Source organism: Lissotriton vulgaris, chromosome 1_1 (genome assembly GCF_964263255.1).
Source record: "Lissotriton vulgaris chromosome 1_1, aLisVul1.2, whole genome shotgun sequence".
Classification (NCBI taxonomy): domain Eukaryota; kingdom Metazoa; phylum Chordata; class Amphibia; order Caudata; family Salamandridae; genus Lissotriton; species Lissotriton vulgaris.
In genome coordinates this window covers 2,126,704,007-2,127,857,439 of record NC_141685.1, presented here as the reverse complement: position 1 = coordinate 2,127,857,439, position 1,153,433 = coordinate 2,126,704,007, and the positions used below count along the sequence as shown (strand labels likewise).

Genomic DNA, 1,153,433 nt, shown 5'->3' with positions numbered 1-1,153,433 from the left:
GGGCAGCGGCGGGCAGCGGCGGGCAAGGTAAGTGCCTTTTAATTCTTTTACAGATGTAATTTAAAGTATTTAGGGAGGGCGGGAGGGAGGCCTGTGGTGCGTAGTGGGGCTACGCGGAGTGCAGAGGTGGGCGTAGTTTCTCGCCCACTTCACGTAGCTCCGCGAAGCCCCACTACGCCCAGGGTTAGTATTTTGTCCTATTTTACAGGCTTTGCATGTTATGCATTTTGTAAAGCCATTGCTCCTCTTTTGGAGCCAATCTGCAGGTTTATTTGTTGAGAAATTGCTTCGCACCAAATAGTCCGAAAGATTCGGCGCTCTCCGATATGAGATTAGTGGCCCCTTTCCAATGTCAGTTCCTATGTCCGGGTCTTTCATTAGGACATGCCAGTATTTTGATAGAATTTTTTGAATTTTGTAACTTTCCTTACTGTAGGTTGCAATCATCCGTGGTCGCTCTTCCTTTCCTTGTTCGGTTTGCATGAGCTGTTCTTTGTTTTGTGATTCTGTTATTGTTCCATCTCTATTCCCCTTATTCGGTGTTTCCAATCTTGATTTCAATCTTGCTTTTTGTTCCCCCTGTACGATGTCCGTATGTTTATATCCTCGTTCCAGGAAGTGATCTTTGGTGTCTTTAAATTTCTTTTCCATTTCCTCCCTCATTGAACAGTTCCTCTTCATACGGAAAAATTCTCCATATGGTATGCTTTTTATCAGTTTTTATATGTGTGGTTGTTTCTATCTTATTGTTTTGTATGAAGACCTTAATGTCCAGAAATTCAATTTCTTTGGGACTGATATTATATGTGAATTTTAATCCTTCTCCATTATTGTTTAGAATATTGAAAAAGGTCTCAAATTCTGTTGTCGTTCCTTTCCATAATAGAAACAAATCATTTATGAAGCGCACCCATAACGCTACTTTGGCCCTATATTGGTCGTTTTCTTCTCTCCAAGCTACACTCCTCTCCCACCACCCCATCATGAGATTCGCATAGCCTGGAGAGAAGGAAACTCCCATGGCTGTTCCACATCTTTGTTTGTACATTCTTTGATTGAAAAGAAATACATTATTGTGCAAACACATCCTGATCACGTCAAGTAACATTTTTGAATGTTCTCGTTCTGTGATTGGTCTCTGTTTTAAGAAAAATTTGATGGCTCTGATTCCTATGTCATGGCTTATGGAGGTGTGAAGAGACACCATATCTATAGTCACCAAAAGATATGATGGTTGCCAATCTGTGTTCATCAATATCTTTAAGAAATCCCCTGTGTCTTTTATGTAGGATGTCAATGTTGGAACTATGGGAGCAATAAAATGGTAAACATAATTTGCAATGTTCTCATATAATCCTCCACAACTTGAAATTATTGGCCTTCCAAGCGGTCTGTTCAATGTTTTGTGTACTTTGGGTAAAAAGTACATTGTCGGTGTGATCGGATTTTCCACCATGAGATATTTCTTTTCATTTTCTGTGATTAAACCTTTTTGTTGCCAACTATTTCATTTTGTTTCCAACTCAGATGTGAGTTCCGGAATAGGATTCTTTGTTAACAATTCATAATTCTTTTTCACATTCAATTGGCATAGAGCTTCATCAATGTAGTGTTGTTTGTCCATTATAATGATGTTTCCACCCTTATCCGCAGGTTTAATTTCAATCATGGTGTTGTTTTTTAGTGATTGGATAGCTGCTCGTTCTCTTTTTGATAAATTTTCCTTAACATTTGAGTGAATATTGTTTTTCATTTTTTCTATGTCACTCATTACCAAATCATAAAAAAGATCAATTTTATTTCCTGGATGGAGAGTTGGATAGAATTTTGATTTTGCTTTGAATATGATTCCAATGCTTTTATCTGTTGTGACTTCCATTTCCTCCAAAATTTGGGTTTCTGTTATTTGGGAACCTGTCACTTCATTTGCAAGTTCATAAGCAACGCGCAGATGAGGAAGATCTTCAACATTGTATATATCACTCCCTGTTGTGATGGTTTGTCTTTGGGTGGGTTGTGAGATTGATGTGTCAACTCCTTCTTCACTTGAATTTATTTGATTTTCTGAAGTTGTTTCTCGTCTTTCAACCAGTTGTGGATTCACTGTTTTCTTGACAAAAAACTTTTTTAGTTTAAGTTTCCTTATATATTTATAGAGGTCTATTTTTGTATCAACTTCTTCATGATGGGTTTCCGGACAGAAGGACAGACCCTTATTCAATAGTTTGATTTCATCCTTGGATAGATTGTATCTTGATAAGTTTATTACCAAATTTAGTGTTCCTTTTTTCTTTGTGATTAGCCCTATATATATATTATCTACTGGCGGTCGCCAGTAGGTAGTTATAGTTAGGACCTATTTTTCATAGGAAATCTGCAACATTCTATTTGGAATAACTTTGGCGCCAGTTGACCAATCTTCATGAAATTTTCAAAACTGGTGGCCCGCTCCGGTCCGCTCCTATCCTAAAAGTCTCGGGGTGATTCGTCAAGCAGGGGACTGAGAAAAAAGGGGGTCCCAAAACGTGTTTACCCCATGCAATTTTCCATAGGAACATTTAATCGCAGCTACAGCCCAAACTGCTGAACGGAATTACACCAAATTTGGCAAAGAGGTAGCCCTTGGTTCAGACTCATGCCTTTTGCTTATATGATGTAAATCTGTTGAGTAGTTCCTGAGAAAATTACAATTAAAAGTACATATATATCTATGGCCTCGGTGGATGCGCGGATTTTATGCGCACTGTTCCAATCACGCACAGAATGCTGATTGGCTGTCAAGTGGTTGTCAACATTCGAAACCAGGTAGTGTTGGCAGCCATTTTGTGCCTCGGTAGAAGCGAGGATCTAGAAATTAGTGGAACAAGTGGTTTAAACGTATAAAGGGGCAGGTAAGAAATTTTTTGACTCTCTAGATCTGCTTAGGGGTCGCACAAGGACTCCTAGGCCCCCAAAAGTTTTTTTAAAACAGAGAAATGGGCGGTGGGTGCATGGATCCGCCGGAAAAAATAAAAATGAAGCGTGGGCACCTGTGCTTGTTTGAAAATGAGCTGCCTGGGAAGGAGAAATCCCGGGGTCTAAAATATTGCATTTGAAGCGGAACCGAGAAAAAGGTGGGTCCCAAAACATGTTTTCCCTCTGCAATTTTCCATAGGAATGGTTCATCATGGCTACAGCCCGAACGGTTGAACAGAATTATACTAAATTTGGCAAAGAGGTAGTCCTCTGTTCAGACTAGTGCCTTTTGCTTAAATGGTGTAAATACGTTCAGTAGTTTCTGAGAAAATTACAAGTAAAAGTACATATGTATCTATGGCCTAGGTGGATGCGCATATCTTGCGCGTGCACTAAGCGCACCGCCCCGCTCATGCGCTGAATGCTGATTGGCTGTCAAGTGGCTGTCAACATTCAAAACCAGGAAGTGCTGGCAGCCATTTTGTGCGTCTGTAGAAGCGAGGTTGAAGAAGTCAGTGGAAAATATAATAAAAATAATAGAGGGGCCTTGCTGGGGCCTCCGCAGTCCCAGGGCTTCAGTTATGTTGAGAGGGGGATCCAGTAGGCTGTGGAAATAGGTCCCGAGGAATTTGATTAAAAAAAATAGCGGGGGTTCCCTGGGGCCCCAACAGTCCCGGGGCTTTACTCATGTTGGGAGGGGGGTGCAGTAGGCTGTGGAAATGATATCGGGAAAACAGCAATGCAGCGTATTGCGGCTTTTCTTTAATATAATGTGGAATAATGTATATTTATTAGGCAGTGTTCACTTTTGTTACGGATAGAGTCACTTTGTTACAGGAAATGTATTAATATGCGGGAGGGCGTGTTCTGTATGTGTGCGTGGAGCAAAATTAACGTTTAATTGGCTGAGGTGTTCCAACAACAAACTTAAACCATCGAAAGTAGAAGTGTTTTCTGCAATTCACTCCTTATCTGGAGAGTAGCAAGGACATCTACATGTGGTAAGGAGGACCTTCCTGAGCTTTATGTTGGTTGGTTGTGAACTATTGAAAGTAGAAGTGTTGCCAGCCATTCACTTCCTCTCCGCGGAGTATGAGGGACATCTGATTGGCTGACATGCTCTAAGGAGGAGCTTCTACAGCTTAATTAATGTTGATTGGCTACGAACAATTGAAGATAGAAGTGTTAGCAGGCATTCACTTTCGCTCTGTGGAGTAGGAGGGACATCTGATTTGCTGACGTGTTCCAAGTAGGGGTGGGCGAAATGTGCGTAATCACGTTACACAAATCTCCGCGAAACGGTATAAAATCTCTGCGAACACGCAGAAATTCTGCGAACACGCGGAATTGCTTCTTCGTGTTTCTTTTTTACAGTTCGCAATTGCTGTTTGCGTGCTCGGGGGTAAATATCTTGTGTTCACCCATTTTGAGAACGCGAACAAGCAAAAAATTTCGCTAAGTCGCAGAACACAGAATTTCGGGCAATTTCGTGTTCTCCGCGGAACGCGAAATTACCCAAATTCTGTAAATTCTGCAAGCGGAACGGGATTTACCACCCAGGCCTAGTTCCAAGGTGGACTTTCCCAAGCTTAATGTTGATTGGCTGTAAACCGTTGAAAGTAGAAGTGTTGTCAGCGATTCCTTCCCTCTTCGTGGAGTATTAATGACATTTCATTGGGTAATGTGTTCCAAGTGGGAACTTACGAAGCTTAATGTTCATTGGCCGTGAAGCATTAAAAGTAGAAGTGTTGGCAGTCATTCCTTCCTTCTCTGCGGAACAACATGGATATTTTATTGGCTAAAGCGTTCAGCGCACAAGTTTGCTCCTTATTGGGTGGGAACGGTTCACTGTTGTCAGTCATTTTGTGACGCACTTCCGAAGGAGTATGAGAAAAGAAAGTAGTAGAGGGGAGGGTAGGAACACTATCAACTCTGTACAGTGGTCACAAGGTGGTAGACAGGGATTGTGAAGGTAAAAATTGTTTTTACATGTTTTAAGGACCATTTATATAATTGCTGTGGTGTGTTCAAATCACGGCAGAAAAGTGACAGTGTCTAGCGTGTTTTTTTATCAAAGTTTGCGGGTGGGATACTTCCCAGGAGCACTATTTACTCATATTGTGGTGTTTACTTTTCTGATGGGGAGGTGTGGTTGCACAGCAAAAATTTCAGTTTAGACTTCAAACTGTTTTTATTTAGCAATTACAAATAAACTTTCTTCAGAAACTGACGCTGTATATATGAAAAGGGTGACAAATAAAAATTGAATTTCATAAAATATCAGTTAAGCGTGGCCATATCCTCCTTTTTTCTGCTATACTTTGTAAAAGTGTTGCCCCATGTTCTTGATAATGTAAGAGGGCATCAGTTACTTTTAGATAAAGTAGAATAGAAGTGCTACAACAAACACTCTTGTACTACATTATCTGAGGTCAGGAGAACCAGTAAAAAACTGTTAAATACAAGTGACTTCATATTACATAGAGATGCATGCATTATTATTTTTCAAATTTATATTTTGTAGAATTCAGGAACGATCTGTCGTAGTGCTGAGAGGTCGCACACTGTTCCACTAACAAATCACATACTCACTTAAGAATATATAGGATAGTACTATTATATACAGTACTGGTCCTATATATCCTATCAGGAGAAGGTGAATAGGAACCGCAACTGAGAAGAATGTAAATTAGAAAATAACATTCAGAAATATAGGGTTTATCAAATATTTAAAGTAACAAAGTATGTATGAAAGCTATATATTTTTATTCTTTCGTAAAATATACTCACTCAAAAAAATATCTGATCAAGTACGTTCTAATGTTTTGTAAGCTGCATTACAGATGGCGCCGACAAATCTCCTATTCCTCTTCTGTAACAATAGGAAAATCTATTACAATATAACGAATGACACCATTGTTACAGTTAAAAAAAGAAAAGGGAAATTAAGTTATCTATTGAACAGAAGTTCGATAACTAAATACTTTCGAGCTGTAATTATTCTTCTTTTGTCCGGGACGTCGAAAAGTTTGATCTTTGTGGCGACAGGTCATAAACTCCTCTGAGATCATTATGACTGTGAAAATTATAATATACATATTCACAGTATATGATCAAAAGGGGGGAACAGACTAAAAACCAGAAGCTGGTGACGTTGCTTATATATCTTTACTCTTTGTGCCGGCGGGTCATGAATTTCACTGAGATCAGCATAACTGTTAATATTACAATATACATATTAACAGTATATGATCCCTAGGGGAAAACACACTAACAACTTGAAGGTGGTGACGGGTCACCAACACCTCTGAAGAGAAGTACACTGTCAATATTATAATATAGAAAGTCATAATATATAAGCTGAAAAGAGCCAGCAAAGGAGCAATGTTTGTTGTAATCTATCTGTTTCTGAAAACAAGCTGCTGATGTTACAGAAAAAAAGGGAAAAACATGCAATAACACTTTTTTCTAGATATAAATGTTTAAATATCAACAAATAGCCACAAATTGTAACTATCTACCATGCCATAATGAAACAACTTACAACTCCGGAATATGTTTTGTTGATGCAAAACAAGAATCCGATGCTAGAAAAGGGAACCTGCATCACAGATTGGCAATGCAGAAATAACTCCCGAAAATTAAACTAATAGCACAATAGGTGTGGTTTATATAGTTTTTGGTTGTTTAGTAGTCTATGGAAGGAAGATGCGGCTCCGCCTATTTAGATGTCACGTTTTACACTTTACACGTGCTCACGTTTTAACTGTTTTACTTGTGCACGTGTTGGAAAAAGTTACAAACTGTGAAGCTGTAAACGTTTCGATTTCCATAGTAACACGTATAATATCCTTATTATCTACATACATTGGAGAGTTTAAAAAGTGTTACCCGGTAAACTGTGTCCTTTGCTCATGATTAAAAACATCTAAATAGGAGACATAAAAAATATTGTTTACAATAGAAGGAAAAAAAACGTGCTATTATTTCTCATCACTATGCTGTTAAATTTTAAAATGCCAGCATTTGTAAAGCGTAAAGCATTTGTAAAGGTGTGCTGGTGCTTGGGGCGTTGGGAATTTTAAGCAAAGTGTTACACACAGTGAGATAGTGGAGGGCTAAGATGCTAATGGACTTGGGAATCGAACTGTGAATGCTGTTGTTCGAAGTCAGGTATTATAGGTGCTGCGTCATATTTTTACCACACTTATATGTTAACTACTGCTAATTAAGTTGAAAACATTTTTAAATTATAAGTAGGGCTCCTTGTCTTATGTTTTTACTAATTTTTACAGATAAATACAGACAGAAAAGTATTTATTTTCCTCTCTGTATTTATTTTAAAGTGTGGATAAATACGGAAATTGGGTTATTTTTTTAGCGATTCTAAATGCTGTCAATGATGAGTACTAGGCCAATAGGTATGTCATCCTAAATGTAAAAGTGTAAAAACAATAAAAGACTTTTAGTTATGTCTTTTAGTAAAGATCTTAATGAGCAATATATATGCTCATTTATATGCTCGTTTAAGAAAACTTGCACATTTTAATATGAAGGTTGTGTATAGTTTATCATCTAAGAGTGTTTACATGAGTGAAAATGGTCAGTCTTTCACCCATGAGTGTATATTTATCAGTAAAATAAATGTAGAAATATACTAATTTCAGATTCATTTTGTTAAAAAACCCAAAATGTATATGGGTAAATAGATATACAATTATTTAAAAAAATATGGATAAATACAGATGGAAATGTCCAAAAAATAAATACCATAAAACCAGAAGCTATAATTGTAAGTTATAAAACACTACTGTTAAGTTTGTTTTCACTATAAAAAAGTATACATGTGTTTTTAAAGTTTACTTAAAAAACACTATAGGTTATAGGGATATTGTAGTTAGATGTTGACATTTAAAAATCCTTTGAAATTTACTGAAAAAAGCAAAGGTTTCAGGCAGGTTATAGTTAGGAATTATCATTTAAAAAACCTTTGAAATTAATTGAAAAAAACATAGGTTTCCGGGGTGTTATAGTTAGCTGGACATTTCACTCATACAAAACCATTGAGATTTCTCCATTATAGTTAGGTGTACTAACTGTAACTTTTGCGTCCGCAATCCACTGGTGATGATGTCACATATTACATCATTCATGACATGGTCAGTGACATCACTGATGACATCACTGATAGCATATCAAATGACATCACTGATGACATCACTGATTAAATCTTCCACGTATCAGATACACCTCATCAAACACTAGTATAGCCTTTAATCACTCACTGTAAAATACAGAGTACCATATTTGAATCCATTGACACAGCAATACAAGTGTCTAAAAAACCCCACTCAGTGATTCCTAGATCTACACACACATCTAATCAATTACCTATAGATTCACTCATACATGTTGTCAATGATCAATAGAACACTATCAAATATACTTATACACCTATATTGACATTACACACCAGCACACATCCTACTCAGTTTTGCAAACAAGGTATCCTATTTACATTTACTCAGTTACTCACTTATACAAATAGCACTTCATGTATTCATATAAATAGTAACTCATACTTAGTGTGCCATGAAATCACTATTACTAGTATACATTTATCTATACAGTCACTCATGCAATCAATGAGTTTTATGTATACTTATTTAAATACAAGAACTGTCACATACACTGCCTTTCACTTTTTCTACTTTGATGGACATGTACCATTGAGAAATATTTTTGCTCATCACCACATCCATAAAGATATTCACTCACCCAAACAACTATTATAACATGTAGTCTGAACCTCATATACGTACTGAATTAACTATTCACATATCTTTGGGCAGTCACAGATCCACCACTGAACCACACACACATTCACTCTCCCATACAAATAATCAGTTAACTAATCAATAACTAATATAGACTTTCACGTAGCTAGTAACCAACTAGTGCAGCAGTTTACACAACTGACAAAGTAATACAGATATTCACACAGTTTAGTCACTGTCCAATATATTTAGTGAGACACTATAAAGTAGTCAAGTAAACAGTCAATCACACTGCTACTAAATCCTCCATCAAGATAGGTATATATCCACTGATTCTTAAATGCAGATTGTTATATATATAATACATATTTTAATAACAAACCAAACCACATTCACTGGATGATGTCATCAGTGATGTCATTTGAGATTTCATCAGTGATATCATCTGTGATGTCACTGACCATGTCATGAATTATGTAATATGTGACATCATCACCAGTGGATTGCGGGCGCGAGAGTTACAGTTAGTACAACTAACTATAATGGAGACACTTCAATGGTTTTGTATGAGTGAAATGTCCAGCTAACTATTACACCCCTGAAACCTATGGTTTTTTCAATGAATATACATATATATATACATATATATATATTCCTTGGATTCTCCACACTACTCCTCACACGGCGAAGTCACGGCACAGCAGACAGGTAAAGTTTACAATTTTTTTCTTTTTATTCACACACCATGTGCAAATATGCGTGCATAGATATGGACGGCCTACGCGTTTCGGCTACTGCTAGCCTTCCACTGGACCATATATAGATGCATGAATAGTCACACTGCAGCTCCAGCTTCCAAGAGCCAAACAGACGACCAAACAAATCCAAAATAAGGCAAAAGAAGATTTTATTTAGGCAAACTGAGCAGCAAAGCCAATATATATATATATATATATATATATATATATATATATATATATATATATTCACTGAAAAAACCAAAGGTTTTACACACATTATAGTTAGGAAGTAGCATTTACAAAACCTATGAAATTCACTGAAAAAGCCATAGGTTTGACATATGTTATAGTAGACTGGACATTTTACTCATATAAAACCAATGAAATTCCCCCGTTATAGTTACTTCAGCTAACTATAACTCGCGCGCCCGCAATGCACTGCTGATGACATCACATATTACATCGCTCATACTTTGAACATTTTAGCTTCTATTTTTAAATTTGTGTATCAAAGATTATATTATGCTGAGAGGAAGTCTACCACTCATTTACAAGGATGATGTCATCAGTGATTTCATCAATGATGTTTTTTCAGATATCATCAGTGATGTCATGAGGGATGTCACTGACCATGTCATGAGTGATATAATATGCGACGTCATCAGCAGTGCATTGCGGGCGCGTGAGTTATAGTTAGCTGAAGTAACTATAACGGGGGAATTCATTGGTTTTATATGAGTAAAATGTCCAGTTAACTATAACATGTGTCAAACCAATGGTTTTTTCAGTGAATTTCATAGGTTTTGTAAATGCTACTTCCTAACTATAACGTGTGTAAAACCTTTGGTTTTTTCAGTGAATTTTATAGGTTTTTTTGAATGCTACTTCCTAACTATAACAGGTTTAAAACCTATGGTTTTTTCAGTGAATTTCATAGGTTTTTTAAATGCTACTACCTAACTATAACGTGTTTAAAACCTATGGTTTTTTCAGTGAATATATATATATATATATATATATATATATGCAAAAACCTCCGTTCTCCTGCTACAACCACACTCGATATTGATCGCGCTGGAAACAGACACGGACCACGTTGGATGCTGGTTATTCTCGTTTATTCAGCTGTCGCCATAACGTTTCGGCATAAAAGCCTTGATCACATGACAGCGTAACCAATTTTTTCTAGCGTATTTAAAGTGCACAGTGCTTAATGATGATTGGTTCATTTGAATTTGTCAACCTTTGGGTAAACACAATTGATGGACTTGCATATTACGGTACTGTGATATATACAAATATTTACAAGTGATTGTACATAGTTATTTACATACTATTGACATTTTCTTAATACCGGGATAAATCCCTACGTAATCATAAATAATTCTGGGTTAAATCCCCTTATGTGATCAACAAGTTTTTGCCACATTGCTAAGATGTTAACTCATATTTACAATCCTGGGATAAATCCACATGTTGGTCATCATTTCATATTTTGAATTTGTCTACATTACTATGTACAAAATGATTTTAACATTTCATTAATACTTCCTATTTTCCTGTAATGTTTGTGTTATTTCCCCTACCCATATAAAGTGCTCCTGTGCAAGAAAGTTTTAAAAACAATGTGAAAAAAGGGCTAAACATTTGTATTTGATTCATCTTTAGTTAATTGCTATCGCTTCTTTGTTATTGCTGTTTGTAGCCCCAAACTTTTCTCCCTTTGTTTAACATCCTACTACAATTCAACTTATTCTTTTCCTTACTACATTGATATGGCCGCGATACCCGCCACCCCCTCTCAACACACTCCCCAAGGATGGGAAACCGGAAACAGTTCTTGAACTTTTGGAAGGCGGGAAGGGAGTTACCCTTCCCGGCCGTATTTATTAAAATATGAAACAAAATTAAAACATTAAAATAACAGTTTCATATTATGTACAATTTCATTACCACATTGCGATGTTTGGCTAACCTTAACATATTCTCTAATACAAAGGTTCTCCTAGCCGAACTAACATCCTACAAAACATTAACTTGAAATTTTGAAATTGTACATCCTAACGTTTAAGGGCCAACGGCAAGGTCGTAACCGGTGTCAAGATCCCTAAACCCGAAAATCCCCTTCACTTGTGAGGGGCGACCGCACAGAGGTGTACCTCAAGTGCAACTACCAATTTCCCTTGACTTGACGGGGGCCCCAATAAACTCGACGCCACTTAAAGGTCGTTCGAGGACTCGTGTGAGGTATCTAGAAGGTAGCGTAGACCCCCTCCCAAACCCCACACAACTTACCACATCTGCCGTCGCAGATATCCTGGCCCCGGGAAATTCCCCAGGAGGGGGCTGTAGCCCCTCCTACCCAGGAAGGGGCCTTGACCGCCTTTCCTTTCCTTTCGGCGTCCCATCCTTAGAAGGGACCGCCTACCCGTTGAGGGGCCAATGGCCACCTCCCTCGAGCGCTCCCATCCGTAATGGGTGACGCCCACTCATAGGGATCTACTAATTAGTGCTCACCGATCATGACCTTACCGCCCGACCAAAAAATAAATACGACAATTTAACTAAATTACTCAATTAAAAAACAACCATAAACCATTTCACGTATGATTACTGATCAATACTTAGTGCATAAACCATTTCACGAATGACTTTATTTGTAGAACATATTGTAGTTGACCATTCTTTATTGCATACTAAGAATAACACGACAATCAGCACAACCTGCAAGAAATAGAATTACCATATCAAAACTTTATTCAACTCAACTGGCTGTCCTCAGGGGCTGGTGGGTGGGTTCAAAATTGGCTCTTCGTTCCGTCTCGGGCTCACGTGCAGCGAGGGGGTGCAGCTTCAGAGCACAGGAACAAGAGGATGCGTTCTTGGCTTGTTGCTCCTTTTATCCGTCTTCAGGGCGGGCGTAAACCTGCCCCTGCCTGCCCTTAGGGCGTGGCCAGCCGCGTCAGTGTCTAGGCCAGCCCACTCGAGGGCGGGAAACAGCGCGCCCCGGCTACGCCGCTTCGGGCATACCAGCCGAGGCTCGCCTCCCGCCCAAAAATGGCTTCCCGGGGGGCTCGTGGTACTCGGCCATACGTTCGGGGGGACCGAATGGTCGCCCCTTTCCATATGGCCGCGATACCCGCCACCCCCTCTCAACACACTCCCCAAGGATGGGAAACCGGAAACAGTTCTTGAACTTTTGGAAGGCGGGAAGGGAGTTACCCTTCCCGGCCGTATTTATTAAAATATGAAACAAAATTAAAACATTAAAATAACAGTTTCATATTATGTACAATTTCATTACCACATTGCCTCACCTGTGAGTAATTAATTGATCTGCAGCTTCCAAAACGCTCGCATCTGATAAATTATCATAGCGCTTAGCAATTACATAGTGCGCTCGCATTTGCCGACTTTGTTTACTTTTTTACGGCCATTTTGGTTGTTGTGCCTCGCAGCGAGGCTCCCCAGCACGCACCCGCCTCCCGCTGCCCCTCCCTCCCACGGACTGCCTTCAGGCTGCTTCGCTGTCCACTACTCTGTGACCTCCTGATCCTCGTGACCAGTGGTCGCTCCCTGACCGATCTCCGCCTGGATTTCTGGTTTTTCCCCGCAACTGCCTCACCTGTGAGTAATTAATTGATCTGCAGCTTCCAAAACGCTCGCATCTGATAAATTATCATAGCGCTTAGCAATTACATAGTGCGCTCGCATTTGCCGACTTTGTTTACTTTTTTACGGCCATTTTGGTTGTTGTGCCTCGCAGCGAGGCTCCCCAGCACGCACCCGCCTCCCGCTGCCCCTCCCTCCCACGGACTGCCTTCAGGCTGCTTCGCTGTCCACTACTCTGTGACCTCCTGTTCCTCGTGACCAGTGGTCGCTCCCTGACCGATCTCCGCCTGGATTTCTGGTTTTTCCCCGCAACTGCCTCACCTGTGAGTAATTAATTGATCTGCAGCTTCCAAAACGCTCGCATCTGATAAATTATCATAGCGCTTAGCAATTACATAGTGCGCTCGCATTTGCCGACTTTGTTTACTTTTTTACGGCCATTTTGGTTGTTGTGCCTCGCAGCGAGGCTCCCCAGCACGCACCCGCCTCCCGCTGCCCCTCCCTCGCCCCTCCCCCCCACCATCCATATATGACAGTAGTTCCCGCGCGCAGCGTTCACGCGCAGCGTCCGCGCCCAACCCGCGCCGAAGGTGCGCCAAAGGTAAGCCCGTCTACGCCCATCCGCGCCTGGACCGCGCCCAGCGTCAGACCCCCTGCCCCTCGCGCTGCCCTGCCCTCCCGCTTTACCTACGATGCCGCCTCCCTACTAGCCCTTAACCCCGGTCGCTCCCCGAACTGCGTCCAAGCCGCTCCTGGACGCACCCATGGCCCGTTCTCCTGCATCTCTTGCAAATTTGCCGGCACCGACTACATCTCCGCTGCGACCACAACACACATTACCGACCACAACCACCTAGAATGCATCCTTCTCAACACCCGCTCGGTCCACAGGCACGCCACTGCCCTTTGGGACTTACTAGACACCATCTCTCCGGACGTCGCCTTCCTAACGGAAACATGGATGAACGCTTCCTCCGCCCCTGACATCGCCATCGCTATCCCTGATGACTACAAGATCACACACAAGGACCGCACCGATCATACAGGAGGAGGAATCGCTATCGTCCATAAGAAATCAATCCGCATCTCAACCAGCTCTGACGCCAACCTCGCCAACTCCGAACACCTTCACTTCCAGATCCACATCGACCCCAAGACCACACTCAGAGGCACCCTCCTCTACAGACCACCAGGACCCCGCGCAAAATTCAGTGAAGACATCACGGACTTCATCACCCCTCACGCACTCCCCTCCAAAGACTACATCCTTCTGGGAGACCTCAACTTTCACCTTGAAAAGAACAACGACCGCAACACCACCACCCTCTTGGACAACCTCGCCAACCTCGGACTTAAACAACTGGTCACTTCCCCCACCCACATCGCAGGTCACACACTCGACCCCATCTTCACCTCCAGCAACCATGTCTCCTTCAGCCACACTACGGATCTCCTCTGGACTGACCACAGCTGCGTTCACTTCACCTACAACAAGCCGAAACCCACCATCCTCCTCCAACCAACTCTACAAAGAAACTGGAACAAAATCACCACAGAACAGATCTCCACATCGCTCCTTCAAACCTCCCCAGCCCTCTATTCTAACGCCAACGAAGCCGCCTCCAACCTCACCCTTTGGTTATCCAACACCGCCGACAACTTAGCACCACTGAAAAAACGTCAACACAAACTTGGCATCAAGAAGGCCTCATGGTTCAACGACGACCTCAAGAAGTCCAAGAAACTGTGCCGATCCCTTGAAAAGGCCTGGAAAAAAGACCCATCCACCAGCAACAAGGACGCCTTCAAAAGCGCCATCCGTACTCACCACCAACTGATCCGAAAAGCCAAGAAAACAGCATTCAAAGATCGACTCGACAACAACGCCCACAACAGCAAGGAACTTTTCAACATCGTCAAGGAATTCTCCAACCCCTCGGCCAACTCCAACGACATCACCCCCTCTCAAACCCTCTGCGATTCCCTAGCCTCTTTTTTCCACAACAAGATTTCTGACATCCACAACAGCTTTGACAACCAACCCGGAAGCCAACCCACCCCTCCACCAACTGACCTTCTTCCCCCCATTAACACCCTTAACGCCTGGAACCCAATCTCCAATGAGGACACCATCCGCCTGATGAATTCCATCCACTCTGGATCCCCCACTGACCCATGCCCTCACCACATCTTCAACAAAGCAGACTCCGTCATAGCTCCGCACCTCCGAGACATCATCAACTGCTCCCTCAACTCCGCCACCTTCCCAGAAGACTGGAAACACGCTGAACTCACCGCCCTTCTGAAAAAACCAACAGCAGACCCCACCGAACTCAAAAACTACCGCCCCATATCGCTTCTTCCATTCCCGGCCAAAGTCATCGAGAAAGCTGTCAACAACCAGCTCGCCGCCTTCCTCGAAGCCAACAAATCACTCGACCCCTCACAATCTGGCTTCCGAGCCAAACACAGCACTGAGACCGCCCTCATCGCAGCAACAGACGACATTCGAACTCTACTGGACAATGGAGACACAGTCGCCCTCATCCTCCTCGACCTCTCTGCAGCCTTCGACACAGTCTGCCACAGCACCCTTTTACAACGCCTCAGAAACATCGGAATCCAAGGAAAGGCACTAGAATGGATCACCTCGTTCCTCACCGGAAGAACCCAGAGAGTCCGCCTCCCACCATTCAAGTCCGAGGCCTCAGAAATCATCTGCGGCGTACCACAAGGATCCTCACTCAGTCCCACTCTCTTCAACGTATACATGAGCCCCCTCGCGGCCATCGCCCGCAAACACAACCTCAACATCATCTCTTACGCGGATGACACTCAACTGATCCTATCTCTCACCAAGGACCCCAGCACAGCCAAAACTAACTTACACGAGGGAATGAAGGAAGTCGCCGAATGGATGAAACAAAGCCGTCTGAAACTGAACTCAGACAAAACAGAAGTCCTCATCCTAGGTAAATCCCCCTCTGCATGGGACGACTCTTGGTGGCCGGAAGCCCTCGGGAAAGCACCCATCCCGACAGACCACGCACGGAACCTAGGCGTCATCCTGGATTCTTCACTCTCAATGAACAGACAAGTCAGCGCCGTATCCTCTTCCTGCTTTAACATTCTTCGCATGCTCAGAAAAACATTTCGCTGGATCCCCACCGAAACCAGAAAAACAGTCACCCATGCTCTAGTCACCAGCCGACTGGACTACGGAAACACCCTCTACGCAGGTACTACCGCTAAACTCCAGAAGAAACTCCAACGAATCCAAAACGCATCAGCCAGGCTCATATTAGACATCCCACGCAACGAACACATCTCTGGTCACCTTAAAGACCTCCATTGGCTACCCGTCAATAAGAGGATTACTTTCCGACTGCTTACCCACGCACACAAATCACTCTACGACATCGGACCAGAGTGCCTCAACTCTCGACTGTCCTTTTACACCCCCTCCCGCCAACTTCGCTCTTCCAGTCAAGCTTTGGCCACTGTACCTCGCATCAACAAGACCACCATGGGAGGCAGATCCTTCTCTTACTTGGCTGCCAAAACATGGAACTCACTCCCCGCTTACCTTCGCCTAACCCAGAATCACTTAGAGTTCAGAAAGCAGCTCAAAACGTGGATATTTGACAAATAATCCTACTCCCCTTCCTGAGCGCCTTGAAACCCTCTGGGTATGTAGTGCGCTATATAAATGCTATGACTTGACTTGACATTGCGATGTTTGGCTAACCTTAACATATTCTCTAATACAAAGGTTCTCCTAGCCGAACTAACATCCTACAAAACATTAACTTGAAATTTTGAAATTGTACATCCTAACGTTTAAGGGCCAACGGCAAGGTCGTAACCGGTGTCAAGATCCCTAAACCCGAAAATCCCCCTCACTTGTGAGGGGCGACCGCACAGAGGTGTACCTCAAGTGCAACTACCAATTTCCCTTGACTTGACGGGGGCCCCAATAAACTCGACGCCACTTAAAGGTCGTTCGAGGACTCGTGTGAGGTATCTAGAAGGTAGCGTAGACCCCCTCCCAAACCCCACACAACTTACCACATCTGCCGTCGCAGATATCCTGGCCCCGGGAAATTCCCCAGGAGGGGGCTGTAGCCCCTCCTACCCAGGAAGGGGCCTTGACCGCCTTTCCTTTCCTTTCGGCATCCCATCCTTAGAAGGGACCGCCTACCCGTTGAGGGGCCAATGGCCACCTCCCTCGAGCGCTCCCATCCGTAATGGGTGACGCCCACTCATAGGGATCTACTAATTAGTGCTCACCGATCATGACCTTACCGCCACAGGCCGGATAGTTGACCGGCTATCCGGACCCCCCACACACTCCTACCTAAAGGTCATGCCTTAAAGTCCCAAGCCAAGCTATCAGGTCTCCTATGAGTAACTCGTTCCCCACCCGGGACAAATGAATACCATCACCCAAATACATACTGTCCCCTTTAATACAACCATGCGAAATAGAATGCAGTGTACTTGAACGGAACAATCGACTCACTTTATTATTAATCTTCCTTACTGAATGATTCAGAGCAGAAACTGAAAGAGCCCCCCGCCACACTTTTCGCGGTATCATATGGGACCATGCGATTGTGCACCCTGGAACTCTTCTCGCTAACCAACTTACAGTGGAAAGCATTGCCTCAAGAAGTAGTCGTCTACCAGTGGACACCAAATCGTTGCCCCCAAGATGTACTATGACTACAGACGGCGGTGACCTCGTCCGCCCTAACAAACCCTCAAAAAATGATTGAAACTGGTCAATACAGAGCCCGCCCTTTCCGTAGAAGGACACACTGTACCCGTATTCCCCAGCCACGTGAATCATGTCACCTGCTTTGAATACGTCCGCGGCCCGCCTCACGTATGAGGGGCCCACGACCCACACCTCCTTTTTCACAGCCGGTGATGTCTGACCGCTGACCCGGTGTTGGGTCGACTGCCCAGTCCGCCCCGCCTCGTAGGCTTGCGCAACTGAAAAACCAAAGAAAAACAAGAAGCGTGAGTACATCATTACAGCTTCACAACATGTGCAACCGCACATACCTTTTATAACAGTTCGAGGACCAACGCCCCACACGTTTAACTTGTTCGACATTCAGACCCCTGGCTGTAGCCTCTGTAGCAGCCCCTATCCGAAAGGAATGGGTCCCAAACTCGCCGGGGTTCAAGCCCGCAGCGGAGATTGACATCGCAAGCACCCGCTGAAACTGAAACCTCGTCAGTGGGGTGGTGTCAGCGTGTCGCAACAATGTCCCCCCCCATGATGCCACCCTTTGCGCTAAATATTCTTCTACGCAACTTACCGGGCACATGGAGGACCCGGGACTCCTTTGTATGATTATGCAGTCCCCCATCGCACTCTGGTCGGTCTTGGACCTGACAAACGAGATGGACATTGTCTCCCCTCTGACCTGAACGTGCTCTTGGCACAGTCCCCCCGTCACATCCCGCTTGTTCCTCGCCACTAGTTCGCTTACCCGCATAGCCCCATGGAATGCCAGCGCAAAAGCGGCTCGGAATAACACTGTTTCATACTGGGATGAACACGTTGAAGGGAGTACAGATAATAACAGGGCCAGCCTGTCCAGACCTATCGGGCGCCTTACATCTATTCTGCGACCCTCAAGGCGTTGCCACCCACGTAGCGCTTTTTGTACCACGAAAGACGCTGTCGGGTCCTGGATCCCATAAGCCCTAGCCACGAAGGATATGGCTGCCCGATGCCTCTGGGCAGTAGCCACAGATTTGCCTGCCCGATGTAAAGACAGCAGGAAATTTACTACCCACTCCTCCTGGCCCCAAAGCTCCCCTCCAGCAGTCCCCAAAAAGGCCAAATAGGAACGGAACGCCCCTTCATATGCCTTCCTTGTCCTGGGTGCTAAACTCTCTCCCACGAGGTTTCGTAGTTCGGGGCACCGAGAGACCAGAGAGCTTCGGGAAAGGGTGCCGCCATCGCGTCCGCTGTGGGCAGAAAACCCCAGAAGGCCTGCATACGGAAACGAGAAAGCGCATCAGCCGCTTGGTTCATCACCCCCGGCACATGTCTTGCCTTAAATAGGACATTCAATTGCATACACAACAAGACAATTTCTTTCAGCAGCCTCAGGATCCATTTGCATCGTGCCGCCTGGTTATTGATACACTCAACCACGGTCATGTTATCAGACCAGAACACCACAGAGTGATCTCTAAACCCCTCAGGCCAAGTTTTCAGGGCCACCAGAATGGGGAACAGTTCAAGAAAAGCAATGTTACTCGTCAACCCATCCTCATGCCACCATGACGGCCATTTTTGAGCCGACCATTGTGTGCCAAAGATAGCACCAAAACCAATGCTCCCTGCCGAATCTGTCCACAGCCCCAGCTCCTCGGAGGACACCGCCGGTTTGTTCCAGACAACTCGCCCATTGAAATCCGCTAGAAATGCCAACCAAATGCGCATGTCCTGGCGAACCTCGGCCGAGAGCCTCGTGCGATGGTGACCCTCCTTCAGGCCGACCATGGCCTGAGCGATCGAGCGGGAAAAGGGGCGGGCCATCGGTATTACTCTCAGGGCAAAATTCAGCTGTCCCACCAATTGTTGTAATTGCTGCAACGTAACCTTAGACTGACTAATACACGTCTCCAGGGATGCCCTGAACCTAAGCACTTTTTCTCTTGGTAAACGAAAACAACCCTCCTCCGAGTCGAGCTCGATCCCCAGAAACTCGAGGCAAGTCGAAGGACCCACCATCTTACCTGGTGCCAATGGCACACCAAAATGGTTCATTAAGACACAAAATTCATTCAAAGCCTGACCACATTCCGGATCCCCGGCTGCCCCTAGAAACAAAAAATCATCGAGATAATGCATAACCTGATGAAACCCCGTCTTCCTTGTGAAGACCCATTGCAGGAAACAACTGAACTGCTCGAAATAGGAACAAGATATAGAGCACCCCATTGGCATACATCTATCCATGTAATAGTGTCCCTGAAACATGAAACCAAGAAGACGCTGATCGTCTGGATGTACCGGGAGCAACCGGAACGCTGACTCGATATCAGATTTCGCCATCAGCGCACCGGGCCCTAGGCGATTCAAAATGGCTACGGCCTCATCGAAAGATGCATACCGTACTGAACACACTGCCGGGTCTATCGCATCGTTTATGGAACAACCACGTGGGGCTGATAAATTATGTATCAGCCGAAACTCACCCGGGTCCTTCTTGGGGACCACCCCTAAGGGGGAACAAACAAAGTTAGCAACCGGTGGCACATTAAATGGACCGGCGACTCGACCTCGAGCCACCTCTTTCCCAATCTTCTCCTGTACCACGGTCGTGTGCTGCAAGACGGATATTTGGTTTTTACATTTCGCTAAACCCTGAAACTCCCCCACTGGGATGCGGAAACCATATGAAAACCCGTTCCGCAACACCCCAGCGGACGCGTGGTCCGGGTATTCACTGAGCCAAGGAATCATTGCCATGGTATCAATCGGAGTAGGTAAAGGCGCCCCTCGGACTATTTCAGACCTGTTTGGCGCCTCCTCTACCCCCGTTATCACCCGTTTTGGCTCTGCACATGGACTCAGGATGGGACGCTTGCCCACACCCGCTACATTCGTGCCTGAATTTGCATGACCCCTGGGGCCTCGTACATTTACCCCTGTTAAAGTTCCAACAACCCCCTTTTTTACCTGTGGTGCCGTTCGGCCTGGACTGGTATTCGTTACTCGCGCCTGATCGAAAGGAGGTCCCAGAATATTGGCGGGAGGACTCCCCCACACTGCTCCCTACTAATGGCAAATTCAACATACCAGTATCCGCCATTTTTGACCATGACACAGAATCGTAACAATCCCAAGTTAAGTTTTTATCATGTTCTTTCGCTTTCCTGAAAATATTATCGTAACAGAACCATTGATTGCCCCCATGTGACACGGAATACCCCATGATACGTGACTGATAAATCGGCAATTCAGACAGTAACTCGGGCCTACGTTCGCCCAGGATGGATGTAAAAATCCCCCACGCCTTGCCCCAATTGCCAATGTTCTCATTTACCTTGAAGGCGGCCATCTTTGCGCGCCAAACACTCGGATGCATGAGCTCCTTTTGGCTCTTAACATATTCCATCTCATAATGATCGGTAAGTAACGAGAAGATGTTTACATATTCATCTGCCCATATCTTCTCCTTAATAGCTAGAGGGACATGTTGACCCAACTTTTCCCTTCTTGACGGGGCAGACTCATCCCTCGCAATCGGCAATGGCCGCTTACCTGAACCGGAAGCTGTATCTGCGGCTGAGCCTATCCCAGGTGGCTTTCCGCCTGCCGCGGCCGGCGTGATGACTGGCGATGCTGCCTTAGCCGCCTCCCTCGTTTCGCGCAGTTGCCTCATCAAGACCCGCGCGTCGTCAGCCGTGGCGCCCTCGTTATTTTTACCCAACCACGCTGCTAATTGTGCTGCCAGCTCGGGCGGCATATCCTCCCCGGACACGGGGGTGACCACCACGGGGATCGGATTGCCCTCCGTCGGCACCGGAGTTGGCTCTTCGAGTGGGGCAGAGGGAACCGGGATGCCCCCTCCAGCTGCTCCCCTTCTGGGCCTCTTGCCTTTTCCTCCCGGAGCTGCTCCAGCCAACGGACGTTTCGGCCCCTCTTCCCCGTCTTTTTCCGCCATTCTCTTCTTTAAGTCGGTCACCTCTTTCATAAGCACACGCAGCATCTGGTCGGTAGTCATTCGCTTTCCAACTTTCTTAGGCATTCTCGAACGGAATATCTGTAAAACAAACAAGAAAGATTTAAAACGTTCAAAATTGGCTCTTCGTTCCGTCTCGGGCTCACGTGCAGCGAGGGGGTGCAGCTTCAGAGCACAGGAACAAGAGGATGCGTTCTTGGCTTGTTGCTCCTTTTATCCGTCTTCAGGGCGGGCGTAAACCTGCCCCTGCCTGCCCTTAGGGCGTGGCCAGCCGCGTCAGTGTCTAGGCCAGCCCACTCGAGGGCGGGAAACAGCGCGCCCCGGCTACGCCGCTTCGGGCATACCAGCCGAGGCTCGCCTCCCGCCCAAAAATGGCTTCCCGGGGGGCTCGTGGTACTCGGCCATACGTTCGGGGGGACCGAATGGTCGCCCCTTTCCATTCTCCCAGTTACTGTACTCGTGACGGTCATTTATTCAGGTTGCTCTCCTCCGTACTAAATATCCGTAATATGGCCCTACTACTTAAACTCTTTTGTTGCTTTTGTTTCTTCACGTCCATGGATAGGATACATGCCCAACTGATTCTACATAAAATTGACTATTTACCGTCAATATTATATTTACATATGTACATTTATATATATACAAGTATACCTAGTTGTTATGAAGTATACATTTATATGCAACCCACTTTTCTCATAGATTGCATTTTATCAACAATTCCTTCCAAATATTTCATATATGTACATCCTATTTACATAATTTATAGTATTGTCATTTTTTTCCACATTAGGGCATTTTTACTATCCATTGTTTTTAGTTGTGCAGACATGTATACAGATCCTCAGTCACATTCAGACCTATAGGCTGTTTGCTGTTGAATTTGAGTATGTAGTTGGTTTCCATTTTCCGTAATTTATTTTCCCTATTACCTCCCCTCCTACTTGCAGTTACAGCATCCACCACCCAATATTTTAGATCTATGTTGTTACTTTGGTGTTGACTTTTGAAATGCCTCGCCACGGGATAGGTGTTATCCTGCGTGGTTATTGCCCTTAAATGCTGCAATATTCTTTTATGAACGGGGAGCTTCGTGCTTTCAGCTGAGGCAACTCATCTTTATGTATATATATATATATATATATATATATATATATATATATATATATATATATATATATATATATATATATAAATTTCTATGGCAAAATGAAACCCCTCATTTTGTTCCTTTTAAAATTAAATGTATTAAGTGTTACCACTTTATTCCAATCAAGATGACTTCAGGTGTGCCATACTTTTGTCATAAGTAAGACTGTTAGCGTTCTAGTTGTTCTTTAGAACACTCTGGGATATTCTGTCATTGGGCTATAGTTGGGCTATATCTGGCTCATATTTGGGCTACATTTGGGCTCTTTTGTCTCTGGTGGCCATCTTGGGAGACTGCATATCAGAATTTTTTAAATGAAATATAAGAGGATTTGAGAAGTCACTCAAAATTTGCCCTCATTTTTCTTTCTTCAGCACTAATCATAATTTCTATGGCAAAATGAACCCCCTCATTTTGTTCCTTTGCAAATTAAATGTTTTAAGTGTTAACACTTTATTCCAATCAAGATGACTTCAGGTGTGCCATACTTTTGTCATAAGTAAGACTGTTAGCGCTCTAGTTGTTCTTTAGAACACTCTGGGACATTCTGTCATTGGGCTATAGTTGGGCTACATCTGGCTGATATTTGGGCTACATTTGATTTTTTTTGTCTCTGGTGGCCATCTTTGGGCTACATTGGGCTACATTTGGGCTCTAACATATATATAGCCCAATGTAGCCCAATATATATTTTTTCAGAAGTTAATTTTCTCAGCAACTACTGAACAGATTTACACCATTAAAAAAAAAGCGTAATCTGTGAACCGGACTCTACCTTTCTACCAAATTTCTTATAAATCCATTCAGCCGTTCGAGCTGTAGCCGTGTCTAAACGTCCTATGGAAAATAACATGGGGAAAACACGTTTTGGAACCCCCCCTTTTATCTCAGCCCCCACTTGACGAATCCCCCCCAAACTTTCAGGGAAGGAGCGGAGCGGAGCAGGCCATCTTCTTTGAGAAATTCGCAAAGATTCGTCCACCGGCACCAAAGTTATTCTCAATAGAATGTTGCGAATTTCCAATGGAAACTAGGTCCTAACTACTGTCTTTGGGCTATAGTTGGGCTACATCTGGCTGATATTTGGGCTACATTTGGGCTCTTTTGTCTCTGGTGGCCATCTCGAGAGACTGCATATCAGAATTTTTTTAATGAAATATAAGAGGATTTGAGAAGTCACTCAAAATGTGCCCTAATTTTTCTTTCTTCAGCACTAATCATAATTTCTATGGCAAAATGAACCCCCTCATTTTGTTCCTTTGCAAATTAAATGTGTTAAGTGTTAACACTTTATTCCAATCAAGATGACTTCAGGTGTGCCATACTTTTGTCATAAGTAAGACTGTTAGCGCTCTAGTTGTTCTTTAGAACACTCTGGGACATTCTGTCATTGGGCTATAGTTGGGCTACATCTGGCTGATATTTGGGCTACATTTGATTTTTTTTGTCTCTGGTGGCCATCTTTGGGCTACATTGGGCTACATTGGGCTACATTTGGGCTCTAACATATATATAGCCCAATGTAGCCCAATATATATTTTTTCAAAGTTAATTTTCTCAGCAACTACTGAACAGATTTACACCATTCAAAGAAAAGCGTAATCTGCGAGCCGGACTCTACCTTTCTACCAAATTTCTTATAAATCCATTCAGCTGTTCGAGCTGTAGCTGTGTCTAAACGTCCTATGGAAAATAACATGGGGAAAACACGTTTTAGGACCCCCCTTTTATCTCAGCCCCCACTTGACGAATCCCCTCAAACTTTCAGGGAAGGAGCGGAGCAGAGCAGGCCATCTTCTTTGAGAAATTCGCAAAGATTTGTCCACCGGCGCCAAAGTTATTCTCAATAGAATGTTGCGGATTTCCTATGGAAACTAGGTCCTAACTATAACTACCTACTGGCGACCGCCAGTAGGTAATATACATATATATATATATATATACATATATATATATATATAGCAGCACAAATCAACCCATCCGGTCGATAAACAGCAAGCACACGGGTATCCAGATGTGAAATTATTTATTTCAAACCCCCTTCACCCTCGACAGACAAGTTTTGCTAAAGAGCTTCGTCAGTGTCTGTTAGTGCAAAAGAATGATCGCCATTTTATCCCCACCCAGCCTTTCAATATCATCAACATAGACGATGGTAAATCAAAGTGAAAGTGGCGGCCATTTTGTAGTGTAGTATTACACACATCTTATAGTGGTTAAAATAGCGAATATAAAGTGCTCAAGTGCAAAATTAAAAACATTGACAGCAACAAACATTTCATTATTACTGTGCGCATGTCATTTCGTTAAATTCATCAAGTATATTAAACACTTTCATTCTTATTTGTACGAGATTGAATTAGCTAGGATTCCTATGTGTGTTGTACTGGGGTGTATCCCCTATGGCATAATTACTTTAACAAACTTAAAGAACTTCACAGTTTGTTTTTACATTTCACCCTGTATGGGCTTGAATCCTATGAATACTTGATACAGATATATCCATATTTACAAAGCTGTATATGGGAGTTTTACAAGTATAGAAATAAGACTGTTTCTTCGTTTCCAGTTCTCAAACTTAGGAGTGCAACTAGTCATGTTCTACAGGTGTACCCACATCTCCTCGTCGTTATTAAGACCCCATGGTGTCATTGTTCTGAGGTCCATGATATTCCTGGACTCTGCGATGCGGAGTGTTTTTTCCCTGTCCCCACCATGTTCTAACCGTTTTATTTGGTCTATACAGTAAAAACTGAGTAAATCCTTATTGCTTCGATGGAATTCGGCAAAATGGCGAGCTACCGGATAGGATTTGTCATTGTTCGCGATAGCCCTCATATGTTCCAGGATTCTCAGTTTTGTGGGGTTAATGGTGCTCCCTATGTAACGTTTCTTACACGGGCACTCTAAACAGTAGATCATATAATCAGAGTTGCAGTTCAGATGTTTCATAATTATCCTATTTTGTTTATCCTCTCCAGTTCTTCCTGGATATTCTTTTACTTTCTTACTATACTAGCAAGCTTTGCAGCGCAAGCACAGGAAGAAACCCTTTACCCTGTTTACAGCCAGGGATTCAGTTAGAGGGGAGAAGTGACTGTGGATTAAGTGGTCTAATAGGGACTGGCATCTTCGATAAGTTATCATCGGCCTATCAGATAGGTGTTTTTTCAAGATGTTATCTGTTTGTAAAATGTGCCAGTTTCTCTTAAAGGTGTGGACTAGATCACCTGACTTGGTGTTAAATGTGGTGATCATCCTCACTTGATCATTCTCTGTCTGTGCCTCCTTCACCAATAGGAGATCCCTCCTATTGATTGCTGCTGCCTTCTCAGCTGCCTGTTGTAAAGTGCCTTTTGAATAGCCCCTAGCCAGGAACCTATTACTAGCATCTTTTTGGGCATCTCGAAAATCTTTTCCGCTGAGCAGTTTCTTTTGAGGCGCAGATATTCACCATATGGTACGTTCTTGATCAGGCTCCTAGGATGGTGGCTTGCCGAGTGTAACACGGCATTGCCTGCCGTTGGTTTCCTATAGAGTCTAGTGTGGAGACTGTCATTTTCCACAAACACCTCTAGATCAAGATAGCATACATTATTTTCACTGATTGTACTGGTGAATCTTAGATTCAGATCATTATTGTTCAATGTAGCGACATAATCCTCCGCCGAGGTTCTATCGCCACGCCAAACAATGAAGAGATATTCTATATATCGTGTCCACATCAAAATTCTTTTGTTCCACATCTCATTGGCTCCTCCCCAAGCCTCGTTCCTCTCCCACCAGCCCACGAATAAATTCGCGTAGCTGGGGGAGAAGCACGAGCCCATAGGGGTACCCCTTATTTGCTTATACAGTTGGCCAGAGAAAAGGAAATAGTTATTGTACAGACATCATACACAAAAGCATGTCACTGTGTGTCCAGAATTTGTCATGTTTCCTGTCTAGGAACCACTTCATTGCCCTCAAACCGCCTTCATGATCTATACAAAAAAAAATATATATATATATATATATATATATATATATATATATATATATATATAAAGATGAGTTGCCTCAGCTGAAAAGGCCACACGGCATCGAGTTCAAGCCTTTATTCAAGGACTGCATGACAATCAGCCTGGCGCTCACAACGCAAATGAGCCAGACGCGTTTCGGGCATCCCGTGCCCTTGGTCACTGGCAAAACAGGAAAGGCAGCATAGCGGACCACATACGCATATTTAAATGTACCGCCCCAGTGGGCATATGCGAGGTTGCATCCTGGTAGATGTGGTAATAAAACCCTAATGGGTGCCGCCCTGCCTGATGGAATCAAAGTCTCTCCCAAATGGGCATGTTGAGAATGACACCAGTGCTGTTGACAAGCCCATACACTGTCTGTTGATCGGCCTCGTCGTCTCCTCAGCGTCTACATTAATGGCGCTGCAGACACGCTATGTAAAGCAGTGGGGCCTCCTCGCTTCCAGACATGCCGCTAAATGTAAAAAGATGAGTTGCCTCAGATGAAAAGGCCACACGGCATCGGGGTCAAACCTTTACTGAAGGACTGCATGACAGTCAGCCTGGCGCTCACAACACGAATGAGCCAGACGCACTTCGGGCATCCATTGCCCTTGGTCACTGGCAAAACAGGAAAGGCAGCATAGCGGACCACATACGCATATTTAAATGTACCCCCCAGTGGATGACAGAGTGCAGTGAGCCTGTTTGTCAATTTCCGACCAATAATGATGTAAAAGCGAATTTGCTGCGGCCCATTTCAGCCTCCAACACAGTTTAACTAAGTCCCTATTCCCTGCCCGACCCTGATGGTGCAGGCCAAAGTGAAGCCTGATTTGGGCTTGCGAGTCATGCAACTGTATTGCAGAGTTTTTTGAAGAGGGTCGATTGTAGTGTGTTTAGGATCACTGCATCTTTCACTTTTAGCAATTTTGAACCATAAAATAATGAAGGCTTGGATTTTGTGCCAATAACCAGCAGAAGGTGGTGTGTTGAGGTGTTTTGTGTCTTTTTCTGTTGTGTATTGAATGCAAACAAGAGATTGTTTGTCCTGGCTCGTCTGGATGAATGGGAATCTAAATGGACACCAAGGAACTTATAAGATTTCACAAATTCTAATGCATTACCCTTGGCCCGCCAATGTAATTTGGGCTGCATTTTGTTGTGTGGACTTGAGAAGCATAGCACATTGGTTTTACTAAAATTAAGATCCAACCACAGGTTGTTAGTGTATCCCAATAATTGCTCTTTAACCCCTTCCATGACGATGACGGCCCCCAGCCGTCATGCACTACGGTGCTCGTGTGCTGATGATGGCTGGGGGCTGTCATAAACCCGCCCACTCGCGATTCTGCCACACAGGCGCAGAATCGCGGCCGCATGGAAGGGGTTAAAGCGCTGCAGGCTGATTGGTGTTTTTCTAACCATGACAACATTGTCTGCGTATTGAACACTTCTTAGTTGTTCCTGGCCCAGCCTGGAGGGGGGGTCGCTCAACACTTTGGTCAGGTGACGGTCGTGGTCAGCCATGTATATAGTAAATAAGCAGGGGGCCAGGACGCAGCCCTGTTTTTGGCCTATGTTTGAGCAGATTTTTTCTGTGGTTCTCCAGCCATAATTGACCTTAACTTGTACCCAAGTGTTGGTGTAGAGGTTGATGGTTGCATGATTGCGTTCAGAGGTTTCACCAGCACCCCCACAGCGAGTCATTTTTTCCCACAGCTGTACCTTCTGGGCCCTGTCAATGGACGGCTTTAGGTCAATAAAGCAGGAGGTTTGTTATTGTTATATTCTTTTAACCCCTTCCATGCTGATGACGAACCCCAGCCGTCATGCACTACGGTGCTCGTGTGCTCATGACGGCTTGGGTTTGTCACGGCCCGGCCCTGTTCGTGCTGTTTACAGCACACCAGGGGAATCGCGGCCGCATCGAAGGGGTTAAACATGCACATGCCACTGGGCATTAATAAAAAGGTTTTTAATGTGACTTCTATGTCACTGTGTTTGTATGTTGGGTTTTAGTTATTTTGTCACTCTATCCCTTGTGTTGTCTCTGTCCTTCTGTATACATATATATATATTTTTTTTTGTTGACAAAAGCATTTTTTACATGTTCTTTTTAATTGTTATGTAATTTTATGTTGTATTTCTGTCGTTTTATACTAGACATATTTGTTTGTTTTGCAGCTCTGATGAAGTTTACATGTAGTGAACAAAACGCGCTGGCTGTTCACCTTCATTCATAAGAAACATCGAGATTGCCTTTTATAAACATATCACAAGATTAAACTACCATTTATGAACATTTGTTGTGCGGTGCACTCCACGTTTATTTGTTGTTATTGTGCTCATTCCTGCTCTGAAGTCAGTCTGAGTTTTTGACATGATTAACACAGTCCTCTAGGTCAAGGAGCAAGTTAGAAGGGTAAAGTTTAGCTTTTACATCGATTAAGGTGATTAGTCTGTCATTTGCAGGATTTGAATGCTCGCCTGATTTCTAAATTGGCTATAGTTGTCTGCCTCTCCAGAAGTCCGAGATGGAGTTTGTTGGCATTGCATGGTTGAATAACACTTTTAAATGAGTAGTCCAAAACAAGTTGTCCTACTTGAATAGCGAATTTGGAGACTATAGGGTCCTGGTGCCCCAGGGATCTAACAGCCAGATTCATCAAAGACCCGTTTTGCGAGTCTCTAATAGCGATTCATAAGGAATCGCTATTAGAGACTTGCAAAACGGGATTCATGTAGGAATCGCAAAATAAAATGCGATTCCTACACATTCCTTATTTGCGATTAGCAAATTGCTAATCGCAAATAAGGAATACTCCCCATTCATTCCTATGGGCCTAAAGGCCCATAGGAATGAATGGGGAGTATTCCTTATTTGTGATTAGCAATTAGCTAATCGCAAATAAGATAGCGATTTCAAGGGTGCCAGGGGTGTCCAAAGGACACCCTGTAGCACCCCTGAAATGTAAATTTAAACAGGTGTTGCGCACACATATGTCCAAAGGACATGTGTGTGTGTAACATGCAACAGTAAAAAATGCACTAAAGTGCTTTTTACTATTTTTTCGCTATTTACCACGAAGTCAGACTTCTTGGTAAATAGCGACCAAATATTGCGAATTCGCAATTTAGAATTGGTTCATGAATTGCATTTAAGGAATCTCTAATTGAGATTCCTTAAATCCAATTCCTCGCAAATATGCGATTTCGCTAATAGCGATTTTTGCTTTTGGGATGATGAATCCCAAAAGCAAAAATTGCACTCGCAAAGGGCCAGATTCTCAGAATCTGGCCCTTTGCGAGCGCAATTTACCTTCATGAATCCGGCTGTAAGCTTTTCGGAGTGAGTGCTACCTGTGCATGGTTCAGCATGGGGTAAGGTGCCTCGATTGGTTTTGGACTTTGACAATTCTGCCGGTGTTGATCAGTCGGACTCCGTGATGCCGTTTTTATGATGCCGGTGGCGGACGTTTACTGATTTGTTGATTTCGGCCCGGAAAGATTTTTAAAAAATGGTTTGCTTACGTAGATTAGTTTAATCCAGAAGCCCATCATAAGGTTGGACTTGGCTATTTGTAACCTTGTTTCATTTTGACAATTTTGAATTTGGTTTCCTTGCTTCCTTAACTTCGTCCTATATTTCTGATAATATTGTGGGTACCGTTGCAAGGAGATCCAGAGTTGTGGCACATTGACAAGAATGATAGGATGTGGAAGGGCCTTATTCTATTCTTGTTATCATGTCATTCAATGCCTGCAGTTTTCAATTTTCCGCACATGGACTGCTAGGGTATTTAGAAAGTCGATTTGTATTCCCAACTTGTCCAACATGTATTAATAGAATATTATAGTATTTTTTTCAAGTATAAATTAACTTTAATAATTTCCCCAATACTCTCCACAGGGTCTTCTCCACAATTACTAGTAATTTCATGATGAGACTCCACTCCCTGATGTGATTGGTGGAGACATGTAAGACTAACCCTAGAAGTAAATCTCATCTTAGAAAAGGTGAATAGAAAAAAAGCATAGTGTTACACCCAGCTGTAGCAGTAAATATGCAGTCAAGTAAATATAGACATGTATATTTACCTTTGGGAATCAGGCCCTAAATCTTGAGTTATGCTGGTATTGCTGATCTCTTTGCTAGTTGCTTTTCAAGTAGATGACTGATTCAAACAAGAAGAATGCACACCAGCGCCCTATTGGGTTTTAAAAACTAGCTATAGCTGGGGGTAAGTAGACAGCCAACTTTTATAGCACTTAATGCCACTGTGCCGGATGCACCAATGAAAATAAAAGTGGATATGTGTTCTTCATAACTGCAGCCAACAAACGTAAATTACCTGAGTTGATTCCTGAACTTGCAAGATGACATACTGTGGCACACAAGCTTCCTCTCTCATGCCCTTCATGTTCAACATTTACATGCTCCTGCTGGCTGTGTACAGGAGACTCAGCACTTAAATTTCCAAATGTTCAAAGATGATACCTATGGAGCAGGGTTTTCGCGTAAAATAAAACCTGCTCAGATTGAACCCTCAGTAACATTTGTTAACCGTGTGCAGTGAAAAATAAACGGGAAAAGCCTAACATGAATTAAAAATACTACTGCGCAAGCACATACTAAATTACTGAAGTAAGCCACAAAATGCTTTTTGACTAATGTGAAGAAAAAGGACTAATGCTGCTTTAGTGCATGTTAATAATGACAAGCTAGGAAATATTAATATTTAACGTGGGTTGCCCAGGGATAAAATACAGCATTATGTTGGTGCACAGAGAAAAACATTTACAAATGAATAATAAATGTTTGTGTTTGTTTCTTATAGAAGAGTGGCTTCCTAGTCTGCATGACAAATAACGGGTTAAAATCAAAATCTTTGAGAAATAAAAAGCTAGAAATTAGGGGACGAGAGCAAGAGGAGAATGGAACTTAACCTTGTCCTTTGAATCCTGAGTGCTTGCCAAGAAAGTTAATTAAAGAACAAATGCAGCAAATGCAGCAAACGTGGAAGGAAGCTTCCTCTGCAGAGAGGCGCTCAGTGGAAAGATATACAAAGGCCGGAGAAGAGGAAAAGGGATGATAGTAGCCGGAACTTGTATTTCCTGGGGTGGATACTGGTGTCATCTGAATGAATAAAACAATTACGTTTTTAAACTTGATGGACATGTAATGAGTGATGTGACAGAACACCCCCTTCCTTAATCAATCAAATGTGTAGAAAAAGCTAAGTTAGATACTTCGGTGGGTTTGTCTTTTGGGTTTTAGGGTATAACTGAAGTGCCTAGTGGGAGGGGTTAGGACAGACATTCTTGCTGACTGTTGGGGTGAGATCGTCATATGTCAACTGTTTGCTGTTTTTCTGTGTTTCCTGACTTAGTCTTTGCCTCTTTTAAACCTTCCTGCGGGGCCTTTGCTGTTCTCGTGGCCAGGGAATAGCATTTCCTAATATGGTTAGTATTGCCTGCTATCTGAATTTGCATAATCATTTGCAAATGTGTTGTTTTTGAATCTTTTGTCTCTTCTCCTATCCACTCCTTTATGCATTGCCATTGATTGTGACTTTGTCATTTTCTCTTCTGATGTTGTTTGCTCTGTGACGATCTATGATTTGTGCTGAATATCTATATTTGATTAGCTTTATTTCACATTATTTTAGATAAACCTCATAAGATATACAAATGAGTCTGTCTTCAATAGGAGTGTCTTTATTTTTAGAGTATTACTTTGACTAAAATTAATCAACTAAATAAAGGTTATGTCACCACTTTTGGTATCATTATAATGGAAATTAGTAAGTTGGTATAGTCATTAGAATCACACTTAACCCAGCGCAAGGGAGCTTGTTGGGTAATGGAAATTGGGCCCTGTCTTTGGAAAACTATAGGTTCCTGAGCGCTGGATCAATACCCAAATCCAACAATGTTGATCACCAAATGATTAAATGAAACATTTTGTGGACCAAATAAAACGTAATGTTCTCTGAGCAGAGCAAACACAGAAATCCTAGTATTTGGAGGCAGTGATACTGAAAGTTTTCCTTTTAAATGGACCACAAACGTTGCTACTCTCCCAAACCATATACATAAAGCAAAAAACATGATAATTTTTTTCTACATTTTTGTTTTCTTACTGCAAATCAATGTAAAAAATATCCTTCCAGTACTGCTAACCAACCTCTGAGTAGAGCTGATCAAATTCAGTTTAATGGACCACTTGGACGAGCGCAATATTATCTATACAGGTCCTCCTAGAAAGCTAATTGACAAACTACAACGGGCACATAATCAGTTGTAGTAATATTAACAATTAGAAAGTAGGCAAAATAGAAGGAAGTCAAGTACTTTTTTTCAGTAGTAAAAGCTCCATCCACCATTTAGCAGGACCAAGTACAATAACCGCATGGAATCCCACCACAGTTCATGTGAAATTATTTTAATGTACCATTCCAAACATTGTAAAGAATAGAGAGCATACGATCCCACAGAGAAAGGCTGGAGCCCTAACCCAAGAATACTACACACCACCTAACTCCAAACATTAAAAACAGATGCAATAAAATGGAGCTAAACAATAGAAATATGAATTGCCTACTTAATTTTTAAATAATGCAGTACAACTCAAGTATGACTACAATTCCTCGTAAGACCATTTACTTACTTAACAGTTCCTTTGAATACCTTCATCACCTTGAGAAGAGCACTGAAGTTGTAATGACCAACTCGCCATCTTGGATTTTTCACCATTACCAAATCGCCAATGCCCACTACAACATTAGAAACAGCCTTGTGTTTGAAATATTAAACTTTTCTCTTGTCTAATAATAGACACTTTAGACTACTAATAGTACAAATCCATCAGTACTAGCATAAATGCTGGAATGGAACCAGAGTAAGGAGTACTAAAATATCAAAAGCAACCTCCTGCCAAGGACCATCTAGAACTCTCCCCTCCCACCTACAAGCCATTGGAGGGATTCCTAAATTCGTGGCTTTGCTATTCATAAAGCAATTCATGCTACTTCCTTCCCACCAATCAAATTAATTCCAGGCCACAAACAGCTTCTTCTTAGCTGCTCCTTAATTTTGCTTATTTCATGAAGCCCAAGCTAAATGAGTCAGGCACCATTTCATTGTTGCCGGTGGAACTACATTGAGTTCTTTAGCTGAAGACAAGCTTGCATAGACATTTCACTTTTTGCTTTCTCAAAATGCCTCAAATCTTCTTTGCTATAATTCCAAGGGCACTCCCCATTTAACCCCTTCGATGCGAATGACGAGCTCAGCTCGTCATCAGCCACGGGGGGCGTGTGCGGATGACGAGCTGAGCTCGTCATGTAATGCGGCTTTTGTAAAAAATCCACGCAGCCCAAAAATGACCGCAGCAGCGATGCGGTTAATAAGGCACAAATTACCTTGCGTTTTTCTGCAATGTCCATCTAAGTCAACCTTTCCTCTAGCATATTGCATCCTTCCATAACCTGGCAAACCTTCACACATTTTTTAGACCACCATTCATTTTCCTCTTCTTTAACCTTTACACCTTTAATCACCAAACTCGTGAGACAATCTGCAACTTTGTTTGACCTATCAGCTATATAAATCATAGTAAACTAATAATCTTGTAATGACACAATCCATTTACAAATTCTACAAGAAACCACAATGAATAGCAGCATACTTATACTTGGCTCCTTTTAATACTCTTGAAAGGAAACCTATCATGACCATCTTTCAATCCTGAATCTGTTTGAGGACAGCTCTTAGCCCAACATCTCTGACATCAGTAGCCAAGCAGGAGGGTCAGCTTTGTAATTCTTGATTAGCCTGAATCTGAGTTTTAATCCCCACAAGCTCCTGTTGACTAGCAGCATCCTGTAGTTGTATGACATTACAACGCATGCTTCTACTACGCATGCCTTTACATCGCAAGTTTTACAACGCATGCTGTTACAACGCATAGTATTGAGGGGTGCTGGATAGTGAATAGTTTAATTTACTATTCCAACTCCAGTCCCCGTGGATAGTAGGGAAGGTGTTGGATAGTAAATGAAATCTATTCCCTATCATAGAGCGCCCCCAGCGCAATGCGTTGTAATGACATGCGTTGTAAAACTTGCGATGTAAAGGTATGCGTCGTAAAAGTTGCGTTGAAAAGGATGTCCCCCGCATCCTGCACGAAGATAACACCCTTCTTAAACAAGAACTTAACATTGCTGGTCTTGGTGGCATATTTGGGAATAAAATGAGAATAAAATTAAATGTTTGAGCTTCTTTCTTTAGCAACTAGGTAAATTCAGAATGACTCCGACCACGTCATGATTCGAACAAACTCCCCTGCTAGACATAACATAGCCCAGGTAACTCAGTTCAGAGTAGCCAAACATACAACATGGCCCAGGTAACTCAGTTCAGAGTAGCCAAACATACATTTCTTAGCTGTCAACATCATATCATGACCCCTGATGACAACGAGAGCTGTCATGAGCATAACCATGTGCATATACTTTTCCAAAGTATTTCCAAAGACTAAGGTATAATTGTGGAAAATCTTGACTCCAGACAAACCCCCTTATATGCAATTAATGAGTACTGAAATACAGAGGTAGAGCATACACCAAAAGGCATCTTGCTAAATCGATGAATTCCAAAGGTGTTATGAAAGCTGTCAAATACTTTGATTCATCACTATGTTTAACTCTGTGGTAAGCTGAAGTCAAATACAGTGCAGTGAATATCCTACCTCCAACTAACCTGCCCACTATTATGTTAAGGCTGGCAATAGGGAACATATCCTCAATCACTCTTTTATTTAGTTCCCGCAGATCTACTCAAAGGCTGACAACTCTCCCTTCTGAGCTATAGCCACATGAGCTAACCACTCTGTGGATAGGTTCTGTGATGTTCTGTGAACAAAACTAATGCAACTTCACGTTCACATCATCACATATATTCATAGGTATTTACTTTACTAGACCTGCCCCCTTTTTCAGCCAAATAGCTTGACGTAACAGTGAACACAACCTACTTTATCTATAAATACCTCAGGATAATCTTTGACTCAATTTCTGTGGAATTATTCTATTGAGTATTATTGTTATTAGTGATACCTTGTGGAGAAACATTTGGGATCTAAAGTTATAACTAGTTACTGCTGGTGTGTCCAGTGTAACACATTATCACCTACAACTGGAACATATACTTTTTATTCAGCTCTGTTGCCCTTACACCACACACACCAAAAGAGTTACCTTTGTTGGGGTGTTAAGTGTGTGACTATTTTCCTCTTCTCTTTTGTAACCTTCATTCTCCCAATGTTTTTTCATACTCCTAAACAACTGCACACACTCCATTAGATTTGTGCTCAATCTTTCACCCATTCCATTCATTTGGGGATAATATAAAGCTCGTATATTGTGAGGAGTAATTTTGCTATTAGCCTCTTCAGTCAGGTTTACATTGGTGAATGTGCAGAGATTACTTCAGTTATCCCTGGAAATGAAATGAGCTGCAGAATATGCGATTAAAGCAGGGCTTAGGCATGACTCCACAAGTATCACAGCGTAGAAAAAGAAGCACAGGATGAGAAATAGCTGCAGCAACAGAGGAAAGAAAACTCCACACAAGGAGTTTTAATGGAATGGAGGGAAGTGCCATGTTGGACAGATTAATGAAGGTTTACATACTTATCAGTAATTCATGTTGGAAGGCACAGCAGTGTAACCGAAGTTACAAAGCATAGGGAAATTTGATGACCCTTATAACTTGAAAGCAATTGAAGTCAACATGCTATGATAACACAGTACCTTAGCTGACTTATGCAAATAATGTTGATTTTCGAGACTGGTAGTCAAAGAAAGGGCACACAGTGAACTTCCAATACATTGGAAAAAATGTAGTGATATTGACAAGAGGAAACAGGCAACATATAGGGGAAGTCAGTTTCTTCATTCAGCAGTAAAAGTTTCATTCAACATCCAGCAGGACCCAGTACAATAAGTGTATGGGGCCCCATCACAATTCATGTGAAATATTTACAAAATTCCATTCCAAACACTCTGAAGAAAGCAGAGAGGACATGAATCCATAGAGAAAGGCTGGAGTCCAAACTCCAGAATAAAAACCATGCCAAGCAGACACAATATGCTGCAATATCTGAAAATGTGACCTGTTGGAATTGGCCCTATTTACAGGGTTATCCCCAAACTTTTTGCCTTCTCCTGTGTTTTTTCTGACTTATTTTTGTTTGTTTTATGACTCTGGGCACCTTACCACTGCTGATCAGTGCTAAGTGCATGTACTCTATCTTGTACATTTGGTAAGATTGGTCTACACTTGTTTGGTCTTTTTAATTTAGCTAAAGTCCCTTGTACAATGGTATCCCGTATCCCCAGGGCCTGTAACTTAATTGCTACTAGTAAGCCTGCAACACTGCTTGCGCCACCCACCGAAGTAGCCTTTCAAACCTGTATCAGACCTCTGCCACTGCAGGGCCTGCCAACACAGTTTACTGCTGCACTGACGTGGCATTAAAAGTGTTTGCCATGTCTGAAACTTCCCTTTTACTACATATAGGTCACCCCTAAGGTAGGCCCTAGGTAGCCCTATGGACTCTGTGCTGTGTGAGTAATTAGTAGGACATATGCCTTTGTTGTGTGGCATGCCCAGATAGTGACAGACAGCCTATTTGGTTTCTCACTACTGTGAGGTTGCCCACTCATGGATTTGCATTGGGGTTCCTTGATATGTGCCTCAGTGGTAATTTCTGATATGAAAGGGTAGCATGGTCATGTTTGGTATATTTAGAATAGTAGTGATAAATCCTGTTTATTGATGAAAGCGAATTTGTTGTTACTATTTTAGAAATGCCACTTTTAGAAATGGGCATTTTGGTGTGCTTATGACTCTTTGTGGACTGCCTGGTTGTGTATTCACAGTCTGGTTTAGACTGACAGGAGAAGGGGATGTGCATTCACTCTAGACAGTCACAAAGGGGTTTGAGATGTCTACTGCCTTCCCTGGGTAACACAGCACTGGGCTTAATAGACCTTGGCTGCATTTAAAGTGTTGGGAGGAGTTTCCCTTGCATCTAATTTGGTCTAGTCTGCATTTAAAGTGGTAGGAGTGGCACCAGCCCTGAATAGGGCTGTGCGTGCTTTTCACAAAGCTGTCTCCCAGCCGCGGTCGGTGCAGGCTGCTGCAGAGGGAAAATTATGTGAATAATAATTTTCCCTCTGCATCGTCACTGGAATTCCCCTAACCCAGCACCATCGCCTCATCCCTGTCCTGCACAGACCATGGCTTCTGTTTTCGCCTTCCTGTAGTGTGTCTGGGGCCAGGTGTCAGGACTGGTCGAGGCTATTCCAAGTTGAGCTGTTCTCTTCCCAATTCCAGGTTTAGGCTGGGGACATTGTTCAGGAAATCCCTGTTTAGGTGGCGACAACTTGTAGCAAGGAGGTTCCAGTATTAGGTAGGGTGATATTCTTTCTGCCGTCTTCGGTGAAATCTCAATATGGCGGCCGTCTAATGGGCTGAAGTTAGAGTTCTAGTGTTCATTTTAGGAAGAGGATCGTTACAGTTATCGCGCTTGTGCTCTTCAACCGTCTATTTAGAAGGCGAAGCAGCGTCTTGATCCTGTGCAGCAAAACTCAACAGGAATTTCCCTCACAACTAATCCAAATTTTCTACTAATGATGCTTGACTCATCGTAACACTACTAAGTAGATGCAAATAAATATATATATATATATATATATATATGTTATATCTATATACATATATATATATGTACTTACCACCTGAATCCGTGCGCCACTTTCTGAAATTCTAGCAGCATCATCTATACAAAAGAGAAGGACAAGGAAGGACTGTAAGAATACGTATAAAATATACATTGCACAAAAATTCCAGAACATAAATACGGATGTATGACGTTACAACGCAGGCTATTACAACGCCTGCCTTTACAACGCAGTTTTTACATCGCAATCCATTACAACGCCTAGCGCTTTGGGGAGCTGGATAATGAAAAGTTTAATTTACTATTCCAACACCAGTCCCCGTGGACACTAGGGAAGGTGTTGGATAGTAAATTAAACTTATTCCCTATCCTAGAGCGCCCCCCAGAGCAATGCATTGTAATGGTTTGCGTTGTAATGACCACGTTGTAAAGGTAGTGCGTTGTAAAAGTTTTGTTGTAAAGGTTGTTCACCCATAAATACCATCTACCATAAGAGAGAAGCAAATCCACTGTGTAATACAGTTATTGATCTGTAGAGCTTTTAAGGGCTACAAGGGAGGGTTAGAGGAAGGTGAACATTGAACGGAGGGTCAGTGTAAAGAGTAATATTGTGCTTTGTGGCACCAGGTGCAGGGAAGACCCCAGCCAGAAAAATTCAGCAAGATGAGGCATCGCAGTGGCAGACTCTCTTTTCTCTCCCATTCCCCTTTCCCCCTCAGTACTGTGGGCATTTTCATATCTAGTGCGCAGTGGTGTTGGGGAGCTGGGAAATGTATTTCAACTACCAAGAAATTCAGCTCATCTGCTCCTGTGGAAAATAAAGCTCTATTATGTGGCTCTGACACCAAGGCTTGGGATTGAATAGGGTATTGTGCACTTGTGAAAAGCGTTTAAAGTGCCTCCAGAACACAAACTTTTGCAGTATAAGTACAGGGGCTGTGGCCCTATGATTGGACACGCTGCCTGGACTTGTAAACAGACACTGCTGGCTCTTCAGACTGCACCTTGCCAGTGGACTGCTAGGAGGAACTGCCATTGTACCTGACTGCTTGTAGAGCTGATCTGCTGTCTGCTAGGATTGAGAGAAGTACTGGTACTTTGCTACAAAGACCCTTGGGCTGGCCTGCCTGCGCCCTGCCTTTGATGGCCCTAGTCTTCTCCAGGGGCTTGTGGGCTTGCCTCCGCCTCCCCTGTTCTAGTGAGGGGTTCCAATGAAGTCTCCCTCCAACTTTCCAGCGTTTACTCCTGCGTTTTGTGACGCTTTTTGACTAGAAAAAGTCAGTGCATGCTGAGCGCTGTGTGATTGCCCGAAAAGTAGTGCTTTTGGGGGGCGGGGTGCGGTGCTCACCCTTAACTTTGTTGCCCCATGTAAGTAATCCAGAACTATGAACTTCACTCCGCTCTTGGAGTTTGTGGAGATTTGATAACTACGCATTCCATGAAAAACACGTAGCCCGCTCTTCCACGTGGCCGAGTCAGCTTCTAAACTGTAACCACAAATGCTTTGATAAAGCAACTGTACATGTTAAAGAACATATAACCAATTCACAAAAGTGGACTTTAAAATTTAAAAATATTAGGCAATGAGCGAGGTGAGGATTTTGGGGTCCCTCCTAACCTAGGGGAGGACCAAGCAGAGGCCTTGAACACAAAGAGCATATCATGCTGAACAATTCAGTGGTGGTCCCATCCTCTTAGGACGACCACAAGCACAGTTGTTATGGGCAAAAATACAATCCCACAAAAGGCCCTGCAAGACAAGATTTGCAGTGGGCAGTGAATATTATAGCATCCAATATCAAAATAATTCTGCAAAGAGCTGCAGTTCAACTTGTCATTACTAGGTATCAAATGCTTTCGCAATTGACTTGTAAGGGACGTCTAGTAATGACTAGTGGAACTGCAGCTTGATTCAATGCTTTTGCATTTGACTCGTGAGGGACACCTAGTAACGACCAGTTGAACGGCACCTCATGTAGAATTACAACTTGTGTGGTGTCCATCTGTAGTGTTGTCACTGGGTTACTCTATGTGTTCACAAATGCTTTACACACTACCTCTGAGATAAGCCTGCCTGCTCGTGCCAAGCTACCAAGGGGGTGAGCAGGGGTTATTTTAGGAGTGTGCCCCCTTACCCTGATTAGATGCAATGGTCCCTATTTGGTCAAGGGTACCTACCTCTACCAACTAGAGACCCCCAAATCTAAAATCCCCTTTCCGTGGATTACCGTATTCCCCGTATTAGACGTGCAGCGGCTTCTGCACTCTATGGGGAGAACTGTAACTTATTGCATAGTATATAATAGGAGCACAAGAGTGATGTGCCCTATGTGATGATGAGGTTGTCAGTATTATGCATGCATATGGTTATGTTGTGGTCACCTGTTCACATTCTGCACCCACCTTCTTCCCTTAATAGCCTGATGTAATGTTGTATATTGTAGTGGTGTTTTGCAAGGACAGTAGTGGTGATTCAGGTTCTTGTTCCTTTACATGATGCATTTCATGTTCCCAGGTGTAGATCATTTTGCGGACACCTTTTCCTTTGCTAAAGGGTTACTACCAGTTTTTTTTTTTTATAAAATTTTTTATTTGTAGTTTTGCAGGAATGTAAGAAAGAGGAAAAACAAGAAGTAGAAGAGGAAGAAAAAGGAAAAGTACAGGCGACAAGCCACCAAATAACCCCACACAGGGGGTGCTGGAGAACGCTTCCACAAAAGAGGCGAGGGGAAATAGCATTTATGAACATCAAATGCAGGTTTAAGAGTCACTGTTCACCAGATGCAGCAGGAGATTTGGGCTCAAACCCCTTTGCGAATGTTCCGTAACCTTGCCATGAAAGGTGAAAACCCCAACTGAGGGACCCAGCTGCATAAGAAGTTCATATAGTCCATCTCCAGAGGCTAAGCAGTGTCGCAACAAAGAAGAACCAACAACCCCATCCCCAACCCCCCCACTCCCCCCCCTTACCCCCACCCCCCCACCCCATTCCCTGGTGGTGGCGACCATCATTCATCATATCAGACTTTCATACAGACTCGATGATTAGATTTGGAAGAGGTGAAGAGCACGAAGTGCAGAGGGACAAACCGCAGACGGGAGACCTCGAGACAAAAATCGGACCAGAGGACCCCAGCGGAACAAGACATTTTTAAAATTACTCAAAAATATATCTGACATTCTCTCCATGCTCAGCAGTCGCCATAGCCTCGCGTGCCATAGTGAAATAGCCGGGGCAGTCAGTTTCTTCCAAGCTGCCGCTAATGTTAACTTGGCCGCTCCCAAGCACAGCCATATAATACGTTTGTCGGCCCTAGTCTGGTGTTCCAACATCGGAACCAAAAGCCCCAACAGGACACAATCCATCGACTCCGGAATCGGATAGCCCACTACATCCTTGATGTGGGACAAAATCTTAGACCAGAACGGCTGGATGGTAGGGCAATCCCACCAGATGTGGCGGAAGTCTCCCAGCATACCGCAACCCCTCCAGCACCTGTCCGAGGCGGTTGGGAATATCCGATGCAGCTTGGATGGGTAGAGGTACCAATCGAACAGAAGCTTCAAGTGAGCTTCTCTAAGGTCTATCGAGTGATTATGCGCCGTCACGTCCTTCCAGAGGCTCTTCCATTCGCAGTCAGAGATGTCCCTACCCAAGCTGGCCTCCCAATGTTCCATATATCGAGGACGGGGGGATACCACGGTGTCTAACATCAACCCATATAGGAAGGAGATCGTCCCCTTCATAGTGGACGTGCGAAGGATAAAGGCCTCAAATGGCGACAATGGTCTTGTTGCGACGTCCACCACTCCCGCCGATGTCGCCCAATGCAGGAGCTGAATGTGGCGGAAGCGTTCAGTGGGCGGAACACCTTAATCTTGCACACAATTTTGAAAGGTGAGCGGTGTCGTACCGTGGAACAAGTGGGTGAGGGCTCTACATCCTCCCTCTCTCCATAGTCCGAAAGGCCCCTCACTCAGAGCCGGGGGAAAAGCCGGGTTAAAGTGAATAGGCATAAACGGGGATGGGAAAGTGGTCCAGCGGTCATCGCCATTGACCGTGTCCCAGACTTTTAGGACAGTGCTGGTGGGAGTGCTGATATACGCATTCCTGGGTTGGTCCGCCTTAGGCTTCCAGGCCAAGTCCCAAATGGATCTTCCGGCCACACTCCGATCCATATGTAGCCAGTGTTTCTCTGAGAGCTGCTGGGACCATTCCACCAGTACCCTCAACTGTGCGGCTTTATAATACAGGTGCATGTCCGGGAACCCCACTCCTCCCTCCCTCCGCGGTCGCCTCATCGTTGCAAATGAGAGTCGCGCCCGACCTCCCTGCAACACAAACTTCAGCATCAAAGTCTTAAGGCGGCGGAAAAAATCTAACTCCACCGGTATAGGTAGTGCCTGAAAAAGATACAAGAACTTCGGAAGGAGGACCATCTTGATAGCGTGGACCCTACCCAGCCAGCTCAGCGCGCACTGCCGTTAGCATCGGAGGGAAGTTAGCCGAGAATAACGAGCGAAGGGTAGAGGTCAGCCGGATGCCCAGATACAGCAGAGAGGTAGACGACCATGATAGGGGCGTAAGCGCGCACACCCGGTGCACCTCCTCAGGGGGGAGAGTCAGGTTCGGTATGTACGATTTGTCAAAGTTGACCTTGAACCCTGCCACCGCCTCAAAGTCAGAGAGCACCGTGTGAACGTGAGGTAGCGTTTGGGCCGGGTCTCCCACCGACAGCAGCACATCATCCGCGAAGAGGGAAATCTTGTGCTGCTCACCCGTAAAGGGAAGACCTTTGATTTGCTCCTTCTCCCGGATTGCGAGGGCCAAAGGTTCGATACTTAAAGCGAAGAGGAGCGGGGAGAGAGGGCACCCCTGTCGCGTGCCGCGCGAGTGAGGGAAGCATGCGGATCTATGCCCGTTAACCATCACCCTAGATGTGGGATTGCTGTAATTAGCACTGATCATTTTTATGAAATGGGGGGGAAACCGAAGGCTTCCAGGGTATGATGTAAGAATCCCCAGTCGACGCGGTCAAAGGCTTTTTCCGCATCGAGCCCCACCAGCACCGCCGGTATACGAAACCTGTTGGCCTTTTCTATCAGATGGATCATCCGTCTCAGGTTGTCGTGAGTTTGTCGCCCTTTTATAAATCCGGACTGGTCCGGATGGATGAGGGCCGGCATCAAATCCTGGAGCCTACTCGTGATGATAGAGGAATATAATTTAGCATCCAGATTGAGGAGAGCTATTGGGCGATACGACGAGCACTTAGTGAGATCTTTCCCCGGTTTGGGGAGAACGGTAATCATGGCCTCGGCCATGGACCCAGAGGTCAGTCCGTCGGTTGCCATCCCATTAAAGAGGGAAACCAGACAATCGCAGAACTCCGACGCAAACGTTTTGTAAAACAGGGCAGTGTAGCTGTCTGGGCCCGGAGCTTTGTGGAGCTTCAGAGCCTTGATAGCGTCCAGCACCTCCTCCCTGGTGAAAGGAGCAGACAGCAACTCATTCCATTCTTTGGAGACCTGTGGAATAGGGAGGCCATCCAAGAACGCAGATTGGGCATCCCGATCCAGGGCGTCGCCCCTATAAAGATTGGCATAAAAGCGGCCAAAGAACTTCGCCTTGTCCGCAACTCGGTGCTGCACTGACCCCGTCGGATCCTGAATTCCCCCAATGTAGTCCCTTTCCCTCTTATCCCGGAGTTGCCGGGCTAAGTGCCGCCCCACTTTGTTCCCCTGTGAGTAGGAGACACGCCGCAGGCGCAAGAGAGTGAATTCGGCCCAATTGTTGTAGTGGGCCTTCAGCTTCCCCCTCACCGCATTTAGGGGCCGGAGGGTCACTCTAGACGGATTCGATTTGTGCGCCTGTTCCAATACGGCGAGTTCCGCCTCCAGGTCCTCACGCTCCTTCCTCCTTAATTTGTTGAGGTTTTCATTGAGGCCCAGGCAGGTGCCCCGCAGCGAGGCCTTGCAAGCGTCCCAAGTGTTGTACACCGAGGTGTCCGATGGTGGGTTAAGAGCCAGGAACTCCCCAATGGCCTTCCGCAATTCCCGGCAGGAGACATCATCCCGTAAAAGTGCCGCCGGAAAGTACCACTTTCGCCAACCGTCCCCCCCACCGACCAATACAACCCGAGAACCACCAGGCTATGATCCGACACGGAGAGTGGAAAGACGCTGGAGACCCGGACATCTCCTCTAAGGGCCTGGCTCACGAAGATATGGTCCATGCGAGAGTAAGAGCGATGGACGTGTGAGAAGTAAGTGTAATCCCTAGTCTGGGGGTGTAAGAAACTCCAGCCATCAATCAACCCCAGGTCACCCACCTGTCGCTGCGTTTCATCGGAGAAGATCCCAGACTCCGCCCTCTGTGCACCTGAGCTATCTAAGTCCTTGTCCCACACCATGTTAAAATCCCCCAAAAGGAACAAATGCCCTTCCACAAAATCCCCCACCCTGTCCAACAATTCCTGTAGAAAGCTATTCTGTCTAGCATTGGGAGGATACACCACCACAAAGGTACACAGTCGACCATACAACAACCCCTTCACCATCAACCAACGGCCTTCCTTATCGCCACTCACCCCCACAGGTTGAAAGTGAAGGGATGCCCGAAACAGGAGAGCCACCCCCCTATGCTTAGTGGACGCAGATGCCCTATAGAGGAGAGGGAAATGTCTGTGCCGGAGTCTAAGTTCATCTTTCTTAGCTAGATGAGTCTCCTGGAGGCCCATCACATCAAGATGATGGTCCGACAGATATTTCCATAGCTTCTGGCGTTTCTGCGGGGATTTGAGACCTTTCACATTCCAAGTGCCAACACTAACAGGCATAATGAGACAAGAAGCCCCCGCGCTGTGTGCTCAATAGGATGACCTGGGCCCTCCCCCTGACCCTCCCCACCATCCATGCCACCCTCCAAGGTCCAGACCCATCGTTGAGTACCTCCGCCCAACTCCCAACCCTTCTTTCCCACCACAGGCCCCAAGCTCCAAGGCCCCCCAAAGGCCAGACACTCAGTAAGAAGCATAGGATCTCTAGCAGAACAAATGACATTGATATCACCTGAACAGAAACATCGTCATCAAAGGCCCACACTGCAACCCTCCAAAGGGAACAACACACACCCCAAATATCCATTGGTCGCCAACACCCCTTTGCCCCCCCACCCCGAACCCCATCGCCCCCCCGCGCATTCCACCCCCAAGGCGCCCCTCCCTCCCACCCCCCTGCAAACAGAAGAACAAGAAAGAATAACACAGTGCACTGAACCTGAACATTGTACTTAGCAGTTCCAGTAGACCATAGTCCGTAAGGGCCCCCCTGGACTGGGGTTGGGGCACCAACGTAGTGTCCTCCAGGGCCACGGTCCGGGGTGTCTTCTCCAAAAGTACAACCAAACCCACGGGACCTAAGATCCTGCGCCCCTCCGGCACCAAACCACCAGCGGCTCAAGGATCAAGCCGCTCCAGAACTTTGTTGGGAATCTGTCAACATGGCTGAGGCCACCGATGCCACCGCTTCTCCCCTCTCCTGCAGACTAGCAGTACGGTCCGGCCGCCTCCGGTCCGGGGACGGGCCCACTCTGTGCCATGAGGATGACCGACGACGCCTCTGCGATGGGGAGATGTTCGCCTCCTGCGACGGCGCGACGTCATCCAGGCCCAAAAGATCTTTCGCCACCTGAAGAGATCGAATCTGTGCCAGTCTATTTTGCCACCTAAAGATGATGCGGAAGGGGTGACCCCATGAATAGGAGATGTTGCGTTCCCGCAGGAAGGAGGTCACTGGACGGAACTCACGTCTCTTCTGGATGGTCCATGCCGCCAGATCCTGGTAGAGTTGCGGACGGTGCTCCCTGAACTGTAAAGACGGAATGGCTCTAGCCTTCCGCAGGATGCGTTCCTTTAACTGGAAGTCGTGTACACAAACGAGAATGTCCGGAGGGGGGGCCCCTCCTCGCCTGGGCAGGCTGACTCTATGTACTCTATCCATTCTAATGTCCTGCACATCCTCCTCATCCAAAATCTGCAGGAAAAGCGCCTGGACATATCCACGCAGGTCCCCCACCTCTCCGTCCCATGGCACCGCGCGGATGCGGATGTTGTTCCATCGGGAACGGTTTTCCAGGTCTTCCGAGTGGGCCTGGACGTCCACATTTTGTTCCGTGAGCCGGATGACGTCTTGCTGCAACTGGTGGACATCGTTCGCCACACTCAAGTCATGATCCTCCAGCGTCGCCACTCACTCTCCAATGCCATCCACATCTCTCCGCACTTCCCGAAGGTCCAAGGCCAATTGAGCGTGAAGCTCTGAGATGTCATCTTTAATAGAGGTGAAGAGCTCAGTCATAAAGGCCTTGGTAGCAGGGGCCTCATCGTCCGACTGCTTGGACGACCCGCTGGCTCCGGGAGAAGCCGGCTGCTGAGAGGATTTTGATACGCCATCTTTCCCAGGCATCCCCTTGCGCAGCGTGTTGGACATCGTGAGACACCCGCTTCGGCGGGAAGGCAGGGTGGCCTTGCACGTTCTAGAGGTGAAAAGGCGTCAAGGCGGTCGCCCGTACCCCATCGTCTCCGTCAGGACAGCGACCCGTATAGCACCCCCACCAGCCAGCTCAGTCCGGGGTCAAATCACCTTTCTTCCCTCCTGGGATTACCGCTAGGACCCCCGCCTCAGGATATACCTGTGTTATGTTTCGCCAATCCACCTGCTGCTTCCAAAGGGGGGTTGAGTGCTGTGGGCCCACGAGATCAGTTCAAGTAAGAGACTGGGGGGAGCGAAGTGGGCAAATACTGCGCTTTCTGGTTCCGGCCGTCGACGTGGCAGCTACCAATTGTCCAGTCGGGGTGGCGCCGCAGTCGTGGCCTCCCGGCAGGAGGGCGCTCCCACTTCTCCCCGTGCAGCTCCACCGGCAGAAGGCAGCCCGAGACTGCAGAGCGCCAAAAGCTGAGGCCGCTGTGACTCCTCTCCAATGCGTGCCCGCCGCCACCTCCAAGCAGGGAGCCCGGGCCCCGCAGTCCCCACAGGCCGGGGATCCTTAGGCCGGGGATGCTTAGGCCTCGGGCCGCCGAAACCGCAGCCCCCTCCTATGCCCCCACTGGCCAGCGGGTGTCTCTCACCCCACCTGCGCCGCTCAAAGGGCCACCACAGGACCCCGTCAGGTGAGGCAAGTCGGCCAGGCGGCCCGCTCCGGAAGGCAGACAGAGGCGGCGCGGGAGCAGCACCGCGGCCGCCGCGCTCGCTGGTTCAGCCGGCCCGTCCGCTGGCGCTTGTCCTCCGGCAGTTGTGGGGTTCCCAGGGCAGCCGCTCCCCCCAGTAGACGCGTGCTGGCTCAAGCAGGCGGTGGGACGGGAGCCGCGAGTCCCGAGTCCGTCGCGGCCCTCCGCTGGCGTCTTCCATGTGTCACCGCGGGGCAGGAGGTCCGGCCCCTCCTCAAGGCAAGGCCGAGACTCACAAGGCCGCAATCCGCCGTCGCTCCACAGCCCGCTCCAGGTGACCTCCGGCCTCCGCTCCGGGGTCCACCGCTGGCCTCTAGAAGTCGGACAGGACACCACCAGGCATGGCATGCAATACAATGCTAAGATGGGTCCGGCGCCGGAGGAACATGAAAAAGCGTCTTACTCCGCCGCCATCTTGGCCACGCCCCCGTTACTACCAGTTTTAAACTGGTGGTAAAGTATTACTGTTTTGCGACCAGAATTTGTTTGCAGAACAGTAATGCATACCATCAGTATTTGGCTAAGACACTCTAAACAGACCCCTTGCATAAACTGAATTGCAAATGCAAAATGTGATTCCATAACAAGTTACTTAATCATATTTTGCATTTTGTACATTTATAGTATTTTAAAGCGCCACTGAACTTAGGGCTAAATAGAGATAAGTCGTGAATGGCGATTTCCTGAGTGCCATTTCCTGAGAATTGCAATTAAGAAATCATTATTTCTAATGCATGAAACTCTTTTGAGTTTCATTAGCGATTCCTAGTGGGTTGAAAATAGAACTACCTCTTGAATAGTAAAGAGGTAGGTTGCTATTTGTGGCTCATTAGGAATCATGAACATCACATGGATGGTGGCCTGCTGGGGTCAGCAGACCACCATGTCTGTAATTGCTTTAAAATAAAGCAATCTTTTTTTTCTTTTTTTTAACGCATCTCTTTTCCCTTAACGAAAACAGGATGCATAAAAAGAAAAAAATGAAAGTTAGAAGTTTAATTTTTTAAGAGTAGGCAGCGGTCCGTGGAACCCCTGCCTGCTCTTAACAAATATTTTTTCAATCATTCTCAAAGGGGAAGGGATCAAATGGGAAGGGGTTCCTTGGGTACCCTTTCCCATTTGCGACTGGGTTACCACCAACTTTAAAACTGAGAATGTTTTGCAACTGTATTTCGGTTGCAAAACATTTGTACATACCATTTCAATTTGGTTGTAGGAAGGGATGCCCTGAACATCCCCCTTCCTAATACCAAATCGCAAAACCAACATTGTGATTCTGTAACATGTAATCAAATCGCAATTTGGGTCCCTACATCCCAAAAAGCATTGCCATAAAGAGGGAGGTTTGAATTTTCCAAGAGTTCTCAATCAATCAATCAATCAATCAATAAGGACATTTGTTAAGTGTGCTACATACCGATGAGGGTCTCAAGGCGCTCGGGGGAAGGGGAAGGGGGGGCTGGTATTGATCGATGAGCCAGGTCTTGAGAAGTTTTCTGAAGGCCAGTAGGTCTTGGGTCTGCCGTAGGTTGGTGGGGAGGGTGTTACAGGTTTTGGTGGCTTTAGTGGGAGAAGGATCTGCTGCCGGCTGTCGTTCTTCAGATGCGGGGGACTGTGGCGAGGGCGAGGCCGGCGGAGGGGAGCTTGGGGGTGGGGGTGTAGAAGCTGAGTCGTCTGTTAAGGTACGCTGGGCCGGCGTTGTGAAGGGCCTTGTGTGCATGGATGAGGAGCTTGAAGGTTATCCTCTTGTTGACAGGGAGCCAGTGTAGGTCCCTCAGGTGGGGTGTGATGTAGCTGCAGCAGGGGATGTTCAGGATCAGTCTTGCCAAGGCGTTCTGGATGCGTTGAAGCCGTCTCAGGAACTTGGTTGATGCTCCTGCATAGAGGGCGTTTCCGTAGTCCTGCCTGCTGGTGACGAGGGCCTGGGTGACTGTTTTTCTCGTTTTGGTGGGGATCCACTTGAAGATCCTGCAGAGCATTCGGAGGGTGTTGAAGCAGGATGAGGAGACGGCGTTGACCTGCTTGGACAAGGAGAAGGTGGAGTCGAGGATGACCCCCAGGTTGAGTGCGTGATCGGTGGGTGTCAGTGCTGTTCTCAGTAATGTCGGCCACCAGGAATCGTCCCAGGCTGAAGGGGTAGAGCCGAGGATGAGGACCTCTCTCTTGTCCGAGTTCAGGTTCAGTCGGCTGTTCTTCATCCATTAGGTGACAGCCTTCATTCCTTCGTGGAGGTTGGTTTTGGCGGTGCGAGGGTCTCTGGTGAGGGAGATGATCAGCTTTGTCGTCGGCATAGGAGATGATGTTGAGGTTGTGCTGTCGGGCAATGTGGGCGAGGGGTGCCATGTAGATGTTGAACAGCGTTGGGATTAGGGAAGAGCCCTGGGGTATGCCTCAGATGATCTCGGTGGTGGTGAAGCGGAAGGGTGGAAGGGTGGAAGGTGGACGCTCTGAGTTCTGCCAGAGAGGAAGGATGTGGTCCAGTCCAGGTCCTTCTCTTGGATCCCGGCGCCATGTAGGCATGTTCATAGTGTGCGGTGGCAGACTGTGTTGAAGGCGGCTGACAGGTCCAGGCGTATGAGGGCTGCTGTTTCTTAGTTGTCGAGCAGGGTCCTGATGTCATCAGTGGTGGCGATGAGGGCTGTTTCGGTGCTGTGGTTGCTGCGGAAACCAGACTGGGATGGGTCCAGGATGTTGTTGTCCTCAAGGTGGCTGGTCAGTTGTTTGTTGACTATTTTCTCGGTGACCTTCGCCGGGAATGGGAGCAGGGAGATGGGACGGAAGTTCTTGAGGTCCTTGGGGTCTGCCTTGAGCTTCTTGAGTAAGGCGTTGATCTCGGCGTGCTTTCAGCTCTCCGTGTAGGTTGCTGTCTTGAAGGAGATGTTAATAGCTTTCCGGAGATGGGGGCGATGATTGTGCTGGCTTTATTGAAGACGTGGTGTAGGCATGGGTCAGACGGGGATCCGGAATTGACGGAGTTCATGATCTTGACTGTGTCATCGTCGTTGATGTTGGACCAGGCGGTCAGGTGGCTGGTGGTCGCGGGGTGAGGTCTCGATGGTTGGCGGGGCAGTCATGGCGTTGAAGCTGTTGTGGATGTTGGCGATCTTGCAGTGGAAGAAGGTGGCAAGAGAGTCGCACAGGTGCTGTGAAGGGGGGATGTCGTTGGTGTTGGAGCTAGGCTTGAAGAGTTCCTTCACGATGCTGAAGAGCTCTTTGCAGTTGTGTGCGTTGTTATCCAGGCGGTCCTTGAAAGCGGTCCTCTTGGCGGTTTTGATGAGTTGATGATGTCTGCTGGTGGAGCTCTTGAGGGCCGTTTAGTCGTCTGGTGATCATTCGCGGAGCCAGTTCTTCTCCAATTTCCGGCATGTACTCTTGGAGGCCTGGAGGTCTTCTGTGAACCAGGTGGCTTTCTTGCTGGTGTGGCTGTTGGAGGATGTCTTGAGGGGAGCGAGAGTGTTGGTGCAGTCGTCGATCCACTGTCGGAGGTTGAGGGCGGCGGTGTTGGGTTTGGTGGGGTCAGCTGGTGGGCTCTGGGCGAGGGTGGTGGCTAGCTGCTCTTCGGTGACTTTGCCCCAGCAGCGAAGAGGCATCTGTTGCGTGCGGTGGTGTGTGGTGGGCTTCCTGAAGGTGAAATGGATGCAGCGGTGGTCAGTCCAGTGGGGTTCGGTGGTGTGGTTGAAGGAGACGTGGGGGCTTGCAGAGAAGATGAGGTCAAGCATGTGACCGGCGGCGTGGGTGGGTGTTGTCACAAGCTGTCTGAGTACGAGGTTGGCGAGGTTGGCGATTAGGTTGGCGGAGTTGGCATTGTTGTTGTTCTCGAGGTGGAAGTTCAGGTCCCCGAGAAGGATGTAGTCTGTGGAGGCGAGGGCGTGGATGCTGATGGAGTTCAAAATACTCTTCTTTATGCTTATCTGCTGCGAGCGCTGTGGTGTCCGCCCGCATTGTTTTAGTGAATTAAAGGGTGTTCTTGAAAGCTTGCCTTCTCTGGTCACTTAATAGGGTTTTACCCATTCTGTATCAATGAGAAAATGTATTCGTACATATGGCTTTGTATTAACTGTGCTGTTCGGTCCTTTACTCTTTGCTCCTCACCGACTCCATCACAGATAGGCACATATTTACTTTGCACCCCGCCCCAGACATGTACTGGGCTGGCATCATTGACAGCTGGCATCAAAAGGCATTGATAGAACAAGAATGTTCCATCCAGCGTTCACGAAAGACTCAAACGCTTTAATTGAACTCATCATTAATGCGTGCAGCTGTATCTTTCCCAAGCACATCACTCGGCGCAGCTCGAGGCCGATCTTTAAATGTGTGATCTTGTGACCAGTGACTGCCAGCTGAAGTGAAGCACCCTAACAGCCCAGTTCCAAATCGTGCCAGAGGAAGGTTGTGGGTGCAGAACCAAATACGACCGCAGCGACAAAAACACTTTACACTACCTTGTCCCAGCGTGTGTTTTATGCATGAATCACAGAATGCCTTTCTTGTGACACACACACACCTTACTGTTGTCAGGCGGAATATTTATCGAAACATTCCCTCATCGGGTTTTCGCCTCATCAAGGAGATATAACACTTTGGGGAGACGCACAAGCATGAGCTGAACTGTGTTGAGAGGGAGGCACTCGGCACTAATAGGCACGTGCTACGTGCTACTAAACAACCGGCACCGAAAAGCTGTGCCTGGTAGTAACTTAGCCATTTTTTTTCTTGAGATAATATTATTTACACATTGTGTCTCCGTAATGCTAATTCATGGCAATGTTACTGCAGAATCACAATTGCTGAAATGTGGCATAACCGCGAAAAAATCCAAGTCTGAATAGACCGCTTGCTTCGTGTAGAGCCACACAGGAATTCCTGAAAATCGCTTCTCATGTGCCTGCAAATTCCCAGTTTCTCTAAAACAGAGCTACAAAATGTTCACAAATTGAGTGCAAGTTAAAAGCAACTGGCGTTGGCAGACCCCATGGAGCGGGTGAAATCATGTACACAATTCCTCATCAGGGATGCAAGTGGGCTTTATGCAAATCTCAGTCGGGTGTAAATTGGACCCTGATAATTACTGCGCCCAAAAAATAAGTATTTTGCACGTTGCACTCGCTATTTGCACACGTCCTGTAATCAGGGCCAGTCAAGTGTTAGGCTCTCTCAAAACCTGTGCTTGTGCTAGTTTACGGGAGGGCCACAGCCCAGCACACGTCACTCAGAATAACTCTTTTGACCTTGAATGCAGTATATGTTGCAGACGACATCATACATGGAATATGTGTTTTTCTATTATTTCATTCTTCCAGCTCCCTCGGATATTTTCTTAAGCACTTGGAGCCCAGGCCCACAAGCAGGCAACCAAACCAAAGTCTGCCTGGCTCAGCAAGAAGTGAGACAACAGAACAGAAGGCCCGGATAAAGGGCTGCAGCAAACATTCAGCAGGAGGAGTGCAAATTCTCCCCTGGAAACCGGGGTCACACAAGTTTATGTACTCAATATGTCTTTGATTACCGTCAGTTGTTGGGTTTACATTTAGATGGATTACCTTTGTAAGTGATTATAACTGTTGGCAAACCCGAACTTCACATCAAAGTAACCAAATGCAAGCATACTTTAAATGGAAAAAGCTATAGGTTTGTGCTTTTTTCTTTTAACTATGCTCTTTGTGGGTGTGGCATGGTATGACCTCGCACTAGAATTACCGCACCCTTTCAGCATATGACAGTAACGAGTTCTTGCACTGTAGATATATCGTGGAGGGCTGATTAGGTCCTGCAGTTAGTTACTGAGTCTTCTGTGTCTCAGCAGCTAGTTCGACCTGCTGGAAGCATGCTCTGCTACTCGCCTTGCTCAAGTCGTATGTTGAACCTTGCCGACTGTGACGTCATAAAATGAAATCTGGTCTGCAAAAGCCCATGCTTATCAGACTGATGTATTTATTTATTTGGTGTTCTTATGCAGCACGCCTGTGGTAAGAGCGTGCTTTACACAACACTAGAAAATACACATAGGAAAGGTAAGCGCAAGAACAGATAACCAATGGTAACATAGGAACAGTGGATTTATATTAACTAAATATACAGTATGGCAGAACTTTAACACAGAAATTTGGCCCATTCAGTTTGATTCAATTCAATTCATTTTTTCATTGTTGTTTTAGAAATTTCTCCAAATTATATCCCTCATTAAAAATGACCATACATTCACAGTACTACATATGATATTTACAAATGCTTTGTAAATAAAAGACATCACATATATATAATCAATCAGTCCGCATCATTTGGGCCCTGTTTCAAATGTTACCTCGTGATATATTCAACATCTTTAAAAGTTCTCTCTTTAGAGTCGAGAGATACAGTCCCACACACACATCTGTCCGGAAATTGCTATCGAAATGACTACGCCTTATTAGCCTTTTTTTACTTCCCTCACCTACATGAACTTCCTCTCTAATACTTTTTGGACGCAAATACAAGTATATCCCTTTTAAAAGGTGGACACATTAATATCGGCTGCATCACAGCAGAAAATATATTTTGTCCAGACAGGGTTTAGTTTTGTTCGTTAAACATCATGTGCTAAAACCCTTTCCTATCCAGAACATATAAAACTCACATTCTGAAGTGTAGCATCACTGTTCTTATTGAAGGCTTGGGTACGTTTAGAGTTCATATATCTGTCAATAAGGAGCTCAGAGGGAATTAATGTGGGAAACGGGTAGCCCTCCACTCAATAAATCGCATAAATCAACAAAACCCGCCCACAAGGCAAGAGATATATATATATATGTTGTGTATAAAGCACTGATCGTTACCTTACCACACAGGGTGTATTTATCACACAATATTTACTACTTTTCATTGTAATGGTAGTGCGGTGTAAAAGTTGCGTTGTAAAGGTTGTTCCCCCTCTCTGGGCACCAACACCATTTATGTTTGTTTGTTGGACACTCTTTTTGTTATAGACAAAGTGACCACCAATGATGAGAACAGTGGGTTGACCTGGTGAGTACCTGCCAGCTCTCCCATGGGTGGTTCGCCCGTGAGGGGTCACTTTGCCTTGTTCACATTTTTTCACGGTTACACAAAATTTGTGGTTTTAATCATTTATGTCAGATGCATTTTCGCTTGACTGAGAGCAATTAGTTATTAAGCGTTGTCCCCTCTCGAGAAACTGTCAGTGGTAAGGATAAGCATTTTTAAGCATTTTTATAAATTTGTTAAGGCTAGTGATGTATAGCAATTAACCATGAGTAAAAAATAGGTTATTTTTGCAAAAAAGTGGTAAATATTGTGTGATAAATACACCCCGTGTGGTAAGGTAACGATCAGTGCTTTATACACAACATATATATATCTCTTGCCTTGTGGGCGGGTTTTGTTGATTTATGGGTACGTTTAGAGTTCCCCTACGCCTCCAGCATCTTCTGTACACAGTGAGAAAAAGAAATGTTGATACTTTTTAGAAAACAAGTTGCATACTTGCAATATCCTTTTTGCCTTACCTACGTACTATCAATACAACAAGCATTTGCAATGCAATAGGTCTTGCATTAATTAAGTTTGAGATATTGGCATTGCTAAATATTGCAACACCAATTGCAACAAAAGTCTGTAAATTGTAGGTCAAAAAAATGTTAATTTATTTTTGTAGCAATGGTGGCATGCTGCGGTTTAGATGAATATGTTTAAAAGTAAAGTGTGCCATACTGCGATTGCTACAATAATTAATTGTGGATGCATTGACAATTGATGTGTGCACTGATGGCAGGTGGTGTGTGTGCCTGTCAAAATTATGCACTGATGGCTGGTGGTATGTGAGCCTGGTGGAAGTGTGCACTGCCGACTGGTGCTGTGTGTGCCTGGTGGAAGCGTGCACTGACGGCTGGTGGTGTGTACCTGGTGAAAGTGTGCACTGACGGCTGGTGGTTTATGTGTGCCTGGTGAAAGCATGCACTGATGGCTGGTGGTGTGTGTGTGCCTGGTGAAAGCGTGCACTGATGGCTGGTGGTGTGTGTGTGCCTGGTGAAAGCGTGCACTGACATCTGGTGCTGTGTGCCTGGTGGAAGTGTGCACTGACAGCTGGTGGTGTTTGTGCCCAGTGAAAGCGTGCACTGACGGTGTGGTTGTGTGTGTGATTGTGTGTGTGTGGTTGTGTGTATGGTTGTGTGTGTGGTTGTATGTGTGGTTGTGGTTGTGGTTGTGTATGTGTGTGTGTGTGTGGTTGTGTGTTTGTGTGTGTGTTTGTGTGTGTGGTTGTGTGTGTGGTTGTATGTGTGTATGCGTGTATGTGTGTGTGGTTATATGTGTGTGTGGTTGTGTGTGGGTGTGGGTGCGGTTGTGGGTGCTGGTGTGGTTGTGTGTGTGAATGTGTGGTTGGATGTGTGCCTGTGCGGGTGTGTGAGAAACAGAGAGAGAGCTTGAATGTGCGCGTACCTGCGTGTGTGTGAGAGAGAGGGGGAGAGAGAGCTTGTGTGCGTGAAAGAGAGAGAGTTGTAGGGAGTGCGGGTATATTAGTGTATATTTAACAAGGACCCCCTGAGTTCATAGAAATTAGATTCCTAGACCAGGGAAAAGTAACCATTTGATATTTAACAATCTAGGCAACCATAAGAGACAATCAAAGAAGTTTTAATAAATGGAAGGGAATTAAGCTACAAAATGTTTGTAAAGAAAACAATTTATTAAGAGTTAAAAAGAACAATATCACATTCACAAATGTAATATGTACGTTAAAAGAGTGTAGTTTAAACAAACTAGACTTAAAACAACAATCTATAAATCACATGGCATGAATCACAATGCAAATGAGAACATATATAAAGTTAAAAAACACTGGAAGTGGCAGATTGGTACTCTACGCGCGTTTCGGCGGCCAGCGCCTTCTTCTGGAGTAGCCACAAAAAGTTTAAAAAGTTGTTGTAATGATGTAAGGAAAATACTTTTCTTTCTTAGTTTCTTTAGAGAGCGGTTCTAGCTGTCTGGTAACAAGAGTATGATATGGAGATATAGCGTGTAAAGCTCAATGGCGACGTCTAATCAAGATAGGAGATTAGTATTTTATTTCCTAAATGGACGGATTCCAAACAAGAAAATATCACACTGTATGAAAAAAAGGGTTAATAACTGATCCCGCCGACCGGAACCTCTTATTCATTCAAGTGAAGGATATACTTGGTAATTTAAAATAGCGAGATCCTCCTGATGTGGAGATATTTGGTAGAGCAAAACCCCTCTAATAAGGTGGTTCTTCTTCCAATTGAGATGATTAGTTAACGGTTAAAATAACTCCCTGTCCAAAATGATTCAACAGGGCTCTCTACTTCCGGCGGCGGGACTCGAGGTTTGTGCATATTAAATTTGTGAATGTGATATTGTTCTTTTTAACTCTTAATAAATTGTTTTCTTTACAAACATTTTGTAGCTTAATTCCCTTCCATTTATTAAAACTTCTTTGATTGTCTCTTATGGTTGCCTAGATTGTTAAATATCAAATGGGAGTGCGGGTATATCCAATCAATGAGAGGAAAGGCGTCCCGCGGCACAGGTTCTCATACGATCTTTTCGTGTTTTAGGTATTTCAAATGCTTTGTTTTTCGTACCTCTGTAATATATACATCGAGGGACAAGAGGGGAGTGTGAAGTAGAGCAGGGAAAGGTGTGAGGGACACACACACACCGCCCTAGCCTTTCACAACCGCACCCACTGCTGACTCCACAGCTGCAGGAGAATAATAAACAGGCACCAGCCCTGAGCAGCTGGAATGAATGATGCACCACCACTGCTGGGGACTTGACAGGGAGCAAAGGCCTGCCTGCTGTCAGGCCATGGCCCTATTGAAAGCAGTGAGCACCAATGAATGCTTTACTGTGCATAGCAGAAGTCAAAAGTGCTTCGGCACTGCACACTGCCACCACCACGCCACCAGTGCTGGAGGCCTGAAAGGGAGTAAAGGGGTCCTTGTATCATACCACAGTCAATCTAAAAGCACCAGTGAAGGTCTTACTGTAAACAGCAGGAGTCAATGGTGCTTCGGCACTGCACACCACACACTACCCCCACCATGCCACCAGTGCTGGAGGCCTGGCAGGGAGCAAGATGTCCTTGTATCATAATAAAAGCACCAATGAATGACTTACCTGCGTAGCAGGAATCAATGGTGCTTCGGCACTCCACACCAAAGAAAGAGAGAGAATGCATGTGTGCGTGAGTGCCTGTGTGTGTGCACAAGAGAGAGGAGGACTGAGCGAAAGGGCGTGCACGTGTGTATGTGTGTGAGAGAGGGAGAAAACGCGTGCATGTGTGCGTGCATGCGTGTGAGAGAGCGAGAGCGCGCATGGGTCCGTGCGTGGGTGTGTGTGAGAGAAAGAGAGAGAGTGCATGTGTTTGTGCATGTGTGTGTGTGTGAGTGAGAGAATGTGCATGTGTGCGTGTCTGTGTGTGTTTGAGACAGAGAGTGTGCATGGGTGTGTACATGTGTGTGAGAGAGGGGGAGGGAGAAAGATAACAGAGAGCCTGCATATGTGAGTATGCGTGTGTGAGTGCGAGAGAGTGTGCATGTGTGCCTGTGTGTGTGAGTAAGAGAGAGAGACCGTGCATGTTTGCGTGCCTGTGTGTGTGTGAGAGAGAGGGGAAGAGGGAGAGAGAGAGCGTGCATGTGTGCATGCATGTTTGTGTGAGAGAGGTAGAGAGAAAGCTTGTGTGCTTGAAAGAGAGAGAGAGTTGATGCTGCATGGCAGAGCATGTTGGGGATCCCACAGCAACCTGTAGGCATGTGTTTCGTGGAAAACATGAACAAAAATTCCTAAGGTCAATGATGGTCATAATAAGAGCAAGGTGAAATTCCAAAACCTAGCCACTAGATGGCATGATATGACTGCAGCGAATCCACAAGGAGTTTATGCTCCAAAAGAACCCTCCTCCGACAATATTGTTTTCCCTTTCTTGGCCTCAATTTAAGTGAGAAGGAATGTTGAAGAGTGGGGGGGGGAGAAGGAGTTGGGAGGGAAAGCAAAACGATTACAGGAGAGCGGCTGAGATAGGAAGGGACGCACTTAATGAGCCATGATGGCTTGAAGGCTTAATAAGATAAGAAAGGCAGGTGGAAACTGCACACGTTCACGTGCACATGCACTGCAAGCTGCAGCCAGCGCATTTTTTTGGGGTAGCATTTTTTGAAGCCCTCTTTACTTAAGGTCTTGTCAGACCAGCGCTAAGCGCTGAGTCAGGCGATACCTAAAAATCAATTAGATTGTTGTAGGCTTCTGAACAGATAAAAAAACAAAATAGTTGTAATTCAATAGAATCTGACTGGAAACCAACACTAGCTATGGGTCCTGTATGCTGCAAGATTATTTGTGAAGTGAAGGTCAAGGGCATGTAGATTGCTTTTTCTATTGCGTCTTGTGTATAGTAAATCTCCCTGCATTCTTACTGTCAGAATCCCTTACAGAGGTACCAGTCGCGGTGGTTGAGGCCTTTTACTCCTGATGTCCCAGGGCCCAACCTACTATGGATCCTGAGCAACTGGGCCTACTACCTTCTCTGCACTGGACTCTCAGGTATGCAGACAAAATATCGAGTTGGAAATGTCTACTTACACACATATTGAGTTGGAAAGATCGTGACACAAAAAAATATCGACAGCAAGATATCATGGTCAAGAATATCAAATTTAAGGTAAGAAATATTGTTTTCAAAAACATCGACTTTTTAATTAGTGTTATGTATTTTAGTTTATATTTGAAATGAATGTGACGTATGTATTTTTTGTATAAGCATTGTGTATGATTTTTAATATATGTGTTACATTTTTTGTAGTTATCAATTTTATTTTAATTAAATTTTGCGTTTTTTAGTTATGTAGCGGGTTGTGGGTTTATAAGGGAATAAGGTGGGAAGTAATGTAATTATTATAAAAAAATGTATTTTTTATTTATTAATATTTATTTAATTGAGATTTGATTATGTTAATTGTAGGAAGTAATCTATGTGTAATTAATTACTAATTGTTGGTTAATTAATATTAATTATTTAGTTGTAATTAATTATGGTAATTGTGCAATTTGTTTAGGTGCGGGTTGTGGGGTTTATGGGGATAAGGAGTGAGAATTAATTTATTTGTAAATAATTATTAATTAGTTGTCAATTAATATTAAATAATTAATTGGTAATTAATTATGGTAATTGTGTAAAAAGAATTGGTGTGGGTTGTTGGGTAACAGGGGAAAAGGGTGGGGATTAATTTTTGATTAATTAATAATTAGTTGTTAATTTATATTAAATAAGTGATTGAAAATTAATTATGGGAATTGTGTAATTAATTTTAGGTGTGGCTGTGGGATTTACAGGGTTAAAGGATGGGAATTGATTTAGTTGTAATTATTATTAATTAGTTGTTAATTAATAATAATTAATTGGTAATTAATTATGGTAATTGGGTATTTCTTTTAAGGTGCAGTTTATGGGATTTATAGGGGTAAAGGGTAAGAATTAATTTGTGATTAATTAATGATTAGTAGTTAGTTAATATTAATTCATTGAAAATTAAATATGGAAATTGTGTAATTAATTTTGGATGAAGGTTGTGGGGTTATATGGGAAAAGGGTGGGAAGTAATTTATTTTTAATTAATTAATAATTAGTTATTCATTAATATTAATGAATTAATTGATAGTTAATTAGGGTATTTGTTTATTTGTTTGTGAGTGGGTTTTACTTTTATGGGGGAAAGGGTGGGTAGTAAATCAGCCAGTCACCACTCGCACATTTGTAATCTGCATTTGTTTTACAGCGCATGTTTTTGGCTTCCCAGATAGATGTGGTTCAGACGTGCGTTAGGTTGATTCCGATTCGGGTTCCGTGTTTTCCGGCCAGTTGCCAGTTGCAGTGTGTTGGGAGGAGGCGGCCGTTCTGGCTGTTTGGCTGTTTGACCGGGACACGCCGTATCCCTCCCTCCGGTGATTGCGGTCTGGGTTGCGGCCGCTCGCGGTTGGTGTCGCGGACGGAGCCGCTGTGACCTGGGAACAGGCACCTGTGACCTGAATCGCGGCCGGAGCCGCCGGTGATCTGAACCGCGGCAGGAGCCGCTTGAGACTGAGATTTGGACCGCGGCAGGAGCCGGTAGTGGTTCGGTTCGCGGCTGGGCCTGAATCGGCTGGAGCCGCAGGTGATCCGAATCGCAGCAGAAGCCGCTTGAGACTTGTAGACAGCCCCTTGCAGTTACATCTGTAGGACTAAAAGACTCATTCTAAGTTCTGCCGAGAACATGGAATTGGGCGCAAATGAGGTTTTGCCCCAGATTTCATAGTTGGATGGCCACACATCACTAGATCTTCCAGTCACTCTACGTAGACACGGAGTTTGATCGCATTGTAAATGCTCCTATATAGCACGTCATACCACGAGTGAGGGGAAGTACCGCGGCCTGAGTCGCTTGTGGTTCAGATCGCGGCTGGGGCTGCTGGCAGCTAGAATTGCGGCCGGAGCTGCTTGTGGCTCGAATCGTGCACGGAGCCAAGCTGGGGCCTTCGCACCGGCAAATTGCCAATTGCCAACATCTAACTGTTAATCGAACAGCAGGGGGAGCCCAGTGGGAAGCATTACCACACTATAATTCATTTTTAATTCGTGGAGGCGCATGGCAGGAGCTGGCAGCACCGCCTCCCACGTTATCCTTGTTTTCCTTACACCTGACCACTGAGGCTGGACCCTTCATGCCGCTGAATGATCTAACGCCCCTCCACCTCTGTCACTGCTACCGCTGCTATCTAACAGCTGCCTTTCCTGACGGCTGCTGTTCAAGTCGATTACCCTCACATCTCCATCCCACTGCATCGCTTTGTCCCGCTGTTACACTCAGCAGCTGGCTTGCGGTAGGCGGTTGGGCGGGCATCCCGCAGAGCAAACAGGCTTGGAGGTAAGCCGAGGCAAGTGGTTCGCTGTGATTGTTGGTTCGGCAGAGAGGGGGGAAACGGTCACCTCTAGAAGGTCTAAGGGAACAGGGCGTAGGGAGAAGGGAAAAGGGAAAAGAACCAGATTGTGTAACAACTGTATAACAACTGAGCAACTGCTGAGCGGGGGCAGAGCTGTAAGACTCATTTTTCACTCCAGATTCAGAGAGCCAGAGCGCCAGCGAGTCAGTGAACCAGGAAGCGGCCAGGGAGCGGCCAAGGAGCAACTGGTGACATAGAAACACAAAATTCTCGTACAAAACATTAGGCGCTCATTTGGTGTAGAAGCAGAGGATAAGTGAAGTGTGCGTGGCAAACAGCCAACCGCGGGCAGAAAACATACCACGCAAAAGAAACCGCCAACACCAAACCCCACAAGGGGTAGCGAAGGGGTAGCAACAGCCTCAATCCCACCGTAAACTAACATCAGGAACTACCAAAAGCAACATTAAAAGAACGTTAAAGCCGGCGGAAGCCGTCGGAAGCAATGAAGTCTGGGAGGACACGAAGGAACCCCCCACAAATTGTGAAAAGAAAATCAAAGACTAAAACACCTACAACCGCCGCAGAGGATAGTGCAGCCACTACATTAATACCTCCGACTTATTCAATCTTTGGCTGAATGAATCCTACCGGCAAATTCTCATTTCTGAAGGACCCTGTATCTGCAATCTACACAATGCCGGTAACATCAAACGGACTACAGAAAAACAATGTCCCCAAGCAAAGTATGCATACAGTCCATAAACTCGCAGACCCCTCTGCCCAGTTCTAACACCAACACAGGAAATAGCAATGCAGCTGGGGAAACAAGTGAGGGTATGCAAGTTACTCAAGAGCACAACAAGTACAGGATACAAACTCAAGCTCAAGTACACATGGAAAACAAAAGTCATGACGCAGTCCAAGAACAAGTGAAACATCTAACACCATCAGGAATCACAAACAAAACCATGGACTGCGCCAGGGAAGAAATCTCAAAAAAGAGACCACCATACAAAAACCTGAAGAAAAGTGAAATGACATCTATATCATCAGTTCCATCAATAAGGGACATAAATCTAGATCACTCAATGGTTGGAAGCCTTCAGGTCTCAGGTAACAATGACGGATGTCATAATACCAGCATACATGACGCAGCTTACAAGGAACATCCAAATAACCACTCAACCCCAAGGCTTGAGTCACGCTTAAACCAAGCAATGACAAACCCTAATAAAAAGATCAAGGAGTCTAATTACTGGTTGGAGCACCAAACACTCCCAGACAATAAAGGAAGTGTAACTGCACACAAAGTAAAGCAGGACAACAAAACAAGTGGAAGTGCAAGTGGCTCCAAGCAGACAAAACTACAAAACACATCAACAAGCACAATAACCGAGGTCCAGGAAATACCACAAAATGGACAGCACACAAAATTTCCATCAATCCCGGAGCTATTAGACGAAAACGTGATAGAGATATTCAGTGGGTCGAATCAGGACGTAGATGCCCACGTGCTTATAGACTCACTCAGCCATAAGGTATCCTCATTAATAGAAATCTCAAGTGTCCTGGTCTTGTCGGATCCAGCAACATCAAAAAGTCCAGAAAAAGCATACAATAAAATTAGTGTGGACGGGCAAACCCATATGACACCTAAAGAGAACCCACACCGGAAAACCATTGTAAATAATAATAATAACGCAAACCAATGCCACCAAGCAGGAAAACACAACCTTACTGAAAACCTGGAATCCATAATCACTCTGCACGGCACACTGGGCAGCATACTTGAAACCTCAATCAAAACCCTAAACATGCAGTCAGACAAACTTGATATTCAAATACACCTCATTAGTACAATAGCTGAACATATATCCAGCATAAACAAAAAATTGGACATTATGGTCAACACATTTGACACCGTCCAGGACCAGATTCGCCCCTGGGCACCGCCGCCGATATGTACCTGTAGTCCCATACTAGAAAAACTAAAGGACCTGCCATCAATACTCAAAGACATCTTACAGGAATGCAAGCATGCAAATCAGGGCACCAACAGTATATCAAATGGAAGTGATCTTATCACCTTCGACAATTGTAAAAACTCATCAATAAATGATATAGCTAAATTTGAAAAGAGGAAGGAAGACCAAACAGCAGCAGTCGTACAACAAATAACAGACCAAAAAACGAAGCCAGAGAAACCATCAAAAAAAATAACTGATGATTTTACAGAAGAAACAAAACCAACAGGGGACAAACCCGATGCAAGGCACAGCAACAGCCATAAATCTTTAGAGAAAGATCAACCTGAGCAGGACGGGGAAAAAAATCTAAACAACCATAAAGGTCTAACTAAACGCCAGAAAAAACGTACGAGAAAAAACTGAAATCAATTGACAAACTGCTTACCTGTCAACAAGCAGGCCTTACTTTAATTGTGCAAAAACTCAATCAAAAATTAAATTTGATCCCAAAGAGGGGCCACATCAGCCACTCACAAAGACTAAGATTGAGCACAAAACCTTAAAGAGTGGGCTTAAAAATGAGGGACAAAAATGCACGCCCAAAATACGAAAAGACCTAGTTTGTATGGTGACATCAAAAACATCAAAAACACTGACGCTTACAGAGGGGACTGTCCACGCAACAAATTTAGGAACTATGGACACAGCCAATGTCAAGCATGCAAGCTTATCGACTACTTCAAGCGGCACAGACTGGAATCTGGAAATTGCAGACTCCCAGGTCGCACAATTGAACAGAATCTCAGGGAGTCTAAAGTACGAACAGCAAGACACGGGGGATAACCCCCGACAAACAGTATGTACTCCTCAGCAGGGTATAAAACATCATACATTGGAGCACAAACAAAACAAGTACGAGCCAAACAAACAGGGATGCCAAAGGTTGGTCGCTGAAGGGGTGGACAACAACCACAAGATCTCCTTCATCCCGATTATAACCCCAGGAGCCAATTACACATCAGATAAAAGGGATAAAAAGAATGCCAGGCTAGTCATAGCAAATACGGACAAGAATGTTAAGGATCAATTACAAGTAATAATCACCACAGATCAAAAATCACAGAAACAAAGTGTAGGATCAATAAACACAACAAGGATAGAACCTTGCCCTGCGATCGCCGCAAGTGAACATGAGCACTACATAGAAATGGGTGGTCTAAAACAAGCTTGCCTAAAAGTAAAGTCTAAGGCAAGTACATTAAGCGAACAATCACAGAACGACGCCCATAGCCAAATATTAAAACACCCATGTGATGAGGAAAAGGACCATGAAAGACACCAATCGCGGAGATCCCGGCCGAACGACCACACACACATCAGCTGTGAGCAAACTAACGATATGAAAAAGGCACCAGTAGGAAGGCTACTCCTCATCCCTAATTACAAAGCACAAGGCACACAAGACTTCCTAAATCGAGGAAATATCCTTCACTTGACAACGACGATCCCCTCTTAACCATATAACATCCACCGACCTACTAGCAATAAAATTCATTACCCTCAGTGGCAACGCAACTAAGGAAGGCACCCTGGCAACTTGGAGGAATGTGGGAATCATTAAAAATATTCTTACGGAATCTGCCAAATTTGAAGAGTGGGTAATCACTATCAAAGAATAAATAAAACCGGGTTATCCATCTCCCCTACTCAGGAAGCGTCGCAAAATAGAAGACCATCATGGGCAATTCGACCAGTATATTCAGTCTTGCAAAGTGCCAAGGGGGCTGAATTTATTAATAATGAACACCAGAATAGACAGAAACAGCGTTCTAATGATGACTGAAACTGTAAAACCAAAGGAAAGTCAATAAAACTTCTCTCTTGGAACATCGCCGGTAAAAAATGCATTTTAAATGAGAGTAGAAAAACCGATTCTTGGGATAAGTATGACATCATAGCCCTACATGAAACTTGGTTAATGGAGCCAATTGATGTACCAGGCAGATTATGCTTTCACATCAGTGGGACCCGCACTCAGCGTCATGGCCGTGCAAAAGGGGACTGTCGGTCTATATAACCACCGCATTGAACATTAAGGCCTCCCAATTAGCCACAGCGGCGGCAGACATGCAAATCATCAAATTGGAAAGGATAAAAGAGACCAAAACTGGAACCATTATTCTAATCAACATATACACACATCCGAATATCACAGTTAAAAAAGACCTCTTCAAACGCATCTGTAACATTGTATCTGATTTCTGCCTTGAACAACCAGCATGGGGGATTATCCTTAGTGTCGACTCCAACACTAATCTCCTACATCGCCCGGAAGACGAGGACAACATAGTCACAGTGAATGAATTTTGGGGCGTCAAATCCCAGGAGATTCCACCCGCAAAGAAAACAGACAAAGTGGGTAGGCAGCTGATGTGGGACCTCGAGCATTTAGGATTATGGGTGATAAATGGAAGAACTAATCAGGACAAACCCCCTTTCACCACCTACATAGGCCATAGTACAAGTACAATTTTGGACTATACCATAGTCTTGTTATCTCTATTAAGACTAATAAAAAATGTCCAAATAATATGCTCTTTAGACAGCGACCGTTCAATGCAGCACATTGAAATGAAACTGGCTCCATCAAGGTATTCACAAGCACCGACGACAGCCAGTGAAACTTCATCAATTAACCTGAAGTGACTAAGGTGGACTAGTAACACATTACCACAAATAGCGCAGGACGCCTAGAAGCTATTCCAAAAGCTAACCCAAGGAAAAGATCTGTGTCCAGAAATTTGGTCTGACTTCCTGAACAAACTACCCAGGACTGGTGTCAATCATAAAAAAAAGATCAATCCAACGAGAGGCACCGCTTTCACAAAGTCCACACTATCCTTAAGAAGACGCCTGCGGAAGCTCACAAGGCAAGCACAAGGCCACAATGCAAATTCAAAAATTTGGCCAGCAGTCCGATCAACAAGGAAGCATTATAAGAATCTAATTTGGACCGAAAAGAAAAACCGAGTCACCGACTTTTGGGCCAAAATGCTACACATTATAAAAAAGTCTGACTCCAAGGCATTCTGGTTGCAAATTAATTCTTTGAACAGACCAGCACAAACCATAAGCGCAACCTGCATCACTGAAAACGCATGGGTCCAGTACCTAGTCGACACCTTTTCGATAGAATTGCAGACGCTGCCGATAACATCTGAAATAAGGGCACCTAGAGCATCAAAAACTGCGGCTGTGAAGGACAATGTCTGTATTTGGTCAAACGTCCCGGGGAACCAACAGGAGGGTTCAGACCAACCACCGTGGACAGATGATGTACCCCAAATACTACAAATAATAAAGAAAAGTAGGCAAGACAGTGCACCGGGACCTAATGGCGTCCCCCAGGCAATTTATAAGGAGGATCCCCACTACTGGGCCCGTAACTTCAACCTCCTATTCCGGGCAATGAACAACACTAGTCGGCTCCCTGAAAGCTGGAGAGGGGTGATCATTAATCCAATCTATAAAGGTGGAGATCGTAAGAATCCAGCCAACTACCGCCTTATAGCACTCATCGACGCGGAAGCAAAATATTACGCATCCCTGGTATTAGCTGATCTTGCACAATGGTCCGAAGACAACAATAGAGTCCCGATAAATCAGACAGGGTTCCGCCGTGGCATGGGCCCTACAGCAAATACAATGGCGCTCAGCTTAATAGTGGAAAAACCTTTCAAAATCATCAGGCACTCTACGCCTGTTTCATAGACTTTAGGGCGGCGTTCGACCGTGTCAGCAGGCAACTACTCTGGTCCCAATTGAAGCAGCAGGGCCTGCCGGACTCAATCTTAACCCCAATAATGGACCTGTACACCAACACCTGGATGCAGGTAAAGATCGACAACGGTAAGCTGCTAACTCGGAAGATCAGCACGCGTGATGATCTCAAACAAGGCTGCGTTCTGGCCCCACACCTCTTCAACTTATTTATGGCTGACATGACATCGAGGCTAGACAGGATCAATGCTCATCCACAGCGGCTAGGAAACCTAAGTTTAACACACTTATCCTATGCCGACAATTTGGTCCTTCTTAGCCACACGAAAATAGGCCTACAGCGTCTCCTGCATGAATTAACAGGATCACAAAACAGAACCTGCTAGAAATAAATAACAAGAAAACAAAGATTATGGTAATAACACGCCGCCCCAAAGCACCACCAATCCTGGAAATAGATAACAGCAAACTGGAAGTAGTGGAAAGCTATAAGTATTTTGGGATCCCACTGGACAAGCGACCCAATTTCTCCATGCATCTCAACACCATCGAAAAGAAGGGCACTGCCCTGTTGCACGCATTTAGCAGCTTAGCCATCAAACCTAAAGGCCCTCTGTTCAACCCACTACTAACTGCAATGAAAGCCAAGCTACTTCCAACTATAGCCTATGGAAGCGTGTTACATCACGGAAAAAGCGCACAGCTAATAGACAAAATCCAAACAAAAGTATACAAGCGCGTATTTGGCCTACCACAACGCATCACCCGCACAAGTGCGACTCGAATTCGGCCTTCAGTCTCAAGTACTGTTGAAAAAAATATGATACTGTTAAATTCTGGTATGGCATTTGGATGAATCAAGATAATGAGGTCTTTCGTGCCATGAGGGAAGCAATTCATAATAGTCGGAATTCTCAGTACGCCAAATACCTACAACAATCCCTTGAAACCACCAAACTATTAGCACTTTGAGAAACCAAGCTTCCAGTACCAACGTTCAAACAGGCGGTAAAAAAGGCAGCCAACAGGCATTCATTGCTCAACGACAAATTAGCCCTGAGCCATCGCTCACATGCCTGGGTGACTATACAATCATACAAAAAGTCCATGCTGGCAGCATACCTGGAACTCGCATTTTCATCACATGTTAAACACAAATACCTTTGCCTAAGGTTGGGGAACCTGCCGACCAATGCCGATCAACCTAAATGGAGGACCCCGGACATCAAGGAGTGCGACCGGTGCAGCAAAACAAGATCTCATTCACCTCATCTGCATTTGTCCCACATTGGACCAGGAACGCCAGAATAGGCTAAAAGTGAAGTTCAAACAATATGGTATTCGCACTTGTCATTCTGCGATCATACAAGTCCTGTGCTCCGCGGACCCTCAGTTTATCTGTAGAGCAGTTAAATTCATCACCAACTTTTAGGAAAAGAGAGGAACTTTAGCAAAGACCCAATCCATACCCTGAACTTACAATTCTTGTGCAATTATTCCCTCCGTAAATGTCTCACCCTCTTGAAGCTCAAAGGACATTTTTATTAACGATTTTAACTTCTAATTATGTATGTATGTATCTCCAGGCTAGCGTTTTCTTGCACTCTTTTAATACTATGGCATCTTATCTTTTGTAAGGGTTTTTATTAACTAAACAGATAAAGAAATGTACTTACTAGTAAATTAATTTTACGTACTTTATTATTAGTTGTTAAATGCTGTTAGTTATTTATTTGAAAATAAGTATTAATTTCTTACAGTATCATTTTTGCTCTGGGTTGTGGAGATTATAGGGGTAACCTGTGGGGAGTTAGTTCATTTTTATGAGTTTAAATTTTTTTTAAATTAATAATATTTCTTTAATTGGTAATTAATTATGTTAATTATGGTACTACATTAAAAAAAATGTAGATGTGGATTGTGAATTGTGTGGTGTTAAAGGGCAGGAATAAAAATGTAAATGTATGTAATAATTAATGTTTTTGTTTCTAAATAATTTGTAATTAAAAATATATATAATTTAATATATTTGGAGGTATTTGTCATGTACTTAACATTATAACATGTTTTTATTTTTTATATTAAATGTATTTGTATTTTATTTTTTAACATATTTATATTTTTTTAATTTATTTTGTTTTAAAATGTTTTTCTTGTTAATACATTTTGAACTGTAGTGAGAATATTAATTGTTACCCCTCCGCTATTGAACACTTTGCCTACTGTTGCACTGATTGCAGTGGGAATAGTACATTTTACCCCTCTGCTAGCCAAAACACTTTTCCTACTGTTGCACTCACATAGAAATTTGTACACCTCTGCTATTCAAAACTTTTCCTACTGATACACTCACTGGAATGGGAATAGTAATTTTTACCTCTCTACTACGCAACACGTTCCCTACTGTTGTACTCACTGGAGTGGTAATAGTACATTTTACCCCTCCCCTATTCAACACTTTCCCTACTGTTACACTCACTGGAGTGGGAATAGTAATTTTTACCTCTCTACTATGCAACACTTTCCCTACTGTTGCACTCACTGGAGTGATAATAGTACATTTTACCCCTCTCCTGTCCAAAACTTATTATTATTATTTATTGTTCTTCTAAAGCGCATCTGTCACCTTGCAGGCATCCTGGCGCTAAACCTTTCAGAAATACACACTCATGAGGCCACACTACAACTTGTAATTAAAGAGCCATGTTTTTAGCTTTTTCCTGAAAGGCAGAATCTCATTAGTTTGTCTGAGTTCCAGAGGCAGGGCATTCCAGAGCCTTGCTGCCGCCACCTCAAAAGACCTGCCACCTGACCTCACCTTCCTGAATTTAGGTACTTTCACCAGCTTTGCCCCCTGAAGAAGGAAGGGTTCTCATGGGTGCATACCAGGAGAATTTCTTTTGAAAGGAGACCGACCCCCTCCCATTGAGGGCCTTAAACACTAGGCAAAGAGATTTAAATTGAACTCTTTGCCTTAGCGGCAGCCAGTGTAGTTCTGCTAAAGCCTATGAGGAAGAAGACCTTCTAGGCCAACCCAGGGCCAATTTGGCTGCCATAGATTGTATTCTCTGTAACTTATCCAATAGGAAGTTGGGAGCTTCCAGCAATAGAGTGTTACAGTAGTCTAATCTACTCAGAATGGTACTATGCACTATCACTGTGCGAGCCATAGAACGCAGCAGGGTAAAAATCTTCCTCAGTGACCTAATGATGGCCAGGCAACAACCCACTATTTTTGTCACCTGCGCTTCTAGCGTTAGCTGACAGTCAAAGATGACGCCTAGGTTACGGACTGTCTTTACAGGTTCCAATGGGGTTGAGGTGTCTAAAGGCCAAAAGTTGCTAGGCAGCCCACGAGGGACTCTTTCCACGGGGCAGTACAGCACCTCCGTTTTGTCACCATTAAATTGCAACGAGTTTTCCTTAAGCCACAGTACTGTGTCCCGCAAACAACTATGAACCCCTTCCAATGAAGTAGATTGTTCCCCCTCCAGTGAAATATTCAACTGGGTGTCATTAGCATAATTTTTAATGTTGATGTTATGTTTTCTGATGACTGTCATTAGTGGTTTCATATAAATGTTAAATAGTATAGGGCTGATGGCCGAGCCCTGCGGTACACCGTGCAAAATATTGGTAAAAGAGGATTGAAAGGGTGAAAGAGCCACCGCTTGCTGCCTACCCTGTAAAAAGGACTGAAACCATTTCATGGCGGGTCATGTTACCCCCTATCTCCCTTAGTCTTCTCAACAAAATTCCGTAGAATTATTTTGATATTGGATACTATAATATTCACTGCCCACTGCTAATCTCTTCCCATAATGCTTTGCAGAGCCTTTGGTTGGGATTGTTTTTTTGCCAATTACTGTGCTTGGGGTGGTCCTAAGAGGATGGGACCACCACTGAAGTTCAACAAAATGTGCTTTTTGTTTATGATCTTTCTGTTCAAGGCATCTGCTTGGTACTCCCCCTAAGTTAGGGGGCACCCCAAAATCACCAGCTCTCCCATTGCCTAATGTTTTCATTGTGAAAGTTTACTTTTGTGCGTTGGTTACATGCTTTTAAGCATGTCAAATAGTTTTTTCAAAGCTTCTGAGGATGTTGTTTGTTTAGCTGCTACACTACATAATTAAGCAAAGTTTTGGTACTGTACTCCGTGCGAGTCAGCGTAGCGTAGTATTATGCCCAGGGTTCATTTTTACTCTTCCGTAATCTAACAATTTCCCAACTGTTGCACTGACTGGAGTGGGAATATTGATTTCTACTTCGCCGCTATCCAACACTTTCTCTACTGTTGCACTGATTGGAGTGGGAATGGTAAATGTTATCCCTCCACACTCCAACACTCTCCCTACTGTTACACTCACTGGGGTGGGAATAGTAATGTTTACACCTCTGCTATCCAAAACTTTCCCTACTGTTACACTCACTGGAGTGGGAATAAAATGTTTTACCTCTCCGCTAGCCAACACTTTCTCTAATGTTGCACTCACTGGAGTGGGAATAGTAATTTGTACCCCTCCTCTATCCAAAACTTGCCCTACTGTTGCACTAACTGGAGTGGGAATAGTATTTGTTACCCCTCCGCTATACAAACACTACTATTACAATTACTTGAGTGGGAATATTAAATTTTACCCCTCCGCAATCCAAAAATGTCCCTACTGTTACACTCACTGGAGTGGGAACATTAATTTTTACTCCGTTATCCAACACTTTCCGTACTGTTACATTCACTGGAGTGGGACTAGCAGTTTTTAACTGTCCGCTATCCAACACTTTCCCTAATGTTGCACTCACTGCAGTGGAAATAGTAATTTGTACCCCTCCTCTATCCAACACTTTCCCTACTATTACACTCAATGTAGTGGGAAAAGTAATTTTTACCACTCCGCTAGCCAACACTTTCTGTACTATTACACTCACTGGAGTAGGAATAGTAATTTGTATGCCTCCGCTATCCAACACTTTCCATACTGTTGCCCTCATTGGAGAGGAATAGTAATTTTTACCCCTCCGCTAGCCAACACTTTCGCTACTATTACAATTCTTGGAGTGAGAATAGTCATTTTCACCCCTTCGCAATCCAACACTTTCCCTACTGTTGCACTGACTGGAGTGGGAATATTCATTTTTACCCCTCTGCTATCCAACAATTTACCTACTGTTGCACTGATTGGAGTGGGAATGGTACATTTTATCCCACCACTATACAATATTTGAGTGGGAATAGTAATTTTTACCCCTCCGCAATCCTACAATTTCCCTACTGTTGCACTGACTGGAGTGGGAACATTCATTTTTACCCCTCTGCTAACCAACAATTTACCTACTGTTGCACTGATTGGAGTGGGAATGGTACATTTTATCCTGCCACTATACAATATTTGAGTGGGAATAGTAATTTTTACCCCTCCGCAATCCTACAATTTCCCTACTGTTGCACTGACTGGAGTGGGAATAATAATGTTTACCCCTCCGCTATTCAACAGTTGCCCTACTGCTGCACTGATTGGAGTGTGAATCGTTACACTCACTGGAGTGGGATTAGTCATTTTTACCTCTCGGCTATCCAACACTTTTCTTACTGTTGCACTCAGTGGAGTGGGAATAGTAATTTGTACCCCTCTGCTATTCAACACTTTCCCTACTGTTACACTCACTAGAATGGGAATAGTAATGTTTACCCCTCCGCTATGCAACACTTTCCCTACTATTGTACTCACTGGAGTGGGAATATTAATTTGTACCCCTCCACTATCCCTCACTTTCCCTACTGTTGCACTGACTGGAGTGGGAAATTTAAGTTTAAAGAGTTTTAAATAGTTCAGTGAAAAACAGAGGGGGCCACGCCAGTAAAGCATTTATGCAGGCATAGGGCTAATATTACATTAAGAGGTGATATTTTCCTTCTGGGGGCCCTCTTGGAATAATCCTGATTTTATGGTATTTAATGTGAGGCAATTTTTGCACAGGTCAGGCCATCAGATTTGATATAACATCTGATATGATAATCATAAAATGGTAATGCATTTAAGCAGCTATACTGGTTTTAAAGTATTTTAAAATATTTAAATACAAAGGTATTCATTTATTCAGGATATATACATGGTTTTAGTAAGCTAATGCTGAGAGAAATAACATATGTTAATCATGTATTGAGTAAGATTGCAATATGAATATGATGAATGACACGGTCCCGCATACACTTAAGGCGGACTCACTACATTATTGCCCGTTTAACCACAACTTTGATTATTAAAACTTCGAGCTAAGCGTCTAAGGGCCAGATGCAGGTAATTCATATTTACCGAATCTTAAATACCGAATTTTACCGATTCGGTATTTAAGAGTCTGTAAATATGAAGGGGGGAGATGTAGGTATTACAGATTCTGTAAATACCGAATCGTTAAGATTCGGTAATTACCGAATCTGTAAATACCGAATCGGTATTGCCCATTGATTCCTATGGGCCTTAAAGCCCATAGGAATCAATGGGCAATACCGATTCTGTAATTACAGAATCGGTAAATACCGAATTTTGCAAGGTTGCAGGGGGTGTCACTTTGACACCCTCTGGCTCCCCAAAAATAGGCATGTGCGCTATGTGGCACACAGACATGCCCTAGGAGCATGTCTGTTTGTCACATGGCTAGGTGTGCATGCACACATGTGCATGCACACCTGAATTCGGTATTTTAACACCCAATTGGATTGGGTGGTAAAATACCGAATTTGTAGGGCCTTTGGGACTCAGAAGAGTCCCACCTACATCTAGGAATTACCGAATCGGTAAAAATACCGATTCAGTATTTTACAGATTCTGTAAATTTACCGATTCGGTAAATTTACAGAATCTGTAAAATCTGGCCCCCTACATCTCAAGATGCCAAATACCGGTTGGAAGCGGCTGAATTCGGCCGTTTCCGACCGGTATTTGCCACCTACATCGGGCCCCAAATGAGCAAGCAATCGGAGAAAGAAAACAGGCTACTTTGGGTGCCAAAACACAGCATGATGTCTATGTCTATGTACCATGTGACACAGGGGAGGTGAGCATAACAACATAGAAAGTAGTAGCGTATTGCGTTTCCGCATGTGATCAAGGACACTGTGTTGTCCGAAATGCGTCATAACAGCTTTGTGCAAAGAATAATATACATATTTGAAGTTTTTTTATATGATTTAAACATTATAAAATAAATTAAAATGAATAGTTTATTGATTGTTTTAAAGTATATATATATATATTAATTACGAATTTGTGTTTAACTTTTTTAATTAAGTTTATTTGTTATATTTGTTAAAATGTATATTAAATCTACTTTTTTTATATACATTTTATTTAACATATTTAATATTTATTATTTTATTTCATATATGCATACAAATCAATATTTTCAACAACTATATTTTTGACATCTGTATTTTTTTTAATATCTTTGTACTTACCTGTTTAAGTATAGGGAGTCGGTATTTTTGCATTCTATATTTTTAGATCAATATTTTTTACATCTGTATTTTGTACATCGATATACTGTCTGCGAACCGACTCTCAGTGGTAGCTGTGGACGAGCAGTCAAATGCTCCCTTGGGGAAAAGTGTAGATACAGGAACAACCACTCTAGTCGGGGCAAGCTAGATACACATTAATAGATAACCCATGCTTACCCTTTGGTAGCTTGGCACAGTGCGTTCAGGCTTATCTAACGAGGCAATGTGTTAAGTATTTGTGCAACACACACAAACAGCAAAACAATGAAAACAACACAAAAATACTCCACAAAAGGTTAGACAACTAGACAATAATTTTACGAGTAAACAATGACTAAAATGAGCAAATTCAAAAAGTAGAACCAGAGTTATGAATTTTTAAAGATTGAATCAAATTATAGTGCTTAGAGTCAGAAAGCGCCAACCGGGGACATCTGGTCACGCTAGACTGGGGTAAATCCAAATTCATGCTCACCGTGATGGAGGGTATGCCGGCTACAGAACTGACGCAGGTCCTGCTGAAAAAATACCTTGGATTGAGAAATTGTGGCTGTCGAAGACTCGATGCGAGGAGCGGAGGTGGCGAGGGGTCGAGGTGTCATAGTCGATCCCGTGGATGCAGGCGATGCGTCGGTTCTGATCCGCACCATGAATAAAGGCTTCTTTGATGATCCCATTTACGATGCAGGTGATGCATGTGTCACCATTGAGCAGAGCAGTCCGTCAAAGCAATATTGTTGAGTGGTAGCCGCGTTGGCGTAGAATGTTGATGCATCGGTTCCTATTGGCACAAAGTGGTTGATACGTTGGTTTTGATGGATCAGCACAACAGAATGTTACAGTGTTGAAGTAAGTCCTTGATGGCCCTGAGACTTCAGAATAGGGTACTAGCCAGCAAGCCATTGGAGTCACTCTGGGTCCAAGTGAGATGGGTTCAGTCCTTGTTTTCAACAGGGCAGATATCAGCAGGGCAGCAGGGCAGCACAGCAAATCATAAAAGCAGTTCTTCCAGAGCAGCAGTCAAGCAGAGTGATACTACTTGTAGCACAGCAGGCTCTACTCCTGGTAACGTTCTTCACAGGTCCTGTAGTGTACTACCTTGGTAGAGTCAGAGCCTGAGTACTTACACACAGTTGTCTTGAAGTGCACACAGGCTTGTTCATCCCAACCCTGGCCCCAGAATATCAGTATGGGGTAATCAGCCCTTTGTGGAGGAAACAGGACATGGCCTATTCAGGTCTATGTGTCAATCCCCCCTCTCTTCCTGCTCAAGAAGAGCTATCAGAATGCAGATGAGTTCTATGTCATACCTACCCTTCATGTATGTGCGGCTGTCTTGAGGGAATGCACAAAATGTAGCTGTCATCCACCGTAGTTGTTTATTGTAGACATGCTGCAGGCACACAGAGCAGTAAGAACAGAGAAAAGCTCACTTTCGAACAATGGCATTTTAAAAATATTAATGTTAAATCCAACTTAACTATTAAAGAAGATTTATCATTACCATTCCAAAGAAATAAAACATGATGCAGCTACTTCTTTCTGACCAGCTTAGAGTGTATTAAGGAATTCCCAATGATAACTCATGAGAGGAGTAGACTTAAGAGCAGTGAAAAAACAAATGTAGCTCTTTGTGACTACCAGGACATGCAACATTTAAAAGTACATGTCCTACCTTTTACTTGCACCATATCCTGCCATATGGGCTACCTAGATCCTACCTTAGGGGTGACTTATGTGCAATAAAAGGGGTGTTTAAACAATGGCAAGTATTTTTAAATGCAAAGTCGAAGTAAACTGCACACACAGGCCCTGCAATGGCAGGAATGAGATAGGTTAGAAATGCGTCTTGTGTGGGAGGCATACTCAATGCTGCAGGCCCACTTGTAGCATTTAGGTTACAGGCCCTGGGTAAATGGTATACCACTTTTCAAGGGACTTACAACTAAACTACATTTGCCAATTAGGTACACACCAAGGTTACCTTGTTTAGGGAAGCACATGCACTTTAGCACTGGTCAGCAGTGGTGAAGTGATCAGAGTCCTAAGGCCAACAAAAAAAATCAGCAAAAAGAGGCGACAAGTAGGCAAAAAGTTTGGGGAAGACCACCCTAAGGATGACAGCTTTACCATCGATAACAACGAAAATCAGCATTAGGGATCCAGACAACAGTACAGTTGAGCACTCAGGGCAGGGGTACATGAGCATTACCCTCAAATCCATTGTTTACTGTGACCCTAACATAAAACCTAATCCTTAGCTTAAAACTATGGTTACTCTTGTGGTAACACTAACACAAAACCTATTCCTTACATTACCTCCACAAATAAACCCATACAGGCCCCCATAAGGACCCACTTAGACTTTGCAAGAGGAATAGACAAAGTCAATGTAGACACATGGGATGTACAAAGTCTGAACTGTCTCTCTCAGTTGTGACAAGAAGAGAAATTACAGACATTTGAAATTCTTCACAAAAAGATTGACATACCCCATAATCACTTCTACAAATATTTACAACTTTGTAACTATCTTCAACCATTAACACAGAAAAAGGAGGAAAACGCAACCATTTTAAATCCTATAGTGATTCTGATAGTCAAACAAAAAAAGGTAATGCCAAGTATCTGAAACCTTAGGGTGTCACTTAAATTATGACCTGTGTCATCAGGAAACCTTAGGAATTTCCCTGTGTTTAGGCAGTGGCAGCTGGTAGGGAACGGGGGTGAAGCGAAGGGGTGAAAACATTTTTTATAAAACATCTGCACGTCTGCCATCTCTCCTCCATCGTCTATTCTGCACTTCTCTTCCTGACTCCTCGAAGCAGGAAGCACACAGGCTCCCTTAAGCCAATCATGGCGCTGCTGGCACCAGAATGACAGCATTGTCATGATTGCTCTGGGGGGCCTGGTTCAGTGCTCGGACAGGGAGTAAGAGCCTGTGCATGTTCTCCACCCAGGCTGTGCAATACAGCCTGGGTGGAGAACATGCTAAGTGCTCATGGTGGTTTGGCTGGCCCAAGACGGCCGGCCAAACCGTCTTGCGCACTTATGTGCACATATTCCCTGCTCCCCCTGCTCACCAGTCCCGCTCGGCTCTAACCTGGTTCGCACAAAAAAATAAAACGATAATACCATTGTGTCATTATGATTTTATTTTTCATTTTTTGCACTGATGAAAAGTATTGGGGCAATGCTTCTCCGCCTTAGCGGAGGAGTCACTGCTGTGTTTAGGTAGAGAGTGGCTCAATTTTACAGCACGCAACTTAACCACTACCAACACTCTAAATCTGCAGATCTCGAATTTCTGTTTTTCTAGCCGAATTTTTAATCATAGGATTCCACAACAAGCACAAAAATAGCTATTCATCAATATAATACTATCCAAGACAACCTAGAACAAGTAAAAGGAGATCCTGGCGTGTATTTTGCTCTCATTAAAGCTCTTCAGAGAAGCATTGTAACTTCAGGTTTACGAGGGCACAATGCACAGGTTAAAACCTTGTATTTGATAGTTAGAGTGCTACATGGATTATGCAAAACATGCATTTCCTCCTCGTAAGTCTTCCTCGCCACATGATTAACAAAGTAAGCTTCAGCTCCACACCAGAACCCTTCAAAGCAAAAGAAGTTAGCCTCCCATGCCTCCCATCCTTTCCCAATATGGCTGACCCAGATCACCCTTGACCTCTATAAGAGGTGGGCCGTCCCAACCCTTCAGCCTGTTTTTTTGGTTTAAACTGCAGATTCTCCAGAGCGTGTTTCAGGTAAGTTGGGGTGGGGTCCTACTCTAGCAGGTCCCATTGCCCGTGGGAAGAGGCCCTGCTCCAGCGGGCTCCTGATCTGGGTTCTCACCCGCCTTATCAGTGGCGTCACTAGGGGAGTGCGGGGGGTGCGGACCGCCCTGGGTGTCACCCCATCATGGGGTGACACCAATCTGGTAAGTCACGCTGCTGGCTGGCTCGCTCTCGCTTTGCACTGCACAGTGGAGTGCAGCCTGAGCCTCAGCCTCGCCCTCACCTCTGCTGCCAGACAGTGCTTTTTATTTAGAGTACAAGCAACCGCAAGCACACGCCACAGTGCGCAGTTGGGCACCTGCCTACAAATGTAAAATACTCTGCAGTGAGTGTGCACTGCAGCACGCTCGCACGCACCGGTGGTAATGATGCATTTGATGATGCTGGTGACGTCATGTGGATGCGCGCCGCGGCGTACCCAGTTTGTGGGTCCCAGGGCCGTCAATCTTTAGCGCCACCAATGACGGCCCTGGGACAGCCCCCGCGCGCTGGGCTCCTCTCTGACTCGTAGCGGTCACGCGCCAGGGAGGAGACGAGACCAGCGCAGGGGAGTGCATGCAGTGCAGTGCGCTGATAAAGAATTAATGTGAAGTCAACTGCCAGTCTGCCAGCATGCCATCTTCTTTGATATGGCCAGCGGAGCGAGCGCCGTCGCTTCCCCTTCAAATTTGGGACAGTGGGACTGACTTCTTGGGTCCTGAGGCAGTCGGTCACGGTGAGAGAGTAATATCAAGTTGGTTGAACTCGAATTAGCTGTTCTGATTTTAGATTTATTTATTTACATTTGATTTTTTTGATAGCAACATGTACCATTGTAAAGCGCTCTGATACCGTCCGGTCTTGAAAAGTGCTATATATAAAACTCAAATAATAAACTCACGACGCATTTTCGCAAAGAACAATGAATTGGCAGTGGCGCAGTGGGAAAGGGGGGAAGTTCTCGAAATTGGCATTGACACACTTGACACTGAGTGATACAGAAAACATACACATTTCCTGCAAGGCCTGTGAGGGTTAGTAGAGGCAGTCGAGACAAGAGAGGAAGCTGTTATTAAAGTGCCCATGGGATGGCAGCTCATACCACCTCAGAGCACCCCTGGGCAATGATGGCTGGCTTCTACTTCATGGTTAGAAATCCCAATGCCCTCCTATGTATGTGAGGTGGGTTGAGAAAGGGTGTTGCAGAGAGGCAGGGAAGCGCCGATAGGGATTCTGTTGTGTATGCCCAGACCACGTGAGAGTTGGGGTGCTTGTACAAACCTGCAGAGTGGGTGCACTTGTCGTGCAATTGATTCAATGTGTGATTCCTTCAATGTGTGCTTCCTGGCAGTGCTGCATAGAGTGTCAGGGACGTGCGATTCGGGCAGGTCCTGGATGTGACTGCACCTTAGTCCATCAGTCAAGTGTCAGGACAGCGAGAGGCGCTGCATGGGCACTGGTAGGGTATCGAAAACGTAGCAGTTCAGAAGTAGTACCAGGACACCGCTCTGACACATATGTGAGATTTGTGAATGAAAAATTACTTGCTGAGATAGCATTTTTTCCAGTCAGCCAATGGGGTACTGCAAAACCTGGTATGGTACTGCCGTAATTGACGTTCTGATTGGCCAGCCGTAACTTTTCATGAAAATGCTGTGGCGGTCATGTCAGTACTCTGAATCTCGCAAGCTTCCACCGCATGGTACTATGTCACTACTCAAGCTTCATGAGGAAGCTTACATTGTTCTGTGGTACCATGAGGTGGAAGCTTGCGATTGGGATGCCATAAGAGTACAGCGGTACCTGAAATGTTTTTGGTGTTTTTATAAAAGGAGGAAGACATTGCATGATGGGTGCACAAGGCCAAAGGAGGTGCACTGTTGGGGCTGTGTGCATGCAGAAGGAGTGGGTGCTGTGCCTGGCCAAAGGCCACACCCTGCGGCCAACCTCTGCAGCACATGGACAATGATCATGCACAGCTGGGGTTTGCTGAATTTGAAGGTTTTGGACTTGGTCAACTTTCGAATATGATTAAAGAACCCCAGAAATTCAGTGAAAAAAGCAAAGGCTAAAGTGACATTTTAAGTTTCTAATACCTTAATTTACATAAAAAAAATAAAAACAAAAATTCACAGAAAGATTAAAGTTAAACTTATGTTGTAGTTAGTTGCTGGAACGAGGTATTAGCTAATGTTTAAAAAAATCTAAAACTTTGGAAATGTACCAGTTATAGTTTAGTCAAAAAGCTATATAACTTCTGCCCAAACATGATCACGTATGACCTTAAATAGTATAACACTCATGACATGTGAATTTCCGTTTTTAAGAGGACAAGAATATGGATTGGGTGTTTTCCTGTGGGTGGATGCACTGCCTGGCTGAAGGCCAGTGCATAATGGGGTGGAAGTTATAGTTTTTTTACTAAACTATAACAGGTGTATTTCTGTGGCCTTTGTAAATATAGGAAACTAAATTTACAAACGTTACTAAGGATTCTGTATGGTCCCGTTATTTGCCATCTGTGTCCACTGGCGGACTGGAGCGGAGGAGGTCCATGCGGTAAGTCGTGAGGGGGTGACACTATGAGTTACCCGCACCGGGTGACACCAACCCTAGTGACGCCACTGCGCCTTATGGCTCTTGGCCCTCGTACTGCCCCCTTGATTTTTACGGCCCTGTTCTAATGTGTTGACCTGTTTGGTCTCTTCTGGCTTGACCAGGTTATCTCCCTGCTGTTCCTAGGTAGCAAAAGAAATTATGCAAGGAATCTACACCCTCAGTTAAGATAGATGTCCTACAAAAAAACAGGATACCAGGGAGGAAAAATGAATAAATCATTTGAGATGTGAGGGGGTCAGTCCATGTATTCCAAACGGTACACCAAGCGACCAGCTCCGCCTTGTGGGATGAGCTGCACGTGAAAGTGGAGTTAAGATTCTTCAGGGTTCAACCTCCAGTGGGAAATGCAAGTGTAGTGTAATGCTGGGGGTGGGGTGGTTGACTTGAAAGGAACATACTGGCACACCTTCTGGGCGGGTCCTGACTTAGACAAAGTTTGTAATAAATCACGGACAGAAGATTCGTCATCCAGTGCTCTATAATTAACTTTTCGCCTTCTTTGCCTCACAAACAGCAGTCGACCTGAATAGATGTGAGAAAACATTTTTTAGTATCCAACAATTACATAAGAGCAGCAATCAACAAATAAATAATGGTAACCTCTGAAAGCCCCACGATTAAGCAAAGGGGATTTAATGTTTGTTTTTAAGTAATGAGAAGCGGAAAGAATCACGACTAAACAGCCCACTGTTTCTAGACTGATGGTCTCTGTAAGACTCTCAGTCACGGGAGGTCGGTGTCCACTACGCATGGCGCAATGAACGGATATATATCATCACAACGCATGCTTTTACTCCGCATGCCATTACAACACAGTTTTTACAACACAAGTCGTTACAACGACTTGCGTTGGGGGGCGCTGGATAGTGGAATAGTTAAATTTTCTATACCAACTCCAGTCCCCGTGGATAGTAGGGAAGGTGTTGGATAGAAAATTAAACTATTCCCTATCCTACAGCACCCTCCAGCGCAAGTCGTTGTAACGACTTGCGTTGTAATAGCTGCGTCATAATGGTAGTGCGGACTAAAAGTTGCTTTGTAAAGGATGTTTTCCGCAATGAACATCACCGCAGTAACAAGTAAATGGTCTTTTAAAGACATGTGAAGTACTCGGGTGTGGCTGTGTGTATGCCCGGGAGCTGTCTCAGCTGAGCTGAAACACACGTGAGAGGGGCTGAAGAACTTTGAACCCAATGGGCTTAGCGTGCCTGGGGTTAGTCTGTGGGTGCAAGGCAAGTGCGATCATGTTCATTGTGTCTTGCGCTGCTGGAAGACCTGTGAGTGGACACCGACCTCCCGTGACTGAGAGTCTTAGAGAGACCATCAGTCTAGAAACAGTGGCGCATTTGTTTTGCTTTATCAAATGCTACATTGTGGATAATTGAACAAGATTGATGTCCACATTAGGGTGACCAAATTAGGTGCAAATTCATGACAGTGAGTTTAACAATTCAGGACCAAGGGACTAAATTCAGGACAAAATTTCAGGACAAAAGGTCAAAATTCAGGACAAAACTTCGGGACAAAAGGTACGCTTTACAGACATGTCAGAGGTGGCCGTGCAATAGTATATAAGTAAGGAAATAAACAACCACCTAAGTACAAGTCTAAATAAGTTTATATTAGGTTGAGACAATCATACACTCCACGGTTTTTCAGTATACCCGCAGCTTGCTACCTTAGATGATTCAAAATTCGCATCTCGCTCCAGCAGGTACATTAGTCACCAGACAATGGTGAACCGCACCTGAATATAAGTGAGGCCGCTTTTATTGTTGATTGAAAACTATTGGATATACAAGGAACTTTGAAGTTCCAGCCGCCTGTAACAAAACAACCCCCCCTTTCCAGCCTCCCAGGGAAACATCCGATGCCCGGTCTGGCCAGTCCAGCCTTACTACCACCCTCCAATGGTGCCCCTCATCTTCACATAGATGGTCTCTCATGTGTATTTAATTTCTTTTATAGTCTTGCTCATTCCAATATGTAGGGCAGGGTGTTGGAGTGCGTTACATCACTCACTCATTACATAGAGACAATGACTCATATTAACATGAAGTCAATGTATAGGAAATGTTACTTAAGATAATGGGTGCTACAGGGTGTAATCATTCTTTCATCCATCATTCAGTCTTTCACCATTCATTCTGTCCTTTCATCTGTGTGCCCATCTATATCCAAACATATTCAACCATTTGCAAACCTATCCACCATAAATCCTTCCATCCATCATTTCGCTCATCCATCCCTCCATCCACCCTTTCACTCCTCCATCCATTACTCATTTACCCACCCTTTGACCCTATCCATCCATACAGTCATCCATCCCATCATCCACCCATCCATCTATTCACTCACCCATCCAGCAATTTACCCTTTTACCCATCCACCCATCCATTCACTTACTCATCCATCCACCCAGTCACTTATCCTTCCACCCATTCACCATTTCAGTCATTCATCCTCCCTTTCTCTCTCCACCCCCCTTTCACTTATGCAACCATCCACCCACCCACCCATCTACTCATCCATTCATGAATCCATCCATTGATCCTATTACTCATCCATCCTTTCACTCATCCACCCATCCGTTCTCTTATCCACCGTTTCACTTCACTCATCTATCCATTCTTTTTTCCATCTACTCCCTTTCACTCACTCATCAATCCTTACATCCACCCTTTCACTCATCCATCCATTCACCCTTTTACTTATCAATGAATCCATCTACCCATTCACTCGCCCATCATCTACCCTTTCACTCATCCATCCATCCACCCATCCTTTCACACACCCATCCACCCTTTTACCCATCCATCTACCCTTCCACTCATACATCCATCTATTTACCTTTTCTCTCATCCATACTTCCACTCATTCAGTCATCCATCCACCCATCCTTTCTTTCATTATCTATCCATTCCTCCTTTCATTCATCCATTCATCTTTTCAGTTATCCATCCAGCCATTCACACATTCCTTCACTTATTTACTCACCCGCCTTTTCACATTATGAGCTGAGCCTTTGTCTGCAGAGTTGCAGACAGAAGAGGCCCATCAAGAACTTCACCTTGCTGTAGTTCCTAATGCAAGGGGTGGGGTGTGGTGGGGGAGAGTTCACTATGCCCCTGCACATAGGCTGACTGAAAAGGTAGACGTCATGAGTCATGCATGATGCACAGTGCCAGGATTTGAGGTGACTGTGACATGGTGTTTTTTCCAGGGCTTTAAGTGGTGTAAAAAAATTGGGGGGTCTCTTCAAAGGGGGTGTTTGATGTAATTAAGAGGGTAGTTTAAAACACCAAGGTTAAACATCTGCTCTTAGCATAGTGTTGCGCCCGACTGGTATTATGTTATTTCTGTCATTGCATCCAGATATATACAGATATATAATATAGCAAGTATCAGTACACCAACAACATGCCAGGACTATTGGCGTTGTCAATGGTTGCTGGTTCCTTAAAATAAAAAAGCAGCAACCATGGCTTTGTTGAATATATTATTAAAAATACTTCAGTTCTTAAATGACGAGACAGAGAAAGAATGAAAACCCGTTCTTTTTAACTTGTTTTACAGGCTTCTTTAAATGATCTGTTCTCTAACATTGCAGCATGGGCGGTTTACCTTTTATCTAACAGAATGCCCTGCTGTACACTGAGACAGGAGGAGGCTGCCACATGCTTTTAACACCCCAGGCTGCCCCATTGTCATTCTGTATGTGGCACTTAACCCGGCATACAGAATGACAATGGGCGGGTGGGGCTGCTCTTGTGCTCCAGGAGGAGTGCGAGGCGGCTCCATCAGGGGGGTGGGGCCTCTCACAGGGGAGCAGCGCTTCTCCCTGTGATGGCCAAAATTATGGACAAAAGGCGTCCGTAAAAGGGATCCTCACGGACAACATACCTGAAGTCCCAATTACGGACGGTCCTTGAAATTTTACGGACGGTTGGTCACCCTAGTCCACATGTGTTTTGTTATGCTGTTTCATGTTCAAGTTGCTTTATGTTGCAACATTTAAGATGCTTATTATAAACTGTCTTTAGGGGATCTTGAGTTTGCCATGTTTTGTTTGCCACTGCCCTATTCCTGTGACCTGGACCATCAGACGAGGCCGAAAACAAACCCGCAAAAGCATGGCATCCCCCCCTACTTTAATTTCAGCCACCAGTGGAGTCACCAGTGCGGATCCTCCACTCATGGTTTAATATCCCTGTCAGCTCGTCCTCCACCAGGGGATCAGGCGGTGTAGTCTCCGCTGGCCTGGCAGGCCAGTGGAGGACAGACTGCCATGGCTGAATGAGGCCCTTCATTAAACAGAAACAATGTGCCATACAGAATGGAGAGTCGATGGACATTCTGTGTTGGAACTAGTTCAAAGATGGATGATGTAGTGTTACCCCTGAAGGTCCTAGAATCAATAGAACCTAGGAAGCATCAATGAAATAACCACAAAGTTTCCAAGCGGTTATTCCTGCATGGAACCGTGAGCTTTTGGGTGTGGGTTGTAATGGGTTGTGATGTTAAATTAGAAACGTGCAATGATTACACTATTTTCACCTTAATATTTTGTAACATAGTCACTTTTGGGTTTTATTCACAACAAACAAACAATGACAAAATTGCCTGTTAGGGGTTAGTCCAACAATAGAGATATTTCTGTGACTTGCTTGAATTATTAACTTGAAACTACAGATTGTGAGGTGTTGGCCAATAGTGAGTTTGTATTTGTGACATTGCTCAGTATGTCAACCCCCACTTTTGCCAAGCTTGACTATTTCCTGCTTCAGGTGCATTGAGGTTGGATCACCATGCCAGGTTGGTCCTGGTCCTCTGGAGGTCTTTGAAGCCAAAATGTTTGCAAATCCCACATTTTAGGAAAAGGTAGGAGGAGTACACTTTAATACCAACCAAGAAGTCAGGTCTTAGGGGACAGCACTTGGGGATAAAGGACTCTCTTCAGCAGAGGCCAGGAAGGTTCAGTTGGAACTGTTCAGCTAGGTAGTTGCAGAAAAGGCCTCATGTAACTTGCTGTGTCCATGTAGCTTGAACAGGATACTAGCCTTATGACCTTTGGAGTCCACTTCTTTCTCCTGGGTACAAAGGGGAGGCAGGTCCTGTTGTCACAGCTCTTCTCAGGACACTTAGAGCAGGTACAGTCCTCTTTTGTTCTTGAACAGGACCAGCATGTACTCTGTGGGTGCCCAACCTTCTCGCAAGGATGAGATAACGTGTGACGGACAGAAGGATGTGATGAAGTTGTAAGCAACGCAGGTGCTGTTTATAAGGGTCGAGTGTAAAAGGTACACACCCTTTGGCGTGGTGAAAGCTGGTATGCAGGCCCTTGGCTTCCACCTGTCACTCTATACATAAAGTCGGATGTCTGTGAGGTGATTGTTGACCTCAAAGCCCTGACAAATTTGCCAAAAAGACATAAAGGCAATAAAACATGTTGGCCTACTTTGAATCGGTTTGCAACATGCTTTGTTTTTAATATTGAGCAAGCTCATTATTCGGATTAAAGAGGGTCAAACCATAAGTGTGAGCTTTGGCTCAATGTTACTGATTATCTTTGAGGCATATTGTCTCTCGTTTATCACTGGGTTTTTTTCTCTTCCTCTCTGAAGATATATTCATCACCATTTTCACCTCTTTACACTTTCTTTACTGGACACAAACTTTCTTTCTACACGAGAAAGGTACCAGTGATGATGCGAGCGTGGGCAAGCTGGTGAGAACCTGCCAGTAGCTCCTCTGGTGTTGCGCACATGAGGTACTTTTCACATTTTCTGTGTGTGTTTGTTAGGGTAGGTTTGTGATGAGTGTTCTGACATTTCTTTCTTTCTCTGTTTTATAAAATAATTAAAATAATGGGTAAATAAGACTGAATTATACTGTGCAATTGATGAAGACAGTTGTTGGATTGAGGTGGGCACCCCCTTACACCAGTCCTACTGGCCAGAAATGTTGTTGTTTAATTGATTGATGGGTGGAGGATGATCTGGCTATAATTTTCCTGCTAAACCTCCCTGTTGTGAAGAACCTCAAAGCATAGCCTGTATGTCCATTACAAAAATGAAGTTCTATCCACTGCTTAATTTGAGCCGGTTGTATGCCAGTGCTCAGCACCAGTACTTATTTCTGAATACCAATATCTATTTTTTATAGTTTTTGAGGTGAGCACAACTGTAGGGATGTTTACTGAGTCTATATGCAAATATTTTTTACAGTTTTAAGTTGTCTAAATTGTTACACTTATAAGGCGGTGATCTTTAGTAGTTCTTATTATATCAACCATTTGGCAGCACATGCAGGGGCAGTAATTGGTGCAAGCTGCCTCCAGAGAAACACTGTGAGCCCTAACACTTATGTTTTTTGTTAGACCTGTCAGCCTAAGGGTGGTCTTCCCTTAATAGTTTTACCTTTTTACTTCCAGTTTTAATGATGTCAATTTTGGTGGCATTAGGACTCTTCACCACTGCTAACCAGTGCTAAAGTGCATGTACGCACTCCCTAAAAGTTGGTAACATTGGCTTACACCCAATTGGCACATTTAATTTACTTGTAAATCCCTAGCAGAGTGGAACTACGTGTACCCAGGGCCTGTAAATTAAATAGTACTGGTGGGCCTGAAGCACTGATTGAGGCGCCCACTTATGTAGCCTTTTAAAACATGTCTCAGTTCTGCCATTGCAGCCTGTGTGTTCAGTTTCAAACTTCTATTTCGACCTGAGAAATGAACCGTTTGCCAAGCCTAAACTTTTCTTTTTAATACATATTAGTCCTGGTAGAAAAACACATTTAAATTCACTTTTTACTACTTCAAGGCCTGCCTCTCCCGGGTTACCTTATTACATTTAATAAGTGATGAATTTCAATCGAGAACAGGTCCGAATATCAAGTTTGGTGACTACAGAATTGCAATTCAAAACTTTTTTTAATGGTAAGGTCAGAATTTAAGTCACAATTCTGAAAATGCCACTATTAGAAAGTTGGTATTTTCTTATACTAACCATTTGGTGCCTGCAGCCTGTATTCTGGGTCCCATGACTAAGTGTAGCTGGAAGTTGGTATATGTGTATTGCTCCCAGACAGTAAGGCAAAGGGGGAATAGGTTTTGGCAGGATGAGCCATCTCTGACTTGTTAGGGGGTTAAACTATCACCTACCACACGTGTAAATCATAAAGGCTCTGCCTTAGCAATTCACAGAGGGTTTGACACTAATCCTTTGACACCTCAGACAAGCTGCGCAGGGAGGCAGGAAATACCAAATACCTCTGTGGGTGGAAACTTCGAGAACATTCTTCTACTTCAAAGCTGGCACCATGTACATTTCCGCATCTGTGGAAGACTCAGAAGGACTGCTGTGCTGTTCTACTAAAAGAAGGACTTTGTTACTTTGCCACACTGTTGCACCGCTGCCCTGTTACTCTGCAGTCCTGCTGCCTGCTGCCCTGCTGTCTGTCAAAAGGACTGCGCCTGCATCTTGTACCGAGGACTCCCAGAGTGACTCTAAGGGCTAGTTGGCTGGCCTCTTGATCAGAACCTCAGGGACAAACAAGCCTCCAATCACATGGAACCCAGAACTTGGACTCTTTCTCCTGTAAGTTGTGCCACCCAAGTGGTGCCACCCAGTCCTGGATCCTTGGAAGTGGGTGCTAGCCCAGCTGTGGTCTTCTGGGCAGGACCGACGCAGAGTGACATATGTCCACGCAGCTCCACATAGGAACCACCACTGCGTGATACATCCCTGATGAAGGACAATGCATTGCAGCGTGCAGTTCCTCGGAACTGCCGCTGATTGATTGATGGATTATAGATCTTATTTGGCGCTTACTGTCACCCTATGGGTATCCTGGCGCTTCAGACTAAAAACGTAAGATCAGAGTGGAAGCAGGTCGCAGCAGAGAAGAGTGGAGGAGCAGGAACTTAGGTATTGGGATAAAGCCAGGTTTTTAGGTTCCTACAAAACTCTAACAGAGAGTTTTGACTAGTCTGAGGTTCTGAGGGAGCTCATTCCATAGACGGGTGCCAGCCATGCTAAAAGCCCTTCCTCCTAACCTGGCCCGTCTAAACTTGGGAATCATCAGCAGGCCAGCGCTAGAAGAGCGGAGCTGCCTTGTGGGGTGATACCACATGAACCTTTCCTGTAGGGGGACAGGACCTAGTTCGTGCACAGCTCGGAAAACCATACACAGGGCTTTAAAATGGACCCTTTCCCTAATGGGCAGCCAGTGTAGCTCTCTCAGAGCCAGGGTAGTAGAAGAGCTCCGTGGCCTACCAAGGGCCAATTTGGCTGCTGGAGACTGGATTCTTTGCAGTCCCTGGAAGATGTACGCAGGGGCCCTCAGATATAGAGAGTTGCGATAATCAAGCCTGATTCTCACAGTGCTACTTACCACCAGAGGGCATGCCTATTTAGGTAGTAAAGAGATTATTTTCCGTAGCATACGAATAAAGGCGAAGCGTACGCTAGCGGTCTTATTTGCCTATGATTCCATCTGGAGGTCGTCATCAAACAACACCCCCAGATTACGAACTTTCCTGACCGGAGTTAAAGGTTCCTCCTCTGGTAAGAGTCTGAAGTCAGAAGGCAGTTGTCTGGGCAGCCTACCTACAGAGCAGTACATTACCTCTGTATTTCCGCTATTAAATTGCAGTGAGTGCCTTCTGAGCCAGTCCGTCGTCTGCCGCATGCATTGCTGGAACATGCCCAAGGATAATGCATGGCCCCCTTCCAAGTAAAAGGCTAGTTGCATGTCGGAGTAATTTACTATGCAGACTCCAGAAGACTTCATAATGGAAAACAGGGGCTGCAAGTAGATATTAAATAGGATAGGGCTGATCGCAGATCCCTGTGGCACCCCATGGGCAACTAGGGATTTACCAGAGGAGAAAGGTGCCAAAGTTACCACCTGCTGTCGACATTCCAAATAGGACTGAAGCCATCACAGTGCCCGGCCTTTCACTCCTATCTCCTTCAGTCTAGTAAAAGATGGTTCACCGTATCGAATGCGGCCGACATATCAAGAAGCACTAAGACAGTGACATTCGCGTTGTCGGCATGCATACATAGATTATCCATCATCGTGATCAAAGCCGTCTCGGTCCCGTGCCCAGGGCGAAAACCAAACTGGTCTTTATCCAGTAAGTGGTTCTCCTTCAGAAAGCACGACAAAGACCTACTGACTGCTTTCTCTAGAATCTTCACCGGATACGGAAGAAGAGAAAGGGGTTGAAATTTAACGGTATTGACGGGTCCAAGGAGGGCTTTTTAATCAATGGGGTCACCACCACCAATTTCCAGCATTCCTGGACCGTTCCTTCCTCTAGAGACTGATTGCATATCTGCCTCAGCCATGGAAAGGTATTTTTCCCAAAAGTTTTCCACATTTTATGGCAGAAAGGATCAAGGGGAGAGCCAGAGGATACATTATCTCCCAAGCTGTCAAAAGCCACTTCTGTTAATGCCTGGAAGTTATCCAGGAATACAGGCTGTTGTGAGTCTGCCTCAATCCATTGTTCAGGGTTGAGTTGTTCGCCATTATCATTAGCGTGCAGAGTATTCACAATGTTTGCAATCTTATCCTGAAAATGTAGATCAATTTCATCACATCATTTTTTGGATGCTGCCACTTTATTTTCCATACATATGGGGGGGAGAGGTCATTGATCATTTTAAACAGTGTTTTAGTCCCATTAGGCGCATGTATACTCGAGCTGGCATAGAAATCTCCCTTGGCCCTGAGGATTTCCTCTTTATATTGCAGTTGTATCCGTCTGAGGTCTTTCTTGTCTTCCTCATCATACCATTTCCTCCATGTTCAGGTCACTCTGGGGCTGGTCATCTCGCGAATCGATTATGTGAACTCATTATTCGTGGGCATCCCAGCATACCAAGTTAAAAGTCTTCAACTCATCCAGAACCAGGTGGCCAGGTTGGTCTATGGACTGCCTAAATCCACTCATACTAAGCCCCTGCTAAGGTGCCTTCATTGGCTCCCAGTGGCTCAGCGCAGCCTTTTCAAACTTGGCTGCCTGATTCATAAAGCTCTTTCTTCTCAGGGACCCTCTTTCATTTCTTCTCTTTTGCACAGATATGTTCCTCAGCGCAACCTCCGCTCTTCCACTTACAATTTCCTCACCCCCCCGTTCCTTTAGACGGAAAAAACATGGCGGATTGCGGCTCCCTACAAAGATCCCTCTTTTCTGGAATTCCCTCCCCCCTGCATTGCGTCTTCTTCCCCCCTATGCTCATTTTAGAAAATCCTTGAAAACTTGGCTCTTCTCATTAGCGTACAACTGAGCTTTTCAGACGAGTCTTAGACAGCTCTCCTACACCAGCGCCAAGATACCGTAGGTGAACGTGCGATTGATAAATATCATTTATCATATCATCATCATCATATCATATCATATCAAATCATTTCCTTTCCGCCTTCTTGCGGATTACACAGTGCTGTTTCAGCTCCTCACTATACCACGGAGCCGAGATTTTGCTTCTGTTTTTTTTTTTTTAATCTTTTTATTAAAACAAAACAGCTTCATCAACATACACATCAGACAGCAGTGGAAGTGCAGTGGTAAGTTCACAGTAGATGACTATAAAAATTCTTTCGTCGTCGTACATAGTATGGGCCTACCCCAAATCATGCCCCAACACATTGCAGTGGGCTACGCTAAAACATCCCCCCTCCCTGTCTAGACCCCCCTCCCTGATCTGAGCCCTCAAACCTACCTCCCTCCTTCCGCAGCCCCCCATGTCATGCCCAGAACCTCTCATAAGCAGAGGCTCACAGTCTCTCAGTAAGTGGATGTACCAAATGTAGGGGGTACCCTTATCTCATTGGTGAAGCATCTGGGGTATCCATCCATTCCCCTCTGTACCTTCTCCATGCCTGCCATATCTTTTCCCATTTTTTGGGGCAGCCCGACTATTATAGATGACTTTCTTTGCCCTCTGGTACCAGTCCATGTCTCGTTCCCATTCCTCTATCGTTGGTAACCGGTCACTCCCCCAGAGTCGAGCTATGTTCCTCTTGGCCACCATGCTCACGAAGGCTAACCATATCTTATCTCCTTTGGGCCATGTAACCTCACCCGTCACCCCCAGAATGTGCCATCTAGCCTCCAGCGGTACCTCCTCCCCAACCACCTCCTCCATGATGTCCTTCAGTCTGACCCAGTATGTACGGATTTTAGGGCAGTCCCATAGGATGTGAAAGAATGTGCCCTCCTCCCCACAGCCTCTCAAGCAGAATTGTGTTGTTGCATACCCCATTTTAAATTGCACCGTTCGAGGGGTGTAGGGCCTATGGAGGATGCGTAGCTGCACCAATCTGAATCTAGCTCGAATCGCCACCTCCCTAGGACATTGTAGGGCCTCATTCCAGTCATCGTCCTCTAACAAACCAAGGTCTGATTCCCACTTTTCCCTCAATGGCCCCAGTGTGTCCAGAATATTATTAATGAGCTTTTTGTAAATCGATCAAGCCCATTGCCTGTGCAAAATCCCTGAGGTGGCTTGCCCCTCTCCTACACAGTGTAGTCGGCGATCTGTCCAAATCTCTAGCCATCACATTGTTCATGTCCCCTCCCAGGACCAATGTCCCCGTACGCATTTCCAACAGCAACTCTCCACATCAGGGAGGGTGGTCACGTGTAACTTCGGAGGAATATAAAGCGAGCAGAAATTCAGAGTGCGGGCCTCCCATTGTGCAGATAGTGCCGCAAAGCGACCCAAGGGATCAGACCAGCAGCGCCCCAGGACCAGTGGCAAGGAGTTTTTGATTAGTATACCCACTCCCCTGGAGCCCATTGTAAAGCCAGAGTGGGCACGTAGGGTGTAGCCAAATCTGTTCCAGGGCCTTGCAATGATTCCCCAGCAGATGTGTCTCCTGTAGGAGGACAACATCCGGAGCGTGTCTGCGGAGGTACTGCAGTACAACCGTGCGTTTGATCTTGTTCTGCATGCCGTTCACATTCCAGGATAGTGTGTCTATTTGTTGCGTCCTAGGCACGTGTGATCCTGCCATTGTCCCCGTAGAAGCTATGGGGTAGTGACAACCTCTCCCTACCACCCCCCTCCCACCCGCGCATTGAGTGTTTCGATGGAGTCAAAACAAACTTACAATGCAAAAATATAGAATGAAAACCAGAACATATCCCCCATTTCCCCCCTTAACACCCCCCACCCTGCTACCCTGCTACGCCGGCCAGCCGCGCCAGACATCCCCAACAAGCAGAGCGCCTGTAGCCCTTGAAACGATAAACTCAGGTGTGAGTGGTGCAACCAAGTCCAGCATCCGGGGCTCCCCCATGACCCCCCCCTTACAGTTCAATAGATAGTCCAATGATCGTCCTGAGCTAGAGCAGTGTCCCATAATGGAGGAAAACCCTCCCAAGACACAATTAGGGCCCCCCGTCCAAGTGGGAAATTAGCAACATCAATAAAGACAAATGTAGGCATTCTATAAATTCCCTCAAGACCCCCCACGCAGGTCGAGGCCTCCCCCCATTCTCAGCGACCCTGCAGGATTAGCATTCACAGTCCCTCCATACGTTACATGTCCATGAGATCCTGCCAGTTCGAATCCTTATAATCTACCACCTCACTCCAGGTCTGGTGGCACCGAGAGGCTACGGGCCCTTCTCCTAGTCTGTTGGAGCTGGCTCTCCCGGCGCCGTCATGCCTCCCCTGCCGACCCCACAGATGAGGCTGGAGACTGGGGGGCCGTGCTCCTCCAGCTCCCCTCGTGGCCCGGGTCCCTCCGCTGCTGGCCTTGCTCTTCCAGCCAGGTATGGGCCTCCTCCAGTGTGGTGAAGAAGAAGGACTTTCCCTTCGCCAAAACCTTAGGCCGCGCTGGGAAGAACATCATGTATCGAAGACCGCGTTCTCGAAGTTTTCTCTTGACTGCGTCAAACGATCGGCGCTCCTGCTGGACCTTGAGCGTGAAGTCAGGGAAAAAGCTTATTGTGGCATCATCCACATGTAAATCACCATGCTGTCGTGCCGCCTGTAGGATTGCATCCCTGTCTCTATAGTTAAGAACCCGCGCAATGATGGTTTGCGGCGGGGCTCCTGTAGGATTGCATCCCTGTCTCTATAGTTAAGAACCCGCGCGATGATGGTTTGCGGCGGGGCTCCCGGGCGCGGCGGCGGGATTGGCGCCCTGTGCGCTCGCTCTAAGACGAAGAATTTCGACAGTCTCTTGGGGTTCAGGCTGTTCAAGATGAGATATTCTAGGAACAGTTCCACACTAGCCCCTTCCATTTTTTCTGACACACCTACCACCCTGAGGTTGTTTTTTTGGGCCCTCCTTTTCTGGTCCTCCAACCGCGCTGCCATCTGCCTCTGTTGGTGTGTGAGCTGTTGGACCTGTTGTTGCAGCGACTTGGTGGTCCCCTGGAGGTCTGTAATGACGGCAGCATTTTGCATGGCTTTCTCAGACGTTTTAGTCAGATTCGCCCGCTGAAGCGTCAATTCAATTGACATTTTATCTATTTTAGACTCCAGTGTAGTGCTCAGAGATTGTATGGCCTGCATGATGGAGGACAGAGATGGCTCACGGGGCTCCTCAGATGGCCCGGGGTGGGGCAGACTACCTCCTCCCTGGTCCGCGGTATAATTATCCATGGTGTTTGATTGGGTCACTGTGGACTTCTTGTTCCTCATGGCCTTGGAAGGTATCGGGCGGTCACCCCTGGGCTCTCCATCATCTGCCCACACCCGGCCGCCACCAAGAGGAGCAAGAGTAGCCCTCTTTAGTCCAGTACGGGCCCACTGATGCACGCCGGCCGTCCACCAGGCCAGTCCACTGCCCACACGCCCCACACAGCCGGGCACAGTCCGCCCGCACCCCCAGGCCCAGCACCACTGTTGCCGCGGGCCTCCGCCGCCACCGCCACCGCCAGGCGAGGTGCCTCTGGCGCCCCGGTAGTTAGGGGCCTTCTTGCTGGAGTAGTAGGCCTCGCCGCCTAATGTCAGCTCCCCGTGGCAGGCTGAGCCTGCTCTCTACGGCCCCACTCCATCACCAGGGGGGGCAACTGGTCACGCCACCTTCGAGCAGGGGAGGGAGCAAGGGTCCACACCACTCCGTGATCCGGGGCACACCGGCACCAAGCGTCGCACTCAGCCCCCTTCCTGCGCTCCCGCCGCGGCCCTCTCTTCACCTGAGGCCGGTGCTGCACTGATGGGCCTCCACAGTGTAGGCCGCGTCCGGCCCGCACTTGCCGATCCCCGGTTCTTGGCTTCCCGGGGTCGGATCCGGACATGGAAGGCACCAGCAGGCGTCGGAGAAAGGGATCTCTCCTATTCCGAAGTGGGACGTCGTTAATCAGCCGGATCAATGACGGATTTCAGGGGTTGTTGGGATCGCCGCCGGAGCACCGCGGGATTATGCGGCCATCTTGGTCGCCACCAAGCCACGACCGCTTCTGTTTTTTATTTCTTTTATAGGGATTACTTGGTCCAAAATGTCAGCTATGTGTTTAGTAAACACTTTGTAGTTTTCTTCTACGGTCATCGTGGGTGCAAAGTGAGTGGTGACCAGGTCAAGTATAGGAGTTCCAGTCGTATCCAATTTTGCCCATTCCCTGCCTCTCCTGTAGGACCTTTGCTGACCAGTCCTGTCTCCAGAGTGTGGCATCCTAATGCTAAATTGGATAAGATAATGGTCAGACCAGGTCTGAGGTGTTATATTTAATATCCTTGTAGTGGACTGGTTGGAAAATAGCAGATCAAGGGTATGTCCCCCTCGATAAGTTGAATCTTCCACCAGCTGGGAAAGATTTCGATTTGTGCATGTATGCCTAAGATCACGAGGTTGTATACTGACATTTCCATCTTCCCAGAGATTAAATTCTCCTAAAATGATCATGTTGTAATGTGCCAGTGCCAAGTTAGTGATAGTGTCAAAGAAATTTCGATAGTGTGTGGTCCCACTTGGAGGTCTGTAACACAACAATCCTGTAAGGAGGTTCACACTGGAGGACTGTAGGGAGAGCCCCAGCATTTCTATCACCTCTACTTCATCTACCTGTAGAACTATAAAGTCAAACTCCTCTTTAAAACCTTGGCTGCGGAGCATATTCCCCTCCTGTGCTGAAAGTGCTTGAATTCCATTGTTCATGACAAGGTCAGCTCGTCATGAGCACACGAGCACCGTGCTCATGACGAGCTGAGCTCGTCATGAGCATGGAAAGGGTTAAAAATCACACCCACACCTCCTCCTCTACTCATGGTTCTAGGCTTGTGAAGAATTTTATAACCATTAGGGCAAGCGTATCCTAGATCTACAGCTGACTCTGCATTGGTCCAGGTCTCCGTTAAGAACAGAGTGTCAAGTCCCATATCCTCTATCAGGCCTGATACTTCAAAGAATGTTTAACAAGAGACCGGCTGTTAATCAGTCCCCCGATAAAGGTATTTCCAGCCATTCTCACATGAGCCAGGGCAGAGGTTGCTTTACCTTCTACCTTACCTAGCTTTAGCAGTTGTTCTCTATCATAGGTTAGACACCCTTGAGGGCCGGCAAGACGGGCAGCGTTTCCGGCGCGGAGCACCTCCGGGGCGCGGACGGGCGCAGACAGGCTTGCCTCTGGCGCCACCGTCGCGCCCGCTGTGCGATCCCGCTGCGCGCTTGCATCCTCCTTCTTAAATGTGGTGGCCTGTAGGAGCTGCCAAACAACTAGAGCGCCTCTCAAGATGGCACCTGAGGATGGAAACAAAGCCCAACCCTCCCTCAACCAATATGGCGCAGAAGCCACACGGGAGTTATAACCATGCTGTAGTGTCCTAGCTACAAAGGACACAGACTCAGATGGATGAGTTGTAACTTGTTATCTACTCTTTATTGATGTCTTCTCTTCTCTCAATCCCTGACTACAACTGCCCCTTCCAGGGCACGGCTCCTCCTCTTCCCCTGTCCCTCCCTCATCCCGCCTCCTCAGCCGAGGAGGTCCTAGTGCCCACAGCTTAATGCAAACATTACATCTCCCTCTTTGTTAACAAAATTAACTAGGCCAGCCCTCTTTCAACACATAACTAAAAATAAATGTCACATAGTTACAGTTCTTCAATCAAACGACTCGGTCTCTTGATGATTCAGCGGGGACGGTTGTGGACATCCAGACCATCAGATTCTCTTCCATCAGAGATCACTCTCGACGTCTGGTCACTGGTTTCAGTCTCACTAGATCTCGTTTCTCCTTTGACAGACCCGTAAGCAGTTCTTGAGGACTGCATTTCTGAAAGTGCGCCACATTTTGGGTGATTCTCTTCTCATCCGATTCAGCAGTGATCATGGTTCCTTTTTGTTTGGTGACTACTAGTGGAGTTTCATGATAACGACAGTCTGTTTTCTTTTGCTGTTCCTGTTTTACTAGTAAACAGTCACCTTCTTGAATCAGGGAGGGTGCAGCTCGCCGATAGCGATCCGCATAAGTCTTCATTTTTTCCTTCTTGAGTCGGTCAGTGACAGCTATGTCATCTAGATCAGAGTCTTGTGACACTGCTCCATCATTCCAGTCAATCATGGGTATTCTGGTGCGCACCGGCCGACCCAGCATTAAGGTCGCGGGCACTTACCGCTAGTGGAATGGGGCGTGTTTCTGTAAGCTCGCAGAACTTCATTTAAAACCATTTGAGTGTCTTTCCGCGACAGTTAAGCCTTTTGAATGGCTTTCTTTACTGTAGACATAAATCTTTCTACCATTCCATTGGCCTGAGGCCACAAAGGTGTGATTTTGCGATGCTTGAAGTTGAAATGTTTGGCAAAGTCTGTGAAATCTTGACTATTGAATGGAGGCCCATTATCTGTTTTCACTATTTTGGGAATGCCCCAGGCGGCGAACACTTCATCCAAGACAGGTATTGTGCTGGATGCTTTTGGAGATGCAATGAGTTGGGCAATAGGAAAACGTGAATACTCATCGATGATAACCAGGATATATTCTCCAGATTTAAATGGCCCAAAAAAGTCTACAGCAACATGCTGCCACACTCCCTCCGGCAATCGGGACAGTCCTTCCATGTGAGCTCTACCATTTGGTCTAACACTGGGAACCAGACCCGTTCCCTTAGTGCTCGCTTGGTGGCTACGATGCCTCTGTGGCCTTCATGTGACAGATTAATAATGCCTTGCCGTAAGTGTCTTGGGATAACTATTCGATTGTCTCGTAAGAGCAGGCCATTGGTGGCTACCGACAGTTCCTCCTTCACGTGCTTGAAAGCGGCAAGTTCATTCTGTCAATTGAATTGTTAGGAGGGTTGACCTCTAAGTGCCGCCAGTCATTGTTGTGTATGCGACGCTTTACGTCTTGTAGAGTGACATCTTAAAGAGTGGCATCCAGGATGGCTTTGAGCAGGACAGCTGGTGGCCGGGTCTGATTTACCACAAAACATACATATTCCTCGGGGACGGACGGTCTACACTTGGTTGTCTCTTTGGGGTGCCTTGAAATGTAATCAGCAGGGTTTTCTGCTTTTCCGGGCTTGTGCACAATCGTATAAGTGTATTCTTGGAGGCGAAGACCCCAGCGTTCTATTCTGGGTGGCATCTTAGCTCTAGGGTTGCCAAAGATAGTAATGAGGGCCTAATGATCGGTGATTAGTGTGAAATGTTTTCCATATATGAAAATGTGGAAATGCTCACAGGCCCACACAACAGCCAAGCTCTCTTTCTCGGGCTGTGAATATGCTTTCTCTGTCTCAGTCAGGCTTCTACTGGCATAGGCAATTATGTACAGTTGGTCACTGTCGGAGTCATATTGAGCTAGAATGGCTCCCAGTCCCACGGGACTGGCGTCAACAGTGATCTCTGTCTTCTTCTTCAGATCAAAATAAGCCATGTTGTTAGCTGACTCCACAGCCGCTTTAATCTCGTTGAATGCTTGTTCACAGGCTGCCGACCATTGAAATGGGTGACCTTGTTTTGTGAGTTGTCTCAGGGGATAACTGATTGTTGCATAGTCCTGGCTATACCGGGCACAGTAGCTGGCCATCGCTAAAAAGGAGCGAACATCTCCTGCATCACGAGGACTGGGAGTATCATCCAACGCAGCCACTTTGTCTGGATCCAGTCTCATCCCCGCCTGTGAGAAGATATGGCCGAAGAACTTCAACGTGGACTTATGGAACTCACACTTTGCTTTATTTAGCGTGAGGTTGGCTTACATTAATGCATGACAGACTCGTTCTAGTGCGGTGTGGTGTTCTTGTGTCGGGGACCCATAAACCAGGATGTCATCACTGTAATTTAGGGCATTAGGAATGTGATGAATCGTTTTTCGAATGGCTTCTTGAAAAATTGCAGCGGCAGTAGACACGCCAAAACTGAGTCTCTTGTAACTGAAGAGACCAATATGCGTCGAGAAAGTTGTAATGTAACGCGACTGCTCGTGTAACTCTAGTTGGTGGTAACCTTTGTTAAGATCCAGTTTAGAGAATATCTTGGCCCAGTTGAGTGATGCAATCATGTCACTGATATGTGGCCCAGGGTGTCTTCCCGCATTCAGTGGCAGTGTTGGGCGCCCTCATATCAACACACAGATGGACTTTGTCAGGTTCACCCTTCTTTGGCACGACTACTACAAGAGAGACCCAGGGTGTAGGTCCATCCGTCCTTTCAATGATGCCAGCTTGGAGCAGATCCTGTAGTTCCTGTTTGACCGCTTGTTGGAAATTAAAAGAGATCCGTCTATGGTGTTGGGCAATCAGAGCGATTTGTTCGTTAATGTGTAATCAAATCTGACAATGAGCCATCTTTCCCAGGCCAGCAAATAATTTTGGAAATTTCTGAACCACATCAAGTTCGTCATCAACCTTGTACAAAATGTCCTCTAGTCTCAGCCGCTCAGCAGTCGGAAGACTCAGAAGGCAGTCAGCCTCTGGCCCTTTGATGACATGAATGTAGGCAGGAATGGGGCGATCTTGATACGTGAGATGTGTTGAGAATTGTCCCAAGCAGGGTAGTGGCTTTTTGGACATCCAGGTGTAAACTCTCACATGAGCAGGGCTTAGTTGCGGTGGTGACTTCATCCTCTGATATTCCACCACTGGTATGTAGTTGAGAGAGGCTCCACTGTCCATCACAAATTTGGTCCAGTGCGTGCCAATTTGAATGCTGAGCCGAGGGTATTTCTTCAGACGGTCGGGTCAGCAGCCATACATATATATTCATCACTGTCCTGCGAGATGGGAGACAGTGACCTTGATTCTTGAGAAGAGGTGCGTCGAGATCGGTAACTCCGACAGGACTGACAGCTGGAGCGGGATGATCCAGTTGACGAGTCTCTATGATCACGTACTGCTTTGACATGGTGACGCGTGCTCGATGGTCGAAAAGATCTTTCCTGATCTCTCTGTTTGTCCTTCCTGTAGATTCAACATATGTTCTCGAAGTGGTTTTCCCCACCACACTTCCTGCATTTTTGACCCATGGCAGGGCATCCGTCTGTGTGAGGAAAGTCATAGCCACAGCGGTAGCATTTGAGATGGCGCTCACGCCGTCTGTTATTTCGACTAGAGCTGCGACGTCGTCGGTTCACAGATTGTTGTTGCATTTTGGACCGGGATGACCTCGGTTTCGCCGGAGAGTATCTGCGTGTGTTGCGAGATTGAAGTCTGAAAGTGTATTCACGCTTTTCACTTCTACCAGCTTCCATCTTTTTGGCATGTTCTTCAGCCTGATCATGCACTTGTGTCATCGCCTCAATTTCATCCAGCGAGTAGCTTTTATTTAACAGCTTCCGCCACAGTGATTTAGACTGACAGCCTCCGATGACTCTCAGACGAAGGGCATCCTCAGTCGAGAAAGAATCAAACTTGCAATACCGTGCCAATCGTCTGAGACGTGTGATGAAAGCGCACAAGGCTCTTCCTTTTCTTGAGCAGCTAGGTTAAACGTGTGTCTCTCATAATCAATGTTTCTTTTGTGCAAGAATTTTTGGTTCAACGCTTCACACACATCAGCATAAGATGCTGCATCAGCTGCATGTAATTCCTTTATAATTTGGCCGACATCTTTACCTATTACATTCCGTAGTGCTATCAGCTGTTGACCGGCTTCCGTTATGTGCGAACCCTTCATAAAGTCTTCAAAATCTTCAACCAACTCCTTCCAATGAAGACCAATTCCTCCTCCTGTCTCGAGGACCAAGGGTTCAGGTGGACGCAGAAACAACACTCCAAGCACCCCCATCTGTCCAGCATTGGCTTGCGCCGGACCCGCTTGAAAAGGTGGTGTGGTAGACATGGTGAGGAGGTGTCCTTCTATCACGTCTGCCCACCAACTGAGACAACAGCTCCTTCTGTTGCTTCGGACGAAGCACACTCCAAGTCCCCACTGGACAAACCTGACTTGAACTTGTGAGGGCTTGATTCAACCAACACGCAAGAGAACACACCCCAGCTGCATTTGAAAACTTCTTGGTTGACTTTTACCAGTTTTTGATGATTTTCCAGCCTTTTGTTGAATTTACCAATGCTTGATGGATTTCAGGTTTTTTTCCCAGTTGAATTTGCCAGTGCTTGATGATTCTCCGATCTCTCGGTTGAATTTGCCAATGCTTGAAGATTTTCTGATTCTTCAATTGAATTTGCCAATGCTTGGTGTATTACAGACTTTTCCGTTACATTTACCAATGCTTGATGCTTTGTTAGGGACTCCACCTGACTTCAAAATGGCCACCGGGACTTCCTCGCAGGGGATTGGTGCAGGCGCCTGACTTAAAGATGGCCGCCACGAACTCTCACGCCCCACAAGATTTTGCCTTTTACACACTGGCAGCAGCTCCTCCATCAACTGGACCTCCCCAGTAAACGGAGCAGGAAGAGAAGAAACTCACCCACAGGTATTTGGCTCAGCACCATGCGACTGGGGTGGGCTCCCAGGCCGCTCTCGCACATTCAGCCATGCGGGACCTTCGCGATGCTTCGACGTCGGGAGGGGTATGACAGGAGCCACTCACTCATTTTGCACCGGTCCAACATCGGGGGGGCTCTCAATACCCTGTACTCCTCAGCCGACCAGATGCAACCGGGGTAGGCACCCGGATCGCGATGCGCCACAGTGAACGCAGTCGGGGTAGGCTCCCGAACCGCGCCAAGCAGATCCTTGCCAGGCGCTTCACGCACTCGTGCAGTGCTCCCAGCGCTCACAGGGCATATATCCACACCGCTTGGGTCATGGCCACTGCTCGTCGCCAGTTGTAGTGTCTTAGCTACAAAGGACACAGACTCAGATGGATGAGTTGTTATCTACTTTTTATTCACGTCTTCTCGTCTCTCAATCCCTGACTACAACTGCCCCTCCCAGGGCATGGCTCCTCCTCTTCCCCTGTCCCTCCCTCATCCCGCCTCCTCAGCCGAGGAGGTCCTAGTGCCCACAACTTAATGCAAACATTACACACGCCAAAGCAGCGGGTGGTGAGGTAAGTTTTCTTTTTTTTATAGTGCGGGTATACGGAATGAATAGTGCTGTGACAATCAATCAGATAGCCTTTAAAAACAATGTAAAGATACCACAAACAATTGCGGCGATTAAAAAGGGCGAAACCCCTGTGCTATGCTCTGTGCGTCCTGCAGTGCGTCCTGCAGAGTAGTTCTATAGTCTAGGGCTGCGCGCTAGCTTCTCCCAGCTTAAATGTGGTGGCCTGTAGGAGCTGCCAAACAACTAGAGCGCCTCTCAAGATGGCACCCGAGGGGGGAAACAAAGCCCAACCCTCCCTCAACCAATATGTGCAGAAGCCACACAGGAGTTCTAACCACGCCAACGCAGCGGGTGGTGAGGTAAGTTTTCTTTTTATTATAGTGCGGGTATGCGGAATGAATAGTTCTGTGACAATCAATCAGATAGCCTTTAAAAACAATGTAAAGATACCACAAACAATCGAGGCGATTAAAAAGGGAGAAACCCCTGTGCTATGCTCTGTGCGTCCTGCAGTGCGTCCTGCAGAGCAGTTCTATAGTCTGGGGCTGGAGCTGTGTGACTCATCCTCGACTCAGGAACTTTACATCGCAATTTCATGTTGATGGCATCCTAGACAATGACACAGGACCTTACATCCCAGCCCCGAAATTTCTTCACAACCGCCTCTGTGCAACGCATCCTTGTAGCAAGATCTTGCAACACTCCGCAACCAGGATCTAAGGTACTTTGGTCAGCATGCCAAACGTGTTGCCTGTGTCCAGCCCATACTCCAGCGCAGCTGGCCTGGACTTGTGACTTTGTCCTGGTCCTGTGCAACGTGATAATCACAGTTGGTGCTGTATGCTTTTAGGCACTATTTTCACATAAATGTTTAAAATTACATATTTACTGATTGGATTTTTATTGTTTTGGTCTCAAGTAACCTATTCAAATATGCTACGTATTTTTTTAATTGGTGTGGGATTTTTCTTGTGTTGTGTTTTCACTTTATTACTTTTTAAAGTACTGCATAAATACTTTACACATTGCCTCTATGTTAGGCCCGGGGGACTTTTGTGCCAAGCTACCAGAGGGTTAAGCACATGTTGATTCAGGGTTTGCCTGTGGCTTCACTCTGACAGGAATTGTTGGTGGTGCTTCAGTAGGGTTTCACTGTCCTCAAGGAGTAACCTAATTTCCTACATTTGTTTTATTAATAAATTAAGCAAAGGTATATATATATATATATATATATATAGTGCATGCATTGTATTTCCCATTTGTACAGCACATTGCTACCACTTGTGCAGCGCTGGAATACTACTTGTGGTATTTGCAGTTTCCCTGGTTCCATTTATTTACATCAGTTCATGCAAGGTACAAGCAAGGTACAAGAAACTAGGGCAGAGGGTTTAAAAATGGTAAATGGTATATTGTTTATGTTCTGTTTTTTACAGTCAGGATGGATCAATCAAATGACATAACTGACTACGGACCAGATGTACTATGGTCATTGTTTGTGATTACCAAATAACAAATGTTTGCGAATGGGTGTATTACACATTTTCCTATTCCCGGTGGGTCGCAAATAGACCTACATCATGAATATTAAGGGGGTAGGTCTCGTTTTGCAACCCATTGGGAAAATCACAGGAATGGTTGCCTGTCTGTGATTGCTTTTCATGACAGCAATTATTTTGGGGGGAAATGCAGTCAGCTTTCTTTAAAGTGAAATGGGATGTGTTTCAAAAGAAAAATTAAGTTTTCTTTTCATTTTTTCGGAGTAGGCAGTGGTCTGTGGGGCTACTGCTTGCTCTCAAAAATAGTTTTTATAAACATTCACAAAGGGAAAGGGGTCCCTTGGGCACTCTTTCCATTTGCGGATGGGTTACCACCAACTTGAAGTTGGTGGTAAACTGTGAATGTTTTGAGACAGCATTATGGTCGCAAAACATTCACACATGCTACTGTGATACATTATTAGGAAGATACACTCTAAACATGGCCCTTCCTAATACCGAGTCACAAACTCAATTTGCGATTCAGTAACAGGTTACAAATCTCTTTTTGCATTCGCAAAAAGCCTGATTCTGTGAATCGGCCGTTTGCAAACGTAAATAAGGTTTGTACATTTGGCCCTACATCTTTACATGTGATAGGTGAGGATCTCCTATCTACCCCTCCTACATATGTCCTACATATGTTATCTCATTTTTATAAAGACTAGTCACACTCCGGTACCAAAGGCATTGTCCAAGTAGCTGTCTACGAGTCCAGTTAACATATTTTTAAAACAATGTGAGGCTGTGTGTCTGAAATGAAAATGGTTTGCCAAAACAAATTCAACTGTATTTGTATTAGTAAAAGGACAACTGTAGGAAGCTGTCTCTGTATATAATATAGCAAAGTAAGATATAGTGTGCTAGGCTTATTAGAAGGGTGTGTTAAGCCTTTATTGTAGTCACTCAATTAAGGCTGATGGCACACACTCAGAGACAGAATCCAGACCAATTGGGTAAGTATAACAAACTATACTTATATTTTATTTTGTAAAAAAGCAGGACTTGACTAAGACAAGTGAGAAATGCTTTCAAATGTAAGGCTTTAAACAGAAATGCAATTGTGGATTGTACTGGAACCGATTTCACAATTGTATTACTTTTCAAACAGTGCCACATACAGTACGATTTATTTTGATTAGTCTTGGATTACTTATCAGTTACTTTGGGTACTTGAGGTGATATGCCGAGATATCATACACTAGAGTTAGTCAATTACAAGTAATTACGACAATTATTAAGTTAAAGCATATTTACTTGCTTTTCATATTCAACTGGAGGTCAATACATTTTTTAGGAACAAAACTCGTAGCATTGGTTCCTATAGGGAAAAGAGTGTAAACAGTTTACAGGTAAGTACACAACTTACTAGTATGGCTTTTGGGGGGTTAGGTCCAAAGTTCCTGAAGGTCCAGTTAGGTACTCAAATTGCACCACCAGCGGCACAAGGGCGGCTGGGTGCAGACTGCAGAGGCCCAATGTTACCCAATGGGGCTAGGGGGCACTGCAGTTGGGGGCTGATTACGGGCAAGCCACTCGGTCTTGGGAGCCAAGCTCCTAGGATCAAGCTCAGGGAAAAGGAGGACCCAGGTTGGCACAAAGTCTAAACCACCAGCGGCAGCCAGATTCAGGGTGCTGAGGAGGGGTCAGGAGCCCAATGCAAACCTGTGGAGGTTGCCCGTCTTGGATTTTGGCTGCAGGATCAGCCCAGGAAGTTGCCTGGGAGGAACCAACATCTGGGAAGGTAATTTGGAGGGCTCAGGGATGTAGGTTAACTTCAGGTCATTTTCTCCAAGGGACAAGGTGGCCGGATGCAGGGGTGCCTTTTGAGGTCGGATTTCACCTTACTGGGTCACTCATGATTGGGGGTCTCCATGCAAAGGCTGTAGGCGATGCCAGGGAGTCCTGGCGGGCTCAATCCAGAGTGGACTTGGACTCTGGAGTGACGGGGGACCTCACTGAGACCAGTAGGCCACTTGGACTCAGACTGTAGGCGACGGTGCAATGGTGGTTACAGGTGTTGGTTTGTTCTTCCTCAGCAGGCTCAGAGCCTTTCTTTGGAGTTTCTTCTGAACAGATATTGTGTTTGCATGATATCCGGGCTTTGTTGAAGGCAGTCAGTCCTCCCGGGGGTTCTGGAGGTCTCAGGCTGCAGGACAAGTCAACTTTTTGCCCAGGATTGCCAGCACTGCAGACGGGTGTGTAGGGCTGGGGCCAAGTCAGTTCTTGTGCTGTGTGACTTCTTACGTCCTTCTTCTTTGAAGGTTACAAGAATCTGAGGAGGCAAGGTTCAGGGTCATCTCTAAATACTAATTTTACTGGGGTGTTCAGGTTGGGACTAATAGGTCCCTTCCTTGGGGTGAGTGCACCCCCTATCATGCTACCATCCAGTGGGATGGGGGTATGAGACTCTCTCTAATTGGCTGAGTCCGCTCATCTTCAACATGGAGCGGACTGAGTTGTGTGCTTCACCTTGCCTCCCCCACATGATGAGTGGGGTTGGAAAAGATGGGCACACCTCTCATCCTAACTTGGTTTTCCCGCCGATTCCCCCGCCAGAAAGTTGGGGTCAGAACCGGAGGGAGCCAGTTGCTGGGGCCAGCAAAAGGCAGGGACAGCTTACAAAGCCTGCATGCCTTTGAAGCTTACCCTTCGTAGACCCAGCCCATTCTGGGGGAGGCAGGACACCTCTGCCCAGGATGGGCTTAGTTTCTGGACCCAGAGAGCTGAGGCCCTCTACCCAGAGTCCAGAAACCTTTCTGGTGGTGGCAAATGGCAGGCAGCCACTCAGGAACCACACCAGGGCTGGTTGTTTTTCAGGGGGCATCTCTAAGATGCCATCTGAGTGCATTTTACATTAAATCCCACCCTGGCATCAGTGTGGGTTTAATGTGCTGAGAAGTTTGCTACCAACATCTTAGGTTTCAGTAAAACCATTGTGGAGCTGTAGAGTTCATGAGGACCAATTCCCAGACCATATCTTCTTTATGGCTTTACTGCACTTACAATGCCTAAGAATGGACTTAGACACTGTAGGGGTACAGTGCTCATCCAACTGTACCCTCATCTGTGGTCTAGTGCACTCTGCTAGAGGGGTGACAGGCCTAGGCCACAGGCAGTGGATTTCAGGCATGGCCCACAGGGATGTGTGCCATGTCGACTCTTCACTTTTCTCCACACCAAAACACACAACTTGAAATAGCATTGTGTGGATGTCAAGGTGCAGGGTCTCTAAGGGTGGCACAGTAGGTGTTACAGCCCTTAGAGGCCTTCCCTGGTCTCAGTGCCCTTGGTACCCATGGTACCTTTTACAAGGGACTCATCTGTGGCCAGAGATGTGCCCATAATGGGAACAAAGGTACCGTTTTGGGGAAAGAACATAGGCCCTGGGAGCCTGATTGGCAGGGACCCAGGGCACATCTAGTCAATATGCATCAGAAACCTGGCAAAATGTATGGGGGGGATACTGCAACAGAAACCCACTTTCCTACACCAACCTTCTATGGTACAATAAGAAATATGTCTGTGGGAGCCAGGAGTATAATACATGAAAGTATGACCTGGTGTTGGACTTTGGGCTGCTCAGATAAACCCTGTTTACAGTGAAAGAATTATACAGATCAAGCACATTCATGACACAATAACTGTGTTCTGTTCAATAAAGCTAATCTGCTCATATATTGATAGGAAAATGTTGCATCTTCAAAGTTTCCTTATTGAAAATGGGCAGAATCCTCCTCATGGAGAATGGGTAGGTGCCTCCTTAATTTATCAAACTCTAGAGCTCTGCAATATTACGAATGTGTTATGGCTAGTCACAGGTGCTCGCAACCACTTCCACACACTTCTGGTCTTGGACATTTTTGGCCACTCCCCCCCACCCCCCCCACTCACTGCAGTGACACTCAGGATGTGGTCTGCACTGCCTGACAGATAATCATAGGGGAATGGATCACTTGTACCTGTATTACAACCAGGGTCTGGTATGTTGACCTTCTTAAGAAACCCTCAATCACGTAGATTGATTGAAAAACTTTATTTCGGCTACAAGCCATAAAACTATAAAAATAGCATCACATTGCAGAGAAAATATGTCAATTTTTTTTAAAATCTAATGATTACATTTGAAGCACAGAAAAATGACATGAACAATAAATGTCTTGGGGGGAGGTTCACAAGGGGAAAGTGACAATCTATGGAGAGGAATGGTATATCTTGATTATCTGCTTCTTACATCATGTGAAAGCATCATCATTGGGTCTTTTCTTAGAAAATACACTTTTCTCCACCTGGCCAGTAATAAAGCGAATGTAAGTGAGGTGAGTTTAAAATTACCTACATCTCTACACCAAAGAAACTTTATTCAGTTAGAGATGGGGCAAGGTTAAAATCAAAGCGGTGCATATATAGAAATGTTACTATTCAATAGCACCTGTTAGTCCATGTGAGTGGTTGACATGTTTCAGCCCTTCCTTCGACCAGCTGGGTCGGGGGGCTTTCTTCGGGACCTGTGCAAGAAAGGGGGGCGGGGTTGCTAATTCAGCAACACGTGAGAGCGGGTAAGTACCTTACCCTTCTTCTTAATAGTTACCGCTCAATAGTACCTGTACCTTATATATCCCAGATTGGGCTTCCTCGGGGGACCAGCGGGCTGAATAACCTGCTGAAGATGTTAGGTTGCATGAGTTGTGCTTGCTCCGTCTACAGTGCCCTGGTGCTGCTTGATAGGCAGGAGTCATGCTGCCCAAGCCCGTGGCTGTCCCAGGTGTGCTGCCCAGTTGTTACCATCAATCACCAGCACAGTCAATCTTGAGCCCAGATGTGAATTCAAAGGCTGCAACTCAATGCCCCATCTATGTATCAGGATACAGCGGGATTCAAGGAGTTTAGTATTGGAGGATCATTGCAGAATTTGAGGATCCAGCAGTCTACAAAATCCACATCAAGGGCATAGCCAGGTGCATGAATTTCCTCCTTGTCGATGAGAGAAAGCCTCTGCTTGGGCTCTCTCATATGACCAACCACTGGTACTACAACACCCTCCCATAGAAAATAATGGAGTTAGGGACTTAAAATAAAACCCCACAGGAACTAGAGTTAAAATAATTGAATAAATATTTAAAACATAAATATTTTTTAACAATGTCTTTAAATAAAACATCATTTTGATTTCATTTTGAAATATTTACCATTTGGAAATTTACAACTTAATTTAACATTATTATTGATTACAAATAATTTAATTTGTTTGAATTAATTCTATATATTACTTTTAATAATTTTAATAAATATTTAAAAAATACACTATTTTATTTCTGGTGGGATTTCTTTTTCACTTACATGCCCCCAAAAATATATTTTAATTTAATATACCTAATTACATTATTAATTTCTAATATAATTATTAATGGTATAACATGCTATCATATTTTTATATTGCTCTACAGTTGAAGAAAATATATCAAATTAATTCCCATTAACATTTAACTTTATTTTCGATTTAAAAAAAAACATTTAATAAAGTTTTGAATCTTTTTGCCATACTTTACTATAGAGAGACATTAGCTCCGGTGGCAAAGGCCTCGTCCTACATGTGACAAGTGTGACATGTAAGCATACATTGTGTAGTAAATGTACACTCGTAAATGGTGAACAGCCAAAGGTAATGCATTTACTACAAAGTGTTGGAGTGAACGTACATGTGTAGATTAACTCACGTGTAAGTTTCCCTTTTTAAAAAGGGCAACTATCTGCACATCAGATGTGTGATGTTTGTATAGCAGGTTTACCTTTGTATGACAGTAAAGTTCTTTGTCCCAACAGTGTTCTTTCAATTAATTAAATAAAAGAAACTTGTTGGGACCTCATCATGAGACAAGGACAAATGGAGGAAGGCAAATTCAGAACATGAAAAAATAGAACTCTCTTAATTAATCAAAGCAACGCTTCCAGTAACAAAAGTACAGTCATGAATGCCAAAAGAAACAAGAGAGAACACATGGAAGAATGATGTGGTAAACATTGTGCTCATATTTGCATATATAATTTGTTATGAAAAACTGCTCTGTTTTTTTGATGTGGGGCTGAGATTGAGAACAACTGAGCTAGTTTGACAGCTGAGCGATAACGGCATAAAACATTTCAATTTAGCAGGAAGTTTTGGTACGTTGAGTTTATGACCATATCGTTTGTGATGAAATAGCAGCGTACTTCTTTAAATGTGCACTATCGGTTGTGTTCCTTTAACCACAACTGCACTTTCACGCACTGGCAAAATACAGAAAGAGCAAATCCCCCTGTTTAAGTGTTTTTTCTGCCTACAGTCAGTAAACCTGTCTGGTCAGACCTTATCCCGCCACACACACCTCATAGAACACATAAAACACACAACCAGCACATGCATAGATGTAAACATACTGAAATTAGCTTTTCACCATTCCATTTTAACTAGGAGCTTGTTTGGGTGAGTTTGCTTCTGAAAGGCTCAATAGGTAGCCCACCAGGTTTTAGATCAACATACAGCCTTTTCCGGGTGTTCACATTGTCTGTTGTTAACCTCCATTGGTGATTTGTCACAGAAGAAGTTGCTTTTCATGGGTTTAGCTTATCTTCACATTGCACAGAGACAACCATTAAATATGGTTTCTTCTGCAACGCCAGCAATGAAAGCGCACAAAGCTGCTGTAAATAAGGAGCAAGAATTGAGCATACTAGACAGCTGAAAATGGGTCAGGCCTTCTTCTCTAAGTAAAAGAACTACAGGTTTCTGTTCTAAGAGAGATCTTATTAAAGGAACCAATACATCCAAACAATATGCTTTATTCAGCAAATAATGCATGGTCAAAAGAAGTGTGCCTTAACCCCTTCGCTGCCAGGCCTTTTCCCCCTCCTGTGCCAAGCCTTTTTTTGGCTATTTGGGGTAGTGTGCGCTGAGGCCCCTGTAACTTTTTGACCACATAAGGTATCCACGCCAAATTTGCGTCTTTTTCTTCCAACATCATGGGGATTTTAAAGGTACTCAGGGTTTGTGTATTTCCCTGGAGGGGTCACAGAAATGAGCCAAAATACAGCAAAATATTGTTTGTTTTTGGAAAAATTGCAAAAACGGGCTGTAAATGAAAGCATCTGGGTTTTTCCCTGCAATTGTTATCAAAAAAGGGGTTGTGGGGCTGAAATCCCCATTTCCCCATATTTCAGGGAATGACAGACTTTTGTTAGAAAACCAACATTTTTTACACAGTTTTGGCATTTTACTGGGACATAGCCTATTTTTGCTATTTTTTGTGCTTTCAACCTCCTTTCAGTTAATGGTAGAAATGGGTGTAAACGTAATAATGGATCCTGGAAAGCTATACATTTTTGAAAAGGAGACAAAATTCTAAATTCAGCAAGGAGTCATTTGTGTAGATCCATAATGGTTTCTTTATAGGAACTAACAGTTAAATATAGGAAAAATTGAAAATTAGTTGAAAAAGTCAGCCTTTTGTGTCAACGTTTTCACCTGTAACTTTGAAAGCAATATACCGTTACATCTGCTGGACCTTCCTGGTTGTGGTGATATATAGGACTTGTAGGTTCACCAAGAACTCGACAAACCCAGAGTCCTAAACTGAGCAGCAAGTTGCAATGTTTTTTATTATGTTCCGGGTATATAGTAATTATTGTGGAAAAATGTATACATGGAAAAATTGGTATGAAAGACACCTATGTGTTTCTAAAAGTGGAACAAACTATAGAGTTTAGAAACAGTACATATTTGCACATGTTCTAAATTAGGAATACTCATATTAGCATGAGAATTATCGGTCATTTTTCAAAATAACTTCTTTTTTACACAATGTCTTTCATTTGGAAGGCAGAAATGCATCAAAAATCAATAGGTAATAAGAGTTGCTTTTACAGAACTGAATTACCCTAAGTCTTCCAATAAAAATCTTACCTCACTTGTGTGGGTCGGACTAGTGCCCGTGACAGGAAACTGTGCAAAACACAACGTGGTCACACCTCAATTTTGCAGTGATAAATGACCCTTTTTTGGCAAAGTGCCTAGCTGTTGTTTTTGAACCATATGTCTGCCTGCAACTAGGGAAACCTAGCAAACCTATACATTGTTTTAAACTATACACACAGGGAAATCCAGGATGGGGTGACTTAGCTGCCTCTCACCAGGTTCTGTTACCCAGAATCCCTTGCAAACCTACAAAATTGCCAAACAAACACATTTGCCCCACATTACTGTGGTGGAAAGTTCTGCAATATGCGTGGATCCACAATTGTCCACCCACCCCGCATTCACCAAAGTCTTCCGAGAAAAATGGTACCTCACTTGTGTGGGTCCGCCTAGTGCCTGCGACAGGAAATGGAGCAAAACACAACATGGTCACACCTCAATTTCGCAGTGAAAAATGACCCTTTTTGGCAGAGTGCATAGCTGTCGTTTTTTAACCATAGGTTTGCCGGCACCTAGGGAAACCTAGCAAACCTATACATTTCTGAAAATAAGACACCTAGGGGGATCTAGAATGGGGTGACTTAGCTGCCTCCCACCCGGTTCTGTTACTCAGAATCCCTTGCAAACCTAAAAAATTGCCAAAAAAAAACACATTTGCCCCACATTTCTGTGGTGGAAAGTTCTGGAATCTATGTAGATCCACAATTTTCCACGCACCACGCGTTCCCCAAAGTCTTCCGTGAAAAACTGTACCTCACTTGTGTGGGTCGGCCTAGTGCTTTTGACAGGAAACTGCGCAAAACACAATGTGGTCCCACCTCAATTTTGCAGTGAAAAATGACCCTTTTTTAGCAAAGTGCCTAGCTGTTGTTTTTGAACCATAGGTCTGCCGGCACCTAGGGATACCTAGCAAACCTATACATTTTTGAAAACTAGACATCCGGGGGCTTCTAGGGAGATATGGCTTGCGTGGATCCCCTAAGGTTTTCTTACCCAGAATCCCTTGCAAACCTCAATTTTAGCAGAAAAAAATCACTTTTTTCACACATTTTGGTGTGGGAAAGTTGTGGCATCACCGGGCTCACACAAATTTCCCACCACCCAGCGTTCCACCAGGTCTCCCGATAAAAATGGGGCCTCACTCTTGTGGGAGGCCAAAGTACCCGCAACAGGCAAAGGCCCAAAACGTACTGAGGGGGCATCAAAATTGCCTATTTCAAAACCACCTGGTTTTACAAAGGGGGTCACCTGGGTTTTTTGCCCCGTGTTCAGCCGCCATAATAGGAAACCTACCAAACTCATACATTTCTGAAAACTAGACACCCAGGGGCTTCCAGCAGGGTATGGCTTGCATGTATCCCACAACGTTTCCTTACCCAGAATCCCCTGCAAACCTCAATTGTAGCTAAAACAAATCACTTATTTCACACATTTTGGTATGGGAAAGTTGTGGCATCACTGGGCTCACACAAATTTCCCACCACCCAGCGTTCCCTCAGGTCTCCTGATAAAAATGGTACCTCACTTGTGTGGGTGGCCCAAGTCCCTGCGACAGGCAAGGGCCCAAAATTGCCTATCTCAAAACCACCTGGTTTTGCGAGGGGGTCACCTGGGTGTTTTGCCCCGTGCTCGGCGGCCATCTAAGGAAATCTACCAAGCCTACACATTTCTGAAAACTAGACACTCTGGGGCTTCCAGGGAGGTATGGCTTGTGTGGATCCCCCAAAGTTTCCTTACCCAGAGTCCCCTGCAAACCTCAATTTTTGCTGAAAAAAACACTATTTCACACATTTTGGTGTGGGAAAGTTGTTGCATCACCGGGCTCACACATATTTCCCACCACCCAGCGTTCCCCCAGGTCTCCCGATAAAAATGGTGCCTCACTCATGTGGGAGGCCAAAGTACCCGCAAACCTCTTCGCCAACAGACTCTACATCACCTAGTGGGAAAGTCTTTTGAAGATATGGGAGGAATGTATACAGGAAAGTGGCGATCTTTCAATCGAGCCACATCCTCCACCACTCCAAATCTAGGAACACTTGCCTGTTCCACAAGAACAAGGCTAGCTATCACAGAGCGCTGAAACTGAAGAAATGTCAACTTTGACGCAGGAGAACACTCCTTGAACACAATAAAGCATTGAAACTTGCTAATTCAAAGATATGGATGGACAACTTCTTATACCAAACATAAGCCTTCTGAATAGCAGTGTAAGGTTCCAACCGCTGATCTATTCTGTCAACACCACCCATGTGCTTATTGTAGTTAGAATGAACACAGATTTGAGCCCTTCAGCAACCTGACCCCAAACAGCCACAGGTGAAGTAGTCTCATCATGGATGGTAGTCAGCATGTACACATCCCTCCTGTCCACAATTTTCACAGCTAGTAGTTCATCACTATGCAAATAACTGCACTGTCCCCTCTGAAGTTTTTTGCAAACAAGCTCTTTCAATAACCTTTACGGTTAGAGCCGATTGTGCCACATGCAAAAGTGTCCATTTTAAACAATTCCTTAAATAATTGCACAGCAGTGTAGAAGTTATCAAGGAAAAATGGTGGCCTCTGTTAAAGTCTTCTAGCAAGATCCAACACAATTTTCTCTGAAACTCCAAAAGTGGACAGAAAACCGTGGGGGTCAATAGTAGAATCTCTACCAGTGTACACACGAAAATTAAAAACATATCCTGTCCTACTCTCAGACAACATATACAGCTTAATTCCATAGCTTGCCCTCTTGCTAGGGATGTACTGCCTAACAACCAACCAGCCCTTGAACAAGACCAAAGACTCATCAATAGATATTTCTTTCCCAGGAGTATAGATCTCAGAAAATCAATCTACAAAGTGATCAAGAAATGTCCGAATCTTAAAAAGACGGTCACAGTCAGGGTGATCTTGTGGCAACGCTATAGAATTATCACCAAAATGCAGCATACGTAGCAAAAGTAAATACCGATTACGAGTAATAACTGCAGGAAATATGGCTGTTGCAAACAAGGGGATAGTAGACCTTACCACACCCATCAATAAAGTCAAACCCAAACACTTCTTCATCTCTTCCAGATTTGTAGGAGTCCACTGGGTAGCTCTAGACTGGGGCCTAAGTTGGTCACTGTTGTCCCTCAAAAACTGTTCTGCATACAAATTAGTCTGGTCAACAATCTCACCCAAAAATACATCATCCATAAACAACTGAAAAAACTGAATAGGCAAAAAAATGTCACAATCTACTCTACACCCTGCATCACAGATAAAGGCAGGCAACACCGGCTGCACGATGTTTGGATCAACCCAGAGTCCAGCACTTCCAGTAGGAAGCCTAGCAGCCTCAGGCTGTTTCCTCCTCTAAAACAGGCACTTCATCCTCACTGAGAGTTGCTTCATCCACACCAAGAGTACCTTCATCTGCACTGAGAGAACCTTCATCATCCGATGATTCCATGTGGAGAGAAAACTCACTACCAGAATATTACCCTGCCTCCTCTCCCTCAGGCGTACTGTCAGTCTCATAATCATGCTCAGAGGAAGATTCAAGAAGCATACCAACCACCTGCTGAGCAGTCATTCTACGGCTAGCCATAATGCTTACTAATAAAGGTAACTTGTCAAAAAAGACAACAACAAACACTTTGTAAAATAAGTAATAAACAAAAAGCACCTTTGTCAAAAACACATATATACTCAAAAACTGTACCACTCACTTGCCAGAGGAAGCTACACTCACCACCACCTACTCTGCACAGACACAGTATGGATCAACAATATCCCCCTAAAAAAGAAAGAGATAAGAAATACACATAAGACCATGCAAAACACATCGCAAAGAATTTCTTGCTCAAAACACTAACTAAATATGCTGCCATTATGACACTACTTACAAAAAAATTCATCCATACATTACAATATTACTCATTTGGAGTAAATACAACAAAAATGTTTTTCTTACCAAAAAAATGCAACTATGCAAAACTGCAGAACAACCACTGTCGAAACCGCAAACAGGAAGCAAAAGCTTTACACTAGAATAAAAAGGTGAAAAGAACATTACAATCACATATGCAAATAGTGCACCAGTCCACACACAAACTAGCAACCAAGCTATGGGGTAGGTGGGTCTAAGAGTATAAATTAAATATTCACCCCGTAAAAGGGGAGCAACCCTTGCCCTTGAGGCCACTCCCCAACACAAACATTTTTAAAACCCTGGTGTCTAGTGGCTTCTGCTCCCCTTGGAGCCAGATGGGCCTAAACACATACTGCTATCCTGCCACCCAAAGAGAGCAGATATGGCCACAATCATCCTCCCACAACGGGGAGCGACCCTTGTCCAAGGGGCCGCTCCCAAACATAAAAAAAAACCTGGTGGCCTAGTGGCACTACAAATTAATTAATGCTCCCCAAAGGGGAGCGACCCTTGCCCAAGGGGCCACTCCCCTCAAACAAATCCCTGGTGATCTAGTGGGCCTAATTTTTTTTTAAAACATGGCGATCTGGCCCCCTGGGGGCCAGAGACAGCCACAAATATTGAGCCCAAAGGAGAGCGACCCTTGCCCAACGGGTCACTCTCTACCCTGGAGGCCTAGTGGGCCCTAGATTAAAAAAATGGCAAAATCTGCCCCCCCATGGGGGCAGACAGCCAAAAACATAGCCACCAAAGGAGACTGACCCTTGCCCAAGGGGCCACTCCAAAAATATATGGCCCATAAGGGGAGTAACCCTTGCCTAAGGGGCCGCTCCCCCAAGCATCAAAATTCACTTTCAAGAAAAAAAAAAGAAATCCCTGGCTCTAGTGGGCATTCCTGCTGCACGATCGCACGATCGCGCAGCAGGAATGCACAAAAGAGGCATCGGGGGAAAGGAAAACCCTTTCCTTTCCCTCAATGCCTCTTTTAGTGAAATCCCCCCCCTCCCCAGCCCCAAACTTACCTGTTTCTTCTACGACACACAGGAAGCAAATGGCTTCCTGCACGTCTGAGAAGAAAGGGAAAACTCCAATGACGTCAGCGCGGTTCCCGCGCTGACATCATTGATGACGCGGAGGGGGAGGGCGGGGGGAGGCAGGGGAAGGTCTTCCCCTGCCTTCCCCAGTAAAAAATACCCACATCGACCACCCACGGGAGAAGCGCCAGCCCTTCCCCCGTGGGTGGGTGTCATGACGAGCTGGACTCGTCATGGGCACACGGTCACTGTGCTCCATGACGAGTCTAGCTCATCATAGGCACAGAAGGGGTTCATTATGAAATTTCGAGACTTCATGCCCTGAGGAGACCCCGCTAGTTGAGGGTTCGAAACACATTGACACCCTTTAGAGGGTACAGGTACAGAAATAATATGATCCGAAGGCCCAAACACTGTAAAAACAACTGAGGTTGCCCCAGTGGCTGCCAGCGGCCAACAAAACAGGTGAGGCGACAGACAAATATATAACCACTGACAGGCACTAATAAAAATCAGCAGTGCCCTTGTTCTCAAAGCCAAACCTCTCAGTTGTGGTCCGTTTTAACAGTGTTTATAACGGGCTATGATTGAGATCCCTGGAGTTGAGACTATAGGCACTGCGAGTTTCTCACACTGCCTGGCAGTAAATTAAACAACTTTTGGAAGAAAAAAAAGATTGACTTACCTACTCCCTGGAGCTCACTGCTCCTCCTCTTCTTCGGGGCAGCACAGGCTCCCGGAGATCCAGCCAGCAGATCCCCTCTACCATTTCAGATGCTTCTCTCAAGCTGCTCAGTCAGCATATGTGAAGCACCAGGATTGGCTGGAGCATGCAGGTGCGACAATCCTTAAAGCACTGGGGTTCTGTGCTTGCTCTCCACCCAGCTGTCTAAGACAGCTTGCGATGGAGTGTTTAAAAAGCTCATTTCAGGATGGCGGTCACAAGACAGCCTGCCAAAGTGGCATGCACACTTTGAACTGCAGTGCACAGTATTCCTCTGACCTGCTGCCCCACCCATAGACCTGGCCGCTGACAGTACACATAATAAAATGGTGATAAATCTATTTTATTACCATTTTATTTTTCATGTTTCCTGCTCTCCAGGGGAGGTGAAACGCTGCTCCGCTCCCATGGAGGTACCACAGCTGGGTAGCCCTTAGGTTGGCATATCTGTAGCCCTGAAAATCTTTTGAATACCTCGGAACACCTCAAGTGACTATTGCAACAACCCGCTCCTTCTAACACAAAGAATGGACTAGCATTTACCATCATTTTGTATATTTTAAAACAAAGACCGATTACAACCATAATTAATCTCGTTAGTTTGTCTGTGCACTTACATTTTCACTAATATAATATTAGGAGGTCATGATGTTTTGCTTTCATTAATGCTTTTCAGAGAGCTAAACCATTTTGGGCAGTGTGAACTTTGAATGCCGCATGCCATTTCAAATGGTAAAATACCTAAGAACCTGGTGATGGCAATGGAGTAACCCCCAGTGTAGCTCACTGGCCATGGAAGCTGCATGTGTCAATGTCACAAACACAGATTGTGAAAGCATTCAGCCAAGCCAGCAAAAAACATATTACAGGTCTGTGCCTCCATTAAGGCTCTATATCATTGTGGTCGATGCAGTTCTTACTTTGATTTTTTTTTCAATCTTCATTTTAGGAGTAAAATTCTGATCAATTGAGAATGAAGTAACTATTTTTCATGGAAAAACTCTTTGCAACAATCTCCTATTTGATCTATTCTTGAGGATTCATAGCAACTGTTCTAGTTACAAGGCAACATATCTGAAGCCAGTAACCTAACTACACCTCTTGTAGCCTGGCTTCACCTTAAAAGACCCAAACAAACAAATATAAAGAGGCACTCAAACATAATAATGAAGCACTCTTAGAAGATCACCACAAATTCCAGGAAGAAAGAATGATTGTGTGAAGACCTAAACATCCACCTCCAATGCAATCAAAAAAGTTGCACACAATGAGTAGCAGGCCCTGCACTTTTTTTATTCCAACTTACCTATTTTGCATTCATTAGAAGTAGTAAAACAAAGTATAAAACGGTACACCCAGTGAGTACAACATCTACCACATTATCAATGCAAACCCTTTTGGGTCTCCCCAGGTCACAGGACGACCTCCATGTCAAAACTGCCAGGGCTGTAATATCAATAGAAATAAACCCCCCTGGTAAAAAACCATACCAAACAATGGAAAGACATAAAACAAAAGGATTGCCATTCTATCCATGGTGGATACCTTCTCAGATTCCCATACTATCTGGGTGGGTATGGAAACTCAGAGAACAAGGCTCCAAATTGCTGGATTTCTAAACAAAGAGCTGCAAACTTTATAGACATCAATCTAGTTCGTGGTAGCATCCCACAACGGAAGCACAGAGCTGCCTAACCCCTGCCTGGGAAAACTCACAACTAATTTGTGATCCAATTCGAGTATGCAGGACAGAAACCAACAGAGCTTAACTAGACCATAATTTAACATATTTTGAATGACAGCAAGACACTGCTGCAAAATTGAAATAAAGGCGGAATCATGCCCTGAATGCAATATCAATGGTCTCAAGGAGGCAGCAGACTGGTAAAATATACCCCTTTATGATTTTGCCATAGTATAAGTTCAAATATAAATGTTTTGTAACTTCACTCACAGGAACTATACATTGCAATCAGTAGCGGCTCGTTGAGGGAGTGCTGCGGGCAGTGAGGCAGGGCGGGGGAGGGGCAGGGTAGGGGGTAGTAAACCACAGCATACGGCCGACGAAATAAATAAATAAAACAAATTACATTGAGCGTGCTGCATCGCAATTTGTGATGCAGCGCACGCAATGTAATTTGTTTTATTTATTTATTTAATTACTTAACTCTGTTCGGCCGTATGCCGTAGTTTACTACCCTCCACCTTGCCCCGCCCACTCCCCTCCCCACCACCCGCAACACTCCCTCTATGAGCCGCTACTGATTGCAATTATGTGAAAAAGTGGGCAATTTGTATTCCCCTTATTAATTTTTAGGTTCCCACATAGTCTTTTGAATGTTGGAGAAATGTGAATCTAACTGCAACCCACTTGTTAGAACTTAAGCCAAAGTGAAATGAGTATTACATCTGCCATGATGACCTGTCCTCAACTGTTGGAAAACGAGGCAGCATCTGTGAGTCCTGCACAAATAACATAACTACATTTGTCCTTCACTGGGAACCAAACACTGAATTGTAGTGCCTGACTCTCAGAGGATAGCGTTGCAGAGCAGTCTGAGGCTTACTCAAGGGAAATAGTGTGGGCTAGTAATCGCCATTTGCAGGTGCGCAAATATAACACTCAACTGTACCTCGCTTTATAAAAGTAAGAGAATGTTTATTAAACACACACACCACTCAATACTGCACACCAATTTACAAATATACATAAGTTGATGGAATTACTTTGTGACATTGAATAACATCTCCACCCCTCCCGCAGGGGGGTGGGGTCTAGTACCACCACTCCCATGTATGCACATCATCTTGCCCTCAATGCAGTGAATTGGTCCCAAACTGGAGCGCGGGCCCTGCGCACTTGCACCATCCCAATGGCGACCGCCCCCATTACCTCAACAAGTATTAAACAGGCTACACCTGCCTTGGTGACACATGACCCTGACTGAGCATCTCCTACTGACCATACAGTATGCACCTCTACATCTTAAGGGCTAAAAGTCTGGGGTCTTCACCTAAGCGCAGCAGCAAGAATACATGTTTACACACACTTAAGAATGTCAGTACATTAGAATGCATTGCAATAAGAGCCCCTAAGGCATCACAGATAAAATCACAGGTTTAAGTACATACAGTCAGACACCCTAGCAGGAATGTCTAGCCACTTAAATCCACTTTGCTTATGACATCGCCTTGCACCAGCACTTCACATTAAACCGGTGTCACAAATTCAGTCCCTCTAAACGAAATAACCATTAGTAAATACATTTCAGTGCAATTACACCTCTTCACCTCCAGGAGATGCCCTTCCCCAGACATCCCCAACTCAGCCCTTCACTTCTTTATGCAATTAGCAAAACACCATCAGCTGAAGAACAAAAGTACCAGCCCAGAAGGTGTTAAGTGCAGGTTGAGCCTTGGAGGGGTGATTCCTCTAAAAACCCAAGACACTTTAGGTGGGACTGGGCTCTTCGTGCCGGGGGGAGACAGCGCTTCTCTAGCAGCTCCCCCCAGCACCCTTTTCACCAGAACAGCCGTCTTCCAAATGCCTGGCAAGGCATTATGGGGCGATTGTGCTCCTATTCTTGCATAATCTATGGGCGGCTTTCCCGCTGTGCCCGGGAGAGCTGCGCTGGCGCTTTGCACCTTCAGGGACCTCGGTGGGGAGTCCGGTCCCACCCGGACCCCCAGGGTACACTTCACAGCTCGGGGAGCCCACCCCCGGCTGCTCCTCTCCTGGTGAGTGCCTCCTCCTTTCCTTCGGGGGTTCTGGTCCCACCCGGAACCCCCACATGGCCGGTTCATTGTAGGGCTGCCCGGGAGCCCACCCCCGGCTTCCCCTGCCGGCTCCCTGATGGGCCAGCACTCTCTTGTGCGGCCACGGGAGCCGGCCGCTATGACCGGGTCTGCCTGCTCCACGCCGGGTTCTGCTGTTCGGGCGGGGCCATGGGGGAGTGTGCAGCACTCCCCCTCTTCTTCCTCACGGGGCCGAGAGATGGGGTCCCGGGCCCCAAGGCACTCCGTCAAGGGGAGCCCGACGGCGCTCCCCAACGTCACCTCGGCGCTCCCCCTCATTCTGACAGTTCGAGGCCCCTAGATAGGGTCCCGGGCCCCTCCTCCGCACAGGGTTGCGCGACGGTGCGCCCCATCACCATTTTTATCAGGGGAATTGTCACGGGGGGGTGCGACGGTGCTCCCCGGCTTTCCTCCTCGCAGGGGGATCGCGACGGCGCTCGCCCGCCTCCATCTTCGATGGGGCCAGGGTGGGCTTCTGGCCCCCATGCAGGGCACCTTCACGGGGAGCATGACGATGCTCCCCGGCTTTACTTCTCCTTGGGGGCATCTCTGAGACCGGCGGTGGAGCCCCACGTGCTTTGTCGTCGGTCTTCGCAGGGGTCAAAGGTCGCCTACCTTCCGGGGGCCGTATCTCAGTCCCTGGGGTCCGATCTGCCTCATTTTTGCGTCTTCTTGCTCCTGGTGGCGTCCCCCAGCCACTGGGAGCACTCTTCTTCGACCTTCTGGTCTTCAAGAGGGTGCATTCTGCAGGGAGCGATCTTCACTGGCTTCCTGGGCCTCTCTTCTCCCTGCTCAGAGGCCTCTCCTTCTGCGCACCGGTCCTGGGCTCTTCTTCTGGTGCTGTTAGGGGCTTGGGGGGCAGTAAGGGGTGTCCTCCTTCCAACTGCCCATTGCGTCAGGTTCCAGCACCTTTCGCCTCAGCAGACCACACACCAGAGAGAGCTTATCTTCCTGTGGAAGTACTTTTTAAAAGTTGAGTAGGGGGCTGACAGGAAGTCTCTGTGTGTCCTATCAAACAGCGACACTTCCCTTCCCTACCCCTGCTCCCTCCTTCTATTTTTTGTTTTGTTTTAGTGCAAAGTATTTTATTTAGTTGCAACCCGCCATAACGTTTCACCTCCGTAGAGGCTTGTTCACATGACCATGTGAATCAGGTAAGTTACAGTTTTTAAAGTGACAGTGTAGGGTTTAAAGTGTATCACATGACAGTACCATCAATAGAGATAAAAAACATACTCCGTAGTTTTAAGCACAATGCTTAACCCAATGATTTGTAAAAATTGTAAACTGATAGTTCTAAATATAAATGTTTGCTGTATTTACATCATTTTATACGTTGTTGGTATAAATAACGGTAAAATACACATATTTACAGAAATGTAAAAGCTATTTACATCTTTGTATTCTGCTCTTAATAATACGAGCTAAGAATGATTCTGGTCAGTCATGGTTTATAATTAAAAAACAAAGATTAGAAAGAATGTGCAAAAATACGCAATTGTGCAAATTAAGCGACATTGTTTTGATTCGACCATTGTGTATGTCAATATGCTCATTTAATACTGAGTCTGTAACCTCAAACAATATATTTCCCTTGTTATTAATAGAACTAACCATTGTAGGCATTCACATGTTAAGCATTGATATTATTGTGTTACTTTTACAGGCATAAATCAATGTATTGGAACACAAGATAATATTATGTTCAGGCTGTTGCCCCCTAATGATTTGACGGGCACTTGGAATGTTTGTACTACTACTGCTTGTTATGCCACGTTGATATACATGTGTGGCCGCATTTAGAATATCGGGATAAATCTCTACTGCATGCTGTTCTCTTATGATGACCCCGCTTTAACTTCATCCTAAAATTGATCAGCCCTTTTTAGCATTGTACTAAGCCTGTATGAGATAAACCAACAATAACTTCTCTGGTACTGTGCAAATTGGTGCAGTTAAAGTGCACAGGTGCCCAAAATATATGGTGATATTTAAAAACTGATACCCATTTAACATCCGCTAAGAAGGTTTATATTTCAATCTACATAGTTTCTTCTTGTTCTGGTTTTAGATGTAATGATGGAGCTAGTTATATAGGCTATATAATTTCCTTTTTTATTTTATTTTTTTATTGAGAATTTAATATTGGTACAAAATATCCATAATCAAGATTTCATTTCATACATTATTCCAGCTTGGAGGGAAGAAAAGAAAATACCATAAATACAATTAATTATCATACAATAAATAGACATAAATACATTCATAGAAACTTCAATATTTACAAGGAGGGGATAAGCCCTCGGTACACAGAATAAGTTATACAGATATATATATATTAACCTATGTTTGTAATTGTAAGTCCCTCCACTCTTTCAGGGGCGCCCAGATTTTTAACCCAAACTCCCATGTTTTCCTACCCTTATGTGCATAAAGTGTGGATTCGATATTGTGAATACCAAGGAGCCTGGTCAGCCACATCTGAAAAGATGGAGTGATAACATCCTTCCATGCTGCTGAGATAAGGATATGCAGTACAGCCACAGATAAAAAGATAAATGCTTCCGTCTCCCTATTTAGACCCAGCTTACTTTCACTTCCCAAGTTCATTAAGGTCGGGGATAAGCTGATCTTTAAGCCTAGCAGCCCCTCCCAAAATGTCTCGATCTCCCCTTTGATGGCGGGAACATGTGCAAAAGATCCGCCGGCCCTTTCTGGCATCTAGGGCAGCTATTGTCTTCCCTTTTACCCCAGTCGAATAATTTAGAGGGTGTAAAATAGAGATTAAAAAGTGTTTCAAAATGTTGTGCCTTTAAATTAGACGAACTCAAAATCTCTTTATCTAAATGTTACGCTTTATCCAAATCCGTATCTGGATCCTGCAGCTTTATTGCCCAGGCGGCTTCGTTTTTTTCGAGGTCATCTTAAGTCCCTGCCAGTAGGTCCCTATAAATAACTTTAATTCTGCTCCCCCCTTTTAACAAATAGTCAAGTATACTACAACAATTGCCCGGGGAGATGCGGGGTCTTATAGCTCTAAATATTTGCAGGATCTGAGCATATTTAAAACCTTGGCTACTAGATATCCCATATTTCTGTTCGATAGCATCAAAACTCATAACACTATCTCCCTTCATTATGTCCCCTACTGTCCGGATACCCTGCTGTTCCCAAGATTTCCATGCGCCATCCAAACTCAAATTTGGGAAGAACCCTGACTTCCAAAGTGGCGTATACACATTAATCTTTGGAACTAGTAATACTTTCTGGAGTTTTTTCCACAGCTCCCAAGCACTAATCAGTATCTTATAGTGCATTTTCTTAAAATACCTACCGTCAGTTTTTCTTAAAAGAACCCCCACCACCTCCTTTCCCATTAATAAAATAGAGGGGATATCTTGGATCGTATATGACGGGTCTTGGGTATATGCTTTACTTGAAGATGGATCAAATAGAATTTCTGCTCCCTTCTTCTTGTCCAGCCTCTGGGGTTATTCAACATGGCTATGTCCAGTGTCTCTGGCCACATGGCCTCTGAAACTCAACTCCTTCCCCCCCTTACTGCCTTGGTTCTGCTTGGTGCCTGGCACCCAGCGACAGCAGTTGATGGATTGGATGGTAGCTCCACCTATCTTTTCTCCTTGGAGGGAAGATCTTCGCTCTGGGAAGAAAGGTCATTAATCTAACCTGCTAGGGCCAGACCCCAGCCAGGGACTCAGAGAAATATGACATTTCTGGACGACCAAAAAGCAGTACAAATATGACTTTGGACTCTGCAGAATACTTATTTTCACATCTGCTACACTAGCCTTTAGTGCGTGTCTGGAATCTGTAGGCCTTGTGGAAGTCATTTTAGCCATGGGCCCCACATCCCCATAGGGTAATAATGAAAAGAAAACACAGTAAAACACACTGACTTTCCCTGGCATTTTTCTTTCCAGTGCATAAAGCCTATTCCATGTCACCACCCAATTCTGCATAAGTCCTGCCACACCATTCACTCTGTAGCTGCTCCTGGACTGCGCACGCTAGGAATCCCCCCTGCGCAGCCCCTACACATGTGCACACGCATGTACACCCATGTCTGCATGTAACCAGCACAGTGCCCCATACTCCAGCTGCTGCGCAGCGGCCTAGTCAAGCCAGGGGGACACCAGTAAAATCTCCATGCAGTCTCCTTCATTATTAGTTCACTGTGGGTAAGTCCCAGATTATGAGGCTCTCCCACAGTAAAAGCTCAATAATTAGGTGCTCAAAAAGCAAAAAATCTGGGCTGCCCTTAGTGTCAGAACCACCTTCTAACATCAACATTTCCATTCACAAGTGTCTAATGTTCAGTTTTTAACACTACAGACCACTCCATTTACAAGGCATTCAGTTCTCTGATTAACCAAAAGAACGAAGACTTTTCTTTCACCGTTATGCCTCCTTTAAGAAATGCATATATTACAGCAGACTAGGTAACTGCTGTGTGTGGTTTTGAAGGGTTGTGCAGACTTGTATGTTAAAAAATTACATCTGCAATCTGTTGTTTGCAGTATGGACATCTAGTACTGTTCATACAAGCAATATATCAGGGGTTATTCAATCTATTTTAAACCAAGTTTTTAAAAATGCTATGACCAGTCCTTTGTCATCACATGTACATATATCAACCTGTAAACATTCGCTCATATGGAAGTTTGAAAATGAGCATATTTCTTAGTAATAAAACAGGCATGTCAAAGAAACATAATGTAAGAAATTGGGTTACTGGTTGAGGGGTGTAAACCCTACTCAAGGTGCAACCAGAATCCTTGTCAGCGTGAAGTCACAAGCAAATCCCAAATTAATCTGTGCTCAACTATCTGGTAGCTTGGCACAAAGCAGTAAGGCTTAATTTAGAAGTAATGTGTAAAGTATTTGGACCAGCCTTCAGGCAGTAATAAAAAAACACGCCATAAAAAGTTTCATAAACCAATATAGAGAAAAGAGCATATTTTAATAAATAAAACAAGACCAAATGACAAAAATCCAATCAGTAGAACCGGAGATATGTAGGTTTAAATACTCTAGTGAAAATAGCACCAACACACACAAAGTGCCAGCTGGTAATATCTAGTCATGGCAGACCAGGACGAAATCACAAGTTCAGGTCGACCTCGATGGAGCACGGGCCGGGTACAAATACCCAGTTCAGCATGCTGAACAAAACACCTTAAATCCTGGTTGCAAAGCACTGCAAGGTCACACATCGAGGATGCGTTAGGGTGCCAAGGCGATGCGTCGGTTCCGAGTTGCTGAGTTACGATGCAAAGTCTGGCATTGGGTATTTGTTGTGCAGTCGAGGCAATGTGTCGGTTTTGAAGATATGTGAGGCTGCGATGTGAGAACCTGAGTTGTTGTCGAAACTGCTCTCAAAGAGAGATTTGTGATGAATCTTTGTCAGTGAAGCTTCGACGAGCGGCGGTTCCGATGCACACTGCGAGATTGATGCAGAGTCCTTGCGCTGGGAGAATCCTCGCAGCAGAGACAATACATTGGTTGTGCTCAGGGTTTTACCGTGGAGCAGAGCACACGCGTCAGTTATGCTGGCTCCTCAGATGGCCTGCCAGAGCACCTTAAGGCCCACTTCAAAGGATCCAGGACTGGGGTGGCACTACTGGGTAGGGTAGAACTCACAGTTGCAGAGTTCAGGTGCTAATTACAAGATACTAGCCTTTGGAATACCTCTGGTGGTGCTGGGTTAAGGTTGAAAGTCCAGTGGTTCTCATCCAGGCAAAAGGACAGCAGACCACCAGTCCGTACAGCTGGCAGCAGTCTTTCAGAGCAACATACCAGCAGAGTGGCAGTACTTTCAGCAGCACTGCAGTCCTTCCTTACAGAATCTCCACAGGTCCAGAATATTCAGAATTGTGATAAGAATCTGACTGTAGCATTAAAGAGGGTTTTTAATTACAATTCATTGGACACCAAACTCGACTTGTCTACCTTGTCCCAATTGGTAATTACAGATTATTAAATGTAATAAGGTAACTCCTATGTTATCCCATGGAAGTTGTTCATTACCAGGATATGGAAAACTTAAAAGTACATGTCAAGCTTTATAAATTTACTGCAGCCTTTACTCTCTTTGAGGGTGACATATGTATTAAAATGGAAGGTTTGGGGATGGCAAAAAGGTTTATTTTGCCATGTCAAATTGCCAATTTAAAACTGCACACACAGGCTGAAATGGGAGGCCTGAGACATGTATAAAGGTCTTCTGAAGTTGGTGGCACAATCAGTGCTGCAAGGCCACTTATAGTGTTTAATTTGCTGTCCCTGGGAACATGTAGTACCATTTTACTAGGGACTTATATACTAGGGACTTGTAGGTAAATTAAATAGGCCTATTGGATGTTAGCCAATTATGCCATTTTAAGGGAGAGAGCCCAAGCACTCTAGCACTGATTAAAGTGTTAAAGTGTGCAGAGTTCCAAAAGCCAATGAAAAAGGGATCAGAAAACAGGAGGGCGAATGACAACAGTTTGTGGATGAACTTGCAGAGAGTGTCAAGTCCAACACATAAGTGCCTGGGGCTTATGAAATCACACAGTGCTCAGTATATAGTGGTTTGTATGTATTACCAGAAAAGCAGATGATATATTTATTATAGGGCCTTGTAACTTCACACGTCTTGCTCAGAACTTTTTTAAGTTTGCATGCTAAAAGGATCTGACCCCTTTATCCTGGGAACACTTGCTTAGTGATGATAAAGCACACATAAAAACATGTTGTGTTTCCTGCAGAACAGCTCTATAAAATATATATTTATTTTACAAATATTAATATGAAAAACATGCAACAATAAAGTAATACATAAAAAAAATCATTTAAATTCTAGTAAACACAAACAATATGCAAAATTAATTAGGAATAAAAAATAATCAAGAATAACAATTAATTTACAATTTAACAATGAACTAACAATTAATTACAAATATATATTTTCCATAGCTTCCCACCTTATTCCAATACACTCTACAGCCTACTACTAGATTATTAACTATTAACAAAAGTATACAAATATATACAAATTAAAATACACATAACAATTTAAAAATTAAATAAATAGCATTATTTTTCAATAACATATTTAATTTAAGATGTAAAAAGGAATTAAATATAATTTAAATTAATTATAATGCAATTACCTTCCCCTGTTCACCTACAAATCCAGCAACCTGCTACTAAAATGTAAATGTCAAAACGGAAATTAAAATTAACATTACCAACTTAAACTTAAGTCAAGTCAAGTCAAGTCAAGTCAAAATTTATGTAGCGCGCTACTCACCCAGAGGGTCTCAAGGCGCTTGGGGGAGGGGGTGTTCGTTACTTATCAAATAACCATGTTTTGAGTTGTTTTCTGAAGGAGAGGTGGTTCAGTGTGAGGCGGAGGTGGGTGGGGAGAGAATTCCAGGTTTTGGCTGCTAAGTAGGAGAAAGATCTTCCTCCCATGGTGGATCTTTGGATGCGTGGAATTGCGGCTAGGGCTTGATTGGACGATCGTAGTTGGCGTGTGGGCGTGTAAAAGGTCAGGCGCGTGTTGAGGTATTTAGGTCCTAGGTCGTAGAGGGCTTTATTTGTGCGTGGGTGAGGAGACGGAACGTTATTCTCTTGTTGACGGGGAGACAGTGGAGGTCTCTCAGGTGACTGGATATGTGATTGTGGCGGGGGATGTCTAGAATGAGTCTGGCGGAGGCGTTCTGAATGCGTTGGAGTTTTTTCTGTAATTTGGCTGTGGTTCCGGCATAAAGGGTGTTTCCATAGTCCAGTCGGCTAGTGACAAGTGCTTGGGTGACCGTCTTTCTTGTTTCGGTGGGGATCCAGCGGAAGATCTTTTTGAGCATACGTAGGATGTTAAAGCATGATGATGAGATGGCGTTGACTTGTCTGGTCATCGAGAGGGAGGAGTCCAGGATGAAGCCCAGGTTGCGTGCGTGATCTGTTGGTTTGGGTGTGCTGCCCAAGGCCGGAGGCCACCATGAGTCGTCCCAAGCGGAGGGGGATGATCCTAGGATGAGGACTTCCGTCTTGTCTGAGTTCAGTTTTAGACGACTGTTCTTCATCCACTCGGCTACGTCTTTCATTCCTTCGTGTAGGTTGGTTTTGGCGGTATCTGGGTCTTTGGTGAGGGAGAGGATCCGCTGGGTGTCGTCTGCGTAGGAAATGATGTTGAGGTTGTGTTGGCGCGCGATGGATGCGAGGGGGCTCATGTAGATGTTGAAGAGGGTGGGGCTGAGCGATGATCCTTGTGGTACGCCGCAGATGACTTTGGTGGCCTCTGATCTGAAAGAGGGTAGGCGGACCCTCTGGGTTCTTCCGGCGAGGAACAAGATGATCCTGTCCAATGCTTTTCCTTGTATCCCGACGTTGTTGAGGCGTTGTATAAGGGTGCTATGACAGACTGTGTCGAACGCTGCAGAGAGGTCCAGTAGGATGAGGGCAGCTGTTTCTCTGTTGTCAAGTAGTGTTCGAATGTCGTCTGTGGCTGCGATGAGGGCGGTCTCGGTGCTGTGTTTGGCTCAGAAGCCGGACTGTGAAGGGTCGAGGGAGCCGTTGGACTCGAGGAAGGCGGCGAGCTGACTGTTGACGGTTTTCTCGATGACTTTGGCAGGGAATGGGAGGAGCGAAATGGGGCGGTAGTTCTTAAGTTCGGTGGGGTCTGCTGTGGGTTTCTTCAGGAGGGCGCTGAGTTCGGCATGTTTCCAGCTTTCCGGGAAGGTAGCGGTGTTGAGGAAGCAGTTGATGATATCCCGGAGATGGGGTGCAATGATGGAGTCGGCTTTGTTGAAGATGTGGTGGGGACATGGGTCAGTTGGTGATCCGGAGTTGATGGAGTTCATCAAGCGGATGGTGTCTTCAGTGCTGATTGGGTTCCAGGCGCAAAGGATGGTGGTGGGGGCTTCGGTTTGCAGGTAAGGGGGGTGGACTGGTCACCGAAGCTGTTATGTATGTCAGCAATGTTGCTGTGGAAGAACAAGGCTAGAGAGTCGCAGAGGTCTTGAGAGGGAGTGATGTCGTTGGTGCCGGCGCTGGGATTGGTAAACTCTTTGACGATGTTGAAGAGTTCCTTGCTGTTGTGGGCGTTGTTGTCGAGTCGATCCTTAAAAGTTGATTTCTTGGTGGATCTGATCAGCTGGTGGTGTTTGCGGGTGGCATTCTTGAGGGCGGTCATGTTGTCTGTGGTTGGGTTTTTTCGCCAGGCCTTCTCGAGGGTGCGGCAGTTCTTTTTGGAGTTCTTAAGGTCGTCATTGAACCATGGGGCTTTTTTGCTACCTGGCTTGTTTTGATGGGTTTTCGAGGGTGCTAATTCGTCAGGGCTGTGGTTGATCCATTGTGTGAGGTGGACGGCTGCTTGATTTGGGTCTGATGATTTGGTAGGAGGGTTTTGGTATAGCGAAGTGGTGAGCTGGTCGGTGGTAATTTTGTTCCAGTTTCTACGGGGCATTTGTTGTGGCTTGTGGTGGGGTGTGGTCTTTCGGTAGTTGAAGTGGACGCAGCTGTGGTCCGTCCAATGGAGTCCTGTGGTGTGATTGAAGGAGATGTGCTTGCTGGAGGAGAAGATTGGGTCGAGCGTGTGTCCGGCGTAGTGAGTGGGGGTGTTTACCAGTTGTTTGAGTCCAAGATTGGCGAGGTTGTCCAGAAGGGTGGTGGTGTTGCTGTCGTTGTTCTTTTCCAGGTGGTAGTTGAGGTCCCCTAGTAGAATGTAGTCTTCGGAGGGGAGGGCGTGTGGGCTGATGAAGTCAGTGATGTCTTCGCTGAATTGTGTGCGGGGTCCTGGTGGTCTGTAGATGAGGGTGCCTCTGAGTGTGGTCTTAGGGTTGGTGTGAATCTGGAAGTGAAGGTGTTCGGCGGTTGTGAGGTTGTCATCGGAACTGGTCGTGATGCGGATGGTGTTCTTATGGACGATGGCGATGCCTCCTCCTGTTTGGTTGATGCAGTCCTTTCGGATGATCTTATAGCCGTCCGGGGTGGCTATGACTAAATAATTACATAATTAAATATTCAATTACCAATAAAAATAATTTGTGAGGGGTGCACATGGTTATAGAGTAGTATAAAATGTGGCTGAACGGGTGCATAGTAGCATAAAATGGTTAATTTGCAAACTTCTCTACTTTCTTTTTGTTGTTCAAAGCATCATGGAATGTGTACACGTAATTGGACAGGTTGAATGATAGAAGCATGAATGGTTTTACCACGTGTGCGTCTACCACTCAGCCCAACCACAAATGCATCTTAACTACGCATTCCTTTTCCACACATGCCTTTACCAAGAAATGTTGTGGTATAGGCATGAATGGTAAAGGGGTATATGTGGCTACGGTCGCCACTACCCTGCCTCCCCACAACCACCCCTATACCCCTGCCCCCTGCGCTGTCCAGTAAACTACCCCAAACCCCATCCACTACCCTAAAACCTACCCTGACCCCAACACTAAAAACTACCCCAACTACCCATTACCCTCCCACTTCCCTAAGGCCTAAAACCCTTCTACTGCCCTGACCCCCCTGCCCTTCCACCATGCCTTGAACTACCTCAACCCCTTCCACTGCCCTAAAATCTACCCCAACTCCCTGGCCCTAAAAACTAGCCTAACTACCCATTCCCCTCCCACTGCCCTAAAGCCTAAAACCCTGCACCTAACTTACGCTACCCCGATCCCCCCTGCAAGCAGCCTGTAACTCTCACTGCAGGGGGCAGCTCACGCTCTTGCTGTGATCTGTGGCCTGCAGCAGCCCCTCCCCGGCCTGGCACATACAGCTATCAGGCCCATTATCATTCTGTATGTTGCCCTAATTATCACATACAGAATGATAATGGGCATCTCTGCCCAGTGACCGCATTTCGGGTCCAGTGTTTTTTTCCTGTGTGGGTGAGGGGGAATCGAAATGTCCTGATAAAATAAATAAATAAAACCTTTCAGTATCTCTGAGGTTTTAACTATTACCTGCTGGAAACAACGTTAGTGCTTTAATGGGCGCTTCTGAAGAGGTTTGCCATGAGTCCTTGAAAATGGTAGACGTCTATAGTGTGACGGGCATCTCTGTATGGAAAGGGTTACAGTATAATACGCAATGTGTCTTTGGCATGATAAGAATGTCAAGTGTTGGTAAAGCAATAATGTGGAATGGGCTAAGGTCTCTCCAAAAAAAGAACAGACTGTGTGACATAGGATCCTTGCAAAGGCACTGTCACAGGGGACTCGGTAAAGGTAAGCCGGGTGTCCTTGGAGGTCTTGCCACGAATGACTTGTGCTGTTTTTATGACATCATACGCTTTTAGGGCTACAATGTTAGAAGCATGAAGTGGGTGAGTGAGCGCTGTACCTGTTTCAAGGCCCTCTCTGGCAAATACGTTGAACCAAAGAGAAATTAACTGCTTTATTCCGTACATTATAAAGTGTCCCTTAAAGTGTCACAGAGAATGTATTGAAATGTCACACATAAGCAAGCTGCAGAAATGTAAATGTTACTCATAACAAAACTGAAAACTTGGCGGATGTGTGAGTAAAACACTTCAAACAAGCTAAAATATGGGTGATAGCTTTTTGTTTAGTGTTTTTTTTCATTGATTGGCGAGTTTCTGCATGTAAGTCTCTTTGGGGGATATGTGAATGGTTGCAAGAATGTATTAATGGGTGAGGATAGATAGATGAACAAGTTTATTGGTGGGTGGATGAAAGAATGCAAGAGGAGATGAGGTACGTGGGTGAGTGCACAGATGAATGACATGGTGGCTGAGTCAATGGATGAGTGAGTGCATGTATGAATGAGTGCTACATGGATAGATTAGTGAATGAATAGTAGAATACATGGATCAAGGAATAACTGTGTGCATGCAGAGATTACTAAGAGCATGAACAGATCGATGTATAAATAGATTAAGCGATTGTATTGATGGACAAATGAGTGTAAAAGCAGATGAGAGAATGGATGAGTTAAGTAAGTGCCTGAGCTGAGCTCTGCACTTCAGTCACAGTCTGCACAAAGTTGAGTTCACCGTCTGTGAGGGTGGTTCAGGCTCCACTCGGGAGCCTCTCACACATCCTACTGCCCTTCCATTTCTGGTGCTGGGTGTAATTTCTGATATTTATATGTTTTCCTTGTCTTCATTGCTTGATTTTGCTCCTCCTGAGAAAGTGTCACTCATAGTCATTGAATGTCACTCCTAATTACACTGAAATTATGAAAATGTCCCGCGTAAGCAATCTGAAACCTTGGCAGCTATGGGAATGTAAGATCTGAGAAGTCTTCAGCTGTGATCTTTTTCTTCACTTTTTGTTTTTTTGAAAATGCAAACGCAGGTATGATTCACTCGCATACACAACAGATGCAGTGAGTGCAAGGTTCTCTCAACCTAAAACAAACTTATTTTGGCTTGTGCTTGTGTTGGTTGTCTATTTAGTTATGCACTATTGCGGGACTTCCTCTGATGTGTATGCAAAACGTACCTTTTCTCCGGAATTTTCGTCCTGAATTCTGACCTTCTGTCCTGAATTTTTGTCCTGAATTTTTGCACTCACTGTCCTGAATTTGCACCTATGCCAGTTGGTCACCCTACTCCCTCTGCCCTAAGGCCTAAAAGCCTACATCCTAACCTACACTAACCTACCCCTCCCAACCCCCCTGTGCGGTCCCTTAAACTACCCCAACCGCTTCCACTGCCCTAAAACCTACCCCAACCCATCCCAGCCCTAAAAAAAAACCAGCTCCACTTACCTCACTGTGGCATCTTGCTGCTTCCGTCTTCCAGCAGCTGCACTGCACTGTCACGGCGTGGTTACGGCATATGTGTGGTTAAGTCAAGCGTGGTTTAGACTATGGTGTTCCAACTGTTTCCCAACTGGATATAGGTTCATCTACACAACTGGTTTGCATTAACTGCCCTTTCCCATAAGCTTTTTAAAGTCCGAAGTTCTAACAAGAAGAAACCCATTTTTAATATTTTAAGAACCATATTGTTCTTTAGAATAAATAGTTGCCCACACGTGTCCTTCCATCCTAAGCCACCAAATACATCCTGCATGGATTGATGCATTTAGCGCATGTAATGAACAATTTACATCAGGACCATGAATTAGCAACTTGTGTGAGTGTACAAAATGTGTGCTAATACATTTGCACCTACATTTGGGCATAGACTCTAATTGTTCACAAAACTCAGGGCAGCAAGCAAAGTTGTTGCGCTGCGTTGCGTGACAGCGAGGGAGTAGCAATGCTCCATGTTTACAAAGATCTTCAGCATTTCTGCTCTCTCCTTGCACTAACGCACTGTGTGCAGCCTAGCAACAACACAGAAACCCTTGCGCTATAGTACAAGGGTGCCTGGAATAGAGGGAGGATTGTTTTACTGCAGTAAGGGATACTTTCCTATACAAAATCAATCCTTTGAGCCATTTTCTTCTTTCAATGTGTGAAGCAGAATACATCACACATAGGAAGAGGAAGCAACAGGAAGAAATATACTTTGCTGCGTTACACCTCATTGGGGAAGGTGTAGCATTTTGACACATTTCCAGGTTCACTAGCTTTAGTAAATGCGGGAATTAGGCAGCTCTAACACCCTTACGAGGTCGCTGCTTCTTCGGACTCATGGTGGGGCTTCATCTGCTTTGGCACCACTGTGCCGTCCTGCCCATCACTGCTTATAAGGCAGCAAAAACCCTAGCATGTGTTTGATCCCTGGCCCTTCCCTAACCACTTCTGGATACAGGAGACCGCTACAAATCGACTGAGCGACACTATCGCTGCTCAAGGAGGGCTTCACTTCTGCCTTATAAAAGGTATTTAAAAAGTAAGTGCTTTTAACGACGGGGTTATACATTATAAGTAAAAAAACATTTCCATTACAACGTCAATAACTCTAACTCTAAAAAATGCGAGACCAATTGCATTGCAAATGCTTGTTTTGGAGAGTGTTGCCAAAGGTGTTGTGTCAGTCTACTCTCTCTTGTGCCTGTTATATGTCCAAGAACATATATGCAAAAGAGAAGGTGGTGCCAGGATATATAAAATGGCTCACCCTTTGTCATCTGAACTGGTCAAGTGAAGGGAAAGTGAAGGGGAAGCCAAGGACAAGCGCAGGAACGCCAGTATCCCCTCTGCCAGCTCTGCAGTTGCCTAGTTTTCACTGCCAGTAAAACAGGTGACGCCTTTCCTGCCAGCTCTACAGCTGTTGCTGCCACCTTCCACCGGGCCCCCTCTGCAGCTGACACCCTGCTCCTCTCCTAGTTCTTTGCTTGCCGTGCCTCCAGGTTGTCTCTGGAGGGGCGCCTAAGAGTATCAATCAGCACCCATCATTTTAGCACAATGACCTGGCAGCTTATTATAAGTGCCCTCTCTGCAGCTTTCAGGCTTAGTTGGGGCCATGAGCCAGATCAAGGCTAAGCCAGTAGAATGGCGGTATGCAAGTGTTGCCGCAGTGCTGCTCGCCGAGTAGAGCTTTCTGCGTTTTTTCTTTACCAGTGGCGGGAACATGGCTGGCAAGTGGCAACGTGACGTAGCAGAAGTGAGATTGTGTACAGAGGCGGTCACGAGGAAAGGGGCCTGGCGTGGAGGCTTATAGTGGACCTGGCTTCTCATGGCAGCCCCTGCTCAGTAAATAAAGTGTGGCAGCAGTGACGTCACGGTTGTAACAATACTGTTCTCGCTACAACACAGGCAGCAATATCAAAGCTGCCATTAGCATCCGGAAAACATAGCATAGGCAAGAGGCAAGGGGTCACCAGTGGCAAAGCAGAAGAAGGCCATGAGCTGTGCAGACCCTTTCACAGACAAAAAGTAGACAGATCTCAAGGGCGGCTTCAGGGAGGCAGAAAGGAATCTGTTCTGACCAAACCAAAGCCCTGATGTCCATATCTGATGACCTTGAAAAAAGGTTGCAGTGTTAAACACTCACATTCGAATCCTGAAGACACGCACCAAAGGAGACATAATGAACCTATCAACGTATGAAGGAGAGATCTTGAAGGAATACTCTGATAAACTGAAATATGGCAGGAGACGGGCACATGACAGTGAGGCATGCTGCATCGACTTTCCAGCTTCAAAGATAGAATCATTTCCCAAGCAGGAGTAATGACGTCAATCCCATACTATGGTGATACTGCCTTGCTATGTATTCTAGCACTTGGCAGGAGTGGCACTACAAAGGTGAGAACCATATAGACCTGGAGTTACTCAATAACCAGATATAGTATTGGTAGATTGTTGTATTTAGCCTGTCTCTTTTCTGCCTGTGGGATTTCACTGTCATTCACATGATGTCACCACTAGAGCCTTTGGTGACATCATGGAGTGTTTGGGGCTTAGCCTGGTGACAACTGGCAGTTGGCACCAGGCAGGCTGAGTGGCAAGCTGGTCACTCCTGGTGGGTCTTCTATATATCTTATCTTATCTTAACATCTTGAAGACTTGAATAAAGCAACCTAAATGATACCAGGCTCCAGGCTCCTATTTACAACATTTATCATGCCATAAGGCATGCTTTTCAAATGGAAATACAAGGAATCAGGATTTTATCTCCGGAGAAAGATAATTAATTACTCTACACACAGGAAGAGAGCAAGACAGAAGCCACCTCATCCCATATGTGCAGAGGACTTCTGGAAGAGGCAAACAAACATGCTAAGCACGTGTACAGACATGTAGAGAGATTATTTAAGAAAAAATGAACGCTATCGACCATTACCTCCATTGATAAAGACATCTTCCACTGCATGCTGTGAGTGAAGTCAGGCAATCCCATGATGGAAATGTGTGCTTTCACCGGAATCACCCCGATTTTTTTCCTCCTATAGTTAACCTGTTTTTGTTGGTCATAGGATTCTGTGCACTTTACCCCTGCTAACCAAGAGTAAAAGTACATGTGCTTTCCGTTTAAACAAAGTAAAATTTAGATATTCCTAATTTGTGCATTTACATTTCTTATAAGTCCTTAGTATATAGTACTGTATGTACCTAGGGCCTGTAAATTAAATGTTTTAATGTGCAGTAGCAATCATTGTGCCACCCACTAGAGTAGAACTGTAAAACATGTCTTCAGGCCTCCCCTTGCAGACTGTTTGTGCATTTTCAAACTGTCATTTCGACCTGGCAAAATAAACCTTTACCAGGTGTAAACCTTCCCTTTTAATAGTTATAAGTCACCTGAAGGTAGACCTTGCACAAAAACATTTTGAAGTTCATAAAAAAATCTAGTATTAATAAGAATATGCTTATTACACCATCAGGAAGTAGGGGGCTTGATGTATGCTGATCTTATCAAGTTGTCCCGGGTTTACAGTCTTCGGATAGTTGTAAAATGATCAGTCAGAGAGATAGAGAGGATATGGATTTTGATGTCCTATTGCTTAGGAGGGACCCCATCCTTGTAACCTAACCTGTACTTATTAGAGATTAGTTAGATTGCCCTGGGCATTTGGAATCAGTTAGCCACACAAATATTACTCACCACATTCCTTGACCATGCACACCAGATCACTGGGGGTGAAAGGCAGATTGCGAGCGAAGTTCAACTAATTTAACATGTGCAAACAAGAATTCCAAGTGATTGAACGGGTTAGAATTAGGCCTAGGCGGAGTTAGCTGAGGTCTGCTCCGTGGAACTCCGTAAAGTGTAGAAAAAATCCATCTTGCTCTGCAGAGTTCAGCAAGTGGTAGAATGTGGTAAGTCGCGCTGCTCACACTGATTTTTATCAGTGGGAGATTTTTCTGCACTGTAAAATCAGGGCAAACGGCACAATGCATCATCCCGGAGGGTGCTGCTTCTTTCTGCCCATCAAGTAGATATTCTATTCGAGTGGCAGCTTCCTCAACGCGATCAACAGATTTCTGAATGCGAGCAGTCACGACCTGCCGTGACAGCCTGCGTTAAGAAATCTTGCCGGGAGGAAGTCTTGCGTAGAATTTTTCTCACTCGCTAACGTAACTCGCGCGCAAGCGAAAAAACTCTGCTTGGCGTCACTTCGCAGAGTTTTGCAGACCTGAAAAAGCTCTGTGAGTTCCACCGACGGAGTTGAATACTTCGGCCACCTTTTAGCTATATTACAGCACCTGCAATTTAGACACGGGGTCCTTCACCCAGATATTAATTATCTGTCAGGCCGCCCACCCTCTCAATCAATTCATAAAGTCAGTTGAAGGCTCTACGGGATAGGTTTTCCATTTATTCAGCAATCTGACAGAAATGAGGAATCCACAAACCTGGCTTTATAAAGAAAAGTGGAGAAAGGAACCAAAAAGAGGTATATTCATGGGTAACTCCGTGAATTTTTACACTTTTCTCGACACACAGAAGAATTGTGTGGGCAGCCGGTACTTGTGGTCGGACCCTTACCACTTTATCTACATTGCGGTGACTTATACCGCCATATTAGTAAAAACGGGTGACTCACATACCAGTCGGACCCTCGGACCTTTATATTCCTCACGGAATATAGATTCGCTTATCTATGGAGACTGGGTGACCTTAATATAGGTCCTCAATTGGTTGCTCATCTGAAAGTCGAATTGGAATTCGTGTCACGACGCATGGCCTCCAGCGTTACCTTTTTGGTTGAGCAAGACTATTGGATTATTGGAGTTTACAACACATTTAGAGCCCTGACGAAGTTCATGTGAACGAAACGCGTTGGCTGAAGTTTTAACCTGAAAAAATTATAAAGACCTTTTTTGAACACTATCTCGGAGCTTGGAAGCACTCTGTTCTGTGCACCGTCTTGTTGTACATATATCTTGGATCTGCTTGGCAGGAGAGTATTGGTGTGGCATACTCTGGACATATTGTGCACTGCTTATGGACTTATTACTTATACGGAGAAATTAATGTGCATAACCTTGGTCAGCCGCCTGTTCCTTCTTAACATATTCATGGGTAAGTGGATGCACCTCTGGAGGGACGTCCAAGTTTTGCAACTTTGACTTAGGTGTACTGGGTCCCTGTCAATAAGGTTCCCAATAACAGTGTTCTTGCTCTAAAAATGTACCACCATTGGCACAATTTCAGTTACCCCTGTAAGGCCCTAGTAAATGGTACCCCTGGTTCCTATGGCATGGGTACGGAAAATAGTCCTCTGGGGCTGCAGCACTTATTGTGCCATCCTGGGGACCCCTCACCACAGCAAGGCTCTCTGCCATTGCAGGCTGCATGTCTTGGTGCAGAGAGATCCTAAGAGTTGACATGGCACCCCATGACACCCATACACTGCATAAGATATAGGTAAGTCACCCCTACTGCAGGCCTTTAGCCCTAAGGCCCATATCCTATGTGAGGGCATTTCAGCATGAGCAGATATGCCCCTTTGTGTGCAGTCTATTCTGATATGTTCTACGTGCACAGGGAAGCCATAGATAGTACATGGGCTGGATACTTGTCAACACGAGTTTCAGAGGACAGAGACAAAGTCTGCTCTGGACAGAGGTGGTTCACACCTCCTCCAGGACAGAATGGCCTTCCTTGGCAGGAAGCTTCAAAGGCGGTACCTCCTTTGAGATCCAGCCCAGGAACCTCCAGATAGTGGGGAAAGCTAAGTCCCCTTTCCTGCTTCCATTCTGGCAGGAGGAAAGGCAGATAAATTAAATTAGGAGGAGTGTCCCAACTTACCCCACACCACCACTAGGGCTGGGCAGGCAATGTGAACCCTTCTCCTGAAATTCCACCATCTTGGGAAATGAAAAAACATCCTATCAGGACTAGGATAGTAACTATTCCCAAAGGAAGTGGTCACTAGAGGGTGCAGACGCCCTAAAAGTAGGTAGCCATTTGCTACTACCTGTCTCCCATGGTAACATTCCTAAATTCAGTATTAAGGTAGCACCCCGAGACCTGAACATCAGATGCAGCGGACTCTGCAGAAGAAAAATGTGGTAAACCCTGCCAATTGCTCCCAGGACTGAATCACTGCTGCAGAGTGGTCCTGAAACCTGAGAGGACTCCAAGAACCCTGGCGCACCTCCAGCCTTCAAGAAATACCTGAGAACCTCCCTTAGAGTGAAGGTATCACTCCCCTGAACACCTCAGGCACCTATCCCTTGAAGTCCAGTTTGTCGACTTGCTGCTCCCTGACCACCTTAACGCAGAAACAAAGCAAAATGTAATACAACAGCTCCAGCGAGTCAGATCTGTCTCCCCACCGGGGACCAAGGACCTAGGCACACATAAAAGGTAAATCCATATAGTATAAACACATATGCAAGTCCTACAATATGGTATTCTTCAGACGGAAGGAACGGTCTTGAATGATGTTAGTATATAGTTCAGTCTTTTAATTCCTTGCAAGATTCAATGAACGACGAACAAAACAGCCGACACGTGTTTCATCGCGTTAAGGAGAATTGCTCCGTGACTTCTTCAGGGCTGTGAACGGATACAAGGAATACAGGTTTTGCAAACACAGTCGCACTACATTAAAGAAGTCTCACAATTGAAACCGGTTAAACGTACGTTCTGTGACGATGGACACATGGAATCCCACACCACCACGTGGTGGAGAATAGAACATCGTATGTGTGGGACGTAGGTTACCCAGATGGTGTTGGCAAGTGTCAAAACAGGAGTGGTCTTGGCGTGTTACCCTATCGTCATTGACTAGTCTAAAAACAACTGTGCTGTTAGTTGCTAGAAGTTTCATCAGATCTCCCTTATGTACCTCCTCTGTTTTAACAGTAATATGATTTGAGTACATTTCAACTAGACCCGATGAATGTCACTGAATTGAATATAAATGTGCATTTCCACTTACACAATAACGTTTGTGTACTTTTGAAGTACCTTAAAAGGGTGGGTGAATTATCCATATTTCACTAGATTCTGAAGATTGAAAGTCGTAACTTTACCTATCATCTGGCATATTATGCACATCTACTATGCTCTTTTGGTGCTGACAGGCCTTATGTTGCCTCTTCTCCTCGCTCTGTGTCACAAGAAACATTTTCTTATCAACTTTTCTAATGTTTTATTGATGTTTTTATCTGGAATTTTGTTTAGAAACTGTGAATTGAGATTGTCTTGGACCAACTGTAATTATAGTGCATAGCTAAATCGTGATGTCTAAAATTGGGTCAGTGTACTGTAAATTTTTGCCTTTGACCATGTCGTTGTTATTCGTCTCACGGTCACCGCGTTCTATCCCTAAACTGTGCTTCCTCTTTTTGTCATTTTCAATGAATGTTTTCAATCCTGGATAGAACCTCTTGTTGTATATCTTTTTGCACACACTTGTGTGTGATTGCTCCTTTGAGGAGACATTATGATCATTTTGTGCACCGTACGGATAAGGAGACAACGAGTCTGTTCTGTTTGTCACAGTACCGCTTGTCACATGAAACGCAGTCTCTCCGAGTTAAAGCGTTTTAATACGGGGTTGGGTTACTCCCTATTGCATAATGAATAGTCTCTTTTCAGTTTGGGGTTTCAGCACTACCAAGAGTCTTTTTTTACATTTGCCCACCTCTTTAATGAGCTATAGGAGTTAGCGCTCCAGCTCTTTCTGCACAATAGCAGTCAGGGAAGTCTGCCTACCGGTTAAATTCACTTCCGGTATGACGCTGACTTGTCCGCCACCTGGAACAGAGTGATCTGCCGTGGGGGCTCTGAGACTTATCAGAATCAAGGTAGGATTGTTTTCAGGCTCTTTCTAACAGACTTTTTTAACTTTGGAAATGGGGCTTTTAAACCCAGCTACAGTACTGATGTACCACCACTCTATTTTCAAACTTGAGAGCCTCTGAACCGGTCATTAGAAATACAGGTTACATCTTTGGATTACCGAACATCCTCACGGCGTACAACCCTACTGGCCTGATGTCTCATGGTTAATAGGAGTTTTTGCGGTGACGGGCACTTTTCGCTAAATTCCCCTTTTTTTGTGGACACCGAACCCTTGACTATAATCCTGATTTTATGTCTTCTTTTAGTTGATTGAGTGATCGAACCCAATCGACCCTTGCGGGATGCCTTTTGTTTACCGCACTCCTGGTAAGCGATTTGTACACAGTGCATGCTCTTCTTGGCATCTGCATTTTGTTTAGAAACAAACTGAATATGTTTGTTCCAGCCTATAAGCACATTTTGAGCCTTACCGGCATACCTTTCCCTTTTATTACCAGATACACTAGGACATACCGATTTGCCTTGACTGGACAGAGCCTGGTCGGGTTGGAAGTATCACCGGCTGAGCGGTGAGCTCTAGATTGTTTTTGTTCTCAGTTTTTTCTTCGTCTCTTCTTTTCTTCCTGCCATTCCAGTTTATTATCACATACCCTTTTCTTACCTTTTCCCTTTTTCTTTTCTATTCTTATTATCCATCTAAATAAATCTCTGACTGCCCCTCATCAGTCCTATGCCAATCAACACACAGAATATTGAGTTTCAAAACGTCTCTTCTTATTATCTTCCCTCTATGTGTTTTTTCATCTCTTCCCCTCACAGATTATCCAGATCCACTTCTTCTTTGTACAGGTACCATTGGAACCTTACACTTTGTCCTTTAGCGTTTAATGAAAATAAATCTTTTTTGTTTTTTTGATTCGGCGCGCCCTACCCCTACATTAACGCATGACCCAGAACCGCTCACTGCTCACGGATGAAGGCTTACCTTGTTTGAGTACACATCCCCCCTCCTGTTTTGACACTTGCCATCACCATCTGGGTAACCTATGTCCCACACATACGATTTTCTTTTCTCCACCACGTGGGGGTGTGAGTTTCCATGTGTCCATAGTCACCGAACCTATGTTTAACAGGTTTCAATTATGAGACTTCTTTAATGTAGTGCGCCTGTGTTTGCATCACCTGTATTCGTTGTATCCGTTCCCAGCCCTGAAGAAGTCACGGAGCAATTCTCCTTAAAGCGGTGAAACACGTGTCAGGCGGTTTGTTCGTCGTTCGTTGAATCTTGCAAGGAATTAAAAGACTGAACTATATACTAACATCATTGAAGACTATTCCTTCCGTCTGAAGAATACCATATTGTAGTACTTGCATGTGAGTTTATACTATATGGATTTACCTTTTATGTGTGCCTAGGTCCTTGGTCCTTTCTGTTCTGTGTAGGTTTTTGCCCACACTTAATTGAGGGGTTATAGGACGTATCCCCTCGCTTAGTTACACCATACAGATTGTTTCTTATAGTAACACTTTTGTGTACATAAAGCAGAGCACCTTTAAATCCCTGACCACAAAAACCCTCTCTTTGAGTTTATCTGTCTCCCCACCAAGATTGGAGACACCAGGACCTACTGGAGCTGCAACTTACCAATTTCTGGGATACAGGACCCCAGTGCCAAACACCAGAAGCAAGCACCCAATGATGGACATTGAGACATCCGAGACCCACTTCCTGAGTGGCTCAGCTGTCCCAAGATTGCCTATCCAAGCTGCCTGCTACTGACTGGTAGAACCTCAAGACGTACGGCATCCTGCCGACCTGTTTGCTATGCACCTGGCCTCACCGAACCCAGCACTGACCAACCAGCTCTGGTCCCGTAGTCCCTAGTCCCTTGTGACCACCCCTCTCTAAGGAGACTCAACTGACTTAATTGTAAGTCCGTCTATGCAGTGCATTTTCAAGATACCCCCTTCGTCTTTGCGTTCCAGCTTCCAAGACCTCAGCACTTTGCTCTCGGCCGATCCGGGACGCTCACAAACTTCTCCTGCTCAAACCTTAGACCTGGTCCCAACAATGACCTAAAACGAGAAGGTGAACTTTGTGAAAGCATTGCCTGAAATTCTATACATTTTTCTGCTTTTCCCCATTGTTTCCTATGGTTTGTAATTGTGCATAGAAGTGATATATTCATCGAACTTTGCAAAGTCGTATTTCTGAAAGTACTTACCTTAAAACTGTGTTCTTGATCTTAAAAATTATATAAAATGCATATTATTTTCATAAATTGGTGTTGGATTTATTCTTGAGTGTGTGTCTCATTTATTGTCTCTGTGAGTGCAACAAATGCTAAAAACGACACTCCGATAATCCTAACTACTTCCGCATACTACCACAAAATGAGAATTAGTAATATTTACTTATACCTCTGCTTACCCATTGAGGATTACCAGGACTCTCGACATAGTCTACTTCATATTAGTACGCTGCACAGAGAGCCAGTGTCCTATAAATACCTCAAGTGAGACTCAGGAATTGTACCTGCAAGAGAGGAAATGTTTAGTTGTAATTGGCTTGAGACACATTATACTGGGCCCAATCTTAGGACCCAATTCTTTATTATACAGATAGGGGTGATTGCTTGCAGGAGAAGATAGGATATTTGTATTCATTATCCCAATCTGAATCACCTGCTAATTGCATGTTATGCTTACCAGGTATAGGCTAAACATTCTGATAAATGTTGAACATGAAAGTCCACCATTCATGCGCCAAGGGTGGTTCCCTTCTCTGAAGAAACCAGCGGCCCCTTTCATGTACGTTACCTGTATATCTCTTCACAGCCTGCTCTTTCGCACCAACATGTTGAAATTTATGGCACAACTTTTATTAAATGTAAATGTGATGTTATATGTAGCTCAGGGCTTGTTTCTTTGTAACACGTCTGCATACACTTTCATGCTGCACTTACAGTGGGAAAGTGCCCAAAGCCCTAAGGCCACTATAAGAGAATCAGCAACACTTCGGAGGAAAAACCAAAAAGCTTTGGGAAACACTACCTGAAGAGTATCAGATCTAACAGCTGATTTCTTGGTAGGAATGGTTTCTTTAATGCCAGCTTTACTTCTTCTTGGTTAGGTAAGGTCCAAAGTCAGGATATTCACAACGAGGAAAGGATTAAACTCTCCCTGAGTTAATTTCATCTACTTATAAGCAAGAAAAAATAAGAAGGCTGTCTGTCACATTTGAGTTTTGTGGTGGATACAATATTTCAGTATTAAAGAAGAAAGACATAGGGCTTCATTATGAGTTTGGTGGTCCGAACGCCGAAGGACTACGTCCACAACCGCTAGAAAATCACTGCACCTTTGGCCATCTGAATGCCATATTACAAGTTTGCTGAGGAGCCGGCGGTGTGGCTGGGGCAGCCTTGCAGTGGTAGGCAATGTATTTCAATATATATTTATGCATGTATGTACATTCCAGTTGCACATGTGTCGGATGCGCATATATGCATGATATTTATGTTGAAAAATAACTCCTAGCCATTGCCAGAGTCCAACCCGTATGTGGGCAGTACTGGTAAAGGGTATGTGGTACCAATGCACTTACCTGTATTTTGTTGCAGACGGGGTCGTATCTGCAGGGTAAAGATGCTCCTGTGTAGGGGGGACCTGGAGAAAGGGATGAGTATGCACCCCAAATCCTTCTTCTCTGCCGCTGTTTAGGCAGTGGTCCGACTGCCTCAGTAGGCCCATGGGAAAGCCAACTCATTATACGGATGAGTGTTCAGCCTCTGTACCGCCCTTGGAGGTAGTCTTCCCCTGACCCCGGCAGTGGCGGTGTGCTGGGGGTGCCGGCTGTCCAGCAGCAGTGTCTGTACAGACAACACTCCCAACAACTCCCAGTATTGCTGCCCACACTTCGCCTGTTCACCCCCTGACTACTGAGCCCCCTAAATACTCCAATTCTCACACTCTCACTGCTATTCCTCCTATCTCGACGGTCATTTTCTCCTCGCTTCTGCACAAAATTTCCTCTGGTTCTCCTCGTGATTGCTGCCCTCCCTCGGTTCTGCGAGCTGCCTTCATCTCTTGCCCCGAGCCCCCCCTGGCCCTCATTAACAACTCTTTGGCCACCGGGGTAGTTCCGTGTTCCTTTAAACAGGCCGAGGTGGTTGCCATTTTAAAAAAACCTTCGGCAGATCCTTCCATTCTGAGCAATTACCGCCCTATATCCCTTCTTCCTTTCCTCAGCAAAGTCTTGGAATCACACGTTACCCACACACTCAGTTCCTTCATCGAGGACTCGTGTGTTTTAGATTCTAAACAGGCAGGGTTTAGACCTGCGCATTCCACGGAGGCTGTCATTCTCTCCGTGCTGGACGAACTGCGCAGAGGGGCTGATGTTAACACCCGACAGGCCCTTGTCCTTCTGGACCTATCGGCCGCCTTCGACACGGTCGACCATGGGATCCTGGTCGACCGTGTCGGAGAGGCCGGCATCCGAGGGACTGCTCTTGACTGGGTTCAGTCCTTCCTGACGGAACGACAACAAGCTGTCAGGCTGTCTCAGTTCTCCGCCACTCAGGTTGAGTTGTCCTGTGGTGTCCCCCAGGGCTCCTCACTATCCCCTCTCCTTTTTAATTTGTATTTAGTTCCGTTACTCCGTGCTCTCCGCAGGTTGAGCGTTACTGCGTTCAACTACGCGGACGATATTCAATTGATTTTCAATATTGACTCTTCCGAGGATTCCATCTCTACTTTCCAAAACACACTCTGCTTTATCAGTGACTGGATGAGCCTAAACCATCTGAAGCTTAACCCCGACAAGACTGAACTGATTCTTGTCGGGGGAGCCTCCAACCCCTGGCAACCTTCCATCTGGCCTGCCAGCCTTGGAAACCCTCCCTCTCCAGTCAACTCTGCCAAAAGTCTAGGTGTCATTATTAGTAATGACCTCTCTATGACTCCCCAGATTAGTGCAGTGGTGTCCGCCAGCCACTTCCAACTCAGGAAACTCCGGAAAATATCTTGCCTACTTACTACCGAAGCGCTCACGTTAGCACTCCTGGCGTTAGTGATCAGTCGACTCGACTATGCTAACGCGTTGTACGTCGGCATCCCTGAGTATCAACAGAGAAGACTCCAGCTGATACAAAATCAGGCTGCCCGCCTGATTTTCCACCAGCCAAAAGATCAGCATGTCCGCCCACTTTTAAAGAGTCTTCACTGGCTGCCGATATCCGCCCGCTGCAAATTTAAGTTGGGCTGCACTATCTTCAAGTCTCTCTCTGGTTTAGGTCCCTCTTTCATTTCCTCCCTTCGCCATTCTTATACCCCGTCCCGCAACTTACGTTCATCCCAAATGGCCCTGCTATCCGTCCCCAGGTTCAAGAGGAAAAAACACGGGGGCCTGAGGTTTTCTTTTCTGGCTCCATCCCTCTGGAACTCCCTCCCACTCTCCCTTAGACTTGCACCTTCATACTCTGGTTTCAGATCACTTCTTAAAACCTACCTTTTCACTATCTCATACCTTTAGATCCTGTCTCACATCTTTTTCTTTTAGCACGCCCCAGCACAGCGCCAAGAAACCTAATGGTGTTAGCCGCGCTTTACAATTTTTTTTCAAATCAAATCAAATCAAACTGGCAATATGGCGGACGGCTCACCGGCGACAGTGGTCCATGACCGCCAAATTCCTCATAAAGCACTTAGGGCCACATGCATCAAGACATGCTCTTGCGATTCCTTCATTGAGATTATTAAGAAATCGCAATTAAGGACTCGCAACAGCCTATGCATGTAGGAATTGCTATAAAAATTGTGATTCCTAAACATTGCTTAATTGCGACTCACCAATTGCGAGTCTCAATTAAGGAATAAACGGGAAATTGCATGTGCAATTTGCGAGTATCACTAAGTACTCGCAAGTTGCGCATGCAATTTCAAGGGAGCAAGGGTGTCAAAAGGACACCCTGTTGCACCCCTGAAATGGATCTGTGCACACATGTTGTGCACACACATGCCCCATGTGTGTAACCTACACCTTTCAAAAACGCACTTTAGTGTATTTTTCAAAGTTTTTGTTATTTTCCACCTGACATTATTTTTCTGGAAATAGTGGACCCTAATAGCGAAATCACTAATTTAAAAGGCATCTTGCATTGCACTTAAGGAATCACAATTTTGTGATTTTTGCATCCCAAATGCAATAATACCGGTCGTAAAGGGGCAGATGCTGAGAATCTGCCCGTTTGCGACCGGTTTTTGCCTTGATGCATCTGGCCCCAAGTGCTTGATTTAGAGTTTAGCAGATCTATCACAAACGTAACATAACCATGTCTGAACTACAAAGGTATTTAAGATGCAGAAATTTAGTAACGGTGGAGGGTGCTGAAACGAAAACATACAAAATAGACATCTGAATAGAATTTGTGTCGGATATCGGCTGAGAGGAAAGTTTAGATTGCACGTGTGACAATGTTTTCTTTTGTTTTTAGACATCAATTAAAATTGAAGATATCACTTTTGGTAAAGAGCCAGTTGAGCCTGAAATGCATTGAGCTCAGATTTATATTCATAATATACACTGAATGTCTAAAGTGAAAAGAATAATCTAGTATAGGCTGAAATAAATAAATAATGATGTAATCAATCAACTTGAATAAATATAAGTATTTTTTTATGAGAGGGTGCGATTATCTGCCACAGACAGCTGCCTTGGTCAAGTTTATGTTGTGACTATCCCTAAATTAATTTTCCCTCTTTAGTTAATCTCCCGAATTAGTTGCACAAGGATAGAAAACAACATGCAAAACATGACCTGTTCTATTCCGCTTCTCAGAGTTGTACATTGGAAGTAATCTAACCGGAAACACTTTTTAGTAGTAGAGCAACATAATATAGCCTTATAGCCCGCCGTAGAGGGCTATACCGGCTATTAAAGGCCCTCTCCAGCGTTAAAGGCCCCAAGCCGAAGGCGAGGTCCTTTAACAAGGGAGAGGGCCAGAGCTGTGACCAAAGAAACATTGGAATGTTGGAGCTCCAGGCTTATACCAGCCATTATAAGCCCAGAGCACTCCATTGTTTTCAATGGAGCTCCCAACATTGCAATGTTCTAATATCTGTTAGTTCATTCATCTGAAAGTCAAGAAGAATCCCTGGAGAAGAGTATTCGCTCACTCACACTAGATATTCTGAACCTCATTCATAATCACTGGTCACAAACTAATTCATAACGTTCACAGACTTTTATTAAAAAATATTTGCATTTATAAATAAAACACAATTCATTACATAGTAAATTCAGAAGCTCATTAGGGAAACAACTTATTAATATAATAAAAACAATATTAAAAAACAATTTATCAGTGTTTAAAGTTATATACAGAAGACGAAGCACAGATTCAACACATCCTATCTAAGTTAAATTTCGAATAAAGCACATGACATTTAGACTTGGAAACAAACCCCAACAAAAAAACACATATATAGATGTTACTAATTTCAAGATTCAAAGGCCCTTGTTATATATTGTAGCACATCTCTACTTCACCCATAGACCTGATAACAGAGATTTCCTGGGCTTGAATTATAATGCACAAGAAAAAGCGTCAACGCGTTTCGGTGTCTCTGCCTTTTGATAATGGCACACCTTCCTCAGGACAGTTTTGAAGTGGTTGGGGTTAACCTCATGTGTCCTTTCCTTTCAAAATAAGGTTCCTTGTCTTAAGAATAGAGCTAAGACCTCATAGGTTCCTGGATATTTGGACTCGACCGTTGGAATTTCTGCGGTCGTTATGATCAGATCCCTTGCTCTTTGTGGTTCTCATATTCTACTGGGTGCCATGTCTGGTAGATGGATGATCCTTACGATATAGGAGGTTCATCTGTTAAAGGGATGGGATCCCCAATGATTTCTTGATTTTATAAGGTCGCCTTTGATAGGGATCTGTGGAACTGTTCTCAGGATACAAGAATTTGGTGGCTATAGCCCCTACTGATGTGGGGGGATGCCGTTTCCCCGTGGTATTCTTTCTTTCACACGCTCACCTACTTCGGGATAGTGGTAGGAGGCTTGGACGTGGATATGTCCGTTCTTCGCGTTCGTTGGGGATACTTCTACCACGGGTACGTCTGCTTCTGATATCGGCTTCTAATTTCTGCATTCATCTGTCCATGGTTTTTGTATCTAGCTGTAATCACTTTAGATCCAAAGTTCATAAGCAAAGTATTTCCTTCTGTTGTGAATTATTCTCCGAGCATTGGGATTTTTTCAAAATGTTCTTTATTACAAGGTAATTTTCAATAATTTTTGGCAGACCTATCCTACGCATTTGTTCCCTTATAGGGACTTCAGCAGGGCCTAAAATAATTACATATCTACACAATCCGTACTATTATTATGTTAAAAACATTGACACTCTTCTTTTTTTGTTTTACAACCTTTTTGAATTTTTTTAAACCTTGTTTAATTTTGTATAAAATATACCACAGGCATGTGTCTTTTATGGGCTAACCCAGTTCCTAGTGCTAACATCGCAAGTGAATGTTATGCATGTGCGAACATGTGGTTTGTATGAAACATGCATTGTGAGTATGAGTGAACCAGATTTATAGAGTCTTGTTGGTTCCAGTTTGGAAGCCTTTGGCCTGTTCCTGTGCCCAAGGTGGAGCTGAGGTTATTTCCCTAGACAGTGGAAGTGTATTGATGACTTTCCTGTGGCTGGAGGAGGAGACCTAACCAATCAAGTTGGGAAAGAGGCGAAAAGGCTTCTTTAGACATTTTGAATTGATCCTTTTGTTGAGAGGGGCTGCAGTTAACTCTTCCTGAGCATTGCCATTTGGTAGATGATGGAGGTGAAGGGTGAGACTGCAATCTCTGCAGTTTGAGTGAGAAGGGCCCTTTTTTGAGATCAACCTTTTTTGTCCTTCCTGATAACTCTTCAGTGTGGCTGCTGACAGCCAGGTGAAGAAAGATCACACCTCTTTGTGCCTCTTATGTGGGTCTCCAAGGCTAAATTGACCATGTTATGATGAGCATCACTCTAACAAAGTCTGTCTTTGAAGAACAATTTGAAGAGCACATTTGAAAGAAGAACCACCCCTAACTGCTTTTGAAAGTGCAGAGAGTCTCCATGTCCCCAGCCTCCATCAACTGTTATAAAAGTGAGAGCCACTGTTACATTTGTCACTCCAGTTTCAAGTTCTCTTTGACCAAGGTAGAAAGAGCTCCACAGTGTAGTCAGAAGACTGCTATGCAATTCGAACTGGAGTCTTACCTGAAAGAAAAAAGTTGTTGCCCTATTCTGAAGTGCCTGGAAGCCAACCTGCCTTCTGAGAGAGGGAGGGAGCCTACCAACCCTGTAGGTGATGTAATAGTCCATAGAGAACCAGAAGCAGCATGATCCCGGAACACCAGGGCCCATCCACACATAAGGACTGAGGGGAGCAATCAGTGAGCTCTAGGAAATGTAAGAATAGTCTTTCAAGACAAGCGGATCCAATTTGGAACCGCAGCATCAACAGACTGTGCCCACCAAGTTTGCGTCACTGTGACAATGAATTGTGTCCAAGGGGACTGTGCCACTGCAATGTCAAACTGTGCTCGAACGGACAGCAACAATGAACTGTGCCTGATTGGCCTTCAATTGATTGAGAGCAATGACATCGCCTTGGTTGAGATCCAAAAATACAATAAAAATCTTAGGGGTGCAAGAGTAACATTCAAATCCAAAGCTATTTCATATTTGATTCTGGCCCATAGTGACAAATTACAATCTAGTGGCATTGACGTTTTAATCCCAGACGTGGATCAAGCTTCAAACAATGTGGCCCAATGTAAGCTGCCAAACTTTGATTTGGAAGTCCCCAATAGGGTTAAACCTTTGTTTGAGAGAGAAAGTACATTGCAGGTCATCCTCTGTAAAGAAGGTAGGAGGGTTTCCCTACACTTAGAGAAAAATACTGAGCACGTGGTCCCCGTAGAGGAAAATAAGAAATGGATCTGGCTAGCAGGTACACTTAACGCAAATAGATCCCTAAGCCTAAAAGGTAGGAATCCTTCCTAGCAAGGATATTAGGGCCAGATGTAGGTAGACATTTACCGACCGGTAACGGCCAATTCGGCCGTTACCGACCGGTAAATGGCTATTCCAGATGTAGGTGGCCTATTTTACCGATTCAGTAAAGTTACCGAATCGGTAAAATACCGAATCGGTATTTTTAATGATTTGGTAATTTTGAAATGTAGGTGGGACTCTTTTGAGTCCCGCAGGCCTTACCGAATCGGTATTTTACCACCCAATCCAATTGGGTGGTAAAATACCGATTCCAGGTGTGCATGCACATGTGTGCATGCACACCTATGGCATGTGACAGACGGACTGCTGTGCCACATGTCACACATGCCTTAAATCGGGGTGCTAGAGGGTGTCAAAGTGACACCCCATGCACCCTTGCTGGAATCGGTATTTACCTAATCGGTAAATACCGATTCGGTAATGCCCATTGATTCCTATGGGCTTCAATGCCCATAGGAATCAATGGGCATTACCGAATCGGTATTTACCGATTCGGTAAATACTGATTCCTACAGAATCGGTAATTCAGTTACCGATTTTCCCTACATCTCCCCCCTTCTATTTTACCGATTCATAATTCGGTTTTATGAATCGGTAAAATATACTTACCTACATCTGGCCCTTAGTGTGTTATCCTGGAACGCTGCCGGCTCACGTACCAGTAAAAATAAACTTTCATTTTTAAAAGAGCAGCATGCCGATATTATTTGTCTCCAAGAGATGTGGATCACAGAGAATTGGTTCACTGAAGATTAAATAGTACTAAGCCCGCCTGCGTTCCCAGTGAATAGAGGTCACGCTAAAGGAGGCATTGCTGTTTTGTTAAGCACAAGAATTTCACCATGCCTCCAACTTAATGCAAGCAATTAAGCTAAACTACAAGTATGTTCAAGGTAATTTGGATTCCTTGCTGATCGTAAATGCATATCTCCCCCCCTTGATAGATCTTATTCTTTTCTATTGAATGATTTATTTGCTTTTATTTCCTCTACTTTGGAGAGGGAATACTGTAGGTCCCTTATATTAGTAGGAGATTTGAATGCTAAAGTTTCATCGCATAGTATAAAGATATTTGCCAATTCTGAAAAAAATAAGGCCCTAAATATCCCCAAGGATCAATTCCCGACTCAATGCAGGACTGACAAGAGAGGAACCCAATTACTTGAAGGTTTGAGAGGACTAGACCTCATAATTGTTAATGGTAGGCTAGAAAAGGATATTCCAGCACATTATACTCATAAGGCACCATCTGGGAGATCTGTCATAGACTATTTAATTACCTCGACAGATTTTGTTTGTAAACTTAGAAATATGGAGGTCAAGGGAAATGCTCTTAGTGATCATATGTTGATTTGCTTTACATTTGAATTTAGTTGTTCTAAGGTAGATCCCTGGAACTTCAAAGGTAGTTTAGTTGGGTTTAATGCATCTTATGGTAGAATCCACTGGAATTCTCAAGCTACCACTAAATTAAAGGAAGGCTTAACGGTTCTTATAAGGGACCAACAGCAATTATTGATGGGTGAGTGTGATCCTTTTCAATTGGATTTATTTGAAGTATATTCACACAATATAGGTGCATTGGCCAAATCTTATAAATTACCGCAAACTTCAATAAAACAAAGAATACATTTTAATCCATTACTAAAATTAAATAGGGAAATAAATAAACTAGTGAGAGCCCAGTTTTTGAATTTTCCTCAGGAACGAAGTAATTTATTAAATTTACTTAAGAGGAAGAGACAAAGGAAAAAACGCTCTTTAAGACAAATAAAAGAAGATGGAGTATGGGTGCCATTAAAAGAGGCTATATCAAAAAATCATGCCAAAAGATATTGGGAAATAATCTCTGATTGCTGTGGCACAAGAGTGAATTCGCTTCCTATCCCCATTACAGAAAAGGTTTGTAAAGCTCATTTATTAGAACTGTACTCTGCAAATCTTAATTCTTCCAACTCAACCCTTATGACATCTAGTCAGCTTATAACTTCTGAATCTACCTATGTATTTATAATCAATGATGTAGTTGGAGCAATCAAAAAAATGAGATCCTCTGGAGCAATGGGTCCAGATGAAATCCCCATGTCAGTAATTAAGAAAAACCACTCCTGTGGGCTACCTATCTAACTCCCCTGTTTAATCAGTGCTACTCTCAGGGAAAAACTCCTCCTTCTTGGTCCGGAAGTATTCTAGTCCCCTTATATAAAAAGGGTCCTAGAACACACCCTGGTAACTACCGGCAAATAGCCCTATTAGATGCTGTGGGAAAGATCTTCACCCGTAGCATCCTTGATCATCTTACGGTATGGGTGGAGGAGAAGAAGGTTCTCCCTCTAGTGCAAGCAGGTTTCCGGAAAAATCATTTTACCTTAGATAATATCTTCATGCTAAAACTAATAGAGGAGAAATATACAATTATCCGCAACTCAAATGTATATATGGCGTTTATAGATTTCTCAACAGCCTTTGATAAGATAGATCGCCCTCCACTATGGAGAAAATTACAAACAATGGGAGTGCCCCATCCTCTGTTATCCCTAATTATTGCCCTACATTCACGAACTTGGTGCAAGATAATAATGAGTGGAAATCAAGGCCTATCTGAAGCTATTCCTACTGAAAACGGCCTGAAACAAGGTTGCTTGTTAGCCCCATTTCTGTTTTCTCTATACATAACTGATTTACCTGACTATTTTAATTAGGCTGAGGGAGATGCCCTAAAGATAAGTAACCAGTCATTTGCATGCCTTCTTTATGCAGATGATATTGTAGTAATGGTCTTAACCCCTTTTGGGCTGAACAGAAAATTGATTTCCCTGCAGAACTATACAGTCGATCACTTCTTGAAAATAAATGTTTCAAAAAGTTAAAGTTTAGTAATGAAATGTAAGAAAAACAGAAAATTATGTAATTTCAATTGGCACATAGGTTCTGAAAAACTGGAGGTTGTAGACTCATATCCTTATTTAGAGTATCTAATGGCAGGTAGCACAAAGAACAAATTCCATATTGAACACAGCGCTTCTAAAGCAGTATCGTATGCCAATGGTTTGCGTATTTTTTATAATGCTTTGGGTAGAGGGCATTTTTTACATACATTAATGGTTTTTAGGTTTAAAGTATTTTATTAAGGCATAAGAAAAACACGGGGAGGGGAGCAGGAGGTCAGGTAAACATACAATACAAGAAGCAAAACGTTGCCGCGAGTAAGAAGGAAAAGGGGGAGACAGGATGCCCCAGAGGGTAACAAAGCAAAGACATAAGCAATAAGGCAGTCTGTACGACCCCCCTGTAGGCCCCCACTCCCCAGGCAAGGTCAAGCCAAAAGAACACTCCGCGACACAGTAAGAGAGAAGCATACCGTTCCACCAGCCCCTCAACCCCAGAGAGGAAGGAGAAAGAAAAGCAAAGAAAGAAAGAAGAACAAACAATACCCCAACATCCCCGTCCGAAAGTCAGCATTAGAAGCATGTAACTCCACTTCCCACCCCCAACCCTCGACCCCCAATCCACACATTCACTCCGCCGTTGGCGCCGGCGGCGTCAGCCTAAGGAGGCGCAGGTACCGTGGACACGTAAGCTCACGAAATTCCGTGGACAGCAGTGCCAAAAAGGGATGCCAGAGCTCCTCAAACTGGTCAACATTCCCAGCCACCGTTAGCGATATCTTCTCCATGCCCAGTACCTGCCAGAGCCTATGCAACCAACCAGTGATAGAGGGGGCAGTGGGGGTACGCCAAAGTACCAGTATGTTCTGGATGGCGGAGCCCAGCGCAATCGCAATCTGCCTGCCCCTACGGGATTTCAGCGGGTACATCAAATCATTGGGGAGGCCAAGCAAGACATATGCGGGGAAGCGCGGAAGCTCGATCTCAAAATGCCTATCCACCTCATCTAAGACTTCCTTCCAGTAGGCCGACAGCACCGGGCACTCCCAGAGAATGTGCGTGAGGGTACCCTCCTGTCCGCAGCCGCGCCAGCAACCCTTATCGCCTATTTTGCGCATCTCATAGAGCCGCTCCGGGGTGTAATACCAATAGGTGGACACTTTAGTGAAGGTTTCCGTCAGCCCAGTGTGGTACGCAGAGTGCCTCGCCCGATATGCAATCTTGTCCCACTCCTTGTGGCTCAGGGTCCTGCCCAGTTCCCTGTGCCAGCGTTCCCTCCCTGGGTTATGGTAATGAAACTGCGGGGGTTGGAGAAACTTATACAGATCAGTGATGAGTTTGGCGTCCGAGGTGCGGGTTACCAACCAACGCTCAAAGGGCGTAATCGAGCGGGCGGCGACGTCATGCACTGGGGGTTGAAGAGCCCAGTGGTGGACTTGCATGTAACGCAGTCTGTCCCCCTCTGTCAGGCCAAACTCCTGTCGGAGCTGCTGGAAGGGGAGCACGCCCTCCGGCCCGTAGATCTGGAAAAGCGCCCTACATCCCGCGCTCACCCAGTGGGCAAAGGCCCCCGGCTCCAGACCCGGGGTGAAGTCCGGGTTGCCAACAATGGGAGTGAACGGCGATGGAAAGGTGGTGAGCTCCCGAAGCTCACACACCGCGTCCCACACTCGTAGCGGGACCCGGGTGATAAAGGAAGCGTAGAGATTAGGTGGGCGATGGATGCGCCGCAGGAACAGGACCTCCTGGAGGGTACGGCCTGCAACTGCCTGGTCTTGAAAGAGCCAGTGTTTGTCCGATTCCCACCGGGTCCACTCCACCAGGTACCGGAGCTGTGCCGCCTGGAAGTACTTCCGGAGGTCCGGGATTCCGAGACCTCCCGCCTCCGGGGCAAGCATGGAGAGGACCCGTTTCATCCGAGGCTTACGGCCCTGCCACACAAAGCGGGAGATGTCTGCCTGCGCCTGCCGTATCCAACCCACGGGGGGTTGAAGAGGCAGAGCGCGAAAAAGATACAGGATCTGGGGTAGTATTGTCATCTTCACCGCCGCAATACGGCCCAGCCACGAAAGTAGGCCCTTGTTCCATCGGCTGAGCTCCTCTTTGATCTTTTTGCCCAGAGAGGAATAGTTAGCCGCGACCATAGCAGGCAGGGAGGGAGCAAGTAAAATGCCCAGGTAGGTCACCGTGGAGGAGGACCACTGCATAGGGAAGAGACTTTGAAGGTCCCGCCTGGTGTCAGTAGAAAGCGACACATCCAGCGCCGCCGACTTGGCCATGTTCATTTTAAAGCCCGCGACGCGGCCAAAGGTGTTCAGCTCCTGGACGCAGGCAGGAAGTGACCGCCTGGGGTCATCCAGGGTCAACAAGACATCGTCCGCATATAAGCTGACAGTGTGCGTGTATTGCCCCATCTTCACCCCAATAGCGTCCGGGTTGTCGCGGATCCTCTGCGCAAACGGTTCCATATAAAGGGCAAAGAGGAGCGGCGAGAGGGGGCAGCCCTGTCTCGTGCCACGCTCAATGGCGAAGCTGCCGGAGCTGTGGCCATTGACACGCACTGACGCCGACGGTCGCCTATAGCAGTTAAAGACCATCGTGCGGAACTTCTCGCCGATCCCCAGTTTCCCAAGAACCAGCTCGAGATATGGCCAATGAACCCTATCAAAGGCCTTCTCCGCGTCGACCGATAGAAGCATCCGCTCCCCCGGGACGCGTGAGGCCTTTTCCAGTACGTGCGTCACCCTCTTCGTATTGTCGACCGTCTGCCTACCGGGCACAAAACCGGCCTGATCCGCCTCCGCCAAACCTGGTAGGTGGAGACCCAGTCTGGCCGCCAAGATTCCGGTATAAAGCTTGAGGTCCACATTTAGGAGCGAAATGGGCCGGTACGAGCCGCACAAGGTCCGGTCCTTCCCCGGCTTGGGGATAACCGACACAGTCGCCGAGAGGAGGTCCGGTGGGATGGCACCCGGCTCGGAAAAGGAATTGAACAAGCGGGCCAGGAGAGGAGCAACAGTGGGGCAGAAGGTCTTGTAAAACAAGGCCGTGTAGCCATCCGGGCCCGGGGCTTTACCATGCTTCAGCCGTGCGATCGCGGAGATGACCTCCTCCACGTGAATGTCCCTCTCTAGGTGGGCCGCCTGGGAGGGGTCCAAGGCCGGAAGGGTCACGGAATCCAAATAGGCCTCAGCCTCTCCCGGTGGGGAAGGCTCTGAAGCGTACAGCGCCTCGTAAAAGGAACGAAAGGTATCTGCCACCTCCGCGTCCCCGGAAACCGGGATCCCATCCACTCCCACCAGCTCCTTCACCACATTGCGCTGCTGCGCGGCCCTGAGCCTATGGGCCAGGAGCTTACCGCACTTGTCCCCGCAGGTGTAAAAGGCATGTTTCAGGCGCAGCGCTGCGTACTCCGCCCGATCCAGATCCAACGCAGAGAGGAGTTTCCGTGCCGCCTTCAGTTGCTTCCAAATACGAGGAGCCCCCGTGCGGCGGTGGACCTGCTCAAGTTCCCTAACCTGCGCTGTCAGTTCCTCCCTCTTGCGTTGGCGTTCCCTGTTTTCCGCCGAGGAAATGGAGATAAACTCTCCCCTGACGACTGTTTTCAAAGCCGCCCACTGCGTAGCCTGGGACGTGTCAGAGTTGTTATTGTGTCAAGTAGTCCTGGATGACCTCCTCCACCCGCTTCACCACCGATTTCTTATGGAGAAGCGTGTCCCGGAGCCGCCACATCCCTCTGGAGGGGGGGGCCGCCGGCCACGCAAAGACTCCGGAAACCGGCGCATGATCGGACAGGGACAAGACCCCGATGTCCGCCGCCATGGCGGCCGAGCGAAGCGGGCCGCTCACCAAAAGATAATCCAACCGCGAATAAGTGCGGTGTGCGTGGGAGAAATAGGAGTAGTCCCTATCGGTGGGATGCATGGTGCGCCAGAGGTCATGCAGGTCCAACTCCGCAATCTGGTCCTGTACCGCCCCGGAAAGCTCCCCCGTCTGCGGGAAGCGCTGGGCAGACCTATCTAGAGTGGAGTCGAAGACCATATTCAGGTCTCCCCCCAAGATGATATGGCGATCGGGCGAGGCAGTAACGTCCACCAACACCGATTCCACGAAACGATCCTGGTGGTCGTTTGGGCTGTAAACCGAACCAACCGTAAAGGCAACACCACCCAAGCGCATGCGATACACTAAAAGTCTCCCCTTCTGCTCAGCATGTTTATACAACACCTCCCCCCTAAAGGAGCTGGCTAGGAGAATGGCCACCCCAGCGGTCTTAGTCGCAGCAGAGGAAAAGAGTTGCGTGGGAAACTTAGCAGAGCGCAACCTATGGCAGTCCTTGGAAAGTAAATGGGTCTCCTGCAGGAGGCAGATATCCGCCTGCGACCCCTCCAGCAGGGAAAGGATCGCCCTACGCTTCACGGGGTTATTCAGACCCTTAACATTAAGGGTCACAACTTTCAGGGGTGGCATCGCCCCCGGGGAAACAACGCGCTATGCTGCAGGCGGGGGATCAGCGGAGGGGGCGCGCGGGGTAGGGGTGCAGGGAAGGCCAAAAGCGGCATCGTACACATTCGGACAAGTTCGGACGGGACCCCCCCCACAACAAACCAACAGTGAAACCCCCCCAAAACCCTCTTATGGCAACCAGCCAAAACAAAAAGCAGAAAACAACACCCCATAGTCTCAGTCTAGCCCAAATGGGCGAGTCTGCAGAAACCAGTCAAGTGGACGTCCAGCCACACACCACCTCCCTCGCCCCCCCAGCCCCCAGCCCAGCATCGTCAAAGCTAAGAGCCTCTCCCCCCGGAGAAAAGTTAGGCCGTTAAGGCCACACCAGTAGATTCCGGCAAGTTCCTGGCCGCAGTCCTCAGGGCCTCCGCCATTTCAGATCTGATGGTGGGCGAGTCTGGACGACTCACCGGTGCTGACGATGGGCGCCTTCTCGACCTCCGTCGGCCCCGCCGCTCGGGGCGCCGCCATGCGGGTGTAGCCCCTTCCTCCTCCGTAGCAGTAAGACCCAGCACTCCGCAGACATCCTGTAAGGAGCGTAGCTGATGCAGCACCCCATTCCATCGGAAGATAAGACGGAAGGGGTGACCCCAGGAATAGGCTGTCTCGTGCTCTCGCAGAAAGTCCGTAGCGATGCGGAAGGACCTGCGCTTCTGTAGCGTGATGGCGGACAGGTCCTGATAGAGCGCCACAGGTCTATCTCGGAAGGTCAGTGGCTGCTTCCTGCGGGCCTCCGTCATGATGCGCTCCTTTAGGGGGAAATCCGGCAAGAATGCCAGGATATCAGGCGGGGGTGCCGATGACTGGCGTTGGCGGCCCACCCTGTGTGCTCTGTCAATGCGGATTGGGAAATCCGCTCCTTCCCCCAAGATGTCGCGGAACAGGTCCTGCAGGTAAGCCACTAGGTCCGCGCCTTCATCCGCGGATGAAACACCCCGCACCCGGATGTTGTTCCGCCTGGACCTGTTCTCGAGGTCCTCCGAGTGGGCCTGGAGCTCAACACATTGCTCCCGGAGGCGGAGGACATCCTGCTGGAGATGGGTTATCTCCTCATCGCGGCGTTGAGCCGCCGTCTCCACAGTATCGACCCGCTCGCCCAGGCCTTCGACCTCCCTGCGCACCTCCCGGACCTCTCCAGCCACTTCGGTTTTAAGAGTTTGAAATTCTTCCTTAAGGGAGCTGAATAGGTCCTCCATGAAGGACCGCGTGACCGGCGGCTCGCCCACAGTTGCGTCCGTTGAAGCCCGGGAGGCCCCCGGGGACGGCTGCGTCCTGTCGCGTAGTTGCTGGGACCTGCCGAGCATTTCCGGCAAAGTGCGGTCTCCTCGCGCTGCGCCTCGTCTTCCAGTCATCTTGGTGCCCGGCAAAGCCCAGGGTCAGTCGCTGTAGGCGAGCTCCGCCGCTTGCGGGCACCAGATGGGAGGCCTTCGCCGAGGACAAGGGTAGTGCGTCACAGGCGACAAAATGGCGGCCTGGGTCTGGGCAAGACGGCCCCTGGGCCAGTAAGACAGGCAACAACGTCCGAGGTGTAGGCCTCCTGCTTCGTGCTCCCAGGGAGGGCAGCAGATGAGTTGGTGCCAGGACCAGCCGAGGCTCCCGTGTGAGAAGGGCGCGGGCAGGGACCACTGGGCTCAGCCACACAAAGACAAGATGGCGGTAGGGTGGGACCCAGGAAGGCAGCCCGGGCCAGCAAGTCCATGGGCGAGTCTCAAACTGAAACGGGTCCGGAGAGCATGAAACCAATGCCTCCCTCCACCACCAATTGATTTGTCCGGCTCGGGCACTGCTCGGACTCCACCATCCAGGGCCTCCAGGCGCGGAGTTCGCAAGTCGTCACCCTTCGAGGCCCCGGATAGGGGGGGGACCGCCGGTGCAGGGCTAAGGTCCGTCGTCCAGCAATGGTGCCCGCCGCCAGGGCACCGGCCAGGGAGCCACCTCACTCCGCGGAGTCCGTCTAGTCGCTCCCTCGGGATCACAGGTTTTCCGCTGTTCAGCACTCGGGCCAGCCGAGGCGCGCGGACAGCGCCGCACTACGCTCCGCCTCCAAGCTCTTCTCCTCGGGGCGACCCGGACTCCACTTCTCGGAGCGATCTTAGAATGAACTTCTCGGGAACTTCCCCCGGGGCCACAGAAGCCAAAGTGGCACCAAAATGTGCCCCAGGAACTCCGGCACAGTCCTCTCACCCGCTGTGCAGCCGCGGGGGGAGAGAAGCGCAGAAATCGGGGCTCAAGCGGAGCTGGGTCGGAGGAGCTACGGGAGGAAGCGTCCGCTCACCCCGCCATCTTGGCCACGCCCCCATTAATGGTTTTTACAGTAAAAATTCCATCAACGCTGCTTTATGCTATTGAATCCATCCCTGACATAGACTGGAATTTTTTGGACAGAATCGAAGGTCAGATATTACGCAAATTGTGTAATTTTAATACTTTAGTTCCAACGCCTGCTATTAGGCTGGAATTTGGCTACATTCAAGGTTTAGCTGTGGTTTTACGTTGGGGTTACCAGTTGAAAAATAGCGAGCAAGACTCATTAAGAGGGATCATGTGTCAAGAAGTTTTTGGTGTTCGGGCAAGTATTTATTCCTTTTATCATGATTTTTTATTTGCACAAAAAAAATCTCTGTACAAGAAGATTTAGTGAATACTCTCCTTTCTTCAGAAATTAAATCTTTCTTAAAAACCTCTAGTGGTAAGATTAGTTTTAATAGAGACAATGAATTCTTTAATTCCAAAAAGAGACTAGAATTAATTTCTAGGAAAAATACACCTAAAACTTCTCAAAAATATGTACACTGGAATTTACAGCATGGAACCCGAAGGCTTCTTACACTTTGTCGTATTCATCTTCTACCTTTATATGATTTAACTGCACACTGGTCCCCAAATCTAACTAATGGAATAATGTGTAATCTTTGCAATTTGAATGCCCAGACCTTGGACCACGTCTTGTTTGCATGTCCCGTATTGACCTCGTGCCGCCGTCGTTGGCTTCGGCCAATGTTCTTACTAAATGGTGTCAAAAATGTAACTTCTGCACGTGACTTTCTATTTTATCCAAAAAAGAAAGCAGTTTGTTTAAAACTTTTTAATTATTTTAAGGAGTTCATGTGGGTATTTTAATCTTGTTTTTGCTGCTGTTTGCACAAGAGGAAGATGCTGTGCTCTTCTTTCATTTTCCGTTCTGCAGCTAGCTTAAAGTCTCAGATAATGTAAGATACTGGATTGGGTTTTGCTTTCTGGTTAGTATAGGATATGCTTTATAAATTCTGTTTGCTGCCAAATCAAATACTCAGCTGACGATGAATTTTGCATTTCATTTTGTATTTTAACATGTTGACAGTTATTGTCACTTGTACATTTTTTATACTTTTTAGGATACATCTTGTTGTTTTACTCTGTCCTCTGTCTGTGGAATGATTGTTGATATATTTCTATTTTCTTGTATTATTTTGTATGTATTTTATGTGGACCTCATAAGAGTTCCAAATCTCAATAAATATTTGAATTGAATGGAATTGACTGTGCTGATGCAATGATCAACTGTGCCCGAACAGACTGTGCTGCTACATCAAAGTATTTTGCTGTGCTGGCTAGTGTCACTTTAAGAAGACTACATCCTTGTGGCTGTGTGATTATGCAACCCAAAACCCAGTCTCCGGATTAGGCCTCCACTCCTACCTGCTATGGGCGAGGCCTGAGCATGTGCGCACCTTGCTCAGAAGAAGATGGGAGTCAGACTCTTGCTCTAGGTCCCACCGACTTCCGTTGTTCTGAGAAAATAACACAGGGACTGCTAACTTAACTGAACCCATGAACAAGTAAAAAGGGGTAATATGCACCGGTCCTTGATATCTTTCCAGACCCAATTCAAACTCAGAAGAAAAAAGAGGAAGAGAGGGGGAGGGAAAGATAACACCACCCCTAGTGGAGTTACTCCCGGCTAGTTATGTATACACATCTTTTGCATGTTTTGAATAGTATTGAGTTTTCCATGAGTATTAAATATTTTTCTTTAACAAAGTAAGTAATGGGTTGGACAATCTGCCATTGCACTGCTGGATGATTGTTCAGTTCTGAGCTTGAATCTTCCCTCACTACCTCCTGGAGAAGCCTGTGATTTCTGGCCATTGCTTTCACTGGGAGTCATGAGTGGAAGAGGTCCTGAAACAACAGTAGAAACAACCCTAGTCACCACATCTGAGACCCAGTACCCCTGCTTTCCCTGTGGCACCTGAACAGGGTTTGAAAATTTGTGGCAAGCAATGTGGGATCCTGCTAAGTCACTTTCAACAACACAGCAATTCGTTTAAGGTTTACACCTTAATGCCCACACAGCAACATGTCAAATACTAGGTTGGTTGGGATGGATTTTAAACCCCTGTCCTTAATTCAAGTGAGGTATCTGTGTTTCTACAGAGGGCTTCCAAGAACAATGAAAGGGAAGACATTGTGAGTAATATGAGGGACAAGTTAGACAAACCGAAGGGGAGGGAAGCAACTGTGATGGCCTCTGGGTAGGGTACCATTATTTGAACCCAGAGAGGGAGTACTGTGGTGTCAGGCATTTCTTAGCACAGGTTTCCTGTATCCCCAAATGTGTTTTCCAATGTTTCATCAAGACAGCTATTACCACCAATTTCAAGGATACCATTGTCACCAACTCCAGGAGCTATTCCCTTGGGAGGTGTAAGTCTAGCTGGGACCTTAAACTTGCAGTTGTCTCTCCAAAAGCTACGGATGAGGAAACTGAGAACTCCAGGGAGAAGCTGAGATCAGCTTGATAGAAACAAGAAGAAAGGAGGAGAGGGAGACAGGAAGAATGGGACCATGAGGAAAGAACTAGAGAGGGTGTGAAGCAGAAAAGGGAATAGGAAATGCAGGAAAAAGAGAGAGAGTTAGAAAGAGAATGAATGTCTTTAGAGAAAGAGAAACTCCGCTACATCTGAGAAATGTAATTTCACTTTCAACACTTCAGAAGTTCCTTCACTGGAGCTTCAATTTAAGTAGGCAGCTTCAGACACTTTCTGGTGCTGCTGTTGTTGTTTTGGGTTTAAGGATGCTGGCCACCCTGCACAACATTTGTGGTTGGGGGCAGCTTGGACAGCCCATCACCACTGCCCCGGCCGGCTCCTGACCCCACTCAGCATCCTGAAGTGCTGGCACTGGAGACAGCAGCATGCTTCTACCCTGACTGCTCCATGCAGGCAGGGTGTTTTCTTTGTGGTGGCTGTCTCGCTTTCCTAGACATGGGCACAGGTGGTGGGGGTGACCAGGCCACAGTTGGTTTTCCATTGTTGGAGGCCCAGAGATGGGGTCCTTCAAGTGGGGTGGCAAAATGGCACTCCCCTGACTTACTGTGTCATTCCCTCAGGGAGATAGGACTGGGGAGGGGTGCACACACGCCCCCTTCCTGGATAAAATAAAAAGATCATCCTTGCACTGACCCCAGGGCCCTGGCTCACCCTGAAGCTAATTTGAAAAAGGATCAATGCAGCCACAGGCGCTTTGATCCTTGCTGGGGGTCAAAGGACACAGAGCTTCAAATATGGATATCATATCTCCATGCCTGTTGGGCTGGTTTGCATGATAATGGGCTCATGGTACTCCTTGTGGTGAGCTCATGCCACCAGGAGCAGTTCCAGCATGCCTCCTGAAATCCAAAATAGTGTTCTTTGCAGGGAGCTGGTTGAACTGGCTCCCTGTGCCAGCTTCCTCCTGGGCTTTGTCTCTAGTGCTCCTCTCCTTTTTCTGGGGCATAGGTGTCCAAATTATTCCCCAACTGATCCCCAGGGGATTAAAGGGGGACAGCTTCCCTTGTTCTTAGAAAGATCCACTGATCGTGAGGTCAACTGGGGCAGAGTCCTTAGTCCTCTAAGAAACATGGGGTTTATCCTTCCAGTTCTCCATGACTGCTGCTGCATTTTAGTTCTAGTGTTCAGAGATCAACCAGGTAAAGCGTTTTTTCTCCCTTGTGCAAGAGTTTCGTAAATGGGGGGTGTATAGAAGCCAAACAACCATGGCCAAACCTCTGGTGCATCATCACCATTCCACCCCTGTCCCAACCCTCCTGCACAGCATGCTGGGATTATTCAAGATGGTGCCTTCCAGAAATCATTGCTCACGGCTCCCCTGGGAGCCTCAGCTCAATCCCTAGCTGACATCACTGCCAAGGCCTTTCCCACCAAAACTTCAAAGAGGAGCCCCCTCCTGTGTTGGCTCCAGCTGTCTTGGCTTCCTTCTTTGCTCAGTGGGCTAGGGGTGTCTCTAGTCCTGATACAGTGTTACAGCTTTTCTACGTCTCCCTTCTCTGGACTTCAGGGAAGCAATAATAATTACTCCTTTTGTGTGGGGAGGCCTTTGTTCCCTCTGCCGGGGAGCAGAGTAATTAACTTGCAGGTGATACAAGGCCTTGGCTCTGATTCTGAGCTGAGCCAGAGAAACATAAAAATCCTGGCTGAGTCATGAAAGGCATCCTCATGTATGATCTTGGGGCCTTTATATTTGAACTGGGTGCATATTTTTCATCCCCGTTTCATACCTCATGAAACTTTGTAAGACTATGGGAAGCGAAACTGAACTCTAAGGCAGATTTCCCCCTATATATATAATAATGTGTCACTACATACAAAATAGTACATCATACTGACTTCGCCTATGAGTGTCCACTGTTATTATAAGGCCTACCCCAGGTCAATACCTGATGCAAAAGAGTCCCCCCCTATGCCAGGCTGTCAGTGCACAATTAATGGGCTGTGCATGGTGGTAGTCTCACATGCAGTCAAAGTCAGCAATTTTCCTTTGGGTATGTATAGATCAATACCATTTACACACTCATTCATTCAGCATTCCGCTAATATCACCAGGAGAATTGGATATATAAACAAATGTATACATTTATTTACAAACCAGACATTTATGAATTGGAACACAATATACAATAAATATGTGCAAAGCAAGCCAATCCATACAAGTTGTATGTTCTGTGTGCAAATTCAAAACCACATTAAGATTGTACTGAGTCAAGATTTCAGATTAATAACATAACAATTCATGTTTAATATAGGAAAAAAGGGGGAGAAAAATATCATAGACATACACATTTGTCATTTAGAACCACTAGTCAAACACAAATCCTTGGTTAAACCATTGCATACAGAATCATGATTAGTTACAAGCAAAGTAACGTCAATCTAGTTTCAAATATTTTTGCAATGTGTTTTGTGGGATTAAATGACCCAAACCACCTTCATCGGGAAACAAGTTGATGTTTCTCCCAACTCGAAATCTATCACAAAGCAATTTACAAAGAAACAAAAACAGACACCATATTCAGAGTCCATAAAATCTATACATTTCTCAATAAAATATTTATACATTTGTTAAAAATATAAAAGTTTGTATATATGTACATGCATTTAAAAGTACATTTGTACACCTTTCGGTGGTATGAGAATTCACCTTGCCTAGATCATCAAAACTAATGATGAAACAATTTTATACGAGAGTTTAACAAAACATAGTGCAAGCGGTGATATCCATCCTACCCACACCACAGCTTTCTTGGCTTCCTTCTTTGTTCAGTGGGCTAGGGCTGTCCCTGGCCCTGAACAGTGTTACAGCTATTGCAGATTTCATCCATACGTCTTCCTCCTCTGGACCTCATGGAAGCACTATTAATTACTCCTTTTGTGTGGGGAGGCCTTTGTTCCCTCTGCTGGGGAGCAAAGTAATTAACTTACAGGTGATAAAAGGCCTGGGCACTGATTCAGAGCTGAGCCAGACAAACATGAAAATCCTGGCTGACTCATAAAGGCATCCTCATGTATGATATTGGGGCCTCTGTATTTGAACTGGGTGCACATTTTTCATCCCCGTTTCATACCTCATGAGACTTTGTAAGACTAAGGGAAGCAAAACTGAACTCCAGGCAGATTTTCCCCTATATATATAATAATGTTGCACACAAAATAGTAAATCATTCTGACTTCACCTATGAGTGTCCATTGTTATTATAAGGCCTACCCCAGGTCAATACCTAATACTAAAGAGTACCCCCTATGCCAGGCTACCAGTGCACAATTAATGGACTGTGCATGGTGGTAGTCTCGCATGCACAGCATTCGCAGGGGACACACGAATACTGTGCACCTGCATAATTTATGCTACAATTGCAGACAATCATGAAAGTACAAATTTCATGCAAGAGATAAAAAAGTAGGTGTAACAAAGTGTGGTTCCTCTTGTGAGATTGTGAAGGTCCACAAACATGTCAGCTTGTTGGCGTTCACAAAGTGGTCTCCGAACTTTTCGTAACATTGAATAAGTTTGAGTTTTGTTCCAGCAAAGGGCTAGGGTAATTTCCCTGTCACCATGAGATTCGGTGTGCAACCTCAAAATCAACCACAGAATATCAATAAGACATAATCTAGAGGACAAAATATCAACAAAAAAATATTGACAGTTAAGTACGTCTAGATTTTCTATACCTCACTCCACATAAATCTATACTTCCCTACATACACATACCTTTTGATGGTTTGTCCTTCAATATTCTGTCCACCATATTTTTGTACCATTATATTATGTGGGCTTCATGAGAATAGGAAGCAAAAAAGGGTGAACTTTGTATGTGTGTAAAGGAAGGAATTTCTCCAACTGGGAAAATATTTTGTGTCTGGTGGAAAATAAGAAAAAACTGTATGTGCAGCTCTGGATTGGAAGTTACATGACTTTTCCAGGAGTATGCCTGGAAACATTTGTGACTTGGAAACAAGTGTAAAAGCACACTGAGGCGGAGGTATACATTTCCTAACTTATGTTTACACTTCTTTTGTGAATCGGGCTCTGTTAGAAATGAGGGTCCCTATCAGGCATTGGTTTGCACCTTTGTCCAAATAGGGACCCTTACTTCTAGTCAGGATAAGGGGGATACATTACTGAAATAACCCCTGATCAACCCCTCATAGTTGGCAGAGGCATTGTGTAAAGCATTTGCACATAAACAACAGTAATACAGTGAAAACACTACAAAAGGATACCACACGAGTTTTAGAAAAATAACAAATATTTATCAAGACCAAAACAATAAAAGACCAACATACAGTAATCAAAAATATGCACTGTGCAAGAATGACTTTAAATGCAGTTACTTAAAGGCTGGTAGCTCTACCCAAGGCTACTGCGGTGCTGAAAACAACAGAATACAACAGTTCCGGATGACTGCGGCGGTACCTACTGGGGTCAGTGTCTCTATCTTGTCCAATAGGCAGATAGACTAGTAAAATGCTACCCAGTACTTCCCATTCTATGTTAAGGACCAGATAGCCTTTCAATGGTTAAAAATGAAATATACTTTATTTCACTATCAAGACATGTCGCACACACCAGTACATGTCCTACCTTTCAAATATGCCGCACACTGCCCATTGGGGTACCTTGGGCCTACCTTAGGGGTGACTGACATGGGAAGGTTAGGGCTTGGCAAGTGGGTGCTTATAACGTGCAGTATAGCCTCCCCCAAACAATGAGACTCTTCTATCTTGGCTAAAAGAGGGGTGTCCTGCTAGAGCATTTCCTAAGTTAAAAATAAATGCATGGGGTCAATGTTTTTTTGTGTTGCCAAATTCCTGGACTGAAAAAGCCAAGGCTGCTTAGTTTATTACCACCTCATGCTTATTCCTTCCAGAACCCTTCCTGTCTATTTATATCAATGTGGCAGATTATATACTGCTGCAGATTCTTTTTCATGCCTGTTTTCTGCATTTCTCCATTTCTCACGTTTTTTTAATCTTTCCTTTCTCTTCCTTCCTTCCCTTGTTTCCGTTTGCTCTCTTGCTATGGTTGAAAGTCTGTTGTTGAAAAATAGGTCTTAGGTCTCAAAAACTGTCCATGCCCCCATCTGCACAAATTAAGATGGTTGCCGTTTGGTACCAGAATATCATTGTCAGAACATTGTCAGACATAAATATTTCGTACTAAATATTGTCTGCAAAATCCCTTACACTCTTGGAGTTAATAATAGAAAATCTACACCATTGTGTAAACCATATGTAGGCTATGTCAGACAATATTTCTGTAAGCAATATTTTGCCACACAACCTTTAATACATATATTTACGTCACAGTCAGATGGGAAGCTAGATCAAACAATGTAGTTTTAAGCCTCAAATAGAGCCAGGTGGAGTTCTAAGACACCTCTACTGCGAGATGAGTCCATTTATTTCTAAAAATGAATCTACAGCAAGGTATGTCAGTTCACTCTGAAAAGGTGTACAGAGAATAATGCAACATTGTGTTTCGAACCTGCACAAAACAAGATACATCAATGCAATTTCGAAAGGAATGCAGAGAAACATTTACATTTTGGCACTACATCAATGTCCAGAGAAATATGTAGTTTGGCCCTACAGTATGTGAATGCCAAGAATTGCCAATTTAAATCTCACACTGCTTCATCTAGGAAATACGTACATTGCAGCCAAAGTGACTGAGAAGATCGTCAACAACCAGCTCACAAACTTCATAGAATCCAAGTCAATCCTCGACACCTCCCAATCCGGATTCCGCTACAACCACAGCACCGGGACCGCCCTCCTAGCCGCCGCAGATTACATCTGCACTATCCTCGACAAGGGTCATATGATGGCCCTCATCCTACTAGACCTCTCAGAAGCCTTCAACACCGTTTCCCACCGCACACTAACCGCCAGACTCCATGACGCTGGCATACAGGGAACTGCCCTAGACTGGATCAGCTCCTTCCTCACTGGCCGAACCCACAGATTCAGACTCCTGCCCTTCCTCTCCAAGCCCACAGAGATCAGCTGCGGAGTACCCCAAGGATCTTCATTCAGCCCCAATATCTCCATGGCCCCCCTTGCCATCATCGTCAGACAGCACAGACTCAGTGTAGTATCCTATGCCAACAACACCCATCTCATCCTCTCCCTCACCAAGGAACCTCACATCATCAAACACAGCTTTCAGGAAGGAATGAAAGATGTCACATCCTTGATGATCAGCAGCTGCCTGAAGCTCAACTCGGAGAAAACTGAAGTCCTCAGATCTACCCCCTCTGCATGGGACAACACCTGGTGGCCCACCACCCTGGGCAACCCACCTACACTCACGCACCACGCCGCCACCTCGGCATCATACTCGACACCTCCATCACCATGAACCAACAGATCAATTCTGTTTCCTCCACATGCTTCAATACCCTCCGCATTCTCCTCAAGACCTTCAAATGGATCCCCCCAAATCTAGGATGTCCATCACCCACACACTCATAACCAGCAGACTGGACTACGGGAATGCCCTCTACTCCGGGATCAACAAATATTTACTCCTCAAACTCCAGACCATCCAGAACATCGCAGCCAGACTTGTCCTCGGCATTCCATAACAAGACCATATCGACCAGCACCTGCAAGACCTTCACTTGCTCCCCATCGAAAAGAGAGTGAACTTCAAGCTGCTCACTCATGCCTACAGATCCCTCCACAACACTGGACCCCAATACCTCAACAAAAGAATCTCCTACCCACCCAAGAGAAACCTCCGCTCTGCCGACCTTGCCCTTGCCGAAATCCCAGGCATCCGCAGAGCCAGAACGGGAGGAAGAGCCTTCTCCTGCATCGTGACCAAGACCTGGAACAAACTCCCCCTCATCATCAGACGAACCCCAACACGGCAAGCATTCAGGAAGAGCCTCAAGACTTAACTATTCGGATGACAGAGCTGCTCGAACCACCTCTTCCCCCCAGCGCCTTGAGACCCTCACGGGTGAGTAGTGTGCATCACAAATCCCTGATTAATTGATTGATTGATTGTACATTGTGCCTAGTCTTCCACATTCAGATGATATAGGTCGATAGTCAGGTGTGAATCGAAAAACATAACCCTGCTCCTAGCAAGCTTGTCTGTAGTGCTAGTGCTTTCCACTATGAGCCCAATTAATCAGACTCTAAGTGTAGCGACTGTAGCACAGGATCCAATGTATCAGGACTGTGAAATCAGCAGGGTAAACAATGGACTTGATGCATTTTCTCACAAGTTGAACAGGGTCACATTAGTCAAATGGTTGAGTCAACACGGTTTCACTGTGCTTCCCGGAAAAATATTTACTTTGCTTTTCAACTCAAGTTATTCTGGAATCAGTTGGTCGAGTGCTGCGCTCCAAATAAAAACATTCAGAGCAATGTCTGAGCCAAATGTAGAACTGACTTTAATCAAAAATAAACATACAGTGGTAAATATGTAGATTTCAAGCGCAGTAACGCAGGTAAACAATTGACGTCATGTGGAGTCGATAAATGAAACTGCCTGAAGAAGAAGGACATTTTGTGTTGGAATTACAGAGAAGTAGGATGACACACACCAAAGCCTGAATTTAGGATAAAGAAATATGATCTGGCATGAAGACACAAGAAACCGAACATGAAGACTGAGCCCTCTGCCACCAAAGCCGACACATTTTGATAGCTCAAAAACAAAAAACGATTTTCAAAAGTCAAAAGGGCCTTTGTAGCTGAGAACATTTTCATGGACCTGTAAAAAAAAAAAAGTGTTCTGAACTAACTGCTCTTTATTGGCCCAAATATGGTGAGTGGCGATCCTGGAAGCGTCTTTGTTTTGACCAGTGGCGGCTTTAGGGCAGTGCGACCGATGCAGCTGCACTGGGCGCTGACCTGTGGAGGGGGGCGCTGACCTCAGGTGGGGGTGCTTTGTTTAGCAATATCTTATGATTGGAGAGATGAGGGGCAGTTTGCCCGGTGGTAGTGAGAGTATTTTGAGAGGTGGTCATGAGGTGTGGGGGCGCCAAAGGGGATGTCGCTCAGGCACCACCAGCGCTAAAGCCGGCCCAGGCTCTGACAAGAAGGAATACGAAATCCTCTTTTAATTCTGATGAGTCTAGTAGCAGGATGGGAATTATGAAATCCGTGGGAGCATCACCATTCCGTTTTGTTTCACCCATATATTTGAGGTGCTGAAAGCAGACAAAGTCTCTAGGTAAAACTCCCAAGGAAAATGTGTAATTACTGGGAGAATTAGACCAGGGATTATAGATTCTCCCAGAAATTTTTCATTTATCTGACAACAGTTTGTGATAGCAGAGTCAGAGTGAAGAGAATGTTGGTAGCTAAAAAGGAACACGCATACAAGAAGCAACCCTGCATTCAGAATAACACCCGGACATGTAAGAAATGCATATAACAAAATTCATAATAAACATAAAGTGGGGTAAAGCATTCTGGAGATCCACACGGTAAGACTGAAGCTCAATTAGTTCCTCACACACAATTCCTATTACAGATGCTGAAAGCACAATATCCACATGTAGGACAACATACAAAGGTAGCGCTGACAGATTTAGCAATGTTATATATAAGGTAACATAACACAACACTCACAGTAGATGAGAAACACCACCAAGGTCAACAGTGGTGCCAATAAATCCTGGTTGGATAACAGGAGCATGGAAAGTGGTAAGAGCAAGGGTTGAGAACTAAATGCTCAGGCACCATGTACAAGGATCTAGAAAGGAATAGTGCTTCACAGGAAAGAAGAAAAACGAAGGAAACACTTGGCAGAATGGGAGCAAACAAACCAAGCTAACAAACTGGAAAACAAGGTAGGAGGGATAACAAGGAAGCACATTGGAAACTGGAACAACGGAAGAAGGTTGAAAATGCAGAGATTAGGAAAAGGCAACCGCTGAAACAGTGAAAGTTCAAGAGCCCCTAAAATAGTCCTAGAACGGGAAACATGAAATACTGTAGGGCAGTGCAAGTACAATGAACGAGGATTTTGTTAGCTCTGGATTCAGGAACAATGGAAACAAAAAGTCAGCCAAACAGGAGCACTGCTACAATGTTCAAGGCTGACCTGAAAGAATCAGAGGCTTAACCCCTTAACTGCTGATATTTTTCCAGTCTTTGTGCTAATTCCTTTTTGATGTTTGGGGCACTATGCACTTGGGCGTTCATAATGTTTTCCAACAAAAAATATCCAGGTCAAATGTGCGTCCTTTTTTTACAACAACCAGACTTACCTAAAGAAAACAAGGAAAATAGCCAAAATATAGCTACATTTTGGATAATTTTATTTTTTATTTTAAATGGGAAAAAGTGTTGTGCAAGAAAGCATACACTCTTTTTTTCCCTAAAAATAGCATCAACAAAGGGCGTGCTGTACTACAATCACCTCCACGTCTTTCCAGCTTTCAGGACCAATTTGAGTTGTATAAAAACATTGTTTTAACCAGAGTTTTTGCATTTTTCTAACGCGTAATCCATTTCTTCACATTTTTGCGCTTCCAATCTACTTGCAGTCTTGGTGGAAACAGATGGGAGAGCAATGGGTAATAGCGAAACGCTATACATTTATGACAAGAAGACAACATTTTGAATTCAGCAAGTGGTCATTTGTGTAGATCCCTGAACGTTTTCCTAAACAAACTAAGAGTTGAAATAAAAAAAGAATGAAAAAAGTAGAACAAATAGCAATTGGTGACGTTTTCACTTGGAATTATTCAATGGCTGATTTGTAAAAGCAATATACTGTTCTGGTTGTAAGGATATATAGGGTTTTATGTTTTCTAAAATCACAAAACACCTATATCTAACAACTAAGCTTCAGCTTATAATGATTTTTCATTGTATGTTGATGCAGCAGTAATTCATGTGGTAAAATCTAATAAATGAAAAATGGGTATGAAAGAAACCTATGTAGTTCTGAAACATTCATATGATAATCACTTTAGTATAAGTGGTTTATTTGTGCACCTTTGAATTTGGGATTGCACATATTATCATGCTGGTTCCCGTTTTTACCCGCCGCCAAGTACAAGCATTTACTCAAGCGGCTGACTGTATTTCCTCCGGAGGTGTTTTGCTTCATTCTTCTCTGGGACCTATCCGGGACCTTCCCACTGCTCGCCGGACCCACTTCGCGGATGAAGGGTGTCTGCGCCTGGATCTAGGGGCCAACACGCAGAGGTCGCTTGAGGCAAGGGCAGGACTTGAGCAGGGCTGCGAGCGGTGCTGCAGGGACTCCAGTTCCCAGGAGTCCCTGCCCTATCCAACTTGCTGCATCTGGACCGCTCTCCCTGCTTGCCCTGTCCACGACCACGACTGTGTAAAAAGCCCTGTGCTGTTTGTGACTGTGGGACATCGTCTCTTTTTGCTTGGACTTGCCCAGGAGGTGTTTTGCTTCATTCTTCTCTGGGACCTATCCGGGACCTTCCCACTGCTCACCGGACCCGCTTCGTGGGTCCCGCATCGCGAATTAAGGGTGTCTGCGCCTGAACCCAGGGGCCAACACGCAGAGGTCCCTTGAGGCAAGGGCAGGACTTGAGCAGGGCTGCGAGCGGTACTGCAGGGACTCCAGTTCCCAGGAGTCCCTGTCCGATCCAACTTGCTGCACCTGGACCACTCTCCCTGCTTGCCCCGCCCCCGACCACGACTGTGTAAAAAGCCCTGTGCTGTTTGTGACTGTGGGACATCGTCTCTTTTTGTTTGGACTTGCCCAGGAGGTGTTTTGCTTCATTCTTCTCCGGGACCTATCCGGGACCTTCCCACTGCTCGCCGGTCCCGCTTCACGGGTCCCGCATCGCAGATTAAGGGTGTCTGCGCCTGGACCCAGGGGCCAACACACAGAAGTCGCTTGAGGCAAGGGTAGTACTTGAGCAGGGCTGCGAGTGGTGCTGCAAGGACTCCAGTTCCCAGGAGTCCCAGCCCGATCCAACTTACTGCACCTGGACCGCTCTCCCTGCTTGCCCCGCTCCCTGACCACTTCCTCTCCCTTATAGCTGGCATAGCCAACCGCTGCGTGGGAGCGAATGTCTGACAAAATATCGAAATCAAAAATATCGAAATACAAAAATATCGGAACAAAAATATCGAAGTCAAAAATATAGGAATCCTATCCCTAACAAGGTAAGTACAAAAATATCGAAAAATTAATATCGTAGTACAAAAATATCGAAATTAAAAGTATCGTTTTTTTAAATGTATTAATAATAATGTAAAAATAAATATAAAATACATATAATGTTACAAATATTAAATAAAAATATTAAAACATAATTAAAAAATTAAAACGAATACATATACATTTAAAGTAAATTAAAAACTTAATAATTTAATGTAATTTTATATTTTTTAATTTCATTTAATTGATTTAATTTAAATTTATTTTATTTTTACCCTGTACGACTGTACCCTAAAAACCCAAAACTGACCCTGAACCCTAAAAATACCCCTTTACCCAAAAACCCAAAACTGACTCAGAACCCTAAAAATATCCCCGTACCCCAAAAACCCAAAACTGACCCTAAACCCTAAAAATACCCCTTTACCCAAAAACTGAAAACTGACCCTGAACCCTAAAAATACCCCTTTACCCAAAAACTGAAAACTGACCCTAAACCCTAAAAATACCCCTTTACCCAAAAACAGAAAACTGACCCTGAACCCTAAAAATACCCCTTTACCCAAAAACTGAAAACTGACCCTGAACCCTAAAAATACCCCTTTACACATGAACTGAAAACTGACCCTGAACCCTAAAAATACCCCTGTACCCATGAACTGAAAACTGACCCTGAACCCTAAAAATACCCCTGTACCCAAAATTAATTAAAATTATTTAATTACCAATTAAATAATAATTAACAATAACAATAAAGTAAATATATTAGCACATTTGCTGTAATTAATTTAATGTAATAATTATTATTATTTTGCCCAATTAATTAATTAAGAATAACAATAAATTATATATAAAAAAAATACTATAATTAATGTAATAAAATAATGAATAATAATTAATTACCAACTAATTAATAATTATAAATATGTAAAAAATTATAATAATTAATTAACTAATTAATAGAAATTAATTACCAATTAATTATTAATTAAAATATGTACAAACATATATCAATTAATTAATTATTATTAAATTACTTCCCACCCTATTCCCCTATAAACCCATAACCCGCTACAGAACATATTTATCAATTAATCAATTCATTAAAAATAATTAAAAATTAATTCTCAATTAATTAATTGATAATTCCTACTAATTAATAATTAATTTAACATAATTAAATTACTTCCCACCCTATTCCCCTATAAACCCACAACCCGCTACAGTAGTAAAAGACAATATTTAATTAAATTACATTAAAAATAAATAATAAAACATAATAAATACAATATAATATACACTAAATTTATTTAAAAATTGATATTAGTAACATCAAAGTTATTAATTTCGATATTGTTAACATCAATATTTACAACTTCGATATTACTGATATCATACCAATATCGATATTTAGACTGTCGATATTACTTACCTTCGATATTTTTGTATATCGATATTTAAACTTCGATATTTTGGTATATCGATATTTAAAACTCGATATTTTGTCTGTGTACCGTGGGAGCACGTGGGAGCATCCCGGAGAAGCCCGGGACAAGGGCGGGAGCGTCTGTGGCCGTCAGGGGCTGCAGGAGGCTGGGCTGGGCCCACTCTCTGACATCCTGCTCTAAAACTACCGTATGCGAATACGTAAGGGTATAGTGAGTTGTCATCCTGCTCAGCATCACATAAGGATATTATTACAAGTGTTTCATAGTGACGTGTGTCCCCTTGTTGTGGTATATAGTTAAATTGTTTCTTTCTACTATAGCAAGATTGTTTAACACATGTCTTTGCACTTATCTATTCCCTCACCTACTTCCTTACCCTCTACGGTAGGGGTTGCAATCCTGGGGCCTCTAGACAAATACTTCTCCAGAGCTACCCGTGAGATTGATAGAGAGATTGCCCTAGCCGAGAGACGTGCTGAGCGCAGGCTATCTGTTGAACTTCTTAAACTCCCTCTAGAGAAGCGGGTGTCCTTGGGTCTTCTGGCGCCTGTTCCCTCTGCATCATGCTCAATCGACCCTGTCTCGAATGGTTGCCCATCCTTGGAAAAGCCTATCGAAACAGCTCTTTCTTCTAGCTTTGACAGGGTAGAGAGCTTGTTAAATTTAGATCCCCCTATCGAAGTAGAGTCTCCGGTTGTGGAGTCTATTAATGCCCCTCCCCCCATGCTTACCTCAAACATCATTCCTAGTAATGGGGAATCCACTACCTCACCAGTTGTGTTATCTCATGCAGTAGCTAGAACCCTCCACACCAAATGGAAAAGGAATATTAGCCCTCGCAAAGGTTGTTATCCTAAACCCCATAGGAAAATCAGGAAACTTGGAATAAGAGTGGGAGCATTCCAAAAGTCCAAAGGGGTGGGTGTAGATTGTGTTCAGGGTAACACGGAGGGGGCGTTTCTCTGTGTGTCATTGTTTTAAACCATATGATGCTCCGATTACGGCACCTGTCATGCTCATGAATGAATGAATGAATGAATGAAATACATTTGTACAGCGCGATTGCTGCCCTGAGGCGTCCAAGCGCTAGGGAACCAGAAGAGGGGTGTAATGAGACTGTCAGAGACTAGGAGGAAGATGGGGGGCTGAGATGATTACGGGGATTTGAATAGATGGGTTTTTAGTTGCTTGCGGAAGGAGGCAAGATTCGGGTTAGATCTCAGGTGAGGGGGAAGGGTGTTCCAGATTTTTGAGGCGTTGAGGGTGAACATTCTTCCACCTGCTCTAGATCTCTTGATTCTGGGGACTGTTGCCATGAAAGCCTGGCTGGAACGTAGTTCACGGCCTGGGTGGTATTGGCTGACTAGGCTGCGCAAGAGTTTTGGGCCCGAGTCCCAGAAGGCCTGATGGGCAATGCACATTGCCTTAAAGGTCACTCTTTTTCGTACTGGCAGCCAGTGAAGGCTGGTCAGTGCCTCTCTGACTGAGGTTCTTCGTGGAATTTGCAGTAGGGTGCGGGCCGCACATACCCCCTGATATCCCCCTGATCGCCCAGATAGAGAAATTGATGAAATCTCTACTGACTGAAAAGGCTAGCGGATCGACTGGATAGCTTCGAACAAGCTAGATAACTTCTTCTCTACCAAATCCTTAATTAAACTACACTCTAGGATTGAGGCTGTTGACTCAGGGGGGGAACATGCTGTTAGGGTGACCACTACCATGCCACAGGATCCATCTAATGTAAGTGGAACGTTCAACAGGCAGTCAGTATCTGAGGCCCTTCCTCTTCCTGTTGCCACTGCCAAAGGGGGTGATCGAAACCCAGGACAGGCCACAAAGAACACAATCAAACTCCCAGATCCCCCTAGGGCTACTAAACCCCATGTCAAGAAGCACGTAGGTGTTGAGGCTACTGGCAAAAATGATCATGGCAACTTGAGAAACTCTGGAACCAGCAAATGTCCTGAGTCAGTCCAACCCAGAATAATTAGCTCTATTCCTCTCATTACTACCCAGCCTAATGGTTTTCCTCTCAAAGAGGCTCTCAGAATACCCCCTATGAACCTGCCCCCAGATTGTCACCCTTTTTTTGCTATTCTCACCAACGTACCACCCTTGTTGGTTGGGCAGCAAGAATCCTACCAAACACTAAAAAACAAAACCATGCACTGGTTAAGGGTTAATAAACCACTGCCCAGGGAACTAGATGGGTTGATTTTGGGTGTCAGAAGGGTAGGGTGGGTAGGTTGTGGTCACAAGTGTTTTGAGGGAGACTGCGTGGTGGTTAACTTTAAGGACCCCAGGGTTGCTCAGTTAATCTCTAACCAGAACCTGGGGACCAGTAGTGCCGGCATAGGAGTAGTGGACCTGACCGTCTTCTACCCGAGATCAGTTGGCAATCATCATGGATTTATTTCGGATGATAGGGGATGGCAAAATGTTGCCCTACCCGGGTTCGACCCCTTCCCCATGGCTTACCAGCAAGCTCCATGGTTAGGGTTCATGGAAGGATGCCAGGTTATTGAAATGATACCTTGCCTGGGGAACTTCCTCCGTCTCTGGGTTTGAGTCCCTGTATGGAACCCTGTGACTTGGAGACCACTAACATCAGTCTGACACCCTCCTCAATTGTATGTGACCCCCAAGTACAGGGTTCTAATCTTAGCTGTGGGTCTAAGCAGGGAGAATGTGCATCTCGTCTAGCCCCCGAGGGGGAGCGGGTCCGTAACCTTGTACCTCACGGCGAGCCACCTTTGGCGGATCCTGTGTTAAGGATTCTCAGTTGGAACGTTGCGGGTATTATTAGGAAGCTGGCTGTACCGGAATGGAATTCCCTTGTGGAGGGTTACTCCATTTGCATTTTTCAAGAAACTTGGAGTAGGGAGCCCTGCCACAAGGTAGGCTACTCATCCTTTTTCCTGCCAGCAGTACCATCCCCTTCTGGGAAGGGTCGCACCTCAGGAGGTCTTCTCATATGGGTCGCCATCTCACTTGGTTGCCAGGTTATTCAGCAAGTGACTGGCTCACTCGATCTTCTGAGTATAACACTTTAAGGACCCAAGAGAGGGCTGACCCTAGATATTGTTAATATCTATGTTAGGGGCACAAAGGTAGGTACAAACTCACCCATAGTGTCAGAGCTGGAAACCGTGCTAAGGAGGGGCACCAGCAGTTCTCATGTCCTGGTTGCAGGGGGACTTTAACTGTACGTTTGAGCCCCTTGGATTGGAGGACTCCTTGGGGACTGCTGAAGATGATATTAGGAGAGGTATACCAGCTTTAACTTTACCTCCCATTAGAAGGTGGTCTCAAGTGGCGGTCCAAATCTACTCTTTAAACCTGGAATTCGACCTTAGGGCTGTGAATGGCAGGACGACCTTGGACTCGTCTGGAGCTCATACCTATAACAGGGTGGATCACACGTCCAGGATAGATTACATCATCCTGGATGTAAAACTCTGGGGTTATTTGCTGGATATGGAGATACTCCCCACAGTAGAGAGTGACCACAACCCGCTCTCCCTTGCCCTTCGTCCCTTCTGGAAGGAGAATTTCGGGGGCACATACGTCCCCTCTGACACATGCCCACCAGGAGGTTCATCCCTCCAATTGTGGTAGGCGCCTAAAATGGAGTAATCTTATCATGGACGAAGAGAAAGTCCTATCCATTACAACACTCCTGGCTACCGCCCAGTCTAAATTAGATGCACCAATCCCACATCCCGAGGAAGTTTCATCGCTTTTTTGTGTCACTACCAAGGCCTTGAGTGAACTGTTCCATCTTCCAAATAAGGCCTCTAGAGTTGATAAGCACAAGAATAGGCCAAATCCACATGGTTGGTACAAGAAAAAATGTAGGGAGAAGAAAAACTCCCTGATTGGCACTGTTAAGAGTAAATCCTTGGCTGATATAAGATTGGCAAGGAAAGACTACTCACAGACCATGCTTGCAGCAAAGAGAGAATGGGAGGATAGGTTCTGGGCGGATCTCAAAAAAGCGAGCTTGGAAAGGGATGCTAGAGGTTTCTGGAACCTTATAAGATCTAGGGATAGGCCAGTTAGCACATTGATACCGTGTAACATCCCTGCCCAGAGCTGGTTCAATCATTTCTCGTCTCTCTATACCTCAATCGAGTCACCCACCAATACTGTTTCCTCATTGAGTGCTTGCCTAACGGGACCACAGTACGTTTCCTTTACTGTTAGAGAGGTGGAGGAAGTAATTAAGACACTGGTGCCCTTCAAAGCAGCAGGGCCTGATGGTATACTGGGTGATTTACTACGGGCAAGTCCCATGGAGTGGGGGAAGCTAGTATCATCATTGCTAAATGCCATTAGTGAAGGTGTGCCCGTACCCGAATCCTGGAAGGGGGCAGAGGTTGTCCCGATATTCAAGAAGGGGTGTCGGGACAACCCTGCCAACTACAGGCCAATAAGTCTTATTGACTCCTCCCAAAAAGTGGCAGGGAAGGTGATCCTGAGAAGGGTGCTCCAGTGGATGGACGACAACAACATCTTGTCGGACCTTCAAGCTGGGTTCCGCTCTGGCACTGGGACCATCGAGCAAGCCTTCAGATTAACCCTTCTCCACTGGAAGTTGGTGGTGCTGGGAGGGGGCAGTCTATATTTGGCCTTTATAGACCTAAAGACTGCCTTCAACCTGGCTCCCCGGGGGGAGCTATGGAAGGTCTTGCTAGATCTAGGGCTGCCCACGTATATCCTTTCCCTTCTGATAAAATTACACAATGGCAATTTTGCGCAGGTGCGCTGGGGTACGAAGGGTGAAAAAACCGAAAGGATCCCCGTGGGAAGGGGCGTCCGAAAGGGATGTGTGCTAGCGCCCACCCTGTTTTCTCTTTATGTAAACGGCATGGTTGAACATCTGCTGAGGAATCCCTTGGATGCTCCCTCCCTGGCGGGTAAACGGATCCCCACACTGCTCTTTGCAGATGATACTCTTCTCATCGCAAAGTCCCCTATGGGTCTCCAGAGCCTTTTGAATAGTTTCCAGGAGTTTTGTTTGTTGAGAGGTCTGGTAATTAACACCGATAAAACCAAGTTTATGGTTATGAATCCCCCGAAGAAACTTGGCCGACCTCCGACTCTGAACTCAGAGCCATTGGAGAGGGTCTCTGAATTTGGCTACCTAGGTATTCGCCTTAATGATTCCCTCTCCTTGAACCCTCACATCCACAAAATGCTACTGGGCCACAAAAGGGTGGGAGGCACTTTACTTAAGGAACAACGCTCATCATCTAGTAAACCCTTAGCCCAGTTGTGGAAATATACAAAGCCAGAGGGGTCAGTGCCGCACTATATGCGGCAGAGTTGTGGGGCACCTGCAACCTGGATGTACTAGCTAAATCAGAGAGCAAATACTTGAAAGATCTGATGGTTCTACCCTGGAGCACACCAACAGTACCAGTGCTACTAGATTTGGGTTGCAGATATATTAGGGATCAAGTGCAACTTCGCCCCCTGCTCCGTTGGGCACGGTTATGGCGGGTGCCCGAACTAGCTTCTTATGCGGAAGCATTATTTGAGGTTATGGCTATGGCAGGTTGGTCTAAGATTAAATGGCTGAGGGATGTCAAACGACTATTGGCGGAGATAGGGTTAGCTGACGCTTGGACTTTGAAAACTGCCCCACCTAAAGCTACGATTAAAAAGTTGTACTGGAACTGGGTCTCTGCAAAATTACATCTAGATTCACGTCATTGCAACTCTACTGTAGCTTTTGTGAGAATTAAGGATGTGGTGGCCTATGAACCCTACTTAGACATTATCTCCATTCCGTTTGACCGTACCTTGTATTTCAAGTTTCGAGTGGGGATTCTACGAGTAGGAGAGGTAGTCGCCCGCTGGAAACGGCCTTACCCTCTTTCCCCTCTTTGTGCGTCCCCCACATTTTCTTTGAATGTCCGGACTATCATGCTCCGAGGACCCGGTGGCTAAAACCTTTATGCAGACTCTTAGGCACCCGCCAGTGCACAGCGGCAATGCGTATTTTAATGACTGACACTTCCTCTGTGATTGTTTGTGCTGTGTCAAAGTTTTTAAAATCGGCCTGGTTGATTTGTACAAGAAGGCTTTCCCGGTCAATTTAATCTGGTTTTAATAGTTTAAAAAAAAAAATCTCTGTTTTAATTTCTTGTGTGTAATTAGATTGTATGTGATAATTATTGTAACTTGCATTGTTATACAAGCTTTTATGGTATTTTTTTTACCGAAATAAAGCCTATCAATCAATTATCATGTGATTCAGAGGGCAATTTGCAAAATGTGTTCTTTTTGGCACACTGGCTTACATTTGGACGCCAAAAATGCAGGGAAATTTAATTGGTAATGACAACTGTTCTACTATTCTGTGTTTTCACATGTCCCATGATAAAAATGGCACCCCACTTGTGTTGCTGATCCTAGCACCTGCTAAACATAACACCAAAAAACACAACCCAGGGATTTCACATTCCACCCAGCAAAATGAACCCTTTTTACAATGTGGGTAGCAACAGACTTTGAGCCCTCGCTCAGCAACTACCCAGAGAAACCTACCAAACCAAGACATTTCTGAAACCTTGACATCCAGGAGAGTCTTGAGTGGTGTAACTTCTTTGGATCTCATGAAGTTTTCTTGCCCATAAGGCATTGCAAACTTCAAACTTTGGTTAAACCCTGTATTTTCCTCAAATTTCTATTAAATTTCCTGAAACGGCAAGGATCCACAAAGCATTCATCACCCCGCACTTCTCCCCCTAAAAACTGTACCCTACTTATGTTACTCGGTTTGCACCTGTGTCACAAATAGGCCTGTAACACATTTACGGCAATGTGGATAGCTGTTATATTTGGACTTGGGCTCAGGTGCTACCCAGGCAAACCTACCAAACCAAGACATTTCAGGGGGCATGGCCACGGAGGCAACCAAGATGGCCGCCTTTGCCTGAAGCTCCGCCGGCCGGTCTCCACAAACGCGGCTTTTCTTGATGTAGGGGCGATTATACATCAGCAGACGCCCTCCATTTGTCCCAGGATGACAAGCTGAGCAACCCGATGCCTGGACTGGCTCCCTGTGCGAGTCGGAGCTGAAGATCGTCAGACCTACATTGGGAGCGGGCACGGCCCTGCGGCCTACCCCGGATGAAGAACAGGCTCCGATGATTGTGGTGAGAGCGGCCCTGGCTGGTGCCCGGCGCTGACCTTAGTTCCCCCCGCTCCAACTGGCAGGCTCTCCTCCCCCCCGTCCCCCCTGCTGTGACCATCAGCCGGGTCCCATTGGTTGCAGAGCGCCCGCAGGGCCCCGTTGGCCCTGTGGGTGTTACCGTGCCAGATCGTTGTGTGCCGAGGCTGGCGGGGGTGAGGCGGGCTAGTATGGAGGCCTTGTCATCGATATCGGGAGCCACGTTGGTGCTGGACCCCAACGGGTGAGCCTGCTCCACCTCCCCCTCCCGGACACTGGAGATTTATAAAGGAGAGCAGTTTGGCATGAGGGAGAGGTGCAAAATCACGTTTGCAGCACTGTGACTTCATCCCCGGGGGTATGATACTGCGGGCGCTATCTGCTGCTTTATGCTTTGCTCTTCCATGAGTGTTGGCGGATATGGTGGATTGCTATAACTTGGGCACCTTCACACTTCAACTGCGCCATTGAGTGTTGGCCTACCAATCATACATGTACACCGCAGTTTGCAACCATTTCTTGACATGCTCCGCATTGGCCTGTTGATCCTCACAGTATTGTCCAGCCAGTCCTCGCTCTCCTCCGCGCTCTTCTTTGGGTGATTGACCTGTCCTGCGCTGCTACGTCCCCACCTTCTTTGAATTCTGGCTTTGCCCCAACCTTTGGTTGGCACTGCCGCTGGTGCCCTGCTACACCGGCCACCACTTGGAGGTTCCAATGAGTGGCTCTGCTGCAAAGGTGTTCCCACACTGCGTCCCCAAACATCTCCGGCCCTCCAGTTTAGCGATATTTTATTGGCTTCTATGGTACCAAAGGGCCCTCTTGCTCTCCCTGAGGTATTGGGAGAAAGAACCCTAAACAACGCACGTTGCAATTTGTTAAGGCCCCTGGCCCCACCTCGGACGACCCTTCCAACATAGCAAATGGGGCTCTGGGCTCGGACGACACATATGGCTCTGCCTCCCTCACTGCAGCTATGCTAACAGAAATGAGCTGGGTTCAGGGCGCTGGACGGCAGATTTGATGTGCTGGATAGGAAATTGGCTGACATGGGGGCAAAAGCCCAGGAGCAAGACCGGAGGCTGGATGTGGTGGAGGCGAGGGTCTTGGACATCGAAGGTGGAGCATTATCCTCGCAGAAGCAGCTAGAAAGGGTGGAGAAGATCCTTAAAGATTTGGCTATTAAGAACGAAGATTTGGAGGCTCGCAGTCGCCGAAATAACATACGAGCTCTTGGCGTGCTGCAATCTGCCACCACTGGGCGCATGGACACCTTTGTGGAGCAACTACTGACCGAGTTGTTTGGTAGGGAAACCTTTAAACAGGGATTTGTAGTGGAGCACTCCTATAGGTCGCTGCGCCCTCGCCTTAGACCGGGTCTTCCGCTGCGACCCATCATTGCTCGTCTCATGAACTTTAAATGTAAATGTAAATTGATACTTGTATAGCGCACAACTCACCCGCAAGGGTCTCAAGGCGCTTGTACGAATACCGCTGTGGAACCCATCCTGACTTTCCCTGTGAGGCGTCCACTCCTGGGCACCCCCAAGGTAGAGGCCAGGCATCCTTAGGGTTGTGGGGGCCGTTGTGGAGATTAAGCAATTGGAATAGGCACCGAGGCGAGAATTATCAGGTCCATGGAATTTTGAGACCAAGACCCGCCGAGGCAGGGAATTGAACCCTGGTCCCGGGCTAGGCCTCTGCATCAGGGTCTGCCGCTCTAACCATTGAGCCACACTTTAGGGACATAGATGTGGCCCTCCTCTCCGCTTGTGAACTGGGGGGGATCCAATGGCAGGGGAGTCAATTGTCTTTTTTACCCGACTTCACCATCATGGTCCAGGAAGCGAGACTCAAGTTTCCATGTTATTTTTGTGGTCATTGCACAGGTTGTTGATATGCTGCAGGATATTGATATACATTGCAATGTGATTGAGTCGAATGTTTCCAAATGGTACAGCTAGGTCACCAGCCCAGTCCTTCCGGACTTTCTTTGATTTCATGGAATGTTAGAGTTTTGAATAACACTAGAAAACGAAGGCAAGTCCTTAATTATATCGCTAGACATAACATTGATATTGTGTTCATGCAGGAAACTCATCTGTCTTACTCTGATTGCACTCCTATCGCAGCAAATTGGGGTTCCTATAGATTCTTTTCCAATTACAGTACATATGCGAGGGGGCTTACCATATTCATACATAGAAGAATTCCCTTCTACTTAGACAAGATGATAGTAGACGAGGAACCCTGATTGTTACTGGTTCACTAATGGGACACAAGATCGCATTAGTCTGTGTGTATGGTCCTAATGAGGATTCCCCAGATTTCTTTAATGAATTACAGTTGCAGCTATTGAAACTAGACCCCGGACTTCTGATAATAGGGGGAGATATCAATTTATTGTTGGACCCAGCCAGGGATAGCACTTCCACATCCTCTGACACTAAACCTTGTTTGTGACAGGCGCTTAACGACATATGCAACACTTTTCTTTATTAGATGTCGAAAATAAACTGCACCCACATCTTCCGGAGTACACACACTATTCTGGGTTTCATAACACATGGACCAGGATAGACTACCGGTTGGTTACCCCAGGAGTTGCCGGCTGGCTGGGAGGATTGCTTACTTACCGCGTACGCTTTCAAACCATTCTCTGGTCGTGCTTAAAATCAACGTTCCCAGACCGGGTGGATATGAGAGGCAATGGCACTTTCCTGAAAGCGCACTTCAAGAGCAGGTTTTTCAGGAAGAAATAAGACAGGCGATAGAGGACTACTTTGAAACAAACACGGGGTCGGTGGACACCTGGGCGGTACTCTGGGAGGGGTTCAAAGCCTATATCAGGGGAGTCTGTATCGCTAAACATGCTGGGGTCCTACGGGATCTCCGCTCCACTTTAAACAGCATTGAGGCAGATATCGCTTCTCTGGACCGAGATTTAAATGTAACGGTGTGTGGGGCTGGGGAAACCTGGCGCTTAGCTTTGCTGCTCGAATTTATAGAAGCAGCGGAACGAGAGGTATTATTCCTTAATAAACAGCATGTCGCTCGGCGATATGGAGAGGGCGAGAGACCAGGAAGAATCCTTGCCCACACCCTCCGCCCCCGCGAGACAAGGCTTACATCACGGAACTCATGGGGCCAAATGACTCTCTACTGCACTCTACCCCAGACATATATGACATGTTCCTTTCCTACTACAAAACATTATACACCTCCAGAGTCGCTGGAAACCTACGGGAATAGGGGGAATATTTGGCAGAAATTGCAATAGTCTATCTAGAGCGGTATATGCAAGACTTTTTGTCCGTTCCCATATCTCAGGACAGCATTTTAGAGGCAATTGAGGTCCTGGTCTTGATGGCTTCTTGGCTGATTTTTATAAATCCTTTAAATATATTTTGGTCCCAAGATTGGTGGAGGTTTATGCTGAGGCGCTAGAAGTGGGTATCTTGCCTCCAACATTCAGTGGTCATTATTCTTCTTCTCAAACTGGGAAAAGACCCCAAACTCTGTGGTTCCTATAGACCGTGAGGTGTGGTGTGGCTCACCGGTTAGAGGCAGCAGACCTGGAAGCAGAGAACGGCCCGGGACCAGGGTTCAATTCCCAACGCGGCAGGGTCGTGGACCAGGGTCAGTGGACTCGATAATTCTCGCCTCGGTGCCTACTCTAACCAGGGATCACACTCGGCAACTCTGGGCATTAGCTTGCCTCATCTCTACAACAGCCCCCCACATTCGCCGGGGATGCCTGGTTTCACCTTGGAGATACCCAGTAGGGACCATCTCACAGGGATAGCTAGGACGGGTTCCCCAGCGGTCTACAGCGCCACGACGCCTCAGGGCAGCAGTGCGCTTTACAAGACCACATACATTACATACATTACATTACATTACGGTTGCTCTCCTCTGCACCGCACCAACAGCTAGGCTGCACCTAAATGGTACTATTTCCGACCCTTTTACTCTGTCTTGCGGCACGCAGAAGAGATGCCCATTGTCCCCGTTACTTTTTATATTGGCAATGGATCCACTAGTTTGACATTTTCAGGAAAAACATTTACACCGCTGCCTACAATTTCGCACTGGGCCCCTTCTAGTCTCACTCTATGCGGATGATACCGTTTTGTATGTTAGGCTGCCCCATCTTAACCTCGAACTCCTGATTCTGGAAATCATTCGATTCAGCAGGTTCTCAGGCCTCAGCGTCAATTGGCACAAATCGGTTATTTTCCCGCTGACTGCTGGCACGACTTCCTGGGAATGCGAGTTTCCGCTTGAGTGGTGCCAAGATACAGTCCAGTATCTCAGAGTTTATATCCACCTAGACACTGCCACAATGATCAGAGTGAACTATGGTAGGGCTATTAGCTCCCTGGATTCGCAGATTGTGAAATGGTTGCGGTTGCCTCTATCACTGGCCGGGAGAGTGGCTATAATTAAAATGGTGGTCCTCCCCCAGTTTTTGTACTTTTTTAACAATTTTCCCATTCCGCTCACTCTGACTTTTTTTTCTTCAGCTGCGTACACTCCTCCTGCGTCTCATTTGGGGGGACAAGACACCACGTGTGAACTGGCAGACCTTGACCCTACCGTATGAGAGAGGGGGCTTTGGGGTTCCGGATATGTATTTGTATTACCTGACAGCGCAATGTTGTTATGCATATACTTGGTACCACCCAGACGCATGTGTCCCATATTTGAAGCCTGAGGCTGACCAAATGCTCCCTCGGACACGTTCCGCTGTCCTTCCCACGGGCTTCCCCAGAAACCCCCTTGACATTCGGACGGTCATAACCAGCAGGCTGGACTAAGGAAAAGACCTCTACATCGGAATAAACAAATCTCTACTCCGCAAACTCCAGACTATCCTGAACCCACAGCTACACTTGTCCTCGGCATTCTATGACAACACCACATCACCCAACATCTACGAGAACTCCACTGGCTCCACGCCAAAAAGAGAGTGACCTTCAAGCTCCTCACTCATGCCTACAAATCCATCCATAACATCGGACTGAAATACCTCAAAAAAAGAATCTTCTTCTATACACCTAGCAGAAGCCTCTGATCAGCTGACCTTGCACTAACATCTGCAGAGCCAGAGTGGGAGGGTGATTCTTCTCCTACATCGCTGCCAAGTCCTGGATCATACTCCCACTCATTATCATACAAACCCCACTCTGCAAGCTTTCAGGAAGAGCCTCAAGACTTGGCTCTTCGGTTGAGCCGAAGCTGCGCGAAACCCACCACCCCACCCCCAGATCCTTGAGACCCTCGCCGGTGAACAGTGCAGTTCACAAATCCCTGATTGATTGATTTATTGATTAAATGCACCTAATCAAGGACAGCCTGGCTGTCCCAGGCTGTATCACATACTATGTTTGAACTGAGGTTGCCAGAATAGGCTGTGAGAATGTCCTATTCTAATGTGATAGTATTATGAGAGAATCTTCAAATGTATTCTGTACTAAAATGTTTCTTCTTGTTCGTTTCCCATTGGTGCACATCCTAGTAACCCTGGTAATATGTAGTGACTGTATACAATCCTTTGTCTAAAGTCCTATAAAAGGGAAGAAAAGTCTTAAAGTAAAGTATGACTTTGAAAGCTATAGTAAACTGGTGAAACTAAGGAAAAGGTATAAAACTCTTATCTGAAATCAGAAAAGTAATTTCAAAAAGAAATTCTGGAGCAACTTACTTGAAACAATAGAAACAAAAAATATAAGGAAGTTCCTGAAGTTAATACAGGAAGGCCCCGGCAAAATTAAGGGTGTAATAAACTGTGTAGTGGAGGAGGCTGCATGGAGGATTACTTGAGGGAAATCTATGGTAAAAGGCAAGAGCCAGTGGAAAGAAGTAGAACTCACTGGGTAGGGTTGGAGGATGACATTAGAGCACGCTTTACTGTAGAGAATATAAAACAAACTATAGTAAGTTTAAATCTGATCCATGCAGCCTGTCCAGATAATCTCCCAACCAACTGGCTGGGGTGGTGTGTAGATATTTTGATTCGGCTGTTCTCCTTTATACAGGACACAGGACAATTCCTAGATTTTTGGAGAGGTGCTATAATAAGACCCATCCATAAGAGAGGAGATACATGGGCTCCTAAAAACTATTGGCTGATTAACCTTTCAGATGTGGCTGAAAAAGTCTTTACATAACTCATACTTGAAATACTAAAGGAATGGGCTGAATCGAAATCAATAGTCCCTCTGGAACAAGGTGGCTTCAAAGAGGACCACTCCACAATTGATAACTGCTTCGCCCTCTGGTCCATTGCATGGAAATCGATCGAGCAAATAGGGAGGTTGTTCTGCTGCTTTGCGGACTTTGATGCTGCTTTGGATTTGGTGGACCCAGACTGTCTATGGGAAACCCAAAGGGAATTTGGGGCATAAAACAGGAGCTACATAAACACAATTGGGCTCTCGTCATCATAGATACAGAGGGATCATTGACACAGAGAATAGAGATTAACAATGAATTAAGACATGGGTGCGTTCTGGCTCCACTGCTATTCTCCATATTTGTTGCAGATCTCCCTAAGACACTGGCAGGGGCAAAAGGTGCAGACCAAGGATAGATGAGAAACACATATCATGCCTTTTGTATGCACCCCACCTTGTACTTTTTCATCAGACAAAAATGCGTCCACAAAGAATGTTGGATGCATTTGGGGAGTACAGTAGCCACAAACAATTAAATGTAAATATGAATAAAACTAAAGTGGTGTGTTTTGGTAAAAAAAAGTTGATAGGTTTTTAATTTGTATTTGGGAACCACTAAACTTGAAACAGTTACCAATTATAAAAATCTAGGAATTTGCTTTGAAAGGTTTCTGCAATGGCATACCCATGTGGAGGCCTTATAGGTGTAGATCCTCACCTTGGTAAGTGTATTAAGTAAATTAAACCTGACTATGGAGATATGTCACACAGACCAGTTCTGAAACCCTTTGTGGCCATGATACTGCCACAAGTACAATATGAAGCTGAAATACTTTGCATCAGTGTTAAAAACAGGTGGGATGCAATGGAAGGGAAATGTATTAAGATACTAATGTCTCTGCCAGCTTCCTCCATGGTACATGCCATTAGACTAGAGGTGGGCCTGATCTCATTAAACATATTGGCCCAAACAGCTTTATTAAGATCTGGAAATGATTGTGCCAGGGAGAGGAACAGAAAGTCTCGCATTGGTGCAAAAACGAGATCCAGCATAGTGGTCTAAAATGGGCCAAAGGGCTCAGAAACAAATTGATATCTGTTTGTAGGGATATGAAAGTGAGCCTATTTCATGACACCCTTCAAGTTGATGTCTCCAAGGGGGAGTTGAGGTCTCTAGGAAAATAATTATCTAGGGAAAAGGACTGACAGTATTTGGGAGGGAATAAAATCAGTCGAATTCATGCAAACGTCATGGGAGGAGGTTAACTGGTTTCCCTACCTGAATACTTACCAAACTGCTGGCTGAAGTGCGAAATATTAAGAAATAGAATAGGCATCAACCCTTATTTTGCAAATGGCAAAATAAAAACAGAAATTATCCAACCTGATGGAAATTGCACATCTGGGGTACATACAAAATGCGATATTTTGCACATGTTATTGGATTGCTTAGAGGTGCTGCCCTTGTGGAAATTGTTTTTTCGTCCACTACTTAAAATATAGAATAATGAACCGAGGACAAACTATTAAGTTTATTACTGATATGCAAAACTTGCACACTGCAATTGCTATTAGTAGGTTTATGGATAAATAAAATGAATTCTAGGAGGAGTCTAGATAAAATACTACATCAGTAAAATAGAAATCTATGACCTATTGACTAATAGAGACCTAGACGCCATGTTTCTTACGGAAACATGGCTAGATGAAGCATCTTCCCCTGATATCCTAGAAGCCATCCCACCCAACTACAGTCTTCTGAGAATTGACAGACAAAGGGAACGAGGGGGCGGACTAGCAATCATCTTTAGGGCAGAACTTGAATGCACACTAACTAAATTAACAACAATCAATAGTGAGTGTGGTATGTTCACTATAAAATTAGATCCAACAACCACGATTACTGGTCTACTCATTTACAGACCCCCTGGTACTGCGGTGCCTCTCTGCAGCCAACTTATTGAACTAGCCACTCAGCTTGCCATCAGACATAAAAATGTAATCATCTTAGGCGACCTCAATCTTCACTTAGAAGATATAAATTCCAGCGATGCTCAACTTTTAGTGAGCGCACTCAATTCTGTAGACTTAAAACTTCTTTCAACTACTCCCACCCATCAACAGGGACATCTATTAGACCCCATCTTTGCTAATTGAGAAGGCATTAAAACTTCTCCCCCAATTCCATTAATTTGGTCTGACCACAGTATGGTGCCGTTTGAGATAACTAGAAAACTCATTAAAAACATACCTACTAAACATCCGCCTTACAAACGCCGGAATTTTAAAAAATTCACCCCATAAATTTTATAAAATATGCTAACCGAACAACCCCCTTTACCAGGGAACTCCCTGCAAGAGGTATGGGATAACTATGAACTCTGGCTAACAAAAGCTTCAGACAAAATTGCTCCATGGACCTCTAAACCTCCAGCCAGACAATCCAAAACCGCCCCTTGGTTCTCAGAGAAACTTAAAACTGCTAAAGCCCCATGCAAATCCATAGAGCGTAAATGGAGGAAAAATTATACTCCGGAACTTAAAGAAAGCTACAGAACCGAATTGAAAAAATATCAGAAATTGATAAGAACAGAAAAAAGTCATTACTACAAAAGCAGAATTGAGGAAGCTAATAACCCTACGAAAGAGCTGTTCTGTATCTATAGAGAAATCACCATTCCTACACGTCTGGATACTAAAGACACATATTCAGCAGAGATATGTGATCAGATAGCTGATTTCTTTGTAGAAAAAGTAGAAAACATCCATGTCACTTTTACAAGCAGCACCAACATATCTAGGGGTAATGCAGATAATCAAAACTCCCTAACGCACAAATCCCTATTTACCAAGTTCATAACACCGAATAAACAGGACCTAATGAAAATTATCAATGGAATACGCTCTGGCTCCCCCACTGATGCCTGCCTCCGGAACAATGTAAGGCTGTCATGGAAAATACTGTAATAGATTACATCAGTAACATGATAACCTTATCGTTCCAGGAAGGCCACGTCCTGAAAAGCTGGAAATCTGCTCAAGTAATACCTTTAAAAAAGAAAACGAACATCCCAATTTCCCAATTTCAAAATTTAAGACCAATTTCACTTCTCCCGTTCTGTGCCAAAATTATAGAAAAGGTGGCAAACAAACAACTTATGGAGTTTCTGGAGAAAGAAGCCCTCCTCCATCCCTCCCAGTCAGGATTTAGATCAGGATACTCAACCGAATCGGCAGTCCTGTACTCGACTGAAAGTATTCGGAAGATGGTGGACGAGGGAGAGACGGCAGCGTTGGTCCTATTGGACCTAAGTGCAGCGTTTGACACCGTGCTGCACTCAACGCTGCTGTCTCGCCTCTCGGACATGGGAGTAAAGGGCTCAGCACTTACCTGGTTCCAGTCCTTCCTGACTGACAGAACGTTCCAACTACACTGCCCACCCTTCAGATCATCGCCTCGCAGTGTGAGCCATGGGGTTCCACAGGGCTCTAGTTTGAGCCCAACGTTATTTAACATCTATATGGAGCCCCTGGCACACATTGCAGAGGAGTTTGGGGTGGGCATTGTCAGCTACGCTGACGACACCCAGTTGGTGTTTAAATTAACTCCAGAGAGTAGAGAACTTGCCATCAACTTCTCGAACTGCATGTCAGCGATAGCTACCTGGATGAACAACAACTGTCTCCGTTTGAATGGAGACAAGACAGAGGTTCTGGTAGTAGGAAGAGACGTCTCTGTATGGTCTCACGCATGGTGGCCCAGTGAACTAGGTGAGCTGCCTACTCCCGTGGAGACGGTGAAAAATCTAGGCGTCATGCTGGACTCTGACCTCTCTGGTAAAACTCATGTAAATAAAGTGACAGGCAAATGTTTCGGCATATTAAAAGTGCTTCGCAAGGTAATTGACCTCCTTCCCACAGAAGCCAGGAAAACCATAGTCCACGCTTTAATAACACCTCATCTGGACTATGGTAATGCCCTCCTGTTAGGCCTTAACCATAAGGGTCTGCACCAACTACAATGTGTTCAGAACTCTGCTGCTCGGTTGGTGCTTGGTATCCCAAGAAAAACTTCCACCAAAGCCGCGTTATCCAAACTCCATTGGCTCCCAATTAAAGAAAGAATCATATTTAAAACTCTCTGCTATGCCCACCGTATTGCCCAGAATAGAGGCCCCGACTACCTGAAAAGTCTCATTACCATCCACCGCCCGACGAGAGATCTAAGATCGTCAGGTACGATGCTATTCAAAACTCCTCGTATCACAAGAGCCAAAATGGGAGGAAGATCTTTCCGCTATCTGGCTACAAAACACTGGAACGCTCTCCCGCTCCATTTGCGGATGGAGCCTTCCGAAATGAGATTCAGGGCAAAATTAAAAACTCACCTGTTCCCCATAAAGTAACGCTCCTGCCGATCTCCCCGACACCTCTCCTCTGGATTGTTTTGTACTAGCAGTTAGCGCGGGGATACACAGTTTTGTGCAGCCAGGCGCTTAATAAATGTCTTATTATTATTATTATTAGTTGTTTAATTACAAACTGGAAGTTTAAAGACCACTGTTTTACCTTGGGTTTTAAATGTGAAATAGTTGAGATGTTAACCCAACATGATAAAATAAAAATGCATTTATTAAATGAATGATAGGTGAGCCAAACATTAAATTAGGGACTTTGCCAATCTTGTTGAAATGTTCTAATGATATGAGTACGAAGAGTACTATAAATAATATAACCTTTTATCTGTTTTAAAGTATGATGTGTGGCATATGAATTGTGATCTTGACATTTCTAACCTCATAATATGTATTACTTAAATTGTTAAATGTTTTATATAATGTGATTATATGTGCTATTGTGTTCTTTAAAAACCAGTGGTCAAAATAAACATTCTTTTTGACTGACTGACTGACTGGCTGACCTGTCCACAGTTACAAAGACTACTTTTTTCCCCTCTTTAGAAGGCGAATCTCTGCTGGATTTCCCATTGAACTTTACTGAGTTATTTGTACTTATGATGTATGTACCATTATTATAAATGATTGATGGTGCAGCGGATGTATTTATGTTTTTATATTCTTTAAGTAAACTTTTACATTTTAGCCTATCTTACAATGTTAAAGATTTATCTTAATGGGTAAGATCTAACAGTCAGGGAGCCCAAAGTCAGTATAGGGACTACCCTGCTTCCAGTCCAAGCTATTGTTGCGTGTTAAGATGAGACGAGGTAGACAGGAGATGGTTTTATAACCTTTAATGCAGAGAGATGAATCTGGCATCCAAGACCCTCGACGATCCGACAGGAACTGCCGTAGGTCGAGTCTTGTGAACCTCACATTCTAGATCACAGAACACAGGGCATTCTACAATGAGGTAAGGTAAAAGGGCACGAGGACATTGAGGTGAGTATAGAAAACAACTACATAACATTGCGCATTGGTGAAGTAAAGGAAAGACTGATTTGCATGCTGACATAGTGGATGCGCATCAATTAGGGATACTGTGAGCTCTGAAAAAAGCTGGTGACTCTTGAGGACAATCAAATGGTCGAACCTAAGAGGCAGATTGAAATGGATGCCTGAAATAATATTTTCTAGAGACATACAAAATTGCGAATGTTAATTAAGTCAAAAGTACCTGCCAAATAAAGGAGAAATCTTCTGTGTATACCTGAAGACATTTTTAAACACCTGGATTCCTATACATATCCAGTAAAATGTATCTTTGAACTCCTAATGTTGGTTGAGTTTATCTAGGTGGCATTCACCTACCTAGAGCACCTAGATACCACATGGGGTGATTAGCCGTGTTTTATAAATCTTGATTGACTGATTGGTTGATGGATGAGGAGAGGACATCTATGATGAAGAACCATGGGTGAGATATTCCCTTCCAATAGCTTTAGATACCAGGAGAAAAATCGTCCATGCAATAGTAATTTTAAGGAGGACTAAGCTCTAGTCGGCCGATTAAACTAATTTTAAAACAGAGTTTTGGTGTAACAAATAATTTTGTGAACTGTGAAATGAAATAACCCTGATAAAAAAACAGGTAGGCAGAGTTAAATGGTTTTGCTGATTAAAGCTGGCAACTGGTTCAAAATGTGCTAAATAAAATATTAATTGTTGCAGGCTCTAATTTCCTCCACATTATGTTCTTCACCAGATAGATGTTGTACTACAAACTCATTAAAGCTTAATAAACATTCTTTAGTGTTATTGCTTTACTTCCTTGGATGGGCCAATGACTGAGTGAGAGATTGGAAGCAGATGTTTAGGGAATGCTCTGTCCTTTCCAAATATTGGTCAGGTAGTTTTAGCTTTATGAGCCAGAATTCTGGTTTTCAACCTCTTCCAACTCCCATATGATCAAAAATTACTACTCATTTTAAGTTACCTGCCACACCCACTTTTACGAAGTGTCTGGCTAAAAGGCATGATAAATAGATGTGAAGAATGCTTCTATCAACATAGCAACAAAGAAGATAAGTATCATAAAATAAGGTGACATTTTACGAAACGATGTATTGTATGCTGATAAGTATTAATAATCGCATATTGTTCAGATATAATGGCGATTATTCTGAGTAAATTATTAATATCAAATCATGTTATCTAATCAGGAGAAAGTTATGTGATTTTTAGACTGACTCAGGAAATGTATATACTTCGCAAGTGTCATGAATTTATTCTGTTTTTTCTATTTCGCAATAGAAAAAAACTGATCACCCTTTGTCCAAGCCCAGAATGCACGTTTGACCATGTTTAACAGGTGCGTTCCAATGCTTCAGTGCTGCCTTTCCTTCTAGGAACAGGGCTTTGACCACTGAACTTCAAGTAGCTATGACCTTTTTACTCCCTCTGTTGGCTTTGACTCTACCAGCACTGAGCCTTCTAAAAACTTGAGGATGTATATCAGCAGAGATCAGGGGCGTGGGAGGGCCGCAGAAGGTTGCTGATGGAAGGGAGGGAAAGATACATGTTTCCCCCATGACATATTACTAACTTGAGCTTGTGGTGTGGACTGGGAACAGACTGCACTTGCAATCAAATCCCAAAGAATTTTACTAGCTGGATTTTCTGGCTGTTAAAATCAGGTTCGTTGTTGTTCCACCCGAAAAATCCAGGTGCAGAAATACTACGGGATTCATGACTGAGTAGAGCCGTATTCCACCACTCCTCTCAACTGCTAATCAGCCCCATATATATTTACCAAGCGGAAAATATCTACTGATCTGCTTCTTGATAATGTGTCATTGGAGACTATAATTTACGAATTAAACTTAGTTCGAGCACCGAACCATGATACTTTCCAAACTATTTCAAAAGCCATTTCATATTGATAGACATGTGTTTTTCATCAGTTATCGTGAAAAGGTATGGACCGGTTTCTATTGCTGAATTGTGCATGAAAGAATGTTGTGCCCCATAAAAGGAGAAAAGAGACAGAATTACCAGTTTATACTACTGAATAATATTTAGGAAGGATTCTTCTGCACTGACATAGCAGTTTTGATCCATAGATCTTTTCATGTGGGACGCCGGGACAAAGGTCTTCATGGTGCTGCTTTATCTCTTTCTATGAAATGAAATTAAAATATAATTTCTAAAGCGTGACTCTTACCCCGGGGTATCTAGGCTCTAAGCCAACTCAATGAGACTGTAAAGGAATACAACAATAGGATAGGAGCTACTTGTTAAATTACCCGGTTTTTAGACTTTTCCTGAATTCTAACAGGTTTGATTTGCTCTTAAGTTCTAGGGCGAGTAGGTTCCATACCTTTGCTGTGCAGGCTACGAAACTTCTCCTGCCCCAGTTAGCTTTTTTAAATTTGGGGACAACAAGATTTCCACTAAGAGAAGAGCAAAGAGGTCTTACAACGTTGTGCTAGAGAGGCTGGGCCAGAGCAGTGTAACAACCAGAAGGCTATAAGGAGGGCCTTGAACTGAATGAATCTGCATGGTGAAAGGGAGCCAATGCAAGTGAGACAAATCTTGGAACACGTAATGCCCAGCAGCAATCGTGCTGCTGCATTTTGAAGTGTTTGGAGCTTGTTCGAAAAGCGTTTTTGGATATTGGTGAACAATGCATTACAATAGTCCAATTTGGAAGTGATGAGGGCGGTGACTACTGTTTTTGGTAGAGTCAATGGGATATACGGCAGACCTTTCTAAGAAATTTCAGGAAAAGAAAGCATGAAGCATTGATGTGATTTATCTGACCTTCAAATGAGAGTTTTGTTTCAAAAATGATCCCCAAGTTTATCGCCTTAGCAAGAGTGCCAAGTTCTTGGGTGCACCGAGTTGGAGACCAGAAAGAGGGATTCCTGCTGAAGAGCAAGACCTAAACAGGTTTCCCTAGTAGCTAGGGACATTCAGAGCAGAACACAGAAAATCTGTTTATTAACACAAAACACTTCCTTTAATTTTCCGAAGCTTGAGTTTCTTTGCTGATGAGCCCACTAGATGGCAAGACAATACGCTTAACATTTATAACAGATTATAAGCAGTGTATTTTGACATTACAGTCTTTTTCATAGTTATATATCTGACTGCAGACAACTTTGAGTAAATTATATGTTTTCGATACATAAAGGAAGTTTTTGTTATACTCTAGTTAATTTATGAAGATGACACGGTGTTGTCACATTTTATACCCTTGTAGCTTAAAACAGCAATCATGAATCAGAACGACAACACAAGTAGTGGTTTAAAAAAACTACAAAAACTAAAATTCTGGCTTAGATAATTTGGAAATCAGAAAGTGAGACTCTCGAAGCCTCAAAAGAATGTTAACATCTAGGAATGACGTCTGATCATAAAGGATCATATGAAGCCCAGATTTTAAGAGTGGACTAAAAGTTTCTTCCCATTTCTCCCTCTTGTCGGGGTACGGCCTGACATTTCTTCAATAAAGATGATCTTGCTACAGAAAGCAACTACCAAACTCTATGGAACAAAACACAAGTATCAGTAGAAGGGTCACTATGGGAAGGTCAAAATAGTTTTATCATGTCTTTATCACTAAAAGGTGGGAATTCGGGTCCTTTTGTGTAACATTATTGGGGTAGTCAATAAGCATAAATATGGTAGTGTGATGGGCTGGGTAGCTTCCTTTACACCTGCTGTTATCTATTTACAGGGAGTTGCCATATTTTTGAGCAACAGCATCAAGTGGGAGGTGAGGGAAGTGATTTGCGATTTATATGGTAAGTGGCTTTGGGTCAAAGTAACGAATGGGTAAAATATCAATCTTATAAATTATTATGGCCCCGCAAGAGATGAAACAGATGCTCTTCAAGGATTTACGATCTTGCCTTGGGAGCTTCTGGTCCCTTGATTTGTGGGAAAGACTTAAATTTTATACAACATATAGCGAAAGATACCTTCAATAAGAATAAAAAACAGCTTAAGCCCTAAACCAAAAAGGTATTAGGAGGCATTAACATCGAGTTACAAGCTAATTGACCCCAGGAGAGAGAACTACCTAGAAGGCAGACGGTATACATGTTTCTCGTACAGATTTTAAACTGGGTCACAAATAGAATGATTTTTAATATCTAATGGGGTGATTACGATGGCGGACCCCAAATGTCAATCTTCGTCAACCTTTGACTGGCTGAGGAGCTGCCATTCAAAGGCTTGCGGAATGAGGCATCCTAATGTGGTGGACGGTGCCTGCTAGGCACCGCCACCATTCTGGGTATGCTGACCAGGTACGACAGGCAATCGCAAAGATTGTTTGTGTCAGACCCTTGGCTGACGGGCTTTCTGTCTGCCAGCACTCCACCCGCCATCTTTATCTGGAGGCACAGGGTCAGACTGATTTGCATATAGCCATGTCTGAACTGGGGTGGCAGAGTGGGCTAAAGAACGGTGATGGATTAAACCTAGATCTGTTGACTGGGTGTGAGTGTTTGATTGGTTCAGATGCTCCGTCCATCACCACCCCCTTTTGTACATCTTTATCTGGAGGGCAGAGAGTGGCCCCGCGGTGGCTGGTTCACAGCTATCATAATCACCCCCTAAGTCTTTAAACAGGGGCTGAAGGAACATCCTCTCCTATGCCTTTTCAGATCATTCTTCGGTCTCCTTAGAAGTCGAAATTAGACCAAGAGATCGGGATAGATCCAGATGGCATTTGGATATATCTCTGCTTTCCCATCCCCATTGGATGGAGTAGAAGAAGCACTTCATTTTGAAGTTTATTTCCCTCAATTGCAATACAGCTCTCTCATTTTCAATCTGAGAGGCCTTTAAATTAACTTTAAGGTGGTGAATCATAGCTTTTAAATCAAGAAACAACAAGGAATGCATTGAAGAAATTGCAAGCCTACAGGCCACCTTAGATAATGTAATGAAAGTTAGGGAACAAAATGACGGGTCCGAGGCGGAGCCGGGCTCAATTGCCACTACAAAGCAAGATCTTGGAGATGGTTTCACTTTAGAAGATATCAAAAAGTTAAATAATTATCACCAAAACATATATGAAGAGAATCAACATATTGGCAAGTTTCTAGACTGGTCTACTAAACTAAAGATAGAAAAAGAACTGATCATTTCTTTAGAACATCCAATTACAGGGAAGAGACTTACCGACCAGGAAAAACTCAAAAACTTTTCACTTCAACATTATTCTGATATTTATCAGACCCAATATACTGTATCCAGGAGGCTTATTAATCAGTATCATGATTCATTAACTCTCCCCCTCCTGTCTGAATTGAATATCCAGGCAATGTTGAATCCTATAATTTCTTTGGAAATCCAAGAAGCCCTAAAATAATACACAACTCAAAAGCCTGCAGAAATGATGGGCTACACACAGAATTCCTCAAAACATTTTCAAGCTAACTTCTTCCATTTTTAGCTGATTTATTTAATTTCATTAAAGGCAGAGACAAGATCCCCTTAACCTTTCAAGAAGCAATTACAGTATAATTTCCTAAAAAGGACAAAAATCGCTGCACTCCTACAGGTTTATCAGTCTGCTTAATACAGACTACAAATTTCTATTGACGCTCTGGGCTAGTCGTATCACTCCTGCAGCACAACAACTAGTACAACAAGATCAGATTGTGTTTGTGGCAGGGCGATTAATGTCCTCAAATACTTTCAAATACTCAGTTCCTGATTCAAGCTATAGATTATTTGTCAGAAATCATGTAAAAGCCCTAGTGATGATGATCGATGCCGACAAAGAATTCGATCTGGTAAATTGGGATGCCTTATTTTATAGTCTAGGAAAATTTGATTTTCCTTCCCAAGTTATATCAATTCTAACCAACCTGTATAATGGTGCTCAAGCAAAGTTGGTGGTAACCTCCAAAGTAGCAGATTCAATTAGGATCAAAAGAAGCACACGTCAAGGGTGCTCCCTCTCCCCGATCAAATGTACCTTCTTAGAACCACTTGCAAAACAACTTCATGGTAGGGCCAAAATAAGGCTGCATATGCTGGGGATGGCAAAGCTTAATTATTTGACTATTACAAGATTCTGTATCTTAATCCCGATAATAATATTATATAACAAGCTTTCCAAATTTTTACAAATTTTACAAACATAGAGGGGTACAAGATCAATCAAACTAAAACAGAATTATTGCTGTTTAATGCCGCAATTGACGACCTCCCTTTTGTATTTACAGTCTCATGAAAAGGTAGGGTCCCTAATTAGTTACCTTGGCATAGCTGTTAGAAATAACTTCTCCAGCCTCTTTTATCTGAACTATACCAAATGTTATTCAAAATAAAGGGTTTGCTTGATAGGTTGTCTCTGCTCCCTTTGAATATAATAGGCGATATATCATTAATCAAAATGTTGATTCTACTGTTTTTAATATTTTTATTTTCCAATGTTCCTATAAAAGTCTCTAATAGTTTTTTTCAGGAACTGGACTCAGCTGTGGGGAGTTTTATATGGAACAAAAAATATGCCTATTGTTAAGCTAGGGGTCCTACAACTTGATAAGTCACAAAATGGCTTGGCATTTCCCAGTATTCTTACTTATCATCAGGCAGCTCTACTTGAGGTACTTTTGTGTTATTTAAATCGGGCCAACGCACCAGGTAACTATTTGTTTGAGAAAATGATACAAGAATCAGTAACGAGCTTACCAGTTTTTATAAAAAGAGCAAAGTTACTGAAAAAAACGAAATATAAATTTCTTCGAGACATGTTTGAGTGGGTGAATGAATTGAGAAAATTCTTTGAAAATACTTTTAATGTTTTTCCAGTCCAGGTGCAGGAGAGTAAATATTGGGTCTATCCCTTGTAGAGAAGGAAATCAGATTCGGGGAAAACATTAGGCGACTTTTTTAGACAAGCAAAAACCATTTCACGGCAGGAACTACGAGAACGGACTGCCCGCAATATGTACAATACTTTTTAAGCTTTAATAAGATCAAACATTTTCTGAAAACTCAATGCAAAGATGTTAATCAAGGGACTCAATCAATAAGCAGTACGCTTTTCAAAAGCCAAACATTAGGGATAGGTAATTGGTATAGATTTCTGTACTGCGAAGCCTGATGTAGCACCTTTTCTGTTTAGGGTACTGGCAAAAACGAATGCAGTGTTTCAATGAGCATTTGGCAATTAATTGCAGAGATAGGAAATAAATTCCTTCTGGCAGCTAATTTTAAAAGAATGCCATTTTTGTCAAGATGGCTAGCATATTGTACACCGGAGCATCTTCACAAGATGTATCCCACTGTGTCTAATGACTGTTTTTGCCGCCATCAAGCAGGTGAATGGGGTTGGCTCCACATGTTTTTTACTTGCCCGCACTTAAAAAATTCATGGCACCAAGTATTTACAGCTATCAATAACGCAATTAATCATCTGATTATGCCTGGGGCCACATTATCATTATTTGGTCCTCCAAAGCTAGCCAATCATTAGAAAAGGGTCAACAATATTTTATTTTGATAGCTCTATCCATTGCACGTTCCCTTATTCTTCAGAATTAGAGGACAGATAAGATTTTCTCAATTGTAGAATGGAGGAAAGAAATGCCTCGTACTATGAATTTTGAAAAGGCTTATGCCAAACAAGTAGGGGGAACAAAATACTTTAACGATATCTGGCAATATTGGCATTAAGCCGTAAAAGTTGGGGGACATGATTGCTCATTCACCAGGTGGTATAGATCTTTATAAGCCAGTTTAAAACTATCAGAAAATAGCATTCCTCCACCTTTTCCCTATTGTTGCAATGGTATTCTACAAGCATGTTTGCACACTTTTTACAATAGATTAAGCTTGTTTAACATTTCTCTACTATTAGTGTTAACTCACTCTTTTGATAAAGTGTTTTGGTATCTGGAATAGATTGGTTTAGGAGGTCCCCAATTTCATCTACGATGTAAAAGTACTATAGCATTTTGTGATCACCTCAGGACTTATGCATCTTATCAGCACTCCAAAGTAAGTCCAGAGGTGATACCATATCGTTTTAAACTTGAGATTTGGTATTAACAACTTATACGCACCTTTCTGCTTTTTTTTTTAAAGAGAGCAAAGTTGAATATTTATTATATTAGAAATACGAGATGAATTCTAGATCATTTACTTAGATTATTATGGTACAACAAACCAAAGCATTTTAGCACTGTTTCACTTTATATTGATTCACTTTTATACTTCCCAAAAAAACAAAAAAAATAGGAGCAATGTTATCATTTATAATTTTAGAAATTTGAGGAAACTTTAAGATGGATCACTGACATAATATCGACTACAAAAATATAGGCATTTAAAATATTGACTCCAAAATATCGACTACAAAAATATCGAAGTCCTATCTACAAACAGGTAGGTACAAAAATACGGAATCAAAAATATTTTTTAAAAATATGTACTTTATAAAAATATCGAATTTATTAAAATTAATGTAAAATTAGATAAATATTAAAAATAAATAACTAAAATATACTTACAAATACATAAATAACCTTAAAATTATTACAAAATTAATTTAAGTTATAAAAAAAATAATACAATTTAATTTGTTAAAATATATATATATTAACATATTATTATTACAAAATATACAATATTATTACCGTAGCATAGCAAGAGTGTTAAAATTACTATTCCCACTCCAATGAGTGCAACAGTAGGGAAAGCGTTGAATAGCGTAGCGGTAACAATTACTATTCCCACTCCAAAGTGTGCAACAGTAGGGAAAGCGTTGGATAGTGTAGGGGTAAAAATTACTATTCCCACTCCAAAGAGTGCAACAGTAGGGAAAGCATTGGATAGCGTAGGGGTAAAAATTACTATTCCCACTCCAGTGAGTGCATCAGTAGGGAAAGCGTTGGATAGCGGGAGGGTCAAAATTACTATTCCCACTCCAGTGAGTGCAACATTAGGGAAAGCGTTGGATAGCGTAGGGGTAAATATTACTATTCCCACTCCAAAGAGTGCAACAGTAGGGAAAGCGTTGGAAAGCGTAGGGGTAAAAATTACTATTCCCACTCCAGTGAGTGCATCAGTAGGGAAAGCGTTGGATAGCGGGAGGGTCAAAATTACTATTCCCACTCCAGTGAGTGCAACAGTAGAGAAAGCGTTGGATAGCGGGAGGGTCAAAATTACTATTCCCACTCCAGTGAGTGCAACAGTAGGGAAAGCGTTGGATAGCGTAGGGGTAAAAAATTACTATTCCCACTCCAGTGGGTGCAACAGTAGGGAAAGCGTTGGATAGCGTAGGGGTAAAAATAACTATTCCCACTCCAGTGAGTGCATCAGTAGGGAAAGCGTTGGTAGCTTAGGGGTCAAATTTACTATTCCCACTCAAGTGAGTGCATCAGTAGGGAAAGCGTTGGATAGCGGGAGGGTCAAAATTACTATTCCCACTCCAGTGAGTGCAACAGTAGGGAAAGCGTTGGATAGCGGGAGGGTCAAAATTACTATTCCCACGCCAGTGAGTGCAACAGTAGGGAAAGCGTTGGATAGCGTAGGGGTAAAAATTACTATTCTCACTCCATTGGGTGCAACAGTAGGGAAAGTGTTGGATAGCGTAGGGGTAAAAATTACTATTCCCACTCCAGTGAGTGCAACAGTAGGGAAAGCGTTGGATAGCGTTGAGGTAAAAATTACTATTCCCACTCCAGTGGGTGCAACAGTAGGGAAAGCGTTGGATAGCGTAGGGGTGAAAATTACTATTCCCACTCCAGTGAGTGCAACAGTAGGGAAAGCGTTGGATAGCGTAGGGTTAAAAATTACTATTCCCACTCCAAAGAGTGCAACAGTAGGGAAAGTGTTGGATAGTGTAGGGGTTAAAATTACTATTCCCACCCCTGGGAGTGCAACAGTAGGGAAAGCGTTGGATAGCGTAGGGGTACAAATTACTATTCCCACTCCAGAGAGTGCAACAGTAGGGAAAGTAAATACTTCATATAATATTTTTTTAAAATTACATTAACATCTATAAAACATTAATTAAAAGTAATTACCAATTGAATATAATATAATAATTAATCAATTAAAATTACAATTCAAATTTAATTATTACAATTAGTTACCTATTAATACAAATTAACAAATAATTAATTAACAATTACAAATCAATTAACAATAATTCAAATTAAATGCAATTAAATAAATTGAATTATTGATTTAACTATAAATAAATTACTTCCCACTCTATTCCCCTATAAACCCACAACCCACTACAGAAAATGAATTAGTAAAATTAAAATAATTAGCAATTAATCAATTAAATAAAATTATTTGGCAATTAAAATTTAATTAATTACCCATAAAAAAATGAATTAACAAATAATTCTAAATAAATACCAATAAATTTTTTTACATATTTAATTAATTTTAAATAAATTACTTCCCACCCAATTCCCCTATAAACCCACAACCTGCTACAGAAAATAAATTAGTAAAATTAACATAATTAGCAATTAATTCTATTAATTAAAAATTAATTGCCAATTAAAATTTAATTAATTACCAAATATAAATGAATTAAAAATTAATTAAAAATAAATACCAATAAATAATTTTACTTATTTAATTAATTATAAATAAATTACTTCCCACCCAATTCCCCTATGAACCCACAACCCGCTACAGAAATTAAATTAGTAAAATTAACATAATTAGCAATTAATCAATTAATTAAAATGAATTGCCAATTAAAATGTAATTAATTACCAAATAGAAATTAATTAACAATTAATTAAAAATGAATACCAATAAATACATTTGCATATTTAATTAATTATAATTAAATTACCTCTCACCCTATTCCCCTATAAACCCACAACCCGCTACAGAATTAAATTACGCAAAACTAAAATAAACAAAATTCATTAATTAAAATAAATTATAACATCAATACAGACTTTTTACACATATAATAACATAAAAAACAATATAAAAAATTCGATATTATTAAAAATTCGATAATTTTAATAACCTATATTATATACTTCTATATTTTAACTCTCTATATTTTTAACATTCGATATTACATTACTTACCTCAAAAACGATATTTTTGATGTCTATATTCTGTCTATTCGATATTTTGTCCAGTCTATATTTTAAACTCGATATTATGTCCATTCGATATTTTTTACTCGATATTTTGACTGTTTACCTTTTAGGATAGCTTACTTAAATCATTAAACTGGAATTAATGAGATTTTTTTTACCCTTTCTTTTCAAAGCACTATAGCACACTTGCGCTTTTCATTAATAGAATCTATTTGTGTGCAGTACGCTTTATATCAGATGTTGGGCGTTGCATGCTACAAACAGCATAATAAATGGGGGTATAGTGGGTGTAATTAGACGAAGATCAGAAACTAATTTATCTATAAAATTCCATTAATTTTTTTATACTAAAATTTGAAGCTGCTGTAAATAGCTTTAAATATTTTGAATAATGCAGGAGTTTAGGTTATTTAATTTAAGTTTCATTTTTGATGAAGTATAATTGATTCTTTATAATTAATTATTAGGTGCTAATCTTCAAGTTTCTGAACAAAACTCTTGTTTGTCCTGATTATTATGCAGTGTTGTATTTATTTATGTTTTTTCCCTCGATTTTAGAGGTATTTGCCCCAAATGTGGAGAAAGATAGAATAACGGTTGAAAGAAAAAAGTTGAATCCATAACTTAGAGGTGCAAGCGGTCCAACTAATAAATCGTCTTGCAATCTAGGCTTTTGGAGAACTAATACACTAACAGGAGTGTGTATCTGCGAATTGTTACCTAAAAGCAATTCACAATTGGAGGATTGGTCTTGGCTTCCAGCCACCCTTGCAAATAAGAATCAAATTTAGGATAATTGAACTTTGTCTGTTGCAAACGATAAAGATTTGCAATTGAGAATATGTTCATGGAATGTGCATGGGCTGGCCCATCTTTTATCTGATCCAGATACTATGTAATTTTTTAACTTGTTTACAATTCTAATATTCCAAGAAACGTGGAGTGAACAAGCGACACCTTTGCTTGGGTTTAACGAGTATAGTCTCCGAGCAGTATGCCCTAATAAATCAGGCCGCGAAAAGTGTGGCCTTACATGCTATATTACGGCAGAATTAAATTTAACTGTAGAAGTAGTTGATTTTCAACTGGACTCGTTACAATGCCTTGTATTGCTGTAAAAAAATTTAGTTTGATAATACTCAATGTATATTTAAGTGCCAGGAGAAATAAGATCACTCAGTTGTATACCTTACGAGATATCTTAAGTTCATTAATAATTAGGCACTCAGATGCCAGGTTTATAGTTTATGGTGATTTCAATTTAGATTTGATCGCCATAAACCGCAGAAACGGAAAGATTAATTATACTGCATAGACAACAGCAATCCTACAGTGCCTAAGAGAACAAAGTAACAGCGCTAAGAAAATCATATAAATGAGACGTTTGGGTGCCTAATTCATATTTTGAACAGGGATTGGAATAGATTACTACATGCCTCCAAACAAAATAATGTTAAAAAGTTCTGGGAAATAATTAACTAATTAGAAAGGGGAGGCAGTGGGGTTTATTTCATTCACATAACAGAAAATGAATGGGCAAATGTTATCACTAATCTGTATGGCACGGTGGGTCAAGCTGCGAAAAAGCAAGCTGGTTGCTTCAACTATGATAAAACTATTACACTATGGGGTCGATTCCAATTCGGGAAAAAAAACGTCCGTACGATTTGTATCCGGAGCCCTCTCCGTACGAATCGTACCCGTCCATCTGAGTCGCGGAGTACGATCCATATTCCGTGAATCCGTACGAATCGTCGCGATCCGTACGTATTGCAAGTCTGAAACCGTGAACCGTACGACTCGTACACATACCGTACGACTCGTACACATGCCGTACGACCCGACGAGTACGATCCAGACCGGGGTATGAGGACGCAATTCGTACGGTCCACGTCAGGTAAGGGCGAGTCGTTTGGAAAAGCACACAAACACATACACACCGTAGGTTCCGTACACCCCATGATCACAGGGGTACGCATGTACCCCTGCGATCATGGGGTGTACGAGCCGTACCCTCATTGTACGATCGGTGTACGAGCCGTACCCCCATCGTACGATTGGTGTATGATCGGTGTACGAGCCGTACCCCATGTACGATCGGTGTACGAGCCGTACCCCATGTATGATCGGTGTACGAGCCGTACCCCCATCGTACGATTGGTGTACGATCGGTGTACGAGCCGTACCCCATGTACGATCGGTATACGAGCCGTACCCCATGTACGATCGGTGTACGAGCCGTACCCCATGTACGATCGGTGTACGAGCCGTACCCCCATTGTACGATCGGTGTACGAGCCGTACCCCCATCGTACATGGGGTACGGCTCGTACACCGATCGTACAATGGGGGTACGGCTCGTACACCGATCGTACATGGGGTACGGCTCGTACACCGATCGTACATGGGGTACGGCTCGTATACCGATCGTACACCGATCGTACAATGGGGTTACGGCTCGTACACCCCATGATGGCAGGGGTACGTTGCGTACCCCTGCGATCATGGGGGTACGCACCGTACCCGGGGGCCGTTCCTTACCTGTTTCGGCACGAACTCTGCTTTTACGGCTGTTTTCAGCTCCCGTAGAAAAAGGGTCGTACGGTGCGTACCCGACACGTATCGTACTTGCTGGGTCGTAAAAACCAGCCGCGAACCGTGCAGATGTTGCGTACAGCGGGTTCCGAGGGAGAATCGTACGGAGATTAGAGTCATACGGTGTCTTGTACGACTCATACGGAGTACGGCTCCTGGTACGAATCGTACTTCGTCGTACGTACAGGGGACGTTGCAGGGTACGATTCGTACGGGAAAAACGCTCCGAACGGCTATTCGGAGCGGTTTTTCCCGAATCGGAATCAACCCCTTAATACTGAAACAGACAGTGGTATGAGCCTGGGTTAAAACAACATTGTGAGATTTTGTGACAGTAGCCCTGATTTGAGGAAGGTCCTGGATCGTATAAATTGTAATGAAATAGCTATTCTTTAACATGACCTTGGTTCAAATGGTTCAGAAAAGGGGGTGGTGATGAACAGAGTGTCTGAATTAGGCAGACCACTCTTACCCAGTCCAAAGATTAGGGCTTGATCCATCACCGTTTTTTAGCTCACTGCACCATCCCAGCTCAGAACTTGGCTATATGCAAATTAGTCTGACCCTGGCCCAGTGCATCATGGGAACAGGGCAGACCAAACTACCAAGCCAATTCTTATACTGGGAAGGAAACAAGCTACCGGGGACCGGTTTCTGGCATTTCAGCCGTCTTCGGCCCGGCTTGCTTGAATCCTGATGGTGCAATGAGCTAGGGACTCACATCTGAGTATACCCTTCCACGCTTATGGTGGACAAAAATGATTCAGAAAAGGGGGTGGTGATGAACAGAGTGTCTGAATTAAGTAGACCACTCTTACCCAGTCCAAAGATCAGGGCTTGATCCATCACCGTTTTTTAGCTCACTGCACCATCCCAGCTCAGAACTTGGCTATATGCAAATTAGTCTGACCCTGGCCCAGTGCATCATGGGAACAGGGCAGACCAAACTACCAAGCCAATTCTTATACTGGGAAGGAAACAAGCTACCGGGGACCGGTTTCTGGCATTTCAGCCGTCTTCGGCCCGGCTTGCTTGAATCCTGATGGTGCAATGAGCTAGGGACTCACATCTGAGTATACCCTTCCACGCTTATGGTGGACAAAAATGATTCAGAAAAGGGGGGTGGTGATGAACAGAGTGTCTGAATTAAGCAGACCACTCTTACCCAGTCCAAAGATCAGGGCTTGATCCATCACCGTTTTTTAGCTCACTGCACCATCCCAGCTCAGAACTTGGCTATATGCAAATTAGTCTGACCCTGGCCCAGTGCATCATGGGAACAGGGCAGACCAAACTACCAAGTCAATTCTTATACTGGGAAGGAAACAAGCTACCGGGGACCGGTTTCTGGCATTTCAGCCGTCTTCGGCCCGGCTTGCTTGAATCTTGATGGTGCAATGAGCTAGGGACTCACATCTGAGTATACCCTTCCACGCTTATGGTGGACAAAAATGATTCAGAAAAGGGGGTGGTGATGAACAGAGTGTCTGAATTAAGCAGACCGCTCTTACCCAGTCCAAAGATCAGGGCTTGATCCATCACCGTTTTTTAGCTCACTGCACCATCCCAGCTCAGAACTTGGCTATATGCAAATTAGTCTGACCCTGGCCCAGTGCATCATGGGAACAGGGCAGACCAAACTACCAAGCCAATTCTTATACTGGGAAGGAAACAAGCTACCGGGGACCGGTTTCTGGCATTTCAGCCGTCTTCGGCCCGGCTTGCTTGAATCTTGATGGTGCAATGTAAATGTAAATGTAAATGTACATGTATTTATATAGCGCAAATCGCCCACATCGCAGGCATCTATGCGCTTGCTTAGGGAACCCGTCCTGGTATTCCCCTGTGAGATACCCCGGCAGGGTATCCACAAGGTGAAAGCCAGGCATCCCGCCGCGAGGGGCCGTTGTGGAGATTAAGCAAGCTATTGCCCAGAGTCGCAGAGTGTGAACCCGTGAGTCGAGTAGGCACCGGAGTGAGAATTATCGAGTCCGTGGAATTATTGAGCCCAACCCCCGTCGGGGCGGGGAATTGAACCCTGGTCCAGGGCCGATCTCAGCTTCCGGGTCTGCCGCCTCTAACCCCTGAGCCACACTTCTCCATATGAGCTAGGGACTCACATCTGAGTATACCCTTCCACGCTTATGGTGGACAAAAATGATTCAGAAAAGGGGGTGGTGATGAACAGAGTGTCTGAATTAAGCAGACCACTCTTACCCAGTCCAAAGATCAGGGCTTGATCCATCACCGTTTTTTAGCTCACTGCACCATCCCAGCTCAGAACTTGGCTACATGCAAATTAGTCTGACCCTGGCCCAGTGCATCATGGGAACAGGGCAGACCAAACTACCAAGCCAATTCTTATACTGGGAAGGAAACAAGCTACCGGGGACCGGTTTCTGGCATTTCAGCCGTCTTCGGCCCGGCTTGCTTGAATCCTGATGGTGCAATGAGCTAGGGACTCACATCTGAGTATACCCTTCCACGCTTATGGTGGACAAAAATGATTCAGAAAAGGGGGTGTCTCCTTTCTGGTGAAGAATTGGCTTGGTAGTTTAGTCTGCCCTGTTCCCATGATGCACTGGGCCAGGGACAGACTGATTTGCATATAGCCAGGTTCTGAGCTGGGATGGGGCAGTGAGATAAATAACGGTGATGGATCAAGCCCTGATCTTTGGACTGGGTAAGAGTGGTCTGCTTAATTCAGACACTCTGTTCATCACCACCCCCTTTTCTGAATCGTTTTTGGCCACTATAGGTGTGGCAGGGTATACTCAGACATGAGTCCCTTTCTCACTGCTCCATCAGGATTCAAGCAAGCCGGGCCGAAGACGGCTGAAATGCCAGAAACCGGTCCCCGGTAGCTTGTCTCCTTTCTGGTGAAGAATTGGCTTGGTAGTTTAGTCTGCCCTGTTCCCATGATGCACTGGGCCAGGGACAGACTGATTTGCATATAGCCAGGTTCTGAGCTGGGATGGGGCAGTGAGATAAATAACGGTGATGGATCAAGCCCTGATCTTTGGACTGGGTAAGAGTGGTCTGCTTAATTCAGACACTCTGTTCATCACCACCCCCTTTTCTGAATCGTTTTTGGCCACTATAGGTGTGGCAGGGTATACTCAGACATGAGTCCCTTTCTCACTGCTCCATCAGGATTCAAGCAAGCCGGGCCGAAGACGGCTGAAATGCTAGAAACCGGTCCCCGGTAGCTTGTCTCCTTTCTGGTGAAGAATTGGCTTGGTAGTTTAGTCTGCCCTGTTCCCATGATGCACTGGGCCAGGGACAGACTGATTTGCATATAGCCAGGTTCTGAGCTGGGATGGGGCAGTGAGATAAATAACGGTGATGGATCAAGCCCTGATCTTTGGACTGGGTAAGAGTGGTCTGCTTAATTCAGACACTCTGTTCATCACCACCCCCTTTTCTGAATCGTTTTTGGCCACTATAGGTGTGGCAGGGTATACTCAGACATGAGTCCCTTTCTCACTGCTCCATCAGGATTCAAGCAAGCCGGGCCGAAGAGGGCTGAAATGCCAGAAACCGGCCCCCGGTAGCTTGTCTCCTTTCTGGTGAAGAATTGGCTTGGTAGTTTAGTCTGCCCTGTTCCCATGATGCACTGGGCCAGGGACAGACTGATTTGCATATAGCCAGGTTCTGAGCTGGGATGGGGCAGTGAGATAAATAACGGTGATGGATCAAGCCCTGATCTTTGGACTGGGTAAGAGTGGTCTGCTTAATTCAGACACTCTGTTCATCACCACCCCCTTTTCTGAATCTTGGTTCAAATGGTGCTCCTGTCCCTAATGGGCTGCCTAATGCTTTGTTCCGAGCCAATATCGATATGTGGTCTGAAATACTAACCCCATTGTTTAATGAGGTATTGGCATTGGAAATTGTGCCTGTATCATGGCAAGTTAATATCCTACAGCCTATTTATAAAAGTGGCCCTGTTAATAACCCTGCTAACTACTGGTTAATCTCGTTTAACTGATGCAGACGCAAAGGTTTTTGCTTCATGTCTATTGATAGATCTGGAAAAATGGACAACACAGCAAGGTATAATCCCACTCAATCAAACAGATATTAACAAGGGACAATCCACCACTACTAATCTGTTGGCCCTAACTTTATTAGCAGAACGGGCTGTTTAAAAAAAACGAATTCTATATATTGCCATTATAGATCTAAAAGCAGCGCTTGACTCAATCCCACGAAATGTACTATGAAAAAAACTGGTTGGCTGGGACATTCCACGGAACTTGATTGAGACCATAGTTCTTCTGTATACCAACATCTGGGTCCAGGTCAGGCTAGGTGATGGTGGTACTCTATCACAAATAATTAAAACCTATAATGGCTTAAAGCAAGGTTGTGTCCTCCTTCCTTGAAATTTTTAACTTCATTTTATCAGATCTCCTGCTACATTTGGACTCGGTTAACGCCCATTCTCCTAGATTAGGTGAGGTGCAAATTAGCTGTCTTCAATATGCAGATGATGCTATTCTGTTGAGTCAAACCCCTATAGGTCTACAAAGACTGTTAAATGCTTTTGATGATTATATAATAATGAATGGCCTTGAACTGAATGTTTAAAAAACTAAAATCATAAAAATTGGTCCAGCACAACTGAAGACAAATACTTGGAGGGTCAGAGGAGGGCCAATTGAAGTTGTAAAAACCTATAAATATCTAGGGATTTGTCATCCCTGACCTTTTTGCCTTCTTCTGTATTTTTTCTGACCTGTTGTTGGCTGTTTTATGACTCTGGGCACGTTACCACTGCTGATCAGTGCTAAAGTGTATATGCTCTCCCTATGGTAAATTGATGTATGGATTAGTGAATCCATGATTGGCTGGTTTGGTTTACTTGTCAGACCCTAGTACAGTGCACTGAGTGTGCCCAGGGCTTGTAAACCCAAATGCTGCTGGTGGGCTTGCAGCACTGGTTGTGCCACCCACAGAAGCAGCCTGTAAAAGTGTGTCTCAGGTCTGCCATCGCAGCGCCTGTGTGCAGTCTTGCTGCCATGTTGACTGGGCAAGTGCACCCACTTGCCAGTCCCTTAACCTTCCCTTTTCTGCATATTAGTCACCTCTATGGTAGGTCCAAGGGCAGGGTGCATTGTAGGTAAGGTGGGACATGCCCTGGTGTGTGTGGCATGTCCAAATAGGAAATTACAGCAATTTTCGTTTTTCACTATTGCAAGGCTACCTGTTCCCCACAGGCCAGAATGGGTAGTTTAACTATAAAATCATATAATCCTAACTGACTCAGGGAACCAGGTAGAAATTTGAGTTTAGTATGCCTGAGCTCAGGATGATAAAATACATATTTTAGTGAAGGTAGTTTTAACATTCTGTGTTTGAAAATACCCCTTTTAGAAAGTAGGTATTTTCTTACCTAACTGTCCAAGCCTGCCTCTGTTAGGTCGGTATTCCTTGTCTGGAATTTGAGTGACAGGGGCTGGGGGATTCCAGGAGACAGGGTGAGTCAGCACAGGGCTGAATAGAGCTATCTGCATGTAGATGAGTGGGAGGAGTGCACCTGGGACTTGAATAGGGCTGTGCCTGCCTTCCACAATGCTGGCTCCACCTCCTGTGATGCATCTGATGTCTCTGGCCCACACTATCAAGAAGGAGTCTTGCCAACAAAGTGCTCCAGGACTGCATGGTGGAGCATCTGCGCGCTGTGCTTGATGCAGGTCAAACGGCGGCGCTTGTTTTATTAGATCTTAGCGCCGCCTTTGACACCGTCTCGCACGGGATCCTTCTGCAGCGCCTGGAGGAAGCGGGCATCGTCGGCTCCGCTCTTCAGTGGTTCCGCTCCTTTCTTGCTGACCGATCTTTTTGCGTGGCTGTTCCGCCCCATCAGTCTAAATCTCACCCTCTGGACCTTGGGGTCCCTCAAGGATCCTTGCTGAGCCCCACGTTGTTCAATCTTTACGTGAGGCCGCTGGCTGAGGTCATCAAGCAGTGGGGTATGACCATGGTGTCATACGCTGACGATACTCAGCTGGCGGTCACGATCAGCGGGGATTCGGGGCTGGATGCCCCCAGATTCCAGAATGGACTACGGGCGGTTGCCAGCTGGATGACCTCCAACTGTCTCCAGCTGAACGCAAAAAAGACGGAAATTATGATCTTCGGCAAGCAAGAGGAACTCTGGGGCGATATGTGGTGGCCCTCAAAGCTTGGTCCCACTCCTACTCCGGTTTCGGAGATAAAAAATCTCGGGGTGTGGCTAGATCCTACCCTTAGCTTTGTCTGCCACACTAAGCGCACTGCTGCTTGCTGCTTCGGCATCCTGCGCAGCTTAAGACCTGTGCTAAAAAAAATTGGCGCCTTGACTAGGCAGCTTGTGGTACAGGCGACGGTGATTTCTCGGCTCGACTATGCCAGCTCCCTCTTGGTAGGGATAAATCAGGCCGAACTCACTCGCCTTCAACGCGTGCAAAATGCGGCCGCTAGAGCAGTCGTAGGCCTACCGAGGTTTTGTTTCGTTTCCAATACCTTGCGCTCTCTTCATTGGCTACCGATTAAGCAGAGGATCCAATTTAAAGTGCTTTGTTTGTCCCACAAGATCCTTAAGGGCTCCCCTGCTCATATTCTTTTGAACCTTTTGTCTCCTTATGTCCCAGGCCGCTCACTACGCTCATCGGACCTTGAACTGGCAGTAGTTCCACGGTTCAAGCGTAGTCGTGCCGGCGGTCGTTCATTCCGTGTACGTGCTGCAGCCTTGTGGAATGCCCTCCCTTTGGAGATACGTACCCTTGCTGATTTGTTTTCATTTCTTAGGGCTGCTAAGACCCACCTGTTTCCTTAGATCTGTTTTTCCCATTAGTCCACCCTTTTAAGCTTGTGTTATGTTGTTACCTTGTCAGGCGCCGGGACGCTCCTTTGCTGGAGCAGCTGTGCGCGTAATAAATGTCCATAACATAACATAACATAACATAACATAGAACTGGTTTGGACGGGGTAGAGGACCCTCTGCCTTCAGAGGACAAAGGATTTACTAGTATAAATATTGGGACCTAGACCCAAGTACTTTAGATCACTTTTGGGAGAGAAGAAGAGCCTTTGCTGAGGAGAGCAACCAGAGATACTGAGGAGAAGACTATCCCTAAGCTGAGTGCTGTTTGGGGGATTGGCCTGTAGTGGTTGCCTGACTGCCAAAGAAAGGAGAAAGGACGTTGTGCTACTTTCACATCAAATTGTAAAAGATCTCTAAGGGCTTGAGACAGAGCTTGCCTCCTGCTGAAGTCTCAGGGACAACAGACTTCACCAGCCAGCTCCTCTGCCTTTTCTTGCTGGGAATTGAAGTGCATGCTGTTGAGCTGGGCCTTCTGAGAGACTGCGTGTCGCTGGGAGCTGGAAGCACGACTCAAGACAAAGAAATGTGTTGCCGCCGCAGCCGTTGCCGTCACATCACTGGAGAAGCGTGCCGCAACTGCTGCTGTCGCCATCGAATCATCCGAAGCGCCTCGCATCACCGGAGAAGAGTGTTGCCGTTGCAGTAGATGCCGTTGCAGAACCGTCCATCATCCCCTTTTGTATCGCGTTGCAGCACCGGAGAGCATGTCGCAGGGCCTGTCGCCGCTCAGAAGAATCGTTGAGTCACCGCACAGCTATCGGGCGTGCACGCATTGTTGTCGCATCAAGAAGAAGACGCCATGTTGTTTCATTGAACCGGATCTTCATCGCATACTGTTAAAATCTAGTCTAGCCATCTTACCCCCTTTTTGGGCCCATGCGGCTCCACCCTAATAAGGACATGTTTATGAAGCATGGATTGATCGCCATAGCCTATAGCAAGCTGTGGCATAAATATACGAAGAAGGATCAGAAAAGTCAGTGGCCACTGATAGGATCCTTCGATGAGGATAAAATAAGCGCGCTAGAAACAGCCCTTGGGAACCACAAGACAACGCCCACTATGCTTGATAGTCTCGGCATGTGGCGCAAAGAAACAGAACAACGTAAAAAGAGAAATGAAATTAGGTTGGAGAAAGAGCTGCGAAAGGCAGCCCACCTAGCTGCTAGGAAATTAGAAGAAGAGATTAAGGAAAGAGAAGAAGCCTAACAGAAACAAGAATTATCGACATCAAGTCAGTGTCCGGTTAGAACCTACCCTGAATTACCCTCGAAACAGCGAGCCAACAATGATCTTTTGTTAGGTTCTCCGATCATCTACATGCCCCCTCCATATGCCCCTTCCCAACCTTTAGCACAGCACCCACTACCCCCAAGCACAGGCGAGAGTAGTACCAGAGCTTCGGTTCCCATGGCCTCCGCACCGGCCGAACCCCTTGTACTAGATACAGCACAAGCGACAGTGTTAGATGACCCTGAGGCCCGAAAGACAGATTCCGCAAGAACGAACAGGTTAAGCAAAGATGAGCGAGCGGGGATTGACAAGATAGTGAGGACATTGGTAGAAAGAAAGGAGAGTGAGGAGCACATCACGGATATGTTCAACTCATATGCGGGGAGCCACAGACGGCACTTTGCCGTACGATTGTGTTATCATGCCCTGAATGCGTATGAGGACCGTTATCGAGACAAAGGTCCCGAGAGCCTAACGACTCTGTATAGAAAGGTCGATATCGGGGATGAGGGCGAGTGTGACGTGACAGACCTCCTCATGCATACGCTCGAGGTTTTCTGCCACCTCACTGAACAAGAATTGGAAGCTAAACCTACGACCCCCGTAGCGACCGAATCACGAACTGAGCAAGCTAGCACCATGATGCCAATAAGAGAGGCTGCCCCCTACTGGGTTCCCCCACGGGGTCTGGGAACACACGATGACGTCAACCTCCAAGATGCAAGAGGGAGGGTAGTGTACAACTGGGTCTACCAGCCATGGGATCGGCAAGATATTCTGACGTTCCGGAAGTCTCTGCCCGATTTGCGTAAAAACCCCACTGCCTTCTACACTGATTAGGTACAGCCCTAGGTTCAACGATTATGACCCTAGCTGACATTGACTTGTTTTTCGGGTTATGTCTGCCAGCTGATGTGTGGAAGCAAATCCGGAAAGTCGACCACCTTGAGCTGTTCGGACATACCTGGTCACAACTCGATGGCATAGATAGGCAACGAGAGCCTGGACAGAAGCCTTTGAAATCCATTTTAGAACTCCCAGACAAAATTGTACAGAAACTGAAAACCCTGATCCCAGAAAAGAAAGTGGACTGGTCGATAGTAACAGCCTGTCGTCAGAAACCCCAGGAAGACATATCAGAATACTTCTCCCGGTTTGAAACGGTGTTCTCCGATTACAGCGGCCAGGACATGACCACTGCAACCGGACACTATCTGTTTGTCCAGAATTATGTCAAGGGTCTGTCGCAGGAGGTCTCTCAGAAACTACAGGCCAGCGAGAGTAGTTGGGCAGCCTCCAAACCCGCGGCTATCCTCCAGATGGCCCAATATTACGAGCACCAGGAAAATGAAAACGATAGAGTGACAGAGAAAAAGAAGAAAGACTTAAAAGAAAGGATGATGATAGCGCAATTGCAAGGGGCGACTATAGGACGAGAGCAGTACAAAGGGAACTACCAGACAAATGTCCCTAGGAACGCACCCCCTAATGACCGTACTCCGACACCCCATGTTGGAGGTAGAGACATTAGCGAGGACCAGTGTGCATTCTGCAAGGGATTCGGCCATTGGAAATCCCAGTGTCCGGTTCTGTTGGAGATGAACAGAAATAGGGACCCCAAAGACGTAGCGGGTGGACCGAGAAATAGAGGACAGCAACGAGAGTCCACGAATGACACGAATAACGATAGATCAAACAGACCGAATACATTTGACCGTCCCCGACAGAACCAGTACCAGCAGTCTGACTGCGACGATGCCCGCGACTTCGCATAGGACTGCCTAGGGCAAGGGAGGGATCCAGTCGAGCTCTATGTTGACCAGCAAGGTCCCTATGTCACCGCCAAGGTCCTAGCTACGAAGTCTCCATTCCTGGTAGACACTGGCGCAACACGTAGTGCGTTATCTAAACGACTGATTCCAAGGGCACCCTTGTCTGGCTCATTGTAACATCGATAGGTTTCGATGGAACGCCCTCCACTAACCCTTTATCCACACCGATCTCCTTCGACTTAGAGAACAACACCACTGACACAACGTTTCTGCTTTCCTCCAATACTCCTGACGCCATTATGGGACTCGACTTGCTGAAACATTTCCGAGCTACTATTAGATGTTCACAAGACGGAGTTCGAGTTTTTCTGTACGACAACCCAGCTCTGCTCAGATATTGCCCTTCCCGATGCATGTTCTCCATCACTGACACTGACTCGTCCCTACTTGACACTCTGCCTCCGTATCTGTGGGCCAAGACAGATTCGGACGTAGGACGTATGATGATTGACCCAGTTCACATCACTGTTCGACCGGACGCAATACTCCCGAAACTCCCACAATATCGGATATCGCCCGAGGGCGAGAAGGCACTGGTAAAGATTATTCAGTCACTGATAGACGCAGGAGTGGTAGAGGAAGTGGTTAGCAATGTTTGCAACAGCCCTATCTTACCCATCATAAAGAAACAAGGAGAGGGAGATGAGAAAGCGTACCGCTTCATCATCGACCTTCGAGAGATCAACAAAGTGGTTGTACCCCAGTACCCCGTGGTCTCAGACATCACCACTATCCTGACTTTGATTCCTTCTACTGCCACCACCTTCACTGTCATTGACCTCAAAAATGCTTTCTTCTCTATCCCCATCCATCCAGACAGCCGATACGTCTTCGGCTTCACCCTAAAAGCCCGCTCATATAGATTCTGTCGAGCACCCCAAGGCTACACAGAAAGCCCCAGCATCTACAGTCAGGCCCTCAAGAGACAACTGGACGAAGTCCAGTTACCCGATGGAGTGGTGTTGATACAATACGTCAATGACATCCTTTTGGCGGACGATACCACTCCACTTGCAGTCACGGCCACCATTCAACTCCTGCACTTCCTTGCGGAAAATGGCCACAAGGTCTCCAAAAAGAAGCTGCAATTCTGCCAACCCCTGGTCACTTACTTAGGCCACCTTTTGTCCAAAGACGGAAGGAAACTTACTCCCGACCGGATCCAAACCATTCTAGAGACCCCTGTCCCTAAGACTCAGAAACAAGTCCGCTCCCTACTAGGCCTCACCTCCTTCTGTCGGCAGTGGTTGCCAAACTTCAGCCTCATTGTAAAACCGCTGCTTTCTCTGCTAGCTAAAGATGTCCCCTTCCCACTCCCTTGGACCCCCCACTGCCAAACCTCCTTCATAGAACTACGAGATGCCCTTTGTTCAGCCCCTGTCCTAGAAACCCCCGATTATACGAAGCCCTTCTCCCTCTACACCCACGAAAGGGAGGGATGTGCTTTATCTGTCTTGACCCAGTCCATTGGCCCAAAGCAACGACCATGCGCTTACTTCTCTGCCACTCTTGACCCCGTAGCCAGAGCCTTGCCTGCCTGCCTTCGAGCTGTAGCTGCCGCTGCTATCTCTATCCGACAAAGTGAGGGGATCGTGCTCTCGAATTCCCTTACGGTATTAGTACCCCATGCAGTTGACACCCTCCTGAACCAAACTAAGACGCAACACCTGACGAGTGCACGACTGACTGGATACGAACTGACTCTGCTTGCACCCCACATTACCCTGAAAAGATGCACCACATTAAACCCGGCAACTTTGTTGCCCCTACCGGAGAACGATCCCAATGTGACCCCTGTACATGACTGTGTGACCCTCACAGATGAACAGACTAGGAGTAGGGTTGACCTCAGAGACACAGCTTTTCCTGATCCTGATGGAGAGCTGTGGGTGGACGGCTCTTGCATCAAACTCCCTGATGGCACCACCTCAGCTGCTTATGCGGTCACCACAGCCCGAACTGTAGTAGAGACAGCCCGCATCACACAAAGATCTGCCCAGGCAGCAGAACTAATTGCCCTGACACGAGCATGCATCCTAGCAGCAGGAACCACAGCAAACATTTACACCGACAGCCAGTATGCCTTTGGGGTGGTTCACCATTTTGGGCTCCTTTGGAAGGAAAGGGGATTCTTGACCTCACACGGCACCCCCATCTTACACGGAGATCTAGTCTCCGCCCTGATTGAAGCCGTCCTCCTCCCCAAACGACTTGCAGTCATCAAATGCCAGGCACACAAGAAAGTGACAGACATTATTAGACAGGGAAATGCACTAGCCGACATCACTGCTCGGACCACGGCTGAGAATAGGACGACGACACGCATGTACGTGACCAGGTCACAAGCAGAGAAATGGACAGACGCTAGGGAAACTATTAGGGACATCCAAATGGCCAGCTCACAACACGAATTGACTGAATGGGCATGGGTGGGACTGAAAGACGATGAAGGCTGCTAGCGAACAAAAGACACGAACAAATGGTTGCTACCTGACTCATATCTGATTCCCATATTGACTATGGCACACTCCCCTGCACACATAGGATCAGCCCCCATGATCGAACTTGTCTCCAGAGTTTGGCACAACGACAAAATCACAGACTCCGCCAAACGTCTGGTCCAACAATGCTTGATATGTTTGCAACATAACCCTGGGAAAGGAACTGTAGTACCCCGGGGAGGGTTTGGGGTTCCCTATCACCCATTTGAAGTCCTGCAGATGGACTACATCCAGCTAGAAAGATGCCAAGGCCTGAAATACGTACTTGTTGTGGTGTGTGCATTTAGCAAATGGGTGGAAGCCTATCCAACCCGCGACTACACTGCTATGGCCACTGCAAAGGTACTATTAAAGGAATTCTTCCCTCGCTACGGCCTTTGCCTAATTTTATGGAGCGACAATGGCCCCCACTTCGTAGCCGAAGTTATCCAGCTCATCTTGAAGGGGCTGGGTGTAAAACAGAAGTTCCACGTAGTCTTCCACCCCCAATCTGCTGGACTTGTTGAGCGACACAATGCCACACTAAAACTAAAACTAGCTAAAATAGTGGCTACAACAGGACTGAAATGGCCAGACGCTCTCCCACTGGCATTGCTATCGATGCGTTCCACCCCCACCAAAAACCACTTGACACCTTACGAGGTCGTTTTCGGCCGACCCATGAGCGTCTGGTCTGCACCAAAACCAACTTCCATTCATGACGTCCCGGACGTCCTAATGTCTGATTACTTGTATAAATTGACCGAAACCCTGTCTGTTATTCACCAACAGGTGCTGCATGCCATCCCTGACGCTTCCAGTGGTCCCAGACACAACCTGCAACCCGGGAACTATGTCCTAATAAGAAACTTCCAGCGTGCCAAGAGTCTGGAACCCCGGTGGACGGGCCCCTGGCAAGTCCTCCTCACCACCCGAAGTGGAGGGAAAGCGCAACTGGGTGCATGCGCACCACTGCAAGCGGATCTCCTCGACTCTGACGACGACCGAAGGCGTGACCACCCAGGAAGAGCTCCTGAACAAAGACCGACCATCACTGAACTGCTATCCGGACACTCGAACTGGCAAAGATTCCTGACCCCACTGTGCCATCCAGAGAAGGGTATAACCTGCGATGAAAGGAGGGAGTTTCGGCTAAGCAGACCATTGACTAAGTCATAATTCTCAGATCGGTGGCCTAACACTACAAAGGCTGTCAGGAGAGAAAGCCAGATGAAGTTTTTTTTTGGTTCTGCCCGCTACCGAGCTCCCTTGAAGGTGATGAAAGCGCTCAATAAGAAGATGATGGAAGCAGCTGGACCTCCGAAGATACGCTACAGAAACCCAAAGACTGACAAAATCCACAGTTCGAAAACAATTGCACTCTTTATTGCGATCCTCTTTTGCCTCCTCCTCATGACCACCCTCTGGATTATGGAAGAAAGCGCACCCGCTCATGAGGCATTCCTGACCACTGCACAGCCTACCACCATGAAGGAACATTATCTGATTTCTCTTTCACCCCAACTCAGAGAAAGGCGAAAGGAGTTTTGGAACAACTCCTTCGTGCAACTGCTGCACCAACACAATCTTGCTACCAATGCCACCAACTGCTGGATCTGTAGGTTGTTACCCCACGCCACTGGACATTCAATACCCTTCATCCCTTCACCCTTCTCAATTCACGGCTCCTGCCTTGCTTGGCTGATCCTCTTGCAAGAGAGCTATAGGGATAATGCCACCTCCAGCAAAACTATGACGCATTTCTTTCATGAGGTCTGGCGGAACAAAACGAAGACACACTTCTGCCCACAGACCTCCAACGACTCTATCCACATGGACATCCCTGTCAAAGAACGAATCGAAATGCAGGTGTTTAACAATCCGACCAGACCCACCTTCTCCTACCTCCGGAAACTAACAGCTGCCACCCTGACTGTGGCCCTATCCGTCATCAACGTCACAGGCCTTATGTGCATAGAAGGGCTTGGGACACAGCTGGTGGGCCGCAGTGCTTGCCGCATCACCAGAACTTTGGACTCCACCGATCCACCCTCTTTTGTCTCCTCTCCAAACATGTATTTTGTTTGTGGCACAAAGGCCTACACCTGGCTCCCCAAAGGCTGGGGGGGCACTAACCATGGGCGAATTTTGCGGATCTCGCGTTCGCGAATTTTGCGGATTTGCGAACTCGCAATCCGCAAAATCCGCGAATTCCCGCGAATTTGCGGATTTTTTTTTTTGTGTGTTCGCAATTGTTTCTGCCAGTTCGCGAGGATTTGGTACTAGTTCGCAATTGCGAACTTACTTGTCGGCTCGCAACGGTCGCGACTATGTTGTTTCTACGTCTGGTTCATCATCACAGCCTCCCAGCACCCTCTGTTTTACCACTGGCACCCTCTCTTTGACCCATGCCACCCTCTGTTACATCAATGCCACCCTCTGGTTCATCATCACTGTAGAAGATGGGGGGGAAAAGCAAGCCCACCTGCCCTGCTTGAACTGACATGAATTAATTTGGGGTTAGTTTATTAACAACACCTGCCCTGCCCCAACTGACAATAATGAATTAGGGGCTAATTAATGTGTCACTGAAAGAATTTCAAGTTCCAGCCTGGCACCTGCTTGTCTGCTCCTTTAGCTGTAAATCAGGACCTTTGTGGCATACAGTTAAGGTCAGAGCAGGGTCACACAATAGTTGCAAGCAGGCAACCGAATTCTGGAGGGCCCCCTCAGGAAGCACTACAAAGAATCGTTACAAATCATGAGGTTGACCTTTTGCACCTGCTCATTGCTTTTGCTTTTGCTGAAATCGTTTTTTTGTTTTTTTCCGCGCTATTCGCGGGGCGCGGCGTCGTGCGAAACCGACCGCGGAAGCCGCCAATTCGTGCGAATGAGCATTTTATTTTTTTGCGGCTTGTTGTTTCGCGAGTTTTTTTGCAGTATTCGCGAGCCGCTTGCAGCGCAACACGCGAATTTACCCCAAGGTCGAGTACGGGCGCGGCCATTTTGTTTGCGTGACGTATTTCCGTTTCCGCCCGCTATGTATAATCTCGCGCAGTAAGCGCATTGCGAGTAGAGGTTCGCACGAGATCGCGCGGGAAATCTAGAGGTTCGCACGAGATCGCGAGGAAAATCTCGCGCGAACTTACTTTCGCGCTCGTGAACGGGCGCCGGCCATCTTGTTTTTCATTCATTTCCTGTGTCTGGGCATGGTGTTTAATCCTCTTGGTATCTTTGCCATCCTTTGCTTGTTTTCAGTTTTTTTTTTACGATTTTGCTTCTTATCTATCCCTCTCTTTTCCTAGCTGTATATTTTTGTCTTTTCTGCTATTTTTCTTTACTTTTAAACTACTTTTTTAAACTCTTTTCTTTTCTTCTTCCCTATCCTATTCTTTCTTAATTTTCTACTTCTTCCTACCTTACCTGCCCAGACCATGGTCAAGCCAGGCGCCGTGAAGCTGCCCAGGCACTTGAGGGCCGCAGCGGCGGCGGGGAGTAGTGCTGGACCCAGTGCCAGGACAGCATGCGGGAGATTGAGGGGGGAGCAGGTGACGCGACGGGAGATATTCAGCCCGGAGGAAGTGGGCGCGCTGGTCTACTTCGTCCAGTGCCGCCTGCCCAGGACCATTGCGGGAGGCGGCAGGATCGCGGCCGGCGGCTACAACATGCGGGAGCGCCGGAAGCGGTGGGAGAAGGTGTGCTGGGCCATATCCCACCTCTACGGGGTCCAGCGCACCTACAGCCAGGTCACCCATCGCTGGACGGACCTGCTGGACCAGCTCGGCTTGGAGATCCCCGGGCTTGGTGAGTAGTAGTAGCCATTTAATCACTCACTACTATGATGTTTTCTCCTGCTCTGTGTTGTTGTATTGCAAATATTTGTTTTTTACATGGAGCAAGCCAATAATGCCGCTGATGACGATTACATTGTAGTTAAATTATATTTCAAAATCTTCTGTGCATTTCAGGTGCACTGCTCTCCTTCTCAGTGGCGTTGCTACTATGCTTATTTGTTTTCTATTTCGTGGTCTCATTGGCCTGAGTAACTATTATGTATGAGTGTACTTTACAGAACTGCGTAATGCTAGACACTAGGGGGCAGATTACATTTACAAGCCCCTTGCGCCACGTTTACGTTGCCTTGCGTGACGCAACAGCGGCGTAAACGTGCCGCATCCCTGCGAGTCATTTACAGCATGACGCATCTAGGGAGATGCGTCACGTTATAAAGCCATGGGCCTGCACCACAATGGGTGCGTTCCTAGTACGCAGGGTGGGCGGTCCAGCGGCTGTGCGCCTCGCAAAATTGCCTGCGTGAAATCTACAAGATTTAACGCAGGCACTTCTGCGACGCTGCTACGTCAATTCAATTCCTTATGTCTGCTCGAAGCAGGCGAAAGGACTGACACAGCATGTTAAGTATTGGGTGGCCCTGAGCATTACTGGAGTTGCATTGCGTTGGAGACGTGACTCCAGCGATGCGCCGCTCTTACGTGACGAGATGCGTCACGCAAGTGCCTACCCTTGCGCCAGGGCGCGCCGCATTGTAAATGAGGCACATCTGCCGTGTCGCAAGGGTAGTTTTGCGTGACGCATTTGATCTGGCGCATCTCTGGAGATGCGCCAGAACGCGTAAGTAAGTATGCCCCTAAGGGGCAGAATTGCAATTACCGTCGCATCCCTGCAAAGTAGCAGGGATGCGCCATTAATTGTGCGGCCCGCTACCACCACCAAACATGGTGCGCCGTATTTGCAATGCGGCGCACCATGGGCCCAAAACGTCACCGAAGCTTTACTGCTGGAGTTGCGTCGCAACGATGGCGCAGCTCCATCAATGCTCTGGGGTACCCTATCTCCCCAATGCTGGGTCAAGCCGTACGTCTGCTTCAAGCAGGTGCAGGGTTTGTGTGACGCATCATTGTCCTAAAGGTGACTGATTGAAATTTTGTAGATTTCCCTCAGCCACTATTAGGATGTGTTCCAGCGCAGGAATGCCCTCCCTTGCGCCGGAACGCCCCCTGGTGGCGCAGGGCTTTATAACGGGATGCATCTCCCAAATGCGTCACGTTGTTATAATATTATACGCCGCACCATGGCGCCCTTTTTTGTTTAGCTGCTGCGTCACAAAAGTCACGCAAGAACGGCGCAAAAGAGCCGCAAGGGCTTAAATCTGCCCCTTCCTTTGTACCCCTGACAATAAGAAAAATAGTGGCGGTGGATTGATAGTTTGACTATTTAAATGACTGGTAATGTAGCAGGCAACTGTTAGTGTTGTCACTGATCTGACTGAAATCACAATGGAGTTTGTCTGTCACTTTGCGTCTTGCCTGCGGACTGCTGCCTGCCAGTCCTAGGTGAACGTTTCAGTACTTTGTTTAGTGAGTTACGTGACTTTCGAAGTCACAGGTCCGCAAATAAATGAAAACTAACCATAATCAATATAATTTCGCGGAAATATTTTGTTATTGTTCTTTTGAAATGTTTGATTTGGTTGACATTGACAAGCAACAATCATCCATGTTTTCTGTTCTTTCTTTCATGTTGTACGTCAGCTCCCCCCAGGGGCGAGAGGAGGACACAGGAGCAGCAGGCGGCGGATGCTGTTCAACAGGGCCAGGATCGGGCAGGCGAGGGCTCCTCTGCTGGCCCCAGTAAGTTTTCATTTTAGACTCGTACCTATTTTTCCTAGCGTTCCTCATTTGACTTTTTTCAAAATTGTCTTTGCTCTTCTTGTAGACTGTATCTAAATTCTTATCCTGCCTCTACTATGACTCCCTGTGGTATTACTAGATTATTCTTATTAGTCTGTCTGTGTAGCTAACTAAGATTGCACGGTTGGCGAAACTCCCATGATTCTAGTCAGCAATAGCTCTATCAACTTAGTGCAGTCCTCTGGGATTGTCCATAATGTCTTTTGAAGTGTTCTATCTGGACTCATGCTTGCAAAAATTGCAAAACCTTTCGCTCAGTCACTCTAGTCTGGACCAAAAAACACAGATTGTATTTAAGTTTAAAAGCTTTATTAAAAGTAAACACATTTATTAAAATGAAGTCATAATAAAACTAAACGTTTAACTGATAATGGAAAAGTGGTTAGTGCTGACGATTAATTGAAGACATTTCTTGTGGTCGAGCCGAGCTCTCACCTGGTTTCAACTTGATCTTGTTGTTAGAAGTCCATCTTCTGTCTGTGTGGAGAAAAATGGTGCGTGTTAAAAAAACAGCCTTCATCAGTTGTGCCAAAAAGTGCAGCAAGACAACCTTCCCTGGAAAAAGGGACATTTTTTTTAACTTTAACGTAGACAGTCACAAATTACATTGTTTTCACATGTCTTCATTCCTAGACCAAAGACTAGTGAGTGCTTTATTCTAACATTCTTAAATGTACTTTGTAGGTGGAACATCTGGTGGCGGGGCCAGTGTGGAGGTGGTGGTGCTCGACACGGAGGCGGAGGGCGATTCTTCAGGGGAGGAGGCGGCGGCTGTGAGAGTTGAGACGGTGGTGGTGGCGGCCAGAGGTAAGCTCTTATATATTCCTTACTTATTGAGATTGAAGACTAGCTGGGAAGGCAAGAATATGAGATGCATGGCTGGGTGAATGATGAAGCAATGATGGGTGGAAGGACAACAGCCTGGGTGGGTGACACAGAAACTGTATGTGTCCATATACCTGGATCATGCTACTATCTGACTCTTAGATAGCATATGTGTATCTAGAGCAGGGGTACTCATAGTACGGCCCGCGGGCCGGTGGTGGCCCGGCAAGCCTTCCTTGGCGGTGCGCAGACCTTGCAGACAATCACTGCTCCCCCGGCCCCCACAGAGCAGAGGCTTTTTTGTATTTCACCTGTTAGCGCCCCTGCATCTCCACTCTGACAATCACTGCTCCCCCGGCCCCCACAGAGCAGATTGGAGATGCAAGGCCACAAAGAGGTGAAATAGAACAAAGCCTCTGCTCTGTGGGGCCGGGCAAGCAGTGATTGTCAGGGTGGAGAAGCAGGGGCGCTACAACAAACAAAGCCTCAATAATATGTTAATGGTCTTTTAAAGACCTGTTAAGTACTTTGGTGTTGTTGTCTGTGTGTGCACGTTGAGGAAGCGGTCTCAACCCGGGCTGAAGGCTGACACAGATAGACACACACACAGTGAGATGACAGAGGGGGAGGGAGAGGGAGGGCAGGAGGGAGAGAGAGATGGAGGGAGGGCAGGAGGGAGAGCAGGAGGGAGAGAGATGTATGTAAATGCTGGGTCTGGTGGCTCAGTGGATGAGGGCATCTGCTGCAGGGACCTGTGTGCAACCTCATGGTCACAAGTTATCGTTTTGCTTTAGCCCCGCCCCCTCTGACTCCGCCCCCACCAGTGCGGCCCTCGGCCCCAAACTACACTGTAAATGTAGCCCCTGAGAGAAAGTTTGTGAGTACCCATGATCTAGAGAGAGTAGACGGTCAGTGGATGAACTAAGTGTAACTTTGAAGAGCATGTAACACTGCACCCGCACGTCCGTTCCAGTGTAGGAAAGGCAAGGAAAAGAACTTTTAATTTTGTCCAAATACTACCATAAATAGTAGCAGTAGTTTGTATTGCAAGCACTGCATAGATCCAGTTATTACGGTGGCCACTCCCTACCTCTCTTAATAAGTTTAGTAGTACTCAGTCATTCATGTGTGGATGTATCACTGGTCACTCAATAAAAAGCAAAGCACCTAAAGTCATCCCATATATAAGCAAAAACATCCCATGTGAAGTGATAGATAATCAGATTATTTATCTTCTTCAATTTTCCATTTCTAGTACTCATTTCCACTGTAGGGTGAAAGTTAAATTAATTAAGCAGTAGCCCTTGAGTTGTAACAGAGTATTCTCAGTGCCACCCGTAATAGAAAAGTAAGAGCTTCACCACCTGCATGTACTGGACGGGTACAGTAACGCAACGCAAGTCTAGGTCACTCCTCATGGCGTGCGTCTCTTTTTCTCGGGTGCAAGTTTACTGCGCTGGCATTATGCCGGCTTGCAGAAAATAACGTACCAATTTTCCAAAACAAGAGATAAGAAGAAGAATAAGACTGGTGTACTTTCATAGTCGACTCCAATGGAAGTCCACAGTGCTCGTAGAATTTGTTCCTTAAACTCCCACTAATGTTAGAGCAAGGATGAAGAAGTGTGAGGTTAGATAGATACTGGCCTCAATAGTTATGTAATGCGCTTGCAAGTTGCTAGTTGTACTGCAACACAAATTTCTGCTGAATGATTGAGTTAATCTTAAAGAGCATTGGTTACAGACTATGTCTTTCTTTCTTCATATAGATGCTCCTTCCAAACGAACAAGGAGGAAGGAGCTGGCTAGAGCGGCCCGGCAACGGAGGATCGAGGCCACTGTTGCGGAATATCGGCGGCTGGTGGCCCTGGAGGACGAGGAAAGTGTGCAGTCGACAACAACAACAACGTCGTCTGCATCGGCCTCCGTGGCCCCACGGGCTGCCACCCAGCACAGTGGTCCACCCAGACTGAGCCGGGCTGCCAAAGGCAAACGCCACCGCCGAGCAGCAAGGCCAACAGCTGCCTCTCACAGGCATTGCACCTGCAAGGCAGTGAAGTCACGCCTGCGCCGCACTACCCTGATGGTGTCCCGCCTTCAGCAGGAGCTCGCCTTGCTCCGCGAGGAGCATGATGCCCTGGCCCAAAAAGTTAACAGCATCCACCCATAGTGTCCCTTGCCCCTTTTTTAGAGACTTTTGGGGGGTGGGAATTGGGAGTTGGGTTTTTGGGGACTTTTGAAGGACAATCGTTGGGGTTAGGGAGGGTCTTGCGGGAGATTATTTTGTTAGGGATATAAATATACTTTTTCAAACTTTATCTGAGCATACCTGTTTTTTACTGCTTGCCTGGTGGGTGGGGGTTTAACGTTGACTGTTTTCCTGAAAGTTTAGTTCCATTTTCTTCCTTTAAGTGTAAATGCCCAAATGTTTTCAACACTAAGTGCCTCTCACAGACTAAGTGAAGTGAATCCAAGAGTCCTAGGACTTTAGTAGTACTACCTTCAGTCTCTCGTCTCTCGTACTAATACTCCATTATACCCCCAAACCACCAAACACTTATCTTACCTGTAATTTGTGTTTGAAAGTAGGGCTAGACCCAGGGCTGGCTCCACGGGAAACACCGAATAAGGTTGGCAATCTTGGTCGGATAAAATTTCCTCATAGCGGTGGTACTAGTGGTGTGACACAGTGGCAGTTGCATGCCTATGAAAAAAAAGAAAATGAAATCTGGTTTGTCCTCCTGAGCAATTCAACGGTACAACTGAGAATATAGCAGGTGACAGAAGTACAGTAGAACAGTGCCACATTGTAGCCTAACAAATGGTAAAGTATAACTACTAATTCGGTTGAAGTTCTTTCACATTAGCAATGGTTCTTTGTCAAGCAGAGTAAGAATATATCCTCGGATTTCTTCACCAGCCTGTTGCTATCACCTTATCCTCCCCAGCAAGTGTGTGGATTTATTGCTGTAATAATAATTTAGTCACACATCAATCAAAACCACACAGCCCGGGGGAAGAGGGTTAGGGTTTGAAAAATGGATGGGTACGGGGGTTTTTGGGAAAGGTTTTGGGAGACAAGAAAAAATAGCACAGCATAGACAAACAATTGTGAACATAAACAAATCTTTGGGTACAAACCTATCCATCAATCTTTGAAAGTGCATGCACTACTGCATGCATGTCAGTGAAAAGTAAGTAGTACATTCGACAACTGTGGAAAGAAAGAATGCGACAGTACAGGGCCTGTGTGGAATTATTGATAACGATATTCAACATAAGGTCTCTGTAGCCAGATACCCGAGAGCCTTGCTGGTCACTATAAATCCATTCACAACAACACTCAATGGGGTTGGTCTGGAAGGTGTCAGGTTTACTCCCCGTGATCCAGTCGATGCAAATATGGTTCCACCTCCAAATGTCACCAACACCCAGAAGTGTAAACACAGGGTGTTCGAGCCATTAGGCGGGGGAGAAAAATAACAAACTAAAATAAAAAATGTGGGATGGGTAAAGGTAGGGTCAGCAGGGAAAGGATACCTGTAACAGAAGACAAGACAGGCATCAGTGAAGTGCTGTCCTAACATACAAGGCTACTCTCATATAGTCTCACTAAATAACCAAGGAAGTAGACAAGTACCTGAGCACCAAGAAAACATGACCTTGGATAGGAAATACTATAGCCCTTCTGCCACAATCTGTGAGGAAGGCCTAAGAAACACATAAACATATAGTTAACGAACACACTCCTGTCGCACCAAACACACTCGCGTTATACTAAGACATCAAACCCACTACTCACAACATACCACAAACATGGTAGAGGACTCAATGTACAAAGGGGGTTCCAAATAGTCAAAGCAAAGATGTATGGTCCAACAAAAAGGAAGAGGGAAACGGTAGTGTGTAGGAAGCAAGAACTACAACACTGCGCTCTCTAAGTAATGACCCAGTAGAGAATCTTTGGTGAAGGTCAAACAGAAAAACGTAGTTGCGACCACCACTGAATTCTGCCAACAACACACCCCACGGTGCACTACACAAAGAGAACTGGGGTAGCCTGTAGTTACCTCACTACATGCCCAGTTATGGAGGTCCTTTGAAATACACAGTTATACAACGGAGACGCGTAGTTGTCCTTACTACCGCGCTCCGTTTTAATAGTACAAAAACGATCCCCGATGTGAACGGTAACACGTGGTATAGACCGCCACTGTGCTCCGCCACACACAATTCAACCAAACAGGAATTCAGCAAAGGTAGAATTCTGTTAGAAAACAGTCACAGAACCTCCCTTAACAATCCGTTCAGGCAGTAATCAGCTGACCGCACGGGCGGCCGAAGAGTTTAGAGCGGCTTTACCTGAAGACGCGTGAAGTCCGTCTACCGCCAAGGACAGAACACGGAAGCGCTCCCCACTGAGCCTCAGGGGGGGGGGGGAAGGTGATAGTCCACAGGAGACACGATAGAAAAGCATGCAGAGCGTCCGCTCTCATGCCGGTGCAGAACAGAAACCAGAATAACGCGCAACAGGAAGCGCGTCTGTTCCCCAGATAAACTTCCTGCAAGTCTCCCGCCTACTCATGGGAAATGTAGTTTCATTGTACGGTAGGCGCTTAGGGGCTGCGTAACCTGACAGAAGGTATAGTAGATAGAAAAGGAGAAATTGCTTTTTTTCTAGGTGTCCCCTCACTCACCAGGGTTGCCCCTTGGTGACATGCTTCATCATTGGGGCCATCCCAGTCCTCTACGGCCTGGGGCGTGCTGCGACTTGCGAATTACGTACTAGGAGCACTTACAAATGACTATGTGTGGTGCAGATGTGATAGTGGAGTGGACTAAGTGATGTGTTAAGGGATCAATTTAGAAGCCGAGAGAGAGCCAAGAAATGCAGTCACAGTCAGAGAAAAAGGCAAGGGATACTGTATCTATGTGGTTGTAGTGGTCCTGTTGGAAGTGGTAAGTAAGTTGCCTGCAGAAAAAAAATCCTCCTATTAGCGGCACTCCTCCATTGCAGCCGACGCTTCGTCCATCGATGTTGGTCACCAGAAGACACCCTGTAAAAAAAAGCACAGCATAGACAAACAATTGAACATAAACAATTCTTTGGGTACAAACCTATCCATCAATCTTTGAAAGTGCATGCACTACTGCATGCATGTCAGTGAAAAGTAAGTAGTACATTCGACAACTGTGGAAGAAAGAATGCAACAGTAAAGGGCCTATGTGTAAATTATTGATAACGATATTCAACATAAGGTCTCTGTAGCCAGATACCCGAGAGCCTTGCTGGTCACTATAAATCCATTCACAACAACACTCAGTGGGGTTGGTCTGGAAGGTATAGTAGATAGAAAAGGAGAAATTGCTTTTTTTCTAGGTGTCCCCTCACTCACCAGGGTTGCCCCTTGGTGACATGCTTCATCATTGGGGCCATCCCAGTCCTCTACGGCCTGGGGCGTGCTGCGACTTGCGAATTACGTAGGAGCACTTACAAATGACTATGTGTGGTGCAGATGTGATAGTGGAGTGGACTAAGTGATGTGTTAAGGGATCAATTTAGAAGCCGAGAGAGAGCCAAGAAATGCAGTCACAGTCAGAGAAAAAGGCAAGGGATACTGTATCTATGTGGTTGTAGTGGTCCTGTTGGAAGTGGTAAGTAAGTTGCCTGCAGAAAAAAAATCCTCCTATTAGCGGCACTCCTCCATTGCAGCCGACGCTTCGTCCATCGATGTTGGTCACCAGAAGACACCCTGTCCACTGCCTGCCTGATGCTGAATTGTGGCTCGCTACTGTGAAGCCTGACTCCATCCTTTTTTCCCCATTGCAGAGACTGAAACCCGGCCTTTAATTATTCAACGAAAAACAGGAAGTGATATAATATTACAACACCACTGATAAATAAATATAAGGTATGTAGGCTGTGGAGTGCAAAAAGTCACAATTTGATTTTCCTAGTAGACAGTACAATATTTTTGAAAGTGCGTACTCTGAGTCACCTTTTGAAGGATAAATAAGTATGGGCAAATTAATGTAGCGGATCTTGCCCCTCAAGCTAGGTGTACTGTAAACTGTGTTTTAGAACAAAATTAGATCTTCCTAGCAGTGCTCCCACCCAGACCCTTACTAAAGCCAGTCGCAAAAATGTAGAAGACCCCCAATCAAATCTCAAAAAACAAGGCCTAGCAGAAAACTGGTGACAAAACTTACTTTGAAAGTAAAAGTAGGCCGAAGTACCCCCTTCCTAATTACCCATTACCCACCGTGGATTGCATTCAAACCACTTGCAAGCAACCAAGCAAAAGTAGCCATAGCCAGCATCGCTCCAAGACTCGAAATCCCCCCCACTCAAACACATGCAATAGAAATACTGCTAACCCTAACGAACCCTAAGTTAAGAATAGTGGCAAAGGCTTTCTTTAACTATGCCAAATCCCCCCTTTCCCACCATGGATTTTCTTCAAATGACTTGCAACCAAAATTACACATTCTCACGAGTGCTCTAAGACCCCAGAACTCAGTTGGAAAAATCTAGAACACCCCGAAACACATGCAATCCTGCTGCTAGGGCTAACCCTAACGAACCCTAAGTTACAAAAAGTGCCAAAACTAAAGGCTTTTCCGCGCGGATTTTGTCCCAACCACTTCTACCCGGTATTAGACCTTCCCAGGAATGCCCCAAGACCCGGCAACCCACCCGCCAAGAAGCATAACACCCCCAAACAGGCCAAAAGCAAAATCTCATACTTGCAATATTTCTGGGCCTTCGGTCCAAACGCGCTGCGTAGCTAGGCCATAAGTCGGGGTTGGCACGACGGATTTCCTGAAAAGCAAATGCAATCAAGATTAGAGTGTCCCAGCAATGCTCCCAGACCACGAAACTCACCCACAAACAGACGGAACCCCCCCTAAGAGCACCTCAAAGGCAAGCAAGTCATCAAAAACACAAAAAAAATTCCGCCTGGGATTTGGTCCAAAACACTTTTATCCGGTATTAGAGCTTCCCAGCAATGGCCCCAGAGCCGTCAACCCAGGAGAAAACGAGTAGAAGACCCCCAAACAGCCAAAGAGCAAAAGTACAAAAATGGGGACTTAGTCAATTTTTCACAAATTTCCCAAATCACTCCGCGCGCGCTCTGCAGCTAGGCCCTAAGTCCCCTCTGCCACCATGGATTTGCTTCAAACCTCTTGCAAAGTAAAGTATATATAGCCAGCAGTGCTCCCAGACCATGAAACTCACCCACAAACACCAGGAAGCCCCCCAAACAGGCCCCCGAAAACGCTACATAGAGCAAAATGTCAGAAATAGCCAAAACAAAATCGGCCTGGATTTTGTCCCAACCACTTCTACCCGGTATTAGACCTTCCCAGGAATGCCCCAAGACCCGGCAACCCACCCGCCAAGAAGCATAACACCCCCAAACAGGCCAAAAGCAAAATCTCATACTTGCAATATTTCTGGGCCTTCGGTCCAAACGCGCTGCGTAGCTAGGCCATAAGTCGGGGTTGCCACGACGGATTTCCTGAAAAGCAAATGCAATCAAGATTAGAGTGTCCCAGCAGTGCTCCCAGACCACGAAACTCACCCACAAACACCAGGAAGCCCCCCAAACAGGCCCCCGAAAACGCTACATAGAACAAAATGTCAGAAATAGCCCAAAAAAAAATCGCCCTGGATTTTGTCCCAACCACTTCTACCCGGTATTAGACCTTCCCAGGAATGCCCCAAGACCCGGCAACCCACCCGCCAAGAAGCATAACACCCCCAAACAGGCCAAAAGCAAAATCTCATACTTGCAATATTTCTGGGCCTTCGGTCCAAACGCACTGCGTAGCTAGGCCATAAGTCGGGGTTGCCACGACGGATTTCCTGAAAAGCAAATGCAATCAAGATTAGAGTGTCCCAGCAGTGCTCCCAGACCACGAAACTCACCCACAAACACCAGGAAGCCCCCCAAACAGGACCCCCGAAAACGCTACATAGAGCAAAATGTCAGAAATAGCCCAAAAAAAAATCGGCCTGGATTTTGTCCCAACCACTTCTACCCGGTATTAGACCTTCCCAGGAATGCCCCAAGACCCGGCAACCCACCCGCCAAGAAGCATAACACCCCCAAACAGGCCAAAAGCAAAATCTCATACTTGCAATATTTCTGGGCCTTCGGTCCAAACGCGCTGCGTAGCTAGGCCATAAGTCGGGGTTGGCACGACGGATTTCCTGAAAAGCAAATGCAATAAAGATTAGAGTGTCCCAGCAATGCTCCCAGACCACGAAACTCACCCACAAACAGACGGAACCCCCCCTAAGAGCACCTCAAAGGCAAGCAAGTCATCAAAAACACAAAAAAATTTCCGCCTCGGATTTGGTCCAAACCACTTTTAGTGCTTCCCAGCAATGGCCCCAGACCCGTCAACTCACCTGCAAAGAGGTAGAACAACACCCCCACAAGTGCTGAGTCTTTCTTCATTGGGCGTAAACCAGCCCTCTGCTTTGATGGAAATAGGAGTCTGGAGGAGGAGGATAGAGGAGCATGTTCTTCTGAACTTGTGAACCTGAGGAATGCAGACTGCGGCACCTTCAAATCAATTAGCAAACAAGTGAAGACAGTTCTGCTGATGGGCTTGTTTTTGTGATTATCTGATTAAAGTTTGAATTATATTAACTGTGCACAACAAAGAAAGACAGACACACAGGAATAAAAGTGAATAAGGATGAAAAAGAAAGTTATTGATTCGTTGTCTCATTTTCAGGGCTCGGTATCACGGTCCAGGAATAAGAATAAGGCTTCGTCATCATACTCTGCGAATTCAGGCAGGGTGAGCTCAGTGTCACCTGACAGAGTAGAAATTCCCTCATCTATGTTGCTGGCCACCTCCTCTTCATCCGGCACGCTCTCTTGTACTCTGAAATCTGGTGGTATGAGGTGCTGATTCATCTTGATCATTGTTAACCTCTCCACATTTTTGGGCGAGAGGCGGCTCCGTTTGGGAGTTACAATCCCACCAGCCGCACTGAAAACCCGTTCAGAAGACACGCTTGCGAGTGGGCAAGACAAGTAGTTTAAAGCCAGGTTGGTGAGCTGTGGCCACAATTCTTTTTTCCCATGCCAATACGCCAATGGGTCAGAATTAACATAGACCTCTGTTGAGTCATTCAGATAGTCCTTCACCATCGACTCAAGGTCCTCATCCAAGGTTCCTCCACTTTGCTTAGCTCTTGCTGTGCCTCTGACCTTTTGAGAACCAAACCCACGCAGAGCTAGCCAATCCTCTTCAGCCTCCAATGTTTCTGTTGTCTTTCGTGCAGATGATCCGGTTGCCGGTGTCTTTAACGGCTGAGAGGTCACTTGTGCCACAGCCACAGGTGCAGAAGTGGATTGTTTTGACTGGGGATGGCCTGCTGATGTACTGCCATTTCCTTCAATTTCCAGCCGTTCTGTTTCAAACTTCTTGGCTGACAAGGCTAGCCAACGTTTGTACTTTGGAACATGTTCATCATCAAAAGGAAAGAATGCTTGGCCTGCCAGCGCCTTTTTGTAGCGTGGATCCAGAATAGTAGCACAAATGTAATGCTGTTCTGAGTGGATCTTTTTAAGACGTTCATCACCTTGTAGGAGCTCTAATAATTGCTCAGCCAGAAGCAAAGAGTCTTGGTTTTTATCTTTTCCAAACACAGAACACACCTCCTTCAGTTGGTCCTCCAGCATGTACAACAATGGGATAGCTTTTCCCAAATTAGAGTCCTCCTTGCTGACTGCACGCGTGAAGAACTCAAAAGGACGAAGCATGCGTGTCAGGCTTTCACCTATGTTCCATTGCGGCCCACCCATCCTCAGCTCCTCTGCACCCTCTTTAAGGAAATATTGATCGAGTTCCGTATACTGCTCATACAGACGCTCAAGCATGTAGAAGGTTGAGTTCCAACGTGTTACCACCTCCTGGATGAGTGCTTTCACTGGCATTTGATGTTGATATAGCAGGCTCCTCAGCTGCTTCCGGGCCTTAAAAGAATGGCTGAAATGCTTGCACATTTTTCGGCAGGTGTCCAATACACTGTACGCTGCACTGCCTTTATTACCCAAGAATTTTTGGACAACCAGGTTTATACAGTGCGCCAAACACGGCACTCTGAAATAGTAACCGTCCCTCATGGCCTTAACTATATTGGCGCCATTGTCCGTGGAAACATAACCAACCTTGCGTTTTAGTGGGGACAGCCAGTTAAGGACCTTTGTGTTAAAGACATCCAAAATGTTTTCTGCTGTGTGACGTTTCTCCAAACCAAACATGGCTAGTGTTGCATGTTTCCGAGCACCTTTAAAAACAATGTTCGTGTCAACACCTGCGTTTAGCTTTGCTTTAGCCCCTGAAAAAGAGACCCAGTGTGCAGTGATGCACATGTAATCAGCGCCTGCGCCACTGGTCCACATGTCTGTTGTCAGATGTATAGTGTGAACAGCACTCTTCTGCAAAGCTGCCCCAATCACCTTCAGAACATCTTCATGTAGTGCTGGAACCGCAACTCGGGCAAAATAGAACCGGCTAGGAACCTTCCATTTAGGGCAGAGCGCTGTCACTAATTCTAGAAAACCAACCCCTTCTACAAAAGAAAAAGGGAGAAGGTCCAGAGCTAGCATTTTAGCCAGCTTAGTGTTATACAGACGGGTCATTGGGTGGTTGCGTTCATATTGCGCTTCTGTAAACAACATCTTTTTAATGTTGCCCTGGACCAAGGATTTACGGGATGATGATGATCTCTTCGACCCAGTTACGCTCGCTGATGAACTTTTCCGCATTGATGTCTCACTCTCTCCCACACTCTTAGTGTGGCTCCCATGGGGTGTGCTGCTGACATGGGAACTGGGTGTAAGTGAAGTGTTTGAATCGTCTTCTACCTCCTCGTCATCAGCAGATGAAAAATCAACGTTTTCATTACGTGCAATTCCGGCTTTCTTGACCGCCTCTAGGTGCGGAAACCATTGGACAGGGTGCGCTCTCTCAAGATGACCTCTCTGGCCTCCGGTACCATAGTTAGAACCAAGCTTACCACGACTAAATCGAAGCTTACAAAGGCTACAAATGGCTACGTTTTCCTTTTTTGGGCAAACACTAAAGAAGTCCCAAACTGGAGACTTGAAATGTCTTCGGGGGCCGGAGGAGGCGGCGATACTGGTGGTGGTGGTCCTGCTGCTAATGCCAGATGAAGTGGAGGATGTGGATTGCCGAACTTCAGTACGTTTTGCACTTTCACCACCACGAATTGAGGTCGAGGACGAGGTGGGTACCTTCTTGCGAGGAAGAAATATGGAAGCGGTAGGTTTTGGTGTACTACTTAACTCCAAATCTAATGATTCCGTTTCCATTGCCTCCTCGCCGACATCATCATCACGCTCAGCAGCTTCTCGGGATAGGGTCAAAATGTCTCTTTGCTGCATGCCCGGTGGGGCTGCAGTGACCTTTGTGATGACTGGCTCGTCGTCATTGTGAGAGGCTTCATCACCAGCAGTATCTGTCACTTCTTGTTGAGCCTCATCACACTCCATAGGTTTGAGTTTTTGGACGACCTTCCTTTTACGCTTAGGTACCGGTGTCAGATCATGGTGTGCCTCACTGTCAGACCGCAGTTGTGGTTCCCAAGACAGATCACTTGCATCAGAACGAGGTGGGCTTGAAGAAGATGTAGACACCCCCCTTGATCTTTTCCTTGCTAGGGATGTGGAAGACAATGAATGATCATCAGGAGGAGTGGCTTCCAATGATACCTCGGGTTCATTGTCGATTTCCTGATGTGCCCCTACTTCGGGAGGAACAACTATTGTGGGCACTTGTGAACCTCCATGCACCTTTGCTTGCGCATCTCCTTTTGCTGCCTCTCCTTCCACATGTACTTGGGCGTGTACTTGCACATGGTGTTGTTGTTGCGGCTGTGGTTGTTCAACACTTGTCAGATGAGTTACAACAACCTGTGTTGATTCAGGGACATTGCTGCTACTTTCTTGCGATGAGCCAACATCACTGGTCGATGGTGATTGGAGAAGTACACTGACTGCCTCTGAAGCACTCAAGGGCTTTGACTTAAGTTGGCGTGGTGGTGGAGGCACTGAACCCAATGGAGCAGGGGTGCTGCTCCCAGCTTGGTCCCCAGCAGATCCTGCTGCTGCAGGCGTACTTTTTTTTTTGCTCCCAAAAAACGTGGCGGGTGGCACACCAGCCTCCTTGGTAACTTGCTTCTTCAATCAATCAATCAATCAATCATAGGCATTTGTAGAGCGCACTACTTACCCGGAGGGTCTCAAGGCGCTGGGGGGGGGGGGGGTGCTGCTACTGCTTGAACAGCCAGGTCTTGAGCTTCTTCCTGAAGGCGAGGTGGTCTTGGGTCAGGCGCAGGTTGGTCGGGAGGGAGTTCCATGTCTTGGCGGCCAGGTAGGAGAAGGACCTTCCTCCTGTCGTCGCTCTTCGGATGCGGGGGACGGCGGCGAGGGCGTGCTTGGCTGATCGGAGGTGTCGTTTGGGAGCGTAGAAGTTGATGCGGTTGTTGAGGTAGCTCGGGCCTTGGTCGTGAAGGGCTTTGTGAGCGTGGGTGAGGAGACGGAAGGTGATTCTCTTGTTGACCGGGAGCCAGTGCAGGTCTCTCAGGTGTTTGGAGATGTGGCTGTGTCGTGGGACGTCGAGGATGAGTCTGGCTGAGGCGTTCTGGATCCGCTGGAGTCTCTTCTGGAGCTTGGCGGTGGTTCCGGCGTAGAGGGCGTTGCCGTAGTCCAGTCGGCTGGTGACGAGGGCCTGGGTGACCGTCTTCCTGGTCTCGGTGGGGATCCACCGGAAGATCTTCCGTAGCATGCGCAGGATGTTGAAGCACGACGAGGAGATGGCGTTGACTTGCCTGGTCATGGAGAGGGAGGAGTCCAGGATGAAGCCCAGGTTGCGTGCGTGGTCTGTCGGTTTGGGTGCGGTGCCCAGGGCGGGGGGCCACCAGGAGTCGTCCCAGGCGGAGGGCGAGGATCCCAGGATGAGGACTTCCGTCTTGTCCGAGTTCAGCTTTAGGCGGCTGGTCGACATCCACTCGGCTACCTCTTTCATACCTTCGTGAAGGTTGGCTCTGGCGGCGGCGGGGTCGTTGGTCAGGGAGAGGATCAGCTGGGTGTCGTCGGCGTAGGAGATGATGTTAAGGTTGTGTTGGCGTGCGATGGCAGCGAGGGGGCTCATGTAGACGTTGAAGAGGGTCGGGCTCAGCGAGGAACCTTGGGGTACGCCGCAGATGAGTTCGGTGGACTCTGATTTGTACGGTGGTAGGCGGACTCTCTGTGTCCTACCGTCGAGGAAGGAGACGATCCATTCTAGTGCCTTCTCCTGGATTCCGACGTTGCTGAGGCGCTGCACTAGGGTGCGGTGGCAGACGGTGTCGAAGGCCGCGGAGAGGTCAAGGAGGATGAGGGCCGCTGTTTCTCCATTGTCCATCAGGGCTCGAATGTCATCGGTGGCAGCGATGAGGGCGGTCTCGGTGCTGTGGTTGGCCCGGAAGCCCGACTGCGAGGGGTCTAGCTCCTTACTAGCAACTTTCTTGCTAGAGGAGCTACGGAGAACTTTCTTTGGGGGTGGGGCCATCTTCTTCAGAGCAGGTCAGACAGCAGGCCGCAGTTGCACGAATTGTAGAGTTGTCTGAGGCCAGACGTGACGTCGCGTGACGTTATGCTGCACACACACACCGCTGCAGGACTTCTTCCTGGCACTGGTGGTTCTCTTGAGTCTTGTGCACCTAAAAAAAATGGAAGACAGAGGAACATAAGTTCAGTTATAGAGCACAAAAAAATCGAAAAACACTGCAAAATCAGAACAATCCCAATCCATCCATGCCCTCCATAATGTTTAAATTCAAGACAACCCACAGAAAGACTAGGCCCATGCAAGACTCACTACCCCTGGGCATAAATAAAGGTTGAAAAGTAGGCAAAATGGTTGGAGGCCTAACAACAAAGCCTGCATTCAAAATGGCCACTTGCCTCCTAGCACATGGCCAGGGCCTGCCTGTACCAGCACTCAAAATGGCCCCCACCCACATGGCCTGTCCCCATGAACACCCCCAAAAATCGAAAAACACTGCAAAATCAGCACAATCCCATTCCATCCATGCCCTCCATGATGTTTAAATTCAAGACACCCCACAGAAAGACTAGGCCCATGCACCACTCACTACCCCTGGTCAAGGCCCCAACAACAGGTCAAAAATCGAAAAACACAGAAAAATCAGCACAATCCCATTCAATCCATGCCCTCCATGATGTTTAAGTTCAAGACAGCCCACAGAAAGACTAGGCCCATGCTAGACTCAAATACCCCTGGTGAAAAGGCCACAAGTACAGGCCCAAAAAACGAAAATCACTGAAAAATCTGCACAATCCCATTCCATCCATGGCCTCCATGATGTTTAAATTCAAGACAACCCACAGAAAGACTAGGCCCATGCAAGACTCACTACCCCTGGGCATAAATAAAGGTTGAAAAGTAGGCAAAATGGTTGGAGGCCTAACAACAAAGCCTGCATTCAAAATGGCCACTTGCCTCCTAGCACATGGCCAGGGCCTGCCTGTACCAGCACTCAAAATGGCCCCCACCCACATGGCCTGTCCCCATGAACACCCCCAAAAATCGAAAAACACTGCAAAATCAGCACAATCCCATTCCATCCATGCCCTCCATGATGTTTAAATTCAAGACACCCCACAGAAAGACTAGGCCCATGCACCACTCACTACCCCTGGTCAAGGCCCCAACAACAGGTCAAAAATCGAAAAACACAGAAAAATCAGCACAATCCCATTCAATCCATGCCCTCCATGATGTTTAAGTTCAAGACAGCCCACAGAAAGACTAGGCCCATGCTAGACTCAAATACCCCTGGTGAAAAGGCCACAAGTACAGGCCCAAAAAACGAAAATCACTGATAAATCAGCACAATCCCAATCCATCCATGCCCTCCATGATGTTTAAATTCAAGACAACCCACAGAAAGACTAGGCCCATGCAAGACTCACTACCCTGGCCTTGGCATAAAGGTTGAAAAGTAGGCAAAATGGTTGCAGGCCTAACAACAAAGCCTGCATTCAAAATGGCCACTTGCCTCTCCCAGCACATGGCCAGTGCCTGTAGCAGCACTCAAAATGGCCCCCACCCACATGGCCTGTCCCCATGAACACCCCCAAAAATCGAAAAACACTGCAAAATCAGCACAATCCCATTCCATCCATGCCCTCCATGATGTTTAAATTCAAGACACCCCACAGAAAGACTAGGCCCATGCACCACTCACTACCCCTGGTCAAGGCCCCAACAACAGGTCAAAAATCGAAAAACACAGAAAAATCAGCACAATCCCATTCCATCCATGCCCTCCATGATGTTTAAGTTCAAGACAGCCCACAGAAAGACTAGGCCCATGCTAGACTCAAATACCCCTGGTGAAAAGGCCACAAGTACAGGCCCAAAAAACGAAAATCACTGAAAAATCTGCACAATCCCATTCCATCCATGGCCTCCATGATGTTTAAATTCAAGACAACCCACAGAAAGACTAGGCCCATGCAAGACTCACTACCCCTGGGCATAAATAAAGGTTGAAAAGTAGGCAAAATGGTTGGAGGCCTAACAACAAAGCCTGCATTCACAATGGCCACTTGCCTGCCAGCACATGGCCAGTGCCTGTAGCTGCACTCAAAATGGCCACCAGCCACATGGCATGTCCCTCCCCATGAACACCCCCAAAAATCGAAAAACACTGCAAAATCAGCACAATCCCATTCCATCCATGGCCTCCATGATGTTTAAATTCAAGACAACCCACAGAAAGACTAGGCCTATGCAAGACTCCCTACCCCTGGGCATAAATAAAGGTTGAAAAGTAGGCAAAATGGTTGGAGGCCTAACAACAAAGCCTGCATTCAAAATGGCCACTTGCCTGCCAGCACATGGCCAGTGCCTGTAGCTGCACTCAAAATGGCCACCAGCCACATGGCATGTCCCTCCCCATGAACACCCCCAAAAATCGAAAAACACTGCAAAATCAGCACAATCCCATTCCATCCATGCCCTCCATGATGTTAAAGTTCAAGACAGCCCACAGAAAGACTAGGCCCATGCACCACTCACTACCCCTGGTCAAGGCCCCAACAACAGGTCAAAAATCGAAAAACACAGAAAAATCAGCACAATCCCATTCCATCCATGCCCTCCATGATGTTTAAATTCAAGACACCCCACAGAAAGACTAGGCCCATGCAACACTCACTACCCCTGGTGAAAAGGCCACAAGTACAGCCCAAAAAAACGAAAATCACTGAAAAATAAGCACAATCCCAAGCCATCCAGCCCCTCCATGATGTTTAAATTCAAGACACCCCACAGAAAGACTCAGTCCACCCACCACTGAGTACCCCTGGGCAAAAGGCCCCAAAACAGCCCAAAAATCGAAAATTCCAAAATTGTAATTGCAGCAACTGTAATGCCCCAAACAAACTTACTTGTAAAATTTCTAATCCAACAGTGATCCAAAGAAAGTCAAAAAGGCCTCAAATCCAAATATCCAGCAGCATCCACAAAAAGTAATCCTTCCAGCTCCAGACCCAAATGAAAAGTGACCAGGAGATGGACAAAGCACTGGGAGGAGCCTGCTGAACAGGAACAGGAAGTTGAAGACTGTGGGGCACTTCCTTCCTTCCACCCCCCTGCCCCCCTCCCCAAAATGGACTCCTCGCTAAAAAAGTGCAGGCAAATGTCAAACTAAGGAGTTATTCAGATAAAAATCATCATTTCTAGAAGGTTTATGCTGCTTGCTGGTGGATTTCTTGTGCAGAATTGCAAATTTATATTTTCGCTCGCCGCATCTCAAATCTCGCAATTGCGAAGTACCGCGAGACGTGATCTCGCCGTACTCGCGTTGACAAGCCGCGATGACGTAATCGCGCTCGCCAATTCCCGCGGGATCACACAGCAAGATCCAAAATGGCGCAGCACTCGCAAACTATCGAAAAAAACAACTCGGCAAACGATGATAAACGCCGCGCGCCGCAAAAATTGTATCACCAACGCCGCGCGCCGCCAAAAAAATCCGCTGCGTGCGAATTTGCGGATTTTGCGGGAAATTCGCAAATCTCGCGGATTGCGGATTTCCCGAAAATCCGCAAAATCCGCGAGCGTAACGGATTTTCCGCCCATGCTTAGGGGGCACCTGTTTTATCTCCTTCATCCTTCCTCCGACCTATGTGGCTCCAGCGAATCACCATAGACAGAAACGAGCCAAGGACATTGAACAAGCCGACTCCACAGGAGCACAGTTCCTCGATGCAATGAAGGGACTTGTTCCACTCTGGGGCCCGATGGCGAACAGCCGTGCCATCCGACATTTGACCCAGGCAGTCGAGACAACAATGAACATCACAGCTGGCATCCTTGCAAACAATACAGCCGAGCTTCAAGCGGTCCGCCTGGTGGCTCTCCAGAACCGCCTTGTTCTAGATGTGGTTCTAGCGGATCGTGGTGGAGCATGCCGCATTATTGGGTCCAGCTGCTGTACATATATACCGGACAATTCACCCTCGGTGTACAAAGCCATCGAACATCTCCACAGACTCTCCTCAGAAGTTCACCAGGAGCAAGAAGAATGGTCGCTTGGGGGATGGTTCTGGAGTACTGCTAAGAACTGGGGCTGGAGACTGTTTACTATTATCCTGATTCCTGTGGTTGTAATATGTGGGTTCTGCTTAGGAATTCAATGCCTGCCGCCTCTGTGTTCACTATGTGCGAATTGTATCTGCCCTAAGACTGTGGACTTTGAAAAAGAACGCATGAGAGCACTGTATGATGTCAAGGTTGGGAAACTGATGAAGATAGACATCAATTAGATAAGCTGGTTAGATATGTTGAAAAGGGAGGACTGTTAAAATCTAGTTTGCAGTGTCAACATTATCGGCGCCATCTTACCCCCTTTTTGGGCCCATTCGTGCGCGTAAGCGGCAGCCATTTTAAATGTCATGGCCTCTCTGCCCACCGCCGATAGCCAGCGCATCTCTCTCTCTCTCTCCTGACCTCCCAGGCATCCCCCGCGCGCTGACAGCCCCCGCTCTCACATGCTTGGGCCATAAACTCCTCTTCAGCGCAACCCTGCCTCGGAACCCCATCCTGTTCCCAGCTCAACACCTCCCTCCATTCCTTTCATGATCCCGGGTCCTTTGATAAAACCCCCCCTTTCCTCTGTGCCCGATTGTCCTGCTCGTTCCCAGGCCGCCACCTGGCCCTGCGGATGCTGTTTATTGCCCCCATACAGTAGGAAGCTTCTCCCATCAAAGGATCCACGAGTTGATCAAAGCCCCCACCCCATGAGATCCGATCGACCACATGCATTCCGTGAATCGGCGGAATGCCCAGCTGCGCGACAATCGTCCCCTGTTGTGACCGGGGTGGGGACTTCTACTGTAAATGTGTGTGGGAACGGGCTTGAAGCGGGGATTCCGAGGATGCCTTTCCGTACTTCAAAGTATTTGCAAGAATGTGCCACATGCAATAAACTGTAATAAAGATCATAAACCTGTGTATAAGAGGCCAGGCCTCAGAGATGCGGTTAGAGCACCTCGAGAAGATACCCTGTTCTCTGAGTTGATGTGTTCTGCTGCGTCGGAATAAAACTTCTGTTTCCTGCCTTCCAGTCTCCAGCGCCTGCCTTTTTGTTTGGTAACTTGAGTGGTATTAGAGGCGGTTAGCGCCGGGCAACTCTGAAAAAGGTCATCGGCCCTACCTTTTTCCACAATACGGCGCTGCTGGTCGCATCGCCACAGAAGTGCAGTAAGAAATCGACGCATCACCTCCCCACGCGGAGAAGAACCGACGCATCCCCTACGCACCAGTAGGGACCCAACGCATCACGGTTCTTGCATATAAGGAACCGACGCATCACCTTCCCTGCAACACTTTCGCTGTATAGCGTTGCGCATCCAAAGGTACATTGAACTTAAAGTGTCTCATTTTACATCTAAAGAGTACTAAGCTATTTCTACCATTTTTGAAGTTCAATATTGTGGATTTTTGTCATTTGTGGTCTTGTGTTAAGTCTATATAAAAATACTTATTTTTATACTACAACTTGTGTGGTGTCCATCTGTAGTGTTGTCACTGGGTTACTGTTTGTGTTCACAAATGCTTTACACACGGCCCCTCAGATAAGCATGTGTACCCCCGTACCCTGACTAGAAGCAAGGGTCCCTATTTGTTCAAAGGTACTTACTTCTGCCAACTAGAGACCTCCAAATCTAACAGGATTTTATTTGATTACAGTGTTTCATTTAGGAATCATTTTAAAGATTTGAGGGCAAAAACTCTAACCTTAATTCATGCTTTCAAATGTTTGCACAAATCATTGAGTTGCCAATCGCATGATCATCTCCTTAAAGTTATGAGAGCAAAGTTGCAACCGACTTTTTCATATGGCTCACCCATCACTAAGGGGAAAGATAAAAATGTATTGGATTTTTTTGTAATGAAGGCCTATAAAGCGACTTTTTGGATACCCAAGTCAGTGGGTCAAGCTGCAATAAGATTGGAGTTTGATCTCTAAAGACAGTGTTTGGAGTCGAAAAGGGCATTTTTGAAATGCATGTTTTCTATGTTTTCCTCTGACCCTGTTTCCCTAGCGAACAATTGCTGGCTTGAAATAACTAAATCTGCCTAGGCTAATACCTGGAGATTTCATATCTTAAATTGTTTAAATGAAATCAGCCTGCAGATTGGGCTCAATGATTTGAAAATGCCCAATTTTAAACTGATCCTAAAAAATAAATCAATGTTAAATCTTACTTTGTGGATAAAACTGTGTTAGCAGCAAAAATCATGTATGGTCTGTGATCAACTCACATCAGTCTTTGTGTATCCAGTCATACTTTAATGTCTACTTTTCGGCAATAATAAAAAAATATTCTTAAAAATTTGATTGGGATTAAACCCAACTAAGGATAGCACTCTGGCCTGGATTCAGCAGTGGATTAGTACCAACTGTAGACTTTGTGGGTGGCCACTTAAATCTTTATTGCATATAGTATGTGTGTGTCCTAAATTTCTTGAAATACGTCGCATATTTTTAAAACCCTTATTTCTGAGGTATAGATTAAGATCGACATGGCTCTGATTCTATGGCTATCCAGAAAATCAATTCCGCTGCTACGTTAACTGATAAAGCTTTTAGCTGTTGTCAAAAATGTTTGGTATTGACTGCCTAAGGTACATCATAATCAAATTAACTGGTACCAAGATAAATTTTGAATGCATGGATGTACTTTTTTTTGTTTGCTTATTTGCACATTATGGCCTTATAAAAGATGCTGGGTTCAAACTGGAATGGCATTGTGAGCAAAAAAACGATGGATTTAGGCCCAGATCTCTGTACTGGGGTGAATGTATTACATTGTTCTGCATTCTGTCCATCAATTGTCGTTTTTGCATTTGTCACCCAAGTGGGACAGGTATGGCCAGTAGTGGGTCCTGTGCGTTCCATGCCACTGGAGTCAAGCTATCCTGGTTGATAAGGGGTGAAACCCCAAAACCGGTCCTAGGATGCTTGTTTCCAGTGCAGGTAGGACCTGGCCAGGCAGTTCGGGCTGGACTGTTGCCATTGGGCACAGGGTCAAGACTGATTTGCACATCGCTGGGTTCAAACTGGATTGGCATGGTGAGCACAAAAAAAATGAATTTGGGCCCAGATCTCTGTACTGGGGTCAATGTATGACATTGTTCTGCATTCTGTCCGTCAATTGTTTTTGCATTTGTCACCCGAGTGGGACGAGTATGCCCAGATGTGGGTCCTGTGCACTACATGCCACTGGAGTCAAGCTATCCTGGCTGATGAGGGGTGAAACCCCGAAACCGGTCCTAGGATGCTTGTTTCTAGTCCAGATATGACCTAGGCAGGCACATTAGGCTGGACTGTTCCCATTGGGCACAGGGTCAAGACTGAATTGCATATGGCTGGGTTCAAACTGGAATGGCATGGTGAGCAAAATAACAATGGATTTAGGCCCAGATCTCTGTACTGAGGTGAATGTATGACATTGTTCTGCATTCTGTCCATCAATTGTTGTTTTTGTGTTTGTGCTTATAAAAGATTTTGGGCCATATGTAGGTAATTTTGAAATACTGATTCCTAAATACCGAATTTTACCGAATCGGTATTTAGGAATTGGTATTTCCTATGTACGTAATGATTCGTTAAATATTACCAAATCGGAAAAATTCGGTAAATATTTACTGATTCAACAATACCGATCGGTATTCCCGAATCGGTAAATACCGAATCGCTAAATATTACCGAAACTGTAAATACCAAATCGGTAAATACCGAAAAGGAAATTCAAAAGAACAGCAATTAAGGAATCAGCCAATCCTGTGCAACCACCACCCCTCCCAACCAGAAAGTGGCCACACCCAGGCAGGGGCACACAATCAGAACCTTCTGGAGAGGCTGTGAGTGCAGAGAAGAGAAACCGAGCCACTGCCTGAACTTGGTCTGCAAATCTTTCACAATGGCCAGCCAGGACACAAGAAGAGAAGGAAGGGAAAGGAAAATAAAACTTAAATTTAGTCCAAAGGAACTGCAGGCCCTTGTGGAAGAGGTCGTGAAGCAGCACACAAAGCTGTTTGGAAAGCAGTCCCTGCAAGTTGCAGAGTCTGAAAAAAGAAAAAGCTGGCTTGGAATCCAGTCTCAGGTGAATGCCATCGGAGTGAACCCCCAGGACATTGATGTGCTAAAGAAGCGGTGGTATGACATCAAGATCATCACCAAAAAGAAGATGGCTGATCTGAAAAAACAAGCCAGCCACACAGGAGGAGGAAGGAACAAGGCACCTGCCCTAACTGACCTTGAGCAGCTTGTGGAGTCCACGATAGAGCCCGAAAGTGTCTGTGGAATCGGGGATGCAGACAGCTCTGCCAGAGCTGCTTCCAAACAAGGTAAGAAGCTTGCACAGCATTGTGCACCCCCCTTCCCCTATCCCAAATCCCCAATTGGGCTATGTGAATCCCACTCCAGTACAGGTTTTTGTTTAGACCAGCAATGCATTATGGGAGATGTAGTCAGTGAAACACCTATCATGACAGGAATTGCACTGAACAACAAGGCATGTGAGACACATCAGCGATAAGCAGGCAGTGGACAATGAGATAGTGTGGCAGAAATGTTTATTTTTTCATTGCAATGCAGGGCAGCAGGAACACAGAGCTAATGTACAATTTCTGTCCACATGTGAGACATTGCACAGGACAGCTCAGCACAAGGGAGAGGGGGCACCCCAGAAGGACATCACTGAGAAGGCCAGTACGAGTGCAGGACACACAATGCCACCACAGCCAGCCTCACCACCACAACCTGCCTCACCACCACAGCCTGCCTCACCACCACAGCCAGCGTCATCACCACAGCCAGCCTCATCACCAAAGCCAGCCTCACCAGCAGCAACACCACCTGCAATGGTTAGGCCTAGGAGGCGTGCAGTTGCCAGACTGCAGGAGTTTGAGTCTTCCTCAGAAGACTCGAGGGGGGAAATATCTACTGTGCTACTGGATGGCAGCAATGCTGGTTTGCTGTCCACTGCTGAGGGAGCACACACTGGTGCCAGACGCCGCCGCAGGGCTCGTGAGAGCAGTCCACATCCACAGGGTGAGAGCCATGGTGTCTTCGGAGGGTTGGAGGCGAAAATGGTAAAGGTGCAGTGCTTACAAGGCAAGGCAAGGCAATCCAGTCAGTCCAGCGCCAAATGAAGCGCCTAAATGACAACATGCGAAGAACAACAGGGGGCTGGCTCTAATCAGAAAGGCTGAGCCGGGAAATTAAACCAACAAAGAAGAAATGCCAGTACTGATGTAGGTAATTCAACAAGACCAAATCACCATCAGAAACCCGAACAATAAATCAGGAATGGGGATTACTACTTAATAGTATTTTTTATTCACATTATTTGCTAAATTTGAAAGCAACATTTAGTTCATAGTACAAAAAAGATAAAATTTAAAATGGACACAGGGAAAAATTGGAATATTCATCAACCATTCACTCATTCAATCAAAATACAGACATATCACAAACAACCATTGCCATACATACGTGTGGGGAGGAGACAAGAAAGATTGGGAAAACAATGCAGTGAAAAAACAACACAGTGCGAAAACAAATACCACGGTCTACATATTTTTAGGAAATATTTAAACTAAATGTTTTTTAAGTACATTCCTATATATCTACAAAATCAATTAAAAATGATTAGAGTCACTTATTAAATGGTAATGTACAGCACTTAGCACTGGGTTTTGCTAATGTAATACCCAGATGCTATAGTATACCAGTAGGATGGAGCCTACGCGTTTCGAATCCCACTTGGATCGGCGGGGATTCTCTTCAGGGCCATTAAATTCCTATAAACCAACAAAGTGGAAAAAAGGAAGGAAGGAGAGACAAGAAGAAAAGAAGCGTGAGTAACAAGTAATGGACCAGTTATATACTATCCATTAGAACACTTGATAACATACAGAGTACTGCTAAGTGACTTCAACCAGTTCAGTACTTCCCACAGTGAAATAGAATTGCATTGCATCCATACATTTTAAGGCGTACCCTGGGAAATCACTGTCTTCACTGTACTATAGTGTACTGTATCAACAAATGCTACATTAAGCTTTAATCGGATCGATTATTAAATGACTGCATATGCATAGAATCCCTTGTGGAACACCGACATGTGTCTCAAATGTAGTTAACTGTGACTACATAACACTAGATATTTACTCACCTCTCATTAGGAAACGGGTGTATGTGATAATACCAATAGTCCCTGTGTGACTGAGCGCAGGAGTGTGGTCGGCTACCTATAACACAATAGGATAAGATTTAAAACTTCTCGATTTGGATGACGCCTTCATCTAGACACTAAATGCAACAATGTGTAGGGTAATAATAGCTTACCCTTCTCTTCAATGTCAAGTGAATTAAGCTTCTCAAAAGCTGGCCTTCGCTGGAGGATGCATAATGAAGGAATAGCTATGGGCGTAAATGAGAAATCTCTTAGGCATCTATTATGACCTTATGTCAGACCTAGGCTATCTATGGTTATTCAGGTAACACCATTCTTACAGATCTCTGTGAATCAAGGAAGACTGCAGTTTATTCGATGCAGGAGGCCACGTTGTTTGGACCTAATATAGTCTCATTCTTCGGAAGGTGCAACGTGGAATGATACCTGTAGACGTAATGGAATTACTAAAACAAGCAAGAAAAGCAGAACCTCGTTAACATTTCGAACTACTCTTGAAAAATCAAAAGAAGTTGATGTTGGCTAGTAGCTCTCACCTAGTTAGACAAGTGGGAAGAGATGTGTAAGATGTTTTCTTTCCCGGAGTAGGGCACTTTAAACGGGCTCTGCTGATTTAGAAAGCAAAAAATATGTAAAGAAACGGCCGAATCTGTGTAATAAAGATCCTGCTTGCTCACACAGATGTAAAAACTTACTTGTGTGCAAGCTTTTTGCTCCACGTTGGAACTGCGGCAGTTATCGACGTCCTGTAGGTGGAAATCGAGGGTAACTACAATGGAATAAAACAGAGGGGAGCCGCGGTCATTATCGTTTCATGCACTCTACATGGTGCAGAAAAATTGCTAACGTGCAGGCGTTTTACTTACTCGGGGTTCAGGAGAACCGGGCAGAAACCGACGGCGTCTCAGTCCGCACTGCTCACTGGCGCATGCGCGGAAGAACGCAAGCCAGGGAGCAGTGTCTTATATGGCGGGGAGACCTTTGGAGGACCAGCCCGGGGGGCGTGGCTTCGCGCTAGTGGGAGCAAATGGGGTGGAGAGTGAATTGGAGTCAGGGAACTGTCAAGGGATATCTAAATATCGAAATATGGAATAAACTTAGTCAACACGGCTGGGGGCACCAGCCCAAGTGGTGCTAGCCGCGCAGAATGGTCAATAGCATAGCGGAGCAAGGGGAAAGACAGACATTTATGGGACTTGTCAAGGGTGCCTAAATGTCAAATGAAGCAGCACAGGATACTGGCAGAGGCAGAGTGAATGGGACCTAGTAACCTCATAATTTATAGATTTCACTTAATTCATTTGAACCCGACACGGCCGTGTCAAATTTAACTATCAGGAGAGCCTCTCTCTTCGATAGTTTGAGGTTCCAATCACCACCACGTTGGTCCTTTTCTACCTTCGATATAACTGTCCAACTCAAATCTTCAATTCGGTGTTGCATCCTAGTCCAATGATTTACCAAGGGCGCATTTTCAACTTTCCTTTTCAGACGTGACTTATGTTGAGAAATGCGTTGGCGTACTTCTTGGTTGGTTTTGCCTATATACAGGCAATTGCATGGGCACTTTATCCCATAAACTACAAATTTTGATTTGCAGTTGCTAAAGGCATCGTGTTTCCATGAAATGCCGTTATGTTGAAATAGTGACCCTTCCATTGTAGAATCACAGCATAAACAGGTGCCAAATCTGTGGTGTCCTGTTATTGGGGGCATGCCCAACAATTGGCGTAATGAGGGTTGGGCTTTGGTGGGCATGGCTGCTCTTATGACATGATTAGCGACACTGTTTTCCTTTTTAAAGGCAAATAGCGGGAGTTCTTTTAGACTGGCATCTAAATTTTTTACCAAATGCCAATTTTGACTGATAATGTGTTTAAGTTGGTTGGCATTAGGGCAAAAAGTGGTGACGCAAACCTGGCGGTGTTGGTTGGATTTTTCTTTTCGCTCTAGGAGCGTCTCTCTCGGGGTGTATTTAGCTCTCTTCATACAGTTTTTAACCAGCTTCTTTGGATACCCCCGGTCACATAATTTAGATATCAGATTTCCTGCATGATGTTGGTAATCCTCATTATATGTGCAGTTTCTGCGAACCCGCAGAAACTGCCCGTAAGGTAAGGTAGATTTTCTCTGAGGCTTCTGGGATGATTGCTATCAAACAGTAGAGCTTTGTTGCGGTCTGTCGGTTTTGTAAACAACGTAGTTGCTAATATGCCTTCTCTGGGGAATACCTCCACGTCTAAAAATGGAATGTGGGTAATGGATTGGGTCATACTGAACTGTATATCTGGTGTCCTGGCATTTAACCATTGGTGGAACAGGGACAAGTTGTTGCTGTCTCCTGTCCATACCATAAAGACGTCATCGATAAAACGAAGCCAAATGCTCATATACTGACTGAATGGATTATTGTTCTGTATATGGGTATCTTCGTATAATGACATAAATAGTACTGCCAGCTCAGGTGCAAAGGGGCAGCCCATTGCCACCCCCTTGACTTGGTAGTAAAATTCATTGTTAAAGCAAAAATAATTTTTTCTTAGTGCAAAGGATGCAAGGTCAACCAAAAACTTGGTGGGGACTCGCATGGGTCTAGGTCTTGAGTTTCGGAAGAAAGTGAGGACTGCCACAGCTTCATCCTGAGGGATCTGGGTATACAGAGATGTCACGTCAAGGGTGACCAAAATGTCAGTCTCTTCGCAAAATCTAACTTTTTCCAATTTATTGATAAAGTCGGTGGTATCTTGTAGATAGGAGACTACCTGACTCATAAACTCTTTTAAAAAACAATCCACATATTTGGCAATCGGCTCTAGCAGAGAACCGCATCCTGCCACGATGGGTCTGCCGGGAGGGTGGTCTTGGTTTTTATGGAGTTTTGGCAGTATATAGAACATAGGGGTTTTGGGATGTTTGATTTGAAGGTATTCTAATTCCTTTTGCCCAACAAACCCTTGTTCAAATCCTTCTTGGATTAGAGCAAACAGTTCATTTTGTAAATCTTTTGAGGGGTCTTTTCCTATTTTGCGGTAGCAGTTAGGGTCTTCCCTGGCTTGCGTTCTTCCACGCATGCGCCAGTGAGCAGTGCGGACTGAGACGCCGTCGGTTTCTGCCCGGTTCTCCTGAACCCCGAGTAAGTAAAACGCCTGCACGTTAGCAATTTTTCTGCACCATGTAGAGTGCATGAAACGATAATGACCGCGGCTCCCCTCTGTTTTATTCCATTGTAGTTACCCTCGATTTCCACCTACAGGACGTCGATAACTGCCGCAGTTCCAACGCGGAGCAAAAAGCTTGCACACAAGTAAGTTTTTACATCTGTGTGAGCAAGCAGGATCTTTATTACACAGATTCGGCCGTTTCTTTACATATTTTTTGCTTTCTAAATCAGCAGAGCCCGTTTAAAGTGCCCTACTCCGGGAAAGAAAACATCTTACACATCTCTTCCCACTTGTCTAACTAGGTGAGAGCAACTAGCCAACATCAACTTCTTTTGATTTTTCAAGAGTAGTTCGAAATGTTAACGAGGTTCCGCTTTTCTTGCTTGTTTTAGTAATTCCATCCGTCTACAGTTATCGTTCCACGTTGCACCTTCCGAAGAATGAGACTATATTAGGTCCAAACAACGTGGCCTCCTGCATCGAATAAACTGCAGTCTTCCTTGATTCACAGAGATCGGTAAGAATGGTGTTACCTGAATAACCATAGATAGCCTAGGTCTGACATAAGGTCATAATAGATGCCTAAGAGATTTCTCATTTACGCCCATAGCTATTCCTTCATTATGCATCCTCCAGCGAAGGCCAGCTTTTGAGAAGCATAATTCACTTGACATTGAAGAGAAGGGTAAGCTATTATTACCCTACACATTGTTGCGTTTAGTGTCTAGATGAAGGCGTCGTCCAAATCGAGAAGTTTTAAATCTTATCCTATTGTGTTATAGGTAGCCGACCACGCTCCTGCGCTCAGTCACACAGGGACTATTGGTATTATCACATACACCCGTTTCCTAATGAGAGGTGAGTAAATATCTAGTGCGATGTAGTCACAGTTAACTACATTTGAGACACATGTCAGTGTTCCACAAGGGATTCTATACATATGCAGTCATTTAATAATCGATCCGATTAAAGCTTAATGTAGCATTTGTTGATACAGTACACTAAAATACAGTGAAGACAGTGATTTTCCAGGGTACGCCTTAAAATGTATGGATGCAATGCAATTCTATTTCACTGTGGGAAGTACTGAACTGGTTGAAGTCACTTAGCAGTACTCTGTATGTTATCAAGTGTTCTAATGGATAGTATATAACTGGTCCATTACTTGTTACTCACGCTTCTTTTCTTCTTGTCTCTCCTTCCTTCCTTTTTTCCACTTTGTTGGTTTATAGGAATTTAATGGCCCTGAAGAGAATCCCCGCCAATCCAAGTGGGATTCGAAACGCGTAGGCTCCATCCTACTGGTCTACCATAGCATCTGGGGATTACATTAGCAAAACCCAGTGCTAAGTGCTGTACATTACCATTTAATAAGTGACTCTAATCATTTTTAATTGATTTTGTAGATATATAGGAATGTACTTAAAAAACATTTAGTTTAAGTATTTCCTAAAAATATGTAGACCGTGGTATTTGTTTTCGCACTGTGTTGTATTTTCACTGCATTGTTTTCCCAATCTTTCTTGTCTCCTCCCCACACGTATGTATGGCAATGGTTGTTAGTGATATGTCTGTATTTTGATTGAATGAGTGAATGGTTGATGAATATTCCAATTTTTTCCTGTGTCCATTTTAAATTTTATCTTTTTTGTACTATGAACTAAATGTTGCTTTCAAATTTTGCAAATAATGTGAATAAAAAATACTATTAAGTAGTAATCCCCCTTCCTGATTTATTGTTCGGGTTTCTGGTGGTGATTTGGTCTTGTTGAATTACCTACATCAGTACTGGCATTTCTTCTTTGTTGGTTTAAATGACAACATGAGCAACATTGACAAGGGCATTAGCTCAATAGCTGAGAGAATGAAGGAGATGGCTTAGGTTATGCGGGACATGTCCCAGCCAGTGATGCTGCTGTGCAGCAAGATGGATGAGGACACGCTAGCACGGCACAGGGAGAGGCAGAAGTTGGAAAGCCATACAAGGGCAGTGAACCACCTAGCAACTGCCACATCTCTGCTCTGCAGGCGTTCCGTGGCCATGCAGGAGGGACTGACCCACTGCAGCACTGATGTCTCGAGGGGGCTGGTAAAGGTAACCAGTGCACTTAAAGTGGTGCTGACAACACAGTCTGCCACTATTGGTGCTGTGGAAGTTGGGGACAGCAAGGAGATGGCCAGTCGGAGCAGCCTTAGACCCCCCTGCAACAGACACCCAGAGGAGCAGCAGACGGCATGGGGCTGGCACTGGAGGACAGCCAGCTGATGGCATCCAGCACTGTTGTGCGTGGCCGCAGACGCTGATGCATCCTGCACGTTCAAAACTGCATTGGGTGAAGTAACCAATGACTTACATCACAGGATGTCACAAATTGGACTTGCAAGTCCGGCCGTTTGTGTTATGGCGTAGTGCCTAGATATTAAAACTACGTCATCTACATACAACAGGCGATCTCCTTACTTACTTAAAAATAGTTGTGTGTGGTCTCTGCCCGTCTTAGTCTCCCATCTGTTGCTGGCGCTACTCCTGCTGCGTTGGGCTCTGGCTGTGCAAGTTCATCATCATTGTCCTCAAAATAAGTTAATTCAACTTCTGTACTTTTCTTTGTGGCAAGGTTGTGCAGCATAGCACAGGTTGCAATGATTTTGCATCAGATGATGGGTGTATACTGACGTGCGCCTCTGCTTTAGTGGAGGCAGCGGAACCTGCTTTTCAATAGGTGCGCTCCACGACGTTGCGTGTAGATTTGTGTGCCACATTGTAACGTCTCTCACTCTGGGTAGATGGGTTTAGATAGGGAGTGAGGACAAATGACCACACAGCATATGCGCAATCGCCTAGGTGGGAAAGAGAGTGCCATTAGTTACATACACCAAAACACATTCAGCTGCTGTATCTATCAGGGTGTATCACAGTGATTTACCTAACAGGTATCCTTCCCCAAATTCTCCAGCAGCCAGGCATGTGTAGATCCTACTGTTCTGGAAGATGTATGAGTCGTGGGTGCTCCCAGGAAATTTGGCCACAATGTCGGTGATTATGTTGCCAGCATGGCAGATCACCTGCACATTTATGGAGTGGGTGGACTTTCTGTTCCTGTAGATATACTCTTTACCCACTATGAACAATCGAAGTGTATACCTTTAAGAGGCGTATTCGCCACGCCCTGCTACCTATCACAATGCGAAGTATAAAACGAATCAGTAAGACCGTATCAGACTTGACCTTCTCCTTGAGGTAACAGACGCCAGCTCACGTTGCTCCGGTCAGCCACGCGATTTAAAATACAGGTAATGGATGAATAATGAGTTTCCCCTTGTTAAATGACAGACACCCGTAGCACGTACCCGCAGCACCACCCCATTCCTGTTATCTTTTTATCTTTAGATAACCGGCATTTTAACTCTTCCCATTCCGACTGTGTTAAGAGCCGTACCAAACTCGTCATTCTCCCTGAGGAAGCAGACGCCAGCTCACGCTGTTCTGATCGGCAACGCGGTTTAAAATACAGGTAATGGCTGTTTAATTAGTCTCCCCCTATTAAATTGCATGCACTCGTAACATGTACCCATAGTACCACCCCACTCCTGTTATGTTCTTATCTCTAGATAACCGGTATTTTAACTCTTCCCATTCCGACTGGAATTCTGCGGATCCTTGCATCATTGATCGATCAGTGCTTTACTGACAACATAGCCGCGATACGCACACCGTTCAGGTAAAGGGCCCTTTTTTCCCCTCTGTGTGTACATACTAATGTGGAAGCGGTCACTCCCCCTTAAAGCTAGGACGTCTTTTCTGTACCAGTTAAGACATATTTAATCTCTCTATCGAACTTACTAATACCTATATAATATTTGTATTTACCAACAGTTTTCGAATCACGGCCTACCACTTACCATGATTTGGACTACATATATGAATCGGTTTGACTGCACCGGATCCGAATAACTCTATGAGGTATCAATCATCAAACTGCGTTGTTTTGGGTAACAACACAGCTCTTAACACAGGTAATAACCGTCCCCTTCCCTTTATTAAACAACCATGTAGGACCTTGACAAACATAGTTGTGACACTATTTAATATTTGTTCTGCCTACATCTTTAGATAGCGGCTCATCAGACTTTTCTTTTAAATGCCAGGTTATATGCTCTGGTTAACAAGGCTTTTTTCTACATAGACACTCATATTTTTCTTTAAACAGCATCATTGTAGAATCTTGTAACACTAACTTAGATTACCGTCCAATAGCTACTCTGTCTTTATCCTCAGATAGCTGGTAAACTGATCCCTTCCATTGCGCCTGGATTATTACGAATCTGAACATCTTCAAATTATTTCTGCCCAAATAATAACAGAACTGTGCTACTCATACTGCCAGGTAAAGAAGGTTCTTCTGTTAATACGTTCATGCCAATAAGAACGCTATTACCTATTTTGTAGCCAGAACATTAGGTCCCATCTATGTCACATTCTTAGGGGTGACTAATCTGATAAAGCATGCTTTAATCTCTCCAGTATATGGTGGCGTTTTTAATGCTTATTTGACCCACTACGGATACGCTGATGTCACCTTTCAACACAAGGAGCTTTACATCACGGACTAGTCAAACCGCAGGTATCTGATCTGAAATAGGGACTCATCTGCAACATATACATTATAAATTTTTACTATAGGAAAACCAAGTAATATCATTGAATGAAATGCAAAAGCCATCCTTATCGATTCCCTTCCTATAAATAAGTTACAATAGCTACATATTTATTTATGCTAGCGTTATTTTCATCCATCGGCTATGGATGACACGGATGACAGATACAGATACAATTACTTACCAACCTAGGCAACTAGAAGTACTAGTCAGAGCTAATCTATTTTTCCATTGTGCTAAAAATAATTGTGTTTTTGATTTGTAATAGTTGGCCCTCCTGTTTACCTTTTTAATAGGCATAGATAGATAAAGAAATCCTGACTATCTTAATAGATAGACAATTTAAATTATCGACTGGAGAAACATCTATCTTCTCCAGTTTGTTTCTTTTTGCTAAGCATCTCTACACTATTCTCATCTTTTCCTTTAACCTTCATGATTTCCCTACCTCCAATTATGTTGTCATGTGATAAAAAAATAAATGGTTGTTTTATCTGGATCATGTCTTGCCAATTGTTTTCTGATGATAAACAACATATGTAATGAGGTATATCATGATATCTTATCAAACCACTGGCTTAATGTGTTCAAGTAAAATGATTTTGACATTTATGCACTGCCTAGCACAGAGACACTATTTTAAAATATATTGTTTATTTATTTTCAGTAACAAGATGGTAGTGTCCTGAGGAAGACACTTTCATTGTGTTGAAACGCGTAGACGGAAACCATCTCTCTATTTTACTATTTGATTGTATAAACAAACAATATGCATTTGCTATATACTCAATGAAAGAAATCCCTTTATTGTCTTTTAATCAGTATGTCAATGAATTTTTTCGTGACACTTTTATATAATGTATTAAATTGAAATTTCTGTGCTACCTTAGTGCGTTAGTATGTATTATTATCAATTTGTTACCTGAACTTTGCCAGTGTTTATGTGTTGCCTGGGTGTTTTATTTTTCACAAATTAATTGCCCTGACCCAGGAACTTTATCCTTATCAGGGGGTCCTTGTTTTCCACATATAGATATACTCAGTGGCTGCAGGTGGGTAGATTGGAATGTGTGTACCATCAATTCACCCTATGACTTGCTGGAACTGTGCCATCTGGTAAAAGTCTGTCTTGGTTTTCAGCAGTTCCACCTGTGTGTATGGGAAGCTAATATAGTGATGCAATCTCTGCATCATGGCATCCAGGAACTTTCAGAAGAAACGGGACAGGCAACTCTGAGACACCCCGCCTACCGCAGCTATCACCCCTGGTAACTGCCAGATGCAAGTAGATGTAGGCTACAGTGCACCTGCACATGTGGTGGGATGGCGTGCGCCCTTGGTGTTGGGTGCTCCAGGAGTGGGTGCAGGTCCCTTATCAAGTCTAGGATAGTGTGGGGATGTAACCTGTACCTTTCATGGATCTCAGCCTCAGTTTATTGGAAGAATGTGATGCGCTGCCTGTAAACGCGCTCCTCCCGATCCTCACTCCGGCTGCCTGCAGACGTAGAAGCCTTGCTATCACATAGAAAGCCAACATGGTGATCACACTGTTGCATTTTGGGATTGCTTATAGACACTGTAGCTAATTACCACCTGCTTTCAGTCAGTGTTAATTACCGACTCTTAAATACCGAATTTCATGAAATTCGGTATTTCCGATTTTACCTACATCTCTTTTCTCTTTTTTACCGTTTCTTATTTACCGAATCGGTAGATAAGAAATCTGTAAATACCCATTCGGCAATTGAGAATTCGGTAATGATGAATCGGTATTTACTGATTCATAATTACTGAATCCTTATTTTTGGCCTCCTACATCTCAAATGCCTAAATACCGGTCGGTAACGGCTAATTTACTGAATTTCGGCCGTTACCGACCGGTATTTAGCTACCTAAATATGGCCGATAGCATCTATGCTGCTATGGTAAACTACTAGAAATTGAAATAACAAAGATTCCTTGTTTGAACAATGGAAGATATTTTATTTGAACAATGGAAGATATGGATGCATTTTTGGTCGGACAATGGAACTATTGTTTACCGCATGTTTGCACTTTAACACGCAATGATACAGTACATGCTTTAATCGATTTTATAATTAAGTGTACAATGATTTATAAAGTTCCTTGGATCTAATGCATAAATATGAATGTAACTATAAATTGTTAAGGATAGGAGTGTAACTGTCCTAAATAGATGTTTATAAATGGTTTTATAGCTATGGTATGGCCTGTAATTACAGATTTATTATTTTAAACAAGTACTAGCAGCCCGTCCCGACGTTGTCCGGGAGCAATCATGGCTCAGGGCCCCCGCCCGCCCTGACGTTGTGCAGTATTATGCCTCTTTGTTTACTTTGTACGCTTTTGTAACCTGCCCACGTCACTGCCCGCGTCACTTTTTCCTCCTGTAATGCCAAGTTTGGTACCTTCTCCCGATTGTCATTTTAGCTTTAAGCTGACCGCTCCACTTTGTAAGCTTTTGTAACCTGCACACATTTCTTTTTCCTCCTGTAATGCCTCGTTTGGTACCTGCCCACGTCACTTTTTCCTCCTGTAATGCCACGTTTGCTACCTTCTCCCGATTGTCATTTTAGCTTTCAGCTGACTGCTCCACTTTGTACGCTTTTGTAACCTGCACACGTTTCTTTTTCCGTTTGGTACCTGTGGCTCGCTCACCGCTCCTCTCCGCCGCCGCTCCTCCGTCACGTTTGCTTTGCTCACTGCTTACTTGGCGCCCTACCTCATCCGCCGTTCACCGCTCCTCCACACCGCCGCTCCTCACTGCCTGCCCGCCGATCCTCACCGCCTGTCCCGCGCTCATGTCCACTGCTCCTCCGCTCGTCACTGCTCCTCCCCGCGCTTATCTCCGCCGCTCCTCCCAGCGCTGATCTCCGCCACTCCTCGCGCTCGTGTACGCCGCTCCTGATGTAAGCACGCACGTCACGGCCGGCGCTACTTTGAAGGGACTACTTTTTTTTAACTTATATTTTTTAAATAACGTATTTATTTTTAATTTATACAGCCTATGTCCATCTGCACACCCTGAGGATTCCAACGATGTATCGGGTGTGTGGATTGGCGCTGTGGTTCCCAAGTTTACCCGCCTCAAAGCCTCAAAGTTCTTCCTTTATAATAGTAGTATAGATATAGATTTATTACCTACAGGAATGTGATAAAAAAAATTATATACTGTCCTATTACTAAGATGTTTTAATTGCAATGATTTTTGTTAATTAAGCAATAAAGAACTCATTCATTCATTTATGTTTTTTCTGCTCAATAAAAAAAAATGTTAAAGATGATCTTGCTAACATTTTTTTCTTGAGGATAGTACATAAACTGGCTCAAATTTCCACACATGTATATGACAGGTAATGTAAAGGCAACGTGGGATGGCATTCTTTTACATTTTGTGATAAAGCGTTTTGGAATTGATAGAGGTGGATGGAATGTAAACATCATTGGTAAAGCTTAGCAACCGTTACAACCTTTGTGATGGTTGCTACATTTTTATAAACAGCTGAAAGATCCCAATTTTTTTTTATCTGAAGGTGTTAAGAAGCTTTCTAACCAACAAGAGGATATTTACGAGGTTGTTTTTTGACTCTCTGCAAGATCTGATTGCTGCCACCTGGGAATTTAAAGTGGATAGAGATAAACCTTTTATAAAGCCTTCCCTTATCAAAATCCCACATTTTATAACAATCACCCATAACTGGTTCTATTCTATTCAAGGTACACCTAGAACAAAAGTTCTTCCAATGCTTAGCATAAGACTGTAAGGAAGAAGATTTCTTTACTGGGTGGATATCGCATGCCACCTCTCTGGAGAACCTAGTTGCTCTAAGCCAACCCTCTCAAATTCCAAGCCGTCAATCAACAAAGCTGAGTGAATGTGAGAGAAGGAAATTGAAAGGGACTCGGAGAAAAGGGGAGATGAAGAGGAGGTTTCCATTGCTAATCTGGACAACAAAGGGCACCCTGGATGCCTCAGCCAGGATTGGGTTTACCACTATGCTCTCCCTCTGAATCCTCTGAAGCACCCTCTGGATGAGGGGAGATAAAGGGAAGGCAGAGAGTAACTCCTGCACCCACGGTAGAGATAAGGCATTAATCCACCAGGCTTCCAGACAAAGCTACTTTGTACAAACACTTGGAAGAAGAGCACTGGACGGGGATGCAAAAAGATCCAACACCGATGGGAAAACCGACATGTCATAGGGTGAAAAGCCTGTAGACTGAGGAGAAAATGGACCGACGATGGAATATTGGACTGAGTCTGTGCGCTTGAAGAATGAATTACCCTGCACCTACGCTCATCTGCGGTCCCAAGTTTTGCTACCTACAATCAGTTTGTCAGCTTATAGTATTGAAGGTCCCATTGTGACTAAACTATTAGAGCTACTCTGTAATACACCTCTATAACTGCTAAGGTTGGAATTTGGTGTTCCAGATCTCTTTCGTGTTACAGTTAATTTAAAAATCACTCACAACTGGAAAAGACACTTCAATCTTTGTACAATCTTTGTATAAAACAGCTAACTGTTTTAAGTCTATAAACTGATAATTATCACAATGTGACATTGGATATATATTTTTTTTTAACAGGGTGAAAACAACAATTAGTTGGTTGGTGAATACTGGTTGGTGAACACCAATAAATTATCCTAAAAGATGTAAATTGACTAGACCTGCCTTGCACATTATGAGCTGTTAAATTGTCTCCGAAAAACGCTCAGACTGGTGTAGATGAGATGCAATCACTTGCTGTTAATTGTAGTGATGGGCTCTTGGAAGGTCTTGTCCAGGGAAAACAGAAGGTTCCCTCTATGTAATGATGCCATTGAGTCGTTGAAACATGTGCTGTTTACATGTTGGTAGCTCAAGCAATGCAGAGCAACAATGTACGAGTTTGATCAACTCAGTTTCGGATGTTTGCTACATCAATAAGAGGGGCCTGTTCGACGGTTTAGTTAATTACTGAGTGATTTTATTGAAAGATGGGATTTATGATACACTGCGTGTGGTTCTATGCTTTTGTAAACCACAAATAAACGATACATATTTTTTAAGTTCTTCAATTAACTCGAAATCGAATCGGGGATGAATTATGAATTGCATAAGCATTTGATTATAGATAAGTATACTATTGTCTACCTCCCCTTTTATTATTTATTTGTTATAGCAAAAAGTGCCATTGCAATCATTTCATTTACTGAATTAGTTAAAATAAAGAGGGTGTGAACTTCCATTAGCATCGCGATAAAAATCTTGGAAATCAAAAGTTATGTTTTCACTTGCGTTCGGAAAAATTACAGGAGTGTCCTTTCTTCCTGGTGAGGAGCCTTGTTTCTTCACATTTCTCACCCCCACATCTTTATGGCTCCTCTGATCCCTACCGTTCCTCGTGCTCTGTTTCTCCTCACGCCTTCCTCTCTCCTTTCTTGCTCGTATCTAACCTCGTTGCCTACTCTCTCTCACCATGACATCGTCCCTAGTCCTGTCTCATCCAGCCCTCCGCTTTTTCTCATCTTCCTCCTCTTGTCTCTCACCCGCGATTCACTCTCTTCTGCAGCCTCCTCTGTATTCAATAACTTCTGCACTTCGCGGTCGACCGCCGCCGCGTCATTGGCTGCTAGCATCACCGACGTCACACTGAGAGAGGCTGGGCTCGATTGCTTTTAAAAGCGGCTCGAGCGGCAGATGCTGCACACGCCTGCGCCTCGCGCCAGCCCAGCAGCACCGTTCGAAGCACGCGCTCTCCTCAAACACCAGCCATGGAGCCCCGCACGTTTGCGCTACTGCTCTGCCTGCTCCCTCCCGGCCTGGCGCTCATCACGGACCGGGGCTGCCCGAGCCCCTGCTACTGCGAGTGGGACGGGGCGCTGCTCAGGGTGGACTGCTCGGACCGCGGACTCTCCGCGCTGCCGCGCAATCTCAGCGCCCTCACCAGCTACCTGTAAGTGCGCTCGCGCGCCCTCAGAGGTGCCTGTTATAAATGCTCTGCCAAAGCAATGTTTACATCGTTTATGACGGTCTTCGCAGCACGTGCACCCCCTCACACCTCTCCCTGTCTCTGCCAGCACAGGTGCACAGAGGACAGGGTGTAATACTAGGGTATTAGACAGGGTAATGCCGTAAACACCGCGGCGGGAACGACAAGAGGGTCAGTGGAGAGTGTAAAACCATGGTACAGAATAGATGGTAATCCCAAGAGCTAGATAGTTATGGGCGGAAGAGAATATAGCCAGTCGGTGGGCCATCGGCATAGCTGCCCTTGTATGAGAGAAGGCACAGCGAAAAGGACAATCTCATGGGAAAAGTGGATGGGATATACCATGACCGAAGAGGAAGGCAAAAGAATCCATGGAGGTCAGCTATACTATTATCACAGAGGAAAGAGCTAAACCACAGCAAGGAGTAAACATTGGGCAAAGGGAAGGAGGGTGTCGAAACGGGCAGAATGATCCCAATGGCACATAGGCCAGGCAGGGTAAGAGCATTCTCACAAAGTAGAGGGTTGTGCTAAGAATGCAGAGAATACCACGTGCGCAGGTGCCACGAGACTTAGGGTGAGGAGGAGCCCTGCGCATTATCATGGTAAAGATGAGAGAGTGTTGAATAGCAGGGGCACAAAAAAACGGGGAATACTAAGAAACAAAGAAGAGAGAGTACGTTACATTCATTGTAACAGTGAAATACTAGTCATTTTTTTTCAATGTAATCACCTTTCGTCTCACTAGTAAAGTTCCGTGTGCACTGGGGGTATGCACTGTCCATACTGTGAGGATCCAAAGTGGTTGATTACAGCGGAGTCAAGGTCTCCCTGTCGCTTCACGCACTGAGTGCCAGAGGAGGCCGGACACACCCTTGCAAAATTAGGAACAGAGTACACATAGCAGGCATCGTGTTGCAATGCACACTTCAGATTTGTTTTTGTGTCTTTTAAATGTCCACAGGTGCCTTCTTTGTCTAGTGCACGCACAATCACCGTAAATGGCTACAAAGCGATTGTGAAAAAGGTCAACGTTGTGAAATGTTTATATTTTGTTGATTGGCAGTTGAGCTGCACGTCTATGAACGACTATTTGATCTGTCAGTGGCGAGGAAACCCGGCGGTTCACCTTTGGTCCCAGGACAAGATTCGAACCGCCGTGTGACCGTAGGTGTAAGAAAACAGCGGCACTCGTCCCACTAGGCGTGGATAAGCCGCTTACCGGGTACACAAACGCAGAGGGTGTTCAATGCAGGTGTACCGATCACAATGTTGTCTTTGTCTGCTACAGCCGACATTATCTTTCCGTTGCACAGAGCATCTGAAAGTAGATTTCAATGCCAACTCCTGGGTAGTAGGGTGTGGATATTTTGTAATTTGTAATTGCATCTATATAACGCGAATATGACACTCCCCTCTTACTACACACAGCACCTGCCGCTTGTAAACTTCCCCGTGTAGGAAGCCGCATCCAGCTCTGCGGTGGCGTCAACAATTTGATGAGTGCCCCATAATCCCTGAACTAATAGTGTACGAGGCTCGGGCTCAACATGCTTCTATGGTTTACTATTGTGACTGACTGGAAACAAAACCGCCTGCGTTACAGAGAGGGGTATGACTCAAAACACTGCGCTCTCACTATTGGGAACCTTCGGCAAATGTTGTCTGCATATCAGTGAACAATGTCTGATTGTGTGATCATGTTGATGGTGCATACATGATTATGGACAGTGTGTGGCTTCATACACCTGCAGCCTGATTGCTTGTATGTGTTTAATTACCTATGGGGGCACATATGTCGTGAGTGCCTAGAAGTGTGCACCACTATTATGTGTGCCTGCTTATGTTGTAGCTGCATCAAGTCCTCCTCCCTTCTTGTTCTTGTGTATGTATATGTTGTGGACGAATATAGGTTTAGGCTGATTGTGTGTACACGCGTTGATCTTGTATGATGTTTTGCTTGTGTCAGTGGTGCCTGGGTAGTGCCTGCAGGCACGTGCACTCCACTAGCATTTGCGTTGTGGTATTTATGTATGTTTGTTGTGGGCTGGATGCATGTAAATGTAAATGTATTGGCATTTATATAGCGCACTACTTACCCGTAGGGTCCCAAGGCGCTTCGACCGCTGCGAAACCCTTCCTGGCTTCCCTGAGAGATGGTCCCTTAATGGGTATCTCCAGGGTGAGACCAGGCATCCCCGGCGGTCTGGTGGGGCCGTTAGTGAAGATGAGGCAAGCTAATGCCCAGAGTTGCCGAGTGTGATCGCTGATCAGAGTGGGCACCGAGGCGAGAGAATTATCGAGTCCGCTGACCCTGGTCCAGAAACCTGCCGCGCCGGGAATCGAACCCTGGTCCCGGGCCGTCCTCTGCTCTCGGGTCTGCCGCCTCTAACCAGTGAGCCACACTACTTCACATGCATGCACGTGTGGCTGTGTGTTTCTGTGTGCTCGTGCATGGCCTGTACCAGCGCTTCATGTGGGCCGGGTCCTGTCTGTGCTCAGCACCCACAGTTCTAAAAAGCAGGTGCTGAGATGGCTCCTTATCAGGCTCTACATTTTTGCCCTCACCCTCTGGATGATTTTTTTTACTCTGCAGAAGTACCACTTCTCAAAAACTTTGATGTAACTTTAAAGAGACTCGTTATAGTTATTTAACACTCATCATTTCAGAATTGAAGCATTTTCGGATATTCTATACAACGAATCCATAGTTGTTGTTTATTTATCTTACGCAGCTAACAACCATTGGCAAAGCCAATACTCCTGGCGTGTTGTAGGTGTAATGTTTCCTTTTTGTATTATAGATCTGGATGCAATGACAGAAGCAGCAAATTACTAGTCAGGTGGCATACTATGCTAAGCACAGATTTTTACCTTAGCAGTTTTAAGCCACGCCCTAATTACACCAGCCACACTCCTTTGAGAGCCACCCGCCCCCAGTTTTTACCTCCCACGTAAAGCTCTGGCCTGTACGCATTATGCATTTTTGTTAGTTATGTGTAGATCAGTATGAGTGAATGCGCGAGTGAGAGGTATCCTATCTGCACATGTGTACGTATAGTGTGTACACAAGCACGTGCGTGTTGAATGCGCAGTGGTAGGCGCGGGTGTGTGTATGTGTGAGGGAAAGAGATCATGAAAATATTTGCACTAGTTAAACTCGATAGCACAATGGATGAATCTTTAGAGTTCAATATAGAATTCCTCATTATATGTCGCATGCGTGAATTGATTGATACTTCACACTGCTTGACAGGGTGTCTGGATGACTGTTCTCCGTGTGCGCAACGTGTCTGTGAAAGAGACTTTGTGCCACCCTTCCTGCCAATGTGTGTAAAGCAGTGTGCCTGGGAAACGTAAGATGGGTGCTATGTTGTGATATTCATTCATATGCGTCCGCACTGGAGCAATGGCGGGGATGCCCCATCTCCCACTGGTGCGTTTTTATGAAGATGGTGCTCTGCTACCTCTCTTTATAAGGTTTGGGTTGTCCTCCGGGCTCCGAGGAGGTCTGTCTACTTCAGAGCAGTTTTCGTAATATCGATGCCAGTTCCATTAGTCAAACTCTCCTCTTGAAATGAAAAACGCGTACCCGGGAGATCTATAGTAAGTGCACCGCCTAGCGTAATGGCATCTGAATGGAAGGCAAAAGCGGACATTTACCGTGAGGGGTTATATACAGGGTCTGTGTTTTATGGCTTTTATACTAACAGATTCGGACTATGCACGCTCTGGCTATTTATGTCACGTCAGCATCAGCTAGCGATTAATCAGCAGATACAAGTCCTCAAGAGGTGTTATGAAAAGTCCGCCAGGGTTTCGTTCAGGAGCATTACTGCCGTAACTCGTACTATCACAAAAGATTGGAGGGTGCTGACGATTAGCGTGCGTCCCGACCCCTCCTCGAAGGCGGCCCCTATTCTTTCTTGATTTGTTTCCTTCAACCAGGGGGACACATTTGTTATAATCAGTACAGTCACTCCTGTAATCTTTGATCTCCCCCAGCGCGGAGAGCTGTCAGGGCCGTGGCCAGGCCGAGCCCAGGCTGTTCCCGTGCTCCTGACAGCAGGGCCAAGTCATTTCGCATTTCAGAGGCAATCTGTTCCACCTGGCTGGAGAGAGTCAACTGTGTGCAGGGGAATTTGACACTAAACCCCGACCAGAGGCGGCGCCGTCAATAGAAGTAGGAACTTGGCAGCAACAGAAACGTGGCTCTGCAATGTGAAGAATGAACACCGTAGAGGGCGCTGGCGACATGGAAAGCAAAGAAAAAATGTAGCAAAGGCACAGCCTGGGCGAGCCGGGGTATAAACGAGGTTCAACACATCCTTTACCCGGCCCTTCTAGCTGCGCCGCACGGCTTTGAGCTCTGAGGTCTGAGGTCCAGGTGAGCTGTGCTGCGCTCTGCTCTGCTGGGACAAGGCTCCTACTGCAGCACACTGCACAATTATATGCTATTGGCCTATTTAGCATCTATATACCCTAGGTTTCGTGCTTTAACCATCACACCCTGAATGTATCCAGGCTGTTGTCAGTGCTTAATTTTAGCCAGTGCTTGCAGGTAGGGCACACCAGTCATTTTTGTTGGACCGGAAATAATTTTTCCTCATTAGACTCTGACCAAGATCAAAACAGTGAAAGACACACAAGGGTGAGAAAGAAAGAAGAAAAAAACACGACAAAAGGAGACATCGGAAACCTGCTAGAGAGAGATAAAGAGGCAGTGAGTGTACAGTGGTAGATTAAACAGGCATGGGTGGAAGAAGGCTGCGCAGTCTTGGTAGACGGCATCCCAAGATTCAGTAGCGTTGTCTGCTGTCTTCTGGTCAACATTTTAGTACCCACCACTTTTACAAAATAAGCACTGGTTATTGTTAGCGAAAGGCAGGTTATTGTCGAGTTTTCTGCTGATTTTACCATGCCCCTCTTTTCTCTATCTGTCTTCCATTCCACTTCTTTCACAATGATCTCTCTCGTTTCCCTTCATCCTTGTCTCATATGTCTCTTGTTTTAATTTTTCCCTTCCGTCATATATCGTGCATCTGGCTCTCTTGTTTTCGTTCTCTCAATTCTATTAATCAAACATTACTCAAATCCACTATTGCTTCACCAGCACCCCACAAGTCGGGGTGGACGCAGGTTAATAGGGTCACCCCACTATTTTGTCGTTCCACCTTGGCCTGTGACTGAGAAGTATTACCATGTGCCTTAGCACTGCAGTTTCTTGCATTTGCAAAGACTGTCCTCAGAATGTTTGTAAATATCAATCCCACTAGCAGCATACCCTTTATTTGTGGGAAGGGCCCAAGAGAGGAAGAGAGCACTTTGCAAAATTAACCCTTCTTTTGCTTAATGTACTGTAAATGTGCAATATTTGTTGTGCTTTGGGGCTTGATAAAGAACACTGCCAGGAAATAAACACAGCGCATTCCTTTTATTCACTAAAAGCAAATTAAAATGTAAATTTAAAGTTCCACATATGTTGTTTAAAAAAAAAAAAAATATATATATATATATATATATATATATATATATATATATATATATTTCATCCATTTTCGAGTTTAGTTACAAATTGAGTGGAAACAACACATGATGTATAAAAAGCAGATTCGGGCCCAGGCTTGCATACGGTCACTGGACTGAGGTGACACTTTGTCATAAGTGTTACTACAAGCTTCCCTCTCCACCGGAGGACCCATGATGCAAGAGTTTTGCATCAGCACCAAGTAGGTGCTGTACTTTTATATCATTAGCATGCAGAGTGTGTGCAGCTATACATCACTAGAAAAGGAGTGGTATCAGGGAATTAGATCCTTGGTCTTAAAGAAAAGCCATAGGGTTTGACTTGAAACATGTAGACCACTAGAAAGGCAGGTACATTATCATCTTCACTTTCTAGTTCCCCCCCATTTTTTAACCATGCCAGTACAAAATGCTATTTACATAATAGGCAGGTATTTTTAACTTTTACTTTTCACATAATACCACCCCACTCCTATTGCCATCACTTAGAAAACATCTGTAAGTGCACGCCCTGTTCCGCAGCGGAATGGGATAAATCCAATGATGGAGCAGGCCACCAAGGGGTAACCCTGATGGGTGACAGTTATATAATAAACCAGGCGTTTTCATGGTCATGTGGAGGGTTACACTATGTAAAGTGGAAGGGCTCTTTTGTTTATGGCAATATCAGTAAGAGGATGAGCTCTTCTGAGTTTTTTCCTCTTATCTTCCTCTTTTTGTATTGGTATAAAAAGTAAAACCAAAATGTTCTTTTTACATTATTTTATGTTTACTGTTTTTTGTTTATAAAATAGGCCATTAACCTTTTAAGTGAGAATTATAAAAGCCTGACATCATTACTTGTACCTCACTACTTGTGACGTCATTGTGATTTGCATATGACAATTAGTAACCCCACTGTTTCCCTTAAAACTTTTGCCATGTTTATTGGCATGACCTATTAGTCTATAGGCATTGAAAATAAATAAATAAGTTCACAGGTATTCATTCCATCTCTCTGATGGTGTCAGACATTGGCAAGTATTCGGCTGCTTTTTCTGCCTATTTTTGGTGAATACAAATCATCTGCCATTCCCCCTTCTTCTATTTCTCTCTTTCTCTCTCTCTCTCCTTCTTTCTTTTCTCTCCCTCGTTTTTTTCTCTCCCAAACTCATTATCTCTCTTTTGCCCTCTCTACCTGCCACACACTTCTGTTAGCTTTAGCTTCAAGAATGCTACTTCTGGCCTTCATATGACAAATCATTTGAACATTTGATAATAAGGGACAACCAGTGTGGAAGAGGAGTTGCAGGGTGTGCAATTGATTGTTCTAGCAATTATATGCTTTTGATGTGGAATTTAGTTATTTCACAACATTCTTTAACCCTTTCGATGCTCATGACGAGCTCAGCTCGTCACGAGGCACAGTTGAGCTGTGCTTATGACGAGCTGACCTTGTCATGAACAATGGTAAATCTGCAAATCCAGCACGGGGGGGGGGGAACCTCTAGCAGCCAAGGTGTTAAACAGAATCTGCTGCTTTCTGTGGCTTAATTCTGCTAAAAAGTAGTTTGGCAAGTCACAAAATTCATAGGGAGAGCCAAGTTGCAGTTGAGCTAAGCATCACAATTAGTTATAAGGCCCAAATCACGAGATGACCTCATCCATCAACCTGATACCCAATGTAAATGATGCAGCAAATGTTATGTAAAAACAAGGTATATGCTGCTTCAGTTTAATAATAGGTTATCGCTTGAACACCTGTGTTTCAACTGAGTTCATTACATTATACTGCAGTGGCATTTGTTAATAGTTATATTTGTATTCACATTTTACCCATAACGTTTCCCATCTCCAGAGATCTGACAACACGTCCATGTGTAAACCAATAGCTGTCAATTTGTTGCTTGCACTGTTTTGTACTACCAACATTTTTGTATGTGAGGCAATATTATAGAGTGTTGAACTACATGAAAGTGAACGCTGTATGTGTAAATTGTCATAATGTCTTTTTTTAAATAAGGCTAAATATGAAGTAAGGCAGCTTACTATACTTATGTTAATATTGTTGCCTTCCCCTGACTTAGCAAACAGTAAAAATGAAGTACTTCAATGACGGCAATTACAATGAGTTGTAAAGCAAAGGGTTCTCCTTTTCATTGCTGATGAAGATTCTGATATCGCTTACTATTAGCATATCTCATTACAATGTTTATTGCTGCAACCTTCCTGTCCGCATTGAAATGTAAGCAAACACTAGCTATGGAAAAACGTACCAAGGTTAAAGAACTTAATTTACCTTATCACTTAAAGCAATTTTTGTTTTAAAAATATGGAGTTGAAGAAAACGAGAACAGTTCAAAGTGGCAAACTAAAAAGAACAAATGTGCAACACTATAAGGGTAAATATATGTTTTCTTATGTTTGAGTTCCCTGTAAGCTGTTTCTGGCCTCCCATGTCGATGGCAACAGCTTCAGCCAGTTCTGGCTTTTTTTTTTTTTTTAATCAAGGATATCACCCAACCCATTGACATTCCAAGATATTAACCTCAACCCACTACCCCCATCCCAACAAGTGATGCAGAACCCACCCCACAAAGAGCACAACAATCGAATCATGGAAAGAAACAATACGTTGCCTTGAAGAAGAAAAACAAACCCAAAAATACCCCCCTCCACCCCCCAACCAACTCCTGTTACAACTCCCCCCACCCTGCACCCCTGCATTAGACTAGAAAGCCACCCCAACTTGCAGTGTGCCTGTCGCCCTACCATCACCCAATCTACAAAAAGACCCCGGAGGAGGAAAGAGACCCACCACCCTCGCCACCCTCGGGTACACAACAATAAAATAAAACAATAGTGAAATTATAGAACCCAGCTATGCAAAGTCAAGTGTTCGGAAATCAGGGACCGAGTCGTCACTTCTGTTCTGGCTCACCACCCTCGGCACCACCAGGGCGCTCAGTTCGGTCGTTCCGGGCAGGCAGAGAATCCAGCCAGTCACTCACATTCTCTGGTCGTTCGAAGAAAAATGTCCGGTCATCGTACTCTACACGAAGTCTGGTAGGAAACAGCATCGCGTATTTCAGCCCCAAGTCTCGGAGTCTTCGCTTCACACCCTGAAAACCCATCCGTTGCCTCTGGACGAGCTGGGTGAAGTCCGGGTAGAAGTTGACTGTAGCGTTTTCGAATTTTACCGGGCCGCTCACCCTCGAAGCCTGCAGGATAGCATCCCGGTCCCTAAAATGAAAGAGCTTGGAAATGATAGTCCTCGGAGGGGCGCCCGGGCTCGGCTTTCCACCCGGAACGCGATGAGCACGCTCCACTGCAAAGAACTTGCTCAGTCCTGTAGGGGCAAGATGGTTCAGCACGAGGTCCTCCACCAGGAGGTCCATCGAAGGATTCTCGGGGTTTTCCGGGACACCTATGACGTGGATGTTGTTGCGTCTTGCGCTATTCTCAAAATCCTCCAGCCGATGAGACATGAGTTCGTTGGTTGATTTCAAATTGCCGATTTCGGTTTGAAGTTCCGACACATCGGCCGTAAGGCTAGAAGTCTTTAAATCCAACGATTTCATCTTCTCGTTAGTTTTAGACAAATCGGCTCTGATCAAGGTGACATCGGCGGCAACCGTGTCGCTTTTATGAGCTAGAGCCTCATACTGCTGGCCGATGGTCTCCTTCATGTTGGCAATGGCGCTCATGACGTCTTGAAGAGACAGATCAGTAGGCGCGGTTGAATCTTCCTTGGCGTCCTCCGGGGTACGGCTGGCGCCACCAGGAGATCCTTTAGATTGGGTGTACCGATCCATGATATTGGTTTGGACCGATCCCCTGCGAATGGGCGCCTTGGTTTTCCGTTTCTCGGTGTCGGCCCTAGCCGCCATACTGGAAGATACGCCCCGGAGGGGCCCGTGAGATCTGGTGAAAATGGCCGCCTGCAGGCAAGTCACCAAAAGTCTACAAAAGCAGGCTCGTGTGGCCAAGGTGAAGACACAGTTCGACACGAACGCGTAGAGAATAGAAGGCACACACTGGTCAGACAGAGCCTGGACGGATCTACAGAACGGAACGGCCCTGCAATCAGACAATGCCAGGACCCAAAAGTGAAACCGAAAGTTGATGCAGGGCTACTGGGGGAAGACCCCTCAGCTGTTGTTCAACTTCGTCCCGGCGTGCCAACTTGCCAAGTCCCCGGCTTACCGCAAGGTGGGCCTCAAAAGTTCTGATCAGCGTAACTTCAGTTCTCAAAGTCCAAATCAAAATTTTTAAAGAGCAAAGATATCAGCTGAGGTTCATCTTCAATAACCCATAGGAAAATCAGGATAGCGTCAGGATAATTTGCGAAGAGTGGCGAGGGTCCTGGGAGCTCTGTGCTCACGCGGCCATCTCGGATGCTCGCGTAGCTCCTCCCCCCAGTTCTGGCTTTTTAACTACAGGTTGTTACACCATAGTACTTCTAGTTTGTTTTAGCAACTTCTAGTGTTCAGCACGCCAAATGCTTCTCACAATAAACCTGAACTGGTGAAAAGGTGTTAAACCTGACACAGTTAGGGGCAATTCACAAATGAATTTATGAATAAGGGAAGTAATACTAGAAGAATACTCTTTTACATACACTTACATGCCTTTGTTAATCGGTCTTGAAACGTCCAGCTCCGTATTAGTAAAAGAGCACAGATAACACACTTCTTTCTGTTTGTTCTGTATATGTATGAATATTCCCTGAATATTTGCTTTTTCCTCCAATATTTGATGTATTTAAAAGTACAGTATAGTACTGGGGTTTTAATAATACATATGCGCTAAAATGCCATTGCAAATAGGTCTAGTACTGGGTTCACTTAGAAATCTGCAGGGGTTCATGTACAACTTTATGTGAGTCATCCGAGTTGGTCTATCCATTGGTGTTGACTGTCTGCACCAGTGCTATACAGAATAGAGATTTTTTTTTTTTAGCTTTTTGCCCCCACTACATCTCAAATGAGTAGGACAGAAACAAAGGCTAAAGTTGCCCTAAGTTATCTTCAAAAGTGTCAGGTGAATGTGTGTAGCTCGTTCAGTGATATATATATATATATATATATATATATATATATATATATATATGAACTTTTTTTGTTTGTTTACATTTCATGAAGATTTGACAAACATTGCCAAAAGTATTTAGCAAACTAAAAAACATATATCCTACGGTAACTAGGGTCTAACTGTAACTACATATTGACAATCGTCACTGTGTAAATATATATATGTGTTAGAACCGGCTGTCTCTAGTTGGCAGAGGTATGCACTTCTGACAAATAGGGACACACCTTTTCTAGTCAGGGCAAGGGGATCACCCTTTGATAACCCCTGCTCACCCCCTTGGTAGCTTGGCAGAGCAGAACAGGCTTATCTCAGAGGCTGTGCGTTAAGCATTTATGACCACATACAGTAACCAAGTGAATACACTACAAATGGACACAACACAGTAGTATTATAAAAATAAGGATTTTTATATAAGGCTTAGCACAAGACAAATAACGACAAAAATATACACAATCTGAATAAATACTTTTGGAAGGGAAAATAATAGTTCAACGGTAGTTTCTTCTTCAGCACAAAGTCTTTTGTATCAAAGCGACTCTTCTTCTTGGCAACACAGTTCTTAGCAACAATGTAACCCACACGGGAGTTACACGACATCGAGGCAAAGTTAATCCAAAGGTTCGGCGTCGACCGCGAGGAGCGCTACGTCGAGCCCGGAGTCACACAGACCCCCAACAACACAGTACCTTGGAAAATGAAGCACACGATGATCAGCGGCGTCGAGCAATCCGGCGCCGCGTCTTCGGTGTCGAGCAGGCCTCAGCAGTCGTTGATGATGACGTTGCAAAGAGTGAGCAGCGCTCAAGGCGTCGAGAGGGCACGAGGGCGATGCGATCAGCAGCGGTGCAGACACGAGGTCCCTTGGAGCTGGAGCCGTACTCCCACTCACTGGCGTTGCTGCTGGCGTCGATCGGGCCCGGCGTCCGGCGTCGAGGAAGCGGGGCACTGGGGCCGTTACCCACTATGTCGAGCTGGATTCGGCGACGTCCGTCGGCGTCGAGATGGCTGGTTCTTTCAGAGGTGCTGGATTCACAGGTTCCAGCAAATAGCACTTTAAGCAGATGAAGTCCTTTAGCCCTGTGACTTCAGCAGGAGACTGGCACTCTTCCAGTCCTTGGAGATTTTCTTAGCAAGCGTGAGAGTACACACACAGTTCCTCTCTCCTGGTTCCTTGGCAAAAATAAAGAAGCACTGCAGGATTCCCCCCAGCAAACAGCACACTGGCAGAAGGGGTAGGCAAGTCCTCAGATCAGCAGGCCTCTTGTCCTTGGTTACAGGGTTCCTTGTCAGAAGTGATCTGATTTCTTAGTTCAGGGGTCCTTCTCTTATACCCCTTTTCAGCTTTGATCCCTTTGTCCATGCAGGGGACTTTCCCAACATCCTGGGTCTGTTGTGGGTGGAGCCAGGCAGAAGCACCTGGCTTATTCACTGAGCAGGGCTGGGTCCTCAGACGCCCAGCAGGAGGTGGAGCCAGCATTGTCACTGGCAGGAGCAGAGCTATCGGCCTCCTGGCAGGAGGTGGGGCTAGGATCGTCCATGGCAGGCACAGAACCATCAGTCGCTTGGTAGGAGGTGGAGCCAGCATTGTATCAGGCAGGGCAGGCTATCAGCAAGTACTCTCCCCCTACTCTCAACGCAAATGTCCCACTCATCCCCCACTGACTCATCCAGACCTCTGGAGCCACCCAGCTCCTGTCACACACACGCAAAACCAGCAGAAACCAGAAATGGTTAGACAAGAAAATAGACACTTTCTAAAAGTGCTATTTTAGAACCCAGAGTCCAAAAACCATCCACACCAACGGATGCGTAATTAAACCCCGAGTCCAGGGATACCAAACTCGACATTGCACCATGCTCCCCGAGCCAGCTAGGATCATAGCATTAATAATCCCGGCGGCCCATTCTAACTAATGGAGAGCAGGGTACCTCGCAATAGTGAAGAACGAAGATGGCTGTAGTTCACTATTAGGACATGCCAACTTGGTCAGGCTTGTCCTACCTTAGACTTACAATGCACCCTGCCCGTGGGCCTACCATAGGGGTGACTAACATGAAGTTAAGGGAAGGTTTGGGGGGCTGGCAAGTAGGTATACTTGCGCAGTCCGCGTGACAGTACCAGACTGCACGTGGGTCTCGCAATGACCGACCCATAGACATTCTTTTACGAGGCCGCTCTTGTGGGTGGCAAACACGTGCTGCAAGCCCACGAGCGACATTTGCACTAGACTAGGGACTGACAGTAAACCAAATAAGCCAAACATGGATACAATCAATACATCAATTTAACATAGGGAGCACTTGCGCTGTGGCACTGATCAGCAGTGGCACGGCGCCCAAAGCATATACCAGCAAAACATCGTAAAACAGTGGAGGCAAACAGAAAAAATGGAGAAGAGACTCAAGCCAATGATGTCAGGTCTTATATATATATATATATGTATATGTATATGTATATGTATATGTATATATATATATATATATATGTGTGTGTGTGTGTGTATATATATATATATATATATATATATATATATATATATATATATATATATATATATATATATATATATATATATATATATATATATGTGTCCGACTCTCCTTCGAGGAAGGAGAAATGAAAACGCACTCACGGTGTCAGCGTAGTTTCCTTCCGATTTATTTACCAAATGGCATTCAGTCTTTCAGCAAAAAAGCACCAACGCGTTTCGCTGTGCACACACAGCTTTCTCACGGTCAATACAAACAAACACTAGTGAGCCCCTCCTATATCAATAGGGTGTCGCCAGAAAACATTTTCAAAACGTCACTTCCTTTGTTAATGATGGAGGTGATGTGGGAGTTGTAGTTCATGTTGTGATTTTAGACTATTATGTTTTGATGTACATTAAGCACATAGATGTTACATATGAGTTATGTTGTCACACTTTTTGACATCAAGTAACCAATTATTTCAAAAGCGCATGGTCGTCTTTTTCTAACCACCCTTAAGCGCTACACACAGTGCTTAAAACGTAAGCCTTGATAAGCCAATAACCATTCCTGCCCTCTAGTGGGCAATTCAAATATATTATTTTTTACTTTTTACTTTATATGCCCTCCAGTGGGCATACCTGCATACTGTGCAATTGTTCCCAGTGCCATCTACTTCTGTGACAAACATGGTAACTCTATCACATAATTACATTTTCTCTTAGTCTCGTGAATCACATTCCCACTTATGTTTCACAACCTACTGAATACTACTGTCCGTTCTGTCTATATTTGAAACAAAGGATCATAGTTCATAGTAAAGACACAAATTTCATAGATGTACATAAAGTTCTTCACTTTGGTTAAGGCCTGTCGGAGCCATTGTCCTGAAATTTAAAATTTGTCGTGACTCTCGGCATCTTAAAGTTTTTTCTCGATCCCCCCCCTCTGTCATGTGGGAGGACTGTTTCCAAGGCATAGAACTTAAGAAGTGTCCAATCTGCATTATGTAATTGTTCCTTGTGTTTGGCCACAGCGTTATTACGGTCTTTATTTACTGTCGCTCTCACATGTTCCAGAATTCTTTTTTTTAATTCCTATTTAGTGCTCCCGATGTATTTGAGTGCAGACGGGCATTCTATCACGTATACCACATGAGTACTTACACAGTTTATTAGTTCTTTTATTCTCCATGTTTTGTTATTCGGCATTGTTACTTCCTTTTTGTTCACCGCTATTTGACACACCTTGCAGTGTTGGCATTTAATGAAACCTTTTGTTTTCATCCACTGAATGCCTTTCTTTTTTTTGGTGTTGTCTCTGTAATGGCTTTGTATCAGTCTGTCTTTAAGATTTCTTGATCTTCTATATGTTACTTCCGGGTGCTTGCCCACTATTTTGCTTGTAACAGGATCTAATTGTAACAATTTCCAATTCTTCCTGATGATTGTCACAATTTGTTTAGATTCCCTCGTATAGTCCAGAATCAATCGTATTTTTCTGTCGTCAGTTTGATCGTTATGTTCAGTGTTTTTCTTTTTGGATGTGAGTGTTTCGCTTCTTATTTTGTTGTTAGCTCTTCTCCAACATCTTTCAATGATTTTCTTGTTATATCCTCTGTTTTTGAACCTGTGTGCCATTTCGAAGCTTGTCCTTTTCCATTCTTTGTCTTCCGAACAGATCCTTCGCAGTCTTAGGAATTCCCCATATGGAATATTTTGTACCACCGACGGTGTATGAAAACTGCTTGCATGCAGTGTTGAGTTCGTTGCAGTCTCCTTTCTGTGTAGAGTAGTTTCTACTCGTTCATTGTGAATGTAGATTTCCGTGTCCAGGAATATGGCTTTTGTTTTGTCGATGTTATATGTGAATCTAAGATTGGTACTTGTGGAATTTAGAATTTGGAAATATGCTTCGAATTCCTGATTTGTGCCTTCCCAAACAATGAGAAGGTCATCAATATATCTGACCCATTTTGCAATTTTGTTAACATAAAAATCATTGTCAGGGTGCCAGGCAATTTGTTGTTCAAACCACCCCATTGTGAGGCATGCATATGCCGGACTGAAGGCAAAGCCCATAGCACATCCCTTAACTTGCTGAAATAACTCTTCACCAAACAAAAATGTATTTTGAGTCAAGCACAGTTCGATCATTTCCATTAACATTTGGTTATGTCTTTTGAATTGTATATCCCGGTCTTTTAGGAAGTGAGCACATGCATTTAGTCCAATGTCATTTTCAATGTTTGTATACAATGATACTACGTCCATTGTAACAAGCATGTAATTAGGTTGCCATGGTAGTTCTTCCAATTGTTTTAGCAAGTCTGTGGTATCGCGTAGGTAGGAACTTAAATTGGTTACCAGGGGCATTAGAAAAAAATCAATGTAACTAGCTATCGGTTCCATAAGTGATCCTTTGGAAGAGACGATGGGACGCCCTGGTGGTTTTCGTGGGTTTTTATGGACCTTCGGAAGCAAGTATATTGTGGCGAGTATTGGGTGGTCCGTTGTCAGAAACTTCTACTCGCCACAATATACTTTCTTCCGAAGGTCCATAAAAACCCACGAAAACCACCAGGGCGTCCCATCGTCTCTTCCAAAGGATCACTTATGGAACCGATAGCTAGTTACATTGATTTTTTTCTAATGCCCCTGGTAACCAATTTAAGTTCCTACCTACGCGATACCACAGACTTGCTAAAACAATTGGAAGAACTACCATGGCAACCTAACTACATGCTTGTTACAATGGACGTAGTATCATTGTATACTAACATTGAAAATGACATTGGACTAAATGCATGTGCTCACTTCCTAAAAGACCGGGATATACAATTCAAAAGACATAACCAAATGTTAATGGAAATGATCGAACTGTGCTTGACTCAAAATACATTTTTGTTTGGTGAAGAGTTATTTCAGCAAGTTAAGGGATGTGCTATGGGCTTTGCCTTCAGTCCGGCATATGCATGCCTCACAATGGGGTGGTTTGAACAACAAATTGCCTGGCACCCTGACAATGATTTTTATGTTAACAAAATTGCAAAATGGGTCAGATATATTGATGACCTTCTCATTGTTTGGGAAGGCACAAATCAGGAATTCGAAGCATATTTCCAAATTCTAAATTCCACAAGTACCAATCTTAGATTCACATATAACATCGACAAAACAAAAACCATATTCCTGGACACGGAAATCTACATTCACAATGAACGAGTAGAAACTACTCTACACAGAAAGGAGACTGCAACGAACTCAACACTGCATGCAAGCAGTTTTCATACACCGTCGGTGGTACAAAATATTCCATATGGGGAATTCCTAAGACTGCGAAGGATCTGTTCGGAAGACAAAGAATGGAAAAGGACAAGCTTCGAAATGGCACACAGGTTCAAAAACAGAGGATATAACAAGAAAATCATTGAAAGATGTTGGAGAAGAGCTAACAACAAAATAAGAAGGGAAACACTCACATCCAAAAAGAAAAACACTGAACATAACGATCAAACTGACGACAGAAAAATACGATTGATTCTGGACTATACGAGGGAATCTAAACAAATTGTGACAATCATCAGGAAGAATTGGAAATTGTTACAATTAGATCCTGTTACAAGCAAAATAGTGGGCAAGCACCCGGAAGTAACATATAGAAGATCAAGAAATCTTAAAGACAGACTGATACAAAGCCATTACAGAGACAACACCAAAAAAAAGAAAGGCATTCAGTGGATGAAAACATAAGGTTTCATTAAATGCCAACACTGCAAGGTGTGTCAAATAGTGGTGAACAAAAAGGAAGTAACAATGCCGAATAACAAAACATGGAGAATAAAAGAACTAATAAACTGTGTAAGTACTCATGTGGTATACGTGATAGAATGCCCGTGTGCACTCAAATACATCGGGAGCACTAAAAAGGAATTAAAAAAAGAATTCTGGAACATGTGAGAGCGACAGTAAATAAAGACCGTAATAACGCTGTGGCCAAACACATGGAACAATTACATAATGCAGATTGGACACTTCTTAAGTTCTATGCCTTGGAAACAGTCCTCCCACATGACAGAGGGGGGGATCGAGAAAAAACTTTAAGATGCCGAGAGTCACGACAAATTTTAAATTTCAGGACAATGGCTCCGACAGGTCTTAACCAAAGTGAAGAACTTTATGTACATCTATGAAATTTGTGTCTTTACTATGAACTATGATCCTTTGTTTCAAATATAGACAGAACGGACAGTAGTATTCAGTAGGTTGTGAAACATAAGTGGGAATGTGATTCACGAGACTAAGAGAAAATGTAATTATGTGATAGAGTTACCATGTTTGTCACAGAAGTAGATGGCACTGGGAACAATTGCACAGTATGCAGGTATGCCCACTGGAGGGCATAAAAAGTAAAAAGTAAAAAATAATATATTTGAATTGCCCACTAGAGGGCAGGAATGGTTATTCGCTTATCAAGGCTTACGTTTTAAGCACTGTGTGTAGCGCTTAAGGGTGGTTAGAAAAAGACGACCATGCGCTTTTGAAATAATTGGTTACTTGATGTCAAAAAGTGTGACAACATAACTCATATGTAACATCTATGTGCTTAATGTACATCAAAACATAATAGTCTAAAATCACAACATGAACTACAACTCCCACATGACCTCCATCATTAACAAAGGAAGTGACGTTTTGAAAATGTTTTCTGGCGACACCCTATTGATATAGGAGGGGCTCACTTGTGTTTGTTTGTATTGACCGTGAGAAAGCTGTGTGTGCACAGCGAAACGCGTCCATGCTTTTTTGCTGAAAGACTGAATGCCATTTGGTAAATAAATCGGAAGGAAACTACGCTGACACCGTGAGTGCGTTTTCATTTCTCCTTCCTCGAAAGAGAGTCGGACACAATTAATTAAGGCTGGGCTCAGCCGAGGATTACGCACCGAAGTGAAGTAGCGCCAGGGGTCTGCCAAACCGGAGCCAAACTGGGAGCATATATATATATATATATATATATATATATATATATATATATATACACGTTTCATGAAGATTTGACAAACCGTGCCAAAAGTTATTAGCAAACTAAAAAACATGCATCCTACAGTAACTAGGTTCTAACTGTAACTACATAGTGGCAATTGTCACTGTGTAATTGTTAGATTTGGGGGTACCTAGTTGGCACAACTAGGTACTTGTGACAAATAGGGGCCCAGGCCTCTGGCCAGTGTAAGGGGGTACACTCCTAAAATAAACCCTGTTCACCCCCTTGGTAACTTGGCACGAGCAGACAGACTTATCTCAGAGGCAGTGTGTAAAGCATTTGTGAACACATACAGTAATCCAGTGACAACACTACAGATGGACACTACACAAGGCGTATATTAAAAATAAGTGTTATTTTATATAGATTTAACACAAGACCACAAACTACAAAAATCCACAATACTGTACTGAAAATGGTAGAATTAGCTTAGTTCTCTTCAGATCTTAAAATGTGACACTTTGAGTCAATGTACCTTATAATGCATCACGCTTCTACAACAAAAGTGTTGCAGAGATGAAGATGCGGCAAAGATCAAGTGCAAAGAAATAAAGACGTTTCTTTTGTGATGCGACATGCTCCTCCGATGCTGCGAAAGGTCTTGGCTCGATGCGTCAGCTGCATCGTTGACACCCTTGTTCCATGATGCGATGACAGCGGCTTTGATGACGACACTCTTCTCCGACGATGCGAGATGCTTCCACTCGATGCGACAACTGCAGCAGAGACACCTTAGTTCCGGGATGCAACAACAGTGGCTCCGACGGCGGCACACTTCACCATGGATGCGAGGCGCTTCTTGTGATGCGGTGCAACGCACCAGCTACAGCGTCGTCATCTCTGCGATGCGACGGCAGCGGCTGCGACGGCAGCACTCTTCTTCGAGGCTGCAAGACGTTTCTTCTGACACGGTGCAATGTGACAGCTACAGCAGCATCATCTCCGGGATGCGGCGGCAGCGGCTCAGACGCGCTTCTTCGGGGTTGCGGGACGTTTCTTGAGATGCGGTGCAATGCAACAGCTACAGCGGCGCCATGGCCGTGATGTGACGGCAGTGGCTGCGACGGCGATACGCTTCTTCCTCTTGAGTCACGCTTCCAGCTCGCAGTCCCTCAGAAGGCCCAAAACAGCAGCAGGCACTTCCAAAGAACTCTTGGGGAGCTGGGGCTTGACGTCTGTTGTCCCTGAGACTTCAGCAGGAGGCAAACTCTTCTCTCATGCCCTTGGAGATCCTTCACAAGTTGAATAAAGTGCACACACAGTCCTGTCTCCTTTCTTTGGCAGTCAGGCTACCACTGCAGGCCAATCTCCCAAGCAGCACTTCAGCCTAGGGATAGTCTCTCCTCAGTTTCTTCTGGTTCTTCTCCTCGGCAAAGGTTTCTTCTTGTTGTCCAAAAGTGATCTAATTTCTCTGGGGTTTGGGTCCCCTCTTTTTTACTACTTTTCTCTTTGTTCTCTGAAGGCAGAGAGGCCTTTACCTAGTCCAAACCAGTTCTGGTAAGTCCTTCTTTCATTTCACAGTGCAGGGCAGAACCATCAGATGCCCCACAGGAGGTGGAGCCAGCATTGTGGAGGGAAGGCACAGCCCTGGAGCAATCTGTTGACATGACTCCATCTCTCCTTTCACAGTGCAGGGTGGTAAAGTACCCAGGTGGAGCCAGCATTGTGGAGGGAAGGCACAGCCCTATTCAGGTCCCAGGTGCAACTCCTCCCTCCCATCTAGAAGCAGATCTCTCTATTCACCAATGGGCTGACTCGCCCTGTCTCCTGGAATCCCCCAGCCCCTGTCACTCAAACTCCAGACAAGGAATACACAACCTAGCAGAGAGAGGCTTGGATAGTTAGACAAGAAAATGCCTACTTTCTAAAAGTGGTATTTTCAAAGACAGAATGTTAAAATCAACTTCACTAAAAAATGCGTTTTATCATTCTGAGTTCAGGCATACTAAACTCTAATTTCTACCATGTTGCCTGAATCAGTTAGGATTATAAAAAGTAGTAATCTATCTGCCCATTATAGCCTATGTAGAAGAGGTAGCCTTGCCATAGTGAAAAACGAAAATGGCTGTAATTCACTATTAGGACATGCCACACACACCAGGGCATGTCCTACCTTATACGTACATTGCACCCTGCCTTTGGGCCTACTTTAGGGGTGTCTGATATGACGAAAAGGGAAGGTTTAGGGACTGGCACGTGGGTTCACTTGCCCAGTCAGCATGGCAGTACCAGACTGCACACAGGCTCTGCAATCGCAGGCCTTAGACACACTTTTACAGGCTGCTTCCGTGGGTGGCACAACCAGTGCTGGAAGCCCACAAGCAGCATTTGGATTACCAGCCCATGGCCCTCCTGGTGCACGGTACTAGGGTCTGACAGGTAAACCAAACCAGACAATCATGGAATCACTTATCCATACATCTATTTACAATAGGGAGAGCATATGCACCGTAGCACTGATCAGCAGTAGTAAAGCACCCATAGTCATAAAACCAACAAAAACAGGTCGGACAAAATACAGGAGGAAGGAAAAAAGTGCAGGTATGACCCTGCAAAAAGGGCCAAGTCCAACAGTAATTATATATATATATATATATATATATATATATATATATATTATATATATTACCTACTGGCGGTCGCCAGTAGGTATATATAGTTAGGACCTAGTTACCATAGGAAATTCAAAACATTCTATTGGGAATAGCTTTGGCACCGATTGAAGGATCTGCCTGTAATTTTCCTTAAATTTGCCTTGCTGCGTTCCGCTCCTTCCCTGAAAGTTTTGGGGGGATTCGTCAAGCAGGGGCTGAGGAAAAAGGGGGGTCCCAAAACGTGTTTTCCCCATGTTAATTTCCTTAGGGACATTCTGACAAGGCTACAGCTCGAACTGCTGAACGGAATTACACCAGATTTGGCAAAATGGTAGGGACTCGTATGCCGCAGTGCCTTCTGTCTGTTCGGTGTAAATCCCTCCAGTACTTTTTGAAAAAATTGAATGTGAAATGTAGCCCATGCAATTTTCCATAGGACCTTTAGACACGGCTACAGCCCGAACGGCTGAATGGAATTACACCAAACTTGGGAAAATGGTAGGGACTGGTATGCAGTAGTGCCTTTTTTTATATTTGGTGAAAATCGCTCCAGTAGTTGTTGAGAAAATTGAATTTTCCCAAATTATATATCTATATGTGGAACACCGTGAGTACATTTAAGCTTACCGTACTCTGTACCTTCCCGAGTATGAGCTGCATGCTGATTGGCTGCCACTGTCTGTCAACACTCTAAAACAGAAATTGTTCGCAGCCATCTTGTGCCTCGGTAGACTGAGGCACAGGAAAGCAGAAAAACAAACGCGTAGAACTCAAAAAGGGGGCAGGGTAGAAGCACCCTGACCCCCTAGGCCTGCTCAGGGGATCCCACAAGGCCCCCCCAGACCCACCCCAAAAAAAAAATTCCCGGAAAATCGCGGGGGTACGCGCAACGTATGCGTATGTGCGCCTACGGTGTGCGTACGGTGCGCGTACCCCCGCGATTTTCCCAAAAAAAAATTGGGGCCTGGGGGGGCCTTGTTGGACCACCTGAGCAGGCCTAGGGGGTCAGGGTGCTTCTACCCTGCCCCCGTTGCGTGTTGTGCACCTTTGTTTCACTGCTTTCTTGTGCCTTGGTTCTACTGAGGCACAAGATGGCTGCCAACACTTCCTGGTTTGGAGTGTTGACAGACAGTGGCAGCCAATCCGCATGCCTTTCACAGGAAAGCAGCATGGTCATTGGCTGTCAACACTTCTAACCAGGAAGTGTTGGCATTCATCTTGTGCTAGGTAGACCGAGGCACAAAAGAAGCAGAAAAACAAACGTGTAGAATGCAAAAAGGGGGCAGGGTAGAAACACCCTGACCCCCTAGGGCTGCTCAGGTGGTCCCACAAGGATATTAACATATTTAAACGCTATCCGCTAATAGAATTAGCATTTAAAAAACCTTGCAAATTCACTTAAACAACCATAGGTTTCAGGTCATATATAGTAAGGAATTAGCATTTAAAAAACCTTGCAAATTCACTGAAAAAAACATAGGTTTCAGGTCATATATAGTTAGGTATTAGCATTTAAAAAAACGTGCAAATTCACTGAAAAAACCATAGGTTTCAGGTCGTATATAGTTATGAATTAGCATTTAAAAAAACATTGAAATTGCTTCTATATAGTTAGTTGTACTAACTATATTGCACGCACCCGCAATCCACTGCTGATGATGTCACATATTACATCATTCATGACATGGTCAGTGACATCACTGATGACATCTCAAATGACATCACTGATGACATCTCAATTGACATCACATCACTGATGATATCATTCATGTGATAATACGATGCACCTCTTCACACTCTAATATAACCTTTGATACACCCAGTGTTAAACACAGACTACCATTCTTGAAACCATTGACACACCAATACCAGTTACTACATACACACACACTGATTGCTAGGTCTATACACACATCCAATCATTTACCTCACTCATACATACAGTCACTCATCAATACAACACTATCATCTGCACTCAAACACCTATACAGACACTCACACTCTGCCACTCATCCATGGAGTTACTCACACATCTAGTCAGTCATGCAAAGAATCAATCACACTTTAATTTCCTCAACTATACAGTTATACACACAACACCTTACTTATTCAAACATATACTAACACATACTTACTTTGTTATACAATTTCTGATACAAGTACACAATGATCCATACAGCCACTCGCACAATCAGTGGCTCTTATGTATAGTCATTTATATATGCCAGCTACCCACACACACACACACACACACACACACACACACTCAGTCTCCCATACAAATACTCGGGCAACCAATCAATAACACATATAGCCACTCATATAGCTACTGATCAACACATGCAGTAGCTTACACAACAACAGATATACTGATGCACACATTCAGACAGTTTAGTCACTAACCCATGCATTCAGTAAGACAAACTTAATCACTCACTCATACATTCAGTCATGTACCTACTAAATCTTTCATCCAGACACTTATACATCCACTCATTCTTCAATATGTAAAACATATTTAAACTTTACAGAAAGTGACTATGTACACCACTCAAGTTATTTTATAACATCTTATTCTTATTGTGATAATTGACACAAGAATCTGTTGTCTATGTCTATGAACAGTGCTCGTTTCATTTTTGCACATTGGTGGTTGTTCTCTTCACTATTTAAATGAGGGTAATATGGCAGCGTGTCATGTGATCAAGACTGCACTCTGACGGTCGAAATGAGTGATTTCAGGCACTAGCCTGGATTAGACTATGTGCTGAGAAAAGAAATTAAGCACTTTTTTTGCACAGCATTACCTTGGCGTCTGGTGGTCTGTACCTTACTAGCCCCATCGGGATCGGGAAAGCGGTGGGCCAGGATTGTTTCAATTGATGTGTGTGTATATGTATATGTATATGTATATGTATGTGTGCTAAGAGAAGAAATGATGGTCCGAGTTCAGAAGGAGGAAGACATTATTATCAAAAGGAAACAATATAAATTCCAGCGTGATAAGACGGACTACCTGGAAGGGCGCATTTTCACGTTTGCGCGCAAATATGACGCCAGGAAATTGTCTCAACCTCCTAAAACTCGGAGGGCTTCCACAAATGAGGGGACCCAGCGAGCAGTCTCACCAGCCAGTTCCTCAAATGCAGATCTGAGTTCGAATATTGACAGCGGTTCGGAATATGAAACAGGCAGAACCCGTTTGGGGTTGGGGTTTACCCGGTTCACCATGGCTCAGGAATTAAAAATAGTGAGCCAGGACAGGCGGGATACACTACGCCCCAGGGTGGACCCACAATCAGCTACAAAAGCCCCAACATCAAACGAAGAGAGCGCCGCAAAGCAAATGCAAGGCGACGCACCAAAACGCAAACCTTACAAAAAGCAGTGGAGCAAAAAGAAGAAACAGCAATAGAGGTATCAGGAGTGTCAAACTTTTCTATTATCAATCTCACCCCTATGCAACTTTCATCTTCTGAATTAAAGACTTTATCTATGGGGCTATCCTTTTGCCCCCCAAGAAACTTTAATTATGCGGTTACGCGAATTGACTTATTTAAATTCACTCGCAAATTGAAATTAAGCAAACACTTTATGAATAATAAGTCGCGGAAAGCGGAGGTGAGAACAGACAAGAGCAATTCAAACAGCCCAGCCCTCATAGCCCATGATTTACCACTTTTGCAGGACTTGGAGGGTTTACGCTATGAGCAATCTTTGTCACAAAATCTGGATACCTCTCCCACTGTGGCGTTGGGGGGCCTTACAAAGTTCAAACCAAAGTCGACGTACACACCTCAGATGTTGCATGACAACATCGATATTTTCCAAGAAGCTGCAGTAAAAGACATTAAGGCACTGTACACACAAACATTGAAAAACAACAAACATAAGAACAATTGCAACAGAAAGTATACAGACTTGGTGGCAAAAATCCAGAAAAGTGGAAATGTTATTGTTCGCCAATCGGACAAGGGAGGCAACATTGTTTTATGGGCGAGAGATCTTTATCTGGAAGAAGCGTCATCACAGTTGAATGACATCTCCTGTTATAGACATTGTGATTTGGCAGCTATTAAGAAATCCCATACCACCTTCTATTCAATGTTGATGGGGTGGAGATCATCGGGCCTCATTAGTATGGATGAGCTGAAATATCTCAAGAATGACCACCCCATAATGCCGGTCCTCTATTTGATCCCTAAGGTCCACAAGAATCCCGATAGGCCCCCAGGCAGGCCTATTATCTCTGCATGTGGGGGTCTGCTTGAAAAAACTACCATATATGTGGATTCATTCTTACAAGACTTTGTTGGTGGGCTACCCTCTTACATCCGAGAATCTAGTGACTTTCTGAGGAAACTCAGCGAATTACAATGGGATCCGGGTTGCTTGTTAATTACACTTGTTGTAACTGCATTATATACAAGCATTATCCATGTGCATGGGTTGAGGGCGATATCACATTACTTGGGTCAACGTCCGATTGAATTGGTTGAACATAACAAAATGCTTTTGTCTATGATCAGTTTCTGCCTGAATAACAACTATTTCATGTTCAACAAACAGCACTACCAGCAGGTCAGGGGAGTAGCCATGGGGGCCTGTTTCTCTCCTAGTTACGCCTGTCTTCATATGGGGTACTGGGAGAGACAGGTCCTCAGTGGTGAACATTCTGCCATATGCAGAGATCACATTGTTCGGTGGTACAGATACATCAACAATGTTTTTATGATCTGGAAGGGAACACGAGAACAGGCAGAACAATTCATCGCTGAGTTGAATATCAACAATTACAACTTGGCTTTTACCTCTGACATTAGCACAACACATGCCACTTTCCTAGAAGTTGCAATCGATGTCAACAATGGGCAATTGGAAGCATCTCTGTTCAGGAAGCCCACAGCAGGCAATACAGTACTGCATGCTCACAGTCACCATCCACCACATTTAATCCGAAGCATCCCTTATGGGGAGATGCTGAGGATTAGAAGAGCATGCAGCACGGAAGCCCAATGCAAGATAGCGCAACAAGCCAGCAGACTGAGGTTTTTGGCCCGTGGCTATAATGAAAATATAGTTGCAGCAGCGACACGCAAAGCCAATGCAATACCTCGTGCTGAGGCCTTACTCCACAAGAAATCACAAATTCCAACAGTGGCACCTGCGCAGCAACCTGTCAGGTTAATATTGTCTTTCAACAGTCAACATGGGGCTTTGAGAAAGATCATTAACAAACACTGGGACTTAGTGAAATGTGATCCTGTCATTGGAAACACCATGCCCAAAAAACCGGCCATCACTTACCGGAAAGCTTATTCTTTACAGGACGCATTGGTGAAATCTAGCCCTGAACTTGAAATAAGAAAAGATTGGCTGGCAGGAAGCAAAGGGTTCAGGAAGTGTGCTTCATGTAAAGCCTGCACACATGGGGTGAACAAGACGGAATATTGCACCCCTTTTTCCGATGTTCCGTGTAAGATCAGTAAAAAGCTTACCTGTAAAAGTGATTTCTCGGTATATGTGTTGGAGTGCCCATGTGGGTTGAGATATGTGGGCAGCTCCAAATTACAGGTACACAAAAGAGTCCTTCAACACCTTAGGGCTATTAAAACCAATGACCCAGTGTATCCTGTGGCCAGGCACTTCAGGGAACAACATAATAGCAACAGTGCATTACTGAAGTACTATGTCATTGACTCTATCGCACCCATGAGAAGGGGTGGAGACAGGGAAGCTGCACTAAGGAGATTGGAAACCAGGTACATTCTAATGTTGGATAGTAAGGCACCTAACGGGCTTAATGCTTCGGAAGACTTGTACACCTGTCTATAAATTATTCCAAAATACTGTATAAGATATTTGCCCTGATGTTCTTCAATTACACCGCATAATAGTCAACTCAATAGATGCACAATATGGCTTTATTCATGTAATTACAGCTCGCCAGTGCACTTGTCGTCTTGACTGGTGCTACAGTGTTCAACATAATGTTCAATTATCCTGCCACGGCGATTGACAGACGTGGTTCAGTCTGTTTAACATCCGTAACTTATGTAACCACCATATTAGGTTTTTGTCTTTTTAGTTTACACAACACCCAGCACTTTATTCCATATTTATTTATCACGCAGCGTAAAGGTGTGTCATTTCGAACATATGCCAGGAAAACTATAAGTTCGCACATCAGGCCGATGGTTCCACTGTATGTGTATTAATGGTTATCCATTTTTTTAACGTAATTCTTACAAAATGGAATGTTTCGGCAGATATAGGGTTTTCAAATGTGAATGGGTTTTGGTCAAAGGTATAAATATGTCTAAGTGTATCAGAATACTTATTAATTATTGTTGATCTGTTTACACGAAAATTGACAACTGTATATTTATATGTATATCCAGATTTATAGTCATACGTGATTGGCAACCATTAGTAGAGTTGTTGACAAATGGATTTATCCATCAATTATGTTTTCAATCTTATTCACATCATTGCATTTAAACAGGCACTATGCTAGTTTATTGGTTTTTGGAAAATGTAATTATAGGCAACATTTGACCTTGAGGGATTTATCCCAAAACTTTTGTTTGGAATGTCACAGTGCATTGTTATTTTCAACATTATGGTAACGTGTAGTATGTTTACTATGTCTAATGCACTGTGTGGCACACTTCTACGCTGATTGGCTAACGTCGAATGCATGAGCACTTAAAATTTTTGCCATTCCCCTCTGCAATGCCATGTGACCAAGGCCTCTGGGAGGCCAAAACGTTATGCTGTCCGTGTGTTGCAGAATAAATTAATTTACTCACGGAAAATACTGGGTCTCCTGTTTTCTGGAGGCGCTGCGGTGATACTGAGACTACGGCGCTGCTTTGAGAGAACTCGTGTGAATATATATATATATATATATATATATATATATATATATATATATATATATATATATATATATATATATTTTACACAGTGATGATTGCCACTGGGTAGTTGGTAGAACCTAATTACAGTAGGAGGCATGTTTTTTGGTTTGCTAATTACTTTTGGCGCTATTTGTCACATTTTCATGAAAAGTAAAATAAACTTCCTCCACCTTCTTCTGGGTGATACATTTAGCGTGGGTCGAGAAAAAAGGAAGAGTCCCAAAAAGCAATGCCCCTGTGCAGCTTCTACAGGGATTTTTGGACAGTAGGGATTTTGAACAGTGATACAGCCCAAACAGCTGAATAGAATTACATCAAATTTGGCAGAAAGCTAGATCTTTACCCAGGAAGTGTGCTTTTAAGATGAAGGTCTTCGCACACAGTATGTTCCTCTATATAACCATGTAGGAGCAGAATATCTCCAAAGCATTTAACAAAATCCTTACTTTTACGGACCCATTGGAGGGTATAACATAAATCATGCCATAATAGAGGCCCTCCTGTTTAATACCCCCCTAAATTTTACCTGGAGAAATGTGGATGCACTACTCTGCCATCCGTCCTATTGGGTATCTGGGCATTTTTGTCTCGCATAGTTTAGCCAACTTACACAAATTAAATGCTGTTGCCACCTTCAATAAGGTGCATGGCCTGTTATTGCAATGGCAACCTCTGACAATCATAGGGCGAATTGCATTAATCGAACGGTCATTCTTCAGTTGTTCCTTTTTATTTTTTCTAATGTTTTGACCAAAGTACATCAATCCTATTTTAATGAGATAGGTCAAGCATTTCACTCCTACCTGCAGCAAGGGAAGAAGGCTCACACTAATTTGATGTCTTTGCAACTTGATACTGAAGAGGTGGGCTCCCACACATTAGGAAATACTATCAAGCAGCATTCCTTGATTGGATTTGACTTGACTGCAAGTTAGTGAGAGACACTTGAGAATACAGTATTTAAGGAGGTTTGGGAAGCAAGCACTGATGGACTTTCGCATCAATACATGACAATCTCTAAGGACTGAATAATAATAATACTTTGAACCCACAGTTTGAACAGCTGGTTGATTGATGATCCTTGAATAAGAACTCCGCCCTTGCTCGGAGGAGCTAATAGATTTAATCTTGTGAATTCCCAACCACCAAGGGCTGTCGCACTCCCTTCTTTTGTCCTGAATACCCTACTTGATGTATCTACAAACACACACACATTATATATATATATATATATATATATATATATATATATATCCAACCACAAAAGTCCGGTTGTTCCTGGCGCACAAGTCGTTGCGATCCCGCGTGGGTGCCGGTCACCCTCAATTTGAATCAACAACAATTTCCCTCGCCAAAAGGAAATAACGCGGGATACCTCTGGATGCTTGCAAAGATGTTTATTTCGGCAAAAGTGGCAACTGCCTACCGACGCGTTTCACCAGTTACGGCTTGTTCACGGTCTGAACAAGCCGTAACTGGTGAAACGCGTCGGTAGGCAGTTGCCACTTTTGCCGAAATAAACATCTTTGCAAGCATCCAGAGGTATCCCGCGTTATTTCCTTTTGGCGAGGGAAATTGTTGTTGATTCATATATATATATATATATATATATATATATATATATATATATATATAATATACTTCCAACTTGTCGCCAGCAACCGTCGGCAAGCAAACAGGAACACGGACTGCAGATATACACCCACGCCAGACTTTTTTCTTGTTTCACAAATATTTATTTCATTTTCATGATATATACATATATATATCCCATTCACTCCGTCCGACGCCCAAGAGTCTCAGCCACACTGTTTTCGGACCTCAAAAGACGAATAAGCCAAACCCAGATCTGGTGCGTAATCAGTGCTTTATTCCATTTGACAGAATAACACCCAGCAAGCCTGCATGACGCGTTTCGCCTCTAGCCAGAGGCTTGATCACATGATTATTATATATATATATATATACGTAACTCGTCACTAAAACCAGGCAGCCGCCAAAGTTCTCTGCACGAATGATGAAAGCAGACCCGAATTCTGTGCTGATTCAAGGTGGTTTTATTTTTCCAGCCAGACAGCCGCCATTACGTGTTTCGCTTCCAACGAAGCTTGATCACATGGCAAATTGCGGTAGGCAGTGACCAGTATTTAAAGTGACAGTACATAGGTAATACAGAGTATCAACTGGTCAACATGGAAAAAATACTACTATTCAATGGCTATGCAAATTTACATAGTCGATGCAAATTCCACATTTTGAATAATTTTAAGATGAATAAATGGTAAAATCATATAAAATTCATAATATCATATTACAAACAGTTAATGTTTTTCTTTAAAAAAAATCTCAATAAAGATTGTTGATCTCTCCTTTCAACTCTATAGCCATTTGTATCTATATATATATATATATATATATATATATATATATATATATATATATATATATATATATATATATATGTGTAGTTATATATATATGTAGTTATAGTTAGGATTTTTTTCAATGTTAAATCTCAAAATTCTATTTGGAATAACTTTGGCGCCGGTTGACGAATCTGCCTGAAAATTTCCTCAAAATGGCCTCGTCGAGCTCCGGTCCTTCCCTGAAAGTTTAGGGGGGATGCTTCAAGCGGGGGCCGAGATAAAAGGGGGCTCCCAAAACGCGTTTTCCCCATGTTAATTTCCATAGGGTGGTCGACCTCAATTTTAGCCCGAACGGCTGAATGGATTTCCATCAAACTTGGCAAAATTGTAGGGACTGGTAGCCCGATGTGCCTTTGCTATGTCTCAAGATATGTGCTCCAGTGGATTTTGAGTAATTTAGGTTCAAAAAAATATATATCTATAGGCGCGCCCCGGTACGCGCACCAGGGAGCGCACCGGGCGCGCCACGCGACTTGCGCACGGAAAGCTGATTGGCTCACGGGTGTCTGTAAACATTCAAAACAGTCCGGAGCGGCCGCCATCTTGTGTCTCGGTAGGATTGAGACACAAGAGGTGGCAAAAATCAAAGGGGGAAATGAGCAAAAGGGGGCAGGGTACACCACCCCTGACCCCCTAGGTTTGATGTGGGGGCAAAAAAAGCGTCCCGTAGGACAAATAAAAATTTTCAATTTTCGCGGGGGGAGCGCCCGGTACGCGTACCGGGGAGCGTACCATGGAGAGAAAAGAATGACACTTTTTTTTAAAAAAAGTAGCACTTTTTTATAAATTGGAGGTAGTTCTGAAAAGAATTTTTTTTGTTTTTGTTGTTTTATTTTTTTTTATACTTTTTAAAACGATTTTATATTTTTTTTGGATTTTTTTCAGGGGAATAACAAAAACAGGGATTCAAAAACTGCTCAACAGGAGCAAAAAAAATTGAAAATTTAGGGTCTGGGAGAGCAGCGGTGTTCCAGTCTCTTTATAGCAATGAGTTCAACGCTCTGCTCCCCATAACAGAGCAGTTCGTCACAGTCCACGCATAGAAATGTAATGCCTGCAAAGACCGGCTGTACGTTAGGGACCATTCCTTCACGTGTTGTTCCTGAAGGTGTTGCTCCACCAGTGGAGGTGCTGCCGCCATCTCTTGGTAAATTCCGTGCCAGCTCCCTGACACTCTCCCTGGAATAATTATTTGGGTGTCTTCTTTTGACATGCCTAATTAAATTGGCATTTCCAAAGCTATATTTTTTTTGAGGATTGCCTCTGGATAAAATATAGCCACATATTTTGCAGGTTACTTTACCAGCATTAACTTTTTTTTGTCCTTCAGGGATGTCATAAAATTTCCAGATGAAGTGGTTCTTTTTTTTCTGGAGAGGAGGGTCCTCAGGCAAAAAAGCATCTGAATCACTGCTGGATGACTCCCTTGCAGCCATTGCTGTAGATCAGGAAAATTATGAGAAGATACACAGAACACCTCTTGCTCTCTCCAAGTGCAAATCAATAGTGAGAGAAATGGGTGGGTTTCTCAAAATTTTGAAAAAAAAACTTCTGAACCAATGAAAAGTGTTATTTTAAAGTCACATGGCTTGACGCGCTTACGCTACGCGCCCATGGGCGCGTCCCAGGGCGCGTTGCGTAAGCACGTCGGGGCGCTTACGTTGCGCGATTGTATACGCTCAGGCGCTTACGCGGTGCGTCATAAAACGCATCTCGCGGCTACGCGATACGTGTCTTATGACGCAAGGCGTGGCGTGGCGGCTACGCGATACATCACGATGTGGTTTTCGTTCTTGGCAATAGCGCTATCGGGACGCTCACCGGTACGCGCCCCGGGGCGCGCCGTAACATTGCGCTTACCGGTGCGTTCACCGGTATGCGCCCCGGGAGCGCCTCGGGGTCAAAAATAAAAAAAATAACATATTTATACAATATAAAATTCGTTAAAAAATTTTACACTTTTTATACCTATAAATATTTGCTATTAAAAAAACACTGAAATTCACTGAAAAAACCATAGGTTTCACACCAGTTATAGTTAGGAATCAGCATTAAAAAAAACTATTAAATTCACTGAAAAAAACATAGGTTTCACACCAGTTATAGTTACCTGGAAAGTTTACTGACATAAAACCATTGAAATTACACGTTATAGTTAGTTGGACTCACTATAACTTGCTCGTGCAATGCACTGCTGATGACTTCACATATTACATCACTCATGACATGGTCAGTGACATCACTCATGACATCACTGATGAGACCATCCTTGTGACAGAGTGACAGACCTCCTTTCACTGTAATGTAACCCTGGAAACACATATTCCAAAATAGAAACATTTTTATATATATATCAATCTTTATTTCGGCCGATTTGACCATCAAAGATATACAATAAGAACACATTTCAAACATTGTAAAACCATCGAAGATAAACAACAAATACATATTGTACAATGTAAAATCGTTCCACCCTAAGAAATAAGTACTACTAGAGTGAAAACAGATAAAAGACCATACATTTAAAATTGTTAAACTTAAAATTAGGTGGGAACCTGCGACTTTTGAATACGGGTGCGAGTATGCCAGACATTTGTAAGAAATTTAGCTAGTGCAAACACAGTTGGACTCGAAACATCAGTTTTTAAAATTCTATACATCGGGAGATACTCCCTGCAACCAAGGTTTCTGATGAGTGGTAGGAGCCAATATTTCCTGGCGGCCTTGTAAGTTGGACAAAACAAGACCACATGTAAATCGCTTTCCTCAGCACAAGTGCATGCCGGGCATTGCTTGGTAGAGGGCGGTGTTGACCAGGAGCTAGTATAGGATCGCAGAGGCAGTGTGCCATATCTCCATTGGAGAAATAGCTTCCTGGCCAGCACAGAGGACATAGCGTCCAGGACCCTCTCCAGCCTGTATACATCCTTGCTTTGCGTAAATACAGATGTTAATGACCCCTCACCCTGGCAGTCCAAGGCAATAGCTAATTTCTGCTCATGGTAAGCATTGACCAAAGCTCTTCGTGGGATCTTTAGTGAGGCATTAGCTGGATCGGACCACAGGTCGGGGAGCCCCAGTCTCACACAGGACTTTTGTATATATTTTATCCAGGGGATCTGTAAAGCTTTGGGGTGGGTTAGAAACTCCCTCAGTTCCGCCCTGTAAGTAGAAAGTTCTTCACTACTCCATAGCCTTCGCCAGAAGACTATGGGTCTGAGACCTAGTTCATCTGCTATTAGTCTCAGTCCCAGATCCATCCTCAAGGGGAGGAGCGGAGTGCTAGACGGGAGTGCAACTATCTGTCTAATAAAATGTTTCTCGGTTATAGACAAACTGCGGGAAGATGTATGACCCCACAGTTCCGCCCCATACATAATAGCACCCCTGGCCTGTGCCTTATAGATCTGAATGAGCGGCCCCAGCGGACGATATGTGGAACTTTTCATCATCCGAGCAATGCCCCCAGTGGTCTGCACTAATTTAAGATTAGCCCTAGTCTGGTGTGTTCCCCAGGACATAGTTTCATTCAACGTTACACCAAGGTATTCAAAGGTGGAGACTCTCTCTAAACGTGATGATCCCAATAGGGGATTTGGGCGTGATCTTTGGGTTGGGTTCAGGACCATAAACTTAGTTTTTGCAGCATTGATTTCTAGGCCCATATCTGTGCTGAAGGCCACAAAAGAATCAAGGATCCTCTGTATCCCCATGGGGGTTTTGGACAGCAGCAGGGTATCCTCTGCAAACATGATTGCAGGCACCCTGCTGCCGTTCAACCTTGGGGCGTCAGTGTATTCAGTGGCGTTGAGGTGGGCGATTACCCCGTCGACAAAGAGGCAGAACAGGGTCGGTGCCAATACACAACCCTGTCTAACCCCCCTGTCAACGGGGAATCTGTCCGTCAGTTCCCCAAGTTTCCCGCACCTGACCCGGGCATAGTTATTATGATGCAGTCTCTGTAAAATTATCAGGATATCCGGGGGGACCCCCATCTCGGCCAGAACACTCCAAAGTTTCCCTCTGGGCACCAGGTCGAAGGCGGCCCTCAGATCCACAAATATTGTGTATAAGCTGCCACCTTCGAATATCGCTGCCCTCCAGTAGATAATGTTCAGACGAAAAACCTGGTCCACTGTAGAGACTCCCTTCCTGAAGCCCGCCTGGTACGGACTAAGGGCGCCCGTCTCTTCTGCCCAGTCCTGAAGCTGGTTCAACAGTATCCTGCCAAACAGCTTCTGTGACACATTAATTAAACTGATTGGTCTGTAATTGGCTGGGAGCAGGGGCGAGCCCTTTTTAAATATAGGAACCACCTCTGCCCCCAGCCAAGTAGTCGGGATTTCCATGCCGTGCAGAACTCCATTGAACACAACAGCAAGGTAGGGGGCCCAAACATCGGGCTCCTGCTTAAGCAGGTCCCCGGGGAGGCCATCCAGTCCTGGCGCCTTTCCCGATGTCAGTCCTGCTATTGCTGCCTTAACCTCCCCCACTGCTATCAAATCCCCGTCATACTCAGCCAATCCATTACCGATGTCATTCATGGTTTCTCCCAGCTCAGAACTATAGAGAGACTGGAAGTGTGCCTGCCACACCCCTGCTGCAATATTTGGCTCTATTGCCGAGTGGAGGCTCCCCGACCCCCCGTTTACTACTCTCCAAAACATTCGGTGGCCTCTTGTTGCGAGGGAACTAGTGAGCTCCTCCCATTGGTTGTCCTCCCATTCAATTTTAGCATGGGCAACTAGTTTTTTGTATGCCCGTCTACTTTCTCGTAACTTCTCTCCACCTAGTCCCTCCTTGATGCTTCTGAGAAGTTCTCCCTTTGCCTTCCTGCAGGCTGTATTGTACCATGAGGATTTGTGTTGCTGCCCCCTCCTCGAATTCTGTACCTTACTAAAGAGGTCAGAGGCCGCTCCCTTTATGAGGTCCTCGTGAGCCTGGTATAGTTTATCATGGGAATCTTTATTGCCCACGCCATTAGCTAGATCTCCCACTTTTTCCAAAATAGGAATTAGTCCTGCGTAGAGCCTCAGGAGTTTCACTTGGCTCGTGGCAAGTTTTTCCCACCTGATTCTTCTCCTGTTGTTACCCAGTAGAAGTTCAGGTTTGTTCTCCTCCTTAGTTGTTATAGAGGCTTGTAGACCGGGGTGGATGAGATCAAGTTCAAGGGCGTTGTGATCACTATCTAGTCTCTCAGTGACCCTAAAGTCCAGGATAGATGACCAGTTCGCTATCTGTACAAGGGCGTAGTCCAAGCGGGACTCTCTTCCCACTCTGTTATACGTAGTTTTGCTTGGTACATCAGACTTAATACGCCCATTGCAGGCTCTGATTCCATGCTTTAGGGTGAGGGCATTGATCTGCAGTGCTACAGGAGTCCATGCCTTCGGGGGAGGAGCTACTACCGAAGGTACTGACCACCTGGACTCTTCTTCCATGGGGAATCCCTCTAAGAGGCCAGCCAACGGCTCGAAATGGGAATTTAGATCCCCTCCCACTACATAGGGTATATCTCTTGGCATTTCAGATAAATAGGCTGAAAGCTCATCTATGGTGGAAGATTCTCTAGAAACTCCCACTGGCCTGGAGTAGATGTTTATCAAGGCAAGTTTCGCTTGGTTCGGCCAGGCCAATAGAACCACTAGGATGTCATCTGATGGCACCGGTAAGCGTGAAGCCTGACAGCCTAGGTGGGATGCCACCCAGGTTGTGAGTCCACCTGAAGGGCGGCCCTTGCCCTCCCACCTAGCCGGAATGGAAAATGACAGGTAGCCCTGGTGCCTATGTTCTTCCCTTGCCCAAGTCTCCTGGAACATGCAAACATCCCCAGACTCAATATAAGTTACCCAGTCTTGAGTGTCCAGCTTATTAGCTAGGCCGGCCACATTCCACCAGATTAGTCTCAGGTGCGCCGGAGCAGCAGCGGGGGGGATTGCAGAGGTAGAAATGAGGGGGGAGCCAGTTCCAGATGCTGCGCCAATTACTACATCGGGACCATTGTCAACGGTAAGTCCAGTTGGATCAGAAGGTTCACTTAGACCGTTATCCGAGGTCACAGGGTTGAAGTCAGGGTTTGAGGACAGTCAATCAACCCCATCCAGTCCACTCAGACAATTAAAACAATTGTAGTCCAAAAAGGGTGTCTCTGGGGGTCGGTAGACTGGACGTGCAGCATATCCCCTATATCTGGGTCTCCGTTCGACCCTTGTTCAATTACCTTGTGGCAAATCATGGTGCATGCGAATAGGGAGGAAGAAGAAAGAGACTGGCAGAGTCTGTATGGTAGAATCCAGTGATCTATTTGACCCAGCGCAAATATGTAATACTGTCCCAGGGTCTCGGAAAGTCACCATGATGCAGTCCCCTGTTATTGTTTTTCTCGTCTTCCCCAACCATGGTACCCTTCTCACCATGATGATCTCGTTGTTGAGATGGGCTGGGAGAGGTCTGTTCCAATTCAGCCATTTGATGATTTTCCTCTTGAGTGATTGGAAGTTCTCACTTTCGCCCATTTCGAGAGGGGGAGCACCCGCCAAAACCACCATAAGGCTATTAGCTTCCGGTGGCAAGTCGGGTCTCCGTGGTCTGGGAGCGGGCTTGCCAGGGAGTAGGGGAGCAATACTAGCATTAGGTGGGACCCCAGGATTTGTGCCAGGAGCTGAGCTGTGGGAAGCTGGGCCTACTATCTGTGGAGGTAAGGTGTTAGAATTGTTAAATGGAATTGGAACTGGATTAGCCGCGAGTGGCTGCAAAAGAGGGGCGGCAACGGCACCCAAAGGGAGTCCCGCGTTGGTAGGAGGGTTTTGAATATTGGGGAAGGTTCCTATTGGTGGATTGGACTCGGTGGTTATACTCTGTTTACTGGCCGAGGTTTTCAGGTTGGTTAGGGTTGCCTCTAAGATGGTGAGCCTGATCTCTACTTTCTTCAAACTCTCGCTAATGGGCAGCAGGAGTGATCTAAGTAGGAATTCTATGTTCCCCAAAGAAGTGACAGGGGGTACTATATTAAGTGGGTTGTCCCCTTGGTCGCTGGTGGAAGCAGCAGTAATGGTATTAGTACCCTTAGGAGGAGTAGCATTGTGCAAATTCACTATAGGCCTGTCTGACGTGGGTGCAGACTTATGAATTTTTCCAAAATCGGAATGGGGGATCTTGGTCTTCCCCTGCCCACCCCTCAACTTCCTTCTGCGCTTGTTTGGTAGTGGGCCATGCACCTCTGCCACGACAATTTGCTTAGGCTTATTTGTCCTGGTTTTAACTACGGGGGGCGTTTGGGTGACTAAATCAACAGCCATACTGCTGGAAATTGGGAGTGGGATGACGTCCGTGGTCTGTTCAGGGAATGAGCCAGGATTGGGAATGCTATCCCGTAATAATAGGGGGACGCCTTCTTGGGATAATGGATCCTGGCTACCATTAAGGGGACCTTCCTCTTGGGAGATAGGATAGGGAATTATGTCACTAAGGGGCCTATTTTTCATATGTTCAATAGAGCGACGACGCTCTGCCCTACGCTTCTCCAAAGAGCTTTCCTTTCCCCCGTCACCCTTTGCCGATTTAAAGTAATTGTCCAGAGTCCCGGTGTTGCCTCCCCCCGCCTTCACTGGAGTTCCGCCTAGGGCCGGTGAGGGCATGTCCAGAACCTATATCGCAATCCAACTGGGATCAAGAAAGTGCAGGCGAAAGAGAGTGGGCCCAGCCCTGCCTCCTTAGGCCCCTGACGGCCACAGACAGTCCCGCCCTTGTCCCGGGCTTATCCCCGGGCGCTCCCGCGCGCTCCCGTGACGCGGGGGTTGCTGTTTGAATTTATAGGAGGAGAGTTAAGCTGTAAGTGGGGCGGGGCTTGCCCAAGACGGTCCAACGGCGGCAGAGAACAAAGATGAAGGAGCCTCTGCACAGTACTCTGCAATTCACAGGACAAGGTTTCCCGCTGGGTAGTAGAGGCAGTGCAGCTTTATCCGGCTCAGGGGGCGTGACCGGCAGGGAGAGCGGCCGCAGGTGTAACACGCAGGGACTCCTGGACAATTGAGTCCCTGCTAGGCTGCTCGCAGCCCTGCCGGTATGGAGAGAGGTTTCAGGCAAGTTCTGCTCCCCTCCCGAAGCCCCACAGAGTCAGCAGGCGCAGCGGGACCCAAGGCGTAGAGTTCTCCCTCGGTCCCAAGACGGTCCAACGGCGGCAGAGAACAAAGATGAAGGAGCCTCCGCACAGTACTCCGCAATTCACAGGACGAGGTTTAAAAAAATGGAGATACCCATACCAGTTACAACAACCAATTCGATAATTTCACCATCTATATACACATCCACTCATTAACCAACAGTTCTAGATAGTCACTCATACATATACTCACTCATCATATGTAGTGATACACCTATACATCCTGTTACACACCGACAGTCATCCAAAAGATACTCTCACACATACTCACACATGCAAATAAACTATTGAACATCCATTTATTTGCATATACAGCTATACACACACTACCACCTTACTTCTAAGGAAACTTACACATACTTACTCTCTTAAACAATCATTTATAGAAAAACATACTTATTTAAACAGGAACTCTTACAATCCCTCACTCTCACATATACTCACTTATATACATAAATATTCACATATAGTAGATTAAGTCATATGTAGTTACTGATAAAGACTCTAGTGAGACAGTCATTCACTCACTAACACACACATATACACACTCATCCACCCATACAGTCCTGCACATATGCTGGCTTCAAAACACATACAAGCAGAGAGTCAGTCACTCATGCATCTATGTGCTAAGGAATAACCCCACCAAACCATATAGACACTCATAATTATATTAAAACAAACATCTAATAACCCATATACACACACATGTAGCTAATCACCAACCCATGCAGCCACTTATACACAAAGTGAAACACAAATACATATATTTAAATATTTAAACATTACTTGTTAATAGATGTATTCACTAAGATACACTTAATAAGCCAGTTAACCAATCAAATTTTTTTTTTAAAAAAACATCTTTGTAAACTCTTATTAAAACATTTATTTTTCAAGCAACTTTTACATATACATATATAACACATATTTATTTTTTTAAAATACACACATTCACTGGATGGTCTCATCAGTGATGTCATCAGTCACTGACCATGTCATGAGTGATGTAATATGTGACGTCATCAGCAGTGCATTGCACGCGCACGTTATAGTGAGTCCAACTAACTATAACGTGTAATTTCAATGGTTTTATGTCAGTAAAATTTCCAGGTAACTATAACTGGTGTGAAACCTATGGTTTTTTCAGTGAATATATATATATATATATATATATATATATATATATATATATATTTTCCACCAAGAAAAGATTAATGTCCGCACTCGCTCAATACATTAACTTGGGTTTATTTTTCAAGAGACTGCAAACAATCCCCTTCACCTACGCGTTTCGACCACAGGTCTTGGTCACAGTGTTACCAGCTTAACACTGTGACCAAGACCTGCGGTCGAAACGCGTAGGTGAAGGGGATTGTTTGCAGTCTCTTGAAAAATAAACCCAAGTTAATGTATTGAGCGAGTGCGGACATTAATCTTTTCTTGGTGGAAAATATTCTTGTGGGGATGTTCATCTCCGCTGTCCTGCACCGGCTGTGCAAAGCGTGCACTTGTTAAATGAACATTTTGGTGGATAATATATATATATATATATATATACAGGTTCGAAACATTGATATACAACCATCTCATGTCCTGGCTCACTATAGCAATTAATTAAAGAAATAGGACTAGCTAAAGCGAAAGACCCGAAAAAGGACGGAGAATTTATGTTTTTGTCTTGTTTATTGTTTGAATTTGAAAGGTCACCCATTTGCACTATGTCATCACAATCACCCTTTGAATTGTCTGTGTATTTGTTATTGTGTTTTCTTTGTCAGACAGCCCCCATTGGTATTATCTTTTTTTATATAATTGTTTACACAATTGGCTAGAAAAACAGAACAAATAATTTAATAAATATATTTTTTTAAATAAAAACCTACTGAGGTGTGGTAGATTTATAAAAGTAGAAAATCACTATTGATTGATTGCGAAAAAAATAATCAGGTTCTGAACCAGTACCTGGTAGTACTTAGACCAACGGAACCACTTGTAGCTTTATAAACAATGGATTACCCGGGCAGCAGCATTAAGCAACCTGCCAAATACTTTCTATCTCCAGCAAATGCTTCAGGATGCTGATATATGTCTCCCTGATTTTCTAAAAATCCCCAAGCTCCCAAAGCATGCCAGATATAAGTTTCCTTACACTCTGGAATTCAGGTACACCAAACTTAAAATAGAGTATCAGTTACCCCAATCTCGTCTCTGTATGTATTTAAGGGAATGCACCCTGTAGGTTTACAGGTGGAGATCGGAGCTATAAGGGGTTGGGAAAAGGTGGGCTTCTTTAGATTTAGTGACTTCATGGTGACTGGGACAATGAAATCCTGGTAACATCTGATAGCTGGTAATTCTGTGATCCTCTCCGATTTTGCTTTTTCTTACCTCCAATTCATCCATCATATGAGGAATAACTAGCCAACTTCTAATTCCCTAGCAGCCAGTATCAGTCAAGTCTACTTTATCAGTGGTTTGACATGAATTGGCCACTGGTACCGCATACACTTGATCACTTCCTTAATTAAAAGAGCGTCGTGCGTAAACATGGCTGATGCAAATTAGCCAAATTAATACACACTTTTAGACTTGTAAAATGAAAGTGCTTAGTGCGTAAACAGATTGCAACGTGCTAAAAACGGTATCCCCTCGTCAGTTATGATCATGCAGTAGGGCAAATCGGCATAAAACGTCCCATAGTCCGATTCCCAGTGAACCCCTCCAAACTATTCAGTTGTGGTGTTATTTTGAGACTAGTGTCTGGCTGGATGAGTTGCAACGGCATTAAAAAAATATTCCACTCGTTAAGTGGCGTGCTTTAGGTGTGAACTAAACACATTACTAGTCGATTACTGCAAGGCTACAAGTTTGTGTTACCCCTGACCCCTTGATGCCAGCTTCTCAGAGTCACATTACCATATGACAGCATCAGTTTCTGTTTATTGCCACACTGGTGGCCAAATCCCTAATCTAGCAAAAGGGGAAGTCTTCTGAAGTTCCCTCATGATTTGTAAGTGAACAAAATGAAGCAAGTGAAGCATAGGGAAAAGCTTTACGCACAAATAATTGGGGCCTTAAAAAAAGCTCAAGTATTTCAATCGCAACGACTTGACCACACTTGCATTATCTAAGCTCAAGATCTCCCGAGCTCTTTCGTAGCTTGTGCAAGAGATTTTCTGTCAGTCACGTATTGGTTTCAGCTGGGGGTTTGGTTGCATATTTCTACTAGTTTTGCATTCTACGCATATTAATCAAAGCGATACATTTATTGCTATGCATGGTGGGGCTTTCTATGATTTTCCACCTGGAAATGCTGGGGTGAAGCAATGTACTTATTTAACTTAAGTGGATGAGTTGACCCTTATCTGTCTGTATTTTTAACTTATCATGCATTTGATTTGATTAATTTATGGAATGTGTATTACAACAATGATTTTGTAACAGACCTTTTATACCTGATCAATAATATATATACACATATATATATATATATATGAAGTCAATATTGGATCAGATGGAAACATGGAAACATTGGAAACATTTTTACGTCTCACTCACATCACCGTTAGCCCAATTACTACACTTCACTAATGTGCTTTATTTTGCACATCACAAAGCATCCCTATTGTACGTTAGTTTGTGCTCACTGATGCTTATCACCATGTGCCTCTTAAAGCACATACACCTGTGCCAATAAACTGAACAGCACTCAGTGCTCCTCTGATGCACAACATCCAGTAATCTCCTCAGGCACAATACTTCGTGACCTCCTGATGCACAATGCCCAGTCAACTCAGGAGACGCATTACCCAGTGCTCCCATGAAGCACACCACATGCTAGTACTCCCAAGTGCATCATCATACGACTTCGGCTGTTGTATACTTGTAGTCGTAGACCTCTGTGCACGGAGGCCTCTATAGTTGGTGGTGCCAGTTGTATTTAGTAAAATGTTCTTCCGTTGTTGTGTTAGTCAGTGTGCTCTCTGTTGTGCCTGTGTGTGCAGACTCTTTATAAAAGCATCTATTGAGTTTGTCAAGGGTTGTTGCTCTCCCAGCACACTCCTAGTTGTGCCCCTTCTTTCGTCATTTGCTTCCGAGGGCCCCGGTAGCCGTTTAAACCCAATGAATGTTTGAAATATATGAAATGCCTCCACTCTGACTTTCATCATCACAAGGCGGCAGATCTGGCTTCTGCACCATGATCCTTAATAGGATTTTATTCTCGCAGTAGATTAAACGGATATGCTACAAAGAAAATATTTCAAATCCCGGCCTCCTTTGTAGTCGTCCGGCGTTTTTTTTAATTCATCCATCTATAGTTAATAGATCTTTGATCTTGCGCTTATGTAATTTCTATAAAAAGTCGTAGGTCATAAAGCGCACAGCCTAAAACAAACATGAAGTAATTATACTTCAAAGAAGAGGGCGGCCCCGCATGTGCAGCCTGCGGTATCATTTTATGTCCCTTGTGGTACAGAGCCTTGAATGCGTTGAGTCGAGCGAATGTTCACGTTTAACTTCACGGAGATCTAACGCTGCTCGGTCCGAGTTGCCAGCCGCCGCCCGGGCACAGATGTGCACCTCACCCCGCGTACACCATCTTACCGTTCGCACACAAAGCTATAATAGCGATATTCATCCTGATGATAATAATTGAAGATGCCCAGAAGTTCCTTATTTGGGTAGAGGGTGCTCGCCCCTAAGATTTTTTTCTGATAATGGGTAGGTTAAACTGCGCTTTGCTGTCATCAACACTCATGTCATATTTTATATTGGTTAGCCCTCGATCGTCTTTTCTTCCTTGTGCTATCCTGTATGTATTCGTCATTGAAAATTGTATCAGCAGTTTGTGTAAAGATGCCATACCCTCTCTATAATATGTTCACAACAGTAAAATGTATGGCAATTGTTGTGCATACATTGCCTCTATTAGTATGTGGCTAACTATGTCTTCCAATATGCACCGCATTATGCTTTGAAATCGAGCACCATCGAGGCACTAAAAACATACGGCAATGGTACAAGAGAGCTGGCGTCAGCCATCACCAAGGCTGGGGTTTGGTGTGTGAAGCACGGAGGACAATTATTCTGACAGAAGGAGCCTGGCTCCAGGGTAGCACGCGTGCACTGAGCTAACCTCCACAGTCTGTATGCCAACTCGCATTAGGTTTACTCAAGTGCCCCCTTGTTAGCCCTGCTTTCCTCCAGTGTCCAAATGCATCACACTCCAACCGCTTTTTCTAATTGTGCACCTGCAGCCAGGTTTCAGACACATGCTACCTTTTAGGCAGTGGTCGAAGTGGGGGGAAAAAAAAGTAGGAGAACTGTGGGTGGAGAATCAAGGGGCGGGAAAAAGCAGAGATTGGATCAGTGGGCGGAGTCAGGTGTGTGGCTAGAAATAGCAAAACATACCATTTTTATTACGCTTAGCATTTCACTGTCCAGTTACAACTTATTCAAACAATGAATAAACATGTTTATTTGAGGTTTAATTCAGGAAAAAGCAAACCCTCATAGGGAATACAAGTTTATGTAAAGCGTGTGAAATATAAGCAGGAACAACATGTTACCTTAATGCTTGTACTCTCATTGTTCAGAAATCCAGGAGTATTTTTTTCTCAAACATAGAGGACATGAATACAGGGCTCCTCCTGTACGCATTTGTTAAGCAGGGCTCAGAAGAGAAAGAGACTCTTCAGGTGAATCTAGACTCGCGGAAACCCACAAAGGCTCCTTCATATTCATGTCAACCAGCTAGCTGCTCAATCATAATATAGCAAAAAGAACAACTGGTGGACAGATTGCACAACAATGTCATACATTCACCCCAGTACAGAGATCTGGGCCTAAATCCATCGTCTTTTTTGCTCACCATGCCATTCCAGTTTGGAGCTAGCCATATGCAAATCAGTCTCGATCCTGTGCCCAATGGGAACAGTCCAGCCCGAACTGCAAGGACATATGCATTCAAGTGTCCTTTCATTCAGGAAGTGAAAACAAAGCAGTACCTACTGAACTATGCACATAAAATATTGCTCTTTGATATGCATGGTACACGTTCTTTCCAGCAGGCATATTACCCCTCTGCGCTACCTTAAGTGAGTAAAACAGCCACTAGACAAAACATGCTTCCATCTCTCTCCAGCAGGTACATTGATCACCAAAGTTATCTTGGCACTTGTATTGTTGACCGGAACCTGCTGAATATACAAAGAACTTTTCACTGTTTTTAAAACTCCTGCACTTGTACAAAACCAGCCCCCCCAACTACCCTTCCAGTCGCCCTGGGAAACTCCTGATGCCTGGAACGGCCAGCCAGTCATAGTTAACTTTTTCAATGAAATACTGCAGATACGTATGCTTATTAGATATAAATGTCATGGATCACTGTGTTTCCAGTTTAGGGTGCACAGGTACTCCATTCAGTGTAGTCAGTTTGTTAAAATTAACTAGTTTGTGTGCCTCCCTGCACCACAGCATCCTCTACACAGAAGAATTTACGCTCCTTGTTCTGGAATCCACTGCTAATCAAGGGCCGATATAGCATTGTCAACAATCTGCTCTGCTCTGTTGTGTCACCAGTTAATTCACAGTTGTCTTATGGCCCTTTCAGTGTTGCTTTACAGGCCCCTAGATAGAAGGGAAGGGGAATGGGGAGGAGTTTGTGGGCACTGCTGAGTAGGGTGGCCAACTGGCATAGGCACAAATTCAGGATGGTGAGTGTAAAAGTTCAGGACAAGGGCTCAAAATTCACAACAAAAATTCAGGACAGGAGGTCAAAATTCAGGACAGAAATTCAGGGCAACAGGTATGATTTGCAGACACATCAGTGGATGTCATGCAATAGTATATAAATAAATAGGCAAGGAACATAAGTACAAGTCACTTCTCCTGCCCTGTCACTTTCTCCTGCCCGGTCACTTCTCCTACCTCATCACCGCTCCTTCCCTGTCATTTCCCCTGCCCCGTCAATGCTCCTTCCCGTTCACTGCTCCTGCCCATTCACTGCTCCTGCCCCGTTCACCCCTCCTGCCCCGTTCACCGCTCCTGCCCCGTTCACCCCTCCTGCCCCGTTCACCGCTCCTGCCCCGTTCACCGCTCCTGCCCCGTTCACCGCTCCTGCCCTGTTCACCGCTCCTGCCCCGTTCACCGCTCCTGCCCCGTTCACCGCTCCTGCCCCGTTCACCGCTTCTGCCCCGTTCACTGCTCCAGCCCGGTCACCACTCCTGCCCGGTCACCACTCCTGCCCACTGACCTCTTCTTTCCTGTTGGTGCTCCTGCCCAGTTCACTCTGTGTACAACATTGAAAAATTACAAAAAGGGGGCAAATTCCCCACAGTACTCTGTTTGCGAAAAGCTCCTCTGTAATCATTAACTCCGATCTCACTGGCACATGATATGCTAAAGGCAGACGATGGGCAGGCTTATTGTCATTCCAAAGGGGATAATCCGCTTCAATCGGAATGACAATGGGCCTGCCCACAGTCTGTGAGAGCTCAGGGAGGGGCTGCTGCAGCCTCTGGAGTTCAACAGAGCAGTGCGAGCCGCCCCTGACTTTAAGCTGAAAGAAAAAGTTATTGTTTTTAAGTTGGACTAGTCTTGCCGTCCCAGGACGATTTTTTGACAGTAAGAAGTAGGGGAACCGACTGAAATAATTTTTAAAACTAGGGGGAAAGCTGTGCCCTTCTGAACCTCCTCACTTCTACCATGAACTTATGAGATCAACAGGAAAAGAGATTTGATACGCACTACAGAGCGAAGATCTTCAGCTCCTCCTATGTTGATCTTCCACCCAACATGTTTTGATTGGGCAGAAGTTGTATGCTTCCACACTGAAAGTGTGTTTATGTTGCACAGATTATGTTAAATATATCAGGCGGGAGTTGGTTATGATAAGTCAACGATCAAGCCTATAGGCTTGATTGATTCATTGGAAAATGTTTTTCCGACGCCGTTTGTCTAATCTGTTTATTATGAAAAGTTATGACCAAAGCAGGAGGCCTGACTTGTTTATTGTGAAAAGCATGTGATACCATTGGCATCGCTCAGTGAGTGAAGAGCAAGAGGCAGGGAGTTCCATAGCTTCCCACCACTGTACATAAACGTTCTTCGCCCCATTTTGCTCTGGTAATTCTAGGGATCATGACCATTCATGTGGAGCTGGATCTGAGGTTCCTGCTGGGAATAAATTGCGCAAGATCAGACATTTCTTTAGTAAAGAGGCTATTACCCAAATTCCAAGAGCTCTTATCCTAACCAAAATTGATTGTGGTAATGCCCTTTACATAAGCCTCCCACAATTCCAGAGATACCAGCTTCAGATGATACAAAATCAAGCAGCAAGAATCGTCTACCTTAAGGATAGACGCTGCCATATCACCCTCTTGCTTAAAGAGCTCCACTGGCTCCCAGTGGAGCAACGAGCCTTGTTTAAAACTGGATGTATACCTTTCAAAGCTATACAAGATACTGGCCCTAGATTTATTGTCTCACTCATCAGCAATACTCACCCATGCGCACTCTGAGATCTATGCATCAGAACTTTTTGACGGTGCCTAGAATCAGACGTAAACGCATTGGTGGGACCCGGTTCTCATTTTTGGGTCCTAAGATCTGAAACGCACTTCTTGCCTTCCTCAGGCTTGAGGTCGACTATCTACGGTTCAGGAAACAACTTAAGACCTGGTTGCTCGCCTTGGCCTATAATTAGCTGGTATTCTGCTTAACTGTTACAACCTGAGACTCACTAGCGCCAAGAAACCTGTCGGTGTACGTGCACTATGCAAATGCCCACGTAACATACCATAACAATAAACCAGGAGAAGTGATCCTGAAAGAAAGACGGCCCAGGCTCTGTATAAGGCCTTGTGGATTACACATAGAGCCTTAAAGGAGATCCTCTTCTCCACCGCAACAAGTAAAGGCCATACATTAAATGAGAGATTGGTTTAAACTTGGGGAAAGGTTCATGCTACAGCGCTCTGTAGGGACTGTAGTTTTTTTATCATGTGTTTGAAGGTATCTAAATAGAGATTTTTATCAAGTGTTTGGAGGTACCTAAATAGAGGGCATTGCAATGCCCATCTTCGAGAAGATGAGAGCCATCTTTACCATTTTCTGTAACTCAAACGGAATGAACCGGAGAATTTTCCTGAGAACCCTCAGCATAAAAGAACCTGATGAGGTCACCATATTAATTTGGGCAGAGAAACATAATTTAGTGTCAAAGATGCTCCGTTGGGGACCATGTGGGGTCCCCAATCCCCCCACGGTCCCGCCGGCTCCCCGCCTCCTGCGGGAGCCGGTATTACTTTTCCATATAGGGAGCAGCTAACATGCTGCTTCCCACATGGAAAAGCAATCTGCTTTGCTTAATTGAAGCAAGAGAAGGTTTCCCTGTTCTCGCTTCAATGAAGCAAAGCAGTTTGCAATGGCAGGGTGGGAGTCGTGAGTCTCCCGCCCTGCCATTGCAAACAGCAGTGTTCCGGGGGTGGGCACCCGGGACACTGTAGGAGCCGGCCCTGGGAGGTGGCGGTCCTCAGGGCCACCAAGGGCTCCCGGAGGGGGGCCATGCGGCCCCCCTCCCACATTCTTCAGAAGCCCCTGGGGTGGCGTCCCTGGGGCTGGGGGGGGCCTCAAAGCCTCCCACCCAATTTTCTTAAGCCCTGGGGGGTGGCAGTCCCCAGGGCTGCAGGGGGGGGGGCTCATGAGCCCTCCACATACATTAAATTCTTGCCCTGGGGGATGGCGGTCCCCATGGCTGGGGGGGCCTGAGAGCCCCCCACCCAATTCAAAATAGCCCCAGGGGTGGTGGTCTCCAGGGCTGCACGGGGGCCCCATGAGCCTCTGCATACATTATAATCGAGCCCCGGGGGTGGTGGCCCCCGGGGCTAAAGGGCCTGAGAGCCCCCTCACCCATTTTGAAGAAGTCTCGGGGGTGGCGGTCCGTGGGGCTGAAGGGGGGGGCCGTGATCCCTCGCCTATATTAAATTAGAGCCTGGGGGTTGGCATTCCGGGTGCAGTGTTGGGGGGAATTGGGACCCCCCCACACTATTTTTTTCAACAATGCCCCCAGGATTTGGCCCCCCGGGGGCAAATTAACATATTTCCCGCGGGAGACCGCGTTTCTTTTTTTTTATATTGAGGGATGCGTGTAGGATCCGTGCATCCTGCAGATTATTTTGTATTTCTTTTGGCCCTGGGGGTTCTTGTGGGACCCCCTGAGCAGGCCTAGGGGGTCAGGGTGTGTCTACCCTGCCCCCTTGGTGTGGTTTGCACACATATTTCACTGACTTTATCAGCCTTGCTTCTACCGAGGCACAAAATGGCTGCCAACAGTTCTGTTTTCGAATGTTTACAACCGCTTGACAGCCAATTAGAATTGAACGCGCAATCGGGATGGTGCACATATCCTACGAGGCCAATCTTCGCACAATCGGCTGATCCTCCACGCCCATAGATATATAAATGACTTTAGCCGCAATTTTCTCAAAAACTACTGAACAGATTGACACCAGATAGGCCAAAGGCACAAGTCAAAACTGAGTACTACCTCTCTGCCAAATTTGGTGTAATTCCGTTCAGCTGTTCGGGCTGTAGCCGTGGCTGAAGGTCCTATGGGAAATTGCATGGGGGAAACACATTTTGGGACCCCCTTTTTTCTCGGCCCCCGCTTGACCAATCACCCCCAAATTTTCAGGGAAGGAGTGGATCAAGAAGATTCATCAATCGACGCCAAAGTTATTGGCAATAGAATGTTGCGGTTTTCCTATGGATAATAGGTCCTAACTATAACTATCTACTGGTGACCGCCAGTAGATAATAAATATATATATATATATATATATGTATATATATATATATATATATATATATACTTCCAAATGCGCTGCCTTCTGGATGATCCTACAGCACGCCGTTGACACAAATGTTGAAAAAGCGGTGTTATTTTATTTGAGCTTTTCATCAAGATCCAATGCGTTTCAGGGACAACCCCTTGATCACGAGTAGTGATCTTGTTGTGAATAGCATATTTAAACAAACAATCATGTGACATAGAAAACATAAACAACAGACTTTCTTAAGTTAATGCACTCAAAGTCTTTCTTTACAGAAATGAAAATTGTAAACAGTGAGAAGTGCGTAAATAACATGTTAATTACTTTAGGTAAATGAGGGAAGAAAGTAAAATTAAATCTAAATTTATGATGAATGTGTCATCAATAAAACTTTATCGACACAAACAGTGTTTTCTTTCACCTCAAAACTCATGCTTGGTTGCTCTTAATGGCTCAACATTGTACAATTTATTCTAGGACTAGCAGCCGTCCCGACCTTGTCCGGGAGCAATCAGACTTCCCCGCCCGCCCCGACATTGTCCAGAAGCCCGGGCCCCTGCCCGGCCCGTCCCCCGCCTGCCCCGACCCCCGCCTGCCCCGACATTGTCCGTGGGTCCCCTTACCTCATCCGCCGCTCCTCCCCTGCGCTCCTCAGTTACAATCAGGCTTCCCCAACCCCCACCCGCCCCGACATTGTCCAGAAGCCCGGCCCCCGCCCAGCCCGTCCCCCGCCTGCCCCGACCCCCGCCTGCCCCGACATTGTCCGTGGGTCCCCTTACCTCATCCGGCGCTCCTCCCCCGCGTTCCTCAGTTTACCGGCCTGACGCTCCTCGCTCCTCACCGCTGCTGTCCGCTGCTCGTCACCTCACCGCTCCTCCTGCCTGTCCGCTGCTTGTCACCTCACCGCCACTGGTCACCGCTCCTCCGGCCTGTCCGCTGCTCCTCACGTCACCGCTCCTCCCCCGCGCCATGTCCGCCACTCCTCGTCGCGCTCCTGGATGCCGCTCCTCCCCGCACTCCTGACGTGAGCACGCACGTTGCGGCCGGCGCTACTTCGGAGGGCCGACTTTTTTTTCTATACATTTTTTAAATAAAGTTTAAAAAAAAAATTTATATAGCCTATAACCATCTGCACACCCTGACAATTACAATGGTGTATCGGGTGTGTGGATTGGCGCTGTGGTTCCCGAGTTTACCCGCCTCAAAGCCTCAAAGTTCTTCCTTTATTATAGTAGTATAGATAGAAGTGCATACAATATAATGGAAATCATAAAATAATGTAACCTCAACATGACAAACTAGCGTTAAACCAAACAATCAATTATCCAACTAAATTATGAAGGTAACTTCATAATGGTAGTCTTTGTTATAATGCCCTAGTGGGTTAGTGAATTGGAAATCTCCTCTTCACTCTAGCGGAGAAAATTGGAGCCAGGAAGTGGTCAGCCAATCGCCTGTGCGGTTGAAAATCAGAAAAAACTTGCTAGCAGTATCAGCTGGTCTTCGACTGCGGCATGAGTTTCAAAATCTTTAAACTTTCTTCTATTCATAAACCTGTAGCCTAAACACAAAACACATTCTCACTATTAATATGTCTTAAAAGTGATGCCAAACAAGAACATTTAAAATATAAAAGAAGATTTCTACTATGAGGCAAAAGATTCATTTGTTAGAGTTCCCAAGGGTAGGATGAACTGCCCCAGGATCTGTTACTTAAGATTTTCAAGATTCAGTTATCAGTCATCAACACACATGACTTACATTATTAAAACACGATGCAATACAACTATAGCAACACCAAATATTAGGATGTCACACGCGTTTTCAGCTGTAAATTATAACCTGAGTCATCAGATTCAAAAGTTCATCAGTTGTTCTATTAAAATCAAAGAAGAAGATTCTGTGGACGAGTTATAGAAAGACATATCTTAAACATCAAGCATAAACTTAAGAAAATAGAATTCATCCGGCGAAGACATTGTAAATTGTTTCAAAAGGAAATGTAAGATTTATCACCCTAGATGTACTGATAATTCTTCGTCGCAATGTGTCCCTCAGGGGCCATTGTCTGGTACTGAATAATGAGCCTGGATTCAAGGCGTCACAAGTCTTTCACTCGGTTGCCACCTCTTGCATTAATGCCTACCAAATCCAACACAATAAAAGACAATAATCTCTCATCCTGGTTGTGGTAGGCTTGGAAATGCCTGGCTACTGGGTACTGTTTATTACCTTTGCGTATTGCCCTTAAGTGTTCAAGCACTCTTTTTTTCGCTTTATGTAAGATGCTCCCTATGTATGTTTTCTTACAGGGACATTGGAGGGCATATTCTACGTGGTCTGAGTTACACAAAGTGTTTCTGTATGACAAATGGTTTGCATGATGTTGATAGTACACATTCCTTGCAATTTTAGCTGTATTTGCACGCCTTACAGTTGCGGCATGTGAAAAAGCCCTTAATGTCTGTTTTCTTAGGGTATGGTGTTTCTAAAGTTCTACAAATGGTGTCCTTAAGTGATCTAGCCTTTCTGTAGGTTATCTGGGGAAAAGGTTCTATCTCTGATGCCAAATCTTTGTCAGGAGAAAGTACCTGCCAGAACTTTCCCAAACTCTGTCTTACTTGTTTGGATTGTTGGCAATAGGTGGTTATGAACCTGATTTTCTGACTGTCTTGGTCGGGCGTATTGGTGTTGTCAGTGGCTAGGAGATCGGATCCGTTTTTCTTTACTGCCTCTCTTTTGGCTTTCTTGATGGTATTCTTTGTGTAGCCTCTTTCTTGGAATCTTTTTGTCATGATTGCCTGCTCTTTAATGTAACTGTCCTCTGTGCTACAGTTATGTTTGGCACGGAGGAACTCCCCTAGGGGAATACTACAGATGAGACTTTTGGAATGGCAGCTGCGTGAATGTAGCAGTGAGTTCCCTGCCGTTTCGTTCCGGAATAGAGAACTCTCCAATTTATTGTTCACTATGGTGAGTTTGAGATCTAAAAATTCAATCTCTTCGCAGGAGAAATGACTCGTGAATTTAAGATTGAAGTCATTCAGATTGAGACTGTTCACAAAACAGTTTGCCTCCTCTTCATTGCCATTCCAGACAATGAAGATGTCATCTATATATCGCGCCCATGTCACTACATGTTTTTTATACATCTCCATTCTAGTGACAATAGTTTCCTCCCAAAATCCTAGATATAGACCTGCAAAACAAGGAGCAAAGCAGGTCCGCATCTATGTTCCAAGGGTTTGTCTAAAGATCCTACCATCAAATGTAAAGAAATTTTGTGTGAGGCAACTAAGCAGCATAGAGGTCAACATGTCTGTATGTGATGTGTATGAGACTGATCTTTCGTTTAAGAAATGTTGGCATGATCTCAGTCCTGATTCATGGGGATACACATGCATAAACTCGTGACGTCTAAACTTAGAAGGTTAAAGTTGGTGTTCCATTCAATCTTTTCTAACAATCTAAGAAAATCGCCTGTGTCCTTAATATACGATGGTAATTTTTGGACGAACGGCTGTAGAAAAAAATCTACATATTTAGACGAGTTCTCTAGAAAACTACCCCTTGACGACACAATGGATCTGCCTGGGGGTTTACCACCTGTCTTTGTGGACCTTTGGGAGTAGATAGAGAGCGGGGAGTTTCGGATGTTTGCAAGCTAGGAAGTCGTATTCCTCTTTTTCTAAAATACCTTCATCTTTCCATACTACTCATTGTGTTTGGTAGTTTTTAATGGATCTCTCACATTCCTGCTTACTACTGATCTCATATTTGCCTGGGTTTCAATTACCTTATCGTATTCTTACTTTGCGTTGTAGAGGCATGTGTGGTAAAGGTATATACGTGGTAAAGGCATGCGTTTTAGAGGCATTGCGTGGTAAAGTGTTGCACTGTATTGTCATTCAACCTTTTCAGGCCCTCGTAGGAGGGGTTGTATAATGTTTTGCCAACTGTATTTTTGATCATATCATATTTTGATCATACTGTAATTATGTGTGTGTGTGTGTGTGTGTACTAAAGTACTTTTTATATCCAGCCTGACAACTTAAGCTGTTTGCCAGGCTCTTGTAATGTTCTTTTCAAGTGTCATTCACATTTTGCTTCTGCATGTGATGGCAAATAGTATGAAGTAATGGGTCAGCAACTTTAGCCCTGCGAGTGATGGCATTTCACCTGAGCACATGTGCACATTTTACTGAAAATAAGCTCGCTTCAGTGGAATGACTGGTGGGCCTACCCTTTAGTTTCCCTTTCTTGCCTTTTATAGAGCCCCTTTCATTTGCTTCCTACTCTTTTTTTGGTTTTTGAGCAGCCAGCAATACTCAAAAACAAACAAAAAAAACACGACGTGCTGTCTGACTGCATACTTCCCATTCATTTAATCTATAGTGAGCCTCATTCCCCAGGGCCGCTGCTTGTAAACATGCAGTTCATCCATCTTGAAATGGCATTGTCCTTAGTCTATCATTGTTTTACCATTTGGCTGACTGGTCACTTCTAAACATGGCACCAACATTGGAACTTTGAAATAGTAGCTCACTGCTATGGTTATTTATTTATTTTTATACTACTTCTTCACTTATTTTTTCTCGCAAGCATTAGCCTGACACGTTGAGGCAGTGAAATTGGTTTTCTACCTTTTTATTTGTTTAATTTACCTGGCATATGCTTGTTTAGTTTATGTGTTTTATTTTGGAAGGATCAGTGGGTGAATGCCTCATGAGTCATAAGTAGATACATGGATGAATGAGTACAGAGATCAATTACAGAGTGTATGTTTTAGTTGTTGAGTGTCTAAACTAGGGACTGAAGAGGCACTTTCTATTACAGACCAGACCTATTGGCACTGCTGTTTTTTGTTTATAATGAAGTTGGCCCTGCTGGTGGTGGTAATGCCTTATTTTGTAGGATTTCAAGTGAAAACATGGCTTAGCTTCTGCAGCAGAGGAATGATGTTGCACTGCCGGGCCAAATTATGCATAACACACTTTTCCTAAGGTAACCTACAAGCACTTCTCTTATATTCTGACATTTCAATAGTCAGGGAGAGTGGCTTCTGGGGAAGCACATCTACTCAGCTGACTTTTTGTGAATACCAACACAGCAAATGCCCCTCCTTTATCTCTCCCCACCTTCAACCTTGAAGTTAAAACCACGGTGTGCCCTGCACACTGGGGTGAAGCTGTGTCCGTTTCGAGAGACCCATGGGGACTAGGCTTGAAAACAAGGCATTCGTCCCCAGTGGAGTTGAAACATGAGGTGTCCAGGTACTAAAAAGGTTTAGGTGCTCACCGTTGTAGATGGACTTCCCAACACATGGAAAAATCGGAACACATTTTTCAATACTGTCCGTAGCAAGTTTCCTTAACCTCTCAGAATATAGTAATTTCCCTAAAAGTACATAGTGTTGCCCTTTGCCAAATAGAAACCCAAAATTCCGCTCTTTGTACAATGACCTAACTAGTCATATTGTAAAACTTGTGTCCTGCATTTCAGCTTTGAGTTTATTCTGTTTTCATATTGGGGCTGAAACACCACTACACACAAGGAAAATCCTTGCTAAAAAGTGTATATGTTACATGCCTCTTATTTAAGTGTCTCACTGACATAGAGCCCTGGTTGTGCTATATTTTAGTACTGCCAAAATAATTTTAGCAGGGGCACCCATTCCCTGATTTGTGGAAAGGCACTACAATAGTACCTATACACAAACAAGCATTTACAATGCAATGGTTTCGCCTTTGGAAAAGTTAGCGCTATTGGCATTGCTCATGACATTTCTTTTTTTTTTTACTTATAAATAAATGGCATTGTTATTTACATTGCCAACCTTAATGAAGGTCGAAGTCTCACAATGCCTGTCTCACAAGGCACACAGATACACAGCAGTCACCCACTTCACAAGGCATAACATACACTCAACTTCCGGCATCACAGGATACAAAATGCACTGCAGTACCTTTTGCAAAATGCACAAAGTGGGAGGGGGGCTGGAAAGGCACGGACAGCGGAAGGGGGGCGGGCAGGCACACGGACAGCGGGAGGGTGGCGGGCAGGCACACGGACAGCGGGAGGGGGGAGGAAACGGCAAGGAAGGCACTCACCTGGACTTCCTCCGGTGGCGGTCGACCGCAGAATGGCGAAAACAAACACATAAAAAAAAACGAAACTCCGCCCACCGCCGCGATGACGATCGGAGAGGGAAGAAATCGCGGGAACGCCCACGAATCTGGTCCGGCCTTGGCGGACAGATCCGGCTTCCAATGGCTAGCCTCCATTTATGGAGCTAGCCAATGGAATCAGAGGCGGGACTAAGCCCCACACTGTAGGAACATAAGATTTCTCCTGGGCGGAGCTAGTGCTCCGGCCCAGGCGAAACCTAAAAAAGCACCATAGACAACTGCATCAGCCATCGCACCCTGAAGGAGCCCCAGTCAGCCCCCCCAGCTATGCACCAGTGTTCTTCCACTGCACGACACCCCATCTGTGCACTAGTGCACCAGCCATCGCACTCTGCAGGAGCCCCAGCACCCCCAACAGCTTCTAAGCAGTCCAAAAACTTAGCAGCTCTAAGCATATGAGATATCAAGGATAGCTGTCTGGAGGCAAGACCCAGAAGAGCATATCGGCCAATCAAATTAAAATGTCCTTTCAGAATTGGATTATCCCACCAAACTGTCACCATAGAATTGTGCTCTACAGATCGACACTAGACCACAAAAGTATTTCAAGTTGCACCAAACCACTGTTTTCTTTTTGAAGTAGGTTCATGGTTTCGATGATATACCGCACAGAGAATTATCTTTCAGCTTTTCTATTTGCTGCAAAAACGTATAACGTTTTAGGTTTCAAACTTGGGAAAGATGGAGATTTTAGCCTGACATTTGTTGTGCCTGCTCTCATTTAAGCTGGCGGGAACGGGCACACATGGACAGCGGGAGGGGAGGCGGAGGCAGGAGCGCAGAGCGCAGCCTATGGCGAGGCGAAACCTAAAAATGTAGTGACAACAAGCTATACTGATGTAAAACTGATGTAAAATCTCGCGTGTCAGTGTGCGTGAAAAAAAGTTGCCCAGGTTGCCAGCCAGTGCTTAAGCGCCAGGTACACGTCATCCTTCACACACTCCCTCTTAAAATCCCTCCCCTCTCCTGCTGGGATTTGCAGTCCCTCCAATGGCATCCTGAGAGTGGCATCTCAGATACAATCGAGTAAATTAGATACTTTGCCCATCAGAATACACTGCATAGACAAAGGCTTCCATCTCCGAAACGGCCGTGCCCACCCCCACATCCCTATCGCTCTCATGCTGGAATAAGTGGGCCTATTTTCAAGGGGGCACTGGGCGCATGTCAGAAATGGACTATTGCCGAGAACCACTAACCGGCATGTGCTGCACGCATGCCACGCTGTCTTTGGGTGGTCACTCCGTCAGTATCCAGCCTCTTCCGCAGTATGATACAATCACTCACCAGACCAAGCTTTATCGACAGTACTGTATTGCATTGCTGTGGTCCCCCTGCCACGTACAGCCTCACGCTCATTCAACAACCTTCTTTCACATAGGCCATCATTCTTGCGTCCACAGCCGACCCTGTCTGCCTTCCTTGCACTGCTCGGCATGTGAATACATAAGTGCAATCACTCACTATCCCAGAGTACTTGCTTGCTTTTGAGGCATGCTAGTACGCTTCAATTATCTGCACCAGTGATGGTACCCTCCCTATCAAATTACAGTAGTGAGGGTACCTACTGGCATTTAAAGCAATGCCACTGGTGGAATTTTACCTGGTGCTTTACTGCTTGTCTGCGTTTGTACCAACGATAAACTAGAAACTCGTGGGCTGACCAAAGACACATTATTTCGGAGCAAACATTATTAGAGCGTCCCTCCCCTTCTGTACATCAAGTAGACATGGTAGACTATTGACCCATCCATTATTGGTTTGGGAACTCACAAATAACGGGGACCTTCTACTACCAGATGGTGCTGCCACCAATAAATAACCTGTGTTGCGGTTAGAGGCGTCAGATTGCTCATCAAATTCCCCCTTATTCTGGCATTCAGAACGGCATTCAGTAGAGGAGGGTTGGTATTCAAAGGGAGCCCAGGGTGGGTGTTTTCCGCTTGTTTCCTTGTGAGGTGGGGCACTAGCCCCGGTAAACGGGTGCCCCAAGCTTGACTAGCTTGCTCACGCTGCTTCGGGAATAACATCAATCTCCGATTTAAGTAGAGTACTTGGCCACTGCCTGCCTGGTGAGCCCATGCCGCCCACCCCAGGGTGTGAGCCCAGAGTCTCCCCTCGGCTTACCTCGAACATGAGCCCAAGCAGAAAGACCATAGCTAGGCACAACACAATGTCTGCGTGGTTCTGTATAATAAACTCATGGCTGAGCACGGGCGGCTTCTTGTTGGTCTTCTTGCGGATAGCCATGGTGTTGCTAACAGGGGCCTGGCGGCAGCAGTGGCTCCTCTGCTGCTGTGTGCTTCGACTCCTTTCTTTCTCCTCCCACCCTGCTGCAGCGGCTCCTAACACCACGTCTGCACTAGCAGTAACGCTCTTGTTCCTGCCAAGCCGTTCCTCTCCCAGCCACCACCAGGAGCAGAGGGGGGGGGCATAGCCGCCAATCAAGCCAGGAGGGACTTGTGCAGGCCAGAAGGGAGTGAAAAAAAATTAATTAACACGGAATTTACAGACGACGTGGATGTTCTTGGTAGAATTGTAATACATAGCGGCCATCTTGAAATAGAGAAGTTAAGTTTCAATCCAAGGTGCAGTTAATAAAAAAAGTACCAATATGTTCAAAATATTAGAGTATTCTACACCCAAAATATCACAGCAACCACAAATGGGTTGGTACCATTGACCAAATACATTTAAATTCAAAGCAATACCGTACAGTGCAACAGCGCAGTACTTAATCGCAATCGTTGTCAGCATCCCCATAGCAACTTAACCCATATTTTTTTCATTTCGAGAAAATATAAAATGCTGATATTCTAAAACGGCTAAGAAGGAGGTACATTATTTAAATATGGCTGCCTGGTTAAAACGCTGTTGAGAGCAGATCGGCAAGGCTATAGCCTGGCTAGACTTTTTCTAAAAGTAAACATGCCAGAACCAGAACCAGAAACCCCCTCGGACACGCTGCAACCCCACGGACAACAAAAATGTTAGGGTCAGAAAGGTGACTCACCTTAGCAGTAAGGGACACGTCCACCACCCCGAATGACCAAAGGAGAAAGAGAGAAGATGACCAAAGAAATAAACCCCGCCCACCGCCCGATGGCCATGCAAAAAGGGTGGAGAGGGAAAAAATTGCGGGAACGCCCCCGAATCTGGTCCGGCCTTGACGGACAGTCCCGGCTTCCAATGGCTAGCCTTCATTTATGGAGCTAGCCAATGGAAGCAGAGGCGGGACTAAGTCCCACACTGTAGGAACATAAGATTTCTCCTGGGTGGAGCTAGTGCTCCGGCCCAGGCGAAACCTAAAAAGGTGGCCGTTCCATAACTTCGAATTATAGGCCAGTAAATCTTATAGACTGCATCCCAAAAAGTTTTGGTTATTGTCTTCTTGACAAAATTCAAGATTGATAGGTGGAAAGTGACCTGCTCAGTACATTTCAAGCAGCCTTCCATCGTTGGGTCTCTACCAATGTCCAGGTTTTTGGCTTTATGTTAATTCTCTTGAGAACCGTTTTGATTGGTAGGGGCAGCCTTAATGTCGCCTTCGTCGAGTTAAAATCGTTTTTTGATTTTATTCCCTGACCTGGCCTTTGGAGTGCCCTGGCTGACTTGGCAATACCCCCTCATATTTTATGGCTTTTAATTTGCTTGCACAAGGGCAATTACACACATATCCGCTGTGGGGGATGAGGCTGAGTTGACAGAAAGGGTACATGTTTTTAAAGGTTTTTGCCAAGGCTGTGTCCTGGCTCTCACTTTGTTTCGAGTTATTAGAAACGACACTGTTCACTTTTTATCACAAATGGAAGCGGAGTCCCCATCTCTGGCATTTATTAAATTGCCAATTCTTCCATTTGCGGATGGCACCTTGTTGATCTCCAAGACTCCTAGTGGGCTTCAGAAATTTCTGACTCATTTCAATAAGTTCTGTGCCACACGTGGCTTGGAGTTCAACATTTCTAAAAGTAAGGTGATGTTCTTTATCCAACACAAATCCTTTAAGGGCAGCCTACGCTGGGGGGGGAGTTCCTCTCAAAAGGGACGACTCATTTCTTTTATTAGGGATCACATTCGCAGAGGGCATGCCCTGGCACCTTCATATCCCTTACTAAACCCATTTCACTGGCACTTTAGATCTATGAGGGTTCAGCTCTATATGGGGCTGAACCGATATTAAATTCCTTAGGAATCTTGCGTCCCTCCCTTCTAGCACCCCGTTATATCCATTGTTTAGTGATTTGGAGTTCACAGGGGCGTCAGATAAAATCCGTTTCCCACCATTATTGTATTAGAGGCGCATATGGACCACTGCAGAGCTTGCCCACTATATGGGAAGCTTAAGGGTTTTATGAAGGATGACTAATTTAATAAAATTCCTTGGCCCTCGAATATTAAGTCAGTACTGTACTCATTAGGGCTGCATGATTTTTTAGACCCCCCAGCTTCAACTGCCTTTCCATCTAAGCCTCTTTTGAAAAATAAATATTGGTCAAAGGTGGTGGTTGTGGAATCTTAGAGAGCAGCTAGCTTCAAATCGACCAGTGATTTTATTGATATTAAGCCTACACGTAAGTTCGAGTCATTTTTGGATTTTGTGGTTTGTTTGATGTTCGTGGGGGCGCACCAAATAGAAGTCCAAACAAAACGTTTCATTTAAGTAGTAGAAAAGTTCTTTATTTATCTTTATCTATATTTATCTTATTTATCTTAAAATACAGATCACCAAATAGTGTACAAAAAAGGTCAGCCAACGCGTTTCACTCGCTACCAGGGAGTTTCTTCAGGGCACTGCGGTCTTTCCTGGAAGCGTGGGGTGTTTTCTCTTATATGTCTTTACGCTTCCAATGTTGGCAGTTTTTGCCTCAAATTGGTTCAGGAAATCCAATTATTTCTTTCCCTGCCCTTGTCTGTGTGTTGGTTCCAAGCTTGGAACCAGCCATGCCGCCGCGGAGAAGACTCTAACGCCGAAGATTCAGTATCACAACAACCCCACACAGACAAGGGCAGGGAATGAAATAATTGGATTTCCTGAACCAATTTGAGGCAAAAACTGCCAACATTGGAAGCGTAAAGACATATAAGAGAAAATATATACTACACTGAAAAAGATCGATATAAGAATAACTAAGTGCAGGAACGATAAGAAAATAGTTGAAAAAGGGAACTACTACACCCCACGCTTCCAGGAAAGACTGCAGTGCCCTCAAGATACTCCCTGGTAGGGAGTGAAACGCGTTGGCTGACCTTTTTTCTACACTACTTGGTGATCTGTATTTTAAGAATGGATAAATATAAATAAAGAACTTTTCTACTACTTAAATGAAACGTTTTGTTTGGACTTCTATTTGGTGCGCCCCTACAAACATCAAACAAACCATCTAACTGATCTGGAGAGCACAGCAACGCCAAACAGCAGCTGGCGTTGGGGTTGGCAGCACATAAAAATATAAACACAAGAAATAGGACTAATTTTGGAATTGGACTTCAGGTGCGGCATTATAGGGTCCGCTGCTGTCTTCTGCATAGATCATTTTTGGATTTTGTGTCTGTTCCATTACACAGAAAATTACATTTTCAGTTTTGAATAGGCACTCTATTCCTCAGAGTGTTCACTTCTGGGTGAGTTGGCAGAGGGGACATTTGTTGCCCTAGTTGTAATTTCCCAAAAGAGAGTATTTCCCATGTCTTGTTAGTGTGTCCAGATTATATTTTCCCTCGTTGTACTTGGCTTGCACCTTCATGCACTAGGAGTACGGGCCTATCAGGATGCCCATCACATTCTCAGACCCTATTCCTGCCCAGTAATAGCAATTTCCATCTCTAAATTCCTGGGTGCCATGTGAGTGCTCCATAGTAAAGTGCTTTGTGACCCTATTATCTGATTCTATTTGTGTAATGTCACTTTATACGTTTTTATTGTTTTGTTAATCTCCTGATATAATGGTACCTTCTTTTGCTATAAGAAATTGTGTGCCTTTTTACGTCTATCAGACAGTTAATGAAGTTAATCACAAAGTAACATATTTATTTATTTATACCTAATATCTAATATTGCATGTCGTTTTATCTCCTGATCTAGCTTCATGGTGGATTTTTTAAGAATGTTTTATTAATTATATGTATTTTGTCTGTTTTTTTTATGGCCCTGGTGGCCGAAATAAAGTGATATATTTAGTGTTTAGTGTTTTATAGAGTGCGAACCAGACCTGAGAGGGTATCAGAGCGCTTTCAGTAGTAACAGGTGGGATACAAGGACATAGGGCGGAAGAAAGCCAAAGGGATAGGGACAGGTAGAAACAATATATTGGTAAAACAAACAATCATAATACCCGGATACATTTTGGGGTAAGAACAAGTCAATACATTAAGCTAGAGAAACCAGTCTCAACACCCGGGGGAGTTTGTTCGGAAGTACCGGGTGGGTATCATAAGGAGAAAAGGCCCAGAGATAGTGCTGTAGCGATAGGTGAAGCCAACGATGATGATGAGTGTCTCACTAGATGAAGGCACTGTAAGATTAGAAACATAGGACCTGCAAACAGCTATAAAATATGCGAAGTTTTAAATTCGTACTGCCTTGTTGAAAAAAACGGTAACTTTGAGAATATTGTGATCTAAATATAGATTGGCATCTACAAAGAAATGTTCAAAAGGTTAAAAAACACTTATAATTTATAAAATGATTACAGCACAAGTCAAAGTGTGGAATAGAGACCTTTTCCTGTATTGTGCTTGGTGTTCCTTTCATAGTTTCAAAACGAATGCAGGGTGAAGCCATTAACTAGGTAAAAGCTATTAATTTGCGAGCCAAGTTATACCGAAGAGAATATTAGTTTGAGAATAACTGGATTTGCCTGGTGTGAGACTTGGTTAGAATGTGTTAAGGCCCTCTGAGTGGATGATGTTTTTAATTCACTAGCTGAAATATCCAGTGGGTGGCAATATGGCTTAATTGACAATTCTCGCGTGTGCAGCTATTTCCTGCAAGTTTTGCATTGAAGTCCAGGAAAGAAACATATGGCTAGGCACTGGAGAGGAAGTATGTGGGACATTTTCTTGTTATTATTCTGTGTGTATTGCTCTTCCCTACTGGTAAGGCTGGAGAATGCTTATATAGCTGTTAATACATAACATAATCAATTAGTTCCATGCATGTATGCATGCGTAATAGAAGGGACCCCCTTCTCTGTGAGCACACGCTGCTAGTTTCCCCTTTTAAGTCGCACCTGAGACAGTGCATGCACTAACGCATGGGTTCTCGCTTGCAAGACCTTTTGTTTACTAAAAGATGCAGGCTTCATTGTCACTCTTATTTTCTGCCTCCTAATTAGACCGCGTGTGTCACGTTTACTTGCTCTTCTTGTGTTTGGAGCATTGACCAAATACAGATTCATTCATTTTCATCAGTGTCTTGCTCTGTCTGTATAAATGTGGTACTATTCCCTTTCTCTCATGTTGCTTCTTTCTCCCCTCCCTCCGGTTGTCTGTGTTGTTTGTTTCTTTCATGTGTCTACTTGTGTCCCACACCCAGGCTCGTGCTTCTTTGCCCCAACTCTCTGCTACCTATCCCTTTCTGACTGTCCTCACTCGTTCTCCACCCCCTCCACCATCCAATTAAATTGTTTGTCCAATGCTGAATGAAAAGTTTTATGTTAGGCGTTTACTTTCTTCTTTTTGCATCTCTTTACATGCAATCTCCCTTTTAGCTCACGCTTGGACAAGAAACGGCTATGTGCTTGTTTAGTGCCACGACAAACAGCCCAAATAATTTGCTATTGAGAAGAATGCAGGGTTTATTATTGACATTTTTCATGGCTGCCCATGGACTTCAGGCAGAGTTTGGAGCATAATGTCACATATTTCTTCTGTGGCTCCCTTGAAAAAAACATTTCCAGCAAAGAGCCACTTCCCAACCTTCAGAACACAAGAAGTGGTAATGTGGGACAACTCAGCGACATTTGCTACAAAGTGGAAATGTATAGTTTCTCTCTGATGATGCAGAGGCCCCGTGTGCCAGTAAATGCTACTTTTTAGGGAGTGCCAGTTCCATTTCATGATAGGTGTGAGTAGTTCACTGGTTCCGTTTTTTTTAGCATACTGAAAGTTGTAGTTTTACATGTCCTAATTTACAGAAGAGACTACAACATCTGCAATACATACAAATATGAACATGTATTGGCAAAAAAGTCTCACCTATGAGCTTTGTCTGTGTTTTTGGCCATGTTGTACAGCAGTGCGAAATGGCTAAAACCTTTCCAAAAACAATAATTGTCTCGTAGATGAGGCCTATTGAATTTGCCAAAGCTTGTTTTCATCAAATGATGGGAATTTAAAACTGATGTATTGTTGCTCACTGGCTTCCTTAGAGGGGGGAGAGGACTGATAACCTTGCGATCATTTTTAGATCTTTATGTGCTGTTTTTTCTCCTTCATCCTTTTCTTTCTTCATCTTGGGTAGCATTTTGCAGCAGTAAAAGAAAGACTTCTTACCTCAGTTTTTTACTGGCAAGAAACCCAAAACCACTGTTTTGGCCTCCTGAATTAGCAAACAGAAAAACGTTTGTGGGGATCTGTGCTCCCTTCGTGGTAGAAGAACAATATGCATGGTCCTTTCCTCTCTTGCATAGAAAAATCAACACAGACATGGTGTCATTAAGGTCAAACATTGAAGTCTGTTCAGTAACATCCGCTGACTGAAGATTTGTGTGCAGGCCTAGTGCAACGGTCAATTAATCGAATTCGAGTGTTTCTCCTGTTATGTCTCAGGAACTGTATCTTAGTCTAGAGCGGTCGGGCCATTGTACATGTGAAAACATATGCTTTATGTCCCCTACCGCCTCACTGCATCTCATGCAAACATGTGATGTACATATGCCAATGTCATGTAATCTAGATGGATTTCAGTTTGTTTTATGAATGGACCAGAATATAAATTGTGCTAGGGACAGTCTGATTTTTTGCAGCAAAAGGGATTGACAGATTTTTTTCCATGTAGTGCCTGGAATGTTCACGCTTCGCAGGGAGCGTGTGAAAGTTTACCATTTCCTGGTAAATGTTCTCAGCAAATAGCTCTTGGGTAATTCTTGAAGTTTATAAATGCATGCTGCAAAGTGACCATTTCTCTTGAAATTACCTAACAAACCGAGTAAATCAGGTGGGTATGGAGACTTCAATTTACCAACTACACTTTTCAATCACACGAATATATAAAGTCGATGTCTTGCAGCTCAAAAGTCAGGCGTAGGGTCGAGAACAGAATATGGTGTCGCTAGGTACCTAAATCCCCTACAGAATTTATACCCTCTCTCACCCATGAATCTCAAAATACTGTCTTCCCACCCAATTTAATCCTACGATTGTGCCATAAGAAGGCCATAGTTGAGCCAAATATTTGATGGCCTAGCCACTTAGTAGCAAACAGGACTATGGTTCGCGGTGAATGAAACTGATATAGTATAACTAATAAAATGAATTCAGAGAATATGTGATCACATTTTCGATTTTCTTGGTTTCCTCTTGTGTATTTTTTGAGATAGTTACATGTGTGATGTTAGTTACCTTATCATCATTTAGAGAGCACCTAGTGCTGAATATAAGCTCTTTACCCCTCTCCCCTGGTTTTGATCTTATTAGATGTATAATTATGGCAGAATTGAACTGTATTAGGGGGGACCCTTATTTAAGGTCTCTTATCTCATTATAGTATATGTGATGCAATGTTATGTATTTTATTTCATATATCATTTCTGAACCACGTTTATTCAACCCTACGATTAACTTGACCCAAGCCAGCTTTTTTCACCTTTTATTCAAATATAGTATGCGTGACAGATCATCGAAATCAGTTTTTTCACATACTTTCAGTAGTTTTATACATTTCAAAATGGCCGCCGCATTTATGAAAGTTTTGTTTCATTCAAACAAGGCATTATTTGTGTGTAGCAGCGCGTAAATCACGTATTTTTAAAAACTGAGTTTACTGACACCACGTTCAGTGTGTAACGTAGTGGTTATCCACATGACGAGACAGCCTCGCGGCTAGTCCGGTGAGTACGGGCATATTCTAATGTCCACCAGCCTTATTTGCTTGCACATAGGAACGTATAGCCATGAGCCTTATTTTTTGCATGTATACAGCAGCGTAAAGCTACAGCTTCGATATAAGCAGCACGCGTAAGAGAATGCAACACACACTCGTTTCGAGTTTGCAACGTTCACTTCAAGCAGGCACTTACTTATTCATATTTTGAGCATGTTGTACCACGAACTGTTTAAACACCTTCTAGCGGTTTTTAACTGTTTAATAACACGTTATTTTGAGAATGAGTCCCCACAATTATTTTGAGATTGATCAATATGCGCATCATAGTTTTCTTACGGTCACCATAATTTAAATTACTTCTGCTTTATTTATATGACTAGTTGGTTTAAAAGCATTTACTAAAATGAGATACTGATTTTCACTTACAGATATGTACTGTTGTTGGACTTTTTGCTACATTAATGAAATGAGTGTTGTTCCTCATCATACCTATTGATTTTCAGATTCCCCTGATGAAGTGCCCCATGGCACGAAATGCATTGGGACCTTGTGATATACGAGCAATCGATCAGTTGAATGTGATATACAACATTTCAATGTGAAAAGGATTCATATGGAATAAATAAATACGATTAATTTTCAATGGAAATAAAATGGTAACGTTTGATTGAAAACATACGTTGGATTGCAATTTTGAACACTTGACCAATGTCGCATTAGCGATCTCATTTGAGAGCAGCGCCCGGAGGGCCGCCCCTTAATCGTAAAGGGCGCATTGGTGATTGTTTAACTTTAACACCTCTTGGACGACGAGGTGATCCCTCTGAGGGACGCTACACATTGTTTAAATTGTACACAAGCCTGTGCACAGCCGAAAAACTTTTGATTTTTTATACAATATAAACATTGGGTGCAAAACCAATCGACTAATAGGGTGAAAATTAGTAAATCTGGGTTTTGAAAAAAGGGTAGTGTGAAAATTTGCAAGAAAGAAATGGCTCATTTGGTAGTTTTTGAAGGCAGAAATAATTTCGTTTCTCTGCAACACTCCTCTCACCGTGTTTAAACCCAGTTCCTAAGCTTGTAATCAGCCGCCCCAGCCCGCCGCGTCAATCCGATAATTGCAGTGCTTCCTCTCCAGACATTGGAAGTGAAGAACTAGGCGTACGAACTTCCTCTACAATTTCCTTGAATTTCTCATCAGTCATCTATCTACACAGCTTATGAGGGGTGATGCACATTGTATGGTGTAGGCGGGCCAGTTTCAGCCCGAACCATGCATAGGGAGGAGAAACCCACCGTCCCTCGCGGCGTCTGCAAAGGAGGCAGCCGATTGAGCCTCCCAATCACAGCTGTTTTCAGTCCTCTCTGCTCCTGGGATGCCAGGAAGATAAGAGTGCTGGAGCGGGGAAGGAATGGGGAACCCCGCTCGCTGCCGCAGCCGCCCTCGCCCTGGGAGGGATAAAGGCTCACTGTCCTTCGTTCGGCATCAGGAAAGGAGGCAGCCGACCACACCTCCTGCTTGCTGCTGCCTCAGCTCCATTCTGCTCCGGTACCCTGTGATATTTTTTAAAACTGGAGTGGGGGTGAAAGGAGGAATCCGCTCGCCGCAAAGTCCTGCTTCTGGATGCCAGCGACAATTCCTCAGCGCTGGAGCTGTGGGAGGGGCCCAGTCACGACATGCTGGAACCACACGAGGGGAGGCAACCATGCCATGACTACCGGGTGGCAACACATGTGTCTGGTAAGTCCCAAGTCCATGATCATCTTCGCTTCTCACAAAATCTTCGGTGCAGCTCCCCAGCTCCACGATGCAGTAGGGAACTTTAGTGTGGGGAGCAGCGTCTTAGATCCCCCTTCCCATCTTCCCACCAATCTTGCGGGGTGCACCCTTAATGGGGGTGGGGCTTTCAAAACATCACCTGGCCCCCCCCATGGGCCAGGTGCCCCGGCGCCTCTCTGGCACGAGTTTGCAGCACAGGAAGCACCCCCTCTGCCCCGGGACGCTTACAGGTGGTAATGAGTGACTAATTGCATGGGCAGATTGATGAGTGAATGCATGAATAGAATCAGCCAGGTACTATTACTTATAGTCCAGGCCTATTTGTTTTGCCAGTGCTTGTTTAACTACAGAGTAGTATTTGCTACTCTGTGCCGAATTGCTGACTGATGTGTACAAACTTGCAAATAGCTAAGTATAAATTAAATCAAAAAATGTGGGCATAACGTGCTCTTAATATGGGGTAGGTAAAATATGTTTTCATCTCATTGGGTTACACGCCATGACCTCCTCCTCCATCTTCCTGCCACTGTCCTCACCAAGTAAGCAGTTCCCTTTCTCGGCAGAACACCATTCCCTAGCTAAATAAAAAAAAAAGTTTCTCTCCAAGATGACTCCAGATTACCCAGAATACCAGAAAAGAGGACTGGCAATGTTCACTTCCTGATATAATCAAGCCAAGAAGAAAAAACAAAAATAAAAGGATCAATCATCCCAAATAGGGTGGGAGGGCGGGCTCAGGGAGGACCTGGACTTGGAGTAATGAAGATTACCAGGAAGTAACCGAGTCATTCAAAATGATAACATTTTTAACATTGCTCTGAAAGGAGTGCTATATACTGCTCTGTGATTAACGTGCACACAATTTACAAATTATTAAACTATAACTAAGACATTAAACATAACATATGTGTTGAAAAGTGCATTTCAAGCAATCTTTAAAGCTGTGTTTGGCTTCTGGCATTATTCCTTCCTGTCATAGCATCCCAAATACTTCAGGACTCTTCCATGAATGGTATGGATATCCTGTTTAGTATTCGCAGAGAAGAAAATGATACATTGTAATTTTTAATCACCCAATTGATGTGACTAGAAATATTGTGCATACGGTTGGTTATGGCTTATGAAAGGGAGGGAATCCTCTGATGAGCTGGGTCATGGAACAGCTTTGTTAGTATATGGATTAAGTGAAAAGTGTATTCTGTACTTCCCGATGAAAGGCACCCTTTCGGTGCCGAACAGGAGGGTAGGCCATGGGTACTAAAGGCTTTAGAGACACAAGTCCTGAGCTTACTACTGAGTCAAGCATCAAAGTGAGTGTTAGCCCAGGCAGCCGCCTGCCGCCTTCCCCCAAGCCTGTCCCACCCCCTCTCAGCTGTTGCTACATTGTAATCGCTTCGTTGATTCCTTTAGCTGCCAGCACTAATATCCTTGTTTCTGTTTCAGTCAATTTAATTTATATAGGTCTGACGAAAACATGACTCGTCATATTTAGCCTTTTTCTTCTCTTTTATGAAGTGAATTTTAATTCTACATTGTCTCATAAGCGACAGTTACCTAAGTGTAATTTACATATTTTAAATATTATAATAAGCTTTAAGAACAATGAGTGGGTTTTGTGTATGTATGTAGGGATGCTAAAGCATGCACTAACGTTTAAACATACCAATGATTCAATTAATAGACCAGTAATACATGCCAGATAACTTATTATTTGTCTCCCAGGCGTGCTTAGTTTTTTTATACTAGTGCTGCAAAACAAATGTCATCACTATGTGATATTTGTGTTTTTCCTCCATTAGTGGATGACATTTTTTTCAGCAATACTTTTAAACTCAAAATATATTTAAATAGCTATGCTACACAGAAAATATATGTTTGGTATTGTTGGTGTTCTTTATCCACACTAATGGAGTCTGATAATGATAAGTGGAATTGATTGTACATCTCTATATTAACACTATGTGCATTTTCTTTCACATTTTCAAGAGATAACAGAAAGTACTCTCCAAACTGTTGCCCAAGTCATTGCTCTTCAGAGATCCTGAAATCGATGTGCTCACATACAAGTGAAATATTGTATTGGCTGTACCAACCCAGTGTTCTATAGTCTATGAATTAAGGTACCCACCAATAAATGTTATACATGATTATTAAGACATAGGAGTGTTGAGACATTCATCAAATACCATGGATTGGATCTGGGCCACTAATGGCTGGTTTAGGCCTTCAGCCCCAACATTCCAATGTTTGTTTTTCTGTTTCCCCTGTTTAATTTAGAACATTCAACCCTCAGTGTCCTCTTCTCCCTTGAGCTATACCAGTTGTTCAAGGCGGTCTCATTTTTTAGGACCTCGCCTCTCAGGATCTTTAAACACTGATATATCTGTCAGCAGCAGGATATACTTACTTAGGTCTACTACCCCTCCTGGGGTATAGGCCATCAACCAGGACTCTCCAGTCATCTCTGTCTTGGGCATTTCTTCCATTCTGACTCCAGGTGTAGCCCATCTCCTTGCAGTCTGCCTTGAGGCCTCAGCGCCAAGTGTTTCTTGGCCTTTCTTTTTTCTTTTCCCTTCAGGATTTCTTGTCAGAGTCTGCCTTAACATTGTTTGACGCAGGGTTGCGAACGGTGTGACCTATCCAGTCCTGGCGTCTTTTCATGATTTCTTCATGGGCAGGGAGTTGGAAAGTCTGCTGTCATAGATTTGTTTTACTGATACTGTTTAGCCAGCCGATTTGGAGGATTTTCATCAGACACATGTTGATGAAGATCTGGACTTTGTTGGTGCTGGTCAATGTTGTCCTCCAAGTTTCTACTCCATACAGAAGGATCCATTTTCCATTGGTGTTAAAAAGTCTGATCTTGGCTTGCAGTGGTACATTCTTAGAGCTCCAGACCTTCTTTAGGTGAATGAAGGCAGCCCTTGCTTGCATCTGTGCCACACTGCTTGTGTATGACGATGCCTAGGTAGGTGAAGACTGCAACCTCTTCCAGTGCATTGCCTGTAAGAGTGACTACAATTGTGCTGGCTGCACTAGCCTTCAGGATTGTTTTATCCTCTGTGGATGTTAAGACCAAGTTGTGCTGATATTGTTTCCACATAGGCGGTCTTCTCTTGCATCTGCTGATTTCTATGGGAGAGTAGGACCAGGTCCTCTGCAAAGACCAGGTCATTGAGCAGCGTCCGTGATGTCCACCTGATGTTATTTCTTCTCCCTGATGTGGATGTCTTTATTATCCAGTCTACAGCCAGCAGGAAGAGAAAAGGCGAGAGCGAGCAACTCTGGCAGACTCCGGTCTTCACTTGGAAGGTTTTCAGTGAGTTGTCCTCTATGGACTATTTTCAGGTCATTCCTTCACGAGAGTTCCTGATGATTCTCATGAGTATATCTAGCACACCGTAATCGTGGTGGAGTTTCCAAAGGGTCTCTCTGTCCATATTGTTGAATGCCATCTCGTAGTAGATGAAGTTGATATAGCTGGGGGAGAAACATTCTATCAACTGCTCAATGATAATATGCACTGTTCTAATCTTGTCTGTGCAGGATCTATCTTTAAGGAAGCCAGCTTGCTGATCTCACAACTGAAGGTCAACTTGTTACTTCATTGTGTTCAGGATGATTCTATTGAACACTTTGCCTGGGGTTGATAGAGTTATCTCTCTGTAGTTTGCACAGTTACTCAGGTCACTTTTCTTGGGGGTCTTGATGAGATACCCTAACTTCCAGTCTAATGGCACATTTTCTTCTTCCAGATCCTTCCAAACATGGGTTAGGGCATGTCTACTAGTGTTTCAATGTCTGCCTTCAGTGCCTCCACGGGAATGTTGTCAGGTCCTGCTGCCTTTCCATAGGCAGGCTATATGGATGTATTATGTTGCTTTCACAGCTCTTTGTGATAAATGCTGGAAATGTATTCTCCTCTAGTCTTCAATATCAGAGAAATCCCAACTTGGTCACTAGCCTTCTTTATGGGATATCTTAAAGTACTTCTGAATTCTAAATATATAACATCTGTAGGCCTGCCTTGATTTGTTTTAATGTAACTTAGTCAAATTGAAATCAGTTTGGTATGGCTTTCTTTGAGATGTCAAAATAATATGGGGCTCACAAGTCTGTGGCTATAAATTCTGCATGCAATCTCACATTTCTGAATGGAACAACATCCGTATTGTACACTGGCCTCTGTAACTATACAGACAAGAAACAGAGGAGCTACATACACTGCACAAAAATACTCTAACATGCAACAACGTAAGGCGCTTTGAAAGAAATAAGATCCATTAACCTTTCACAGTAAATTTGCCATTTCTGACAGGTTAGAGAGCCATACAAGATGGTAGGTGAAGGGCTATAAGACTCAATGCTCCCACCCCGCAGAGCACCACTTTATATAATTTCCACATAAATGGATTAGGCAGGAACTTGGTATAATCCTTCCGTCTTAACAAACACCACCATAGGGAAAACTCTGATGTTATAGACCACATCACCCACTCAGGGTGGACTAAGCAGTATTAAATGTCTTGTGTGGGTATTGTATGATGATCTGTATCTGTGCAGGTAGCCTCTGTTCTTCATTTGGCTCCTATCCATAGTCGAAATTGTCTGGGTCTGTTTCTGAATTTTTGTTTTAGAGTATTCTTTCAATTTCCACTCTTGTTCCTTGATCTATGCCTGGAATGCAATTAGATTTTTAAATCCATTCAAGTCATCCAGTGTCCTCTTTTTAGTGTACTGCCAGGTGTTTATCTCTTGTTTATTCCTCAATACATATATGCCTTCTCTCCCTAGCAAGCCTGTGTTTAGCAAGTCCACAGTTTTTTAAAGTATATATACATTTTTAAAGTATGAAGACAAACAAAACAGTGAAAATATAGATTCCAGGCTTACAAATCACAAAACATCAACGCATCGAGAGACAGGTCCCTTCTCCCTGCAACGCTATGTACTAAAAGTGATTACAGTCTTAGACTAATGGGCACCTCTTCCATACCCTTTGTAGAATATTCATAAAAACATTAGCATGTAGGGCACATGCAGTTATGCATTTAGGCCTTTGTTTGTCCTATAGCAGGAAATGTTATAACGGGTCCCAAATGTTACTGGAGCAGGAGGTGATCAGCATTCGCGAGATAAAAGTAACCATGCTGTCATTAGAGAGGACCAGATTTGCCAGCCATCGTTTAGCGGGTGGTTTATTTCGAACACTCCAGCACAAAGAGATTCATAACTTGGCGAGGAGCAATGCCAGTGAGGATTAGCTGCTTTAGGTAGCTTGAATTTCCTGAACCCAATATAGCATGTGAAAGATATAGTGTAATATCTATCATTTGGTAAGGCAGCGTAAAGATGGCTACTAAATATCTAGCTATGTTAGGCCACTTCCAAGCTTGGTGTATAAAATCTGTGCACTATGCACCGTATCTGCACTAGTAATCATCCTCTTGGACTCCAAATTTACATAATAATGCTGGTGTATAGTACATCTGGTGTATGTATTGAAGTAAATTAACCTGTGCCTATTATTCAAAGAAAATTTTTAGTCAGGTAACAGCCATTGTTTCTCTGGGATTTTACAGAAAATAGCCCACGTTGCACAGGGGAAATTTGGACAGGTCTCGCATCCCTGCTGATATTTATCAACAACTTTCTCCCTTCCCCCTGTGTTTGTATTATCTTAAGGCCTGATTACGAGGACCGCCAAACCCATGACCGAGATGGGGTGGCAGTCGGGGACCTCCAAACATGTGGTCCGACTGCTTCATTACAACTAAGGTGGATGGACCTCCAGGGGACCACCACAACCTCCAGGGATCCACGTTCCCTGACGGTGGTGCAGCAGTCAGAGACGCGCAATATGCTGGTAGTGCTGCTTTGGCACCGCCAAGCATATTATGAACTTTCCTCACCAACAGGAATTCATGGTGGTGTTCATGCCATGAAATTCTGGCACTGAGGTCCCCTGTTGCCTTTGGGCCCCTGGGTGCATGCAGGGGGGCACATGGTGTGCCTCCGATGTGCATGCACTTCCTTTCCTGCACAGTATGGACTTAAGAGTTTCTGCTGTACAGGAAAGAGCTTTGGCATTCTTAATGTGGTGCCTTTTTCAAAGGCATTGCTGTGGGAACGCCAATGGACTGCTCGCCAGACAGTGAGAAAACACCTAATCTGGTGGGCGGTCGATTTTGGCGCTGGGGGAGCAGGGCGCACCTCCAAACCCGTTTTCAAACCCTTAATCTTTATAGGACATGGTTTTGGGTCAGCGGGTTAACTTGACCCATCTGACGTTCAAGTGTGTTATATCTAAAAGTAAAGAAATAGATCTAGAGCTGTCACTGCACCAGTTTTCTTGAACTCCTGTAGAAGTAAGAATTTACCACTTGGCTACAACCCACCTATCCCCGTCAGACCTAGTCTAACCAACTACGACAAAGCTTTAAGTTCACATGTTGCTAGAATCTTGGGAATATGGGTCAGAGGGAGCTCATGTGAGGATAGTGTTTCAGTTCCATAATATCATGCCAGTCTATACTCGAACCCTACTGCAATCAATCAGGCTCATCGGTTCTACCGTGAACGATGAGTAGTCCAGTAGCGAGCGGGATGGGTCTGTTATCTTTCTCTCTCTCTCCACCAGCACATGTGGAAAAACATTGTCATGGCAGAACCAATATCAAATGTGTTCCAATTGTGATATACAGAGATAGAGGTCAATATCTGGTACTAACATACCTCTCTTATCGTATGGTAGAGTCATACTTGAGGGAGAAATGGCTCTGTAATTTATACTATGGACCTATTGCAAAACGGTTGCGCAAACACCTTCCACTACAACCTTTTTTTTTTATTACAGAGTACGAGGTCACTTATTCATTAAGGTAGCTATCACGCTGTAGATTTGTATAAGTCTTAATTATTTTATTCCAAGTAATCAAACCTTTATCTCTCATAGGCAAGAATTTTTCATTGTAGAACTAGTTCTATACTAGATCACTTTTTTGTGTTTCAAAATAACAGGCCAGCACATGTATCGTGACTGTATAGTGTTGCTTCATCAGGGTCAAATTGGTAATAACAAAAACAGAATTCTATTTATTAATGCAGCCAATCCAAACAAAACCTACATATTCCAAATCAGTTAAGGTAGTAAGTTATATAAGAAAGAGCATACAGGAAAAATTATACAGAATCAAAAATGGCATCATCACTTCTAATCTAAGTGGTTAAAAAATCCTATGGCAATCACAAAGCCAATGTCTAGCAGTGGCATAGCTGGGGGGGGGGGGCATTTTTGGGGACGACGGGAGTCGTGTCTGTCAACAAACACCATCCCCCCAGCCTCCTTAATAAGTCGCACCACCCCTCCCCTGGAACAACTTGTCCGCCCTAGACCCCCCCCCCCACTCTTACCTGCACCCGGACGAGAACCTTAGGGGCCACCCCGGGAGGCAGTACACCACTGATGTCTAGAGTAATCTCCTGCAGTTGTATTTGTGAAATTATTTCAGAGAGCACAATGTGCAGAGGACATTAAAGTAAGAACATACTGTAATCCCTCAAAGCTCTTACATTTTCTAACAATGCTGTCAACAAGTGAATTTGATTTAGGCAACAGGAGCAATATAAACTTTGTGGATATGCTTCCCATGTTTGTTTAAAGTACAAAATGGTGGATATTCTGAGACGCCTTGTTCATGAGGTAAGCAGACTATTTGTCCAAAAGCGTAAATTCAGCGTGATGGGACGTGATGACGTATTGGATTACATGATGAGTAAGAGGAAAGGAGGCTGTCGGAAGGGATCAGCTCTCGGCATATGAGAAAATTATAGGTATGGTTGAGCCAGTTATCATACCAGTAAGAAGCTTTGTTAACGTTTTGGGTTGGAACTATGATTTTGGTGAGTCGGCGGAAGGGTTATTGCTGAAGAACTAATTCAATGAAGTTAGCACTTGTAGTTGTAATTAATGAGTCCTTATGTTACCTTGATTCATGTGAGGTAGTTCAATGCAGGGAATTGTTGTTTTGATGTTGATGGCATTGTGAATTTTGAAGTTAAATTCAGTGGGGGCGTGTGATACCGATATCCATGTTTATCCTTATTTGTGAGTTTGAAGGAGGGTTTTGTTGTCTTAAGTTGAAGCCAGTGTATTTGGAAGTTGAAAGTATGATTGTATAACTTAGCACAGGTGAGATCGTAGGTGAGTGGCTGATGGCAATGAGGGTATGGAGCTTTTTTAGTATGGAACAGTGTGGTAATGAAGAAGGATGCTTTGTAGTCGATGTAAGTATCAAGTGGGCTTTTTCAGGATAAGTTGTTATGATGTAAAGTAGAGCCCCACCAGGAGCAGCCTTTCTGCTGCTCAGTCCATCCTCCAACTGACACCCTCACTCATCCAACATTCCACTGCCACCTCACACACCAACATTTCATCAACCCAGTCAAACTGGCCGAGCAGCAGGTATAACTAACGGGTTACATGAATGACCACATGTCGTCCGTAGTATTATACGGTTTGGCTTCAAAAGGACTGGGTAGACAATTATAGCTAAGCATGCTTATCATTGGAAGGCTTTAGCAATTTCCAGTAACGATGTATGAGGCGTGGACAGATCTTTGATTTGAATATTTTTGTATGCATTTTCTAAAACTTGTATGTAAGTATGGACCCTTTATTTTTGCGTTTTAAGGAAATTAACCTCGTCCAAGCATGAACCACAGGATATTTTTAAATTTGAAATGTTACAACAAATGATTACTTAGGAGGTATGACATACATGAATATTATTGTTTTTTTAGAACAAAATAAAATAGACCGTTATAGAATCATTCTAGTTGTGTCTTTTCCAGTTTCCCTCACTTATTTTCCGATTGATTACGTGACTTCCTACTGGAGTGGGATATGTTTTTCTACTTGAAAATGATATGTGTAAAAATTTTTGTATCCCTTTTTTTTTTTTTAAGTTTTGGCCCGTTTATTTTTTCATCCGAGCAGTAGCCTGGTTTTACATCTGTTATGCTAAACCAAATTGCTGTTTACCAATGTTTGAAACGCAAAAAGGCAATCTTCAAGGCTGGACAGACAGCCTTGAGCAACTGTTCAGGAGGGATTATTACAAAGGTGTCATATGCAGAGGTCAACGCAGAGCATTCATTTAATCCAAGCAATTGAGTCGAAGATTTATAAAATTATTGGGACCAATGAAGGGAAACCCCACAAAGTACCAAGAAGTAATGTGTGCAAAATGGTGGCAGGGACATGAAAAATAACCTCCAGAAAATAGGAGAACCAACTAGTGACAATTCCACAATACGCCCTTCCTCGGTTCTAAACTTTAAAATGCCACCATTATGATCATACTTTCGGAACAGTGGCTTGCATTCTGTGTATCTAGCTTCACAAAAAGCTTCAGGAAAGGTAACAAGTGATTATCCAGAATATTGTGGTGCATAATAAGCAAGGATACTCTTGTGGGTAAAAGTACACTTTACAACTTAACGCAACAAATATTCGTACATTTATCTGGGGGGTTTGCAGTTATCGGATTGTCTTTCCTCTTGCTGATAAACTCCAGTTGGTGTTCACAGTTATATTATTAGTCTGTGAATTTCAATTAAAGTCTATGTGGTGCATACACCAACAGGTTCGGGCATCTTAGCTTCACAGATCTGCTTTCAAACACATGAGCCTGACTTCCATACCAGAGGGTAGTCAAGAAGTGGGCAGGTTGTGCCTGGTGTAACAAAAAACTACTTTGGTTTATTCCAGATACTGTGAATACTTAAAATAATGCTAGATTGTAAGATGATGGGTGAGTTCTGTCCGGATGTTTTACGTATAGTAATATGCCTTCCTTGTAGAGAAAGACTAAAATTTGTAACCCCCAGTTGTATATTTTTATCCGCCTAATATTCCCTTTGGATTCTACGCAGCGGTTCCATGATTATAGCATAAAGCTTGGGCACCAATGTGATCCCATGCCTAGTCCCTCTTGCTACCAAAAACAAAGAGGAATTCAATCCTCTGAGCCTTATGCTAGCAGTGGGTCCCACATAGAGTAGTCTGATCCAGTCCATAGTTCCTCTGCCCACTTCTAGCCATTCAAACGCAATGAAAATATATACATATATCCCATGTTAAGAAGTCAAAATGCTTTTTCAGCATTTAAAAAACAATTACCAGCTCCAGGTTGGTCTGGTGCATCATTGTAAACAGCAGTCTTGTGTGATTCGTTGTTGCTCTCCCTGGAATAAAGCATGTCTGATCAGGTAAAATAATAGCAGATGTATAAGGTAGCAACTGTTTGGCCAGGGCTTGAGCCAATATTTTAGGATCTAAATGAATTAAGGACAGGAGACATGAGACACACTGTTATAGAGGTTTGCCTTGTTTCAATAATGTTACTAAAAGAGCCTCACTTAGCATTGAAGGCAAAGCTCCATTCCGTTTAGCTTCCTCAAACATCTTTATCATATGTGGTGTCAGTACATGTTTTATAGTATTCAGACGTTAATCCATCATTCCTGGGTGCTCCCCCACCGCCGTTCTGCCATAATTATGGAAACTGTTAATGGTGTGCAGAGGGGTTCTCTTTTGGATCTCTCTAGACATGCAATCCTGGCCCTATCAGTACGTATGCAGATCTTGTGGAGTGGATTTAGTTTGTAAAGTTGTAAGGTAATGGAGTATTGGTTGGTGGGGTAAGAACCTACCTCAAGTAGCACTCTCAATCTTTGTTAGGTTGAACCTCTAAAGTCACTAAATAAACCGGAGCAGAACCCACTGGTAACTATGGCACAGATAAAACAGTTTAACTGCAGGCAAGGTGTAAAGTATTTATGCAAAACCAAATTAGTATTAAAGTCAAAATGTAACATAAGAAATTCTCAAACAAATTTATTAAAATAGAGTACAGTTTAATAAATAAAGTGGCACTGGAACAACAAATTCTAAAATAAGGGGAACCAGAGATACGATTTAAAAAAAAGTTTTAAATAGAAATAGCGCCAAAAAGCAGTAGATCTAGACCTAGGCTTGATTTGAAGCTTATTGAAATGGGGTGCGGGTCAGAAACTAGGTTCAAGCTGGTCAGAAGTTTTACCTTCGGACTTAGGGCTAGATTTATATCTTAGTGGTAAGGATACTCCTTCACAACGGCGACAGAGTACCTCACTGCCAAGATAATGTTCTGTCCGCCAGATTTATAGGCGGGTGGATCGTTGGTGTAACCACTGAGGAGACTACTACATCTCCATCAGGGATACACCCTTGCCTGGCAGGGGCATTTGGCGCCTTTGGTGCCTTTGCCTGGTGAAAATATTTTTGTTTGAAATGAGTCACTTTTTTGGAGCTTGGATTCCTCTAACTGGGCAAGACTGCATGCTGTAGCCGTAGACGGCTTCACCAGGCTGGGTACCATTTCCGCAAGTTTCTGCTGAATTGGATTTACTGCTGTGGAAAAGCTCCAAGAGGGGAAACCTTTAACCAGATTGGTTTGTCTGGTTACTTTTGAGCTCTTTGGAGTCAAAAGATTTTTAAGTAACAGGTTTCTCACAATGTTAGGAGGAGTATCCTTTAACACAGGCAGGGTTACAAGACCCTAGGAATAACACTTGGAGGGGGGAAGGGTCAGGACTCACTCTAGCAGAGGCTAACCGCAGATACTAAGACCGGACCAATTACTACTGGTCAGCTGGACAGTTGCAGGAAAGGCCTCTCATAGCAGTTGTGTCTCTGAAGCGTGAACAGAAGTTTAACCTTATGACCCTTGAAGTCCACTTCTTTGTTCTGAGTACAAAAGGGAGGGCATTTCCAGTCCTCCTCAGGTCTCAGACAGCTGTTCAGTTCTCTTCTGATCTTCCTCAGGTCCAGCAGTGTTCTGAGGAGGGTACTGTGGATGCCACATATATGCCTAGCACCAGCGTGTAGGTGTTAATGACTCCTGGCCCCTCCGTATCCAATAGGGTAAAAGCTCCTACAGGTAACCCTACCCATGTTTGCAGCATTTCCTATGTGGCCCACAGCAAACAATCCCACAGTTGCCCCTCTCTGCCTAAATCCAAGATTGTGAATGTGTTCTTTCCTTGTGCAGAGCCTGTGTGCCCACTCCAGAGGTGTATCCAGGGAAATTAGCAACCTCTCCTCTTTGGTAGTTTCAAACCAATTCTGAGGGCAGCCCTCTCCCCATTGCGACTGGAGTCTGGCATGCTGGGGGAATAAAGAAGGTGCCTGTGGAGGTTCCATCTCCAATAAATCAGTATTTATCCAGCTTTTATTGTCAAGGAGGGATGCCAGAGTTGATCAATGTGTTGCTTTAAAAAGAACTTTCAAACACTCCTCCAAACCTGGAGAAGCACATCTTCCCTTAGTTGTCCATATTTCCTGTGCTCTGGAGCAAAAAGTCAGATGGAATTAAACTAGTCAGGTTGTTTTTCTTGTTTCTTTGTTCAATGAATCAATCAGTAGATTTATAGAGCATTATTGTCACCCGTGACGGTTTCCAGACCCTGGCAGGGTCCAGTTGATGAGCTGAGAAGTCAGGTTTACAGGGACTTTCGAAACTCTGGAAGAGATGGGGAGGTGTGTAGATGAAAGGGTAGCTCATACCATGTCTTCACTTGGGTAGAAGAAAGAGCGACCTCTGCATCTGATATGTCGGATTCGGATGGTGAGGGTTAGAGAAGAATGCACAGAGTGGAGGTGTCTGGTCATTTGATGGAAGTCCAGGCGGTTGTTTAAGTAGGTTGGTCCGTAGTTGTGTAGGGCCTTGTATGCATGGATCAGGAGCTTGAACTGGGATCTTTTCTGTACAGGGAGCCAGTAGAGTTCCCTGGGGTGGGTGTTATGTGGGTTCATCTAGGGAGATGCAGGACAAATCTGATTGCGGCGTTCTGTTTGGTCTGTAGTCCTCGTTGGAGGTGAGTTGCGATCCCTGCTTAGAGAGCATTGCCGTAGTCCAGTCTGCTGGAGATGAGGGCCTGGGTGATGGTGTGTCCCGAGCTTTGAGGTAGCCATTTGAATATATTACAAAGCATGCAGAGTATGAAGAAGCAGGAGGAGGAGACACAGTTGACCTTCGTCATCATGTTTAGCTTGTTGTCCAGAATGATGCCTAGCTTCCTAGCTTGGTCAGTGGGGGTAGTAGTAGGTCTGAGTTCTGAGGGACACCAGGACCCATCCCATGGGGAGCTTTTGTTTAAAAAATCAGTGCCTCTGTCTTCTCTATGTTTAGCTTCAGGCAGGTGACCTTTGATAGAGCGTCATGTTATCCTGAAATTTGTTGGGGTGCATCATAATCACCGTTAGTCCGCACCCATATGTGTCCTGGGTTGAACTAAACATTTAATCATTAGAAAATGTGGATGTAATAACGAATAATGTATGTTTAATGTTAGAAAATTAGTTTGTGTGAGTAGAAAAATGTAAACAACATTTAAATGTAACTGCTTAATGCAAGTGTTTCATGAATCATTCGTGTGTAATGTAATGCATTAGATTTAAACGTGCACTAGAAAGCCTGCGTGTGTAGGCATAATTAATGGTGCTTTAAAGTGAAGAAATATAGTACTAATAATTGCAACATTATTAGTTGTGTAGGTTTGTTATGTAAAGGCCTGAAATGAGAATTCACGTTTTGTCATGGAAGGCCTGTTTGTGGTTTCTTATGTTAGCAGAATCGAGAAGGCCTGAAATGTATTTTTCATGGGAAAGTTCTGAGTTGAATGTAGTCAGCAGATTTGTACGTGCAAGGTTGATTTGTTCACATGGTTTCCGTTGCAGGTGCAAGGACTTTTTCCTCGTTAGTTAGACTGATGCTCTTTGTTTTAGGAGTTAGGTTTGGAGGAGACCTGTTACAAAGTTGCAGTGGAATTTGATAATTGGAAGCTCGCTAGAGTAGCCTGGTACCCAAGGACAATTCAACTGTTCTTGGATGAAGCATAAGTTGTGGAAAATCACCTGCCGAAGATGTCCATCCAGAGGAGGTGTTTTGGGCGTGTTTTTGAGTTATTGGTTTTGTATTAGAGACAGTGCCCCGGGGAAAGAGAGGCAGATGAGGGCTGATGAGAGAAGAGAGCTGTAAGGGGGGTAAGAGAAGGGATTGATTCTTAGGATGAAGACTTAGTTAGTTTCTGACCCTTTCCAAAGTGAATGTACTTCTTAGGAAGTCTTCACAAGCTGACACCTATTTCTTGAGTTTGTCTGAAGGATGTTATGTAGGGATGTCAACTTAGCGCTAGAGTAGGGACAGAATCAACCAATTAATTTTCTGTAACAGATGAAGACTAATTTGGATATTGGAGCAGTAGTTGGCTGTTTAATCCTTTTGGAGTTGATTATCCTTTTCACGTTTCACCGAATTAGATTAGTCCATAGAAGGAATTTTGTTTTAATGTCCATGTACTTTTTCAACCTTGTTATGAGGTGCTTGTATGTTCAATTATTTTTGGCTTTGTAATAAAACCCTCAAATTGTAAGTTGGAGTCGAGTGACCTTTCCCGAGTCTAAATGGACGAGTCTTATTGATGAAGGTGACTGTATTGGTTTTTTCCCCTTTACACTTCTTAGCAGATAAAAAGGTCTAGTCGACCGAAGATCCTTATAAACAGTAAGATCTGATAAAATGTGATAAGGATCTGGTGTAATCACCTTCATCCACTTGACAACGTCTGTCATGCAGTTGTGGAAGTTGGTCTTGGTGTTGGTGGTGTCTTTGGAGTGTTGTGTGTCATCATCGTAGGATTTGTTAGACAGAAGAGCAGGTAGTGACCAGTAAAAACACAAAATTGGCAGGTGTGTTTCACAAGTCCAAAAAAAGGCAAGTGCTCTGCAGCCCTCTAACAACCAATCAGTTAGAATACATTTCGCTAGTGGGTCCTGGTAAGGAGTATGTGTTGTCCACTCTTCACAAAGCCAATCTGTTGGAGACACAGCATCTTTTGTGACACACACAGGATGGAAACTGCCTCTGCCATTCGCTCAGTAAATGTAAAATACACAAACACATACAGTGTTAGAAAATAATGATCAGTAGTGTGGTTAGGCCGGGCCACATACAGATCCAGTAGACTGTCTCCCCACTCAATTACAGGTAAAAAGGCTTGTAAGCCTGTACTACTAATCTAATACCTGCTACCTTCAGTCACCACATTACCTGGACTGAGAGAATAGTAGCAAGCCTGACTCAGAGTGGTGGTACACTTTGAGTATCTTCCAGCCATCAGACCTCAGCTCTGATGTTGACCATCATTAGAAAGATGGTCTGCCTGCAGTGAACTCATGTGGTTCTCACATTGGTAACAAGAAAACGATGATAGGATATGATATGTTTTCCAGGATATGCACATGGTTTTCCTAACATCTATTGTCCTAAATGATATCCTTCTTGTCGCTCATAGCGGCTGTAGGACAAGAAGTGTAGAGGTTGAGTAGTATGAGCACTGTATTTTGGATATTTATTTTACTCTTGAGTTTAGAATCAAACGAAACTATGAAATACGTTTTTGGGGAGACCAGACATTAACAAATAAAAGTATCCTAAATTAGATGCTAAAGTTCTGCCCTTCTGGAGCAGTCTGGATATCAATTCAATTCAATTCAAAAGAGACTTTATTCGGTGTATTTCAACCATAAAAGTGCATAAACATACAATACATACATAAAATAACGTTAGATAAAATATGATTACAGACATTAAAAGAAATGTCTACATTAGATCCGTAGATCTCCAGTTCACTGTGATCACTTCATTTATTGGTCCAAACAGATTCGCAAAGAGACAGTTTTAAAAATTCAAGAACTTGGAGGACACTATCACTGTGCAGCAATTGTAAATATAAAAGGGCTGGTCATATCTGGTTAAAATTTAGTTTCTTTAAAAGAGCAATTATAAAGCGTTTACGTGGGAATTCATAAAATCTGTATAAAAACATAAAATGTAACATATCCTGTGGAGACTTTCCGTCGCAGCCACAGGATATTGGATTTTTACAGAAACTCTCCTTTTTGGGTCTAATAAGCAGATTTTGAAACAGATTAAATCTGAATCTTGTTAATAGAAACTTATCGTGAGTGCTAAGAGTGCCGAGTAGGTAAGGCTCTGTTGTCAGGCAGGTTTTTACCATAATAAATTTCCTTACACTAACTTTTTGTAACTCAACGCCCTCCCTCACAGCCTTCTTACGCAGAAGAAAGGTCTGCTTGACTAGTTCAATGTCCCCCTTTCCAATTCCTGATGGTTGATCGAACAGATCAGGACGACCCATCTCAGAGAAGCAAGTTTTTAGGTACTTCATCCATGGAGTGCCCAGCGCGTTATTATGAGCCATAAAATCATTAACAATTAAATGTGTTAAGGGGATGTCTTCGCACAACCACATTTTCAACCAACAGGTCAGAGGTCGTAGGGATAGGATATCGCTCAAATACCCCACACCTAGCTTCTCGTGAACTGCAAAGGTGGAGGTGGATGCCGGGACACACAGAAGCCATTTGTAGAAAGAATTTTCTGTGATCTGAAGTTGGTCCCCAGCCATGTAACCCCAAAGCTCACTACCGTAGGCTGCGGTTGCTACAGATTTTGCGCCATATAATTTTATCATTGCAGCCGTGGGCTTTTTACCAAGTTTTGAAGCAAAATTACAGATGGAGGCATTAATCCTAGTCACGTCACATCTTTTCTTTGCAAGTTGTGGGCCCCACGATAATTTAGAGTCAAAGAGGACTCCTAGGTAGGAGAATGTATTAGAAAACGGTATTACTGCCTTATCTAGTTTGAAGGTATATTGTCTCTTTGGCTGTTTCCCGACTTGCATGATGTAAGACTTAGAGTTGTTCACTAGCAGATCTCTATCTTCCATGAACTTTTTAAATGCATTAAGTAGTAGTGGAAGGCCTTTTTCAGTTCTTGCTAACAACACCGCATCATCTGCGTATAACAGAACAGGAATACTTCTTTTCCCCACTCTCGGACAGTCTGCTTTCACCTCCTGTAAAACGCGAGATAAACATTACCATGCCACCCTTCGGCCGTCCCCGGTTTACTGGTATAGCAGGTACAAAAAATGCCTTGTAACCTTCAATACACATTTCACATTTTACTGACCAAGTTTCTTGAAGACAAATAATCTGAAAACCCCTAATGTATGATAACCAGCTCTCATCTTGCATTTTGTTTTCTAGACCCGCCACATTCCAGCATATGACGTTATTTTTATATATTGTGGGTGGATTCACCTCTGTCGGCTGTCCTACAGGAGACTGTACGATACTCTGACCCTCCGGGACCATCAGTCAGTCGCAAACGTCCAGCCCTGAAAACATTTCAAAGCGATTATGTGTGGGAACATTGTACCCTCTCATGCTCTGATTGACAGCATTAGAATTTGGTGCCGGTGTCTGCCAACCATTCAACCCATAGGTATTATTATTATACATGTATGGTGCAGCCGAACTTGGAGTCTTAGCATGGGGTGTTAGCCTATACCTTCGAGGGACTTTGGGGAAATTCTGGTCAGGAGCATAGAAGTAACCCAGGGGGCGCACACAGACACTGTTTGCATTGTATACTAATGAAGATGCACGCAGTAAAACTGTCGCGACATGTTGGGGATGCTGGAAATTAACAACCACACAATCCCCTGTGGTCGCCTTCCTCGAGGGGCCAACCCAGTTGACCCTTTCAGTAGAGATAATTTGGTCATAGTAGTGAGTTAGGTAACCACAATTTTTATTTAACCACGCCACCGTTTTGTTTTTTAGAGAGTCATGAGATTCTCCGTGAGGTTGGGCTGGTACTTCTTCGTAGCGTGGAACATTGGTTAACAACACCACATATTGCACACAATCAGGAGGGAGATTTACATTCCTGAGTTTAGCCCTCTGCGGAGCAGCTGCACGAGTACTCAATGATGCAGGGACCTGATGAAGTGGCTGGTTTACTGGTGCTGTAGCTATCACAGCCCCAACGCCTGCCAATCCCTGAGGATTCGGCTGCTGCCTGCTCTGCCCCCTGTCTGTGTTCTCCTTCCCGCCCCTATCAGGGATAATTTTAGGGGCTGTAACTGCTGGGGCCGGGGTCAGATGTGCCGCCACCAGACCACCCAGCCTTTCTACCTCCGAGGCTACTACGTCCAGTCTAAACAGTATTGGACTGATTAGTTCTGTGATTTTTGCCTCCAACTTTCCTACTATTGTGTTTATCAAGGTTTCTAGGTTGGGGGCAGATAAAATTAAGCTTCCCTCGTTATTGCCCTCTTGGTTAGTTTCTTCTATGACAGGATTACTTGTGCTGTTAGCGTTACTGCCTTTACTAGTGTTAGGTGGATTAGTGTGGGGTTTAATTTTTAAAGGTTTCCCCCCGCGCCTCCCATGAGTCTTTCTGCACTTCCTCACTGGCCTTTGTGTAGGAGGGGACTCTACTAACTCTTCCTCGGCTGAGTCTTCCTCCGATGTGTTATGCAGGCCCACAGGCATCGCAGAGCGTACCTGTGCCTGTACCACTATGCTAGGTCCCCCTGCGCTATGTTGGTTAGAGGCAGCTTCTACAGCGCCTTCAAGGCCTTCTGTTATTTCAATAGGCACATTATCAAGGGGGGGGGGATGACTTTTGCCGCCTAAGGATGCCCTACGTTCTTTGTTTATTTGGGTAACTTTTTTTACCAGGAAATTGTCCATGGTAAGCAGGCCAGCTGTTGGGGGATCCGAAATCATTTTGGGCATTATAGCTGCTACAATATGCCCCAAGCCCCCAGTAAGCGTAGAGAAACTAGTAATACCTCAATCTAATGCAACAATTATCCACAAGTTAAAAACGAGTTACAATAATATATAAACAGTCCAATGTCTCACTTAAATGAACTAGTTCCTTAGACTGGAGCCAGGGTCTATGGCCCGTCCCGTCCTCTTCCGGCCTCTGAGGGCCACAGAGGGCCCGCCCTTTGCCCGGGCTTAGCCCGGCTGCTCCTGCGCGCGACTCGCGGGGCGAGAGGCATTCCGCTGATTTGAAGCGCCTCCGGGCGCGTGTGCGGCGTCACAGGGTCCCCGGGGCAGCTGGGAACTGTGGTTCGCAGCGCGACTTGTGCCGTTCCCCTCATGGCGGTTCTCTGTGGCAGAATGCAGGCCGTTCCCCTCACGGCGTGGCAGCAGGTGAGTTTACTTTTCCCCGTGAGCGCTTCGGCGCTCCGCTGATTTGAAGCGCCTCCGGGCGCGTGTGCGGCGTCACAGGGTCCCCGGGGCAGCTGGGAACTGTGGTTCGCAACGCGATTTGTGCCGTTCCCCTCACGGCGGTCCTCTGTGGCAGAATGCAGGCCGTTCCCCTCCTGGATATCCCTCAATGTCCCAAATCCAAATCAATATTTTCCTTCAAAAACAGTTGACATTTTAGTAGTAGTTTCATATACCAGTTATAATCCTTGCAAGTACTTCTATGTGTATTCCACAAAGATATGATCCAGTTACGTCAGCAGTGTTTGCTTATGGAGGTCAGATTGAGTTTTCTTCTGGAATACTGTAATCTAAGACCTATTTTTTAAAGTTGAAGGGCCTTCAAATTCATGAGCCTTTTTATGTATGTGTTAGGATCAAATTATTTATTAGCCATCCATTTTTGAAGACTTTAATGTGTCCATCCATTTTTGTATGTCTGAATCTCCATGCATGAAAAATTGTTTGTCTGCCTTTGGCATAGTCATTAAACCCCACAAAGTTATTTAGTAGCCATGGCATGGTTTGAGATGTACATTAAAAGCAAAAATAATTAACCCAATTCCAATGAGGCATGGCCAGTGGTGCAAAAAACTGTCTTGGCAAGCTTGAAATTTGAAATCTCATGAACAGTTGGGACATGAGAAAGATGGTTTAGCAGGTAGGTTAAGAATGAGTAGAAGTTCCTTATTCTGGTACTCTGTAATGGATGGGCAATGCACATACAACCACCCAAGATCCACTTGCTCCCCAGGAATCAAACTAAAGATAGTCCGCTATCACTCCACTTCGCAAAGGAGGTCATTCTCCGAGAGAAGCAGATCAAGCCACAAAAGTGTAGCCTCTACATGTGTCACAGAATCTCCTTGTAGACTACACAGAGAGTTTTTCTGCCTGGTTGACAAGACAGTATGCCTTTTGTAGGAGAGTAGAATCTTCTTACTATGGTTACCCTTACTTTTTGCTGGTGTTTCACTGTTTTTCAACTTTAGTCTGGCTGGGGCTATCCAGGACCACAGCCTAGCTGCTTCCTCTCTGAATTGATTGCATGTACTTTAGGTATACTCCAGATTGGTTACTGTGTTACCCTAGTATATGGTACCTTTTGGTACTAAGGGCATAGGTACCCCAGAGGCCTACCAGGGGCTGAAGCATGTATTATGCCACTCCTGGGAAGCCTTCCAAAATGGCACCACAGGTCTGCTACTGCAGCCTGGGTAAGGTGGTGCACGCACCCCTTACTAAGATATAGGTTACCTATATCTACCTTTAATCACTGACACATATAAACCTATAAGTCACTCCTATGGCAGGCCTTATGAATCCTGAAGGCAGAGTGCTTGGTTTTGTGTGAGAGGGTGCCCATGCATGAGCAGGACCCCTCTGCAACTTTCGGAATCTATTCTCTGAGGCTGTTCTGTGATGCAGCCAGACCACATACTCTTAAGTGCATTCTAACCTTGCGGTAAATGCTAACTTTGGAATGGCTGCATGGAAACATGTGTTTGGTGTCAAACATTTTGGAATTCTACCCCCTGCCATTCTTGGCGGCGGGGGTAGAATTCCACCCTTCTAGAAGGAGAAGACATGTACACACTTACCTAACCGGTTATAGTTTAAAAGAGCCCTGAAATCACAAAATGGATGCCAGAGCCACAGACACTGGTCTGACCTCCTGCTGCTAGATGAAACTCTGGCAGGGGAGGCCTGGACAATAAGTTTCCTTTAACCACCTCCCAGACAGGCGTTAGTGTATTTGATGTAATTGAGCAACCACAAGAACTGGCCAGAATAATTGAAAAATCCTATGAAGAATTAGGCAGAGACAGTCTGGGTGGGAAACCAGTCAAACCCCAACTGTCTGAAAGTCCTGAAAAGGTCTTTTCTAAAAACACTCCTACTTCTTCTAAAAAGAAGTGGGAACATTCCAAACAAACTTCTAAAGAGAAGCCTTCTCATTCCAGATTTAGGTCTCCTGAAAAAGAGCCCTTTGAAAGGAGGTATAACCTCAGGAATTGGGATAATTTGAGAAAACCTGATAGATATCAAGATACTGATACATGTTCCTCTCGTACCTTTCAGACTTTGTCACAGAAATCCGAAAGAAGAGGACTGTCAGAAAACAAGTAAGAATCAGGGGCGTAACAAAGGCCCCCGCAGCCCCTGCAGTGCGGGGGGGCCTCCCAGCTCCAAGGGCCCCCTCGGGCCCCCCTCACTCAGTTTCAGTGGATCCTCAAGTCTGTGTGCGCAGGCGCACCATTTAATTCATGATTGAAGTTCAATCATGAATTAAATGGTGCGCACGGAGGCGGCCTCCCCATTATTTAAATGGAGCGGTGCAGTTTTGGTACCGAGGCCTCTAATTGTTTGATAATGGTGGTGCGCATGCGCATGCCCGGGCCCCGGCGGGGTGGGTCCACAGGGAACTTTCACCTCTTGGCGCGCGCGGGATGGTGAATTCAACTTTGGAAGAAGAGTCGGACTAAAAATGAAATGAAGCAACAGCAGACCTGGGGGGGGTCCTGGCCTAGAATTGCTGCCGATTCACAGGTAAGACAGATAGAAGAAAACTTAGTAGAGGATTGCCAACGCCTGTTCCTTCACAAAAATGACAAACTCTTCCGATATGAGAACCACTTTAACTTATTCCAAGAGCGAGTGGGCGGGTCTGATTGTCTGCTGGCTAACTCATATCTCAGAGGATTTGCGTCTGACTTTCCTACTTTGCCTCTGATGTCCGCTGCCTGATGATGCTCCAGCTGCCAAATGTTATTGTCTGTCTGCTCCCCCCCCCCACCCCCTTTTTACTCTCTGAGTCTTGCTTCTGGCTCTGAAGCAGCAGCAGGAGGAGGGAGGGGCGGCAGAGAGACATTCGGAGGACCGAGAAGGCAGCTGAGAGGCCACCCGATGAGGGAGGGGCAGGAAAGAGGCCAACATCGGAGGAGAGGCCAGCTGATGAGAGAGGTAGGGCATCAGAGAGTCCAGTTGAGGAGGGGAGGGCCTCCAGCCAGGGTCAGGTGAAAGTAAGAGCAGCAGAGAGGCCATTAGAGGGCCGATAGGTCAGCTGAGAGAGAGAGAGGCCATTTGACAAGGTACAGGGAGCAGGTCAGTAATGAGAGGCCAGCTAATAGGAAGAAGCAACAGCGAAGCAAATGGGAACCAAGAGGCCAGCCATAGTTGCCAAGGTTTCAGATTGCTATATGTGACATTTTCATAATTCCAATGCAATTATGAGTGACATTTTCAACGACTATGAGTGACACTTTATTGTAATCAAAATGAAGCAATTTAGACAACGGAAACATAAATATCACAAATGATACCCACTGGAGCAACGAGAAACTCCAAGAAGATTTTAAAACTTCAGCAAAGCATCAGGAATGGAAGAGCACTTAGATGAGAATGTGCAAGGCACTCTGCTTCTAAGGACGTCATGACACTGACTGACCCCTGCCATCTCCAGCCCTCCCTGAGTTCTGAGGCGCTCCCTAAGTGGAGAGAGAGAGCGGAGATCGAGTAGAGAGAGTGGAGAGAGAGTAGAGAGATTGGAGAGAGAGTAGAGCGAAAGAAGGGAGAGTAAAGAGAGAGAGAGGGGAGAGAGTGGATAGAGTAGGGAGAGTGAGAGGCAGTGGAGAGACAGTGGAGAGAGAGAGACAGTGGAGAGAGGCAGTGGGGAGAGAGACAGTGGAGAGAGACTGGAGAGAGACTGGAGAGAGAGTAGAGAGAGTGAGAGAGTGGAGAGACAGTGGAGGGAGAGACAGTGGAGGGAGAGACTGTGGAGGAAAAGACTGTGGAGGGAGAGACATTGGAGATAGAGTGGACAGAGTTGAGAGAGAGAATGGAGAGAGAGAGATAGAGTGGAGAGAGAGTAGAGACTGACTGACTCAGAGTCTGAATACTGACTGACGGAGAGACTGACTGGCTGAGAAACTGACAGACTGAGAGAGACTGACTGACAGAAAGAGAGAGATAGAGAGACTGACAGAGAGAGAGAGACTGACTGACTGAGAGAGACTGACTCACAGAAAGAGAGAGATAGAGAGACTGACAGAGAGAGAGAGACTGACTGACTGAGAGAGACTGACTCACAGAGAGAGAGAGTCTGTGATGGAATTGGGGTCAAAGTGTGTATGAAGCTATGCAATGCCTCTTAAGATTGCTATTGTCTACTAATAAAAATGTATTATCAAAATTTGCTCTTTGTAGTTACATCTGCTTTTGAAATACTGCATTGTCGCACTGTCTAATGTTTTAACCCCTTCGCTGCAGCAGCAATTCCGCCGCAGCGCCAAGGGGGAGGCGAGGCCGCGCGGCGGTCCCGTGCTCGTGACGGAACCGCTCCGTCACGGCCCTAAGGTGAGCTGTGCTTGTGACGGAACGGTTCCGTCACGTACCCGCCCGCCCATTAGAACGTCATCGCAGGCGCGGAATTCGCGTCGCGCAGGCGCGGCGAGCGGGCCGTGACGGAACCGTTCCGTCACCAGCACAGCTCACCCGAGGCTCGTGAGGGAATGGTAGGGGTTAAAACAGAAACGAGAAGGAGCAGTGGATGCACTTTTGTCAAAACTGAACGATGAGTGGGCCCGATGTATATCATGACAGGAGTCTGCATCAGGAAACCCACCTAAAATTGGGCAAACTTCCCCGGCCTACTAATGGCAGGGAGCCTGTAATGAATGGACCACCACCTATGATATCCTGCTGGCAGACTAAGCCCAACCTTTAACTCCACCGTCCAGTGTTAATTATAACTGCTGTAAAGGTGACAGTAGTGTAACAATCGCCCCGCATCCCCTACAGTATGGCGGGTCGCTGGCCTGAGAGCTCTAGACTGGCACGGAGGATGGGAGGGGGGCCCCCTCCATGTAGTTTGCAGGGTGGCCCCCTCAAGTTTCGTTACGCCACTGGTAAGAATGCGTGAAGTCCAAAGACGATCAATACGTTCAGAAAAGCAAGAAACCTCAATTCACCAAAAAGAAGGTAGCAGGTCTAAAAATCAGACATGCAGAGGATCTTGAGAACACAATTCAAGAACGGTGAATGGGCTCAGACAATGTTGGACAGCGCAGCAAAAGTCACCTTCGCTCTCAAGAACTTAATGGATCATCTGGAGACAGTGGACTTGAATGAATTAATTCAAGTTGAAACTGCAGATACCAGGGTTAGTTCTCCGCATACGTTATATGAAATAACACTCTGGATGGAGGGAGACATACCAAGAAAGATAAGAGCACTCTTTTGGGAGTGAGTTTCTAAGGGTTATGACATTCTTCTAGCTGAAAAAGACTGGCCACCTACATTTGTCAGGGAGTGCCCACATGGCGAAGACATCATTATGCCAGCCTTCTCCAATCATATTCCTATTAATTTAAAGTAAACATATGCCAGAAAATGGGCAGTGGCCCAAGCTCCTACATTATACAAAAATCATGTAGGATGGGATGAGGATTCTCCTCACCGTAAAATCCAAGTAAAGAATCAACCAACTGCACCAAGGAAGTAACCAGTTAAGCAAGAAGCTAAAAAACAAGTCAAGGAGCTATTAGATCAACTTGAATACCAAGGGGTGATTGAAATGTGCACCTCGTCAATGAACAATCCTTTGTTTCCTGTCTCCAAACCAGACAATACATATCGTCTAGTGTTGGATTACAGACATCTAAATCTTGTTGCAAAACTTTTACAGTACAAAATGCACACAGTGCAGCATTAATTAATATTATTGTGCGTAAAAATATAAAACATTAGATATTTCTAACGGTTTCTTCTGTCAAAACATTGCACCAGAATGTAGGTATTTAACTGATTTCTCAATTATGGGGAGTCGGCGTCACTTCTGTCATCTCCCACAAGGATTCAAGAATATTCCTGGGTTATTCTCAGCAAGAGTAACAGAGTCGATGACATCGATCTGACAAACGATGACTTGGATAAGCACTTAAATAGGGTGAATACAATTATATTGGGATTCGCCTCTGAAGGGTACAAATTGAATTTAAAAAATTGGCCATTTAAATGTCCTCTTTCTAGGATATGAACTTTCAAGTGAAGGCAAAAGCCTGGCAGCCAACTTTTTAGAAAAGTGCGCGCTGCTCCAACCTCCAAAAACACTGAAAAACTTAGTCGGAAGAGCTTACATTCTAAATTACGCAGAAAATGTTAAACCTATCTACGAATTAATCAAACCTGATTTAAAAACAGTTAACTGGACCAAAAAAAAAAAGAAATTTTGCATTCACTGCAAACAGACACGTTAGCAACAAAATATTTGCAAACACACGTAAACGTACACAACGTAGTGATCCGAATCATTCCAGGACAATGCAGATTCACAAACTTAACTTTTAAAGAAGGTGAGAAAGTACCAATAGCTTACAAATCACATTTGTACACACAAGCAGAAATGAAATTCACTTCAACAGAAAAAATTCTGACAGAGGTGAAAACTGCAGTAGCAAAAGAGAGCCCTTGCACAGGGGAAACGCATTATGATTGTAACTCCTGTACCTGCTTTAGAAGCAGTGACGGAAGCGAGCATACCAAACGCTAAAGCTTTACATCCAAGATGGATACAATGGGTTAATTTTCTTGCTGCAACAGACGTTGAATACGTTTTTGACCCATATTTGAAAACACAAGCATTTCTACAATACGAACAAGAATGTCCTCTGCCTACTGAAATTCTGCCTCTAGAGCAGTATGAATGTATAATTTATACTGACGGATCAGCTCAACCCGCTGCGGGGGGTAAACAAGCCTAAAGTGCAGCGTGCGCGATCGTTGAAGGTCGCTGGCACGATGGCAAATTCCGACCAATGGTCACTAAAACTCAATCTCTAGGAGATTGTACAGCTCAGCGAGCTGAACTACAAGCATTCAAGATGGCACTTGAAAATACAGATCGCAAATTCCCCACACTCATAGTGTGCGATTCGTAATATAGTGTTAAATATTACAATGAATACTTGCAAGACTGGCTTCAAAGGGATTACAAAGATGTGAAAGGTGGCACAATCAAGCATAAACTGCTTTAGGAACAAGTAGTTTAGTTACGACAAGGACTACAAAACACGTAATACATACGCGGAGTCATCAACGTGATGGTGTTCACGTTGAAGGGAATTCATTGGCTGATGAAGCCGCGAAGGCAGCTGTGCAAACTGCTTCCGTAGCTGTAATCACTCATTCAAAAACTAAAATAAATGGCGAAATAATGCTAGCTGTCAATGCTTCAAGCAAAGACAGTGTGAAAACGTTACCTAAAGGGTTTCCAGTCAAATACTCATAAATAACTGATGCGAACAATGTTCCGTTTGCTCAAATCCCTGGAGTGGGGGATAGAGTAATTCCAAACAGGGAACATAGATTAGGACTAATCCTAGCAGCACATGAAGGGCTCGCCTCTGCTCATGCAGGTGTTTCTGCCACAGTGTCATTATTAAAACAGCGATACTGGTGGCCACTCATGAGGAAACAAGCCAGAAACTATGTTTTGGAATATGAAATATGCCAATAGGTGAAAGTCTCTACTGTGAAACATCCTACGCAGACGCCCCTGTTAATTTCGGATAAACCATTAGCATGCGTTTACCTGGATCAGTGCGGTCCCTTACAGAGGGATGGTAACTATAAATATATCATGGTCGCAGTAGATTTGTGTTCAAGATTAATTTGGATGTGGCCTCAGCGCTCGGCTGACGCTCAAACTGTTATAAACGATTTGCGAGTCTTTATCGGCACATACGCAGTTGGCACGCTACATTCTGACCAGGGTCCTGCGTTTAGCTCTCGAGCTTACAAGGAGGCCATGGCCAAATTGGGAGTTGCATTGCGGTACTCTAGTCCATTCCATCCTGAGGGAAGTTCAGTTGTGGAGAGAAAAAACAGGGACATAAAGTAATCTATAACAGCTAGAGTATTAGGCTTGGGTGACATGTCGACACACATCTAATAAGTGTCCAACGTAGTCTTAACATTTTGCCAAGAAGTTCTCTAGGGGGGTATCACTACATTTGAAGTCCTTTTTGGGACCAGAATGATAGTAGCAGACCTTGATTGTCAGACTTCAGTGGTAAACCAAAAACCTTTTGATATCAAAAGATCGTTTGGCCGTTTTACAGGACTTAAATAAAATATAAGAACAAAACAAAGCAACATGTTCCTGAAGCCAACCACCACTGAAGAAAAACCGACCGTCCCAGCAAGGCCTGTCTGGATTCTTAAGCTTGGGGATCTAGTCGGAGAAAAGATTGCGGACAAGAAGGAATTTGGGCCTTCTTACACACAACCAGTACCTGTCCTAGCAATCCACGGATCAAGAACAGTATTACTGCCGCCCCTTGCTGGTAAAAAGGAAAACAGGTTTGTGTCAATCGACCTGGTCAAACCACATCATGTGGCCGATCAAAAGCAGTGGGCTAAGTGGACTCCCCCAGAGTAGCAGACCCCCTAATCTAGCTACTATCCAAGAGGTTCAAACTGAGAGACTCATCACCTTTGAAGAATCTGCAGTGCGAAAAGAAGGACTATGTAACAAAGCAATGGAACTTGTACCTCTTGAAACTCAAATAACAGTTAGTCAAGAAACACCTGTCTACAATGAAGTAACACGTGATCAAGTGGTTCCAGTGATTTTAACAAATCCTGATGCAATCTCTACAATTGACAGAACTGCCTCTGGCTATTTCATTAACTTTGAAACGTTTTCTGAGGATCCCTGCGAACCTGAAACGATGCCAGCAAAAAGAACTTTCAAAGAACAAGCAACATACCTTTTTCATCACCTGGAAAAGACTTATCTGGTTTTACCATGAATTGAACTTTGGATTATGTTGGGTGTGCTTTTTCTTCTACTTTGGTTGACTGTGGTAATTACTTTTGGATTGCTGATGAATGGAAGATATGTCAAAATGGACACAGCCAGTAAGAACGTCAACTTACTCCTCAAACCACACAAATCATCACATCGTGAACAAAGAGACTTGTCATCAGTGAACATCACAGCCGTTTTCCTATACCTGGTGGTATAGCTTGGGACAGAACTGAATATGACATTTTTGGCCCGTCGGAGCTGTTGAAGATTCCACACTTATTCAAGATTTCATTAAGTGACTTTGTTTCATCTAGTACCTTTTCTGATGATTGGGACTTCGAAACTGTTAATAATATGATGTCAGACTTAGAAATGTCTGCAGTATTCACAAATCATGAATATTTAGAATCATTATAGTCATAATTTCTTGAACAAATCAACAATGCTTAGAAATGTATTAATGTATAACCAATGGGAACATTGTCCTACGCCGCCAAAGGGTAGGTCAAAAACATTTGCAAGAAAATTTCCGTACTTTTCAGGGTTCAATATATTTAATGTTGAATAATTTTTCTTTAGAAATGCAAACAAAACAGGCAGGAAAAGTATGTTGACAAATACCAAACAAATTTATTCTGCGGCCTTTAATGCTCAAATGTCTAAACTAGGTTTCAACTTTTGAAAAGACAACATAGAGACGAAAACTGTCTGGGGCACAAAAGATTGGCAGGGGATAGAAGCTATGTTTAGAGCCTGTATCATCCCTGAGCAAATTATGTTTTTGAATGACACTGTCCAACAAACGTCCTACCTTGGGTTAGCCAAGATAAAAGACCTGAACAATCCATCCATATCTACACCTACACCTGATAGCAGTAACACTTCAGAGGGGGAGGTCGACATATATACTATTTTGCATCACAACAGAACAGATCCAGATTGGAAAAAATGGTTGATCTGGCCCACAGACACAAACAACTGTCAAGATAGATTCCTGAACAAAAGACAGGGTTTCACATTCACTATGCCAGACCCAAGATATGTTCAAAGACAGTATCCAGGAATAGTAACAACATACAGTGTAGAGAAACTGTGCCTTGAATGGTTACATAGATCTACACTCAAGGATGTAAAACAACACTTATCTTTACTTAAAGATGGTGCTGATCTTAGGGAATTCTTGCTAGGACAAAGAACACAGCGTCATAAACGTTTTATATATGTCGGTATCTATGCTGCTTATAATGAAGCATGGAAGATTACGCAGGCAGAGACTGCAGAAAGAGTACGAGAAATCGATCTTATTAACTCTCTCTGTGGTTGACAATGGGTTAACGACTCTGTCATTCAGGATATATTCTTTGGACAGCATAGTGTCTTCTGCCATAGACATCCTGGAACAGAACTTGGTCATGTTGCAACATGGTCAGTCACAATTACGTTCTATCATGCTATTAGGCTGGACGTTGCAAAACCTACGTTCAGGCTATGTGCCTTGGCTTTTATTCAATACTACGTCACTGTTTTCAGAATTCAATCTCACTGATAAACACATCAAACTGGCACAGAGGGGAGCAGAATATACAGTGCTGAGCATTGAAAAACTGGAAAGATTACCAATTACAGTTCTTGAATAGCCAACTACTGAATGGATTATACATGGAACAATCACTCTGCCTGTTACAATTTTCCATTTTCCATTTTCAATATTGCCTAAAACACATACCAGCAGGCACATATGAAAGGTTGGGTAAAGAATACATGAAGACATCCTGGGAATTACCGTACACACACAGATGTTGAAGTGGGGGAAGGGAAGTGGTCGCACGAGTTATAGTTAGCTGAACTGACTATAATGGGGGAATTTCTATGGTTTTGTAAGAGTGAAATGTCCAGCTAACTGTAACGCCCCTGAAACCTATGGTTTTTTCAGTGAAAAAAATAAATATATAAAAACTCCATTTTACCACTGCGCCTTTGCTCTGAATATGATGTTCCCACCCGTAGCTATGATGAATGACCATGTGACTTTGGGGTGGAACTTACTTACCTTCCAATTAGGTGGGACCAGGACACATAAAGACGTGGGTGGAGTCTAAACGCGGTCGCAGTGGCAACTGAGGAAGGCTATGTCGCAGAAATGCATCTTGCCTTGCGGTCCTGAATAAACGGCTCTTAAAGGTCCCCTGTGTGGCCTCTTCTCCTTTCCTGCTGGAGGGGTGTTTTGTGTGGATGCAATTCGCGCAACCTCCAGAGGTGCAGGAGTTCCGTTCTACAAAGCGGCAGAAGTGATGCTGGCCCCAGCTGTCGAAGCTTGTTTTCTCTTCTCCGAGGTATCGGAACAACTTCTGCTCGCCTCTAGTGCAAGGTCAGTCAAGGACTCCTGCCAGATGCAGCTCGTGACTGCATGAGGAGTCTAAATCACTGCATTATCGCCTCAAGACCTGGCTGCTCTGCACTTTAGGGGCTGGAACGCAAACGGGACCCGAGGGAGTGTGTTGGACTCTATGACACCGGGGAAAAAAACTCAATTTTATGACTGCGCCTTTGCCCTGAATATGATGTTCCTACCCCTAGCTATACTCACCAGGAGCAGTGGCTTCGGGGAGTTGAAGTTTTTTTTGAGCCACTACGGATGAATGACCATGTGACTTTGGGGTGGAACTTACTTACCTTCCAATGAGGTGGGAGCAGGACACATAAAGACGTGGGTGGAGTCTAAACGTGGTAGCAGTGGCAACTGAGGAAGGCTATGACGCCGAAATGCATCTTGCCTTGTGGTCCTGAATAAACGGCTCCCAAAGTTCCCCTGTGTGGCGGCCTCTTCTCCTTTCCTGCTGGAGGGGTGTTTCGTATATATAGAATTCACAGCTACTATTAGTGATTTCAAAGTGAACTTCCTTGATGTTGAAGTATATGTTTTGAATAACACAATCATGACTAAGATGCATAGAAAGGTTACGGCAGGTAACTCTATATTACATGCCCAAAGCAATCATCCCCGACATCTGATTAAAAGCATTCCTTATGGAGAGTTTTTAAGAATTCAGAGAATTTGTAATAATGAGGAGGGTTTAACTGTTTGTCTGGAGGAATCCTTTCAAAGATTTTTAGTTAGGGGCTATGATAGAAAAGAACTCACTAAATCTTTGAAATTGGTGATGACTAAGACTCTTACTGATCCTTTGGTGACACTGGTTCCTCTCATAACTTCTGAGGAAACCGAGATAAAGGATTCTGACAAGTCTAAAATCAAACTCATCACCACCTACAATTGCCAAGAACGGAAAATCAAAAAATCATTCAGTCCAATTGGCCAATCCTCATGACAGATATTACTATAGCTCCCCTGTTGGAGACTTATCCATCTATAACTTTCCGTAGAGCTCCTTCTCTGAGGGATGTGCTAGTTAAATCTAGTCCAGAAGTCACTATTAAAACTAATTGGTTGTCCCATAGATCTGGCTTTTTTAAATGCAGCTCTTGTAGAGCATGCAAATTTGGAGTTAATACTACAGAGTTTACACCTGCTTTCTCTGAGACTATTAGCAAGATTAACAATGTTTACACCTGTAAAACAGACTATGCGGTTTACGTTTTACAATGTACTTGTGGTCTCCAATATATTGGGAGTACCAAGTTACAAGTTTTTAACCGCATCTTGCAACATTTACGTGCAATAGTCAACTCCGACCCAAGCTACCCTGTCGCGCGTCATTTCAAATTAGTCACAATAATAATTTGAATGATTTGAAGTATTTCGTTATAGACGCAGTTCCCTTATCTAAGAGAGGCGGAGATAGGGAGAAAAGACTTCGACAGTTGGAAAGCCATTATATAGTGCTACTCAATAGCAAAATCCCGAATGGACTCAACATGGGAGAGGACCTTCACAACTTTTTGTAAATTTTTACTAAATATAGCAGGGCATATATATTCATAATCAGTGTAAAGGTTTATTTTTAACCTCTCCTCATATGCACAAAGGTTGTTTAATTAGCTTTTTAAATTCTAAGCTTTGTAATACTTTGTTTTAGTGTTATTTATGAAAATCAAGTTTTACTGTGTTTATGGTTTTACTTATATTTTTGGAATGCGTTGAGGACATTATATCTGACTATTATTGAATTTTGATACATGTAAATATATGAAATTCTTCTAGATATCATGATTGCTTTTATATTAACCATTTGACCAGGATTTAATAATTGATCTGAAAGCTGCTGAACATATTAAGACTACCGGTCTATTTTAGCACATTTGCACTTTTAAGCACTTTTCACTTTATCTGCTGCTATTACTGTTTACATCTTTTAGTAATATTGCTTGCTAACATTTAATAGAATGCTTAGCACTTTTTTTCTTTAGCACTTATTCACTTTTCGTGGGTGGCTTTTTTGAATATGATCTGGCACACTTACACACCGTACTAAAGAAGACATTAGGTGATCATACTCAATCTTATCGATTTAAGGGCACTTGCCCTCTATAACCATTATAAATTTAAATGTTGTCATATAATATTGCAATATTTTTTATTTTTACTGATATTATGTTGTTAAATTGATTTTTATAAATCTAGACAGCTTTTTCAGTAAATTTATATGTATTGATAACATGAAGTATGTTTTCACTGTCTATGGAAGTTAATAGGTGGAGTTACGTGTGCTTTATAGACTATTTAAACCACCTGTGTCTCTGGGTAGATTATGTGATCAAGTCCGGTTTGCCGGACGAAACGCGTCATGCTGCTGCCCATTTTGGAATAAAGCTTCACTTTTTGCACTCTTCATTTGTGGTCTGTACCTGTTTTTGCGCTGGAGTTAGTCTGAGCCCTCGTGCCTGCATGATTGTGGATTTAAATATATGTATATATATAGGAGCAGGTACTTATGACATTACACAGGGAAACCATGAACCAAAATGTTATTGTTTATAGATGATTCATAGATGACATCTGCATTTTGTGGGATGGCAGTGTTGAAAGTGCGATATGTTTTACTGAACAATTGAATGAAAATTCATTGAACCTCAAATTCACCTGTAACACAAGCAGGGAGAATATACAATTTCTGGATGTAGAACTGTTTGTACAACACGACAAAATACAAACACGCACCTATCGTAAACCCACTACGGGTAACGCGATCCTTCACGCAAATAGTTTCCACCCGACACCACTCAAACAGTCCATCCCTTATGCGGAATGCCTCAGGATGACACGCAACTGTAGCACCAGTGAAGGGCTATCTGAAGCAAAAAATAACCTATTCACGAGATTGAAAAAGAGAGGGTACACTGACAAAACCTGCAAGACTGCCAAAATCAAATGCAGCACTAAAAACCGACATGACCTACTGTTCCCAGAGGTAACTGAGTCAGTAACTACGACACAAGAAAGACAACCCCCCAGATTAATTACAGGTTTTAATCGCTACCATGCGAACCTTCGAAAAATACTCAGAAGGCACTGGCCTTTGGTCCGGAATGACACGACCATAGGGGACAGAATGGGTGAAAAACCATTAGTGTCCTTTAGGAAAGCCAGATCAATGCGTCAACAACTGGTATGCAATGCCCCTGTTATCACAAAACAAAAAACTGGCTCCAATCCCAAAAAGGTTTTAAAAAGTGCGCCAAATGCAAGGCCTGCAGTCATGGGAGCAATACAACGAGTATAACAGTACCATTCAGAAGAAAACCCTACTTCATCAGAGAGCATTACACATGTAAGACGGAATATGCCGTATATGTGCTCACATGTGTATACGGCAAACAATATGTAGGGTCTACAATTCACCCAGTGCATGTGAGAATCCTGCAGCACCTACGGGCAATTACGAATAGGGATCCATCCTACCCAGTAGCACGCCATATCCATGAGATTCATGAAGGTGATTCTAAAGGTCTTTTTTTTTTTTTTTTTTTGACAGACCCTGTGTCTCATACGCGCACCAACAGTGCCGCTTAGTCACTATTGTAGATACACATCATGTATAGACCTTACCTGCTCTTGTTTGTGTTTTGATTCTAAAGGTCTGACATATTTTGTCATTGACAGTATTCCCAAGAACGTGAGGGGCGGGAACCGCAAACTTGCGTTACGCCGTCTGGAATCTAGATATATTATTCTGCTGAATTCTAAGATTCCTTCAGGGCTAAATGCTGATGAAGCCCTAAGTGTCCATATCTAGTGCAGCCTTCCCCACCCTAGTACCCTTAACAACACCTACCCATAATGCGCTATCACTGTAAATATTTACACTTCGTGTCACAGGAGAACAAACCACATCCGTCAGTCCACACTGACACCATCACCTGAGCACTCCCAACATAAACCCTGTTACCATCGATCACCGCAACCCCCTAAGAGGAAGTGGCGATTTGTCGCAATAATTTTGTAAGTGGTGCGCACTTGCGCTACAGCACGTCATTGACTATTGTTTGGAATCTGGGCTAGAGCTGTAATCGACACTTTGGTAAACAGTTTAGGCAAACCAGGGGAGACATACACACTTGTGGTCTAACGAACTGTGAGCTTACCGGCAAGAGATTGAACTGGGCACAACGGAACTTGTTCTGACTCTGCCAACAGGCAGACAAACCGATCTTCGGTAAGCTCGATCCCTTACATCACCCGCTCTAAACCCAGACCCAATCACTTACGTGACACGTTTCTCTCCCGTGACACACCAAAATTTCCATGACGCTATGGGAGACGCCGCAGGTGAAACACTACACAACTGTCAAACGGGGGAATGTAATTGAATAAATACAGGGATTATGAAGATAAAATATAAATGTGTTAAAACGAGTGTGGCAAATTCAGAAAGATATTGTTTAAACAAAGATATTTTAGACATGATTGTTAATGTTTAAAATAAGTGTGGAAATACGTGAATCATTAGTTAACAAGTCCGCCAGAAATGTAATAGGCATGTTAACAGTCACGTCAACACGAGGGTGTAACCACGTCACCTTGGCAACAAGGAATGCCAATTAGCTATGTTAATTGTAACTCAAGACACAATGTAAAATGTATATCAAGCGCACTATTCAGTGGTCAGATGTTAGTGAGCAAGGCGGGAGAAGCCGCAGAAACGCATCTGAGCAGAAGCTGATTTGTGAAATAAAACGTTTGAATTAAGATACACGGAGTCAGCGCCTTCTTTGATGATCAAGACTGGTATGGTGGAAATATGTATATGTATATGTATATATATATATATATATATATATATATATATATATATATATATATATATATATATCCATCTTTGTGGTGAAATTTTATACTTAATGGAAGCCTATACAGATTCAAAGCTGTTCTGATGTATGATACCTTCGGGTGGTCATTTGGTCAAGAAAATGTTGTTTATACCTGGGAGGTATTATTGTCCTCTTTTCATAGTGTACGGATTAAGTCTTCAGTTTTGTATTTAGGCTCATTTATTTTAGAATAATGGGGATCAGTCCTTTGAGTCCTCCTTTACGGATTTTATCAGCACAGTTCTTCTCTGATATTTCTTGATTGATGTGAAGAATATGGATTACAAGACTTTTGCCTTGTTCTCTTTCCCCTTTGAGGAAAGATGATAGTATCTGATAACTCTCAGGTGTTTATTTAGGGGTCTTTTCCGCCTTTTCCCTCAGTACTTGGATTTTTTCGGGCCTATAGAGTGGTTTATTGTTTACATATTCTGTGATAGTGATCATAGGTACTACTAAGAGCCAGGCTCTTTTCATACTGTTTCAACTTACATTTAGTCGATTGATGGTTTGGATCAGCTGGTTCAATTTGTGAACCGTCATAAAGTTTGCAGACCCTCCTCCGGTGGGTATAGCTATGGTATTTAATTCAAAAGTTAAGGAAACTGCGGCTAGATGTCTCTATCAGATGTACATGGTACTTACCTTTGGTAACGTAATATCTGATAGAGACACAGTCTAGCCGCAGATTCCTTAACGCCCTGCCCATCCTCCCAGCTCTGTGAAAGACCTATAAGACAAAGTGTTATACCTTGTTTCAGGGCTGGTTCGTATACATATAGTCACTATCTCACAGAATGGTGACTGGACAAATATTGTATTGTTGTTCATGGGTCTTGTATTGGTATGGTCATGCTTCTCCCTTTCATTGGTGAGTGGTCTGTAGAGTTTAGGATGTTCTCCTTTTTAAGGATGGTTCTGCTTCAGGGTGCAGGGTTTCTAGTAGCCTAAGCATCGTTAATTAAGGTGGGGTGTTTACCTTAAACCTTTTGAATGGTATTGGCATACCATTCATGTTGTTTATAATTGGTGTTTTAAAAGATTTTTGGGCATGGTGTTTCCACAGCCAGTTTCTAGAATGGCTCCATATTCTGGTGCAGAGGTTTTCACAGACGAAGCTTTATGTCCGCGTGTCGGAGGGGACTTATATGGCTTAATTGACTTCATATTCGGAGATGACGTCATCACAGACCCGTGCCCCGGCACGCAGAGCTACTGTTGAAAAAATTTCCGGATCCAAACTGCCACCTGGTGAGATTTCAAAAGTTAAGGAATCTGCTGCTAGACTGTGTCTTTTTACCAGATATTACGTTACCAAAGGTAAGTAACTTGTACTTTAAAAATCTTTGCTCCATGTCTCCGCCTGTTTTTCATCTTGGACTTTATCATTTATCTTGGAGGCACTAAACGATCCTCCTTTGAACTTCTGGAAATAGTAGACTTTAGGTTGCTCATGTTAAAGACTTTTTTATAGTAGCTGTTTTATCAGCTGGGGGAGCTGGGCTTCCTATCCAGTAGACATCTTGTATACAGGATTTTCTAGGAAAGGGCCATTTTGAAGCTAGGTTCCTTTTTTATACTCTTTTCATAGGAAGCAGGAAATGATCTTAGCAAGGTTCATTTATTTTCCTAAGTCAGAGGAAGACATTATACTACACACATTGGATGACCCCTTTTTGTCCATCAGGAGGGTTTCTTATTTCGAGGTAGCTGTTTATCGGTTTGTTAGTTTTGGTCCAGCACGAAGAGGAGAAACATCTTCAGTATCCTTCCCTAGTAGATAGGTTAGAACCCTGGTTTTCTTAGCTTATAGGTCAATGGGCAATCAGGCTGTTTGATGTTCAGGGCAGGTCTACAAGGGGATGTCAGCTTCTCTTGTGAAGGTTCAAGGGGCCCCAATTGCAGAAATTTGCAGAGTCACCATCTGGCCTTCACCTTTTACTTTTGTGACCACTACAGAGTGGTACAGGAATTAGACTGGAGTACATGTTCGGTTCAAGGGTGCTTTCCTCTATGAAGTAAAATAGGAGGTAGTGGATTGCTTAGTATATGAAATATAATTTTCTGCATGTTGGTTGTCCTGGATTTTTGAGTTGGTATGCCTCATAATGTAAGGAATTTAAGTGAGGGAGGGACACAGAGGTAAAGCTTCAGTTGCTCGCAGGTATCCCTCATTATTCAGATTCCTACTTCCTCCTTTCAATTCCTATCGTCCCTCACTCCCTCCCTCTCACCCCTTCCTTTCCATGCCTACTAGATGAAGTTGCCTCGTTTATGCTCGCTATCAACAGGAAGACGGCAATGGGGGGCTTATTTTTGCATCAGTGAATGGGAACTGGGTCTGTAGAGGCACAATGGTCTAATGTGATGGAGTATTGTAATTATCGGTCAGTAACTGAAGCATTAGTCCTCCAGCTAGAAATGCAATGCAAGTTATTCAAAGCATTTTCTATCGAAAGTTTGCTTACGTGTGAAAACATATAGAAATTCAATTTGTACTTTTTTTGCATGGTCTCTTTAACTTTTTCAGAACAAAACACCTTTTCTTTTTACTGTGCCTCAGAGGTTGGTAAAACTAGATTACATTCATGAGCTATAATTTACTGCAGTGTTATAATGTTCCAGATACAGCGTACAAGTGTATCACTGGCTTTGCAATAGAAGACTGGGTGTGTCGGCACCAACATTTCCTCCGCTGGTGTCAGGGACCTTGAGCTGCTCTCTTTATCATGGCTGGTGAAACGGAAGCACCTGCTGATAGTGTCATAATACTTACATTGTACCTTTCCCCTCTTCAGATAGTAAATCTACCGGAGGCAGCCCAGATAGCAGGGCTGGCAGCGAGCCAGTTCTTCCAAAGACGTTATATTTGTTTACTTTGTTATACATGTGAAGTTCATTAGGAACTGCTTGTGAGATGAAAGATTGCATACTGAGCAGAAGGCTAAATTAAAACGAGTTAGAAGTTATAAAATTCACCTGGGATTTCTAAGTGCATCAAGGGACATTGTAACGCCCTGCTCCCCAGTGTGGATTCAACATTAACATCTGGAAAACCACAGAGCCTTTCCGACTGTTCTGGATCTAAGACTACACGAAAGGGTGGAGTATGAATAATATTGAAAGGTGATCCCCTCACACACAGCTGTAAATGAATCTATAAATAAATACATACATTATGGGCCTGATTCACAAAGTTAAACTTACACTTTTGTGTAAATTTGCTACTTTTAGGTATTCACAAACTACATGCAGAGTTTTACCGCTCCGCACTCCCAATGTGTGCGGAGCGCTCCACCTCAATTACGGAGTCTCCAGGTGTGGAGAACTCTGCATACATAAGTATAGGGGGTTCAGCGTCGTAAAACTCCGCACCTAATCTGTGGATACCTAAAAGTAGTAACTTTATATATAAGTGTAAGTTTACCAATGTAAATAAGGCCTACTCTGAGTGTTCCCAACGTGATTATCATGGCATTTCAGAACAAAACATGTTACAGCCTGTACCTATTTGATTTAAAGACCTTTGGAAGAACTGCACTGTCGCATGACTTCTGTACTTTTATGGTTTGTATTTAAGAAAAGTAAAAGTGAATGATGCAATACTCAAATTGATCTCAGCTATTGGTAACTAACTATTCCTGAACTCATTCCGGTCTATCATTCTGCGATGCAGGGCGCGCTACGAAATTCGTTTTATTAATTAAATAGTTTACTTACCTTCAATTATCCATACTCCAGCTTTTAGCACCCACCACTCTGCCCCTCCTCCGCCCCGCCTCTCCGCCCCACCGAAACTCCCTCCATGGGCCGTGGCTGCTCATAAGTGAGGCCTAGAGTGAGACCTATGTTGCAGCCCCTTCTGGACGTATTGGACATGTAACATCTCACCACCGCCATCATCAACACCCCACCACCCACGGCGCAAGACGCTAACACCACGGCACGCAACCTCCACCGCTGGATCACAAACTGCACCGACACTCTCGCTCCCCTCAAGAAAGTCACAAGATAACACATCAAGAAAGCAAGCTGGTTCACCCCTGCACTCCAAGAATCTAAGCGCTCCTGCTGTTGGCTTGAAAAAACATGGGGGGACAGCAGAACCCCATAAACACGCATGCCTACAGTGCAGCCACCACAGAACACCACCAAACTCATCAAATCCACAAAGAAGTTCCTCCAAGATAGTGTCGTCACCAACACCCACAACACAAAGGAACTCTTCTCCATCATCGAGGAATTCGCCAGACCCAAAAGTGAAACAACAGACGTTCCTCCCTCCCAAGACCTCTACAACAGACTCAGCACCTTTTTTCACCTCAAGACGATCTATGACAACTTCAGCATCCAAGACCTCCGCACCACTCCAGATCCTACCCCCAGCGACGCCATCCAACAGACCCCACTTACCTGGACCCCACTCACTACAGAAGACACCCTAAAGACCATGAAGAGCATCCACTCTGGAGCACCCTCAGACCCCTGCCCACTCCACGGCCATTGCACCCGAACTACGCCAGACGATCAACTGCTCCCTCGAAACCACCACATTCCCCGACGACTGGAAACGTGCCGAAGTCAACCCCTTACTGAAGAAACCCTCTGCAGACCCGATGGATCTAAAGAACTTCAGGCCCATCTCGCTGCTTCCATTCGCAGCTAAGGTCATCGAAAAGGCCGTTAACACCCAGCTAGCAAACTTCACCTGAGCCAACAATGCCATTGACATCTCCCTGTCTGGATTCTGCAGCAACCACAGCACAGAGACCTCCCTACTAGCTGCCACTGACGACATTTGCTTCCTCCTCAATCAGGGGCCAAATGGCAGCCCTCATCCTCCTGGACCTCTCAGCTGTCTTCAACATCGTCTCCCACCACACTAGCCACCAGACTCCAAAATATGGGTATACGCGGAAAAGCCCTGGACTGGGAAGGCTCATTTCTCACAGGAAGAACTTAGCGAGTCAGACTCCTGCCCTACCTTTCAGAACCTACAGAGACCAAATGTGGAGTGCCCCAGGGATCCTCCCTCAGTCCCACCCTCTTCAAAATCTACATGGCCCCCCTCACAACCATCGTCAGAAACCATGGGCTCAACATTGTCTCCTACGCTGATGACACCCAGCTCATCTTTTCCCTCACCAAAGAACCCAAAATCACCAGACACAACTTCCAAGAAGAGATAAAAGCCATTGCCACCTGGATGAAAAAGAGCTGCCTGAAACTCAACTTCGAGAAACAGCAGTCCTCATCCTTGGCTCCACCACCTCCTCTTGGAACAACACCTGATGGCCCTGCCCTTGGAACCCCCCCCCCCCCCACCCCACCCAGACAAACCAGGCACGAAACCTCAGCATCATTTTTGACTCATCGCTCATGATGACCCACCAGACCAATGACGTATCCTCTGCCTGCTTCAACACCATTCGCATACTCCAAAAAACCTTCAGATGGATCCCACCTGAATCCATAAAAACAGTCACAAATGCCCTCATCAATAGCAGATTAGACTACGGCAACGCCCTATACTCCGGACTCAACAAGAAAGTCCTCCGCAAACTCAGACCATCCGGAACGCCGCAACCAGACTGATCCTAAACATCCCCCATCACAACCATATCACCCAACAGCTCCGCGATCTCTCCTGGCTCCCCATCGAAAGAAGAATAAACTTCAAGCTCCTCACTCATGCACACGAGGCCCTCCACAACATCAGACCAGCATACCTAAATAACCTCCTCTCCTTCCACGCGCCCAAGAGACACCTCCGATCAGCGGACCTCTCTCTTTCCACCATCTCACGCATCTACAAGACCAGATCGAAAGGAAAGTCCTTCTGCTACCTCGCAGCCAAGGCCTGGAATGACCTCCACCTCCGGCAAGTACCTACACTGCCCCAGTTCAGGTAGGACCTCAAGACATGACTCTTCGGATGACCCCAGCCCTCAGTGGAGCTGTCCTCTCCCCAGCACCTAGAGACCCTCGTGGGTGAGTAGCTGCTCTTCACAATTCCCTGACTGATTGATTGATTGAACATCTCACTAAAAATAAACAAAAAAAATATGTATGGAATGCTTAGATTCATGAAAGCCAGTACTAATTACTCCTGACTGTGTTCCAGTACATTATATTTTTCGTTCATAAAGGATAGGTACCCTTCACAGGGGTGGCTGGTAACATATAAAAGTGGTGGGCGAGTGAACAGCACCACCGCATCCAAAGACACATATACATAAAACAAGCATGCAAAATAAAACACTTGCATGCATTACAATGACATTAAAAATTAAATAAATGTACTTACCCAAGCTGCGTTCTCTCTATCCTTCGCAATCTGTGGCTCCAAAGGGCACGAGTGGAAGAGATAACTTCCCTAAGCAATTCAGACGCTGCTCTCGCTGTTAACCAGCAGTAGAACAGCACCTGGATTGGATGGAGCGAGTTGGCTTGATGCTCCTTCAGGCCCTGTAGACCTGTCCTTCGTCTCCACTGAGCTGTCTAAGACAGCTGATTGGAGAGCTTCAAAGTGTGCATGTTAGTTTTAGCCGGCGCATGACAGTCAGCCAAACTGAATTGCAAACTTTGCACCTATCAGGCCAGCCACTGCTTTAGTCCTCTGTGCAGTAGCGGACACGCTCCTCATTAATCTAGCTCATGGGCAGGCTATGGCTGCACTGCACTGTGTGAAAAATAAGATCGTAATGTTATGTTATGTTAAAATAATTTGTAGAGTGCACTTACACCAGACGGTTTCATGGCACTGTGAACAGAGGGCAGCAGAAGAGTGGTGGGCAGGACCATTACTCATATGCCTGAGAGAACAGAAGAGTCTTAAGAAGAGATCTAAAGTGGGTATAGGATGTTACTGATCTGAGTTTCAAGGGGAGGGAGTTCCAGAATTGAGGAGCAAGGAGAGAAAATCTGAGATCACCGTGTTTTTTCCGTTTGAAAGTGGGGATGCTGAGCAGGGACAAGTGAGAGGAGCGAAGTTCACAAGAGGGGAGATAGCGATGGATCAAGGAGGAGATGAAAGCCGGGCCAAGACCAGCCAAGGCTTTAAAGATGGTACAGCCCAATTTAAATGCAAAGTGTTTGGCCACCGGGAGCCAATGAAGGCTCTTCATCAGGGGACGGATATGTTGGTGTCTGGGTTGATGAAAGTTGAGCCTTGCTGCTTGGTTTTGAACCAATTGCAGGCAATGGAGCTGATAGGCTGGGATGCCAACATAAAGTGAGTTGGCCTAGTCAATGCAGGAGATGACCAAGGCCAGAAGGACAAGAGTTAAGGCCTTGGTGGTTAAGAATCTAGAAATTTTTCAGATTCTTCGAAGATGGAAGAAGCAGGACGATACTACTGTGCCAATCTGAGGTTTCATAGATAGATCTTTGCTGATTATGACCACTAGGCTTTTAACGGATTCCGCTGGGTGGGGAGGATTGCCTAGGAGAGGAGGTCAAAAATTAGGGTTCCAAGTATTGGAAGCGCCTCTGGTTAAGATCAACTCGGTCTTGTCGGGGTTGAGCTTTAATTGATTGGCATACATCCAATCACTAGTAAGGCTCATGGTGGACTGAAAATTAGCGACTGAGGTGGAAGAAGACTCAATCTCAAACACCAGCTGGATGTCGTCTGCATAGTTGAAAGCATCAACTTTACTATTGTGTAAAGCCCGGATCAGGGGACACATGTACAGGTTAAAAAGAAGGGGAGAAAGAGAGGATCCCAGGGGGACCCCACAGGTCAGCCTGAATTTCTCTGCTGAGAAGTTGATGTGACGGACTGCCTGATGTCGATTGCTAAGGAAGGAGGAGATCCATTTCAGAGCCGACCCCTGGATGCCAGCATCACTGACACGATCGATCAGGATGTCATGATCGACCGTGTCAAAAGCGTCCGACAGGTCCCGGAGGACTAAGGCCTGTCTGATGTTTTGGTCTGCCCCCCTTCCAAGCTCATCCATGACTGCAAGGATGACTAACTCAGTAGAGTGTGCTGGTCTAAATCCTGCTTGCTCAGGATCAAGGAACTGTGAGTGTTCGATGAAGGAGCTGAGGCAGTTAGTGACATGGGCTTGAGCTTACTGAGGTAATGGAGTAATGAGATAGGGCGAAAATTACACAGCAGCGAAGAGTCGGCGTTGGGTTTCTTCAAGATGGGAACAATTTCGGCAATCTTGAAGGTGTCAGGGACCGTGCCTTGTCTAAGAGTTATTGAGGAGCGCAAGTGGGGAGTCTGGCAGGTGGAAAAGGCTTCTCGTAAAATGTGTGGGGGGTAGCAGTCTGTGGATGAGCCTGATCCAACCTTTTTCAGTAGGGCGAAAAACTCATCTCTTGATATCAGAGGTATCTGATCCAACACCTGGGGATTTTTGAAAGAGATAGGAAAAGCTGTTGAGGGTGTGGGAAGTGGAATACTCCTTCTGATTGTGATAATTTTCTCCGTAAAATACAAGTTGAGGGAATCACATAATGTTTGTCAGGGGACAGGTTTAGCTAGTACTCTGTTGTGATAATTCGTCGACTACGGAAAATATGTCTTTGGTCCTAGTAGCTGAGTTTATGATTTTCAGGGAGAAGTACGTTGTCTTAGCCTGGAGAATGGAGCTTTTATAGTCTTTTAGCATAGTGATATAAATAGCTTTTTTTCCTGGGGCATGTTCTCGTCTCCAGCTACGCTCGGCTTGCCTAAATGCTAGTTTCTTTATTTTCAGCTCATCGGAGAACCAGCGCTGGGCATCATGGGGACGTTTAAGTTTGGTTCTCTTAAAAGGGGCACCAATGTTGCTGGCTGATTCAAGCCAATGCTTGATTCGAGCTGCCTGATTATCTAAGGAGTCCTGTTCGCTGGGAGATGAGGCTTTTAGTAAGATACAGAACTCGTCGAAATAATTTCATAGCCATTTTATTGTTCACATTGTTTTAGTGCGGCTGACAGCGGGCAGAGCTAAGATACGAACCCCTGTCCTCACAAAGAAAATGCCGCTGACCATTTATGTGCAAGTCAGTCTTAGACCTGTATCAAATGGAAAGTCCAGCCAAAACTGTAAGGCTACATACCAAAACAAGATAACTCAGACAGGTTTCAACCTTGTTAAGGGTAAGTGCTGTTAGTTAGTTGCACTAATCTCAGACATGCTTCGCTATTTTGGAACCAAGGGACTGCCAAGACAGAGGTGCAGTTTGAGTCACTTGCCTTGGTAAGCTCAACATCCCTTATTGTGTCAGCATACCTGTTGCACTTAGGACATCTCACTAAGAAAAACACGAAAATGACGGGAATTAATCTCAACAAATTGCGATTGTTCTGGGACACATTCCATCAATATTTTGCTCACTGTGCACAAAACGTGATCAACAGTATACAAATGAAACTACGCCCTGCCCCAAATGGGACATTACAGTAACTCTGATAGGGAAAACAAGCAACCCACAGACTTGTTTCGGCCTTGGTAACTGAGCATTGGGGTGTAATTGAGCTTGACAGTTACATTTGGGGTGTATGCTCTTCATGTATAGGCTTGACGAATCCTACTACCATTTCATACAAATTCAAGGCCTGCCTGTCTTTGTGAATTTGGCTGTGGACTTTAGATCAATAATAATCGTGCTTTATTAGGTCATATCTGATTTATCTTGGAAATGTCAGAGTCTTGATTCATTTGTCAGAGTCTGAGGTATGAAGCGCCTGGTAAAGGGCTTCTAGCAACCTCTACTGCTTGCTTAGTTGAGTAATTGGCCAAGTTCGTGTAAAATTGTGCACTGCATTTTAACTTCACTGTTTGTTTAAAAAATGAAATCACAGTTCGTATTTTAAATCAGCGCGCATTTCCTTACCTGAACTTATTTGCACTGTCATAGCCGGTCGCCTAGCGCCTTTCCCCGGTCCACCACGGATTTTTCCGATTGTGTGGAGGGAAACTAGGGCGCAGACCGTAATGGGAGCATTCTTACGGCCTCATGCACAATCCGAGGTCAGCAGTCTAGCTCTCGTCAGGTGCTATAAATTTACATGCTTCCCTCAATGCGCATCAGACGTGCCAAAGGCGGGCTTGCCCCCTTCTGCGCCCGTCCGCGCCCGGACCGAGGGCCAGAAATCCTGGTTCAGCGCGGAATAATTGTATTAAAAACCTGCCCGCAGCTAACAATCAAGTAAACCAGTCATTGGGAAATATGAAAGCTCCTATGCTCATGTATAGTCCTGAACAGCTTAAGGCCATTCATTTTCCTTTACCCTTGAAATGTGTTAAATTGCATATGGAGGCTACAACAGCATTATGTTCAAACTTTGGTTTTGTTTTTACTCCTAATTCCAACCCCAATAAGGACTAGAAATGTCAAAATATCAATCAAGGAAACTCACAAAATAAAACCTTCTCATTCATCAGTCTAAACTGCAGATCCCTCCCCAAACATACATTTGAGGTTTTTAATCTGCACATTATTGACGAACCCGATGCAATTTTTCATACCGAAACCTGGCTCCATGAGAGCTCAGGTCCTGATATTGAGGTTGCGGTCCTTGACAACTACACAATAGTCAGGATAGATGGTACCTCTAAAACAGGGGGTGGTATCGCCATTATCTTTAAAAAGGAGTACCAATGCAAATTTACTCATCTAGCGATCTCCAACTGTGAAGCAGCCTTATATAAGTTGTTTCTTACTCCTAAAGTTAAGTTCTCCGATGCACTTGTTTATCGATCCCCTGCCCCTGCTTCCTCTTGGGCTTCTGTCTTTACTGAACTGATAAGTCCCCTGGTTATGAAACAGCTAATTTTTCCCTCCTAGGGGACTTAAATATTCATCTATCAATCTATTTTTCGGCAGTACAACTGAGGCCGTTATTAGAAGGGTCAAGGCCAGAATCGGAGAAGCATTGGCTGTTCATGGACAGATCACTAGCCAGACAGCCGTTGTGGAGCGCCCCTTTTCTCACTAAAACAGAGAGGCCACGCAATTTATACCTATCGCAGGTTACTAACTTCACACTATCGGCTTGGGATAGAGTGGCCACAACTCACGTACCCACGACATTCCCCTCCCCATCACGCAAATTGTGTATAACCCTGCGTTCTCCATTTCACAAGTGGACTAAAGAAGGCCAGCGATCCATAGGGCACTTCTTTGACACAGAAGATCAGCTGACATTCACAGATTTACGCACACAACAGAACCTCCCAGAATCGGAACAATTTCACTAATAACAAATCTGACATTGGGCTATGCAGCCTAAAGTTCGGGATAACGTGCAAATGGCATTTACACCTTTTGAGAAGTGGTTAATAACGTAAAATACTGACTCACGACTGACGTCGGACCTCTATGGCTTCCTTAGACGTACACCCGGGGCAGACAAATCACCTTGACAGCTCAGATGGGAGGGTTAACTGGGAAGGACACTATCACAGAAGGAATGGCCTAACATATATTACAGGGCCCGACACACAGCACGTAGTGTGGCAAGCATAGAAACACCAACAAAAATAGCCACCTATTGGTACCTTACCCCACTGGGGTAACCCAGTTAGATCCCCTCACTATTGGAGAGCATGTGGCTTGATGTGGACCCTAACTCATTTACTCTGGGAATGTCCTCTAATATCAAAGTACTGGTCGCAAGTGTTAGACGACATTGATATTCACTTTGATACCCAACTCCCTTCTTTCCCAGCCTATGTTTTGCTGGGGCTTCAAAACCCCCTTACCTTTCCACTTCGATCGCGAAGGGGCCGACACATTGCACTAATGTTGGGGCCCACCAAAATATCTTATCACACTGGGGGACAGCCATACAGCCCACATATCTGGGTTTGCTTCACCAACTATGGCGAATACTAGGCATGGAGAGAATATCTCTCTCAATTACCAACCCGGGCTTCCTTTCAGGATTACTGGAAACCCTTCCTGTCTCTTTTATCTTCTGAGTTTAAAGAGCTCACATGCCCAAGGTACTTGAGACAACTGCGCCTGACAAAACCGCCCACACAACACCACAAGGAGAAGAACTACACTAGTGATCATGGGCCCCGTTAAGTCAATAGCTTTAGGTCAGGAATTGGTCTGGGAAGTATGCCACAAGTGTTATGTTAGGTTACTGTGGGAGGGGAGGGGATAGGAGTTGGTGGGTTTGTTCTTTTTTCTTATCCCATCATTTTACATCCTAGCCAGCCCAGTCAGCAGGGCTCATAGCCATACTTGCAGATTGAATTGTATTGTGGATTGTTCGTTTAAAATAAAATCAACAAAGAAATTTAAACATAATAGTATGGTTCTGCAGATGAAACCATATGGTTGATAATACTCCAGCTCTGTTTTAAAAATATATATATTTTATTGTTCAGTACATAGTTTACAAAAAAGAACATAATAGTTTTCCTTGAGAATCAAAGCATTAGGTCATTGTTGTAGGAATATTGTATTTGAAAAAGAAAAGAAATAAGATACAAATATTTTAGGCTCACTTGAGTTACATATCGACATCTCCATATGTTGTAGCATAGGCTGACAAATTTTAAGCCCCAATTGTTTCTTCCGCATCGATTTTGTACGATACAAACTGTATTCCAGGTTAAAAACATTAAAAAAATTTGCACGCCACATTTCGAATGTTGGTGCCTCTGATTGAAGCCACATAGAAGCAACACAAAGTCTAGCAACAGCAGTAGCCATAAATAAAATATAATGAAACGGGTAATGGCTCAGGATGAAGTCAGAGCCTTCCCACACACCTAAAAGCATAATCACTCTGGAAATACACACTTAGCCCCTGTGATCTGTGACAAAAATTCTGAGATATGCCTAATAAACAGTTTTAAAACTAAACAATCAAAAAATATATGCACTATGTCGGCTTTCTCCCGTCATGAAGCCCCCCCACTTCATCATTTTCACAGAAGTATGATAAAGATTAAACAAAGTTTTATAGTGTTGAGTGCATACATTTGCAGTCAGCATGACTTTGGTAGCCGTATCAATCGATAATTGAACATAAAGACCACTCTTCCCAAGACGTTCACCCCACTTTGTTTCTTGCAACGCAATATCATCCCGTTGGGGCTCCAACAATATGCTGTACAATGCACCAATCTTAGCTCTTTTTATCAGAGCCTCTATCAAATCATTAGATATTATTGGCGTGCGTTTGCAATGTTTAACAAGGTAGTCACGGATTTGCAAATATTTAAAAAAAATCATTTTTGTGCAACTTATATTTTCCAACAAGATCAGTAAAAGAAATCATGACTCCTTCACTATATAAGTCCCGCTAGATGTTGTATCCCTTTGCTCCTCCAAGTAGCCATTTTTATGTCTCAAAAAATCGCAGGAAATATCTCCGTAGAATTCAAAGGCGTGTAATAACCTATACTACCTATAGATATAATTTTACGTATCGACTTCCATGTTTTATATGCTGCAATTGCAATTTTAAATGGTGTCCTTTTAAAATAAATTGGTTCATAAAATCTGAATAATGCCTTGTTCGCCTGCTTCCCCATCAACATTTGATCAAATGATCGTATTTCGGTCTTAGTCACCAAGTACTGCATGCTCTGCGGTAGACAAATATAATAATAAAATATAAAGTTCAGGACACCCGACCCCCCACGTTCCAACGGTAATGACATAAACTTTGAAGCTCGGCGTGCTCGCTTTTGACCTCATATAAATCTGTCTGCGAGAGACTGCAGCTGCAATAGTTGATGTCGAGTCAACTTAAGCGGTACTGTCCTAAAATAATACATAGGCCTAGGGAGAATGCACATTTTTAAAACATTACAACGTCCAACCATTGATAAATGGAGACATTCAACTTTTTCCAAGCATCTTTTAGCCGAGGATAATATATCCATCCAATTGACTTAGACAACATCTTTAAGTGACAGCCGAATCTTTATACCCAGATACCTAGATTCTGGCATAACTCGAACATCACCGGGGCAAAGCCCCTCGGTACAGACAACCTGGGTCTTAGAAATATTCAGTTGGTAACCTGCTACTGCCCCAAAAGTTCGGGTCAAGTTTTCATTTCCAACAAAGCTCGCTCAGGATCAGGTGTTATCACCGCTATGTCATCTGCATAAGCAAGAACACCATTGACTGTATATTATTAGTTGTTTCCAACAATTGTAACAACGGATTAATATAAATCGCAAATAATAAAGGTGAACATGGGCAGCCTTGTCGAGTCCCCCTGGTGATATGTTACAAAAGGTGATTCCTGCCTCATTACGCAAATTCTAGCCTGTGGTTTTTTTATACATGATTTGTAACGCTTGCAAAAAATGAGGTCCAAAGACCATTTTACGCATTATAGCCAAAGAAATGACCATGACACACTGCCAAATGCTTTTTCAGCATCTAAAAAAAAACCAAAGCCGATATGTTTTTGCTGCACAGTAGCTCCGGAGCTCACAACGAATCCTGTACAGACATCAAATCGCCATGAAGTTGCCCGCCATACCACCGGTAAGAACAAGCTTACAGGAGCTGCTCACTCGCGCGTCCTTGCCACAGACGCCATCTTGCCCCCTCAAAACTAAAGCCGCCGATAATACTCCAGCTCTGAAGACTGATTCAGTCTCACCACATACCAAGACATCAGGATTGCCCCAGGAAGCGGGAGTCCCAGCAAGCGTGAGGCATCCACTATAGGAGGCTGGCTCAGTATATGGTGTACACCTATTGGTGATACACCATGCACTGAGTCCAGGCAACCCTTAGTTATAGTGTAAGAGGTCCCTGAGAACCAAAGCTCTCAAGGGGTAGCTGTGGAGAGAATTTAAATCTTATCTAGGAGGGTGTAAAGTGGGTGCATTTACCACACAAGTAAGGCAGCAAAAGTCACACAGAAAAGGACAGGCGCAGTTATTGGGCACCAAGAGGAGGCTACCACGTCACATCCAATAACGGATTTAGGTCTGGAATGAGCTAATAGGGAGAGCGATTCTGGTGAAGGTAACTTCTTTTCAATGTCGGATCATTCATCTGATGAGGACAGGGACGAAGAGCTAGGTACGAAATCCTTTTTTCTAGAAAGATCTGGGACTAGCACTGGCAGTGAGTTTAATATCTCAAATCCGGATAAAGACAATTTTGAAACCAATATGATACATACACAAAGAGCGTATAAGGAGATGGAAGTAACAGACCAGGTGACTAAGAGCAGCGGCCCTCCTAGCTTGACTCCAACTGCTATAGAAGTAGTAAAGGGAGGTAATGGAGATGAACGTTCTCAAGTACTCACGCATAAAGTGCTAAAACGCATGTCGCTTGCCGTAAACTACAGAATGCTGTGAGGCGGATAGCTAAATCATGTACTGAGTTTACAGAACGACTGAATGAGGCAGAGGCTAGAATCTCTACATTTGAAGATGACATGGTTAGCTAGCATAATAGGTAAGATTACCGCTATTTGACTGTGTGCGCACTTCACTTTTTTAAGATTGTTATCCTCTCCGTGTCACTTTAAAATTCAACGCTGCACTAACCACGTTGTTCGGCATGTATTGACTGTCTGAGTCTCACACTCCACATTGGGCTTAACATCGTTGTCAGTCCATTAATAAACGTCAGACAACTTGCAGCAACTAACAACAAACCCTCCAAAGAAGCCATAAGTACCACGTTGTTTCTCAGAGCACTATACCACTTCTCCTTTTTTACTTTTTCACTTTTACTTATATAGAGCAATCCTCCACAAACGTTGAGAGATTACATGAATGCTATATATGCACCCATAAGACTTAATTCCTAATATAGAATTATCTCCCTTCTTTCAGATAATTTCCGTAAAGGCGAAAATTCAGCATATATCATTACTACACAAATGGTGCAAGTAATTTTCATTATCTGTTTTTGTGTTATGTATTTGTCCTGACGAATGCTCCGTAGACCCGGCTGGGCCACATGGAGCAGAAACATGTTGACGCTATAGTTAAAAAGGTATAAAGAGATCCACTAACCCGACTTCCCATTATACCGCAACCATTTTTAATAGCAATACTTCACCTATTCAATAAAGACCTCCATTGGTGTAGCATATGCTTTTTATCCTTTTCTCTGGGTGCCCTACCTTCCCCTTCCCCTATCTCTGGACACTGCGCCTAGCGCCAGAGGTTGCCTCGGGTTGAGGCTTGGCATATAGCACGTTGTTGGGACACTCGATGATAAATGCCATAACGCGTGTGAGGGGCGGAAGAAAGACATACACCGCACGATTAACACCGCGTTTATGAGAGTGTCCCATCTTAACCAATCGTTAAGTAGTAACTAGTGTCCATTCTTCTTCTGATTACAAAGCTTGCTACCGGGGTGATGAATGGACCGTCTACCCTACTCCCCAATCTTTGATTAATTGCCTTTGAAGCAGCGCACAGCTGCGGGAGTTCTTGACTAACAGTGTGACACTCAGGATAGTGTATCCCCACTGTTTAAGAATTGGTTGAACTGAAACAAAATGGAGGATAACGTGGGATTGAGCTTCACTGGAGAAGACATTAACGAAATATTGGCAGGCCAATCTTTACTGCAAAACACAGACTTAACGCAAGCCTTGGCTCAAACAGATGACTGGGAAAGTCTCAGTGAGAAGAAGAGAGAACAAATTCGCACTGCCATTCATGGCATAATAATGACAGAATACTTAAGGTCCAAATCAGCCCCAAGAGGACTATGGGTCAATAATGCTCCTAGAATTTTTTTACACGACTTGGCATTTCGTCGTGATTGGTCATCCATTTCATGGAAATGCACTCTGGACTACCTAGTTTTAATAGTTAAAACAGCAAAGAGACTGTCTGATGCTCTTTTGATTCAGATACAAGCATGCGAAGAAGAACTGAAGAAAGCCATTAACCCGGCGATATATCAAAAGAGGTTGGAAGAAATAACGAAAGAAATGAATGACACCCATGAATACCTCATGCAAAGTAAACTCCAAAAACTTGCAAAAGACCTCAAGAAGTTCAGCCAGGAACGCATGCACCCGTACACAAAAGAAGAGTATACAGGCCCAAATGCAGGATCAGATAACGAATCTTCAGACAGAAACACCTCAGAAGGTTCAGAATCAGGGTCCGAAGATTCTATACCCAGAAGAGGCCGCTACAACTACCGGAATCAACGACCCAGGAGAAGCAATAGATGGCAGAGACCATATTTCCAGGGGAACCAAATGCCATACTTTCAACCCTTCATTCCCCCATATGCAGGCTGGATGAACCCCTATAACCACAGCATGCAACCACTGCCTCCACAAATGGGAAATCAACATGCTGCCGGTAATGAGAATATCCACCCTCAACAGCCCTTTTTTAGGGAGAGGCCAGAATCAATCCCGCGGAAGAAAAAAGAACATCAACTGGCAAGACCAGCAACGCAACATACAAACGAGGAGCATGGCAATGGCCAAACCGAGCACGAGCAAGAACAACTGATCGTTAACTTGTCCAATGTAGTCCTAACAGATGACCAGACAAAAGTCTTGAACAAAGGCCTGGGATTTGTCCCTACCCCCCACTAGACACTTTTAAACTTAAGTGCGAACTTTCTGAGTTCTGTAGAACCTTAAAACTGAAATCGTTCTTTGGGGGCACAGAATATCGTAATGAGGGAGATACGTCCTTACGCAACAAATCCAAATTTAATCCACCTAACAGTGCCATTCCTGTAGAAATACAGACCTTTGAACAAGCTTTGTTGAAAGGAATAGACGATTTGGACAAAACAAAAAAACACACTTTCCAAAATCTGTCCAAAAAGGAGCGTCTAGCCTTAGAAGAACTGCAGAAAAATGCAGAAATTATCATAAAACCCGCGGACAAAGGGGGAGGAATCGTTATCCTAAGCAAACAAGGATATGACGAACAATGTCTCAAACTTTTGGCAGACACGAAATTCTACAAAAGGATATTAACGGACCCCACCCCCAGACTTCAAAATACTATTGCAATAATGGTCTATGAGGCTGAAATCAACTGTTGGATCTCCAAAAAAGAAGCCGAATACTTAATAACCAAAGAACCCAAAATACCGTTCTTCTACTCTCTTCCCAAGACCCATAAAAACAGAGTCCCCCCTCCTGGACGCCCCATAGTTTCGGGGATTGGCTCTCTGTTAGAACCATTATCCAAATTCGCTGATGAGTACCTGAAACCAATGGTGCAAAAAACACCCACCTACCTCAAAGACACCCGGGATCTACTCATCCAACTATCAGAAAAAACATTCGACCCTGACACTATGGTACTGGTAGGACTGGATGTAGAACAACTGTACACCAGCCTCCCACAGAAAGAAACACTCCAAATGCTAGAAGACCAACTATTCATGGAAGAGTGGACCTACAGAACACCCAGACACTTTGTCTTGGAGTGCTGTCGCTTAGCACTTACTGAGAATTTCTTTGAATACAATGGCGACCTATACCTCCAATCCCATGGAACATCTATGGGCAGTTCCTTTGTCCCTTCGGTGGCGGGTCTTTATGTGAGCCAATTTGAGAACAACTTTGTCCTTAATGAGACTAACCCGTACGTTTCCAGTATTTTATACTGGAAACGCTACATAGATGACATTCTATTGATTTGGCACACTAACCAAGACCTAAAACTTTTCATGGATTGGCTAAATGAGAGGGATAAGTGGTTGAATTTCACCTACACCGTGAGCAAAACCGAGTTGGATTTTCTAGACCTTACGATCTTTGTAGAAAACAGAAAGCTGGAAACAAAAACATATACAAAACCCACAGCAAAGAACAGTCTTTTATCTTATAAAAGCTATCACCCAAAAGCCCTCAGGGACAATTTACCATACAGCCAGTTTTTAAGACTCAAAAGAAATTGTAGCAAAAAAACTGACTATGAAACACAATCAAAGGAACTGTGTAAAAAATTAAAATCAAGAGACTATACTCCTGCAACTATTACAAAATGTTGTAAAAGAGCTAAAAATCAGCCAAGAGATTGCCTCTTACAAATCAACAATAAAGAACCCAACCAGGATCTTGTTACGTGCGTGACAACCTTTTGTCCAGCGACATATGATGTACAAAAACTCATCAATAAAAACTGGCCCATTCTATGTACTGGAAAACACACTTGGCCGAAGCCTCGCTTTGCCAATAAGCGGACAAAGAATTTAAAAGACCTACTTGTCCATACCCGGCCCACTGTACCTAAGATCAAACCCACTGATTTGAGAAGTCTAGAAATGTCACCTGTCACAGGTCACTATCCCTGTGGCTCCTGTCAAGTTTGCAAATTAACAACTATCACACAATCACTACAACTTACAGACTCCCTCACCTGGACACAAAAACAACACACGAATTGTAATTCGACCCATGTGATCTATATGATCCAGTGCCCATGTGAGAAGAAATATATCGGAATGACCAGTAGAAAAGTCAAGACCCGTATAGGGGAACACAAAAGTAACATCCGACTAAAAAAGAACAACACAAAGCTCTGTTCCCACTTTGTTGATCTAAATCATGATTGTGAAGAAATGAGATGGACAGTCCTTGAAAAACTAACAGACAGACCTTGGAATGCCACACGGATCCTATTCGAAAAGGAGCAACGGTGGGTGGACCGTTTGAAAACCCATTTATTTGGGCTCAATGACAATATCCCCTGGTGTCATTTCTCATAAAATAAGGAATACCTATGCCTCAGAATCCATTGATCTGTGATGCTTTGAAGAGTACCCCATGTCAAATGATAAGTCTAACCTTTCCATTTTCTGGTAGGAGACCATTCATATCATAACAATACAAAAAACATTTTTTAAACTTTGACTAAATTCTAAAAATCCATTACATGCTAACATTCCTAATTGTTCTACACCATAATGAACTGTAGTTCAATATTCGAGCCTGCATTAAGCTAAAACCTAAACCTGCTGATAGCGCCAGTAAATGTATAGTCTGTTCTCTAGCTCCATAACTTTCCAACCTACAATTGTAACAGGAAACCGGCACCTAGCATCCGGGGGCAGAGACAGCACAAGTCCTGGGAACTTCCTACGCGCTGGTAAGAATGACGGCCGGCTTCGGGTAAGCGCCCAACTTTACTGGGTAAGAACTCTGCCTGAAGGCCCCCCTTTACTACTTTTTCGTTTCAGTCTGGGACCAGAGAGTCCCGTAGCCACCTGACTGAAGCTGAATTCAGCTAGCATAATAGGTAAGATTACCGCTATTTGACTGTGTGCGCACTTCACTTTTTTAAGATTGTTATCCTCTCCGTGTCACTTTAAAATTCAACGCTGCACTAACCACGTTGTTCGGCATGTATTGACTGTCTGAGTCTCACACTCCACATTGGGCTTAACATCGTTGTCAGTCCATTAATAAACGTCAGACAACTTGCAGCAACTAACAACAAACCCTCCAAAGAAGCCATAAGTACCACGTTGTTTCTCAGAGCACTATACCAGTTCTCCTTTTTTACTTTTTCACTTTTACTTATATAGAGCAATCCTCCACAAACGTTGAGAGATTACATGAATGCTATATATGCACCCATAAGACTTAATTCCTAATATAGAATTATCTCCCTTCTTTCAGATAATTTCCGTAAAGGCGAAAATTCAGCATATATCATTACTACACAAATGGTGCAAGTAATTTTCATTATCTGTTTTTGTGTTATGTATTTGTCTTGACGAATGCTCCGTAGACCCGGCTGGGCCACATGGAGCAGAAACATGTTGACGCTATAGTTAAAAAGGTATAAAGAGATCCACTAACCCGACTTCCCATTATACCGCAACCATTTTTAATAGCAATACTTCACCTATTCAATAAAGACCTCCATTGGTGTAGCATATGCTTTTTATCCTTTTCTCTGGGTGCCCTACCTTCCCCTTCCCCTATCTCTGGACACTGCGCCTAGCGCCAGAGGTTGCCTCGGGTTGAGGCTTGGCATATAGCACGTTGTTGGGACACTCGATGATAAATGCCATAACGCGTGTGAGGGGCGGAAGAAAGACATACACCGCACGATTAACACCGCGTTTATGAGAGTGTCCCATCTTAACCAATGGTTAAGTAGTAACTAGTGTCCATTCTTCTTCTGATTACAAAGCTTGCTACCGGGGTGATGAATGGACCGTCTACCCTACTCCCCAATCTTTGATTAATTGCCTTTGAAGCAGCGCACAGCTGCGGGAGTTCTTGACTAACAGTGTGACACTCAGGATAGTGTATCCCCACTGTTTAAGAATTGGTTGAACTGAAACAAAATGGAGGATAACGTGGGATTGAGCTTCACTGGAGAAGACATTAACGAAATATTGGCAGGCCAATCTTTACTGCAAAACACAGACTTAACGCAAGCCTTGGCTCAAACAGATGACTGGGAAAGTCTCAGTGAGAAGAAGAGAGAACAAATTCGCACTGCCATTCATGGCATAATAATGACAGAATACTTAAGGTCCAAATCAGCCCCAAGAGGACTATGGGTCAATAATGCTCCTAGAATTTTTTTACACGACTTGGCATTTCGTCGTGATTGGTCATCCATTTCATGGAAATGCACTCTGGACTACCTAGTTTTAATAGTTAAAACAGCAAAGAGACTGTCTGATGCTCTTTTGATTCAGATACAAGCATGCGAAGAAGAACTGAAGAAAGCCATTAACCCGGCGATATATCAAAAGAGGTTGGAAGAAATAACGAAAGAAATGAATGACACCCATGAATACCTCATGCAAAGTAAACTCCAAAAACTTGCAAAAGACCTCAAGAAGTTCAGCCAGGAACGCATGCACCCGTACACAAAAGAAGAGTATACAGGCCCAAATGCAGGATCAGATAACGAATCTTCAGACAGAAACACCTCAGAAGGTTCAGAATCAGGGTCCGAAGATTCTATACCCAGAAGAGGCCGCTACAACTACCGGAATCAACGACCCAGGAGAAGCAATAGATGGCAGAGACCATATTTCCAGGGGAACCAAATGCCATACTTTCAACCCTTCATTCCCCCATATGCAGGCTGGATGAACCCCTATAACCACAGCATGCAACCACTGCCTCCACAAATGGGAAATCAACATGCTGCCGGTAATGAGAATATCCACCCTCAACAGCCCTTTTTTAGGGAGAGGCCAGAATCAATCCCGCGGAAGAAAAAAGAACATCAACTGGCAAGACCAGCAACGCAACATACAAACGAGGAGCATGGCAATGGCCAAACCGAGCACGAGCAAGAACAACTGATCGTTAACTTGTCCAATGTAGTCCTAACAGATGACCAGACAAAAGTCTTGAACAAAGGCCTGGGATTTGTCCCTACCCCCCACTAGACACTTTTAAACTTAAGTGCGAACTTTCTGAGTTCTGTAGAACCTTAAAACTGAAATCGTTCTTTGGGGGCACAGAATATCGTAATGAGGGAGATACGTCCTTACGCAACAAATCCAAATTTAATCCACCTAACAGTGCCATTCCTGTAGAAATACAGACCTTTGAACAAGCTTTGTTGAAAGGAATAGACGATTTGGACAAAACAAAAAAACACACTTTCCAAAATCTGTCCAAAAAGGAGCGTCTAGCCTTAGAAGAACTGCAGAAAAATGCAGAAATTATCATAAAACCCGCGGACAAAGGGGGAGGAATCGTTATCCTAAGCAAACAAGGATATGACGAACAATGTCTCAAACTTTTGGCAGACACGAAATTCTACAAAAGGATATTAACGGACCCCACCCCCAGACTTCAAAATACTATTGCAATAATGGTCTATGAGGCTGAAATCAACTGTTGGATCTCCAAAAAAGAAGCCGAATACTTAATAACCAAAGAACCCAAAATACCGTTCTTCTACTCTCTTCCCAAGACCCATAAAAACAGAGTCCCCCCTCCTGGACGCCCCATAGTTTCGGGGATTGGCTCTCTGTTAGAACCATTATCCAAATTCGCTGATGAGTACCTGAAACCAATGGTGCAAAAAACACCCACCTACCTCAAAGACACCCGGGATCTACTCATCCAACTATCAGAAAAAACATTCGACCCTGACACTATGGTACTGGTAGGACTGGATGTAGAACAACTGTACACCAGCCTCCCACAGAAAGAAACACTCCAAATGCTAGAAGACCAACTATTCATGGAAGAGTGGACCTACAGAACACCCAGACACTTTGTCTTGGAGTGCTGTCGCTTAGCACTTACTGAGAATTTCTTTGAATACAATGGCGACCTATACCTCCAATCCCATGGAACATCTATGGGCAGTTCCTTTGTCCCTTCGGTGGCGGGTCTTTATGTGAGCCAATTTGAGAACAACTTTGTCCTTAATGAGACTAACCCGTACGTTTCCAGTATTTTATACTGGAAACGCTACATAGATGACATTCTATTGATTTGGCACACTAACCAAGACCTAAAACTTTTCATGGATTGGCTAAATGAGAGGGATAAGTGGTTGAATTTCACCTACACCGTGAGCAAAACCGAGTTGGATTTTCTAGACCTTACGATCTTTGTAGAAAACGGAAAGCTGGAAACAAAAACATATACAAAACCCACAGCAAAGAACAGTCTTTTATCTTATAAAAGCTATCACCCAAAAGCCCTCAGGGACAATTTACCATACAGCCAGTTTTTAAGACTCAAAAGAAATTGTAGCAAAAAAACTGACTATGAAACACAATCAAAGGAACTGTGTAAAAAATTAAAATCAAGAGACTATACTCCTGCAACTATTACAAAATGTTGTAAAAGAGCTAAAAATCAGCCAAGGGATTGCCTCTTACAAATCAACAATAAAGAACCCAACCAGGATCTTGTTACGTGCGTGACAACCTTTTGTCCAGCGACATATGATGTACAAAAACTCATCAATAAAAACTGGCCCATTCTATGTACTGGAAAACACACTTGGCCGAAGCCTCGCTTTGCCAATAAGCGGACAAAGAATTTAAAAGACCTACTTGTCCATACCCGGCCCACTGTACCTAAGATCAAACCCACTGATTTGAGAAGTCTAGAAATGTCACCTGTCACAGGTCACTATCCCTGTGGCTCCTGTCAAGTTTGCAAATTAACAACTATCACACAATCACTACAACTTACAGACTCCCTCACCTGGACACAAAAACAACACACGAATTGTAATTCGACCCATGTGATCTATATGATCCAGTGCCCATGTGAGAAGAAATATATCGGAATGACCAGTAGAAAAGTCAAGACCCGTATAGGGGAACACAAAAGTAACATCCGACTAAAAAAGAACAACACAAAGCTCTGTTCCCACTTTGTTGATCTAAATCATGATTGTGAAGAAATGAGATGGACAGTCCTTGAAAAACTAACAGACAGACCTTGGAATGCCACACGGATCCTATTCGAAAAGGAGCAACGGTGGGTGGACCGTTTGAAAACCCATTTATTTGGGCTCAATGACAATATCCCCTGGTGTCATTTCTCATAAAATAAGGAATACCTATGCCTCAGAATCCATTGATCTGTGATGCTTTGAAGAGTACCCCATGTCAAATGATAAGTCTAACCTTTCCATTTTCTGGTAGGAGACCATTCATATCATAACAATACAAAAAACATTTTTTAAACTTTGACTAAATTCTAAAAATCCATTACATGCTAACATTCCTAATTGTTCTACACCATAATGAACTGTAGTTCAATATTCGAGCCTGCATTAAGCTAAAACCTAAACCTGCCGATAGCGCCAGTAAATGTATAGTCTGTTCTCTAGCTCCATAACTTTCCAACCTACAATTGTAACAGGAAACCGGCACCTAGCATCCGGGGGCAGAGACAGCACAAGTCCTGGGAACTTCCTACGCGCTGGTAAGAATGACGGCCGGCTTCGGGTAAGCGCCCAACTTTACTGGGTAAGAACTCTGCCTGAAGGCCCCCCTTTACTACTTTTTCGTTTCAGTCTGGGACCAGAGAGTCCCGTAGCCACCTGACTGAAGCTGAATTCAGCTAGCATAATAGGTAAGATTACCGCTATTTGACTGTGTGCGCACTTCACTTTTTTAAGATTGTTATCCTCTCCGTGTCACTTTAAAATTCAACGCTGCACTAACCACGTTGGTCGGCATGTATTGACTGTCTGAGTCTCACACTCCACATTGGGCTTAACATCGTTGTCAGTCCATTAATAAACGTCAGACAACTTGCAGCAACTAACAACAAACCCTCCAAAGAAGCCATAAGTACCACGTTGTTTCTCAGAGCACTATACCAGTTCTCCTTTTTTACTTTTTCACTTTTACTTATATAGAGCAATCCTCCACAAACGTTGAGAGATTACATGAATGCTATATATGCACCCATCAGACTTAATTCCTAATATAGAATTATCTCCCTTCTTTCAGATAATTTCCGTAAAGGCGAAAATTCAGCATATATCATTACTACACAAATGGTGCAAGTAATTTTCATTATCTGTTTTTGTGTTATGTATTTGTCCTGACGAATGCTCCGTAGACCCGGCTGGGCCACATGGAGCAGAAACATGTTGACGCTATAGTTAAAAAGGTATAAAGAGATCCACTAACCCGACCTCCCATTATACCGCAACCATTTTTAATAGCAATACTTCACCTATTCAATAAAGACCTCCATTGGTGTAGCATATGCTTTTTATCCTTTTCTCTGGGTGCCCTACCTTCCCCTTCCCCTATCTCTGGACACTGCTACTAGCGCCAGAGGTTGCCTCGGGTTGAGGCTTGGCATATAGCACGTTGTTGGGACACTCGATGATAAATGCCATAACGCGTGTGAGGGGCGGAAGAAAGACTTACACCGCACGATTAACACCGCGTTTATGAGAGTGTCCCATCTTAACCAATGGTTAAGTAGTAACTAGTGTCCATTCTTCTTCTGATTACAAAGCTTGCTACCGGGGTGATGAATGGACCGTCTACCCTACTCCCCAATCTTTGATTAATTGCCATGGTTAAACAACAGTCGATGGTGGATAGCTCACAGCAATATAAAGGTGACGTGCAGGCCAAACTTGTGGACTTGGAAAACCAAATTCATAGGAACAAGCTGCGGATTTTAGGTATTTCTGAAGGCACTGAGGGACAAGATACCCGCAAATGTGTTGTGGAACTATTTACTGAAGCCTTCCCAGATCTAAAAGATTGGAATTGGTCCCACGAAGTTCAGAGGGCACATCGATTTCTGTTTAAACAGAGGCCTGCACAATCCGGTGATAAGGATGCTAGGCCAAGAGCAATTTTGATTTGCCTGAGGAATTTTTGGGCACACCAGACGATATATGACCTGGCATGGCCAGATAAAAAGCGGGCAGCAAAGGGAACTCAATTTTTTGTCCCAACTGACTTTTGCCATCAAACCGTGGAAAAAAGGTGTCAGCTACGCTAGCTAATATCTCCTTTTCGGGAGAAAGGAGCGCACGTGTTTTTGTTAAATCGGGCCATCCTTAAAGTGATTGTTAAAGGTCAAATGCTCTTCTTTACTACAGAATTGTCAGCAAAGGAATATTTGGCCACAATTTAATGTTTCAATGTGTAATTTTGTTTATCTTTTCTTCCCTCTTAGCTTGATACAATGATATTGAATTTTTATTGCGGGCACTACTTGATGGCGTTAGTTTTACGTTTGGGTTATTTGTATGGTTGGCGAATTTAGAATGCAGTGCTGAATGGGGAACCCAAGCAGCATACTTCATTTATTTTTGTGCTAGCTAGTCAGCGATAGGTAGGATGGGGGCACAGGGGGGAGAACTCACTCTGCATCTACTGGGTCATAGGCCCAACTGCCTCAAAATGGAGGAGAGGGAGAGGGAGGGGGGAAGCTTGAGGGGGCTTGGTGTTGGGGGCACTGGGGAGTGAGGGTGAGGGTTTGGTGTGAGAGAATGGTGAGGGGCGCATTGTATAAAAATCAATCGATGTGTAAATATTTTTGATGTTCTAAGAAGGTCAATAGTTATTGAACAAAGTATACGAATGCGTGCTTTACTACTGGTTTATTACATGATATATTAGGAGATATGGCAGCTAAGGGAATTCGTACCTTTAACGTTTGCGGCCTAAATAACTGTAATAAAAGGCGTAGGATAGCCACAGAATTACGTACAATAAAAACAGATATCCTGTGCTTCCAGGAAACAAATATACAGCGGGCCAAACGTAAATTGATAGAAGATTTAGGGTACACACTCCTGGCCGCAACTAGGCAGTCTTCTACTAATAGGGGGGTAGCTATTCTGGTTTATGGCGGCATCATGGGGACAGGAAGGGTAAAGGTGCACAAATATGGGAGATGGGCAATTGCAAAATGCCTAATAGGAATAACTAAGTGTACTATCTGCTCTGTTTATGGGTCAAATGTAGATGAGGCTTGTATATTGGAAGACTTAAATGTTGAGTTGGCATCATGGCCCACTCGGCTATTGTTATGTGGGGATTTTAATATTCATTTAGAGGGGCAAATTTTAAATACCAAATACAAATATGTGGGCCGCAAACCTAAAGTTTTTAAAGCTTTAGTTCAATTATTGAGGGACCATGGGTTAGTGGATACATGGACGACTATTCATCAGTCAGATCCTGGCTTTACATTTTATTCATATCCGCATCAAAAATTGGTAAGATTAGATTTTATATTTTTGTCTAAGTCAATTCAATTCAATTCCATTCATGAAGCTTTATTCGGCACATATAAAATAACCATAAAAGCACAAGAATAAAAAACATGATAATAACAATACATCAGTATCTAAAAAAGATTTACAAGCAATGTGACAGACATAGTTCATTAAAAACACATGCTTTTCCTGGCATTAACACAGTAATTTAAAAACGTGGCTGTATAAAAACAGATATTGTCCGATTCCAGATTAAAAATTAAAATCATTGCCTGATTAACTGTTCGTACACCATATTTTATAAACATCGGTTTCAGAAATGCAGTGCGTAAATTTGAGTACAGTTTACAAAACAATAGAAAGTGCAAGGTGATCTGAGTAGAAACGCCATCACACAGACATGGCCCCGACGGATGTTTCTTAATGGACGGGAGAGCCACCAGATGGTGTGCCAAACCGAATCTGAGTCTGGTAAGTACGAACTTGTGAGATGGCCTGGTCACCATGGTTAAATACGAGGGAAAACCTTCTACCAGACTATATCTAGTGTAGAATCACAACAGTGGTCAAGGTATCGTAGGTTAAGGCCCGCTTCCTTGCCCTAAAGGCCAAAAATTTACTTTTCAACTCAGCTTTGGGTATTCTAGATGCTGCACTTAGATCAAGCAAGATATTCAGGTTAAATATCTCAGAAAAGCAACCAACAACATATTTTACCCAAGGGATCTTAAGATGTTTATCCAGTGTCAAGCAATCCACTATTATAGACCTATTAAAAGATTTTTCCACCTTAAGCCAAATTGAACGCCAGATCATAAGTGGCCTGAGGGATAACAGGTCTATCAAAAAGTTTATGTCTAGTTCCCGGTGGATTAACTCAGTTGGGGCCGAAGGTGGTAGAAACAGGAGCTTTTTTAGGAAGAAATTTTCCTCTATTTGCAAATTATTATTATCGCAACTGTGGCCCCATACACCCGCCCCATATAATGCAACTGATACACATCTTGCTTGATAAATCTTAAGCTTATCCCTGGTTCGTCGGTCCCCAACCTTAGCAGCAAATCTAAAAAACACCAAAGGAATTTTTGGCCATTTTGTTCCGAATATTATTAAATTCTTCTGTCCATTTCCTGTCTTTGGAGAAGGTGATACCAAGGTAACAAAATGTATCTACCTGCTGCACCTTTTCGCTATCAATAAAAAAGGCATTTGGAGATTTGCTTTTAACCTCACAGGTCATAGTATATGATTCCCCCTTGTTGATTAATAGTTTCCTATCCTTAATAAAGGTAGAGAAACTATCAATCAAACGTTGTAGTCCCAGGGGAGTTCTAGATAATAAAACGGCGTCGTCGGTGTATAATAACACCGGTACAGGGACGCTGTTGATCTGGGGGGCGTCTGCATTAATCTTTTTCAGAATGGCATCGATTCCATTAATAAATAATATAAAAAGTAGGGGGGCCAATACACAGCCCTGCCTAATACCTCTTTTAACACTAAATTTTGGGGTGCATTCACCTTTCGTGCCAAAGCGCACACAGGTTTGTAGGTTCCCATACAACCTGGCGAGAAAGAAAATTATGCCTTCTGGAGCCCCCAACTGTAACAGGGTTGACCATAAAATAGAATGGTCTACCATGTCAAAGGCGCTGCTCAGGTCAGCAAAGCATAAGTAAAGTGAGCCAGGTTTTGCTTTGGTATATTTCCCGTTCAGCAAGTCAAGATTGATGCACTGACGAGTGTACCCCTGCCCTTCCTAAAGCCATATTGACTATCAGCCAGTATGCCCTCTCGCTCGACCCATTCCTCTAACCTGACAAGCATGACTCTACTCATTATCTTAACTGAAGAGTCAAGAAGAGAAATGGGGCGATAGTTCTTCACGTCAGACCTGCTGCCCTTTTTATAAATCGGGACAATAATAGATTCTGCCCAGGTTTTAGGGGCCTCAGAACACACAGCTGCATTAAAAACATAGGCCAAGAGAGGTCCCACATCTCAGGTGCTGCCTTGTATACATCAATTGGCACCCCATTGGGGCCTTGGGCTTTACCCCCCTTGCTCGCACGTATGCCAAGTTCAACCTCATCAGCTGTTATATCAAATGATAAAAACAACCCACCTGCTAGGGTCGGTGTCTACACTTCCATTAGAATCAAAGATGTTCGAAAAGTGAGAAACCCATCCTTCGCTCGGGACATTAGAGGTCAGCTCCGGTATTTCTTCGTCTTTAAGAAAAGGAGAGTTGACCGTTGCCCAAAACAGGGTACTATTGGATAGTTCCGCTGCTTGGTTAAGAGAATCCCAGGCCAGCTGCAGTAATTCACTCTTCCTCTGTTTCAGTGCAAGCTTGTAGTCCGTTCGTAATTTAATGATTGAATCAGTGTCCCTGGGCTTCTTTGCAAGTGCCTGTTTGAGTTTAGATATGGAGATGGTACATAGATGGCTGAATCAGCCTGGTTCATTTCTGCGCTGGCCGATATTGTATTTAGTGAACCTGGCATCAATAGAATTATTAATGCCAACAAAAGAGGTTAAAATCTTCTCGTAATCAGCACCATTTTCAAGAATGGAAATAATTTCTTCCAAACTATCCTTCACTATAGAACTGATTAGGTCATGGGCCTTGTCCCCTGCCCATCTTAATCTGACTCCGTTAGGTCTGTGTGGCTCAACATTAGAGATAGTGATCCCTACTTTAACCAAGCTACTACCCCAGAAAGTTGTGTCCAGAATGATATAATTGTGGTCACTTAATGTAGCTTCTTCAATTCTGGGGGAGGCACAACACGAGATAATATCGGAGGAAACAATCACATGGGCAATAACAAAGCTAGAATATCGGTTAAATGTCGGAATGGTCTGACCGTTTGCATCTTTCATGTAATCCATAATTTCCAGATCATAGCAGCCCATGAATTTATGTAAAGCTTCTCCATAACTGTTATGTCCAAAACGCAAATCATTCCATCCAGCATTATTTGTGACCCCACAGACCTTTTGTGTTGACGGTTCACATAATGTAATATTAAAATCACCTACCCAAATAAAATCAAAAGTAACACTCCCTTCTAGATATACATTTTCAATTGTACTGGCCAGGTCGGTTACAATTTTTACCCTGGTGTTATCAAAAATATTATTGTAATAATTTAACAACAGGATGTTACGCCCTTTGTCTTCCACGAGCCAGAGAATCTGAACGTGGTCCCCCACAGTGATATACTTTTTTATTACTATTGGGCGTTGTATAGAAACTAATATCAGTAGATCTCCTTTCGCTCTCCCTGGTCCAGTACCCTGCGCTGGCAGATTATAAGAAACAAATCCCTCATAACTGACTTCTTCCCTACACCATGTTTCTTGGAAACAAAGAATGTCATAGGTGTTAATAAAATTCGACCATGCTAGAACATTCCCCTTAGATTTTAGTCCTGCGACGTTCCAGCTAACAATTGTAATCCCTTTGTCCCCTATTCCTATTCCATCCGAAATCAGAGGGCACTTGGTACCATTTTCCTCGTTCCCATTACCTGAACTCTGGCTCCCACTCTCGGTGGTCGGACTTAAATTGGCCACAACATTAGACTCTGGTGCAATGATATTATCAACCACCTTATATAGCTGGACACTACGGGTTTCGTCAGGTTTACACTGATCATCCTCGGCAAGTCAGTCATTTTCATCCAGGGAGTTTAGAGTATTAAATAGATTTTGAATCGGTATATCAAATAGTGGTCTATGCAAGGGCGAATAAAGCCTGGTACTATTATTTGCATAGGGAGCTTTGTTAAGGTGACTATAAAAGAAACCAAGTGACCGCACACACACACTATTATCAAGGATTGGTAGGGAAGCTGCTCTAAGCAGGACGGTAGCGGCATGTTGTGGATGTTTAAAATTAACAATGACGCAGTCGCCCCTGCAGTTCTTCCTTGAGTTCCCTATCCAGTTAACCCTTCTGGTAGTCAACACTTGAGCAGAATAGGCAATTGGGAACCCACATTGTCTATTCAGCCAGGAAACAGTTTTATTTCTTAACGATTCATGGGATTCTTGTTGGCCCTGGCTTGAATGTGCACCATATGTGGTGGTCTTAACTAATGTACCTCCATCTGAAACCCAATCATGTGGGAGCTTAATATAACGCCATTCTTTACTTCAGTTCATTCCTCTTTGGTCTCATATGGTTTTACGGCTTACTTATCCAAACAGGCTGCAGAAGGAGCACTCTGCGTAGCTATCTTATTGACGCATGGCCCACCCTCTTGTCCAGCAGCTATACTGACATTACTGCTGGTGCTCTCAACTGAAGCCTTAGATCTACTCGCAGAGGCTTTGCTAACACTGGTAACATTGCTCTCAGCTTGGATCTTAGTACCTCTAACTGAAGCCATATGGGTGTTCAAAAGGCCCCCTAGTCTTATCACCTCATCAGAAAGCTGATCGAGTTTAGCCACCAGGGGTTTAATAATCCCTTCTATTTTAGAATCAATGGCGCTTACCAATAGGTTAAATTGTCCTATGTCCAGGGTAACTGCGCCATCTTTAACCGCAGACTCCACATCCTCAGTAGTATTTCTAGGGGGTGTACCTGCTCTTCTTTTTGTGTTACGAGTTCCCCCTCATTTGGTTTGGACTTTTCTGCAGGCCCTGACCACCATCTGAAACCCAATCATGTGGGAGCTTAATATAACGCCATTCTTTACTTCAATTCATTCCTTTTTGGTCTCATATGGTTTTACGGCTTACTTATCCAAACAGGCTGCAGAAGGAGCACTCTGCGTAGCTATCTTATTGATGCATGGCCCACCCTCTAGTCCAGCAGCTATACTGACATTACTGCTGGTGCTCTCAACTGAAGCCTTAGATCTACTCGCAGAGGCTTTGCTAACACTGGTAACGTTGCTCTCAGCTTGGATCTTAGTGACTCTAACTGAAGCCATATGGGTGTTCAAAAGGCCCCCTAGTCTTATAACCTCATCAGAAAGCTGATCGGGTTTAGCCACCAGGGGTTGAATAATCCCTTCTATCTTAGAATCAATGGCGCTTACAAATAGGTTAAATTGTCCTATGTCCAGGGTAACTGCGCCATCTTTAACCACAGACTCCCCATCCTCAGTAGTATTTCTAGGGGGTGTACCTGCTCTTCTTTTTGTGTTACGAGTTCACCCTCATTTGGTTTGGACTTTTCTGCAGGCCCTGACCACTCTGGGAGCAGGGGTCGCTGAGCACTGTATCGAGGTGTCAGTGGAGTCATCCAGTACAGCTTGGTTTGCCACCAGTTGTGATTTCATCATCAGTAGCATCGGGATTATTAAGGCCATTACTGTCACCCGGAACTGATGGGGCTGATGTAAGTAATGGGGTAGGTGACAAGGGCGGACTTCCTAACCTCAAGGACAGTCACCTATCATAATTAATTTTACTGACCACCTTAACCAAGTAATTATCAAGTGTAGCCAAAACCGGTGGGTTGTTCACAGATTTTGATTTAGACATAGCTAAAAAGGGGAGAAGAAAGTAAAATATAACTAAAACAAAACTACTACTAGTGACCGAAAGCTAACATGAAATTCAACAGTACAATAAAATTACAATTGTGCCAGTTCCTTTAAAAACACTAAATGAAAATAGTTCACAAGGTCTCACAGTATTAGGGTTGGTGGCATCCGCAACATGTAGAATCTCTGGCCCAGCCCAGCCTCGTCCTGCCCCAGACTGCCACAGACTGCCTGCCCTTTGCCCGGGCTTAGCCCGGCGATGCCCACGTGCGTCCCGCGACGCGGAAAAAGCCTCCGTTGTTTATGCGCCTCCGGGCACGCGAAATGCATGGCAGTGGTCGGGACAGTCGCTGTGCAGCCTGGGAGCTGTGGTATCCCCCTCTGCGGCCGCGGGATGCTGCTGGCGGCGGCAGGGAGACCAGCAGCGTCGGGAACCCAGGGACGACTGGAACAGCGTAGCAGGTAAGTCCGGTGGCCCTGCTTAGTTCAGAATCACCCCCGTCTAAGTCTTTTATAGCCAGCGTGAAAAAGCAGGTCTGGCCTCAGATTACTGCGGATCATGGCCCTCTTTTGCTTGACTTGCATAGGATGAAGCAGAGGATGTGTGGGAGGTCATTTTCTTTTAATAGGAAATTATTGAATGATAAGGCATTCAGAGACCATATGATCTGCTGGGCAAGGGTTTTCCTCAATATAAACAGAGGATCTGCCTCGCTATCTACCATATGGGACACTTTGAAAGCAGGAATACGGGGTGAAGCGCTTAGTTTTGGGCTAGCTAAATTAAATCAAGAACAAACAATTATTCACCAGTTGCTGGATCAGCTCCAGGAAGTTGAATTGGAATTGATACAGGTTCTTAGGCAGGAGTAGATGTCAAAGCTATAAATAGTAAGCTAGCAGTTGCTAAAGCAAAAATAAACATGATCTGGTGCAAGGAAATTGCTATCCAATATAATACCTATAAACAAAGTAGGTACAAATACGGGGAATCGACTGGGCGGCATCTAGTACAGAGACTTAGAGCTAGGCAATCCACTCAAAGGATTTTGGCTATGATTAATGCAGTGAGTAATACGGTTGAAATAGAGATAGGTATTATGGGGGTCTTTTATGAGCTCTATCAAGCGCTATACAAGAAATTTGACCCAGAGGAAATCGAGCATTTCTGTCAAAAATTTGTATTGAATCAGATAAGTGTTGAGGAACAAGCAGCCTTAGATGAATTAACTCGTTCGCTGCGGCGGCTATTCCGCCGCAGCGCTAACAGGGCGGGGCGGCCGCATGCTGGTGACAGGACCGCTCCGTCACCAGCCGCGGTTGAGCTGTGCTCGTGACGGAGCGGTTCCGTCATGGCCCGCCCCGCTCAATAGAACACGCCGCGCAGGCGCGGCGGCCGGGCCATGACGGAACCGCTCCGTCATCAGCACAGCACAACCGCAGCTGATGACGGAGCGGTTCCGTCATCAGCATCGAACGGGTTAATAACTATTGAGGAAATTTAGGCAGCATTGGGACAATTAGCAAAGGGGAAAGATGCCGGCCCAAACAAATTACCAATTGAGATTTATCAGTTGATTTTTCCAGTCATGAAAATTTTCCATGAAGCACAGTGGGGAGACTCTCCTCCTTCTTAGGACGAGGCTAACATTGTTGTGTTTAAAAAAAGGACAAAATCCCTAACATACCAGTGTCATATAGACCTATACCTTTGTTAAACTCTGATGGAAAAATCTACACTAAGATTTTAGCCGATAGGTAATTAAAGGTTATTATGCCTCTGGTCTCAATGTCCCAACATGGATTTATTCCAGGTAGAAGCACTATTAATCATATTCATAGAGTGATTACTCTTATTGGTTTTGCTAATGTGCACCGCAAAAAGCTGGGTTTAATATTTCTCGATGCAGAAAAGGCGTTTGATCAGGTGTCCTGGGCTTTTATGTGGTGTATCATGCAGGGGATGGGGTTCAGGCCTGACTTTATTAAGTCGATTCGTAGTATGTATAGGTCACTGAAAGCTAGAATTTGTGTATGGGTATGGAATCCAAGCAAGTCTGTATCAATAGGAGAACAAGGCAGGGGTGTCCCTGCTCCCTGCTACTTTTTGCCATAGATATTGCCCCATTCGTGCAGATGTTAGAACAAAGCAGTAGGATAGTCATTCGAGTGTGGGGCTTATCAAATATGTGTACTAGCATACGCAGATGATATTGATGTTGCTTCTGCTGATCCTGCACTGGCTATAAGGGAGATAGAAAGGTTGGCTGAAGAATTTGGGGCAGTGTAGGGATATAAATTAAATTCTGCTAAGACACAGATAGTATGTACTCATCAAGCCTGCCCGAGTGAGAGTCGGGTAACAGTCGAAGCCCAATATCTTGGCATGAAAATCATAATGTTCCTGCAAGAATTAAAAGAGGCTAACTGGGGCATTATCACCTTAGCAGTCAAGCAGCACCTAGACTGGTTAGAGTGTCTGTATCTGACGCTAGTTGGGAGACGAAATGTCCTAAAAATGATTGTTTTGCCTAAAGTACTTTATTACTTTAGAGCAGTGCCTTTTGAGTTAACAAGTAAACAGTTGCAAGGGCTTCAATTGATTTGTGATAGATTCATCTGGAGACAATGTAAAGCCAGGAGAGCGTTTAAATACATGATGCTTCCACTAGATAGAGGAGGTTGGTCCGTTCCGAATTTTTGCTTCTACTATTATGTTTGTTTACTGCAAAACAAGCATATTTTATCGACAGGAGAAGACGGGATAGAGGTGGAAGCTCCTTCAATATAGCTATTATTATTAGGGGAAGAAGCTAGATATGTGTTATTGATATTTTCCGAGCCGAGTTATTATAAAAAAAATAGGTTTAAGGTCTTCATCTGGGCCTAAAAGGCTTGGAAAAGCCCTAATCGCCGCCAGAGACTACATCAGGTGCCAACTAAACAACGGCGAAACATCAGCCCTCATCCTCCGGGACCTGTCAGCCGCCTTCAACACGGTCTGCCATCGCACTCTAAAGACACGCCTCCTAGAAGTCGGAATCCACGAGAAGAACCCAGAGCGTCCGCCTTCCACCCTTACGATCCAAAGCCACCAACGTCATCTGTGGTGTCCCCCAGGACTCATCCCTCAGCCCGACGCTGTTCAATATCTACATGGCCCCCCTCACACAAGTAGCCCGCCATCACAACCTCAACATCATCTCCTACACCGACGACACCGAGCTCATCCTATCCCTCACCAAGGCCCCAAACAACACCAGAACCAACCTCCACGAGGGAATGAAGGCCGTCGCCGACTGGATGAGTTGTCTGAAGGTAAACTCGGACAAGACAGAGGTCCTCATCTTCTGACCCACCCCCTCAGCCTGGGACAACTCCTGGTGGCCGACCACACTGGGAACAGCACCAACACCCACCGACCATGCACGCAACCTAGGATTCATCCTCGACTCCTCCCTCTCCATGTCGAAGCAAGTCAACGCCGTCGCCTCCTCCTGCTACAACACCATCTGCATGCTCCGCAGGATCTACAAGTGGATCCCCACCGAAACAAGAAGAACGGTGACGCAGGCCCTAGTCAGCAGCATAAAAACCAATACTGTGTGGAGGGTCTAAGGCAGAGGTCTTCAATCTGTGGGGCGCGACCCCCAGGGGGGTCGTGGAGTCCTTGGAAGGGGGTCGCAGATTCTGCCAGAGCACACAGTTCCTGGCGGCTGATCGAAGGCCTCACCGAGGTGTGAAAAACATCAAAGCCTCATTAACATGTAAAAGGTCTTCTAAAGACCTGTCAAGTACTCGGGTGTGGCTGTGTGTGTGTGTCCCTGAAGCCGTTTCTGGGGGAGGAGGGGAGGTGGGGGGGGCGAAGGGGGGCGAAGGGGGGCTGGGGGAGCAGGCTGTAAAAGGTTGCATGGATGAATGATGGATGGATGTGTGAAAAGGTGGGTGGATGAATGATGGGTGGATGGATGGAAGGGTGGAGGGGTAAAGGATGGATGTATGGATGGAAAGATGAAAGTGTGGATGGATGAAGGATTGATGGATGGAAGGATGAAAGGATAAAGGATGGATGGATGGAAGGATAATAGGGTAGATGGATGTATGGATGGATAAAAGGTTGCATGGATGAATGATGCATGGATGGATGTGTGAAAAGGTGGGGGAATGAATGATGGGTGGATGGATGGATGAAAGGGTGGATGGATGTATGGATGGATAAAAGGTTGCATGAATGAATGATGCATGGATGGATGTGTGAAAAGGTGGGTGGATGAATGATGGGTGGATGGATGGAAGGGTGGAAGGGTGGATGGGTAAAGGATGGATGTATGGATGGAAGGATGAAGGGGTGGGTGGATGAAGGATGGATTTATGGAAGTAAGGATGAAAGGGTGGATGGGTGAAGGGTGGATGGGTGAAGGATAGATGGATGAAGGATAGATGTATGGATGTTAGGATGAAAGGGTGGACGGATGAAGGATGGATGGATGAAAGGGTGGATGGATGGAAGGATGAAAGGGTGTACGGATGAAGGATGGATGGATGGATGGATGTATGGATGGATAAAAGGTTGCATGGATGGATAAAAGGTTGCATGGATGGATGAATGATGCATGAGTGGATGTGCGAAAAGGTGGGGGGATGAATGATGGGTGGATGGATGGATGAAAGGGTGGGTGGGTAGATGGATGGATGTATGGATGAAAGGGTGGATGGATAAAGGATGGATGTGTGGATGGGAGGATGGGAGGATGAAAGGGTGGATGGATGGATGGATGGATGGATGGATAAAAAGTCGCATGGATGAATGATGGATGGATAAAAGGTTGCATGGCTGAATGATGGATGGATGTGTGAAAAGGTGGGTGGATGAATGATGGGTGGATGGATGGAAGGGTGGAGGGGTAAAGGATGGAGGTATGGATGGAAAGATGAAAGTGTGGATGGATGAAGGATGGATGGATGGATGGAAGGATGAAAGGATGGATGGATGTGTGAAAGTGTGGGTGGATGAATAATGGATGGATGTGATGAGGTCTAATAGGCGCATTTATGGTTGTCAAAAGATGATGATGAGGAGTACCAGTTTCTAGAAACTTTTGTCGGAAGGGGGTCCTTACCCCTAAAAAGGTTTTACAAGCGGGTCTCGGCATCAAAAAGTTTGAAGACCTCTGGTCTAAGGGAAGTTTATAGACCAGCCTAGGTTACAATCCCCAATAATACTATTCACTACAAAAAAATCTAGGGGTCTTAAGTATGAGGAAAAAGGAGAAACCTCAGTTCAGGGGTAATGATACCTATCAAGTCTGTCGAATACCAGAGCAATCTTGCTGCTAAATTGAACATTCAAACAATGCACACAGAACCTTTAGTGATTGTGGGTGAAACTAATAAACAAATGTTGGATTCCCATCAAAGTCTTGTTGTGATCAATACTATCATTTGGTCATACTTCGTGGAAGGTGTGTCTCTAGATCATTGAGACGTTTCTACCATGCCCACGGTCGAGGTTGGGTTCCGACCCACAATCACGCAGAGACCATGTAGACATTGATATATGATGGGAACAAGTGCAGTGCAATAAACCAAAAAGAGTGTGTTGGAGTGGTGAGTTAAAATAGGATAGAGGACAAACAGGAAGAAACTTCAATAAAGATTGACCTCTTCCTAATTAAAACCAGGAGCAGTGCATATAAAGACAGTTTCAAACAAATAACTGTATAAGAGCCAACATGTTTCAGCCTTAAGGGCAAGACCCTAGGCTTTCTTCAGGGCCTCTGTTCTTTAATTTTTAATGCTACTGCGTGTGTTATACAAAAATAATTTGATTTTCTTACAAAAAATAGTGATTAAACTATACAGAACGGATATGTATGACCGGAACTAGTTGCTCTTTTCTTCGTGTCAATCGAAAATGTCTCACACCTGAAACATCAAAACACCATATGAAGAGTACTGTGTAAAATGTGAATGTTATACACCAAAATTAGGTAGGAAGTTAATTATCACTCACCCTGATAGACCGGAGAACAGACCTCACCTCTCCTGGACAAGGCTCAGGAATTTGTAGGCCCCGCTCTAAAGGTGTGAAGAAAAAGGTGGCTTAACATAAACCCGGGAACTATCATTACTGCCCCTTGTAGTTTCCTGTATAACCACCAGATATTTCTCTCACGTCCTTGAGTAACCCATTTAACCTCTCACTAGTGACAAAAGGCTCACCCTGTAAGCTACTACATTACAAAAAGGAAGGTTTAGAAAGAATAAGGTTTAGAAAAGTAAATAAAGAAAGGAATCTTCAGTCCACGTTTCTTATTAAAACGTGTTGTCTCAGGGGTGTAAATGTAAGGATCCCCAGGACAATTCTTTGACAAGATTCTGTGAAAAGAATCTAAGTACCAGCCAAGGGGACTCCTATATGATAAAAACTAGCAAGATTGCCCTAGTCAGCAGCAGACAGGACTACGGCAACGCACTCTACGCAGGAATTCCAGCCAAACACCTACGACGACTACAACACATCCAAAAAAACGCCTCCGCCCGACTGATCGTCAACGTCCCCCGCCGCAGCCACATCACCCCCACCTGAGAGACCTACACTGGCTCCCTTTTGACAAAAGGATCACCTTCAAGCTCCTCACTCACGCACACAAACCACTCCACAACAACGGACCAGCCTATCTGAACCGCAGACTCAGCTTCCACACCCCCACCCGCCAGCTCTGCTCCTCCAGCCTCGCTCTCGCAGCTGTCCCCCGCATCCAAGGAACGACCTCTGGTGACAGTTCCTTCTCCTACCTCGCCGCCAAGATCTGAAACACCCTCCCTACCCACATACGGCAGGCCCAAGACCTTCTCGCCTTCAGAAGGCTCCTCAAGACCTGGCTCTTCGAGCAGTAGCAGCATCCCCCGCCCCTCCCCTCAGCACCTTGGGACCCTTACGGGTAAGTAGCATGCTTTACAAGTACACTGATTGATATGTAAGTGGCTGACTATCTCACAACCAAATATTATAATAGGTTTCAGGAAATATTCCGGTATTTTAAGATGATGTGTTGGAATAGGCAGGGGATTAGGGTTCCGTGACTAAATATCAAGGGACATAATAAAGAATGCCCAAAATATCGACTCCAAAATATCGAAGTACAGAATATAGAATCCCTATCTACAAACAGGTAAGTACTAAAATTTCAAATCCAAAATATAGATTGTTAAAATACAGTTAACTAAAATATCGAATTATTTAAATGTACTAAAAGTAATTAAATGTTCAAAACAATTATATAAAACATACTTAAAGTAATGTAAAAAAAGCTTAAAATGTAAAAATAATAAATGTAATGTTAAAAAAAGTTGAGATTTTTTTGGATAGCAGGAGGGTAAAACTTACTATTCCCACTCCAGTGAGGCAACAGTAGGGAAAGCCTTGGATAGAATAGGGGTAAAAATTACTATTCCCACTCCAGTGAGTCAGACCCTCCAGGATATCGCGATTTCGCGATTTGCCGCGAAATCGGCACTTTAGTAAAAATGCAGCGATTTTTACAGAAGTGCCCGCAAAATAGGCACTTTTGTAGGAATCGCAGCATTTTTACAAAAGCCGCTTATATCCTGAGGGGGTCTGACTTACGTTGTTTATTGGGGCGGGCAGGAAGGACACAGAAGCACGAAAGAATAACTTTCAGGGCTTAATGGGGCAATAGCAGCTCACTGCGACGGGCTTTGAAGTGCCCATCCCGCGTCTGGCTCCCCTGGAGCTGGAGACCCTCCCGGTGACTGGGGTGAGGCCCTGCCCTCTCCCCTGGAGCCGAGGGTCGAAAGAAAGGGCAATTTCCAATTTAGTGAATGTCCCTCTGCTCAGCACATCTCTTGAGATGGGTGTTATTTATACTCTGAAAGGGGAGGAGGAGTAACTCACAGACTCGGCCTTTCACCCGTGCAATGTTAGTAAACATTCCGTAATAGGGGTGGTTATTTTCAGTGCCTGGGAACAGCAGGAGTGCAAAATGAGCATCTTGGTACAAAAAAAAGAAGATTAAGTATTGTGAACTCTTATTAATCCATTCCATAAAGGCTGGCCCCACGCTCTCCGCACATCTGGTCTGGGGTGTTGCTTTGCGCGGAGCCTGGCAGCATATCCTGGGCCGTGCGCTCCGGGTGTGAGAATGGGCAGAGTGTGCCCACCCTGGAGGCGAGTCTTGGCCTCTGCCCTAGAGAGACCAGAGCCCGCGTGATGCTCGGGTGCACTGCTCATGAGAAACTGCGAGGGCAAACGTGGCTCCATGTTTCCAGGCAAGCCAAAACACGGAAAACTCCGAATTTCATCGGAAACGGACCGGAAGGAAAGTTATGACACCCGAGCCCATCAGTGCGCCTGTAAAGATGTGCGACGTGTCGCGGCCATAAAGTATTTTTGCTTTGTAGCACCTCGAGTACTGTACTCCAAGGCCCCCGGTTTGACAAGCGCTGGCACGTGAGGGTGGGTACCTATATATAAATATTGATGGCATGCCCATGTAGAAGGGGGCACTCGAGCCTTATGCGGGCCTCAAGCTGTAGGAAAAGGGAATTACTTAAACCCACAATCAAGAGTGTTTCTATGGAGGAATGCTTACATTAGTATACATACATAGCTTCATGTTGTTAAATAACTAAAAAAACGAAGATATCTGTGTTTGTTGTAGGAAAAATGGCCAAATAAAATGCCGCAAAATTGCCGCTAAATTTCCATATTTGTGCCGCTAAATTTCCATTTTTGTGCAGCTAAATTTGCTAATCCATGCCGCTATATCCTGGGGGGTCTGACGTGCAACAGTAGGGAAAACGTTGAATAGCGTAGGATTAAAAACTACTATTCCCTCTCCAAAGAGTGCAACAGTAGGGAAAGCATTGAATAGCAGGAGGGTAAATATTACTATTCCCACTCCTGAGAGTGCATCAGTAGGAAAAGTAATGATTTAATATTAAAATAAGATTACATTAATTATTTATACCAATACAAAAATAATAATAAATAATTACCAATTAATAAAAATTCATTACCACTTTAGAAAAATTAATGACCAATTGATAAACATTATTTACCAGTGAATAATTATTAATTATTATCAATACATATAAATAAAAATAAATATCTACTTCATTACAATTAAATTACTTCCCACCCTATTCCCCTATAAACCCACACCCGCTCCAAATAATAAATAATAGAATTAACATAATTATCAAGTAATCAATTAATACAAATGAATTAACAATTAATTACCAATTCATAATTAATTATTAATCAATGAATTATCAATACATATAAATAAAAATGAATATTTAATTTACTATAATTAAATTACTTCCCACCCTATTCCCCTATAAACCCACAACCTGCTACGGAATTAAATTACGCAAAAATTAAATTAGATAACATTCATTACTTTAAAACAATTAAACCTACATTACAAAAATAATACATAATTTGAACACATATACTACCATACATAACAAAAAAAAATCGATTTTATGGAAATCGATATTTTAAATTCGATATTATGGAAATCGATATTTCCTACCCCAATTTCGATATTCTGACTAACTATAGTTTGGGGATTTGATATTCTGTCCGTTCTATATTTTGGAGTCGATATTCTGGCCTGTCTATATTTTGGATTCTATATTTTGGGCCCTCACCCGGGATTAGATGTCTGGTTGATCTATATAAGGGTGGAATGTTGCGTTCATTTGAGGAATTAGTTGAAAGGTATCAACTTCAACATCATGATTTTTTTTCAAACATTTCAATTACGGGACTATCTGGTTAGACATCACTTATACGAGGGAATCATGGAGCTCTCAATCATAGAGGCTATTAGAAGGAGGGTGAAGATAGGGGCACTATATCTTATGTTAATTGAATCCCAAAAAGGTGATTTGGCTGCCTATGATCTTAAATGGGCTTTGCGTTTAGGGGTTGAGGCAGATTCAACTCAGACTTCTATAGATGTTGCAGGTAAAATTCGAATTTACAAACGCAGCATTATTAGACAGTCTTCGATTTATATCATACACCGAACGCATGATGAAATGGGGTGGAAATAATGATGGTAAATGCTTCCGGTGTTACAGTGACGGCGCAGATAGTGTACATGTGTTTTTTTAATGTCTTGCATTGTCCCAACTAAAGCATCAAATTGAACTGCTTCTGCAAGAAGTCACAGGTCCCTCTACATCAATAACGAAGGCCATCGTGATATTAGGAATTTGAACAAATATTTCAAATGAGCACCCAATGTATAAATGTTGATATTTATTATTTATTGCTGTAGCTGTGGCGCGTTTATGTATTGCCTCTTGCTGGCTCCCAAGGGAGGCTCCCACATTTGCGATGTTGAGGGCAAAATGTTACCATGTTTAAAACATTGAATATAGTTTATATACCTTAAAATCAGTTAAACGGCAAAAACATGAGATTCAGATTTGGGACGCTATGATGCATTATATGAAATAAATAATTGCACTAGGTCGCATAATGTTTATACGTGGCCTGTCATTGACATGTTTGGCGGATCTTTTTTTTGTTTGTTTTTAAGTTTGTTAATGCTACTGTTTTGATCTTCTCGATGATATTTGTTATGCTATACATTTGTGATTTGGATTGAAACAATAAAAAATCACAAAAAAAACACAGAAAATAACCAAACAAATGTTAGAAGAATAGGTACTATTTGTTACAACACCAATCACTAACTACTTTCGTTTATCTCCTACCCGGAGATATGCATACAAAATAAAAACATCAGTAAAACTGGTAAGTAAACACATAAAAACACATAGGACCCTATGGGGGGCCCGAACCATGTACTAAGTGGAATGCAAAAGGGGTACCTAACCAAGACTACCACCCAAGGATCTGTAGGCCAGGGAAAGCACTGAACCACCAAAGGTAAGTAACTATGAGTTCTTGATACCCCGGGTCAGTATCAATAGGATAAAATGGGGAAGTCGCGGTTAGGATTTTCAGAATTGAGGACCATTCCTAGGAGACCTAGAGGAAACCCTTTGGAACCAGCGAGTTTGGAGAGCAGCCCCACTGGTGGATACCCATAAAAACAGGATACCTACAACAGGAAGCCTGGGCGCATAGGTGTGAAGTCAATGGGGATCTTCGGATGTCCAGCTGCTACTGTGACCCATGGATCAGGTCGGTAGAACCCATGCATGGATTCCAGATGAGAAATATCTGAGGAGAGAGGAGACAGAGTCCAAACCACCCGTAGTCGTTCAGGAGGTGCAGGAGCACAATGCCAGCCCTTTCCTGGGGTACTGCACAGTAGGACGGAAGTCTTGAAGTTGCTGCTGTATAAAATAGGAGATGACGGATGAGCACAGGAGCCATCCATGAGCTGTCCCTCGATGCTCAACGAATTGCAGGAGGGTCAGTGTCCAGCAGGACCATCAACAAGCCTAGGCAAATGCAACAGACACATTGCAGGAAGAATTGCGAAAGAAGATAAGGCTAACCTTGCCCAGTTGAGTCTTCATTTTCTAAGTGGAAATATCTGGAATGTCCATCTACTTGGTCATGGTTACTCCCAGGTCTATGTTTCACTGGTAAGTTCCTCTCCTGTAGGGAAATGGACCACCCTAAAAATCTGGGATTTTCACCTTTCATTTGTTTAAGCTATAAGAGGGGATTGTGGTCTGTCTGAACAATGAAGTGAGTGTTAAACAGGTATGGCCTTAACTTCTTCAAGGCCCACACTACAGCAAAGGCCTCTCTCACTATGGTTCTCTTGACAGTTAACTGTCCACCTTCTTAGGCATTCTCTTAGAGGTGAGATCATTGAGGGGTGTCACAATGGGCCCATACCCCTTCACAAATTGTCTGTAGTACCCAGTCATGCCCAGAACAGGTCTGACGTGAGTCTGAGTAGTTGGAGTAACCCAATCCATGATGGTTTGGATTTTGCTCTGTAACGATTGGCCCCCACCTACCAAGTGGCCCACGTATACAACGTTGCTCTGCCCGATCTGACCCTAATTGGCCCTAATTGTCCTTGATAGTGAGGCCTGCCTTTTTCAAGGACTCAAGTACACTCCTGTGTTAGACCGTGTGATCTTACCAGATGGAATTAAGGACAGCAATATCATCTAGATATGCTGCACTGAAGTTTTCCAGGCCTGCCAGAACATGACTCCGAAATGTGGCACTTGCATTTTTCAACCCAAAGGGCATTATAGTGAACTGATAATGCCCACCAAGAGTTGAAAATGCAGTTTTGGGTTTAGCATCATCTGTGAGCCTGATCTGCCGAAAGCCTGCAGTCAGGTCAAAGGTGCTGAGATACTTGGCAGCAGCCAGAGTATTAAAAATCTCATCTGCCCTAGGGATTGGAAGGACATCAGTCTTAATGACTGCATTGCATCTGTAGTCTACACAGAACCTCATCTCTCTTTTTCAGGCCCTGTGTGTGAGGTTTGGGTTCAAGGACTACTGGACGAGCCCAGTAGCTGTCTGAAGGCTAGGTGACCCCCAACTCTAGCATCTTCTGGGCCTCTGTCCTGAATCGATTTACGACATGGTCAGGTTGCCTGTAGATTTTATTCTTTACAGGCAGACTGTTACCTGTGTCCACCTCATGGGCACACCAGGTAGTCTGACTTGGTGTCTGAGAAAAGAGTTCTGGGAACTGACTGCATGTTTGTCTGCATTCAGTTTGTTGCTGGTCAGTGAGGCTGTCAGCAAAGACTATACCATCTACTGAAGCATCGACTGGGTTGTGTGAGATCAGGGAGAGGGTCACTCTCTTCCTCTTGCCCCTAAACAGTGGCCACGAGCAAGCCAATGTCATCCCTGTCAAAGAAAGGCTTCAGGCAGTTCAAATGAAGCACCCTATTGGGGCTTCTTGGAGAGCCTAGGTCCACCAGATAGGTGACCTCCCTTTCTTCTACACAATTGTAAGGGGGCCATCCCACTTGTCTTGGGGTGCTCTTGGGCCACAGGCTCCAACACCCACTTATTCTGCCATGGCTCGTAAACTGTCAGAACAGCCATTTGGTCAATCCGTATCTTCCGTAGTTTTTGGCTGGCCTCCAGGTTCTAGCCTTCTTCATTAACTCAGCCACACTTGACTGTAAGCCTAATACCTAGGGCCCGATTTCGATGTCGGATGAACGTGAGTCTGTCCGACATTTGATTCAGTAATGGGACCGACCGACCTCATGTCGGCGGTCCCAACCCAGCAATTAGCATGCGACCGAAAACTGTCCGGTCGCACTCCTATTCTTTACAATGGGAACAGGCACTCCGTCCAGAATGCATTGCTCTCATTGTAAATAGAAGAGGTGAAGTTCATCCCTGCACCCCGTGGCAGGCACCTCAAAGTGCCTGCCTTGGGGTACAGGGATCAACTGGGGGGGCCACAGGTGCCCCCTCGGCCGCCATCCAGAGGCCTTGCACCCATGGGAGCTCTGCTGGGGGCCCCCAAAGTCTACTTCCAACAGCCTTTCTGTGTCGGAAAAGTCAGCACAGAAAGGCTGTCGGAATCCAACATCGTAATCCCTCCAGCCGAAAAAGTTGCCTGTGGGATTACAGGAGGCTTTCCAAAAGGCAGACGGGCTCTGAGCCCGTTGGAAGACATTCAGAAATCCGGTTTGGATTCCTTTCGGACTGACTCCATCCAAATGGCTCGGTCGGAAATAAATCCGAACAGACGATTATGATGCCATAGGAACAGCTCTGACCGAGGGTCAGAGTCATTTCCTAAGGCATCGTAATCAGCTCCCTAGTCTACAATATCCTGTTTGGGAGGTTTACGAGGCTGATTCCATCCCTCCTTCACCAGACATAGTAGACCCCTAACTGGATATCCAAACAGAAGTACAAATGGACTGTTACCCACTCCCTATTGTGGAACCTCTCTGTAGGCAAAAAGAAGGCAAGGGAATGGGACATCCCATCTCCACTTGAGTTTGTCAGATAGTCCCATAATCACACCTCTCAGGTTTTTTTTAATCTTTAAATTAACCCATTGCCCTGTGGGTGGAAGGGTGTGGCTAATTTATAATTTACACCACACAAGTTTGTATCTCTGTCTGACATTTCCTCTTTAGGAATACCCATTCTGGAAAAATATTCCTAAGAGGGCTTCGGCCACTGTAGGAGCTATAGTGTTTCTAATCGGAATAGCTTCTGGACATCTGGTTAGTGGTCCACCAGTATGTATCTACTCCAAGAGGATGTTGGAGGGTCTAGGGAACCAATTAATTTAATCCCTACTCTCTCAAAGGGAACCCCAACCACTGGTAGTGGAATTAAGGTGGGCCTTGTAGTGCCACCTGATTTGCCACTGTGTTGTCAGGTGACACATGAGCGACAAAATCCTTGGTATCTTCAAACATGTGGGGCCAGTAAAAGTGTGGAGCAAGCCTGTCTCAAGTTGTGTGCCTAAGATGTCCTGCAAGGGGTATGTCATGTGCTAGGGTTATGGGAAATTCCCTAAACTTCTGAGGAAAAATGACCCCCTGGTAGCATCAGGTTTGGGGTCCCTAGCCTCAGAAAACAGGAGTCCATCTTCCCAGTAAATCCTATGATATCCTCTGACATCCCCCGCCTCTTCTGTGGTTCCCTACATTTGATTTTTGTCATTTGGTGTCATTTTAAAGATGAAAATACTTATAAATTAGTGTGGGATTTTTATTGTGTTTGTGGCTTACTTATTTAATGTATTTGGGTGTTTAAATTCTTCACATACCTGTCTCCTGAGTTAAGCCAGCCTGCTCACAGCTATCTACCAAGGGTTGAGGCAGAGGCTAATGTATTTTGACCTTGGCTGGACCTTATATTGCGTGGGTGGCCTTATTGCTAGTGGCAGATGCATTCTTACCCCTACCAATGACCCATCCTCCAACACCCCACTACACCTCAGAACCCAAGTAAGCGATCTACCAAGTCCCTCAAGGATTGTCGCTCAGCCCACCACTCTTCAAAGTGTACATGACGCCCCTCATGGACTTCATCAGAGCCAACAACATCAGCATAGTATCCTACAACAATGACACATAGTTCAGCCTCTACTTTATGACTTAACCAGCACCACCAAAGCAAGCTTCAAAAACTGCATGAGAAATATCGCTGCTTGGATGAAAAACAACTGCCTTCTGCTTAACCCAGACAAAACTGATGTCCTACTCTCTGGCAACAACCATTTTAACTGGGAGGCCCCCTGGTGGCCATATCAACTTGCTCCCCCACCCACCCCTGTGGACCACGGCAAGAATCTCGTGATTAGCCTAGACACCAACCTCTCTATGAGCAAACAGAAAAATGCCATCTCCTCAACATGCTTCCACATCCTGTGAATGCTATGCAAGGTTTTCAAGTGGATAGCACTGAACACCAGACGAACAGGCTCTTATCACAAGCAGATTTGATTATAGCAATGCCCTCTACATGGGAATCCCAGAGCATTTCCTATGCCTACTCCAAACCATCCAGAATGCTGCCAGCAGAATCATCCTGAACATTGTACAAAATAACCACATCTCTCCACACCTCAACAATCTCCACTTGCTCCAATCCAAGAAACATGTAAGTTCAAGCTACTCACCCATGCCTACAACGCTCTCCAAAACACCGGTCCAGCCTACCTCCTCCATCGTCTAACCATCTACCAATCCACCAGACATCTTTGATTTGCATCCCAGACAAGAGCACACCTCCTTCGCATCAAGAAGACCTGAAGTGGAGTATGCTCCTTCTCATACCTGCACCTAGACCTGGAACAACCTCCCAAAACACCTTAGAACCTCCCCCTCCCTCATAGACTTCTGATAGAACCTCAAGACATGGCTCTTTCAGACACAACAGGCATGATCTCCTCCTCCCTCAGGCCTGCCCTAATCAGCGCCTGGAAACCCTCACAGGTGACAAATTCACGTAACATAAACATTTACATGTCCTGCTTTTGAATAGCACCCTGCCTCATGGGCATTTAAGGCCTGCTAATAGGTGGCTTATTAATATTTAAAGGGTGGGTTTAATCCTGCCAACAGGGATTATTTTGACAGATGACATTTGCAGTTTAAACTTGCCCAGCCACGTTAGTAGTGGCAGGCCAGCAGTTATGTTTTCCATTGTCATTTTAGTGGTGGCACAATGAGTGCTGTAGTGCACTAGTGACAATTCACTTACAGGCCCTGCGTGTACGTTGTATCATACTCTAGGGATTTATAGGTAAATTGCATATGCCAGTTAAGGTGTACACCAATTTTACATGTTTTTAGTGGTCAGAGCCCATACACTGAGCACTGGACCATAATATCTAGCAAAAAGTGGGGGTGACAATACAAAAGGGGCATTTTCCTACAAGGTGTAAATGCACGACTTTTTCTAGAAATTTTGCACATTGGATTTGTAATTTTTAGTACATTTAGGCTCTAGTAGATTCTAAAAATACTACCCATCAACTCCAGTGGGTAACTTTTAATGAAAAATTGGCAATCAACTTTCAGAGGTTTTTTGTATTGCTTTGTGAATATTATTTTACAGCTGCTTGCTTTTGCGTATTTTACTATGTACAGATTATTTTATTTATTTAAAAGTAAGTTGGTGGTCTCAATGATCCAGATAAGTCTGAAATATTAAAGAAAATAAATAAAGCTATGGAGGAAATGGAACATTGCGCATCTTGTAGCTGGAAATTCAGTTTAAAAAACTCATCCACGAATTCGTACAGGGTACAATGGAAAGTTGAACTGCATTATAATTATTCAAACAAAAACGTGTTTGGATAGTTGATTCCCAAGACTGCTGATCGTTTTCTGTAAAATGTGGAACACAAAAGAGACTCTAAAATGTGCTATTTTGTTAAAAATCCAGCCAATTTTATGCAGCAATGCTCCCTGACTGAATGCATTCTTCTAGTTAGCATTTGACATTCACTCTTAACAGAAGCCTGGAATCCACTTTCAAGAACTCCTGAAAGAAAAGAGAGTGGAAAAGTTTTTTCCAGCCTGCTTGTCAGGACTACATAAAAGCTGCTACTCAAAGGGTCTTAAGTACACGTTACTGGTGTGACAAACATTTTGTTTTTCAATTAGATTTATTTTTCTTCTGAAGACTGCTGCGGCCAGAGCAAGAGAAAGAAAAGCTGGCAACTTTGCATGCTTTGATTCCTAATTAACGCCTCCAACTTAAAAAGGAAACTAACAGAAAAGCCATAAAATGTTGCAGCTGCATTGTTATTCCGCTTGGTTGGTTTGTTAGAAATTGGCTGGGCTCTGGCAGCTGCAAAAAAGGAAAGATTCAATGGATGTTTTGTATTGTGCCTAGAGCAGTGAAAGAAGGCAATCATTTTATTTTCAAATAGGCAGCTGTGAATTGATCTTAAATGGAGTTAAATGTAAGATTTACTGCTAATTTATAATAATTACTTATAAATGGTAAGCGCCAGCAAGCATTACGTTTTTTATTTACAGAGATTTCATATTTTAGATGCAGTGCATGAATTAGAACATGAAGCATGACTTTTTGTATTATTGTAAACATAAAATTGTGGCGATTCATATTAGTTGCAAAAATATTATTTGGGTTAATGGTGTGTGTGTGTGTGTGTGTGTATATATATATATATATATATTGTGTTTGTGTGTGTGTGTGTGTGTGTGTGTGTGGAGCCGCACGCGCATGTCTGTGTGAGGTATGTGTCTCGGGAGGCTTTAAAGGCTAACCGGTACTTTTTCACAAGTTAGGATTGTGTTTACAGAGGCTCCGCCTTAACTCTCTGTAATTAAAATTTCTAGGCACACTAACATTCTATTTTGAAATTTTGAAATGTATCACAGAGCACCTTGAATTGGTGGAAACTTTTCCGATTTGATAATCGAATGAAGAGCATGTTTAAGTGACTGTTACATCACAAGAAGTATAAATACGATAATGCATGAGCCTAATTGTTTCATCAAATTGTTTTAAGGTTTACCAATATTTAGCACAATGACCGAACTAAAGAACCTTTGTGTTTATGTAAAAACCATTGTCCTAGAGTCAACTCCTTTAGCAAAAAAAGTCCAGGCTCCCCGGGTAAATACTTACTTACCCGACCCAAGGTTTATTTCACAGAGGGGTGGAAAAGCAGGTAGATATACTTCACGGTTTCATTCTAATCGGTCATGATCAGCCTGGTCTGCTTTAATTAGGGAGATACACCAATTGTGCTGTCGGCAGGGTCGAACCGACTAATAGGGCAATCAGGCTGTGCCCCCAGGCTGGATTCACTAATCAGTGAGTGGGGCGTTTTTTTAGCAGTGTGTGGGCGGGTTGTGTGGCTGGTGGGAAGGTTTTTACTGTTGATGTCCCTGATAATACCACAAACACTGCCTGCACCAAACAACAAGCGTTGGTAAATGCATCAGGTTTTGTCTGTAGGATTAATAATAAGATATTTGTTGTTGTTAGTTGTAGCTTGCTGAGTAGTTGTACAATACAAGCTACAGAAAGTCTGGTAAAGTGATGTGACTTGTTTATGTACAAAAAGACAATATATTGTGCTGTTACTAGTGGTATAGTGCGATTAAGTAATAGCAAAATTTTGAAAAATTAAAAGTAAGAGGGAAATTATAGAATTAATTTATATAAAAGCAATATTACGTGTTTAGAGGTGCTCTGATAACTTTTGTGCTCAGTGCCGCTGCACCTACTGCGCCATTCAAATCATAGAAGTAAGGGTTGAGGCAAAGAAATAATGCACCTGCTTTCACCTGTGGCTTGAGAGTATGGGGATGGTGCTTGTGAATCCAAAGAACACAACCCTGTCTGTTCCTTCAAGGGCAAAACCCAAAAATCGCAATGAAAGATATGGAATCAGCACCCATCCAAAAAGTGTTTTTTTTTTCAATAATTTCAAAGGTCCATAATGCATATAAGAGTCTTGTGATAAATGAATCTGGATTTCAGTGAAATTTTCTTTTCCAAAGTTCTTTATTGTAATGATACAAGTCAGGAAAAAATCCAAGAACACATATGGATTCCCTTCTTAGCCGACGCGTTTCGTCTCACACACTGAGACTTCTTCAGGGCTCCAATAACGAGTAATAGTCAACAGTCAGTACATCTTGCTGATGTTTCTTGGAAGCAGCAGAATAAGCTAGTTTCTTGGAAGCAGCAGAATAAGCTAGATTCTTTATATCTTGATGAAGTGAGTTAACAGAAATGTAGCTCATGCAGGTTCAGTAGTCCCTGTCTATAACCTCCTTGAGCCTGTGCTGCTGTTCTTGCCGTACTCGATCTTGTTAAACAGAAAAGGGCATGGTGGCCAGCACGAGTTAACACATCACAGGTAGGGCAGCTTCTTTATATCTTGATGAAGTGAGTTAACAGAAATGTGCTCATGCAGGTTCAGTAGTCCCTGTCTATAACCTCCTTGAGCCTGTGCTGCTGTTCTTGCCGTACTCGATCTTGTTAAACAGAAAAGGGCATGGTGGCCAGCACGAGTTAACACATCACAGGTAGGGCAGCACGATGCTGCCCTACCTGTGATGTGTTAACTCGTGCTGGCCACCATGCCCTTTTCTGTTTAACAAGATCAAGTACGGCAAGAACAGCAGCACAGGCTCAAGGAGATTATAGACAGGGACTACTGAACCTGCATGAGCTACATTTCTGTTAACTCACTTCATCAAGATATAAAGAATCTAGCTTATTCTGCTGCTTCCAAGAAACTAGCTTATTCTGCTGCTTCCAAGAAACATCAGCAAGATGTACTGACTGTTGACTATTACTCATTATTGGAGCCCTGAAGAAGTCTCAGTGTGTGAGACGAAACGCGTCGGCTAAGAAGGGAATCCATATGTGTTCTTGTATTTTTTCCTGACTTGTATCATTACAATAAAGAACTTTGGAAAAGAAAATTTCACTGAAATCCAGATTCATTTATCACAAGACTCTTATATGCATTATGGACCTTTGAAATTATTGAAAAGGAACACTTTTTGGATGGGTGCTGATTCCTTATCTTTCATTACCATTCAAATCATGCCCTTAGTGCCTGCAAGATAACCATTTGTGACTGCCAGTTTAGTAGTAAAATATAGCAATATTTGGTGCTTACAGGAGTTATGACAACTTTTGTCCCAGGGGCCACTGCACCTGCAGCACCATTTAAATGATGACCATATTGCCTGCTAGATAACTGCACTTGTGACTGTATTGTTTAGAAGTTAAATCTTGCAATAATCTGTGTTCAGTGAGGCCCTTAGAGCTTTTGGTTCCAGTGCCACAGCGCCTGCTTCACCATTCAAATTATGCCCCTTTTAACTGTAAGCTTTTTGTTGATGCCTTTTTTTGAGTCTTCGACTCCTGGTGCGCTCAAAGGCTCCATCTGCGCCACCCGATTCAGGAATGACTCCATGCCTCCCCCCTTTTCCAGGAGCTGGAGCGTCCCCTGTCCAAGTTCGACAGTTCCACGAGGCCTTACACCTCGTCTTTGGGCAGCCCGGCTTCGCTAGTGCGCCTTTGGGCCCTGCGGAGCGAGTCTGGATTGTTGTGCCTTGGATATCGGCGTCTCCAGCCCCGGAGGACCCCCGCGGATGCAGGCGTGGATCCGTATTGGTGCCGGTTGATCTCACTCGACCTTCCCATGCGCCGATCCAGATGACGATGCTCTTGGCGCCGGTAGTGCCTCCCGCCTATGCCATTCCTATCCTCATCCCCGAGTTGGACCCGGACCGACGTTGGTCAATGTCGGAACCGACGCCGGAGGGTACTTTTGTTCCCCTGTGCATCCCTGGTGTTCCCTACCGACCAGAGGGTGGTGATGTGGTCTGGGAGGGGTCGCTGGACCCTTTAACAGACCAGTTTGAAGAACCGGACTGGCGAGAGGACCTGGGTGATGCCAGTGGTCTGGACACTTCTCCAGACCCTGGTTTGCTTTCTCCCCCTACTGTGACTATGGAGGAGGTAGCGTCCTATGCTGTGGTGGTGAGAAGGGCGACTAAGGTCTTAAGCCTAAGACTCCCTTCGGTGGCAGTCAGGACTAACCTCCTGACAGAGTTGCTTCAGCCTGCGGCTTCCTCTTCTGAACCCTCATTGCCGTTCAATGAGATCCTTGCTGACGTCTTCCTGGGCTCTTGGTCCAAGTCCAGCACAGGGGCTCTTGCAGAGACGACAATTGCCTGCTGCCACCACCCGGCCAACTCAGTGTTCTTGACCCAATTCCCTTCCCCTGTGAGCTTGGTGGTCCAAGCATCTTCTTCATCAGGCACATTCCCGTCTGCTCCCCAGTTAGGGAATCCAAGAAGCTGGACCCTCTTGGGAAGCATATATTCTCTTCCTCCAGCCTGGCACTGCGGTCGGTGAATACCGCATGCCTCTTGGGCCGCTACACCCATACCATGTGGGATACGATACGATGCGGGTGCTGCTCCAATGCCCGGAGGAGGCCCGGGCAGTTCTCTCACAGGCAATGGCGTATGGGAGAGATGCAGCCAAATTCACCATAAGATGCTGACTGGATACCATTGACTCACTGGGAGAATGATTGTCATGTCGGTAGCCCTTAAGCGCTTCGCCTGGTTGACGACATCTGGCTTTTTGGGACGTCCAGTCAACTTTGATGGACAAGTGCTTCGACGGCTGTCGCCTTTTTGGCAACAAAGCAGACTCTGCACTGGAGCACTTTAAAAAGTCTAGAGCTTTGCCAGATCTTTGGGCCTCACTGCATCTTCCCGCCCACTCCAGTCTGATTTTCGTCCCTTTTGTGGATACGGAAAGGGCGCCCAACCAAGTCCGGCCCAGTCTAGCTACCGGTTGATGCAAGCTGCCCAGAATCTGCGTGGCCGCGGACATGGGACCCAGCGACCTCGCGGGCCTGGGAGCCTTCCTAGTCCGACGTTTCAGGCCCATCAACAGCCAGTTGGAGGCAGGATTCGCCATCACCTCCTCCACTGGCAATCCATCACATCAGACTATTCCTCCTGTCATGCCACTGTCTTACAATTGCATATCGGAGGTTCTTTTGGCACTTCTCCGCCCAGAAGTCTCAGCTCTCTTGGCCAAGGGAGATATAGAGAGGGTCCCTGTGCCAGAAGTAGGTCGTGGTTGCTATTCCCGCTACTTTCTGGTGCCCATGAAGGACAAAGGCCTGTGTCTTATTCTAGAACTCAGGGCCCACAACCACTTCCTCTGGAAGGAGAAGTTCAAGATGCTCCTGTTGGCTCAGGTACTGTCTGCCCTTGATCCCAGAGACTGGATGGTGGAGTTAGACTTGCAGGACGCCTATTTCCAAATCCCTGTCTTGCCAGCTCACAGACGCTATCTACGGTTCACAGTGGACCACAAGCACTTTCAGTTCACTATGCTCCCCTTTGGCCTTACCAGTGCCCCTCTGTGTTCACAAAGGTGATGGCGGTGGTCGCTGCTCATCTGCACAGATTAAGGATTCAAGTCTTCCCTTATCTGGCTGACTGGCTGTTGAAGGTGGGCTCACCCCAGGCTGCTGTCTCCCACCTCCAGACTACGGTGGACTTCCTGCGCTCGCTGGGGTTCACTATAAATGTGCCGAAGTCACACCTGACTCCCAATCAGTCACTCCCTTTATTCGGAGCTGTTCTGGACACAGTGCAGCTTCGGGCCTTTACTTCCTAGCAGCGAGTCCGGGATATTATGGCCATGATATTGATGTTTCAGCCTCTATCCCAGATTTCAGTGAGAATGACTCTGAGGCTGCTGGGCTTCATGGCCTCCTGCATCCTGCTAGTGGATCATGCCAGATGGCATATGCAGGCTCTGCAGTGGGACCTGAAGTTCCAGTGGGCACAGCATCAGGGTAATCTTTCTATGTTCAGATCTCAAAGGGAACTGCACAACAATTGCAGTGGTGGCTAATGAACCAAGATTGGGTCAGAGGCAGATCTCTCTCCCTTCCCCAACCAGATCTAACGGTGGTGATGGATGCATAACTCCTGTGATGGGACGGCCATCTAGGAAAGGCGGAGATCAGAAGTGTCTGGTCTCTGGCAGAGTCCGGGCTATATATTAACGTGTTGGAGCTCCGGACGATACAACTGGCACTGACGGCATTCCTTCCCTCTTTCAAAGGGAAAGTGGAGAAGGTGTTCACAGACAACACCACCGCCATGTGGTACTGCAACAAATAAGGTGGGGTGGGGTCGTGGAGCATTTGTCAGGAGGCTCTTCACCTCTGGACATGGCTGAAACATCAGGGCCTGACCCTGGTGGTTCAACCCCTGGCGGCTTATCTGAATACCTGAGTGGACGAACTCAGCTGTCGGTGCTTGGTCAATCACAAATGGCGTCTTCACTGGGAGGTGGTGCAAGGTCTCTTTCAGCATTGGGAAGAGCCTTGGTTAGAGAACGCAAAATGTCAGCAGCTTTGGGCATTGGAGCTTCCAAGGCAGCACTCACTCGCGGACACTTTTTGTCGTGAGTGGAACTGTGGCCTTACCGCCTGTAACACTTCTGCCCAGAGTGCTCAAGAAGATTAAGCACAACCAGGCTCAAGTTATTCTTTTGGCTCTCGACTGGGCACAAAGAGTCTGGTACCCTGAGCTTCTTAGCATGGCCATTGATCCTCCTATCAGACTGCCACTTCGAGAGGATCTTGTGTTGCAGCAGCAGGGGACGGTTATCCACCAAACCTGTCCAGTTTCCTCCTCCTTGAATGGAGATTGAGCGGTGACAGTTGACAGCTTTTGACCTTCTGTCCAAAGTATGTGTTGTCATCTTGGCAGCCAAGCGTCCCTCCACTAAATCAATACATGGCTGTAGATGGAGTAAAATTGTTGCATGGTGCACAGAAAAGGCAGTGGATGCTCTTTATGTCCCTCTTGCAGAGGTCCTTTTGTATATACCTTCTTTGGCCCAGTAGGGATCTGCTCTGCACACTCTCAAAGGGCTATCTTGCTGCCATCTCTGCTTTTTCTTCCACCGCCAGATCGGCCATCCTTATTTAAGTCTCCTATTGTAAATAGATTCTTTAAGGGCATTACTCATCTATTTCCTCCATATCCCTTCGTATGCCCCAGTGCGACTTGAATCTTGTTCTCATATATCTTATGTGTGCTCTCTTCGAGCCGCTTCATAACTGTCCTCTGGCTCCTTACTCTCAAAACTGCCTTCCTTTTTGCCATCACCTCTGCTCACAGGGTGAGGGAGCTTCAAGCTATGTCTTCCAAACCCCTTTCTTCTCTGTGCATCCAGACAAAGTGGTGCTTAGAACGAGGCCTTTGTTTCTTCCTAAAGTGGTTACATCATTTCATGTAGGAAAATCTATCACTTTGCCCACCTTTTCCCCAACTTTTCACCCTTCCAAGGAGGAAGAGAGACTCCACAGTCTGGACCCTAAACGTGCGCTGTCATTCTACCTTGACCGCACCAAAGATTTCCGGGTGGATGATCAACTCTTTATTGGATATATAGGTGCCAAGAAAGGCGGGAGTGTTCAAATACATATCATCTCTCGATGGGTTATCCTTTGCATAAAGATCTGCTATGCTTTAGTGAAGAAGGATCCCCCAGTGGGGTTGCGTGCTCATTCCACTAGGTCTCTGGCAGCAAACAGTGCACTAGCACGTGAAGTACCACTCCTTGATATCTGCCAGGCAGCAACGTGGTCATCTCTGCACACATTCACTAGACATTACTGCCTGGACAGCCAAGTCTAGAGGGCCAGCTATTTTGCCCGTTTGGTCCGCCAGGACTTTCTCATCTGAAGTTGGTTCGCAGACCCTCCTTCGGGGATGTTATTGCTGGGGTATCTATTCTAAAGTAAGGAATCTACAACTGTCTCTTTCCGATGAGCAAATTACTTACCTTCGGTAACAATGTATCTGTTAGAGACATATGTCAGTTGTAGATTCCCTACCGCCCAACCCATCTTACCCGCACTACAAACTGATTTCTAGGGCTAGGGACTCCCTTACAGCGCCCTAGGTATGGCGCACCAGTGGTCAGTGTCTTTCATGGCTCTGCGCTTCTGGCTTGGAAAGGCATGTAAGAACTGACGTCAGCGTGCAGGGACGGTGTCTAAGTAGGCACTCTGACATCATCCCAGTGACCACAACGATGGACGTGGAGTCAACTGACGCCACCTACCGATGCGCAGTGGTACTGCTAAAGAAAAATCTAGTGGATCCAGACTGCCACCTAGAGGAAATTCTATGGTAAGGAAGCTACAACTAACATATGTCTTTTACATATACATCAGAACGGACAGTAAGTAACTTGTTCTTTAGGTGTTAGAGGTGTTCTGGAGCTTTTGGCACCTGCTGCACCTGCTGCAGCATTGAAATGATGACCCTAGTGCCTTGCTAGATAACTGTGTCTTGTTTAGTAGTACAATTTAGCAATATTCTGCGTTTAATGGGGGTCCCCAGAGCTTTCGTCCCCAGTGCCACTGCGGCAGCATTCAAATTATACCCCTTTTAACTGAAAGGTAACCTCAATTGTGACTGCCAGTATAGCAGTAAAATATTGTGATATTAGTTGTTTAGTCCGGTGACTAGAGCTTTTGGGCTTAATGTCACTGCACCTGCTGCACCGTTGCAATTATGACCCTGGTGCCTGTTAAATAACTGCACTTGTGACTGTCTTGTTTAGTAGTACTAGCATTAATCTGTGTTCAGTGGGGTCCCTAGAGTGTTTGGCCCCAGTGCCTGCTGCACCATTCAAATTATGTTCCTTTTGAATGCAAGGTAACTACAATTGTGACTGCTGGCATTGTAGTGAAATGTAGCAATATTGGGTGTTTAGAGGAGTCCTGACAACTTTTGGGCCCAGTGCCACTGCACCTCTTGCACCATTCAAATCATGACCCTGTTGTCTGCAAGGCAACTGCCTGTTTGGTGGTAAAATATAGAAATAGTAGTTGTTTATTGGGGTGCCTGTAGCTTTTGGTCAGGGTGTCACTGTACCTGCTGCACTATTGCAATTATGACCCTGGTGCCTGCTAAAAAACTGCATTCGTGGCTGTCTTGTTTAGTAGTAAAATGTTGCAATAATGCTGTTTAGTGGGGTGCCTAGAGCTTTTGGTCCCAGTATCACTGCACTTGCTGCACTACTGAAATCACGGCCCTAGTGCCTGCTAGATTACTGCACATATGACTGCCTGTTTAGTAGTAAAATATAGCAATAGCTGATGTTTAGTGGAGTTATGACAACTTTTGGCCCTGTGTCACTGCACCTGCTGTACCATTGAAATTATTACCCTGTTGCATGCTAGATAACTGCACTTGTGAAAGTCTTGTTTAGTAGTAACATTTAGTACAATTCTGTGTTAGGAGCTTTTGGACCCAGCACCACTGCACCTGCTTCACCATTCAAATGATGCCACTTTTAACTGCAAGGTAACTGCAATTGTGGCTGCCTCTTTAGTAGTAAAATATAGCAATTTTTGTTGTTTAGAGGAGTTCTGACAAATTTTGGGCATGTGCCACTGCACCGGCTGCACCATTCAAATCATGACCCTAGTGCCTGAAAGACAACTTCACTTGTGACTGCCTATTTAGTTGTAAAATATAGCAATAATTGGTGTTTAGTGGGGTGCCAGGAGCTTTTGATCCCGGTGCCACTACACCTGCTGCACGATTGAAATCCTGACCCTAGGGCTTGCTTGATAACTTCACTCATGACTGCCTGTTTAGTTGTAAAATATAGCAATATTAGGTGTTTAAAGGAGTTCTGACAACTGTTGGACCCGGTGCCACTACACCTTCTGCACCATTTTAATAATGATCCTGGTGTCTGCAAAGTAACTGCACTTGTGACTGCCCGTTAATTGTAATATATAGCAATATTAGGGAGGTGCCTAGAGCTTTTGGTCCTAGTGTCACTGCCCCTGCTGCAACATTGAAATGATAAGCATATTACCTACTAAATAATTGCTCTTGTGACTGTCTTGTTTATTAGTACAATTTAGCAACAATCTGTGTTTAGAGGGGTACCTAGAGCTTTTGGCCCCAGTGTCCCTGCACCTCCTGCAACATTCAAATGATGTCCCTTTTAACTGAAAGGTAACTGCAATTGGGACAACCTATTTAGTAGTAAAATAAGACAATGTTAGCTGTCTAGAGAATTTATGACAACTGTTGGGCCCGGTGCCACTGCAGCTGCTGCACCATATAAATCAAGCCCCTTTTAACTGCAATTGTGACTACCTGTATAGTAGTAAAATCGATCCAATAATGCCTACAAAGTGCAAAGAAAGGCACTGATGCCTGAATAGGAAATGCCACAAACGTTCTAAGGCTAACGCATCTGCTTTGCACAACAAAGTAATAAAAAAAAAAGCATTCCAGCATGCTGTTAGAAGCTGTCTGCCTTTTCCCTAGAAGTGATCTTATTTTATAGTTTAACAATCCCTGAAGTCTCGCCAGTGAATGGGGCTTAAACAGTGTGAACAGTTTTAGCAGAAGATAAGTATCATAAATGCATGCAGCCAGGGGAAGAAAAGTATCTGCAAACAGTAAATGTTGTGTAACCTTAAAGTAAGAAAAAAGTACCACCCACTAAAGCAGATTGGGATGAGAACTTTGGCTATGGGAACTGATAAGAGAAGCCCCTTGCAAGATATGTTAAAAACAAGAGATTTCACAAGCACTGTGATAGCTCTGTGCAGGCGAAACCTAAAAATGAACGCAGTCTCACACACCTTGCAAAATACCCATAGAGTCTGTCTTTACAAGTTCAAAACTGGCCTGATCTGCAAATGTGGGCAACATTTTTTTTAGCTCTCTGATTCACTAACGAGGTCATCTTTATTTTGGTTTCCAGGCCTATTTTTTGACCCAGTCCAACCATGGCTGTCTGCGTTGAGTAAACAGTCTAATTAGAGGCATGACAAGGGTTTAAAATTATCTTATGTAATGTAATTTCACCTATTTAAATACGTGTAGATGATATCCTTTCCAACCCTGCACAATAAATTCAAAATAGTTCTTCCACCATGCTGTCAATGATTAATGAGTATCACTAAATTTACATATGAAGGAAACTAATAATATGATTGGGCCTTTTTTCTATCTCTCTTCCTCTCTCTCTGCTATGCTCTTAAAGGGGAGGGTTATGTTTACCATTGATGGAGTAGAAGGCTCATTCCATTTGTTGGGGTACATCATAATCCCGAATAGAGCGCACCTGCTTATAATCTTGTATTATGTAACTGTGAGGTGTTAGCATTGTGATCTGTATTAACATAACTCTGTGACATATTTTAGATTGCTGACAAGTAGTATGAAGAATTAACATAAGAAATGTATTTATTTATGGGTTTATATAGCGCTAGAATCGACTCCCGAAGGAGTATCTCTGCTCTCAAACAACAGAAAATGAGTAGATGGTCCTGAGGTCCTAGGGAGTTGCTAAGTTTGAAACAGAAATGTTTAACAGTTTCCTAAATGCAAGGTGATCAGTACATAACCTAAGAGTGGCAGGGGCCAAGGTAGGAAAGAGCCTTTCCTCCCAGTCTTGCCCTTCTAATGGGGGGAACTTGAAGAAGGGATTGATTGCTAGACCAGAGAGCACATGCTGGGACGTAAGGGACAAACTTCTCCGCCAAATACGTGGGGCCCAGATTATGCAGACCCTTGTGAATGACACAGTACGTTTTAAATGTAATCCTTTGGCGGATGGGCAGCCAATGGAGCTTTTCCAAAAGGGGGCGTGATGACGATCTGGGTGGTGCATTCAAGACTAACCTCGCAGCAGTGTTTTGGACCACCTGAAGGCTGCTAAGTAAGTTGTAATTGGCTGAGATCAGTAGCCCATTACAATAATCCAGGCGACTGAGCACCAGAGCCTGGATAAGGGTTTTTCTGGTAGAGTCCGGTAGTAGTGGAAACACTCTTCGGAGTTTCCAATAAAATGGAAACAGGAGCCAGCTGTTTGCTTGACATGCTCTTTTAGGGATAAACCTTGATCCAGACGGACACCCAACCTGCTTGGGGATGGGGACGGGGCCCAGATCTAATGGCCACCAGTCCGGCGTCCACAACAGTGGGGCTTCCCCAAAAAGCATCACCTCCCTTTTCCCTACATTACACTGCAAGAAATTCGAGGCCATCCATTGTGATACAGCCCTCATGCCATCGGAAAAGGACCGTTTAACCGCCATGGTTAATGTCCTACATAGGAAGAGAAGCTGTGTGTCGTCAGTGTACGACACGGGGATGAATCCGTATGACCTCATGAGACTGGCGAGGGGGGCCACATGAATGTTGAAAAGAGTGGGGCTCAAACAAGAGCCTTGCGGCACCCCCTTAGTCAGCTCCACAGGTGCAGAGCAGAATGAGCCCATAGTGACCCTCTGCGTACAGCCAGATACAAAGCTACTCATCCAAGACAATGCCAAGCCCCCGAGCCCCACATCTTCCAGACGACTGAGCAAGATATCATGGGAGATCGTGTCGAACGCTGCGGACAGGTCCAACAGTACCAGAATAATGGAATTCCCTTTATCATGGGACATTCTGATGTTATCATTCACCGAAAGGAGCACTGATTTGGTGCTGTAGTTGGGCCTAAATCTGGACTGGGAATGATCTAAGCCTCCTGTTAGCTCAATAAAGTTCGACAAATGGATGTTAACATACTTCTCCGTTAGCTTACTCAAATACGGAAGAAGAGAGATGGGTCGGAGGTTGGACAATTCTGTCCAGGGGATGCTAGAGTTCTTTGCGGATAGGTCTCCCCTAAACCACCTTCCACTCCTGTGGTTCCTGGCCCTCAGAGAGGGAGAGATTGACAAGGGACTGGATCATGGGACCGAGTAACTTGACCAGAGATGGAACAACTCTTGCAGGGATAAGGTCTGAGGGGGAGTCAGACTTAACTTGACCAATTAATACTTCAACCTCACCCAGGCTAATAGCAGGGAACGCAGTAAGCGAGATGGAATTAGTGGCCGTAGAGTTCTGTGATGACAACGAAGGGCAGCTCATAAGATTGCTCGCCCTAGTGATCTTACCATAGATCATCTCTATCTTGTTGGTAAAATTTAGAGAGATGTCATCACATAATTGTTGTGAGGGCAGATCATGACTCTCACAAGCCTTAGGCTTAGTAAAGGATTGTAGGATCTGTTGCAATACCTTAGAAGAATTGCCAGCCTCAGTTAGTTGTGAGGCAATATGTTTTTTTCGGGCGAATTTGATGTTTTTATGATAACTTGCTAGGGTGACGTGATAGCAGTTTTTATCCTCCTCAGAATGAGATCTTCTCGAGACCTTTTCTAACTTTCTGCATGCTTGTTTATGCGAGCGTAGTTGATCTGTGTACCAAACTTCCTGACACTGTGCAGGACGCTTCCTGCAAGGTTTCATGGGAGCTATGGAGTCGACCGCAGTGGTAATAGCAGAGTTATACTTAGATAAAGCCATCTCAATATTATCTGAGGCCTCAATTCGGAGTTCGGTTAGTATATTTTGGAAACTTTCCAATGAAATCTTGTACCACTGTCTACGCAAAAAGGATGAAGCTGGGGACCAATTACTGGATTTTACCGTGCCATGCATGGTGAATTCAATAACAGTGTGGTGAATGTAACTAGCAAGAAACGTTAACATGAAGAATAGTGTTGTGAAGTCTGACGCTGCTCATGTGCTAAATGTGTTTTGCAATGATATTTCTATAATTTGGTAGATGTGTTATTTGAAATGCAACAGAGTTGTGCAAACCCGTAATGCTTAATATGATGCATTTTTAGGTTAGCTAAAGTTGTAGGCCTGGATGCAACCCCTTGACAAACTCTCGCTTTAGAATTAATGTTCTCAATTTCATATGCACTGTGAAAGCTGTTCTTTCTCACATTTTGCATTGCAGAAGGAGAAACATTCTTTGGGCAAAAGTAATTTCTTTGTCTTAGCAGCTAGGCAAGGAGAGAAGTTAAAGTTACATGGCTTGGAGGTGATAAGAACTAAGTTGGTTTCACACGGGAGAAGGCATGGGAACCAAGGGCATATTGTTGCAAAAGATGTACATGGAGAAAAGTACGCTCATGACTGTACCCATTGTGGAATATGTGCACACTGTGCATCATGGGAAAGCTACCTGTGGATAACTGATTGTTGGAATTAGGGAAAGTGCCCACATTGTTCTTGTCTTCGTGGAGAGAGCATATCAGAGCAAGCTCTTTCTCTTGCGATATTGACTTTATGCTGTTTTACCCTTTTGATGGTGGAAAGACTTCTTAAGAGGACACCAGGTACTGATGCCTTTCCTCCTTATACGCATTGCTTACTCAATAACGTAGGGATGTCATTTTAGCGATAGCCTATAGATGGATTCAAATGCTCTTTATCCACCGCTGTAATAGCGGTAAATTTGGACTCTTGCTTTTTGATTGCCTGTATCTTACTTCTTGAACGTATAACTTTATTCATGCTGTACCATTTGAAATTGGTGCGTAAATTTGACTTTATGCTATTTCCTTTGTATTTCTATACCATTGTGTTGAGGGGCATATATGTTCAGTTATTTGTGGCTTTATAATAAATAAATAATAAACTAACTGTCTTGGAGTGTCCATTGGTTATTATGCATCAAGGAGATTTATTGTCCAATTGACTGTGCATTAACACATTTTTCTCCCCTCTACACTTTCATGCTGTTAAAAAGAACCATCAGAGTATATCTCTACAAAAAGGGTTAGAACTAATGAGCCCAGCCCTTTCATCATTATCACGAGAAGAGTGACTGTGCATAAGGTAAACTTTTATTCAGACAAGTTGGAAAGGAGGAGAAAGCAGCAGCCCTCCAACCTCAATGGCGTATCACTTTTCAATACAGAAGTATGCCAAATCAGGGACGCCTACCCATAAGTCTACCTCAAACATCCTGACTCTGTTTCTCAGGGAGATCAATGGCAGTATCTGGACGATTCTGGTCATAGTAAATACCATAAATCAGTAAATACAATACCACTATCAGTAAGGAAACACAGTGATTGTGGAAAGTCGAAATGGTGACTGTCAGAAAGGAGTGGTCCTTTGCATTTCTGCTGCCCTTGAGCTAAAGAGTACGCTCTCTGATGCAGACCTCTAGTATTACACTGATGCATCCATCAAATATAATTTGATGTGACCATGTCTAAGAAAATCCTACTTTTGTGACAGCAGAGCAGCATTTAGTTAATAAGAATCACTTGGAAGATAGGTGTATGGTGCACTTAGAGTACTACTTGTGGCAGTCTGGCATTTCTTGCACCCAGTCTATTCTGGCAAATACAGTTGCATTTGCAGACATAAAAAAGAAGGCTTGTTTCTTATGGGATCCTTGCATGTCCTTCAATTCTCTTCCCTTCACATGTGGATTACTACCTGTCACTACCAGAAATTACACCTTTGTAAATATGTAGTACTATTTAAAACATTTACGTTTATTTCAACAAAATGTAAAGTCTAAACAGATTACTTATGTGAAGAGCCAAAACTGGCACATAGGGACCAATGTACATTCTCAAACTATTTGAAGAGAAAAATAATGTCTGATAGATTATTCAACATGCCGCCTCACTTCTGCAATGAACAAAGATTAGAGTACAAATTTCCTGCATGCAATGGTGTTATGCAGCAGCAGCGTGAGGACCGTACTGGTAGTAGGAGAGCAGCACAGCCATTTTAAAGCCATGCTATGGCTTTTTGTATTAAAGAAGTGAGTGCTCACCACCTCTTTAAAATTCATTGGCTCCCAAAAGCTACTTTGAGGAAGAGCCATTGGCCTGTACACGACAGCAGACCTCTACACTTGTGTTTCACAATCTATATTTTCCTAGACTGCCTGTAAATAATCTGTACAGGAAGAATGAAAGGATAATATTCCAATAATATTTTAACCACACATTTAGCAGCAGATATGACATACTGTACTGAGGTGAACGAGCCAACTGTACTTACATACCGGTCACAAAAAGCGTTCGCCAATTGTGTAGAGAATATTTTCCGATCAGTATTATATATTGAAATCTGACCTATGTATTAATACAGGGCTCTCCAAAGTCGGTTCTGGATGGACGGATCCATCCCAGATTTTTATCATATCCTCATTTAGATAAATGCAGTTATCTTAAAAATCTGCCATGGATCCAACCCTCTTCAGAGAACCCTATACTAATGGGGTAGTTTACAAAATAACCAATTAAAGGGGGTCACAAATTGATCTGCCTAATTATTATTCATTGGGCAGTTCGCAATTGTGGGAATGCCACATTTATGCCCAGTGCCAGCCTTTTGGAGGGGGGCGAGCACACTTTTTTTCTAACTCTAAAACCGGTTCTGGTCAGTTCTTTCTTTTCCCATGGATTTGGCTCTAGCCTGGCTAGTGAAACAAAGGGGCAGACCTGCATCTGTCAGTGATAGTGTAGGCATCTTCTGAAGCCAGGAAGGGCTGGGTACAGGCCCCAAGTTATCCTTTGAAGTGTGCTGAGGTCCGGGGCACAGCTGCTCCCAGCCATCCTGTCAGGAAGATCCTCACCTTTGCACACCAAGGCCCTTTATCCACTGTCTGGGAGGAATACACAGCATACCATAAGAGAGCCATTTAAAGTCAGGTGATCATGGACACAGGCAGACAGGCACATTTGGCTTAGTCAGGAAAATGCCCACTAAACTATCAGAATGGATTTTAAATTCCTATTCGGATGAGCCCTTGGATCATTTTTCTGGCTAGTCCCAAAGTGAAGTTATGCATTATAAGGACTTCTAATATAAACCACTGTTTTTCCAATGGAAATACAGCCTTGCCAAAATGAAACACAACAGTGGAGGTTGTTCACTGCCAGGACGTGTAAAATTTAAGTGCGTGTCCTACTTTATTAAAAACCAGGCACTCTGCCCTAATGCCTGTTGGGCCTACACTGGGGGTGACTTATACGTACTAAAATGTAAGTTTAGGATTGTTAAAAGGTTTACTTTGCCACGTTGAAATGGCAGTTTAAATATGCACTACAGGTTGCCATAGCAAACCCAAGCTACTTTAGTGGGTGACACCGTGAGTCCTGCAACCCACTTGAAGCATTTAACTCACAGGCCCTTAGTACATATAGCAACATAAACCAGGGACTTATAAGTACATTAAATGTGGCAATTAGCTGGACGCCAATTTGAACCTGTCTGGGAGAGTGAGCACAAAGCACTTTAACAACGGTTAGTAGGGGCAAAGTGTACCGAGTGCTAATGCTAACAAAAATGGGGTCAGCTACAGAAGGCAACAATCTGGGGGAATACATGCAAATGATGGTAATTTACAACAGTAAATTAAAATGTATCATAGCAGCTCCTTAGCCTCTACCAGTTCTTCAGCTCGGTTAGTGGGGTTTTTCAAGATGAAGGTGTTTAATTACCATGAATGCATCATAGGGCTGTTGAGCCTTAGTTTTGTAATGATTTTAACTAATCAACAGTAAATTATTAATAGGGATTCAATTAGTGAGCATATCATAAAATGAGCATCTATCCCAGTTTTAATGTCGTCAGTAATTTTTTTTGTTCAAGTTGTTCAACTTTAAATAATAATAATACTGTTTTTTCTATAGCGCGAACAGCTACCTCAACTAGGAGGTGTCCCGGCGCTATGAGAGCAAAACAAAGCCAGAATGCCCGGTAAGCGAGCAAAGTTAATGATCCAGTGAAAATAACCAAAACATGAGCTGTTTCCTGAAGCTCAGTTCTGACGGGGCCCTTTGCAAATCAGGTGGTAGGGTGTTTCACAGTCGAGTCGTGTTAGCTGAAAAAGTCCGACGGCCCAGCCTTGCCCTTTTGACTCGTGGCACACTCAGTAAAACCCGATCATTCGAGCGAAGAGAGCGGGTCTGAGTGTATCTGGGAAGTCGTGATCTCAGATAGTTGGGGCATGTACCGTGCAGAGCCCTAAAGGCCAGTGTGAGAGCTTTACATTTAATCCTGCTGGATATAGGCAGCCAATGCAGAGAACGAAGATGGGGGGAAACGTGCTCTTTAAATGGTATATGCTTCAGCAGCCTAGCCGCAGCATTCTGTACAGTTTGCAGCCGTTGGGTCAAATATTTAGGAAGACCCATATACAGGCCATTGGCATTGTCCAGCCTCGATGTAATTGTGGCATGGATCACCGTTTTCCGACAGGACTCAGGCACTAGTTTCAAGATTTGTCGGAGGTTCCTCATTTTACTCAAGCAGCATCCGGTGACTTGCTGGATTTGGGGCGCGAAAGAAAGATTATCGTCCCATTTTACCCCAAGGTTCTTTGCCTAGTGGCTGGGGGTGGGGGGTCCCCATCTCAGCCGGCCACCATAGTTCTGCCGGGGGGTGGTACTTTTGCCAAAGAAGATCACTTCCGTTTTCCCGGATTCAATTTCAACTTATTTGTATTCATCAAAGTTGCCACATCTTGGAGGCAGCCCTTAAAGCGCGCAAAGGCCACCTCTGACACTTCTGAGTAGGGGAAAACCAGCTGGGTGTCATCCACGTATGATCTAGCGGTGACTCCCCAGTTGGCAATGAGTGTAAAAAGTGGGGCAAGATAGATATTGAATAGTAGGGGGCTTAAAGCCGACCCCTGCGGGACCCCACAACTCAACGCCCTGCGCCTCAAGGAGCATTGGCCTAGTGCAACCTTCTGTGTTCTATTCGATAAATAGGACTGCAACCAGCCAAGTGCTTGATCACGCAGCCCAATTGCTGTAAGCCGATGTACCAGCCTATCATGATCCACGTTATCAAAAGCGGCCGATAGATCCTGGAGCATCAGCATAGCCGACTCTCCTGAATCCAACGACCATCTTAGTGACTCGGCCACTTCAATCAGCGCCGTCTCAGTACTGAAACCGGGCCTGAACCCTGACTGGGTTTCATGTAGTATATTGTTTGCCTCAATATGGGCATTTAGCTGACGCTGGATCAGCTTCTCCAACATTTTTCCGGGGGCTGCCAGCAGGGAAATAGGACGAAGATTATTCAAATCCTCCGGGTCTCCGTTTGGCTTCTTTTTTAAGGGTAAAAGGGTGGCATGTTTTCAGCCCTCTGGGAACTCCCCAGTGCATATGGAGGTATTCCAGATGTGCTGCAGAGTTGGCGCGATTGAATCTGCCAACAGTCCCAATAATTTGGGAGGGCAAGGATCTTCGGGCGAGCCTGATTTACAGCGTATTATTTCTTGCCTCACCATATCCAATGGGATTAGCTGAAATTTCCCAAGGGGGGCTGTCAGCGGGCCCTCGCTCCCTATTTCCTCTTTGACCGTAGGTTTGGGCGGCCCGAAATGTGTTTAAACATATTAGAATATAGATTAAACCAAATTGTGTGTCAACTGAATTGATTTAGTATTGAAAAAAGGCTGCAACTGTATTTCCTGCAAACATTGAGACAGATTGTGACTTAAAAGGACTTAGACTTAGAGAGGCAGAACGAGGCTGTACTCGAAGGGGGCAGGGGGAGAGCTCGTCTGTTGCAGAAGTTCATTGCTCCAAATCTTTCTGAGGAACTGGGACAAGAAACCATTGTACAAAATAAAATCACTGTACACCCTCATTGCAGAGCTCACTTGATGCCATTAAGAACCCCGGGCGGAGCTTGCGGAGTGCAACTACACGGAGGTCCACAGAGTTGGGGGGAAACTCAGTGGAACTCCGCCACCCGCCTCCACCCGCCTAAATTAAAGTGCTACTGACAACATAATATTAATAGAATAAAGGTCACTTGCCTTATTGCGGCGTCCTCAGCTACCCGTTCCCCTTGCCGTACATTTTGCACGAACTGTGCATGCACGCACGCACATGCCCATTTCTCACAAATATATTTTAGTGAGAAATTCGCGCGCGTGCATGCGCAGTTTTTGCAAGATGTGCGGCGAGGAGGAGGAGGGCAGCCCGGGGACACCGCAATATAGGTAAGAGACTTTTATTCTTTTTAAATTAGGTTGTCAGTGGTATATTATTAGTTGGGGTGGAGGCAGGGGGCCAATTTTGCGGGGCTGGCTAACTCCGCTGCACTGCGGAGTCTGAGTTTTTTCCCCTACTCCGCGTTCTCAGCTGAGCGCGGAGTAGGGAAATCTCTGCAGACTCCACTGGAGGAGCGGAGTTCTCCGCCCGCGCCTAACCATTTATAAAATTTGAGACCCTCTTTAAGAAGATTATTAAATATGGTGTCAGAGTTTATATTTCGATTAAGCATTCTCGAGTGGGTAATTTCACAGGTTTTACAAGAAAGTTCAAATACCATGACAAAAGGACACGGGACCATGATTACATTATTAATGGAAATTAGTATTTTATATCTGACTGAAATAAAATGCTTGAGCACGTCAGTTTTGGTAAAGAAAATTGTCTTAATGTGTGCCCCGTAGAGCTTGAAATGCACCCACAGGATGTGCTGACGGTCCTTACACTATCTATCTTCAGATTTTAATTGGGACGTAAGGCGAGATTAACAAAATGCAATTCCATAGAAACATAATGGCAACAAATGAATGTGCTTTCTGTCTCAATATGTGGCTCCAGGACCACTGGGTTTTCCACAAGCAGATGTAATTTGACGCGCCCTCACAAATGATATTGTTGTGTTGTTTCAATTGACTCATCCAAGGTTATGTTTATCAAAGATAAGAAATCTACACTATAATAAAGCACTTTATCAAATTCTTGTAAATATCACATGAATACCATAAGAGATCACTGCCAAAAAAAAACCACAGCTTTGTCTATACAGCTATGCACGGCTATGCAAAAGACAAGTTGAACTGAAAAAATGATAAAGTCCTGTAAAGTAAGTTCATTAATGCACTGCTGCAACAAGTGAGGAATAAACAGTTTGACATCTCATGCCATAGTTATACCGTTTGTTTCTCTTGCAGGGATCTCAGTATGAACAACATCACTAAGCTTCCAGTAAACGCCTTTCACAATCTGCGCTTCCTGAAAGAGCTGTAAGTATTTTTGATGGACACAGTATACACTGGATACATTCCCGCGCTGGTCTCTCATGCTCACTTTGAGAACCAGATAAAACAGCGCCTGCCGGAAAGCTGTCATCACTGACACACTTCGCACACAAGGAATCACTTAATCGAAAACTCGCCTTTGGCTAAGATTCTTGATTTATTTTTTTTATAAGAGATCAGCCAGGAGGCTATGAGTGTTAGGTGGAAACTTTTCTAAGGAAATACAAATTGCAAAACGTAGGCTGTTTTGCTTGCTAAAAATACACAAAAGTTAAAATCGGTAGTGGTGACTATAGTTCCCTGCACTAGTCCGTTCTACAAATATGATGCTCAAACTCCTACAGGCTCCCTGAAACTCCACATATACACACAACAAAAGAGGGGATCACTTCAAAAAGTAATGAAAAACTAAGTCTAATTGTTGATATCTAGTCGGGTATCATTTTAGCAAAATCCAAGTGTGTGATTCTTTATTCAATTCTGTCCATTAATCCAATGAAAAGGTAAATGATATGTTCATCTTTAATCTTTCAACTAAGAATCTACGCTCTCAGCCCAGCCCATTTAATTAATCACTATATAGTTGCCTGAGTAGGGTTGAATCCAGGTGAGGTGAATGTCTCCAGCTAAAAAGTGCTATCGCCCTTCTGAGAAGTGCTGCTCCTCTTCCTTTTCAATACCTGCACATTTAAAACGCTGTGCTTCACTAATGGAAGTCTTTTGTTGAATGTATATGTTTTGCTTGCTAGCCTGCTAGGATTTTGGAAATAGTTGCACAGCCGGATATGAAAACTTTAAATGTTTGCTCGTGTATCCTACTATAGCCAGTCTTACTATAATGAAACAAAAATTCACTTGTTATCTTTAACTGATATCAAGATCATGTAAGTGAACAGGATATAACTCGCCTAGAAGTTTCCCTAAGTGGATGTAATCACATTTTCTTTGCATTTCTATTCAGCTTCCCATTTGACTGTTATTCAAAATTACTCAAGTATAAGTTTTGGAGTTTTATCCCTATAAGGGCAGATGGCTCTAGGATAAAGTTCCTATCCACAACAGGTTAAACACACAAATGAAATGAGAAATTTTAAGTGAAGAGAGTAAAAGATAAAAGGAAATGGCGAATAAGACACGCCAAAAAATGGAGACTGTTAATATCTGTATAGTATGTTAATCAAAGTTTTTTTTTCCATTTTAAAATCTGACTCTTGATTTGTTACTGGTCTCTGTTCACTTTCTGTTTGCGACATGTGGCTACTTGTGTACTTAATTTCTTATTGTTCTAAGGCAATGTATTGGCCCTGCTGAAGCGACCACATTGTCACGAAGCAAGTGTTGCCCCCCTTTTTTTCTGTGGTTAATATAATCTACACACATTAAGCTATGTTCCGGAATAAACGAGATTGAGACTGATTAAGCAACAGGCAGTCTTGTGCCGGGATAATTACTGGAAATTACTTTCAATAGAAGATAGTCTTGTAATCAATATTTCATTCACAGACTCAGGCAGGGCACAAGTCCTAAAAAACATAAGTGGGTAGACTAACCTAGTTAGGCAGTATGCAAGTGACATCATGGTACGGGACATCACGTTGCCCGACATCAGCGCACAACATCACGGCGCATGACATCACGGTGCATGACATCACAGCACATGACATCACAGGACTTGACATCATAGAAAGTAGCATCACAAGCCACAACTTTAAAGGAAGTGGCATCACAAGAAGTGACATCAAATCTAAAGCCCTCACATATATGTTTAGCAGGTCTATCATGTGTGCGTTTGAGCCCATTGAGAGAATAATAGCACAGTGAGCTATGGACGATGATATGTGACTTCTCCTCTTTGCAATCTCCCAGTTTTATGTAACACATGCTGTACATTCATTTACAAACATATCATTTATTGTACAAGTAATATTCACGTGTTGAGGTAAAGTGCTCTGACACCCTGCATTGGAATGAGTAGGGCTATACAAGAAAAATTAAGCTCTATATAAATGCAATTTGTTATGTTTTAAATACTGAGAAAGACCAACACATCTGCTATCCTTACTGTGTATGCATATCTCCTAAACAGGGACCAAACAAAGTGAAAAGTTACCTCTCTTAAGTATGTGTGAAGTACTAACAAGGTGTGAGCCTTTGTTTCCCCTCCGCTTCATTTGCATCAGGTGTGAGGCTTCTGGCTGCGCCCAGCCAAGAGACTCAAACAAATGGAGGCCTGATTACACCTCAAATTCGGCCATTGTTAGGGGCCCAGCAGGAGTCCTAAATAAGAAACCCAAATCCCATCCCTACCTGACCGTTGTTGCAAGTTGCAGAAGGAAAGCAGACAACATGCAGGCTCTGCTGAAAGTGTCCTGGTGTTTGGAAATTAGATCGGGCGAGTTCAGCACATTATTCAGTATAGCCCAAATGCTTAGCAGAGTGGATGGCGTTCACCCTGTGTAAAAAGTGGGTGGACGCCATCCACCCGTGTGTACCCCTGACTGGTGCCCTGGATTTAAGACATAGTCTGTCTCTGGTTTCATGGTTTGTCAGTGCTAAGGGGAAGGTACGACAGCCTTCTTGAGGTCTGATCTGTCTGACAATTAAAGCCGTTTCACCTTTTCTGGTCCATGGTAATAGTTTTAGAAGAAGTCTCCCCGTCACCACATGATTTATAACTTAAACATCAGCTTTAAATATACTTAGAAAATTCAATAATCTTTCATAATTGGTCAATTTAGGGGTTCTGGAAATACATACTTTTTTGTTACGAATACAAACCTTTCCAAATTTGGTATACCTATATTAATTCAGCAAAGCAAAAGTTTCTAATTTATTAGGCTGATTTACATACTAGAGAGCTACTTACAGATAGAAACAACTATCAGTAGGTCACGTTTGAGAAGTGTGAATTATAGCATTTAGTCCAGTATTTTTTGCGGAGGAGGAGATATTGAATTGGGACCGTCTGTTCTAGTGGAATAATCCCTGACCTGATATAGCATCTAGTCCAGTGTTTGTAATGCAAATTCACGTGTACTAAACAGGGACCAATAAAACCAGAGAAAAGTTAGGTTTCAAAATGAAGCAAAAGAAATAAGGCTAGAAAAATAAGTGGGTAAATGTAGATGGATCCATCTACACCTTACTCGCTAGTGCACCGACAAGCGTAATGTCATTTATTAAGCAGGATCGAGTTCCTTAAAATTGGAATAGCTTAATTATGGTTTCCATGGTCGTAATTCTTAATAGTGTTAGAGCAGCCCCAAGTAAGGTGCTGTTTTAGCCATCTTGGAGTAGGTTCAACAGTAGTGAAATATTTATTTTTATCTCTTGCATAGAAAACGCGTTAGCTTTCTTGCCACTCTAATAAAATTGAAAAAATCACAAATAAAAATGCACCATTCATACATGCATAATTAAAAGTACTTTGATTCAGGTATCTCTGTCCATTGATTTGTTCAACTGTCATTCACATTTTGAGTCAACTAACTTTATGCACATTGTTTACATTTGTCTAATCGTTGTCCCTTACTCTTCAGTGACAAATGTTGTTTAACGTGTTTTTTAGTTCTTTTTTATAATATTTGTATATAATGGCTATTTATTTAGTCTGCACATCGGATGCGAAGGTAGGCAATTATTTATTTTGCATTTTGTAATGTTTTTGTTATGAAGTAACACTGTAACTTTGTAGCTGTGATTTGAGTGCTTCCTTATTCTTATCAGATTCATAAGTAATAAAAGTAAAATGTGTGCACAAGTGTTATTTAAATAAAATAATTAGTAGTAATATTTTTTTTTGTGATTTCGGCCTGCTATCCTGGCCGAAAGCGTCCTTTTGGAAACAGTCCCTTGCTACATGCTTGTTTGTGGGGCCAGAGTCTAGAGATTATATGTTTACTGCGAGCGTGAATGAGTGTTGGTACTGTCGGGGATCCCCCTTGGCCACATGAAAGCCACTCACCTGCTCCCACCGCACCAAGGGCACTCTACCGGCATCTTAGTCCCTAACAAATACCCTCCAGTGAACAAAGCGCCGCCAGTGGGAGCTACCCAGCCGGCATGGTAAGATGCTCCGAGAGGCAAACAAAACACAAAGAGCTGTAGCAGGATAACTTAAAAAAGCATAAATCGGCCGATATTTACACTTAAATTGTTACTGGCAGCATTATTATAATCCTGCTGAAATACTTCCAACAAATGTATATAACCTGGATAACACTTTTTTGCGTTCTCTTTATCGTGTAAGACACAACACATATTGATGAAACAAAACGTAACATTTATCTTAAATCAAAAGTAGAATACTTGTGCGAATAGAAACAATTTTTCTGATGAATACATCTGCCTGTGGATTCCTCACCTTTTGAATTACCCCTTGAGCAGCATTCCATGGCATCTTTTTTCATAGCTCTCCCACGTCGACAAGAGCATCACAATTGCACTGCTGCGCTCATGACTCCGTGTGATGTCATCAGAGCCATAAGAAGACCTCGTCGGCGTGCTGACATCAGTTCCCTTTTTTCTTCGTCGTCTATGCGTAATTGTTTTTCTAGGACTTTCCATTTCTTCGTGGTTTACATTGTTACAGTAACGTCTGAAAACTGTATCTGTTTGATGTCTGCTCAGAAAAAGCCTGGATTTAAACCCTGTAAGGAATGCAAGGGTCATATATCCATTACAGACCCTCACGAAGATTGGCTTTGGTGCCTGTTGTTTGACCACGACATTGAGGGATACTCTTTGTATCATCAGAAGAACTTGAAGGCCTTTAAAGAGAGGGAAGCCAAGTTGCTCATGGCTCGGACGAAGAAGGAAAAGAGAGGTCGGAAGAGGACAAAGTTGAGGTCAAAGTCTCCTACTACACACACTTCGAGGTCGTCAAGGAAGCATAAGAAGAAGCGACATCATGGGTCCAGGCGTCGCTCTTCTAAAGGCAAGTTGCCGAAGTCGGGGTCCCCGGTCATGCAGTGTCACAGGAAGGATGACATCTCACCTTCTCCTTCACCGCAGATGACTCTGGTACATTCTCCTGCTCCGAGTGACTCTCTGGCGTCCAAGGAAGCGGCTCCTTTGCCTCCGGCCACTCAGACCCTACTCCTGTGTCTCTGGCGTCGCAGCCAGAGCCAGCCTTAAGACGTCAGCCTGTTCCAGATCAGGCGGTTCTGGATCCATAACCACCTTTCCCAGCTCCACGTGCGGAGCCTTCAAATTTTTTAAATGCAATGTATGGCATGTTTTCTAGGGCGGTTAAACCATCTGGTGAGCCTATTTGCCCTGTGGGACCACTTTCCTTTAATATGGGTGTTCCCCATCAATATGCCCAGGCACAATTTATGCTCTTTATGCCAATGATTCCATCTTGGCCTATCCCGATGCCGAGGTTCTCAACACTGATCCCTTCCCAGTAGGGAAGGATGGACTATTCTCTGGCACCATCGGGCTCCGGCCTGGCGCTTTCCTGACTTCGTGCGGTGCCACCATCCGCATCTGAAGGGCCTCCATCGACGTCTGCTCTGAGGTCACTGGTGCCCGTGTCTGGCACAGCCAAAGTCGATACTTAAGATGCATTCAAGAAGGGAGGCTCAAAGGCTTCTGGAAGAGGAGAAATTCCAGGAGCAGCAGGAAGAAGTAGCGGAGGGAGATATATTGCATCCCGTCCAGGATTTTGAAGGGCTTCAAGAAGCCAGTGGGCTGGATACATCAAGAGATTGGGAGCTATCTTCTCCCAAAGCTCTTCCTTCTCAAGATGTCTCTCGCTACCATTCTGTAATAAGGAAACCTGCTAAACTTCTGGAGTTACAGTTGCCCTTGGCAGAGGTCAAGTCGAACATTTTGAAGGAGGTTCTTCACTCCCCTTCATCAGTGATGGAACCTTTACTTGCGTTCAATGAAGCCTTAATGGAACCCATTATGAAAGTGTAGCTAAAGTCTTCGTCTAACCCAGCTGTTTCCAGATTAGTATCAAGGCGATATAAAGTTGCAACTGGGAATCCTAATTTTTTGTCAATGCACCCTTCGCCTGAAAGTTTGGTGGTTCAGGCTTCATGTTCGTCAAAGCAGTCTTCAGGTTCCTTCCCATTCACTCCTGGGGATATGGATTCAAAGACGCTGGAACAGTCGGCAATGAAGGTATTTTTATCAGCCAGTATGGCCATAAAGTCTACTAATGCTACATGCTGGCTGGGACGTTACATCCATTCATTAATGGACTCAGCCAAGGAAGTGATTCCTAAACACCCCAAGGATGTCCAGGGCCACTTTAGTGAGGTGCGGACCGACCCTCAAAGGTCGGCCCGTCAAGTGATTCAGTCTGGGCTTGCCACGGCTTACTCTGTTGCCAGGGTAATGGGTTCTGCAGTGGCTTCTAGGAGGCATGCCTGGCTGAGAGGATCGGGGCTCTCTCCTGATGTTCAGGCTACGCTGTTGGATCTTCCATTTGATAGCTCCAGACTTTTTGGCAGCAAGGCGGACTCAGTGCTACAGCGTTTTAAAGACTGCAGAGCTACTGTTAGGTCTCTAGGTTTGCAATCTCATCCTAGAGGCTTTGGGTACCTAAGATTTCTGAATTTTGGAAGGGTGGCTCATTTTTGGGTGAGTCCACAGCAGCATCAGCAACAACAGATAAACCCTCTGTACAGAACATACAGAGGGAAGCGTAAAGGTCGACTGCAGGGAGATGCTCGCCAACAAGTCTCCTCCTCCTCTTCCTCTCCTTTCCCCCCAACTGGCTCCGCAGGGAAGCAGCTCTAGATCCCCCATCTTAGAGCATGTTGGACCCGTGGGAGACAGGTTGTCCCATTTTCTACAAAGTTGGAAATCTGTTACATCAGATCTTTGGGTTTTAAATCTTGTAGAAAATGGGTATGCCCTTCCTTTCCGGGATTTTACCCCTCCTTTCCCCCGTCGCCAGGGCTGATGTTCGGAGGACCATCTGTTGCTTCTGCAACAAGAGGTCCTGTCCTTGTTACAGAAAGGTGCAATAGAGGTTGTTCCGGAGCAGGAAAGAGGTCAGGGATGCTACTCCCGGTATTTCCTGATCCCCCCCCCAAAAAAAACGGGCGATTGAGGCCTATCCTAGACCTCAGGATCTTGAATTTTTACCTCAAGCAGGATACATTCAAGATGTTGACCCTAGCTCAAGTTCTTCTGGTGCTGCAGCAGGAAGACTGGATGGTGTTGATCAACTTACAGGATGCATATATTCACATTCTCATCCTGAAGTTGCATCAAAAGTATCGCCGTTTTACGGTGGGGTCTCAACATTATCAGTTTGCGGTCCTTCCATTCAGTGTTACATCCACTCCACGGGTCGTCATGAAGGTGATGGTGGTGGTTGCATCACATCTCAGAAGGTTGGGGATTCCTGTTTTCCTGTATCTGGACGACTGGCTGCTCAAGGCAAAGTCATCAGAGATGGTTCTTCAACATCTGCAAGTAACAACTCGGCTGTTGATCGACCTGAGTTTTACGATAAAGTACTCAAATCTCACCTGGGGCCTTCTCTGTGCAACCTGTTCATAGGGGTAGTACTGGATACTACTGTGAGTCATGCTTTCCTGCCTCCTCATATGATTCTAGACATCCAAGCTATGATCCCAATGTTTCAAGATGGAACAGCTGTTCCAGTTCTGAAGGTTTTGTGCCTGCTCGGTCTGTTCACTTCCTGCATACTGTTGGTCAACCATGCACGTTGGCACATGAAGGCAATCCAGTGCTGTCTCTGCAGGCAGGGGTTTCAGCACAACGGGATCTCAGAGAAGTAGTCAGAATCTTCAGAGACACTGCAGCGGATCTGTTATTTATTTTTTATTTTTATGTTTAAATATCTTTATTGGTCTTTTCTTATTTTTCCTTTTCTTACAGTGCATGACGATACAGAATTATCTAGAGCATAATTCAAATCTATACAAAACAACACCATAATAATACTGTGTAAGTCAACATTCTGTGTTTCTGAAGAGTTTTTATAATGTGTAGTAGCATACATACATGTTACCAAGAGGCAGTTACCTATGTATCATTGTGATTGCCTGCTCACAGAGCTACTCCGTAGCTTCCAATCGTCATATAAAATCGCCAACGCCATAAAGTTCAAGTTAAAGATTTGTATAGCGCACTACTCACCCAGAGGGTCTCAAGGCGCTTGAGGCAGGGGGGGGGGTACGTTACTTATCGAATATCCAGGTTTTTAGTTGTTTTCTGAAGGAGAGGTGGTTCTGTGTAAGGCGGAGGTGGGTCGGGAGAGAATTCCAGGTTTTGGCCGCTAAGTAGGAGAAGGATCTTCCCCCCATGGTGGATCTTTGGATGCGTGGAATCGCGGCGAGGGCTTGATTGGACGATCGTAGTTGGCGGGTGGGGGTGTAAAAGGTCAGGCGCATGTTGAGGTATTCGGGTCCTAGGTCGTAAAGGGCTTTGTGTGCGTGGGTGAGGAGACGGAACGTTATTTTCTTGTTGACTGGGAGCCAGTGGAGGTCTTTCAGGTGACCGGAAATGTGAGCTTGGCGGGGGATGTCTAGGATGAGTCTGACTGAGGCGTTCTGGATGAGTTGGAGTTTTTCAGTAGTTTGGCTGTGGTTCCGGCGTAAAGGGTGTTTCCGTAGTCCAGTCGGCTTGTGACTAGTGCATGGGTGACCGTCTTTCTTGTTTCGGTGGGGATCCAACGGAAGAATTTTTTGAGCATACGTAGGATGTTGAAGCATGATGATGAGACGGCGTTGACTTGTCTGGTCATCGAGAGGGAGGAGTCCAGGATGAAGCCCAGGTTACGTGCGTGGTCCGTTGGTTTGGGTGCGTTTCCCAGGGCCGGTGGCCACAATGAGTCATCCCAAGCGGAGGGGGATGATCCTAAGATGAGGACTTCCGTTTGGTCCGAGTTCAGTTTTAAACGGCTGTTCTTCATCCACTCAGCCACTTCTTTCAACCCGTCATGTAGGTTGGTTTTGGTGGAGTTTGGGTCTTTGGTGAGGGAGAGGATCAGCTGGGTGTCGTCTGCGTAGGAGATGATGTTGAGGTTGTGTTGGCGCGCGATGGATGCGAGGGGACTCATGTATACGTTGAAGAGGGTGGGACTGAGTGATGATCCTTGTGGAACGCCGCAGATGACTTCAGTGGCTTCCGATTTGAAAGGGGGGAGGCGGACTCTCTGGGTTCCTCCAGCGAGGAACGAGATGATCCAGTCCAATGCTTTTCCTTGTATTCCGACGTTGCTGAGGTGTTGTATAAGGGTGCTATGACAGACTGTGTCGAAGGCTGCGGAGAGGTCAAGTAGGATGAGGGCAGCTGTTTCTCCATTGTCCAGTAGAGTTCGTATGTCGTCTGTTGCTGCGATGAGGGCGGTCTCGGTACTGTGTTTGGCTCGGAAGCCGGACTGTGATGGGTCGAGGGAGCCGTTGGATTCGAGGAAGGCGGCGAGCTGACTGTTGACGGTTTTCTCAATGACTTTGGCAGGGAAAGGGAGGAGCGAAATGGGGCGGTAGTTCTTAAGTTCAGTGGGGTCTGCTGTGGGTTTCTTCAGGAGGGCGCTGAATTCGGCATGTTTCCAGCTTTCCGGGAAGGTAGCGGAATTGAGATAGCAGTTGATGACATCTCTGAGATGGGGAGCAATAATGGAGTCTGCCTTGTTGAAAATGTGGTGGGGACATGGGTCCGTTGGCGATCCTGAGTCGATGGAGTTCATCAAGCAGATGGTGTCTTCAGTGGTAAATGGGTTCCAGGCGCAAAGATTGTTAGTGGGGGGTTTTTGTTCGGAGGTAGGTGGGGTGGACTGGTTGCCAAAGCTGTTATGTATGTCAGCGATCTTGTTGTGGAAGAACGAGGCTAGAGAGTCGCAGAGGTCTTGAGAGGGAGTGATGTCGTTGGTGCCGGCAGTGGGTTGGTAAACTCTTTGAATAGTTCCTTGCTGTTGTGGGCGTTGTCGAGTCGATCCTTGAATGCTGATTTCTTGGTGGTTCTGATCAGTTGGTGGTGTTTCCGGGTGGCGTTCTTGAAGGTGGCCAAGTTGTCAGTGGTTGGGTTTTTTCGCCATGCTTTCTCGAGGGTGCGACAGATCTTTTTGGATTTCTTAAGGTCATCATTGAACCAGGGGGCTTTTTTGCTACCTTGTATAATTTGATGGTTTTTCAAGGGTGCTAATTCGTCAGTGCTGTGGGTGATCCATTGTGTGAGGTTGATGGCTGCTTGGTTAGGGTCCAATGATTTGGTAGGAGGGTTTTAGTGAAGCGATGTGAAGAGCTGGTCGGTGGTAATTTTATTCCAGTTTCTGCGGGGGATTGGTTGTGGGTCATGGTCTTTTTGTAGTTGAAGTGAACGCAGCTGTGGTCCGTCCAATGGAGTCCTGTGGCATGGTTGAAGGAGATGTGCTTGCTAGAGGAGAAGATTGGGTCGAGCGTGTGCCCGGCATAGTGGGTGGGGGTGTCTACAAGTTGTTTGAGTCCGAGATTGGCGAGGTTGTCCAGAACAGTGGTGGTGTTGCTGTCGTTGTTCTTTTCCAGGTGGAAGTTGAGGTCTCCCAGTAGAATGTAGTCCTCGGAGGGGGGGGCGTGTGGGCTGATGAAGTCTGTGATGTCTTCGCTGAATTGTGTGCGGGGGCCAGGTGGTCTGTAGATGAGGGTGCCTCTGAGTGTGGTCTTGGGGTTGATGTGAATCTGGAAGTGAAGGTGTTCGGCAGCTGCGAGGGTTTCGTCAGAACTGGTCGTGATGCGGATGGTGTTCTTATGGACGATGGCGATGCCTCCACCTGTTTGGTTGATGCGGTCCTTTCGGATGATCTTGTAGCCGTCCGGGATGGCCATGGCGATGTCGGGCGCTGATGAGGCGTTCATCCAGGTTTCTGTAAGAAAGGCGACGTCCGGCGATGTGGTGTCTAGTAGGTTCCAAAGTTCAGTTGCGTGTTTGTGAACCGAGCGGGTATTGAGCAGGATACACTTCAGGTGGTTAGTTACGGAGCTCTGTTTGGAGTTTGTGGATTTGGTGTGGGTCCTGATGCTTTCGAACTTGCAGGAGTGGCAAGTGAAGGGTCCATGGGTGTGTCCTGGGGCGGCTTGGTAGCAGTCTGGGAGAGGGCCGGGGTTTAGTGCTGAGAGGGTGGTGGCGTCGTACGTTATGCGGGTGGAGTGGATTTTGCAGAGGCCAGAGGGTTTGGCGCTGGGCGCGGTCCAGGCGCATAGGGGCATAGATGGGCTTACCTTTGGCGCACCTTCGGCGTGCATGGGGCACGCCCGCTGCGCGTGAACGCTGCGCGTAGTTGCTCTGACATAAGTGGATAGTGGGGGGGCGGAGCGAGGGAGGAGCAGCTGGGAGCGGGGTGGAGAGCCGGGCTGGGAGGCACAACAACAAACAACAAAATGGCGGCAAAACCAAAAGCGAAACAGGACGAGATTGGGGCACAACCTTAATAATCGCTATTGAATGGCCAGTGGCACCGGCACAATCAGGCACAAATAATTAAAGCAGGCAAAGCGAGAAATGCACAGTTGAATAATAATTGAAGAGCAGTCTAGCAGTAAAGCGCTACGATATCGATATAATCAGGCACAATTAATTGCAGTAAGCAGTGTGCAATTGAATTCAATGGCAATGAGCAGTCTGGCAGTAAGCGCTACGATACCAATTATTGAGCAGGGAGCAGTGTGAGGAGCGACCGCTTCTGAGCAAGTCAGGACGGTCACAGCGCTTGAAAGAGCGGGTAGAGCCTTAACTTTCAGTGGGAGGGAGGAGCAGCTGGGAGGCGGGAGCGGGGTGGAGAGCCGAGCTGGGAGGCACAACAACAAACAACAAAATGGCAGCAAAACCAAAAGCGAAACAGGAAGAGATTGGGGCGCAACCTTAATAATCGCTATTAAACGGGCAGTGGCACCAGCACAATCAGGCACAAATAATTAAAGCAGGCAAAGCGAGCAATGCACAGTTGAATAATAATTGAAGAGCAGTCTAGCAGTAAAGCGCTACGATATCGATATAATCAGGCACAATTAATTGCAGTAAGCAGTGCGCAGTTGAATTCAATGGCAATGAGCAGTCTGGCAGTAAGCGCTACGATACCAATTATTGAGCAGGGAGCAGCGTGAGGAGCGACCGCTTCTGAGCAAGTCAGGACGGTCACAGCGCTTGAAAGAGCGGGTAGAGCCTTAACTTTCAGTGGGAGGGAGGAGCAGCTGGGAGGCGGGAGCGGGGTGGAGAGCCGGGCTGGGAGGCACAACAATAAACAACAAAATGGCAGCAAAACCAAAAGCGAAACAGGACGAGATTGGGGCGCAACCTTAATAATCGCTATTAAATGGGCAGTGGCACCGGCACAATCAGGCACAAATAATGAAAGCAGGCAAAGCGAGCAATGCACAGTTGAATAATAATTGAAGAGCAGTCTAGCAGTAAAGCGCTACGATATCAATATAATCAGGCACAATTAATTGCAGTAAGCAGTGCGCAATTGAATTCAATGGCAATGAGCAGTCTGGCAGTAAGCGCTACGATACCAATCTGCTAGTACCTGGTGTGCATGGTAACAGCAGACTTATAAGATACTGATGCATGGTTATTACAATATGTCAATAAGGGGATTTTGCAAAAGAAAAAGAGATAAGGATACAAGAAAATGCGCCAATAAGTTATACAGTATCTAATTAACAACATCTAACGATATATTTAAGGGGGGTGCCATCGATAAGCAAATAAGATAATCATTGTGTGACTGAGTGTGGAACCGTGTATCCTATACATTACAGCATGTTGACTTGCCAAAGTGGGACTCTGACTCATGCCGATGTTGAGGGTCAGCTCTGTAGTGGTGGGTGGCTGGGCAGCCAGTGGCAGAGGACCCTCCTTATCGGTCTGCATCTATGTAGTGATACCTAATAGTGTGTAATTTCTGTCTACTGTAGCCATACCCTCCATGGCCCAGGACCTCCAGCGTATAAGTTATGTATCAGCCGGTTGGGCGTCGTCATCTTCCCCGCTACCCTCATTTCTGAAGGCTGTGAATGAGTATAGTGTCCCAGTATTGCGGAATGGGATATTTGCGAAGCCCTGCCGTTTTCTCCCTGTGCAATGTTGTACTTTCCGCCTGCGCCCATAACATGAGTGACCTTTTCCAGCTGATTGTCTCTGGGGGGTTTGCATGTTTCCACCGTTTTGTAATTAAGCACTTCGCAAGAATCGGTCCCATGTCTCTAAACCATGATGTGACTTTGTTTTTCTTGGACCTAACATAGACCCCCAATATGCTAATTTCCCATGTGGGCGGCAAAGATGTGTCAGTGCAGAGTTCTACGGCTGTGGCAACTGCTCACCAATAGTTTTGGAGGGATGTGCAAGACCATAGCATGTGAAGCAAGTCGGGCCGAGCTGCCGGTAGCGTGGGCATTCAGAAGTGGCAATGTTGAAGTATCTGTTCATTTTGTCGGGGGAGAGGTATGCCCTCTGCATGATGTACGTTTGTATTAACTTGAATTTAGAGCTTATCTCTATATTAGTAGAGCCAGCCTGGATGGTGTCTCATTCCTTGTAAGTCCAGGGTTGGCCTCTGTCTGTTTCCCAGCGGGTGTGGAGTGTCAGCATTGGTTTTAGCGTGTGTGTGAGTAAGGCCGTCACCAGCAAATGTACTATATGCGATCCCGTCGCCATTACATGTAAATACTTTAATAATAGATGCGTCCGTGGCTCAGTTGTTAAATCTCCCCAGAAGGCCGATAGCGCTCTCGTAAGGGAAGTATGCAAAAGAAATTGCCCTGCAGGCAAGTCAGTGTCATCCGCTAATGCCTCAAATGTTAATATTGTGCCACCTCTGTAGAGGTCGCCCAGCTGTGTGCCAATGTGTGAGAGTCACCTCGGAAGTGCCCGGCTCCTCCTAAGTGTCCCCAAGAATGGCAATATTGGGGCATACGGAAGCACCGCACGGTGAGATATAAGTTCCTCCTGTAGCATCTATGCGCCATTCCCAGATGTAATTGTGGTGGACGTGGGGGCTTGGCAACCGGATGGAATATGTGATAGATTTGAGTGTGAGTCCACGGCTGCTTCAGGGTCGCTGTGTCTTCCAGGCTGCTGCCACTTAGCCACCTCGCCACCCATTGTAGCAGGGCTTCTATATAATACAGTTCCATATTGGGGACTGCCAACCTTCCCGGACTTGTAGGGGCATATAATTTCCACAGTGTGACTCTGGGCCTGCCCTTGTTCCATATGAAGTCTCGGGACAAACGCTCCAGCTCGCGAAACATTTTGGTTGGGATATAGACAGGTAGTTTTGAGAAGTAATACACCAGCTTGGGAAGGACAATCCTCTTCAGCAGGGTAATACGGCTCATAACATTCAATGGAAGTGACTACCAAAATTGTACTTGGGCCCTTACCACTGAGATCGCTCTCATTAAATTGCCCTCCAGCAAATCATCAGGTGTCCGATATATGAGGACCCCTAGATAGCGAAAGGTGGTGGGGTACCATGGAAGAATTGAGCCATAGAGCACATCTGTTTCTGCTGCGTTTGCGTTAAAGGGATAAACCCCTGACTTGGCCCAGTTAACCCGGAGTCCTGACTTCTCTTCAAAGGCCCTCAGCACATCTGCTATGGACGTGGGAATGTCAGTAACGTCCCGTACATACAACAGTAAGTCATCGGCATATAGGGACACGGCATGCATCCAATCCCCCAGCTGTATGCCCCATGCCTCACCACTACTGCGCAGCATCATCACCAGTGGTTCCATGGCTAGAGAAAAAAGTAGCGGGACAGTGGGCAACGCTGGCGTGTCCCCCACCTCACTCTAATGGGATCTGATATGAGCCTACTAGTGCGGACCAGAACTGTAGGGCGCTGATACAGAAGTGGTACCATACTTAAATAATGATCACCAAGCTTGTATTTGTTCAGCACTGCTGCCAGATAAGGCCATTCCAAAGAATCAAACGCTTTCTCCAGGTCGAGCACCAGGCAGCCAAAGGGGGCATCTATGTATCGCATACTGTTGTATCCAAAAAACCTGCGGAGGTTGAGTGAGGTGTTCCTAGTGGGAACAAAACCGTTCTGATCGAGATGTACCAGCGATCTCACTAAAGGTGAAAACACTTGGCGAGTAATGATGCAAAGATTTTGTAATCGGTGGTTAGAAGTGCTAGTGGGCGAGAGGAGCCCAAAGATTCAGGGTTTTGTCAGGTTTAAGGAGAGTTACTAGCAGGGCTTCATTTTGCATATCAGTGAGTGCGGATTCATCCAACGCAGCCTCATACACCTTCAGCAGCTGTGGAACTAATATATTCGCATAAGCCTTGTAGAATTCAGTCGGCAGTCCATCTGGTCCTGGTGACTTCCTATTGGATAATGAGAACATGCTGACTCATATTTCCTCTGCAAGAAGAGGATCGTTTAGTTCTGCTTTTTGTGTGCGTGTAAGTTGTGGTAGATCCATCCCTTCTACGTAGAGCTGTAGCTCCAGAGATGTAACCTGTGTGCGAGATTCGTACACGCCCCGATAATGAATCACAAACCTCCCATTTTTGTCTTGCTGTGTGTACACTTCCCCAGCTGCCATGCGCACAGGTGCAACAGGGGACGTTGACTCATCTTGACGTATGAGCCACGTGAGCAATTTCCCAGCTTTGTCCCCCATATGGTGCATCTGGGCTGAATGTGTGGCATAATTAACCCCTTCGCTGCTGATGACGAGCTCAGCTCATCATCAGCCACGGTGGTCGTGTGCGGATGACGAGCTGAGCTCGTCATGTAACGCGGCTTTTAGAAAAAAGCCGCACAGAGCAAAAATAACTGCTGCACGCATGTGGTTAAGGCATCGTAGCCGCTCTAGCAATTGTGCATGTTCCTCCCTGTGGCTGTCAAGCTATCTCTGGGACCCCTCAGTCACCTCCCGCTCACCAGCCACCAGCTTTCTTTCTAAAGTGGTGAGTTCCTTTTCCAGCTGCACTCTCATGCCCGCCTGTGCTCCCAAACAGTGACCCCTTACTACTACCTTGAGGGCGTCCCACTCTAGCAGTGACGACGAGGCTGTGCCCGCATTCTCATCAATTCTAAGGGGAAAGGAGAGTCTCCTCGGGACTCCCCGAGTGTCAGCCAGTCATGAATCCTACAGTGCTGTGCCCACCAAAATTAACTTATGACCTCCTCCAGTGAAAGCCAGGAGACATTGTGTGTCATATTATAAATGCTGTTTCGCTGATTAGTGAGGAAATGGCAGTCGTCATTCACAACGTTAGAGTGGAACATACAATGATATGTTTTCTAAATGTCTAGCACTTCACCATAATACAGCCTTGTACTTGCATGTTCATTCCCAAGGTACAAATAAGTTCGAGCAAATGGTACACCGACCGTCATCAAGCAATGTCATCAGCAGTCTGAGGAGTGACAACTGGTAGTTCACAAGAGTCTTGCGTTGTTAGAGGGTCCTCCAAAAGGTCATCAGCATTGCTGGCATGATCGTGCTGGCTGGCGATGGATTCACAGTCCTCATATGCGACCCCCTGATGCCTGCCACAGCTTGAAGAGCACCTCGTTGGCCTTGCAGGACTTGGTCTGGATCTGTGCCTGCCTTTTGAGAGAGTTGTAACTGCTTCAGCCTTTTCCCCCTGGGATGGCGACGGCAAGGAGCTTCGCCAGCTGGTTTGTTTTTTGTATGGTCAGGCAGTGGTGCAGTCTTCAAAGGAGAGTATGTATCAATCAAGTATTCAGCCTCCTCATAAGTAGTGAAAAAATGTGTTTTACCATTTGCCACTACTCTCAGATGTGATGGGAATAATAAGGAGTATTTTAAATCGTTCTGTCTGAGGCGCCTCTTCACCGCCATGTAAGAGTGCCTCTGTTTTTGTACCTGGATCGTATAATCAGGAAAAAACATTACCTTTTGATGGTCCACTTGAATTTCGTGCAGCTTCCTGGTTTCCTGCATCATTGTGTCTCTGTCCCTATAGTTCAACAGCCGGATCAAGAACTTCTTGGGATTAGACCCTGATTACAAGGGTCTGGCTGGTACCCGGTGTGCTCTCTCTACTAGAAAATGGAAGGAGAGGGTTTTTCTGGCAAGAGGGCACACAGCCATTATTCTACATAGGCAAAGGAGTTTCTACCCTCAATTCCGTCTGGTAGCACCACCACTCATACATTGCTGCATCGGGCCTGGCCTTCCGCGTCTTCTGCCCTTTCCTCGCGAAAGTCACTCTATTGAGGAGGTGCTGCATATGTTTGTCCTCTGCCGCCACCTGTGGTGATATCACCGCTACCTTGGTTTCAATAGCGTCAGTGCAGTCCACTAATTTGCCATGATCTGCATGGAGTAGCGTTAGGTCAATGACTGCTTTGTCAGCTTTGCTTTCCAAAGTAGTACGGGTGTGTTTCAAGGTCACCCCCAGCTTTTCCACCACTGCCAGAACCGCATCTAGCTTGCCGGACATGATGGCCGGAGATTCTGTATCCGTCATTTTTCCTGCTTTAGCTCACGTTTATGGAGGTGGGGCCGATGTATCCGATCTGTACATTTTAATTTGTCTGCCCCGCGACATCGATTTGGGGGTGTCCATGTGACGGGGCCGGCACACCTCAAACAAGCATCCAGCCAAGTTGTAGCCGTGCAGTTAGGCTCTTCTACTGAATCTTATGGATCGCCTCCAATATGTGCATGCCCAGTAGTGTCTCCTGTGCCTGCCCACCTGCATCCCCTTGTGCTAACAGTATGCAGCCCACTAGCAGATCCAGTCAATGGGAGTATAGTTAGGTTATACACGGGGACCAGTTCTGGGGCAGCACATCGGGGGCTGATTAACGAGTGAGCCGCTTGGTACCTGCTCACCTGCTGGGCTCTCAAACCTCTGGCTCTAGGGCAGTACCGTGATTATGGCCTCCCCGTAGATCTCATGGACACTGTCAGGGGCACCGCAGTCTGCCGCAACCTCACCGTGGGTTACTTGCGGTCGCTCGTGGCTGCTGCCTCACGTACTTTAGCTACTGCATTCAGTGGCCATTCTGCCAGGCCATACAGGACGCATTGCAGGTCCGAGGCCCACCAGGACTGGATTTGTACAGGGGTTGCAAACCAGACATTGGCTCTCAGCTCAGGCACTCACCACAGGGGTGGTCCAGGCAGTCTCCAGTGCCAGCCGCCGACATCAACTCAACACTAGCGCGGCTCCGATAAGACCACTACGCAGGTCTCCTTCCCTCACTCCAGGATCGTCTGTAGAGGATCGGGCCGACTGCAGCGTCAGAGGAGCAGGTCAGCAGGCATCAGGCTGCAATCTCCAAAGCAGTACAGTTCTTTTGGGGCAGAGAGTGGCTGCGTTGATCGAGCCCATGATAGCCAGCGTGAAGTGCCCCTTAGCATGGGGCCTAGTGGGCGAAGCCAGTCCTCAAACGCGCGTGAATGGCCGCGCAGTCCAGCAGTATCTCGCCAGGCTGCAGGAAAGGCCGCAGGTCTCGATGCAGATATTTCAGCCCAATCACCCCAAAACTCTCCGCGGGCCGCAGGTCAGGCTTGGCAGCAGTTGGGGCAAAACTCCGCTCCGGCAGGGCAGCTTGCACGGATAATTGAGGCCAACATGGGGAGCCTCTGACGGAGATCTACCTTAGCACGTCTTCTCCATTGCCAGCGTAGCCATGCCCCCTGCAGCGGATCTGTTATGGTGGAGTGTTTCAGGTGACCTGACTCAAGGGAAGCTGTTTCAACCTCCTTCTCCAGTGCACACAGTGGTAATGTATGCCTCACCTTGGGGTGGGGTGCTCATCTAGGGGATCTGAAGATCAAGGCATCACATCAAACTTCTGGAATTGTGGGTGATACATTTGTCTCTCAAGGCCTTTCTTCCCTCCCTTCGCAGTCAGTCAGTTCTGGTCCTGATGGTCAAAAATACTGCGGTGTGGTACATCAACAAACAGGGAGGAGTAGGATCACATGGTCTCTGCAGACAGGCTCTCCGACTCTGGTCCTAGGCTCAGGGCCATCAGATTTGTGTAATTGCAAATCATCTGGCTGGGGTGCTAAATGTGTGTGCGGACCGTCTCAGTTGGTAGTACTCGGCCGATCACGAGTGGTGTCTTTATCCGGATGTGGTACATCACATTTTCAGCATGGGGGGATTTCCTCGGTTGGACCTGTTTGCCACTCACAAGAACGCACACTGCCCGTCGTTCTGCAGTCTCCAGTATCCGATACGTAGAACGCTGGGGGACGCATTTCAGTTAGATTGGGGCTCACAGTTTCTTTTAACGTTCCATCCCATACCCTTGATTTCTCAGATTCTGAGGAAGATTCACCAAGACCGGGCCCAAGTCATATTGATTGGCCCGGATTGGTGTGGTACAGAGATCTCCTTCACCTCTCATCACACCATCCGCTCCATCTCCCTTTCAGGGCAGAACTCCTCTCACAGTCACTGGGGCAGGCTCTACACCCCCACCTCCAGAGTCTGCACCGTCAAGCCTGGAGATGGATCGGGTTAGAATCGATATCTGAAGGAAAAGTAACCATACACTACTCAATGTTTGATATTTACAAAAACATTTTTATATATAATACAATAAACAGATACAACAAAAACCATTGACTGCATACACAGTGAATAGTGTCCCCACTGAAAATAGGAAACTTCAAAATAGTGACAACTGTGACATGGATGGGAGTTTCCAAAATAAGGTAAACACGACCATTAAATAATGACTAATAGAGACAGACTCCTTATACAATCATAGGAGCTGTTGAATGGTTCGCTTTAAAGGATTGTCGACTGTGTTTCAACCCTGGTGACAATAGGTGGTCTCTTCAGGACCTAATGATGAGTTGACATCTATGAATTAGAGAAGAGAAATAAGGAAGGCGTAAGTGTGAGCATAGGAATAAATTGTTAGAAGTATGGATAGCACTAGAAGAGGCCTGTACCTAGTCAGTAGTTTGTCAGCATGACAAAGGTGCACCACAGGACAGTGATAAAAAGGGAACCCATCCGGGTACTGTGTGTATGAAAGAAAAAGGAAAACTATAATATAGCCTTATAGCCCGCCGTAGAGGACTATACCGGCTATTAAAGGCCCTCTCCAGCGTTAAAGGCCTCGTGCCGAAGGACTTTAATAGTGGTATAGCCCATCTACGAAGGGCTATAAGGCTATTAGAACATTCTGTCACTAGAGGACAGAATGTTCTAACAAAAAAACAAAGCCTTTAGGAAGCGTGAGGGGGTTGGAATCCCCTCAGGCTCCCTGAAGCCTTTGTTCACAGCCAGAGCTGTGAACAAACAAACATTGGAATGTTGGAGCTCGAGGCGTATACAAGCCATTATAAGCCCAGAGCACTCCATTGTTTTCAATGGAGCTCCCAACAATCCAACGTTCTAATCGCTGTTAATGAATATCTGTTGCGCAATTAATGTTTGCATGGAGGAACACTTACCCCAGTGATGGGAGCTGAAGAGGAGAAATCTGCAGTCCTTTAGTAAATCGGGTGTGATACACTAGTGGATCACAGCGGTGTGTGAAAAAAAGGAATCTGAAATAAGGTGAAAGTGTGTAAGGATGATGTGCTAATAAGGGGGTATGGTGAGGCAAAATATGGGGAATAATGGCAGGTGTCCTTGCCCAATTATCAGCAATTAATGCTTGGTGCGTTTAGTATAAGCTACTCCGACCGGTGAGTGTGCCTATTTAAATATAATTAGCTTGTAGCGCCAGTACACGCGAGTCCGTGTAAACCTATGGAAAACGAATTTTAAAGTATCTATGAGAGGGATGTGTAGCCCCTTTACTGTGGAGCTGTCATTGATGGAGAGTGCCAGTAAGGATACTCTGAGTACATTAATGGAGTGGGCAGGGCGGCTGGCGTAGGAAAATCCTTGCAGGATTTCTGCATGTTTTCACATCTGAGCTACAGTGCCCTTTTAAAAACTGATTTGTATTACTGATTACAGTATCTATTTACAATAAATATCCAACAGCTTCTTTTTGCACTAGAGATTCTATTTTCATTCCTCATGCTTGCAAAAACTAGCTCTCTTTAATATGAAAGAGCCACACGCCAAAGATTTAAGTAGTTCATGGGAAAGGTGATGGTGTGACCATGTATTATAAGGAAAAAGTAACCCATGCTATTGCATATCAGAGTTCCATTACTTTATAAAGGAAGTGGGCTTCCAGCCTCGATATTCTACATTGTCATTGAACTTTTCAGTTACTTGCAATATTGTTATAATTAAGCCTGGGCGTAGTTCGCGTAGCCGCACTCCGCGAGCTACGCGAAGATGCACTTGCACTCCGCGAACTACGCATAGCTCCGCGAGCATGCGTAGTAGCTTGCTTGACCCGTTCGCGAGCCATTTTTCGTCTTCCGGAGCGCCGTGGAACTCTGGAACCTGCTCGACACCACATCTCCAGACGTCGCCTTCCTCACGGAAACATGGATGAACGCCTCCTCAGCGCCCGACATCGCCGTCGCCATCCCGGACGGATACAAGATCACCCGGAGAGACCGCGTCAACGAGACAGGAGGAGGCATCGCCATCGTCCACAAGAACACCATCCGCATCACGACCAACTCAGACAACACCCTCACAGCCGCTTAACATCTTCACTTCCAGATACACACCGACCCCAAGACCACACTCAGAGGCACCCTCATCTACAGACCCCCAGGACCTCGCACACAATTCAGCGAAGACATCGCAGACTTCATCAGCCCGCACGCCCTCACCTCCGCTGACTACATCCTCCTAGGGGACCTCAACTTCCACCTGGAGAACAACAACGACAACACCACCACCACCCTGCTGGACAACCTCGCCAACCTCTGACTCATGCAACCCAGTCTTCTCCTCCAGCAAGTACATCTCCTTCAGCCACTCCACCGGACTCCACTGGACAGACCACAGCTGCGTCCACTTCAGCTTCAGAAAGACCACGACTCACCACCACCCGCAACAGGTTCCCCGCAGGAACTGGAACAAGATCACCACCGACCAGCTCACCACTTCACTGAGCCAGAACCCTCCGGCCAGCTCAACGGACCCCAACCAAGCAGCCAACAACCTCACACAGTGGATCACCAATTGCGCTCGCCGAACCAGCCTCGACCTCTCGCAGTCCGGCTTCCGCACCAACCACAGCACCGAGACCGCCCTCATCGCAGCCACGGACGACATCCGAGCCCTGCTCGACAACTGGGAAACAGCGGCCCTCATCCTCCTGGACCTCTCCGCAGCATTCGATACGGTCTGCCACCGCACCCTAGTGCAGCGCCTCAGCAACATCGGAATCCAAGAGAAGGCACTGGAGTGGATCATCTTGTTCCTCACCGGAAGAACCCAGAGAGTCCGCCTCCCCCGTACAGATCCAAGGCCACCGAAGTCATATGCGGCGTACCACAAGGATCATCACTCAGACCCACCCTCTTCAACGTCTACATGAGCCCCCTCGCAGCCATCGTACGCCAACACAACCTCAACATCATCTCCTACACCGACGACACCCAGCTGATCCTCTCCCTCACCAACGACCCAGGAACCGCCAGAACCAACCTACACGAAGGGATGAAAGACGTAGTCGAGTGGATGAGGAACAGCCGCCTGAAACTGAACTCAGACAAGACGGAAGTCCTCATCCTTGGATCATCACCCTCCGCCTGGGACGACTTCTGGTGGCCCCCTGCCCTGGGCAGCGCACCCAAACCAACGGACCACGCACGCAACCTGGGCTTCATCCTGGACTCCTCCCTCTCGATGACCAGACAAGTCAACGCCGTCTCATCATCATGCTTAAACATCCTACGCATGCTCCGAAAGATCTTCCGATGGCTCGCCACCGAAACCAGGAAGACGGTCACACAGGCACTCGTCACCAGCCGATTGGACTACGGAAACACCCTCTATACCGGAACCACAGCCAAACTCCAGAAAAGACTCTAACACATCCAGAACGCCTCCGCACGACTCATCTTGGACATCCCCCGACACAGCCACATCTCCGGACACCTGAGAGACCTTCACTGGCTCCCCGTCAGCAAGAGAATCACGTTCCAACTCCTCACCCACGCACACAAGGCCCTCCACGACCTGGGCCCCAGGTACCTCCACAACCGCCTGACCTTCTACACTCCCACCCGCCACTACGATCGACCAGCCACGCCCTCGCCGCCGTGCCACGCATTCGAAGATCCACCATGGGAGGAAGATCCTTCTCCTACCTGGCAGCCAAGACTTGGAACTCCCTCCCCATCCACCTCCGCCTGACCCAAGACCACCTCTGCTTCAGGAAGCAACTCAAGGCATGGCTGTTCGAGCAGTAGCGGACCCCCCTCCCCCAAGCGCCTTGAGACCCTCTGGGTGAGTAGCGCGCTATACAAATATCCTGATTGATTGATTGATTGATTGCCTGCGTGCTTGTGATGTGTAGCGCGCGAAGTTACCCATGAGGTTTGTCCCGCCCGCTCGCGTCCCCTTATTTCCGGTCAATACTAACGTGTTCGCGAGTTATTCTGTGCCAGATTGCAGTTTCTGCGTGTTCGGCAACTCGATCTTACCGACAAGCATCCTCGCGCACGCGAAAATGCTATTGAGCGCGCGAGAACAACGCTACGCAGCAGTTTGCGGAGTATTCGACAACTTCGCGTTCTCCGCGGAGCGCGGAGTTGCCGAAACTCCGCAAACTCCGCGAACGGAGCGTAGTTCTTCGCCCAGGGTTAGTTATAATATACAAAGGGGGAATTTATCCCAGATATAAAAAACGATGGTGTCCATTAGGATGGCGGGCGGACTTTGCCCACCATCCCCATGCAAAACGGGACCGCACGCCATCGGAGCGCCGGTCCCGCCTTGGCCATTAGGATGCACCCGCCACACTGGCGGGCGCATCCTGTATTTTTACCATTGCAGCTGGTGGTGCTGAAAACGCCGCCAGCCGCAATGGTAAAAATGCACGTTGTGAATTTCAAAGCACAACATAATAGGCCTCGCACGGTGCCTGCCATGTTGCGCTTTGAAATGCAGGGGGTACCATAGGTACCCCCCATGTGCACCCCGCCAACCCCCCCAGAGTCCCTGGGGGCCCGCAACGGGCCTGCGCAGGGAGTCTCCGCATGCCGCCGCGGAAAGGCATTCCCCAAAGCCCATCATAATATGGCTGGCGATGTCTAATAGACACCGCCACCAAAAGCGGCGGACGGTCTTTCCGTCCGCCGCGGACCCCCTGCCATACTAATATGGCGGGGGGAAATGGGTGGCGTGTGTCAAAGGATGTCCGGCGGATCGCCACCACCCGCATTGCGGTGGCAGTCCTCCCGACATCCTAAGGGGCCCCATAGTGCATTAATGGCACACAGGTATAAGACAAGCCCTAGATAGACCACAGACTCAGTGCAGCCCTTCTTTATGTCGATGATGTTGTAGTTATGGTTCATACAGCCAACTGCTTAAAGAAGTTAATTGAAGATTTTGTGTCCTTTGTGATCAACCAGAATCTGAGCACTAATCTCTCGAAGATATTTTTTGTTGACACTCATACTTTTACTATAAAAAGTGGCAAATGAGATTTAGGCCTTTTTTATGACTCTGCATCACTTTTGCCACTACTAGCCATTAGTCCCACTTCCTGGCCTTAAAGAAGCAATCTTTTATACAGTCCCTCAAGGAGCAGTCTTTTAATTTGACATCTAGGCTGGTCATGAAGTCTTTAAAACACATTTTATGATCCATAGCAGCAAATGCCTTTGCATTTTTTCTGTGGTGCTGAGGTATGGGGAAATACCTTTCACCTTGACTGTTGTCTCTGGCAGAAGGCATATGACACCACAAATCAACTATAATATATTATTACAGTTGAGCAGCTACATCATAATTCGACCATAATATATAGGATAAATTATGGGCTGCCGTTCATTATGAGAACATTGCAAGTCACAGAGGAGTTCTATGACTATTTAGCGGGAAAGCCTAAAGGCTGCAATACCCTTTTAATGTATTGAAGAGGATAATGTATTCCTTATAGTACACCTTTACATCATCACCATCCCCACAACCCTCTTAAATCCTTGGTGTCTTGTACTTTTATATAAATGAGATAGTATGGTGGCAGACATGAAGAATAAAAGCAAAGCACCAAGAACAGTCAGCCATTTTTTGCCAAAGATATTCGTGTTAATTTAATATGTCAGATTTAAAAATGCTGTAGCTCAGAACGTGTAGAGGCATGATATCTTTCCTGTAATTCCCGATAGTGTGCAAAACATAAACATTTTGCCATAAATATTTCCATTCGGCTGATCAGGGTCGAATAGTTGACCAGAAGAAGGAAAAAACAATGGTTGTTTTCAGTTGTGTAACCTGCAGTTCTTACGGTCTGTGACCTGCCTTTCACTTTGTCTGATGGCTCTAATAGGAGGCATTATGATGTCCCAGCTCAACAGTAATAACTTACAGTTGAGCAACTACATAATTTTCGTACTACAGGTGGCATAAGAGGACACATCTCAAACGTTACAAGGAAAATAGAATTTTATGCAGAGTGCAGACTCCCATGTGATATAAACATGTAAAACAAATAAAAACATTATTAGTTTGTAATGGCGCAAATAATCCTTTTTTTTTAAATGTGATCAAGCAAAATTCTGGAAAAGAGTAGATGCTTCTTAAAATCACTGCTATACACTTGTTAGAGAATGATGTTATGCTGGGAATTACCTTAATCAGTTTCATTCATAATCTTAAGTATAAAGAGTGTAACATAAGATTGCTTAAATAGTCAAAATACTAAGGAATGTGTTTCATGTTTCAATACTCTGGAAGTAGTTTTCCGGTAATTGCATTAGGAAAATATATTCTTTTAGATAAGTAAAGGACAGAAAGCTTTATGTAGAGAGAGAAAGAATGTTACTAATAGTAACAGAAACTTTGATAGCTGTTTAAAAAGGCTGATTTTGTGAATGGAAGCGCCTGTGAAGTCAGACAACGAAAGTCAAATTGCAGTGCCAAAAACAGTCCAGCATTGTTGAACAAACTCTATCCGGTTTCCTTTTATATATTGAAAGAGTTGTTTTTACACTAGGGCGAGACTAGCGGGCATAATGCCATGTAGTCTTTTTTTTACTATGGCTCTTTGCTATTGTTCAACGATCAGAGCAGGTGCTTATAGTCAAACAAGGGGTAACCTAGAATAAATCATTGCTACCGTTTTTTATTGTTCGGTTGGTTGCTCATTTTCTCAAATAAATGGGTTCAGAGTACCAGAGTCCTGAATAGCATCAATATTAAAGGAAGGCACCTTGCCTTCAAATCAAAAACCGCTTTCAGACACAGGGATCTTTTAAACACAAATACGCTCATAGTCTAGAAGCTGAAAAGCATTTTAAAAGCGTTCCTGTCAGTCATTTGAAGTGTTTCTAATTGAGTTTTTTCCAGTCTAGATACGTTTCTGCATTCTAGCTTTTCATTCAAGATATTAAAATAAATATTAAAATAAGTGCATATAATGTAGAGAAATATTTATGCTCTGGAAAACAAATAGTTGTTTTGTTAAACTCACTATTAGTGCTGTTTTCCATGCCTCCTATTTAACTTGACCAATGAAAAAGATAGTACACATTCTCGTGAATTCGCTTTTGAGAGCGTTCGGCCGCATGCTTTCACTGAAGCCCTTTCTGGCCAGCCTCTGTTCTACTTTACCTTTCCGCCAAAGCAACTCTAATATTACATTAAGTCTGAGATATTAACTTGGTGGGTTTTTGGACATACTGGATCATGGTCTTCTCAGTCCTTTTGTCCTTTGATGAATGCCACTGAGTTTAAAAATTCAAAAATGTGTTACCTACCTCTTTCACCAAGAAGCCATCTCTAGATAGGATAGGAATAATTTTCCATTTTCTTACTCCTGAGTACAGAGGGCACTGAGAAAGACATAAGACAAACATTTTGATATCTGGTCGCACGTGCTTCAGAGTGATGAATGAATGAATAAATAATGCTGGTAGCTCCACAACAAAGGCATCCATTCTCTAACAAGAAAGAACGATAGACAGACAAGTATGAAAACTTAAATTATAGAATAACAATAGCCATGTTTTAAACTGTTTCTGAATTACAGGTGATTAAATGCTGCAAAGACTGTAGCCCTATTGACCAAAAAACATTGACCTACGAAAATATGGAAGTCAAAATACTGAGTTCCAAAATATCGGAAACCCTATGCTTATAGTTTAAAATTACAAAAATATTAATTCCAAAATATCCCCCGACAAAAGTATCTACAGTTATAAAAAAAAATCAAAAATATAGAGTACAATATTATTGAGTTTTAGTATTATCAATATTATAGAGAAACAAAATATATTGTACTACAATATAAAATGTAAAAATACTAAATGCATTTAGGTAAAACGATATATATATATATATATATATATATATATATATATATATATATATATATATATATATTTCAATTCAATACGTTTTAAAAGCACATTTTATAAAATTAAAATGATTTGCTTTGTAATTATTCAAACAATATGTATTAAGTTACAAACAATGCAAAATAATGTAATTAATTCATTAAACATATTTAATTTAGAAAACAGAAGAATTAAAAAATGTAAATATTTTCATTAGCCTCTGTCTGTAAGTAGCTTTTGATTTACATTTTTTTAAATATAAACTTAATTTTTGTAAATCTACATAAATGTAAAACTGTTTAGTACATTTTAAGTTGTAATAAATTAATATATATTTATTTTTAACACTGAAAAAATCCACATAGGTAGAAGAGACACATTTACTATTCTAACTCCTGCTTAACTAACATTGGGGAAAATACATATAGTTTGAGGTCAGTTTTACTATTCCCAGTCCTAACAAGACATTATAGTCAATAATGTTGGAGTGTGTGTATGTGAGAGGGGGAGGGTTTATTATTGCCACTCCCTGCCGTTAAGTAATACGTCGGGCCCGGGGGATGGTGGATTTATTTCATGCTTTTGGAAGTAAGGTGCAGAAACACATAGCTAAGTACGTGTTTTGTTGTGCTGCTACAATTGTTACACAGGGAAGCTAAGGCTACCTTTATTATAAGAGAGGCACTGATTACTCATCCCCCATTCTTACAAGGCTACATTTTCGTGTTTCACTGGCACAGCGTCATTGGTTCTGGTTGTTTTATGTTAAACTTTGTCATGCTTTTTTATCTTTAATTGTGAGATATACTAAATCTGTAACTCGCAAGGGGGTTAAACTTACAATGGCTGCGTTAGCTGGCATGGCAGCTGTGAATGCAGCTGTGGGGTGTATCAAAGAACTGCTTCCATGAGTTGTGAACTTTTGAACAAGTATGTAAAATGGTGAGACGCTTGCTCATTTTGGTGACTTGGGGGTTTTGGCTAAATAGGGATGCCTCTTCATACTCCATACTAGTTGACATTCACAATGTTCCAGCCAAGGTTCTACTTATAGCTCTGTTACCTGGCACAGTACTCGGAAACTTCGAATTTATCATCTTACAGCATAATGAAGATATCACATCTCTCAGAGGGCGAAATAGAATTCTAGGAAACTTGCATCTCTCTTGCATCTGCTTAACTATTGTCAACGGAACCTAGGGCTCCAGGAAAGCTGACAACATGTGAATGAGACTCCACCTGTGTATTCAGTTTATTGCTCATGAAAGCAATGTGTAGGAGTTTGGTTGCAACCATAGTGAACTGGCACTCTAATAAATTGGATACTCTGCTTATGGTGCTCAAACTGCAGCCTTCGACAGGAGAATGGATGTAATGGCTGGGTAATTATAACGTAGTTGGAGAAACCCCCTGCTCCCAAAATAACATGTGATTATTCTCTTATTCTAATAAAACGAATGGAATTACTTGTGGTGATAGTGTCAATACAGACTGTAGGGAAGGTGTTTTAAACCTCAAGCTGCATAGCGATGTATCGATTAACACAGTATTGCGTGGCCCTAGACATTTGGCCTCTGCAGGCCCCAAGATTATATGTTAATAGATATAACCAACAGACTGTGTGAGAAGCCTGCCTTGTGTAAGAAGTACTAGCTACTTCAACCTGTATTATCAAAAAAGAAACCAAGTAGGCTTAAAGTTATGAAATATGACATAAGCTTGAATTGGAAGTCTGTAATCTTGATAGCCTGCTAAACAGCTCCCTTCATGGACCAAATAGGAAAGCAACACCAATTAGTAGCCACCCTTCATTGCAAGGGGATTATTTATGGCGCATTGTGTAAACTATGTGCACATTTTATTGGGATCCCAAAAGGAGAGACAGGGAAGGCTGTTTATATTGGTCACTGTACAGATGTGGAAACTCAAATCATAATCCAATCTGTTGGCATCATGATCCAAATACAGCCATTAAATAACATAATGTTTAAACCTTCTAAGTCAATTAGGGTAGAATATACTTAACTTAAGCTGCTTAATTCCACTTACCTGAGGCACCAACCTTGTCTTGAAACCTCACTGGAAGCTGTTTAGTTATGCTGGAATACTGCTACCATCAATGGGGATCTGGCCCAGGCTGAGAATCTGAAAGCCAGCCATCTTTGAGCAATAGTAAAATAAAGCAAAACCCGTCAGATAGGTCTGGGTCCCAACTTATTGTAAATTGTCTAGTTTGAAGGATCCCTGACAGATACATTGCACTACTAGCCTGATCAAACTAGCATTTAGGTTGATGCTAAACCGAATGCAACTTGATATCTTTAACAGAGCAATATTTAATGATTGAATTATTTTCATTTGTGTACTGATTTTATGTATTGTGATGGCTTTTAACTCCTGAAAATGAAGAATGAGAATGGTGTGCCTCAAGGAGCAGTTTCGCCAAAGCAGATGGGTTGTTCAGCCACAAGTGTGAAGATGCTACACATGTTGCAATGAAAAACAGTTGCCAAGCTTCATCTATGTCCCAGGAGATACATCATTGACCTGCTTGCATGCATCACACTTAGCTTAGTGGAGAACATTATACTTGCCTTTGCTCCCTATTCGCCAACTTTGGATGGAGTGAATTGATTGCCCTTTTTCTACAGTCCATGGCTTGAGAGGCTTATGGTTAGCAGTAGACAGGGCCTCTCTGCATCTGTTGCCTTCCCCTGATTAGCTTCCTTAAATACACCATCTCTTGCCCTTACATCTTTAGAGGCGAGGGCAGTGTTGACCAACAATTTTGCAAATCCTGCAGTGCCAGGATACCCTTCAAGGTGATTGTGAGCTTTACAAATACACATAACATTTATAGTAACACTGAGTTTACTGACCCAACAAAGCTTTTCCCGACAATATCAAGAAAAATCCAGGCAAACCACTAAGAGAGGGTGCTTGAGACCCTAAGTAGTGAATTCCAGCTGGTAAGGAAGGATTCTACAAACCAAAATGGTGTTTCCAAAAAAAAACCCAAGGTGGGATCCCAGGGAAAGAGGAAGAGAGGTATGGTGATGGTCACCACCTTTTTGGTGTCTGTGGGCCTAAAGGACTTTTCTGTAATTGCTATATCCTTAAACACATAATAGGGAGGCATGGCAGTCCCATAAACCTTTCCAGTTGTATGGGTTACTGAAGGTATAGCTAATGTTGTTGTGGCCTAGAGGGAATGGAACAGGGATAGTGCTTCCCACAAGCTCTTTTAGTGGATGGGAAGAGGAAGCTGTGAGTTGGAGAAAGGTGCCCTAGAGCAGTGGTGCCAACTTGCAAAGCATTGTCTGTGAGTAGATGCAGTTTATTTCCTAATTGATGGGTTGAAGGACCGGGTTTTAGAACCCAGCGGCGTCAGGGAGAACGCCTGAAACCTTCGAGTTCCCCTGTCTTGGCAAACAGAGACACGGGATACTTCTTGATGACGTCAAAGACCAAAGTTTATTGGCTGCAACCAGGAACAGAGATCTACGAAGCACACACGGGTGGTTCGTCAGAGACTGCACAAATTCAATAAGCGGAGCATGGTCTTTTATGCCAACAATCAAGCCTCAGGCAACATTTCGAATTAACATTCGGTGCATACAAACTGACCAATGACAGTGTAACATTTTGAAAGTAGCATATGACGACAATCTCAGTCAATCCCATTTTCCATTGTCCAGCCCACCAGAAATGACCACGCACATTCCAAGTTTCCTGTTCGATCAGGCCGGACAAACCCATCATAAAGCCTTCAACCCAAATCAATGATTATGACGAAAAGGAAAGGCAGAAACAGATTGGAAAGGAGATAGAAAGGTGGGAGCAGTGTACCATAAACTCGAGCACGTCCTGCTCTTTGATCTTTATCAGACCAGCTGCTGAACTAGGAACTGGCTCAGCGAGGTCGGCCTCGGGCAAGGAGTCAGTTCGGCCAGGTCACCCAGAAGTCAGCTAAGGCATACGTGTCTTAAGGACTCGTTCGGCCACAGTCATCGGGCCTTTGTTAGGGCAACCACACAAAATGGCTGCCGTATACAAAATGGAACCCAGAGGTTCAAACTAAATCCTCGAATACAAAGTGTTCTCCTATATCGATTCATACAAAAACACTCAGACACGCTACACTCGCCATTTGTGGTCTGCTGGCACCAAAATCGTCCATTTCCGACAATCTTTAGTGAACGGGTTCGGAACCACCGAACCCAGTTCGCGAACCACGGAACCACAGGGTGACCTACTCCTGAACGTCCACGAGTAATGCACACTTACAGAGAAAGCTTTGTGAATCTAGTCAACTGAGTGGTACTTTCAAAAGGCCTCAATAAATGGCTTCCTAGTGACCACACTAAGGCACACTTGACAGTATACCCATCGTGAAGGAAAGTATGGTGCCTCAAGAGAGCTACTTGATCAGTCTTTTAAAATAGTCTTAATCCACAATACTAAGTATGATCACCATTTATTACCCTAAAGTGGTGATAGGGATGTATCCAAAAGAGAGAATAGTGAAATGCATCTTTTACAGTGATTTGCCAGATTATAAAATGGAGCCTGTGAGTCACGTCAAGGCCCACATTGCCTCTGACAGAAGCCAAAGAAGTTTCAAAGACTTCAGAGGAGTGGAGGGTTATGAGGCATATGTGGCAAGTGGTGAAATCTTTATCATGTTTTTCTAACAGGACCCCTCTGAGAAGCCTGTGGAGAAAGTGGGGTATTGATCGGCAGGCTATTTCCATGTCTTCATACTGTTTATCTTTTATTCATGCATGTTTGCTTTGTAAGACTTACTTTGTCTGTTGATATTTGTATTGTTATGTTATCAGTGTTTTAAAGCAGGCTAATCACCTGTGAGGATGTTATGTTCCATATAGGTATTCCAATATAGGCTCAGATAGGCACCTAACCTTTCACCTATATTTTCCACTACTATTACACTACATAACGGTTCTTAGTACTGACCTTTTACCTAGTTTCGGTAATGTCCAAAGATGACATGGTTTTCTTCGAAAAGCTTAAGCCTTATTCATTATACATGAGGATTCTTGGAATCACAGCAGGACAGCAGGCCTACCATCTCCTGCAATAACTATGTATATGTATACGGGTCATTCCATCCGTCATCCTAGTCCGACATGACACAGCAATGTATATCCCCAGGGGGTACCACTTTGGGTATATATGCTGAGGCAGTCAAAGGAGAAAAGGACTTCCATGCCGACACACTGACGCAAGATGCTGAGACTCCTGCACGCAGATACTCTAGCTCACAGTGGTCTGACATCCCTTGCGGGTGTCCATCTCAAGACCAAGACGGGGTCCCACTGTCTCTCACTTCAGGTAATGGGGTTGACTTTATCCTAGAGGGATTCTTGGAATTACACCCACATGCATGCTAGGTACACTTAGGTACATCGAGTTAGAGTCGCATCGTAGGAGTGCACATTTTTACTACTGTTATGTATTTCATATACTTGCCTGAATTCATTGTTTTAGCATGATGGTAGAAATCTATCATCCATTTACTCTATTATTGCTTATAAGCATTTATATCTGTTACTGTCTAGTGGTTGCTTCAGCACACCTATTTTACACTAGAATAATGCTGGTTCAATAAATGCTTATTGAAAAACGTTCCTACCGTTTAGTCTGTGTATCTCTCTGTTACAAAGTGAGCACGCATGACTGAGCGAAAAGTAGTACACTGTTTCCACGATCTTGAGAGATTAGGGTTTTTCTGTTCGATAGTTGCCAAGAACTATTCTCCTTGGTAAGATGGGTTACTAGTGCCATTGTGAGCCAGCTGGTATACAGACTAATACACCAGGCAGGAGTGTCCAGAATCAGTCTGACACCAAATCTACAGTGTATGTGGTCAAAACTTGCAGATCCTATATAGGTTTATGGGAACTACACAAGATGTTGCCACCAACGTTGGTTTGGTACTTATTTAACAGTAAAATCTGAGTATTTCTGTCATGCTATTCTCAGAGACCCCTACTCACATTTCCCCAGAGATGTCTGGAGTGGGAAGGTAACTATCCGCCACAGCTGAGTAGGCATATTCTATGTATTGGCTGTAGGTTTATCAAGCTTGAAGGACAAATTATTCCTATTGAGCATAACACCTTTATCTCAGCTTCCTTGAAACTTTTCCTTTCTTCAAAACAATGGCTGACAAAGTGGCTACTGTGCAAGAACAACATACAGTAGTCAGGGAAGAAGAAGAGGAAGGTAAAATTAACATTTCAGAAAATGTCGGAAATCCCCTTCCTAAAAAGCTAACAGACTCCGGAGTCACAGCTAGGAGTGGGACTGTAACCTTCATGATTGAGGTTCATGAGTCATATTGAACAGAGGTATTCTATTCATGGGTTAAATTCCCACAAGCAGATGCACAATCAAATATATTTTATTCGTACCCTGAAGATGAAACACCAAATGAATACTGTCCATATGAGGACATTGAAATTCCGCTCACCCTACCAGGAGCACATAAACTGGTTTAAAGGCGCCCCTCCCCTCCTTAAAGCGCCGGGACACTCTTTTTGAGTAGCTGTGCGCTATACAAAAATAAATATAACATAACATAACATAACAACATAACAAAAGACAAAGTAAGACTAGATCCACTCAGAAGAGATGGAGCCAATTGGCCTGTCCTTGCGGCTTACACATCGCATCCAGACATTGACACAATGCCAGTAGCAGACCTATGTTTACTTCACTAAGAAATAATACAACTTTACTGAAGCCTGATACAGTTTCTGATTAGAACACTCACAGTTCAGCCTACAAGAGCTACACAAACAAGTAAAATTCAGAGATCTCCAACTAAAATTACTCCACAAGCACTATACGCAGTTGTGGGTAAAATGCCCACTAAATGTGAGCAAATGCAATTCTGGATAGCTCAGAAAATAACACAACTAGAGGCAGTATTTCCACACACAAGTCCTCAAGAAAAACACAGAATGCTAACAATCTGCTTGCCAATGGGGAGCGTTCCCCAGATAGAGGGTTGCACCACTCTGAGTACAGTTGTTTCTGCCATATATGCCAGAACACATGGTATCCTGTCAGTAGCAGTAATACCAGACGTATTAAGACAAACCCAAACTGATTATGGAGAAGAACCTGCTCTGAACTTAAGGATGAAATGTTAGGTAATTTTGCCCAGGTATCAGCTATAATATTAGCAAATACAAAAGGAGAGTCTGCAGCAGTGGCAATACGCCAACGCCTGAGGGATTTCACTCCTTTACAACAGGAACATGAATTACATAAAATTATTACTGACGCTTATCCTGAATTAGGTAGAGATAGTTTAGGAGCTAGAGCAACAAAACCTCAGCTGATGGGTGGTCCTGAAATGGATAACACCAAGCAAGCACCTAATTCTTCCAAGAAGAAATGGGATAATAACAGTAAAAACCAAAAGATTAGAAAAAATAGATCTCTATCTAGAGTGGGTCTCCTCAACAGGAGTCCTCCGAAATGAGATACAACCTTAGGAATAGATATAACTTTAAAAAACCTGACAGGTATCAGGATACTGATACACATACCTCTTGTTCCTTTCAGGGTTCACCAAGAAAGTCCGTGAGAGAAGGACGGTCAGAACACAGACAAGAAGAGCGTACAAAGTCCATAGACACGTAACATGCTTCAAACTACACTTCTAAAAAAGAAGACAAGCCAAAATCAAAACCTCAATGTAAAAAGAAGAAAGAAGTAGGTCTTAAAGTTAGACATGCCCCAAATTATGAGGACTCAACTACTGAATGGGGAATGGGCTCTGGCAATACTAGACAGCGCAGCAGAAGTAACAATTGCTAGCTAGAACCTAATGGAATTTCTGGTGAGAGCGGAGTTGAATGAGCACATCACGGTGGAAACACCTGATACGAGGGTAAGTGTCCCACATAGGTTGCATGAAATAACACTCCAAATGGAGGCAGACAAACCCAGAAAAGTTAAAGGTCTCTTTTGGGAGAACTTGACTTATGGCTTTGCTATCCTTTTAGTGAAAAAAGATTGGCCGCCTGAAATCGTTATGGATTGCCCAAAGGGGGAAACTGTAATTTTACCAGCTTTTTCTGACCACGTTCCAACATACTTAAAACACACATATGCGCCAGAGTGTGCGGCAGCCCTTGCTCCGGCCCTATATCACAACCACGTTGGGTGGGATGCTGAGTCAACACACCATGTAATCCCAGTAAAAACTACTCCAACTCCACAGAGAAAGTACCCAGTAAAACAAGAAGCGAAAAAAACTGGTCAGGGAGATCTTAGATAAACTTGAATACCAAGGTATAATAGAAATTTGCACCTCTCCAATGAATAATCCTTTGTTTCCCGTAAAGAAACCCGATAATTCATATTGTCTAGTTTTAAACGACAGACTTCTGAACACATGCACAAAGACATTTGTGGTACAGAATGCACACAGTGCTCCATTAATGAATAACATTGTGCGGAAAAAATACAAAACAACACTAGATGTCTCAAATGGATTCTTCTGCCAAAATATAGCGCCTGAGAGCAGGTATCTAACAGCATTTTTCATGCTTGGTTCCCTTGGTCAATTTTTTCGACTCCCCCAAGGGTATAAGAATTGCCCGGGTTGTTCAGCGCTAGGGTAACATAATTACAACCACAATTTTGATCATGAGGCATTGTCCCATGTAAATAGGATTTATCTGATGGATGATGATTTACAGGATCACTTGACCAGGGTGAGCACCATCATTTTAGGATTTGTCTGTGAGAGCCACAAATTTCACTAAAAAAATCGAAAATAGCCCACCTCCGTTTCCTATTTTTAGGATACAAGATATCAAGTGAAAGAAAAAGCCTGGCAGCTAATTTTTTAGAAAAGTGTGCGCTGCTCCAACCATCTAAATCTTCGAAGAATTTACAATCTATATTGGGATTTTTAAATTTTGGTAGAACATACATTTTGGATTATGCAGAAAGAGTAAATCCTTTTTGAGACTTAATTAGACCTGATTTTTCAGTTAGGCATTGATCACAGGAACACACAGATATCCTTCGATCCCTACAAGCTGACATGATAGCTTCAAAACACTTGCAGACACACGTAAATGTACGCAATCTAGTGATCCGCTTTATAGCAGGTCAATCTGGGTACATTTACCTAACCTTTAATGAAGGAGAAACAGTACCCGTAGCATACAAATCACATTTATAAACAAACGCTGAAATGTGTTTTGCTTCTACAGAAATAATACTGACAGCAGTACAGACCGCTATAGTAAGGAAAAGAGCACTGGCTCAGGGGAAACAAATAATTGTCTTAACTCTGGTACCAGCCTTAGAGGCTCCTACAAAGGCAAGCGTTCCTAATGCTAAAGCCTTACATCAGAGATGCATAGAATGGGCTAATTCTCTCACTACAATGGATGTAGAATACAGATATAACCCAAGGCTAAAAACACAAGTATTCCTGCAATATGAACAAAAATATCATCTCCCAAATGAAATAATGCCTCTAGATCAGTATGAATATATTATTTACACTGATGGATCTGCTCAGCTGGCCATAGGAAGTAAACAGCAATACAGAGCTACGTGTGCGATTGTAAAAGGTTGTATGCGGGAAGGCAAGTTCCATCCCAGCGATACAAAGACAGTCTCTAGGAGAATGCACAGCTCAGCTGGCAGAACTAAAAGCCCTATTACTGGCACTAATAAATACAGATCGGGAATTCCCACACTGATTGTGTGCGATTCTTTTTATTGTGTCCAGTCATACAACGAATATCATTACAACTTGGGTCAGAATGGGTTTAAAGACTCAAAAGGTGGCACAATTAAGCATAAGAAGTTATGGGAACAGGTGCCTGAGTTGAAAAACAAACTACGCTAAGTCATCAATGTGATGGCGTGCACATTGAAGGGACTTCATTGGCTGATGAAGCCCAAAGGGAGCAGTATGTACTGCTTCCGCAGCTGCAATCACTCGTTCAAAAATGAGAATACACGGACAGATAATGGTAGCTGTCATTTCTTCACACAAAAATAGCACAGCCTTTTTCCACTCAAGTACTTACTCCTACAAGTTAGATGCAAAAAACATCCTGTATACTCAGATTCCAGGAGTGAGAGATAGCATAATACCAAACATGCATTGCAGATTAGGCTTAATTCTAGCTGCACACGAGGATCTAGGTTCTGCACACGCTGGGAATACAGCAACGGTTTCTTTATTGAAACAACACTAGGTGGCCTGGTTTAACAAAACAGATTAAGAACTTTGTCTTAAATTGCAACATCTGCCAGCAGATGAAGGTTCCACCGGTGCATGTCCAGCACAGACACTGTTACTAATATCAGACAGACCACTCGCTTGTGTCTATTTGAACCACTGCGGCCCCCTACAATCAGATGGGGCTTAGAAGTATATCATGGTGGCAGTGGATTCATGCTCCTGATTCCAATGGGTATGGCCCCAGCATTCGGCTGACACTCAAACTATTATAAAATATTTGCAAGCCTTCATAGGGACATACGCAGTTGACACATTACATTCTGACCGTGGCCCCGCGTTTAGCTCTAGGGCTTACAAGGAAGCCATGGAAGGTTTGGGTGTAGCATTGCGCTACTCCTCTCCATACCAACCCGAGGGAAAGTTGGTTGTGGAGAAGAAAAACCGGGACTTAAAGCAATCTTTAACCCCTTCCATGCTCATGACGAGCTCAGCTCGTCATGAGGCACACTGCTCGTGTGCTGATGATGAGCTGAGCTCGTCATGACCACACCCGTTTCTATTGACCTTCAGCACAGCAGGGAAATATCTCAAGCAGTCTAGGTGTTAACAGCTAGAGTATTAGGATTGGGTGGTAGTTGGGCCAATCACTTATATGGGGTAGAGCGAGCCCTTAATAATTTGCCAAGAAGTCCTCCAGGGGTAGACACTCCTTACAAGGTCCTATTTTGGATGAGAATGTGGGTACCTGATCTCGATTGGCGGATGAAAAACCAGTTGATATCAATAAACGTTTGGCTGTTTTACAGGATCTAAATGTATCCCGGGCACCACTAAGCAATGTGCAAGTAAAACGCACCACCAATAGGGAAGTCAAATCAGTCAAGGTAAGACCTGCCTGGATCTGGTCAGAGAAAAGATTTTGGGCCATCATTGTGCCTTTACCTGTCCTGGCTGTCGAAGGAACAAGAACAGTACTTCTTCTTTGTCTCCCTTGATCTGATCAAACCACACTATTTGGCCGATACTGAATAGTAGCCTCGTGGGCTCCTGTTTAGCCGACGCCCACCTCTCGCTACCATGCAGGAAGTTCTGACAGAAAGACTCATAACATTTGAACAGTCACCAATACGAAATGATGGAATTTCCAATAATGAAATGGAACTTGTTCCTCTGGAAGCACGACATCAATCTACAAATGAAAGACACATTTTTTATTAGGCCTACCATCAATGTCTACACCAATATGCCTCAACAAGAGACACCTGCCGGTTCAACAACCTGCTGAGCTAACAAAGATTGATTGAACTGCATCTGGCTACTTCATCAATTTTGAAACTTTCTCTCTTGATCACAGTGAACCTGCGACTATGCCAGCTCCAATTTCCCATAAGCAACAAATTCATGATTTTTACAGTTTTCTGAAAAATGTTGACTTAGTTTCATCTTGACTCCAGCTCTGGATAATTTCTGGAATATTGTGTTTTTCTGTTCTGAATTGGCCTAGTGACTGTTTTTTGCCTACTATTGAATGTAAAATATCTTCCAGAACCCTCTGCAGTATCAAATGTGAACTTGGTCCTGAAACCTCATACATGATCTCATCGTGAACAACTTGTTTTACGTGATCATTACAGCTGTTCCAATTCCTGATGGTATTGTGTGGAACAAGGTTGATTATGATGTATTTGGCCCCACTGAACTTTTGAAAATACTACATATGTTTAAAAAATGTCTAAATTATATCACTATATAATTACCTCTGATGATTGGGATTTTGAAACTGCAAATAATATGTTGTCTGATTTAGAACAATCCGCTGAATTTTCAAACACTGAAATGTTAGAGGACACATCTGACTTTGATAGCATGTACTGTTATCATCATTATGGTCATCACTTTTTACACAAATCCAGTATCCCACATAATGTTTTCACATACCACCAATGGGAACATTGCCCGACACCACCAAAAGGTAGTTTGAAAACGGTTGTACAAAAATTCTCATATTTTTCAGGGTTTAACACTTCTGACCCGTCCTCATATTACTACAAGGTTGCACCTACACCTGTACAAAAAAATGTGCTAACACCAAACACATATATTCTGCATCCTGTATTTTCCAACCATGGTTTCTACTTATGGAAGGACACTATAGACACAAAATCAGTCTGGGGTTCTAAGGAATGGTAAGTTCAGGGAACAGAAGCACTATTTAGAGCCTGCCTTATTCTGCAACAAATAATATTTCCTGTGTTGGACTAGCCAAGAACAAGGATTTGAACACACATCGTGTTCCTACACCTTCACACATCAATTTTACATCAGATGGAGTCGATACAATAGATGACATTATGCAGTACAATACATCAGATTCCAATTGGAAGGGATGGTTAGTTTGGCCCACAGACACCAACAGATGTCAGTCAAGATTCCAGGGTATCACCGAAGGGTTTAGTATCCATAGGCCAGACCAAAGCTATGAACAAAGAAAACTCAGTGGGTGGTTACATCATTCAGTGTTGGGGAGTTGTGCCTCGATTGACTAAAAACCTCGACACTATCCCAGCTCGAACAGCACATATCCTTACTCTCAGATGAAGTGGATCTAAGGGATTTTTTATCAGGTACCAGAAAGCCATGTCAGAAATGTTTCTACTATGCTGTCTATAATGAACTATGGAAAATCTCTCAACAAGAAGCTGATAAAAGACTTCGTGAAATTAACCTAGAAAAGGCGTTAGCTGTAGTTGACAATGGTATGTCTTCATTAACGTCCAGGATTTATTTACTGGGCAACATTGTATCTTCTACTATTGATATAATAGAAAAAGACTTGTCCATACTACAACGCGGAAAATCTCAACTACGTTCTATTATGTTATTAAGCTGGACGCTGCAATCATTGCATGCTGGTTATGTGCGTTGGCGATTTATCAACAGTGTATACAATCTACCTGAAAAGCAGATAACGATGGCACAAAGGGGAGCAAAATATATAATGCTGTGTATTAAAAAACTTGACAAATTACCTTTTACTGTGGCAGAATCACCATCCATAAAAAGGTTGAACCATGGCCATAGAACACTACCGGTCACAACCTTCCAGTTTCAATATTACCTAGAACTCCAATGGGCAGGCAGATATGAAGCTATGAGTAGGGAATTCATCAAGGAATCTTGGGAATTACCATACAGATTTTGATGTAGGAATGTGGACATGGAAGTGTTCCTTAGTGATACCAACTGCGAGAATTCCTTAAGTTGATCTCTCATATGCCAAGATATCATGCTTCACAGGCCTGTAATGGTTCAGTTTCTTACTTATCCTGCCACTTGAAAAGTTCCCCTGCTGCCGTGATTAACCTGGTGTTCATGTTGCTTTCGAATGGGAGACACTTGATGCTGAATGATCAAGGTTGTTGTGGGATACTCCCGGGCATCGCATATCTTGTCACTGTAAGCTCCAGGGTTACCTGCTGCATGCAAGTATTGTTTCCACCAACCCATACAGTCACTGAGGCACCAAATGGCCTTCATTGAATGTTTCCTTTATACAGTTTGATACTCTGAGCCGAATGAAAGCCATGCTTCTACCACAAACCATGCCCTTAAACTCTGCCTGAGAAACTTACGATCGCCAGGTTGCAAGGTCCTCGGCTGAGTTACAGGCCCTAGTACGAACAAACTGCCCTTTCTATTTCACAGAAATGGTACAACGTACCTTTAGGATGTCCGATATGATGGGTATTGTCCACCTATTTAAGACCATAGGATCTGGACTGTTAAGCACCTTTCAGACAATCCTTGGAGTTGTTCCCAACTTCATACACTCCGTATTCAGAAGCATTTTTGGAAGGTTTCTGCTAATCCAGTTTCTAATAGAAGGTATCCTGGTTGTCATTTTTCTGCTACGCAATGGACGTCCCAGTCACCAAGGATATGAAAAAACGCTCTTGAAGCGCCGATACCATGATCGCATGGTACTCCATTGGGGCACACCTCGTCTTCGAGAACTGAGCGAGTCTTGGTTTTTGTCATTTAGACCAGTCTGGATCGACTGTATTCTGCCTGTCCTCCAATGCCTGTTCTGCAGACAAGAATGCTTGTTGGATCTCTGTCTAAAACTTCCAACAATTGTGCCACCAGACGTTGATGCTTTACTGGACCCGATAACGGTCCATGTTCTGCAGTGTCCTCCGCGTATTCCAATATTGATGTCTGCATTCTTACAGCCACCACAGGATGGTTCAGCTCCTTTTGGAAAGGATACCTGCTCCTCAAATACTCAGGCCTTGGATGATACTCGTACATCCCCAGCAGCAGCTGTGGTGAATACAGAGGAACGTCTGTGCTCAATTGACCTGATCTGTGAGGTGTTGCAGGGACCGTTGTCTGCGTTTGCAGGCAACAGTGATGTTGCGTCTCCCAGTCAAGACACATAAACATTTGGCTCATCGCGGGCTGGGAAAATTTGACCTTTTCAAAAACAACCACATTTGGAATTTTAAACAAAAACACTTTTTTCTAAACTGCATGGTTTTCAGTCTCTCATTGCTCAGACTCTGTATACAAACTTATTTAGTATAGACTTCTATCGCATGCACTATTTTTCTTATTTGGCATTTTTTTTATTTTCCATTTTTTAAGTACTATTTTGATTTGACTTATTAATAGTTGCGTTCCACGTTTTAGCCGTACTTAGAATTTTTCATCTAGTCGGATGAGGAGTAAGTGTTATGTTCCATATAGGTACCCCAATATAGGCTCAGGTAGTCACCTAAGCTTCACCTATGTTCTCCTCTACCATTACACTACATAACGGTTCTTAGTACTTCCCTTTTACCTAGTTCCGGTAATGTCCAAAGATGACATGGGGTTTTTTCCAACAAGTTTAAGCCTTATTCTTTATGCATGAGGATTCTTGGAATCACAGCAGGACAGCAGCCCTGCCATCTCCTGTATAATAACTATGTATAAGGGTCATTTCTTCCGTCATCCTAGTCCGACATGACACTGCAAGGTATATTCCCAGGGGGTACCACTTTGAGTATATATACACCATATCTTGCTGAGGTAGTCAGATGAGAAAAGGACTTCCATGCTGACCCACTGACGTGAGAAGCTTTGGCTCCTGCACGCAGATACTCCAGCTCACAGTGGTCTGACATCCCTTACCGGGTGTCCATCTCACGACCAAGATGGGGTGCCACAGTCTCTCACAATCAGGTAATGGGGTTGCCTGAAGCCTAGAGGGATTCTTGGCTTTACACCCACATACATGCTAGGTACACTTGGGTACATCTAGTTAGGGTTGCATCGTAGGAGTACGCATTTTTACTACTGTCATGTTTTTCATATACTTGCCTGTATTCATTGTTTTAGCATGATGGTAGAAATCTATCATCCTTTTACTCTGTTAGTGCTTAAAATCATGTATATCTGTTACTGTCTAGTGGTTGTTTCAGCACACCTATTTTACACTAGAATGACGCTGCTTCAATAAATACTTATTGAAAAATGTCCCTACTGTTTATTCTGTGTATCTCTCTGAGACGAAGTGAGTACGAGTGACTGAGCGAAAATTAGTACACTGTTTCCACGATCTTGAGGGGTCAGGGTTGTCATGCTCGATTGTTGCCAAGAACTATTCTCTCCTTGGTAAGAGGTTTCTAGTGGCACTGTGAGCTAGCTAGTATACAGACTAATATACCCTGCAGGGGTGTCCATAATCAGTCTGACACCAAACCTACAGTGTATGTTGTCTAAACGTGCAGATCTTATATATGGTTTATAGGAACTACACGACATGGATATCTAGGCACTCTTTAAATTGGCGAGTTTGGTTGAGTCAGCCAAGGGTATCTCTAGAAGGTTGTTGAAGGCTGTGTAGCCTTGATTCCAGAAAGGGGGCTATACTGATGGAGGTGTTGAGACTAGGGGTGAGGGCCTCACGAATAGGGATTGCTCTTGTGTCAAAGGCATAATAAGGTCAGGGGTCCACCAGGCACTGGAGTGTTTAATGATCTTCATAATTGTGGTTACCTCTGTGCTAATGGTGTTCCATGTGGTGATTGTGTTGACTTGTGTCGTCACTGGGAGACTTCTGGTGTTATTGCGTAAGTTACAACTTTGACATATATCTACAGGGATGCCTCCCCCCCCACGGGTGACATGGGTGAACTTGGTTAAGTGCACCACCGATGAATGTGGAAGACAAATGTATTGTAGCCACACAAAAAACTATTCAATGTGTAATTGACATAGAAGATTTGCTTTTGGGTTACTAGCAATCCCATAAGGGGATCAGGGGCACCGTGGAAACAACAACACATCTCATTTCATTATTCACAGGATCACACACACTGTGCTAATAATGAACACTTTTATGTTAAAAGTATTTATTACTACAGGGACAATCTGTTTCTCAGTGCATCTTAAACAACTACACGGAATATTATAAAAAGAACAACTAGACCTGTTATACATATATATATATATATATTTAAGAAGAATGAAATGGACATTTCTAGCATTATTAAAATGTAATTTAAAATATTATGAAAAACCTAACATACTATTGTTTAGTTCTACACCCTAACTTCTACTTCTATGTACTATACTGTGAGAGCATGAAAGGCAGAGCAACTTGCAGCCTAATGTTTCTTATAGTCAACATATCCACTGCTTATCTTGTTAACAGCCAAGGCTGTCTTTATCAGTGGAGACGTTAAGACAGTTTTCCCCATGGAGGGCAAACACCCACTGCGGTAGCAGTCGGGCAGTCTTCCTCCGGGACCTGGCTTTATCAGCTTTATTCCTCAGGCGAGATGTATCATCTGCAAAGTGCAAAGTGTGCTGGCAGCAGGTGAGACTATATCTTGTACAACCTCAGGCGATAATCCCGGCGAAAGACCTCTCTTGACAAGTGGTCAAGTGGCAGTCCTTATATTCTAAATCTTATCAGAAATTGGAATTTCTGACATAGGTTTAGGAATATCTGACAAACATTATGTGCCTCAAGGTATGCGTACCAGACATTTTCTAATACACACATAATACAAAAGAAGGTCAATTCAGACTACATTATTTTGTTTCTCTCTCTGCATGTGCTCTTGTTTAACCGTGACATGATGAGGAGTAGATATTTGGCCCAGACGAATGTTGCGTTAGATGTTGTATCTATGTCATTAATCAAATCACTGTTCCTAGAAATATACGGTCTGGTTACATCTGCGTTTAAAGGCAGACATGTACCAGAGGTGACGCGCTCCGCGCTGCTGGCCTGACGGGCAGCACTGTGCCACACTCATTGGGCACGCAAGCTGACTCAGTGCACGCCTCTCAGGCATGGCACCTGGCTCCGAGTGGTTAGTGGGTTGCAGGGCTTTAGATCTTGGGACCTTATAGGGATTTCGCAATTGGGAGATGCACTTCTTCCAAGACCGACACACCCAGTATTCCCTGCACCCCCACAATTCTAAAAATACTTGCAGCTGTGACACACCCTCCACGTACACATCTCGGATGACAAGAGGATCCCTAAATACAGCCCTCCCGAGGCACAGACTATGCTGAGGGACCTGGGGAAAGGGGGTATCACCCGCTTCTACCGGACTTTGGTCAACAACACCCCGAATTCGCTAGACCAGTTTAGAAGCCAAAGGGAAGAGTGGGTGGGTATTTTAGATGAGGAGGACTGGTGCAATGCTCTCATGGCACTTAAGACGGTTACCGCATCAGCTAGACTCCGTCTTGTCCAGCTGTACTATTTGCGCACGGCCTACCTGACCCCAATACACCTCCATCAGGCTGGTTTTTACCCAACTGCTTTCTGCACCAGGTGCGGCCATGACCCGGCTGATTTCTTCCACATGGTATGGGCATGCTCCCGTCAGGCGTGGTTCTGGGGCGACATTGAGGAGGAGCTCACAGTAATATTGGGATGGGAGGTCCTGACCATCCCTCACGACCCGTGACACTCTCTATTTGGAATTACAGATGGGTTGGATGGGACTAGAAACTAAAAATAATTTTTCAATACAGTCATGGTGGTGGCTAAGAGGGACATAGCTGCATCCTGGAAGTGTCCTGATCCGCATTGCATGGGGAAGTGGCAGAGGGGGGTGGATTGGTGTACCACGCAAGAGAAACCCATGTACGAAGCACAAGGTTGTCCCAAAAAGTATCGCAGGGTGTGGGGTAAGTGGTTGAGGGCTTTTGGATAGTCAAGCAGGGGGTGTTAAATGCATTACTATTCATACCTTCAGGTTCCGAATGCATGGAAATTCGTGCAGTTGACTGTGATCTGTCGCATTTAATGTATATTGTTGATTGGCTGGAGTTATTTCTTGTCAAAACAATAAAATTGCTTATAAAATAAAAAGGCAGACATGACAATGATTTTGCTTAAATCAGGGGATATGGAGGCTTCCATTGTCTTAGTGAAGGAAGATGACAGCGTCTGTGAACTAAGATTGAGTCAGGCCCACATGAGATGGAGTCGGACCTTAGGGACTTAACGTCATCCTTGGCTTGCACGTCTGAATGTGATGTCATTGGGGCATTCCAACCAGCAGGAATTTGACTAATGTGTAGAATAATTCATGCTCTCAAACTAACGTCTATATTTATCTAGGACAAGATACGTCTGAAAACATTTAAATTAAATATGTTTGTAGTGAAATACAAAACCCCGTAGTGCATTGTAGATGTAAAAGATCAATAAAACAGATGTGATAATATATTTCACATAGCGAAGCATGAATATCTGTCATCTTTGTGTTACAGCTAATAATAGCAAATCATATTTCATAATCTATCTGGGACATGTTATGCGTATTGGCAAATAAACGACCCAGCAATAGTATAGATAGGCCAGATTAAAAATAAGTGTATTTTCTTTTCAGTTCTTAGTTTGACTTACTTTTTAAGTTCACTCCTCATCCGAGGACATTCAACATCGTCAGATGCTCACCCAGCATATATGTGGGCTTTACCTTTACGAAATCCGTACAGGGCATGTTCGTAGTTGACAGTTGGTGTGATAGATGGACCAGCAATTGGTTGCTCATCTGAGACACTCGGTGTTGCTTGCAGCTCCTCTCCGAGGGGCTCGAAGCCTAACAATGAGTCAAGCCATTCGTAAAGAGCTGCGTTGAAAAGTGCAACAGGTGAAACTGCGCTGTTATGTTAATATATTTTATAAAGCAATCGATTACCAAAGAGGCGTCTTGGCGCTAGTGTCATTTGAACTTGAAACCATTTGATAAGCAAGAACAAAGAATTTTGCCGGCAGCTAAATTAACTATTAGCCTATGGTGCTAAACAAAAAAAATGCAATTCTTTCTTGAACTTCAATAGATTAGGCTGGTCTCTAAGATGAAGGGGTAAAGAATTCACCAAATTTAGAGTTGGAATAGGAAAAACGTCTTCCTTCCCAATTACATCTTTTTATTCTGGGTACACCTACCTGCCGGCATTGTTAGACAGCGAAGTACGAGAAGGGACGTACCATTTAAAAACATCCTGAAGAAAACGAGGACCAACTTGATGCATTACCTTTGGGCCCAGCATATAGTTTTAAATTTGATCCTAGCCCTAATGGGCAGCCAATAAAAACATTTAATGGCTTTTGAGGCTGAGCAGAATTGGGGAGGATTCTTCAGCACTCTTACTACCGCGTTTTGGAGGGTTTGCAACTTGCGGAGAAGGTGTGATTGGGAAACCACATGGAGAGCATTACAGTAATCCATTTAAGAAATGGCAAGAGCTATGACAGCTGTTTTCTTGAGCTCTATGGGAAGGAGAGGCAGGGTTTTCTTTAATTCTTTTAACATGAGGAAACAGGATGATGTTGCCTGCATAGAATGGTCAATGAAGGTGAGATTTGAGTAAAAATTACCCCCACATTTCTAGCTTTCTGAACAGGAAGAGGAAAGGGCCAAGACTGGGTGGCCAACAAGATGAACTCCAGAATGAGGGATCCTTCACAAATAGCAGTACCTGTGTCTTTTCTGAATTCCATTTAAAAAAATCTTCTGCATCCAGTTTGCGATCTTCCTCATACACATTCTGAAATCTTTGGCCACTTTATCGGGTTCAGTAGACACCAATAAAATATCTGTGTTTATCTTCCTTTGAGATCTAGTTAAGACTGATACCTGGGCATTCTGAATTGAAGCTTTTACCACTTGGTCAGCTGCACAGTTCCCTTTTGCGTCAATACCAGCAAGCTGATGTCCCAAAGTGTGCCTCACATGGACCATTGGAAGCATATTTTGTAATACTGCTACCTACCCTTAAAGGTGATTAATTTTTACAATTTCCCTTTGAATTCTTATATCCATTCAATTACCAAAGTTTCAAATCGACATTGTATCCTTGCACGCAGAACCTGATTCCGACACAAGGAATGTAGGAATGGATGAGTTTGCCTTCTGTAATGTAAGTAGCAGGGCATGTAATTCTCCATGTTGTGCAGTACTGTCATGTAAGAGTTTGGTGTGGATGCATTATGGGAGGAACCCACAATCCTTTACGGCACTTTGCATTGCTGCACAAGCTGCGGAGTACTTACAAATGGTTTCTACAGCAGGTTGGGCATAGTCATCTGTGTAAATGATACTCTGATAGGACTCAACAGGTAAAGTGTCTGGAGTTGGAACAGTATCCTGTTCATACTGGAGAATAGCTTGTGTACGAAGAGAGTGATCATACTGAAACTTTACGTCTACTGCACTTAAAGAAAATTCCTACTGTACCCATCTTGGATGTAAGGCATGCGCATTAGGAATGCTTGCCCTTGTGGCTGTCTCTATTGCTGGTATGGGAGAAACAATATTGATATGTTTCCCCTGAACCAACGGACGCTCCTTTGGAGAAGCTGTTTGTACAGTAGTCAGGATTTTTTCAAAGATAGAAAATTGAGCTTCGGCCAGGAAATACAAGTGAGACTTGTAGGCAATGGGAATGGCCTGTCCTTCATTGTAGGTCACGTAGGTGTAACCATAGTGACTGGGTATGACTGTGATAATTAGGCTGGTTTTATTGTCCCTTGTTTGTTAATCTTTAGTCTCAAGCATGTCTGCTTGTAGACCACGCAAGATATCAGTATCTGCGCTCAGCCACTGTTCAGAAGAAAATATAGGAGAAACCTGATCATACAAAGGCTTCACTTTCTCTGCGTAGTGAGGCAAATAAGTACATCCTAAATTAAGAAACCCAAACAGGGATTGTAACGTTTTCAGTGTGTTGGGATGCTTCAAGGCAACTCACTCCTGGAGCAATTCTGGAGCTAAACCCTTGCCTTTGCTGGATAATTAATATGCAAGGAAAGTCCCTGTCAGGTAGGCAATCATCAATTTTTTCAATACATTTTATAACCATGTGATGTCAAGAAAGTTACTTCTCTATCTACCCTGGTAGGGTGTAGATTCAAGTCATCATGTGTTGTAAGATGCCCATGATTCATGCTGAAAACAAGTCTGGACTATTCTATAGCCCACAGGCAAACGTCAGAATGAAAGTTGCACTTCACCAAAACTAAAAGTTGTTAGATATTCACTTTCAGGTGCTATATTTCGATCAAAGAACCCATTGGAAATATCCACGGTCTTTGATGATTTCTTTTCTGTTGTTGCTGTTTATGTGTTCAACTAAGGTCTTCCCCTTAGTTTCTCAGATGAGCTGTTGATACCCTCTGATGGTAATATTGAAAGAGTCCATTTCCACGTACCATTTGTTGGTTCTCCCTTTCCGTTCCAGTTGTTTGCAGTGTTGCTTAGTCATGTACCATGGCTTATGTTTTGGTTTTTACTGTGTTGCTACATTTCAGGGGGGCCAGAGTGTCAGTGCAGTTGGTTATCCACTTGTTGAAGCCCTCGATGCCACTGAATGCCTGTGGGTTCCAGTTAGGTCATCCATTACCATATGTTTCTAAAGATGCTGTTAATTTCACCCATATTTAAGCTATTTACATTTGTTTTCAAATATTTCCATTGTTTGTTTTTTCAGTGTCATTGTTTTTGAGTAAAACGGAAGATGATCAGTTGAAATGTGGCTGTGTATTCCTTGTCAAGTGACAAAGCTAATGTTTTTCTGACAGACTTCCTCAATATTTTTTCATCCACTTCACTTGTGGAATGTTTTAAGCTGCTCATGGAAAGCCCTGGTCCAGCGGGGCTGAACAGACCTCTTATTCCACTGGCATTTCTGTGGTGGGCTGGAGCCCTTGAAGGCCAGTTTTAAAGGCCCAGGGCCACTTCTGGTGCATCTGTCACTTTCCCTAGCACCCTCAGTGTTGCTCTAAACATCAACTGTCACACTTCAACTGTCACTGGCAAATCGCTGCCTTTGACCGAGCCCTCACATATAATCCATATCTTGCATTCCATGCCACACATTATTTGCCATTAGTCTGTGTGTGCTTGGTCATCTTGGCTCTATTATTTCGGGATGTAATGAAATGAGAATGTAAGCATGACAGGGTGGGTTGGTAGTAGTGTATCACTAAATACTTTGTACACACTGGTTCTACCATTGGATCGTCTGGGTGGCAACATACATTGTGGCTAATTTATTTAAAGCACTGAGATGCTAGCATGACTCTGCTTGCCAATTCCTGGTACTTAGGGTGGTCAACCTGCTTTGCCCACAAATGTAGGTAGTACTCCATCAAACAGCTATGCATAGAAGAGTGCCCTAGACATGTCCAACAGTCTTATAGCATTCAAGTGATTTCCATCTGTTGGGTAGCCTGGGTCAGCTCCGTGGAATGGTTGCGGACCACTGTTGGTGTTTCTAATTGGTGGGATAACCATAAAAATTGACTATTATTCTCAGGTCTGTGGGCAAATATGGAAGGTGATGTGTGATTCTGTATCTGGTTGTGACCTGTATTTGATTTTATTTTCTGGCAGGTGTTGGTCACGCTCGTCTTAGTAATTGCCAGTGTCCCATTAGACATTAATTACCAGTGTCCCATTAGGCATTAAATATTCATTGCTGCCTAGAGAATCAACCACCTTCAAATGATAACCTGTCTTGTTATCTGTAGAAAGTCACAAAAAGTTAGATTTTCTAAGAGTAATAAAAATCATTTTTTAGGTTCTTACTCTTTGTTAGTGGTGTCAAAAAATGTAGTATTGACCTTAGGAGATGGAACTGTAGATCAATAAGTGTATCATAATACTAATAAAAGATAACATACTCAAATAATAGTTTACTTAATACGTTTCTCATTGTAAAGTGAACAAAGTGGTACCTTTGGATGCTGTCATTTATCATGACATCGGTTATGTTGTGTGTAAGATCATGAGCTGTGCATTACAAAACATGAGTTCTGTTTAGTTTACATAACTATAACTGGTGGATTTCAGAGGATTTCAGGTATGTTTTATAACCATAACTTCACTTCAACTGTGTTTTTCAGTAAAGTTTTAATTTTTTTCAAATGTAAGTAATAATAATTTAAGAGTTGTAATCATGTCTTCAATTTAACTGTGTTTTTTCATTTAATATATGCTAAGTTTTTGCTCAAACTTTGCACACCCCTGTCAAAACTGGCTAAAGTGCGGCATGCTAAATTCCATCAACATTTGTTTCAGTAAAAAACAAAACTTTACTCGTCGAAGAGCCTGTGCTTTTCTTGGTGTGATGTAATTCCATCCTGTACTTTTCAAGAATTCTGGTGTTCACATAATGTGTCAGACGTCCATCGAAGAGTTAAAATTTTGAGATATTATGACCTTTGAAAACTTTTTTTAAATGTGCTTATTCTTTAGCACCGAATGATGAATTTGCACAAATTAGATAAAACGTAGCATGTTTAACTTGCGCTTTATAATTTTAATATGTGGGGATCCCTCAATGTTGCTTGGGGGGAAAAGGGGGAAAACTATAAGTGTTCACTTGCTAATAACTGTGGCTTGTTTTAACAAACACATATAAAACATAGTAGTAATTCGGCATGGTTAGTTAACTGTTCCACTTTATGGCCCTGTACGAAACTTCTAACAGACATTTTCATGTACTACTAACTTGGTACGTTTCTGCAAGAAATATGGTAGCCTTCTAGAAAGTTAAAACCAGTGCAGGAATTGTAAATTTTGTACATTCCTGATACAGGAGGGTAAAATCGAGGGAAAGGGGGAAACAAAAAGCCTTTGACTTGCTAATATTTATTTTATATATTTAATTGTTTGTTTGTTTATAAAGTTTTATATAGCGCGAACAAGATCTCGAGGGATATCAGCGTGCTTTACAATAGAATGGGAAGAAGGACATAATAGCTGTGGTGCAGTTTCAAACATCTGTATGAAACTTAACCGACAGCAAATTTAGCTAACATTTAATATTTGGATTTCATAATGATCTGTCAAGAATCAAAGAACAGAGGGCCAGACGTAAGACACTTTTTTGCGGCTGCAAACGAGAGAATCTCCCGTTTGCCGCCGCAAAAAAACGTAAAAACATGTACAAATGTTATTTTGTGAGTCCCTGACTCGCAAAATAGCATTTGCGACTCTTCTTATTAGGAAGGGGTGTCCCTTCTGAATAGCAAGTCAACATGCTATGTACTAGTATTTTGCGTCTGTATTTGCGGCCAAAAAACACTCGCAAGTAGTGTTTTTCAAGAAGGTGGTAAACCACTTGCAAAGGGGAAGGGATCCGCAGGGGACACCTTCCCCTTTGTGAGTATGTTGGAAAATATTTTAATTTTCTTTTTTCTTTTTTAAACGCATCCCATTTTCCTTTAAGGAAAACGGGCTGCATTTAAAAAAGCTACTTTATTAAAAATCAGTCCCAGACATGGTGGTCTGCTGAGCCCAGCAGACCACCATCCCTGGGAGGGCTGTCATTCCCAATGGGCTCGCAAATTGAGAGAGGCTCATTAATATTAATGAACCTCGCAATTTGCAACCCCATTGGGAATAGCAAACAATGTGAAATGCACTCTTGTACATCGGGAATTGCTCCTCGCTAATTGTGACTCTCAAAGGAGTTGCAGTTTGCGATGCACAATTTTGCTGGTCGTACATCTGGCCGAGAATGTGTTCTGTCTGTTTTTAAGGAGTAACATCTGAAATGAAATGAAATGAAAAATTATATTTATATAGCGCGTACATACCCTAAGGCCTCGCAGCGCTTGAACTGAATAATGTGGTGAGCAAATAGCAGGATTTAGCACATTTTAGCGAACAGGTGAGTTTTTAATATTTTCCTAAAGATCATCCGGTCGCTGATCTCCCGCATATTAGGCGGGAGCGAGTTCCACATCTTTGCCGCCAAGTGTGAAAACGCCCGGCCTCCCCAGCGAGCCTTATTGACTGTAGTTGTAGTGGCGAGATGCAGAACGCTGGAGCGAAGGGTTCTCGATGGAATGTAAGGTACAACCAAGGAGCGCAGGATAGCTGGGCCTGTTCGGTGAAATGCTTTGTGCACAATACACATAGCTTTGAAGTGCATTCTGGCAGCTATTGGGAGCCAGTGGAGTTCTTTTAAGGCCTTCCTAGCTGATTGCCAACGAGGGATGTCAAACAAAAGTCGAGCAGCACAATTTTGTGTGACTTGGAGTCTGTTGATCACTGCTGCCGGGGCTCCCAGATATAGCACATTTCCATACTCCAGGCGGGAGAGTATCAAGGCCTGGACCATGATTCTCCTCGCCTGGAAAGGAAGCAATGGGAGAATCTTCCGGAGCATTCTCAACAGTCCAATACAGATGGAAGCAGTTTTGGTGGCCTGCACAGAAAAATCTAATGCTTTATCAAGCCAGACTCCAAGGCTCTTAATGTGGGGTTTCGGTGAGGGAGGGGCGCCAAGACAGGCGGGCCAGATGGAAACCAGAGTGGTCGGTGCAAGATTGCCCAGTAGCATAATCTCTGTCTTCTCCCCGTTGAGTCTGAGACATGAGGACTGCATCCACTTGGCTACTGCCTCTAGACAGGGCCCCAAGGTGTTGGATGAACCCTCTGTGTGATCCAAAGAGACCACCAGTTGGGTATCATCCGCGTAGGTGATAATACGCACACCGAAGGGCTGCACTATCCCTGCCAGAGGGCTCATGTAGACATTAAAGAGCGTGGGGCTCAGGGCCAAGCCCTGAGGAACCCCACAGCTCAAAAGGTGTTTCGAGGATACTACGTCGCCCTCAAACACCTGGAAGAAGCGCTCATCCAGGAAGGAGGTCAGCCATTCCAGGGCCGCGCTCGACACGCCCATGCCACTTAGACGATGTAATAATGTGGCATGGTTAACCGTGTCGAACGCGGCACTGAGATCTAATAGTATAATGGCCGCCTTCCCTCCCCGGTCCAGCACAGATCTTGTTTCTTCCGTTACCGCGAGTAAAGCGGTTTCGGTGCCATGTTGAGGGCGGAATCCCGTCTGGGAGGCACAAAGCAGACCATTGGACTCCAAATAATCTACCAAGATGTTATTGATGTGTCTCTCCAGCAACTTACTCATCCAAGGGAGAAGGGAGATAGGGCGGAAGTTGGCCAAGTTGTTCTGATCTAATGTAGGCTTTTTGAGAAGGGCCCTAACCATCGCACATTTCCACTGGGCAGGGACCAAGCTGGAGACAATGGACGAATTTAAGACGTCTAAGATGACAGGACATATAGCCTCGCTGACTTTAAGGAGGGTCTGAGGAGGTGCAGGATCATTGGGAGATCCTGAGGTGACTTTAGAAAATATTTTTTTCAGTGCGATGGAGTCAAGAAGAGGGAACTCATCGAGCGAACTGTGAGCTGGGGCGTCCGCTTTAGGGTCAGCAGTGGTGTCCCGCTTCTCTGCATCAATGGGGAAAGAGGAATAGATGGCCTGAATTTTCTGAGAGAAAAAGGTTGCCAGATTGTTGCATCGAGCGAGCGCGCCAACAGGGGATACGCACTCAGGAGGGGGGGAGATTAATGACTTTGCTATTTTGAATATCTCTTTGGGCGAATTAGCAGCTGAATTGATTTTAGAGTCATAAAATTGGGTTTGTGCAGTTTTCAGTTCACTTTTATATGATTTAATCGCAGCTCTATACTCGGTTTTCTTGGATTGTGAATAATCTCGCCTCCAAGCTCTCTCCAATTTACGACACGACTGTTTCATGGTTCTGAGGGTGGGGGAGTACCATGGGGCTACTTTGCATCGTTTTATGGAGTGTAGAAGTTCTTTTGGGAGGACCTGGTCCAGAGTATCAGTAATCCATTTATCATAGTTCGAAGTGGCTATACTGGGGTTCATTGATTTGGAAGGTACGTGCTCATCGAGAGCCAATTTCCATTCAGACAGAGGCAACGAAGCCCATTTCCTACCCCGGTGCTTGTTCTTATTTTGTGACGTAGGAGGAATGTTAGTGGGCCACATAAAGGGTACTAGATAATGGTCAGTCCAAGGCAGAGGTATAGGAATTTCCACTGTTAGACTGTCAAGATTGCTAAAAATATGGTCCAGGAGGTGGCCTTTAATATGCGTTGGATGGAAACCTTTTTGCAACAACTCAATGGCTTGAAGATTAACCGCATCCGCGCTAGTTGAATTCTCCTCCTGTGCTCAGATTTACAAAATCCCATGCTTCATGACGAGCTGGGCTCGGCATCAGCGTGCGAGGAGGCTACGCCATGACGAGCCCAGCTCGTCATGAGCGTGGAAGGGGTTAAGTCGAAGACCAGTAACTGCTGCATCCTGGGAGTCATCCAAATGCAGATTCAGGTCGCCCAGCAGCGTAAAGTTTGCTGCCAGGAGCATCTGATTAGCAGCCGCATCTGTCAGCTCAGTGATAAAATTATTCAGCGGGCCCGGTGGTCGATAAACTAAAATACCGGAGAAAGAGGATGTTGGGGAGAACTCCAGAGTAAAGTACAAACTTTTGCATGCTCGCATAGCCGGGATGGAGATGCGGCATCGGAAGATGTCTCTATGTATGATGGCCAACCCTCCACCTCTATGTAACTTACGATCTAGTCGTTTTAGGGTGTAACCATGGGGAATAGCCCATACTACAGTGGGATCCATTTCCAGCTGGAGCCACGTCTCTGTTAAAAAAAGGGCGTCAGGGTTGTGTTCCTCAATCAACATGGCTAATTCGGTACAGTGTCTAGGTAATGACCTGCACTTAAGATGAAACATTTTCTGATCACGTCTAGGAGGATGTATTAGTGTACTCGAGGAGGATAGAACCCAGTTACAGATTTTACAGTGAGCCTTCGGATTGGTCGGAAAGACCGAATGTAGATATAGAGGGTTAATGCTAGATCTTAAGGCCAGCAGAGAGGAAGCGCTATATGTTATGCAAGGTCCTACCATGATACTCGGTGGTAGCAGAGCGCCAGGCCCTCCTAAAGATGGCCGCCCTGCGTGGACTAATCAGGAAGTGAGGACGCTTTTCCTCCCTCCACAGCAAACAGCATGAATTGCTGCGGTGGACCGGGGAGTCAGCGTGTAGGTAAGGCAGAAATTCAGCAGTATTAAAATACAGTCAATGATAACACAATTTAAAATTATCTGCTTGCAGCAATGCGAGTTTCCTGCCAAGCGCTAGCACAACGATGTTCTTAGTTCAACAATTTGTGCGCGAGTGCACTGAGCCCTATCTTCATGTATACATTGTAAGATATTGGTTTATTAGTTTTATATGATGTGAGGTTTGCACAAGTGATATGTCCACAATTGATTCCTTATTGGGAACCAAGTTCCCCATTTCAGAACTTGACTCTCTCAGGGTAGTGAAGCAGATCAGTTAAGGTGGTGTGGGCTAGTAATCTCCATCCACTGACACGCAACAACACTTGATACATTATTGTCCAGTTACTGCTTTTTCTTTGACAAAGGCAAAGCAATAATTTACTAAAATATACATCAGGTAGATAAAAATACCTTTGAAATTTAGAAATCACACTTGTACCCTAGTGAGTCATTAACCCCATAATCCCTTTACACCCTACCTATACTAGATGCAACATCACAATATAAGGGGTGTAATTTTAAATGAAGCATGCCTATTGGCTTTGTCAAGGGGTCACCATTTCAACAAATAAGGCAAGCTAACTGACTTTGTCAAGGGATAACTACATTAGAAGAACCATAATCATGATAGTATTCACTATGTTACCAATGGAATTAAAACAAGCATCACAATGCTCACCAAAATCATTCTTTAAATAAAACATTGCAAGTCAAAATTACATGTCGAACTCTTTTTTTTACACTCATTAGGCCATATAAAATGCAGACATAATACAACTTTGCCTAGAGGTAATTATTTCAAAGACCTCCGAAACTTAGAGCGATTGTTGTAAATATATCTTACTGAGAGCTGCTGCACTCAGTAAGATATGTTATATCTTGCAGCACCCACATAACCTTTAGAGAATGTTGTTGGTGCCACTTCTTTGGGCATCACAACATAGAAATCATGCCAACATCAAGACCTTGCAGGGCATCTTGGAACGCTCAGGATAACAGCAGTTAATAAACAATGGGCGGGACTCCTGCTGTTATTTTTACGCAAGATTCCTGTATGTATTGTATACGCTGCATGTCTCTTTTGATTTTTCTTTTATTCTTCTGGATGCCTGTGCCCACTGGGCACCCAGGTGCAGGGAGAAATGAAGGAGGGCAGTGTTGGGAGTCCCCTCCTGGCTACACTCTTGCCTCCACCGCACACCTCTTGTGCAGTGACTGAGAGCTGGCACATCTTGACTGCTCTGGAAGCAAACTTGTTTCCGCTCACTTTCGCTGTATTCTGATGGTACTGAGCCTCTCCCTTTGTAGCTCTGGACCCTGGGATGGGATTTTGGGTCTGCCGTATGTGTCAGTCCCTTGGAGAATTCTGAGTCTGAGAGGGGTCTCCCACACATGCCTGCTTCATCAACAATCATTTAAAAACAGAGGTGCCAAATCTCAGGCACTGTCTGGCCTGGGGGTATCTTTTAGAAATTGCATTGAAGCACCATGCGATCTGGTTCTCAGTGTAGGCATGTTAAAATGAGTAGATTTTAAAAGGTGCATAACTCTGGTCCTGTTGAGCAGATTTCTGTAATTTTTGGATCATTATGCTTCTGGTGCCGAGCTCTAGCCACCAGAAACAGACCTCCTGGCTTCTAAAGGGGTGCACTTTGTGGGAGATGGTTCTACTGGCTCCCTCTACCAGTCTTCTCCTCATTTATTTATTTATTTATTTGAGCTTTTATCGCGCACAGCTACCCACAATGGGTTTCCCGGCGCCAGGGATAGACTGTAGAAGAAAAGAGGGTGCATCACCTGACTTGAGGCCACAACCAACTATTGGCTACGCTCAGTGAAAAGTAGAGTCTTCAGGGCCCTACGGAAGCGGAGTAGGTTGGTCTCTGATTTTAGTGCCAGTGGGAGGGAGTTCCAATATTTAGGGCCCAAAATGGAAAAGGAGCGGCCTCCCATTTTTGTCAGCTTCCATCTGGGCACTGTGAAATTGCCAGTGTCCGATGACCTTAGTGAGCGCAAGGGTCTATAAGGTTTTACCAACCTGAATGTAGGCTGGAGCGCTGCCCTGCTTGGCCTTGAACATGTAACAGAGTGCCTTGAATTTAACACGTTCAGGGACGCTCAACCAATGAAGGTCACGCAAGGCGGCAGCGGCTGAAGTGCGTCTAGGGACGTTCTTTAGCAGGCGCGCAGCCGCATTTTGCACAACCTGAAGCACATGTATGGTAGCTTTATCTGCGCCCAGGTAGAGAATATTGCCATAGTCCAGGCGTGATGTTACAAGTGCCTGGACCACAGTTCTACGAGAGGAGAGAGGAAGCATCCACAGAATCTTATAAAGCCACCGCAGCGTTGAGAAGCAAATGGCTGCGACCTTAGTAGCCTGTTGCCTCATAGTTAGCCTGTCGTCAATAATGACGCCCAGGTTACGAACTGCAGTGGATGGTGTCGGCGCATTTCCCAGTTCAATGGGCCAATGACGGGGACCCCAGAGATGTTTGTTCCGACCCAGAATGACCACCTCAGTCTTCTCCCCATTCAGCTTAAGACAATTTCTCCGCATCCAGTCGGCCACAAGAATGAGGCCAGACTTGAGTGCGGAGGTATTGTTCTCGTCTCTCCCTGATAGGGAGAAGACAATCTGGGTGTCATCTGCATAGGAGAACAGGGTTAGCCCAGCCTGTTCAACAATGGTCGCCAAGGGTTTAACATTTATATTAAATAATAAAGGGCTAAGAATTGAACCTTGGGGAACGCCGTGGGTAGATGGACAGATGGTGGAAGCTGCTTTGGGAGAAAACACTTGAAAGGTACGGTCGTTAAGGAACGACACCACCCAGGCCAGGGCCTGGCCTGCCACACCTAGAGATTTCAGAGAGTCAATGAGGATGGAATGCGACACGGTGTCGAAGGCTGCGCTCAAATCCAGCAGTATGAGCGCCATGGTGTTTCCCTGATCGACACCATGCCTAAGACTCTCCGTTACCCCCAGGAGGGCAGTCTCAGTTGAGTGCCTCGGCCGAAAGCCCGACTGAGAAGGATGGAGAAAAGCAGTGTTTTCGACCAGTTTAGACAGCTGGGAATTAATGTCTCTCCAATATCTTCGAAAAGATAGGCAACAATGATATAGGGCGGAAATTGGCAGAGTTGGAAGAATCTGCACCCTCTTTTTTCAGTAGGGGTACAACCATGGCGTGTTTCCACGGTTGGGGGACATGGGCCTCACTCAGAGAAGCGTTTCGTAATTTGATAATGATGGGGTGTGTGAGGGGATCTAATTGTTTTAATATCGGCCAGGAAATACAAGTGAGACTTGTAGGCAATGGGAATGGCCTGTCCTTCATTGTAGGTCACGTAGGTGTAACCATAGTGACTGGGTATGACTGTGATAATTAGGCTGGTTTTATTGTCCCTTGTTTGTTAATCTTTAGTCTCAAGCATGTCTGCTTGTAGACCACGCAAGATATCAGTATCTGCGCTCAGCCACTGTTTAGAAGAAAATATAGGAGAAACCTGATCATACAAAGGCTTCACTTTCTCTGCGTAGTGAGGCAAATAAGTACATCCTAAATTAAGAAACCCAAACAGGGATTGTAACGTTTTCAGTGTGTTGGGATGCTTCAAGGCAACTCACTCCTGGAGCAATTCTGGAGCTAAACCCTTGCCTTTGCTGGATAATTAATATGCAAGGAAAGTCCCTGTCAGGTAGGCAATCATCAATTTTTTCAATACATTTTATAACCATGTGATGTCAAGAAAGTTACTTCTCTATCTACCCTGGTAGGGTGTAGATTCAAGTCATCATGTGTTGTAAGATGTCCATGATTCATGCTGAAAACAAGTCTGGACTATTCTATAGCCCACAGGCAAACGTCAGAATGAAAGTTGCACTTCACCAAAACTAAAAGTTGTTAGATATTCACTTTCAGGTGCTATATTTCGATCAAAGAACCCATTGGAAATATCCACGGTCTTTGATGATTTCTTTTCTGTTGTTGCTGTTTATGTGTTCAAGTAAGGTCTTCCCCTTAGTTTCTCAGATGAGCTGTTGATACCCTCTGATGGTAATATTGAAAGAGTCCATTTCCACGTACCATTTGTTGGTTCTCCCTTTCCGTTCCAGTTGTTTGCAGTGTTGCTTAGTCATGTACCATGGCTTATGTTTTGGTTTTTACTGTGTTGCTACATTTCAGGGGGGCCAGAGTGTCAGTGCAGTTGGTTATCCACTTGTTGAAGCCCTCGATGCCACTGAATGCCTGTGGGTTCCAGTTAGGTCATCCATTACCATATGTTTCTAAAGATGCTGTTAATTTCACCCATATTTAAGCTATTTACATTTGTTTTCAAATATTTCCATTGTTTGTTTTTTCAGTGTCATTGTTTTTGAGTAAAACGGAAGATGATCAGTTGAAATGTGGCTGTGTATTCCTTGTCAAGTGACAAAGCTAATGTTTTTCTGACAGACTTCCTCAATATTTTTTCATCCACTTCACTTGTGGAATGTTTTAAGCTGCTCATGGAAAGCCCTGGTCCAGCGGGGCTGAACAGACCTCTTATTCCACTGGCATTTCTGTGGTGGGCTGGAGCCCTTGAAGGCCAGTTTTAAAGGCCCAGTGCCACTTCTGGTGCATCTGTCACTTTCCCTAGCACCCTCAGTGTTGCTCTAAACATCAACTGTCACACTTCAACTGTCACTGGCAAATCGCTGCCTTTGACCGAGCCCTCACATATAATCCATATCTTGCATTCCATGCCACACATTATTTGCCATTAGTCTGTGTGTGCTTGGTCATCTTGGCTCTATTATTTCGGGATGTAATGAAATGAGAATGTAAGCATGACAGGGTGGGTTGGTAGTAGTGTATCACTAAATACTTTGTACACACTGGTTCTACCATTGGATCGTCTGGGTGGCAACATACATTGTGGCTAATTTATTTAAAGCACTGAGATGCTAGCATGACTCTGCTTGCCAATTCCTGGTACTTAGGGTGGTCAACCTGCTTTGCCCACAAATGTAGGTAGTACTCCATCAAACAGCTATGCATAGAAGAGTGCCCTAGACATATCCAACAGTCTTATAGCATTCAAGTGATTTCCATCTGTTGGGTAGCCTGGGTCAGCTCCGTGGAATGGTTGCGGACCACTGTTGGTGTTTCTAATTGGTGGGATAACCATAAAAATTGACTATTATTCTCAGGTCTGTGGGCAAATATGGAAGGTGATGTGTGATTCTGTATCTGGTTGTGACCTATATTTGATTTTATTTTCTGGCAGGTGTTGGTCACGCTCGTCTTAGTAATTGCCAGTGTCCCATTAGACATTAATTACCAGTGTCCCATTAGGCATTAAATATTCATTGCTGCCTAGAGAATCAACCACCTTCAAATGATAACCTGTCTTGTTATCTGTAGAAAGTCACAAAAAGTTAGATTTTCTAAGAGTAATAAAAATCATTCTTTAGGTTCTTACTCTTTGTTAGTGGTGTCAAAAAATGTAGTATTGACCTTAGGAGATGGAACTGTAGATCAATAAGTGTATCATAATACTAATAAAAGATAACATACTCAAATAATAGTTTACTTAATACGTTTCTCATTGTAAAGTGAACAAAGTGGTACCTTTGGATGCTGTCATTTTTCATGACATCGGTTATGTTGTGTGTAAGATCATGAGCTGTGCATTACAAAACATGAGTTCTGTTTAGTTTACATAACTATAACTGGTGGATTTCAGAGGATTTCAGGTATGTTTTATAACCATAACTTCACTTCAACTGTGTTTTTCAGTAAAGTTTTAATTTTTTTCAAATGTAAGTAATAATAATTTAAGAGTTGTAATCATGTCTTCAATTTAACTGTGTTTTTTCATTTAATATATGCTAAGTTTTTGCTCAAACTTTGCACACCCCTGTCAAAACTGGCTAAAGTGCGGCATGCTAAATTCCATCAACATTTGTTTCAGTAAAAAACAAAACTTTACTCGTCGAAGAGCCTGTGCTTTTCTTGGTGTGATGTAATTCCATCCTGTACTTTTCAAGAATTCTGGTGTTCACATAATGTGTCAGACGTCCATCGAAGAGTTAAAATTTTGAGATATTATGACCTTTGAAAACTTTTTTTAAATGTGCTTATTCTTTAGCACCGAATGATGAATTTGCACAAATTAGATAAAACGTAGCATGTTTAACTTGCGCTTTATAATTTTAATATGTGGGGATCCCTCAATGTTGCTTGGGGGGAAAAGGGGGAAAACTATAAGTGTTCACTTGCTAATAACTGTGGCTTGTTTTAACAAACACATATAAAACATAGTAGTAATTCGGCATGGTTAGTTAACTGTTCCACTTTATGGCCCTGTACGAAACTTCTAACAGACATTTTCATGTACTACTAACTTGGTACGTTTCTGCAAGAAATATGGTAGCCTTCTAGAAAGTTAAAACCAGTGCAGGAATTGTAAATTTTGTACATTCCTGATACAGGAGGGTAAAATCGAGGGAAAGGGGGAAACAAAAAGCCTTTGACTTGCTAATATTTATTTTATATATTTAATTGTTTGTTTGTTTATAAAGTTTTATATAGCGCGAACAAGATCTCGAGGGATATCAGCGTGCTTTACAATAGAATGGGAAGAAGGACATAATAGCTGTGGTGCAGTTTCAAACATCTGTATGAAACTTAACCGACAGCAAATTTAGCTAACATTTAATATTTGGATTTCATAATGATCTGTCAAGAATCAAAGAACAGAGGGCCAGACGTAAGACACTTTTTTGCGGCTGCAAACGAGAGAATCTCCCGTTTGCCGCCGCAAAAAAACGTAAAAACATGTACAAATGTTATTTTGTGAGTCCCTGACTCGCAAAATAGCATTTGCGACTCTTCTTATTAGGAAGGGGTGTCCCTTCTGAATAGCAAGTCAACATGCTATGTACTAGTATTTTGCGTCTGTATTTGCGGCCAAAAAACACTCGCAAGTAGTGTTTTTCAAGAAGGTGGTAAACCACTTGCAAAGGGGAAGGGATCCGCAGGGGACACCTTCCCCTTTGTGAGTATGTTGGAAAATATTTTAAGTTTCATTTTTCTTTTTTAAACGCATCCCATTTTCCTTTAAGGAAAACGGGCTGCATTTAAAAAAGCTACTTTATTAAAAATCAGTCCCAGACATGGTGGTCTGCTGAGCCCAGCAGACCACCATCCCTGGGAGGGCTGTCATTCCCAATGGGCTCGCAAATTGAGAGAGGCTCATTAATATTAATGAACCTCGCAATTTGCAACCCCATTGGGAATAGCAAACAATGTGAAATGCACTCTTGTACATCGGGAATTGCTCCTTGCTAATTGTGACTCTCAAAAGAGTTGCAGTTTGCGATGCACAATTTTGCTGGTCGTACATCTGGCCGAGAATGTGTTCTGTCTGTTTTTAAGGAGTAACATCTGAAATGAAATGAAATGAAAAATTATATTTATATAGCGCGTACATACCCTAAGGCCTCGCAGCGCTTGAACTGAATAATGTGGTGAGCAAATAGCAGGATTTAGCACATTTTAGCGAACAGGTGAGTTTTTAATATTTTCCTAAAGACCATCCGGTCGCTGATCTCCCGCATATTAGGCGGGAGCGAGTTCCACATCTTTGCCGCCAAGTGTGAAAACGCCCGGCCTCCCCAGCGAGCCTTATTGACTGTAGTTGTAGTGGCGAGATGCAGAACGCTGGAGCGAAGGGTTCTCGATGGAATGTAAGGTACAACCAAGGAGCGCAGGATAGCTGGGCCTGTTCGGTGAAATGCTTTGTGCACAATACACATAGCTTTGAAGTGCATTCTGGCAGCTATTGGGAGCCAGTGGAGTTCTTTTAAGGCCTTCCTAGCTGATTGCCAACGAGGGATGTCAAACAAAAGTCGAGCAGCACAATTTTGTGTAACTTGGAGTCTGTTGATCACTGCTGCCGGGGCTCCCAGATATAGCGCATTTCCATAATCCAGGCGGGAGAGTATCAAGGCCTGGACCATGATTCTCCTCGCCTGGAAAGGAAGCAATGGGAGAATCTTCCGGAGCATTCTCAACAGTCCAATACAGATGGAAGCAGTTTTGGTGGCCTGCACAGAAAAATCTAATGCTTTATCAAGCCAGACTCCAAGGCTCTTAATGTGGGGTTTCGGTGAGGGAGGGGCGCCAAGACAGGCGGGCCAGATGGAAACCAGAGTGGTCGGTGCAAGATTGCCCAGTAGCATAATCTCTGTCTTCTCCCCGTTGAGTCTGAGACATGAGGACTGCATCCACTTGGCTACTGCCTCTAGACAGGGCCCCAAGGTGTTGGATGAACCCTCTGTGTGATCCAAAGAGACCACCAGTTGGGTATCATCCGCGTAGGTGATAATACGCACACCGAAGGGCTGCACTATCCCTGCCAGAGGGCTCATGTAGACATTAAAGAGCGTGGGGCTCAGGGCCAAGCCCTGAGGAACCCCACAGCTCAAAAGGTGTTTCGAGGATACTACGTCGCCCTCAAACACCTGGAAGAAGCGCTCATCCAGGAAGGAGGTCAGCCATTCCAGGGCCGCGCTCGACACGCCCATGCCACTTAGACGATGTAATAATGTGGCATGGTTAACCGTGTCGAACGCGGCACTGAGATCTAATAGTATAATGGCCGCCTTCCCTCCCCGGTCCAGCACAGATCTTGTTTCTTCCGTTACCGCGAGTAAAGCGGTTTCGGTGCCATGTTGAGGGCGGAATCCCGTCTGGGAGGCACAAAGCAGACCATTGGACTCCAAATAATCTACCAAGATGTTATTGATGTGTCTCTCCAGCAACTTACTCCTCCAAGGGAGAAGGGAGATAGGGCGGAAGTTGGCCAAGTTGTTCTGATCTAATGTAGGCTTTTTGAGAAGGGCCCTAACCATCGCACATTTCCACTGGGCAGGGACCAAGCTGGAGACAATGGACGAATTTAAGACGTCTAAGATGACAGAACATATAGCCTCGCTGACTTTAAGGAGGGTCTGAGGAGGTGCAGGATCATTGGGAGATCCTGAGGTGACTTTAGAAAATATTTTCTTCAGTGCGATGGAGTCAAGAAGAGGGAACTCATCGAGCGAACTGTGAGCTGGGGCGTCCGCTTTAGGGTCAGCAGTGGTGTCCCGCTTCTCTGCATCAATGGGGAAAGAGGAATAGATGGCCTGAATTTTCTGAGAGAAAAAGGTTGCCAGATTGTTGCATCGAGCGAGCGCGCCAACAGGGGATACGCACTCAGGAGGGGGGGAGATTAATGACTTTGCTATTTTGAATATCTCTTTGGGCGAATTAGCAGCTGAATTGATTTTAGAGTCAAAAAATTGGGTTTGTGCAGTTTTCAGTTCACTTTTATATGATTTAATCGCAGCTCTATACTCGGTTTTCTTGGATTGTGAATAATCTCGCCTCCAAGCTCTCTCCAATTTACGACACGACTGTTTCATGGTTCTGAGGGTGGGGGAGTACCATGGGGCTACTTTGCATCGTTTTATGGAGTGTAGAAGTTCTTTTGGGAGGACCTGGTCCAGAGTATCAGTAATCCATTTATCATAGTTCGAAGTGGCTATACTGGGGTTCATTGATTTGGAAGGTACGTGCTCATCGAGAGCCAATTTCCATTCAGACAGAGGCAACGAAGCCCATTTCCTACCCCGGTGCTTGTTCTTATTTTGTGACGTAGGAGGAATGTTAGTGGGCCACATAAAGGGTACTAGATAATGGTCAGTCCAAGGCAGAGGTATAGGAATTTCCACTGTTAGACTGTCAAGATTGCTAAAAATATGGTCCAGGAGGTGGCCTTTAATATGCGTTGGATGGAAACCTTTTTGCAACAACTCAATGGCTTGAAGATTAACCGCATCCGCGCTAGTTGAATTCTCCTCCTGTGCTCAGATTTACAAAATCCCATGCTTCATGACGAGCTGGGCTCGGCATCAGCGTGCGAGGAGGCTACGCCATGACGAGCCCAGCTCGTCATGAGCGTGGAAGGGGTTAAGTCGAAGACCAGTAACTGCTGCATCCTGGGAGTCATCCAAATGCAGATTCAGGTCGCCCAGCAGCGTAAAGTTTGCTGCCAGGAGCATCTGATTAGCAGCCGCATCTGTCAGCTCAGTGATAAAATTATTCAGCGGGCCCGGTGGTCGATAAACTAAAATACCGGAGAAAGAGGATGTTGGGGAGAACTCCAGAGTAAAGTACAAACTTTTGCATGCTCGCATAGCCGGGATGGAGATGCGGCATCGGAAGATGTCTCTATGTATGATGGCCAACCCTCCACCTCTATGTAACTTACGATCTAGTCGTTTTAGGGTGTAACCATGGGGAATAGCCCATACTACAGTGGGATCCATTTCCAGCTGGAGCCACGTCTCTGTTAAAAAAAGGGCGTCAGGGTTGTGTTCCTCAATCAACATGGCTAATTCGGTACAGTGTCTAGGTAATGACCTGCACTTAAGATGAAACATTTTCTGATCATGTCTAGGAGGATGTATTAGTGTACTCGAGGAGGATAGAACCCAGTTACAGATTTTACAGTGAGCCTTCGGATTGGTCGGAAAGACCGAATGTAGACATAGAGGGTTAATGCTAGATCTTAAGGCAAGCAGAGAGGAAGCGCTATATGTTATGCAAGGTCCTACCATGATACTCGGTGGTAGCAGAGCGCCAGGCCCTCCTAAAGATGGCCGCCCTGCGTGGACTAATCAGGAAGTGAGGACGCTTTTCCTCCCTCCACAGCAAACAGCATGAATTGCTGCGGTGGACCGGGGAGTCAGCGTGTAGGTAAGGCAGAAATTCAGCAGTATTAAAATACAGTCAATGATAACACAATTTAAAATTATCTGCTTGCAGCAATGCGAGTTTCCTGCCAAGCGCTAGCACAACGATGTTCTTAGTTCAACAATTTGTGCGCGAGTGCACTGAGCCCTATCTACATATATACATTGTAAGATATTGGTTTATTAGTTTTATATGATGTGAGGTTTGCACAAGTGATATGTCCACAATTGATTCCTTATTGGGAACCAAGTTCCCCATTTCAGAACTTGACTCTCTCAGGGTAGTGAAGCAGATCAGTTAAGGTGGTGTGGGCTAGTAATCTCCATCCACTGACACGCAACAACACTTGATACATTATTGTCCAGTTACTGCTTTTTCTTTGACAAAGGCAAAGCAATAATTTACTAAAATATACATCAGGTAGATAAAAATACCTTTGAAATTTAGAAATCACACTTGTACCCTAGTGAGTCATTAACCCCATAATCCCTTTACACCCTACCTATACTAGATGCAACATCACAATATAAGGGGTGTAATTTTAAATGAAGCATGCCTATTGGCTTTGTCAAGGGGTCACCATTTCAACAAATAAGGCAAGCTAACTGACTTTGTCAAGGGATAACTACATTAGAAGAACCATAATCATGATAGTATTCACTATGTTACCAATGGAATTAAAACAAGCATCACAATGCTCACCAAAATCATTCTTTAAATAAAACATTGCAAGTCAAAATTACATGTCGAACTCTTTTTTTTACACTCATTAGGCCATATAAAATGCAGACATAATACAACTTTGCCTAGAGGTAATTATTTCAAAGACCTCCGAAACTTAGAGCGATTGTTGTAAATATATCTTACTGAGAGCTGCTGCACTCAGTAAGATATGTTATATCTTGCAGCACCCACATAACCTTTAGAGAATGTTGTTGGTGCCACTTCTTTGGGCATCACAACATAGAAATCATGCCAACATCAAGACCTTGCAGGGCATCTTGGAACGCTCAGGATAACAGCAGTTAATAAACAATGGGCGGGACTCCTGCTGTTATTTTTACGCAAGATTCCTGTATGTATTGTATACGCTGCATGTCTCTTTTGATTTTTCTTTTATTCTTCTGGATGCCTGTGCCCACTGGGCACCCAGGTGCAGGGAGAAATGAAGGAGGGCAGTGTTGGGAGTCCCCTCCTGGCTACACTCTTGCCTCCACCGCACACCTCTTGTGCAGTGACTGAGAGCTGGCACATCTTGACTGCTCTGGAAGCAAACTTGTCTCCGCTCACTTTCGCTGTATTCTGATGGTACTGAGCCTCTCCCTTTGTAGCTCTGGACCCTGGGATGGGATTTTGGGTCTGCCGTATGTGTCAGTCCCTTGGAGAATTCTGAGTCTGAGAGGGGTCTCCCACACATGCCTGCTTCATCAACAATCATTTAAAAACAGAGGTGCCAAATCTCAGGCACTGTCTGGCCTGGGGGTATCTTTTAGAAATTGCATTGAAGCACCATGCGATCTGGTTCTCAGTGTAGGCATGTTAAAATGAGTAGATTTTAAAAGGTGCATAACTCTGGTCCTGTTGAGCAGATTTCTGTAATTTTTGGATCATTATGCTTCTGGTGCAGAGCTCTAGCCACCAGAAACAGACCTCCTGGCTTCTAAAGGGGTGCACTTTGTGGGAGATGGTTCTACTGGCTCCCTCTACCAGTCTTCTCCTCATTTATTTATTTATTTATTTGAGCTTTTATCTCGCACAGCTACCCACAATGGGTTTCCCGGCGCCAGGGATAGACTGTAGAAGAAAAGAGGGTGCATCACCTGACTTGAGGCCACAACCAACTATTGGCTACGCTCAGTGAAAAGTAGAGTCTTCAGGGCCCTACGGAAGCGGAGTAGGTTGGTCTCTGATTTTAGTGCCAGTGGGAGGGAGTTCCAATATTTAGGGCCCAAAATGGAAAAGGAGCGGCCTCCCATTTTTGTCAGCTTCCATCTTGGCACTGTGAAATTGCCAGTGTCCGATGACCTTAGTGAGCGCAAGGGTCTATAAGGTTTTACCAACCTGAATGTAGGCTGGAGCGCTGCCCTGCTTGGCCTTGAACATGTAACAGAGTGCCTTGAATTTAACACGTTCAGGGACGCTCAACCAATGAAGGTCACGCAAGGCGGCAGCGGCTGAAGTGCGTCTAGGGACGTTCTTTAGCAGGCGCGCAGCCGCATTTTGCACAACCTGAAGCACATGTATGGTAGCTTTATCTGCGCCCAGGTAGAGAATATTGCCATAGTCCAGGCGTGATGTTACAAGTGCCTGGACCACAGTTCTACGAGAGGAGAGAGGAAGCATCCACAGAATCTTATAAAGCCACCGCAGCGTTGAGAAGCAAATGGCTGCGACCTTAGTAGCCTGTTGCCTCATAGTTAGCCTGTCGTCAATAATGACGCCCAGGTTACGAACTGCAGTGGATGGTGTCGGCGCATTTCCCAGTTCAATGGGCCAATGACGGGGACCCCAGAGATGTTTGTTCCGACCCAGAATGACCACCTCAGTCTTCTCCCCATTCAGCTTAAGACAATTTCTCCGCATCCAGTCGGCCACAAGAATGAGGCCAGACTTGAGTGCGGAGGTATTGTTCTCGTCTCTCCCTGATAGGGAGAAGACAATCTGGGTGTCATCTGCATAGGAGAACAGGGTTAGCCCAGCCTGTTCAACAATGGTCGCCAAGGGTTTAACATTTATATTAAATAATAAAGGGCTAAGAATTGAACCTTGGGGAACGCCGTGGGTAGATGGACAGATGGTGGAAGCTGCTTTGGGAGAAAACACTTGAAAGGTACGGTCGTTAAGGAACGACACCACCCAGGCCAGGGCCTGGCCTGCCACACCTAGAGATTTCAGAGAGTCAATGAGGATGGAATGCGACACGGTGTCGAAGGCTGCGCTCAAATCCAGCAGGATGAGCGCCATGGTGTTTCCCTGATCGACACCATGCCTAAGACTCTCCGTTACCCCCAGGAGGGCAGTCTCAGTTGAGTGCCTCGGCCGAAAGCCCGACTGAGAAGGATGGAGAAAAGCAGTGTTTTCGACCAGTTTAGACAGCTGGGAATTAATGTCTCTCCAATATCTTCGAAAAGATAGGCAACAATGATATAGGGCGGAAATTGGCAGAGTTGGAAGAATCTGCACCCTCTTTTTTCAGTAGGGGTACAACCATGGCGTGTTTCCACGGTTGGGGGACATGGGCCTCACTCAGAGAAGCGTTTCGTAATTTGATAATGATGGGGTGTGTGAGGGGATCTAATTGTTTTAATATTTTGGCCGGGAGAGCGTCCCGTGGGGAGCCCGATCGCACACTATTTAAGCAGGAGACAAAGGAAATGGCGTCTAAAGGCTGCCAGGTAGTAATTACTGCATTAGTGTCGGTATTCACCGGTTCCTGGACCATATCAGGGGCAGAGGAAGTAGTCCCTGGGAGTACGGTAAAATGGTCATAGATAAGGTCAACTTTATTTATAAAGTAATCTGACAAGGACTATCTGGATCATCTGGATCCTTTCTTGCTGGTGGGGGCTTCCTGCTTAGCCCTTCTGCTACCAGTCAGCAAAGCACCATCCTATCCACACACCTAAGCCCCAGAGCCTCCTGGCTGTCTTGCAGGGCATTTAGAGCAGCAGTGTAGACCAGATCTTCCCCCAACTTGTCTTCAGCACCATAAAGAGGCCAGCACCACTGGCCCTGGTAAGACCCACCTGGTCACGGGGTCAGTTGCAGACAAAATCCTTAGTGCATCTTTGTAGGACATCAGGGGGGCTTCTCTTTCTAACTGTCCATTATTCTGCTGTTGTCGCCTTCCAGGTCCAGGGTCTAGCTCACTGTTTCTCCCTTGTGCAGGAGTACATAAATCTAGGTGGAGAGTTATAGATTCCAGACACAGCTGGCCAATCCTAGGATTCTACATCAACCCTCCACCCCTGTCCCAACCCTCCTTCTCAGCATAATGGACAATCCAATATGGCGCTCTCATGTTTTCTACTTGAAAAGCCCCTGGTCCCCATCAAGCTGACATCACTGTGGCTACATTCCCGCAAAAACTTCTCCTGTGTTTGGCTCCATATGTCTGGGCTTCCTCCCTTGTTCAGTGGTACTGGGCAGGCCTGGGCTGGGGTGACAGCTAATTACCAGATGCAGATTTTCCTCCCATCCTCTGCCTTCTCAGGAGTTGAATCAATCACTGATAAATGCTCCCTTTGCTTGGGGATCCTTTGTTCCCTCTGCTGGGCAGTAGAGTAATTAAATTGGCCCAGCAGGTAGACAAAAGGCCTGGAATCTGATTATGAGCTGAGCCAGAAAATATGACAATACCTGCTGACTCATAAGATGTATATGAATGTTATTGAAACCTGCAAAATCAACTCTGTGTATGTTTCCCCCCAGTTTGAAACCTTGCTGGACTGTGTAGGCCTAAGTAGGGATAAACTGAACTTTAATGCAGATTTCACCTATATCTCTAATACAGTGAAAACACTATAGATTTTCCAGTAAACCCTACAGACCTATTTATAAATGCCCACTAATATTATAAGGCCTACCACAGGTCATCACGCCTGCTGCGCCATGCACTGGGCTGTGCACTAAATGTCTCACACTTGCACCCCTGCACACAAACGAGTGTACACTAAATGGGTGTCAGCAGCCTTCTCTTTAAAATCAGACACTGGAGGTAAACAGGCTTAGTCCAATTACTAGGAAAATACAATGGTTGAGACTCAGGTAGGCAGACTCACTCACAGTGAAGATTTAAAAATTGATCAAAGTCAAAAAATCTGTGTGGACTAAATCGGTGGAACCCATTTTGATAAAAAGAAATTTGGTGGCATGTCAATACCACATCAAGTTGGTTATATTTACCCTTTCTCTCCTTGTCTCTTTCAGACGACTTGCAGGAAATGATTTGAAATACATTCCAAAAGGAGCATTTTCGGGTCTTTCAAGGCTTAAGGAGTTGTAAGTATTTTTTATTTTAATTATGACATGTCCCTGGGATTAAATTAATGTATCTTTCATTAAATATATGATTTCAATATTTGAACTAGTTATTTTTAAATAATTCAATGGAAACAGATATTTTATAGTCAAACTGCAAAGATGCAGAGTGCTAGTTAGGTGGTGTGAAATAAATTGCAAACTTTCTTGTAAAGTATGCATAATTCTCCTGAGAACTAAAGAGCCAGTACACAGGTTGCTTGGGTCCTATGGGCTCTTTCTGTCCTTGGCGACTCCGCATCGCTACTTTCCCCTTTAAACTTGCGGTGCTGCATGACACCCACAGCTCATATATTCATCAAAGCTGTTTACCCCGGCGGAGAGAGCATGCTGCCCTACCGGCAATGCTCCCTGCATGGGGTGTGAGAGCACTTTCACGCGACCACAGAGATTTTAAAGCACACTGTAATCTCAAATATCACTGACCAGAAATACCCCTTCCCTCCCAAGAAAGCTTCATGCGTAACTGAGGCAAACTCAGGATTAAAGGGTACAAATTGCTCCTCTAGTAGAGGGTGGGAAGTAAGACTAGGAAACACAGCAGGTTAGATCTTTCCTCACAGACTCAATATGGGTCACACTCAGCATCCAAGACTTTTTTTTAGATAAGGAGCTTCCCAATGAGGCTCATTGGGTTGGGATATGAGGAAGTGCCCCTACACCCAAGTGCTGCCCTCGCAACCCAATCAATCGGAGTGATATAGCGGTAAAGCGTCTAACCTAATTTGCCATATTGTGTCCTAACAATCCCCCTAAACCTCACAGTCCTAACTCCTTCTTCATCATCCTCCTCCCCAACCTATCTATGTCAGCAGCCAAAAATCTTAAACACAAACTCATGAAACACCCCGAATTGCTCATCGTGGACTTCCACTACAATGCCCTCAACGGCCCCTAGAGAACAGACCTCCTCTTTTATACTACCCGTCCTGTGAAATTGTACGCATTCCTAACAAAATACCTCCGCATTAGCAAAGCCACTAACATCCCATACGGCCATATACTATCAATCTCTGACTCGCCCACGTTCAAAGGTAATGCTACCACAACCATCTTAAAAAAATTGGACTATCATGATAGAAGTCAATGATGCCAACCTATACACTTTTGAATCCATAACTCCGACACTAAAACCCCACTCCCTCCCTTGCCACCCACCTCCCTCTCAATGAAACATTCACAAGTCACACCTCTAACTCCACTCACCCCCTCATAACCAACCTTACCCCTACCACAATCAGTAGAGACCCCACTATACCGGGGAGGACACTGGTACACACCACTACCCTAGATTGCAGAATAGGGTATACTCAACCACCGACACACTTACAAATTCAACTCAGTATACCAGCTTAGGTCAGATCCCACCATTATTCCTACCCCTCAACCCCTCAATTCATTCAATACAGAAACATGGTTAACTGAATTCTCTTACCCAATAATGGACACACTAGTCACATCAGCGTCTTCAATCATAAAGAAAGACAAGAAGGACCGCCAAAGTGGAGACATAGCCATTATCTGCACGAACAACATCAATGTGAGTAAAACCGACACCTTCTGTTACAATGAATTTGAACATTTCAGCACCACCATAAGGGTGAAAGACAGCCCAGCAATGAAATGCCACTTGCCCTTCCACCCTCCAGGTAACACAATATCCTTTGGCGAACAACAAACAGACATGATAACACACTGTTCACTCTCACTCACCAAGAATATCTTCCTGGGTGACCTCAACCTTCACTGGAAAGATAAAAGCAATACTTTAATCCAATTATTAAATGACCTCATACTCAGTAAGAACTTATCCCAGCACAGCAAAGGTCAAACCCAAAATAAAGTATCAACCCTGGATGCTGTCATAGCGCACGAAGAAACACTAACCATTGACAGCATCGTCCCTGTAAACTGTACAGACCACCACATCATTTTGTTTCACATCAACAAAGTGTCTCCTCACCCAACTTGTACACAAAAACACTCCAATGGACGAGAAACAAGACAATTTCCTCTACAGGACCTTGAAGAAAGAATGTCGTCACTTCTATCCCCCTCATCAGAGAACCTCTCAACAACTGAACTCACTACTTACTACAACTCAATGATGCTCTCCATCCTGGACCAAGTAGCCCCACTGAAACTGAAAAAGGTGAGATACACTCCCTCGAGATCCTGGTTCATAAAACACGTCAACACTGAAAGAAGACTGCTCAGACCAGCCAAAAGGCTCTGGAAAACAAATCCATCCCAGCCCATCTGGACCAGCTCAGGGAGGAATGCAGGAAATATACCCTTGAGATAAGGCCATAAATCGCCCAAAAGAGCTCTTCAAAACCATCATTCAACAAATCTCCAAGCCAGACTTAAAAAAAAACTCAGATATCCAAAGTACTGTGTGACGAATTTGCAATCTTCTTCAATGATAAAATCACGAAAATTGAGCTCTCCCTTGATCACAACCAATCAGCCAGAGGGAATCCCTTACCCAGAAATTAAGACAGCAACCCCTGTCTCACTCCACAGCCTCTCTCATAAGGATCACCCCACAGGACAACAATGAGTGCAATAGAACCTAAGAAACCCACATAAAACCGAGAACATGGAAGGATTTCAACCCACTTGCAGAGGCGGACAGATCTGCTTTGCTGGCTACATCCAAGCCCTCCTCCTACCTTGCAATCCCCCTCCCTGCCTCCCTGGCAAACAAACTCAACCATGCCCTAACACCCCTCTGGACTAAGATTATAAACATCTCTCTGAGGACTGGTAAGATACCAGACTGCCTCAAACTCTTTCAAGTCACGCCACTGATCAAAAAACCACAAGCAAACCCAGACGACCTCAAGAATTTCAGACCAGTCTCCAATCTCCCCTTGCTAGCCAAAACTCTAGAGTGATGTGTTTTCATGCAATTTAACCTACAAATCGAAAACAACAATCTCCTGGACCTTCACCAATCGAGCTTCAGAAAAGGATGCAGCAGAGAAACAGATACCTTGAACATAGTTGATGACCTACACAAATCTCTGGATACAGACAGGTGCAGCCTACTCGTACTCCTAGTCCTATCAGCGGCCTTCGACACAGTCGACCACAAGCTTCTCTTCAATTCCCTCCAAAAAAGAATTGGTGCGGACGGGGAGGTCCTATGCTGGTTTACATCCTTTCTACAAAACAGTGCCCAGCAAATAAAGTTAGGCAATCAGACCTCGAATATAATGGCAATATCCTGGGGTCTTCCCCAAGACTCCATCCATCCTTTCTCACACACCATTCAATATTTACATGGAACGCCTCACCGTCCTCCTTAAGCAAAGGTCCCATTTCACTTATACGCACATGACACCCAACTGTACATGAACATCTCCTCACTAGTAGACATACGCCGATTAAATGCAACCCTCAAAGGAGTTCAACATTGGCTATCTCGCAACCACCTCAAGTTCAACCAAGATAAGTCAGAAATTCTGCCCTTATCAAACAAAAGGACATCCACCACAGATGCAAGAATGGGTAAAATCCATAGACGCCCTTAAGTGAACTCTAACACTAGCCGACTCTCTCTAGGTATCAGCCTGGACTCTAAACTGATCATAAAAGATCATATTAAGCACAGTGTAAAAAATGCCTTCTACAGGCTGAACAAAATCAAACCCTACCTACTGCAGAAGGATCTCAACTCTACTACTCAAACACTAGTGCTATCCAGATTGGACTATGGGAACGCCACACTCACGGGCACTGCTAAATCACACCTTGCAACCCTTAGAACCACTCTCAAAGCAGCAGCCAGAATGGTCACAGGAATAAAAAAATACAACCACATCTCCCCGGCCCTGAAAAATCTAAATGGCTCCCGATAGAACATTGCTGCAGCTTCAGAACGGCCTGCTTTACCCAGAAAGCCCTGCACACTGGAAAACCATCCAACCTCGCCTTTAAACTCAAAAGGTAGGACAGAAGAGAAACCTCTGAAGATCAAACATCCTACTTCGCATCCCGCACAAAGGCCACTAACAAAAAACTCTGACATGCTTCTTCTTGAGCAACGCCCCTAAAATCTGGAACTCCCTTCCAGTACATATCAGAACAATGCAACAATTGACGGTGAAACCCTGCAGCAGCTAGCACCTAACCTGTTATCCCAAAAGTAATAAAAGAGGGAAGTACCCCAAATTTGTGTGCACACGGTCTTAAGCACCCACAGTCAAGGTACGGTCCTCAACTGGACTTGACAATGTTGAACATAAAAGAGCAAACGGTGAACCACCGCATAAACAGTAAAACAGATTGCTAGGTCTGTATCCAGAGTTGTATTCTTCAAAACTCGTTTTTTATTTGTTATTAATCACAATTTGATTTGAACATAACATGTAGAGTAGACCAGCCAACTTGTTTCGTCCGGTACAATCGACTTCTTTAGGGCTGTATCATAACAAATATGTACATGTATACATTCACTTAAAAACATGAATTACAATGTGACCAACAGACATAATTACATTGAAACAATGCCAACAATACAAACATTCATTATTTAAAAACATATTTCAACCAATCTTGTCCCATGTGATGGACACATAAGTAACCCACCAAGACAACACAAAAAAGTGCATATTAACCCGAAATCCAAATTCATGTACATACCATTATAATAAAAATTGACACACTATCCACCCTCTGCTTTGTATGATGTTTTCAAAAAGACTCCAAGGGAGAGTGGAGCACCTCAATCAGGTGAACATTACTCCGGAAGTTTGGTTTTGAGAGCTGTAGAAACGAAGTGAATCTTTGCATTAAAAGTGAAAAAAGAAGAAATAAAGTAGCATGTGCGCTCTCACAGTTAGAAAAGAACAAAGTTTAACGTGGAAACGTTATCCATGCATGAATATATATGGGTGTCCAGACTGACCCCCACCCCACAGGTGGAAGCCCAGAGAGTCGTGAGTGCCCCAATGAAAAAGAATCTCTTACCTACCATATGCGGAGTCATCATTCTTTAAGCGTCATTATGTCTGTGGCAAATGCAAACAAATAATCATTGTGTTATATGTAACTGGAAACGGGACAGCTGAAGCACTCTGTATATGATCTATTGAGAAGAGTAAATGAGAAAATAATGTATCCTAAATTTAGTCATGGATGATATATAGACAAGTTGAGAACTAGGGAATATCCATAGATGATACAGGATACTCACATAAAACAGTTATAACCAGCTATGTCCTAATATTAAAATGCTGATAATATGCGGTGCATCAAGAGCCATAGGGCTATCAGTCACTTGATAAAATGATTTGTGAAAGGCGAAGACAGGAAACTTGAAGCCTTGCCTACCATCAAGGCTTCTCATGGCAGAGACAACAAACAGTACATTTTGTGAAAATACATTTAAAATAAGTGATTCCAAGGCAGGAATTCCAGGCTGTTGTGCTGTTGGTAACAGTAGCCATGAGTTCCCATAGATAACTACCAGGCACAATGGGATGTGTAGGGGATTAGCTTCCAGAGTAGTGGTAGAGGTGTGACACTTCCCAAATGCATTTTTGGCTTTGTAGTTGAGACTGGGGGTATAGAATGGGGCTGCGATGTCTGTCTTGGTTTTTAAGTCATTCTCATTTTTGTAAGAGCTTTTTACGTGAATTTATTTTGAGCTGAAACTTAACTATATACAAGGGCTGGTTCACCAGATAAGTTGTAAATCTGCACCTATAGAAGTACTCTTTGAATGGGTGCATATTTACTACTTTTTGAAAATTCACAGGCATTGCAGTGGTAGGCTTGAACAGTTGCGTCAGTCCAAGGTTTTCAGGGATAATACTGGCAATCAAACACCCAAAAGGTTATGGGATGAATGCTTGCAAATGGTGTAACCAGTGGCAATCACTCTGGGTAGCATCCCAACCCATTTTTTTTACCCTCTACTGTGCTACAGCAGACAGAGATCCACCTAATGCAAATCAGTAAAGTCCATTCCAAACCTTGGTCATCTCGTCCCTCCAACCTGCGCCTACCACTTCTTTAGTTGGAAACTTTGACATTCACACCCCCTAAATTTCAGTGAAGCCCCTTGAGTGGTGCATTGCCTGCTATTGTCAGAAGTGTTGGAAATACCTGGAGCTAAACTATATCACTTTTGCCACTTACACCCTTCCAATGAGGATGCCAAGGGATAGGAACTTCTCTGCCTCTCGTCAGGTATCTTCACCAACCTCACCCATTGGTAAATAAAGCACCATTTCTCCCTAAGAAATACACTTTCACTACAAAATCACATTGTATATCTCTGTGAATGTCACGTTCAGATGAAGGACACATGACAAAAGAAAAAGGGCCTGTAAAAATCTGACTTGATTGTGGTGGACAATGACCTTTAAATGCCACAACATTTGCACAGAAAACGACCTAGGAAATCAAGAAGATGGCAGTAGGGCAGGGGATCCTATATGGATATCCTTACTCGTCGACCCACTACTGCTACCCGTGATCTCCCACAAAAGGCAACTAATATTGGTGCACTCTAGGCACAGAATAGCAATTCTGCATCATCGGTGGGGGCCACTCGTTGCTCCCGTACGCTGTCCTATGCCCTCTTCACATTAGATCTTTGCATTTGATGAGGTAAAGACAAGGACTTGATGTTGTGAAGATCTCTCTAGGTTTTTCTTGATTGCTCTGGGAAAGGGGAACTCCTCCCAGTAGCCACGGTGTTGGCCTGCTTTTAATATAAACGTGCACAACGTCAGGTAGCTCCTAAGAGAGTACCAGAAGGGAGGATAAAGCCTCAACGGAGAGGGAAATCATGCTTGGCAATGCTGACAGTTTTTGATTGCAGATGATAAACAGTACAAGAGAAAAGATAGGCACTATCAATCACGTAAACAGGGTTGAGAAAGAGCTCTGCATTTCTTCTTCCAGGTAAGACAGACCAATAAGGAATACTGCTGCAGAAAAAGAGAGGAACAATTAGGGACAAATAGCATATAAATGGGCTATGAGCACGACGAAAAGTCAGGATACGAAAGCGTTGCAATGCTCCTTTCACTGATCAAGGAATATTATACATAAGAGCAACTAAGAAGCTGCCATCATAAATTAAGCCATAGAGCACGCTGGCAGGAGCTGTCTTTCTTTGCACAATTGTGATCTAGACTGCAACAGCTCTTTTTGCTTGTCTCTCCTGCTTGACTTCCTGTGAAACAGAAGCAGCTTTCTTATATGTGGCCATATCATTATTGATTACGCAGATTTTCATAATTATCTGTCAGACTCACGTCTAATACTTGCAGAGATATATCACCAAATATGGCTGTCGTTCGTACTAAGATAATATGAAAGGTAACACTGTTCTTTTGTAAACCTGGGTGTGTGCATACCTTCTCTTATGTGAAAGGACTAAAAACTGTTATAAATAGAATATATATTATGTAAATACTTGGCTGGATTGGCCATTTTCTCCATCATGCTTTTCCTCGGAGAACTTGAACCACTGGAGGCCAGGTTTTGAAGTCCCAGGTGCTTCTACCACCCACCCCATCTCACTGAAGTAAATGACACCATGCACCGTGGAGGCTTCAGGAGAGTCAGGGAGTAAAATAGAGAGTATGAGAGAGAAATATTAAGAAGGCAGAATGAGAGAGGAGGAGAAGGAGATAGAGAATGCATGGATGGAAAGATACAGAGAGAGAGGAGGAACAGTTTGAGTATGCCGTAACTTTTTTCGAAAGCTGCTTTTGAGTCCCAGACCAGTCCAGTCCTGTGAAAAGCACCCAGACATTCTTGGGGTCTGGATTACCCTATATAAAACTGCAAATTAAATTAAGCGTTTTTTCTGGATTTTACCAAGCTTGTACATTTGCTCATATTGCACACGGAGAGTACTAGTTCTATGAGAGGAACACCTCTGACTTGTTTTTCTGCAGCACAGTGTAGGGAATCTGAATACTGAGACCCTGTGTTGAATGAAATATTTTTTACTGGATAAAATATTTGATTAACCTGCATCCTTTCTTTATGTGAACATATTTTGCCTCTGTTTTCATTTTTTTGCACAGAATGCTGCAGAACAATGAATTAAGGGAAGTTCCCAATGAAGTCTTCCTTGGGCTGCACAGTCTCCAATCCCTGTAAGTAAATGTTAAAGTAATGTTTTTAGCAATTGTAAAATAAATGTAAAAGTTAGACTTCTAAACAAAAAAAACTTGCAGATCACCAACACATCTAATTGTATGATCCCCAGGACCTTTAAGCTCAGTGTTACCTACCGTTTACTTCTTGACATCAATGGCATTCTCAAGGGGATATTGCAACACCTCAAAGCTTGCATAAAATGTACAGAACGTATCTTTTACAGTACTTTGGCTCCCAAGTGGCCAACAGTGAGCATATTGCCGTCGTTGAATGTTACCCCAGGTTTATCTCCAACACCAATTACATTTTATACTTGATAGAATGTGTTTTCTGATTTTAACATTTTTATGATGTCAGCTACTACAGTCAGTCTTGTTCTCATGTAGAAAGCGATGGGTGCAGTTGACGGTACTTTTTTAACTTCACAATTGATATGTGTTTTAAGGGCTTCGCATTTTCTGCCTGTCGAATATGCACCCAGTAGAACGTCTATGAGTGTTAACCACATGGAGAGAATCACAATAGAAAACAAGCAGTGGCATAGCCAATAGGTCTTGCCTTTGGGACCTTATAAGTGTTTAGCCATGCAACAGTTGATGTTTTTGCACCAAGGATATTGTGTTGCATAAGTAAATACTTATAACGTCCCAAAAGCGAGACCTATTGGCTATGCCAATGCTTGTTTATATATTTCAGAGACCCTTAATGCTTCCAGGTCACAAAAGGAGGAATTTCCTGGTCTTCTAGAATTTCTTCCTAAACAATTTCCACATTCCATTACTAGTATGAAAAGATGTGTCAGAGTTAAGAAGAGAGTTAGATGTGGTGAAAGGGCACTTGCCCGGAGTCTGTCGTTTTGGCCAGCAGTATGGCACGGATTTGCTGGGTCTCTTTTAGTTCAGTGCCTGCCTTGCTGTTCTGTAACCTGTGGGCTTTTAAGTACATTTTCACTTTTGTCTCAATCGCCTCTACCTGTCCCCTTCTGACTCTACCTCGCCCCAGTATCTGGCACACTGCAAAGGAGACGTATGAACTCCTGGCACATGAGAGAGGTAGGGTGCTAAACCTCCTTGGAAGCTGTACAGCTAAGATGAGATGTCCTGGTAATGTTAGCCTCAGGCTTTATGGGAGTAAATGTAATATTCTGTAACCAGCGCAGGAAGAAGTAACCTACGATGGTAGGCACAAGCAGAGGTAAGATGCTAGATCCAGCACACTTGGTAGAAGCCTAGTGGCTGAACCAGCACAAGAAGGGGCAAGATGATTGAACTTCCACCAGTAGATGCGAGAACGGGCAAGAGGATAAAACACTGGGATTAACACGTCATTAAAGGTACAACCTAGGACTATGTTGAAGGAAGAGGATATGCCTGTTGCCACGGTACAGGGGCAAGATGCTCTAAAACATTGTGACACCTCTTAGAAACAGCTCTTCGTGAACATCCTCAAAGCCTCATGGCGCTGTATTCATCAGGTAGGGACTCAGGTTTGTTTTCCGTCCTGCAACAGCCTCGATTCTCATAAAGGAAATACTGTGGTTGATTTACCAGACCACAACCAACTAAATTGGAACCCAGACTAACAATGACATGCGTTATATTGATGACGCATTTTTTATTTGGAATGGTACAGAAGAACACCTCAAACATTTTTTGGAATGGCTGAACGGACGCACTCAGGACATTAAATTTACCATCAATTATAACAATCACCAAATCACCTTCCTTGATGTCAAAGTCTATGCACTGGAAGGGACATTGGCGACAACGCTATTTAGGAAAGCAACTGACCGAAACCGGGCATTACATTACACCAGTAATCACCCGAGAAATCTTTGCCAAAATCTTCCTTTTGGCCAATTCTTAAGAATCAGACGTAACTGTTCAGTTAAAGATGAATACTTTGATCATGCTCAAAAACTGTTGGATCGCCTTTTGGAACGTGGGTACCCCAAAAAACTGCTCAAAAATGCCATGCGTAGAGCATGGTGGACCCCACGTGAGACCTTGCTGGAGACAAAGAAGAAGCGAAATCTCGAAAGAACAGTATGTGTAACGACATTTTGCCCACATGCAAATCAACTGAAGAAAGCCATCAATCAGAACTGGCATTTAGTGAGACACCTTGAAGACAGTTTACTCCAACTACCACTGTTTGCTTTTAAAAAAGAAAAAAGCATTGCCAACTTTCTAGTCCGTGCAGCAGTCCCCGTAAAGGAACCACCCACACTAAGAAATTTACTTGGCTTACAGCCCATACGGGGGCATCATAAATGTGGCACTTGTGTGTGTTGCGACAAAACGATTGAGGGTGATGTTTTTTCCTACAACGGTACATTTTGGAGGCACCATACGTTTACTAATTGTAAATCTAGAAATGTGGTTTATGGAATCTTATGCCCCTGCCAAAAATTGTACGTCGGCAAAACATCTCAGGAAATTAGGCAGCGCATCTGCCAGCATAAATCAAGAGTGAGAAAAGTTGTTGCGAATGCACCACTTGTCAGTCACTGGACTGCGGCTGGACATACGGAACAGGACATCAAATGGACTGTGCTGTCAAAGTTGGATCTAGACATCAGGGGCGGCGACATTGAAGAAAAACTGTGTCAACGGGAAGCTACCCTTATCTTAAAATTTAATACGGTCCTAAATGGGTTAAATGAACTTTCTGAAGTCTCTCAAGTCCTCTAAAATACAACGCGGTTCATGCTGAAACTTCAACTCCCATAACTCCCTCTGAGACCATGTGACCGTACCTGAAACCTCGCGCACCGCGCGCCTTCATTTACTGTTCCTACCCGCACCCAGAACATGAAGACCGGCGAGCACAAAGAGACGCCACCGATCTACGCTGCGAAAGGAGTTCACATAAGGTAAATGCTGCCACGCAGCCTCGCTCGATGTCTGTTCTTTCAATCCCCGAGCCTAAGCACTAACGCGCCTTTCCGGGTTCTCTTTCAGCCAGCGGCTGTGAATTGCTGATTGGCCCCATTCAAACGATCGAAAACCGGACCTCGAGCAACTCGTCACGCTCTAGAGGTACTTAGCGCTCCATTGAGATCTCAGTAGACTCGCTCTATGTTACCGCCCTTCAATGTAAACAATTTATGGTGCTTGTGTTTTCACGTTCACAGCCTTCATTTTAAAAGCGCCCGTTCACGATGGCTCCCTGACGACCCCGACTCCATGCAGCCCGTTTTGGATTAAACATCCGATGTTTTAAACACTTGATGCAGGTATTTTCCTTCATCTGAATACCCCCCATGATTCACCCCTGTTGATGACTATAGGCTTGTTCTTGTTCTTAATTACTAACCATAGACTAACTCTCTGTCCACAGCCACCCCCGTGACTTAACACTGAATACACACAGGTAGGAGGCTATGTTTGGTTTTGACTGGTCGCTGTTTCCACTCTTTAAACATAAATATACTAAAGGAAATTTCTTTCCTTTTTTCAGATTCTCTGGTCCTGATGAGAATCGGACAAAGGGTCCGATTCGAAACGCGTCGACCTTGTGTACCTTTTGTTGTTAGGTTTTTTGGTCAATAAGGAATTGTACATATTATGTTTGTCATACAATTGTTGTGATATTAAGTATCTTTTCAACATTTTTAGTGTTATTTCTGATTTGCTCTTGACTCTGCTTGCTTGACCTTTTTTGTTCTGTCTTACTTCACATGCACAATGTTTGTTATGGTATGGAAGGAATACGAGTGTGAATGTGGAATGACTGATGTGTGAAAGTTGTATGTTCAATGCACGGACTGCCTGTCCTACTCTGCAATTTATCTCACTCATCTTTTGTCTGTCTCTTTATATATATATATATAAATACAAAAAGTATTTTGCCAATATTTGTTTGTCTATACAAAAATAAGGTATTTCTGAATATAAAAATAAATACAATTGATTCATTTCTAAAACCGACTAGCAATTGAGTCATTGTTAGTCTGGATTCCAATTTAGTTGGTTGTGGTCTGGTAAATCAACCACAGTATTTGCACTTCTTTTGTTTATTCTAGTATTGGACTCTGCTTTACTGTGAATGAGTCAAAGCCCTTGTTTGTTGTTATATACATTTAAGCGGATACCATATTCGCGAGGCTTCGCTATTTCCCCGTAGCGGTTGTTGTTCCTAATACACTAGGTAGGTTCCCCTCCCTTGAACTAAGAATTCACTCTTCACTGTGTATATATATATGTTATTTGTTGTGTGTCTAATATCTGACTAACCAATACATTAGGACGGTAGGACTATGAATGACGGTGATACCTTTGCGTATAGCGAAGATCACATCAAAAATTTACTCAGCGACCCGCCTACATTTGCCTCCGTTACCTTGAGTGTTACGGCTCAGACTAAAAATTAATCTGAAAAACTGATCAGACTGAAGAAAAAACAAATCAGAACCGATCTTCATGGACACTTCCTTATTCAACATCTAAAGGCTGGTACCATCCCTGGGGGTCTCCAAATTCGGAACATCCCTATGGTCTTCACTGAGGACCCTGAATATAAAAAAAGCTTCAGCTGCATTGAAACTAAGTGCAGCCGGGACCTTATGGTCCTAACCGTGGAAACTGCGCTAAGGATTTCCAAAAAACAACTAGAGGAAATAGATCTTTTGATATCAGAAATTTCTAGCAACCAGCAAATCGCCAACTCAAAGAATCTGCTGGAGAAGGTAGAAAAAGAAATCCTGGAATTTAAGGATTACACAGTGGCTCAAAAATCAAATAAATTTGAAACAGACAAAAACAACTACTCACTGGAAAATAACTACCCGTACTTGAACAAGGATTTCTACACAACAACCAACTCGAGGAGATACCTCCAAAACAATCAAGGACGTTCAAAAAACAGGTTCCTCACCTTCTCAGATACTTCCTCCTCGTCTGGCTCTGAAGCCGGCACTAGCGAACAAGATAACAGCAGCGCAAATAAAAGTGGTGGCCAATCCACCTCATACCAACAAAGAAACAACCAGCAACCTTTTTTAGGAAGAGGCCCACGGAGGAACAGGGGCAGACCCCGATACAACTCCCAACCATGGGAAATGACCACGAGACGCCAATTTTACAAGATCTAAACAGCTCAGTGATATTCAATCTATCCGGTAGGGAGCTGACCAGAACTGAGACCCTTCTTTTGGAGAAAGGACTTTCTTTTGTCCCGTCCAGAAGGACAGACTTTGTAAAAATGAAGTTGGAAGCCCTCGAGTTCTGCAGAAAAATTAGGCTTTTAACTTTCTTTAAAGATCAAGAAATACAACCTAATGAAGAAGTCACGGGCTTACGCCGCAAATCAAACTTCTGTCCACCAGGAAACAAAGTACCAAAGGAGGTCTTGACCTTTGAAAAAACTTTATTATCCGCCATCACTGAAATGGAATCTAAAAAACAATATGTGAAATTCAATCTGCCAAAAGATCAAAAAGACGCCATGCTATCCTTAAAAAATGACCCGACTTTAACTATAAAGCAAGCGGATAAAGGAGGAGCAATAGTGGTGTGGAAAACGGATAAATATAAAGAAGAAGTTATGAGCCAATTAAACAACTTGGAATGTTACAGAAAAATCAAAAGTGATCCTAATGCAGAATTACAAGGACAATTGTCTAATATCATTCAACTGGGACTTGAACAAGGATTTCTTGGACCAAAGGAAGCCTCTTTTCTCCAGAACAAAAAAACACGCATACCTCTTTTTTATGCACTCCCTAAAGTTCCTAAAAATGAAACTAACCCACCCGGTAGACCCATCATTTCCGGCTGCGAGTCATTATGGGAACCAGTGTCTAAGTACATCAATTTTTTCTTGAAACCATTCACTGCTTTAATCCCAGCTCATCTACAAGACACCACGGCATTCCTTAACAGACTTACTAACATTACGTTTGATCCAACCACCCAGCTGCTTGTCACAATGGACGTCGTCGCCTTATATACTCAGATTCCCCAAGAAGAAGCACTCGAGGCTTTGAGCTACTTCTTAAACAACAGGGAACGACCGGTAAGAGTGCCCACAGATTTTATTATCTCTCTGGCCAAATTAGCACTCCAAAAAAACTTTTTTATGTTTGATTCTGATTTCTTCTACCAAATCAAAGGGGTGGCCATGGGCTGCCCCTTTGCCCCAGAATTGGCTGTTCTGTTTATGGGCCTGTTTGAGGCTAAATTCATCACGGACAATAATCCATTCAAAGAATGTATCAGTCACTACATGCGTTATATTGATGACGCATTTTTTATTTGGAATGGTACAGAAGAACACCTCAAACATTTTTTGGAATGGCTGAACGGACACACTCAGGACATTAAATTTACCATCAATTATAACAATCACCAAAGCACCTTCCTTGATGTCAAAGTCTATGCACTGGAAGGGACATTGGCGACAACGCTATTTAGGAAAGCAACTGACCGAAACCGGGCATTACATTACACCAGTAATCACCCGAGAAATCTTTGCCAAAATCTTCCTTTTGGCCAATTCTTAAGAATCAGACGTAACTGTTCAGTTAAAGATGAATACTTTGATCATGCTCAAAAACTGTTGGATCGCCTTTTGGAACGTGGGTACCCCAAAAAACTGCTCAAAAATGCCATGCGTAGAGCATGGTGGACCCCACGTGAGACCTTGCTGGAGAAAAAGAAGAAGCGAAATCTCGAAAGAACAGTATGTGTAACGACATTTTGCCCACATGCAAATCAACTGAAGAAAGCCATCAATCAGAACTGGCATTTAGTGAGACACCTTGAAGACAGTTTACTCCAACCACCACTGTTTGCTTTTAAAAACGAAAAAAGCATTGCCAACTTTCTAGTCCGTGCAGCAGTCCCCGTAAAGGAACCACCCACACTAAGAAATTTACTTGGCTTACAGCCCATACGGGGGCATCATAAATGTGGCACTTGTGTGTGTTGCGACAAAACGATTGAGGGTGATGTTTTTTCCTACAACGGTACATTTTGGAGGCACCATACGTTTACTAATTGTAAATCTAGAAATGTGGTTTATGGAATCTTATGCCCCTGCCAAAAATTGTACGTCGGCTAAACATCTCAGGAAATTAGGCAGCGCATCTGCCAGCATAAATCAAGAGTGAGAAAAGTTGTTGCGAATGCACCACTTGTCAGTCACTGGACTGCGGCTGGACATACGGAACAGGACATCAAATGGACTGTGCTGTCAAAGTTGGATCTAGACATCAGGGGCGGCGACATTGAAGAAAAACTGTGTCAACGGGAAGCTACCCTTATCTTAAAATTTAATACGGTCCTAAATGGGTTAAATGAACTTTCTGAAGTCTCTCGAGTCCTCTAAAATACAACGCGGTTCATGCTGAAACTTCAACTCCCATAACTCCCTCTGAGACCATGTGACCGTACCTGAAACCTCGCGCACCGCGCGCCTTCATTTACTGTTCCTACCCGCACCCAGAACATGAAGACCGGCGAGCACAAAGAGACGCCACCGATCTACGCTGCGAAAGGAGTTCACATAAGGTAAATGCTGCCACGCAGCCTCGCTCGATGTCTGTTCTTTCAATCCCCGAGCCTAAGCACTAACGCGCCTTTCCGGGTTCTCTTTCAGCCAGCGGCTGTGAATTGCTGATTGGCCCCATTCAAACGATCGAAAACCGGACCTCGAGCAACTCGTCACGCTCTAGAGGTACTTAGCGCTCCATTGAGATCTCAGTAGACTCGCTCTATGTTACCGCCCTTCAATGTAAACAATTTATGGTGCTTGTGTTTTCACGTTCACAGCCTTCATTTTAAAAGCGCCCGTTCACGATGGCTCCCTGACGACCCCGACTCCATGCAGCCCGTTTTGGATTAAACATCCGATGTTTTAAACACTTGATGCAGGTATTTTCCTTCATCTGAATACCCCCCATGATTCACCCCTGTTGATGACTATAGGCTTGTTCTTAATTACTAACCATAGACTAACTCTCTGTCCACAGCCACCCCCGTGACTTAACACTGAATACACACAGGTAGGAGGCTATGTTTGGTTTTGACTGGTCGCTGTTTCCACTCTTTAAACATAAATATACTAAAGGAAATTTCTTTCCTTTTTTCAGATTCTCTGGTCCTGATGAGAATCGGACAAAGGGTCCGATTCGAAACGCGTCGACCTTGTGTACCTTTTGTTGTTAGGTTTTTTGGTCAATAAGAAATTGTACATATTATGTTTGTCATACAATTGTTGTGATATTAAGTATCTTTTCAACATTTTTAGTGTTATTTCTGATTTGCTCTTGACTCTGCTTGCTTGACCTTTTTTGTTCTGTCTTACTTCACATGCACAATGTTTGTTATGGTATGGAAGGAATACGAGTGTGAATGTGGAATGACTGATGTGTGAAAGTTGTATGTTCAACGCACGGACTGCCTGTCCTACTCTGCAATTTATCTCACTCATCTTTTGTCTGTCTCTTTATATATATATATATATAAATACAAAAAGTATTTTGCCAATATTTGTTTGTCTATACAAAAATAAGGTATTTCTGAATATAAAAATAAATACAATTGATTCATTTCTAAAACCGACTAGCAATTGAGTCATTGTTAGTCTGGGTTCCAATTTAGTTGGTTGTGGTCTGGTAAATCAACCACAGTATTTGCACTTCTTTTGTTTATTCTAGTATTGGACTCTGCTTTACTGTGAATGAGTCAAAGCCCTTGTTTGTTGTTATATCGATTCTCATAAAGGCAGGGCCTCCTGCTGCAGGCAGGTAAATCCATGGACCCAAATCTTAATGCCATATCACAGCTGTGCTGAGGACCTACTCCGACCTCGCTGGAGGCTAAAACTTAAACCAGGTAAACTGCTTAATCAATCAAGCAATCAGAATACTTGTAAAGTGCGCTACTTACCCGTGAGGGTCTCAAGGCGCTGAAGGGGGAGGGTGGGGAGGGCCACTACTGCTTGAAGAGCCAGGTCTTGAGGAGTCTTCTGAAGGCGAGTAGGTCTTGGGTCTGCCGTAGGTGGGTAGGGAGGGTGTTCCAGGTCTTGGTGGCGAGGTAAGAGAAGGATCTGCCGCCAGAGGTAGTACGTTGGACGCAGGGGACAGCTGCGAGGGCGAGACTGGTGGAGTGGAGCTGGCGGGTAGGGGTGTAGAAGCTGAGTCTGCTGTTCAGGTAGGCTAGTCTGGTGTTGTGGAGTGCCTTGTGTGCATGGGTGAGGAGTTTGAATGTGATCCTCTGGTCATATGGGAGCCAGTGTAGGTCTCTCAGGTGGGGGGTGATGTGGCCTCGGCGAGGGACGTTGACAATCAGTCGGACGGAGGCATTTTGGATGCGTTGTAGTCGTTAAAGGTGTTTGGCTGGAACTCCTGCGTAGAGTGTGTTGCCGTAGTCCAGTCTGCTGCTGACGAGGGCCTGTGTCACCGCTCTTCTTGTGTCGGTCGGGATCCACTTGTAGATCCTGCGAAGCATGCGGAGGGTGTTGTAGCAGGAGGAGGAGACGGCGTTGACCTGTTTAGACATGGAGAGGGAGGATTTGAGGATGAATCCTAGGTTGTGTGCATGGTCGGTGAGTGTCGGTGCTGTCCCCTGTGTGGTCGGCCACCAGGAGCCGTCCCAGGCTGAGGGGGTGTGTCCAAGGAGGAGTACCTCCATCTTGTCGGAGTTCAGCTTCAGACGGCTGTCCTTCATCCAGTCGGCGACGGCCTTCATTCCCTTGTGGAGGTTGGTTTTGGTGGTGTGCGGGTCCTTGGTGAGGGAGAGGATGAGCTGGGTGTCATCGGCATGGGAGATGATGTTGAGGTCGTGTTGGCGGGCCACTTGTGCAAGGAGGGCCATGTAGACGTTGAACAGCGTCGGGCTGAGGGATGAGCCCTGGGGAGCGCCGCAGATGATGTCGGTGGGCTCAGATCGGAAGGGCAGGAGGCGGACGCTCTGGGTTCTGCCGGAGAGGAAGGACGTGGTCCAGTCGAGTGCCCTCTCTTGGATTCCGGCTTCTCGGAGGCGTGTCTTTAGAGTGCAATGGCAGACCGTGTCGAAGGCGGCTGACCGGTCCAGGAGGATGAGGGCTGATGTTTCGCCGTTGTCTAGTTGGCGCCTTATGTCGTCTGTGGCGGCGTTGAGGGTGGTCTCGTTGCTGTGGTTACATCTGAACCCAGACTGGGACGGGTCCAGAATGTTGTTGTCTTCCAGTTGTATGTTGACAATTTTCTCGATGACCTTCGCCGGGAACGGGAGCAGGGAGATGGGCCGGAAGTTCTTGAGGTTCTTGGGGTCCGCCTTGGGCTTCTTGAGGAGGGCGTTGATTTCGGCTTGTTTCCAGCTTTCCATGAATTTTGCTGTTTTGAAGGAGATGTAGATGACCTTCCATAGTTAGGGTGCGATGGCAGCGTCTGCTTTGTTGAATATGTGGTGTGGGCACGGGTCTGTCGGGGATCCTGAGTGGATGGAGTTTATGATCTTGCGTGTCTCATTGTCGTTGACGTTGGACCTGGAGGACAGGGGGTTGGTGCTGGTGGTGTTCACAGGGGAGGTGGGGTTCAGGCGCAGTCGGGGCATTTGTGGTGTTGAAGCTGTCATGGATGTCAGCGATCTAGCGGTGGAAGAAGGTGGCCAGGGAGTCGCAGAGTTCTTGTGAGGGAGGTATGTCGTTGGCGTTGGCGCTGGGGTTGGACAGTTCCTTTATGATACATAAGAGCTCTTTGCTGTCGTGTGCGTTGTTATCCAGGCGGTCTTTGAAGGAGGATCTCTTGGCTATTCTGATGAGGTGGTGATGTCTGCGAGTGGCGTCTTTGTGGGCTGCGTGGTTGTTCCAAGTGCGTTCCTGGAGCCATATCTTCTCCAGTTTCCGGCAGGTGCGTTTGGAGGTCTGCAGCTCGTCGGTGAACCAGGTGACTCTCTTGCTGGCCTGGTTGTTGAGGGGTTTCTTGAGAGGGGCGAGGATGTTGGCTCAGTCGTTGATCCACTGTCTGAGGTTGCGGGCCGCGGCATCTGAGTCGGTGGGGTCAGTGGGTGGGTTCTGGGCGAGGGTGGTGGTCAGCTGATCTTCGGTGACTTTGCTCCAGCAGCGGCGAGGCATCTGTTGGGTGCGGTGGTGCGTGGTTTGTTTGTTGAAGGTGAAATGGATGCAGCGGTGGTCGGTCCAGTGGAGTTCGGTGGTGTGGTCGAAGGTGACGTGGGTGCCTGTAGAAAAAATTGGGTTCAGTGTGTGGCCAGCGGCGTGGGTCAGTGCGGTGATGAGTTGTCTGAGGCCGAGGTTGTCGATCAGGGTGGCGGAGTTGGTGTTGTTGTTGTTCTCAAGGTGGAGATTTAGGTCCCCGAGGAGGACGTAGTCCATGGAGGCGAGTGCGTGGGTGCTGGCGAGGTCGGCGATGGAGTCGCTGAACTGAGCCCGGGGTCCAGGTGGTCTGTAGATCAGTGTTACTCTGAAGGTGGTGTTGGGGTCGGTGTGGATTCGGAAGTACAGGTGTTCGGCGGTGTTGAGGGTGTCCTCTGCATGGGTGGTGACCTTGAGGGTCGACCTGTAGACGAAGGCTATTCCTCATCCGATTCCATTGGTGCGATCCCTGCGGGTGATCTTGTAGCTGTCCGGGATGGCTATGGCGATGTCGGGCGCCGAGGAATCGTTCCACCAGGTCTCGGTCAGGAAGGCCACGACTGGGGCGGAGATGTCGAGTAGATCCCAGAGCTCAACTGCGTGTTTGCGTGCGGAGCGGGTGTTGAGGAGTATGCAGCGGAGGTGGTTGGGTCCGGTCCTTGAAGGTTTGGTGGTTCTGTCGCTGGTGAAGCTGCAGGTGTGGCAGGAAAACGGTCCGTGACTCCGTTTCGGGGCGGCCTGGAAGCAGGTGTCATTTCGGCCGGCATTGAGTGCGTGGAGGGTGCTGGCATCGTAGCGGAGTCTGGTGTTGTGGTGTTCGCGGGGTCCAGGGGTTCTGGCACTGGGCGTGGTCCAGGCGCGGACGGGCGCAGACGGGCTTGCCTTTGGCGTGCCTTCGGCTTTAATGAATGCCGTCATTAGCCTCACGCACCTTTCATCATTTTACCCGCTGGAGGCTGGGCACTTATGCTTTGACTGTGTTCTTTTTTTTAACACCTGGGTTGACTGCACCACTGTGTGCATGGCCTGTCCTTAGAAATTCATAAGGACTTTGGCTCCACTTAGGAGTATTTCTCTTGCCCCTTCCTGCAATTGGTTCTTTAACATCATTATGCTTTCTATGAAGTGCTTGCATTGCAAAATTGGATGACAATTTTATGTTGCAGAAGTGATCAGAATCATCACACATAAAATTATTTAACTTAGGTGAATTGTGTACACAAAGCAGTCCTTTTTATCTTTCTCTGCAGCAGTTTATTTTATTGTTTTAGACAGGACTCAGTACAAGCCAGAACTGCAGACTTTGCAATGCTGGCTAATGTTTGCATTCAATATATGTTTTTGTGTGTTGGTGGAGTACAGGTGCTTTGCTGCCATGTTTATGCATTGAAAACCAAAATAAGTCAGAACAGAACAATTTTTTGGGCTGAGAGCTCATTGCAGAGGTTTACGAGTTGCTCCTTTCAGCAGTCTTGGGAAGATGAATGGCTGAGTTGACCACCCCAGTTTCAAACACATGACCTACAGTAAATATGAAGATCTCGCCAACGCTTCCGTTAACCCACTGAGCTAGCTTACACTATCTACATGAAAGTAACTGAAGCGACAGAAGCACGAAAGGAAAGCCTTGACTCAGAAAAGTAAAGAATTGAAAAAGATAATAAAAATATGACACGCTCAAAGGGCAAAGAAAGACAGTGGAGGGGAAAAGGGTTGTTAGTGGCACAATGGTGCCCCCATCTCCCCCTAGCGGCTATGTGAGGAGGGAAGAAAATGAAATTAAAGGCGTTCTCTGGAACTCTTCCCTTGCCCCCATCCCACCGTCATTGTCACAGGTTTAATCTGTCCCAAACACATACTGCGGTGAAAGCACGACCCCCCCCCCCCCCCCCCCCCCCCCTCACACACACACACACACCACCCAGAACATCTTTACCAGGGTCAACATTCTCAAGTTTGGAAAATTCTAAGGAGTGAAAACAAATTCACATATTTGATGACATCACAGGAAGTAGTGTCGCACAACCATCAATGGCAATATAGTATCGGACATTAATTAAATGACTCATCAAAATGAAGTTATAGCTAATAAAATAACACCCAAAGTCACTAGGGTGGGCAAGTGACAACCCAAGGCTGTGGGTAGCACTCTGGTGTCCAAAGCGGCGCCGTCCCTCGGATGAAGGCACCTGGACCAGCACCTACCCAGACTGGATGCTGCTCCCTGAAGCTTCAGTAGATCCCGGAAGCCTCCCTGCATGAAGCCGGGCGCTAAACAGAGGTGCACAAAGAGACCAGGTTCTAGCCCTTCCTGCAAGGCGGGTATTATCCTTCCATGAGTCAGGGCTCAACCACACCTTCAACTGTGCGAGCCTCACGCGCATTGAGTGAGGCTTGCCGTCTCTGCAGGTGATAAGACAAGTGACAATCAGTAGACCCGCATATTTAAATGGCATACATGTGGGAAAGGCGCAAGGTCCTGGCTCTGTTATCGGCAGGCGCTTAAGTGCCGGTGAGAGAAGCGGTCTGCTTTAATGCACTACAACACAGTGCCAGATTGAACAAGACTTCAAACAACCCACATCAAAAGCATACAGGCAGGCACCAGAGCTCTACAGTGCAAGAAGAAACAACTGATGGACACCATTGCCTGCCCAGAATATAAAGAAAGAGACAACCACCAGAATGGCACCACCGCATCTCTCAATAACACAATTCCAGCCAACATCTCAAGGGATGAGGCATCCACTGCAGCACTCACCTGAATGACGCCACATTCCCCAGAAGAGAGGTCAAGGTCAAGGTAATGTTTATTTAGACCATGGTCTTTAAACAATGATAAAAACGATTGCAGTTTAAAACATTCTACAGCATCATTTATCAAAAGTTCACAAAATAAATGCATAGTTTAAAATGGGATGGCAGTGGAGACGGATCTTTGGGCGACCTTGCCGTTTAAAAGATTATATATACTTAAAACGAACATTTTCTCTAAAAAGCTATATAATTCATCAATATTAAAAATTTCTAAAAGTTATTGCTCATATGCATTTAGGAAACTTTGTATTACCTTTATATAGTTCCCTAATGCAATTGCAATTTCAATAGTAGACATTTCTGTAAGTAGGTTGACCGCCTGGACCCGCGTCCTTGTATCGTATTTTAAAAATAGTGGACGAACGTATAGTTTACGCTGCTCTACAATTATTGTGAAGTCTAACAAGATGTGCACAATGTCACCTTTTGTACCCAGCTTGCACTTGCAAAACCCTTTGTGGTCCAACATTTTTATGTTTAATTCTTCATTTACCAACCATGGGTTTATGCCAGTTCGCAATCTTAGTCTCTCCTGTCTGTACAGTGGCGGCTGGTGACATTTGAAAGTGGTGAGGCGTCAAAGTTGTGGTGAGTGCACTGTGGCAAGCCCGCCTGCCTTAACGGATATTCAGGAGGGGAGGGGGGGGGGGGTGCGGGGGGTTCTCCCCTTGAGAACTGTTTTTTATAACTGTGCAAATGTTGCATTTTCAAGCAAATTTTACCCTGATGCAATGTTGTCCATTGTGCTGTCACTACCACGCAGTGTAACCAGCATGTAGTGCTATTCCTGTTCTGTCACTACTGTGCAATGTACCAACCTGTTGTCACCACCACATAGTCTATCCCTCCAAATGTATCACTATAGTGTAGTGGAACCAATGTTTAGTGTCACCTTAGTGCTATCATTAATATGCCATTCTCGTGCAGTGTCAAGACAGCTATCCACACAAGGATGGTGTGACAGTGCAGACAAGTGCTGACAGGGATGGTTTGACAGAGACCGTTGTAACACTGTGGTACAGGGCTCCATGTTTGTGCAGGACTCTGCAGTAGGAGGTGGTACACAGATCCAATGATGGCGTTGCTGGGCCTGGGATGCCCGGGAAAGATGCTTAGCTCCTAAGTCAGAAGGTGAACAACACGATGATGGAGTTCTAGGCTTGGAGCCTGCTCATTGCAGGTAACACAACCCCTATTGTTGGCATGTGTGCGGGGGGAGCAGCAATCATGTCATTAAACCCCCCACTTCCTTCTGAAAGGAGCTGCTCAACAAAATCACCACAATCCCCCACAGCCCCCCTCCCACCCACCTTTTCTCAACACAGGCTGTAGCAGCACTCCCTACACTAGCAAACAGCTTGTTTGTAAGAGTGCCATGCAGTTATAGGAGAGAGTGATGGGAGGAATACGTCATAACAAATGCAATCTATGAATGAAACCTGCATGCATGCCACAGGTGTAGGTGCCAGGCGCAAGTGAAAATTATGAAAACGTATAGGTATTGGAATAACTTAAATACTGCACAAAGGATAGGTGTATATTTACATTACAAACTCGCAAAGATGCAAAATGACACGAATATCCAGGTATCACAAAACCTGCCCTGAAATAAAGAGCAAAATAAACAATAGAGGGATAGGCAACAATACACCACACACATCTATAGCAACCACACAAACCCTTTGTGAATCAACACCAACTAAATACACACACAATATGCACACTACTTCACATACACGGGTACACAACACACAAGTATTTACACACTAACCGAAACACACACAAACAATATTTCATGCTCATCCATTTGTCTTTTGTCGTGATAATGTTGTTTCCCCTTACTTGCCACTACAATTCGGGTTAATTTGACCCAGTGTTTTTTATGTGATCTGATGCTTTGCTCCTCATGGCACTTTTCTTCGACTTGCACCCATATTCATGTAGAATATCAACTTAGAGTGCACCTGGCAGACTGTCGTGTGTCAGTGACCCCTGGAAGCAGAAAAAAGCCCCCCTCCCTCCTTTGTCCGCCTTAAAGCTGATTTCGAAGTGGTGCGAGCCAGGCAACAGAACAGCCTCATAATCTGTGCATCTTAATAGCTCGACCTTTGTAATACAAAATACATTAATAAAGCTCCGAGTCAGCACCCGCCACGGAGCCCATTGATGGACCTAATTAGAGGGCTGTAGATGGTGGATAGAGAGAGGCGTAAAATGTTTAAAAGTAAGAGCAAATTCCCCGAGCAGGACAAACCCAAAAAAAAGCCAAAATATAACTTTTAAAAATGCCCGCCTGGGCCTTACCCACGCTAGTGAACTGCGACTCCTAAGTTCACTTTAGTCCCGCAACCTGCAGTCCAATCGGTGCTGTGGCAGCAGCAATCAGCAACCATTGGGACTAGCTGCTGCCAGGGGTGCCTTGCAGTAATGCTGGACTGTCTCGGGACTCTCGGAGTAAGTTCTAAATGCAGTCCGTGTCCGTCTTGCTGGAGTCAAACTATGACACTTGACACAGTTAATCAAATGGCGTCAAGTGAGTTCCACCACAGTGGACATCGTAGACTCAAGTGCGCAAAGCAGTCAGAGGACGAGTCTGCGCAGACTGATTTCACAGTTTCCCACCTGCCACACCCCTTTCCCAACTCGTTACAGGGTGGGTCCCAGCATGCCCTGTAATGAGTTGGGAAAGGGGTGTGGTGACAAGCTCTCCACTCCCTGATTGACGTGGAGGGTTAGCGATATCGGGCTTGGTATTAAAACGCCCGTGGCTAACTTAACCTCCACGCCATCAGGGGGTGGAGACTGGGCCCTGAAGCTAGGTCTTTGCCGAGCTGATGACTTCACAGCCTTCAGGGCTGTGAGGTTGTCAGCCGGCAAACACTTAGGCTTCTTTTTAGGCCCGCCCGGGAGCATGCAGGGAGAGTCACGTGATCCTGACACAGCCACTGTCACTGCAGTATTATCGATACAGTGCCCTGTGTTCACTACTGTTCACTACTGACAGAGTATAATTTAGAAGACTACCAAAATCGGGTATTTTTTTATTAAAAAAAATACGAGCATTTATTGAGCACTTCTTTTGTTGAATGTAACGGGGGCGGAGCCCCGACGCCCATATGGAGAAACCGCCACTATGTCTGTACCAATAGTTTGGTAAAATATCCAGGTAAGGGAACCAGTTTTCATTAGACCATGACTCTATCATGAACTGTACAGATTTTTTCCTGCCCAGATATTCCATGTCTGTTCTTCTAGACACTTCTTGCCTATGATATTTCAGCTCGCTTTTGGTACATTCTACTCGTAAGGATTCTTGGCAGATTTCAACCTTTATATGCTCACATGCCTGCTCAATTTTCTTCCTATTCGCTTTTGCCCACTTTAAATTACTGGATTGGATCCCTCTTCTGCACCATTGGCATACTTTCTGGCCATTCTCATTATCCAGACATTTCCAAAACCTAGTCAAAGCTATTTGGGATTGAACCCCCCAGGCTGTTATTCCTAGCTCAGATCTTATCGCTTGTGCCATTGATGACCGTGGCAAAGTCAGCAGGGTTTTCAGGCATTTTCCTTCCTCCAGGTCCCATTCGCCTTTACCGCTTAAATAAAGGACTTCTGCACAATAGAGTACTTGTGAGGGTATCATTGCACTGAACGCCTTTAACAGCGGTCGGTGGGACATATCTCCGCGATCGCGGTTAAAAAAATTTAGAACACAGATTTATGTGAGGGCTTTCGCTTTCTGAGCCTCTAGATGCACAGGCTACTTTAGGGTCCTATCGAACCACATCCCTAAGTAGCGATATTCATTGACTGATTCCCAATTTCAACTCACCTAAAAACAAATTAAACTTAAAATCTTTTTCCAAAACATAAAACTTTTGTCTTTTCCAAGTTTACTGTTAAAAATTTCCTTTCACAGTATTGTCTAAAAGAATTCAGCTTTCTTTGGATGCCTCGTTCAGTCTGGTCTGGAATCACCAAATCGTCAGCTTACAGTAGACAGAGCACTTTTTTACCATCCATTCTTGGGCTTGCGCTTCTTTTAAGCTCTAGACAGGCAGGCAGATCAGATAGAAATATAGAAAATAGCTGGGGGCCAGGACGCAGCCCTGTCTAAGGCCTTTTTCAATTGGTATTTTTGGCGTTAGTGACCCCTCAGTATCTTTAATTACTTGTGCCCTGTTACCTGGATGTAATTCTTTTATCATAACCAGCAGGTCTTCCGGAATGTTTTTATTCAAAAGAGTTTCCCAACGACAGTTCCGATCTACTGAGTTGAACGCTGCATGAAAGTCAACAAAACAACAGCAAAGCTTCCCATTTTGTTCCGTTTACTTACGTGCTATTGCCCATAGGGCAAAGCAGTGATCTACCATGGAGTGCCGTTCTCTAAAACCCCCCTGTTCAGCAGGTACAATTGAGAAATACTCTACACAAACATTTAGCCTATTCAGGACTATTTTTGAGAATACGTTTTTTTCCTATATCTAGCAGATTGAATAGCCTATAATTTTGTGGCGAATCCATCCTGCCTTTTTTATGGATTGGCCTGATTACAGAGCCCTTCCAGTTCATTGGGAATCTCCCTTCTGCTAATATTATTTGGAACAATTGGGAAAAGAATCTTGCCCACCACTTTATCTGTGATTTAAGTATTATTGCTGGGATATTGTCTGGTCCTGCAGCTCAGGTTAAATTCATTTTCATTATTGTATTTTCTACATTCTGTTCAGAGAAATCTGATTTGAAATTTTCCGTTAGCACTTGTCAGGGCTGGAGCTCTGCAACTACTGGAACACCTCGAGGTCCATACAGTTCCTTCAGGTACTTCTCCCTGGCTGCCTCGCTAATGACACAGTTCATTGCTCCTGCAGGGGAATCGGCTGCACCTTTTACCAGCTTCCAGAACTGTCATGAGTTTTTTGATTCTATCGATTCTAGCAGATTTATCCAGCATTTTTCTTTATACGACCTTTTTGCATCAGTGACATCTTTTTATACTCGCTTTTCAATTTATTAAGATAGCTTTGTCTCCCTCGGTTTTTCCTTAGACCTCTTGTTACTGTCCTTATTTCCCTTTTTTTATTTTGGGACTCGGTGGAGAACCATTTGGGTCGGCTAATCGGGATTGTTCCATGTTTTCTTTTATCTTTTTTTAGTTCTATTCGAGGCATTGTACTATTTGGTCTATCTTCCCCTCATACCATTCCAGCTTTTTACTCCCTAGATCCCCCAATTCTACCTTATGCTGAAATGTCCTTCGTTTTTCCAAATATTCTTCCGTCAACCTTGTTGTCACTCGTTTGGGGTAGTCAACTTTTTGTGGGATTACTTTCTCTCTATGTTCCATAGTTCCCCCATATGTAATCAATTGCAACGGATTATGATCGCTGCCTTCACTTTGGGGTATCTTAAATCCCTGTACAAGAGGACAATTCCAAGCAAACATAAATAAATAATCAATTGGGCAGTTTTGTGAGCCTATTTTAAATGTCTTCTTTGCAGGGAAATCTGCTTTAAATCTGCCATTCAGCAAGAAGAGACCCTTCGTCCCTAGATAATTTACCAAGTCTATGTCCTGACTCTGGGATTCACAGGCTGGAAAACTGGCTTGGATTATTCCGTATACGTCAAGTAATTCCCTATGCCAGAGGTCCAACTTTCTTGGATTCAACTTAGGGTTGAAGTCCCCATAATAAAAAACACATCTGAACCATACTTTTCGCATACAGAGTCTATTTCCTCTTTGAAATTCCCTAGCTCAATTCCATACCTTGTGACATTCTCCCATTGCATATATACATTAATAACAATTACATTTTCATATTTCTTGTCCTGGATCAACAGAGCTAATTTACACGCCAATAGCCATTTACATTTTATTTCTAACAAAATCAAATTTCTTGTTACTTTTGTCGAAAGAAGGGTCATTATCCCCCCAGCCGGACGTCCAAACCTTTTTTTCTTGGCCGGTCGATTTAGTTGGGGGTAACCTTCAAAAGTAGGTGTTTCATCGCATATCCAAGTCTCTTGCAAGCAGGCAATTTCCACGTTATTTACTAATTATTTATATGCTCTTGTTTTATCTCGTTTCCTAAGCCATTTATATTCCATGATAGGAGACTTAGACTGTGCGACGCCCCCTCTTCCTATTCCACCTCACTTAGACCACCAGCTTCATCCGTTACCCCCATGTACTTCTTGGAGGGTCCTGCGAGACTACTTCTTTGGCTCCAGTTACCCCAGGAGTGATCGTTTACTGAATTGTTTACCACTATGTTCAGGATGCTACCCTCTTCTTCGATATCCCTTAGTAGCCTCACCAGTCTACGACTAAGACCTGCATGGCACTTTAGGGAGCTACTTCCTGGTTGGTCATTTTCCTTTAGTTTACTCTCTGGGATTAATCTTATACCTTCCTGAAGTATCTCGCTCGCCGCTTTCCCAATGGCCATTTTTACCAGGTCTGAGTAAAATAGTACTCTTGTAATTTCCTTTCCATTTGTGTCTTCTATAAAGCCCACCTGTCTCAGATCTTTTGATCCTATCCCCCTCAAACTTGGGCATTTAGAGAATGAGATTAGAATTTGTGCCCTATTTAAGGGGTTCATCTTCCTTAACTTCTTCCCCCTTTGTCCAGCTTGCTCTGGATCAAGGTACAACCATTTGTTACTACATACCTCTAACCCTTTCTTGGGGGTTTCTAGATCTACCTGTCTGCAGTTTACCTGTCCGGTAAACCCCATTTTACTTTCTACTTCTGGATTACCCTGATGCTGAGTTGCTTCTCCAAGGCTTCATGGTTTGTCCCTTATAAGGTGGATTAACTATCTGGTTTATGTTTAAAATTGTAGTTTTTTGTTGCTCCTTTCTTGGGCACTTGCTACTCTGATTCTTTACTTGTACGTTTGGGCCATTCCTCTTAACCTCAACTATCGGAGTCTTGACGGGTACCAATGTCAGAGTGGGAGGATTTACATTTGACTCTTCCTCTTTCTCCCTTACCTTCCTTTTTCTCTTTGTTACTGCTTTAGTTTCCCTCTTCCTACTTGTCTTTCTTTTCGTTTGACCCCTTGCCTATTCCCCTCTTCTTTTTATCAACATTGGACATTTAGATATATAAATGTTGTTTGGGGGTTCTACTGTATCTCTACCTACGTTCTGTTCTGTGGGCTGGGATTCGGCTGCCGGTCTTAACATATGTGGCATTTGCCCTCTAATTCCTACCAACTCCTCTTTTTTAAATACAGCTTTTGTGTTTTCAGGACCCCATTGTTCAACATTGTTACTTCTAAAATACCCTGGAGGGTTTTCAGCAGCATCAGTAATAAGTCCATCCTTGAGGAGGAGGGTGTTGCGGAAATGTCTAAGTCCTGGAGGCTATTTCTCTCAGGGGCGGCTGGGCTTCCAGTTCTTGTTATTTCCTGCTGGGTTAGAGTTTTTATCCCAATTGAATGTTGTACTAATCGGTTTGGTGAGTCATCCCAGACAAAACTTGGCCCTTGGCTTTCATTTTCCATTAACCCTGTATTCTCTAATTCAGATACATGCCCTGTGAATAGTTTTGGGGATGATGACAGACGCGGGGCTGTTATTTGTTCATTTTGGCTGAGAAGTGAGTGATTTATTAACCGCATGCGCGCTAGTGGGTTTTCCCGCTGCGCGCTGAAAATTTAAAAAACCCGCATTACGTGACAAAGCCAGCTCGTCATGCGCGCAGTGCACATAACGCCCATGACAAGCTGGCTTTGTCACCTGCATCGAAGGGGTTAAAAAAGAAGCCTCCATTAACTCCTCTGGAGATACTCCCGTACCATTCCCAGTCGGGCGCTCCTCCTTGGTTTCCAGGGATAAAGCGGGTTACTCTAACCTTTTGTAATGATTCCCTAGAAAATCCTTTATAGATGTAGTTGCTGAGGAACTACCTTTAGATTTAGGTGCTGAGGTAGAGTCGTTTTGAGCTTGCGGAGACTTTTTAGTGGCTTTTTCATTTTTCATCTTTTGGGGGGGGCCTTTTACTGTTCCCACCAGGGCTAGCCTGGCTTTCCTGGCTCTCTTCCAAGGTCCTGGTAGCTCGCTCCTCCCTGGGCTTTCCTTCACCAACTCCTTGCGGTATTTTTGCTTCTTCTTCGGAGACATCGTCCTTTAGTTCAGAACTACTCCTTTTTTGTTGGGCACTTCGGCTCTAATACTGTGCAAATTACTTTTTTTTTAGAGAGAGGTAAGAGTATTTCCTTGCGTAGTTCTTACTTCACCCCCCTACAGTTGCCCCCTAGTCAGCCAAGGGTAACAATTAGTGGACTTTTATGTTTAAAGTATTTTATTCGGCACAACACGTAAGGACAAACAAACATCTCAAAAGAATGTAGCAGGGCGGAAAAGCCAGAGTCCACAAGTGCTCATCAAGAAATGTCCATCCGATGGCCCCGCCCCTACTGTAGCAGAAGGCTCCTGTCGTCCCAACATGTCATGACATTTCCCATAAACCCCCCCACCCAACAGTCCCCCCCCAACACCCAAACTCCCACCCCACGTCCAGTGCACAGTTCCTAAGCTCAATTCACATCAGAGCTACATTACTAAGGAGAGAAACGCACAGGGAGATCAGGGGGCAGGTTCCACCGGGGCCGGAAGCCTCAAGAGGGGGAGATATTTGGGACAGGTAAGCTCCTTAAATTCAGTAAGCAATAGGGAGTGAAATGGCCGCCAGAGTTCCCTAAACTGGTCCACATCCCCCGCCACAGTGAGGGACAGCTTCTCCATACCCAACACATGCCACAACCTGTGGATCCAGCCAGTGATAGATGGGACTGTAGCAGTGTGCCAATGGATCAGGATGTTTTGGACCGCGGAACCCAGAGCTATTGCTATCTGTCTCCCTCTACGAGAACGAAGGGGATACATTAGATCATTCGGAAGTCCCAGCAGGGTATAGGCAGGGAAGCGCGGCAGTTCAATTTCAAAAGCAGAATCAATTTCATCCAACACTTCCTTCCAGTAAGGGTCTAGGAGCGGGCAGTCCCACAGTATATGTGTAAGTGTACCCTTATGCCAACATCCCCGCCAACATGCATCCACTTTACTACGATCAAACTCATGCACTCGTTCAGGCGTGTAGTACCAATAGGTAGAAATTTTAGTCAGTGTATCAGTGAGTCCCATGTGGTAGGCCGAGTGTCGCGCTCTATAGGCTATGTGTTCCCATTCCTTAGGGCTCAGTGTTCTCCCCAGCTCCCTCTCCCATCGCTCCCTCCCCGGGTGATAAAGGTGTGTTGCCGGGGGTTGCAGTAGCTTGTACAAATCAGTAATCAGTTTGGAGTCCGAGGTCCGTGTCATGAGCCAGTGCTCATAAGGGAGAAAAGGCCGATCGGCCGACTCTCTCACTTGCGGGTGAAGGGCCCAGTGGCGGGCCTGCATATAATGAAGTCGCTCCATCTCCGGAAGTGAGAACTCCTGGCGAAGTTGGGGAAAAGGAACCACCCCGTCTGGGCCGTAAAGGTGACATAAGGCTCTACACCCTGCCTGTCGCCATCTCGCAAATGCTCCCCTCTCCATCCCTGGGGTGAAGTCCGGATTATCCACCAGCGGAGTAAGGGGGGACGGGAACGTGGTGAGGCCACGTAAAACGCTGGTAGCATCCCACACCCGCAGTGGCACCCTCGTAATAAAGGAAGCGTAGAGATTTTTAGGCCTATGAGGGCGACGTAGGAAGGGAATTTCCTGCAGCGGTCTTCCTGCCACCGCCTGATCCTGGAAGAGCCAATGCTTATCAGACTCCCACCTGCTCCATTCCACTAGATAACGCAGCTGCGCTGCCTGAAAGTATTTGCGAAAGTCCGGGATACCCAATCCTCCCGCCTCCGGGGCCATCAGCGAGAGGGCCCTACGTAATCTAGGCTTCTTCCCTTGCCATACAAACCGGGAAACGTCTGCCTGTAATCGCGAAATCCATCCCACCGGCGGTTGGAGCGGCAAGGCCCGAAAGAGGTACAGCACCTGAGGTAGAATCGTCATTTTGACAGCAGCTATCCTGCCAAGCCAGGAAAAGGTGCCCCGGTTCCATCGTCCCAGTTCCTCCCTGATCTTGGCACCCAGGGCCTGATAGTTCGCCGACACCATTGCCGCCAAGGTAGGTGCAATCAGGATCCCCAAATAGGGCACCGCTCCCGAAGACCATAGCATGGGGAACCGCTGCTGCAAACAGGTCCTAGTGACTGGGTCAAGAGAGATATCTAGCGCCACTGACTTCCCCATGTTCATTCGAAATCCGGACACCGCGCCAAAAGCGGACAGTTCGTCCATGCACGCTGGCAGAGTCACGGTGGGCTTGTCAATGGACAGAATAACATCATCAGTGTAAAGGCTGATAGCGTGTGGAAAGGCCCCCATCTGGATGCCGGTCACCAGCGGGTTATCGGGCATCCGCTGGGCAAAGGGTTCCATGTAGAGCGCAAAGAGCAGTGGTGAGAGCGGGCAACCCTGCCTGGTGCCCCGCTCAATGTCGAAAGCGTCGGAAGCATGCCCATTGACACGGACCACTGCCGACGGACGAATGTAACAGTTAAGGATCATGGAGCGGAATTTCTCTCCTATACCAGCTTTCATAAGCACCCGCTCCAGATAAGGCCAGTGTACTCGGTCAAACGCCTTTTCTGCGTCCACCGCCAGCATCATCCGTTCCCCCGGAATCCGGGAGGCCTTCTCCAGTAGATGAACAATTCGTTTCGTATTGTCCACTGTCTGCCTTCCCGGGACAAAACCTGCCTGGTCAGGATCGATGAGACCGGGTAAGTGGAGAGCCAGTCTAGCAGCGAGTATCCCCGTATATAATTTTAAATCAATATTCAGAAGGGAGATCGGCCTGTATGACCCGCATAGCTTTGGGTCCTTACCAGGCTTAGGGATAACCGAGATCGAGGCCCTGAGCAGATCAGGCGGGATGGCCCCGGGCTCCGCAAAGGAGTTGAAAAGGCAGGTCAGGATGGGTGCCAGTGTCGTGCAAAATGTTTTATAATATAGCGCGATGTAGCCGTCCGGGCCCGGTGCCTTGCCATGTTTAAGTCGGGCAATGGCGGATACCACTTCCTCGATCCTAATGTCCCTGTCCAAATAATCCGCCTGTGTAGGTTCCAGAGAGGGAAGCGTGATCGAGTTCAAGTAAGCGTCCATTGCTTCCTCATCTGGAGGGTCCCCGGCATAGAGGTCCTCGTAAAAACCTCGGAAGACGGCTGCTATTCGCTCGTCCTCAGTTTCTGGCATTCCCGTCGGACCAGAGATCTCCTTAACCAGCTGGCTCTGTCGCACCACTCGGAGCCTATTTGCCAACAACCTGCCACAGCGGTCTCCCCCAGTATAAAAGGCGTGTCGCAACCGCAAAGCGGCGTACTCTGCCCGGTCAAGGTCCAGGGCCGCCAGGAGTTTCCTGGCTTCCTTGAGCTGCCGCCAAATTCGAGGGGCCCCGGTTCTGCAATGGATCTGTTCCAGTTCCCGAACACGGTCCGTAAGTTCATCTCTCTTGGTCTGCCGCTCCTTATTATCCGCCGAGGAAATCGCTATAAACTCCCCTCTGATGACTGCCTTCAATGCCGCCCACTGCGTGGCCCGGCTAGTGTCCGCATTGTCATTATGGGATTGAAAGTCCTGAATCGACTTCTCGATGCGAGCCACCACCTCTGCCCTATGCAGCAGCGTATCCCGAAGACGCCACATCCGTGGGCCGGGCGCCGTCGGGGGCATAGTCAACAGGACCTCAACTGGGGCATGGTCCGAAAGGGAGATCACACCCATCTCCGATCCAGAGGCTAATGCCTTCACTGGGGAGGTAACCAAAAGGTGATCTAGCCGTGCGTACGTTTTATGCGCATGAGAATAGTACGAGTAGTCCCTATCCGTCGGATGCAAATGTCGCCATAAATCAAGGAGGTCCACCTCGTCTAGCTGAGCCTTACGGTCTGCCGAGAGTTCTCCGACCTGCGGGGAGCGCTGCGCCGATCTATCCAGTGTAGAGTCGAAGACAAGATTGAACTCACCCCCGAGTATGACATGCCTATCCTGGGAAGAGGTGACCTCCTCGATCGCCGCCTGTAGAAAACGGTCCTGTCGTTCATTGGGACTATAGAGGGACCCTATCGTAAAGAGAAGACCCCCGATCCGAAACCGATAAGCCAATAACCTACCCTTTTGTTCAGCAAATTTGTGGAGAACCTCCCCTTGGAAGCGCCGTGCTACCAGAATCGCCACCCCTGCCGTTTTAGTGGTGCATGACGAAAAGAATTGTGAGGGGAACTTGTGTGAACGGAGTCTGTGTGTGTCCTGTGATAGTAAGTGCGTCTCCTGTAGGAGACAGATATCCGCCTGTGTATTCTCTAAGAGCGAAAGGACAGCCCGCCTCTTCACAGGATTATTCAACCCCCGGACATTCAGGGTCACTACCTTACATGTGGTTGGGGGCATGATCGGTGGTGTAGTAGAGAGCCACCAGGTCCCACCGCCAAAACGGTAGGACAAGAGCGTCGCTCAGCCTGTGGTGCAGCGGAGTGCTAAGCAGGGAGCCCTGACATAACAAGCAAACAGTCCCGAGCAAACCATAAAACAGACCATCCATACAGTAACCCTCCGCCCACAAGAAGCTTCGAACGATCTCCCCCACCTCTCCCCCACGTTCATGTCAAGCAAAGAAGCAATCCGCACCGCAGAAATCAGAGCCAAATAGAAGCAGATCAAAAAGCACAAACAATGTCAACATGACCAGGAACCCCCTTGTGCACTGGACGACCCTCCCTCCCCACCTCTTCACTCCCCAACTCCCCTGAGCCCCCCCAACCGTCCCCAATCCTCCCCTCCCACCCTCCCATACCCAGCCCCCTCCCACAACTGGGACTGGATCAACAACCTCAAACTCCCCACCCTCTATCCCCAAAAAACCCTGTAAACCCATTGTCCCAGTCCGGTCCTTATCGGACAAGCCTGCGGAAAGTCAGAAAAAGTGGACGTCCAGCCACCTCGCACCCCTCCGTTCCCCCCACCTCCCCCAGACCCTCAAACCTGCAGCTCCACCATAGCGATGTCGATCTCCCCCCGGAGTTCACTTAAGCTGTCATCGCCACCGCCGTTGCAGCCGCGGTACCAGTCCCATCCTGCACCGCTGTGTCCGGCTCCGCCTGGGCCGCAGGAGAGTCTGGCCGTGGTGAAGAAGCAGACGATCGTCGGCCGGGGACCGTCCGCCATCCGTCTCTGGTAATACGGCCCCTATGCGGTGTATGGACTCCGTCCTCAGTTGCAGTGATCCCCAGCACTCCACACGTGTCCTGAAGAGAACGTAGCTGGTGCAAAGTTCCATTCCACCTGAAAATGAGCCTGAAGGGGTGTCCCCAAGAATACTGAACGCCATGCTCCCTAAGAAAGTCAGTCGCAATTTTAAAAGCTTTGCGTTTTTGCAGAGTGGATGCGGCTAGGTCTTGATAGAGGGCCACCCGATGGCCCCGGAACTCCAAGGAGGGTCTCCTCCGAGCCTCCCTTAGTATCCTCTCCTTCAAGGGATAGTCCGGCAGGAAAGCCAAAATGTCGGGAGGAGGCGCTGAATTTCGGCGCTGCAGGCCCACCCTGTGCGCCCTGTCAATCCGAATAGCAAAATCAGCCGGTTCCCCCAGCACCTCCCTGAACAGCTCCCCGAGGTAGGCCGCCACGTCGTCCCCCTCTTCCCGGGACGGGATGCCCCGGACGCGGATGTTATTTCTCCTGGCGCGATTTTCAAGGTCCTCCGTGTGCGATTGCAGGTCGAGTTGCTGTTCCCGGAGTCGGATGACCTCCTGCTGCAGTTGCGTTATTTCTTCGTCTCTCGCGTGGCCCGCGTCCTCCACCGTGGCCACTCTGTCACCCAGACCGTCGACCTCTCTCCTTATCTCCCGGACTTCACCTGCCACCTCCTGCTTGAGCGTTTGAAAGTCATCTCTTAACGTGCTGAAGAGGGATTCCAGGAAGGACCTCGTAACCGGCGGCTCCCCTCCACCGGCTCCCTGGGAGCCGCCCGGGTGAGTGGGGGACAGCTGTCCTCTATCTTGTCTCAGGGTGTTCCGGGTCAGCATCTCTGGCAAAGTGCGGTCCCCCTTCCTTGCCCCCCGGTTATGCGCTATTATGTCCACCAATGCCTCCGTCCAGGGGAGCCAACAATCAAGCCCTCTGAGCCGTCCAGAGACTAAGCTGGTGATCTCCCACGTTGCTCAACAAATGCCCCGTGGATCGAGCCGCTCCACCGATAGAGCAGGGACTGCTGCACGACCCGCGGCCCGCTGCGTCAGCGTCCAGCTGCCCTCCAGGGCCTCCAGGGCCAGCCAGCCCGATTGTGCTCTCCGATCACCACTCCCCAGCGCCGTGACCCCAAAGGCAGGAATGTCCAGGGCAGGGGGTCAGGGCCCGCAGCACCCTCCAGCCCGGTGGGCAGCACCCCAAGCAGGCAAACAGTCAAGGCCCGGGGCTCAGGCCCCTCGTGAAGCTCGACGCTGGGCCCCGCGCCGGCGTCTCCCTACCTCTGGGGCGGGCGGCCCCGGCATCCAGGATGCGCCGCCAGGATAAACGCAGCAGTCCAGGGCCGGCAGGCAGGCTCAGAGGCACCTCTATGGCCACTCGGGGTGACCCCCAAATCCAAGCAGTGTTAGTCCCCCTCTCCGGGTCGTGGACCGGGTTCCTCCCCTTCGGAGCAAAGGCGCCGTTACCGGTCCCGTAGCCGTCCCACCCGGGCAAGGTCCTTCCGCTCAGACAACTGCGGTGTCCCGGGGGGCGAAGCACCATAACAGGCGGTGCAGGCCGCAGCCGCGGCCCCACGTGGGCAGCTTCCCCTGTTGGCGTCTCCCAGCTCACCAGCGTTCCACAGAAGTCTCCGCCAAGCAAAAGGGCCACAGCACCCCCAACGGGCACCGCCGGCGGGGTGAAAAGATGGGGTCCGGGGAGTAGGCCGAGGCCACGGCCTTGTTTTAACGTGGAGCCCGAGGCCCGATACCTCCGTCCACCAGCCACTGCCACCGCCGGTCCAGCCCCTGAGCAGCGCCGGGCAAGGAATCCGGTCCGGGGCCAAAAGTCCTCAGCTCCGCCACCCTCTCCAGGTCCACTCCCGGCTTCCGGCTTCCGGCAGCGCGGTCGCGCCTCCGAGCGAAGGCCCAAGCCGCGGCCTCGCGTAGCGTCCGGAGCCGGAGTGATGCGTCCGCCACCCGGATCCCGGCGCCGGCAGCCCAAACCGCCGTGAAGTGCCGCGGCGCCGGCCGTAGAGGTCCGGGATCAGAGGGTCGGGGTGGGTGTTCCGGGATGATTACCGGGGCCGTGGATCGACCCCGGGTAGAGTCCGCCTCCTCTCTGGGCAGCGCCACAGGCCTCACTCGCTCTCCGCAGCACCGCCGAGCCTGGGACCGGACAGGCACCCAGAAGGTCAGGGCTCCTCGCAGCCGTCACTCCGTGGCTCACCACACCGCTCCTCAAAGCACAGCGTCCCGGGGGGAGGATTAGCGCGTGTACTGCAGGGCAAGGGCCTCGGGTCGGAGGAGCTCACTTCAGGCACGACCACTCAGCCCGCCATCCTGGCCACGCCCCATTAGTGGACTTTTAAAGGGGCACTTTAACTCACTTACGTCTGTTGTAAGCTGTCTTTAAATTTCTCTTTATATGACACTGTGCACTGAGCAGTTGACCTCCCCCTTTCCTTTTTGCTTCCACTAGGAGGCTGCAACCGGTTGTTCCTTGTGCCTCCGCTCCTGGCCTTGCACTTCTGAACTGCTTGGGGCAGCTTGCCACTCAGAACTCCGCATTGCCTTCTTCTGGAAGTTATTTTCTACCCACTGCAGCCCTCTCCTGTCGGCTGCCTCTCCCCGTGGGGGACGGGGTGCGTTCCCCTGTGGCAACAGTGGCCTTTTTGCCTTGACCTCTGCTTTTCTAGGTTCTAATTCAGTTTGACCTTTCCCTTCCCTTCAAGGACCTCCAGGGGAAATGTCCGTATGAGCCCGCCAGACACTTCCAAGCTTCTCAGCCGGCCCTGCGGTGCGCCTCTCTGCACGCGTCCCGCGGCACGGCTCGCTTCTACTTGGCGGCTCCGGTGCTCAGGTTTTCAGCTGGCGTTTAGGCAGACGGGGCGGGGCAGCAACAACAGAGGCCTTCCTTCCAGTCCGCATCACAAGGCAGGAGACAACTTCTACAGCATACACAAGCTTAATGGCATCACAACACGAACCAGATACAACATCAGTCAACATTATGAGTGAAGGTGAGGGATTGGAGATAACCACTGCAACATTCACCTGAATGATGCCAGATTCCCCAGAAGTGATCACCCAAGTCCACATCACAAGGTAGAAGACAGAATTCTGTAGTACGAGAACATCACATCTTCCAAAGATTACAAGCAGCCCACATCACGAGGGGACGAGAAAACAACCACTGCAGCACTCACGGGAATGATGAAACCAGGATAAAACCACAGTCCACAATACTATTGAGAGAGAAACAGTACAGTCCACACTGTAGGAGAGTACTACAAAGCACAGGGCAGTTCGAGTCTTAAATAACCCAAGTATTAAGCACTAATCACAGACTGTAACACGAGGACCCACTCTTTACCTCTAGTAGGTCAGAAGGATCATCGAAGTGTCTGAGGTGACAGCACTTCTGTATTCAACATACGCCCCGATGTGCCAAAAATACCCATGCCGTATTCGTAGCAGCACTCCACGGCCTCTGTGGCAGGAACAAAAGACAAGCACACAAATCCTCATCAATTCCTCTGTATGGCAAAATATGATCAAATATTTTCCATCGCTGAAACACCACTCCAAGCACAGGGACTTCTAACAGCTCTACACCCTGAACGCGACCCACGGCAAAGCGAGCTCTCCTGTTCATCTCTCTAGTACTCTGGACGTCTCACTCAGGAAAGCAGCCCAGTCCGCGGGCCAAGAGCTGGCTCTCCAATAAGAGAACTCCTTGTGCAGGTCCTCCAATAGAAAGGCCAGCAGGGCTGGGCACAATCAGTAAGACATGAGATTTAGGTTGCCTGTGCCTCTCTCACGCTCATACGTGTGCCAGGTGCAGGACCTGTTGGGACAGAGCCCAGGTCTGCGGGCAGCATGGTTTCCATAGTGTCAGACACATGACACAACACTTGTGTCTGTCTTGGACGCACTCAGTGTGGTAAACACCCCGGCGGTGCTGCGTGACTCGCCGCAGACTGGTGATTAGTGCTAAGAAGCACGCCAACCTGCTCACTGTGAGGACCTGGCAGTGCCCTGTTGACACAGCCGGCTCACCTGTACATTTGTTTGTGCATCGAAGTGCCCTCTCAGCCCAGTGGTCAAAGTGGGAGAGATCGGCAGGGCACAGCGTGCCCCTACTTCTTTAATTCCTAGCATTCTGTTCCCCTACTTTTTTTTTTGAAAATGCATCCCAGGACACAAGAAACCGCCATCGCCTATAAATAAAACTCGGTGTTTGTGATGGGTAGCAGAGATGTAGCAGGGCTCTGTCCTTTCCTTCTTGCCCAGAGAAGACAAAGACAGTGTCTACTTCTGCTCAGCCGCTTCAGCCACCCACCACCCCACTCTTTCCTTCTTCCCTTTTTCCCTCCCTTTCTGTCTAGCAGTTCTTCTCTTTAAAAAATTGTGACTTCAAGATGGGGTACTCACTCTATTTCCTCTCATTTCTTTTATTTGCTCCCCTGTGAATTGGATCCAAAAAAGAAAAACATTTTTGCAAGAAATGTCGTTTTTTTCTGACATTTTAATTCCAAAGTGCAGCTTTTGTAATAACAGGTTAAAAATATAAAAAGTAACTAAATAAAGTAAGACAGAGTGGTAGTAACTTGGCTAGATTAATTTTATTCACACCCCAACACATTAGTGCCACTTTCACAGAGTTTGCCAGTGAATCGTTATTTTTGTTTTCTTGTCTTTGTTTTCCCTGGGCTTGCAAATAGCGCACCAATCCTGGAGGTACTGCAATGTGTGGATTGGAAAACAAAATGTGTACTGCAGCTCTACATCCAGGGATGTGGTCTTCTTACCATACTGCTTACGTTTTGTAATGATATAAGCAATAGAAATTGTTATGGGTCCATTCGGGGCCCTGTAGTCATGTCCTTAACCTTTCAGGCAAAAGCACTCACTGCTTTCTGAATAGTGAGTGTAAAAGTGATAAGGTAACCATGTTGTTCCTGCTTACATTTCACATGGTTTGCTAAATTTTGCATTCCCTATGCATGTTTTTTCCCCCAGGATCTTGTTACTATTTTTTGTAGGCCGTATATTGCTCTTGTCTAGTGCATAATTTAAATTGAGCCGCATCCAGGTATTTATAGCCGGCAACAATTGGGTTGTTCTTGAAGCCATTGTGAGTCTTTCTCAGTGGGGCAGTATGGAGTTCAGTGGGGGAGAGGATGTGGCACTATGGCCAGAGCTGCTGAATTTGGAACTGGGGAACCGGGTTCAGCCTTAATAACCAGTCCTCCAGACCACTCTCTTGAGGAAGCACAATCCCATGCTAGTTGTTAGAAGGGTTCGCAAGTAAGTATGGGCGGAAAATCCGTTCCGTCTGGGATTTTGCGGATTTTCGGTAAATTCGCAATCCGCGAGATTCCCGAATTTCCCGCAAAATCCGAAAATCCGCGAGCAGCGGATTTTATGGCTTGCTCGCACTGTTCGCGTGAGTTCGCGGCTTCCCAGTTCAACTTCGCCCCCCGCGAATAAGCGCTAAATTGCAGAAATACGATTTTAGCAAAACTGAAACTACTTACCAGGTTCAAAAGTTCAAGCTCATCATTAGTAGCCATTTCCTGTAGTGCTTCCTGAGGGGCCCCTCCAGAGTTCAGTTGCCTACTTGCAACTATTATGTGACCCTGCTCTGACCCTCAGAATAGTTACACATATGCCACAAAGGTCCTGAATTACAGCTAAGGGAGACCAGCAGGAGCCAGGCTGGAAGTTCAAATCCAGTGACACATTAATCAGCCCCTAATTCATTATTGTCAGTTGGGGCAGGGCAGGTGTTGTAACTAATTTTGCAACAATGAAAGCACTTAGCAAGTGCAAAAGATCACTAATCAGGAAGCACTAAGGAAGCAGGTGCCAGCTAAAAAAATATTCTGTGACACATTAATCAGCCCCAAATTAATTCAGGTCACTTGAGGCAGGGAAGGTGTGCTTTGCTTTGCCACAATAATGTACACTGGACAACCAGAGGGTGCTGTGATGAAACAGAGGGTGGCATGGGTGAGCCAGAGGGTGGCATGAGTGAGCCAGAGAGTGGCAGTGGTGACAGAGGGTGGCAGTGATGAAGAAGAGTGTCCCAAACAGGCTGGACACGTAGAAACAACAAGTTCGCAAAACTTGCGACCCGACAGGTAAGTTCGCGTTTGCGAAATTGTACAAAAACCCTCGCGAACTGGCAGAAACCCGCGCAAACACAACAACAAAAAAATCCGCGAATTTGCGAGAATTCGCGGATTTTGCGGATTGCGAGTTCGGAAATCCGCAAAATTCGCGAACGCGAGATTCGCAAAATTCACCCATGCTTATTCGCAAGACCTTGGAAGCCCTGGCGTCTTAGCACCAGCAGATAGGCCCTAGCATGACAAGTCTAGGTTAAACTTCAAGGCTTGTCCACCACAATCCATACTGAAGCTCATCTCCAGTCTTGCAGGCAGAGCTATGAAGCAGCACACCCTAGAACAACAGTGACTCTGTCACTAAGGTCACGGGACCCTTGAGAAGGGCCAGCCCTAGGGCGGTGCAACCGGTGTGACCGCACCGGGTGCTGACCTTGGGTGGAGGCTTTATGTTCACAAGTATACTATGGTTTCAAAAGCACTTACAGCCTCCTTCCTGGCCTCCCCAATTTTCGGCAACAAAAAAATGTCATGATGACTCCGGGGATTAATGTTCTTCCTAGAGAGGTTGGAATTTGGTCTAGTAGAAATTTTGACTCTTCAAAAGGTAGCTCAGAGGGTTAATGAGCCTGCTGCAAAGAACATGTACCATGCAGATCACAAAGTGCACATAATGTAACTAGGTCAGTTGGCAACTGCTTTTGTCCGAGAGATTATTTTGTGACTTGCAGTTTATAAGTTGAAATCCTAACACAGAACAGTGAGCTATTAACTGTCATCTAAGAGCCACATACAAACTGCAATTTATAAATTAGTGTTATGTTTTTCCCCAGTCTTTTATTATCCTAATGTTGCAAAAAGTGTTCTTTTGGACAGAAATAAATTCTGATTATTAAAGAGAACCCCCAACCATGGTAGTACATTTTAAATTCTGAGTTTGTGTATCCCCAGACCAATGACTATTAAACTATATGACCTACTAGTATGGTTATCATGTGACTCCTACACCTTGTAGTCCTTAGTCATATGTAACATTTTCTGTACAGTGATTTACACACATTGATTGTCTCTGTGTAATGTGTGTAATGTAAAGTGCTCTGACACCCTACAATGGAATGAATTGCGCTGTAAATCAAACTAAATGCATTTGAGAGACCGTGTGGTTATGGAGACTTGAGAGGCACTGTTAAAGGGAGGTAGTGAGGGAATCCATGGCAGGGGTGGTCATTGGGGGCATTAACAAGCATTAATGCACATGGCGCCACCAGTGCTAAGGCCGGCCCTGCCCTTGAGGCCAGTCTGCCTCACCTATAGGTACCTCAATTTGCCATGTTTCAGCAGTAGTAGCTGCAACTCACCAGGGATTGGCAATGCAGGATTTGTACGCACACCAAACTAAGTTCGCAAACTTCACATCTCTCTGCTTCATTCACAAGCACTTTTAACATGTGCTGCCTGCTGTGGGGCCACTGGAATTAATTATGCAGCAAAGAAGGACATAATAATGCCGCCGTGTTGACTACATTACTGTACAAAAGGGGGTGGTGATGGACTGAGCATCTGAATCAATCAAACACTCACACCCAGTCAAAAGATCTGGGTTTAATCCATCACCATTCTTTAGCCCACTCTGCCACTCCAGTTCAGACATGGCTATATGCAAATCAGTCTGACCCTGTGCCTCATGGGAACAGTCCAGCCCGAACTGCCAAGCCACGTCTTCCCTGGACTGAAAGCAAGCTTCCGAGGACCAGTTTCTGGCATTCCAGCCGTCTTCAGCCCGGCTTGCTTGAATCCAGTGGCAAAGTGAGCAAGGGACTCACGTCTGAGCATACCCTGCCACACTGATGGCGGCCAAAAGCGGTACAAAAAGGGGTGGTGATGGACTGAGCATCTGAATCAATCAAACACTCACAGCCAGTCAAAAAATCTAGGTTTAATACATCACCGTTCTTTAACCCACTCTGCCACACCAGTTCAGACATGGCTATAGGCAAATCAGTCTGACCCTGTGCCTCATGGGAACTGTCCAGCCCGAACTGCCAAGCCACGTCTTCCCTGGACCGGAAATAAGCTTCCGAGGACCGGTTTCTGGCATTCCAGCCGTCTTCAGCCCGGCTTGCTTGAATCCAGTGGCAAAGTGAGCAAGGGACTCACGTCTGAGCATACCCTGCCACACTTATGGCGGCCAAAAGCAGTACAAAAGGGGGTGGTGATGGACTGAGCATCTGAATCAATCAAACACTCACACCCAGTCAAAAGATCTGGGTTTAATCCATCACCGTTCTTTAGCCCACTCTGCCACCCCAGTTCAGACATGGCTATATGCAAATCAGTCTGACCCTGTGCCTCATGGGAACAGTCCAGCCCGAACTGCCAAGCCATGTCTTCCCTGGACCGGAAACAAGCTTCCGAGGACCGGTTTCTGGCATTCCAGCCGTCTTCAGCCCGGCTTGCTTGAATCCAGTGGCAAAGTGAGCAAGGGACTCATGTCTGAGCATACCTTGCCACACTTATGGCGGCCAAAAGCGGTACAAAAGGGGTGGCGATGGACTGAGCATCTGAATCAATCAAACACTCACATCCAGTCAAAAGATCTGGGTTTAATCCATCACCGTTCTTTAGCCCACTCTGCCACCCCAGTTCAGACATGGCTATATGCAAATCAGTCTGACCCTGTGCCTCATGGGAACAGTCCAGGCGAACTGCCAAGCCACGACTCCGTCCATCACCACCCCCTTTTGTACCATCTTTGGCCGCCATAAGTGTGGCAGGGTATGCTCAGACGTGAGTCCCTTACTCACTTTGCCACTGGATTCAAGCAAGCCGGGCTGAAGACGGCTGGAATGCCAGAAACCGGTCCTCGGAAGCTTGTTTCCGGTCCAGGGAAGACATGGCTTGGCAGTTCGGGCTGGACTGTTCCCATGAGGGACAGGGTCAGACTGATTTGCATATAGCCATGTCTGAACTGGGGTGGCAGAGTGGGCTAAAGAACGGTGATGGATTAAACCCAGATCTTTTGACTGGGTGTGAATGTTTGATTGATTCAGATGCTCCGTCCATCACCACCCCCTTTTGTACCGTGTTGACTACATTATGCATTTAAAAAAAGGCTGCAGCGTAATGCAGTATAGTTTCTGATATGTTATTAATTTGACATGTGTGCACATGCTAACAGTCTCTGGAAAGATTTTGACTTATTAGTACCAGTGTAACATACATATGGAACAGTGAGAAAGGTGATCAGTGAACCACTGCATTCGGCCATCCACTCTGCAGCAACACAAGTCACAATTTATATTAACTTTTGATACATTTGGGCTACAAAAAATTTATTAGTTTAAATGGTCAGATCATGCAGAAGATCTTGCATTATGAGGCAAATATGGCAGAGCCATAATTATATAGAAAACATTTCCTAACTAGGATATTTTCCCATCCATGTTCGAACTGCTGTTGTGCACAAAGGTAGAAGTGCTGATGACAGAAACTCCATGGCTCAGAGACAAATGGCTTGTGCTTCAAAATGTTATCATATTTGGGACAGTCTGGGATTAGAAGCATATCCCACTTAGTGAATGTATTTTAATGTCAATAACTCATTATACCTATAAATATTCATGTGTATCTATTGGTTGATTAAACTGGGCAGTAAAATTGCAAACAGATACAAACAATTGGAATGTTTGCGCATTCCGGCCACACCTCTGCCCACTGATCCAATTCTTGGGTTATTCCTGCCCTCTGATTCTCCGCCCACGGTTCCCCTACTTTTTTTCCCCCACTTCAACCACTGTCTCAGCTCTTTCTCTGCAGCAAATCTAACTGTGGCAGCGAAAGTACGGCAAAAGTGAAAGCGAGGAATGCAGCTGTTAACAGAAAACAGTGCCTGGACGTGCGGCCACAAGGTGAAGGAAGCTTTTGAAATAGGAAACCAAACAGATGGCACACAGCGCGCCCCAGGCTGGCTCCCGCAGGGTAATCGGCACATATGCACGAGGGCTCATTGGGAACAGTGCAGTACATGCACAAGTTTCCCAAAAAGCCCTGAGCGATTCCAAGAGGTCCCTCTAAGTAGCGCTTGCGCACTGCGTAGCTGAGACCTAAACACCTACTGGAAGACAATGTTGTGATCCGTTTTTTTCTCTCATGACATAGAAGTTGAAAAGAGAGAAGTATTTTGTTTTCAGCTCCTGTGGACTCCGAAAGAGTGTGTCACAACGAACATCAAAGTCAATTGTTTTTTTCATTAGTTCTGAAGATTTTAAAGCAGCTTTTTAAGTACTGTCTAGTAGATGGCATGGACACCTGGCTGGAAAGGCCTTGAACTCCACCCTCACCTGTGATAGAGCACCAAACAATTTTCTCATGTAACTAGATAGAATCACTGCAGATGCACATAGCATTGCTCTACTTCATACCAAACTTGTTAAGTGCATTATGGAACAATGCTGTAGCGGAAGCTGCATTGCAGGTTTCTTAAACATCCAGATCAGCCTTCATAGTCTGACTGCCCCAACCATTTTCTGTATTGCGAAATGTGGTAAGTTATGCACCTCTGGGGTCTTATCCACACTGATAGAACGCTTTACATTTCCATGGAGTAAGGCCATAATATGTTCCTTGTCAGTCTGAGAGATATCAGGTAGGTATTGTACAATCATTTGAGTAGATTTTGGGAGTGTCTTGGCTGCTGGTGCACGTTTATGAAACAGATCCCCAATGGGGCCAACAGAGTTATTGAAGGTGGTGCCAGGCTGCACTAAAGCATGAGCGAACTCATGTGCAACATCGTTTCTGTTTCAAATGAGCAATTGTTTCTTGGAGGGACATCTGGTTCAGTGCACCCTCAAATCTAAGAGACTATAATCTTCGAATGGTCTTATATACTATACGTTATGCAATTCGGCTCGCTGTCTTTCCAGTTAGTATGGGGACTGCCACTCTTTTTACCATCACGTCCTTAACTGAAAAATCTTTATGTTCTCTTTAATAATCTTCTGCACTCTGCGGGGCATTGTGTAACTTTGCCTACAAGGACAAAAAGTGCATGTGTGAAACGGTTTGAGCACTGCTGCCTCACAAGGACCTACCTCTACTCAGGAACTATTTCTTGGATAGGTAGAGAAAAAAGCACGAAAACACAATTTATTTTTTGGAGTAGTGTGGCATGTGGGACAATCATGAGCAATGCCCTCTAGCACATACTAAAGTCTACACAAAACATACCTCTAGTTAATTATTTGTCCTGTGTAGTGCTTCAGCTCTGGCACTTCTCCACTGCACATTCTGTGCCTGTGCTGCAAGTGGAAAAAAAAGAGTGAGTACCATTGGAACGTATGATAACTACTCCTGTATCACAAGGATCTAACTCTTATTGGCAAATATTTATTGGATAGGTTAGAGATGAAAACATGAAAACACTATTTATTTTTTGAAGTGGTGTGGACATGTGGGTTTATTTATTTTTTCTTCTTTGAATTAGTCGGTTCGTAGGGGAAATTAGTTGAATTATTTCAAAGATTTTATAAACTGGATTGGGCGAGCAAGTATTCCGTACACGTTTTATAGCTCACTGAGAGTGTCAGAAACGTGCAGTGCCTTCAGCCTTCACTCCAGAGCACTCTGTCATGGCGCGTTATAAACACCCACCAAAAACCAGAGCTCTAGACCTGGGTGAGCAAGTGATGATAATTCCATAACTGAAATAGGAGACACATCATTTGCCATATGCACCCCATGTGTGCTCTAGATTTTATTACACAGCGTGAAGCAGCATTTCATGTCCCGAATTTAAGTATATGAAGGGGGTCTCACATGCAGTCATGAACAAATAGGAGGCTCTGTGAAATAAACGAATTACCTGAGATCGCGCAGTTTGGTTACTATATGGAATATCTGTAGAAACCTGAAACCAGTGTGGGTGAATATGAATTTCGAGGTGCACAAATGTCTGCTTGTAATGCAAGTATGAGTCTTACTGGAGTTGTACCTGTAACTGTGAACACATTTTGAACTAAGATCTTACTATACACAATTTTGAACAATTGAAAATGTACCTCCAAACTTAGCCTGAAGGCATTAGAACACATTACGTGAGCACCAGTTACATTATACAAGGTCTGCCTTTGTATTTCTTTTTAAGCACAGGGAGATGAAGTCATTTTCCCAGAGTCACAGGATGTTGAGCCGACGCCGGGACCCGACCCGACCTTGGTTCCAGTTCTTGTGGTTTGTCAGCATATTGCTGCTGATTATGTATTACTTCAACAATGTCTGTCATCGGTTGTACAGAACCTTTTATGCATAGTACACAGCTCAGCCCGTACAACCAACGCACACTCACACATATATACATACACACACACACCCTCCAACCCCGATTGGATGGCTCAGGACATAAGAAGTCCAGTTGCCATGTTGTGTAAAACACAGGAAATATCACAATGTAAGCATGGAAGATTAAACAAACCAATCTAACGATGACAAACGCAAACGCATCTCACATATACACAAAAATGTATGTAAACATACATCCCAAACAACTACACAAAAGCACCTACACTTTTAAGATTAAGTGAATTGCCCAGGATTACCGGAATGTTGAGCCAACGCCGAGATTCAAACCAGGCACAACAGTTTCAAAGTTGCCAGCTCTGGCCACTCACTCAATGGCAGGGCAGCTGGGACCCCATCCTCTGCAGGCATGGATAGCCCCCACCACAACTCCAGCCCCGTGCAATTTTCCAGCTGGGACCCATTGGTAGAACTCTAAAACTGTGCTAACCTCGGGAACACCGGTTCCCAGGATCTTGATTACAACACCCAGTAATCTCTTCCGGAGCACCCATCACAGGAGTCTAAAAATAAGGGAACCCAGGGTGATCATTGGTAACTCAGGGGGGCATCAGGACCCGGAGACCAACAAAATCTGAGGATCTTCCCATCTAGGTTGTTGTTACTGAGCCAACAAAACCAAGAGGACGCCTCACCTCGAGGGAAATGGCACATGTCAGGACACAACGACCTATTACCAAGAAAACAAAATAAGGTTCTCATCAGTTTAGCCGACACTGGAACCAAAATAATCCAAAATCCTGCTTGAAAATTACTGGGGAGACTGGCCTGCTAGACCAAGCGAAGCAATGGAAATCTGTGCCATATATGTTGTACCAGTTTATTAGGTCAAGCTTTCCCTCCATATCAGGCTGGGTGAAAGGAGTACCCATCACTTTTAAAGGGCTATGCTACTAGTTCTCCCTACTGGTCCCAGAACTCTGTTGGTCAGCACTGCATTGCACTGTATGAAAATAATTAACATTCAAAAGAAAATCCTTTACAATGGGGCTGACCTTCATGAAAACAGATGACTATGGCGACAGTAAGATCAGAACCTTTAAGCTGCACAATAAGAGTTTTTTTTTTCTTTTTTTTGTATTCTTTCTTTTGAAGTTTCAAATACAGAAACAGAAGAAACCAACAAGAGGTATTGCAAGTCATGTCAGAATACAGCATACAGCACTGTTCAAGTATAATCATTTCAGCATTAAAACGTTACCCTCACAATGCCAGAACCTCTCCCGATCATGATCAGGGAAAATCCAAGATGGACGAGTAGGGTCAGGAATGGAGGAGAAAGAAGCCACCTAGCATTATAGCAGGATTAGAGCAGACTCGAATCTAGGGGACCAAGTTCAGAGTGCGGCAACTAGCAGCCCAAAGCGCCCACCACAGGAGGCACCCCTGGTGGCTGATAGAGCACCCACTAGTCTGCCTCCTGCATGTCAAAAGTGGTGTTTTCAGCCCTTTCCTAATCTTGCATACCTAAGCACAGCTCAACGGGGGATCATATAACTTTAGGCCATGACCTCAAAGGCATCAGTTCTCAATAAGCGGTTAAGTTATACTGGCAGTATGCCGCATATTTGAGCCAATCATCTGTCTGCGGAACCGGGCGGTAACAACAGTGCATCACCACTCACCGATTAGCAAGCAGAAGCAGGCGTGCAGTCAACTTTTGCAACTCCCGGGGGAACCTCCTTGACGTATCCTAGCAACACAAATTGGGGGGCTTGCTACAACTGCAGATCTGTGATGGTATCAGTAGTATTACAAACATTGTGCCAGAACCTCTCCACTCCCAGGCAGTCCCAGTCCAGGTCTATAAAATCAATGCATGGTGCTGAGCAACGGGTGCAACAAGTATCGTATGTAAGGCTCAACCTATGCAGTCGTTCTGGGGTGTTATAGAGTCTGTGGAGATATTTAAAGGGTGCCTGTCGCAGCCAGCAGTTTGGGGAATATACTTGAGCTTAAGCACAACAGAAACTCCACTGTTCCTCTGAAATGGGGTATGTAAGGACATCAGTCCTTGCCTGTCTAGCACCAGGGATACACACCGGCACCATTTCCTGCATACTAGCATATAGTCTGGTGATGAGCCTGCGCGGGGATGGGTCCACAAGGATAGCCTCAAGTACCTAAGACGTGGGGGCCAATGTAAGAAATGAAACATAGAGTGATGGAATCGCAGCTCGGGGGTAGTAGTTAGTGAACGCGCCTAGCATGGTGATGTTTTGTCTCTGTAGGGCTTGTTGTGATGTGAGAAAGGACATAGATGGGACCTATGGTAGTAAGTTGCAGCTTGCTAAATCTATTGCGACTGTCAATGTCTAGTGTAATGGACAAGGGGGGGATGGACAATTAATGGGCCAGAGGAGACAAAAAGGTCATACTCTTGAGTTTGCTTTCGTATCTCGTTCCATGCCTAAACCACGCAACCCACTGTGTCAAGCACCCCATTTGGGGTGTCTTGGAGTCTGGTACAGCACCATCCTGAGGGGTCATGGGGCAGTGTGGTCATGTTCAGGTACGTATGGCGTAGGCTAGAGCCAATAATGTATGAATTCCGCCTGCGAGCTGTAATAGTAAAGTTTCATATCCAGCACGGCCAACCCGCCCTACTCTAAGAGGAGTGTAAGTACCTGCCATGCTATTCTGTTTCCTTGCCTATGCAAGGTCCTTCAAGTGCTGTCTGAGATTTCACCTAACGCATTGCAGCAGTGGGAGCGGTGGGTTAATAAACAGGTAGAGTAGTTTGGGCAATACGATCACCCTGCCTGACATTAAGAGTGGGAGTTTCATCCAGGCATCCACCCGCCCCTTCAACCAGTCCATCAGATGACCATGGTTGGATCTCCAAAGGATATCCAGGTGATGGCTCATCCAAGGCTAGGCACGGGTTGTGCATAAAGAAGGCCTATTAGTGTGACGAACCTAGGGTTGATGCAGGACAAATAGCACGGAAAGGTATGGTCACTCACGGGACTTGAAGCCTTGGTTTTCACCCATCTTCAGCATGGCAGACGGTTTCCCAAACCTTTAATACACTCCAATCTTCATGATTTTCCACCACAATACATGAATATATGGCTCTTCAATTTTCACTTTCCACATGTTTAGAGCATAGGATTGTCTTTCAATTTTCTTTTTTGTCTTTTCCAAATGGCTCCACCAGTTCAAAATTAATACCTTTTTTACTGTCTTTTGACGATTTCGACATGACAACGGTACCACAACGCAGCACAAGTAAATGTCTAGCCGATGGTTCTCTCAAAGGTAGGGCCAGGGTTCCCTATGATGTTGATTTCAAACGTTGGTCGTGGCATAAACATTGTATTAAGCTATGCTAAGCTTTGTGAGTGAGTGAGTGAGTGAGTGAAAATTTATAGAGCGCATAGTTACCCGGTAGCATCCCAGCACTAAACCAGAAATCGGGACAAAGGCAAATAGCAAAAGAGTAACATAAAATCACTGAGGAAATTGGTAAGTTTTCAGGAGTTTTCGGAACTGCAGATGGCATGATTCTGTACGCAATTTCAAGGGGAGGGAATTCCACAGCTTAGCTGTGTTTACCGAAACTCGCCTTCCTCCTGTGCGTGCCTTTTTTACTCTGGGCACTATGACCAGGCGTTCATGATCTGAGCGAAGGGATCTGTTAGCTTTATAAGGCAAGACTACGTTCTTCAGGATGGGAGGCCCCTTACCCTGAAGAAGTTTGTGTGCAATGCACAGGGATTTAAATTTTACCCTTTCGCGTATCGGAAGCCAATGCAGCGACTTAAGTGCTGGTTTTGCTGACATTCTGACTGAAGTGCCTGTGAGAAGCCTCGCTGCGGCATTCTGGATCTGTTGAAGTTTGTTAAATGTAGCTTCAGGGGCACCAAGAAAAATAGCGTTACTGTAATCCAATCTGGACAGAATCAGTCCTTGGATCAGCAGCTTCGTAGAGGGCTGCGGAAGAAGTGGCAGAACTTTTCGGGCCGATCGCAGGAGGCCGAAGAAAGCTCCCGACGTTTTTTTGGCTTGGGTCTTGAATGAGAGATCCTGTTCCATCCAGACCCCAAGACTTTTGATCTCATTTTTTGGGCAGGGGAGCTCGCCCAGGCAGGTGGGCCAGGTGGTCGAAGGCAATGTGGACCCCTTATGCCCTAGTAGCATAATTTCGGTCTTTGACCCATTCAATTTAAGAGAGGATTCGCACATCCAAGTATAAATTTTTGACAAGCAGGAGTGAAGAGTGTCCGGGCACTGAGCAAGTTGGGGTAAGGAGACAACCAGTTGGGTGTCATCTGCATAGCTCACGATTTTGATCCCAAACGGGGCAACCACCTCCTCCAGAGGGGCCAACACATTGAACAATGTGGAGCTTAGGGATGAGCCCTGTGGCACCCCACACTGAAGGGGAATTGCGGCCGATCGTGAGTTACCCTCCCAGACCTGAAAGGTGCGGTTGCTAAGAAATGAAATGAGCCAAGACAAAGCTATCCCTACCACACCTACATCTATCAGTCGCTGAATTAAGACCTGATGGTTAAGAGTGTCAAAAGCTGCTCTTAGGTCCAGGAGGATCACTGCCACTGATCCTCCCGAATCCAAGATGCATCTAGCCTTCTCAACGACTGCCAGAAGGGCGGTGTCCGTGCCCTGGCCAGGGCGAAAGCCAGTTTGCGAATTCCGAAGCAGGCCATTGGACTCTAGGAAATGGGAAAGTTGTTGATTAACTAACCTTTCCGTGATCTTACTTAGTCCAGGGAGTAATGAAATCGGCCTAAAATTGGCCAATTCCAACGGATCTAGATGTGGCTTTTTAAGGAGGGCTTTCACAATGGCTCCCTTCCAGCCAGGTGGGACAACGCCCTGCGAGAGAGAGGCTTTGATTAGTTCTGTAACCGGTATAGCAATGGTGGTCGCTATCTGTTTTAGGATCCGCATGGGAACCGGATCACTAGGGGAGCCACTTTTGATGACGGCCAGAGCTTTGAGAACCTCATCCACTGAGACTGGACCAAAAGCATCAAGCTGAGTGTGGGGTGTAACTAACCGATTGCTTACATCAATTCCACGGTCAGCTTGGGGCAAAGAGGTTAAGATGTTATGAATTTTGGCGTCAAAATAGTTCGCCAGTTCATTGCATTTAGCTCCTGAGGTGTCTTGAGCCAGGGGGGTTCAGGCACCTTGAGTAGTTCCTTGACGATTTGGAAGGTTTCTCTAGAAGAATTAGAGGAATTTTTAATTCTTTCATCAAAGAATTGACTCTTGGTGCTTCAAAGGGCAGCCTTATATGCTCCAATAGCAGTGCGGTACTCATCTTTGCTGGATTCCTCCCAATCTTTCCTCCAGGAACGCTCGAGCTTCTTACACCCTTTTCTTAGGAGTTTCAGCTCGGGCGTGTACCAGGGAGCAGAGCCAGCTATCTTCTCCTTTTTCTCAATAGCTTTCTTGGGAAGAATAGAGTCAATTGAGTTGGTGAGCCAGTTTTAAAAGTTCGTGTCTGCAGCCACAGGATCAAGAACTGGAGGGGGATAAGAATGTTCAAGTTTGGAGATCCAATTCTCAACAGAGAGCTTGGAGCAAACCCTATCCACGATGCGTGTGTTGGGGGATTGTAGTGGCACAGCTACGACATGCCAGGAAAAAGGGACCAAGAAGTGATCTGACCACGGGAGGGGATAGGGTGGCCTGGCTTTAAGAGAACGTACGTTGGTAAAAACCGGGTCAAGCAGATGTCCCTTGTTATGCATCGCCCCTATATTGACCAATCCCAACTCATAAGATCTAAGGTCGAGTTGGAGGTCCGTCGCCACCAAGTCCGAAGGGTCATTAAAGTGGAGATTAAGATCTCCCAAAATCATGAAATTAGAAGCAGAAGATGGCAATACAGTAACTGTGTCCATCAACGAGCTAGCAAAATGGCTGGGGCACCCCGGTGGGCGGTATGCAAGTAAACCAGAAAAGGAGACTGTAGGTAATATCACAGTCTACAGTACCACTGTCCTTCGCCCCAAAATACAAATTTGTCCCTATACAACATGGCCAGGTCACCCCCTCTACCAACGGGCCTATTCAGAAAGTAAATTAAGAAGCCTGGGGGAAGGGAACGTACAATATACTTAGCTATGCTAAGTTTTGTGCTCAGCACTTTTCCTGATTCTTACGCACAATTTCATAAAAAGATGATCATCTCTTTATAATAAACAATACTAACAGCATGAAAATGTTGGCCATCTTAATTTGTTGAAATACATAACGTTCACCATTTTTATGAAAGCCCAGGGGTGTTGTTCACAAATGTACAAAATAACTGGGTTACTCTCAAGAGTCACTGTTCTTGAAAGGGCATTTTGCATCTCACATCGTTCTTAAACTAGCCTCTTCAAATTCCTGCAATACAACTTACATTTCCGCACAAATCCCCTCACAGCACAATTACTCTGCCTTAATTAGGTTTAATTTGCCTTCTTTCTGCGTGTCTGTATTTCCCATTATTTTCTGAAATGTTGCGCTTACATCACCCCTGAAGAAGAACACCAAGTCCGAAACACATTTATTTTGGATAAAATCACCAAATTAAATGAATACTTAACGATGTATAAACTTGCATCCATGATTATGAATAAAAAGATTTAGGGAACTGGAGTTTGTTTTGAAACTGCAAGAGGCAGAAAACCACAAATGTAAATAATAAGGCTTGAAGCCAGCCCACTAGCAGTGGTCTGTCTGGGGGACTACATATCAGTTGAGCGCACGACCATAATCTCTCATAAAATAATAATGTGCGAAAAACGTTCCATCCTGAAAATTTGGAGGAGCTTAGTAAACCCTGGATCCCTCTTTAATGTCAATTTCTTTACTGCAAGAATTTAGCTCCTTGCATCCTGCTGTTGTTCAAATACATTTAAAAAAAAAATAGCGACACATATGAACATATTATCATGGCACAAACCATATGTGGAGATGCACAGAGTGTAATATTCTATTGATATTTCTGAAGGAGAAGAGGGGTGTCATAATCCACTTGAGCTCAGCCCCTTGTGAGTCATGATCCCTCTGCCTTTTCAACAACCGTAATAAATAGCATATTACAGTGTGCACATATATAAGCTATATATGTGTGATTGCATCTGTGTGTATATCTGTGCCTGCAAATTTCCTAAACTCTGCATACTGGCAAGGTGAGCGGTTTACCATCTTCAACCCTTAACTTTCTCAGTTGACTTTTGGTGGACTTTACAAACTGAATTTTTGGGGATTTATTGTTTGAATATTATAGTTTCCACCATATGCTAGTTCGTCTTGTGAACTATTAACTAGAGATTTGTGGAAAGTAATATCATCCCAAAATGCGTGTCTCTGCCGCCTCTAAAAAGAATTAGCGAAATATCTCAAAATAGGTACCTGTTCACGGTATTTCCACCTAGCCAATGGCATTTCCAATAAGTACACAGAAAGGATAACATCTGTAGCACACAAGGCTTTCTGTCTTGACTTGGAGATTCTCATGTTTTTACCCGTTTACAAACAAGACCCTTCTTATCTCTTGTTCTTTGTTTTAAAAATACTTCACCTCAAAACGCAAGAAGGAGACAACGATACAGTTCTGTTGAAAACAGCTATCTAATGGCTAAAAAGAAAGAATGAATATGGGCAGTTTGAACTTTTAAACAGCTTTGTAGCAGATAGACGATAGCACGATAAGAGTTAATAAAGACAAGAAAGTACCAGGAGAGAGATGGCCACTGCCAAAGTGAGCTCTTTAGGCATCAGTAACCCATTATTCGCTTGTTCATTCAAGTACCTTCTTTTACCTGTCAGATAACAGTGTGCGGAGCAAGAAGTTTCCTATTTCATACGGTGCAGCAATTTGCTGTTCAGGAGGTGTCTTTTACATTGCCTGTTTAGTTCGACCTCTGAAACCAGGTACATAATTGTGGCGCCACTAAGTGCAGAAGGGCTGAAAGGTTCCGTGTGCTTTTAAGCTTTTGCGTTGTGTTTTTAATTCACTCACTTTGTTCTACATATCCAGATAACCATTTTGTGGGGTAAAAGGAAGCTGCTGCTGTACAAGCAAATGCGAATGCCAAATATTCCATGAATTACGTATTTGCCTACTTTAATCACGATTTGTGTATATTTAAGATGATTAGAGTAGGCTACTGTGACAACTGATTAGTAAATAATGGACAAACTAACAAACCTGATTTGTTTCCTGCAAAACCGTACCAAAATTAGGTGTATAAGGTGACATCCTGGAAACCTTTGAAACATACCACGGGCTTATCATTCGTAGTGTTTTCTGTGGAAAGGTACTAATATAAAGGGATAATTGTGCAATTATAAATAAACTTTCCGTTTTAAAACGAATCCCTTAATTGTTTTTTGTGGCTCACGGAATCAGGCTAATCTTCAAGATTTTATGCGTCATACATACAAAGTGTTTATTGAGGGAAATAATTTACCTATATTTTGACTTGAGTCACAAAATATAAAGGCTATCGAACATACCGGACTGCCCTTCTGGAGCAACTGGTAAATGTGCGCTACCTTAGTTGAAGATATGGATGGCACAACCTGTCTGTATTAGACTAGTTAGAACGGTGCTCTCTACTTAAAGTTTAGAGGCACTGGAAAATAAAACCTTTTGCAAAGTTTCTCAACAGAAATGTATTTCATTTTCTTATATGCTGTTTGGCACACTTGGAAAGTTCCTTCTGACAACTTGGTAGTGTAGGACTGATCCGGTCCTATAGGGCAGGAACTCCACACACCTTGTCTGGTGTAATGTCTGTACAACCTAAGCATGCGCCCACACCCTATCACTCAACCACATAGTCACATTCATATGTCCACACCTATAAACATAAATCCATACACTCACCATTCAAGGCCCACACATCCACCATCATACACTTACACTGGCACCATCATATACCACCACATCTATATTCATACATCCGAATATCCATCAACATACATCTACACAACCATCATCGTATGCCAACACACCGACCATCATGGACCAAAACAAGTCACTATTTACGAATACATTACAGTGTCATTCCAAGAAGTAAGTAAGCAAGTAAGACCATCATCCTTTTGCACGTTCTAAACATATTTAACGATTCTCTGAAACTCATCTCATGTTAAGCTGTCTCAAGTATTAACATGGGTCGAGAATGACTTATTGTGGTGGGCTCAGGACACAAGATGAAGGTAGTTCCTTAACTGATAAGTTTCATGACTCTTGCTGTAGCAAAAATTTCTGGATGGAATTTCATCATACTGGCCATTAAACTACAACTAGAACTTTAATCAAAAAAGGACTTTATTTTGGTTCAGTAGTTTTGAAATATTCTCTCATTCCAAATTTTCCCACAGATCAGTGCAAGTAAAAAAGTTAAGGGAGGAGAAAAAAAATATGCTTTCAAATATTGTAGTTATCATGGAACACACTAATGCTTGTGCCTATTGCAAAAAAAAAAAATTAAAAAAAAGATTTACACCGCTCTTGGATTGAAAGTAAAGCTTTACCCAGCAAGAGCTATTTTGTTGATTTAGTGTGGTCAGGGTAAATATTTTTATTCTGCTCTGCTTTTAAAGTTGCGATTCAGTGATTTGTGACTACTGTCAATCGCATTAGAATTTTTGGACAAATGGGAATGGCTGCTTCCCTTGTTTTTAGGGCTCGGCACTTTTCTTTTTCGCAGAAATAGAAAACAGGGGTGAGTCCTTATGTCGCTGATCCAGTTCTTTCCCCAAAGGCTCTCGTCAGGCAGCTGATTGGCTCTCTTCAAGGAGGATTTCCAACAGTTCACGTGAATCCCAATCACGTGACCTGCTCTCATGCACAAGCCTTCAAAGCCTCAGCCATTTTCTTCTCAACCAGCGCTGCAGGCCGTGACTCGCATCAAAGGCAGCCCAGCCCAGCTTCTCCCAGCAGGCAGCCCACCCCCCTCCCTCTCTTGACTTTCAGTGACTTCACACTTCGTGCCCCTGTCCCTTCAAGGCAGCCCAGCCCAGCTTCTCCCAGCAGGCAGCCCACTCCCCTCCCTCTCTTGACTTTCAGTGACTTCACACTTCGTGCCCCTGTCCCTTCAAGGCAGCCCAGCCCAGCTTCTCCCAGCAGGCAGACCACCCCCCTCCCTCTCCATATGGTTACTCAAGTTCCAAGCTTCCCCAGTGTGCACTCGTTCACTTCACTTTTTCACGGCCGCAGGCCGTGACTCCTTTACCACTGATTTGCCAGTTGTAATGCTTTCTGTGTGCTGCTGTGAAGGCCTTCTGCTTCAATTTTAAACATTAGGCCAGACACTTTTTCACGGCTGCAGGCGTGACTCCTTTATAATGTTGTAAATACAAAACACTGACTATGCTGAACAATGTACCATTTAAAAATAGCTATTCATTATTTTCTTACTGCGAACCGGGTGTCTATAGATTAATCTTATTTCACCTGTAAACTTTGTGAGCAAATCAGAAAAGGGCCTTTTCTTTTGAGGAAAATAAATGTTTATTTCTAAAGTGCTACAACGTATCCAGGGTTTCTCAGTGCTAAATCGAAATTTTTATAATTACTTGTTTTTAAGCCTGCCCAGCCTGTGTCGTCTCTCCCTACCCCTTAACCCTTCCCCCTGCCCCCCATCTCCTTCTGTCTACCAGTCCCTTGCTGTCGTCCAGTTCCTTGTTTCATATTTGTTTGCTCTCTTCTTTCTCTTTCGTTCTCCCTCCAAGTCCATCTGTGAGCTGTCTTTATCTTTATCTTTCTGTCCCTCCATCTTTCACCATGTTATTTTCCCCCTGTCGCCCTTTTCACTCTCTCCCTTCTCTGGCCGCGAGTTCTCACAGGATAATAGCCCCCCCCCTCCCCCAGCACACAGCGCGCACTTCCCTTTCTCTTGTTTTTGTTAAGGGCCTTTTCTTTTGAGGAAAATAAATGTTTATTTCTAAAGAGCTACAACGTATCCAGGGTTTCTCAGCGCTAGATCGAAATTTTTATAATTACATGTTTTTAAGCCTGCCCAGCCTGTGCCGTCTCTCCCTACCCCTTAACCCTTCCCCCTGCCCCCCATCTCCTTCTGTCTCCCAGTCCCTTGCTGTCGTCCAGTTCCTTGTTTCATATTTGTTTGCCCTCTTCTTTCTCTTTCGTTCTCCCTCCAAGTCCATCTGTGAGCTGTCTTTATCTTTATCTTTCTGTCCCTCCATCTTTCACCATGTTATTTTCCCCCTGTCGCCCTTTTCACTCTCTCCCTTCCCCGGCCGCGAGTTCTCACAGGCTAATAGCCCCCGTCCCCCATCCTCCCCCAGCACACAGCGCGCACTTCCCTTTCTCTTGTTTTTGTTAAGGGCCTTTTCTTTTGAGGAAAATAAATGTTTATTTCTAAAGCGCTACAACGTATCCAGGGTTTCTCAGCGCTAGATCGAAATTTTTATAATTACATGTTTTTAAGCCTGCCCAGTCTGTGCCGTCTCTCCCGACCCCTTAACCCTTCACCCTGCCCCCACCTCCTTCTGTCTCCCAGTCCCTTGCTGTCGTCCAGTTCCTTGTTTCATCTTTGTTTGCCCTCTTCTTTCTCTTTCGTTCTCCCTCCAAGTCCATCTGTGAGCTGTCTTTATCTTTATCTTTCTGTCCCTCCATCTTTCACAATGTTCTTTTCCCCCTGTCGCCCTTTCACTCTCTCCCTTCTTCCTCGCTCTCTCACTTCCTTCTTCCTCTCATTGTTCCTCATGCTGGAAAGAACGTGAAACACAGTGCAAGAAAGTGTGTTGTGCATATGGAGCGGCGTAAAGCTTTCGAGACTAAGCTGCTCGTGTGGCATTATACCAACACTTTTATTAAGCTCACTGGGTCGATAATACTGATGTTTGTGGGTAAAGCGAGTCGGATATTGTGCAGCGTGTGGACCGTGCGACACGGGTGTGCAGAGCAGATTGCCTCTTAGAACACGCTGAAGTTGTGCAAAGCACCCTGCTGCAGATAAAATAACACACCAAACCAGCTGGACATTGACCATCTATTAAACCCAGAGCACTTCAGTTCCGTCCCTCGTCCCCCCTAATTACATCCCTGTCACTCGAGCCCTGAAGCTTTTTACTGAGCCTGCAGAACCACGTCCTTTGCTCTTTTTTCCAAAGCATTGTTCTAGCCTCCAGCCTCCCATCCCCAAATCGAGAGGCTTTTGTCCATGAGCAGAGCTTTATCCTAGTGTAGGGGCACATCATAAGGGCTGTCACAGGGGCACACATTTTTGAGTAGTGAAGTGTGGACAGTTGATCCTTCATTAATACTCATTACAACTAGACTTATTCGGCAGGGGGACACTAAATTATGCATCAAGGTTGTCTAAATTATGGGGCAAGAAAAAACAAATTATGTGGTACAATGTGCAACATTTTTAATACTTTTAATTCATTATTTTGTCATTTTACACATGGTAATGCTTTCTGATGAATGATTTGAGCACCAGTTATGTTACACAAGGACACTTTCATTGTGTGGTAGGCGCAGGGAGATAAAGTGATTTGATCAGAATCACAGGATGCTGAGCCCACGCCGAGGCACCAACTCGGTTCCCCGGCAGCATTTGGCACATCAAAGGCTTTGCTGCCCCGCCCCCGCCGTCACTTATTCACGGCCGCAGGCCTGCCCTCCTCTTGCTGTCTGTAGTTCCTTTCACCCCGCCGTCGTCCTGCTGTCCGTGGTAACTCTCACTCATTGCTTCTGTTGCATATGTTTAAACTTGCTGTTATATCGGCCCTTGTGTAGCACAAGCAACGGATTACAAATGCTATAGGTGTCACATTTCCACAAGTTAACACTATTAGCATTGTAAATGACAAAGTTATTAATTTCCAAAATTTCAAAACAAAAACATAAATAATAACTTTGTCCTTTGCAATACTAATCCCTCAAACTTTACTAATGCGAGCCCTGTTGCATTGCAAATGCTTGTTTTCTAAGATGTGTTGTAGCTTTTTAGCATAAGCTGTTGTGAATAGGTCTTGGAATTACATCGTTGTAAGAATCTGGCTTCTGAAACAAAATCTGTATTCTAATAGTAATATATGAACAAAACCTGGGTACATAGTTTTCATACTTTGTGAAGGGAAAAAAAACAAGGAAGAAGACAACCTTGCTGCACCAGGCTCATGAGAAAAGAACTGCGGCCTATGACTGATACACAAGTTTTGGCAAGAGGGTTGATACCCTTCTTCACCCTGCAGACAAAAGACAACGCCTACTGGTTACAAATAACTAAGTGGAAAATGCTTAAAATGATTAACTGCACTGATTCGGCCTTAATTCAATCAAGGAAGAACTGTGAGCAATCCGCCTCATGGTAATGCAGAATCAATATGTTTTGGACTTGATAACTTCTATGGAGGTAGGGGTGTGTGCAAAGATCTGTGCGGCCTGCTGCACCTTTATTCCAGGGAATGACGCAGACAATGGGACATTGACAGTAGCGATCCAAGCACTGCACCATTTAGAGACATGTGAGGACGGAGGTGCTCCTGAGCAGGAGTCATTTTTGAATTGGTTCTCCTGGATCCCCCGGTGGATCACTGAACTGTGCAGATCGCTGTTGCCAGTTTTCATTGTGTTCCTATTTTTGTGTGGGTCTCTGCAATTGGGGATTACCTGCTGTAAAAACGCAGTCCTCAAAATGGGTAAAATGCAAGTAACTAGGAAGGTAGTAATTGTCAAGAGCGATCATAAGAACCAACCTACCCCCAATAAAGCAACTATCAAAAGGTATGGGTCAGATAGTGTAGTTGACAAATGAACTAGAGGGCGGGAATGTTAATATTGAAAAAGTTGATGTTAATATGAAAAGCAATACATTCATGTATGAGAACGAAATGGCATCATTATTAAAAAATGTGCCTGTTGTGAGCTCTACATCGACCCGACTCACAAATTCGTAATAAGACAGACTCTGAGACCTAGGCCACAGGTCACTGATTAATAGGTCACAGGTGAGGTGGCACGTAGCTGGCAGATAAACTCACGAACAGCAAACCTCAGATCGATCCCAAAGATAGGCACAGCGACATGGCAATGGTCTAGGGACATTGGCTCCAATAAAGCACACATGGCAAGAGGGGTATAAGCGCTCCCAAAAAACCATAAATTCAAATGCCACATGAGTTAGGAACATATACACACAAGGTTGAAGCCCACCTGTACTTTGCATTAGACAATTAATTTATGCCATCAAAAGCAGCAACTGCATTCTTTACCATACATGGACCACTGAAAATACTTTATTCCATACATTGAACTCTATAAAAGGAGACAGCAGACGGATTGTAAATCGAGACAATCCTCAGACCCCGCACCTGTATCTGTTCTACCTTTCGCTCTGTTTAAGCAAACGAATCCTGTTTTGCCAAACACCTCTTTTCTTGTTTTTATCAAGGTATTTCATGTTCCAGCAACACTCTTGAAACAATGCTCCAGCAAATCCATTCTACGGTGTCCTCTTTTTCTGCCTAGGACCCTTTATGGTATGCGTGTCCCAGTAAAGATGCCCAAAGATTAAGGGTGGGGGAGCATTAATGACCAAAGTTGTTCATTTATTTATTCCTGAAAGTCCTTGCCCATCCGATCTCAAGAAGTGCTCATAGGCACTCAACCTCTGCTCTGGGATTCTGACTTTAGCCTCCCATGAGCAGCTTCAGATATTTCTACGAGCTCCTCTCCCTGACGGATACCAATCCCAATGTATCACCATGAAACTACTTTCGCTCCTGTGCACATGCGCACACATGGTACGCAGGTGGAGCAACATGCCTTTCACCTACAGGATGAGGGTGTGTTACAGTAAGCTTGACAGGAGCAGCTAGTTTTTCAGCAGGTTGGATCACTATACTGTGCATGTGTCAAATGACGCATACTTGCTCATATACTGAAGAGCACCTTACTCAACTAATAGATAGCCGTCATAGTGATGAATGGTATCTTTGATCTCTAGTATTGTAGGAAGTGTTTAAGCACAATCGAGGCCAGTGTTAAATCTCAATTGAACATGAGGCAATGGTTTCTACTCTTAACACACAAAATAAATCAAACATTAAGGAATTAGGACCATTTTCTAGTTTTATACACACCAAGATAACCAGGTATTTTGGACGGAAAGCAAAAGAAAAGGAAGGAAACACTTAGAGACCCTACTCGGAAATCCAGAAATGCTTCATCATCAGTGCCTATCCACACCCTGATAGAGTAATACCATCAGGGAGGACTCAACCATGAATGGGCCTTCTTACATAAAATATCTATGTAGACAAAGCAGTGATCCCCCCTCCTGTCATTTTAACAAGTGTACATGACGTTAAGCTTAAAGAACGCATCTTAAGGGAGGCGTGGGCCAAACATCCTTTTGAATTCCGCTCCTGCAAACCCCTTCTCTTTCAGGATCTGGCGACATCCACTCTGCAGAAAAGGCGGGAGTTTCGTCCCGTCACAGCGTTGTAACGCTCAACGGACATCTCCTACTTCTGGGGCTACCCATTTAGACAAATTTTTAAATGGGAAGGCAAGCTTCTTTTAAGGAGGCTGCATCACTTCTCCATCTTCCAGGGGATGACTGCACTACTCCGGAGAGTGCTGCCTCCAACGTACGCCGAGTGGATCCCACGCAATGTCAACGAGTTGGGAATTCTCTGTTGCGTCTCCGTCTGGACTAGGAGACCATTGCCAAAGAATGCACTGCTTTCCTACAATCCCTGTCAAAAGATTTGAACGCCGCAGATTGAAACACACTGGCTGAGGTGATGTCATTCGCAATCTTACTGGGATTCATCTTTCTTTATTTGGCTGGGCCCTGTGCGGGGTGGGGGCGGCGGGGAGCTCCTCTATCCATCTCACGCCTCACTGCAGGGCAGATCGCTCGGGAAATTTGTGGACTTTGCAAGTAAATATTTACTGTTGTTGTTTTTTTGTTGTGGGTCTTTGAATTCTCTCCTCCTCCTCCAAATTCCACTGGGCTGATGATACTCATATTTCCCCCCTTCTCTCTACCTTTACAGATCCAGAGGCAATCCTCTGTAGCACACACAGGGACTCTCCCTTATGTTCTCTGACATCAATATTGTGTCCCTTAACGTCAAGGGGCTGAACAATCCTACCAAGCGGGGAGCCTTTTTGTCCTATCTTGAGCTGTCAGAAGCTCATATCTGCCTGCTTCAAGAAACGCATATACTATCCACTGATGCGCACAGACTGAGATCCTGGGCGTTTCCCCATCAGATGTTCTCCTCTAATACCTCCAAGGCGGCGGGGGTGGCAATTCTGGTTTCTGCTAAATACCCGGGCCAAAAAGGTGGCAAACAGGCTGAGATTAGGGGGAAGACACACACTTTTACCCTGGACACCTACACATTCACGATTGCTACATTGTACGTTCCCAATGGAGGGCAAGATAGATTTTTTAGGGGGGTTATACATGAGCTCACTGGTCTCCCAGATAAATCTATGCTCATAGGGGGGATTTTAACGTGGTCTTTGATGGCGCAACGGACCGGTCGGGGCAGCGATGGCGGCAGTCTGGAGCCCTTTCTGGGGATGCGAAGTGACTTATGGCAGAGGCTGGACTCACAGACATTCGGAGATTGCGTCATCCAGGGGCCAGTGAATACACCTTTTACTCAGACCCTCACAAGACATACGCCAGAATTGACTATGTTCTTACCTCTGATACCCTGACACAAAAGACAAGGGACATAGAGATCCTTCCCTGCCTTTTGTCTGACCACTCGAAGGTGAGGATATCCCTGTCCATACACCACCAGCGATCTACTCGCTGATTCACTCAGTGTCATCGCGCTTACTTTTGGGAAATGTCACCACGCCCACGTACAGCGGCCATCTTAGATTTCCATGACAACACAATAACGAGTGTTGTGTTTACTTCTGGCCTCGGATCTTCAAGAAAAGTAACGTTTGGAGACATTTTGTCGGACTTTTACCCATCAGTAAGTGTTTTTTTTATTTCAAATTTGGCACATGAAGCATTGAGGGACATTTCTATTGACTTTTATTTACTTCAGCAATTTTTGAAGTAAGCACAAGGATGTAAGGAAGTGCTTATCCTGCTCAGGTGCATGCAGCAACTCATTCTAGAAGCTTGTTCACTATATTTTTTTTTTTTGCGAAGTGGTTTTTAAAGTGAACTTTTTGCTTTTTATTCTGTCGCTCTCTTTTCATACTATTCAGTATTGACTTTTTGGTTAGACTTCACTACCTACAGCATAATTTTTATTTTTGGGTTCACTCCTCAATTGAACTTGGTTACACAGGATATCGTGGAACATGTCTGTGGAGGCAAACTCTTCAAGATCCAACACGTCAAGGGATACTTACTTATCCAGTCTTCAGATCAACTCTCCTATAGAATTCTTATAGACGCCTGGAGAACCTATAGTCTCATGGTTGGACTGGAAGGAATATTTCCTTAATTACATTGCTAATTTGGAAGATGTGAATGGTATATTTACCCCTGAAAGGAAAAAAAATGATGTTGTATTCATTGGGGCCTGCGTGTGTTCAAGAGGAAAGTGAGGACAATTAATCATATTCGGAAGATGATGTACAGGTTAATCTTGTTCGAAAAAAGAAAGTGGTTCTTCATCGAAGCCTTTATGCCATGTTTCTTTGGGTGGAATAAGGGTCCAATTAGCTGCTGATTCTCGGTCTCCTTTCACTATTGTTTCTCAAGCATTGTGGAAGAACCTGTTCATCAACAAAATAGGGAATTGGCTAGAACCCAATAATGTAACTGCTGAAAGTTTCACTGGTGAAGCCATTGATATGTTGGGTTTTAGAACTTTGAATTTCCGTTTCAAGGAGAGACAGTCCACTGGAAAGTTATACATCGCTAGGGAAGGTCCATCGGTGTTGGGTTGGAAGGATCAGAAACTGTTAGACCTAATCCTTAACCCGAACAGTAAGGAACAAGTCTTAGTGTCATGTGAAGTGGAGAACACAAAAAAATGGGTGTTAAAAGAATTTCCTGAAGTGTTTGTGAGTCGCATGGGGAAATTTAAGGGTTTCACTCATCAGATTCACTTAAAAGAGGGAGCCATCCCTAAAGTTCATAAAGCCAGAAACATTTCTTTTATAATTCCGGATGAGGTCAAGGGAGAGTTGGAATAGATACTAGAAAATAAGGTCATTGAATCTGTGGAGGCAGCAAAATGGGTTTCTCCATTGGTCGTAGCCCGAAAATCCAATGGAAAGGCCCGTTTATGTGTTGATCTGAGGTACCTTAATAACAATATTCTAGTTGACCAGTTTCCTCTCCCCAGAATTGACTAAATGCTCTCATTGACACGTAATGCTAAATGGTTTTCTACCTTAGACCTTTCTAGCTGCCTACCACCAGGTTGTCATGGATAAAAACAGCAGACACCTTACATCTTTTTGCACACCTTTTGGGTGTTATAGATTTAAGTGCATGCCGTTCGGTTTGGCTTCGGCCGCTGCAGTATTTCAAAGACTGATGTACAATCTATTTACTCACATTTGTGAGGTTGTTTTTTCCAAGACGATATCCTGGCCATGGGGAAGGACAAGTCTCAACATGATGCTATTCTTAGAGAAGTTTTGTCCATACTTAAAAATAATGGATTGGTAGCTGAAGGCATGGAAAATTACAAGCTAGGTTTTCTGATCCTATGATCATTACTAAAGTCATGAAAAACACAGTTCAATTTGAAGATGGAAGTATCCATCATATGAGTCTCATTGCATTATCAAAGGACAATTCTGGCACAAATGTAAAACTTGTGGAAGATGAGATAAAGAGTATTGGTGGTTAGACATATTGCCAAATTTTGAGAAAGGGGATGAGTCAGAAGTTGTTGTTCAAGTACCTGATACTGATGCATCGGAGCTTCCACAACTTACCAGATTCCTGATACTTGTGCATCAGAATATCTACAGGTACCTGACAGTGGGTCATCAGAACTTCCACAAGTTCCAGTTAGTTCGGATGGTAATGTGAACTCTAGTTCACATTTTGACACAGAGTCTTTTGAAGGTATAGAAGTGAACACGGATTTGTACCTCAAAGAAATATGAAGATTTTTTGTACATTTTTAAAATTTTGTATTCTTATGTTTTTTTATTTATATTAAGGAGGGGGATGTGTAGTGATTGTATGTTTCTTTAAGATCTAGTGTAGAATATTTACTATGTAATGGAATTGTGAATATGTAATAGAATGTATTCTGTTACAGAAGGTTATAGGAAGGTTATGATTCATTGTTCCTCAACCAACTACTGGACTGCATGCAACTTCAGATGTATCTTACTTATATTTATTAAACATATAAATATCTCACCAGATTAAGTGTGATTTCTACACTTATTATCCCTTTACCAAATCGCTACAAGGACCTTTGAACCTAGGATGTTTTATTGACAGAGCAAGTGTGCAATCCAGTTTGCAAGTAGAAATGGAGTAAGCATGACAAGATGTATCATTATGCTACCACTTGGTTTTATGACAGATTTTTTGGAAGGGTCTTAAATGGCCGCTAATTAATATGAAATCATATATATTGTTGTATGATCTATTTTATGACAATTTTATACTGATCTTTTTATAGTACTGTCAATGCAACAAAATCTTAACTTATTTAATCTATTTATGTAAGTTGCCATGCTTGTTTTAAATATTTATGACTTTATGAATATTATTGCGCATTTTCCACATATTTATTGTACTCCCAATGTGGGGATCAATTATTTAAAGGCTCTGAGTTAACAGGTTCACCATTTCATCATGTAGTGTAACTTCTATGTCTATTATGCACTTTCCACGTGTGATTGTGCGCACTGTCACTTCAAAAATCAAAAATTAAGAAATGGTTTCGAATCGCGTCATGTGATCAAGGCCTCGGAGGAGGCTGAAACCGGTTATGGCGGTGGTGCGGGCATTCTGTGAATAACCCCGTTTTTTTGCACTGAACCTGGGTCTGCCTTCTCGACTTTGAAACTTGTGACGTGAAGTGTTGCGGATATATATATATAAATATATATATATATATATATCACACCAACATCCCAGCAGTGCGACCATCCAGGGCAGCGGCGCAGAGCAAAGAAACAGACTCCGTAGGCAAGGCTTAGTACTTAGTGGTGTTTATTCACAGCATATATATATATATATATATATATATATATATATATATACACACACACACACACATGCAGAGGAGTAGTTGGACTGAGCTACACCACTATTATTACCACTGGCACCTCTGTTCCCACTGTCATCACTGATACCCCTACCAAAAAGAAAACGAATACAACTATGAACACTACATGACCATCATTACCAATACTCTCACCTCCACTGTCACAGTCATCCCCACTGTTACTAATAACACCACTGCAACCACCATCAGCACTACCATTATCACCACAGCCACTATTACCACCATCATCACTGCATTCACCACTGCTACCTGTCGTTTATTAGTGGAACTAGAGCAATGCGGTGCGAAGTAAATTTGAACTCAATGTATTTTTATAATTTCTATAATAACTTTACAAATAAACGATGATTAAGACCACTTCACCATTGTTACCTTCACCATGACCAACTACTATCACCACCATCAGTGATCCTCCGTACCATTAATACACATCCCAATCTATTGTATTTTGTCCGCCATGCCACCTCAGTTTACACTCACCCCTAGCACCCAAATGGAAATCATCAGTAATCCTGCTCAAAAAGGAACAGTCCTGTGCTCTTTGTCATAGGACTCAAGCTATACCTCACCAACGAGACTTAAGTAGGTCAAAACTGGCCTGGGGTTCCTCGTGTTCCGATCTGGAGGGGACTCGTCCTGGCATTTACCATCTAGTCTGCTTCTAATGGAGCAGGACCAAGACTACAACGCATAAGGCTCTGTCTAGAACGGCACAGTGGGTGAAAAACGGTGGTCTTGAATGTGACCCGCGCAATCGCCAGTGTGTGAGATTATTTCAAGCATTTTCTTCCACCATATTGTTTTTGCAGTGATTTTCCAAGCAATTCAACGTTAATTCCAATGCACCAAAATGCAAACACCAAATAATACAAAGTCCCGAAAGTATGCCAATAACACATTCAGCTAAATTTGTCTTAACATGGCTTTTTGCAAGGCTCATTTCGTTTACTTTGACTTTACTGACTCTCAGGTTTCTGTTCTTTTTGGTTTGCCAGGCGTTTAGATGCAAACCACATCAACATTCTGCAACCTAACTGCTTCGATGGACTGATTTCCCTGCGACACCTTTGGCTGGATGACAATTCTTTAACAGAAGTTCCCGTGCAATCGCTCAAAAGTTTGTCAGCCTTGCAGGCCATGACATTGGCGCTGAACAAGATACAACATATCCCGGACCATGCATTTGGGAATCTCTCAAGCCTGGTTGTTCTGTGAGTTTTATTAATCGTTATTCTTTTAGTCGATTCCTTTTCAGAAGAATTCATAGTTCTTGGATACGAAGAATGCTAGACTTAGAGGGGCAGATATGAAAGGAAGTGTTGTCACTCTTGCTATAAACACATGACAGTGACCCTAGTTGCACCTTTTCTGCTGATCTTGCCTTATCCCTCTCATTTTACTTGCCTTCTGCATCAATAATGATTTCTTCTTCATTATCTGTGGAATCCCCTTTCCCAAATCCCTCTCTCCAGCAAAGCTATCAGTCATCTTTAACCGATTTGCCTTCACTATTTTAAACCTTCAATCCTCTATGTAGATCAGTGTTTAAGCCCTCTCAGACACTGAGTTGACTGCATTTTTTAGTTCAATATTTTGTAAGAAGATGCTATTTCTACTTGTTGTTTTTTCTGTAACGAACACTGACTTGATTAAGATACTCTATGAAAAAATGTAAACTTGCTAATCCTGTTTCAGGTGCAAACTACAATTTGGACACAAAATTGTTGGAAATTGGGTGGCATTTGCCCACTTGCTAACAGCATGCACAGTTTGCATACGTGCAAATTGCGTATACTACATTGATTGCCCACAAGTTTACAGCAAGTGAAATTTAGCTGAGATATTTTTTGCCAAATAGCATTAAATCCTAATTTGCGCACCCTGGAATACTTTCCAAGTTGCACAATTTTCTGAATTCGCAAACTGGACTTTAGCACTATTTCTAAAATAAGGTCAATGAGCACAAATGCAGTCCTCTGACTCAGCACATGCATTCCTTAGAAGCATCATTCCTAATTCCAGTTTTGCCAACAATCCTTGCAGACTGGGAATTTGGCAAACTTCAGATCTTTTCTGCTGTAGGCCTGTTAGTTTCCAGGGCATCTATCCCAGACTGGGAATTTGGCAAACTGCAGATCTTTTCTGCTGTAGGCCTGTAAGTTTCAGCGCAATTATGTTTGAGGGGAAGACCGCCGCCTCGATGGTCGGACTCTAATCCCTACAATGTAGACAGTGCCTGCGCAGGCACCCCCGTAGTGATTAGGATAGCCCTTTCCAACTGCGTTTTCATGGTGGTTCTACAGCCATGAAAAGGCGGATGAAAATGGACTTTGGGGGCCCCAAGCAGGGCCCCTGTCCCCTGTGGGCCTCTGCTAAGGAGCCAATTACAATTTTGATGGTGCGAAGGCCAAACCACTCGGCCGCTGCACCGTACCGCCAGACCTGCATGAGAACCGTCCGCAGTATAATGACTTTTAGTCATTGACGGTGATTTCTTTGGCGTTCCCATGGTGGTGCCTGTAAAATAGGCACCACAATGAGAATGTCATAAACAGTTTCAGCACTGCCTGGACTGCAAAGTCCATGCCGTGCTGGCACTTCTGTGCATGCACACACGGGGGACATGTTATGCCCCCACCCCTGTTTCCTCTCTGCCTGGGTTTACATGGAGGAGGAACCACCATGAAAACCCTGGTGAAGAGGAAACTCCTAATATACTTGGTGGGACCATGCCACTGGACCGCTGAGCCACCACCAGGGAATAGCGGTTCCCTGACGGTTTTGGCGATCGCAGGGTGGCACGACCACGAGGGGCATAATGTGGCGGTCGCAAAACCACCACCTCCATCCCACCACAAGTCTGGCGGTCCAAAGACTGCAATACTCATAATCGGCTCCTAAGTGGACAGGAGAGCATGTGTGGTGTCCCTCACAAACATACACGCACTCTTTACCAGGCGCCCCATGGTGCCTGCCACAGGATCCATGGATGTTTGAAAAGTGCCTGTTTGTGCTGCAGTCCTTTTCCTGGGCCTCAGCAATGCTACAGTATGAAAAGGCACATTCCAACCGCGTGCTGGTGGGCCTATCCTAATCGGGCAGGTGGGACCGCCCATTCATTGTCAGAAGGACACCTGTCCATGGTGATGATGGTGAGGATGCCTGTCTAACTACCATTGTAATGAGGGCCTAAATTGTAACCTCATGATTCATGTGTGTTTCTCCTTGCAGATTTCTATATAACACCTGTTCTGACCGACTTTTTCGGCCCTTCCTTGAGGGAAGGTGATTGGAGGTGACTTGAATCTACTATCATTCTAGTGGAAGGATTAGAACCGTAAATAGAGCCTATTCACAAGGCGTGTTGATATAATTCCGTACCCTTTTCCTTAGATCAGGGCTTATAAACTTATGTTAGGGGATAGATTCATTAGTATTAGTGATAATCCGTCCTTTTGTGAGAGTATTAGTATATCTTCTATGGAGTTATGCTTATTTCGGGCCTTGTAGGCCTCAAACGGGAGAGACTCCATCTTTCTTTCTGCCCGGGCAGCTTGAGAGGCTTCTAGGTCAAATGTAATGTTTTAGTTACGAGGTGTTGTTCGGTTGGAGAGAACCGGCTCAGGCTGGCCCTTATCGAAAGACTGTATTTTTCTCCATTCCGAAGACACAACATCAGGCCGGCCGGCTGGGAAAGTGTCCTTGGTACGGGGAGGTACAAGAATTTGGTGGGCGGCAGGTTACTGGCCGTAACTTTCCATTAATGAACAAGCTTCCATATTAGTGAAAGCATGAGGCAGTGAATCAGTCAGTCTGTAGGCGGCAGCTAGCCGTTAGCATCAATGCCATTAATTATTTCAGGACAGACAGTCGCCATTTTAAAGTCCGAGACAGATCGAGAAGCTGATACTCTCTTAGAAAGATTGAAGTTATTTTAGCTGGAGCAGCTGGTGAGCTTTGACCTTTAGATCAGAGCATTCAGAGTGAAGCAGTTAGTTAAGGGAACGAATACCAGAGTGGCTGAAACTGAGTTATAAGATCGAAGCCGAGAAGTGCAGATGGTCCGCGATTGAGAGGAGAGAGGAGTAGTGCAGAACAGCCAGAGAGAAAGCAGCTGATGAGAGGAAGGTTCCAGTGACTTGGAGGGAGGCGAAGGAGACAGAGCATAGCGGTGCAGACGTGTATCCGTGACTGCAGAGGTGTGACCTTAAAGACGAGCCAAGGCACAGATGAGAAGGGAACCCAGATACTGCTGAGTCCAGACTTCATATTAATAAGGTGACGTCGACCCTTTCTTATTAGCGTGCACATTCTAACCTTTCATTTTCCTTTGCAGGCTATATGTTATAGTATAGTGTTATATTGATATTGTTGTTCTGACAAATAAAGTACCCCAGTTCTTAGTGAACCAGCATGTGCCTCTTATTCTTATATGAAAAGGTAACCTGTTCTTCTAGTCAGGTGCTACTGTTTGAACAGACGCTACCCCTGATCAGGTAAGTAGTAACTGAATAATTAGGGAGAGAGGAGCCCTTGAACTGGAGGATAAGTTGTACATCATCCAATTTGGCTATCATTGTGTGATTCATAATATCGTAGTATTGTACCTCTAGAGAATAGTGAGAGAAACTTCCCAACATAGAGAGAGAGAGCTGAAGGTATTCATAGGAAAGTGATCGTCGTTGTGATGCGGCGTTATACCCACAGGATTGTGGCTTGCAATGTAAGTAAGTGAGCACCAGGGGGGATACTGGTGTGTATACCCACAAGATTGTGGCTTGTACGTAGATAAAAGAGAGTACCAGGGAGGATACTGGTATTTATACCCACAAGATTGTGGCTTGAGTGAGCACTGGTTGCGGCCAGTGTGTAATGGTATATGATCAGAACTGCCCCAGGGTAGAACAGTCTGGGCCTGAGTTGCCGCGAGACTAGTTGGTATGAGTGTGATAATGTAGAAAACTTAGGCATGTACATTGCTAATTCCCCATCCTTGGGTAGGAGACATAGATACCTGTTGTAAATATGTCCTAAGGAGGGAGGTGATTACGTTCCGGCTGGTTTTGTTGTGCTCTGATGAGCTGATTCTCTCTGGTCCGAGAATCTGGCGTCACAAACTGTTTACGAAGCCAGTGTGCGCTGTATTGTTTTTTTCTTGTTGGTTTGCGCTCGGCTCGTACGTGGTTTCTTTTGTATATTATTTGTTAATAATTGTATATATCTATTTGATTTCTCAAAATGTTTTTGCGAAGGTCGAAATCTACGCCTTACGAGTCCTTGGCCCATGAGTGGGCCGATTCTACTGGTTTGAGTGAGAATTGGAGTTCTTGTTTGGAGCTGACGGAGCCGGCTAATGTGATTTCTTGCTGACAGAAAGCGCCAGTAGTGAAGGGTGAGGAGCTTTCTATTTTAGGACGTAGAGGTTGGATTGTTTTAACTGCGTTCAGGATTGTACATGAGAAGCTTTTAAAATTGCAGAAACAATATGCTGACATGGAAGAGAAGTTTGTTGAAGTGCAAAATGCTCATACTCTTTTGCAATGTCAAAATAAATTGCTTGCCGACAAACTTGAAACTTATCAGACTATTGCCGAAAGGGCTGCTGTTCGAATTGCGAAATACAAATATAAGAATCGTCGTGGTCGTGTCTGTAAGCGGAAGGTACGTCTAGTCGTGGCGAAAGCCGGGCTGGACGGGAATCCTGATGAATGGGATGGTAATATCTGGGACTCGAATGATTCTGGTTCCTCGGCTGAGGAATCTGACAAGCGCAATTTTTCTCGCTCCGGACGTGACTGTAAATCTGCTTCCTGTGATACACATGATGATTCCGGCGACCGTGGTCGCTCTTCCCGTTCTAATGACGTTTCTCATTCTGATTGTTCTTCTAAATCTATGGATCGGGCTTCTTCGGATGCTCGTCCGGAGGTTTCTGCGCATCCGGTCTTTCGACGTAAATTACAACAAATTCCTGCTAATCCAAATGGTATTGCAATGGATAGTTTGGAGGATTTTACACAACAGGAAGTTAGTGATATTTTGCAACGGTTTCGACAACGGCCTGGTGAGGCCTTGCTTACGTGGATGGTGCGCCTTTATGAGTTAGGCGCTGCAGGTATCATGTTAGATGCAGGAGATGCCTTGAAATTTTGCTCTTTAAGTTCCGATTCTACTGTACAAGATCATTTCCGGAATTATAATGCTGCTGGCCAAATTAGTCTGCTCCAGTTAGCGACTGATGGCTGTAATCAAAAATATCCTACTGAATCTGATTGGCCTGTGAATGACAAGCCGTGGTACACCTTGCGCGATGCGGCGCAACGGCTGAAAGAGGAGGTGATGAAAACTGCGATTTTTCTGAGTACCGCTGACAGATTGTTGGACAGTTTGTTAACATCTTCTGTGCGTAATCGCATCATTCGTTCCTCCCCCGTTGCTTATAAACAGGTTATGATGACTTTGTTAATCAATCAAACTGGCAATGCTTTGTCTATGGTGCTTGAATCTGTTCGTCAGCTTGGTGAGTTGGGTGACTGGTTTAAACCTGAGAGGCAGTCCAGACCCGAGGGTCGTACTCCTGGTGAGCATAAATTCTCTAGACGTGATATGTTTCTTGCACTGTTGGCTGATGGTGTGAAACAGGAAGACATTGATGGTGAACCTAATAATCGCTTGTGGGACATGTTTCGCAAGCGTGGTTTGGATCGAAAGGAGGGTGCCCAACGTGTACGGAAGAATTAATGTGATCGTGGATATTCTGATGACAGTGGAGACGAAAGACGCTGTGATGATTCTGATCGTCGTGGTGAATGACGGCATGAGCGTGATGTGTTCCCTCGCCGTGAAAAAGAGAAAGGGCGATAGGGGGAAAGAGAAAGGGGGAGAGACAACCGTGTTAACAGCAGATATAGAGAGGAAAGGGATCAGTCCCCTGAGTTGAGGAGAAGGGAGGATCGACACAGACTTTGCGATCGAAATTCACAATACCATACAGATGACAGGAATCCATTTCGTAATGGAGATGGATATGAACATGATGTTTTAACACCCAAGAAATATGAGAGCATTTATCCTGATTTGTCCTGGTTGACAGAATGCAGTAAAAATGACTAGGAAATAGGTCAAGTTCCAGTACGCAGGTGGGCTCACAAAGACAATAGACCCTATGTAGATACTGAAATTTTCTGGAAACATCGTAATACCCAAAGGGCCCGAGCATTGGTAGATACGAGAGCGGAGGCCACTCTTATTCATGGAAAATCAAAGAAATGTAAAGGCCAATTTTTCACAATTACTGGTTTAGGTGGAAAGGAAACCCCCGCAGTGCAAACTGCACTTGAAATGAGAATAGGCAGAATTCCCCGAAAAGAATATTCTGTATTAGTTGTACCACTTTTGGAATACATAATCGGAATTGACATTTTAAAAGGAATGACTTTGCATTTAGATGACGGCTGTTATCAATTTGGAACTAAATATTATATATCGTCCAGACCTGTACGGGTTGGTCGTTTAAGAATGCCCCCCATAAAAATTCCCCAGGCTACAAAAATTGTTTCTCAGAAACAGTACCGTATTCCAGGTGGCCATGAAGAAATTAGTGCTACTATTCAGGATTTGGTGGATGCAGGAGTTATAACTCCGGTTACTTCTGCTTGGAATAATCCCGTTTGGCCCGTGCGCAAAATTGATAATTCTTGGTGCATGACTGTTGATTACCGCGAATTGAACAAACACACACCCCCTTTGACTGTTGCAGTACCAGACATCATTACTTTAATTGAAAGAATTTAAAAACATTCAGGTACATGGTATGCGTCCATTGATATTGCCAATGCTTTCTTTTCAATTCCGATTGCCCCTGAGTGTCAGGAACAATTCCGTTTTACATGGAATGGACGTCAAATGACGTTTAGAAGTCTTCCCCAAGGCTGTGTACACAGTCCCACAATTTGTCACCGGCTGGTGGTGGAACATTTGTCTGAAGTACCTGTACACCCGCAAATCCAGATATGTCACTATATTGATGACATTTTAATTCAAGGTGAGACACAAGACCAAGTTCAGACCCAGTTAGATCAAATTATTGATTGTTTACGCGAAAAAGGTTGGGAAATCAATCCCAATAAGTTGCAAGGTCCATCTCAAAATGTGAAATTTTTAGGCATCAATTGGCATGAAGGTCACAGAGAAGTGATTCCAGAAGTGAAACAGAAAATTCTTGATTTTGCAGTCCCAAGAAACAGGAAAGAAGCCCAAAGCTTCATTGGCTTATTTGGATTTTGGCGCCAGCATATTCCACATTTGAGTCAGATATTGGCCCCTTTATACCGAGTCACTCGCAAAAAGAATGTGTTTGAATGGGGTAAACTACAGCAGGATGCGTTTAATTTGGCAAAAGAAGCGATCCAGTATGCTTTGGATTTATGGCCTGTGTGCGATGGTGATGTGGATTTGAATGTGTCCGTGCAAGGTCTTTATGCAAATTGGAGTTTGTGGCAAAAACAAGGCAGAAGTAAAGTACCATTGGGTTTCTGGACTAAAAAGTTACCCGATGCTGGTGAGCGTTATACACCTTTTGAGAAACAGTTGCTTGCATGTTATTGGGCTCTGGTGGATACCGAGCAATTGACTTTGGGACATGATGTGATTCTGAGACCTGAAATTCCTATTATGCAGTGGGTTTTGAGTTCGCCGAAAACTCATCGAATTGGACATGCTCTAGAGGCGAGTGTGATTAAGTGGAAGTGGTACATACAATACATACAAGACAGGGCACGTGTGGGACCGAAAGGTGTAGCATCTTTAAATGAGCAAGTGGTGCAGGCGCCATCGACTGAGACTGGGAGTGATTGCTCCGTACCTGTAGTACAGGAATCTCCTGTTAAGTGGGGTAAGCCATTTGATGATTTGTCCGAGGAGGACAGAAACCATGTGTGGTTTACGGATGGTTCAGCGAGGTACATAGGAGAGAAACGGCATTGGAAGGCAGTGTCCTATAATCCCATCACACAAAAATTGCTGAGTACAACTGGTTAGGGAAAGAGTAGTCAATTTGCTGAATTGTATGCTGTTTATCAAGTTTTGAAACAAGAGTTACCTGGCACATGTCATATTTTTACTGATTCCTGGTCCACTGCTAATGGACTGGCAGTCTGGTTACCGACTTGGCATTCTCATAATTGGGAATTGCATTCAAAAGAACTCTGGGGAAAAGAATTATGGCAAGAAATTTGGGAAATGCTCCCACAAAGTACTGTTACAATCTTTCATGTGGATGCTCATACCCCGATAGACTCCCTTGACAAATTCTTTCATAACATTGCAGATGAGAAATCTAAAATTGCTGAGGCAGTGGTGGATATGCAAGATTCTGAATTGGCGGGATTGGCGAAGTGGGCCCACCAGAAAGCAGGACATTTTGGAGAGAGAGCCACTAGCAGGTGGGCCGCCGATCGAGGAATTTATATTCCTTTAAATTTGATTAAAGACACCATTTTGCATTGTCCTATTTGTCAACATTCTAGACAACGAAAGGTACCTCAAATTGTTAAAGGTCATTTACATCGAGGAAAATTGCCCGCTCAAATTTGGCAGATTGATTATATTGGTCCACTCCCCATGAGTAAAAACTCCCAATACGTTTGTACCATTGTTGATACATACAGTGGCCTTTTAGTGGCTTTTCCCCGTAAACAAGCTACCCAAGTGAATACCATTAAAACATTGGAATTGATTATGCTCTATTATGGTGTTCCATTTCAAATTCAATCTGATAATGCATCCCACTTTCGCGGAAGATTGGTGCAGGAATTTTGTGTGGAAAATAACATCGAATGGGTGTTTCATATACCATATTATCCACAGGCATCAGGCCTTATTGAAAGAATGAATGGTTTGCTGAAAGATCAATTGCGAAAATTAACTGACAATAAATTTAAGAATTGGAGAGATTATTTGTTTCAAGCACTGTTAATTCTAAATAATCGTCCCTTTTTAAATGCTGAATCTCCATTAATGCGTTTATTTCCTCCAGTTATTTACCGTTATTTCCCACTCCAGAGGGTGCAACAGTAGGGAAAGCGTTGGATAGCGTAGGGGTAAAAATTACTATTCCCACTCCAGAGGGTGCAACAGTAGGGAAAGCGTTGGATAGCGTAGGGGTAAAAATTACTATTCCCACTCCAGAGGGTGCAACAGTAGGGAAAGCGTTGGATAGCATAGGGGTAAAAATTACTATTCCCACTCCAGAGGGTGCAACAGTAGGGAAAGCGTTGGATAGCGTAGGGGTAAAAATTACTATTCCCACTCCAGAGGGTGCAACAGTAGGGAAAGCGTTGGATAGCGTAGGGGTAAAAATTACTATTCCCACTCCAGAAGGTGCAACAGTAGGGAAAGCGTTGGATAGTGTAGGTGTAAAAATTACTAAATGTATTTAGTCATTTATAAAATAACAAATCTTTATTTTTATTTAATTAATCATTAATTAAATAATTATTCAATTAAAATGTAATTAATTTACTACATTTTCACTAAACAATTCCAGTACACACACCTAAAATAAATTAAAAAATCAACATAATTAATTACATAATTATTATTCAATTAACTAATTGAAATTAATTAACTATTATTTATTACACTATTTATATTCATTTAAAACATTAATTAATCTATTATTTTATTATATTTAAATTACTTCCCACCCTACTCCCCTACAAACCCACAACCCGCTACGGAACTATTAATACTAAATTCAACATAAAATACATTATTAACTAATAAAATACTACAAAAAATACTACTTTGACTACAAATACTCATTAAAAACACTACATTACTTATAATTATTTAAAAAACAATATTTTTGTAAACTATGTTTTTGTAAACGATATTTATTACAACTATATTAATGTTATCAATATTACTTACCTGTCTGTCGATATTCTGGCCAGACTATATTTTTGTCATCGATATTTCTTCCTGTAGATATTTTTGCAGCGATATTTAGGTTAGTCGATATTTTTACGACGATATTCCCGTTCTGTACCGTCTTGTATAGCAAGGCTACTTACCTGTGTGGGTCTCAAGCTGCTGGGGGAGTGGGGCTGATGGTCGAACTGAGTGAAGGACCATTCAAAGAACCAGGTCTTGAGGTTCTTCCTGAATTGGGTCAGCAACGCGATCCTGGGGACAGAAGCAACAGCGAGTTGGAAGGATCGAAGTTGTCTGGCGGGTACATGGAATGTGAGGCTATGTTTCAGGTATGCTTGCCCTTCATCTTGTAGAGCTTTGTAGGTGTGAGTGAGGAACTTGAAAGTGATTCTCTTGTTGACTGAGAGCCAGTGGAGTTGTCGGAGGTGTTTGCGTAATGTGGCAGCGGTGGGGGATGTTGAGTACCGGTCTGACTGTGGCATTTTGGACGTTTTGTAGTTTTTTGAGCTGTTTCTGGATGATACCGGCATATGGGACGTGGCCGGAGTCAAGTCTGCTGGTGAGGAGTGTGTGGGTGACTGTTTTTCTGGATTCTGTGGGGGATCCATCTAAAAGTCTTTCAAAGCAGGCAGAGCATGTGGAAGCAGGCTGAGGACACTGCATTGATTTGGCGGTTCATAGTGATTAATGAGTCCAATATGATGCCGAGGTTGCATGCGTGGTCTATTGGGGTGGGGGGATGTAGTGTAGTTCCTATATTCCCAATAGGCTCTGCACATTGGAATAATAGATCCTATAGATGTGACATAGGACTGAGGTCAGTATCTCTCTATCAGAAATACTAAACTTAATTGTAAGTGCCAGCTAGCTCAGAGGTCACTAGAAACTTTCTTGAATAAACAAGAATGGATTCGTTTTTGACAACCGCATAAACTTGTCAATTTTTTTCCCTAGGACTGGAATAAATATCTTCAGAGTTGTGGAAACAATAGATAACTATTGTACTCAGTCAATCGTGCATGCTTCTTTTCTACAGAATTGCAGAGGAACAGGCGTTTTCAATAAAAGGGATTTATTGAACAGTCTTCTTTCTCTTGCAAGAGAGGTGAACTGCTACAATTGTTAGGCAGAATGCAAAGTATAATACGCACAGCGAGAATAGTATTAGAAAATAATACTGTAATAGCATTGTCTGTTGCTATGACAGATAAAGAAACATACATAAATAGCACAGACTAAACTACTCAACTGATGCTTCTAAAATACGCCTACCCCAATGTGCCTAACCTAGGTCTAGTGCAAGGGAAAAAGTAAGTGTGGTCTGTAGCATAGGTTTAGTTTTTGCCAAGATTTGTCAAAGGTTTCTCTAGGTTCTAATCATCTCCTTACCTTAGAATGAAGGAGGTTGGTATCTCTGGCTTGGACTCGATTTCCCAGCACCCTGCAAGGGGAGTCAGAAACACTGGAGCTAGATTCCTCGGCAAAGGAGGACAGCTTCTGATCAGTGCGTCACCTGGAGAGTCGGCTTCCTTCGGCACTTGCTGTAGCGAGCTGCGTCGGGCAAGTAGGTAGTCGAACTGCACCGAACCACACGTGCTTTGCTATAGCAAGTGAAGGTAGATTTATACCTTGAAGGTGTTAAGGAATGCCAGCTTTGATGTAAAGCTGGGCATATGAATGTTATGGATGAGCCCCTAAGGAATAGTTGTTCATGCATAATAATGAGTTTCTTGGAGAAATCAATATCCGGTCTAGGGGAAGTCCCTTCTGCTTAGGAGTCTGGTCTTCCAAGAAATCGTTGTGACGTTGATGAACAGATGGAAGTAGCCATGCCTGTATTTGGGTAGCATGGGCTATGCCTAAATAAGGGCTTGATTTCTATGCCTAAATAAGGGCAACACGAATTGTACCTATATAAGGGCATGAATCAGGAAAATTCATTTGGAATCTAAAACGCCATACAACACGCACTCCACTTTCATATGTACGACATTACTAAGTTCTAAACACGTTAAACATATCTAAACATGATGTGTTAAAACCCACCCGAAATACATTAAAAGAAAATGCATTTGAACTGGATGTACACATAAAAGATGCATTGGTGCTGTATGCATGTAAAGCAATGTTTCATTCTAAGCATGTATGTTGACATTTGGATGCTAAATGAATGAATCATGAAAATATATACAAATATGAAATGGCTTGTAAATACAGAAGAAAAAGCAGAAACCATTTCATGTTAGATTACATAAAACTTGTTTGTGTATGTGGACAAGGTCAGAGATTGTCTCTGGAAGTTTTTTCAAAGAATTCAGTCTCTGCTTGTGTAATCTTCTGTGCTTAATTATAAGCAGCATAGATACTGGCATATATAAAACATTTATGACGCAGTGTTCTTGGTCCTTGTAAGAATTCCCTAAAATCAGTGCCATCTTTAAGTAAACATAAGTGTTGCTTTACATCCTTAAGTGTAATCTATGTAACCATTCAAGGCACAGTTTCCCTACACTGTATGTTGTTACTAATCCTGGATGCTGTCTTTGAACATATCGTGGGTCTGGCCTAGTGAATGTGAAATCCTGTGTTTTGTTCAGGAATCTATCTTGACTGTTGGTTGTGTCTGTGGGCCAGATTAGCAATTTTTTCCAATCTGGGTCTGTTCTGTTGAGATGCAAAATAATAGTATGTACGTCGGCCTCCCCCTCTGAAGTGTTACTGCTATCAGGTGTAGGTGTAGGTGTAGGTATGGACGGATTGTTCATGTATTTGATCTTGGTATACCCAAGGCAAGACGTCTGTTGGACAGTGTCATTCAAAAACATAATTTGCTTAGGGATGATGCAGGCTCTAAATAAAGCTTCTACACCCTGCACTTGCCAATCTTTTGTACCCCAGACAGTTTTTGTCTCAATCTTGTCTTTCCGAAAGTCGAAACCTAGTTTAGACAGTTGGGCATAAAAGGCTGCAGAATAAATCTGTTTTGAATTGGTCAACATACTTTTCATTCCTGTTTTGTTTCCATTTGTAAAGTAAAATGATTCAGCATTGGATAAATTGAACCCTGAAAAGTACGGAATTTTCAAGCAAATGTTTTTGATCTACACTTTGGTGGCATAGTACAATGTTCCCATTGGTTATACATAAATACATTTCTAGGATCTGCAGATTTGTGCAAGAAATGATGACAAAATGATTATTGTGAGAAGTTAACCTGGCATATGATGTCCGCTAGTTCTAGTGGGCACCTTCACCAGTCTAATCGACCCGTATTGATGGGGGTTGTAATGTCAACCTTATAGAAAGCTATCCTAGTGGTAGCATGAACCAGCAGTCTTCAGGCTAAGACTTTAGTAAGTGAGTTAAGCAAGTTGTTTTACCAATTATAATCCCTTGAGTACCAACTGAAAGGACACCACACAAGGTATATATCAAATATATATGTAGTTAATCTAAACACAACCCCTCTGCACTCTTTATGAGGTCAGAGGTCAAAATACAATACAAGTCACACAGTTAATATACGAAAAGTTGCACAGTATACGTTATGCCCTAGGGGCCTCACAAACCATATACTAAGAAAGTCGTATAAGTACCAAGAGAGAATTAGAAAGCAGGCCTAGGGCCTGTGGAATCGCTGGGGCTACACCAATCGACCAAAGGTTAGGAAGTAGGAGGCCCACGGGAGCCGCTTGCAGTGTCTAAACACAGGCGCGGGTTACCATTGACTTTCTATGGAGTTCGTAAAAGTTACAAATAGACAATTTAGGGACACTTCCGGAAGGACTAGGTGAGAGCCCTTTTAATCTAGGACACTTCGAGAGTCAAGACCCACGGGAGCACCGGAGTACTCGTGTTACCTCAGCCAGGGAAGCCGGGTGCATAGGTTTCTTTTCGTGTCGGGTTTCGGTGTCGTTTTCCATGGAGAGCTGCAAAAGAAGTGCTGCAGGCGACCAAAGGAAAAGTGTACGGGTGGATCCAAGGGTGGATCAAAGATCTGAAGAACCTGAAAGCAGAAGGGACAGAGTCTGGGTCACTAGCCAGTGACCAGGAAGGTACCAGGAAGGAACCAGGCGATGTCGGGTGCTTGAAGGTGAAGAAGGTGAGTTTGTTGTGGATGTGGGTCAGGGTCAGAGAAGTCTGGAAGTCCAGTTCTTGTGTCGCAGAGTCTTTGGGTTCCAAGGGGAGCCTTGAAACTACAGACCGGCAAAGTTGCTGTTGGTGCCTGTTTGCACAGTGTGGTCACTCCTTGACCACAAGGGAGATATCTTCCATCTTCCAGTCAGAATGGAACGTCGAAGGTCCAGAATATGTCTTTCAAAGATTTGTCCAGGGTAATTTAAAGTCCTAGGGACACAGCTACTATACTTATACTAAGGAGGGGGGCTGGACTACCTGGCTAGGTCCCTCCTATGGGTGGACCTGGGCAGGGGGTGGTTACACCCCCTTCCCTTTGTCCAGTTTTTTGCCAGAGCTGGGGCTGAGTGCCCCAGCAACTGGTTTGAACTGGACTATGCATGGAGCACCTTATAGGCCCCAGGCAGTGTCTGGAAAAGCATCTGCTAATGCCGCCCTCCCTGCCCCAATACACAAAACCCTGTCTGGGGAGGTGCTGGGACCTCCCTGGACAGGAAACCTATTGTCCAGGCCTCCCCTGCTGGAGTTTCGTCCAGCAGCAGGAGGTCAGACTTGTGTCTGTGGCCGCAGCATCCATTTTGTTATGCTGAGGATCTGTTTAACTTTAACCGGGTAAAGCAGTAACTACATGTCTTCTCCCTCTAGAAGGGTGGAATGCTACCCCCACTGCCAGGACTGGTGGGGGGGTAGTATTCCAAAGTGTTTGACACCTTACACAACATGTTTGGATAAAGCCAAACCAAAGTTAGCATTAACTGCGAGGATTATAATGCACTTAAGAGGTATATGTATGGTATGGCTATATCATAGAACAGCTATAAGGAAACGGTTCCGAAAGCTGCAGAGGGGCTCAGCTCATGCTAGGGCACCCTCTCACATAAAACCAAGCACTCTGCCTCCAGGATTGTCGAGGTCTACCATAGGAGTGGCCTATAGGTTTATATGTGTCTTTATATAACGGTAGATATAGGGATACTATATCTTATTAAGGGGTGATTACACCACCTTACCCAGGCTGTGTGAACAGACCTGTCGTGTCAGTTTGGAGGGCAAACCAGGGGTGGCACAATACATTCTGCAGCCCCTGGTAGGCCTAAGGTGCACCTATGCCCTGGTACCTATGGTACACTATACAGCGGCTCACAAGGGTGACCCAGTAACCAATCTGGTATGTACCTAAAGTACATGGTATCAATTTAGAGACAGAACAGCTGGGCTGTGGGTCTGATTAGCAGGCCCACAGCCACACTAAAGTCGAAAAACCAGAGAATCACAGCAAAAAGTGGGGGTGACCATAGAATCCACACCCTACTCTCCTACAATTATAACAATACATTTGTTCATAGTCTGATGAACCTTCTAAATATTCATGATTTGTGAACACCAGACATTTCTAAATCTGACATCATATTATTAACAGTCTCGAAGTCCCAATCATCAGAAAAGGTACTAGATGAAACAAAGTTACTTAATGAAATCTTGAATAAGTGTGGAATCTTCAACAGCTCCGACGGGCCAAAAATGTCATAGTCAGTTCTGTCCCAAGCTATACCACCAGGTATAGGAACAGCTGTGATGTTCACTGATGACAAGTCTCTTTATTCACGATGAGATGATTTGTGTCGTTTGAGGAGTAAGTTGATGTTCTTACTTGCTGTGTCCATTTTGACATATCTTCCATTTATCAGCATTCCCAAGGTAATTACCAGAGTCAACCAAAGTAGAAGAAAAAGCACACATAACACAATCCAAAGTTCAATCCATGGTGAAACCAGATAAGTCTTTTCCAGATGATGAAAAAGACTGCAGAAATTAATGGCCTCATTTGAAGGCAGTTTCTAGCTGCATTTCCCTAGGCAAGCAAAAATAACTAGGATATTGAAGAAGAGGAGGGCTATATATCGGACTGCTCTGTAAAGGCATTTCAGCTGCTCACAAGTTTTAGCTGCACGAAGCACTAGTGTCTAGAAATATAGGATGTTTGGTGGATAATTGTACAAAAATATGAAACTTCCAAACCTACATCACGGATAGGCCTAAATCAGCAGTCCGGTTTTGATGTGGATAGATTATTTATCGACTTGGTATGGTGCTTGAGAAACTGAAGCCTTTGTTTCCTATGTCCAAGGGACAATACACCTTACCAGCCCTTGTGTTTATGAGTCTCCCTCACTAAGTTTGATAGCTGATTTTATTCATGGACCCACATACTCAGGGTTATTGGTCCTGAGTAGATCCCAATAGTAGTACTAAAAAGGAGCCTAAACTTTGGGCAATGATTTGGCACCTTTGTCTGCTCATTGTTATAAATTGGATTTTATTCCTGGCTGATGGACAGGCAGTATTATTCTTCTAAATTATCAAAAGGGCTCTAATATCCTGGGTTTTAGGAAATAAAATAACAGTTTTTGACCAATAAGGCTCTAAATAAAATTGCCCAACCCTAGACAATATAGCCTTTTTACAATCCTTTATCGATAGATACGTGTGCCTAAGGGGTAGGTACATCAGTTGGGCTTTTGTTGACTTCTCGATTGACTTTGACAGAGGTGATCGACAGACGCTGTGAAAAAAAAATTAATGGTTCTCTAGTTTCCCCCATCTTGTTAAAATTAATATTTTTCTTCGATCTAAATGCGAAAGGGCTACAAAAATGTTTAGATGAGCTTAATTGTTATGAACCGGGTCAGATTTTTTTTCACAGAAAATCCTCAAAAAGTAAGATGATGGGATTTAGGAGCAGAAATAAGACATGTGCACGACGAGTGAGCATTAAATAAGAAAAAATAAAAAGAGCAAAAATATACCCTCATTTTAAGAAAATGTTCTAATACTATCTAAGGGACAAGCACGGTACATCCCAGCAGGTGGCAAAGCCTTGGCTCCTTCTACGGTTCCCTATGGCACAGGCACTTTAAACATTTAATTTTCTTTTCTAAGACAAAAATATTTAACTTTAACATATGCAATAACATATATCCTGTATAACTCCTGATGCTTCTCAATAAAATTGAGGTAAAACTTTGTAAACACTCTACATTAAGTTCTTCAGCTTTTTTCAAGCTATGAGACTTGAATATTGATGGCTGAGAGCTTTTGTTGTGGGCCTGTCTTTGGTGATCTGTTAGGGTATTTTTTATGAGCCGCCCTTAGAGGGTTGCCTAGGAGAACTGATGAAAAAAGAAACTTTTAGAGGGAAGGGTACATACAGGTTCTTCTAGAAAAATCTTCACCATGTTTTACAACCTGCTGGGCACTCTCTGGCAACCCTTGAACCTCATTTACGGATTGCCGCTGAGCCCCCGGCCAGTTCCAGATTACCAGATAGGCAAAGTAGGCACCAGCCTTTTGTTTTCAAAAGACAGAAAAAAATTGAACCAACTCAAAGAAATTAAAACTTTACATTAAAGACGCTATAAAGAAAATACTGTATTAATTTAATGTACCCATAAACAACGTAAACTACATAAACCAGAGACATCAGATTCACATAACAGTTTGTCTCTTAAAAGCTCATCTTATGGCAGCCATCAGTTTGTAAAAATATCTGGTGCATTGGGTATTAGCAGATAATTAGCGAGGGGGCACCCGAACTTTTAACTGCCTCGAGACCTCCACAGGCCTAGGGGCACTGCCCCTGGTTTGCCCCTTGTGACCTCTGGCACTGCCTTAGCGACCCCTGGCCTCAGAGATGGCAACATCAGTGCCAAGAACACTTCTACTGTACTAATAATAAATAAAGCATATTATTCACTAATAGTGTAATAAAAACATGAAACATCAGGAGCTAGAACGTGATGACCTTTCCTGGCTTCTAAGGTAACTTAAATAGAGCTTTTAAATGTATGTTGTGTGTATGATTGTGGGTGGAAGTTTGTTTCTGTAGAGAGTGTGTGTGTGTCAGTATGAGTGAGTGTGAGTGAGAGGGATTGAGTCAGTGGCAGGCACTGAGCGAGAAAGAGTTAAATTTACTGTCAGCAAGTGAGTTTGGGTAAGTGAGGATGAGTGAATGAAAGTACTAGTGTCTACAAGTGAGTGGGTGATGAGAATGATTAAGAGTGAGAGTCAGGAAGTGATGGAATGTGAGAAAATTAGGTGGAGTGAGTTAGAGTAATTGAGAATAAGTCAGAGTAAGAGTGAGCACGTATAAACGTGAATGTGTTAATCAATGAGTGAGAATGAGTGTGAGGGTGAATGAGAGTTTGGCAACTCGACACATCACCGTGGATACTGCTTTGGTAACAAAGAATGCACCCTTATATTGAATTATCTCTCAACCTTAAAGTACTTAGAAGTATATTATTGCTGAAGGCAAATGCCCTTCCATTGAAAGTTGTAACTGGGCATGAGGTGGATTCGTTTACAATGGATGCACTTTAAGCAATAATGGAATCCAAGATTTTAATAACTTTATTTTTGCACACCGTTCGCTAATACCACAACATAGACAGTTTTTACTTCCGGTTTTCTTAAACTTGGCATATCGTCGGTGAACAATGCACAGACGTTTTATATTATCCCCAAAATAAGCTTATTCGTTTTATTAGTTTTACATTTTTATATTTACTTGAATATTTACCAAGTTTATTATGATTTTAATAAGGATTATTTGATGCTATGATGATTTGTTGATCTATCTCTGTTGAGGTAATTACTTATCCGTGCTCGCATTTTCTACTCTCCACTGCGAAGTCGATATTTCCTGATTGTGTTCATTATGTTTCTGCAGGCATCTCCATAACAATCGCATCGACTCTATGGGGAACAAATGCTTTGATGGACTCCACAACTTAGAGACTTTGTGAGTTGACTTTTTATGTGTATTTATGTGTTTAACCTTTTCAGCTGCACCTTGATAGAGGCAAAAATAGACTGACAGGCAAAGTCGCCTTCTTTACTGGATTCACTGTTATGGATTATTATTCACAAGGGTCATGTAACAAAACACTGTTTTACATCAAATGTGGCGCACATTAAATGCAGACATTGTTGTGTCACCAGTATAAAACATTGAAGTGTTCTTACTTTATGTTGACATATGCCTACTTACATTTTATACATTTGTTTTTAATAGGCAGGCCATCATTCTCTTTGAAAACCTAATGCCATAGTACAAAGTCTCATATTATTTAAACAAGACAAGGGAACCCAAGGCGCAATATGCTAAGGACCATGGGTAGGTACTTGTTTTCAAAGACAGAGGTCCTTAGACAAAGGAGGATTTAAGGAAAATTAATATAGACCAAATGGAAGTATATTTTTTTAAAGGAAATGTCCAGCCGGATAATTTATTACCTTGATAAAAAATGATCACAAAACAATAAACCACAGAGTGTGATGGAAGCAGGACACCAGCCGATGTCCGACTAACACACTAAGAGAGCACAAACAGAGGGAAAGTAGTAGACAATAACAGGTCATCTGGTTATTGTAAATCATAAAGCAGACAATCCAAAACATACACATATGCATGAAAAATTTGTATCAACTATGCATTTAGTGCATTTAGGTCGACGAAGTTTCGAACCTCAAACAATATCGGTTCATCCTCAGGATAAAGAATAATTGCCTAAAGAGTTAACATTCACAGTTGTCCCCCTCTAAAAGAGGTCATCTTCCCTGTCGATGTAATTGAGTCAATCCCTGGATGTTATCTTTGGGCATATTCATACCCACATAAGGGGGACATCTGTGAATGTTAACTCTTGCCTACTACTTTCCCTCTGTTTGTGCTCTCTTAGTGTGTTAGTCGGACATCGGCTGGTGCCCTGCTTCCATCACACTCTGTGGTTTATTGTTTTGTGATCATTTTTTATCAAGGTAATGAATTGGTTAGTTGAGGAGGGCACTTTGAAAAAGTCACTTTTAGGGAACATGAGGTGGGAGGGCTCTTACCTACCTCTGCACCGAGGGCAGGGATGTGGTATATGTCCCATATCTGGTCAGGCATCCTGCATTCCTGTGGGAAAGAAAAATGAAAGGGGTTTTGAGCAGGGCCCCATTTGCTCGGGAATATGTATTCTGAAATCTGCTAGCCTTAAAACACTGAGGGTCTCTGTGGATTTGTCTGCCTGGGGGGCGGGGATTTGCAAGGTGCTGAGCAATTTGTTTCCTAGGGAGGAATATATAGCTTTTGAGGCTGCACAGGAAAGCTTCCATATAGAACCGGGCCAGTTATTGCTGCATGTTAGCATTGCAGCTATTGTGCAGGATATAAAACACTCTTTCCGATTGCACCGGCTGCATATGAGGCCTCTTGGAGCTAGATGGGAGCCTACACTTAGTATCCCGCTTGTATACTGCCATGATGGTGGATCATAGGCAGGATCTGTTCCCTGTGCCGTGGCCCTGAGAGGGTGGTCTGGGGGCTCCACTTAAGGATGCCCAATGGAAGCAGGTGCGTGCCCTGGTGAAGACTATGTCAAGTAATGCGTGTTACAAACTTCTACACTTTCACTTCCTTCATCGTACATATTTTACAGTGTTAATATATAGAATAGATCCTAGTAAGACAGCTTATTGCCACAGGTGTCTCACTCACCTGCCTTTTTTGCACTTGGCATCTAGTGCTCTGAAGTAAATGAATATTGGGGTAAATTGATGACTAGTGAGGTCTGAGGTGCTGAACTCTGTGGATATGGAACTTGCTGTCTGTCAGGCGAAATTTGTGGGCCAAAAGTCCCAAATGGGCTTTAAATTCCTTCACCTTGTGTTCTTCTTGGCCAATAGGCAGGTGGTGAGTATATGGATTTGCCAGTGTGGATCGAGTGAGGGGAGATGGGCGGCAGACATGGCTGAATGGGCCATAGCCCTGGAGGTCCATCTGAAGTGGTGCAGGTATGATGAAAGGCCACAGGCGGATATTGAGGTATGGGTGGCACTGTTGAATAGATACATGGATCTTCGGGGGCGTCATCGGTGAGGACAAAGGGTCGCTAGTTACTAATGAAGTTGTGAGAGGAGTGGAAGGACATGGTGGGGGAGGTACGGGCAGAACCTCTGAATGGTATGTGTACATATATGTTGGGCAAATCATTAAAGAGTCAGTTAAACAGTCATACGCCAAGGAGTGGGCGTTAGCGCTGCTTCCTGCATTATACCACAACCATGTGGGGTGGGATGATGATTCCCCTCATCATGTAATACCAGTGAGGTCAACCCCACAACCTGAAAGACAAACCCCCATTAAAAATGAGACTTAAAAACACGTTGAGAGATTCTCACACAACTTAAGTTCCAAGGTGTAATAGAAAGTTGCACCTCTCCTATGAATAATCCCTTGTTTCCAGTAATGAAACTGGATCACTCATATCATCTAGTATTGGAATGCAAACATTTAAACATAGCTACACAAACATTCGCAGTACAAAATGTGCATAAAGCAGCACTAATGAACAAAATAGTGCGTTAAAATACAAAATAACACTAAATATCTCAAATTGATTTTTATGCCAAAATATAGTGCCTGAAAGCAAGTATTTGACAAGCTTCAGCGCTCTTGGTACTCAAAAACAGGACCATTGTCCTATGTTGACGACATTTAGTTGATGGATGATGACATGTGCACATACTTGACAAGAGTAGATTGCATAGTTCTGGAATTTGCTAACATGGGGTACAAATTCAACTTTAAAAAATCAAAGTATGCCCACCTCAATATCCTGTTTCTGGGATGCGAGCTGTCAAGTGAAGACAAAAGCCTTTCAACACACTTCTTTAAGCGTGCGCTTTTATAATCCCTAAACACATTAAAAAACTTCACTCCATATTTAATTTCCTAATTTTGGCAGAATATGCATTCCAGATTACGCAGAATGGGTTAAACCATTCTACAACTTGATTCATCCAGACTTTTCAAGCACACACTAGACCACTGAACACACAGATTTTGCATTCAGTACAAGATGATATACCAGCTTCAAAACACACACGTGTATCAACACTACAAACCTGGTAATCTTTATCATGGTGGCTGCATCAGGATATACCTATGTTACATTCAATGAAGATAAAAACTGTACCAATTGGAAAGATCTTTCTAACCTGCGACCTGTATCTCTCCTCCCGCTCCTGAGCAAAATGCTGGAAAAACACATCAACATACATTTATCAGCCTATGTCGAAGCGTCAAATTGCCTGGATGTTTCACAATCAGGCTTCAGGCCGAAATATAGTACGGAGTCTGCCATAGTGGCAGTCACGGACAATATTAGGATATCATTAGACAGAGGACAATCCACCTTATTGGTGCTTTTAGACTTCTTGGCGGCATTTGACACCATAAACCATCAAATTCTGCTCGGAAGATTAGTAGAGTCTGGGCTAAAAGGAAAGGCACTGCAGTAGAGGACCAGCTTCCTCTCCGACCGCTCCCAGACAGTTAGCTTGGGTCCATATATGTCCAAGTCTAAGAAGTAGACTAAGGGAGTACCACAAGGATCCTGTTTAAGCCCTACTTTATTAAACATCTACATTGCTCCCTTGGCCAACCTTATGAGGACATTTGGATTTGTTCCAATATCCTACGCGGATGACACTCAGCTCACCTTCTCCTTTGACAAACACTCTACTACAGCTCAGACTAACTTCTCTGCCGGCATGCTAGCAATATCTCAGTGGATGAGTTCCAACTATCTCCAACTAAATGCTGGGAAAACAGAGATTATGTTTTTTGGAGAAGCCACCTTGCTGTGGGCACCAGAATGGTGGCACAGGGAGCTTGGTGCCCCCGGCCCGAAGTCATTAGGACAGAATCTTGGTGTGCGCATCGAACAGAGCCTAAACATGAAGGAGCAGGTGTCTCAAATGGTTAGCTCATACTTCCATGTATTAGGCCTTTTGAGGCGGGTGTTTCCGTTTCTTCCTGATCACACACGGAAGACCCTTATCCAGTCTTTTGTTATAAGTCGATTGAACAATTGTAATACATTACTGATCTCAGCCAATGAAGCTGCACTGGATCGTTTGAAGGTAGTGTAGAACACAGCAGCGCGTCTGGTATTGAACGCGCCCTATAGATCTCTGTCGAACTCGCTGCTGCGGAAACTGCACTGGCTCCCGGTGCGCAAGCGAATAATATTTAAGATCTGCTGCATTACCCATAAGGCAGTATGCGGCAATGGGTCAACATACTTGACGGAGAAGCTGAGTCACTACACTCCCCTTAGAGACCTGCGACCCAGCACAAAATCACTTCACAAAGTCCTGTGCATTTACCAAGTTAGGACCGCGGGAAGGCTTTTTCCTACCTTGCCCCTCGGAATTGGAATTCGCTTCAGTTAACACTGAGGCAGTGTACGGACTACCTACGCTTTAGAAGGTCCTTGAAAACATTTTTATTCTAGGATCTGCATTTTACCCTACTTGCCCACAAGCGCGGAGATACCCTTTCGGGGGTGATTCAGGCGCTATATAGGCAAATAAATAAAAATGGTCAATTACAGCTTAGATCGATTATTTTAGCAGAGAAGGTTATAAATAAAACTAATTTAAGTTCAGCTATGTTTTCAGACATTTACGAAAGGCAAGCAGAGAGGTCTCATCTTGCAGAATAGCGGGTAAGGAATTCCATAGAGTTGGTCCTAGATAGGCTAATGACCGGCCTGTCGGATTTTGGGGACAACAAAGCGAATTTGCTGCACAGGGAGCAAAGTGGCCTATGCCGTATCATCAAGTCTTGTAGATATTTTGGGGCTAATCCTATTTCGATTTTAAACATGTAACACAGCGCTTTAAATTTGACCCGATTTGACACTGATAACCAGTGTAACTCATGGAGACACCCTGATACAGAAGAGAACTTAGGCAATTCGAACAGTAGTCTTGCGGCTGAATTCTGAACTAATTGCAGTCTCTGATCATTGACTTATCTGCTCCCAGATAGAGGGCATTGCCATAGTCCAGTCTTGAGATAACAAGAGCCTGGACTACCGTTTTCTGGACTGGGAGAAGAATCTGCCATAAGATCTTCTTTAACCAGCGTAAGACTGCAAAGCTGGTGGAGGAGATCTTGGCCACTTGCTGTTTCATTGATAGGTGTTCATCACTAATGAAGCCCAAGTTTTGAACGCAACTCACTGGGATGGGTAAGGAGCCTAACTCATGGGGTCAGTGTTGAGGGCCCCATAGGTCATGTCTTTTGCCTAGGATCATGACTTCTGTCTTGTCGCCATTTAATTTAAGCAGGTTATTTTGCATCACTTTGATCAGTCCTTGATTAGGATCTGAGGGCACATGTCCCTGTAGAAACAATCGCAATGGACCGCACACCCCTAGCCCCTCCTCCGGATCGCCCCTCGGACTCTGGTACATGAAGTTCTTGAGTGGTTCACCCCAGTGGGTGCAAGTAGGTACTTGTTGAACTGATGATCTCTAGACCCGATACCTGTCCCATGTTTTTGGATATCGCCCGAGACATGGCTCGGGTTTCGGGATAACTTCCCTCATCAGTAGAGAAAATAGTTAGGGGTGGAAGAGAAGGCCGCCGAGCAACCGTCAAAGGCCTCGATGCCCGAACCGGCACGCAGGTGCGTCGTCCAGGAGCTCGTCAGCTCAAAGCTCAAGGGAGCCAATTTGTAGAAACAATTGCAATGGACCGCACACCGCTAGCCCCTTCTCCGGATCGCCCCTCGGACTCTGGTACATGGAGTTCTTGAGTGGACTTGAGCGGACTTATATGTTAAATAGTAGTGGCCTCAGCACTGAGCCCTAGGGAACACCATAAAGGGAGGTGTGGGTATTCGAACAGGCCATGGCTGAAGAGACCTGGATGGTCCGATCACTAAGAAAGGAGTGAAACCATTTTAGTGCCATTGCCTCCAAGCAGCACTGAGATATAATAGAATAAATGCTGCAGTTTTGCCTTCGTCTAACCGATGCCTTAGCATTTCAGTCACCCCCAACAGTGTGGTTTCTGTAGAGAAACCAGCTCTAAACCCTGATTTGGAGGTGTAAAGAAAGTTCGGTGGTCAGCTGGCCATTTACATGCGTCTCCAAAATGTTTGCAACAATAGGTAGAAGCAATATAGGTTGGAAGTTTGACTGATTGAGGGGTCAATTAATCAATTATGTGTTTGTAGAACGCTACTACTCACCCATAAGGGTCTCAAGGCACTGGGGAGGAGGAGAGGTGCAGGTTCCAGTCCATCAAGGAGGAGATCTGTCGAAGAGCCGTGTTTTGAGATTTTTCGTGAAGATGGGGAGTGGTGCCATCTGTCTGAGGTGGAGCAGTAGGGTGTTCCACGCACTGCCTGCGAGGAAGGAGAAGGAACGGCCTCCCAATCTGGACTTCCTGGTGCGGGGGACCACAGCATAGGAGAGCTGGGCTGATCGTAGGGTGCGTGGAATTGGAGTCGACTGTTTAGGTATTCAGGTCAGGTGTTGTGGAGGGCTTTGTGTGAGTGGGTGAGAATCTTGAAGGTGATTCTAGCCTCGATGGGGAGCCAGTGGAGTGTGCGCAGGTGCTGGGAGATATGGAAGTGTCTTGGCAGGTTGAGGATAAGTCTTGCGGTAGTGTTCTGGATGCTTTATAGCATAGGGTTTTGTTTATTCCGGCATAGAGTGCATTGCCGTAGTCAAGTCTGCTGGTGAAGAGGGCGTGAGTGACAGTCTTTCTGCGCATTTGAAAGTCTTGCGTGGGAGGCGGAGGGTGTGGAAGCAGAACAATGCGATGGAGTTGATCTGGCGGTCCATTTTGAGTTCGGAGTCCAGGATGATTCTGAGGTTGCGTGCATGGTCCGTGGGGGTGGTCGGGTTTCCGAGGGCGGGGGTCCACCATGTGTCGTTCCAGGCGTTAGGGTGTGGGCCCATGATAAGTACTTTTATTTTGTCAGGGTTGAGTTGTAGGCAGCTGCTTTTCATCCATTTGGCGACTGCTTCCATGCCTTCTTGAAAGTTGTGCTTGGTTGTGTTGGGTTCGTTGGCTAGGGAGAGGATGAGTTGGGTGTCATCTGCGTATTAGACAATGTTGAGTCTATCTATGTGTTTTGTCGATTGGGGGCGAACGGAGCTAGGTAGATGACGAACAGCGTTGGGCTAAGGAAGGATCCCTGGGGGACTCCGCAGGTGGTTGCTCTAGGGTCCGAGCGGAAAGGAGAGAGTCTGACCCACTGTGTTCTGCCGGAGAGGAAGGAGTGGATCCAGTCGAAGGCCTTGCTTCGGATCCCTGTGTCATAAAGTCTGCGTGTTAGGGTGCATTGAGAGACTGTGTCGAAGGCCACTGAGAAGTCGAAGAGGATGAGGGCTACTGTCTCTCCTCTGTCCAGGAGGAAGCGGATGTCATCGGTACTACGGTAGTGGCAAGGAGGGCAGTTTCTGTGCTGTGGTTTTCCCTGAAGCCGGATTTGGAGGGGTCAAGGATGTTGTGCTCTTCGACAAAGGTGGCGATTTGGCTGTTGATTGCTTTCTCAATCACTTTCGCTGGGAATGGGAGTAGGGAGATGGGTCTATAGTTTTTGAGGTCGGCAGGGTCAGCTGAATGCTTCTTTAGGAGGGGGTTGATCTCGGTGTGCTTCCAGTCATCAGGGAAGGAGGCGTTCGTGAGGGAGCGGTTGATGGTGTGCGAAGCAAAGGTGCGATGGTGTCGGCGGCTCTGTTGAAGATGTTGTGGGGTCCTTGGGGGCACCGGAGTGGATTGACTTCATCGTCTTCAGCGTGTCTTCGGTTGTGAGGGCTGTCCAGCTATCAATCGCTGGCTTGTGGGTTGCGCGGACTCCTTGATGATGCTGAAGAGCTCTTTGCTGTTGTGTGCATGTGTGGAGATTCTACCATTGATCGCTTTTTTCTCGTATTTCTGATGAGTTGGTGGTGGGCGTGGGTGGCGGCTCTGAAGTTGTTGTGAGCTTCTGTGGATTTGGAGTTCCTCCAGGACTTTTCAAGGTGGTGGCATGTGCGTCTGGACTCTCGAAGTTCGATGGTAAACCATCTGACTTTCTTGGCACATGTGTTATGCTTCTTGATGGGGGCTATGGTGTTGGTGCTGTCGGAGATCCATCTGTGCATAATTCGGGCTGAGGTGTTGGGGTCGTTGTCTTGTGCGATGGTTGGGGTAGAGTTGCGGAGTGAAGCGGTGAGATGGTCGTTGGTGATTTTGGGCCAGTTTCTTTGTGGGAGCAGGTGCTGGGGTCTGTGGGCGATGGGTGTTCTGAAGGAGAAGTGAACGTATCGATGGCTTGTCCATGGGAGTTCGGTGGTGTGGCTTAAAGTGACGGAGTTTCCTGTTGTGAAGAGGGGGTCGAGGGTCTGTCTTGCTGAGTGCGTTGGTTCGGTCACAATCTGGCGGTGTCCAATGTTGTGGAGGTTGTACAGGAGGGATGTGATGTTGGGGTCTAGTTGGTTGCCGAGGTGGAAGTTGAGGTCGCCCAACAAGATGTAGTTGGTGGATGCGATGGCTTGCGGCTAGATGATGCCCATGATGGAGTTGGTGAATGGTCTGCGGAGTCCGGGGGTCGGTAGATGAGGGTTCCTCGGAGGGTGGTGGTGGGGCTGCCCTGTAACTTGAAGTGTAGGTGATCCATTAACCCTTTGGCTGCGGGGGTTATTCCCCCGCTGTGTGGGGGGCACGCACAGCACCCTGGTGCTCATGGCGAGCTCAGCTCGTCATGAGCCACGGTGCTCGTGTGCTCATGACGAGCTGAGTCACGGCCACACCCGTTTCCTTAGAATGCTCAGCACAGCAGGGGAATTAGCCCCGCGTGTGAGCATTCTACCGGATGAGCACACGAGCACCGTGGCTCATGACGAGCTGAGCTCGTCATGAGCGTAGTAGGGGTTAAGTCTGTGGGCTCATCGGGGAGTGTGCTCAGCCAGAGGGTGGACTTGTGGACGATGGCAATTCCTCCTCCAGAGCGGCTGGGGCGGTCCTTCTGGGAGATCTTGTACCCTTGGGGAATGACGATGACGATGTCCGCTCCCGAGGTGGTGTTGGTCCAGGTTTCGGTGAAGAAAGCGACGTTTGGGGTGGTGCTGTGGAGGAGGACCCAGATTTCAGTAACGTGTTTGTGGAGGGATCGTACGATGAGGAGGATGCATTGCAGGGTCTTTGGTGCGGTTGTGTTCTTGTGGGCCGGTTTTGCTGGGTCCATGGTCTCCTGGTGGTCCTGGTGGTGGTGCAGATGTGCCGGCAGCACTGATAGCTGAAGAGTCTGTGGGTGTCAGCTGGTGAGGCTATCTTGCAGTTGTTGTTGCGACCTGGGTTGAGTGCGTGGAGTGCAGCTGGGTCGTAGCATTGGCGGTGCGGAGTTCCAGGGTTCCTGGTGCTGGTCACGGTCGGTTTGCGGCCAGGCGCAGAGGGGCTTGGCTAGGAATTGGCTTTCTTTAGGAGGGGAAGGACCATAGCATGTTTTAGCTATGTGGAACTATTCCGTCCTTTAAAGAGTTATGTAGAAGCTCAATTTTCATTATCAACTTGGGGGAAGTGATCAGGCCAAGAACCTGAGGTAGTAAGGGATCAATTGGGGATCCAGATTTAGTATTTGAAAGAAGGCGATTAAAAGTCCATGGGGGCCCAGGTAGACAATTTGAGCGGGGAACTGGGATTGCTTAATGAATCTAATATGGTAAGAACCTCTCTGATATTGGATAATTCTGCCACTTTGCCCTAATCTCTGGTTTTTTTTGTTATCTGCAGCTCCATGTGTATTTTATTGATTTTATTAATAAAAAAGAGAGCAGGTTCTTCGCATTGACTATGTGAAAGAGCAGGAAACTTTGTCAATAATTCGGTGCCAGAAAGTTCTTTAACCACTTTGAAAAGGGTTTTTGTGCAGTTTTGTGACTGTAAGATTTGCTGTGAGAAAAACGGTGCCCGGGCCAATTTGCACAATCTATGATATGCGCTTAAAGCCTTTTTGTATACTATTTTTGTGTTTTCATTATAGTGTTTCCTCCAGTGCCTTTCAAGCACTTTGCACCTAGATTTTTTACTTTTTAACTTTTCTGTAAACCGGGGCGCCGGAGAAAAATGTTTATTGGAGTGTTTGGTTGAGAGAGGGAGGCATATGTCTACTGTTCCAGAAAGCCAGTTGTGAATGAGCTTGTGATCCTATATGGAAATTAAATCGAGATTCGCTCTGTGGTTGATCAACCTCTTATTGAGGGTAGCAACATCAAGCCTGGCCCAATTCCTGGATTTATGCTCAGGTGCTGGACAAGGCGGGATTTGGGCAGCCACAATTTTCAGCGTGAATGGCACCACAAAGTGATCGGACCAAGGTAAGGGAAAAGCAGGGTGACTTCTATGATCAGGCAAATTGGAAAAAAAAGGATCCAAGGTGGCCTGCTATATGTTTGGGATTAGAATTGCACAGTCGTAGATTCAGCACCCCTAAATCGGCCAACAGTGATGTGCTTTTAGGGCATGCTACATGGAATTTACCTTTTAGGTATCACCATAGGAATGGCCAGACTGAAGTCTTTCTTGGATGGACTGAATCTGAGAATTTAGGGCATTCCTTAGTGTGTAGGGAGGTTTCTGTTCGTGGTGCGTGTAATGTGTCCATGGCAAATTTATTTCTTCTATCTGAAGGTTTCCCTTGGTGCTGTGATACATCTGTCTTTCAAATTGTTCTCAGATGGGAGGTACTTGATGGTGCATTTTTTGAGCAATCATGCCAAAAAAGAAAGGAGGCAAACTCTCCCTAGAGTGCAAGGACTATTTTTACAGAAGGAGGAAGTGGTTATATATATATATATATATATATATATATATATATATATATATATATATATATATATATATATATATATATATATATATATATATATATATATATATATATATATATATATATATATAACGAAAGCAGTCCTTGTCCCGACAATAAAAGGCGGAACCTAGCAGGTCTGGACCTCCAGAGCCACATGCAAAGCAGCGAAATAGAGCCAAAAGAACGATGAATACATGTGACCAAGGGCTCCGTGTAGCCCGAAACGCGGCGTGGCGGTAACTACCTCCTATATGGAAATTAAATCGAGATTCGCTCTGTGGTTGATCAACCTCTTATTGAGGGTAGCAACATCAAGCCTGGCCCAATTCCTGGATTTATGCTCAGGTGCTGGACAAGGCGGGATTTGGGCAGCCACAATTTTCAGCGTGAATGGCACCACAAAGTGATCGGACCAAGGTAAGGGAAAAGCAGGGTGACTTCTATGATCAGGCAAATTGGAAAAAAAAGGATCCAAGGTGGCCTGCTATATGTTTGGGATTAGAATTGCACAGTCGTAGATTCAGCACCCCTAAATCGGCCAACAGTGATGTGCTTTTAGGGCATGCTACATGGAATTTACCTTTTAGGTATCACCATAGGAATGGCCAGACTGAAGTCTTTCTTGGATGGACTGAATCTGAGAATTTAGGGCATTCCTTAGTGTGTAGGGAGGTTTCTGTTCGTGGTGCGTGTAATGTGTCCATGGCAAATTTATTTCTTCTATCTGAAGGTTTCCCTTGGTGCTGTGATACATCTGTCTTTCAAATTGTTCTCAGATGGGAGGTACTTGATGGTGCATTTTTTGAGCAATCATGCCAAAAAAGAAAGGAGGCAAACTCTCCCTAGAGTGCAAGGACTATTTTTACAGAAGGAGGAAGTGGTTATATATATATATATATATATATATATATATATATATATATATATATATATATATATATATATATATATATATAACGAAAGCAGTCCTTGTCCCGACAATAAAAGGCGGAACCTAGCAGGTCTGGACCTCCAGAGCCACATGCAAAGCAGCGAAATAGAGCCAAAAGAACGATGAATACATGTGACCAAGGGCTCCGTGTAGCCCGAAACGCGGCGTGGCGGTAACTACCACCAAATAAAAAAGAATTGAAGCACACAGTCAAGTGGAGTCCATTCTGCTTTTCTTTATCAAAGTACCAAAGGAAAGTTTTTTTTTTAATATATATATACATATACATATATATATATATATATATATATATATATATATATATATATATATATATATATATATAGTATGTTGAGACACATTTATTGGGTTTAATGAAATTTTTTTAACTTAAAAAATATAATAAAATCTGTACAGTTTTTATATTCTGTTTACTCACTGTCATAATGCAGTCAGTGGCCTTACCACCGTCTTTTCAGGACACACAGGGAGATTCTCCTGCCAGGTGGTCACTTTTGTTTGATGTGTTTGAAACTTATTTGGGAGCAATAAGAGTCTCTACATTCAGGCAAGAGAGAAAGAAGTTTTTGCTTTTACACTCAATGGGATTTGCGGAGAGGTCTACTTTTAAGCACTTACCAGACTTATTGTTAGATGAGGGTGAACATTTTGATGAGCATCAGCAAGCTGCAAAGAAGCTTCAGATCAGGTTTGATAAACAACCCAGTCTAATTGTGCTTAGACATAAGTTTTTTAAACGTAAACAAAAAATGGAAGAAGATGTTGATTCATACATAGCGTTTCTTCGTAGACTGATTTTGGAATGCAAATTTGACACTTTCAGAGATCAGTTAATTAGAGACCAGTTTGCGTGCCAGTGTAAAGATAACGGATTCGACAAAAGCTCTTGTCCATGGGTAACCCATCTTTGGAGGACACCATCAAAACAGCAAAAAGCATAGACATATCCCAAATTTCAGTAAAGGAGCTAGAAGAGAAACTTCAAAAATTGGTGAATGCGGTTAAGTATGGAAAAGCTCAGCAAAACATATATGAGATTCATAATCAAAACATTGGATCCAAGATGTCTGGACTCAAACCTGATCCTTCAATGGTAACATGTGTTATCATTGTGGTAACCCTCCACATGTTAAGAATGGTATACCGTGTCCTGCATGAAATATCAAATGTAACTACTGTAAGAAGTTAGGACATTTTGCCAAGGTTTGCCACTAGGCCTGTGGCATGTGTGATGCAATCAGATTGTGAGGATGACACTGAGTCAGATGTGGGTGGAAAGTTGTAATGATTTAGTATGGGGGAAGATGTTGTTAGTTCTATTGACAAAAGTCTAGTATCAGGAAATTCCTCCTCTTGTGTCAATCCTATTGTTGGCATTGGTGTGGGTGATAAAATTTCTAAATTATTAGTTGATTCAGGAGCAGAAATCACTATGATAACTCAAAAATTATTCAAGGAAACATAGGGGGATAGAGAATTATTCCCACCTGACCGTTCACCAGCATCGTATGAGGGACGTAAAATAGAGCTACTGGGCTTTGTTGAGGATGTTCTAGAATTTAGAGGCAGAAAGACAGAAGAAAAAATGTATGTTGCTGTAGGAGAGTAGGGTCTGCTTCCTATGGTTACCCCCACTTTTTGCGGTTTTTCACTGGTTTTCGGACTTTAGTCTGGCTGTGGCCCTGCTAATTAGGACCACAGCCTAGCTGTTCACTCTCTAAATTGATACCATGTACTTTAGATACATACCAGATTGGCTTCTGGGTCACCTTTGTGAGTCCCTGTATATGGCACCTTAGGTACCCAGGGCATAGGTACCCCAGAGGCCTACCAGGGGCTGAAGCATGTATTGTGCCACCCCTGGTTAGCCTTCCAAACTGACACCACAGGTCTGCATTTACAGCCTGTGGGCCCTGACAATTGTAGCACATAAGCCCAGAGACTTCCAACCATACAGTTAGCTATGGGTAAGGTGGTGTAAGCACCCCTTACTTAGATATAGTATTCCTATTAAGCATGGGCGAATTTTGCGAAATTGTCGTTCGCGAATTTGCGTAATTGCGAACTCGCAATCCGCAAAATCCGCAAATTCTCGCGAATTTGCGGATTTTTTTGTGTTCGCAAGGGTTTCTGCAAGTTCGCAAAGGTTTTGTACCAGTTCGCAATTGCGAACTTACTTGTTGGCTCGCAACGGGTCGCCACTATGTTGTTTCTACGTCTAGTTCATCATCACAGGTTCCCAGCACCCTCTGTTTCACCACTGCCACCCTCTGTTTCACCCATGCCACCCTCTGGTACAACAATGCCACCCTCTGGTTCATCATCACTGTAGATTATGGGGGGGAAAGCAAGCACACCTGCCCTGCTTCAACTGACATGAATTAATTTGGGGTTGATTTATTAATGTGTCACTGTTTTAAAATTCCAGTCTGGCACCTGCTTCCTTATCTGTAATTTGCTTTCTGTTGCAGTGCAATTTTTTTTTCCAGGACCTTTGTGGCCTACTTGTAGCTATTCTATGAGCCTGCTGTGGGGGTCAGAGCAGGGTCATACAATTGTTGCAACTAGCAACTGAACACTGGAGGGGCCCCCAGTCAGGAAGAACTACAGGGAATGGTTACTAATGATGAGTTTGAAGTTGAACTTTTGCTCCTGCTGAGTGCTTTGAGTTTTGCAACACTAGTTTTTCTGCAGAACAGCAACTGTAATGCCCCAAACAAACATACGATTCAGAAAAGGGGGTGGTGATGAACAGAGTGTCTGAATTAAGCAGACCACTCTTACCCAGTCCAAAGATCAGGGCTTGATCCATCACCGTTATTTATCTTACTGCACCATCCCAGCTCGGAACCTGGCTATATGCAAATCAGTCTGTCCCTGGCCCAGTGCATCATGGGAACAGGGCAGACTAAACTACCAAGCCAATTCTTCACCAGAAAGGAGACAAGCTACCGGGTACCGGTTTCTGGCATTTCAGCCGTCTTCGGCCCGGCTTGCTTGAATCCTGATGGTGCAGTGAGAAAGGGACTCATGTCTGAGTATACCCTGCCACACCTATAGTGGCCAAAAACGATTCAGAAAAGGGGGTGGTGATGAACAGAGTGTCTGAATTAAGCAGACCACTCTTACCCAGTCCAAAGATCAGGGCTTGATCCATCACCGTTATTTATCTCACTGCACCATCCCAGCTCAGAACCTGGCTATATGCAAATCAGTCTGTCCCTGGCCCAGTGCATCATGGGAACAGGGCAGACTAAACTACCAAGCCAATTCTTCACCAGAAAGGAGACAAGCTACCGGGGACTGGTTTCTGACATTTCAGCCGTCTTCGGCCCGGCTTGCTTGAATCCTGATGGTGCAGTGAGAAAGGGACTCATGTCTGAGTATACCCTGCCACACCTATAGTGGCCAAAAACGATTCAGAAATGGGGGTGGTGATGAACAGAGTGTCTGAATTAAGCAGACCACTCTTACCCAGTCCAAAGATCAGGGCTTGATCCATCACCGTTATTTATCTCACTGCACCATCCCAGCTCAGAACCTGGCTATATGCAAATCAGTCTGTCCCTGGCCCAGTGCATCATGGGAACAGGGCAGACTAAACTACTAAGCCAATTCTTCACCAGAAAGGAGACAAGCTACCGGGGACCGGTTTCTGGCATTTCAGCCGTCTTCGGCCCGGCTTGCTTAAATCCTGATGGTGCAGTGAGAAAGGGACTCATGTCTGAGTATACCCTGCCACACCTATAGTGGCCAAAAACGATTCAGAAAAGGGGGTGGTGATGAACAGAGTGTCTGAATTAAGCAGACCACTCTTACCCAGTCCAAAGATCAGGGCTTGATCCATCACCGTTATTTATCTCACTGCACCATCCCAGCTCAGAACCTGGCTATATGCAAATCAGTCTGTCCCTGGCCCAGTGCATCATGGGAACAGGGCAGACTAAACTACCAAGCCAATTCTTCACCAGAAAGGAGACAAAATACCGGGGACCGGTTTCTGGCATTTCCGCCGTCTTCGGCCCGGCTTGCTTGAATCCTGATGGTGCAGTGAGAAAGGGACTCATGTCTGAGTATACCCTGCCACACCTATAGTGGCCAAAAACGATTCAGAAAAGGGGGTGGTGATGAACAGAGTGTCTGAATTAAGCAGACCACTCTTACCCAGTCCAAAGATCAGGGCTTGATCCATCACCGTTATTTATCTCACTGCACCATCCCAGCTCAGAACCTGGCTATATGCAAATCAGTCTGTCCCTGGCCCAGTGCATCATGGGAACAGGGCAGACTAAACTACCAAGCCAATTCTTCACCAGAAAGGAGAAAAGCTACCAGGGACCGGTTTCTGGCATTTCATCCGTCTTCGGCCCGGCTTGCTTGAATCCTGATGGTGCAGTGAGAAAGGGACTCATGTCTGAGTATACCCTGCCACACCTATAGTGGCCAAAAACGATTCAGAAAAGGGGGTGGTGATGAACAGAGTGTCTGAATTAAGCAGACCACTCTTACCCTGTCCAAAGATCAGGGCTTGATCCATCACCGTTATTTATCTCACTGCACCATCCCAGCTCAGAACCTGGCTATATGCAAATCAGTCTGTCCCTGGCCCAGTGCATCATGGGAACAGGGCAGACTAAACTACCAAGCCAATTCTTCACCAGAAAGGAGACAAGCTACCGGGGACCGGTTTCTGGCATTTCAGCCGTCTTCGGCCCGGCTTGCTTGAATCCTGATGGTGCAGTGAGAAAGGGACTCATGTCTGAGTATACCCTGCCACACCTATAGTGGCCAAAAACTATTCAGAAAAGGGGGTGGTGATGAACAGAGTGTCTGAATTAAGCAGACAACTCTTACCCTGTCCAAAGATCAGGGCTTGATCCATCACTGTTATTTATCTCACTGCACCATCCCAGCTCAGAACCTGGCTATATGCAAATCAGTCTGTCCCTAGCCCAGTGCATCATGGGAACAGGGCAGACTAAACTACCAAGCCAATTCTTCACCAGAAAGGAGACAAGCTACCGGGGACCGGTTTCTGGCATTTCAGCCGTCTTCGGCCCGGCTTGCTTGAATCCTGATGGTGCAGTGAGAAAGGGGCTCATGTCTGAGTATACCCTGCCACACCTATAGTGGCCAAAAACGATTCAGAAAAGGGGGTGGTGATGAACAGAGTGTCTGAATTAAGCAGACCACTCTTACCCAGTCCAAAGATCAGGGCTTGATCCATCACCGTTATTTATCTCACTGCACCATCCCAGCTCAGAACCTGGCTATATGCAAATCAGTCTGTCCCTAGCCCAGTGCATCATGGGAACAGGGCAGACTAAACTACCAAGCCAATTCTTCACCAGAAAGGAGACAAGCTACCGGGGACCGGTTTCTGGCATTTCAGCCGTCTTCGGCCCGGCTTGCTTGAATCCTGATGGTGCAGTGAGAAAGGGACTCATGTCTGAGTATACCCTGCCACACCTATAGTGGCCAAAAACGATTCAGAAAAGGGGGTGGTGATGAACAGAGTGTCTGAATTAAGCAGACCACTCTTACCCAGTCCAAAGATCAGGGCTTGATCCATCACCGTTATTTATCTCACTGCACCATCCCAGCTCAGAACCTGGCTATATGCAAATCAGTCTGTCCCTGGCCCAGTGCATCATGGGAACAGGGCAGACTAAACTACCAAGCCAATTCTTCACCAGAAAGGAGACAAGCTACCGGGGACCGGTTTCTGGCATTTCAGCCGTCTTCGGCCCGGCTTGCTTGAATCCTGATGGTGCAGTGAGAAAGGGACTCATGTCTGAGTATACCCTGCCACACCTATAGTGGCCAAAAACGATTCAGAAAAGGGGGTGGTGATGAACAGAGTGTCTGAATTAAGCAGACCACTCTTACCCAGTCCAAAGATCAGGGCTTGATCCATCACCGTTATTTATCTCACTGCACCATCCCAGCTCAGAATCTGGCTATATGCAAATCAGTCTGTCCCTGGCCCAGTGCATCATGGGAACAGGGCAGACTAAACTACCAAGCCAATTCTTCACCAGAAAGGAGACAAGCTACCGGGGACCGGTTTCTGGCATTTCAGCCGTCTTCGGCCCGGCTTGCTTGAATCCTGATGGTGCAGTGAGAAAGGGACTCATGTCTGAGTATACCCTGCCACACCTATAGTGGCCAAAAACGATTCAGAAAAGGGGGTGGTGATGAACAGAGTGTCTGAATTAAGCAGACCACTCTTACCCAGTCCAAAGATCAGGGCTTGATCCATCACCGTTATTTATCTCACTGCACCATCCCAGCTCAGAACCTGGCTATATGCAAATCAGTCTGTCCCTGGCCCAGTGCATCATGGGAACAGGGCAGACTAAACTACCAAGCCAATTCTTCACCAGAAAGGAGACAAGCTACCGGGGACCGGTTTCTGGCATTTCAGCCGTCTTCGGCCCGGCTTGCTTGAATACTGATGGTGCACTGAGAAAGGGACTCATGTCTGAGTATACCCTGCCACACCTATAGTGGCCAAAAACGATTCAGAAAAGGGGGTGGTGATGAACAGAGTGTCTGAATTAAGCAGACCACTCTTACCCAGTCCAAAGATCAGGGCTTGATCCATCACCGTTATTTATCTCACTGCACCATCCCAGCTCAGAACCTGGCTATATGCAAATCAGTCTGTCCCTGGCCCAGTGCATCATGGGAACAGGGCAGACTAAACTACCAAGCCAATTCTTCACCAGAAAGGAGACAAGCTACCGGGGACCGGTTTCTGACATTTCAGCCGTCTTCGGCCCGGCTTGCTTGAATCCTGATGGTGCAGTGAGAAAGGGACTCATGTCTGAGTATACCCTGCTACACCTATAGTGGCAAAAACGATTCAGAAAAGGGGGTGGTGATGAACAGAGTGTCTGAATTAAGCAGACCACTCTTACCCAGTCCAAAGATCAGGGCTTGATCCATCACCATTATTTATCTCACTGCACCATCCCAGCTCAGAACCTGGCTATATGCAAATCAGTCTGTCCCTGGCCCAGTGCATCATGGGAACAGGGCAGACTAAACTACCAAGCCAATTCTTCACCAGAAAGGAGACAAGCTACCGGGGACCGGTTTCTGGCATTTCAGCCGTCTTCGGCCCGGCTTGCTTGAATCCTGATGGTGCAGTGAGAAAGGGACTCATGTCTGAGTATACCCTGTCACACCTATAGTGGCCAAAAACGATTCAGAAAAGGGGGTGGTGATGAACAGAGTGTCTGAATTAAGCAGACCACTCTTACCCAGTCCAAAGATCAGGGCTTGATCCATCACCGTTATTTATCTCACTGCACCATCCCAGCTCAGAACCTGGCTATATGCAAATCAGTCTGTCCCTGGCCCAGTGCATCATGGGAACAGGGCAGACTAAACTACCAAGCCAATTCTTCACCAGAAAGGAGACAAGCTACCGGGGACCGGTTTCTTGCATTTCAGCCGTCTTCGGCCCAGCTTGCTTGAATCCTGATGGTGCAGTGAGAAAGGGACTCATGTCTGAGTATACCCTGCCACACCTATAGTGGCCAAAAACGATTCAGAAAAGGGGGTGGTGATGAACAGAGTGTCTGAATTAAGCAGACCACTCTTACCCATTCCAAAGATCAGGGCTTGATCCATCACCGTTATTTATCTCACTGCACCATCCCAGCTCAGAACCTGGCTATATGCAAGAGGATACTCAGATGTGAGTCCCTAGCTCATTGCACCATCAGGATTCAAGCAAGCCGGGCCGAAGACGGCTGAAATGCCAGAAACCGGTCCCCGGTAGCTTGTTTCCTTCCCAGTATAAGAATGGCTTGGTAGTTTGGTCTGCCCTGTTCCCATGATGCACTGGGCCAGGGTCAGACTAATTTGCATATAGCCAAGTTCTGAGCTGGGATGGTGCAGTGAGCTAAATAACGGTGATGGATCAAGCCCTGATCTTTGGACTGGGTAAGAGTGGTCTGCTTAATTCAGACACTCTGTTCATCACCACCCCCTTTTCTGAATCATTTTTGTCCACCATAAGCGTGGAAGGGTATACTCAGATGTGAGTCCCTAGCTCATTGCACCTTCAGGATTCAAGCAAGCCGGGCCGAAGACGGCTGAAATGCCAGAAACCGGTCCCCGGTAGCTTGTTTTCTTCCCAGTATAAGAATTGGCTTGGTAGTTTGGTCTGCCCTGTTCCCATGATGCACTGGGCCAGGGTCAGACTAATTTGCATATAGCCAAGTTCTGAGCTGGGATGGTGCAGTGAGCTAAATAACGGTGATGGATCAAGCCCTGATCTTTGGACTGGGTAAGAGTGGTCTGCTTAATTCAGACACTCTGCTCATCACCACCCCCTTTTCTGAATCATTTTTGTCCACCATAAGCGTGGAAGGGTATACTCAGATGTGAGTCCCTAGCTCATTGCACCATCAGGATTCAAGCAAGCCGGGCCGAAGACGGCTGAAATGCCTGAAACCGGTCCCCGGTAGCTTGTTTCCTTCCCAGTATAAGAATTGGCTTGGTAGTTTGGTCTGCCCTGTTCCCATGATGCACTGGGCCAGGGTCAGACTAATTTGCATATAGCCAAGTTCTGAGCTGGGATGGTGCAGTGAGCTAAATAATGGTGATGGATCAAGCCCTGATCTTTGGACTGGGTAAGAGTGGTCTGCTTAATTCAGACACTCTGTTAATCACCACCCCCTTTTCTGAACCAAACAAACATAGGCAACTGAACTCTGGAGGGGCCCCTCAGGAAGTACTACAGGGAATGGTTACTAATGATGAGTGAACTTTTGCACCTGCTGAGTGCTTTCAGTTTTGCAAAACTCGTTTTTCTGCAGAACAGCAACTATAATGCCCCAAACAAACTTACTTGTGAAAGTTGATTTCTAATCCAAAAGTGATCCAAAGAAAGTCAAAAGGCCTCAAATCCAAAAAAGTGCAGGCAAATGTCAACCTGAGGAGTTATTCTGATAAAAATCATCATTTTCAGAAGGTCTATGCTGCTTGCTAGTGGATTTCTTGTGCAGAATTGCAAATTTTGTAATTTCGCGAGTGCAAGATTGTTGCTGCCCGCCGCACCTACATGTTCGCAATTGCGAACTCTCGCGATGCGTCGCCAAACTCCCGCGGGATCCCGCAGCAAGATCCAAAATGGCGCAGCACTCGCAAAATATCGAGAAAAAGAACTCGGCAAACGCTGAATGACCGTTAGTGAACGCCGCACGCCGCAAAATTGTATCACCAAGAAAATAAAATCCGCTGCGTGCGAATTTGTGGATTTTGCCGGAAATTCACGAATCTCGCGGTTTGCGAATTTACCGAAAATCCGCAAAATCCACGAGCGGAACGGATTTTCCGCCCATGCTTAATTCCTATATCTACCTTTACATATAGACACATAGTAACCTATAAGTCACTCCTATGGCAGGCCTTGACAATCCTGAAGGCAGAGTGCTTGGTTTCGTGTAAGAGGGTGCCCTAGCATGAGCTGGTGGGGGTAGCATTCCATCCTTCTAGAGAGAGAAGATATGTACACACTGGTATACCCAGTTAAAGTTAAACAGAGCCCCAGCATCACAAAATGGATGCTGCTGCCACAGACACGATTCTGCCCTCCTGCTGCTGGACGAAACTCCGGCAGGGGAGGCCTGCAGAATAGGTTTCCCGTCCAGGGAGTTGCTGCCACCTCCCCAGACAGGCTTTAGTGTATTGAGACAGGGTGGGTTTCATTCAGTGAATGCTTTTCAGATACTGCCTGGGGCGCACAAGGTGCTCCACGCATTTCCCAGTTCAAACCGGTTGCTGGAGCACTCAGCCCTAGCTCTGGCGCAAAACTGGACAAAGGGGAAGGGTTGTAACCACCCCCTCCCCCAGTCCAGGTGGGACCCAAGAGTTAGTCCAACCCCTAAACTTAGTATAAGTATAGGAACCCAGTCCCTAGGATGTTAGATTACCCTGACGAAACTCTGCAACATATATCTTGGACCTTCGACATTCCATATCAACTGGAAGACGGAAGAAATCTCCCTTGTGGTCAAGGAGTGACCACCGTGTTCAAACAGGCACCAAAAGCATCTTTGCCGGTCTGCATTTTCGAGGCTCCCGCCAGATCCCGAAGAATCTGCGACACAGGACACAGACTTCCAGACATCTCTGAAGCTGACCCAAGATCCCAGCAAAGCTGAGACCCATGGCTGACACGAAAGACCTGGGACCTGAACTCCAAGGCATATTTGCAACTGCACCTACCTCCCGAGGTATCCTGAAGTTGTGCATTGGGGTATTTGAAGCCACTGCCCCGAGCACCGTTTGCACCGAAGTACAGAGGCCAGCACTCCACGAGTAACCCGTGGGTCCCCTTTCTTCACCGAAGCTTGAGAGTCCTTCCCGGTTCCTAGTCGGTTGGCTAGTGAGCCCCCACGAATGTCAATCCTTTGTTTCTTGAGATTTCCTGGTTGCTCCAAACGTGCTCTGACTCCCCTCCAAAGGAGGAGTCCCCCAGACCTTGCTGGTCGGAACCGAAGCCAATCTTGTCACCTTGTGTGGGTTGATGTTGCCAAGGCTTGTTGGCTCCAATCCGGATTCTGATGCTGCAGCACTCGACATCCTTTGTGGGACAGGTCGAATCCAGCTCCTGGTTGTCGTCAACGCCTCCTGGTCCTCGTGGCTGAAGAGTCAAGCTTCACCTCTTTCACCTGAAAACTCCTGACATTGGTTGGCATCTTCCTGTTGCCATCCTGGTCACTGGCTAGTGACCCAGACTCTGTCCCCTCTGCTTTCAGGTTCTTCACAATTCCGATCCTCCCTTGGATCCACCTGGACACTTGTCCTCTGGGCCCCTGCAGCATTTCTTCGCAGCTCTCCATTGGAATCGACGACGAAACCCGACACTAAAAGACACCTATGCACCCAGCTTCCCTGGGTGAGGTAACACGAGCACTCCAGTGCTCCTGTGGGTCTTGACTCTCGAAGTGTCCTAGTATAAAAGGGTTCCATTGTAGTTCACCTCTAAGTGCCCTTAATCTTTAAAATTGTAACTTGTTTGTTCTCCATAGAAAGTCAATGGTGATCCGCGGCTGTGTTTAGACACTGCACGCGTCCCCGTGGGCCTCCTGCGTCCCTACCTTGGGTGGTTCCTGGTAGCCCGAGCGGTTCGCCTGCTTTTTAACCCTCACGTGGGTCTTATACCACTATTTTAGTATCTGGTTTGTGAGGCCCCTAGGGCATAACGTATACTGTGCAACTTATTGTATGCTAATTAAGTTCCTTGTATTGTACTTTTACCTCTGACCTCACAAAGAGTCCAGAGGGGTTGTATTTAGATTAAATACATATATATTTGATATATACCTTGTGTGGAGTGCTTTCATTTGATTATTTAAGAGATTCTAACTGGTAAAACAACTTGCTTAACTAGCCTCTAAGTCTTAGCCTGAAGGCTGCTCTCCACAGCTACCACTAGGATAGCTTTCTATAAAGGTTGACTTTAAACCTCCCATCAATAAGGGTCATTTGGACTGGTGCAAGGTACCCACTAGAATAGTGCACATCATATGCCAGGCCAACTTCTCACAGTTGCCATAAAAGGATTGAACATTCTTGGATGGCTCCACCAGGGTCTTTTTGGCATGATTCTGAGACCTAGGTATAAAGAACAAGTGTTGGTGGTAGAATGCAATTGTGTTGTAGAGGACTGGAATCACAAGTTCCCTGAGGTCCTCTCAGAGAAGTTTGGTAAGGCTAAAGGATTCAAGCAATGGATGAAAAGTCAAGGAAGGGGCAGTCCCAGTCAAATACAAACTACGTGGGGTGCCTTTTAGAGTTAGGCAAGATTTAGAAAGACAACGTTTATCTTTGTGTGACCAAGGATAATAGAGCCAACTGAATCTTCAAGTAACAATTCCTCTGTTGAAGTCCATAGAAGTTCCACCAATCCTAGGGCTAAGCTAGGAATTGATGTTATGGGTCCTTATGTCTCATTAACTCAAGGTACTTAGTTTATTCTGGTACTCATGGACTGCTGTTCTAAATGGCCAGAACCTAGATATGTAAGAGATCCTAGTGCAAGTCCCGTGTTGGAATTTCTCTGGCGAATGTTTCTGAGGGCGGCGTTTCCAGAAATTTTAATTTCGGACAACCGCACACAATTTGTATGTAGGGAATTTCAGAATTTCTCCAAGTCATGTAGTATAACACATCATAGAAGTTCTTTACACCATCCCCAAACTAACTGCCTTGTTGAGAGGATGAATCAAATCTTGGGGGAGTATGCAAAATGGGCAAAAAGTAGCCAGCATGACATTGTCAAATCTGTGAGGAGTATTTGTGCTTTTACTGGACAGTGTCTCATTCGTCGACCAAGTTCTCCCCTTTCAAGTTGTTAAGGGGTAGAAAGGCAAACACCACTTTTCGACCAACTTGGATGGCCAGATAGTTGTAGAGTAATCTAATGTTGAAAAATGTATGTTGTTGGTCAAAGAGAATATCTGTCAAGCACATAAAAAACAAAATTGTTGGTATGATCCTACGAAAGGTGTGAAAACCACAATGGTACAGGGGAAAGATGTAGTGTGTGTTAATACAGCTACTCATGTACAAAAAGGGAAAAACAAGTTTGGTGAACCAATGAAGAATGAAAAAAGTCAAGGAATGCAGTTCGAGTTGTTGGTGGCCATTGGTGGAATTTCTCAACGGATATATAGTCCAATTCTAATATTAGAGAGAAGGAGTCTGATGATAATCCGACAAATCAAATTGCTCAGCCTTTCAGTGAAAGGAAGACCGAGTTCTCTACAGGTAATTTTATTCAACCGTTGCATAGGTGTTCAAGTAAAATCAATAAACCAATAAGGTTTAGAATGTAGGCTCGTGTATTTTTTTGTTTGTTTTACTTGTAAGTTCAGGAGGTTTATGTGTATAGTTTTTATACCTGTCTTTTCTGTCTTGCTCTTGTTTTATGTATTTATTGGGGAAGTGTCAAAGTGTTAAGAGATGAAGATATCTTATATAGTACCTTTATATTTCTTAAGGGCAATCTTTATTTGAAGTGTCTTAGCTCAATGCATGCTATATAATGTTGCTGTATGGGCACTGCAGAATGCTACACTCTGTAGGTTCTATGAGTGTTGTGCTGATTTGAATTGGGCGTGCAACAGTTGGTTTTGTGAAAATGCCTAGAGTATGTGCATGTACTCCTGTTGCAGTTCCTTATCTTGTAGAGAATAACATTATTCCATCTCTACTTTCACTGTGTCTGTAGTTTACCACTTCATACTGATTGAATGATTGATTGATTGATTGAATGATTGATTGAAACTTGGAGTACTGTAAAATGTGCATTCACCATCATCCATCACTGCCTGCCTTCTGTATGCCCCCAATTTAGACAGAAGAATATACCATCCAACTAATTTTGTACCATTCCTCATGCCAGGATGTTACTGCGTGCAAGCCACTTATGTCATATGAAGTGGGATTTCAGTGAGGTCCTATAACCACTTAGTATATACAGTGCTTCATATATATTTCAAACCCCAAAATAAACCATTATCTGGTGAATAAAATCGTAGTCGTCATCTACCTCTGGAACCGCTGCCCCAATGCCAAGTCTGTTCCTCTTTTGGCTCATCCATAGCTTTGAATAGGGTTCCTAATCTGATCTAGTCTTCTAGATTTTTTTTATTCAAATCAGTTATTATTAGATGCAAACGCCTTCTTCTGAGCAGTGTAGCCCCCAATATCCCTTGACAAAGCAGGAAATGATTATCCAGGAATCGAATGTCACCTAGAACTCTGACTTTCCTGAGATTTAGCTTTTAGGAGGAACTATAACCTCTTCACCAGAACATCTTTTGGGGCCACATTTAGACTAGAATGATGGAACAGGACATCCACTATAAACTTGTGGTTGCACCAATTTATTTAGAGTTGACTAAGTGCGAGTGTTCTGATAGCAGAGTTTTATTTGGCTCTATCATCAGATACGCTTCCCCTGGTGTAACCCAACCATTACAGGGCCACCACATTGTAGTAACAATTGTTTATCACTATTTAGGACGGGGGTACCACCACTGATTTCCCTACCTCGGTTTGCCATGTTGGGCCTGAATAGGGTTACAAACAATGGCCCCCAAACAAAGGGGAAAAAGTTACTGTGCAGAAGGGCCAATCTTTAGGTTTTTGCTTTGGGAGTTTGTGTTAGGAAAATAAAAAATGAATGCCCTGCAGGCCAAACTAACAAGGTAGCTGCTAGGCATTCTTCTGTGCTTTGAAGTCATAGTGCTCTCTAAATATGACTGACAGTCCTTTGTTTTTCTGACGCTGGCATGGAAGAATGTGCCTTTCTGCAATATTCGCAGAATAGCTTTGCTATACATGCATTCAGATAATTTTCTCACCTCACCTTAAAAAGCCTGGCTGCATTTTTAAAGTTACCATTTGTGTCCTTCTCCAGTGTTTGTGAGTAATTTTAGAAGTCCCTTTGACAGGATTGTCAAAGTATTTTTTGAAATTAGCTAGCTTCAAAACAAAAGAGAAAGACAGATGCATTCTTCAGTCCATTCATAGCAATATTCATTCTGCAACAGCATATCCATCATGACCGTCCCCAAACATTTTCCACCCAACTTTGGGATTAACTTAAATAATACCCGTTAAGTTTATGGTAGAGAAGGATCAAACCTCATTATATAATGGCCGATCTAGGCTCAATCAGAATCCCTCTATATCTTCAAGTGTTTGTGGGGCATCCCCTTGCTGCATACATCAGGCCTTCCATACTCATGCAGCGGTCCAGACCTTTCCTCCAGCCCTACAGTGAAGAAGGTCTTGTTTTTTTTTCCAATTCTCACCATTGCGTCTCTTTGAAACTTGGAGAGCAGTGCACAACAGTGCCATCTTATATCTGCTGCTATCTAGGTCCATATGAATATGTAAGAGGGCCATCTTGGGGTGCTGCAGAAGATGCCAGTTAGAACCTCACCCATTGCTGAAATTACCCTCTCCCAGATGGGGGCTTGTACCCTGCAACTCCACACAGTATGTAGCAAGTCTTTTCTTAGGGAGTCAGGGAGTGACAAATCTGGAGATATCTAAAAACCTGGCTACGAAGATGTTCAGATTCTTGGGACGCCAAGAAGAACACGTAAGATGAGGGACGAGCTGTAAACTCTACTGACACCCGGAGCAACTCCGGAGACACGGAGACGAGGAGTGAGCCTCCGCCGAAAACCCGCAAATGAAAGATAAAAACGCCACGACCCAGAAAGCACACACGAGTCAAGGAAATACCAAGATCCCACCAGAGGATCCCAGGTGCCACCACAAGAAAGAGCAAGGTACACAAGTCCTGGGTTGGAAAACATATTCTCCCTGACGAAGACCTTCACCAAAAACGTGCCAATAAGGTCGAAACGCGTTGGCCCTTTGGAGTGAGGCTCTTAGCCGAGCCGAATTGGAATCAGGTCCTCAATTGGACCCAACCATTTCTCAAACGGATGGTGTTCATTTCGTGCTCTGAGATAATTCCCCAAGACCTCACTTGGCAAAGACAAAGTCAGACAGTTTGAGGACAGTCCAATACAGCATACTGCCCTGATATAGAAATTAATAGGACTTTCCCCCTCTTGATTAAATGCATATATTTGTTCCACTTTTGAAATGTACATAACATTTGAGTATTTACTGCTGCACTGTATATAATTCACGGGTATAATGCATTTTGTCTGATAAAACAGTTTGATTTATGGTTAATTGTAAAAAAGAAAGGGGTCCATTTTGATGGGCTGTGTTGTTTTGCAACTGCTAAAAAAGTAAAAAGAAGTAAAAGTGTGATACTTACACCCCAACGCTAATTAAAAAATCGTTTGGGAAAATAATTGTTTTTTTGTATTGATGGTGTCAGAGGTAATTTGTTTATTGTATTCAGATTCTGCCTGTAGCATGCAAAAGGATTTCAAGGTTGTTCCCTGCATCATGTCCCCCAACATGGATATTCTTATTGTATCCCATTGTCAAAATTGTGTTAGGTAAGTCACCTGGGGGAGCCTGTTCCCAGCCCAAAAAGCTGTCTTCCCCGAAACTCTTTCCCTCCACCCTAGGGTCTTCAATATGTTGCACCAAATCTTTATTACCACTCTATTTGGCCGGTGGAAGAACCAGTTTAGTCATACCCCCTATGGAGGAGGTGAAGTAGCTGAACTTATCGTTCAGAATCAAACCTGGGTCTCTATCTAAATCATACCACAATTCACTAAGAATTGCCAGGTGGTCTGCATTATAATAGGGGTCTATACCACCTGTGGTGATGCCCCCATAGAGATTTTTTTACATGTGCATAAGGCAATTCTGGCTACCCCCTCCTTCTCAAACGAAGCTTATGAAGATACTACTCATTTTAATAAAGAAGCTCGGGGGAATCACATAGGGGTGTTTCTATAGCTGATATAGCACTCTAAGTAGAGACTCCTTCTTAAAATTCCCTGAACTACCCAGTAGGGTCAGGGAAAGCACTTACCAAAATGTCACATCTGACAGAAGTCTGTTAAGCAGTGGTTGGATGTTGTTCGTCCAGGCCCTCTGGGGGTTCTGTGTCATAAAGACTTCTACGTATTTGAATCCCTCCATCACTATCTGAATGTCTCTTGGACCCACCATATCTGGGGGAGGAACAGAGAGGATTTGGTCTTATTAAGGTGTAAGCTTGAGAAAGTGCCACATGTGCGGAAGGGCTACATCAAGCGGGTGCCGGACCACTGAAGTTCACTCCTAAATACAAGGACACATCAATTCACATATAATGCAACCTTACCTTTCTTTTCTGGTGCCCACTCAAACCCTCTGATCTGAGTGTCAACCCAAATGCATTGCCCCCAGGGATCTATTGCTATCACTAAAGTAGGGGAGAGGGCAGGCACCCCTACCTGGTGCCCTGACGCACTAGATACATATCTGAGGTCTCCCGATCCTGACCTGTCCGACAAAATCTGTATGCCATCGTCTCAGATACTGACAAAATTAGAATCAAATATTGAGCCTCTTCAATAGGAGGAAGATATTGTTCAATCCCACTGAGTTGAAAGCCTTCTCGAAGTATGCAATGAGAATGCCCGCAGACCCTGAAGTCAGGCCACCATTCCCAATGCGCTGTAAAATGTCCTATTGTTATGTCTAATCTGGGGGCCTTTTTGATCTCCTCTACTTTGATGAGCCTCTCTGGAGATTTTCTCCCCAACGGGTTGATGCCAATAAGAGGGAGGTCCCTAATAGAGCTCTCTAGTCCCCTGACAGGGTGCCTGCAGAGTATAACTTAGCATAGTAGGATGCAGATTTCTGGGCAACAGATTTCTGAGGACCATTGAGGAACAGGAGGCAGCTGTTGAGATTATAGTTCTGTCACCTGGGTTTCCAAGTCTAAAACGTGTTGTTGCTCTTGTCTCTTCAGCCCAATCTGGTAGCTGATAATTCCCCATGTAGGGTGGCCTTGAAGACCTCCCAAAGGATCCCTGGGGAGGCTACTAATCCCAAATTGAGCTGAATAAATTTGTTTATTGAGTCTATGACATGATCTTCATGTTCAGGGTTCACCAGCAGTCAAGTTTCTAAATGTTATTCTTGTATTTCAGTTATAGGGCCCAGCCTTTACTGGAGCTCCAAGGACTCGGGGTCAGAACAACCATGTGCCAGAATCTTAGCACCCGCTAGCCTAATAACAGAGGTGTCTATAAAAAATAATCCAGCTGGGAGGAGGATTTATGGGCTCTGGTGTAAAAGGTCTAACACCTCTGTGGGTGCAGTGCCCTCCAAAGGTCTGTGAGGCCAATTGGGTTGCCCCGTGACTGACTTGTTTTTCCTCTGGATTGGTCCCATTCCAAGATGACTATTCCATTGAAATCTATACCCAGTACTCATGGTACCAGGGGAAGTTGTGACAAGAGAGCCCCTATACTTTCAGGAAAAGTCACTATCAAAGGTTAGGTGAGCAGATAAGCAAAGCATGGAAATTAACACTCCATGCAGGATTCTGGTTATGCCTACATATCTACCAAGAGTGTCATGCCACACCCGGCCGACCTCAAGAAGAAAGCCTCTATAGAGCAGGATAGCCATATCCATCCCCAACCCTGATTCCTACCCCTAGTAAAACCAGCTTGGTATATGTTGTAATACAAAGTCCATTAGCCAAGGTGTATATTCTATAGAACATAGATGGTTTATTTAAGCTTAGTTATAAGGTATGTTCCAGGTAAGGATGTAGATGATAGCAGATAGCCCCACCAAGAGCAGCCTCCCTGCTGTTCAGCCTGCACACTCCAACTGACACTTAGCACATCACCAGGCAACCATGCATTCTATGACATCACGAAACATTCAGCATTTCATTAACCACCAAGCACAACAGCACTCATCCTGGCTGAGCAGCAGGGAACATGTAGCTATGGAAAAGGAATGGCAAAAGTTAAGTCATAATACAAAGTTCATTAGCCAAGGTGTATATTGTATATATGGTTTATTTAACCCGTTCGGCGCTTATGACGGAACCGTTCCGTCACGTGCCTCGGGTGAGCTGTGCTAGTGACGGAACGGTTCCATCACGGCCCGCTCGACGCGCCTGCGTGACGCGTTCTATTGAGCGGGGGCGTTCGTGACGGAACCGTTCCGACACTAGCACAGCTCACCCGAGGCACGTGATGGAGCGGTTCCGTCACAAGCGCAGGTGAGCCGCGCCCTCCACCCCCCACCCCCTAGCACTGTGGCGGAATTGCAGCTGCAGTGAAGCGGTTAAGCTTAGTTACAAGGTACGTTCTAGTTCAGTAAGTCGATGATAACAGATAGCCCCACCAGGAGCAGCCTCCCTGCTGCTCAGACTGCACAATCCAACTGACACTCAACACATCCCAAGGCACCCATGCATTCTATGGCATCACCAAGCATTCAGCATTCAGTTCATCACCAAGCACTCCAGCACTCATCCTGGATGAGCAGTAGGGAAGATGTAGCAAAAGAAAAGGAATAGCAACAGTTAAGTCACAACAGTATACCTGAGAGAAGTCCATTCTTCTTCATCTTCAATTTACTTTATTTGGTATGTTGGAAAAAACAAAAAAGAGATCACGTAATAATAATATGCTTTTAAAAACAGTAACACAGCATGATGGTATACCAAGATCAATAAGAACAGGGTTACTACATACTTTTAAAATCAATAACACGACATAATAACATGTTCTGTAATCATTAAAAACAAGAAAGCAAGTTTCATAAGAGCATGGTACGAACACGCATAATATCTAATTTTGATCAATTAACAGGTACAATTCCTTTCCTTACATTCATTGATTTTAGAATATATAAAGCAACATAAAACATGTGGGAGAAGTCCATTCATTTCAAGAAGGGTCATTTGTTATCCAGTAGATGGTTTTCCTCGTAAAAATGGTATACCTGGATTATGGTGTTTCTCCGCACACAGAGCTGCACCTCCCTATATGCTGTCCAGGAGCCCACTGTCATTCCAGGAGTGGACTCTCATTTGCCCTATGTCAGAGCTAACACGCATTGCTATCTGGCATGGATTCAGTAAGGGAATCTGGCTGGACCACTGCACAGAAAAGTCCTCAGATTGCTGTGTGTCTTCATCAAATAAAAAGCATCAACGACAAATAAAAATGTAACTTCCCCACTTGTATACCCCCCGCACTTCAAGAACATCAAGCATCTGTGATCTGTGGGGACCAAGTGACACCATGTAACCTAACAATAAACTAGTCACATTTCACCCTGAACTACCCAACTCCCTTCATATCTAGAATGGATAAATGACAACGGTTCTCTTTACATTTGCCGTAATTTTAGTTAGGTATTGCTGCAATGTCTTCTTTGGTGGTTTGGATTAGCCCTCTAGTTTTTTGCCACTCTCGATTTGCGTTAGAGGGCCCACTTGTATATATATATCGAGTGGTTAAAAAAAGAATAGGATCAAAGAAAGGGAAATAGTTTCCCAAATGTACTGATTTTCTCTCTTAAAGTTAAAATGGCTTCTTCTGCAAATACATTATTAATGTTTAGGAATGAATTTCAGCAATGCTGTGGAAGAAATTAAGGAATTCAGGACACAAAACGTTTTTGTAACAAATACTCTTCTTTCTCCAGAGACTTGAATCACAACAACCTGGACTTCTTTCCGTCTGCCATCAGTACTCTAACAAACCTCAAAGAACTGTAAGTATCTAATTTATTTTGAAGTTGAACATTATTAGATGGAAAATATAAATCATCCATTCATAATCATCATCATCGAAAGAAAGAATTGTAATTTAGAAAAATGTCTTCCAAACAATCACAAAAACATGAAATACAATCCCAATACATAACATTCATAATTTAAAATGAAGAATTTTTATTAAGAATAAAAATTACCACGGCCAATTGCCAAATTTAAAAAGGGCACATGCAATAACCGATTCATAGCAGAAGAAGTCACTGTATCATACTTCATAAATAAAGGTCTTTAAATAAAAACTAGGAATCACAGTATGAAAGCATTACGCTTTACAGTTTAAGGAGAATATAAATTATTTGACACACCAGCAGAGTTTATTGTCTCAATCCTAGTAGGGGTGGAAAAAATTTAGCCCCTACAATATTGAAACAAAATCATCATGCAAAGCATTGAAAAATGTTATGCTGCCTTAAACCATCCATTGACATAATTATTCACTATTTTATACCGCATTGCAATTAAAAAACTGATTTTTGTTTCTTCCCGGCACCACAAAAAATTTATAAACGTTAATTCACGAGTGTCTGTCATGTCATGTCATGCTCATGCCTAAACACTTGGATCAAGGTGAACAGGAAATTTAGGACGTATTTCAAACAACGACTCTCAATATTATCCCAGGTAACTCTACTATATCAAGCTAGTAACTGTAACATACAAAACCTTATGTACTATCTTAAAAGCCAAGCAGAGATGAATAACCCACCATAATCACAGTGAAACTTTATTGACACATGTCAGTAATGGTCCGGTCAGTTCACTGTGCTAGAGAATGTTATGCCTAAGGAACTAATTATGAGAACCCGTGGTGGTGGTCCGACTACTGCCACACTGCGGACTGCCCACAGTATTACGACGGCAGTGGTCCGATCGCCACAAGACTGCCGATATCAAGGATTAAGCTGGGCTGGCGGTGTTTAACCAGCAGCCTTTAACCAGCAGCAATATGCTGGTGATGCTGTAGTCGGCACGGGAGAGCATTTTTAGAATTTTACCGCCCTTATCAAAATGGCGAACCCGCCATGAAACGGGTGTTGGAATGGCAACAAAGGGGACCCCTTCCCAGATTTGGGCCTGGGGGTGCATTTAGTGGGCACATGTAGTGCTCCCCTGTATTTGCACCTCCACTCTCACAGCGGCGGTCTGCATATTAGGCTATCAATTGAACCTAACATGCAGACCGCCATAAGAATGCCGGCCCTGACCCCACCTGCTCTGGATTCCACTCAGACTCCGGCGGGCAGGCTCACTACAGCTTTGACGGTTCTACTTCAGATGGCACGTTGCATCATATGCTGTAGGACTGCCAAAGTCATATTAAATAGACCCTGTTTTTGCTGACTTAGGGGTCTATTTGGATGGCGGGCTGATCGCCCCCGCTGGCCCGGGGGCTATCCGCCTGCCATCCATGCCTTAAATGACCCCACGCCATATGAGGATGGCTGGGGGGTCCGTGGTGGACGGGAAGACCGTCCGCCACTTTTCCATCAGTCGACGAGTTGACCTGGCGGAAAAGGGGCTTAATATGGTGGTGGTGTCCGCAATACACCGTCATCCATATTAACATGCCAGCGAAGAGCAGCCTTTGCTGCTCCCACCGCTGGCATGGAGAGGCATGCGTTTTTCACTGTTGGGGGTGTGGGGGGTGCACATGGGGGGTACCTATGGTACCCCTCTGCATTGGCATGGACAAGGTGGCAGGCACTTGCTCGGTGCCTGTCACCTTGTGCATGCCAATGCGCAACGTGCATTCCTAGCATTGTGGCAGGCGGTGCTGTGAGCACCGCCCGCCACAATGCTGGGAAGTGGGGATACCATCACCACGGTGGCGGTGGCATCCTAATTGCAGGTGCGGGACTGTTGCACCCCTGGCAGACAGTCCCGCATACTGTTACGGTGTCCGCCCGCTTTACCACTGCTAACCAGTGCTTACACCCAGTTGGTACATGTAATGCAAGTGTATGCCCCTAGTAAAGTTGTACTACTGTAGTGTAGTTCCAATATTCCAAATTGGCTCTGCGCATTGGAATAATATATCCTGTAGTTTAGACGTAGGACTGAGGTCTACTAGGTTTCTACCGGCTATATTAGACTTAATTGTGAGTGCCAGCTAGCTCAGAGGTCAATAGAAACTTTCTCGAATAAACAAGAAGGGATTAGTTTCTGACAACCGCATAAAACATGACAACTTTGTTTCCCAAGAATAAGAAATCAAATCTCTAGAGTCGCAGAAACAATAGATAACTATTTCACTCAGTCAATTGTGCATGCTTAGTTTCACCAGAGGTGCAAGAGAAATAGAGAGACGGGCGTTTTCAATAAAAGAGTACTTATTGAACAGTCTTCTTTCTCAATCATTGAAAATGAACTGCTACAATAGTAAAGCTTACTATGAAGTACAATGCATATAATACGAACAGTATTATAAAGTAGTACTGTAAAAGCATGATATGGTTTCTAAGCCATAAAGTGCATAAAATGTATAAAGGGGGTCATTATGATTGCGGTTTTTCCGCATCCTCGGGGCCGGCGGAAGCCACCGCCGGCCCCGAGGATGTGCAAAAACCGCAGCGGACTGACCAAAGGCCCACCGCCAGATTAGGATGGCTGGTGGGTCCTGGTTTCCGTCCGCAGCTTTTCCGCCGCGGTCAGATTACAACCGTGGCGAAAAAGCTCTAATATGGTGACGGTGTCTTCCAGACACCGTCCACCATATTAGGATGGCCAGTAAATTATGCTTTTCCGCAGCGGGTTTTCCGCCGTGGAAAAGCATACGGAACTTCACTGCGGGGGCCCGTTGCGGGGCCCCTAGGTGAAGGGGGGGTGGGGGGTGCACATGGGGGGTACCTATGGTACCCCCCTGCATTTGCATGCAGAAAGCGGCAGGCACCGCGCGGTGCCTGCCTCTTTCTGCATGCAAATGCAATGCATGCATTTTTAACATTGCCGTGGGTGCAGCTTGAAGCTGCACCCGCCGCAATGTTAAAAATAGAGGATGTGACCGCCAGGGTGGCGGTCACATCCTAATTGACCGGAGGGAACTCCGCATGCCATGCGGAGGTTCCCTCCTGCTCTGGGGTCGCGGACGGACGCAAGTCCGTCCGCGATCCTAATCGATCCCAAAATACATAAAATACATACAGTGATAAAAGGATGACTAAAATACTCAACTGGTGCTTCTAGAATATGCCTACCCCGGTGTACCTAACCTAAGTCTGATAAGAGGGAGGGAGTATAAGAGGAGGAGTTTAAGTCTAGGAGTTCTCTGCCAGGAATCTGATTCCAATAATTCTCTAATAGGTCTAATCAGCTCCGTACCTTTGTTCTAGAATGAAGGAGGTCTTGTATCTCGTTCTCGGGACTCGATGTCCCAGATACCCGCAAAGGTAGGCTGGAAACACTGGAGCTGGATTTCTCGGCAGGAGAAATGACAGAGTCTCGCAGTGCGTCTGCTGGAGGGTCGGCTTCCTTCTGCACTTGCTGCTGCAGGGCGTCGGGAAAGTAGATAGTCGATCTGCTCCAAACCACTGTGTGTTTGTTTAGGCAAAATCATTTATACTTTGAAGGTGCCGAGTTTGACGCATGTTTGGACTTAATAACGTCACTCAAAGGCTCATTTCTTGGAAAACGCTGGGATTTCTAGGAGAACTTAATATTCAAGCAGGGGGAAGTCACGAGCTGCTGAAGGTGGGTTTTTTCCAAGAAAACATTGTTAATTCTTGGAGCTTAGTGGAAGTATCCATGCCGTATTTGGGCTGTATGGTTTAGGCCAAATATGGTAATGATTTCCATGCCTATATAAGGGAATGATAAAGTATACCTATATAAGGGCATGAATCTGGAAATGTATACTAGGGTCCGAGATTCATTTACAACACCCACTCCACAGATATTAAGTTCAATAAAGTTAATCTAGCAAGCATTGAACATATCTAAAGCTAGTGTTTACAATCCCACCTCAAAACAAAGAATGCATTTGAACTGGGTAAGTAGAAAAAATATTTTTAGCATTTCTACTGTACACAGTATACTTAAGGGAAAAATTTCTAAGCATACAGTCTTTTAGTCTAATTTATGCAATTTGAAAAGAATCATGAGATTACTTTTATAAAAACGTCTCTTAAATACAGAAAAGAAGTTGAGATCATTTCATAACATAACATGTCATAGCAATCTTTCTGTTAATAGGGATGAGGCCTAAATAGTTCTTTTAGTCAGTCTTCAAAAAATGACTTGTTCTCTAGGAATAGTTCTACTTTAAGCAGATTAGTCTGTGCCAAAAGTTCAATGTTTTGGAAAGAGAAAAACTACAACTTTGTTGTGAAAATAGAATTCCAAATGTTAGGAGTCATTGTTTTGAAAAAACGAAGGCCGAATTTCAGAGTTCAGAGAATGCTGTGTACATGACTCAAAAGTTATTCTCGGTGTCAGGAGAAAACATCAAGTCGTCTAGGCTGGCAAAGAAATTGTCTACCACAGTAGGTGAAAGTGGAACCATTTGATCCAGTAGATCAAATGTGCACAGATGAGAAGCATTGCCGTCCGCGCTTGTTGCCGCATTAGCAATGGTCATATCAGATGTTACCTGTGTGCCTGGTGTTTCTCGTACCTCACCCTCAGTTAGACTTACTGGTGAGATCTCAATGAATGCCGTCATCAGGATCTGTAGCCGTTGGGGGCAACACAATGCATGAGCCGTTACAGGACCTAGCAAGGCGTCGACATCCGATGGCAGGACTGATGGAAGTGTAAGACAAATGTCTAACACGCATTCCTCTCCGCAAAACAGGCATCGTAGAACAGGTAAGATGCAATCTTGCCAGATTGGTCTGAACGATAGAAGCCTTGAGGTATTCAGATCTCTTAAACGAGCCAAGCCGAGAATCTGTGTTATCCTCTCACGATACCTCTGGGCACGGACTGTCTGTTCCATGAGGTTCTGGGTATCGCCGGTTACTGGACTTGCCATATCGGTGCAGAAGAAATAAAAATAGTATTCCTGCTACGAGTCCCGAGATGAGAGGCAGGCCTCCGAACACAGAGTGCACAAAATTTGGGAAAATGCAGAGGACTGCTTCAAATGGTGCTAACAGTCCCGAAAAAATTGTCTTAAGTACATGTGCGATGCCACTGGTATCAGACATGTTTAAGATTTGACTTAACATTTCTGCGCAATGTACAGGGCAGTTTGTTGATAATAATACATGTATCTCTGCAGATGTCCTTGCAACTTGCAGATCATACGTTTCTTTTGATGATGTCAGTGGCACAGATGTTTGCAAAAGAATAGACTTTAGTCTGCTTAAAGTATCAATTCGTATAGAAGAGACATTCAATGAAGGCCATATTGCCGTCTGACTGTCTGACTTGCGAGTTGGATACAATACTTGAATACAACAAGTGACCATGGATGACACACTAACCAAATTAACTTTTCCTGGCACCATTCCACAGCATCTGTGATCATTTAACATAACGTAACTGCCATTGGATAGCTGCCTGAAAACGGGTTCTATCAGTGTGGAGGGAGTACCATGCAGGTGGCATGAAAGGTTATTCGCAGAACCATCGCAGGCTCCGTGTAAATTAATACCCTGGCACAGAAGTGTACCACTTAGTGAATTTCTTCAATTTTTCCCACTAAGGAATACTTTTTTCCCCTTATTCCAACAACTGTGTGTATATGGTAAAGTCCATGTTGACTTAATATAATCTTTACCCAACCTTTCATACAGGCCTTCTGGTATATGCTGTAGACAATACTGAAACTGGAAAATCGTCATTGGAATCATGATGGTACCATGAATTATCCATTCTATTACAGGTTTCTCAGAAACTGTCAATGGTAATCTTTCCAGTTTTTCAATGCTCAGCACCGTATAGTCTGCTCCTCTTTGTGCCAAAGAGATTTGTTTATCTGTAAGGTTAAACCCAGTAAACAATGATGTTGTGTTGATAAGCCTCCATGGCACGTAGCCTGAACGCAGATTTTGCAATGTCCAGCCTAGCTGCATTATAGAACGTAATTGAGACTGGACATGTTTGTAACATTAGCAAGTCTTGTTCCATTATGTCAATTGAAGAGGATACAATGCTGTCCAATGAATATATTCTGAAGGACAGAGTAGTTAACCCATTGTCCACTACAGAGAGAGCTTTCTCCAAGTTAATACGATCAATTTCCCGTATTCTTTCTGCAGTTTCTAATTGTGTTCTTTTCCAAGCCTCATTGTACGCAGCATGTATACTGGTGTATATGAAACGTTTTTGCCGCGGTTTGCGAAGTCCCAATAAGAAATCTCGCAAATCAATGCTTTCTTTAAGTAAAGTCAAGTGTTGTTTAATTTCTGGAAGTGTAGAAGTTTTCAGCCATTCAAGGCACCTACACTGTATGTTGTTACTATCCCTGGATGTTGTCTCTGGAAGTATCTTGGATCTGGCCTGTTAAGAATTAAACCCTGTGTTTTGTTCAAGAATCTATCTTGACAGTTATTGGTGTCTGTGGGCCAGATTAACCATTTTTTCCAATTAGGACTAGTTCTGTTCAATTTTAAAACATATTGTACATCTATCTCCCCTTCTGTAGTTTTGTTATTTTCAGGTATGGGCTTTGGTATAGACGGTTTATTTAAATCTTTTATTTTTGCTATGCCAAGACAAGAGGTTTGTTGCACAGTGTCATTTAAAAAACATTATTTGTTCAGGTATAATGCAGGCTCTGAGTAAAGCTTCCAGACCTTGCACCTGCCATTCTTTTGTGCCCCAGACAGTTTTTGTCTCGATGTTGTCTTTCCAGAAGTCGTAACCCAGTGTGGACAACTTAGCATAAAAGTTTGCAGAATAAATTTGTTTGGTATTGGTCAGCATTGTTTTCAATCCTGTCTTATTTACATTTTTGAAATAAAATGTTTCTGGATCTGTAACAATAAACCCTGAAAAGTAAGGAAACATTTCATAAAATGTTTTGGAGCTGCCTTTTTGTGGTGTTGGACAATGTTCCCATTGATTATACATAAAATCATTTCTCGGGCTTGCAGATTTGTGCAAATAGTTATGACCAAAATGGTTAAAACAATGCATTTGTTCATAGTCTGATGACCCTTCTAAATAGTCATGTTCAGTATATTTCGCAGACAATTCTAAATCTGACATCATATTATTTATTGTCTCTAAGTCCCAATCATCAGAGAATCTGCTGGGTGTTACAAAGTCATTCAAAGAAACCTTGAACTGATGTGGAATCCTCAGCATCTCTACCGGGCCATAGATATCATAATCAGTTCTATCCCATACTATACCTCCTGGTATAGGGATGGCTGTGATGTTTACTGATGACAGTTCTCTTTTTTCAACATGTGATGATTTGTGCGGTTTTAGGACCAAGTTGATTTTCTGACTTGCTGTGTCCATTGTACTGTATTTTCCATCTATCATTTGCCCCAGGCTTAAAACCAATATTAGCCAGAGCAGGAGGGAAAATGCACCTAAACCAATCCAATATTCAGTCCATGGTGAAACCATATATATTTTTTCAAGTTCATGAAAAAGTTCTGTCGTTTTTTCTTTGAGAGATTTCTTTGTTGTTGTATCTTCAGGTTCACTTGGATCCTCAGAAAAGTTATCAAAGTTGATGAAATATCCAGATGCTGTTCTGTCAATTATTTGAATGGCATCGGGGTTTGTTGAAATTGCTGGAGCTGATTTCTCCTTTGTCATGTTAGTGTATTCAGGTGCTACATCATTGTAGACTGGTGTTTTTGGTCGAACAGATATTTGGGTCTCAAGAGGCATGAGTTCCATTTCTTTGTTGCATAGTCCTTCTTTTCTTACTGCATGTTTATCAAAGGTGATAAGTCTTTCAGTTTGAACCTCTTGGATTGTAGCACGATTTGGCTGTCTGCTACATCTTGGGAGTCCACTTGGCCTACTACTTATTATTGGCCACATGTTGTGGTTTTACCAGGTCGATGGACACGACTCTGTTCTCCTTTTTACCAGCAAGGGGCGGTAGTACTACTGATCTCGTTCCTTGGATTGCTAAGACAGGTACTGCTTTTCTATAAGAAGGCCCAAATTCCTTCTTTACCGCTATCTTTTCCCTGACCAGATCCCCAATCTTTGGAATCCAGACAGGTCTTGCTGGGACAGGTGGTTTATTTTCAGTGGCTGTTGGCTTTTGTGTTGTGTTACTCAGACTTCTTCTTGTTTCATTTAAGTCCTGTAAAACAGCCAAACGATCTTTGACATCAAAGGGTTTCTGTTTTACCACTGAAGTCTGACAATCGAGATCTTCGATTATCATTCTAGTACCAAATAGTAGCTCATAAGGAGTGATTCCCCCCAGAGAATTTCTTGGCAGATTGTTAAGACTACGTTGGACACTTATTAAATGTTTGACCCTCCCTTCACCCGAACCTAATACCTTTGCTGTTATGGATTGCTTTATGTCACGGTTTTTTCTTTCCACTACCGCATTACCCTCAGGATGGAAGGGACTAGAATACCGCAATGCAATGCCCAAACTAACCATGGCCTCTTTGTAAGCTTGAGAGCTAAACGCAGGACCCTGATCAGAATGTAGCGTGCCTATTGCGTATGTGCCGATAAAGACTCGCAAATCCTTTATATCAGTTCTGGCATCAGCCGAGCGCTGGGGCCATAAACAAATCGATATTTTCAAGCGCCATCTTGAAAGCCTGTAGTTCAGCTTGCTGAGCTGTACAGTCTCCGAGTGATTGAGTTTTTGTGACCTTAGGTCTAAATTTGCCTTCTCGCCAGCGACCGTTAACAATCGCGCACACAGCATTGTAGGCTTGTTTACCCCCAATTGCGGGCTGTGCTGATCCATCCGTATATATTATACAGCCATAATGTGCAAGAGGAAGAATATCGGTAGGCAGAGGACATTCGTGTTCATATCGGAGAAATTCTTGTGTCTTTAGACTAGGGTCAAAAAAGTATTGAACGTCTGTTGCAGCAAGAGAGTTAACCCATTGTATCCATCTCAGATGTAGAGCTTTTGAATTCGGAATGCTTGCTCTTGTCACTGCCTCTAAGGCAGGTACAGGTGTAACCATCATTATGCGTTTACCCTGCGTGAGAGCTCTCTCTTTTGCTACAGCAGTTTGAACCACTGTCAGAATTTTCTCTGTAGAACTTCATTTCTGCTTGTGTGTACAAGTGTGATTTGTAAGCTATTGGTTCCTTTTCTCCTTCATTAAAGGTTAGGTACATAAATCTGCATCTTCCTGGGATGATTCGGATTACAAGGTTACGCACGTTTTCGCGTGTGTCTAGTTTACTTTTTGCTAACATGTCTGTTTGGACTGAACGCAAAATTCTGTGTGTGTTTGAGTCCAATGTGTTGGTTTAAAATCAGGTTTGAATAATTCGTAGAGAGGTTTAACCCTCTCTGCGTAATTCAGAACGTAAGTTCTTCCAAAATTCAGGAAACCTAGACTTGATTGTAAATTTTTCGGCGTTTTTGGGGGTTGGAGCAGCGCACGTTTCTCTAGAAAGTTTGCTGCTAGGCTTTTGCCTTCACTTGACAACTCATATCCCAAGAATATGACATTGAGGTGGGCAATTCTTGATTGTTTTAAATTGAATTTATACCCCTCAGAAGCGAATCCAAGTATTATGGTGTTCACTCTTTTCAAGTGCTTGTCCAAGTCATCGACATAAGATAATGCCTCATCATCGTACGTTTGGAGTAACTTTGTTACTCTTGCTGAAAATAACCCTGGGCTATTCTTGAATCCTTGGGGGAGATGACAAAATTGTCGCTGTGTCCCCAATATTGAGTAAGTGATCAAATGCCTGCTTTCTGGTGCAATATTTTGACAGAAAAATCCATTTGAAATATCTAATGTTGTTTTATATTTTTTGCGCACAATGTTATTCATCATCGCTGCACTGTGAGTTTTGTACTGCAAATGTTTTGCAACAAGAGTTTAAGTATCTGTAATCCAATACTAGACAATATGATTTGTCTGGTTTCGATACAGGAAACAAAGGATTGTTCATAGATGAGGTGCATGTTTCAATCACCGCTTGGTATTCAAGTTGATTTAAAATCTCCCTGACCTGTTTTTTAGCTTCTTGCTTAACTGGGTACTGCCTTTGTGCGGTGGGCTGTTTTTTTAACTGGATTTTATGGTGAGGAGAATCCTCATCCCATCCTGCGAGATTTTTATATAATGCTGGAGCTTGGGCTACTGCCCATTTTCTGGCATATGGATATTTTTTATGAATTGGAATGTGATTAGAGAAGGCTGGCATAATTATCTCTTCACCATGTGGGCACTCCCTGACAAAATTCAAGTGGCCAGTCTTGTTCAGCTAGAAGGATGTCATAGCCCTTAGGGAGCATCTCCCAAAAGAGTGCTCTTATCTTTCTAGTTATGTCCCCCTCCATCCGGAGTGTTACTTCATATAACTTATAGGGTATACTAACCATGGTGTCTGCAGTTTCAACCTGAATGCATTCATTCAAGTCCACTGTCTCCAGATGATCCTTCAGGATCTTGCGAACTATGGTTACTTCTGCTGTGCTGTCTAGCATTGTCTGGGCCCATTCCCTGTTCTTGAGTTGTGTCCTCAAGATCCTCGGCATGTCTGACTTTTTTGCTTGCTACCTTCTTTTTGGAAAACTGAGCTTTTTTACTTTGGTAAACGGGTTCCTTGTCTTTGGACTTGACGTGTTCTTCCTTGTGTTCTGACCGCCCTCTTCTTTCAGATTTCTGCGAGGAAGTGTGAAAAGATCGAGAGGGACGTGGATCATTATCTTTATCTATCAGGTTTTTTCAAATTATCCCTATTCCTAAGATTATTTCTTTTTTCAGAGGGCTGCCTTCGGGGAGACTTGTCCCTCTGTTGGGGAGATCTTCCTCTGGGTTGAGAATATTTTCTCTAGGAAAACACATTGCTCCAAAAAAAGTTGTCATTTGATTGCATATTAAATGCTTTTTAATGTGTGCCTCTCTTTGCTGGTTGTTATAATAGTTTTTAGGTCTTGTGGCATTGGACCTATAGATGTGGGCACGTTTCTGTTCAAATTTCATGTTTAGATACTTACAGTGATTATGGAGTAAGTGCGGTTGTAATTATTTCTCTCACTGCCATTGTATTGTTTAAAAATGATCATTCAAAACACATAAATAAAAGGCATTGCCATTTACAATGCCAATAGCTCAAACTCTCGCAAGTGTGAGACCTATGTATTGCAAATGCTTGTTAGAGGATACTCATAATCTGCCAAACTCTAAATGATGTGTCCTTAAGGTCGGACTGACTCAGTCATAGATACAGGTAGAGAAAGGTGTGAATAAGGACACAGTACGTAATGTAGCTCCAAAGCAGCTATCTGTCTGATATTGCAGGTCGACTGTTTGGTGAGTGCGGTGAAAAATTGGCAACGTGGGTTCCACACCTGACAGGGAATGGAGGATGACATCCAGAATAAATTGTCACTATTGCATGAGTCAAAGTGTGCCACAAAGAGGAAAATTACAGACAACTAGGCACACAAACTAACACAAAAACACTCTCCTCACCCCTCTCCCACCTCACCTGCTCCCCACAAAGTACAGCAAGATTTGTGATGACAGGTGAGTGCCAAATATGCTTACTCAGGCCCTTGGTAGACATGGGAGCAACAACTGTTGTCTCTATTTGTCTCCTGCGCTCTCGTGCCCCCCATCTGGAGGAATATCCATAGAATTTGTAAGTGTTCAACTATGCTTCCTGACCATCTGCTATACCATATATTTCCAGTCTTTTAGCCAGTGTTCTTAACTTCCTTTTCATACCAGATCCGTGCTGAGTTTTGTGAAAGACAGTTTGCTTTTCCTGCTAATTCCTAGATTTCCTTGATGCCTAATTAATTTCCACTCTTGCAGGCTAAAGGTGGGTCGATGAATTAGCATGCTTGTTGCTGGTAGATGCTCCCTTCTTAGTCATGTGATCACTGGTGAGCTGTTTTAAGCCTATGATTTCTTCAGTTCAGTATTGGTCAGTGAGCAGTGTCCCTATTTGGCTGACCCTTGGTTCTAAAGTTCCTGATTCCTGAGCTTTTTATAATCCTTGTTTCTAAAAGACTCCTGAGTAACAGTTTAATCCTTGTTCCTTGAAATATCACTGTCCTGCAATGTTTCCTTGTTTTATATGTTTCTGAGCTAGCACTATTTTAGTGCATCCATGTTTCTCAAACTTCCTCCATTTCTGTAGTTACCCTTGTTCAAGTCCTGTTCTTCCCTGTCCACTGAGAACAAGTCGAAAAAGACTCACTCTCCCCACCAGGGATCTATCCAGCAGTTTGCATAATAAAGCAGCAAAGGAAATTGACAGCCAATCTGTAAAATTAAAAGACATCTTTATTATAATTAATTATGAGGCTTCGTCGTCCAACCGTAGTTTTACAATTGAAAGAGGGAGCCTGCCTGAGCTTTCTCAGGCAGGCTTTTTATACAAAAAGTTTGCCCCTAGGCTCACATTCTTGCTGTGACACACATCATTGTAGGTCGCTCCCATGGTACCATAACAAAGCAGGCTATAATTATGAATTCCATTCTACTTGCCCAAACTGACCAACCCATCTTCCATCATGAACATATGTCAAACTTCACATATTTTCCTGTGCAGGCCGGAGAAGCTCACAATAGAACTGGTTTCCTCCCCATCATATAAACAGTCACCTCCCCATTGTAAAAGCCCAGAAGCAGAGAAACAGAGCCAGGTGTGGAAGATAGAAATGTAGGATAAGGGATGCTTGTGGGTCATAAACAGGCATGGCTACTGTATTCGGCCTTCTAATCTTGCTCAGGCCAATGTACACAACAAGTTGCTCAGATCTTTAATATAGATTGACTAGAGGGCATGGACTGGTTTGGTGAGGCCAACATCACGAAGGCAGATTCAGCCTGTTCAGGTCATGGAGAAGTCAGAGAAAGGTGGACGTGTCCTTTGGATCAAATTCAGCCTTTAATCAATTGACTATATGAGGGCAAGACACAAGATGGATGCCGTGGGCTCAGGACAAGAACAGTGATTTAAGGGTGATAGCATCACTCGATCGTGACGCAAATACACAGGCATAATGTCCTGATCATTACCGGTCTATTGATACCAAATTTGTCGTGGTATGATGATATTTTCTGCACGAGTGTTTAGGCCTTGGTACACCATTATGGCAGGGTCCGGAATTTTCAGAACCACAGACGCCCCTTTTGCCCTTATATAGGCAATAACCTAAACCCATGTATGGCTGAATCTAGGTCTATACTTATCAGATCATCAAAGGGGTTGCTGTAGTATTATTTTACTACTTAGCAACTCTCTCGGGACAAGTCTTCTTACACACGTAGTGGTACAAAGGCCATATATGGCAGGACCAAATAGTGAACACCTCTATCTGTAGTACGTGGTATAAGATCACCCACCCAACAATTATTGATGTTCTAGTGTTGATGTAGAAGCTGTACAGAAGGGTCTATCAGTAAACTCTGGCCTAACCAATGTATGTTCAGGTAAAATATGAAAGTCATGTGAAGAAACAGTAAAGAAAGAGTAGGTTGAGAAGTTGGTGCAGACGTAATATAATAACTAATAGAATACATAAAAGTATTAAAATAGATAAAGTTATACCACACTTAGAGAACAACATTCTATAATTTCGGTTTTTCATCTCTTGCTTTTCATCGTCATTCCTCAATACAATCTCCATTTTCTAATGTCGCTCACGCGATCTTGATAGAGTACTTCAGCTGTGATTATTAGCAGGTCATAGGGACACTGCAAGTCCTGCAGGCCTACTGCCACTACTCAGGTCACAAACTGAACCGTTGGTTCTCCTACGTGACCCTGCAACTGGCAAATGGTAACCAATCAAAAATTTAACAAAAAACCATAATACAATTTCAGAAAAAGCAAGAGAAAAGGAAAAGCAAAAGTCAAATGCAAAGAAGTAATAGTAGGAAGAGACATAGGTTGGAAGGTGGGTACAGATGTCAATTTGGGTAGCAACAAGAACAATCCCACCCACAAAAGACAATGTCATTTTAGAATGACACTAGTAAACACGTTGTTGAGAACATATAGACCACGGGAGGATGTAGTGACCATTATTGCAAATGAAATCATAATTTTCCACAATCCTAAACAGAGGGCAAATCCTAGAATTATCTAATAGCATTCTATATAGCTTCCTATGCATTTCAGTAATCTATTATATGTTCAAGTGAAACAGTGGCGTTCCTGATCAATGCTCTTAGATGAAAAAGGGATACACTTCCACAGAGAGACTTCATGCTGCTTTTACTAAACAGAATAGTACTTTAAAACAAATGCCAGCAAAGCAGCAAAAATTAGTTTCCAAACTCCAATTCTATGCAAGCTCACAGAAAATACCCAGAGTCCGCCAAAGCCTCTCCTTGCAGGCTTCTATTGTCCATCAAATCCGCTTCCAGTGTCTTCTTCGCGTTGGGCCTCTTCAATTCAGGCTTTTTCATGAGAAGACAATACTGTTTAGTAGGAGTGCCCTCCGGGCAAACACTCACAGCTCACTCGAAAGTCTCAATGTCTCAAAACAATGCACCAGTGTCTCTTCTCTGTGACACCTCAGGAAATGTGCTCTTCATAGATCAAGGGCACAAAACATCTCGTGCAGAAACAAGCACCACTTGGCAAAATCAGCAGCACTTTCAGACTCCAACACTCATCATTTAGTGTCAGAGGACGCTCAAGCTGCTCTCTCATTGGCACCAGAAGGTAGTGCCTTTTTCCAAATGTGGATCCTTGGGTGCACTGCCGTTCCGCTGGTACAAAGCAAAAGAGGTGTGGGTGAGGCCAAAACTCGGGCCAAGGGGATCAGGGGACCGCGCGCTGCCAGAGGTTCAAGCACATGACAGTTTGAACAAATTGCACAAAGTGGATGACAGTCCTGCCATCAAAAGCAGGGATCCTTCGCATCTTTGCACTGAACTTCTGAGGCAAAACAGCTCCTTTTTTCTTTTCTTTTCACAACGCCTTCTGATGAAACAAATGGCTTGCTTAGGAGGTACCACTGGGGGCACGCTGATGATCGCTGTCCATGCTGATGACCGCTGCCCACGCTGCTGATTGCTGTTCACGCTGCTGATTGCTGTTCATGCTGCTGATTGCTGTCAGGAATTGCAGGGCCAAGAAGTCTGTAGTCGTCTGCCATGTTTACTGATGGGGAGTGGGTTTAGTGTTGATCACAGGTCTGCAGGGAATCACTCTTCCTTTGACTCTGGAAGATCCAGCAGGACCCTAGTGATGTAGCAAGTGTAACACAATTGTTAGTTTCCTTCAAGTCAGATATAAAAACAGTTAAGAAAGTGGCCTGTAATCTGCAAAGGAGTGGCAATACACCATGGGAACCTAAATGGATGCCCTCACACAGTGGCATTGTCTAATGGGGTACATTATTTAATGGGGTAAATACATATTCTCCTTAATGATGAAGCCTAGGTGTTCCTAAACTCCTTATCTAGAGCATCTCAAATAGAGCAATGACATAATACACATTATCAAGGACATGAAGAAGTCCCTTCTTTAAACAATGTGCATCAAATACGCTATGTAATACAAAGGCTAATGATCAACTGTGCAGACAAAAGGACAAGAACTAGAGAGTCCTGGTATCTGCATGATTAGAACACATCTTATTAAAAAATTGAAACAGAAGAAACAGAAGAGAACTGAAAAATCAAAAATAGACATTAAAAATATGTCGTACTAAAAAAAGAATGTAAACTTGAGATATCTCCTATTGAGATGGAAAATCTCCTATTGAGATGGAAAACTTGTATTGGGTCAATTAACCAGGCTATCACTATCCTGATAGTCAGTCTGAAAAGACATTTGAAGTGGGCCTAAAGAAAATTCTCGACAAAAAGAAAAATCTATAGGAAGGACAAGAGTTTGCTTGGATGGCCTAAGGCATGTGACACAGCACCAAGAGCACGGGGATACATGAAAGACCAATGTTACAGAAATTTAACTCTACCGCTGACAATCTATACCCTACACGGTAATTCTAACTAATGTTCAGTTGTCTCTTCAGGGAAAAAAATGAATCCATAGGCTTGATCAGGAATCAAAAAATGCGATCAAAAAAAATGCGATATCGAAATTAGGCCACCTTTAGTCACGGATCTATAATTCCATCCTTAGGCCCAATCAAGGATACATAAATGCAGAGCTGCCTGTCCTTAAGGAAGAAGGCAGTTAAGTGACTAACATTGGATGGCATACTATGTTACAGTATATCATTTTAGTTTTCTAAAAAATCATTACAGCCAAATTTAGGTATGCACTGGAAAAACTGCTACCTTACTCGCTCACAGTATGAGGTCCATATCTGTGAAATTTATCTTAATACAAATTCATCCAATTTATTGTGAAACAATGCATATCGTCATATGCGTTCCTTCACAACACAGGGGAACTTGTAATTCAAAGTAGCACCATAGAACAGAACATACACAAAAAACATTAAAAAATAAATACACATATCAAGCCATCTCAAGCCATAAGATATACTTGCTGTATATCAGACACAAGGAAAAACAGCCCAGACAAACAAACAGCATATATGAATAAACGGTCATGCATAATACCATGGCACATGCCCTTCTTTTGACAGCAGGGCATCAGGTAATTGATACTCTGCTGTAAAAATATAATGTCGCTGTGTCAAAGAACGCGTTTCAGTGGACCAAATGTATAAATGAAACATAAACACACACATTTTTTCTTAAAGAAATTACGCAAAAAAAAACATTTCTCTTCAACCAGCCAACTCACGTGTCTTGTGAATAAATCCATGAATTATCTGTAGGAAGAAGCAGAAAAGATACACAACACACACATTTCTCATAATACAACATCAATTATAACCCTTTTTATCAGGCTACAAAACATGACACAACGTGACATATAAAAACTTTTCATTACTTACCTGTAACTTTTTTTATGTACCTTACAAAAACGCCCGTTCTCACTCAGGCCTAAGGCCTTTAAGTTGCAGAATTTTGGGGAAGGGCTTCTACTTATTGCCTATCTAAAACTTAATGTAACACTTCGTTTTTCTTTTTGTCAAATAAACGTAACTAAAAAAAAATGTTGTTCCTAGCATGGAGACACATATACCAGTTCTACAGATCATTTAGCAGAATCTTTGATATTTGTTTTCTCAAAGAAATCACTTTTGCATTTGCCCTTTTTAAATCATGTTCCTTCATTTTACACAGTGCTTAATTTGTAAGACATGAAGTGCAGGTGCTACAATTTTGCATGAGGAATACCTTTCCTATTTGTTTATTATCTCAGATGTGCGCTTTTAACGCAGATGTAATGTGAATGCGGCAAATGAGAACAAGCCAGCCTGCAATGAATGAAGGTTACAGATTTAAATCATATACAATCAACTACATCTCATATAAAGCGCTTGTGTGCAGCATTTTGAAAGCAACTGGGAGCTATGCAAACCACGTGTGGGCTCTACAATCCTTCAGGGTATTGACAAATGAGGCTGCAGTTTTACAAATTAAATAGTGTTCCTTTTATTATTATTAGCGGGATGCAATGCTGTGTCAGCCCTGCCGTATTTCTAATTTGAGATAAATGTGTTGATGACATAATTTACCGAACAACAAGCCTTTTGTGGGAACATGCTGGAGCTATTATTTATTCTTTGGCTAAAATGCAATCATCATTGCTGTACATGGCCTTGCATCCTCTGCTCATTTTAGTTCAAAAACAAAAACCCCAACCCAGCTAATGTCAAATTTGTAACGCTTTAAGAAGACACTTTTAAATTATAAACATGAGCAGGAATTAAATTTATCAGAGCAAGTCAGGCTATTCAAGTGACTTCAGGTCAGGACCGTGGCAGGGGCAGGGATTTAAATACAAAGAGGCAGCTGAAGTTAGCATCAGATGCAGGTTTAACCATGTCATGCTGCATTCCACAGGCGAGGCCCTAATTAAAAGGTCACAAATGTCAACAAGACAGCCTTACAAGATAACATCTCAGCCGCTACTGCTGGAACACTTTATACAGGTTCTGCCAGTCCCCTGCTCGTGGTAACTGAAGCTGACAAGGCCAGTAGGTTTAACCACTTCCACATAACCTGCAATATTTCACTATATTTAAAACAATTTCTATGACACATTGACTCGCTGAATCATAAGAAGGCACAACCTGCAAACATATATATTAAGATCTAAATGTATGCATTTACTAAAGAGACGCTTTAAAAAGGGGCCCTGAAACCATTCAAAACAGTCTATTTGTCTGAAAATCGACTTTTGCATTCTGGATACTAAGAAATAAATATTCTATAATTTTATTGCATAATGGGTATTACTAGAATGTCTATGAGTCATACATTTGAAAATACTAACTTATACCTTATAGAAATGAGCTTGTTTGCGCCTAGGGTAAGGGAAATTGCGCACAGAGGTGTTTGGTCATTTTCGTGGTACAACATAACTTAAATCCAACATTTTAATGCTAGGGGGTCATAGTATGAGTGTTAAGCTTCACAAATATTAAAAAACGATTTTTGTAGCACTTGTTTTTTAATAATTATTTTTCATAATTAATAATTATTTACTCCTAATGAAGCCTAATTATTGCTATTTGTGACTGTTCTACATATAAAACGCTCACTACATCCCTTGCCTATTATTTAGATACATATTAACACACAAGCCTAAGCGCAGCTACCTAACTGGGAATGCGTGAGATTACTGCGCCACATTTAGAAAGGACTGTTTGCAAAATTCCACCACCCGTGTTTAACTAGAGAGGTGCTGGCTGAATGATTAGATATACTGCAGCTGAAAAGACTTGGCTGTGAACATCTAACACTGTGCGTCTAAAGAACAGGCAATTTCGTTTTTTCATTTTTTTCTTTGGAGCCTTATTTACATCTATTGAAGGTGACCCATACACATACATACATTGAGCTCATTCCAGACACAAAACAGAAGGGGGGTCAAACACTCAGGACACACAAAGCAGCGCGCTCTAAACATTTCTTGTAAATCGCGCAGTCGCAATTTACAACAAAACCCACAAACAACATAGACATTTAAACACACATTTTAACCCATAGGTCAGCACTTAGGACAGGAACAAGGAACAGCCTACGGACTGTCTTCAAAAATAACCTGCCAAAACTAGTTGTAAACCATATTTACAACAAAAACGTTTTAGTTCCTATTTTTTTTAATTCTTCAACAGATTTCCAGAAGGCTGCAAAAGAGACAGCCTCACAGACCTTTAAAGAGAGCTCATAAATTGGAGTTCCAACTGGAGGTATCAGACGCGAATCCTCCAACCGGGAATCCTTTGTTGCAACCTAGTCAATACTAATACCAAACAAAATACCGCGACCAGGCATCTGCGCTCACTAGTCGGGTTTCAAACTTCATGGGGCTATCTCCAACGATATACACGCAAATGTACGTGACCCACGGTTTTTGAATACTGCAGTGTTCAAATAAAACCAAGGAACCAATACTGAGGAAGATTATCCAACGATAATCTGAACCACAGCAACCAAAAGGCCTACCAACTGAACCAAATGTACCGGTACCCAAACCAAAGCGTCACATTTCTGCGACCAATAAATAACTAAGGACTGCGTCACATTTCTGCGACCAATAAATAACCAAGGACTCAGAACCAAAAAAGGACTGGGAGCGACCCATTTTTATTCTTCAACTAAAACAGATGGAGAAAATATCTCTTCAACTGCCTATACAAATTGCAATTAGCATATACACAAATATTTGTCCAGATTATAACTGTCAATTCCCCACTGCACTAACAGTCTGTTAAAAAAAACTTACAGCAAAAAAAGAATGGGTTCCTTAGTCAGGAGTGACATCTTTAGGAGAGTTTTAAGTCAGAAAAATCAAAAAAACGTACTGTGCCACAGAGACAGATAATCCCCCAGAAAACCCTGTGCCCAGAGTACCTCTTTTTGGTAGAATTCTGTCTTGTCTTCCCCAGCAGTTTTTCCATCCTTTGACAAAATACTCCTGTAGATAACCACTCCATGATAAGGCCCCGAGTTGGGCAGCCAACTGAGAACAAGTCGAAAATGACTCACTCTCCCCACCAGGGATCTATCCAGCAGTTTGCATAATAAAGCAGCAAAGGAAATTGACAGCCAATCTGTAAAATTAAAAGACATCTTTATTATAATTAATTATGAGGCTTCGTCGTCCAACCGTAGTTTTACAATTGAAAGAGGGAGCCTGCCTGAGCTTTCTCAGGCAGGCTTTTTATACAAAAAGTTTGCCCCTAGGCTCACATTCTTGCTGTGACACACATCATTGTAGGTCGCTCCCATGGTACCATAACAAAGCAGGCTATAATTATGAATTCCATTCTACTTGCCCAAACTGACCAACCCATCTTCCATCATGAACATATGTCAAACTTCACATATTTTCCTGTGCAGGCCGGAGAAGCTCACAATAGAACTGGTTTCCTCCCCATCATATAAACAGTCACCTCCCCATTGTAAAAGCCCAGAAGCAGAGAAACAGAGCCAGGTGTGGAAGATAGAAATGTAGGATAAGGGATGCTTGTGGGTCATAAACAGGCATGGCTACTGTATTCGGCCTTCTAATCTTGCTCAGGCCAATGTACACAACAAGTTGCTCAGATCTTTAATATAGATTGACTAGAGGGCATGGACTGGTTTGGTGAGGCCAACATCACGAAGGCAGATTCAGCCTGTTCAGGTCATGGAGAAGTCAGAGAAAGGTGGACGTGTCCTTTGGATCAAATTCAGCCTTTAATCAATTGACTATATGAGGGCAAGACACAAGATGGATGCCGTGGGCTCAGGACAAGAACAGTGATTTAAGGGTGATAGCATCACTCGATCGTGACGCAAATACACAGGCATAATGTCCTGATCATTACCGGTCTATTGATACCAAATTTGTCGTGGTATGATGATATTTTCTGCACGAGTGTTTAGGCCTTGGTACACCATTATGGCAGGGTCCGGAATTTTCAGAACCACACCTCTTACTTAGTTCCAGTTTGCTAACTTCTTATACCTGCTGTTTTTGCTTCTAGTTTCCTGTGTGTTTACTTGCTTCCTGTCAAGTATTACCTTTTGCTATTCCATTCTTTCTTGTTAGGCACCTTTTCTCTCTAGATCCTTGTATATCATTGCTGTGTATTTAGTTCTCCACCCTTGCAGTTACTGTCTTCTGTAATCTTGTGTGATCACCAAGATTTATGGGCACAGTTGACATACTTGGCAGTTTCTTGTCCACTGTTTGTTTTTGTTACTTTTATGCATGTATGGTCTACATGAGTTTATTTGCACCCAGTAACTGTAACAGCAATTGTGGGTGAGGGACATAGAGAGCTTCAGTCTTACTGTGTGTAGCTTCTGAGTTGATTACCTCATTCACTTTATTGCTAATGTTTTATATGTGTGTATTGCACATTCTGGGTGTTTTAAGTTTCTGCCCCTTTTAAGCTTTGACTTTCTTGTTCCCTTGTGCAGAGCTTCCCCCTCAGATCATTCTTCTCCTCTGACTCCCAGTGTGACATTTGGCAATGCTGTTTCCACTCTTTACTTTACTTTGTCTACCACCACTTTGTCGGCCACGAGTATTTGTCATAATCAGGGAAACACTTGTCTTGTTGATGGGCACTTTGCTTAGCGAGCCACAGTGAGATCAGCAGTAGCGGTCAGTCTGAAGGAGGGCTTGCATTTGTACTGGTGAGCACCTCTGGAGCTTTGTGTATTTTCCCATGTGCAGGTCTTCAGGAAAGCTTGTGTCTTCTGAGCCCTCTGAGCACCGCATATGATTTTCAAGTATCACCCGATTTCTCTAGCATCACCCACTGCTCTTATTTCTGTACCTTAGAACAAACCTTTATTTTCTGACCAGTCCTATCAAACCCTTCATGTCTGTGTTTGATACAATGATTCGACTCAATGAAGTAGCTGTGGTCCCCAACTCCTGTTGGAGGAGGACTGGATGTGGACATATGCCTTGTAAGAGTAATTCGACAACTCTTGAGGGGTCACATGACTCATCGCACTCTTGAAAGAACCTATAAGTACCAATGCAGTTCTTAACAGTCTAAATGTACCTTTGCAGAGCTTATCGAAGTATGTAACACAAATGCATCCTCTGGACTAGTGCCACATTCCTGTGCTAGGAGGTTGTTCCAGGAGGGGTAGTTGCTGACTGTCCTATGTATCGGTAGTTATAGTGATTGTATAACAGGTGCTGTCTGTGGTCATCCAACATTGACAGCAGGGCTGGACAGGGCCCCAAAACCAGCCCTGTCAAAGAGCTCGGCTGGCCAGAGGGGGTATCGGGTGCTATTGCAAAGTTTGCTGCTTTTGTTGCTGTGGGTCGAAATTGCAGCTATGCTGCAAAACCGGTCCCCAGTAACAAAAACGCCCCCCAGGAGTCTAATACCGGCCCGCACCCTGGCAGCCCAGTGGGGAAACGCCCGGTGCTTGCTGCAGCCAGTCTGGCCCTGATTGACATCTATCTGATGAAGGGTCTTTTTGTGAAGCATGATGCAGACCTACAATTAGTCCATTGCATACTACTTGATGCAGGCACATGAATCCTCAGTATAGTACCTCCATGGCTAGCCATATTGGTTCATTGTATCATGTGTCCGGTTGCATCTCATCTTTCCCATGTTTGTCAGGATGTTGTAAAGGATCTTCAGCTATGTCTTTAAGCAGTATCTGATGTCACCTGCTGATGATGGAGTTATGAGAGTGTGATTAACTTATAAATATGTAGTGTGGTGCCTGTGTATGCCACCCACTTGCATATCGAAGCACAGCTGTGGTATCTTTGAATTGTAATGGAAACTCTGTCTGTGAGGCTTCTTGACAGCAGTGTGTGTCCTATGTTGGACTTTGGAGAAGGTGAAGGCTTAGAATCTTCTGATTCTGTAATTGTATTATTGCCAAGGAGAAAGCAACATGATGTTTGGGTGTACTAATAGCTAGCTTGTCATACATCCTTATGTACAGATGGCGGTGAGCTGCTTATTGCATCTCCCATACCTTTCTGTTGGCTTTCAGTGGCATAGTTTCATAGTGCTTATAGCAACTTGGCTGCTGCAGGCATGGCATGAAGTATTTTTCTGTGTGTGAGGATGGCGATTTCCCTCTTGATTCAGAATCTCAGAATGCATTCCAAGTAGATGTAGATTCGTTTTTTGCCAGATTCCCCTTTTCCTGTGTGTTCTCCTCATGAGGTTTCAAATAGTCAAGATGTGAAAAGGTCCCTTTGTGTTTTTTTTAATTAAGGAGTAAAAAATAGGTGTTGCAAAAGATATGACATTTCCTGTACTAATATGAATTGTCAGCATTATTAGTTTAAAAAATGTAAATGAGAAGTGTGTTAGACCTGGCTTTTCCAGCTGGTTTGTCCCCAGAATTTTTGCTTTTGGGCCTCCTGTTTTTGACCCTGTATTTGTTGGTTTTAGGACCTGGCCACTTACCACTGCTGATCAGTGCTAAAGTGCAAATGCTTTCTGGGCAAATTGTTATTATGGATTAGTGTTGCCATAATTGGTTTATTTGGTTCACTACTAAGTCACTAGTACTGGGCACTGTGTGTGCCCTGGGTCTGTAAATCAAATGCTGCTAGTAGGCCTGCAGCACTGGTTGTGCCTCCCACACAAGCAGCTGTGCACAAGGTTCTCAGACCTGCCATTGCAGTGTCTGTGTGCAGTTTCATACTGCCCTGTCGACCTGGCAAGTGCCCCCACTTCCAGGCCCTAACCTTCCCTTTTCTTACATGTGATTCACTCCTAAGATAGGGCCACGGCACCCCTGTGTGCAGGGTGCAGCGTATGTGCAAGATAGGACATGCCTTGATATGTGTGGCATGTACTGATAGTGAAATACTGCCGATTTCGTTTTTTACTATTGAAAGGCTATCTGCCCCATAGGATAGAATTATAGTTTATTTATAACATTGTATGCATATAATTTCCCATTGGGACAAGATAGAAATATGGAGTTTAGTGTGCCAGAACTCAGAATATAAAAATGCATATTTTAGTAAAGATGATTTTTATATTGTGTATTTGAAAATACCACTTTTAGAAAGTGGGTATTTTCTTGCTTAGCCAACCTAGGTGCCTCTACTGATTTCTGATTGACTGTCTGGCTTTGGAGTGACAGGGGCTGGGGATGTGCATTCTCTCAGACAGCCACTGGGTGGAGGTTGATATGCGTCCTGCCTTTCCTGAATGAGACAGGGCTGATCTGAATACACCTGGTCTGCATTTAGAGTATGGGGAGGAGATTTCTCTCACACCTGAATGGGCCTGGTCCGCCTGGGACAATGCTGTCTCCTCCTCTTGCCGGGCAGCTGCACCAGAGGGGACAGAACTGGTTTTGGCTGGGCAAAGAGCTTCTCTGTCACTTGACAACAAAGGAATTTGTGCTATAAAAAGTAGGGCCCAGATCCCTGAACTTTAGATCATTTTGGGACTTCAAAAGGAACCTCTGCCAAGGAGAATAGCTGGAAGAAGCTGGAGTAAGAGTACTGCGCTTTGCGGTGTGCTGTCTGGGTTTGGCCTGCTTTAGCTGTTTCTGACAAGGAGACGAACTATGTGTGTACCCGGCTTGACAAAGTATCTCCAAAGGCTTGAGTTAGAGCTTACCCCCTGTTCAAGAAGTCTAAAGACCAGCAAAGACTTCACTATACTTCTGGGCACCGTCTCTGGAACCGCTGGTTTCAGCCTCCACAGAAGAAAAGAGCAGTCAAGTCCGTCGCTGGTTCCGTGTCCTGAAGGCCCCCAGAAGGCACTGCTGCACTTTGCATCACATCCTTGGTCTCGCTGATGCTGCTGGGCTACCGCCACAGAGCCATTGCTTGCACTGCGTTCTTGCGCACCGCACTCCACACCACCTCGCTTCACCCTGCCCAGACGTCACCGACACCATCGCCGCCCAATCCGAACATCAACTGGCTCTGTGCTGTGCTGTGCAGGCACGTGACCTGCCAGCACAGCATCCATCACTGCCTCACTCTACATAGTAAGCCTTGGCCTCACCGATGCCGTTGAACGACCGTCACCAAGCCTGCCTGCACCGCGGCAGGAGGGCACCGCACACTGCACCGCTTCCACTTCACATCGCAACTGCGACAGTTGCCCCAACTGACCCGCACCAACGTGCCGGCCGCAACAAGAAAGGTACTGTCTCTGAGTCTGTCGATGCTTTAGCTGGCCCGTACTGACGCGGTCGGTTGGAACTGTTAGACTTTGTCATTTTCAGCATCGCAGTAGCCCTGGATGGAGCTACCGACTTGGAAGAACTTGTTTTCAAGTTTTCCTTTTACAGTTTGGAGGTTTTCTTACAAAGTACCTATTTTGACAGTATTGTATGTTGGATTTTTGTCATGTCTGGTCTTGTTGGTTTAGATAAACTGGTTTACTGTGTTACTCTATGCTTACACAAAGGCTTTACACACTGCCTCTGAGATAAGCCTGCCTGCTCATTCCAAGCTACCTGTGGGTGAGCAGGAGTTATTTTAAAAGTGTATCCCCCTTACACTGACTAGGAAGAAGGGTCCCTACTTGGACAAAGGTGCAAACCATTGCCAACTAGAGACCCCCATTTCAAAGTGGGTTTAGGCTCATAAGAAAAAAAGTAAACAGATTATGGTAGTCTAACTTCCATATCTACTATGTCCACTATGACCTGATACAAAAGAGACATTGTGCCAGAGAGTAGAGATAGAACATATAAATGGTGAGCTGATCCGATGTACAGGGTTGGTGGTAAGGGAGAAGTGAGGAACAAATATTCCCTCTCCCACAAACACAGAGGAGCTGAGTAGAAGTAAGGGGGTTGCAATGGAGAGGAAGAAAACTAGAAGTCGCTATGCAAGGGAGCAAGGGAGAAGAGGAAAACATGTGGATATTGTGTTCTTCAACATTAACTGCCCACAAGTGCAAAACTCCTCAACTTGCAATGCATTTTAGAAGAAAATGCATTTGTCAAGAAGGGTTCAATGAATCTGACTTCCCAATGTAAGACATCTTTTCATGTCAGATCTGAATCATCTAGAGGAGGCTAATAAACTTAAATTTGTCAGCATAACACACAAATGTAATTGCTGTTGAATGACCCCAAACGCCTGCCTTTCTGTGATTTGTTGGTAACGTGGTATGTGATTCAATTAGTAGGTCTTGGACCCTTTTAACTGTAAGCTGCATTGTTTTCTATGAATTTTTGTGACCTCTTTTAGCTTTCTTTTTTTCCTCTGTTCACAGTAAAGCAACTTTTGAGCCATATTCCATTTCTAGGGTTTCCAGTTTTCAGTTAAAACCTGATTGTAACTATGAGAAATTGGGTTGTTGGTTGACTGGAGTGAGAGCCCTTGTCAAGCACCAGCCACTATCCCTTTCAGTGTGAACCACAACAAGGCCCACATTTAACCTGTGCTTAACCCTGGCTAGTTTGGTACAAAAAGCAGCCAGGCTTAACTTAGAGGCAAAGTGTAAAGTATTTATTCAGCATACAAACAGCAACAAAGTGAAAACACAACAGTAGAAAAATCCCAAACCAATTTAGTAAAATAGAGTAAGGGCCACATTTAGATTTCGACAGACGATTTACTCCGTCACAATGGTGATGGATATTCCGTCTGCCAATATATAAATCCTATATTATCCTTTGGGATTTTTATTTCTGCAGAGGGGATATTCGTCACCGTTTTGATGGGGTAACCCATCCACTGAAATCTAAACAGACCCTAAGTTTATTTATAAATTGACACCAAAATAACAAAAATTCAATCAGTAGAACCAAAGTTATGAATTTTTAAAGAATAAACTGCAATATAGTGCCTAAAAGCAGTGGCAACCCCGGCTATCTGGTCATGCTGGACCGGGTCAAAGTCAACAGTTCAGGCAAACTGCTTGGAGCGCGGATCAGACACAGTCCCAGATTAGTCCCACTGAAGGTTTACCACCTGAAATGTTGTGCCAAGACTTCTGTTAGTGTTCGAGAGGGTCGCAAGGAACAAGTAGAGCATCGTGGGCGGCACTCAGCATGGTGTGAAGAGCAGGCTGGGCATCACGGATGGGTGGGTTAGAGTTTTGCACTGGCGGTCCCCATGGGCTTTCGGTGCTGCTGTGAAAAGAGACAGGCAGGCGGTGGCTTGCGCTGGATTTTGGTGCGAGCAGCGCGGTTCCAGTGCAAGTTGCCCAACCATGAAGAGTGCAAAAGCTTGATTTCAAAAGCCACACCAAGGGTCTAGTACCTGAAGGGCCTCCTTGGGGGTCAGGAACTTGCTGAGAACGGGTCCAAGAGCTGTGGGAGAGCCTGTTATGACCCTGAGACTCAGATCAGGAGGCCAGCAGTAGAGCTTTTTGAGTCACTCTGAGGTCCTAGGTCCAAGATGGAGTTGCAGGTCCAGTTCTTACTCCCAAATCAAGAGGGCATCAGGTCAGCATAGAGTTCCTTCAGAGCAGCAGTCCAGCAGAGTGGCAGTCCTTGTAGCAGCATAGGAGTCCCTCTTCCTGCTAGAGCATCCACAAGTCCAGAAGTGTACTGAATAGGTGGAGTGATGGTCCTATTTTTAAACACTTGTGCCCTTCTCCTGAAGTGTGGGAGAAACTACTGGAGAGGTTCTATGAAGTGCATGGAATTTTCTGACTCTCCTGCCCTGGCTCCAAGCTGTCTGCAGTGATAATACAAGAACATTACACCTTTTGCGTGGAGGCAGAGCACAGGCTGTTCAGGAGTGAGTGGGGCTGCACTCAGCTCTGCCCCAGCCTGTCAGCAGATGGCCCATTTAAGGCACACCTAATCCCTAGATTGTATGGCTGTCTGGGAGGAATTCACAAAGTCTAACTGTCAACTACACTCAGTCATGTGACCCAATACAGGCAGGAGGCACAAAGGGCAAAGGACAGGAAAATGGCAAGTTTCCAAAAGTGGCATTTTCAAAATTGCAATGAAAACTCCAACTTCACCATTAAAGAGAGGTTAACATTACAATTTCATAGGTGCTAAACATGACCTAGTTACCTGCTCCCAGTTATGAATTAAAGCGTAATAAATGTAATTTGGAATTCCAATTCCTAATGTTATCCTATTGGAGGGGTATGCCTCACAGTAGTAAAAAACGAATTTAGGAGTTTTTCACTACCAGGACATGTTGAACTTAAAAGTGCATATCCAACCTCTTAATGACACAGCACACTGCACTCTGGGCTACCTAGGGCCTACCTTAGCATTGACTAATATGTAATGAATGGGGAGTTTACAGCTTGGGAAGGGGTTTTGAATGCCAAGTCGACATGACAGTGGGACACTTCATTCAGGCTGCACTTGCAGGTCTGGGGCATGTTTAGAGGGCTACTTAAGAGGGTGGCCCAATAAGTATTGCAGGCCCACTGTTAGCATTTAATTTACAGGCCGGTCCTGAGTTATATGGTATACCATTCTGCAAGGGACTTATAAGTAAATTAACTATGCCAATTAGGTAGATCCCTAACATGGCTTGATTGGCGGGTGAGCACAAGCACTTTAGCACTGGTTAGCAGTGGTAAAGTGCACAGAGTCCTAAGGCCAACAAACACGAAATCCAGCACAAATTATAGGTAATTGGGCAAAAGGTTTGGGGGAATGCCACACTAAGGCTCACAGGTCTGTCAACAACCAATAAAATGCCACTGAAGGCAATATTTGCTTTTCTTTAGAAAGCGGAAAACAACAGATTGTGCTGTATTTTGCCATCTTGGTGGTCTATTTTGCCACATAGTGTAGGTGTAGGCCTTACCTCTAGTCACGTTTTCGTGATTGATTCTCCCACTATGTTCCAACTGGGACATGGTAAGCCACTTAATAGGCTCTGCTGGTAATATGCAATGCACTTCAACTCCCATTTTGGGAGCATGGCTCACTGCATATTGCTTCAGAACACAGTTCATTCCATCTTGCTGCATAGTGGCCATCAGGTTCACAGCTGAACTCTGTGTAGTGTCTCAGTCTCGGGCAAGTATCACCTCCATGATGCCATCCACCTTTATTGAGAGTGGGTCATAGTTTTGCTTTCTGAAAGCTCAGGTACCAGGATTGTGGCAAAATAGATCTCTGTGCATACGGACGCCTTCAGAATCAAAGCACTTTCATAAAACCCTGCACCCTACATTCCTGTTCCTAGGTGTACATTGAGATGATCTGAAAAGCATACCTATAAGATCCGTATCCCATCATTCAGAAAGATCAGGGTCTACATTATTAATATCTTCGGCGCCCATGCATCATGCAAAGAGGTCCATGCTCAGGTTTTGATTAAACTATACTGCCTCTAGTGAATACGTTAGGTCAGAAAAGCTATGCATTTGTGTATGAGCTGTAGACAGTACTGCTCTGGAACCATAACAGGCAACCACTGTTCTTTGTTTATTAGTATATGCTACAGATGGTTCTAATTCAGCAAAAACACGTACATGGACCCGTTATGAGGCTGCACCCTGCTGGGATCAGCACGTTCAACTTTCATTCCTACTGTCTCCTTGCTGAATGAAGCTTGGAACTAATGGTTCTCAAACAAGGGTTGACGCTTTGCTACTTCACCTTAACAAAACCGTGTGACTGTATTTAATGGAAACCTGTTGAGCTGTGTCTGTTATTCCCAGCAACATGGAAAATACTAGGCATAGGTGTAACTTGTGTAAAACAGAATCATGTGGAATTACCTAATACTTTTGTGAGATTACACAGAATTATGCAAGAAGGAAAATTCTGCATGTAATGCTATTTCTTGGGTCAAAAAATGCCCCCTTGCGTCCAAAATGGACGAAAGCATTCATTATGCACTAAGAAAAAGTGCTAAATGAAGCAGAGCATAAATATATTGAGCACAAGCAGTCACTCACGCTCTCTAAATGTGCTCTTGTGTTAGGATTTCCACCCAATTTACTACCGCCTTTCGGGCTATTTTCTTAGATCAAATTGCACCCTCGCTCCTAACTGGATGCAAGGATGCATTTTGTGCTACGAAACAGTGCTAACAGCAGCAGAACATGAATGGTGAGCAGTCGACCACTGTAGGATTCCCCCCTCAAGTTATTCTTAATTATATATGCAGGAGTAATTGCGTAATTATCTCTAATCAAAGAAAAACGCAGAATTACTGAAATTACTCTGACTACTCCAGCATAAACAAAACTCTTCCTAGGCCTACAAAATGCACTACAGCAGTACACACTGCAGAGAATACAAATGTTAAGTGCCCTGTGCAAATGTCACTCATGCCCAGCAGGAACACCTGCTTAAAAAAAAACACCCATACACATGCTTTATAAAATGTGATGCTCAGAGGTCCTTGTGTCTTTCAAAAAACCACATGGGTGTGGCCTAACAATACAGAATATACTTCGTTTCAGTTTTAACCGCACACAAACAGCCCAAGGAATCCTAAAGTTCAAGAAGCTTCTTTACCACCTTAACTGCTTTTTCAAACAACAGCACACTTTGCTTTCTCCAATGTCCCTGAAACTAACAGTATACAAATTAATTCCTTTGCTGGCTTCTCCCCTGACCAGAAATAGGTCTATATGAGAAAGTAGGTTCCCTGTGTCTTTCAAATAAACACCATGGGGTAGATGTATCAACATTCCCCTTTGTGATTTCTAAATAGCGATTTTTAAGGAATCGCTATTTAGAAATCGCAAAATGCGATGTATGTAAAAAATCGCTATTTATTAGCGATTTCTTAATCTTCCTTATTTACGAATTCGCAATTTGCGAATTCACAAATAAGGAATAATTTCCCATTCATTCCTAAGGGCCAGGAGGCCCATAGGAATGATTGTGAAATACAGCTCAATTTGCGATTCGCAATTTGCTAATCGCAAGATGAGAATAATTTCAAGGGTGCAGGGGTCTCTCAAGGACACCCTGCTGCACCCCTGAAATTAACATGTGTGTGCATATGGCGCACATACATGCCCTATGGGCATGTATGTGCGTCACATGCCACCTTCAAAAATGCCAAATTGTGCATTTTTAAAAGAATTTGCAACTTACCATCAACTACAAGTTGGTGGTTATTTGTGATTTCTTAACCAAAATTCGCAATTAGAAAATGCTACATACATAGCATTTAAGGAATCGCAAAATTGCGATTCCTTAAATGCTATAGCAAAATTAGGAATCGCACATTTTTGCGATTCCTTATTTTGCGATTTTTTGATGCATGCCAAAACATTCTGCGAATTCCGGCCTTTGCGAATCGCAAATGGCTTAATACAACTAGGCCCAAATCCACATGGGCATGGACCAAAAACAAGAAATAAACTTCATTTCAGTTGTGAACTGCACATGCAAATACCCCAAGGCATCCTAAAGGTGATGACGCTTCTTTATCACCTTAGCTGTTTAGTCATACAGAAGCACAGTTTTCTGTCACCAACGTCCATGTAGCTAACAGTATGCATATTAATTTCTTAGCAGGCTTCTCCTCTATGACCTAAGAGCATAGGAATAGGTCCAGATCAGGTAGTAAAAATACAATTATAGTCTAGTTCTTTATTTCTTGCTACCTCAAGGCAAACATCATGGCGGAGTAACAATGGCTTGCAATAAAATTGTAACTTAAACCTCACAATATATGTATACAGAGCCTCCTTGCCTTTAGAAAGGCATTTAAGACTCACCTTTTCCCACAGGCATACTTGAAATAAAGATTCTCGTAGACTCACCCCTTGTTATGTTTTTTATCTCTTTCCAGCACCAAGAAGCTCTCGGGCGTATGCGCGCTTTATAAATTCTTAATAAAAAAAAAAAAAAAATACATTTATAAATATTTTATTTACTAAGTAAAATATCTTCATTGAGCAAATTATTTCTGTAGTGTAGTTCCTATTTTCCCAATAGGCCCTGCGCATTGGAATAACATAAACAATAGTATGGACGTAGAAGTGCGGTCTTCCAGGTCTCTACTGACTATGCTAAACTTAATTGGGTTTGTTACCAACTAGCTCAGAGGTCACTGGAAACTTTCTTGACTGAATAGGAAGTGATCAGCTTCCCTGGTACAGACAAGAAGGGATTCAGTTTTCCAACAACCGCATAAACATGACAACTTTGCTCCTTAGAATAAGAGTCAATCTCTAGAGTCGTGTGAAACAATAGACAGTTATTTTACTCAGTCAGTTGTGCAGATTACTTTCACCAAGATGCAGAGAATAGAGAGACGGGAGTTTTCAATAAAAGGTATTATTTATTGAACAGTCTTTCTTCTCATGCAAGAGAAATGAATTGCCACAATTGCAAGACTAGTTATTATAAAAAGTGCGTACAGTAAAATGAGGATTGCGAAATAATACTGTAAAAGCATTGATATGGTTTCTTAGCCATACAATGGTTAAAATGAATAAAATATATACATTCATATATACATTTAGCTAACGTACTTAACTGGTGCTTCTAACTATGCCTACCCCAGTGTACCTGACCTAGGCCTAATACTTGGGAGGGAGTAAGTAAGTAGCAGTTTTAGTTAAGTTGGTTTTGCCAAGGTTTGCTTCAAGAATTCTCTCTAAGGGTTTAGTCAACACCATACCTCTGGTATAGAATGTTGGAGGTCTTGTATCTCCTTCCAGGACTCGATATCCCAGTCAATCGCAAGAGTAGGCTGGAAACGCCAGAGCTGGATTTTCTCTGCAGGAGCAAAGACAGCGTCTCTCTCAGCGCGTCGAGGAGGAGGAGGGGCAGCGTCCGTGGGCAGCTTGTATCTGCTGGGCTCTGTAAGGGACAGCTGTTCTGCTCCTGTGTTCACCACACCATCGCTATCATCGATGTCGTTGAGGCAGCGTTTGCTTAAGGCAACGTTGGTAATATTTATACATGAAAGGTGCCTGGTTTGACGGAGGTTTTTGAACATAAGACGTCAATAAAGATGTCACTAGGAAGTGATCGTCTCTCAGTGCTCATTAGAGTTCTATTACTAATCAAAACATAGCAAGCGGGGTTTTCCCAGGTTGCTGAGTTTTATCTTGTTGAAGAACTCGGAGTGTAATCTAGGAATCTTAGATAGTGGCTTCTGCTGTGTCATTTGCTCTAATGAGCTGCAGAGGAAGAGATTCTGAAATGTGGCTCTGATCGTGTTAGGCCAGAGACGAGTTTCTGAAATATCGCTCTTGATCGTTTATGCCATTATAGGGGTATAAATGGATTATAGCCGTATAGGGGCATAAGGTCACAGTATTGATCGGGGTCCTAGATTAGAACGCGACACCCACTCCACGAATTTATGTCCATCAAATTACTAAAAACTATAGCAATAAGATGCATGTGTAACATTACCTACCCCAAAATACATATTCGCATTTGAAAATGGCGTATTTGAAATACATGGATTGTACCTTACGTCTTTAAGCATAGAAATCATTCAAAATTATAGCATATGTAATCAATGAACGATTTTGCGAAAAATTACACATGAAATATCTCTTTATACAGAAAAGAAGTGCGAGATAATTTCATCACATATAAATGCATTGCTGTAAAATGTGCTAGAGGCTGATGTAGAGTTATTATGTCTCTATATTTACCTAAAAATAGAAGTTTTGTTCTTTATGAATAGGTCTACTTTAAGCAAAGAATTTTAGTGCCAGAAAAGGTAAATATTTTGAAAAAATGTTCAATTAAAAAAAAAAATTCTTGTTGAACGGGGGAATAGAGTTCCAACGCTTTTTAGCAGTTTTTGTTGATCAAAACTGAAGGCCGAATTCAGAGTTCATGGGAACGCTGTGTGTCGGAATGCTTTTCAAAATTATTGTTTCTGTTCGGGGGAGAACATCATGTCAGACAGGCTCCCAAAAAATTGGTCTACAAAATCAGGTGACAGTTCGACCAAGTTCGATAACGCTGTAACTTGGCAGGTGTGAGAATGATTGCTATCATCAAAGTCTGGATCAGCAATGCTCACAGAAGGTCGTACCTGGGTGATGTTGCTTTTATTTCTCGCTCCACTGTCACCACCTAGTCGTAGCACAGGAGTCTCAACGAATGCCGTCATCAGGATTGGTAGCCGCTGGGGACAACACAATGTGTGAGCCATTATAGGACTTAGCAAAGTATCGATATCCATTGGTACTGCTGATGGAAGTGCAAGACTGGTGTCCAACACGCACTCATCTCCGCTTAGCATACATCGAAGCACAGGTAAGATGCAGGTCTGCCATATCGGTCTGAATGAAAGAAACCAGGTCATGTTCAGATCTCTCAGCCTGGCCAATCCAAGGACTCTAGTTATGCGGTCCCGGTAGCGTACTGCTAGGATCGTTTCATCCATCCTTGTTGGAGTCATGTCTGAGTTTTGGCTTGCCATATCGGAGCAGGAGGGTCAAAAATAAAATGCCTGCTACAAGTCCCAAAAGTAGGGGTATGCCGCCCAAGACTGAATGGACAAAATTAGGAATGATTCCTAGAATTGCTTTGAATGGTGTTAACAGTCCCATAAAAATGGTCTTAAATACGCCTGGGATGCCTATGGCACTAGACATGTTAAGGATTTGGCTAAGCATTTCTGTGAAATGCACGGGGCAATTTGTTGATAAAAGGGTCATGAATCTCTGAAGTCGTCCTTGCAACTTGGAGATCATACATCTCTTTCGATGACGTGATGGGCACTGTTGTCTGCAAAAGCACAGACTTCATTCTGCTTAAAGAATCAATTCGTATAGAAGAGAAATTCAAACGAGGCCACATGGGAGTCTCCGTGTCTCCAGGGCCGTTTGGAAACAATGCTTGCATATAGCATTTGACCATGGAAGTTACGCTTACGAGATATGCTTTCCCTGGCAAAAGGCCACAACAGCTGTGATCCGTTATTAGAATGTAACTCCCGTTTGAGAGTTGCTTAAAGAAAGGCTCTATCTGTGTTGCAGGTGTGACATGTTGGTGGCAGGAAAGGTTGTTAGAATTTCCTTCACAGGCTCTGTGTAAATTAATACCTTGGCACAAAAGTATACCGCTTAGTGAATGTTTGCAGTTTTCACCACTAAGAAATACATTTTTGTTGCTGTCACTATAGCATGTATGTGTGTTTGGTAATTTCCATGCTGACTTAATGTATCCTTTACCCAATCGTTCATACTGGCCAGTAGGTATGTATTCAAGGCAATTTTTAAATCGGAAAGCTGTTATCGGAATAGTGATAATCCCGTGTATTATCCATTCAATGACAGGACTTTCTGACATTGTCAAAGGTAATCTCTCAAGTTTTTCAATGCTCAGGATTGTATAGTCTGCTCCTTTCTGTGCCAAGCTGATTTGTTTATCAGTAAGGTTAAAGATGGAAAACAATGACGTTGTGTTGATTAAACGCCAAGGCACATAGCCTGAACAAAGATTTTGCAGCGTCCAGCCTAACTGTACAATAGAACGCAATTGTGACTGGCCATGCTGTAACATTAGCAAGTCTTTGTCTATTATATCTATGGCAGATGATACAATACTGTCCAGTGAATATATTCTGGAGGACAGAGTCATTAACCCATTGTCCACTACAGAAAGTGATTTTTCCAAATTAATACGATCAATTTCTCGTATCTTTTCAGCTGTTTCAATTTGTGTGACTTTCCAAGCCTCGTTGTAAGCCGCATATATACTGGTCGCTATGAAATGTTTTTGACGCTGTTTGCGAGGTCCCAGAATGAAATCGTGCAAATCAGCACCATCTTTAAGTAAAGATAAGTGTTGCTTAATCTCAGCCAGTGTGGATGATTCTAGCCATTTAAGGCACAGATTCCCTACACTGTATGTTGTTACTATCCCTGGATGTTGTCTCTGGGAGTATCTAGGGTCTGGTCTGGTCATTGTTAACCCCTGTGTTTTATTCAGGAATCTATCTTGACAGGTATTCGTGTCAATAGGCCAGATTAACCACTTTTTCCGATCAGGATTTGTTCTGTTTAGATGTAAAACTTTAGATACGTCTATTTCAATATCTGTTGTTGCATTATCAGGTATTGGCTTTGGAATAGATGGTTTGTTAAGGTCTTTAATCTTAGCTATGCCAAGACAGGTTGTTTGGTAAATTGTGTCATTTAAAAACAGCATTTGTTCTGGGATGATGCAGGCTCGAAATAATGCTTCTATGCCTTGTACCTGCCAATCTTTTGTACCCCAGATGGTTTTTGTTTCAATGTTATTTTTCCAATAATCAAAACCAAATGTCATCATTTTTTCATAAAGTGTATATCAATTTAGTATTTGTCAGCATAGTTTTCAACCCTGTTTTATCTAACAGTTTGTAATAAAACGTTTCTGCATCACTGGTGTTAAACCCTGAGAAGTACTGAAATTTCTCATAGAATGTTTTAGAACTGCTTTTAGGTGGAGTAGCACAATGTTCCCATTGGTTATATTTAAAAACATTTCTAGGTTGTGCAGATTTATGCAAGTAATGATCACCATAATGTGAGAAACAATACATCTGTTCATAACTAGACGAACCTTGTAAATAATCATGATCTCTAAATCTTGCTGACAACACTAAATCAGACATCATATTATTAATACTTTCAAAATCCCAATCATCAGAAAATGTACTTGGTTTTACAAAGTCACTTAAGGAAACCTTGAACTGATGAGGATATTTCAGGATTTCGACCGGACCATATATTTCATAGTCAGTTTTGTCCCATACTACCCCGCCGGGTATTGAAATGGCTGTGACATTTACTGTTGACAGTTCTCTTTTCTTCACGTGGGATGATCTGTGTGGTTTTAGGACTAAGTTGATGTTCTGACTTCCTGTGTCCATTGAATTGAAATAAACCTTCCTAAAATTAAAACTAAAATTAGGCATAGTAGGAGTATGATTACCCCTGAAATAATCAAATTCTCAATCAATGGTGCATCCAGATATACTTCTTTGATTTGTTGAAAGAGTTCTGTTGCTTTTTCTTTAAAAGTCTTTGTTTCTGGCATCACTTCAGGGTCGTTTTGATCTTCAGAAAAGTTATCGAAATTGATGAAGTAGCCAGAGGCAGTTCTGTTAATTGTTGGGATTGTTCTTTCAATTTGTCTTTCGGTAGCACATTCTGATGCCACATCATTGTAGACTGGTGTTTCTTGACGAACTGTTTCAATCTGTGTTTCAAGAGGCACGAGTTCCATGGCATTATTGCGTAGTCCCTCTCTGTGCACTGCAGGTTGATCAAATGTGATTAGTCTTTCAGTTTGAACCTCTTGGATTGTTGCAAGTTTGGGTATTCTGTTGTTTCTCGGGAGTCCACTTGGCCTACTGTTGATTATAGGCCACATGCTTGTGGTTTTACCAGGTCGATTGATACAACTCTGTTCTCCTTTTTACCAGCAAGGGGCGGTAGTACTACTGATCTTGTTCTGTTGATTGCTAAGACAGGTACTGCTTTTTTGTAAGAAGGCCCAAATTCCTTCTTCACCGCTATTTTTTTCTCTGACTAGATCCCCAATCTTTGGAATCCTGACAGGCCTTGCTGGGGCTGGTGGTGCCTCATCAGTGATAGTTGGCTGTTGCTTTAACTTTATGTTGCTTAAGGATTTTCTTGTTTCATTCAAGTCCTGTAAAACAGCCAAACGGTCTTTGATGTCAAAGTCTGTATTCTTATCTTTTACCACTGATACCTGACTATCTAAGTCCTGAATGTACATTCTAGTTCCGAACAATAGTTCGTATGGGCTGAAACCTTTTAGAGAATTTCTTGGCAAATTGTTAAGACTTAACTGGACACTTATTAAATGTTTGACCCACCCATCACCCGAACCTAATACCTTCGCTGTTATAGATTGCTTTATGTCCCGGTTTTTTCTTTCTACCACACTGTTCCCTTCGGGGTGTGACGGACAAGAATACTGCAAGCCAACGCCCATGCTGGCCATGGCCTCCTTATAAGCTCGAGAGCTGAAAGCAGGACCCTGGTCAGAATGGAACATGGCAATTGCGTATGTGCCGATAAAGACTCGCAGATCTTTTATAACCGTTCTGGCATCAGCCAAGCACTGGGGCCACATTTTTTTAAGTGGATTTCGTCTTAATGATATACAATGGGACGCGTTTCTCTTGTTTGATTGCGCGGATAGATCGCCTTATGCTTTCTATTAGGGTTCCTGACATTACACTGGCCAGTTCTCCACTGTGATCTCTGTTGCAGTTTTCACAATTTTTTGCAAAATCATGAATATCTACGCTCATTCCCGGCCACCAGTACTCTGATTGTAATTCTTTCAGAGAGCTCCTGATTGTTTGGTGTCTCAGACCCAACCCCATATGTGCTTCCTGTGTGAGGAAACCTCTCCGGTTCGTGTTTGGAATTACCCTATCCCCCACTCCAGGGATTCGAGCAAAAGGAACGGAGTTTGCATCAACTACGTATGCATAATTGAGTGGATAGTTCACGGGTAGTGCTGCACAGTCGCCTTTTATGGATATTTTTACTGCCAGCATGGTTTCCCCGTCTATGTATTTTTCTGAACGCTTTTTTGTGGCTACGGAAGCTGGTTTAGTTGCTTCCGCTGTGGCTGTATTAGCCAATGAATTCCCTGCAACGTGAACGCCATCACGTCGATGACTCAGAGTGAGTCTTTTGTAGTTCTTTCTGTAAAAGAACTACCTGTTTCCAAAGCATTTTATGCTTGATTGTGGCACCTGTGTCATCTTTGTAATAATTTTTTATCCAGCTCTGCAACTTATTATTGTAAGAGTTGACGCAAAAATGCGAATCGCACTCGATTAGTGTCGGGAATTCACGTTCTGCATTTTCAAGTGCCATCTTTAAACATCTGATTTCAGCTCTCTGAGCCGAACAGTTTCTTACTGATTCAGTTTTTGTTATTTTCGGTCTGAATTTACCGCACAGCCAACGACCTTTAACAATCGCACAGGCTGCATCGTAGGATTTGTTCTCTACGTTGAAATGCTGTACAAATCTATCTGTATAGATTATACAGGCGTACTGTGGGAGAGGCAGTAGTTCGATTGGCAGAGGTTATTCTTCTTCATAAGTCAAATCATTCAGTTTTTCGAATTGCTTGGCGAAATAGTATTTCACATCTTCCGCTCCAAGAGAATCTACACACTGTATCCATTTCGGATCCAGTGACACTGTGGGCAGGTTTACTGGGCTGAATAGCGCCTTGAAGGCGGATTCCGCTGTGAGGATATTAATCCTTTTGACGTGTGCTAGTTCTCGTTCATTTGCTAATGCAGTTTCTACTGCTTTCACAGTATTTTCTGTTGGACTGAATGTTTTTTCCGCTTGTGTACAAGTGAGATTTAATTGAAATTGGTACCTTTTCTCCCTCATTAGAGGTCAGGTACGTGAATCCGCATCTTCCTGGGATTACTTTGATTACAAGATCGTGTGTGTTATCACGTGTATCTAATTTTGTTTTTGCTAACATGTCTGTTTGCAGTGATCTCAAAATTTCTGTGTGTTTTTGAGTCCAAGTGATTAGTTTAAAATCAGGTTTAATTAGTTTGTAGAGAGGTTTAACCCTCTCTGCGTAATTTAGAATGTAAGTTCTACCAAAATTCAGGAAGCCTAGAATCGATTGTAAGTTCTTCAGCGTTTTTGGAGCTTGGAGTACAGAACACTTCTCTAAGAAGTTGTCCGCTAGGCTTTTTCCTTCACTTGATAATTCGTATCCTAAAAATAATACTGTCAGATGGGCAATTCGGGACTTTTTAAAGTTGAATTTGTAACCCTCTGCTGCGAACCCAAGTATAATGGTGTTCACTCTTTTCAAGTGAGTCTCCAAGTCGTCGTCTTTGAGATAGATATCATCTACATAAGATAATGCCTCATCATCATACATTTGTAGTAACTCTTTTACTCTGGCTGAGAATAGTCCTGGGCTGTTCTTGAATCCCTGTGGGAGCCTACAGAAATTTTCTGCGACCCCATTACTGAGAAGGCGGTCAAATATCTGCTTTCTGGTGCAATGTTTTGACAAAAGAAACCATTAGATATGTCTAATGTTGTTTTGTATTTTTTCCGAACTATGTTATTCATTAGTGCAGCACTATGCGAATTTTTCCTTGGGAGTGGATTGTTTATTTCCATCCCAGCTCTTTTTAGGAGTCTTTGAATAATTTTTCAGGATTTTCGAGCAGTTGGGGCTTCACTGGTTTTCCACCCAAGCTGTCTCTACCTAGTTCTTCATAACATTTTTCTATAATTCTGGCAAGCTCAATTGGTTGATCTGTTATATCTGTTTCCTTCAACTTCTGGCGGATCGTTTTATCCTCCATTGTCAATTGAACTAACTCTCTATATGCCTTTGTTAATTCTCTTATTTTAACTAAGAGTTCTTCACTAGACATTTTTGCAATGTCCGGATGTGGTGTGTAGCTGGCTAGAACCGGCCACATTGCTCCTTGTCTACCTAGTGGACCAAGCCTGGTAATATGATCATTATGTTTTAGGGCGCCTTTAAACGAGAGCAGGTGCTCTTGGAATTTTAATGGGATTTCAATCTCCTCGAAAGGAGCGTACTCTTCCGATGGATCCCCTATTTTGTAATAGTGGAACTCGTGTGTTGCGGCGTTTGCCGCTGGAAATTTTATCCAAGAATAGAATACCTCTGTCTGCCGATATTCGTGTGCCTCTATCGCGAAGACGACTGTGCCACCTTGTGTGGTCAGTCCATTTTCTATAAGTTTTGACGTTATAGATTTTCTTATGTTGACCGGGATGATTATCGCACCCGGTTCATTAGTTTCTGTACCATCGGGACCCTGCTGAGTCGCATTTACTGCGGCACCAGTGGTTCCGTTTTCTCCTGGCATTGTATAAAGTGCAAGGTTTGCAGAGCAGGTCTCCAAGGAGACAAAGATTAGGTGCACAATATTTTGGAACACTGTATCCTTCAACGTTGAATAAACCAGAGCTTTACATAGGAATCTCTTCCTACTAAGTTCGGGCGGATTTTAACCTTTCACCCACTCCAGACGTCTATTGGAGTATTTACGGTAGAAAGGGGTCTGTGTGAAAAATGCACGACTGAGTTACTCTAACGTCTTGCGTTAGTTTTATCGCCTTACCAAACATTGGGCGCCATGTAGTGTAGTTCCTATTTTCCCAATAGGCCCTGCGCATTGGAATAACATAAACAATAGTATGGACGTAGAAGTGCGGTCTTCCAGGTCTCTACTGACTATGCTAAACTTAATTGGGTTTGTTACCAACTAGCTCAGAGGTCACTGGAAACTTTCTTGACTGAATAGGAAGTGATCAGCTTCCCTGGTACAGACAAGAAGGGATTCAGTTTTCCAACAACCGCATAAACATGACAACTTTGCTCCTTAGAATAAGAGTCAATCTCTAGGGTCGTGTGAAACAATAGACAGTTATTTTACTCAGTCAGTTGTGCAGATTACTTTCACCAAGATGCAGAGAATAGAGAGACGGGCATTTTCAATAAAAGGTATTATTTATTGAACAGTCTTTCTTCTCATGCAAGAGAAATGAATTGCCACAATTGCAAGACTAGTTATTATAAAAAGTGCGTACAGTAAAATGAGGATTGCGAAATAATACTGTAAAAACATTGATATGGTTTCTTAGCCATACAATGGTTAAAATGAATAAAATATATACATTCATATATACATTTAGCTAACGTACTCAACTGGTGCTTCTAACTATGCCTACCCCAGTGTACCTGACCTAAGCCTAATACTTGGGAGGGAGTAAGTAAGTAGCAGATTTAGTTAAGTTGGTTTTGCCAAGGTTTGCTTCAAGAATTCTCTCTAAGGGTTTAGTCAACACCATACCTCTGGAATAGAATGTTGGAGGTCTTGTATCTCCTTCCAGGACTCGATATCCCAGTCACTCGCAAGAGTAGGCTGGAAACACCGGAGCTGGATTTTCTCGGCAGGAGAAAAGACAGCGTCTCTCTCAGCACGTCGAGGAGGAGGAGGGGCAGCGTCCGTGGGCAGCTTGTGTCTGCTGGGCTCTGTAAGGGACAGCTGTTCTGCTCCTGTGTTCACCACACCATCGCTATCATCGATGTCGTTGAGGCAGCGTTTGCTTACGGCAACGTTGGTAATATTTATACATGAAAGGTGCCTGGTTTGACGTAGGTTTTTGGACATAAGACGTCAATAAAGATGTCACTAGGAAGTGATCGTCTCTCAGTGCTCATTAGAGTTCTATTACTAATCAAAACATAGCAAGCGGGGTTTTCCCAGGTTGCTGAGTTTTATCTTGTTGAAGAACTCAGAGTGTAATCTAGGAATCTTAGATAGTGGCTTCTGCTGTGTCATTTGCTCTAATGAGCTGCAGAGGAAGAGATTCTGAAATGTTGCTCTGATCGTGTTAGGCCAGAGACGAGTTTCTGAAATATCGCTCTTGATCGTTTATGCCATTATAGGGGTATAAATGGATTATAGCCGTATAGGGGCATACGGTCACAGTATTGATCAGGGTCCTAGATTAGAACACGACATTTCCATTTGCCTGAAAAAGAGATCAGCAACAAGTTGTGGAAGATGCCTACCATTAACCGTTCATCTGCTGCAATCAAATCTCAATGAGATGTAGACATATCTTCATTCAGGCACAACTTTGAAATTGGGTGGTTCTGAAATGCTGGAAAGATGAATTTGAGTACTAGGAAATTAAACAGGCAGGAGGGTGAGAGAAATAATCAAAAGTTACTTGAAAGAGCAAATTAAATGAGAAAAAAAGAAGGGAAAAAGACATGGGAATGAATGCAATAATACTTGATTATGGGAAGAAATGAGGGAAATTAAACCAAAGTACTTCATAAGGAAATGAAAAAGACTGTGCTCCTGGTTCTGTTTGTAGCAAAAAAGAGTAAACACTAATAACCACAGGTTTTTACAATTTTTTCAAACATTGCATCACGCTGAAAAACAAATAGAAACTGGAAACCAGAATGCATATCATATTAGTATTTTGACAGATTTTTTTTAACTCCATCACTGGTTATTTGAACAGCTCTCAGCTGGAGCTTTTTCAAAGAATCAGAATTAGGTTGATCAGCATTAGGTCTTTTTGTGCGCTCATACAAACTATATTTATTGGCACATTCAGGGCTATATATTGGTGCAGACTGTGCATCAATATCTCATTACATCCTGGAGATATTTTAATTTGTTGACAGATTTGCTCAATATTTTGTTGCATTTTTCAGGTGAACAAATATTGATCCCGGAGCACAACCAAGGAAACGTTGCCCTGAATGTCTTGAGTCTAGCAAGACCAGATATGTGACTTATTATTGGTAATGTAGCCAGCATAGTCAACTATTTAATGTTAACAACCAATTATTATGGTGCACTGCTCATTTGGTGATGGATATCAAACTAAGGACTATATGTAAAGTACAAACACTATAACCATACGTTTTCTAATTCTAAGTGAACTAAGGTATATATTAGTGTAAGTCATACCTCTCTTGCTCTAACTTACTAGGCAGTAGAACACTTTGAACATGAGATCTGTTTGATTTTTTGCAATTTTGTCCCCCCTAAAATATGGTTATTCTATCAGGTCTCCATTACACAGGAACATATTCCAGACAAGACTGGACTCTCAGCTATGTCTTCTGAGTCTCCTGAGTTTAGGAGTACAAGACACGTATGGGTACTAGAGGAATTCAGGTTACCCACGGTCGAAAAACAGGGTTCAGAGCATTTTGCAAAGCAGCCACAAGCGAAATGTTGGTTTAGGGTGCATATTTTTTTAGTCACAGATATTACCTCTGGACTGAAAAGAAACCTGCCACAATTATACATATTTAACTTAAACACTTCCTAAGATTTTTAGCACTTGATAGCTAACCTGCCGTCCTAATTGGCTGGTTGGGAGATTGCATTGCACGTGACCTTTGTCAGATTTTTTGCATTTTTTCCCAAAATATGGTAATTTTCTCTACTTTCCTCACACAGCAATGTATCCATGCTGTGGCTTGACCCCCACCTTTGGTTTTCTGGGTCTCTTGCATAACATAAGTATTTGTAAAGAGCACGCTTACCCAGAAGGCTATCTTGGCACTAAAGAACAGATGTTTATTGTTACCCAACTCAATGGTACTCATTTTATCGACCTCAGAAGGATGAAAGGCTGAGTGGACTGGGATTTGAACCTGTGTTCATGAGGTCAAACACAGGCCCCTACGGGGACGCATTAGCCCACTAAGTCACCAGACCTGGCTTGCAGACAGAATAACAGAGCTGATAGAGTTTGGGATTGCCATAGCCTATAAACTGGGTGTAGTGCATTTGGGAAGTTTAGAAATCAGCTAAAAGTGAAATGTTGGTTGACGTTGCCTATGTTTGTTCATAAGCATAACCCGGAGCTGTTTGGAAACATACCACCACCATATATTTTCAACATATAGAGATCACAAGGTTTCAATTACTGTGTGCCAGACCATTCTCCCCCTGATTGGCAGGAAAAAGGTGCTGAAGAGGATATTTGTCAGATTTTCAACATTGTTTTCCTCAAAACGTTGTAGTTTCCTTCAGTGTTCCATACACAGGAATATATCCCACCCAAGGCTTGACTCAAATTTGTGTTCCACTCTTGAGTGTGAGGCTATCAGACATGGGTAGGTTTTCCATGGGTTTGAGCAGGGATCCGCACTCTATACACCTGGGGATGTTATTGACTTTAGAGTTTTTATGGGGATGTCTTCAGAATTTGGGTCCAGGTTCGGACCGAGCCCCGAGGAACCTATCAAACAAATACATTTTGGAAAACTAGAGACGGAGGGGAAACCATAGCAGTGTGCGTTGTGTGAGCCCAACAAGTTGTATTACCCAGAATCCCCTGCAAACGTCAAACTATGGCTAAAATAAATCACAATGTATTCCCTTTTCTGTCCCAGTAAACTCCATAACTTCATGAAAATGACAAGAGGGCTACTATTCAATGTACCCACACTCCTCCTTATAATAACAGTATCCCACTTGAGTGGGTGGGCCTATTGCACAGGAAAGGAACAGGCTAAGTGCCAGATGACCCCAAGCTCGTAAGTGTTTCTGTCCCTCGGTGAGGAACCAAGCGTTGTTTGGATTTTTTTCTTAGGAAAGCAAAAATCCAAACCGCACACATGATTCCTCTTATGGTGAAGACATGTATTGTTGCACACCAGCAAGGAGCTCATGCTGTTTGGATATTTTTCTGTGGCTAATAAAATATCCAAAAAGCATCCTTGCTTCACACTGGGCAACACATTTTGAAATACTCATTAAAATATAAACTATTTATAACCATGATTACCAAGATATCCTTTCAGGTAAATATGATTGCATTAATTAAAGCTATTGTGAATCAAAACACTATTTCCCCATCATGGGATCCCCGGTGATATCTATAAACAGGAGAACATCACTGAGCAATTCAGAACCTGAAGAATGCTTTCCCCAATATATTTTCAATGTTTAATTAATTTATATAAAGAAACCAAGCGTATAAGGGGCAACATTTTCACTGTCTTTTGGATCATTCTAAAAACGTTATCACATCTTAGTGCTTCATGTTCTGGCTTGTCTCTTTAAACAATCCCTACTGTAATCCTCCTTTCTTTAAGCTACTTTAATTGGTCCTTCATCATATCTTATGAAGTTTGGTATGCAAGAGCTTAGACTTGTCATCCTTAATGGTAGAGGAGACTGGGGCGGGGCTTTCCTGTGCAAGAAGTGTTTTCTGGTCACGATCAGTTCCACTAGATGAGTCAGGGACTCAGTGGAACTCCAGACTGTCTTCCATAATTGAGTAGCACACTCAAAGTAGCGCTTAAAACAGAGCATAATATTGATTATTTCTAAATCCCAAATTTAGTGCATAAAATGTGAACAGTAACTACACAGAATGTAAAAATAAACATAAGAATGCATAACCTAGCCAGTGAAAACACTATGAACATTTCTAAAATGGTTAGAAAGTTCCTAGCATCTTAATACCTAGCATCTACTTCTAAGTACTGAGTTAAGTTTTAGCAGAAGCAATAAGTAGCAGGCCTATAAATCGAGTTTCTTAAAATCGATTGCACAGCATACCTTCTCATAATATAAAATAGCTTCTTAGCTATTCTATATCAGAGCTTTTGCCTGGGTGAAAGCCATTTCTGTGCACCGCTCCTGGAGCTGCCTCCCACCAAGGCTGCTTGTTGCTGCAAACCAGTTAGACCTCTGGTACCATAGTCCTAGCAGGAAACCACTCTGGATTATGGTCAGATTCCTGGATTTTCATATCATCGGAGTGCTAAATTTATCTTAGATTTATAAAATAAAACCATGCTTGCAGACGCAAGATTTCATCTGGATGCACATCTAGATTATGTGCTCCTATGACTAAAAACAATATAACATGTTTGCTTATACTGTAAGCTAAGTAGATATGATACTAACATTTCTGCATGCTTCTAATACTTCACACCTTCTACTAAAAGAGATAAAAGTATGTCCAAGCAGGCCCATAGTGAAAATAGAAAAAGCCTAAATAGGACTTGTCATAGTGTTCGCAAAGGTATGCTGCTATTAATGGGTTCAGATAGAATGTTAATGATGGAGTTCTAGGATTACAGGCAACTAACTTGTCCCTCTAAAATATTGACTTGCCATTTTCTCCATTTTCTAAAATAAGTGAGGTAGCCAACACAGGTAATATTGACCAAGCATCTGGAGAACGCACCATTTTCCACTGCTTTAAGTGGGCTTACTATTAATATATATAATTATATAAATATATATCACCTGGTGTTGGTCGCCAGTGGGTAGTTGTAGTTACGACCATGTTTCCATAGGAAAAGCATTTTTTAGTTTGCTTATAAGTCTTATAATTCTCACCCACCTCAGCCACTTCCTGAAGAGTTTTGGGGTCATCCTACAAGTGCCCTTTCCAGGTACTGCTAATCATCTCACATATTACATCACTTATGACATGTTCTATGAAATCATTGATAACATCACTGACATCATTAATAACAGCAATGTGCATGGCGGGAACATAAGTTATAGTTACTTTACCGCAGTTTATTACTTGAGATACTATAAAAGGTCAATTTCAGTAGTTTTCTTTGTTTAAATTTCTCCTGACTCTAACCACCGTTTAACCTTTGTTTTTTCACTGAATGTTTAACATTTTTTGTAAATATCTATCTATATCTATAACTGTCAGTTTAACTTTTGTTTTTTCCAGCGTGTATATATATATATATACATGTGTATATATATATATATATATATATATATATATATATATATTCACTGAAAAAACCATAGGTTATAGACCATATAAAGTTAGGGATTAGCATTTACAAAACCTTAATTTACTCGCACAAAACCATTGAAATTCACATATATAGTTAGTTGCACTAACCATATATCGCGCACCCGCAATCCACTGCTGATGATGTCACATATTACATCATTCATGACATGGTCAGTGACATCACTGATGACATCACTGATGACAACATCCAGTGACTGTATGTTTCTGTAAAGTTAAAATATGTCTTACATATTGAAGAATGAGTGGATGTATAAGTGTCTGGATGAAGGATTTAGTAGGTGCATGACTGACTGTATGAGTGAGTGATTTAATGTGTCTTACTGAGTGCATGGGTTAGTGACTAAACTGTCTTAATTTGTGCATCATTATGTCTGTTGTTCTGTAAACTGCTGCATGTGTTGATCAGTAGCTATATGAGTAACTATATGGGTTATTGATTGGTTGCCCAAGTATTTGTATGGGAGACTGAGTGTGTGTGTGGGTGGCTGGGAGGTGTGTGACTCTGTGCATAGATGTGTGAGTAGTTGATTCACTATATGTATGGGTTCAAAAGTGCATGTGGAAACAGCTGTATGGGCGGTTGACTGTCTGCATGAGTGTATTGGTGAGTGAATGGATTTGTAAAACACAGTACATGTGAGAGTTGAATATATAAATAACTGTGCATAAGAGCCAGTGAATGTGTGAGTGGCTGTATGGATCATTGTGAACATGTATCAGGGATTGTATAAGAAAGTAAATATGTGTTAGAATATGTTTGAATAAGTAAGGTGTGTATAACTGTATAGTTGAGGAAATAGAGGTGTGATTGATTCTTTGCATGACTGACTAGGTGTATGAGTAACTCCATGGATGAGTGACAATCTGTGAGTGTCTGTTTACTCTGAGTGTATCTAAGGTTATATTAGAGTCTGAAGAGGTTGATCGTATTATCACATGATTGATGTCATCAGTGATGTCATTTGAGTTGTCATCAATGATGTCATTTGAGATGTCATCAGTGATGTCATCAGTGATGTCACTGACCATGTCATGAATGATGTAATATGTGACATCATCAGCAGTGGATTGCGGGTGCGCGATATATAGTTAGTGCAACTAACTATATATGCGAATTTCAATGGTTTTGTGCGAGTAAATTAAGGTTTTGTAAATGCTAATCCCTAACTATATATGGTCTATAACCTATGTTTTTTTCAGTGAATTTTCAAGGTTTTGTAAATGCTAATCCCTAACTATATATGGTCTATAACCTATGGTTTTTTCAGTGAATTTTCAAGGTTTTGTAAATGCTAATCCCTAACTATATATGGTCTATAACCTATGGTTTTTTCAGTGAATTTCAATGTTTTTTTAATAGCAAATATCAAAAGCTGTAAAATGTATTCTTATTCTAATTCAAAAATATATTTTATATTTTTGTAATATTATTTTTATATTTATTTGTTAGCTTAATAAGGTTCCGCGACCCGCTCCGCGAACCGGTAAACGTTCCGTTAGCGCAACCACCGCGTTAGAAAACGATATCGTGATGCGTCGCGAAAGCGCGACGTATTGCGTTACTGCGTAATACGTCTTTTGACGCACCGCGTTAGCGCACCCGGAAGCGTTCTGGAACGCGAACCAAGGCGCGAAGCACAGCTACTCGGAAGCGTTCCGGGTCGCGTTACGGGACGCGTAACGTAAGCATAACAGGTCATGTGACTTGAAAATAACACTTTTTATTGGTTGATTTCATTTTTTTTTTCTGAATGATGTAAAGCTAGGTCATGTGACCTAAAAATTACACTTTTCATTGGTTTAGAACATTTTTTTTCCCAAAATGATGAAAGCCCCCTCCTATTTTTCTCACTCTGACTTTCAACTTTGCGAGAGGAAGAACTATTTTCATTATTGGAAGATGGCTTCAATTGTAGCTGCAGCTGGTGGACCCCCACCACCACCACAACCTCCTAGGAAGGATGGACCACCTCCCCAGTTTATTCCCAACCCTGAAGAAGAGGAGGAAGAAGAAGAACAAGATGTACATCAAATAAAATTTTTCCCTGAAGAGCCCCGGAAATCACACCGCAAGGCCAATTTTATTTGGCAGTTTCTTTCATTTCCTGCAGGCCGAAAAAAAGGTGAATGCACGTTATGTTTCATGCCTGATATGTAAAGAACCTCTGTCTCGAGGCACGGATAAAAAGTATAGCTTTGGAAACTATACAATGCATCGCCACATGCAAAGGTGGCATCCTATAAATTATATTATGGCGGAGGTGCGTAACCTAAGTGAAAATCCACCAACTCTTGTGGCCACCACCTCATCCCATGAAAGTCTATCAGGACCAGAGGCGAGGGAGATGGTCCCCGCTATTCAAACTAATTTTCAACATATCAAGCAGGTGTGCATTTATTGTGGGGGTTTGCTTTGTTACGGCGAAATGAGCTTTCCATTAATGAACAGAGCATTTGAAAATCACAAGTGCTCAAAACGCCCCAGAAAGTGATTTTTTTTTTGTTGCTCCTGTTGAGCCGTTTCTAATGCCTGTTTTTCGTTCTTCCCCCTGAAAAAAACCCAAAAAAATACAAAACCATTCAAAAAATACAAAAAAAGTATAAAAATGTTCAGAAAAATAATTAAAAAAATAAAAAACAGCAAAAATATAAAAAAAAAGTTCTTTTAAGAACTACCTTCCCTTTATGAAAAATTGCTAGAATTCTAGAAGTCAATCATTCTTGTTTCCTTATAGTACGCTCCCCGGACCGCTTTCCGGTGCGCATACCGGGCGCACCCCACGAAAAAAAACTATTTTTTTTATTTATATTTTTGCCCCGCGGGGCCCTTTTAAAGCCTCCACATCAAACCTAGAGGGTCAGGGAGGATCTACTATGCCCCCTTATGGTCATTTGCCCCTTCGTTTTTGCCTCCTCTTGTCTCTCGATCCTACCGAGAGACAAGATGGCGGCCGCTCCGGACTGTTTAGAATGTTGACAGACACCGGAGAGCCAATCAGCTTCGCTTCGCAAAGCTCCGTTACGCGAAAAGTACGCGAACCGGTGCGCTACCCGGGACGCTGTCACTGATATATCTGTTTTTTTAAACGTTAATTTCTCAAAATCCACTGGAGCACATATATTGAGACCCAGCAAAGGCACATCGGGCTAACAGTCCCTACAATTTTGCCAAGTTTTGTGCAAATCCATTCAGCCGTTCGAGCTAAAAGTGAGGCCAAACGCCCTATGGAAAACTCAATGTTAAAAATGTGTTTTGGGACCCCCCTTTTTTCTTGGCCCCCCCTTGACGAAACCCCCCAAATTTTCAGGGGCTGCTCAGAAACAAAGTGTGCCATTTTCCTGAAAATTTCAGCCGATTCCGTCCACAAACGCCAAAGTTATTAGACATAGAATTTTCAAAAGTCCCATAGAGAAAAAATCCTAACTATATATACCTACTGGCGACCGCCAGTAGGTAATATATATATATATATATATATATATATATATATATATATATATATATGTACCAGAGGCTTTTGACTCTGGGTAGTTACAGTTAGTACCACATATCAATATTTTTTGTTTGCTAATAGTTTTAGTGCTGTTTGATGAATCTTCACAAAACTTTCAAAAAAAGTCTCATCCACGGCTGCTCCTTCCTGTAAAGTTTCTAGGTGATCTGTCAAGCAGGTGCAGAGAAAAAGGAGGGTTCCCAAAAATTGTTTTACCTATTCATTTTTCCATAGGAACATTAAACACATCTAGAGCCGAAATGAAATTACACCAAATTTGGTTGAAAACTTCAATCTGGTCCAGAAAACATGCTTTTTGTGATTTGTTGTAAATCCGTTCAGAGGTTTTTGAGAAATTAAGTCACAACCTATTGATACATCACACTGTAAAGGAACCGCAGTCCCAGCATACCAGAGATAAGATCTGATTGATCTCCACCACGTCAACAAAGATGTGGTGGTACCTATTGTAGGACTCCGGTAGTCAGACTTCTGTCCTAGGAAAACGTTTTTAAAAAAACAGGCCTCGTGGGGGGGTCCAACATTAGAATTTTTTAAAAACTGGTTTCGCGGATCTGAAGCAGTGATTAAGAAAAGAAAAAAAAGACAACTTTTTTTTAACAAACTCCTCAGAGTGATCCAGCGGTGTGATACTCTGTTTTTTTATGGGGAGAATGGGTGTGTAAACCCCATCACTGAGCCTTTCTGGGACCCCATCCCCTTTGGCAGGTATTTATATACAGTGGCGTCTGGCGACAATAGTAAGTGGTGGGGGGGGGGCAACTGGCACTGAAAGACACCGGCAATGCCTTTAGGCTCAGCGCTCAGAGGAAAAACTAAAATGGTAATAAACTCAGTTTATTACCATTTTATTTTTCACTTTGGCTGCACCTGCAGCAGGACGGGGGGATGCTTATTAGGCCATATGGAGCTGCCTCCACTGTTTATATAATGGAATAGGAGGGTGTGGCCCCCCTACCTGAACCTTGTAGAAACCCCGGGACCGACAGGTTATTTTTTTGGAGGGGAGCAGCGTATTTTTGGGGAGAGTGGGGCATGGATGGGACCCCCTTTCTGAAGCTCTGCTCAAGGGACCCCACTCTCAGAGCTCAATCACAGTGTACTGGGAACTCTATCCCCCAGAACATTGTGGTTCCCTGCCTGAGAGAGTGTGGGCAGGTTATAGAAATCTATTCCCTGCTTGCACTCACCAGGGCAGGAAACACAACTTTGCTCCCGGGATTAGAGAAAACACTGCATACACCCAGAAGAGAACAAATTAATAGAGTCGAATACCACAGGCATCCAGTATAGTGCTGGCAGAGGGAGCTGCTGGGGGCCTATGGGCTTCCCCAGTGGCTCTTTGCCCCTTACCAAGCACAACCAAAGAATGTGCACTGCAGGGGGAAGAAGGACACACAACCTGATGCTGAACGCAGCCAAAGGCCATGTGCAATGGGAGGTTGCACACCAGTGGAAGGGTGGGTGCAGGGCTTCCTTGCAGACCAGGTCCTGCCCCTATCCCCACGCCACACACAGCAATGGGCATCTTACTTTATGTTGAAAAACCAGGGAAATTCACTGAAAAAAACAAAGACTAACATGGCGTTATAGTTAGGAATTGTAATTATTTTTTGCCCCAGTATTGGAACTTTCATAGATTCCCATGCTTTGTATCATTCCCCGTCGTCTGACTGGGAGTCTCGGTAATAAAAAGTATCATAGTAGTAGGTACAAAAGAGAAAGGAAAGGCCTAGGTCTCATTCCCTTTTGTAACATATCAGCCTCTTTTTGTAAAAGAGACCAAACTCTAGGCGTCAGCCAATCAGAAGAGCCTCACCCTTAGAACCTTCCTGAAGGAACCTCAGAGCCTCAGATTTTCTACCGCACGTTGTGCTAGGGAGTCTCCATTGAGCTCTGCTCTATTTCTACTCTTTTAAGCTCCTTTCTACAGATATTTCTTCAGAATTTCCTTCAGATTTCTTCAGGAAACTCTTTCTTCATCAAAATGTCTGAGGTTGAGAAGAAAAAAGCCCTTTTCAAGCCCTGTTCCACCTGTGGGAAGAAAAGGCTGTTTGTGGAAGACAAACACAAGGATTGCATCTACTGCCTGTATCCAGATCACAAGGCAGAGGACTGTAGGATTTGCCGCACTCTCTCCACCAAAACCTTGAGAGATCATGCTGGAAGGCTTCTTACATGGTTGCAGAGGCAGAAGGAAAGGAAACATGGAGTTTCCAGTGATGAGGAGGAATCGGTGTCCTGCGCTTCTTCTAGAAGGTCAGTGAAAAGGGGTAGAGGTTCCCCATCTTCCTCTACTGGGCGCCCCTCTAAGGCTTCAAAGAAGACCCCGAGGGAGTCTGATGGCCGGGGTTCAGGAGGTTCCCCCCACCACAGTGGGTCGGGCAAGGCAGAACTGGTTTCGCCTCCTAAGGGTGAGAAGACAGACCCAGCCTTCAAGAGACCCTCGTCACACTCTTCAGAGAGGAGTTCCAAGTCCTCTACGACGAAGACTTCGTCGACGGTGGCTCCGTCGACGACGGAAATGACGCCCAAGATCCAATTGGTCCCGTCGACGGGCTCGTCGACGGGAGCGCCGACGACGAAAGCTCCGTCGTCGTCGAAGAAGAGCTCGACGACTACGGCGTCGACGGGCAGTATGCCGACGACATCGTCGACGAAGATGAAGACATCGTCGACGAAGAAACCATCGTCGTCGACGGCGGTGTCGACGACGGCAGTACCGACGACGACGACGACGACGATGACGTCGACGACAGTGTCGACGACGGTCATGTCGTCGACGAGTGCTTCAACGACGACAACAATTTCTACATCGACGGCGGGCTCGTCGTCGGTGCCGCCAACGACGACATCTACTAATCCTATCTCGTCGACAAGGATTTCACCGGCGTCGACGGACCAACCAACAATACTGGCTGCAGAGAGAAGGGTGACGATTTCTCTCACGAGGATCACGCCTGAAATGACATCCCCAAGGAGGGTGACCTCATTACCTCCCACGATGTTGCTAGACCAGGTGGACTCTGAGGGAGACGGTCAGGATGGCTTTGATTATGCGAATAGCCCATCTCAGCTTCTCATTAAAAGTCAAGAGACGGGCTCAGAGGAGGCATATGAACAAGGTGGAAGTTACTACCCACAAACAGACCACCCAAGAGAATATGAATCACAAGACATGGTTTCAGTCCCGATGTCCTTCCTACATGACCTGCACAAAATGTTGCAAGACTATAAATCCAAAGCCGAGCGCCCAGCGCCTAGAAGGTCTACTCCGTCAACACCAGTTAAGGACCACTCTTCAGTTGTCCCACCTGTACACCCAGTACAGACTCCTCCTCAACCACAGCGGCCAGTGCCCCAGGCTACGTCTGAACCAGCAGATGATCCGGATGGGGATCATGATAATGAAACGGATGTGTCATCCGGTAATAATCAAGACTCGGATCAGGAAAGGGATGAATACAATGATTACATCCACCCGGATCAAGCTTCGCCACACCAGGACCTAGGTGATTCTCCTCCTGCTGACATCGGCAGTTTTCACCAACTGATGGAACGTGCAGCCGGCCGATTTAAGTTGGTATTGCCTGCGCAAACCACAGACTGTTTCTTGTACGATTTTAAAGACACACACCGCAAGTCTACGAGGTCCATTCCGATTGTGGAACATCTATGGGAGGAGGGTTTGAAGACCATGAAAAACCCAGCGACGGTGGTCCCTGTGCTACCGCGCCTTGACAAAAAGTATAAAGCGCCGGAGGATGGACCGGCTGCCCTGACAGGTCATCCCAGGCCGGACTCTGCAATCTCACAGGCAGCACAAAGGAAGTCACGGAACCCTTCTGCTCCCTTGACGGCCCCTCCTGACAAGGATGGACGGCGGTTGGATAGCACAGGCAAGAGATTTTCATCCATTGCTAGCCTTCTGGTTCGCGCGGCCAATGCTTTGGCAGTATTGGGACGATATGATCGCCAGTTGTGGTGCGATATAGCTCCCTATTTGGATCAACTTCCTCCAGAATCAGGGCTGGAAGCCAAGAAGACCTTGCAAGAAGGTGAAGCGGTCTCCATGGAGATCATAGACTGTGCCATGGACATTGCCACAACGTCCTTTAGGGCTTTGGCAGGAGCGGCAGTGTTAAGACGCCAGGGGTGGCTAAAAGCGACTTGGTTTAGGCCAGAAATCCAAAATAAGGTCCTTGATCTACCTTTTGACGGCGAGGCACTCTTCGGCAAATTAATCGACGACACACTTCAGGAGATCAAAAAGGACACGGAGACAGCTAGATCGCTGGGAACGCTCCTGTACCGCAAAACTCCTTTTAGGGGCACAAGAGGCAGAGGTGGCACTTACAGGGGCGCATACCAACAACAGCGCTATTCTTCGAACAGCTCTGGATACCAGCCAAGCCGCCAGTCCTACCAACAGAGACAGAGCCAGTCCTCTGGTAATTCACGGCCTTACAACAAAGGCAAGCAAGCTGCCCGTGGACGAGACTCGTCCAAACGCCAATAGCGGCCTCCTGGCTCTGCCTACTGCTCCCTCCTCCAAGAGATCATCAGTTGGAGGCAGGGTGTCAAAATTCCTTCTGAACTGGTCCCAAATTACATCGGACCGTTGGGTGCTCAACATCATCAAACGAGGACATACTTTGGAGTTTACGGAAGTCCCTCCACCCAGACCCCCATCAGCCATCCCGTCAAAACATCTGCATCTCCTACGGCTAGAGATACAACAGATGCTCCGCAAAGGAGCGATAGAACCGGTCCCCTCCAATCAACGGGGCCAGGGTTTCTATTCCAGGTTCTTCCTGGTGAGAAAAACGCAGGAGAAATGGCGTCCCATCCTGGACCTCAGGGAGCTAAATGCCTATCTCATCTCCTTATCCTTCAGGATGGTATCCCTACAGGATGTTTTAAAGATGGTCAACCCGGGGGATTATATGGCCACACTCGATCTGGAGGATGCGTACTTCCATGTCCCGATTCACCCAGCGCACAGAAGGTTCCTACGCTTCACAGTAGCCAAGAGCCATTTTCAGTTCAGAGTCTTGCCGTTCGGCCTTCGTTCTGCTCCAAGGATTTTTACGAAGGTGCTGGCACCTGTAGCAGCATTTCTGAGAAAAAAACACTTCCAGGTCTTCCCTTACCTGGACGATTGGTTACTGAAGGCCCCGACCAGAGCATTAGCGCAGGACGCGGTGCAGGCTTGCACCACTCTGTTCCACAATCTGGGTCTCACCTTGAACAGGGAGAAATCCACGCTGCTGTTGTCACGGACAGCGCGGTTCCTGGGAGCAATGTTGGATTTGCAGCTCTCAAAGGCATTTCCGACTCAAGAAAGGATACAGAAACTGCAAAGATTAGCAGGAAACCTTCAAAGAAAAAAGTGTCTTTCTGTACGCAGCTACAAGTCGCTGTTGGGGGTGATGTCATCCTGTATCCCCCTGATCCGGCACTGCAGGCTCCGGATGCGCCCCCTGCAGGAGCAACTGGACCTCCAGTGGCAACAAGTGCACGGATCGTTCGACAAAGTAGTGGTCACTCGAGAAATGAAGGAGGCAGTGCGTTGGTGGTCGAATCAACGAAACTTATGCCGAGGTCTATCCTTCGCAAGCGTTCCATCGCCTCACATACTGACGACGGATGCGTCATTGGAGGGATGGGGAGCCGTGATGCAGGACCTGCAGGTCAGCGGCCATTGGTCTCCAAGCGACCAAAAGCTACACATCAACCTGTTGGAGCTGAGAGCGATCAGGCTAGCCCTTCAAGCTTTTCTTCCGCGTCTCCGGGGTTCACAGGTGCTAGTCAGGACGGACAACACCACGGCTATGCATTATGTGAGCAAGGAAGGAGGGACGAGGTCACTCCCCTTGTCGCGAGAGGCTCAACAGATTCTGGAATGGACAATTCTTCACAGAATTTCTCTGAAGGCGGAGCACTTACCAGGAGTGCTCAACAAGGGCGCAGACAGGCTGAGCAGGCTCGCCTCAGTCAGTCACGAGTGGGAGCTGAAACAACAAGTTCTGGATCTACTCTTTCAAAAATGGGGCACACCAGAGGTGGACCTTTTTGCAACGCCCACCAACAGAAAGTGTCCAGCCTACGCCAGCAGGTTCCATCACCAAGGCTCATCGGGCAATGCCCTATCGATAGCCTGGACGGGGAGGTTTCTCTATGCATTTCCACCGATTCCCCTGCTTCCTCGACTCATCAGGAAAATGAGGACGGAACCATGCAAGCTCATCCTGATAGCCCCGGCATGGCCAAGACAATTCTGGTACACCGAACTACATCTGCTATCGCTAGTGCCTCCGATAAAGCTAGAGGATGTTCCGGATCTCCTGGCAATGTCCGGAGGACAAGTTTGGCATCCAGACCCAAGGTCGTTGCACCTGACTGCATGGCTCCTGACCAGCGAGAATACATGAATGTCCCTCTTTCCAATGAGGTCAAAGACATCCTCTCTCAGGCAAGGGCTCCGTCCACAAACAAAACATACAGATTGAAGTGGAAAAGATTTTGTGTTTGGTGCAAAAAAGAAAAGATTGATCCTTTCACATCACAACCTCATCAGCTCTTACCTTACCTACTCTCGCTAGCTAAGTCTAATCTGTCCCAATCTACTATCAAGGTTCATTTAGCGGCGATTTCGAGATTCAGAAGATCTGATTCTGGTCCTTCGTTGTGGTCTGCGAGAATTGTCAAACAATTCCTCAAAGGCCTGTTCAGGGTCTATCCGCCAGTGCGATCTCCTCCTCCAACATGCCATCTAAACTTAGTCCTGGCTCAACTAATGAAGGGACCTTTTGAGCCGATTCACCGCTCAGACCTAAAATTCTTATCATGGAAGTTAGCTCTACTCTTAGCCCTCACATCAGCGAGGCGAGTGGGGGAGATACAAGCCCTAACTATCCAAGAACCGTTTTTGCAGTTCAAAAAGAACACTACCATCTTAAGGACGAACCCAAGGTTCATTCCCAAGGTCCCCACTGACTTTCATCTAAATGAGCCTGTCATCCTAAAAACATTTTTTCCGAACCCAGTCACTCCAGCAGAAAAGACATTGCGCTCTCTGGATTTGCAACGCTGTCTAAAGTTCTACATAGACCGCACCAAAGACTTTAGAAAATCTTCGCAATTGTTCATTGCTTTCGGCGGTCCAAACAAGGGTCTCCCTCTGTCCAAACAGGGGATCTCGAGATGGATTTCAAGTGCCATTCTGCATTGCCACAAGTTAGCAGGGAAACCTCTAGTGGGCAAGATCCGTGCTCACTCGACGAGATCAGTGGCTTCTTCTACGGCCCTCTTTGCGGGGGTACATGTCAAGAACATCTGCACGGCTGCTACCTGGAGCAGCGTGCACACGTTCACTAAGCATTATTGCTTAGAGTCATTGCAGCAGGATGACGCGGCTGTGGGCCAGGCTGTCCTGAGAAACCTCTTCAAGTGATGGGTGAGCTTTCCTTTCTATCCCACCTTCCATGGGTGACACATTTTGTACTTTTCTTGCTAATGTTATGATGTACTGCTTTACAAAATGTGTTTATGGTGTTTACTGCTTGCTATTCTGATACAAAGCATGGGAATCTATGAAAGTTCCAATACTGGGGCAAGAAAACAAGTTACTTACCTGTAACTTTGGTTCCCCAGTATTGGTAACTTTCATAGATTCCCATGGGCCCACCCACCTCCCCGGGGAAAGCTCAGCCTTCAGCAAGTATGGTGTCTAGCACACTACGGCTACGAAAATCTGAGGCTCTGAGGTTCCTTCAAGAAGGTTCTAAGGGTGAGGCTCTTCTGATTGGCTGACGCCTAGAGTTTGGTCTCTTTTACAAAAAGAGGCTGATATGTTACAAAAGGGAATGAGGCCTAGGCCTTTCCTTTCTCTTTTGTACCTACTACTATGATATTTTTTATTACCGAGACTCCCAGTCCGACGACGGGGAATGATACAAAGCATGGGAATCTATGAAAGATACCAATACTGGGGAACCAAAGTTACAGGTAAGTAACTTGTTTTCTTACTTTAAATTTAGAAAAACATTAGAAATTCACTGAAAAACAACTAAGGTTAAAGTGATGTTAAAACACTCGAATTCGCCAGTTATAGTTGTCTCAAGTAACTATAACTCATACCCCGCCATGCACAGTGTGGTCACTAATCATGTAATTTCAGATGTCAGCAGGGATGTTATCACTGATGTCATAGAACATATTATAAGTGATGTACTATGTGTGGGAATAAGCAGTGCATGGCAAGGGTGCAATTTCTAGTTACTTCAGAGCGAGAGTTGTAGTAACTTCAGTTAACTGTATGTAGTGAAGTTAAGTGGGTATTTTTAGTTTAAAATGTAATTTTGCTACTGACAATTCAATCTCTAGTTTTTTTCAGTGAATGTTTAAGGGAGTGAGAGACCGATAAAGCGACAAATTGCAGCTGTTCATTAATTAGCATCTTCTAATTTTGTTTGTGCTTTTATAATGTATTTTATATATTTTTTATTGTAGGGGATTTCATAGTAATAACATAAAAGCAATACCGGAACATGCATTTGTTGGGAACCCATTTCTCATAACCATGTAAGTAGAAAACATTTTATTGTAATACTTAATAGAGTACTTCTATATTTGACACAATCTATTTCTCTCAATGTAACCTACCACCAGCTCGAAACGGAGAACAACACTTACAATGCAACTTTTACATCGCAGAGCCTTTACAAAGCAACCATTGCAATGTAAACTATTACAACGCATTGCTCTGGGGGGCGCTCTAGGATAGGGAATAGGTTAATTTACTATCCAATAACCTTCCCTAGTGTCCACGGGGACTGGAGTTGGAATAGTAAATTAAACTATTCACTAACCAGCGCCCCAAAGCACTATGCGTTGTAATGGACTGCGTTGTAATAATTGCGTTGTAAAGGCATGCAATGTAAATGCATGCGTTGTAACGTCATACATCCGCTCGAAACTAGCACTTGAAACAGTAGTGTGCTTTTATACTGCTTTAATGGCAGTCTGTAAAGTTTATTTTCTGCTTAACAGTTTGGTAGATTCCCAAAGACGTTCATACATTGCAAATGTAAAATGAAAAAAACGACAAGATTTTAGAAAATAAGCTGGTGGTGTGGTGTGGTGTGCCTCCTGGCTGGCTGGCCTGCCTGTTATGCGGCTGGCTTCTTGGGGTTGGGCTGTGGGCCTCCTTGTTTGTATTTCCTATTTTGCCCTTCTGCCTTTGGGGGTTCACCTTCAGTGGTTATGTGGTGTCCTCCTTTCTCCTCCTGGCGGTTGGTCCAGCTCTTCGTAGGTGTGGTTTCCTCCTTTCCGGTTCTGGCTCTTTGGTTTCCCTGGTTACGTCTGGAGCCTCAGTTGTCTTTCTTGGTTGTGCCCTAGTTTTTGCCAGTGTTTAAGAAAGCAAGGGAACCCAGAAGGTATGCCATAGGGACCTTGGGCAGTATCATGTTTCGAAAAACAGTGGTCCCTACTCGTGGACACAATGGTATACTAAACTGATATTCACACACCTGATAAGTGTTATGTCTTTTGTCCAGACGGACAAGGAATTTATTTAACAATTCTCTTAATCAAACAGAATGAGTACATTAATAACAAGTGGGCACAGCCGTGACCCGCAACATTCAGACAAAACAACGAACAGAATGGTAAAAGGAGCAAAGCAAAAATATGTCTGTGTACTTGTAGTCCATGTTACAGACAAAGATTGTTATAACCACACAATTGCATTTCACAATATTTTTAATGTCATCTTGGACCTCAGTGCCGCCTTTGACACTGTATCTCATACCATTCTTATTCGAAGGCTTGGTGAGGCTGGTATTTCAGGCAGGGCGTTGGATTGGTTTCAATCGTTCCTTTCGGAACGATCCTTTCAGGTTATAGTGCCACCGTTCAGATCCAAGCCCCACGCCATCACTCAAGGAGTCCCGCAGGGCTCTGCGTTGAGCCCCACTCTCTTCAACCTCTACGTTCAACCTTTGGCGGAGGTTGCGAAGAGTTGGGGTCTCACTATGGTATCATACGCCGATGATACCCAGTTGGCGGTGGCTCTTAACGGGGACTCTGACCAACGGGCATCGAACTTTGCGGATGGTTTGAGGGCCGTTGCTAGTTGGCTTACGTCCAATTGTTTACAACTCAACGCCCTCAAAACTGAGGTGATGGTGCTGGGGAAACATCCTGATCTGTGGGGTGCTAGCTGGTGGCCTAAAGAGCTGGGACCTCCCCAAAAACCTGTCTCCGAACTCAAAAATCTTGGCGTCTGGTTGGATTCCAAACTAACATTCTCGTTCCACACTAAGAAGGTGGCATCCATGTGCTTCGGCATTTTGCGTGGCTTGAGGCCTATCCTCAAATTTTTTGATGCCCCCACCCGCCAGATGGTGATCCAAGCTAGCGTATTATCGAGGCTCGATTACGCGAGCTCACTGTTCTTGGGCGCCAACCAGGCGGAAGTCTTGCGACTTCAACGGGTGCAGAATGCGGCAGCTAGGGCCCTGGTGGGCCTGCCACGCTTCTGCTCAGCCCGTAGCACAATTTTCAATCTGCACTGGCTGCCAGTAATCAGGCGCATAGAGTTCAAGGCCCTCTGCTTTGCGTTCAAAATTCTTAAATCTAACACCCCTATCATCCTTCAGCACCTTTTGTCCTCGTACACCCCTTCGCGCAGCGTTCGTTCTGCTGGCCAAAATCTGGCACTTGTCCCCCGATTTCAAAAATGTAGATTGGGTGGCCGATCGTTTACGGTCTTGGCCTCTAAACTATGGAACGTACTTCCTGCCTACATTCGCTCTTTGGATGACCTTCTTGCTTTCAGGAAAGCTGTCAAAACCTATTTCTTTCCTCTGTCTTATTAATCACTCCCTACTTTTTCTGTGTTATTAGTTATGTTACTTTTTCCAGTTACAGCGCCGGGACGCCCCTTAGCTGGGGCAGCTGTGCGCTTAAAAAATCCAAATAACATAACAATAACATATTGCATAAGGGGTTTTTTGGTCGACGACGTTTCGATGCCTTAAGTTGTCCACCCTAAGCGTGGAAGGGAATACTCAGATGTGAGTCCCTTGCTCATTGCACCATCAGGATTCAAGCAAGCTGGGCCGACGACGGCTGAAATGCCAGAAACCGGTCCCCAGAAGCTTGTTTCCTTCCCAGTGTAAGAATTGGCTTGGTAGTTTAGTTTGCCCTGTTCCCATCATGCACTGGGACAGGAACAGACTAATTTGCATATAGTCAGGTTCTGAGCTGGGATGGTGCAGTGAGCTAAAAAACGGTGTTGGATCTAGCCCTGATCTCTTGACTGGGTGAGAGTATTCTGCTTAATTCAGAAACTCTGTCCATCACCACCCCTTGTTGTTAAATATTTTGTCCACCCTAAGCGTGGAAGGGAATACTCAGATGTGAGTCCCTTGCTCATTGCACCATCAGGATTCAAGCAAGCCGGGCCGACGACGGCTGAAATGCCAGAAACCGGTCCCCGGAAGCTTGTTTCCTTCCCAGTGTAAGAATTGGCTTGGTAGTTTAGTTTGCCCTGTTCCCATCATGCACTGGGACAGGAACAGACTAATTTGCATATAGCCAGGTTCTGAGCTGGGATGGTGCAGTGAGCTAAAAAACGGTGTTGGATCTAGCCCTGATCTCTTGACTGGGTGAGAGTATTCTGCTTAATTCAGAAACTCTGTCCATCACCACCCCTTGTTGTTAAATATTTTGTCCACCCTAAGCGTGGAAGGGAAAACTCAGATGTGAGTCCCTTGCTCATTGCACCAACAGGATTCAAGCAAGCCGGGCCGACGACGGCTGAAATGCCAGAAACCGGTCCCCGGAAGCTTGTTTCCTTCCCAGTGTAAGAATTGGCTTGGTAGTTTAGTTTGCCCTGTTCCCATCATGCACTGGGACAGGAACAGACTAATTTGCATATAGCCAGGTTCTGAGCTGGGATGGTGAAGTGAGCTAAAAAACGGTGTTGGATCTAGCCCTGATCTCTTGACTGGGTGAGAGTATTCTGCTTAATTCAGAAACTCTGTCCATCACCACCCCTTGTTGTTAAATATTTTGTCCACCCTAAGCGTGGAAGGGAATACTCAGATGTGAGTCCCTTGCTCATTGCACCATCAGGATTCAAGCAAGCCGGGCCGACGACGGCTGAAATGCCAGAAACCGGTCCCCAGAAGCGTGTTTCCTTCCCAGTGTAAGAATTGGCTTGGTAGTTTAGTTTGCCCTGTTCCCATCATGCCCTGGGACAGGAACAGACTAATTTGCATATAGCCAGGTTCTGAGCTGGGATGGTGCAGTGAGCTAAAAAACGGTGTTTGATCTAGCCCTGATCTCTTGACTGGGTGAGAGTATTCTGCTTAATTCAGAAACTCTGTCCATCACCACCCCTTGCTGTTAAATATTAAGTTAAATGAGGGGCATCATCATCAGGACAAGATTATAGTCATTGTTGTCTTTAAATATTACACTGCCTTTTAACGCAATTCTATACATTTATACAGTATATTGGAAAAAGGAGGAGAAAAGGGGAGAGAATTTTTTTCATGAATTTAGGCATGTTGTATTTGAAAACTGCAACCTCATCTCTTCCATTAAAACAGAGTGTGTTCATGTGCTCGTAGTGCAGAAAAATGGCACATTGTGGATCTCCATGTCCAGGAATTCGTGAGACAACCGGGAAAGGACTTAATAGTTTGGAAAGGGTGTATTTGAGTGCCAGTGATGACAAATTAACGGCGCATTGAGGATCAAAATATCAGGTCCTGTGAGGGCAGACTATTTGGGTGCAGTGATTGAGACAAGTGTTCCAAATTACGATGTGACTCTGTGACCGGAGTGAGATCGGTCGGAAATGTGGGCAGTGAAGTTCAATTAGCCATAAAACAAAGATATAGACGGAGGCTGAACCGGGATCCGTGGCGCAGTCATGTGGTGAAGGGCACAATTGTTATGAGTGCAAGTGAACATTATACGGAGCATACGACTGGGAAGAGTGATCGAAAAGGTACTTGATTCAAGGACACGGCCTCACAATGTTCCATCTTTGTTCATCCTACAACTTCTTGAAATCTGCCTTACGAAAAACTTTTCTTTTCGAGGGGCAGTTTTATGGCCAGGTCAGGAGTACTTCCATGGGAGCAATTTTTGCCCCTAACCTGGCCATCCTGTATATGGACCACTTAGAGACCAATAACATCTTACATACATCTAATCCTTTCCACAATGGCATCGCCTTGTGGAAACGCTATATAGATGATATATTTATGTTATGGACCGAATCCTCTGACAATCTCTTACTGTTTCAACATTGGCTGAACAACAATAGCGGAGGTTTAAAATACACCCTGTCTACCAGTACTGAATCCATCGCGTTTCTAGGCTTAAAGATAAGACACACTGATGGTCGTCTTACCACTTGTCTACACCGCAAGCCTACAGAGCGCAATACTCTGCTAGAATACAGCAGCCACCACCTCTGAGCCTTACGGGACTCACTCCCCTATTCCCAGTTTTTGCGCATCAGGCGTAACTGTTATTTTAAAGAAGATTACTTTACACAGGCCAAAACACTCAGTAAGAAACTCAGAAACCGTGGCTACCCCAGATAATTGGTACGTCGCTCTCTCAAAAGGGATTGGTATTGCCCAAGAATAGCCCTCTTGGAACCCAAACAAAAGAAAGAACAAGATAGGCTAATCTGTGTGACCACCTTTTCCCCTGTTTCCAATGCAGTCAGAAAAAGTGTGTTGAAACACTGGCCTGTTCTCAATGCAAGTCAACTGACTCTGGACCGCCCCATGTTTGCTTTTAAAAGAGCAAAGAATATAAAGGACCATCTAGTGAGAGCTTCCCTACCACAGCAACCCCTCAAAACTACAATAAATGATGCATGGGGTCTGCCGCCACTCTTGGGCCATTCAAAATGTGGAAACTGTGTATGTTGCAACTCAACCATTGAAGGCAAACCTTTTGAGTATGGAAATATAAAATTTGACTGTAAATACTTTTCTAACTGCAACTCCACAAATCTTGTACATGCTATTTTATGTCCATGTGTGCTCATTTACATAGGCCAAACAAGCCAGAAAGTGAAACTACAAATTGGCCAACACAGAAGCAGGATAAGGTGCAAGACAGCTAATGCATTGCTTGTTGAACATTTTTCAGAAAAAGGTCACAGTGACAAAGACTTGGTATGGACTGTGATAACAATCATCAAACCCCCTCCTCGAGGAGCAGACATGTCCCTTTTGCTCAACAAGGAGGAACTCCATTGGATCGTTAAAACCAACAGCATCAGGAATGGCCTGAATCGTCTCGAAGATTGGACCTCCCTAAAGTAAACAAAGCTTACAAGAAATAATCCTCTAAATGTTATTCTATGTACTGCAGTGTGCCTGATTAACTTGAACATTGTTCACTTTTTTCACAATATTCACCACCTTAAGATGGCCACCGGGTCTGCACACCATGACTAGAGGTTTCACTTCCACAGTCCTTTCTCACTGTTCCCAGCCTAACCGGCTCCCACCTCCGCAGTCCATCTTCGCTTTCTGCAGACCACATGGTCCTTTTAATAAACTTGCCACCAGAACCCCACTATCTGCCACAGCGCCGTTGACTTCTGCATGTAAGTAACCCGCTTGCGCCGTTTCCTCTCACCCCAGTCCCTCCATGCCCAGCTGGGTAATTGACTCCACTAAATTTTCTTCCCAGATCGAGCTATTACGCTCCCGATCCAGACGACTCTCCTCGCTGGACAAGGCAGTACCGGTAATTATTCTACCAGTAGCACGCCATGCCGCTCACTCCCCTGGTCGCTCTCGACCGTCTTAATGCTGAACAATTATTTTTCCAGATTCCTCCATTGTTCGCGGTATCTGCTGATCCGATGCATTGCCTGTTGTAATACGCGTAGGTTTATTCATTTACTCTTCCCAGTCGCATGCTCCGTATAATGTTCACTTGCACTCATAACAATTGTGCCCTTCACTACATGACCGCGCCACGGATCCCGGTTCAGCCTCGGTCTATATCTTTGTTTTATGGCTAATTGAACTTCACTGCCCACATTTCCGACCGATCTCACTCCGGTCACAGAGTCACATCGAAATTTGGAACACTTTTCTCCATCACTGCGCCCAAATAGTCTGCCCTCACAGGACTTGATATTTTGCTCCTCAATGCGCCGTTAAATTGTCTTCACTGGCACTCAAATACACCCCTCCCAAACGATTAAGTCCTTTCCCGGTTGTCTCACGAATTCCTGGACACGGAGATCCACAATGCCCCGTTTTTTCTTCACTACGAGCACATGAACACACTCTGTTTTAATGGAAGAGTTGAGGTTGCAGTTTTCAAATACAACATGCCTAAATTCATGAAAAAAAATTTCTCTCCCCTTTTCTCCTCCTTTTTCCAATGTACTGTATAAATGTATAGAATTGCGTTAAAAGACAGTGTAATATTTAAAGACAACAATGACTATAATCTTGTCCTGATGATGATGCCCCTCATTTAACTTAAGGCATCGAAACGTCGTCGACCAAAAAAACCCCTAATGCAATATGACATTTAAAATATTGTGAAATGCAATGGTGTGGTTATAACAATCTTTGTCTGTAACACTGACTACAAGTACACAGACATATTTATGCTTTGCTCCTTTTACCATTCTGTTCGTTGTTTTGTCTGAATGTTGTGGGTCACGGCTGTGCCCACTTGTTATTAATGAACTCATTCTGTTTTATTAAGAGAATTGTTAAATAAATTCCTTGTCCGGCTGGACAAAAGACATAACACTTATCAGGTGTGTGATTATCAGTATAGTATACCATTGTGCCCACGAGTAGGGACCACTGTTTTTTTAAACTGGATTTTGCCAGGTCTGTTTTGGGTGGGCTTTTTTGCTCTCCCTGGCCTCTGTTGGGCAGGTTGCTGGGCTTTTTGTCCCAGTACCTCCTGCTTTAAGGGTCTGCCTCGGTCCTGGCTGCTTCTTGTGCTCCGGGTAAATCTCCCGGCAGGGTGGCCTTTTGGGTGCTGCTGCTCTTCGGTGTCTCCGCTGGGGTTGGCCTTTGGTCGGTCCTGTCCTGTGGTCTGGTCCTTCGGTGGGTTTCTGGCCTTTGGGTTCCCTGTTGCTGCTGTTGTTGGCAGGGGGTGGAGGGGCCTTGCTTGGTTTCCCTGCCCCTTCTCTTCAGGGCTGTTCCTCTGGGTTGGTGCTTGTTTGCTTGCATGGTTCTGCCCTCTTTGCGGCTCTGCTGGTGGCTTCCCCTGGTGTGTTGGGGTGGTCCTGTGGTTGGTCGTGTTGTGTTATTCCTCTGCTTTGTTCCTTCCTGGGTCTTCGATACTCCCGCCCTGTGCGGGTTGTTATCTTGTTTGGCCCCCTTCTGGCTTTCCTGGGGAGTGGTTCTTGTGTTTTTATCTCTGGCCGTCCTCTGCTGGCTTTTTGGGGTCTTGGTTCTGTCTGCTGGGTTGGGGGTGTGGTTGTTTGGTCACCCCTTCCTGCGTTTTTCTCCTTCTTGTGGGCTCCTTTTTGCTCCTGTGGGGTGCGGTTTTCGTTCCGGTGCCCCTGGTGTTGGTGGGATTCCAGAAGGCCGGATTCTCTGCTTTGGTATTCTCCAATTTGTAAGGGATGGGACGAGGACAGGAGGGACCTGGGGGTAATGTCCTATTACTTACTGGTAATCTTCATTACTCCTGGTCCCGTTGTCCTGGTCCCATTCGTTACGCCCCTCCCCCCTCCCTGGCGGCCAGCCTTCCAGTTGTTGGCTTGGTGTTTTCAGGCTGCATGCTGGGTTGGTACCGCTTATGTACTCCCAGTGGGAGGGAGTGGGTAGGGCATGTTCCTTTTCTTTTTTCCTGTCGTGGAGAGGGTCATCTCCAATTTGTAAGGGATGAGACGAGGACAGGAGGGACCTGGGGGTAAAGACTGGGACGCAGTCCTGTGAAGGTTACAGGAATTAGAGGAAGAAATTTGTTTTTTACTTCTTCAACCCTTTTCTGACAATGCTGCTGATGAGGTAAGTATGGGCATAAGAATGAGTGGGTCTCAATGTAATGAAGATCACGATGAATCTTAGCTGCAGCATGATATGGAAAATGTCAAGAAGCTTGTTTTACAATAAGCATAGGCAATACAAAATAAACCAGGGCCAGAAAATGAACTGCAATGCCATGGATATGTTCACTAACTATTACAGTGTGCACACTTGTCTCCAGTAGTGAATATTGTATTTAGGCTCTGCCTTCAAAGGGTGTGTGTGTACGTAAGTGTACACGTCTTTGCCAGGTTTAGCAATATTAGGGAGCCCTGTGTGCACCAACTTACTTGTGAGCAGAATAGGCTAAGCATGGAAGATGTATCTAGCTTTGAACACTATGGAAAGTATGCTGGAGCAGACTGTCCTAAGTTCCCTGAAGAGCACTTGCAAAAAGATGAAAGATGTTAGGGTTTGGTGGTTTTGGAGTGCATTGACTGTGATACACTTGCAATACCGTGGACAGAACATTCACCACATTCTGCGGAAGATGAAGGAGGCAAGCAAGTTATAATTTAGATCAATGTGCATATATTTCCTGAAGTAAGTAAAGCACTGGGGACAGTGTTACTGACTCTCCTGCATCTTTCCTTACCTAGAGCAATCTCTGCATGGATGATATGGTCAGCTCCTTTTTTATGTTGCCGGACCACAGTTGGAAAAGTGCAGATCATGCAGCGTTGCAGCGGTCTCCACAGCAGATGAAGTAGAGGGTACTGCTTCTACAGCAGTGATACTTAAATTATGGTAAACTTCAGTCAAGGAAAAACTTCAGTCTCCCTGTGATGGACTGCTGATATACAATATACTCATTGTATGTCGCTAACTGGATCAGGTGGATTATCGGATCGGAGTGGGACAGATAAAATGGCCCAAGCCTCAAAATCAAAATTGCTCCCATTGGTGAATCAAAAAGCTAAAAAAGCGGCCCAATTCACAAATCGAGGCCGCTTTGAACTTGTAAAGACAAGCAGTGTAGGTATTTTATTATATATAGGAGACTGCATATATGTGTGCTGGCTGCAGGCAATGTTTGTGGCACTGTCACAGAAATAACAGACCACAAAACAGGCTCACAAACATTCACAAAAACAGCCCAGGCACTGACCTGTTAGAGCAGCCCATCAGGCACTGCCTGATTGCCCTATAGGCCAGTCCGATATTGGGTGGATAGGCACTGTCTTATACCATGTATTAATTTTATGGCTCCCATTATACCTGGTCATTTTGATCCACTCCACTCATGTACTTGTAGTAATCAAGTATTCAGTTTGGCTTGTGAACTTATGCCAACTGACCCCAAAATCATGACTGGAGAAGTGCTCTTATCATAGATTACCATAGGCACATATACTTCCTGCCTATCTAAGAATTTGACTGTGAGCAGTTTGTTAGAATGCAACAGAGTGCTCTTTACTTTTTTTGGAGCGTCTTACAAATAAACTCTGGAGAGAATCCTTTTGTTGTTGCCATGCTTCAAAATGTCCTGTAAGTCAAAGTGCCAGCTATGAACAGATTTCTGAACAACTGGAATTATGTATAGAAGGTGTCCACATAAATTTTATAACCATTATGAAGGAGTGGTTGGACATTCTCCCATACCATTCTTTTCACTAATTCCTAGTGTAGGAGGCCCACAAACAGGATTTATAGCAGAGTCCTTACCAGTATGTACCCTCCAACTATATACATAACCAATAGAGTTCTCGTTAAACACAAACATCGTGATACCATAACAGACTCTTTTGCTTGATATGTACTGCCTAAACAGCAGTATCTCTTTGTGCAGGATCAAGGATTCATTGACTGCTATATGATTTCTAGGAGTATAAATCTCTACACACTTGGCAGACAAATGTTCCACAACAGTTAAAATTTTGAACACTCTGTCATGGTCTGAATGCTCCAGAGGCAATACTGCAGAATTGTAAATGAAATGAAGCAAAAATCTGTCTCTGCTTTGTCTGGTGCGAAGGTGGGTGTTGCCTGAAACCTACAATTAGACGAGTACAACTGTACAATCAGTTTGTGTACTATTCCATCTAGAGGGCAAGGCCCAGAAATGTTTTAAACACCCAAAGTGATGAGTGAGTCCACTGGTATACCCTACTATAAGGCTGATTAGTGCTACTATGCTCCGCCAGACACTGTGTAGCATGTGAATTGTTTTGGTGCACAATCTCCTCAAGGAAGTCATCATCCAGAAACTCATGCAGTCAGTTATTTGAAAAAGTTGCAGTATTGATTTTACGTCCAGCATCTGCAGGGAATGGGGGTATTTGGGACTGATCTAAATTGAGGGGCTGCAAGGAATCCGGTGCTCTGGATTGGGCTAGCCTGCCACTGTTACTCCACTACACAAATTGTGCTTGCGAAGGGACATCACAACTGCCATTACCATGTTCCTCAGAGTCACAGAAGATGAGTCATTATAGGATGGAAGGCTACCAACTACCCGATTCTGCACCAGGATCATCTCCCACAGATACTGTCTCAGACCCTGCCTCAGATCTCTCCTCTATTATTCTAGTTAGGGCCTAGGCAGTAGTCAACCAACAAGATCTTTTCTATCAAAAACTTTCTTTGTAAAAAACTGATTCCTAAATGGAGAGGAACTCGTAGTGTGCCTGTTTCTGTGTGAAATTAGCTGAATTCACATATATCTCACTCTTCTCGCTAGAGATACACAGAGCAACTCCAAAAAAACTAAAACAGAAAAAACAAAGAAAAATACTATTACTTCAACTTGCAACATGTGCTTTACCACAGCAGGCATTATAGGTCGAGGTGTAAGCCTACTTCACCCATTGGCCAACCAATGTGCTTTTTTAATTTAGCTGCCACCCTCCACAGATCAGGACAATGTGTCTGCCCACTTCAGCCATTAATCAGTTTCCATACTTTGTGAGGCTGGGTGAGCCCCTTTCACCCTTAGTTCTGCCACTGTGCTATTCAAATTTTGCTTCTGCCCCCGCATTAGCACAGCGTAATATGTCAGCCCTCTCCTGTCATAAATCAATTATTGTGTCCTTTATATTTTTCTTCCGCGCATCACAGCATACTTCATGGGGCAAAGGATGAGCCTACTTTACCTATCTGCCACTGTCCAATACATATTTTGTTTTTGCCCACCACTGCACATAGTAATACGTTATTTCATTCATGTGATATATCATGCGTAACCTCACTTTACCCATAGTTCTGCCATTTTGCTATTTGCCTTTTGCTTCTGACCACCACAGCACAGGGCAACATATCAGCCCACTCCAGTGATTGCTCAATTATTGTGCTTGTCACATTTTGCTTTCACCCATCATAGCATACATCTTGAGTCAAGAGGAGAGCCCACTTCACTCACAGTTTTGCCACTGTGCCATGTGCATTCTACTGCTACCCACCACAAAACAGGGCAATATGTCAGCCCACTCCTGCCATTGATCACTTAATAAGCCATTTATATTTTGCTTCCGACTATCACAGCACACATTGAGGGTACACTTTCCTCTTCCCCTTTTTTCCTCCACCACCAGCAACCGTTAAAATATTTTTTTGCAGCATGGGAGGGTGGTGCAAGGGTCTTGGGAGAGAGGTACGTGGGTCTCAGGTGTGTGGTGCAAAGGCCTCCGGCAGCAGCATCATGGAATACAATGATTGGCATGTGTTTCGTTCTCTGCTCTATGAGTGATCAAACCCTCCTCGAGGGTCAAATGTGGCCTCCATAGATGTAAAAGCAAACCATTGAAAAAATATGCTGCCTCGGAGGTGGGAAGGGCCCCCCAAAATCACTAAGTCTGTTTAGCTAATGCCTTCCTACCTGTGGAGCTGGAATCAGTTTGAAAGAGGCCTTGCTGGAAAGGGGAGATTTTCCTTTTCCAACAATGTTTTCCTCAAACTTGACGGTGCTGTATTAGAGTATAGGTCCTCACTGGACAGACGTACCAACAAATCTGCTCCTTCTTGCCACTTTGGTGGGGCACACTGATGTCAGTGAAGGGCAGGGGGAGGGATAAGGGGTTGAAGCAGAATGTATTCTGCTTCGGCCCCCACCAGGGAAACTGGAGGGGGATGCATCTAGTGCTTGCACTGAAGTTTCCTCCGAGGTCCCTTCCAATGTCAGTACATTACCGACAGCAACACCAGAGAGATAGTGCGGCCGGCAGCAACAGTCTGATGGTATTTAAAGGTTAAACAATTTTCCCTGTTTAATTTGAAAATGGCACGATCAGCCAGTTCATTTTTAGATAACAGCAATTTGCATGTTGGAACATTTGAACATATGCGTACAATTTTAAATGCCAGTCTAGTCTCAGAATGCAAATTGTTGATAGCTAAAAAAAATAAGAGATCCAGCTGAAGGTGCCACACATAGGATATGGCCACTTCGCAGATATGTACCACATACATGGTTTATAAGTTGTATTTTGTATCATACATCTCTTCACTGATTTTCTCTTCCTTTTTTTGCTTCTCTCAACTAATTTTGAAACCTCAAACATCCTACCACATTTTAGTCACATAATGTTGTCAACTATGTAGATCATGTCAGGACACTAAATCACCCCTAGCCAATTTAACCCCTTCGCTGCTGGGCCTTTTCCCCTCCTGTGCTGAGCCCTTTTTTGGCTATTTGGGGTAGTGCGCGCTTAGGCCCCTGTAACTTTTTGACCACATAAGCTATCCACGCCAAATTTGCGTCCTTTTCTTCCAACATCATGTGGATTCCAAAGGCGCCCAGGGTTTGTGGATTCCCTTGGAGGGGTCCCAGAAATTAACCAAAATATAGTGATTTTTTTGTTTTTTTCAGAAAAATGGGAAAAACGGGCTGCAAATGAAAGCCTCTGGGTTTTTCCCTGAAAATGGTATAAAAAAAGGGTTTGTGGGGCTGAAATCTCCGTTTTCTCAGCTTTCAGGGAATGACAGTCTTTTGTCAGGGAACCAACATTTTTCACACAGTTTTGGCATTTTTCTGGGACATAGCCTATTTTTGCTATTTTTAGAGCTTTCCACCTCCTTCCAATTAATGGTAGAAAAGAGTTTGAAAGCAATAATGGATCCTAGAAAGCTGTACATTTTCGGAAAGTAAACAAAATTCTGAATTCAGAAAGGGGTCATTTGTCTAAATCCATGAAGGATTCTTTATCGAAAGTAACAGTTAAATCTTGGAATAATAGAAAATTTGTTGAAAAAAACAGCCTTTTGTCTCAACGTTTTCACCTATAACTTTTTCTAATCTTGCCAGCTCTTGGAAAGCAATATACTGTTACATCCTTTAGACCTTCCTGGTTGTGGGGATATATAGGAGTTGTAGTTTCACCAAGAACCCAACGAACCCAGATCCAAAAACTGAGCAGCAACTTGCAATGTTTTTTTTTCTTTTACTGGGTATAGAGCACTTTGTCTTAGAAAATGTATACATGGAAAAATCTGTATGAAAGACACCTATGTATTTCTGATTTGGGTACAAAATATAGAGTTCAGAAACAGTATATAATTGCACATTTTCAAAATTGGGAATACCCATACTAGCTTGAGAATTATTGGTCATTTTTCAAAAACATTTTTTTTTACACAATGTCTGTCATTGAAAGGGAGAAATGCTAGAAAGCTCATTAGGTAATAACAGTTGATTTACAAATCTGAATTACCCGAAGTCTCCCGATAAAAACGGTACCTCACTTGTGTGGGTCGGCCTTGTGCCTGCGATAGGAAACGGCGCAAAATGCAACGTGGTCACACCTCAATTTTGCAGTTACAAATTGACCCTTTTATGGCAAAGTGCCTACCTGTAGTTTTTGCACCCTAGCTCTGCCGGCACCTAGGGAAACCTAGCAAACCTATACATTTTTGGAAAGTAGACACCCTGGGGAATTCAGGATGGGGTGACTCGACTGCCTACCACCAGGCTTTGTTACCCAGAATCCCTTGCAAAGTTTAGAATTTGACAAAAAAAACACATTTTCCTCACATTTCTGTGGTGGAAAGTTCTGGAATCTGCGTGGATTAACAAATTTCCACCCACCCAGCGTTCCCCCAGGTCTCCCGAGAAAAATGGTACCTCACTTGCGTGGGTAGGCATAGTGGCTGCGACACGAAACAGCTCAAAATGCAACGTGGTTGCACTTCAATTTCCCAGTGAAATCTTGTGCTATTTGGACAAAGAGACTACCTTTTGTTTTTGAGTCCTAGCTCTGCCAGCACATAGGGAAACCTAGCAAACCTATACATTTTTGATAACTAGACACCCAGGGGAATTCAGGATGGGGTGACTCGTCTGCCTACCCCCAGGTTTTGTTACCCAGAATCCCTTGCAAAGCTAAAATTATGACCAAAAAAACACATTTTCCTCACATTTCTGTGGTGGAAAGTTCTGGAATCTGCATGGATTAACAAATTTCCACCCACCCAGCGTTCCCCCAGGTCTCCTGAGAAAAATGATACCTCACTTGCGTGGGTAGGCATAGTGGCTGCAACACGAAACAGCGCAAAACGCAACGCGGTTGCACCTCAATTTCCCAGTGAAATCTTGTGCTATTTGGACAAAGAGACTACCTTTTGTTTTTGAGTCCTAGCTCTGCCAGCACATAGGGAAACCTAGCAAACCTATACATTTTTGAAAACTAGACACCCAGGGGAATTCAGGATGGGGTGACTCGTCTGCCTATCCCCAGGTTTTGCTACCCAGAATCCCTTGCAAAGCTAAACTTATGACAAAAAAACACATTTTCCTCACATTTCTGTGGTGGAAAGTGCTGGAATCTGCGTGGATCAACAAACTTCCACCTACCCAGCGTTCCCCCAGGTCTCCCGAGAAAAATGGTACCTCACTTGCGTGGGTAGGCATAGTGGCTGCGACACGAAACAGCTCAAAATGCAACGTGGTTGCACTTCAATTTCCCAGTGAAATCTTGTGCTATTTGGACAAAGAGACTACCTTTTGTTTTTGAGTCCTAGCTCTGCCAGCACATAGGGAAACCTAGCAAACCTATACATTTTTGAAAACTAGACACCCAGGGAAATTCAGGATGGGGTGACTCGTCTGCCTACCCCCAGGTTTTGTTACCCAGAATCCCTTGCAAAGCTAAAATTATGACAAAAAAAACACATTTTCCTCACATTTCTGTGGTGGAAAGTTCTGGAATCTGCGTGGATTAACAAATTTCCACCCACCCAGCGTTCCCCCAGGTCTCCCGAGAAAAATGGTACCTCACTTGCGTGGGTAGGCATAGTGGCTGCGACACGAAACAGCTCAAAACGCAACGTGGTTGCACTTCAATTTCCCAGTGAAATCTTGTGCTATTTGGACAAAGAGACTACCTTTTGTTTTTGAGTCCTAGCTCTGCCAGCACATAGGGAAACCTAGCAAACCTATACATTTTTGAAAACTAGACACCCAGGGGAATTCAGGATGGGGTGACTCGTCTGCCTACCCCCAGGTTTTGTTACCCAGAATCCCTTGCAAAGCTAAAATTATGACAAAAAAAACACATTTTCCTCACATTTCTGTGGTGGAAAGTGCTGGAATCTGCGTGGATCAACAAACTTCCACCCACCCAGCGTTCCCCCAGGTCTCCCGAGAAAAATGGTACCTCACTTGCGTGGGTAGGCATAGTGGCTGCGACACGAAACAGCTCAAAATGCAACGTGGTTGCACTTCAATTTCCCAGTGAAATCTTGTGCTATTTGGACAAAGAGACTACCTTTTGTTTTTGAGTCCTAGCTCTGCCAGCACATAGGGAAACCTAGCAAACCTATACATTTTTGAAAACTAGACACCCAGGGAAATTCAGGATGGGGTGACTCGTCTGCCTACCCCCAGGTTTTGTTACCCAGAATCCCTTGCAAAGCTAAAATTATGACAAAAAAAAACACATTTTCCTCACATTTCTGTGGTGGAAAGTTCTGGAATCTGCGTGGATTAACAAATTTCCACCCACCCAGCGTTCCCCCAGGTCTCCTGAGAAAAATGATACCTCACTTGCGTGGGTAGGCATAGTGGCTGCAACACGAAACAGCGCAAAACGCAACGCGGTTGCACCTCAATTTCCCAGTGAAATCTTGTGCTATTTGGACAAAGAGACTACCTTTTGTTTTTGAGTCCTAGCTCTGCCAGCACATAGGGAAACCTAGCAAACCTATACAATTTTGAAAACTAGACACCCAGGGGAATTCAGGATGGGGTGACTCGTCTGCCTACCCCCAGGTTTTGTTACCCAGAATCCCTTGCAAAGCTAAAATTATGACTAAAAAAACACATTTTCCTCACATTTCTGTGGTGGAAAGTTCTGGAATCTGCGTGGATTAACAAATTTCCACCCACCCAGCGTTCCCCCAGGTCTCCTGAGAAAAATGATACCTCACTTGCGTGGGTAGGCATAGTGGCTGCAACACGAAACAGCGCAAAACGCAACGTGGTCACAACTCAATTTTTCTGTGAAATTGTGGCCTTTTTGGGCAAAGAGACTACCTTTTGTTTTTGAATCCTAGCTCTGCCGGCACCTAGGGAAACCTAGCAAACCTATACATTTTTGAAAAGTAGACATCCAGGGGAATTCAGGATCGGGTGACTTGACTGCCTACCCCCAGGTTCTCTTACCCAGAATCCCTTGCAAAGCTAAAAAATTGGGAAAAAAAACGCATTTTCCTCACATTTCTGTGGTGGAAAGTTCCGGAATCTGCGTGGATCAACAAATTTCCACCCACCCAGCGTTCCCCCAGGTCTCCCGAGAAAAATGGTACCTCACTTGCGTGGGTAGGCATAGTGGCTGCGACACGAAACAGCTCAAAATGCAACGTGGTTGCACTTCAATTTCCCAGTGAAATCTTGTGCTATTTGGACAAAGAGACTACCTTTTGTTTTTGAGTCCTAGCTCTGCCAGCACATAAAGAAACCTAGCAAACCTATACATTTTTGATAACTAGACACCCAGGGGAATTCAGGATGGGGTGACTCGTCTGCCTACCCCCAGGTTTTGTTACCCAGAATCCCTTGCAAAGCTAAAATTATGACAAAAAAAACACATTTTCCTCACATTTCTGTGGTGGAAAGTTCTGGAATCTGCATGGATTAACAAATTTCCACCCACCCAGCGTTCCCCCAGGTCTCCTGAGAAAAATGATACCTCACTTGCGTGGGTAGGCATAGTGGCTGCAACACGAAACAGCGCAAAACGCAACGCGGTTGCACCTCAATTTCCCAGTGAAATCTTGTGCTATTTGGACAAAGAGACTACCTTTTGTTTTTGAGTCCTAGCTCTGCCAGCACATAGGGAAACCTAGCAAACCTATACATTTTTGAAAACTAGACACCCAGGGGAATTCAGGATGGGGTGACTCGTCTGCCTATCCCCAGGTTTTGCTACCCAGAATCCCTTGCAAAGCTAAAATTATGACAAAAAAAACACATTTTCCTCACATTTCTGTGGTGGAAAGTGCTGGAATCTGCGTGGATCAACAAACTTCCACCTACCCAGCGTTCCCCCAGGTCTCCCGAGAAAAATGGTACCACACTTGCGTGGGTAGGCATAGTGGCTGCGACACGAAACAGCTCAAAATGCAACGTGGTTGCACTTCAATTTCCCAGTGAAATCTTGTGCTATTTGGACAAAGAGACTACCTTTTGTTTTTGAGTCCTAGCTCTGCCAGCACATAGGGAAACCTAGCAAACCTATACATTTTTGAAAACTAGACACCCAGGGAAATTCAGGATGGGGTGACTCGTCTGCCTACCCCCAGGTTTTGTTACCCAGAATCCCTTGCAAAGCTAAAATTATGACAAAAAAAACACATTTTCCTCACATTTCTGTGGTGGAAAGTTCTGGAATCTGCGTGGATTAACAAATTTCCACCCACCCAGCGTTCCCCCAGGTCTCCCGAGAAAAATGGTACCTCACTTGCGTGGGTAGGCATAGTGGCTGCGACACGAAACAGCTCAAAACGCAACGTGGTTGCACTTCAATTTCCCAGTGAAATCTTGTGCTATTTGGACAAAGAGACTACCTTTTGTTTTTGAGTCCTAGCTCTGCCAGCACATAGGGAAACCTAGCAAACCTATACATTTTTGAAAACTAGACACCCAGGGGAATTCAGGATGGGGTGACTCGTCTGCCTACCCCCAGGTTTTGTTACCCAGAATCCCTTGCAAAGCTAAAATTATGACAAAAAAAACACATTTTCCTCACATTTCTGTGGTGGAAAGTGCTGGAATCTGCGTGGATCAACAAACTTCCACCCACCCAGCGTTCCCCCAGGTCTCCCGAGAAAAATGGTACCTCACTTGCGTGGGTAGGCATAGTGGCTGCGACACGAAACAGCTCAAAATGCAACGTGGTTGCACTTCAATTTCCCAGTGAAATCTTGTGCTATTTGGACAAAGAGACTACCTTTTGTTTTTGAGTCCTAGCTCTGCCAGCACATAGGGAAACCTAGCAAACCTATACATTTTTGAAAACTAGACACCCAGGGGAATTCAGGATGGGGTGACTCGTCTGCCTACCCCCAGGTTTTGTTACCCAGAATCCCTTGCAAAGCTAAAATTATGACAAAAAAAAACACATTTTCCTCACATTTCTGTGGTGGAAAGTTCTGGAATCTGCGTGGATTAACAAATTTTTACCCACCCAGCGTTCCCCCAGGTCTCCTGAGAAAAATGATACCTCACTTGCGTGGGTAGGCATAGTGGCTGCAACACGAAACAGCGCAAAACGCAACGCGGTTGCACCTCAATTTCCCAGTGAAATCTTGTGCTATTTGGACAAAGAGACTACCTTTTGTTTTTGAGTCCTAGCTCTGCCAGCACATAGGGAAACCTAGCAAACCTATACAATTTGAAAACTAGACACCCAGGGGAATTCAGGATGGGGTGACTCGTCTGCCTACCCCCAGGTTTTGTTACCCAGAATCCCTTGCAAAGCTAAACTTATGACTAAAAAAACACATTTTCCTCACATTTCTGTGGTGGAAAGTTCTGGAATCTGCGTGGATTAACAAATTTCCACCCACCCAGCGTTCCCCCAGGTCTCCTGAGAAAAATGATACCTCACTTGCGTGGGTAGGCATAGTGGCTGCAACACGAAACAGCGCAAAACGCAACGTGGTCACAACTCAATTTTTCTGTGAAATTGTGGCCTTTTTGGGCAAAGAGACTACCTTTTGTTTTTGAACCCTAGCTCTGCCGGCACCCAGGGAAACCTAGCAAACCTATATATTTTTGAAAAGTAGACACCCAGGGGAATTCAGGATGGGGTGACTCGACTGCCTACCCCCAGGTTCTCTTACCCAGAATCCCTTGCAAAGCTAAGAAATTGGAAAAAAAAACGCATTTTCCTCACATTTCTGTGGTGGAAAGTTCCGGAATCTGCGTGGATCAACAAATTTCCACCCACCCAGCGTTCCCCCAGGTCTCCCGAGAAAAATGGTATCTCACTTGCGTGGGTAGGCATAGTGGCTGCGACAGGAAACAGCGCAAAACGCAACGTGGTCACAACTCAATTTTTCTGTGAAATTGTGGCCTTTTTGGGCAAAGAGACTACCTTTTGTTTTTGAACCCTAGCTCTGCCGGCACCCAGGGAAACCTAGCAAACCTATATATTTTTGAAAAGTAGACACCCAGGGGAATTCAGGATGGGGTGACTCGACTGCCTACCCCCAGGTTCTCTTACCCAGAATCCCTTGCAAAGCTAAGAAATTGGAGAAAAAAAACGCATTTTCCTCACATTTCTGTGGTGGAAAGTTCCGGAATCTGCGTGGATCAACAAATTTCCACCCACCCAGCGTTCCCCCAGGTCTCCCGAGAAAAATGGTATCTCACTTGCGTGGGTAGGCATAGTGGCTGCGACAGGAAACAGCGCAAAACGCAACGTGGTCACAACTCAATTTTTCTGTGAAATTGTGGCCTTTTTGGGCAAAGAGACTATCTTTTGTTTTTGAACCCTAGCTCTGCCGGCACCTAGGGAAACCTAGCAAACCTATATATTTTTGAAAAGTAGACACCCAGGGGAATTCAGGATGGGGTGACTCGACTGCCTACCCCCAGGTTCTCTTACCCAGAATCCCTTGCAAAGCTAAAAAATTGGGAAAAAAAACGCATTTTCCTCACATTTCTGTGGTGGAAAGTTCCGGAATCTGCGTGGATCAACAAATTTCCACCCACCCAGCGTTCCCCCAGGTCTCCCGAGAAAAATGGTACCTCACTTGCGTGGGTAGGCATAGTGGCTGCGACACGAAACAGCTCAAAATGCAACGTGGTTGCACTTCAATTTCCCAGTGAAATCTTGTGCTATTTGGACAAAGAGACTACCTTTTGTTTTTGAGTCCTAGCTCTGCCAGCACATAAAGAAACCTAGCAAACCTATACATTTTTGATAACTAGACACCCAGGGGAATTCAGGATGGGGTGACTCGTCTGCCTACCCCCAGGTTTTGTTACCCAGAATCCCTTGCAAAGCTAAAATTATGACAAAAAAAACACATTTTCCTCACATTTCTGTGGTGGAAAGTTCTGGAATCTGCATGGATTAACAAATTTCCACCCACCCAGCGTTCCCCCAGGTCTCCTGAGAAAAATGATACCTCACTTGCGTGGGTAGGCATAGTGGCTGCAACACGAAACAGCGCAAAACGCAACGCGGTTGCACCTCAATTTCCCAGTGAAATCTTGTGCTATTTGGACAAAGAGACTACCTTTTGTTTTTGAGTCCTAGCTCTGCCAGCACATAGGGAAACCTAGCAAACCTATACATTTTTGAAAACTAGACACCCAGGGGAATTCAGGATGGGGTGACTCGTCTGCCTATCCCCAGGTTTTGCTACCCAGAATCCCTTGCAAAGCTAAAATTATGACAAAAAAAACACATTTTCCTCACATTTCTGTGGTGGAAAGTGCTGGAATCTGCGTGGATCAACAAACTTCCACCCACCCAGCGTTCCCCCAGGTCTCCTGAGAAAAATGATACCTCACTTGCGTGGGTAGGCATAGTGGCTGCAACACGAAACAGCGCAAAACGCAACGCGGTTGCACCTCAATTTCCCAGTGAAATCTTGTGCTATTTGGACAAAGAGACTACCTTTTGTTTTTGAGTCCTAGCTCTGCCAGCACATAGGGAAACCTAGCAAACCTATACAATTTGAAAACTAGACACCCAGGGGAATTCAGGATGGGGTGACTCGTCTGCCTACCCCCAGGTTTTGTTACCCAGAATCCCTTGCAAAGCTAAACTTATGACTAAAAAAACACATTTTCCTCACATTTCTGTGGTGGAAAGTTCTGGAATCTGCGTGGATTAACAAATTTCCACCCACCCAGCGTTCCCCCAGGTCTCCTGAGAAAAATGATACCTCACTTGCGTGGGTAGGCATAGTGGCTGCAACACGAAACAGCGCAAAACGCAACGTGGTCACAACTCAATTTTTCTGTGAAATTGTGGCCTTTTTGGGCAAAGAGACTACCTTTTGTTTTTGAACCCTAGCTCTGCCGGCACCCAGGGAAACCTAGCAAACCTATATATTTTTGAAAAGTAGACACCCAGGGGAATTCAGGATGGGGTGACTCGACTGCCTACCCCCAGGTTCTCTTACCCAGAATCCCTTGCAAAGCTAAGAAATTGGAAAAAAAAACGCATTTTCCTCACATTTCTGTGGTGGAAAGTTCCGGAATCTGCGTGGATCAACAAATTTCCACCCACCCAGCGTTCCCCCAGGTCTCCCGAGAAAAATGGTATCTCACTTGCGTGGGTAGGCATAGTGGCTGCGACAGGAAACAGCGCAAAACGCAACGTGGTCACAACTCAATTTTTCTGTGAAATTGTGGCCTTTTTGGGCAAAGAGACTACCTTTTGTTTTTGAACCCTAGCTCTGCCGGCACCCAGGGAAACCTAGCAAACCTATATATTTTTGAAAAGTAGACACCCAGGGGAATTCAGGATGGGGTGACTCGACTGCCTACCCCCAGGTTCTCTTACCCAGAATCCCTTGCAAAGCTAAGAAATTGGAGAAAAAAAACGCATTTTCCTCACATTTCTGTGGTGGAAAGTTCCGGAATCTGCGTGGATCAACAAATTTCCACCCACCCAGCGTTCCCCCAGGTCTCCCGAGAAAAATGGTATCTCACTTGCGTGGGTAGGCATAGTGGCTGCGACAGGAAACAGCGCAAAACGCAACGTGGTCACAACTCAATTTTTCTGTGAAATTGTGGCCTTTTTGGGCAAAGAGACTATCTTTTGTTTTTGAACCCTAGCTCTGCCGGCACCTAGGGAAACCTAGCAAACCTATATATTTTTGAAAAGTAGACACCCAGGGGAATTCAGGATGGGGTGACTCGACTGCCTACCCCCAGGTTCTCTTACCCAGAATCCCTTGCAAAGCTAAGAAATTGGGAAAAAAAACGCATTTTCCTCACATTTCTGTGGTGGAAAGTTCCGGAATCTGCGTGGATCAACAAATTTCCACCCACCCAGCGTTCCCCCAGGTCTCCCGAGAAAAATGGTTTCTCACTTGCGTGGGTAGGCATAGTGGCTGCGACAGGAAACAGTGCAAAACGCAACGTGGTCACAAATCAATTTTTCAGTGAAATTGTGCACGTTTTGGGCAAAGAGACTACCTTTTGTTTTTGAATCCTAGCTCTGCCGGCACCTAGGGAAACCTAGCAAACCTATACATTTTTGAAAAGTAGACACCCAGGGGAATTCAGGATCGGGTGACTTGACTGCCTACCCCCAGGTTCTCTTACCCAGAATCCCTTGCAAAGCTAAAAAATTGGGAAAAAAAACGCATTTTCCTCACATTTCTGTGGTGGAAAGTTCCGGAATCTGCGTGGATCAACAAATTTCCACCCACCCAGCGTTCCCCCAGGTCTCCCGAGAAAAATGGTACCTCACTTGCGTGGGTAGGCATAGTGGCTGCGAAAGGAAATGGTTCAAATTGTACGGTGGTGAATTTACAATACCAAATTGCTAAACAACCTTCATTTTGGGGGGGGGGGCACCTGAGTTTTTGGCCCGGGGCTCGGTGGTATTCTTTGGAAAGTACCAAACCCAAACAGATCTGAAAAGTAGACCCCCGGGGGAGTCCAGGGAGATATGGCATGCGTGGGTCCCCGAACGTTTTCCTACCCAGACCACCTTGCAAACCTTAAAATTAGGTAAAATAATCACTTTTCCAAACTTTTTTGCGTGGGATCACCGTACCGGCAAAAATGTCCTACCACCCAGCGCTCCCCCTGTTCTCCCGAGTAAAAGGATACCTCACTTGTGTGGGTGCCCCAAAGCAGAACAGGCCAAAAATGAATGTTGAAAAAAGTAGTATTTCAGTGTTGCAAATTAAGCCCCCCTGCCTTAGTCACAGGCCTTTGGCCCACCCACACAAGTGAGGTATCATTTTACTCGGGAGAACAAGGGGAACGCAGGGTGGTAGGACATTTGTGCCGACACGGCGATCCCACGCAAAAATGTATGGAAAACTGTTTTTTTAACCTAAATTTATGGTTTGCAGGGATTTCTGGGTAGGAAAACATTGGGGGACCCACGCATGCCATACCTCCCCAGACTCCCCCGGGTGTCTAGTTTTCAGAAATGTTTGGGTTTGGTAGTTACCAAAGATGCCCGCCGAGCCCCGGTCCAATAACTCAGTCCCCCCCCCCCTAAAAAAAGAAGGTAATCTTGCTATTGGTTATTGTAATGTCTCCACCATACGATTTGGACCTTTTCCTGTTGCCGCCACTATGCCTACCCACGCAAGTGAGGTACCATTTTTATCGGGAGACCTGGGGGAACGCAGGGTGGGAGGAAATTTGTGTGAGCCCAGTGACGCCACGCTTTCCCACGCAAAAAAAGTGTGTAAAAAATGATCTTTCCAGCAAAAATTGAGGTTTGCAAGGGATTCTGGGTAAAGGAACGTTGGAGGATCCACGCAAGCCATACCTCCTTGGAAGCCCCCGGGTGTCTACTTGTCAGAAATGTGTGGGTTTGGTAGGTTTCCCTACATGGCCGCCTCGCACGGGGCCAAAAACCCAGGTAACCCCTCTTGCAAAAGCTGGTGGTATTCACATTGAATACCACCAGCTTTTGAAAGAGAGGTTACCTGGGTTTTTGGCCCCGTGCGAGACGGCCATGTAGGGAAACCTACTAAACCCACACATTTCTGAAAAGTAGACACCCAGGGGCTTCCAAGGAGGTATGGCTTGCGTGGATCCTCCAACGTTCCTTTACCCAGAATCCCTTGCAAACCACAATTTTTGCTGGAAAAATCAGTTTTTACACACTTTTTTTGCGTGGGAAAGCGTGGCGTCACTGGGCTCACACAAATTTCCTCCCACCCAGCGTTCCCCCAGGTCTCCCGATAAAAATGGTACCTCACTTGCGTGGGTAGGCATAGTGGCTGCGAAAGGAAATGGTTCAAATTGTACGGTGGTGAATTTACAATACCAAATTGCTAAACAACCTTCATTTTTGGGGGGGGGCACCTGAGTTTTTGGCCCGGGGCTCGGTGGTATTCTTTGGAAAGTACCAAACCCAAACAGATCTGAAAAGTAGACCCCCGGGGGAGTCCAGGGAGGTATGGCATGCGTGGGTCCCCGAACGTTTTCCTACCCAGACCACCTTGCAAACCTTAAAATTAGGTAAAATAATCACTTTTCCAAACTTTTTTGCGTGGGATCACCGTGCCGGCAAAAATGTCCTACCACCCAGCGCTCCCCCTGTTCTCCCGAGTAAAAGGATACCTCACTTGTGTGGGTGCCCCAAAGCAGAACTGGCCAAAAATGAATGTTGAAAAAAGTAGTATTTCAGTGTTGCAAATTAAGCCCCCCTGCCTTAGTCACAGGCCTTTGGCCCACCCACACAAGTGAGGTATCATTTTACTCGGGAGAACAAGGGGAACGCAGGGTGGTAGGACATTTGTGCCGACACGGCGATCCCACGCAAAAATGTATGGAAAACTGTTTTTTTAACCTAAATTTATGGTTTGCAGGGATTTCTGGGTAGGAAAACATTGGGGGACCCACGCATGCCATACCTCCCCAGACTCCCCCGGGTGTCTAGTTTTCAGAAATGTTTGGGTTTGGTAGTTACCAAAGATGCCCGCCGAGCCCCGGTCCAATAACTCAGTCCCCCCCCCTAAAAAAAGAAGGTTATCTTGCTATTGGTTATTGTAATGTCTCCACCGTACGATTTGGACCTTTTCCTGTTGCCGCCACTATGCCTACCCACGCAAGTGAGGTACCATTTTTATCGGGAGACCTGGGGGAACGCAGGGTGGGAGGAAATTTGTGTGAGCCCAGTGACGCCACGCTTTCCCACGCAAAAAAAGTGTGTAAAAAATGATCTTTCCAGCAAAAATTGAGGTTTGCAAGGGATTCTGGGTAAAGGAACGTTGGAGGATCCACGCAAGCCATACCTCCTTGGAAGCCCCCGGGTGTCTACTTGTCAGAAATGTGTGGGTTTGGTAGGTTTCCCTACATGGCCGCCTCGCACGGGGCCAAAAACCCAGGTAACCTCTCTTGCAAAAGCTGGGGCTATTGAATGTCAATAGCACCAGCTTTTGAAAGAGGGGTTAACTGGGTTTTTGGCCCCGTGCGAGACGGCCATGTAGGGAAACCTACTAAACCCACACATTTCTGAAAAGTAGACACCCAGGGGCTTCCAAGGAGGTATGGCTTGCGTGGATCCTCCAACGTTCCTTTACCCAGAATCCCTTGTAAACCTCAAATTTTGCTGGAAAAATCAGTGTTTACATACTTTTTTTGCGTGGGAAAGCGTGGCGTCACTGGGCTCACACAAATTTCCTCCCACCCAGCGTTCCCCCAGGTCTCCCGATAAAAATGGTACCTCACTTGCGTGGGTAGGCATAGTGGCTGCAAAAGGAAACGGTCCAAATTGTACGGTGGCGAATTAAGTTTTCAATTTGAGAGCGTGTGATTCAAGGAAATTTTGACCGACAATTTCAAATTTGCAGGAGATTGTGGAAAAAAATCAATGAAATTCACCAGAAAGACATGACCATATACTTCCATGGTTTAACAATAAAATCTAAATTTAGTAAGTTATTTATAGCTATAATGTACACCGTAACAGAGTTACTCAAAAGTCAAACATTCAAGCACGGCTAACTATTCCTCAAAGACACACACATACAGGTTGGATTTGGCACGAGGGCGAGTGATGGTTCAGTACATAAAATTTTATTAACAAGATATTTCAAAAAATGAAATGCTCTGTCAATAAATAAATGCATAAAAACCAAACCAGTGACTCCCAACTCGTGAGCTGTAAAGCCACGACAAGGCACCAACCGTTTTACAGGCCATTCACGCACCTTTCATACCTGTTACACACCAGACCATTGACACCATCCGGAAGGAAAAGCAACACATTACAACATTCACAAAAAGGGACAAGGTACACCCTACTTCTAAAAGGGAAAACAAAAACAAATATTACTGGACAGCCATCTAAACCGCAAACACACACACATACTGGTTGGATTTGGCACGAGGATGAGTGATGATTCAGTACATACAATTTTATTTGCAAGTAATTTCACAAAAATGAAATACACTGCGTATAATTGAAAGTATGATAAACTGAACCACTGACTCACAGCTCGTGAGCTGTAAAGCCACGTCAAGGCACCAACCTCTTTACAGGCCATTCATACACCTTTCGCACGTGTGACACATACAAAACATTCACGCCGCCAGCCGCGGACCCATCACATTACAACACTCACACCAGCAGACAGCGCCATTCAAGGGCCCATCACTTTCACACGCCCATATATCTGCCACAGCAACTACACAAAATGATGGACTGCGTAGAGTGTGACTCAACTGGGCACCGCTCCCAAACCGACTGACCATGCACGAAACCTGGGCTTCATCCTGGACTCCTCCCTCTCCATGACCAAGCAAGTCAGCAGCGTCTCCTCGGCGTGCTTCAACGTCCTACGCATGCTACGGAAGATCTTCTGGTGGATCCCCACAGAGACCAGGAAGACCGTCACCCAGGCCCTCGTCACCAGCCGACTGGACTACGGCAACGCCCTCTACGCCGGGACCACCGCCAAGCTCCAGAAGAGACTCCAGCGGATCCAAAACGCCTCAGCCAGACTCATCCTCGACATCCCACGATCCAGCCACATCTCCGGACATCTCAGAGACCTTCACTGGCTCCCCATCAACAAGAGAATCACCTTCCGCCTCCTCACCCACGCACACAAAGCCCTACACGACCAAGGCCCGAGCTACCTCAACAGCCGAGTCAACTTCTACGCTCCCAAACGCCACCTCCGATCAGCCAACCACGCCCTCGCCGCCGTCCCCCGCATCCGAAGAGCGACTACAGGAGGAAGGTCCTTCTCCTACCTGGCCGCCAAGACCTGGAACTCCCTCCCGTCCGACCTGCGCCTGACCCAAGACCACCTCGCCTTCAGGAAGAAGCTGAAGACCTGGCTGTTCGAGCAGTAGCGGCACCCCCCCCCCCCCCAGCGCCTTGAGACCCTACGGGTATGTAGCGCGCTTTATAAGTGTCAATGATTGATTGATTGTATGTAGTGACCAACAGAAAGTTAGTACTCACACACCGCCAGCCGAGCGCCAGACCACCCACACCACCATCCAAGCACCAAACCATGCACACAGCCAGCCAAACATCACTCAGCGCACACAGACAGCCAAGTACCACACCACGCACACCGCCAGCCAAGTACCACTCCACGCACACCGCCAGCCAAGAACCACTCCAAGCACACCGCAAGCAAAGCGCCACTCCACGCACACCGCCAGCCAAGCACCACTCGACACACACCGCCAGCCAAGCAGTACTCCATGCACAGACAGCCAAGTACCACTCCATGCACACCATCCAGCCAAGCGCCACTCCACACACACCGCCAGCCAAACACCACTCGACACACACCGCCAGCCAAGCAGTACTCCATGCACAGACAGCCAAGTACCACTCCATGCACACCATCCAGCCATGCGCCACTCCACACACACCGCCAGCCAAGCACCACACCGCAAGCCAAGCACCACTCCGCGCACACCGCAAGCCAAGCACCACTCCACGCACACCATCCAGCCAAGCGCCACTCCACGCACACCATCCAGCCAAGCGCCACTCCACACACACCGCCAACCAAACACCATTCCTTGCACTCCACCAGCCAAGCACCATACACTCACACTGCCAGCCAAGCACCTAACCATGCACTCCGCCTGCCAAACAAAAATCCACACACACCACCCGCAAAACACCAAACCATGCACTCTGCCAGGGAGGCACCAATCCACACACACCTCCAGCCAAGCGCCAGTCTACGCACACCGCCATCCAAGCGCCAGCCTGCACACACCACAATCACATTTAGAATTATTCTTTTAAAAAAAACACTAAACAAATGGAAATACCTACAAATCAACTTACACAAATTCTAAAACCAAACACATTGCACTAAAGCCAAACCTTGAAACAAACCAATTTTTTTTACAGAATACAGACCAGGCAATTCACTTCACAGCTCATTAAAACTCCCAATACTTCTTTTTCGTGTGGTATGATTTAAAACAAGCTGACAGACACAATCCAGGCTTAGAAGGACAGTCAGGGCAGTACATACGAGACTCCTTCCGCACGCCTCTACGCCAACAGACTCTGCATCTTCTAGTCGGAAAGTCTTTTGCGGTAGTGGGAGGAATGAATTCAGCAAAGTGGCGATCTTTCAATCTAGCCACCTCCTCCACCACTCCAAATCTAGTAACACTTGCCTGCTCCACTAGTACAAGGCTGGCTATTACAGACTCCTGAAACTTAACAAAAGGCATCTTCGACTCAGGACAAGACTTCTGGAACACAACAAAAGCATTGAAGGATGCCAAATGGAAAAGATGAATAGCCAATTTCTTGTACCAAACGTAAGCCTTTCGAATAGCATCATAAGGTTCCAACCTCTGATCTACTCGGTCAACACCACCCATGTACTTATTGTAATCTAGAATGCACACAGGTTTGCGCACTTCAGCAACCTGACCCCAAACAGGCTGAGGTACAGTACTTTCGTCATGGATAGTAGTCAGCATGTACACATCTCTCTTGTCTGAAAACTTCACAGCCAGAAGCTCCCCACATCGCAATGCAGTAGACTGTCCCCTCACAAGCCTTTTGCAAACAAGTTCCTTTGGGAAACCTTTCCGGTTACTGCGCATTGTGCCACAAGCAACAGTGCCCACTTTGGCCAACTCCTTGAACAACCGCACACCAGTGTAGAAGTTATCTACATACAAATGGTGGCCTTTGTGAAATAATCCTCTACCTAGTTCCCATACAATCTTCTCAGTCACTCCAAAAGTGGAAGGACAACCAGGAGGGTTAATGCTGGACTCCTTACCAGTGTACACCCTGAAATTGTAGACATATCCAGTCTCACTGTCACACAACATATACAGTTTGATTCCATAGCGTGCCCTCTTACTAGGAATGTACTGCCTAAAAACCAAGCGGCCCTTGAACAATAGCAAAGACTCATCCACTGCAATTTCTTTTCCAGGAGCAAAGATCTCAGAAAAACGATCAACAAAGTGATCAAGGACAGGCCGAATTTTAAACAGACGGTCACAATCAGGGTGATCGCGTGCCAAGGCTAAACCATTATCAACAAAATGCATCATCCGAAGAAGAAGCAAAAACCGATCACGACTTATGACTGCGGGATATATAGCTGTTGTCATCAAGGGACTAGTGGACCAATATGAAGACATTGATGGCTTCCTTAGCAAGCCCATCAAAAAAGTTAAACCCAAAAACTTCTTCATCTCTTCAACATTTGTGGGAGTCCACAGAGTAGCTCTAGAATGGGGCTTAAGCCTGGCACTATTGTCCCTCAAAAACTGTTCTGCATACAAATTGGTTTGGTCAACAATATTTTGCAAAAACACATCGTCCATAAACAACTGAAAAAAATTTATTGGCTGAAAATTCTCAGTATTCACTCTACACCCAGGAACACCAGTGAACTCTGGCAATGCCGGCTTCACCATGCCAGGGGGAACCCAGAGGCCATCCCCATGAACGGGGGGAGCAGCCACCTCAGCCTGCAGACCAGAAGCCACTTGTTGCTGTACACGTACGGGAAGCCTAACATCCACAGATACTTCTGGCTGCACATCACCAACAGAAAACATAGCATCCCCAGAAGACTCTTGCTGCACTACACCACCGGGAAACAAAGCAGGTCCAGATGCATCTTGCTGCTCTACAACAATGGGAAGCCTACCAGCCCCAGATGCCTCTTGCAGCACTTCACCAACGGGAAGCCCAGCAGCCTGAGAAGCTTCTTGCTGCACTACACCACCGGAAAACAAATCAGACCCTGATGCACCTTGCCGCTCTACAACAATAGGAGGCCTAACAGCACCAGATGCCGCTTGGCGCACCACAGCAATGTGAAGCCTTTTGGGCGCAGGCTGTAGCCCACCTGCCTCATGCCGACGTAAAAAGAAAGGATACCTTGCAGCCCTAGGAAGTAGCACAGCTGCCTCTTGGTCCACTACCGGCGCAACAATGTCCTCCGCTACCATAGACACTTCATCAGCACTAGAAGAAGATTCTTCATCCGATGATGATGAATGCAGGCAAAGAGAAAACTCACTGCCTGAATCTTCTCCACCAACCTCCAAATCCGAATCAGAGTCAGTCTCTGAACCATGGTCAGAGGAAGACTCAAAAAGCAAACTAAGAACCTGCTGAGCAGTAATCCTGCGACTAGCCATTATCCTTACAAAGAAAGACAGCACACACAAGTGAACAACAACCTACACTGTGCAAAGTAAGAAGTAAACAAGGTAAGGCTTTCACACAAAGATCAATACAATCCAAAACAATTTCACTCTTACCAAATACAGCTACACTCACCAGCACCTACTCTGCTGAGACACAGCAAAAAGAAATGATATCCCACTAGAAAGAAAAGAAAAAAAACAAATTAGAAATCAAAGTGCACATAAAACACTAATGCTGAAGAAAAAAAGAAACAGAGCCACACAAAGTGATATAAGTACAACCTTTTTCAAAAAGACAAAAAACAAGGGAAAGTAGTACAAAATACATTCACTTACCAAGCACAAGCAACTACACAAGCTGCAAAACCAACAGTAACGGACCCGCAACCTACAACAATCCAAACAGCAAAAGCCTGGAACAAGGCAAAAATGGAGAAGATAAAAAAATTACTACCACATTTCACAAACAATATAACAATTGAAAAAACCACACACAAATTTGCCCCCCAAATTTACATTTGCACAGAGGGGCCATCAAATAGGGCAAAGACCAATTGGGATTAGATGAGGTTTGACATCAAGACACTGGTTAATTTTTTGAATTTATTTTACTGCCTAACCCCTTTGGTGCCAGTCGGTCTTCTGCTCCTACCAGTACCCCCATCACACGGGGGCAGTAAGGACATTCATACACCTTTCGTACGTGTGACACATACAAAACATTCACACCACCAGCCGCAGACCCATCACATTACAACACTCACACCAGCAGACCGCGCCATTCAAGGGCCCATCACTTTCACACACCCAAATATCTGCCACAGCAACTACACAAATGATGGACTGAGTACAGTGTCACTCAACTAGCAGTGTGTGTAGTGACCAACAGAAAGTAGGTACTCACACACCGCCAGCCGAGCGCCAGTCCACCCACACCACCATCCAAGCGACAGACCATGCACACTGCCAGCCAAACACCACTCCACGCACACCGCAAGCCAAGCACCACTCCACGCACACCGCAATACACAGCGCCACTCCACGCACACGGCAAGCCAAGCGCCACTCCACGCACACCGCAAGCCAAGCACCACTCCACGCACACCATCCAGCCAAGCACCACTCCGTGCACAGACAGCCAAGTACTACTCCACGCACACCATCCAGCCATGCGCCACTCCACACACACCGCCAGCCAAGCACCACACCGCAAGCCAAGCGCCACTCCATGCACACCGCAAGCCAAGCACCACTCCACGCACACCGCAAGCCAAGCGCCACTCCACGCACACCGCAAGCCAAGCGCCACTCCACGCACACCGCAAGCCAAGCACCACTCCACGCACACCATCCAGCCAAGCGCCACTCCACACACACCACCAGCCAAGCACCACTCCGTGCACAGACAGCCAAGTACTACTCCACGCACACCATCCAGCCATGCGCCACTCCACACACACCGCCAGCCAAGCACCACACCGCAAGCCAAGCGCCACTCCACGCACACCGCCAGCCAAGCACCACTCCACACACACCGCCAGACAAGCAGCACTCCGTGCACAGACAGCCACGAACCACTCCACGCACACCATCCAGCCAAGCGCCACTCCACACACACCGCCAGCCAAACACCACTCCATGCACAGACAGCCAAGTACCACTCCATGCACAGACAGCCAAGTACCACTCCACGCACACCATCCAGCCAAGCGCCACTCCACACACACTGCCAGCCAAGCACCACTCCGTGCACAGACAGCCAAGTACTACTCCACGCACACCATCCAGCCATGCGCCACTCCACACACACCGCCAGCCAAGCACCACACCGCTAGCCAAGCGCCACTCCACGCACACCGCAAGCCAAGCGCCACTCTATGCACACCGCAAGCCAAGCACCACTCCACGCACACCGCAAGCACAGCGCCACTCCACGCACACCGCAAGCCAAGCGCCACTCCACACACACCGCAAGCCAAGCACCACTCCACGCACACCGCAAGCCAAGCACCACTCCACGCACACCATCCAGCCAAGCACCACTCCGTGCACAGACAGCCAAGTACTACTCCACGCACACCATCCAGCCATGCGCCACTCCACACACACCGCCAGCCAAGCACCACACCGCAAGCCAAGCGCCACTCCATGCACACCGCAAGCCAACCACCACTCCACGCACACCGCAAGCCAAGCGCCACTCCACGCACACCGCAAGCCAAGCGCCACTCCACGCACACCGCAAGCCAAGCGCCACTCCACGCACACCGCAAGCCAAGCACCACTCCACGCACACCATCCAGCCAAGCGCCACTCCACACACACCACCAGCCAAGCACCACTCCGTGCACAGACAGCCAAGTACTACTCCACGCACACCATCCAGCCATGCGCCACTCCACACACACCGCCAGCCAAGCACCACACCGCAAGCCAAGCGCCACTCCATGCACACCGCAAGCCAAGCACCACTCCACGCACACCGCAAGCCAAGCGCCACTCCACGCACACCGCAAGCCAAGCGCCACTCCACGCACACCGCAAGCCAAGCACCACTCCACGCACACCATCCAGCCAAGCGCCACTCCACACACACCACCAGCCAAGCACCACTCCGTGCACAGACAGCCAAGTACTACTCCACGCACACCATCCAGCCATGCGCCACTCCACACACACCGCCAGCCAAGCACCACACCGCCAGCCAAGCACCACACCGCCAGCCAAGCGCCACTCCACGCACACCGCAAGCCAAGCGCCACTCCATGCACACCGCAAGCCAAGCGCCACTCCACGCACACCGCAAGCCAAGCACCACTCCACGCACACCGCAAGCCAAGCACCACTCCACGCACACCATCCAGCCAAGCGCCACTCCACGCACACCATCCAGCCAAGCGCCACTCCACGCACACCATCCAGCCAAAGTCCACTCCACACACACCACCAGCCAAGCACCACTCCGTGCACAGACAGCCAAGTACTACTCCACGCACACCATCCAGCCATGCGCCACTCCACACACACCGCCAGCCAAGCACCACACCGCCAGCCAAGCACCACACCGCCAGCCAAGCGCCACACCGCCAGCCAAGCGCCACACCGCCAGCCAAGCGTCACTCCACGCACACCGCAAGCCAAGCGCCACTCCACGCACACCGCAAGCCAAGCGCCACTCCACGCACACCGCAAGCCAAGCACCACTCCACGCACACCATCCAGCCAAGCGCCACTCCACGCACACCACCCAGCCAAGCGCCACTCCACGCACACCATCCAGCCAAGCGCCACTCCACACACACCGCCAGCCAAGCACCACACCGCAAGCCAAGCACCACTCCACGCACACCGCCAGCCAAGCACCAGTCCACACACACCGCCAGCCAAGCACCACTCCACGCACAGACAGCCAAGTACCACTCCACGCACACCACCAGCCAAGCACCACTCCACGCACACCGCAAGCGCCACTCCACGCACACCGCCAGCCAAGCACCACTCCACGCACACCGCAAGCAAAGCGCCACTCCACGCACACCGCAAGCAAAGCACCACTCCGTGCACAGACAGCCAAGTACCGCTCCACGCACACCATCCAGCCATGCGCCACTCCACACACACCGCCAGCCAAGCAGCACTCCGTGCACATACAGCCAAGTACCACTCCACGCACACCATCCAGCCAAGCACCACTACACACACCGCCAGGCAAACACCACTCCGATTTGCCCCAAGGGGGGGCAGAAATTCTAAAACAATTACTTGCCACCAGGAAGAGACCCTTGCCCAAGGGGTCGCCTCCAAAACATATACATTGCCTCAAAACAGTTCCCTGGTGCCAGTGGGGAATTTCTGCCCCCACCTGGGGGCAAAGCAACTCAAAAAACGGGCTGATTTGCCCCCCGGGGGGGCAGAAAAACAAAAATATTATCACAGCCCACCTGGAAGCGACCCTTGCCCAAGGGGTCGCTTCCTAAAAGCTAATTTCAAGATCCCTGGTGCTAGTGGGCATTTTCTGCCCCCCCCCCCCCCCCCGGGGGCAAAACGGCAAAAAAAGGCCCTATTTGCCCCAAGGGGGGGGACAGAAAATAAACAACAAAATCAAGGCCCCCTGGAAGCGACCCTTACCCAAGGGGTCGCTTCCCAAAACAAACATGCACTAATAAAAAATCCCTGGTGCCAGTGGTTTATTTCTGCCCCCCCGGGGGCAAAACGGCCGAAATAACGGCCCGATTTGCCCCCAGGGTCAGCAGAAAATCGAAAATAAAATGGCTGCCCACCTGGAAGCGACCCTTGCCCAAGGGGTCGCTTCCTAAAAGCTAATTTCACGATCCCTGGTGCTAGTGGGCATTTTCGGACCCCCCCGGGGGCAAAACGGCAAAAAAAACGGGCCGATTTGCCCCCAGGGGGGACAGAAAATAAACGACAAAATAATGGCCCCCAGGAAGCGACCCTTACCCAAGGGGTCGCTTCCCAAAACAAACATTGCCAAAACAAATAATCCCTGGTGCCAGTGGTTTATTTCTGCCCCCCTGGGGGCAAAACGGCCGAAATAACGGGCCGATTTGCCCCCAGGGGGGGCAGAAAATCGTCGAGAAAATGTCTGCCCACCTGGAAGCGACCCTTGCCCAAGGGGTCGCTTCCGAAACGCTAAATTTACAATCCCTGGTGCTAGTGGGGGCATTTCCGCCGCACGATCGCGACCCTGTGCGCGATCGTGAGGCAGAAATGCCCTGCAAAGAGACTTCAGGGGAAAGGAAAATCTCTTTCCTCTCCCCTGATGCCTCTTTGCGGCCCCAAACCCCCGCCGGACACGAGAAACTTACCTTTCTCCTTGGCGCGCAGGAAGCAAATGGCTTCCCGAGCGCAGGGAATCCCTGATGATGTCAGCGCGCGCTGTGCGCGCTGACGTCATCAGGGATTCCCGGGGGGGGGGCGGGGGCGGCAGCGGAAGCTCTTCCGCTGCCGCCCCGAGCAAAACAACGAGGATCAGAGAACCTCGGGGGGAGCGCCAGCGCTTCCCCCGAGGGTGGGGCTCATGACGAGCTGGGCTCGTCATCAGCACACGACCACCGTGCACCATGACGAGCCCAGCTCGTCATCAGCATCGAAAGGGTTAAGGAAGGAAAAAATCTGCCCTTTTTTTTTCTTTTAAAACAGGTTTTGCAAAAGGAACATGGTCAGTCATTGCAGTGCAAAGTACAACATCAGCGGGAATAAATCACATGTATAGCAATTAGAAGATAAAATGATCACATTAAATAATGACAATTCATGGTGAAGTATGGTAAAATGTCGAGGCTACACATCCAATGGAGGCAATAAGTTGAGTCGCAATAAAAAGGCACAGGAATCGTACCATTAACAAAGCATTACAAAAAGGAACACATCGCAGCCAACAGTAAGCAAAAGCAGTATATCATTAATCCTATATCTTTCACAGAACTGTCGTTTAGCCAATTCCCTCAGGAATAATGGCGCTCGACGGCTGTGAGTCCCGGTCGGACTGAGTCTTGGCAAGATAGTCCTTATATGGCCCCCAAATGTCTACATGACGTGACGAGCTAGGAATCAGGGTGGAGTATTCTTCGCAATTCACATTGCAAAATGCCAGACTACCGAGCTATGCCTGCAGGGAAGGGGATTTTTTGCTACCCCATAAGAGGGCGACCTCCCGTTTGGCCAACAGGAACCTCAGAGTGGCCAGTTTCCTTATGTTCCTAGGGAATTAGCCCAACAGCATGATTTCAGGGGTTGGTTTGAGTTGCATGGACAGGATGTCTCCCAGTGTGGAATGAACGAGAGACCAGTACTGGTGTATCTTGGGGCATGTCCAGGAGAGGTGTGCAAAATCTGCAAATGGAGCCAAACATTTCGGACAATGATGGGGCCTGTTGTGGTCAATTCTATGTGAGTGTGCAGGAGTGTGATATATTCTGCAAATGAATTTAAAATGAAGTAATTTGTGCCTTCTATTGAGTGAAACCTCCTTGGTAGCCCTGCAGCACTGTTCCCATTGATCATCCGTGATGGGAACACCCAAATCCACCTCCCAGGCCGCACGCACCTTGGCGTCAGATAAAGGTCTGGACGCCCCACATTGGTTATACAATTTCAAGACCAAATGTACGCCAGTAGGTTTCGATATCAACAGTGTCAATGGTGGGGTTGTTATGGGGTAGAAAAAGGGGGTGGTAATGGACGGAGCATCTGAATCAATCAAACACTCACACCCAGTCAAAAGATCTGGGTTTAATCCATCACCGTTCTTTAGCCACTCAGCCACCCCAGTTCAGACATGGCTATATGCAAATCAGTCTGACCCTGTGCCTCATGGGAACAGTCCAGCCCGAACTGCCAAGCCATGTCTTCCCAGGACCGGAAACAAGCTTGCTAAGACCGGTTTCTGGTTAGTATGGGGGCCGTGGGAAAGGAAGGGAAAGTGGCCCGCAGCATGGAGTACATGCGTGTCATGACAAAAGTGTCCATAAAGGAACGCTCTGAGAAACGAGCCTCCTCCGACACGGAGAAGATGTGACCATCAGGAAATAGGTCGCATACTGTGCGAATGTCAAATTTATCCAATGTGAGCTTGACCAACACTTTGCCAGTAATTGGAAGCAGAAAAGGATTAGGCAGGGGTAGTTCAGGAGAATAAAGTCTGTAAAGCCCAAGCAGTCTGCGTAACCTGTCCCATGCCCAGCACGTGGTGGAGACAGTTTGAATGTCTTGGGGGTCCCGGGGGAACGCCATGGGAAGGATATTAGAAAGGAGGCGTGGGAATACCAGATCTGCTTCTGGTTTTAAATATGAGACGTGTGCGTCCGAATGAAAGCAGACATACGCATAACAGCACTGTGCAATGAGGTAATACAAATAGAAATCAGGCACCCCAAAGCCCCCCTGTTCGTACGGCAGGGTCAAGGTTTGCCAGCGAACCTGAGGTGACCTGTCGCCCCAGACAAGACGCAATAATAGTGTACGCAACTGTGCAAAGAAGGTCTTACTAAGAGGAATGGGGACCTTATTGAAAAGGTATAAAAACCGGTGGGAGGACAACCATTTTAATTATGGCAACTCTACCAGCCATTGATAACGGCAGTCGCAGCCACTTCGTGATTTGGGATTCAAGGGAGCTAACAGCCCTGCCGTAATTAAGTCTAATCATAGTGGTGGTGTCTAGATGGACATAAACCCCAAGATATTTGACCGCATCATTGCACCATTCAAGTGGGAACGCACATATCCAAGCAGTCGTGCTAGTCGTAAGGGGGAAAATGACCGACTTGACCAGTTGATGCTAAGCCCCGAAAATTTACTGAACCGAACAATTTCCAATACCAAGGGTTCCAAATTCAGCTGGGGCATCCTAACATATAAAACAGTATCATCCGCATAAAGCGAAACTAGAAGGGGGCCAGTTCAGAACTGAAGGCCGCGGTGCAAGTGTTTTTCCTGAAAATGGCGCACTAGAGGGTCCATGGCCAAAATAAAAAGTAGTGGAGACAGGGGGCAACCCTGTCTCGTGCCACGGGATAAAGTAAAAGGGTCAGTAATGGTACCATTGAGACGTAGTCTAGCGGTGGGTCCAGTATATAGAAGCGCCACCGTAGAGACGAAACATTCAAGCATACCCATATGTCGCATGACTGACAAAAAAAAGGGCCATTCGCGTGAGTCGAACGCTTTTTCAGCATCCAACAGAACGGCTGCAGCAGGTGTGTCGGGGTCGATCCTATGCAATACAGTGAATAAGGTCCAAATATTCAGGGAAGTGGACCTACGAGGAAAAAAGGTGGACTGAGCTGGTGAAATGATGGATTCCATTAGTAGAGAAAGTCGAATTGCAATTACATTAGCCATTATTTTGTAATCCATGTTTAATAATGATAACGGCCTATATGAGCTACATAATTTAGGGTCTCTCCAAGGTTTGGAAAGTAAAATGAGGACCGCCTCTCTGAATGTCGGAAGAAGGGTGCCAACCTCAAGCAACTCCGGATAAACCTCCACCAATCGTGGCACTAAGATGTCTTTATATGCCTTTTAGAAATCGGCGGAGAAGCCATCGAGCCCAGGTGCAGAAGAGCCCTGCAGTGCATCGATAGCCTCAACTATGCTGTCTTGTGAAATGGGAATGGATACAAAATCCTGCATATATCATTCTAAGTAAACCAGCGGGGTTTCACCATGATAGTCCCTCTGTTCATGCAGATCACCGGTAAGTTTAGAAGAGTAGAACGTTCTGAAATATGAAAGGAAGTGATCACAAATTTCAGGATAGAGTGCAGTGGATCACCATGTGGACCGGCAATTTTGGTGATGTAATCAGAATCACGCGGAGGGCGTAGTGTATGCGCCAGTAGTTTACCAGGTCTCTCACCCTGGCTATATCTGCGTGCGGCGTGTTGTTTATTAAGGAACAGTAACTCCCGCTCAGCCGTTTCTCTAAATTCCAGCAGCAGGGCCAGGCGCTTTGCCTCGCCCGTACTGGAAGCCGAGGCCAGTAGCTCTCGGTCCAAGGCAGCAATGTCTCTCTCAATGCGATTAAGCGAAGAACAGAGATCCCGCAGGACCCCGGCATGTTTGGCAATACAGACTCCCCTAATGTAAGCCTTGAATCCCTCCCAGAGGACCGCCCAGGTGTCGACCGATCCGGTGTTAAGTTCGAAATACTCCTCTATTGCCTGTCTAACCTCCTCATTGAAAACCTGATCCAGTAAAGCGCTTCCAGGGAACCGCCACTGCCATTCGTAGCCTCCGGGTCTGGGGACATTTAATCCAAGCACGACAGGAGAATGATCTGAGAGTGTGCGGGGAAGAGAGCGTATACCATCCAGCCAGCCAGCCAGCCACCCCCGGAGATACCAACCAATAATCTACCCTGGTCCACGTGTTATGAAACCCTGAGTAATGCGTGAAATCCGGAAGACGTGTATTGAGTCTGAGTTAGACATCTATTAAAGAAAAGTGAGAACATATGTCTTTGAGGGCTTGAAGGGCACGGGATTTGGTGTCAGGGGAACTTGAAGTACTATCTCTGGATGGATCCAATAATAAATTGAAATCTCCACCAAGTACCAGGAGCCCAGGGTCCAATGACAGGAGCTGAACCTGCAGCTCGTGGAAGAAGGATGGGGAGTCGACGTTGGGGCTATAAACCCCGACCAATTAAATCTTATGTCCAAACAGTGAACCAGTGACAATCAGGATACGACTATCAGCATCGCTCAAGGTTTTATGCAGTGAGAAAGGGACTAATTTGTGTACAAGAATTGCGACACCCCTGGCATAACGGCTATAATTGGAAAAATATCTATGGGAACCCCAACTCACCGCCATAGAGATATGGTCAGAGTGAGATAGGTGTGTCTTCTGCAGAAACACTATGTCTATGTGGTGTCTGGCAATATAGTTGAAGACCTATCTATGCTTCCTAGTATTATTCAATCCTCTGACATTCCATGACATCAATGAAAGCCCAGAAGGACCGGGCTGACGTCCTAGTGTAACTATGGAATCGATGGCACCAAAATCACACCGCAATGCATGTCTAATACACGCCACAACCAAGCACCATGATCAACAATACAGCAAAAACCATTGAACTTAAACGAACAACCCCGCCTCACCCACTAGCCAGCCTCCTAACAACCCCATCATCGCTAACCAAGTGCTGGTGCAATAAAACAGGGAACAATATCGCATGAGCCAAAGACGCACATAGCAAAAAGGACATAATACAGAAAGAAATTGTGGTATATACCATAGGGCGTGACAACGCCACGCTGGACGGGCAATCAAAAGTACGATGTAATCATGTAGAAGAAAAATATGTGCATGAATTAAACCTAGCAGAACAGAACAATTTATGCAAAAAGAAATCTGTCAGCCAGACCCGGGCTGGAAGAAAAGTTTTACACTGTCCTGTGATCCCCCCTGCGGTGGAGAGGAAGGATTAGGTACAACAGGGGACCCAGAACGGTTCTTCTTATAGTTCTGACAGAACTCATGTGCCTCCGTTGGAGAGTCAAATATGCGAGGCCTGCCATCCACATCTACCTTTAATCGCGCAGGGTACAGCATGCCGTACTTGAGCCCCAAGTTCCTCAAGGCAGCCTTAACTCCCTTGTACTTGGGCCTCGCCTCCTGAACCATGATGGTAAAGTCAGGGAAGAAAGCTAACTTGCTGCCCTGCCATTGGACTTCACCCATGTCACAGGCCGAGCGAAGAGCAGCATCTCTGTCCCTGAAGTTCATGAGCCTGGCAATGATGGACCACGAGGGAAGGCCCGGACGGGGTTCGGGTCCCAGCGACCTATGAGCGCGCTCAACCACGAAGCTCTGCGTGAAGGTCTCCCTGCCAAACAGTTCCACAAGCAACAGTTCTACAAAGGCGTCCATACTGCCAGTGGGGGTCGTCTCCGGAACGCCAATGATGCGGATATTATTACGGCGGCTGCGAGTCTCTCTAAATCTTCATTCTTGATAGCTACTTCCTTAAGGATCTTTTCAACCTTGTCCAGACGTTTCAAGGAGGCTGACGCACCGTCCTTAACATCCGAGACCCTCGCCTCTACAACATCCAGTCTCCGGTCGTGTGCCTGAATCTTGGTTCCCAAGTCAGCCAATTTCTTATCCAGGTCGTCGAATCGCCCATCCAATGCCTTGAAGCCAGCTCTCATTTCGGGTAGCATGGCAGTCGCAAGGGAGGCGCGGTCTCCGGTGTCATCTGGACCCGTAACCCTACCAACCAAATCAGGAGGGACATTCAAAGCGGGGTCAGCCGCCTTATCAAATTGCAACAACCTCTACTTAGCATCTTTTTTCCCCATCTTAAAAGGAGAGGAAAGGAACGTGACTGTGGCCCAGAAGCGTAGCAGCCACGGAGTGACCAGGAGGAGACAAGATGACGAGCGAACACATGGGTGTCGCACAGCCAAAGTGCCAGGTAAAAGATTCAGTGTAGGGCAGGCAAAATAGCGAGGCAGCAGTTACATCAGCAGGCAGCAAATGGAGGGCACTGAGGTGTCCAAAGGAGAAGGAGGGGGTCACTCATGTCCCCTGCCAGCAGCAGAGCAAATCACCGGGGAAAACTCAGCACTGCGCCCCTGCGGACCGCCAATCAGGCGCAAAATGCTAGGCGGGATGCACCGGATACAGGGCCCAGGTGCGTAGCCAGCTTCAGATGTGGCGCCGAAGATATTTGCCCCCAGAAAGGAGTTGATGCCCCCAATGGATGTCGGACATCCGCGGAGAGGCCAAGGGCTCAAGATATATCGCGCTCCAAGGACCGCGGCACCAGGGTTGAGGTAGATTACTGCGACACACATACACACACACACGTACATGGTCGTCTCGGGATAAGCTGCCACTCCGGCTGTCGTGCCGGCTGGGGGGGCCGAGGGGGGAGTCAGCGCGCCCAGCGGGGACCAGCGCCGCTGTAGCTCCAGGCGGGATATCGGGGTCTCCTCACAAGCCCGCTCCTCTCCCCACCGAGACCAGCACGCCAGGCCCCGCGCAGACACGCCCACCAGGTCAAGGAAGACCCTGAGAGCTCCGCGCCAGCGAGGAATACCCAGCAGCAGCAGCAGCAGAGGGATTGGGGGAGGAGAGCCCGCAGAGCGGAGCTTAGGGGGAGCACAGAACAGCGCCGGCCGGGGCAAAGACTCACCGCCCCCGCAGATGTTGTCCTCCTCACCGGGGAACGCCACATGGCCGCTTCAGGTCTTCACGGCGGCCCGCCATGCGCCAGCTCCGGGGGACTCAGCAGCCAGCACCCGCCATCGGGACGATCTCCACAGTCTCCGGGGGCCACAGGTAGGTGCCTGCTCAAATTTGGATGCTCCGACATCGGGGAATCAGAGGATTATTTCGCCCGGCCGGCGGACCATCTTGGTCGCCTCCGTGTCCACGCCCCCAGAAAAAATCAGCCCTTAAACTCCTGGACCTCTCTGCAGCCTTTGTCACTGTTGACAACATAATAATGGTTGAAAGGCTGGAATAGTGGACAGAAATGTCTTGATCTGCCGTATGTTGGATGTGATCTTTTCCAGCCAACCCAAACTAAAAAGTGCCCAGTACCATGCAGCAGCCCCTAAGGATTATTCCTCTCTTGCTTGTTTTTCATCATTTATATTTGCCCCATGGTGAAGTTACCCAACATTTGTAGGTGTTTTGATTCTTATTCACTTCAGTTTAGGCACCTGGCCAGATAATACCGTCATCATCACCACCTTCCTGGAACACATACTACAATGCCTAAAGAAGAGCATCCTCTGCATGAACAGTGGCAAAATTGACATTCTTGTCATGGAAGGGCTTCATCCAGGCGCTCCACTTTTTGGCTGGCTCCAAAGTCAATTAGGGATACATTCTGAATATGAATTCTATTTTCCTTCCCTTGTAAACACCATAGTCAAAGATTCCAACATCTATCCCCTCACAGACTGCATCCACTCGCCCAAACAGCTTACAAGACGACTGTCATGACATGCATGGATTAGTACAGCATTATCTAAACCAGTGTTCCAAAGAAATTCTGTGGCTGTCTTCAGACGTTACTGCGAATTGCTAGATACTGAGAAGGTCTCAACTTTTTAAACTCTTCATTTAATAAATTGGGTTGCATTGTTTTAAGGCATTTTATCCAAAATGTTTCTCTTTCAGATAAATGAAGGTACCTATTTCCTCACTATCAGCTCTTTTTGTGTTTTTCAATATTTAGAACCACATTTACTCCAAGCACTTACTATGGGTTATAAAATGGGCCACTGCAGGAGCTATCATGCTGTTTAATGTTTCATGTATATCCAGACCAAAGAACTTTCATTTTTCAACCAATGCAAAGCACTAAATACATTAAATCAAGGATGTTTTACACCCTGCGTAACATTTCACTTTACTCTTTGCCTGTTTTCAGTTTCTATAGGTATCCATCCTTAATCAAATTTACACTCTGGTTACAATTTAGATAATGATAGGTTTCTGAGGAGCACATTTGTTGCTGGAGGAAAGTGGTCATCTGCAAGTCATGGGTTTGAACTCCTGTCAGTCCCTGTAACCTTTGTTTTTTCAGTGAATATATCTATATAGAGGAAGCAGCTGAGTGGTGGGTGGCTCTTTAATGGCAAAAACATCGAAGCAGTGTAATCCTATAAATACCTGGGGATTTTTATGGACTCTGAAGGAACTTTTTTCAAACAGAAAGAAGTGGTGAGGGCAAAAGCCCTGTCACTTGAGGCTGTACTAACGAAGCTCGTGAGACAGCTATTCGGCCCGAGCCTAACCCCACTACTAACAGTATTGAAAGCGAAGATCATAAATTATCTATCATACGGCCATGAGATTAAGTTGGGGACCAACTTTCACATACTAAACAAAATAACAACCAGAATCTTTAAGCGATTATTGCACCTCCCGAGATCTTTGCCAGTCCAGGTTAGGCTTGAATTCGGGCTACTAGATCATTGAGACATTGAGGTCGGCACATTCATCAAGCTGTGTAAAAGACTGCACAACTACCAGGAAGGTAGTCTGGAGGCCAGGCAGTGGCAAGAAATATTGACTGCCAAATCAGCTAAAAACACAGACGCCATCTGGAACACTCCCTGCAACTACTTGATGTAGAAGAATACTTGGGAACAAACCCACCCTAGCAGGCCCTAAAATTCTCCATAAAACAGAAGTCTTCGACTCTGGTTCTTTCAATCAGATAGGGCAAAATTGTCCAAAAGAAAACAGGCCTGGACAGTTATCTCAGAATTTAAGCCAGAAGCACCTTACCTATCAAGCACTTATGCACTTTTCATGGAAGAAAAGGTTTACAGCACTGAGGATGGGTGAATGGCCAGTTTTAAGACACTTACCATAATGGCAGCGTCAAAGTGATAATACCGAGTGCAGGGGGTGCGGCTACTACTCAGAATCAATTGAGCTCAGGATTTGTGCCCGTCATGCGCTGCTTAATGACAGAAGGACAATGTCGAGGGGTGAATGGAACAAACTCGGAGTTCGATCGTGCCGACAAGCCATCATAGTTGCCAGGAACCCAGAAAACACACTGCTCAACATCAACATTACAGTATCATCAGGTACTTTATTTGGCATATGCACAAAGCTGCAACATTACGTAACAGGTCTCTTGATGCTTTTCGGCTTGTGTACTGAGCCTTGATCACAGGTACGTAAAACCTCAGATTTTAAGCAAGACCATGTGCTGTAATGTACGTATCACAGACTTGTTTGTTGTTATGCAGTCTGAAGGTCATCCACTCAGACTGCTTATGCCAAATAAAGCACCTGCTGATACTGCAAGTTTGGTGTGCTGTGAGTTTCTTCTGATGGAGAAATATGGTTGATATATATATATATATATATATATATATATATATATATATATATATATATATATATATATATATATATATATATATATATATATATATGTACAGGGTTGGGAAAGGGCCCCGGGCTACTGCTTGCTTCCACCACCACAGGAGACTCTAAGGGCCCTGTTACAGAAGTAGAGGCGGAATACTGGGCTAAACGTTTCAGGGAAGGCTTTATTTTCAAAGGTTTAGGGTAAGTCTTTCTTTGTCTGCTTGTGAGACGCTCCCGCGCAAACGCTGCAGGGTGGTAGGGGCCAGTCCGGGGAGGCTCCAGGGTGACAGGGTCAAAGGTCCGGTCTTCTCCTGACGACAGCTCCGCCGGTACCGGGGGAAGTAAGAGAAACCGGAGATTAGGCTTCTGCAAACAGCGCTCTCATAAGGGACCAGGGAGTGGTGAGGGAAACCAGTGCACGCACACGCGTAACAACAAGTGGGGTCTGTGTCCGAGTAGTGCTCGTGAAGGGGAGGGGTAAATGGAGGCCGACTGTACACGGGGCCTTGCAGGTTTCAGAACGGGGGTAGACTACGGTGTCCCATCCAACCCGCCATACGCCCCCGTACCTGCTTGAGCCACACTCCTCCCGTGGGCGTGTGGCGGGGCGGATCGTTCCTCCTCGGCTCTCCCGGCCTCTCGGTCTCTCCTCCTGGGCTCCTCGAGGTCTCAGCTGTGGGGCACTTCAGGATCTCGTCTGCCGGTCTTCTTAGGGTCTCCTACTCCACGGGGCAACGTCTGTCTCTCTCCTCGCGTCCGTTCGCCTCCGGGGAAACGTTCTCCGTCTCTTCCTCTTCCTGGTGCTCTTTTGTCGTCGTCACGTGGGTAGAGGTGGGCGTGTCTCCCAGGGCTGTCTCCCATCCCTTAAAGGTATAGGGTTCCTTTTCTTGTCCCGTCGCCCACCAGTAGTCCGGGTCTGCCACCTTCCATTCGTCTCTTTCCGGGCTATCGGGATTCTGCATGGAGGCAATGGAGGGAGGTGAAACAGGGGTGGCTGCCCACCACAGCGTATTCCGATCCCCTGCCATGGGGTTCTGCATACCCACCCCGTCACACACCTCCCCTCCTGGACTCTCCCGATCGGGGAGAGGGAACACCCTGGAGAAGAAGTCCGCGTTCCCATTGTCCTTCCCCTTTCTGTGTAGAACCGTGAAGGTATAGGGCTGGAGAGAGAGGAACCAGTGCAGCACCCTGGGATTGTGGCTACCCTGCTGGTGCATCCACCGTAGAGGGGCATGGTCGGTATGGAGGATGAATGGCCTGCCTTCTAGGTAATACTGTAGCTTCTCCACCGCCCACTTAATGGCCAAGCATTCCCTCTCTATGGTAGAATACCTAGTCTCCCTGGGATACAGTTTTCTACTGAGGAATACTACAGGATGTTCCCTACCATCAGGTCCGGTTTGGGACAGTACCGCTCCCACCCCAACGTTTGAGGCATCCGTGGCCAGGACAAAGGGTTTTTCGAAGTTCGGGGACAGCAACACAGGGGCCGTGGTCATGGCTCGCTTGAGGAGGGAGAAGGCAGAGAGGGCCTCCGGTGAGGGAACAGCTAGGTCCCGGGGTCGGACGTCCTTCCGAAGCAGGTCTGTAAGGGGAGAGGCCATCTCAGCAAAATTTGGTATAAAGCGCCGGTAATATCCGATAAGGCCCAAAAAGGCCCTCAGTCCTCTTTTTGTAGTTGGTATGACACATTCGCTATGGCCTTTACTTTGGCTTCCTGTGGGGCGATGTGGCCATCTCCCAACACGTACCCCAGATAATTTACTTTGGTAAAGGCTACTCGGGACTTTTTGGAGTTGACATGTAACCCGGCGTTTTGTAGTGCCGCCAGAATGGATCGAAGATGTTCCAGGTGCTCCTCCCAGCTATGACTGAATATCACTATGTCGTCCAGGTATGCAGAACTGTAACGAAGGTGGGGCCGTAGGACCTGGTTCATTAGGCGCTGGAACGTGGCGGGGGCTCCGTGCAGGCCAAATGGCAGGACTGTGAATTCATATAGACCGTCATCGGTGACAAAAGCGGTCTTCTTCCGGTCTTCCTCACAGAGGGGCACCTGCCAGTACCCCTTCGTGAGGTCCAGGGTAGTGATGTAGACGGCGTCCCCAATATTTTCAATCAGCTCATCCACCCTCGGGATGGGGTAGGTGTCAAATGATGATATCGAATTCAGAGCCCGGAAGTCCATGCAAAACCTTTTTGTGCCATCCGGTTTGGGGATCATCACAATCGGCGAGGACCACTCACTGGTTGATGGCCTGATCACCCCCAAGTCCAACATTTCTTTCACTTCCTTTTTTACAGCAGCCCTCCGGGCCTCGGGGATCCGATAGGGTTTTATTTTCACTGTTTTCCCCGGCTCTGTAGTGATGCGATGCTCCACCAGGTTGGTTTTGCCGGGGAGGTCCGAAAAGATGTCCGAAAAGGGTTGTAGCGCATGTATCAGAGCTTGCCCCCTCTCCTTGGTTAACTCGGGATTCACCACCAGCTGGGGTATGGTTGTGGTACCAGCCAGGTGTACTCCCTGTGGTGCCGGCCCCAACCACTCCTTCAGCATATTGATGTGGTAACTTTGGGTTTTTCGTGCCGACAGTTGTAGTTTGTACGTCGTATCTCCAATAGCCGCAACCACTTTGTAAGGACCCTGCCACTCACATTTGTTCTTTCCGCCTATCGAAGGTATCAACACCAGGGCCCATTTCCCCACCGAGAGACGTCTCATTCTCTTCCCCTTATCGTAGTTCTTTTTTTGTTCTTTTTGTTTTTGTTCCAGATTTGATGCTGCCAGGTCTCTTAACTTGCCCAGCCGGCTCTTCAAGTGCATGGTGTAGTCGAGGATAGACTGTTGTTCTAGTATTTCCTCCGCTTCCCACAGATCCTTTGTGATCTCCAACAACGTTCGGGGTATTCTACCGTATAGCAGTTCAAACGACGAACACCCGAGACTGCTCTGTTTTTGAGATCTTAATACGTACAGGGCCAGGGGCAGCAGCCGATCCCAATCGGGTCCTTCCGCTGTCATCATCTTTTTGAGGACGTTCTTCAGGGACTGGTTGTAACGTTCCACCAACCCATCGGTCTGTGGGTGGTAGACAGACGTTTTTAGGTGTTTGATGTTCAGTGTCTTACACACCTCCCGCATGAGTTTGGACTTAAACGGAGTGCCTTGGTCTGTCAGCACCTCCTTTGGGAAACCCACTCTAGCGAATAACTCAATGAACCGGTCGGAAATGGCGGCGGTGGTGGGGGCCCTTAGGGGAAATGCTTCCACGAACCTCGTAGCGTAGTCCACGATAACCAGGGCGTATACATGTCCTTTGGCGGTTTTGGGCAGAGGCCCGATCAAATCCATGCCGACTCGTTCGAAGGGAGTTCCAATGATGGGCAACGGTCGTAGGGGTGCGGCACTCGGCCTGTTCGTATTCTTTCTTTGGCATACTTCGCACTGGGCACAGTAGTCCTGTACCTCTTTGTAGATGCCAGGCCAGAAGAAGTACCGTAGGATGTTCTCCGTTGTTTTCTCTTTGCCAGAGTGCCCTGCGGTGAGGTGGGTGTGGGCATAGAACAGTACCTCCTCCCTGAAAGACCGGGGTACCACTAACTGGGGTTGTGCGTGTTCCTGGGGATGCCTATACAGCAGACCGTTCCTTATGCTGAAATGGGGGTACGCTGGGTTAGGGGTGCTTTGGGGAGCGTGTGCGCTCTCCCAGGCATTGAACAGGGTCCTATCTTCAGCCTGGGCATACCGGAAACTATGGTCAGTGATCCAGGGCTCCGGAGCCAGGAAGTGGGGATGGGGGTTTCTCCCCTCCTTCGAGGGACGCCTAAGAGAGTCCCGAAATAAGGCCAGGAAATCAGGATTATCTACCCCCACTATCACATCTTCTGGTAGGGTGTCCACTACCCCAACTCTTACGGTACAGGGACCTTTCCCCTTGGGGGTGAGAGTGATGGTGGCAAGGGGGTAGGGCTTCACATCCCCGTGAACACACCTAATGTGTACTAGCGAGCCCGGTACGTACTGACTAGGGGAGACCAGGTGTCCTTGCACTACCGATTGTCTGCACCCCGAGTCCAACAGGGCCCTTACTCGCAAGCCATTCATCCACATACTCACGTAAAAGGAGGAGCCCAACTCTGATGAATACAGCACCGTTCTGGGTAGGTACCCGACCTCCATGGGTTCCTCAGGGGGGGTCTTTTCCGGGGGCATAGCCTGGCAATGTGCCCCCATTCGCCGCACTCGTAGCATTGCGGTCCTCTCAACATGGGGGACAAGGCACCCGCGGGTTTGACCCGTCCGAAATCCCCTAGGGGTTTAGGTTTCTTCTCCGCCTTTAGGGGTAGGGGTGGCTTAGCTGGTTTCTCATGGTCCCAGGCGAGAGTCTTTGGTTGGGCCCGGGCATAGTTGGCGGCCATTTCAATGGCTTGCTCGATACCCAACCCTGAATGCTGACGCAGCCACCGTTGGGACGCATAGGGAAGGGCGTCCATTAATTGTTCCAAGTACACCTTGTGTAGGATTTCTTCCTTTGTGCATGTCTCTGGGGTGAGCCATTTGTCGGCGGCCATTTTGAGTCGGAAAAAGAGGGTCTTCGGGTTTTCTCCTGGGAGGCCTTTCTCTTTCCGGAACTTTACTCGGTAGGCTTCCTGATCAAGACCCAGGTGGTCCAGTATCACCCCTTTGATCACGGTATAGGTGGTGTTCCCCAATGGATTCGCGGCCTGTTAGGCAGACTGGGCTTCCCCTGTGAGCAATGGGGCCAGAAAGAAGGGCCATTTTTCTTCAGGCCAACCCAACGCCCTAGCGGCCCTCTCAAAATTCATTAAGAAAGCATCAGGGTCTTCGCCTTGGAGGTACTTCTGCAGGGATATCCCGGAGGGATGTGGACTATGGACTCGAGCTTCGCCCGAGGTGGTTATCACAGGAGGCGGCACGCTCTTCAGGCTCTCGAGTTGGGCTGAAATTGTGGACTTAAACAACTCCCGGTCAGCTTGGGCTGATGACAACTGTCTTTCCACCGCCCACTCGAGCTTCTCTTGGCCCTTGATGAGGTGCTGGATCAGGGCGTCCATCTCACTGGTACAGATGGGCTGGTCTTCTGATCCCACTTCTGACACCAGATGTACAGGGTTGGGAAAGGGCCCCGGGCTACTGCTTGCTTCCACCACCACAGGAGACTCTAAGGGCCCTGTTACAGAAGTAGAGGCGGAATACTGGGCTAAACTTTTCAGGGAAGGCTTTATTTTCAAAGGTTTAGGGTAAGTCTTTCTTTGTCTGCTTGTGAGGCGCTCCCGCGCAAACGCTGCAGGGTCGTAGGGGCCAGTCCGGGGAGGCTCCAGGGTGACGGGGTCAAAGGTCCGGTCTTCTCCTGACGACAGCTCCGCCGGTACCGGGGGAAGTAAGAGAAACCGGAGATTAGGCTTCTGCAAACAGCGCTCTCATAAGGGACCAGGGAGTGGTGAGGGAAACCAGTGCACGCACACGTGTAACAACAAGTGGGGTCTGTGTCCGAGTAGTGCTCGTGAAGGGGAGGGGTAAATGGAGGCCGACTGTACACGGGGCCTTGCAGGTTTCAGAACGGGGGTAGACTACGGTGTCCCATCCAACCCGCCATACGCCCCCGTACCTGCTTGAGCCACACTCCTCCCGTGGGTGTGTGGCGGGGCGGATCGTTCCTCCTTGGCTCTCCCGGCCTCTCGGTCTCTCCTCCTGGGCTCCTCGAGGTCTCAGCTGTGGGGCACTTCAGGATCTCGTCTGCCGGTCTTCTTAGGGTCTCCTGCTCCACGGGGCAACGTCTGTCTCTCTCCTCGCGTCCGTTCGCCTCCGGGGAAACGTTCTCCGTCTCTTCCTCTTCCTGGTGCTCTTTTGTCGTCGTCACGTGGGTAGAGGTGGGCGTGTCTCCCAGGGCTGTCTCCCATCCCTGAAAGGTATAGGGTTCCTTTTCTTGTCCCGTCGGCCACCAGTAGTCCGGGTCTGCCACCTTCCAGTCGTCTCTTTCCGGGCTATCGGGATTCTGCATGGAGGCAATGGAGGGAGGTGAAACAGGGGTGGCTGCCCACCACAGCGTATTCCGATCCCCTGCCATGGGGTTCTGCATACCCACCCCGTCACAATATATATATATATATATATATATTTTTTTTTTAAAGCCGCGAGACGAAACGCGTCTGTCGATAGGGGGGAGAAGGCTGAGCACCGAATAAAGCATCTTTGGTTTTTGAAATACAACTCCGTGTGTGCCTTTCAATTGCAAGCTGAAGGAGTGCCTATATATAGAGAGAGATATATATATATATAAATCAGTGAACTATGAGCATAAGATCTAAAGAAGGCATCTGATGAAAGCACACAAAGCTGAAACGCGTCATGCCGCTCATTGCCACTGAATGAAAATTAAAGGTGCTACGTGTGTTAAAACACCGAGGTGGCTCTGGCCTTTTCTTTGAAAAGATTTTGGTGGAAGTTTGTGAGGGTGCAGCCAAGAGCACCCAGGAGTCCCCGTCCCTCAAGTGTTCGGCGTAGCAGTGGCAAAGTTAGTTGGACAGTCTCACCGTTTGGGAGTACGCCAAACCGCCACATGCCACTGCAATAAGAACGAAACCAGTTTCATTCCTGGGATGTGACTTCACATCGATAGCGACATCTACTTATCTTGATTGCGGTGCCGCTCATTGCTGCTGAATGAAAATTAAAGGTGCTATGTGTGTCAAAATCCGAGGTGGCTCTGGTCTTTTCTTTGAAAAGATTTTGGTGGAAGTTGTGAGGGTGCGGCCACGAGTACCCAGGAGCCCCCGTCCCTCAAGTGTTCGGCGTAGCAGTGGCAAAGTTAGTTGGACTGTCTCACCGTTTGGGAGTACGCCGAACCACCACATGCCGCCGCAATAAGAATGAGACCAAGGCGGCTGTGACCGCTGAAACCCGTCTAAATAGCATGGAATAAAGAACTATCCTTGTAAATCATCCCACGGAGTTGGTGCCTGCTTTTGTATGATGGTAAACAGGAATTGCTGAATATATATATATATATATATATATATATATATATATATATATATATATATATATATCTGCGCAAACTCCAAAAACAGCCACTACTGGTTCTTGTGAAAATCAGAACCCTCCAGGCAAATAGGAGACGGACCACAAACTGGATACACAGATGGTTTATTTCAAGGGTTGAAAACAGCGAGGGCAAGACGCGTTTCGGGCTTCCAAAGCCCTTGTTCACATGCATCGATTCAACGTCATTTTTTCATTTTTATAATGCAGTGCAAGCCCGCCTCCCCGCCATTTCTCACTCCGGTCACATGATCATAGACATAAACAGAAGAATTTATACATGATCAAACTATTATACAAAATAATATGAAGGTGCATTGGCAACAAAATATAAATAAATTATATTTGCTAATAGGTAATTGTTCACACATTTTTTAGGCATAAAAGTTGCATTAGTTTCATTTACTTTTCTGGGATGAATCCCAAAACAGGCAGTGGCCAATGTGCAAAATTACGCAATGGACACAAAACATTGTAAACAGATATAATTTCCTTTCCTTGATGGTTTGGGATGAATCCCTGTGCAAATAATAGCAAATGCTTATGCAAGCAATAACAGATGTGCAAAATCACGCAATAGGAATGAAACATATGGGATAAATCCCTGTGCAAATCATGGCGAATGCCTGTGCAAATATAGCAAATGTCCAAAATTACGCAATTTATATGGAACAATTAAATTAATGCCAATTTCCTTTGTTTGTGCAAATATTAAAAATGTGCAAAATTTCGCGACCTGTAAATGATGGGGGAACGGAATAAGTGGTGAAAGTGCAATTACTAATGTGTCATTGAATCGCAGTCTGCAATTCATGGAGATAATAAAGTGCATAAATGCGGATAGAGGGAAAATAAGCCAAAAAAGGGGGAAACAAAGTGCTATGAGTAGGTCAGTAGGTAATACATATATATATATATATATATATATATATATATATATATATACGGTCGCCAGTAGGTAGTTATAGTTAGGATTTTTTTTCAATGTTAAATCTCAAAATTCTATTTGGAATAACTTTGACACCGGTTGACGAATCTGCCTGAAAATTTCCTGAAAATGGCCTCGTCGAGCTCCGGTCCTTCCTTGAAAGTTTGGGGGGGATACGTCAAGCGGGGGCCGAGATAAAAGGGGGGTCCCAAAACGCGTTTTCCCCATGTTAATTTCCATAGGGCGGTCGATTTCACTTTTAACCCGAACGGCTGAATGGATTTCCACCAAATTTGGCAAAATTGTAGGGATTGGTAGCCCGATGTGCCTTTGCTATGTCTCAAGATATGTGCTGCAGTGGATTTTGAGTAATTTAGGTTACAAAAAATATATATATCTATAGCTGCGCAACGGTGCGCGCACCAGGGAGCGCTCCGGGCGCGTGACGCGAGGTGCGCATGGAAAGCTGATTGGCTCTCGGGTGTCTGTAAACATTCGAAACAGTCCAGAGCGGCCGCCATCTTGTGTCTCGGTAAAATCGAGACATAAGAGGTGGCTAAAACAAAGGGGGAACTGACCATAAGGCGTCAGGGATAGACCCCTTTGACCCCCTAGGTTTGATGTGGGGGCTATAAAAGGGCCCCGCGGGGCATTTAAAATATTTTTTTTTTTTTTGTTTTGCGCGGGGGAAGCGCCCGGTACGCGCACCAGGTAGCGCACCGGAGAGCGTAAAATGAGGGAAAAAGATGACAGAGTTTTTAAAAAATGAAGTTTTTATTTAGAAATTGGAGGTAGTTCTAAAAAGAATTTTTTTTTTTCTTCTTTTTGTTGTTTTATATTTATTTGTGTTTTTTGAACTTTTTGAACTTTTTTTGGCTTTTCTAAACAGTTTTATATTTTTTTTGTATTTTTTTAGGGGGAGAAACAAAAAAAGGGAATTGAAACTGGCTCAACTGGAGCAAAAAAACAAAAAACCCAAAAAATTACTTCTTTTTGGGGCACTTGTGATTATCACCTGCAAGGACGATGAGCTTAACGCTTTTTTCGCCATAGGCGATAAGCTTGCCACATGCAGAACAAGTGATTTTAAAATCAGCAAATCTCGGCTGAATGCAAGGCATCACCTCTGATGTTTCTGGTTCTGATGAGGTGGGTTGGTTTCTTTGGGAGGGGGTCCTTGATGACTGGGGGAGGTTACTGGCCAGTTCCCTGAACTCTGCACGAGAGTAGTTGTTTGGGTGCTTTCTGGTCATGTGCCGAATCATGGTATAGTTACCAAAAGAATATTTTTTGTTTGGGTTGCCCCGTGAAAGTTCATCATTGCAGATGAGGCAAGTCACCTTGGGCGCATTCACCTTTTTTTGCCCCTCTGGGATTGAAAAAAACTGCCATACAATGTGTGGTTTGGGTTTGTAAGGTGTATTTTCTTCTGGCAGCCATCTTCTTGTCCCCTCCTCCTCTTCCTCTTCCTCCTCCTCCTGTTCTTGACCACCAATATAATTTGGAGCTGGTCCTCTTGGTGGTTGTGGTGGTGGTGGTGGGGCAGATGCACCAGCTGATGCTACTACTGAAGCCATTATTTGGAGCAAAAAAGTAGAGAGAGCAACAAACAGGTCTTCCTCAGTCAAAGGACAAAGTCAGAATAAGGAAAAAAGGTGGGGTATTTCATCATTTAGAAAAAAAAACTGTCCTGAACCAATGAGAAGTGTTATTTTCAGGTCACAAGACCAGGGGCTTCATCATTATGAAACTAAAACTGTTATGAACCAATGAAAAGTGTTATTTTCTGCTCACATGACCCGACGCGCTTACGCTACGCGCCCGGGGCGCGCCCGGGGGCGCGCAGCGTAAGCGCGTCGGAAGTTTACGTTGTGCGATCGTATTCGCTCGAGTACTTCTGGGTGCGCTTACGCTGTGCGTATCACGCGGTCGCGGCTACGCGATACGTCACGATCATGTTTTCGTTTGCGATATTGGCGCTCACGGGACGCTCCCTGGAGCGCGCCTCGGGGCGCTTTTCAGAAATACGCTTTTCGGGGCGCTCTCCGGGGCGCGCTCTGGGAGCGCTCCCCCCAAAAATAAAAAAAATAAAAAAGGGATAATTGTAGGGACAGGTAGCCCTATTCTGAAGTGGTTTGTAAAAAAATGTATTGTGCTACATTGGGCTTAATATATGTTAGAGCCAAAATGTAGCCCAAATGTAGCCCAAAGTAGCCCAATGTAGCCCAAAGATGGCCACCAGAGACCAAAAATTGTAAATGTAGCCCAAATTTCAACTAGATGTAGCCCAACTGTAGCCCAATGACAGAATGTACCAGAGTGTTAAAAAGAACAACTAGAGTGCTAACAGTCTTATTTATAAAGTGAAACTTATAGTTAGGAATTAGCATTAACAAAACCTATGAAATTCACTGAAAAAACCATAGGTTTCACACCAGTTATAGTTAGGAATTAGCATTTAAAAAACCTATGAAATTCACTGAAAAAACCATAGGTTTCACACCGGTTATAGTTAGGAATTAGCATTTAAAAAACCTATTAAATTCACTGAAAAAACCATAGGTTTCACACCAGTTATAGTTAGCTGGAAATTTTACTGATATAAAACCATTGAAATTCCCACGTTATAGTTAGTCGGACTCACTATAACTTGGGCGTGCAATGCACTGCTGATGACATCACATATTACATCACTCATGACATGGTGAGTGACATCACTCATGACATCACTGATGACACCATCCTTGTGACACAGTGACAGACCTCCTCTCAGTGTAAAGTAACCCTTGAGACACATATTCAAAAATAGAAACTGAAATTTTAAAAAAATGGACATACCTATATCAGTTACAACAAGCAATTCTGTACTTCCACTATCTATATACACATCCACTCATTCACCAACAGTTCTATATAGTCACTCATACATATACTCACTCATCATATGAAGAGATACACCTATACATCCTGTTACACACCGACATTCATCCAAAAGTTACTCACACACATATTCACACGTGCAAATAAACTATTGAACAACCATTTATTTGAATATAGAGTTATACACACACTTCCACCTTACTTCTATTGAAAATTACACATATTTATTCTCTTAAACAATCACTTATAGAAACACATACTTATTTAAACAGGAACTCTTACAATCTCTTACTCTCACATATACTCACTTATATACATCAATATTCATATATACTAGATTAAAACATATGTAGTTACTGATAAAGACACTAGTGAGACAGTCATTCACTCACTAACAAACACATATAGACACTCATCCACCCATACAGTCCTGTACATATGCTGTCTTCAAAACACATACAAACAAAGAGTCAGTCACTCATGCATCTATGTGCTAAGTAATACCCCCACCAAACCATATAGACACTCAAACTGATACTAATAAAAATATCAAATAACCCATATACATACGCATGTAGCTACTTATCAACACATGTAGCCACTTATACACAAAGTGAAACACTAATATATGTATTTAAATATTTAAACATAACTCACTAATATTTATTTTTCAGAAAGACACATATTCACTGGATGGTGTCATCAGTGATGTCATGAGTGATGTCACTCACCATGTCATGAGTGATGTAATATGTGATGTCATCAGCAGTGCATTGCAAGCGCAAGTTATAGTGAGTCCGACTAACTATAACGTGGGAATTTCAATGGTTTTATATCAGTAAAATTTCCAGCTAACTATAACTGGTGTGAAACCTATGGTTTTTTCAGTGAATTTAATAGGTTTTTTAAATGCTAATTCCTAACTATAACCGGTGTGAAACATATGGTTTTTTCAGTGAATTTCATAGGTTTTTTAAATGCTAATTCCTAACTATAACTGGTGTGAAACCTATGGTTTTTTCAGTGAATATATATATATATATATATATATATATATATATATATATATATATATATATATATATATATATATATATATATATATATATATATATATATATATATATATATATATATATATATATATATATATATATATATATATATATATATATATGTATATTACCTACTGGCGGTTGCCAGTAGTTAGTTATAGTTAGGATTATAGTTAGGATTATTTTGTATAGGGAATTCGCAACATTCTATTGGGAATAACTTTGGCGCCGGTTGAGGAATCTGCCTGAAACTTTCCTCAAATTTGCCTCGCGGCGCTCCGCTCCTTCCCCGAAAGTGTGGGGGGGATTTGTCAAGCGGGGGAAGAGATAAAAGGAGGGTCCCAAAACGTGTTTTCCCCATGTTAATTTCCATAGGGCGGTTGAACTCACTTTTAACCTGAACGGCTGAATGGTTTTCCACCAAACTTGGCAAAATTGTAGGGACTGGTAGCCCGATGTGCCTTTGCTATGTCTCAAGATATGTGCTCAAGTGGATTTTGAGTAATTTAGGTTAAACAAATAAATATATCTATAAGCGCGCCCCGGTACGCGCACCGGGGCACGTACCAGCGCGCTACGTGAGTTCGCGCGGGGAAAGCTGATTGGCTCTCGGGTGTCTGTCAACATTCCAAACAGTCCGGAGCGGCCGCCATCTTGTGTCTCGGTAGGATCGAGACACAAGAGGTGGCAAAAACAAAGGGCGAAATGACCAAAAGGGGGTAGAGTAGATCCCCCCCTGACCCCCTAGGTTTGATGTGGGGGCCATAAAAGGGCCCTGCGTGGCAAAAATACATTTTTTTTTCGATTTGCGCCGGGGGAGCGCCCGGTACGCGCACCGGGGAGTGTACCGGGGAGCGTACCATGGGGAAAAAAGAATGACAGAGTTTTTAAAAAATGTAGCCTTTTTTTATAAATTGGAGGTAGTTCTAAAAAGAACTGTTTTTTTTATTCTTTTTGTTGTTTTATATTTTTTTATTGGTTTTTTGAACTTTTTGTTCTTTTTTTGTGCTTTTATGAACTATTTTATATTTTATATTTTTTTTGTTATTTTTATGGGGACAAACAAAATACAGGCAATTGTAAACGGCTCAACTGGAGCAAAAAAAATCAGGAAAAAATTAAGGCTTTTTGGGACAAATGTGGTTGCCACCAGCACAGTTGATGAGTTTAATGCTTTGCTCACCATAGGTAATTGTTTTACCACAAAATATACAAACGATTTTGTATTGTCCAAACTGGGTTTGTATGTTTGGGACCATCTCCCTTGTCTCTTGACCCGATGGAGTGGGTTGCTTTCTTTTGGAGGTGCTGGGAGAAGATTGGGAAGGGTTTCTGGTCATTTCTCCGACCTCTGCCGCAGCATAGTTATTAGGGTGCAGGCATTGCATGTGGCGAATCATGGTGTTATTGCCAAAAGAGTACTTTTTGTTAGGGTTCCCCCTGGAAAGTACAGTGCCACAGATTAAACAAGTAACCTTTGGCGCATTTACTTTCTTGAGGTCCTTTGGGATTGAAAAAAACTCCCAGATAATGTACTCCTTTGGCCTATATGGGGTAGTATCCTCAGGCAGGAAGCTCCTCCTCTCCTCCTCCTCCTCCTCCTCCTCCTCTTCTTCATCTCCACCACTGTGGTGTTGTGGTGGTCCTCTTGGTGGTGGTGGTGGTGGTGGTGGTGGCTGAGATGCTCCTGCTGCTGCTGCTACTGAAGCCATTTCTGAGTACAAATTAGTAATAGCTCTGGAAACAGGTCTTCCTCACTCCTGTTTTAATAAGTATGTGTTTCTATAAGTGATTGTTTAAGAGAGTAAGTATGTGTAAGTTTCCTTAGAAATAATGTGCTAGTGTGTGTATAGCTGTAAATGCAAATAAATGGATGTTCAATAGTTTATTTGCATGTGTGAGTATGTGTGTGAGTAACTTTTGGATGACTGTCATACTGATACTAAAAAAAAATCTAATAACCCATACACACACACACATGTAGCTACTCACCAACCCATGCAGCCACTTATACACAAAGTGAAAGCCTGATACTTATATTTAAATATTTAAAAATTACTCGCTAATATATGTATTCACTAAGATACACTTAATAAGCCAGTTAACCAATCAATTTTTTTTTTTAAAAAACATCCATTTAGACACTTATTTAAAAATGTATTCTTCCATCGACCTTTACAAATACATATGTAAAACATATTTATTTTACAGAAAGACACACATTCACTGGATGGAGTCATCAGTGATGTCATGAGTGATGTCACTGACCATGTCATGAGTGATGTAATATGTGACGTCATCTGCAGTGCATTGCAGGCGCGCAAGTTATAGTGAGCCCAACTAACTATAACGTGGGAATTTCAATGGTTTTATGTCAGTAAAATTTCCAGCTAACTATAACTGGTGTCAAACCTATGGTTTTTTCAGTGAATTTAAAAGATTTTTTAAATGCTAATTCCTAACTATAACTGGTGTGAAACCGTTTGTCCTGAGAGCGCACTGCATTTTGTGCATACTTGGAACATTTGATTGCCGGCAATCTCCCCCGGCGTGCACGCCACTCTTCTTGGGTCCCAAGAGGTCCAGTAGGAGAAACTTCTGTGTGGATATATAATATATATATATATATATATAAATATACAAGTTTCAAGTTCAAGTTTAAATACTTTATTCGACAACATTGTCATAAAAGCTTGCATCCCTAAGCTAAACAGAATAAATACTAATCTAGTAATAAAAACGTATTAAATACCATACATTTGTACTTTGTTGTCGAATAACAATTTTTAAAATTTACACATTTTTTAAAAGAATATCATCACAGCCCAAAGGAAGCTCAAGTAGTTCATAGGAGTTTTAAAGTGCGCGTGCGTATTATCCAGGCCCATCCCAGGAATTTAGCCACAGCAATTGCAAGATTAGGGGCACAGCTTGATTTCAGGACCCTAAAAGCCTCAATACATCTCCTTGTACCCAAGTTTCTGCATGCCGGTTTCAACCATCTATTCCTTGGGGCAACGTATAGTGGACATACAAATAAGAAATGCAAAATATCTTCTACATGGGATTTACAATGGAAGCATGTGCTTACATTATCTGGGGACCATTTAACAGTAAAAGCATTTAGGGGCAAGGTGCCAACTCTGAACTGGAAAAACAATTTCCTATCTAGAGGCTTGGAGATCAAATCCCAATACTGTTCAAACATTGGGGAGGTTTTTATCTCTAGGAACTGGGATGTCAAGGCAGGAGATTGGCTAGAGGTCAGTGCAGCATTGTTTATCATGTCCCAGTATAACTTTTTTAATGTAGTCTTTGAAGGAAAGTCATCTGGGTCTGTTACGGACCACAAGTGTTCAAGGTGCAACTTTTGAAGTAATTTCCTCACTTCTTTTAGCCAAACTACTTTATGGAAAATATCAGAGTTATCAACATCCAGTAAAGCAGCAGCGTAATGTCTCAACTCCGGAGTGGATTTTATACGCCTCCAATATAGGAGGGGACGCAGCCTGATCATGTCCTCAATCCTTTTCCTCCCCAGGTCGTAAAGGAGAGGAGTTGAGGGGGTGCTCTGTGGAACACCGATTAGGCCCCGCAGGAATTTATTTTCTGCCATTGTGAAAGCATTCAAATTGGTGAAACCCCAAAGTTCTGATCCATAAAGGCATGCACCCAGGACTTTCATGCCATAGATCTCCATTGTTGGCTGTATTGGTTTTGTAAATGAAGATTTATACTTTTTGGCTATTGCCCCTGCCAACTGATTAAATTTTAACAGTACAAAGTCCATGTGGGATCTCCAATTCATACTAGCATTCAGGGAGATGCCTAGATAGGTGAAGGCATCCACTTCTTCCAAGAAAGCCCCATTGTAAACCATTTTCCCCTTGAATTTCTTAGAGGGATTCAGATTCATGAATTTTGTCTTTGATGTGTTTATTTCTAAGCCCCGGATCCGGCAGAAATCGCCAAAAGCGTTTATTGTCTTTTGTAGACCACTAGGGGTCCGCGAGACCAGCAAGGTATCATCTGCGAACATTAGTACTGGAACTCGCTTCCCGTCTAGTAACGGAGCATCCGTAGGAACTTGCTTCAGAAAGTCCACAATGCCATTTATGTAAAGGGAGAATAACGTGGGGGCCAAGACACAACCCTGTCTTACGCCTCTCTCAACAGGGAAGGTTTCCGTGACCTCACCCTGGGCTCCCCACCTAATCCGGGCATAATTATTCTCGTGGAGTCTTACAAGCAAAGTTAATAATTCCGGACTTATTCCTAAATCCCTTAAAACATCCCAGAGTTTTTGCCGGGGAACTAAATCAAACGCGGACTTTAGGTCAACGAAAACAGCGAACAGGGGACCATTTAGCAGGGTAACATTTTTCCAGTATATAGTTAGGAAATGGAACACCTGGTCAACAGAGCTGGTTAAAGGGCGAAATCCCGCTTGATAAGGCGAAAGAATGTCCTTGTCAACTATCCAGGCTTGTAACTTGTTTTGAACCAGCCTGCCCATCAATTTTTGGGCACAATCAATAAGGCTGATGGGCCTGTAGTTGCTTGCCAGAGCCTTATCCCCTTTTTTGTAAACTGGGATTATTTCTGCTCCTTTCCATGTTGCTGGTATCTTTGCCCCCTGAGCGATAGCATTTCCAAGCCATACAAAGTATTTACACCAGCTATCTCTGTCTAATAGAAAAACATCTGCCGGTATGCCATCAATTCCTGGTGCCCTGCCTCTGGTCACTCCATCCATTGCCTCGTGTACATCTTTTAATGAAAATAATTCATTAGCAAAAAATACCCTTTCTAGAAGGGGAACAGCCTGAAGACCTGAATTGTCAGCATATTGGGGTTTGAAAAAGTCGACCCAGGACTCCTTAGGAACATGATTTTTCGGGCATTCAGCTACACCCCCTGAGCCCCACTTTAATATGGCCCAAAACTCTTTCTGATGTTTATCAGCACATGCCTTCTTCAAATCTAGCCAAAGATTCTCATCCCATTGCTTTTTTGCCTTAATCTGGGTTTTTCTATATTCGTCCCTGGCTTTTAAAACTCCCGTTTTAGATCTTAAAGCGATACTAAGATTATGTCTTGCTATTCTACATGATTGATCGTACCAACCCTTCTTTATGGGTGGTCCAATACCCTTCCTCTTCTTGCTTGTTTTCAAGAATAGCTTCTGAATACTAGCAAAGAACTTTGGCTGTGACTCTTCAATCATCTCTTTAAAATTTTCATCATTCATTAAAACCTGTAGTCTGGCGACTTCATCAATAACTAGCCCCTCAAGGACCTGCCTAACCTCTGCGTTGGCTACTAAAGTTGCCCATCTGACATGACGAAGATTATTTGATGGAACAACATCTGAAGTCATAAAGTTCCTAGCTGGATTTTCTGTCATTATTTTTTGTTCTAGGTTGAATAGTAAAGACAAAGGATTGTGATCGCTCTCCAACCTAGATATGACCTGCATGTCGATCACTTTCCTCCAGCCTCTAACATCTATCAGAATATAATCAATCCTACTACTTGATCTTAGGTTATCAAAGGTATGCCTACCCTGTATATCAGAAGGAGTGCGACCGTTGGCTGCCCTCAATCCTCTGGATAGGCATAAACTTTTAACCTGAATAGCTACTTCTGTCCATTTTTTAACCACCGGAATGTCTAACTGAGGAATTCCCCATTTGATGTCTTCTTCATATGTCAGGTCATTATCCTCACAGCCTAAGGGTTCAAATGTTGTGTTTAGGTCTCCACCCACCAAGATAATGTACTGAGTAGATAACATCTCTAGATCAACATCTAAAGCTCCTACTATGTCTGAGGATATGCCCCCTTGGGTTCCCCTTGCGTAGATGTTATATATTGCCAACTTGTAACCATCGTTACAAGTGAGCAGTATAGAAAGTAGGTCGCTATTGGAGATATGGTTCTGCTTGATGGTGCATTGCAGAGCTTGCCGTATCCAAATAGTTAGACCCCCTGAAGGGCGTCCCTTTGTATTCTTCTTCGCGGGCACATAAAAGTTTAAAAAGCCCAAGCGAAAAACTGGTGACACTGACCATGTCTCTTGTAACAGCACAATGTCATAAGAATCTATAAAGTCACACCATTCTGGAGTCTCTATTTTATGTTGGATACCCGCGATATTCCAAGAGATGATCTTGATGGGACTTTCCCTTTCCATATTCCTCTTATTTAAGGGAATAGTCAGGTTAGGGGAAGGCGCACCAGGTGGAGACCTTACTTCGACTAGTTTAATACCAGAGTGAACAGCTAATAAGCGGTTCTCTACTGGTTTAAAAGTGTAGTCTCTAAGTTCAGGTATCCTAGTCTCACCACAATCTGTTTCTTTTGTCATGAGAATACTAGAATTCCCGTGTTTGACCTCTGTAATCTTTGGTTGCCCTAAGTTCATCGGATTTTCCAGTCAGTCACATTGGCTTAATCCTGATATGGCAGAAAACCTATTTTCTATCGCAATTCCGCAATTATTTTTATTTGCAGGGTATTTGGCTTTTCTTATTACAGGGTTCCATTTAGTTTTTAACAGTGTTGGATTTATGTTATTTCCCTTTTTTGTGTAAAAGAAATCCAACGTTAATGGCACTATTTCAGTAGATCTATGCTGGGGGGGGGTATATATTAGCTAGTATGTTTGGTAGGACTTCGGGATCTGAGAGGTGCAACACCACGCAATCCCCCCTAAACTTTTTAATGCCACCCCCGATCCATTCAACCCTTCTAGCTTTTACTACTTCCTGTGCCAGCTGGTCCCTGCCTCCTGGTTTGAAAGCCATATTCTTTGATAACCAATGAAGTGATTTGTAATTGTAATTGTAATTGTAAAAAAATTTTATTAAGCGCGATTGCTGCCCGTAGGCGTCCAAGCGCTGAGTTGAACCAGAGAGGTGACAGACGGGGAAGCTAAGGTACACAGGATTTGGCAAACAACAGTGTCTTCAGGTTTTTACGAAATGAGAGAAGATCAGAGTTGGACCGAAGTGCGAGGGGAAGGTCATTCCAGAGCCTGGCGGTGTTCAGAGAGAACAGCCTACCTCCGGTCCTGGCTCGCTTGACTCTGGGAACGACGGCGAGGAGGGCCTCCGTCGATCGCAGGTTCCTATTAGGATGGTAGGGGGTGATAAGGTCAATGTTAATAGCTGGTCCTGTTTTCCAAAAGGTGCGGTGCGCCAAGCACAGTGCCTTGAAGGCCACTCTCTGCCTAACTGGCAGCCAATGTAGGCTTTTTAGGGCAGGTCTGGCAGATTGGGTGCGCGGGATTTTCAGCAGGGAGCGTGCTGCACAGTTTTGGACAACCTGAAGTTTTCGGAGGGTGAGCTCGGGTGCTCCCACGTATAGGGCATTGTTCGAGTCCAGGCGGGACTGGATGAGACCCTGAACTGCCACCTTTTTGGCCTCTAGAGGAAGTAGCGGAAGAACCTTCCTCAAGATTCTAAGTAGGCCAAAGCATGTAGCGGACAGTTTTGTGGCCTGGGTGGAAAAAGAGAGTTTGTTGTCCAGCCACACTCCCAGGCTCTTTACGCTTTCCTTGGGAGTGGGTGGGGGGCCCAGTGCATTGGGCCACAAGGAGATGAAAGGTACCGGGGAGGTTGGACCTAGGAGCCTCTCCTCTTGTCCTGGTTCTAATTGAGGAACATTTGCTAAAACCAATATTAGTGGGGAAGCTTCCACTATTAGTTCTACAGGCCCTTTATCTATATTCTCTATCTCATATGTACTTCTAGAGGCGGGCCTTGCAGAATCCTCAACCATGGAAGCTGGGTTTAGAATTCCCATCCCCTCTCCCCCTTGGCCAGACTTGGACGTGGTGTTTTGGGAAGTGTTTGTAGCAATATCTGGGCAAACTACGGCTTTGGTATTTTTCGGATCTGCCATAGCCAAGTTTATTGGGACAGACTTTGGTGTTTCTTCTATGGCTTTTTGCAAAAGTGATCCCAATCTGGTGACCTCTGCTGTAAGCAGGTCAATTTTACTTAGGAGTGGTTTAGTGATAGTTTTAATTTTATTATCTATGGCATTCAGTAGCTTTTTGAATTGATCTTCATCTAGATGAACTCCTCCTCCCCCATTGTTCCCAATATCGTCACCATTTTTCTCCTCAGACGAGGCCTCAAGGCATTTTTTACCTGATCGAAGTCCACCCCCTTTTGGTATGTTTTTCCCCCTACCCTTTATTACTCTAGGGGCTGGAACCGGTGTAGGGATTTCCTCTTCTAAGGTATTACTTTCATCATCAGTTGTACATTCAGGAGCTGGTTCGTTAATTACAACTAATAATTGGGTCAGTGGGTTGTTATCTGGGGTTTGGAAAACCTCATTACTAATGTCAAGAACTGAGAGTGGTAGAGGCGTATTGTCGATGAGCAAGTCCGGCGAATAGCTAAGACCCAAAGATGATCTCCTATTCTGATTAATTTTGGCAACTTTCTGTACCATGTAATTGTCTATTGTGTTAAGTGGAGAAGAAGATGCTTTAGCTTTAGACATGTTAATATCAACGATGCTGGTCCTTGGGATTAAAGTCAATATGATGATCCAGACGATTACAGGAATGAAGGGGTTACAGCACTTACTTGGGTGATTTTGGGCAGCGGTCTTGGCCCTGCTCCTGCCTATTCCTGCCGATGAGGGCCATAGAGGGCCCGCCCTTTGCCCGGGCTTAGCTCCGGGCGTCCCGCTCGCGTCCCGCGAGGCTGGTCCTGCAGCGCTTTATTGCGCCTCCCTGGCGCCCTCGCGTTGTCACAAACGCGCGCAATATATATATATATATTTTTTTTTTCACTAAAAAAATTAAGATTACAGAGAAGTTATAGTTAGGTTCAGATTTCATTAAAAAACTGTGAAATTCAAAAGTTATAGTTACCCGAGCTAACTATAGCTTATGCCCCACAATGTACTGCTTACGACCTCACACATTACAGCACTCATAACTTGGCCAGTGGCATCACTGATTACATTTCAGATAACATCATTGATGACATCATCCAGTGGGTGTGCATGTTTTCTAAAAGTTTGAGTGTTAAACGTATGTACCAAGATACTATAAAAGTTAAAATAATATACTTTCTGTACTAATGTATGATACTATTTCTAACATATATTATGTGAATGGCTGTGTGACTCTGTGTATCCGTGTGTGAGTGGCTGCCTGAGTGCCAGTGTAGGGTGTGTGTGTGTGGGTGTATGAGTGTCTGTATAGGTGTGTCAAGTAGATATGTGAGTAGCTGTGTGGGCGAGTGAGTGGCTGTGTGAGTGACTATATTAGTGAGTGAGGGGGTGTATCAGTGGCTATATGGGTGAGTGAGTGGCTGTGTAAGTGACTGTATGGGTGGGTGTGTAAGTGGCTGTATGGGTGAGTGAGTGGCTGTTTGGTTAAGTGAGTTGATGTGTTAGTGGCTATAGAGTAAATGTCTGTGTGAATGGATGTATGGATGGGAAAATGGATGGATGTGTCAGTGCTTGTGTGGATGTGTAAATGGGTATGTGAGTGGGTGAGTGAGTGTGTGTGCTTATATGGGTGAGCGAGTTGCTGTGTTGAGAGGCTGTATTGATAAGTGAGTTGATGTGTAGGTGAATAAGTGAGTATGCGAGTATTTGTTTGGGTGAGTGTGTGGCTATGTGAGTGGCTGTATGGGTTAGTGACTGGTTGTATGAATAGCTTTAGGTGTGAGTGAGTGTCTAAGTGAGTTCCTGAGTGAGTGAATGAGTGAGTGAGTGGGTGGGTGGGTGAGTGTGTGAGGGGCTCTATTGATGAACGAGTGGTTGTGTGAGGTACTTGTATGGATCTGTGAATGGGTATGGGAGCGGATGTGTGGATGTATGAATGGGTGTATGACAGGTTGTATAGAGTGTGAGCGAGTGTGTGAGTACTTCTGTGGATGTTGTCATCAGTGATGTAATTTGAGATATCATCAGTGACTGACCATTCCATGCATGATGTAATATGTGAGGTCATAAGCAGGGGTGTAAGTTATAATTAGCTCATGTAACTATAGCTGCTGAATTTCACTGGTTTTGTATGAGTGAAATCTGAGCCTTACTATAACGTCTCTGTAATCTTTGGTTTCTTCCGTGAATTTCTAAGGTTTAAAAAAAATCTATTTTCTAACTATAACACCCCGTAACCTTTGGCTTTTTTAGTGAATTTCTAAGGATTTTTAAATTCCATTTCCTAACTATAATGTCTCTATAACCTTTGACTTTTTAGGTGAATATCTAAGGTTTATTTTATTTTCTAAGGGAAACGTTGAACCTTTCTGGGACAGTGAGTGCATGAGTCTCTCAGTGGGTGTGTGAGTGAGTATGTGAGTGTCTCAATGGTTATGTGATTGCCTCAATGGGTCTCAGTGTACCTGCATAATTGTCTTACTGGGGGTGTGAGTGGGTGTGTGAGTGTCTGACTGGGTCTGTGAGGGAGTGTCTGATGGGATCTGTGAGTGGGCGCATGAGCCTATGAGTGGGTCTGTGAGTGGGTGCATAAGTCTCTGAGTAGGTCTGTGCTTGGGTAAGTGCGTCTGTGAGTGGATGTATGAGTGGCCAGGCCACATCTGAATAGGGTTTTGGCTGCAGGGATCCCGTCCCCGGATCAGTTTGGATCCCTGGGACCCGATACCCCTAGGTCTGGCCAAAATCCAATAGGGGAGGGGACAACGCGGCTCCCCTCCCTGGGCCTATTTTGCCCCCTGGCACCCCATCCACCAGGGCCCAGCCAAATACAGATAGGGAGGGGGCCCCACAGTCGCCCTCCCCAGGTCAATTTTGGCCCGAGAACCCCATCACCTGGGACCCATCCTTTTCATTTTTTTATTTTTACTAGGGGAGTTGGGCCCTTCCCCAGGCCAATTTGGGCCCGGGGTTCCCATATCCCATGGACTGGACACTAACAAATGGGGGAGCGGGAGCCCCCTCCACAGGCCATGGGGTCCCCAGGGCAAGAATGCAGCCACCCTCCTTAAAGCCAATCGAAAGCCTCAGAGAGATGGTGGTCCTTGGGTCGGAAGTCCGGGCAGACTCCCTTTTGAATGTGCATTTATGCCCGAGGAGTTGGCGGTCCCTGGAGCCGGTGGGATCTGCACACCTCCTCAATTAATTTTTTTGCATGCTGCCTTGGGTAGGTGGTGGTTCCCGGGGGCTGAGCGCCCCCCCCCCAGATGAAAAGATAAGCCCCGGGATAGGGTGTCCCTGGGGCTCAAAAGAGTCCCAGGAAGGGGCCCATGCGTCCCGTCTTTTTTATAATCCTGCTTGCCCCGGGACCTGGCCCACCCGGCGGCTAAACATTAAAGAAGCTTCTTTTTTTATTTTTCAGTGGGAGCTGTGGTTCCAGCACGACTCCCACCAAAAAAAAACAATGATGCTGTTTTGCCTAAGGCGTATTTTTACGCTGCCCCCTTCTCTTTTCTTTTTACTTTTTTTGTGGTGCTTTGCTGAAGGAGAGTCCCAATATGGTTGCCAACACTTCCTGGCTGAAGAGTAAGCAACCAATTACATTTTAGCACCGGAACTGCCAGATTCACGGAGGATCAGCAGACCTATATATCCTTATTTATTTTTATTTTTTTAATTATTTTGCAAAAACTACTGAACAGATTTACACTAAATGACAAAAAAGTTTATTTTCGAATGAAGAACTACATTTTTGCCAAATTTGTCCTTCGGTTCGGGCTGTAGTGGCAACTTAAATCTCTATGGGAATTCACATGGGAAATACACTTTTTTTTTTACCATCCTTTTTTCTCAGCACTCATTTGCCGCATCCCCCCCAAACATTCCAATTGCAACAATAATCACTAGGGCACTTTTGGGGGAAAATGTGAAGATTCATCAACCGGTGCCAAAGTCAAAAGTGCTTTTCTTATGGAAACATGGCCCTAACTATAACTACCTATTGGCGACTGCCAGATTACATTTACTTTTCTTTTAAAAGTACATAAATGAATACAATTCATATTAATAATGAAAAACAACTGACCATTGGAAGCCTTCTACAAACCTTTATTTTTAACACCAGCATCTTTGAATCCATGCCATCTCGAATCTTGAACACGTACAAGGCACCTGATCAGGATCCACTGTTCCTCAGGCTGGCCCATCTCCTGATTCAGTCATAGTAGCAACGGCATGGAATGATCATTCTGCAGCTTCTTCCTCCTCTTTGGTTCCATCAGGTAAAGAGATCAAGCAGATGGATGCCCTGGATAAAAAGATGTTTGGAACATCTGCATCTTACATGACGATGGCTAGTTCTCGGCTATGCTTGAATGATATGATAGATCCCTCTGGGATTTATTGGCCAGGTTCACTGAAAAAGTGCCTAAGGAAGCTAGGAAGGATTTTCAGGAGATTTATAATGAAGGCAGCCTTGTTTCTAATAAGATCATCAGCACAGCTGTGGAAGTATTGAATCTCGCAGCGCATAGCTATGCACAAAGCTTCTGTGCAAAAAGGTCATGCTGGCAGCGCTTTACAGGGTTGAAGCCTGAGGCACAACAACAAACATTCTTGGGAACCACCCTTTTTGGTACCCATGCAGATGAGGAGATGTCTAGAATTAAGAAAGAGCTGGACACTCTAAAGGCTGTTGGCCTCGAAAAGAAGAAAGATTTTTGCAGATGATACTGGCCCGACAACAGGAGGTATTTCTAACAGAGGGTTCAAACCCCTCACTGCAGCAATCTCAGCAGAAGGCATTCTCATACTTCCACCCTCGTAATCCATCCAGAGGAAGATGTGCACAGCAACAACAGCAGCCTGCAGCTACAGGAAAACCTACTGCAAAGTAATGAATTATTACTTCCCCTTTCACTGTTCCATATTCCGGTGGGGGAAAGTATTATCAATCACTGAGGAGAGTGGCCGTCAATTACAAAAAAAAGGTGGGTCTTAAATATTGTGCAGAATGGCTAATCTCTGCCCTTCAAGTCCCCTCTTCCAACTGTTCCTCTGGCAAAAACATCTCAGTACCAGCTAGGCCTCTTGCAGTCAGAAGTCAAAACTTTAATGCAAAAAGAGGCAATAGAGGACATCTTGGGTCATCATAGTGAATCCGGAATCTACTCCTGTTACTTTCTAGTAAAAAAGAAAGGACCAAAGCAAGAGTTCAGAATCATCTTAGATCTCAGAGTACTCAACAAGTATATACACCAAGAGAAGTTCAGAATGCAGGCTCCGCATCAAATCTTCACAAAAATAAGAAATGTAGGGAGAAGTAGAAGTGCAACTTGAGGTACCTCTCCTGGAAGGTGGCCTTCCTGTTGGCCATCACGTCAGCTAGACGCATTCGTGAAATCCAGGTCTTCACTATGACAGAGCCTTCCCTGCAGTTCTTTCAAGATAAAGTAATTCTTCATACAATCAATCTGTTATTCTCAAAGTACTGTCTGCATTTCATCTAAATGAGCCAGTGCTTTTGCCCTCCCTTTTTTTAGCTCCATCTTCGCCAGCTGAGAGTGCACTCCATTCTCTGGATATTAAACAATGCTTTAAGTTCTACTTGCAAAGGAGACAGCCGTTCAGAAAATCTACTCAGTTGCTTATTGCCTTCTCTGCCCCAAGGAAGGTTCAGACTTTGAGGCGGGTGTCTATCGCTCACTGAGTCTCATTGGCTATTCTATTCTGTCATGAAAGGGCTTGCTGCCCTCTGTTTTTCAAGGTCGCAGTGAACTCAACATGCAAGGTGACAGCTTCCTATGCCCTATTCGCCGGAGTGTCCTTGCCTGATTTTTGCAGGGCGGCAACATGGACAAACGTCCATACCTTCACAAAGCATTACAACCTGGATGTCTGGCAGAGGTCGGATGTAGCAGTTGGTCAAGCTGCTCTGCGTCGTCTATTCACATAAGGTATGACTTTCTTTGTGTCTTTTTCTTCTAAATAGGTTACTGTTGTTATAATAAGCCTTAATATGTTTTGAATATTTTATAATTTAGGTATATGTGTGGAATTTTAATTTACGATCTGAACATTATCTGCGCCAGCTTGTCACCTATGTACTACGTGCACGGCAGCCATTTTAGATATCATGGTCTCCCTGTCCACGATCGATCGCCAGCACGTCCCTCTGACCCAGCAAGCATCCTCCGCGCACCCTGGCTCCCCCTCCCTCCTCCTCCTTATGAGCATGACCCTTCTGTATGACCCTGTCCTTGGGAGTCACGCCAACGCCTGACCAACACCTCCTCTCCTCCCATGAATGCCCCTCTGTTGATAAACCTCCCTCCTGCGCTGGATTGTCCACGCAGCATGAATACCACTCCATTGATGGCCCCTCACCCCGTGTCCGACTGTCCACACAGGTCCGAGGCCATTGCCTAAGCCGGGAGATCTCATTTACTGCCCTTTATTGTATGAGGTCGCTCTCCTTCAAAGGACCCACTATTGATCCAGGCCTCCCCATCCCCTGTGACATGATCAGGCGCACACATCCTAAGACTCGACGGAACACTCAGCTGCGTGATGACCCCCTCCTCTTATCAGCAGGTTGAGGACCTCTATTGTGAAGGTATATGGGGGTGGGATTAACACGAGGATTACGGGGATGTCTTTTCCTTGCTTTACAAAGTTCTGATTGTGGTGAAGGAAGGTCACATGCCATAAACCAGTGTATAAGAGGCCAGGCCTCGGAGAGGCTGTTAGAGCACCTCGAGATGATACCTTGTTGTCTGATCTGATGTGTTCTGCTCCGTCGGAATAAAACTTCTGTTTCCTGCCTTCTGGTCTCCGGCGCCTGCCTCATTGCTTGGTAAACTTGAATGGTACAAGGGCGGTTAGCGCCGGGCAAATCTTGAGAAAGGTCCTAGCCCTACCTTTTTCCACAATTGGCGTCCCAAAGCGTGGGGCCCATCAGCGACACGTGGATCCAGTGGGAGAGGTCCCGATGACAGAGTGAACGACTGCAACGATCGGGAAGAGCTCGTGTCCGATAGACCCTCGTCTGACAGCCGATCATCCGACCTTCACTAGTTCTGAACAGACCTCTCTCGAGTGATCTACGGTCCTGACTGGGAACCATCAGGAGTGCCGCGAACAACACGAAGGAGAGAGGACGATCGGGCGCTGGATCCAGAGGACAGGAAACCGTCCATGCGGTCCGGGTAAGGTCGTGTAAACACGACGAATTGAGGAAAATTGTTTTTGTTTGGATAATACTAGTATTACGCTTTGTTGAAACCCTCTGGAGATTCACTGTCTGCAAACGGGGAAAAACAAACAGGCTCTCTCTTTGCAAGCAGTGAAGGATAGGCAACGCAGACTTTTGTCCCTGTTGTAATCCGTCGTGCCTATCTTCCTCCCCCACTGTTTCCCGAACTGTCGTTCGTGGATTATTGTCTGGAGATTCTTTGTCTGCAAACAGGGAAGAACAAGGTCTCTCTTTGCAGGTAGAGAAAGAGTGGGTAACGATAATTTTTCGTACCCACTTATTCTCCCCACTGGATTGTTTGATTGGCCGATTATTCGGTATTGGTTCTTTTGAGGTATTCACGGCCTCCAAATAACGTAGAATAGAAATATTCTGTCTAGTCTTTGTCCGCCGTGATAAGATAGGTAGTGCAGACTTTTGTCCCCGTTGTAATCCGTCATGCCTGTCTTCTCCCCACTGGTTGGTAGCCTGTTTAGCCCGGACCGCTTATTAGAGATGAACCATCCAGCTCCACTGGAGGGCACCCCTAATAAGGACATGTTCACTAAGTATGGACTAGTCGCTATAGCTTACACTAAACTATGGCATAAATATACGAAAAAGAACCCTGAAAGTCAGTGGCCACTGATAGGTTCCTTTGACGAAAATAAAATAAAAACATTAGAAGTAGCGCTCCAGAAGAATAAGACCACGCCCACTATGCTCGACAGTATCGGCATGTGGCGCAAAGAAACGGAACAACGAAAGAAAAGAGAAGAAGCAAAAATAGGGAAAGAATTACGAAAGGCAGCCCACCTAGCCGCGAAGCAACTAGAAGAAGAAATAAAAGAAAGAAAAGATACTATGCAAAACCAAGAATCAGGGTCGACAGGCCAATGTCCTGTTAGGACCCCCTCTGCGCTCTACCCTGAATTGCCCTCCAAACAACGGGCGAACGATGAGTTACTACTAGGTCCCCCAATCATCTACATGCCCCCTCCATATGCCCCCTGCCGACAAAGCTTTCACGCTCCGAGTGTGAGCGAAAGCGATCTCAGTGCTAGTGCACCAGCCCTCACGGCCTTCGCACCAGCCACATTAACAACCTCATCAGACGACCCCGAGTCTAGCAAACAATCATCAACCAGACTAAATAGGTTGAACAAAGATGAGCGGGATGGGATCGACAAAATAGCAAAGACATTAGTAGAACGAAGGGAGAGCGAAGATTATACAATGAGCGTATATAATTCACATGCCGACAGCCACAGACGGCATTTCATCTTGCGATTCAGCTACTACACCCTGAACGCGTATGAAGATAGGTATCAGAGTAAGGGACCCGCTAAACTAACAACACTGTATAGGAAAATTGATGTTGGAGATGGGACTGAACGTGAGGCGACGGAGCTCTTCATGCAAATGCTTGAGGTCTTCCGCCACCTCGCGGAACAGAAACCAGAAGCCAAGGTTACTGTCCCTGAAACAACCTCGGCAGAAGTAGCCAATACTATGATGCCTATCAGAGAAGCGGCTCCTTACTGGATCCCGCCACGGGGCAAGGGAACAAGCGATGATATTAATAACGAAAATGCAAAGGGAAGGGTTGTGTACAATTGGGTTTACCAACCATGGGACCGACAAGATATCCTAACCTTTAAGCAAACCCTGCCCGACTTAAGAAAGAACCCGACAGCATTTTATACCGAATTAGGCACAGCCTTGGGTTCGACAATAATGACTTTAGCAGATATTGACTTGTTCTTTGGGCTATGTCTGCCGGCTGACGTGTGGAAGCAAATCCGGAAGGCTGACCACACGGATCTGTTTGGACACACCTGGGACCAACTCGGTAAACTAGATAGACAGCGAGAGCCGGGGAGTAAACCAGTGAAGGACATACTGGAACTCCCAGATAAAATAGTTCAGAAATTAAAAACACTGGTCCCGGAAAGAAAAGTAGACTGGTCGATAGTCACGGCCTGTCGACAGAAACCCCAGGAAGATGTGTCAGAATACTTCTCCCGATTTGAGACAGTGTTCTCCGACTACAGTGGCCAAGACATGACCACCGCAACCGGACAGCACCTGTTTGTGCAAAATTATGTAAAGGGACTAACACAAGAAGTCTCCCAAAAACTGCAGACGAGTGAGAGTAGTTGGGGGGCCTCCAAACCCGCAGCTATCCTTCAGATGGCTCAGTATTACGAGCACCAAAAGAATGAGAATGATAGGGCGTCAGAGAAAAAGAAGAAAGATTTAAAGGAAAGGGTAATGATAGCCCAGATACAGGGTATAGCGCTAGGACGGGAACATCAAAGGGGGAACTATCCATCAAACACCCCCAGAGATCTACCTCCTAAAGATCACACCCCAACATCCCACACTGGACGGAGAGACATTAGCAATGACCAATGCGCCTTCTGCAAAGGGTTCGGCCATTGGAAAACCCAGTGTCCGGTTCTGCTAGAGATGAATAGAAATAGGGATTCCAGGGATGTGGCAGGTGGTCCGAGGAATAGAGTACAGGGACGAGGGAACTCCAACGACACCAACAATGACAGATCAGGAAGACTGAACACATTTGACCGTCCCCGACAGAACCAATATCAGCTATCCGAAGGTGAAAATGCCCCCGATTTTGCATAGGACTGCCAGGGGCAAGGGAGGGATCCAGTCGAGCTCTGTGTTGACCAGCAAGGTCCTTATGTCACCGCTAAGGTCTTGGGTACAGAGTCTCCATTCTTGGTAGACACTGGGGCGACACGTAGTGTGTTATCAAATCGACTGATTCCAAGGGCACCCTTGTCTGGCTCACACATAACGTCGATAGGTTTCGATGGGACGCCCTCCACTAACCCCCTGTCCGTACCTATTTCCTTTGACCTAGAAAACAACACTGCTGACGCGACATTTCTACTCTCCTCCAACTCCCCTGACGCCATTATGGGCATTGACTTACTGAAGCATTTTCGAGCTACCATTAGGTGTTCCCCAGATGGAATACGAGTCATCCTGTACGACAACCCAGCCATGCCCAGATCCCCTCCCCCACGACACATGTGCTCCATAACTGACGCTGACCTGTCCCTGCTTGACACCCTGCCTCCGTACCTGTGGGCCAAAAATGACTCTGATGTGGGGCGAATGATGATTGATCCTATCCACATAACTGTACGACAGGACGCTATGCTCCCGAAACTCCCGCAATATCGGATATCCCCAGAGGGTGAGAAGGCACTGGTAGCGATCATTCAGTCTCTGGTAGATGCAGGAGTGGTTGAAGAGGTGGTTAGCAACGTCTGCAACAGCCCAATCCTACCTATTGTTAAGAAGCAAGGTGAAGGAGATGAGAAAGCGTACCGCTTCATCATCGATTTACGAGAGATTAACAAAGTGGTTGTACCCCAATATCCCGTAGTCTCTGATATCACCACCATTTTGACCCTCATCCCGTCCACCGCCACCACCTTCACTGTTCACCATTTGACCCCCTACGAGGTCGTGTTTGGGCGACCGATGAACCTCTGGACTGCTCCCAAACCGACCTCCATTCATGACGTCCCGGACGTCCTACTGTCTGATTATTTGTGCAAGTTAACTAAAACGTTGTCTGTCATTCATCAACAGGTGCAGCAGGCCATCCCCGATGCTTCCAGGGGCCCCGGCCATGACACCCAACCGGGAGATTTCGTGCTGATACGAAATTTCCAGCGAACCAAGAGTCTGGAACCTCGGTGGACGGGCCCCTGGCAAGTGCTGATCACCACCCGAACGGCACTCCGAGTGGAGGGGAAGAAGCACTGGCTGCACGCGCATCATTGTCGGAAGGTCTCTGCAAACCTGGCCACAACAGAAAACGTCAGCACCCAAGAAGAGCTCCTGAGCAAAGACCGACCGATATTGGACTGTTATCCCGATACTGAGGCACTCGAACTTGCAAAATCCTCTGATCCCACTGTGCCATCCAGAGAAGGGTATTTCCTGCGTCGAAAGGAGGGAGTTTCGGCTAAGTAGGCCACGGACTAAGTTAAATCTCAGAACGGTGACCTAAACACAATCAAGGGTTGCCGGGAGAGAAGCTAAACGAAGTCTGTGGTTCTGCCCGCTACCGAGCCCCCTTGAAGGTGATGGAAGCGCCAGATAAGAAGATGATGGAAGCGCCAGATAAGAAGATGATGGAAGCAACAGGAAATACCCAGTATAGAAATCCAAAGACTGACAACTTGCACAAATCAAAGACAATCGCACTCTTCATTGTCTTCCTCTTCTGCCTCCTCCTCATGACCTCCTTCTGGATTCTGGAGGAAAGCACACCGGCTCATGAGACATTGCTGCCTACTGCACAACCAACACCCCTGAAAGAGCATCACCTAATCCCTCTGTCACCTCAGCTCCGAGAAAGGCGCAGGGAATTCTGGAACAATTCCTTCGTGCAACTGTTGCACCAACACAACCTTGCTGCGAATGCTACGAACTGTTGGATCTGCGGGTTGCTCCCGCATGCCACTGGACACTCTATTCCCTTCATCCCTTCTCAGTTCACGGCTCTTGCCTCGCCTGGCTGATCCTCATGCAAGAGAGCCACAAGGACAACGCCACCTCCAGCCGGACAGTGTCACACTTCTACTCTGGGTTCTGGCTGAACAGAACCGGAAAGACTCCTACTGCCCTGTGTCCTGCGCTCGCAGGCGCCACCTTCCTCAAAGACATTCCAGCCAAGGAACGAGTCGAAGTACAGGTGCTCCACAATCCAGCCAGAACCACCTTCTCTCATCTGCAAAAACAAACTACCGCCACTCTGACTGTGGCCCTGTCTGTTATCAATGTCACCGGCCTTGTGTGCCTAGAAGGCCAGGGAACGCAACTGGTGGGTCACAGCGCCTGCCGAATCACCAGAACATTGGACTCAGCTGACCCCCCTTCCTTTGTTGCTTCTCCGAACATGTACTTTGTGTGTGGCACCAAGGCTTACACCTGGCTCCCGAAGGGTTGGAAGGGTATCTGTTACATTGCCTTCGTTCTTCCACCCACATATGTAGCCCCTGCCAACCATCACCGGCAGAGGCGTGCGGACGACCTTGGACAAGCCGACTCCACCGGAGCACAGTTCCTAGATGCAGCAAAGGGACTTGTTCCTCTGTGGGGCCCAATGGCAAACAGCCGTGCTATCCGGCACCTGACCCAGGCAGTAGAAACAACGATCAACATCACTGCTGGTATCCTCGCCAACAACACTGCGGAACTTCAGGCGGTCCGCCTTGTGACCCTTCAAAATAGACTTGTCCTAGACGTGGTCCTCGCCGACCGAGGAGGAGCATGCCGCATCATCGGATCCAGCTGCTGCACATACGTGCCTGACAACTCGCCTTCAGTCTACAAAGCCATTGAACACCTCCACAGACTTTCCTCAGAGGTTCACCAAGAACAAGAAGGATGGTCGCTTGGGAGCTGGTTTTGGGACACTTTGAAGAATTGGGGTTGGAAGTTGTTTTCCTTCGTGCTGATACCTGTTGTGATCTTATGTGGGTGTTGTTTAGGTATCCAAGGTCTGCCACCTTTGTGCGGCCTTGTTTCTAACTGTATGTGCCCAAAGACTTTGGACTTCCGAAATGAGCACATGAGTCCCCTCTATGAAGTAGAAATACGTGGCCTTATGGGGATAAATCCAAACTGACAAGTTGGCGAGACATGTTAAAAGGGAGGACTGTGGAATTTTAATTTACTATCTGAACATTATCTGCGCCAGCTTGTCACCTATGTACTACGTGCACGGCAGCCATTTTAGATATCATGGTCTCCCTGTCCACGATCGATCGCCAGCACGTCCCTCTGACCCAGCAAGCATCCTCCGCGCACCCTGGCTCCCCCTCCCTCCTCCTCCTTATGAGCATGACCCTTCTGTATGACCCTGTCCTTGGGAGTCACGCCAACGCCTGACCAACACCTCCTCTCCTCCCATGAATGCCCCTCTGTTGATAAACCTCCCTCCTGCGCTGGATTGTCCACGCAGCATGAATACCACTCCATTGATGGCCCCTCACCCCGTGTCCGACTGTCCACACAGGTCCGAGGCCATTGCCTAAGCCGGGAGATCTCATTTACTGCCCTTTATTGTATGAGGTCGCTCTCCTTCAAAGGACCCACTATTGATCCAGGCCTCCCCATCCCCTGTGACATGATCAGGCGCACACATCCTAAGACTCGACGGAACACTCAGCTGCGTGATGACCCCCTCCTCTTATCAGCAGGTTGAGGACCTCTATTGTGAAGGTATATGGGGGTGGGATTAACACGAGGATTACGGGGATGTCTTTTCCTTGCTTTACAAAGTTCTGATTGTGGTGAAGGAAGGTCACATGCCATAAACCAGTGTATAAGAGGCCAGGCCTCGGAGAGGCTGTTAGAGCACCTCGAGATGATACCTTGTTGTCTGATCTGATGTGTTCTGCTCCGTCGGAATAAAACTTCTGTTTCCTGCCTTCTGGTCTCCGGCGCCTGCCTCATTGCTTGGTAAACTTGAATGGTACAAGGGCGGTTAGCGCCGGGCAAATCTTGAGAAAGGTCCTAGCCCTACCTTTTTCCACATATGTATATATGTGTATGCATACATTGTTATGAGATCATGTTTTAGGCTCTTTATGATTATTATTCGTATATTGGTATCTAGTTCGTATGATGGGATGGTTCATCTTACCTGCTGCCTCTGACCCTTTGGTACCACTTGCTATTCTGATTCAAGCATGTGAATCTATAAAAGATGCAATACTGGGGGAGAAACAAGTTACTTACCTTTAAACTCTGGTTCTCCAGTATTGATGTCTTTTATATATTCACATGCGACCCTCTCTTCTCCCCTTTCAAGTTCACCTTCCATACCTCTCTTATTACTTTGTGGTACTCGTGCTTGAAATCTGAGATATGGTGGCCTCGCGGGGGAAGGAGACTCTATGGTCTGCACTCTGACTGGCTGGAGTTTGGATGTTTTATAACACAGGTAATAGGTTGTTAAAAGCTAGTGAATTCCTATGGGCATTTGAATGTTGAAGTTTTGATACTGCTATCTTATTGTTACCATACGACTCACACAATGACGACAAGTAAAATTCTGGCATGTGTATCTATATAGGATATCAATACTGGAGAACCACAGTGTATGGGTAAGTAACTTGTTTCTTATCCCTAACTGGATGATTGGCTAATAAAAGCACCTCCATTTCATCAAGCGCGAATGGACTACAACACCAAAGGCGATTTACTAACACAACAGGGTTTACGTAACAATCACAATAAGTCAATTTGTTCCCCACAGCTTTCAGAATATGTAAGATCCATTCTAGATACTCGAAAGGGAGAAGCGTATCCTGCAGACTTTGCACCATTTTACAAAGATATCACCAGTTATTTCAGACACCACATCCAACAGCCCGACACATCTCATTCCTACTCAGATCCATGGCATCATGCATATTCCTAGTTTACAATGCATGCTTTCATATTAGGCTTTTACAACATTGACTAGAAAAACAGTAGTTCAAATAGAAAAACAGTTGGGAATACAAACTAAATTTCACGACCCAAGTCGAACATTCACTGACTTGGTGGTGCAAGCAAAGCACTCTCTTAAGAGGAATACCTTTTTAGCAGGATCTTCCAAACCAAGCAATTGTGATGGATGCCTTGCTAACAGGATGGGGTGCCCATCTGCAGGGTTTCAGACTAAAAGGACTGTGTGCAGAAAGACAACAAATACCCCACAGAAATATTCTAGAGTTGAAGTCAGTTCCTCTGGCTTTGAACAGGGGTGGCCAGCAAAGGTAAGTGTGGTGGGGCGTGGCAGGGCACGGCAGGGGGGAAGCCAACGGACGACAGAACAGGAGTTCTTTATTTAATTAATTATACCTATTTCGGCATCTGTCGACTTCCCCCCACTCCCACCAAGCCTGGCCTCACTGTGTTTACCTGTGCCGGCTGCCACTAGCTTTGAAAGCCTTTGCATCATCTCTAACTTTGAGCAGACTTCTGATTCAAATGGACAATAAAACAAAAATATACTATTTGAACAACAATGTACTATTTGAACAAACAAGGGGGCACCAAATGAAGGGCTCTATCTTTAGAGGCTCAAGCAATTCGGCATTGTTTACTGGAAAGAAATGTATATATTAAACTTTGTATTTGGCAGGTCTTCAAAATTGTCAAAAGGATCTCCTAAGCATATGCTTAATAGACAACCACAAATGGATTATATGATATAGCCTAATTTGGCATTTTCGAAGACTAGGGTTTTCCGCCATAGATTTATTTGCCATGAAAGAAAAAACAAAATACCTAAACTTCCAATCGAGAATGTGGGACCCAGGGTCGTTGAGCAATGCCATTTTGAACAATTGGTTAAATTGTTTTCTCTATTTTTTCTCTCTGACTCCATTCATTGCAACAGTGCTTCTCAAGCTGAAATTGTCAAATGCCAAAATTATTTTGATAGCACCAGAGTTGTGGTATCCAGTGCTACTTCACCTCTCCTTGAGACTCCACAAGACGTTGCTGTGCAACAGAATCTTCTATCCCGAAATGCAAATCAAAATCAATCACCCCAGCATACAGCTTTTTAATTGTGGGAGCATGGCTCCTGAGGTCACTCAATATGGGTACTTGAACCCTTCTCAGGAGTGTATGAACAGTCTCAGAGAAACCAAATGCCCTACCATAAGAGCGTCTTATACTTTATGTGGAAATGATTTGTGATATGATACCGCAATAGTGATAACAATCCTATATACTGTCAAGAGAATGTAAGTTTGCTAATTTTCTTCATTTGACTTGCTCAAAACTACAATTCACCTCCATAAAAGTTCATATTGCTGCTATTACAGTATACAAATATGGAGCGCCACAAAGATCCTTCTTTACTTTGCCAGTCATACAATATTTCTTGGGAGGATTAAAAAAGAGTTTTCCACCAATAAGACATCCTCCTCAATTTGAATTAATGATTGTTATAATGAAGACAGAAGATAAGGTAAGTGAAGAACTCTTCTTTATTCGTCTTCTCACCACCACAGGTTCCAGGCAGCTGGAGGTCACTGTGGAATGTTCACAATCACTGGAGGGGACTAGCCCAAGGGGAGTGCAGGGAAGGGGGGGGACGGAATATACCAAGTGGAATGGATTACAACACACCTCCCTGCATAGGGGGAATGAAGAAATTGCAAAAAGGGAAAGGGGAGGAGAGGGAGGGGGAAAAGGGGGGAGGCAGAGCGAGGGAGAGCAGGAACCAGGTGAACAGGTAAGAGGAAGCAAGATGCAAAACAATAACCTAGCCTGCCAATGGATGCAGGAAACAACATGAAGCAAAAGCTCTCACTAACACAATGGTCTCTGTTCCACACAGGTCTACTTCTTGTTCTCAGAGATCTCCTGGGATCAAGAGCCTCTGACTCTCTCTCTGGATTCCTGCCGTTGCATAGATCACCACCTTGGTCATGAGGGATAATCCTGTCCATACTCCATGTTTGACCGATATCAAGACGGACTACAATTTTCCCTACCCTTGATATTCTGCACGGATCAGAAAAGCTGGACGCTTCTTTACTGCGTGCTTTTGGCAAGTCCACCCGGACCCATTCTTCTTCTTTGAACATTTGGTTTTTTACATGTTTGGCCTGGTCATATCTGACCTTGAATTTGCCTTGATGTTCTCCTACTCTTCTTGAGATTTCGCTCCGAATTACCACACATGTGTCATTCCTTAGCAATACAGGTGGGGTAAGTTTAGTGTTCGGGATCCTCCCTTTGAGAGACGTGAACGGGGAATAACCAGTTACACTATGTCAATTAAAGCAGAACTTGCTGGTGTCCCCATTACTTCTGCCCTCTGCAGACACTCTTTGAACAAACAGCTGATCCGCTCCACTAATCTGTTTGCACGGGGGCAGTACATGGCAGATTTGTGATGAGTGATTCCCCTGTGAGAGAGAAACTCTTTCATACTGTCCGAAGTAAACTGTCCTCCATTGTCTGTTACGAGGGTGTCAGGTATTCCCTCCTCAAAGAACACACTTTTTTAAGAACTGTGTGAGAACTCTAGTGTCAATTTGATGGACACATTTGTAGACCACCCAACGTGTGTGCTAGTCCACTAGTACTAAAATAAAGTGTTCCTTCTATGATTTCAGGTTGAGGTAATCTATTATGTCTAAGGCTAACTTTGTCAATGGCCGATCAGGAACTTCAACAGGAGAAAGTGGAGGCTTCCGGGTTTGGGGAATTTTGTCACTGCAGCTACAGTCTAAACAATTTTTACCACATTCTCCGTCACGGCATCCATCCCTGGCCACCAGTATTCCAACCGGAGTTTGCTCTTAGTCAGACTGCGTCCTAAGTGTGCTATGTGTGCTAACTCCGCAATTTTCTCTCTTAAGTTCTCTGGTGGAATCACTTTTTCCCCCTTGCAAACCAATTCATCTTGTATGTTTAATTCCAGTCTTTTGTCTCAGAACTTGCCCAATGTTGTTGGAACATTACTTTTGTTGTCGGGCCAAACACTTATGATGAGTTCTTTGACGGAGTTCATCTCTGCATCTGCTTGCATACTATTGTCCCAGTCCTGCTTGTTCAGACAAGTAAGTTGCAGTATTACAATATCACAATCACAAAAACAGAACTGCTTTCCACCACAGAGGGAGATCGTAATAGAAAATCAGCAAAAGTGTTTTGAGAACCTGGCACATACTTTACTCTGAAATTGTACCCTTCAAGTCCCAGGATCCACCTGGCGATCCTGGGGGTGGTTTTATTTGCCCCTTTAGTGGTGAATACAAAAATTAATGGTTTGTGATTGGTTTTTACCATATATGGAATGCCCCACAAAAAGAAACAAAAATGTTTGATTGCCCAAAAGCAAGCAAGTGCCTCTTTTTCTACCACCGTATAGTTGACTTCGGCACCCTTTAAAGCTCGGGAGGCAAATGCTACAATCTGTTCCTTTCCATCTACCATTTGGGTGAGACTGGCTCCCAGGCCTTTTTGTTGCTGGGATCAGTGCAAAGGATAGTAGTTTTGCTGGGGTCAAATCTACCCAGGGATGGGGCAGCCATGATGCTATCTTGTACTGTTTGCAAAGCATCTTGACAGTCATCAGACCACACAAAGGGAGTTCTGGATATGAGCAGATCCCTTAGGGGTTCAACTTTTGATGCATATTTTCTGACAAATTTGGAATAATATTCAGAAAGGCCCAGAAAGGATTTAAGGTTTCGAACGCACTTGGGGGCCACAGTGTTGCGAATCGCCTCCACTAGGTCCAGTTTAGGTTTAATACCATCTTGTGAGATGGTGTGTCCAAGGTACTCAACCGATCCCACTCCAATGCGGCATTTCTCCTTTTTGAGAGGGAGACTAGCTTTTCCCAAATTGATCAACACCATTCTGAGGGTGGTATTATGTTACTCCAGATCCTTCCCTTAGATGAGCATGTCATCTTGAAAACAGAGTGTTCTAGGAAGGTCCTTCAGAACATGCTGCATTATTCTCTGGAATGCAGCCTCAGCAGATGCCAACCCAAATAGCATGTGAAGGAATTGGAATACTCCTAGTGGGGTAACAAATGAGGCGAGATGGCGTGAGTCAGGGTGGAGCTCTACCTGGCATTAGGCTGAGGATAGTTCAAGAACATTGAAACAACTTGCACCTTTGATAAGGGTAAGAACCTCATGAATGCATGGAAGAGGATGCCTGTCCACCCAGATGTTCTCATTAAGGTCCCTGAGGTCAACACATAGCCTTATGTTATGTTATGTTATGTTATGTGATCTTGTATAGCGCATGGCTACCCCAGCGACGGGGCGTCCCGGCGCTTGCGGACATGCCAGATACTAGTATGGTAGAGGAGGTTTTTATGAGTTTTCGGAATTGCAGGTGATTTGAAGTGGCCCGAGCTTTAGGGGGGATAGAATTCCAGCGCTTAGGGGCCAAATACCTGAAGGAGCGGCCACCGGCTCTGCTCCTCCGAATTCTGACAGTACAGGCAAGTGAGAGATCCGCTGAGCGGAGTGCGTGCGTGGGAATATAGAAAGAGCACAGTCCCTGCTGAGTTTGGGGGCCAACATTATACAGGATTTTGTGGGTGAGGCAAAGGGTTTTAAATTGAATAGCTGTTGTATAGGAAGCCAGTGTAGTCGACGGAGAAAGGGGGATGTGTGGCAGGTTTTGGGTAGAGCAAATAGAACGCGGACGGCAGCGTTCTGTGCTCTTTGCAACCTATTTATTGCAGTCATGTTGGATCCTAGCATGAGGGCATTACAATAGTCCAGGTGAGATAGAACTAAAGCCTGGACTATAATCTGGCGAGTAGCAGGCTCAAAAAAAACCAAAATGGGTTTGAGAGAGCGAAGACGCCCAAAGCAGGTACCTGCCTCTTTTTGAGCATGAGACTCCAAGTTGAGTGTGTTGTCCAATAACACCCCCAGATTTTTTACTGACTCCTTGGGTATAGGATCAGGTCCCAGCGCCTGAGGCCACCAGTGCTCTTTCCAAGTCTGCGTGCCATTGCCAATCAGGAGTACCTCTGTTTTAGAGGCATTAAGCTGAAGGCAGTTGTTAGATAGCCACCTTGAGATCGCAAGAATGTCTTCCTGGAATTTAATTTGGTCCTCCACATTGTTGTTAGAAAAGTTGAAAATAAGTTGCGTGTCGTCCGCATATGATGTTAGTAGGATCTTACGTTCCCAGGCCAGCAAGGCCAGGGGGCGGACGTACACATTAAACAATGTGGGACTGAGCGCAGACCCCTGAGGCACTCCACATTCAAGAGGGAGCTTGCTGGATGAGTATGGCGGGGCGTGCACCTGGAAGGAGCGGTCAGATAAAAAGGACGCAAACCAGTCCAGGGCCGTTTGCCTGACTCCGATCTCCCATAGTCTCTCAAGTAGTATCTTGTGGGAGACCGTGTCAAAGGCCGCACTCAAGTCCAGCAAAACCAAGATAGAGGTTGCGCCCATATCCAGGGAGGCCCTTAGATGTTCTGTGACTGTTAACAGGGCAGACTCCGTACTGTGATTAGCACGGAAGCCATTCTGGGACTCATCAAGGATCCAATAAGACTCCAAGTAGGGAGTCAGAGTGGAGTTGACATGTGCTTCTGCCACTTTCGCAAGATAGGGAAGCAGCGAAATAGGTCGGAAACTGTCTGGCCTTAAGGGATCCAAAGTTGGTTTTTTCAAGAGGGGTAGTACTTTGGCATGTTTCCAGGATTTGGAAATAGGCACCGGTCCCGCCTCTGGCGGTAGAGTTACACCCTCGGGGGCCATGCAAAAAGGTCAGGTACTCCCTCCACACAATCGGCACAAGCCGTGGTGGAACGGGGCGGCGACCTGGAGGAAGCAGAAATAAAGTGCAAGTAAGGCTTTTACAAAGAAACGCTAATGAAGTTTTTTAAAACATAAGACAATATAAAAAACAGGTTTAAAACATGGAGCAGAGCGCTGCTGCAATGCCTCGTGTTCCCAGCGTGTCCGCTGCGCGGGAGGTAGTGTCTCCGCCTAAATAGGCACCGGTCCCGCCTCTGACGGTAGAGTTACACCCTCGGGGGGTACGCCCTCCACACAATCGGCACAAGCCGTGGTGGAACGGGGCGGCGAACTGGAGGAAGCAGAAATAAAGTGCAAGTAAGGCTTTTACAAAGAAACGCTAATGAGGTTTTTTAAAACAGAAGACAATATAAAAAACAGGTTCAAAACATGGAGCAGAGCGTTGCTGCAATGCCTCGCGTTCCCAGCGTGTCCTTGCTAGATGCTTTCGTGGTGAGGACAATGGGGGCCAGCCATTGCGAGCATTCAATGGGTTCAATCACCCTCAGGGACAGTAATCTGTCAAACTCCATGCTAAGTGGAGCATGCATCAAATGGGGTATGGGTCTAGCTTTGTGTCCCACTGGCTTAGCGTTAGATTTTATTTTAATGGAGTGTTGGTAACCCTTAAGTAAACCTAGTTCCACAGAAAATACTTTGGGGAAATTGTTGCACACATCCATCCCCCCAACTGAAGGATCTACCAAAAGAACCTGATCAGCACTGTTGGGATCTAGCTTGATTCCTAGTTCCCTTAAGTGTTTCCACCCCAACAAATTGGATCCCTTCAGGGTGATGTAAGTCTTGCCTACAGTATTCCTTCCTTTAAACCCTATCTCCTTGGTGGTCATGCCTAACAAGGGTATGGGAACCCCATTGTAACCGCCCGGTTGGATATCAGGAGGCTGTATGCTTTCTTGCCATGAGGTAAACAGTTGGGAGCATACCTTAGCATCAACCAGGGTGTATTGGGAACAAGAATCTGCAAATACAGTTACAGGTTTGTTGTCTAATGTGATGTTGCAAGAAGGAAATTTGACTGTATAGTTGGTGACAGTAAGTTGGAAGATCAGCTTGGGCTTAGGGGACGATTCAGGATCAATAGACAATACAGATTTGGAGTGCTGATCATGATAAACCCTGGACAAATATCCCTTTTTTCCACATTTCTGGCAGATGACAGAGCGTGCTTGGCATATGGGGTTGTTGGCAAGGTGGCTAGAGCTCCCACACCTATAGTACTTAAGTTTGGTTCCGGGAGTTAACGTGTTAGTCAGCTTATTTTTGATATCTTTACCTGTATCAGGTTTGCTTATGGCATTGGCCTCCGTGGATTTACCCCCTTCTCATTTCATTGCCACCATACAGTCAGCTGTGTGCTCTAACCCTAAAGCTATGAGGTCAGGGTTGGCCACCAGAAGCCTCTTCTGTATCTTGGGATTGTTCGCGCATTTAACCAACTGGTCCCTAATTAAGGAAACCGGAAGAGGCTCAAACTCGCATGTGTTAGCTAGGCCCTTCAATGCAGCAATGAAAGCCTTAACTTTTTCACTTTTCCCTTGCGTCCTTAAAAAGAACTTATGCCTCTCTAACACCACGTTTATTTTCTCCTGAAGTGTTTTTCTAATTTGTTTACAGCCACCAAGTACACATTTTCATTGTTATCACTATCACTTCCTCCATCTGCATTGACCGAAATATCATCGTAAACTTTTCTGCCCTCAATGCCCAAGTTGTGCAATAGGGTGTGTAGTTTCCGTAAATGAAAACATTTCTCCCCACCGATAGCAATTTGGTAAGATTCTAATAATCCAAACCATTGCTTCCATGGCAGTAAAGGTTCTCCCCCCTCATAAAGGAAGGGTGGGGTTTACGATATGTTAGCAGCTGCCATGCTAGCAACCGTTGAAAATAGATATATAGGGAGGTTCAAAGGTACAATTGTATGGTATACAGATACAGGGAAATGTAACTCACGACTAGAAGTAATTTACACCATAAACTAGTGCCCGTCTGTATAAAGTAATAACCCCAGCATTACATGATATACCCCCACAGCACAAAAACAACACTGTGCGCACTGCAAATGTAGATGAACAGTACTGAGAAGACAGCGAAATTTTGAAGAGCTGAGCCCGTCAGCGTGAAAAGACAGGCAAGAACTATGTTGAAAATAACTGCCCATCAGTGTGACTTTAATAAAGTAAAGCTGTGCCCATCAGCGTGAAATGACCGGCAGGACAGTATAGCCAAAAACTGTGCCCAACAGTGAAACAACAACGTTGAAAGTAAATAGTGAGACTCCCACTGAGTGAAAAATACCCCAAATAGCTGTGCTATTCAGCATCAACAGGTAAATAAAGCTGGCCGGCTGGGTTGATTAGGAATGAAGAAAACCATGCAGGAGGAGTCATTTTAGGTGCTGGTTATACCATGGAAAGCTGTGCCTGTCAGCGTGATTGAAGGTAGGCAGGCAAGAAAGGAAGCCGCTTTTCCTTTAGTAAAAATTCCACACTAGAGTTCACAGTTGGAAAAGTACACTTGTAGAGTAGTGTGCCAATAAACAACGCTTGAATTCAAAGAGAGTGAGATACAAAAACAACTTGACAGCTGGATTAAACTAGGCGGAGAATGGAGTTTAATACCGCTCTCATCGGTATATTAGCATCGAGGAAGGCAAGTAAGAACTAATACCAGTAGAGCCCCGCTGCCACCTAGTAGGAAGAGAGCGGAAGTGCACCATAAATCTCCTCAGCTGATGATTTAGTCAGCAGCGCCGGTGAACAGCTGAGGGAGTGCGTCAGAGTTCCCACACCACGCTCTGTCACTCGGCTTGCCAGAATCACCTTGAAACATGATACGAGCGGCCACAAAGATGAGAAATCCCTGAGCAAGCACCACTTCTACGAAAATTCTCTTGTGTTTAACGAGTGCGCAGACGGCGGATATTCTGTCAGACGCCTCACAGGCTGTAAACACACACGCACGCTCCTCAAGTGAAAGAAAGTCCACAGTCTACGCAGACGACGGATAAATATTCAGACACCTCACTCTCTCTGAATACTAATGTAACGCTCCACGGAGCTGGTGCTGCCTAACAAACCATGACAAGGAACACAACTGCCACGTCAGCTGGGGCCATGTGAGGGAACCTCGAGTAGGCAGAGGCTGAAGCTGGAAGTCCTCAACAGCACATACCAAGGCACAGCAAGGCTGGAAGAAGCGGCATGGCTGGTAGAACAGGATGACGGAACTACTCACTTGGATATAGTAGAACCAGAATGGCTGACCTGGAGTAAGAGTTGGGGGTGGTGGTGAACTGTCCCCACCCGGTGAAACTTGCCCAAGTGGAGTGCAGGGAAGGGGGGGGGGGCGGAACGTACCAAATGGAATGAATTACAACAATGACTCTTTTCAAGCCCATACATAAGGCCTAAATGTAGAACCTCTCTTGGAAGGTAGCTTTTTGGTATCAATTAGATCAGCAAGTAGAGGTTAGAGAGCTTCAAGCTTTTTCCTCCATAGAACCATACATCGTTTTTCACATCAATAGGGTAATGTCAAGAACACATCCGTCTTTTTTAACCAAAGGGGGGGGCGGCCGATCACTTTCCCCGGGCCGGTTTTGGGTCCCAGTCTGGCCCTGATGACTATCAGTGAGAAACCTACGATGCAGAAGGAAATGTTACTTGCTTGTGATCCTAGTTTTGCATTGTAGGTATCCTCACTAAAGTCATAAACAATCCTCCCTCCTCTCCCACTGTCAATATAACTGTTATATATTTCAGTATCCTATATCTCCATTCAAAAAGAACTGAGGCTGTGAGGCAAACTGCCAGCACGGTCCATGATGGGATGGAGAAGCTGTTGGCTTCTCAAAGCAATAGTGTATTGCTCTCTGAAGCATCTGCACTCTTGGCTTGACAGGCCCCCTTTTCCTTCATTTTTCTCTCATTAATAGGTGCTGCAATGTGGTTTTCCTCCATTAAAAAATATATGTTTCTCTGGGTAAGTAAAATGCAGTAAAAGCTTACCTATCTTGCTGATCCTGGAGGTTATCAGCAAATTATGGACATTGAGGTGTCTATCTCATTCTGACTGTAAATATGTAAAGAAGAACGTGTTCTGAGGCCCTCGAAAATGTGTGGGAATATTCTACATTTACAACTTTAGTGAGGATAACTACAATGCAGAACTAGAATTACAAGTAAGTTACATTTTCTTGCTCTACATCCTCCTGAGCATAGATTTACCGTCACACAGACCACAGTAGCATCACAGCTGGATTACTGCAATTCCTTTATCTAGCTCCTCTAAAGTATGCAATACACATAATACAAATCATTCAAAACAAAGTGAACCCTGATGAACATTCCTATCTCCGGATATCTTGACCACATACATTGACCGCAAGCTGCAAAAATAATCAAACCTCTTAAGATCTGACACAAAACCTTCTAAGAACTGTGTCCAAAATTTGCTGGGTACACGATTCAACCCTATGTTCAAGCTTGCATTCCTTTCCTACGTGCCTCCTAACATTTCCATCCATCAAGCGAATGAAAATGAGGTGGTTACTGCTAAACGTATGCAGCAATACATATGTGGAATGCCTGGCCAATACATTTACGTATGGCCAACAACCATTTAGGCTTTGGAAATTGTTAAAAACAAGATCTGTATAAATAAATCATAGCTAAGCAGTTAACAGGGCCAGGGCACATAATTGTTAATCGTGCGCTTCCAAAAAGTGTGAACATAACATATAAGTAAGATGTGAATTAATTAGCTGTTTTGAATGTTTAGTCTCCAGAAGGATTTATTTTCCAAATCCATTTGGTTAAACACTTAGGGAAGATCTCTTATAAAATAGAAATGCATTAAACGCATGTTACTATCAAAAGGACAAAAGGACATTCTAAAGAGCTGACTACATGTTTTAATAATTGGACTTTAAAGTTGATATTTTTGAGAATTGGGGAACACGTGCGCAGCTTGATCAGGGCCAAGAATAGTCCTTGACATGGTGCGTTGATTAATCCCCATCAGTCAGTACACTTATTCAGTCTTTAGCCCGTAAGCTGAGGCTGTTTGGCTGTTCTTTTCTTAAGTCTCGTAATCTTGCATACTTGTATGTATTGGCTCATTCCCCTTCTCAACCTTTGTATAACCTTGCTGCATTGTGAGAGGACTGGCAATTAATTGCTTTATAAATTGTTTAATCCGAGTTAGCACACCTGTATTAACTCACACATGTGTGTTATATATGGCATGCTCCACCTTCCTTGCTTAATCAGACGCTCTTGCCAGTTCTATTGTTTTCTATGGATAGTGTGGATGTGAATATGTTACCCTCGTGCTCACCAATGTGTTGCATAGGGCCTCAGCCACATTACTTTTGGATCTTTTTTTTTCGACTCTTTGCTCTCCCTTTCTTCCTTCAACTCAGGTAGCTCATGCTTTAACATTAAGCTTTGCAGCAATGTGTCCCATGGAGCACTCTACCTGTACATTGCCCCTGCATGTGTTTCTTCTTTAAAAACAGTAATTCATTGTTTATCTGTGTTCCCAACAGCAATGCCTAACTTGCATGCAAAATAAGGGTTAACCAATTTTGCAAGAGATTTAACATTTCATCATTAGGAAGAGCCTGGAAGTAAGTAGAGTGTATTGGTCACTGGCCCTAAGGGAGTGATGTGTGTATATCCTAGAAAGGGGAGAGCTCTGGATCGAATGATCATCTTTCCTTTAATTCCAAACAATTTGTCTAATCCAAATCTGGTTGTTAAGGTTCAGGGAAGGGCGATCAAGGGGCCAAACCTTTTACTCTGTTGCACCAACTGTTGCCTAACCTAGTTCTCCATCAGGGGAGATACTGCTCTTCTATTAGATTAATTTGTTCTCTCCTTCTGGTGCAGTGCTACATGCCAATTCCTCAGAGAAATTAAGTACATTTCTCACCAGGCGTATCAAAGTATTGTCTTTTCTTCAGTCACATTGAAGACTTTATGAGAGAGTGTAATAACGCTCCTCCTTTAGGCAGTCTCTGTCGTAATCCCAACCTGGCCAAGGAAGCTAGTCTTTTTCCTCCTCTTCTGTTCAAATGGCTCAACCCAGCTACCATGCTCTGCAGCTAAATCTGAGAGGGAGATCACCACCTATAAGACAAGTGAAGAGCCTTGCCACCAGCAGAAGGAAAGGAGCACAATTTCACCCGGCGATTCATGCACATCACCAGCACTCCCTTAATTTAAAATATCATGAGGCACAACAAACAGCCAAAGCACCAGGTGTCAATGGCCCCCTTCAAATTGATCTCCCAGCTCTCTTGTTAAGAGGTAGCCCGACAGCTGAGGCGCAACTCAACCAAGATCACTTGACTCAACCACTTTCAATGCTGATACAGGACATGAAAAAGTAGGATTTGATACCAGTCCTCGTGCAACCACAGGCACAGCACTTTGGAATCCCAGTTGGTACCAAGAGTTCATCACTTCAGTACTTACCGATTTCCCTTACCCGTCCCTCTCTCATGGAAGGTGGAGTCGACAGTGGAAAGGTCAGACGTCTTTAAGTAACAACTGTATCTAGATCTGTCAGACCCTCCCAGTTCCTCTCTGATCAGAGCAAAGTCCCTTCTCCTCATCTCATCTTCAGGAGACCCCACTAAACTCAAGCAGCTCCTGTCCCAGGCTCCAGCTCCTCTGTCTGTTTTGCCACAACTAGTCTTGAATCATATGCCACTCCCAAATCCTTTGCTGAGCATACGATAAAGTCCTTCAGGGATGGGCAACACTCCCAAGGATCCATCCCTAGGTTGCATTCCCACAAGAGACTGTGGTTAGGAGAACTGGGCACTGACCTAAACACCAACCTGAACACTGGTTCCAAAGACCACTGCACTCAATTCAAAAGGTGCTTTATTCGGTTTGTAAAGAAATACAACCATATAGCAACATACACATAAAAGGAAATTTAACACAATACTAAATTAAGCTATCACAAAAACAATCTTACACAGTAGCGCTCATAGTAGAAACATTTAACAGTATCAATAGTGCATAGTCATTAGGTCATTCAAGTTTGGCTAAGATTTTAACAATCCTGCGACCTATAATTATGTGCAAATATGCAATTTAAAGTGCTAAATATTGTCTCTATATTAGTATATGTGCAAATTGGCAATTCTAAAGTGCATATGCAATTAGCAGCACCTAGACTGTCTATTAATTAAAAACAATGATAAATGAAACAAAGTGCAAGTGATAAGCCAATCCTACGATAAATCTAATACAGTAGCAGCAATTAGTCCAACAAACATATGTGTGCAAAATACAAATACATAATTCAGCAGCATCAATTTAAAGTGCATAGTACATTTAGCAGCTGAAGAAATTCATATAATAATTGATTTTCTTGCAGAGATACATTTTAAAATATAAGTAGCCACATAAAAGCATACATCTGGGGACTCTAGGTTAAACACTAGTGTCATTGCTGTTTGTAGATGATGCGTATTGTATTTTAAAAAGATGGGTTTCAAATAATATTTCCTTAAAAAAGTATAAAAAGTACAAGTCAACATAAAGTGACACGTGCTCTGTTTTGATTTGCCATCACACGGGCATACACAAGTTCCAGGTTTTTTAGGCACAGGGAAAGCCACAAGGTGATGCACAATTCCTAGGCGGAGGCGGGTTAAAACAAATCGATGGGAGGGAATACTAACTATTACAAAATAAGATTGGAAGCCTACATTAATATTATATTGTTGGTAAAGATTGAATGTACTCTGTTTGGTATATTTTTCCATCCTAGTCTCTTCTGTAAATTTCATAAACGAAACCTTCAGCTCCCGCTTTGATAAAATAGGGTCCATTATTAGTTCATTATAAATGTCCAGTCCATATAATGTTTTATACCAATGATGTATATGCTTCAGCCAGGGGATGTTTGATCGGCGATCAAGTTTGATACAATCTGTTATTACGTCCTGCGTAAACTTGGTTACCACTGCACTCAAACTTCATTCTAGGCCAAGGCTTTGAAATAATCATCAATTGAATCTACAGACCCCCTCCAAAGAATGTGAACATAAATACAATTATGGTGCTTCCTCTCTGAAGCCAACACTGGAATTTGAGCCACAAAGCCATTTCCATTAATATTCCAGTTCTTTCCTACCATACCCAGACTGTCTTGATTTAGGCTGACCGAGATACTTAAAGGAGAACATGCTATGCTATTAAATCTTCCCTTAATCATCTCCAGCAGGCACTCTACAGTCTCCATATTCTTTCAGGGGGCTGCTACGTAGGGCTCTTGCAAAACCTTAAAGTTGAAATGTATCACACGCAGGGGTAAATTTGGGAGCAATAAATAGTACTCTGTCAAGCTAATTACCAGTAAAAAGGAGGAACATTTTCCCAAAGAGGTTGGAAAATCAGTTATGAAACGAAGCTGTTTACCATTTATAGATGTTAGTTGAAGGCACACAAAGGCCAAGATTCACAAAGCTAAACATTTTTACTTGCAGGTCACCAATTTTTCTCAATCTTTGAGGAGGCAAGGAAGAGATGGAGAGGGAGTGTTGACACTGGAGAAAATCTTTGCAGCTCACCTTTGTGCCACCAGTGTGTCTCCAACCGCGTGCCGGGAGAGTGCCGGCCCTCAAGTTTAGCGATCTGAAAGATAGTATAGAATTAGTAATTGCAGAGTACATACAACTGCACACGTGTAATTCTCTGTTTCGCCAATGCACAATGAGGCTGGTGCACCCCATTCACTCCCACTGCTTGGAGGTGTCTGTTCACTCTTGTGCGCCCAGACTGCTGCACAAGTATGGAGAGACGCGTTTCGGCTGACGGAGCAGCCATCCTCAGTCTAATATGCGCCATTTTGGTAACAGCCTTTATACTTTTTAAAATCATAGACATAGAAAGTTCACGGCATCGGAAATTCAAATATTACATTTGAATTGTTTTAAAAACAGTTAATGAATATTGAATTACATTAATATTAGGTACATAATGGCTATTAATATTGTCAACTGTATGGTACCTAGTGCATCAAATAATATTTGAAAATAAAGTGCATAGTGCAAGAACCGAACCATTGTAGTACATACAATAATTTATACTTCAACACTGACCCTAAAATATAAATGCCTTCATGTTATTTTGAACCAAGTATTCCCCAATGATCATCGTAGGCCATTGTATAAGAAACCATCGCACTGGTCACATGGTTATTTTATTTATTTATTTATTTATTAGATTTGTGAGGCGCGGCAGCTATCCAAAAAGGGTTTCCCGGCGCTGGAGCAGGCCAAAAGAGTGTGTAGCAGCTTTGTGAAATTACTGGTTAAAATGCCAGGTTTTCAAAGATTCGCGAAAAAGGGCGTAGACCGTTTAGTTTCTTATGGCTAAATGAAGTGAGTTCCATAGTGAGGGACCAAGGTAGGCGAACAATCTACCTCCCATCCAAGATATTTTGATTCTGGGTACAGAGAAATTCCCTTGAGAGGAGGAGCGAAGGTAGCGAGTAGGCATGTAGGGGCTGACTAGAGATTGTAATTACTGAGGTGTTGTGCCTATTTTGATTTTGAACATGTAGCTCAGGGCTTTGAACTTGATTCGGTTCTCAACCCTGAGCCAATGCAAGTCCAGCAGATGGTTAGAGATGGAGGTAGCTCTGGGAACCCTGCAAAATAGTCTTCCAACAGAGTTTTGTACCATCTGCAGCCTGCCAGTCACCGCCTTTTTGGATCCGAGATAAGAACGTTTCCATAGTCCAGTCTTGAGGCGATAAGAGCTTGGACTACTGTTCTCTGGGTGAAATCAGGCAGCATCCAGATGATCTTTTTGAGCCACTTCAAGATGGTGAAACAGGTGGCAGTTACCTTAACTGCTTGATAGTGCATAGTAAACGAGTCATCGATGGTTACGCCTAGATTGCGGACTTGACTGGAGGGACAAGGAAGTGCTCCCATATCACAGGGACAATGTTGTGGGCCCCAGAGATCTTTGTTTTTGCCAAGGATCACAAACTCTGTTTTCTCCCCATTAAGGTTTAGATGATTATTATTGATCCATGATGCAATTTTCCTTGGGCTTGGATGAAGGGGGGATGATCCGTCCGTACTTTCCATGGAGAGAGGGAAGATAATTTGGGAGTCACCTGTGTAGGAGAACAGAGTCCGCCCAACATATTCCGCAATGTCGGCTAAGGGTTTTACATATAAGTTAAAAAGTAGAGGGCTATGGATGGAGCCCTGAGGCACCCCATAGGGGGAGGGATTGACGTCAAAGCTGGCTATTGGTGAAAAGCTTGGAAAGTGCGGTTAGCCAGGAAAGAGACGAGCCACTTTAAGGCTGAGCCGCATATGCCTAGTGATCTCAATGTATTCATTAGTGTATTGTGAGATACCGTATCGAATACTGCACTTAGGTCTAGTAAAATGAGGACAACAGTAGCTCCAGCATCCAGATGGCAGCGTAGCCTTTCCGTTACCCCCAGTAGTGTTGTTTCTGTGGACAAACCGGCTCTGAAACCAGATTGTGATGGATGGAGCGTTTTGTTGGTTTCGACAAATTTAGAGAGCTGGGAGTGGATATGTTTCTCCAGAATTTTTGATGATTGGAGGGTAAATCAGCGACGGCATTGGGCTTTTTTATGAGAGGGGTCGCCATTGCGTGCTTCCATTCGGGTGGAACTGTGGCTTCAATTAGGGAAGCATTTAGAAGGTTCATAATGGCAAGCAGAGATGATGGCTCAAGCTGCTTGAGCACACAAATAGGTAGGGGGTCTTTGGGTGATCGGTATTTAATGCTATCTAGGATTTCGTGGAAGGAGTCTGCAGTGAGTAGGGGCCATGCGTCCAGGTTGTTTGAGGCCCATCATGATTCGTGATTCAATTGACATATTTCATGACCAAGTAGTGGAGCAACTAAAATAACTAAATATGAAGACAAGTAACTCCAAAGTTAAATATATTAAACAAAATCACGACTTAAGCAAGCTTATGAAAAAACTCAAAGAATACAACAACATTGTTATCCGCAATTCAGACAAGGGAGGAAATATGGTTTTAATCTCCAAAAATGACTATACCAAAGAAGCCTTTTGCAAATAAATGAGAGAACATGTTACACCAAGAGCAGTGTCTCCGAATTGAAATCAATGTATACAATTTTTTACAACACACTGTCGACATGGAAAAACAACAACTTGATTACTGGTCAGGAGTACAAATTTTTAAAGAATGACCACCCAGTTGTACCAACGATATATTTCATATTGGAAATCCATAAAGACCCTCAAAAACCACCAGGCAGACCAATTATATCACCCAGGAATGGGTTACTCGAACACACCTCACAATATGTGTATTTCTTTCTTCAGGATTTGGTCAGAGCATTACCATCGTATGTCTGTGACACTAGTGACTTTTTAAGAAAGTTAAAGGATTTTAAATGGAAAGAAGATTATTTGTTTCTTGCACTGGATGTGAGTTCACTTTATACTAGCATTAGACACACAGACAGACTGAAAGCTTTGGGCCATTATCTGGAGAAAAAAGCTAACATCTGTAAAACAGAACAGAATTCTGATGGAGATGGTAGAATATTGTTTAGTGAACAACATATTCATGTTTAACAACTTGCTTTTCAGGCAAATCACAGGTGTGGAAATGGGGGCCAGCTTCTCTCCCAGCTATGCGTGTTTACACATGGGCTGGTGGGCGGAGCAGGTCCTTAATAAGGCATGGGGTACTCGGACCCAAACTAATATACACACCAAAACCAGTGTAGCCACGAACCATACATTCTTGCTCTGTATTCAGTATAAGAATAGGGCAAAAATATTCATTTTCTTTTTTTTTTAAAAACAAATGTTATTCATTTTTCACATTTCTTACAGGTATATTATTGTCATGTGTCTGTGGGCAATATATACAATCGCACAATCATGCAACCCAGTGGAACTACCACAAATCCTAGTCCCGCATCCTACTAGATCTTCCGTGTCTTCATCCCCTTCTACGCTAGGAGAATTGTTCATCATGTGCAGAAGTCATATCCCATCCGACTTTTGTCGTACCCCGGAGGGGCCAATACAGTCTGCCCCAGGATTATGCGTTTACTGTCTGCACCAATCTGCCTTACCAAACAGCTAAGAACACAACCCCCGCAGCCTACTCCCTCCTTTCCCTGGTCCCCCCCCCATTAACCCACCTCCCGCCTTCCCTCAGACATGTCGCTCTCTCTAACAGCGCACTTGTTGCACAAAATGCATTTCTATCGCTTTCGTTGGATTCCCTAAGGAAGCAATCAATGTCCCACCTAGGAGGATGCACCCCCTGTAGTCGTCCCCCCATCTACTCTCCCACCCTTTCGCCTGTGGTTGTGTTCCCATGTAGTGAAGGGAGTCCCTCACACCTGGGGAAATCAGTCATCTTCATCAGTCGGGCATTTAAGAAGATCCACCATCGCCACCCAGGCCCTTGCTGTGTCTAATAAACTATCATTGTCAGTTCTCCGAGCCATCTGAAGCCGGAGAGTTCTTTCACAGTCTGCCCACTTTGTATGTTCTTGCAGCCATCGCGCAGTGTTGGGGGCTGTGACCGCGTTCCAATGGCTAGTAGTTTCCCTTTTAGCTAGGACTAACCCTAAGTCCAGGGATTTGCTGGTGGTTTTGTTGCGGGCAGTGTGGGGGAACCAGTATAGCAGACAGACACCTGGAGTAAGCTGTAGCTCCCTTTCTGTCACCTCCTTCAGTTTGGTCAGGACCTCCCCCGAGAACCCGCGGAGCAGACGGCAATCCCATGTGCATAAACACTGCATTTTCCAGTCTGCATCGCGGGCAGGCAGTGTGGAAGCCAAAGAATTAATTGATTTTGTGAGGAGTGAGGTACGCCCGATGAAACACGTAGAATTGTATTAGCTGGAATCTCACATTCCAGGAGCATTTCCATGCTCGCTCCAGCAGCATCTCCCATGGCTTTGCCTTTATAGGCGTTCCCAGGTCCCCCTCCCATTTGATGCGCCGCCCTTCTAAGGGAGCCCCTGAACCCTGCGTCAGTCTCCTTTATAGGCAAGTAACTGCCTTGATCTTACCCGCGGAGGTGACCACGTATTGACAAGGGAGGAAGATCTGTGGTTCATCCATTCCTTTTTTCCAGTGTTGACCCACAGCAGCCGTCAATGCCGCATGCAAAAGAAAATCCTGAGCAGGCAGTTCATGTCTTTCCATGAGGTCTTGAAATGGTAACAGGGTACCATCCTCATATAGATCCCCAATGGAGGAGATCCCCAGTTCCTCCCATTCCCGCAGTCTCTGCCAGTCCCCCTCATGGGGCAATTCCTCACAGAGCCACACTGGAATCTCAGGCGCATATGCAGGGCCCGCTTTATTTCGTCGTAGTGCCCTATTCCAGCATTGCCGCAGGACCCACAGATCTCTGGGCACCTCTCTTTCATGCACCGGAAGCTGGAGCAGAATCCTAGTCAGGTGGCGAAGCCCCAAGTCCCTACTCTCTGGTCCACCTCTACTCCCAGTTTCCCCGCCATCCGCTCTGCGAACCATTGGAACTGGGCCGCATGATAATAAAGCTCAAAATCAGGTACTGCAAAGCCCCCCTCCTGTCTATTACGCATCATAGTATTGAAAGCCACTCTACACCTTCCTGAGCCCCACAGAAAGCTTTTAACCATTGAGTTTAGTTGTGCAAAGTGTTTCCCAGGCACCCAAAGTGGTAGTGTACCAAAATAGTAAAGCAGGCGAGGCAGGGTTATCATTTTATGCAATGCCCCTTGTCCTGCAACCGATAAAGGTAGATACCCCCAGAAATCAAGATTACTCTTGGTAGTCTGCAGAGACCCCCGTACGTTTCCCTCAAATAAATCAGCAGCCTCATGATAAATTCGAACCCCCAAATAAGGCAAGCATCTGCCTTCCCAGCGCACATCCAGCCCCTCAAGAGCATCTCCCCTACCCCCTCTTACCGGGAATAGACAGGTCTTCGCCCAATTGACTTTGAGCCCCACCACCCGCCCAAGCCGCTCCAGCAATTCCCGAGCACCCCGCAACTCGTCAACAGCATTGACCAGGAACATTAATAAATCATCAACATATAGAGCAATGTAGTGCATCTGACCCATCCCCTCCAAGCCCCTGTAGTGTCTCCCTGTCTGTGCACGAACTGCCAGAGGCTCCATTGCCAGGGCAAACAGAAGAGGAGCCAGCGGGCAGCCCTCTCTCGTCCCCCTGCCTACAGTGCAAGCCGCTGAAATCGCCCCAATCCGCCTGGCAGTCGAAAGACTACACAGGATCTTCATCCAGGTCACAAACCCTTCAGCTAGGCCGAAGGCCCTCAGAACCCTAAACAGATATGGCCACTCCAAGCTATTCAAAGCTTTATCAATGTCTATCGATGGGACACATGCCTCATCTCCCCCTGCCGCCATCCCGCGCAGCAATTGACACAGTCTCCGGATGTTCATGGCCGTGTTCCGGGTAGGGATAAACCCAGCCTGGCCCCCATGCACCAGAGTTGTCAAATGTGCAATCAGGCGACTGGCCAAGATACTGGTCAAGATCTTACAGTCGATGTTTAACATCGCCAGGGGGCAATACGCTGTGCGGTCCCACTCCGGCTTGCCCGGTTTAAAGAGATGTACAATCACTACCTCCCTTGTCGAGCTAGGTAGATATCCAGTCTGTTTTGACCGATTATAAAGGGCCACTAGGTGTGGGGCCAGTATATCTACATTTGTTACATAAAACTCGGATGGAAACCCATCAGTACCCAGCGTTTTGTTTTTGGCCATACGCTTTATAGCTTCCCTGACCTCGCCCAATTCCACAAGCCGGCCCAGGCTCTCCGCATCCTCCACCTTAATCTGAGGCAGATCTATATCTAGGAAATCCCCTTTCTCCAGCTCTCTGGGGTCCAACCTGCTGCAATATAAGGTAGCATAGTATTCCAGGAACTGTGTGCTAATGGCCTGCTATCCATAGTGCGTTGTCCCCCCTTCTTCCCGTAGTTCTTGAATCGGTGTGCCTCTGCGCACCGGATTTGCCAACCAAGCTAGTAGCACCCCAGCTTTATTTCTTATAGCATGCGCTCGCATCGCGTAGGCCCTGTAATCAAAACATCTCAGCCTCTCTACTTGCGTTGCCAATTCTTCCATCGCCCTCAACAGCTCTTCTTGTGCATCCTCCCGCCCATGCCTCTCCCTTTCTTTCTCCCTGAGCAGCTACTCTGCCTGTTGTACCTCATTCAATAGCGGCCTATGAACTCCCACGGCCTCCCCAATGCACCGCCCTAGAATTACCACCTTAAATGCATCCCACTCATTATGCAGACTAGAGGATGTGTTGATGTTTTGCTGAAAATATTCCTCTATGGCAGTACCTATGGTGGTGCGGAAGACCTGGTCTTCCAATACCTCAGTTTGGAGACGCCAGTTAGGGATCGCCGTTCTGAGTGGAACCCAGTTCAGGGACACCAAGAAAGGGTTATGGTCAGAGGTACTCACTCATTGTGATCATCATGTGGACATCAGGGGAACACAATATAGCGTCCAGCCAGGCATGCAACTTATGTACAGCTGAAAAATACGAGTTGTCCCGGTCCCCAGGGTGGTGAGCCCTCCAGGTGTCTGTCAGTCCCCAGTGATGTTGCCAGTCCCGTCTAGCCTGTGCAACCCTGTGAGTAGGGGCGTCCGGGAGCGGAGGATGTGAGCGGTTCAGAGCTATGTCAGTCACATAATTAAAGTCCCCCCCCAGAAGAACAGGACCTGTTAACTCTCCCACCAATTTCTGTGATAGCTGTGCAAGAAAGGTAGACTGTTCAACACTGGGGGCATATATGCTTCCTAGTGTGAGGTCCCGCCCATCGAGCCGCCCCCTTACCACCGTAAATCTGCCATCTGTATTGATCACCGGCCTAACACATTGGAATGGTACCCCTGCCCGCACCTATAATAAAGGTCCCCCTGGCGTAGGCCGAGTAGGTAGTGTGGAACACCTGCCCCTTCCAACAACGCTGTAGTGCCATCCCCTCCGCCTTCGTCAAGTGAGTTTCTTGTAGTAGTGCAAGTTCCACTCCTCTCCGTACTAGGTAGGCATGTATTTTGTGTCGCCGACACATAGTGAGCATCCCCCTTACATTCCAAAACATAACTTTAAGTCCTATGGAGGTGCCCATGGATACAACTTGTGTACGCTCTCTTCTAAAATCCCCCTAGTGACATGTCTGACCCACCCCATCCCTCCCAACCTACAAACTTTACCCAACTCCCACTCCCCAGGACAGGCACATAAGAATAGTTCCCCATCCAAACCAAGTTATTCGCACAATGAACCATAACTAGGAGGTAACGTGTAACTCGCGCACAATGTCCACAGAATCCCTCCCCAACCCACTCCTCCTTAGGAACATGTATGGCCGTTCAGGCCCCCGGCATTCGTGTTGGGTCATCTCCCGCCGTGCTGCCCCACATCGAGCTGGCCCCTGAGCCCAGCCAGCTCAACAGAGATCGTACCTATTTTCCCCGCATGCCCGAGAGTCCGTGGGCGCTGCCTGATCTCGGGCTCTCTGTTCCGCTCCTCTCCACGTCTGTATCATTACTAGCCGGGCTAACCAAGCCCTGGCTGGTGGCCACCACCGCCTGAACTGCACTATCCTGCTGCTGGTGCTGATCCACTGAAGAGGTAGATCTCCGCTTCAGCAGTGTGCCCGCCAGTCGTTCTCGCGGCGAGACCGCCCGAGGGGTGCGTGCAGCCGCGCCACCGCGACCCTCCAGCCAGTCCCAGGCTGCCTGCGGCGTAAGAAAGAAGTGTGTTTTCTCATCTGCAGTCACCCACAGGCGAGCCGGAAAGAGCATGGCTTAGGGGAGATGGAGCTGACGCAACTTTCGTTTAACAGCCAGAAAGTATGACCTTTGGCGCTGGACCTCCCTGGTGTAATCCGGGAATATCGATACCCTGCTGTTCACTATCTGCAAGTTCTGTTGCTCTCGAGCCCTCTGTAGCAGAAAGTCCCGGTTGCGATAATGTAACAGTCTCACCACCATTGGCCAAGATGGAGCTCCAGGTTTAGGCGGGCGAGTCGGGACCCTGTGCACTCGCTCCAGTGCAAAAAATGGGGATAGACCCTCCGGTGCTACCTCTATTTTCAGCCATGCTTCCAAGTACCGGACCGCATCTGCCCCTTCCTCATGCTCCGGGACTCCCACTATGCGGAGATTATTGCGCCGGGAGCGTCCTTCACTGTCCTCCGCTCGTACTTCCAGCACTTTGACTCTATGCGTTACCTCATTCATAGATTGCCGCAAGGCAGCCACGGTATCCAGGATGTCTTTCATATTGGTTTCGTGGGTTGCCACTCTCTCCTTGAGCTTCCGGTGGTCGTCCTTTAGTAGGGTGAGATCCGAGCCAATGGCGTCCATCCTCTTCTCTAGTGCCTCCGGCGAGGCCACGATGGCCTGCATAATTTCTCCCAGTGTAGGGTCCCAGATCGTCCTAGTCTCCGGCCCCCCTCCTCTTCAGCAAGGCAGCACAGTTCCCTGGATCCTCTGCGGAAGCAACAGCCTCAGACACCAATCCGACCTTGTGGTGCGTCGTTCCGTCCGTCGCCAGCGCTCCGCAACCAAGTTCCTCCATCCTCTGCAGTCCTGTGCTATGCTCCCCGCCACCAATGTAGGGCTCCTAGGACTAGATCTTCACTCTTGCAGTAGCCCCCTGGGACTGTGCTGTCCCTCACCGCAGGTGTAGTTAGTAAAGTCGTGCAGGTCAGTGATCGTGGTCCAGCCACCTCTTGTCTGTCGTGTGTTAACACCCCCCAGGGAAGACCTGCACTGTGGGGCTGCCCATCACCAAACAAGCAGTCTCTATGTAGCGTTTCTGGTATGCAGGCTGCAAGGCCGTGGTTCAGCTCGCCGCCTGTCCGATCACACCGCACTTCCGCCCTAGGCACAGCAGTTCTGAGGTGCGCCACCAGCACTATGCCAGTCCCATGGTCCCTCAGTTCGCAGACACCTCGTGCGTTCGCTGAGGGATCCCCCAGCCAGCCTTTCCAATCTCTTCGTCTCTGCCACAGCCCACCCGCCAAGTGCTGTGCAGGGGAGTCCCACCTTGTTCTTCCCCTCCGTCACACCAGCTGAGCAGTCTACGGGGGACTCAAGCACCTCAGGAGCAGTAGTCTCTGCCGCCGACCATGGCCACCATTTTGTCCCTCTCTGCCGCAGGCTGACTCAGGGGGGATGAACGTCTATGCCTTTAAGCACAGGAAGTAGCACCACCAGATTTGCCCAGATGTCCAGCAGGCAGTGGTGGTGACTCGCTGCCGGATCCATGAGCACCCCCCACCTCACAGCTTTGGAGAAGTCCAGTGCAGAAGCTCGGGAGGCAAGACGCAGGCCGGAGCCGCAAGCTCCGCTCCCCGCTCAACTCTGGGCCGCTCTTCAGCCCGCACCAGACTGCTCCGGTTGACTGTCCACCAGGGGCCGATCTCCGGTCCAGGCCTCAGGGCTCTGCAAGCTCCAGCGTGTGCCTCTCAGTTTGATTATCCAGGCAACAATCTACGTCCAATCTTTAGGTTAGTGGCGTCGACTGTGTCCCGGTCGCCAGCATTTTAAAGTCAGGCAACCGCAGCCGGCCAGCTGGAGAAAATATGCCCACTCCAGCCGCTTCTCAGTGCCTCCTTAATACAGGTGTCCAGGTAAGGGGCGACCTCTTCTTGGGCCGTTCAATTAGGGGTACATGCGCTCCCGGGGCACCCTCCGCCAGCAGCGGTCGTCCTCAGAGTCAGGTGTCCGTTCCGCCATACAGGGCCGCCATTTTGGGACTCATGTCAACAGCCTGCTGAGATAAAGGGGAAACACTCGTACTTCTTCTCTACCGCCTGCGCCGATGTCCCGATCTCTTACCAAAGCAGGCACCAGCTATTCTGTCATTAAATGCTGTAAGGGGGCCCCAGAATAGATGTCAGGATCAAATGGTATGGAGGGCAGCCAAGGAGGAGCTCTGGAATCCGCTGCTGCTCACATCGGCGCTGCTCACATCGGCGCTTAAGCCACGCCCCCCTGGGCAAAAATACTCCTGTCTAAAAATGTGAAACAATTATTATTGCATTTCTTATATAGCACCAGAATCGACCCCCGAAGGGGTATCTCCGCGCTTGCCTTGGGAACCCGTCCTGGTTTTTCCCTGTGAGATAGCCCCTACAGGGCATCCCCAAGGTGAAAGCCAGGCATCCCGCCGCAGGGGGCCGTTGTGGAGATTAAGCAAGCTTAATGCCCATAGTTGCATAGTGTGAACCCATGATTAGGTCAGGCACCGAAGCGTGAATTATCGAGTCCGTGGACATTTGAGCTCAACATCCTGCCGCGTCGGGAATCGAACCCTGGTCCCGGGTCTGACCTCTGCTTCAGGGTCTGCCTGCTCTAACCAGTGAGCCACATTTCTCCACCTCACAATCATTTTTTTATCTTCATTACTTTATGTACATAACACATTTGACATAGACAAGATCCAATTACAATCAATAATATGTAAACACGGGCATTCTTTCTACATTAAACTATTGATAGCATGAAAATCAGAAACGTAAAGCATTTCGAGATTTTGGGTTCATTCCCCTCCAATGGAGAAAAACTGTGTGAATTACAAGAGGCCTGTGCAATATTCAACATTTGTGAGCAACGTGGTATGCATTTGAAGCTAATAAAAACACTGTAGTGGTTATAGTTAACCGTTTATTTATTTTCAGAAATTATCTATATATAGTAGTTCATGGAGGTGAACTTAGAGGGACAGTCCATCAAGAGGAAACAAAATATATTCAGAACAGTAGCTTAGTTTCAGGGTTCTAAAGTGTTTCAGATTTGGACTCAGTCACTGGCAACTGCTTATTGATAGTTTTAATGTTAATGCATTTCATTCCATGGGGACTGGTTTCAAGGGTCATTGTTAGGATGGGATCCTGTTTTTTTAAAGGAATCTGTTTGGAAACAGAACTATGCCCGAGACCAGAAAACTTCAGAATGTAGGGACAGGGTCACCATACCACATCAGTACCTATGGGCCCAAATCCGGCTAGCTCATAGGGCCTCATTTATGAGGCTGTGCGTCACTTTTACGCCGCCGGTGCCTCACTTTTTGTGACCCAACAGTGGCGTAAAAAAATGCGCCTTGTTGCAGCATATTTACAAAGTGAGGCATCTCGGTAGATGTGTCACTTTGTAAACCCCTGCGCCAGGTATAATGTATGCAAAGGGGGCATTTGGACGCAAGAAAGGGTAATGGAAGTGACGCCGTGAAATCTATAGGATTTCACTGCGCCATTTCTTGGCTGCTAATGCGTCAAAATCTTCCGCCTGCTTCATGGCACGTGTAAGACTGACGCAGGTACTAACACAATGGGACTTGCCCATGTGAAAATACACATTGCTGGAGTTGCGTCATTTTTGTGACACACTCCAGTAATGTGTCACTTTTGAGCCTACAGATACGTCAGAAATACTGACGTATCTGTAACTCCTTGCGACATATTATAAATATGACGCATCAATCATGACGCAAGGAGTGCGCACTGAGAAGTGACGCATTGCTGCTTTCACGCAGCGATGCGTCATTTCTCATAAATGAGGACCATAGTTCCTTACCTGTCCTCCTAATCTTCTCTAGTTCCCAGGGGAACCATGGAAACAGTTCATCACCTTTTGTTTCTCACTCATGCATGTCCATAATAAACAAAAGAAAGACAGGAGGAAGGTTTACAATATTTGTTGAAACTATAATGCTCTATCATGAAGCAACTGTGCTGCAATTAGGAAACATATACAGCTGAGCAGTGTAATTAGCATTACAAGCAAACGATACACAATGAAAAGCCCTATCATGGCAAATGATGTATTTACCTCAGCCTATACTCACTATGTGAACACAGTGATACATCAGAGATATCTGGGATTGGAACTAGACCCCATACCTAGCATTTGAAGCTAGGTGGTCTGCATCTCAGGTTGTGCAAACCTAGCATGCCTGCCCCGTGATAATTGCCCTCTACAAGAATCCTCCTCAATATTTTCAAAAGGCACTTTCCATGTATATAAGAGGTGCCTCACTTGAAAACAGCAGCTGTTTCTCTGTGTTGTGTGTAAATGTTAAGCTATGTTGCTGGTCGATCACAAAAACACATGGCCTCATGTTGTCCGACCATGTACAAAATGTACAAAATGTTCAGACTGAGTTTCAGAAAGAAGAACTGAATAATAAAAACATATACAGCATATTTCTAAAATAATATCGGGCCACAAAAACAAATGTGCTGTGTGTAACCTGTGCAAAGCAAAGTGGCCTACAAGGTGCAGTTAAGCTAAGAAAAGGGAGAACTAAGTGGGAAAGGAACTTAGCGACTAAATAGATGATAAAAACCTAAAGCGCAAGCTAAGCAAAATCAATGCTTTGTTAATAAGTATGTTATACAAAAAAATAGTAATGATAATAAAAACAACATAACATGACAATGTTGAAAACATAGCCAAATTAAGGTCTGTCGGAGGTATCCATGATGTCTTCCATGAGTTCAATGGAAAGTGAATCCAGGATGGATTACGTCTCAGCAGACAATGACTTAGCAATTAACCAGTTTAAATTATCCAGGGAACAGACATAATCTTCATTAGCAGTGGATGCTGAGGAAATATTCTGGCAACCTGCATCCGTATTGTTAGAGCCACAGTTCAATGTTCTCCGTGCAGAAGCACTCATCGCCTCTGAAGGGAGGTTCTCGTAACTCTTATTGTGCAGAAGCTGCAAGCCCATGGGAGAACTTCGAAAATGGGTCATTAGAGGACTCATCAATGATTTATGTCCACTGGAACTGACATTTGCAGAGCTCGGCACATATCCAGTGCCCATTTGAAGGGGCACCAAAGGCAATGAAACATGGGTTGGACGCAGGTAAACCAGACCGTTTGGAGGGTCAATGGCCAGTCAACATGCAGTTCTTGGAGCAGAAAGATTCCTAAGATCCTTGGCATGCGCTCACAGCACAGCTGGTCCGGTTGTAATTACAGTGGGCTTTGAGACAGAACATCCATTAAGAAGGAGCGAAAATAGAATCAAAAGGCTGCAAATGAGGAATAACACAAACGTGGAAATAAGGTAATAATAAAAGTCAGTATTGCTCCAATGATTGCTTGGAAGGATCTAATCCAGACCCAATAACCTTAAAAAAGTGTGCTATTCCGGCGTATTGGATGCATTAAATATCCGGTTAACTATTTTGCCGAAATATAGTGGGAGGTCGGTGTTTAACAAGGACTATATTTCACTGGATGTCCTTGCAACTTGTAATTCGAAAGTTTCTTGAGCAGATGTTAGTGCTACATCTTTATGAAACAATAGTGATTTGAGTCTGCTAAGCTTGTTAAAATCTGCTTTCAAACTTCAAATGAACAGCTACAACCATCTTTGAGTAGGAGGGAAGGGCACGTTTTGCAGCAAGTCACTATTTGGGGAAACCAATAACATTTATGTATTCCAGCTTTCATTCTACAACAATCATGCCCGCTTAACATGAATAAGCATGGGCGGAAAATCCGTTCCGCTTGCGGATTTTGCAGATTTTCGGTAAATTCCCAATCCGCGAACTCTCGCGAATTTACCGAAAATCCGCACGCAGCGGATTTTTTTTCTTGGTGATACAATATTGCGGCGTGCGGCGTTCAATTACCGTCATTCAGCGTTTGCCGAGTTGTTTTTCTCGATATTTTGCAAGTGCTGCGCCATTTTGGATCTTGCTGCGGGATCCCGCGGGAGTTTGGTGACGCATCGCGAGAGTTCGCAATTGCGAACATGTAGGTGCGGCGGGCAGCAACAATCTAACACTCGCAAAATTAAAAAATTTGCAATTCTGCACAAGAAATCCACTAGCAAGCAGCATAGACCTTCTGAAAATGATGATTTTTATCAGAATAACTCCCCAGGTTGACATTTGCCTGCACTTTTTTGGATTTGAGGCCTTTTGACTTTCTTTGGATCACTTTTGGATTAGAAATCAACTTTCACAAGTACGTTTTTTTGGGGCATTACAGTTGCTGTTCTGCAGAAAAACGGGTTTTGCAAAACTGAAAGCACTCAGCAGGTGCAAAAGTTCACTCATCATTAGTAACCATTCCCTATAGAGTTCAGTTGCTAGTTGCAACAATTCTATGACCCTGCTCTGACCCTCACAGCAGGCTCATAGAATAGCTACAAGTAGGCCACAAAGGTCCTGGAAAAAAAATTGCACTGCAACAGAAAGCAAATTACAGATAAGGAAGCAGGTGCCAGACTGGAATTTTTAAACAGTGACACATTAATAAATCAACCCCAAATTAATTCATGTCAGTTGAAGCAGGGCAGGTGTGCTTGCTTTTCCCCCCCATAATCTACAGTGATGAACCAGAGGGTGACATTGATGTACCAGAGGGTGGCATGGGTGAAACAGGGTGGCAGTGGTGAAACAGAGGGTGCTGTGAACCTGTGATGATGAACCAGACATAGAAACAACATAGTCGCGACTGTTGCGAGCCGACAAGTAAGTTCGCAATTGCGAACTGGTACAAAACCCTCGCGAACTGGCAGAAACCCATGCGAACACAAAAAAAATCAGCAAATTCGCGAGAATTCACGGATTTTGCGGATTGCGAGTTCGCAAATACGCAAATTTGCGAACGCCAGATTCGCAAAATTCGCCCATGCTTAAACATGAAATAACTTCTATTTGAAAGAACTTGAATAAGGGGGACAGTTGAAGGGGCTGGTATTCCTTTTAGAAAGTTAGCTACTGAAGCATTACATGAATGGTAACATGTTTACAAACGAGTGAATGTTTGATAGAAGAGTCGCATTCCTTTTCATTAAGGACGACTTCCTTATTAGCACATTCACAATGATAACAAAGTGGGAGTGACCACAACTCATGAGTGGCGCTGCCTCCTAGGGATTCATACCTCCTGACAGGGAAATGTTTCATGCAAGATGTGAACTGGGATGAAGAAATTGGCAATGATATTACCCCATGTATTAAATAGGCAGTGGAAGGTGTTTCTGCTATTGTATAACATTGATGCATAGTCTTTGCCATTGAAGTTAAGAATAGCTGTGTAGAATTAAGGTAACACCATGGGACACAATCATTTTTAAGGGTTTGAAGTGTCCAGCCAAACTGCATGATAGATCTAAACTGCCTTTGCCCATGGTACAATGTAGATGTCGTTTTGCATGATATCAATTACAGATGGCACAATGTTATTTAAATTGGGAATGTGAGAAGACAATGTATTAATACTATTAGCAACAACAGCAAGCCCTTTCTCCAAATGATCTTGATCAATTTGTCTTAAACGTGTGGCAGCTTCCATTTGTGACAGTTTCCATATTTCATTATATGTGGTATAAATAAATCTTTTGGAACATGGAGACTTAGGACTGAACAAGAGGTCAGATAGGTCCATGTCGTCGTAAAGAACAGAAAGATGTTATTTTACTGCAGACAGTGTGGAATGTCCCAACTACTGTTGCTGCAATTTCCCAACCGAGTAAGTGGTGACAGTACCTGAATGCTGAGAGTGGGAGTACTGGAGGTCGGGTCTCCTTGCATTAAATCCTAGTGTGGATTTTAAAAAAACGAGCATGACAACCATTTGTATCTACTGGCCACAATAACACCCATGAGAATCTGAAAGTGTAGAAACCATTTTGCAACATCCTATCAAGCTGTTCTTCAGAGTAATCTGTGAAATGTTGCCAATTATAAAAATGGGTTATTGAGGGAATGTTTGGTGCATTCATGTCTTTTATTTTTGGCCAGTCCCAGATACGTAGTCTGCTGAATGGTTTCATTCTGAAAAATAATTTGTTTTGGAATTAAACAGGCTTGGAATAAAGTGTCGGTGCCCTGCTCCTGCCAGGTTTGGTACCCCAAATTGATTTCATGTCAATCGTATCCTTCCAATAATATTAGCCTCTTACAGCTCCTTGGGTGACAAATGAATCAGTATATTTTAGTTTGCGTGTCCATATACTTCTTTGGTGGTGTAGGGACAAGTTTAAAATGATATGATTTTGGGTCAGATGAGTCATATCCAGAAAAAGATGTGAATTTATCCCTGTATGTTTTTGAGCTCCTTTGTGGGTGAGTGGGGCAATGTTCCTATTGTGTGTAATTAAAAAGTGTGCATTGCACACTAGCTTGATGTAAATAGTGATGTCCATAATAATGGTAAAAAAACTGTTCACCATAGAAAGCTGGATTAAAGTATATAACCTCTGATTCAAAAGAAGTGTATTATTACAACTCTGAGAGCATGGGGTTTACATTTTCAACGTCCCAATCATCAGAATGTAAGCTAGGTACAGTTATATCACCCACAGAAACCCTAAACACAAAAGGTATATGCAGAATTGCTGTAGGACCAAATATATCAAAGGCAACTTTATCCCAAAACATTCCAGAACAGCTGAAATATTCACGAGGGACAAGTCTATTTTTAGCTTACGTGAAAATGAATTCAAAAACACCTCATCGACCAGTTCTGTAGTAGAGTGTTATGGTAGGTAATGGCCATTAATCAACAACAAGAAAACAATCACAAATCCAATCCAAAGGAATAGAAAAACTAAGGAAAGTTTTACCCAAACATATATCCAAGATGGAATCAGATAAGTGTGTTTCAATCATGAAAGGAAAACATAGATGCATGTAGAAGAGTGTCGACAAGAGAAGAAAAGTCAAAAGAGTCAGAAGAAAAATCCTCTCAGCCTACATAAACCCCACAATCAGTTAGTCAAAAACAGCGGCTAAACCATTGAAATCCAAAGCGGTGGTTCTGTCTAAACAACATCAGCTGTAGAAGATGCAGTAGTAAGAAGAGTACTCACTTCAGTCGTGTTGCTGGCAGTTGTAGCGGATACAGGTAATAATTGTAGTGCATTCTCCACCCCCGTCAAGCTGGAGAAACAGCTTTGGTGGTGTTCACTAGCTGTAGAGGAATTTCCTGTGTGGTAGTGAGAAGAGTTAGGGAACTACCAAGGACTACCCGTGGCCTACTGTTTAGAATCAGCCACATGATCTAACAATGTGATCAATGGACACAAAACGATTGTCTTTAGAATGAGTAAGTGGTGGCCAGATTACTGTTCTTGTACCTTGAATACCAAGGGCTGGCACCGGTACTCGGTATGATGGGCTAAACTCCTTCTTAACCATCACCTTCTCTTGCTCAAGATCCCCAAATTTGGAATCCAACCTGAAGGTTCTGGTTTCTCCTTGAATATTATAGAGAAAGACGTCTTCAACTGCTTTAAAGGGACTTACAAGTAGATTATTATGCCAATTGGGTATAAGCCATGTTTTGAGGAGAGAGCACGAACACTTTAGCACTGGTTAGCAGTGGTAAAGTGCACAGAGTCTTACGTCCAACAAAAACGAATTCAGCAAAAAGTGGAGAGTAAAATGGCAAACTTTTGGGGGAGACCCTGGTCCAACAAGCATCACGTTGGGAGGCTGGAACGACTCAGGTCCTATTTTGGTTCAACAGCAACTGCTGGGTCTTGTAAGATCCATGGTTTCAGGAGACCGTGCCCTGGATAATCTTATTCGTACATCGGGAGCTCTGCTTAGTCAACCCACCCTGGCACACCAGTGGGGTCAATCTGGACACTGTGTTTGGAAGTGTATACATGTCTGCGGGTGACATGTGCAAATCACGTGATGTGCAGTACCACTGATAGTTGTAGCGTATCACTAAGTTTCAAAATTGGTGTGTTAACAGTGTTGCCCTTTATACAATTTCAGAATCATAACATGGTTGTCAATGCTCAACAGCTGAAATTAGCTAGATGCGCAGTGGAGACTTTATGTACAGTGAATTTTGATAAATAAAAACTTTGTTCTCATTTTGCTAATATTTTATACTTCCAGTCTTGCTAGTTTAAGACTCCTCACTTGTCTGAAAAATGAATGAATAATAGTGGGGTCACTAAGTTCAAAGTGCTCAGAATTCTATCTAGTTCCAAATATCGACATGTCACACTGTGTTGGTGATGTCATCATTGTTGTCCCCTAATATTTATTTACATTGTTTTTACAGCCATTTCTATGACAACCCAATCCAACGTGTTGGAAAATCAGCTTTTCAGAGGTTACCGGAGCTAAGAACACTGTAAGTTGTTTATTTTATTTAGAGACAATTTGTCAAAAACATTGAAAATAATTTATCAAATGCGAAACCAATACGCTCTACACAAATTGATTCTCTTACTTCATGAATTAAGAAGCTTGTTTCACTGGTTTGCTAAAATTTACTTACTGTAACTGAGGAGTTGAGATGCGTGTGCCTAATATGTAAATATGGAAGATTATAGGGTTTCCCGTGAAATGTCTTATATCACATTTTAAGTGCCTTAGCAATGCATGATGTATAGAATGTTAAGCTAGTAATGTTTTATTTTGACTGTGTTCCTGTTGTGCCATTCTCTGTTTATTTAGCTGGTGAATGGGATACATTTTTTTAAAGCTACTTCCCGACCTAATGGTCTTTGTTAGTTCTCTTGCACTTTTCCAGTGATGAAACAAGCATGCAATCATCATCCAGGGTCTAAACATAAAAGTGCATATGGAGCCTTTGAGAGGTATTGTGCATTTCTGATAAATAGCCAATCAGCAACCCTTGGAGGACCACATCTATTGCAGATAAACCAGAAGTTAAATTGAGTCAGAAACATTGGCAAAGGTATTTCAATCAATGGCTCTTGCAAAAGTGTCTTTGGAACTCAGTTTTTTCAGCAGAAAAGCCCCCATCAGTGCAGCTGTGTTAAAGCAAGTGAAATACGTCTGAAGCTTACATCATGGGTAGCCATCTTAGCTATTTGTGAAGGCTTATTGCATTAGCATACTAGATTTAGATCTGAGGAGGGAACTCCGCTCCGTTCACAGAGTTTGCAGCGTTTTTTCCCAAAAACTATGCGACGCATGCGGAGTTCCAAAAAACTCCGCTCCGCACAGTTTTTTCGTCACTTGGGCTCGCCAATGTCAAGTTGGCGAGCGAAATCGAGGAAAATCCGCCTCTCGTGAGATTTCTCAACACAGGCGGTCAGATTTCTCAACGTGGGCGGTCGCAGATGGACATGACCGCTCATGTTGAGAAACCTTCCGTTCTCTTTGAGAAAGCTTCCACTTGGGTAGAAAATCTACTCGAGCAGCAAGAAAATAAGCAGAGCCCTCTTGGGCTGCACATGGTGCTGTCCGTGCTGATTTTCTAGTGCAGGACAAACACCCAGCGCTGAAAATCAATGTGAATGTCATGACCAAATGCACTCCACCTCTTGCAGATCTGCGTGTGGTGCGGCAGAGTTTTTTGGTCACTTGCGCAGTAATGTGCCTGTGGTGTTACGTGCATCGGTATACCAGTTTACAATTTGTGTTTCAACATCAGAGTCCAGAACACAATTTTAAAAGAGCATTGCCTGAGGTGATACATTAGGTGTGTGTATCACTGATTGAGTGCACCGAAGGTTTACTGTCGATATGCTGTTATATGGTTTTGTGTAAGAGATCCATGAATGAGTGTGTGTGTGCAGTTGGGGGTACACACACCTTATGCACTTTTGAGATACATCTTCTACACTAGATGAGCTTATAATAAAGGAAGAGAAGAAGGGGAGAAATTCTTTAGGAAACACATTATATGAGCAAAAATTGAAAGGTAGCTAGATGACAGTGATGAACATCCCTACTGTGTTGCATGTGAATTCCACTCCACAGTTTTTGTTTCACACTGTGTGAAGTACATTAATCTAAGACAAGGGCCAGCTTTCAGGTTATAATCAGACATTAACAGATCTGTTATACAGCACTAATTTGCTAAAGGACTTTCACACAATAAAGGAATACCAGTAGGTATCCTCGGGTGACATACTGTAATGGTTATTTATTCAGCACATGATCACTTAGATTCTTGGCGCTGTTCTGGGATTTCAGAGAGGTGGCATTATAAAAGTAGAATGATTATAAGTGTATTTTTTTAGTACTTGAACCATAAAGTAACGTTCTAATTTATGCAGTTTAAAAGTGTTATAGGCGCTGAGAGGAGCAAAATGCAGACTGTTACTCTACCATCATTTTTGCCCAGTTCGCAAGAATAATCTATCATGAAGTAGGAACATTTTTTAGTTCAGGCCAACCGGCGTGCAGACTGAAAACCTACACTGTTTGGGTGCTGAGCGGCAATCATTTATTAAAATATATGTGATCTAGAGCAGGAAGATGCACAAGAGTTAAATGAATTGAGATTTGAATGAAAAAGTTAGTCCTGCATCATTTACCTAAAGTAAGTTACATTTTGGAAATAACATTTTGGTATGACTAGGATAGTGAAACAGTGAAAGAATTTGTGAATTTTCTTGTAAATCGGAAAATCAAATTGATAAAAGAATAAAAGATCAATATATGATAAACACCAGAAATAAAAACGGCGACAGGAGTTGAGACATAAAGATGTCCCAACCATAATTGAAGTTCTACAGGCAGCCAAAGATTAGAACATAACACACACAGCGTGTGTGGGTTCAAATCAAAGAAGTGGGTGAAAAAGTATGTATGTAGTGGCTACAAAAAAAGTGAATATGTATTAGAGAAAATGGAAACCCAGTCGCTTTTTGGTTCTGCCACTTATTTTATTTTGAGCAGATTTTTTACACCCTACGGTTTTTAATCAATGGGTGTTGTAATTATTTTTTCGAAGTACAAGTTACTTCACTTGAATCAACTTCTATGATAGTCTGAGGACTTGCTTTGTCGTACAAAAACAGGGATTTGTTATATACAAGTTTTACAATTAACACCAAAACAAACAATTGTGATACAAATATACATTGACATTTATACTATACAGTTTCTACAATATACTTTACATGAAAGAGGTCTAAATTGTACCCTACTAACAGATTTTGACACCAGACCTTCGTCATGTAACTTTTGTATATTTAAGGACTGGTCATGCAAGGGCGGAAATTTCATAAACGTTATTTTGTTAACTGAAAAGTATGGCGTAGTGTTAGTGGCCCTTTGCGCAATTAAAGTTCATACGCTAAGATGAACAAAGGTAAGCCGACACGTTTCCAAGTCTGTGTCTTGATCGCCAGGCTTTTCTTCAGGGCTTTTGTTAGTTGGGTACCTATGTAAAAACAATAGGGGACACGTTTCAGAATAGGGCCTTTCTCTTGTGCTAGTTGAGTGCCTATAGTCATTTGAGCTCGTTGTTACCTTTACAAACAAGGGTGTTTTGGGTCTGTCTTGGTCGGGACTCCTGAATGATGGATAGTTCTGCAGAGATAAAGAGCACGTAATGTGTCTGTTTTCTATATGTATACAAAGAGCATACTGTCACTGTGATTCTGATGAATATAACAACATCAGGACTTACGTTTTCCTAATTTCTTTGTTCGTGAATGCTGTAGTTGGGAATCTTTTTTTCTTATTGGTGTATTGTTTAAGCGGCAGCGGCAGGGTCTGTGTTAATGATAAAGTGAGGAGAATTCTATAATGTGTATGTTCAAACATTTACGGGGCTTTTTAGTCTATTCCCCATTTCTAGTAGTTACTTACTTGGGGTTTCAGCCCGCAGGCTGGCCGCAGCTCTTACAATTTGGGCGGCGTCGCCTTTTTCTCAACGTTGGTTGTGTCGCATTTACTGCAAGGATGAGAGGGATGAATTTTTGTAATTATTCTAAGAATTCGCTTATTTGCTCCCCTCATCTGATTCCTAACCTTTAGAATTCTTTGTGGCTCAGGGGTTTCCTGCCTGCTTCCGCGTTGAACGGTTGTTTGGTGATACTGATCACATGACTGTTTAAAATATACTCATGTCATGTGATTTGGTGGTTATGGGTAATGTAGTCTTGATGCTCGCTTATTATTTAGTCTTATACAGAGGACACAGTCATATGTTCAGGCTTCAAATTGTTCATTTAGTCCTGTGGTCACGCAGTTAAACTTCATAATTAGATACGCTTCTCTCCTGAGTAAAAGAGTTTCCACATTTCCTCCCCTTAAAGGAGTTTTTATTTCCGAGAGAACCAACCATCTTAGATCTCTTTTGGTATGATTCTGGTCAAGGAAGTGTTGCACCATGGGTGTAGTCAATACTTTCTGTTTTATCCTGGAACGGTGTTGTGCCAATCTTTGTGTGATTTGTTAATTTGTTTTTCCAATGTATATTTTGTCACATGGACAAATTATTACATAGACGATATTTTTACTTTTACAATTAGTAAATTCTTTATGGCAAAAAAAGTGAGGCAGCCGGAAGTAGGGGAGATTCACAGATCAATGCTATATGTCAGGCCAAGATAATTATGCAGGAGTAAAATGTAACCACTTGCCATCCACGCCTTGGAGCAGCAGCAATGTGATAAACTCAGACAGTGAGCCACAACAAAATGTGGATGAGGGGCTTAGGATGTGGATACCAGGGAATAGATCTTGTTAAAGAGAATACTTTGTCACTCTGGTCTCTTAGTCTTTAGACAGAAGCATTTCAATTCAATGTAATTTTTTATTATACTATGAAACTACAAGGGAGGTCCACATAACGCAATAACAAAGTTACCAAAAACAACAGTAGATAACACATTTTATAATGCAACATAATTAAATACCGCGCCTCGCAGCTATTACATGATTGACAGTTTGTATGTTCACACAACCAAATTAATTGATATATTTAAAGTATCTAACAGGATTAAAATAAAAGAACTTGTCACAAAAAATGTAATTAGTAGGAAACGTGAAACATTTCCAAGCCTCCAATACAGATCAATTCATATCTGAAAAACAATTACCTTGAAAAGAGACAATGCGCATTGAACAGCACAAACCAAGCGAATAGAACAACCAGTTTCATTAGTACATATCTAAAAATATCAAAAGCGATTGAAATATCTTATTACAAGCCATTTCATTAGATGGAAACTTTAAGTAGTTGCCAGCCTCTGATATAGATTGTATGTTATATTTAAAGAAGAGCAATGGCCTTAGAAAGCAACATAGATAATTGTGCAACATAGAATAAGCAAATATTACATACTTAAGATCTTAAGTGAGCAACTTGCAAAATGGACCACTAGCTGTCTACAGAACAATGGCCTCAGAAAGTGACAACACGCATTGTACAACACTGACCAAGCTAGTAATACAACTAGATTAATTAGTACATATTTAAACAAGCATTTGCAATGCATTAGGTCTCGCATTTGAGAGAGTTTAAGCTATTGGCATTGTAAATGACAATGCCTTTTATTTATCTGTTTTGCTAATTAACACATAAATTAAAGGAATTATCAATAGCTCAAACTCTTGTAAATGCAAGACCTATTAAAAGAAGAGGCAATGCAATCAGTCTCGCCTTTGGGACCTTATATGCATTTAGCTGTGCAGCACATTAGCCTGGGTGCTGAAACATCTACTGTTCTTTAACGTGGAGGGCAAGTAAGCACCAAACTGAGTGACACCCCAGGTATGGGAACACATGGTGAGAAATGTTGACTTTCAGTGGGAAATGGTATAGTCCTAATCTTTGTTTTTAATATAAAATCAGGGCCTTTGGTGGTGATATCACTGAAAATACAAGGAGGTCTTGAATGGTCGACCTAAAAATTACTATGGATGCACACACAAAGAATCAGAAATCGTTTTTGACTTTGTTTACCTTTTCAATTAATTTGTTAATGGTGGGCGAGGGCTGATTATAACAATTCACATTTAAAGTTCCAGTTATTTTATGGGTGAAATGTCGAATCCTATGAGCATTAATGAAGATTCCCACATTGTCTAGGCTAACGAGAAAACATGTAAGGAGTTCATTTACTGCCTATTTCTGATGGTTTGTAAGTGGTGACGGCAAATAGAAGATAGAAACTTCCGCAACTTAATGCGTAGGCACTGAAAGTCGATGCAGTTTTGCGAAGTGGAGTGAATGGAAAAAGAAGGTGAAGAAAATAGGGGAGTGGAACGAAAGGAACACCAATAAATAAGTAGAAGAAAGCCGTGCAAGCATTTGAGAGAGAGAGGCCCAGAAAGGATAGGATACGAGTGAGAAAAAATGAGAGCGGTAGGAAAAAGAATCTATTTATTTATGGAAAATGAGTGATTAGCAGAAAAGGCACTGCACGAGATAACAGACAGGTGCTCAAAAGCAACTGTACATTGAGCGATAATACGCTGCTGTCTGCAGCATCTGGAGGAGGAATGTTTACTGCTGTCTGGGACTCTCTCGTATCATTCACCTGCTGATAACGCCCTGGAAGCTTACCGCTTTCATTGCTGTGAAGATTAGTGCAGCTATTTGCACAGTACTTGTTATCTTCACAATACTCTGGTCTTCACATGGAAAGGCGGGGAAAAGTAGACTTTTCCTTGGAATATTAGTTTTCATTCTCTCTTACAGACGTATAGATGGACTGGCCTGGAGGCACCAAGTTGTTTGAAGTCTGCCTCTAGGGGGGAGTGGTGTGTGTGTCTGTGTGGGGGGTGGTTAAAGAAAGTACAGGCATGCTTACAATAGGACACCTAGAAGAAAAGTCCACCTGAATGTTAAGCATATTCTCAGCATACCTCAGACTTCTCTTGTGATGGGTTGCAGCGTACCGTTAGGCCTCTTCAAGGCCGTGTTCCATGGAGCCCTGTTGTGCGAGATCCTGGCAGGGGTGAAAAGCACCGCGCATCAGTCCAATGCATGACAGAACGTAAAGTAAACCATGGCAGGTGCATGGCAGTTTGATGGCTGGCATGTATAGGTGCACGCACACACGCATGTAATGGAAGAAGTACTGAGGCTATTATGGACCGTGACCACACGCAGAAGTCTGTTCTTAAACTGTGACAGACGGTGAGATGAGTCCTCTGCATTTACCAACCGGTGTTGCTATTTTTGCTTCCATTTAGTATGTGAATATTGTACAAGTGGGAAACAATTTGCATTTTCAGAGACGCATATCTACAAAGGTCAGGGAATTAAGCCATTTGGTAGCATCTCTATCTTACTGGTCAGGTGACACCTCTTTCATGTGAGTGGCTAGGAAGGAGGCACAGTTGAGCTGGACAACAAAAGAAGGGTGTGGCGTAGTTTCCTCCATTTGATGTATTCCACAGGTAGTGATTTCCCATTCAAGATATCTTTACTAGGCAAATCAAAGGGTGGTATTTACTTTGGTAATGTTGGCTAGCCGTGTCTGATTGGTGCAACTGCCCCGTACTGGAAGCTAGCCAGTGTGTCTTTGGCTTTCAATCGAAGGTGTCTGAAATAACCTGAAGAAGGAGGAGGCACCCAGAAAAGACACAGTTCAGGAAAGGGCACACTAAAGTCAAAAGTGCCAGAAACGTGGGATGATTAATCCCTTTGTTGAAAAAGAAAGAGAAGAAGGACTGGGAATGACTTTCAGCTTCTGATCCTGACATGCACTGCCCGTCAGATTTATCCGTTTTATGGCCTCACATTAAAGTGTAAAATTAATCCTGTCACGCGTTTTGTGCATGTATGGAGGTTAAAATGGCTTGTGTGAACAGGTGGCACAATGTTGTGCATTAAGGGTAGATAGTGCGCAGATTTATTGGCAACAAGTCACTATTACGCCATTTCCATTCTACAGAAAGAAGAGTGACGCACACGGGTGTGTGTGAATGACTGACATTTACAGGTTGGATTAAGGCGTACTATGCCGGAGACAGGTCCGTTTGGTTTTATCGCAAAAACCAAGGATCATGGAAGGAGAAGTAAGCATTGTTTGGGCTTCTGGGTGCATGCCATGACAGTGCTCGACAAAGCAGGCCTTTGCCACAGGATTTCTTTTTAAATATTTGAAATGGCTTTGTTACCAACCGAACCCTGGAGTTGCAATGAAAGTAACACTGTGAAAGCGAACTCTTTGCCTTTGCTAGTTTGTGCACTGCTCATTTGGAGGAGGTCGGGAAGCCTACACATTTGACTTGCATCCCACCGCAGTGCCTTGACACTGCTCTGGAGCTTGCGGTGGCGGTGGCGAGTTTATCAACGCTCCTCGCAAAGATCATGGAAGGGGAAGTAAGCATTGTTGAGGCTTAAGAGTGCATGCCATGTCAGTATTTGGCAAAGCAGACCTATGCCACAGGATTTTTCTTTTTTTTATATTTGAAATGGCTTTGATACTAACCGAACCCTGGAGTTTTGATGAAAGTAACACCGTGAAAGCTGACTCTTCGCCTTTACTAGTTTGCGCACTGCTCATTTGGAGGAGGTCGGGAAGCCTGCACATTTGACTGGCATGCCGCCGCAGTGCCTTGACACAGCTCCGGAGTTTACGCTGGTGAGTAATCAAGTAGGGTGAGGCTTGTAGGGTTAGCCTGGGCGTCAGGCGTGAGACGGTGCCAGTGTTGAAATCTACATAACCAACGCTCCACTTTTACCCCGGCATAGGGCGTTGAAAAAACAAAGAAACAATTAACAGCGCAGTGCTCCTGACTAAATCCGTGCTCATTATGTATGGAAGTATGTAAAAGAAAGTTCCCCTCAAACACACATACAACGCAAAAGCGGACGAAAACAGTACTTAGGCACCGCTGCTTCCGGACTAAACGGAAGTCAGTATCCGATCAACAGCCAGTAAAAATCCATCTAACAGGAGCTATGCCAACATTAAACAAATGGCAAGTGGCAGGAGATATTACCCGGCAATAGGCGGAGTTGTAGGTAACATACAGATTACTGGATGCCTCGGACAGGCAGCGCATGCGCTGCCTATATGCAAGACCTAAAAATATCTAAATAATTGAAAGATCTTATTATATGCCATTTCATTGGGTAGAAAAATCAAGCACTTGCCAGTCTCCAAAGCAAAGCATATGTTATGTTTAAAAAAAGTGGCCTAAGAAAGTTATGTCATGCATTGTGCAACAAAGAACATACAAATAGTTCATGGTTCAGATCTTGAATATGCAGATGCCAAAATTCACAGATTCTCTTCTTTTTGGGACTTTATTTCAAATGCCAGTAATAACACATAGGAGGAGCACATCCATTCTCATTAATAAGATAAACCTTCGAGCCACATGAGGTTAAATAAGGCCGAGATTTGTTCCCCAGATTGCTTTCCTGTACCACCTGGTTTTGCTGGTTTTGCTGGCCCAAAGCAGTGTCTCTGGCCAGACTTATTTTAAACAGAGTATTTTTTTTGTATTACTCTTTAAAAGAGGCTTGACATATAGAAGCCTAAATTCAGATCAAGCCCGAACGTTTCTATAGCTAACTCAAAAGACCAGTAGAAGATGTTCTTTTCTTTTTGAAGAAAAAAAGATGTCAAACTTCAGAGCTGCATGAAGTGTTCCCTCGTCTGCTTCAATGCAAATTTCCCCACCTCAAAGAGCAGCCAAAGCATAAGTGTAGAAGGACAAAAAAACGAACTCCATGCAAAGGACATGAGGTATTCAAGTGACAAATCTGTTGGAAAATTCGTCCTTTAATTGCCTCAGAAAAGCGGCAAAGTCTTGTATCTAAAACCTGACACGTGAAAGATAATGAAGGGAAAATGTTAACCCTGTAGACCAACAAAACGTGACCAAAGTGACGTTTTTTATAATCTTTTAAGGACGTTTGAAATGGCCCTGCTTGAGCAAAGATTTATATGATTACCATCCCGCCCATTACTAATATTTGTTTTTACCAAGATGAAGATACAAGTCCACTTTTTATAGTAGGAAGCAGGGAACTAATATACATTGTACCAACTTTTGGAGGGTCTTCTGCGCCTGACTTAGGATACTGGGAAGATAATATATATGGAGGGAAAATAACAGGGGAGCACAAAAGCAGCCCTGCTTTAGACCATTTTGTATCTCAACCTTTCAAGATAAACACTGCATCCCTTCCATGACTATTTGACGCCAGGTATGAGAATGGAATTCGATAATAAACATTAGGAGATAATGGGGGACACCCTAAGAAGCTTTCTTCACAGTGTGCATGGCAATCTTCTTTATCAAACTTTTTGGAGAAGTCAATGAAAGCCATAGACAGGCGCATACCCCTAGAAAATTAATATTTCTCTATTATCTCTTGAAGAACAGTGATATTATCAGCAGTACTGTGATTCCTCCTAAAACCAGTTTGTTCCGGAGAAATGATGGTATTTTCTTGAGTCCATTGTTGTAAGTGGGAGAGTACACTCTTGGCAAAATTGTTTGCCAGTTGCATCCAGCAATGCTATCTGTCTAAAACTTGCTGGAGAAGATTTAGGACTCTTTTTGTACAACGGTACAATGCCAATGCCCTTCCAAGATGAAAGAATGTTTCCAAATCAATAGCAATATTCAATAAGTGGACCACGAAAGAATCCCCAAGCTATAGTCTCCTTTTTAATAACCGAAGTAGGAACCTCATTGGGTCCCATAGCTCCAGATGTTCGGCCATTTTTTATGAAACCAATGATCTCATCTACAGAGGAATCACCATATGCTACAAACATCTCTTCATCTATACAAAGCCCCAGTGGATAAACTTCCTCATTGTTGCTAGAATACAACTTAGTAATATATCCCACCTAGACATGTTCAGGGATAAAAATTGCATGTGCAGTCACCCTAGAGCCACAGTATTCAGCAACCAAGAGCCAGTATTCCCTTGAATCCCTAGAGTTCAATCAATTTCGTTCTGTCTTGTTAAGGAGAGCAACAAATGCTGTCTCCTTATCAATTAATTTATTTCCTAATTTAACACCTTCAACTAAGGGTTACACTTTTTGGGCTGCTGGGGACCTTCATCCATAGAGTCTTATTTACAAAACCCATCCTTGTGGGATACATAAACGGATATAGAGTCATCTCCTACACCTAGAACTGATACAAACATTGATTTGGGAACTTAAGGTTGCAGTATTCCTATCTCTCCAAAAAGTACAATTATTAAAGCTGATCTTGCCCAAGGATAGATTCCCAGGAACGAATTCCTGGAAATTAAAGGCACCAGTTGTATCTACTAAGCTGTGATCACTCAATTCAGTTGCAAACACAATTTTCCCTGCACAAGTTGCCCCCTGCCCTCGGCCCAACACCTTTACCCTCGAATCACGCACAAACTCTCTGAATCATCCTCGACAGTCAGCTAATGATGAAGAAGCAACTCAAAGCCGTCTCTGCCTCATGCTTCCACGGCCTCTGCATGCTTTGCAAGATCTTCCGCTGAATCCCCACCCACACCAGGAAAACAGTGAACCACGCCCTCGTCACCAGCCGCCTCAGCTAAGGCAACGCCCTCTGCCCCAATACCACCAAGCAACTAATCAACTGCCTCACCACCATACAGAACTCCACCGTGAGGCTCATCCTCCCCAGAACAACCAGAATCTCACCAGAATGTAACTCCACCTCATATCCCTTCACTGGCTCTCTGTACACAAAATATGGCACTCCAAGCTCTTCATCCTTGCATACAAAACCCTCCATAATATCAGACCTGAATACCTTAAGCACTGTCTGACATTTCGCCAGCCCTCTAGAGGACTCCGCTCTGCCTCCCACATCCTGGCTGAAACCCCCTGCATCTGATAAAGCCACTGCAAAGGTCGTTCCTTCTCTTACATAGCCGCCAAGTCCTTGAACGACCGCCACCTGCGCACCTGCCTGTCCCTCCCGAAATTCAGAAGGAGGCCCAAGACCTGGGTCTTTGACCAATAATAGAACCCCAGTGACTGGAGATCCCTCAGGGTGACAAGCTGCGCTGTAGAAGAATTTCCTGATTGAGTGATTGAATAAATTCCTCACAGGCCCCAAGAATAACCAAGTCTTGCTTTCCAAGAGTTTCAGGTAATAGAAAACTGCGTTCATCTGTTCAATTTTTTTTCTGGTAGAAAATCTCTGGTACAGACCACACTTCAAATTTAGCAAAGGTCAAGGAGGCAGAATTAGAAACCTTTGCATTTAAACCGCCCATGATTATTACCAAGGGACAATCTTCGGCCATACTAATATCATAGACAACAGCAAAAAATAAACTCACCTAGTGGTCAATCAATAGTATTTCCCTGAAGAAATGTCCATATTTTTTAATAGGAAACAGGAAGGGCAGCCACTCACATCTTGGAAAGACAAATTCAAACAGGGACATAAGTTTGAAGGCTAAATAAAAAAATTCTTGAGTCCAATTTACAGTGTTCTTAAGTAATATTGCCACCCCCACTGGCATGGCCCCTTTCAGAATGTCTTTCACTGCAAGAAAATGCAAAGTAATCAGCAAGCGTAAACTCTGAACATGTCCCTGATTTTTGTAAGCATACAAGCAAAGGATTAAAAGACTTAGAAATGGTCAGTTTCACCTCATCATGTCCCTGTCGGGCTATTTTCCAAGACAGTAGTATCCCACCAGAGATACCTCAAATGGCTCATCATTCTTTAATGTGGGGCAGACGCTATTCAAGACTCCTGCCACTTAACACCACTTAAGCAGGATCTCCTTGGATTTAACAACTTGCGAATGAGCCACGGGACCCTCCACAATTTTAATCACTCATCCTCCCTTCCCTAGTGAGACAACTATGTCCTTCTAATCTTTTTATATTTAAATTTCTTTATAGCATCTGTCAGCCCCATCTAAGAGGGCTCTTTCTTGGACTCCCACTTTGAGCAGTGTGGTACAGGGTACAAATGTTGCATTTCTATCAAATTACTATCAACCTTGGACCCCGTACCAACCCCGGCTCCTGACTGAGACACTGAGCCATTCTTCTTACCAGATTTCTTACCACCTTTTTTAACTCTTTTAAACATGGAGAAAATTGCAACCTTAGCTGTGTCTGAGGTGGAATTCTGAGTATGGTCCCCAAGCTTAAGCAGAGATACTTACATATGTAGAACTATTTTTTTGGGTGGGGGATCACTAGGAAAGTGCATCCTTTGGACATGGTTATCCCCCACTTTTTGCCTGGAAAATATTGTAATTTTGAATGGAGGTGCACAGGGTCCCTGCCAATCAGGTCCCCTATGCCAGAGCTCCTTTCCTAAACTGTACCTTTTTTCCTCAATTGGTACTACTTCAGTACCACTTGTCAGTCCCTTGTAAATGGTAACCCTGGTACCTAGAGCATTGGCACTAAAGAGGTACCCCAAAGGTAACTGCACCGATTGTGCCACCCTAGGGTCCCCTTACCAAGGCCCTGCACTCTGCCATTACAAACTCTGTGCCTTTGTAAAGATAAAACAGAAGAGTCAACATGGTACGCATCCCTGTGTGCCATGCCTACAGACACAGCATCTGCTTGAGCAGATATGCCCCTGCAATATCCATGTTGATTCCTTATTGTAAGTGTAAGGGCTATACACTCATCATTATAAGTTTCCCAGCTTCATGATTGCTTCACTGAAGTATGTAGTGTATGGTACCAAACATCTCGTCATGATAACTCTGCACAGAGCACTTATTAGAGGTGCCCCCTGAAACCTACCAACCCTTTTTATGGTCACCAAATAGACTAAGCCGGCCTGCTACCACCAGACAGTTTTCTGACCTCATGGCGCAAGCATATTCGCACTCAGAGGTCGAGAAATATACCTGTCCCGGGTGGAGGTGTTCATAGCAACCCCTAGTCAGGAAGAGCCATCTGTTGTGGGGTGCTTCAAACGCCTTTGTAATGTGACCACAGCCTCTCCCATTAGAAAGAGCAGGCCCCCTCCTGTCCCCACCCCCTTTTGGCGGGAAGACAGGTAGGAAATCTTAGCAAGAATAGGAGGTGTGCCCCCCTTGGCCAACTCAAGGCAAGGCAAGGCAAAGTGCACTTTTCAGTGCCTACTATATTGAAGATGGTAGGACCCTTTCAATCCGGGCTAGGGCTATGTACCCTTCTCATAGGAGTGTAGCAGGGTTTCCGTTCTCCCACAGAACTGTGCACAGAGATCTAGAACTTGGGTGAGTTAGGGTGACCCAAAACTCACCATAGTATCAGAAATCCCCTTACCAAGCTAGCTACAGTGTCTCATTGGTACTAATAACTTCCCAATGACTTAGACAATCCAGAACATGAACTTAGGGTACCTCAGGTATCGTGGAACACATGAACACTCTTTCGTTATATATTCATTTCAAACAAAAACTGGGAGTCAAAGAACACACGTGCAAGTTTGAAATATTTATTTTTCAATGCAAGGTTCTCAAACGCAGTATCTTATATAATATCAACATACATATTATAAAAATCAGAGTTAGCAGCATAGTCACTAGTCCATAGTAAGCGAACGGTGATAGCATATTATAATGCAAAATCTATATAAAGTTTGTATCACCTATATTTCGCGCACCCTATTTAGCATATTATATTATATCTAAGAAGGTCTCATTTGGGTTTTTAGCAGGGCGGGCCCATACCTCTAATGGTCAGTAGGAGCAGATCACATCAACAACTACCAGCTCTCTGCATGCGAAGCATCAAGTGTGTTGATTCTTTCCCTGTAACTCTATCTTAAACCCGCGTAGAGCCCAATGTTGGCAGCAACATTATTTGTGTTATGTCTAATGTGGTGCGAGGATCAGGCTTTCAGCAACCTTGTGTTAGGTTATTCTTAGAGGGTGCAGTTCTCAGTGTGCAGACAGTTGTACCAAGCACGACTGATATCAGAGCAATAACATATTATTCTCAAATAAATCACATCTTTCGTCTAGGTTGAAAGCTACAATAACAATTAGGTGTCGTGTGCAAACTGAACCCGAAGGAAAATATGTTGTTTAAACATTTAATAAACTCATGCTAACTTAACACAATATATAGAAACGCAGTAACCATATGACAGGAGGTAGGCATAATAGAGAGTGTAGACACCCCAGGTAAGGGTCCCATTGGCTCCTGCCAGTCACTCTCTTGTAAGGCCCTAAATCTAGTATTTAAGTGGCATTCCCCGACCCTGAACTTCAGTTCCTGATGACCTAAGAAAAGCCAGACACCACAGAACCACAAAAGCAGAGAATACTGTAAAGAACTACTGAATTGGCCCATCCCTACCAGCCTGTCTACAGCCTTTTGACGATCCTGCACCAAAGACAACTCGCTCCACAGCCCAGTGACCTCCAAAACCCTGGGTGGACTGCCTGCCTTCGACAAAGATCAAGATCTCCTGAGAACAGCGGATCTGTTCACCAGCAACAAGCTTTAAGCAAGGCCTCTGTGACCTTAAGAATGGCAAAACCCTACTTCCGATTCCACCTCTGCACCTGACACATCCGGCCGGAGTACTGATGGTTCACGTGTTCCAGCAAGTTTCCCTAGCGCCCCAGAGCCCAAGTCCATCATGCATTGACCCCTCCTGGACTCCTTGACGTCGCCAGCAGCCTCTACAAGGACACCAAATCACCATTCTCCTTGGGCCCTGGTGAAGGGGACGTAAAGTGCCCCTACATCCCGAGCATCGCTACTTATGGTTTCCTTCGATTGGCCTCCTGGCCTGAGCCTGCAGTCTTTTTCGAATTTGGCCTTGCTCCATTGCCTAATAATGGCCCCCAACGCTGTGTTGGCACCCTGCACCTGGCCGTCCCTCTAACACTGGTAGGGTACTGTTAGTGCTGCTTTGGACCCTGCCCAGTGCTTGTTTCAACTCCCAGAGACTGGCCCCCAAAGCTGATGCATCTGTCTGATTGCCCCATTTTGCATTGAGTTGTATTGGGGACCCAACAATGTATTTTCACTATGCATCTGGCCTCCCCTGAGCTGCTGGTGGTGTACTGAACTGAACCTTACCCAAAACTGATCTTAACTCCTGAAGACTGGTTTTGTAAGTCGATGTTACCTATCTGTATGCTGAATGTTTTCTTCCTCCCATAGGTTAGCATTACAAAGTCTGAGCATTGCACTGTGTCTACTTTTGATATTGAAAAGTATTTCTATTGCAAAACTGAGAGAAAGTTCTGTGGTTCTACAAAATAAGTATAACCAAGTATTATTTTTATTATTTGCTCTCAGATTTATTCAGCGAGGGTGTGCCTCATTTATTGCCACTGTGTTTACCACAAATGCTTAGCACTGCCCTCTGATATTCTTAACTGCTCGCCCACACTACCACAAAAGAGCGCATTAGTATTATCTACTTTAGCCTCTGGGAATCCTGTAAAACAATATTCATGTAGTGGGTTAGTGCTAAGGTGGTAGGATTATGTGACGTTTTCAAATTCTGGAATTTGATTTGTTCAAAATGTATTTAATTGCTCACACTACAGTGACTTTTCAGTTCTAATGGTAATCCATGCTCCCCGATTTCTTATTGAATTTAATGTACATTTGAGACTTGGGGCCTGATTTGATCTTGGCGGGCAGGTTACTCTGTCACAATAGTGACGGATATCCTGTTCGCCGAAATACAAATCCCATTATATCCTGGGGGATTTATATTTCGCCAGATGGGATAGCCGCCACCTTTGTGACTGAGTAACCCATCCACCAAGATCTAAATTAGGCCCTTAGTCCATCATTGGTTTTGCTGTTACTCTGTATTCTTGTTATTAAGAGTCAGCATGGCAATGATTTTATGCATTTAAATTATATATCCTACATCTTCACTTTACACAATTTCTGTATTGTGCTTCTTTTGAATTTGTAATAAACATTCGTGGTTTTTCTAAATTCCGCTCTGGAAATCAATTTTTGAGTCAGTCCTTTCTTCATTTGACTGTATTTTGAAATGCTGTTTGTACCTTGCCTCTGGGACACATTGCCTCATGAAATTGATCCACCCCACTCTGAGTGCACCAGTTAACTGTAAAAGTTAGGGATACAGCGTGTTCATACTGACACAGTTTCCAGATGTAGACAAGGAGCAGAGAGCATGAGTGTACATACTGGATTTTAGAGGCAAGTACCTTCTTTACATAAATATGCATAGCTTCATGGATATAGATTTTTGGTTCCAAAGTTTCCTGCACCGAACACAATCTACCAGACCCAAAAGACTGAAGACTTGTGGCTTTCATGTAGGTGTTTTGCATGGATTCGCCTACATTTATTCCACCCAAAATGCATATTTCCCCTATAAAATGGATGACCCACAAAAATTACATTTGTTACAGAGGAGGAATGGGCCAAACTGTGAACACGTCAAGTCAATGTAATAGTTGTTTATTTCATGACAATTCTTAGCATGTAGAATGGGTCCAGTTTTTGGCCCCTGCACACATGCCCTCCTATGGAACTTGAACAATTAAAGCTGGTTTAATAAACTAGGGACCCAGCGGATCCATCAGGTGAAGGTGCAAGGAGCCTGATTGCTATCCCTTTTGAGGATTTTGGCCTGGGATTGCCCTTCAGAGAAAGAAGGCAAGTGGATCCCAGCAATAGAAGGGGCCAATATTCCAGTCCTGCAACAAATGCACACTCCAGCCTTGCAGACTCCAAGCATTGATGGGGAAAATCAAAGGCTAACACTGAGGAATTTGTTAAGCCCTATCCCAGAGGGGAGATTCCCTAACAAATGTATTCCCCACTCTTGACTTCAGTTGAGAGTACACTGCTTTAGGCAATCAGTGCTTATAAACGGATCAATAAACAGAAAATGTTACCATTAAACAAGCAATCAAGCTGCTTGAGGTGAAGCACATTTGTTTTATTGGAAGAATCATGGGGTGATACAAGTATATGTGAAGTTGCAAATCTGACCTGGGACATTAGAGTGAAGCAGAGTGAGCCCCGGAGAGTATGCATTTAAGAGTTCCAAGAGGATGGATGTACAATTTTAGGTACCATGCAATTTAAGACGGGTGCTCCTATGAGAGTTATGGGGGTTCTGTTCACAGTGCTTATCGGTAGTCTACAGCAAGATATGGAGTACGTACAGGTGCCTTTGAGAAGGGTGAATGGTGAAGGTGAGTCCCATCTGGTTCAATATATCTTCAGGATCCCTACCATGGGCTTAGAGTATACTGATTCCACAACAGGAATAGTGATATTATTCCTGAGGTCACCAGAGCACCCCAATGTATAATTAAACAGAAGTATGTTTTTTCTTGGTAAGAATAGATTGCTCCTTTTCTTCAATCTCAGCCCAGAAACTCTTGGAAAGAAAAGTCCCTTCTGGTGATCTAGATAGATTTGAATAACCTACAGCTCTCTGCAACACTTGACTATCTTCTAAATCTCTAGGATGAACAAAAGCAAAAGAAACACTGCTGTATGCGTGTACAGGCAACAAAGATGATCTTGACCTCAGGGTGATCTCTAGTGCATGGGCAAATGTGAAGCTTGGATGGATGGATAAGATCTGAGTCCTTCCAACCGATGTATCCTAGGGACACTCGAAGTAGCAGACATGGGGTTCAGGCTCCTCTGTGTGGTAAATGTTGTTGAGTTCACATATTTCTTTTGTCACTTCTTCCTTCGATATGGACCTGTGGTGGATCACCAATGTGCCATGTCTATTTGTTTTTCTTAGAGTTTATAGGACTCTAAAAACATTTTTGGGGAGAATACTTTGTGGAGTATTTACTTGTGATGGTGCTGCACCTCTTCGCCCCGCGTGTATGAAATTTAATATGAAATTTGACGCTCTACACTGAGTTTATTCCTTTGTTAGAGGCTTCCCATGGAAGCCATGCCTATCATTTACACTAGATTCTAAATCATGTAACACACGGCTATAATGTAGCACCAGTTGATCACAAAACTCATTGCCTAAGGTTGCTATGTCATAAAGGTCTTCCAGGCCAGGTTGACAGGTCTCTCAGAAAGCCTATCTGATCTGTGCTTCTTGTCTGTTTTTCCTGAAAGCAAAAAGAATAGCTGCATTACGGGTTAGGTTAAGGATGGCAAGAAAGGTATTTTGTTTTTCAAATTTGTGTCAGGCCATATTATGTGTGGATCTCCCATTACATTTCTGCCTCTGCATAGCTGTTGAAACTGTTAGCAGATACTTCTGGGGTCCATACAGAACATAACATTATAGATGGGTAAACAGTGAATTACAGGGCTGTTTTTGCTCTTGTCTATTTGATATCGCTCAGATCCCCTCAGAGATAAACTTCCCTGAAATTCACTGTTACCTATCTATAATTCTACAAATAAATAATACATAAACCTAACATTTTAATCCCATCAAAGAATACTGTTGAACATTATTGTGGAGTCTATAATGGCACACAAAATTTGTATGGTAATAAATAGCATACACTCTGAAAATGTGTTGGTGAATGCAAATTGTCTGCCAATTGTGTGGCAAATACCCTTTAACTGTTGTGTGCCTGACGTTTCACATTTATCATTCTTTAGGACTTTAAATGGCGCTTCACAAATAAATGAGTTTCCTGATTTGAATGGTACTACAAGTCTTGAAAGTCTGTAAGTGTTCAATCTTTTGAATTTTCTTTAAAACAAAAGGAAAAAACAATCATGTATTATATCAAGTAGTTGCATTCATTTCGAAAATCAGTATTGGTTGTGTGTAGATTGAAGGTGCTAACACGCTGTTTGTGTTTTACTTTAAACAGAACATTAACTGGAGCTCAGATTGTGTCCCTCCCCAGAAGCGTCTGTGATCAATTGCCTAATTTACAAGTGCTGTAAGTTTCAATAACGAAGAACAAGTAAAGCATGCTATTTTAGGAAATGCACAAGACTATTTGATTGTAACACATTGAAATTATAAAATACACCTTATATAATCAAAGCACTGGAAATTATGTTTGATAAATCAGTGTGGTTACATTTTGCATCCATTAGCTATAATACAAATGTTTGAATCGTCCAATTATAACGTCTTTACGGCTTTCCATCTTGCCATGATCTCAGAGATGTTTGAAGACTTTAAAAGAGTAGAAATCCTAGCCATGAAGCAAAATGTATCTGATAAAGACATTCAGCTACAGATTGCTTACCTTTGAATTCCCCACTTGTCAAACTTGACCAGGAAGATTTTTGTGTGACCGGTACCGTCGATTGTCTCCCTGCATCCACGTCATTCGCATCAGAAGTGACATCCACGTCACCTATATAAGCACCCCGCGGTGTGCTGACCTCAGTTCTTGTCTTTCCACACCTGGTAGCGCTGACCCAAAGAAAGAGTAATCCCCCTGTCTGTTTTTTTTAACTTTTTACCGAGCTCTTTTTTTGAGGAATTCTTCCTCATGGTTTTGTCGAGGATGTCTTCTAGACAGGGTTTAAGCAGTGTGGTGTCTGTCATTACGCAATGTCAGTTTCAGACCCACACCTCGTGTGTCTGTGGTGTCTTGAGCACAACCACAATTCTAAGTCATGCTCGGACTGCCAGACCATGGTATCAAAGGCTTTGAGGGAGCGGTTCCTGAAGCTGCCTTTGGCCAAGCAGGCAATGCTGAGTCGTGCGACTCATCTGAGATCTTGATCCCGATCGAGAGGGAGGTCGCTGGACTGCTCCAGAGGCCCCAAGTCCTCTTCTTCCCATTCCAGGTCATTGAGATATTCAGGAAATAATGATAAGAAGCCTAAGAATTGAAAGCATTCTCCGACTTCTCCTCATCTGTCAGCTGACGTGACGAAGGAGCATGGACTTTCGAGGCACGGTTTTTCAAAGTAGTTGCCAGTGCCAACATCAAGCCTCCCAGCTTTTCCAGCAGCCGGAGTGACCCCCACTCAGGGAAAATAATTTCACAAGGCCATGTGTCGCATATTTGAGCGCCTGACTCCTCCGGCGCACCATTGAGTCCCACATGGTTCCGCGCCAGTGGCTTCTGCATCAGCTCCAATTGGCGCCTGTGGATCCGTGCATGGATCTGGACCATCTTCGGTCATGCCAAAGCAACCGCTCCTGGTGTCGGCACTGACGCCTATGCTCCCAGCGCCACTGGCACCAGTCCCATTTATATCAGCGGAGCAGGAATGGAGTTGACTGACGACGATTCCGGGGCCACCATGACCCTCGTATCCTAGGTCTGTGCCTGAGCCCTATTCTGAAGGGCTAGGCCTCAGGGAAGAATGGGACTGGACATTTTAGAATATGATTAAGAAGCTCAGGAAGGTATGGACTGTGTGTCAGGAACTCAGTGATGCCAGTGGTCTGGATGCATCCCTAGACACTGGTATGCTTTCACCCCATACTGTGGCTATGGAGGAGGGAGCATCATATTCCCTGGTGGTGAAGAGGGAAGCGGAGGTCCTGGATCTCAAGATGCCCTCTGTGGCAGTCAAAACTAACATCATGATGGAAGTGCTACATCCCAAACCCTGCTCCCTGTTAATGAAGCGCTAACAGATGTCCTACTGGAACCTGGTCCAAGCCCAGCACAGGGGCTCCTGTAAACAGTACAAATGTCAACCGCCCGCACCTAGCGACGCGAACTACCTCACCTAACACCCCACCCCTTAGAGCTAGGTAATGCAAGCCTCTACATCCCATGGTAGGTTCCCTGATTTGCCCTCAGACAGGGATTCCAAGAGGCTGGATAGCTTGGGAAAGAAGATGTTTTCTTAAACCAGCCTTGCTTTGCAGTTAGTGAACACAGCATGCTTATTGGGCCGCTAATCCCACTCTCTGTGGGACACGGTTGTGCAAGTGCAAGTGCTGCCGCAGGTGCCGGAGGAGGCCCGGGCCATTCTCTCTCAAGCGTTCAAGGACAGGAGAGACGCCGCAAAGTTCACCATTAGTTGTGTTTGGATACGACTGACTCGCAGGGCAGAGAGGTTTCGTCGACGGTCCATCTTAGACCCTATGCTTGGCTAAGAACATCTGGTTTTTCAGGGGATGTCCCGGCTTCCCTCATCAACATGCCCTTTAATGGGAACCGTTTCTTCGGACACAAGGCAGGCTCAATGCTGGAGCGCTTTAAGGACGCAGAAACCATATGCCAGCGACTGCTCCACTCAATCATCCCAGACTGTGGGAGGTGGGGCGGAGACGCGGTTCATTCCGAACCTGTGGGTCAGGTACGTCAAGGTCTGCCACAATCAGCAATCATCCTGTAGCCACAGCCTCCTTATCTTGGCCTCCAAGATCATGGGCGTTCAGTTGGTGGCAGAATCAGCCATTATCTCCACCACTGGAACTCCATAACATCGAACAGGTGGGATTTACACGGTTATTTGGAGTGGCTACTCCCTTCACTTCAAATCCTCCCCCCTTGCCTCCATCGCACAACTGGCTGATGGAGGATCATTCTCCGCTAGGAAGTCACGGCTCTCCTGGCCAAGAGAACCATAGAGAGGAAGTGCACACTAAGAGCCTGATTACTAACTTTTATAAAATGTTTTATTATCCCTTTTTGTTTCATTTAATTTTGGTTATTTATAAACCAAAAAAACTATAAAATATTAAATATATTTCATTTTCATAAAGATTTACCTTAGTTGGTCAAATAATAGTTGGTTAATCAGTCGAATACATAATTATTCACTTGATTAAAGTAATGTGGATAAAAAAAGACAATAAAATGCACATCGAGAGATTAAAACTATGGCCTTTGGCAGTCGTTCTTGTAGGACTGCCACTGCAGCTGTCCCAAGTAGACCACCAAGCCCGTTGTGAACCCACCCATAGGATTTCAAGTTGAATCGTGGGCTGGTGGTGCTGCAGTGTCAAGGCGGCAGGTTTGTTTGGCTCATAGGAGAGCCTAGCGCCAGGACACCTTCTCGGTAACAGTGCGCTTAATAAATGTGTAAAATAAATAAATAAATAACAGCATACAACTGCTGTGACAGTGCCACCAGCATGTCTGTGCACGGTGTGGAATGCACCATGTCATGCATGCCACATAGTGCACACATGACCATGTACTCTTGTGGGGTCACATCAGTAGCATTGTTGGGGGCTCCTTTCCATCAAGCATTTCAAAGCTTCTCCCTGACATAAAATGCTTGGTGGAAAGGCAGGTCGAAATTTGCTCTGCGATGGTTGCCTTGGCACCACCTCGATTCCCGCCTGCTTTCCCCACTGTCGCCGTGGGATACTGGAAGTGGCAGCAGTCTTGTGGCAGTGTCTCTTCCACAATTGTAATACAGCGATCGGACCGCTGGGGTGGTGGCTGTCAGACTGCCACCACTTGCACAGCGGCCCCAGAACCACTGTACTCATAATACAGGCCTATGATCTATAACCCGTCAGAATATGTGATCAATTGGTAAATACAAGATAAGAAGAAAACTAATACAAACAAAACACATATGCAAAAATGAAGAGGAGGCATGGGTTAGCCACTGATAAACAAAGTCCCAAGAAACTTTTAAAGCGATAAACCTTTGCTTATTTTTTAATACCAGCAGTTAAAAAATTGATTGCAACAATGCTTCTAAATTTATTAGCTAACATGTTGGAAAATACCAAGGCAGGTCTAGCTCTGGTTACATGTATCTTTATAAGATAAGCAGCAAGATTTAAAACATTAAAAAACAAACTAAAGTTCGTAGTTGACTGTACAGAAAGATGATAACAGGGACAAGGCAGGTATTCAGTAGAGGCCAAATACCTAGGAAAACTTAAACTAAAGTGCAAAATATCCAATCTAAAATGAGGCATTAAAAATCTATAATACATGTTGGACACAAAATCGAGATAGGGCTCCATATGCAAAACTGTTTTTACTAAATCATCAGTTTTTACTGATGGTGTAGAAAGTTCTCTGTCCTCTCTCCTAGCTTGTCTTAGTGAAAAGAAATGTAGATTTGTTCCAGTGTCTATCACATTTGATAACAGTGTTAGGACTAGTGAATAACTACGGTCAGCCCAAGTCACAAAACATTATTTTAATATAGTTGAGCAAAGGAATATTTAAGCCTCCCTCAAAGGATAGCCAATCGAAGATCACAGCTCTATTGAAGTGTGTTTCTTGTTGAACACAAATTGAGATCCAAAGACAAATAGGTAGTAGTTTTCATTTAACATGTCATGAGTCATGTAATATGCGAGATCATAAGCAATGCATGGCAGGGGTGCAAGATACAGTTAGCTCAGTAAGCAATACTCTGGTGAATTTCAGTGTTTTTAGTTTTTTTTTAAATCTTTAAACGTTAGGTTTCAACACCTAACTATAACATCACTTTTTTTGTTCAATCTTATTATTGCATTTTGAAATAACAAGAAAAGCCTGCTTTTCACATTATAAATAATGCATATATCAATGTCATGCTTTACCAGAACACTCCAATGCTCCCTCCTGTCCGTACATTGATTGCGATCAACAGTGTTGGTTCCACCAAGTGTCTCACATTGTGTGGTATTTGCACCAATAGCCAAGCACCTATTGAATAGTACTTTCCGTTGCAGCACACAGGTGCATGTTCTGGGGCTACTCTGCCACAGTGGGAGTGGCAGGGGGCATCAACCCAATGTTGAGTGCTGTCCTGTTTTACCGCCAGCAGGCCAGTTACTAACAGACATTGGGCTCCGGCAGAGTCAACAACCACCACTTCCAAAATATCATGTTTGGGGTATTGGTTCGAGGTGTAACCAATAACTGTGCTCAACAGCTTGTGTATCTTAGCCCACTAACTTATATTCTCAGGGAAACCCCAGATGATATGGAAGAAACTGGTGTGTTCTTCCCCACATCCAGGGCAACATTGTGGCTCTGATCTGCCATGCATTAGAGCCTAGTCAGGTTATAATATCCCCTATGGAAGAACTTACATTGAATCAGCCTAAGTTTGGCTGATATAGCCAAGTATCTAGCTGCCATTTTGTCCTCCATTTATTGGTCATCTTCCAGTGGGCAAACCGGAGTCTGCCATCTACCCCTAAAGAGCATGAAGGGATCTGGGGAGCACACCGCCTGCGACTTGTAATTAAGGGAGATGACATTCTTGACCAATGGTTTCATCACAATCTTAGGCGGCAGCGTGTTGAGTTCTGGGATAGCCCCTTGCAGATATTTCTGTCAAGAGACAGCGAGGCAGAGCTGCAAATGGTAAAAGAATTGGGATTGGTGCAGGCTGTATGTGCCAGCCAGTTGTTTAAATGATTTGATGTGCCCACTTGCCCACACATCACAAATCTTGGAATGCAGATCAACTCCCAAGCCCCAAAACTGCTGAGGCCCAAGACATTTGAGAGCAAAGTACCCTGCCACAAGGGTGTTTCCCTGATAATTGTGTACCATTTGATCTGTTTCAGACCATTAAGACAGCACATCAGGGGGTGATGTAGTTGGTTCAGGTATTCCCCTGGAGAAGGGAGACCCATAAAGTACCACCTCTAGGATCCAGGTTTAGAAACAAGCTCATTCCAAACTGTAAAGTGGGTCCAGATGGTCCCTGAACATCCAGTAATTAATAACTACCAGTTTTGAGTCCCAGTAATACAAGCGGATATCGGGATCTCCCAGACCTCTGTCACAGGGAGCTTGTATACATTTAGATTGAGAGACCCTGAGCTCCCACACTTAGGAATTTACCCAAAATAGTGATGCTGTCAGCGAAAAGGGTTGCTGAAAATGTGTACGGGTAATGTTGGATTATGTATAAGAAGCAAGGCAGGACACCTATTTTGACCCATTATCAAAAAGAGCAACTTCTCAATTTTTGGCACTTCCCTATATGTTCGAGCCAGCAAGGGAGCTAAGTTGAGATAGCAACATGGTGGTGTGTCTCTGGAGATGTTAATTCCCAAGTATTGGAAGTGACCTTCAGAATATCTTAGTGTGACAAGACCAGGAAAGTCTGGGTGTCAGCCCAGAATTGGCACATACTTGGATTTGGAGCACTGTATTCTAATACCAGAGGCAACACCATAAACCTGCAGAACATCTAACAACTGGGGAACAGAAAATTCCGGCCTCTGCAAAAATACCAGGATATCTGCATAAAGCGAGACGAAGTCCTCGTGGTCCGGGTCTCAACTAAGACCCCATCTATGAGTGTTCCTCAGAATCCACTGCCAGTGGCTCAACAACTAACGCAAAGGAGATAGAAGACTTGCCTGCCTCTTTACCCTCTCAAATGAGATGGAGGAGTACTAAGGGTGGGTGTACTTGGTGGAGTACTACCTCGTGGAATTCCCTGGTGGACTCCCAATTAATAAAACAGAAACCTCATATACTTTTGGTAAAATAACAAGTATCTCTGTCTTTGCATGCTGAATTGCATATAATAATTTCACAAAAGTGAAAATAAAATTTAGCAAGCAGTGAGAGAGGTAGATGCCCTGATGGCAAAGAGCACATCTTGCTGAACGATTCAGTGGTGGTCACATCCTCTTAGGACCACCCCAAGCACAGTTATGGGCAAAAATACAATCCCAACCAGAGGCCCTGCAAAGCATTAAGGGACAAGATTAGCAGTGGGCAGTGAATATTATAGTATCCAATATCAAAATAATTCTACAAAGAGCTGCAGTTCAACTAGTCGTTACTAGGTGTCCCTGACGAGTCAAATACAAAAGCATTGAAACCCTTTCATGAAGCTGCAGTTCCACTAGTCATTACTAGGTGTCCCTCATGAGTCAAATGCAAAAGCATTTGACTTGAGGGACACCTAGCAATGACTAGTTGAACTGCAGCTTGAAGTAATTATTTAAATGCTTTCGCATTTTACTTGTGAGGGACACCTAGTAACGACTAGTTGAACTGCAGCTCTTTGTAGAATTATTTTGATATTGGATACTATAATATTCACTGCCCACTGCTAATCTCGTCCAATAATGCTTTGCAGGGCCTTTTGTTGGGATTGTATTTTTGTCCATAACTGTGCTTGGGGTGGTCCTAAGAGGAAGGGACCACCACTGAATCGTTCAGCATGATATGCTCTTTGTGTTCAAGGCATCTGCTTGGACCTCGCCGTAGGTTAGGGGGGACCCCAAAATCATCACCTCTCTCATTGCCTGATGTTTTTCATTTTCAAAGTTCACTTTTGTGACTTGGTTATATGCTTTTTAGCATGTAAAGTTGCTTTATCAAAGCATTTGTGGGTGCAGTTTAGTAGCTGACTCCGCTACGTGCAGGAACTGAGTTTTCGCCTGAGGAATGGAGTTTTTGCCTGAATTTCATGTTTTTATCGGAATGTGTAGTTAACAAATCTCCGCAAACTCCACTAGCGGAGCGGAGTTCATTACCCAGGCCTAGGGAGTACAAAACAACATTCTTCCATATAGGCACCCATGGACCATGTTCAGATCAGCCTCAGAAATGGGGTCCATAATTCGTTTTGTGAAGAATCTGAAACCTGAAGGGCCAGTGAAACTAATTAATTGCATTCTCAAAGTCAATTACCACTAGAGTTGTTGCCTCGCACCCCTCTGCCACCCTGCCCATAGCCATCTCCAAGTGTGAATGCAATGGCTGGTATGGCGACCTGGCATAAAATCATTCTGGTCAGTCTGGACAACTGATCATATGGCCCTGTTCAGCCTTGTGTCCAAGATTTTTGCCTGCCAGTATCTTGGCCTCTATGTTGCTTGTAGAGATCAGACAATATGAAGGAAAATCTGCAGGGTTCTTCCCAGCTTCAGGAGTGACCACATTAGTGGCTTCTCTAGGATCATGTGACATGCATCTTAGTTTTGTCATCTTTTCAAAGGGTGCCAGAAGGTGGGGGTCAATGAAGAATACTGCTTATCAAATTCTATCTATGGGGAACCCATTAGCACCTGGTTTCATGCCATTGTTCGCCGAGGATATTAACTCATAAGTGACAATGGTGCTTCTAGCTCCTCTCCCTGGGATGTATTCAGTGTACACACTGGTAGATCAGGATGTAGACTGTTCAATCAGTGGAGGAGCTTGGTTTGTGTATAAATTTGAATAATTCTCTGCACATTCCTCTGCAATAGAGGCAGCATCTCTAACTAGGTTACCATTTTTCTGGTGCACCTGTGGAATCACACAAATCCACATCCTGTGTTGTCGGCTTGTCCCCCCATTCGTAGATCCTGTGCCTAGTGGTAAGCCATGAGAGTCTGACAGCATTCAGCCAGAGGCATGAAGCTCCACCACTGCCACTACCATCTAAGAATGTGAGCCTCCCTCAATTACGAGCCCCATGTTCAAGCTCAGGGTGTCTAATCCCTTGTTTTGTTCTTTCACCCCAGTTATGAGAGCTTTAATGAGGCCTCCCACACCATACATGCGTATTCCACCTAGCCGACATTAATCTCAGAGTATAATGCCACTCTCTCCCTAAGCCTATTCGAGACATGCTCATTGTTAAGCTAACATGAATTGAGGTGCCACCCCCTTTATTAGTTGCCGGGCTCCCGCAAAGATGCAGTTACATAGGGAAATAGTCAGACAAACTGCGCGGGAGTATACTCACCCCCTGAATTCCCACCAGGTTATTGGCTGGCATGAAGAAATGGTCAAGGTCTTTGAAGGAGGAATGTAAGTATAAAAAGAATGGGCCAGATTTACAACCTGCAAAATAGCGCATCACAAATTGCAAGTCATTTGCGACTCGCAATTTGTGAGGCGCTATTTTGCATGTACAACAGTGTGTTTAACACTGTTTGCGATTCCCAATTGGGTAGCAAATTGTGCGGCTCATGAATATTAATGAGCCTCTCGCAAGTTGCAAGCCTTTAGCGAATGACAGGACCTTTCAGCAATGGTGGCCTGCTGGGCTCAGCAGACCACCATGTCAGGGTCTGCTTTTTAAATAAAGCAGTTTGTTTTTTTAAACGCACCCCGTTTTCCTTAAAGGAAAACGGGATGGATTTAAGAAAGAAAAATGAAACTTTTCAGTTTCATTTTTTTGAGGGCAGGCAGTGGTCTCTGGGACCACTGCCTGCTCTTAAAAAATATTTTCTAACATACTCACAAAGGAGACGGGGTCCCTTGGGTACCCCTTCCCCTTTGCGAGTGGTTTACCACATGCTTGAAGTAGGTGGTAAACTGCAAGTGTTTTGCGGCTGCAAATGAGGTTGCAAAACACTAGTACATAACATATTGACTCGCTACTAGGAAGGGACGACCCTTCCTAATAGGGAGAGTCGCGAATGCTATTTTGCAAGTCAGTGACTCACAAAATAGCATTTGCACATGCTATTACCCTTTTTTGCTGTCGCCAACGGGAGGTTCTACCATTTGCGGCCGGAAAAAAGGGTCGTACATCTGGCCCAATGTGTATTGCCTCATGTCGGGGTGGCATTACCTCCGCACATCACACAGCCCCATAGAATCTGCCCACGCAGAGAGGGAAGTCAACCTGACCGTCACTCTACCACTGTTACACTATCACTGAGAGTATCTAGTGTTGCAGTTGTGCCAGATGGGCAGCCAAGGCTGCCCAGAGGCCTCAATAAGCACCAAGGGAATATAAGCGCTGAGGACTGGACAGGTTTACCACTCGAGTGAGTCGGAAATTATTACAAAACACGCAAGTGGGTCCACATGATCTGTTGATGTAATCTTAAGGAAATATTTCAGGAAAAGTATGGCCACACTCCTATCATCAAATGTATAACCAGCATGATACACCCCACTGCTTTATTAAGCTTTTTTGAACTTATTATTGAGCCGGTATTGAGCACGTAGAATGTGGTGGTGCCAGTCCAAATTAGGGTATGTCTTGGCAGGGCGTTATGTGTAGTGGTGAGAGGAAGAGTGTGCTTTCAAGCAGTTTGAAAAAAACGTATATTACACCAGGCAGGGGATACAACAAGCCGTCCTTTACCAACACCCTCCCCACCCAGTACCTTTAGAACTGAAGTATCTGTCTCTCTGTAACATAACCCCATTAACTAATAACCAATACTTTAAAAAATAAAACTGGGATCATCTGTCTAAGAAAACTAGAGAAGAGTTGATGTGTGAAGCAGACTACTCCTGGATGATTAGGAACACTTATCCCCTTGCTTTCTACCCACCCCTGTCCACACTCACTAAAACAATTTAAAGTAATGAGTCTTTCACAGTGCATCTGTGATGCATGTGGATTAATGTCAATGGGGATCATCATACAGGCAAACCCTGGGTTCCTCATCACCCTCACTGGTTGCTACCTCTGTAGTCCACTACCACCACCAATCATTGTAAATGGAGCATGCTTTCGTCCATTAATATAGTCAGTCATCTGATGGGGCCATTTCAAGCACTGGTTTACCATTTTGGGGAATTTGGTCAGGAGCCTCAAGGGCCGGGTCACTCCCTTCTGATGCAGATGTTTCCCTGTCTCTGTCTGTACCTAGCCTGCCTAGCATTGACTTGGCCCATCTTAACATCTCCAGTGCTTGGTCCTTGGTGGAAGAGCAGTTCTCCAAGTTTAACCATCACTTTGGCAAATGTACTCTGCTGTTGGAAGCATGCAGTATAGTCTGGAAAAAGCATTACCGTAACATTGAGTCCAGCATGCCCATTAGTTGGGCATGAGCGGCTCTTAACAATAGTATTTCTGAGCAGCCTAAGTATGAAAGAACCTGTGAGCCCTTTCTTTGAGAAGTTTGTGTTGCGGACCCCCGATGGCCTTAGACATTCCCACCAGGTGGTTTATTGTGTCTGCACCTGTACACATCATCTTCTGTGCACCTCTTCAGCTGTAGCATAGCTGCTCAAAGTTTCACAAAATCAGATTTGAGGGAACATAATTTGTTTTCAGCCAAACAGATGCAAGTCTCCACCTCAGTCAGCTGTTTACCACATTTCATAGGGTCTGGCGCAACAAGAACAATTTTGTGCCTTCCCCCTTGATCCTCTCCACCATGGCTGCATGTGAATCATGAAAAAGTTGTAGCATTGCTTCTGATTACATCAAATCCCCTTTATGTTGCTGTGAGTATGCGTTGGCCCCACTCATCCGGGGCCCAGGTGCACTGATCCCACGTTTTTTTAAATGGTTGATCTTTCCTTGGGAGGAAGAAGGGGCTCACCGCTTTTCACTAGTTTGCATATTGCATTATGTAATTTGCCTGTAGGTTGGTGTCAGAGGCCAAATGAGGCCAGGCCACGGCCCAAGCCTTTGGCCCAATGTGGATCATTCTCGTTCATTCAGTGGGTGCAGGGGGAAGAGCCTACCTTTCTGTCACCTGGCGATCTCCCCAGCGGGTCACTGCAGCATCCTCCAACGCCTCTCAATCCACAATGCCTATACTCACCTTATAGTAGCCAATAAATTATCAGTCATTTATCAGTCATTTCCGCTCTTTCTGAATGGACATCCTCCACCAGCTCAGCAATGCCTTACCCCTTGGCCTTCTCTCCAGGGATGTGGCAGAGCGCTCTGTGCCGCCCTCAGGTGTACGAATTGTGTGGTTCTGGTTCATTCCAGAGGTCATATATTGTCTTGTGGTCTGGAAGTGACCTTCAATCTGCTCAATATTGCCACCTAGCAGTGCTCGCCCGTGTTTTCGTCTCAACCATAGCCTGTTCAGTCAGAGATCGCTGCCGCCAGTGCGGCCCCTTCTCTATATCTTACAGATCAGCTCCACTACCCATATCAGATTGTTGATGGATACGAATGGCCAACACCACCTCAGACAGCATATTGCAGCTGGAATCCCCTGGGATCAAACATCCAGATACTCCTGTTTTTTTTAACCTCTTCATGATTTCTTGAAAATGGCCAAGCAGATTTAATTCCAGTAATGAAATGCAGGCTTTCTGAGTATCATTCTAAATTTCAGATTAATTTGATGTAATTCCATAAATCTGTTTTTTTCTGTTGCTGGGACAGATGTATCCTATGGGAGATAAAATGGGAAATCAATGTTTAGGGATCCTCATTTTCTTGCCACTTGCCCCACTAGACGGATCACCCCAAATCTTTTCAGGAAGGAGCTACGGTGGATATACCTATTTTTGGAAAGGTTTGTGTAGATTTGTCAAACAGCAAAAAGTTATGAGCAAAATAAAAAGCCCTCTTTCTATGGAAACTGTGACTTAACTATATCTACATAGTGGTGACTGCTGCAGATGTTATGGAATATGGGGTCTACGTGTACCTTGCTGAATACTTTCCAGTATTAAAAGCTTATAGCAAACTGGCATACCAGTGGTGTCCTCCGTAATGTCATTTGCAATGTAATCAGTGAAGTCATCAAAGATGTCATGTATTGAGTAATGCAATATGTGAGGTTGTCAAAACCCCTTTCAGAGGACCATGGGACAAGCAGGAACGACTGGGCCTAACTGTGGGTAGTTGAGGTGTTTCACACCAGATGTCCTGTGGCCTGACCTTCTATGAGTTCTGAGCAACTGGGCCGAGCATCACTTCAGCACTTAACTCTCAGTGGTAGCGTGGGTAGAGCAGTCCAAGACTTCTTGGGGAGTATGTGTAGGGCGAGCACACAATAACAACTTAAAATACGTCCAGCAACCCCAATGAATGATTGTCCAGTCAAACACTTGCTTATATGTAAAGATTAGTATTTTATCTACTAACACAAAGTACAAAACACTGCAAGCAATATGCACAGCCTTCTTGAAGCAGTCCCACTAGTGTTGCCTGGTACAGCTCTCCGGTCCCGCTTCCCTGTTTTTGGCTGAAGGTTATTCCCCATTCACATGTGGCTACATCCAAGCTCGAACCCGCTAAGACGTTCAAGTCTCGGAAGTTCTGTTGGGGATCTTTAGTAAGGTTCTTAAGTCCCCGCCCTGGAGCAGAGCCCACCTGGCATATCGGGGACATGGGCAGCACGAACAAGGTGAAGTCCCTCTTTGGGTCATAACGCTGCATCAAGCAGTGACCCTTGGTTTCCCACAGCACTGTCCCCACATGACAAGGAGTATTGCAGAGTGTGGCACCCAGGCTTGAAGCCTGAACAGTGCGATGGTCCCAATGGACCAAGCTCTCACACTCTGCTGTCAGGATCCATGCAACAGGTTCCCCACTGGACCTTGCTCCCTCCAAGCAATCATGTTCACTTCACCAGGCCCTCTGGTCATGGGTCAGGCAAAAGCAGGTGCTACAGGCAAGTATTCATAATTCTCCTGGTTGATGTTGCCTCACCTAGCTTGGGAGACTGGCAGATCCTTAGTCCCTAGTCTTAGTCACAACAGGCAGAACTCATGCTGAGCTTCTCCACACTGATGTACAGCTTTAGTTTGACAGTTTGAGAGTCTCATGCTCCCATTTTTATAATCCAGTTCCAGGAATACTTAGGATTGAATGTCGCTGTATTTGACGTTTGTAATCTTGTGGTTGCTCACTTTGAAGTGCCCACTCCTTTGTTGTGCTCCTCCTCCAAAGAGCTGTATATCACAGCGGGACTATCTCCAATCTTTATAGCACCAAACACAGGCCAAGGGAGTGACTACAAGTTCTCACCAGGATGTCAGCCTCAGTGATATGTGCTTCAAAAGGTTATCAAAGGTCCCCAGCCTGCTTTATGATTCTCTTAAGAGCCCTATTTCCTTCCTCAGATGTCCCAAGGCACTTTGACTATTGAGTTCCTTTCAGAATGAAATAGCGCCCCATTAAAGTGCACTGACAAACTTAGTTCTTCCTTCCTCCAGTGTGTGTCCTACCCAGTTCTCAGAAAAGCAGCAATCCACAATTCTGCCTGAGGAAATCTCCACCCTCTCCCTGCTCCTCCAGTAAGCCCCGGGTCTCCCATAATGGAGCAGATTATTTTCTGTGTATTTTGCACTTTACAAGCACACACATACCCCTGCACACACATGCATTCAGATGCACACAGTCTCCAATATACTGTACCTCTTCCCATACATCCTAGTGCACTCATGCCACAATGTGAGCTATCTCCTATGTGCTATACCTTTCCACTGGCAAACACACAAGTAAATACATTCACACAGCTTCTCATGCTATTGCTCATACACTGTGCCATCTCTCAGGCACATGTACATCCTAGCACGCACACACAACTACTTGTGCTATTTCGCATGCACTATACTATCTCACAGTCACACTACATCCTTACAATGGCCACACACCTCAGTGCTGGCTAAGGGTAGAGTTCAGCGCAGAGCAGCGGAACTTTACGAGGGTGGGCCAGGAGGCATCACTCTAGTGACACAGGTAGATCCGAACTGTTCACTCTACTGATTACAAAAAAACACAGTAGGCTGCCACCACTGCGCCCGTGGTACTCAAATCCAAGTGAAGGCAATAGTCTTACACCTCCTAAGATTAATGCTTTGGGTGCCCCTCTAGGTCCAAGAAGACCCCAGTCCATGATACAGCCCTAGGTTAAAGCACACACGCATTATACATGTTCGCTATTAACGAGAAATCAGTACCAAGGATCCAGATATCACTGCAACTAGGACACTCATGGCATGGGTACACATCCATGATCATGCGAAGGACTTTTCTTTTTAATTAAAATTTTGCATAGAAAAACAAACACAGACACAATGCGTACATTTCACCTCAAGTATTGTATCCATTGTACTGACATCACTAGACCGTATTAAACAGCATAATTAGCTCAGTGCACAACAAGGGCCACATCACTGCTAGAATGGACACAGGCTGTGCGGAGACAGCTCAATAGCCCCACTTGCATGTGATGATGGTGGGGGTGGCCCGCGTTGCTCTGCAATTAAAGACAGAATAGAGTCCGTATGTCCCTGGAATGAGCAGTGGGACAGAATGTTTTAGCATATTGTTCTGACATGTCTTTACTGTAAGCAGTTTCTCACAGCCACTCCTGCACAGTTGGTTCTCTCTTCTGCATCCACATCATTGCCACACACCTCTTGGTTAATGCCAGTAGTACAGAGGTAAGAAAGCAATTTACGGGAGGTAACTGTGAAGTATCACCTAGTAGGGCTGTTTGTGGTGTAGGGTCAAAAGGTATCTCCACAGTCTCAGAAACCACTGAGAAGGAGCCTAAGACAGTCCTAGGATATATGAAGGAAATTAGCATAGGAAAGATCACATTGAGCACACTTAGGATCAATGTTCCAGCTAAATTTAGCTATTCACTCATTGGTATAGAAATAATGCTGCTAATATATAAAATGTATGAGTTTATGCTTGTAGGAGAACAGGATATTCTTAACTTATGCGTAGCAATAAGTCCATACTTTGTCAGTCAGCTGGTGCCCTAGAGATTCTCCTAACGGAGCCTGGCTTTTGGAAGTTTGTCCATCATACCATCCAGGATGGCGGAATATAAATACTATATGGATTTTTTTGCATCAGCCCTGCCTATGTATGTCTTGAGGAGCTGCATGTCCGGCAACTGTGTTGGGAAAGTGGAGAGTGTAGCCTTATCCGCAGATTGAAGCCCGAGATAGCCATAAGTCGCATGTGGAGTAGCAGTAGTGGGAGCACGTAATCTAATATGTGAAATAAATAAGTTTTCATCAAATAAATACCCCATGGTAAGTATATCTGCTTGTTGCAGCAGCCCTTTGACTGTTTTCTCCTTTGCAGGGGGTAAAAGGAGATTGTCAGCAACTGATAAAGAGGTGAGTAGGGATGTAATAGTGCAATTTCCGGGCCAGAACCCACCATTCATGGTTGGTCAGGGCAAGTACATACAGGTCTCTCCCGAGGACTACGGGCGGTTCACATATCCTTCCTAACAGTGATTGGGAGCAAGCTAGTACTTGCTCTGCCTTTATGTGCATGAGCCAGTATTGTGTAGGTATCCAGTATTACACATTATGGGCCTGTGCAACTAGGTAATATATGTAAACATCCAGAAGCACAAGACCTCCAAGCTGCATTGGTCATGTCAGCACCTCCCAGGATATCTGAGGTTGGTCCCTTCGCCATATCAGATGAGAGAGGGCCTGGCGCAACCACTGTGCAAAATGTAGTGGGAGGTATACAGGGATTTTTTTTTAAACAAGTGTTAAAGCTTAGGTAAGATCATCATCGTTATTAAGGAGATCCTCCCAAAGAGTTGGAGTTGAATCTATCTGTCAATACTCAACTTGATTTTATCTAGAATGGTACCAAAATTATTGTGGATCGACTAGTCAAAATCCAGAGCCCAAGGTAATGCACCCCATCAGGGCTCCACTGCAATGGATACTCCAGTGTTGGTGCCACACAGGCATCAGTCAGAGGGAACACCTCAGATTTAGACCAGTTAATCTGTACCCCGGAGTATCTCCCACATTGGATTATACCTCTGACAATTGGAGCCAAGTTGACTTCTAAACTTTGTACAGTATGATGTGGTCAGCGTATAACAAGATAGTTAACAATGTGTTTTCAAGAGATATGCCCTGGTGGGAGTTCAACTTCTTATGTAGCAGGCTAAATTCTCTATAGCCAAGGCAAAGATTAAAGGGGATAGCGGACACCCCTGTTGGGTGCCCTTGCCAATCACAAACATGCTACAGGTGACCTGACCTGACCTGGTCAGAGCCGGTCGCTCCACCCGCTCCGCTTGCCGCCGCCGCTGCCAGTATTGTATCTGCCTCATTGTTGTGCCCCTGATCTCGTTCTCCTGTGTTGTGCCAGTAATTGTTTTCATCGTCAACTGTTGTGCCCCTGATCTCGCTCTCCACTGTTGTGCTGTTATTGTTTTTTATCGTCCACTGTTGTGCCCCTGATTGTTTCTGTGACTCTACCGCCATCTTTCTCCCGCTGCTCCACCCCGCTCCCCGCTCCCTGCCGCTGCTCCCCCGCGGCCCCACCCCCGTTCCCTCCAGCATCACCGCACCGCTCCCCTCCCCACTCGCTACCCCGCTCGTGCCTCCCAGCTGCTCCTCCCTCGCTCCGCCTCCCCACTCTCCATTTATGGCAGAGTCCGCACGTACGCGCAGCGGGCGCACCAATGGTGCGCCGAAGGCGTGCCAAAGGCAAACCCGTCTACGCCCGTCCACGCCTGGACCGCGCCCAGTGCCAGACCCCCTGGCCCCCGCAGATGCCAGTCCACCCGCCGGACTTACGACGCCGCCACCCTCAACGCACTCAACACCGGCCGGATCCCCGGTTGCTACCGAGCCACCCCAAGACGCACCCACGGACCCTTCACCTGCCAATCCTGCAAGTTCTCCTGCATCCGGATCTGCACCGCACCCGCCAAACCGAGCACCAGCAGCACCCACCTGAAGTGCATCCTGCTCAACACCCGCTCCGTCCACTGACATGCCGTGGAACTATGGAACCTGCTCGACACCACATCTCCAGACGTGGCCTTCCTCACGGAAACTTGGATGAACGCCTCCTCAGCGCCCGACATCACCATCGCCATCCCGGACGGATACAAGATCACCCGGAGGGACCGCGTCAACCAGACAGGCGGAGGCATCGCCATCGTCCACAAGAACACCATCCGCATCACGACCAACTCCGACGACACCCTCACAGCCACCAAACATCTTCACTTCCAGATTCACACCGACCCCAAGACCACACTCAGAGGCACCCTCATCTACACAGACCCCCAGGACCCCGCACACAATTCAGCATAGACATCGCAGACTTCATCAGCCCACACGCCCTCCCCTCCGCTGACTACATCCTCCTAGGGGACCTCAACTTCCACATGGAGAACCACCGCCCTGTTGGACAACCTCGCCAACCTCGGACTCAAGAAACTGGTGAACACCCACCACCCACTAAGTCGGACACACGCTTGACCCAGTCTTCTCCTCCAGCAAGCACATCTCCTTCAGCCACTCCACCGGACTCCACTGGACAGACCACAGCTGCGTCCACTTCAGCTTCAGAAGGACCACGACTCACCACCACCCGCAACAGGTTCCCCGCAGGAGCTGGAACAAGATCACCACCGACCAGCTCACCACATCTCTGAACCAGAACCCTCCCGCCAGCACAACGGACCCCAACCAAGCAGCCACACAGTGGATAATCAACTGCGCTGACGACCTCGCACCTCTGAAAAGCCATCCCAGCAAGCCCGCCAACAAGAAAGCCTCCTGGTTCAACGACGACCTCAAGAACTCCAAGAAGAACTGCCTTACTCTTGAGAAAGCCTGGCGAAAAAACCCGAATACAGACTACAGACAACATGACCGGCCTCAAGCACGCCACCCGCAAACACCACCAGCTGATCCACACCACCAAGAAGACAGCATTCAAGGAATGACTAGACAACAACGCACACAACAGCAAGGAACTCTTCAGCATCGTCAGAGAGCTCTCCAACCCCAGCGCCGGAAACAACGACATCACTCCCTCACAAGACCTCTGCGACTCACTCACCTCGTTCTTTCACAGCAAGATCGCAGACATACACAACAGCTTCGGCGCACAGACCACGCACCCAACCACCGAACCAACGCCCCCCACCACCACCCTCCGCGCCTGGACCCCGGTCAGCACCGAAGACACCATCCACACGATGAACACCATCCACTCCGGATCACCAACCGACCCATGCCCCCACCATGTCTTCAACAAGGCCCACTCCGTCATCGCACCCCAACTCTGGGACATCATCAACTGCTCCTTCAACACCGCCACCTTCCCGGAGAGCTGGAAGCATGCCGAACTCAGCGTCCTCCTGAAGAAACCATCAGCATACCCCACCGACCTCAAGAACTACCACCCCATCTCGCTCCTCCCGTTTCCTGCAAAAGTCATCGAGAAGACCGTCAACAGACAGCTTGCCGCCTTCCTCGAGATGAACGGATCCCTCGACCACTCGCAGTCCGGCATCCGAGCCAACCACAGCACCGAGACCCCCCTCATCGTAGCCACTGACGACATCCGAGCCCTACTCGACAACGGGGAAACAGCGGCCCTCATCCTCCTGGACCTCTCCTCAGCGTTCGATACGGTCTGCCACCGCACCCTAGTCCAGCGCCTCAGCAACATCGGAATCCAAGGGAAGGCACTGGAGTAGATCATCTCGTTCCTCACCGGAAGAACCCAGAGAGTCCGCCTCCCCCCGTTCAGATCCGAGGCCACCGAAGTCATCTGTGGAGTACCACAAGGATCATAACTCAGCCCCACCCTCTTCAACGTCTACATGAGCCCCCTCGCAGCCATCGCACGCCAACACAACCTCAACATCATCTCCTACGCCGACGACACCCAGCTGATCCTCTCCCTCACCAACGACCCAGCCACCACCAGAACCAACCTACACGAAGGGATGAAAGATGTAGCCGAGTGGATGATGAACAGCCGCCTGAAACTCCTCATCCTTGGATCTTCACCCTCTGCCTGGGATGACTCCTGGTGGCCCCCTGCCCTGGGCAGCGCACCCAAACCAATGGACCACGCACGCAACCTGGGCTTCATCCTGGACTCCTCCCTCTCGATGACCAGACAAGTCAACACTGTCTCATCATCATGCTTCAACATCCTACGCATGCTCCGAAAGATCTTCCGATGGATCCCCACTGAAACCAGGAAGACGGTCACCCAGGCACTCGTCACCAGCCGACTGGACTACGGAAACACCCTCTACACCGGAAACACAGCCAAACTGCAGAAGAGACTCCAACGCATCCAGAACGCCTCCGCTCGACTCATCCTGGACATCCCCCGACACAGCCACATCTCCGGACACCTAAGAGACCTGCACTGACTCCCCATCAGCAAGAGAATCACGTTCCGACTCCTCACCCACTCACACAAGGCCCTCCACGACCTGGGCCCCAGGTACCTCAACAACCGCCTGACCTTCTACACTCCCACCCGCCAGCTACGATCGACCAGCCACGCCCTCGCCGCCGTTCCACGCATTCGAAGAGCCACCATGGGAGGAAGATCCTTCTCCTACCTGGAAGCCAAGACTTGGAACTCCCTCCCCATCCACCTCCGTCTTACCCAAGACCACCTCTCCTTCAGGAAGCAACTCAAGACCTGGCTGTTCGAGCAGTAGCGGACCCCCCTCCCCCAAGCGCCTTGAGACCCTCCGGGTGAGTGGCGTGCTATACAAATTTCTTGATTGATTGATTGACAGTATAAGGCATTGACATGGACCCTCACTGTTGGAAATTGTGTATAGAAGATTGATAAGCGACAAGAAGTAATTCCCTAGACCCAGCATATGCAGCACCTCTTTCATGAACAACCAGTCAAGCAAATCAAATTTTTTCTTGGCATCCAGAACAGCAGCAGATGGAAGTTGACTGTCTACCTGATGCAGTATGGCCATTAAAGTGTGAAGATTAAACTGGGTGGAACATTGAGGGATAAAGTCCAAATGATCAGGCAGTGCTCAGAATTGCATTAATGGTGGTGACCTCCGTGAGAGGATTTTAGTGAAGATTTTGGTATCTGCCTTGAGCAGTGATAATGGGCAATATGAGGAACACTGATTGAGGTCCCTGTTGGGTTTAAGCAGCACCATAAACATTGCTTCCTTTGTGGATTGTGGGAGATTCTCAGATTTAACTGCGTCAGTATAAATATCGAGCAATGTTGGTTCAGTATGTCTAAATATGCTTTATAAAACTCAATACGCAGGCCATCACCACCTGGAGCCATGCCACCAGAAAGATTCACAATAGTGGTCTTGACATCTTCTACTGTGATTGGGGAATTCAGAAGTTCCCTTGTTTCTTCATGTGGCCAGACGAGCACGACCTGATGTGATGCTCCCCTTCTCTAAGTTAAGGCTGGTGATCCCTCCACACCCCCATCATGTTTTGCAGTCCATGCCAGTGTCCTGCCATGCCAGTAGCCATTACCCTTGGCACCTCCGCCTATGAATAGCACTTTGCATTCCGCCTTGCCCTTGAATTCATGCAGCATTTGCTGCAGCTGCCCTTAATGGCTCAACATTTCCGCCAGCAAAACTGTTTCTAGGCGCTTGTGTTGTGTTTTCAGCATTTCCAAGTGACTGTGTATTGGATTCAGCACCCCAGAGCTTTTAGAGATAGCAGATATAAGCTTTAAAAGCCTTCCAGAATGTGGCCACGCTAGGAACAGAGAGTCCATTGAGATGGAAATACTCCATGATGGCGTCCCTGATTTGGCTACTGAAAACTTGATCCAGTGATTCAGTCCCTTTCCAACATCAATAATGAAACTGGGCAGGAGGATTAGGTTGACTGTGGATGAGCTATACAGGAGAGTGGTCAGATAGTGCTCGGGGGAGTATGAACTGTTGTATTAAAACATTTGAAAGTAAGCAAATATCCAGTCTAGAGAAAGAATCGTGAACTGAAGAGTGGAAAGTGTATTCAGCTTGCATAGCGTACAGTCCCCGCCATGCATCAACTGGTCAATATGGCTGCATGATGGAGGGTGAGACCCACCTTTGAGTCTGTCCGCTGGTCTGCCATTCACTTGAGGGTGAGATTAAAATCACCGTCAAGTGGGGATCCGAGGGAGAGATTAAAATCACTGCACCATATGGTCGGCCACTCTCTGTACTTCATACAAGGTTGCAAGACATCATCTCAAAACCCAGGTCATCTACATTTTGGCTAGATCCAGGGCTAGGGATTGAGTTATTGGAATCTTCTTCTCGTACATCTGAGAAGGCGGCAACCAATGAGATAACAGGTGATTGATCAGAGCCTTCTCCAAGCCTGTGGAACTTCAGCCACGGTGGCTGCAATCAATCCCTCGACTTTCAAACAAGGTTTTGCCAATGTTTCACAAATGGAAAGCAGAGCAGACAGTCTGTAATGTCTAGATCCTCGATTTCAGTACAAATACTCATGCTTTTAGGGTGTGAAAAGAACTACAATGAAAAGTCTCTCCAGTGATGGCTCCAGGTGAGATTTCTTGAGGTTGAGTAGAAATCCCATTTCTTTGAGGCAAGTTACCACCCTCTCCACATCGAGTTGTGCCTTAGAAAGAAATGAAGAGACAATTAACTAATTGTCTAAATAAGGAAAGACTTGCGTACCTTTGAAATGTAGAAGAGCCATTTCCTTTGTAAATACTCTTGGAGGCGTCCTTAATTCAAAAAGTAGTGTGGCAAAATGGTAAAAGGCGCATGCGTGAATTGTAAAGTGAAAAGAAGCGGCATGGAGAGCTATAGCCATCAATAGATCTCCCTCTGATACCCTTGTTATCATCCCCTGGATATTCTGTATTCGAAACTTAGTTTTGGGTGCAAAACAATTTAGTCCCTTCAGGGCCATCATTGGTCAGAATGATCTGTCTAGTTTTGGCACCAGAAAAAGGGTAGAATAAAGACCTCTTTCTGGCACCGGCACTTCTGCTATTGTCTGTTTTGATAAAAGCCAATCCCTTTAGAAGTGATTCTTTCTTCACCATATCTTTTGGCATTAGTGTATCTTTGAATGTTTTATGATTGACAGAACCTAGTTATTGGTTATTTGACTTTTCCAAATTTCGTAGAAATGGAGAAGTCATGCTTCGACCAATTCCTCCATATTATCAGGATTTTTGTGTTTGGTTCTGTGTCACTTGTGGTTGGGTTTTATTTCCACACGCAGCCCCTTGACCGCGGTGCCGGCCCCAAAAGGAACATGTATTTTGTACAGTTTCCGCCACTTTTTAGTGAAAGAAAACTTATTTGCAAGAAAGGTTTCAATGGTTGTAGCATTTTTTTCTCTTCCCCATTCACTTTCACTAACTCATTGAGTTCTTCTTCAAATAATTTTTGACCAGAGAAAGGAAGCTTTTGGATCAGCATCTCTGTGCAGGCACTAGATTCAACAGCTTTAGCCATAATGATCTCCCTGGTGCAATCAATGCACTGCTGCTGTTGATGCAGCCCACAATTGCTCCAAGGTTGTATCAGATAAGAACTTGGCCAATAACTTTCTTGTTGTGGGGCCTTCTTTTGCTTGCAAACAATCACAAAGGAATTGGAAATCTTTTGACATGGTCTGTGATGCATAAACGGCATTGCCACTAGTTTTAAAGTTTTGCAGCTGCATTTACTCTTTTTAATGCACTCTCCACCTTTTTAGCACTAGGATCAACAAGTAACACTTACTCTGAAGCCCACGAAGACGAGCATGCCATGCTAAAGAGCATAGAATTGACTTTAGGAAATTGCAGGAAGTCCGTTTCAAATTTTTCCAAATAACAACTATTATTCACGAATAATGGAATCAAAGATTTGTCCACATCTCTCTATTCTTTAAGCACCATTTGCCTCAGATCATGAAATGGCCTCTTCTCTGGACTGCGCTCTTCGGGGCTTCATTTATGAGGTTGTGGGTCACTTTTACACCACGGTGCGTCACTTTTTGTGACGCACCAGTGGCGTAAAAAATGTGCCTTGTTGCGCCATATGTACTAAGTGACGCATCTAGGTAGATGCGTCACTTTGTAAACCCCTGCGCCACATTATACCTGTGCCAGGTATAATGTATGCAAGGGGGGCGTATTGACGCAAGAAAGGGTCGTAGAAGTGACGCAGTGAAATCTATGAGATTTTACTGCGCCACTTCTAGGACACAAATGCGTCAATTTCTTACGCTTGCCTCACAGCATGCATAAGACTGACGCAGGCCCTTTCACATCGGGCTTGCCCCATGTGAAAGGATACATTGCTGAAGTTGCGTCTCTTTTGTGACACACTCCAGCAATACTGACGTATCTGTAACTCCTTGCGCAATGATGCGTCATACTGTAAATATGACGCATCATTGGTGTCGCAAGGAGGGCGCAGTGAAAAGTGACGCATCGCAGTTTTCACGCAGCGATGCGTCACTTTTCATAAATCAGGCCCTACATATTTCACAAAAAGGCCTTCCTCAGGGGTTGGTGCAGGGTTGAACCTCCAAACCTCCTGAACGTGGGTAATGACATGTTTAAATTGACTCCCTAAATATACTTTCCTTTTGGATCAGTATCTTGCTCTACATTATTAGAGTCCAAAGCCTGTTTTCTTTTTTTTTCTTTTTTGCAGAAGCAGCAGCCTTACCCAAACCAGATGATACTCCCTCCTCAATAGGAGATTTGAGGTTTAATTTGGAGATAGTCACCATGTCAGAGTCCCCTTGCTCCTCTCTGTCCACATGGTGTGTCTTTTCTGCAGCCTTTTGGCCTTCCAGAGCTGCCAATTTGAAACAGCAAACACTTTTGATTGTCATGGGTATCTATAGAGACCAAATTTCATCTCACAAGGTTTGGTCTCTGTAGAAAAACCACCTCTGCTACTCTGCAAGCTGTGGCCAAGGGCGTGCTACGGGCCCAACCCCAGCTTCATTTCCCCCATAGCTTTGGGTAATGTTGCAGGAAAGGATGGTCGCCCAGCATGATAGGCTTTGCGTCCCAGCCCTGCATGTGGACTTGAGGACTGGAGAAGCTAACCAAACCCAAATAGGATCTTCCCCTATCATAAAGGGGCTAGAACAAAGCTGCACTTTAATGTGCTTCGACAGGTATGTGCAAAAAGTAAAGTACTTTTTAAACAGGATAAATCACAGTACCTCATATTGCTGTGCTTTCTTGCAATGTCTACGCGAGACACACAGAAAAAAGCATTTAAGGTTAAGAGGGAGTGTTAGTGGAAGGAGGGAGGATTTAGTAATGGAAATCGAAGCATGACTTTTCAAGCGGTGTCTGTGAGAAGGCACATAGTATGGACTGGGACGGGCGGACGGGTTTTGGTATAATGACATAAAAGGCTTTATCAATATAGATGAATATTTCCACATGAGTACTGAAATAACCTCTATAGGAGTAAGTCCTGAAACACCAGCTTTCAGTTTCAAGCTTGGTCCCGTAGTATCAAAAATCCTTTTCATATAACTGTCAGACATGGGCAAATTGTACCTTGTATGCCCATGTATTAGGGATGTCCCATATATGCCAGAAATGTAGTCATCATGCCATCTTCATGTTTGTGTTACAATAACTCATGGATAAAAGTACCTTTTTTGCACCAAACAGAATCATATTTCCACTGCTATGACAAAACTAGAACGAGTTTCCACTCCTTTTTTAAGTAAACCTGTCTACTAGGAAGCACTCATACTGGTTTATTAAAAGTATATGCAGTGGCTTTTTTTTATTTACATTTTTTATTGAAAGCATATGTCCACCATGTTAAAGGCAATTGAAGGGTTAAAATTATGTCTGAGGGCAAAGAAACCACATACACCTATGGTTTTAGTTTGATACAATCATATTTAATATTTTACAAACAAAATTCTATATACAATGAAAAAGAAAAATGTGTCGACAACAAAAGAAAGCGAACCATTAACAGCGCGTATTATTGTATATAGTTGCTGTATATTATGTATTGAGTGGCTGATTGGTTGATTTTTTTTTATATCTTGGAATCCTTGTAAAATACTGTCACAATTATGTCACCAATATTTTAAGTTCTTGTTTCTTACTGGGGACACTACGCACATTTTTCTTTTTCAGTGTATATAGTATAGAATTTGGCTGGGTGGGGGGTGGACTAAATGAGGGTAGAGGTTTGGGTTCTGGGGAGGGGGACAAATTATCAGGGTAAAAATGTATCATGAGGTCAATCAGTTTAGAGCTAATGTTTAGCAAGGTTTATTTGTTTGAATTTATTAAAGACGGAACTTAATTTATATAAGACGTATCAATTGAGATGTTTGTGTTGTAGTTAAGACTAACCTAAAAGTCAGTCCAGTCACGCACTGTTCACGTGGTGCTATCTCACACCTTTAACATTATTCAAACTCAATGTAAATCTTTTTTTCCAATTGCTTCACATTCATTTAATTTTCGTGATCACATCAAAAAATTCATGTTTTAAATCACATGTTTTGAATCAATACCAATGTACTTTGTATACACTGCTTATTCACAAAATCAATTATCATAATATTTTTCAATCATCTCTATCAACATTAGAAGATAACGCATCTTTGTTGCGTGCCCGATGCATTTCGGTACCCAGGTGGTACCTTCCTCGGGGGCCACTCTAAAATAAAATGAAAATATGATTGTTTTATATGCCCATGGGTGCTGGTGTTGTATCTGAATGCAATATACATAATAATACCTGTAGGTGTACTTTGTGAACCATCTGCAATGAAGAGAAACCTAAGTGAAAAACCTGACGCTATTTACCACTCACGCTGTGATGAACAGTAGCACTTTTCATATATGTATTAATGGTTTCTTACCAGATAGTTCACAATAATGCCAATGATGTGTACTGTGAACAAAAGTAGACAATCAATGTCTAATATGTAAATGGGACCAACTGGTCTGATAATAACGAACTGTACATGAAAAGTCACGATATCTAACTCAAGATACCAAATGTCATACCTGTGTATGTTGATAATTTACTCTCGACCTGGAGGACGGTGAAAAACGATAAAAAACTATGAAAACCATGTCAACTACTGGAGTTGTGCTCAATAAACGTTACTCTGCCTGATCAATGATAGAAACACATACCTGTTGTATGCTCTGTTCCCAAATCTACAAAAAAATGCGAGAAACCAATATAAGTTTCTTGGTTCAATACTATAAATGTATTTTAACGTGATACGCTCCTAGCGGTCTGTTCCGTACCTTAATATGCAGTATTCACGTTCTGAAACTATCGTCAAAATCCTTTGAGGTCAACCATCTTCCGCCTTCCCTTTAGACGGCGGTTATACGTCATCGCCATGCAAGACACAAACCACAGACTAATCCCGAGACGCGCAGATTCACAAACAACACCGCGGACGCCATGATGTAATATAACTGAGCTAATGATAGCTCTAAGCTAACTCTACTGAATCTATATCACAGCAACTTTTCATTAAATCTGATTAATGATCCTTTCCCGTCTGTATCGAAATTATGTACTCCGCTGCGTGATAATTTTTTTAAAAAACTCACGCGTAACATAAATGCTCTTATTAATATTTCGTGATGGTAAATGCCGGTTAGATGTCAGCATGATCAATCGACCACGACTGAATTCGAATAAAATGACGGGAGCGACCTGTGGAAAATGACCGTGGTCTAGTTAATGAGTATATGAAGTGCCTGTTGGCAACATATAGACATGTGATGCTATATAGTGGCCTCCCTTATGTTGTAATGTCTGTTGTATACATGCTTTTATCATACCATAGGTTGTTGTGTAATACCTTACAGTTAAACTACATGTTATGCACATTATATACTGCGGTACATAAAAAAACAAGTTGCTATGGATAATTTCAAAATTGATGTTATAGTAAATCACTACGTTATTAAAACATGACTGGATCACATTTACTATCTGTAATTCATCCTATTGAACCTGATTAAAGATAACATGATAAATCATATCTATCATTGAGCCCTGTGGGAGACATTGTTTTCAACATTTTAATCCAATATAACTCTCGTTGGAGTAATTTCTGTCTATTATCAACTCCTTGCTTAGGCATGACTTTCTCTATTATAATGAAACGTAACTGGGAAATTGAGTGTTTCAAATCCTTCCAATGTACTGCTATTGGTGATGCCAACGACTGGTTCCTGATTTTACTCTTATGTTCTGTGAATCTGATTTTCACCTTACTTTCCGTTTTGCCCACGTACATCATGCCACACGGACATTTGATGTTGTAGACCACATTCTGGGTGTTACAGTCGCTCGTGTGTCTAAGTTTTACTGGTTTACCTGTTGTTGGATGATTAAATGTGTCGCCAGTGATAACATTATTGCAATGGATGCAGTTCTGACATCGGACTGTGCCTTTGTGTGTAGTCTCATTGCTACCAATGTTGGGCCGTTTCAATAGTTCCTTCAAGTTCTTGCCTCTTGTGTATGCGTGTATGGGTTTCTCCTGAAATAAGCCTTTGAAATCAGGTTCAGTGGATAGTAGTTCACATCTCTGGTTAATTATTCTCTTAATTGCCTTGGACTGAGTTGTATACTTGGACACGAAAACCATCTTATTGCTAGTAGTCCTGACTTTGGTTTGTAATAAATCCTGTCTGTTGGTGTTCAAGACTCTGTCCTTGCTTTGTTTCAATACCTCTTGTGGATATCCTCTGTCTCTGTATTTAAGCAGATGTTCCTCAATTTTCCTCAGACAAGTTTGTGGTTCAGAAAAAAATTCGCTTTATGCGTATTAGTTGTGAAAAGGGTAAATTTCAGATTAAGTTTCTCGGGTGAAAACTTGTGCAAGCCGATGCATTGTTCCGATCCGTGGGTTTTGAGAACAGTTCAGTTTGGAAGCCCATTTCAGTTTTGATAATCCTCACATCCAAAAAATCCATTACTCGGTTGTCAATTTTGTGTGTACATTTTATTCTTGGATTCACTGTGTTGAGATCCTTTATCATTTGTTCCAACTCTTCTTCGGATGCCTTCCAGATCAGAAATATATCATCGATGAAATGACAATACATCCTGATTTTAGTCCAACAATCGGTGATCATCAAGTTCTCCGCCTCAAATTGGGCCATGAAAATATTTGCATATGCGGGTGCCCCCGAAAAGCCCATGGATGTCCCCGTTAGTTGAGCATAATGTTGGTTGTTCCACTCAAAATAGCTATTTTGTAAACAAAACTTAAGTAGTTGCAGTATCAGGATCTTGTCTGTCTGTAGATCATCCATCTGTAATAATGCCCATTCCACAGATTCTATGCCAGCTGTGTGGGGGATAGAGGTATATAGTGCTACCACGTCAATGGTGCACAAAATCCAATTTTCATGAAAATCTTGAGTCAAGTCTGAAAGTTTATTAAGAAAATCCGTCGTGTCCTTAATGTACGAGGTCCAACCTTGTACAAATTGTTGCAAAAAGTAATCCAAATATCGTCCGAGGGGGTCAAATACTGACCCACACCCCGAGACGATTGGTCTGAATGGGGAATCAATCGGATTTTTGTGAACTTTCGGGATCATATACAGCTTTGGACATCTGGGATGTATTGTAGTAAGATATGCTCGAGTGTTGTCATCGATCCATCCTTGATTAGTTGCTTCTTGTAATAGTTTACTGAGCATCTGTTGTATTTGTTGAGTAGGTTCCAACTCTAGTGGAAGGTATGGGTTTACATCCAAGACATGTTCATCTACTTTATTTCTGTAGTAATGAGTGTCCCCCTTTGTCCACGGGATGCATTGTAAGTTCCTCGGGTTTTGCTAGATTTTGTAAAGTATGTAGCTCAGATTTGGTTAGGTTTTGTTTTCCTTTCTTGAAATCCAATGCCTCTATATCCTTTTTCACCATAATTTCTAATGTATCAATCATTTTGTGCGACACTGGTGGTTGGTATGTGCTTTTGGGTTTAAATCGGCCTCCTTATTCTTGTGAGGATTTGAATCAACAACATTGGTGAAGAAATGACGTAATCGCAAAGTTCTCATAAATCGATAAAGAGCTGCCTCCGTCTCAATTTCATTAGCTTTTGTGGTTGGTACAAACGTCAATCCTTTGTTTAGGACTTTAAGTTGATGGTGTAACAACTCTATAGCTGAAATGTTTATTATTAGACCACTGTCCTTCCGCTTCGCAATGATTTGCCTGCCGTTTCCTCTCCTTGTCGGGCGGTTTCGCCTGATACTCCTGGCTGTTGTGTTGGTTGTAGCCCTTTGTTCTGTACATGGGATAAAAAAGCAACACTACTGCTGGTTGGTTCTGCTCCTGCTGATCCGGTAGTTGCTGTCGCTGCTTGTGCGATCAAATGTACTGGTCCCCTGCTAATTGAGGTTTCTTTGTCCGTGACCAGACTTTCCTCAGACGAATGCTCGGTTTTTGTGGTCTTTTTAGGGTCAAATCTTTTCCGTGTTTAAATGTCCACCCACGTATACACCTCATTTAGTTTGTAGTCAATTGTATCGCGTTTATATTTTCGTAATTTACCCTCCTGCAGTTCTTTACTGTATTTCTCCAGTTTCTGGTTTAAACCTTCAAGATTGATTTGCCACATATTGGTTTCCATCCTAGTTTCCAATTCTGTTTTCAAAGTATTGATCTCTTCTTCTAGTTCCCGAATAGTTTTGGACAGTTCTTCTATTATTAGGAGGATGAGGTCCAGTGAACATTTATTTAAAATACTATACCATTTATCCATGAATTTCGCATTCAAGTTGAAACGGAACAGCATTGGTTTAATAGCTAGTCTCAAGCCTCTAGGAATCCTTTTTGCTTTGTGGTATTGCACAAGAGTTGATGCGTGCGTTTTCTGGTTCAATTGACGTCGAGTCAGGTATTCTAATTGCTTAAGTTGTTGGCTGATTGAGCCTCCATGGGCATCATTTGTTCGTACCCCCTGAATTAATGAATACATTTCATCCGCTTGATCAGATGTGTATGCCATTGTTGTGGCTCTATTGTCCGTGATCCCTGTTATTTGATCAAACTGCATTTTGTTCGCTGGGTGCTTCCCCACTGGGTTGACAGTTAGTTAAATGATAATAGGGATGTGCGCGAGGAGCACTCCAAATTGAATTCTAAACTCAACCTATTCTAATCAACTGGTACAGTGACTGATAAGGGTTGTCACTCCATGAATGAACTGTAGTTAAGACTAACCTAAAAGTTAGTCCAGTCACGCACTGTTCACGTGGTGCTATCTCACACCTTTAACATTATTCAAACTCAATGAATTTTTTTTTCCCAATTGCTTCACATTCATTTAATTTTCATGATCACATCAAAAAATTCATGTTTTAAATCACATGTTTTGAATTAATACCAATGTACTTTGTAAACACTGCTTATTCACAAAATCTATTATCATAATATTTTTCAATCATCTCTATCAACATTAGAAGATAACACATCTTTGTTGCGTGCCCGATGCATTTCGGTACCCAGGTGGTACCTTCCTCAGGGGCCACTGTAAATTAAAAAAATTTAAATATGATTGTTTTATATGCCCATGGGTGCTGGTGTTGTATCTGAATGCAATAAACGTAATCATAACTGTAGTCAAGAAAGTAGGTGTACTTTGTGAACCGTCTGCAATGAAGAGAAACCTAAGTGAAAAACCTGACGCTATTTACCACAGTAGTACTTTTCATATATGTATTAAAGGTTTCTAACCAGATAGTTCACGATAATGCCAATGATGTGTACTGTGAACAAAAGTAGACAATCCATGTCTAATATGTAAATGGGACCAACTGGTCTGATAATAATGAACTGTACATGAAAAGTCACAATATCTATTAAAGATGGAACTTAATTTATATAAGATGTATCAATTGAGATGTTTGGCATGGAACGTGGCGGGCTTGAATAGCAGGAATAAAAGAAGACTAGTGTTTGAAGAACTAAAAATGTATAATCCACAGATAGTAGTAATATCTGATACTCATATCGCATATAAAGATCGAAATTTACTTAAACAATTGGGCTACGATATTCTAGTGTGCACTGATTTAAACATCTCGAAACGTGGGGTAGCTATTTTAAAACGAAGGCAATTCAGAGCAGAAATTAACAAAACTTCCACTGATAAAGCGGGTAGATGGGCCATAGCTCAGCTGACACTGGAAGGCTGTAAATACACATTTTGTGGCATCTACGCCTCAAATACAGATGAACCAAAAATTGTAGATCAAGTAAATGTAAATGTAAATGTATTTAAGCTTATATAGCGCACAGCTACGTTAATATGGAGTTGCTAAGCTGGGAAGGGGAGCATATAGTAATGGGGGATTTTAATTGTATTATGACTTATAATATCGATAACACCAGACGGGGGTCGTTTCAGAGAATGCGGAAGACACATGCCGCTATCCTAGATTTTGCTCGTATCCATGCCATAAAAGATGCGTGGCGGTATTTACATCCAAATACAGCCAGCTACACTTACTATTCTGCCGCACACAAACTATGCTCGCAAATAGATGTGGCCTGGGTATCGGACAAGATTCTCGAATCGAGGGTTATGGTGATCTGCCCGAGAGTTACCTCGGATCATAATCCTATCCTTCTGTCTTTTAATGTAGCAGCAGAGAGACAAGGCCCTAGGTCATTTTCATTCCCCAGATACTTACTCCTAGACCCAGATTTCCTAAGACAACTAGAAGATCATCTAAAAGAATTTATTAGTATAAACATGGATTCAACCTCATCATTAATAATCTGGGATGCGTGCAAAGCCAGCATACGGGGATTTGCACAACAGTTTATTTGGAGACAAAATAAGGAACGTAATGCCAAGACGAGAAAACTATTGCTGATATCATTTCAATTGAGAATCAACTAGCCGAGGCATTACTCACTGGGTCTGTCAACATAGAAGAATTGGGTTATAATTTAATAGAACTAAAATCTGCACTTAAAAATACTCTTAGGGAAAAAAGTATTGCTAAACTTATAAAATTCCAATTGACACAGTACGAAAGTGGTGAAAAGATAGGCAAAATATTGGCATATAAGGTTGCCGAGGACAGGGCCCAAACGACTATTAAAGAAATCATAGGGGCTAATAATCAAATTTATAATCCTTCTAAATTGATTCTGCAACAATTCGCTAAGTATTATCAAGATCTTTACACAACTGAAAATTAGGTTGCTAAAGAAGAGATTCAAAGATATATTTCTCTAAACAAAATAAAAAACATGGAGGACGAACAATCTGCTTTACTTATGGCCGATATTACCACAGCAAAAATTAGAATAGCTATTAACTCTTTACCATCTGGTAAAGCGACGGGAAGATGCGATACCCCTGGAATTATATAAAACATGCATAGGAGAACTGATTTTATTATTTTCCAAGGTTATTCACGCCATCGGGATAGGGAAAAAAGCTCCTAAATCCTGGAATTCCACACAAATAAAAATAAACCAGCCGATAAATGTGGATCTTATAGACCCATTTCACTTATAAATATTGACGCCAAAATATTTGCTAAAACTTTATCAACCCGGCTGGCACCAATAATGCCGGGATTGGTATCATCCCAGCAACATGGGCTTATCCCAAAGAGGGTTACTACAGCTCACATTAACATGGCCATCACGGCGTTCGATGTGGCCCAGGTCGAGTCAACCCTGCTCAGTATGATATTATTAGATGCAGAGAAAGCATTCGACCGAGTGGGGTGGGACTTTCTCTGGGCTACATTGCGTATTAAATGCCAATTTTTTAATTGGATTCAGTCCTTGTACGATAATCCGAGTTAGTTATTTAGGGAAGTGCTCCTCTATCTTTTCAATACAACGAGGCACGAGACAAGGGTGTCCCCTTTCACCTTTGTTGTTCGCTCTAATAATGGAACCATTCATATCTGCCCTGCAGAATCAGTCTCAGATATCCCCTTTTATATTTGGCTCAAAATCTCTCAAAATACCTTCTCATGCGGACGACATTGCAATATACTCTACAGAGGTGTCTGAAGCAAGAAGGGTATTATATTAGAAGCAAAAAAATTTGGAACGGTTTCCGGTTATAGGCTTAATACTAACAAGACCCAAATTATCATGAATCACAAGTCTCCCACTCCTATACAGGGAGTATGTGACGCTGCCACCTATTTGGGGGTTAAAATATCGGCTAATATAAACGCAATATGTGCTTTAAATTACGAGTCACTAATAAAAGAAACTACTACCTCACTTAAAAAAAGGCACAAATTAACCTTAAGTATCATCGGTCAAATAAACCTGGTCAAAATGAAGATTTGCCCAAATACCTTTATTTATTTCGCTCCAAATCTTTACGGGTAGATGCTCTTTATTTTAATCGGCTAGACGGGATACTCAGTAGTTTTATCTGGGGATATAAAAAAGCTCGCCGAGCTATTACTTTATTAAAACTTCCATTCAATCAGGGTGGTCTTGATTTCCCAGATGTTAAATTATACTTTTGGTCAGCTTTTTTGAGCCGCTTTCGCAGTTTGGTGAATCCCATTAATAGTTTTTTTTATCATACATTCATGTTGGGGGAGGATGCCAAGATGTTCTTTTATAGACTTAATGACCCAAATTATTTTAAGCGAGTAAAATTCAAGACGGCGAGGGACACAATTAGTATTTGGTGTGCTCTTCTTATTAAATGCAAAACTTCTCTATAACATCACAGAACTCCCTTGTGGGGCAATCCTGGCTTTCCTGAAATATTTAATGACCGAGCCGATATACACCTATCCGGTCTGGGCATAAAAACGTTAGGCGACTTGTACGATCATAATGGTTTCATTACATTTGAAAAACTGAAGGAATGTCATAGCCTTACTGAGGGGGCTCAGTTTAAATATTACCAGATTCTGGACTACTTTGTACGCAAGCTATGTCTTACAATTATTTCTGACTCTGACTTATGGAACTTTATATATATGGAAACGGACAAGTCATTGATTAGTATTGGATATAACATTCTTATTGGTTTTAGAACTGATGATTGTTCGAAGCTAGCAGAGAAGTGGAGTAGGAAACTTGAAATTGATGTGTTGGCAAAAACAATAGCTTTAGCCCTAAACAGCATAAGCCGTTCTGTGCACTTTTTAAGTCTTAAGCTACAACAATTTAAAACTATATGCCGGCTTTACTATACGCCAGAAAGAATATCGAAATCGGCATCTAACAACAGTAGTAGTGATCGCACTAAGTATCCAAAATGTGACCAAAGAGCAGCGGATCTGAACCATATGTTCTTTACATGCCCACAGTTAACTGAATTTTGGGAGGGAGTTAATAAAGTTCTCTCTCAGAAGTTTGCACGCACAATCACATTAACATCTTTAGATGTGTTGGTAGGTATGTCTACCGGGATCGGGATACAGGGTGATTTAATGAACATCTTAATCACCTGTGCCAGACGTATAATAGTCTGGATCCAACAAAGCCTACCGACAGTCTTGGAATGGTGGAGCCTGGTTAAGGAAATATATGGTATGGAACATGCCTTGGCTCAAACAAGGGGAGTCCTATTTAAGCTGAAAGTGGAAAGTATCTGGGGATCATTAATTTAAAAGCTTATTATTTTTATTTTTATTTGTTGTCTGTGTTGTTTAATTATTTAGTTTATAATCTTGCTTATTCTAGCAATGTAATGATTTATTTTCGTATGTAATTATAAACTGTCTTCTGTTTTCCTCATGATGTCAAACAAAATATTTTAAAAAAAAAGTATATAGTATAGAATTTTGATTGTAAAATATAATATATGATTGTATCAAACTAAAACCATAGGTGTATGTGGTTTCTTCACCCTCTGACATCATTTTAACCCTTCCATTGCGATTGTGCACCTTATTATCTATATTGATTTTATTATTCCACAGGAACCACTGTTTCTGACAATAATTTACCCACCCAGGTCCCTTAGTGAGTTGGGTTCCCCTGTCCTTTTTCTCGATCATGTTAAAGGGGTCTTCTGAAGACTAAAGTCACAATGGATCTCAAGAGCTAACCAGATATCAAAGCAAAATTCTAGAATGCCCATTGTTGGTGTTTCTTAGTGTTACAAGCCAAAGTAAAGAGAACTTGTTTTCACTATAACGGTTGACCCCCAAAGGCAGTGGCACATTTCTTTTTCCTTTTTTTGTGGTATAAGTTTGGAATAAAAAATGTAGTTATCACTTCAGCTTCCCAAAGCAGACCACTTGGCATAAGGAATGCTTTTTTTTCTTATGGTTCTTGGTACTGAATGAGGATAGGAGACACATGTGGAACTTTAACAATTTGTTGTAAAATTGTGTATTGATACTTATTAGATATTTTCTGTTTTCTAGGGATATATCTTACAACCAAATAGAGGAGGTTCCTAGCATAGCTGGTTGCCAAAGACTTCAGAAAATGTAAGTAGTGCTTGAAAGGCAACATTTTTTTTTATTCTGTTACAGGATATGAGAACAAGAACATAATGTATGTTCAATACCTCTTTTCACTTCCTCTTTTCTCTAACTTCAGTTAAATGTGAGAAAGCAATAAGGACACTTTGTGTTACTTCTTCCTCCCTCATTACCTCTGCCACTCCCTATTGCTTCCCCCACACACTCCTCCACTGCCACTCCATGCCCAGAGTTCATTTTCTAAATATCTTTTTTTTGGAAGGACAGATAGCAAATTGCTGTTTGCCTTCAACAGAAGCACTTTCAGTCACTAATAATTTTTGTGTTGCTTTTTACCAATGATGATCAGCATCACCAAAAATATATCAAAACCATTTGGTCTCAAAGTCAAAACCTATTAGCTTTCTCAATGCTTGCTCAGAAAGCATGTTTATACATGTTTAATATAAACAGAGTCACTGTGCACTTGAATGCTTATCACCTAGGCCCTATCATATCTTTACAATGAAATATTAATATATATTAATATATTAAAACTTCCTTAAAGTGACTGAGAACCAATGAGCAAATACATTACTGAATAGATGAATTCACTGCCTTTAAAAGTGCAGGGAAGCTTGCACCTACCTAGTATCCAGGGTTGCAATTAAAAGGGAGAACGATATGAGGTTGGAACGCATCATCCGAAAAAGATCTAAAGCAAACATGTTGTACGCTGGGTAAAAAAATACAAAAATAACAAAAACAAACAAGCATGGGCAAGGCCAAATACCTCTGTATTTAAAACATGCTCATTCACACATACACAAGTGCTCTTTATATGCATTAACACATAAAGGCTAGACATTTTGGCTCTGCAAGTGCTTATGAGAGTGTTCAAAGAGAGTTTACAGAACCAAAACCAATTACACATGATCTGAATAAGTAAGGAGCTATGGAATTTATCACTCATCTGTTTCCAGAGACTTCCTAGTTTCTGGTTTTGACCACAGTCCTCTGTCAAAGCTGTTTATTGCACTTGTGCCCTAAAAAGATTCCAGGTCAGGGAAACTGCATTCAAAGGATGCACAGAATCAAGCTTGTAGTCAGTTCTTTGAGGGTGTCACGCTAGTTGTGTGTGCTTACCTAAGTACACTGGACTGTTTGTGTTTTTTCTGGCCTTTCTGTGTGCCACCAGAACTGCTGCAGAGGCTATCATTGACTAAGACCCTTGAGAAACCCAGTGTTCACTTTTCACTGTGACTGTCAGAATTTTGTTTTGTTAGGGCATGTCTTTGTGATCACAGGATTTCAGAGCCCTAAGAAGCTGTAGGACTGTAAAATACCAAAGCAGACATGTGGGATCTGTCCATCATTCGTGTCACTTGCACTGTTGAAAATACCAGAACATTGTAGAAGAGACTAGAACAGTGGAACCTTGCGGTCACGAAGTTCTAGAATGTAGTGAGGAGCCTGCGTGCCCCGGAATTGGCAGTTGGTATGCTGTGGCTGAGATGTATGGAATAATCCTGATTGTTTTCTTCACTTTCTGGTCTGCTTATTGAGTAACCCTCCCATTTGCATTGGACACTGGTGATTAGGATGGGATATGACCAGATACACCTCAACATGCACTTGATGCAGGAGGAAAACGGAGTGTAGCCACTCTCAGAAACTGAAGTGTATTTTGTGAAGTACCCTTGTAACACAACTGAAACCACAATTTTTGGGTCAAATGAACTATGCTACACAGTGAGTACATTTGCAGATGGTGGCTGGCTGTGGGCCTGTACAACGAGTAAGTGGCAACTGACGGTGGTCACTGTGGCGACTTAAAGGTCACCCCAACATGTCCCCTGTTCACCACTTGAGTAATTGATTTGGGATAAAACTGAGTGCCAGAGGGATGTGGTGATTTTAACCTCTGTCAAGCGTGTTGACATTTTGAGAGAGAGTTAACTGTCTTATGCCACTTTCTGCTCCTGATGTCAGAGTGAAGAGACCTGCAGGTTTCTGATGAGGGTGCACACTGTAGATGAAGAACTCCCTGCCATTGTACTGCATAACATAAGCAGCTACAAACTTTTGGGAGCATGTTTGATGCAGCAACGTGAGTGCGAGGGGTGCGTGATGAGCACAAGAATTCAACCCCGTTGACCTTCCTCCCTTACTAGGGTTATGCGCTGAACATGAGAATCAGTCACACAAGCAGCTACAAACTGATGTGAGAGTTATTGACTCAAGGCACAAGCAGTTACAAGCTGGTGTGAGATATACCCAATTGTTACCTTGTTTTGATCACAATACAATGAGGAGAATTTGGTGCCCAAGAACCTGGAGTAGGATCTCACTTCAGTAGGAACGCTCACGTTCCTTAAATCTACTTTCTCGGGTACAACCAGCATCCTTGTTTCCGTGGGGTTCTGCAAGAGCCCAGAGGGAGGAGCATCTGCAGGGAGTCTTGGGGAGGCTTTCTGTGGTAAAGCAACAAATGAAGAACGCATCAGGGACCGATTTTTGGAGAATTGTAAAATTGAAAGGATATTGCGGAAACTTTGGCTAAAAGATGACCCTCTCTTGGGGGACGTGTTGATTGTGGCAAAACAAGTAGAGCACATGATGAGAAGTATGAAAGAAATTAAGCATTATGTGAATAGTAAGGAAAATGAATCAATTGTTGAGGATGAGAACAGTGAGGTAGAAGTAGTTGTGGGCAATGGTACAGATGTGGAAGGGTTGACCACATGGCGAGCAGTAAGGAATGCCCAGCAATGAAAGCCATTGTAAAACGTGTGGGAGGAAAGGACATTTAATGGCATGCTGTAGAAGTAGCTCTGGTAGCAAGAAACCTGAGAAACAAGGAGTATCTGAGGTGTGTGAAGAACTTGTATTGCTGATAACTGATGGAGGGTGTAGTAACCCCAAAGATATGGTTAGGATAGAAGACCTTGAGGTTGAGGTCATGCTTGATTCATGCTCTAGACTAAAAATAATCTCAGAGGAGGTATTTAATAGACTGTTCAAGAAACAGATGCAGCTACACAAAATGGATATACACCCGGGAGGGTATGATAGCCAGCCAATAAAGATGATAGAATACTTTGTGGGAAAGATTGAGTATGAAAGCAGATGTACAGTATGCAAAGTTTGTTTCATGTAAAGGAGATAACACTTTGGGATGGCCAGCACAAAAAGCAATAGGAGTTTATCTGAATCTCAATGCTGAACCTCAAATACTGATCCAGAATGTTAAAAATAATGTAGAGGTGGGATCTGATTTTGAGAAAGAATATGTTGAAGTATTTACAGAAAAGTTAGGATGTTGCAAGATAAAATTGAAAGAGAAAGTAGTTCTGTTGTCAACTAAAGTACGTTGTCTACCATTAAGCATACAGGACGCAGTGACAGAAGAGTTAGAAAAAGTGTGCAAACTGGATGTAATTGAACATGTGGAAGCAACTGAATGGTTCGCACCCATTATAGCGGTGAGAAAAGCAGATGGCAAGATTCGCCTGTGTGTTGACTTTAGGGCCCTCAACAAAGAGGTAGTTGCTGACAAGTTCTCTTTGCCAAACATAACAGATAGTCACAACTGTAGCTGGAGCAAAACTCTTCCCAACATTAGATCTTACATCTATCTATTACCAAATCAGCCTACACCTCGACAAATTTAAACACATGCCATTTGTTCTCGTTGCGGCGGCATCGGTCTTTCAGAGAGTCATGTCTAACATATTGTTTGGAATCCCGGGGTGTCCTTTTATCAGGATGATGTGCTGATATTTGGGAACTCCCAGGCACAACATAATGAAACATTTAGACAGGTTTTGGACAGATTTGAAGAGTATGTTCTTACTGTAAGGAAAGACAAATCTTCAATGTACCAAAATAAATATTCATGAATTCACTTCTGAAGGGGTACAAGCCAAAGCAGATCTGGTGACCACCTTAATTAAATTAGTGGTGCCCAAAGGCAAGCTGAGATCCTTTTTAGGAATGATAGAATTTTAGAGTAAATTCATTAGCAACTTTGCCAGCCGAATGTGCTATATGCGCACATTGTTGAAAAATAGGGGATTGGTGTCAGTACAACGCGTTGTGTTACAACGCATTCCGTTACAACGCAGATTTTACAACGCGGGATCCATTACAACGGATGTCATTACAATGCATGGCATTACATCGCAGATGCTATTACAACGCATGGCATTACATCGTAAGTATAGGTAAGTATACCTTTTTAAAAAAATGTTAGTAAATTAATTTAATTAATTTAATTTAATTAATTTAATTAAAATACATTTAAAAATAGCCATTAATTTAATGTAATAAAATAATATCTATTAAATAAATGTAATTTTAATAAAAAAGGAAATAATTTATTTTAATTTAAATAAATAAATTAATTTAATTAACATATTTAAATAATTGAAATTAAATTCAATTAATTGAAATAATTTAATTAATATAATTAATTTAATTTAAAAATGTAATTAATGAAATAAAATTAATTTAATTTATTAAATATATTTTAATTAATTTAAAAATGCTAAATATTATTTAATTATCCCAAAACACAAACCTACCCCTGAACCCTACTATACCCCTGTACCCCAAAACCCAAACCCTGCCCTAAAACCTAAAAACACCCCTGTACCCCAAAACCCAAACCCTGCCCTAAAACCTAAAAACACCCCTGTACCCCAAAACCCAAACCCTGCCCTGAAACCTAAAAACACCCCTGTACCCCAAAACCCAAACCCTGCCCTAAAACCTAAAAACACCCCTGTACCCCAAAACCCAAACCCTGCCCTAAAACCTAAAAACACCCCTGTACCCCAAAACCCAAACCCTGCCCTAAAACCTAAAAACACCCCTGTACCCCAAAACCCAAACCCTGCCCTGAAACCTAAAAACACCCCTGTACCCCAAAACCCAAACCCTGCCCTAAAACCTAAAAACACCCCTGTACCCCAAAACCCAAACCCTGCCCTAAAACCTAAAAACACCCCTGTACCCCAAAACCCAAACCCTGCCCTAAAACCTAAAAACACCCCTGTACCCCAGAACCCAAACCCTGCCCTAAAACCTAAAAACACCCCTGTACCCCAAAACCCAAACCCTGCCCTAAAACCTAAAAACACCCCTGTACCCCAAAACCCAAACCCTGCCCTAAAACCTAAAAATACCCAAACACCCCAAAACATATACATCAGTACCCCAAAACATATACTCCTATACTCATACTTATTTAAAAAATTACTTAAATTAATATATTTAATTTATAATATTTAAAAACGAAATACATATTTTTGTTATAATAAATAATAATTAAATCAATTATAAAATATTAAATAAAATTAAAAAAAAATTAAATACTTACCAATACTTACGATGTAATGGTATGCGTTGTAATAGCATCTGCTATGTAATGCCATGCGTTGTAATGGCATGCATTGTAATGGTATTTGCGATGTAATAGCTGCGTTGTAACAGCATTACGTTGTAATAGTTGCGTTGTAAGAGTAACACACCAAAAATAGGGTGAGCTTTGAGTATGATGGGCATCGCGAGAGAGAATTTAAAGATCTTAAGAATGCCCTGACCACTGCACCAGACTTGAAAGCATTTGTTGCAGGGGGGAAAATCATCACTTACAACAGATGCTGGTTCAAAATGGCTTGCGGCTGTACTTCTACAAGAAAGTGAAAAAGGTGAGGAAACCATTGCATTTGCCTAAAGAGCATTTAGGTAATCTGACATAAACTATTCTGTAATAAAAGAATAAGCATTGGCAGTGTACTGGGCACTAAACAAAATTCAAGATCTTTATATGGGGGACAGTGTTCAAGTTAAGGACAGACCAAAAGCCACTCAAGGAGGTGTTTAAAAAAAATCTCTAGAGGCCATACCCAGTAGAATTAAAAGATGGGTCATTAATCTACAAAAATACACATTTGATATAGAATATATCCCTGGTACACATAACTTTGCAGCAGATTGCTTGTACTGATTGGTTGATGACACGGAAAAGGAAGAGAACGTCTGTGACAACCAAAATGAGGATATAGAATTACACAAAGAAATGTATGTGTGATCACCAAAGCAGTGGTTGAGGAGGAAAATTGGAAAAAAGAGTTCGAAACAGATTCCATTCTAAGTAAAGTGCAAGATTTGTTAATCCAGGGGTGGGATGGTGTAGAAAATAATGAAGAGTGGCTGTGGCCATATTGGAACGTCAGAGAAGAACTATCAGGAGTAGATAGATGCCTCCTCAGAGGCACAAAATTGATACCTACTGAAAGCCTTAGAAGAATGCTGATTGACATAGCACACAAAGGCCATCCTGGGATCACCAAACCCAAGCAAAGGAAGAGGTTCGACATTTTAAGTTGAAGAAATTGAAGTTAAGGGTTTTTTATAGTGCCCGATCACCATGCGGTTTCTTGGCGCTGCAGACGGACGGCACTGAGGGGGAAGGGAAGGATACTTAGGATGAGAATGCGTGAGAGAAAAAAGGAGAGTTTTGAGGGCTTTACGAAAGTCCAGGTAAGTGGAAATGGACCTAATAGCAAAGGGAAGAGCAGTCCAGAAAGAGGGGGCAAGGGTAACCTTTGGTGACCTGGGATGGACGTGCTGGTGGAAAGAGAGATAAGGAACTACATAACCTGCTCCCCCGGTCATAAGGTAGAATAATTGCACAATCTATCCATTGTCACACCCTACCTGAAGGCCCTTGGATGGATGCAGCAATGGATATCATTGGGCCACTGACTGGAGAGAGGAATTCCTCATATATTCTAGTTTTAGTAGACTTGTATTCAAGGTGGCCAGAAATCAAATTTGTCTCTGACATCTGCCCGACCTCAATTATAAACTTCGTGGTAGGGGTCTTCTTACGAGATGGACTAACAAACACCCTTTTAACTGACAATGGTGTTTAGTTTTGCTCCTGATAAATTAAAGAATTTATGCAGTATAATGGGATAACACACAAACTTAGTGCCTGTACCACCCAGAAACAAATGGGGTAGTAGAACGATTTAACAAAGCATTCAAAGAGGGCATTCAGCTGGCAAGAGCTATTGGGTTGAGCTGGAAAGAGGAGATTTGGAGGTGAATAGAGGCTTATCTATTAACTCATCAGTCAACAGGTATGACTCCCTTCGAGTTGTTAAAGAGTAGGTACCCCACTTCTAGATTGGTACCGGGGTGGATGAATGGCACAAAGGCTGGGTTTGATGTAGGCCAACAATGGAGGAGAAAAGGAGTTAGAGTTGCAGGCAACACACAAGGAGAGGTTTGATAAAAACTTGTATAAGGCCAGGGTTATTGAGTTTAAAGTGGGTAATTGGGTAAGAGTGAAAGCTCCAACTGGCAACAAACAATGGTCAAAATGTACAACACCCATGAAAGTCTTAAAGCTTTTTCCCAATGCGGTCAAGACAAAGGATGGTGGAGTATAAAATCTGGGGAGGGTGTTGAGACATTGGTAACCTAGTGGATAATAACTACCCTCTTCACCCAAAAAACTGCCAAACAAAAAATAGTGGGAATTAAAATTTTTACTTGCGTCCAGAAATTCGGAGAGCTGTGTCGACCAGGTATCCTTACAAAAGTTTGACATCAATAGCGACCCCACTGGAGCGTGGAATACCCAGTTTACCTTGGGCATGTATCTCCCACCAGGGTTTGGTATCTAAACCAGCTACACTGCCCAGCCCTCTCTGTATCTCGGTAGGTAACACTCTTTAAAGAATATTATAGAAAAAATGTAACTTGCGGGCCCGTATCGGTCCATGGGTGTCCTGTCTCTTGTCGCCATTGTTCCCTCATTCTACTTAGGAAATCTGTTATGCTATCCCCTGGCTTCATGGTGTCTGCCATTAACCCTCCTACATCTGGGCGGTCAGGGAATATATCTCTCAGGGCTGTCCATATACAGTGCCTGTACAAAGTAAACGTGGCCCGTCATGCTTTGTATCAGTTAGCATAATTGCTGGAATGCAAGCTTAGGCAAACACCATGTTAGTCTACTCTCCAATAAAGCTACTTAGCGGGCTCTTAATGTCACCTATCGCTAGGTTGATATCTGTGATGTTCTTCTTGAAGCATGAAATCCATTTCCCTGCCCAATCTAACAATGACTGTAACTTTGTTCTCAACCCCTCTTTGCCCCTCTGGGCCCATGGTACGAGTACAATCCCTGCCTTGCCCCTCTGTAGCAATGAAACATTCTTATCTCAGGTGACTCTAAGGATTTTTCCCCAACATAGTTTTTCCATCTTTATAGGCATTTCTGTATGTAAGGGAAGGTCCACTTAGGGTCTCCTACTCCATGCCGGATGCAGTCCCCCGCTATAGCCATGTCCCTTGTCTCAAATAATCCTCCCCTAGGCCAGGACCTGTCATGTTGCTTCCTCTCCTCAGTCCTGTCTGCTAACAGGCTGTTGCAAAAACAGTTTGCAAAACTCTTGCCTTCCTTTCTTGCTATCTCCCTGAGGGTAGGTCTATCTTTGCGGAGCAGCGGGGGGTCGAGATTTTGGGGACCTTTTCAAGGAACTTGGGTTGCACTAGAAGCATCTGGGCTTGCTGGCTTTTTGCTCTCTCCTGCTTGGGCTTAACTGTCTTTCTTTCGGTGGGGGCTCATCAGCTTCTATATTGTCAGATTTGAATATCCTAATGCTGGGGGAGCTGATGTGAGCACCTCCATTCCTTCAAATGTTCGCCGATGTGCTGATGTCTTCATCGCTACCTGCATTGTAGGGCTATACCTCGTGGCTACTTCAAAGATAGTCCATCATTCTAATAATGCCTCTCTCTTGTCTCTATTTTGACCTGTATATTTAGTTTTTATATGTGTTGTAGTATGCTCAATTACGTTGGTGTCAAATGTTTCTTCTTGGTCCAGGGAAATGTGTGTGCCTTTATGCTTGTGTGCCATTCATGGCAAAACATATTAAGTTTCTTTACCTGTGTGGGTAACCTGGTTTCTGTACTTTAATGAGGATTCTATGACAATTTTAGTAGTATTGCGGACAAATAGAACTAAATCTTTTGGGAGTTTTTGTTTGTTCTAATCATGGGTGCAAACATATGTGGTGCCCTCCTACAATGTAACATACTATGATCTCAGCACTGGCAATTTCTTACATAAAACAGCTCAAAAGATCATTCACATGAAAAAAAGATGAAACTGCATATTAGTACTGTAACACAGGGACATAAAAAGTTAAAACGAGAATTTACATAAAAACAAGATACGACTGCATACATAGTATTATAACACAGGATGGATGTAGAATGGGTAAGCACAAAATCTGCATCAATTCCCTTGCAATACAGTTATCAATGACGATAAATTCAATGACATCGTAATATTAATTTCATCAATGATTGACAGAGAAAAAATACTTTGTCCAAACAAAAATGGATATGTTTCAACACATTTAATTCTCTAGTAAGAGAAGACATGCGTGGAAACACGTTCCTAATTGAACTGGATAGTCTGCCACTAACCGCTCATTAGACAAAAGTGGTTGTAATAGATGTAGCCACATGCCACTTACGCCTAGTTTCCCAGGTCCAAATTTTCCCTAAAGTCTGAATCACACCCTGTGTCACACACAGGGGTCAAGCATACCATCTGTGTCTCACCCAGCAGTCCAAGCGACCAACACCTCTCAATCGTTTCAGGTACCAACAGTGTTAAGAAACCAGAAGCACTGAGAAATCCTTTTCGAATACATAACTATGAGATTTGGGTGCCCATACAGGATAGCTGTATCACAAAAATGGATAGCATCCTGGGAGCCATAAAGGGCTACATTAATAAATATTCACCATTCCTAGCATGCTGACTATCAAAAAAAAAGGTGAGATCCGTGGAATTGCCCCCGAGGCCGCCTTATGACTAATACAGTTGGGACAATTAAAATAGGTAATATGCCAGACCCTGTCAGTGGTCGGGCGCTCAGTTATCTTTTACGCTTCTCCCTAGTTTGCCTTACACCAAGTGCTTAAAATGAAAATATACAATTTTTCATGCTCAGATGTGATCTCTTGCCCTCTGTGATGGCTGCTTCAGGATGGGCCTCCACCCAGCGGATTCAGCGGAACTTCTAATCAATTGCGGTGTCGTCCCACATTTGTCACTGCGCAATGTGAATCCGTCCAGGCGGGGCCACCTCCCTCCAGGCGGAGCCACCTCCCTCGTATCTGGCTCGCCAAAATGTTACTTGAGTACAAAATAACTTGAAGAAAACAGTAGAAAAAAAGTGTTAGGCATAACAGGAACAGTTTGAATAATTAAAATAGCGGCCGGGATAACAGTTACAGGCCCAGGGTCTGAGGACTGTCATCAGGTTGTAAAGTTCTCCAGCGAACCATAGAAGGTGAGGAATGTTGGTTGCTGCCTTAGAGTCATAAATTAATGGTCAAATGGTTACTACAGGTGGGCCTCAACCTTGTGTGGACACAATGTGGCCGGTGGGCAACATGTCCAGGTGTCCGGCATGGGGAGCAAGTGATCTCTACGTGTGCTGTGTTCTGATTGGCTATATGTTCCTAACTTGTGGCATCTGACTTCATGGTGTTTAAGAAGCGTGCGTACCTCCTCTGGTCATGTGTGCTTTATTGGGGTTATTCTCCCTTGACCATTGTCATGTCGCTACGCCTTTCTATTGGATTGATCTGGGATTTCCTATTCATGGGGATATCTGCTAGCTACGCGCCATCCTGTGACCTATAAATCAGTAACCCCGGACCTGGGTGGAGGAGCTTCCTGACTATGTATTTGCAAGTCGGGGCCGGCGTTCACAACGGGTGATTTTGTTAATAAGGATCATTTTCCATATTAACATTTAGAATATTCAATAGTTAAACCACTTAACCGCAGGATGTTCAATACCTCTTCCAACCATTTATCATGTTCCATTTTATTTTTTCCAAAGAGGAGCATATTGTTGTGAAAACATTTCACACAGTTAATCTTTCCAAATAGTTGGTGCATTAACCATTGAAAAACGTCAGCCGCCGACGACAAGCCAAATGACATTCTTTTAAATTGATAACACCCTTGTGGCATGATAAATGCAGTATAGTCTTTACTGTCTTTGGATAGAGGAATTTGGTGGTATGCTGCAAATAAATTGATTGTGGAAAGCCAATTAGGTCCTTTTAACAAAGAAAGCATTTCATTTATTTGGGTAGCGGAAAATTGGTCCAGTATAATATTGCTGTTCAGATGACGTAAATCTACATATAGTCTAAGTTTCCGGTTGCTCCAGCATGCCACTACCAGAGGTGAAATCCATGCTGATGCTTCAATGGGTTCTATTATATCAGCAGAAACTAACTTATCCAGTTGCCTTGCTATATTGTCTCTTAGCATAATAGCCATATTCCTGATTTTATGTATTATAGGTACAGCTCTTTCTTTGAGCCTAATTTTATGCGGAAATCCACTTAACTTGCCAATCTTTATTTCAAATATGAAAGGAACAGTTTTCAACATTCTTTCACCTACTCTTATACCCTCATCCATTACCAGAATCTGTTTATAAATATGAAATGAAAGTCACAAAATCAGTGAGTTCCTTTAAAAAGAAGTTTATCAAAAGCAGGAGCCCACATGGTGTGCCTCCACATCCTTTGGTTTCCAGCCACAAACTGACCAGTAGAAGCATTTGGAACCCACAGGGTGAGTCTGCAGCCATGGGCCATAAGTCAAGTGAAAACATTTTACAAAAATCTTAGCTTGTGTGGGTGCACCAGTGTTAAATTGAATGTCAACACTCCATTACATCTTCTTCCCATTTACAAAAGAACAAGAAACTTTGTACACAAACCTAAAAAGGGAAAAACTAATTGCACTTTGCCGAAATTAAGACATTGTGTGACATTCTATTTACAGTGTTCATCTTATTTTGTATTGTTTCTCCAGCATCTGGACACTGATCCATTTTAACCTCTTCAGGCTCATCTGCAGAAGCAGAATGTAAACCTGTATATGAATCAGAGATAGTATCGAGATCTTGTTCTTCACTCTGACCAAACTGAGGAAGATTTGCAGTTGAAGAAACACTAATATTTCGGGCAGTGGTATCTGATTTGGAGATAAACCAGTGTGAATTGTCAATCAAATCCTCATGTTGTAAATGTTTACCTTGCATGATCCTTCTTGCCTGATCATGTGTAAGTTTGACCAGATCCCTCCACCCTTTTTTCCAACAGCAAAGAATAAAGAGCTACAGAGTAACCATCCCTGCCTTCAGCATCACCACGAGGCGTATCTAATATGAGCAGATTGTTGAAAATTTGCAGTCCCTCTTCGCCCAGATAACTGAATACTAAAACAAATTTTCTCTTTGGCGAAAACTTTTTTGCATCAATCGCATTGAGAGCATTTTCAAAAGAACGGAACCATATCTTCCAGGGCTAGACATGGTGGAAGCTGTACCCACTGATGCACACTTGTCATTATAAGCCCCAATGAAAAGCAAAGCAGTAAAACAATGAGGGGCCTACCACAGAAGTAAACTGATGTCCAAAGCTCAAGGGTTGAAGCAGTGAGCAAAAAGAGAGGCCCTGATACAATTGAATGTAGTCCTGAATACAAAGTTCCTTATCAAAACTTTTTATACTACTAGTAAATGGATGGTTTCCAATAGCTTTGTATAGGACTGGCCCCAATCCATGATGGCCACTAAGTGTAGACGTGTGACATCACAGGTAATGTGATGACTATACAAGGCATCACGAGATGCAATGCATGGACACAAGAAGGTGATGCCAATAGGATGCGGGCTGAAAGTTGAATGACGCTGGCAGGGGTGTGATTCTCCGCTGACTCAAGTGTATGTGTTGTTCCTGTATGCGCAGTCTTTTCAGTCCAAAATCTGGTGCAGGTGCTCCAAGCAGCATGCAGATTGGGCATACAGTCTGCATATGCTCGCTGCAAGTTTGCCTGCAGAAATACTGCGGTCCCTGCATCTTTGAGGTGTATCCAGCATCAAACAGCAGAAGTTCCAAACATGTCTCAAAATGACATACGCTCGTGCATTGCCTCTCACTCGTCGCCAAATGTAAAGATAAAAGGAAAGTCATGGAAGTGGTAAGTCACTTGTGAAAGAAGTTTATCTGGCAAAAGCAGGAGCCCATGAGTTGCCTCCACTTCCTGTGCTTTCCAGCTGCAAACTGACTAGCAGTAGCATATGTAACCCACAGGGCGAGTGAGGAGCCATGGGCCATAAATCAAATGAAAACAATGCTGAAAAAGGCATTGCTTGTGCAGGTGCACAAGCACGAGTGGTAAATTGAATGTCAAAAACTCTATCACACTGTGCTTTGCCAAAAGATCTAGGATAATGTGTCAATTCTTCTGACTCTTCCATCAAAGTACAGACAGACCTTTCTCTGAAACATATAGTTTCCCATATGAATAATGGTTCTTAACCACTTGGCTGCTAAGGTACAATTGCACTTGTGGTGTAATTTCCATTGAAATCAATGGAAAGTCCATGACGAGTTACCCTTGTCATTAGCGGCGAAGAGGTTAAACTCAAACCTGAACCAACAACATGCTGCCATTTCAATCTTCTCCCCTCCATAACCTTCTGCCTCAATATCAGATAGAAATCATTTTCTATCCAGTTTATTCACAAGGTTTTTCTTCCAACGCCTCTTCATTTATAATTGTGTAAGGTGAGCCCGAATAAGCCAAAAGTGTAATTTATTTATTTATTTATTTTTTAAACTTATAAAGCGCAACAAATACCACAAATGGTGTCTCGGCGCTGGGCAGACAGAGAGGCACCTCCTGTGCATTATTGAATGAATAGCCATGTCTTCACTTGCTTTCTGAAAATCATAAGTGAGGAACTGCTTTTTATATGGTGGGGCAAGGTATTCCAGAGCTTCGAGGCGGCTACCAGGAAGCGTCTGTCTCCCCATATAACCGTTCTCACCCGTTGAATGCACAGAGATGCGGATGAGGCAGATCTTAAAGCTCTATTAGGGACATATACCAACAGTGATTCCCTAAAAAAGTCAGGTCCTAGGCTGTTCAGTGCTCTATAGATGATACATAAAGCCTTAAATTTGGTTCTCTTTTTTACTGGGAGCCAGTGGAGTTGGTGGACAATAGGAGAGATGGATGCGAACTTGGGAGTTTTGGTCAGAATTTGTGCAGCAGCGTTCTGCACCATTTGTAGTTTTTTTAAAACCTGCTCCTGGGCATTCAACAGAAGCCCATTACAATAATCCACCTTGGATAACACCAAGGAGGACATAAGGGTTTTTCCCGCAGACAGGGGAAGGAAAGGTAACAACTTTTTCACTTTTCGTAACGTGAAAAAGGAAGAGGAGACTACCGCATTAGCATGACTGGTGAAACTTAGTTTGTTGTCAAACAACACTCCCAGGTTTCTAACCTTTGAAACTGGGGTGGGTGGGTTACCCATTTCTGGTGGCCACCAGATCGGGGACCAAGATAGTTTTAGGTCTCCAAACACCATTACCTCGGTCTTATCGGTGTTTAATTTTAGACAATTACTGTCCATCCAGTGACTAATGGCTCTCATACCTGACTGAAAGTTGGCTGCCACCTCACTCCCATTATTTTGCACCGCTAGCACCAACTGAGTGTCGTCGGCATACGAAGTCACTCCTATTCCATGGGTTTTAATGACCCTCGCCAAGTCCGACACATAGATGTTAAAGAGTGTCCGACACATAGATGTTAAAGAGTGTCGGACTTAGCGAGGATCCCTGGGGGACTCCGCAGGGCAGCACAAACGTTGGTGAGTAGAAGCTCCCCATCTTTACCGACTGTTCTCTGTTAGACAGGAAAGAAGCCAGGAGCTCCGCAGCTTTACCCTGTATGCCCATAGCAGTGACACGGTCGATCAGGATGTTATGATCGACCGTGTCAAAGGCCGCTGAGAGATCCAGCAGGATCAGGACTGCCGTGCCACCCTGGTCCATGATCTGTCTGATCTCCTCAGAAGCCTTTATGAGCGCCGTCTCCGTTCCATGGCCTCTCCTAAACCCAAACTGAGTGTTGTCTAGCAGGTTATTATAGTCAGTGTAGTTGGCCAGCTGTTTATTTATAACTTTTTCAAGTATTTTAGAAGGAAATGGGAGCACTGCTATAGGGCGATAACTTTTTAATTCCAAGGTGTTAAGGTTGGGTTTCTTTAGAAGTGGCTTTATTATGGCTGTTTTCCATCTTTGAGGATAGTTTCCTGATTCGCAGATGGTACTGCAGATGTTTTCCAAGATCGGAGCTACCACATCAGTTGTTGATTTTATGATGGTCGGTGGGCAGGGATCCAGGGGGGAACCCGACATTGTAGATTTAATGAGATCTTTTATTTATGACAGTGATGGAGGGAGGAATTCATTCAAAGAGGAGGATGTGATTTGTGTGTTCTTGAGGCTTTCTGATGATTCCCCTGTCATGTTGTTGTTAAATTTATCAAAGATTTCTGTGACCTTGGTCCTGAAAAAATCAGCCATTTGATTGCAGAAATCTTGGGTGGTATCTGTAGTATTAGCTGTTGGTATATTTGTTAATGTTGCCACTACCTGGTATAATTGCTTACTGGAGTTCTGAGTCTTCTCTATCTGTTCACAAAAGTATTTACTCTTTTCCAGTCTTAACAGCTTCCTGTAACCTGATAGAGCTTGTTTGTACCTTTCTTTATCGTTATTATCATAATTAACTCGTCAACATCTTTCTAGATTGCGGCATTTCTGTCTCTCCAATCTTAAAGGTTCAGAGAACCAAGGGTCTGATGGTGTTGCGCGATTTGGATGCATTTTCTTTAAAGGCGCTACCTGATTAAAAGTGTCTGTGAGCCATTGGTTGTAGTTATTTGCTGCTAATTGAGAATCTAACGCTTTAAATGGTTTGTTATTTTCTAGTTTCTCAGATAGTGTTTTTATATCTATATTTTTCCAGTCCCTGCACATCCTAAGTTGCCTTTTAGCCGAGTGTTGATTTTTGTGTTTTTTAACACAGATATAAAAGACCACCACTGCGTGATCTGACCAAACAATTGGAACAACAGTAGGGGGAGTAATGGCCGGGTTATTCGTGAATAGGCCGTCAAGAACATGCCCTTCTTTGTGCGTAGCTGTAGTAACTAACTGGTTTAGCCCAGCTGCCTTAAGATCCTCAATAAGGTTCAATGTGTCTTTGTCTGTTATTTTTTCTAGATGAAAATTAAAATCTCCAAGTATTGTAAAATCGGAGGCTTCTGCCGCTGGTTCTAGTAAGGTACTAATGGATTGGAGAAAAGGCGATCGAGCCGCTGGGGGACGATAAAGCAGAACACCATTAAACATTTGGATGGGAGACAAAGTAATAGAGAAGGATAGTGTTTCTGCGGGAATGCTATCTGGTGTTCCTGTTTTTAATGCTAGTTCTAACCGTAAAATTATGGCGAGGCTGCCCCCTTTTTTCCCTGTCGGTCTATCTTGTCTGACGATGTAGTAGCCCTCAGGAATGGCTGCCACAAGGTCAGGGTCGGAAGCCAAATCGGCCCATGTCTCTGTTATAAACAGGATATCTAGTTTGTGTGCCGAGATTAATTCGGCCACATCTACTCTATGTTTGCACATAGATCTAGCATTCACCAGTGCGCATTTAATGCGTTTGGCCTCATTAAAAGAAGCCCCTAGGGCTGGTGGTATCTGAGTGAGGGAACGAGTGAATTTAAAATTACAGTTTGAGCAAGCTACATGAGACATGTTAGAGCACTCTTCTAAGTGTGTGCATTTTTCCAAGGCCATCGTGTTTTTTATATCTAACAGGTCAGATGATGTGTATTTCAATAACTTACTAGAAATTAAGGCACTAGGCGCGGGTCCGGCGCGGACTGGCGCAGACTGGCACCCCTTTGGCGCGGCTTCGGCGCGCTGGAGGCGCTCCCGCTGCGCTCCCGCTGCGCTCGTCCGCTGCGCTTGGTGAAGCGCACCTTTATGACGAAGCGAGGTCCCGCCCCCAACTCGAACGCTAACTCGTTCAGTTGAAGCGGGAGCCTGCAAGATCAGTTTGAGACCCTGCCAGCCACTCAAACGGCACACGCCGCGGTGGATCGGTGTAGGGGAGCACAGAGGTAAATTACAATGTAAAAACAATGCTTCCTGTGATTTTAAAATAAATTCTCGAAATACGCTCTCTGTCCAATACAATTCTCAAATTATGTGGGTCAATGAAATTGTGTGCGCTAAATATCCGTGGCAGAGGAGAAGCCCCTCGCAATCTGCCAAAAACACCAAACGTAGTAATGGAGCTGCCACCACCCTACTAACGCGACTAACTAACTACTAACTAACTACTAATGCTCACTCATCCGATTTTCATCCACCACTCAGGGTTGTTTTCTACAAGCAAGCATCCATCTCTAAGATTTAAAATTATTTTTTTCTTGAATTCTGAATGGCATTCTAAATCTTCCTCATCATTACTACTAGAATTTCTCTCAATATCCTCACATTACCTCACACATTTCACTGGTTTGCCTCTCTTCCGACACACTTTCGTATAATGACCCGCAATGCCACATGTACTACACTTTACTTTCTTTACAGGACATGACTTGGCGAACGCCAAGTGATCCATACTAACAAACCTGTAACATTTTGATAGTTCTTTATATGCCTTAGAAAATCTAGAGCTATTCGCTTCAAATATCTTTTTTATTGCAAATCTCGGTTTTATGTTCCATTTTATTCTAGCAACAATTTCTGAATCTTTTGCTTCCATCTTTAATGCACTTGCACACCTTCTAGATGTTGTAACCTTGCGTACCATTGCAAGTATATCATCTAATCACGCGTCGCCATTCATTCATAACCATTCCTGAATAGCATGGTTTGAGGCATGCATAATTACTTGATCACAAATTAAGGGCCTGACTACGATGACAATGGGACCGCCCCATCAGAATGAGGATTTCCACCCGCCACATTTGGATGTCGGGCGTATGGGTGGGCCACGGAACCCGAAGGGCTCAAGGAGCTCGTCAGACCGCCAGAGGGAGTTGTATTCCCCTACAATGGTGGTGGTGCCTGCCAGGCACCGTCATAGGAATTACAATATCGCTTCCCTGCCAGATGTTTCATGGTGGTCAACCTGACATGAAAAGGCAGGCGGAAAGGGATTTGGGGGACTGTATTGGGCCCCCCTTTCCCGCTGGCACTCAGCTATGGGTTTTAGGGGTCACCCATGGTACCCCCCTACATATCTCTGCACCATGTGGCAGGCACCGCATGGTGCCTGCCACATAGTTCAGGGATATGTGTAGGGTCCCCTTTTTGTGCTGAGGCATGTGCTGCAGCCAGCAGCACCTGCCACAGCACAACATATAGGCATTGCGACCGCCGTGGTGCCGGTCGGGTCCTAATGCCTATGGCGGAACCGCCGACAGCCTGTCGGGCGTTCCCATTCACGAAAGGATTATGGTCGTACGAAAGTCCGACCGCCATCCTAATCAGCCCCTAAGTCTCTATTAATCCCCCAAACTCACAATCTAGAGCTAACTTTCTTACCTCACTGACATACCATTACTTGATTCAGATTTAAGTTGTTTCATCTGAAAACAATTATACCACGTGATGCCAATACAAATCTTTGGGACAAAATGCTTGTCCAAGTTAACTAACGCAATAATAAAAGCATTGCAATCACCATCCCCAGCAACAGGTTTGTTCATCTGATTTTATGTTTTTAGTCCTTGCAGACCTAAAGAGTGTAGTAACTTGTGTTTCTTGTGTTTTGGTGACATTTTCTCATCATAATCTACTGCCTCGATATAGGTAAAAAAAATACTCCTTTCACTCTGCCCATCTGAAGGCTGATTCTGCTCCTGCTCACAAAAATGATTGTGGAGGAGATAAGGAGAATGTCTGTTGGCTCATTTTTTAAAGAATTGATAAAATGTGGAGTTGTTCACTGTTTATCAATATAAGCAAGTTCAAATAACTGTCCTTTCTACACCACATTCACACAGGTAACAAAAATTACTCAGAAATAAATGTGCTTTTTATTTTTTTATCCTGTGGCTGTTGGAATGAAAACTCCCATAAAATATGCAGTACGCAGTTGAAATCCCATTGCCAAGTGACTGCTTGAATACTGCTATTATATAAAGCTGTGCCGATTTCCTTAAGTGCTGAAGTGTTGGCTCATGTACCCAAAGTGGAGTCTGAAACACTGACTCGCGTATTCAAAACCAAGTCTGAAGTGCTGACTAGAGTACCCCAAGAAAATATAGTTGACACTCGTCGAAGCGTTGTCTATTCATTCCTTTACTTAAGTAAGTCAAACGCATTGTGTTTCGAGACCCAATTCAATGTGGATGACATGCATACGTCATTTCTCTGTTTACGATGTGTCCACAGCCCCTCCTCAAGCTCCGGATGTGTGCAATATGCTGTGGTAGACTGTGCAGGGTAGACTGCGTGGACCTGTTATGTCTCGTGGCATGCTCGCTGCTCTCTTGTGAACGCCGCATGGAGACACACCAACATCCATGTTTATGTTCAAGAGTTGCTATGGTTTGTATGTGTTTATACTTGGCCCTTGACAGCGGTAGCCGGCAGGCGGGTTTGCCGGTTGTAGAGTCAGTTGATTCTGACCAGCGGCCATCTGTCCTGCTGACCAGCAGCCATCTGTCGGGGGCGAAGATTGATATGAATAAATCTACTTTTCTCTACCTTCGCCCACGGACCGACAAACCCACCTTCAATTTTCTGATTTGCCTGGAATCAACAGATGTATCTTCCTGGTGCCCAGTTGCTCCTTTTTCTTCACCCGTCTTTGATTCAGCACTCTTTCTCCACGGATTGCCTGCTGTTCGCTCTCCGACGCGCATTCCCTCTGCAAGCGGAGCTGCGGGGCTGCATGAGGCATGCCTCCTTTCAAGCTCTCTGATTGGCCACAGCTAAATCCAGGCACATTGGAACCCCTTTGGTTTGCTTCCGGAGGATCGCCCCATCATCCCTTGCGGCTCAGCTGATTTTTCCTCATGTCGGAAGAGCGGATGTACGGCATTACAACGCGGGCATTTACACCGCGTGCCGTTACAACGCTGTTTTTACAACGCAAGTCGTTACAACGACTTGCGCTGTAAGGGCTGGATAGTGGAATAGTTTAATTTTCTATTCCAACTCCAGCCCACGTTACAGTAGGGAAGGTGTTGGAATAGAAAATGAACTATTCCCTATCCAATAGCGCCCTCCAGCGCAAGTCGTCGTAACGACTTGCGTTGTAAAGGCAGCGTCGTAATAGCAGTGCGGGGTAATGCCCGCGTTGTTAAGGATGTTTCCCCGGAAGAGCTCATAGAATACCAGGATCCCAGGCAGTTTCAATCACAGCCCGTTTGTATTTCCTGTGTTCTTTGCTAGCAATCATTTACCTCACAACAGAAATTATTGATCAAATAAATGGACAAAGCGTATCTGGAAGCAGAATCTGGATTATTACAGGTACTTTCATTGATAATATAGTCAATTGGTTGTTACTTGACATTTCACTCTGTGTTTAAATTAAATTATTTGGTTTCTATGGCTGCATCTCATCAAATTACACAGCCTTCACCTTTTTTGTCTTCACCTGGTAAACCAGGCATAAAATAGGCACATTGCTTCCATTTATTTGAGGGCCACTTAATAGCTATTGATGTGGGTGGTTATTTCCCAGAACGCAAATTAGCGCTTTTATGTGGCAGTTTAGCTCTTGCCGCTCAACAAATTTTTGATAACCTCCCCCCTGCAGCAAGACCCCATGGCCAATCTGGGGATAATCCTTGGAATATTTACTCTGTAGCTTTTGAAAGACTGCGAAAACAATTCAGTGAGGAACCAAGCATCATTATAGAGAGGCATAACTTTGTCAAAAGGAAACAACTTTTGTGAGGGAATTAAGGAATATGTTTGTCTCCTCAAATATTAGCAGTTACATGTGATTTTGTTTGAATCAAATGTTGACACATATATTTGCGATCAATTTATCTTCAACTGCCCCTCAAGAAAGATTCAAGAACGTCTCCTTAGCTGCCTGAATCCAACACTGTATGAAGTTTTAGATCTAGCTAAAAGCATTGAAAGGTCACTAATTTCATCAAAAGCATTACATAAACCCTGCACCATTGGTCAGTTAAATCTCATGTACCTCTCCTAACATTGAAAATGACACTTTGTGCACAATTTACAACAAGGGTAGAGCCAATATACAAAGATTGTCTAATAAGAAGTCTCAGTCATATTGCTACCGGTGCGGCTCAAACAATCATGTTAGCAACTATCCTGCTTACCCAGCTCCTGGGAAACGATGCACAGCTTACAAAAAATTAGGCAATTTTCAGGCAGTTTGCAGAAGCAGCAGTAACTCTCTACGGATTAACAATATAGACACAAAACTTGACAACCACTTTGCTGATTGACTCAGTAAGTGGTTTGAACTATTGATTGCAGCTTGGTATCTACAACTGTGAAAGGTCCTAATTGTGAAATACTACTCAATGAATTTCCTTTGCAGGTTATGGCAGACTCAGGTACACCCATCACCATCTTGCGTGACACAATTGTTTTTTCAATTATTCGGTAGCAATAAGTCACTTCTCACACCCGATGTCAATCCGTTAGCAAATTGACATGCTGGACTTTTTCAAAGCAAATGTGCAATGTCTAGTTAGAGCAATACACACTAAACTTTACGTTGCTATCAAGGGTAAAAATATTGTTCGATGGCAGGATCTAGTTAAGATGGGCTTATACTTGGTACCTGGGTCAGACAATCCTATCAGAGTGGGAGAACTTCAAGACAAATTGTGAGTAATTTCGAGGAACCATTGAATGTTATTTTAGATATAAGCACAAAGATCTTTACTCAGAAAAAGTTGCTACTGTCAAGGGATTTGTCCATCAGATCAAACTTAAGCCGAATGGCAAACCTTTTGTGCACAAAGTTCGCCCAGTTCCTCTATCTGTCTGAGAGGAACTGAAACAACTACTTAAGAACTTGTATACTCAAGGCATTTTAGAACCTATTGAATCTTCTCAATGGATCGCCCCGATTGTAGTAGCACACAAACAATCAGACAAGAGCTGCCTATGTGTCAACTTGAGGTTACCTTAATGCCAACATTTTAATTGATTGCCATCCCCTGCCAAGAATGCACAAAATGCTGGCTAATCTGGGAGGTGCTAAATAGTTTTCAGTTATAGACCTAAGGTCTGTGTACCGCCAAATTGCCTTGGATCGCGAGTCTCACGAGCTGACAGCTTTTGTCACGCACTTTGGTGCTTACAAGTACCTTAGACTTAGCATTAGCTGCCAGCGTCTTTCAGAATCTCATGGATGTCTTGTTCGCTGACATGCAGGGTGTACAAGCTTACCAGGATGACATTTTGGTCTTTGATAATTTCTTGGAGGAACACAATTTCATCTTGGAAAGAGTACTTTCAACATTCACACACAAAGGCATGACTTAAAAGGGACAAGTGCAAATTTGCTACCTAAGAGTTGGAGTATTTAGGGCACACAATTTTCGTTCATTTTTAGGACTTGAAGAATATTATGCGATATTCGTATCAGGTTATGCTCTTGCAGTTGAACCACTCAGGACCTTGCACAGGAAAGGCCGAAAATGTGTTGGCCTGATGAAATGCAAAATGCATTTGTCAAAGTAAAAGATTTAATTGTGCAAGCCCTGCTTTATCAACATTTAGAGAAGGTTGTGATTCTACAATCACAGTAGATGCGAGCTCTCAAGGGCTAGGTGCAGTCTTGAGTAAAATGTAAATGGTAAAGAACAAACAGTTGTATTTGTCTCCAGATCACGAAGAGATTTTGAAAAGCAATATAGCACGATTGAACGTGGGGCGCTAGCATGCATCTGGGCTGTGCAGAAGTTCAAAATGTATGTGTCGGGCAGATGGTTTGAGTTTCACACAGATCACAAACCTTTAGTTTCCATATTCACAGCAGGTGCCCCCAACATTTCAGATAGATTGACCAGACTAGTTTCCAAACTACATGAATATACTTTTAATATTAGTCATGTATCGGGGGGAGGAACTTTAGAGCAGATTGTGTCTCATGCATGCCTTTACCTGACTTTGAGGATGAAAATGATATTGATGATATTGAATGTGTAGCAAGTATTGATGACATTCATGCTTTGCAAGATGAGGATGTTATCTTTTTTGCTAAAGAATAGAAGGGCGTGTATCAGGAAGATGAAGTGTTGAAACAAGTAGGTACATACATTACCAGTGGTTGACCTGTCATTCGGTACTTACACAATGAGCTGAAAACGAATTCACAAGTGTCCAGTGAACTTTCTGTGATTGATGGTTGGATCATGAGGTATGACATGCATATTCCCCCTGCAAACATTTCAAGATGTCTGTAGACAAGCACACTCATGGTGATAACATCATGTGTCTAAAAGTTGGGGATTTTGCATTAATTAAAACACCTTTAATGGTAAGGAAAGGGGATTATATGGTCTCTTCTCCTACTAAAGTTGTTAAGGTTGGTAAAGGATCAGTGTTGCTGGAAAACAAACGGTGGTGGATTGTTCGGAATGTGGACACAGTATCTCAACAACAAGCTCAGGTAATTAACCAAAAGAAAATTACAAGGTCTGTTTCTTATTGGACACTTTGGATCCAACCTACGTCTGATGAAGTTGGTAATGCAGGGAATACTCTTACAAGGTCTGTTGTGACTCCTTGCATCCTTTCTAATGTATCAGTTACCAGATCTTGTGATGCTAGAAGACCAAATAGTTTCAAAGATTTTGTAATGTATTTGCATTTAGTTTCTTCATGTTGTCGATATTCTTGTTTTATTTTTGGGGGGAAGGTGATGTGGTAGACTGCATGGGGTAGACTGCACCGACCTGATGTGTCTTGCAGCATGGTCGCTGCTCTCTCGTGAGCTCTGCCTTGAGACACACCAACATCCTTGTTTATGTTCAAGAGTAGCTATGGTTTGTATGTGTTTGTAATTGGTCCGTGGCAGCAGTAGCCGATAGGCAGGTTTGCCGGATGTAGTGTCAGTTGATTTTGCGACTCCTGTTGACTGGCAGGCATCTGTTGTGGGTGAAGATTGATGTGAATAAATCTGCTTTTCCCTACCGAAGCCTCCTTGCATCATTACTACATATGCTTATGTGTGGGTATTAGCGCAGAGTGGCTTAAAACTTCGAAATTCAAATGCCGCCACTCCGATGCAGGAGCCAAGGTAACAGCGCATAATTTAAACAAGGTACTTTTTGTTTCTACATTTCACTCCATACTTACATTATTGTACCCTATCTACGTAACACTGTGGTGCAGGGAAATGATTCAAGATTAAGTAAATGAGGTGTTGCAGAAGCAGAGAGACTGATGCACACATTTATGACATGTGAAGAAAAGATGCTACAGCTCCCAGGAATCACTGCGTGAGTGCCGCACAGCACATCTGAATAATCCCAGAATGTACCGATGTGTAGAGCGACGTTAGGAGAGCTCTGTGCAAGTCCCAGAATCTAATAATGGAGTGCAGCTTTTAAAAGCATGGCTGGTGTCCGCAACGGAATCTGTAAGGACAGAAGGCAGGTAAATTAGTAAATTGAGTGTAAACAATGTAGGAATAAAGTAGAATGACGTACTGTTAATGTATAAGACTTGTAAAGCGCTCTGTTACCAAACGGTGTCCTGGCGCTGATCGAAAACAAGAAAAACTAGTATTTTACCAGAACTCGGAAGTACTAAAAAGCCACGTTTTCAGCTCCAGCCTGAAGTTAAATATAGAAAAAGCTGATCGATTGGCTATTGGGAGTTTATTCCATATTTTTATGATACCCAAATAGAAACTTCTGCCACCTGAGTTTGTTCTCTTAAAGGTAGGTACCAACAACGGTCTAGAATTGGAAGATCTAAGTGATCTTCAGGGTGTGTTCCATCTAAATTTCTGGGTTAATTCTTGTGGTCCTTGTTTGCGCAATGCTTTATACATGAAGCACAATACTTTGAAATGGATCCTCTCCTTCATTAGTAACCAGTGTAGTTGTTTGATGGTTTTCCTGACAGATACGTACTTTGGTGTATGGGAGAGAACTCTCGCGGCCGCATTTTGCAGCACCGATGTTTCCTAAAGTCCTGGGCCTGTAGATTGAGATACAGGCTATTACAGTAATGTAATCAGGCTAAGTCCAACATAGCCTATCAACAAGGAATTCCCCATCGCTGCAGTGTTATCGCTGGATTTCCAGCGATATACCCGCATTTCGCCGCTATCACTGGATTAATTATCGCTTCGGGTATAAGCGTTGTTAATAACGCGCTAACCAGGCGATAACATCCAGCAATAGCCGGCGATGAATGAAAACGCGCTATGCGCACTTTGCGACTTTTATCGCTATCTGTTGATAATATGTCCCAGGATCTTTCTAATTTTCCTCAGAATGAAAAAAGGAGAAGATGTAAGGGCATGAACCTGCCAGCAAAAGTACGTTTATTATCTATATTTAGCCCTAGAGTCTTGGCCTTTACTACTGGTTCTGGCAGCCCACCAAGATTCATTGGCCACCAATCTGGGGACCAAAAAGAGGGATCATTTCCAAAGAGGACCACCTCTGTTTTGCTAGAGTTAAGCTTCAGGCTATTAGCGCTTATCCATGAACTTACCACAAGCATGCAGTCATGAAATTGCTTGCCAACGAAAGTGGCTGATTCCCAACTGATACCACTATCTGTGTATCATCAGCATACAATGTTAAGTCGAAACCAAATGCTTTTATAACTGGGGCTAGAGGCGCTATATGGATATTAAAAAGTGTTGGGTAATTGACGAGCCCTGAGGCACTCCACAAGGGAGTCGAAAAGGATCAGATTTGAATGGGCCATAGGCACAAATTGCATCCTATCTTCTAGGTAAAACTTTTAACAGGTGGAGAGCTGCTCCCTGCACCCCTATTTCTGCTAATCCATCCACCAGAATGGGCTGGTGGACAGTATCAAAGGCCGCCGATAGATCTAACAAAATCAGTGCGGCCTTCCCCCCCATTGTCTAAGGCTATCCTTATTTCTTCGACTGATTTGATCAGGGCCGACTCAGTACTATGCCTGCTTCTAAACCCGTGTTGAGTATTATCCAGGCACTTGTGGATATTAATATACTCCACCCACTGTTTGTTCATGGCCCTCTCAAGAAGTTTTGCAGGAAATGGTAAGCGTGATATGGGGCGATAATTATTGACTTCCCCCAGGTCTAAATTTCGTTTATTTTTAGAATGGGCAAGATTGACGCTGTTTTCCATACTTTTGGGAAAACTCCCATCCTGAAAATAGGATGAAACATATTTGTCAAGTTCTCCGCCACTACAACCTGGGCCATTTTAAAACATCAGAAAAAGTGGTATAGGTGATAAGGCACCACTAGGAAGAATCATACAGTAAGTCTTAATCTCTCAAGTTACTCTGACGGTGCTGTAAGGTGTGGAGAACCACCAGCCTCCACAGAAAAAAGCCACAGCTAACACGAAATAGAGGCTACTCCCCAGCACACGTCTATTATAAATAAGGTTTCCCAGTTCAGCTAAAACAACCAGTTAACAGTATATAACAAAGTAAGACACAAATATGATCATCTCTTTCTTCTTTGGTATTTATTCACGTAGGCCTTCACAACAGCTTCCAACAGCCAACACGTGTTTTGTCGCGCAAAGGGATGTTGTCCCGCAACTTCCTCCAGGCTGTATAAGTGTAAACATACAAAAAGGCCATTGTATTCAATCCAAGCACAACAGTATGGATATTTATTTTAGAACGTTAATTCGCACATTATTCAGGATGCCTTATAACCATGCACAGGGTGAACTTTCTTTACTAAATGCCTTAACCCTTCACGAGGTTAAGATTAAACCAAAGCGCACAAACAGTATTTCAAGGAAATCAAAGTGCACAAACATTATTTCAAGGAGATACGAGCATCGTGTATGTGATCCATATAAATACCTAATTCTTCTGTGTAAAATCCTCTGTAAATCAGAAAAGGGGGGAGAAGGAGAGATAATCAGACTCAAAACTGTCGCCTTCCTTCTAGAACAACATATACAAGACCCCCATCATAATTACAAACACCTACTTAATCTGTGGTGATAATTCCGGACCACAATGGGTTTCTGTGCAGCCGGCGTCTCTCTTAAAAGCTAAAATGGTGGTAGAGGGTGCACTGCTAGTGGTTACGCTAATGTTTTAACAATAGAATTGGTACAATTTTCAAATAGTTGGGTGCTCTCTTAGGTGGCGTCTCCGTCCGGGTGGCGCATATGTAATACTGATGAGTTGTGCACACTTAGAGTGCAAATGCATCCCTGTTATAGAGGCACTCCTTGGGGTTCATTAAAGACTCCAAAGTTAGTTATGAGTTTCTTTTATTTTTCATAAAGTTGTTGTCGGTTCATGATATTAATGGCATATCTCAAAATTAGATAGTTTCAAATTCAAATCATGATAGATTCCATATAGTTAAACTCCAATGCATTTCGGGCTTTTCCAGCCCTTTATCAAGGAGTACTGAAAACGAAGAAGATATGAAAGGCTGTCAGATAAATGGAGTTGAACAGATAAAGTTATGGGATTAGAACAATGTGCAACGTGCCCGTGATTAAAAAACGCTAGTTAAAAAAACGTGACAAGACCATAATGTGAGGGAAAGTACATTGATGGGTTAATTAGATTGTGGTTTGTCTGTATTTGGGATTCTAAGCAGTGTGAGTGGGGGGATATGGCATAAGCCATTACTTACGGAACGCGGAACTCCGCTTAGGGCTTTCAAGCTGAAGAAGACAAAAAGTGGTGGAATCACTTAATTGTGGGTTAGTTAAAAAGCGGATACCAGCATAAATCGAAGGCGATTGTGAGAAACTTACTTAGTAGCGCGAACGCCGGTGCAGTTAAACGACGCCGATGTGCTCTCGGGGTGGAGTTACGTGAAGGAGCGTGATGGAGTATTTAACATGTGACAATAGTTAGCACCCCGGTTGAGCAGGGCTAAAAATAAATGATCGACTAACGTGAGAACCATACTAGATAGAAAAGAGGAAGTTTTCTAATCAAACGTAAACACACTGGGTGAGCGAAGCTAAAAATGAATGATGGATTAACGTGGAAACCATACTGGGTAGGGGAAAAAAAGGGTTCTGACCAAAGCAAAATAATAGAACAAAATAGTAGATGATGATAAAAGATACAGGATGATTGTGCATAAGGACACATCATAGAGCAATACATTTATATATCACATTTACAGGTAACAGCTACATTCTGTGCGATCATTAAGTCCGAACGGTTTCAGTTATTGAAGACCATAAATCCATTCCATTTCCCGTTACAAAAGAAATTTACGGTTGTCTCTTCCTTCGATTTTGGTGATTGTTTCTAAACAATGAATTTCAGTTGGGCAATGGTGTGTTTAAATTCAAAGAAATGGGTGGCCACATTAGATTTATCATTCTTGGTGCGAATGTTCGACTTATGCTCATTAATGCGCACTTTAATTTTTCTCTCTGTTTTTCCTACATAGATTTTTCCACAGGGACATTTGATGGCATAGATTAAATTTGAGGTATCACAGGTGGCATTGACGTTGAGTTTGATGGTGTGGCCTTTCATGGGATGCGTAATGTTATTGCCTTTAATAATGCAATTGCAGTTATTGCAGTTCATGTATGGGCGGGTTCCTTTGTTTTCTTTAACGATTTCAGTTTTTTTTGCCAATATTTCCTTTATGTTATTGCTACGGGTGTAGGGAAATAGAGGTTGTGTTTTGAAGATGTCTCTGAAATCAGGTTCCATTTGTAAAATGGACCAATGTTTGAGAATGATTTTCTTGAAAGTAGCACTAGACGTGGAAAATTTTGATACGAGTACCATACGTTGGTCTTTTGGTGTAGTGTTTTTTTTTTTAAAGCTTCCTGTCTGTTAGTTGCTTCGGTACGTTTGATAGCATCCTCAAGGACAGTTTCAGGGTAACCTCTTTCACAAACGCATATCTTTCAATAAATATATTGGTTTTGAATGGCAGATGTGGCCCACTATCGACCGGTTTAGTATTTTCACACTGCCTAAATGGCCGACATAGGCGGGAAGAATCTTATTCCCCTTTCTATGCCGGTGGAGTGAAGGAGACGCTTGGGTCTCAGTCACTCTCGTCATCGGGGCTTTCTCTTCCGGGTTACAGGCAGCCGGAAGGTAGTGCATTTTGTGTTGTCGTACTCAGTTGACATGGTGGCGGCGTCGGGTGAAGCTGTGGAGGCAGAATACTGAGGTAAGGAATAACGAGTGTACCTTGACATAATATAATTGTTTGAAGTAAACAAAGTGTGTCTGTCACGGAGGGCATGGTTAACAATAGCGTTGTAAACAGGCTTGAAGTGAAATGATGTACTAAATCGATTTGACTAGTGGGGATAATAGCGGAGATTTTTAAAGATTTTATAACTCAGTGAATGGGACTCGGTTTTACTAATGTCAGGGTTTTCCAGACATCATCGAATTGACCTCCACATAGACACGAGGAGACATTGTCAAAATGGAACGATGAATAGACCTTAGCTAGAAATATACAGGGGTAACCAATTAGAGCTTAAAGGATTTATTTTTGAATGATTAGGAAATGTGTGGATCTAAGCAACCTCATTTGTTCCCAGACACACGTGGTCAGATCTCTAACTTAGAGACATGAGTATTTAATCTAGATCAAACAATGTACGATAGAATGAGGAGTGAGTTATTTAAAGAGATGGCACATATTGCCAGAAAGACGGCCTCATTTCCAACTAGATTTGATGGGACATTTTATTTACAAGATGACAGATGAATATGTCGATCTATAGAAATAGTAAACTCATAAAGGACACACGATTTTTACAGCATGGTGAATACTGGCCAGAAAGAGAAGTATTGTGAACGACATAGGAGCTTTAAAAAAGAGATGTCGCCTGCACAGAAACCCATTGTGGTTCGGAATTATCCCCACAGATTAAGTAGGTGTTTGCAATTATGATGGGGGTCTTGTATATGTGGATCTATAAGGAAGGCAACCGTGTTGAGCCTGATTATCTCTCCTTCTCCCCACTTTTCTGATTTACAGAGGATTTTACACGGAAGAATTGGGTATTTATATGGATCACATACACGATACTGGGGAATTTTCACTTGTTTTTCCACGCTTTTTCATTCACTACAGGGACTTTCGAATAGAGTGGTTGTACATTTGATATTCTGTGTCTCATAACCAGAATTTTTCCTTGATTTCGCACGTCATTACGCCTGGGTCTTGCACGGATTGTAGGACTTTTTTCACAAGCGGGCTTTACTGTTGCACTATGGTGTGTCTTATTGCACAACCCCTTTTCTTCTCTCCATCTTCTTTGGGTTATAGCCCATATTTCCTTGAAATACTGTTTGTACGCTTTGGTTTAATCTTAACCTCGTGAAGGGTCAAGGCATTTACGTAAAGAAAGTTCAGCTTGTGCATGGTTATATGGCATCCTGACTAATGTGCGAATTAACATTCTAAAATGAATATCCAAACTGTTGTGCTTGGATTGAATACAATGGCCTTTTTGTATGTTTACACTTATACAGCCTTGAGGAAGTCACTGGCCAACATCCCTTTGCGCGACGAAACACACGTTGGCTGTTGGAAGCTGTTGTGAAGCCCTACGTGAATAAATTCCAAAGAAGAAAGAAATGATCATATTTGTGTCTTACTTTGTTATATACTGTTAACTGGTTGTTTTAGCTAAACTGGGAAACCTTATCTATAATAGACGTGTGCTGAGGAGTGAACTCAATTCTCGGCCAGTTTTTACCACCACCACGTGGCATGGATCAATAGGTGATCCTGATTTTGTATGTGCCATCAGTTCTACCACAGGCCCCTTTTCCAGGGCTGCAAACTTTGTAAAACAAGGTTCTCCAGGGGAGCTATCTACTGCTCTCTTCCTCTCTAAATTAAAGGAGTTGTCCTTATTATATTATAAACTACTTTGTTGTAAATGCTTTCCACCTTGTGGCCAAAATGCTTAGCAATCTGATCACACAACAATTGAGTTGGCTGAATTTCTGGAATGGACGGCGAGGTAAGCGACATCACTGTATTAAAGAGCTCTTTAGAAATATTTTTTGCACCCTCATTGTTTTGTGTGAAATGTCTGATTTTTTCACTCCTTATCATTTCCTTATACTTACTTAAATATTTGCTTATATTTTATTCCTACTAAAGCATCATAAGCAAATCTCTAGATCTGTTCCTGTCTGAATAACACAGGGCAGTTGGACGACTACATTTAAAACCTAAATAGATCAGGGGGGACTAGCTGTGAGCCTCTCAATTTGAGCCAATAGTATTTAATAGCATTTTTATTTACATCCCATATTATGAATGAGACTTAGCCAGGTTGATGTAACGAAAGTGGTGCTCCCAAAAAACACACAACGGGCAAGAAATGCAATGTATAAATCCTTTTGTGCCCTTAGAGAAAGATGGATGTTCCTCCTTGTTGCCAAAATTGTGTGGTAACGGAGGTGGTAGAAGGAAGCTTTCACACTAGTTGTAGAATATCCCATAGAGTATTCATTGTAAATGCAGTAATTGTGATACAAGCCCACGAAGAGAAAAGTAAGAGCAACCGGAGACACTGCTGCCCAGTCAGCAATCCATAGGGGAATGCCTCACTCAAAAACAGTGCAATCCAGGCTGAACTGAATACATTGACAATAACATCAAAAGAAAACAACTATGCTTCACACAATGCATCACAATACAACAAAAGGTGTGTATAACTCCTTGAGCCAGACACAGAACTACTTCTGCCTTTGAGTAGTACCTTATTAATAAGGGGGCTATTTTAGTTGAAGGTAAACACCTCTCACCCAATGATATTAGCTCATTATCAAGGGTTTCCTTTTGCCTGCCTCTACGTTGCAATGTGGCAGCCTATTAGGTGGGGAGAAACCCCCTAACAGCCTACAGGAATCAAAATAATTCTACTTTGGTGAAAGCACAGCCTAATCAAACACTGTAACCGTGTACATCAACATCTGGGTAGAGCAAAAGCCCCTCTCTGTAGTGCTTTTCAAAAGTCTTTTTCCTGTTTATCACTCAAGGTCTGGAGACAGCTGCACTATCAAGCCAGACCTAAAGAAATTTAGAAGTATTATACATTGATAGCTATTTCTGGATTCCTGCTGTGAAATGCTTGCTTTGTTCTCTAGGCTATTGTAGAAGTAAGTTGATGGTTTTTGTTCATTACATGAAAAAGTCAATGTTTTATAATTAAACCTCCAATAAAATGATTTATTCTCAAAAGTAATGATACTGGCTCCCTAGATGTTGATCTGATGTTTGCTTGACTTTTTAGCGTCTTGCGACACAACAAGATCCAAGAGATAACAAAACACATGTTTCAGGAATTGAATGTCCTACGCTCTCTGTGAGTACAACTACTTTATTTTTATAATTTTTAAATTTTACAAACAAGTACACCTTCTCTCCTCCTAAAACATGCTTTTAAACATTGTTACAAGTATGTTTAGAATGGATATTCATTTACTTTGGTTTTTGTGCTTACTATTTTTATGTCTTCTGTTAGTGTAATGGTTTCAATTAACTGCAGAATAAATTATATTAAATTAATTATTTCCTCTGAAGATTCTTTAGCACTGAAAGTTTGTCACATTGATGAGTGTAACCTATGTCCCATTGTGGTTTACTTAGATGTTGGCAGGTCAGGGCAAGATACATTGCCACTCCCTTGGCACATAATCTGGATAGGTTGATTTCGGGCCAATGTATACTTCTGATTGTTAAAATGTGGTACTTGCATACTGTTCAAGAATTTTCCATCAGATTATCTTCACTAGAAGCCCAAAACTAGAAAACTTCCAAGTAAGAATTTGGGAAAGAATCAGCAATGGCTAAACAAGACAAGCACTGTCAAAGTCAAATGGTCTGTCATTTGAGGTCGATTTAGTATGCTTTTATGATGTGTCATTTATATTTCCTAAATGAAGTATGTGTGCTTTTTGTTAAAAGTTCTAATGAAGTTTGATTTTGTTGTAACAAGTTTGCATATCCATATATACACTGTACTACAACTGACATATTTCAGTGGTTTTTTTGTACCTTAGTTCCTTGTTTTAACATCTAATTATAAAGTTGTTTATAACTCCACTGCACAAGGGGGTTATCCTCGCGGCCAGGACTTGCGCCCAAAGCTACGCTGGTACCCAAACCTGGCTGCACACAGCCCCTATTCATGTGCCTGTTTTTAGTCCTCTGTAGGCACCAAACCACCACTACACAAAAAGCGCACAGCAGGAGTGCCCACAGGACGCAGCATAATCTTTGTCTACCAAAATGATTACTATTTGAAAATGTGGGTGCTGTTAGTTGACTGTGGAAGAGGGGTAGGGTGAGTAAATAGATGTGTAAAGGGGATGCCGTATTTAAGGAAACATCTCCCTCTTTAACTGTTATTTAGAAAAAGGCAAGTTCATGATTTTTAATTGTGCCCCGGGTTCTATAGTGGTTAAATGAAGCCATGTGGATCTTCTTATGGATATGCCATATAAATGCCAAGTTCTTTTGAGTCTACAGCATCACTAATTATTTGGTTATCTGAAAATTATCTTGATGTAATCCTACTGATTCTGTTTTTGGAAGATCTTCAAGGAAGACTGCATTTCTTCACAAATCCCAAATTTTTAAGATGTGTGGCACCTGTTCTGTATACTTCTCGGGAAAAAGCCTCAATATACTTACTTTCTCACTCTAGAGTTGCTGTTTCCGGAGCTGATCCATGTCTTTTTCTTACAATTGTTACTATAACTGAGTCTGGTTTAGGTTCTGACCGCAAAAATCCAGGTCATGCTGAGGTTTATATCTGCTATGCAATTTTGGTGTAGCTGCTTTTATTGTGGCAGGTGTAAGAAAATAGTTCCTCCCTATTTCTAGCAGACTTGGAACCAAGGGCAAAAGGGCAAAAGGGGCTTAGGAGCCGCTATATTTTGTAGGGTTTCGAGTCTTATCGATGCAGTAAGCAGTGGAGCATCTTAAGGATATTCAGCTAAGAAGCCCCTCTAACCAAGACCTCTTAGAAGGTAGTGATTTCATCCACAGTAGAAGATCTAGGGGGGATGCCACTGGTGAATCTACCATATATGATGTAGTGTCATCTGTTGATGTGAACAATATTATTGATCTTGTTAGAGATCTGTGCCTTCTTTTTTCTGGAGAATGGCTTGGAGAGTGAGAAGGAGTTGGCCTTCTCTTTCTTATTGGAAACATTGAGGTTTGTCTTGAAACCACTCTTGGCGATGGGTTTAAAGGTTTGTTTATATTTGTTTTGATTTTTTTCAAGAACAAAATATGATACACACATATATTGGTTACGATGCTTAGATGAAATATATAAATGAACTGTTCAGTGCCATAAGCAATAGTAACTATGTATATGTAACATGCATCCTAGGTTAGATAGTGCTACTAGCCATTATGGGTGTAACTAAGTAAGCAGATCTTAGGGTCAAATATAGGATCCCTGTTCATCAAGGTAGAAATTAGATTCTTTATCTTGTCCTAGTATTGACTGATAAACGTTGCATCAGGGCGTAAATATGGATCATTTATCAGCTATTACGGGAAACATCTTGTATAATATTGATAAATATGTACAGTGCAAATAATTGAATTGTAAAAATTCCAGCCGTGCATTCCTAGAAATATCTCCTTACAGATCGAAGTGCAGTCACAGCCCCCCGTCCGTTAGAGACACCTTGAGATCGGATTCCCAGCTAGTCCTGAGCTCAGGACTAGCTGGGAATCCGCAATGTTGATGCTACGGAGTGACCTTTTCGGTGGGGTGGGGGGGAGTTTTATATAGCGCGAACTCGACCCAAAGATATCAGGTATCAGAGCGCTTTACATGAGCACCAATTTCGTTACAGAAGGACACAATTATTTTTGTTAGGCACAGAGAGGTTGAGTGATTCGCTCAGAATCACAGGATGGTGAGCATTGTTGCCGAAACTCGTCCCTGAATCCTCAGGTTTGAAGTCGACCGTTCTAGCCATAAGGCCACATCCTCGTCCCTTACTTACAAAGGTGGATTGACATATGCCTTGCTCCCCCAGGTCATAAGGATCTGAAGAGTATGATCCATGTCAGGCTTCACTTCAGATGGTTCCTAAAGAGATGTTATGGCCGCTTGTCGACCCGGCAGGACTGATGTTTCATGCTGCAGATCATTAAAGGATATCAGATTACCAGAATCATATAGCTAACCAATCTGCATGACTCCTGCATTGGTTCAAGTCATATAATGAATTTATGATTAGGGCAGCACTCTGCACAGTACCCAAATGTGTATCTCCGGTGCATATGTTGAGGTAAGTTGGATCCTTGGAGCTACCTGCGCCAGCAGTGCTGTGCAGTGACCAACAAGCAAGATGCACCATTTTGTAGTGAACCCCTAAACTGAATAAACATTCTGCAATTGTGATCTTTCTCAAAGAAGAGGTGACAAACCACTTCATAGGGAAGAAAGAAGGACTTAACCATGGGATCAAGTCATTGCAATTCTGCTGTTATATAGTAGGTTTCCAATTCGAATGACACAAGATCCTGGAAGATTTAAAGATCAAAGAGGCTCTTGTAGTGGATCCTCAATGGGTATTATTGGTTTTAATGGCTACTTAATGATGGTGAGACTAAGGATGAGTATCTGGCATAATTGGATGGGAAGCTGGAGAAAAAAGGTTTGATAAAGTCTCCACTCTCTTTTTTTGTGTGGTAGTAAATGAGGAGGTATGAAACTTTATAGAATTCGAACTCTTTTGATTCAACACATGTGGTGAATGTAATGAAGCTGACAATTGTAGAGAGTCTACAGATGGAAATGGGGATCCTGACATGCTTGCTGAGAATTGAAAATTCCACATCATCAATGGCAAAGGTGATCAACGTATTTGTTCTTTTTCACTCAATGTTGAATCCTTCAACATCCAATCGTGTGAAGTATTCACGAAAATCTCTGCTCGGCCAGCAAACCAAGGAGGAAATGCAAAAAATGAAGAACAAGGCAGAAACATAAAAGCAGTTGGGTTAGGAGAATGAAATTAATTTTTCAGGCTAGGATACAGATCGAGAGATTAAAGCTATTACCATCATAGGCTTTACCCTCTTGTTGGCCTTACACACTCCAACAATAGCAGAAATAGTATGCACAGTCTCAGCGATATCCATATTAATAACGGTCATGAAAAAAACGAAAAGAACCCTTATGAAATGTCCGTCTTTTTGAAGAAGACAGTTGTCCAGGACAAGTCAGTGACAACATAATATCCCCTCCACTGTGAACCTTGCCAGAGGGGTGAAGAGTATATTTGCATATGTCTGAATAAACTTTAATCACAAAACACAAGTGAGTACTAAATATTGCAGCTCATGGATGTTCTCTACATTTCAAATCCATTCCACATCCGATTCCACCAAAGTCAACTACAAAGCTGCAGCTATGTATACTCAGAAAAGAAATATCCATCATCCTAAAGAAAAGAGCCATCAAAACCCGTTCCAGCTAGCCAAAAAGGTCTGGGTGTGTACTCCAAGTATTTCTCATAATAAAATAGTAACAAAATGAGAATATAGACCCATATTAGATCTGAGATACACATAAAGATTCATCAAAAAGGAAAGGTTTTGGATGTTAGCTCTTTACCAATTTTAGCCACACTTAGGAAAAATAAATGTATGAGCACAATAGAGTTAATAGACGCATATTTTCACATCCCTATAGCTTGTCTCCACAGAACATTTCTGTTGTTTCTGGTAGGAAACAAACATTAAATCACTAAGGAGAGTCACTGTTCCTGAGAACATAATTAGGTAGGAGTTGTTTTAGGGAGATAGGAGGGAGTTGGAGGGACTCTTACTTGGTGCCCTCACACACCCCAAAGGATGTTATGCTTCATCATGCAGCGGTGAGCCTCATCGGGCCAGCACAGCAATGCCCTACGGGTCCCCCGAAGGGTGACTTTGTTGGAGATCTTTTGGTGATCTAGCCACATGGTGTAAGTGCCATAAGTGATTAAAGGTGTCAGGCTAGGTGTACCCTGACCCTATGGGACTAATGGAAATGGCTGTATGGGTGAGTTTGTGGTTGTGTGAGTGGCTGTATGGGTGAGTGGATGTGAGTGGTTCTATGGATCAGTGAATGGGTGTGTGAGAACTTGTATGGGTCTGTGAGTGATTGTGTGGGAGTGGGATTTATGAGAGGTTCTATGAGGGTGTGAGTGGGTCTGTGGATGATGTCATTAGTGCTGTAATTTGAGGTTTCATCAGTGATGTTAAATGTGAGGTCATAAGCAGCGCATTGTGGGGACATACATTATAGTCAGCACAGGTAACTACAACTGCTGAATTTCTATGGTTTTGAACAAGTGATATCGGAACCTAACTATAACGTCTCTGTAACATTTGTTTTTGTTCAATAAGTGTATGTATATATATATATATATATATATATATATATATATCCTAGTTATAGTTAGGATTTTTTTCAATGCAAAATCTCAACATTCTAATGTGAATAACTTTGGCGCCGGTTGAGGAATGTGCCTGAAAATTTCCTCTAATTTGCCTCGCGGCGCTCCGGCCCTTCCCTGAAAGTTTGGGGGGAATTTGTCAAGCGGGGGTCGAGATAAAAGGGGGGTCCCAAAACGTGTTTTCCCCATGTTAATTTCCATAGGGCGGTCGAACCCACTTTTAGCCCGAACGGCTGAATGGATTTCCACCAAACTTGGCAAAATTGTAGGGACTGGTAGCCCGATGTGCCTTTGCTAGGTCTCAAGAAATGTGCTCCAGAGGATTTTGAGTAATTTAGGTTCAAAAAAATATATATATCTATAGGGGCGCTCCGGTACGCGCACCGGGCACGCTACGCGACTTGCGCGTGGAAAGCTGATTGGCTCTCGGGTGTCTGTAAACATTCGAAACAGTCCGGAGCGGCCGCCATCTTGTGTCCAGGTAAGATCGAGACACAAAAGGTGGCAAAAACAAAGGGGGAAATGACCATAAGGGGGCAGAGTAAACCCCCCCTGACCCCCTAGGTTTGATGTGGGGGCTATAAAAGGGCCCCACGGGAAAAAAAGAATCGATTTGCGCGGGGGGAGCGCCCGGTACGCGCACCGGGGAGCGTAGCATGGGGAAAACCCAGTTTATTCACTGCGTCATCTCTACGACCCTTTCTTGTGTCAATACGCCCCTTTTGCATACATTTCACCTGACGTAGGTATAATGTGGCACAGGGGTTTACAAAGTGATGCATCTACCTAGATGCGTCACTTTGTAAATATGACTCAATAAGGTGCATTTTTTACAGCACTGGTGCGTCACAAAAAGTGACGTACCGGTGGCGTAAAAGTGACGCATGGCCTTATAAATGAGGCCTTCAGTCTTCTACTCATGCGTCATATTAAATATATGACGTATTATGTCGCAAGTACTTACAGATACGTCAGTATTTCAGACGTATCTGTAAGCGCAAAAGTGATGCATTGCTGGAGTGTGTCACAAAAATGATGCAACTCCAGCAATGCATCCTTTCACATGGGGCCAGGCCCATGTGAAAGGGCCTGCATCAGTCTTACGCCTGCTGTGAAACAGGCGCAAGATTTTGACGCAACAGCGTCATAAAAGTGACGTAGTGAGATCTCATAAATTTCACTGTGTCACCTCTTGCGTCAATATGTCCCTTTTGCATACATTACACCTGACGTAGGTATAATGTGGCACAGGGGTTTACAAAGTGACGCATCTACCTAGATGCGTCACTTTGTAAATATGACTCAATAAGGTGCATTTTTTACAGCACTGGTGCGTCACAAAAAGTGACGTACCGGTGGCGTAAAAGTGACGCATGACCTTATAAATGAGGCCTTCAGTCTTCTACTCATGCGTCATATTAAATATATGACGTATTATGTCGCAAGTACTTACAGATACGTCAGTATTTCAGATGTATCTGTAAGCGCAAAAGTGATGCATTGCTGGAGTGCGTCACAAAAATGATGCAACTCCAGCAATACATCTTTTCTTACCCTTCCACACCCCTGTTACTTTTCTACATTTCCTTTGAATATCCACATTCCCCATGTTCACTCTCCTTCTCCTTACTTTCCTTCCCAACACTCACCTTCTTTCAGTCCCCCTACTTCACTTCCTTTCCCCTCTCATACCTTTCTGTTCTTTCTTACTCATTTTCCTTTCCTTTATCAATGCACTCCACTTCACTTACTCTTTTTCATTTTTTTAAGAATATAGCTCTTTGATGAGAATTGGAGGTAGTTCTGAAAAGAACTTTTTTTTCTTCTTTTTTCTTTTTTTAGAACAAAAATGTAAATGTAAATGTACATGTATTTATATAGCGCAAATCACCGACCCGGTATCTAAGCGCTTGCTTAGGGAACCCGTCCTGGCATTCCCCTGTGAGATAACCCCGGCAGGGTATCCACAAGGTGAAAGCCAGGCATCCCACCGCGTGGGGCCGTTGTGGAGATTAAGCAAGCTATTGCCCAGAGTCGCAGAGTGTGAACCCGTGAATCGAGTAGGCACCGGAGCGAGAATTGTCGAGTCCAAGGACATTTTAGGACTCAAGACCCGCCGAGCCGGGAATTGAACCCTGGTCCCGGGCTGACCTCAGCTTCCAGGTCTGCCTCCTCTAACCAGTGAGCCACACTTCTCCAAAACAAAAACAGGGAATGGAAACTGCTCAACAGGAGCAAAAAAATAATAATTAGGGCTGGTAACGGCAGCGATGGTTCTCCAATGATCGCACCATGAGCAGAACACTTTGCTCCCCATAGCAAAGTAGCTGATCACAGTATCTGCATTAAAGGACGCCTTTGTTAAATGCAGGCTGAATGTTCGGAACCAGCTCTTGTGATCTCCCCCTCACCGATGTTGTTGGTCCTCTGGGTGGATGTAGAGGCCCCATCACTGGGTACCTTTTGTGCCAGAGCCCTGACACTTTCCTGGGCAAAATTCTGGGGGTGCTTCCTCTCCACATGGCGAATCATTGTGGAGTTCCCAAAAGAATATTTTTTAGTGGGGTCACCCCGTGACAGGACTGTGTGACAGATCCTGCACTCCACTTTTGGAGCATTTTACCTTCTTTTGGTCTTCTGGTATGGAAATTTTTTTTCAGATGAAATGTTCTTTCACCTTCGGCTGGGGAGGCTCTTCATCAAGGAATTTATTAGTCATCTTCACTGCTGGATGGTCTGGCAGCCATGATAATCCAACATATCCAACAAAGAACCAAGAGCAAAAAGGCAGGAGTTTCAGTCACAAAAGTGAAAGAAGAAGTGAAGGAAATGGGTCCGGATTTCATTCTTTGTAAAAAAAACTGTTAGCAACCAATGAAAAGTGTTATTTTAAGGTCACATGACTTGACGCGCTTACGCTGCCCGCACCGAAGCGCTTCCAGGGGTGCTCACGTGGCGCAAACGTAGGCGCTTCCGGCGGCGCATACGTGGCGCGAACGAAGGCGCTTCCGGGGGCGCTTACGAGGCGCGCCTGAGTGACGTTTTGATAGTTTCACGAAAATGCAAAATCATTTTCATTTCCTTATTCAAAAAAACTGCTTTTATATGTATGGTACTAAATGTCTGGCGTTATTATTTACTTTACATTTATATTTTACTTCACGAACGCAAGTAGCGCTCTGGGTGCGCTTTCCGGAGAGCTTACCGGTGCGCGCACCCAGAGCGCTCCAGGAAAAAATTATTTAAAAAAATATATATATTATAAAAAATAAAAAATAATAATTAATACTTACACAAAACAGCAAATTTATAAAAAAAATCGTAGGTTAGAAACTCGATATAGAAAGGAATTAGCTTTTAAAAAACCTTTGAAATTCACTGAAAAAACCATAGGTTTCACACCAGTTATAGTTAGGAATTAGCATTTGAAAAACCTATTAAATTCACTGAAAAAACCAGAGGTTTGACACCAGTTATAGTTAGCTTGAAATTTTACTGACATAAAACCATTGAAATTCCCACGTTATAGTTAGTTGGACTCACTATAACTTGCGCGCCTGCAATGCACTGCTGATGACGTCATATATTACATCACTCATGACATGGTCAGTGACATCACTCATGACATCACTGATGACACCATCCTTGTGACAGAGTGACAGACCTCCTTTCAGTGTAATGTAACCCTTGAAACACATATTCAAAAATAGAAACTAAAATTTTCAAAAAAATGGAGATACCCATACCAGTTACAACAACCAATTCAGTAATTCCACCATCTATATACACATCCACTCATTCATTAACAGTTCTATATAGTCACTCATACATATACTCACTCATCATATGTAGTGATACACCTATACATACTGTTACACACCGACAGTCATCAAAAAGTTACTCACACACATACTCACACATGCAAATAAACTATTGAACATCCATTTATTTGCATATACAGCTATACACACACTACCACCTTACTTCTAAGGAAACTTACACATACTTACTCTCTTAGACAATCACTTATAGAAACACATACTTATTTAAACAGGAACAATTACAATCTCTCACTCTCACATATACTCACTTATATACATCAATACCCACATATACTAGATTAAAACATATGTAGTTACTCATAAAGACACTAGTGAGGCAGGCATTCACTCACTAACACACTTATACACACTCATCCACCCATACAGTCCTGCACATATGCTGTCTTCAAAACACATACAAACAGTGAGTCAGTCACCAACCCATGCAGCCACTTACACACAAAGTGAAATACTGATACATATATTAAAATATTTAAAAATTACATGCTAATATATGTACTCACTAAGATACACTTAATAAGCCAGTTAAACAATCAATTTTTTATTTAAAAAACATCCATTTACACACTTATTTAAACATTTGTTCTTCCATCGACCTTTACAAATACATATATAAAACATATTTATTTTTCAGAAAGACACACATTCACAAGGATGGTGTCATCAGTGAAGTCATGAGTGATGTCACTGACCATGTCATGAGTGATGTAATATGTGACGTCATCAGCAGTGCATCGCAGGCGCGCAAGTTATAGTGAGTCCAACTAACTATAACGTGGGAATTTCAATGGTTTTATGTCAGTAAAATTTCCAGCTAACTATAACTGGTGTCAAACCTCTGGTTTTTTCAGTGAATATATATATATATATATATACCAAATTTTAACAAATACCGGGACTTCCAGACAGGCTGCAACATGATGCCTGAGGGCAGGAGCACTGTCAAGTAACCTCTCGCAAGCTATTGGGCTTTTTGGACAATATTACCTACTGGCGGTCGCCAGTAGGTAGTTATAGTTAGGATTTTTTTTTTATGCAAAATCTCAAAATTCTATTGTGAATAACTTTGGCGCCGGTTGACGAATCTGCCTGAAAATTTCCTCAAATTTGCCTCGCGAAGCTCCGGTCTTTCCTTGAAAGTTTGGGAGAGATTCGTCAAGCGGGGGCTGAGATAAAAGGGGGGTCCCAAAACGTGTTTTCCCCATGTTAATTTCCATAGGGCGGTCGACCTCACTTTTAGCCCGAACGGCTGAATGGATTTCCACAATATTTGGCAAAAATAATAGGGACTGGTAGCCCGATGTGCCTTTGCTATGTCTCAAGAAATGTGCTTCAGTGGTTTTTGAGTAATTTAGGTTCAAAAAAATATATATATCTATGGCCGTGCCCCGGTACGCACACCGGGGCGCGCTCCGGGCGCGCCACGCGAGGTGCGCACCGAAAGCTGATTGGCTCTCGGGTGTCTGTAAACATTCGAAACAGTCCGGAGCGGCCGCCATCTTGTGTCTCGGTAGGATCGAGACACAAGAGGTGGCAAAAACAAAGGGGGAAATGACCATAAGGGGGCAGAGTAGACCCCCCCTGACCCCCTAGGTTTGATGTGGGGGCTATAAAAGGGCCCCGCGGCGCAAAAACATTTTTTTTATTTTTTTTTTATTTGCGCGGGAGGAGCACCCGATACGCGCACCGCGGAACGTACCGGGGAGCGTTCCATGGGGAAAAAAGAATGATGGAGTTTTTAAAAAATGTAGCCTTTTTTTATAATTTGGAGGTAGTTCTAAAAAGAACTGTTTTTTTTCTTCTTTTTGTTGTTTTATATTTTTTTATGTTTTTTGAACATTTTGTACTTTTTTGGCTTTTATGAACTATTTTGGTTTTTTTTGTTATTTTTATGGGGAGAAACAAAAAACAGCGAATTGAAAATGGCTCAACTGGAGTAAAAAAAAATAAGGAAACAATTAGGGTTTTTGGGGCAATTGTGGTTGTCACCAGCAAGGAGGATGAGCTTTAGGCTCTGCTCACCATAGGAGATGGTCTTACCACAAAAAATACATGTGACCCTAAATTCTCCAAACCGTGGTTGTATGCAAGGGATTGTCTCCCTTGTCTCTGGTCCCGATGGAGTGGGTTGTTTTTATTTGGAGGTGCTGGGTGTAGATTGTGGGAGGGTTGCTGGCCAGTTCTCTCATCTCTGCGGCAGCATATTTGTTCGGATGCCTGCGCTGCATGTGGCGAATCATGGTATTATTCCCAAATGAATATTTTTTATTTGGGTTACCCCTTGAAAGTTCCATGTCACAGATAAGGCAAGTCACCTTTGCCGCATTCACTTTCTTTTTTCCCTCAGGGATGGAAAAAAACTCCCATACAATGTGTGGCTTGGGTTGGTATGGAGTATTGTGTTCTTCCAGCCACCTCCTCCTCCTCCCCTCCTCCTCCTCTTCCTCCTCCTCCTCTACTTCTTGACCACCAATGTGATGTTGTGGTGGTCCTCTTGGTGGTGGTGGTGGTGGTGGTGGTGGTGCAGATGCTCCAGCTGATGCTGCTACTGTAGCCATTTCAAAGTACAAAATATAGCTCAAAGATTTCAAAACAGGTCTTCCTCAGTCAAAGGACAAAGTCAGAATAAGGAAAAAAGGTGGGGGCTTTCATCATTTGGGAAAAAAAGTGTCCTGAACCAATGAGAAGTGTTATTTTCAGGTCACAAGACCAGGGGTTTCATCATTATGAAACCAAAACTGTTCTGCACCAATTAAAAGTGTTATTTTCAGGTCACATGACCTGACGCGCCCCCGAGCGTGCCCAGGGGCGCGCCCGGGGTCGTCGTTGCGTAAGCACGTCGGATGTTTAAGTTGCGTGATCGTTTTCGCTCGAGTGCTTCTGGGTGCGTTTACGCCATGCGTATCAGTCAGTCAGTCAGTCAATTCCTTTATTCTCGATAAATTAATATCATATAAAGACAAAATAGCACAGTCATATATACAAACAATTACGCGGTACGTCACAATGATGTTTTCGGCCGCGGCATTGGCGCTAACGGGACGCTCCCCGGTGCGCGACCCGGGGCGCTTCAAAAGACTACGCTTTCCGGGGCGCTCACCGGGGCGCGCCCCGGGAGCGATCCAGGGCAAAAAAAAAAAGATATATATATATATATATATATATATATATACATTAAAAAAATTGTTTTAAATACAAATATAATATAGGATTCATTCATTTACAAAAATATTACATTTCATAGCTATAGACATTTGCTATTAACAAAATTTTGAAATTCACTGGAAAAAACATAGGTTTGGGGCCTTATATATAGTTAGGAATTAGCATTTAAAAAACCTATGAAATTCGCTGAAAAACCATAGGTTTCACACCAGTTATAGTTAGGAATTAGCATTTAAAAAAACTATTAAATTCACTGAGAAAACCATAGGTTTCACACCAGTTTTAGTTAGCTGGAAATTTTACTGACATAAAACCATTGAAATTCCCACGTTATAGTTAGTTGGACTCACTATAACTTGCGCGCCTGCAATGCGCTGCTGATGACGTCACATATTACATCACTCATGACATGGTCAGTGACATCACTCATGACATCACTGATGACACCATCCTTGTGACAAAGTGACAGACCTCCTTTCAGTGTAATGTAACCCTTGAAACACATATTCAAAAATAGAAACTAACATTTTCAAAAAAATGGAGATACCCATACCAGTGACAACAACCAATTCAGTAATACCACCATCTATATACACATCCACTCATTCGGCAACAGTTCTATATAGTTACTCATACATATACTCACTCATCATATGTAGTGATACACATATACATCCTGTTACACACCAACAGTCTTCCAAAAGTTACTCACACACATACTCACACATGCAAATAAACTATTGAACATCCATTTATTAGCATATACAACTATACACACACAACCACCTTACTTCTAAGGAAATTTACACATACTAACTCTCTTAAACAATCACTTATAGAAACACATACTTATTTAAACAGGAACTCTTACAATCTCTCACTCTCACATATACTCACTTGTATACATCAATACTCACATATACTAGATTAAAACATATGTCGTTACTGATAAAGACACTAGTGAGACAGTCATTCACTCACTAACACACACATATACACACTGATCCACCCATACAGTCCTGCACATATGTTGTGTTCAAAACACATACAAACAGTGAGTCATTTGTTGATGCATCTATGTGCTAAGTAATACCCCCACCAAACCATACAGACACTCATACTGATACTAAAAAATATAAAACAACAAAAAAGAATTAAAAAAACAGTGACACCATCCTTGTGACCGAATGACAGACCTCCTTTCAGTGTAATGTAACCCTTGAAACACATATTCAAAAATAGAAACTAAAATATAAAACATATTTATTTTTCAGAAAGACACACATTCACTGGATGGTGTCATCAGTGATGTCATGAGTGATGTCACTGACCATGTCATGAGTGATGTAATATGTGACGTCATCAGCAGTGCATTGCAGGCGCGCAAGTTATAGTGAGTCCAACTAACTATAACGTGGGAATTTCAATGGTTTTATGTCAGTAAAATTTCCAGCTAACTCTAACTGGTGTGAAACCTATGGTTTTTTCAGTGAATTTAATAGGTATTTTAAATGCTAATTCCTAACTATAACTGGTGTGAAACCTATGTTTTTTTCAGTGAATATATAGATAGATAGATATATACACACACACATAAAGACACATATACTTACATGTGTGGTAAAGGCATTGTTGTATCAGCTGTTTCCCTGTTTATACGGTGCAAATGTCATTTCCACACTGGTCATTGGTGCAAATTACTCTGAATAATTGCCTGGTACAGGTGAAAACGTGCACGGAGCCGTTAACATTTCACAGCACCAGTGCAATGTATGTGATTGTGTCCAAAATGTCCAACCCCAGCTACAAATGGGTCTCAAGAAAACCCTATACACTGTTCACCTCCTCACATCCAAGAGGATCCTGCTACAGTAAAATGTTCTCTGTAAAGTGCATTGTGGTTTGGAGCTAGATCTGCACTGTATCAAATAAGTAACTAAAAATGATTGCAATATATGTTTTGGTTTTTGATCCTAAGGATTGAGATATTGTCTCACAATGTTTTGGTAATGGTTTCATTTCCTGTCCACAGGGATTTAGCTTGGAACAAAATTGCAACCATTCATCCCAATTCATTTACTTCTTTGCCATCTCTAACCAGACTGTAAGTATTTATTTGTTAATCTTTTTTGCCAAATATTGTGTTTAATAAATCACGTTGTGGTGGTATGTTGTACAGTGCCTTGAATTGGGGAACATCATTAACGATAGAATAACCCATTTGGAACATTTCTCTCTACTCCTGTTGCCTACACTACCACACAGATTTTAACATGTTGGCAGAAACAAACTGTGGGGTAAAGTTGCCTGATGGTGAATTTTTACTGTATTACTGATGGCAATTAAAATCTGCATGGATCCCTGGGTTCAGACCAAGGTGGGGGCCAGCAATACACAATCTAGGAACATACACACACCAAAAAGGGCTAAATCAGGGGTACAGAAATGCATCTCTAATGTTTTGCTTGGATTTTGTTGATCTTGGGTACAATCTGAGGACCACATGCTCCTGTTCTCCTAAACTTGGAAGTGTCCCAGTATGAAATATATAACAATATATTTCTCTTCGGGCATATTGCTGTTGGTCTTTGCACGTTCTTATTGGTTAAATTTGCCAAACAAAATGGAGTTTAACACTAGTATGGGAAGGGGATTAATGTTTGGTATACAACAAGGGCAGAAGAGAACATGTGTGTTTTTTATTGTTGAGCGTGTGTCCCTCCCAACTACTTAGGTGTATGACTGCTAGAGATGGCTTCGATAGGTGCCATCTTGCTAAACTGAAGCTACGAACTACAAATTTGAACTTCGTCCTTAGGGTGCTTTTTCATAAGTTAGCAAAACCTTCTGCTCGAAAATTATCATGATAATCATGGTTACATTTCACCTCCATTCTACAACCCATCCAAACATTGCTATCAGAGCTTTTAATGGGTGCTTGTCCAAATAGTTGAACCGTGCTGGAAGTATACCATTTAAGAATGTATTCCCACCGGTAGGAACTGCCAAGTAAGTGCAGAGTTGACTTGTGAACCAGCTTGTCTAGCAATCTTTGGTATTAAAAATGAGCTTAGTAAATTATCTCAATAGGACCAAACTTGCATGATGCTATTAAGGGTATGATTTGGAATGCAGTTGCTGTGTACCCAAAAGCTCGTAGAGAATATCTGGTTAGTTATTTTCAGCAGCCTTGTGATTGGATAAGATGTTGATGACACATGGGAAAGAGCAAGCATCTGCCATGAATTTAATTGCACTGTTACAAGCAGCTTAAGGTTGATATTGTACGATTTAGGCATAGTTCTATTTGCTAAAGGGAGACTTGAGCTAGATAATTGTTTCTTAGTAACCAATTTACAGTAGGAATATCTCCATTTATTACTATAATGCTCTATCTGTTACAAAATAGTAGCTTTCTTGTGTGTCCTCTACACCAACGCGGGCAACCAATGCTAGTTTTAGAGCAATGTCTGAGCTTTTCGCTTACGTGGCTTGGCCAGATACAGTCATAATATTGACTGCTTTCTGCGAAATGGTTTAGATTGAGCGTTTAATTTATTCTAAATCGCTAGTTGAGGGGAGCTATAGTTTATAGCTGCATGGAGGCAATACAATAATGCCCAAATGATTCTATAATGCACAGCTATGGACTTATGTTAATTGTTCAACAATGCCCTTAGAAATGCTGTTGAATTGATGGGCGCCAATTTGCCCCAAAGTACGTGTTATTTTTATGATGGGTTGTGTTTTTTCAACTAATTCATTTTAGTTTGTTTGATGGCTGCTAGCCCTATTATTTTTTATTATTATTTATTTATTCTGTTTTTCTTCTATTTGTATTCTATTTTATACTTGTATGGAAATAACAGTGAAAAATAAACTCAACTGGTGCAGCCAGCATGTTAAAATATGGGTTCCTTTATAAAATGTACTGGTCAGTGCTATAAATGGGCCGGTACTCACAGGTACTGAGTACCGACACTTGTTTTTTCCAAGCTGAGTACTGGCACTCATATTGGGCCGACGCCAGGGGGCCAGTTGTGGCCTGTTTATTTGGCCACATGTTTTCCGTTTTGGTATCTGTCTATCTTATTCAAATGGAAGGCCTACTGGAGGCCTGCCGCAGGGGCAAGTGCTTAGATCCTAGATGGAAGCTCTGATTGTCGTCAACCGCTCCCTGCTGGGCCTCATGCTGGGTCATATTGTTAGGGTATTGCACATCAGCATCCAGGGGCACAGTGATGGATGCAGCCTGATTAGTGGGAGGGAAGAGAGCTTGCATAAGTGACGGTGCCATTTAACCGCTTGGCCTCCCACCGAGACTCACTTGCTCCTGCAAATCCACCCCACCCTCCTCCACCTGCTGGGACATTGACTGGGATAACGAGGTGGCAATGGCCTACGCAGCCTGCCTGGAGCTCAAGTGAGGTGGGAGGAGGTCTACTGACCTGCCCATCAGATGCCAGTATTGTTCTTCCACTGACCTCTACACTCTGTGCTTGCTCACAAACCTACAGTGCTCACTGTCTGCCACTGCAAGCTCTCTGGCATTGTGGCCTTCTGCCTGAGGGAAGATGAAGCAGAATGGGGTGAAAGAAGGTGAAAAGTGAGGTGGCAGAGATAGAATGAACAAAGGACAGTGTAAAGGGGGGAATAGAGACAGAAGGGGTAAGCACAGACAGAAATGGGGAAAACATAAAGACAGCTATGGAAAGAGTAAGAGATGGCAGATTAGAAATCGAAAGAGTGATAGTAGAGGATTATAAAATACCTTTGGGGTAGTGAGAGTGGGGCAGCGAGAGAAATGGGTACACATGGGAGAGAAGTGAGTGGGGGAGGGATTGAGAGATTCGAGATGTGAAGATTGACAGAGCGTATTTGTTTGGTTGCTTGTGTGCGTTTGCCTGGTTGTGTGTGTGTTTGTGTGTGAGAGAGAAACCAAATCAGAGAAGAAGAGAATCAGGACACCCATGAGGTATTTGAAAAGAAATGAGTCTAATGCTTCTTATTAATGACGCTATGCCATCCTGGTGCACATTGATTCTTAGCCTCAAAGTGCTAATAGTACTGTTATTGGCTTGGCTGCATTCAGGGTTTAGAAGCTCCTTGCATTGTTCCTAGAAGTACTTCACACCACCCTTTATTAGCATATGTACCTGTTCATCTGCACATATGGAAAGTTTAAGACAACTGTCAAGGGCAAAATGAATACTCAATAAAAGTGTTTTCTATCATCATGTCTCACCCCGCCTCTAATCCCACCCACTAGCCACGCCCCTAACTTAATCTAATGACTACCTGCACTTATTTTTTCCATTTAAAGCACTGGTACTGGTACATTTGGTTTTGCATTTTCTCTACCATAGTTATCTCCTACTATTTAACATATATCTTTATATGACCAAAAAGAACTACTTAGGCACTTGTGGGAAAAGAAGTTTATCTATGGAATTTATAACCCCCTACTGTGTATTGATATACAGAAAACATTTCTCAGCCATTAATTTAGGTCTATCTAAAGGCACTTTTAGCTGATGGCCAGAGCTCCCGTTCATAGCCGAAAAAGTGAAGAGAAGAGCACACAGATGATGGGAATGTAGATCAGTCTATTTTTGGCATGTCAGCATATGATTAGCTATCAGTGGTGTATTTCCACCAAAAGAGTGCTTTAGTTTTCGTGCATGGAGAAGAATGGGGTTATTTACTATAAATGTGCGCTGAGATTGCTTCTCAAAAGGGACACAAATGGGTGCACAAATGTTAATTTGCAATTTACTTTCTAGCTCAAAACGTATTTGGCGCTGGAAAGTCACCTATAAGTAATACAAAGCAGCGCCTAGCGCTGCTTCTCATTACTTAGGTCAAGGGAGCTTTCCATGGGCGTTTCCATGCATCAAACCATGATTTTTGATGTAAAACCCTAATCTGATAGAGACATTTAGCCGTAGATTTCTTAACTTTTTAATTGAATTCTCCCCAGGCATCAGACTGGATCCGAAACTTTTTCAGCTGTACCTCTGCACGTCTGGGGATGGCGTCGTACAGCACTGTGATAATGTTGACTCCGGTTGTGACGTCAGTGAAGCTATGCAACTCCCCCCTGCCGTGCAGACATCAGTTTCTTCTTTTCTGTGCTGTACGCACAGAGCGTATCTCTGGACGTTTTTCAGCCCTGCTGTGAAGATGTCTCTGTCATAAAAAGTGTGTGGCGCTCGCTATGCCTTTGGGATTTAAATCTTGTGGGTCTTGTGCTTGGCAGATGTCGGGTACCGATCCTCATGCTACCTGCATGTGGTGCTTGGGTGAAAAACATGACATCAAAGAGTGCAACGCCTGCTAACGGCTGAAACCGTTGGCATGCGAGAGCAACGAATGAAGCTCCTAATGGCGAGGTTGTCTGGGACTCTCAGTACTCCTAAGTGGTTGACTTCACCGTCTGCAGTTCAGATGCGGAGCCACTCCAGATGCTGTTCCCGTGGGCATCGCGTTACATCCCACAATATCTACAATAGGGCACTTTCCTCTAGGGCGCCTAGGAAGAATTTGACTGGCCCCACTGGGGTAGCGGTTCGGGTGTGGGGTAGTGCGACCGCGGCCACAGGGTGGTCGGACAAGCTAACTAAAGCCACCCCCCTGTATGCGGCGGAAAGACTGGGCAGTCTTTGGACGATGAAGGGATTCAACAAATGGGACCTCATTGGCATTAGTAAGGTCGGAGATCTTTGGTTCAAGAACAGAATCAAGACTTTCGACGAACTCAAACGGGAATATACATTGAGTGATAGGGAACACTTCCGTTATATCCAGATCCGCCATGCTCTTGAATCGGTCTTCCCAGCCGGAGCTACTATTCCAGAGTCCTCTCCCCTGGAAGATAGAGTGCTTGACGGGTATGTCCCCGATAGCACTATTTCTCTCATATATAAAAAACGTATCAATGACCGCTCGGATCTCCTTGTACAGCTTCGCGGGGCTTCGACCAGCGATGGATTGGAGTTGGACGATGAAGACTGGCAGGCCGCGATATCCTCCCCCAAAGAGGTCGCGATTCCGGCGCGTCTCCGGCTGGTGCAACTGAAGATCTTGCACCGTGTCTATGTCACGGGTCCACTCCTGATGTGTATGGGTTATTCTGTGGATGTGTTGTGTAGGCTGCGGTTGCGGGATGCTTGCTACTTTTCTTCACATTATATGGGAATGTCCAGATGTTGAGCTGTTTTGGAATCGAGTGCATGCCGTTATGGAAGAGGTGACGGGGGTTGCATTATTGCCAGAGGCCAGGCGCTGTCTGTTAAACATCTGGGAGCCGAATGATTACAGTGTTGCTCAGACTCAATGGGCCACCCTCGGCAACATGATAGCGAAAAGGGACATAGCCCAACTATGGGGATCTTCAAGGACACCTTCAGTTTCAACATGGGAAGAAAACATAGATTGGTGCATGTTCAGAGAAAAAACTGTATATGTTGCCCGTGGCAGACCCAAGAAGTGGGGAGGATATGGGGCCAATGGAATTCGTATCGTGGAGAGATTTGCACCCCCCCCCCTTTCGTAGAAGTCTCTGACATTCCTCTATCCCCGTGACCGTGCATTCCAAGTTCTCTGCTTTTTAATGTGTATGATTTGTTTGCCTACTCTCGGTCCCCTTCCCTCTCCGAGATCCTTTATCCTTCAATATATTAGCCCCTTTAGCTGGGTTGCTCCCCCTACTGTTGGAGACAGCCACTAAAATGTATAGCTCTACGCCTCGAAAAATTTATTTTGTTTGAGTGTGGGTTTATAAAATACAAAATGTGAAACCTTTCGTATATCCTCCTGCCAGGTATCGCTGCCGGGCCCAAGGGCTGTCGGCTGATGAGCTTTGTAACACTTTCAATTTGGTATTTATTGCTACTGGCTGGCCTCTGTGGTTGTAGGTCTGTATTTGTAATGCTTTTCTTGCAATAAAGGTTTTCCAAAAAAAAAAAAAAAAAAAAGACTCAGTTCCGAATGTGTGACTTAGTTGACCGCAGTGTAGGCCAGAGGCAGAGGTCAACGCGGGTCAACCGCTGTCCAGCCATCCTCTCCTGGATCTCTAACACATGGATTTGTGGCTGACTCAGTTAGTCGCACCAGAGTTGAGAGGGTGTTTAGCCAGCGACGATGCGTGTCCTGCTTGGTACGGACTGTATTGGATTGGTGTGAGACCTGCAGTGCCGCAGTGTAGGCAGAAGACAGCAAGGGCCCACAGACACGTGTGGTTGGAATGCTATGCATGGAGTGCATGGCACATCGATGTGGGAATGGTGATTTAAACACAGCCATAGTAAAATGTCCTCTGCCCTTGTGTAATCAAGACTCAGTTCCAAATGTGTGACCTACATGTCTGCTGTGTCAGCCGGTGGAGTATGTCAGTGAGAAAGGAGTACTGCGGCCCTGGCTCGTGGAGGCCATGATAGTCTGAGGAGACTGCCAGAGTCGCGGGCCTCCGGCGTGGAGCTTGTACCGGCACATGGTGGGCCCTCTTCGACACACGCTGCTATCATCAGGTGGCCATTGTGGCCGGGGTGCGCAGGGGAGGGCAAGATTGTTGAGGGGACCAGCGGCACGGTGTGCATCAGGATCGCAGCCAACACCACTCAGGGTGTCGGCCTCGTGGTGGGGTAAGAGGTGCCTCCCTGGTAGAGACGTTGGGCATTCCAGAAGAGAACCACGCCCAGAGATACGTTCTTTTTATTCACACCACAATGCTGGCCTGGCGTATGCCGGGCCAGTCCACTCCGCACACACTTACAGGGAGAAAGTCAGAAGCTACATTTCCGTGATCTCCCACACTAGCTGGGGTGACATGGTTGCGTCCACTGTCCACTTCATTCCATGCACCAACGGTGTACGTAGACATGGACATGTGCGTGGTGGGCATACTGCTGTCGGTTACATCACATCCACGCCACGCTTGGCATAATGTACATTCTCATTCATGGGTCACTTGCCTCCTTTACACATGCCTGGTCCCCACCTCTCCCCACAATCTTCTATTTTGTGGCTGAGGTGACATGCCGTTGATGGGTTCTGTACATCGCTCGCTCAGGTTCCTACAGTAAGTCGCACTGTCGTGTCTGGTGGGTGAGCATGTTGTTTGGCATGTTGTATGTGACTTTGTGACGTGTGCAATCCCAGAGTTGTGAGTTGCATGATGGTGGATTTGAGGTGTGTGTTGTGTTCATTTGGTACTTACCCACGAGCAGTGCATTTCAGTAGGTGCCAGCCTGGAAGCGCTGGTTGATGATGGACTGTCAGAAGATTTAGGAATCATGCGCACTGCCTGGGTAGTTGGTGAAGAGTCCCCGGTGGTCCACTATTGCCTGCACATTAATGGAATGCAAAGACCACTATTATTTTGCACCCCTATCTTATATGGGTGGGATGAATAGATTGGATTACATCCCACCCGAACCCTTAAGTTTTCTTTTCTCAAACCTAGATCTGGTAACTGTGATAAGTAAGGGAAAACACAACCCTGGCCAAGTGAAGGTAAAGAGAAGCTAATAGATGGTTTCTTCTCTAAATATAATAAATCACATTTTTGCGACAACATAGCAGCAGATTCTCTCAATACTCGTTTGCCTGGGAAAGTGAGGCAGGTTGTGACTGTACCACTAGTGGTCTGCAACACGCCTTGAACATTTTTGAGGGTTTCTATGTCGATTGTGGGCTTGAAGTAAACGTAGCTAAAACAAAGCTCATGGTATTTAACCCTCATGCTAGCTTTAAAGGGAATTTCTTCATGGATGGCCAACGAGTGGAAATGGTTTTGGACTTCGTTTACCTGGGTATCCACATAGCTAAGGGCGTAAAATGGGGGAAGCACACTGAAATGGCAGCCCTTAAACTCCGCCAAAATGCTGGGGCTATAAGTGCTGAACATGAGAAATCGCTGACTAAACCGATTTCGCCAGCTCTCCAGGTGTACGAGGCCAAAGCTCTTGGCGCGGCACTTTACGGCGCCGAACTATGGGACTATGACAACTTGGCCCCTTTAACGCTTGTTGAAAACAAATTCCTGCGAAACCTTATTAGCCTCCCTAAAAGTACACCCATAAAGCCACTACACTATGATCTAGTTAGGAAAGCCATATCTGATATGGCTAGGCTATGACCAATTTTATATTGGCAACGCATCTGGGTTACCCCGGAACTTATGCGAGGGGCTTCATGGATGTAATTAAAATGGATAAATTCCACAAGATAGGCTGGTTAAAGGATTTGCGTAGATCACTGGAAAAAATGGGCATGAAGGGATTATGGGAGAATCCAGAGCTGGCCCAATTCCCGACTAAAGACACCATAAAAACAAGGTATTGGGAAATGGTAGCACACCGAGACTGAAATGATGCAGATACCATCTCTCTGGAAGGTCGCTTCTTAGAAGCGAAGGTCTCCCCGTCCTTGAAGCCTTATTGGGACATTATAGCTAGTCCCCAGGACAGGAAACTTTATTTCCAGCTTAGAGTGGGGTCGCTCCCAATTAGATCGCTAACAGGAAGATGGGCACAATATCTGCCCAGCTTGTAATAATGGCATTGAGTCCATTGCCCACCTTCTTTTTGTTTGTGGGGTATATTCAACACCCCGTCGTGTCTGGCTAAAGGCAATGTGTAAATTGCTTGGCACGAGAGAGCGCAAGGTGGCTTTAAGAATAATCTGTACTAGCACCCAGCCGGTTGTATCTGTGGCAGTAGCAACATTCTTGGGATGGGCATGGGCTATCAGAAGGAAATTGATAGCATGATAGTAGGCTGGTTGAGATCAAGCCTTCACTTCTACGCCTTTGTGCTAGTTACAAGGAATGTTTTGACCACCTTGATGGGTCCTCATTGGTCGTATTATTATTTTTATTGTTTTTTTACCATTGGTTGTTTAATATTATTGAAGCCAAAATGCTTTATTCTTTTAAATTCCCAATATGTAATTACTGCTCCTTTTATGCAACATGGATAATAAGGAAATGTATTGGAGTTTGTAAATATATTTTATATCTTTTATCAAGAATGAAAACGGTTTTAAATGTTCTGTGCTTTTATGAGCTTTTACCTTGAATAAAGCTAATTTGACTGAACGTACCACTATTTGAATGGAGAGCCCCAAGAAGAACTGACGAGCCCTCAAGAGAGCCTGGCGCAGACACCCTACACCAGACAACATGACCACCCTCAAGCTCGACACCCGAAAACACCACCAACTGATCCACACCACCAAGAAAACCGCATTCAAGGAACAACTGGACAACAACGCACACAACAGCAAGGAACTCTTCAACATCGTCAAAGAGCTCTCCAACCCCAACGCCGGAAACAACGACATCACCCCATCACAAGACCTCTGCAACTCCCTCGCCTCCTACTTCCACAACAAGATCGCAGACATACACAACAGCTTCATCACACAGCCAACGCACCCCACGACCGCACCTGCACCCCCCATCACCACCCTCCATGCCTGGACCCCGATCAACACCGAAGAAACCCGAAGCACGATGAACTCCATCCACTCCGGATCTCCAACCGACCCCTGCCCTCACTACGTCTTCAACAAGGCCGACGCTGTCATCGCACCCCACCTACGGGACATCATCAACTCCTCCTTCGACACCGCTACCTTCCCGGAGAGCTGGAAGCACGCCTAACTCAGCGCTCTACTGAAGAAACCATCAGCGGACCCCACCGAACTCAAAACCACCGCCCCATCTCGCTCCTCCCGTTCCCGGCCAAAGTCATCGAGAAGACCGTCAACAAGCAGATGGCCGCCTTCCTCGAGACGAACGGATCCCTCGACTTCTCGCAGTCTGGCTTCCGGGCCAAACACAGCACCGAGATCGCCCTCATCGCAGCCACCGATAACATCCGAGCACTGCTCGGCAACGGGGAAACTGCGGCCCTCATCCTCCTGGACCTCTCCGCGGCATTCGACACTGTTTGCCACCGCACCCTAGTGCAGCGCCTCAGCAATGTCGGAATCCAATAGAAAGCACTAGAATGGATCATCTCCTTCCTCGCCGGAAGAACACAGAGAGTCCGCCTCCCCCCGTTCAGATCAGAAGCCACCGAAGTCATCTGCGGCGTTCCTCAAGGCTCCTCGCTCAGCCCCACCCTCTTCAATGTCTACATGAGCCCCCTTGCGGCCATCGCACGCCAACACAACCTCAACATCATCTCCTACGCCGAAGACACCCAGCTGATCCTCTCCCTCACCAACGACCCCGCCACCGCCAGAGCCAACCTGCACGAAGGGATGACAGATTTAGCTGAGTGGATGATGAACAGCCGCCTGAAACTGAACTCAGACAAGACGGAAGTCCTCATCCTGGGCTCCTCGCCCTCCGCCTGGGACAACTCCTGGTGGCCCCCCGCCCTGGGCAGCGTACCCAAACCAACGGACCATGCACGCAACCTGGGCTTCATCCTGGACTCCTCCCTCTCCATGACCAGACAAGTTAATGCCGTCTCCTCGTCGTGCTTCAACATCCTGCGCATGCTACGTAAGATCTTCCGGTGGATCCCCACCGAGACCAGGAAGACGAGAAGTAAAGATGAAGGGTATCCGGCAATACCCTTCATCTTTACTTCTCTGCACACCGCCGCTCGTGATCAGAACAAAAGACATTACCCGCCTTTTTCATCAATACGAGTATCGTACCCTTCAGTCCATTACTTTTTGTGCGGACACGCTATCATTTATGTAACCCGACCAGGACCGGGTTGGAAGTATCACTGGTCCCCGATACAACAATATATCACACCCTAACAGCCCTGAAGAGTCATTGTTTGCATTGTTTTCCTGTTTTCACGATGATGTTGATTATCATTATATTGATAGTATGTTTCATAATTTTCTGTTTCGTTGCATACAGATCTACCACCTCTTCGTGTTCATCTGTAAACACAGCTGATTAGAAGTTATGGAATTCTTGATCTGAGGTTCCTGCTTTGTTGAGCTTGATTATAGATAGTAGAAATGCAGGTCCAATGTTAGGGTATGCAACAAACAGCCTGTGTAGTCTATTTAGGGCGACCTTTCTATAAGCGAAGGACTTGTCTGTTGGTGGTATTCTGGGATTGTTGAATGTTTTTGTTAAGATGCTTTAAAAAGGCCCATGTAGAGTCAGACGACATGGGCTAAAAGCAACAGCGCTATGGCTGTTGAGTTCTGGGGCCCAATATGGATAGCCCAAGTAATGACAATCCATTGTAGTGTTTTCATAGTGTTAATGTCGCTTTTCATCATGTTGTTTAGCTGCTTTTTCAATGAGAGGTTAAATTCTTTTTTTTTACTTCTTTAGATGTATTGGGAGGAGATCCCTTCTCTTTTAGGGCAGGTTGAGGTTGGACCATGGTTTTTCCAAGTTCCATACGTTAGCCTTTAAGCTTTAGAAGGGTTTAGTTTCAAGTGATGTTGCAGAATACAGTTGTCAACTGACTGCAGGTATTCAATACGTTTAGATTTTCCAGTCTGATGATGTATTCAATTTAAGAATAGTCTCAGCATTGTTGTAGCTTCAAGAGGTAAGCATAAATGAATTGATAATCTTAGAGAGTGGTACCAGATAAACGCTGAAGAGAAATGCAATTGTTGAGCATTGAGCAACACCAAACTTTTCTGAGAAAGTCACTGATATGGAATGGGCTGGACATCACCTTGTAACATAGATAAAATCCATTCCATCAGCATTACATCTGGCACAACTTGAGGGCATGCCCGGGTAAATGATACTCAACTTTGCAGGGCGTCATGCACATCATATGGACATAGTTGAATTGAATTTGCACTTTTCACACCCTGGAATGCTGCCACCCATTGTTTGTCTTCTCGTCCCATTGACATCTGTAAGTGAAAGGAAGGGACCATAATTCATGGAGAAAGAAACTTCCCAGGGGCTTAAAGAGACCTATCGAAAAATGTTGCAAACATAATTTACATTGAAACAAAGAAAATGGGAGAGATATTACCCCATGAATTAACCAAACAGCCAAGTCATTTTCCGCCACTGAGAATGGCAAGGGCTCCAACTGTTCAATATGTAATAGTGTGTATGTAGCATATTTCATGGACATAAATTCCTATCAGTCATATTAAAAGGTGAAAACAAAGCTGAAACATTTAAGTAATCCCAAGGGACTTTCCCTATTTTGAGAGTTTGTAACGTCCATGCAAACTCCATCACTGATCTTATTTCATTTTCACCATGATACAACACAGATACTTCATTCTGTTGTAGGGATTCTGCACATACACAGAACTATGTGCAGGAAAACAGGAGCTCGGTGTATAGGGGCGTACCTTCCTACCACTTTAGTGCCCAAAATCCCAGGACCAACTAGCTATAGCGTCTCATTCGTTCTCCGACAAAATCACCAAGCTACAAATGATTAGACAACCCAGAACACAACACTTCCGACTCTCTCAGGAATCGCGGTAGCAATAGAATACCCTTTTGCTCACTCACTTGTACTTGTACACAATAAGGATAGTCAGAGTCACTGTATAGTTCAAAATGTTTATTTTAGCCCTTGTGCTCTATAATGCATTATATGAGCCACTACCAGCAGCAAAATGCATAAACTTAGCACAGTTAGCATTGTTACAATACCATAGAATATGAAGGGGGAAGTCATTATACATAGACAGTGGAAAAAGAACTGTAAGGACTAACCCCCCTCCCCTTGGTAAATTGAGGTTTATTATACAAAGGAAGATCTCTGGGAATTGTTAGCAGACCCCATACCTTAGAGACTAGATGGTACATCATAGGAACAGCATAGCTCTTCTCCAAGGAAAGGTTTCCCTCCAAGTGTGTGTGAACAACATGCATCCCGTAAAATCAAAGCACAAGCTCTCTAGCAGTGCAGCTGTGTGTAGCAAGTTTTGTCTAGGTAATAGGGACTGACCAGAACAGAATAACAAAGGGCATGTTTTTCGACCTTGCACATAGTGTTCAGAGTAAACTCCTGAACAGCAGAGAACACAGAAAGCAGACTGTTCTCATGTGTAAGGCACAAACAAAGTATTACAAACTAAAGTCATGTAGTAATGTGCGCAAAAGCAGCATCATAGCAGCAGAGCTATGCTAAGTTAGCAATGTCGAGAATTACCCTAAGGGCCACATAACAGCATATCCATTATAGAGTGAAGTGAGAAGAAGGGTTAAACAGTAGAATCGTGTGAAACTGTTAGGGGATTATAAGGAGAAGTGGATTATTGTTGTCATAAAATAGTCTATCTCCTGTAAGGTGGACTTTACTACTGGTGAATGTGTTATGGTTGCGGGTAGAAAGTCACTAGTGAAGGGGTTTGAACTTTTAAAGGGCCCAATATGCAAAGATAGCTTTGGTCATACATGTATGTTTATGGCCAAAAATACCTAATTTACACCTGCTAGAAATTCATAGTTAGCATGTCTCCCTTCCACACATTATGTACCTAGGTACTGTGAAGTTCAAGGCACATTTAGCAGGTGACTTTATGATAGAATTAGTCTTTTTAATGATATCAAAAAGGTTTATCTGACATGTAGCTTTTGTAACTCTCGCCTATAGGGGCATCCCAGATACCATTTGTCTAAAATCTCTCCTGTGGGTAAGCAAGGTCACCATGCAGCCCAAGTGAAACATCCGGCTTCCATGCAACTTGAGCAATTTCTCCACAACACTACTGTTGTGCTTCAACTCAAATCACATATATATCGAATTCTGGACTTGCATATGGGCTAATGTATGTTTATTTCCACCTTGTAATTGAATGAACAAGTAACACCCCACCTCACAAAGACGTGTAAGAATAGATAGCAAACATGAGAGATCCGGGACCATCCTTCATCGAAGCTTCCTCTTTCTATTGAGCACTCATAACGATTATAATTATATTTAGAGGCACTTGAAATAGGATTTGGCAAAGGCTACCTCTGCTGCTGGAGATGCTAGGTATGTAACGATCACCTGAAAAGCACAATTATCCTTCTAGGCTGCAGTTGTTTGTGCAGATTGGCTCCTAGTACACCAACCAGCATTTGTGATACAACATTTATATGCATCCCCAGCCTTATCCTATCTTAACTTTCCCTATGTTCAATATTTTCCCTAAGTGAGTAAGCTTCCTTAGGCTAAGAGACCAAACATATAGGTTCATGACCAATGTTGTTCTTGTTATCGTGGAAAAATTACATTCTAGCTCTTAGTGTCTCGTTTAACTAATTGGCTCTTTCATGTGGCTACAATCATTCTGTTATCTGAGTTTAGTAAAGGCCCACATTTGGTAATGGTAAGTAGAATAATTGTGTCTTACTTTTGGCTACAACAATAGTAATACATGGGATTCCGTTTAACTGAGAGATACGTTCCGCACTAAATACCTCCAAAGGTATAGACAGCGTATTGAATTCTTGATTAATCTGTTGTAGAATGTCCCTGGACTCAAAGAAAGCTTTTCAAATGGAAACATTTGAGATGAGTTAGGAAGTGGGTGGTAATGGATTCTACATGAAGGGCCTATAAATATATTCTCATCCCTCAATCTAGTTTTTACTCAAAATGTTCCATAGAAGAGCATGCGTTTTAAATTACCAATAATTAACTAAGTACTGCTACGTCCACAACTGTATTTGTTCTATTTCAGTGTAATTATTCGTCTTAAGTTCGTACCTATACCTTTCTATTTTATGTTACTCCCCCAAAGATACCTTCGAACCTCTTAGGATCCTTCTGTTGAGTGGAATCGCCACAAAAATCGTTAAAGGGAACAAAAAAAATGTGACATTTGTGTGTTTTCTATTCGGCAGTGATTTATCATGGAACTATTTGTCTTCTTTTCCTGATACTGGTCTTCGTGGCTTAACCCACTTGAGGCTAACTGGAAATTATGAACTCCAAAAGTTGATCCCTGCTGAGCACTTTCCAAAACTCAAGTAAGTGAAAACCTCAAATACTTTCTTAATCAGGAGTGGGTTTCCCACAGTAATGTCAAATACACTCATCTTTTACTGATAGTATAACTAATGACTGAAATGTAGAATCTATATCTACTTGCAATAATTGTTTTTTCGGGGGTGCGCAAGTCTGAAGTGTTTTCTAAAACATTCCTTATTTGTATTTAGTGCAGGCAATTTTAGTTTTTCACAGCTCATGTGTTCAACAACAAAAACATACACGGAGAACCATATTCATCGTCAGGCATTGGTTGCTTGAGCCAGCTCCTTTTAGCCATTGTTGTTTAAGAAAGTGTGATCCGTATTGTGGCTATTAGGAGTAGTTTGCCTGCCTAAAAAGTACTTCTCATTGCAGCGTGGACGATGAAGCGAAGTGTCAATGTACTGCATTGCAGGTGTGCTGATGCTCTTAAGTGTTTCCAAACTGCTACTAATGTAATACCTCTGGTGATTTTGAACCTTATTCATATTATGCTTCTATATGTCATTTTACTCAGAAATGTGATATTACAAGACTTCTTACTTTCCACCAAGTGTGTACCTGAATCGATTTCACACCTAGATATGATTTGTACTCCTATATGTTTGCTACATTCGTGCCTATGTCGCAGCAAGGTGATTTTGCAGGTAACTGTGCAGTCAACAAATGTGATGCCATATTGAAGCAAGCTGACGTATTGCTGCATTTTCTCTTAATACTGAGTGATTTTGCACCTAAATGTGGTATTACACACCTGCTGACTTTGCTCCAAGGGTGATTTGGCTCTAAATGTATATCTGTTTCTCCATGGCCTTGATTAAGAGGGCCTCGATACGTTACAACATACGTGCAAACTCTAACAGTTGGATGTTCTCCCTAATAATCTTTACCAGTGCGAATCTGCCTTAATATATAGCAAAGAAAAACGAAACAAGCCTGTAAAATGCCAGGATGTGCGGATATTGGTGCAATAAATACCAACATCTGCATATTCTGCCCTGTATTCATAGGAGAATCGTGTAACTAGTGTTAATTCATTGTTCTCAGAATGTTATTTACCGTGTGCCATAAATAACATGTCAATACAAGTGTGTATGCCTTCCATGTTGTTACAGCAAAGGTGATTTTACACCGGAATGGGCTTTTGCATTTAATTATTTTAACACTCTTGCTGCTGTTGTATTAAGGGAAATTTTGCATCTAAATTTGATTTTGTACCTAAATGTGAGTTGTGCTCATTCAGGCGTTCACACTTTGTCAGTGTTACACCAAAGCTAATTCTGTACCTAAAAGTAATTTTACACCTTAAGGTGATTTGTGCTGCTAAAAGTGCTCCTCTACGCCTTCTTCTGATGTTTTAAAGGTAATTGTACACAATAATGTGGTTTGCACATAAATGTGATCATGCTCCTCAGAGTTTACTATAATACACTTTACTTTGCACCAAAAGTGATTATGTACATCGTTATAAGACATTGGGTTAATGATTTATTGGGGTAGAGAACCCTGCTCAAGAAACAACCGCAATCCTTGTCCAGGTAAACCACAAACGTTACTAAATTAACCTGTGCTTAACCCTTTGGTAGCTTGACATAAAAGCAGTAAGGCTTAACATAAAGTCACTGTGTAAATTATTTATGCACGGCACAAACAGTAATAAAATGAAAACCCAACATGATAAAAATCCCAAGCCAATTTACAAAAAAAGAGAACAATTTAGTGAATAACATGAGACCAAAACATACATCCAATCAGTGGAACTGGAGATATGCAATTTTAAAGTTTTAGGCATGCATGGCTCCTCAAAGTACAAAGCACCGCTCAGTCATCTGGTTGTTCTAGACTGGGGGAAAGTTCAGACCGGCCTCGAGGAAGGACGGGCTGGATAGGGACTAGGTAAGTCTATCTGAAAAAGTTACCTTTTCAAAGACTGGCACAAAGAGTCTGGACCTTCAGGACTTCTCCTTTTCTTGCAAAGGAGTGTTCTCTGATGCCCACTAAAGGACCAGGACCAGGGGTGGTTTTTCTTGGGGACCATGGACTCACTCTAGCCAGCAGGGCTCAGGGAGGTCCTATTGCAGCAGGTCAGATGGACAGTTGCAGGGAGACCTCTGGAGCTTGCTGTGTCATTTAGCTCGGAACAGGAGGTCAGCTAGCTGACCTTTGGAGTCACTCAGGTAACGTGGGATGAAGGGAGGAGGTCTGGTCGTCCTCTGCAGAGAGCAGGGCATGTATTAAGCAGCAGTATAGTCTTCTAGGGAAGAAGGCAAGCCTCAAGCAGCAGGGAAGTCCTCTGTGGAACAAGACGGTCCTCAGACAGCAGGACAGTCCCATGGGAAACAAGTCAGTCCTTCTTTTGTACAATCCACAGGCCCAGGAGTGTGTTGAAGAGGTGGTTCAATATTTAAACTTGGTACCAGTCATTGAAGTGGGCGGTTACACTTTGGCTATCCCCACATCTCGTTCTGGAAAGTTCTTCCCTTCCCCTGCAGCAGTGCCAAGAAGTCATAGTTGACAACAGACTAGTGTCAGGTTCCTTTGTGTGTGTGCTGGAGACAGCCCTTTGAAATGAAAGTGGGGAAGGGAACAGTTATGCCCCATCTGTCCTGACACTTAGGCCTCTTTTGTCGTACTGTCTGCAGGATTATGCAAATGTCAACTGCCAAGCTATTCAGTTATGTGACCCAGGATGCAAGTAAGATACACCAAATGATTAGGACAACAAAATGATATTTTTATAATACGACTTTACCACTAAAGAGGATTTTAACCCCAAACATGACTTTCCTATTTGTTTCCAATCAAAAGGTAGCACTTATTAAATGTATTAGAGTAACCCAATGTTATGCAATGGGAGAGGTAGGCATTACAGTATTGAAAAACAAAATTAAGAGTTTTTCACTACTAGGACATGTAAAACCTGAACCCACATGCCCTACTTTTTAAATACAGTGCACCTTGCCTGCCCTAAGGGCCTTTAAAGGTGACTTATATGTAATACAAAGGAAGGTTTAGACCTGGCAAAAGCTTTTTTTGCCAGGTCGAACTGGCAGTTGTAAAATTGCACTCCAGGCTGCAATGACAGGGCAGAGACATGTTTTAAAGGGCTACATAAGTGGGTGGCGCAATGAGTAGTGCAGACCGACTAGTAGCATATAATTTAGAGCCCCTGGGTACATGTAGTACCACATACTAGGGATTAAGTGCCAAGGAGGTGTAAACCAACTATGCCTTCTTTTAGGCAGAAAGCACAAGCGCTCTAGAAATGGTTAGAAGTGTAAGTGCACAGACTCTTAGTGCCAACAAAAACGAAATTCAGAAAACAGGAGTGGTGAAGCAAAAATATTTGGGGGCCAAGTCCATAGCGATGTCCAATAAATACAATTAGTGTTCCCAAAGTTTTGTGCTTACATGTTGCTGCTGCATCAAAGGTGATTGTGCGCTTCAGTATTCCGTCAATCAAATATATTCACAACTTCTACAGTTATGGAGCGTTCTCACTATCATATTTAGTGCACCAAATGATGTTGTACTTAAATGTGACACCACACTCTTACAGGTGTTGTAGAAAAGGTGATTTTGCACCTTACTTTTCCTGTGTCTAAATGCGGTTTTTGATTCTTATTTTCATTTTGCACCTAAAGGTATTTCCACACTCCTGCTGATGTGGCACGAGGTGTGATTGGCAATTACAAGTGATTTTACTTGTTATCCTCTTAAATACTATATGGACTCTTGAACGTGTTTCCACAATCACAATGATTTTACATCTAAATGTGATTTTGCTTCTAAATGGGAAATCTCTACCCTGCTTCCACTGCACCCAGGATGATTTTGCACTTATGAGTGATTTGTGCTCCGAGGGGTTCTTCATCTGTATGCTGATGTTGCACCAGGGATGATTTTGCACCTCACTGCTCTCAACCCAACACAGTCACCCTAATGCGAAACTTTTATACCAAATGTGGCATTATGCTATCACTTTTATTCTCTGCTCTAAGTGATATCCTATGAGTGCATGTTGTAGCTGTTCCATAATGAATCTGCTTCTCAATCCTTGCCGTAGGCGCACTGGAGGTGGCCCTGCCAGAGACACTCTTTCTGTGGAACAGTCTCCCACCTATTGTCTGCCCTCTTAAGATTGACATCCTCTCTATCAGCAGTTCCAAATGCTCTGTCCATACGTTCTACAAACCCCTGGGGGTAATCGCTCTTTCATTGAACAGATCATGGAGGTTATCGCCTCCAACAATGACGATCACACCAGCCAGATCTTCAACATCCATTGGAACAACATCAATGAACCACTTGTGAATTGCTTCCTCCAAGACCTCAACCTCATTCAAGAGTGCAACGGTCCGACCCATGAGAAAGGTGCTACCCTTGACCTAATCATAGCTATCAAAAACTCCCTACATGTTGACTTTATTCTTCCTTGAGACTGGACAGACCACCATTAAATGACCTTCTCCCTGAATATAAAAGCAGTTATGTCTAAGGGCCATCCTAAGAAAGCCAAACACTGAACCCGTGACACCTGTAACATTAACTCACTCTCTATATCTACTGCATGCAGTGAAACCCTGCTCCCACCTTGACAAAAGGCCAAGACCTCACTGATTAGTACTTCAACTCTATCATCATGGATACCTTAGCAACTAAAAAGAATCCCATCAAAACAATCCAACCCCTGGTTCAAGTGTGATCTTAACAAAGAACAGCGGCTCCTTAGCCTGCTGAAAGAGCATGGAGACACCTCCCCTCCTTAGATAACCTCATTTTCCTTCATCAAAGACACAACGCCTGCAATAGACACATTAGAACTAAAAAGCAGATTTTTTTCAAACGACTTGACACTTCTACAAATAGAGCTAAGAAACTGTTTGAATTAATTAGAAATCGAGCCACCTGCAAAAGCGATCCTGCTTCTTCCAACAACAAAACACCTCCTAAGTATTAAGCATTTGTGTCCTTTTTCCCCAGAGAAAACATTGTTATTCACCAACGACATCCAGACAGCACTCAGGGGTATATTCACAAGAACGTGTGATAACTACTGCAAGAGTAGCGTAACGCAACTTTTAACATCACAGCCCATCGTGGGAAAATAACCCAGTGTCAACGTGGTATTCACAACGAGGCGGAAGTATGTGATAGTCACCAGATAACGCGTCAAATGTCCGTGTGGAATTCAACACCATGCCGCAAAAATGCGAAACGCGAATGCAAGAAAACATGTGATGAGGCCAATCGCAGTACAAAAATCAGAGAAAACCAGCCACAGGCCTGCAAATCCCACATGTCTGGCTGGAAAATGGACTATAAAAGAAAGAAAGTAAGAAAGAAAAAAAATTCAAACTGCGTTGCAACATGGATGCACCCGGACCGAGTGCAGAGGACAGCCAAACTCCATAAGCCCCACGGAGGTACTGCCAGGAACCCCGTGTTCGGGGAAGGACAAGAGGAAGACAGGGTTCAGTCCAAAGGAAGACCAGATAATCGTCACGGAGGTGATAAACACTATCAACAACTGTTCGGCACCTCCACTGCGGCACTGGCAACCCAACCAGAAATATGGCAGGCCATCGTCACCAACTTTAATGCAGTCAGAGTGTCGAGGAGGGCACTGGAGGAGGTCAAGAGACACTGGCATGAAGTGCACAGCCAAACCAAGGAGAAGGTCTCCGCCAACAGGAAGGCAGCAAGGGCGACTGGAGGTGGGAGTCCTGCAACACAGGAGGAGATTGGGAGCTAGAGGAAATGGTGGCCACAATGGCAGTAATAGGGGGTCTCGACGCAGCATGATACGACCAAACCTAACAGCAACAGGGTGAGTAACGACCAGGGACGGGGGGACAGGGAGAGATGGGCACAATGGCACACATGCACTATAATGTGTAGCATACTGCACACCCACAATGATTGTGGAACATGTCACTGATAGCCTTGGCACACTGCAGCACACATAAAAACGCCAAGTAGGCCCCGTCCACAATTTGAACAAAGAGTCCCCCCTCCATATCACCAATATCACAACCGACCCATGCAAATGTGCTGATTCTAGCAAAGCTTCGGCTCGGTGAACCACACTGACTATGCAAGTGACACTGCATGCCCAATAGCATGGCAGCAGCCCAAAAACATGAGATGGCCCACGAATCGACATGGAGGTAGCCCAGTGCGGATCACATCCACAAAGGAGCAGGTTACACTCTGACATGTCCACGGGCACACACAACCCTTGCCGTACAATACATGCAGCAGACGAACAATGCACCTGGCCACAAAATCTGTCCAAGAGCACATATGACCCAAGTCAAAAACAAATCAGGCCCCAAAAAGCACACAATTCAAAGGCACTCCACTTCAAAGGAAGAAGGCTACACGAAATCAGAGCTGCAAGGGCAACTCCCCCACAATGCTACGCACACACATAGCAAACACAAAACATCAGCAATGACGGCAATGAGGTACAAAGTGCAACACCAACACCATAGGACATGGCTCACAACAGGTCCCGCACGTGCGTAGTAACTGTCCACTCACATCTGGCATTGCCTGACACTGTGTGATTATAATGCACGGGTACTACCACACATCCGTCAAGTAGTCGAAAAACACTCTGGCTGCCATCAAATAGCCAGCTCCACCAAAACAGTGCCAATGTGCATTGGCATGCAGTCTGAATGTAAACATCTGCAAATCCTCAACATACATGTGTAACTCTGTTAACCTGCATCTCCCCTTTCACATTGCAGAGGGACAAACAACACCTCCTGCAGGACACATCACACTTCACATCATTGATGATGAAGAGGACAACCTGCACATATGTCAAGATACCCTCCAACGGATAATGGACAGCCTCCACACCCCATCCCCAGGAGCAGGGCAAGCCAGCTGACCCGAGGTGAGCCCACCACCTGCACAAACTACACAGCAGGAAACACACACCACCACAGCTGTCTCCCAGCACCCCCCACCAACCAATACATGGAGTTCCAACAACATGTGTGGGGTTGCCAGGTGGAGTTGGCTTAACAGCTGCAGGTGGGTTTCGAACTCGTGGCAGCCAAACTCGCTGCCCTACGTGGGTGTCCGAGTCCCATCAGGGACCACATACAGTCCCTATCAGACACCCCCTGTACGCACCATGCTCCACCACAGACCTTGGCTGACATAGCTGGGGCCATGAATCGAATATAAGAACTGTCTGGTCAGAGAGGCACCAGCGGTTACAGCACAGAGTTGACACAGATGTGGAGGTCAATGGAGACCATGGAGCAGATGCAGGCTGGAAGTATGTCTGCCACTGCTGGACACCAGTGAGTAGTATCTGGGAACTTCAATGCCCTGCAGTAGTTCATCTTGCCATTGCTGCTACTGAGCCATTCCCAGATGACTGCAGCGGGAACATCGACACACACAGCTCCGACCCCTGATGTGTCCATGGCACACAGTGATGCTGCCCCATCACCTTCGCTATCTGTTGTGTCAGTGACACACAGTGATGCAGCCATCACCCCGCCACACACACCGGACACACCAGACACAGAAACCGTATCAGGGGAGTAAGAAGGGGATGGGAATTACTGTGTGAGGAAGGAAGCAGTAGGATCCATCCGCGCCATATGCCCTGTCCCTGCCTGGTTATGATCTATGCATCATGCCCTGGGAAATACCTCCTACTGACCCCCAGAACACTCTGCGACATTCACCCGGACCGCGACACGGACTCCTATTTCATCACTGCTGGCTAATTACACAGCAGTCCTACTGCGGACTGCACTCTCTCACTTCCTAATCACTTCACAATTGCCAAAGGTCTCTGATTGGCCCAAACTGGCCTTCCATGTGATGTGGGCTTGGATGGCCATGTACAGCTCCAGCTCCGTCAATCACCTGAATGTGAATAAAATGTTCTAAATCACACAGATGTGTCATTACTATATTCACTCATGTATGGTAGTATGGTTGATGTAGGGACAATGATTGCACATGAAGGTACACCATGGTAACTGACATCTATGCGCATGTGTATCCCTGAGACACATGGCAAATTGGATGACTGTGAAGGTAATTACTAGCTGTGTCCCCATTGCACATCAACAACAATCTCACGACTCCCCAACATAGGTCCACATTCATGTGTTGAATAGGGGTGTGTAGGAGTGACCAAATCTGCAGCAGGCCAGGAGTGGTCTCCTACATCACATGTGATAACAGAACTTCACTACGCATACCTACTTAAACACATCTGTCTGGACACATTCTGTCATGATATGACATTGCTCGATATGGTCAAAGGTTGAACACCATACTCACATTGCTGAAGTCATGTAAGTGCACATGTCGGCCAGCACCTATCCCAAAACAATGTCTGGCTCACAGAGGTTGAGCTTGCAAAAGGGACACACCCCCATTGCACATGCGTCAGTCAGTTCCTCCCTGTGTAGGGACGATGCTCATTGTGGCACACGAGTGGACAATCTAATCAACACACCTCCAGTAGGGTGGCATAGACTTTATTGACATGTGCGTGTCAGTACGGACAAGGCAATGGCCACAACAGGCAGGGACATGTTTAAGACACTTATACACCGCATGGGTAAATGTCGAGGCTCAGAAAATGTTGGTGCGAAAATGGACAACAATCATCACTGATGGCAACTCCCCACCCCACCTTGCCTTGCTGGATGAGTCATGTGTTGTTTGGCGTCTGCCCATTGCCCCGTGTGACGGGCATGACTCACTGCCCATGGTATCTATATAGTCGTACTAGATTGCCATGTGTATTCTCTCCCCTAGCAGTGTGTCCGAATTGGCAACGTTGCAAAACGACGTTGTGTTGCTCCGACCAAGGACCTGCATCACCTTGCACCTGTGTGTGTACACACGCGTTGTTCTGCGCACATGCATTCAGAGTCCAGACAATGGCAGAGGTGTCCACTGTTGTGGTGGGATATGTGAGCAATCCCCATGATGTAACAAGTTGTTGGGACCTGTGCTATGGGTAACAATCGGATGTGGCTGCAGGAACGCAGTTACTGGTCCATGAATGTGAGGGCAGCTTCATGGGCAATGTGTTCCAATATTACTTTGTTGTCGTGTTCCAGGAACACCAGGGTGAGCCAATCCATTAACTGGTCCGAGCAGGTGTGCTCAGCCCATGCTGTTTCACCAATCCGCAACACAGCCCAATAGGGGAGCGCCACGATGTGGTCACTGCACACGAGGAATTGTGCAATCTCCGATGCACAGCTGCCAATACATATGCAGTATGTCAAGGCATCCCATGCACAGCTGTCTCGGTTACACTCCTGTTCGTGATCCAACAGGAGGTGCAGACACAAGTCATAGTCCAATTTATCTACGGTTGTGTTGTATAGGCAGATTTCCATTGGACACTCAAATGTGCAAGTTTGGCAGTGGAACCAGGCTGGACGCAGGTGACGTAGGCAATGTGGAAGCTGAGCCGGTAACTGATACGCAGCACTGCCAGTGGCACTGCGCCCAGTAAATGCAGCATACGTGCATGGTAGTGTTCCAAGTGACGGGGTTGTGCATGTGCCCGGTATGGCCTGCCATTGTCTTGGTGCGTCTCGTGAAACCGGCACTCTTCTGAACTGCGGCAGTTGTGTGGAGGATATGCCACATCTCTGGGCAATGATTCGAATGTGTGTGCAACGTTGGGCTGAATGGGTTGCTGTTTCTGTGAGTGTCAAGGGCCTCCAATGCGGGGTCCCTCAGGCAGGGGCTTCTGTGTGTGGGGTGTGGATGAGTCGAACGGTTCATTTGCGCAATGCGTGGTGTGGGAGTAGTCCACATCTGCCATGGCATCTCTCTCAGGGTGTTCCAGGCATGTTCTGGACCAAGGTCAGAGGTGCAGGTGTCCGCCCACCTTCTGCATTGGAACAATGGAGCATTCATCCCTGATCTTTGTCTGACTACTACTTGCATTTTCGGAATGTGATGTGGCTTTGGAGCTGAGATTGGGACACAGTCTTGGGCTCATGGTGTACGGATGGCGATATACACACACACATGTTGGCATGTGGAGCCAGGTGCCCTGTGAGGCCTTGCGCTGCTTGTGCAATCTCACTCCGTCTCTCTCCCTCTCTTTCCTTTGTTGGGTGCATGTCACACCTTCTTCTCTTGGATTTCGTCTTCCAGGCTGTGTCCTATGGGTTGCCCAGTGAGGACCCACTAGGACACATTCGAATGGTTCTTTTGGCTTTTGTTTGTATGGTTTTTTGTGTTGGTGATTGCATTGCTGTATGACTGATTCTCATTTTTCTGGCCACACATGTATGTTGACTTTCCTGCTTGTTTGACATCAGGCAAAATATTTGTTTTAGGGATTCGTGGTGTTGGTGTGCAGTTTTTTTTGTCTGGGGTTGGGGGTGGGCCCGGGTGGGGTGTTGCGGGCCTGGGTGTGGTGTCGGTGGGTGTTGTGACCCTCTTGGGTGTACGTGCTGCATGTTCAGCTGCTTGGGGGCATCTGTTGTTCTTCATGTGTGGCTCTGGGCTGTGCTCCCTTTTGTGGTGCAGACTGTGGTCCGACTTTACACCAGGTCAGAGCAGGTGTAATTTCCTGCTGCTAACGCGCCTTATCGCCTGCTTTGTGTTCTTATTGCGGTTCTGTCTGGTCGTTGTGAATGTTGTGGTGTGGTGTTGTCGTGGCATTTGGTTGGGAACACCTACTCGGCATCTCATTAGCAATAGTTACAGGCGTCCTCTGTGGGTTGTTTTTTTTTGCAGCTGCTATTGCGGCGAAACTGGTGCTGTGGGCTGTTAGCACCAGCTTGTGAATAGGGGGTAAATTTATCACGTCTTTGGCTGCACTAAAGTGCCGTTAATTCGGCGATAGCTCCTTGTGAATATGCCCCTCAGTCTTCTAATGCCCCAACCATTAAGGTCCAGGATGCTCACCAGTATACCCACCTCTTCTCTTCCAAAAATGGTGCCTTCTGATCTAGCTTCATAACTTTTGATGAGACTGGCACTCTGAATCTTATGACTTCCTTGAAATATTCTAGCCATGTTTATTTTAGTTTTATATAGTGCAAAAAAGACCCCGGACATCAGGTATCAGAGCGCTTTACATGAGCACCAGTTTTGTTACAGATGGACACATGAATTTTTTTTAGGCACAGGGAGATGAAGTGATTTGCCCAGAATCACAGGATATTGAGTGTCGTTGCCGAGACTCGAACCCCATTCTCCAGCTTTGAGGTTGACCGCTCTAGCCGTAAGGCTACACCCTCTCCCCTCACTTCAATAATTCCCTCCCTTCTCAACTCCTAAATTAGTCTGTTCACCTCCTACTCCCACTGTGGACTAAGCTATTCAGTGCCACCTACCCGATTGCCTCAAAATTGGACAGGTTACCCTCATCCTAAAAAAAAACTCACTCCAATCTACTGCCCCATCTCCAATATCCCCACTCTCGCCCACTCCTTGAAAAAGGTGTGCACTTACAGCTCCTCAATCACATTGACTCCTCAACCAGTTCCAATCTGGCTTTCGATCGGGCCACAGCATTGAAACAGCCAGGGTCCATATTACTGACAATGCTTTACGCTTGCTCAACCGGAATTAATCTTGCCACCTTGATCCTTTGGATCTGTCAGCAGCCTTTGACACCATCAACCATACTGCCCTGCTTGACACTCTCGAACAGCAGATGGGGCTCTCCGGCACTGTGCTAAACTGGTTCTCCACAACAGGCCGCAGCACTTCACACTTTATCCGAGCAGGTTCCAATATCTCTAAGCATCCCCCAGGGGTCTCTCCTCTCCCCGGTATTGTTCAACCTCTAAATGGAGCATCTCCTACCATATGTATGCCGACAACACCCAGCTCTACATGAGAATAACCTCCTTTGAGGAAATCCACACTCTCAACACCCTAACATTAACAAAACAATGGCTGACCCGCAATCAACTGAAACTCCTCCTGATTGCTTCACCCAGTTTTCCACCTCCAACAACAATAAATGACTGCCCCTTCTCTCTGCCTTAAACTGCCCCCCACACATCGTTGACTCCGCCAACTCCCTCGGTAGCACCCTAGACCAGTGATCTTCAAACCTTTTCATGCCCCACCCCTGTGAAAAAAATAATAACTATTGGGCCCCCCTCAAAGTTTAAATATGCCTATACTTATTTAAACATTACAGTTAAGTTCTGTTACTGTTTTAAAAACGCCATCAAATTCCCTAGCACCAAAAGTAACCCTACTTTAAGGGAGACATGGGGGTTACCACCTGTAATAGGCCATTTTAAATGTGGTGGATGTAGCGTTTGCCACCTCAATGCGGATACTAAAACATGTGTGCATGAAAACATTGATGTCACTCTGACTAATTTCTCTAATTGTAACACTGTCAATGTTATATATGCCAATTTTTGCCCTTGCGACCTACTTTATGTGGGCCTAACGACACAAAAGATCAGGATCCGAATTCGTCAGCACAGATGCCGGGTGCAATGCAGAACACTGGTTATTCAGAAAGCAAGTAAAAACGTGGCTGTTCTCTGCATATCCCTAAATTAACATCTCAAGAGTCAGAGTCTAATCACAGCGCCAAGACGCCTATGGGCAATCGCGCGCTTTACAAATGCACAAATCAATCAATCAAACTGAATGGACCACTTGTTGAACACTTTACCACCCTCAACCACACTGAAGATGACATAAGGTGGCAAGTAATCACAGTGATTCATCAGCCCCCCAGAAGTACGAACATTGCGGGCATCCTCAACAAAGAGGAACTAAAATGGATCATACGAACGGACAGTCTCCACACTGGACTTAATCGCTTGGAGGACTCTGGTCTAATTTGCTATAATCTTAATAATGCCATTTGTATACGTTTTTCCGTAGTATACTGCGCCCCCAGACACGGCACTATCCAATTCTGGTTCTTAATTTTGTTGATACCTGGTTTTATGATTTTGTTTTCCTCTTTACATTGAAACTTTTATCCAATGTTGACAAACTGCACAACTGCAATGATTGTGCAACTGCTGACCACCCTTACTGCTCCAATTAACCCACTTATCCCCTGTGCCCTCCTTTTGCAGACCTTGGTCATTTGGAATCCCTAATTTCTGTATCTCTATCAGTCTATTAATATTATCTATCCTTTCCTTGCTGTACTCTCCTTCCTTTTCTACTACTCTAATTCTTGACTCTTTTTCTACCTTTTACTCCTTTTACTCTTGTCACCCTATGTTACAGTTAAATGATATTAACCAATATGCAAACTGCACTTCCATGTCCTTCTCTCAAGCAATTGCAACATTATCCTTGCTGCTCCGGTTACCTTTAACTGAATTTAAATAATCATGTAATGTATTGTCTTCCTCCACCCCTCTACCTCCCTTTTCTAGCACCCTAGCCCTCACCCTGGGTTCCACATGACTTCCGTACCAATCTGGCTTTTACTTTCTATGCCCATCTCCTTTTTCCACATCTGTCATCATTACACATCACTCCTTTCCAAGATGGCAGACCATACCTCTTAAGCTCTCAATGACACTCACTCCCGCCCTCAGTTATACATCATATCCAGGCGCCGCGCCTACTTAGAGCTCCCAGACGTCTACACAGGTAGAGCAAACAAAATACTAGTCTCTCCTATCGCTGCTTAAGCACACCCTATCAAGGTACAGCCTATCAAGGTAAGCGGCCCTTGTGTATTTACCCACCTATCTGGCTTTCACCAGCACCTTCGCCCACTAATATACTCATGCCCTTTTTTCAGGCTCAGATAAACTCATTGTTTCTATGGCCTCGAGCCCTTTGGTTCCCGGACAGGACCATAGCTACCAACCCTGCCTCCGACCCGCCGTCTGAACAGGTCCCCCATTCCATTTATCTATGGTGAGAGCATGGAATTTTAATTGCTCGCCCATTATGGGTATCTGTTCCCCATTAGATTTCACATTACTTCCTCCTTTTATTTCCAGGCTGCTCGCCCCCGTTGCCTCTACTCCATCTGGTAATTCCCGTGGCTGCATTCGACTTACCCTTCCAGTAAGTCCATGTTTATAAATTTTCCTTTCACAACAGCACTTCCTTGCCTGTCCCACCGCATAGGGGTATTTGGGATCAGTGACAGAATATCGAGGGACATAATATCGACTGCACACAATATTGACACCAGAATATCGACAGACAAAATATAGTCTACCTATCTACAAACAGTTGAGTGCCAAAATATCGATTCCAAAATATAGTTGTTAAAAATATAGTTTACCAAAAAATTTAATTTTTAAAATGTCTTAAAATTTATAATAAATTAAATAATAAATATAATTAGGTAAACACATTCAAAATTGATAAATAATATATTTAATCCCCCCAAAAAATTAAACCTACATTTTTATTTTTGTATATATATTAACGTAATAATATTAAAAGATAATTATTTATTTGTAATTATAAAATGTTAAAAACATAATTTAAAATATAATTACACAAATATAAATAAACATATCATATACATATAAAAATAGTTCAGATATAATAAATTAAAGTATTAAAACAAACTTTTTTTAAAAAAATTATTTTACACTACATTAAATATAAAAATTGTGAAAACTTTGCATAACATAGGATATAAAATTACTATTCCCACTCCATCAAGTTTAATAGTAGGGAAAGTGTTGGCTAGCGGGAACCTAAAAGTTACTATTCCTACTCCAGTGAGTGGAACAGTAGGGAAAGTGTTGGATAGCAGGTGGGTAAAAATTATTATTACTAACAGAACGAAAGACATCCGGAGGAGGAGGTGGAGCTATGCACCGCTGTTGTTGCTGTTGCGCGATTCCGCTACCCGGGACCATCGCCATCACCATCGCCATCACTGCAGTCCCCGCCCCTGTTGTTTTGTTTCCCGGACTCCGGCAGGTATCACGGATTTCCTAGGCGGCAACACCGGCAAACATCGATAAGGGGACAGCGGGCAGACGGCGGGTAGAGCAGGCGGAGGCAGCGACGAGGCGAGTGTTGAGCCGCACCGCGTTGCTTGCTGTAAGCTGTGCTCTCGAGTGTGCTGCCAGCGTTTTGGGCATTTTATTTTGAGCTTCGGCTTTTGTGACTTTTGTGGGCACAGTTGAGGGTGCGCAGTCGACCCTCAGTTCATCTGTTCGTCTGTGCTTCTCAGCACCCTACTCTGCTAGGGGGGCTCAGCTGCCCCCACCCTAGCAAGAAGGTTTGAGGACAGTGGTTTGCGCTGCTTCCACCCCCCTGCTCATCTGCTCACTTGCTCACCTTTCTGCATATGGGCAAACCGACCCCCTACCCTTCTGGTTCCATCTTCTCTTCTCAGCCAAGTGAGACCCCCTCACGCCTGCGCAGGGGGGAGCCATAGCACAGCAAACAGACCCCCCCTGCAGAGCAAAAAAGGAGAGACAGAGGAGTGACTGGACTGGGAGGGGCCAGGACTAGTATAAGCAGCCAATCGGGATAATAAGGACAACCTAGATGAGTGCTGAGCTCCGCTGCCAGAGAAGGAAAATAAAATAAAAAGAAACAAAAACAGGACCTAGCAAGGCAAGCAGAGCAAACTAGAACCTCGCAAGGCTAAGGGGAAGGAAACCCCAGGCAAACAAATATATACCTAATAACTCATCAAACAAAAATAACCTAACAACTACCAAAAAACAAAACATTTTTGCAAAGGATTCAACTCGCCGACTAATTTAGCACGTTCCTACGTAGGTTGGCAACCCAGCAATGAGGTCTGGCAAGGAGAGGCGAGCCACAACAGTCGCTGTCAATACCAGGAAAAAGAAAAGTAAAAACATCAAGGGAATAAATACGTCGACCAGTAGTAATCCTCAAATATTAACCCCCCCTCCGACTGTAAGGGATAAGGCGACTTACAACCCCTGAGCGGAACCAGGAATTATGCTTGTAGACTTAGACCTAGACCAAGCCAAAGCCCCAGGAGTAATAAATGCCCAGAAGCAACCAACAATACCAACCCAAAATCTACTCCAAATTCTCCTTCATTAAAGATGCAGGAGCGTTATTAAACCTTAATCTTAACGACCAATTGAATCTCCCTTCGCCATTACACCCTGAGCACCCAGAAAATGTACTTGCACTATCAGCCCCCGGCTCGTTCATCTACTCAACAAAACCAGGGGGGAAAAGCTACCCAGGGTCCCACAAAGAAAAAGAAAATACAGGGCCACTGGCGGTTACAGTAACCCCCATAACCTGCCCCGAAAATGCTATCAGGGATGTACTCGAACTGAGCCCAATGCACCATGAAACCGTGCTTTCTCAAGCCCTGCTATCTCTTCAGTAAGAGTCAACAGAATCACCAACAGAACTATCTACGATTCCCCTGGAGCCCAAAATCGCAGTACTGTCTCACTTTCCTCTAGCTCTGGCACCCCCTATTGCTTCTGCCCTAACGTCAAAGGTTTTCCACTTTACAGGCTCTATGACCACGTCTACTCCTTCTCAAGACCTAGCAGACTTAAAACCACTTAGAGCAATGCCTACTTTGCCTCAACTGAATCCTAATTTTATTGATCGCCATACTGAGCTCAATAAACTGGCCTGTAAAGACAGTAAGAAGGAAACTGTAGCAACTGAGACAACAAATAGCCGTCAAGATCATAAACCATAAGCCTCTAAAGCAAACTCTGTCAGAATTTCCTTCGGCAGTCTCCCCATCCAATCAAACCAACATAGCGAAGACGACGGTGGGAGACTCCGAGGAATCAACCCTTGCAGGTAATAACTATTCCGGCCTTACAAAGGATGAATGGGAAAACCAGGTTACTACATATACATCTGGGGGAAAAAATGAAACGGTCCCCCAAGGACCAGGCAATACCCCCAAAAAGGCAGATGCAAGTATCTCGCAAACCGAAACAGAAATATGGGCCTCTTAAATACCATGCAACTTTCTACCAAAGCTCTGGAATACCATTCCGACAAAATGGACATCCAGCTCACCCTGCTCAACTGCCTAGCACTACACATTACCAGCATCGACAGCAAGCTTTCAGACATGAACAACTTCATAGAAAAATCCCAACGTGAATCAGCCATACTTCCACCAAGCTGTACCTGCCATTTAAAAGTGAAAAAAATTGCAACACTGTGATGAGCGATCTTCTTAACGACCTTAAAAATATAGGTATAAGCTCTAAATTAGACAACCACTACGTAAATTCCAGCATTAGAGGAACCGAATCCGACAGGCCAACTGCCCCCACCGAAGGGCACACAAAGACGCAAGAATCGGCCGCTCAAGACCCTAATCCAATTACCACTTGCAACTCACTAAGGGTAGGCAAATGGCCAGTTAAAATAACACACCAAGAAGTAAGTCAATGCACGACTCTAAACCCTGACGAGGTAGGACGAGAGGCAGAAGCAGGACTCAAAGGCCCGTCAGCACCATTCACCCAATCCACTCCCTATACCCGCAGGTTGCGCAGAGACTATGCTTCTCGAACCAACAGCAGCAACTATCAGCAGCCGCAAAATACAGGAAACAACCATCAAAGAAGAAGAGAATGTACAGAATAGCGGGCAAAACTCCAAGCAACAAAGGAAACAAAGGAGAAAAGGGAGGCATAAGAACTCACCCATAAAATCCTACTTCCAAAACACACCAAATCTCCAGACCGGCTCTCAGCAGGAGCATATAGGAGCCACCGCGTCAAAAATCAAACAAATTTATTAGTCTCCAACCAACGATCAGGCGCTAATAAATTCAGCAGGAGCAGCTGGGACCCTGCTCAAGGAGCCCAACTAATATCAGCTTAACCAACAAGAAAAGGGGATCAGTAACCTCCAACTAAAGATAAAAGGAAGCAAAGATCCCACAATGGATGGACATCCAACAACATGTGATACCAACCAGAATGTGTCCTGGGCCGTCAAACCAAACTTAGAAATAAAAATCAAAACGACCTCTCCCCCCCCAATCAAGCACCAGGGAAAATCTGATCTCTAAAGAGCCAAGCCCAAGCAAAGGCAAAGAAGCATAAAAATCACAAACAACATCTGCAAGTAAAGAGCGAAACTGCAAGCGTTTATGCAGCCAGAAGTGCACTGAATAACTGTCAACCAGCAACCTCAAAAATAATCCTGTTCATCCCAGAGTACAAGTCAAAAGGACGAAGGGATACCTTAAACCGTGGGAATAATCTGCAAATTTTAAATGGAACCGGCAGCTTGTCAGGGATCAGAACCCAAGATCTGCTGTCAGTAAAATTTGAAATCTTCAAACATCTATCCGACCAAAAGGTAACTAGGACCGAAAGGGCAACATCAGAATTAGCGATACAATTCTTAGTAAGGAACTACAACTAGAAGCTTGGGCGATCCATAAACGGCCTTGGGACCAAAATTAACGACCACTTATTACAGTAATATTTCCAAAAATTCAATCTGGTATCCTACAGGAAACTTGGCTAGAGGACCCCCTCCATCTCGAAGGCTTCAAGACCTACCACCTCCCTTCAGTTCGAAATTCTAACTATGGTCACTGCAAAGGTGGACTAGCCACCTGCGCCTCGATCAAATCTATATCTACAGCAAAATAGCTAATTAGAAAAAAACTGCATCCCTCGAAATAATGGCAAATCGGTTCCAAACGCAAAGACTTAGTAACCTACAGCACTTAATCTTGGTAAACATTTATATACACCCACAGAGCAAGAGGAATGGAGCAAAGCAGTTAATAGCCAAATTGACCAAGCTAATCACGGAGGTGGATCAATCGAGTTACATTATAACTGGTGACTTTAATATGTTTCTTGCAGAGGACCAAAATCAAGATAACCCAGAAGATGACAACCAACAAGCATGGAGGATTCTCTCCCAGGATAAATACAAGTGGGGCAAACCGATCAAGATTTCGAAGGATTTACTGAGAGAGCTGGAAAGTCTATCGCTGGTAGTGCTAAATGGCCGCATGCTAGGGGACAGACCCCCAAGCCCCAACCTTTCATAGACAACTAGTTAACACAGCAATCGATTACACCTTTGTCGCTTTACCACTTTTTATCCTAATCAAGGACTTTAGGATCAGCGTGTCAGACCATAGCGACCACCTACCGCAAGAACTCACCCTTAGCATTCAGGGTACCGCTTTAACATACGCAAATCCGGTCTCCCACCTAACAACGAGATATCAACACAGAAGAATCAAATGCAAAATTCATTGAACCTGAAAAACTATCAACTGTGGCAAAAATCTTGTGGGAGTATATCAAACCCTTACAAGTAAACATTGTTCCCGCCTGGGAAACCTTTACCAAAGCCCTAGGTCTGCCTGCCTCTTCAGTAGCTTCGTAAGTAGTTAAAAGTGAGTACCAACAAAAACAAGGAGAGAGGGCAGCAAAAAACCACCGCTTCCACCTCTCCTCAACCCAACACGCCGAACTAAGACTAATAAGGGGAGACATAAATCGAGCAATTCACACCCTCTGCCAAACCGACTTGATCGACGGAGCTGCAGAAGAACTAAGGAAGCTTCGGATCATGAAAAACAAAATTATTTGGTGCGCAAAGAAAGACAGCGCAGAATCATTATGGGCAAAATTACTGCACAACGCAAAAAGGAACAACGGCGCACGATTCTGGCAAGCGGTCAAGAGCATTGAGAACCCACAGGTACCCGGGATCAACTCGCATATAACGGAGGACGTTTGGGCAAACCATTTACAAACCTACTTTAACTCAAAATCACACAGCAACCTGCTAAATCAAGCTGAACTTTATGGTGCCCAACCATCCTGTGACCCCCAAGGGAATGTCTTGCCATTGTGCTTCTCTCCCAAAATGATCTAGAGCAGGATTAACCAAAGCCGATGCGAGGGAGCCCCAGGGCCAAACGGTTTGCCCCCAATATTAAACAAACAAGACCCTAAATATTGGTCCATGGCACTACTACCACTCTTTGACAGCATCACCAACACAGGAATAATAACAGAATCGTGGAAAGGCTCAATCATATCCCCCATCTATAAAAAAGGCTGCAAGAGCAACCCAAAAAACTATAGGCTTATAGCTCTTATTGACATCGAGGCCAAATACTATGATGGCCTTATATTGGCCGAACTACAGGATTGGGCCAGGGAAAAAACACTAATCCCAATTAACCAAACAGGGTTCCAGGAAAACCTGGGGATCACCACAACTATTCTGACCCTCTTTCTGCTAGCCGACTCCGCAAAAGCAACCAGCCAATCATTATTTGTTTGCTTCATCGACTACAAAGCCGCCTTTGATAGTATCGACGGAGGAAAATTATGGTCAAAACTAGCCCGATGGGGAATTCCTCCTCCCCTCCTGAACCAACTCATTTTATTACACACTGAGACATGGGTTCAAATAAAGCTGGGGAGCGGCACTATTGTGTCCAGGCGGATTCCAATTACCAGAGGCCTAAAACAGGGCTGCGTTCTCGCTCCAACTTTATTTAACCTTTTCATAGCTGATCTCTCAACGGAATTAGATAATTGCAACCACCACGCGCCAAATCTGGATGGCCTTTCACTTTCAAATCTACTGTATGCCGACGATCTGGTTTTAATCAGCCAAACCCAAATAGGCTTACAGCATTTACTCAACACCACAAATGACTTTGCCACAAGGAATGGGCTGGAAATCAACTTAGATAAATCAAAAATTATGGTACTAAACGAGCGAGGTGCAAAAAAACAATCGAAATGGCAGCTGTGAGATTGTAATCTCAAAGTGGTCAAAGATTACAAGTATCTAGGGATAATTATTGATAACAAAGGTTTGTTCGACCAACAAAAAGAGGCAATACAAAGGCGAGGGACCCTCCTAGCTATCACATTTAAAAACCTTAAAAACAAAATAACTGGTCCAAACCTGCTCCCGTTGCTCGAAGTACTACGAGCTAAGCTCCTCCCAATGATAACTTACGGCAGCGAAGCCATGAGAGGGAAGGACGTAACAACCTTAGACAAAACAGTCTCCAAAGCGCTGAGAATAATATTCAAGCTGCCAAAATACACCTCTCCAGCGCAACTAAGACTGGAATTCGGATTCCCAAACCAGGCAGTAAACCGGAAAAGTGCGTACGTTAAAACCTGGTACAAAATAAAGAGCTCCACAGCCGGATCACTGAACTCATTTCTTTGGAAAGAAATTATACGGAAAAACAACTCCTCGGCCAAGGCTTACCTTCAACTATCAGCGAGTTAGCCCTTCAGAAATCTGGGAATCTGGTCTCCCTTACTATAACGTCAAAACCCTGGTTAACAAGTCAATAAACCTCCTCTCTAATCAAAAAAGTCGAGCAGACCTAAACAGGAGGGCATACAGCTGGTTTGTGATTCAAAGCTACTCAAAATGCTTACCAAAATCGTATCTAGGCACCAGCTTCTCCAGAACGTTGATGGAACGCGTTTTGGCAAGGAGAATGGGGATTCTACCTGCTCAAACTCATATGCCCCCTTGGAAACGCCCACCTATAACCACCCTCTGCAGATTTTGTGGAGAAACCAAAGAAGATGTGTTGCACCTTCTGTGTATCTGTAAGACTCTCGACCTGGAGAGGAGAGAACTGTTAAGACCACATATAAACGCACTGCATATTCGGTCCTCCAGACAGGCAGTGAAGGCGTGTTTCGAAGGGGGCAACGTAAGGCTACTCTGCAGCTTTGCCCATTTTATGGAAGAAGCAGAGACAAAACTAGGCGAAGAAACCCGAGCATTTTCAACTCCACCTGAGGTTCCTCCTCAGGTGCTCACCTATGAACCCAATTAAGACCTATGGGCCCAGGAGAAGACGAAAGCTCAGGATTTGCACACATACTCTGCCTGAACTAATGAAGTTTAACACAACTTTAGTACATGTAATTTTAACTAGTTAAATTCAAGTTTTTTAGAATATAGTGTCTTAGCTTTTAACACTCAGACTTTAACACAGAGTCTGCCTGAACTAATGAAGTTTAACTCAATTTTACTATATGTCATTTTAACTAGTAAAATTCTAGTTTTTAGAATACAGAGTCTGAGCTTTTAAGGGAATATGAAATAGTGCTAATTATGTGTTTTATTGTACAGACTGCTAAGATTTGAATTAATCAAGCAATAAAGATTACTTACTATTCCCACTCCAGCGAGTGGAACAGTAGCGAAAATGTTGGATAGCGAGTGGGTAAAAATTACTATTCCGACTCTAGCAAGTGGAACAGTAGGAAAAGTGTTGGTTCGCAGGATAGTAAAAATTACTATTCCTACTCCAGTAAGTGGAACAGTAGGGAAAGTATTGGATTGCGGGTGGGTAAAAATTACTAGTCCCACTCCAGTGAGTGGAACAGTAGGGAAGGTGTTGGATAGCAGGTAGGTAAAAATTACTATTCCGGCTCCAGCGAGTGAAACAGTAGGGAAAGTGTTGGATATCTGGAGGGTAAAAATTACTATTCCCACTCCAGTGAGTGCAAAAGTAGGGAAAGTGTTGGATAGCATAGGGGTAAAAATTACTATTCCCACTCTAGTGAGTGCAACAGTAGGGAAAGTGTTGGATAGCGTAGAGGAATAATTTAGTGGACCCAGTCCTACGATTTAATTAAAATTAATTAAAAAAATAATTAACTATTTAAATTTTACCTCCCACTATTTTCCACTATAAACGTCACCTCCAATAGTCTAAAATAATAAATTAACATAACTAATTAACATTTAATTATTTATCTAATCACAATTAACAAAAAAATAACAATGATATCTTAATTAAAAATATACAATAACTTTGATTAAATATTTAATAGACACCATCCTCCCCTATAAATACTCAACACACTTCCCAAAAAATGAACATACCATATTAATACATTAATTATGAATAATTAATATTTAATCAATTCCCAATTCATAAAAATGTACACAATTTACATATGTATCAATTAATTAATAACTTTTTAAATGTTTCATATTAAATTAACTTAATTACCAATTTTAGTTATTAACTATAAGATTATTGCTTAATACATTATTATTATTTTTTATTTAAATTAAATTACTTCCCTCCCTATTCCCCTATAAACCCACAACCCGCTATGGAACTAATATACACAAAAATGAATTACCAATATTAATTATTAAAGAATACATTATTAATACTTTTTTTTTAATTTAAATTAAATACTTCCCAACCTATTTCCCAGTAAACCCTCAACCGGCTTCGGAACTAGTATATACAAAAATTAATTAATATAAAATTAATTATCTTAAAAAAATTGTAACATACATAAAAAAAGATTATATACTTTCAACACATATACTAACATATAATACAATTAAAAAAAATGTATATAATGACATTCTATATAATGACATTCAATATAAAGATATTCAATATAAAGACATTTGTTATTACTTACCTATATGTTGATAGTATTTCCAACTATATTATGTATATTCTATATTGTGTCCTCTCAATATTTTTGATTCGATCTTGTGTCCTCTAGATATTTTTTGTTCTATATTTTGGGTCTTTACCGGATATTTGAACTCTTCACCCATAATAGTCCACTTGCACTCTGTTATCCGTTTTCACTTTTAATTATTGTACTGACCTGCCTTGTTAACTGCATGTTCACTGCCTTGCTCACCCTCACTTCACTCCATTCTTGGCCATAGCCAGTTTTAATCCCGTCCTTACAGGATTCTGTGTGATCCTCACGGCTCCAGTGACACATGTACCACATTTTCTCCTTCATTAATGTAACAAGCTTGCCTTATTCACTGCACTTTGCTCTCTACTTAGCATTGCCCTTACTTATGTTACTAGGCCATATCCTTCCAGCCTCTAGCGCACACCTATCCCTTAGTCTCCACTGTGCCCCATGCGTGATATAATACGATGTCATGCCTCTTGAATTGTTTTCCCTAGCATTGTTCTTCCTCCTGGTACTCCATACCCGGGTACCTGAACTATTAACTCTATATTGACTCTTATAACTATACATTACCTTGCCTTTTGCTATACCTTTAATCTAATTTCCTTTTTTCTCCACACCCCTTCTCCATAGCCCTTCATTTCTTCTTATGTTTATCCAGGCAACTTCCCAGGCACTTGTTATATCATTTAGTCCTTATGAGATCCCTATACCTAATTGGGATCGAAACGTCGTCGAAACATACATCTTCAACTCTATACTGTAATCTGTATCTAATTGTGGCATATAAGATGTAATTTTAATTGTGACTTTTTGTTTACCCACATTTTCACAAATTGAAGTCACTTTTTAAGTCACTTGCCTGCGGTAAGGAAATCGACTGATTTCCCATTGTCATGTCCTGCTAACTCACTTTTTTGTATATTATCTTTGCGTTGAACTTAATTGTTAATAAAACTCTTATCTTTTCAATGATACATTTGTAATCCATATATTGCTAAATTGTGGTATTTTTACTAACTTAACTTGTAGGGGACCATTGTTCTCTTTAACATCAAATTCATGATGTCACACATAATGTTTTGATCAGGCAAGCCTTACTAATGTGTAAAGCAATCCACATTGTGATTATTGGGGGTGAGGGTGGAGGTTTTGAAGAGTATTTGGCATCCCTTCCCTTTTCAAACATACTCCCAGCTAGGATTTAAATGACAAAAGATGTTAGTGATGTCCCATTACAGAGCGGTTTACTGCTGCTACGGTTTTCTGCTGCTCATTTGTTTTCTGCTTAATAGAAAACACGGTTATCAACATAATGCTTCTTTTGACCAGAGCCTGGTGCTTCCCCCGGGGTCATTTAAGACCCCCTAGTGGAGCTTGCCCCCCAGTTTGAAGACCCCTGCCCTAGACAATGACCTCTCCATGTATAAACACATTAGCGCCACCACCAGAGGAGCCAACCATCAGTTGCATATCCTTAGGAACTGTAGTGACTGCACTTCATACTTCCTTCCCCATAGTCTCCTGCCTAACCCTGTAGAATGTTGACATCTTGATGATGTAATAGAATACTACAGTGCTCTAGGATTTCAGTTGAGAGATAGGGCTGAACTGGTACCATCCTGTTCCTGGTGGGGTTATTTTTTCCTTTACTACATCAACTACCTGGATCCCTGATCATCCTTCACTACACTGTATTTTGGCGACGCTTTGGGCTAAAACCAAAACTTGTTCAATTCCATTAGCGTCTAAAATTATGTTGAGTTTCTTTTGATCTTTCCATCCAAGGACTGACGGACCAATTTTAGACACATACATTTTACAAAGAGTACTTCTGTGATTGAACCTAAACAACAATTTTCTAAAACCAAGCAATTCAATGGGATCCCCATTAAAACACTCAGGAGAAATATCCGGAGTTAACAAATTAGAACCAATTTTGTTGACAAATTTATCCAACCAGACAGATTCATTAATACTTGTAAAGGAGAACCTGAATCAGCAGCAATGTGGATGCTTACACCACCCAAAAGCATTGAGCACATTGGCTTGTTTGACTGTTTATCACTATAAATATTTAATACAATTTTACCCACTGGTGTGAATACATCACATTCATCCTCATCACTGTCATCATCATTAGAGTTAGACTCTCTATCTTCTAGAAATGTGACTTTACTGGATTTTCTATCATGACAAACTTTGCTGAAATGACCAACTCTACCACAATTTGAACAGCAACTTCTAATTGCAGGACATTTTTGTCATTAGCTAAATGGTTCTTACTGTTACATCTGTAGCAACGTAAATCCTTCATGTTGGAGCTATTTATTTTTTTTCCACTAGATTTGTTAGAGAAATTTCTGTTGCATAGAACTCTAGCCACAGTTCCGGAGATCTTTTATTCTCTCCTGTTGGAGTAATTTTCTTGCTTTTATTTGTTATCTGTTGTTCTTTTCATTATTCAGTGTTCTTTGATTCATGCATCCATTCCAGTATGGCCAACTGGTGTGCCTCGCTGTATCTTGAACGTTTATTTATATACGTGTTACTTTAAGTCCTTCTGTGCATTCTTCGTTTTGTTTTCATCTTTTTCTTTCCAATTTTGTCGTTGAATGAGAAGATGTCTTGTCTTCCTTTTTTCATCCTAGCTTATCATTCTTCTTTCTTCCTGGATTAGTTCTTGTCTTTTTCAGTGCACACTAGCAGTGTTTCTTTCATGTTTTCTTGTTTTTTTTTCTTGTGTTGTATACCTGTTCCACCTTATGCTTTTATTGCTTTTTCCTATTCCCATTCTTGATGTTCCTTTCTTGTTGTTCTTTCTTTTAGTGTTTTTTTATTCTTCTCTATTTTGCCTTCTTCTAACTGCATTGTTTAAGCCTTAAGTTGTTGTTGATATTGTAAAAGGAGAAGATGTGTAGTGACTGCACTTCAAACTTCCTCATAGTCTCCTGCCTAACCCTGTAGAATGTTGGCATCATGATGCTGTAATAGAATACTGCAGAGCTCTAGGATTTTGAGGAACCTAAAACCCTTGCTCCCCGCGACTGACCTCAGAACTCAGGCACTTGCGCTACCCTTTGTGGGCCTCCCGAAAACCTCACTTGCTCCTCTTAAGGCCACTCTTAGTTCTGCAGCCATGCTAATCACGGGATCTAAAAACAAGTGACCACATCATCCCTGACGCACGGGTACCAAATTGGCTGCCACTGATGCCAGGATGCATCTCAAAATCACCTGAATGACTCATAAAGCATTGCACCACAACACCCCTTCTAACCTGGCCCAGAAACTGACCCCCTTCGGGTGGGCACAGATCTTCCTGAAGAAAGAGATCCTTATTGCTCAAGCCACAAAAATTCAAGAAAAAGAAAACCTACTACTGTTCCTTTTCTGAAATGGCCCCTAATAGCTGGAAATTTCTCCCCACTGAGATTAGGTGTAACCCATTCACACCCCTCTTGAAGAGCTCAGTGACAATGGCATGTTTATAGTTACATACGCCTTGCTGGGCACCCCATGAGTCTAAGGTTGGATCTGGGTCACTGAGGCACTTCGTTTCCTGTTAATTAGACATTGGTACAGTACAACATCGCTATCAAGGTCACCTGAACACTCACCTCTGGCTTCTTTTGACTGCGCCTACCGCAAGTTGGGGTGATAGTACTCTATATGATGGCAAATACTGTGGTAACAATTTCTACTTTTTATGTATGGGGACGTTTGGGTGACTGATTGGTAGAGAACACAACCTGCTGCTGTTTGTAATATGTTTTTGGGCGACAGGCGCATTGCAGAGTTGAGCAGGCAGTCAGTTCTAAGTTTGTCATACAGGGAAGTAGCTCTGGGAAGGGCTTTTAGTTGTTTTTTTAGTTTCATCAGTTTATTTGTGGCATCCAATCACTGACGCCAGCGCCGCACATGCAGTGCACACTTGTCCAGCTCTATGTTTGGCCCTAATATTAGAGGGGATCTCGCTCTACCTCACGTACATAAACTTCTATGGCCTCCAAGGTAGACTCACCCTTACCTCTACTATTTTACTGTTCCACCCAGAGTCCCAGGGGTGGACTTGGACTCTGGCCCCATCGTCGTCCCTTTAACACAGAGTATCCATGGTGGACACATTAGCGATTCCTAGTTTCAAACTCTTTTCCTGGAACGTTAACGGGTTAGGTGATAACATTAAAGGAGGAGTAGTGCTACAATGCCTCAAGAGGCAATCTCCTGATGTGGTTCTCCTTCAAGAGACACACCATCAGAGTAACACCTATTATGCACTGGACAGGTAGGGGTACAAAATGGTTGCCCAATCGGGTCATACAACAGGCTCCAGAGGGGCTGGTATCCTCATGCGCAAGTCACTGCCGTTTATCATACAGAACACCTGGTCTGATGCACACAAGAGATGGTGCTCTTTGGACAGTGGGAGGCCAATACGCCCAACATTATCTCACTCTGAATACCCCCACGCATTTATGATGCAGCATCCTCTGACCTTGAGGCGCTCCTCTGTCAGCTGCCTGAGGGCTGCTTGTTACTGGAAGGGGATTTCAATAAAGCTCTTTGCAACACTAATGACAGTTGGCCTCGGGTCCTCTCGTCGGCCCTTGGCGGACTTTATAGAAGCACTAAACCTTGTTGACACATGGTGAACATTTGACCTCGCAGCACAACAATACACATTCCATTTGCGAGCCTATGGCACCCTCTTGCGTATCAAATACATACTCACATTAACTCACCAGATTCCTCACTCTCGGGAGGTTTGTAATCTCGTCTGTGGAATCACTGATCATTCCCGGATTTGGGAAATCTATGGTCCGAAGCAATAGCCTGCGAATTGCACTGTTGGGCGGTGGCAGAGCCTTGTGGCCGCTTAAAACACTACTGGCCTGATTGACCCGGATTTTTACTGCTGCATATTGCTTATTGCTTATTTGCAGTACTAGTTGTTGCAAGGAGTTCTTTTTAAAAAAAATTCATTTTAAAGTGTTTGGGGGCATTTTCCTAACTGCTGTGTCCTGGGCTCGACTGTGACGCCTACCCGCCCCGGTCCGACTTGGTAACCAGTACCGTTGCGTGGAGGGTGGGGTAGGGAGAGCCAGGCACTTCCGGGGGGGCCAATATTCTCAAAGGCAATGGGTTTTGTATCGACAGGGACTGATTGCGCTCTACTAGGGTACTGACTACTTTATCAAGTTAGAGATGGTGTTAAACAATGGTGCCACAGGAAAAAGGGAAACCCTCTGAACCCTTTTATACGGTGTCCAAGAACACCTACACTACATACAACGCAATTTCCTATGCACACAAAAATCAATTTAGGTACAAAATGTATTTTAAACAGACATCCAGTAAGTTGCGTTGTACTTCCGGGGGGGCCGATTAGCGGTCTAGTGGCTAACAGGCAGGTAGGATAAAGGAAGGGGAGCTGGTGGGCGCGTGGCGGTAAGCTCGGGCGGTGGCAGAGCCCTGTGGCTGCTTACAACACTACTGGCCTGATTGACCCTGATTTTTACTGCTGCATATTGCTTATTGCTCATTTGCGGTGCTAGTTCTTGCACCAAATACTTTAAAAAAAAATATCATTTTAAAGTGTTTGGGGGCATTTTCCTACCTGCTGTGTCCTGGGCTCTACTGTGACGCCTACCCGCCCCGGTCCGACGCGGTAACCAGTACCGTTGCGCGGTGGGCGGGGTAAGGAGAGCCAGGCCCTTCCGGGGGGGCCGGTTAGCGGTCTAGTCGCTAACAGGCAGCTATTTATTGAAATGCCTCCGCGACCGCGCAGTGGACGTGCGCAGCGGTCGCACCAAACCCCTGCTCGGGACGGACTAGATTTTCAGTATAGCTCCCAAGAACTGCATGGGATGCGCACCCAGAGTATGGAATGTTGTAAACATAATATGGTGTGCGACAATAGGAGAAGTTGTAGATTCTGCTCATTTACCCTTGGCAGTAGCGGGGAGGACAAGGGGGCAATCAGTGAACTCAAGTGTTTCTTAGTGAACTGCCGGTCACTGCGGAAACACAGACTGGAAGTCTACGGCTTATTGGTTGATGACCAGATTGACATTTTGTTTCTCACAGAGACCTGGCATGATGCGGAGTCGGCCCCGGATATTATAGAAGCAGCACCCAAGGGCTATGCTATTAGCCACTTGGATAGGAGTGGTGGCAGGGGGGTGGAGGGGGTGGTATTGCAATTATTCATAAACACAATGTCCCCTGCACGTTGGAGGATATCAACGTGATGGAGTGTGAGGCAAGGGTCCTTTACACTTGAGGTGGACCAAAACTACATTGTGAAGGGGGTCCTTATTTATAGACCAACGGTTCATGCAAAAGGCTTTGGTCCAGCATACTGGATTATCTAGCGCAACCTGCCCTGCGCTATGAGAAATTCATAGTACTTGGGGACCTGAATCTGCACTTTGATGATAGGACCTGCCCCACTGCTAGTGAATTTTGCCAGGAAATGGCCACTTTTAAATTAGAACTCAGATCCACGGCCCCCACCCACATAAAGGGACATCTTCTGGACCCTCTGTTTACGAACTGGGAGGATATTTTGGCCCACACCCCCCTCCCTGTTATATGGATGGATCACTACCTGGTGCCATTTGCGATCAGGGTTTTCTCGCAGGGACCTTTTAATAAGGCCCTGGGGCAGGGTGCCCCGCCAGGGGGCAGCGATGCGGAATCAGCCTGTAAAAACTTAGATCGACGCATCACAGAGGCTCTGGATTGCACCGCCCCTTGGGCTAAGAAAAAACTGTTCAGAACCCAGAAATCAGCCCCGTGGTATTCGGAATCCCTGAGAGCCGCTAAAGCTGGATGTAAACGGCAGGAAAGGGTCTGGAAGGTAGATTATTCTGAGCAGGGGAAAGAGCTTTATAAAAAGGAGCTATCACAAACTTATCAGAAGGCCAAGGCGGATCATTTTCTAGAGAGAATTGATTCAGCCATTAGCTCAACCCGGGAGCTCTTCAAGGTTTACAAGAAGTTAACCTCCATCACCAGCTTAGCAGCCCCGGTTGTGGGCTCAGAGGGGCTTTGTAATCAGATAGATTTTTTCCACCTTTTCAGAGAAAAATTCGGCTATTTCACCTTCCCGGAAGCGGCAAGGGTCGGTGAGATGGGGCTGGAAGATAGAGAACCTTTGGTGGAAAGAGGAGGGCTGAAGGAATTTTCGATACCCCTCCGGAACAACTGATTAAAATCTGTAGCAGTATTAAGTCTGGATCCCCTAGGGACCCCGCACCTTCTAAAAGGTTAAAAGGTAGCTTGGAATGCCTGGAGCCTTTTATAAGGCACCTGGTGGCGACTTCCTTTGATACATGCTGCATCCCTGGCTGCTGGACGGAAGCCGTTGTCTTGCCGCTTCCGAAGAAACCGCACCTTGGGTTAGAGCGTCTAGACAACCTACGCCCTATCTCCCTTTTCCCATATTTCGCTAAGGTGGCTGAAAAAGTGGTGAATGTACAGCTGACGGTTTACATTGAGGAACACGATCGTCTTCACCCGACCCAGTCCGGCTTTCGAGCCAGATATTCGACTGAATCTGCTCTGCTTTTTGCCACTGAGTCCATCAGACAATTTGTGGATGCTGGTCAAACGGCGGCCTTAATCCAGCTAGACCTAAGTGACACCGCCTTTGACACCGTAGCTCACCAATCTCTGGTGCAATGCCTGTCGGGGCGGTGCTTCCAGGTGAGACATGGCGAACACTACTTCCGGGTCATCAAGCTGAACCAGGGAGTGCCGCAGGGATCGACCCTGAGCCCCACCCTGTTTAATATCTATGTTGCTCTCGTGGCGGAGATTGCGGAGGGGTTCAGGGTCAGGGTCGTATCCTATGCCGATTACACACAGCTGGTGGTCTCCCTAACCCAGGCGCCGGAGACGGCCGCCTCCAGCTTCAGGGCATGCATGCATGAACTGGCTGCATGGATGGCTGATAACTGCCTGAGGCTTAATGGTGACAAGACGGAGGTGCTGGTGATGGGGCGAGCCCCAACTGTGTGGTCGTCAGCATGGTGGCCCCAGGACCTGAGGGCGACACCTACGCCATGTGCACAGGCAAAAAACCTGGGAGTCTGGCTGGATCCTAGCCTTTCTTTCGACTACCAAACTAGGTGGGTGGCAGGTACATGCTTCGGAATTCTGAAGGTCCTGCGAAAAACCTTGGACCTACTACCCATGGCGGCTAGGAAGACGCTGGTCCATGCGCTGGTGACTTCATGCCTAGATTATGGTAACATTCTGTATCTAGGCGCACCTGCTAGATGCTTGCTGCGTCTGCAGCGATTGCAAAATGCAGCCGCCCGCCTCATTCTGAGGCGCCCGAGAAGGTCATCGGCTAGGGCAGCTCCGGCGGCGCTTCACTGGCTCCCGATTAAAGCGCTCTGCGTCTGCCACCGGATTCTGCAGGGAAAGGCCCCTTTGTACCTGTGTCCCCGCATATTCCTTCACGTCAGCTGAGGTCGGTGGGGTAGGTTTGGTTTGTGTTCCTGCTATTAAAAAGGCCAGGATGGGTGGCTGGTCCTTTCAACTACTGATGGCTAAACAATGGAATGCCCTCCCGATGGAGCTCCGGATGGAGACCCAGGAGAGATGCTTTAGGAAAAAATTAAAAACATTTCTCTTTCCTCAAGGATAAGTCAGGTTCTGCTTGGGCTTTGATTTCTGGCTGACTTTACCGCAGTGCGGGGACACACTGGCATTAGTGTAACCATGGCGCTTTACGAATGGACTTATGATTATTACTCAGACCCTGGTATTTTAAGGTGCTCTGCATCCATGAGGGCCTCAATGAGGCAACAGAGAAATACGTTGCTGAAATTAAGGGTTCTGAGACCTCATTTCTGACCTTGTAGGAGGCATACAAGAGGGTTATAAGAGGCCACGGCCTGTCTCTCATAGTGGGGCAAAATAAGGAAATGAGGCCCTGTTTGGAAATGCTTGAAGGGGAAATCCAGAAATTAGAAGCTCAGCTCCCTGAACTTGAGCTCGTGGACATACAACATACCTTATCCCTGAAACAAAAGGAATACAGAGATGCTTCAACGGAAGCTGCGACGTCCAGCCTTTTATGCTACTCGACAGCTGAGGAGTCTCATGATCTACTATCGGATATCTGGTTACCAAGTCTTCCTCAGGCAGATAGGACACTCCTGGAGCAGGAATTTACGGAAAGCGAAGTGACACAAGCTATTCGGGACTTAAACCCCGGCAAAACAGTTGTCCAAATAGCCCAACTATAGAGATTTACAAGCTTACTGCTTCAAAGGTCGCTCCCCACCTACTCCCAATGTTCCTTAAGTGCCACAAGTCTGGCGTCTTGCCCAAGGATCAGAGGTTGGCTACTATAGTTGTCATTCCCAAAGAGGGCAAACTGCCATAAGATTGTGTCTCATTAGTGGCCCATTTTGCTGTTAAGTTCAGAGGTGAAAATGTTAGCAAACTATTGGCCACACGGCTAATACAGGTGGTTCGGATGCTGGTTCATCCGGACCTCACTTAATTTGCAGCAATTACACAGTGTCCTGAGCAGCGCAGCTGAGATCCTGGAGGATGCCCTTGTGCTTTCCCTTGATGCACGAATAGCCTTTGACACAATTGAGTGGCCTTTTAATGTTTGAAGTTCTAGCTAAACTAGGATTCGGCCCTCCTATCCTGTCATGGATACAGCTCTTACACATTGACCCCCTGGCCCAAGTGATGGTGAATGGAGGCACACCCCCAGTGTTGCAGCTCCAGCGTGGCACAAGACAGGATTGTCCACTCTCCCCCTTAATTTCCGCTCTAGTTTTGGAGCTGTTGGCTGCCTGGGTTAGAGGCAACCCCCTGATCAGAAGAGTGAGATGGACTGAAGACTGGGAAGACAGGATCTCCCTTTATGCAGACAACATCCTGCTCTATGTCGCTGACCTGGCTTTTACACTTGACAGACTAATGCACATATTCACTTTATTCCGTCGATATTCCAGCTATTCCATTAATTGGAATAAGTCGTTGCTATATTTCCTGCATGGAAATGCACTGCGCTTGCCCAGTGACTGTGCAGCTTGTGTTGTTACAGAAGGGTTCCACTATTTGGGGATCTACATTACCAGGAATGCCACACCTTTCACACCCTTAACCTTGAGCCACCTCTCGCATGCCTGAAGAGAGATGTTCAACATTGGAGGACCCTGCATCTGTCACTTCTAGGGAAAGCCACCTTGTTTAAAATGATAGCTATTCCTTGTTTTTTAAAATGCTTCAAAATACATCCTACCCAGTCCCGTTATCCTTTTTCCAAGTGATCAAAAGTGAGACCAGCACGCTACTCTGGAATGGGGGGTCCCCCATAAACAGACCATAAGAAGTTGACATGGGGCTGGTATGATAGCAGGATTGTTCTACCCGATGTACAAATCTATTATTGGGTGGCGCAGCTTGCACCTTTAACCATTGAGCCTATCTTCCAGAAGACAAACCAGCTTATCAAATGGAGAGGAGAGCTATGAAACTAGGGGGATACCTCAGAACCATCTACCGGGGGTCTCTCACCAGCTCCTTCCCTAGTCCTACCGCAGTCACACTTACCCTCTGGAATACTGGACTGAATGCTCTGGGTTGGGGAAGCAGCATTACACTGGCTACTCCCATGTGGGACACTGCAAAGCTAGGTAACGTTTCCATGCAAAAGGGCTTCAACAAGTGGGATCTAATTGGCCTGTCTGTGGAGAGAGACCTTTGGACACATGAGGGAATGATTTCATTTGCAGACTTGCAAAGCGAGTACCAACTGGCGCCCACTGAAACCTACCCGTATCTATAAATATGCCACACCTTGCAGAAGGCACTGTCGGGGTTTGAGGACTTCCCTGAATCATCCCGCTTGAAGATAGATTATTAGACGAGCACATGCCCAGAAAAGCGATTTCCCTCACTTATTGTACATTGATTAATAACTCCCCTGATGCCTTGACTCGTTTGCGGGAGCACTTGGAGTGTTATCCAGAGGATGATGAGTGACCTGATGCATTAGCGTCCCCTAGGTGAGTGTCCATAAGACCACGGTTCCACCTGGTGCAACTGAAACTCCTACATAAATGCTACAATGCATTCATTACTAGGCGAAGATGGGCAGGGCAGAGACCTCAATGTGTCCTACGAAATGTGGCCGGGAGGGCACGTTTTTTCACATGATCCGGAGCTGCCCAATACTTCTGTAGTATTGGGAATCAGTGGTTCCCTTTTTAAATAATATCTGTGGAGCGATATGGGAGGTATCCGCAAAGTGTTGCCTCCTAAATGTTTGGGATGCAACTGACCTTACACGCATGGACCACCTCTGGATGCCACTGGGGTTGATGGTGGCCAAACGCAATATAGAGTGAATGTGGAGAGCGGCGTTAACTCCATGCTTGAACAATTGGAAGGAAAAGGAAATGGATTGGTGCATGCTGGCACAGAGAGTGGTCTATGAAAATAGGGGCTGTCTGAATAAATGGACCTAAATCTGGGGAAAATGGAATGAATATCAGTGTGATATATGTTCTCCAGGTGCAGGTACCAGTCATGATTTTTTATGTCAGGGGTGCCCAGATGTTGCTGTTGCCCCATGAATTGATGGGAGGTGGTAGGGGAGACCATGGGGGTTCCTGGGGACGGATGAGGGATGGTTACTGTCTGCATAGCTGTAATGTTTAATGTCATTGCTCTTATATTTGCTTTACTTGCAATAAAAAAGAATTTTAAAATATGTGTTATCCGCAGAACCTCAAAAGATCCCCAAATGGATTCAGGAACACCAACTTACCCTAAAAGTGAAACCAGGAACAGAGAGAACGATTAGGCGTATGCCTTCTGCAGAAAGTCAAGAGAATGTCACCTGTGGGAGGTAGATCCTCACCAACTGCTGAAGAGCCTTCAAAGTTGGGAAAGTCCAAATCTATATTTGCAACTACCCTAAATGGCAAATGCTGATACTATTCCAGCAGATACTTGCAGAGGGGATTTTGGGGGAATGTCTTTCATATGTATTCCCCCTATTACGCTACTATCCAGACGCGGCCAAGGCAATTCTGGTACACATAGCTACTTCTTCTTCCAGAACAGTGGAAAATCCCAATCAGGCCAGTACCAGAAGCCCTATCTATGGTGGAAGGTGCAAGATAGATGTCAGCTTCCCTAGAAGGTGTTTGAGAAATGTTTCCTTTATGCACCTTGCATTCCCCAGACTGAAGTATGTTTGAGGGCCGAGTGTTTTATAGCTATTGATGGTCATCCATTCATGCCTGTGAGCGTCCAGGGGACCCAGGTGCTTCTTCTGCCCCACGGAACCGGGGATTCAGTGCCTCCTTCACCGCGCCTGCTGCCTGCTGTCTCCTCCCCCCGCTGCAACCCTCCACCACCGGGTCTGCAGCTGAGCAGGGGGAGTAGAGACTACAACTCCCAGCAGCCTCCGCGACACGAGCGGAAGTCGCGTAGAGGCTTGGCGCCCGGAGGCGCTGCTTAAGGGGCTGGCCTTGCCGGGGAGCGGGCGTCGGTTTCAGCGCTACGTTGCTACAGCACACGAGCCTACCTGCTCGTCGGATTGTCCATCAGCCTGCCTGCCTGTGAGCGTCCAGGGGACCCAGGTGCTTCTTCTGCCCCACGGAACCGGGGATTCAGTGCCTCCTTCACCGCGCCTGCTGCCTGTTGTCTCCTCCCCCCGCTGCAACCCTCCACCACCGGGTCTGCAGCTGAGCAGGGGGAGTAGAGACTACAACTCCCAGCAGCCTCCGCGACACGAGCGGAAGTCGCGTAGAGGCTTGGCGCCCGGAGGCGCTGCTTAAGGGGCTGGCCTTGCCGGGGAGCGGGCGTCGGTTTCAGCGCTACGTTGCTACAGCACACGAGCCTACCTGCTCGTCGGATTGTCCATCAGCCTGCCTGCCTGTGAGCGTCCAGGGGACCCAGGTGCTTCTTCTGCCCCACGGAACCGGGGATTCAGTGCCTCCTTCACCGCGCCTGCTGCCTGCTGTCTCCTCCCCCCGCTGCAACCCTCCACCACCGGGTCTGCAGCTGAGCAGGGGGAGTAGAGACTACAACTCCCAGCAGCCTCCGCGACACGAGCGGAAGTCGCGTAGAGGCTTGGCGCCCGGAGGCGCTGCTTAAGGGGCTGGCCTTGCCGGGGAGCGGGCGTCGGTTTCAGCGCTACGTTGCTACAGCACACGAGCCTACCTGCTCGTCGGATTGTCCATCAGCCTGCCTGCCTGTGAGCGTCCAGGGGACCCAGGTGCTTCTTCTGCCCCACAGAACCGGGGATTCAGTGCCTCCTTCACCGCGCCTGCTGCCTGCTGTCTCCTCCCCCCGCTGCAACCCTCCACCACCGGGTCTGCAGCTGAGCAGGGGGAGTAGAGACTACAACTCCCAGCAGCCTCCGCGACACGAGCGGAAGTCGCGTAGAGGCTTGGCGCCCGGAGGCGCTGCTTAAGGGGCTGGTCTTCCCGCGTCGCGGGACCGCGCGCGGGGCCGAGACCGGGGCTAAGCCCGGGCAAAGGGCGGGCCCTCTGTGGCCCTCAGAGGCCTGAGGAGACTGGGCTGGGCTCTACCCCCTGGCCAATTTTGCAGTGACTATCAAGGTACTACGTTTTGTGATTAATATACATTGCTAATGGCTCCAACTGCATCTAAACCCACCACCAAGAACATGGTTAAAAAAACGCCTATTAACACACGCTCCGTTGCAAGGACCACTGCCCAAACCAAGACACCGTTACCAACGCTAACCGCTATTGATCGCATGCTTCAACAGACAATTGTAGTGGTAGCAAATGCCATCGAAAACACTGCTAGACGATTGTCTCTACCACCCAGTGCCTGTTTAATCCACCGCACACCACAACCTGTTGATAGCACTGTATATAATATCAACATGACAGCATTATCAAACGATTCCATTCTGATGCAATCCTACACAGGTCTCCCTGGAACTGTGCCTCCACCCACAGAAGACCTTCCCACACTTCCCACAATACTTCAAGATAGGGACAGTCGTCTATCTCTGACTCCTAACTTACAGATCGATGCGTCACCACCCGAGGAACCGGGCCCTAGTGCTGCGCCTAGCGCATCATTGATTACCTGCGACAATGCAGATACTATGCACACAATAGATCTAGCCAACAATAGTAGCGACAGTAGTCCAACCAACCAGGGCACCGCCCATCGCAGAACCAGACGCACTCACATCAGGAAACCACAGGCTCCTTTTAGGGGATGTACGAAACAAAAGGGCAAAAGAAAGAAGACCATCTTACCAACACCCCCCATAGAACAATCTAATGGAATTGTACAATTGGTGCCTAATACAGGACCTGTAGTTAATATGGAGTCTATACTGGTCCAAATTACGGATGCTATGAAGCATCTTATTGCTCCCCTAAACGACAAACTTGAGCAAATAGGTAAAAAGGTGGAAAACCTGGAAAAATTGGGTATAGCCAAATTAGACATCCTCGAACACTTAGGCCCACAAACAACACAAACCACCCTACCCAACCCAAATGTATCAACTAGGAATAAGGCTAAAACAACTGCCCATACCGCACCTAAACCACAGGCTCCACCAGTGAGTAATACAAATCCCCCAGCACCTACCGGTAAAACCGTAACCTTACAAAGTAACGCCCCTAACGGCCCATCTTCTTCCACCTCTCACAGAGCAACCGGAGAGGTGCCCAAGGACCATACCCCAGCAAGTAGGAACCCACAGGCGCGTAGCTACTATAACAATATCATCCCCGCCGTGATCAATCTCCCACCAGAAAGCAGGCCTTTGGTAGCAATCCTTGCTAATGTACCAAAACTCAAACCCTCCCAATTTGAAAACAATGAAACTCTGAAAAATAAAATTTTACACTGGCTGGTCCATAATTGTGGCTTCCCCTTAAGTGGTGCAGGCCAGATTATTTCAACCCAAAGGGTAGGATGGGTGGGTCCAAGCAAAAAGGAAATAAACGGGGACTGCGTAATCATAAATTACAAAACCACTGAATGGGCACGAGACTCCATCCTGAACGCACCCATCCCCTCTGACAATGAATACAATACAACCCTGTTTCCTTTGGATTATTTTTATAGAAACCTGGTGGGGTTTAAGACCCCCGTGCAGAATTTCAAACATCCTAGAGCAACTAATACACCTTATCCATCTGCACAGCAGGCACCTGTACAATTAGCCGGGTATCCTTCCCACCCTTTGTACCCTTCGACCACTCATGTATTTAATAATCAGCATGTTCCACAACCACAACCACAACCACCTATGGAATTGTACAGAATGCCTAACCCCAACTATCTCAATTACCACAATACAATCGGGTCTGGAAGCAACATCTTTGGTCAATTCGCTGTTCCAACATCAAACAGATTCCAGGTGTTCAACTCCCTTGATGAAAATGATTGACTCCCGGATACACCTACCGGAGTAAGTGAAATCCATATAGACACTTCTGCTCTAAGTCTAAATAATTCAACCACTATAGTCAACACCTGCCCGCTTGAAATCCCTCCTGCAAATGAACCCTCCATAGAGAACCCTACAATCAGCCCTAACGATACGTCAACGATAGTTAACAGCACCTGTACTGTTGTTAACCACCTAGGCGATCAAATGTCATCGACAGCCACAACAGAAATTACTCCACCCCATGTATCCAGGGAAAGTTCACTGAGGGTTATCACGTGGAATGTAGCAGGCCTAGCTTCCAAGGTAAATACACCCGTATGGGATGACTTTCTTAAGCAAGGCTATGACATCATATGCCTTCAAGAAACCTGGGACAGAGCTGAAGTACACGTCGAGGGATATTCCTCCTTCAGCGTGCTAGCTGTGGCTTCGCAGGCTGGCCGCGCCAAGGGGGGGTTAGTGACCCTGTAATCCACAACATTGACTGAGTTTTGGGTCAGTAACCATGCAGTCTTGGGAGATTATGCATCCGTTTTGCGCGTGGCCCATAATGGACATAAAGATCTAATAATCGTGAATTTCTACAATAACATCGCCAGCCACAGCCAGGGGCTGTTCATCTCTGACATCGAGCAGGCAATTGATGCAATGTTATCAAGCTCCTCTAAACCAGCTGTAATCTTGTGGGCCGGAGATTTTAATATCAAAACGTGCTCTTATGCACTTAAGGGGGCTTGTGGCCACAGGGAGGAATACTCTGGAAAGGAAACTACCAGCGTTTTCAATCACTTCCCACACAACATCCTAGGAAGTGCCTTGAATAACCTACTGGCCAAATATGATCTGGAACTTCTTGAATGCAATACGAATGCTAACAATGTTAGATGCCCGACATTCCATGGAAGGAACAGCCAATCATTTATAGACCACATTATCGTTTCCAGCTCTGCAACATATATAAATGTTTGGGTAATTGAACAAACGGTCAGTGACCACAACAGTGTTTCTGTCGAATTACTGGGCTGGGGGTCAAAAAGGAACTCTTACGGTCAACCTATTCAGGACATCTCCGTAGGAAGGCCAAATGGGATGAGGGTGAAATGGACAAAAGTTGACCCTACCAAAATTGTCACCAATGTAATTATTAATTGCTACGGAGAATTGGAGTACTGTTTATCCCCAACACCATGCCCAGAAACTTTGCTGTCTAAATTTCTAATCATCACACAAACTGTTGAGAAATCACTGACACGCAAATCACGGGAGTCAAGAAAAGTTAAGACAGCGTGGTTTGATGATAACTGTGCCCAGTCACTAAAAAGGCTAAAAACCTCGCTAGATACAAAACCGAGAGACCCCTGTAAGATAAGGGAAGAGCGTTACAATTATAAAATCGCACTAGCCGCCCGGAAGAGAGAACTACAGGACGAGGCATGGGTTAAATTAGATCAGGCAGCGGAAACAAAAGATCACAAACTTTTCTGGGACACTGTAAACAGTCCGTTCTTAAAGAATGACAACATTCCCAAACTTACTTCGCATGTCAGCTGTCAAGACTGGATTATACACTTCACTGGGATTTTTAACTCTGATTGTTCCTTCAATTGTACTTTGGTTTCAGATCCTAATGTTTTAACTGTAACGCCAATCAATTTTAAATGGGAGAAATTATTGTTTGCAGTATCTTTAAATGAGGTGCAGGATGCTATAGAGAAAAGCAAGGGGGGGAAAGCCCCGGGCCCAGATGGGGTCCCTGTGGACTTTTTTAAATCCAAGATTGACTTATGGGCGCCTATTTTAACACGCTATTTCAATGCTGCTATTGAGAATGAACTACCTACCTCATGGGGTCAATCCATTTTGGTGCCACTTTTCAAAAAAGGTTCAAGGGCTGAAGCACGTAATTATCGCCCAATTTCTCTTTTGGACTCGTCACTAAAAATACTGAGTCGCGTGCTTCTGGGTAGATTAGAGTCCTGGGTTGAGGACAATAATGTCCTATCACCCATTCAGTACGGGTTCCGTAGGGGCATAGGAACCATGGAGCAGTGTGTGAACCTTGAGCTTATCATCGGCAAGTACACAAGAGCAAAGGAAGGGCATTTGTTCATGTGTTTTGCCGATCTAAGCTCGGCGTTCGATCTAGTGGAACACACATTGCTCTGGCCAACATTACTTGCTATGGGCGCACCCCCCGAAATCATTCATTTGTTGGCCAGAATGTACAGTAGCTTATCAAGCAAAGTTAGATTCGGACCAAACGGAGAGTGCACCCCCTTTTTTAAAATAGGTAGAGGGATTAGGCAAGGGTGCGTTCTCGCACCCTTGCTGTTCTCCCTTTTTATAAACCAGGTCGATCAGTCCCTACAAGAGTCCTTTGCTGATGCCCCTATGATAAATGGCAAACAAATACCCGTCCTCTTATACGCGGATGACGCGGTCCTGATTTCCAGGACCGCGAATGGGCTCCAAAAGCTAATTGACAAATTTAACGTTTTTATCAAAGGCAGAATGCTCAAAATTAATAAGGGCAAGACTATGACTATGACCTGCGGGAAGAAACTAAAGAAAAGTAAGTCATTCTTCCTTGATGGGGATAAACTTGAGTCTGTGCAACATTTTTGTTACTTAGGTATTACTTTTTCAGGGGACGGGAGATGGGCAAACGAGCAATCTTGTATAGGCATGAAGATGATCAGAAATACAAACTGCATCTTCAGATTCGCTACCAAACTAGGGGGGCGTAGAATAAGGGAGATGATTTCCATCTATAACTCCAGGTGCATGTCCTCTGCCCTTTACGGAGCAGGGATATGGGGATATAATTCGCAGATCGCCCTCTCCATCCAGCAGGAAGAAAATAAGTACCTTAAACGCTTATTATGTCTTCCTGCTTCAGCCTCCAACGAAATTATTCATAGGGAGCTGGGCATACACCATGCCACAGACTTGATTGCACTACGTCCCCTCTCCCTCTGGCGATCCATTTGGGCCAAAGATGAAACCAAGTTTACCCAGGAATTAATTTTAGACTGTATTAAATTGGACCAGCACTTAAAAATCCCCTGGCTAAAACACATCTTTCACTGGTATAATTCCCTTTTTGGTCAAGATATTTTTAAAGATACCCCAACAGAATCAGTTTTAACGAAGCGTGACCTTAAAACCATCTACATGGATCATGCAGAAGGGATTAGAATGAAGGGGTATGCTACACAAAGTACTTTTAAACTGTATCTGGAATACAATTTAAATACAGGATTCCCATCATACCTTACATTTGTCAGCATTAACTCCCATCGTTTCGTTTTGGCACGCCTGAGGCTGGGTATAGTCCACCACTTGGTGGCCTTCCCTACTACAAAGAAGCCGGGGTCTTGCCCGTGCCCATGCGATGGGAAATCGAAACAGAGTATCTGCCACTTTTTACTATTTTGCAACTTTTATACTGGTTTTAGAAAGTTTTATCTAAAACAACTATTTTTAGAATACAGTACGTGTGATATAGGAGCTGCAATGCAATTATTGTTTGACCTGTCGTCCCCTAATATATGTTACCGTGTAGCCACCTATGTTCTTAAATGTATCGGGCACAGGAAATCAATTATCATATGATTTCCGTTGGAAAAGACACCTATTGATCAATTGTGAGCTACTGTCAAACCTTTTGCATTTCTCTTATACGTGAACCTTGGTTATTATCATGTTTTTAGATCCCGTATCGATTGTTCCCTTGGCTCTGTACCCCTCGGGACTTATACCTTTTAAATTTCTTGTATATAATTGTTGATAAATATGTAACAGACTTTATAGACATTGCACTTTAGTTATCCTCGCATATTTTTGCACATACTATTGCACTTTATGCCCAGTTCAGGCCTTTCTTCGATTTGTATACAATTGCTGCTAAAATACGTAAGAGATGTTGTAGACATTGCACTAGTTATCCTTGCATATTTTGCACACACTATTGCACTTTATACTCAGTCTAGGCCTCTCTCCGACTGGTACTACCTCACTTGGCAAGTTTTGCACTAGACTTTAAAAATTGCTGCTAAATACAAACGTTCTATTTTGCATATTTTGCACATATTATTGCACTTTAGGCCTAGCATAGGTCTCTTGTTAGTACCATCTATTTGCATGCTGTATCAAACGTTTAAAACGGCTGCTATATACAAGCGATTATCCTATGGTATATTAATGTGATATGTTTTGCATTAATTTGCTAAATTGCTGCTAAATGCTACGTTCAATCTTTGCTTATTTTTCACACATTACTGCACTTTTCGCCCTGTATAGGCCCCTTGTTTAGTATTATTCCACCTGGCATGCCTTGCACCAAATGTTTAAGCGGACGCTATATTTAGTGATTATTTTTTCTTTTAGATTTTATCTTGATTGGCTGCATTAATGTAATTGTTTTAGCAAGTTTCATCATTCTTTAATCCTTTATAAAAGTGACTTCAATTGTATTCATGAATGTTGCTATATGGTTGTACTTGTACAAACCGAATAAAGCATTTTGAAACGAAAAAAAAAGCCCTATCTATGAACAAGGGCCAAGTAATTCACACAAGAGAGTATCTCAGTTTATCATCCCGGATTCTGCCTACAATAAATTCCATCTCTTAAATATCTCTGAGGAATTCAAAAGCATCCTGGCCATAGCGGAGATGAAAAATTTAGCATATAAAGCAAAATGATCCTGCTTCTACATATGGTGTTCTCATAACAGCATTCATCTGTTTTCATCTCTACCACAGCAGGTGTTGCAATACTTATTGCAGCTGGCTTGTTCAAGCCTGTCTCACAATTCAGTGAAGGTCCACCTGGCGGTTATTTCACAATTCTGTTGATCTATAAACCATACACTGATATAATAGACTAATTAAGCAATTTATGAAAGAGCTTTTCAGAGCTTTCCTTCTGATTAGAAAACCACTCATAACTCGACAATTAATTTTTGTTTTACTACAACTAATGAGAAGGCTCTTGGTGGAACTATAACATCTTTCCTCCAAAAAAGCCCTTCTGTTGGGCTCACTTTGGTAAGAAAAATCAGTGAAAGAGTCTTACATGCAATTCTAGGATGACCAGGTCCTTTCTGAGAGCTAATCTGCATTTCACCTTAGGTCCCATTGGAATTCCACCTCAACGAACTGATAATTCTTAAAACCAACGCAACAATAAGACCACTTCATACCTTAGATTTCAGAAGATACCTAAGGTACACATAGAACATTTAGAAAATCTGATCTACTTTTAATAGCATTTGCACCTCAGAGAAAGGGGAATGCGCTGTTAAGAAATAGTATAGCCCGTTGGATATCAGCAGCTATCGTTTTCTGTCATAAAAATTCTCAACAACGTTTGAGTGGAAAAGTTTGAGCACACTCCATAAAGAGTGCAGCCACGTCTACTGCCCTATTTGCTGTGGTATCCTTGACCAACATTTGCGAGGCTGCTACATGGAGTAACAGGCACAACATTGCTGCCTTGGTGCCACAACAAAAGATGATACAGCAGTGTGTCAGGCAGTTCTTCGTCATTTATTTCAGTGAGGTGAGGTTTCTTTTTTATAGAAATTAAAATCTTTACCTACCATGTCTGTTTCCTACCTCGGCTTATAGACTATGTTATCAAGTTTATTACTATTTGGATTCAAGTATGTGAATCCATGAAAGATTCAGTCCTGGAGAAAAAACAAGTTACTTACTTGTACACTGTAGTTTTTCCGGTATTGATATACTTCATAGATTCACATTCAAACAATCCTCCTCCCTGATAACTGACCATATGTTATACCTCATCTTTATTATCTTTTCACTAATGCTCAGAAATGTGAGGTATGGTGGCCGGTGAGGAGGAAGAATTCTTCCTGATTGTTTTAATAAGAACCAAACTCCACCCAATGTAATTTGGTTAACAATGTCACTTGTTTAAGCTTTGTTGTGCTGTGCTTTACTCTATACTATTTATTATATTTACTGTGGGACTTCCACCTCGGCGAGGGCAAAGATTCTTGCATGTGAATCTACCAAAGATATCAATACTGGAGAACTATAGTGTACATGTATTTAACCAGTGCTTAAGGTAAACTCTTCACACTCATAAATGGGGCATCTACATAAGAAGTGAGTTATTAGTTTTCCGACATGTAAATTTGAAAACAGCCATCATCTGTAGCAAAGTACATTTGAACAGACATCAATCAAAATAAAAGTGCCTTAAAGTTAATTCATAAAAAAACACACAAATGATGGAAGGAATGCAGAACAAATCAAACAGCATGAATGCCAATGTGCGCACATAACTCACCTCAACGTTCACGCGGCATGGAAGTGTGACGATGAGCCGTCTGTATAAGTAATTAAATAACTACCACAAGCCATATACGGTAGCAGAAACAGAATGGAGGAGGCATATACCCCCTGCATGTGGTAAATATAAAGATTAGGACGGACCAACAGGTGTCCTGGAGTTTTGTCTTACCGTGTGTCACGGATCTTTGAAAAAATATTCCCAGATAAGAGTGAAACCTAAACCACGCCTTTGAGGTCCAAATAAGATAGCTATTATTTAGTAGAGTGAACCTGACGACCTAACAGTAGGTGTCCAACGGATCCCTAAACATTTTAAGAATACCAGTTGGGGACCTTTATGTATGGGATACAGGCCGTAGGAAGGACTTGCTCGGGACACACATCAGTTTTAAATAATTGTTGTGATAGTGTGTGGGAGACTAATTGCTGTAGTCCTGAAGAAGGTGGATAAAATTGGGGAAGTCTACCGAAACACGTTCACGCTCTTAATTGACAATATCTGCTGCAATTTCTCGATATTATAGATATGGATTTATTTAGTATATCAGGTATCGAGTGTAACTGCCTAAGCAGATTATTAGCTACTAAATAGACAATTGTTTGTTGTCTTTTATATTTCTCCCTTTTTATATTTTGAATTTTACTGCACGACTTATGTGTTTTGCACCATATTTTAATATGTCATTGTGTTACAATGTTTTAACCTGTATAATGGTGATCTGATTCCCAGATAACCTGAATGTATTCGTATTTTTTTTAAAAGATGATGTAAATGAAATATCCCATTAAAAATTAAGAGTTTTCCACATTCTTGTTGTACTAGATGATTTGATTTTCGAGCGGCTTAAATGAAAGACTTTGCATGGAGTGATTGAATGGCGGTAGTTTCACATTTCTAAAGCAAGATTTGATTCAGTAGTTGATAATGGTGCTCTGTCCCGCTGTTTGTGAGGCCCTTTCTCTTCTTTTACTGAATACTCTTTTAAGCAATCTTTTTAACGGATACTTAGAATGTGGGGTTTAAAGATCAGAGTCTTCTTTTTCCTAAGAACCAATTGCATAATTAAACAATTTAGTAACTCTAAATACAAAAGTATGTTAATCAACTTAAGTTATGAAGTGCCAAAGAAACTCTGCCTCTGTAAGCCTAATATATTTCCAAGTACTTATAATTTGTGCAAAAGCCCTGTCGACAATTCTGACCGTCCCAAATTTCAAGTAAATCACTTCTATGGACATTGAAATCCATATCAATAGGTAACGCTTCCAAACTATACTTTCCTCTAGACCTAGAAATGTACATTCAAATAGTGATACACACTCTGTGGCAAGGTTTCCTTTGAAATCCACACCCAAAGAAACCTATTTCTATACAAATTAATTCTCAACCTTATCAATGTACTCACTATGATTTTTCTTTAACAGATATTTACCAAAGTCATAATTTTCGTTTTTGAGATACTTATTTGGAGTATGTGATTATTCCTGAATTGCTGCATAGGTGACAATTTCTTGTGGAGACCAACTGATGTTAAATTTAGACTACAGTATCATCCACATAGATAAATAGATTGAGAGACCAATTTTACCCAAAAGGAATGTACTTTGCAGAAAGCTAACAGTAAATCAGGAAGATATAAAGAAATCAACAATGAGCCTAAAGCACATCCTTGTTTCAAACCATTTCTTACTAGGATGAAGGCACTCTTTCAATTATAAAACCCAATTATACCTTGACCAAATTACCAGAATGGAGAATTTAAAGGAGTGTAATAGGGCAATTGGAATGCTCCAGTTCTCTATCTTGCTCCATTGTAATGGGCATCAATTTCATCTAAAGCAGAAGAAATATCAATAAAAGCTGATTCCAGTCTAGGATGTATTTTTTCACAGATTAGTCTTATAGCCAAAATATTTGCCACCGTCGGACAATCGATTTTAAAAACACATTGTTCAAAGATAAATAAGCATCTACTTAATGACCAAGATTCAGATGATAAAGCGGCTACTTTCCATGCAGTTTACCTACTGCATCTAATAAAGCAGTAGACCTATAATTTGATTGGAGTCATGATTGTCCTCCATTTCTATTTATAGTTCTTATAAACTGGCAAAATCAGGTTCCCTTTCCAAGTCTCAGGAATTGACCCAGTATATAGCACTGAAATCAGTGAACTGGCACAAAAATGTGCCATACAATCCAAGATTTCTTTAGATTAAAGTAATGGGGACCTAATCCTGTCCTTGTGCTCATGATAATTTGGCATGGCTGACAAATTAAAGGATTCCTTAGAATAGGAAAACTTATAATTCAGACTCCTTTTTGATAGTTTAAATCATTAATTAAAATTGTATATGTGTTAAGCTTCAGAATTGACTATCTAGGAATAGTGAGAATGGAACAAGTCTCTTCACATGATTATGTGACAAGTTGCCAACATTTCCTCAGATTCCCCTTTGTAAAAGCATAATTGAAACTAAAACAGATACATGACATTTGATTTTCCTTTTGACTGTAGGCAAAGTGCCTTGGAGACTTATTTTATCATTAGGTAGATTTACTGTTTCCCTGTTTATTGTTTAGAATACCTTTTGTATGACCCAATTTAGAGGGGCGAGTAGAAAAGATAAAATACCATAAAATCCTCAAAATCCAAATAATTATTCATTCTGGGTTCTTGTAAACAGAAAATATTAACATCAAAATATGGAGTAAAATTGCCAAATTGAATACTAATATTAAGCTCTGCAACATTCCAGGTTAAAACATGCAAATGAAAAAAAGAAAATGCTATGTTAATGCTAGAAACATCAGAAGTTGATTTTAAAAGGAACCTAATGGAGATATAGCTTGGAAAATATCAAGTAAATAGGACTGGTTCAAAAGCAGATAATGAACACCAGGAGTAAATAAGTTTGCGAACATTAAGGATTAAGTTTGTGGAGTATCGGTAACGCAACAATTTAAGGCTAAGACTTGGGGAACAAATTTTGTTTTTTCTACAGGTTAGGAGTTTGTTGTGGGTCAGAATGTTCAGATTCTGTGTTTACTCTGGACATTGCTGCTGTGAGAGTGACCGAATTGATCATTTATCATATAGATTCACAGCAGAGGGCACTTCAACAACAATCTTGAAAAATTTCTGGGAAACACCTGAAGAAGAAACAAATGATGTTTGAATATTTTTCTTCACAATTTTGAAAAGATCATCAACGGCTCAAAGTGGATGGAAAATAGCATAGTCAGGGGCGAGGCATTTGCTGAGTGCTTTTCCTTTTCTTGCTACTAAGACATGTTTCTTCTATTTTGAGTTGTGGGATCACAATTGCATTGTCACTGACGCTTTCTTAAGAAGAGCAATTTTGTCAAACGTTTCTGTTGCCTCCCAGGAGAAATTGTAGATGTATGCTCAGAGGAGCAATTGTGGTAAAAAGCAAGGATGAACCTGAAGATTTTTTATGTATAATTATTTTCTAGCAAAGGACTTGCGTAGCTATTAGTTAATAGCTAAAGGCCCAGATTAGGGCCATGAATTTCAGTTTGGCCACAATGCTCCTTGATTTGCTTGTTATATTCAAACCAATTCTCATAGAGTAATTTCTTGCATGACTAAGTTTTGTACTTTATGATATCTAATTTACAAAGAACATATCTGATATCTAATGCTATATCGCTAGATTACATTCTTGCATTTTTTTTATGTAGGTTAATAGAAATGGTATATGCCTATCAGTGTTGTGCATTTGAAGTTTGTAAAAACACTTTCAAAGTTCCCAGTCAATGGAGCAACGATGATAATAGCACCACAGGCGCTTCGAATTTGGGGAATATTGAAATGATGCATATTCAAGGTACGTCATTACTATACATTGTACGTAGACTACACACCTTTCTTTCAGAACCTCACTAATAATACTAGAATTAGCATCTGCTCCAAAATCGACTATTGCAATGTTTTCTTGAATGGCGCAAAAAATAAGCATGAAACGCTTCAAGTATTACATCATTCTGCACTGAGGGTATGCATTGTCTTCCCATGCCAGAACAGATTAATTTTAATCTGTCACAACTGTGCACAACATAAAATTGATCAGAAATATAAAAGTCTTTAATTCCCGACTGTGAAAGCGCCCTCATTAAAATTGTACTGAATCACAATTTTACACTACCTGGCTGCTTATTTGTCGCCCACCGGGCCTTTCGAAAGCCTTTCAAGAAGCCCTAGCTAACACTGCATCCGCATTAATCTTAGAAGCAGCCAACTTTAGCATCATAGGGGACTTTAACTTACACCAGGAACTCCAAGAGTCCCAGGAGATCATCAATTTCCTGGTAGATATGGCAGCTTACCAGCTGATGCAGTTGGTCGGGGACCACACATGTAGCGGGTCACCTCCTTCACCCCATATTTTCGAATCTCCAGATTCTGGAGGCTAAACCCCCCCCTTCTATGCTCTGGATGGATCATTTTCCCATCTCCCTATGACTTTGTTTAGAAGGCCCACCCCCACTGCAATCTTCTCGACTGCCTTCAATGAAGCGCCCATGGCACAAATTATGCCCGACCATCTTTATAGCCACACTAAAATCTCACCACCCAGAATGGCCAACTGATGAGTCCCTGATTCCGGAAAATAAAAATGTAAGATCCTAGAACGGGCCTGCAGAAGTTCCTACAAACCCACAGAAAAGATAATCTATAGGAACGCAGTAATAGTATACCATAAACTGGTCCGGAAGGCCAAGGTAGTGTTCTATGCCAACATGATCACTGCTAGCAGCAATCCAACCAAAACCATCTTTGCTCTCATGAAAGAAATGTTAAACCCCCCACCCCCTTCTGCCAATAGCACCATATCCTCCAATTCACAATGCCAGACACTGGCTACATTTTTATCAGAAAGGTGGAACGCATCTATAGCACATTCTGCCCGGGGAAGGCTTCCTCTGGCTTTGGGGAGAGTCCATTCGCGGTCGCTGTGTCTCACTCCCTCCAGGTTCTCCTGCCCATGTCCTCTAAAGACATGGAGTCCCTGTCAGCTAAAGTAAAGTCAGGATCTCCTAATGACCCTTCAAAACCAGATCTCTTCAGAAAATTCCATAATTGCCTCCTATTGCAAGGCCAGGAGCTGATCAATAGGTCACTGTCAGTGGCAGCAATCCCTAAGTCCTGGAAACATGCCAAAGGTATCCCCCTGTAAAAAAAACAATGCTAGATGCGTCTCAGCCGGCAAACCTTTGCCCAATATCTTTGCTTCCGTACCTTGCTAAAATCATGGAGTCCTATGTCAACACCATCTTGACTCAATATCTGGAAGCAAGTTCGATCCTAGATATGTCACAAAACTGCTTCTGCCCTAGACATAGCACCGAATCTGCACTACTTGTAGTCATGGAGCAGTTACGGTCCGCCTTGAATGAGGGCAGAACCTCAGCACTAATCCTGCTGGATCTGAGCATGGCCTTTGACACGGTCTCCCATAAGATCCTGCTACATCAGCTAGAGGAGATCGGGGTCAATGGCAAGGCCCTTGCCTGGTTCTCGTCCTTCTTGGCCGATCGGTCTTTCCAGGTCTTTGCTCCCCCTTTTACCTCCTGTGCCCACCCTCTCTGCTGTGGCGTTCCGTAGGGATATGCCCTGAGCCCCACTCTATTTAATATTTACATCTGCCCTCTGGCCATAATGGCCAAAGTCTGGAAAATCGCATTGGTATCATAAGCTGATGATACTCAATTGGTATTCACCTTCTACAACAATTCCAATCAGGATCAGGCAAAATTCGAAGACGACCTCACGGACATCTTTGGATGGATGGTGGATAAGAATTCCACCAAGTCAGAAGTGCTCCTGGTGGGCAGAAATACCCATTTAAGGGGCAATCAATGGTGGCCTGTGGCCCTTGAAACCCCCACTCAACAGAAATCCGGGGTCAAGAACCTGGGAGAATTGGTGGCGGTGGTCTCTCATTTGAGGGGCATGCTAAGACAGTGGCTGGTACTTGCTTTGGTCTTTTACGTGGTCTGAAATCCATTTTGGGACTTTTTGACGCACCAACTCGACAGATGATTGTCCAATCCACCATGCTGTCACGGCTAGACTACTGTAATGGGTTGTTACTTGGCATTAATAAAGCTGTGACCAAAAGACTTCAACAGGCACAGAACGCTGCTGCCCACACGCTCTTAGCACTACCTGAGAACCGCCATGTTTCAGACCTTCTCTGCCGGCTCCACTGGCTACCTATAGAGCAGAGATTCTACTTTAAGACCCTGTGTACGACACACAAGATCCTGTATGGCCTGGGTCCGCAAATTTTGAGTGAGCTGTGCTCTCTGTATGTCCCAGCTCGAGCCATATGCTCTGCGGACATGTATTTGGTCCGTGTCTCGCGGGTGCACAGGACAAGAGCAGGGGGCCACTCGTTCAAGGCACTGGTACCTGCCCTTTGGAATTCCATTCCTCTTGCTGCCCATAGCACACAAGACCATTGGGCTTTTAGGAAAATGATCAAGATGTTGCTTTTCTCCAATCACTAGCTTCCTTGACTTTCTGCTGTTATATTTATATGGGATGCCCTGTGGCTGGGGCAGCCATGCGACCTACAAGTGCGTATAACATAACCTTATTCACTACCCCGCACAACATCTTTGAGTGGGCATTTAAGGCCATAACGAGAGGCTGTTGGGGCTGGTATTGGTTGTGCAGATTATGGAACCCACAACACCCTTATTTCCAGAGGTGCATGAGGAGTCCCAACTCCAGTATATCAACTTTAACTGATCATGTTGGCTTACTTGTTAATGGATGGAGAAGCCAGGGAGCTGCAATGTGGGCCTTTTCTCATATGTTTATCTCTCAAGGTACCGGCCCAGATATGGGGCACAAACCAAGAGATTCTTACAATATTTCCTCCCTACTGACATGTACAAGGCAGCAGGAGTGGCTGGCACGGCTTGTGGGTGAAGTGTGGATGCTGGGGGCAAGGCTGCTTAAAAAAAAAAAGAAAACTTGCCTTGCCGCCGCCGCTGGGTCCTGAGTCTTCTCGCCTGCTTGCCTGTGTCCTATTCCAGGTCAGACAGGAAGCAGGCAGCCAAGCTTCCACGCCTAAGCCAGTCATAAAGCTCTAATGGAGTGTTGTGATTGGTCTGAGTGCCGTGAAACAGCGTTCAGCCAGGGGCTGGAAAGGTGAGCATGTTCTCCGTCCAGGCTATAATGCAGCCTGCATGGAGGACAGAGGGGTGCGATTGACTGTTTTGGGCAGTCCGAGAGGGCCAACCAAACAGTCACTTTGCACAGCCACAGGAGTATTCTACCACTCCCCCCCTGCAGCTCCGCCCTCCTCCTCACACACTGCCACAGCAGGAGGAAAAAATAAAATTATAACAGTCCATTATTATCATTTTATTTTTTCCATTCCTTGCTGCTCCTGGTAGTGGGGCGACGCTCCTCTACCTTAGCGGAGGAGCAGCCACTGCAGGACAGTTCAGTCAAAAAGCAGGCGAGATGTTTAAGGCCAATGTTGCGAATTTCGCCTTGATCCCTACGTTCCAAAGGAGTAAGGTGGTTGTAGTGTCATAGATAACATTAACAAACCCCAATAGCGGAAATCACACGGATACTGTCTCTTTTTAAGTATAGAAAGTTATCAAGGAAATAGTGCCTTTCAGGCGCATACAGTGGTTTATTTATCAATGTGCTGCGTTGCCCTTATTTCACGCTAGGGGGGCACAAGCTGGACACAACTCTAAGGTGAGATTTATCAAGCCATGCAAGACCACCTTGTCTGGCCCTGCATGGCTTGGTAAATCTGGAGTAACGAAACGCAGCGCAACTTGCTGTATTGCGTTACTCTGCCCGATTGAGGTGTTCAATGGGTGGAGCATGGGTGTTTCCACGCATCCACCCATGGATTCGGGCACATTCCCAGAGTGCCAACACTGATAATCCTGGGAATTCATCAATTTGCTACACCTCACCAGAGGAGGAGAAACAAGGAGAAACATTTGTATTTCTCCTCTTTGGATCCTCTTTCTAAGTGTGCAGCCTTCTCCAGCACAAAAACAACCTTGCCTACAACCCAGGCACCCTTACACCACAGAGCAAGGGAGCTTGCTTTGGCTGTAGGCAGCACAAGGAAAGGACAGGAATGAGCTGTATAATGTCATATACTGCACATTCCTGCCCTTTCCCTTTGCAGCATGAAAGTTTGATAAATATGCCCCTCAGTGCCTACTGCCTGTGTTCAAGTGTGGTAGGTCACTTGGTGCTTGGGCCGTTTATCCATTTGCAAATGCATCTGCCATCTCACCCTCTGCATGGCTACTTGATCTTACTCATGCTGGCACGTTATTTATTTCTAAATTGGGGGGTTTGGCCCTTACCTAAAACCACCTTGGGCCTCAGACAACTGTAAACACAATACATCAGATGGTTTCAAAATTCAAATACATCTTTACTTATGCATGAGGAACATCTTACTCAATAAACATGGCCTCAAATTACTGGAGTAGTATTTGAAAAAAACATTTCAAACTTTAACAATTGGTGTGATAAAAGAAATGAGAATCCAAATTCAATTCAATGAATTTATAGTGAATAATTTGTGGAAAAAATATATGAAAAGTGTTATGAAAGGTATTAAAATATACAATATTTAGACTCAAAATCAATACATAAACTTGCTAAAATACAGTCTTCATCAATCTGAAACTTTTGAAACCAGAGCAATATATTCACAGGGAACGCTTTTGTTGCTAGGATCCAGATGTATCTAATATGAACTTGCAAAAAGTTGCTTTTGAAAAAATGAATTTTTAAACATCCATATTGGTACTCGTTGAGCTGGGATCCCCCATTGGTCCTGGTCTACACTTTTCAAACCCAAGTTGTCTATTGGGGCTTCTCTTCAGTACGAAAGTTTGGTGTGTTCTGCAAGGGTAAAGGGAAAGACTTTTATAAACTAAATGGTCAGCAATCTACAGTTTCTTTATTCTAACAAAATTATCATAAGTTCACCTTGAAGGCATGAAAATGACAAGGACTCGGATTGAGGTCCATCCTAACTGTAGTTCATTGAAAGAATGATCAATCAAATGCCTCAGGTTCCAATCGTTGATACTGTAAGAGTATACACGGATCCACATGAACACAACATCATATATGTGAATGGGCTGTTTATACAACAACTTATGGAAATTAAAGTACCTTGAGTTGTTGAGGGTTGTACTCTTACACCAAATGAAGAGGACAAAGTAAACTTTTAAGAATTTTTCGTGATTTTCTGAAAAGAAGAAACGGAGTAAACTTCGATAAATTAGGTATTTTTTCGAGTGAATTCATATTAAAAAGGCGTTTGTGGTGGTTCCCAATCCGTCAATTTCTAATTCACCTATCTATGTGCACGTTATTTATAGCATCACCTCATGGGAGGCAACAGTGGCTATGATGGGGCTATGGAAGGGCACAACATTCAATCCACTCACCCACCAAGAGCGGTGGATGGGTCCTGATGGATGACTACTGGCCATGCAACCTACGCTCTGAGCCCAAGAGAGCAGTAACCACCAACTTGTTAGACATGGCGAGGGGATCTGTCTCATGCCGCCAAACTGTACCCGAATCAGATACCTCCATCTGTTCTGTTCCTTCCAGGGTCACAAGCCCTGAAATTTCAATTCTTCCACGCTGCCCCCGATTTGTTTATGAGCGGTGTCGTCTCATAGCTTATATAATATACAGTCATCTTGGTCGCAAGGCAAAACATTTCCCTTGTGTAACTTCTTCTTTAAATTTTAGATATGTTGCTTCAAAAACAGTGCCTGTAGTATCTGACTGCAGACCGGTATGATAGCAAGATATTGTATAGGTGTGGATGATATAGCAGATTTCATAGGTAACCACAAAGAAATGAGTGACCTTACTAAGTGGGTGGTTTTATAGATATGTCCAAGGTGTGTGCCTTAGACCATTCACTCCATGAAGAAACCCAAAGACTGCATATTCTTGGTTACAATTTGCAGTTGAAGTGTCAGTTCAGGAATTTGACTATAAAAGGCATGCTATAGTGCCCCAGGGTTGTAAGACAATAGTTATCATGGGAAAGCTAAGACGGTTGATGACATATCAAGTTTTCAAATGTTGTTAAGATGAAGTCATTATTCTGGGCAGCACTGATCAGTACAATGAAGTAGGACCACTCCACCTACTTGATTTGATTCTCTGTTCCTGTGATTTTTTTCCTTTAGGGATGAAGTCATCGAGTATTTTAAGTGAGTTGTCACTGCACCAAGTTTCAGCTAGCCCTACTGTTAGAACTGGGGGTCTCTAGTTGGCAGGGGTAGGTACCACTGTCCAAATAGGGACCTTTGCTTCTAGTCAGGGTAAGAAGGATACACTCTTTAGATAACCCCTGCTCACCCCCTTGGTAGCTTGGCACGAGCAGTCAGGCTTATCAAAGGCAATGTGCTAAGTATTTGAACCAACACTCACAGTAACAGTGAAAACACCACAAATTGACACCACAACAGTTTAGAAAAATACAGGTATTTTAATCTAAACTACACAAGACCAAAACGACAAAAATCCATCATACACAGTTCAAGAATATGGTTTCAAAATGAGTTCTTAGGGTTGCGTTAAAATAATCCACAGTTGCGTTACGTTTTAGCCAACAGTACCTTTAGATGCGACAAAAGTTCCAAGTGAAAGCTGTAGCGTTGAAAAGCAAGCACTGCATCACTCCTGAGACCCTGGGAAGGCGATGCAACAACCCCGTTGCACGTAGCGGGCGTGTTGCGGTGACTCCGGCCTGTATGGGGAGGGATGCGATACCTTGCGTGGATTCCGCGCGGTGCCTATCACGTTGTGCATTGCAATGCACAACATGCACCTTTGCGGCGGGTGCTGTTCACAGCACTGCTGCTGCAATGTTAAAGGCAAGAATGCGCCCGCCAGTATGGCGCGCGCCTCCTAATTTGCCTCGCGGGACCGCCGCACCTCTGGCGGTCGGTCCTGTTTTCCGATATGGTGGGGGGCGTGGACAAAGTCCGCCAGCCATCATAATGGGGCCCTTAGTTTTCAAAAAATGTTTAGGAGCCAATTAAGCATTGATGAGATCAGCTTTTATGTGAGAGCTGGTGATAATCAGCGTTTTGTACCTCAGGAGCATTTCTGGGGATTAGGATGGGCTATTACTGAAAAGTGTTAATTGTGATGGAAAATTCTGCAGGATAGTTACTTCCTAATTTTAATACATCCAAAGCATTATTAACATTTCCATTTTATCACCAGTGGCCAATAGTAGGTTTCCTTTACCACGCATCCATTACCTCACAGCACATTTACCACACAGTCTTGGCCATACAGGTAAGTAGCACAAAGGTTATTTTATGTAACTTACAATGCAGGACTTTACTTCACAGGTGAGTTATTTATTTTTTTAAACATAATATGTAAGTATATAGGGTATGTTATTTGGTCTTGTACTGTGCCAAACTCATCCCGCAGGGTTGTCCTTGTACAAAGGACCATGCAAGTTACAGTAAGAATATAGTAAGGCGAACAGTAATTTAAAGATTAAAACGTTTCAGTTTTCACAAGCTTCTTTAATATAGGAAAGATGGTTGTTAGTTACTCTGCTGTTGTCTGGAACAGAGTTCTAGTCATGGGATGCCAGATAAGTAAAAGCGTGGCCTCCCATCAAGGCCAGGCGACTTCAGCTAGTCTACAAATGAGCGTGGCTGGTAGATCAGGAGGGCATTACAGTAATCTAGTTTGCTAAGACCTACAAGCCTGGCAAATAAAGATTTGGCTTGGACAGGTAGCATTGGTAAAAGCTTTTCAAGAAGGTATGCAGACATAATATCGATTTTTTTTTATCGACCTACACTAATATAATTTAAAAATTTTGTAGGGACAGAATATCGATGTCAAGAATATCTGTGACCAAAATATCGACCTTAAGGTAAGTAATATAAAAAAAAATTATATCGAAGTAAATAATATTGTTTGAAAAAATATTGTTGGTAATAATATCAATATTTATATTAGTGTTATGTATTTTAGTATGTATTTTATATGTGTTTAACATTTTTTGTAATTTTTTTCATTATATTTAAATATATGTATTAAATGTTAATTTTTTTTAAGTAAATTTAGCTTTTTAGTATCAGAGCAGGTTGTCGGTTTATAGGGGAATAGGGTAGGAAGCGAAGTAATTTAATTATAATTAATTAATATGTTTTATTTATTGTTGATTATTAATTTATTGTTAATTATTTGGTAAGACATGTTAATTAATTGATAATTTATGATTATATCAATGATAATGTTTATTTTGTATTTATTGTTAATTAATTTATTGTTAATTGATAATGAAATTAAATGTTTTATTGTGTATGTGTAGCATGTTGTAGATTTATAGGGGATAGGGTGGGAAGTAATTTATTATAATTAAGTACATTTTAATTTTTAATAATTGATTAATTGGTAATTACATTAATTGTGTTATGCGTAGTGGGTCGTGGGTTTATAGGGGAATAGGGTGGGAACTAATTCATTATAATTAAGTAATTATTGATTTTTCTAAATTGGTATTGATTATTAATTTATTGTTAACTTTTCATTGGTAATTATCTTTTATTAATTGATAATTGAATCTATTGTTTTCTTTGGAGTGGGTTGTGTGTTTATAGGGGAATAGGATGGGAAGTGATTTAATGTTATTTAAGTAAATATACATTTTAGTTAATAGTATTTATTATTAAAAAATGTTAATTATTAATTTGTTATTTCTGTTACAAAAATTATTTAATTAATAAGTATGTTAATTTAACCCCTATACTATCACTGGAGTGGGAATAGTAATTTTTACCCCTACGCTATCCAACACTTTACCTACTGTTGCACTCACTGGAGTGGGAATAGTAATTTTTACCCCTAGGTTATCCAACACTTTCCCTACTGTTGCACTCACTGGAGTGGGATTAGTAATTTTTTACCCCTAGGCTATCTAACATTTTCCCTACTGTTGCACTCACTAGAGTGGGAATAGTAATTTTAGCCCCTACGCTATGTAAATGTAAATGTAAATGTAGGTGTACTTATATAGCGCAACCTGTCACCCAAAGGGCATCCTGGCGCTTGCTTAGGGAACCCGTCCTGGTATTCCCCTGTGAGAGGCCCCGGCAGGGTCCACAAGGTGAAAGCCAGGCATCCCGCCGCGAGGGGCCGTTGTGGAGATTAAGCAAGCTATTGCCCAGAGTTGCAGAGTGAGACCCCGTGAGTCGAGTAGGCACCGGAGCGAGAATTATCGAGGCCGTGGAATTTTTAGCCCGAGACCCGCTGAGGCGGGGAATCGAACCCTGGTCCGCGGTCGATCCAAGCATCTGGGTCTGCCGCCTCTAACCACTGAGTCACACTTCTCCAACACTTTCCCTACTGTTACACTCACTGGAGTGGGAATAGTAATTTTTACCCCTACGCTATCCAACACTTTCCATACTGTTGCACTCATTAAGTGGGAATAGTAATTTTAACCCCTACGATATCCAACACTTTCCCTACTGTTGCCCTCACTAGAGTGGGAATAGTAATTTTAACCCCTACGCTATCCAACACTTTCCCTACTGTTGCACTCACTGGAGTGAGACTAGTAATTTTGATCCCTACGCTATCCAACTCTTTCCCTACTGTTGCACTCACTGGAATGGGAATAATTACTTTTACCCCTACGCTATCCAACAATTTCCCTACTGTTGCACTGTTTGGAGTTGGAATAGTAATTGTATTCCCTGTGCTGTCTAATATTTTTTTGTATTATTTTGGTTGATGTAGTATATAATTAATTCTAAAAAGATTTTTAAAAATTGTGTTTTTTTAATTTGTTATATATATTTCTTTAATGTGTATTTATATTATTGTTTTATGTGTATAGATGTTTAAATTTATAAGTTATTAAAATAATTATTAAAAAATATGATTAAGTATATATTATATGTTATATGTATATGTTTAATTTATTTTTACATTATACATTAGTTAGAATTTGTAAACATTGTAAAATATTTTTAACTAGGTTTCTTTTATTTACATGTATTATTTATTTATTTAACATTATTTTTGAAACGTAAAAAAAACGATATTTTTAAAAACGATATTTTTGCCAACTATATTTTTTTCTCAACATTTTTGTACTTACCATAATGTAGATAGGATGTCGATATTTTTGCGTCGATATTTCTGTAGGTCGATATTTTGACTCTATATTCTTTCAGTGACTCTTCTAAGACCCTAATGGAGAGCAAAGCAAACCCCGGCTACTCCAATGATGTGATTTTCAAAAGAAAGATGATCATCTAAGATAACTCAAAAGTTCTGAACCTTCTCTGAAAAACTGAGCGGAATCTCCGTGGGGAGTGGTCAAAGATTGGGGGGCCAGAGGCACCGGAACCTTACTTGGTGAGCAGCAGAGGAGTTCGATTTTACTTCCATTTAGTTTCAATGAATTTGCACTCATCCAATTTGAAATGTCAGTTACACAGGAAATGAAATAAAAAAACTTTAAAAATTCACTGAAGAAACCAAAGGTTACAGGGACGTTATAGTTACGCTCAGATATCACTCATACAAAACCAGAGAAGTTCAGCAGTTATAGTTACCTGATCTAATTATAACCTACACCCGCTCAATGCATTGTTTATGACCTCATATCTGTTAGAGACTTCTAGCTGCAGATTCCTTATTTTTGAATTTCGCAGGCATCAGGATGGTTCCAAAAACCTTTGCTTGAGCAGTACACGTGAGCGTTCGGGGCCTCCGTTCGGCTCTGCGTGACGTTGTCGGCATTATTAGCGCCGGTTATGACTTTGCTGTGATCTATAAAGGATTCCATGCCAGTTAAGCACTGACTTTTTGTCAAGTCATTTTTTCTGTGAGTCGAGGTCATGTCCCTTAGACAGACAGGGTTTAAACCGTGTGGCGCCTCTCACTGCACCATGTCGGTAAAAGACCCCCACCTCGTATGCCTATGGTGCCTTGAGCGCGAAAATAATATGAAGTTGTGCTCGGACTGTCGGGCCATGGCTCTGAAGGCCTTGCAAGAGCAGTCTATGAAACTCTTTGCGGCCCAACAGTTGGCATCTGCCAGCAAAATTTTGCTGTGATCCCGATCAAAGAAAAGGAGATCGCGGGATCGCTCCAGAAGCCCCAAGTCCTCTTCCTCTCACTCGAGGTCCTCGGGACACTCGAGGAAGAGGTGCAAGAAGAAGAAGAAGTCCAGACGGACTTCACCTTCGCCTCGTTTGTCGTCCATGGACAAGAGAGGTAAGGAACATTGACACTGTAGGCACACTTCTGTGGAGTCGGAACTAGGTTCGACTTCATGCCTCCCCCCATTTCCAGGAGCCAGAGAGACCCCAGTGCAACTTTTATGAGGCGATTAGCCACGTAGTTGAGCAGGCCGACCCTTCTGGTGAGTATTCGGGCCCTGCAGGTTCGGAAGGGGCCTTCGGCCTTCGATGCCTTCGGCTCCGGCCACAGCGCCGGTGGGGTCTCATGGATTCAGATCCACGCAGGTCATACCAACATGACCTTCCCCGGCGTCGGTTCCTGTGGTGCCCACTGGCGGTGCCATCCCCATCCTTACACCTGATGACTGAGTTTGGTCGGCATCAATGCTGATGCCGGTGCCGACAGAGCCCAGGGGTTCTATGTCATTGCCTGTACATTATGAGGAACTTTCAAGCATGGGTGAGGATAGGGAGGGGGCTGTGGACCCTTTAGAACAACAACTGGATGCTCCTGTGGGGAACATGGACTGGTATGAGGATCTTGGGGAAGCCAATGGACTGGACGCATCCCCAGATACTGGTATGCACCTAGTGTGGCTAGGGAGGAGGGAGCTTTTTATGCCAAGGTGGTAAAGAGGGCGGCAGAGGTCCTTGGACTCAAGCTGCCCTCTGTGCAGGTCAGGACTAATCTGTTGACTGAGGTGCTTCAGCCTAGAGCTTCTACTTCCGAACCTCTATTGCCCTTTAATGAAGCACTAACAGCTGTCCTTCTAGACATGTGGTCCAAGCTTAGCACAGGAGCTCCTGTGAATAGGACAATTGCATGCCACCATCAACCGCCACCGGGCAACCCAAGTTTCCTCAGCCAACACCTCACCACTGAGAGCTTGGTGGTTCAGGCTTCGACATCACATGGGGCATTCCCTTCCACTACTCCAGATAGGGAATCCAAGACATTGCGGTAGGTGAACACTGCTTGCTTATTGGGCCGCTTCTCCCACACCCTTTGAGAGATGGTTGCGCAAATGGGAGGAGGCCCGGACCGTACTCTAGCAGGAAGTGACGGATGGGAGATATGCAGCAAAATGTACTATTAAGTGTGGTGTAGACACGACTTACTCGCTGGGCAGAGCGGTTTCGTTGAGGGTGGCCTTATGGCGCTGTGCCTGGCATAGAACATCTGGCTTCTGAAGTGATATGTAGGCCAATCTCGTGGACAGGACCTTTGACAGGACTCCTCTTTTGGAGAGAAGGCAGACTTGGCATTGGAGCGTGTAGGAGGCTGCCTTAGTATGTGGTGCTCACTTATGTAATTGTAGCACCCTGCATTATTCTATGCAACCCTTATGGTGATTTTAGTGGTCATGTACAACTTTGGAAAGCTTCTAAGTGGTGGCTGGGGAGAGCAGCCTTCAGGCTTAGTCCAGAAGGAATGTAAAGCAGCTTGTTTTACCAGTACTTAATCTTATAGTGTATGTTAAATGAAAAAGGACCACACAGTGTGGTTAGAAAAATATATATTTATTATAAACACATATCGCAATATCTCCTACCTGGAGATATACCCAGAATACACACAATACTTTGATGATAGAACACGTATGGAGCACAAATACACCCTTTCTCCAGGGGGAGACCAAACCATAGACCAAACTAGTGGAATGCGAACCACAACCTAAGTCAAGTCTGGACTCAGAAGACGTAGAAGAGTTGTGGACCTATGGAACCAGCCAAGGTAAGTACTGAGGAACCCCATGGAGGACGTGTGCAGAGTGGGTAAGTCGCGTCAGTTTATAACTCCTTAACCACAGCGCAAATTCCGCCACGGTGCCGGAGTTCTATTGAGTGGGCCACGTCGGCCAACGGACATGCGCAACACTATCGAGGTAGTGCTCGCAATGGCCATTGGCCGATGCGCGCGCGCAACGGGTTAAGAAGAAAGACTCTTCCCAGAGGACCGTGAAGAAACCCAGTGAAAGATGGAAGGTTGGAGAGTCACCCCACCCATGGATACCCCGGGAATCAGGATACCTACACCAGGGAAGCCAGGCGCATAGGTGTGAAGTGACGCCGGGAACCACAGTAGACCGCAATGGAGGACTTCAATAAAGATGCCGCTGGTTAAGAAGGCGAAAGAGTTCGGTAGAATCCAATGGTGGATTCACGATGAGAGGTACCTACAAGCAGAGGGGACAGAGTCTATGCCACTCAGGCGTGACCAGGAGGCACGGAAGACAAATGCCCACCGATGATGGAGATGCAATGAGAGTTGAGGGTGCCCTTGAAGTTGCAGCTCTGCAGGTAAGGCAATGCTGTGGAAGACCAGAAGCTGTTTACAAGCTGTCCCATGTTGGATGTCAAGAGGCAGTGGGTCGGTCTCTGTCGGAAGCACCAACAAGATTTGGCAACCAACGTAGTATGCAAAAAAGGTGCAATGCCGAAACCAGCAAGGTCCTAGTGATTCACCACAAGCAGGTAAGTCAGAGCAGGCCGTAAGCAAGCAGAGGAGCCCACTGGAGCCAAAGACCCTCAAGAGTACCCACAAGCTGAAGGCACAGGATTCACAAGACGACCTCAAACAGCTCATCAGAAGATAATGGTCCAAGGTGCAGAGGATGCGATACAGGCAAGATCTTGGTTGCAGGAGATGCTTGAGCTTCTTGGAGCCTGAAGATCTCAGCTGAAGAGAGTCAACAAGCCTTGCACCAGCAAGTCAACACGGTGCACAGGGGTACTGCTCCAGCGGTTCAGATGAGGGATACTGGCTTCAAACTTGCTGTGAAGACAGTGCAGGTCTCGAGGCACTTGCAGAACCACCACCTGTGTTCCAGAACCTTTCGGAGTCCTTAGGCGCTCAGGAACAGCAGACCGGTCAGTTTTGTTGTGGTGCCTGCGGATGCAGGCAAGTGACTCCTTTGCTTCAAGGGAGATTCCTTTGGTTGTCTTGGATGTCCACAGGCCTGTAGAAGAACCTGTATGGAACACAGGCAGACGACGCAGAAGGATGGCAGGAAGAGGAGACCAGGAGCAGCAGGAGTCTTCCCAGTTGCAGTCTCGGGTTCCCAAAGTGAAGTCCAGCGAAGTACAAAGTTGCCTGACGGATGAAGATGGAGTGGTTTCAGATCTGAATCTTGTTCCACGACAAATCTAAGGAATGATCCTCAGGTAAGCCCTTAAGTACAATCAATCAATCAAGGGTTTGTAGGCGCGCTACTTACCCGTAAGGGTCTCAAGGCGCTGGGAGGGAAACTGGGGGGTAGCAGCTCCGGTTCAGTCGAAGAGCCAGGTACATAGGCTCTTCCTGAAGGTGTGCAGGGTCTGGGAGCGCCTTATGATGACTGGGAGCTCGTTCCAGGTCTTGGCTGCGATGTAGGGGAAGGATCTCCCGCTTGATCTGGTTCTGTGGAGGCGTGGGGTCTCTGCCAGGGCAAGATTAGCGGAGCCGAGGTTTATTATGAGTACGTGGAAGGAGACTATCATTGAGGTACTTGGGGCCGATGTTGTGGAGGGATTTGTAGGCGTGGGTGAGAAGTTTGAAGGTCACTCTTCTCGACGGGGAGCCAGTGGAGGTCTCGTAGGTGTTGGGTCATGTGTTCATGCCATGGTGTCCCGAGGATGAGTCTTGCCACGGTGTTCTGGATGGGTTGGAGCTTGTGTAGGAAGGTTCTGTTGATTGCGGCTTAGAGGGCATTGCCATAGTCCAGTCTGCTGGTTACGAGTGCATGGGTGACTGTCTTTCTGCATTCGGGTGTATCCATTTGAAGGTCTTTTGGAGGATGGGAAGGCAGTTGAAACTTGTGTAGGTGATGGCGTTGTTCTGGCAGATCATGGTGAGGGAGGAGTCGAGGATGATGCTGAGGTTCCGAGCGTGGTCTGTGGGGGAGGGTGGGCTCCAGATGGATGAGGGCCACCAGGTGTTGTCCCAGGCAGAGGTGGAAGGTCCAAGGATGAGGACCTCAGTTTTCTCCGAGTTGAGCTTCAGGCAGCTGTCCTTCATCCAGGCTGTAACATCCTTCATTCCTTCTTGGAAGCGGAGTCTGGTGTCTTCGGGGGTTCTTTGTGATGGATAGTATGAGTTGAGTGTCGTCGGCACATGATACTATGCTGAGCCCATGCTGTCTGACGATGGCTGCAAGGGGGGCCATGTAGATATTGAAGAATGTGGGGCTGAGTGATGATCCTTGGGGTACCCCGCAGTTGATCTCTGTGGTTCGGAGATGAAGGGAGGGAGTCTGATCCTTTGGTTTCTGACGGAGAGAAAGTAACGGATCCCGTTGAGGGCAATATCTCGTATCCCGGCGTTGTAAAGTCTGGCTGCGGGGTGCGGTGTGAGACTGTGTCGAAGGCTGCGGAGATGTGTAGGAGGATGAGGATGTGTTCCTGGTTGAGTAGCATGCGGATGTCATCGGTGGCGGCAAGGAGGGCGGTCTTAGTGCTGTGTTTGCTGCGGAATCCAGACTGGGAGGAGTCCAGGATGGAGTTCTCTTCAATGAAGGCAGTCAGTTGTATGTTCACAAGTCTATTAGCTACTATGGCAGCGAAGGGGAGCAGAGAGATGGGCCAGTAGTTTTTCTGGTCCGTCGGATCGGTCGTGGGTTTCTTGAGGAGGGGCTTGACTTCCGCCCACTTCCAGTCATCTGGGAAAATGCTGGAGTTGAAGGAGGCGTTGATGGTTCGTCCTAGTTTGGGTGTGATGTGGCGGCGGCCCTGTGGTAGATGTGCGGTGGGCAGGGGTCCGAGGGGGCTCCTGAGTGAGTGTTTCTCATGGTCATGGTGATGTGTTCGACTGTAACGAGAATCCACATAGTGATGGTTGGCTTGTTACCGGCGGTGGGGAGGGGTTGGTATCCGGTGTCTGTTTGCTGAAGTTGTCGTCGAGAACCTTGATTTGCAGATGGAAGTAGGAGCTGAGCTTGTTTCAGAGTTCTTGGGATGGTGTGACATCCGTGGATTCTCTAGGGGGTTTGGTGAATTGTTGATTGACGTTGAAGAGTTCTTTGGTGTGGGTTGCGTTGGTGTAGAATTTGTTCTAGATGAAGGTCCACTTGGTGTCTCTTAGTACCCTAAGAAAAGGTTTGGGACCATTCAGGGGACCCTCCCACAGGAGGGTCTGGATAGTGAGGAGGATACTCCCATGTCCTTTGTCCTGTTTTGCAGCAGAGAGGGAGCCAACGGCACGCTGAACTGTTTCCAACTGGAATATGGAAGGAGGGCACTAAATGTGCCCTTCAAAGCAGTCTAGTGGTGCTGGCAAGTGCCCCCACCCTGTCCCAATACACTAAGGGGATCATTACTATGGCGGGCGCCCTCGGAAATTGGGACCGCCCCAATGCTAGCAGTGGTCTTGCACCCTCTATTAGGATGCGCCCGCCACACTGGCGGGCGGATCGGCATTTGAAACATTGCGGTGGGCGGTGCTGAAAGCACCGCCCGCCGCAATGCCACAAAGGCAGGTTGTGCCTTTCATTGCACAACGTTACAGGCACTGTGTGGTGCCTGCCATGTAGTACATTGAAATGCAGGGGGGGTACCTTGTACCCCCCATGTGCACCTCACACCCCCAGAGTACCTGGGGGCCCACAATGGGCCCCTGAAAGTAAATTCTGCATGTTTCCGCCCCCATTGTAATATGGCTGGCGGTGTCTAACAGACACCGCCACCATATTGAGCAGCGGATGGACTTTCCGTCCGCCGCGGACCCCCAGCCATCGTAATGTGGCGGGGGGGTCTTTGCTGCATGGATGGCGGGCGGATTGCCCCCGCCGGGCCAGCAGTGACTACCGCCGGGACGATCCGCCCGCCATCCTAATGGGGTCCTATGTCCTGTCTGGGAGGTGGTCATACCTCCCTGTGACAGGAACCCTATTGTCCTGCCTTCCACTGTATGAGCTTGACTCAGCAGCAGGAGGACAGAATTGTGTTTACTGTCTGGGTCTAGAAGACTGGTACCAGGAGCACTGAGGGACTCCCGGAGTATCTTTACAGTGCATGGAATCATACCTTCAAAACCCTTTATGATGTTGGAGGAATGATTCCAACATGTTTGATACCAAGTACGACTGGGTTAGTTACAGCTAGTTTGGAGTAAGTTATCGCGTAATGATGCATGGCCGCTCTATATATCATAATGGATGATGCACTTACAGCCTGGAAGAATGGACTCTGTGGACTATAGGGGTGTTCTGCCCATGCAGGGGCACCCTCACACTTAAAACGAGTACCCTACCTTCAGGATTGAAAGGCCTGCCTTAGGGGTGACTTATAGGTTTTAAGTGCAGTGACTACAGATATAAGGAAACTTATATCTGTTGTAAGTGGTGCTAGCACCAGCTTACACAGGCTGCATTGGCAGGCCTGTAGTCATAATTTGAGTGGTCTCCCATGGGTAGCAGAATACTTGCTTCAGCCCACGGGGGACCCCTGGTGTACCTATGCCCTGGGTACCTTAGTACCATATACTAGGGTCTTACAAGGGTACATCAATAGCCAATCTGGGGTGTACCTAAGAACTCACCATGTGCAATTTAGGGAAGAAGCAGAGAGACTGAGACCCTGATTAGCAGGATCCCAGTCGGAATACTCAGAAAAACATAATGGCACCAGCAAAACGTGGGGGTGACCATGAAAGCAAATCCTACTTACCTACAGAGCTCTTCGAGGATTCTTGTGCTACGATCAGGTCCTTGGGCCTCTCAGTCACATCTCATGGCCTCTAGCTTTTGCACCTTTTGTGGCACTGGAAGGGGCATTCAACCATGTCAGCCGTATCCCAGCTACTGTCCTGTGCTGACTTCCCAAGTTGTGCTTGGACATGGATGCTGTTCATTCGACCTCGGAATGGTAGCCAGAAGTCTCCTACCACCCATCCCTCATCAGCTGAATCCTCCAAGCACTCTTAGTTTGAGTCTGCAAGACTATTTCACTCCAGTAGTATGAGTGAAATCATCACTCACATGATGAGTGATGATGTGATGCACACAAGTCAGTTCACTTCCTGACGCCTGGGAAATTCAAAGGTAAGGAATCTGCAGCTAGATATGGTATCTACCAGATAAAGCGTTACCAAAGGTAGGTAGCTTGGTCATTACACCACTCATGACATGGTCATTGAAATCACTCATGACATCACTGATATCTGAAATGACATCACTGATTACATAATTGTTGGCATCATCCATAGAAACCACTCATACATCCACTCACACACCCGCACACCACTCATACACCCACTCACTGATTCATAGAGTCACTCACACCGCCACTCATGTACCCATAGTCACTCACTTCCCATAAACCTACTCATACGCCAATATAGTCTCGCCCACAGCCACTCACTCACCCACACAGCTATTTACACACCCACTTATTCACCCATACAACCACTCACATACCCACTCAACCATGCAGCCTATAAACAGAGCCACTCACTCACCCATATATCCATTCAAACACCCTGAAAACACTCCCACATGTATTCACTCATCCATACAGCTACTCACATAGACACTTGCCAATACAGGGACTCACACAACCAATCAATAAACCAAACACCCACTCAAACAGCTACTCAGTTTTCTATGCAGCCATGTACACATACAGTCACTTACCCATACAGCCACTCATAGAGCCACTTCGTCACCCATACAGCCACTGGCTTACCCATACACCCACTTACTCATCAATACAGACACTCACTCGCCCATACAGCCTCTCAGAAAGCCACTCCCACACCCATACAGTTACTCCCACACCCACTATTTCACACATACAGCCACTCACATACATATGCATCCACTCACACACGGATACACAGTCACAGAGCCACTCACATATTATATGTTAAAAATAGTATCACTCAGTAGTACACAAATTATAGTAATTTAACTTTTGTAGTACCTCAGTATATGTTTGACATCAGTGATGTCATTTGAGATGTCATCAGTGATCTCTTGAGTGATGTCACTGACCATGTCATGAGTGATGTAATATGCAATGCCATAAGCAGTGCATTGTGGGGGCATTAGTTATAGTTACCTCAGGTAACTAGAACTGCTGAATTTCACTGGTTTAAATCTGCGCCTTACTATAACGTCCCTGTAACCTTTGGTGTTTCATTGAAGAAGAAAAAAAACTATATATATATATATATATATATCTATATGGATTTTGCTGTGGAAAGAATATACAACATGACGTTATAGTTAGGTGTTGAATTAACACCAAAACGAGCATTTAAAAACATAGCAAAATTAAATTCACCAGCTGTAGTTTACTGAGTTAACCATAACTTGTGCCCCAAGCCCTGTGTTGCTCGGCTTATGACTTCACATAGTACATCACTCATGACATGTTAAATTATATCATTGATGACATTACTATCTTCAGGGGGCATGCTTACTGATGACAACCCCTACAAGGGTGGAAACAGAGTCCCAAAGACCCCATAGAAATCCCCCTGCTGGTGTGTGTAGTCACTTACTGCACCGTCTGCAAAGGGATCTGTTTCCGCTCTTTAAAGTGCATGCTTCAGTCGACCTGCCTATTTTTCTCCAGTGCACTGCCCTCAGTTCAACACGAGTTTGTGGATACTTTAGGGGCAGGGCATTTCTTATAATAAGGTGCACTATCCTGTTCGCCACAGGTGCATATGTTTAAAGGTGTGCTGTGGTGCAAACAGGGACATTGTTCCCTATCCATAATACGGACCTTGAGTATTTTTAGAATTATATTTACCCAACTCCCTTACTGGCAAAATCTTTTGGCTGTGCATAGCAGTGAGTGGCCCATTCGCCTAACCCCTCTGGCATCGAATCCCCATTGCCACACATGGCCTCTGCCCATGGACGGTGGGAGTTGGTGGCCAGGCACTGGTCACATCCAACCCTCTTTCTCATTTAGGAAGCCAACACCCCATTGCACATGCCCTTCAGCTGTGCACGTATCGGGTGGCTAGAGGAGGTGGCAGGAAGGGGCAGCTAGGCCCTGTGGCTAACTCCCCATGGGTGGTCATCTAAGTCCCTGGGTTTTATAATGGTGACTGCAACAATTTTCTTGAATTTGCAGCCAGCCAAACATATTGCTCCATACCTTGGAACAGTTACTGGTCCAACAGTATTGTAAAGGCTGATGGAAGAAAAAGTACTCTCGGTGAATCAGAGGTCCTTATTTTAAATGTATGGTCCTGCTGAACCATCTGTCCAGTTATCACTATAATTTAAAACCCTTCATTATCACCCAAAGGACCACTTTAAATGTGATTTCTTGAAAAGAGCTTAACGTATTTACTCCAAATAATGAAAAGCACACTTACTGAGAACAATTCTAACTTTCTGCCACAGTCGGTGCAATTCCGTTCAGCGTTTTTTTTTTATTATGGAAATTAAGATCAGAAAGCGACCTTTTGCGCCCCCCTGTTATTCTTGGCCGCTCCTTGACAGACCATACAACTTTTCAGGAAGGAGCTGAGGTTGATAAACTTTTTGGGCAAAGTTTTGTGAAAATCTATCAAAGAACTCAAAAGTTATTAGCGAAACAAAAAGTGTTCTTCCTATGGAAACTTCAACCTAGACCTAATTATAACTACTCAGTGGCAACCATTACTGTGTAATATAAAAAGGAGGTCTATGTTTAAAGGATGGTAAGGGGAACGTGGTAGTGAAGGATTTCCAAGTTTCTGGTATAGGTAAGGTATAATAATGGATTTTTATGTTTTTAGGGATCAGTATGAGTAATTGGTACCAAGGGGTTTTAGACTTTAGGGGGTGTAGGGTATGAAGGTTTTAAGGTTTATATAGGGGTAGTGTTAGAACTGGCTATTTATGGTAGGCTAAGGCTGACGCCAAAGCCAGGCAGAAACCACCATTCTAGTCAGGGCAAGGAAGGCACACGCCAAGGTAACCCCTGCTCACCCCCTTGGTAGCTTGGCACAAGCAGTAAGGCTAAACTCGGAGGCAATGTGTAAAACATTTGCGCCAGCGCACAACAGCAACAACATACTCGGCACACCACAAAAGATACTCCACACAAGGTTATTATAAAAATAACTTTTGTATTGTAAAAACACATATCAGATAAAAATCACACATGTACATTGTGCCAACTGGCACGGCAACATTCATAAGGGATTATTTACAAGACAGGGCCACATGGACCACTGTCAGAATCAGATATAGTACTTTTAGAATAAGAAATACTAAACATAAAATGGTAATCAAAAAGATCACAACCAGTATCCATTGGTAACAGGAACCAGGACCTTACTAGGACCACCTGTACTAAAAAGGACAACCACCTAAGAATAAAATACATTTAGGGGTATACCAGAACACATTACCCATGATGCATGAACCACATTCAGAGGAGTAATAAAGAGAAACACATGATGCCTAAAACATTCAGAGGTGTTAAGAATAAAGCACATGATGCAATAAAATACATTCAGGGGCGCAGCGCAAGACACATGATGACTAAACATTCAGAGGTGCAGCGCATGGAAAGAAAGACACATGATGCATAAACCTACACATTCAGAGGTGCCAGAACCTAAGTCAATAGCGCAAAAACACACAGTAGGCAATTACTATTAAAAAAACATAGGAATCACATTGCGCATAACTTACATAAGCCACCACCTGTGGCAGTCCCTAGGCCAACTGGCCTTGTTGGGGCTCAGACGCCCTGAGTCTCAATGTCAGGGGGCGCTGCCATGCAGCGCCAGTCTCAAAGTACAAAAAGCCTAAACGTGGCAGCTGCCCACAAAGTGCTGGGCAGCCGGGGAATCACCAACTGTGGCAGGGGCTCTGAAATAAAGGAGTGCCCCTTGAGCACAAACTGCGCCACATTGAGCCACCAATGGTAGGAGGGGGCGGGCACCGACAATGTGACCCGGCGCCCCCTCCAATTAAAATGGGCCCCCCAGGGAGCCTCTCGGGGCTCTCGTCAACGTTGGGGCGACCCACTGCCAACCGGGGCCGCCCTGACTCTGCCTTCACAGTGGAGTCCCCTACGGGGGACTCTAGCTTCACAACATGCCCCCAGAGCCTCTCACGGGCTCTGCAACCACGGTGGGGCGACCCACTGCCATTCGGGCCGCCCTTCCTCAGTGCCTCGACCGGCACCAACCGCAGCCACACTGAGCCCCCCCCCAACCCTGCCGACTCACCGGGCTCTCAGGGGCGGGCTCCTCCGGGCGGCAGCTCTCCTTCGCTCGCGGTGGGGACAGGCACCGACAATGTGCCTCGTGCCCCCTCCGCTCGTCTCCGCCTGCCGCTCCTCTCCGGCGGTCTCCCAGCTGCAGCAGGGCTCCCTCGCATCCCGGGATCCCTGTGATCCGGCCGCCATGCATCCTCCTCTCTTCTTCCCTCGCCTCGCGGTTGCCATTTCTCGGCACCCGGGCTGTGGGGGGCGGGACTTCCGGCCGGCTGCGCAGTGATTGGCCGGCCAAGCACTTCCGGGTCGCCGCGGGCAGCGTGGCGGCCCGTTTTCAGACAGGCAGGCGGCACGGCAATCAAAATATCGGCGTGGGCAGCCGAAGCAAAAACGGCACATAAGCGAGGTGGGCACTCGCAGACCAAACAACGATCTAGTGGGGCAAATCCACGCCGGGTGGGCACCGGCTCCCAACAATAAAGCGCTCCTAGCGCTAAACACGATCCACAGCGCTACGGGCAGAAAACAAAGCGCTCTTCCAGGGCTGCAAGCACCAAAGCGCTCCCAAGGCGCTGCGGGGCAGAACAAGGCGCTCTCAAGCGTAGGGGCACAGACAGGCCCCCAGGGATGGCCCCATCAGCAACTAGAGCCCCAGTAACAGGGCACATCCAAGGGAAAGCGCCTCCCAGGCGCTAGGGTCCAGAAAAGCGCACAAGTCCCTCAGCAGTCCAGGACCTCAGCAGTCCAGGAGAGGGAGCAGCAGAGCCCCCAGCGGGAAAAAGTCCATCAGAGGTCCAGGGGTTGGGCAGGGCCCAGGGATTCCCCTGGGCCCCAGCAGCAGCATGCCCCTGGCAGATTCAAGTTAGAAACAAGAACATTTTGGAAGGGGGCACAGCCCCTTCTTATACAGTGAAAAGTCGTTGAAGTCCTTTGTAGTCCTTTGAAGCAGGCAGTGTGAGAACCAGCTAGAACTGGTTATAGGAAAGTCCCTTCAGTATCATGGACAGAGGTGACAGTCGCCCAGCGGGAGGTAGACCAGCTTTGTTGTCAGGCAGGCACAGCCCTTCACTATCAGGTGCCATCTCCTCCCACTTCCCTGGCAGCAGATGCTGCCTTTCATCCATGGGCTGACTCAGACAACCTCCTGGGCTCTCCAGCCCCTGTCATCCTCAAACCAGACAGTCAATCCACAAGCAGGCCCAGGCACTCTGGGCCAGGCTCACCAGCCAATCACACGCCAGCACCAACTTACACAAATATGCCAACTTCCAAAAGTAGTACTTCTAGACTAGACACAGTCATGCCGCATATATCATTTTGCAGCATTCATTCTCACGAGTTCATACATACCAAACTCGCCCCTGCACTCCCCACACATCAGGAACTACCATGGGCATACATATTCCCCATTCATTCCTATGGGAGGGCAGGTCACTCACCATACATACACAGAGAGCTCCAGCACTTTACACTGTACCACAGTGAAAAAGTGCAAAGAGGCCTAAAATCACCAACACCAGGTTCCAGAAACAGGCTAGGAAAAAGCAAAAAGTCAAGGGGTGAACCTGCATAAAGTATCAGGAGTGAGTAGGGGTAATGGGCAAAAAGAGGTTTGTGGGGGTCAGGGATGGGTAAGGGATAGTAAGTGTTTTTTTAGGGTGCAGGGACAGGTAAGGGATTGCGAGGGGTGTTTAGGTTTGAAGAGTAGTAAGGAGTTTTAATGAGTGCTTTTTTTCAGAGTTTTGTTGGAGTGTTTTCAGCCTCCAGTCAACATGTGTTTCGTCAATTGGACCATCTCCCAATGACTTCTTCAGGGTTAGAAGAAATTTGTAGTATTCTACTCCACATGATTCTGCTCACCATATAGAAGACTTGTGTAGTTAATGTTCTATGAAATGTTAGGGTTTGAAACTGTGTTGGGAGTTTTCAGCAGTGGGGTGCTGACTATGGTCTTGTGCGCTTTGTGGTGGTTTGTGGCATGTACTTCTTAAAATAAAACTTCCTGCTGCCAAACAAACAGTTTACTGCACCTATGATTTTAAATGGAAATTGTGGAGAGGAACGTCAAACCATCACACAGAAGAACGTGTGCTTACTTGCTTGGTCCTCTCCACTTCAGCTTTGACTCTGCTCTACTTCAGTAGTTGTTTCAGCTGGTCTCAATTGACACGGACTGGTATTAAGAATTATGGCATCATTGCTTACTTTTTCGACGATGTCGGCCGGCTGTATTCCCTCATTTTGTTTGTATTGTAGTGTCTGTCCTTCAATTTCTTCAGCACAGAGTGAAGCCGTACCCAGCATGGGCGAATGAGAGTGACCTACATTAGGACATCCCAAGGACTTTGTCAGGACGTCCCTAGGATTTCGCGCAATTATATGACCCCAATTTACATAACAACACACATTGCAGTGGAGCATCTGCCCTTCTTTTCTCTCAACAGCTCTCTGTGGGAGTGTGAGCCGGCATGTCAAGACAAACTTAATATGCATTTTCATTACTTGATTTTTCTGAGAAAAGCTGGTTATGGTGGCACACAACCACAGTGAGATCGACCACATTTTAGTAACAGTTTTATGCACACACTATGCGGTAATGTGCACACCTTGGCAAAAGTAATTTGGGCAATATTGTGTTGCTAGCATACATGTCAGTGCGATGATGCGCACACCTTATTTGAAAGACCCTGGACACAATGAGGTGCACACCACATACATATATTTGTTGTTATTGATGACAGCAAAGTATACAACGTCATCAGTTACCTTATTTATAGTGTCCTGGTCACAGCGTGTTGATGCACAGACCTTCTCTAAAAGTTATTATAAATTTAAGTTTGTTGTCAGCACAGTGTATTCTGTAAAGACTGTACCCACCTCCTGTTTTTGTGTTAGTCTATTTAGACAACAGCTGTGTAAACTGAACAGTGTGAGTTTTCTTTTGTTTGTTTTCTTACAGTGAGTTAGATTTGGGGGTCTCTAGTTGGCAGGGGTAGATACTTTTGGCCAAATAGGGACCCTTGCATCTAGCATGGGGAAGGGGCTACACTCCTAAAATAACCCCTGCTCACCCCCTTGGTAGCTTGGCACAAGCATGCAGGCTTATCTCAGAGGTAGTGTGTAAAGCATTTGTGAACACATACAGTAACCCAGTGACAGCACTAAAGATGGACACCACACACGTTGTAGTATAAAAAGTAGTATATTTGAATAGACTTAACACAAGACCACAAACGACAAAAATTCATAATACTGTACTTTAAAAATGGTAGAATTAGCTTAGTTCTCTTTAGATGTAAAATGCGACACTTTAAGTTCAATGTACCTTTAGATGCGTAACCCTATACAACGAAAGTGTTGCAGGGAAGGTAATGTGTTGGTTCCTTACACGCAGGAACGATGATGCGTCGGTTCCCTACTGCTGCGTAGAGGACGGTGCTGCGTCGGTTCTTCTCTGCATGGGGAGGTGATGAGTCGGTTTCTTACTGCACTTCCATGGCGATGCGGGCCACAACGCCGTGATGCAATGAAGATCCGGTGCAATGAAACAAAATGGCGTCTTCTACTTGATGTGACAGCGATACGTGCACGCCCAACAGCCGTGCGGCGACAACGATTCTTCTGAGCCACGACATGCCCTGCGACACGCTTCTCCGGCGATGCGACGGCGCCTGCTGCGACGGCGAACCTCTGCTCCGGTGATGCGAGGCACTTCGTGTGATACGGCAGCTGTGGCACGCTTCTCCGGTGATGTGACGCCGTCTGCTGCTACAGCGACACTCTTCTCCGCTGATGTGACGACAACGGCTGCGGCAGCGACACGCTTCTTCGTCTTGAGTCGCACTTCCAGCTCCCAGCGACACACAGTTTCTCAGAAGGCCCAGCTCAACAGCAGGCACTTCAATTACCAGCAAGGGAAGGCAGGGGAGCTGCTTGGTGACGTCTGTTGTCCCTGAGACTTCAGCAGGAGGCAAGCTCTATCTCAAGCCCTTGCAGATCATTTACAAGTTTATTTGAAAGTAGCACAAAGTCCTTTCTCCTTTCTTTGGCAGTCAGTCAACCACTGCAGGCCAATCCCCTAATTACACTCAGCTTAGGGATGGTCTCCTCCTCAGTTTCTCTGGTTCCTCTCCTCAGCAAAGGTTCTTCTTGTTTCCCAAAAGAGATCTAAAGTTTTGGAGTATGGGTCCCCATATTTATACTAGCAAAGCCTTTGTCTCTGGAGGTAGTGGAGGCAGAGAGGGTCTGTGCCTAGTCCAAACCAATTCTGTGCAGTCCTGGAGCACTTTGTTGACAAGACTCCTTCTTTCCTTTGACAGTGTGGGTCAGGGACAACAGAGGGGGAGCCAGCGTTGTGGAAGGCAGGCACAGCCCCATTCAGGTCCCAGGTGCCACTCCTCCCACCCATCTACATGCAGATAGCTCTATTCAGCCCTGTGCTGACTCACCCTGTCTCCTGATATCCCCCAGCCCCTGTCACTCAAACTCCAGACAAGGAATACACAACTTAGCAGAGGCAGGCTTGAATAGTGAGGCAAGAAAATTTCCACTTTCTAAAAGTGGTATTTTTAAACACAGAATGTTAAAACCGATTTCATTAAAAGATGTATTTTATCATTCTGAGTTCAGGCATACTAAACTGGAATTTCTACCTAGTTCCCTGAGTCAGTCAGGATTATAAGGTGTTATAATCAAATTGCCCATTCTGGCCTATAGGGAACAGGTAGCCTTGCAATAGTGAAAAACGTAAATGGCTGTAATTCACTATCAGGACATGCCACACCCATCAGGGCATGTCCTACCTTTTACCTACAATGCAGCCTGCCCTTGGGCCTACAATAGGGGTGACTAATATACAGAAAAGGGAAGGTTTAGGTACTGGCAAGTGGGTGCACTTGCCCAGTCAACATGGCAGTACAAGACTGCACATAGGCTCTGCAATGGCAGACCTGAGACACACTTTTACAGGCTGCTTCTGTGGGTGGCACAACCAGTGCTGCAAGCCCACCAGCAGCATTTGATTTAGAAACCCTGGGCACACTCAGTTCACTGTACTACGGTCTGACAAGCAAACCAAACCAGCCAATCATGGAATCGCTAATCCATACATCAATTTACTATAGGGAGCACTTGCACTGTGACGCTGAATAGCAGTGGCACAGTGCCCAAAGCATCTATAACCAGCAAAAACATATGAGGCAACAGCAAAAAATGGAAGGGAGACCCACACCAACAGTGCCTAACACAATGCAAACAGTAATTCTGCCACCCCAGTTTCTTGAAGTTCTGGGTGAACCACCTACTCCATGGAAACAGTGGTTTGATGCGTGCGACACATGTATGCATAGGGGAAATTGGCGCATTAAGGTTCAGACCAGAACGAAAAAAATATTTATTGCTTCAATCTCTTGGATATGAAGGTAGACTAACATTTAAAATCTTCCAGACTTGGCATTATCTGATGGTGAGGAGTTAAATGAATTTTCAAAAGGCCTTCAAGAAACTTGCAAACAGATTGGATGTTCAGCCAATCCTGGTTGTCTCAAGACAGAAATTCTATAAATTCTATAAATGGGTACAAGAAGCTAGTAAAGGTGCAAATACCTACATCAATATGCTCATAAAACTAGTGGCAGAGTGCCAGTGCCAGTTAGATGAATTTTCAAAAGGCCTTCAAGAAACTTGCAAACAGATTGGATGTTCAGCCAATCCTGGTTGTCTCAAGACAGAAATTCTATAAATTCTATAAATGGGTACAAGGAGCTAGTACAGGTGCAAATACCTACATCAATATGCTCATAAAACTAGTGGCAGGGTGCCAGTTTGCAAACTTTTGTGATGAACTTGTTTGTGACCAGTTTATCAGTCATTGTATTTAAAATAGTATTTGTTAAAGCAGCATTCATTCTTCAGTCCCTCCTTGGAAGAATCTATTAATATTGCTAAAAGTATTGAAACATCACAACAATTTGTTACAGAGCTAGATGATAAGTTTTCTGACCCAGGAGATCCTGTTCATTTAACTGTTGTATCAAGGGTAAAAGATTTAGTCAAATTAACTTGTTTTTCAATCAGTCTAATGTATGTTTCAGATGTGATAATCAAACCCACATGAAAGGGAGACAACCTTTCCCGGCCAAAAATGTACTTTGTAAACTATGCAAAACAACTGAGGAATTTTGAATAAGTGTGTCAGATTGCCAAAGGTGAGGGACGGAAAATAGCATAAGTCTCTGATAAGGGCAGTGATGGGGAGGATTATATCAATGAGATGCAGGACATGTTTTTGATTGGTGGTCAGGGTAGTCTTAAAAACGTTATCCGTCTGAGTATGTGGATCCTTATGTTCTGGTGGGGGATAAGACTTTATGTCTGTTATTTGACGCAGGTGCAAGGATTGCTATGGTCACACAACAATTGTTCAAATCTACCAGGGAGAATAAGCAGCTGTTACCACTGGATCGAGCACCGGTGTTGCGAAATAGGTTTGTTGGGATATTTTGAAGACATCTTGGAATTTAGAGCGAGGCTAGTTCAAAGCAAGGTGTATGTAGCTGTCAAAAGTTTAAACATTGTTGGTTGGTTCCACCAGGGTTTTTTCAATATAGTTCTAAGACCTGGTGCTAAGGAGCAGGATGTGGTCATAAAACAATCTAACACTGTTTAGGAAATGTTGAACAGGTTCCCTAGTGTTTTCTCTGGTGAACTGTGGAAGATAAAAAGCTCTAGTCATAAGATTAAGTTTAAGGATGGTGCGATACCCATCAAAAATAAACAGTGGGGCATATCTTTCAGTGTAAGAGATAATCTGCAAAAAGAGATCTTGCCTATATGTAAAAAAAAAGGATTATTGAGTCAGTAGAATCCTCTCTTAGAAAAATATGGATTTTATATGAACTGAGAAGTGTCAGGATGCTTTGACTGGGTGAAGACTCAGTTGGTGAGTGTTAAAGCCCTTAAACCTTATAATCCTTCTCTTCAGTGTTATCTGCTGGTTGATGCCGGCAATCAGGGTTTTGGAACTTTTTTGACTCAAAGATCTGGACATAAAGAGCAAACCATTGGGACCGCGTCAAGAGTTCTTTCAGATGAAAAATTACATTATTGGTGATTGAGAAGAAAGTCTTGGCTTGTTGGTGGCCAATTGAGAACTTTTGGAGCTATTTGTGGGGTAAGATGTCTATTTTACAAACTGCTCAAACAGTTTTTGTATATTCTTGGAGGAACCAATGCAATAGCAAAGATAGCTAGATTATACACCAAATTGTTAGAATTTCACTTTGATATTAAACACCACAGGTGGAAGAAACACTAGGGCAGATATTTTCCATGTTTCAAACAGGATTCCATCCAGGAAGAGGGACAGAATCTGCCCGCATTGCCATCTGGCATGACCTTAAGAATGGGGTTGTTTCACTACTTCTCTTGGACCTCTTGGTTGACTTTGACACGGTTGACCAAGATACTCTAATACAAAAACTCTACGAAGCCAGCTTAGAGGGGACTGATCTCGACTGGATCACATCCTACCTTCACAACAGAACCAATGTCATCTAGATCACAGATTTTCACTTGTCTCAGAGCCGTGGATTAATAGATAACATGGACCCATCTCAAATTGAATGCTTGGAAATACTCACATGTGGTGATTGGAAAAATTATGACCCCCTCACCACCTGGCCTTTTGACCTGGGTACACCACCTAAAGTATCAAAGGGAGTAAGAAACCTCACAATTACCATGGACTCTAAGCTATCAATGAATGCTCAAGTGAACAAACTAGCAAGATCAAGCTTCATTACCATAAAAACTTTGCGACTTATCTTCCCCCACCTGTGATTTCCGCACAAGGTCTAGGCTACTGTCTCTATTGTTCGGTCTAAACTCAATTACGCCAATAGCCTCTACTACAGATCATCTTTAAAAACTATGAAAAGACTACAACGGATTGAGAACTCTGTTGCAGATTACTCTTACATATAAAGCCACAAGCCCACATCTCCCCTACTTTGTAAGCCCTACATTGGTAACCAGTCACCAGAAGATCCACATCCAAGCTGCTTCCTATCACCCACAAAGCGATACATGAAAAGGGATGGCTCTTCATCAGGAATAAAATCACCTAATGCATACAACAAAGGTACCTCCACTCTAGATTGGCATTTCGCCTCAAAATTCTACCATACAAGAAAAAACCATAGATGGCACATCCTTCTCTGTTCAAGCAGCCAAGCTATGGAACTCTTTGCCTCCAAACATACGATCCACAGATAACTACCTTATCTTCAGTAGACTACTTAAGAGTTCGCTCATCCAAACATAACCACCACACTCAAGCATAAAGATACAGCATATCCCTCTGTATAGAAGCATTTATTTGGACTATAGATTTGTACATACATATGTGTATTGCTTTGAATAAATGTGTATAATAATTGTGTTTTTAAATATACAAATATTCGTTAGTTCTGCTAAACAAATGTACGTATTACTTATGGTTATATTATTATATGTTTAACATGCATATAGGTGACTGCATAAATAGGTAAATCTTTTATCATAACTATTTAACTACAATTGCTTCACTATTGAATAATTTTTTCTTTATAAAAACAAATACATTAACTTAGACTTTCAAGTGTTGCTGTATTTTGAGTTTATTAAATACAACTTAAATCTATATATTTGACCTTCCTTATACGTATATACCTTTTATGTGCTTCTGTCTCTTTATATTTATTACTTTGCTTCTAATTCATCATCGCCAATGCACTAGCCTATATCTCACTGCTGGAAAACGAGGCATTATTTGTGAAGCCTGCACAAACAATATATATGCCTACATTTGTCCTTCACTGAGAACCAAACACCCCATTGTAGCTCTTGACTCTCAGAGGGTAGCGTTACAGAGCAGTCTAAGGCTTACTCAAGGGAAGTGGTGTGTGCTAGTAATCGCCATTTACAGGTACGCAGAAATAACACTCAATAATTGATTGTCCAGTCTGCACTTTTTTTTTTATAAAAAGGAAGAGTACATTTATTACACACACACACACTACTCAATACTATGCATCAATCTACAAATATACATAGGCTGTTGGAAAAGCTTAGTGACATTGCATAACATTCTCGCATGTTCGATGTGAAGGACATCTAACATGAGCTTCAATTGGAATTCCATAGAGCATATTATCAAGCCCATTATTGCCGCTTTAACTGCAGTTTTCTGCTGCTAAAGCGGCGATAATTTTATCGTCTGTCTTGATAATATTCCCCTTGATTCCGTCTTGCAGCCTTTCAGTAAGATTTTTAATGAGCTTTCATTAGAAGATGGATTGGTTATGAGATTGGGCTATCTGCTTCCACCCGAGGAGACTAGAATGCTGCTATTAAAAAGCATCCATGAGGGGCATTTGGGGGCACTCTCACTAAATGCAGGGCATGCAGCACATTCTGGTGGACACAGATGGACAAGGAAATAGATCTTCTAGTTAAGGAATGTGTTATATGTTCAATTAGTAACAAGGCACTTAAACTATCTACTCCCCTGTTGACTCTCAATTAATTACCACCAGGATCATGGTTGAGAGTAGGTATTGATTTGTTGGACCCATTTAACTCTCTACCACATCACTCTTTTTGTTCTGGTGTTTGTAGATTAATAATCCAGGTGTTCCCAATGCCAACTTTACTGGTAAAACAGATTCATACGTTTTCATAAGAGACAAGTTTTTAGCAAGTACTTATTTCTAACAATGGGGTTTAATTTTGTCATCAGAAGTTGAGTCATTTCTTAAGATGAGTGGTTTTAGTTACCTTAAAAGTGTGATTTGTTATCATCCTACAAATGTTCTAATTGAATGTTTAAGCTGGGTTTTAGGTGAATGTATACATTGGGCGCTAGTGTATAGTTTTGTTGTGTACTATTCCGTAAGAACTATTTTATGGTTTAATAGAACCTCACCACATTCTTCCATCAATGTTTATCCTTTTGAGCTGTTGAGAGGTAGAAAACCTACCACTGAATTTAAACCTGCTTGGATGTCTAAGTGATTAAAGCAGAATGTTTTTGTGGGGGGATCTTGACTCATTTGTAAGAAACAATAATGAGCATGGACAATTTAAGCGAAAATATTACTATGACCAAATGAAAAATGTTTGTGTTAAACCCTTTGCTGTGGGAGAAGCTGCCTGCTTAAACAAATCTGCTTTTGTAAGGAAAGTGGAAGTTTTCTGAACCTTTGATGGTGGATAAAATATGTGGGAGTGCTGTTCAAGTTAACGGTCACTATTAGTGGAATGTTGTCCAGGTGATTAAGATTGGTTCTGGATCTAACCTTCTCAAAGTGTCATGCTGAAGCATGGTGCGTCCCCATCTGGGCCTAACCACTCCGAAATGGCCATGTTAGAAAATGGCGCCTCACCATCAAAAAGTGCCTGGGTCAGGTGGTCAGGTTTCCCAATGATAAAAGAGAAGAATTCAGGGGCATATTATCAAGGGGGTTTATCTCTGCGTTATTGACTTTAAAATCTAAGAAAGCAGAGATAAAATTATCTCCCTATTACCTAGCTGTCGCTAACACCAGTTAGCGACAGCTAGTAGAAGATAGCGACCATCTTGGGCCCCGCTTTGCATGTCAGTGATATTTATCACTAATGACATGCAAAGTGGCCGTGCCAAGATGTTAGCGACTGGAAACAGTCGCTAACATCGCTATCTCCTATTACCAACTTTTGGAGATATTCGCGCTAAGCGCGAATATCTCCAAAAGCTAACACCTGCGCCTGAGCAGTTCTTAGCCATGTTATCCAATGGTAGGTGGATAACATGGCTAAGAGCATTAGCTTGGTAATGCATGAATATCGCTGACTTTTCAGCGATATTCATGCCTTTCGGCTGATTTTTATCGCTTAGGAGATATACCTTGATAATAGCAAGGTTCCTAAGCGATAAAAATCTCCGCAGCTCGGCGATAAAAATATCGCTGCTAAACCAACATAGCAATTATTATCGCTAGTTGTTGGTAATATGCCCCTTAGTTCTCAGTTTGTGTGGAAGAGTGTACGACAGTGACGGTTGTCTGTTAGGTTCAGGTAAACCTTTATTGGTTACAGATTACAGGGAAAGAGCATGTTATCGTTCAAGGTTAACATGCATGACTATTCTTTTGCTTGTTTTTTGAATGTTTCGGTTTATTAGGTGTATAATTATATATGTGTGGTTCTATTGTTTGGTCGTTTAAATATTTTCTTTTTGTAAAGAAAAGTGCCATGTAGTATTCTACTCCACAAGTCTGCTCACTCATGTGGTCAGTGTTCTGTGAAATATTAGGGTTTGAAACTCTACAATGTTTTTGCTGTTGTTGGCTGACAGCAGACGTGTGCATTTTGTGGTGTGTACTTCTTCAATAAACGTCCTGCTGCCAGACGAAAGTTTACCCCCTTTATGTTATTACAAATCTTTATAAGCACCTTATTTAAAACTCAATAAATATATATTCAAAACAATTAAAATGTCCACCCATCTGGGTAATTTTACATAAAATTGCATTAACCACGCCAATATTGAAACCAGTCTTTACGTGATCGGCAGTTAAAAAGTGCCAAGACAAAAGTGCTGATCTCAAATCGTCTGTAGAAAAGCCCTAATTTGTATATGATTTTTTTCTATGGACTAACATGATATATAAACTACATATCTTGAGGTGTGCAAGCTAGCTTCTGTTTAGGACATTAATTAATGACCCTGATATGCAAAGAAAAGACTCCCTTGGCCTTAGGGTATTGGGGGCATATTATCAAGAACAGGTGATAAAATTATCGCCGCTTTATCGGCAGGAAACTGCCGCTAAAGCGGCAATAATGGGCTTGATAATATGCCCAGTTGATTTCGCATAGCAGCTCAGGTTAACACCAGAACCTGGGCTGCTATGGGAATTCACAAGGACATATTATCAAGCCCATTATCGCCGCTTTAGCGGCAGTTTCCTGCCGATAAAGTGGCGATAACTTTATTACCTGTTCTTGATAATATGGCCCTTAGTTTGGTTTTTACTTTCTACAGAATGCAACACTGTAAAGATGAAATAAAGGCATGTATTGTTATAATTACAATCTAATGAAAGTTAAAAGAATAAATAGAAGATATTTTGAAAAAAGAATATAAATGGAAGACATTTTCACCTGCAGTTTTTTTATTCAATGTAGATGAGAGTGAATTTGAGGATTTTCTTGTTGACTTTGATGACGATCTAAAAGCACATCATTCTGTCCAGTGTTCACCACCGCCAGGTAAACTTTATAAACTGATGCAGGCCTGTACAAACAGCCTGAATTGCAATGTATGTCTAGTTTGCTAAACCAGTAGCGTCTCGATTATAATATCATGGTGACATGTTAGGGTATGAGCAGTGGATAGGATTCCCAATTCAATCCATGAAATTTGAAAATGTGCAAAAACAATGCCAACCTGTGGTAGAAAATCCTGTCCCAATCAAGATATTGCACTCTTAGATGTTAGATACTATGCAAAGGACAAGTATTGACCTCCTTGTAATAATTGTATCAGCGTTAGATAAACGCTTTTTTCCCAAACCCCTTACTTTCCCAAACCCAGCAAGCAAGACACCATATTTCTGATATGACATAACCTGCTACAACTACCCAAACAAAGTGATTATTTGTACTAACATGAATAACTGCATATAGAGTTTACCTTATCTTCATCATGAGATCCATCGTAAGTCCATAACTCCTCTTCAGTTAGAGATAATCTCAAAACGCACTTTCAAGAATTCTGGTTTGTGCTGAAATCTAGGATCATTCCATGCATCCAATCCAGCACCTCATATGCATGTTTCCACAAGTCCTGCATTGGTGTCTGAAGTGTATGTTTTCAGCCTAAACAAAATACTTTTTGAGGCAGCATTTTCAACTGAGGTCAAGTTGACTTTTCACAAGTTCAAGAAAGTGTCTTCGCCACCGCTATGACTAGGAGTCAAGGGCTAGATGTACGACCATTCCAAATTGTGCCTCCCAATTTGCGCTCAATTGCAAGTCGCTAATTGCGAGTCGCAATTTGGAATGTACAACAGTGTCAGAGACACTGATTGCGATTCCCAATGGGGTCGCAAAATGCGAGGCTCATGTATATTATCAAGCCACTCCCAATTTACGGCCCCATTGGGCATGGCTGGCCCTCCCAGGAATAGTGGCCGGCTGCGGTCAGCAGACCTCCATGTCTGGGACTGCTGGTCAATAAAGCAGTTTTTTTTTTAATGCAGGCCGTTTTCCTTAAAGGAAGACAGGATGCATTTAAAAAACAAAAAAAGTGTTTGTATCATTTTTTGAAGGCAGGTAGTGGTCCATGGTACTTCTGCCTGCCCTTAAAAAATATTTTCAGAGCCAGTCACAAAGGGGATGGGACCCCTTCCCATTTGCCACTCCATTACCACTCTATTGAAGAGGGCGGTAAATTGCGAGTGTTTTGCGACCGCAATTGGGGTTGCATAACATTCATACATGGCTAGAGAGTCGCTATTAGGAAGGGAACGCCCCTTTCGAATAGCGATTCGCAAAAGACTATTTGGCGAATCACATTTTTTGGATAGTCGCAAAATAGTGTTTGTACATAGTCATGTAGGTTTTTGCGTGACGCAATAGCTGGTCGTACATCTGCCCCAAGTGTTGATGGGGCTGTACTTGGCCCAGTTTCGCAAAGTCACAGTAGGATGGACCCTGTGACATCAAACACAAATGATTCCAGCCAACACGGCTGAGGCCATGTACTTTATGTGTCTGCCCACCGTACTAGGGGGTAATGCACTTCGATAATATCTATTGTTATTTTTGTTTGTGTAAATTACTGGGAGGTCTCAAAAGCTCTCAACGAATCAGGAACTATTCCCCCCTACCCCCAGCAAACAGATTTCCCTTATTTTGTTTACAAATGAATCATATTTTATCATTCATATCTTACAAATGTAGATTTTTTTATATTGCATAATTCACCTCTCTCAAATCTAGATTTGTCTGTACAATACTATCTACACTCTAACCCTATTATGTACATCTGATGCCAAATGTCTGTTAAGCCTTAAAAATGTAACTTCTAATGTATGCACTGCAACCTGAAGTGTATATACAAAGCCCCTGGCACTCTATGAGGTTAAGCAGTGCATTATCAAAAGCTATATATAAAGAAATATCCCCCTGCTCTTGTGTACCGTACAGAGTGCTACAGTTTGGTCAATAGTATGAGATTATTTGGAAAAAAATGTTGCAATAAGATCTTCCCAGTGAAATGATGCAATAGGAGTAAGATTAGAACAGAAGGGAGTGAGCATCCATTATAGTTCAAAAGTCCGGTAAATGGCAAAGAACGTTCACAATACCATAGTGCAATGCACAGTTAAAACATCTAGATAGCACACTCAAAAGATTCAACCAGCCTACGAATATTCACCGTAAACGCAAAATAATAAATCAGTGACTATTGTTGAATCCAATGCATCTATTAAAGCAACTGATCTAATGTGTTTTCTTTCACAGGACCCTTCAAACCATGTGATTTTCTCTTTGGGAGCTGGTTTATCAGAATCGGTGTCTGGACCGTAGTGATCTTGGCCATCGTTTGCAATGCACTTGTGATTTCCACAGTTTTCAGATCCTTTTTCTATGTATCTTCCATAAAACTATTAATTGGATTGATAGCTACTGTAAATATACTCATGGGCCTGTCCAGTGGAGTGCTGGCGTGTTTGGATATGTTAACCTTTGGCAGCTTTGCTCTTTACGGTGCATGGTGGGAGAGCGGGGTTGGCTGTCAGATTACAGGGTTTATTTTCATTTTTGCTTCGGAGGCATCTGTCTTCATACTTACAGTGGCAGCGCTCGAACGTGGCTATTCTGTAAAATGTGCTGCCAAATTTGAAACAAAATCTACTTTAGTCTGTGTGAAATTGTCAGTTTTGGTTTCCTTTGTTTTGGCTCTGGCAATTGCATTGGTTCCACCTCTTACTTTCAGCCAATATGGGATTTCCCCGCTTTGTTTACCCTTGCCTTTTGGGGACCCCTCTGCCATGGGTCTCATGGTGGCTTTGGTCTTGTTGAACTCGCTTTGCTTTCTCTTGATGACAGTCGCCTACACAAAACTGTACTGTAGTTTGGAAAAAGGGGATCTGGAAAATGCATGGGACTGTTCAATGGTGAAACACGTAGGTTTGCTTCTATTTGCAAATTGCATTCTTTACTGCCCTGTCGCCTTTTTATCATTTTCCTCCTTACTGAATCTTACTTGTATCAGCCCGGAAGTCGTCAAGTCAGTACTTTTAGTGGCAGTGCCATTGCCAGCATGTCTCAACCCTCTTCTTTACATACTGTTCAATCCACATTTTAAAGTAGACCTTGAAAGTATACGAAATAAAACTCAGCTGGGGAAAATATCTAACCACAGAAGCTTAATTTCAGTTAACTCTGAATATGCTGAAAAACAGTCTTGCGACTCAACACAAGCTTTAATAACCCTTTCAAGCGGGAGCCTATCATATGACCTGACTGTTAGGTTATCAAAGCCGTTGTCCAATCAAATGACTGAAAACCCTACCCGTCCAGAGATGTCCCCCGTGCCCTGCCGCTAGGATCGCTGGGGGTGGAGGGTTACAAAATGAACAAGCCTCGAATAGGGGGCGGCATTTCACCAGGAGGCTTTAAGCGCCAATTTACAGTTTGCATCACTATCATAAAAGCGCCTCTTTACTGAAGATCAATTCTAGTGCGACTGGGGCAGGACCGCTGGCAGCCGGCTCTGAATTCTATGCGATCCTTTCACGTCTCTTTATCGGATCATAAACTGAGCTGATGATCATAAACTGAGCTGAAAACAAGGTAGTAAACCAGCGGTGCTTTTCAGCTCCAGATTCCCTGTCGATAGTATAAAATAGTATAATTGCTGTTTGTACTCCGAAATTCCACTCGCTCTCAACCGACCGGATTAAGCTTGATATAATTGGAACGGTGGATACGCCCTCCCTGTACTTAAGGCAACGATGATCACCAATGGATGTACATTCAATACATCATCTCTCTAAAATAGTAACAGTTTTAATAGCTAAAGGCAGCCAGCACATGTGGCTTTTGATTTACCTGTGCCAGAGAGAATAAGGGGAGCACATCTTGTGGCAAGGAAACGAGGCTCCATGGCTTTGTGAGTCTATCCCGCGAGGCTTTTGAGGCAGAACAGCTTGTTGACTCTTGAGCAAGATTCTTGGAACTGAGCATAAGGTAACTGCACACCTGTGTCACATATGAACGCAGTGCATCCATGGGGTTTTGCATGATGTACAGTGTGCTGAGTTGTTTTTGTTTATTTTCTTTTCACAAAAGGGGTTGTTTAAAAAATAATCAAAATTACTATATCGTGGAAGCAATACCATTGGAAGTCTTTTCTGAAATTATGAGCACCATAAATGGCTATGCATGTTTATTTTTGAAAGCTTGTTTGACATGATTTGCCGTTATGTTATGGCTCGGAGTTGACAGAAAAGGCAGTTAAAAAAAATAAGATGTAAATATAGGACTTGTATTTATTATTACAAAAGATTAATTAACATAAAATAACAAAACTATGTACAGTATCGAAAAGTTATTTGGTATGTTTTGGATTTTCTGTTCAACCGTTTACTAAATCCCCCTTATGTATATATGGTGTATGTAAATGTGTAGTAAATGTAAATAGATTAAATACTTGCATTTTTATTGGTTTCTGAAATATGTGTAATTTGTAATAAAATTTGCAAATCTTTTTAGTGGCATTTACATATTACAATACAAAGATGTACATTGAGAGCAGAGGTTGTGCGGCATACAGCATATAAGGTTGTAACACAACCACAGCAATGCAAAGGTGCCCAAGTCGCATATATAATAGAAAACTTACAACCGGGCATGTATAACTAAATAAGCAGCAGAGTAAGAAAAATTGCCCCTATTTTGTGCCAAGGCTCCTATCTGCCCACCAGCAAGCAATCTCATATAACTCTAACGCTTCAAATACAGGGGAGGCAGAGTTGCTAGCCCCCATGCAGTAAGTATGGTATTTCAAGCAAAAAGATCCCTACATATGTGTACATAACGAATCATATGAGTAATGATGCTGCGAAATAACTAACAAACAGGTCACCAAGTTGTTTCATAAGTAGGAGAATGTAAGGCACAGCACATCGAATTCCGGTTCTGCCAGCACAACAATCCAGCCAATGGCCGGGGGAAGAGCAAAGAAGAAGGGGGCAGGGTGGGGACAGGCAGGGCAAGCCTCAATAAATGCAATGGCCTCCCATTGAATCAGCAGGGGTAGCCCGCACCCTGTCAAGAACAGTCCCTCAATCCATCTGCAGCAATACATCCTCCATCAACGCAGTAGGTGATGTGACGTGGCGTGTATCTCACACCCGAAGCACCTCAGCCGATTGCTCTGTCAATGGCCTGCGCCACACACTTCTGGCATCCTCCCTCAGCATGGCCCCCTCCTCTGCCCTAGCTCAGATGTCAACATCCCCTTCCCATGCCGCCACAGCGGGGCATATCCTATTCTTCCAGATCATGGCTATGCGTTGACATGCCAGAATTAGGGCGGGATCTATCAATCTGGTGCCAACCCTTTGCGCCCTGGGCCCAGGAAACAACCCCAAAAGACACTCCAGTGCCACACAAGGGAGAGAGCGTACCAATACGGTGTTAAGTATAGAAATAACGGCTGACCAGAAGGTCTGTAGTACCAGGCATTCCCACGTCATGTGCTTGAATCCTGCATCCGGCTCATCACGTTGGGCAAGCCAGGTGCTCCCCTCCTTAAATGAATTGTAGTCTATGGGGAGTCATGTAGGTCATGTGTAGGTAGTTAAAGTGGACATATTTAAAGACAGTATTCCTGGATACTCTCCTGAGGTCCTCCTTGGAAAATAAGATATACACGTTCTTGCAGATTTCTCACCTTAAGGATATTCTCCCAAGTGTCAGACTGGTCCGGAAAACTTTCTTCCCCAGCAGTAACTTACCAATATCGCCAGGTGGCAGAAAGCGACTTCAGCCATGACTCTGCTCATCAGACAAGACATCAAAGGCATATTTTAGGTACCAACTACCTCGCTGACATAACTGTTACATTTACTTATGCTTGTTAATTAAGAGTGTTTTCTTTCACTCATTGGTTCACGTCTGGACTACTGTAATGCGCTGTATGCGGGGCTAAACAAGACCCTCCTGCAGCGCTTACAGGTAGTCCAGAATGCCACAGCCAGATTTGTTCTGGATGTTCCAAGACGCTCTTCGGCCACGTTGGCCAGAAAAACGCTGCACTGGCTCCCGGTAGAACACCGAGTACGGTTCAAGGTCCTGTGCATGACATATAGAGCCATTGCAAAAAACAGTGACTCTGGAGTGGGTTCTATCATCTCCCACTACATCCCTGGAAGGAATCTGCGTTCCTCCGGGAAATTGCTTTTGTCAGTCCCTCGTGTACGAAGAGCCAAATGGGGTGGCAGGGCTTTTTCCACTCCAGCTCCCAAATGGTGGAATGATCTCCCTTTGGATCTTAGGTCCCTACCCTCCCTGCAGACATTTCGCAGTGCCCTAAAAACCCGCCTCTTCTTGCAGGTCTATGTGTAAGGATGAATGGTTCAGACTTCTGATATTATTGTTAGGCGCCTTGATACCTGCGGGTTATTGTGTTTGCGCATTATAAATTTTTATCAATCAATCACTCAGTGTTCTGATTCTTTAGGAATGTTCTTGTAAAATACCAAACTACATCTTAGGCAGTTTGATTAGAAACTTTGTACAGGCTCAGTGCATGTTGCTGTGCTGCTTACCTTTATATTAAAAAAGTATATTAATTAATTTAAGTCTAGTTCTTTTAAATTGGCAACGAGGAAAGAACACCTCTCACAACAGCCTGAAGCAGCACAGAGGAGTGGTGTTCTAGAGATCTTGAATTTAAGGGAAAAGAAGAGTTTTGGAAGAAAATCAGTTTAAGAGGAAACATAATTACTGAGGAAAAAAAGAAAACGATAAAGAATTAAGCCCATGCTGGTGGGGAAGATTTATGGTATGCTGTTTCTTAAATATAGAAAATAACGGAGTTTGAGAAAATTGTTAAAATTACAACGTAAGGAAATCGTTTCTGCAACAACTTTATTGAAAAATCGACATGGGAACAGCTTTCTGGAGTCGATTAAGGTACTGTGCTTTATGTTAAAGAATTGTACTTTTGCCATCTATTAGCGATAGCGGAGGCTCCCAATGAAGTACTTTGCATTTTTTTAATTACTCACGTGTGCACACGAGAGCCATTATCGAACAGGAGCTGCGCGAGTAACTCACTTCTGTTGCCAGGCAAGCATCTTCATTCGGTGCTGCAGCAGGAACCTCGTCGGAAGCCTGACGCGTCATACTGGCGCAAGGCATTCTGGCAGGATATGATGTTAGTGTGCACAACGTGGCGGCCATCTTAATTTACCTTGGATACAGCATAGCAACAGAAACGCTAGCTCTAAAGGTGAATAATTAAGTGTTCTACATTGACGAAGGGAGTTCGCGTACAGTTTTTAAAATTAAGAAATCACAAGTAAGCTTTTTCTTTCTCAACATCCTTAACTGTTTAAGCACGTTTAGCAAACATATTTGGCAATTTGCAACAAAAGAAGAAAGGCAGGTCAAGTACTTGTTTATTTGTATGTTCTGTGATTGTCATTGTTGTGCAATAACTACTCACTGAAACCTGCAAAGAGAAATAAAAAAGACACATTCATATATGTACACAGGAGTAAATAAAAGGAAATAAGAAGGAATTCAGTACAGTTTGGAGACACATTCATATAAGTACACGGGGGCAGATAAAATGAAATAAGAAGGAATTCAGTACAGTTTGAAATATATATATATATATATATATATATATATATATATATATATATATATACAAAGGAGAACCACCACTACCTTGGTCTAGGTGGAAAGAAGAATTTATAAACTATATGAAGGCAATAGATGGAGAAAGGATGGGAGCAGAAAGAAAATAAAGTATTTTGTTACATTGTCTGGGATCCGAAGGTAAGATGGTGTTTAGATCTCTACCTCAAATTTTGGCAAATGATAATGCTGATGCAACGAATGTGTATAATGAGGCTTTACTTAGAACAGAGAACAGATTTAAACCCACGAGTAATATCGCGTTAAATAGGTTTACTTTGGGAAAGTGTGAATGGTGATTTATACTGCGCAGCCAGACGCGCAGAAAAGAGGCCCTGCAGCTTCAAGTGATACTGGGTTTAACTGGCAAACACGCTGCTTGCAGCTCAAGGACTATCGAGGGATCGATTAACCCAGATATCCGCCAGGATTTTCAGCGCGGTGGTAACTGACAGAGGTATTTCATCTCGAGGGGGCAATCTGTCTCGCATCTGACAGCCCCAGTTTTCTACTAACCTGAGAGGAGGGGCGCTGCAGTCAAACGGGGACACAGAGCTGGCACCGCGATGTTCATCGTCCTTCAAACCACCCCATCCATCTGCAAGGGCACAAAACCACGTTGTTCTCCACTCCTCTACACCAGCCACCTGACATTGCAGACACTATGCATGCTGGGATTTGGAGTCCGCCAAATTCAAAACGGGCTGCCATTCGCTGTGCTGACCGCATTAAGGGGAGGGAACACAGTGCCTCGAGATGAACTTACACAGAAGGAGCTAATTGGGGAGAGGCTCGTTAAGGAGGAAGACGCTGAGGAAGGCACATATGCCGAAATGCATTCGTCAAACCCGGGACCCTGAAATAAACGGAAGCCTGTTCTCGACTCCCCGTGTGGCCTCTTCTCTTTTCTTTGGGAAAGTGTGAATGGTGATATATATATATATATATACAAAGGAGAACCACCACTACCTTGGTCTAGGTGGAAAGAAGAATTTATAAACTATATGAAGGCAATAGATGGAGAAAGGATGGGAGCAGAAAGAAAATAAAGTATTTTGTTACATTGTCTGGGATCCGAAGGTAAGATGGTGTTTAGATCTCTACCTCAAATTTTGGCAAATGATAATGCTGATGCAACGAATGTGTATAATGAGGCTTTACTTAGAACAGAGAACAGATTTAAACCCACGAGTAATATCGCGTTAAATAGGTTTACATTTTATACAAGGAAGCAAGAGGAAAACAAATCGTTTGATGATTTTTTAACTGCTTCACGCACACTGAGCTTACATTGTAATTTCAGAAATATTGCTGATGAAATGATCTGAAATCAGATAGTTGTTCATGTCAGATGTACAAAAACACAGGAACAACTGTGTGTAATGGGAGATCCAAAACTATCAGAAGAAATTTCAACAGCTAAAGCAATTGAGCAAACGGAAAAGTGGATGCACACTGTTAAAAACATCAATAGAAAGAGTGGAAAATCTGAAGAAGTTTCTGTAATAAAAAGTGAAGATGAAGTAAGAAATGACACACAATTTATGAATGCCATTCAGGGAAGTAATTTTAATTCTAATGCTAGTAGAGGTATGGAAAGGAATGGGAAAAATATATTTTGCTACAGATGTGGTAATAAAAATCATTTGTCATCCTTCAATGCCTGTCCTGCTATCAGGAGGGAATGTAAAAACTGTGGAAGAGTAGGACACTTTGCTAATATGTGCAGAGATCAAAGAAGGGTATCTACGCAGTTTCTTCCAAGAATTACTTCCATCGAAGAAGGATCAGTTTATGATGGGAACTCAACAGGAATTGGAAATGCACCAATGCATAAAAACACATCAGGTTTTGTGGTATCTCTTAGGAACAGTATTGCAAATTTGGATAATCCCAATGACTATCAGGTGATTAATTCAACTATGTGTAATGTTCTAGTTGCCAAGGTGGAATTAAGGCTCATGGTTAATTCGGGATCGCCATGGACCATAATTTCAAAGCAATATTTCACAGAGAAACTTGATAAGGTGTTTAACATAGATGAAATTGTTCCACCAGATATTAATCCTGTTAGTTATGATGGGTCACAGACTGATATGTTTGGGTATTTTGAGACAACGCTGACTTTCAAATGTAGACTAGCAAATATAAAACTACATTGCTGTGAAAGGAATAAATGTTCTTGGTTGGAGGGATCAGTACAAACTTGGTATAATGTTGAACCCGAGGCTAAAGGATCCTGTGATTTTGGATGATTCTGTAAGAAATAATTACATTTCATTTACAGGTGTAGAAGACATGGAGGAGTTTATGAAAAGCTCATTCAAGGATGTATTTTCGGATAAATTGGGAAGGCTTAAGGATTATTCACATCAGATTAAACTCAAAACAAATGTTAGACCTGTTAGACAGAAAATAAGACCAGTTCCCAATAATGTGAGAGAAGAACGTAAAGAGATTTTAACAGAACTGATAACAGAGGGTATATAGAACCCATCAATTCATCGGAATGGGTTTCTCCAATTCTTTTGGTATGGAAACCGGATACAAAATTGAGACTATGTGTTGATCTAAGAGTGTTAAATTCAGAAATTGTGGTGGATTGTCACCCACTACCGAACATCAACTAGGTAGTGTTGATGTTAGAGGGTGCCAAGGTGTTTTCAACACTGGATTTGAGATCAGCATATCATCAGGTGCCACTGACAGATGTTTCAAAAATGTTAACTGCTTTTATAACCCCACAAGGTTTGTATCAATATACGCATATCCCTTTTGGGTTGGCCTCTGCAGCTTCTGTATTCCAAAGAACATTTTTAGGGATATAGATGGCTGTGTAAAATGCTTCCAGGATGATATTCTTATTTTTTTCCTGTGACAATGAGAATCATTTAAAACATTTATCTGAGGTATGTGATAGGTTAAGAAGGAATGGTTTAACTTTTAAGGCTAATAAGTGCAAAATGTTTAAGAAAAGTGTTGAATATGTAGGTCATACTTTGACAGGAGATGGTGTTGTACCTAAGAAATCCAATGTAGAAGCTATATTGAATGCTCCAGCTCCAAAAACTAAAGATCAATTACTTTCCTTTGCAGGTATGTGTGAGTATTACTCTAAATATGTCACTAATGTTGCATCTAAAATGGAACCATTAAGGAAATTGCTAAGAAATAATGTCTGTTTTGAATGGACAGACAGGCAAGAAAATGCATTTATAGAAATCAAAAAAGACATTGCTAATGTTCCCACTCTCAAGCCATTTTGCATGAATAAGCAGTGTATTATTACAGTTGATGCAAGTTTGTATGGGGTTGGAGCTGTATTGTCACAAAAAAGTGGAAGTGAGGAGTGGAACGTGTCTTTTGCTTCAAGAACATTGACACTGAGAGACGTTATGCGGTCATAGAGAGGGAACTCCTTGCATGTGTGTGGGCTATAGAGTATTAAAGGAATTATATTTGGGGATCAAACTTTATTCTGAGGACTGATCACAAACCATTAGTTAATATTTTGTCACCTGGGGGTGGATGGAATTCAACAGCAAGGATTGCTAGACTGACTTCTAGATTGCAGGAATATTGTTTCAAGATGGAATTTGTTCCTGGGAAGAAGAATGTAACGGCTGATTTTTTGTCACGACTTCCGTGTGAATCAGATGTAAAGACAAAGAATGAGGATTTGGAGGTGGTTACTTCTATACAGGATGTTGTTGTTGGGGCATTTGAGTATTTCAGAAGAAACATGGAAGGATTGTGATGAAAAGGATCTGGTAGCTAATTTGGTTAGGAAATATGTGCTGGAAGGTTGGCCAAAAAGTTATAATGTACCGGAGGAATTCATGCCTTAGTTTAATATATCTGATGAGTTAGTGTTGGATGGGAATTTTATTTACAAAGATGGAAAATGTGTTCCTCCCCTTGGTGTTAGGGAGATGATTTTGGAAATGTCCTATAAGTCTCATCCAGGTATGTCTGCAATGAAACGTTTAATCAGGAGTTACTTTTGGTGGCCAGGAATGGATCGGATGGCAGACAGGGTTGTTAGAGATTGTGTTGTTTGCAATTCTAGTGATAAGGTGTGTAAAGTTAATTTTCCTCCTCTCAAGAGTGTAGACTGGCCACCTGAACCATGGAAGAAACTAGCATTTGACATTTCTGGTCCTTTTCTTGATTTACCAGTGGCTTCATGTTTTGCATTAGTTTTAGTGGACTATCACTCAAAATGGCCAGAAGTGAAGATGGTTCCAATGGCTACCACCAATAAGGTTTTAGAGTTTTTCAAAGAGGTGTTTGCCAGAGAAGGATCCCCTGCTTTAATTGTTACTGATAATGGGGTGCAACTAACATCGTATGAGATTGAAGAGTATCTCAGAGGTATGAATATAAAACATATCACCACTTCTTTGTATTCGCCACATGAAAATGGCCAAGTGGAACGTTTCAATAGGGTTTTAAAGGGTTACATCACTGAGGTCAGGAAAGAAGGGGAATCATGGAAAGATCTCTTGAGAGAAAGATTGGGGACATACCGCATTACGCCACATTCGATTACTGAGGTTAGTCCCTTCCGGTTGTTGAAAGGCCGAGATCCTGCCTCAACTATTTGTCCATGGTGGCTTAAAGAGAAGTCGGGTAATAACATTAGAACTACTGTTAACAAAGAAGACACAGCTTTGAGAGTGAGAGAAAAACACGATAAGTATAAAAACTGGTATGATAAAAAATGGAATGTTAAACAACACAGGTTTAGTGTTGGTGAATCGGTTAGAATTAAGAAAACCTGGTTTAGTAGGTAAATGTGCGAGTAAATTCTACAAACCTATCAAAATCACTAGAGTATTTGAGAATTCAGGTATAACCCAAGATGGAAAACTATGGAATGTTAGACATGTGTCAAAGTGTCCTAATATCTTACGGGTCAACACATTTTCCAACAATGACACTTCCATCAAGTGTAATGGTTTCCAAACTTCTGCTTATAATGATTCTGAGGTTCAGTCTGATTCTATTGCACATTCAAGACTGTAACCTGCAAAACTTGTAGATTATGTTAGATAACACTTCAGTGTTACAATCCATGATGTTTATGTATCTGTGTTCATATAGAAATTACTTTTCATGTTAATAAGGGAGATATGTTACATTTACTTATGCTTGTTAATTAAGAGTGTTTTCTTTCACTCAGTGCTCTGATTCTTTAGGCATGTTCTTGTAGAATACCAAACTGCATCTTAGGCAGTTTGATTAGAAACTTTGTACAGGCTCAGTGCATGTTGCTGTGCTGCTTACCTTTATATTAAAAAAGTATATTAATTAATTTAAGTCTATTTCTTTTAATAACTTCCTGTTTTTCCATTTCCTCGTTAACATGGTCTTGCGTTCTCTCTGCGTTTTGACAGACAAAATTCCCAGAGGTTCAACAGCAGTGTAAGAAATTGGGTAACTGGTTGATTGGGGTTTGAGCCCTGGTAAGCAGCAACCACAATCCCTGTCTGGTCACGATGGACCGAGTCAAAATAAAAAATTCAGGCCTACAGTGATGGATTGCAGGTCAGATATAGTCCCAGATTAGTCCCATTGAAAATGTACCTCCTCAAATTTAGTCCCGCCCGCAATGAAGAGGGCTGCGAGGAGCAAGGAGAGTGTTGTTCGTGGCTGGTCATGGCACAAAGAGCAGGCTGGGTGTCGCAGACAGATGGGCTGAAGCTTTGCTTGGCAGCCCCCCATGAGTGGCCAATGCTGCAATACAAAGAAATAGGGTGGCAGAGCTATAAGCTGATTTTTGGTGCGAGCCACATGGTCTTGGTGCAGTGGCCCAGCTGAAGGCAGCGAAGAGCCCAAAAGATGGATTTAAGATCGCTGAGCCACACCCAGGGTCCAGGATCTGAGGGGCACACTTGGGGTCAGGAAATCGCTGCAGCTGGGTCCAGGAGCTGTTGGAGAGACTGAGGCTCTGATCAGAAGGCCAGCATACTAGCACTAGAAGTCACTCTGGGATCCTGGGTTCAAGATGAAGTTCTTCTTTCACAGGAAAGAGGGCAGCAGGCCAGCACAACAGGGCAGTGGTTCCCTTAGAGCAGCAACAGAGTGGCAGTCCTTGCAGCAGCACATAATTCATTCTTCCTGGTAGAGTATCCACAGGTTCAAAAGTGAACTGCAGAGTTGGTGACATAGGTCTTACTTTTAAGCCCTGGTTCTGGAAGGTGGTAGAAGTTTAGACAGCGGCTTTGCAGAGCTTGAAATTCCCTGCCTTGATTCCAAGCTGGCTACAGTAACGATGTTGGGTTGTTAGGCCCTTTGTGTGAATGCAGTGCATAAACTATTGAGTTGTAAGTGGGCCCGTGCTCAGTTCCTGCCCCATCCTGTCAGTAGATGGCCCATTCAAGCACACCTAATTCCAATATTGTGCGACTGTCTGGAAGGAATTCAAAAAGTCTAACTGTCAGCTGTGGAGAAGCGTGGCTCAGTGGTTAGAGGCGGCAGACCCAGAAGCTGAGATCGGCCGTGGACCAGGGTTCGATTCCCCGCCTCGGCGGGTCTCGGGCTCAAAAATTCCACGGAGTCGACAATTCTCGCTCTGGTGCCTACTCGACTCACGGGGTCACACTCTGCGACTCTGGGCAATAGCTTGCTTAATCTCCACTACGGCCCCTCGCGGCGGGATGCCTGGTTTCACCTTGTGGATACCCGGCCGGGGTATCTCACAGGGGAATACCAGGACGGGTTCCCTAAGCAAGCGCCTTGAGGCCCCTGGGTTAAAGTGCGCTATATAAATCGAAACACATTTACATTTACACCAAGTTATGTGACCCGAAGACAGGATATAGGCACAAATGGGCTAAGGGGTGGAAAGTGCCAACTTTCTAAAAGTGACCTTTTTAAAATTGTAATACAAAATTCATTCTTTACCATTAAAGAGAGATTATCATTACCATTTCATAGGTAATGTTATCCCATAGGAGAGGTTGGTCGTGAAAAACTAATGTAGGAGTTTTTCACTACCAGCTCTGGTAAAACTTTAACGCCCAACCTTTTAATTAAACAGCACCCTGCCCTATGGGCTACCTAGCGCCTACCTTAGGGGAGTCTTATATGTAATAAATAAGGAGTTTAAGGCTAGGTAAGGGGTTTTAAATGCCAAGTCAACATGGCAGTTTAAAACTGCATTCAGGCTGCAATGCATGCCTGGAAAATGTTTTAAAGTGCTACTTAAGTGGGTGGCGCAATAAGTGCTGCAGGCCCACTAGTAACATTTAATTTATAGGCCCTAGGTATATAGTATACCACTCTACAAGGGACTTACTGGTAAATTAAATATGGCAGTTCGTTATAAGCCAATTAAACCATGTTTAATGGGAGTGAGCACAAGCATTTTAGCATTGCCTAGCAGTGGTAAAGTGCACAAGGTCCCATGGCCAACAAAAATAAGTCCAGTAAAAATGAAGGTGAGGCAAAAGGTTTGAGGAAAGACCACACTAAGGCTGTCAGGTGTAACAAGCAACTAGTACAAATGTATTCTCTGAAGGTTTCAGGATTCCAACCCCGTCATAAGTGTCACATGCAGATGTCTCTAAAGAGCCACATGCCATCTGCATGTGGTGTCTTAGCTCCTATCATGACTGCAGCATATGGCTTGTGTTCCCTGATGCACCCGAATTCCATTTGGAAGCAAGCAGCCAAGGTATTTTTGGTCTAGACACACAGGGATATGCCAAAGTGTGCCTGCTTCAGGTACACAGGCAAGTCAGCTGACAGGAAATGTTCTACCAAAAGGCCCTCTCACAAGAAACTCAAAATTGCTCTAGGAAAGAAAACGTTTCAATGTCTGATTCCAAGCTCAAAAGATCCAACCAGAACCCCCTGCTCTATCTGTCAAATGTGAGGAGGTTGAGGCTTTCTATCCAGCCACATGGAATATCTTTAGGATAGATCCATTACCCTATGGGCCTCTCCTAAAGAGCGGATTGTCTCCTTTAGGATTTGCGACTCCAGTGCCTCCAACCCTGATGACACTCGAATATAAGCTTCCATATACTCCAATCTTTGCACCAAGATAAAGGCCATGGACCACGGTGTTATACCCTGAAGCCCAGTGACATCCACACAGCTGCACCCATCTTAAATGATTTTGTTGCAGCACTTGATGTCACAATTGGCCCCACCCTCAAGGTAGTCTGAAATAATCCAGTTGGGGACGCTAACCACCAGCAGGAGCTTTGCCGTAAGGATAATGGCCCGCCGCTTCTCTGCCCGTGACAGCCGTGCGGTGAACAGCTTGGAGGACCAAGCAACGCGCAATGAAGGGAATGGCTGGAACTACTCTCCCCAGCAGGCTTGGGAGCCTGCTTCTGACGCTGCACTATGCACCCGGAGGCGTGATAAATGTAAATGTAAATGTACAGGTATTTATATAGCGCAAATCACCAACCGGTCTCTAAGCGCTTGCTTAGGGAACCCGTCCTGGTATTCCCCTGTGAGATAACCCCGGCAGGGTATCCGCAAGGTGAAAGCCAGGCATCCCACCGTGAGGGGCCGTTGTGGAGATTAAGCAAGCTATTGCCCAGAGTCGCAGAGTGTGAACCCGTGAATCAAGTAGGCACCGGAGCGAGAATTGTCGAGTCCATGGACATTTTAGGACTCAAGACCCCGCCGAGCCGGGAATTGAACCCTGGTCCCGGGCTGACCTCTGCTTCCAGGTCTGCCTCCTCTAACCAGTGAGCCACACTTCTCCATAAAAACCACGCCGGGGTTCCGCAACACGGGATGCGCCCTGGTGAAGCCCGGGCCAAGGGCAGGCCTGCCAGTGCCAGGAAGAGGCAGGGCTTGGCCACCCCCCTTGAGTTCTTGTTTTTAGGAGGCAGAGGGACGAGTACCAGGACCCAGCCGGTGGAAGGTTAGTGACTGAATCCGCCCCCCTTGCTCATTTCCAGCAGTGACACTTTTTACATCCCTCCCTTTGGTGGCTAAACATATCTGTGGAACCATGGGTTAGCATAATTGTGTGGAAAAGAAACAAATTGTACCCTCAAAACCGATGTCGAATGCCCAACCTACCTCGATTGACAGAATGTTACAAAGAGTAATAGGGGTAGTGTTAAATGAAATTGGACTGACCGACATGGAATTTCCCCTGACAGACTTGAATGCAACTCAGCTCTCAGGAACTTTGGTCTCAGAAACATCTTTCCCACAGCTAATGGTAGACGACTCCCCCAATGATGAGCAGCCTAACAAGCCATGATAAAAGGGGAAAGCCTAAAGCTACAGTGAAAGTGGGGACAAAACCCAAGAAGGGAATGGATGAAGCTACAACAAACTCCTCCATGAGAGTAGACGGTATCTCAAGTCTCGCAGCTACAGTCTCCAACCAACCAATTTGGATTACAAACTTAGTGTTGGACTTGCAAATACAAGTCAGAAATATTGTAAAAGACAAGCTTGAACCGTTGTCTAAAAGGGTAGAAAAGTTGGGCGTGATGCTTGAGGTCCATGTTGGTAACTGTGGGGTAACAAATGGGGTAGCAACAAAGGGTAGAACCCAAGAGGGACAGGCTGCACCCAGTTTAACCAAGGATGACCTCCCACCAGTATTAACCGGCCTTATTGTTAGTAATGCTGGGAACCAAGACTCTTTGTCTACCATTAACATAACCAAGAACAATTCCACTATTCCACCAGTGCCCAAAACCAGATCAGGGCAACAAATAAGACCTTGGGGTGGGAGGGGGGAATGGTGGTTGGGTGAACGGGGAGAGGTGGAGGGGGGCGGTTCTAGCAAGAGCCCAGTAAATAATCCACCCTTGGCTTGCATTAACTTACTGAATGGAGCACTTTTATTGAATAGCATGAGATCTGTATGCTCCAAGAAACGTGGCCAGGGGAGTACACATTTAAAAATGGATATGCATCATACAGTTTCGCTGCAACTTCGGGGGGTAAGGGTAGACCCTCAGGGGGGCTCTGTATCTGGGTGAGCACCCACTTGGGATGCACCGTATAACAATTGGATACATCAAAAGACATCCAAGGTATTCTTCTTAAATTCCCCACAAAGTTTACAATTGCCCTAATTAATGTATACTCGCAGCCCATAAGCCGTAGCCAAGAGTCCAAAAACCCTGGATAAGCTCACAAAATTTTTATCTACCATTCCTGACCACTGCACTGAGATCCTTGGGGGGAGGGGGGGGGGGGGAGGCTTCAATTGCCAATACGCACCTTTAGGGGCATGAATGAAGATAACCCCTGTGAAGAGGATCAACACTGGGCCATTCCCGAGACATCATGTGCACCAGTAGGAGTGTGGAACCCGCTGGTCCTACAAATGAACTCTCTCATGCTCAGACACTCAATGAGGGCATGCAATGGGAGATCTCAGACGGATACACCTGGTGGACACACTTATAGTCTAATATAGAGGGGTGCCCGATTCTATTATATCTTGATAGATACTTAGGGCCATATGTAGGTGGGAAAATACCGGTCGGTAACGGCCGATTTCGGCCGTTACCGACTGGTATTCGTAATTCCAGATGTAGGGGGCCTGAAAATTACCGATTCTGTATATTTACCGAATCGGTAATTTTACCGAATTGGTAAAGTACCGATTCGGTAAATGTACAGAATCGGAATTTTGGGATGTAGGTGGCACTGGAAACAGTGCCACAGGCCCTTAGAAATTCGTTATTTACCATGAAATACAATGGCATGGTAAATAACGAATTTCTGTGTACATGCACATCTGTGCATGTACCCGTGCCATGTGGCACACATACATGCCCTAAGGGCATGTATGTGTGTCACATTGCACACAAGCCAAAATCAGGGGTGCTACAGGGTGTCAAAGTGACACCCTGTCCCCCTTGACAAATCGGTAAAATTACCGAATCGGTATTTACCGATTCAGTAATTGCCATTGATTCCTATGGGCCTCAAGGCCCATAGGAATCAATGGCAATTACCGAATCGGTAAATACCGATTCGGTAATTACCGCATATTACCGATTCGGTAATATTTACAGAATAATTACCTACATGGCATTTACCGAATTGTAAATACCGAATCGGTAAAATTCGGTATTTACGATTCGCTAAATGCCATTTACCTACATATGGCCCTAAATCTTGGTGCAGGGTAGTGGATTTTAAGATTGAACCACGCTTTGTCAGCGATCACAACGCACTAATTATAGAATTTTTAGTGCCATGCTCGGGGAATACACCCGGTCTGGAAGTACCAACTGATGACAGACTAACCCTCACTAGCTGCAGGAGGCGAGTTATATGGACAGACTTAAGTCAATCACAAGAAAAACTAGCATTTCTATATCAGACTGCTATTCCTATCCTCGAAAACATAATGCAGTCTGTGCAAGAGGATGGCATAACAATTGATCTCGAGAGGGTTGCCACTAACCACTCCAGTCTGGCATCCACTATTGAAGAATTTTTTTTCCCAAACAAAAAACCTAGGGCTAAAAGTAACTCTAAACATCCCTGGTATAGCGGGGAACGTCGAAAATCAAAAACTGCCCTGATTGATGCAATAAGGCAAAGGATAGGTCCTTGATAAACTAGTAGAGGGGCTTACCGTAAAAACATAGACAAGGCCAAAAAAGGGTGGGAGAGTGCAAAGAGCGACACCCTGAGAAGTACTTTAGGTACTCAGGACATGAGGACTTTTTGGCTTACAGTTAATACTGGTAGTGCCAATGGGAATTCAGCAGTAGCTCCAAACTTAGGATGTGTGGATGGACCACTTTGAGTCCCTCTACTCGAGTGCAGAAACAGAGGTTGGTAGTGTAGATAAGGATCCCTCTCCCTCAGAGGGCAGCAGAGCTGTTGGTAATATAATTTCTCTTGGGGATAATCAAGATAGTTCAACTATTACCCTCAAAGAGGTAATTGGTGCTTTGAGTAAAATAGCCCCAGTTAAAGCTCCTGGGTTAGACAAAATACCTGGAGATCTTTACCGCAGCGAACCTACCATTTGGGTTCCATACTTTTGGATTCTTTTTAATGCAATATTACAAGGCATGGATATCCCCGCAACCTGGGTTGGTGCAGAAATTATCCCAGTCTTTAAAAAAGGCTCTCCAATGCTCCCTTCCAATTATAGGCCAATCGGCCTTATCGATATCAGCCGAAAAATGTTTGTGCCAGTGCTGCTTGGCCGCCTGCATAGTTGGATGGAGGAGCATAATGTCTTGAGCCCGCTACAAGCAGGGTTCAGGAAAAAATGTCTACTCTGGATCAGATCTTCAGGCTACAACTATTAAACTGGAAGAGCGTGTGTATCAAGGGTGGCGGCCTCTATTTAATATTTGTAGACCTAGGATCTGCATTTGACTTGGTACCAAGAGACAAATTGTGGGGTATTCTTCATGAGTTAGGTGTTCCAGTTTATTTGTCCCAAATGTTGAAGCGGTTACATAAGGGAAACTTTACCCGAATACGTTTCGGTAAATATGGGGAACTCACTACTCCTTTCCCAGTAGCAAACGAAGTTCGACAGGGATGCGTCCTAGCTCCAACACTTTTCTGTCTTTTTATAAATGGGTTAATTGAATTTTTACACTTAGAGCAAGATTTAGATGCACCCAAACTGGCGACTCGTAAAATTCTGGCAATTATGTTTGCCGACAACACCTTGCTAATCTCAAAAACCCCCATGGGCATACAGAGGATTCTCAATTAACTTGTCCTTTTCTGTAAGGAAAGGGGTCTTGGGATTAATACACAAAAGACGAAGTACATGGTCTTTAACCCAGGAAAATGTACCCAACCAAATCCGTGCCTAGATGGCACCCCACTAGAAAGAGTTCCCGGATTTGAGTACCTTGGCTTAACGATCACAGATAAAATGGACTGGGGTGCACAAATCAAAAATCTAGTCTGAAACTAGCCCAGTCAACGGGTAGTTTGACCAAAGCATTTCAAAACTCTGGCCACAAACCAGTTGGCCCAGTTTTGGAAATATATAAGACCCAAGCTAGAGGAGCATCTGTTTATGGGGCAGAACTCCGGGGGTACTGCAACTCTGTGTTACTCAGGCTGCAATTTCTTTTGTAAGACAACTATTTGGTCTTCCCTGTAGTTTCCCCCTTATTCGACTGAGACTACATTTGGAGGTCAGACCAGTTGCAGAGGTTGTTGCCCTTAGACCCCTTCTATTCTGATGTCTTTGGGTCACCCCAGAACGGGCTAGCTTTAGAGAAGAACCAGAAGAGGTGATCAGTCTACCTGGTGCAGGAAAAATACCATGGTTATCTTACATACGAAACATGCTTGTATCAATGGGAGTGGGACATATGTGGTCTAGTCCAGAAACAAGTTGCCCTACTGTGTCAAAGAAGATGTTAAAGGATCTCTACTGGGAGCATAAATTGACCATGATAAAGGGGAGTTGTACAACTGGCAGACTCACTATAGCGTTCCTAGAAATTAAAGACCAGTATAGACTAGAGCTGGCTCTGGATGAAATTAAACCGGCAGCGGCTAGAAAGCTATACCTGCAATTCAAGCATGGGGTACTCTCCTTGCGTGCCTTCATGTCCAAATGGACTCAAGTCAAGTCAAGTTAGAATTTGTATAGCGCACTACTCACCCAGAGGGTCTCAAGGGGCTTGAGGGAGGGGGGGGAGCGTTACTTATCAAATAACCAAGTTTTGAGTTGTTTTCTGATGGAGAGGTGGTTCTGTGTAAGGCGGAGGTGGGTGGGGAGAGAGTTCCAGGTCTTGGCCGCTAAGTAGGAGAAGGATCTTCCTCCCACGGTGGATCTTTGGAAGCGTGGAATCACGGCGAGGGCTTAATTGGACGATCATAGTTGGCGGGTGGGGGTATAGAAGGTCAGGCGCGTGTTGAGGTATTTGGGTCCTAGGTCGTAGAGGGCTTTGTGTGCGTGGGTGAGTAGACGGAACGTTATTCTCTTGTTGACGGGGAGCCAGTGGAGGTCTTTCAGGTGACCGGATATGGGAGCTTGGCGGGAGATGTCTAGGATAAGTCTGGCTAAGGCGTTCTGAATGCGTTGGAGTTTTTTCTGTAATTTGGCTGTTGTTCCGGCGTAAAGGGTGTTTCCGTTGTCCAGTCGGCTTGTGACAAGTGCTTGGGTGACCGTCTTTCTTGTTTCGTGGGGATCCAGCGGAAGATTTTTTTGAGCATATGTAGGATGTTAAAGCATGATGATGAGATGGCGTTGACTTGTCTGGTCATCGAGAGGGAGGAGTCCAGGATGAAGACCAGGTTACGTGCATGGTCCGTTGGTTTGGGTGCGATGCCCAGGCCGGTGGCCACCATGATTCGTCCCAAGCGGAGGGGGATGATCCTAAGATAAGGACTTCTGTTTTGTCTGAATTCAGTTTTAAATGGCTTTTCTTCATCCGCTCTGCTACTTCTTGTATCCCTTCGTGTAGGTTGGTTTTGGCGGTGTTTGGGTCTTTGGTGAGGGAGAGGATCAGCTGGGTGTCGTCTGCGTAGGAGATGATGTTGAGGTTGTGTTGGCGCGCGATGGATGCGAGGGGACTCATGTATACTTTGAAGAGGGTGGGACTGAGTGAAGATCCTTGTGGTACGCCGCAGATGTCTTCAGTGGCCTCTGATCTGAAAGGGGGGAGGCGGACTTTCTGGGTTCTTCCGGCGAGGAGTGAGATGATCCAGTCCAGTGCTTTTCCTTGTATCCAGACGTTGCTGAGGCGTTGTATCAGGGTTCTATGGCAGACTGTGTCGAAGGCTGCGGATAGGTCCAGTAGGATGAGGGCAGCTGTTTCTCCGTTGTCAAGTAGTGTTCGAATGTCGTCTGTGGCTGCGATGAGGGCGGTCTCGGTGCTGTGTTTGGCTCAGAAGCCGGACTGTGATGGGTCGAGGGAGCCATTAGATTCGAGGAAGGCGGCGAGCTGATTGTTGACGGTTTTCTCAATGAATTTGGCAGGGAATGAGAGGAGCGAAATGGGGCGGTAGTTCTTAAGTTCGGTGGGGTCTGCTGTGGGTTTCTTCAGGAGAACGCTGAGTTTGGCATGTTTCCAGCTTTCCGGGAAGGTAGCAGTGTTGAGGGAGCAGTTGATGACATCTCGGAGATGGGGTGCAGAATGCTCGGTCTGCCCAGCATGTAATATTGGAGTTGAAACCGAACAACACGTATTATTCTCTTGCCCTGGGTACAAGAAAGCTAGAAAACAATGGCTTACACAGATCTGCAGAAATCTGGGAACCAGACATTGTGTAGAGGCTTATAGGATTTTGAAATACAATACCAGCCTACATATAGTTTTTACGGTCACAAGTTTCTTGTTCTCCATGTGGTGCACACGAAGAGTTTACTTAAGATGTCTCCCACAACATTGTGATCATTAACGGTCACATTTTAAAGTGCAATAGTTTGTACTACATAAGGATGTGTAGGTCAGCCACGCATTGTTTCTTTGTTGCCCAGATCATGTTAACTCAGCTAGCATGGGTGTAGGCCAAGGTTCATAGTCAATGATACATTTTTGCACTTTTGTATTAAATAGCCGGATGGTTACTATTTATTAAATATTATGGCCCTGCCGCAACTCTAGCTGCACATGCACACAGCACTTTAATACAAGTTGAGTCTTATGCACTGTATTAATTTGACTTGCTGATAGATCTATAATGAACGTGGTTGACTAAAATTTCCTTTTAGTGTTTTTATCTGTAAATTAATTAACAAAATAGACTGTGATATATGTCAACATTATCGTTTCAAACAGTCTAGCTGCCCAGGAGATTGATGGACTTGGACAGACATAAAATATTTTTAGTTGTTTTTATCTAGTTTTAATCATGTTCATATCTGTATATGGGGACTTGCTGAATTGCTTTTTCGGCCGAAAAAAGGTTTTACTAAAGTATAGGTCAGAACTTGCCTTGAGGAGCAGTTTTTTCCCCAGCATCTAGAAGTTGGCACAGATAAAGGATGTATTCACGTCTGACTCCAAGACTAACACTATGTCTGACTTACAAAATGTCATATGCTTAAATCTTTCCAGATGGGGGCATCCTTGGGCCCCAAAAAGAGAGAGTATTCTCTTTTACTACAATAGTGCATAATCCTGCAGACACTTGCAGCTGACTTTGCCCTCCAAGAAACCAAAGTATAATAATGCATGGAAAATTTGTCAGATGCCAGCACCTGGTGACCCAAAATTCACCCTCATACCTGTCTCCTGAGAACATGATGGTTCAGACTTTGACAGGCAGTGTCACTCGCTATATGGGGAATATTACATACCTGCTAGGACACGATGTCTATTCATTGTGGTTATTAGCCAAGTTAACAGCTGTAGGCCTACCAGAACACTTGAAGCCATTTTCCAATTTGGTCATTGATTGTGTAAACACTTCTCAGCTGTTTCTGAAGTGCATCTTGGATTCTGGGGAAAACAAGGACAGGTCATTGGGAACAGTAATCACGCTTTGCTTCTTTGTTTTCCTCTGGCTTCTGGGGAGATATCTAGGCAACTCTAGTAGACCATCCTTCAATGGAGAGCAGATGTTTGGAGAGAAGACTTTCTCTTCCCTGAAATATTTAAAGAATAGCAGGACTAGTATTGGCTAGCTGGACCTGGGCTCACCAGCAAGGCAGTTCCATCACACATCTGAAAAATCCAGGTCCAACTCGTCTAGATGCCTCAGTATATGTCCCACTCCTTTCATTGCAGGAGTGAATCTAATAACCCTCTTCATTCTCTGCTGACTATGATGCCTAAAAGCCTCTCTTAGTCCAACAAAGAGGTTGACCTTCATAGGTGAAGTGCTGGACACAATCCATATACCAGCCCGTCCTCCTCAGAGAATCACAGATATTCAGGAGATGATTCTAAGATTCCTGACTCAAACTAAACTTCCCGGTTCTACAGTTTGTATGTCTACTCAGACTCATTGTCTTGTGCATTGTGCTAGTTTCACACAGCAGATGGTGGATGAAGATCCTCTAGAGGCTCAATCAGAAAGAAAGCAGTTATTTCAATCAAACCACTTGGATCTGCACTGGTGGTTGGAACTCTTTAAACTAGAGCTAGGTTGTCCGCTGAGTCCTCCACAAAAGAAGGCTGCAGTGGTCCCAGGCGTATCACTGAGTATGAGCACCCATCTAGAAAACATGAAGACCCAGGCATTTGGTTTGTGTCAGAACAGCGTTTGTACATAAATGTGATGAACCTTTGGAAGGTCTATCTTAGTATGAAGGCATTTCTCACTTTCATTTTAGGGAGTGCCATTCATATCATTTTGAACACCACCATTATCATCATTACATAAAGAGTTGCTGAAGAAGCCTGAACTGAAAATTCTTGCCTCCCCAGATTGGGCAAGGAAGATCCGGTATGCAGATTTTCTGACACTCAACATTAAACCACCTCATCTGCTCTCGTGCAGCATGGACCTTCGATCATAGCATATTTCTTGCGGTTTAAATTCTTTATGCGGTACTATAACCATAAAAGTGTGAAGAAACAACATACATACATACATACAGTTGTTATAAATAAGTAGGTAAATAAAAATACAGTTGCATGATAAAATCACATTGCATTACATAAAACAAGATACACATCCTGATGAATTTACCACAGTAAAAAGATAAAATCAACATAGCAGCAAATTGGGAGCTCATAAAGTACAGCACGCCTGCAACATATTCGAGCACTCGAAGGTGAGAAGATCACATTAATAGTCATCCCTGTCCATGGACAATCAATCAATCAATCACAGCATTTATATAGCGCACTACTCACCCGGAGGATCTCAAGGCGCTAGGGGAGGGGGGGTCCGCTACTGCTCGAACAGCCAGGTCTTGAGCTGCTTCCTGAAGGCGAGGTGGTCCTGGGTCAGGCGAAGGTGGTTCGGGAGGGAGTTCCAAGTCTTGGCGGCCAGGTAGGAGAAGGACCTTCCTCCTGTGGTGGCTCTTCGGATGCGGGGGACGGCAGCAAGGGCGTGGCCGGTCGATCGAAGTTGGCATGTGGGAGCGTAGAAGTTGAGGCGGCTGTTGATGTATCCTGGGCCTTGGTTGTGTAGGGCCTTGTGTGCGTGGGTGAGGAGACGGAAGGTGATTCTCTTGTTGACCGGGAGCCAGTGCAGATCTCTCAGGTGTCCGGAGATGTGGCTGCCACGGGGGATGTCCAGGATGAGTTGTGCTGAGGCGTTCTGGATCCGCTGGAGTCTCTTCTGGAGTTTGGCGGTGGTTCCGGCGTAGAGGGAGTTGCCGTAGTCCAGATGGCTGGTGACAAGGGCCTGGGTGACCATCTTCCTGGTCTCGGTGGGGATCCACTGGAAGATCTTACGTAGCATGCGCAGGATGTTGAAGCACGACGAGGAGACGGCGTTGGCTTGTCTGGTCATGGAGAGGGAGGAGTCCAGGATGAAGCCCAGGTTGCGTGCATGGTCTGTTGGTTTGGGTGCGCTGCCCAGGGCGGGGGGCCACCAGGAGTCGTCCCAGACGGAGGGAGAAGATCCCAGCATGAGGACTTCCGTCTTGTCCGAGTTCAGTTTCAGGCGGCTGCTCATCATCCACTTGGCTACGTCTGTCATCCCTTCGTGTAGGTTGGCTCTGGCGGTGGCGGGGTCGTTGGTGAGGGAGAGGATCAGCTGGGTGTCGCCGGCGTAGGAGATGATGTTGAGGTTGTGTTGGCGTGCGATGGCTGCGAGGGGGCTCATGTAGACGTTGAAGAGGGTTGGGCTGAGCGAGGAGCCTTGAGGAACGCCGCAGATGACTTCGGTGGCTTCTGATCTGAACGGGGGGAGGCGGACTCTCTGTGTCCTTCCGGCGAGGAACGAGGTGATCCATTCCAGTGCCTTCTCCTGGATTCCGACGTTGCTGAGGCGCTGCACTAGGGTACGGTGGCAGACAGTGTCGAAGGCCGCAGAGAGGTCTAGGAGGATGAGGGCCGCTGTTTCTCCGTTGTCGAGCAGGGCTCAGATGTCATCGGTAGCTGCGATCAGGGCTGTCTCGGTGCTGTGGTTGGCCCGGAAGCCAGACTGCGAGAGGTCGAGGGATCCGTTCGTCTCGAGGAAGGCGGCCAGCTGCTTGTTGACGGTCTTCTCGATGACTTTTGCAGGAAACGGGAGCAGCGAAATGGGGCGGTAGTTCTTGAGGTCGGTGGGGTCGGCTGATGGCTTATTTAGTAGAGCGCTGAGTTCGGCATGCTTCCAGCTCTCCGGGAAGGTAGCGGTGTCGAAGGAGGTGTTGCTGATGTCCCGCAGGTGGGGTGCGATGACAGCGTCGGCCTTGTTGAAGACGTGGTGAGGGCAGGGGTCGATCGGAGATCCGGAGTGGATCGAGTTCATCGTGCGGATGGTGTCTTTGGTGCTGATCGGGGTCCAGGCGCGGAGGGTGGTGGTGGGGGGCGGTGGTTCAGTCGTGGCGTGCGCCGGTTGGGAGCTGAAGCTGTTGTGTATGTCCGCGATCTTGTTGTGGAAGTAGGAGGCAAGGGAGTTGCAGAGGTCTTGCGAAGGAGTGATGTTGTTGTTTCCGGCGTTGGGGTTGGAGAGCTCTTTAACGATGTTGAAGAGTTCCTTGCTGTTGTGGGCGTTGTTGTCCAGTCGTTCCTTGAATGCAGTTTTCTTGGTGACGTGGATCAGTTGGTGGTGTTTTCGGGTGGCGAGCTTGAGGGCAGTCATGTTGTTCGGTGTTGGGTCTCTGCGCCAGGCTTTCTCGAGGGCTCGGCAGTTCTTCTTGGAGCTCTTGAGTTCGTCGGTGAACCATGGGGCTTTCTTGCTGCCGGGTCTGCTAGGCGGGGTCTTCAGAGTTGCGAGGTCGTCTGCGCAGTTGCTGATCCACTTCGCGAGGTTGGTGGACGCCTGGCTTGGGTTCGTTGCGCTGGTGGGAGGGTGCACAAAATGATTACATACAGGGTAGCAAGAGATCAAACTTTAGAGTGTTAAAACCATTATTCCAAATCATAGCTTTAAACAATAGTCTTAAAGCTGAAAACACCATGATAAATAACTGGTAAGAGGTTACCACAAATTACCTCAGCATTTTAGCTCCGATGTTCCTGCTCCAATGGAGATATTTAGCGACCACATAGACTGTTGGTTCTTTGGTCTCTGCAAACTAAATCCACAGTGCCACCGAGTACTGCTGAACCCCAGTTGTCTACAGATCGGAAAGATCCAACTCTACCTAGGTCGTACATAACCAGGGCAAAAGAAAAGAAAATGCAGTAAATTTTCTTCAGATATGTAGGCATACTGGGCAGGCCATACTCGGGTCTGTTTTAGATTTCCATTTTGCACAAATGGCCTGGAGTGGTAATGTACAATGTCGGAACCCAACATATAGTCTAACTGCAGGAACCAAAATATAATCTAAAAAGGGTTCACATGCATTGTGAACCTTTAGATCTAAAAAGGCTGCTGTAAGAAACCCTTGACTCCTATTGCTCAACTCTAGGCCACATTTATGCTCCCAAAAGGCGTCCATGAGAGAATCCTTTGGGAGGTTCATCAAACAACCATGGTCTCTCCAATCACAGCAGGATGGTCAGATCGTTTGCACTTGTGTTGACTGAGTGGTGCCTACTAGAGACCTTTTCTGTTTCTAAAGTTGAAGACATCATATTGGCTGCCAAAGAACACAGTACAAAATATAGTTATGCAGGTTGCTGGAACAAATTTGTGCAGTGGGATCAGTCAGAAGTCTAGAAATACTTTTACATCCTTCGGACTTTCTGCATTTTGCACAGCAAGGGCCGGCAGTGGCTATAGTCAAGGCATACCTGGATGTCCTGTCTGCTTTATGTGTCTCCTTGCACGACCATATTTGTTCAAGTTGCCTTTTGTTAAAGTTTTGTTTTATGTCCATTTCCTTTCACTCTGTTTATTGTTCCTCAGTGAGATGTGAATCTTGTTTTGACGTTATTAATGACTTCCCCTTTCGAACCCATGTATATTATTCCTGTTCGACTTCTTACCTTGAAAAGAGTGTGTTGCGTAGCAATCACTTCAGCTCATGGAGTTGGAGAACTTCAGGCCCTACCTGTTTATCCCCATTTTGCATTCTACTACGTGGACAAGCTGGTCTTTTGGACCTGTCTAACCTTCTTTCTTAAGTAGGTTGCAGCCTTTCAAACGAACCAGTCTTTGCTCTTTCTATCATTCTTCCCTCGTCGACATCACACGAAGGAAGTGAATCTGTTGCAGTCAATGGATCCCAGACATGCTATCGCCTGCTACATCAATTGTACTCCACAGAACATATGTATGACCGGCTCTTCGCGGGTTTTGCAGTAGCCAAGAAAAGAAAGACAGTTGCCAAGCACGATCTTGGCCTGGGCCAGCATACGTATCAAGGTACTGCAAGTCCCTAAGAAAGACCAACCAGAACGCATTCATGTCAGTCCTAACTTGTTGCCTGTAAAATTATGTAATTTCGACTGGAAGTGCACCGGGACCCTGCCAACCAGGTCCCCTGTGTCAGATCTCCTTCTCTCAACTGTACCTATTGTTTCCACAATTGGCACCACTTTAGCTCACATATAAGTTCCTAGAAGACGGTACCCCTGATAACAAGGGACTTGTTGTTAAAGAGGGTCCCTAAGGGTTGCAGCACGTATTTTGCTATCCTAAGGGACCCCTGTTCAAGCACATGCACACTGCCAATGCAGCCTGTGTGTCTTGGTGCAGACAAAACTGAAGAGTCGACAGGCCACACATCCATGTGTGCCATGTTCACAGACACAACAACATGAATAGCCTCCACCATACTTATTAGCTAAAAAAACGTAATACAAAGACCAAACCCAAACTAATTAAGTTTGACCCGGTATTTTTATTTATACCCTTCTACTTTAGGATTCTTTCAGGTCTATTTTTTCATGTTTCAAGCAAAAAAAGGGGAAACTGACTGTACATTCAAATAATTACATTAATATACAATGCTATTTACAAACATATATTACATTCCAAAGCAAAAATGAATTAAATAAACATCATACATCTCAAAGGGAACAATACATAAAACAAACATCATACATTTATGTTTTTATCTTTGTATAGAATGAATCTATATCCAAAAAAGAAGAAAAGGACAAAGTCTTAAATGGGAACACAATCGCCAGAAAAACGATTACTTCTTGTACTAGCACATGCTAGTTTCCACTCTTAATGTTATTACTGGTTCCTATAGGTGTGCCGGCGCGTTTCAAATCCAGGGAAACAAGTTCCCGGATTCTCTTCAGGGCTTTGTCAATTTTCTGTAACGAACTGATTTTGCACCTTCCAGGTATCAAAGGAAGGGTCAACTCGACCTTTCTATCTGTATCCTTATTATCAAGGTCGTGTCTCGTTGATTTCGGCAGGGTTAATTGTTCCCTCAACTTAACTGAACGAGGCTTCTCGTGAGAGCATTGTTTTATTCTGAAACTCGGTATTTCGGGGCGGGTTCTCAGCGATAATGCAACCGCTGAAAATGCCCGCTTTCATCAGCTCAAGGGTTATTTTGTAGTCCCCACAGCTCCATTTGTTGAAGATTTGGTCTACGTGGGAGGTCGAGCTTAAGTTACTGAGTGAGAGCCAAGGTCTAGCCAGTGGGCGAGTGGAGAGCCGTCACTGAGTTACGACCAGTAGTTCGTCACTGTATCCTGTGGGGGCTACAAAGTAACTCTTGAGCTGATGAAAGCGGGCATTTTCAGCGGAGTGCATTACAGTCCCTTTCCCCTTTTTTGCTTGAAACATGAAAAAATAGACCTGAAAGAATCCTAAAGTAGAAGGGTATAAATAAAAATACTGGGTCAAACTTAATTAGTTTGGGTTTGTTCTTTGTATTAAGTTTTTCTAGCTAATAAGTGTGGTGGAGGCAATTCTTGTTTTGATATAATATGGTCCAGCCTACCCCATGCCCCACAAGGACCTAACTCCTCAGTTTGACAATGTTCACAGACACTGCATGGGATATAAGTAGGCACGCCTCTAGCGGTCCTAAGGCAGGGTCTACTATATCTCCGCCCCTGCAATATCCTTGTTGATGCCTGGATAGTGTAAGTAATCCAGGAAGCCATAGTAAGTACTTGGGCTGGACACTCATTATCAGTTCCCCAGTTACATGATGGCTTCACTGAAATATGGGATGTTTGGTACCAAACATCCCATCATAATAAACCTGCACTGATTCCAGTAACAGATTTAATAAAAACATGCACACAGAGGACCCCTTAGAGGGGTACCCTGAAACTTACCAACCCATACAGTGGTAACCAACTGGCTACTACCAGTCAGTGTTCTTACTTCATGGGGTGAGTGTCTGCGCTCTCTGAGGTCAGGAACAAGGCCTTTCCTGGGTTGAGGTGTTCAATCAATCATAGCATTTGTAAAGCGCACTACATACCCCTGAGGGTCTCAAGGCGCGATGGGGGGGGGGGGAGGAGGGGTGGAGGAGCACTGCTACTGTTTGAAGTGCCAGGTCTTGAGGAGTTTCATGAAGGTTAGGAGGTCTTGGGTCAGCCCTAGGCGGATGGGGAAGGTGTTCCATGACTTGGCGGCGAGGTGGGAGAAGGATCTGCCACCGGCGGTCGCTCTTGGGATGTGGGGGATGGTGGCGAGGGCGGGGTCAGTGGAGAGGAGCTGGGGAGTAGAGGCTGAGTCAGCTGTTGAGGTATGCTGGTCTGGTGTTGTGGTGTGCCTTGTGTGTGTGGGTGAGGAGCTTGAAGGTTATCCTCTTGTTGATAGGGAGCCTGTGCAGGTCTCTCAGGTGGGGTGTGATGTGGCTGCGGCGGGGGATGTCGAGGATTAGGCGTGCGGAGGCGTTCTGGATGCGTTGGAGCCTTTTCAGGAGTTTGGCCGGGGCTCCTGCGTAGAGTGCGTTGCCGTAGTCCTGTCTGCTGTTGACAAGGGCCTGGGTGACCGTCCTTCTTGTTTCGGTGGGGATCCACTTGAAGATCCTGCAAAACATGCGGAGGGTGTTGAAGCAGGAGCAAGAGACGGTGTTGACCTGTTTCGTCATGGGGAGGTTAGAGTTGAGGATAACCCCTAGGTTGCGCGCGTGGTCGGTGGGTGTAGTAGGAGCTCCTAGTGCAGTCGGCCACCAGGAGTCGTCCCAGGCCAAGGGGGTGGGACCGAGGATGAGGACCTCCTTCAGTCGGCTGTTTCTCATCCAGTCGGCAACGGCCTTCATTCCTTCTTGGAGGTTGGTTTTGGCGGTGTGGGGGTCGTTGGTGAGTGAGGGGATCAGCTGGCTGTCGTCGGCGTCAGAGATGATGTTGAGGTCATGCCGACAGGCGACATGGGTGAGTGGAGACATGTAAACTTTGAACAATGTGGGGCTGAGGGATGAGCCTTGGGGTATGCCGCAGATGATTTTGGTGGCTTTGGAGCAGAAGGGGGAGGCGGACGCTCTGGGTTCTGCCGGAGAGAAACGAGGACTTTTCTTGGATTCCGTCATCTTGGAGGCGTGCTCTTAGTGTGCGGTGGCAGACCATTTTAAAGGCGGCTGATAGGTCCAGGAGGATGAGGGCCGCGGTTTCTCTGTTGTCTAGCAGAGTCCTGATGTCGTCGGTAGCGGCGATGAGGGCAGTTTCGGTGCTGTGGTTGCTGCGGAACCTGGACTGGGATGGATCCAAGATGTTGTTTTCTTCGAGGAAGCTGCTCAGTTGTTTGTTGACTGCCTTTTCAATGATCTTCACCGGGAACAGGAGCAGGGAGATGGGTCGGACATTCTTGAGGTCCTTGAGGTCTGCCTTGGGTTTCTTGAGTAAGGCGTTGATCTCTGCGTGCTTCCAGATCTCCAGGAAAGTCACTGTCTCAAAGGAGATGTTAATGGTTTTCCGGAGGTGGGGTGCAATGGTGATGCTGGCTTTGTTGAAGATGTGGTGTGGGCAGGGGTCTTCCGAGGATCCGAAGTGGACGGTGTTCATGATCTTGATGGTGTCATCATCGTTGATGTTGATTCAGGCGAGCAGGAGGCTAGTGGGGGTGGTGGTCGTGGGAGCCGGCGTGTAGGCAGTTGCAGGGGTGGTGACGACATCGAAGCTGACGTGGATGTCTGATCTTGTGATAGAAATTGGTGGCCAGTGAGTCGCACAGGTCTTGTGGCAGCGGGATGTAAATGGTGTTGGAGCTGGGGTTGGAGAGTTCCTTCACGATGCTAAAGAGCTCTTTGCTGTTGTGTGCGTTGTTGTCTAGGTGGTCCTTAAAGGCGGTCCTTTTGGCGGATCTGATGAGGTGGTGGTATCGGCGGGTGGCGTTCCTGTGGGCTGTGTAGCTGTTCGGTGTTCTTTCGCGGGTCCAGTTTTTTTCTAGTTTTCGACAGGTTCGCTTGGAGGCCTGGAGGTCTTCGGTGAACCAGCTGGCTCTCTTGCTGATGTGGGTGTTGGGGGGGGTTTCTTGAGCGGGGCGAGGGTGTTGTTGCAGTTGTTGATCCATAGTCTTAGGCTTCAGGCTGCAGCGTCGGGGTCAGTTGGGTCTGCGGGTGGGCTGTGGGCAAGGGCGGTGGTTAGCTGAGCCTCGGTGACCTTGCTCCATCTTCGGTGAGGCATCTGCTGGGTGCGGTGGGTTTCTGGAAGGTAAAGTGGATGTAGCGGTGGTCGGTCCAGTGGAGTTCAGTGGTGTGGTTGAAGAGGACGTGGGTGCTTGCTGAGAAGATGGGGTCGAGCGTGTGGCAGGAGGAGTGAGTGGGTGTTGTGACGAGTTGCCTGAGTCCGAGGTTTCCGAGGTCGTCAATCAGGGTGGAGGTGTTGGGGTCATTGTTGTTCTCGAAGTTGATGTTCAGGTCCCTGAGGATGATTTAGTCCGTGGAGGCAAGGGCTTGGGAGTTGATGAAGTCAGCGATGGAGTCACTGAATTGCGGCCAGGGTCGGAGGGGTCTGCAGAGGAGGGTGCCTCTGAGGGTGTTGTTGGGGTCGGTGTGGATCTGGAAGTGCAGGTGTTCGGCGGTGCTGGCGGTGTCATCGGTGTCTGTCGAGAGTTTGAGAGTGTTTCTTTGGACAATGGCAATTCCTCCTTCTGCTCCATTGGTGTGGTCTTTGCGGGTGATCTTGTAGCCTTCTAGGATGGCTATGGCGATGTCGGGTGTCAAGGAGGGGTCAGCTAGGTCTCCGTCAGGAAGGCGACGTCTGGGGTGATGATGTTGAGTAGGTCCCAGAGTTCTACGGCGTGTTTGCGGGCGGAGCGGGTGTTGAACAGGATGCATCTGAGGAAGTTGGGTTCATTGGTGGGTGGCTTGGCGGGCCGGATGCTGTTAAAGCTGCAGTTCCGGCAGGAGAAGGGTCCTTGGGTGCGCTTTGGGGTGGCCAGGCAGCAGGTGCGTTATCGTCTGGCGTGGAGTTCGTGGAGGGTGCTGGAGTCGTAGCGGAGGCGGGCGTCATGGCATTCGCGGGGGCCGGGTGTCCTGGTGCTGGGCGCTGTCCAGGCGCGGAAGGGCGCAGATGGGTTCACCTTAGGCGCGCTCACTGCGCGGCCTCCATATGAGGGGATGTGGGAGGGAGGAGCAGCTGGGAGGTGGGAGTGGGGTGGCAAATGGACTTGCAGGGAGGCGGGGACGCAGCATGTTCACTCCTCCACATGGTCAGGAAGAGCCATCTGTGGCGAGGAGCTTTAAACGCCTTGCCGCCTTTATAATGCGACCCCAGCCTCTCCTGTTACAGGGATCAGGCCCCCTTTCTGTCCTCACCCCTTTTTTGGCGGGAGGACAAGTAGGAAAACTAAGAATAGGAAGTGTGCTCCCCTTTGCCAATTCCACCCCTCAGGTGCTGGAGGCGAGGTGAAGTACGCTTTTCAGTGACCACCATTTTGAAAATGGTGTGACTTATCCAATCATGGCTAGGACTATGTCCGCTCCCACAAGACGTGGGCATAACAGAGGCTGTAGACACCCCAGGTAAGGGCCCATTGCATGGGCCCCACATCTGCGCATACGCATCTCACTTAAGTGACATACTAAATTATACAAAAAGTGATGGATGGAATGCTTGAATTAATCTCAGCCAATGGCAATAACTCAGGCTCCATTTTAGTTTATCGTTATTTTGCACACCAAGTCACCTCAGTTTGGACCCAGCTATATGGAAATCAGTCTTGACCCTGCTCCAGTGGTAACAGTCCAGCCTGAACTGCCAAGCCAGGTCCTCCCTGTTATTTTACACTCCATGCCACCTCAGTTCAAATAACGAGCACATCAGGTGGAAGAAATACTCAGAGAGAAGGAACAGCTTTCGAAGGAGAGACCCATTGCATTCTGGAATTCTAGAGACAAAAATAAACAAGAATGTGCCAGTTCGGTGGTGGCTAGAAGAGAGAATAACAATTCACATATTTAAGGAAATGTGGACCTTCTTGGATGAACACTGTTTAAGTCAGTTAATGTTGCACCTGAACTGAAATTATCAAATCTATGGGATGATTCCAGTCTGGCTCCTGTGGGGGCGTGAATACCGCTAAAGTCACATCACATCTCATGTTTAGTTATAATGTGCATATTCGTGCCTAGTCGTATCTTGGTGCAAAATAATAGATGTTTAATGTTACCTAACTCAGTGGTGCTCATTTTATCAACCCTGGAAGGATGAAAGGCTGAGTGGAAGCACCAGAATTCAAACATCTGAGTAGGAAGTAAAATACAGCTCACACAAGAGGATGCACCTATGTCTACAAAGCCACAAACTATCACTATCTGTTTGGAGTCTTTAACAGAACTATCACTCTACAAACTGCTGCAGGAGCTTGAACAGGACTATAATGACACACTTTAACTGTGAGAACTCAAACATCACTATATTCACACACTATTTATCTATATGGGGACTTGAACAGGACTATAAACACATACCATCTCTGAGTCCCCGGGTAACCCTGCAATTAAACACCATCTCTGAAAAGACCCGATTCCCCTATAATCACACACCATCTCTGGGGCGACCAGGGCATGCCTATCATTACTCAAACTCTGTGGGGACCTGAACACCTCTACAATCGCACACTATTTCTGTGGGAACCTGGATATTTCTATAATCCCTATCTGGCCAAGGTGGCAGAAAAGGTAGTGAACCTTCAGCTTATGGCATTTGTTGAGCAAGCCAATTTACTCCACCCTACTCAATTTGGCTTTCGGTCCCGCCATTCCACGGAATCGGCGCTGCTGTTGGCCACGGAGACCATCAGGCAAGGGGTAGATGAGGGTCAAACTATGGCCCTCATTCTACTACACCTTAGTGCAGCGTTTGACACTGTAGCACATTACACCTTGCTACAGTGTCTAAACAATGGGGGCGTCACAGGGCCAGCGCGGATATGGATTCAGTCTTTCCTCACTGACCGGGGCTTTCAGGTTAGACAGGGTGAACACTACTCTCGGTCATTCGATCTTGATCAGGGGGTACCTCAGGGTTCATCCTTGAGTCCCACCCTGTTTAACCTGTATGTTTCCCCGGTGGCCACCATTGTTGAGGGCTATGGAATCCAGCTGGTGTCATTTGCCGATGACACACAACTGGCCATTTCACTATCACGGGCGCCGGATGTTGCGGTGGTCAGCTTCAGTGCCTGCATGCTTGAGCTTGCCTCCTGGATGTCTCACAACTGCCTGAAGCTGAATGGGTCCAAAACTGAGGTGTTGTGGTGGGGAATGGTCCAAGTGTGTGGTCATCGGCATGGTGGCCAGCCTGTTTGGGCTCTACCCCTATGCCTTGCCAACAAGCAAAAAATCTGGGGGTAATGTTTGACTCCGGTCTTACATTTGCTCCCCAGGTCGATCGAGTAGCCAGGATGTGCTTTGGTATTCTTAAAAGTCTACGAAAGATTCTAGATTTACTCCCGGTTGGAGCAAGACAGACTCTTGTGCACGCCCTGGTGACATCTAGATTGGATTACTCCAATCTTCTTTACCTGGGAATAACAGCAAAAAGCCTAAAGCGACTCCAGGTACTGCAAAATGCCACAGCTCGGCTGGTGCTAAGACTTCCTAGAAGATCTGCCTCTAGAGAAGCGTTAAAAACGCTCCATTGGCTCCCGGTAAGGGAGAGGATAACTTTTAAAGCTCTATGCGTATGTCACCGCATCCTAAATGGCAAGGCACCTATTCCCTTACGGTCCCTTATCACTCCCTACAGCCCAGGACGCAGGCTTAGATCTTCTGGTACCGGGCTACTTGTAGTCCCCAAAATATATAGGACCCGAATGGGAGGCAGATCCTGTAGATTACTGGCGGCGAGGAGCTGGAACATGCTTCCGACGGAGCTGCGTCTTGAACCCTCCGAAGTAAAATTCCGTAGAGCTCTAAAAACACATCTTTTCTGTTCAGGTTTGGTGTAGCCTCCCAGTTGTGTATGCTCACTCTTGCTTTTTTTAGCGCGGGGACACGCCGGTGTGCGTAATGCCATGCGCTTTATAAAATTCCAAAATAAAATAAATAAATCACACGCTATCTCTGCAAGACCTGGAAATCAATGTAATCACTTATTAACTTTGTGGGGACTTGAACATGAGACTCATCACACACTATCTCTACAAGGACATCAACATGCCCATCATAATAGACTATCTCTACAAGGACTTTAATTTGACAGTCATCACACAGTTTCTGTACAGGTCTAAAATCACTCTTTCTGTGGTGATGTGGACATTTCCAAAATCGACACTATCTCTGTGGAGACCTCGGCCGCACTATAATCACACAATATTTCTGTAGAACAAGAGCCCAACTATAATCACGCATTATTGCAGCAAGAACCTCAGCATGACTATTTTAATACACCATCTAAATGCTATGGTAGTAAGCATCGCAAATTGTGATATTGCCTTACGGAATCGCAAATTACGTCCAACTTCAAGTTGGTGGTAATTTGCGATTATCACAAGACCACAAATACATTTTCTTAGGGCATTTATGTGTGCCACATGTGCACACATGCACATTTCAGGGGTGCAACAAGGTGTCCTTTTGGAACCCCTGCACCCTTGAAATTGCGCACGCAATTAGCGAGTACCTATTGGGTACTCCCAAATTGCATGTGCAGGTCCCATTCACTCCCATGGACCTCAAGGCCCATGGGAATGAATGGGAAGGTATTCCTTGATTGCGAATCACAATTTGCAATTAAGGAATATTAACACCTCCCCTGCTGGTGACGGAACCACTTTGTCATCAGCCGCGGTCGCGCTGTGCTGATGACGCTGGTAAAGGAGCGGTTCCGTCACCAGCATGCGCCCGCCGCTCGGCCGCCCTCCCCCTTACCACTGCGGCGGAATAGCCGCCGCAGTGAAGGGGTTAAGGAATCACAATTATTATTGTGATTGCTACATCAGTGCTGAAGTGCATATGCTCTCCCTATTGTAAATTAATGTATGGATTAGTGATTCCATGACTGGCTTGTTTGGTCTACTTGTCAGACCCTAGTACAGTGCACCGAGTGTGCCCAGGGCTTGTAAATCCAAATGCTGCATTTGGGCTTGCAGCACTGGTTGTGCCACTCACAGAAGCAGCCTGTAAAAGTGTGTCTAAGGCCTGCCATTGCAGAGCCTGTGTGCAGTCTGGTACTGCTATGTTGACTGGGCATGTGCACTCACTTGTAAGTCCCTAAACCTTCCCTTTATATCAGGCACCCCTATGGTAGGCCCACAGGCAGGGTGCATTGTAAGTATAAGGTAGGACATGCCCTCCTGGTGTGTGCATTGTTACGTCCGTCGGTGCACTCTAAATTTTCGTGTTTTAGCTCTTTTTTTTCTCGGTAATTTTTGTGCAACTTCTACCCAGTGTTTTGTCTAGAAACACTCTGCTTGAAAATGATAGGGAGGATAGGAAAATTCCGTCCTAGTTGGCGAGTGCACACTTCACATGACTTGCTAGTCTTTACAGTTTATTCTTTTTACAAATCCGTTCAAGTCGTTTTTCATGAGAACTATTATTTATTCCATATTTCTTTTGATTCTATTCAATGGTTTTGCTGATTACATTTCATCAGTTTCATTTTGCCATTATATTTCCACATATACCCAATCTCAGGGGTCTGTGAATGGGAAAGAACAGGGAACTTAGGCTAGCCTTATGTATAGTTAGTGACATAGATTCTTGATTTTACATTATTTACAATTTACTAAACAGTTGCATTAGTGACTCTCTTAAAGAAGTAAGCAGATATCTACAATATCATCATCAAACAGTCATGCTGTAAATAACCTGTAATGCGCTGAGTGGTGGCTCTGAGGTGCAAAAAAGTGCAATTAAATAAGTGCATATTGTGAATAAATTCGGCGATTAAATAACAGAATTTCCATACGTTCAATGCGGGTCCTGGCATTTTTGGATGTTAACTAGATAGATGATCGAACATTCATGCCAGCATTTAAGTATAATAGCTAATGTAATCATCAACTATTTAAAATGGTGTTTTATAGTAGGTTGCCGATTTGTAAAAGTTACTATCTCTGCCCGTAAATTAGACAGTGTTCGATTTAATGATCAGAACTTACTTCTGTGGTTACAATGTTAGCGTTCTCCGGTCGTCCGTAGAGTGTCGATTGGATAACCAAAGTGATTGGTTATCCAATCGACACTCATTGAATGTATGGAAATTCTGCTATTTAATCGCCGAATTTATTCACAATATGCACTTATTTAATTGCACTTTTTTTGTTTGTGGTCTTGTGATAAGTATATATAAAGAATACTTATGTTTAATATACAACTGTGTGGTGTCCATCTATAGTGTTGTCACTTGATTACTGTATGTGTTCATAAATGCATTACACACTACCTCTGAGATAAGCCTGTCTGCTCGTGCCAAGCTACCAAGCTGGTGAGCAGGGGTTATTTTAGGAGTGTATCCCCTTACGCTGACTAGAGGCAAGGGACCCTATTTGTCACAAGTACCAACAGGTGCCAACTAGAGACCCTCAAATCTAACAAGGGCTCGCAAGACTGATTTTACGTACATCTGACCCTTTGTCCTTAATTCCTCGGCATGAGATTAAAGTATGGATAACAGATAGAATCCATATTATATTACTTGGAGTTTAATACAGCGCAAACCTTGCCCAAGATCATCAAAGCACTTGACTACAGAAAGTCGACAGTCTACGTTACAGCTATTTTTACAGCACAAAGAGATTTGCCTGGATTGACAGAATGTGGAGTAGAAGCAAAATTCAAACTTAAATGCCCATGTCGCATAGTTGGCAGCTGTAGCTAGTAGGTCACATTTGCTTCTGCGTAACTTGTGCTCATTTTTGTCTCGAGGTTCCAAGAAGACCTCGAGCAGAAGCAGACATTTTGCTGAGTCAGCCTTGAACCTCCGGTGGCTCACCCACCTCTACTAATCACACATGAAACCAAATATTTATAGACAATGCACTATTTGGCTTCATTATATTGACTTATGCCCCAAAACCAAATACACACAGTGACCACTGTAAACTTTGGGTAACATGTTTCTTAAAACCACTGAATTTTCAACATCTCACCATTTTCTCTTACATGAGTAAAAATCCCATACTTACAGCTATTTTAGGTGTGTGAAATACATTTTCTATAAAATACTCTTAGTAACTGAAACATGTTCAATCAGTTGGCATCAGTATAGCTTAATAATTGTGTCTGCTCCCATTCAGAAGGACTGGAAAGGCAGCAAAGTAATATGACTGACCAGAGAAGATGTACCTACACACACCATTCATTCTACTGAGTTTTTATTGTTTTATAATCTTCCACAGACAATCCTCTGAAAAGTGGGCTTTACTCAGCATTTAGACTATCAAAATGTGGTCACAACTTCAGTGTTGGTATTCTGGTGTGTTCTTTATTAGGTAACACACATCAGAAACGTCCATCTTGTGGAATATTACTTCATACCCTCACTACTAAAGCATGCATCATCCTAGATCAGCCTCCCCCTTCTTCTCTTATTCGTGACTAAGTCCCTGTTTACACAATTCTGGTTTCCCAAACATTGACCTACCTATTAACCACATGGCTGCTGCGGGGATTTTTGCGCTGTGCTGCAAATTGCTCTTTTGCTTCACTTATGACGAGCTCAGCTCGTCATCAGCACACGACACCCGTGGGTGATGACGAGCTGAGCTCGTCATCAGCAGCGAAAGGGTTAATAGATGGAAGAAACTCTGGCAGGGCAGTACGACAAAAGGAATCTGCCTTAAAACTAATGACACAGGGGAGTTTGGGACCAGATACATTTAGTAGGATTTTCTGCACACCACTATGAAAAAATGTTGGCGGGAGTGTGAGCAGGAGGGCGGACTCCTACATACATGAAGGGAAACCCAACAATACAGGGATTCTGGAAGGAAGTCCTGGCAGCCATAAAAAAGATAATAGATCTCTGTATACCTGATGATCAGGATGTGACTATTCTGGGCATGCAACTGTGGGAATGGGGGAGGTGGTGTTGTGTAGCTGGAGATCGAACTACGACCTACTCTTCATAGCTAGGATGACTGTTGCTAGAAGATGGATACAAAAGGTGAGCCCAAAGTTGCACATGTGGTGCTGGCGTATCTGCAAAACCACGACCATGGATAAGACTGATCAACCATGTGGACAATTTCTTGCGGGTATAAAATGCACTGGGGTGAAGGGGAATCCAACATGCCCTCTCAGGTTAGGGACACTACATATGTTTGATTAATGTATTCCTTGCTGTTATTGCAAGTTGGGAGATTAGAAGAAATCGAATAGCAAACGAAAGAACTCAAGGACAGTGATAGCATACTTGGGGTACAGAGAGACCTACATTGTCACTTGTTGGGTGCAGGGGGGCATAGGGGCAGATTAAATGTATGACTGTTTTCGTTTGTTTAGGCCATGGTTTATGGTTCATGTTTTTTTTCTCTTGGAAGAAATTAAAATGCATTTAAAAACCTGTTGAAATTACCCAACGTTAGATAAACGTAATTTATTTGCACGTCCTGTGGTAAGGATACAACATAAGCAGGTAATGATATCCTAGTGTCAACATTTTTGAAACACCAAACGAGAGTCACAGTTTGGGTCTGTGGCTTCATCAGTACAAGGATCCCTATCAAACTACCCACTACTCAACGTTTGTATGTAGGCTAAACCTCATGAGACGTGGTTAGAGTACTTGGAGAGGGGAGTGGCTGGAAAATGGGGACTTACTACTAAAGGGGAAAGGTTGGGTAGGAGCAAGGAGGGTTTAAGGGAGGGTTTGGGGGTGTTTAGGGATGGGCATGTGCCCTGCCACAAAATAATAAGCCTCTTCTTGTTCACAAACTGCCCACGTCTAAATACAACAGCCAAAAAGGAAAATGTACTCCTCCTCGGAGTTAGGAAAAGTCCAGCAAACCCCAATGCCCACAAACAGGTATCGCAACATCCTCCCATACAAATATTGGAGGTAGAGATTTAACATAAAACCACATAGGACCAATGTTAAACAAAATACAATTATTTAATTATGTAGAGTGTTAAAAAATAATTATATTTTATTTATTGTTTTAAAAAAACTATAAAACTATAGTTATTAATTTATTTTATAATATTATATTCATTTTAGTAAATATAACAATGAATCTAGCATTAATATTTATTATATATTTTTTACTCTGGCGAGCGGCTCTTTGGCAGTCCCACTGCGGTGCCTTGTTATGGCAGCATCAAAGGCAGTTCCAGCAGAAACTGGGGGTGAATGCACACAGGGGGCACAAATTGTGCCCCCCTGCATGCACCCTATGGCGCAGAGGCCCACACTCACAGCCACACTTTTCATGATGGTCACACCACCATGAAAAGTGTGGCAGTGAGGAAACTCATAATATGATCGTCGGGGCCTCTGCATAGAGCAGCCTCAAGACTGCCAGACCACCCCTAGGGATCTTTGATCCCTGGCGGTTGTAGTGGTCCCAGGGCGGCCCAACCCGCCTGGACCAAATAGCATGGATGGAAGTCCACCCCGCGAGTCTGGTGGTCGCTGGACCTCCAGACTCATAATAAGCCCCTAATTTAGTAGATGCTTGACGACCTATAAAGACCACACGCTGTGCAGAGTCTTTAATATGCCTATAATCAACAATATCTTTGTGGGAACTTGAATATCATAATCTTTTCGCATTATGTATGTTATGCAGCTTTGTAAAGTGCACTATCATTCAGGAGGGTATTCTGGCTATCACTGTATGGACTTCCACAAAATGTGTCGGTAGAGACTTGAAAACCACTGTGATCACATTCTTTGCGAAGGCTCAAATATGCCTATCATCAAACACTATATCTGTGGATACCTGAATATTATTACGTTTACAGACTACCACTGTATGTACCTAACCATGAAAATCTCCACACTGCCTTTGTGAGGACGTTTCCACCTTCGCACACTATCTGTGAGATTTTGAACATCCCAATAACCACAAACAATCTCTGTGCGAACTTAAACATCCAAGTAACCACACACTATCACTGCAGTGAATATCCCAATAAGTGCAGCAAAAATCCCAATACCAGCACAATGTCTCTGTGGGGACTTGAACATCACTATAATCACACAATATATATGTCCTGACTTGAAAATCATTATCTTTTCACGATATGTTATGTTATTTTATGCAACTTTGTATAGTGCACAACCACCCGGGAGGGTCTTGTGGCTATCACTCTTTGGACTTGACCATGATAATCTCCATACACTATGGGCCCGATTACGGGGCCTTACTTGTGGTGACAGTATTCTGACAGTGGCGGTCGGTCCGCCATATGACCGTCGGAATCCAGGATCCTGTTGCGCAGCAGTCAGGGGCACAAATTTGCTGGTGGTGCTGCTGCAGCACAGCCGAGCATATTCTGAGTTGCCTTTCCATCACCCAGTGAGCCCGCCAAGAAAAGGGTAGCAGAAAGGCAACTAAGAGGTCCATAACAGGGCCCTCTGCTGCTTCTGGGCCTGGGGTTGCATGCGGGGGTACATTTTATGCCTCCTAGAATTGCACACCGATTCCTGCATGGTGTGGAATACACGACATGGTGCCTGCCACACCATGCAGGAACATGCAGTCAGCGCTCTCACTGAGGCGATCTGCATGTTAGGCTCTCCTATGAGCCCTATACTCAGCAGAGGCTTGATGACCACTATAATCACACACCATGCGAAAGCTTTAGTTTGCTAATAAGTACACAATATCTTTGTGGGGATCATTATCTTATGGCACAATGTTATGTTATGCAGATTTGTAGATAACTCAGGAGGGTATTCTGGTTACCACCAATTAGCCATAAATTAACTGCAGAATTTTCTAAAACTGGCACTGGATGTATTTGTCACATCAGTGAATATAACCAAAATAATGGTTTGGTCTTTCTAGGAAGAGTACATCCACAACCATCTTTTGTATGTACAGTTGCCTAATTAATGTCTGTAATATATCACACTTTTTACTGGATTAACAGTAATTTGACTTTGTGTGTTGAAAGATCACTAACAAGTTTCACAGTGCTTGCGCTTCCCTTAAAGTATATGGAAAGTACATCCTATTAGTTGCAGGTAATTGCTTGTAAGTGCATTGTGTTTCATTTTGTAGACATATTTTAAAAGACAGTGGTCCCTAGCAGTTCAGGGATTTAAGCAAAATGATAGACATACGCTAAATAGTAAGTATGACCTTTGTCCAGCCGGACAGGTTTTTATTCGAAGAGATTTTGAGAACATAAAAGGATTTTTTACAAGGTGGGTACAACCAGTAACCCACAGGGGACAAGACAAAACAGGGGGGTAAACTTAACGCAAACAAGGGTGGTCTGTACTAGTATTTCAGTGGACAGACAAGAATACATTCCAGAGCATCATTGTATACAATTTTTCATTTACAAGGTACATATGACGCTACTATGTCGACGACGTTTCGATGCCTACACAGAGATACATGGCATCATCTTCAGGACAAAGAGTTAATTTGCTTGTCTTGAAAGTGTAACAGTTTGTATGACCTACATATATACATACAATTATATTGGGGAAATAAAGGAAAAAAGAGACAAAACAGAAAAAATAGAGTCAGTAACAAAGGCTAGGCATGTATACATATCTGACCGGTGGTGACAAAGTTGCGTTGTCATGCGTGCCATTCTGAACTGTTTGTGACAGTTACGCATTCTCTTCGAATCGACAAACATGTGCTTTCCGACGCAGTGACGGGACTGTGGGGGACGGCGCATAAGAATTAAAAACAAGTGATGTGCTAAGTGTTGGGCCATGCGAAGTGTAAAAAGGGGTTGCGCGAAGTAAAAACGGCTGGGGTGATCAAAGGATCGTGATATTTATTGCCGTATGTGCCTGGATCCTGTGAAAAAAGAGAAATTGTGGGTGCTAGAGTCACAGTGCGTGGTTAAAGTTGACGCCGAGTTCTATAGGGCAATTATCAAGTGAACCGAAGGTGAAAAAAGCATGAGGATCACAATTACCAATGTTGTGGTCCAGACAACATTGGTAATTGTGATCCTCATGCTTTTTTCACCTTCGGTTCACTTGATAATTGCCCTATAGAACTCGGCGTCAACTTTAACCACGCACTGTGACTCTAGCACCCACAATTTCTCTTTTTTCACAGGATACAGGCACATACGGCAATAAATATCACGATCCTTTGATCACCCCAGCCGTTTTTACTTCGCGCAACCCCTTTTTACACTTCGCATGGCCCAACACTTAGCACATCACTTGTTTTTAATTCTCATGCGCCGTCCCCCACAGTCCCGTCACTGCGTCGGAAAGCACATGTTTGTCGATTCGAAGAGAATGCGTAACTTTCACAAACAGTTCAGAATGGCACGCATGACAACGCAACTTTGTCACCACGGGTCAGATATGTATACATGCCTAGCCTTTGTTACTGACTCTATTTTTTCTGTTTTGTCTCTTTTTTCCTTTATTTCCCCAATATAATTGTATGTATATATGTAGGTCATACAAACTGTTACACTTTCAAGACAAGCGAATTAACTCTTTGTCCTGAAGATGATGCCATGTATCTCTGTGTAGGCATCGAAACGTCATCGACATAGTAGCGTCATATGTACCTTGTAAATGAAAAATTGTACACAATGATGCTCTGGAATGTATTCTTGTCTGTCCACTGAAATACTAGTACAGACCGCCCTTGTTTGCGTTAAGTTTACCCCCCTGTTTTGTCTTGTCCCCTGTGGGTTACTGGTTGTACCCACCTTGTAAAAAATCCTTTTATGTTCTCAAAATCTCTTCGAATAAAAACCTGTCCGGCTGGACAAAGGTCATACTTACTATTTAGCGTATGTCTATCATTTTGCTTAAATCCCTGAACTGCTAGGGACCACTGTCTTTTAAAATACGTAACTGCCCAAGGTCCCTAGTGATATACCTTTGGGTTTCCCTTGTTCTTTGTAAAAAATAATTTAGTAGACAGGCACATAACCTGCCCATTGCAGTGTAGAAGGTAGCTTCGAAAAGATTCCAGATTTATAGGAGTTGTAGTGTGGCTCTGTGAAGGGGATGTCTTTTTTGGGCTCTGAAGGAATTGGATTTAGGAATGTGAATGGATGGACACTTCAGCACAACTTCAAAGGGGCACAGATGAGTTCAGGCAGTACACTACATTTGCAGTTCAGGCCCTTTTTGAAAAGGGGCCTGAGGTCAAAGGTGACCAATACACTCTGGATGATACCAGCATTGCTTTACCATGGAGGACTTTGTTGAGTGTATCTTTTCTAAACCTTTAGAATTGGCAAAGTGTTGTGATGATTTGAAATGCTCAGGGTTTCGACCGAAAAAGTGCAAGCTGTAATGACCTTGGGGTAGGAGCGAGTGTGATAAGCCACTGTAGGAATATCCACTCATTTCTGCTTAGTTCACCATAACTAAAGGTGCTTTGTCTGTGAACATTGGAATACAAATAGAATCTACTCGTCAAAGATTGTTTGGTGACCAGAGTCTGTGGGACAGAATAGAAACAGGTCAGCCAGAAATAATCTGCTGTACTCTGTGTGAGAGAGGGCTAATGGCTGCCTACTGATCACTGATATAATATCCATGCATACAATATCGAAACACAAAAATATAGGAAATTAAATATTGATCACAAAAATATCCCTCTAAAAGGGTTAAAGTTTCTATTCCCATTCAAATCTAAACCAAGTTGGGGAAGGCATTGGACACTAAAGAGGTGAAATTTACTATTCTAACTCCAATCTAAAACAATTTGGGGAATTTGTTGGACACTAAAGGGGTTATATTTATTATTCCCACTCCAATCTAAACCAATTTGAGGAAGGTGTTGGACACTGAAAGGCTTACATTTACTATTTGCCACTCCAATCTAAACCAATTTCTGTAAGGCATTGCACACTAAAGTGGTGACATTTACTATTCCCACACCAATATATAACAATTTAGGAAGAGTGTTGAAGACTAAAGCGGTTACCTTAACTGCTCTCATTCCAATCTAAACCAATTAGAAGGTGTTGGATGCTAAGGGGTTACATTTACTATTCTCTTTCTAATCTAAACTAATTTGAGGAAGGTTTTGAAGACTAAAGCGATGACATTTACTATTCGCTCTCCAATCTAAAATAATTCAGGGAAGGTGTTGGACACTAAAAGGGTGACATTGATTCATCGCAATCCAATCTAAGGCTATCCGAAAAGGTATTAGACACTAAAGAAGGGTATTTTACGATAGTCACGTCAATATAAACAATTTAAAACACTAATATATTGAACAAGTTAAATACACAATTAATACTACATACTCATACACATTTTTGAAACTATTAAATACATTTAAAAATTATCTAACAAAAACATCCTAAACTAAAAACCTATAACACCAATTGAAATATTAAAATAAAAAATATTTTTATTTCTATTAAAAGTTAAAACATTGGGGGCGTGGCCAACCATCATGGAGGATCAGACTTAATCCGTATTGGCTCCACTCCACACTGCCCGCGAAATCGCTTCCAGGCTTGCCAGTGATGGTGAACTAGATGTAATCAGCTGGCATAACTGGCGGCCGTCGCGGGGGCAGGCTGGGGGCTGCAGTACCCGAGAACAAAGGACAGACAACACAGCATCAGAGGTGTCATGGCACTGGAGGAATAGCTTGTCTAGCTCCGGCACGCTAGCAGGAGATTGGAGAATGTCGGACCCGGTCGCCGGCTGTTCCCAAGGCTTCTTGAGGAGGAGACCACTGTCGCCGGGCGGGCTTGGCGGGCCCAGAGAGTCACAAGGCCTACCCTGACTTCAAAAGGGTGGTGCCCGCGAGAGGCGGCCTCAGTGGAATGGGGAGCGGGGCGAGAGATGAGTGACACGGGGGCTAGCAAAGGAAAGGGCCCCAGCGATGGACCAGAGAGCCTCTTAATGGGCAGGTGATCCACATGAAGGCATATCAGATAAGGGCCTTTCCGGACTGCAGGAGGTGGGATATTGAATGCCCCTACCCCTAGTGCAGTAGGAGCTGTACAGATGTGCATGTAAGGCTGTTCTGAGCTAGGAGTCTCTTGAGGGGCCTATGACTTCTGGTCTACTCGAGATCTCTATCTTCAGCGCCATGGCTCAGTCGCACACCGCTCCTTGCTGAGGGCATACATGTAGTGTTGGGAGGCTAAGCTTCCAGAGGAGCTGGCAAGGACTCAGATATATGCCCACAGACACTGTTTTGCCTCGCCATCTGAAAAACTCTATAAGCTGACCGGGGGAGACCTCTGGATGGCATTGCTCCTGTGGAGGGAGAGGTTGACATACATGGGCAGTAGAGGAGGAACTACCAGCCACGGGGCACAACTCTGGCTGAAGCACTCTGTTGGCGGCATCTCTGACTCGTCTCTGGTGGGGCCGTCTGATCTACAAGTGAGGTAAGTAGCCAGTGAAGTAGCCTAGACTGTCCTCCAAGGCAACTCATGCCACCGAAGAAGGCCCAATCGAACAGGGTTACCAGCTACTTCTCCAAACCAGTGGGGAACAGCCAGGCAAACTCAGGAGGCAACATGGCCCTGACATAGGATGACCTCCTGGCCTTATTACAAGACTTCAAAAAGGAACTTAGCAAGGAACTTAAGGCCTTTCTCACCTCGTGACTGGATGCTCTAAGGAGTGACATTAATGGCTGGCTGGCCACTCTTCAGACGGATGTGGATTCCATAGGAGCAAGGACTATGGACATGGAGACAAAGCACCTCAAATTTGAACAGTGACTTGCCCCACTGGAATAAGAGGTAGACCAGTTGTGATCAAGCCTCCAAGAAGCGATTCTCAAATGAAAAGATTTACAAAATCCCTCCAGGAAAGACAACGTACGTATATGAGTGCTGGCCGAACGGGTGGAAGGTGCGATGAACAGGCCTTCCTCAGGGGCATGTTTTCATCCATTCTGGCGGATCAGCACCCGAAGGGGCGGCTGGAGAGGGTCCACAGAGTGGGACTGCAGAGACCCTAAGAAAACGCTAGAGGAAGAGATGTGCAGGCCAAACTTTGTTCTTTCAAGGTGAAGGAGCAAACTCTTCTAGAACCAAGCAAACAGGAGCCGATAACTTTCCTCTTGCTCTATTCCAGGATGTTGCTACTCTGGCTCACCGGATGCGGCTTAAGCCTGTTATTGACCTTCTTAGAGAGCGTAGAATCAGATACAGGTAGACCTACCCATTTGGCATCTGCTTTGAATTACAAAATAAATCCCACCATTTTACAGAACTAGAAGGGGCTGAAGAATTGATGGGGATTGATATTCTTACACCACAAGAAGAGACCACCGCAAGGAAAACGTCCACATGAGACACAGCCAACGCGAGGTTAGGAGGACAGTGACAACAGCAGCGCAGGGGCAGACACTGGCAAATTGGGCGATGATGGAGGACTCGTATCTGCCATGCCGGGAAGTTACTTGGACGTGTATTGCTTAAAAGATGATTGCCTTGAGATATTCTTGGAAAAGGGCACCTTATTACACATACTTTAAATATACTTCGCTAAAGGTTCCTGCAAGAAGTGAGGCATACTCATGTTGGGTGGGGGTGTGGGTGGGAGAGGTGGTCTTGGTCCCTATTTCCACCAGCTTGCAGACTGAGAACATTTGACTTACTGCAGATGTCACACAGTGTGACAGCGGATTCGAGCCACACTACCCAGTTTAATGTACCAGCAGATAAGTGTTTTGAATGTTGAGGCTTGTTAATCATTATTTCTCTTTTCATATTATTTTTTAAGGATTGCATGCACAGGGCTGAAACAGGTGATGAGGTGGTAAGCGGGCGGGGTGGACTTGGGGTGGTTGAGGCTTTTAGTGTGGATGTCATCTGCCTGAGGGTACCACTATGGTGTCCTGGGATAACTTAATTCCCATCTGCCCTCATGGCGGTTACTTTTGGTACATGCAATCTCAAGGGCCTCAATTCACCACACAATGGGACAAATTATGAAGTATTTCAGGGACCACTGGTTGGGTATATTAGCCATACAAGAGTCCCACCTAAAACGATCCCAGGAACATAGACTGCGACACAAGGCTTATCCCTTGATTTATAAATCTTCGGCACCCTCTTACCACAATGGAGTGGCTCTACTGTTTCACACGTCCCTTAAATTTTAAACTATTGAGGTCAACACAGATAAAGAGGGGAGGACGCTCATGGTCAAGGGATTTCTCCACGGATGTAAATGCGCTGTTGCTACTGTGTATGCCCCGAATTCAAATAATAAACTTTCATTCCTGCACTCATTGGGTGCTATGCAGAAAGTGAGATTGCACTCATGGGTGTCTTTAACCTCCTTTGTGACCCAGTCCTGGATAGCACACACTCTGAGGGCGAACGCAGGATTCTTTTCCGAACAGGAAAAAAAACAATATTCCACTGGGTCTGGTGGATGCGTGGCGCACATTCCATTCCCACTACTAAAGATTTCACCGTTTGCTAGAACCTAATTGCGAATAGATTATAACACTGTGTGCCAATCGCTACAACCGTCTGTGGCGGCTACGAAAATTCAGCCGATCTCTATCTGACATCATGCCCTGGTAGACCTCACACTTGTCTGGCCCGGACCAAAGCTGACGTTTTGCAGATGTTTTTTCTGAGCCCACCCACACAAGACCGTGCCCTCGAAGGTGACCGTAGATCAACGATAAGAGAATATTTTCACATTAATCAGCCCCAAGACACATCATTTGCCACACATTGGGATGCCTTTAAGTCAGTAATATGAGGGAAATTATTGGCCCTTATGACCTCTCTCGGAAGACTGCAGAATAATTAACTCTTGAATCCGAATTACTACAGGCAGAAGAAGAACACAAAGACTCACTCACCCTCACTCCTTCTGCAACGTAAAGTGAATGCACTAAAGGGCAAACTCACCGCTATATATTCCAACAGAGCAGAATTAACACTTACGTCTCAAACAAACGTTTTTTAAAAAAAAGGAAACAATGTAGGCTCACACCTATCAAGGCAGTTAGGGGAAAACAGAAGAAGGAACACATAGGCTCGATGAGGGGAATCTGATTCACAAGGCGGAGATATTTAAGAGATTCTATGAACCCCTCTACACTAAAGACACAGCCCCACCTCTTTATCACTAAATTAACATTCGGCCAGATTTCAGAGGCTCAAAGTGCAGAAATAGAAGAGCCTATAAGAAAGGAGGAAGTTCTAATGGAATTGACTCATTGAAACAGTACAAATCCCCAGGCCCAGACGGGCTCACGGCACAATTCTACAAAACATTTGTGTGGATCTGAACCCCATTTGACCTCCCTCTAACTCCTTTAAGGAAACATACGCAGTCACGCCTTCGCTGGAAGAAGCATTCATTACTGTTCTCCCTAAATCCAGGTAGGACCCTAGCTTATGTGCCTAATTCAGGCTGATTGTCATATTGAACTTAAATGCAATGCTTTATACTAAAATTCTAGCTACCAGACTGAAGGGCATTCTGATCAATCAGGATTTATAAAGGTGAGAGAAACTCACAATAATCTAAGACAAGTGGTCCACTTGATTGAGAAAGTAAAGAAGAAATACCTGCAGTGCTACTGGCTCTAGATGCTGAAAAGGCATTTGACAGGGTAGATTGGACGCTTCTTTTCTACTATTTGTCTCTTTGGACTGGGGGATAACTATGTTTCGATGATAGACAACGAAGAAACCGCAGCCCTCATCCTCCTGGACCTGTCAGCCTCCTTCGACACCGTCTCCCACCGTACACTACGCACACGCCTCCACGATGCCAGGATCCAAGAGAAGGCCCTGGGCTGGACTACTTCCTTCCTCTCTGGCAGAACACAGCATCGGCCTCCCCCTTCCGCTCCGAAGCCACCAAGATCATCTGCGGCTTTCCCAGGGCTCATCCCTCAGCACAACGCTGTTCAATCATTTACATGGCACTGGTTACCCACGTCGCCCGACTGCACGACCTCAACATCATCTCCTACGCCGATGATACCCAGTGGATCCTCTCCCTCACCAAGGACCCCCACACCGCCAAAACCAACCTCCATGAAGGAATGAAGGCCGTCGCCGGATGGATGAGGAACAGCCAGCTGAAGCTCAACTCAGACAAGATGGAGGTCCTCATCCTCGGATCCACCCCCTTCGGCCTGGGACAACTCCTGGTGGACGATCACACTGAGAACAGTGTATTTCGTTTTTCACTATTGAAAGGCTGTCTGTCTCAGACTTAACAGGTAAGTTGCCTTGTAACATTTTGCAAGCATAAGTCTCCATTGGGAAAAGTTAGAGGAATGGAGTTTAGTATGCCTGGACTATTATATTTGAGAGACATATTTTACAAAGTGATCCCTAGCTTCTACCACAACTTTACTAGGGCAGACATATAAGACATGCACAATATCTTGGATGCCTCCCCTGCATTGTTTAATATAGGCATTTATTGGTAGAATGCCTAAATGTAACATGATGATACAGCGCCTAACGCTGTGATGTAATGGAAATCCCAAATATTTGGGGAGGCGGAGCTTGCCAAGCTTGAAAGTGGCCACTCACTGAGCGAGCTTCTGCCACATATCAAAGTTCTTAACAATCATGCATCATAAAGCCATATTCAACGTGCCATGTATTAAATGCCACTGGAGAAGCGCTCCCAGCCCGGAAAGCAGGGCTCTGTGTGCCGATTGTATCGCCTGCAACTGCGATGACAAGGTGAGGCCTAGCGGACACGGCAGAGAGACTGGGGCCTCTCACCGCGTGACGTCGGAGTCGGGTGCTGGAGGGAGAGTTGACCCCTGCCGCAGAGAATCCTGCATGCTGATGGAGGGGCGCACATCCCGCAGACTGCCCTTCTTGCTGTGACCCTTGAAATGGCGCTGCAAGGAAGGAGGAGATTGAACGCAGACGGATCGTCGCCCATCCGGTAAGGCTGAGCACCCGCTGCCGCCAGGATCTAGGACTGTGTGGGGTGCTGGGCCGGCTCTGGATGCACCCTGTGCCCAGACCGGGCCAAGTGTTGTCGATTGAGGTGGGGGAGGCCGGTGTGTTCTCTATGGCCAATTTGTAGAGCAACAGGTGCACATCATGCAGGAGGCTGGGCAGATGCTCTTCTGGGTTTTTTCTGCTATGGGAGGGATATTGGATGTGGAGGAAAGAAACTGTACGACAATCATTTTGAATAATTTGCAAGACATATTAGTCAAACGTGATGGATCACCAATCTGAGAAGTGCCGGATCATGTGTCCCACTTTGTTCGCATGAGGAACTTGGGAGCAAACTAAAGCAGTTTGTTGTCCAGTGTAGCAGAAGATGAGGAATTGGAAGACTGATTGCCCTGCTGGCCTGGATGTTGTGTGCAGGTCTACAACCCCAGAAGGACTGGTTCCACTGCTGCATCGCTGGTTGCAAGGGTTTTGTGTATATGCTAGCTCTCTGGAACAGCCTCTAAAATTCCAAAATTGATGTGGGAATGGGTTTACCAGGGCCAACAGGCCAGAATAAAATGCTGTATCCCTACTATCCTTAAAGCTTTCCAAAAAAAAAGACCGCCTTCTCACCAAATAGGTGAGACTCATCAGGAGAGTGGGTGAAGGGGGTATTTGAGGGCCAGGCCAGTCCCTATTACTCTTTACCCAGACAGCTGAAACAGCATTTACCGAAACTTCTGTTTATCTAAACAAACTGCATTTGTATGCATACAATCTAACCGAAATACCAGTGAGTGGGTTGTTCGGACAAACTACTGTTTATTCTTTCAACATGGAAATGTTGTTTCATTGTATTTCTCTGACTGCAAGGTAAGAGATTTTTGTGTTAAATAATTTTTATTGAAGATAAAATACACAGGATTAAAATGAACATTTAACATTTCTGATGTGTATACGAATACATAAGTATGAATTATGAATATACATAAAATACATGAGATATAGAATAAGAGGGAACAATAATACATAGGCCTTATACTAACAATCCAAAAATAATGACTATGAAAAATAAGAATAAATATTAAACCTAAATATATCATGATACTATGATATAACTAACCAGTGTAAATACAGAGTGAGTACAATATGAGAATAAAGAGAATTCGCTTCATTTTTTTTATATAAAAAGAAGAGCGAAAAAGTAAAGGGAAGAAAAAGGAGAATGTAGAAAGAAGAAAGGAAGAAAGAGGAGGAGGTATGAAAAATAGAATAAACCGTAAAGATTAAGAAGATGACAGAAAGGTAGTAAAAGTAACCATAATATATCAGATTTCATTTGTGAAGAAATTGAAGATTGAGGTACAGAGGAAATTCTATGTTCATTACATATTACATTCCACCAAAGTAGAAAGGATAATTTAGAGTTGTCCTTCCGGCAAGTTAATATAACTTTAAAGGCTACAGCAAGAAATAGATCAAATAAGTAAATGTGTTAGAGACCCTTCAGCAGTAAGACAAGACCATCAAGTTGAGGAGATAGAATGGTTGAATTTACGTAAAAGCAAAAGAATAACAACTCTATTGTAAATAAAATATAGAGATTGTGTAATATTTGCAGCTTTGAAGGTCTTAAACAATTTTAGCCAGAACCTATCCCATTGAGATATAGATAATGTCTGGGACAGGTCTTGTTCCCATTCAAGTTCAACATTTGATTTACTCCGAGTGCCTTCTGAAGTAGATACAATTTTATAAATCAAATAGGCACTGGAAATAGAATCATTAGACATTTGATATAAGGAAGTATCAGGTGTGAAAGATGTAGAAGTTGGGTCAGAGATACATTTCTGTATACATTACTGTAATATGGGAACTAAAGTATTATATTGCTGAATACATGAATCAGATAAGTGAAAGGTCTCTTGCAAGTGATGGAAGGATAAAATCACATTATTAACAATAATTTGGTGAACATAAAAAAGGCCCTTTTCTTTCCATTGTTTGTAATAAAAGGATTTGTGTCGAAACTTAATGTATTTATTAAACCATATTGAGGAGGCTAAAAAAGACTGATATTTGTCAACATTTTTAAAGAGAAGAGTATGTAAAAGGTATTGAGAATGTTTCAAAATTGGATATTTAGAAATAAAGGTACAGTTAGACATGCATGCAATATCCCTTATTGAAAAATCATTTAGCAATGAACATTCAACATTAACCCATAAGGGTTTAGATAAATCCTGATAATCTGCAGCTAAAGCATAAAATTGACGTATCCGAAAAGCATTATGGTATAATTGAAAATCATGAAATCTTACACCCCTTTCATTCTTGGGACGAATCAATTTGGAGATAGCAATACGTGCATGCTTGTTATTCCAGAGAAATTTAATACATAAATTAATCTGAGTAAAATAATATTTAGAATGGTAACAGATAATAAAAACAATATCTTGGGAACAATCATCATTTTAATGGTATCAAGCCTACCCCACCATGATAAAAATAGAGGTGACCAAAGACGGTAAAAATTATAAAGTAATGTATCACAAATGTTATATGAAAACCAAGTGCCTAAGTATTTTATTTTTTGGGGACACCATGTGAAATTGGTTGAATCAAACATATGTCTGTAACATGAAGGATTTAGGGGAAAAATTTCAGTCTTAGAAAAATTTAATTTATAACTAGAAACCCTAGAGAATGCCGAGATCTCTTGTAAAAAGGGGGGCAAGGAGGATATAGGATTAGACATGTAGATAAGAACATCGTCAGCATAAGCAGACAATTTAATTTGATGGGATTTTATTTTGAAACCAGTAATGAGAGGATTACTTCTAATGCGTTCCAAAAAGGGTTCTAAGCACAACAAAAAAAGTAACAGGGAAAGGGGACAACCCTTACGAGTACCTCTTTGGAGAGAAAAGTATTAAGAAAAAAGGCCATTAACGAAAACACAAGCTTTTGGATTTGTATATAACAATTTGGCATATGATATGAACTTTGGACCAAATCCAAACCATTTTATTGTGTGAATCATGAAATCCCAACTAATTCGATCAAAGGCTTTCTCTGCATCCAAAGATAATGCAGCTAATGGAGAGGTATATTTTTTGCTAAGAGCCATAATATTGGAGAACATTCTAGCATTATCAGAGGCCAGACGACCGTTAACAAAATCAGCTTGATCAGGTTTAATAATGAATGGTATAACTTTATTGTTTTTTTTACATCATACAGACAAAAGAAAAAAAAAGGCCCTGATTAGATTCCAGGAACTGGTTTCCTGGTTTCGAAGCGCGTCGGCACATTTGGAGGATTAACTGGTTTCATAATAGTCATTCACCAGTACTAGTTAGCCTAGACATCATGAAATAGTTTCATTAATTTGACTGTATTCCTCCTGTCCTCCTTCTTCCCTTCCTCCCCTTTTCTTGATTTTGTCTCATTGATTGAAATCAAATATACATCAATTTATTATGGTTTTGTTGTGATGATGTTGTTGATTTGATTTAGTGTAGATATATTGTGACATGTTTGGTTTATAAATTGTTATGTATAGTATTGTAAATATATGTACCGCTTGTCCTCTTTTGCTAATTATTGTATAAAAAATCTTTAAAAGTAAAAAAGAAAGTCAAAGGTATAAAATATAAATGCCTGGTCAGAATTCAATAAAAAGTATTCTTGACCTTCAATAATCTTGTTTGTGTTAAAAAAAAAAAAAGAGTGGTCTAGGCATATCATGTATTTTGTATTCATAAAGGGTCCAGTCTACTCCACGTCCAAATACGGACCTAACTCCTTTGGGTGATAAAAAGGTTTACAGTATTGAGGCATACCAGTAGCAAATGCGGCCAAATTTGAGGATTAAAAGAGACGAGAGTGCAGCGACCTAAAATGGCGGCCGCTCGAGTCTCTGACAGGAACAGACTACAGCAAATGAGGAGCAATTTGAAACGGGCGAGAATTCTTTTTCAGCGCGGTCTACAGACTCGCCACAGCTTCTGAATCACAAGCCTGTCACTTTTCAGCTCCCGAAGCAGGATAAGAGGCTCAAATAACTTCCGAGCTCCGTGATGCGGCGGAGCTCAAGCCGGGTCCGCCATACACCTCAAGGCGCAAGCCACGCCCCCTAGGTAAGAGATTTTTGTAAAGTGAACTGTGTGACTGTCGCGCAAGGAGCGTGAAAAAGACTGTAGGTTATCAATTTTTTTCTCATATGTGAGAAGTTGGCCTGGTATATGCTAACCACTAATTATAGTGGGCACCTTGTACGAGTCCAAACAACCCTTACTGATGATTAGGTTAAAGCATAAGCTACTTACTTGTGTAACGATATATCTGTAAGAGACATTAGTTAGTGATAGATTCCTTACCTTAGAATATCCCCAGGCGTCAGACTGGATCCGGAACATTTTTCTGCTCAGCAGTACCACTGCACGCCAGTAGGTGGCGTCCTGCGGCTCCACGTCCGTCACTGGCGTTGTAGGCGTCGAGATGACATCACGAAGAGTACTTAGGCGCCACCCATGCGCGTTGATGTCAGTTCTGTAAACAACTATTCCGCACCGAAACGCAGAGCCATGCAAGATACTGACAATTGGTGCATAAAACTAGGGCCCTAAAAAGGGATGACCATAACACTAGTAATCAGTTCACAGAACAGGGAGGACGGGCGGGCGGTAAGGAATCAATCACTAACTAATGTCTCTTAACAGATATATTGTTGCACCAGTAAGTAACTTGTGCATCTGAAAGAGACACGTTAGTGATAGATTCCTTACCTTAGAACAGATACCCCAGCAATACCAACCCCGGTGGAGGGTCTGCGAACAGGATCGCACCAGAAAGTCATGAAGCACAGAACGGCCAAAGAAGCTGTCTCTCCGGACCCGACTGTCAAGGCAGTAGTGCTTGATAAATGGGTGCAGCGAGGCCCATATAGCTGCCTGACAAATATCCTGCAATGGGACACCGCGTCGCAAGGCAGTAGTGGCCGCAGTTGCCCTGGTGGAATGGACACGCAGCCCCACAGGAGGTTCCTTCTTGGCCAAGGAGTAACACGCTTTGATGCACAGAACGACCCACCCGGAGATGGTCCGTTTGTGCACCGCCCAACCTTTTTTGGCGCCCACGTAGATTATAAAGTGTTGATCATCCACCCGGAACTGTTGTGTACGCTGCAGATAGAATGCGAGCGCACGTATTGGGTCCCGACGGTGGAGCCTCTCCTCTTACCTTGAAGGATGCGGAGGCGGAAAGAAGGTGGGCAAAGTGATGGTCTGCCCGATGTGAAAGGGCGTGACAACCTTTGGCAAGAAAGAAGGATGGGTGCTCAAAACCACCTTATCTGGATTAACAGAAAGGAAAGGAGGTTTGGAAGAAAGAGCCTGGAGCTCACTCACTCTTCTGGCAGAGGTGATAGCTACCAGGAAAGCCGTTTTCAAGGTGAGAAGACGTAAGGGACAGTTATGAAGGGGCTCAAAAGTAGCACACATCAGAAAGGTCAAGACAAGATTCAAGTTCCACTGAGGCATTATGAAGGGCACAGGTGGGAACAAATGCATAATGCCTTTAAGGAAACAGTTAACAACCGGGGACTTAAAAAGAGAAGGCTGATCTGGAAGCCGTAGAAAGGCAGAGATGGCCGAAATATATCCTTTGATAGTGCGCAGAGCCCTGCTGGGCCAAAGAGAGAAGGAACAGAAGAACCTCAGAAAGAGGGGCAGAACGGGGATCCACAGCCTTTGCTGTGCAACATGCCACAAATCTGTTCAACCTGCAGGCGTATACGGTTTTGGTGGAGGGACGCCTGGCTGCCAGAATAACATCAAAGACTTCGGGACGAAGATCAAAAGGTGTCAACTGTCGCTGCTCAATCTCCAAGCATGGAGGTGGAGGCTGGACAGGTTAGAGTGGAGGACCGTCCCCTGCTGCAGCGACACAAGATCCTCCTGAAGAGGCAGACGGATTGCGGGATTGATGCTCATACTGAGTAGCTCGGGATACCATACTCTTCGAGCCCAGTCTGGAGCCACAAGAATGACTTGGGCCAGGTCGCGCCTGATCTTCTTTAGCACTCTGGGCAGAAGTGGTATAGGCAAAAAGGCGTACAACAGAACGCAGCTCCACTTGCGACGAAAAGCTTCTCCGAGCGAGCGCCACCTTGGAAATTCCAACGCGCAGAACTGATGGCATTGCGCGTTCTCATTGGTGTCAAATAGATCTAACCAAGGCTCTCCCCACATAACAAAGAGACCTTGCGCCATGTTCGAGTTCAGACGCCATTCATGATCCACCATGCACCGGCGGCTGAGTTCATCCACCCTGGCGTTCAGAGAACCTGCCAGGTGTTGATCCACCAAGGTAATGCCTTGACATTCCAGCCATGTCCAGAAGAGCAGAGCCTGACATAGGGTCCATGAGCCCACCCCGGCCTGTTTGTTGCAATACCACATGGCAGTGGTTTTGTCCGTGAACACCTGCACTACACTGCCCCGGACAGAGGGAAGGAATGCCTTCAGTGCATGTCGGATCACCCGCAGCTCTAGAAGGTTGATATGGAGCCGGGACTTCGCCGGAGACCAGAAGCCTCTGATCTCCGCCTCTCCCATGTGGCCTCCTCACCCCAGGAGGGACGCATCCGTCACCACTGTGTGCTCCGGTTGGGGAAGGGAGAGGGATCTGCCACTGACCCAATCGCGATTTGTAAGCCAACACTGCAACTGTCGTGCAGCACCCTCAAAGATCTGGGCGCGATCTGACAGGTTGCCCTGCTGCTGTGCCCACTGGAACTTCAGGTCCCACTGCAGAGCCCGCATAGGTCATCTGGCATGCGTCACCAGCAGGATGCAGGAGGCCATCAGACCCAGAAACCGGAGGGTCATCCTGACAAACCCGGGATAGAGGCTGATAGAGCGGAATCATAGCCTGAATATCTCAGACTCGCTGCTCAGGAGAATAAACCAAAAACAGTGTCAAATCCAAAACCGCTCTGATGAAGGGGAGCGTATGAGAGGGACTCAGGTGCGACTTCGGCACATTGATGGAAAACCCCAGCAAGTGCAGGAGGTCGGCCCTAATCCGGAGGTGGGTGACGACTGCTTGGGGTAAGCCCACCTTCAACAGCCTGTCGTCGAGGTGGGGGGGAAGACGGACACCCCCGACCTGCGCAGATGAGTTGCGACCACTGCCATCACATTTGTGAACACCAGAGGGGAACTGGTAAGGCTGAAGGGGAGCACGGCAAACTGAAAATGCTCCTGACCTACTGTGAACTGCAGGTAGAGCCGGTAGGCCGGCAGGACGCGGATGTGGAAATAGGCATCCTGCAAGTCCAACGCCACCATCTAGTCTCCAGTGTCCTGGGCAGCCAGGACCTGAGCCGGAGTCAGCATCTTGAACTTCTCCTTCCAGAGGAAGCGATAGACGTCCCAGAGGTCCAAGACGGGGAGTAGGCCCCTTTTGTCCTTATTGGGCACCAAGAAATTGTGGGAACAACCACTCCCTACTTCCTGACCGGGAACGCACTCAATGGCCCCCTTGGCCAAGAGAGCTGTGACTTCCTGACGGAGAAGAGCCAAATTATCCCCGACATACGATGGTACCGATGTGGCATGGCCGGATGGGAAGACAGAAAGGGGAGCGAGTAACCGTGGCAGATTATCTGCAGCACCCATTTGTCCTAGGTAATTTCGCACCAGTGGTAGAGGTGGTAGCGGACCCTGCCACCCACCGGCGTGGGGTGCCCCCTGAAGCTCAGATTAGGAAGGCTTAGAGGCAGGAGCAGCGAGGTGGAGGTGGACTGACCCGTTCGCTGGTTACCAGGCCCACCTCTGCTGAAGCCACGTCCACGCTGGGGCTGGTTCTGCCCAGGCTTAGTGGAGGAGCGTGGGTGGGTGTTCTTACCCTCGCCACGAAAGGAACAAAACCCAGATGTGGCAGGGCTCTTCGTGGAAAGACCCAAAGACTTGGCCTTGGCCCGTGAGTCTTTAAAGTGCTCCAGGGCATTGTCAGCCTTGTCACCAAAGAGGCAGGAGCCATCAAACGGCATGTAACTGGTAAGCTCCTGAGGCGGAAAGCCGGGAGACTTTTGTGGTGACTGCTTGAGTTTTTTAAAACTTTTAATCTATTGTGTGATACTGTGCTTTTAAATTACTTACAATCTCACCTTGCCATTCGCCCAGTGCACCCTCAGCGAAACAGACTTTAGCGCTGATAGGTGAAACTCTCCAGGGCTGACATCACGGACTGGAAGCACTGTGGCCACGCCCACCACCCTTAGGCCACGCCCCCTTTACTCAGTATTTAGGCGCGCTGATATGCGAGCGCGGCTAGAGAACTGGTAAGCTCCTGAGGCGGAAAGCCGGGAGACTTTTGTGGTGACTGCTTGAGTTTTTTAAAACTTTTAATCTATTGTCTGATACTGTGCTTTTAAACTACCTACAATCTCACCTTGCCATTCGCCCAGTGCACCCTCAGCGAAACAGACCTTAGCGCTGATAGGTGAAACTCTCCAGGGCTGACATCACGGACTGGAAGCACTGTGGCCACGCCCACCACCCTTAGGCCACGCCCTCCTCACCCTATAGAAATGTGCTTCCCCCGGAAGCGCTGCGGGCACGCCGTTTGTGCGCCGAAGGCGCGCCTAAGGCAAGCCAGTCTGCGCCCGTCCGCGACCAGATTGCGCCCAGCGCCAGCCATGCTGCCGGTCAATCCCCTTACACAAAAAGGATACTCTGGACAAGTGTGGAATTATTGGCATTAAATACAGGTAAATCCTGCATGGCGTGCAGGCTCGACCTGACCCAATCGGATCTTCCACCCTCATGCCTGGTCTGTGGCGATCTGCTGGCCAACGCTCCACTCCAACAAAACAAATTGTTGAAAATAATACGCCGACCAATAATTACCAGTTCCCCCACGATCCCGTTTAAGGCAGCTCTACTGAACTGTAGATCTCTCCCTAAACATGTGGATGTTATAAACCTATTAATAATGGACTCTGAGTGGGATGCTCTGTTTCTCACGGAAACCTGGCTAAACTTGGACAATATGGCCTCTATCCCTCTTGCAATACCACCGGGGTTTAAAATAAGCTTCGCAAATAGAGAAGAAGGTAGAAGAGGTGGCGGAGTGGCGATTATCTTTAAAGATAAATTTACACTGACATCCTCTGCTCCCACCACTATTCCTGGTATAAAGGGGCTACATTTCTGCTTTCAAATCAATCCGCAATTATCCCTAGCCGGCCTGCTCATATACAGACCCCCGGACTGCCCCTCGACACGCACCAGTGAACTTTGGGATTTAATAACCCAAAGCTCCCTAGCTCACCCTCACTATATGGTCCTCGGTGACTTCAATGTTCACGCTGATAGGCCTGATTGCCCCCAGACTATTCAACTTCTCTCTACGCTACAAGCCGCCAACCTAACCCAAATTATTTCAGGACCCACGCACCGTGCCGGCCATATACTGTACCTAATTTTCTCCAACGTGTTGGATTCTACCGCCCTTCCTCCCCTACCCCTGGTCTGGACGGACCATTTTTTTATTTATTTTTTATTTCCCTTCCTCCCCATTCCCAGAAAACAGGCAAACGTTCCTACATATGTAGAAATTGGGATAAATTATCTACTGACACCTTATGTCCGGCTCTTGCAGTTGCCCTCCCCACACTGACATCGGATGTGAACTCCGATGCAGTGCTGCTAAACCGCTGGATATGCAACACAGTGGAATCTATCGCTCCTGCTAAAACTGCCACGTCTCGCAGAGAATCCCCTACCGCCCCTTGGTTCTCCGTAGAGTTGATGGAGAAAAAAAGATATTGCAAAAAGTTGGTGCGCCTCTGGAGGGCAAATTATTGTGAAGCAGCAAAAAGCTGCTACAAAAAAGCCCTTCGACGTTTACACCAATCTATAAAAAAAGCCAAAAAATTATTCTTTGCAACCTCCATTCAACAAGCTGAGCAATCTAGTAAAGAAGTCTTTAAGATTGTTCAATCCTTTTTTAAACCAAGAGCCATTGACACTGAGATAATTCCATCAGAGAGACTCTGCGAAGACTCTGCGAAGATATCTCGGACTTTTTTGATAAAAAAATTATCCAGGTCTATGAGACTTTTTCAAACCCCACGCCCACTGTAATGGAGGACTTCGACATAAAAGACTCGCCCCCTCCCACCCAGCCCAATTCCATCACATCTCCCGTGATGAGGCCATGAGTGAGCTAAGCAAATGCAAATAGGGAGGCCCAGACGACCCTTGCCCACCAAAACTCTGGAAAGTGATGTCGTCAGCTATTGCTACACCTCTCCTCCATATCTGGAACACATTCATTGAAACTGTTACGTTCCCTGACTGCTGGAAACATGCCACTCTCCTCCCTCTAAAAAGCCAAATGGTGCCCCAGACTTCTTGACCAACCTACGCCCCATTTCCCTGCTAGCAGCCCCCGGAAAAATGCTCGAGAAACTGATTCAACGCCAATTGAACAGTTTCATAGAGAATAACGGTATCCTTCATGAAACACAATCAGGTTTCAGGACTGGTTTCAGCACCGAGACGGCCCTTATCGAGGTTGCTGAGTCAATTAGATGGTCTTTAGACGAAGGGGCGTCAGCTATGCTGGTGCTCCTGGATCTATCGGCCGCTTTTGATTCAGTAGACCATGGAAGATTGCTGTTAAGGTTAAGAGACACAGGTCCGGAGGATAGAGCACTGAACTGGCTTCAATCCTACTCAACGGATCGCTCCCAGAAAGTTGCATTGGGCACTTTCTCCTCCAAACCAAAACGGCTCTGGTGTGGGGTCCCCCAGGGGTTTGCACTCAGCCCGTTACTTTTTAATATTTACTTAGCCCCACTTTTTACCTTGATCGCCAAATGGGGGGTCTAGGCAATCTCATATGCCGATGATACTCAATTGGTTTTCCCCTTTGCTGAAGTATCTGAGGTTGCTTTCAGTAAAATTAAGGGCTGCCTTAAAGACATAGCCAACTGGATGAACACTAACAAACTCAAGCTGAATGCATCCAAAACGGAAGTGCTATTCTTTGGAAAAAATACACGTCCTACTCCAGACCTATGGTGGCCCCCCAAAATGGGACCAGATTCCAGCCCCTGGTTCTAATGCGAAGAACTTGGGAGTAAGATGGGACGAGAATCTCTCTTTCACCTCGCATGTTCAGCAGGTTTCCACAGGTTGCCTTCACAAACTTAGGAACCTTCGCAAATTTCTATCTCTCCTACCTGCTGAGTGCCGTAAAACGGTAGTTCACGCAACAGTTACCTCAAGACTGGACTACTCGAACGGCCTCTACCTTGGTCTCCCCAAGTATCTGGTGCAGCGCCTGCAGATCGTGCAGAATGCGGCTGCGAGACTTATAAAACCGATTCCTTTTAAACATCATGTCTCTCCGCACCTTAGCGAACTGCACTGGCTCCCAGTGGCGAGCAGAATTAAATTTAAAGTTCTTACCCTAGCGTTTAGAGCATTAAAAGGCACCTGCCCTAACTATTTAAAACTTAGACTCACCCGTTACCATCAGAACAGACATTTTCGCTCCAACTCCCTGCTTCAGCTAACTACACCAAGAGTTAGGAAGGCCAGACTTGGGGGTAGATCCTTTTCTGCCGGTACAGCGAAACTGTGGAATGCCCTGCCTCTGGCCATTCAATCCACCTCGACAGAAGCAAGTTTTAAGAAACTCCTGAAGACCTGGCTTTTCATGCAAAAACCTAGGCATTTGTCATAGCTTCTGTCTTAAGCTGTAAGCTCTCTACTAGCGCCAGGACACCTCCTTGTGAGGTAGCTGTTCGCGCTTTACAAGCATCAGTATTATTATTATTATTATGTCCATGAGCGAGCTCTGGACATCGGGCAAAAACCCGGTAGATCGCAACCAGGCATGGTGCCGCAACTCCACAGTTGTGGAAATCACCCTGCCCTGCGAATCAGCGGTGTCCAGACCACACCTGATGGCAAACTTCGCTGCATCCTTGCCTTCCGCAACCGCTCTGGAAAGGACAGCCTTGACCTCTTCAGAACACTGAGGCAAGACCTCGGCTACCGACTCCCACACCGCGTGGGAGTAGCGGCCCAACAAGCAGGTAGTGTTAACTGACCGTTACACCAAGCTGGCGGAGGAGAACAACCTCTTGCCGTATTGGTCGGGCCTCTTAGAGTCCTTATCTGGTGGAGCCGTGGGAAAGGCACTCTGTGAAGTCGAGGCCTGAATGACCAGGCTCTCAGGCATGGGGTGAGTGGTCAAGAAGGCAGGATCACCAAGCGACGTTCTTATTCACCGGTGCTCCAGAGGCCGGCCGCAACCAAGTGCCCAAGAGGACTTCAGTAAGGGCCTCATTGAAAGGGAGGAGGGACTCAGACGACATAAACGCCATTTGGAGCACCTCCGTAAGGAGGTTGGTTTTAAGGGCCATCGTAGGGAGGTCAAGATGAGGAGCCTCCGTAGCCCGACGTAACACCATAGTATAGGAAGCGCCCTCCTCCATAGTAGGTGGAGGAGAGGCAAATTCTGGGTCAGACGACACATCAAGATCCCCTGCATCCTAAAGGCCTTCCACCCAATCCTGCTCGGAGTCGCATTGCCGTGCAAGTGGGGTCCTCGGAGCCGTCCCAGTCCTAGTCTAACTCCGGGGTAGAGGGAGCAGGCCAAAATGGTACAGGAACCGGGCAGGGCGGCATAAACGGCACCCAGTGCGGTGCCTGTGGCTGAGCCAGGGGCGACCCAGGGGCCGGAGCCAGGGGCAGCCCAGGGGCCGGAGCCAAGGGCAGCACTGGGGCCGGAGCCAGCGGCGCTGCACCTTGTGGTGCTGTGGCCGGAGCCATGGGCGCTGAATCCAGTGGTTCCGGGCCCGTGCCAGGGGCCTACAGGATCTGGACACGGGACCGCGGGCCAGTAGGCATGCCGGCGGGAGTACAAGGCCTAAAAAGGCAGTCTATGGCAGCAAGAAATTCTTGCACCTGTTCGTGAGTCGCATATGGACCCGTGTATGGCGGGTAGGCTGTGGGACTCCCAGGCTCCAGAGGAGTCTCATGGCCAGAGCCCCTGTCCCCTTCGTCCGCCTCCGAGGAGCGAAGGGTGGATGACGGAGAGCGAGCACGCTTCTTCAACTTCTTCTTATGGCGTTGCTTACCGGAGTCTGAAGGTGAAAACTTAGAGCACGAAGGGCAACAGTTCCGGTCCTGGGAGTGGTCCCGCAAATGGCCTCTAGACCCTGAGCGGTGGTGAGAGGAGTGCTAGACCTCCTGCAACTTTCGGCGCCGCTCTCGCAAGGCCTTCGGGCCATGGCTCCACAGTCCCAACAATCCTGGGAGTCATGGTCGGTCTCCAGGCAATAGAGGCAGACATCATGGGGGTCCACCACCGACAAATTACGGCGGCACGACCCACAAGACTTGAAGCCGGGCATCCCTACATGCACCAAGAGACAAATTGAGGAGACAAATGTCTCAAAAAGCAGCCAAAAAATGACCGAGGTACTTGCTCAATCCGAATCTGCAATTTCGGTGCGGAAAAAGAAAGAACTGACGTCAGCGCACATGGGTGGTGCCTAAGTACTCTCCGTGATGTCATCTTGGCACCTACAACGCCAGTGAGGGATGCGGAGCCACAGGGCGCCACCTACAGGCGCGCAGAGGTCCTGCTAAGCAAAAAAACGTTCCTGATGCAGTCTGACGCCTGAGGATATTCTAAGGTAAGAAATGTATCACTAACGTGTCTCTTTCAGATGACAACCTTTATTGAAAGCTATCCTAGTGGTAGCTATGGAGAGCAGCCTTCAGGCTAAGTCTGGAAGGAATGTAAAGCAGCTTGTTTTACCTGATCAGAACCTCCTGAATGACCAAATGAAAGGAGAGCCATACAAGGAATATATCAAATATATGTATGTATTACCAAACACTCTCTACTAACCTCTTTATGAGATTAGAGAACAAGGCACACAATATTAAATCACTAGAACGACAGTAAATAGCACAATACACAGTGGCCTCCAGTGGGAGACCAAACCATATACTAAGAAAGTGGTATAATAACTACAACTTGACTAGACACAGTACCTAGAGCACATAGAATCGCCGGGACCCTAAGGAACCACCCGAAGTAGTGACACAGGACCTACGGAGGACGGGTACAATGTTAGAACACAGATGCAAGCTCCGTAGAACCGTGTACTTTTGCAGAAGCATATATGTGTTAGGCTAGGTACATTTAGGTCAATTACTAAGGGCGCGCATTTTAGCACTATGCAAGTGCTTCTGTTTTTATCTGAACTGCTTCTGTTCCTCTTATTAGCACTATGGTAGAAATTAACACGTTACCTACCTTTGGTAATGATATATCTGTAAGAGACATAGATTAGTTATGGATTCTTCACCTTAGAGTCACCCCCAGGCGTCATATTGGATCCGGAGAATTTTTCTTCAGCAGTACCCCTGCACGTTGGTAGGTGTCGTCAGTCGACTCAGCCCTAGTCGTTGGCATCATGGTCACTGGAATGACGTCGCAGTGTCGACTTAGACGCCGCCCCTTCGCGCAGACGTCAGTTCTTTACACGGCATTCCATGCCTGAAGCGCAGAGCCAAGAAAGACACTGACCACTGGTGCACAAAACTAGGGCCCTGAAGGGAAGTCCCTTAACTTAGAAGTCAGTTCCCAGAACGGGTGAGGATGGGTGGGGCGGTGAGGAATCCATAACTAATCTATGTCTTACAGATATATCGTTACCTAAGGTAAGTAACTTGTTCATCTGAAAGAGACAATTAGTTATTCCTCACCTTAGAATAGATACCCCAGCAATACCAACCCCGAAGGTGGGTCTGCAAACCAAGTTCACACCAGGAAGTCCTGGAAAACAGAATGGCCAAAGAAGCCATCTCTCTGGACTTGGCTGTCCAGGCAGTTGGGTTTAGTAAATGTGTGCAAGGAAGCCCACGTAGCCACCTGGCAGATGTCATGAAGAGGGACCCCAAGTCCCAAGGCAGTAGTGGCTGCAGTCGCCCTGGTGGAATGGTTGCGCAATCCCACTGGAGGTTCCTTTTTTGCCAAGGAATAGCAGATTTTGATGCAAAGAAAGACCCATTGGGAGATGGTTCGCTTTTTCACGGTCCAACCTTTCTTGACACCTACATTGCCAACAAAGAGCTGGTTATCCACCTGGAATTGCTTTGTGCGATCCAGATAGAACGAAAGCACACGTTTTGGGTCCAGATGGTGGAGCCTCTCTTCCTCTTTAGAAGGATGCGGGGTAGGAAGAAGGTGGGTCTGTCCTATGTGGAAAAAGGTAACCACTTTGGGAAGGAAAGAAGACCTAGTGCTAAGCACAACTTTGTCAGGATGAACAGCCAGAAAAGGAAGTTTAGAAGCTCACTCACCCTGCGAGCAGAGATGATGGCGATGATGGCGCCCAGCAAGGCAGTTTTTAGTGTCAGACGTCTGAGAGGACAGTTAAGTAGAGCACATAAGATATGTCAGAACCAGGTTCAAGTCCAACTGAGGCATTACGAAAGGAATTGGAGATACAAGTGAGTAATTCCCTTAAGGAAGTGATGTACAATTGGGGACATGAAAAGAGAAGGCTGGTCAGGAAGTAGAAGATGACCTTTTAGAGTGACTAGAGCAGAGGAGAACCTCTGAAAGGGGGGCAGAAAGGGGATCCACAGCCTATGATGTGCACCATGTCACAAACTTGTTGCATCTACAGGCGTACACCGTTTTGGTGGAGGGATGCCTGGCTGCCAAAATAAGGTTAAAGACTTCGGGAGGAAGGTCGAAAGCGGTCAACTGTCGTTGCTCAATCTCCACGCAAGGAGGTGGAGGCTGCACAGGTTCGGGTGGAGGACCATCCCGTGCTGCTGCGACAGAAGATCTTCCTGAAGGGGCAGTGTGATAGGAGGATCAATGGCCATGTGCATGAGCTCAGGATACCAGACTCTTTGTGCCCAGTCCGGGGCCACAAGAATGACTTCGGCCCGGTCGCGCTTGATTTTCTTCAGCACTCTGGGTAGAAGTGGTATAGGCGGAAAGGTGTATGGAAGACCACAACTCCACTCATGACGAAAAGCATTGCAGAGCGAGTGCCGCCTTGAAATTTCCAACGCACAGAACTTCTACCATTTGAAGGTTCTCTTTGGTGGATAATACATCTAACCTAAGCTCTCCCCACTGCTGAAAGAGACCTTGCAGCACCACCATGTGAAGATACTATTCGTGATCCATAATTCACCGGCGGCTGAGTTAGTCCACCCTGGCATGCAGAGAATCTGCCAGGTGTTGAACCACCAGGGACATCCCCTGATGTTCCAGCCTCTCCCAGAGACGAAGTGCCTCCTGACACAGGGTCCACGACCCCACCCCGCCCTGTTCGTTCAGTACCACATGGTGGTGGTGGTGTCCATTAACACCTGCACTACTCTCCCTTTGACAGAAGAAAGGAATGCCTTTAGTGCAAGATGGATAGCCCGAAGCTCCAGAAGGTTGATGTGGAGCCCGGAGTCGGCCGTAGACCAGAGGCCTCTGATCTTCACCTCTCCCATGTGGCCGCCCGCCCCATTTGTCACCACTGTAAACTCTGATGGGGGAAGTGAGAGGGACCTGCCGTTGACCCAATCCTGGTTCGTTAGCCACCAATGCAATTGATGTGTAGTGCCCTCCGAGATCTGGACGCAATCAGAAAGATGCTGTGCCCCCTGGAAGTTCAAGGCCCACTCCAGAGCCTGCATATGCCACCTGGCATAGTCCACCAGCAGGCTGCAAGAGGCCATGAGGCCCAGTAGCCTCAGAGTCATGCTGACCGAAACAGGGTATAGAGGCTGAAAGATCCGAACCATAGCCCGAATATCCTGGACTCGCTGCTCGGGAGGATAAGCTCGAAACTGTTCTGTGTCCATAACCGCTTAGATGAAAAGGAGCTTCTGAGACGGAATAAGGTGTGACTTCAGCACGTTGATAGGGGAAGACTGGAACCCCTGATTCGCGCAGATGAGCTTCGACCACCGCCATCACCTTCGTGAACACCCGAGGGGCGCTGGTAAGGCCAAAGGGGAGCACAGTAAATTTAAAGCGCTAGTGGCCTACCGCAAACCGTAGATAACGTCTGTGGGCTGGCAGGATGAGGATGTGAAAATAAGGGTCCTGCAAGTCCAACGCTACCATCCAGTCTCCAGGGTCGAGGGTAGACAGGACTTGAGCAAATGTCAACATTTTGAACTGATCCTTCTGGAGGACGTGGTTGAGATTCCGGAGATCCAAGATGGGACGCAGGCCTTTCTCCTTCTTGGGCACCAGAAAATAGTTGCAATAACAACCAAGACCTACTTCTGGGGCAAGAACTTCTTCGATGGCTCCCTTGGCCAAGAGAGCCATAACTTCCTGCTGGAGAACGGCCAGATGATCCTCCGACATGCAATGGAATTGAGGAGGCATAGATGGAGGGGTAGTCTCTAAGGGGAGGGAGTGGCCCCTTCGGACTATCTGCAAAACCCACCTGTCTGACGTGATGTTGCACCAGTGGAGGTGGTGATGGCGAATCCTGCCAGCCTCTGGCGATAGATGCCCCTGAAAGGTCGGACTAGGAGGGTTTGGAGGTTGCTGCAGAGGGGGCGCTGGTGTACTGGCCTACCCGCTGGCTCCCAGACCCATGACGGTGGGTTCCACTTCCCCAGCAGCACAGAGACTGGACAGCTTGCACAGGCCTGTGGCTCTGGGTGGAACGTGGCAGGGTACCCCTTATGTAGCCAATAAAGGGGCGAAAAGCAGACTGCGCGGAGCGAGAGATGGAAGCGAGGTTCAAGGATCTGGCCGTAGCCCTAGAGTCCATAAAGCGATTGTCTGCTTTGTCGCCGAACATACATCACCAGAAAAGCCAGTGGACCTCAGCCAGGCGTAGCGTCTAAGGTCTACTGATGTGGAAATCCTCCTTTCTAGCGAGTATGCAGTGTCCAGCCCGACATCGGATGGCAAACTTTACTGCGTTTCTCTCTTTGGCCACTGCACGGGAGAGTACAGCCCGGGCCTCCTCCGGGCATTGTGGCAGCACTTGTGCAACCGAATCCCACACAGAGTGGGAGTAGCAGCCCAAGAGACATGCAGTGTTCACTGACCACAGTCCTAAGCTGGAAGAAGAAAACATCTTCAACCCAAGGTGGTTCAGCTTCCTAGATTCCCTATCCAGTGGTGGGATAGGGAATGCTCCCTTGTAAGTCGAGGCTTGGACCACCAAGCTCTCAGGGGTGGAGTGTTGGGAGAGGAAAATGAGGTCGCCCGGGGCTGGGCAGTGGTGTTGGGCAATCATCCTGCCCACAGGAGCCCCTGTGTTGGGCTGGGGCCATTTCCCCAAAAGAATGTCCTCACCTGCCCTATGCAACACTACTGCATATGACGCACCCTCCTCCGTATCCACAGTAGGGGGAGAAAGCATGCCAAGGTCTGGGGAAGAGTCCAGACGACTGGCCTCAGCCAACTCCTCTCTCCAGTCCGGTTCTTCAAACTAGTCAGCCAGAGGATCCACAGACCCCTCCAAGTACACCTCACCCTCCTCTGGTGGCCACTCAGGGTGATTGGGAACACCAGCGGAGAACAGGGGTACAAAAGTACCGGTGTGACATCAGCCCAGCTACATGTCCACATTGCGGGGGAGGCAGAGGTCGCCGTCGGCAGGCGACACAACCGGCATCGGAGGGGGCGGAGGTGTCAACATTGGAATCAACGCCGGAGGCGGTGTCACAAGGTCGACCGGCAACGATCCCGATCCACTCATGGATCTCTGGAAAATAGAATAGAGAGCTTTGTAAAAACTACAAAATTGAGCAGAGGCCGCCCCGGCTCTGGTAAAGGGAGGGTGGGGTCGACCCAAAAGGCTCCGTGGGCAGAGCCACGCAACTACCACCCACATCCCGCGTCACATCGACTAACGGATGGGGAGAACATGAAGAGCGACTGTGCTTTTTCGCTTTCTTTTTGTGCTTCAACTTACCCTAAGACTTCAATGAGGAGGGGTGATGGCTCCACGACAGGTCCTGCAACCTCCCTCTTGACCGGGACCTCAATCTGTGCGGTGCGCACTGATAGAACTCCAGAAGATTTCTGGACCGCTCCCACAAAGACTTCGGGCCATGGCCCAGCAGTTGGAGCTCGACTTAAGGTGGTGGTTGAGCTCCAGGCACCAGAGGCACACAAGATGGGGGTCGTCGCCAACATCAGCTTGTGGCAGGAGTCACAAGGCTTGAAGCCGGTCTGCCAAGGTGACATCCATGTGCACCAGGAGTCTTAACAACTCAAAAAAAGATATCGACAAAAAGTTGCAAAGATAGAGTAAAAAAGTGACTCAAGGTACCACCCTCTCCGGATCGGCGCTGACTAGCACGGAAAAATAAAGAACTGACAGCACGCCGGGGGGGGGGGGCTTCTAAGAAGACACCGCAACGTCATTCTGGCGACCACGATGCCAACGACGAATGCGGAATCGGCTGACGCCACCTACCTACGCGCAGGGGTACTGCTGAAGTAAAATTCTCCTGATCCAGTCTGACGCCTGGGAGTAATCCTAAAGTGAGGAATCCATAACTAATTGTCTCTTTCAGGTGTATTTACTATTTACTATATTGGTACTAGCAAGCTCTTTTGTATGCTTCTGTCTCCAGATTGTCGCAGCACATATGTTTTACACAAGGCTGTCGCTTGTCCAATAAATACTTTCTGAAAAGTCCTAATCACTATCCGGAGTTTTTTCTGAGTGTAATCAAGCACGAGTGGCTGAGCGAAAAGTACTGTACTGTTTTCAATGATTGCGGAGGAATCAGGGTTCTAATGTTCAGTGGTTGCCAGAAGCGGCCTACACCACTGTAAGATACAGAGGGCGGGGGGTAGAGGCACTGTAGAGCTAGCTAGTCTAACGGCTGACATATCATGTAGGGGTGTCCATAAGTAGTCGGGACACCAAGCCCTCAGTATAGGTCATCCAAAACATGAAGGTCCTGGGGATTCCTGAGAACTACACGACATGGCGCCACCAACGTTGATTTGGTTCTCATATTAACAATGAAAATCTCAGTAGTTCAGTAGTTCTTCCTCAGAAATCCCTACTCACTTTTCAGAGACATCCGATGTGGGAAGGGGAAACCGCCTCAGCTGAGCAGATCTACTCTGTGTATTGGCTTTAGCACGTTTTTGAGGATAAAAGATTCTCCACATTGTGCAAAATCCTTAGTTACTAGATATTTATATTCCTCCCCTGGGAATGACAGAGTCCACGAGTGGTGGTTCAGGCTCGGGAAAAACAAATTTGCAAACACTTATCACAGAGACATAAAATTACAATGAAATTGTTAGAATACGGCGTACCATCAACAGGTAGCTGTGGTATATTTGTGATTGAGACACACGAGGTGTTGGGATCAGAGGTATTCTATTCCCGGGTTCAGTTCCCACCTGCAGTTCTTGTGACTTATTTGTTTTGCACATACATTGCAGTTGAACCACCAGAAGAATACATTTCATACGAAGACAGTGAAGTCCCGTTAACTTATCAGCAGCACAAAAACTGGTTTAAAGGCGCCCTCCCACACACATCTGGCTTGAGACTCAGTCTACTCAGCAAAGGAGTGATCTGGCCGGTCTTAACAACATACATTCCACATCCCAAAATAGATACACTACCAGTGGATGAAGTCCGTACAATATACAAAAACAGTCAGGCTATACAGACACATTGTCCAGTTTGTCATGCAAACATTAACAGTCCGACCTGCGAGAAATGCTCCAGCTATTCCACATCAGACCACATCTACAATTAATCTGCAGAAGCTGAAAACAGTAATAGGGACAATTACTTCCAAACTGGAGCAAATTCCATTCTGGATTGCACAAAAAATTAGACAGCTGGGAGCAGTATTGCCCCATTCAGGTCGCAGGAAAAACCTAAAATGCTAACCATTTGCTTGCCAATGGTGATTGTTCCCTCAATTGAGGATTGTACCATTTGGGGAACTATCTTTCCTGTTGTATACATCAGAATACATGGTACAGCTTCCATAGAAGTCATTCAGGAGGCATTGAAACAGATGCAGAATGAGTACAGGGCAAGACCTGCCCTGGACTTGGTAATGAAACCGATGGGTAATTTTGCCCAAGTCTCTGCAATCATGCTGAGCACCATAAAGGGGGAGGCAGCAGAAGTGGTCATACACAGCCACCTAAGGGAAATAGAACCTATAAATAATGAGCGAGAATTACCAAAAATTATTGAAGAAACCTATGCTGCATTAGGTAGACATAATTTGGGAACCAAAGGAGGGAAACCCCAAATGGCGGGTAGTCTCAACAAGGACAACTCGAAGCAAGCACCCGCTTCTTCTAAAAAGAAATGGGAAAACAATAATTCTAAAAATAACAATTCAGAAAAGAATTCATGATCAAGGTGTGGGTCTCCCCAACTGGACTCTTCTGAAAAGAGGTATAACTGTAGGAAACCTGACATGTATCAGGACACTGATACACGTTCCTTTCGTTCCTTTCAGGGTTTATCAAAAAACTCGGAGACCAATGCTTAGCTGGAGTTCTAATTTATAGACCCCGGGATATGCAGGGGCTTTTAGAAAACTTTCAGTGATGCCTTGGCATCACTGGCCCCCAGATTCACATTTTTTTGTCCTAGGGGTCTTCAACATTCACATGGACAATCAGGACTTGGCTGATACGTCCTCCTTATTGGAATCCATGGAAGCCCTTAATCTTTTCCCGTTTGTCCTATCACATATACACAACAAGGGTCATACCCTTGATCAAATCTTTGCTAATTTTCAGATTCAAACTGATGCACCCCTGCCTTTACCGTGGTTCGACTATTTTTTTATTGGTTTCAAGGTACAGAAATTAGTCAAATCCCGGCAGACTCAGAAGAGGCAGGCATCTTTTACACATAGTCCTTTGTATAGAATCACACCAGAAGCCTTTAAAGATGGGGCGGCAAGATGGCGTCCGTGACCTCGGCCGAGTAGGCTGGTGTGGAGCTCTCCTGGACCGCTACCACCTCCCTGTTGCGGTTATCCTATCCCGGGCCGCCGGAAGAGACAGTTAAATTGTATAAGACTGTACAAAATCGACTTTTACCCGTATGGCGCTTATCTCTCGCCTTGAATTCCTGAGAGTGGAACTTTCTGCTAAACTATTTTGGATTTGGCATCCCGCTCTTCACTCGTCCTGTCACCCCGTGCTGCTCTCGTCAGGATCCACCTGGCAGGGTTGTTAGTCATGTGAGCCAAAGCAGCCTGAATCAAACTGCAGGCTTCTGTATCCATCAATGACGCCAGCATACCCGAGCAGCTGCAGGACTCTGTTAAAGAAATAAAAACAGAGAAGTCTTCTGCCGGTAAGGGGATGAGTGTTGTAACTGATACTTTGTTGCTAGAACCACAGTTACATCCAGTGAAATCAATTTTGGACTCAGCGCTCAAACTCGTTATTGAAACTCCTAACCTTGATTCTCAGTCGATTAACCTGTTATCACCACAGCATATAACTGACAATATCATATAATGGGCTACAGGCACACGCTCAAACTGCGGCTGATATCAACTTAGGGGCCACGCTTGCACAAAACTCAAACGATTTGTCCATCATTGCGCCCATATCTCTTTCTCAATGTATGCTGGGAACTGTAGTTCAGCCATGTACTCAATCCAATGCCCATCCGGTCTCTCTCTTGGAGCAAGGCTCTAATCTATTGCTCCCAAATGTTAGACCTCACCCCTGAGCTCGGTCTTGATTCAAGGAGGTCGGAGAGCACTGAGGCCATGGATAAATTCTACTCAGTCTCTGATCACTCATCAGCGGAGGAGGATGCGGAGTTCGATGCTGAACTTGAATGGTCTGACTATGATAGTGAATCAGTGGATTGGCGCCTTAGTGAGTCTTCTAAGGATGTGAATTCAGCGGCAGCTGTCAATACAGTTCGTAAAGTCCTCGCCCCTAAGGGATTGATCAATACTGCCTGCTTACAGGATATAGCATTAGATCAAGCTGCAATAAATAATGCAACCACACCCGGCAACCCCTCCGGCTTTTCAACAGAAACCGCTGAGGTCACCCTCTCAATGATTTACCAAACTATCATCACCCACAGAGAGACAACAAGACAGGAGAACATTCGTACACAGGGGGCTTGTCGTAGAATGCAAAATTCCCTTTGCCGGGTGGTGAAAACATGTACTGACATTGCCTCCAGAGTTGGGGAAGCTGAGGAGCGGATCTCCGCTTTAGAGGACGCAGTGGTGGCCCAGAAAGAACTCACATCGGAGATTAAGGAGCAACGTGTGGACATTCTATGGAAGCTCACGGACTTGGAAAACCGAGCAAGAAGAAAACTTGAGTTCTAGGAATTGAAGAAAATAAAGAAGGTGAGGATGTTAGGCAGTTCATAGTCGAGCTCTTTACAAAGGCGTTCCCAGAAGTCACATAATGGGACTGGAACCTGGAAATACAACGGGCACATCGGTTTCCCTTTCAGAAGCGGCAGACCTCAGTTGTTGGTACTAATAAAACCTTCCCGCGAGCCATCCTGATATGCTTCAACAATTTTCTCGCTCGTGAGAAAATATTTGATCTCGCCAGACCTGACAAAAAGCGTATTGCAAAGGGATGCCAATTCTTTGTTCGGCCTGATTTCTGCCCAGCTACAGTTGAGCAGAGCTGGCCTCTTCGCCAGCTGATTCCTGTGTTCCAGGCAAAGGGTGCTCAGGTCATTCTACTCTTTCCGTCTAAGTTGAAAGTGATTTTTAAAGGCCAAACTAAGTATTTCACATCAGATGTATTGGCCAAGGTGTTTCTTGGGACTATTTAGTTTGAACTGTCTTACTTAATCTAATTTGTTGGACTAAATTGGGATTGACTCAGGTAGGATTCCTCTTCATTTCTAAGACTAGAGACTTTAGATGACCTGATAGATAGTTCGCTAGATTTCTCTTTTTCTGTCTTCCTCTGTTCATTCTGTGGTCAGGTCTTCCGTAGTACTTTAACAGGGGGGTCCCCGGTTCCAGGAGAAATGGGTCTCACCAACCTGACCGTCAAAAGGACCATGGTCCTGTTGCCCTACTTGGGGGTGTGGGGGGCGAGGGCGGTTGGGAGGGTGGGGGTTGATTTCGGGGCGGGTTCGGGGGTGGGGGTTGTTTTGGTGATGGGGGCTCAGGAGGCTGTTTTTGTTTCTAGAATTGTATTTGTGTTTAGGAAACATGATTTTTGTTCCGATGATTCAAACATTCTGTACATCCTGTATACTCAGGCCCAGAGGGGTGGTAATCTTGTTGCATTCTTTCATTAGCAAATTGGGTCTTGGTGGCTGTTGGCCCTTCTATTTCTTGAATGGGGGGGGATAGGTCCCGCTGTGCCACATGGAATGTCTGTGGTTTAAATGATCCCAAGAAACGTAGGATTTTTTATAAGATTCTTCAAATTTTACAGGTTGATCTAATCTGTTTACAGGAGACTCGTATCCCATGAAATAAGCTTAGCTGGCTAAAATTCCCTGGTTATGGGTTAGTTGCCTGTTCTTGCCAAACATCCACAATTAGGGGTGTAGCTATTCTTCTGAAGAATGGGCTTGGATCTCTCAAAAAAGTAAAAAAGATGATAATTTTGGAAGATGGGTAATTATTTAACTTTTGCTAAATGTGTTCAATTTACGCCTCTAACCCCTTCGATGCTCATGACGAGCTCAGCTCGTCATGAGGCACGGTGCTCGTGTGCTCATGACGAGCTGAGCTCGTCATGACCACACCCAGTTCAATTATGGCCCAGCACAGAAGAAGAATATCTCAAGCATCGATGAGGCTAAGTTGGACGACCCGCAAGTTATTAGGAGCTTAATTTTGGAATTAGTGGTGTGGCCCCATCCAATTTTATTTTGTGGCGACTTTAATATTAATGTTTCTAGTCAAATTAATCTTCTAACTTGTCGTAACTATGTGGGCCGGAAGCCTCAAGTATTCAAGGCTCTCCAGATCCTCCTTTTGGACCATGGTCTTATAGATTTATGGCACTATCATCATCAGGATAAGGATGGACACACATTCTATTCTGTCCCACACAACAAAATGGTCCGCCTCAATTATGCTTTTCTGTTTGATCAAAATGCCTCGTCGGCCTGCATCGCAGTTGTTCCCAGGACCATATCTGATCACAATCCCATAACCCTCGATCTCTTATGGGACGCCCCACTAAAAAAATTAGATTATGGACTTTTGATAGAAAGCTCCTTATAGACCAGCAATATCAGGAGCGTATGGTGTGAGAAATTGGCCTGATATGCAGTGCTCACTATTCTAGTGATCACTATGTATCAGTCCAAATGACCCTTATTGATGATTGGTTGTAAGTCAACCGTAGACCAGCTATCCTAGTAGCATGGACAAGAGCAGTCTTTAGGCTAGACTCTAGAGGGCGTGTTAAGCCAGCTGTTATACCATCACATATACCCCTTGAACACCAAGTGAAAGGACACCACATAAGTTGTTATGAAAATAAAAGGATATTTATTTAGAACACAACAGCCCTGGACTCTTTATGAGGACAGGGCGCTAAGCACAATACAAAGCTCTTAAAGAAATACTGAAAGTCGCACAATTTACACAAATGCCCGAGGGGCACGAAAAACCATATACTCTAAAAGTGGATTGCGAAATTACTAGCAGGTAAGTACTACTCTAATAGGCTTTAGGATCGCGAGGACTTGACTACTGAACCTTCAGATTACTAGCAGGAGGCCTAGGGAGATCGGGTGCAGAGTGTGCACTCTCACGCGGGATGCGGGACAAAGTCTATGGATGCTAGATTTCGTAAAGTTAGTGTTATCGGACGAATCCGACTAGGTAGAGCTGAAACGAAAAAGGATCTGGACCTTTGGATAGTTAATCTATGCTGGAGCACCGAAATGCTCAGGTTACCTAGCCCAAGGGCTGCGGCTGCATAGGTCTGAAAAGACGTCGGGAATCCTCGTTGCAGTCTATGGAGCCTGAAAGAAGAAGTTGCTGGCAGGCGACCAGTGATGAAGTTAGATGGGATCCAAGCCTGGATCGGTGATGGAGGATACCTGTAAGCAGAGGGGACCAAGTTCTGAATCACTAGCCAGTGATTAGATGGGCACCAGGATGGCACCGGATGGAGTCACCTCGACCGGGTGAGTGGGCGACGCTGGGCTCGGCAGTCTCTCGGACCAGGAGGCGTTGTCGGCGACCAGGATGGAGGTGCGAGCTATCCCACAAAGGTATCTGCTGTCGACATCGCTGGACCCAGGATTGGGGCAACAACTCTTGGCAAATGCAAGCCCACGCGGTGGACTCAAAATGGCGTCTGGAGTGGACCAGGAGGGTCCGGGGTGCTCCTCTGTTGGAGGGGAGCAAGGGCCAGTCTGGAGCAACCAGACCAGTGATGTTGTCGTCGTGGTGCGTCGTCAGGAGAGCCACAAGCCAGCAGGCAAGTAGCCGGACAACGCGGTGAGCAGCAAAGAGCAGAAGGGCCCCACGCAGATCTTGTGGATGCTGGGGGGCTGGACTTCGGTGCTGGAGCTGCTCAGGGTTAGGGCTTCTCGAACCCCAAAGCACCCACTCGAGGATCCCTCGGCGGTCGTGCTGGATAAGCTTAGTGCAGTTCTGAAGATGGCCGGTCCCTCGAGGTCTCGTCACACCCACGAATCTCAGCTGGGCTGATGATGCAGGTAGAGGTCAGAGGTGCCAGGGAAGCCGGGTCTCGTTGTGCTGGTTGGTCGGATTCCGGAGGAAGGACGTGCAGCAAACCGCAGGTTGCTTAGTTGGTGCCCGCAGATGCAGGGTGACTACTCCTTAGTCACAAGGGAGAAATCTTAGGAAGAAGTCTTGAGTTCCTTTTGTAGAAAGTAGTTTCAGGATTCAAAGATGATCTAATTTGAAAGGGTCCCCGCTCCCACCTTTATACTAAAGAAAGGGGCTGGTACGGGACTAGGTCCTGCCCATGGGTGGGACCAGGAAGGGGGGTGGTTACACCCCTCTCCCATGCCGGACTTTCCCCAGCTCAGGGGCTGGTGTGCCCCTGGAACTGGTTCTAGCCGGCCTATGCATAGTGAGCACCGGGGTGCCACTTGCAGTCACCTTCCTATTCAGCCCTGCCTACCCAGGATACACAAAACCCTGTCTAGGATGGTGCTAGCACCGCCCCTGACAGGAAACCCTTTGTCCAAGCTCTCCTCGCTGGAAGGACTCCCAGCAGCAGGAGGTCAGACTTGTGTCTGTGGTGGCAGCATCCATTTTGTGATGCTGAGGCTCGAGTTAACTTTAACCGGGGTTCACAGTTACATACATGTCGTGTCCCTCTAGAAGGGTGGAATGCTAACCCCGTCGCCAGAATTGGCGAGGGATTAGTATTTCAATTCGTATGACACCTTACTCGACATGTTTTGATAAACCGATACCAGAGTTGGTATATAACCGCGAGGATTATAATGCACTTAAGAGTATATGGTATGCGTTATCATGGAACAGCTATTAGGACTTGGTTCCGCAAGCTGCAAACGGGCTCAGCTCATGCCAGGGCACCATCTCACATGATTCCAAGCACTCTGCCTTCAGGATTGTTAACAAAAACAACAGGTGATGGACCGAATGTGGATCAATGTCACACACTCAACCCAGTCCAAAGATCTGGGCCCAAATCCATCGTTTTTTTACACTCCACACCACCCCGGGTTAGACAATGGCGATATGCAAATCAGCTCTGACCCTGTGCCCCATGGGAACAGTCCAGTCCGAACTACAAAAGCCATGTCCTTCCCAGAACGGAATCAAGCATCCGAGGACCGGACCGGTTTCGAGGTAACACCTCTCATCAGCCCGGCTAGCTTGACTCCAGTGGTGTGGAGTGCCTGAGACCCACGTCTGGGCATCCCCAGCGCACTTAGGGCGGAATTTGCAAAAACAACAGGTGATGGACCGAATGTGGATCAATGTCACACACTCAACCCAGTCCAAAGATCTGGACCCAAATCCATCGTTTTTTTGCACTCCACACCACCCCGGGTTAGACAATGGCGATATGCAAATCAGCTCTGACCCTGTGCCCCATGGGAACAGTCCAGTCCGAACTACAAAAGCCATGTCCTTCCCAGAACGGAATCAAGCATCCGAGGACCGGACCGGTTTCGAGGTAACACCTCTCATCAGCCCGGCTAGCTTGACTCCAGTGGTGTGGAGTGCCTGGGACCCACGTCTGGGCATCCCCAGCGCACTTAGGGCGGAATTTGCAAAAACAACAGGTGATGGACCGAATGTGGATCAATGTCACACACTCAACCCAGTCCAAAGATCTGGACCCAAATCCATCGTTTTTTTGCACTCCACACCACCCCGGGTTAGACAATGGCGATATGCAAATCAGCTCTGACCCTGTGCCCCATGGGAACAGTCCAGTCCGAACTACAAAAGCCATGTCCTTCCCAGAACGGAATCAAGCATCCGAGGACCGGACCGGTTTCGAGGTAACACCTCTCATCAGCCCGGCTAGCTTGACTCCAGTGGTGTGGAGTGCCTGGGACCCACGTCTGGGCATCCCCAGCGCACTTAGGGCGGAATTTGCAAAAACAACAGGTGATGGACCGAATGTGGATCAATGTCACACACTCAACCCAGTCCAAAGATCTGGGCCCAAATCCATCGTTTTTTTGCACTCCACACCACCCCGGGTTAGACAATGGCGATATGCAAATCAGCTCTGACCCTGTGCCCCATGGGAACAGTCCAGTCCGAACTACAAAAGCCATGTCCTTCCCAGAACGGAATCAAGCATCCGAGGACCGGACCGGTTTCGAGGTAACACCTCTCATCAGCCCGGCTAGCTTGACTCCAGTGGTGTGGAGTGCCTGGGACCCACGTCTGGGCATCCCCAGCGCACTTAGGGCGGAATTTGCAAAAACAACAGGTGATGGACCGAATGTGGATCAATGTCACACACTCAACCCAGTCCAAAGATCTGGGCCCAAATCCATCGTTTTTTTGCACTCCACACCACCCCGGGTTAGACAATGGCGATATGCAAATCAGCTCTGACCCTGTGCCCCATGGGAACAGTCCAGTCCGAACTACAAAAGCCATGTCCTTCCCAGAACGGAATCAAGCATCCGAGAACCGGACTGGTTTCGAGGTAACACCTCTCATCAGCGCGGCTAGCTTGACTCCAGTGGTGTGGAGTGCCTGGGACCCACGTCTGGGCATCCCCAGCGCACTTAGGGCGGAATTTGCAAAAACAACAGGTGATGGACCGAATGTGGATCAATGTCACACACTCAACCCAGTCCAAAGATCTGGGCCCAAATCCATCGTTTTTTTGCACTCCACACCACCCCGGGTTAGACAATGGCGATATGCAAATCAGCTCTGACCCTGTGCCCCATGGGAACAGTCCAGTCCGAACTACAAAAGCCATGTCCTTCCCAGAACGGAATCAAGCATCCGAGGACCGGACTCGAGGTAACACCTCTCATCAGCCCGGCTAGCTTGACTCCAGTGGTGTGGAGTGCCTGGGACCCACGTCTGGGCATCCCCAGCGCACTTAGGGCGGAATTTGCAAAAACAACAGGTGATGGACCGAATGTGGATCAATGTCACAGCCTCAACCCAGTCCAAAGATCTGGGCCCAAATCCATCGTTTTTTTGCACTCCACACCACCCCGGGTTAGACAATGGCGATATGCAAATCAGCTCTGACCCTGTGCCCCATGGGAACAGTCCAGTCCGAACTACAAAAGCCATGTCCTTCCCAGAACGGAATCAAGCATCCGAGGACCGGACCGGTTTCGAGGTAACACCTCTCATCAGCCCGGCTGCCATAGGAGTGACTGATAGGAATCTATGTGTCAATTTTAGGGTTAGATATAGGTATACTATATCTAAAGCAAAGGGTGATTACACCACCTTGCCCCAGCTGTTGTGCAGCCAGTTGTGTCAGATTTAGATGGCCAGCCAGGGGTGGCATAATACATGCTGCAGCCCCTGGTAGGCCCTGGGTACACCTATGCCCTGAGTTACAGGGTCTGATAAGGTGGCCCAGTACCAATTAGATATGTACCTAAGGTACATGGAATCCATTTTACAGAGAGAGCAGTAGGCCTGGGGCCCTGAATAGCAGGGTCGCAGGTCAACTAAGTCGGAAAACCAGCAAAACACCAAGCAAAAAGTTGGGGGCAACCATAGTCAGGTATCCACCCTCCTACATATGGCTACATGGATCCCAGAATTTTTTAACATTAATAGGGGTACCTCCTCTGACTCTATGGTCTGGGATACATTTAAAGCAGCCTTACGTGGTGAAACTAAAAGCTTTGCTTCCCAACGTTGGAAACAAGCATAGCAACAGACTAAAGATAGATTCAAAGAGTTACAAGCCGAATTCGAATTGTGTAATAATGTCCGCCTTGGTCATGATGTATCCAATAGCCAGAAAGCGGTTGCCATAGCAAAGTCTAATCTGTTAGAACCATTGTACCAAGATCTAGCAGCCAAATATATCTAATTTCGCACGCTAATGTCCGAATTTGGGGAAAACTCAGTAAAGGTACTTGCAAAGAGATTACAGCAGAGGGCTATGGCGAATCGAATCGTTCGAATTATGGATCAACAGTGCTTTCTGCAAGAAACCCCTGGTGGGGTCCTGGATGTTCTTGTGATCTTTTACACTAGATTATATACAGAAGATCCTAGCATGGCTCAAAATCAAGCTGGTCTGGATGAGTTTTTTCATCCCCTAAACACCTTGAGGGTAACTATGGAACAGAATGAAGTCCTTTCTGCTCCCATTAGCTGGGACGAGGTAGAAACTGCTATTAAATCCCTCTCTAATGGTAAAGCTGCCGGTCCTGATCTCATCCATCTCGAGTTCTATAAGACTTTCCTGCCGTTGGTTAGACAAGAAATGTTAGCTGTTTTTAGGGCCGCCCAAGCCGGGGTCATTCCTGAGTCCTGGCGTCGGGCCACCATTGTATCGTTTAAAAAGAAGGGCAAGGATGACCTGAATCCTTCCTCATACCGACTGTTTGCACTCATTAATACTGACAGCAAAATCTATTCTAGAATTCTAGCTTCTAGACTAGCCCAAGTTATAGTCCCCCTGGTCTCAATCCGTCAGCACAGGTTTATCCCCGGCAGGGACACAACAGATCACATTTGGCGTGTCATTGCGCTGCTTGATTGGGCTCAGGGTACGAGCTATCCCCTCGGGGTGATCCTGTTGGATGCCGAAAAGGCATTCAACAGGGTCTCCTGGGGGTTCCTTTGGGTGGTAATCCGCTGGAAGGGATTCCCTGCCAAGTTCATCCAGGCCCTTCTGGCGCTATCTGGCTCCAACCACCGCAATTTGCATCTCAGGGAAAGAATCCGCCTATTTTTCTATTAGTAGGGGGACTAGACAGGGTTGACCCTGTTCTTCCCTACTATTTGCCTTGTTCATAGATCCTTTCTTGAGTCTGATCGAAAAATGTCAGGGGATTTCTCCAGTTAGGGTTCGGGGGGTGGACTATAAGGCATTGGCGTACGCCGATTATATTGTTGTATTAACTGACAGTGTTGGCCCTTCTTTTACAGCATTAGAGAATCTTGCGGGACAATTTGGTGGTCCAGGTATAAGCTCAACATTACAAAGACCCAAGTAATACAATCATTAGCTATACCCTCCTCGCATGTTCTATAGATAAAGAGGCCACGTATCTTGGGGTTCAAATTTCTTCTGAGGTCGATCAGATTCCAGACCTAAATTACCCCCCTGTAATTGATTCTCTCCAGGAAATTTGAGAGAATGGACCACCTGCATCTCTCTTTATATGGACGATGTAATATCCTGAAAATGCTTGCTCTCCCAAAGTTTCTGTATCTTTTCAGGTGCATTCCACTCTTAATCTCCAATTCAATATTAGTAGGAGCTGAAAGAATATGTCAACGGTTCCTCTGGGGGTATCGCAGGCCGAGAAGGGCTGCGAAATGGACATATCTCCCGCGGGAGCGAGGTGGCTGGGCCGTTCCTAACTTGTTATATTATTACTGGGCCGTTTTGATCCTGCACTTTGGCCTTCCCTTTCTTGGTGACAATGTTGAGATTCCAGTGTGCATGTCCCCATCCATTTATGAAATAGCACTTGGTGATGCTGCCAAGGGGGTATTAACACGTGTACTGGAACCAAGCTATTTAAGAAAAACCAAATTCAAGATCTGTTGGGCTTTATTCTCTGTCTGGCAGAAAATTCGCTCCCGCTTGGCTATCTCAAAACTTAATCATTGTACCCCATTTAATGCTTCTGTCTTGCTTCCCCCAATATTCTATGATGGTATGATGATGAAATAGAGTTTTTTAGGTCTAAAGGGAATTGGTGATTTAGTTCAGGCTGACCAATTGGCCTTTTTTTCCTTTCTGAAGGAAAAATTTCACTTGCAATCTAGTTATTTTTTCAAATATCTACAGATTAGAAGTTTTCTTGACAAGAATTTTTCAAGAAATCCTAATCTGTATGCTAAGATTAATTTAATTGAATTAATCAGGAAGGAGTCTAGAATAAGTCCCCTTTATCAAAATCTTTTGTCAGAACATCCGGATGACCTATCTGCTCAGAATGCAGAGTGGGCTGCTAAATTCGGGGTTCCAATCATAGACCTGAAATTCCCACTTAAACTAGCTAGATCGGTCCTTGTTTCTGGTACATTGCCTACTCAAAGTTATATGTCTATGTTCAACCTGTACCATACCCCTGCAAAGATAGCCAGCTGGGGGGCTCCTAGATCGACTAGCGGGGTTTCTTGTTCTAGATGTAAACTGTTTTCGGCTGACGCGATACATATGTTTTATTCATGTCCCAATCCAAGTTATTTTTTAAATGAAGTGGAAGTTTTTCTTAATCAGTCACTTCTGATTCCTGTTAAGATCTCGGCTGAATTAATAATAATGGGATACGAATACTCAACTGGCTCCCAAAGAACAAATCATACATCAGCGTTTTTGTTTATCGCAATGGCCATGATTAGACTATGCATAACATCGCAATGGTTAAACCCTGAGACCCCTACTTTTATCCACTGGAAAGCTAGGATGCTCGCATGGTACAAACTAGAGTCATCTGTGCAGGCTCTGAGGGGGAGGAGAAGGCGCTTATTGGCATCCAGGAACTGGGCCCCTCTCGAGGATTGGCTTTCTCATTAATGGTCTCCTTCTATATTCAAGTGTCTTTCTTTTTTTTTTACTCTCTCATTTGAGTTGTGTATTTAATTTGTTGTGCATATATTCTTTCTTTTTGCTTGTTTCTAGGCTCATTAATATTGCTTATTGACATGTATTCCTAAACCGTATATCTTGCTGTATCGTTTCCTGATCCCGTTTTTTTTCCTTTTTGAAAATCAAAATAAAGCCCAAAAAAAAAGAAACCTTTAAAGATGAACTAGCCAGCATCCAAACCCGATGAGCGGTAACAGAGCAGGATGCAGAATCCTTAGAAAATTGGGTTGAGCAAGGCACATGGGCGCTTGCTCCTTTGGTTTTGGCCCAGTCTAAATCTGTCAGACGCTCTTCTCCGTGGTTTAACGCTACTCTGAATCAGGATAGAAAAGACTGTAAGCATCTGGAGAGAGCATGGAGGAAAGACTTCAGTTTAGAAAACTAAGAAAAGTATAAAAAGACCATAAGAGGTTATCATAAGAGGATTCAGGAGTAAAAGAAATTATTTTTTGCATATAAAATTAAATGCTCTCGGAATAAAAGTACAGAACTTTTCAGTCTTGTGAAAAGTTTCTTCTCACCGAATGCTGCGTCCAACCATCCTTCCTTCTCTGCGATCGGATTAAACAGCTAACCAACTTTTTCTATACGAAAATAACAGCAATCCAAATGTCCTTTAGAGTGTATGAGGGGCCTGTGGACTCCCTTCGCCATGAATGTCAAACTAAGATAGGAAGCGCTTCCCTTTCTTGCTTTCCCCATATTTCCTTAGGAACATAATTAATAAATGAAGGGCTTGAAGTCGGGTTCCCCCTTGGACCCTTGCCCTGCAAAATGTTTGGCCTCAATGGCAGAGATACTGAATACTACAGTCAACAGTATCCTGAACCTGTCCCTATGCAACGGCCACGATCAAGCAAATTGGAAAAGTGCAAAAGTGATTCCTTTGTTGGAAAAACCTTCAGCAGACCAAACAATATTATTTAACTATAGACCTATTTCTTTTCTTCAGTTTTCTGCAAAAACTCTAGAGAAATATGTACACTCGGTGATTACCAACTTTGCTGAAGTTAACAACCTCCTCCATTCAAGGTAGTCAGGGTTTCGATCTAACTTTAGCACTGAGACGGCCCTACTTGAGGTCTCTGAAACCATCAAAGAGACCCTTGATAATGGAGGTAGAGCTGTACTGATTCTCTTGGACCTCTCTGCAGCGTTTAACACCGTACCCGATAATTGCCTACTGCAGAGGCTACAGGAGTGTGGCCTAGGTGCACAGTATTGAAATGGTTTGATTTTTTTTAAAGGATAGAAAGCAAGAGGTCTGGTCCCCTCCCTTCACAGCCAGTATTCCTCCTTTGAATGTGGGGGTCCCCCAAGGTTTCATTTTGAGCCCAGTAATATTTAATCTATACATGGGCCCCCTGGCCAATTTGGCGGAAGCTGGCGAGGTGAAAATTATATCCTACGCGGAAGATACTCAGTTGCTGTTTACGTGTAAGAAAGAGGAGGATTACAATGGACAGAAGATCAGAAATTGTCTAACAGAAATGTTTGCTTGGTTTCAACTTAACCAACCTAAATGCAACCCTGAGAAGTTGGAAATTATCTTCTTCGGTACCCCTCCTCTTGATGCCTGGAAGCAATGGTGGCCAGACGACCTGTCGCCTCCCCAGACAGCAGTTGACACGGTCACAAACTTGGGAGTAAAGATGGATGATATGCTATCCATGAAAACTCAGGTTCAGACAGTGCTGGCACATGTTTTGGACTTTTGAAAATGCTCGGGAAATTACTCTACCTTTTATTGATCCTGTATATGAAGATGGTGGTACAGGTCCTTGTCATCTCCAGACTGGATTATGTTAATGTTCTTTATCTAGGCCTGCTGGAGTGTTTACTGAACAGACTTCAAATTGTCCAAAATTCTGCCGCCAGAGCAGTCCTCAAGCTAGGGACTAGAGAACAAATCTCGCATCATCTGAAGAAACTCAATGGTTGCCTGTTCGGTCCAGAATCCTCTTTAAAGCCCTAGTTCTTGCTTTTAAGGCACTTCACAGGTTGGGGGCCCTTTACATCCGAAAAAGAGTTATCCTTTATACACCACAGAGATTGCTTAGATCAGCACATCAACATCTAATCAGGACACCTACTTTTTGTAGAGCCCGTTGTGGGGGTCGCTCTTTCAAGCGCAAGTTGCCCACGCGTGGTACATCATGACATCATGCCACTAACCACTCCGGCAGGCCACAACCCCGCGTTCAGAAAATAGCAAAAACCCTGGATGTTACAACAATTACTTTAATGTGCTGCCCCTCTCGGTCTTTGAGCTTTCAAGTCTCCTGTTTCCTCTGTCATGGCGCCGGGACACTCTGTCGAGTAGCAGTACGCTCTATAAATTCTCCTAAACATAATATAACAGGGACAGGCGATTATAACAAAAGCAAGAAGATCGACCGAAGATTAAAAGGGGAACACATTGTAATTCAAATTCCATAATCACACAGGAAGAGAAACCTAAAGCAAAACCCCAATTCAAAAAGAAGAAAGTAGCTGGATCAGAAATTAGACATGCCCAAGTTACTCAAGACTAAGCTTCTGAACGGGGAATGGGCTCTGACGATACAAGACAGCGCGGCAGAACTAAGAAAAGCTCACCAGAACCTGTAGGATTTTCTGGTTACAGCTGTATTGAATTAACGCATCACAGTGGAAACACCTGATACCAGAGTTAATGTCCTGCGTATACTGTATGAAATTACACTACAAAAAGAGGGGACATCTCAAGAAAGGTTAAAGGTCTCTTTTGGGAGAACTTAACATATGGATATGACATACTGTCAGCAGAAAACATTGTGATGGAGAGCCCAAAAGGGGAAAGCGTCATTTTGCCTGCTTTCTCCGACCTCGTTACAGAATCTTTAAAACATTCATACGTACAAAAGTGGGCGCTAGCGCTAGCTCCAGCATTATACCGCAACCATGCAGGGTGGGAAGTGGAGTCTACTTACCACGAAATCCCAATCAAATCTACTCAAAATCCATAGAGACAGTACCCTATAATAAACGAAGCAGAAAGACCGGTGAAAAAATCTTACACCAACTTGAATACCAAGGTGGATTGAGACTTGCAGATCCCCAATGAACCCTTTGTTTCCATTAATGAAACCTGACAAATCATAGTCTAGTTTTAGATTGCTGACATTTAAACACAGGAAGACAAACATTTTCTGTACAAAATGCACACATTGCCGCATTAATGAATAATATTGTGTGGAACAAATACAAAATGACATTTGACATCTCAAATGGATTTTCTGCCGAAATATAGCTCCAGAAAGCAGATATTGGACAGAATTATCTGCCATCTGCACGCCTCAACATTTCCGCTGTTTGCCCTAAGAGTATTAGAACAGCCGAGGACTATTCTCTGCAAGAGTGTCAGAAATATTGCAAACATGCGTTGAGGATGAAGTGTCCTATGTAGATGACATCTATCGGATGGACGATTAATTACTTGAAAACTTGTGCAGGGTGAACATAATTGTGGAATTCGCCAATTTGGCCTTCAAATTTAATTTCGAAAAAGCAAATATTGCCCATCTTAATTTCCTGTTTTGGGGCTATGAGGTCTCAAGTGAAGGCAAGAGCCTGGCAGCCAACTTTTTGGTAAGGTGTGCGCTGCTCTAACCTCCAAAGACTCTCAAAGGTTTGCAATCCATATTAGGATTTCTACATTTTGGCAAAATATATATTCTAGATTATGCAGAAAGAGTAAAAGCTTTCTACGATCAGGACTGATTTCACACCACATCAGTGGACACAGCATCACACCCATACTCTGTTCAGTTCAGGCTGACATGATAGCATCAACACATTTACACACACATGTGTAAATACCACTAACTTGGTGATCCAGGTGGTCCCAGGGTTATCAGGATATACCTACATCCCTTTCAATGAAGGTGAGAGAGTACCAATTGCATACAAATCAAATTTGTACACAAATGCTGAAATTTGAATTGCAGCAACAGAAAAATACAGATAGCAGTACAGACTGCTGTAGCAAGAGAAAGAGCACAAGCACAGGGGAAACGCATAATAGTTGTAACCCTGGTACCAACTTTAGAAACTGTTACCAAAGAGAGCATTTCAAATGCGAGAGCACTACATCCAAGATGGATACAATGAGCAAATTCTCTCACTGCAACAGATGTAGATTACAAATACGATACTGCATTGAAAACTCAAGCATTCCTGCAGTATGAACAAGAATACCTTCTCCTGAATTAAATCTTGCCTCTAGAGAAATATGAATACATCATTTACAAGGATGGATCGGCTCAGCCTGCCGTAGGAAGTAAATATAGCGCTGCGTGTGCTATAGTGAAGGGTTGTATGCGGAATGGTAAGTTCTATCCTAACAATACGACTACACAATCTCTAGGAGATTGTCCTGATACTGGCACTACAGTATACTGATCGGGAACTCCCCACACTGATGTACAAGTTACTACTTGTGTAACGATATATCTGTAAGAGACATTAGTTAGTGATAGATTCCTTACCTTAGAATATCCCCAGGCGTCAGACTGGATCAGGAAATTTTTGCGTAGCAGTACCCTTGCGCGTCGATAGGCGTCGTCTGCGTCTCTGCGTCTGTCGTCAGCGTCCTGGGCGCCGTGATGACGTCGGAGTACTTAGACGCCACCTCAACGTGCTGACGTCCGTTCTTAGACACAGCTTTTCCACGCCAGAAACGCAGAGCTATGCTAAAAACCAACACTGGTGCCTTGAAACTAGGGCCCTGAAAGGGGATGACCTTAAACCTAGATATCGGTTCGCAGAACGGGGAGGATGGGATGGGTGGGTCGGTAAGGAATCTATCAGTAACTAATGTCTCTTACAGATATATTGTTACACAAGTAGTAACTTGTGTATCTGAAAGAGACACGTTAGTGATAGATTCCTTACCTTAGAATAGATACCCCAGCAATACCAACCCCGGTGGTGGGTCTGCAAACCAATAATCACACCAGAAAGTCCTGGAGGACGGAACGGCCAAAGAAGCCATCCCTCCGGACTTGGCTGTCCAGGCAATAATGTCTTGCAAACGTATGCAGCGAGGCCCACGTAGCTGCCTGGCAAATGTCCTGCAAGGGCACTCCTCAGCCCAGGGCAGTGGTAGTCGCCGTGGCCCGAGTGGAATGAGCCCTTAGTCCAACAGGGGGTTCCTTCCTAGCCAAGGAGTAGCACGCCTGGATACACAAGATGATCCACCGCGAGATGGTCCGCTTGTGTACCGCCTTTCCCTTCTTGGCGCCCACGTAACCAACAAAGAGTTAGTCATCCACCCGGAACTGGCATGTGTGATCTAGATAGTAAGAGAGCGCACGTTTTGGGTCCAGACGGTGGAGCCTCTCTTCCTCTCTCTCGAGGGATGCGGAGGCGGAAAGAAGGTGGGCAAGGTGATGGATTGCCCGATGTGGAAGGCTGTGACTACCTTGGGCAGGTAAGAGGGCCTTGTCTTCAACACAACCTTGTCCAGATGGACCGAAAGGAAAGGAGGTTTACAGGATAGAGCCTGGAGCTCACTCACTCTCCTGGCACAGGTGATGGCTACCAGGAAGGCAGTCTTTCAAAGTAAGAAGGCAGAGAGGACAGTTGTGAAGTGGCTCGAAGGGAGCACACATCAGAAAAGTAAGAACCAAGTTCAAGTCCCACTGAGGCATCACAAAGGGAACAGGAGGGAACGTATGAGTGATGCCTTTCAGAAATCAATTAACAATAGGGGACTTGAACAAAGAAGGTTGATCAGGCAGCCTCAAAAAGGCTGAAAGAGCAGAAAGGTAGCCTTTGATAGTGCCCAGAGCAGAGCCCTGCTGGGCAAGAGAAAGAAGAAAGAGAAGAACCTCAGAAAGAGGGGCAGAGAGAGGATCCACAGCCTTTGCTGTGCACCATGCCACAAATCTGTTCCACCTGCAGGCGTATACCGACTTTGTGGAGGGACGCCTGGCTGCCAGAATGATGTTACAGACTTCAGGAGGCAAGTCAAATGTCCTCAACTGTCGCCGCTCAATCTCCAAGCATGGAGGTGGAGACTGGACAGGTTCAGGTGGAGGACCGTCCCCTGCTGCTGCGACAGAAGGTCCTCCTGAAGAGGCAGACGAATCGGGGGATCAACTGACATGCTGAGTAGCTCGGGATGCCAGTATCTTCGTGCCCAGTCCGGAGCCACCAGGATGACTTGTGCCCGGTCTAGCCTGATTTTAGCACTCTGGGCAGAAGTGGTATAGGTGGAAAGGCGTACAACAGACCGCAGCTCCACTCGTGACAAAGCGTTGCCGTATGAGTGCCGCCAACGCGCAAAACTGATGAGATTGCGAGTTCTCTTCGGTGGTGAATAGATCTAACCAAGGCTCTCCCCACTGCTGAAAGAGACCTTGCGCCATGTCAGAGTGATCCATCATGCACCGGCAGCTGAGTTTGTTCGCCCTGTCGTTCAGGGAACCTGCCAGGTTTTAAACCACCAGGTTGACGCCCTGGTGTTCCAGCCACTGCCAGAGGCGCAGAGCCTCCTGGCAAAGAGTCCACCACCCCACCAGCCCTGTTTGTTGCAGTACCACATGGCGGTGGTGTTGTCCGTGAACACCTGCACTACACTTCCCTGGACAGAGGGAAGGAATGCCTTCAGTGCAAGTCGGATCGCTCGCAGCTCCGGAAGGTTGATATTAAGCCGGGACTCCGCCGGAGACCAGAGGCCTCTGATCTCCACCTCTCCCATGTGGCCCCCCATCCCAGGAGGGATCCTTCACCACTACATGTCCCGGTTGGGGTTGGGAGAGAGATCTGCCGCTGACCCAATCGCAGTTCGTGAGCCACCACTGCAACTAACTCGGAGTGCCCTCCGATATCAGGACGTGGTCAGACAGGTTGCCCTGATGCTTTGCCCACTGAAACTTCAGGTTCCACTGCAGTGCCCGCATCCGCAACCTGGCTTGATGCACCAGAAGGATGCAGGAAGCCATCAGCCCCAGGAGCCGCAGCGTTAACCTGACCGAGATTGAGGGATAAAGGCTGAAAGATCAGAATCAGAGCCTGAATATCCCAAACCCGCTGCTCGGGCAGATAAACCCGAAACTGCGCAGAGTCCAGAACCGCTCCAATGAAATGGAGCTTCTGAGAGGGGCACAGGTGTGACTTCGGCACGTTGAAGGAGAACCCCAGTGAGTGCAGGAGGTGGCCGCAGTCTGGAGGTGGGAGACTACTGTTTGGGGCGAGCCCGCCTTCAACAACCAATCGTCGAGATAGGGGAAGACAAACCCCTGATCTGCGCAGATGAGCTGCGAACACCGCCATCACTTTCCTGAACACCCGTGGGGCGCTGGTAAGGCCGAAGGGGAGCACAGTAAACTGAAAGTGCTTGTGGCCTACCGTGAACAGCAGCTTGTGCCGGTGGGCCGGCAGGACAGGGATGTGGAAATACGCATACTGCAAGTCCAATGCTACCATCCAGTCTCCTGGGTCCAGGGCAGCAAGGACCTGAGTCAAAGTCAGCATCTTGAACATCTCCATCCAGAGGAAGCCTTTACGCTCCGTAGGTCAAAGATAGGGCGTAGGCCTCTATTACCCTTCTTGGGTACCAGAAAGTAGTGGGAGTAGCAACCATGTCCTACTTCTGGCCCAGGAACATGCTTGATGCCCCCCTTGGTCAAGAGGGCCATAACTTCCTGCTGCAGAAGTCGCAAGTGATCTCCCGACATGGGGTGATACTGCGGTGGCATACCTAGAGGGGTCGCCTCGAAGGGGAGGCAGGACGATTTGCAGCACCCATCTGTCCAACGTGATGGTACGCCAGTGGGGGGCAGGGTTCGCCAAGTGATGGCGAACCCTTTCACCCACTGGGGTCGAATGGGCCTGAAATGCCGGACTAGGAAGGCTTAGAGGCAGATGCCGCGGGAGCGGATGTGGACTGACCCTACAGTTGTCCCCCGGCACAGCCGCAGCGGTAACCAAGTCCGTGACCACGTTGAGACTGGTTCTGCGGCCTGTGGCTGGCTGGACGTATGGGGGCGTCTCTTCCTTGGCCACGAAAGGGGTGAAAAGCGGAAGTTTGCTGGCGTTGGCCTAGGCCCAAGGACTTGGCCGTAGCCCTGGAGTCCTTGAAATGCTCCAGCGCACTGCCCACCTTGTCGCCATCAAAGGGCATGTCCATGAGCGTGGCCTGGGCATCCCCCAAAAAGTTGGCGGACCTCAGCCAGGCGTGGCGACGAACCTCCACTGTTGTTGCAATCGCTCTACCTAGTGAGTCCGTGGTGTCAAGTCCACACCGGATCGAGTAGCGTACTGCATCCCGCCCTTCCGCTAGGGCTTGAGTGAGCAGTTTCCGGGCCTCCTCCGGGCACTGGGGCAGCACCTCCACAACCGTATCCCAAAGAGAGTGGGTGTAACGGGCAAAAAGGCAGGCGTTGTTGATAAACCGCAGCCCCAAACTCAGGGAGGAGAACAGTTTCTTCCCAAACTGATCATACCTTTTGGATTCCCGATCCGGAGGAGCGGTCGAGAATGCGGTCTGGGACGTAGAGGCCTGGAAGACCAGGCTTTCGGGCATGGGGTGAACGGACAGAAAGCAGGGGTCGCTCGTAGCTAGGCAGTGGAGTCGGGCCACGTTCCGATCCACAGGGAGGCCTGTGGAGGGCTTGGACCAGGTGCCCATCAGAACATCGGTGAGGGCTTTGTTAAACGGCAGTAGAGGCTCCAAAGAGCTTGCCTGCGGTTTGAGCACCTCAGTGAGGAGGTTAGTCCTCACGGCCGCGACAGGGAGCTCAGGAGCCAAGGCCTTGGCCGCCCTGTTCTACACCACGCTGTAAGCAGCCGCCTCCTCTGAAGCCACGGATAGAGAAGAGACGAATCCAGTGTCGGGCAAAGTGTCCAGTCCTGGCTCAACTGGCACTGCTGTGCCAGAGGGTCCTCAGACCCCCCTCCCAGTCCTCCTCAACATCCATCTCCTGATAAACAGGAAAAAATGATGGAGCCAGTTCGTAGGTGAAGGCCTCATCCGTCAGCGCCGGAGACGACGCCCAGCGTCACCAGTCCGACGCCGGACCCGGACCGGGGCTGAAACTGGGGCTTGGGGTCGGCGCCATAAGGTCAACTGGCGATGACGCGGATCCAAGCCTGAATCCTGCGGGGCCCTGCAGCGTCAGGACCGAAGTCGACGACAGCGCCGGGGCTGAAGCACCCGATAACAATTCAGGAAAGAATTCACTATCAAGGTGTGGGTCTCCCCAACAGGAGTCCTCTGAAAAGAGGTATAAACGTAGAAATTGTGATAACATTAGGAAACCTGACATGTATCAGGACACGGATACACATTCCTTTCAGAGTTTATCAAAAAATTCAGAGGGACGGTTCATTAGAACAAAAGCAAGAAGATCGACCAAAGACAAAAAGGGGAACACATCGTAATTCAGATTACATTATCACACAGGAAGGGAAACCTAAATCAAAACCTAACTAACCGCCACCCTCGCCCAGAGCCGACCCGCCGACCATACCGACCCCGACACCGCCACCCGCAACCTTAGACAGTGGATCAACGACTGCGCCAACACCCTCGCCCTGATCAAGAAACCCTCCAACAATCATACCAACAAGAAAGCCAGCAGGTTCACACATTTACATTTACATTTACATACACTGAAGACCTCTGGGCCTCCAAGCAAACCTGCCGAAAGCTGCAGAAGATTTGGCTCCGTGAACGAACACCAGACAGCCACGCCGCCCACAAGAATGCCACCCACAGACACCATCACCTCATCTGCCAAAAGGGCCTCCTTCAACGACCGCCTAGACAACAACGTGCACAACAGCAAAGAGCTCTTCAACATCGTGAACGAACTCTCCAACCCCAGCTCCAACACCAACAACGTCCCACCCTCGCAAGACCTGTGCGACTCTCTTCCACTGCAAGATCACAGACATCCACGGCAGTTTCAACGCCATGACCACCCCGACAACCACTGATACCTCCGCCCCCACGACCACCTGCTCTACTGGACCAACATCAACTACGATGACACCATCAAAATCATGAACACCATCCACTCCGGATCTCCATCAGATCCATGCCCACACCACATCTTCAACAAAGCCAGCACATCCATCGCACCCCATCTCCGGAAAGTCATCAACACCTCCTTCGAGACAGAAACCTTCCCGGAGAGCTGGAAGCACGCCGAGATCAACGCCTTACTCAAGAAACCAAAGGCGGACCCCAAGGACCTCAAGAACTTCAAGCCCATCTCCCTGCTCTCGTTCCCGGCAAAGGTCATCGAGAAGACAGTCAACGAACAACTGACCCGCTACCTCGTGGAGAACAACATCCTGGACCCTTCCCAGTCCGGGTTCTGCAGCAACCACAGCACCGACACTGCCCTCATCGCCGCAACAGATGACATCAAGTCCCTGCAGGACAACGAAGAAACGGCGGCCCTCATCATCCTGGACCGGTCAGCCGCCTTCGACATGGTCTGTCACCACACACTACGAACACGCCTCCACAACGCTGGTATCCAAGAGAAGGCCCTAGACTGGACCACCTCCTTCCTCTCCGGCAGAACACAGAGCGTCCGCCTTCCCCCCCTTCCGCTCCGAAGCCACCGAGATCATCTGCGGCGTACCCCAGGGCTCATCCCTCAGCCCAACTCAGTTTAACATCTACATGGCACCGTTCGCCCATGTCGCACATCGGCACAACCTCAACATCCTCTCCTACACCGATTACACCCAGCTGATACTCTCCCTCACCAAGGACCCCCACACCACCAAAACCAACCTTCACGAAGGAATGAAGGCCGTTGCTGAATGGATGAGGAACAGCCGACTGAAGCTGAACTCTGACTAGACGGAGATCCTCATCCTCGGATCCAACCCTTTGGCCTGGGACGACTCCTGGTGGCCGACCACACTGGGAACCGCTCCAACACCCACCGACCACGCAGGCAACCTAGGGGTCATCCTCGATTCCACCCTCTCCATGACTAAACAAGTCAACGCCGTTGTCTCCTCCTGCTTCGACACCCTCCGCATGCTCCGTAGGATCTACAAGTGGATCCCCACTGAAACGAGAAGAACAGTCACCCAGGCCCTTGTCAGCAGTAGGTTGGGCTATGGAAACACTCTGCCTGCTGCAACGCATCCAGAACGCCTCTGCACGCCTTATCCTCGACATCTCTCACTGCAGCCACATCACACCCCACCCGAGACCTGCACTGGCTCTCGGTCAACAAGAGGATAACCTTCAAGCTCCTCACCCACGCACAAAAGGCACTCCACAACACCGGACCAATGTACCTCAACAGACGACTCAGCTTCTACACCCCAACCCGCCAGCTCCGCCGACCTCACCCTTGCTACAGTCCCCCGCTTCCGAAGAGCGACCTCAGGCAGCAGATCGTTCTCCCACCTCGCCGCAAAGATCTGGAACACCCTCCCCATCCACCTACGGCAGACCCAAGACCTGCTGACCTTCAGAAAACTCCTCAAGACCTGGCTTTGCGAGAGGTAGCAGCATTCCCCACTACAGCGCCTTGAGACCCTCATGGGTGAGTAGCGCGCTTTAAAAATGATATGATTGATTGATTAAAACCAATTCAAAAAGAGGAAAGTAGCTGGATTTAAAATTAGACATGCCCAGGTTACTCAAGACTCCGCTTCTGAGCGGTGAATGGACTCTGACAATGCAAGATAGCACGGCAAAACGAACAATTGCTCACCAGAACCTGAAGGATTTTCTGGTGACAGCAGTATTGAATAAACGCATCACAGTGGAAACACCTGATGCCAGAGTTAATATCCCTCATAGACTGTATGAAATTACAATACAAATAGAGGGGACATCTCAAGAAAGGTTTAAGGTTTCTTTTGGGACAACTTAACATATGGATATGACATACTGTCAGCACAAAGACGTTGTGATGGAGTGCCCAAAAGGGGAAAGCATAATTTTGCCTGCTTTCTCCAACCTAGTTCCAGAATCTTTAAAACATTCATACACAGAGGAGTGGGTGCTAGCACTAGCTCCAGAATTATACCGCAACCATGCAGGGTGGGATGTGGAGTGTAATTACAACGAAATCCCATTGAAATCTACTCCAAATCCTTAGAAACAGTACCCTATAATATATGATGCAAAAATACAGGTAAAAATTATCTTAGGCCAACTTGAATACCAATGTGCGTCAGAGGGAGAACTGCATCGCATGCTGAAACTAGCATGGACTCCACACAGCGGCCTATTATTTTAAAGCATCCATCAAGCCAATGGGCGAAATGTAACTTCTGAGGAACTGTATGAAGGCGAATCACTGGGATTTATTCCTTTAAATGAATATACAAAATCAATTAACAAGTACATTAAGAAGGGAAGGCAAGAAGGGGCACCAGGGCCCAATGGAATCCCACCGTGCTCTACAAACAAAATATAGAATACTGGGCAAAGGCTCTTAGTCCTTTGTTCTGGGAAATAAGAACAACAGGCCGACTCCCTCCATCCTGGTGGATTTCGATAATTTCACCAATTTTTAATCAGGTGACAATACCCAGCCCAAGTGTTATCGGTTAGTCCCCCTCTTGGACAATGATGCAAAATACTTTGCAGGGACACTGCTGGACGAACTGCAACTCTGGGCGGAAGTAACTCAACCATTCCCCTAAATCAAACCAGCTTCTCTAAATCTGTGGGGACCTCAACAAATATAATATCAATGACTTTGTTAATTGATAAGGCTGAGTTCACAAGAACATTTATGCTTCATCGATTACCGGGCAGCCTTTGACCATATGAACTCTGGTTGAAACTGGCAGGCTGGGGCATCCCCCAGGTTTTACTGAACCGAATAATCAACTTGCACACTGAAACTTGGGTGCAAGTAAAGCTCGGCGACGGGTCAACACTATCCAGGAAAATTCCAATGACAAAAGGCCTCAAGCAAGGCTGTGTACTGGCCCCAATGTATTCAATCTGTTTCTTGCAGATTTGATTGTTATTAAATGCCTGCAGCTCGCACTTCCCGAAGATTGGGAATCTAGTACTACCATGCCTGCTCTACGCTGATAGCCTAGTATTGAATAGCCAAACGAAGGTGGGTATACAGCGTCTTCTTGACATCACGTTTCAATACTCGGAGGCTAGTGATGAGAAAACCAAAACCATGACAATTAAAAAGAACCTTAAGAAAATACCTGTCTGGTTTTGGGATAAGATTCAAATAGATTCAGTGTTAGAGTACAAATACTTGGGGGTGATCATTGATAAAGGCGGGCACTTTGTAACCCAGAGAGATGCAATTAAAAGGGAAGGCATAGCCTTAGCCGCCTCAATGAGAAACCTAAATTCCAGATTAACAGGCCCCTCACTCGCCCCTCTGGTTGAAGTTATACGAGCACAACTCCTACCCACAATAACCTATGGGAGCGAGGCACAGAGGGGAAGGGATTCAAAGCTCTTGGACGCTGTGGTTGCAAAAGTATATAGAATGGTCTTTGGTCTATCTACACGATTCTCTCCAGCACAAATCAGGCTCGAGTTTGGCGTGCAAAAACAGGCCATTTCAAGGAAAGGCGCAATAGTAATTTTCTGGGACAGAGTAAGGAAATCTAAACTAGCTACCTTATACTGGCACTTTTGGACTGAGCTACAACAGAAACAGCCATCTCCAGCAGCAAAATATTTAGCTACTAGTGTGTCAATCCTGAGCCTTACCGAACTTTGGGCAACTCCGACAAGTCACTGTCTTCTCAAAAAAGCAGCAAAGAAAATAGTCAAATACGAATCTTGGATCGAAGATAAGGTAGCCCTAACAAGGAGGTTGCATGGCTGGATGATCCTGGGCAGCTATTCCTCTCAGGCTGCACAAAAGTATTTAGCTTTTGGCTTCGCCAAACATATAAATAAAAAAAATTTAAATACTGACTAGGCCTGTTACCATGCCCAAAGCACTTTCCACATTGGCTGAAAAACCAATCTGATTCTAATTGCCGTCTATGTGGGACACCGCAAGAAGATATGCTGCATCTCCTCTGTACATGCAAAGATCTAACAGAGGAAAGGAGACAACTTTTAAAAACCACTTTTCAATCAGAAAGGCATCCGTACACAGAGACAAGCTGTGTTAGCGTGCTTTGCACCTGGGGACACGCAGCTTAACTGCAGGTTTGTAAGAATTCTAGGAAAAGTGCAGAAGAAAATGCTAAATCAGATTGGCATTGCAGCTGACAAGGAAAGAGACGCTTGCTTTTTTTAATGGACTGTAAATATTAGAATGTCTTTTAATAGATTTTTATTTTTTTGAACTTACGAGATATTTGCAGCAATGGTTTTAAGTAACTCTACTAAATAAAATAAACTTGAGTGAGACTTGCCGCTCCCCAATGAACCCTTTGTTTCCATTAATGAAACCTGACAATTTTTATTGTCTAGTTTTAGATTGCTGACATTTAAAAACAGGCACACAAACATTTGCAGTACAAAATGCACATAGTGCAGCATTAACCCCTTCCATGCTCATTACAAGGTCAACTCGTTATGGGTTTTACCTGCGCTGTGCTTAGGACGAGTTGACCTGGTCATGATTCTATAGAATTCAAGCATCTTCAGCGCAGGAGGGGAAAACCCCCTAGCAGCCAAGGTGCTAATGAATACCATTGTGCGGAACAAATACAAAACGACATTTGACATCTCAAATGGAATTTCTGCCAAAATATAGCTCCAGACAGCAGATATTTGACAGCATTTTCTGCCATCTGCACTCCGCAACATTTCCGTTGTTTGCCCTAAGAGTATTAGAACAGCCAAGGGCTATTCCAGGCAAGAGTGTCAGAAATATTGCAAACATGTGTTGAGGATGCAGTGTCCTTCGTAGATGATATCTATCAGATGGACGATGAATTACTTGAACACTTGTGCAGGGTAAACATAATTGTGGAATTTGCCAATTTGGGCTACAAATTCAATTTTTAAAAAAAATTGTCGATCTCAATGTCCTGTTTTGGGGATATAAGGTCTCCAGTGAAGGCAAGAGCCTGACAGCCAACCTCCAAAGACTCTCAAAGGTTTGCAATCCATATTAGGATTTTTAAATTTTGGCAAAACACACATTCTAGATTACGCAGAAAGAGTAAAAGCTTTCTACGACTTAATCAGACCTGATTTCATACCACATCAGTGGACACAGCAACACAGAGATACTCTCTGTTCAGTTCAGGCTGACATGATCGCATCAAAACATTTACACGCGTGTGAATACCACTAACTCAGTGTTCCGGGGGTCCCAGAGTTATCAGGATATACCTACATCACTTTCAATGAAGATGAGACAGTCCCAATTGCATACAAATCCCATTTGTACACAAATGCTGACATTTGATTTACAGCAACAGAAAAATACTGATAGCAGTACAGACTGCTTTAGCAAGAGAAAGAACACAAGCACAGGGGAAAAGCATAATTGTTGTAACCCCGGTACCAACTTTAGAAGCTGTTACCAAAACAAGCATTCCAAATGCGAAAACACTACATCCAAGATGGATACAATGGGCTACTTCTCTCACTGCAACAGATGTAGATAACAATTACGACTCTACATTGAAAACTCAAGCATTCCTGCAGTCCAAAAAAGAATACCTTCTCCCGAATTAAATCTTGCCTGTAGAGAAATATGAATACATCATTTACACTAATGAATCAGCTCAGCCTGCCATAGGAAGTCAACAATATAGCGCTGTGTGTGCTATAGTGAAGAGTTGTATGCTGGATGGTAAATTCCATCCCAACAATACGACTACACAGTCTCTAGGAGATTGTCCTGATACTGGCACTACAGCATACTGATTGGGAATTCCCCACACTGATTGTGTGAGATTCATTTTACTGCGTGCAGTCCTACAATGAATATCTTCATTACTGGGGCCAGAATGAGTTTAGAGATGCCAAGGGTTGCATAATCAAGCATAAATGTGTATGGGAACATGTGGAAAAGCTGAAAGCAGGCTTTCCACAGGCTCAAGATATTCACACACTGAGTCATCAGCATGTTGGCATACAGGTTGAAGGAAATTCACTGGCTGATTAATCCGTCAAGGCGACAGTACGAACTACTGCTGTTGGTGAAATCACTTGTTCTAGCACTAGGATAGATAGAGACATACTGATAGCTATCAATGCCTCAAAGAACGGCTTTGATGTTCCGAAGGGCTTTTCACTCAAATATTCCTATAAATGAGATGTGCAAAACTCACCATTTGTTCAAATTCCAGGAGTGAGGCATAGAGTTATACCCAATATGGAATGCAGATTAGGTTTAATGCCAGCTGCATACGAGGATCTGGCCTCTGCACAAACAAGAGTCACTGCTACAGTTTTGTTACTGAAGCAGCAATTCTGGTGGCCACGTTTGTCTAAACAAAGTCTTATGTCTTAAAGTGCGACATGTGCAAGCAGATGAAAGGTTCCACCAAGGCACCGCCACCACAAACACCATTACTCATCGGAGACAGACCTCTCGCATGCGTCTATTTGAATCACTGACGGCCCTTAAATTCAGACAGGGCTTACAAGTTTATCTTGGTGGCAGTAGATTCATGCTCTAGATTTCTATAGGTTTGGCCTCAGCGCTTGGCTGATACTGAAACTGTTATAAAGGATTTGCATGTCTTTATTGGGACATATGCAATTGGTACGTAACATTCCAACCATGGCCCTGCGTTTAGCTCTCTGCCTTACAAGGAAACCATGGAAAGTATGGGCATGGCCTTGCGGTACTCCTCCCCCCTACCATCCCGACAAATTCAGTGGTGGAGAGATAAAACTGGGGCCTAAACCAATCCTTAACATAAAGGCTATTAGGTGAAGGTGGTAGTTGGGTCAATCCTCTATATGGGGTCCAGAGGACACTAAAAATGCCAAGAAAATCTTTGGTAGAATGCAGCCCCTATGAGATCCTGTTCGGGACTAGAATGTGGGTATCTGACCTAGATTGCCCCAGCACAGTGGCAGATGTAAAACCACTTGAATTGAATGTTTGTTTGGCTGTTTTACAGGACCTCAATGAATTCCAGGCATTACAAAGCAACATACAAGTAAAACGCACTTTCACTGGGGAAGTGAAACCGGATCCAGCAAGACCTATCTGGGTCCTGAAGGTTGGGGACCTGGTCAGAGAAAAGATCATGGACAAGAAGGAGTTTGGGCAATGATACAGAACACCTGTACCTGTCCTGGTGGTTCAAGGAACAAGAAAAGTACTTCAAACCACACTATGTGGCCAATTCTCAACTATAGGCAACGTGGAGTCCTCAGTAGCCGCAGAACGCCTCTCACTATTCTACAGGAAGTTCAGATGGAAAGACTAATAACATTCTAAGACTCCTCTGCACAAGATGCCGGAGTGGCCAATAACTGAGAACGAATTGAAATTGAACAACATCCAAATGAAACTGAAACGCAAATTCCAATTTGGCGCAACAATGAACTTTACATCAACGTACCTTCACAAGAAGCAACTGCCAGTTCTTCAAATACTGCTTATTTACCAAAGATAGTGCGAACTGCGTCTAGCTACTTCATCAACTTCGATGACTTCTTCAGATTCAATGAACCTGAGCAAACTCCACCCATCTCTAAAAAAGAACAATTTTGACAATTCTATCTATGGCTGAAAAAGACTTACTTTGTGTACCCGTGGTTGCATCTTTGGTTTGAATTAGGGATTCTGTTCCTGTTAATTTGATTGGCATAGTAACTGTCTTTTTGCTACTACTGAATGGACATTACCTGCCCCCACGCTCTGCAGTACAACCTATGAACTTGGTCTTGAACCACATACGTCATCACACCGTGAACAAATAGACTTGTCCCTAGTGAACATTACACAAGTTCCAGTATAGAAGAAGAAATCTTTATTGTTTCAGTTAATAAAAACCATACAATATCGAAAGAATTTATATTCTCCTTTCCTTAAAATTTTGCAAAAGTTTAACAGATTATATAATAGTGATCTCATACATAAATATACATTGTTAACGACTTTTTGGCTAAAACAAAACAATTCTTTTTAAAACCTATCTAATCTATAAAAACCGATACACCTAACCCAATGTATGTTTATCAAAAATGCAGGGCTTCCATTGCTACTTGTTTTAGTCTCACTATTATAGTCTATGATGCTGTCCCTACTAACAATTCATATTAATATTTGCAAAACACTACCCCAGCAATGGCATGGTGATTTTGCTATCCTTTTTCATTATCTGTTCATATTGGATCAAAAATGTCATAATCTTACAATTTAGACGGGAATCCGTTGCTTCCAAACCCCCGATTATTGCAGTTCTACAAGTCCTAATTCCACTCTCAATAAATATCTTTTTCAAAAGCCACACCCGGGTCTGCCTTAAACCAGGGCATATACAAATAAGATGTACAAGGTCTTGCTTCTCGAAGAGCTCTTACTTGAATCTTATCCAACAGTTCAGCATCTGTTCCGTGTAAAACGACGCTTGCGTACTCCACTGTCGGCATCAATTTGGCGGCCATTACATCAAGAAAGGGCTTTAAAGATAGACACTTTAACTTTGTGAGGGCACAAAATGCGTATATTGGACCATTCCCTTATGCTTCCAAATATTGTTTGTTTTTTGAAATTTAAACTATCATCAATGTACAGACCTAGATATTTGTAGTTATTAACTACCCCGAATGTTATCTCTCACAGCCTGACAGGAAATTTGCGTCCCGCCCGCTTTGCAATAGTCATCGTCTTTGTGTTCTTTATATTGATTTCCAAGGCGTTAACCTTCGCAAATGACGCTTACTCGTTTAGTGATCTTTGTAAGCAAACTCGTGTCTGGCTGAGTAGGACTATATTACAGCGTAACAAAGATGTGATATCGGCAATGGACCTAAACGAGGGGGATGAGCATTTATCTCATTTATTTTTATTGAAAGATCTGCCATAATAAGAAATAAGTGGGGGGCTAATACGCAGCCTTGCTTTAGCCCTATTGCAGTGTGGATTTTCCTTGAAATTCTCGTACCATTTGCAATTTTTATTTGTATCCATGTTCCCGTATACAATTGAATAATGGCACGCTGTAAAACCTCTGGGATACCCATTTTCTTCAATTTGCACCACAATAGACCTCGCTCTATGCCGTCAAAAGCTGCTTTAAAGTCAAAAAAGCAGAGCTGAAATTTTAAATTCGAACGATTACACCTTTCTGCAATCATGGTCAAAGCAAGTATATTAGTTGTAGTACTAAACCCCTTGCAAAATCTGGTTTGATTCATAGGAATCAGCTTATTTTTAGTAGACCATTCGATTAGGTCCTCTAGGATTAGTGAAGCGTAGTATTTTGCTTCCTGGTCCATTAGAGCTATGAGCCTATAAGTTGCAGGATCAGACCTGTCTCGGCCCTTGAATATTGGGTTGATTATAGCACCTTTCCAACTCATCGGCAGGTTATTTGTTAATTTTGCCTCCAGGAACAGACCTGACAACGGGCTCGCCCATTATTTGTGGTCCCCAGAGAAGATGGCTTGCAGTATTCCATTAGGCCCCATGTGGTAAATATTTAATTACCGTCCTAATTTCTATGCAGGTAAGTACTTAAAAAAAAATTAACTCAATCGGAAAGAAAGACGCAGAGTCCGTGGTGTTAGAGTTCTTAGGGGTTTTATTCCTTAAAAAGGAATGGTTCTTGAACCGGATATCGGATTCCTGACACCACTGGGGTTCAGGAAGGGATAGAGCATACTTTATTGACAATACATAACTTTTATACTTAATGCACATAATGAAAACCAATGCAGAAGGCGTAACAGCTGAGAGAAACAAGATAAGAACACACACGTGTTAGCAATACGTAATCAGAAGGCGTGAACTAGGGCGTGTACAGAGGTGTGTGCTAGAAAACGTCATATGAAAGTGTCACAAGTGGGTGGGTACATGGCAGAATCTTGCAATGTCAGCAGAAATCCGAGGTCTGGATGCACGCGCAGCTGCATGACGTGTGATTGGCGTGAAGCTGGAGGGTGCAGGGGACTTGACATTTACACTAGAGGAAAGAGACAGAAGTCTGGCATGTCAGATCAACTCGTTCCTATATCATATCTGATATCTGATGTTTGGGAACCATATTATCTAGAAGGAAAGGTCTCTTGGGCAGAGGTTATCCTATACTGACTATGAATGCGTGCATATGTGCCTACGTGTCTGTGTGTAAAGCAAGGGGGCCATGGGCCTACCATGGTAACGGGAGCTATGAATTTACTTGCATGGAGACAGAGAGGCCGGGCCCTTTGCTCTGCAGCCGGGGATTGTTTATCTATTCTGCTGGACTGGAATGTGTTTTCGGGAAGCTGAGCTTGACTATACTGATAGCGTGAAGGTAAAATACTGTCTTTGGCAAGCAGGCAGGCCGAGCCAGGCTCCGCTCGCCTCGCAGGGAGTAGGACAAAGTTCACGGGGGGCATCCCACGTTGCAGTTTCAGGAGGCAGAGATGACTTTGAAAAGAGGCTCGATGACAGAAAACAGGGCCTAACTCGCACAGAGCCAGGAATACGTGAAAGTGCACCATACAAAGACGGTGGCAAGGCATATTTAGGAACGGAATATCCGACCCATTCAGGGTGGATCTGAAAGAGGACATGTTAACGTTGGACGCAAATGTATTTGCGTCTTCATAGCTGGCACAGGAGGGAAGTTACATGCACTTTAAGCTCGTACATGGAGACGGTGGGGTACACGTTAGGGAACATTTCTCGACCATAAAATTTATATTTCCTCACCCAGGACCCCGTCCCTTTGACCTGATTTTATTATTTTCATTATCCTGTCTGCTACCTGGCTATCCTGCGTTATTTGGCGGACCTTAATTATACACTGTTCCTTAGGTGTATCTGGCAACTTAGATTCCAAACCAATGTAACTATTTTTATTTTCACCACCTGTATCTTTCTTAAAAGTACTTCTCAAGTTGTGTACCCAGTCCGACTGTCACACAAGCGCCATTTATGGTTTGAGAGGGTCCGGATATTCCATTTATTATTTTCCAAAATGCTTGATTGTTCGATTTTTTTGGCCCAAAAAAGAAGCCTTGTCTAGAACTGCTCCTGGTTTGATTTTTGATCCTTCCAAATTTGTTTTCGTATAATCTTTTCAGATTTTTTTATATCATTCCATGGAGTCGCATTGTTATTTATCTTGTTCTTTCTAACCGCCTTCCTAATTTCTTTCCTTAATGTTAGTGCCTTATTTGACAGTTTCACAGACTCCCTACTTCTTTCATATTTTGTGTCCCCGTTTTGGTGCGAGCCTCAGGAATTTTGTAGTAAAAGTTGTCCAGTTTTCAACTTGGTTGTTTTCTGTAGCTGTATTTGATTCCATTACCTCCTTTGCTAGCTTTGTTATCTCAACTAGATTACCTGCCGAACAACGTATACGCTTCAAATTAGTTGTTGATAGATTACCTATCCTTGAAGGGGCTTCCTGATGTTTATTAAAATTGATTCTTATTTTCAGATGCTGTTGTGAAAGGTCACTGTGTTGTAAACTTAATCATGAATTTCCTCACTTTATTCAGTAAGGGTAAAGACAGAATTGTGAAGTCTATTATTAACTGGGCATTTCTCCTTGATATGTGCAAGATGGAGGCCTATCATCTTGCGTTCCTCCATTTATTATTCTTGGGCCTAGATGTTCCAGGGCCACAACTGTTTTTTGGCCAATTAAATCCCTGCGTTTTGCCATTGAAGATGTTTGTACTGGTACCGACCAAAAAACGTTTTGCGCAGTTATTAGCTCATCTTCCTCCGGGGTATAAATAAGGTTGGTATTAAAATCCCCTGTTAAGATTTCTCACTCTGGGTGCGTCAGTCTGTATTCTGTGATTATCGAGAATAGGTTATCCAACTGCTGTTATTTTTGTCATACATTTGGTTATAGTTTGGGATAGAGTTTCATATGATGTGTTTGGTCCTACTGAACATTTGAAAATTCAACACGCGTTTAAAATTTCAATGAATGATTTCCTTACCCCAAGTACACTCTGATGATTGGGACATTGAGACTATAAATACTATGCTCTCAGATTTAGAATAATCTGCTGCATTTTCTTACAGTGGAAACATTGCCCGACACCACCAAAAGTAGTTGTTGAAGTCAAAAATGACAGGAACCGGAGTTGGTTCTAAGCACTCCTTTACTGGCCATCCACTCTCCTCACAACTGGTGAACAGCACCAACCTACTGAGGTCAGCTCCCAGGGGAAGCAACCAAGGGAAAGGGAAGAAAGGGAGAGAGAGGGAGGAATATACCAAGGGAGAAGAAAGAAGAAGGGGAGATTATAACACCTCCCTCATTTATGTGCTGAAAAACACTTTAGATTTGACAACTTTGTCAAAACTCCACCATTGTCCGTCATCGAGAAGAACTACATTGTTGAAAGTTTTGGCAATTCGACAAGGAGGGTAGAATTTACTTTGGCTATGTAAGTACTTCACGCTTCTCTTGATCTGCACCACATCACCTAGTCGCCTCCTTGGGGCTTTAACCCCATTCCTTTTGTCGTACCAGGTTTTATACTTGGCTTGGTGCAGTTCAATCTTTCTACCAACTTCTTCGGGATTGGGATTTAGTACCTTACCCCCTCTCGCCCAACTTGGGTTAAGCTTAGTACAGGGTTCTCTCCTCCCGAGGGAAACAAAAGGGGAAACCCCTGTTACCAGATTGGGTGAGGTGTGATATGCCCACAAACAGTCATGTAGGGGTGGCTCAATGTCATGACCATTAGTAATGGCTAGTTGTATGTGTTCTTTGATTAGCTTATTTGTCCTCTCAACCAGGCCATCTGCCTTTGGGCAATATAAAGCGATACAAAAGGGGATGATGGACGGAGCGTTTGAGCAAATCAAACACTCACCCCCAGTCAACTGATCTGGTTTTAATCCATCACCATTCTTTAGCTCACTCAGCCACCGCAGTTCATACATGGCCAAATGCAAATCAGTCTGACCCTGTGCCTCATGGGAACAGTCCAGCCCGAACTGCCAAGCCATGTATACCCTGGACTGGAAACAAGCATCCTGGGACCTGTTTCAGATTCATAATCCTCATCAGCCAGGCTATCTTGAATCCAGTGGCCAAGTGAGCAAGGGACTCACGTCTGAGCATACCCTGTCAACTTAGGGTGAACAAAGCGATACAAAAGGGGATGATGGACGGAGCGTTTGAGCAAATCAAACACTTACCCCCAGTCAACTGATCTGGGTTTAATCCATCACCATTCTTTAGCTCACTCAGCCACCCCAGTTCAGACATGGACATATGCCAGTTCAGACATGGACACAAGCGATGTCTTCCCTGGACCGGAAACAAGCATCCTGGGACCGGTTTCGGATTCATAATCCTCATCAGCCAGGCTCACTTTGCCACTGGATTCAAGCAAGCCGGGCTGAAGATGGCTGGAATGCCAGAAACCGGTCCTCGGAAGCTTGTTTTCGGTCCAGGGAAGACATGGCTTGGCAGATCGGGCTGGACTGTTACCATGAGGCACAGGGTCAGACTGATTTGCATATAGCCATGTCTGAACTGGGGTGGCAGAGTGGGCTAAAGAACGGTGATGGATTAAACCCAGATCTTTTGACTGGGTGTGTGTTTGATTGATTCAGATTCTCCGTCCATCACCACCCCCTTTTGTACCGCTTTTACCCGCCGTAAGTGTGGCAGGGTATGCTCAGACGTGAGTCCCTTGCTCACTTTGCCACTGGATTCAAGCAAGCCGGGCTGAAGACGGCTGGAATGCCAGAAACCGTTCCTCGGAAGCTTGTTTCCGGTGGGAAGACATGGCTTGGCAGTTCGGGCTGGACTGTTCCCATGAGGCACAGGGTCAGACTGATTTGCATATAGCCATGTCTGAACTGGGGTGGCAGCGTGGGCTAAAGAACGGTGATTGATTAAACCCAGATCTTTTGACTGGGTGTGAGTGTTTGATTGATTCAGATGCTCCGTCCATCACCACCCCCTTTTGTACCACTTTTGGCCACCATAAGTGTGGCAGGGTATGCTCAGACGTGAGTTCCTTGCTCACTTTGCCACTGGATTCAAGCAAGCCGGGCTGAAGACGGCTGGAATGTCAGAAACCGGTCCTCAGAAGCTTGTTTCCGGTTAAGGGAAGACATGGCTAGGCAGTTTGGGCTGGACTGTTCCCATGAGGCACAGGGTCAGACTGATTTACATATTTTATTTATTTATTTAGGTTTCTTGTAGAGCACTAACAATCATCCCAAGGGGATATCACGGCGCTGAGATTGCTAAAGTGCGGGTGCAGTGGGTATCGTAGAGTTTAGTCGGAGTGGGGGAAAAGGAAGGTTTTTAGTTGCTTCCTAAATGCCAGGTGGCATTCTGTGTGTCAGAGGGCCACAGGCAATTCGTTCCACTTCCTTGCAGCGATGTGGGAGAAGGCTCGTTCACCCATCCTGGCTTTCCTAACCCGGGGGATGCTCGCTTGAGCCGAGATTTGTGAGCGGAGGTTTCTGGTGAGAGTGTAGAAATGGATCCTGTTTCTCAGTATGAGAGGGCCTGTCTTGTGCAGTGCTCTGTGAGTGATACATAACATTTTAAAAGTTGCTCTTTGCTTCATTGGCAGCCAGTGTAGATCACGCAGACAGTTGGAGGCCGAGTCATATTTTTTTTTCATGCAAATGGCCTTGGCTGCTGCATTCTGCACCAATTGGAGTTTAGTGAATAGGTACTCTGCCATGCCAACGAACAGGGAATTTCCATAGTCCAGCCTACTCATCAAGAGAGACTGAACTAGGATCCGTCTGCATTCTATTGGAATCCATGGAAAGACTCTTTTAAGCATTTTCAGGGTTGCAAAGCCTTTGCCGCATATAGTGGCTACGTGAGTTTTCATGGAGAGGGAGGTGTCAATAGTTATTCCAAGGTTCCTTGCAGTGGGTGTCGGGGCAGGAGGGATACCCAGGGCTTCAGGCCACCAGGTGTCATTCCATAGCTGAGTGTGGCCTCCGAACAGTAGTATCTCCGATTTGTCTGCATTTAGCTTAAGGTAGTGCTTGTGCATCCAATCAGCCAAATCAGAGAGACAGTTTAGAAGCCTGTCCTTGGGGTTATCCTTCTCGTCCAGGATTACAGTGAGTTGGGTATCATCAGCGTAGGAGCAGATTTCAACCCCCCATTTTCTGCAAATTCCAGCAAGGGAAGAAACGAAAATGTTGAACAGGATGGGGCTTAGCGAGGCCCCCTGCGGGACCCCGTATTTGATCACCCGGTGAGGGGATGAGAACTTGCCCAGGTGCACCGATTGTGATCTTTCCGATAGGAAAGACCGCAGCCATCCCAAAGCTCTGTCTCTGATGCCCTTGGATGCTAAGGTTTCCAGGAGCAGATTGTGTGGGACAGTGTCGAATGCCGCCGAGAGGTCTAACAGGATTAGGGCAACTGTTTTCCCCTGGTCCACATGCATTCTGATGTTGTCAAGCACGCCACGAGAGTTGTTTCTGTACTGTTGTTGGCCCTAAAGCCTGTTTGAGTGATGTCTAGGAGGTTATTAGTTTCGAGAAAACTGACCAGTTGCCTGTTGACCAGTTTCTCTAAGACTTTCGACAAATAGGGGCGTTGGGAAATGGGTCTATAGTTGGCCGGGTTGTTGATATCAAGACCTGCTTTTTTTAGAAGAGGGGTGACTGTGGCGTTCTTCCAGCTGGATGGAAATTCTGCCGTTTCTAGTGAGTGGTTCAGCACTAGAGTAACTGCCGGGCAAATTAAAGGAATGAGTTGCCGGAAGATATGGTGGGGGCACGGGTCCAGGGGGGAGCCAGATTTAATTTCGAGCATTGCTTTGCCCACTTCCTCTTCAGAGAATGGGCCGAAGCTAGAACAGTGCGCATGGGGGGGGGGGGGGGGGGGGTGGTTCGTGGTCCACCGGGAAGCCCGTCTCGGGATTGGGGAAGGAAGAATAGATCTTGTCTATCTTTTCACAAAAGAAGTTGTTCATATTGTCGCAACTGATTTGCGAGGGAATCAAGTTAGATGATAAACTGGGCGGGCTACAAAGCTCATTAACTATTTTAAATAGCTCTTTAGAGGAGTCTTTATTCATTAGGATTCTGTTAGAAAAGTAGTCCTTTTTAGCCTTCCTAATGGCTTTGGTATAATGCGACAGTTCTTTTTTGTAAATTGATCTAGTCTCTTGGGATCTTGTTAACCTCCATTTGTGTTCAAGCATGGTGCATTTCCTTTTTAGTGACTTCAGTTCCTGACTGTACCACTTTTCTGACATGGTGCGTCTGGGTTTGGAATATCGACACTTTCGAGTGCAGTGCTCAAGAGCTGTTGCGATGTGGTCCTGAAGTCTATCTGTTGCTTCATCAACACTTATTTCTCCGGTAGGGGGATGTACAAAGTGTTTCCTAAAAGTTTCAACACTGAAGTTTGCATAACTTCTTTTGTGGGTTTCTGTCTGATAGGAGGGCCTAACGTTCTTGACCGGTAGGTGAATATCAAATTCAACCATAGAGTGGTCAGTCCACGGTAATGGTCTTATCCCTGCGATGGAGTTAGGGTTAATATTGGAGAAAATCAGGTCGAGGGTATGTCCGGCCCGGTGGGTTGGTTGCCTAATTCTCTGAGACAGCTGCAGTATCTCCATATTTTCAGTTAATTGTTTAGTGAGGGGGTTATTACTATCCTCATAGTGGATATTAAAATCCCCTAGGAGTAATATATTTTTGTTCTGAAGGCAGATTGGCATAACTTGTGCCAGGAGATGAGTATTGAATGCTGAGGTGCAGCCCGGAGGGTTGTAGATGACAGCTCCCCCAAATAGGATGGTGGTGTTAATGGATAAGGAAAAAGCCATAACTTCGTGGGTATTGACCTGAGTGATCACTTCTAGTCTACAAATAAGTGCGTCTTTAAACAGCAGTGCTACCCCTCCTCACCTCTTTTTCCTCCTATTCAAGTTGAGAATTTTGTAATTGTCTGGGAGGGCCGTGGCAATATCCGGGGTATTGTGGGTATCTAGCCAAGTCTCCGTGATGAAGGCTAGGTCTGGTTAATCATTTTCTAGAATGTCCCATACCTCGATTGCATGTTTGGGGAGGGACCTTGCGTTAAGATAGATACATTTTAGAGTTACTTCTTGGGAAGCGAGATTGGTGGGGCAGTGCCAGGGGTTGCTCAGCCAGGGCAGTTCCTGCAGCTAACTGGTCCCAAGGTGCTTAGGGGTTCCAGTTGTGCACATGATGCTTGGTTCTGACAGTAAGCAGTGTTGAGTTTTCTTAGCTCGCTTCCTGAGTAGGTGATGGGGCATTTGCTCAGAGGCCGTGGATGGCTGAAGGGGGGGGCAGGGATTATGGCCCCGGGTCCCGGCCTGTCGCGGACGGCGCAGATATAGCCATGTCTGAACTGGGGTGGCTGAGTGGGCTAAAGAACGGTGATGGATTAAACCCAGATCTTTTGACTGGGTGTGAGTGTTTGATTGATTCGGTTGCTCCGTCCATCACCACCCCCTTTTGTACCGCTTTGGGCAATATAAAGCAGTAGTCTCATGTTTGATGTTCATGTTGCTTAAAAAATCCTTCATGGGCTGCCATGTAAACTGTACCCCGTTTTCGGTGACCAGGGTGGATGGTATGCTCTCCTTGGAGAACACATCTTTGAGAAAATCCATGACAGCACTAGTGTTGACACGATGCACACATTTCTGTGTGATCCACTGGGAAGTGTAAACTAAAACTAGCATGAACTTCTTCTGGTTACCCAGGTTGTCCATGGGTCCAATTATGTCCATGGCTAGCTTGCTCCAAGGTTTAACTGGTACCATGACAGGGGACAATGGGGCTTTGCGTATGGGGTTAGATTTGTCACTTCTGGCACAACTGAGATAGTCCAACACCAGTTGTGCCATTGCGTTCATTTATGGGAACCAGAAGTTTGCTCTAACTCTTTTTGTAATGCAGAGTCCAAGATGTCCCTCATGTGCCATTCCAATATTCTCATCCTTAGACCTTCAGGCAGTACAATTCTGTTTTGATGGTACACTGTCCCCTACGATGCTCAATTCAAATCTGACCACCCAGAAATCTTTGAGCTCATCTTTTAATTAACTGCACTTGTTTGGCAACCATTCTCTAATTATTTCTTTAGGCCTGCTTAAACGTTTATCTTCTTCCATGCCCTTCTCCCATTCTTCTTCCATTATGGCAGGGTCATCCACCACTACGATGGGACTGTCTAACATTACTTCGGGTTGTTCAGTTTTTGACAGGAAATCAGCAAATTTATTGTCCTCACCGGGGACATATTCCACATTGAAATTGAAATTCTGTAATCCCAGAATCCATTTACCTATGTGAGGAGTACAAGGTTCCATTCATTTTACAGTGAAGATGAAAGTTAAGGGCTTATGGTCGGTATGAATGGTGAAACTAAACCCCCACAAGAAAAACTTAAAATGCTTTACTTCCCAGAAACACGCCAGGGCCTCCTTTTCCATAAATGAGTAAATATTCTCAGCCTTGGAAAGGCACCGGGATGCAAAGGCAATGATCCTTTCTTCCTTCCCATCTCTGTGTGATATGGTGGCTCCCAGTCCCTTGTTGGATGCATCTGTGATAAGAATTGTCTTTTTATTTGGATCAAAAGTACCTATCGCTTGTGAACTTAAGATCTCTTCCTTGAGGGCATCCACTGCGCACTTTTGTTGCTCATGCCATTCAAAAACCTTTTGTTTTTTTATACAGTTCTCGCACAGGCTCACATTTTGAAGGAACGTTCTTAATGTACTTGGCCATGTATTCCGTTAAGCAGAGGAAGGATTTGAGTTCATCCTTATTCTTAGGATATGGAAGGTCCCTCACAGCACTAAGAAGGTTGTTTTGAGGTCTAAACCCTTGCTCAGAAATAGAATGCCCCAGTTAATCAACTGAAGTCACCTGTATTTTGCATTTGGACTTCTGTAATGTAAAACCTGCATCCGTAAGTTTGAGGGTGCAGTCGTGGTCCTCGACAGTATGTCCATACACCAGGATATCAGCCTGGAAGCACATAGATTGGTCCACACCCTTCAGAATTTGGTGCAGGATCTTCTGGAAGACACCGCTGCAGCCGCCAATCCAAAAGGCCTTCTTTTGAACATGTACGCAACTTGGAGGGTTATGAAAGCAGTGAGTGGCCTAGATTCAGGGTGCAGATCTACCTTGACGGGTTGAATGATTCCCATATTGCACAACTTATTCAATTCTCTCTCTAAAGGCTCTATCATTTGTTGTGGTACTGGGCGCAGCTTGTGTACAGTAGTTTTGGCATTTGCTTTGATTTTGATTCTGTGTTGGAAGTAAATTAGAAGGCCCAACCTTTCCTCAAACAATTTAGGGAATTCTTCACAAATGTTGTCACTCGGCAGTCTTTCATCAGTCAGTAGGACTTGTTCTTTGTTGTTGGCATCCAGGATGATGCCAAGCTCTTTTTGGTGCCACACTAACAGATTGGATCCTGATTCTACGATGTAGACTTTGCCCATGGTATTCCTCCCTTTGAACTAAATCTGCATTTCTTTCAATCCGAGAAGGGGTGTGGGCTATTTGTTGTAAAATGTAGGTGAAACAACTGAGTTCTGCAATGTGCTCCTTTCCTGGTTGTCTATGCATTCATAATCACTTTTGTTCAAAATTGTAAACAGTGAACATAAGTCAGCGAACATGGTAATGGATTTTCTATTTAACATCACATTTTGGATATATTACATTAACAATGCCAGTGTTATCCTTAAGCTGCAGAATGTACTTCTTCTCACTAGGCATTACACATTTTACTTCCTTTCTCAAGGTGCCTTCAGTACCCCCTCCCTCTCTGATGTGGGGGTCACCTTCTCTGCACATCCTTGCAAAGTGTTTCCTTCTATCGCATTTTTTGCAAGTCACACTTTTGGCTGGGCAATTTATTTATTTATTTAGGAGCTTATAAAGCGCGCGGCTACCCCCAACGGGGGTGTCCCGGCGCTGCAGACACACGGCAACTGGAGTAAATAGGTGATAACTAGATTATAGAGAAGAACCATGTCTTGAGTTTTCCCCGGAACAGAGACTCTGAGGTGGTAAATCTGAGCTCCGTAGGTAGGTGATTCCAGAGTTTAGCCGTGGCCACCGTAAAGGCCCGGCCCCCTGTACGTGCAAGACGGAATCATGGGGCATACATTAGGCGAAGATGATTGGATCTGAGGTCCCGTACTGATTGCGTAATTTTAAGTCTATGCCTTAAGTATGCAGGGCCTCGCCCATTGAGAGCCCTGAAGGAAAGGACCAGGGCTTTGAACTGTATGCGGTAGTACACCGGCAGCCAGTACAGTTTAGCCAAATACGGTGTGATGGAATGGCGATATGGGATGTTACAAATCAGCCTAGCCGCGGCGTTCTGCACTGTCTGTAGTCGATGGATGAGGTAAGCCGGGGCTTCCACATACAGACTATTTGCATAGTCCAGGTGAGACGTTATTAGGGCATGAATCACCGTCCTCCTTGAATCAGGTGGGAGAAAGGGGACGATTTTTTTGATCATGCAGAGTTTTCCGAAGCATAGAGCTGCAACTATGTTGACTTGGGCTTTACAGGACAAGGCCGTATCAAATTGGAAACCCAAGTTACGGGCAGACACTACTGGCTTTGGAGGGGGGTTGAGTTCTGATGGCCACCAGATATTGGCTGGAATTGGGGATTTCGGAATAAAGAATAGGACCTCCGTCTTATCTGTATTTAATTTGAGATTGTTAGTGGACATCCAGGAGGCGATGTTCACCAGACAGTGAAGGAAATTTGCCATGTAGTTATCAGAGTGATCTTTAAATGAAAATAGAAGCTGCGTGTCATCAACATAAGAGATCACTCTGACCCCCCAGGATTCCACCACTTTAGCAAGTGGGGCAAGATAGATGTTAAAGAATAGAGGGCTTAGTGCCGAACCCTGCGGGACCCCCCCCGTCTCAATGGTTTCTCAGTGGAGAGATACGGCCTGAGGAAACCTGTTGCGATCTATCCTTCAGGAAGGATTTCACCCAGGCAAGTGGAGAACCTCTGATACCCACCTTGCGGAGACGGTCCAACAAGATGTCATGTGATACTGTATCAAACGCTGCGGATAGGTCGAGGAGGACCAACATAGCCTCCTCACCCCTATCCACACAATTGCGAATTGATTCAGATACTTCCAATAGTGCCGATTCAGTGCTAAAGCCTGGCCTAAAGCCCGACCGAGAGTCGTGTAGCAACTAGTTAGATTCTAGGAATTCAGACAGTTGTTCCTGTACCACCTTCTCCAAAACCTTAGCTGGCTTGGGGAGGAGTGCGATGGGCCGATAATTGCTGAGGCAGACAGGGTCGGCATCTGCCTTTTTCAGGATAGGGATCACCATCGCCTGCTTCCACAGGGAGGGGAACAGACCAGAGCGAAGTGAGTTATTCCAGATTTCCAACAAAGGGGAGATCAGCAGCTGGGCCATATCGCTCAGAATCCGAGCCGGGGCCGGATCAAGCGGGGAGCCCGATTTACATTCTAGGAACAGAGACAAAGCATATTCTTCAGTTAGGGGTTTAAAAGAGGTCAGCACTTCCTCTGGTATCATCCCTTTATCTGCAACCACTGTTACCCAGATCTGACTGATAGTCTGACTGTTAGTAGACTGATAGTATCAGTGATATGTGCAATTTTCTCGTGAAAAAAGTATGACAGACCATCACAGAGTGCTTGACTCGGGACGGTGGAGCAGGTCAAGGCGGAGGGGTTAGTGAATTCTTTAATAATATTAAAGAGAGTCTTAGTTGAGTTTTCTGCCAGTTTAATTTTTTCTGCAAAATGGTCTTTCAATGTACTGCGCTTAAGTTTATGAAACTTTAAGAGCCGATCTATAGAGAGCTTTGGCCCCTGAGTCGTAGGTCCGGCGCCATATGCGCTCCATTTTTTTACATCTGCTTCTTTCCTCCCGTAATGCCAGCGTGAACCATGGTGCAGACGGCTTAGACCTAAGGGAGGCAAGATGCTGCATTGGCGTAATTTGATCAATAGCGGCAGCCAGATCATTATTGAATTTAAGTACCTCTGCATTAAGGTCTCCCGACAGTGGACCTGACCTAGTCGCAAAGATTTGTTCCACGGCCTTGCATGTGACCTTATGCCATTTTCTACCCTGTTCTCTTATTTTAGATGTTAGATTGGGCGGCTGAGAAAAGGTCAATTCAAACGGAATCAAGAAATGATCAGTCCATGTGAATGGCAAGGAGGGAAGCACTTGGAGGCCACCACAGTTAGAAAAGACCAGGTCCAGATTGTGGCATGCTAAGTGTGCGGAGCCCCTAACCCCTTGGGTTAGGTTCAAACCAAGCATGGAGTCTAGGAGATTGTTAGCACGCACACAGTTGTTTACATCTACATGCAGGTTAAAATCCCCTAACACAGTAAAATGGGGGTGCTTTAATGAGAGATCCGCAATCGCGGCCAGTAACGAGGTCATGGTGGATGAAGCGGTACCTGGAGGGTTATACACAAGAACACCCGAAAAGATGGCAGATGAAGCGTCTAAAATGGTAAAGTACATGGCCTCGATGGGCCCTACATTGAGAATTTTCCTGATCGTGACAGTTAAATGAGAACGTGTAATAACTGCTAATCCTCCACCTGATTTCGACCCTCCCCTATTTATAGTTTTTAGCGTATATTGCCAGGGGGAATCGCCAAATTTATATCTGGGTTGGAGGAGTCCTTAATCCAAGTTTCTGTAAGAAAGAGCAGGTCCCAGGCTTCTGAGGAGATTAGCAGCCAAATGTCACTAGAGTGGCAGGGAAAGAACGGCAGTTTAGTAGGCCTGCTCTGTAGCTTCTCCGTGGGATGGATGGATTACGAACCTTTACTGGAGAGCATGCGCATTTACAATTATTCTTTTGGATGGTCAAGGAAAAGGCACAGTCTTTACATCGAAAATGAGAAGAGCAGGGCACCGCAGGATTACACCGCACCTGCGGGAAGCAGACCCCCTTGTTCATGGACAAGAGCTGCAACGGAGACCAGGTGCGCCTCAGATTGAACTGGGAGTTGGTAGCGTGAATGGCTCTTGGTGCGGAACAGGCGCGGACGGGCTTGCCTTTAGCGCGACTTCGGAGCGCCTGCTGTGCGTCGTCCACACCATGGGCTTAAGAAGCCTAGCCCTGCAACCCCTGTTCACTAGGTGATTACTGCTGCCGCATCTGAAACATCTGAGATTTCTAACACTGCTTGAAGTTTTGTTTTACAAGTTTTCCTTACTTTTTATTTCGCAGATTTCACTCTTCTCCACATCCTTCTGAATATTACCTACCACATCAGTACTGGATTCATTTCTCGAATGCATTCAGCTGTATGCTCCACTGATTGTGCAATGGCAACGGCCTCTCTAAGACTAGGGTTTTTGGCTTACAATTTCTCTTGAATACGTACATAGTTAGTGCACCGTACCAGTTGGTCTTTTATCAGAGAATTTGTTAGGTTGCCAAATTCGCACAATTGGGTGAGACCCCTCAATGTTTATTTATTATTAATTAACACAATTTGTAGAGCGCATACGTTTGCCCATGGGGGTCTTGGCGCTATGAATACAAAACAGGATTTCTGAGGGGGCAGCGTCTAGACAGAGAACCCATTACTGGTTAAACAACCAAGTCTTCACCAGTTTCCAGAATTGGAGGAGCGATTGCGCTGCTCGGATTGTCAGTGGGAGCGAGTTCCAGAGTCTGGCTGCAGATACCGTGAAACGCCTGTCTCCTCATGTGACCGTCCTGGTGCGTGGCACCACTAGTTGGTGCAGTGACATCGATCTCAGTGGCCTAGATGGACAGTAGGTAGAGAGCTGTGTTTGCAGAAATCTAGGGCCCTGGTTGTGAATGTTATTAAACGTTAAGCAGAGTGATTTGAATTTAATGCGATTTTTGATTGATAGCCAATGATAGCTTTTTATTATATGGCTGACTGAATTAAATTTTGGAGTTTTGGAGAGTAGTCTTGCTGCTGCATTTTGGATCATTTGTAACTTAGAAATTACCCGGGATTGTGCGTTAACAAACAGACCGTTGCAATAATCAAGCGAGGAGAGCACCAATGTACTCACCACTGTTTTTCCCGCACTATCTGAAAGAAAAGGGATGATTTTCCTAATTAATCTGAGTTTGTGATGAGCATTTGCCACTGTTTGATTAGCATGAGCTACAAAATTGAGCTTGTCATCAAAAACTATACCCAGATTTCTAACCTAGCAGAAGGGTTGAGTAAAACTCCTAAAGAAGGAAGCCACCACACCGGTGACCATTGTGGGGCAATCTTCCCAAAAATGACTACCTCCGTTTTCTCGGAGTTCAGTCTCAAGCAATTGGCCTGCATCCAATCCTTAATGGCCAGCATACCTTCTTGAAATTGTGCTGCTACACGTTCTCCATCATTATTGATAGCAAGCACCAGCTGGGTGTCATCAGCGTAGGAGGTCAGGCTCATCTGGTGGGTTTTAATAACTCTCGCTAATTCCAACACGTAGATATTAAACAGTATTGGACTTAGCGATGAGCCCTGGGGTACTCCTCAAGGCAAGGCAAGCTCCGGTGATTTGTAAGGTCCCAACGTGACTGCTTGTGATCTGCTAGAGAAAAAGGAGGTAAGCAGCTCCCCTGCGCTGGATCGGATGCCCAAACTTCCGACACGGTCAATCAAGATGGAATGATTGACCGTGTCGAAGGCCGCAGATAGATCCAGCATTATGAGAATAGCTGTCCCACCTTGATCCCTGATGGTTCTAATATCTGCAGCTTTGATAAGGGCCGTCTCCGTGCCATGGAGCTTTCAAAAGCCAAACTGCGTATCATACAACAGCTTATTTTTCTCAAGATAGTCCGCCAACTGGATGTTCATTGCCTTTTGGACTTTGGATAGATATGGTAGACTTGCTATGGGCCTATAGTTTTTTAACTGCTCCTTATCCAATGATGGTTTTTTAAGGAGCGGTTTTAAAAGTGTAGTTTTTAACATGTTCGGATATGTCCCAGACCCAAGAATCACGTTACAAACTTGCGTAATAACCATGCTGATTGTGTCAAGAACCGGTAAATAGACTCTGGGGGGACAGGGATCCAGGGGCGATCCTGATTTTATAGACACCATGAGGTCCCTGATTTGTTCCTCCTGCAGTGCCTCAAATTGATCTAGCGTACAGGTGGGGGACATGATATGAGTAGCTGGGGATGCAATATTATTAGTAGAAAACTCAGGGTAGATATCATGGACTTTGGTTAAGAAGAAGTTAGCTAAGGAGTCACAGAGAGCCTGTGATGGAGTGGGGGCTATGTCTGTGAGCTTCCCGGCCAGATGTTTTACTACTTCAAACAACTGTTTGCTGGAGTTTTTGACCGAGTCGATTAGATTTTCAAAATACTTTTTCTTGGTCTCTAGAATCATTTTTTTATAGGTTAGTTGTGTTTCCTTATAGCATGTTTTGCTAGCTAGATCACAGGACCTTCGCCAGTGTCTTTCCTGTCTACGACATTCTTGCTTTTGCCTTCTAAGTTCTTCTGTGAACCATGGGGAGGATGGTACCTTTCTATTCCTAGAGATAGTCTTAAGTGGGACTAATAAGTTCATTGCGTTATCTATCCAATCTATAAACTGTTTAGCAGCCAAATTCGGATCCATGGATATAGTAGAGCTGGACTTGATCAATAAGTCAGTCAGGGCTACATTGTCTATATCCTTCCAAACCCTGAAGGGCTCCTGAGAAGAATAGGTTGGTTTAGTTGGAGGCATAATGAGAGTTGGAAGGGCACAGAGAATGACCGAATGATCGGACCAAGTGAGCGGTAAGATATCCAAAATGGTTAGGCCTTGTATGTTAGTAAAAATGCCATCCAGCGTATGGCCGGCCTCGTGTGTTGGGGCATTAACCAGTTGAACCAACCCCAAGCTTTCCAAATCTCCATTTAGTGCTTGGGAGTCAGCATCGTCCTGTTTTTCTAAGTGAAAATTCAGGTCTCCCAGAACAATAAAAGAGTCCTCAGTCACCAAAGACTCGATAAGTGAATGAAGATTAGCCAGGAACTTAGATTGAGAACCTGGCGGTCTATACATGAGGACCCCCTTAAGATTATATGAAGGTGTAACCTTAATAGAGAATTGAAATGCTTCACAACATTTGGACAGAATCGGAAATAATCTAACGGAGAAATGATTCCGCGTAACAACCGCTAAACCGCCTCCTTTTTTTCCCTGTTTGTCGAGTCGATGAGCTGTATATCCCGAAGGTATAGCAACCGCCAGATCAGGGTCGGATTCAGCATCTGTTAGACCTGACATCATTGGCCTGAGTCTCTCCTCCATTTTTTTCTGTTTGCCTCCTCTGTTTACAATGTTTTTGCTGGTATATCGCTTTGGGCACTGTGCCACTGCTGATCAGTGCCACAGTGCAAGTGCTCCCTATGTGAAATTGATGTATTGAGTGAATTCCATGTTTGGCTTATTTGGTTTACTGTCAGTCCCTAGTCTAGTGCACTAGGAGTGCCAGGGCTTGTAAATACAAATGCTGCTTGTGGGCTTGCAGCACATGTGCCACCCACAAGAGCGGCCTAGTAAAAGTATGTCTGAAGGTCTGCCATTGCTAGACCTACGTGCAGCCTGGTACTGTCACACTGACTGCGCAAGTAAACCTACTTGCCAGTCCCTAAACCTTCCCTTAACTTCATGTTAGTCACCCCTATGGTAGGCCCGAGGGCAGGGTGCATTGTAAGTATAAGGTAGGACAAGCCTGACTAAGTTGGCATGTCCTAATAGTGAATTACAGCCATATTCGTTTTTCACTATTGTAAGGTAACCTGCTCTCCATTAGTTAGAATGGGCTGCCAAGATTATTAATGCTATAATCCTAGCTGGCTCGGGGAGCATGGTGCAATGTCGAGTTTGGTATCCCTGAACTCGGGGTTTAATAACGCATCCGTTTGTGTGGATGGTTTTTGGACTCTGGGTTTGAAAATAGCACTTTTAGAAAGTGTCTATTTTCTTGTCTAACTATTTCTGGTTTCTGCTGGTTTGCTGTGTGTGTGACAGGAGCTGGGTGGCTCCAGAGGTCTGGATGAGTCAGTGTGGGATGAGTGGGACATTTGCATTGAGAGTAGGGGGAGAGTAGTTCCTGATAGTCTGCCCTGCCTGATACAATGCTGGCTCCACCTCCTGCCAGGCGACTGATGGCTCTGTGCCTGCCATGGACGATCCTGGCCCCACCTCCTACCAGGAGGCCGATAGCTCTGCTCCTGCCAGTGACAATACTGGCTCCACCTCCTGCTGGGCGTCTGAGGACCCAGCCCTGCTCAGTGAATAGGCCAGGTGCTTCTGCCTGGCTACACCCACAACAGACCCAGGATGTTGGGAAATTCCCCTGCATGGACAAAGGGATCAAAGCCAAAAAGGGGTATAAGAGAAGGACCCCTGAACCAAGAATTTAGATCACTTCTGACAAGGAAACCTGAACCAAGGACAAGAAGCCTGCTGATCCAAGGACTTGCCTACCCCTTCTGCCAGTGTGCTGTTTGCTGGGGGGAATTCTGCAGTTGCTTCTTTATTTTTGCCAAGGAACCAGGAGAGAGGAACTGTGTGTGTACTCTCAAGCTTTGCTAAAGAAAATCTCCAAGGGCTGGAAGAGTGCCAGCCTCCTGTTGAAGTCACAGGGCTAAAGGACTTCATCTGCTAAAAGTGCTTGTTGCTGGAACTTGAGAATCCAGCACCTCTGAAAGAAACCAGTAATCTCGACGCCGACGGACGTCGCCGAATCCAGCTCAACATCGTGAGTAACGGCTCCAGTGTCCCGCTTCCTCGACGCCGGCCGCCGGGCCCGATCGACGCCAGCAGCAACGCCAGTGAGTAGTGATTTCGGCTCCAGCTCCAAGTGACATCGTGTCTGTACCGCTGCTGATCGCATCGACTTCGAGCCCTCTCGACGCCGTGAGCGCTGCTCACTCTTGCAACGCCATCATCGACATCGACGACGACGCCGTATCCTGCTTCACCTCGTGAGCGCTGCTCCTGCCTGACATCTGTCGACGCCGCTGCAGGTCGCCCAGACTCCGAGGCCGGATCGACGCCGGAGACGCGACGCCGGACATCTCGACGCCGCTGATCATCGTGTGCTTAGCTTTTCCAAGGTACTGTGTTGTGGGGGTCTCTGCGACTCCGGGCTCGACGTAGCGCTCCTTGCGGTCGACGCCGAACCCTTTGGATTAACTTTGCCTCGGCGTCGTGTGACTCCCGTGTGGTTTACATAGTTGCCAAGAACTGTGATTTACAGAAGAAGAGTTGCTTTTGATACTAAAGACTTTGTGCTAAGAAGAAACTACACTTGAACTATTATTTTTCCTTCCAAGAGTATTTATTAGGATTGTGGTATATTTTTGTCGTTATTTGGTCTTGTGCTAAGCCTTATATAAAAATCCTTATTTTTATAATACTACTGTGTCGTGTCCACTTGTAGTGTATTCACCTTATTACTGTATGTGGTCATAAATGCTTAACGCACTGCCTCTGAGATAAGCCTGTCTGCTTTGCCAAGCTACCAAGGGGGTGAGCAGGGGTTATCTAAGTGTGTGATCCCCTTGCCCTGACTAGAGGAGGTGAGTCCCTATTTGTCAGAAGTGTATACCTCTGCCAACTAGAGACAGCCAAGTCTAACATTGGTGGGTCAGCGGTGAGGATTTGAACTTTGCATTTATGACCCATGTGCAGTGATTAGTGTGCGCGACATAGTGAAAGCAGACCATAGCGCAGCCACAATCTAATTTGGAAGGATTCTATTTTTGTTCTCCGCTTTTCTGAAGCTTGATTTTTTTTAACACTGCCAGTTGACCATGAGTGATGCCGGAGTCACTACCCCTGTTGCTGTTGTGGAGGAATTTGATAGAGCAAAGATAAACGACTACAAATTGAAGGAGCTGAAATCCTTTTGCAAAAAGTTTAAAGTTCCGACCACAGGCATCTCATTGAAGGAGGACTATCTCAAAGCATTGGAAGCCTGGTTAGAGGCCAGAAATCCCCCTGATACGGTGGTGGTACTGCCAGGGGAAGGGGATGAGAAGGTGCCAGTGAATGGAGCCGTGTCCTCTCCCGGTAGCAGTGTTTCCTCCAAATGTCTTCCCCCGAAGAAAGAGAAGAAAGAGCGAAGGAGCGTGCATACAACATGGAAATGGCAAAACTAAAGATAAATGGGCAGTTGGAATTAGAAAATGCAAGAGGTAGGAGAGAAGCTGATCTGGAGATCAAAAGGTTGGAGTTTGAAAGAGAAAAGTTAGCTTTGGAGCGTGACACAAGGTTCAGGGAGCTAGAGCTCAAAGCTAAAGAGTTAGACTTGAATCCCTCTGGTGGCAGCATCCCATCTGTGCCTGCAGAAAGTAGATTTTACTTTCCCAAAGATGTGATAAAAGATTATCATAAGAATGAAGATATTGGTCAATGGTTTAAAGCATATGAGTTAGCATTGTTGGCCCACCGGGTCCCTGAGAAGGATTGGGGAGCGGGGTTGTGGGGTCGCTTTGTGAATGAGGGAAGAGATACCCTGTTAGACATGCCTGTTGAGGATAGGATGTCTTATGCTCATATGAAAGATGCTTTAATGTTGAGGTATGGCCTAACCCCAGAAAAGTACAGACAAGCTTTTAGAGAATGTAAGAAGTTGCCTGGTACGACGTGGGTTGAATATGTGTCATTTTTTTGCAGAGCCATGGATGGTTGGGTAAAGGGCAGCAAAGTGGAAAGTTATGAAGCTCTTTATGATTTGTTTGCTTGGGAGCATTTGTCTAATAACTGTTTTCCAGAGCTGCGCCAGCACCTTATTGATAGCAAGATATCTAACCCTAGAAAACTTGCTGAGGAGGCGGACCGCTGGGTCAGTACCAGGGTCCACAAGGGTCCAGTGGGAGACTCAGCCAAAGGTGGGGAAGGTCCCCAGCAGAAGAGTGGGGGGGAAAAGGGTAAACAGAAGGAGTCCCAGAAAGGGCCCCAAAGTAACCCCCAAGGGAACCAAGGGAAAGGTTCCCAGCCTCCCCCTGTGAAGAAGCCTCGGGCCCGACAGGTAAACCTGTTCATAGGGGCCCGATGACCTGCTAGGTTTGTAAGCGGGTGGGGCATCGTTATTATGATCCCCAGTGTCCCATGAAGGACTCTGGTGCACCACCGTGTGCACCCCCGTCAGTTGGCCAGTGTAGCCCTGGGAGGGGAGGAGATGGTTGCCTCTGGTGGGAGGGGTCCCGCAGAAATGTCCCTGGTCTCGCTAGTAGACATGGTAATGGTCCCTCCACCCCCTCTGCCTAGTAACATTAATAAATATAGGCAGTGGGTGACCATTAATGGCCATAGAGTGGAAGCTCTCAGAGACACCGGAGCGAGTGTGACAGCTGTCAAGTGTCACTTGGTGTCCAGAGAGCAGGTGGTTCCCCACACATTCTACCCCGTGATAGCTGCTGACAACTCCCAGAAAGAGTGTGAGGTAGCTCAAGTTTCCTTTGAAGGGGGGGGGGGGTTTCAGGTACTCTTCAGGATGCTGTGATGTGGAAAAAGGTAGGGCTAGGACCTTTCTCAAGATTTGCCCGGCGCTAATCGCCCTTGTACCATTCAAATTTACCAAGCAATGAGGCAGGCGCCGGAGACCAGAAGGCAGGAAACAGAAGTTTTATTCCGACGGAGCAGAACACATCAGATCAGACAACAAGGTATCATCTCGAGGTGCTCTAACAGCCTCTCGGAGGCCTGGCCTCTTATACACTGGTTTATGGCATGTGACCTTTCTTTATTACAATCAGAACATTGTGAACAACAAGGAAAAAGACATCCCCGTAATCCTCGTGTCAATCCCACCCCACATGCCTCTACAATAGAGATCCTTAACCTGCTGATAAGGGGAGGGGGGGTCATCACGCAGCTGAGTGTTCTGCCGATTCTTAGGATGTGTGCGCCTGATCATATCCCGGGGGGTGGGGAGGTCTTGATCAATAGAGGGTCCTTTGAAGAAGAGTGACTTCATACAATAAGGGGCAGTAAATGGTATCTCCCGGCTTAGGCGATGGCCTCGGACCTGTGTGGACAGCTGGACACGGGGGAAGGGGTCATCAAAGGAGTGGTATTCATGCCTCGTGGACAATCGAGCGCGGAGGGAAGGTTTACCAACAGAGGGGCATTCATGGGAGGAGAGGAGATGCTGGTCAGGCGCAGGCGTGACTCCCAAGGACAGGGTCATGCAGAAGGGTTAGGCTCGTGAGAGGGAGGGAGGGGGAGCCAGGGTGCGCGGAGGATGCTTGCTGGGTCAGAGGGGCGCGCTGGCAACCGATCGTGGACAGGGAGACCATGATACCTAAAATGGTTGTCGTGCACGTTGTACATGGGTGACAAGCTGGCGCAGATGATGTTCAGTTCGTAAACTAAAATTCCACAGTCCTCCCTTTTAACATGTCTCGCCAACTTGTCAGTTCGGATTTATCCCCATAAGGCCACGTATTTCTACTTCATAGAGGGGACTCATGTGCTCATTTCGGAAGTCCAAAGTCTTTGGGCACATACAGTTAGAAACGAAACTGCACAAGGAGGGTAGACATTGAATACCCAAGCAACACCCACATAATATCACAACAGGTATCAGTATGAAGGAAAACAACTTCCAACTCCAGTCCTTCAAAGTGTCCCAAAACCAGCTCCCAAGCGACCATCCTTCCTGCTCTTGGTGAACCTCCGAGGAAAGTCTGTGGAGGTGTTCAATGGCTTTGTAGACTGAAGGCGAGTTGTCTGGCACGTAGGTGCAGCAGCTGGATCCGATGATGCGGCATGCTCCTCCTCGGTCGGCTAGGACCACGTCTAGGACAAGGCGGTTTTGAAGTGTCACAAGGCGGACCGCTTGAAGCTCAGCCGTGTTGTTAGCGAGGATGCCAGCCGTGATGTTGATCGTTGTTTCTACTGCCTGAGTCAGGTGTCGGATAGCATGGCTGTTTGCCATTGGGCCCCACAGAGGAACAAGTCCCTTTGCTGCATCTAGGAACTGTGCTCCGGTGGAGTCGGCTTGTCCAATGTCATCTGCACGCCTCTGCCGGTGATGGTTGGCAGGGGCTACATATGTGGGTGGAAGAACGAAGGCAATGTAACAGGCGCCCTTCCAACCTCTCGGGAGCCAGGTGTAAGCTTTGGTGCCACACACAAAGTACATATTCGGAGAAGCAACAAAGGAAGGGGGGTCAACTGAGTCCAATGTTCTGGTGATTCGGCAGGCACTGTGACCCACCAGCTGCGTTCCATGGCCTTCGAGACACACAAGACCTGTGACATTGATAACAGACAGGGCCACAGTCAGAGTAGCGGTAGTTTGTTTTTGCAGATGAGAGAAGGTGGTCCTGGCTGGATTGTGGAGCACCTGTACTTCGACTCGTTCTTTGGCTGGAATGTCTTTAAGGAAGGTGGCGCCCGTTAGCGCAGGACACAGGGCAGCAGAAGTCTTTCCGGTTTTGTTCAGCCAGAAACCAGAGTAGAAGTGCGACACCGTCTGGCTGGAGGTGGCGTTGTCCTTGTGGCTCTCTTGCATGAGGATCAACCAGGCGAGGCAGGAGCCGTGAACTGAGAAAGGAGAAGGGATGAAGGGGATGGAGTGTCCAGCGGCATGCGGGAGCAACCCGCAGATCCAGCAGTTCGTAGCATTTGCGGCAAGGTTGTGTTGGTGCAACAGTTGCACGAAAGAATTGTTCCAGAATTCCCTGCGCCTTTCTCGCAGCTGAGGCGACAGAGAGACTAGGTGATGCTCTTTCACGGGTGTTGGTTGTGCAGTAGGTAGCAGTGCCTCATGAGCCGGTGCGCTTTCCTCCAGAATCCAGAAGGAGGTCATGAGGAGGAGGCAGAAGAGGAAGACAATAAAGAGGGCTATTGTCTTTGATTTGTGCAAATTGTCAGTCTTTGGGTTTCTATAGTGGGTATTTCCTGTTGCTTCCATCATCTTCTTATCTGGCGCTTCCATCATCTTCTCATCTGGCGCTTCCATCACTTTCAAGGGGCTCGGTAGTGGGCAGAACCACAGACTTCGTTTAGCTTCTCTCCCGGTAACCCTTGATTGTGCTTAGGTCACCGTTCTGAGATTCAACTTAGTCCGTGGCCTACTTAGCCGAAACTCCCTCCTTTCGACGCAGAAAATACCCTTCTCTGGATGGCACAGTGGGATCAGAGAATTTTGCAAGTTCGAGTGCCTCAGTATCGGGATAACAGTTCAATGTCGGTCGGTCTTTGTTCAGGAGCTCTTCTTGGGTGTTGACGTTTTCTGTCGTGGCCAGGTTTGCAGAGACCTTCCGGCAGTGATGTGCGTGCAGCCAGTGCTTCTTCCCCTCCACTCGAAGCGCCGTTCGGGTGGTAATCAGCACCTGCCAGGGGCCCGTCCACCGAGGTTCCAGACTCTTGGTCCGCTGGAAATTTCGTATTAGGACGAAATCTCCCGGCTGGATGTCGTGGCCGGGGCCCCTGGAAGCATCGGGGATGGCCTGCTGCACCTGTTGATGAATGACAGACAACGTTTTAGTTAACTTGCACAAATAATCAGATAGTAGGACGTCTGGGACGTCATGAATGGAGGTCGGTTTGGGAGCAGTCCAGAGATTCATCGGTCGCCCAAACACGACCTCGTAGGGGGTCAAATGGTGCTTGGTGGGAGTGGAGCGCATCGATAACAAGGCCAGTGGGAGGGCATCCGGCCAGTTAAGTCCAGTGGTGGCCACTATTTTTGACAATTTTAACTTCAGTGTGGCATTATGGCGTTCCACCAGACCGGCGGATTGGGGGTGGAAGACCGCATGAAACCTTTGCTTCACCCCCAACCCCTTTAGGATTAGTTGGATAACCTCAGCTATGAAGTGGGGGCCATTGTCGCTCCATAAAATTCGACAAAGGCCATAGCGAGGGAAGAATTCTTTCAGTAGTACTTTGGCAGTAGTCATGGCAGTGTTGTCACGGGTTGGATAGGCCTCTACCCATTTGCTGAAGGCACATACGATGACTAGTACATACTTCAAGCTTTGGCATCTCTCTAGTTGGATGTAGTCCATCTGAAGGACCTCAAAGGGGTGATTGGGGGTCCCAAACCCTCCCCGGGGTACCACAGTTCCTTTCCCGGGGTTGTGTTGCAGACAGATAAGGCACTGCTGGACTAGGTGTCTGCCTGAGTCGGGGATTTTGTCGTTGTGCCAGACTTTGGAAATGAGCTCGATCATGGGTGCAGATCCTATGTGTGCGGGGGAATGTGCCATCGTCAGTATGGGGATCAGATATGAGTCGGGCAGCAACCACTTGTTTGCATCCTTCGTTCGCCAGCAGCCCTCTTCATCCTTCAAACCCACCCTTGCCCACTTAGTCAGCTCGTGAGGGGTGCTGGCCGACTGTATGTCTCTGATCATTACCCTTGTGTCACCCCATCTTTCTGCTTGTGACCTGGTCACATACATGCGTGTCACCGTCCTATTCTCAGCTGTGGTTCGTGCAGTGATGTCGGCCAATGCATTCCCTTGTCCGACTAAGTCTATCACCCTTTTGTGTGCCTGACATTTGATCACCGCTAATCGTTTGGGAAGGAGAACTGCTTCAATCAGAGCGGAGACTAGATCTCCGTGGAGGATCGGGGTGCCGTGGGACGTCAGGAATCCCCTCTCCCTCCACAGGAGTCCAAAATGGTGGACCACCCCGAAGGCATACTGGCTGTCTGTGTATATGTTCGCGGTGGTCCCCGTGGCTATGATGCAGGCTCGAGTGAGGGCTATCAGCTCTGCTGCCTGGGCAGATCGTTGTGTGATGCAGGCTGTCTCAACTACTGTTCGGGCTGTCGTGACTGCATAGGCAGCTGAAGTGGTGCCATCTGGGAGTTTGATGCATGAGCCGTCTACCCATAGCTCTCCATCGGGATCAGTAAAAGCAGTGTCTCGGAGGTCAACCCTGCTTCTTGTCTGTTCGTCCGTGAGGGTCACACAGTCGTGGATGGGAGGAACGTCTGGGTCATTTTCAGGCAGGGGCAACAATGTGGCAGGATTCAAAGTTGTGCATCTCTTTAGTGTGATGTGGGGCGCAAGTAGCGTCAGTTCGTACCCTGTCAGTCATGCGCTAGTCAGGTGTTGAGTCTTGGTTTGGTCCAGCCTGGAACCAGCCATGCCGAGACGCCGAAACCGACGACGGTCATTACAGCACTTCACCCACCTAGAACAAACATAACCAGGGACGGGTTCCTTTTTTGAAGTACCAGAACTACCTTTTTGGACAAGACCTACAAAGTCCATTACAACAAGAAAAGAGAAGGGAAGATAGATACTCCAAAAAGTCTTTTAAAGAAATAGGCTGGAATAACGACCGAGAAAATATCAGTGTGATCACAGAGGGATCCTACAAAGGACAACTTACCGAAAATATTCATAGCGCCCTGAAGAAACTCCTTGGTAGGGAGTGAAACGCGTTGGCTGATCTCACTATATATTTTATTAATGTGCCTTTTTCTGCTGAACAAAGATAAATAAAGAACATTTCTCTACTTATTCTTTTTGGACTCTCATTTTGGTGCGCCCCCATGAATACCTAAAAACTTGGTTCAGGAGGGTGTCGACAGCATGGGGTACTAGCACGGTCAGCGGGTTTGAAAGTACGATTCCTTCGCTCTGGCGGATAGAGACGGCAGAGGCAGCTACCGCTCGAAGGCAGGCAGGCAAAGCTCTGGCTACAGGATCAAGAGTGGCGGAGAAGTAGGCACAAGGGCGCTGCTTAGGACCAATCGATTGTGTTAGGACAGACAATGCACACCCCTCCCTTTCGTGGGTGAAGAGGGAGAAGGGTTTGGAGTAATCCGGGGTTCCTAGAACAGGCGCTGAACAGAGAGCATCTCGCAATTCCTTAAAGGATGCTTGACACTCAGGGGTCCAAGGGAGCGGGAAGGAGGCATCTTTGGCTAATAGGGCAAGTAGGGGTTTTACAATGAGGCTGAAGTTAGGTAACCACTGTCTGCAGAAAGAGGTTAGGCCAACCAAAGAGCGGACTTGCTTTTGTGTTTTTGGGATGGGGGTGTCTAGGATGGTTTGGATTCGGTCGGGTGTAAGTTTCCTCCCTTCTTTGGACAGGAGATGGCCTAGGTAAGTCACTTGTGGCTGGCAGAATTGTAACTTCTTTTTGGAGACTTTATGGCCATTTTCTGCAAGAAAGTGTAGGAGTTGGACGGTGGCTGTCGTTGCAAGCGGGGTGGTGTCGGCCGCCAAAAGGATATCATCGACATATTGGATCAACACCACTCCATCTGGCAGCTGGAAGGCATCCAGCTGCCTTTTGAGGGCCTGGCTGTAAATGCTGGGACTTTCAGTGTACCCCTGGGGAGCTCTACAAAATCGGTACGAGCGGGATTTTAAAGTGAAGCCGAAGAGATAACGGCTGTCTGGATGGATGGGGATAGAGAAAAACGCGTTCTTAAGGTCGATAACAGTGAAGGTGGTGGCAGTGGACGGGATGAGGGTCAGAATGGTGGTGATATCGGAGACTACAGGGTATTGGGGTACAACCACTTTGTTAATTTCTCGCAGGTCGATGATAAAGCGGTACGCTTTCTCATCTCCTTCACCTTGCTTCTTAACAATAGGTAGGATTGGGCTGTTGCAGACGTTGCTGACCACCTCTTCAACCACTCCTGCATCTACCAGAGACTGAATGATCGCTACCAGTGCCTTCTCGCCCTCTGGGGATATCCGATATTGTGGGAGTTTCGGGAGCATAGCGTCCTGTCTTACAGTTATATGAATAGGGTCAATCATCATTCGTCCCACATCAGAGTCATTTTTGGCCCACAGGTACGGTGGCAGGGTGTCAAGCAAGGACAGGTCAGCGTCAGTTATGGAGCACATGTGTCGTGAGGGGCAGGATCTGGGCATGTCTGGGTTGTCGTACAGGATGACTCGGATTCCATCTGGGGAACATCTAATAGTGGCTCGAAAATGTTTCAGTAAGTCAATGCCCATAATGGCGTCAGGGGAGTTGGAGGAGAGCAGAAATGTCGCGTCAGTGGTGTTGTTTTCTAGGTCAAAGGTAATAGGTACTGACAGGGGGTTAGTGGAGGGCGTTCCATCGAAACCTATCGACGTTATGTGCGAGCCAGACAAGGGTGCCCTTGGAATCAGTCGTTTTGATAACACACTACGTGTCGCCCCAGTGTCTACCAAGAATGGAGACTCTGTACCCAGGACCTTAGCGGTGACATAAGGACCTTGCTGGTCAACACAGAGCTCGACTGGATCCCTCCCTTGCCCCTGGCAGTCCTATGCAAAGTCGGGGGCATTTTCACCTTCGGACAGCTGATATTGGTTCTGTCGGGGACGGTCAAACGTGTTCAGTCTCCCTGATCTGTCATTGTTGGTGTCGTTGGTGTGCCCTCGTCCTTGTACTCTATTTCTCGGACCACCTGCCACATCCCTGGAGTCCCTATTTCTATTCATCTCTAGCATAACCGGACACTGGTATTTCCAATGGCCGAACCCTTTGCAGAAGGCGCATTGGTCATTGCTAATGTCTCTACGTCCAGTGTGGGGTGTGGGAGTGTGATCTTTAGGAGGTAGATCTCTGGGGGTGGCTGATTGGTAGTTCCCCCTTTGATGTTCCCGTCCTACCGTTATACCTTGTATCCGGGCTATCATTACCCTTTCTTTTAAATCTTTCTTCTTTTTCTCGGACGCCCTATCATTCTCATTCTTTTGGTGCTCGTAATACTGAGCCATCTGAAGGATAGCTGCAGGTTTGGAGGCCCCCCCAACTACTCTCGCTCGTCTGCAGCTTTTGGGAGACTTCTTGTGTTAGGCCTTTTACGTAATTTTGTACAAACAGGTGCTGTCCGGTTGCGGTGGTCATGTCTTGGCCACTGTAGTCGGAGAACACTATCTCGAATCGGGAGAAGTATTCTGACACATCTTCCTGCGGTTTCTGTCGACAGGCCGTGACTATCGACCAATCTACCTTTCTTTCTGGGATCAGTGTCTTTAATTTCTGGACTAGTTTGTCTGGGAGTTCCAGTATGTCTTTTACTGGTTTCATTCCAGGCTCCCGTTGTCTATCTAGTTTACCGAGTTGGTCCCAGGTATGTCCAAACAGATCCGTGTGGTCAGCCTTCCGGATTTGCTTCCACACGTCAGCTGGCAGGCATAACCCAAAGAACAAGTCAATGTCCGCTAAAGTCATTATTGTCGAACCCAAGGCTGTGCCTAATTCGGTATAAAATGCCGTCGGGTTCTTTCTTAAATCGGGCAGGGTTTGTTTGAAGGTTAGGATATCTTGTCGGTCCCATGGTTGGTAAACCCAATTATACACAACCCTCCCTTTTGCATCTGCATTATTAATATCATCGCTTGTTCCCTGGCCACGTGGCGGGATCCAGTAAGGGGCCGCCTCTCTGATGGGCATCATAGTATTGGCTACTTCTACTGAGGTCGTTTCAGGGACTGCAACCTTGGCTTCTGGTTTTTGTTCCGTGAGGTGGCGGAGGACCTCAAGCATCTGCGTGAAGAGCTCCGTCGCCTCACATTCAGTCCCATCTCCAACATCAATCTTCCTATACAGCGTTGTTAGTTTAGCGGGCCCTTACTTTGGTACCTATCTTCATATGCGTTCAGGGTGTGGTAGCTGAATCGCAAAATGAAATGCCGCCTGTGGCTGTCGGCATGTAAATTATATATGTTCATTGTGTACTCTTCGCTCTCCCTTCGTTCTACTAAGGTCTTTGCTATTTTGTCGATCCCATCCCGCTCATCTTTGCTCAACCTATTTGGTCTGGCTGGTGGTTGTTTGCTAGCCTCAGGGTCGTCTGACGATGTTGTTAATGTGGCTGGTGCGGAGGCCGTGAGGGCCGGTGCACTAGCGCTGAGGTCGTTCTCGTTTGCATTTAGGGCCTGCGAGTGTTGTTGGCAGGGGGCATACGGAGGGGGCATGTAGATGATTGGGGGACCTAGTAGTAACTCATCGTTCGCCCGCTGTTTGGAGGGTAATTCAGGGTAGAGCGCAGAGGGGGTCCTATTTCTTCTTCTAGTTGCTTTGCGGCTAGGTGGGCTGCCTTTCGTAATTCTTTCCCTATTTTTGCTTCTTCTCTTTTCTTTCGTTGTTCCGTTTCTTTGCGCCACATGCCGATACTGTCGAGCATAGTGGGCGTAGTTTTCTTTTTCTGGAGCGCTATTTCTAATGCTTTTATTTTATGATCATCAAAGGAACCTATCAGTGGCCACTGACTTTCAGGGTTCTTCTTTGTATGTTTATGCCATAGCGTAGTATAAGCTATAGCGACTAGTCCATGTTTAGTGAACATGTCCTTATTAGGGGTGCCCTCCAATGGGGCTGGATGGTTCATCTCTAATAAGCGGTCCGGGCTAAACAGGCTACCAACCAGTGGGGAGAAGATAGGCATGACGGATTACAACGGGGACAAAAGTCTGCACTACCTATCTTATCACGGCGGGCAAAGACTAGACAGAATATTTCTATTCTCCGTTGTTTGCCGGCGGTGAATACCTCAAACGAACCAATACCGAACAATCGGTCAATCAAAACAATCAGTGGGGAGAATAAGTGGGCACGAAAAGTTATCGTTACCCACTCTTTCTCTACCTGCAAAGAGAGACCTTGTTCTTCCCTGTTTACAGACAAAGAATCTCCAGACAATAATCCACGAACGACAGTTCGGGAAACAGTGGGGGAGGAAGATAGGCACGACGGATTACAACGGGGACAAAAGTCTGCGTTACCTATCCTTCACTGTTTGCAAAGAGAGAGCCTGTTGTTTTCTCCGTTTGCAGACAGCGAATCTCCAGAGGTTTCAACAAAGCGTAATACTAGTATTATCCAAACCAAACAATTTTTTCTCAGTTCGTCGTGTCTACACGACCTTACCCGGACCGCATGGACGGTTTCCTGTCTTCTGAATCCAGCGCCCGATCGTCCTCTCTTCTTCGTGATGTTCGTGGCACTCCTGATGGTTCCCAGTCAGGACCGTAGATCACTCGAGAGAGGTCTGTTCGGAACTAGTGAAGGTCGGATGATCGGCTGTCAGACGAGGGTCTATCGGACACGAGCTCTCCCGATCGTTGCAGTCGTTCACTCTGTCGTCTGGACCTCTCCCACTGGATCCACGTGTCACTGATGGGCCCCACGCTTTGGGACGCCAATTGTGGAAAAAGGTAGGGCTAGGACCTTTCTCAAGATTTGCCCGGCGCTAATCGCCCTTGTACCATTCAAATTTACCAAGCAATGAGGCAGGCGCCGGAGACCAGAAGGCAGGAAACAGAAGTTTTATTCCGACGGAGCAGAACACATCAGATCAGACAACAAGGTATCGTCTCGAGGTGCTCTAACAGCCTCTCGGAGGCCTGGCCTCTTATACACTGGTTTATGGCATGTGACCTTTCTTTATTACAATCAGAACATTGTGAACAACAAGGAAAAAGACATCCCCGTAATCCTCGTGTCAATCCCACCCCACATGCCTCTACAATAGAGATCCTTAACCTGCTGATAAGGGGAGGGGGGGGGGTCATCACGCAGCTGAGTGTTCTGCCGATTCTTAGGATGTGTGTGCCTGATCATATCCCGGGGGGTGGGGAGGTCTTGATCAATAGAGGGTCCTTTGAAGAAGAGTGACTTCATACAATAAGGGGCAGTAAATGGTATCTCCCGGCTTAGGCGATGGCCTCGGACCCGTGTGGACAGCTGGACACGGGGGAAGGGGTCATCAAAGGAGTGGTATTCATGCCTCGTGGACAATCGAGCGCGGAGGGAAGGTTTACCAACAGAGGGGCATTCATGGGAGGAGAGGAGATGCTGGTCAGGCGCAGGCGTGACTCCCAAGGACAGGGTCATGCAGAAGGGTTAGGCTCGTGAGAGGGAGGGAGGGGGAGCCAGGGTGCGCGGAGGATGCTTGCTGGGTCAGAGGGGCGCGCTGGCAACCGATCGTGGACAGGGAGACCATGATACCTAAAATGGTTGTCGTGCACGTTGTACATGGGTGACAAGCTGGCGCAGATGATGTTCAGTTCGTAAACTAAAATTCCACAGTGAGGCCCGCCATGCCTGTTGATTGTCTCCTGGGCAATGATTTAGAAGACTCCCATTGGGCTAAGGTGGAGAGGGAGACACATTTGAAAATGTTGGTGTGCCAGAGTGGGTGTGTGCAACCACTCGATCCATGACAGCAAGTAAGGGTGTTGATGGGGTCCCGGAGCCTGAAAGTATGGCCCAGGACCCAGCTGTGAAGAGAAGAGGCAGGAGGCGCGGGAAACCGGCCCCCATAGTTCCCGTGGTCCAGGAGGAGGTAGACCCTGAGGGGGATGCCCTGGAGCCCACAGGGGAACAAGTTGCTGAACTGGGAGACCTGCCCGAGCTGACCCATTGGCAGCAGGATGGTGGTCCCTCCAGGGAAGAATTTGTTGCAGAACAGAAAGTGTGCCCTTCTCTTGTGGGTATGAGGCAGCAGGCCTCAGCCCAAACCTCAGGTGATCAGTCAGGGTCACATTTTGTCTACTGGGAGAACGACCTCCTGTATAGCAAGCCTAAGGCTGCTGAGCCTGGGTCAGCCCGTGTGCTGGTGGTACCCCAGCGCTTTAGAGCCTTCTTACTGGGTTTGGCTCATGACGTTCCGTTAGCTGGACATCTGGGGCAGGACAAGACCTATGACAGGCTTGTCACCCATTTTTATTGGCCTCAGATGAGAAGGGATGTAGACATCCATTGTAAAACCTGTCACACTTGCCAGGCAAGTGGGAAAAGCGGGAGGAAGCAGAAGGCTCACCTCCAACCTTTTCCGGTTGTCAGTACCCCCTTTGACCGGGTGGGGATTGACATTGTTGGGCACCTGGACCCCAAGATAGCCCTGGGCAACAGGTTCATCCTGGTCTTGGTGGACCATGCCACACGGTACCCGGAAGCCATCCCTCTCCGAGCAGTGACGGCCCCCGTGGTGGGACGGGCACTGATGGGTGTTTTCTCCCGCATGGGGTTCCCCAGAGAGGTCGTGTCAGACCGAGACACCAACTTCATTTCCAACTTTATGAAGTCTCTGTGGAAGGAGTGTGGGGTAACCTACAAGTTCACCACTCCTTACCACCCTCAAGGTAATGGGCTGGTTGAGAGATTCAACCGGACCCTTAAAGGCATGATCATGGGTCTTGAAGAACCAATGAGGCGTAAATGGGACGTCCTCTTACCATGCCTGCTGTTTGCTTACCGAGAGGTGCCGCAGAAGTCTCTAGGGTTCAGCCCCTTTGAGCTTTTGTATGGTCACCCGGTAAGAGGACCTTTGAGTCTGGTCAAAGAAGGCTGGGAGCAATCTCCCAGGAAACCTCCCCAGGATGTATACAGTTACATGCTGGCCTTTAGGAACCAGACTAGGCGCTTCAGAGATCTTGCTCAGGCAAATCTGGAGGCCAGCCAGGAAGAGATGAAGTGGTGGTACGACCGGAATGCCACTCTGGTCGAACTTCAGCCTGGTCAAGAAGTTTGGGTCACGTCCCCTGTGGAACCTTGTGCGCTCAAGGACAGGTGGACTGGACCGTTTAAGGTTGTGGAGAAGAAGAGCAATGTCACCTACTTGGTGGATTTGAAATCTCCCAGGAAGCCCTTGAGGGTCCTGCATGTCAACCGTTTAAAGCCCCACTTAGAAAGGTCCGAAGTGGGCATGCTCCTAGCTACAGATGCTGGAATGGAGGAGGAGAGTGAGCCTCTTCCTGACCTCCTGTTTGCAAAAGAGCAAGATGGGTCAGTGGATGGTGTTGTCCTCTCTGACACACTGACCCTTGAGCAGCAGCAAGATTGTCGCCACCTGTTGGGGCAATTCCCTGATCTGTTCTCCTTGATTCCTGTTGTCACTCACTGGTGTGTCCATGACGTGGACACCGGGGACAGCACTCCTGTCAAGCACAAGGCTTACAGGGTAACTGACAAGGTCAGAGCATACATTAAGGAGGAGGTCTCCAAAATGTTTGCCTTAGGGGTGGTTGAGTCCTCTAGCAGTCCTTGGGCCAGCCCAATGGTCTTGGTCCCGAAGGCTGCAGCGCCTGGTGCTTCACCAGAACTTCGGTTCTGTGTGGATTACAGAGGACTCAATTCAGTCACCAAGACTGACGCGCACCCCATCCCCAGAGCTGATTAGCTCATAGATCGGTTGGGGGCTGCACGGTACCTTAGCACGTTTGATCTAACGTCTGGGTACTGGCAGATCGCCTTAACTGATGGGGCAAAAGAGAGGTCAGCATTCTCCACACCAGATGGGCTCTACCAGTTCCGGGTGATGTCCTTTGGGATGAAGAATGCCCCTGCCACCTTCCAGAGGTTGGTCAACCAGGTCTTGGCTGGACTGGAGGATTTCAGTGCCGCCTACCTGGACGACATCGCAGTGTTCAGCGCCAGCTGGGAGGAACACTTGCGCCACCTCCAGGAAGTGTTGTTGGCCTTTCGCAGAGCAGGCCTCACAATCAAAGCCAGTAAGTGCCAGATTGGGCAGGGTTCTGTGGTGTACTTGGGGCACCAAGTAGGGAGCGGAAAGGTGGCCCCCCTGCAACCCAAGATTGATACCATCCTGGCTTGGGCGACGCCCAAAACCCAAACTCAGGGGAGAGCCTTCTTAGGTCTCACGGGTTACTACAAGAGGTTTGTCAAGGATTATGGTAACATTGTGCACCCCTTGACTTCGCTGACTTCCAGGAAGCAGCCTCGAAATGTGATCTGGACTGACGCCTGTCAAACGGCCATTGGCACCCTGAAAACTGCAATGTGCACAGCACATATACTCCAGGCACCCGACTTTTCTAAAGAATTTGTTGTCCAGACGGACACTTCAGCGCATGGCGTGGGGGCTGTTCTAGCTCAAGTAAATGAAGAGGGCCGAGACTTGCCTGTAGCCTTCATCAGCTGGAGGTTACTTCCCAGGGAAAAGAGGTTGAGTGCGATAGAGCGAGAAGCATTTGCTGTGGTCTGGGCGCTGAAGAAGCTAAGACCCTACCTGTTTGGGACTCACTTCTGGGTTCAGACAGGCCCCTCAGATGGTTGATGCAGATGAGGGGTGAAAATCCAAAACTGTTGAGGTGGTCCATTTCCCTACAGGGGATGGACTTCACAGTGGAACACCGCCCTGGTACAGATCACGCCAATGCTGATGGTCTGTCCAGATTTTTCCGCCTTAGTGATGAGGACTCCCTAGGTCAAGGGTAGTTCTCCCCACATTTCAGCTGGAGGGGACACGTGTTAGACCTGACATCATTGGCTTGAGTCTCTCCTCCATTTTTTTCTGTTTGCCTCCTCTGTTTACGATGTTTTTGCTGGTATATTGCTTTGGGCACTGTGCCACTGCTGATCAGTGCCACAGTGCAAGTGCTCCCTATGTAAAATTGATGTATTGATTGAATTCCATGTTTGGCTAATTTGGTTTACTGTCAGTCCCTAGTCTAGTGCACCAGGAGTGCCAGGGCTTTTAAATACAAATGCTGCTCGTGGGCTTGCAGCACATGTTGTGCCACCCACAAGAGCGGCCTAGTAAAAGTATGTCTGAAGGTCTGCCATTGCTAGACCTACGTGCAGCCTGGTACTGTCACACTGACTGCGCAAGTATACCTACTTGCCAGTCCCTAAACCTTCCCTTAACTTCATGTTAGTCACCCCTATGGTAGGCCCGAGGCCAGGGGGCATTGTAAGTATAAGGTAGGACAAGCCTGACTTAGTTGGCATGTCCTAATAGTGAATTACAGCCATATTCGTTTTTCACTATTGTAAGGTAACCTGCTCTCCGTTAGTTAGAATGGGCTGCCAGGATTGTTAATGCTATAATCCTAGCTGGCTCGGGGAGCATGGTGCAATGTAGAGTTTGCTATCCCTTAATAACGCATCCGTTTGTGTGGATGGTTTTTGGACTCTGGGTTTGAAAATAGCACTTTTAGAAAGTGTCTATTTTCTTGTCTAACTATTTCTGGTTTCTGCTGGTTTGCTGTGTGTGTGACAGGAGCTGGGTGGCTCCGGAGGTCTGGATGAGTCAGTGTGGGATGAGTGGGACATTTGCATTGAGAGTAGAGGGGAGAGTAGTTCCTGATAGCCTGCCCTGCCTGATACAATGCTGGCTCCACCTCCTGCCAGGCGACTGATGGCTCTGTGCCTACCATGGACGATCCTGGCCCCACCTCCTACCAGGAGGCCGATAGCTCTGCTCCTGCCAGTGACAATACTGGCTCCACCTCCTGCTGGGCGTCTGAGGACCCAGCCCTGCTCAGTGAATAGGCCAGGTGCCTCTGCCTGGCTACACCCACAACAGACCCAGGATGTTGGGAAATTCCCCTGCATGGACAAAGGGATCAAAGCCAAAAAGGGGTATAAGAGAAGGACCCCTGAACCAAGAATTTAGATCACTTCTGACAAGGAAACCTGAACCAAGGACAAGAAGCCTGCTGATCCAAGGACTTGCCTACCCCTTCTGCCAGTGTGCTGTTTGCTGGGGGGAATCCTGCAGTTGCTTCTTTATTTTTGCCAAGGAACCAGGAGAGAGGAACTGTGTGTGTACTCTCAAGCTTTGCTAAAGAAAATCTCCAAGGGCTGGAAGAGTGCCAGCCTCCTGTTGAAGTCACAGGGCTGGGACTTGAGAATCCAGCACCTCTGAAAGAAACCAGTAATCTCGATGCCGACGGACATCGCCGAATCCAGCTCAACATCGTGAGTAACGGCTCCAGTGTCCCGCTTCCTCGACGCCGGCCGCCGGGCCCGATCGACGCCAGCAGCAACGCCAGTGAATAGTGAGTTCGGCTCCAGCTCCAAGTGACCTCGTGTCTGCACCGCTGCTGATCGCATCCACTTCGAGCCCTCTCGACGCCGTGAGCGCTGCTCACTCTTGCAACGCCATCATCGACGACGCCGTATCCTGCTTCACCTCGTGAGCGCTGCTCCTGCCGGACATCTGTCGACGCTGCTGCAGGTCGCCCAGACTCCGAGGCCGGATCGACGCCGGAGACGCGATGCCGGACATCGCGACGCCGCAGATCGTGTGCTTCGCTTTTCCAAGGTACTGTGTTGTGTGGGTCTCTGCGACTCCGGGCTCGACGTAGCGCTCCTCGCGGTCGACGCCGAACCCTTTGGATTAACTTTGCCTCGACGTCGTGTGACTCCCGTGTGGGTTATATTGTTGCCAAGAACTGTGATTTACAGAAGAAGAGTTGCTTTTGATACTAAAGACTTTGTGCTAAGAAGAAACTACGCTTGAACTATTATTTTTCCTTCCAAGAGTATTTATTAAGATTGTGGTATATTTTTGTTGTTATTTGGTCTTGTGCTAAGCCTTATATAAAAATCCTTATTTTTATAATACTACTGTGTCGTATCCATTTGTAGTGTATTCACTTTATTACTGTATGTGGTCATAAATGCTTAACACACTGCCTCTGAGATAAGCCTGTCTGCTTTGCCAAGCTACCAAGGGGGTGAGCAGGGGTTATCTAAGTGTGTGATCCCCTTGCCCTGACTAGAAGAGGTGAGTCCCTATTTGTCAGAAGTGTATACCTCTGCCAACTGGAGACAGCCAAGTCTAACAGCATCCATCCATGTTTCAGTTATAAATAACATGTCAATTTTTTTATCTAGTATTAAATCATGAATTTCCGGTCTGTGTTTGCCCAGAGATCTAACATTGGTAAGTGCAATGACTATTCTACTAGTATTGTTATTACAGGAAATGGCTCGCACTTTGCTGTTGATAAACGGCAGAGATGAGGTACAGCTGGGACAGGTAGAGATAACCGATTGAGCAATGTGCTCGGGATTATAGCGTGGGCAGCTACTACATGGAGCTATCCTTAGATGTAAAAGATCCCTACCAGAATAATGCCTCTGGTCGGCATCGACGTTTAGGCCAGGGGTCATGGTCCTCGGCCCGGTCCCGGCACGGACGGGCGCAGACGGGCTTGCCTTCGGCGTGCCGCCGGCGCGCCCGCTGCGCGGTAATAATGACTTTGTCCTTAAATCCAGTATGGAGGAGGGCAGGATGTGGCCAGCAACTCAACCGCCACCCTTTCCCCCACCCAGTATGGCGGCTGTGAGCACTTCTAGCCCCTGCGTCAGCACGTAGTCTGCTGCGCCGTGGGTAGCGATGTCACCAAGCTAAAGTTTAAAAATAATGACCATGTAAATAATTATGCCGCAAAGTAAATACAAAGGCACACGTTTTAAAAGAATTCCGCCTCCGGCTTCCGCCTCAGAGGTAAGCTAAGTAGTATTCAATCAGCACGCTTGTGCTTGAAGGCGTTTAAATACCTTGGGAGGGCGCGATGTGGCCACCAACTCGACCGCCACCCTTTCCCCCCACCCAGTATGGCGGCTGTGAGTACTTCTAGCCCCTGCGTCAGCACGTAGTCTGCTGCGCCGTGGGTAGCGATGTCACCAAGCTAAAGTTTAAAAATAATGACCATGTAAATAATTATGCCACAAAGTAAATACAAATGCACACATTTTAAAAGAATTCCGCCTCCGCTGCAATATAATTTGTTACTGACTCTTGCTTCCCTTGAGACCTGCTGAAAAATTTGTGCTGTTCTAACACTACGTTTATTTTGTCACCAACGTGTCTCTCCAGTTTTATCATAGTACTTGCAAAGATATCCATGCACTCAACCACTTCTCCCCCCTCATTTTCAGGTCCAGGTAATGTCTCCTATTTTTCGCCCATGCACTGCCAAATTGAGGAGACGGATGTACTCCTGTTGCGCATGAAGCTAAAACGCTCACCCCTAATGGCAATAAGGTACGGCTCAAACAATTTGACCCACTCCTTCCAACATATTTCTGGCTCTCCAATCTCGTTTAGAAATGATGGGGGTTGGCTCATGCTTGCCACAGCCATCATGGTGTTGAAACGGAATGCCAGTAATAGTTAGCAATGGCACGATGATATGGTCTGCAATATGTTGAAAACTATATTCAATATTAAATTTTGCTCACTTAACTGCACAATTCACAAAAAGTCTGGCGTAGGTCAAGGGAAAGAAGTTACACTAGAGAGAGGTAACTCAGCTGTCTTAAATGGCAGCGCAAACCCCAGCGCGATGAAAATGAGGCAGCCATGGACTAATAGATAGAGATTGCCTTACGGGTCTACAACTTTTGAAACTAATAGGCAAAACACTTCAGGAAATGTCTCTCAAAAATGTGGAAACAAAAGGAAGATGTGTCAAGTACTTACAACACTGGTCGACAATAAAGCAACTCCACCTCAATAATCTGCTCCTTTTTAGGGCTCGGCTATAACGCGCTGAAAGCGCGTTCTCGCCAGAGAACTATTGTCGGCGTCTCAGCAATCTGAGACGCCTAAGTGAGACAAGACCTGGCCGCGCGCAGCGTTTCCCCATAGGATAACGTTGTGCGCGCGGCCAGGTCTTGTATCCAGAGCATGCGAATGCAGCCCGGATCGCAACGCGCGCCTGCTGGTATGCATGGGGAGTCTGCATACCAGCGCGCGGCGCTGATAACACACACATGGCTGCCCCTTCAAGCAGGCTTCTTTTCTTCATCCGCCGCCGATCGGTTGACTTTGCAGTTAGATAATTAGTTGTCTTGTGTCAAGTATGTGCTGTTCTAGGTTGCCCCATGTACCAAAAACATTCAGTACGCTGTTTCCACATTGCTAAATTTGATTTTTAATCACTGCTACTCACTCGAGGCACAACCTCGCAAAGCATACGTTCATGAATTGGAATATAATCACATTTTGTGCCACAGTCAACAGCTGGTTCCACGTTTGAACGGCGACAGGAGTCTGATTCTGCCTTTTTTTCCTCCCTCGCGTCATCTCTAATCAAAACATTATGCCATTCTCAGTTCCCAGGCAATTGCATCACTCCTGCTTTAATGTGCATTTCTTGTCAATCTGTGTTCATGGATGAGGTGTTAACGTGGTCCTGCAAGAGGACACAAAGTGGCGCAAGAGTCCTACCAGTCAAGAACATTGCTAGGTCCCATTCCAAGCCTAAGACTGAATTAATGGCCTGCCTTACATTTTGATTTTGGCGTTGTGTGTTCAGTGTTCCTTACACCTAGTCTTATTGATGTTAACGCTAACTCGTAAAGAATGTAGCTCGTTGAGTGAGGTCATCTCTGAGATTCAGCTCTTGTTTGGAACCGTAAAATGGGACCTTTAAGAATCACAACTGTCAGCGCATATACATGTGTGATGTACGTGACAGTGACTGCCACAACATGCCGGGCATCTGGGGGATGAGATGGCCGCTGCTTACTGGCTCCTTTGCCTTGCCCTAACAGGGGCACTGTTCATTTTATTATTTCTTTTAATAAACAGCTTTATTGGCATTTCCAAAACTAGATGTTCGACATGAAGAAATAGCACGTGCACCATCACTATGCCAAAACGATCCAGAGTGGTGGGTACAGTATAGTATAACTTGGGCTTACCATGGATGACCACATGAATCAAAGCAGGTAAAACTAAGCATAGAAGTCGCTCATGCATGATAATGTTAGACATCCACAAGCCACACACATTTCTTATTTAAGCAAGCAACGGCCTGACAAAATGAAGTTTGCAAAATAATATACCTCTCTTGCTGCATATGGGTCTAAGCGCTACCTCAGGAGCGTTCTTTATACACCTGTTCAGCGCAGTGCACCTCTTAGCAATAAACAACCTCAAATGCGTAAAACTTTTTTCCAGGAGGTCTAATAATGCAGTTCTTTGGGTCCAGGTGAACTGCCTTCCACAACATCAGATCCCTGACCTACTTGCCACAAAAGCTAGGAATTGCACTACACTCCCATACTCCATGTGAGAATTCACCTTGTTCTGTGAGCTACGGTCAAAGCTTTTTAAATGTGTAATTTATGGTGACCTTATTTATATGAATTAATAATTTTGATGATGCATGTACCACTGCCATGCACACACAGACAACACCACTGCCATACACACACGGACACCACCACTCCCATGCACACATGGACACCACCACTGCCATGCACACACGGACACCACCACTGCCATACACACGGATACCACCACTGGCATGCACACACGGATACCACCACTGCCGTGCACACACGGATACCACCACTGCCGTGCACACATGGACACCACCACTGTTGTGCACACATGCACTCCACCACTGCCGTGCACACACGCACTCCACCACTGCCGTGCACACACGCACTCCACCACTGCCGTGCACACACGGACACCACCACTGCCATGCACACACGGACACCACCACTGCCATACACATACGGACACTGCCATGCACACACGGACACCACCACTGCCATGCACACACAGACACCACCCGTGCTTAAGTTGTTAAAAAAAAATGCCAGGGCTTTCATTTGTAAAAAATTAAGTGAAAGGGCACTCGTCAGGAGGCTAATGTAGTTTGGCATACACATTACGCGACTTTGAGCTATTGGCATTGTAAATGACAATGACTTTTATTTATGTTTTGGTTTTTAAAACATAAATAAAAGACCTTGTCATTTACAGTGTCAAGACCTTAAACTCGCGTTCATTTACAATGCTAATAGCTCTAACTTTTGCAATGCCGAGACCGTTGCATTGTAAATGCTTGTTATATTTTAACTAAGGACACAGACCTTGACTGACACGGGCAAAAGCAGAGAGATGCACTGTCACGAGTTCGCAGGAACAAGTGCGCAAGTACAGTGAGCAGCGTCACTCCACAACTCTGACAGGATGGAACGCGCGCAGGACAATTCTCCCCGTGGACAGGAAGCACTCCGTCAACTCGTACGGGCTGAGAATCCTCCCCGGTCTCTTCAGCCGCTCGATTGTCACTCTTGCAGCCTCTTTGTTTGCGGGTATTGCACTCTTCCTTCGTCTAGTTGACTGGATTCCCAGTTCTCCTCATGGCTCCAGACAATCACAGTGACTGCGTCCTTACACCATTTTTCTTCCCTGGCAAGCATGAGATCAGAGGCGTAACAAACACCCCCGCAGCCCCCGCAGTGCGGGGGGCCCCACTCTCTTCAGTAAATGAAGGGGGCCACCCGGGCCCCTCAGCACTTCAGAGAGCTGTGAGAGAGGCTTGCGCTGAACGAAGCCTCTCTCCCTCTAAAGCAGGTGCAGGCTGTCTGTAGCCTGCTCCGAGCCCTTCGCCCCCTCCCTCTGACTGAAGAGAAACTGTAGGAGAGTAGGGTCTGCAATCCTATGATCACCCAGATTTTTTGCTTTTGTTTCACTGGCTTACGACTTTCTCTGGCTGTGGGCCTGCCAATCAGACCCACAGCCTGGCTGTTCTCTCTCTAAATTACAACGTGTACCCTAGGTGCATTTACCAATTGGTACTGGGCCACCCTATCAGACCCTGTAACTCAGGGCATAGGTGTACCCAGGGCCTACCAGGGGCTGAAGCATGTATTATGCCACCCCTGGCTGGCCTCCTAAATTTGACACAACTGGCTGCATGACAGCTGGGGCAAAGTCGTGTAATCACCCTTTGCTGTAGATATAGTATACCTATATCTAACCCTAAAATGGACACACAGATTCCTATCAGTCACTCCTATGGCAGGCCTTGACAATCCTGAAGGCAGAGTGCTTGGAATCGTGTGAGATGGTGCTCTGGCATGAGCTGAGCCTGTCTGCAGCTTGCGGAATCAAGTCCTAATAGCTGTTCCATGATATCGCATACCATATACTCTTAAGTGCATTATAATCCTCGCGGTTAAATGCTATCTTTGGTATTGCTTTATCAAAACATGTCGAGTAAGGTGTCATACGTATTGGAATACTAACCCCTCGCCAATTCTGGTGACGGGGTTAGCATTCCACCCTTCTAGAGGGACACAACATGTATGTAACTGTGAACCCCGGTTAAAGTTAACTGAAGCCTCAGCTCCACAAAATGGATGCTGCCACCACAGACACAAGTCTGACCCCCTGCAGCTGGGAGTCCTTCCAGCGAGGGGAGCCTGGACAAAGGGTTTCCTGTCGAGGGCGGTGCTAGCACCGTCCCAGACAGGGTTGTGTGTATCCTGGGTAGGCAGGGCTTTA

At 44.7% G+C, this 1,153,433-nt stretch overlaps 1 protein-coding gene across 2 annotated transcripts; it reads left to right on the top strand.

The window, feature by feature from the left end:
- Window positions 1–266,186: 266,186 nt before the first annotated feature.
- On the top strand, window positions 266,187–1,009,563 carry LGR5 (leucine rich repeat containing G protein-coupled receptor 5). 2 transcript variants are annotated; one of them, XM_086921845.1, is made up of 18 exons: window positions 266,187–266,413; window positions 439,750–439,821; window positions 511,635–511,706; window positions 519,803–519,874; window positions 580,698–580,913; window positions 599,504–599,575; window positions 631,576–631,644; window positions 691,076–691,147; window positions 804,344–804,415; window positions 823,509–823,577; window positions 823,727–823,798; window positions 859,533–859,598; window positions 892,007–892,078; window positions 906,231–906,302; window positions 921,009–921,134; window positions 970,036–970,181; window positions 1,004,974–1,005,057; window positions 1,007,317–1,009,563. In XM_086921845.1, exons 1-18 carry the CDS (start codon window positions 266,232–266,234, stop codon window positions 1,008,402–1,008,404), a joined length of 2,694 nt encoding a protein of 897 aa, XP_086777971.1. In that variant the 5' UTR covers window positions 266,187–266,231; the 3' UTR covers window positions 1,008,405–1,009,563. The 2 variants fall into 2 exon arrangements, with proteins under 2 accessions (XP_086777971.1, XP_086777962.1); XM_086921836.1 differs by lacking the exon at window positions 580,698–580,913.
- Window positions 1,009,564–1,153,433: the final 143,870 nt, after the last annotated feature.

Excerpts from the sequence above, each read along its gene's own strand:
- LGR5 (XM_086921845.1), top strand. The coding sequence starts at position 266,232 with ATGGAGCCCCGCACGTTTGCGCTACTGCTCTGCCTGCTCCCTCCCGGC. Across the intron at positions 266,414-439,749 it reads AGCGCCCTCACCAGCTACCT|GGATCTCAGTATGAACAACA; the intron begins GTAAGTGCGCTC and ends TTTCTCTTGCAG. Across the intron at positions 906,303-921,008 it reads TTGCCATCTCTAACCAGACT|TGATTTATCATGGAACTATT; the intron begins GTAAGTATTTAT and ends TCTATTCGGCAG.